The 1,023,525-nt window shown below is 48.3% G+C and overlaps 20 protein-coding genes, 1 long non-coding RNA gene, 4 other non-coding genes and 2 pseudogenes across 46 annotated transcripts in view; 14 read left to right on the top strand and 13 right to left on the bottom strand.

Annotated features, from left to right (window-relative positions):
* The window catches only part of TLCD2 (TLC domain containing 2), a 2,602-nt gene extending 172 nt beyond the window's left edge, over window positions 1-2,430 (bottom strand). Inside the window, 5 exon segments of the mRNA XM_012448344.2 lie at window positions 1-524; window positions 1,716-1,798; window positions 2,018-2,100; window positions 2,254-2,378; window positions 2,380-2,430. The exon segment at window positions 1-524 is cut by the window's left edge and continues 172 nt beyond it. Of these exon segments, the coding sequence (XP_012303767.2) occupies window positions 72-524; window positions 1,716-1,798; window positions 2,018-2,100; window positions 2,254-2,378; window positions 2,380-2,430 (795 nt within the window). The 3' untranslated portion in view covers window positions 1-71.
* A 7,319-nt stretch (window positions 2,431-9,749) lies between these two features.
* LOC105714384 (uncharacterized) lies at window positions 9,750-12,422 on the top strand. 2 transcript variants are annotated; one of them, XR_010343281.1, is made up of 4 exons: window positions 9,750-10,545; window positions 10,820-10,940; window positions 11,342-11,478; window positions 11,817-12,422. It is a non-coding gene; the product is annotated as an uncharacterized LOC105714384 (long non-coding RNA). The 2 variants fall into 2 exon arrangements; XR_001106804.3 differs by having other exon boundaries at window positions 9,754-10,545; window positions 11,342-12,421.
* A 5,931-nt stretch (window positions 12,423-18,353) lies between these two features.
* Window positions 18,354-30,529, top strand: WDR81 (WD repeat domain 81). Its single transcript, XM_012448343.3, has 10 exons — window positions 18,354-22,008; window positions 23,232-23,339; window positions 23,555-23,745; window positions 23,867-24,057; window positions 24,717-24,882; window positions 24,971-25,136; window positions 26,144-26,833; window positions 27,680-27,825; window positions 28,144-28,323; window positions 29,359-30,529. The coding sequence occupies exons 1-10, from the start codon at window positions 18,354-18,356 to the stop codon at window positions 29,677-29,679; spliced, it is 5,814 nt and encodes a 1,937-aa protein (XP_012303766.2). The 3' UTR covers window positions 29,680-30,529.
* Window positions 30,530-31,862: 1,333 nt separating this feature from the next.
* Window positions 31,863-44,362, top strand: SERPINF2 (serpin family F member 2). 4 transcript variants are annotated; one of them, XM_064378097.1, is made up of 10 exons: window positions 31,863-31,946; window positions 33,418-33,466; window positions 33,582-33,620; window positions 33,737-33,799; window positions 34,106-34,307; window positions 35,113-35,256; window positions 35,403-35,606; window positions 36,617-36,759; window positions 41,418-41,622; window positions 43,279-44,362. In XM_064378097.1, the coding sequence occupies exons 2-10, from the start codon at window positions 33,422-33,424 to the stop codon at window positions 43,671-43,673; spliced, it is 1,440 nt and encodes a 479-aa protein (XP_064234167.1). In that variant the 5' UTR covers window positions 31,863-31,946; window positions 33,418-33,421; the 3' UTR covers window positions 43,674-44,362. The 4 variants fall into 4 exon arrangements, with proteins under 4 accessions (XP_064234167.1, XP_064234169.1, XP_064234168.1 ...); XM_064378099.1 differs by lacking the exon at window positions 31,863-31,946 and adding an exon at window positions 32,026-32,086; XM_064378098.1 differs by lacking the exon at window positions 31,863-31,946 and adding an exon at window positions 32,120-32,163.
* A 7,236-nt stretch (window positions 44,363-51,598) lies between these two features.
* SERPINF1 (serpin family F member 1) lies at window positions 51,599-65,886 on the top strand. Of its 4 annotated transcripts, none has more exons than XM_064378108.1 (8): window positions 51,599-51,707; window positions 56,461-56,552; window positions 58,356-58,554; window positions 60,128-60,283; window positions 60,630-60,833; window positions 63,170-63,312; window positions 64,851-65,061; window positions 65,509-65,886. In XM_064378108.1, the coding sequence occupies exons 2-8, from the start codon at window positions 56,469-56,471 to the stop codon at window positions 65,766-65,768; spliced, it is 1,257 nt and encodes a 418-aa protein (XP_064234178.1). In that variant the 5' UTR covers window positions 51,599-51,707; window positions 56,461-56,468; the 3' UTR covers window positions 65,769-65,886. The 4 variants fall into 4 exon arrangements, with proteins under 4 accessions (XP_064234178.1, XP_012303765.1, XP_064234177.1 ...); XM_064378107.1 differs by lacking the exon at window positions 51,599-51,707 and adding an exon at window positions 52,171-52,303; XM_064378109.1 differs by lacking the exon at window positions 51,599-51,707 and adding an exon at window positions 55,133-55,154.
* On the bottom strand, window positions 65,537-111,387 carry SMYD4 (SET and MYND domain containing 4). 3 transcript variants are annotated; one of them, XM_064378103.1, is made up of 10 exons: window positions 111,136-111,386; window positions 97,707-97,851; window positions 90,892-90,981; window positions 86,593-87,751; window positions 73,302-73,484; window positions 72,713-72,876; window positions 70,836-71,232; window positions 70,142-70,258; window positions 69,818-69,941; window positions 65,537-68,339 (listed from the first exon to the last, which is right to left on the bottom strand). In XM_064378103.1, exons 1-10 carry the CDS (start codon window positions 111,267-111,269, stop codon window positions 68,186-68,188), a joined length of 2,667 nt encoding a protein of 888 aa, XP_064234173.1. In that variant the 5' UTR covers window positions 111,270-111,386; the 3' UTR covers window positions 65,537-68,185. The 3 variants fall into 3 exon arrangements, with proteins under 3 accessions (XP_064234173.1, XP_064234175.1, XP_064234174.1); XM_064378105.1 differs by having other exon boundaries at window positions 71,100-71,232; window positions 111,136-111,383; XM_064378104.1 differs by lacking the exon at window positions 90,892-90,981 and having other exon boundaries at window positions 111,136-111,387.
* Window positions 111,388-113,513: 2,126 nt separating this feature from the next.
* RPA1 (replication protein A1) lies at window positions 113,514-174,215 on the top strand. Of its 2 annotated transcripts, XM_064378101.1 has the most exons (17): window positions 113,514-113,638; window positions 121,509-121,559; window positions 122,911-122,989; window positions 123,558-123,666; window positions 131,662-131,750; window positions 147,461-147,553; window positions 150,596-150,728; window positions 152,444-152,546; window positions 154,206-154,274; window positions 154,415-154,607; window positions 155,982-156,121; window positions 156,504-156,652; window positions 159,396-159,528; window positions 164,948-165,124; window positions 168,186-168,293; window positions 171,036-171,122; window positions 173,223-174,215. In XM_064378101.1, the coding sequence occupies exons 1-17, from the start codon at window positions 113,606-113,608 to the stop codon at window positions 173,325-173,327; spliced, it is 1,851 nt and encodes a 616-aa protein (XP_064234171.1). In that variant the 5' UTR covers window positions 113,514-113,605; the 3' UTR covers window positions 173,328-174,215. The 2 variants fall into 2 exon arrangements, with proteins under 2 accessions (XP_064234171.1, XP_064234172.1); XM_064378102.1 differs by lacking the exon at window positions 147,461-147,553 and having other exon boundaries at window positions 113,545-113,638.
* A 35,299-nt stretch (window positions 174,216-209,514) lies between these two features.
* On the bottom strand, window positions 209,515-299,359 carry RTN4RL1 (reticulon 4 receptor like 1). The gene is made up of 2 exons (XM_064378021.1): window positions 299,301-299,359; window positions 209,515-212,673 (listed from the first exon to the last, which is right to left on the bottom strand). The coding sequence occupies exons 1-2, from the start codon at window positions 299,311-299,313 to the stop codon at window positions 211,361-211,363; spliced, it is 1,326 nt and encodes a 441-aa protein (XP_064234091.1). The 5' UTR covers window positions 299,314-299,359; the 3' UTR covers window positions 209,515-211,360.
* A 5,284-nt stretch (window positions 299,360-304,643) lies between these two features.
* DPH1 (diphthamide biosynthesis 1) lies at window positions 304,644-324,072 on the top strand. Its single transcript, XM_012448337.2, has 13 exons — window positions 304,644-304,714; window positions 316,114-316,266; window positions 316,388-316,451; window positions 317,934-318,055; window positions 318,451-318,608; window positions 318,759-318,880; window positions 321,217-321,285; window positions 321,670-321,826; window positions 321,938-322,038; window positions 322,554-322,632; window positions 322,928-323,068; window positions 323,214-323,321; window positions 324,002-324,072. The coding sequence occupies exons 1-12, from the start codon at window positions 304,654-304,656 to the stop codon at window positions 323,301-323,303; spliced, it is 1,317 nt and encodes a 438-aa protein (XP_012303760.2). The 5' UTR covers window positions 304,644-304,653; the 3' UTR covers window positions 323,304-323,321; window positions 324,002-324,072.
* Window positions 323,398-331,278, top strand: OVCA2 (OVCA2 serine hydrolase domain containing). Its single transcript, XM_012448338.3, has 2 exons — window positions 323,398-323,677; window positions 324,002-331,278. Exons 1-2 carry the CDS (start codon window positions 323,494-323,496, stop codon window positions 324,499-324,501), a joined length of 684 nt encoding a protein of 227 aa, XP_012303761.1. The 5' UTR covers window positions 323,398-323,493; the 3' UTR covers window positions 324,502-331,278.
* A 7,410-nt stretch (window positions 331,279-338,688) lies between these two features.
* On the top strand, window positions 338,689-343,253 carry HIC1 (HIC ZBTB transcriptional repressor 1). 2 transcript variants are annotated; one of them, XM_012448383.3, is made up of 2 exons: window positions 338,689-338,775; window positions 340,222-342,383. In XM_012448383.3, exon 2 carries the CDS (start codon window positions 340,242-340,244, stop codon window positions 342,381-342,383), a length of 2,142 nt encoding a protein of 713 aa, XP_012303806.3. In that variant the 5' UTR covers window positions 338,689-338,775; window positions 340,222-340,241. The 2 variants fall into 2 exon arrangements, with proteins under 2 accessions (XP_012303806.3, XP_064234176.1); XM_064378106.1 differs by lacking the exon at window positions 338,689-338,775 and adding an exon at window positions 339,766-339,882 and having other exon boundaries at window positions 340,222-343,253.
* A 141-nt stretch (window positions 343,254-343,394) lies between these two features.
* SMG6 (SMG6 nonsense mediated mRNA decay factor) lies at window positions 343,395-578,982 on the bottom strand. 4 transcript variants are annotated; one of them, XM_012448335.2, is made up of 19 exons: window positions 578,829-578,982; window positions 574,373-576,131; window positions 573,644-573,836; window positions 572,684-572,794; window positions 568,593-568,699; window positions 567,954-568,032; window positions 557,442-557,552; window positions 556,459-556,671; window positions 518,226-518,287; window positions 510,235-510,380; window positions 461,388-461,504; window positions 459,680-459,848; window positions 447,348-447,549; window positions 367,594-367,770; window positions 363,781-363,927; window positions 351,894-352,047; window positions 348,734-348,945; window positions 348,330-348,411; window positions 343,395-345,099 (listed from the first exon to the last, which is right to left on the bottom strand). In XM_012448335.2, exons 1-19 carry the CDS (start codon window positions 578,914-578,916, stop codon window positions 344,969-344,971), a joined length of 4,260 nt encoding a protein of 1,419 aa, XP_012303758.2. In that variant the 5' UTR covers window positions 578,917-578,982; the 3' UTR covers window positions 343,395-344,968. The 4 variants fall into 4 exon arrangements, with proteins under 4 accessions (XP_012303758.2, XP_012303754.2, XP_012303756.2 ...); XM_012448331.2 differs by lacking the exon at window positions 578,829-578,982 and adding an exon at window positions 578,572-578,640; XM_012448333.2 differs by lacking the exon at window positions 578,829-578,982 and adding an exon at window positions 578,207-578,379.
* LOC105714378 (elongin-C-like) lies at window positions 374,591-374,964 on the top strand. Its single transcript, XM_064378110.1, has one exon. It carries the CDS (start codon window positions 374,606-374,608, stop codon window positions 374,942-374,944), a length of 339 nt encoding a protein of 112 aa, XP_064234180.1. The 5' UTR covers window positions 374,591-374,605; the 3' UTR covers window positions 374,945-374,964.
* On the bottom strand, window positions 397,766-405,826 carry LOC105714377 (mitochondrial calcium uniporter regulator 1-like; annotated as a pseudogene).
* A 186-nt stretch (window positions 578,983-579,168) lies between the features above and the next one.
* SRR (serine racemase) lies at window positions 579,169-601,122 on the top strand. 2 transcript variants are annotated; one of them, XM_012448329.3, is made up of 8 exons: window positions 579,169-579,219; window positions 590,183-590,354; window positions 593,584-593,710; window positions 594,224-594,327; window positions 596,300-596,419; window positions 596,555-596,629; window positions 597,556-597,765; window positions 598,077-601,122. In XM_012448329.3, exons 2-8 carry the CDS (start codon window positions 590,187-590,189, stop codon window positions 598,290-598,292), a joined length of 1,020 nt encoding a protein of 339 aa, XP_012303752.1. In that variant the 5' UTR covers window positions 579,169-579,219; window positions 590,183-590,186; the 3' UTR covers window positions 598,293-601,122. The 2 variants fall into 2 exon arrangements, with proteins under 2 accessions (XP_012303752.1, XP_012303751.1); XM_012448328.3 differs by lacking the exon at window positions 579,169-579,219 and adding an exon at window positions 581,896-584,818.
* On the bottom strand, window positions 597,086-611,483 carry TSR1 (TSR1 ribosome maturation factor). Its single transcript, XM_012448327.3, has 15 exons — window positions 611,374-611,483; window positions 611,079-611,182; window positions 610,578-610,797; window positions 610,342-610,476; window positions 609,268-609,692; window positions 607,755-607,914; window positions 607,161-607,318; window positions 606,694-606,887; window positions 605,453-605,615; window positions 604,718-604,828; window positions 603,869-604,001; window positions 600,203-600,319; window positions 599,121-599,261; window positions 598,936-599,010; window positions 597,086-598,806 (listed from the first exon to the last, which is right to left on the bottom strand). The coding sequence occupies exons 1-15, from the start codon at window positions 611,468-611,470 to the stop codon at window positions 598,628-598,630; spliced, it is 2,412 nt and encodes an 803-aa protein (XP_012303750.2). The 5' UTR covers window positions 611,471-611,483; the 3' UTR covers window positions 597,086-598,627.
* Window positions 603,648-603,740, bottom strand: LOC135275785 (small nucleolar RNA SNORD91 family). The gene has a single exon (XR_010343368.1). It is a non-coding gene; the product is annotated as a small nucleolar RNA SNORD91 family (small nucleolar RNA).
* On the bottom strand, window positions 604,481-604,575 carry LOC135275783 (small nucleolar RNA SNORD91 family). Its single transcript, XR_010343367.1, has one exon. It is a non-coding gene; the product is annotated as a small nucleolar RNA SNORD91 family (small nucleolar RNA).
* A 1,033-nt stretch (window positions 611,484-612,516) lies between the features above and the next one.
* Window positions 612,517-660,406, top strand: SGSM2 (small G protein signaling modulator 2). 3 transcript variants are annotated; one of them, XM_021671321.2, is made up of 24 exons: window positions 612,517-612,755; window positions 617,803-617,878; window positions 636,816-636,981; window positions 637,285-637,446; window positions 637,709-637,776; window positions 637,878-638,023; window positions 638,351-638,485; window positions 639,255-639,379; window positions 639,805-639,872; window positions 640,105-640,265; window positions 640,422-640,548; window positions 642,098-642,232; window positions 645,991-646,144; window positions 646,886-646,950; window positions 647,081-647,226; window positions 647,688-647,816; window positions 648,095-648,277; window positions 650,757-651,146; window positions 651,411-651,535; window positions 651,996-652,078; window positions 652,242-652,351; window positions 652,819-652,915; window positions 654,652-654,819; window positions 655,044-656,684. In XM_021671321.2, the coding sequence occupies exons 1-24, from the start codon at window positions 612,699-612,701 to the stop codon at window positions 655,130-655,132; spliced, it is 3,165 nt and encodes a 1,054-aa protein (XP_021526996.2). In that variant the 5' UTR covers window positions 612,517-612,698; the 3' UTR covers window positions 655,133-656,684. The 3 variants fall into 3 exon arrangements, with proteins under 3 accessions (XP_021526996.2, XP_021526998.2, XP_021526997.2); XM_021671322.2 differs by lacking the exon at window positions 655,044-656,684 and adding an exon at window positions 660,269-660,406 and having other exon boundaries at window positions 612,671-612,755; XM_021671323.2 differs by lacking the exon at window positions 642,098-642,232.
* On the bottom strand, window positions 659,887-676,820 carry MNT (MAX network transcriptional repressor). 2 transcript variants are annotated; one of them, XM_012448326.2, is made up of 6 exons: window positions 676,748-676,820; window positions 670,481-671,060; window positions 669,904-669,945; window positions 669,681-669,792; window positions 663,632-663,824; window positions 659,887-663,439 (listed from the first exon to the last, which is right to left on the bottom strand). In XM_012448326.2, exons 1-6 carry the CDS (start codon window positions 676,818-676,820, stop codon window positions 662,673-662,675), a joined length of 1,767 nt encoding a protein of 588 aa, XP_012303749.1. In that variant the 3' UTR covers window positions 659,887-662,672. The 2 variants fall into 2 exon arrangements, with proteins under 2 accessions (XP_012303749.1, XP_012303748.1); XM_012448325.2 differs by lacking the exon at window positions 676,748-676,820 and adding an exon at window positions 674,111-674,354.
* A 19,441-nt stretch (window positions 676,821-696,261) lies between these two features.
* On the bottom strand, window positions 696,262-769,707 carry METTL16 (methyltransferase 16, RNA N6-adenosine). 3 transcript variants are annotated; one of them, XM_064378111.1, is made up of 10 exons: window positions 769,582-769,707; window positions 761,461-761,588; window positions 739,735-739,934; window positions 734,628-734,768; window positions 728,683-728,798; window positions 725,914-726,056; window positions 715,595-715,664; window positions 712,565-712,654; window positions 697,374-697,547; window positions 696,262-697,242 (listed from the first exon to the last, which is right to left on the bottom strand). In XM_064378111.1, exons 2-10 carry the CDS (start codon window positions 761,586-761,588, stop codon window positions 696,640-696,642), a joined length of 1,665 nt encoding a protein of 554 aa, XP_064234181.1. In that variant the 5' UTR covers window positions 769,582-769,707; the 3' UTR covers window positions 696,262-696,639. The 3 variants fall into 3 exon arrangements, with proteins under 3 accessions (XP_064234181.1, XP_064234182.1, XP_064234184.1); XM_064378112.1 differs by lacking the exon at window positions 769,582-769,707 and adding an exon at window positions 759,176-759,291 and having other exon boundaries at window positions 761,461-761,516; XM_064378114.1 differs by lacking the exons at window positions 761,461-761,588; window positions 769,582-769,707 and adding an exon at window positions 737,047-737,167 and having other exon boundaries at window positions 739,735-739,786.
* LOC135275769 (U7 small nuclear RNA) lies at window positions 757,811-757,874 on the top strand. The gene has a single exon (XR_010343354.1). It is a non-coding gene; the product is annotated as a U7 small nuclear RNA (small nuclear RNA).
* A 67,779-nt stretch (window positions 769,708-837,486) lies between the features above and the next one.
* Window positions 837,487-845,721, bottom strand: LOC105714420 (eukaryotic initiation factor 4A-I-like; annotated as a pseudogene).
* On the top strand, window positions 844,503-949,080 carry PAFAH1B1 (platelet activating factor acetylhydrolase 1b regulatory subunit 1). Its single transcript, XM_064378115.1, has 11 exons — window positions 844,503-844,849; window positions 900,406-900,627; window positions 925,861-925,945; window positions 926,494-926,568; window positions 927,461-927,667; window positions 935,376-935,544; window positions 937,947-938,049; window positions 938,982-939,210; window positions 941,258-941,359; window positions 943,657-943,813; window positions 945,197-949,080. The coding sequence occupies exons 2-11, from the start codon at window positions 900,596-900,598 to the stop codon at window positions 945,268-945,270; spliced, it is 1,233 nt and encodes a 410-aa protein (XP_064234185.1). The 5' UTR covers window positions 844,503-844,849; window positions 900,406-900,595; the 3' UTR covers window positions 945,271-949,080.
* Window positions 916,883-916,981, top strand: LOC135275793 (small nucleolar RNA U13). The gene has a single exon (XR_010343375.1). It is a non-coding gene; the product is annotated as a small nucleolar RNA U13 (small nucleolar RNA).
* A 2,954-nt stretch (window positions 949,081-952,034) lies between the features above and the next one.
* Window positions 952,035-973,355, bottom strand: CLUH (clustered mitochondria homolog). Of its 2 annotated transcripts, none has more exons than XM_021671326.2 (26): window positions 973,256-973,355; window positions 966,456-966,655; window positions 965,501-965,672; window positions 964,192-964,335; window positions 963,896-964,020; window positions 963,649-963,803; window positions 963,445-963,570; window positions 963,008-963,155; window positions 962,710-962,802; window positions 960,531-961,225; window positions 959,677-959,900; window positions 959,403-959,504; window positions 959,123-959,223; window positions 958,322-958,474; window positions 958,169-958,231; window positions 957,808-958,052; window positions 957,482-957,566; window positions 957,165-957,318; window positions 956,947-957,086; window positions 955,577-955,657; window positions 955,375-955,500; window positions 955,161-955,282; window positions 954,777-954,870; window positions 954,538-954,672; window positions 954,390-954,463; window positions 952,035-953,454 (listed from the first exon to the last, which is right to left on the bottom strand). In XM_021671326.2, the coding sequence occupies exons 1-26, from the start codon at window positions 973,353-973,355 to the stop codon at window positions 953,265-953,267; spliced, it is 4,047 nt and encodes a 1,348-aa protein (XP_021527001.2). In that variant the 3' UTR covers window positions 952,035-953,264. The 2 variants fall into 2 exon arrangements, with proteins under 2 accessions (XP_021527001.2, XP_021527000.2); XM_021671325.2 differs by having other exon boundaries at window positions 959,403-959,507.
* A 6,094-nt stretch (window positions 973,356-979,449) lies between these two features.
* Window positions 979,450-1,005,623, bottom strand: LOC110568375 (coiled-coil domain-containing 92B). The gene is made up of 4 exons (XM_064378116.1): window positions 1,005,382-1,005,623; window positions 993,674-993,825; window positions 987,679-987,726; window positions 979,450-983,564 (listed from the first exon to the last, which is right to left on the bottom strand). The coding sequence occupies exons 2-4, from the start codon at window positions 993,801-993,803 to the stop codon at window positions 982,969-982,971; spliced, it is 774 nt and encodes a 257-aa protein (XP_064234186.1). The 5' UTR covers window positions 993,804-993,825; window positions 1,005,382-1,005,623; the 3' UTR covers window positions 979,450-982,968.
* Window positions 1,005,624-1,023,525: the final 17,902 nt, after the last annotated feature.

A 1,023,525-nucleotide genomic window follows, 5' to 3' on the forward strand; every position in this document is an offset into this window, starting at 1 on the left:
TGCACTCAAGACCATCATCTCCTGGCCCTGGCCCTGGCCTCATCTCCCCAGGGAGGGTCCATGGCTTCTCTCTAGTCTTTCAGGTTGAGAGTGGAACTGTCCCTGGTGACGGGTCCATCGTCACCACATGTCCTGGTCCTGCTGGTTTTCTCGTGCCCGGGGATCGATGGACGGGGTCGAAACTGCAGAACGTCACTGACGAGGATGCGGATACCAAATACAATGCTCATGACGCCCACAGTGGCCAGCCCAACTCCACCCAGGATGACCAGAGCAAGAGGAACCTGGTGGCGCTGCCGGAGCAGCCACAGACTCATCCACCCCAGCGGCACCAGGCGGAAGAGGGCCAGGGTGGCCAAGAAGGCCCAGCTGGTCACGCTGAAGGCCAGAGATGGGGCCTGGCGAGAAGGCAGCAGCAGCTACCGCAGGTGCAAGCAGGCAGAGTTCAGCTCCAGGAGCAGAGACACCATGGAGAAGCCCACATACTGGCCGGACAGAACAGCAGTGCTGAGGCAGCTCACCACCTGGGAGCCAGGGTCAGAGGTCAGAGGACCCCCAAGACCTGCCAGCTACCACGTCCCAATAGCCCAGGGCGTCAGAAAGAGGCTTCCATGCATTTTGTGGGACTCCCCAAACACCTGACCTTTATGCCTACCCTTATCCTGGGGCCCTGAGCAGCCTTAAAACAACACTTCTGGCCGGGCGTGGTGGCTCACACCTGCCATCCCAGCACTTTGTGAGGCTGAGGCAGACGGATCACCTGAAGTCAGCAGTTTGAAACCAGCCTGATCAACATGGAGAAACTCTGTCTCTACTAAAACTACAAAATGAGCCAGGCATGGTTGCACATGCCTGTAATCCCAGCTACTCAGGAGGCTGAGGCAGGAGAATCGCTTGAACCCGGGAGACAGAGGTTGTGGTGAGCCGAGATCATGCCATTGCACTCCAGCCTGGGCAACGGAGCAAGACACCGTCTCAAAAAAAAAACAACAAAAAACCCTACCCTTCCAGAGATGGAACGAGGCTTGGCCCAGGGAGGGGCTCTTTCACCCCCTCACCCCCCTTAACTTCCCATGCCTGGGGTTCCATGCCCCATACCCACACCCTATACCACTGCTCCCTCTTCTCAGAAAAGCTCCATAGTCCACACTTCTGTGATCAGCTGGACACCCTTGGGGGGCCCGAACTCCCCAGGCATGGTGGGTGTCTGGACTCCCCCGCTGTGGCCAGGAGCACCTCCTCCCTCTAACTCAGTCTAAGACTGGGGAGCAAAGCACCAGCTGAGGGCAGAGACTCTGTGGGAAGCGATAGGACAGAAAAATGAAGAGAGAGCCGGGCGCGGTGGCTTACTCCTGTCATTTCAGCACTTTGGGAGGCCGAGGCAGGCAGATTACCTGAGGTCAGAAGTTCAAGACCAGTCTGGCCAACATGACAAAACCCTGTCTCTACTAAAAATATAAAACTTAGCTGGTCATAGTGGTATGCACCGGTAATCCCAGGGACATGGGAGGCTTAGGCAGGAGAATCGCTTGAACCCGGGCGGTGACAGTTGTACAGTTGAGATCCCACCACTGTACTCCAGCCTGGGCAATGGAGTGAGACTCCATCTCAGAAAAAAAAAAAAAGAAAAAGAGAAAGAAAAATGAAGAGAGATTGGGAGCCTCAGGTTGGATAGGGCTCCCGCCCCCGTCTGGCTTCTCCCCTCAGAGTCTCACCACCAAGTGATGACAGAGGAGATCCCAGGTCTTGCCCAGGGGCTGGTTCCACAGCAGGTCAGCTGCATCGGCCAGGAAATAACCTTTGGGCGAGGGGGTGGGGGCTTAGGCTTCTCCAGAGTTGGGCAGCTTAGAGCGGATTTCCAGCACCCCCCCTTCCCAGTTCTTAAGTTTCCCTGGGTAAAGCCTTCAGGAATGTTTAACCCCCATGGGGGAGGGGAAAGGGACCTCGCAGGACGGCAGAGGCTGCCCCCCTCCCCCTAACCCCCCAGCCTTCCCTGCAGACTCACCTGCAGACTCACCTATAGACACCGCTACCAGCACCAGGGCCCAGCGCGGGTGGCTCTGGATGGGGTCGGCGGCCATCTGAGGGTGCAGGGTCAGCCTGGGGACACGGGGAAGCATGGTCAGCTCTCCGAAGCCCCGGCTCCGCCCTCCCGCCACGCACACCCCCACCCCAGTCTCCACTCCGGGTCTCCCGACCTCAGCCTTCTGCCCCCACCCCCGCCCGGTGCGCCTCGAACCCCCAAGCCCGCACCCGAGCAGCGCCGCGATCCCCAAGAGCAGGCTGTGCACCAGGGACACGCAAAGGTTCCGCCACCGCCAGCCGTCCCGAGCGGCGGGTCCCGGCGTGGGCAGCAGCCGCAGCCCCTAGTGCAACCCCCCGGAACGCCAGGAAGGAGGCGCCAGTCGCGAGGAGCACCAGGGGCGCCATGGCCGGCGGGGGGGTTCGAGTGGGTCCCCTCGGCGCCCGCGCTCTCGGCCAGGAAGCAGCAGCGGCCCCGCGGGGACTGGGAACCCACTACCCGGCAGGGCGGGGAGCCCTCTTCTGCGACCCGCCTTCGGGATCCGCAGGAACTTTTCCCCGGGTCCACGCCCCGTTCCTCGGGCCGGGCGGTGATTGGAGCAACCGCGGGGCCGCCATCCCCGAGCCTTGGTAACCGGTGGCGTCCCGCCCCAGCCCGGGAGAGCAGTTCGGGGGCTCCGGACACCAGACCGCGCGCTGCAGCTCGGGGGTCCTCCCCAGCTACGTGCATCCTGAAGCGCTTGGAGCTGCAGACCAGGGGTCTCCGGTCTCACCTCGCCTGACACTCCCGGCCCCACCCTGCGACCCTTGACCTCCTCTTCCACACTCCCGCGCCTTTCACCTGCTGAGCGTCGTCAGCAGCCACCGCCACCTAGAAGGCGGAGGTTTGCTCGAGCCTGGCTGCTGCCCCGCCCTTCCCTCCCAGCGTCGGGGGTGGGGACTGGGCGCCGCGCTTTCTTGCAGCCACCCCTTCTGTCTCCTGAGGTTTCCAGGCCTGTAACATACCCAGCAAACTTGTAACTCCAAGAGTTTGCCCCTACAACCGCCAGGAGCTCCCCTGTTGGAGAAGCGACCCACTGAACCCCACTCCGCCCCGCGGCGTTTTTTTCGGCCCCACAGAGGAGCCTTATCAGGAAGAGGAGGCAAAAGGGAACCGCTGGCTACCACAGTCCTGAAAAGCACCCCTTCCCCAGGGGCTTTGGTACCAGGTGGGTGGATAGGATACCTTTCAATCCAAGAGCAAGAAAAGGTAACACGGGTCCCTACAAGGCCGGGGCAGTCAGAAGACAGAGCTGTCCTGTTTTCAGTCGCAGGGCTGTTAGGATTCTAGAACCCTCCACCCAGCCTTAAGAGGAAGAGTCTCCCCAGCCCCTAGCCACCTGAAGAGCTACAGGTCTGTGCTTTCCTTCCACCTACCCCACTCCACCCCTCTTTACCTGGCCGACAGCCAGCAATTCAGCTGTTTTCCTGTAGCCTGAGAGGGAGGATTCCAGCTACTTCAAAGAATGAACTTCATCAACCAGGAGGCACCCCAACTAAACCTTCTCACCAGAAAGCTGAGGTCTTCCCTTCCTTCTTCTACACCCACTTCTCCAAAGCTTTAAATAATAACACTGATCTCTGCCGGACGCGGTGGCTCATGCCTATAATCCCAGCACTTTGGGAGGCCGAGGCGGGTGGATCACGAGGTCAAGAGATCGAGACCATCCTGGTCAACAAGGTGAAACCCCGTCTCTACTAAAAAATACAAAAATTAGCTGGGCATGGTGGCGCACGCCTGTAGTCCCAGCTACTTGGGAGGCCGAGGCAGGAGAATTGCTTGAACCCAGGAGGCGGAGATTGCTGGTGAGCCGAGATTGCGCCATTGTACTCCAGCCTGGGTAACAAGAGTGAAACTCCGTCTCAAAAAAAAAAAACAAAAAAGTAACACTGATCTCTTAAATTATATTTATTATATGAAAGTCATACACCATTCACGTAGAAAATTTGGAAATTACAGAAAAACCAAAGATGAAAATGACAATTTTATTACACTATCCAAAGATAACCACTAAACATTTTTTAGTATGCCTTCAGTCTTTATCTGTTCTATGTAAACAGTAAGTATAAACTCAGATTTTAAAAAACAAAATTGAGATCACATAACATGCACTATTTTTACCACCTCTTAATATTCAAGGAGCATTTTTCTGTCAGATGTTCTTTTACATGACTTTTAATGTCTGTGCAGTACTCCACCATCTGGATGGATATACAATAATTTACTTAAGCAATCCCCTATTGCAAACTTTCATTACAGCAGAAAAGGAATGAATTCCCAACCAAACCATTGCTTCCCATTTTTCTCCATTGCCGCGCTGGGATGAACATCTTATAACTAACTAAATCCTTAATTATTTTATTAGGATAAATTCCCAAAGATAGAATTAGTAGGTCAAGGGACATGGAAGCTTTTAGGCTACATGGCACATATCACCAAACTGCCGTCCAGGAAGCTGGCACCAATCTGTCCCACACGCAATGTATGGGCATGTTATTTTAGCAGTCTCTTTGCCAATACTGGGTCTTATTTTTTTCTGTAATGGTTTGCTAAGGGAAAAACGCTTTCAGCTCTATTTGCCTTTCTTTAATTACTAATGAAGCATACATTTTGTTTGGGGTTTTAGCCATTAGAATTTCCTTTATGAACTTCCTGCGTGTGTCCTTCCACAGCTGGCTCTTGGTCCTTGAGGCTGCTTATATAAACATTACAGGCTGGGAGGAGGAAGTAGGGCGTTGAAGCCACAGGACACTGCACGATGGTACCCCATCTCGGAGGCAGAAAGACTGGAGAGAAATGGTGATCAAAGTAGGAGGGGCTGGAGGCTTGCCGTCGATAGAGGCTGGCTGTGCTCCATTCTCTTGGGGTGCTCCGGCCTTTACGGGTGCCTCTGTTGGGTGCCCAGGGAGGACCCTGTGCTGTCCAGGCCTGGTCCTTCACTGGTCTCTGTGTTCCCAAGCCGCCTTTCCTCACCTCTGCTCCGTGACGGGTGAAGATGGTAGAAGAACATGCCGAGGGCTGGAGGGAGACACTGTGGCCAGTGAAGCAAGGAGAAGAAAGGACGGAGGCAATGTCCAGGGACAGAGCGGCCTCTGCTGCAGCCGACGAGTCCATCCACCCCTCGACACTGACTCCTACACAGCCTGCCCTCAGCTCGGCTGCAGAAAGGCAGGGTTCTGTGGTCTACTCTTCACATCCTTCAGTTTTTCACAGGTGGAGAAGACAGAACTCCCTGCACCTCTCCTCCCACCAAAGCGAACACACAGCTTCCTGTAGCCCCTGAGTGAGACTGGATCAGAGCTGGAGGTGGCAGGTTCACACTGCCTGATACCTAGGAGGTCACATCCCATAACCCATCTCCCCTGCTGGCTGGAGGGGAGAATTTCCCGTCTGCACAGGCCTGAGCTGGGGACTGCATACCACCCTGGAGAGCGAAGTGAGGAAAGCGGCAGAGCAGCAGCAGGTACAGTCCCCCTGGGGCTGCTGTCCTGCCCTGGATGGCAGGGGAAGCCTGGGGCCACCCTAGCGTGGGGGACATCATGAGCTTCTCCTAGCTCCTTGCATTTGTCTAACTCTGAGGGCCCAGGCAGTCTTGGAATTTCTATACTCAGAGTGTAAGAAAGATTGGGGGCACAGGGTGCGGTTCAAACTCCAAAACCCTCTTGGGAGGTGTGAACTTTGTGGTGTCTTCCTCCAGCTCCCCATTACTCCCCAGCTCCTGGGTGATGGTGTCAGGGTTGGGGGAGGGACAACAGCTTATGTGAAAAGGTGTTCTGTTCCCACCGACAGGGGGAGGCGAGCCCAGGTTCTGAGTCTACACAGGTGGGCTTGATTCCCTCATGCCCACTCATCTGTGTGACTCCCATCTCACAGGTGGAGAAACAGACAGGAGATCTAAGGGTCCTAGACACAGGTAAACACCCACAAGTCTAGAGTCTGGGCCAGCCTGAGGAAATGCAGGGAAAAGTAAGAGCAGAAGGAAGTCAGGCACAGTGGCTCACGTAATCCCAGCACTGTGGGAGGCCAAGGCAGGCGGACCACAAGGTCAAGAGATCAAGACTATCCTGGCCAACACGCTGAAACCCCATCTCTACTAAAAATACAAAAATTAGCTGGGCGTGGTGATGTGTGCCTGCAGTCCCAGCTACTCGGGAGGCTGAGGCAGGACAATCACTTGAACCCGGGAAATGGAGGTTGCAGGGAGCCGGAATCATGCCACTGCACTCCAGCCTAGCGACAAAGCTAGACTCCACGTCAAAAAAAAAAAAAGTAAGAGCAGAAGGATACCTGCTCACACCCGAGTTTTAGCGTCACTTTTCCCTGAAGAGTGAATTTACTTTTGGACCTCGTCTGGAAAGGCCAGTGGGGAACGATGGAAGATAAGGAAGGAAGAAGTTGGGTAGACAGAGTTTTCTCCTCTCCACACCTTCCCACTGTCACACAAAGACCAACTAACCTTGGGTTGTTTGAGCCTTCTCCTCCTCAATTCAGCCAGTGTCGCTAATCTAAAACTGCTCCTTGCGGGGCCCATCTGGGCAAAGGCTCTCCAGCTTTCCCAAAACGTATCACCAACCCTGCCGTGCGGACCTTCCCAGCCCCGGTTCTGTCACCTTCCAGATGCTGGGGAAAGCAGCTCCTCCTCGTCTTCCTCGAAGCCAGGGGCAGAGGGCAACAGTTCTTCAACTGGCAGCTTTAGCGGGGTCAGGACATAAAGCTTGCCACTGAAGAACTACTGCGGCTCAGCCAGGTGAGGGTGTGAGAGGCGCGGGCTCCTAGAGGGAGAGGGAGGAACAACGGGAGCCACGTGAGCAAGGCCGGTTCAGGGACACTGACCCACTGGCCAACGGGGTCCCACCCGGCAGACAGACCTTCAAGCTTCTAGCGAAGGGTTGCGGCTCTGACCTGGGCCTGCAGAAGCTGTTAACTCTGGCGAGCAGCAAAAGGCAGCTCTAACAGACCCCTTGCTCTTCTTCCCAGAACTGGAGTCTACACAAACCCAGTCCAGCTCTACCCTCCCCTGCCGCAGCAGCCCCCGGGGCCCAGCCTCCTCAGCATTCAGGCAGGACCGGGCCTGAGACCCTGGACACACCCCACCAGCACCCAGGTGCTAGAAGTGTGGTACCTCAGGTCCAGAAACGTGAGTTCAGGGATCGGCCCAACTGACTGGTTCCCAGGGAGCTGAGCTGGAAGGAGAGTGCTGGGGCCCTGGGTTGGGGAAGAGCGAGGAAGAGAGGAAGTCTAGCGTTGGAAAGGAGGTCAGCAGAGGCTCCTGGGGCTGTGAGGGGGCGGACAGGGGACCACAGGCTGGAGGGGAGAGAGGGACGGGCAGGGTGGTTGGGCAGCTTCCCCAGGCCTCTCAGATGCCAGGCATTCCGCTTGCGCATTCCGGGTACATCTGGTATGAATTCCAGGCTGTCTGCCGGCCCCTCCATGTCTGAACTTTGTTCCAAGTTGCAAGCCCCGCCCCCACAGTTCCAACGCATGAATCAGCAGGAAAAGCCGGGCCCTGCAGCATGGCCCAGGGAGGGGGCTGGGGGCGTGGCAGGCTCGGGGGATGTGCTCTGGGGAGGGCGGGTGTGTGCCGACACTCGGTCCAAGGGCATGGCCCACGCTGGGCAGAGGGGCCCGGGCGGTCTTGCCTTGGAATTTCTACACTCAGAGGGTAAGAAAGATTTGGGGATACAGGGCGCGGTTCAAATTCCGAAACCCTCTTGGGAGGCGTGAACTTTGTGGTGTCTTCCTTCCCCTAGGTGACCAGTCCAACTCTGTCCGACTTTCCTCTGTCTGAGATGGCTCCGTTCAGCCCAGAGGACTCGGCAGCTGCTGAGAGTCTGTGCCAAGCAGGTGCCCTTGGCTGCAGGGTGGGGTGGGCCCAGGGCACTGACCCTCTGACCAGCTGCTCCATCAACCCCCTGGCACTCTGACAGCTCCTAGTCCAGTCTGACAGCCAGGATGACAGGCCAAAAGAGTTAGAGGCTGGAACCAGAGCCGGAGGGAGGTGGGGGCGACAGCCTAGGCCATGGGGAGGGGCCAAGAGTTGGCCGGGAGGTGGGGAGAGAGGCAGCCCAGTGATGACTAACCCAGGCGCCCCACCCAGCCAGCCGGCTTCCCAGGCAGTCAGGGCCAGGCCTGGGCTAGGGGCCTCACGACAGGACAGGCCTGGGGGGAGGTGCAGAGGTGACCTTCTCTCGGCCCAAGACGGCCAGTTAGTCTGGGGAGCGGGGGTTAGAGTTTCCAGGCCCTCCTCTTGCCCTCTTCCCCCCGCCCGACCGCGGTGAAACCCTAACCTTTGGGTTGCATAAGGCCCCAGCACCGCCGCCCCCTACTCGCCTCCCCTCCCCCCTTACATAACATCCCCCAGAGGGAACGAGAGGAGGGGCCGGCCCGCCCAGAGACCCCTTCCCTGCCAGGGCGCTGAACTGGCCCTGACCCAGTGAACGCCGGTAGCGGCAGAGAACCTCCTCGCCGCCCGCTCGGGGGGTCCATACCCTCCCCAGGCTAGATGGCCGGTCCCTGTATCCTAAGGCCGGGGGGCGCCGGGTGAGCCGCCCCCGGCCCTCTGGCCCCTAAGCTTCCCCCACGCCCCCGGCCGCTACTCCACCAGCCCTTCCTCCACGACTCCCACCCCGGACTCTTTCTTCGGCGCTCCTGACACACTCCCCGGCCAGTCCAGGCCCCTCTCCCCGCAGCGCCCCTGCCCCCGCCGCCCCCCTCTCCTCCACGGAAGGGCAGGGTGTGGCCGCCCGGACCCCACTTTCGCCCTCCATCCCGTCGCCACGGCTTCCCGCTGCGTGACCGGGTCGTCAGCTCACACCCACCTGGTGCTGGGTGTGGGGGCTGCTGCGCGGAGGGGAGCAAATCACTGCGTCCGCTCCCCACGGCCGGCGGCGCTGTCTCTTCTCGGCGCCCAGCACACACCGGCTCCAGGCTCCGATCAGCTGGCGGCGTCGTGACGCACGAGCTGCGAAAGCGCCGTCCGGGGCCAATCACCGCCCACTGCTGGGCAACGTGGCCACGCCCACCAGGGGGCGCCGGGGCCTCGCCCTGATCCCGCCTCTCCGGGCGCCCCGCCTCTGATTGGCAAGGAGGCTACCCCTTTGCCAGGCGGCATTGCACCAAGCCACGCCCACCAACTCCGGAGCCGGCCAATAGACGGAAGGGCGTGGCCCAGCCTTCCGCGTCAGCGACCTGCTTAGAAAAGCGCTACGTCAAACGAGAGTCCTAAAGAGCAGGCGAAAGTCACGGCGTCTGCGTTTGCAGTGCATGCCGGTCCGTGTAGTTCGCAGCCCGACACTCTCATTCCCAGAACCCAGCGCGCTCTGTGAGTTGGCATTTTTAAACTGAGCTCGGAATCCAGCCCAGGGAAGTCCTTAAAGGGCGACCGCCTCTCCGTGTTGGAGCCGTGAGTGCCTTTTAGACATCCCCCAAACGGACTCGCCGGCCTCCGCAGGACGCTCTAGCTCTTTAAGGAAAGGTGGAGCTGACCCAAGAGCAGGAGTGGGCAGAGCATCAGCGCCCAGGGCGGCAGACTCTGCGGCTTTTGGAGGAGGGCGGATGCCCACCTCGCCCAGCCCAGCCCGCTCCTCCTTGGGAGCCCTTCCTAACCAGAGGAGGCTTTTTTCTTGGATGTCTCTTCCCAGTCCCAGCCTCCCAAGAGGTAGCTTTCTAACAAAAGATTCATAGCACAGTCCTCACCTTAAGGTAGAGGGAGGGCTTCTGGTCAGAAATTAGGGGATGGGCCATGCCAAAGTGCAAATGGTCAGCAATCGCATCCTCTGATTAACCCCTATTCAGTCCCGCCCTCCAAAGCTCTTCACTGACTCAGGCCTACTTAGGGAAGAGATTTCAAAGGTGGAGACCAATGAGCAGGCTGCTCCTTCCCCAGGGGCCAATCAGAGTCTAGGTGAGCGGGGGGATGGGCACAAACTGAAATGAACCCAATGACTTGGCAAAAGCTGCTGGTCCGCTTTTTTAAAGGGGCAAGCCTGAGACCTGCCCCACCTCATCACTCCCCGCGACCCCCCGAAGAGGAACGTGTGGACTGGAATCCATGACTTTTCCTTAAGCTCCAAAGAGGGCCTGAGAGTAACTGAGCAGGAGAGATGAGTCTGGAAGGTGAGATCGTTCCCTCTGATAAATACTGGCTCCATCAGGGAATTGATAAGGTTCCTCGGAGCTCCAGAATTCTCAGCCTGCGTTCAGAACATTGCGCCTTTAAGGAAACTTCCTGCCTTCCGCCCCAGTAACAGCTGATTGTTGGAAAGTGTGACCTCTGGGGACGAATCAGCTGTTACCACATCCTCCTCCTTGCTTACCCTCCTCCATCCCCTGATCCACCCCCATGGGTGGCGAAGGAAAGAAGAACATGGGGGATGTGATTGTTTGTATGATCTTTCTTTTCCCCCGTCACTCCAAGACTGTCTCCCCCAACCCCAGCCCTCATCTGCTCCTCAGTGCTTCAGAGGTTCTGGGCTTGGAAAGAGGTATTTCCTGTTGGCACTGTCAGTTCAGACCCTCTGGGCTAGACTCTCCCTGGTCGAGGGGGAGGCCAGTGTTGGGGAGGTTCAGAATGGTGGCCGGGGCTGGGGAGGGTACAGTGAACCTGAGGACCCAGCTTAGGGAGGAAGAACGCCTATGGGAAGTAAACCAGCGGCTCAGAAGGCTGCTTCCCAGGCCAGAGGCCCCCTACTTCCTACTCGAGTTGAGGAAGGAGACCGCCAATCCTCTTCTGCTTCTAAGGCCCTTTTTCCCCTTCAGCCCTCTGCATTACATTTCGAAAGAAGTTAGAAGTCAGCCAGAGGAGCAACTGGTGGGTGCCGCCGGCCAGGTTAAGGATAAGACCCCCACTGCTAACCGCAATCCCATCGACACATCTCGGGTATGGTGTGGAGGAATCTTTCTGGAAGGCACTGTTTTCACTTAAACACGATCACATCCCCACCTAAGTCACACACCCCATGCCTACTCCACAGATCAAGACCCTTTCACATGTAATTTCTAGAGTTGTAAGCCTTTAAAAGGGCAAGGATTTTCTTTGTTGGGGATCTGCGCTATTAGGGCATTCAGGCCCACCACAGCTCCCAGCCGAATAAACCACCACTTCCTTCCCAGTTCGGTGTTCCAGAGGCTTGTTTGCGGCCTTTCCTGCTTCAGACTTGCTCTATTCCTCCCTGGACAGGGGCGTGCTGATGGGATGCTCCTGGTTTTGCCCATTCACTCCACTTCTAACTGTTCTCAGCTGCCACCTGCTCCCTGAGCGGCTCTGTTTTTTGCTTTCAGCGGTGCCCTGCCCACATAGCCACCTCCCAGAACAAGGCTCCTAATTGCTAACAGGGAACTGCTGAAGGACTCCAGGTGGAACACTTTGGCCGCAGAAGCCAGTGTCATAGGCTGGGAAGTGCTGCAGGAAGACCCAGGTAAATATTTGCCCCAACCCTGAGTTGGGAGTCGGGGTCACACCAGGACAAGCTTAGTGTAAAGTCCTAGGGCTGACTTGGCAAGGTTGGGAGAAATGGAGCAGGGCCCAGGCCAAGCTTGGAAGAAAGATGCCTCACCAGGGGCCCCGATTCTCCATTACCCTGAGCATCGCAATCTCATCCCCTTCCTGCTCAAGGCTCTTGGGGTGGCCCTTTTCCATTTACTTCTGCACACTGACCCCACCCTCTAGGCCAAAAGCACAGGCTTAGAGTTCAGGGTTTCTCAACCTCAGCACCCACTGGCATTCGCAAGCTTCTTTGAACTGGCTACACCATAGGCCAGACCCTAAGTGGGGCCATGGCAACCCCTGCCCGCAAGGACACCCCAGAATGGCCTCCTGGAAGCAGAAAATCTGAAGTAACTGGAAGACCATGAAGAGGGGAAGAATGACCAACACTGCAGCACCTAATTAACTTGAGACATTCTTCTGTGGCTCCTTATTCCTGCCTCAATTGATAAGGCCACTGGACTTTGTAACCGACCTTGGTCAACCTGGTGACTGCAGACCCTACGGCCCCCTCCCAGCTTGCAAAAACTGCCATCAACTGTAACTTCTGTAACTTTCCACTGCCTACCCCAAACCTATAAAACCAACGCCTATCCCGCCGCCCTCCGCTGACTCTCTGGACTCAGCCTGCCCACACCTGGGCCAATAAGCAGCCATGTTGCTCACACAAAGCCTGTTTGGGGGTCTCTTCATTCAGAGCATGAGTTTTAACAGCATTTTCAGTAGAATTTCTTGTGGGAAAGTACCTGGTGCACAGTAGGACATCTGTGCAGTCCCTGGCCTCCGTGCTAGATGTCAGCAGCAATACCTAACCACCCCCAGCTCCCAGTTTTGACAACCCAAAGTAACTCCAGACGTTACCCAATGTCTCCTGGGGGCCAAAATCTCCTCCAGTTGAGAACTACTGAGTTAGGCAAACTTAGATTCAAATTCCAGCTCTGACTAGCTGTGAACTGATTACAGATAATTTCCCCTGAGCTACAAAATACGGTGAATAAGAGACTCAAGGTTTGTTGCAGGGCTTTCAACAATTAAACATTTTTTTAAAATTAAAAATTTGGCCAGGCACAGTGGCTCATACCTATAATCCCAGCACTTTGGGAGGCCAAAGCAGGTGGATCGCTTTGAGCCCATGAGTTCAAGACCAGCCGGGACAACATGGCAAGAGCCCGTCTTTTTTTTTTTTTTTTTTTTTTTTTTTTGAGGCAGAGTCTTACTCTGTCGCCAGGCTGGAATGCAGTGACAAAATCTTGGCTCACTGCAACCTCCACCTCCCGGGTTTAAGCAGTTCTCCTGGAGTAGCTGGGACTACAGGCATGCGCCACCACACCCAACTAATTTTTGTATTTTTTAGTAGAGATGTGGTTTCCTGACGTTAGCTAGGATGGTCTCAATCTCTTGACCTTGTGATCTGCCTGCCTTGACCTCCCAAAGAGCTGGGATTACAGGTGTGAGCCACCTCGCCTGGCCTGTGTCTCTTTAAAAAAAATTTTTTTTCGGGCCGGGTGCAGTGGCTCAAGCCTGTAATCCTAGCACTTTGGGAGGCCAAGGTGGGTGGATCATCTGAGGTTGGGAGTTCAAGACCAGCCTGGCCATCATGGTGAAACCCCATCTTAAAAAAAAAAAGAAAGAAGAAAAAAAAATTTTTTAATGGTGGGGCGAGGTGGCTCACACCTGTAATCGTAGCACTTTAGGAGGCTGAGGCAGGCAGATCGCTTGAGCTCAGGAGTTTGAGACCAGCCGGGCAACATGATGAAACCCTGTCTCTACCCAAAATACAAAAAATTAGCCAGGTGTGGTGGTGCACATCTGTGGTCCCAGCTACTCAGGAGGCTGAGGCGGAGGTTGCGGTAAGCCTAGGTGACAGAGTGAGACTCCATCTCAAAAATAAAGAAAAAAATTTTAATTTGAAAACACCTAGCACAGTACCTGCCACACTGGTCGGTAGTTGGTGCACTAACTGTTAGCTTCCTCTACTTTTCTCCCTGCCAGACTAGCAAGAGCTGACCCCACTCAACACGGGCTGACTGCTGGCCAGCTGCATCCTCCATCCCTGACTCTCCAAGATATGGTCTCCTGGAAACCCGACACTGAGTTGGCCAAGGGGAGGGACTCATTTGGTCTGAGATTCCCCAAACCCCAAGGGTGCTTGCACTGGGACTCAGGGAAAACTCTTACTGGGGGCAGTGAGAGGGAAATTCTGGAGGAGAGCTGTTACAGAACATTACTTTTCAAGATGTAGCCTGAAGATCGCTGCATCAGAATTACCTGGGGGACTTGTTACAAATGTAGATAGTTGGGTTTCACTCCAGACTACGGAATTAGAATTATTCCCTAAAGGGCCGAGTGGAGTGGCTCATACCTGTCATCCCAGTACTTTGGGAGGCCAAGGCGGGTGGATCACCTGAGGTCAGGAATTTGAGACCTACCGGCCAACATGGCAAAACCCCGTCTCTACTAAAAATACAAAAATTAGCCAGGCATGATGTCGGGCACCTGTAATCCCAGCTACTAGGGAGGCTGAGGCAGGAGTGAATCGCTTGAACCTGGGAGGCGGAGGTTGCAGTGAGCGGAGATTGGGCTGTTGCACTCTAGCCTTGGCGATAAAGCAAGATTCTGTCTCAAAAAAAAAAAAAAAAAATTATGCCCTAAAGTTTGAAAACTACTGCCGTAGGGCTCAGATCAGGCCAGGGTTGCCCCTGAGTACCCCAGGAATTCCAGTGCACCAGTTCCTAACGTTGCAAGAACTTCTCTATTCTAGAGAGGAAAGGAGAATCGCAAGAGGTAAAATTAGGTACACTCAAGGTCACTGCTGCAGTGTAACCTCAAAACCACTAGAGGGCAGGGCACACACAGACTTGCAGACAGAAAAAGTAGTGCCTGCTCAATCTAGGTAAACTGAGACCAGCGCAAAGAGCAGATGGACCCAGCCAATTCTTACTGGTACTTAGAAGCAGGCACTACCTCCTGACCATCAAAAGCATATCCTCTGGTCCGAGCACGGTGGCTCAAGCCTGTAATCCCAGCACTTTGGGAGGCCAAAGCCAGGGATCACCTGAGGTCAGGAGTTCCAGACCGGCCTGGCCAACATGGTGAAACCTCGTCTCTACTAAAAATACAAAACTTAGCTGGCGCAGTGGTGGGTGCCTGTAATCCCAGCTACTCTGGAGGCCGAGGCAGGAGAATCGCTTGAACCCAGGAGGTGGAGGTTGCAGTGAGCTGAAATCACACCACTGCACTCCAGCCTGGGCGACAAGAGAGAGACTCCATCTCAAAAGAAAAAACCAAAATCAAAGTTGTGCAATTGTGACAGGAAACTTCATTCCCCAGGTGAAAAACACACAGTGCACAACCAAGGAGCACAGAGAACACTGGTCTCATTTCATTTTGTTTATTTTTTTGAGATGAAGTTTCACAATTGTTGCCCACGCTGGAGTGCAATGGTGTGATCTCTGCTCACTGCAACCTCCACCTCCCCAGTTCAAGCGATTCTCCTGCCTCAGCCTCCCAAGTAGCTGGGACTACAGGCATCTGCCACCAGGGCCAGTTAATTTTGTATTTTTAGTAGAGATGGGGTTTCTCCACGTTGGTCAGACTGGTCTCGAACTCCTGACCTCAGGTGATCCTCCTGACTCAGCCTCCCAAAGTGCCGGGATTACAGGAGTGAGCCACTGTGTCCGGCCTATTTTTTAAATTATTATTATTTTTTCAGTTGGATCTTGCTCTGTTGCCCAGGCTGGTGTGCACTGGCGCGATGTCGGTTCACTGCAACCTCCACCTCCCAGGTTCAAGCAATTCTCCTACCTCAGCCTCCCAAGTAGCTGGGATTACAGACACCAGCCATCACGTCCAGCTAATTTTTGTATTTTTTGTAGAGATAGGGTTTCACCATGTTGGCCAGGCTGATCTCGAACTCCAGACCTCAGGTGAGCCACTTGTGCCTGGCCAAGAACACTGGTTTTAGAATCAGACAGGCCTGGGTGTGAGTCCTGGCTCTATTGCTTCTTATCTTCTTACATGACCTTGAGCAAGTTACCTAAGGTAGTCAGTCAGCTTCTTTATTCTAAAATGGGCATAAAAATCTCTTCTTAAGCTGGGTACAATGGCTCACGCCAGTAATATTAGTGCTTTGAGCCCAGGAGTTTGAGACCAGCCTGAGTAACACAGGGAGATCCTGTCTCTATAAAAAATACAAAAAATTAGCCACTGCCTGTAGTCCCAGCTACTTGGGAGGCTGAGGTGGAACATTTACAAGCCTGAAAGGTCAAGGCTGCAGTTAGCCGAGATCAGGCTACTGCACTCTAGCCTGGGCAATAGAGTGAGACTCTGTCTTTAAAAAAAAACAGTAACAAAAATTGTTCTACTTGTGAACCTAAAAAAAACCCCAGAAAACAAAACAAAACAAAATGGCCGGGTGTGGTGGCTCACGCCTGTAATCCCAGCACTTTGGGAGGCCAAGGCGGGCAGATCACGAGGTCAGGAGATAGAGACCAGCCTAGCCGACATAGTGAAATCCTGTGTCTACTAAAAATGCAAAAAATTAGCTGGTGGTGGGCGCCTGTAATCCGAGCTACGTGGGAGGCTGAGGCAGGAGAATGGCTTAAAGCCGGGAAGTGGAGGTTGCAGTGAGCCAAGATCGCGTTGCTGCACTCCAGCCTGGGCGACAGTGTGAGACTCTGTCTCAAAAACAACAACAAAAACAAAAAAGAAAAAACAAATCGTCTTAAAAGGGTGGAAAGGATTACACAAAACGGTATGGAAAATGCGTAAGAGGTGACCGGATCCTAGGAAGCGCTCCCGTACATGTTGGTTGTAAGTTATTACTGCTCAAGGTCATATGACCAAGCACATCAGAGGCTCCAGCTGCCCTCGAAGAAAGAGGAGACAGATCAAATCACATCCTGCTGGAGCCATTCCTGTTTTCTCCCTCATCAGGCCTTTTGTTTTCTTAAGTGCCTTTCTGGGACCTTCACACCCGTACACCAAACTCCTACAAGAGACAAACTCTCTCCTAAGAGGGAGACAAAGAAGGCCAGGCCGGGCTCAGTGGCTCACGTCTGTAATCCTAACACTTTGGGAGGCTGAGGAGGGTGGACCACGAGGTCAGGAGCTCGAGACCAGCCTGGCCAACATGGTGAAACCCTGTCTCTACTAAAAATACAAAGATTAGTGGTGTGTGGTGCTGCGTATCTGTAGACCCAGGTACTCGGGAGGCTGAGGCAGGGGAATTGCTTGAACCTGGGAGGCGGAGGTTGCAGTGAGCCGAGATCGCGCCACTGCATTCCAGCCTGGGTGATAGAGCAAGATTCCGTCTCAAAAAGAAAAAAGAAAAGAAAGAGGGCCAGTGGTTTCTATGTAGACAATCGTCTATCTGTCTTGCAGATGAGTCACAACTGCCACCGCTTGAAGGAGTCATGCAGTTTTGGTGCCAGCTCTCTGGTTTCTATTCCGTGTCCTGTGCCTCGCCCTCCCCCCAGCCACAGTGCCGTCTGCAAGGCTCTGACTGCAGCTGGCAGGCTCAGTGGTACCGCAGAGGCCATCTTCAGCAGGAAGTCTTGGGGAACGTTTCCTCCCCAAAACGCCAGGCCTCTGGGCCTGGGCCATGTCTCTCCCTCAGAAGTCTCAGGGTTTTGTTTTGTTTTTTCAAAGGCAGTAGGAGGGCTGTCAGGAGGGAGTGCTCCAGAGCAGAAAGAAGTCTGACACCAGCTTCTGAGTCTCCATTCTGCCACGCGGACAAGCCTCTTCAGCAGTTCTTGGTCAACACCTGTAAAATATAAACAGTAATAACTGTCCTCACTGCTTCACAGAATGTGCTGGGAGGGCCAAATGGAATGTTCCTGTTGAAGTACTTGGGAAGATTAAAAAGCTCTGTCCTATGGAAGGCGGCATGGAGACGCCATGGGGATTCCATGTCAAAGTCCCAGTTGGGGCCGGGCGCGGTGGCTCACGCCTGTCATCCCAGCACTTTGGGAGGCTGAGGCGGCAGATCACTTGAGGTCAGGAGTTCGAGACCAGCCTGGTCAACAGGGTGAAAACCGCCTCTACTAAAAAATGCAAAAATTATCCGGGCGTGATGGCGGGCGCCTGTAGTCCCAGCAACTTGGGAGGCTGAGGCAGGAGAATCGCTGGAACCCGGGAGGTGGAGGCTGCAGTGAGCCGAGATCAGGCCAGTGCACTCCAGCCTGACGACAGAGCCTAACTCAGTCTCAAACAAAAACCAACAAAACAAAACAAAACAAAAAAAACCCGCAGAAGTCCCAGTTGTGCCCCTGGTTGCGCGGCTAGCACTTTCCGTAAAGGCTGGCATCCCCAAAGGCTGGCATCCCCGGGCACAGCCTCCCCGACCCGCGCGCCGGCGCGAGCTGGAGGGGGCAGGGATGGGTGGGAAGGCGGCGCTGCTCTCCGCCGGGCTGGCTGGAGCTGCCGGAAGACCCGCACGGCCCCGGGAGGGAGCGGACGGAGCCTGGCGGAACAGCGAGAGGGGGCGCGGGCAGGAAGCGGGGTCCCGCCCGGGCCCCCGGAGCCACGTGCGCTTGTTTCCGTGCCGGGGCGGTCACGTGACCTGCGTCAGCTGACCCGTCACGGCGGAGCCCGGTGTCCGCGCCCGGCAGCTTCTGCCCCGCCGCGCCCGGAGCGAGCGCAGGACCCGCGGAGGGTAAGCGCGCCCCGCCCGGCCCTCTGCGTCGCCGGCCCCCCGCCGCCGCCCCGCGCCCGTCCCAGCCCTGCCGGCCTGGCACCCCGGAAGCCGTCGCCAGCAACGCCGTGGCCGGGCTCAGCCCCGCGCTGCCCCCGGGCGGCCTGGAGGAGATGGCCCAGGGGAGCGGGGGGCGGGAAGACACCCCGAGCACCCCAGCCGGGGCCTGGTATCCGCTCGCAGGCCCAGATATGCAGGAGCTGCTCCGGAGCGTGGAGAGAGACCTGAGCATCGATCCCCGGCAGCTGGCGCCGGCCCCGAGGGGCAGCCACGTGGTGGCCCTGGTGCCTGCGCGCTGGCTGGCCAGCCTCCGCGATCGCCGGCTGCCCCCGGGCCCCTGTCCCCGCGCCGAGGGCCTGGCAGAAGCGGAAGTCCGGACTCTCCTGCAGCGCTCGGTGCAAAGGCTGCCCCCCGGCTGGACGCGTGTGGAGGTGCATGGGCTGCGGAAGCGGAGACTATCCTACCCTCTGGGCGGGGGCTTGACCTCGGAGGACGGGCCCTGCGGCCCCGAGACCCTCACGCGCTTCATGCAGGACGTCGCTGCCCAGAATTACCGCAACCTGTGGCGCCACGCATACCACAGGTACGCTCAGCCCTACAGTCGCAGCCCTGCGCCCTCGGCAGCCCCTGCCTTGGAGTCAGTACGGCAGGCTCTGCAGAGAGTCTACGGTTGCTCCTTCCTGCCAGTGGGTGAAGCCACCCCGTGCCCATCACATGCCAGGGAAGGTCCCTGTCCCCCTCGGGGTGGCCCTGCTTGCCCCAGTCTTTTACGGGCTGAGGCCTTGCTGGAGTCCCCGGAGATGCTGTATGTGGTTCACCCTCACCTGCCATTCTCCCTCCATGACGTGGTCACCTTCAGTCCCGCCAAGTTGACCAACAGCCAGGCCAAGGTGCTGTTCATTCTCTTCCGTGTGCTGAGGGCCATGGATGCCTGTCACCGCCAGGGGCTGGCGTGTGGGGCCCTGTCTCTGCACCACATCGCGGTGGACGAGAAGCTTTGCAGTGAGCTACGGCTGGACCTGAGTGCCTATGAGAGGCCAGAGGAGGACGAGAGCCAGGAGGCCCCCGTGGCAAGGGGTGAGGTGGGCAGGAAGTCTGAGGAGGAGCGGGCAGGGCAGCCTGGGCCACCCCCTGGCCAGGAGGAACTTGGCGGCCTGGTGCTAGACTGGGTGCACGGCCGCATCAGCAACTTCCACTACCTCATGCAACTGAATCGGTTGGCGGGCCGGAGGCCGGGGGACCCCAACTACCACCCTGTGCTGCCCTGGGTGGTGGACTTCACCATGCCACACGGGCGCTTCCGAGACCTGCGCAAGTCCAAGTTCCGTCTCAACAAGGGGGATAAGCAACTGGACTTCACCTACGAGATGACGCGGCAGGCGTTCGTGGCAGGGGGTGCGGGCGGCGGGGAACCCCCCCACGTTCCCCACCACATTTCCGACGTGCTGTCAGACATCACATACTACGTGTACAAGGCTCGGCGCACTCCTCGCGCGGTGCTCTGCGGGCACGTGCGGGCGCAGTGGGAGCCGCACGAGTATCCGGCCAGCATGGAGCGGATGCAGAGCTGGACCCCCGACGAGTGCATCCCCGAGTTCTACAGCGACCCCTCCATCTTCCGCTCCATCCACCCCGACATGCCCGACCTGGACGTGCCGTCCTGGTGCGGCTCCAGCCAGGAGTTCGTGGCTGCCCACCGAGCCCTGCTGGAGAGCCGGGAGGTGTCCCAGGACCTGCACCACTGGATTGACCTCACGTTTGGCTACAAACTCCAGGGCAAGGAGGCGGTCAAGGAGAAGAACGTGTGTCTGCACTTGGTGGACGCCCACACGCACCTGGCCAGCTACGGGGTGGTGCAGCTCTTCGACCAGCCTCATCCGCAGCGCCTGGCCGGGACTCTTGCCCTCCTGCCCGAGCCTCCACTCATTCCCAGGCTGTTGATTGAGACCATCCAGGAGACCGAGGGCCGGGAGGACCCGGGACAGCTTCCAAATGGGGTGGGCCGGCCAGTTTTAGAGGCCACTCCCTGTGAGGCTACCTGGGCCAGTGACAGGCCAGTGGCAGGAGAAGAGGACTTGGAGCAGGCCACAGAGGCTCTGGATTCCATTTCCCTTGCTGGGAAAGCAGGGGACCAGCTGGCCACCTCCTCCGGCCAAGCGGCCCCTGGCCTTCTGTCTTTCTCGGTGGCCTCAGCCTCTCGTCCAGGCCGCAGGAATAAAGCTGCTGGGGCAGACCCCGGGGAGGGCGAGGAGGGGAGGATTCTTCTTCCCAAGGGCTTCCACCCTGTGCAGGCCCTGGAGGAGCTGGAGAAAACAGGCAACTTCCTGGCCAAGGGCCTCGGGGGCCTATGGAAGGTGCCTGAGCAGCCCCGGGGTCGGCCGGCCGTCCCGCTGCAGCACCTGTTCCACAGGGATATGCAGGCACTGGGCGTCCTGTTGGCGGAGATGGTGTTCGCCTCCAGGGTGCGGACGCTGCAGCCCGATGCACCTCTGTGGGTGCGCTTCCAGGCCGTGCGGGGACTCTGCACACGCCACCCCAAGGAAGTCCCTGTGTCTCTGCAGCCCGTGCTGGACACGCTCCTGCAGCTGAGTGGCCCTGAAGGCCCCCTGGGAGCAGAGAGGGGCAAGCTGGACCGACTGTTCGAGTACAGACCTGTCTCCCAGGGACTGCCCCCGCCCTGCCCTGGCCAGCTGCTCAGCCCCTTCAGCTCCGTGGTTCCCTTCCCGCCCTACTTCCCTGCGCTGCACAGATTCATCCTCCTGTACCAGGCGAGGCGTGTGGAGGATGAGGCGCAGGGGCGCGAGCTGGTGTTTGCTCTGTGGCAGCAGCTGGGCGTGGTGCTGAGTGACATCACCCCTGAGGGCCTAGAGATCCTGCTGCCCTTCGTGCTGTCACTCATGTCCGAGGAGCACACGGCTGTGTACACTGCCTGGTACCTGTTTGAACCGGTTGCCAAGGCACTGGGCCCCAGAAATGCCAACAAATACCTCCTGAAGCCTCTCATCGGTGCCTACGAGAGCCCCTGCCATCTCCACGGCCGCTTCTACCTGTACACCGACTGCTTCGTGGCTCAGCTGATGGTGCGGCTGGGGCTGCAGGCCTTCCTCACTCACCTGCTGCCCCACGTCCTGCAGGTGCTGGCAGGCACGGAGGCTTCCCAGGAGGAGACCAAGGACCTGGCGGCGGCTGCCGAGGACGAGGAAAGCGGGCTGCCCAGGGCCGGGCCGGGCTCCTGTGCTTTTGGGGAGGAGATTCCCATGGATGGGGAGCCTCCCGCCTCCTCGGGCCTGGGGCTCCCAGACTACACGTCTGGCGTCAGCTTCCACGACCAGGCTGACCTCCCTGAGACAGAGGACTTCCAAGCCGGGCTCTATGTAACTGAGTCTCCACAGCCCCAGGAGGCTGAGGCTGTGAGTCTGGGCCGACTGAGTGACAAGAGCAGCACCAGCGAGACCTCCCTGGGCGAGGAGCGGGCTCTAGACGACGGGGCCACCCCCATGGACAAGAGCAGCCTCCAATCAGGCGACAGCAGCCAGGACTTGAAGCAAAGCGAGGGCTCAGAGGAGGAAGAGGAGGAGGACGGCTGCGTGTTGTTAGAGGAGGAGGAGGGGGAGCAGGAGGAGATCACCGGGGCATCTGAGCTCACTCTGTCCGACACGGTGCTGTCCATGGAGGTGGTTGTGACCGGCAGCAGTGGGGGAGACGGGGAAGGACAGGAGGAGCCGCTGCCAGAGCAGTCAGAAGGCAAAGAGCAGAAGATCCTCCTCGGTGAGTTCCCAGGTCTGGGGTTGTCAGCCAAAACACCTCCTACTTCTCCCTGCACCCTTGCAGAGCACCTCCTCTGTGCCAAGCAGTGGATCGAGCCAGGTCTACCTGCAACACAGATGCAGGCCTGCCTTCATGCAGCTCACACCCAGTGGACGAGAGGCTGCAGTGTAGACGGTCTTAAGCACGTGCGTTATGTTAGTGCCGTGAAGAACAAGGCTTCGTTCCTGCTAGGGAGTGGAACTTGGCGCTCTTCAGCTGGGCGCAGTGGCTCACGCCTGTAATCCCAGCACTTTGGGAGGCCGAGGAGGGAGGTTCACTCGAGGTCAGGAGTTTGAGACCAGCCTGGCCAACATGGTGAAACCCCATCTCTACTAAAAATACCAAAATTAGCCGGGCGTGGTGGTGGGCACCTGTAATACCAGCTACTTGGGAGGCTGAAGCAGGAGAATCTCTTGAACCTGGGAGGCGGAGGTTGCAGTGAGCCAAGATCACGCCACTGCACTCCTGCTTGGGTGAGAGTGAGACTCTGTCTCAAAAAAAAAAAAAATTTTTTTAAATTAGCCGGGTGCGGTGGTAGGTGCCTGTAGTCTTACCTACTCAGGAGGCTGAGGCCGGAGAATCATTCGAACCTGGGAGGTGGAGTTTGCAGTGTGCCAAGATCGTGCCACTGCATTCCAGCCTGGGCAACAGAGTAAGACTGTCTCGAGAAAAAAAAAAAAAAGCTGCCTTTTCATCTGGTTTTCAGGGGTCAGAGCAGGCTTCCTTAAACACAGAGACAGTTGAGGTTCAAGCAGGAGTCGGAAGTAGGAAGGCAAAAACGGGCAAAAAAAAAAAAAATCTGAAGGCGAGGTAACAGCGCGCGTGAGGCTGTGAGGCTGTTATGTTCCCTTAAAGAGGAGAAGCAGGGAAAGGCCATTAAGGGGAGACTGAGGGAGTGGAGGGAAGAGAGGCTGGAGGGAGGGAGCGAGGGCCTGCCCGGCCTTGTTAAGGAGCTTCAGAAGACCCACTGGCAGGAAACATGCTTCACGTGGTGTCTGAGGCGGGGAGGCCAGGTCTGAGCAGCTCTGCTGCTGTTGCATGGAGGGGGTGATGTGGGGCCGCTGCCCGGGCTGGGCTCTGGGCACAGCTGTGGCCGGGGTGGTTGAGTGGGGTGCCGTGGGGCGGGGCGGCAGGAGTGATGAGCCCTGCTATCTGAGGTGCTCAGGACCTGCTCCCGCTCCCAGACACAGCCTGCAAGATGGTCCGCTGGCTGTCTGCCAAACTCGGCCCCACAGTCGCCTCCCGCCACGTGGCCCGGAACCTGCTGCGCCTGCTGACGTCTTGTTATGTTGGTGAGGAGGCCTGCGGTCGGTGCTGGAGAGGGGCTTCTCCCAGGCCCTCTGCCCATCTCCAGCAGGTCCTGGGTCCCAGTCTGTAAGTGGCCGCCTTGAGTAGGGCAGGAGCAGACCACAGGCTGGAGGGAGCTCACGTGGCCAGCACAGCCCTGCAGGGCCAGCCCCTCCCGCCTGCCACCGGCGACTCAGGGCTGCCGGGCCTTCCTCGGCAGGGCCCACGCGGCAGCAGTTCACCGCCAGCAGTGGCGACAGCCCCCCACTGAGCGCCGGCAACATCTACCAGAAGCGGCCGGTGCTGGGCGACGTGGCATCGGGGCCGGTGCTCAGCTGCCTCCTGCACCTTGCGCACCTGTACGGGGAGCCCGTCCTCACCTACCAGTACCTGCCCTACATCAGCTACCTGGTCAGTTGCTGGCTGGGCAGCCCGGGGCTGGGAAGGCCGAGGACCTGAGGGCCAGCCCGGGGCCTCTGGGGTCCCGGGGGTCCATGGGGCTGCCTGGCCCTCATCTGCTCGGTGGCCCTAGGTGGCCCCAGGGAGCGCCTCAGGCCCCAGCCGACTGAACAGCCGTAAGGAGGCAGGGCTGCTGGCCGCGGTGACGCTGACTCAGAAGATCATTGTGTACCTCTCGGACACCACGCTCATGGACATCCTGCCCCGGATCAGCCACGAGGTCCTGCTGCCCGTGCTCAGCTTCCTCACGTCCCTCGTCACGGGGTAGGCCCCGCCCCACCCGATGTAGGGGGAGCTGCCCAGTGGAGGGGCTCCCAGGAGGGGCTGGGAAGCTTAGGGGAGAGGAGCCAACACTGGGCGAGGCAGCATGAATCCTGGTTTTGAGCCCAGCTGTGTGACCCTGAGCAAGCCACACCCTTTTCCTGTGCCTCAGTTTCCTCATTTGGTTTGGACCAGTTGGTCTTTGAGCTCGTTTCATTTAAAGCTTTTGATATGGCCAGGTCAGGTGGCTCACGCCTGTAATCCCAGCATTGTGAGAGGCCGAGGCAGGAAGATTGCTTAAGTCCAGACCAGCCTGGGCAACAAAGTGAGATCTCGTCTCTAAAAATATAGGTCAAGTGGGGGTGGATCAGTTGAGGTCAGGAGTTTGAGACCGGCCAGGCCAACATGGTGAAACCCCGTCCCTACTAAAATTACGAGAAAAAATTAGCACCTGTAGTAACAGCTACTCGGGAGGCTGAGGCAGGAGAATCGCTTGAACCTGGGAGGCGGAGAGGTTGCAGTGAGCTGAGATCCCACCACTGCACTCCAACCTGGGTGACAGAGCGATACTATCTCAATCAATCACAATCAATAAAGGTTTTGATAGATTCTGGTCACGTCCTGCAGAGCTGGGGGCTGGAACTCACGAGCTCTGTCTCCAGGTTCCCAAGTGGTGCCCAGGCGCGGACCATCCTGTGTGTGAAAACCATCAGCCTCATCGCACTCATCTGCCTGCGTATCGGACAGGAGATGGTCCAGCAGCACCTGAGCGAGCCAGTGGCTGCCTTCTTCCAAGTCTTCTCTCAGCTGCATGAGCTTCGGCAGCAGGTGCGCGGACCTGTGAGGCAGGGCGGGCCGGGGCGGGTCCGTTGACCCGGCTGACCCTCCCCCCACCCGTCGTGCATCTTGCTCACAGGATCTGAAGCTGGACCCCACAGGCCGCAGCGAGGGCCAGCTGCCAGAGGTGGTCTTCTCCGACGGGCAGCAGCGGCCTGTGGACCCCGCCCTCCTGGACGAGCTGGAGAAGGTGTTCACCCTGGAGATGGCATACACAATCTACGTGCCCTTCTCCTGCCTGTTGGGTACTGCCCCGTCGCATCCCCTTGCTCAGACTTTGTGGCTGGCTCCTCCCTTGGGAGGCCCTATTCTCTGCCCTTCCCCTAGAGTCCGCAGTGGGTTCTAAGCAGTTTTTTGGGTGAGAGCAAAGGGATTTGGCCTCAGACTCCTACCCCCAAGGGGACATACAAACAGGGACTGGGCATTAGCCAGCAAGAGAGGCCCAGGAGCCAGCCTGCAGCGTCCCCGGGGAAGGCAGGAGAGGCACGGCGGTGGACTGGCGGTCTCTGGGAGAGGGCGAGACAGAAGGAGTGGCCTCCTGTTTCCGAAGCTTCCCCTCTGGGCCTGCCGAGCGCTGTGCTGATCGGTGCAGGGTATCATCTCCCCAGAGAGGACCAGCAGCCCTGTGGTTAGACGTGTGATCGCCCCGACACTGAAATCTAAGCTTTGGGAGGGCAGTGCCCCACCTGTCTTTCCGTGTTCTATTTCCTTTTTTTTTTTTTTGAGTTGGAGTTTCGCTCTTGTTACCCAGGCTGGAGTGCAATGGCGCGACCTCGGCTCACTGCAACCTCCGCCTCCTTGGTTCAAGCAATTCTCCTGCCTCAGCCTCCCGAGTACCTGGGACTACAGGCGCACGCCACCATGCCCAGCTAAATTTTTTTGTATTTTTTTTAGTAGAGACGGGGTTTCACCATGTTGACCAGGATGGTCTTGATCTCTTGACCTTGTGATCCACCCGCCTCGGCCTCCCAAAGTGCTGGGATTATAGGCGTGAGCCACCGCGCCCGGCCAACCATGTTCTATTTCTAGTGCCCAGCGCGGCACAGCACATATAGAGGACGCGCATGTGTATATCACAACAGAATAAACCCACATTTCACCGGGGAGGAAGCAGGCTCAGAGACACAGTTACTTGCTCCGAGTTGCACAGCCAGTACCTGCCCCATCTTCTGTGGTTCCCGAGTCCTCGGATGGGTGATGGCCGCCACCTGTCGTCCTCCCTAATCTCGGAACTTCTACCACTCCCATCCAGGTGACATCATCCGGAAAATCATCCCCAATCATGAGCTGGTTGGGGAGCTGGCGGGGCTGTACCTGGAGAGCATCAGCCCGAGCAGCCGCAGCCCTGCCAGCGTGGAGCCCACCGTGCCCAGCACGGGCCCCGAGTGGGACCCCCAGGGCGGACGCTGCCCCCAGGACGACGGCCACTCAGGGACCTTTGGGAGCGTCCTGGTGGGAAATCGAATCCAGATCCCCACTGACTCTCAGCCCGAGAGCCCCGGGCCTCTGGGCCCCATCTCGGGGGCGGGCGGCGGGGGCCTGGGCGGCGGGAGTGAGGACAACGCCCTGAAGCAGGAGCTGCCGCGGAGCGCCCACGGGCTGAGTGGAAACTGGCTGGCCTACTGGCAGTATGAGATTGGCGTGAGCCAGCAGGATGCCCACTTTCACTTCCACCAGATCCGCCTGCAGAGCTTCCCGGGGCACTCGGGGGCTGTCAAGTGTGTGGCCCCCCTCAGCGGCGAGGACTTCTTCCTGAGCGGCAGCAAGGACCGGACCGTGCGCCTCTGGCCGCTGTACAACTACGGGGACGGCACCTGTGAGACGGCCCCGCGCCTGGTCTACACCCAGCACCGCAAGAGTGTCTTCTTCGTGGACCAGCTTGAGGCCCCGCAGCACGTGGTGAGCTGTGATGGGGCTGTGCACGTCTGGGACCCCTTCACAGGTGAGAGGGCTCAGCTGCGGCCTGTTCTGGGGTTGTTCCTGCGGCCACCAGGCCTCCGGGAAGGGGGCCCGGGGGTGGGGGTGTCATGCCCTGGAACCTGCCTAGAAGAACAGTTAGGGCTCAGAATCTGTTCCGCTTGGGTCTGCGTCGGCTCCACTGGCTTAGCTGCCGAGTGGCCCTGAGCGAGGTCCTGTTGCTGAAGCGTCCACTGCCATCTAAACTGAGAGCTCACGGAGAGTTTTGGCTTCATGTGTGGCAGATGGTATTTATTTCACCAATGGGGGTTTATTTTTTGGCGTCACCATAGGGAGAAATAAGGTTAAAAGAGGGGAAGGGGTAGTGTCAGGGCAGACAGAGGGAGGGGGCACTGGGTCAGCAGCACTGTGCAGAGAGAGGAGGTTGCTTTGGGGATGGGAGCCTGGCCTGGCCGTGGAGGCAGGAAGGAGGGAGGGTTAGGAAACATGTTTAGGCCAGACGCGGTGGCTCACGCCTGTAATCCCAGCACTTTGGGAGGCCAGGAGTTCAAGACCTGCCTGGCCAACATGGCGAAACCCTGTCTTTACTAAAAATACAAATATTAGCTGGTCATGGTGGCAGCGCCTGTAATCCCAGCTACTTGGGAGGCTGAGGCAGGAGAATTGCTTGAACCCGGGAGGTGGAGGTTGCAGTGAGCCGAGGTTGCACCACTGCACTCCAGCCTGGGCGAAAGAGCAAGACTCCGTCTTCAGCATTTCCTAAGGCTCCCTGGGGGCTGGGAGGCAGGTATGGGGTGAGCTAGCGGGTTAGAAGCGGCCGGAGCTCTTCCAGCAGCTGCTGGCCCCAGATCCACTGGCCTCTCCTCCCCAGGGAAGACCCTTCGTGCAGTGGAGCTGCTGGACAGCCGGGTGCCCCTGACGGCGGTGGCTGTCATGCCCGCCCCCTACACCAGCATCACCATGGCCAGTTCCGACTCCACCCTGCGCTTTGTGGACTGCAGGAAGCCTGGCCTGCAGGTCAGAGGGCATCCAGCACCCTGAGCACTTGCCTGGTTCTCTCGGGACCTGGCAGGGAGGAGAGACTCCCCAAAAACGGAAAGCCAGGATGTTGTTGGGGCGCTAGTTACTTTCTCTTTGGTGCCAGCTCACCCACAGCGGCACCCCCTGGGAGGCAGGACCCCAGTCTGTGAGGGGGGTGGCGTTCTGGGCTTGTCCTGCCCCTCCATGAGGGTCCCAGCTCAGGCCTTCCTGCCGTGTGGGCTGCGGTGGTGAGTAGGGCCTCGGGGAGTGGGGGTCGGAAGGTCGGGCCTCAGCTCAGCCGTCCTCTCTCTGCAGCACGAGTTCCGCCTGGGCGGTGGGCTGAACGCCGGGCTTGTCCGCTCCCTGGCGGTCAGCCCCAGTGGCCGGAGCGTCGTGGCCGGCTTCTCCTCGGGCTTCATGGTGCTCCTGGACACCCGCACGGGCCTGGTTCTGCGAGGCTGGCCAGCCCACGAGGGGGACATTCTACAGATCAAGGTGATGGGCCGGGTCCCCTTCCCCTTACCGCCCAGCCCCCCCTCCCTGTTCCGTCATCACCCCTGCTTGGGGCCTGCCTGCCTGGGGACAGGCTCCAGCCGGTGTGTCTTATATACCTGGCGGAGGATCGATGGGCAGGGAGGGAGGAGCAGGTCTCGCCGCAGGGGACTCGGCAGGCGGCAGGCCGTGGGGGTGGGAGCCACGGGGGCTGAGCTGACCCTGTCAGATGTTCTAATGAGTAACCCTTGTCCATATTTGTCTTGTTAGGAGGATCAGGGGTCAGGCCCTGTCCGTGACCCAGTTTGGGTTAAATAAGCTCAGCTGGGAGGCTGTTTACTGCCCTCAAACCACTGAGCAGAGTCCACGGCCTGCTGGGCTGTCCTGGCAAGGGCAGGGGCACACCTGAGCATGGGGATCCTGCCCCCGCCTCCTCCCCTCCCCCACCCTGTTCTCAATCACAGGCCTCAGGGAGCTGCTCAGGGAGGCCCAGGAGGGGAGGAATGGGGAGGATTTCTGCAGGCAGCTGGGGCTTTCCTCCCGTTGTGGCCCCGCTGAGAGCAGGCTGTGGCTGGCTCCCTCCCGGGCCCTGGGAACCCTGAGCTCCAGGGGCCTCTAAATTCTAACTTTCCAAGAGTGCGTCAGAAGGCTCTGGGGTCAGCCTGGGTGTTAATCCTGGCTCTGCTGCTTCCTGGCCCTGTGACCGTGGTGTGGTTACGTCACGTCTCTGAGCCTCAGTTTTCCTCTCTGTAAAATGGGGACAATGGCCGCACCTACCACATAGGGTTGCCATGAAGGTCACATGCTCGCTCAGCACAATGCTTGTATGTGACTCTCAAGTTAGAGTGACCACTGGGTTACTGATGCTGAGTGTATTCAAATGAACCAGGCTGAATATGGCATGGGAGGGTGGCGGCCTGTCACCCACCTAGGACAGCCTGTCTTCCTGGAGAGACTGCAAGGGAAATGAAGGCCTCGGGGCTCCGGGGTGTGCAGAAGGACCCGGGCCCGGGCTGAGGCTCCCCTCTCCTGGGACAGGCGGTGGAGGGCAGTGTCCTGGTCAGCTCCTCCTCTGACCATTCCTTGACCGTGTGGAAGGAGCTGGAGCAGAAGCCCACGCATCACTACAAGTCGGCATCCGACCCCATCCACACCTTTGACCTGTACGGCAGCGAGGTAATCACTGGCACCGTGTCTAACAAGATCGGCGTCTGCTCCCTGCTGGAGCCGCCCTCCCAGGCCACCACGAAGCTCAGCTCTGAGAACTTCCGCGGCACGCTCACCAGCCTGGCCTTGCTGCCCACCAAACGCCACCTCCTGCTGGGCTCCGACAACGGGGTTATCCGACTCCTGGCATAGGCTGGGGCCAGAGCTGGCCAGGCAAGGGTGGGGAAAGCATTCTCCGGGGAGTGAACCCTTGCCCTGTTCCCCAGCAGCAGCTCCCTCCAGGGAGGCCCTGGGCCCCACACCCTGGGTGCCCACATGGCCTGCCAACCAGGGCCCCCCACTGGGGTCAGGGAGTCCTGGCCCCTGAATCGCCAGAGCCAGCAAGGCTGCCAGAGGGGTCTCATTCATGGCCTGGGGCCATACTGCTCCTAGCAAGTGGGAAGTGAGAGCAGGAGGAGGGACGGCTGCCTTCATTTCTACCCAGCTCTGCCCTCCGGTCCACATGAGGACAGGGAAGCTCAGCCCTGCCCGGCCAGTCTCTAGCCCCTCAGCCCCCACTGGGCGCTCTCTGCCCCGTCCCTCCAGGACAGGGGGGCCGCCCCAGTCCGGGTGCTGATGGTGCTTGGATTCCAGCCTGAGGAGGCTGGCCACAGTCCAGGAGCTAAGCGCCTTGGTCTGCGGTTCAAGTGTCCAGCCATCCAGGGCCTGGCCAGGGTGGGACCAGGAGGGGAAGGAGGAAAGAGAAGGTGCCCTCTGCCAGCGGCCCTCGGCCTCCAGGAATGAGCCCATGCCTCGCCTCCCACCCCTAACCACAGTGTTTGTGCCTTGAGCTGAGGAGGCAGCCCCTGGGCCCTGAACCCCTGCTGGGCTCCATGACCCTGAGCGGAGGCGTGAGAAGAACCATCTCTGCACCTCGGATCTCGGCACCTCAGCCTCACATTCGAGAACGGAGCTGAGGCCTGGGGTGGCGCTGCTGCCTCCTCACAATTTGCAATAGATGTAAATATGACCAATAAATCCTTTAGAAGGGCCGCGGGATGAACTGAGGCTTGTCTCGTGTGTTTTTCCAAGAGATGCGGCCTCACCGTGTATGTGGCCCAAGCCGGCCTCCAACTCCTGGGCTCAAGCGACCCTCCCGCCTTGGCCTCCCAGAGTGTTGGGATTACAGATGTGAGCCACCATGCCAGCCTAAGGCTTATCTCGATGGTGGGGTCAGGGTGGGGAAGGGGAGATCTGGAGGTTTCCAGGGCAGTGAAGAGCTGCCCATGGGGGTGGGAGGCAGCCTGATCGGCATGGGCCGCGAGCCTTCTGGTTCACACAGCCCACCCAGGTGCGTTTCCAGTCACTCTGGGGTAGGGGAAAGAGACACTGCTCTGGGGAGGCAGGACACAGAGAGGTGACCCCTCCCATCTCTCCTCCCTCACCCCTGCCTTCCAGGCTTGGTCTGAAGGCAGCCAACTTGGATCTGGCCTTGTAAGGTGGGGGTGGGTCTGTAAGGTGGGGGTGGGCGCCCCATCCCGGGTCTGTAAGGTGGGGGTGGGCATCCCATCCCGGGTCTGTAAGGTAGGGGGTGGGTGTCCGAGGTGGGCACCCTATCCCGGGTGGGTAAGGGTGGGGGTTGGGTGCCCCATCCTGGGTCTGTAAGGTGGGGGTGGGCGTCCCCTCCCGGGTCTGTAAGGTGGGGGTGGGCGTCCCCTCCCGGGTCTGTAAGGTGGGGGTGGGTGTCCTATTCCGGGTTGGTAAGGTGGGGGGGTGGGTGTCCCATCCCGGGTCTGTAAGGTGAGGTGGGTGTTCTATCCTGGGTTTGTAACGTGAGGTGGGCGCCCAATCCCAGGTTTGTAAGGGTAGGGGGTGGGGGTCCTATCCCGGGCTTGTAAGGTGGGTGTCCCGTTCCCGGGCTCTCTGCATAGACTCCTGTGGCTTCCCTGGTCCCTCTGTGGGAGCAGGAGGCAGCTCTTGGGAGGGGAAAGGACACTTGACATGAGGATCTGGATGTGACTCAGCGCCGCTCTGTGTCCTTGGCCAGGTCACATGACCTCTCTGAGCCTGAGTGAAGCAGGGATGATCCATGCCTCGTGGGGTCTCTAGAGGGCTCAGCACACTGCTGGGTTCCTGTGCCTTCCAGATGTGCCCTCTCGGCCACCCAGGTCCAGCCTCTTCTCCCTCCTCCTGAACCTCTTTGCAGGCTCAGGTGGGACCCAAGTCCATGGGGTCCTGCGTGGTTGCCTCAGGATCACACGCCTGGGGGGAAAGGGGCTTCTGGCTTCAAGATCAATGTTTAACCGGATGTGCCAGTCAATGTTTACCAGAAGAGAAAGCACTCTCCACGGGGTTGGCTGAGAGTAAAGGTCCCGGTGGGTGGAGGGGTGGGCTGGGCCAGCTGGAGCCCATGCAGAGGGCGGGGAGCACCCAAGTGGGCCCAGAGGAACTTCGAGTGTGGCAGCAAGGAGCCCGCAGAGGTACGGGGGAGGCGGGTGGCTCTGCCTGCTCCCCGGGCGGCAGAGGAGGCAAGGAGCTGCCCTCCCTGCTGAGGGGTCTGGGCTGGATTGATTCAGGAGGCCTGTCACTCTCCAGCCTCCTCTGGCGGTGCGGAGCCAAGGTGGGGGCTCCGGGAGGAGTACCTCTGGGACCCAAAACACTGGAGCCCATTCTTGGCAAGAAGATTCAAATACCCAGGTCCAAGACGGGGCCTGGTCAGAGCGCTTGTGTGCGAGGGGGGTGGGACCAGGGGCCACAGAAGGACCCGCAGAAGGATTGGCCCCGAGATGGGGTGGTGGGGAGGCTGCGACACCTGCTCTGGCTTATCCTCCTGAGACCCACCCCTGCCCTTCCCAGAGCCAGCCTGATCAGGGTCAGGGTCTGTGATTCTCATAAGTCCACAGGCAGCTCTGGCCGGAGTCATTCATTGGGCTCTGCTGCTGGGTCAGAAGGCAGCTCTCCAGACGCCTCGCCAGCCCTGCTGAGACCTCAGGGCCTCACAAGTATGTCCAGCCTCATGAGTGACACCTGAATGGCCTGAGAAGACTGGCTCAGAGGACACAGCAGGTTGGGTGGGAGCTCTGGGGTGGAGGCTTTAGGGCAGGCTTCCTGGAAGAGGCGGCCTTGAGCCAAGCCGAACCCAGCCATCGGCGGGTGCCAAGCATTGTACTCATGGTTTACAAAGACAGCCTTATTTTAATCTTCATTTTTGAGACAGAGTCTCACTCTGTTGCCCAGGCTGGAGTGTAGTGGCACGACCTCGGCTCACTGCAACCTCCACCACCTGGGTTCAAGCGATTCTCCTGCCTCAGCCTCCCTCCCAAGTAGCTGGGATTACAGGCTTATGCCACCATGCCCAGCTAATTTTTGTATTTTTAGTAGAGACGGGGTTTCTCCATGTTGGCCAGGCTGGTCTCGAACTCCTGACCACAGGTGATCCATCTGCCTCGGCCTCCCAAAGTGGTGGGATGACAGGCGTGAGCCACCGCGCCCGGCCACACAAACGGCCTTATTTTGGTCCTCACCGAGCATGTGAGAGGACTGAGGGACTCAGGCCACCATTTTAAAGGTAACGCCAAGCCTGGCGGGGTTACGGGGAGTGCCAAGGTCCTTTGAAAGAGGCAGTCTGGATTGAGACGCAGGTCTGCTGCACAGTGCAGAGCCTGGAAGGAGGGGAACATTTGTGTTTTGCTATTTCCCTCCTATTAACCAAAACACCTTCAGTGCACGGAATGAGAAAGACCAGAAACTAAAAAGGGGGAAGGAGCTGGGGAGGGCTGCCCGCCCCACAGGAGGGGAGCCGCTGTGTGTGTGTTGTTGTGACTCTGGAACCTGCTTCTTCCCCTTGGCGCTCGTGACTCGGGGCTTGGCGGTGTCTGTGAGCGTGTGGGTAGGAGTCCCTGGCGGGCGTGGGGACGGGAGATGGGAACAGACCTTCTGTACTTGCCACAGGAACATGGCGCTGCTCTGGGGGCTCCTGCTGCTCAGCTCCTGCTCCGTGGTGAGGCTGGGCTGACGTCCAGATGGGGCGGGCGGAGGGGGAGAAGAGGGGCGCTGGTGTGGAGGGAGGGCTTGGCTCCCAGGGGGCCCTCCTAGCCTCACCCCTTTCTCCACAGTTCTCCCCTGTGAGCGCCATGGAGCCCGTGGGCCAGCAGGTACTGGGGAGCGAGGAGCCCGTGATGGGGGAAGGCCCCGGGGTCTCGCCGGTGGCCTGGGCAGGGTGGGGCCCTGTGGAGAGGGTCGCGCTCCAGCTGCTTCCTCCGTTCTGCAGCTAACTATGGGGCCGACCCAGGAGAGAGTGCTCCCGCTTACCTTCCCCAAGCTGGACAACCAGGTACAACCAGGTGGGGCTGGGGAAGAGTGGGTGGGGTCAGAGGGAGGTGGCCGCAGCAGGGCCGGAGGGGGGCGGGGCGGGGGGGCCGGGGCGTGGCGAGGCCAAGGCTCTGGAATCTGGAGGCCAGGAGGGACAGAGGGCGGGGAGGACCAGAGAGGTAGGTGCCAGGCCCCAGAATGCCAGTGCCCTCTGTCAGACGCCCCCTCTCCCCTCGGGCTGGGACCAGGCCCTCCTGTCCTCAGGACTTGCAACACAGAACCCGGAGCTGACCCCTTGACCTCCCTGCCCCCTGATCTGCCCCCGCAGGAGCCTGGTGGCCAGACTGCCCCGAAGAGTGCCCCAAGAGACTGCAGCGGAGACCCCACCCCACAGCAGACCCGCAGGCTGGCCCAGGCCATGACGACCTTCACTGCCGACCTGTTCTCCCTGGTGGCCGAAACGTCCACCAGCCCCAACCTCATCCTGTCACCCCTCAGTGTGGCCCTGGCGCTATCTCACCTGGCACTAGGTACCCTGGCACCACTTGTCCAGACCAAGAGAGATGGGAGGCCCGTAGGAAGACGGTACTCCAGGAGTTCTCCAAGGGTGCCTCCTCCACCAGGTCATGTGGCTGCTGGGTTAAAGAGTGCAGATTCCCAGGCCCCCACACGTCGGTCTGTGTGCATCAGATCTCAGGGACTGTGCGGGGGAATCTGCTTATTTACAAGTCTTCCAGGTGATTTGTTTGTTAGTTTGTCTGAGCAGAGTCTCGCTCTGTCGCCCAGGCTGGAGTGCAGTGGTGTGATCTCAGCTCACTACAACCTCTGCCTCCCGGGTTCAAGTGATTCTCCTGCCTCAGCCTCCCGAGTAGCTGGGATTAGAGGCACCCACCATCATGCCCGGCTAATTTTTGTATTTTTAGTAGAGACGGGGTTTCACCTTGTTGGCCAGGCTGGTCTCAAACTCCTGACCTCAGGGGATCCACCTGCCTCGGCCTCCCGAAGTTCTGGGATTATAGGCATGAGCCACCGTGCCTGGTCTCTCCTGGTGATTTTTTTGTGAGAGTTTGATTGCTGCACTCTCTCCCATTGTGCTGGAGGGTCTTGCTCTGGGAAATGGAAGCCCAGAGAGGGAGGGTCACTTGCGAGACCTAAGGTCACCCAGGCTGTCAGCCACGGGGGAGAGACTCAGTCACTCAGAGCAGATTTGTGGCTGTGGGAGGGCGGTGTGTGGTCCTGTGGGCGTGCTCATCACGAGTATCCAGGAGGGACTGGAGTGGGCAGTAGGGGTGAGAAAGGGCCCCAGTGGGCCTCAGCCGGTGCACTGTCCTCCAGGTGCTCAGAACTACACGCTTCAGAGGCTGCACCAGGTGCTGTATGCCGGCCCCGAACCCTGCTTCCCCCATTGGCTGAGCCGCCTCTGCCAGGGCCTGGGACTCAGCGCCTTCCGACCAGCCGCCAGGATGTACCTGCAGAAAGGTGGGTGCTGAGGCCGGGGAGCTCCATCCGTCCTGCCCTGGGGTGGAGGAGGGCGAGAGACAGGGGCTGGGCCTCTGGCAGCGGGTAGGAGCGTGGCTGGCCGTGGAGCCTGAGTCCCAGGGACAGCCTGTGCTCCCTGTGTGCAGGATTTCCCATCAAAGAAGAGTTCCTGGAACAATCAGAACAGATATTTGGTGCAAAGCCCATGAGCCTGACAGGAAAGCAGGAGGATGACCTGGCAAACATCAACCAGTGGGTGAAGGAGGCCACGGAGGGGAAGATTCCGGAGTTCCTCTCTCAGCTGCCGGGAGACACGGTGTTGCTTCTCCTCAATGCCATCCACTTTCAGGGTGCGCTCCTCCTCCTCACACATCCCCCACCTGGCGTCACCCACCCCGTAGGCCGAGCTGGGATGTGCAGGCCTTTTTTTCTTTTTGCGACAAGTCTCACTCTTGTTCCCCAGGCCAGGAGTGCAATGGTGCAATCTCAGTTCACTGTAACCTCCGCCTCCTGGGTTCAAGTGATTCTCCTGCCTCAGCCTCCGAGTAACTGAGATTACAGGCCCTGCCACCACGCCCAGCTCATTTTTTTGTATTTTTAGTAGAGATGGGGATTCACCCTGTTGGCCAGGATAGTCTCAAACTCCTGATCTCAGGTGATCCACCTGCCTTGGCCTCCCGAAGTGCTGGGATTACAGGTGTGAGCCCCCGTGTCCAGTCCCCCCTTTTTTTTGAGACGGATTCTCTCTCTGTCACCCAAGCTGGAGTACCATGGCATGATCTTGGCTCACAGCAGCCTTCGCCTCCTGGGTTCAAGCTATTCTCCTAAGTAGCTGGGATTACAGGCATATGCCACCACACCTGGCTAATTTTGCTAATTTTTAGTAGAGACAGGGTTTCACCATGTTGGCCAGGCTGGTCTTGAACTCCTGACCTCAGGTGATCCACCCACCTCAGCCTCCCAAAGTGCTGGGATTATAGGTGTGAGCCATGGAGCCTGGCCGTGCAGGCTTTGTTCTGAGGGTCCCCTTTCTCCTCCGTCTGGGCCATGAGGCAGGGGGCATCTGGGTGTGGTGGGGGCGGGTGCCCAGGAGCCAGATGAGGTTGTCCTAGACGGAGTACCTGGGAAGAGATGGTCTTGAAAAGACCCAGGGGAGATTCCTGGGGGCATTGCTGGGGTGGCGGGAAGCATGAGCCCAGATTTCAAAACCCCACAGGAAAGAGACCTCAATCCACTGGATGCCACCTGCATTCCCTGGGGTCTTGGCCTCCACTGCTCTTCACCTCTGGAATGGGTGCTGGGTGGGATAGGCAAGGGGCTGGGCCCCGTCTCCATGACCCCTGCCTCTGCCTGGTTGCAGGTTTCTGGAGGAACAAGTTTGACCCGAACCTCACCAAGAGAGGCTTCTTCCACCTGGACGAGCAGTTCACGGTGCCCGTGGAGATGATGCATGCCCCCACGTACCCACTGCACTGGTTCTCACTGGAGCAGCCTGAGATCCAGGTCGCCCTCGGTTGTCCAGGAGGCTGGGCCTGAATGCTGGGAGGCGGGGAGGGGAGGGGACATGCTGTGGAGCCCGCACAGGGCTGGGTGGTGGGTGGCTCGCCTTCCTTGCTGCCACGTCCCAGGGGCAGGCAGTTCCAAAGAGTTCCACATCCCCCCTCCTACCCGGCAGGAGGACTTAGGCTCCAGGCTCTTCGAGGTTCTTTTATATATATATATCGGGGATTCACCATGTTGATCAGGCTGGTCTTGAACTCCTGACCTCAGGTGATCTGCCCGCCTTGGCCTCCAAAGTGCTTGGGTTACAGGCATGAGCCACCGCACCCGGCCGAGGTTCATTAATTCAATGAAAATATAGGAGGCATTTACTGTGTGCTAGACACTGTTGTAAGCACTAGGGTTTTTGTGGAGCATGAGGGAGGCCAGGCCTCTGCTCTTAGAAGGGAATATCCACAGGGCAACAGCAAACGTCCATCAACACAGGAATTCCAGACAGTGGAAGCACTATGGAGGGAAAGCTGAAAGAGAAGGTGATTTTGGCCCGTAGCAATGCCTCACGCCTGTAATCCTAGCACTTTGGGAGGCCGAGGCAGGTGGATCACAAGGTCAGGAGTTCAAGACCAGCCTGGCCAAGATGCGAAATCTCGTCTCTACTAAAAATACAAAAATTAGCCGGGCGTGGTGGCGCGTACCTGTAATCCCAGCTACTCGAGAGGCTGAGGCAGGTGAATTGCTTGAACCCGGGCAGCAGAGGTTGCAGTGAGCCAAGATCGTGCCACTGCACTCTAGCCTGGGCGATAATGAGGTCAGGAGTTTGAGACCAGCCTGACCAACATGGTGAAACCCCGTCTCTACTAAAAATACAAAAATGAGCTGGGTGTGGTGGCAGGTGCCTGTAGTCCCAGCTACTCAGGAGGCTGTGGCAGGAGAATTGTTTGAACCCGGGAGGCAGAAGCTGCAGTGAGCCGAGATTGTGCCACTGCACTCCAGCCTGGCGACAGAGCGAGATTCCGTCTAAAAAAAAAAAAAAAAAAAGCTGGCCTCGAACTCCTGACCTCTGGTGATCCGCCCACCTCAGCCTCCCTAAGTGCTGGGATTGCAGGTGAGAGCCACCACGCCTTGCCTTATTTAGGTAGTTTAGAGAGGTCAGGGAGACTTCTTTGAGCAAGGGCACTGAAATGAGACTCAGGTGACCATTGTTGATGAGGGTTTATTCAAGGCCCTTACACAGTGTCCTTAGAAGGGAGGATCTGATTGGATTGGATTTCCTACATCCTATGTGGAACATTCTAATTGGATACACTTTTTTTTTTTTTAATTTTTTTGAGACTGAGTCGCTCTCTATTTCCCAGGTTGGAGTGCAGTGGTGTGATCTCAGCTCACTGCAACCTCCACCTCCTGGGTTCAAGCGATTCTCCTGCCTCAGCCTCCAGAGTAGCTGGGACTACAGGCACCTGCCACCACGCCTGGCTAATTTCTGTATTTTTTAAAGTACAGATGGGGTTTCACCATGTTGGCCAGGCTGGTCTCGAACTCCTGACCTCAAGTGATCTTGTGCTGGCCTCCCAAAGTGCTGGGATATTACAGGCCTGAGCCACTGTGCCCAGCTCCGATTGGATAAAGTTCTGTGCCAAGCTGTCTCAGGTCCCCCCCTTGCTTCTAGCCTAACTGTGGTCCGCTTCACCTGGGCATAGAGCCTGGGCAGGACACCTGTGGCTGAGATGGCAGGGTTTGTTAGCTTCACAAGGCAAGTGTGACGCAGAGTACGGCCACTTCTGCAGGGAGGAGCCGAAGCCATCTTGGCAGCCCTCCTGGGAGAGGGTGTGGGCAAGCAGGGCCCGGGCAGAGTGTCCCGGCTTCCCTCCAGCTCACTGTGGAAGGTTTGATTCACTGCCCCACCCGCCCCTCTTTTCCTGCTTCCTTTTCCCTCCACGCTGTGTCCTGCGCAACCTTCCTACTGCTTCTTTTTCCCTCCATGCTGTGTCCTGCACACTCCTCCTCCTGCTTCCTTTTCCCTCCACGCTGTGTCCTGCACAACCTTCTTCCTGCTTCCTTTTCCCTCCACGCTGTGTCCTGCGCACTCTTCCTCCTTCTTCCTGCTTCCTTTTCCCTCCACGCTGTGTCCTATGCACCCTTCCTCCTGCTTCCTTTTCCCTCCACGCTGTGTCCTGCACACCCTTCCTCCTGCTTCCTTTTCCCTCCACGCTGTGTCCTGCACACCCTTCCTCCTGCTTCCTTTTCCCTCCACGCTGTGTCCTGCACACCCTTCCTCCTGCTTCCTTTTCCCCCCACGCTGTGTCCTGCACACCCTTCCTCCTGCTTCCTTTTCCCTCCACGCTGTGTCCTATGCACCCTTCCTCCTGCTTCCTTTTCCCTCCACGCTGTGTCCTATGCACTCCTCCTCCTTCTTCCTTTTCCCTCCACACTGTGTCCTGCACACCCTTCCTCCTGCTTCCTTTTCCCCCCACGCTGTGTCCTATGCACTCCTCCTCCTTCTTCCTTTTCCCTCCACACTGTGTCCTGCACACCCTTCCTCCTGCTTCCTTTTCCCTCCACACTGTGTCCTATACACTCTTCCTCCTGCTTCCTTTTCCCTCCACGCTGTGTCCTATGCACTCCTCCTCCTTCTTCCTTTTCCCTCCACCCTGTGTCCTGCACACCCTTCCTCCTGCTTCCTTTTCCCTCCACCCTGTGTCCTGCACACCCTTCCTCCTGCTTCCTTTTCCCTCCATGCTGTGTCCTGCACACCCTTCCTCCTGCTTCCTTTTCCCTCCAGACTGTGTCCTGCACACTCTTCCTCCTGCTTCCTTTTCCCTCCACGCTGTGTCCTGTACACTCTTCCTCCTGCTTCCTTTTCCCTCCACGCTGTGTCCTGAGCACCCTTCCTTCAGCTTCCTTTTCCCCCCACACTGTGTCCTGCACACCCTTCCTTCAGCTTCCTTTTCCCTCCACGCTGTGTCCTGCACACCCTTCCTCCTGCTTCCTTTTCCCTCCACGCTGTGTTCTGCACACCCTTCCTCCTGCTTCCTTTTCCCTCCACGCTGTGTCCTGAGCACCCTTCCTCCTGCTTCCTTTTCCCTCCACGCTGTGTCCTGCGCACCCTTCCTCCTGCTTCCTTTTCCCTCCACGCTGTGTCCTGCACACCCTTCCGCCTGCTTCCTTTTCCCTCCACACTATGTCCTGCGCACTCTTCTTCATGCTCTGTCTCCTTTCCCTGGCCCCTCCGCCTTCCTCTTCCTCAGGCCCTCTGCAAGCAGGCCCAAAGAGCCGGACCCCATGCTTATCCTCCTGTGGGCGGGGGTTCTGCACACAGGCACTCAGTCTGGAACCCAGGGCGTCACAGCTGTAGGATGCCCTCGAGCCCCGTGCTGCCCGCACAGCTTTCACTGCAGAATCCCTGCAAATGAAGTCCTAATGGCCAGGCACGGTGGCTCATGCCTGTCATCACAGCACTTTGGGAGGCCAAGGCCGGCATATCACTAGGCCAGGAGTTCAAGACCAGCCCAGCCAATATGGTGAAACCCCGTCTGTACTAAAAATACAAAAATTGGCCCGCTGAGGTGGTGGGCGCCTGTAATCCCAGATACTCAGGAGGCTGAGGCAGGAGAATGTCTTGAACCTGGGAGGCAGAGATTTCAGTGAGCTGAGGTCATGCCACTGCACTCCAGCCTGGCGACAGAGCAAGACTCTGTCTCAAAAAGAGAGAGGAAAAAAGAAATCTTAAGCCAAATCACAGTATATATACACAGCTGGCTGGCAGCAGATTAAGAGAGAAACCCATATGTATTGAGCACTCTCTATGAGGTAGACACTGCTGGAAACTTTTTTTTTTCCTGGAGATGGATTTTCATTCTTGTCACCCAGGCTGGAGTGCGGTGGTTCGATCTCAGCTCACTGCAACCTCCACCTCCCAGGTTCAAGGGATTCTCCTGCCTCAGCCTCCCGAGTAGCTGGGATTACAGGCATTTGCCACCATGCCCGGCTGATTTCTGTATTTTCAGTAGAGACGGAGTTTCACCATGTTGGTCAGTCTGGTCTCAAATTTTTTTTTTTTTTTTTTTGAGACAGAGTCTCGCTCTGTCGCCCAGGCTAGAGTGTAGTGGTGCGATCTTGATCTTGGCTCACTGCAACCTCCGCCTCCCGGGTTGAAGTGATTCTCCTGCCTCTGCCTCCTGAGTAGCTGGGACTACAAGTTCTCGCCATCACGCTGGGCTAGTTTTTTTGTATTTTTAGTAGAGACGGGGGTTCATCATGTTGGCCAGGCTGGTCTTGAAGTCCTGACCTCAGGTAATCCGTCTGCCTCAGCCTCCCAAAGTGCTAGGATTATAGGCATGAGCCACCGTGCCCAGCCTGGTCTCGAACTTCTCACCTAGGTGATCCACTCGCCTCAGCCTCCCAGAGTTCTGGGATTACAAGTGTGAGCTACCTCCTGGCCACACTGCTAGAAACTTTAAAAGCATCTCATTCGGTTCCATGTCCACCTGCAGTGGACAGGCGGTGTGACTCCACCTTGCAGAGGAAGTAGAGTACGGTCCAGGCACCGGCCAGCAGGGTGACCAGCAGCCCCAGCGTCTGCCTGGCGCGGGAGCACCTGCTGGCCCGCCTTCGCCCAGGTCCGTGCTTTGTGGTCCTCAGGCTCTTCCCTTCCTCATTTGCAGGTGGCTCATTTCCCCTTTAAGAACAACATGAGCTTTGTGGTCCTCATACCCACCCACTTTGAATGGAACGTGTCCCAGGTACTGGCCAACCTGAGTTGGGACACCCTGCACCCACCCTTGGTGTGGGAGAGGCCCACCAAGGTCTGGCTGCCTAAGCTGTATCTGAAACACCAAATGGACCTGGTGGCCACCCTCAGCCAGCTGGGTAAGGAGGAGGGTATGGGCTGGCCGCCGAGGTCAGTATGGGCAGGGCGGGTGAGGAGGAAGCCTGTGGCTGGCAGTGGGGCTGGGTCAGAGCCGGCCTGTGTCCTGCTCTTTTCCAGGGCTTCGGGAGGAGGAAAGGGTTGAATATGAACACCCAGCCCCTAGGGCACGTTGGGTGACCCAGTGAATGGGGATCTGCCTTGCTGCCCAAGACCTAGCATTGCAAGGAGAGTCTGGATAGAGCCTGGATGGCATGTGAGCCTCCCCAGCTCTCCTGGATGGGGAGGGAGGAGCAGCTGGGGTGTCACGCTGTTAAAGAAATGCTGGGTGCAGTGACTTACACCTGTAATCCCAGCACTTTGGGAAGCTGAGGCAGGTGGATTGCTTGAGTCCAGGAGTTCGAGACCAGCCTGTGCAACATGGTGAAACCCCGTCTCTACAAAAAAATACCAAAATCAGCCAGGCGTGGTGCATGCCTGTGGTCTCAGCAACTCGGGAGACTGAGGTAGGAGGACCTCTTGAGCCCAGGTGGTTGAGGCTGCAGTGAGCCGTGATTGTGCCACTGCACTCCAGCCTCAGCAACAGAACCCAGAACTTGTCTCAGAAACAAAAACAACAGCTGGGTGCCGTGGCTCATGCCTGTAATCCCAGGATTTTGGGAGGCTGAGACAGGTGGATCACCTGAAGTCAGGAGTTCGAGACCAGCCTAACGAACATAGTGAAACCCCATCTCCACTAAAAATACAAAAGTCAGCCGGGTATGGTGGCATGTGCCTGTAATTCCAGCTACTCGGGAGGCTGAGGCAGGAGAATCACTTGAACCTGGTGGTGGAGGCTGCAGTGAGCTGAGATTGCACCACTGCACTCTAGCCTGGGTGATAGAGACCTCATCTCAAAAAAAATAAAATAATAACTAAAATAAATAAATAAGCATTAGGCTGGGCGCAGTGGCTCAAGTCTGTAATCCCAGCACTTTGGGAGGCCAAGGTGGGTGGATCAGGAGTTGAAGGAGGTCAGGAGTTCAAGACCAGCCTGGCCAACACAGTGAAACCCCGTTTCTACTGAAAAAAAAAAAAAATTAGCTTGGCATGGTGGTGGGCGCCTGTAGTCTCAGCTACTTGGGAGGCTGAGGCAGGAGAATGACTTGAACCTGGGAGGTGGAGGTTGTGGTGAGCCGAGATCACGCCACTTAACTCCAGCCTGTGCGACACAGTGAGACTGTCTCAAAATAAATAAATAAACAAAGAAAGAAATAAATAAAGCATCTGTCCTTCAGCCGTTTGCTAGGCAACTGTTGTATCCCAGGCACTGTAGCAGGCACTGGGACCCCACCAGTACACACAGCTCAGTCTAATGGGGCAGGTGGACGAATAATCAGGTACTTACAGCAGCATAAGTGAGAAGACAGCGAGGGCTTCTCTCAGTTCACCCGGGAGGACACGGAAAACGTACCTAGCTTGGACTTTGGAGCTGGAGATCAGGGAAGGCTTCCTAGAGGAAGTGGTGTTGAAGCTGAGACTTGGAATTTACATAGGAATTAAGCCGGGATCTGTGAGTTCAAGGTGTTTGCTGGCCAGGATGTCAGACACCCTCCCAAGCAGCTCCAGGAGCCTGAGAGCTGGGGGCAGCTCTGACCAGCCGTTTCTGCCTCGGGCAGGCCTGCAGGAGCTGTTCCAGGCCCCGGACCTGCGTGGGATCTCCGACCAGAGCCTGGTGGTGTCTGGCGTGCAGCACCAGTCCACGCTGGAGCTCGGCGAGGTTGGCGTGGAGGCGGCTGCTGCCACCATGATCGCCATGTCCCGCATGTCTGTGTCCTCCTTCAGCGTGAACCGCCCCTTCCTCTTCTTCATCTTTGAGGATACCATGGGTCTTCCCCTCTTTGTGGGCAGCGTGAAGAACCCCAACCCCAGCGCGCCGTGGGAGCCCAGGGAGCAGCAGGATTCCCCGGCCAGCAAGGACTACCCTCCAGGCCGGGACAAGGTCTTCGGCCCCGACTTGAAACTTGCGCCCAGCTTTGAGGAGGATTACCCCCAGCTCCACAGCCCCAAGTGAGGGGCGGTGGCTGCTGCGTCCAGAGTCCCGGCCTGGACCAGCCTCTCCACTCATGTGACTTTTTCCGACCTGCTTTGTGGCACTGGGGCAGAGGCTGGGGAGCCCGGGGGCACAGTCTGAGAGAAGCCATTCTTTCCCAACACCTCTTGGGGAGCTTGGGGTGGGGGGCCGGGAGGAAGGCAGGCATTGGAGGATGGGAGGGAGCCCAGAGGGTGTCCTGTGCCGGGGTCTGGGTGGGAGGGAGGGAGGTGTGCTTCTAGTTTTCCCAGGAGACAGGTGAGCTGCCCCCCAGGTCAGCTGGGACACCCCACTTTTGTTTACCAGAGAGAAAGGGAGGGGGAGAGGGCTGCCTTTGGGCTTGTCCCGGGAGACCCAGGAGAGGGCGAGGAGCGACAGGTCCTGGGAGTGGCTCGCTCCTTGTGGAACACGGGTCCTGCACAGCCTGGCCGGGACCTAATCTGCCCAGCGACCCTCGGCCTCCACCCCACCCATGCCTTGTGGCCCCAGGCTTCCCGCTGGCCCTCGAGATGCCAGCACTGCCAGGATTCCCTTCCTTCCTCTCCTGTCTCCCTCCTCTGCCCGGGAGCTCAGGGACCAAGGCAGGGAAGGTCCCATGGGCTCCTTGAGGCTCTTTTGTAAGGTTTTTGTAGTGATTTTTATGCCACCTGAATAAAGAATGCATGGGCTTGGCTGGTTTGATGTCACCATTCTGGGCATGGGTGGGGACAGGCGGGGAAGGCGGGGAGGCAGCCGCAGGGCGGGCTGTGCTGAGGGATGCTGGGACCAGCAGGGGCAGCAGCCCGCTCCGTGCCACGTTGGGCCTCTGGCCACTTGCCAGGCATTCTCCAACTCGTGGTCCCTTCTGACTTCACCGGCCCTCCCCAGGGACCCCTCCACGCCAGCCTGCTTCTGCTCCTGGCCTCTTCTCTCTTTGCCTTGGGCAGGGGCAACAGGGGCAGCTCAGAATAGCGCCAGCCTCCCGGCTGGGGAGAAGAACTGGCAATTAGGGAGTTTGCGGAGTTTCTAATTACACAGCGGCCCCTCTGCCAGGAGCTGGTGCCCGCCAGCCGGGGGCAGGCTGCCGGGAGTACCCGGCTCCAGCTGGAGACAGTCAGTGCCTGAGGATTTGGGGGGAGCAGGTTGGGAAACCTTGGCACAGGGCTGACATCTTCCTCTGTGCCAGAGCCCAGGAGCTGGGGTAGCGTGGGTGTCCGTGTGGGTGGGCACGCTTCCCTGCTGGGGGTGTAGCCACCTGGAGCCCTAATGTGCGGTGGTTAAGAGCCAGTCGGAGAGACCTGGCATGGAATCTTGCTTCTTGCAAACGAGCAGTGTGGAGAGATGGATAATGAATAAACAAAGAGAAACACATGGTGTATTAGAGGATGAGCTGCTGGAAGAGCTATGCTGAAGAGTGAAGCAGGGAAGGGGCAGGGCCGGGAGGAAAAGCCTCGTGTGAAGGTGACCTGGGTGCAGGGACTTGAAGGGGATGATGGAGGACACTCGGGAGGTCCCGGTGAGGAGCGGCCTGGCTGAACAGCCGCCTGTGCAGAGGGCCTGAGGAGGAGCTCGGGAGAAGCAGGGATGGGGAGCTGGAGTGGAGGGACTGAGGGGGAGCAGGAGGAGGGCATCAGAGAGGAGCTGGGGACAGATCCTGGAGGTTCTAGGGGCACAATAACACTGTGGCTTTTGTCTTGTCAGGTCTGTCTTTTTTGAGACCGAGTCTCACTCTGTCCCCCAGGCTGGAGTGCAGTGGCACGATCTCAGTTCACTGCAACCTCCACTTCCCAGATTCAAGTCATTCTCCCGCCTCAGCCTCCCGGGTAGCCGAGATTACAGGCACGTGCCACCACCCTCAGCTAATTTTTGTGCAGGGTTTTGCCATGTTGGCCAGGCTGGTCTTGAACTCCTGACCTCAAGTGATCCACCTGTCTGAGCCTCCCAAAGTGCTGGGATTACAGGTGTGAGCCACTGTGCCTGGCCTGAACTTTCTCTCCCCACCATATATTTTTTTTTTTTTGAGATGGAGTCTTGCTTTGTTGCCCAATCTGGAGTGCAGTGGCACGATCTCAGCTCACTGCAACCTCTGCTGCCCAGGTTCAAGTGATTCTCCTGCCTCAGCCTCCTGGGTAGTTGGGATTATAGGCATGCACCACCACGCCTGGCTAATTTTTGTGTTTTTAGTAGAGACGGGGTTTCACCTTGTTGGCCAGGCTGGTCTTGAACTCCTGACCTCAGGTGATCCACCCGACTCGGCCTCCCAAAGTGCTGGGATTACAGGCATGAGCCACGTGCCCGGCCACAAAAGGCTTTTAATTGTGGGGTTCAGTGATCTGAGCCAAGCTCTGGGAGAACGAACTAGACAAGGTCAAAGGTGGGAGCGGGCAAGAGACTTGGGGGCACGACCGAGGGTGCTGGCTGCGGAAATGGGGGAAGCCGGTCGGAATTCAGATGCATTTTGCAGATCGACATGATAACATTTGTGGATAGATTATGTGGGAGATGAGAGACGCATTCTAGGACCATGGGGTTCACTATTTAAATTCCTGTGCTTTTGTCTTGAGAAAACCGGCTGGGCGTGGTGGCTCACACCTGTGATCCCAGCACTTTGAGAGGCCGAGGTGGGCGGATCATCTGAGGTCAGGAGTTCGAGACCAGCCTGACCAACATGGAGAAATGCCATCTCTACTAAAAATACAAAATTAGGCAGGTGTGGTGGCGGGCACCTGTAATCCCAGCTACTTGGGAGGCTGAGGCAGGAGAATCATTTGAACCCGGGAGGTGGAGGTTATGGTGAGCTGAGATCACGCCATTGCACTCCAGCCTGGGTAACAAGAGCAAGACTCCATTTAAAAAAAAAAAAGAAAGAAAATGTGTAGGTACCGGTGTCTTTTACTGAGATGGGGAGCAGAGTGGGGGCAGATTTTAGAGTGCACTGAGGATGTCATTTGGGCATGTGATGGTGGACATGCCGCACTCATACAGGGTGATCACACGTCCCAGCTTGCGCAGGACAGCTCAAATTGTGTTTGTGGTTTTAGCTTAACTAATAGAACCCCTGCTGACCGGGGGCAGTGGCTCACGCCTGTAATCCCAGCAATTTGAGAGGAGCATAACTGAGCTCAGGAATTCAAGACCAGTGTGGGCAACAAGGTGAGACCCTGTCGCTATCAAAAATACAAAAACATTAGGTGGGCATGGTGGCGCGTGCCTGTGGTCCTAGCTACTCAGGAGGTTGAGGAGGGAGGATCGTTTGAGCCTGGGAAGTTGAGGCTGCAGTGAGCCGTGATTGCACCACCACACTCCAGCCTTGGTGACAGAGCAAAATTCTGTCTCAAAAAAAAAAACCAACAACCCTCCTTTCAGCTCTTAGACGTGTCTGTGTTAGCCGGGTGTGGTGGCTCATGCCTGTAATCCCAGCACTTTGGGAGACTCAGTGGGGAGGACTGGAGACCAGCCTGGAAACAGAGCAAGACTCCATTTCTATTAAAAGAAAAAAGAAATCTTCATGTTTGCGCGATAATTTACAGGTTTATCCTGTCTGTTTGGCATCCATGTCAAATGGTAGGAGGAGAATGGCCAGAGTTACGGGTTTGGGCTTATTTTTTTTTTGAGACGGAGTCTCCCTGTCACCCAGGCTGGAGTGCAGTGGTGCGATCTCAGCTTATTGCAACCTCTGCCTCCCAGGTTCAAGCAATTCTCCTGCCTCAGCCTCCCTAGGAGCTGGGATTACAGGTGCCCACCACCACACCTGGCTAATTGTATTTTTAATAGAAACGGGGTTTCACTGTGTTAGCCAGGATGGTCTCAATTTCCTGACCTCATGATCTGCCCACCTTGGCCTCCCAAAGTGCTGGGATGACAGGCGTGAGCCACCGCGCCTGGCCACTTTTTTTTTAAGAGACAAGGTCTTGCTCTGCCGCTCAGGCTGGATGGAGGGCAGTGGTGCGATCACAGCTCACCGCGGCCTTGACATCCTGGGCTCAAGCCCTCTTCCTGCCTTGGCCTCCCGCATGCTGGGATTACAGGCACGAGCCACTGTGCTTGGCATCTATTCATCTTTAATGCCAAGTAGGCAACTGCATATTCCGACCAGGGATAGAATTGTCTACGTGGGGTACATAGACGCACTCGAAGTCATGGGACTGGTGGAATCACCGAAGGGGTGGCGTAGAAGAGAAGAGGGGTCCCAAGATCAAGCCAGCAAAGGAGGCAGGAAAGGTAAGGTGTGTGGGCTGGCAGAAAAGGGGAAGAGTGTGAAGAGCCAGGGTGTCAGGGAGGGGACACCCCACTGCCTCCTGCCAAGGACGGAGGCGTCCACTGCCAGTTCACGTGAGGTCACCCACGAACTTGGAGACAGCGATTTCAGGGGAGAAGTGGTACAGACACAAGTCTGGGCTTGGTGGAGATGGGAGCCGAGGCAGTGTAGACGTAAGAGGAAACTAACTGCTCCTTCCAGAGCAGCCCCGAGGAGCACTGGGAATGGGCAGTGGCTTTAGGGGGTGCAGCGTCAAGGAAGTGTCTTTTAAAGAAGCGGGGGGTCGGGTGCGTGGCTCAGGCCTGTCATCCCAGCACTTTGGGAGGCTGGGGCGGGCGGATCACCTGAGGTCAGGAGTTCGAGACCAGCCTGACCAACGTGGTGAAACCCTGTCTCTCCTAAAAATACAAAAATGAGCTGAGCATGGTGGTGCACGCCTGTAATGCCAGCTACCTGGCAGGTTGAGGCTGGAGAATCACTTGAATTCGGGAGGCAGAGGTTGCAGTGAGCCAAGATTGCGTCACTGCACTCCAGCCTGGGCAACAGAGTGAGACTCTGTCTCAAAAAAAAAAAAAAGCGGGCAATGGAGGAAGTTTGAGGGCTGAGGAAGGAGCCTTCAGGGCAGACACGCTGGTCATGCAGGAGAGGGGCTGCCTGCGGGGGTGAAGCCCCTGCCAGGAACAGGATACAGCTGAACAAAAGAGAAATCTTCTTTATGTTATTTTAAAATTTGTATTTATTATTATTTTTTTTTATAGAGACAAAGGTTTTCACCATGTTGCCCAGGCTGATTTCCAACTCCTGGGCTAAGAGTGCTGGGATTATAGGCATGAGCCACCACACCTGGCCCAGAACCCTTACTAAGGATTTATTTAAATTATTTACTTATTTGTGAATATTTTGTTCACCTGGTTCACAACTCAAATGCAGCAAAGCCTTCCTCTCATTCTGATGTCCAGTCACCGGATTCTACTCTTGGGATGCAGCGTTTTTAATCTCTTCCTTGTATCCTTTTCGAGATAGTGTTATACTTTAAAAAGCAAATACAGGCCGGGTGTGGTGGCTCACGCCTGTAATCCCAGCACTTTGGGAAGCTGAAGCAGGGGCTCACCTAAGGCCAGGAGTTTGAGACCAGCCTGGCCAATATGGTCAAACCCCGTCTGTACTAAAAAAAAAAAAAAAAAAAAAAAATTAGCTAGGCCTAGTGGCAGGTGCCTGGAATCCCAGCTACTGTGGAGGCTGAGGCAAGAGAATTGCTTGAACCTGGGAGGTGGAGGTTGCAGTGAGCCGAGATGGCACCACTGCACTCCAGCCTGGGCGACAGAGTGAGACTGTCTCAAAAAAAAAAAAGAAAAGAAAAAGGCTAATACAAACATATGTATACAATAGGCAACACTGTAAACATTTTATTTTTAATTTTTTTAGCAAAGACATGGTTTCACCATGTTGGCCAAGCTGGTTTCAAACTCCTGACTTCAGGTGATCAGCCCACCTCAGCCTCTCAGTGTTAGGATTACAGGCCTGAGCCACCGCACCCGGGCTAAAATTGTAAATATTTTAGAAGAAAGTATAGAATCCCTTTGTGATCTCGGGGAAGAAGAGATTTTTTCTTAAAAAAAGATACCGAAAGAGGCTAACGCCCTTTTCAGCCTTAGCCCACCTGTACCCAGGTGAATAAAAAAGAATAAAAAGTTAAAAAAAAATACCAAAAGAAGCACAAATTATAAAAGAAAAGATTGACCATGCTGGCATTAAAATTAAACATTTGTTTCCATGAAAATACACCATAAAACAAGGTTGTGTGACCCACGACCCACAGGCCCCATGCAGCCCAGGATGGCTTGGAATACAGCCCAACAGAAATTTGTAAAAAGCTTTCCTAAAACATTGGGTTGTTTTTTTTTTCTTTTTAGCTCATAAGGTATCATTAGTGTTAGTGTATTTATGTGTGGCCCAGGACAATTCTTCTTCCAGTGTGGCTCAGGGAAGCCAAGACATTGAACACCCCACCATAAAACGAAAAGACAAGCCTTGCGCTGGGAGAGAATATTTGCAACGCAGACAGCTGACAAAGATCACTAACTGCAATCCAGAAAGGACTGGAAGTCAGTGAGAAAAAGAAACACAACAGAAAACAGGCCCAGGTAATTCACGGAAGGAGAACCCTAAGTGGCCAATAAACTATGAAAATACGTTTCACCCCCACTAGTAATCAAGGAAATGCAAATTAAAACCATAAGGACAGGACATCTATTTCACGCTCATCAGGTGGGCAACATTTAAATGTCTGACAATACACCGAGTGTGGGTGAGGACAGAAGCCATGAGTCTCTTGCCCTATCAGTCTCTACTAACACAGCCACGTTTTTTGTTTTGATTTTAATTTTCTTTTTTTTTTTTGAGACGGAGTTTTGCTCTTGTTGCCCAGGCTGGAGTGCAATGGCGCGATCTCGGCTCACTGCAACCTCCACCTCCTGGGTTCAGGCAATTCTCCTGTCTCAGCCTCCCGAGTAGCTGGGATTACAGGCGTGCGCCACCGTACGCCTGATTTTGCACGTCTGGCTGATTTTGCATTTTTAGTAGAGATGCGGTTTCTCCATGTTGGTCAGGCTGCTCTCCAATGCCCAACCTCCCGCCTCGGCCTCCCAAAGTGCTGGGATTACAGGCGTGAGTCATCTGGCCCAGCCACTTATTTTTTTAATTAATTTAGTTTTAGAGACAGAGTTTCACTCTTGTCAGGCTGGAGTGCAATGGCGTGATCTCAGCTCACTGCAACCTCCACCTCCCAGTTTTAAGCAATTTTCCTGCCTCAGCCTCTGGAGTAGCTGGGGTTACAGGCATGCGCCACCATGCCCAGCTAATTTTGTATTTTCCGTAGAGATAGTAGAGACAGGGTTTCTCCATGTTGGTCAGGCTGGTCTCGAACTCCTGACCTCAGGTGGTTCACCCGCCTCAGCCTCCCGAAATGCTGGGTTAACAAGCGAGAGCCACCGCGCCCGGCTAAGTTTTGTAATACAGCCACTTTGAAGAAAAATCTGGCAAAGAGTGTCGAGGTTGTGCATAGTTGCATATGACAGCCCTGGAAGATAAAGATGGACAAGCCCCAAAATGGAACTCAGCAATTCCACGTCTAACAATGCCAGCTCAAAAGACTCCCACATATGTGCCCAGGGAAGTGGATACAAGAACGTCAGAGGGGCATCGTTGGTAGTGTCAAATAACGGAGGCTCCCTGAATATCCATCAGCAGGAGACCAGATGAGGAGTGGGAAAGAGTCAACAGCCACGAAGAATCACGAAGGAACACTTTCTGTATCAGCGCAGCCTCTGGAGTAGCTGGGATTGCAGGCTCCCACCACCACACTCGGCTAATTTTTTGGTATTTTTAGTAGAGATCGGGTTTCACCATGTTGGCCAGGCTGGTCTCGATCTGCTGACCTCAGGATCTGCCAACCTTGGCCTCCCAAAGTGCTGGGATTACAGGCGTGAGCCGCCGAGCTTGGCTCCTTAAGGAAATCTAATGGAAGAGGAAGGTGTGGAAATGTATTCGCCTTGGGGTATGACATGGCAGCGCAGCAGCGGGTTAAAGTTAACACCAGATAGTGATGCAATCACAGAATCTAAACTGAGTGCAGGTCACTTTAAGAAAGGAGTAGCTGTAATCTGAAGCCTGCTGGACGCTGGATTAGAAAGCAGCAAAAAAGCTCTCGCGCTGGCTGCAGCCCCTCCGCGTGCAGGCTCAGAGGGACAGGGCTGGGAGTGGAGTTGCAGCGTCCGCAGGTAAAGTCGCTCCCTGGCTGCTCCGATGCTGGGGTAGACGGGAGAGGCTGGGGGGACACGGGAGAGGTGGGGGCATCCCAGGGAGCAGAAAAGAGGGGTGCAAGGGAGACGGCAGCCCTTGCATTCTGGGCACGGGCGTGAGTGGATGAGCGAGGGCAGAGGGAGTTGGGGGTAAGGCAGAAGGCCGGGACCCAGTGAGCCCCAAATCCCACTGCACCTACAGAAGAGGCTGGAAGGACTTTTGAATTAAGTGAGTGGGAAACAGGGGAGGGGGTGGTCATGGGAAGAAAGGGGAGCTAAGCTGTGGGGGGTCAGGTCTGAGCCATACCCAGAGGGGCTGGAGCCACGAGGGAAGGGGGCTCTCGGGCAGCTGCTTCCAGCAAAGGCAGTCAGGAAGGCGCCCCCCACTGCTGCCCAGCCCTGGTCTCTGCTCTCTGGGCTCCCTGCTGCCTTCTCAAAATCAACGGGTGCTGACAGCAAAGGCAACTTCCCAGCACCACCCAGCAGCTGGCCTCGGCGCCCTGCCTATGGGCTGGGATGCAGGACAGCTGGGTCCTTCTGGCCGGCCCCCACCACCCTCCTTGGCCAAATGAGCTGTGAGTAAAGGCTGGGAGACGATGAGTTTGTGGCCTCTGGCAAACAGTGCCACTATGGAGGTGTGCAGGGCGGGGGATCCGGCCTCGGGTGCTGGAGGGAAGGGCAGTACTGGGGCACCCTTTCTGCTTCCTGCGGCAAGCCCCCGGGAGGGGTGGTCTAAGCCAAAAAGAAAAGCTGCGGGTTTCCCAGAAAGACCACCACTGCTCGGCTGAGGCCCTCCACCCGGCGTGAGCCCCCAGGTTCAGTGGGATTGGGGGAGGGGAGTCCTGTTCTGGGGGCTGGTTCTTCTGGGGTGCGGGAGGTGCAACTCCATGGGGCCCTGGATGGATGCGTTCAGGTTCTGAGACTGCAGGAAACATTGTTTGCAGCCGGTCACCAGGTGGTAGGCCAGAGGGGACCCCTCAGAATCCCCCCAGAGAGCCAGGGAAAGGGGGAGGTGCCCTCCCTGCACCATCTACCAGGCCCGCTGCCATGTGGCATGAGGGCTGTGTGGTTCTGGGAAGGAGGAGGTGGGGGTGGAGGAGTTTGTCTGGGATCTGGGTTTAATCTGAAACACATGTCTTGGCTTGAGTTTGTCTGCCTGTTATCCGCCTAACTTGGAGGCAAGGTCACAAAAATCCCAGTTTCTGTGTTTCTTGATTTGGGCAATTGTCAGAGAATAAGGCCTGACCTTGGCGAAGCAGCGGGGGACCTGCCTCTCCCTGAGCCCTCCCCCGCTGGCGAGGACAGGAGTCGGGCTTGGATAGTGCCCTTTGGACAGGGTGGCATCATTGCCTGTGGCCGCAGCCAGCCAAGTCGCCTGCTCAGCCGTGAACGGCCACCGTGGACAGTGTATTGCGAGTGTGCTGAGGCCCCCCATGCAGACCCGACCCTCTGCCTCTCACCATATTGTAGGGGGTGAGAGGCAGAGGGTCGCCTCTCCTTGTCCCTTATCCAGACGGCTTCAGGTAGAGGATGGGGCCTGCCATTCACACTCTGGGCCCCCGTGTCGAGCTCCGGGCCACCTTTGCACCCATGTCCCTTCCCTGCCAGGTTCCCTCACTTCACCTCAGCCTACACACATTGTGACGATGATCTGTCCCCTGATCTGGGGTTTGGGCTTAGACTGTAGGGACTAAGACTAAAGTCCCACCTTCAAGTCCACTTGTCACTTTAGTATCCTTGAATACTATGCCAGGATAATGGATGGGCACTGTGGCTCACGCCTGTCATCCCAGCACTTTGGGAGGCCAAAGCGGGCAGATCACCTGAGGTCATGAGTTTGAGACCAGCCTGGCCGACATGGTGAAACCCTGTCTCTACTAAAACACAAAAATTAGCCAGGTGTGGTGGCGTGCACCTGTAATCCCAGCTACTCAGGAGGCTGAGGCAGGAGAATCGCTTGAACCCAGGAGGCAATGGTTGCAGTGAGCCGAGATCGCGCCACTGCACTCCAGCCTGGGTGACAAGAGCGAGATTTCGTCTCAAAAACAAAACAACTGCCAACGAGCCTGTCTTCTCCCTTGATTGCTTAGTTCGGCCAGAGGAACTAGAGCGAACAGCATTTCCTCTGGTCTTGCCTCCTGTGCGCCTCACCGCAGTTTTGGTCTCCAATAAAGCCGTCTGCCGAGGCTCGGCGGGGGGCGGGGGGGCTCCTGCCAGCTGGATGGGGCCAGCTGTAGGCCTGGGTGGTGGCAGGGCCTCTACCTTGCGAGGCAGAAAGCTTTCTCCCTGCATGTCGGCACAGCTCGTGCAAGAGCAGCTGGCTGGGAACACGGGGTCTGCGGAACTCCCGCCGGAGACGCGGCTCGAGGTCGGGTTTAGAAAGCAAGCCAGGCTGAAGCTCAGCAAACTCAAAGGCAATTTTCTTCATGCCCTGCGATGTTGTCCAGTGGATTATCAGATTTAATTTTAAGGACTAGAGCCAAGAGTCACACAGTGTCTTCCCCAATTTTCTGATCCGATTTGTTCTGGGAAGTCAAAAAGTCTGTGTGCCGCGTGGGCGGATGTCGGTGTGTATAAACGGATAATGAAGGGCCATGCGTGCTGCATGGGAGGCGAGGGCAGGAGACACAAGGTCGTTCACATCGTACATTTTTTTTCGAGATGGAGTCTCACTCTGTCACCAGGCTGGAGTGCAGTGACATGATCTCAGCTCACTTCAACCTCTGCCTTCTAGGTTCAAGTGATTCTACTGCCTCAGTCTCCTGAATAGCTGGGATTACAGGCGCGCACCATCACACACAGCTAATTTTTTTATTTTCAGTAGAGATGGGCTTGCTTTCACCATGTTGGCCAGGCTGGTCTTGAACTCCTGACCTCAGGTGATCTGCCCTCCTCAGCCTCCCAAAGTGCTGGGATTACAGGCATGAGCCACTGTTCCCAGCAGTTATTTTAACGGTAGGTTATTTTATTACCATTTAATGAGAGAAAAAATGGTGATTTAGAGAGCTACTAAGACACAGAACTGAGACGGTGTGCAGTGGCACATGCCTGCAGTCCCAGCTACTCAGGAGGCTGAGGCAGGAGGATCACGTGGGGTGGGAGCTCCAGGTTGTGGTGTGCTATGGCTGTGCCTGTGAATAGCCACTGCATTCCAGCCTGGGCACCAGAGCAAGACCTTGTCTCAAAAAAAAAAAAAAAAAAAAAAAAAGGACATAGAATTGAAATGTGCACCCAGGCTCTCGGACCCTAGGCCCTGCATTCCTAACCTTGGGAGGAAGAGCTTTTTTTTTTTTTTTTTTTTGAGACGGAGTCTCACTCTGTCACCCAGGCTGGAGTGCAACGGTGTGATCTCAGCTCACTGCAACCTCTGCCTCCCAGGTTCAAGAGATTCTCCTGCCTCAGCCTCCTGAGTAGCTGGGATTACAGGTGCGTGCCACCGTGCCCAGCTAATTTTTGTATTTTTAGTACAGATGGGGTTTCAACATCTTGACCAGGCTGGTCTAGAACTCCTGACCTTGTGACACACCCGCCTCGGCCTCCCAAAGTGCTAGGACAGGGAACTGTCAGAGAAGAGAATGAGCTTCCTGTGAGGCCACGGGTTCCAGGCCAGAGAATTCCAAAGGCAGTCTGAGAGTGTGGAGGGCTAGCAGGTGCCGGACTAGATGCCTCCATCCTTGGTGTCCTGTGATTCCATGGAGGAGACTTGGGTTCTGCTCCTTTCTCCTGGGAGTGGCTGCCCCAAGTCTGATCACCGGAGTGGGTTGGCTGCCTCCAGGGCCAAGCCTTGGTACACATTTGTGCTCGGCCACACTCCACGCAGAGCAGCCCTGCTGGGGTGGGGCCCCACTGCTCTGGATCTTTTTTTTTTTTTTTTTTGAGACAGAGTCTCACTCTGTCGCCCAAGCTGGAGTGCAGTGGTACCATCTTGGCTCACTGCAATCTCTGCCTCATGGGTTCATTTGATTCTCCTGCCTCGGCCTCCCAAGTAGCTGGGATTACAGGTGCGCGCCACCACGCTTGGCTAATTTTGTATATTTAGTAGAGATGGGGTTTCACCATGTTGGTCAGGCTGGTCTTGAACTCCTGACCTTGTGATCCACTGGCCTTGGCCTCCCAAAGTGCTGGGATTACAGGCATGAGCCACTGCAACCGGCCTGCTCTGGATCTTTAAAAGCTTTTGGTTTAGAGGCTGGGTGCGGTGGCTCACAATTGTAATCCCAGCACTTTGGGAGGCTGAGGTGGGCAGATTGCCTGCAGTCAGGAGTTTGAGACCAGACTGGGCAATACGGTGAAACCCTATCACTACTAAAGTATGAAAAATTAGCCAGGCATCGTGGCACATGCCCGTAATCCCAGCTACTCGAGAGGCTGAGGCGGGAGAATTGCTTGACCCCAAGAGGCGGAGGTTGCAGTGAGCTGAGATCACTCCACTGCACTCCAGCCTGGGCAATGGAGCAAGACTCCATCTCAAAAATAAATAAAAGCTTTAGGTTCAAAGGAGGGTCCCCTGATGCAGACAGTGTGACGAAAGCCCAAATTTGTGGGGTGACTGTAGGCCCTGAGGTGGGGGGGGAGGGCGGGAGAACCTTGCTGGGGGGGTCCACTTCCAGGTGGGGGGTGTGGCAGGGGAAAGTGCCTCCTCCTGCCCATCGCCTGTGCCCTGCCTGGAGTGGCCAGGAAGGGCCAGTGCAGTGGGTTAGAGCCAGGCTGCTGCCTCGAGCTTTTCCTGCAGGCCCCAGGATGCAGGCCCTGGTGCTTCTCCTCTGGATTGGAGCCCTCCTCGGGCACAGCAGCTGCCAGAACCCCTCAGGCCGCCCGGAGGAGGTCAGTAGGTGGGTGGGAAGGGCGTGCTCAGCATTCCTGGCCCCTCCTCGGCAGGCAGCACGGTGACAGGACAGGGAACCGAGTCCCGGGTTCCAGGCCAGGGTTGGCCTTTACTTCTCCAGGGCCGGAGTTTCTCCAGCAGCAAAACAAAGAAAATGGGACGGAGTGGAGACAAGAGTAAGATCCCAAAAAAGTGAAAATCCAAAGCACTTTAACAAGCCCAGGGCTGCCCCCTTCAGTCAAGATCTTTTTTTGACCGGGCGCGGTGGCTCATGCCTGTAATCCCAGCACTTTGGGAGGCCAAGGCGGGTGGATCATGAGGTCAGGAGATCAAGACCAGCCTGGCCAACTTGGTGAAACCCCGTCTCTACTAAAAATACAAAAAATTAGCTGGGCGTGGTGGCATGTGCCTGTAATCCCAGCTACTCGGGAGGCTGAGGCAGGAGAATCGCTTAAACCAGGGTGGTGGAGGTTGTGGTGAGCCGAGATCACACCATCGCCAGACTCTGTCTTTAAAAAAAAAAGAGAGACTGCAGTGAGCCATGATTGTGCCACTGTAGTCCAGTCTGGGTGACAGAGCCAGACCCTGTCTCAAAAAGAGAAACTCAGTTCTTTTTTTAAACTGTTTTTTTTTTTTTTTTTTTTTTTTTTGAGACAGAGTTTCGCTCTTGTTACCCAGGCTGGAGTGCAATGGCGTGATCTCAGCTCACCTTAACCTCTCCCTGATTCAAGCGATTCTCCTGCCTCAGCTTCCCGAGTAGCTGGGATTACAGGCATCTACCACCACGCCCAGCTACTTTTGTATTTTTAGTAGAGACGGAGTTTCTCCATGTTTGTCAGGCTGGTCTTGAACTCCTGATCTCAGGTGATCTGCCCACCTTGGCCTCCCAAAGCGCTGAGATTACAGGCATGAGCCACCGCGCCTGGCCTATTATCTACTTTTTGAGACAGGGTCTCAGTCTGTCACCCAGGCTGGAGTACAGTGGCACGATGTCAGCTCACTGCAACCTCTGCCTCCCAGGTTCAAGCGATACTTGTGCCTCAGCCACTCAAGAGGCTGGGACCACAGGCGTGTGCCAACACTCCCAGTTATTTTTTTGAGACAGAGTCTCACTCTGTTGCCCAGGCTGGAGTGCAGTGGCGCAATCTTGGTTCACTGCAACCTCCACCTCCCAAATAGCTGGGACTACAGGCACACACTGCCATGTCTGGCTAATTATTTGTATTTTAGCAGAGATGGGGTTTCACTGTTTTGCCCAGGCTGGTCTTGAACTCCTGACCTTGTGATCTGCCTTCCTCAGCCTCCCAAAGTGTTGGGATTATAGGTGTGAGTCACTTGGCTGCCAGTTTTTAAAAAGTGTGTCATAGGTTTGTGGCTTACAGGTCACAAGTGTTTAAATCTGGCCATCAGGCCAGGCACAGTGGCTCACGCCTGTAATCCCAGTCACTTGAGGCTGAGGCAGGAGAATCGCTTGAACCTGGAGGCGGAGGTTGCAGTGAGCCGAGATCATGCCATGGCACTCCAGCCTGGGCCACAGAGTAAGACTCCATCTCAAAAAAAAAAAAAAAAAGACAAAGAACCGGGCCAGCCAATCTCTCTTCTCGGCTCCCTTGCCCCGCAGAGAGCTCATGCACAATCAGAGAGTACAGTCATTCCAGTATTAGGCCAACACAGAAAAATTAGGAAGGACAGTCCAAGGGGCCAGACCCACCACCCTACAGAAAGCCACAAGGAGGCTGTCATTCACTGTTCATCTCCACATGTCCTTGTCCTCAAACCCAAGACTTCCCGTCTTCTGCCAGGGCTCCCCAGACCCCGACAGCACAGGGGTGCCGGTGGAAGAGGAGGATCCCTTCTTCAAGGTCCCTGTGAACAAGCTGGCAGCGGCGGTCTCCAACTTTGGCTATGACTTGTACCGGGTGCAATCCAGCATGAGCCCCACGGCCAATGTGCTCCTGTCTCCACTCAGCGTGGCCACTGCACTCTCCGCCCTCTCTCTGGGTGAGTGCTCCGATGCAGGAAGCCCCAGTTATGGAGAGGCCGCCTGTGGCCTCTGCGTAAATGTGGCTGAGTTCATTGACATTTCTGCTCAGGGAGAGGTGAAGTAGCACTAGGGGGTTAGCTTGGGGGGTCCCGGCCGTGCAAGCAGGAGCTCAGGGCTGTGCACGCACAATTCCCCGGCTCCCCGGAAGGGGCTGGGTGCCACTGACATGGTGCTTGGCCTCAGGGGCCACTTTTTTTTTTTTTTTTTTTTTGAGACAGCGTTTCGTTCGTTACCCAGGCTGGAGTGCAATGGCGCAATCTCGGCTCACTGCAACCTCTGCCTCCCGGGTTCAAGCAATTCTCTTGCCTCAGCCTCCCAAGTAGCTGGGATTACAGGTGTGAGCCACCATGCCTGGCTAATCTTTGTATTTTTAGTAGAGACGGGGTTTCACCAGGCTGGTCTTGATCTCCTGACCTCGTGATCCACCCACCTCGGCCTCCCACAGTGCTGGGATTACAGGCGTGAGCCACCGCAACTGGCAGGGGCTGCTTGATGTGGTGACGTCAAGGCTCATTCTAGCATTTCTTAAAGGAGCCTGTGCCAGCCAGTAGCCTAGGTTCTGGAGACGTAACTGCCCACAAGCAGGCGTGGGCTTGCCCTCACTGAGGACACAGCTGGGTTCATAGGGGAAACTAATTCCAGGTAACTACAGAATAGTCATCCTCCCCCACCCCCCAGGATGGAGCTTTGCTCTTGTTGCCCAGGCTGGAGTGCCATGGCGTGATCTTGGTTCACTGCAACCTCTGCCGCCCGGGTTCAAGTGATTCTCCTGCCTCAGCCTCTGGAGTAGCTGGGATTATCAGCACCCGCCACTATGCCCAGCTAATTTTTGTATTTTTAGTAGAGACAGGGTTTTACCATGTTGGCCAGGCTGTTTTCAAACTCCTGACCTTGTAATCTGGCCACCTAGGCCTCTCAAAGTGCTGGGATTACAGGCGTGAGCCACCGTGCCTGGCCTAGTCATTTTTTTTTTTTTTTTTTTTTGATACGGAGTCTCACTGTCACCCAGGCTGGAGTACAATGGTGCAATCTTGGCTCACTGCAACCTCTGCCTCCCAAGTTCAAGTGATTCTCCTGCCTCAGCCTCCCGAGTAGCTGGGACTACAGGCACGCACCGTTATACCTGGCTAATTTTTTTTTTTTTTTTGTATTTTTAGTAGAGATGGGGTTTCACCATGTTAGCCAGGATGGTCTCAATCTCCTGACCTCATGATCTGCCCGTCTCGGCCTCCCAAAGTGCTGCGATGACAGGCGTGAGCCACCGCGCCTGGCCAGAATGGTCTTAAGGGCTGTGATGGGAGGAGTACAGGAACTGGTGCCCTCACTCCCACCTCTAGGCCTGATGCCTTTGACCTACTTCAGGGAAATCTCTAAGGAGGAAAATTCCTTGTCCACCTAGATTTTCTCTAAGATCAGTCTGCCTGGGCCCTCAGCAGACAAAAGGAATGAGTATAGTATCTGTGTTCTGTGAGGGGCTTGACTTGGGCCCTCATGTGCAGTTATCAAGGTCCACATCCTTGTCTCCTGCAGGAGCGGAGCAGCGAACGGAATCCATCATTCACCGGGCTCTCTACTACGACCTCATCAGCAGCCCAGACATCCATGGCACCTATAAGGAGCTGCTTGACACTATCACTGCTCCCCAGAAGAACCTCAGGAGTGCCTCCCGGATCATCTTTGAGAAGAGTGAGTTGCCTTTCCAGCCTGAGCTGCCTGACGGATGTGGGCTCTATGCTCCAGGCCGGGGGTTCGTTTCTACACACAGGCCATGAAGGCTCAGGCCAGGCCTGGCATGGGGGGAGGAAGGGCCCGCGAGCCAAAGAGGAAGTGGGCTGCAGGAGGTGGTGGGAGGCGGAGGTGTGACGCACGGTGGGGGACCTGCCGCGCCCTGCCCATTGCCTGGGGATGCCAGCAGAAGTGCCAGCAAGTCACAGAGAGACGCTGGCTGGGAAGTCAGGGCCTGTCGAGCGATAAACCTGAACCTGCAGGCTCTGAAAGATGGCTCGCTCACCTCTGCTCTGCCTCTTCTCAGAGCTGCGCATCAGATCCAGCTTTGTCGCACCCCTGGAAAAGTCGTATGGGACCAGGCCCAGAGTCCTGACGGGCAACCCTCGCTTGGACCTTCAGGAGGTCAACAACTGGGTACAGGCGCAGATGAAAGGGAAGCTCGCCAGGTCCACGAAGGAGATGCCCAGTGATGTCAGCATCCTCCTCCTCGGCGTAGCACACTTCAAGGGTGAGGGCTTCTCCACTGCTTTCTCATTTATGGTATTGTACTTTAGTTCTTTTTGAGATGGAGCTTCACTCACTCTGTTGCCCAAGCTGGAATGCAGTGGCACGATCTCAGCTCACTGCAACCTCTGCCTCCTGGGTTCAAGCAATGCTTGTGCCTGAGCCTCCCGAGTAGCTGGGATTACAGGTGCCCACCACCACTAATTTTTTGTATTTTAGTAGAGAGGGGGTTTCACCATGTTGCCCAGGCTGGTCTTGAACTCCTGAGTTCAGGTGATCCACCTGCCTTGGCCTTCCAACATGCTGAAATTACAGGTATGAGCCACCACACCCAGACCTTTTAAATTTACTTTTAAAGTAAGAGACAAGGTGTTGCTATGATGCCCAGGTTGGTCTTGAACTCCTGGGCTCAAGTGATCCTCCCACTTCAGCCTTTTAAAGTGCTGGGATTACAGGTGTGAGCCACCGCACCTGGCCCTTTTCAATTTATTTTAAATCGAGACAGGTGTTGCTATGATGCCCAGGCTGGTTTCAAACTCCTGGGCTCCCACCTTGGCCTCCCACCTTGGCCTCCCAAAATGCTGGGATTACCATGTCCAGCTTTCCACTTCTTAGACCAGGGGTGGAGGGCAGGCATCAGAGGGGGCTTGGAAACGGGAGGTGGCAAAGACCTGGCCTAACATGGACACAGGGACACAGCTGTGGGAGGATCTGGAAACTGAACTCACCTGGAGCGTATCTGCTTGTCAGAAAATCCAAGGGAAAGCATGAATGTCTACAGAGTGTCAGAGACTTGCGGAGACAGGAGAGGCAGAGGGAAAGAGAATGAACACTGGGCCTGTCTCGGTCTGGGCACTGAATGAGATTTCTGGCTTTTGAATCAGACAAGATTTATTTATTTCTTTTGAGATGGAGTCTCACTGTCGCCAAGGCTGGAGTGCAGTGGTGCAATCTTGACTCACTGCAACCTCCGCCTTCCAGGTTCAAGCGATTCTCCTGCCTCAGTCTCCTGAGTAGCTGGGATTACAGGTGCGTGCCACCACACCTGACTGATTTTTGTACTTTCAGTAGAGACAAGGTTTTGCCATGTTGGCCAGGCTGGTCTAGAACTCCTGACCTCGGGTGATCCACTTGCCTCAGCCTCCCAAAGTGCTGGACTACAGGCATGAGCCACCGCGCCCGGCCAAATCAGACAAGGTTTAAATCCCAGCTCTGCCTGTGCTAACTGTAGAACTCTGCACACATTCCGGGCCTATGTTCTCACCTTTAATGTGAGGATAATACGCCAACTTCACAGACACCTTGTGTGTTGTTCCCAAGTTTCACAGCAGCCTTAGTGCTGTACCTGAGACGTGGCAGGTGGTCAGCAACACCCTCTAGGCTGTGGTGATGTGTCTGGAGATCATTCCACAGCCCTAGTGTGGGGCCGGCTCCGTTCAGAGAAGGCCTTGTGGGTGGCATCAGGCAGGGGCTGGGGAACTCCTGTTAAAATGCTTTGTAACCGTCTATGAGGCACCAGCCAGAGTGGCCCCCTGGACTGGAGAAAAATCCCGAGTGGCTTCCTGCTTCAAGCACTGGTCTCCAGTGAGGGAAAGAGCAGTTCACAGGAAACTAAAGGATCGTGGCCCTCAGGGGGCTCCGAGAGTCAGCAAGTCACGCCACCTCTTTGGCTTCGGAACGTTTTCAGCTACAAGGGAACATTCCCGAGGACCTCAGAGGCCTCTTCCAGCTCAGACCTTCCTTGACTCTGTCTCCCAGAGTCACTGTTGTAGGAGTATACACAAGTTTAATTTTCGTTTTGAGATGGAGTTTCGCTCTTGTCGCCCAGGCTAGAGTGCAGTGGTATGATCTCAGCTTACTGCGACCTCTGCTTCAGTCTCCCAAGTAGCTGGGATTACAAGCGCCCTACTAATTTTTGTATTTTTAGTAGAGACAGGGTTTTGCCATGTTGGCCAGGCTGGTCTCGAACTCCTGACCTCAGGTTGATTCCCCCAACTTGGCCTCCCAAAGTGCTGGGATGACAAGAGGGAGCCACTGTGCCAAGCCACCAGTTTACTTTTCTTGCAGGTTATCACGGAACATGTACAATCTGGAGTCTAATCAACCAGATCAACGTGTTGCCATCTGGGTTTGCTTGTGAAGGGTACTTAAGGTCCCGGAAATAACTGTAGGGTCCAAACCACACACAGTGAGATAGGCCGATCCCTGATGTGTCAGAGCCCCTCACAGCTAAGGTTCCTTTAGTCGGGCAATTTTCAACAACTTACTATGGGGACACAGCATGGTCCCACTATCTTTCTGGTCTCCTGGGCTCAGAATATTTCATTCATTTCATTCCAGGGCAGTGGGTAACGAAGTTTGACTCCAGAAAGACTTCCCTGGAGGATTTCCATTTGGATGAAGACAGGACTGTGAGGGTCCCCATGATGTCAGACCCTAAGGCTATTTTGCGCTATGGCTTGGATTCTGATCTCAGCTGCAAGGTCTGTGGGGGCAGAGAGGGTGGTGGGTTGGGGGAGGGGACAGAAGCAGAACAGTGTAGTGGAAACAGAATGACCTTTGAGACCCGACAGCTGTGTATATTCCGCCTGCTTTGTGACTTTGAGCAGGTTAATAGGATCTCTGAGCCATTCTTCTTCTTAAGATGGGGGGCCGGGTGTGGTGGCTCAAGCCTATAATCCAAGCACTTTGGAAGCCAAGGCGGGCGGATCACCTGAGGTCGGGAGCTCAAGACCAGCCTGACCAACATGGTGAAACCCTGTCTTTATTTAAAAAAAAAAAAAAAGGTGGAGTAGGGGACGGTTATCAACACTGAGCCTCCAGGGTTTGCTGTAAGGATGAACGTCCTATGAAATGGGCTCTCAGATTGGGCGCTCAAATATTTGTTCTCCTTTTTTTGAGACTTCACTTCTAGAATTTCAAGAGAAACGAACGCTGAAAAATAATCACAAACTCCAAATTGCTGGCATTCTTTTTTTTATTTTTTTTTGAGACAGACTCTTCCATCTCCCAGGCCGGAGTGCAGAGGTGCGATGTGAGCTCACTGTAACCTTGCCTCCCGGGTTCAGGCGATTCTTCTGCATCAGCCTTCCAAGTATCTAGGATTACAGGCGTGCGCCACCATGCCCAGCTAATTTTTGTATTTTTAGTAGAGACGAGGTTTCACCATGTTGGCCAGGCTGATCTCGAACACCTGACCTGGTGATCTGCATGCCCTGGCTTCCCACAGTGCTGGGATGACAGGCGTGAGCCGCCGCGCCAGGCCATTAGTTGGCATTCTAAGGCTCTCATGTGCCCCTGACTTCTTTTAGCTCTCAGTCTGTGACTGTTAGACTTCCTTGGGCCACAGCTGTGACACGATCTCTGGGAATCTGACAGCACTGTGGGAACCCGGGAGAGTTTCAGGCAGGGCTGTCAGATCCCCAGAGTCACACAGCAGGCGGAATATACACACACAGTTGTTGGGCCTCACACCGCCAGCCGTGCACACACACGTCCATGAATGACCTCAGGGAGCTCTTGGGACCCTGACACCACCAGTTCCATGGACCTTGGGTTAAGAGCCTCTGTTCGGAGGACGCTTTTGCTCTTGGTGGCTGGGGTGGTGCCTCTGGGCCCTCCCCCTGCCACCTCTGCATTCCCACCCTGGGTTCTCCCTTAGTCCAGCACTCTTCCCCCTAACGAGTGATCAGTAAACGTTGGCAGAAGGACTTTGGGAGAAAATAAAGACCTGAAAATTCAATTCTAGCTCCTCAGAACCACAGGAGGACATTCTTTCAGCAGATACTCAGTTGGTATCAGGCCCAGGTGAGGAAAGACAACAGCACAGTGTTTGAAGAAACGTCAGGAGAGGGCTCACTGCCAGAAAGCCATAACCTAGAGGGGGGCTGCTAAACAGATGAGGGGCTGGTGGGAAGACGAGGCAGGGTCCCACCCCAGGAGAGGGAGGGCAGCTCTCGGCCGTGTCCCCCCGCACTCTGGCTCTCAAGGACTAACCCATGTGCTTTCTCACTTGTCTCAGATTGCCCAGCTGCCCTTGACCGGAAGCATGAGTATCATCTTCTTCCTGCCCCTGAAAGCGACCCAGAATTTGACCTTGATAGAAGAGAGCCTCACCTCTGAGTTCATTCATGACATAGATCGAGAACTGAAGACCGTCCAAGCGGTCCTGACCGTCCCCAAGCTGAAGCTGAGTTATGAAGGGGAAGTTACCAAGTCCCTGCAGGAGATGAGTACGTTTGCAAGCCCCTTTTGCTCTCGGTGGGTGGGGTGGGGTGGGGTTGGGTTTTCAGGCCTTTTAGTTTGCTAAGCAGAACTCAAGGGCTCTGAGGCCTTGTACACAGGCCATGGATGATTTCTTCATCCTCATAATGCCAGAAGGGTAAGGCTGACCTGCCTTCTCTCATCAGACTCCTTCCTCAGCCTGAGGAGCCGCCTCCTGTAACAGGAGCTCAGAACACTGCCTCTCAAGTCAAGTCTGTCCGGCCTGTGTTCTAATCTCTCCCTGACTTGCTAAGTGCTCCTGGGCGAGTCACTTAACCCTCAGCCAGCTCAGCACTCTTCATGCCTCACAGAAAGTCAACGGTGATGTGCCATCCCAGCTTGCTTGCAACTGGACCCCTCGGTTGGGGTGCTGGGCAGGGCAGGGTTTTAATGGAAATCTCTTTCAATCTCTACAGAGCTGCAATCCCTGTTTGATTCACCAGACTTTAGCAAGGTCACAGGCAAACCTATCAAGCTTACTCAAGTGGAACACCGGGCTGGCTTCGAGTGGAATGAGGACGGGGCAGGGGCCACCCCCGGCCCAGGGCCACAGCCTGCCTACCTCACCTTCCCCCTGGACTATCACCTCAACCAGCCTTTCATCTTCGTACTGAGGGACACAGACACCGGGGCCCTTCTCTTCATTGGCAAGATTCTGGACCCCAGGGGCACCTAATACCCCAGTTTCGTATTCCAGTGCCCTAGAAGAAAACCCCAGAGGGACAGATTCCACACCACCCGCAGGCTGCCCCTGTTACCTTTCAGTGCATACAATAAAAGAGCTCGATCCTTCACTCCTGGTACTTCCTTCCTTCTCCTACTTTGAGCTATGCTACATTTAATATGAAGAGAAATTGCTCTTTGGGAATTTGTTGGTCCTGTGCTTTTAGCCTGGTTTTATCTAAACTTTTTGCAGAAAGTCACCATTTATAAGAACTTTTAGGCCGGAGGCGGTGCCTCAGGCCTGTAATCTCAACACTTTGGGAGGCAAAGGTGGGCGGATCACCTGAGGTCAGATCAAAATCATTCTGGCTAACACGGTGAAAGCCCATCTCTACAAAAAATACAAAAAAAAAAAAAAAAAATTAGCCGGGTATGGTGGCACTCACCTGTAGTCCCAGCCACTCGGGAGGCTGAGGCAGAATTGCTTGAACCCTGGAGGCAGAGGTTGCAGTGAGCTGAGATCGTGCTACTGCACTCCAGCATGGGTGACAGAGTAAGACTCCATCTCAAAAAAAAAAAAAGAACTTTTAGTTATCTGTGTTGGATAAAGCAGGGACCACTTCTCTGCTCTGGGGTGTTTCTGTACTAGGACCAGTAATCCTCCTGGGAGGGCATTTCCTGCTCCCATAATCAGTGAAACATGCTGGAAACCACACACGGGCAGATGAGAGGCCATCTGTAACTTAAAGAGATCATTATTTTACAAATCATTTAAAGAGAGCTTCCAAGGATACAGAAAATGGACCTGAGAAGTCAAGATTCTAACCCTGTTCTTTGTAAGGAGGCATCCCTCTTTTACAAAGGACAACGGGGCTTTCCAGGAGCATGAAGCGTGCCCAGTCTTTGAAGTAGAGGGGCTACCAGACTGTCTGCGGGACGACACTTTTTTCTTGAAAAAATTAGCTCTACCAAAAAACCACTGACCACTCCCTTGTCAAAGGGTTACCAGATGGGGAGAAATGCTATTCTGCCTGCCCTGCCCCTCATTCAACATATGTTTGAGTGCTAATCGTATTTCAGACAGGTTCCCAAACCCTACTGGCAGGTGTCTGCGGGGCTAATTTCCTGATCATAGTGCAGTGGCAACTGATGGGCACTTCTTGGGCCTGGTCAGGCTGGAAGCTCTCAAAAGCAGCACGGAGCTGGCATTCTTTCCCACTAACGCACCTCAACTACTTGGTCACCAGTGGTCAGTCTGGGCTATTGCTACACATCCTGGTGGAAGAGAGCCATCATCTCTACCTTCCGTCTCGTTTTTTTTTTTTTTTTTTGAGATGGAGTCTTGCTCTTTTGCCAGGCTGCAGTGCAATGGCGTGATCTTGGCTCACTGCAACCTCTGCCTCCCGGGTTCAAGCGATTCTCCTGCCTCAGGTCCCCGAGTAGTTGGGACTGCAGGCGCCAACCACCAATTTTTGTATTTTTAGTAGAAACGGGGTCTCACCACATTGGCCAGGCTGGTCTCGACCGTCTCTTAAGTCTGAACCACAAACAGCACCATCCATGACCTCAGCATTTCTGGAAACCCCTGCAGCTCTCATTTCTCATACTGTCTGTATTCTACTCGCCAGCTTGGAGAGGTCTGGTAGGAGGAGTCTCTCTTCAGGCTTGCTAACAAATAGAACTCAGAAAGGAGGCACATGTGTTACAAAGTCTTTCCTGTAAGTTTGAGTATAGAATGAAGGGCAGAGAATAAGCACTGGAAAGCGGCAGAAAACAAATCTAGAGCTGTCATCCCTAGAGGAAACTGCTCAATAAAATGGCTCCATAGTTACTTCCCTGGTCACAATTTATACTCCACCGATTTTAAGAGGATTTGAGGAGCCAGATAGCATAAGTGGAACGCCGTGTCTCTGGAGGCAAGCAGCCTTACTGATTTCCTGTTTTCTAATTATTTTTCAATTACAACACAACCGCTAAGAGTTGAGGTTCCCGCTGGAGTGGCGCACAGCATTTCATTACCACTAAAACCATAGGAATGTTCCAGGGAAACACACCATCAGCGTTTAGTGAGGTGGAATCCAGCCAAGACCCCGGCCAGCATCCAGATCCTGCAGAGCAGCTAAAACCCTTCTAAAGGACTTGGAATCTCCAGACACTGGCTTTAAGTCTTTCCTGGGGATTGGGAGTTTTTACTGGAGGGCAGTTAACTATTTCAAGAAACAGTCACCAAAACAGCTGTCTCTCTCACTGCACTTTCTGAGTCCGCCTCACCCCTCACACCTGGCCCGCAGAACCCGCACCCGGCCAGCAGAACCCGCGCCCGGCCGGCAGAACCTGCACGCGGCCCGCAGAACCCGCACCTGGCCGGCAGAACCTCTTTAACTTGTGCTCCATGGGCTCCTTTTCTGTGGTCAAAATCTTCCTGGGACCCTACACTGAAGGCCCTACAGGGGTGGGTGTTAAGTCCAGTAAACAGGATTTCATCTTCTGGAGCTCCTGGATCTCATCGTCCCACGGGCCACAGTGCAGCGACAGAACCTCCTCAGCCTTCCGTATGGTGCTCAGTGCTTCGGGTACTGCAAACCTAAGCCCGGGGGTGAGAGCAGGTAGAGTTAGTTCACTGACTCAGCGAAGCAAACGCAAACCGAGGGCCATCACACACTGTGAAGAACAGAAGATCCCACGCCTGGCCTGCAGATCCTTCTGTCATCAAGGATCTTACCCTCTAGAACAGTTAAGACACTGTCACAAACACACTGCAAAGCAGAGTGTGAGAAAACAGTTATCAAACAGAGCATAGACTCTGGGATCCCGACACAGGCAAGCTTTTTGTTTTTCTGAGACAGAGTTTCGCAACTGCCGCCAAGGCTGAAGTGCAGTGGCGCCATCTTGGCTCACTGTAACCTCCGCTTCCCAGGTTCAAGCAATTCTCCTGCCTCAACCTCCCGAGTAGCTGGGGCTACAGGTACCGCCACCACGCCCGGCCTCAAAGCATTCAGCTGGTATTAGCACAGGTTACACAGTAGTTTATTTTAGGCTGTGACCTAACTCTGACCAAAATAGACTGTCTCTGTGTCTTGGGTATCAGGCCCACTTACCATTCATAACCTTAGGCTGAAGCTTTAAACACTTTCTCATACTAATGAACACCAAGGGCAGCTTTACCAAGGTTGGAAGAGTTCCTCCCAGAAATCCTGAAGTTGGGACTCCTAAGTGGTCTCAGTAGCAAAAGTGGATTTGGCTTCAGCTGACCAGTGTGCTGCTCTTCCCTTTTAACCCTCAAAGTAGGCTTTCTCTGCTTAGAACAGGGGATTGAAAACAATTTTCTTTCTTTTTTTTAAAAGCAGGGTTTCTCAACTCTGACACTACTGACTGGATAGCGGCTGGATCCTTCTTTGCAGGGGCTGGTACGGTGCACGGTCCTGTGTGCAGTGGGATGTCTAGCAGCACCTCTGGCCTCTTTCCACTAGATGCCAGTAGCACCCCTGTTTCAAGTCATGACAATCAAAAATGTCTCCAGAGATCCCTTGAGCCCGGGAGTTTGAGGATGCAGTGAGTTGTGATGGTGCCACTGCACTCTAGCCTAGGCAAGAGAGCAAGACCCCTTCTCAAAAAAAAAAAAAAAAAAAAAGTCTCCAGGCAGTGCCAAAGGTTGTCTGGGGGTAAAATCAGCCCTGGTTCAAACAAATGCTTTAAAAGGAACAGGATGCAGAGTAGGGAAAGGCAGAGAGCCTGCAGCTGAGCATGCTGGGAGTGAGAAAGCCAGGGGCTGTGATTAACCAGAGAAGCTGGAAGCAAGCTGCGCTGGAGGCTGGGCGGGACTGCCTGGCCAAGTTCTCTCTGGGAAACTCACTTGAGATCCAAAAGCTTCCCCCATATCTCCCAGGAGGAAATTCTAAAGCATTAAGTTTGTTAGCAAAACAGAAGGCAAAGATCTCTCCTAAACAGGAAATAAGCAAGTTTCAACATGCTTTTTAAAAACACCATAGAAAACAGGAATACTCAGAAAAGCCTAGGAAAAGAACAGTATGTGCCTGTGAAGTGGGAAAGGGGAAGACTCACCCATTGAAAAAGATCTGGGCCAGCTTGAAGAGCTCACGGCCCATTTCAACACTGGACGGCCCATGGCGAGCCTCAACCACTCGGAGGCTGTTCTGCAGATGGGTAGCTGACTTCTGCCAGTCTCCTGTGAGAAAAGAAAGATCTTGTTCCAGAAAAGAACCATAGTCAACTGTGTATGCACATTTTTGGGGGTGAGGAAGGTGAATGACATGACAACCGCCTCAGTTTACAGAGTGGGGGATAACCAAGCAGACAAGACCGGGACACGATGAGGCACCCAAGGCAGATGTGTTCCTGAGGCAGAACACGGAGGCCGCACCATACCTAAGGCAGCACAGGCCTGGGCCAGGCCATCTTCGATCTCTCCCAGCACGGCGTGCTCTGCCGACAGGAAGCTCTCGGCATCACGCTGGCACCCCGACAGCTGCTGAATGGCTGGCTCTGTCAATTCAGAGGAAAGACGCCTCACTATACACATAAGCCCACCCCTAGAAACGAGAACCCAGGTCTCCAATTCTCAATCGGTTGGGTTGAATGTGGAAATTCCCCTTGGCGTCCCTGGGTTATGACCAACCCCCGATGTCTGTTCCAATAAAGCTGCTGTTCTCTTTTCTGTCAGTAGAGAAAGGCGCCAGGGGAGGCCTCCCCACATTTGCCCTGGGTTTTCAGCATCAGCTTTCCAACATGACCACCTCTACCCTCCACATATGGCCATGGTTTCTCCTGACCCTGAGATCTAAGCTGAAGGTCAACGTTCATAAAGCAGGGTAAGTACACACCACGATGTCAAGCTCTAAGGTAGGGTTTTCAAGGGTAATGGGGACCTCCGCAACTGTCTTTCTGGAAAAAGCAAGACACTCTTATCAGTTGGGCTCATGCCCCGCTGCTCTCTAGAAGAGAAGAGCTCTGATGACGGCAGACCCACCCTTCTAGGAAGTTACGTCACTAAGCCCTGGAATTAACATAAATGACACTGAACTCCTGGAATTGCACAAAGCTCACGGATGTCAGAGCTCACCCGTTGCTTGGCAGGAGTGTTTTAACTTAGCAATCTGATGCATAAGAAAACAACAGCCTAAGTCATCTGGCCCCTTTTCAAGGGCACCACAGTAACAGAGCTGGTTAGGGTTTGGTCTCACTGGCCTACATAGCCATCTTGTGGCTGGCATGGGGATAATTACATTCAGTTCTTCAATCAGTACTGAGTATCTTTGAGTCCAAAATGGATCAGAATGAATAAAAGGGAAGGAGCTGGAGGACCAAAGCAGGGAGCCAGCCTCACCTAGTTTACCATCGCGGAGAAGCTTCCGAGCCATTCCAACCTGCTGCCGAAGGTCCTGTAAGCGCGAGGCTAGGTGGTCCCTGCGGACAGATACTGCACAGCCTCTGTGGCCACAGCTCAGCACGTCATCTCCCTGGGGAAGTCAGTTTTCTCTTTATTCCAATGCTGGAGTCGGTTATCAGCACTGCCTGTGCTTACATTAGAAGATCGCTCCATAGTTTCTCGCCTCATGGGGGAAAGAGCCTCCTCTAATAGTACCTCGTGACCAAAGCCTGACTGAATTTGGTTTGATAGCAGCAATTCTAAGGAAGGCAGTCGCTGAGCCACTTGAGATTTCATTTTTGGAACAGAACTGGTCTAGTCCACAGTTTCTTTTCATTTCTATACCCCTCTCGTGTCTTTTTGGGGCTAGGACTTGAGATGACAGACATTTCTAGTAGTTATGAAAAAGTCACAAGAAAACCAATAGAAAGGCCGGGCGCGGTGGCTCACGCCTGTAATCCCAGCACTCTGGGAGGCCGAGGTGGGTGGGTCACTGAGGCCAGGAGTTTGAGACCAGCCTGGCCAACATGGAGAAACCCTGTCTTTAATGAAAATGCAAAAAATTAGCTGGGTGTGGTAGCATGCACCTGTAATTTCAGCTACTTTTGAGAGGCTGAGGCAGGAGAATTGCTTGAATCTGGGAGGCGGAGGCTGCAGTAAGCGGAGATTGCACCATTGCACTCAAGCCTGGCAACAGAGCAAGACTCCGTATCTCAAAAAGAAAGAAAGAAAGAAAGAAAAGTAACAGAAGAAGGTGCTAGGTGTGACTGTCCTGCATTTGACCTTGGGTTTGCGCATTCAGCTTTCTAACACAGCCAGCTCTGCACTTCACTCATGATTCCCCTAAGAAGAATACTGTCCCGCCTGGCAGAGGGGAAGCCTCCAAGGTAGATGTTTGCTGTGTTTCAAATGCCAGTATCTGTTTTCTCATCTGGCAACAGCATCCCAGTTTCTCACGAGGATGCCTCTCCCTTCAGTCCCACGGCCAGTGCCCTACAGCTGAGGCGTGGCATGTGGCTCACACATGGCTCATTCCCTCATTCCTCTGGCCCAGATGGCTGGAGAAAAACTACCTCTAATTTTCCTCTAGTCATAGTTCTCAGGTCAATGAGACACAGTAACACCTTTGCCCAGGCTGCTGTTAGAGTGACATGTGTTCTTCTTTTTTTTTGAGACAGAGTTTCACTCTGTTGCCCAGGCTGGAGTGCAGTGGCGCGATCTCAGCTCACTGCAACCTTCGCCTCCCGGGTTCCGGTGATTCTCCCACCTTAGCTTCCCTAGTAGCTGGGATTACAGATGCCCACCACCACATCTGGCTAATTTTTTTTTTTTGAGACTGAGTCTCACTCTGTTGCCCAGGCTGGAGTGCGTTGGAACAGTCTCCATCACTAAATGAAAGCTTTCTCTGTGGTTTCTTTGGAGGAGTAACCAGTGTATGGGGATGACTGGCTAAAGTGGAGATGGTGTTACTGCTCTCAGCACTTAGAAGGCCCTGCTGGCTTCCTCCTCAACACTCCTCACCCTTGGGCTGGGTAACTGACCTCCAGAAAAAGAAGAGCAGACAGAATTACCTGCATGGGCGCTCTGCAGCGGTTGCAGCAGAAAGCCTCCCACCTGGGCCTTGTAGCCATCCTGTGTGCCTCGGTGTGACAAGCTGGACAGGTGCAGTCAAAGAAATACTGAGACCTCAGCTTCTGCTGCCTTTCGGCCACCCCCATCCGGTTCTTGTGAGGCCCTGGAGAGAGATCACCCTTAGCCAAGATTTAAAGCAAGAGAGTCAAACACTTCTTAAAAACCTTCAGCCTAGCACAGGGTCTGGACAATTTATCATTTGACAGATAACCTTTACTCAAACATTTGTGGAACTAGATACTAAAATAAGCTTCCAAGTTGCTAAGGCAGGAAGGAAGAGAAGTCAAGAAGTTGTTCCTAGCCCATTTTCGGAAGAGGAAGTTTACAGTGATTAAACAGAGAGACACGGTTCAGCCACAATAGGGCCCTAGTAAGAAGGCCCTTCCTTCCCTCCTTCCCTCTTCTTTGGCCTAAGTATGCACTGCCTGTTGCAGGTGAAGTCACATGCCCGACGGCTCGCTCACTGGCGTCCACCCTGTCCTCTCCTGTTGGAGAAGGGCAGGGCGGCAGTGCAGAGGCACGGCTCACCGTAGCAGTGGAGAATCTCTTGCCCCTTTCCAATCCGCTGTGATGCCCGGATGGTGGCGACGGTGCTGATGAAGGACACGCTGGTGTTGGGGCTGCAGGAGTGGTTCAGGAGGCTGACGACAGGGAAGATGCCCGTGGCCAGGCGCACCTGCCTGCTGCTGGTAACGATGCCCTCTTTAGATCCTGAAAGGGCAAGAGGAAAGGAAAGACGTGTCAGGACGGGAGCCCTGGCCTTGCCGTCTGTTCCTCACACGAGGAGCTGGGCAGTAGGCCTGCAGCTCATCTGAGTCACGGCTCCACAGCTGGGTCCAGCAGAAATCAGATGGAACATGCCTCACAGCAAGCTCCAGTCCCCAGGAAGTCAAGTGATGTGCACAGGAAGTTCACTGGAGTCCTGGGACCTAACGGCGGTGTCTCTACACCACGAAACAGCCAATGATGAGAACTTATAAAAAAGTAACAAAAAAGGAATGATCAGTAGGGGGCATTCTAGATAGTTTCCTAATGTTCATGAGGGAAGAACACAGAAACCACAGCACCTGTTGAGGCTTCTTCCCAAAGACTTTTCTAGTCAAGGGCTTTGTTTATCGGGTCTTTGGTTGGTTAATAGAACAAGTGACCTAGTTACCACCCTGAACTTGATACCTTGAAGCAGGCCAGGCACCAAGGCTCATGCCTGTCATTCTGAGGCTCAGGCAGAAGGATTGCTTGAGCTCAGGAGTTCAAGACCAGTCTGGAGAACATAGCTAGATCTGGTCTCTACAAAAAAAAAACTTTTTTTTGAGACGGAGTCTTGCTCTGTTACTCAGGCTGGAGCACAGTGGTGCAGTCTTGGCTCACTGCAACCTCCGCCTCCCGGTTTCAAGCGATTCTTCCGCCTCAGCCTCCCAAGTAGCTGGGACTACAGGTGCGTGCCAAACACTCGGCTAATTTTTGTATTTTTAGTAGAGACGGGGTTTCACCATGTTGGCCAGGATGGTCTCGATCTCTTGACCTCATGATCCACCCGCCTCGGCCTCCCAAAGTGCTGGGATTACAGGCATGAGCCACCGTGCCCGGCCCAAAAAATTTTTTTAAAGTTAGCCAGCAGTGTGGTGCACACTTGTAATCCCAGCTACTCAGGAGGCTGAGGTGGCAGGATCCACTGAGCCTGGAAGTGCGAGGCTGCAGTGAGCCACGATCACATCACTGCACTCTAGCCTGGGTGACAGAGCAGGCCATCTGAAAAAATAAGTAAATAAAATAAAAAAAAAAGTTTTACTGGCCAGGTGTGGTGGCTCACACCTGTAATCCCAGCACTTTGGGAGGCCGAGGCAGGTGGATCACCTGTGGTCAGGAGTTTGAGACCAGCCTAATATGGTGAAACCTTGTCTCTATTTAAAAAAAAAGAAAGAAAGAAAGAAAAAAAAAGTTTTACTATATTTGTAACATTTCTCTCTCTTTTTCTTTTTTGGTCTTTTCAGGCCCATAGTAGTTTACTTTAAAATTTTGTTCATTTCCAAAAAGAAAACATGGTGGCTAAGTAGCATTTTAAAAGTACACCTGTAACATTTCACTTAGCCAAAGGCGTTCCCTGTGCCGGTTTTTGTCAAAGCCACCTGTCCTAGGAGTATATACAGCAAAGATAACCCTGGGCATACAGAAACACTTAAATTATGTTCAGTAGCCTCAGTTTAAGCCTGAGGAAAACCGTGTTTCCAACAAAATAGGTTGGAAGATAAACGATACCAGTATTTAAAAGAAAACATTAAGTTCTCTGGAAAACTAGAAAACCATCAAATAATCGTGGTATCACTGAATATATACCAGGAATCTTAAAAAAAAAACCCACTCACCAGGCTGGGGGCCGTGGCTCATGCCTATAATCCGGCACTTTAGGAGGCTGAGGCAGGCAGATCACCTGAGGTCAGAAGCTTAAGACTAGCCTGGCCAAAATGGCAAAACCCTGTCTGTACTAAAAATACAAAAATTAGCTGGGCATGGTGGCATTCAGCTGTAGTCCCAGCTACTTGGGAGGCTGAGATACGAGAATTGCTTGAACCTGGGAGGCAGAGGTTGCAGTGACCCAAGATCACACCACTGCACTCCAGCCCGGGCAACAGAGCAAAACTCTGTCTCACAAAACAAAATAAACAAACAAAAAACCAAATTCACCAAAGAAATAAATAGGTCTAGGTACAAATGTAATAAAGAAAATACTATGAACCATCATGTGAAAATGTTTTATAGGCCAGGTGCGGTGGCTCACACCTGTAATCCTAGCACTTTGGGAGGTTGAGGCAGGTGGATCACTTGAGGTCAAGAGTTTGAGACCAGCCTGGCCAACATGGTGAAACCTCGTCTCTACTCAAAATATAAACTTAGCTGAGCATGGTGGTGTGCACCGGTAATCTCAGCTACTTGGGAGGCTGAGGCTGGAGAATCGCTTAAAACTGGGAAGCAAAGGTTGCAGTGGTAAGATCGCACCACTGCAGTCTAGCGTGGGTGACACAGTGAGACTCTGTCCCTCCTCCCCCAAAAAGAAAATGTTTTATGAAGAGAAACATTAAATACAGGAAAAAAGTCTCTCTGCGGGCAATTCTACTCTCTGTTGCTAAGGAGAACAAGTAAATACATTTCACAGGGAATCCAAATGACTCAATTCTAGTTAATAATTCTACAAATTGTATTAAAATCTTCCGTCAGAGCTTCTCCGAAGTGCCTTGCTGATTTTTGTTTCTTCTTCTCACCTCGTCCAATGCCCACCTTCTGGCACATGTGCTAATGAGCAGTGAAAATGCTCAAAGGCAGGCGGCAGGAAGGAGCCGTTCAGGGCATGAGGAGCTTGTAGTCTGAATAATCAGCCTCTGCATAATTAAAAGTGGACTTGCATTGCCAAGTACTGATAACTGGCAATCTATATCAGAACTGTTGCTAAAATCTTCCAGAGAAGGATGATCACAATAGAGTGAGTAATGTCAGCTCTGTGAATTATTTATAGATTAGCCTCTGACAGAAGTAGGCCCAGGAACTGTGTGGGCATTTATGTCAGAGCTGAGTATCTCTCTATTTCTAAAAAATTAAGTATTGATTTTTAAAAATTACTCAATATTTTGCATTAATCATCTATTCATAGAGATAATAGAAAGTGAGAATATGTACATACTTCATCAACCAAATTTAATCTGTGACATTTTGTATTAAAATAAAGAGGGAGTGACGCTGTACCAGAATGGAACCTTGCTAATATCCCTAGTGCATTTAAACTGGGATTCAAGTAACGAAGAAAAGACTCATTCACGATACTTCCAGAATAGACATACTCAGCTGTATATTTTGCACCATGAGAAGTCTGAGGCTGCGTCCGATCAAGGACTCAAACTGAAGGCAGATTCCTTCGTTGTGGAAGAGTGAAAGCAAAGGGCGGTGAACTGATGTGCAGGGAAGAGGACACAGAACCCCATACGGCCTTATCATGACCCGAACCCGGACACATCACGAATGTGCATTCCTACTGAGAGGACCACACGGGTCAAGGTCTAGAAAACCATCCGTGGCCAGTTCTGTCCCTTGAGATGAGCCCTAGTGAGAGGTTTCTGGGGAACTTTGATTAAATAGGATCTATGCAAAGATAATAACACACATTTTTATAGGTTTTTGTCAAAGTCTATCCTAGTTAACGCTTTAATCCTTCGTCTGTGCTACTAATGAAACAGCTGCTAATGAAATTCAATGAGAACACTAAATTGGGAGGTACTGGAACCCCAAAGAAATAATAAAAAGGGATATAACAAGATTAGAAATATGAGCAGACTGAAACAAAATTAGATGAAATTCAAAAACGAGAGTGAACACTGCTGGTGGGCACCTAACAGTAGAACTTTCCTGGAGGGCGATTTTGCAATATGAATCAAATGCCTTAAAAATGTTCATAGAAAAATACTCTTATCATTTGAATTATCTTTATTATTAAAAAAACAAATTGAGGCTGAGTGTAGTGGCTTATGCCTGTAATCCCAGCACATTGGGAGTCAGGGGCGGGAGGATCGCTTGAGCCCAGGAGTTCGAAGTTACGGTGAGCTATGATCACCCCACTGCACTCCAGCCTGAGAGACAGAGCAAGACCCTGTCTCTAAAAGCAAGCAAACAAACAACTCATTGAAATTACAAAAGGAATACGTGGTAGTCAGAAAAAAATTTAAAAACTGAACCTTACAGAGAAAATGATAGTCACTTGTAATCCATCAGGCACATATAAATTTTGTCTTTAAATCCTAACCTAAAATGCATTTTAGAATTAAAAATACAGGCAGGGTGCAGTGGGTCACCCCTGTAATCCCAGCACCTTGGGAGGCTGAGGCAGGAGGATCACTTGAGCTCAAGAGTTTGAGACCAGCCTGGGCAATTTGGCAAAACCCCATCTCTACAAAATATAGAAAAGTTAGCCCGGTGTGGTGGTACACACCTGAGCCCAGCTACTCGGGTGGCTGAGGAGGGAGGATCACTTCAACTCTGGTGGTTGAGGCTTCAGTGGGCTGAGATCACACCACTGCACTCCAGCCTGGGCAACAGAGAGACCCTGTCTCAAAAAATAAAAACAAAATCAACAAAACAACTCTGCTGCTGTGATAGGCCAACAACGGTGTCTTAATTACTAGAGAAAGGTTACAGGGTGGCCGTTTTTATTTATCACTATCTACTTTGATACAGGCTTGCTCATGTGTACTTTTTTTTTTTTTTGAGATGGAATCTCTGTCCCCCAGGCTGAAGTGCAATGGCGTCGTCTTGGCTCACTGGAACCTCTGCCTCCCAGGTTCAAGTGATTCTCCTGCCTGAGCCTCCTGAGTAGCTGGGACTACAGGCGTGTGCCACCACACCCAGCTAATTTTTGTACTTTTAGTAGAGACGGGGTTTCACTATGTTGGCCAGGCTGCTCTTGAACTCCTGACCTTGTGATCCGCCCACCATGACCTCCCAAAGTTCGGGGATTACAGGTGTGAGCCACAGCGCCTGGTCTCATGTGTAACTTTTAACAGCCGTATTAAAATATAATCCATCTACCATAAAATTCACTTGTTTTAATGTACAATTCAACGCTCTTTCGGGGGAATTTACACAACCCAGTTTTAGATTTTCATCACGATGCATGTTTTTATTTTTATCTTATTTTTCAGACAGGGTCTCACTCTGTTGCCCAGGCTGTAGTGCAATGGGGGTGATCTCGGCTCACTGCAGCCTCTACCTCCTGGTCCCAAGCCATGCTCCCATCTCAGACTCCCAAGTAGCTGGGACCACAAGTGCGCACTGCCACGCCCAACTAATTTTTGTAGCCACAGAGTTTAACTGTGTTGCACAGGCTGGTCTCTAACTCCTGGGCTCAAGTAATCCTCCAGCCTTGGCCTTCCAAAGTGCTGGGGTTACAGGTGTGAGCCACTGAGCCTGGCCGCTATGCGTATTTTTAAAAGCTGACTTTAAGAGCTGTGTTGTTGCTAGAGATGTTCCGTTATTTTGTCCACTGACATCTTAATTTTTGTTTGAGCTTTTTTTTGGCAGGGAGAGTTGTTAAAACAACAATAATTTTATTTGTTCACAATTCTGTACGCTGGCAGTTTTGGCTCAGCTCCGGGGAATGTTTTTTGCTGCTGGCTTTGCCTGGGGCTTATTCACGTGACTACATTCCTCTGGCACGTGGTCTTTTCTCCTCCAGGAAGCCAGCCCAGGCTTGTTCACATGGCCACACTATCATTCCACGAAGGTGACTGTGGAGGCAACTACGGCTTAGACTCAAAAGTTACATAACATCAATTCTGTCTACTGGCCAAAGTGAGTTCCAGAGCCAGCCCAGACTCCAAGGAGGGGGAAAAAAACTCCGCTTCTTGGCTGGGCGCAGTGGCTCACGCCTATAATCCCAGCACTTTGGGAGGCCGAGGCGGGTGGATTACGAGGTCAAGAGATCGAGACCATCGTGGTCAACAAGGTGAAACCCTGTCTCTACTAAAAATACAAAAATTAGCTGGGCATGGTGGCGTGCGCCTGTAGTCCCAGCTACCCGGGAGGCTGAGGCAGGAGAATTGCTTAAACCCAGGAGGTGGAGGTTGCGGTGAGCCAAGATCGCGCCATTGCACTCCAGTCTGGGTAACAACAGTGAAACTCCGTCTCAAAAAACTCCGCTTCTTGACAAGAGAAGCAGCAATGTCAAGCTGCAAAGAGTCAACTTACAGGGATGGGGGAAGCTGGGGTCATGTTTGCAAAGTCTTCCCCAGAGGCTCCGAGGCTTATCCAGTCTTGTCATGTCCATGACGATACTGACATACACAGAGGTTCAGGAGATTAGGTCTTCTGCCTCTCAGTCCAATGTTTTCAATTCTTGGGTCTTTTTTTTTTGTTTGTTTTGTTTTTGAGACGCAGTTTTTCACTCTTGTTGCCCGGGATGGAGTACAGTGGCATGATCTCAGCTCACTGTAACCTTTGCCTCCCACTTCAGGTGATTTTCCTGCCTCAGCCTCCCAAGTAGCTGGGATTACAGGCACATGCCACCACGCCTGACTAAGTTTTGTATTTTTAGTAGATGGAGTTTCACCATGTTGGCCGGGCTGGTCTCAAACTCCTGACTTCAGGTGATCCACCCGCCTCAGCCTCCTAAAGTGCAATGTTTTCAATTCCTGCAAGGCCCTCTTTCACCTACATCCTTTATCTTTTTTTTTCTTTTCTTTTCTGAGACGGAGTTTCGCTCTTGTTGTCTAGGGCTGGAGTGCAGTGGTGCAATCTCGGCTCACTGCAACTTCTGTCTCCCCAGCTCAAGCTATTCTCCTGCCTCAGCCTCCCGAGCAGCTGGGATTACAGGTGCCCGCCACCATGCCTGGCTAATTTTGTATTTTTAGTAGAGATGGGGTTTCTCCCTGTTGGTCAGGCTGGTCTCGAACTCCTGACCTCAGGTGATCCGACCTCCTCGGCCTTCCAAAGTGCTGGGATTACAGGTGTGAGCCACCGGGTCCAGCCTCATCTATATCCTTTATCTTCTTAACCAATTATGGTGTTCTTGATATTTGGTACGTAATTAGCTAAATCTGGCTCTCTTTTAATTACCTAAATTTGATATTATATAGTATTTTAAAAGCCTCTCCTGCCCTAAGACTATACAAACGTTCACTTAACTTTATCCAGATAACTGATGGTTTAATTCTGAAACAGTGAAGTTTTTAATGATTTGAAAAAAGACTCATCCTTTTCGGGGGCTGTCATCAGTTTCAAGTTGTTTTTAAGTTTGTAGCTTTAATGCTGGTATGAAATCTGACAGTACCAAGACCTTTCACTTCTCTTAAAAAAAAAAAAGCTATTCTCACCCATTTATTCAATATGAACTTTAGAACGTCATCAAGTTCCACAAAAACTCAATTGTGATTCCGTTTGAAATGGTATTAGATTGATTAGGTTAATGCAGGGAAACCTCAAGTTTGCAGTCTTCCTGTTAAGAATACGGCATGCCTCTCTGGTTATCTAGGCCTTTGTTCACATCCCTCCAAATTAAAATACCTATGCATTTCTGGGAGAAACTCTACTTGGTCCTTCAATAAACTGCTGGGTGTGATATGGCAGTGATTTATACGGGGTTTCTACATCTATATTCAAAAGTGAGACTGGACTCTAGTTTTTATTATTGGCTTTCTAAAGTGAGTGGGAAGGAGTTCTAGGTGTCCCCACCCCTGGAACAGTTTACACAGTGTAGAAATGAGCTGTTCTTTCGTTTGCTGTTGCTCCCCATGGTGGGGTCTTAAACTCCAGGGCTCAAAGCATTCCTCCTGCCTCAGCCTTTGATTTTTTTTTTTAAGTGTCTTGCTCTGTTGCCCAGGCTAGAGTGCAATGGTGCGATCTCAGCTCACTGCAACTTCCACCTTCCAGGTTCAAGTGATTCTGATGTCCCAGCCTCCCTAGTAGCTGAGATTACAGGCACCTGCCACCACATGCGGCTAATTTTTATATTTTTAGTAGAGATGGGTTTCACCATGTTGGCCAGGCTAGTCTCAAACTGCTGACCTCAGGTGATCCGCCTGCCTCGGCCTCCTAAAGTGCTGGGATTACAGGCGTGAGCCACTGGGCCTAGCGTTTTGAGACAGGGTCTCACTCTGCTACCCAGGATAGAGTGCACTGGTGCCATCGTAGCTCACTGCAGCCTTGCTTCTGGCTCTACCAATCTTCCCACCTCAGCTTCCTGAGCTGCTGAGACCACAGGTGTGTGCCACCATGCCTAGCTAATTTTTGTAGAGATGGGCTCTTGCTGTGTTGCCCAGACTGGTCTCCAACTCCTGGGCTCAAGCGATTCTCCCACCCCAGCCTTCCAAAGTGCTGGGATTATAGGCATGAGTCACTGTGCTTGGCTTTGATCTGTTCTTCAGAGATGGTTGTTTCTTTCTTTTTTTTTTTTGAATTATGGTTAAATATGTACCCTAAAGGTTTTAAAGAATTCAGGCCGGGTGCGGTGGCTCATGCCTGTAATCCCAGCACTTTGGGCGGCCGAGGCAGGCAGATCACGAGGTCAGGAGTTCAAGACGAGCCTGGCCAACATGGTGAAACCCCATCTCTACTAAAAATACAAAAATTAGCTGGGCATGGTAGCACGTGCCTGTAATCCCAGCTACTCGGGAGGCTGAGGCAGGAGAATTGCTTGAACTGGGACCTGGGAGGCAGAGGTTACAGTGAGCCGATATCGCTCCACTGCACTTCAGCCTGGGTTACAGAGCGAGACTCCGTCTCTCAAAAAAAGAAAAAAAAAGTTTTAAAGAATTCACATGGAAACAAATAGGTCTGCCTTATTTTTATGGAAATATTTTGGTAACTTGACTCTTCTACAATTGCTAGTTTTTTGAAGTGTTTTCCTCCTTCTGGGACAATTTACACAATTTTTTTTTTTAACAAACAGGGTCTCACTACATTGCCTAAGCTGGTCTCAAACTCCTGGACTCATGCACTTCTCTCACCTTGGCCTTCCAAAGTGGTGGGATTACAGGAGTGATCCCCCGTGCCTGGCTCTTTTTTTTTTTTTAAATTCCAAGAGGGGATCTTGCTCTGATACTCAGGCTGGGGTCCAGGGGCATGATCATAGCTCACTGCAGCCAAACTCAGGCTCAAGCCATCCTCCCTAGTCAACCTCCTGAGTAGCTGAGACTACAGATGCATAACACAGTGACTGGATTCTTTATTTTACGTTTTATAGAGATGGGGGTCTCACTCTGTTGCCCAGATTAATCTCAAACTCGTAGCTTCAAGCGATCCTCCCTTCTCAACTCCCAAGGTATTGGGATTACAGGTGTGAGCCATAGTGCCTGGCTTTTTTTTTTAAGATGGAATCCCGCTGTGTCGCCCAGGCTGGAGTGCAATGGTGTGATATAGGCTCATTGCAACTTCCGGCAATTCTCCTGTCTCAGCCTCCCAAGCAGATGGGACTATAGGTGTGCGCCATCACGCCCAGCTAATTTTTGCATTTTTAGTAATGACTGGGTTTTGCCATGTTGGTCAGGCTTGTCTTGAACTCCTGCCCTCATGATCCACCTGCCTTGGCCTCCCAAAGTGCTTGGATTATAGATGTGAGCCACTGTACCAGGCCCTATTAAGTATTTTAAACGCAAGACATGGAATTAAGAGTTGGTAACTTTCTGCCCTTTAATCTGGAAGCCCCATATATTATGTTCAGAAAAACGAAATAAGTATATTAAAAAATGCAAGTGAATGTGCCCAAAGGAAAACATAATTCTGGAAAAACACTCAACAGCTGCATTTTAGAAGGTAGCAATGGCTCAAAGAAACAGGAGGGCAGAGAACACAGACTAACTTGAAACATGATTTAGTAGTATCAGGGGACGAGGCCAGTTCTATTTTTGGATGTTCTATGTGCTTCAGGATGGGGAAGAGAATCTTGGCCAAAACATGTCTAGCAAGATACCTATATACCATATAACTTGCCTGCCGAAGTAAAATTACACATAAAAATACACACAAAAATAGGTTGACAAATTCTAGATTACCTAATGTGAGAAGATCAAATGAGCTAAACATGTATAGTTAAGTCACATTTAATATTAATCTGTCTATAAAAACTCGGTTTAGCTAGCACCTGGTTTCTTCCCTCTCAAGAGAGTCAACCGAAAAAATCAGGAAAAGTATAATGAACAGATTGAGTCAAAAAGCATTTTCTGTTAAAATGAAGCTCATACAAAGAAATACTGCAAATGCCACTTTTCTAATAATAGTTGTATCTGCTGTCAGTAGTCACACTGGAGATGTCACATTGGATCAAGATTCTGGCACACCCAACCTTCCCGTCTATCTTAAGTCACATTATCTACAGACTCCAGCTCAGGAAAGTGGGGCTAAGCCGGCGGGTCTGTTTAGAGGTGGTCCCTTGATCAAAGCACAGGCAATATGTAGGCAGGCAGCTTATGGTGCAGCGTGGGGTGGAAGGCTGTGCTGGGCTGGATTCCTCTCTTGGAAATTTAGAAGAATGAGAAATATGTGTCAGTTGGAAAGAGAAGACAGAGAGTAGCTCAGTGAGTTAAGTGTCTGATACCTGGCTGGGTGCAGCAGCTCATGCCTGCAGTCTTGGCACTTTGGGAGGCTGAGGCGGGCAGATCACGAGGTCAGGAGTTCGAGACCAGCCTGGTTGACATGGTGAAATCCCATCTTTACTAAAAGTACAAAAATTAGCTGGACGTGGTGGTGCGTGCCTGTAATCCCAGCTACTCGGGAGGCTGAGGCAGGAGAATCGCTTGAACCCAGTAGATGGAGGTTGCAGTGAGCCAAGATCACGCTACTGCACTCCAGCCTGGGTAACAGAGCAACACTCCATCTCAAAAAAAAAAAAAAAAAGGAAAAAAAAGCCAGGCACAGTGGCTCACGTCTGTAATCCCAGCACTTTGGACTTCGGGAGGCTTAGGCAGGCAGATCACCTGAGGTTGAGAATTTGAGATCAGCCTGACTAACATGGAGAAACCCTGTCTCTACTAAAAATACAAAATTATCCGGGCGTGGTGGCACATGCCTGTAATGCCAGCTACTCGGGAGGCTGAGGCAGGAGAATTGCTTGGACCTGGGAGGCGGAGGTTACAGCGAGCCGAGATTGCTCCATTGCACTCCGACCCTGGGCAACAAGAGCGAAACTCTGTCTCAAAAAGAAAAAAAGTTTGATACGTTACTGAGCTACAGGCCCTCTTCTTTCTGTTAACTCTTATTTCTGCCCTCCCTAAGGAAAAACTATACAGCTTTCTCTGGATTCTTGTGCGTGTACCTGTTTTTTCTTGAGACAGTGTTTCGCCCAGGCTGGAGTGCAGTGGTGCAATCTTGGCCACTCACTGCCACCTTTGCCTCCTGGGCTAAAGTGATTCTCCTGCCTCAGCTTCCTGGGTTTGACCGATTCTCCTGCCTTAGCCTCTCAGGTAGCTGGGACTACAGGCGCACACCACTGTACTCGGCTAATGTTTGTATTTTGTCATGTTGCCCAGGCTGGTCTTGAATTCCTGACCTCAGGTGATCTGCCCACCTCAGCCTTCTGAAGTGCTGGGATTACAGGCGTGAGCCACTGTGCCAGGCCTCTTGTATATGTATCCTTATAACAAACTTTCTATTACTATTTACTTAAGACAGTTTTCCTTCATAACCAAAAAATTTCAGGTCAGGTGTGGTGGCTCATGCCTGTACTTCCAACACTCGGGAAGGCTAAGGTGGGAGAACTGCTTGAGCCCAAGGGTTTAAGACCAGCCTGGGCCACACAGCAAGTCTCTATCTCTATTAAAAAAAAATTTAAGGGCCGGGCGTGGTGGCTCAAGCCTGTAATCCCAGCACTTTGGGAGGCCGAGGCGGGTGGATCACGAGGTCAAGAGATCGAGACCATCCTGGTCAACATGGTGAAACCCCGTCTCTACTAATACAAAAAAAATTAGCTGGGCATGGTGGCGCGTGCCTGTAATCCCAGCTACTCAGGAGGCTGAGGCAGGAGAATTGCCTGAACCCAGGAGGCGGAGGTTGCGGTGAGCCGAGATTGCGCCATTGCACTCCAGCCTGGGTAACAAGAGCGAAACTCCGTCTCAAAAAAAAAAAAAAAAATTTAAGGCCCAGTGAGGTAGCTCACACCTGTAATCCCAGCACTTTGGGAGGCCAAGGCAGGCGGATCACTCAAAGTCTGGACTTTGAGACCAGTCTGACCAATACGGTGAAACCCTGTCTCTACTGAAAATACAAAATTAGCCAGGCATGGTGGTACATGCCTGTAATCCCAGCTACTCGAGAGGCTGAGGCAGGAGAATTGCTTGAACCCATGAGGTGAAGGCTGCGGTGAGCTGAGATGGTGCCATTGCACTCCAGCCTAGGTGACAAGAGAGAAACTCCACCTCAAAAAAAAATTTTTTTTTAAAGCCTGGCAGCGGTGGCTCATGTGTGTAATCTTAGCACTTTGGGAGGCAAACGAGGGTGGACTGCCTGAAGCCAGAAGTTCGAGTTCCACTTAGCCAATATGGCAAAACCCTATCTCTACTAAAAACACAAAAAAATTAGCCAGGTGTGGTGGCGCATGACTGTAATCATAGCTACTTGGGAGGCTGAGGCACGAGAATCGTTTGAACCTGAGAGGTGGAAGTTACAGTGAGCTGAGATTGCACCACTGCATTCCAGCCTGGGAGACAAAGAAAGACTCTGTCTCAAAAAAATAAATTAAAAAATTTTTTTTTCAGTAATATGGACTTTTAAAATAATTTTTACAAACACAGCTTTAAACAACTCTGTAGTTAGCTGGGATAAAACTATACTCATTTTACAGATGAGAAAACCAAGGCAGAATGGTATCCAAATTATTATTATTTTTTGAGACGGGGTCAAAAAAACCCTCAGTTGTCGCCAAGCTGGAATGCAGTGGTGCTATCTAGGCTCACTGCAACCTCTGCCTCCCAGGTTCAAGATATCCTCCTGCCTCACCCTCCCGAGTAGCTTGGACTACAGGCACGCACCACCATGCTCAGCTAATTTTTTTTTTTTTTTTTGGTATTTTTAGTAGAGACGGGGTTTTACCATGTTGGCTAGGATGGTCTCGACCTCTGGACCTCATGATCCACCCACCTCAGCCTCTCAAAGTGCTGGGATTACAGGCATGAGCCACCGTACCCGGCTGGTCATATAGCTTCTTAACGTCATAATAAACAAGGCAGCTTAGTGACCCCCTCAGCTCATTGATTTGTTTGAATCCTACTCTTTTCCTTTGCAATTCTTTCTTCTCGAACACCGGCTCCATCAAGACTAATACTGTCAGCAGGCACGTCAGTTTGCCTCTTACCTGTGTGCTGTATGGTGGTTATTGCCTGGGCGTTACACTGTAGCTGGAGCATGTGTCGGAGCATCACCACGCCCCAAACAGTCACATCTGGACACAACTCAGGCGCCGTTGCTGCCTTCAGCTGGGAGGAGTTCGCACCTGTTGTGACAGTCTGGAAACTGGCTGCTTCTAGCTGCCTGCACAATGCAGAAACACAGAGTGCACAGAGGAATTTGTGCTCTGGGGTATGGTTTTCAGTATGGGGCAAAAGGTTGAAGACAGCCTGATAATTACTTTCATACTTCCCATTAACATCGCATCCAGGAATTGGGGTCTCAATGATTTTGCCATTTTTCTCAATCTCCCCTAGGCCAGAATTAAGTGTCTTAACCCAACTGCTGCTTTCAGGTAAACAGATGTCCTTATTACTAACCTCATCGTAAAGCTTCCTGATTTTGCTAACATCCTCAAATCCCACCAAAAGAGTCAACCTCAGGGCAGTGTGGCAAAACACACCCAGTGTGAGAAGCAGCCCACCTAGAGGACATTCTATCCTATGGTAGAGCTCCCAGGCCTGCTGCAAACACTCTTGGCTGCAATACTTGGCATAGCTGCATCCATCACAGGGAACTGTGGCCAAAGTGTGCTTCAAGCATCGGTGACAGTAGAGGTCCCCAATGGTAACTCTGGTGTCCCATTTGCTGTCTAGGCTGTGATGCAGTGGTGGCAGTTCTCCTGGGTTAAGAACACTCACGAAAGCATCCTCCTTCACCAGGAGCTCTCCTGGGAGAATCTCTCTTGTGGCGACGAGATACCGACCTTTAAAAGGATCCATGCATAAGCTGACAGATGATGAGGCATTGGAAAGTTGTTTATTCTCTTCTCTTAGGTCCACACCCTCAAGGGTTTTGGCTAGAGCTGCCGGGAAGGTTTCTGTGAGATTCTCCTTTTCTTGTACTTTCATTTTCAGATGATGGAGGTTTTTCTGCACACTCTGAGAGGGGAAATCTGCTAGGGTTGGGCTGGCAGTGAAGTTCCTTTCAAGATCACTGATGGTCTGGCGCGCCTCCTGTAGTCTCCCCAGGGCCACCAGACATTCTGCTTTACGTAACATTATCTTGGGTTGCAATCTTTCTGGATACCCATGCGTCTGTGCTCTAATAATGTCTTTAAGGCACATCTGAAAACAGAAAGAAAATCCCAAAATGTTCTTCTTTAGAAAAAAAGAAAAAGAAGAAAAAAAAAAATCCCCAAATGACCATTGGTCCCTATTCTTCAATGTTTACTAAAAATGTTTCCAAAAACCTACAGGAAAGTTAAGCATTATTAAAAATGGAACAACTACAACCATGTGCTTTTAAATATATTTATGTGATCTTTTGAGTGCTTAGCAATACTTGTTGAAGATATTGTTATGCTTAATGTTCTTATTAAATATTTCTATTTTTAAGGGAAAAAAAAGTCTTTTGGATAGAATTATAGTATAATGACTAAGAGGCAGGTTTTGAGGCCAAGCAGACCTGCACTCAAATACACTCTGCCTCTTACTAGCCACATGATCTTGTGCAATTGACTTAATTTCTCAGTGTCTTAATTTTATCTAAAGAACAGTGATAATAATATCTCACAGGGTTGTTTTAAGGACAAAATGAAATAATATATCTAACGTGGCAAAAGGAGTACCTGGAATACAGTATGTGCTCAATTGTGGGTAACCGCCCATATAGGCACCGAGGAATGAGAGCTAAGCAGAACCCTGGCACAGTTGGGGCTTGAGGAATATCTCACTTTATAGTGTTACTACTCAGCTATTTCCTTTTATATAATCCTTTATACAATCATATATTAGTTTATAGAAATAGGGCTTGAAGAATTCCTTTATATAATCCTCTATATATAATCATATATTAGTTGATAGTATGAGTGCCTAAAGAATATTTCCCTACATATATACCTATAATTATATCTTAGTTCATAATCAGAGGAATGCTTAGAGTGGACACAGTACAGAGCATGAATTAAGGAATAAGCAGCTTATAATTGGAGGAATGCCTAGAGCAAACACAGTACAGAGCATGATTTAAGGGAAAACAGTTACACCAGGACACGAATCCATGGCCCAGGCGGCAGTGTTCAGTATCGTAAAGATACCTGCTGTATGGCAGGCTTGGGGCAAGAGCCACTCCTCCTGATAAAGGAGTTGTAGGACCTTGCTCCAGTTCTTGTGGAGGGCTGCCCTCAGACCGACAATCCACCTTGGTGACTGTGAACTTTATCAGCTCTTGCTACTGTGCTGCTTGAAAAGCATCTTCCCATAGAAGCCATTGGAAGCTGCCAGAAGGTGGCGGTAACCTTGACAGCTCTGTCACTGCTATGTGACTTAAAGCATCCTCCTATAAATCTTCTTAGAAGTAGTTTGCCCATAGATAGAAGTATTGCACACTGCACCCTCTTCACTGCGCACGGCCCACCTTCAAGCCTCAGTGACCTAATGGGGGTGGACCCCTTACTGCACACGGTCCTTGCCTTTGTGGGAAAGGGCCCTTTGCTGCGCACTGTCCACCTCCTGGCCTAGGTGACCTAATGGGGGTGGACCCCATGTTTTACTGCTCACGACCCTTTCACTATCCTTAAAGATGATTTCACTTACTGCCCTGCCCCCTAACCTATACACAATAAATACTCATGCTTCTGGACATTCGGGGCCACACCTGACTCCGCTTATAGGTGGCGTGGCCCCCTGAGCCCAGCTGCATTTTTCTTATACTTCTGTGTCCTGTCTCTTTATTTCTCGGATCCTGTGCCTCAGCACAGCATAAGGCTCACCCCACGACCCTGTGGGCACTCAGCCCTACATCGGGCTCCCAACGCGCCCTACACTCAATAAATGGTAATCATTATTAGAAGAGGGAAAACATCTGGGCATGGTGGGCTCACACCTGTAATCCCAGCATTATGGGAGACCGAGCGGGGAGAGGATCACTTGAGTCCAGGAGTTCGAGACCAGCCTGGGCAACATAGGCAAGACCCTGGGCTCTACAAAAAAATTACAGAATTAGCCAGGCCTGGCGGCACTCCCCTGTAGTGCTAGCTACTCAGGAGGCTAAGGCAGGAAGATTGCTTGAGCCCAGGAGTTCGAGGTTACAGTCAGCTGTGATCAAGTCACTGCACTCCAGCCTGGGTGACAGAGACCTTGTCTTAAAAAAAAGGAAAACAGAAACAATCAATACAGAAAAGTTGTAAAGGGTTAAATGTTTCACAAGTTCTTCTTCCTAATCACTGGCCTCGGTAGTCCAGGACTTTCTTGCTTAGGATCTACAGTTAGATCCCTACTCTTCTCTTTTACTCTACAGGCAAGTGTGGACTTCTTACTATTCCAATAGTCCTCAACTCTAGGATGTAATTTGAATTTTGTAGAAATCTGAAACAGATGTATCAAAATGGCATTTTAGAGCTTGTCCTTAGACCTCTCTACTATAAATTGCAGATGCCTCAGAGGTAACTTCCTAAAACATTAATCTGATCTTGGTCACTTCCTGTTTTAAAAATTCCACAGACACAGTCCTCCACTTTTTTTCTGTTGCCACAATAGGGGATGAGAAGAATGCCATGCATAGAAAACCCACCTCACGGGCACACACAGGCATTTCAAGTTAGCTTCCACTTTCCACTCATGACACTTATTAAGGCTGAACTATATTACTACAGGGAAAATCTTAAACATACTCTAGTTAAAGAAGCAAACAGTATACTTTGCAAACACTTGGAGCCTGAAGTATTAGCAGCAGTATATATCACAGCTGATCTTGACACTGAGCACTGCTGACCTACTGGATACGGTCCATATGCCCATGGAATGTCCCATAGCTCTTTTCTTTCTTTTTTTTTTTTGAGACAGTCTTCTGTTGCCCAAGCTGGAGTGTAGTGGCATGATCTCTGCTCACCGTAACCTCCACCTCCCGGGTTCAAGCGATTCTCCTGCATCAGCCTCCTGCGTAGCTGGGACTTACAGGGGCCTGCCACCACACCAGGCTAATTTTTATCCCTGTATTTTTAGTAGAGACGGGGTTTCACCATGTTGGCCAGGCTGGTCTCCAACTCCTGCCCTCAGGTGATCCGCTCACCTCAACTCCACAATGTGCTGGGATCACAGGTGTGGGCCCCTGGCCCGAGTTTAGGTAGATATTAATGTGCTTCCAATTCAACCAGTTGCAGCAGGACCTATTTTAGTGTTCTCAGGAAGAAGCAGAGACGAAGGTCTAGTCCTCCAGTGAAGGCCCTAGAATCCTCTCCAATCACACCAGGCATCCTCACACTCACCTCGTATTGACCCAGGTGGAAGAGGGCTGCCGAGCGGTTAGCGTAACACAGTGACATGTCCTCAGTGTTAGGCCTTGAATGTGACACTCCCTGCAAAACAATGAACTGGCTGCAGGTACAAATGGAAACCAGCGTCTCTAAAGTACCTATTTCAGATACTAGGGGCTCTACTACTAAAGACTGTATGAAATTGGGGAGTTACTGACCTTCTTTGTGCACCAGCTTACCTTTCTAACCACCTGAGAGTGAAGCTGTGAAGAGCAAGTGAGGAAATAAATACTAAAAGCACATTGAAGATAGCAGTCTCAGACACAGCTTCAACCACAAACAATACCGAAGGCCAATAGAAAACTGAGGGAAGCCGGGCGCTGTGGCTCACGCCTATAATCCCAGCTCTTAGGGAGGCAGAGGCGGGAGGACAGCTTGAGCCCAGGAGTTCGAGACCTGCCTGGGCAATATAGTGAGACCCCATTCTCCACAAAAAGGAAAAAAACAAAAAGGCAAAAAAAAAAGTGTAAAAAACTGAGGGAAATATCTGCAAGCATAATATTCTACATCCTGAATATAATGAAGGGTGGGTGGCACAAATAGAAATTCACAAAAGAAGAAACACAAATAGTTATAGGAAACAAATGATTGATTCACATATGGATAGCCAAATATAAGAAAATGAACAAAAAGAAGGGAAACTAGGCTGGGCACAGTGGCTTACATCTGTAATTCCAGCACTCTGGGAGGCTGAAGCAGGCGGATCACTTGAGGCCAGAAGTTTGAGACCAGCCTGGCCAACATGACAAAACCTCGTTTCTACTTAAAATACAAAAAAATAGCAGGCTGTGGTAGTGTGCGCCTGTGATCCCAGCTACTTGGGAGGCTGAGGTATGAGAATTGCTTGAACCTAGGAGGCGGAGGTTGCATGAGCTGATATCGTGCCTAGGTGACAGAGTGAGACTCTGTCTCAAACAAACAAAAAAGAATACTTTTTTCTACCATCGAATTGGCAAAGATTAATAATAACATGGCACTCAAGTAAACGTAGGAAATACAAGGATCGTTGAATAAAAGTATTGGGGCAAGACTGGGCATGGTGGCTCACGCCTGTAATCTCAGCACTTTGGGAGGTCAAGGCAGGTGGATGACTTGGGGTCAGGAGTTTGAGACCTGCCTGGCCAATGTGACAAAACCCCATCTCTACCAAAAATACAAAAATTAGCCAGGCATGGCGGTGCACACCTGTAATGCCAGTTACACGGGTAGCTGAGGCAGAAGAATTGCTTGGACTCAGGAGGCAGAGGGTGCAGTGAGCCGAGATCACTGCACTCGGGCCTGGGCAGCAGAGTGAGACTCTGTTTCAAAAAAAAAAAAATATATATATATATATACACATATATATATGTATATGTATATAGAGAGATATAGATAAGTAGGTAGACAATGAGAAAAATAAAGTAAGTGATAAACCTTTCATTGGATAAATTGCAAATATATCAAGCTCTTAATGTAAAAAAAACGAAACTACAGGAGCACTGGAAGAAACTGTAGAAAGCATGTGAAGTCATGTTGGAAGAATCCCGAAGTATGATACAAAACCCAGAAGTCATAAAAGGTTAAGAAATTTGACCGCATGAAAACAGAAAATATCTCCACACCAAAATCCAATAAAAGCAGTATCGAGAGGCAAACACTGAACTGAAAAAAAAATATTTGCGATTCACATTACAGGCAAAGAGCTAATTTCTTTGCTTTATCAAGATTTCCCACGACAACCAATAAATCAGTAGGAAAATAAGCAATGATACAGCCAGTTCTCACAGGAAATATAAATGGCTCTTAAATATGTGAAAAAATGCTCAACCTCATATAATCAATAAAATGCAAATTAAAACTGTAGAGAGATATCATTTTTTACCTATCAGGAAAAAACAATCGATAGGACACGGAGCTGGCCAAGGAGGAGGATAATGGGCATCTCACTATGCTGTTAGTGGGAGTGTACACTCGTTTCGTAATTATGGGGAGGGCAATTGAACAATATATGCCAAAATCCTATACGTATATACATCTTATTACATATAAAATATCCACCAACCCAGCAATTTCTCTTCTAGGAATTAAACCTACAGATACAATCATTTATCCTACAGCTATATATGAAAAATGACATACATGCAAGGGTTTTTTTTTTATTTTGAGATGAAGTCTCGCTCTTATTCAACCAGGCTGGAGTGCAGTGGCATGATCTCCGCCTCCTGGATTCAAGCGATCCTACTGCCTCAGTCTCCCAAGTAGCTGGGATTACAGGCACCTACCACCACACCCAGTTTAGGTTTGTATTTTTAGTAGAGATAGGGTTTCACCGTGTTGGCCAGGCTGGTCTCGAACTCCTGACCTCAGGTGATCCACCTGCCTCAGTCTCCCAAGTGCTGGGATGACAGGCATAAGCCACTGCACCCGGCCCTGTGCAGTTTCTCATCATAGATTGTTTGAAATAGCAAACAACAGTAAACAAATGTTGATCTACAGGACATCGGTTACATAAATTATGATACATCCATTTAATAAGAATGCCATATAGCCATAATAAAGAATGAGGACACTCTTTTTTTTTTGAGACAGAGTTTCTTTCTTTCACCCAGGATAGAGTGCAGTGGCACAATCTCAGCTTACTAAAACCTCCACCCTCCAGCTGTAAGCGATTCTCCTGCCTCAGCCTCCCAGGTAGCTGGGATTACAGGGGCATGCCCCACCACGCCCAGCTAATTTTTTTATTTTCAGTAGAGACGGGGTTTCACCATGTTGGCCAGGATGGTCTCGATCTCTTCACCTCGTGATCTGCCCACCTTAGCCTCCCAAAGTGCTGTGATTACCGGAGTGAGCCACTGTGCCCGGCCCAGAGGCTCTTTATGTACTAAAACTGAATGATCTGTAAACTATTACTGGAAGTGGAAAAAGCATGGTGCTGAGCAGTACGTACAGAATGTTATCATTGATGTAAAAGCACAGTGTGTGCACAGGATGGAAGACTGCATTTCTTTACACATGCCTGGAATGTGCTCTGGAAATATATTCAACAGTGCTGGCTTATGGGAACAGAGAATAACCTGGTCAGGGGACATGAGAAGCAGACTACATTGTAAACCTTTGCACTTTTAAAATCTATATGAACAGATTCTCTACGCAAAAATAAATAGATATAATAATAAAAGTGTAATAATAACAACCAGTATTGCTTGGGAGATGGAGAAATGAATATGCCCATACTCTGCCGGAAGAGATGTTAACTAGTTCCTTCCTGGAGAACAATTCAGCATCAAGTACCAAAGGCCTTAAAAAATACATTCCTGCCCAGCAATTACCCTTCTAGGAATTTATCCTAAGCAAACAATCAGATATATACAAATATTTACATACAAAGATGCTCATTGCAGTGTTATGATCCCAAACAATCTGCCAACATCAGGAGATGTTAACTCAAGCAGTTTTTTTTCTCTGTAATGGAACACTAAGCAGCCGTAAAACATCATGTTCCAGTGGAAAATTTAATAACATGAGAAAATGGGCACAATAAATTGTCGAGGGAAAAAAGCAGGTTACCAAACAGTAAGTGCTACATTATCCCAATTTCGTAAAAGAAAAAACATTATTTTCGGAGGAAAAAGTGGCTGGATGGATGTAAGCAAAAATGTTAACAGTGCCTATCACTGGTTATGAGATTTTTTTTTACTCTTAATGCTTCTCTGTATTTTCCAAAGTAAACATATATTACTTTTACAATCAGATAAAAACAACAAATATTTTTTAAAAGCAAGAAAATAGCAGCTTTCTAGAAAATTGCAGAGTACCATAATCACCCACATACTGGCCTCATGAAATAGGAAGGCTCATCTCCCTCCACATTCAGAGCAAACCTACATTTTTTATCTGGCTTCACTTTTTATTTTCCCTGTTTTCCTTGAAGAACCTCCCATGTGATCATATTTATGATGCATATACATAAAGTTGAAGAGATTAGCTCTGAAAAAAGAACTATTAAGCCATTTATCAGTGGATCATTACACCTAATGGACTTTAATCCCTTAGCAATCACTAAAGCTTACATTATTTAGCTAGATACTTTATTATAACACTACAAAGCAGGGATTTTATCAGCTGTAGAAGCTGCTGTTGTAGGTGTGATGGTTTTTGGAAAATTAATCCCAAACTTCAAGCCCGTTCAAGTATAAATCTGTTAAAAGATTCAGAGTAGGGTGTACACCCTTCAAATAAAAAAAAAAATGTTTTTAACAGAGACAGGGCTTTGCTGTGTTGCCTAGGCTGGTCTTGAACTCCTGGGCTCAGGCAATCCTCCTGCCTCCATCTCCCAAAGTGCTGGAAGTACACATGTGAGCCAGTGCTTAGCCTACCTGTCATATTTAAACTTAGTCTTTTAATATCCAAGGTCACAGAACTGGTGCAAAAGATTGATACATTCCTGCTTTAAGCCCATAAAAATCTCTTAAAAGCTACGGAAGGAAGTTTCTCAGGGGATCCTGTTCTGGTTGACTATGAAAGCAGGACAGTAAGAGTAATATATATATTATTTTATAGATGGAGTCTTGCTATGTTGCCCAGGCTGGTCTTAAACTCCTGGGGTCAAGCAATCCTCCTGCCTCAGCCTCCCAAAGGGCTGGGATTACAAGTGTGAGCCACCGTGCCCAGCCAAGAGTAATGGATGACTGAATCTATCAAGCTAACAGTCTCATCAGACATTCAGACAAAAATGGCATAGAGTTCAACAAGAGCTGACAGACACAGGTGAGGCAGGTAAGGCAGCTCACTGCTACAAGGTATCTGAAGGAATATGGAAGCAGAAGTTTCTTGAAGAAATTCAAAATATATATATATTTTGAGGCAGGGTCTTACTCTGTCACCCAGGCCAGTGCAGTGGCATGATCACAGCACACTGAAGCCTGGAACTCCTGGGTTCAGTGATCCTCCTGAGTAGCTGGGACTGATATGGGAGGGGGGCAGGGAAGTGCTTCGTAGAGAAACGTGGGTCCCTGGCTAAGGCTTCACCCTCGGGCCCATGCCCACGAACCTAGGTGAGGACAGGTACTCCTGCCTTTGCGCCCAAATGTTGCATTTTCCAAGACCACCCTGGCCTACCACGCCCCCACCCTGGGCCTATAAAAACCCAATACCCTAGCAGGCAGACAGGCAAGCAGCTGGACGCCATTAGGAGCAGCCAACAGGCACCAGCAGGACATTGACCGGTGGGCAGAATGACACGGAGTTTGGCCAGAGCAGATGAAGAGGACTGGGCCTCAGAGTGGCTGACTCCACGGAAAAGCCATCTCCCTTCAGCTCCCCAGCCTGCTGAGAGCTACTTCTACTAAATAAAACGTTCACTCATTCTGCAAGCCCACGTGTGATCTGATTCTTCCAGTACACCAAGGCAAGAACCCAGGATACAGAAAGCCCTCTGTCCTTGCGACAAGGTAGAGGGTCTCATTGAGCTGGTTAACGCAAGCCGCCTACAGACGGCAAACTAAAAGAGCATCCCATAACACACACCCACTGGGGCTTCAGCTGGAAACACTCATCTCCGGACACTGCCATGGGGTCGGAGCCCCACAGCCTGTCCGTCTGTCTGTGCCCCTAAAGATTTGAGCAGTGGGGCACTGAAGAGGCGAACCACACCCCATTGCACACCCTGTGAGAAGGCCAAGGGAGCCTTTCCCGTTTCAGGACCGCAGATGCATGCCTCCACCAGTCAGGCTAATGCAAAACAATTTCTTTGTGGGCTGGGCATGCTGGCTCAAGCCTATAATCCCAGCACTTTGGGAGGCTGATGCAGGCGGTTCACCTGAGGTCAGGAGTTTGCAAGCAGCCTGGCTAACATGGTGAAACCTCATTTCTACTAAAAATAAAAATAATTAGCTGGGAGTAGGCCAGGCACGGTGGCTCATGCCTGTAATCCCAGCACTTTGGGAGGCTGAGGCGGGCGGATCACAAGGGTAGGAGTTCAAGACCAGCCTGACCAACATGGTGAAACCCTGTCTCTATCACCAAAAAAAAAAAAAAAAAAAAAAATTAGCCAGGAGTGGTGGCGTGCACCTCTAGTCCCAGCTACTCAGGAGGCTGAGGCAAGAGAATCATTTGAACCTGGGAGGCAGAGGTTACAGTGAGCCCAGATTGCACCATTATACTTAGCTTGGGCAAGAGAGAAAAAAAAATTTTTATGTGGAGAAGGGGTCTCCCTGTGTTGTCCAGGCTGGTCTTAAACCCCTGGCTTCAAGCGATCATCCTGACTCAGCCTCCCAAAGTGCTGGGATTACAGGTGTGAACCACTGCGCTGGGCCTATAAACTACCTTTTGTGTTAGACTATAACCATAGCAGAATTCTGCCAGGTTTCTTTTTCAAATCCATTCAATAAATTATAGACATTCAGTAAAAATATAACACTGGCTGTTAGCAATACAGCTCTATTTCCTGAAGAAATATGCATTGTTAAATCGCTGAGCTGGGCCAGGCATGGTGGCTCATGCCTGTAATCCCAGCACTTTGGGAGGCTGAGGTGGGCGAATCACCTGAAGTCAAGACCAGCCTGGCCAACATGGTGAAACCCTGTCTCTACTAAAAACACAAAAATTAGCTGGGCGTGGTGGCGCACACCTGCAATCCTAGCTACTTGGAAGACTGAGGCGGGAGGATTGCCTGAATCCAGGAGGCGGAGGTTGCAGTGAGCTAAGATCGCGCCACTGCACTCCAGCCTGGTGACAGAGCGAGACTGTGACTCAAAGAAAAATAGATTGCTGAGCTGGGAGCGTTTTACCTTAGAGTACAGCACTGCAGCTACTGTGTAATCTTTCTCCTGAAATTTTTTGTTCCCTTCTTCTCTGTAGAAAAGAGGAGCACCAAAGTCCTTTCCCACGAAGTAACCTTTAGAAAGTCTTCTTAGAAATATCTCATCCTCAGGTCTGCATGAAGAAAGAAAACAAAATAAGCAGAAATTTGTTATTTCAAGGAAAGCTTCAAACCATTGCCCTTGAAACAAGAAAGTGGGCCCGCAAAAAACTGAAATGGAACCAATTCACACACATGAGGATATACATACTGTGTAATGCAATTAGAAGAAAGAGATCTCATAATCTCAGAGACAGAGGGACCAGATTTTTTTTTATTTTTTGAGACAGGGTCTCAATCTGTCGCCCCCAAGCTGGAGTGCAGTGGTGCCATCTGAGCTCACTGCAGCCTCGACTTCCCAGGCTCAGATGATTCTCCCAGATGACTCACTAATTGGGAGGATCCATCACAGCAGGCCTAGCTAATTTTAGTACTTTTTGTAGAGGTGGGGTTTTGCCATGTTGCTCAGGCTGGTCTTGAACTCCTGTGTTCAAATGATTGGCAGAATTTCTTTTTTTTTTTGAGATGGAGTCTCGCTGTGTCACCCAGGCTGGAGTGCAGTGTTGTGATCTCGGCTCACTGTGATCTCCGGCTCCCTAGTTCAAGTGATTCTCCTGCCTCAGCCTCCTGAAAAGATGGGATTACAGGCGTTCATCACCACACCCAGCTAAATTTTTGTATTTTTAGTAGAGAAAGGGTTTCGCCATGTTGGCCAGGCTGGTCTCAAACTCCTGACCTCAAATGGTCCACCTGCCTCACCCTCTCAAAGAGCTGGGAATACAGGTGTGAGCCACTGCGCCTGTCCAGAATTTCTATTTAGAGGACTGAATGCTAATTTATTATTCTTTATCTCATAATTATTGGACAATGAACCATCCCTAGGATCATACATCATAAAAATCTTTTTTTGTTGTTGTTTTTTTGAGACAGAGTTTCTCTCTGTGACCCAGGCTGGAGTGCAGTGGCGTGATCTCAGCTCACTGCCACCTCTGCCTCCCTGGTGCAAGTGATTCTCCTGCCTCAGCCTCCCAAGTAGCTGGGATTATAGACATGCATCACCACAACCTGGCTAATTTTTGTACTTTCAGTACAGATGGGGTTTCACCATTTTGGCCAGGCTGGTCTTGAACTCCTGACCTCAAGTGATCTGCCTGCCTGGGCCTCCCCAAGTGCTGGGATTATAGGCATAAGCCATTGCACCCGGTCAGGATTTCGAGTCTGGAGAATGAGGTTAATATATGATGTCTTTTTAACCAAGGAGTATTCTCCGCTTTAATTGCTGAAAATACTTGAGTGAGTGGCTGACAGAAGAGAAGAGAGATAATGAGAATAAATCATAAGGTAAATGTAGTAAAATGTTAACACTTGCGAAATTTGGAAGAATTCAGAATTCAGCAATTCTTTGTACTTTTTTTTTATTCGGAGGGGAGACAGAGTCTCCCCAGGCTGGAGTGCAGTGGCAAGATCTCGGCTCACTGCAAAGTCTGCCTCCTGTGTTCAAGCGATTCTTGTGCCTCAGCCTCCCAAGTAGCTAGGATTACAGGTGTGAGCCAACATGTCCAGCTAATTTTTTGTATTTTAATAGAGATGGGGTCTCACTGTGTTGCCCAGACTGGTCTCAAACTCCTGAGCTCAGGCAATCTGCCCACCTCACCCTCCCAAAGTGCTAGGATCACAAGTGTGAGCCACTGTGCCCAGCCTCTTTGTACTACTTTTGCAAGTCTGAAATATTTCAAACTAAAACGTTTAAAAATATAAATGTTCTACATAATAAAATGAAGTTGACCTAATATATAGACACATATACACATACTGGCAAAAGAGAATGTACCTTTTTTCCAATATAAATAAATAATACAGAATGACCTATTCTCTGACTATAATGCATAAAGTAAAATATGAATAACAAGAGTAGAAACACAAATGACATGGAAACTAAAAATTCTCTTAAGCAACTCTTGAATCAAAGAAGAAATCACAGCAATGCAGAATGGCCAGGTGCGGTGGCTCATACCTACAATCCCAGCACTTTGGGAGGCTGACGAGGGAGGATTGCCTGAGCTCAGGAGCTTGGCACTAGCCTGGGCAACGTGATAAGATCCTGTCTCTACAAAAAATACAAAGATTAGCTGGGTGTGGTGGCATATGCCTGTAGTCCCAGCTACCTGGGAGGCTGAGGTGGGAGGACTGCCCGAGCCCAGGAGGTCAAGGCTGCAGTGAGCCATGATGGCACCACTGCATTCAAGCCTGGGCGACAGAGCGAGACCCTGTCTCAAAAAAACATGAAAAAAAAAAAAAAAAAACAAGATTGAAGAGCCCTGGAGAATGTTTATAAATATTTTTAAAATTTTTGTTTACAAAGAACCACAATAAGAAATACCTTTTACATTGTGACTCAGTATGATGGTTTGTGTTTGAATATATTAAAATTTTATAAAACATTATTTATCTTTGCTATGTATGAGGTAAAACAAAGTTAATATCAAATATGATTTTATTAATATTTAAATACAACGTAGAAAAATCACAAATAGGGCAGGGCGCTGTGGCTCATACCTATAATCCCAGCCCTTTGGGAGGCCGAGGTGGGCAGATCACCTGGCCCAGGAGATCAAGACCAGTCTGGGCAACAGTGGAACCCATCTCTACAAAAAATACAAAAATCATCTGGACGTGGTAGCAAACACTTGTAGTTTCAGCTACTTGGGAGGCTGAGGCATAAGAATTGCTTGAGCCTGGAGGCAGAGGTTGCAGTGAGCCAAGATCACGCCACCACACTCCAGCCTGGGTCAAATAATACAAGAGAAAAATTAGGAAAGATTTTATTTAATTCAAGAGGTGTGCTTGCCTGTTCTACACTTACTCCAGCCCAGAAAATTTGAAGGCAATACCCTATGCCTATCTGGTACACCACAGAGCTTGTTCTTTTTTCCGTTTTTGTTTTAAATTACATTAAATATAAAAATCCTAGTTCAAGCCAAAGGTTTGTGGTAAACAGTAATAATAGCAAAACTCTTCTTGCCTAACAATAGACGCTCTTTAACTCTCATCCAAAATGATGATGAACTGTGTTTTTTAGTTGCACTTCAGTGTAATTAGGAACTAAGCTGCAACAATTCATTCTTTTCTCCAGGTACCAGGTTAACTCAGTAACTGACTTAGACTTTTCAAAAGCAAATGAATGTCTCCTTTCCTTTTTTGTTGAGACAGGGTCTCACTGTGTCACCTAGGCTGGAATACAGTGGCTCCATCACAGTTTAGTGAATCCTTAACCTCCTGGGCTCAAGCAATCCTCCCGCCTCAGCCTCCTCAGTAGTGACGACCACAGGTATGCACCATCATGTCTGCCTTTTAAATTTTTTTTTAAGCAATGGGGTTGCCTAAAACCTAGGCTGGTCTCAAACTCCTGGGCTCAGGTGATCCTCCTAAAGGGCTGGGATTACAGGTGAGTCACTGTGCCCAGCCTACTTTCTTGATTTTTTAGTAGAGATGAAGTCTCAATATGTTGTCCAGGCTGGTCTTAAACTCCTGAGCTCAAGTGATCCTCCTGCCTTGGCTTCCCAAAGTGTTAGGATTACAGGGCTGCTTCACTGCATTCAGCTGATTCTTTTTTCTTTAATTTCTTCTGGAATATTGTGATACAAAATTGAGGCTGAGTGGGGAAGATGGCGTAAGCCCAGGAGGCCAGAGCTGCAGTGAGCTATGACAGCACAACAGCACTCCAGCACAGGCAGCACAGCAAGACCCTGCCTCAAAAATAATAATTTGGTAGTAAGATGGAACAAGCAATCTAATTTTTTTTTGAGATGGAATCCTGCTCTGCCACCAGGCTGGAGTGCAGTGGTGCAATCTTGGCTCACTGCAACCTCCAACTCCCTGGTTCAAGCGATTTTCCTGCCTCAGCCTCCCGAGTAGCTGGGACTACAAGCACGCGCCACCACACCCAGCTAATTTTTGTATTCTTTTTCTTTTGTTTTGCAGACACGTCCACCTTGTAATTTTTGTATTCTTAGTAGAGATGGGGTTTCACCATGTTGGCCAGGATGGTCTTGATCTCCCGACCTCATGACCCAGCCATCTTGGCCTCTCAAAGTGTTGGGGTCACAGGCGTGAGCCACCACGCTTGGCCCTAATTTTTTTTCCCCTCATGGTTCTGCTAAAGAACCTAATTTTTTTAATTGTAGTACAATATGCATACTATAAAATGTATTTAAACCATTTTCTCCACTCCCACTCCCAATCCATTTAAACCAATTTTTAAGTACAGGTCAGTAGCATTAAGTACATTCATATTGCACAACCGACACCACTGTTTTCACCATCCCAAGCTGAAACTCCACCCTTCAAATAATAACTCCTCATTCCTCCCTCTCCACATTCCCTGGTAACCTGTATTCTGCTTTCTGCCCCTGTGAATTTACTTATTCTAGGTACCTCATGTAAGCATAATCATACATTATTTTTCCTTTTGTGTCTAACTTATTTCACTTAGCAAAAAGTTTTCAAGGTACATTATGCTGTAGTATAAACCAGAATTTCACTCCTTTAAAAAAAAAAATTTTTTTTTTCTTTTTCACTGATAAAGCTTATAAAAAAATTTTTTTAAGAGATGGAGTCTCCCTCTGTTGCCCAGGCTAGAGGGCAGTAGCTAATCTGCACTCTAGCACGGGCAACAGGCACAATCCAGCTACAGGTACAATCACTGCACACGATGGCCTTTTTGTAGAGATAGGGTCTCACTACGATGCCCAGGCTGGTCTTGAACTCCTGGCCTCAAGAGATCCTCCTCTGCCTTGGCCTCCCAAAGTGCTAGGATTTCAGGCATAAGCCACCACACCTGGCCTCTCACTTTTTATAGATCTATGAAATTTGGCAGGGTTCAGTGGCTCACACCTGCAATCCCAGCATTTTGGGAGGCTGAGGTAGAAGGATCACTTGAGGTCAGGAGTTCAAGACCAGCCTGACCAACATGACAAAACCCCATCTCTACTAAAACTACAAAATTAGCCGGGTGTGGTGGCTCATGCCTATAATCCCAGCTACTTGGGAGTATGAGGCAGGAGAATCACTTGAACCCAGGAAGCGGAGGTTGCAGTGAGTGACAAAAGGGAAACTCCGTCTCAAAAAAAGAAAAAAATTCCACTGTAGGTATACATCACAATCTGTTACCCATTCATCTACTGATGAGCATTTGGGTTGCTTCCACTTGTGGCGATTGCGAAGAATGCTGTGAGCACTGAAGTACAAATATTTGCTCAAGTTCCACTTCTTTTTTGTAGAGACAAGGTCTTGCTACATTGCCCATGCTGGTCTTGAACTCCTGGCCTCAAGTAATCCTCCTGCCTTGGCCTCCCAAAGTGCTGGCATTCCAGGTGTGAGTCACTGCACCTGGCTCTATTTTTGATTCTTCTGAATATAAATCTAGAGGTGGGATTGTTGGCTCCTATGGTAATACTTTGTGGCATTTTTAAATTAACGGCCATGCTCACTTTCTGCAGTGGTTGCACCATTTTACATTCCTACCTGCAACGTCCAAGAGTTCCAATTTCCCTGCAGCCTTCTTAGCACTTGTTTTATTTTTAATAACAGCCACCCTAGTGGGTGTGAAGGGCTGTCTCACTGTGGTTTTGGTGTGTGTTTCTCTGATTATTCATGATGCTGAGCATCTTTTCATGTGTTTATTGGCTGTGTATCTTCTTTGGAGAAATGATGATTCAAGTCCTTTGCCTATTTTTTAATCAGGCTTTTTTGTTATTGAGTTGTAGGAGTTCTTTATATATACTGGATATTAATTTCTTATCTGATACATGATTTGCAAATAACCCTATTCTGCGGGTTCTCTCTTTACTCTTGACAGTGTCCTTTGGTGCACAAAAAAAAATTCTTTTTTTTTTTTCTCCTTTTTCTTTTTCCTAGACCGCTCAGCAGGAAAAAAATTTTTTTTTTTTTTTAGACAGAGTCTCAGTCTGTTGCCCAAGCTGGAGTGCAGTTTCTTAGCCTCTGCAACCTCCGCCTTTTGGGGTTCAAGTGATTCCCCTGCCTCAGCCTCTCGAGTAGCTGAGATTACAAGGATGCACCATCACATTCGGCTAATTTTTATATTTTTAGTAGAGATGGGGTTTCACCATGTTGTCTAGGCTGGTCTTGAACTCCTGGCCTCAACTGATCTGCCCACGTGCCCTCCCAAAGTCCTGGTATTACAGGGGTGAGCCACTGCGCCTGGCCTAAAACTTATTTATTTTGAGATGGAGTCTCGCTCTGTCGCCAGGCTGGAGTGCAGTGCGCAATCTCAGCTCACTGCCACCTCCGCCCACTGCAACTTCCACCTACTGGGTTCAAACGATTCTCCTGCCTCAGCCTCCTGAGTAGCTGGGACTATGGGTGCACGCCACCACACCCAGTTAATTTTTATATTTTTTAGTAGAGACAGGGATTCAACATGTTTCCCAGGATAGTCTCGATCTTTTGACCTTGTGATCCGCCTGCCTTGGCCTGGGCTGGGATTACAGGCATGTGCCACCTCGCCCAGCCTATTTTTTTTTTTTTTGAGACAAGGTCTTGCTCTGTTGCCCAGAATGGAGTGTAGTTGGCTTGGTCATGGCTCACTACAGCCTTGTTGGACCTCCCAGACTGAATGCAACCTCAGCCTCCTGTTCAAATGATTCTCCTGCCTTGGCCTCCTGAGTAGCTGGGACTACAGGCGCATACCTCCATGCCCGGCTAAATTTTCTATTTTTTATTTTTTATTTTAAAGACGGGGTTTTGTCATGTTGGTCAGGCTGGTCTTAAACTCCCGAACTCAGGTGATCCGTCCGCCTTGGCCTCCAAAGTGCTTGGATTACAGGCGTGAGCCACCACGCCCAGCCAATTTTGTATTTTTAGTAGAGATGGGCTTTCACCATGTTGGCCAGGATGGTCTCTATCTCTTGACCTCGTCATCTGCCCACCTCAGCCCAGGCTCAAGCAACCTCCCACCTCAGCTTCCTAAGTCGCTGGGGCTACAGATATGCGCCACCAGACCTGGCTAATATATTACTTGTAGAGACGGGGGTCTCACTTATTGCCCAGGCTGGTTTCAAACTCCTGGGCTCATGTGATCCTTCTGCCTTGGCCTCTCAAAGTGCTAGGATTACAGGTGTGAGCCACCATGCCCAGCATAAAAGTTTTTAATTTGGACAAAGTTCAGTTTAGCTTTTCTTTTGCTACCTGTGCTTTTAGTGTCATATGCAAGAAATAACTGCTAATCTAAGGTCAAGATGTTCCTCTAGGTTTTATGAAGTTTACAATCTTAGCTCTTAACTTGAGGTCTTTGATCCATTTTAAGTTAATTTTTGTATATAAAGGCCCAATTTCAGCCTTTTAAATGTGAATTGTCAATAGAATGCAGACAGAAAGAACCCCATTTTTTCTTCCTCCAGGCTGGCCTTCTCTCTCTAGAGCCCTGCAGATGTAAAGCCTTTCATGGAGCCAGTTGGGAAAGCAGAAAGTCCCAGCTCTGGCCCCAAAGTAGAGTACAGATTCCAGAGATTGGTGAGATTGGACATACTGGCTTAGTAGCTGGTACATGTCCACACACACACATTTTTTCTCTAAGCCATTTGAAAGTAAGCACAGCCATCATGGAAGTTCACCTCCAGATATCTGCAGGCCTCTGCTTCAAAAAGGACATTCTCCCTATATTACCATAATATCACTATTGCTAAAAAATTCACAGTAATTCAAATATTATTTAAATTTAAACGTTACCAATTAGTCCTAAAATGTCTGTTGTATCTTTTTACACCCTAGCCAATCCAAGATCAATGTTCTCATGTACTGAATTGAGTTATTTCTCTTTAGTCTCTTTTTAGATTTTTTATTTTTATTTTTTTAAGACGGAGTCTCACTCTGTCACCAGGCTGGAGTACAATGGTGCGATCTCAGCTCACTGCAACATCCGCCACCTGGGTTCAAGAGATTCTCCTGCCTCGGCCTCCTGAGTAGCTGGGATTATAGGCATGCACCACCATGCCCAGCTAATTTTTTTTTTTTTTACTTGAGTTGGGGGTTTCACCATGTTGGCCAGGATGATCTCGATTTCTTGACCTCATGATCCACTCGCCTCAGCCTCCCAAAGTGCTGGGATTACAGGCATGAGCCGTGGTACCCAGCCTTAATTTTTGTTTTGAGACAGGGTCTCATTTCCATTGCTCAGGCTGGAGTGCAGTGGCATGATTTCTGCTCACCACATCCTCTACCTCCTCCCTCAGCTTCCCAAGTAGCCGGGACTACAGGCATGTACTACCATGCCCAGCTAAATTACTATTTATTTTTATAAAATAGAGACGGGGTCTCTCTATGTTGCACAGGCTGGTCTTCCACTTCTGGGCTCAAGGGATCCACTTGCTTTAGCCTCCCAAAGTGCTGTGATTATAGGTGTGAGCCACTGCACCTGGCCAACTACAATTTTTTGTTTTTCTATCAGTAATTTTTTTAAAGATTCAAGTCCAGAAAAATGTTTCACATTCTGGTTTTGCCTTATTGTTTCCTCAGGGTTAGAGTCACATTAAACAATTTTTATTAAGAATATGGCTGGGTGCGGTGGCTCACACCTGTAATCCCAGCACTTTAGGAGGCCAAGGTGGGTGGATCACTTGAGGTCAGGAGTTTGAGACCAGCCTAGCCAACTTGGGGAAACCTCATGTCTAGTAAAAATACAAAAATTAGCCAGGCACAGTGGCGTATGCCTGTAATCACAGCTACTCGGGAGGCCGACGAAGGAGACTCACTTGAACCCGGGAGGTGAAGGTTGCAGTGAGCAGAGATCGTGCCACTGCACTCCAGCCTGGGAGACAGAGCTAGACCACGTGTCAAAACAAACAAAAATAATATGACCATATAGTTAAATCCATATACTTCTTGTTGCCTCAGATCAGGAGACGTATAATTTCTCCCCAGTAATGTGGAAGCTAAGTTTGGTCACTTGGAGGTGGCAACTGATTCTCTACAATGTAAAGACACCTCTCCTTTGTACTTAAATAATCTATAGGGCCATACTTTGAGATCATGTGAAAAGCGTGCTTCCCGATGATATTACTTCTAAAGGTTTCAGCATCCACTGACAATTGCCAGAATCATTCATCACACTAAGGGTTACAAAATGGTGATTCTTCTGATTCTACCATTCTTTTTAAATTTATCAGCTGGCATTCTTTTGTAAAGACAAACTTTCTCTCTTTCCTTCTTTTACTTGTTTCATGTGAGCAATATTTACACACACATAATATGTATTTATTTTTGTTTGAGACAGAGCCTCACTCTGTTACCCAGGCTGGAGTGCAGTGGTGTGACCCTGGCTCACTGCAATCTCTGCCTCCAGGGTTCAAGCAATTCTTCTGCCTCAGGCTCCCAAGTAGCTGGGATTACAGGCACCCGCCACCATGTCCAGCTAATTTTTGCATTTTTAGTAGAGATGGGGTTTTGCCATGTTGGCCAGGCTGCTCTCAAACTCCTGGGCTCTGGTGATCCACCTGCCTTGGCCTCCCAAAGTGCTGGGATTACAGGCATGAGCCACCACAACTGGCCAAAAGTCAACTGAGAAAGTAAACTCAGGTATTCATTTTGAGTACCACTTCAGACTTAAATGTTTAATTTACTGTCATAAACTATTATCATTATACTTTTTCACGGTCCAATTATGCTAATGGTGGCCAGTGAGTACCTCTTTGACTGGTTTCTATGTCCTTTTTATTGTTGTTGAGACAGGGTCTTGCTCTGTTGCCCAGGCTGGAAGACAGTGTTATCATCATAGGTCATTGCAGCCTCAACATCCTGGGGTCAAGCAATTTTCCCACCTCAACCTTCCAGGTAGCTCTGACTATAGGCATGTGACAGCATGCCCAGCTGAGTTTTTTTTTTTTTTTTTTTTTTTTTTTTTTGTGTGTGTGTGTGTGTGTGTGTGTGTGTGTGTGGAGATGCACTCTCACTACGTTGCCCAGGCTGTCCTCAAACTCCTGGGCTCCAGTGATCATCTTCCCCAAGCCTCCCAAAGTGTTGGGATTACAGGTGTGAGTGGTGTCACCATACCTGGCCTATGCTCTTTTTAATATAAATCTATTAGTCTTTGATACTTTCTTGTCTTCTGACACAAGTTATTCCAGTTGAATCAGCACAAAATAAAAACAGTAAGGATGGGAGTGTGGATAGTGATGCTATTAAGAATTTCCTATGACACTCTAGGAGATTATTAATTGCAGGAGTGGAGAGGTAGGGGTGGAAAGTAGGGGGTCTTCTGTCTCAAAAGGTTTTCAATAGATGAAAGGCATCTATTGTGGGAAAGCATCCCTCAATGAATGTATATTGGCAAGAAAGAAAAGTGTTTGCTTAGCTTGAAACTTAAAGGCTCAATTCCTATTGTTATTTAATAGGCATGCATGTGGAGATCAGAAGTTTAAAGCTTTTTGGGTTACTTTAGATTGTGATTAAACAGACTTACAAATAGTTCTTTGAGCAAACTTATTTTTAAGAAGTCTGGGTATGAATTAGTGAGAGACATACAGAGCAAACAAAAATGGAGGTAATTATTAACCCTAGGGGAAGCAAGAGCTGTATAAGAAAGGAAATGTAATTCAAAGCATACTTCTTGGTTCACGTGAGCAAAATTCACACAGACATAGGAATGTATACACTGAATGTTGATTCAATCAATTTAATGTTCTATTGGTTCTAACAGTTATCATGAGGGACTGAGGTAAGGTGCGGTGGCTCACACCTTCAATCCCAGCACTTTGGGAGGCTGAAGCAGGTGGATCACGAGGTCAGCAGTTCAACACCAGCCTGGCTAAGATGGTGAAACTACAAAAATTAGCTGGGTACGGTGGCAGGTGCCTGTAATCCCAGCTACTCAGAAGGCTGAGGCAGGAGAACTGCTTGAACCCAGGTGACAGAGGTTACAGTGAGCCAAGATCACTTCACTGCACTCCAGCCTGGGCAAGAGTGAGACTGTCTCAAGAACAAACAAACAAACAAAACCAAAGTATATACCTGTGAGTTGGGGATAACAGAGCAAAATTACATCTAAAACTATTCAAACTCAAGAAAGCAATATGTGCATCATACAGCTTAAAAATAATAAATGCCAGAAGGCTGAGCACAGTGGCTCATGTCTGTAATCCCAGCACTTTGTGAGACCAAAGTGGGTGGATCACCTGAGGTTGGGAGTTTGAGACCAGCCTGGACAACATGGTGAAACCCCGTCTCTACTAAAAATACAACAATTAGCTGGGTGTGATGGTGCATACCTGTAATCCCAGCTATTTGGGTAGCTGAGGCACGAGAATTGCTTGAACCTGGGAGGCAGAGGTTGTAATGAGCCGAGAATGCACCACTGCACTCCAGCCTAGGCAGCAAAGTGAGATCTTGTCTCAAAAAATAAATAAAGGTCTGCTGTGGTGGCTCATGCCTGTAATCCCAGCACTCTGGGAGGCTGAGGTGGGCAGATCACCTGAGCTGACCTCAGGTGTTTGAGAGTAGTCTGACGAACATGGTGAAACCCAGTCTCTACTAAAAATACAAAAATTAGCCGGGTATAGTAGTATGTGCCTGTAATCCCAGCTACTCAGGAGGCTGAGGCAGTAGAATTGCTTGAACCTGGGAGGCTGAGGTTGTAGTGAGCTGAGAGCACACCACTGTACTCCAGCCCAGGGGACAGAGTGAGACCCTGTCTCAAAAAAAAAAAAAGAAAAGAAAAAAAAATGGGCAAGGGACACAAACAGGCAATACACACGAGAAATAAAAATGTACTGGGGGCCAGGCGCAGTGGCGCACGCCTGTAATCCTAGCACTTTGGGAAGCTGAGGAGGGTGGATCACCTGAGGTCAGGAGTTTGAGATAAGCCTGGCCAACATAATGAAATGCTGTCTCTGCTAAAAATACAAAAATTAGCCGGGCGTGGTGGTGGGCACCTGTAATCTCAGCTACTCAGGAGGCTGAGGCGGGAGAATCTCTTGAACTCAGGAGATGAAAGCTGCAGTGAGCCAAGATCAGGCCATTGTACTCTAGCCTGGGCAACAAGAGTGAAACTCTGTCTCCAAAAAAAAAAATTACAAACAAGTATAATCCTAATTCTAATTGAACCAAGTACCTGAACTGGCAAGGCTCAAAACTGAACTCACTATTTCATTCAATGAATGTCTGAGCACCTACTAAGTGCCAGGCATGGTGCCAGTTCCTGGCACAAAGATAAAGATGTCAACCTTAAACTTGAAAGGTGTTTGTGGATCTGCAAATATATATTTCTGCTTTATATGTCATATTAAGCACTAATAAGAGCCAGTCACTAAACTAAGAAATTTATATACATTACCAAACTGTCATTTAATTAATGTTTACTGAGCACTTATTTTTTGATACTGCACTATTTTTGTCTATAGACAGACAAACAGGCCAGGCACAGTGGCTCCCGCCTGTAATCCCAGCACTTTGGGAGGCCAAGGTAAGTGGATCATTTGAGGGCTGGAGTTTGAGACCATTCTGGCCAACATGGTGAAACCCTGTCTCTACTAAAAATACAAAAATATGAGCCGGGTATGGTGCCATGTGCCTGTAATCCCAGCTACTCGGGAGGCTGAGACATGAGAATTGGTTGAACCCAGGAGGCGGAGGTTGCAGTGAGCTGAGATCATGCCACAGCACTCCAGCCTAGGTGACAGAGTGAGACCCAGTCTCAAAAAAAAAAAAAAAAAAAAAAAAAAATTAGCCAGGCATAGTGGTGGGCACCTGTAATCCCAACTACTTGGGAGGCTGAGGCACGAGAATCGCTTGAACCCAGAAGACCAAGGTTGCAGTGAGCTGAGATTGTGTCCCTGTACTATAGCCTGGGGACAAATCGAGAAACTGTCTCAAAAAAAAAAAAAAAAAAATACAAACACGGTCCCTTCCCTCATGAAGTTCACAATCTACTGGTGAAGACAGGCATGAGTCAAAAGAGCACAAACGCATAGAAAGGAACATCACACAGTGTTGTAAATGTACAAAAAGTGAAGACAGCCCAGCTGAGGCTCAGGGAGGGCTTTCCTGAGGAAAGACCTAGCTAATCCTGAAGGATGACAGAGGGTAATTAGTTCACAGGGCAAGCTGGGATAGAAAGGAACCAGGAAAAGCATTTCAGGCATTTTCCATCAAAAAGAGGTATTACTGTAATCCCACCACCTTGGGAGGCCAAGGTGGGAGGATTGCTTTAGGTCAGAAATTTGAGACCAGCCGGGACAACATAACGAGACTCCATCTTTAAGAAAAAGAGAGAGAGTTCTTCAGAGCAACTGACAAAACAGGACATTTTTCAGATCAGAATTCCCTTGTTAAGGCTTCTATTTACTTACTGAAGAAGTGAAGAGGAGTGAAGAAAGACATCACTCAAAGTCTCTGCTGTAGAAACTGTGACCTGAATGGACTTTGGGAGTAAAGACCACTTTTGAAGTAGGTATGATTTCCACTCAGTCACAGGCAGATCCATGCCGCTCTAGAGCTATAAAATGAAGAAGAAAATGGGAATCTTACAAATGCACAATTCAGAAAATCAAGATTTCATTCAAGGAAGCCTGAAGCAATAAAATCAGTTCTTGTGGTCTTTTACCATAATCCACTAAGGAAGGATCTCTATTCTCTCACAGCAATTCGCTCAACACCCTTCCATTCAGAAACATTTACTGAAAGACTACTTCATCACAGGCACCGTACAGGTGATGGTTATACAAAGACGGAGGACTAGATAGCTACCATCTGTTTCCTCTTAGATACCCCAGTGTCTTTGTGTGTTTGAGAGAGAGTGTCGGCCGGGCGCGGTGGCTCACGCCTGTAATTCCAGCACTTTGGGAGGCCGAGGGGGGCGGATCACGAGGTCAAGAGATCGAGACCATCCTGGTCAACATGGTGAAACCCCATCTCTACTAAAAATACAAAAAATTAGCTGGGCATGGTGGCGCATGCCTGTAATCCCAGCTACTCAGGAGGCTGAGGCAGGAGAATTGCCTGAACCCGGGAGGCAGAGGTTGTGGTGAGCCGAGATCGCGCCATTGCACTCCAGCCTGGGTAACAAGAGCGAAACTCCGTCTCCAAAAAAAAAAAAAAAAAGAGAGAGAGAGAGTGTCTCTCTCTGTCGCCCAGGCTGGAGTGCAATGGTGTGATCTCAGCTCACTTCAACCTGAGCTTCCTGGGTTCAAGCAATTCTTTAGCCTCAGCCTCCCAGTAGCTGGGATTACAGGCGCACCACCACACCCGGCTACTTTTCGTATTTTTAGTAGAGATAGGGTTTCACCATATTGGCCAGGCTGGTCTCGAACTCCCGACCTCAGGTAATCTGACGACCTGGGCCTCCCAAAGCGCTGGGATTACAGGTGTGACCCATCGCGCCCGGCCTGATCCCGCCTCGTTTCTCGAGTCTGAAACCTGAGAGAGATCCAGATTTTCCTTTCTCACCCACCCCAGCAACTATTCAATTAACAGCTATTTCTCTCTCATAGTTCAGCGTCCTCTTTGAACCCACTTCTTCGCTTGAAGTCCTCACCATCTGTTTGGTATTTTTCCCAGAGGGTCGTAATTAGTGTCCCTGCCCTTGGGACCACTCCCACTCTCAATCCAGCCTCCAATACTAAGAAGTCAATGTTCCTCCTAGCATCCGGGAGGCCCAGGTCGAACCCGTCCTCATTTATCCCTTGGCTGACCTTCTAACTCTAGGCCTCACTTCTCCCTCTGCACCCCTGCATACTCAGCCCTCACTGCTGTCCGGGCTTGCCAGACTACTCCGCCTCTCCGGTGTCTTCGCATAGGTTATCCACGCTTTGCGGACCAACCCTACCCTCGCTTATGGAGTCCACCTGGAAAACCTTCACACGTGGGAGCCTGTGTGCAAATGGCACCTCCTCCGGGAAGGCTTCCCTGATTTCCCAGCTGTGATTCCAACACCCTTGGCCTCCCAGGTTCAAGCAATTCTCGTGCCTCAACTACCCAAGTAGCTGGGATTACAGGTAAGCACCACCACACCCAGTTAATTTTCGTATTTTTAGTAGAGACGGGGTTTCACCATGTTGGCCAGGGTGGTTTCAAACTCCCGACATCAAGTGACCCACCCACTTTGGTCTCACAAAGTGCTGGGATGACAGACGTGAGCCACTGTGCCCAGCCTTCTGGCATTTATTATTTCTAAGCTGTATGATGTAATTTGCTGTCCCACGTCCACCTGGAGTTACGGCTACTCACGGCATAAAGTGCCCCCACAGACTGTCCTTCCTCGGAGGACAGGGACCAGGTCTTCGAAGACCCCCGCAAGTGCCAAGATCAGGGTCTGGCCCGGGTGGGAAGTCAGCCCCGCGCCGCTGGAGGATGGAGCCGAGTCACTGCTGCGACCACATTTGGCAGCAGACGTCTCGGGGAGCAGCTCTAACCCCTGGGCTACCAACCCGAGCGCCCGCCACACACCGAGGCAGGAACACCTCTGAACGCCGGCTTTCGGCGCCCGGAACTGGGCCCGGAGCTCCCTCCCCGCGCCCGCGCAGCTCCAGGCGCACCCCTTACGGCATCGCCTCGCCTCGCCCCGCCCCGCCGCGTCCCGCGCCCAGCGCCGCGCGCCCCGCGCCAGGCCTAGCCCGGGATGGCGGGAGGGTCACGTGGGCCGCGCCTCTGCCAATGCGGCGGCTGCGCAGAGCCCGAGCCCGCCCCTGTGCCGCGTGCCCGTCGGGGGCGGGAGCGGCGCGCGCAACTCCTCGGGCCAATAACTGCGCAGCGCGCGGGACCTGGGGTGGTGGGGAGCTCGGGCTGCCGCGGGGTCCGCGCGGGAGTCGGTGTGGCGGAGCCATGGTTGGCCAACTGAGCGAGGGGGCCATTGCGGTGAGGAGGTGCCGGGGGCCGGGCCGGGGAATCGGGGTGGCTGCGGCCCCGGAGCCTGGAGGAGTGGGGAGTGGGAGGGGAGCCCGGGGCGACGGGGGTGAACGCGGGGGAGGAATGGGGGGGCAGTGGGGGACCGCTGGGCGCCCCTCCAGTCATCATTCCTCCTCAAAGCATTCTTCCGATCGTCTTTGAAACGTGCTCACGTTTTTCCTACTTAAGAACTAACTAAATAAACACTTGCCTTCCATCTTCCACCCGCGGCCACTTTCTGTCTCTTCCTACCCACAGGCAAGCTCCTTCTTGTCTGGTTTCAGCCACTTCCTTTCCTCGCCTCTCATGAACTCTTCAGCCCACTCCAGCCATCCCCTTGAGCGCTGTCGGAAACTCTAGCTGAAGTTACCAGTGGCCTCCAATTTGCCAAATCCAGCACTTTTCCGTTTTCGGCTTACCTGAGTTCTCAAAGCAGCGTTTGCATTTGAGCACCGCTTCCTTCTGATCACACTAAAACACTGAGTTTTAGTGGCTCGGCTTGGCGAGTCTTTCCCCGTCTTATTTGCAAGCCCCTCTTTGCAAATTTTTATTGACTCCAGGCTTCCTCCAGGTCCTCTTGACTCCCAAGGCAATTTCTTTTTCTTTTCATTTTTTTTCTTCATTTTTTGAGACAGAGTCTCACTCTGTGACCCAGGCTGGAGTGCAGTGGCGCAATCTGGTTTTACTGCAACCTCTGCCTCCCGGGTTCAATTGATCCTCGTGCCTCAGCCTTCCGAATAGCTGGGACTACAGTTGTGCACCACCACACTTGACTAATTTCTGTTTTTATTAGAGATGGGGTTTCACCATGTTGGCCAGGCTGATCTCGAACTCCAAACCTCAAGTGAACTGCCCGTCTCGGCCTCCCAAAATGCTGGGATTGCAGGCGTGAGCCACCGCGGCTGACCCCAAGGCAGTTTCATTGCCATCTATTAATATATGCCATTGCTCACAAATTTATACGGAGCCACCTTTACTCTAAAAGACAAACTTCTGTAATCTGTCTGCTGATTCCATACTTCAGAGACTTTTAAGTTCAATATATACATTCCAAAGCAAATTCGTTATCTTCCTAAGTCTAGGCCTCTTGATCCCTATCCCTGTGAATGGCACCATTATCTGTTCAGTTCAGTGCTAACCAGAAATGGAGAAGTCATTCCTTCTACATTCTGCATCACCTGGCGTCCAGTCCGGGTGAAGTGTATTTTACCTCCACGTGGATCTCTGAAGACCGTCTGCTGCTCTCCATCCACACGGGCACCGTCATCTTCTGCCTGGACTGCTCACTTCCACTCTGCGTTCCTGCCACCATTCCCATCCCTAGCATATTCTCAGCCTGGTCTCTCTTCCTCTCCAGTCACCCTCATTTTTTTTCTTTTTTAATTTAGATTTCTGGTATATTGCATACTCCTACCTTCTTCCATGGGGTCTTTGAACATTCTTTTCCCTCTGCCCACTGCCTGGGTGGTTCACTCCTCCCCACACTGGCAAACACAGTCTTCATATCTCAGCTCATTTGTGACTTCCCCTACTAGGCTGAATCCCTTTGAGACACCAATTTCTGTTCATTCACATTTTTTTTTCTTTTTGCGACGGAGTCTGTCACCAGGCTGGAGTACAATCATGTGATCTCGGCTCACAGCAACCTCCACCTCCCGGGTTGAAGCGATTCCCCTGCCTCAGCCTCCTGAGTAGCTGGGACTACAGGCACGTACCACCATGCCCGGCTAATTTTTATATTTTTAGTAGAGACAGGGTTTCATCATGTTGGTCAGGCTGGTCTCAATCCTGACCTCAGATGATCTGCCCGCCTCAACCTCCCAAAGTACTGGGATTACAGGTGTGATTGCACCTATTTTAAGTATACAGCTTGATGAACTTTGACAAATGTATGCACCCCTCTAACCACAGTGCCCCAGTGGAAATACAGAATACTTCCATCAAGGCACAGTTCCTTCTCCTTCTCCACCTCTGTCCTCACCCTAGGCAACCAGTCTTTTTTTTTTTTTTTTTTTTTTAGACAGAGTTTCGCTCTTGTTACCCAGGCTGGAGTGTGCAATGGCGTGATCTCGGCTCACCGCAACCTCCGCCTCCTGGGTTCAGGCAATTCTCCTGCCTCAGCCTCCTGAGTAGCTGGGATTACAGGCACGCGCCACCACGCCCAGCTAATTTTTTTGTATTTTTAGTAGAGACGGGGTTTCACCATGTTGACCAGGATGGTCTCGATCTCTTGACCTCGTGATCCACCCGCCTCGGCCTCCCAAAGTGCTGGGATTACAGGCGTGAGCCACCACGCCCGGCCTAGTTTTGACTTTCTTAAAACTTCGTACAAATGGAATCAAATAACATCTACCCTTTTATGTCTGGCTTCTTTCAGCAATTTTTTGTTTTTCAGAGGTAGGATCTCTGTCACCCAAGGAGGAGTGCAGTGACCCAGTCATGGCTCACCTGCAACCCTGACCTCCTGAACTCAAGGCATCCTCCCACCTCAGCCTCCTGAGTAGCTGGGACTACAGATGCATGCCACCACTCTCGGATAATTAAAAAAAAAATTTCTGTAGACGTGGGGTCTTGGTGTGTTTTCCAGGATGGTCAGGAACTCCTGGGCCCAAGTGATCCTCCCACCTTGACCCAAGTGTTGGGATTACAGGCACAGTCCACCGCTCTGGACCAAAATGGTTTTTGAGATTTATCTATGTTTATTGAGTAATTTGCGCATTTTTTTTGAGACAGTCTCACTCTGTCGCCAGGTGCCAGGCTGGAATGCAGTGGCGCAATCTCGGCTCACTGCAATCTCCGCCTCCTGGGTTCAAGCAATTCTCCTGCCTCAGCCTCCCGAGTAGCTGGGACTACAGGCTCGTGCCACCATGCCCAGCTAATTTTGGTATTTTTTAGTAGAGACGGGGTTTCACCATGTTGGTCAGGATGGCCTCGATCTCTTGACCTCGTGATCCACCTGGCCTCCCAAAGCGCTGGGATTGCAGGCGTAAGCCACCGCGCCCGGCCCTAATTTGCACCTTTTTATTGCTCAGTAGTATTCCACTGTATGACTATAACACAATATTTACTTATTATTGGACATTTGGGTTATTTTCATCTTTTGTCAATTATAAATAATGCTATGACTGTTTAAGTACAGATCTTTTTGTGGAAATAAGTTTTCATTTCTCCGGGATAAATATCTATGAGTGTAATGGTTGGGTCATAGGTTACTGAATGTTTATAAGAAACTGTCGCCGGGCGCGGTGGCTCACGCCTATAATCCCAGCACTTTGGGAAGCTGAGGCGGGTAGATCACAAGGTCAAGAGATCGAGACCATCCTGGTCAACAAGGTGAAACCCCATCTCTACTAAAAATACAAAAATTAGCTGGGCATGGTGGCACATGCCTGTAATCCCAGCTACCCGGGAGGCTGAGGCAGGAGAATTGCTTGAACCCAGGAGGCGGAGGTTGCGGTGAGCCAAGATCGCGCCATTGCACTCCAGTCTGGGTAACAACAGCGAAACTCTGCCTCAAAAAAAAAAAGAAACTGCCAAAGTTTTCCATTGTGGTTATGAGAATTCTAGTTGTTCCATATCCTTGCTGGTCATCAGTCTTTGATGTTGACCATTCTAGTGAATATGTAGTGGTATCTCACTATGGTTTTAATTTCTATTTCTCTGGTGACTAATGACGTTGAGCATCTTTTCATGGGCTCATTGGCCATTTGTATATATATTTTTTGTCAAGTGTCTCTTCACATCTTTTGTTCACTTAAAAACTGGGTTTTGTGGCCGGGCGCGGTGGCTCACACCTGTAATCCCAACACTCTGGGAGGCCAAGGCAGGCGGATCACGAGGTTAGGAGTTCAAGACCAGACTGGCCAACATGATGAAACCCCGTTTCTACTAAAAAATACAAAAATTAGCTGGACATGGTGGCTTGTGCCTGTAATCCCAGCTACTCTGGAGGCTGAGGCAGAGAATTGCTTGAACCCGGGAAGGGGAGGTTGCAGTGAGCCGAGATCATGCCACTGCACTCCAGCCTGGGCTACAGAGCAAGACTCTATCTCAAAAAAAAAAAAAAAAAAAAAAACGAAAAACTGGGTTTTGTGCTTATTAATGAGTTGTAAGAATTCTTTATTTTTGATATGTCTTTTGTTAAAACATACATTTTCTCCCAATCTGTGACTTGCCTTTTCTTTTTTGAAATTTTGTTTTTTGAAGTACACTTTTAAATAATTTTGATGAAATCCAGATTATCAGGTTTTTTGTTTTGTTTTGTTTTTTGTTTTTTTTGCAGAATTGTGTTGTTGTGCCCTAAGAAATCTTTGCCTACTCCACCCAAGGTCACAAATCTTTTATAGTGTATTTTCTTACAGAAGTTTTATAGTTTTAGCTTTGCCTTCTGGTCTATGATGCATTTCAAGTTTACTATTGATGATGTATAGATCTTTTATTTTAATATAAATATTCAGTTGTTCCAGCCTGTTTATTGAAAAGACTATCCCATTCCATTGAGTTACTTAGTCACTTTTGATAAGATCAATTGACTGTATATGTGTATATCTGTTTCTGGAATGTCTGTTCTGCCATTGATTTCTATGTTGATGCTTATGTCAATACTACATTGTCATAAAAATTGCAGATTTATAGTAAATCTTGAAATTTGGCGTTGTAAATCCTCTAGCTTCTTTTTCTTTCTTTCTTTCTTTTTTTTTTGAGGTGGAGTCTCGCTCTGTCACCCACGCTGGAGTGCAGTGGTGCCATCTCCACTCACTGCAACCCCTGCCTCCCAGATTCAAGCGATTCTCCAACCTCTGCCTCCTGAGTAGCTGGGATAACAGGCATTCACCACCACACCCAGCTAATTTTTGTATTTTTAGTAGAGATAGGGTTTCACTAAGTTGTCCAGGCTGGTCTCGAACTCCCAACCTCAGGTGATCCTCCTGCCTCAGGCTCCCAAATTGCTGGGATTACAGGCGTGAGCCACTGTGCCTGGCCTCCAGCTTTCTTTATTTCTTTTTTATTTTTTGAGACAGACTCTCACTCAGTCACCCAGGCTAGAGTGCAGTGACATACGTGATCATAGCTTACTGCAGCTTTATCTCCCTGGTCAAGTGATCTTCCCACCTCACCTTCTGAGTAACTGAGTAGCTGGGACCACCACGCCCAGCTAATTTTTTTTTTTTTGACACAGGGCTTCACTCTGTCACTCAGGCTAGAGTACGGTGACTCCATCTCAGCTTACTGTAGCCTCTGCTTCCCAGGTTCAAGCAATCTTCCCACCTCAGCTTCCCGAGTAGCTGGGACTACAGGCGTGTGCCTGGCTAATTTTTGTATTTTTTGTAGAGAGTGGGTTTCGCCACATTGGCCAGGCTGGCCTCAAACTCCTGACCTCAAGGAGTCCTCCTATCTCAGCCTCCCAAACTGCTGATCCCTTTGCATCCATTGAAGTACGGAGAAGCAAAGTGTAACAAAAAAAAAAAGAAAAAGAAATGAAAACAGATATTTGTGTGTGTTTGTTTTTAGACAGGGTCTTGCTCTGTCACCCAGGCTGGAGTGCAGTGGTACAATCATGGCTCACTACAGCCTAGACCTCCTGGGCTCAAGCAGTTCTTCTTCCTCAGCTCTCTGAGTAGCTGGGACTACAGGTGGGCACCACATGTTGCCCAGACTGGTCTCAAACTCCTGGGTTAAAGTGATCCTCCTGCTTCCGTCTCCAAAAGTGCTGAGATTGTAGGTATGAGCCACTGCACGTAGTCTTGTTTGTAGTTTTCAGTGTGCGGGTCTTACATACGTACTGTTAAAATATACCTAAATACTTTATTTTTGAGGCTGGGCATGGTGGCTTATGCCTGTAGTCCCAGCATTTTGGGAGGCCAGGGCGGGTGAAGTACCAGAGGTCAGGAGTTTGAGACCAGCCTGGCCAACATGGTGAAACCCCATCCCTACTAAAAATGTAAAAATTAGCCAGGTGTGGTGGCAGGTGCCTGTAATCCTAGCTACTTGGGAGGCTGAGACAGGAGAATCACTTGAACCCGGGAGGTACAGGTTGCAGTGGGTGGAGATTGCACCACTGCTCTCTAGCTTGGGTGACAGAGTAAGACTCCATCTCAAAAAAAAAAAAAATATATACACACACACACACACACACACACGATGGTGCTGAAGTGGCATTTTTGAAAATTTCGTTCTTGTTTATTGCTAAGTGTATTGAAATACAAGTGATTTTTCCATGTCAGCCTTGTGACTTGCAAACTTGCTAAATCAACTTATAGTTTTTATAGATACTTTAGGATTTTCTATGTAAACAGTCATACTATCTGCAAATAAAGGAAGTTTTATTTGTTCCTTTTTAATCTTTTTTTTTGTTTGATAGGAAGTCTCACTCTGTCACCCAGGCTGGAGTGCAGTGGTGCAATCTCAGCTCCCTGCAATCTCTGCCTCCCAGATTCAAGTGATTCTCCTGTCTCAGCTTCCCCAGGAGCTGGGATTATAGGCATGCACCACCACACCCAGCTAATTTTTGTAGTTTTAGTACAGACAGGGTGAAACATTTTTAGTTTCACCGTGTGGGCCAGGATGTTCTCGAACCCCTGACCTCAAGCAATCTGCCTGCCTTAGCCTCCCAAAGTGCTGGAATTGCAAGCATGGGCCACCGTACCCAGCCAGTTCCTTTTTCATCTTTATGCCCTTTTTTTCCTTGCTTTATTGCGTTAGTTAGAACCTCTAATACCACATTGAATAAAGTGCTGAGAGGTGTATCCTTGCCTGATTCCTGATCTCAGTAGCACATTATTGTCTTTTACCATTAAGTATGATGGTAACTTAGATTTTTTTGTACATGTTAGCTATCAGTTTAAGCATTTTTTCTATGCCTAGTTTGCCCAGACTTTATAATAAATAAGTGTTGCCTTTTCTGTATCTATTCAGTTGATAATAATTTTTCTCTATTCTATGAATGTGAAAAATTACATTGATTTTTCAGATGTTGAGTAAACCTTACCTTCCTTGGATAAATCACACTTGGTCATGACATATTATCCATTTTATATAGTGCAGGATTTGCTTTGCTATCTTATTGAAGATTTTTTTTTTAAACAGTCTTGCTATATTAGCTAGGCTGGTCTCGAACTCTTAGGCTAAAAGCAATCCTCTCACCTCGGCCTCTCAAAGTGCTGGGATTATAGGCGTGAACCACTGCATGGGAAGTCTTTGTTTTTTTCTGTCATAGTAAACCTAGCATCATAAAATGAGTTGGAAAGAAAGTCTTTGTCTTTTCTATTTTCTGAAATAATTTATGCAAGTTTTTTGTTTTTGTTTTTGTTTTTGTCTTTCAGTGTTAGATAGAATTCACCAATAAAGCCATCTGGACCTAGAGTGTTCTCTTTTGGAATATTTAAAATTATAAATTCAGTTTCTTTCATAGATACAGAGCTATACAGATTTTCTACTTTTTTGTATCACTTTTGATAATTTGTATTTTTTGAGGGATTTCTCCACTTAATCTTGGTTGTTTATAAAGTTGTTCCTCATATTCCCTTACTGTCACTTTAATATATATAGGATTTACCTTTCTGACTCCCTGTTAATGAACACTGGAGGGAAATTCGTGTGCTGTTGCGATTCCGGTGTTAGAGAGGTAGTGAGTAGATCCTTGTTGAAAAACACGAATCTCCCTCTCATTATTTTATGATTTGTCCAATGTGATAAACTAGACGTTTTGGCTGACAGGCTCTGAGTAGGCTCTTTTAACAATCTTATCTGTAGTTTATTCCAAATACTGAACTATGGAAACACGTCATTTTCACCATGATCTGTGCGCATATCTCACACAAATCTATTTTTGCTCCTTCAGGCCATAATGCAGCAGCAGGATACATCCATCAAACCCATCCTCCAAGTCATCGTAAGTACCCACATATGTTTCATGTCAACTTTTTTACAGCCATAGAATGATAAATTCTGTACAACGAAGGACAGACAGATTTGTCCACGTTAGGAAATTCTCCCCATCGTCGCAGAAAATAGGCCAGTCTACACTGTAACCCTGAGAGAGGAGCCAGGCTCTTTGAAAAGAATGTTATGTTAGCTGCCGAGTTCCACTGTCTTGGAGGCTCGGATCTAAGGCTTGGCCTCGCTTTTCTTCTCCACCGCTGGCACACGACTGTGCTGCTACTTGCCTTTCTGCCCTTGGGTCTGTCTGGTTCACGTCGGCCTTGTCTATGACCTCCAGAAATAGATCTAATATGGACTTGTCTCCTTAAAATTCTTCAGTTAACACATCATTTATTTAAGGGGCTCTCACACTTCAGTGGGAGTTTGAAAAAATGGAGGCAGCATGCGGGCTCACGCCTGCACGTTTTCAGGCCGCCGGTCTGATGGAGCTCTCTGCTGCACTCACTCTAGCTGCCAGTCAGCTGGAGGCTGTGGGTACAGGTTTCACTTCCTGTGGAGACCTGCTTCTGCTCTCTTTCAAGTGCGGGTAAAGGTGCGGCTCTGCCACCTCATCGTCGCGTGCACATGTCACTTAGGTCTCTCTGCGTCCATCTGCACCACAGTTGTCAGCCCCTCAGGACAAGGGTTCTTTTTGTTCACTTTGTATTGTTAGCATGTTTACTACACAGCACCTTGTATATACCAGGTACCTGGTTATTTTTTTTTTTTGTAATTGATTTTTAGCCAAATTGGAGTCAGGGCTGAGAATACAGAGTATAGGCAGCTCGTTTTACTTCCCTCTGTATTGCGTTTAATAATGTTAGTGGAGAGAGGTTAGTGGGAAAATCTTCAAATCCAATTTTCTTTTTTTTTTTTTTTTTTTTTGAGACGGAGTTTCGCTCTTACTACTCAGGCTGGAGCGCAATGGCGCGATCTCGGCTCACCGCAATCTCCGCCTCCTGGGTTCAAGTGATTCTCCTGTCTCAGCCTCCTGAGTAGCTGGGATTACAGGCACGCGCCACCGTGCCCAGCTAATTTTTTGTATTAGTAGAGATGGGGTTTCACCATGTTGACCAGGATGGTCTCGATCTCTTGACCTCGTGATCCACCCGCCTCGGCTCCCAAAGTGCTGGGATTACAGGCTTGAGCCACCGCGCCCGGCCTCCAATTTTCTTTTACGTGGATTTAGGTGTCAAGAGAATGGGCAAACGGTTCAGTTACTGTTGAACTAATGGCAAAGCCACTCTCCTGCCACTGAGGTGTACTTATCCCTGGGGACAGGGCAGACATGCTGGCTAATGAAATCAAGTTTTCTGTCCTAGAACATCCGTCCCATCACCACAGGGAACAGTCCGCCACGTTATCGACTGCTCATGAGTGACGGATTGAACACTCTGTCATGTGAGTATGGGGTATCCATCTAGAAATTTGTGAGTGTTTAAGTGATAAAAGTACACCCAGCCCTTTGGTTGCCATAATTTGGGAGCATTCGTGAGGTCCATGTTTGCCTGGCTGTGTCCTTCATTCAGATGGAATTGCAGCTGGCAGAGATCATTCTAACAGGTGACGGGAGGTGGTGGGAAGCTGCCACTTGGCTTAATTAATTTTCTCTAACTGGTGTTCTATGTTTTCTCTGATTAATTTCCCTAAGGATGATATTGACATTTAGTGAGTGTGATGGGTTAGCTGTCCTATACTTTCCTTTTTTGGAGTTTTATTTCTGTGTTGGAAGCTGTAAAGGAGAGAATTTAAAAATGATTTTGGCCACTTCAACAAATTCACACATTTAAGAGTAGCAGCAAATGTTTAACAGCCAGCAAAATAGCTAGTTTTTCACTGTGCAGAGTCTGACCGGTTTTAATTTCAGGGACATTTAAGGCATTATTCTTCTTTGCCAGCACAGGTTGAGTTGCTTTCAGATTCTTTAGGCTGCAGGATTTTGGAGGCTAAAGAAATCTCTGCTTTTCAGCTTTCATGTTGGCCACACAGTTGAACATTCTTGTTGAGCAAGGACAACTGGCCAGCAACTGCGTTTGCCAGATTAACCGATTCATTGTGAACACCCTGAAAGACGGAAGGTATGTGGTGTGTTTCTTTCTGTCTTACTGTGTTGTAGAGTGGGAAGTGATTTTGAACAGAGAAGTATATCGGTTGCCAGAATTCAATTAGGAGTGAAAAAGACAGTAGTGAGTTTTCACCTAAGAATTTGCAGCTGTTCAGTTAAGAACTCAGGTTGCGGCTGGGCGCAGCGGCTCTCATCTGTCATCCCAGTACTTTGGGAGGCTGAGGCGGGCAGATCACCTGAGGTCAGGAGTTTGACACCAGCCTGACCAACATGGAGAAACCCTGTCTCTACTAAAAATACAAAATTAGCTGGGCGTGGTGGTGCATGCGCCTATAATCCCAGCTACTCGGGAAGTTGAGGCAGGAGAATTACTTGAACCCAGGAGGCGGAGGTTGCAGAGAGCCAAGATTGTGCCATTGCACTCCAGCCTGGGCAACAAGAGCGAAACTCCATCTCAAAAAAAAAAAAAGAACTCAGGTAGCTGATACATGGCACCAAAGGAAGAGAGATATGGAAAGAAGTTGGAAATTTCAGAGGAGAAGATTAAAGTAGAATGCAGAAATTTTATTATTTCTAGTTTCTTCAGAAGCAATATTTTTAGGATTTCCCCCAAAAGTATCTTATCTTTTTTTGTTTGTTTTTGGTAGAGACGGTTTCACCATGTTGCCCAGCCTGGTCGTGAACTCCTGAGCTCAGGCAGTCTGCCCACCTCGGCCTCCCAAAGTGATGGGATTACAGGTGTGAGCCACCACATCTGGGCTCAAAAGAGGTCCCTTATTTTACAGCAGAAAATGAAAATTATTTCGTAATGCTGCTTTTTTTTTTTTTTTTACAATCTTGAATTTTTTATATTAAATGCTGTGTTTAGCCAATATAGAATATGTGGAACCACATGTGGCTCATGCCTGTAATCCCAGCACTTTAGGGGGCTAAAGTGGGAGGATTGCTTGAGGCCAAGAGTTTGAGACCAGCCTCAGCGACATAGCCAGACCCTGTCTCTACAAAAAAAATTTTTTTTAAATAAATTAGCCAGGTGTGGTGGCACACGCTGCAGTCCTGGCTACTTGGGGGGCTGAAGTGGGAGGATTCCCTGACCCTGGGAGTTTGAGACTGCAGTGAGCTGTGATCGTGCCACTGCACTCCAGCCTGGCAACAGAGCAAAAAGCCATCTCTGAAAAAATAAAACAAACTTAGAAAATGAATATGTCATACACAGACAGGTTGCTACATGCTAGAGACACAATGATGAGCAGAACAGTTATTGCTAAAAAATGACTTAGTTTAGGCAAGGTGCAGTGGCTCACACCTGTAATCCCAACACTTTGAAGGCCACGTAGGGAGGATCACTTGAGCCTAGGGGTTTGCGACCAGCCTGGGCAACAAAGTGAGACCTTGTCTCTACAAGAAAAAAAAAAAGTTAGCCGGGTGCAGTGGCACGTGCCTGTGGTCCCATCTACTCGGAAGACTGAGGAGAGAATTGCCTGAGCTCTGGAAGGTCAAGGCTGCAATGAGCTTGGATTGTGCCACCGCACTCCAGACTGGGCAATAGAGTAAGACCCTGTCTCAAAAAAAAAGCAAAACATCAACAACAACAACAAAAGATAAAAAACTATCAACAGGCCAGGCACGGTGGCTCACGCCTGTAATCCCAGCACTTTGGGAGGCCGAGATGGGTGGATCACGAGGTCAGGAGTTCAAGACCAGCCTGGCCGACATGATGAAACCCCATCTCTATTAAAATAAAAATAAAAATAAAAAAGTATCAACAGTACTAACAGGTTTAAGTAATTGGTTTTTAAAAATTCTGTTACACTGATTTTAGGACTCTTAAATTTTCTCCAGCTGTTCTTTTTTCCCACCTCTTTAATTTTGATGTCTGGCTGGGTTGGATTTCACTCAAGAACTTTTTTCTGGAATGGCTCTTTAGTGCCATATTCCCCATTATCAGCTTATTGGCCTTTATGCTAGAATGACAGCTTTGCCTGGCTGTCTGTCCTTAGGTTATGTGGCTTTACCTCGGAATCTTGTCTTCTGGCATTGAATGTGGGTGTGGAGAAGTCTTAAGGCCAGCTTGATTCGATTTCCTCCCTTGTGGAAGGCTTTTCTTTTTTCTTTTCTTTGTTTTTTATTTTAGTTCTCACTCTGGTTGCCCAGGCTGGAGTGCGGTGGCACTATCGGGACTCTCTGCAGCCTGTACCTCCTGGGCTCAGGTGATTCTCCCACCCAGCCTCCCGAGTAGCTGGGACCACAGGCACACACCACTGTGGCCAGCAAATAAGCTTTGCTTTTTCTACCTATATTCCTGAAGATTTGTTTCTTTATGCCTCAGGTTCAGTACTTAACCAGGCTATGTCTCAATCACAATTGTCCATATTCTTTTTTTTTTTTAATTTTCCTGGCATGTTGTATGCTCTTTCAGTCTGCAGATTCAGTTCTTTTATAGAAATTTTTCTCTGTGTTATGCCTTAATGCTGTTTTCTATTTCATTTATTGAGTTCCAGTTTTTACATACGTTGTAGATAACTTTGGCCTCCATGTAGGTCTTTAGTTCACTTTAACCTTTTTTTAAATGCATGCATTGGCTTGCCTTAGGGTTTTCCAACATAAGAGTACAGTTTTTAGCTTTCTCTCTTCTGTTCCTCAATCTTTATAAATTATTAGATGTATAATAGTATTGATTTTGTTCTGATTTTTTCTTTATATATATATAGAGAGAGAGAGAGAGAGAGATGGAGTTGCTCCATGTTGGTCAGGCTGGTCTCGAACTCCCAACCTCAGGTGATCCGCCCGCCTCGGCCTCCCAGAGTGCTGTGATTCAAGGTGTAAGCCACCGTCCTGGCCTGTTCTGATTTTTTCTTAGCTGCTTAAGCTCCCTTTTCTTCTTCATCTCTTGTTTGAGCTCATCTTTTGGCTGTTACTTTGTTGCATTTATGCTGTTCTTACTTTGCGAATCGGCTCCTTTTCTTGGCTTCTGCTTTCTTCTGGAGTGGGTCCTTGAATGGCTTCTGCCTCCCCATCCTTTCACTTTCATGCATTGTTGTGTGTTGTATTGTTGCTTTTTCTTTTGCTCCTGCTTAACGTGGACGGTCCTGTCCAGACTGTATTTGTTCCGACAGTCGTCTTGGCTCCATACATCTTGCCAGCCTTCTCACTTGGGACCTTTTGTCTTCCACTCCAGGCTACCTTTGAGTGCTTAAGTGGTGCTTTCCATGGTGTTTGTGTCCTCCAGGGCATGGTTGTGAGAGAGCAGGCAGAGCCTTGCTGGGATTCAGTGCAGTCCTTGCTGCGAAGCTCTTCAAGCCGTTCCCCCAGTCAAGGATGCAGTTCCCCTCCTGTGGGCTCTGCCTGACTTCCCACCTCAGCTTGGTGGCGTGTCTAGTATTCTTCTTTGCCTTTGCTGAGAGCCCGTGTGTATGGCTGGGCTTATTTACTCTGCTTAAAAGGTGATCATGTAGGTTTATTCTAAACAGGACTTCAGCAGTCATCCTTGTACGTTTATCTTGACGTGTTTATGCTCTTATTTCTGAAGAATAGATTATTAGAATTTGTGTTGTGGGGTCAAAGGACAGCTGTGGAAAGTATACCAATTATACTCAAATTTTATATAAAAGTGTCTGTTTCTGAATGAACAAATCCACAGAAACAAATGCAATTATTGGTTCCCAGGGGCGGGAGAGTGTGGAGCGGCTGCCACCGTGTGCAGGGTTTCTTTTGGGGATGACAAAAATGTTGTAGAGTTAGGCAGTGGTGATGCTTGTGTAACTATGGATATGTAGAACCCATGGGATTGTACACTTTGAAAGGGTGAATTCATTACGGTGCATGAATGATACCTCAATATAAACATGTTATTTAAAAAGAAGTGTTTTCCATTAAGCTTGTCAACATACTGTGTATTAGCAATTTTTTAAAAAATAATTATTGGCCGGGCACAGTGACTCACGCCTGTAATCCCAGCACTTTGGGAGGCCGAGGCGAGCAGATCACCTGAGGTCAGGAGTTTGAGACTAGCCTGATCAGTGTGGTGAAACCCCGTCTCTACTAAAAATACAAAAATTAGCTGGGCGTGCTGGCACTGGGGAGGCTGCGGTAGAAGAATTGCTTGAACCCGGGAGGCAGAGGTTGCAGTGAGCCGAGATCATGCCATTGCACTCCAGCCTGGGTGACAAGAGTGAAACTGTCTAAAAAAATAAAACATAATAATAATTATTATTTCTACCAAATAATTGACCTCAAGGAGATCAATTATTTTAATTTAAATTTCCGTTAGGTCAGGTGTCTTTTCATATGTTTATTGACTGATACGATTCTTCTCTGTATAGCGTATTATATACTTGTCCTTATTATATACTTTGGTGGTGCATGCCTGTGATCCCAGCTACTCAGGAGGCTGAGGTGGGAGGATTGCTTGAGTCCCGTAAGTCAAGGCTGCAGTGAGCTATGATAGTGCCACTGCATTCTAGCTCGGGTGACAAGGCCTTGTCGCAAAAGTAAATAAGCAAGCAAAATTCTTGTTGGAATGCAAACGACTGTCTTAATTTTAGATAATATTTGATATTAAGTCTTTTCATCCAAGAAAAAAGTATGTGTCCATTTGGTTTCAGATTTTCTAGATACACAACTGCATTATCTCCTTATTCTAATGTTTGTCATTTTGTTTTTTATATTTTTAAAATCTAACTGTATTGGCCAGGCTCAATGGCTCACGCCTGTAATCCCAGCACTTTGGGAGGCCAAGGTGGGCAGATCACAAGGTCAGGAGTTCAAGACTAGCCTTACCAACATGGTGAAACCCCATCTCCACTAAAAATACAAAAATTAGCCGGGCATGGTGGTGCACACCTGTAATCCCAGCTACTCAGGAGGCTGAGGCAGGAGAATCACTTGCACCCGGGAGGCAGAGGTTGCAGTGAGCTGAGATTGTGCCACTGGACTCCAGCCTGGGCGACAGAGCAAGACTCTGTCTCCAAAAAAAAAAAATCCTACTGTGTTGACTAGCACTGTCAAAACTTTGTTGGACGATGGCAGTATCAGCAGTTGCCTTGTTAGTACCCTGATTTAAATAGAAATGCTTTTGGTTTCACTGTTCAGCGTGGTGTTTATTGTTTAAAAACACACACTTTACCATTTTCAGGTTTTTTTTTTAAGTCCTCAGGATTTTATCAGAAATGGCTCATAAATTCTTTCAAAGCTTTTACTACATCTAGATATGATCATATTTGTTTTTGATCCTTTAACACAGTGAACTATTTTAATAGATTATCTAGGCCGGGCATGGTGGCTCATGCCTGTAATTCCAGCACTTTGGGAGGCTGAGGCGGGCGGATCACTTGAGGCCAGGAATTCCAAGACCACCCTGGCCAACGTGGAGAAATCCCATCTGTACTAAAAATACAAAAATTAGCCGGGCATGGTGGTGCATGCCTGTAATCCCAGCTACTTGGGAGGCTGAGGCAGGATAATCACTTGAACCTGAGAGGTAGAGGTTGCAGTGAGCTGAGATCACCCCACTGCATTCCAGCCTGGGCGACAGAGTAAGACTCCATCTCAAAATAAAAAAGATTGCCTAATATTCAACTCTTGTTTTATTCTTATAATAAATCCTGCCTTTAAAAAAGCCTACGCTGGGCTGTTGGCTCACACCTGTAATCCCAGCACTTTGGGAGGCCGAGGCAGGTGGATCACCTGAGGTTGGGAGTTGGAGACCAGCCTGGCCCAGGTGGTAAAACACTGTCTCCACTAAAAATACAAAAAATTAGCAGTCTGTGGTGGCAGGCAGCTGTAATCCCAGCTACTTGGGCGGCTGAGGCAGGAGAATGGCTTGAATGTGGGAGGCAGAGGTTGCTGTGAGCCAAGATTGTGCCACTACACTCCAACCTGGGTGACAGAGAGACTCTCTGTCTCAAAAAAAAAAAAAAAAAAAAGATAATCATCTTAGCTTGTTCGTTTTCTTTCTCTTTTTATTTTTTAAAATCTTTATTCTGGAAAATTTTAAACATCTACAAAAATAGAATACACAGTAGTCTGATGAGTCCCCATGTAGCCCGTCATTCAGATTTGTCCCTGTTGCCCAGTTTTGCTTTATCGCCATCCTTTCCGCATCCGCTCTCTGTAATTTTGAAGGAACTCTCAGACGCATTATTTCATCCCTAAATATTTTAGTATATATTTTGGAAGTTAAGAACTCTTAAAAAGACACAATACCACTTCACACCTAAAATAACAAATACCCTGTCAGTGTTGTATTTCCAGCTTTTCGTGTGTGTGTGTGTGTGTGTGTGTGTGTGACAGCAGATTGATGGCCGGTTAAGTCTCTGAATCGTAGGCTCTGCGTCTACCTTGTTTCCTTCCTTATTGTTTATCTGCTGAAGAAACCAGGTCATTTATCCTTCTGCTTGTGTAGTTTCCCACAGTCTGGATCTGGCTGATTGTGTCCCTGTAAAGTCATTTAATGTGTCCTTGTCATCTGTATTCTCTGTAAGTTGATATTGGTATATTCTTTTAGCATGCTGCTAGATTCGTCTTGCTGATATTTTATTTAGGATTTATGGGATATTACAGGATGAAATTAGTTTTAGTGTTTTGTGTGTGTTTTGTCTTAGGTTTTCGTATTAGAGTAATACTAAATGATTCATAAGCCTTCTATTTTTATATGTTCTGGAGTGATTTGTATAATTTTGGAAAGTAGTTAAATATCTACCACTAAGTATCTATCAGATAGTTATTACAGGGGAGCCATCATTTTCAGGAACAGATAATTCCCAGCTTATTTTAGCATAACTCTGATGTGAAACCTGATAAGGGTAGCACAAACCGATTGATGGTGCGTAAAAATCCAAAATACAGCAGTCAGACGTTGAAAGTATAAAGCATGATGAAATTGGGTATATTATTGCTTAAATACTGCTCTCGGTCGGTTTCTTTGTCTCCACTGCCACCAACCTCATTCAGGCCATTCTCATTTCGTCTCTTTGGGTCTCCCTGCCTCCAGTTGTGTTCCCATTAAATTCCTTCTTCATGTTTTAGTTCCCTTTAAAGTGCAGACGTGATTGTGATATTCTCATCAAGTATGTATTGAGCAACAACGTGGGCCATTTGCTTCATTAAGCACTGGAGGATACCTGCCTTATTGACAGTACAGTCTAGTAGGAGACAGACAATAATAAAATCATCACTAATGAACGTATGATTAAGACGGAGCAGAGCGTCGTGAAGGAAGGAAATCATGGCTGTAGGAAAGACTGGAGCAAAGCAACCAGATCTAAACTAGAGATTAAGGAAGTGTCTCTGGAAGTGACGTTTGAGATGAGAGCTAAAAGATGAGTGTGAGGTGAAACAAAATGTGCATGAACACAACTCTGCACCCTCAGAGCAGCATGGACAAAGGCCTTCTGGCAGGAGGGACCGTCACATGTGCGGACCTGAAAGGAGATGGGGAGTGCAGAGGGCAGAGGGCAGGGCAGCAGCGGGGATGCACTGGAGAGGCGTTAGCAAGGCCAGGCCAGCCATGGCAGAGGTCTATATTTTTGGCCGAAGGTCCTTGGGAAGTTATCAAAAGGTTTCAATCAGAGTTAAAATCAGAGAACTGTAAGTTCTTAAAAATAGGTCATAGTTATATATTTTAAAACGTCTATTGTCATAATTGGTTTTCACTGAGAAAAAGTCATTCACTTAGAGAAGTATGTGTTTCTGAAAACAGGCCGTCTCTTTTTATGCCGCATGTTCTCGTGTTTAGTAATCTAAATTCTTACCATGTCAGTTGCTTCTTGAAGATATGGTACGTAGCAAGAACACCACATTTTAATTAAGGAACTAGATAGAAAATGAAAACCCTGCAATCGTTAAAAGCCTTGATAATGATGTGGTGAAAGATTAAGAGAAATATATATGAAAACAGATGACAAAGAGGAAGTAGTTTTATCAAAATGATCATTGGGGAAAGCATTTTGAGTAGCTTATCATTTGAACTGAATTTTTCTAACTTGTTTCTATTTGTCTGCCTTTGCAGGAGAGTAGTTATTTTGATGGAATTAGAAGTTCTGAAATCAGCTGATGCAGTTGGAGTAAAGATTGGCAATCCAGTGCCCTATAATGAAGGTAAAATAAAATGCTTTTACATAGGTTGTGGCACTCAGTTGAATACTGCTTTATATATTCGGAATTCTACCTTTTGGATTCAGTTCGACTTGTTCATGTTAATAAAATGATAGTGATTTCAGGGCTCTAGGAGTCAGGTTTTTTCAATACTAAAGAAATGATGTATGAAGAAAGGGCACAATGAGAGAATAGTGGGCAAACGGAGTGGGCAGGATGGCTCACGCCTGGAATCCCAGCATTTTGGGAGGCCGAGGCGGGTAGATCACTTGAGGTCAGGAATTCGAGACCCGTCAGGCCAACATGGCAAAACCCTGTCTCCATTAAAAATACAAAGATTAGTCAGGCAGAGTGGCCCGCGCCTGTAACCTCAGCTACTCGGGAGGCTGAGGCAGGGCAATCGCTTGAACCCAGGAGGGGGAAGTTTCAGTGAGCCGAGATCGCACCACTGCGCTCCAGCCTGGGCGACGGAGCAAGACTCTTGTCTCAAAAAATAAGAAAGTAATGGCAAAAGACTCAGTTATAGTAGACTAAAAAAATAAACACCTAGGATATTATCGGATAGCTGTAATATTAATGAGAAATGTGTTTTCCTAAGATGTATCTGATGCACACTTTTGTTTTTAGAAAGTGTGAAGCATGTGTTCTGTATGACTGGCAGCTTTTAGAATTATCTCTGTTTATTGCTAAGCCGTAAGTAAACTCTGAAGGTAGAGATCATGTTTGTTCTAGTGCCTAACTTGTAGCCAGCCTTTAATCAGTTTTTGCTGAAACAAGTTGAATATATAAGATTATGTTACTGTGATTATCTCTTATGTTGAAATTACTAATGATTTAATTTTCTTATGAAAATGTATAGAAAAGCACAATGAAATCAGAAAAAAGTCCATTATTTTTTCTTTGCATCCTAGAAAGCTGAAAGACTTTCATTATTTTAGACCAGAGAGACAATTCCAAAGAAAGGCAAAAAGAATCTTCAAATCACTGGCGCCACTGAAGGGAAAGATTTGAAGGGTTTGCCCTTATGCAAAGTGAAAAAGTAAAATAAAAGCCTCACTTTACACCAAAATAAATCTGAGATGTACTTTTTAAAGTTAGAAAATGAAACCATCAAAAATCAAGAGAAAGGCTGCACAGATAGATTGGAATAATTCACAATGAATATTTGATTAAATTGAAATTTTAAAATTACGTGTTTAAAATAGGAAACCAGGCACGGTGCCTCACACCTGTAATCCTACACTTTAGGAGCCTGAGGTAGGAGAATTGCTTGAGTCCAGGAGGATGGAGCCAGCCTGGGCAACACGGGGAGACCCCATCTTTACAATAAGTTTTTAAAAACAGCCAAGTGTGGTGGCTTGTACCTGTAGTCTCAGCTGCTTGGGAGGCTGAGGTGGGGGGATTACTTGAGCCTGGGAGGTTGAGGCTGCAGTGAGCCCAATCTGATCATGCCGCTGCCCTTCAGCCTGGGGGACACAGCAAGTGTCTGCTGTTCCCCACTGCAAAATGAAAAGTATGTAAACTTAAACTAGGATAAAATATTTGCAACCGATAGGATTGACAGAAAAATACTATCTTTACTGTTTATGGAATTTTTTACATATTAAGGAAAAAAGTACTTCAGTAGCAAAGCAGGCATTGGAGAAAAATAGATTGTCCTCTGTAGAAGGAAAACAAATGGCTAATATGTTAGAAAAACTCTTCACACTGGCTGGTTATCTTTGCCTTGTTCCTAATCTCAGGGAGAAAGCATTCAGACTTTCACCTTTAAACATCATGTTAACTGTAGGTTCTTTTTAGAGTCTTTTCATCAGAAATAAAGAAGTTTATTTGTATTCCTAGTTGCTGAGGGCTTTCATCAGAAATGGATGGTGAGTTTTGTCAAATGCTTTTTCTGTGCTTGCTAATGATCTGATGATGATCATGTGGTCTTCTTTGTTAGTTGGTTAATATGGTGAGTTACATTGATAGTTATTTTCCGTTTTTTTTTTTTCTTTTTGAGACAGTCTCACTGTCACCCAGGATGGGATGTGATGCCTTCTCGGCTCACTGCAACTTCTGCCTCCCAGGTGATTCTTGTGCTTCAGCCTCAGAGAAGCTGGGAGTACAGGTATATACCACCATGCCCAACTAAAAAAAAAATTTTTTTTCTTGTATTTTTAGTAGAGACCGGGTTTTGCCATCTTGGCCAGGCAGGTCTGAAACTTCTGACCTCAAGTGATCCACTCATCTCGGCCTCCCAAAGTGCTGGGATGACATTGCGCTCGCCCACAGTGATTGATTTTTGAGTGTTAAACCAATCTGGGACCTCTGGAATGAGTCTATGTCGTGATAGATGATGTCTAACTCTTTTTACATATTGTTGGATTTGATTTACTGAGTCCATTTGATTTGGTTTACTTTGTTTTAGAATTTTTGTATCTATATTCATAAGAGATATTTTTCTCCTGTTTTCTTTTCTTGTTATGACTCTGATTTTGGTGTCTGAGTAACCCTGACCTTATTGAGTCAGTTGCAAAGTGTTCCGTTTTAAATTATCTGCTGCACGTTGTGCAGACTTGGTATTACTTCTCCCTTAGATGCTCATTGAATTCACCAGTGAAGCCATCTGGGCCTGATGTTTTTTCTTCACGAAAAAGTCTTAAACTATAAGTTCAGTTTCTTAATAGAGAGATAGAGGGTTATTTAGGCAATCTTTCTTCTTGAGTAGACTTTAGTAGATTATGTGCTTCAAGGAATTTAATCATTTCATTTAAGTTCTTGAATGTATTAGTTTATAGAAATATAAATATTCTAAACACCCCAATTATGAGAAATTATCCTATGGATTAAAAAAATATGTTTCCAGCCAGGTGCGATGGCTCACGCTTGTAATCCCAACACCTTGGGAGACCAAGGTAAGCCGATTGCTTGAGCTTAGGAATTCAAGACCAGCCTGCACAACAGGATGAAACCTAGTCTCTACCAAAAGTACAGAACATTAGCTGGACCTGGTGGTGCTCCTGCACCTGCGGTCCCGGCTACTTGAGCCCAACAGGTGGAAGTTGGAGTAAGCCGAGATGGCGCCACTGCACTCCAGCCTAGGCAACAGACAGAGACACTATTAAAAAAAGTGTGTGTGTGTGTGTGTGTGTGTGTTGTCCTTTGAGTATCTGTAGAATTTGAGAGTTTTATCAATTTTATTGACCTCAAAGGAACAACTTTTGGTTTTATTGATTTTTCTCATGTTTTATATTCTATTGATTTATGCTTTTGATCTTTAATATTTTTTTCTACTTTGGGTTTTGTGTGTTCTTTTTCTCGTTTCTTAAGGTGGAAACTGAGTTCATTGATTTGAAATCTTTTTTTCTAACATAGGCTTGTAGCATTATAAATCTACCCTTAGCTACTGCTTTAAATAGTATCCAGCAAATTTGGATATGTTATATTCTGATTCATATTCACTTCATAAGACTTCCTTATTTCCCTTTCAATTTCATCTTTGACATTCTGTTATTTAGAAGTATGTTTAGTTTTTAAATGTGGGGATTTTCTCTTTTTTTCTTTTGTTTTTTTTTTCTTTTTCTGTTTTTTTTTTTTTTTTTTTTTTTTTTGAGACAGAGTCTTGCTCTGTCATCTAGGCTGGAGTGCAGTGGCACAATCTCAGCTCACTGCAATCTCCACCTCCCAGGTTCAAGCAATTCTCCTGCCTCAGCTTCCCAAGTAGCTGGGTCTACAGGTGTGTGCCATCACGCCTGGCTAATGTTTTGTATTTTTAGTAGAGATGGGGTTTCAACATGTTGGCTAGATTTGAACTCCTATCCTCAAGTGGTCTGCCTGCCTCAGCCTCCCAAAGTACTGGAATTACAGGCATGAGCCACCATGCCCAGCCAAATGTGGGTATTTTCCAGAGACTCTCTTGTTATTGATATCTAATTAATTCCAGTTTGATCAAACAGCATACTTTTTATGACCTGAATTCTATTAAATGTATTGTCTTATTTTATTTTGTTTATTTTTAAGATAGAGACTCACTCTTTCACCAAGGCTGGAGTGCAATGTCGTGATCTCGGCTCACTGCAATCTCCACCTCCTGGGTTCAAGCAATTCTCCTGCCTCAGCCTCCCAAGTAGTCCCAAAAATTAGCTGGGACTATGGGTGCCTGCCACCACGCCCAGCTAATTTTTGTATTTTTAGTAGAAATGGGGTTTTACCATGTTGGCCAGGGTGGTCTCGAACACCTGACCTCAAGTGAATCACCCACCTCCGCCTCTCAAAGTGCTGGGATTATCGGTGTGACCCACCAGCCCGGCCTCGAGTCTTATTTTATGACCGGATTGTGGTATCTTTTGGTAAATTCTGTGTGTGCTTGAATATGTATTCTGTTATTGGACAGAGTGTTTTATAAATGTCGATTAGGTCAACTTCATGAATTGTGTTATTTAGTTTTTCTATATCCTTACTGTTTTTCTGTTTACTGTTCTGTCAGTTGCTGAGAGGGATATTGAAATCTCTAACTATAATAATTGTAAGTTTCTCTGTCTCTCCTTGAAGTTCTGTTAGTTTTTGCTTCATGTGTTTTGAAACTCTATTATTAAATATCTATATAATTTAGGATTCTTATGTCCACTTGAATTGACTGTTATTATGAAATGACTTTGTTTATCCCTGGTGATGTTCTGTGCTTTGAAATCTGCTTTGATATTAGCATAGCCACTTTGGCATTCTTCCCCCCTCTCCCTCTAGAGACGAGATCTTGCTCTGTTGCCCAAGCTGAAGTAGTACAGTGGTGTATTCATGGCTCAGTGCAGCCTCAACACCCTGGGCTCAAGCCATCCTCCCACCTCAGCCTCCTGAGTAGCTGGAGCTACAGGCATGTGCCACCACGCCCAGCTCATTTTATTTTTTATAGACATGGAGTCCTTCCCTGTTGCCACATTGGTCTTGAATTCCTGGCCTCAAGCAATCCTCCTGCCTCAGCCTCCCAAGTAGCTGGGACTTCAGGCTACACCTGTAGTCCAGGAGGTGGAGCACTGGGGCTGCCCGTGGACTACCTGGACTGGGGCTACTGTGCCACCATGCCCGGCTCATTACTTTTATTTTATTTGTAGGGATGAGGTTTCACTTTGTTGCCCAGGCTGGTCTCAAACTCCTGGCCTCAAGCAATCCTCCCGCCTTAGCCTCTCAAAGGGCTGAATCACAGGCATAAGCCACCGAGCCTGGCCATTGTGTATACTTCCTACCGCTGCGCTTTCAAGTTCAGTGTCTTTTCTCAGGTGATGACTGATCTGTTGTTAATCCCATGGAGTGTACTTCTCAGTTACAATTTTCATCCCTTGAAGCTTGCGTTAGGACTTTAAAAATATATCTTCTACCTCTCTGCTTAATTTTGGGGACATCGAGAGTACAATCACAATGTTTGTTTTAAGGTCCCTGCTGCTGGCCCTGTGTCTGTGTGAGTCCGGTGTGTTTCCGCCAGCACCCTGTCTGTCCAGTCGCAGGCCCCGTTTCCCTGCTGCCTTCTGTGCCTGGCCCTCGGCTGAACACCAGACATTGGGATGCATACCTTGTTGGGCGCTGGAAACTTTCGTGATCCTCTCATTATTCTTGAGCTTTTTTCAGGGATAGAGTTAAGTTAACTTGGAGACAGTTTGATCTTTTGGTGTGTTGCTTTTAAGATTTATTAGATGGGATCAGAGAGCTGCATTTAGTCTAGGTGTAGTTATTCCCAATGCTAAACCAGGACCTGACAGACTGTTCCGCCTCGGGCCCCATGAATATGAATTTTTCCAGTCTGACTGGTAGAAACAGGTGCTATTTCAGGCTAGCTACAAACACAGGCACGGTTCCCTCTGGCCTTCTCAGATTATTCTCACCCTGGCCTGAGATGGTGTCCACACATACTCGAGCCAACCAGTGAATGCTCTGCTGACCACCCAGGAACCCGCCACGGGTCTCTGGAGTTCTGTGTAGCCCTCTCTCCTCTGCTGCTCTGTGCTGCTGACTAGACGGTGATCCCCCTGGGCTCTGGGTTCCGTCTCCCAGGCCCGCTAAACCCTGGGGGCAGGGAGCTGCTGCAGACCCGCTCACTTTCCTCTGTCACGGCAGCACTGTCCTTCATTGCTTAGTGTCTAGGGTCTTGAAAACCATGTGTTTCAAATATTTCTCTTTTTTTGGAGGGGGGCGGTTATTTAGATGATAGGGTAAACCTGGTGTCTGTTGCTCCATCTCGTCCTGTACATAGTTTTAAAAGTTGAATATTTTTATGAGGTGTGTCCTTAAAACAAAACAGCGTTCTCCTGCCTCACTTTTCTTTGGCCTCTGACTCCTGTCCAGAGACAGTCTGTTTCAGATCTCACAGCTGTTTCTTCTCTGTCTCCATATTTCTTTTCTTTTTTTTTCTTTCTTTCTTTTTTTTTTTTTTGAAACAGAGTCTTGCTCTGTCCCCAGGCACCAGGCTGGAGTGTGGTGGCACGATCTTGGCTCACTGCAACCTCCACCTCCTGGGTTCAAGCTATTCTCCTGCCTCGGCCTCCCGCAGTGCTGGGATTACAGGCACGAGCCACCGCGCCTGGCGGTCTCCATGTTTCTAAACAAGACACTTGTCCTGCTCTTTGTTAATTTTTTCAGTTGAGGCATTTGTTTATTGACATCACACTGTGGAAGATGAGAATGTGGCACTCTTTTTTTTCTTTTTTAAAAGAGAGTCTCTCTCTGTTGCCCAGGCTGGAGTGCACTGGCATGATCTCAGCTCACTGCAACCTCCGCCTCCTGGACTCAAGCAATCTTCCTGCCTCAGCCTCCTGAGTAGCTGGGATTACAGGCATGCACCACCACACTCTGCTAATTTTTTTTTTATTGTAGTGATGGGAGTCTTGCTGTGTTGCCCAGGCTGGTCTTGAACTCCTGTGCTCAAGCATCCACCCACCTTAGCCTCCCAAAGTGCTGGGATTACAGGTGTGAGCCACCACACCTGGCTTAGAATGTAGTTCCCTTTTTTTTTTTTTTTTTTGACAATCAGTAAAAGTATTATAACTCTTAAAGAATGTGGTCCTCTTACACCTCTCCTGTCGCTGCTGTCCATGTGGAAGTAGATGTCAATATCAGATTAGATCAAAGTTTATTTTTATTTATTTATTTATTTGAGATGAAATCTCACTCTGTTGCCCAGGCTGGAGTGCAGTGGCGTGATCTTGGCTCACTGCAACCTCTGCCTCCCAGGTTCAAGTGATTCTCGTGCCTCAGCCTCCCAGTAGCTAGAATTACAGGCACACACCATCACACCCAGCTAACTTTTGTATTTTTAGTAGGGACGAGGTTTTACCATGTTAGCCAGGTTGGTCTTGAACCCCTGATCTCAAGTGATCTGCCCACCATGGCTTCCCAAAGTGCTGGGATTATTGGTATGAGTCACCGTACCTGGATTTTTTTTTTTTTTTTTTAAATTTTTTTGCGACAAAGTTTTTGCTCTGTTGCCCAGGCTCCCAAAGTGCTAGGGTTTCAGGTATGAGCCACCCACCACACCGAGCTAAAATTTATTTACTTATTTGGAGACAAGATCTTACTTTGTCATCCAGGCATGGTGGCAGGCACTTGTAATCCCAGCTACTTGGGAGACTGAGGCAGGAGAATCACTTAAACCTGGGAGTTGGAGGTTGCAGTGAACTGAGATCGCACCATTGCACTCCAGCCTGGGCAAAAACAGCAAAACTCTGTCTCAAATAAATAAATAAAAATAAACTTATCAACATAGTTCTTCAATTTGTCCACAACTAACTTTTACTATTAGTAGGGTTTTTGCTTAAGGGTAAGTGGAATTGACCCCAGTAATTCTTACACTGGAGATGAATTGCATCCTGGCCTTGTTCTACCTGGAACTGAGTCCCGGCCTTTGCCTAAATGAGATCATGGAAAGCAAAGTAGGAGATCTCAGGCCTGGACCTTCGCAGAGAATTCAGCACAATCACAGATTGCTAAGAGATAGAGGAAACTATTTTAGAGATCAGTTAATCAGTTTTTAATCATTAAGTAAAAACGTGAATGAGGCAATGCAGTAATTTACCCAAGGTCACACTGTGAGTTGCTACAAGAAATGCGAATGAGCATTTATCATTCCTGGCGAGAACACTTTCCTCTGTGCCCAAGCCTTCGAAGATTAACCATCATACCAATGTTTTTGCCTACTTGAAAATTATTTAAGTACATAGATCGTGTGAGTGAATCTATTGCAGCAATGTTATATATATATATAATTAAAAGTTATCTCTATTTCACATTTATATATTTGTCCATTAAAACTTGCATAATTAAAGAAATGTGAAATATAATTGAGATAATCAGACATCTGTTTTTTTAATAAACATTAATCTTTTATAGATAATATGGTTAAATGATTTCAAAAAGATAATACAGTTACATGATTTCAAGTCACAGCTACTAAATTGTGTGTTCAGAGAACTCTTCCTCCTACCCTTGCCTCTTCCCCCACTGCTGCCCTCTAGAGGTAACACATTTTAGTGGTTTTTTTTGTTTTGTTTTTTTTTTTTAAATCCTTCTGGCGTTTATGGAAATGTAACCAAATACAAATAGATGTACTCATTCTGTACTCCACTTTGCCTACATAAAAGGCAGCATACTGTGTACACTATCGTGTCTTCTTATCTGCTTTTATTTATTTATTATTTTAATAGAGATGAGATCTCACTGTGTTGCTCAGGCTGGTCTCAAACTCCTGGGTTCAAGCTATTCTCCCACCAGCCTCCCAAAGTGCTAGGATTATAGGCCTGAGCACTGTGCCCAGCCATATCCTGTTTTTAAAACATTTTTTGGCCAGGTGTGGTGGCTCCCACCTGTAATCCTAACACTTTGGTAGGCCAAGGTGGGCAGATCACTTGAGCTCAGGAGTTTGAGACCAGCCTGGGCAACAAGGTAAAACCCTGTCTCTACCAAAAATACAAAAAATTAGCCAGGCTTGGTGGTGCACACCTGCAGTCCCAGCCACTGGGAGGCTGAGGTGAGAGGATCACTTGAGCCTGGGAGGCAGAGGTTGCAGTGAGCTAGGGTCGTGCCACTGTGCTCCAGCCTGGGTCACAGAGTGAGGCTCCATCTAAAAAAAAAAAAAAAAAAGAAAAGAAAAATTTTTTTTTGGCCTAGAGCTATTTCTGTATACTCGTATATGCTTAAAGATCTTTCTTTCTTTCTTGGGCAGAGTCTCTGTCACCCAGGCTGGAGTGCAGTGGCACAATCTTGGCTCACTGCAACCTCTGCCTCTCGGGTTCAAGCAGTTCTCCTGCCTCAGCCTCCCTAGAAGCTGGGGTCACAGGTGCCCGCCACCATGCCTGGCTAGTTTTTTAATATTTTTAGTAGAGATGGGGTTTCACCACATTGGCCAGGCTGGTCTTGAACTCCTGACCTCAGTGATCTGCCCGCCTCTGCCTCCCAAAGTGCTAGGATTACAGGCGTACGCCACCGTGCCCCACCAGGATCTTTCTTTTTTTCTTTTTTTTTTTTTTTTTTTGAGACGGAGTTTCGCTCGTTACCCAGGCTGGAGTGCAATGGCGCGATCTCGGCTCACCGCAACCTCCGCCTCCTGGGTTCAGGCAATTCTCCTACCTCAGCCTCCTGAGTAGCTGCGATTACAGGCACGCGCCACCATGCCCAGCTAATTTTTTGTATTAGTAGAGACGGGGTTTCACCATGTTTACCAGGATGGTCTCGATCTCTTGACCTCGTGATCCACCCGCCTCGGCCTCCCAAAGTGCTGGGATTATAGGCTTGAGCCACCGCGCCGGGCAGGATCTTTTTTTAAATGTTGACTCTGTGTTTCTTTTTCTGAAATCGAGTATCCCGTTGTGTGGCTGTTACGTAGTTTATGTAACCGGCCTTTTATTGGTGGACACTGGGTTGTTTTCATACTCTGGCTATGACAACAGCACTTCAGCAAATAACTATGATAACAGCACTTCAGTGAATAACTCCATAGCTGTTCAGGCGTAGGGGCAGAGGGGCTTGGTTGCTGGAAACGAGATTGGTGGGTCACTGGGTAAATGTATCTGTGCCTGGCAGCGTTAGATGGATTCTCCTCCATCAAATACTACCATTTTGTATTTCCACCAGAAATGCATGAATATACACTAATTTCTTCACAGCTATGCCAGTAGCTTGTCCTTTGAATTTGTATTGATTTGATAGATGAAAAGTGTTATCTGCTATAGTTTTACATTTGTATTCTGAGCAAGGCAAGCATCCTTTTAAATGTTTGAGGGCCTTTTGATTTTGGTTTTAGTCTCTGAACAAGTCCTATATAGTAATATTGCCCATTTTTCTTTTGGGTTGTTTATCTTTTTCTTCTTAATTTCTAGGAGTTCTTTAAAAAGTACAGTGATTAGTCCTTTGTCCCTGATGTAAGTTATAGAATCTTTTTGACTTTGCTTATGGTGGTTTCTTTGGTTTGTATCGGTTTTTATTTTTGTTTTGTTTTTGCTGTATGGCAGCTATTTAAATTTTTCATGTAGTGGGGGGATTGCTTGAGCCCAGGATTGCCTAAGCTCATTATTGCAAGGCTTATAGTGAGCTATGATCATGCCACTGCACTCCAACCTGGGCAACAGGGCAATACCCTGTCTCAAGGGAAAGAAGAAAAAGCAAAGAAACATAGGGCTGTGGAAGAAAAATTCCTTTCTTTCAATACCCAGTTCCACTGGCCCTTTCCTTTCTTCAGTGTCTGTTAAAGCTCAGAGGGGGCCGGGCGCGGTGGCTCACGCCTGTAATCCCAGCACTTTGGGAGGCCGAGGTGGGTGGATCACGAGGTCAAGAGATCGAGACCATCCTGGTCAACATGGTGAAATCCCGTCTCTACTAAAAATACAAAAAATTAGCTGGGCATGGTGGCGCGTGCCTGTAGTCCCAGCTACTCAGAAGGCTGAGGCAGGAGAATTGCCTGAACCCAGGAGGCAGAGGTTGCGGTGAGCCCCCAGCCTGGGTAACAAGAGCCAAACTCCGTCTCAAACAAACAAAAAAAGAAAAAGCTCAGAGGGTTGAGAAAATTGCTGTTCAGGATGACTTACTATCGAATTTCATCGTAACCAGATCAGTGAGCCAATGTGGAAGTAGTTTTCTTACAGTGACTGCTACCTTACTGGGTATTTCACAACACTGGTTTCTCTATTGGGAAAGGAAGCACACTCTGTACTAGTGGGTAGAGAACTAAAGTTAAATTTGTATTTTCCCAGCACCTAATCCAGAATGGGTGCAATGCGAGGTGGCCAGTACAGTTACTTGACTAAGTCCAACCCACAGATAGGAGGAATTGCAAAATGTGCATTGAAATTGTCTTGGTTGGGTGCAGTGGCTCACACCTGTAATCCTGGCACTTTGGGAAGCCAAGGCGGGTGGATCACCTGAGGTTAGGAGTTTGAGACCAGCCTGGCCAACATGTTGAAACCCTGCCCTTTTAAAAAATACAAAAATTAGCTAGGTGTGGTGGCGAGCGCCTGTAATCCCAGCTACCTGGGAGGCTAAGGTTGCAGTGAGCCGAGATCGCGCCACTGCCCTCCAGCCTGGGCAAGAGAGTGAGACTCCATCAAAGAAAGGGAGGGAGGAAGGGAGGAAGGAAATTGTCTTATGGTATTCCTACCATGTTAAGTAAAGATATTTATAGAATTTTCAATGTGTGAGAAATAAAAACTTCAGACGTAATGCATGCTTCATACTGTATTGAATTGGATGATTTTTAAATCTCCCATATTTGCCAGTATATTTTTGTCCGTGTGTATAAGTTCAGTGTACCTATACTGTGGCTAACAATATTTTACTTTGACTAAAATTTGTTACACAATACTTAGTCATTAATGTTACCCATTATTGGAATTTCTTTCAGCCTGATTTCTTCCGTTTTCTGCCAAGAGGCAATAGTAATTATTGGACTGCCTCTTCTATATACTGTTGGTAGTTGTTAAGAAAGTACTTACTAGGCTGGGTTTGGCGGCTCACACCTCTAATCCCAGCACTTGGGGAGGCTGAGGCAGGCCGATCACCTGAGGTTGAGAGTTCGAGACCAGCCTGACCAACATGGAGAAACCCCGTCTGTACTAAAAATACAAAATTAGCCGGGCACGGTGGCCCATGCCTGTAATCCCAGCTACTCGGGAGGCCGAGGCAGGAGAAACGATTGAACACAGGAGGAGGAGGTTGTGGTGAGTCAAGATTGCACCATTGCACTTCAGCCTGGCAACGAGAGCAAAACTCCATCTCAAAAAAAAAAAAGTACTGGTAAAAGTTGAAGTTTTTGTTGCCCTTATCCTCCATTGTGTATTTAGCAAATTTTTCTCTGTGATGGCTCACTTAACCATTATGATGATGAAAATGATAGGTGTGAGGGTAAGTAATTTGAGGAGCTGAGAGTCTGCTCTGAGATGTCTTATTTCCCCGCTAGGTCAAAGCCAGCGGTACAAAGCTAGCGTAGAGCAAAAAGGTCTTTAAGAACCTTGAAGTTGAGCTGTCTTATTGGAATGGTTTGATGTGGAGGTGACACAAAGCAGAAGATTTTTCAGGAGTTAAGTCTGCATCACTGCTTTGGGGTGTGATTTAATTTTTAGAAGGGTTTTAGCTGTGGACCAAGTTTTTCAGGTCTCGTGGCCAGCGGCTGTGTTGCAGTGCATTAACAGAAAGGTGGCTCTGCTATTTGGAATGCACCACATTCTTGCAGTCCATTTGGCCGACGGCTGCCTCTTGTCTCCTGAGCCAGATTTGCACAGCTGGTCCAAAGCAGGAGTTAAGGATTGCTCTAAGTGGATTAGTGGCTTTTCCTAATTGCCAGATTTCATAACTGGAGTTATGGCCGCCGGGACTGCTTGTTCCCAGTTAACAGCAACGTGGGCAATGGTGAAGTTCATTTTCCAGGTGAGGTCCTGTGTCTCAGCTCTGCGACTGCAGCAAGCTATGTGGCCTCTAACCCAGCGTCCTCATCTGTTCAAGGGTATGATAATCGTGTCTCTCATAGGGCTGGCAGGCACTGGAGTAGTGCAGGTAACCTAGTACCTGAAGCAGGCTGAGCACTCAAAGAAGGGTAGCTGTTACTCATGCGTGTCATAGGGCTTGGCTGGAGACTCGCTAAATACGCTGTGCCTTGTTGAATCTAAGAATCCAGTGATGATGAGACTGTACCATTATATTATGTACTACTAAAAAGAAATTGTGGTAAGACATTGATTTTAATTTACATGTTAAAATGTGAAAAAAATATACATCTTAGAATAGGTAAACCAAGGTAAGTCACATTTTTAAGAATTGTGTTAAAATATACCTAACATGAAATTGACATTTGACTATTTTGAAGCCTACAGTTCAGTGACATGAAGTCTATCAACATTGCTGTTGTACAGCCATCACCCTCTAGCTCCAGAACCTTCCATCATCCCAAACTGAAACTCCTGTGCCTATTAAACTCCTCCAGCTCCAGAACCTTCCATCATCCCAAACTGAAATTCCCATTAAACTTCTCCAGCTCCAGAACCTTCTCATCCCAAACTGAAACTCCTGTGCCCATTAAACTTCTCCAACTCCAGAACCTTCTCATCATCTCAAACTGAAACTCCTGTGCCCATTAAACACCAACTCTCCATTCCCACTCCTGCCAGTCTCTGTTAGCCCCTCTTCTACTTTCTGCCCCTGTGAATCTGTCTACGGTAGATACCTCGTAAGAGTCAGTTACATTTTTGGCTGGGCGCGGTGGCTCAAGCCTGTAATCCCAGCACTTTGGGAGGCCGAGGCGGGTGGATCACGAGGTCAAGAGATCGAGACCATCCTGGTCAACATGGTGAAACCCCATCTCTACTAAAAATACAAAAAATTAGCTGGGCATGGTGGCTTGTGCCTGTAATCCCAGCTACTCAGAAGGCTGAGGCAGAATTGCCTGAACCCAGGAGGCGGAGGTTGCGGTGAGCCGAGATCGTGCCATTGCACTCCAGCCTGGGTAACAAGAGCGAAACTCCGTCTCAAAAAAAAAAAAAAAGTTAGTTACATTTCTATAGAAATTGAATCTATGTGCTGAGCAAGATCGGACGACCATGTCCTTTTCAACGAGGTACTTGAACAAGCAGACACAATCTGAGGAGGGGATTTTCCAGTTGAGAGATTTTGGAGGCCGTAGAAGAGAGGGAGGAGACGGGAAGGAGAATACGGGGTTTCTGTAGCTCTGTGGTGCTCGCCTGTGTTTGAATGTTTATATCTCTGTTCTTTCGAATATAATTCAGGAAGCAGGTAAAGATACAGCTTTTGTTCTATTTCTTTCCAACCACTTAGCCCCAATACCATTTACTGAGCAGCTCTTCTTTTTCTCCTGATTTTAAAAAAAGGTTCACTGCAGCATTTTAGACTGTTCCTTCACAAGATGCGTTGTCAGGGAAGAGCAGTTTCCCTTGCAATTCTGTGTGACACTTTGTAAATTCAGAGATAATGGAAAAGCCAAAATGTAAACACAAAAATTTCACTCTAATCTGGCTCTTTTTCTATGTAAATAAGGTCTCTCAATTTTTCTCTCCATAGGAAGAACTAAACAGTTCTATTTAACCTTTTTAATTTATGCTAAATTTACTCTAATGGCACAGCCACCTCTCATTTAGTTGTGCCAGTTAAGAGTAGTATTGGCAGAAGTCAGTTGAATCAGTGTGTAACGTGCCCATTTGAGTTAGGACCTTAGAAGACGCAGCAGGAACGTGAACTCAGCAGTTGGAAAAGGCAGAGGTAGGGTGGCAGGCGGGACGCTCTCCCAGCTGTGCGTGCCATTTTTGTTCTCGGGGCATGCTAGGAGATTTTTTTGAGTTGCCTTTTTGTGCTGCAAGTACTCTTGGGGAGCTGCCCAGATGAGGTTCACTTCTGCCTTTTAGAGCCGATCACGAAGGCAAAGTCGGTCCATGAATCTGTTATTTCACAAAAAAATGAGGCATATTTTACGGTTTTCACATTCTTCAGCTTCATAAACGTTTGTGCAGAGAGTGGTGGGCAAGTAAGACTTTGACGGTATGCATTTCTTATTTTCTGCTTGAGAGACATGCTCATTTCCCCTCCTTTCCTTTTAATCTTCCTGTTTCCTTGACACACCTGCTTCTGAACCCCATTCTCGTCTCTCCCCGCTGTGACAGTTCACCAGCACTTCACGGTACCCGAGACTCTTTCAACTTGTATTTTCCACCAACTGTCAGTTGCAAAATAAGGTTGCTTTGTTTGGGAGGGAGAGGGTAGAATCCTTTCTGAACGTCTCCTTTTCCTTTGAAGCAGGAGCACTTCAGAAACAATTGAACTGCTTTTAGGTTTTTCTTACCACCCAGCTTTTTCTTCTGATTGATCCTGCCGTGAACACACGGTTCCGTTGATGACATCGATTTGTTGCTATGGAAATAGTGGTAATGTCACAGATTCAACCCAGTGACTTTACTGCAGGTTGTTGCAGGAGAAATGGGCAAGGCTTCAGGGGAGAACCTCATTAAAACTGAAGGCTATCAATTATAAGCAGGTGAAAGGTAAATGGAGCCAACCTTTTGTGTAATGAAAACAAAAAGTGAACCCGTAGCAAATTCACTGCCTGCAGTTGAATGCCTCAGCAGGAGTTCTAACCCATGGGAGTCTTTGACGAAATAAAAAAATGCACTCTTTCCCAGAGCATGTCTTCTACCCAAGTTTAAATCTCTTAACCCAAATCTTGTGCACTGACATGGGCTTTCCCTTCTGATCTTCAGGACATGGGCAGCAGCAGGTGGCTCCTCCTTCAGTTCCAGCTGCCAGCCCAGTGAGCAGCAAGCCCCAGCCACAGAATGCAAGCTCGGGAGTGGGTAAGACGCCACACAAGGACACGTGTTGACCATGTGTGTCAGACTGTTGAATAATGTTTTGAAATTGAATCTGGGACTAACGGGAGTTTTCAAAATGCCGTTCATTACAAGCTGTGTTTTGCAAAGAATTAATTCTGATTCATATTGTACAGTATGTGACTGAAAAAAGGACTAAAGATTATCTTTTTGTTTGTTTTTCTGAGGCAGGGTCTCGCTCTGTCACCCAGGCTGGATGGAATGCAGTGGTACCATCACAGCGCACTGGAGCCTTAACCTCCCAAGTAGCTGGTACTATAGGCACATGCCACCATGCCTGGCTAATTTTTTGTGGAAATGGCGTCTTACTATGTTGCCCTGGCTGGTCTGAAACTCCTGGCCTCAAGCAGTCCTCCGTCCTCAGCCTCCCAAAGTGATGGGATTACAGGCGTGAGCCACGGTGTCCAGCCAAAGATTGTCTTTTAAAGATACGTCAGCCTTTTAAAAAAATTAAAATGCTCTCTTCTTTGTTAGTAGTTTATCAGGTAGTTTCTTCGTTTTTCTCATCTCCGGGTTTGATGTCCCCCGACTTCGTGTGCACTTGCATTCCCTTTAGGTTCTCGCCTTGTTACAGTTGGCTCACCGCTCCAGCTGTCCCGCTGGGGGCCCTCATGGGCGTTTCTCGTTTGCTTGAAGACAGTATCGTTTCTGTTGGTCACAGGTTCTGCTCCTCAGTCTCATGGATGAGAAATCTTTTTTACTTTTCTCTGCAGCAGGTCCCGAGCGGCCCTAATGGAATCCTTTTGTTTACTTTCTGGCCTAAAGTAAAGGAACCTCTTGATCCGGGAAGTCACCGTTGAAAATGTTGATTTGTAGAATGCGGTTGGATTTACTTTTAGAGGTCCTTTTTTCTGTCGCAGATTCACATCCACCTCCTCTCCTCCCCTCAACTATTAGTTTCTATTTTTCAGTGTTAAGATTCTAAGAAAAGCAAGGTTAAGACGTCACTAATGTTTCTGTGAAATTTTCAGGACTTTTCCGCCGTTGTCTTTGTTGTTTTAAATCTACCTTGCAGTATCTATCTACCTCTCTCTCCTTTTATAAGTGGATCTATTTATACACAACTCTCAAATTATATACTGTGGGCCGGGCACGGTGGCTCACGCCTGTAATCCCAGCACTGTGGGAGGCTGAGGTGGGTGGATCACTTGAGGTCAGGAGTTTGAGACCAGCCTGGCCAACATGGTGAAACCCTGTCTCTACTAAAAATACAAAAATGAACCAGGCATGATGGCGTGTGCCTGTAATTCCAGCTACTCGGGAGGCTGAGGTATGAGAATCATTTGAACCCGGGAGGCAGAGGTTGCAGTGAGCTGAGTTTGTGCCCATGCCCTCTAGCCTGGGCAACAGAGCAAGACTTTGTCTCAAAAAGAAAAAGATAGATACTGTTGAAGGGAGTGGTGAAATAGACGCTCTAAAATGGTAAATAATCACTTCCTTAGGCTGATATACAAACAGTATATTATTCATCTCCGTCCCTCCACAGAATTATGTTTCTGGTTGTCTAGCTTTGCCTTTTATTAAAATTTATTTTTAAAAGTTGGGGCTGGGCGCAGTGGCTCACACCTGTAATCCTAGCACTTTGGGAGGCCAGGGCAGGAGGATTGCTTGAGCCCAGGAGTTTGACACCAGCGTGGACAACAGAGACCCCATCTCTATAAGAAAAAATTGTTTAAGAATTAGCTGGGGATGGTGATGCCTGCCTATAGTCCCAGCTACTCAAGAAGCAGAGGTGGGAGAATCGTTTGAACTCAGGAGTTTGAGGCTGCAGTGAGCTATGATCGTGCCACTGCACGTCAGCCTTGGGGGCAGAGCAAGACCTTGTCTCAAACAAATGAAAGTCAGTGAATGTTCCTGAACTACGTAGTGAAAGAAAATGAACTGGATTTGTACCGAGGGGAAGCTACCCAGCATGAAAAAATTGGATGAACGGATGGATGCTTGTGTGTGTTTTATAAAATTAATATGTATGAGTATACACACATACTCTACAAATACATGTGTTTCCTTACACAGTCTTGAGATAATTACTGTTGTGTGTGTAATGACCTCTCTCGAATCCCCAGTTAGAAGAGAATTTGAGGATCTGGAACACTCCTATATGTTTTTTACTAATTACTATGAATGACTCGAAGGATGTGGCACAGGCTGTGGAAACTCAGTAAATAAATACTGGATAGATGGTGTATTGAGACTTTCAGCCAAATTCTATTCTGAAGAGATGGTTTCATATAGAGGGTATGAAGTCACTCAACTGAATTGTATTTTCAGAATTTGGAGGTTGAAGTTTTGCAGATGCAGTGTGGGTATAGAAGAACTCATCTGCTCAAACGCTCCAATTCCCAGTTCTTTCCCAGTGCGGAGCAGCTGCTTAGGTTTGGATAAGGAGGCAGAAGGGTCTTCGTGGTCACTCACTTACGTGTCTTCACCAAAAACTGACTCTTGCCCTTTGCACCCAACTAGACTCGGCCTCACGGGCTCTGTGCTAGCCTCTGGTCCTCTGGCCGCGTTGAGGCCTGGGAGCTGCCTGGGGATTTGGAGGCGATCTCTTTGTGATAGACCCCTCACGTCCTGTCCTGTCCCCCTGCTTTTCTTCGCACGTGACGAGTGCCTTGCCATCAGTTTTACCAGTTAAGAAAGTTGATTTTCTTCTTCTGACCTGTTACCTTGCCTGTTGAGGCAAGAGAAGTGTTTAGGAGGGCAGCCTTCAGAAAGAGCAGTGTCTAGATTCATTACCGCTATTACCTTGACCTCGGAGCTGACGTGAGCAAATGTAACAGTGAACTCCTGTGTGCACAGCCTTCATTCTAGATTGCTTTTCTAGCCTCCAGCCTCAGTCTCTATTTGATCTTCATATCTCTTGCATACTAAAAAGGAAAAGCTTTGCCTGTCATGTTGTATAATTTCACTGGTGGCACCTCAGTAATTTAGAGTTATTGTAAAGCTTACTATAAAAAAGTTAAGTAGAATAATGATATTCCTTTTCGTTTGTGTTCGTTTTTAAAGGTTCCACTGTTCCTATGGCTTATGGTGCGTCAAAGACATTTGGAAAAGCTGGAGGTCCCAGCCTGTCCAGCACTTCCGGGGGAACACAGGCCAAAGTGGTGCCCATTGCCAGCCTCACCCCTTACCAGTCCAAGTGAGTTGCTGCATAGGATAAGTTCCAGGTGTACATATAAAATAGAGAAGTCACTATGGACTCTTGGGTTTATTCATGCGTGAACCTCAGGGTCACCTCCAAATAGAATGAGTTACTCTTTTTCTTTCTTTTTTCTTTTTTTTTTTGAGACAGAGTCTCTCTTCTTCCCCCATCCTGGAGTGAGTGCAGTGGTGCAGTCTCAGCTCACCACAACCTCCACCTCCCAGGATCAAGTGATTCTCCTGCCTCAGCCTCCCGAGTAGCTGGATTACAGGCGCCCACCACCATGCCCAGCTAATTTTTTTGTATTTTAGTAGAGACGGGGTTTCACCATCTTGGCCAGGCTGGTCTTGAACTCCTGACCTCATGATCCACCCTCCTCAGCCTCCCAAAGTGCTGGAATGACAGGTGTGAGCCACCACACCTGGCCTTTACTCTCTTTGTTTCGTGAGGAGGAGAGGGGTACAGATTGTGGTAACCCTTTAACACTCTTACTGGCAAGTAGAGCAAAAATAGCAATCTGCCATGGCCTGTGGAGTTTTACTCATTTTGAAAGAATTTGAAATTGAAAATATTTAATGCTTAATCAGTTGATAGTCTTATGAGTAAAAATAAATATATCTGATATTTCAAAAGGCCTTTCATCTTCTCCTAAACAGGTGACTTCGCCTTTGGTTTAGTTGGCTAAAATAATCTGCACTATTTGTCTTAACCACATTAACATACCCCGAACGTATATTTCTTTTATATGACTTTTTTACACTAAAAATTAATTTGAAGCTGGGCACTTTGGGAGGCCGAGGCAGGCGGATCAACCGAGTTTGGGAGTTTGAGACCAGCCTGGCCAACATGGTGAAACCCTGTCTCTACTAAAAATACAAAAATTAGCCAGGTGTGGTGGTGCACACCTTGTAATCCCAGCTACTCGGGAGGCTGAGGCAGAAGAATCGCTTGAACCCGGGAGATGTAGGTTGTGGTGAGCTGAGATTGCGCCACTGCACTCCAGCCTGGGTGACAGTGAGATTCCTTCTCAAAAAATAAACAAATAAAATAATTTGCATAGTTAAAAATTCGAGTTCTTTTTTTCAGAATTCTTTCAGATATGTTTCTATTCCTCAATACTTTGTAATGTAGGAAAGAGATTTCTCCCTGTGAAATGAGGTGCCTATGTGCCTGGTTCAGGTGTTCAGGAGGGCACCAGAAGCGGGACTCAGATCTTCAGCCTCCTCTCCTCACGGCCTCTCTGTAAGGTCCTGCTGCCGCAGTGTGTTTCCCGGATGGCCCACCGACATGATGTATTTATATTCCGTGTGCACGAGAAATGAGACAGAAGTTTGACACCAGTTATATCAGTTCCCATAATTGAAAACTGTGGTAAAATATAATTGCTGGTGTTACTGTATTTTCTAGCTTAGAACCTTTCATTAAGGGGATATTGTTGCCCTGGAGATGCTTTTTGGAGAAGGGAGAGAGTTCATAAATTTACTTGTTTGACAGGAGAATGAGTTAGTGTTAAATCACCTTGCATGTTTTACTATTTGCTTATTCTGTAAACTGTCAAACGTGTGTCATCTCCGGGTTTTAATTAGCTGGATTAAAATACAGGTTGGAAAATGGAATATGTGTAAGATGAGAAAGGCTATAGGGAGATGATTTCTCACTTGATCTTTTCCAAGTAAGACTCCAAACACTAATATAATGGATTTGGTTTTTAGGTGGACGATTTGTGCTCGTGTCACCAACAAAAGTCAGATCCGTACCTGGAGCAACTCCCGAGGGGAAGGGAAGCTGTTCTCTCTAGAACTAGTTGATGAAAGTGTGAGTATTTGCCAAGTGGGGAAGTGAGAGTTGTGGACTCTGAGAAACAAAAGCCTCAGCTCTGTGGGCCGAAGGGGCGAAGAAGAACAGTAGGCCAGAGAGAAGCGCGACTGTTTTGTGCTTCTCCCTCTGACCAGGTCCTTTGATGCTGTCTGGAGTGGAGGGTTAAAGGTCATAAATAAATCTTTGATCTTAAATGACAGTGTTTGTAGCAGTAGAAAGTAGTTTTCTAAATGTGTAAGTAGCTTCTTGGGCAGGAGAAACTGGAGGCCGTCTGATTTGCTGGCAGGCTCCGTCGAGGCCCTGGGAGGTGATACCTGCGATGCCAGAGTGGAGCTTCCGTCCACGGCAGAAGGCACACAATTGTGACCTTGATATGGGAGTGGTTTTGTGGGAAATGGGTTCTGACTGTGCAGATTCTCTTATTTGCTTTATTTAAACTAAACAAAACCATGACAATGAGATAGAATTCGTATGCCATAGAATCATGACAGTCTGGATAGCTGTTAATCTGTCCATTTCAGGAGTTTTAGACCAGCCTGTCCAACATAGTGAAACTCCATCTGTACTAAAAATGCAAAAACTGTCTGGGCGCGCTGGCTCATGCCTGTAATCCCAGCACTTTGGTAGGCCAAGACGGGCAGATTACTTGAGGTCAGGAGGTCGAGACCAGCCTGGTCAACATAGTGAAACCCCGTCTGTACTAAAAATACAAAAATTAGCTGGGCTTTGTGGCACATGCCTGTAGTCCCAGCTACTTGGGAGGCTGAGGTAGAAAAATCACGTGAATCCAGGAGGCAGAGGTTGCAGCAAGCTGAGATTGCAGCAAGCTGAGATTGCAGCACTGCACTCCAGCCTGGGCAACAGAGCAAGACTCCATCTCAAAAAAAATAGAAATAATAATATAATGATTTCTAAAATGTACTTTAGCGTTCCTTTCAAACTGCCGCATATTTCCTCTTTGTTCAAACTCCCAAAGGCAGAGGAAAAAAACAGATTTTTTTTGGGTGGCGGGGAGGATGGTATAACACCTAAAATGTTTGACTGTGTGGTGGCAGAATCAATATTAGAACCTCTTTTTTTTTTTTTTAACAAATTATTGCTCTAATGTGTGATGGTTGGCTACAGTTTCAGTGTTTTAAGTTTCTTGTCCACCTGTAGCATTTTGGTTGACAGAAAAGCAAAAGTGAAAATCAGATCACAAGCAACTTGCAAACATGACTTACTGTGACATTTGTGGCAGTGGCTCCCGAGCATGGAGTGATTGTCACTGAGAAGGCACCGGGGGAAGCGGGAGTCATCCCGGCAGCACCGTGCTGTGGGCTCCGGTTGTGTTGCTCAGTGGTCAGCGTGGTTTGTTTTTATCATCAGAATACTCCACTCGACATTGCCCTTTCGTTCAGTTCTCAGTGTCTCACTTGAGGTTAATGCAGCATGATTATGGGACCAGCAATTGAAATTCTGTTTTTTTCAGCAGGCTAATGACTTGAATGTGTGACTATAAAATGCGGGTTTCTGGGATGTCTGGAGCCCTCTCTGGGTCCCCTTTGTGCCTCACTACTCTAAAGATGTCATTTTGATGCTGAGGTGGCCTGTGTTTCACTGGTCAGGCTTGAAGTTGAATCCCACAGTCCTAACTGCTCTCACGTGCTTCCACAGGGTGAAATCAGAGCTACAGCTTTCAATGAGCAAGTGGACAAGTTCTTTCCCCTCATTGAAGTGAACAAGGTATGGTAGTGTTAGCTTTGGGGCCGACACTCACTGTGGATGAGAACTCTGGTCCAGTGGAGGGTTGTGTGGTGGCAAACCAGGGTTTCTTGTCCAATTTCATGACAGTCTCAAGTTCTGTGGCTTGGCCTCCTTTGCAGGTGTATTATTTCTCAAAAGGCACCCTGAAGATTGCTAACAAACAATTCACAGCTGTTAAAAATGACTATGAGATGACCTTCAATAATGAGACTTCCGTCATGCCCTGTGAAGATGATCGTCACTTGCCTACTGTTCAGTTTGATTTCACAGGGATTGATAACCTAGAGAGCAAGTCTAAAGACTCACTTGTCGGTAAGTTGGTGTATGGGAAGGAACAGCAGTGATGAGTGGTTTTCTGTGCAGCGTAGGGGGCAGTGTTTCTGTGCAGTGTCCTGGGCGGTGTTCCTGTGCAGCTTAGGGAGCGGTGTTTCTGTGCTGTGTCCAGGGCGGTGTTCCTGTGCAGGGTGGGGAGTGGTGTTTCTGTGCAGCGTCAGGGGCAGTGTTCCTGTGCAGCGTGGGGAGCAGTGTTTCGGTGCAGCATGGGGGGCGGTGTTTCTGTGCGGTGTCTGGGGCGGTGTTCCTGTGCAGCGTGGGGAGCGGTGTTTCTGTGCAGCGTGGGGGGTGGTGTTTCTGTGCAGTGTCCTGGGCAGTGTTCCTGTGCAGCTTGGGGAGCGGTGTTTCTGTGCGGTGTCCAGGGCGGTGTTCCTGTGCAGGGTGGGGAACGGTGTTTCTGTGCAGCGTGGGGAGCAGTGTTTCGGTGCAGCATGGGGGGTGGTGTTTCTATGCGGTGTCTGGGGCGGTGTTCCTGTGCAGCGTGGGGAGCAGTGTTTCTGTGCAGCGTGAGGGGTGGTGTTCCTTTGCAGTGTCTGGGGCAGTGTTTCTGTGCAGCATGGGGGGAAGTGTTTCTGTGCAGCATGGGGGTGGTGTTCCTGTGCAGTGTCTGGGGCAGTGTTTCTGTGCAGCATGGGGAGCGGTGTTCCTGTGCAGTGTCTGGAGCAGTGTTTCTGTGCAGCATGGGGGGAAGTGTTTCTGTGCAGCATGGGGGTGGTGTTCCTGTGCAGTGTCTGGGGCAGTGTTTCTGTGCAGCATGGGGGTGGTGTTCCTGTGCAGTGTCCTAGACGGTGTTCCTGTGCAGTGTTGGGGCAGTGTTTCTGTGCAGCATGGGGGGCAGTGTTCCTGTGCAGTGTCGGGGTGGTGTTCCTGTGCAGTGTCCTGGGTGGTGTTCCTGTGCAGTGTGGGGGGCGGTGTTCCTGTGCAGCGTGGGGGGCAGTGTTCCTGTGCAGTGTGGGGGGCAGTGTTCCTGTGCAGCGTGGGGGGCAGTGTTCCTGTGCAGTGTGGGGGGCGGTGTTCCTGTGCAGTGTCCTGGGTGATGTTCCTGTTCAGTGTGGGGGGCGGTGTTCCTGTGCAGTGTCCAGGGTGATGTTCCTGTTCAGTGTGGGGGGCAGTGTTTCTGTGCAGTGTCCTGGGCGGTGTTCCTGTGCAGTGTCGGGGGCGGTGTTCCTGTGCAGTGTCCTGGGCGGTGTTCCTGTGCAATGTCGGGGGCGGTGTTCCTGTGCAGTGTCCGGGGTGGTGTTCCTGTGCAGAGTGAGGGGCGGTGTCAGACCCCAGTGCCTGCCATTCACCCTCCGATCCCATTCAGTGGGAGCCCTGACGGTCTCCTGCTAACACGTTGTGCGTGTGTTTCAGACATAATTGGGATCTGCAAGAGCTATGAAGATGCCACTAAAATCACAGTGAGGTCTAACAACAGAGAGGTTGCTAAGAGGAATATCTACTTGATGGACACGTCAGGGAAGGTGGTGACTACTACGCTGTGGGGGGAAGATGTAAGTGTGAGGGCGGGGCCGTCAGCGCGCACAGGAGGAGTTCCCGGGGGAGCGGGCGGTCTTGTCCTATGAGTTGGGGGCTTTGGCCGTATAGATGGGAAGGGCTGTGCTGTCTGGCAAATATTTGAAATCCTTTGTCTTCTGTGAGATTTGCTGTGATTCAAGCTTTACGGAGGCAAATGCTCCTCCCCCTAACTCTGGGAAAGTCGTGCTAGTTTGATGTGTCTCTGAGAAGATCCTTATGTGTGACGTCTGTCTTGTATAGATTCCATGTACATTGATTACATTCACTCACTATTGACTGTTTGCCTTGTTTTCTATAAAAACCTTCTGCGTTCTTCCTGCTAGTGACACTTGTGTATGTCTGGTGTTTCTTTTACAGGCTGATAAATTTGATGGTTCCAGACAGCCTGTGCTGGCTATCAAAGGAGCCAGAGTCTCTGATTTCGGTGGACGGAGCCTCTCCGTGCTGTCTTCCAGCACAATCATCGTGAATCCTGACATCCCAGAGGCCTATAGGCTTCGTGGATGGTAGGTTTCGTGGGGCAAAACAAAGGGCTGTTTGAGGCTGGGTTTGAGGAGAGCTGGTTACCGTGTGTGAGCCTCCGCCAAGCAGAAGCCTTCGTTAGGGAAGTGAGTGGTGCATTTGTTTATTGGAGGCATTTTGCCTTCTGAGAGGATGGCTTTAAAACCCTTGAGCTGACAAACCTGGAATCCCATGACGAACCAGAGAGTCCCAGGAGGCAATTAGAATATGGTGCTGCCTGCTGACCTCGGTCCTGCTGAGGAGCGTCCGGCAGGCTTCAGCGGCAGGTGCTGAGGCATCTTTCTTTCCAGGGTTCACGCTCCGGGCCTCTGTGGCATGGGGGGAGCACGTGCTTTCTTTTTCTGTCGAGTCTTTGGTGCTGATCTCATCTTCCAGTATGTATTCACTGGACTCTGATAAAGTGTGGTGAGAACAATGGGCTTTTTGTTAGGATTAGATTGTTATTCCCATAGCACTCGGGATGAGGAGAGGCTGTTAAAATCTCCTCACTGTCTCTAGCCTTTTAGGACATTGAAACTCGGTCTTAAAAGAGTACTTGAAACTGAAACACAGTATGCAAGGATTGATGTGGTCAGGAAGGCGCTTTCACTAGCGCAGCTGGAATAACTCCCGTAGCTCTAGTCACGGGGCAGTGTGTCGGTTTCCAGCTGTGTCTTAGGATTTAAGCAGCTACAGAATGAGCTCATTTTACATACTCCTCCTCTACTTTGAGTCATGTGAACCAGTGGCACTGGTGTTTGACCAGTTTCATGAAGCATGTTCTGGAATGTTCATGTCACGTGAGCCACCCTCGTGAGCACAGTCCACACATCTCTACTGAACTGTTGTGATAGCTGGCATTGCAGAAGGCGGGGGCCCGGTCTCACCAGAAATAGCCGCAGATTGCTTTGTTCTTACTGCTTGATTTCCTTTCAGGCTCTGGAGCTCGGCCCCAGGTTAATTGCATTCCCACATGAAGGTCTTCATATTTTAGTTGTCAGTAATCATGATCCCAGTCAACATAAGGAGCACGGCTGTCCCCAAAATCAAATAATCTGGCACTGATCAAAGGGCTGCTCAGTATGCACACTCTACCTGGACAGGGATTAGAGGTGTTTAGATCTTGGCTGTGACCATGCAGGATTTTTATCGGGGTCGCCTGTCTCCATGCCCTGTTGACTCCTGATGAGTGCAATGTTCCTTGGAGTCTTTGAAACCGTAAACTGGTGTAACTGGTGGTGGTAAAACAGACGTACGGCCCTTGCCGTGCCCTGTGGGGGATTTAGGCACTTACCTGACAGGAGAAGGTGGCTGTCTGCAGTGTAGGGTGACATCCGTTCTTGAGATGGTCTCTTCATGAGGAACTGGTTCTTCGCGTGGTGAGCTCCTAGTTACCCACCTTTGGCGGGTGCTTGGCCTGCCTCTAGTCTCAGGCTGGCTCCTCTCCGCGCCGCTGTGTTCCTGAGCCGCTTTCTCCTTGGCCTTATTTCCTTCATATCAGTTGTTATGTGATCAAGAAGCACCATAAATTTTAATAATAATTTAATATAAATTAATTTAACCTCCATATTGGCAAAAGTAAATCTACAAGAAAAAGGGTAATGCCTTCTGATAAATTGCTCTGGGTTATAAAATCTTTTGGGCCAGGCACGATGGCTCATGCCTGTAATCTCAACACTTTGGGAGACCAAGGTGGGCAATTGCTTGAGGCCAGGAGTTCAAGACCAGCCTGGCCAACATGGTGAAATCTCGTCTCTACAAAAAATACAAAAATCAGCCGGGCATGGTGGTGCGTGCCTGTAGTCCCAGCTACTTGGGAGGCTGAGGCACGAGAATGGCTTGCCAGGAGGTGGAGGTTGCAGTGGGCCAAGTCGGTGCCAGTGCACTCCAGCCTGAGTGACGCAGCAAGACTGTCTCAAAAACAACAAAAACACCACTTTTGGCCTCTGTATCGGGCATAGGAGGTCTTTTATGGAAACCCTTTTTGCTAGGCTATTGACTGTCCCTTTCCGTACTGATACATTTGGTGATGATCAAAACACAGCTGCCTGCTGCGAATAAGCATTAGTAGCCCAAAGGACTACACCAGACAGCTACTTTATAGCTTACTGGTTGTTGACTTTCCCAGATTCTGCTTTTAGGCCTGGAGTGGGCCAGCTAATGGAAGAAGATTCTTTGGTACTTTGGCACTGATTCTCTTCACCACTGGGGGGCATCAAAGCAACTGAGATTAGAAGAAAGGTCATTCAGTTTCTTCAGCTGACTTTGGCCCAGGAGCACTGCCTCACCCCCTGTAATCCCAGCACCTTGGGAGGCCGAGGGAGGATTGCCTGAGTCCAGGAGTTTGAGACCTGCCTGGTCAACATAGCAAGACCCCATCTCTAAAAAAAAAAAAAAAATTTTTTTAATAGGCCTGGGCATGGTGGCATGTACCTGTAGTCCCAGCTACTTAGCAGGGCTGAGGTGGGAGGAACACCTGAGCCCAGGAGGTCACAGCTGCCGTGAGCCATGATTGTATCATTGCACTCTAGCTTGGGTGACAGAGTGAAACTCTGTCACAGATTGTTTTTTTAAATTTAAAAATGTAAAAAAGCATGTAATTCCGAAGATACTAAGTTCAGCCAATATGACCGTGCACTATGCGAAAGTTGGGCGGGTGGTGGGAAACCTGTGCCTGGCGTGCAGAAACAGGTCATGCACCGAGAAGCATATCAAGTGCTCATCATCGTTCTTTGTTCATGTTTTCAGGTTTGACTCAGAAGGACAAGCCTTAGATGGTGTTTCCATCTCTGATCTAAAGAGCGGTGGACTTGGAGGGAGCAACACCAACTGGAAAACCTTGTATGAGGTCAAATCAGAGAACCTGGGCCAAGGCGACAAGGTAGCCAGCACCCCTGACCTTCTCCACAGAGCCTGGGAAGGGTACAGAAGGGTGCATTGAGAAACTCGGGTGCTCACACCAGCTGTCGGAGCTGTGATTCTTACCTGGGGCTGTGACCCGAGCATGCCGTGGGGACTGAGAATCATGGCCAACGTGAAGTAGCCAGGTGTGCTCATGGGAGTGTCTTTTAACCCTCAGGGGATGTGAGGCAGGAAAGTGTGAAGAACTCTTAGACTAAGAGTTAATTCTCAGAAGGAGCTTGACGCGGGAGTGACAGTCAGCTTTATAGTGTAATAGTAACTGCCTTCGGGTCCATGTTTCTTTTCTGTGATCGTTCCTGCAAAGTGCCCACATATCAGAAAGATGTTTTTCAAGATGAGCATTCGTCTGGCTCAGTGTCTGACATTAGGCAGTTTCGCGGGTGCTGTCCCTGACTAGAATACAGCGTATTGACCTCTCCTAGGCTGAGGGTTGCCAGCACTCCCTGAAAGGATGGGCCCTGATATTTGACTTTTAGTTGCAGCTTTCCTTTCCATGTTTGTATTTAATGACCCTCCTCCTATCTTGATCTAAACCTGTATTCTGCCAGCAGTTCAATATTTAAATCATTTATTTCTCCTTTATGCTCCCTAACATAGCAAACCCTGCTCTTGCAGTTTCACAACACACAGTGTAGGTTTCATACCTGCTGTCTTGTTTTCACTGTATACCCAGATCCATCACTGTCATCAGCAGCAGCTCTTACAGTGCTTTATAGACCATCTCGAGAATTGAACACTGGATGGTCCACGTTGTTCCATCACAAGAATACCCACTCTCGGTTCTCTGTAATCCCAGCTACTCCAGAGGCCGGGGCAAGTGGATTGCCTGAGCCCAGGCAGTCAACTGAGCAACATGGGAGACTCCTTCTCTTAAAAAAAAAGCAAAAACTTTATTGCTAAAAAATGCTAACAATCATCTGAACCTTCAGTAAGTCGTAACCTTCTTGCTGATGGAGGGTTTTGTTTCAGCGTTGATCACAGTGATGGTTGCTGAACACTGGGGCGTCTTTGGCAATTTCTTAAGACAGCAGTGAAATTTGCCACCCTGGGTGCTCTTCCTTTCACAGACGATTTCTCCATAGCATGTGATGCTCTTGGATAGCATTCTGCCCACAGTAGAACTTCTTTTAAAATCGGAGTCTATCCCTCTCAAGTCCTGTCACTGCTGTATCAACTAAGCTTGTGTGATATTCTAAATCCTTTGTTGTCATTTCAACAATTCTCACAGCATCCTCACCAGGAAGAGATTTCCTTTCAAGAAACTACTTTCTTTGCCCATCATAAGAAGCAGCTCCTCATCTGTTCAAGTTTGATCCTGAGATTACAGCAATTCAGGCCCATCTTCAGGCTCTACTTGTCATTCTAGTTCTCTTGCTATTTTCATCACATCTGCAGGTCCCTCCTCCACTGACGTCTTGAAACCCTTATATCATCCGTGAGGGTTGGAATCAACCTGTTTCAAACTCCTGTTGATATTGGTATTTTGACCTCTTCCCATGAATCACAAATGTTCCCTTTTTTTTAATTTAAATTTGAGACAGGGTCTCATTCTGTCACCCAGGCTGGAGTGCAGTGGCTTTACACAGCTCACTGCAGTCTTGACCTCCCGGGGCTCCCAAGCTGGGACTACAGGTGCTACCACACCTGGCTAATTATTGCATTTTTTGTAGAGATGGTGTTTTGCCATGTTGCCCAGGCTGGTCTCAAACTTCTGGGCTCAAGGAATCTCCCTGCCTCAGCCTCACAAAGTTCAGGGGTTACAGGTGTGAGCCACTGCCCAGCCGAATGTTCATAATGGCATCTGGAATGGTGAATCCTTTTTAGGTTTTCTAAATCCATCAGAGGAATCACTATGGCAGCTATCGCCTTATGAAATGTGTCTCTTAGACTTAAAAGTCAAAATTGCTCCTTGATCTACATGGGCTGCAGAATAGATGTTGTTATCAAGCATGAAGACAGTATTCATCTCCTTGTACTTTGCATCTCCATTAGAGCCCTTGGATGAACAGGTGCATTTATGGAGACAGTATTCATCTCCTTGTACGGTACATCTCCATTAGCGCTCTCGGGTGAATATGGTATTCATCTCCTTGTACTGTACATCTCTATTATAGCCCTCGGGTGAACAGGTGCATTCATGAAGACAGTATTCATCTCCTTGTACTGTACATCTCCATTAGCGCTCTGAGGTGAACAGGTGCATTTATGGAAACAGTATTCATCTCCTTGTACTGTACATCTCCATTAGAGCTCTCGGGTGAACAGGTGCATTCATGAAGACAGTATTCATCTCCTTGTACTGCACAACTCCATTAGAGCTCTCAGGTGAACAGGTGCATTCATGAAGACAGTATTCATCTCCTTGTACCACACAACTCCATTAGAGCTCTCAGGTGAACAGGTGCATTCATGAAGACAGTATTCATCTCCTTGTACTTTGCATCTCCATTAGTGCTCTCGGGTGAGCAGGTACATTCATGGAGACAGTATTCATCTCCTTGTACTGTACATCTCCATTAGAGCTCTCGGGTGAACAGGTGCATTCATGAAGACAGTATTCATCTCCTTGTACTGTACATCTCCATTAGCACTCTGAGGTGAACAGGTGCATTCATGGAGATAGTATTCATCTCCTTGTACTTTGCATCTCCATTAGAGCTCTCGGGTGAACAGGTGCATTCATGAAGACAGTATTCATCTCCTTGTACTGTACATCTCCATTAGCACTCTGAGGTGAACAGGTGCATTCATGGAGATAGTATTCATCTCCTTGTACTGTACATCTCCATTAGAGCTCTCGGTTGAACAGGTGCATTGCCAATGAGCAGTATTATTTTGAAAGGATTTTTTTTTTCTGAGCAGTAGGTCTCAACAATGGGCTTAAAATATTCAATAAACTACACTATATATTTTTTTAAAAAACACTATAAATAGATGTACTGTCATTCAAGCCTTGATGTTCTATTTATAAAGCAGAGGCAAAGTAGATTTAGCATAATTCTTAAGCGCCCCAGGATTTTTGATATGGTCAATGAGCATTGCCTTCACCATCTAGTCACCAGCTGCATTAGCTCCTAAGAAGAGAGTCAGCCTGTCCTCTGAAGCTTTGAAGCCAGGCATTGACCTCTCCTCTCTAGGACGAATGTCCTTGATGGCATCTTCCTCCAGAAGAAGGCTGTTTGTCTACATTGGAAATCTGTTGTTGAGTGCAGCCAACATCAGTATCTTAGCTAGATCTTCTGGAGATGCTGCAGCTTCTCCATCAGCACTTGCTGCTTCACCTTGCACTTTTGTTACGGAGATGGTTTCTTTCCTTCAGCCTCATGAACCAACCTCTGCCAGCTTCCAGCTTTTCTTCTGCGGCTTTTTTTTTTTTTTTTTTTTTGACAGGGTCTCACTCTTGTCACCCAGGCTGGAGTGCAGTGGTGCAGTCACGGCTCACCTCAGCCTCTGGAGTAGCTGGGACTACAGGTGCACACCACCATGTCCTGATATATTTTTGTAGAGACTGGGTCTCACTATGTTGCCTAGACTGGTATCGAACTCCTAGGCTTCTGCAATCCTCTGGCTTCTGCCTCCCAAAGTGCTGGGATTACAGACATAAGCCACCACACCTGGCCTCTTCTGTAGCTTTCTCACCTCTCTCAGCCTTCATAGAATTGAAGAAAGTTAAGGCTTTGCTCTGGATTAGGCTTTGGCTTAATAAAATGTTGTGGCTGGCTTGATCTATCCAAATCACTAGAACTTTTTTCCATATAAGCTCCCCATCTTAGATGGATGCAGTTAGTGGCATCCCAAAACAACTACAATAGTAATGTTAAAGATCACCATCGGCCAGGCGTGGCTCATGCCTGTAATCCAAGCACTTTGGAGGCCAAGGCAGGCGGATCACCTGAGGTTGGGAGTTCAAGACCAGCCTGACCAACATGGTGAAACCCCATCTTATTTTTTAAAAAAATAAAAATAATAAAAATAAATTTAAAAAGATCACCATCACATATACAATAATAATGAAAAAGGGCTTCGCATGATGGCTCATGCCTGTAATCTGAGCACTTTGGGAGGTTGAAATGGGTGGATCACTTGAGGACAGGAGTTCAAGACCAGGCTTGCCAACATGGCAAAACCCCACCTCTACTAAAAAATACAAAAATTAGGCAGGGCGTGGTGGCTCATGCCTATAATCCCAGCACTTTGGGAGGCTGAAGCAGGTGGATCACCTGAGGTCAGGAGTTCAAGACCAGCCTGGCCAACATGGTGAAATCTTGTCTCTACTAAAAATGCAAAAATAAGTGGGGCATGGTGGCAGGTGCCTGTAATCCCAGCTACTTGCAGGAGAATCACTTGAACCCAGGAGGTAGCGGTTGCAGTGAGCTGAGATTGTGCCATTGCACTCCAGCCTGGGTCACAGAGCAAGACTCTTGTCTTAAAAAAAAAAAAAAATTAGCCGGGCGTGGTAGTGCACGCCTATAGTCCCAGCTACTCGGGTGGCGGAGGCCGAAGAATCACTTGAACCTGGGAGGCGGATGCAGAGGCTGCCGTGAGTCAAGGTCGCACCACTCACTGCACTTCAGCCTGGCAACGGAGTGAAACTCCATCTCAAAGGAAAAAAATAATAATGAAAAAATTTGAAATCTTGCAAGAATTACCCAAATGTGACACAGAGACATAAAGTGAGCACACGCTACTGGGAAAACGGTGCATTTACTTGACCCAGAGGTGCCACACGCCTTCCGTTTGTAAAAAATGCACTATCTGTGAAGTGCAGTAAAGCAAAGCACCGCAGATGAGGTGTGCCTGTAGATGCTGCAGATGCCGCAGAGACCGTGACCAAATGGCTTCTAAGGCCTGAAATGTTGACTGCTCGGCTTTTTACAGAAGCAGCTTGCCGATCCCTGGCCTAAACAAGGAAAAAGTGAATCTCGGCCTAGACATTCCTGCCATTGTTTTTAATGTGGGAGGAGTGGTTGATTGTTGCTGTGCTGGGTTTTGTGGCCGGCATTCTGTATTTCCTAGATCTGTTGCCTGTGGAGGATCAGAGGATCAGGAGGAACAAGTCTTTGTCTTTCAGAGAGTCTTCAAGGGAAGAGGAAAACAATTTCACTTTTAATTAACTCAGTCTAATTTAGAATTAACTCTTGTATTGTTAAGGAATTACATGCTTTAGGACTTAGCTTAGTGCATTCATGGGTTTTGTACTTGGCACATGTGATTTCTAAAACTGCAGAATGAATTATTCCCTGTGATCACTTTGTGATCTTGAGACTTGAAATGTATAAATGCTTAGCACTTGGACGTAAGGGCAGGCTTTGAACTGCCTCTAAGCCAGTCCCGAGCAAGCTGGGTGCTCTGTCTCATGCGGTTCTTTTCTCCCAAAGCCGGACTACTTTAGCTCCGTGGCCACAGTGGTGTATCTTCGCAAAGAGAACTGCATGTACCAGGCCTGCCCAACTCAGGACTGCAATAAGAAAGTGATTGATCAGCAGAATGGCTTATACCGCTGTGAGAAGTGCGACACTGAATTCCCCAATTTCAAGTACCGCATGATCCTGTCGGTAAGTAGACTCGCTGGACGAGGAGCACGGTTGTTTCATGGAGTCCCTCCCATGTGCCAGGCACTGTGGTCACCACAGTAGAAATGGTCATTCACAGTAGGAAGCCTGCAGAGCAGATGAGTCAGTGTGGAAGAGCTCGTTCATCCTCTCTTAATAAGAAAGTGAAGGGCCTGTCACTCAACTGACAGAGCAGTCTTTTTGCATCCTAAGATAAGCGACTTTTTTTTTTTCATGCGAGAAAGTGGTGTTGAGATACCCCAGCTGATTTCAGTCTTTCATGCCTGTCATACATAGCGTCGGTGACACTTGCCTGCTCATAACGGCTATGAGATAAATTAATTTGAAATGGCATTTCTAGAGAGCAGTAATTGTACTTTCAGAGCCAATGCCTGTATTTAGTTATTTTCGTGGGAATATTCTCTAGCTTTAGTATAGCTGACCTCAGAGGAATGTAACAGTGTGAGATTGTTGCTTTTATGCATTGTAAGAATTGTTTCTTTCTGTTTTAAAAACTTTTTTTAAAAAGTTGTAAAGTCGGCTGGGCGCGGTGGCTCAAGCCTGTAATCCCAGCACTTTGGGAGGCCGAGACGGGTGGATCACAAGGTCAAGAGATCGAGACCATCCTGGTCAACATGGTGAAACCCCGTCTCTACTAATACAAAAAATTAGCTGGGCATGGTGGCGCGTGCCTGTAATCCCAGCTACTCACGAGGCTGAGGCAGGAGAATTGCCTGAACCCAGGAGGCGGAGGTTGCGGTGAGCCGAGATCGCGCCATTGCACTCCAGCCTGGGTAACAAGAGTGAAACTCCGTCTCAAAAAAAAAAAAAAGTTGTAAAGTTGGGTGTTTAAAGATAATTTTTTTTTAAGAAATGGGTCTCACTCTGTTGCCCAGACTAGAGTGCCTCCACCTCCTGGGCTTCAGCAGCCTCCCACCTTAGCCTCCCAAGTAGCTGGGACCACAGTGTGCACCACCACACCCAGCTAATCTTAAAATTATTTTTTTGTAGAGACAGGGTCTTGCTCTGCTGTTCAGGCTAGTCTCAAATTCCTGGCCTCGAGTCATCCTCCCACCTCAGCCTCCCAGAGTGCTGGGATTCCAAGCCTGAGCCACTGCACCTAGCCTTAAGATTTTTGTTTTGTTTTCAGTGATAGAACTAGGCGATAATAACAGTTCAGGAATACAGTTTAAGGCCTGGCGCAGTGGTTCACGCCTGTAACCTCAGCACTTTGGGAGGCCAAGGCGGGTGGATCACCTGAGGTCAAAAGTTCGAGACCAGCCTGACCAACATGGTGAAACCCCATGTCTTCTAAAAATACAAAAATTAGCCAGGCGTGGTGGCGGATGCCTGTAATCCCAGCTACTTGGAAGGCTGAGGCAGGAGAATCACTTGAACCTGGGAGGCAGAGGTTACAAACAGTTTAACATTTTTCCAAAAGATAATTTGGCAGTAATATATCAGAAGCCTTAAATATGTTTATATTGGCCAGGCACAGTGGTTCATGCCATAATCCCAGCCCTTTGGAAGGCTGAGGCAGGACGATTGCTTGAGGCCAGGAGTTTGATATCAGCCTGGGCAACATGGCAAGACCCTGTCTCTACAAAAAGTAAAATGAGCTGGGCGTGGTGGTAAGCACTTGTAGTCCCAACTACTCATGAGATTGAGGTAGCAGGATCACGTGAGCCCAAGAGGTCAAGGCTGCAGTGAGCTGTGATGGTGGCACTGCACTCCAGCCTGGATGACAGCATGAGACCTTGTCTCTAAAAAATAAGTAAAATAAAATGAATTGTTAGTTTAGCAGGAAAGTTCTGCATCTGGGCTCATTTTTTGTAAACTCTAAACTTTTCACTGAACACGAGGAAGAAAATTCAGTTTATTCAAGCATCAGCCTTTCTGTTAAAGTACACACTGCAGTCTCCCGCACCCTTGCTCGATTTGATATTGATCACACGTCTGCGTCACTGTAGTTCTTGCCCTGTACACAAGATGCTCTTTGCTCCTTAGAAGGACAGCGCAGGGTACGAGAGTGCTTTTAGCTTTTAATTCTGTCACCTTATTTTTCATCATAACATTCCCTATATTATAAGCCTTGTACTCATGCAAAATGAAGATGTAAAATCGTCAAAGTGATGCCTTAAAGAAAAATGACTCTTACTTATACAAAGCCTTTTCCTTTAGCAAGTGGATTCTTTGCGATCTGCTTCCTTCCTGGACTCTCCTCTGTGTAATTTTACACCACAGTCCAGTTGGAGACACTCGATTGCTCATTTCTTTTGCGAGTTCAGTTTGGTGACTGACAGAGGCCCACGTGCAGGCTCTTCAGTTGTCTGGTTGCCCTTCAGTGACAGAGCCGTCTCATAGGACTCCTCCTAGTGACTACAGAATGTACAATTTAAAATGCAGATAAATTAGCCAGGCATGGTGGCACACCTGTTGTCCCGGAATAACTTGAGCCCAGGAGGTGGAGGTTGCAGTGAGCCAAGATCACACCACTGTACTCCAGCCTGGGCAACAGAGTGAGACTCTGTCTAAAAAAAAAATAATGAATAAAATAAAATGCAGAGAACTCCCCTGATTTACTCAAAACCTTTCATGCAAAGCCCGTTGCACCTGGACAGGAACTAATCTGATGTACCTAGATTCTGCCTTTTTTTTTTTTTTTTTTGAGACAGAGTCTGTCTCTGTTGCCCAGGCTGGAGTTCAATGGTACAATCTCGGCTCACCGCAACCTCTGCCTCCTGGGTTCAAGCAATTCTCCTGCCTCAGCCTCCTGAGTAGCAGGGATTACAGCCATGCACCACCACGCCTGGCTAATTTTTGGATTTTTAGTAGAGACAGCGTTTCACTTTCTTGGCCAGGCTGGTCTCGAACTCGTGACCTCAAGTGATCCATCCGTCTCAGCCTCCCAAAGTGCTGGGATTACAGACCTGAGCCACTGCGCCCAGCCCTCTCTGGAAATTATTTTAATGAATGGAAAAAGAACGTTAACCTCTACCGTCTCCTTAGTGTGTCTTCTTTTTATTATTTCTTTGCTGAAATAATGTAGACTTGTGGTTTTTAGGTAAATATTGCAGATTTTCAAGAGAATCAGTGGGTGACTTGTTTCCAGGAGTCTGCTGAAGCTATCCTTGGACAAAATGCTGCCTATCTTGGAGAATTAAAAGACAAGGTCAGCCACATATTTTATTATAACTGTTAATGGTTCTCGTGCTATAACACTGACCCCCTTTTTGCTGTTTTATGTTTTTTAGTTTGTTTCTTTTTGGTACTGTACACAGTTTCTAAGTCTGATCATTATTTATGAGCTCATCTGATTTCATCTAATTTTGTCCATTTTGGATGTGCTTAACAATGAAATAACATATACAAAAGTACTTTAAAACCAAAGCATTTTCTAAGTCTAAGCCCCCGATTTCTCCTGTTTCAATTAGCGCATCAGAGCTAGTGTGCCTGCGATTGCTTAGATTGGGAGGCGTCATCTGAAGTAACCTAAATTACAGGCATGCTTTTTAACACAGTAAATACCTTCCAGAAAAGTTGAGTCAGATCCTGATTTAAATGCACATATATCAAGTTCCTGAGTCCATCCTACAAAGTAATACTAATAAATGCACATCTAAGGAGCCTGCCATTTCAGGCCATCACATGCAGTTCTGATGAAGTGACTTTCTTCCGTAACATCACTTTGTCCCTTTCATTTTTATAAATTTGCATTTTCACACATTAGGTTTATTTAATGCACAGAATAGATTGCCATTGATGCTGAATTTAGGAAAAGCAGCTGCTCAGATAAAACATAAGGAAGACCAATCAAAGCTATATTTTCTGGGCCACATAAATGGGCACTTGTCTATAGCTGGCACTTCCCCCCGATTTCCTCCAAATTGGCTGGAATACTTGTAAAGGCCACAAAGATGAAAGGCTTTGCCATTTGTTCTGGTGTGTTTTTCTTGTTCTTTCCTGTCCTCGGTTCTGTCTGTTTGGGCTCTGCCCCGACTTTTTAAATTGTCCATGAGATCTCTCAAAATAGTTTCAACAAATCCTGTTACAGAAATAACTGGAATTGACTAAAGTATGATAGTATCTTTTGTCTGTTTTTGCCTGGACCTCAATTTTCCTATCAGATTTTAAGGCTGGAGTCCGCCTTTCAGGTTTTTTATGGACTTATTATATTTGACTGTTCTTACGGCTGGTGAAGGAGGACGTACAGAAACTTCCCTGAGGAACCATGAGATCTTGCAGTGTGCACGCCACGCCCCTCATCTTGGAAGTATATGGCAGCCGGCATAATTTTCTCAAGGTTTAACCCACTGTTTTGTTTTTATATCCGAAAGTCCACGGGATGCATTCGGTTTTGGTTTGGACCAACTAACCTTTACAGAAAAGAGTTCTGTTCAGCAAAGCTGCTTTCGTGCTGTGTGTGACTTCCAGAAATACCAGGCTGCTGTCAACAATTAATTTCTTTTTTTTTTTTGTCAAGGGTCTCAAGTACAAAGAACTGTGTTAATATAGTTGTTACACATTTATGTATGCATCTTTATACAAAGTATATTCTCTGATTTCTGTCTGTTTACTAGATCTCTCTTTAATAAAGAAACTTAAATTGCATATGAAGAGTGAGAGAGCAAAGGATTGTTTCTAGGCGTTCCCTAGCCTTTGTCCACTTCAGCAGTCTTCTCTGCGTGCACACCGAATCAGTAGCTAGAAATACAGGGGCTGAAATCGTGAATTACATGATAGCTGGAACTTCTTCTGAGTCTTTTTCCCCTCTCTCTTTCTTTTTTTGTGAGACAAGGTCTTGCCTTACCACCTAGGTTGGATCATGGCTCACTGCTGCTTCAAACTCCTAGATTCAGACAGCCCTCCCACCTCAGTCCCGGAGCAGCTAGGACTACCGGCACACACCACCATACCAGGCTTAATTTTTTTTTTTTTTTTTTTTTTTTTGGTAGAGATGGGGTCTTGCTGTGTTGCCCAGGCTGGTCTTGAACTCCTGGCCTCAAGCAATCCTCCCACCTTGGTCTCCCAAAACACTGGGATTATAGGCATGCACCACCACACCTGACTTAATTTTTTTTTTTTTTTTTTTTTTGAGACGGATTCTCACTCTGTAGCCCATGCTGGAGTGCAGTGACGCAATCTTGGCTCACTGTAGCCCCTGCCTCCCAGGTTGAAGCAATTCTTCTGCCCTCAGCCTCCCTAGTAGCTGGGATTACAGGCACCTGCCACTATGCCTGGCTAATTTTTGTATTTTTAGTAGAGCTGGGGTTTCACCATGTTGGCCAGGCTGGTCTTGAACTCCCAACCTCAAGTGATCTGCCTGCCTCAGCCTCCCAAAGTGCTGGGATTACAGGTGTGAGCCACTGTGCCCAGCCTTAAAGTCTTAGAAACTTCCTAAGAGTGTTTTTAATTTTTCGTGTCTGGTAAAACATACATAACGAAACTCGCCATCGTAACCGTTTTTACGTATTTGATTCAGTGGCGTTAGGTACCTTCACATTACTGTGCACCCGTCACTGCCATCAGTCTCCAGCACTTTTTTTAAGAGGCAAATTCATAGACACACACGACAGATTTGTATTTCCAAGGATGGAGGGCAGGGGAGAATGCAGACTGACTGTTGATGGCTTGGGGTTTGAAACGCTGTACCCGTTAACCAGTAACTCCCCTTGCCCCCTCTCCTCCCCAGCCCTGGCAACTACCATTCCTCTTTCTGTGAATTTGATTAGTGTTTTAATTTTAAATAAAATTCTACTGAAAACAGTTTTATGTAATGTTACCGTAGATTAGTCATTCCTAATTTCAAGCAACTGGGGACAGTAATTTTCAGAAAGTCTTTTTAAAAGTCTTACCGGTATTTGCAAGTTGTCTGGTGGTTTCCGTGTGTCAAGTTTTATATTTGATTTTGCAGAATGAACAGGCGTTTGAAGAAGTTTTCCAGAATGCCAACTTCCGATCCTTCATATTCCGAGTCAGGGTCAAAGTAGAGACCTACAATGTAAGTAAAGGCCCCAGGGCAGCAGGGTTAGTGGTGGGGAGTGCTGTTTGTCCCCCACGGCAGCGTCACGACACTGTGTGCCAGACCCCAGCGTCAAACTTGCCAGCAGTGAGTTACAGTGTGCCAGACCCCCTCCCCGGCAGTGAGTTCCCGTGCGCCCCACCCTCTCCCCGGCAGTGAGTTCCCCTGCGCCCCACCCTCTCCCCGGCAGTGAGTTCCCCTGCGCCCCACCCTCTCCCCGGCAGTGAGTTCCCGTGCGCCCCACCCTCTCCCCGGCAGTGAGTTCCCCTGCGCCCCACCCGCTCCCAGGCAGTGAGTTCCCGTGTGCCGGACCCCCTCCCCGGCAGTGAGTTCCCGTGTGCCAGACCCCCTCCCCCACAGTGAGTTACCGTGTGCCAGACCCCCTCTCCGGCAGTGAGTTCCCGTGCGCCCCACCCTCTCCCCAGCAGTGAGTTACCATGCTCACTGTGTGCATGGCCCCCGGCGCTGAGCACCATGTTCATTCTTTGTTGACTTCCTGACACAGGTACTGTTACTGTCTATTCCAACAAAAAAAAATTCTAACACATGTAGCGGAGTCGCCTCTTTGACTGATTTTAGGTTGTGAAATAAGTATATTAAGTTTATGAGCTGGGTGTGATGATGTGTGCCTGTGGCCCCAGCTACTTGGGAAACTGAGGCAGGAGTTCAAGGCCAGCCTGGGTAACACAGTGACACCCCATCTCTAAATCAGTCAGTCAGTATGTGAAACAAAGACCACATGTAGTTAAAACTTCCTTGAAAGTTCCTTAAATTGCCCGTAATACAATAGAGTATTACCTTTATTTATTTGAGACAGAGTTTCACTCCGTCGCCCAGGCTGGACTGCAATGGAGCCATCTCAGCAACCTCCACTTCCCGGGTTCAAACAGTTCTCCTGCCTCAGCCTACCGAGTAGCTGGAATTATGGGTGCTTGCCACCAGGCCCGGCTAATTTTTATATTTTTAGTAGAGACGGGGTTTCACCGTGTTGGCCAGGCTGGTTTCGAACTCTTGACCTGCCTCGGCCTCCCAAAGTGCTGGGATTGCAGATGTGAGCCACGGCGCCATGCCTAGTTATATAGTTATAATCAAACAGCATTTATTGAGCACTGTTGTCAGATACTGTTCTCCATCCTTTACATGGAATATCTCACTTGAACCTAGTAACCCTGTATGTAGGAACTGTCGTTACCCCATTTTACCACTGAATGCACACAGAGAGACCCAGAGGCATCGGAAAGCAGGTCGCTTGCCTGAGTCCTGTGGAGCAAGTGGCAGAGCTAAGGCCCAACCCAGGCAGTCTGACTCCAGAGCTGTGCTCTCAGTCATGCTTGCGAGTATCACTGGATTCCGTAACAGCCAAGCACACAGTGTGAGCACCCCGAGCTCGCCCGTGCAGCCTTCCTGGGCGCCGCTCCAGCTGCCTGTGAAGGCACCATTCGGTGCTTGGGTGTGAACCTGCGAGAGGGAAGGGGGAGTTGCAGAAACTCCCTGCTGCTGGCAGGGTTTGCGCGCTGTTTATTACCAGACCTTAGCCTCAATACCTGTGCTTAGACGTGCTACTATAAACATTAAGTGAGGTAGGGATCAGATGCCACTGGGAAACAATGTTGGGAATGGGTGGGGCCAGGGGGGAGTTTTGGGTTCACTGAGCCCCATCGTGTCTGGACAGGGAAGGTGAAGGGCAGAGGTTGCCTCCCCCTCTGCCGCAGTGCTATTCCTTTTACAACTCAGCTATTCTTGAAATGAAAGTTTAGCTTTCAGAACTAGCTGTGTGGCTTTGGGCAAGTCACGTATCCTCTCTGGGCTGTATCCCCCTCGGTAAACCAGAGAAGCCCTCTAAAGTCTGTCTCATTGGGCTTCTAGGCTTCTAACTGAAGGGCCTGTGTTAGAGGAAGGCCTGTTTGCAGTCCCAGTCCCCGACATCCAGACCTGTGCTGTCACTCACTGCAGTGACTGAACTCTGAACCCAATGTGTTATGTTCCCTCCTGCTGGGCTCATTGAGGCCATGAAGCAAAAGGGGCTTCGTCGCTCCACGCCACGCTTTCATCGCTCACAGACCGCTTCTCTTTTTAAAGGACGAGTCTCGAATTAAGGCCACTGTGATGGATGTGAAGCCTGTGGACTACAGAGAGTATGGCAGAAGGCTGGTCCAGAGCATCCGGAGAAACGCATCAATGTGAGGAGAGAGTGCTGATTGGGCAGAAGCTTGCAGGCGAAGAGCCAAATGGAATCCATTTCCTCCCGCCCCGTGTGACAATCCCACATTCGCTACACAGCACAGAGGCTCTTTATGGTGGACTAAGCAATTTCCTCTCGTGTGCATCTCACAGCCCAGCGGTAGGCAACGGAGAATATGCTCAGGTGGCTGCGGTGTAGACTCTCAGGCCCAGGGTGTCCGCCAGCCGCTTAGTATAGGACCAGTCACCCCCTGTCTCCAGGCTTCTGTCAGTGGTGTGAAGATTCCATTACCATCAAGCAGGAATGATGCTGTCAGTAACTGACCCTCACTGCGGACGTGAAGTAAATGATGTGACTGGGTTTCTGCTTCTCCAGCGGTGACCCCCTCACACCTTGGGTTGCATCTCAGCGGGGAGAGATGAGAAGAGGTGGTGGGACACCTGGGTGTTATAGTAAGTGTGTCTTCCTAGATTCAAAGGCGCTCTCTTTGTAGAGGTGCTACCTAGTAGTTAATGCTTAGAATGGCAATAGGGTAGAATTATTAATCAAAGGCATATCTTTTATATCTGCAGAATATCCTTCCTTCAGGGTTTAATAGCCTGAGTCAGATGGGTCTGATACTAATCAGAATTGTCTCTTCTGAGGACTGCTGATAAGCACTGACTTGCTGTCCCCTAGGGAAATCCAGGCAACTACAAAGCATTTCTTTAGTTTCCACTTCAATTCACGTTGCATTTCGGCTGGTGAACGTAGACTCTTCCTACCTGTTCATAGTCCTTGCATTCATGTATTTTGTTTTCTCGACTAAAGCTATGTTCAATGGAAAGGATTTTGAGACCTTTTGTTTCCCTTGCTTTGTTTTAATAAACAGTATATTCTTTGCTTGTGAATCCTACTTTCTTTGAATGCAAAGAGTTCCTGTAACTGGAAAGCAATTAATTAGCCTTCATAATAAATGTTCACTTGGGGGAGATGTTAACTCATTATAAACCCGAAGATTAGTCCAAGGCATGGAGACCATTCTTCCTGGTGTTTGCAGCCCTGAAATGCATCTTTAAAAGCACAAAAACACTAGAAACAAAAAGCCATTTCTCCCAAGGATGCTGATGATCTGGCAGTTTGGGATTTTATTGATGTTTACACAGCAGTCTCACACCAACCAGGCTTTGAAATGTGCACAGACAGTGAGCTAGTAAGAAAACAGTAATTATGCTACTGGGCCCTTCAGTCAGCGAGAGCATGCTTGCTCTGTGTGTTCCTAATCATATTAATTATCTATCCGGTGGCTGCAACACACCGCCTGGCACTGGCTGCCCCGCTCTCCCTCGTCCCCCGGCCGCGCTGCGGCCAGTCTGCAGCCAGAGGCCCTGGCTTTTCACTGGTGCAGATGCAGCCTGGGGTGGCTGTTGGAGGTGGGGAGCTATGGCGGCCTGTCTGCTTCCTCTTCGCCGTCCTCTCTTGGCACAGGAGCCGGGTGGCCCTGAACAGCCTGACTTCCATTCCTGAGAGCAGACGCGGGGGACTCTGGCTCAGCCTCACTAATTGTTTGGACGCATTCCTTCCTGCCCTTCTCTAGTCTCAGGAGATGGTAACTGGGTTGCGTTTCATTCTCTGACTGAGGCCTCAACAGTGTTTACAGAAATTCTTTTCTGTCTGACCTTGCTTATAAATCAGCAACTAGAAAATTACAGTCTTCAGCCCTGCTCTGGATTGACAAATTGCAGGTGGGAAGTGGTGATCCAGCTTCCAGCCGGTAACCAGTCTTTTACTCCCAGCATCCCCTCCGTTCCCCACGTGTCTGGCCACCAGCCATGGACCAGGACGCGTCCAGGGAACGTTACACCCGTCCTCGACCTTTCTCAGTGGCCAGTGGGACGAAACCAGCACGTCTACGCGGATGGGATTAGAAACCCAGGGGCAGTGCTGGGTGAGGGCTCCCTCCAGGAGGGTGTCTTTAACAGATTTCCCAACTAAACTTTCAGATCACCAGGAGAGGAGCAGCAGAAATTGGCTCCACCGAAGCTTTTAAGAGATTTGGGTCCCTGAGGGTTGCCTAAATAGATTCTGGCCCACAGTTTGTAGAATTCTCTTGGATACAGTTTACCTAGAAATGCTGTTTGTGTTGTATTTCTCATCTTTCACTTAGAGATCAATGTTGATTTTGCGTACACTATAACATCAGCATGAAGCAATTAGAAAAAAAATCTAATCATTTTGCCTTTATTTTAAGTGGTTCTTGAATTCCCTCCAGTTTCATTGTGAAAGGGGCAGGGAAAAAAATAAAAGGGTAATAATCTGATTTCTGTCCGTATTTCCAGTGTTTTATGCTTTCCATTAAAGCCTTGCTAATCTCTGGTGTGCTGTTCTTTTTTTGAACTACAGGGTCAAAAATGTTCCCGTCCCCCACTTTTGTTTCCTGAGTGGCCCGTCTTCGAAAAGTATAAATAATATTGATCATGGTATTTTAATACACTAATGAAACCCATGGTTATTCACTACTTAATTAATATACTGTCTAAAAGTGAAGTTTGGCAGTTCAGTATGTAAAGGTTTCTGTTGACTCGTGTTTCTTTGGCAATACGCTGTCCAGGGTTTTATTTATAGACAATGAAACAGGTTGTTTCAGCTTCTTTTCTTCTTCTCACTTGTGAGAAGGCCACTATTGCCCTAGTAAATTGATTTCGATTCCTCCTCTCAAAGAGAATTTTTCCCCCCCACCACCTTTTGTGTGGTTTGTTAGCTCCTGGTCCCATATCCACTCTGCTGGTAGAGTTCTGGCTTTTATAAACACCTTTGGAAATAATCGGTTTCCCAAAAAGATAGAGCTTAGATGTTTAATTTTCACTTATTCAGAAAAAAAACTGGTGAGTTACTGAGTAGGCCAGGCACAGTGGCTCCTGCCTGTAATCCCAGCACTTTGGGAGGGCCAAGGCGGGTGGATCACGAGGTCAAGAGATCGAGACCTTCCTGGCCAACATGGTGGAACCTCGTCTCTACTAAAAATACAAAAATTAGCTGGGCACGGTGGCACATGACTAGTCCCAGCTACTCAGGAGGCTGAGGCAGGAGAATTGCTTGAACCCGGGAGGCAGAGGTTGCAGTGAGCTGAGATCCCACCATTGCACTCTAGCCTGGTGACAGAGCAAGACTCCATCTCAAAAAAGAAAAAATGATGTTAAGTAAATGTTTAAGAAAAAAATGGAAAGGGGATTATTTGGACTATTGACTATTTGTTATACAAGTAATCCATGTTTATTTTAGGAAAATAATCTGCAGTTAAAACAAAGGCTGGGGCACGGTGGCTCACGCCTATAATCCCAGCACTTTGGGAGGCCAAGGCAGGTGGATCACAAGGTCGGGAGTTCGAGACCAGCCTGTCCAGCATGGTGAAACCTCGTCTCTACTAAGAATACAAAAAATTAGCTGGGCGTGGTGGCACACACCTGTAATCCCAGCTACTCAGGAGGCTGAGGCAGGATAATTGCCTGAACCTGGGAGGCGGAGGTTGCAGTGAGCCAAGATTGTGCCACTGCACTCCAGCCTAGGTGACAGAGTGAGACTTCATCTCAAAAAAAAAAAAAAAAAAAAAGGCCAAGCATAGTGGCTCATGCCTATAATCCAAGCACTTTGGAGGCCAAGGCAGGCGGATCACCTGAGGTCGGGAGTTCAAGACCAGCCTGACCAATATGGTGAAATCACGTCTATTAAAAAGAAAAAATTGGCCAGGCACAGTGGCTCACGCCTGTAATCCCAGCACTTTGGGAGACTTGAACCAAGGAGTTTGAGACAAGCCTGGGCAACATAAGGAGACCCCCATCTCTACCAAAAAAATATATAAATTAGCTGGGCATAGTGGCAAGCGCCTATAGTCCCAGCTACCTGGGAGGCTAAGGTGGGAGGATCACCTGAGCCCTGGGAGGTCGAGGCTGCAGTGAGCCATGATGGCACCACTGCACTCCAGCCTGGGTGACAGCGAGACCCTATCTCAAAAAGGAGGGAATAAAGGCTGGCTATGGTGGCTCTCGCCTGTAATCTCAGCACTTTGGGAGGCCAAGGCAGGTGGATCACCTGAGGTTAGGAGTTTGAGACCAGCCTGGCCAACATGGCAAAACATGTCTCTACTAAAAGTACAAAAATTAGCCAGGTGTGCTTGTGGGTGCCTGTAATCCCAGCTACTCAGGAGGCTGAGGCAGGAAAATCGCTTGAACCTGGAAGGCAGAGGCTGCAGTGAGCTGAGATCATGCCACTGCACTCTAGCCTGGGTGACTAAATGAGACTCCGTCTCAAAAAAAGTAGGAGGGCAGAAAAAAAAATTACTTAGGATTTCACCAACCAGTAATAAACACTTGTATAGCTAGCTACTTTTTTCTATGTATCTATGTGTATAGTTTAAATTAAAAATGGGATCATAGTACACATATTCTGTAATGCTTTTCTCCTAGCACTATAGGATGAATATCTTTATTTTGATAAAAATCTCATCAAAACCACCATCAGGCTGGGCGCGGTGGCTTACGCCTATAATCCCACTCTTTGGGAGGCTTAGGCAGGTGATCACTTGTGGTCAGGAGTTCAAGACCAGCCTGGCCAACATGGTGAAACCCTGTCTCTACTAAAAATACAAAAATTAGCCGGGTGTAGTGGCACGCACCTGTAGTACCAACTACTTGGGAGGCTGAGGCAGGAGACTCGCTCCCCAGGATGGAGAGGTTTCAGTGAGCCGAGATTGCACCATTGCACTCCAGCCCAGGTGACCGAGGGAGACTTCGTCTCAAAAAAAAAAAAAAAAAAAAAAAAGCCACCATCACAAACATAATTTAAAAATGTAATAATCTAGATAAATAATTGTAAGTGGTGTTTGGCTCTTTGGATGTGTGCATCTGTTGAGCCAATTCACTCTGGCAGGATGCTTATACGTTTCTAATTGTTGTAAACTCAGGCTTTCACAGGCAGAAGCATTTAGACTTTTTGTGGCACTGAAAATCTATGCTTTCTCTTGTTCTGTTGGGTTCTCTGATTGATTTTTCTTTGCCTAAGTCCAGTGATAACTCCACTAACCCTGTGTACCATCAAAGGCTGGCAGGTAATTTGAGCCGGCCCTTGCAAGCAGGTAGATTAATGTAGGAAGGGGAGGGAAAGGAAGGCTTTGGAGCCTGAGTTCCATCCTGCCTACTACAGAGGTGGGGGTTGTGCCTATGAAGATGCTAAACGCTTTGTTTTCCACCAGCCTGGCAGACATGGCCTCTTGAGAATACAGTTGACTTGCCTATAAATCAAGCTGATTATCCAAAGTTATTAATGATCATGAAATCTTTTCATTGTATTTGTAATGCTGGTTTTGAAAAGTCATTGGGAAAAGTATGTAGTCACTTGTCTTCACGGCTTCAACCTCTTAGTATGTGACTTTATTTTTTGAGATGGTGTCTCTGTCGCCCAGGCTAGAGTGCAGTGGCGCAAACTCGGCTCACTGCAACCTCCGCCTCCTGGGTTCAAGTAATTCTCCTCCCTCACCCTCCCGAGTAGCTGGGACTACAGGCGTGCACCACCACAGCCAGCTGATTTTTTGTATTTATAATAGAGACGGGGTTTCACCATGTTCACCAGGCTGGGCTCGAACTCCTGACCTCAGGTGATCTGCCCGCCTCAGCCTCCCAAAGTGCTGGGATTACAGGTGTGAGCCACCGTGCCTGGCTTTAGGGTGTGACTTTTTTTTTTGAGACGGAGTTTTGCTCTGGTTGCCCAGGGTGTAGTGCAATGGCGCGATCTGCGCTCACCACAACCTCTGCCTCAGCCTCCTGAGTAGCTGGGATTACAGGCATGCGCCACAACGCCCAACTAATTTTGTACTTTTAGTAGAGACAGGGTTTCTCCATGTTGGTCAGGCTGGTCTTGAACTCCCGACCTCAGGTGATCCACCCGCCTTGGCCTCCTAAAGTGCTAGGATAACAGGTGTGAGCCACCTCGCCTGGCCAGTATGTGACTTTAAATCAAGATACCTGTCCCCAAGAACTGTGGACTATTTGGAGCCAGGCGTGGGGGCCACATTGTCATATCACAGTGAAATTAAAATTCGATTGATGGAGAGATTGCTGAAAGACTAGAGTCAATCAGGAAAGACTCCACAAAGAATTGGGTGGTTTGAGACTCACAGATTAGAGCCTGCATTGAGGTCAGGGGCTGTCTGGTCTGTTATGTGGAGAACGAGAGCAACATCTGGGAACGGCGATGCATGCTGTGTTCATCACTCACATGAAGCCACACGGTGCCACGGAAGCTGGGTAGAGGCGCCGAAGGGAATTGGGTTCCTGCTGCGAACAGAATCGTGTTTGACCATGGGCGGAGTAAGAGATTTAGTTTGTTTTGTTTTGTTTGAGATAGAGTCTCTTTGTTGCCCAGGCTGGAGTGCAATGGCGCAATCTTGGCTCACTGCAACCACTACCTCCCAGGTTCAAGCGATTCTCCTGCCTCAGCCTCCCGAGTAGCTGGGATTACAGGCACCCATCACCATGTCTGGCTAATTTCTGTGTTTTTATAGGAATGAGGTTTTACCATGTTGGCCAGGCTGGTCTTGAACTCCTGACCTCAGGTGATTCACCCGCCTCGGCCTTTCAAAGTGCTGGGATTACCGGCATAAGACACTGTGCCGGGCCAGTAAGAGGTTCTTGTGTTATTCATTGCCATACCCCTGACCTGCACTGGGCCTGTTGTGTGTCTGACTTGCCAGTGAGCTTGTGGGTGTCTGTGAGGCTTTGAACCAGCCACCTGGCCGCCTTTGCAGCCTCTCAGGCTCTTAGTGGCTGTCACTTTACACCCCCTCCTTAGTTGTTGATAAGTCTCAAAATGTAGACTTTTCAAGAAAACAAATCATTTTTTTCAGCCTCGATTAGACCCTGTGAAAAACTGAATCCCACCTGCCTCGTGAGAAATATTTATATAGCCAATTCAAAAGTGATCATGTAAACTTTTAATAATTGTGAGCTGTTCTTAGAAAATTATGCCTGTTCCCTAGTGCATTACCCAGTGGGTAATTGGAAGTTTGTGCTGTCATTAAAAATGACAGCTTCCTCAGATAACATCCTGGGTGCTTGTAAAATGCAGATAACCAAACCTATATTTAACTTGTGTGTGGCGGCTTCCTTTCACCAGCCAGGTAACCTAGGAGCTGGTGCTGTGAAGAGGACGCCTCGCTGCAGGAAGCCGCAGCTTTGTGCCCTGCATGCCCTGCCCTGAAATGGAGTCAGAACAGCCAGGACTTTTTAAAAATAAGCCCCGATTGGACTCTCATCTCCTCTCACCGTTGACACTGCTGTTCATGTTGGAGTTTATTTATATCTTCAGTCAGCCATGGTACAGAGGTCATTTCTGTTGGCCTAAAATTTTAGAGGCTGATGTTTGCCTGGGAAAGGTGATCTCCTCAGCACTTAGGCTTGGAATGCAAAGCTTGTCTCCTGTAGAAGCTTTTCTGCTCCCATCACAGCACCATGCCCACCACCACCACCACCAGCAACATCCTTTGCACGATTTATTGAAAATCTGAGTAGCTGTATAAGGTGCATCACTGCAAATGAGCTCTCCTCCTCTAATGGGCTCTTTACAGGCAGCACACCTACCATAAAAGAGCCACTAATTAAGCAGAAAACAGTTTGTCTTGCTTAGCCACGTTTCAGGAATCCAGCAGGCAGTTTAGAAGATGGCAACATCCTTTACAGGCTAGATGTTAATTACATTCTTTTGTCTCACACCAGGGTCTTTGACCAGCAGTTCAGGTGTGTGTGGGTGTGTGTGTGTGTCCCTTTAACCAGCAGTTCAGGTGTGTGTGTGGGTGTAGGTGTGTCCCTTTAACCAGCAGTTCGGGTGTTTGCTGGGGGAGCGTATGTCCCTTTAACCAGCAGTTTGAGTGTTTGGGGGGGTGTGTCCCTTTAACCAGCAGTTCGCATGTTTGGGGTGGGGGTGTCCCTGTTTCCCTCTTGCTCTCCATCTTGAAGAGGAAGATTTGTTTCCCTGGACTTTGATTTTCATGGAGATCCTTGTTAAAGTTACTCTTTAAGGGTCAAACCCACGCCAAGTCTTCGAGTGTCGATTTGCAGTGGGGACACGCACAGGCTATCCGGGAAGACGCCTGTCAGTCAAACCAGCTCTGGTCGAGAGAGGGTCTGACGGCTCCGCTCCCTTCCATCTCCATCTGGGGGAGAATTGAAGGCGTTAGCAGGCTCACCCGGCAGCAGCGCTCAGACCGATGTGCACGCCGCCGCTGCGTGTGCTGCACGTGCCTCCTGATAGAACCTTGAGCTCCTGCCGCCAAGCCTCATTTTGTGTGTGTTATTAAAGTGCCGGTGACGAGGAAACACAGAGCCCTCTTAATTAGAGAGCAACATTCTTGCATAGTGGCAGTGTTCCATGTGTGGCATAATTGTCACAGCAAATTACCAGTTAGGTTAAATATTGAGCTGGTAGTTCTCCAAGCTTCCATTCTGTGCTCCACCCCGCCCTCCCCGCCCCCTCCTACCCTCACCCTCACCTGCTAGCCTGCACTTCTAAGTTGATCTTCTGCCAAGTGGTAGCTTTTAAGTGAGGCTTAGAGCAGATACACTTTACAGCAGGAGCAATAAATCTAGCTTTGGGCAAGTTATAGGATGCCAGGAACATCTGAATGAGGGGCATGATTTTTGCTCTGTATATGGAGGTGTGCTGGGTCATCCTGTGGGTCTTCTGACTCCAGCTATAAAACTGGGTCCTCCTGGCCAGGTGTGGGGTTCACCCCTGTAATCCCAGCACTCTGGGAGGCCGAGGCAGGCAGATCACCTGAGGTCAGGAGATTGAGACCATCTGGCAAACATGGCGAAACCTCACTCTACTAAAAATACAAATATTAGCTGAGCATGGTGGCACGTGCCTGTAAGCCCAGCTACTCGGAGGCTGAGGCAGGAGAATCACTTGAACCCAGGAGGTGGAGGCTGCTGTGAGCCAAGGCCATGCCACTGCACTCCAGCCTGGGCGACACAGCCAGACTGTCTCAAAAAAAAAAAAAAAAGGATCCTCCGGGTACCTGACACGGTGTCTGGACTGTGAGAAGATACTTGAGATGACACAAGAAATGCAAAGGAAATATAAGACCAGCTCCCTTTTCAGTTTCCATCCACAAGGGGGAGGCTCACAAAATGGAAGAACACTTTTTATAAGCAAAAGCAGAGTGGCACAGAGGAGACTGAGTATGTGGTATGGGAAGGGAGGCCAGTGAAGGGGAGGGGACAGTCCGGTGAAGGTAGACACAAAACCTATGAGCCGTCACCGTGAAGCTGCGTAAATGGATTGGCTGGAAGAAAAGCCCATTTGAAACCAAAGGACTGGCACGCTGCGCAGGAGCAAGTAAAGCAGGTGCAGGTGATACCAAGAAAATGTGCTTGGTTTGCGTGGTGCGTCTTTGTAGAAAAAAAAATGAGATTGCTGCACGTCAGGAGCGTGGCCTGGATCTCGATTTCCTTGGAGCTTAAGACTTAAGCCCTGACTGGGTGCGGTGGCTCACCCTGTAATCCCAGCACTTTGGGAAGCCGAGGTGGGTGGATCATGAGGTCAGGAGTTCGAGACCAGCCTGGCCAACGTGGTGAACCCCCCCCCCCCGTCTCTACTAAAAATACAAAAATTAGCCGGGCGTGGCATGCACCTGTAATCCCAGCTCCTCAGGAGGCTGAGGCAGGAGAATTGCTTGAACCCAGGAGGCAGGGGTTGCAGTGTGCCGAGATCACGCCACTGCACTCCAGCCCGGGCAACAAGAGCGAAACTCCGTCTCAAAAAAAAATAACATTCCTGCCCTGTGGAATGTAGATTCTGGGAGTGTCCTTTGTCGGTAATCAACCTTTCAGTTGCTCATGGAGCTGGCGTTCTCACAGGCCAGGTACGCGGGAAGATCACTCCTGAGCAGCCTGCCTCCGCTTAGCCAACTCCATAGCCGAGGAATTCCTGCAGGGCATGTTATTGGAGGGCTGTGCACTCGATTCCTCACAAGCCTCATGCTGGCTGCTCATTTTCTTTGGACAAAGATAGACTGGCTCCCTCTCTTGTTGATGGAATGGAAATTCTCTCTCGCATTATGGCTCATGTGATAACTTTGGTGGCGGTGGTGTGGGGATCATGAAGAGTCTCTTAATGGCGCTAGTTAAACCTGGTAATATCGCTCTATCAGACTGGAGCTGGCTGTGGGAATCTAACCCACTTTTGTCCTCCTCAACGTCTAAAGCCTGCCCCTGGCATCTTTGCAGCATTAATAAGGAGCCAGTCATCGCTCACCTGTGTCCTGGAACATACACATAAGCCTGTGCTAATTTCTGGACTCCAGAATTGCTCCTCTTCCAATCCCAGCCCTCGGTCAGTCTCCCTGGATAGACTTGGGGAGTCGAGTCATTTTGGCCACACATCACCATTGTCGGTCCCTGAGCTGCTGGCATGCTGGTTTAGTGCCCCCAAAGGAAGAGAACTCATTTTATTCTGGAAATTGGGGAAGTGAATTTGCTTCGGGACCTGACTAGGTCTAATTAGTTTAGTCTGTAAGCAGGCCTCGCTCCGTGTCAGCGGCATGCGTGCACTCGACTGGTGTGTGTGCACACGTGTGTGTGGCATGTGCACGGGTGTGCCCTGGCACCACCATCACGTGCTCCGCAGTGGCTGCCGTTCACCCATTGGCCCGGTTCAGTCTTGCTTTTCAGTGGCTGGTGGATGTGGCCACCTTACAACCCCCAAAAGCCTTCCGTGCACACCCCCAAGTGAAGAAGGAGCCAGGTGGGGTGTGATTGGAATGGGGGCCACGTGCCAACACAGAGGAAAGGGGAATGGGGAGAAAACAACAAGAAAAGGAATAGGCGGGACGGAGGTCATTTTAACCCAAATTAAATCATGGAAATGACCATCATGAACACGACGAGAGCAAAGATTCCGCAGCCAGAGCTGCGAGACCGTGACAAACGGCTCTCCAGGGAAACGGGGCGCAGCCTCCTCTCCTGGAAGTCGGGGAAAGGGTCTCTCCACCAACCAGGGGCGGGAGGCAGAGCCTGCGCTGCCGGATTTAGCCTGGAAGTTAAAATCGCTGAAGCAGTTTATAGAAACACCAGAGTGAGCCGCCGCGCTGTCGGCAGGCAGGATCCAGAGACGGTGGCAACAATGTTTCAAATGTGCTCAGGGTAATTAGTTTTGAATTACCATGTGCATATTTTAAACATTTAAATGATCATCCCAGGTTTTCCAAAACAGTTTCACGCGGCTTGATGTCGCCTCCCCGCCCCGGGTGTCCTCTCCCCGGGAAGCAGCCACCGGCTGCGCCCGGACCCGCCAGGTGGAGCGTTAGGGTCCCGCGGCCTCCACCGGGAGGGGCGCGCACTAAGCCCCGGTCTCAGGGCGGAGGAGGCCGCAGCCCCGAGTCCTGGCACAGCCTCTCGCCCAGGACTTTCCCTCCCTAAAGCCTGTGCCAGGTTTTCAACACGCTGTGCTCAGATTTTAAGTTTCCCATTGTGTATGAAAATGCAATTCCCAGGCGGGGCGCGGTGGCTCACGCCTGTAATCTTAGCACTTTGGGAGGCTGAGGCAGGTGGATCACTTGAGGTCGGAAGTTCGAGACCAGCCTGACGAACATGGCGAAATCCCGTCTGTACTAAAAATAGAAAAATTAGCCGGGCGTAGTCGTGTGCGCCTGTAGCTCGGGAGGCTGAGGTAGGAGAATCGGTTGAACCCAGGAGGTGGCGGTTGCAGTGAGCCGAGATCCCGCCACTGCACTCCAGCCTGGGTGACAGAGCGAGACTCTCTCAAAAAAAAAAAAAAGAAAGAAAGAAAAAGAAAATGCGATTCCACGCGGGCGGGCAGCTTTGTCTCCTCCGTGTGATTTCCTGGAGACCCGGAGGTCCTGGGAAGATTGAAAGGACGGCCGGATGGGAGCCGCGTTTGGTGTTTGAAGCCAGCGACCTTGTCCCCGGTCTCTCGGGGCAAACGGCCTTCCAGCAGTTCCAGCACCACCATTCTCACCGGGGTTTGGCTCAGAATGCAAACGACAGATTCCAAATACCCTAATTCCGGAAGCGCTGGGAGGGACAAAGGTTTCAGGCCTCGACCCCCGCGCCTTCCCAGGCGGCTGCAGGCGCTGATGATCCAGGCTCGGGTTTCCCACCCGGGCCCTGGCAGCGGCCCCAGCAGCCGGGGTGTGTCAAGTCAGGTCTGTAACTTCAGGGACCCGAATTTAGCAGCATGGTGGCTGGGAAACCCGCCCTGCGTCTCCTTCCTCCCGGTTACAAGCTGTTTCTCCAGCAGGTGGAGCTGGGAGAATAAAAACTCTGAGCCGGTGCCTGGGACCTTGGAGAGGAAGCTATCTGTGCTGAAATCCTGATTGAATGAAAATTGTTCATTATGCAAACCGTCGGGTTCAGTACACAGAGGCAGCCCCCAGGCACGAACCCCAAGTAGCTGCTTTTTCTCTCCCCAGATTAAAACATAGGAACTGCTTTGATGTAATCTTATAACAAAGCCTAATAGAAATTTTATTTCTTTGAAGTTGCCTGTCATTTCTTCTTGCCCCCCCCCCCATCCTATTAATACCCGTACAGTCTGGGATATGTAGCCAAGTTTAGATCGCATTTGAGGATGAGAACAGTGTGTTTTCTGCGGCAGTGGCCTGACTTATTAAATACAGTTACACTGCTTGCAATATGTTTAATCTCTTGAGGGTTCCCCCCCTACACTGCTATTTATCATGTTAATAGTATGCTACAGAATATCACATTATGCAATGTGTTTAAATTGATAAATTATATTAGAAAAATACTGGCTAGGAGTTTTAATGGTAAGTGGGTTTTTGTAGAAATCGTTTCTCATTAGTAGATCAGCTGCTCACAGGGTGGAAATTGTAAGGATTTGGGAATACGCTATATTTATGACCTATTTGGCTAATTAAAATTAAAGCATAATTTTAGCATGAAGTTACTGCAAGACTTTGCAGAGAGGGTGGAGAAAGAAACTTGCCCAAATCCAGTTACTTTTAAATGTCAGTTGCCATAACAACTTCACATGAGCCATATTTTCACTTGAAAATTCCTTTTAGGATTCGGTTGCTATAATAATTTGCCTCAGCTCTTTTTAGGAGACACATTTTCCAATTTTCCTTCTGTGATCATTTCAAGACTTCCATCACTGTAACAAAAATGACCATGTAAACTTCAACTCTTCCTTTCTCCATGTCCAAGAGCAGAGTGGCCCCCAACATAGAAATACAGGTTACCAGGAGTTATTCTGGAGGAAGCATCCCCCAGGCCTTGGGGAGGGGGCGAAACTTGGGGATCCATTGTTGCAGGAGACATTTCCCTTCTTGGGGAATTGTTTGAAGTGTTCCTCGTAAGCTTTTCTGTGTCCTGGGAGTTTTGCACGAGGCAAAGTCCAGTCTGACCATCTCAAGGAAGAATGAGTCTACTCATGTATTATGAAGGCCCACTGGGGCCGCCAGCTTGTCATTCAGAGGAACTACCGGCATTTGACGAGCGAGTGAGGCAATCCCCAAAGCATTTACTTAGAAGCAAAGTGGTAGCAGAGTAAAGTTCAGCCGTCTTTCTTTAGCTGTTTAGCTGCTAACCTTAATTCATTAGCCAATATGACCTCCGAGAAGTGCGTGCGTCTCCACTGTGTTCTGGCCACAGGCACACCGGGGGACTGGTTTCTGCCGGCCGTTGCTGAGGGCAAGCTCGGAGTCCCAAGGAAAAGGTCTGGCGAGTGGGAAGAACGTTTCGTTTCAAAACGCTTCTGGTTCCTCCTTCCGGAAGGAGCCTGGCTGCGCTTGCTGATGGCTGTCCCTGGCAGAAGCTGTTAATTGAGTCTCTGGCCTTCGGGATACCATAGCTCCTCTCTTGGGAATTGCCATGGTCCTGCCTCTCCCTTTTCCATCTTCTCTCTTCCTACGTCAGCTCTTCAGTGGGATCTCCAACGACCACATCTTTTTGGGGACTCTAAAGCTCGAATGTGGACAGTGGGCCCGGGTGCAGTGGCTCCTGCCTATAATCCCAGCACTTTGGTAGGATGAGTCGGGTGGATCACGAGGTCAGGAGTTCGAGACCAGCCTGGCCAACATGGTCTCGAAACGTCATCTTTACTTTAAATACAAAAATTAGCTGGGCATGGTGGCGCATGCCTGTAGTCCTAGCTACTTGGGAGGCTGAGGCAGGAGAATCGCTTGAACCCAGGAGGTGGAGATTGTGGTGAGCCAAGATCATGCCACAGCACTCCAGCCTCAGTGACAGAGCAAGACCCTGTCTCAAAAAAAAAAAAAAAAAAAAAAAAAAAAAGAGAAAGAGAAAGAAAAAGAGAAAAAAAAGAAAAGAAAAGGAAAGGGAACAGTAGGACTTCTGCGAGGAGGATGGCAGAGGAAAGAGGACACCTGATTACCGTCCTGGCCTCCTCCAGGGACTCCTGCACCTCCTGATGTCCACACATGTAGAGCAAGGAGGGCATCAGTCTCTCCCACCTCACAGGGCGGAAGTGAGGATCAAACGCAGTAATCTGTGGGAAAGAAAAAGCATAAAACAGTCCGTACATGTGCAAGGAATCCTAATGATGACATGTTCTCCTCTGGGTGAACCAGACTTTGGAGGCACGAAGCTCACACGCTAGGAAAATCAGCCGGGCCAGATCCACGAGCTGCTCTTTTCAAACCTCAGTGATGAGACTTTGGAAGAGACTTTGGTGAAGGTTAGCATCTGTTTGGGGATGTCCAACATTTTGATTGTTCTGTACACGTCCGCTGAAATGTAATACTTGACATTTCTCGAGAACCCGTTGTATTTTTTTTAAACCGTGTAACTGAACTGTATGTTCAGGGAAATGGAAATCAAGCATTATTGCTTAGTTTAGAGATGAAAGTGGAGTTTCTGCTTTATCCTCACCCTCCTTTGAGGACACTCCTTCTTTCCCCACTTTCCGGCCCCCAGGCGTAGAAAATAGACTGTTCCTTTGCACATGAGGGAGGCAGCGTGGGGAGAAGACAGCGTGAGGACTGGTCAGGCAGGTCTGGGTTCAAATCCCACAGCCTCCATTTTCCTGGCCTCAGTCAGAATGTATTCCCTCGTGTAGAAAGCAAGGATGATATTAACGCATATCTTCCAGACCAGTTGCAAGAATTAGAAATAACATACGTAAAGCACCTAGCGTATCGTGGGCTAACATTTTTTTTTTTCTTTTATACATCTAATTCTGGGAGACGTGGGCTAAGTTTTTAAAAATGCAGTGATGGTTGCTATCCACGCTCAAGGAAAAATCGAAATTCCTTTGGTCAATCTGGCCCCGCTGCTGGTATCCTGGGACCCCTGGGGGGATATATTCACGCCCTCAGGTGACTGGCATGAGGCAGCTTCTGAGCCTGGTGGTGACCTTCATTTCTTAGAGCTCCTGAAGGCAAATCTGGGACAGTGGGTGAGCAGCATTGCAGGCAGGTTGGTTTTGACTCAACCAAAATAAGTGCTTTCTAATGATCAGAACCAACCATGACATAATAGGTTGCTTTGGGGGATAATAAGCTTCCATCCCTTCCCCATCAAGCAAAGGCTGGTAAACGTCTGCCAAGCCCCGTAGCAGCCGAGCCCCGTGCTGGCCCTGGCGGCCGGAGCTTCCGGTGAGGACACACGCCAGGAGGAGCAGCCCTGGTCCCTGTGCGTGGCTCACACTTCCCTGTTGGCTCCCTTCCTCCCTGAGGGTGCCTGTGGGCAAGATGCTCTGCTGAAGTCTCCCACTTTAGAAACCGCCTCGGAGAGAAGAGACTCGGGCCGAGTGACCCTCGAGACAGGGACATGGTTCAGACAGGTTCGGCCTGTCTTTGGGAAAGGTCCAATGTCCCTGTGGCTTTGTCATGGATCCAAAATTACAGTTACCCGGCTGGGCACAGTGACTCATGCCTGTAATCTCAGCACTTTGGGAGGCCAAGGCAGGTGGATCCTTGAGGTCAGGAGTTTGAGACCAGCCTGGCCAACATGACGAAACCCCGTCTCTACTAAAAATATAAAAACTAGTCGGGCGTGGTGGCAGGTGCCTGAACCCGGGAGGTGGAGGTTGCAGTGAGCAGAGGTGGTGCCACCGCACTCCAGCCTGGGCGATAGAGTAAGATTCTGTCTCATGAAAACAAAAAACCAAACAAAAAACCAAAATTATGGTAACCCAAGGGGTGGCTGGGAAATTCCCTTGACAGCAGAGGATGGAGTGTGGGCCGGGAGAGAAGGCTTTGTCCCGGAAGCAGCTCTCGGTCGCTGTGGCTATCATAGTAGGTTGAACAGTGGCTGCCCGCAAGACACGTCCACCTGAAGCAGTGAGTGAAACCTCGTTGGGAAGAAGGGTCCTTGCAGATGTTTTATGATGAGAATCTCAAGAGGAGGTCATCCTAGGTTAGGGGGGGCCCTAAATCCAATGACAAGCGTCCTTCTAGGAGAACAGAAGGAGAAGGAGACAGAACGCTCAGAAAAGGGGACGTGAAGACAGAGGCAGAGGGTCTAAGGATGCTCCTACAAACCCAGGAGCACCAAAGATCACGTGTAGCCACCGGAGGCTGGGAGAAAGGCACAGAACACAGCCTGGAGGACATGGCAAGACCGCAGCTCTACACAAAAAGAAGTAGGCATCATAGCACACACCTGTCGTCCCAGCTACTCAGGAGGGAGGCTGAGGAGGGAGGGTGGCTTGAGCCCCAGGGGGTAGAGGTTTCAGTGGGCCATGATTATGCCACTGCACTCCAGCCTGGGTGACAGAGGGAGGCTCTATCTCAAAAAAGAAAAGAAAAGCATGGAACAGGTCCTCCCTGAGAGCCTCCAGAAGGAACGAACCTGGCCAACACCTTGGTTCCAGACCTGTGGCCTCCAGAGCTGGAGGAAAGAGTTTCTCTTGTTTGCGGCCGTGTGTTTCTGCAGCCCTGGGAACGCAGGCATCCCACGGTTTCTGCCATCTTGAACTGTCTTGTGTTCGTTCCTCTGGGTCAGTGAGGAAGCCGTGAGTTGACTCAGGTTTCCATTGTGTTCATTCGTAGCCGGGGTTCCTCACTCCCGGGGCTGCTGTGTTAGAACTCTCACGGCCCAGCTGGCCTTTCTTCATCCCCAAACTTCCCGGCATCTGCTTTCTTCTGATCCGGTATGGCTGCATCCTTAGTGACCGGGGTTCTTATCACTTACTGGCATCTGAGCCAGCTCCAAGAAGCACGGGCCCCTGGGCACAGGCTCCCATTCCATGCAAAAAAAAAAAAAAAAAAAAAAAAAGGTCACATCAGCAACCAGAACCACCTTTTCCAAAAATCACCTTTTAAAACTAGTGGCACCAAGCATGCAGCAAATAGCTTTCAGCCACACTATGCAGCCATAGATTTCATCTGTGTTGACCTGGACACAGCTGTTTTCCTCTCCTTCCTTCAGCCTGTGACTCTGAGCTGGCATTGGCCAAGTGCTCGTTGTCATCGGCGGTGAGTTTTCGGGATGAAAGTCACTTTAATGAGAGAGTTGGCACCACGTCCTGCACCTCGGCGTGTATTGTTCCCTCAGCAAAGTTTTTAGTTAACGAGTTTGGGGATTTTGATCTCGAGAGCACTGTGGAGATGAGCTGGAAGGCCCAGCAGTGACGTTCCTTTGGAGCCACCGCTGTCTTCCAGGAGCTGCAGAGGAGCCTGCAGGGGGTCTAGAGGTGGCCGTGCAGGTGGCCTGTGGGACCATGCCTTCCCATCCACTGCCGCCCCCACCCCAGCCCCTGCTTTCGCCCAGGAGAACTGCAGAACCCCTGGGTGTGGTCCTCTGAGCTCTGACGGGCCTGCCCTGCTTTTCAGACAGAAGCGTATCCTCTGCGCAACCCAGGATTAGTATGGAAATAGAGGTGTCATTCTTCTTTTTTTTTTTTTTTTTTGAGACAGAATCTCACTCTGTCACCAGGCACCAGGCTGGAATGCAGTGGCACGATTTCGGCTCACTGCAAACTCTGCCTCCCAGGCTCAAGCAATTCTCCTGCCTCAGCCTCCCAAGCAGCTGGGATTACAGGCGCCCGCCACCACTCCCGGCTGATTTTTGTATTTTTAGTAGAGACGGGGTTTCACCATCTTGGACAGGCTGCCCTCAAACTCCTGACCTCGTGATCCACCCACGTCGGCCTCCCAACATGCTGAGATGACAGGCGTGAGCCACGGCGCCCGGCCTAGAAGAACCTTTTAAACCTTTTCATCTCATTCTTTCTTCTCCTTTTTTCCTTTTAGCATTATTTACTGAGTGAGAGCTCCAAGGATGGAACGCTGCTGAAAATAAGGGGGCTGTCACAAAACCAGAGTGAAGGGAAGTCAAATGCTGCCCCCAGGAGCAATCACTGGCAGGTGCGCCTCGAGCCCCCACTCCTCAGCGGGGTGGTCCTACCTGTGCCAGCCTGATTGCCACCAGTCTGAGGCCCTGCGCGGTAATGAGGGACACTCAGCGCCAGGGCACTCTTTAAATGGCGCAACATTTAAACGACATCCATTTACCTTTCACGCAGCTCTGCTTCGCTTCTTAATTATTGGCAGCACCTGACTTCCTCTTTTACTATGGAATCCATTTCCTCATCCTCCTGGGGAGAGGCTGTGGCCTCCCGTGGACCGTGGGGCGGCAACTGTGTGGCAACAGATTGTGATTCGGGGAATAAGGGCTGTGATCTCCAGGACGAGAGAGGCGCTGGGAGAGGGAGTCTGTCGTGTGGAAAAGCAGCATCTTTAATGGAGTCCTTAGCAGTGGCAGGCGGGGGGGTGCTGTGGGAAGTGCGGGGAGCTGCGGTGTGAAGTGTAAATATGATGATTGTTGTCTCTTTCATGGGAGGTAAATAAATCAGCTCGATGTAGATTCGAGAGGTGGCTGGCGATGCTGTGTACTTACACGGCGCCCCGAACCCGGCCTCTTCAGAGTGCTTCAGATGTTGATTCATTACGTCTTCCACCAGCTCAGGGAGGAGGGGGTGGGGAGAATTATTATCCCGGCTCTAAACCGAGGGACTGAGTGAGGTTAAGAGGCAGTAACTTGGGAGGAAAAGGCGGCAGTGCTGGCAGTCCAGCCAACGCTTCCGCCACTAGAAACGCCTGCTCCACTTAGAAACAAGTCATTGTCAGGTAACCTATTTTTCGGGGTCTAATTTCAGCATATGAGGGCTTTGTCTCCTCTGTATATTTCTTTGCTTGAAAAATGTATGAGCTTATGGAGCCAGAGAGAGTGACTTTAATCCTGTGCCAAGCTTGTTTGGGGGCTGAAGCATCGAGAGGGAAGCAGGAGTGGCTCACACACTCCAGGTCCCAGCCCCACTGCAATGGAGTCTCTTTGGCACATGGATAAACATGCTGGGCTGGGGGGGGGGGGCTGTGTGATATAGGTGGGATCAGGAGGCTTATAGCCTTGAGTTTCCTGAGAGTGTGGCTCTGAAACTGATCATCAAGAAGCTGTTGGCCAAGTGTCAGGAGGCAGGGTTTAGCCTGAGGTTTGGGCCGCGGTTCTGCACAGCAGCCTGCGCCACAGGACAGTGGAGTGGCTGCTGGGGTCTGCGACGGGTGAGAAGGGCAGAGTCTTGGTCATCCCAGGGCCGGAGTTCAACACCAACTATAGAACCCGAAGGCCAGGCAGCAAGGAAGGGGCAACATTCAGACCCCACAGGGGCGGGCAGCAGGTTGAACAATTCTCTGCGGTTGTGCTGCGTGCGTTTTGGGCAGTCTTGGGTTCATGTTGCCCCGAACCCTGCAGCTCTCCTGGGGCACCTGAGAACAGGAGGTGCTGGCAGGCAAGTTGCCGGTGGAGCTCTGTCATGTGGGTTACCAAGGAGCACGCGAAGAGAGGAAGCTGCCTTCAGAATCCCCAAAGACCAATTTCTTCCAGCCCCAGCAACTGTGGGGAGCCTCCACCGAGGCCCAGGCGTCAGGGTGGCTGCGGCTCGGCATCTTCCGCTGGCGTGGCAGATGGAGGCACACCCGACACCTCCAGGCACCTGGGGAGATGCAGGGAGGGGCCCGACGCACCTGGCTCCTGCTCAGAGGGAAGGCACTTCTGGGCATGCCTGCCTGGGTGGCACCTCCTGCCCCTTGTGCGTGGAAGTGGGGAAGAAGCCTCTTCCCTGCTACTCAGCCCAAAGCCACAGGCCCCAGGCTGCTCCTACCCAGTGGGCAGGCCCTGTAGGGACAGTGGCAGCAGGCAGTTGGCACCGTTGCAGGGGCTTGCCACCCCCTCCCGATCTGGCGCTCTCCCTCCCCTTCTTTCTCTCCCTGCTTCTCTCTCTACCCGTTCTCCTTTTTTCTCACTCAGCCTCTCCGCTGAATTCTGCATTGACATCAGCACTTCCAAAAACAACAACAAAGGAAAGTAGGTCACACTGGCAGTGCCAGATCGGAGCTGGCCCCGGTGCCAGCGGAGTCCGGGGCTGCGGCCCCATTTCGTGGAGAGCCGGGGGCGCCCCGCACTCCGCGCCACGGCCTCGCACACGCAGCCCGATTCCTGCCCTGGGAGCATAGCAGGAAGGGCTGTGGCCGCAGGTGCATGGCCTGTGTGTCGGCATGCTGGCTCACGGACGGGGCCAGTGGGGGTTTCTGCACTGAGGGCAACACCAGGTACACTCCCTACGTTCCTTCTGGTCCGGGTATGATAGTGCTGGGGGCCAAGACGCCCGCCGTGCACACAGCTGGTCTCGGGGGTGGGATCCAGCCTGCAAATGCAGCTTGATTGACATCCATGTGTGCTCAGGGCCGAGGCCCGCCTCCTCCAGGCCTTCACACATAGCATTCCCCCGCTCTCTGTGGCCATGGAACTCCCAGTTCTCCTTGAAAGATCCCCCAACATGCTAATTGGGACTCCTGCTATGATTAAAAAGAAATTTCAGATTAGAGCCACCATGCCACAGAGCTCAGGAGGAAAACAGCTCTTTATAAACGCAGCAGGAGCAGATTTCTGTTTGTTTATTTATTTTCTAATTTTGAAAGAAACTGCAGCCTGATGTTGTCAGGCACAGTGAACGACTCAAGTGCAGACTGTCACCAGGAAAGGCCCAAACCATAAAGGGGGCACTTGGGAAGAGAGAAAATTGCAGCCTCTTCCCCCGCCCCTGGCTTTTGAAAACATAACTGACTTATTTCTGTAAGCCTAGATCCTGCTTGGCAGCACCTTTGGCCCCTGACTTGGGAGACGCCGCTGCTCCATCTGGGTCGGCCTCTTCGCCCGGGATAAAGCTTTCACGAGCAGCCGAGGGTGAGGAGCACATTGCAATCAAGCTCCCTGAAGCGATTAGCTCTGGAGGTCCCCAGAGGTGGCTTCAGGGAGGGAGGATTTCAGCTGTGGTCAGTAAGAGTCAGGCACAGCTATGAGAGCAGCACTTCTGAATGATTTCACTCGCAGGGCTGAGCTCATCACATTGATACTTTTAGAACTCATTAGCTTGGGGAGGGAGGCTGGCACACCGTGCCGGGTCCCCTGGGTCTCTTACCTCTTAAAGCAGCTCCTCCTGGATCAACAGGGAAGAAGTCCTCCACCATAAGCCCCAAACCCCATCCCTAGTTAAGGTTTTAAAACACTGAACATTAACAATGAACCCAAACCCTCTTAAAAGGCAGCCATTTGACTCTATGGAAATAAAACGTCTCCCTAATATCAGCTTCACTAAAAGATCTAAGAAAAGAACATCAATGTTTGCTAATAGAAGAGTATGATTGTCGGCCTCATGGTGGCTCACACCTGTAATCTCAGCACTTTGGGAGGCCAAGGCAGGCGGATCGCCTGAGGTCGGGAGTTGGAGACTAGCCTGGCCAACATGGTGAAACCCTCATTTCTACTAAAAATACAAAAATTAGCTGGGTGTGGTGGCAGATGCCTGTAATCCCAGCTACTCAGGAAGCTGAGGCGAAGAATCCCTTGAATCCAGGAGGCAGAGGTTGCGGTGAGCTGAGATGATGCCATTGCACTCCAGCCTAGACAACAGGGCGAGACTCTTTCTCAAAAAACAAAAATAAAAAGAAGAGTATAATTGTCTTTAAGGGTAACTGGCTGGTTATTGCAGATAATTACCTGCCAGCAATGGAAGGCAGGTGATAAAGAGGAAGGAGTCCGTGCACACGGAGCTGGCACAGGAGAGCAGAGCCATTGGCCCGAGTGGGGTTGGGTCGGGGCCGGAGACAGCATAAGGCAAGGACCGCGCCGCCAGACTCCTACAAAACCACCCCTCCCACTTTCTGCATTCCACAGAGCAGTAGGATTCCAGAAAGAATTTGAAGGGCTTGCTTTGGGTTGCCAGCATTTTGTTTGGCCAGTTAAAGACCTCAAGACGCAGCAGCTGCTATGTACCAGACCCGTTAGCTCATAAAAGAAAGATTATTTTTTTTAAGACAGTCTTGCCCTGTCGCCCAGGCTGGAGTGCAATGGCGTGATCTTGGCTCACTGCAACCTCCACCTCCCATGTTCAATCAATTCTCCTGCCTCAGCCTCCCGAGTGGCTGAGATTACAAGCGCCTACCACCATGCCCAGCTAATGTGTTGTATTTTTAGTAGAGATGGGGTTTCACCATGTTGGTCAGGCTTGTCTCGAACTCCTGACCTCAGGTGATCCACCCACCTCGGCCTCCCAAAGTGCTGGGATTACAGGCGTGAGCCACCACGCCTGGCCAAAGAAGTATCTTTTTAGAACACCCTTCTCCCTCCCCAAACCAAAAAAAAAATAAAAAAATAAGGACATGATTTCAGAATAAAGGATTATCTTTAGATGGAATAAATTTGGCTTAGCAAAAACCTCACTACATTAATGTTTCGTTGCAAATCGGTGAAATCGCAATCACAGACTCCCCTTGTCTCCAAACTAGCATTTGGAAGCCACCGTTCCCGGGGAGCTTGGAGTCTGCCAATTGCCACAGCTTTCAGGATGACAAGGAAGCAGATTGCCTGGGTTTAAAATTCTGTTGCTGTCGTCTTCTGGTACCAGCCTCTCATCCTTCCCCCACCCCCCGTTTTCCTTGTGTGACAGAGTGGAGGAGTAGACAACTGGGTCGAAACCAAATTGGTCAAAAGGACAAACTGGTCAGGAGCGACGATTTCCTCCGCAGCCTGAGCAGGTCCACCAGCCGGTTTGGCCGTGACAGCCAAGTCCTAGTCATCCCCAGGCAGAGCGCCACCTACGTGCCAGGGGGTAGGCGGCAGCACAGAGGAGCCGCTGAGGGGGAGCCAGGGAGTCTAGACTAGTTCTCAGCCTTTTTCAGGATCTCAGGAGGCTGAGGCAGGAGGTTCGCTTGAGCCCAGGAGTTTGAGACCAGCCTGGGCAACAGAACAAGACCCTGTCACAAAAAAACTAAAATTAATTAATTTTTTTAAAAAAAAGCTGGGCGCAGTGGCTCACTCCTGTAATCTCAGCACTTTGGGAGGCTGAGGCGGGTGGATCATGAGGTCAGGAGTTCGAGACCAGCCTGGCCAACATGGTGAAACCCCGCCTCTACTAAAAATACAAAAAATTAGCCAGGCGTGGTGGCAGGCGCCTGTAATCCCAGCTACTAGAGAGGCTGAGACAGGAGAATCGCTTGAACCCGGGAGGCGCAGCTTTCAGTGAGCCGAGACCATGACCCTGCACTCCAGCCTGGGCAACAGAGCAAGACTCCGTCTCAAAAAAACCCACAAATACAAAACAAAAAAAGGGTGGGCACGGTGGCTCACCCCTTTAATCCCAGCACTTTGGGAGGCAGAGATGGGTGGATCGCTTGAGCTCAAGAGTTTGAGACCAGCCTGGGCAACACAGTGAAACCCCATCTCTACCCCTCAAAAAAATACAAAAATTAGCTGGTGTGGTCCCAATTACTTGGGAGGCTGAGGTGAGAGGGTTATTTGAACCCAGGAGGCAGATGCTGCAGTGAGCCAAGACGGTGCCCCTGCACTCCCGCCTGGGCAATCGAGCAAGACTCCATCTCAAAACAGGAAAAGAAGAGCTTTCTCTGGAAACCTGCACATTCCCAGGCCCTGCACTGAATTCCGGGAGGTTTATGGAAACCTCCTTCTTCATCTCCCCAGCCTTCTTAGGGGGACTCTGGCCAAGAACCCTGCATCCGGGCAAACACTTTTCATTCTCCATTTCTCAGTCCAGTGATATAATTACATTTAAAATTCTCAAGTTTCATTCAGAAATAGCCAAGGAAAAAAATGGACTATTCCTTTCTTTGTCCCTGTTGAAAGCTTTATTTTTTTCCTTATCGAAGTTGTTCGAATATGTGAAAACTTTACCTAAATAGGTAAAGTTAAAATTATTAACTGAAAGCATATATATAGATATATATTTGGAGCAGAAGTTTAATAGGCAAAGGAAAGAGAAAGGAGAAAGGAAAACAGTTTTCCCTCTAGTGAGAGAGAGGGCACTTCTGAGAGGAAAAGGCCTCTATTTTATTTATTTATTTTTTGAGACAGCTTGTCGCTCAGGCTGGCGTCCAGTGCGCGATCTCGGCTCACTGCAAGCTCCGCCTTCCGGGTCCAAGCGATTCTCTTGCTCAGCCTTTCAAGTAGCTGGGACTACAGGTGGCCACACCCAGCTAATTTTTGTATTTTTAGTAGAGACAGGGTTTCACCATGTTGGCCAGGCTGGTCTGGATCTCGACCTCGTGATCAGCCACCTTGGCCTCCCAGAGTGCTGGGATTACAGGCGGGAGCCACCGCACCTGGCCCAAAATATTTTTTTAGTGGCAAATTAACAGGGAGTTATGCAGGATATCACCACTGAGGGAAGCGGGTGAAAGGGCTCCAGGGCCTCCCTGCACTTTATTTTTTCAGCTTCCTGTGAACCTGTAATATTTCCAAAGAAAAAAGAAAAAACTTTACTAAGATACATTGTAGAATGTAGTATCACCTAAGATAAATTGATACATCAATTAGTGGTTGCCTGTTCGGTCTTTAAGCCAATTTGCTATTAGACCATTTAAAATTGGAAACAGAATGTTAAAATCCATGAAAATATTCCACACAAGAAAAGTAGACATATTTGATTGAAATTAACATGAAAATCTTAGGAAAATTTTTCAAATGAGCAAAAACAATGAAAAGAAAATACAAATTTCAAGGACAGTTCCAGGATTCACAAAAGCTCTTGAGAAGAGGCCAAAATTGCCACCAGGCCCGGCTTCTTTTTTTTTTTTTTTTTTTTTTTTTGGCAGGGCCTAACTCAGTCACTCAGGCTGGAGTGTAGTGGCACATCATAGCTCACTGTACCTGTGAACCCTCGGGCTCAAGCGATCCTCCCACCTCAGCTTCCTGAGTATCTGGGACCACAGGTGCATCCCACCAGGCCTGGCTAGTTTTCAAAATTTATTTTATTTTATTTATTATTATTATATTTGAGATGGAGTCTCTCTCTGTCACCAGGCTGGAGTGCAGTGGCATGATCTCAGCTCACTGCAACATTTGCCTCCCGGGTTCAAGCGATTCTCCTGCCTCAGCCTCCGAGTAGCTGGGACCACAAGCATGCGCCACCATGGCCAGCTAATTTTTCTATTTTTAGTAGAGACAGAGTTTCACCATGTTGGCCAGGATGGTCTTGATCTCTTGACCTCGTGATCCGTCTGCCTTGGCCTCCCAAAGCATTTTAAATTTTTTGTAGCGGGGGAGTCTGTTGCCCAGGCTGGTTAAAAACTTCTGGGCTCAAGTGATTTTCCTGCTTCAGCCTCCTAAAGTGCTGGGATTACAGGAGTGAGCAACCACACCCAGCCTGCCCAGCTAATTAAAACAAGTTTTTTTGTGTGTGTAGAGCCAGGTGCAGTGGCTCTCCAGCCACCCAGGCTGCCCAGGCTGGTCTTGAACTCCTGGGCTCAAAACCATGCCCGACATGGGAGGCTAAGTCAGAAGAATTGCTTGAACCAGAGAGGCAGGGGCTGCAGTGAGCCAAGATCATGCCCTGCATGCCAGCCTGTGTGACAGAGCAAGACTCCGTCTCAAAAAAAAAAAAAAAAAATTGGCTGGGTGAAGTGGCTCATACTTGTAATACTAGCACTTTGGGAGGCCAAGGTGGGCAGATCTCCTGAGGTCAGAAGTTCGAGACTAGCCTGGCCAACATGATGAAACCCCATCTCTACTAAACATACAAAAATTAGCCAGGGATTGTAGTGGGTGCCTGTAATCCCAGGTACTTGAGAGACTGAAGCAGGAGAATCGCTTGAGCCCAGGAGATGGACATTGCAGTGAGCTGAGATCACATCACTGTACTCCAGTCTGGGTGACAGAGTGCCCTACAATTTTTTTTTTTAATTTAAATATGGGTCTCACTATATTACCCAGGCTGGTCTTGAACTCCTGGCCTAAAGTGTCCTCCCGCCTTGCCCTCCCAAAGCATTGGGATTACAGGTGTCAGCCACCCCAGCCCAGAATGTACCTATTTTATGTTTGTGCATAGAGCCCCTATGTGATTCTTGCAAGCCTGATTGTCAAGTTTTTTTTTTAGAATAAAGATTCTCCTCAATGATTGTCAGCTTTGAGTCACCTTGCACCCATCATCTTCCAGTGTCCCCAGGCTGGAGTGTAGTGGCTCGATCATGGCTTACTGCAGCCGGGACCTCCCAGGCTCAAGCAATCCTCCCATCTCAGCCTGCTGAGTAGCTGGTACTACAAGTGTGCGCCACCACACCAGCTAATTTTTAATATTTTTATTTATTTAGTTTTTTTCAAATTTCTTATATATATATACATATTTTTATTGCATTTTAGGTTCTGGGTACATGTAAAGAACATGCAGGATTGTTGCATTGGAACATACATGGCAATGTGGTTTGCTGCCTCCATCCCCATCACCTATATCTGGCATTTCTTCCCATGTTATACCTCCCCAACTCCCCACCCCGCACTGTCCCTCCCGTAGTCCCCCACCACAGACCTCAGTGTGTAATGCTCCCCTGTTTTTTTATTTTTAAATTGAGATGGAGTCTCTCTATGCTGCCCAGGCTGGCCTTGGACTCCTGGGCTCAAACCATTCTCTCATCTCAGCCTCCTAAAGTGATGGGATTACAGGCGTGAACCCCCACACCCAGCCATTTTTTGTATATTTTGTAGAGACGGAGTCTTGCTATGTTGCCCAGGCTGATCTCCAGCTCCTGGTCCCAAGAGATCCTCCTGCCTTGGCCTTTCAAAGTGCTGGGATCCCAGGTGTCCACCATCCTTCTTTACATGATGGAAGAAATTCCCGTGGCAGCCTCATGGTGCCCTGTAGGAGGAAGGATGATTCCCATTGCAGCTTCGTGGTACCCTGTAGGAGGAAGGATGATTCCCATGGCAGCCTCGTGGTACTCTGTAGGAGGAAGGATGATTCCCGTGGCAGCCTCGTGGTACCCTGAAGAAGGAAGGATGATTCCCGTGGCAGCCTCGTGGTGCCCTGTAGGAGGAAGGTTGATTCCCGTGGCAGCCTCGTGGTACCCTGAAGAAGGAAGGATGATTCCCGTAGAAGGAAGGTTGATTCCCGTGGCAGCCTCGTGGTGCCCTGTAGGAGGAAGGATGATTCCCGTGGCAGCCTCATGGTACCCTGTAGGAGGAAGGATGATGGGGCCAGGTCCCCTTTCTCTGCCCAGACTACAGGAGTCTGTTGCACTTAACATGGGGTCTTTTCAGAAATGAGGGTTCAGCTACAGCTGTCAAGAAACTGGGCCACAAGAACCTGGAACAACCTTGGCTAGTTTGGGGGTTTCCTGCCACTGCACCCTTTTCTTGGTGGGAAGGAAGGCAGACAGGAGGGAGCTCTTGGCAACTCCTTCAGTGAATGGGTGAGCAATCCCGGTGACCTAGTTTGGGGAAGTTGCAGGGATCAGGACAGCTGGAAGAACTAGGAAAAGCTGGAAGAGGGATCTTCTGACTTTCTCTCTGAGGCTTTTGCAAATCAGCTCTTCTGAGCTTGAAGTTCCTGGGAATGAAAAAGAAGATTCCTCCAGAGTGGTCCCGTCCTTGCCTCAGGCTATGTGGGACAGGCTCTCCATTGTGAAAGCCTGGGCTTGGGGTGGCTCAAAATGCTTGGATTTCTTCCTCCTGGGCAAGGAAGAATAGGGCTGAATTGAGGAAGAGCTCCAGTCTTGGACTCAGAAGCATCATTTCTTTATCTGTAGAATGAGGATTATAATCATATCTCCACAGAGGGGGCACTTCTCATTTGTGTCTGTGAGGGGACTTTACAAATCTGAAATACAGGCATGGTGGCTCATTCCTGTGATCCCATCACCTTGGGAGGCCGAGGTGGGCAGATCACCTGAGGTCAGGAGACCAGACTGGCAGACATAGTGAAACTCCGTCTCTACTAAAAATACAAAAATTAGCTGGGCGTGGTGGTGCCCACCTGTAACCCCAGCTAGTCGGGAGGCTGAGGCAGGAGAATTGTTTGAACCCGGGAGGCAGAGACTGCACTGCACTTCAGCCTGGGGGCCAAAGTGAGACTCTGTCTCAAAACAGAAATCTGAACTACTATTCAACTCTGAGTTGCTTTTTCATTTTCCCTTGCCCTGCTCTTTGGAGAGAAAATGGAGCAGTAGGAAGTGAGATCTGTAAGAAGACAGGGTCGTGGCCTGACCAGAGCCTTCTCAGGGACTGAAGAGGGTCAATAGCTTTGAGAAATGAAGCCAGTTCCAGGCCGGGTGCGGGGCTCATGCCTGTCATCCCAGCACTTTGGGAGGCTGAGGTGGGCAGATCACCTGCAGTCTGGAGTTGGAGACCAGCCTGGCCAATATGGTGAAATCTCATCTCTACTAAAAATACAAAAATAGCTGGGTGTGGTGGCAGTTGCCTGTAATCCCAGCTACTTGGGAGGCTGAGGCAGGAGAATGCTTTAAACTGGGAGGCGGAGGCTGCAATGAGCTGAGATCACGCCATCACACTTCAGCCTGGCTGACAGAGTGAGACTCCATTTAAAAAAAAAAAAAAAAAAGAAATGAAGCTGCTATGGGTGAGAAGCGGGAGTGGGCCAAAGGAGGCAGCTTCCTGCGGTGGCCTCTGGGGAGCCTGAGACTGAGTGTTGGGCCAGCATGAGGCTGGTGTGGGAGGAGAGGGGAGCTCGTGCTGTGGCAGGAGTGGTCACAGGAGGGAGATCCCTCCCCCATGCGTCCCCTGTGAGGCTGGAAGGGTGTTGATTTCTGTGGTGGTGTGGAGTGAGAGGGCGGAGGGAGGCAGGTCAAGTTTGAGGTTGGGGGGGCAGGGGCGGGCTTGGGGGTCCCAACAGCTGTACCCTGCAGTTTGCAGCCAGGGCACCTCTGTGGCACCTTCTGGCTGGAATGCCCGACCTCCACCTGGTCCCCCTCAGCGGCCACAGTGCTAAGTGGGACCTGCCCAACGTGGCTTTGAGCCTCTTTTCTTTCTTTTTTACTTTTTTAGTATTTTTAATGTGCTTGCTAAGGAACTTCTTTTTTTTGAGACAGGGTTTTGCTGTGTCTCCTAGGCTGGGGTGTGGTGGCGTGATCATGGCTGTCTGCAGCCTCAAACTCCTGGGCTCGAGCCATCCTCCTGCTTCAGCCTCCTGAGTAGCTGGGACTACAGGCACGTGCCACCACACCCAGCTAATTTTTATATTTTTCATAGAGATGGTATCTCACTATGTGGCCCAGGCTGATCTTGAACTTCTGGCCTCAAGCAATCCTCCCACGTCGGCCTCCCAAAGTGTTGGGATGGCAGGCTTGAGCCTCCTTGCCAGTCCCCGGCCTCCTGTCCGAGTGCTCTGGTCACAGGTGAGGAGGCCGGCCTGGGAGTAGTTCCTGGAAAGGAGCTGGTGTGGAAATTCAGAGGAGCCTGTACCTTAGACTTGCAAAGTGCCAGACACCCGGTGGCACTTTAAATGCCGCAGATAAAACACTGAGAGGCTCTGCTGGCAGCATGAGAGACAAGGGGTCAGGGACCTCAGGGCTTCTGTGGCTCAGATTGGAGATAGAGAATAAAAACACCTCGGAGACCCCGAGATCCCGGGTACAGAGAGAGAACGTCAGTGCAGCCCGGCCGGCCCAGGAAGTACAGACCCTCCCGGCACACGCCTCGATGGCCAGGCTTTGTGGACTAAGGGCTCCCTGCCCTCGGCACCTCCACTCCCGTGAGTCACATAAACTCCTTTAGGGCGAGGCTCTGTGGGAAATGCCACAGCCCAGGGCTCAGCCCAGAACCTGCCCACGTACCACACAAGCGCCTGTGTCCCTGACAGATGGCCACCAGGGTGCAGGGAGGCAGGGCTCAGCCCCACCCTTCACTCTTCCTGAGTGGCAGCTGCATGACCCACCCTGCTGCCTGGCTTCTGACAACCATCCTGGCAACCAGAGGAAGGGGGATTTGGTTTTCCACCGCTGCCTCCTTGGCTGGCACGTCCGCTGCACGCGGGGAGGCCCTGTGCTCACCCCGCAGTCCCAGGGCCTGGCCGGGGTCTTGCATGTGGCCAGGGCTCAAATCTTTTTTTTTTTTTTTTTTTGAGACAGAGTTTCCCTCTATTGCCCAGGCTGGAGTGCAGTGATGAGATCTCAGCTCACTGCAACCTCCGCCTCCTGGGTTCAAGCGATTCTCCTGCCTCAACCTCCTGAGTAGCTTGGATTACAGGCACGCATCACCATGCCAGGCTAATTTTTTTGTATTTTTACTAGAGATGGGGTTTCACCATATTGGCCAGGCTGGCCTCGAACTTCTGGTCTCAAGCAATCCCCCCACCTCAGCCTCCCAAAGTGCTGGGATTACATGTGTGAGCCACGGCGCCTGGCCTCAAATCTATTGATGTCGTGAGTGTCCCACACGAGGCTGTAGGAGGGAGGAAGGCAGGCAGGACACCGTGCTGGAGAGGCTTGTGGGTGGGCATGTGTGCAAAAGCCCCTCTCCCTAACGCGCCTCCTGCCTTCATCTTTTCCTCCTTCTGCCACTTTTATTTATTTATTTATTTTGAGGCGGAGTCTCGCTCTGTTGCCCAGGCTGGAGTGCAGTGATGCAATCTCAGCTCACTGCAGCCTCCACCTCCTGGGTTCAAGCAATTCTCCTGCCTCAGCCTCCTGAGTAGCTGGGACTACAGGTACCAGCCACTAGGATTTTTTTTTTTTTTTTTTTTTTAATTTTTAGAAGAGACAGGGTTTTGCCATGTTAGTCAGGCTGGTCTCGAACTCCTGACCTCAGGTGATCTGCCCACTTCAGCCTCCCAAAGTGCTGGGATTACAGGTGTGAGCCATAGCACCAGGCCTCCTTCTGCTTCTTTGGCTACACGGCTGCCCCATGGAGGTGTGCCCTCTCTCTCGAAGTGAGACTGTACGTGTGGACCCTTTGGGTTCTTGCTTAGAGCCCACCTTCCCCCGCCCATCCAGCCCATGCTGCTGTTTCCTCTGTGGGTTTGACCCCCGGCCCCTCATCATGGAGCAAGTCTTCTGTGGCGATTATCCGTCCAATCTCTCTGGCTGGAGTGGTGCGTGGCTGCCTGGATGCTGCCACTCAGAGGGCACTCTTGTCTTGGCAGTGACTGTCCCCAAAGCAGTGGCAGGGTGGGGAGAGGAGTGTGCAGCCGGGTGCCTCCTCCAAGCCTCCTACCTGCTTAGGTCTCCTGTGCTTGCATTACCTTCCTTAGAGCGGGCCTCCCGGGACATGGCACTTACAGAGATGGAATAGTTTAATACATGTCTTGCTTCCTCTCTCGCTCGAGGCCCTCAGAGGCAGCTCCAGAAGCAGTGGCTGGCGGGGCTCTGAGCGCCTGGGGGAGGCAGGAGGGGTTGGCGTGGAGCCTCAGCCAATTTGGAAAGCCCTGTGACCCAAGCACATCTCGCGGCAGCAGTGTCAAATCCTGCCGTTCGGGCATGCCATTAGTGTGTGTGCTGCCGCGCAGGAATCGGTGACACAAAGGCACATCCTTCCCCACCCTCCTGGAGCTTAGAAACTAACCGTTCTAATGAGAAATGAGGGCAGAGAGGAGAGAGATGGGGGCGGGCTCCTCCGTGGCTGCTGCTGGTGTCAGAGCAGGCTGATCCACTTCTTTTGCCATCGAGGGGCCTTGGCGGCCAGCCCACCAAAATGCCGCTGAAATCAGCTGCTGCTCCCTGCACGAGGGTCTCCTCTGTCAAGCCTGTCACTCGGTGCTATTGGAGAGAGCCCCATCACCCTGGCAGCACGGCTACTCTCTCTCCCTCGCTTCCCTTCCTCCTCAGGCCCTCCAGGGTCCCTTCACCCCACAGGCTCTTTAGGGCCTGGACCCCCTGTATTTGGCAGCCGTCTGCGGAGAGACCTTCCAGGGAGGGGGCTCGGGTGGCAGTGCGGCGTGCCACGCCTCTCTTTTTTCCCCAGCTTTTTGATTGTGCCGTGAGTTATTTAGCCAACAATAGATGTTTATGTATTTTTTTAGAGCTCATATTTAATATAACAGCCTGAGAAGGAGACCCGGAGATTTATACTGAAAGCACGGTGAGTTAAATGGGACAATTAGAGGAGCAGAGAGATACTGAGCATAGAATTGTAAAGGATATTTTAACGCACAATCAAAGGTTCTTGAGATATTTTCCAAGTAGACAGAAGATAAAAGAAAATTGGCCCATTACGAGCTGATAGCGGGGGACTGGTGACATGGGATGGAGTCTCGGCTGACGGCTGAACTCCTGCTTAGAGGCAAGTGAATCTAGAGAGCAAGGTGGGGAGATGAACCGGGTCAGGAGGCTTCAGAACGGGGGCTGGAAGGGACGTCATCAAAACGTATTCTCCCCTCCTGAAAGAATGAACACCAGCTGGGGGTGATGGCGCACGCCTGTAACCCCAGCTCTTTGGGAGGCCGAGGTGGGCGGATCACATGAGGCTAGGAGTTGGAGACCAGCCTGGCCAACATAGTGAAACCCTGTCTCTACTAAAAATACAAAAAGTTAGCTGGGTGTGGTTGTTCGCGCCTGCAATCTCAGCACTTTGAGAGGCCAAGGCATGTGGATCACCTGAGGTCAAGAGTTCGAGACCAGGCCGGCCAATGTGGTGAAACTCCATCTCTACTAAAAATACAAAAATTAGCTGTGCATGGTGGCTGGCTCCTGTAATCCCAGCCACTCGGGAGGCTGAGGCAGGAAAATCGCTTGAACCCAGAAGGCAGAGGTTGCAGTGAGCTGAGATTGTGCCACTGCACTCCAGCCTGGACAACAGAGCAAGACTTTGTCTCAAAAAATAAATAAATACAAAATAAAACAATTAGCCTGGTATGGCGCTGTGTCCCTGTAGTCTCAGCTACTCAGGAGGATTGTTTGAAGCAGGAGGATTGTTTAAGCCTCAGGAGGCTGAGGCTGTAGTGAGCCGTGATCATCCCACTGCATTCCAGTCCCAGTGACAGCGTAAGACCCTGTCTCAAAAACAAACAGCAAAGGAACCCAGAGAAAGGCTGGCTCCCTAGGTCAGCGTAGAGTAGGGCCCGGAAGAGCTGAGTCCCTGGCATCCCAGAGGTGGGTCTGCCCAGGGACTGGTGGGCCTGCCTGTGGAGCATGGAAAGGGGAATTTGCTGAGTGCTCGGTGGCTCCCGGGAGCCTCCCCAGCAAACTCCTTCTCTCTGACCCCGATCCCTGCAGCTTGCCCTCCAAGAGGACTCCCTGGCTCTCCTGCCTCCCCGAACTTGCTCACAGGCTTTCTGGAGCCCATTCATCGCGGTGGTAGAGCACTGGTGATTAGCTGGGTGATGAGTAAACATTTGCTAAATGGGATTCTTGGCTCTTGGGATGAACAGCCCCAGCAGGAGAAGAGGGGGTGCGGCCGATGGGAGGGGCTCAGGGCTGGCTGATGGTCAGGGCTGGCACACGCAGAAGCACGGGGGATCTAAGCAGGCTGCTCCGAAGCCAGGAGGGGCTGAGGGCGGCCGGCGCCTGGGAAGCAGAGAGCACCAGGCCGTGGAACGCTTCCCGAGCTTGGAAGCAGCAGGTGTCTGGGAATGGGACTGTGGCCCAGGCAGACTTCCAGCGAGCGCTCCAGCTTGCTGGCACGAGGGGAGGATCTGGCTGAGCACAAGGAGGCAAGTTTCCATCATGAAACCCGCTGTTGAAGAACTGCGGCAAGGGTGCCACGGTCGGAAACCACGTGCCCAAGACAGGCTGGGGGGCGGGTGGGAGGACGATCCCAGGTGGGGAGCCACACAGCCCCCGGAGCAGGATCCCCGGGCCCCCTCCGGGCCGGGCATGGGAGAGGGGCGGGGGGGGAGGACAACCGCAGGTGGGGAGCCACACAGTGCCCTGAGCAGGATCCCCTGAGCCCCCCGGGCCGGGTGCATCTCCCACGACCTCAGTTCGAAGTGGTTTATGGATGCCCCAGACACGTGCTGTTACCACCTCTAGCCCTACTCCCCACACTCTTCTTTGGACGGCTCCTCATCCTCCAAGACACATTGGAGTGTCACCTCCGCCTGGAAGCCATCTCTGACTGCCCCCACCCAGCTGAGCTCCTCATTTTGGGGGCTGCGGGGCACTAACAGGAGTGCCAACTCCATACCAATTACGAATATTTGTTTCTACATCTCAGCTCTGAGCTCCTTGCCCTGAGCCACGTCTTTTCATGTTTACGTCCCCAGAGCCTGGCCAGTGGCTGGACACAGAGGTCCTGGATCAGCCTTGTTGAATGAAGCATGCAGAGCCAGCCAAGCTCTGGGGTCAGGGGAGGAGCTTGTGTGGAGAGTCTTAGAGACAACCAGGGCCACCCAGCCCCTCCGACAGGGCCGGCTCTGACCCCGTCAGTCCACAGTGGAGACGTGCGTGGCAGGAGGAGGGGGAGGGAGAAGAGGTGGGTCCCTCCTGGGGTCCAGGAAAAGTGCTGGCAGAAGATGGCAGGGGAGGGGGGCCTCCACCTCTGGGAGGACCACGGGAATCTGCATGTCCCTGCCCTGAATGAGACCGGGGCTAGCTGGGGCTGGCAAATAGAGAAGCCTTTGCTGCGCCCCTGATGTGTCCACTTGCTTTGATGTTTGGGGAGATGGTGTCATCATAACTGCGTAGCATGAGCTGCTGGGTGACAAGTAATGTCACCTGCAACAGAGCTGCCTCGATTCCCCTTACCTCTTAGAGGAGAAAGCTGCTAAAAATACCTGGCGTCCTGGGCTCCCACCGCCTTGCCTCTAATAAGTCAGCAACCAGAGACTGTGCTGTGCTTGACAGACGCGGATCATTTATAAAACATTAGCATTTCTCGTACTGACATTCCATTCCATATTATAGGACTTCCTAAGTCTTTTTTTAAAAAAAATTTAATAAAGTGCTTAGACTCGTGATTTTCCCACTGAGGGCCTTGCTGTCTGAGGTTGAGAATGAAATCAACAACATAACATCCTTGGGTTCTAAGGGACAGCCGGGCCCTGGCACCGGCCTGGGTCAGAGCCCGCGGGCCGCAGCGGAGCAACTGCAGACTGAGGATTCTTCGCTCTGCAGTCGCTGGGCTCCCTTTAGTGAACGCCCCAAGCCTCTACTGAGGAGGATTTGTCCAGCCAGGACTGAAAACACAGCCTCCTCCCTCTATCCGGGGGACCTTCTCCTTTCACCGAAGCCAGAGAGGCAGGTGCAGTCTCCAAACCCACCCACAGCTGTCCGGGTGGGTCCTTGGTCTCCTAGAAAACCCCTTGGGCGCCAGGAACTGATTGTTCCCCTGCAGCCGCCCGTCTCCACCAGCTGCCTGCCCGGCCCCCCGAGAATCAGTCACTCAGCAGTTGCTCCTGAGGCTCCCGGGAATAGGCCGGGAAGGGTCCAGGACCAGCCTGCCCGGGAGAGCCACAGAGGTGCTGCTGACCCAGGGCAACCAGAATGTGGGAAGTGAATCATGATCTGTGCGGCGAAGGAAGCGCCACAAAACAGGAGCGCTAGAGTGCGCATGCGTGCGTGGAAACAGGAGGGCTAGGGTGCGCGTGCGTGCGTGGAAACAGGAGCGCTAGGGTGCGCGCGCGTGCGTGGAAACAGGAGGGCTAGGGTGCGCGCGCGTGCGTGGAAACAGGAGCGCTAGGGTGCGCGTGCGTGCGTGGAAACAGGAGCGCTAGGGTGCGCGTGCGTGGAAACAGGAGGGCTAGGGTGCGCGTGCGTGCGTGGAAACAGGAGCGCTAGGGTGCGCGTGCGTGGAAACAGGAGGGCTAGGGTGCGCGCGCGTGCGTGGAAACAGGAGCGCCAGGGTGCGCGCGCGTGCGTGGAAACAGGAGCGCTAGGGTGCGCGCGCGTGCGTGGAAACAGGAGCGCTAGGGTGCGCGTGCGTGTGTGTCCCTGTGAGTCAGTGTGCCCCTGCCCCCTACGGCTCCTCCCGCCAACAAATGTGCTGTGTTCCCAGAGCCCAGCCAGGCTCGCCCACCCACAGAAGCCCAGGATCTGCCACCTGTCAGGAATGCGGGGCTAGGAAATGAAAAACAGGGTTCTTGTCCAAGATCATTTATTGTTATTATTATTTTTCTCTTAATTGGATTCGGCATTTCTCGCTCCTCACACACATCCTCTCTGGTGGGGGATTCAAGTTTGTGCAAAGCACAAAGGAGCTTGTGCCCACCTGGGCCCCTGGCCAGCAGCATGGCTGGCTTTGATTAGAGCGCCTCTTCCCTGTCTGGGCTCGCCTGCCCCAGTCCCTGTGTGGTGCGTTTCCCTGCTCCTGACCCCTGAGTCTGGCCTCCCCAGCCTCTGCCTGCACCCTGAGCATCCCCAGGAGGGCTGGGAGGGCTGGGTGCCTGAGATGGTTCATGAAATGCCCTCATCGTTTCCCTTCTGCTAAGGACCCCTGATGCCTCCCGCTGCTGCCCTGCACAGGGCCCTTGCTAGGCCGTCCACTGAAGAACCCCAAGGAAACGTTCAGCAGCTGAGCCGTGCGGGAGGCCTGGGCTCAAGCCCGAGTCTCTTGGCGTGTACAGACCATCCCTGGCCAAACGCTAGGCTGCCGACACCGTCCAACCCGCTGGACTAACACTGTGGATGCTGCCTGGCCTGCCGGCTTCCAGATCACAAAGCCCTTCCCTCCCCTCCTGTCTTGCTGGCCCTCAGGGCCTGGCTCCCTGACATCCAACAAGCTGCCTCTCACTTCTCACCCTGAAGCCCACAGCTAGTAGAGCAGAGGTGACAGGGCGTTCCAGGGTGGCAGACAGGCTTGTGTTGCATATGAAAACAAGGTGATGCTGTAAATATCTAAGAATCTTGGTCCCCCAAAGTGACTCTTGCTGCCACCCCTTCCTCACCCTCCCCACTGACACCTTCCCAATCCCTGGCAAGCCAGGCTGGGATTCTAGACAAAAATTCTAACACTTTGTTCTTGCTAGAAATCACCGATACAATCCTTAGCTCAGCAAATTCAGTTTTCTGTATAGTTTATAAACATGGAAAGACATACGTTAGGTGACGGAGTGGGAGGGAGGACCTGTGCATTTGTATATATATATGCAGAGTGTGAGTATATATAAGTGGACGTAGTTATAAAACTGCACCTTCTGTGAGAACCTCATTGCCTGGGATGGAGTTTGAATTTCAGCCTCTGATGATCTTTCCTTTGGTAATTGGTTCTTGGACCCCAGCAGTTGGGCCTGGGTCTGCCAGGGTTGCCTGAGACATCAGGAAGGAGAGGCGCTGCCCCCAGGGAGGGGCTGAAGGTGGAGTTGGGTAGGATTCAGGGCAGGGTGACTAAGTGGCCTCAGGAAACAGCCAGGATGCCACCTGCTCGTGTGTGCCCGGACTGCGGCTGCCCAGCCTCGTGGGTGCGCCGCATTTGTTCCTCTCTGCGTCCTGCTTTCTCCAGGAACCATGGGGCCCTCCAGACCTCTCCAGACGATCGGGATTCTGCAGAGCCCCGCCGCCGCCACCGCCATCGGGGGCGATTGTCTCATTGTCGCTAGTGAAGGATGCACTCGGCATGCCTTTCACCGCCTTGCTGGAGTGGACGCGTCCGTGGGTGCTCTGCGGGGCTGGCGGGGACGGCTGGGTGAGACGTGCCAATCCCCTCCCGCCTAGGGCTGTACACTTTGGGTTTACAATCCACATGGCAGGGTCCAGACAGCAGCCGCGTGAAGACGCCTCTACCAGCCTTTTCCTGAAACCCAGCAGATCTTCCACTAGGAAAAAAAGAAGAAAATAAATTCTGTTCCTTGGTGGACACGTGGCAGTGCTGGGTGCTGACGCCCTGGGCCCTCAGCGAAGAGTGACCGCCAGCCCCAGAATCCAGGCCAGGAGGGAGGCCCCCAGGGAATGGCCCGAGGAGGCCTGCTGCACCCCACTGGGGGCACGGATGGGGGTCCTGCGGGCACACTTGCCCTTCCTCTTGGGCCGGGCGGTGGGCATGATGTCGAAGTCGAGCTTGTGCTGGTAGTCAGGGGCATAGTCTGGCAGCTCGGGGGCCTGCTTCCCGCCGCCCGCCTTAGAGATCTGGTTGCGGTTCCTGTGGCTGGTGCAGTTCTTGCCCGACTTCCTGTGGCCGGGCCGGGAGCCGGGCGGGTGGCCCTTGCCCCTGGTAGGGGCGTGGGGCAAGTGGTGACCCTTGCGGGCGGCCCTGTCCGTGGTGGTGAGCGTGTGCGACTTGATCTGGTGCGGGGACGCTGGTCCCGTGCAGTTCCGGAAGTCCTCGGCCCTCAGCAGCTTCAGGTCCTGGCCGTGCCGCCGCGCGGGGGACAGGCAGGGGACAGCGGAGCTGGAGCCCCGGAACCGCTGCAGCCACTCCCAGAGGGAGCGTGCTCGGCAGCCACAGTCCCAGGGGTTGCCGTTGAGACGGAGGAACTCCAGGGCCCCCAGCGGGGCCAGGCACGCGCCCTGCAGCTCCACCAGGCTGTTGTTGAAGAGGAAGAGCGTGGTCAGCCGGCGCAGGTCGTGGAACGCCTTGTGATGCACCCACTGCAGCCGGTTCTCGTGCAGCAGCAGCCGGTCCAGGTTCACCAGGCCCCGGAAGGTGCCCGGGCCCAGGCTCCACAGCTTGTTGCCGTGGAGAAACAGGTGGCTGAGGTTGACCAGGTCCACGAAGATGTCGTCCTGGAGGTACTCGATGTGGTTGTCCTGCAGGTACAGGTACTGCAGGCTGTGCAGGCCGCCGAAGACGCCGGCCGGCAGGGCGCTCAGCCCGCACTTGTAGAGGTAGAGGGCGTGGAGCTTGACCAGGCCCTGGAAGGTCTCGGGCGCCAGCGTCCGCAGCTGCCGGTTGTCGCCGAGGTCCAGCTCCTCCAGGTGCACGAGGCCCTCGAAGGTGCCGGGGTGGATGTGGGTGATGTTGTTGGAATAGACCCAGAGCGTGACCATGGCGGGGCTGAGGTGGCCCGGCTGCAGCAGGCTGATGCGGTTGTTCTGCAGGAAGACGCGCTCGCTGTCCACTGGGATGCCCTCCGGGATGGCCGCAAAATTGTGCGCCTGGCAGCTGACCGTCATGGGCGCCGGGTAGCACACGCAGTCCCGCGGGCAGCCGCCACCCAGGGGCAGTTCCGCAGCCACCAGCAGCAGCAGCACTTCCACACAGCACCCTGGCAGGGAGAGAGAGCACAGCCAGGTCAGGTGCTGAACAGGGGCGGGAGGCGGGTGCAGTGCAGGGGAGGACTAACACGGCGCCCTCCTGGGCCCACTGGGGCCACATCTTCACCTTGGCTGAGCTCAGTGAGAGCCTCACCCCTGCCTGGAGCAAGGTCAGGGTCAAGGGTCCAGGTCCAAGCCTGGAACCCATCTGGGACGAGAGGCCTCCCCTCCTTGGTGACCCACTTCTTGGGTCTGGGAGGTGTGTCTGAGGTGAAGGCCCTGATCACCCCCACACTTCCTCAGTTCCACCCCACAGATGCTGAGCCCCAGGCTCACCCGCTCCGGCTCTGTCACGCTGCGGGGGTGGAGGCCACGACCCAGGGACACCACCATCGGCTTCCCATTCTTCTAGCTGTGTCCCTAGCTGTTGTTATCTGTGCTCACGGAGAGTGGAGGGGCTCTTGCTGTCCTGAGGAATCTATTTATTTATTTTTATTTTTTACTTTACTTATTTATTTATTTATTTTTTGAGACAGAGTCTCGCTGTGTCCACCAGGCACCAGGCCGGAGTGCAGTGGTGCAATCTCAGCTCACTGCAATCTCCAGCTCCCGGGTTTGAGCAATTCTGCCTCAGCCTCCTGTGTAGCTGGGACTACAAGCACGTGCCACCACACCCAGCTAATTTTTGTATTTTTAGTAGAGAGGGGGTTTCACCATGTTGGCCAGGGTGGTCTCAATCTCTTGACCTTGTGACCCACCTGCCTTGCCCTCCCAAAGTGCTAGGATTACAGGTGTGAGCCACCACGCCCGGCCTTATTTAATTTTTTTTTTTTTTTTTTTTGAGACGGAGTCTTGCTCTGTCACCCAGGCTGGAGTGCAGTGGCATAATCTTGGCTCACTTCAACCTCTGCCTCCTGGGTTCAAGTGATTCTCCTGCCTCAGCCTCCCGAGTAGCTAGGATCACAGGCGTGCACCACCACGCCTGGCTAATTTTTGTGTTTTTAGTAGAGACGGGGTTTCACCATGTTGGCCAGGATGGTCTTGATCTCCTGACCTCAGGTGATCTGCCCCACTCAGCTTCCCAAAGTGCTGGGATGACAGGCCTGAGTCTCTGTGCCTGGCCAGAATCTCTTTATTTAAATCATTCCCAATTACAAGCAGAGCATGCATGCATGGCACCAAAGTTCACCTGAAATAATGTCTCCTTTACAGCGTCTTCCATGTCCTCAAAACAGAGGCAACACTCCCTCTAAGCCTCAGTTTCCTCATTTCTGAAATATAGACATGGCCAGGCATGGTGGCTCACGCCTGTAATCCCAGAACTTTAGGAGGCCGAGGGGGCAGATCACCTGAGGTCGGGAGTTCAAAACCAGCCTGGCCAACATGGCGAAATCCTGTCTCTACTAAAAATACAAAAATTAGCCGGGCATGGTGGCATGTGCCTATAATCCCAGCTACTTGGGAAGCTGAGGCACAAGAATCACTTGAACCCTGGAGGTTGCAGTGAGCCGAGATCACACCACTGCACTCCAGCCTGGGTGACAGAGTGAGACTTTGTCTCAAAATAAATAAATAAATGAAATAAAATAAAATACAGACAATAGCAGTTCTCCCTGGCAAAGCTGTGTGGATGCCTTGAGAGGCGCCTGTCTGTGAGGGCCTGGGGGTGACAGCAGCTGTCAGACCAAGGTTGCCCCATCCAGGCCCACCCTCGGTTCCTCCCCCCTTGCGACTCCCTCCAGCCCCCAGGCTGTGGCTGCAAAACCAGGCCTAGCCTCTCCACTGTCCAGAGCGTTTCCTCTGTAGCTTCCCTCTAATTGGGCATTAATTAGGCATTCGTTAATGGATCCTTAAAGTAATTTATTTTCGGATGTGTCCAGCCTGTGGTCGGATAATAGCCCCCGCGCTCATTATCGGAGCAGCCTTATTACCGACGACCGTCATTACCTGCCTTTTTCCAGGGTCGCAGCTGCCCCAGGCGGCCGGGCAGGCGCGCCGAGGTAGGGGGCGGGCTCCAGGCTCCAGGCGCCCACCCCGGATGGCCAGCCAGCCTTCTCCTCCCTGCCCGGCAGGCCTCCTGCCCCTTTGCTTCTGGCTCCGGCAAGGCCTCCTGTGAGAGTCAGGGCGCCCGGGGCAGCCGAGTCACTACTGCAGCTGTGCCCAAAGCTTGTGGGATGAGAAGCAGCCCCTCCAGCTGCTCTGGGGCCAGGCCTGCTCCTGCCTCGTGCCACTGCCGGCCCAGGCTCCCAGCCCAGCAGGCCTCGCCGCCACTGTCACCCCTCGTTCCTGGCAGAAACATCGTCGTAAATAAGTGACAGCTCCCAGCTGTTGGGAGTTACGGGCTCCCAGAGAGTGGCAGCTGCTTCCCGTCCCCCTGTAATCACCCGGCTTCGACTGACCATTTCCGACACATAAAAATCATCGCACATAATTTGTTTTTTTTGCATAATTGGGCTAGGTTGCGATTTCAGAGCAATTATGACTTCAGTGGTGGCGGCACAGCTTCAAGGACCCTTTCTGGGCCAAGCCAGGCTCTATGTGGCCTACACTACACTCCCCAGCCAATGTACAGCCCGCAGGCCGGGCCGAGGCTGCCGCCACCACTTCAGCCTCAGTTTCCCCTTCCATGTGTGGGAGATGATGGCAGTGCCCACTGTCGCCACTTGGAGGCTCAGGTCCTGCCTCCAGCCCCTGCGCCTGCCTCCAGCTGCCCAAGGAGCCCCACCCTGCAGGGGGAGGCTGGGAAGCCTGCCTCCTTCCTGAAGCCGCCACCCAGGGCTGGGAGGGGGCCCAACTCACACTGGCTGCCCCTTCCACGGAGCCGACACTCCCCTCTGGCTCAGCACGCACTCCTCACCCCTGCTCAGCCACTACCCTCCAGGACGGCCGCCCTGCAGGGAGCTTCTTTCCCGGGAGCGATCCCACTCTGCTGAGGGAGCCAGGGTGCCCCTCCCAGCTCAAGGGTGTCCCACATGTCAGGGGACAGGACCACAGCCAGGCCATTCTGTAAAGACAAAGCCATCTCCGTTCCTGAGTCTACAGCGAGAGAGAGGCCTCGAGGCAGGGGGACGGGTGATGTGTGTCCGGCTCAGCGCTAATCCCACTCGACATTTGTGCAGCTTATTGGAGTTTACAAAGTGCTTCCACTCACGCTCCCTGAGGCTTGGAACTGCCCCGGGTGAGGGCGTGGGGAGCCCTCCTCCACCCGACATGTGGCTGCTTCTGTGAGGCCCAGGATGGAGTTCTCTGAAATGACGCCCGGAGAAGCCTGGGCCCATGGAGAGATGTTTCCTGTCACACACAAAGCAGGGGCCTCCTAGGGATGTCGGGGAATGGGGAAACCAGGCAAGGACCCCAGTTTAGGTCAAAAGGCCAAATCCCGTCCCCCTGTCATCACCCGGGGTGACCCAGGGGTGGACTTGGTATCTGTGAGTGCGCCATGGGTGGGAGGGGTCAGAGGGCAGGGTGAGGTGAGGCAAGGCCCAGGGCAGGAACCCCCCTGCCCCGCCTCTGAGAGGGCTCCTGGCTCGTCGCTGGGCCTGGCTCACGTTCCCTGTCTCAAGGAAGAACAAGCCATTGTCTTGGGGGCCCCGGGCCAGGCGACAAGCCACAGGCCCCAGTGTGGGCAGCCCCTCCCTCCTGTCCCAATGCCTGAGGATGGTGGAGGGGCAGTCAGGGCTCTGAGTCCCAGGGCGCGCTCACCACCTTCAGTAAGGCTCAGATGCCGGGATCCAGGCCAGGGAAGCCGCCCTCCCAGGCAACCTGCCCCTCCTCCTGGAGAGTGGGGCATCTTGGCTGAGTGCTTCTGCAGCCTGGAAGCTGGCCCCATTTCCAAGATCTTGGACCAGCTGCCCCAGCTGGCCCTGCCACCTCTGGTACCCTGCGCCACAGCCAGCAGGTGCCCCAGTCTTGGACTGTCCCTTGCTGGGTTTCTCCCAGAGAGGCTGGCATAGCATTGCCACGGCTCCTCCCGTGCCCCTGCGTGCAGCCCTGGGGAGCCCCGACCCGCTGATTGCCTGATTAATGAACTAACAATGAGGCCCTCGCCTTTGCCGTGCATTTTAAGATTGCAAATTAGCAGGGATCAGGGTCTCTGTGGAGGAGCCCGGCACCCCCTCCCACCAGCCTCTTCATCCCCTCCGGGTGAGGCAGGGGTGGCTCTGCCCGAGGGGGCTGAGGAGGGCGAGGCTGGACCTCCCCCAAGGCTCCCCCGAGCTTTCCCTGGGGTGTCCCCTGTTCCTCCTCTCCTCCAGGGGCGCGCACTCGGCTGACTGCTCGGCTACCCCCAAACCTCCCGGCCTCCCACACATCTGAGCTCACCCGCATCTCCACAGCCTCATTCATTCACTTGCGGCCTGAGCCCCGGGGTGTCGGGGGTGCCAGTGGGGAGGGCCCAGAATGAGTGGGTGGGGGGGCAAGGGGGATCCTCATGCTCACTGGCAGACGGGAGTCTCTCTCACAAGAGCAGGCAGGCAGTCCGGCCAGGTGTACGGCCTACAGTAGACCCCTGGGGGGGTGTGGGAAGGGAGGGTGCTCAGGAAAGGCCCCTGCCACCCTTGTGCCACCTGCCAACATTGTTCTGTCACTGTCTGGAGTATGAATCTGGGAACTGGGAGGAGAAGTGTCCCTGCCTCACAAGGTTGCCTTAGGATTCCAGCCAGCACAGAGGCGTCAAGGACAGCTGGGATGGTGGTCAGGTCCTCCTTCCTGCAAACCCCCAAGTTCCTGCTTGCTGGGCAGGGAGCATGGGGGCAGAGGTGACCTGAGCATGGGGTAGGCACCCTACCCAGTCCTCTCAGCAGCCCAGATATGCTGCTGAGGGGCCTTGTGGGGCCTTGTGGGGCCAGATCTGCCAGGATGGGGAAGGGAAAGGCAGTGGCCACCACACGACAAAGGCCCCGCGGTGGGAGGGGGCGCCATGCCCATGCCTCTTCCTGCCCAGCTCTGCCGCTCAGCCTTTAAGTACGCAGAGCTTCCAAGGAGGCTGCAACCTCTGCTCAGCTGAGCTGGGGGAACCCAGAGCCATGGGGGCCAGAGGTCCCCTTTGTGACCAGCCCCGGCGGGGCCCTTGCTCCAAGCCCAGGCCAGCCAGTCATTGCTGTGGGGACTCCGCAGCTTTCCAGACCTAACTGTGCAGCAGAGGCCTCAGGTCGGCCCCCGGGACTGGCGCCCTGTCACAGAGGAGGAGACCAGGCCCTCGGGGGAAGCCACCGGCCACGGCATGAGGCTGGTGACAGGGCAGTGAGCAGTCCTCACCCGGCTGACGGCAAGGTCAGGGCTCTGCCCCAGTGTCACGCTGCTCGGGTGGCAGGGTGGCCTCCATGGAGGGCTGCTTGACCCTCGTAGCCCCAGAGCCTCGAGCTGCTCACCCCAACCTGCCAGCACTGAAGGGACTGCCACTCCCTGGGCCCGAGCGGGGATGGCCCAATGGGCTGGCATCCCCGCACCCCCCTGGACAGGGCCATGGGACTCTCTGAGTCTCGGAGACTGGTGAGATCCCTCTGGCTCTGCAACCCTCCCTCCCTCTCCCTGCTTTCCCCAGCCCTGCCAGATGCTTCTCTCCACCCAATCGATGCTAACCCAATGCTGGTCAGATAATAGCCTCAGGCCAGGCCGGCTGCACTTGGGGGCTGCTGGCGCCTTGGGCTACTTGGCCCTGTCCCTCCACGCTGCACCCAAGCACAGGCCACTTCCTGGGCAGCCCATCCTCCCCCTCCCCAGCACTGTCTGGAGCCTGGCCCAGCCCTAGTGACATGGAAGACAGCCAGGGCACAGCTGGATGTCTGTCACCAGCCCCTACTGCTGGACATGGGGTGTGGGGTGTGCAGGCTGGGCACAGGCTCCTCGTCCGTGGCATAGGGCATTGGAAAGAGTACAAGCTTTGAAGCCAGACAGATCTGAGTTTGAATCATAGCTCCTCCATTTTTTTTTTGTTTTTGAGACACGGCTCTGTCGCCCATGCAGGAGTACAGTGGCACAGTCATAGCTCACTGCAGCCTCAACCTCCTGGGCTCAGGAGATCCTCCCACCCTAGCCTCCCGAGTGGCTTGAAGTATAGGCCCACACCACCATGTCCAGCAAATTTTTTAATATTTTGTAGAGATGGGATCTCACTATGTTTTCCAGGCTGGTCTTGAACGCCTGGGCTCAACCTCCTGAAGTGCTGGGATCACAGGCGTGAGCTACCTCACCCGGCCCCAGGTCCCCGACTTAACCAGCATGTCCCCATGCTTGTGTGAGCCTCATCTTCCTCACCTGCAAAATGGGGCAGTCATTTAAAGCTCCAGCGTGGCCCCCCTGCCTCCCCCACGTCTCCATCTGTCACACGAAAGCCTCCCAGGCTGAGCGATGCTCGTCCCCCACAAGCCTCCTCCACTCACATATTCTGTGCCTCAGTCACAGGCGGCACCTTCGTTCCGGCTTCTCCAGCCAAACGCCTCAGAGTCAGGGTGCGTCCCCACTTTCTCTCACCCCACAGCCAGCCCCTCAGAAATCCTGTCTGTTCAACTTCAAAATTGCGTTCAGCTTCAAATTATATTTATTTATTTATTTATATAAAATATATATAATAATTTTTTTTTCTTGATGTCCAGGCTGGAGTGCAATGGGGTGATCTCAGCTCACTGCAACCTCTACCTCCCGGGTTCAAGCAATTCTCCTGCCTCAGCCTCCCTAGCAGCTGGGATTACAGTCGTGTGCCACCACGCCCTGCTAATTTTTTACATTTTCAGTAGAAATGGGGTATCGCCATGTTAGCCAGGCTGGTCTCGAACTCTTGACCTCAGGTGATCTGCCTGCCTTGGCCTCCCAAAGTGCTGGGATTACAGGCATGAGCCACTGCGCCCGACCTTATTTTACATTTTTTGAGACAGATTCTTGCTCTGTCACCCAGGCTGGAGTGGAGTGACGCGATCTCAGCTCACTGCAAATCTGCCTCCTGGGTTCAAGTGATTCTCCTGACTCAGCCTCCTGAGTAGCTGGGATTACAGGCACGTACCACCACACCTGGGTAATTTTTGTATTTTTATGGTTTCACCATATTGGCCAGGCTGGTCTCAAACTCCTGACCTCAGGTGATCTGCCTGCCTCGGCCTCCCAAAGTGCTGGGATTGCAGGGGTGAGCCACCAGCCTGGCCAATTTCAAAACGTATTTAGCATTTATCCACTTCTCATGGCCACCACCCCAGTCTGAGCAACCATCGCCTCTGGCCCGGACTGTGGCAATAGCCTCTAAGTGGTCCTTCTGCCCCACCGTTGCCCCTGTCTCATCTGATGCAGTCACCAGGGAGAGCCAGCAAAGTCTAAGTTAGAAGACGATGCGCCTCTGCTCACACCCTCCACGGCGCCCATCTCACTCAGTAAGGTCCCTCCAACTCTGTCCTGTAGCCCAGAGGCCCCGCTGGACCTGCGCTGCCATCCCCTCCTTCCTCCCCAGCAGCAGTGGCCTCCCTGGTGCCCGTCCTTCATGCCAGGCACCTCCACCTCATTCCCAGGGTGTCTGAGGGGCTCCCACCCTCACCTCACCATTCACGGCTCTGTTCCTCCCTCTTCCTCAGGTGCCCCACATCCCCTGAGGCCCTGACTGAGCAGCAGCCTGTTTTTGTGTGTTTTTTCTTTTTTTGAAATGGAATCTCACTCTGTCGCCCAGGCTGGAGTGCAGTGGCGCGATCTTGGCTCACTGCAACCTCTACCACCTGGGTTCAAGCAATTCTCCTGCCTCAGCCTCCCGAGTAGCTGGGACTACAGGCATGCGCCACCATGCCTGGCTAATTTATATTTTTAGTAGAGATGGGGTTTCACCATGTTGGCCAGGTTGGTCTTGAATCCCTGACCTCGTGATCTAATCACCTCAGCCTCCCAAAATGTTGGGATTACAGGTGTGTAATCTACCACACGCCCAAGCAGGCTGTTTTAAACATATCCTTCCCTGATTTCCACCCCCCCTTTTTTTTTTTTGAGATGCAGTCTCGCTCTGTGACCCATGCTGGAGTACAGTGGTGTGATCTTGGCTCACTGCAACCTCCACCTTCTGGGTTCAAGTGATTCTCCCGCCTTAGCTTCCCAAGTAGCTGAGACTACAGGCATGTACCACCACGCCTGGCTGATTTTTGTATTTTTAGTAGAAATGAGGTTTCACCATGTTGGCCAGGCTGGTCTGGAACTCCTGACCTCGGGTGATCCACCTGCCTCAGCGTCCCAAAGTGCTGGGATTATAGGCATGAGCTGCTGCGCCTGTCCAATTTTTAAATTTTTTAAATAGAGGTGGAGTTTCACTATGTTAACTAGACTTGTTTCCAATTCCTGGACTCAAGCAATCCTCCCACCTGGGCCTCCTCAAGTGCTGGGATCACAGGTGTGAGCCGCTGCGCCCGGACACCCTGTTCCACTTTACTCCGCAGCTTTCTCCCTCTTCTAATACGCCACATGATTTGCTGATTTTTCTTACTGATGTTCGACCTCTCTGCACTGAATGTTGACTCCGGGAGGGCGGTGGCTTCGTCTGGTGTGTTCTCCGCTGTACCCTCAGGGCCCAGGACACTGGCACCCGGCAGGTGCTCAGTCACATGGCTGATGAGGCAAGAACCTTTCTGTGTCAGCAGGGGACTGAGAGATGCTGCTCAAACAGCCCTAGGCCCTGGCTCCTAATAGGTGCTCAATAAACAGAGGGGTCCTTACCACAACCAAGGAGCCTTAGGTGACCGCACAGTGAGGAGAGCTCTGCAAAGGAACCCAGCACCAGGCCTGCCAGACGCCCACGGCAGGGTGACCAGGGCAGGCTTGCCCGGGACAGAGGGGTTCCCAGGATGCGGGACTTTCAGAGCTAAAACCACGACAGTCCCAAACCAACCAACCAACCAGCCGGGGTAGGTCAGTCGTCCCGGCCATGCAGGTCAGCCACATCCCTGCGCCTCCCTCAACAAAATCCCCTGAATGCAGGAAGCGGAGAGAACACAGGCAGGCCCTAGGCGCGCGTGTTCTCAGTCACCATGTGTCAGCTCAGTGCCTGCAGCCAGGAGGGCGGCCTGGCCTGGACGGAGCCTGTGCGTGGCGTGTGTACGTGTGTGCCGTGTGCGTGTGTGTGTGTGAATGTGTGTCTGTGCATGTGTGCTTGTGTGTTCATGCACATGTGCGGGCCTGTGTTTGTGTGTTTGCATGGCTGTGTACATGTGTGTGAATACACAGGCGTTCACATACAAACACATGCCTGTGTTTATAACATGAGACAGTCAGTGGGGTGGCAGCCTGGTCCCCTTCCTCCTGCTGTGTGCCTCACTCGCCCTCCTGAAAGGGGGCAGGGCCCTCTTCGGAGCAGAGACACCCATCCCGGGCTGTGAGCTGTCCCATCTCATCTTGGCACTTGCTCTGGCTTCGCCTTCAGCTGCCGCCCTCCTCCCGCCACGCTGAATTATGTACCCACTCCAGGTCCCTCCTGCACACCAGGCTCTCTCAGCTGGGAAGTGGACGGCCCCTTATTGGAATAACCTTTCAGCTTGCATCTGCCTCGCTAGCCCCTGGAGCAGGCCTGGCTGGGAATGCCACGCTAATTAGGCCGCCACGTTCTCGGGGGGCCTTGTCGGAGCAAGCCCCCACTCCCCGACCCTCTGCCCACCGGGTCTCCTGTCTCCTTGCTCTGAAGGTCTTGCACGGAGTGGGGGCTGGCGGCTGGCACCCTGGCTGCTCGGGACCCAAGTACTGGCCAGGCTGGAGAGGGGCCCTGTGGCGGCACATTTCAGTGGGCTGACCGAGGCTGGGCACTCAGGCCTGAAGTCTGGGAACTGGGGGTCACAGCGGCTGGCTTCTTGGGTGCACTCAGTGGGACTCCTGCGCCTGAATTGCTCAGCCAGCGCTGGTTGTATGGGTGGCCCTCCCTAAGCAGTGATGATTGCATGACTGCTAATGTTACCAGAGGGAGCTGCCCTCCACACCTGCTCAGGGCTCTCCCAGCCCCCAGCAGACCCTGGACCCTGGAACCCTGGCTTTCCCTTCACCCACCCTGATGCACCCAACCCACTGCAGAGGGACCCGACGTGTCAGATGCTGAGAAAGGGCTTTAGCCCAGGGCTGAGGGTCCCTGCCAGGCTGCAGCTGCAAGTGGGGACAGCGCCCTGACCTCTCTACTCGGCCACCCCATCCACCCAGCCCAACGTTGCCCGGGCAACGCTCCACAGGAAGCCCAGGGCCCGTGGCCTCTACCTACCCCTCCTGTGGCCTTTGCTTTCCAGGGCTCACAAAATGTGTCCTGTTATGCAAATTTGCTCCCTGGTCCCAGAACCTGAGTTGTGGCAGTGCAGACTCCAGGGCTGAAGGTTGAGGGCTTCTGAGAACTCGCCCTTCCGGGAACATTTGGTGAAGGCTCTGGGGCCAGGACTTGGCACCCTGTGGAGCCAACTGCCCCTCCCCCTCCCCCAAAGCTACAGCAAACTGTAGACCACCCACCGCCAGACAGGCCCACCCAATCCCAATCAGGTGTGTTTAGTGGGGCGGGGCTACCTCTGTGGGGGCGGGCCTGGCTGGAAATGCCTTGCTAATTAGGCTGCCACATTCTCAGGGGCCTTGTCAGAGCACCCCCCAGCTCCCCTACCCTCAAGCTGGTTCAAGACCAGCCTGGCCAACATGCTTGAGCCCCGTCTCTACTGAAAATACAAAACTTAGCCAGGCTAGTGGCGGGCATCTGTAATCCCAGCTACTCGGGAAGCTCAGGTGGGAGAATTATCTGAACCTGGGAGGTGGAGGCTGCACCCTCAGTGGCAAATGTCTGTTTGTGATGACTGCCCGGGGGTTCAGGAGGGGCGTGAGCGGGAGGGAGTGGGTGGGGACCTACTCTTTTTGAAGGCCCTGGTGCTGGGCAGGCCAAGGTGCCCACAGCACAAAGCAGAAGCAGGGAGCCCGGCTTCGAAAGGCAGGTGCAGAATCCCCTGCCAGCGGCCCTTGCTCCCGTCCCTGAAAGCCGCCCCTTCTCTGCTGTGAGTGAAAGGTGCTCAGAACCGGCATCTAGAGCTCTGGGTACAGCCCAGATCCTATCACCCGGTTCTGAATCTGTCCCCACGCCTTACTCATCCAGAGTGACTGAGCTCCCGGCTTCCTTCCACAACAGCCGGAGGCTCGGCGCCTTCCCTCCTGGGGCCGACATTCTCCTGGGGGTGCAGTCGAACCCAAGGAACTAGATAAGCCCCAAATCACGGATCGTGGTAAGCGGTGGGGACAAAAAAACAGGGTTTAGAGAGAGACAAAAGAAGGGACCTAGCTTAGCTGTGTGCACTCGGAGGCCTTCCCTCCCTGGTGACATCTGCATTGAAACCTCAAAGAGAAGAAGGAGCTGAGGAGCAGCGTTCCAGCTCCAAAGGCCGTGGGGCAGGACTGAGCTTGGCCTGGACAAGGGCAGAGGGGCAGGACATGAGGTCGGAATGGGGAAACCTGGGCCTTGCGTGGCCTTAAACAACACGGGAGGGCCGGGCGTGGTGGCTCACGCCTATAATCCCAGCACTTTGGGAGGCCGAGGCGGGTGGATCACAAGGTCAAGAGATCGAGACCATCCTGGTCAACATGGTGAAACCCCTGTCTCTACTAAAAATACAAAAAAAAAAAAATTAGCTGGGCATGGTGGCGCGTGCCTGTAATCCCAGCTACTCAGGAGGCTGAGGCAGGAGAATTGCCTCAACCCAGGGGGCGGAGGTTGCAGTGAGCCGAGATCGCGCCATTGCACTCCAGCCTGGGTAACAAGAGCGAAACTCCGTCTCAAACAAAACAAAACACGGGAAAGGGTTTGGAGCTAATTCTGGGTGTGATGAGAAGCCACTGATGAGCCTGGGATGGGAGTGACAGGACTGGGTTTGGATTTGGGAGGTTGTATTTGGAGGGTGAGTTGACGGGGAGTGAGGAGCTGGGCCTGTGGCCGTGAGAGACCTTCAGGGACCTGAAGAGGGCAGGGGCCGTGGAGACAGACAGTGGCAGAGGGACTGACAAGTGCTGGGATGGGGACCGACAGGACACACAGACGGATTGGGGTGAGGGAGGTGACGGGGCCACGGGCGGCTTCCCAATCCTATTCCAGATGGCAGAGAGGATGCGGGCATCACTATGAGACTAGAGGAGTGAAACAGGAAAGCAGGCCCGGGGCATCCAGGGGCGCGGCTGAGGACGCGGAACATCCAAGAAGCCGTAGAGAGATGTTTAGCTGGCGGCAGCTGGATGCACGAAACTGGCGCCCAGAGGTCGGCCATGCACTTGGCAGCCGTCGGCACAGAGAGGGCGTGTAAATCTGTGGGAATGAGGCCGACACAGTGGCTGACGCCTGTCATCCCAGCACTTTGGGAAGCCAAGGCGGGTGGATCGCTTGAGGTCAGGAGTTTAAGACCAGCCTGGCCAACATGGTAAAACTCCATCTCTACTAAAAATACAAAAATTAGCCGGGTGTGGTGGAGGGTGCCTGTAGTCCTAGCTACTTGGGAGGCTCAGGCAGGAGAATCGCTTGAACCAGGGAGGCAGACATTGCAGTGAGCTGAGATCACGCCACTGCACTCCAGCCTGGGTGATCCCATCTGGAAAAACAAAAAGGTTTCCAGCCAGGTGCGGTGGCTCACGCCTGTAATCCCAGCACTTTGGGAGGCCGAGGCAGGTGGGTCACAAGGTCAAGAGATCGAAACCATCCTGGCCAACATGGTGAAACCCATCTCTACTAAAAATACAAAAATTAGCTGGGTGTGGTGGAGGGTGCTTGTAACCTCAGCTACTCGGGAGGCTGAGGCACAAGAATTGCTTGAACCTGGGAGGCAGAGGTTGCAGTGAGCCAAAATCCTGCCACTGCACTCCAGCCTGGGTGACAGAGTGAGACACAGTCTCACTACTTGGCCATACGGTGAGTTTCTCTCTGTAAGGCCAGCTGCCTCGCCAGCAGCTTGGACACCGCCACCCCCCGCCCCGCTTTTTTCCGAAAGCTCGGACATGCTCGGGTTGTTCCCTTCTCCCCTTCTTGCACAGCCTGGCTTTCCCTTAAAGAACCCAGTATGCAAGCAGGGTCTTGTGATTCCAGCCAACAGCAGCCGAGTCTTTCTAGCCAATAGCAGCTGAGTAATTCTAACCAATAGCAGCCAAGTCCTGTATGCAAACAAAGGCTTGCAACCTTACCCAATAGTAGTCCTGCTCTCCCACAACCAATCGGGCTCTTCCACTCCCTATAAAACCCCACATCTGAGAGGCGTCTGTGCGACTTCTGCGGCCCTTCCTGTCGGACCGCAGAACCTCGCCCGGGAGCCTGAATAAACCCTTCATATTGGATCTTCTTGTGTTGGCCTCAGTTTCTTCCTTTTAAACTCGGCAAGAACAAACCTTACACACCCTCTCTCTCTCTTTCTGTGTGTGTGAAAGTAAGTATGTTAAGAAAGTAAAAGAATTAAAGAATGATTACTCCATAGGCAGAGCAGCCTCTATTAAAAAACTTAAAATTAAACTATATAATAAAAAATAGTAAACACGCAGGATTGAGGCTTTTGGCAACACAACACTTTTGGGGAGAGGAAAGGGGGAGTCAGCCAATGAGAAGGAACAGCCAGGAAGGTGAGAGGAAACCCAGAAAGTGCAGCATCACCGAAGCCACAAGTGTTTCAGGAAGGCGGATGATTTCGGAGGCCGAGGTGGGTGGATCAGGAGGTCAAGAGATCGAGACCATCCTGGCAAACATGGTGAAACCCTGTCTCTACCAAAAATCCCAGCTGGGCATGGTGGTGCGTGCCTATAATCCCAGCTACCCAGGAGGTGGAGGTTGCAGTGAGCCAAGATCACACCACTGCATTCCAGCCTGGGGGTTAGAGTGAGAGTCCATCTAAAAAAAAAGGAAGGGAGGTAACACCTGTGATGACGACTGCCATCATCATAGATATTGATGAGGGCAGAGAAGCGACCCACTGATTTGGCGACTTGGAGGCAACTGGAAGAGTCTTTCCGGGCGGAAACGCAGGGGCAGAAGGCATATGGAGTGGAACGAAGATTGAATAGGAGTGAGGTTGCAGGAGCAGGACCGGCTGCGATGTGCAGAGATGGCAAGGCAGCCACCATCCTAACGGCTCAGGGACAGCAGGACGGCTGAGGCTCTGCTCCAGGACCCGGGCCTAGAGGACACCCTCTACCCAGAAGGCAGCTGGTCTCCGCACAGAAGGAAAGGAAGTGGACGAGGCCCCTGCACTTTTGTTTCAAGCGACACATGTCTCTCCTGTTCACATTTCACTGGTCAAAGTGAGTTACGGGCCCCAGCTGCCATCATGGATGAAACCCCCAGGGGAATCTGGGGACTCGTGAACATCTGTGAGCACCCAGAGACCACACTGCAGGATGCTTTGCCGTGGGGGGTGGTGGAGAAACGGGGCAGGACCTGGAGGGCCATGGGTCAAGCAAGGTTGGTTTTTTCTTTTTTGAGAGAGTTTCACTCTGTCGCCCAGGCTGGAGTGCAGTGGTGAAATCTCAGCTCACTACAACCGCCGCCTCCTAGGTATTCTCCTGCCTCAGCCTCCCGAGTAGCTGGTACCACAGGCGCCTGCCACCATGCCTGGCTAATTTTTGTATTTTTAGTAGAGACAGGGTTTCACCATGTTGGCCAGGCTGGTCTCGAACCCCCGACCTCAGGTGATCTGGCCTCAGTTTCTCTCTCCTCCTGAGTCATGCTGTCGGCACACAAACAGGCTCTAGTTTCTTCTATCTTGGTGGCTCAGGCCTGTAATCCCAGCACTTTGGGAGGCCGAGTCTGAGGAGAAAGAGGACAGGATGGCACAGGCCTTCCCTGTCATGGGTAATACCCTAGTCACATGGGAGACGGGCGGAGGGCGCCTCTTGGTGGCGGGGATGGGATGGGGGAGGTGGAACATTTCAAGTGAAACCAGTCAGCCCGCCGCTGTGGCTTGCTCTGGTGATATTAGCGGCTTGGTACAGCGGGAGGCGGAGAAGCGTTCACCCAAGGCTGGGTTTTCCAGTGAGTACTGCAGTCAAGGAAGGGTGAGGAAGTTGAAGGTGTTTGCCAACAGGAGTTTCTAATGCCCACCGACCCAGCCTCTGCCCAGGTTCTCACCTCTGCTGGGCTGTCGGGGCTGTATGACGCCCTCCAGTGAAGCCTGACCACAAACACCCAGTTCCTGATCTCTACAAGCAGACCAGCTTTTCCCATGCCCACCGGACAGGATGCTGTGGCCACTGGTGGCTCTTTGTGGCCACTTAGCCACCAAACTCTCTTCCTCTGTTTGAGAGTTCTCCATGTATGTAAATGAGCTATTTTCTACCAATCGGAGCTGCCAGGAACACGAACTTGCTTCCCCAGCCTCAAAGGACCCCGGCTGGGCTCTGTCCCTCAGCACACCTACCCCAGACTCAACTAGCAAATAACCGGAAACAGGCAGGATTCATGGCGGTGGCAGAGCCAGCGGGGGCTGGCGACTGGGCGGGAACACTGGAGGTGCAGGTGGAGGTTTCTTTGCCCTCACTGGGGGCACTGCTCCTGCCTGTGGAGCCCGCAACCCTCTGGGAGGTGGTGAGTTACCTGACAGCCTTGAAATAAGTCTGGGTTTTCACTTATATGGGGCAGGACTGGTGTCTGCTGCTGGCAAATAAGAATCTTCCCTGATGCTGGGTCCCTGTAGCTCAGCTCGGGTTCCGGGCTGAGACAGATGTGCCCATCTGTGCACCCCAGTCTCTGCTCTGAGGCTTCCCGCTCCCCTCTCCCTGCCTTCCTGGAGCAGCAGCTGCCTGGGAAGGTGAGTCAGAAGGCAGCACCAAACGCAGTGGCCAGGGTCAGACAGTGAGACTCTGCCCCAGGAGCTTGACTCCGAAGCAAGCGACGGGTCCAGAGCCCTTTCATCCTGGTGGTGCCATCCTGGGGACACTGTCCACTAGACCTTTATACCAAGACCCCGGCGCCACCCTGGAGTCCTGCCGTCCCAGAGCTGCGTTGCTCACCTTCTCCTCTGGGTCTGCGGGCCACCCTCCCCATCTTCATTCTGCACAGGTCCGCCCAACCTGCCTCTTCTTGGCTATTAAGATCCAAACTTCCTTCAGAGGCAACCACGTGCTCCTCTAGAGGAGCCAGCTCTCCTCCTGCCGAGGTGAGTCTCTGTCTACTGTTTACTCCACTGTCTGGGGTGGATTTAAACAGGAGCATGGGACTCAATTCTGACCTATGAGACACAAAGGAACGTTTGCTGAAGGACTTCTGGAAACATTTGTCTTCCTCCTTAAAAGGGACACAGGGGCCGGGTGCAATGTGTCACAACCATAATCTTAGACTTTTGGGAGGCTGAGGTGTCAGGATCACTTGAGGCCAGGAGTTTCCGGCTGCAGTGAGCTATGATTGTGCCACTGCACCCAGCCCGTGTGACAGAGTGAGACCTCTTCTCTAAAAATAAAGATTAAGGCCTCAACCTCGGGGGCTCAAGTGATCTTCCTACCTCGGCCTCCTGAGTAGCTGGGACTACATACCTGTACACAGCTAATTTTGCATTTTTTGGAGAGATGGGGTCTAACTATGTTGTCTAGGTTGGTGTCAAACCCTGGGCTAGGCCGGGCGCGGTGGCTCACGCCTATAATCCCAGCACTTTGGGAGGCTGAGGCGGGTGGATCACGGGGTCAAGAGATCGAGACCATCCTGGTCAACATGGTGAAACCCCGTCTCTACTAAAAATACAAAAAATTAGCTGGGCAAGGTGGGGTGCACCTGTAGTCCCAGCTACTCGGGAGGCTGAGGCAGGAGAATTGCTTGAACCCAGAAGGTGGAGGTTGCGGTGAGCTGGGATCGTGCCATTGCACTCCAGCCTGGGTAACAAGAGCAAAACTCTGTCTCAAAAAAAAAAAAAAAAAGAAGTTTTAAAAGGATTGGGGGACACAAGGAAGAGATGTTCTACTTCCTGCTTCTGGGTGTGGTTGGACAAGCATGAAATTCATGGCCCTGAACCCCCATCTTTCAACCATGAGGGGGCCAGCCCAAAGGCTAATAGCAGCTTGCCAGGACTACAGAGTAAAATGGGGAGAACCTGCATACACGGTGATCTCGCTAAGCCAATGAGTAAACCAATCCTGGAATCTCCAAACTTCCTCTTATAGAACATAAATTCGCTGTTTAAATTAAATCATTTTGGGTCGGATTTTCTTTTTTTTTTTTTGAGACAGAGTCTCACTCTGTCACCAGGCTGGAGTGCAGTGGCGTGTTCTCGGCTCACTGCAACCTCCAATTCCCTAGTTCAAGTGATTCCCCTTCCTCAGCCTCCCGAGGAGCTGGGATTACAGGCACATGCCACCACGCCCAGCTAATTTTTGTATTTTTAGTAGAGATGGGGTTTCACCATGTTGGCCAGGATGGTCTCGATCTCCTGACCTCGTGATCCACCCACCTCGGCCTCCCAAAGTCCTGGGATTACAGGCGTGAGCCACCACGCCCAGCCTGGATTTTCTTTTTTTTATTTTTATTTTTATTTATTATTATTATTTTTTAAAGATGGGGTTTCTCCATGATGGCCAGGCTGGTCTTGAACTCCTGACTTCGGGTGATCCACCCACCTCGGCCTCCCAAAGTGTTAGGATTACAGGCGTGAGCCACCACGCCCGGACTCATGGATTTTCAATTACTGTGTCCAAAAGCTTCCCAACACACCTTCTAGTGAATTCGTTTTTTGCTTAGTCAGACAACAGCTCTCTTGCTAAAAAAAAAAAAATCTAACTTATGTACTGAGTAACTCTGTGGCTCGGCTCAGATGGGACCTGCTCCAGGAAGCCTCTCCTGACCCTTCTTTCTTTCTTTTCTTTCTTTCTTTCTTTTTTTTTTTTTTGAGACAGAGTTTTGCTCTTGTCACCCAGTCTAGAGTGCAGTGGTGTGATCTCAGCTCACTGCAACCTCTGCCTCCTGGGTTCAAGTAATTCTCCTGCCTCAGCCTCCCAAGTAGCTGAAATTACAGGCTCTTGCCATCATGCCCAGTTAATTTTTGTATTTTTAGTAGAGACGGGGTTTCATCATGTTGACCAGGCTGGTCTCGAACTCCTGACCTCAGGTGATCCATCCACCTTGGTCTCCCAAAGTCTGGTATTACAGGCATGAGCCACCGCGCCCGGCCCACTCCCACTCTCTTCTCTCTTTACCCCCAGAGGCGCAGCACTGCTGGGTGTCCAGCTGGTTCCTGGTACATAGAGGTCATCCTGCTGTCTGTCAAGTAAATGAATCAATGAATGATTTCACTGATGTCATTCATTCCAGCCAAAAGCAAACCTCCCAGGTGCTTTGGTTAGCCCAAGTGGCCTTATTGTGGGAAAATGGGGATATATAATAAGATGCAGGGCCAGGCGCAGTGGCTCACCCCTGTAATCCCAGCACTTTGGGAGGCCGAGCCCAGACAGATCACGAGGTCAAGAGATCGAGACCATCCTGGCCAACATGGTGAAACCCCATCTCTACTAAAAATACAAAAAAATTAGCTGGGCATGGTGGCACACGCCTGTAGTCGCAGCCACTCGGGAGGCTGAGGCAGGAGAATCACTTGAACCCAGGAGGTGGAGGCTGCAGTGAGCTGAGATCACGCCACTGCACTCCAGCCTGGGTGACAGTGTGAGACTGTCTCAAAAACAAACAAACAAAAAAAACAACAACAAAAACCATAAGATGCAGCAGCCAGAGGATCCCAGGGCAGGCTCCTTGTGCTTCCAGGATAAGTGACTGCCAGGTATTCAGGCCTCACCTCATAGATCATTCCCCTTGGACCCTTCACAGAACCTGTTCTCACTGCCCTGCAGAGTCTGAGAATTTCCCATCCCAGGCCTTGAATCACCTTCTCTTCTCTGTCAGCCTGAGCACCGCCCTTTTACTAGGGACCCACCTCCGGCCGGCCACCAGCCCCTCCCAGCTTCTGACCTCAGCCCAGGAGGGTGGGCCCAGGTAGCATTCAGCATGGGCTGGGTGTGTGGGCCCCAAACCCTATTTTTTCCCTATAAAGTTTTTCTTTAATATCACTCATCATTATTTACTTCCAAAATAATGCTTGCCAGGGCTGGGCGAGGTGGCTCACACCTGTAATGCCAATACTTTGGGAGGTCAAGGCAGGAGGATGGCTTGAGCCCAGGGGTTTGAGACGACAGCCTGGGCAACATAGTGAGACTCCATCTCTATGAAACATTTTAACAGGCCAGGTGCTGTGTCTCACACCTGTAATCCCAGCATTTTGGAAGGCTGAGGCAGGCAGATCACGAGGTCAGGAGTTCAAGACAAGCCTGGCCAATATGGTGAAACCCTGTCTCTGCTAAAAATACAAAAATTAGCTGGGCGTGGTGGTGCACACTTGTAGTCCCAGCTACTCGGGAGGCTGAGCACTGCACTCCAGCTTAGGTGACAGAGCGAGACTCCATCTCAACAAAAAAAAAAATTTTTTTAACAATTAGCCGGGTGTGGTGGCACATGCCTGTAGTCCGAGATACTCAGGAGGCTGAGGCGGGAGGATCACTTGAGCCCAGGAGGTCAAAGCTGCTGTAAGCCATGATCCTGCCACTGTACTACTTCAGACTGGCTAAAAGAGTAAAACCCTATCTCAAAATAATAATAATAATTTATTATTTTTGAGATGGAGTCTCACTCTGTAGCCCAGACTGGAGTGCAATGGCGTGATCTGGGCTCACTGCAAACTCTGCCTCCTGGGTTCAAGCGATTCTCCTGCCTCAGCCTCCCGAGTAGGTGGGATTATAGGCGCCCACCACCATGCCTGGCTAATTTTTGTATTTTTAGTAGAGACAAGGTTTCGCCATGTTGGCCAGGGTGGTCTCGAACTCCTGACCTCAAGTGATCCGTCTGCCTTAGCCTCCCAAAGTGCTGAGATTACAGGTGTGAAATAAGTATTGTTAAATTAAATTAAATAATACTTGCCAGTTGTGGAAAACATGAAAAGTACATAAGTAAAAAGGAAGAAGAATCACTAAAATCCCATTACCCTTGACAGCCGTTGACAGAGCCTTGCTGTATCTTCTTTCAATACTTCCTTTTTTTATATGGAGCTATATAAAATTTAAATAAAAATTTTATTTAAAGAAATAAAATTGGGATCACGCTATATATGGAATTTCTGTATCCTGCATTTTCTACTTAAGACCATTCCATTCACGCAGCAGCTCTCAGGGGGTCTTTATCTTCGAGGCTGTGTACTAGGGGAAGGGCAGGGAGCCCAGCAGGAAGGGGGGCCCCACCGCCCAGGGAAGGGCAGTTGGCGAATCAGGCACGTGTCCAGCACCACGCCCAAATACACCTGCAGCTTGGAAAGCGGAGTAAAGATCCAGGTAGCTAAGAGAACTGTGGGGTTCCCTCATCCGTGGGGCTGTGAAGTTTTGGAGGGTCTGAAGGCTGAGGACTCAAGTCGAGTTGTCAGGGGAGGGGGAATTCCAGGCAGAGGTAGCAGCCTACGCGGAGAGCTTGAGGCCAGAGGAATCGCACAGCTAAATAACACAAGAGTGATGTGGTAACAGGCAAGGTGTTTAGAGACTGCAGAGGATCCCGCTGCCGGAACAGATGGTAATTTATTTATCTGTGGAACAGTTAGATTGTTTCTCATTGTTCACTGTTACAAATGATCATGGCAGAAATCGGTAACAGTTGCCTCCTGGGAGGGCTCTAGGGGAGCTCTCGGACTGGGGCGAGGGAGACATCACTGTATCCCTATTGGGAACTCTTTTTTTTCAGACAGTCTCACTCTTGTTACCCAGGCTGGAATGCAATAGTGCAGTCTCGGCCCACTGCAACCTCTACCTGCCCGGTTCAAGCGATTCTCCTGCCTCGGCTTCCCGAGTAGCTGGGATTACAGGCGCGAGCCACCACGCCTGGCTAATTTTTGTATTTTTAGTAGAGACGGGGTTTCACTATGTTGGCCAGGATGGTCTCAATCTCTCGATCTTGTGATCCACTTGCCTCGGCCTCCCAAAGTGCTGGGATGACAGGTATGAGCCACTGCGCCTGGCTGGGAACTTTTTTTTTTTTTTTTTTGAGACGGAGTCTCACTTTTGTTGCCTAGCCTGGAGCGCAAAGGCGCAATCTCGGCTCACTGAAACCTCTGCCTCACCAGATCAAGTCATTCTCCTGCCTCAGCCTCCCAAGTCACTGGGATAATAGTTACTTTTACGACGTTGACCAGCGTGGTCTCGAACCCCTGACCGCAGGTGATCCACCCGCCTCGGCCTCCCAAAGTGTTGGGATTACAGGCTTGAGCCTCCTCACCCAGCCAGGAACTTTAGATGTATTTACCATATGACCGATCTATTGATTATTTTCAAGAGTCAGTTAAATTAAAATTAAATAATGAAAAAAAAAACAATTAAATAATGTTGGAATGAGCATCTTTGTACTCGTGGCTTGGTTCAATACCTGACCCTTCCTTAGATCAGACTGACTGGGTCCAAGTCCTCTTGACATCTGCTGATGAGGCACCTGTCCCAACATTCAGCCCCTAAAACCAGAAGTTCTACACTGAGAAAATCACCAGCTGTGGGAGCTTCCAGAGATTCAGCGCTTTCCTCTATTTGTCTTCCCAGCTGGACTGTGAGTGCCCAGAAGAGACAAGGCTGGTGTGAAGAGGAGACCGTGGATGACGGAAGGGGTTAACAGGTGCTGCATCCCCTCTGTGTGCCAGGCCTACCCATGCTGGGGGTGTCCACATACACTCACTGAACAGTCTCCTTGAATTATTTTAAAGGTTAATATTGGCCGGGCGCGGTGGCTCACGCCTGTAATCCCAGCACTTTGGGAGGCCGAGGCGGGTGGATCACGAGGTCAAGAGATTGAGACCATCCTGGTCAACATGGTGAAACCCCGTCTCTACTAAAAATACAAAAAAAATTAGCTGGGCATGGTGGCGTGTGCCTGTAATCCCAGCTACTTGGGAGGCTGAGGCAGGAGAATTGCCTGAACCCAAGAGGCGGAGGTTGCGGTGAGCCGAGATGGCGCCATTGCACTCCAGCCTGGGTAACAAGAGCGAAACTCCGACTCAAAAAAAAAAAAAAAGGTTAATATCCTCATCTTACACCTGAGAAAAATGAGCCACAACAAAGTGAGGTGGCAGGGCCGGGCGTGGCGGCTCACACCTGTCACCCTAGCACTGTGGGAGGCCGAAGCAGGTGGATCACCTTAGGTCAGGAGTTCAAGACCAGCCTGGCCAACATGTCAAAACTCCGTCTCTACTAAATATACAAAAATTAGTTGGGCATGGTGGCGTGTACCTGTGATCCCCGCTACTTGGGAGGCTGAGGCAAGAGAATTGCTCGAACCCAAAGCGGAGGCTGCAATGAGCCAAGATCTCACCACTGCACTCCAGCCTGGGCAACAGAGCAAGACTCCGTCTCAAACAACAACAAAAACAAGGTGAGATGGGGGTTATGGCACTCACACCTGTAATCCCAACACCTTGGGAGGCTGAGGCAGGAGGATCACTTGAACCCAGGAGTTCAGGATCAGCCTGGGTAACATAGTGAGACCCACCTCTACCAAAAAAAAAAAAACAAAAATTAGCCTGGCATGTGAGTGCACACCTGTAGTCCCAGCTACTTGAGAGGCTGAGAAGGGAGGATGGCTAGAGCCCAGGAGTTGAAAGGTTGCAATGAGTTGTGACTGCACCACTGCACTCCAGCCTGGGAGACAAGGTGAGACCATGTCTCAAAAACAAAAACAAGGGCCAGCTGCAGTGGCTTACGCCTGTAATCCCAGCACTTTGAGTGGCCAAGGCGGGCGGATCACAAGATCAGGAGTTCGAGACCAGCCTGGCCAAAATGGTAAAACTCTGTCTCTACTAAAAATACAAAAATTAGTGGGGCGTGGTGGCACATGGCTATAATCCCAGCCACTCGGGAGGCTGAGGCAGAATTGCTTGAACCCAGAGGCAGACGCTCCAGTGAGCCGAGATTGTGCCACTGCACTCCAGCCTGGGCAACAGTGCGAGACTTGCTCTCAGAAACAAAAAACAAAAATAAAACCAAAAAAAAAAAAAAAAAACAAAGTGAGGTGATTTGTCCAAAATGGTGGAGCCAGGATTCAAACAAGATTGCTCTGGCATCCAACCGTGGGAGGACATAGCTCTCTCCTTAGAGACTGCTGCTGCACAGAGACCCCTCTCCAGCACCAGCACCCCCAGTGCCCCACCAGGCACCCTCACACCTCCCAGGAGCCATGTCTTGCTCCCCGGCCAGTAACTTCATTCCTCCCTGTCTTCATTATTAATTCCCTCTCCTTGTGCTTCACACTCATGAGGCTGGGGAGATGGACAAGGCGGATGGGGAAGGAAGTGGAAATTCTGTGTAATACCATCATCAGTATCACAAAACTTGTCTTAAGTGCCAGCCCCAGGGATTTGCTGGAGTTGGCGCGACAGAGGTGGGGCTGAAGGTCAGATTAAATTGGACTAGTAACCCCAGGGGGATACTTGAAAGAGGTTGCTAGCGAAAGCGCTCCCCGGCAGGATGGCGGCGGCAGAGGCAGAGGCAGAGGCAGGCGGCTGGTAGCAGCGTGCGGGTCGCTGGCCAGATCAAGCCTGCTTCTCGGGGCTTGCTGGTGACGGGCCTGGGTTCAGACGTCCTCCTCCGGAAGCCAGAAATCTTGCCTTTTCCCCCAGTAATGAGTTGGTATAAAAATGGATCTTGAATAAAACTGTCTGCAGTTTTCAAATTTCAAACTGCATTAGTCAAAATACATCAAATTTCCATGTACTGACTTACCTACCACCTGCTCAAAATCTGATCCTTTTTCAGCTGGAATATATTGTAATATGAATCACCTCCTAAGAGGCAAAAGGGAAAAAAAGCGGAGGGTGAGGGCCTCTGCAGACGTGCCAGTGGGCGAGCTGGAATCCTGGGCTCCGCTGGGCTCCCCGAACTCTGACAGTGGCTACTTTTATTTCCTGGGTGCCCAAGCCCCTCGGCCACTTCCCTTGATCCTAGGTTTCTGGCTCAAACGCTTATTCTCTGGACAGTCTATGGCACACAGCGCAGAAAATAACCATGTCACGTCCTCTGGCCTTTAATAAGCACCTACTATGTGCTGGGTGCTCAGGTTCACCAGAGAGGCAGACCTATAGTCGTACCGCCGAATCCATTAGTGACTTCTTCATCCTCATCTGCTCACCTTGGCAGCACTGGACACGGCCGGCCCTCCCCTCTGGAAACGCTCTCTCCTCTGTCGTCCTGCCGTCAGGGCTCAGCCTTCGAACCGTCTGTCTTCTGTAGCCACACCTGTCTCCAGGTGAGCTCACCTAGGCCCAGCTTTTTGTTTTGTTTTGAGACAGAGTCTTGCTCCGTCCCCCAGGCTGCAGTGGCCGTGGCAGGATCTCATCTCACTGCAACCTCCACCTCCAGGGTTCAAGCGATTCTCCTGCCTCAGCCTCCTGAGTAGCTGGGATTACAGGCACCCAACACCATGCGCAGCTAATTTTTATATTTTTAGTAGAGATGGGTTTTTATCATGTTGGCCCAGCTGGTTTCAAACTCCTGACCTCAGGTGATCTGCCTGCCTTGGCCTCCCAAAGTGCTGGGATTACAGGTGTGAGCCACTGCGCCTGGCTGGGTCCAGGTTTTAAATATTATCTCCGTGGGGGTGGGGATCAGACATGTTTTGGCTCTAAACTCCAGACCAGTCCACCTGCCTGCCCACCTGGCATTGTCACGTTAGTGTCTAATACGCAGCGGAAACTCCACCTGTCCTAACTGAACTCCCGGTACAGGATTCCCTGTCTGCGCAGATGACATCCGAGTCATTCTGGTTGCTCAAGCTGGAAACGCAGGTGCTATTCCTTCATCATCTCTTCCCTTAATGCACCAAGTCCCACTGGCCCCACCTTCAAAATATCTCTCAAATTCCATCACCCCGTCCCCAGCACCCCCGCCCTACCGTAGGCCACTATCAACTGTCCCTGGGCCCCCCGCAGTGGCCTCCCTCACTGAGCTCCCTCTTTTTATTACAGCCCCATCTCCGCCCCCAGCCTAAGCACAGCCAAAAGGATCTTCACAAATAGTGAATGCTATCATGTTACTTTCCTGCTTGAAACCTTCAGTGGCTTTCCACTGCACCAGAATAAAACACAGGCTCCTCACAGCCCACAGCGCCCTCGCCAACGGCCCCACCCCCTCTCCAGCCCCATCCTGCGCAGCTCTTCACATGCTAGCCGCACTTAGCCTCGGTTCCTAGACCACAGTGAGCTCATTCTTGCCTTGCAGGCTTTGTTTTATTTTATTGAAAAATATACAAATTTTTATGACAGATAAATAACACAAAAGTTACCGTCTTAAAGCGTACGACGTGCTGGCACACAGCATATTCGCGCCATTGTGCCACCATCATCGCTATCGAGCTCAGAACACTTTCATCACTCCAAAGGGAAACCCCGTCCCCATTAGCAGTCTCTCCCCATCTTCCTCCCTAGCCCCTGGCCAGCACGAATCTGCTTTCTGTCTCTGTGGATTTGCCTCTTCTGGATATTTCATACAAATGGAATCACACCGTGTTGGCCTGGGAGTTTTCGCACTGACTGTTCCCACCGAGTCCTCTCTGCTCCAGGCCTTTGCGGGACCACCTCCTTCTCCCCATTTGTCTAGGCTCAAAAGTCACCTCCCTGTCTGGAGCCGAGGCCCCCGTCCCTCTGCTCCCAGTACCCTGCCCTATTTGTTTCGCTTTTAGCACGTAACACTCTCTGAGAGCACCTTGCTGAATTATTTGTTTGCGCTGAATGTCTTCCCCCGGTCGCTCCCTGTGATACCCCCAGCCCCAGGATAGGGCCAGGCACCCAGGTGGTGCTCAGCAACTATCTGTGGCTTGAACAAGCCAATTCACTATCAAGCTCTCCGCACTTGGATGGAACCATCTACAAAGCTAAAGAAACAGCCAAGGAGGAAAGAAAGCCATGCTGCTGGGGAGGACAGAGGTGACCAGGAAAAGTCGCAAAGGGAAGGGGGGCCTGGAGGGAGGGCTAGAAGCTCTGCTGGCACTCGGGGAGGAAGGGGCAGGGCATTCCAGGCAGAAGGAACCGCATGGGCAGAGGCCTGGAGGCGTGAGAATGAGACAGCGTCAAGGTCGGAGTCACATGATGTCGTCTCTAGTTTGCAATTTGTCCCCTAATTGATTCACATTCACTGGCCTCCCACAGAGAGGGTTTCAGCACCTAAGGCTCGGAGAGGGAAGAAGGGGCGGAGTCTCTTTTGTCTGTTTCTTCCTCCCTCCTCCCACCCTGGTCCTAGTGTGTTCCGGACGCCCCACAGACACAAAAAGAAGCAGGCTGGCACGCGTCTGTAGTCCCAGCTACTCAGGAGGCTGAAGCGGGAGAATCGCTTGAACCCAGGAGGCAGAGGTTGTGGTGAGCCAAGATCGCGCCATTGCACTCCAGCCTGGGTGACAGAGTGAAACTCTTGTCTCAAAAAAAAAAAAAAAAAAGGAAAAGCAGCCTGGGGCTGGGCGTGGTGGCTCACGCCTGTAATCCCAGCACTTTGGGAGGCCATCTCGGGCAGATCACTTGAGGTCAGGAGTTCAAGACCTGCCTGGACAACATGGTCCAACCCCATCTCTACTAAAAATACAAAAAAAAATTAGCTGGGTGTGGTGGTGGGCACCTGTAGTCCCAGCTACTTGGGAAGCTGTGGCAGGAGAACCGCTTGAGCCCAGGATGCGGAGGTTGCAGTGAGCCAAGATTGCACCACTGCACTCCAGCCTGGGTGACAGAGCAAGACTCTGTCTAAAAAAGAAAAAGAAAAAGAAAAGAAAAGCAGGCGGGGTGTGGAGGCTCATGCTTGTAATCCCAGCCCATTGGGAGGCCGAGGCAAAAGGATCACTTGAGTCCAAGGATTTGACAACAGCCTGGGCAACAGAGCAAGACCCCATCTCTACAAAACAAAAAAATCAGCTGGGTGTTGTGGCACGTGCATCTAGTTCTAGCTACTCAGGAGGCAGAGGTGGGAGGACTGCCTGAGCCTGGGATACCAAGGCTGCTGTAAGCCATGTCACATTACTGCACTTTATCCTGGATGACAAATCAAGACCCTCTCTTAAAAAAAAAAAAAGAAAAGAAAAAGAAAAAAATAGGCCAGTTTCCAATTTTCTTTGTATGTATTTATTTTGTGAGATTGGGTCTCACTCTGTTGCCCAGGCCAGAGTGCAGTGGTGCACTCTCGGCTCACTGCAGCCTCCGCCTCCCAGGTTCAAGTGATTCTCCTGCCACAGGCTCTGGAGTAGCTGAGACTACAGGTGCTCACTACCACCCCGGCCGTAGTTTCCAGTTTTCTAATTAAAATCATCTTGCAACCACTTTTTAAGAGAAGTGGGAAGGCCAGGTGTGGTGGCTCACGCCTATAATCCCAACACTTTGGGAAGCCGAAGCGGGTGGATCACTTGAGGTCAGGAGTTCAACATCAGCCTGACCAACATGGCGAAACCCGCCTTTACTAAAAATACAAAAAATAGCCAGGCAGGGTGGTGCGCCAGCTACTTGGGAGGCTGAGGCAAGAGAATATCTTGAACCAGGAGGCGGAGGTTGCAGTGAGCCAAGATTGTGCCACTGCACTCCAGCCTGCACGGCAAAGGGAGATTCCATTTTGGGGAAAAAAAGAGGGACGTGGCAAGGTAGGGAGGGCAATGATGTTTATTATAGATCATTGACAGCTCTATTTTATTTCATTGTTTTAGAGATGGGGTCTCACTTTGTTGCCCAGGCTAGAGTGCAGAGGTGCAGCCATAGCTCACTGCAGCCTCGAACTCCTGCCTCTGCCTCCTGGGTAGTTGGGATTACAGGCAGGAGCCACAGCACCTGGCGTGTCAGCTGTGTTTAATAGTCAGAGGAGGGTTCCAGCTCTTTAGGTTCCTGGGAGGAAGGCAAAGCTGGGATGGACCTATGATTGCTTCCCACTGGCCCTCCCCAGGTCATCTTTCTGAGCTGAGCCGCCGGCCCCTCTGGGCGCAGAGCTGTCTGTGAGCCCCAAGTCCTTCATTTCTCTTGATTGAATCAGGCCTGGCTGACCCAGGCACTGTGGCTCTGGGAGTCCAGCTGAGCTCCCAGGAGGAGAGGCCCTTGCCCAAAGCCAGGAGGCTCACAAGGGCAAATTCAATTGTGGGCGAGGCAGGAGCCATTAACCTGTCTGTGGACTGCGGCACCCCCACCCTCTCTCCCTTCTGCCAGCCAGGCCCGTGCAGGCTGCCTCTGCTCGGTCCCTGCTGCCCACCACCTCCGGCGCTCCCTGCTGCCTCTGGGCTGTGTCCACCCGCCTCTGCCACTCCACACTCCATAGCTCTTATCACCTGGGCCTCTAGGATCAGAGTGGATTTTGAGGTAAGGAGAACAAATGTATGGGGAGTTTGCATTCCTGCCTTGGAGGCAAACCTGGCCCTTGGCCCTTCCCAACCTGAGTCTGCCCTTGGGAGCTCTAATGGGGAGGAGGTCCTGGACACAGGTGGCAGTCACTTGAGAAAAGAGTTTTGGGGTCTTGAGCACCAGGAACAGTCTGGGGCTGTGCTGTCCCCCACAGTAGCTGCTTCCCACACGTGGCCACCTAACGCTTGAAATGTGCTCATTTCAAAGACTTAGTATGAAAAAGAATAAGAATACCTCATGAATAGTTTTACATTGATTGCATGTTGATATTGCACCATCATAGTTTGAATATATTGGGTTAAATATAAAAATATTTTAGGCCGGGCGCGGTGGCTCAAGCCTGTAATCCCAGCACTTTGGGAGGCAGAGGCGGGTGGATCACGAGGTCAAGAGATCGAGACCATCCTGGTCAACATGGTGAAACCCCGTCTCTACTAAAAATACAAAAAATTAGCTGGGCACGGTGGTGCGTGCCTGTAATCCCAGCTACTCAGGAGGCTGAGGCAGGAGAATTGCCTGAACCCAGGAGGCGGAGGTTGCGGTGAGCCGAGATGGCGCCATTGCACTCCAGCCTGGGTAACAAGAGTGAAACTCCGTCTCCAAAAAAAAAAAAAAATCTTTTAGGCCCAGTCTGGTGCCTCACGCCTGTAATTCCAGCACTTTGAGAAGCTGAAGTGAGAGGATTGCTTGAGTCCAGGAGTTTGAGGCCAGGCTGGGCAACACGGCAAGAACCATCTCTACAAAAAATTTAATAATTAGCAGCATGTTGGCATGTGCTTGTAGTCCCAGCTACTCAGGAGGCTGAAGTGGGAGGACGGCTTCAGCCCAGGAGGTCAAGGCCCATAGGGAGTTATGGTCACACCTCTGTTCTCCAGCCTGGGTGACAGAGCAAAAACCTATCTCTAAAAAAAATTTATGGCTGGGCATGGTCGTAATCCCAGCACTTTGGGAGGCTGAGATGGGCAGACCACGAGGTCAGGAGTTCGAGGCCACCCTGATCAACATGGTGAAACCCCGTCTCTACTAAAAATACAAAAATTAGCTGGGCTTGGTGGCAGGCACCTGTAATCCTAGCTACTCAGGAGGCTGAGGCAGGAGAATCACTTGAACCCAGGAGGCAGAGGTTGCAGTCAGCTGAGATTACACCACTGCACTCCAGCCTGGGTGACAGAGCAAGACTCCATCTCAAAAAACAAAAGAAAAATCAAAGTAAAAAGTAAAAAAAAAAATCTTTTGAAATTAATTTCACCTGTTACAGTTTGCTTTTCTAATATGGCTACTAGAAAATCGAATGTGCCTGTGTCTGGCCCGAGCTGGTCTTGAGCGGGGAACACCGGCTCTGGGCGGGTCCATCTCCCTGGCCCCGTGGAGGAGGAGCAGGGCAGGCTTGGGGCCTGAGTGGGTCTGGGTGACCTCAGTGGGCGCAGAGGAGAGTTGGCTCAAGGTAGAGGTGGTCTGGGGCCTCTCCCAGTTTGCTTTCCAGGTGAAGACCCCTGGTCCCGCCAGGCCCCTGCTGCCCTCAGTGCTGACCCACACTGTCCAGCCCACTCCTGCGGGAAGTCTGGGTCCTCAGCCCTAGGACTCTCTGCCCTCGCATGGGCTGCGTCTAGCACAAGGCCACATGCCTGTGGGGAGGAGGGATGGCTTGCTCTCTTCCCTGCTTCAGAGCCCAGAACACCCTTTCAGGCTCCTCACTATAGCTCCCGCTTGCTGCTGGAGAACAGGGCAGGCCCGTCGGAGCGCATCAGAGCGGCCCCGCCGAGCTAACGAAGGGGCCGAGCCTCCCGCTCAGGTCAGCAGCCCCCGCCCACCCCCTGCTCCTCTGTGATGGCTCATTATTTCGGTATTCCCGGGAGACAGATGGAATTTTCCCCACCATCGCCTAATTACATTCCAGCTCGACGTGATACAGTGACGTGTGTCCAAGCCACGCACGACGCCCAGAGCCACTGAGAGCAGAACGTGCCAAAAAAGCGTGCAGTGGGGATGTTTCCATCTTGAGGTGTGTGCTGAGCTGTGACCGGGGAGGCCCTGGAGCGAGACCCCCTCTCCGTCAACACCCAGCCCCACCTGGGGAACTAACAGAACTGGGCCTAAGGCCACAGCTGCGCAGACAGAAGATGCTTCAAGTGGAAACTATGGAGGGAGGTGGTGCAGGAAAAGCGTTTCCTGAGTGCGTGTCCCAGGGAGCGAGAGGATCCCGGCCCAGAATCCCAGGAGCAGCCTCACTTCCCTGGACAGGAGTTCCTCCCAGCATCAGTGGGGCACCTCAGCGTGCTCCTAGCCTAGGACAGCTGCCCTCCCCAGCGAGTGTGTCGCCCTCGGCATCCAGGGAGAAACCCTGGGGTGGGTAAGGGCAGTCTGTCTTCTGCCGCCCTGTCTGTGTGGCCCCAGGGCCCAGCACTGCCCCACCTGCTAACGTAGCCACGGGTGTGATGTTGGTGTGGATGCTCCTGGAGGACACAGAGTCCTCTGCCCTCTGCTTCTCCCCAGGCCCGGTTCTGTCATCCTGGGATGGGAACGGAGCCACTGCTGGTCCCTGGTTCAACATGTGAGCTGGTCCCAGCATTTCCACCAGCACAGCGCTTCTCCACGGGGCCTTCCCAGTTTCGCCCCCGCCCCCACTGCCCTCAGTGGCCCCTGCAAACCTCGCCCCTGTCTCCCTACCTCACCTCCAGGCGCAGCCCCCCACCTTCCCAGCTTCCTCACATGCCCCCCGACGGTGGGCCTCAGGCCCTCCTCCTCCCGTCCCATTCTCTCACCTCTACGTCTCAATTCAAAGGCTTTCGGGGTCCACACAGGAAACGGAAGAGGCTGGGTGGGCAGGGAGGCGGCACAGGTGGCACCCCAGAAGCCAGGCCCGCCTGCAGGCCCCAGGCTCCTGCCTGCTCTCCTGAAGGAAGAGGGGGCCCTGGGTTATCAACTCTATGAATTTTGCCAGAGGCTGGGAATCAGGATTTTTGCATGTAATTGGTTGGCAGCAAATTCAACAAGAAAAAAACAAAACAAACAAAACACTGTGTGGGCCAGCACAGCTCCACCTGCAGCCTGGATCCCGACAGCTGCCTTCCCGGCTAGCGCAGCCCCCTCGGCATCCTCAGCTCCCGGCCCCGCTGCCCAGCGCCTGCGCCTGCAGACTCTGCTCACTCTCCCCTTGAACAACAAAACCCTGCCCAACGCAAACCTCCCTGCAGCCACCGCCTCACTTTCCTCCCTTCACAGGCAAGCTTCTCCAAAGGCACACTTCCTCCCTGGCCACTCTCCGCCTGCAAGCCCTACACCGGGAATCCCACCCCTTCTCCCGGGCGGCCACGCAGACCCTGCTGCTGCTCAAACCCAACACGTCCCAGGCTCTGTCTTTTTTGTTGTTTGTTTTTTGGAAACCGAGTCTCTCTGTCACCCAGGCTGGAGTGCAGTGGTGCAAACTCAGCTCACTGCAACCTCCACCTCCCAGGTGCAGGTGATTCTCCTGCCTCCTTCCCAGCCTGTAGCCGGGACTACAGGCACCCACCACCACGCCCAGCCTTTTATTTTCTAGTAGAGATGGGGGTTTCACCATGTTGGCCAGGCTGGTCTTGAACTCCTGACCTCAGGTGATCTGCCCACCTCAGCCTCCCAAAGTGCTGGGATTACAGGCGTGAGCCACCTCGCCTGGCCTCCAGTCTCTGTCTTGCCTCAACTGCTGCTGAGGTTGAAGCCCCCTTGAAATCTCCCCCTCCCAGGTTCCCTGACACGACGCTCACCCGGGACCACTCCAACTTTCCTGGATGTTCCTTCTCAGCCCTGGCATGGGCCCCTCTTCTTATTTTGCCCACAGCCCGTGGGGGCCACCGTGACCTGTGCATCTTCTGTTGGCTCCTGATTCCCCTCATCGCAGCACTCTGCTGATTCTGAGTCCGAACTGCTTTCTGCACATGTCCTGTGTGATCTCCTGGACTCTTTCCCCCTCAGCATTCCCCAGATGAAAAGCACCCCCTCCAAACCCTTTCCTTCTCCCTGGGCCATCTTCTCAGTGACTGCCACCGCTTCTGTCTGCCAGAAACCTGGGACGCTGCCTTCTCCTCTTGAGTTGGGTTCTCCAAGCACCATAGCCTGGGCCAGCCGTCCTCTCTCCTGACGGATCAGCTGCCTCCTCACTCACCTCCTGCCTTCGCCTGGCCCCACTCCCCCTTCTCCATCTGAGAGGTTTTTTTTTTTTGGAGACGGAGTTTCGCTCTTGTTACCCAGGCTGGAGTGCAATGGCGGGGCGATCTCGGCTCACCGCAACCTCCACCTCCTGGGTTCAGGCAATTCTCCTGCCTCAGCCTCCTGAGTAGCTGGGATTACAGGCACGCGCCACCATGCCCAGCTAATTTTTTGTATTTGTAGTTGAGACGGGGTTTCACCATGTTGACCAGGATGGTCTCGATCTCTTGACCTCGTGATCCACCCGCCTCGGCCTCCCAAAGTGCTGGGATTACAGGCTTGAGCCACCGCGCCTGGCCCTGAGAGGTTTTTTTAAAACTCAGCTCCGATGGTGTCGCTTCCAATTTCTGTGGCCCTTCTCGCAGGAGGATTTCTGTCTCTGCCCCGGGCTGGGAGCCAACACTCCTCTACAGTCAGGAGCCTGGCGTCCTCCGCCGCCGATGTTCCTGGCATCCCCTCTCCCTGGGACGCCCCTCCTTCCCTCACCTACCTTCCTCATTGCACGTGCTCTTCAAACTTGGCACAGGCTAAAGGGGACTGTCCCCCTTTGGGGCTTACCCAGAACACTGTCCATTCGACCTGGCCTCATAATTGTCAGTTTGCATGTAGGTATCTATTGCTGAGTGACAGACTAGAGGCACAAATGGACAGCACCAAGCCACACATAAAAATAGAATTCTGACCCATGGTCTGCAGCAACCTGCCCGGGAAACCGACCCATGATCCACAGCAACCAGCCCAGGAAGCTAAGCCACTGAGTAGAGTCAGAGTCGTGGGGAGCGGGACCAAGGGACCACGATCTCTAGCAAACAAGCCAAGAAGCCGAACATGACCCCTGCCACAGTACGCCCAAAACAGCTAGGACTGGATAGTCCCCCTCATCTGTATCCCCACCTCCAACTTTGGACCAAGCAGAGAGAAAGCCAAATATGCTCCCCTAGCCAGTCACACTGGGTGACCTGCTGCCCCTTGCCAGCCTCTAGCTTCCCTGTGAGACAGCCTCCAATCAGGGCGTGCTTGAAGCATTCCCACTTTCCTCTATAAAATCTGCCCACTCCTCTGCCTGCCTCAACTCTGTGCCAGGATTTGAGTGAGGTGGCTGGCTCCCGTGCTAGGACACCTCTGAATAAATAGCCTTTACCCGTCCTCATTCGGTTGGTCTTCATTTATTTCCACATGTGTAACAAACCGCTCTGAACACCAGGGCTTAAAACAAAGCCCTTTCTTACTACAATAGTCCTGCTCAGGCCCTCATGACTCTGTGGGTCAAACAGGCTCAGCAGGACGGTTCTTCTGTTGTTCTCACTCTGGCTGTCTCACATGGTTGCAGGCAGATGGTGGCAGGGGCTGGAGTCATTTGGGGACTGAGTTGTTATGATGTGAAGACACCTGAACCTCTCCCTCTCTCTCTATGTGGCCTCAGGATTTCTCCTCTTTTTTTTTTTTTTTTTTGAGAAGGAGTTTTTGTTCTGTCATCTAGGCTGGAGTGCAATGGGGCATTCTCAATTCACTGCAACCTCTGCCTCCCAGGTGAAGCAATTCTCACGCCTCAGCCTCCCAAGTAGCTGGGATTACAGGCACACACCACCATGCCCAGCTAATTTTCTGTATTTGGTAGAGACGGGGTTTCACCATGTTGGTCATGCTGGTCTCTCCTGACCTCAGGTGATCTGCCTGCCTCGGCCTCCCAAAGTGCTGGGATTATAGGCATGAGCCACGGTGCCCAGCCAGGATTTCTCCTCTTAATGTGGGCTCTGTGGGCAATCTCTCCGGCAAGGTAGCTGGACTTTTTACTTATTAGGAGCAGAGCTCCTAAAACCACAGAGTGAAGCTCCCAGCCTTCATAAGGCTTAGGACCAGAACTGGCACAGCCTTACTTCCACCGCATTCTACCAGTTAGCTCCAGCCGCAGAGCCAGCCCAGATTCCATGTGGGAAGGGGCCCTCGTGAGATAGGCGTGGCAGGAGGGATGGGGGCCATCTGTGGGGACTGGCCATGACTCAGGCTCCTTCCCCGCGGACGGTGTTTTCCGTCTCTGTGCCCTCAGCATCTAGCAGGGGCCTGTCAGAGCCAGTGCTCAGCAACCCCTGACAACCGAGGGAATGGAGGGAAGGCCGGTGGATCCAACAGATGGACAGAAGGGCTCTAAACCGGCTCCCCTGCCCCCAGGCCCTTACCACTGCGTTCAGTTCACATCAACACTGCTCTCTGCTGCCTAACACTCCTCTATTTTTAAACCTCTCAAGCAGTGAGTGGTGCTTAACATTTTTTGAATCAGGGACCCCTTAAGGAATCTCATGAAAGCTGTAGGAGACCCTCTCCCTAGAGAAGTGAGCCTACCCGTAATCACTCACACTTTCGCAGCGTACTAATGACAGCTGCCCTTGACTGGGCTCAACACGTGCCAGCGACTGTGGAGGCACATCACGCCCATTACCCGACCTCTTACCCCAAACACACTGCAAGGCAGACGCTACTTAGTACAGTTTGGCTTTGAGGCCCCACCAGATCTTAACCCTTACTGTCATCCTTATGTGTCGGGGTGGGGAGGTGATGGGATCACAGGGGCTGTTCCCCCATGCTGATCTCATGACAGTGAGTTCTCTTGAGATCTGATGGTTTATACATGTTTGACAGTTCCTCCTTCTCCAGTCACCTTGTGAAGTAGGATGTCTTTGCTTCCCCTTCTGCCATGACTGTAAGTTTTCTGAGACCTCCCCAGTCATGCAGAACTGTGGGTCAACTAAACCTGTTTGCTTTATAAATCACCCAGTCTCGAGTATTTCCTGATAGCAGTGTGGAAATGGGCTAGTACACTACTGCTTAGTTCACTTTCATAGATGAGGAAGTGGAGGCTCAAAGAGGTGAAGGACAACTAGAAAGAGGCAGAGCCCAGACTCCGAGCAGGAAGGTCTGACCACAAAGCCACGCACCTGGCCGGGTACCGTAGCTCACCCCCGTCATCCCAGCACTTCGGGAGGCCGAGGTGGGAGGACTGCTTGAGCCCAGGAGTTGGAGACCAGCCTGGGCGACATACAGAGACCCCGTCTCTACAAAAAAATTTAAACATTAACTGGGCGTGGTGGCACACACCTGTAGTCCCAGCTACTTGGGAGGCTGAGGTGGGAAGATCACTTGGGCCCAGCAGGTCAAGGCTGCAGTGAAGTGATCACACCACTCCACTCCAGCTGGGCAACAGAGCAAGACCCTGTCTCAAAAAATCAAGTAAAATAGGCCAGGTGCGGTGGCCCGAGCCTGTAATCCCAGCACTGTGGGAGGCTGAGATGGGTGGATCACAAGGTCCGGAGTTTGAAACCATCCTGGCCAACGTGGTGAAACCCCATCTCTACTAAAAATACAAAAATTATCCAGGCATAGGGGCACGGGCTTGTGGTCCTAGCTACTTGGGAAGCTGAGGCAGGAGAATCACTTGAACCCGGGAGATGGAGGTTGCAGGGAGCCAAAATTGCATCACTGCACTTCAGCCTGGGTAACAGAGCAAGACTCCATGTCAAAAATAATAAATACATAAGTCAATAAATAAATAGTAAAATAAAAGCCCTCTCTAAGTGCTCCCACAGTCCTACTCCCTGCCGGGCTTCAAGGCCCTGAAGAAGCCAAAGTCATAACTATGCCCCACATGAGATTTCTGGCTGCTGTCAGACCACACCTCCTGCTCCCTTCAGCCTGGCCACCCTTGACTCTTCCCGCTTTGTGGCCCCTCCCCTGAAACGGCCTCTCTCCCCTCTGTCTCCACCCGAAGGTCAAGTCTCCCTTCTCCCTGGAGACTTCCCCACCCTAGCCTGCCCCGGACTCATGGCTGTGTTCCCGCCTGGCCTGCCTGGAGCTCTCATAATTTCCTGAGTAAATGTTAACTTCCCGACTCAACAGGAAGCCCTTAAGAGCAGAGATCCATCGTCCATGTCTTTCTCACCTTCCAGACAGGCACTGGCACCCACACTAACTGTTCTCAGACTTCTCCACAGGCCCAACATCTCTGCGATTCTTTTGTTTCCTGAATCCTCAGCCCCAAAGACTAAATGACAGAGAGAGGGCCTGGCTGGAACGAGACCTGCCCTGCTCTGTAGATGGAGCAGCTGCCGAAATGAAACGCAGCATCAGAACCCAGCGGAGTCCAACCCCCACCTGCTGCTCCAGCGGGGATATCAGGTGTCATCTGTTTCTTTCTTTTGCATTCTCAGGGGATACCATGTTGCAGGAAATCCGAGGCTACTTTGTTTCCCAATAGCTATAAATACTAGGCCAGCCGCGGCGGCTCACACTCGTCATCCCAGCACTTCGGGAGGCTGAGGCAGGCGCATCACTTGAGGTCAGGAGTTCGAGACCAGCTTGGCCAACATGGCAAAACCCCATCTCTACCAAAAATACAAAAAAATTAGCTGGGTGTGGTGGCAAACACTTGTAATGCCAGCTACTTGGGAGGCTGAGGCAGGAGAATCACTTGAGCCTGGAGGGCTGAGGTTGCTGTCAGCCCAGATCTCGCCATTGCACTCCAGCCTGGGTGACAAGAGCAAAATTCTGTCAAAAAAAAAAAAAAAAAAATCCAAAAGCACGGACATGTATGAGTAGGATCTCTGTAGCTTCTACAGAGATCACGGGACAAAAGAAATCCAAGCTTCTCAAAGTTCCCGAGGATACTGCTGCCCTGCTGTTCTCCACCCAAGCCAGGCCCCTGGTCAGCAGTGCCCAGCTCATGAGCAGAAAGCAGAAAGTAGGGTAGGAGACTGCCGTTGGTCCAAGGACAGAGGTAACTGACCAGTCCCGTCCCCATCATTTCTGTCTCTGAGGGCTGGCCCAAGCCCCTCCTGTTACCTTGAGGGTCAAGGTTACACTTTGCATACAATGATACATTTAGGGGCCGGGCGCGGTGGCTCACGCCTGTAATCCCAGCACTTTGGGAGGCCGAGGCAGGTGGATCACGAGGTCAAGAGATCGAGACCATCCTGGTCAACAAGGTGAAACCCCGTCTCTACTAAAAATGCAAAAATTAGCTGGGCATGGTGGCACGTGCCTGTAATCCCAGCTACTCAGGAGGCTGAGGCAGGAGAATTGCCTGAACCCAGGAGGCGGAGGTTGCGGTGAGCCGAGATCGCGCCATTGCGCTCCAGCCTGGGTAACAAGAGCGAAACTCCGTCTCAAAAAAAAAAAAAAAGACACATTTAGTTAAAAAGAGCAATACTTTGTGGGGCGAGGGAAGGTTACATTTAGTTCTCACTCCCATCACACATGGCAACTGTTTAATATTAAAGCTTTCCAGCCTGGCCAACAGGGAGGGGGGCGGGAGAACTCCATCTTTACAAAAAATTAGCCAGACATGGGGCTGGGCATGGTGGCTCACACCTGTAATCCCAGCACTTTGGGGGGCCGAGGTGGGCAGATCACAAGGTCAGGAGTTCGAGACCAGCCTGGCCAATATGGTGAAACCCCATCTCTACTAAAAATATACAAAAATTTTAATCCCAGCTACTCGGAGGCCAAAGCAGGAGAATTGCTTGAACCCGGGAGGTGGAGGCTACAGTGAGCTGAGATCGTGCCACTGCACTCCAGCCTACACAACATAGCAAGACTCCGTCTCAAAAAAAAAAAAAAAAATAGCCAGACGCGGTGGTCTGTGTCTGTAGCCCCAGCAACTTGTCTATAGTCCCAGATGAGATCTGGGTGGGGACACAGAGCTGCTGTAATCCCAGCTGCAGAGGTGGGAGGATCACTTGAGCCAAGGAGGCGGAGGTTGCGGTGAGCTGAGATCACACCACTGCGCTCCGGCCTGGGCGACAGAGTGAGACTCCATTTCAAAAACAAAACAAACCCTCCATTTCACAGATGAGAGGGAACCAAAGCTTAGAGCAGTCAGTGACTTGTCCAGGACCACGGTGTCAGTTGAGTGTCCCTAGGCAATTTGAGGAGAGTTTAATAAGGGGACAACTGACCAAGGTGTGGGTGGGGCCTGGGGCATCCGCCGGGATGGTAAGTAACAGGCAAGGAACCACTGGGGTCAGGGACAGAGAAAGGGACTGGAAATGACAGAAATGAGAACCCAAACAGAGGCACCAGGTGGAGATGGGCTCTGACCAGAGTCAGACCTCTGCTCAGCGGCAGTGCCAGCCTGTAAGGCACAGAGTAAATGCCCAGCGGTCACTCTCCTCCTCACTCTCCCCTCTCCCTCTCTCACCTGCCTCAGTCTCCCACTGGCTGGATCTGAAGGCAGAGGGCAGGGGCCCACTGGTGTCATCAGCACAGGTCAGCTTCCCAGGCCTGGTGGTGGACGGAGGGGCACGTGGGATCCCGCACCTTCACTAGCTGGGAAGGAGCCAGCCTGCATTCACACTGAGGCTCACTCCGCTGCCAAAGGCCACGCATGCAGCCCCTCCACTACCGTCTTTCCAGGGGTAGAAGCCAGAGGCCCCCACTGCCCCGAGTGTCGGCACCTGCAGCAACCCACCCATGGTGATCCAGCTCCTACCTTGCTCTCCTCACAGCTCTGACCCCAATATGGACTTTCTAGTTTTGAGAGAAGACATGTCACAGGAGGCTGAGGACGTCCCCAGCAGAGAGAAGCTGTTCTACGACTCACCTAAAAGCCTCTTACGGCCAGGTGTGGTGGCTCATGCCTGTAATCCAAGCACTTTGGAGGCCAAGGCGGACTGATCACCTGAGGTTGGGAGTTCAAGATCAGCCTGACCAACACGGTGAAACCCTGTCTTTAAAAAACAAAAAAAGAATATAAAGCCTCTTACTAATGTCTTTACCTACAAGGCCCCAAAGACCCACATAGAAATTGGTCTCTCCAACCCTGACTGGCTCCTTGCTTGGGGTAAGTGAAAGAGTTTCATCAAAGATGTGGGCTGAGACTCTGCAGATCAGAGCAGAAAGTTTTGGGGGGCCAGTCGTGGTGGCTCACACTTGTCATCCCAGCACTTTGGGAGGCTGAGGTGGGTGGATCACTTGAGGTCAGGAGTTTGAGACCATCCTGGGCAACATGGTGAAACCCCGTCTCTACTAAAAATACAAAAATTAGCCAGGTGTGGTGGCGGGCACCGGTAATCCCAGCTATTCGGGAGGCTGAGGCAGGACAATCACTTGAACTCAGGAGGCAGAGGTTGCAGTGAGCCGAGATCGTAGCACTGTACCACTCCAGCCTGGGCGACAGTGCAAGACTTTGTGTCAAAAAAAAAAAAAAAAGCAAGCAAGCTTTGGTGGAAGGAGGACTGGGCTGCACCCTGGTGACAGGAAGCTCAAGGTGAGCTAAGGCCACATCATCTCACTGAACCCTGCACCGTTTGCAGATTTACTGAATCGAGAGCCAATTCTGACACAGTTTCCTTCAAGCCGATCTACCTCACAGGTGTGCGAAATTTATTTGAGATAAAGCCATTACAGAGAGAGCACAATCTCCAAAGCCCACCTCTGAGACCAGAATAAATAAAAACAGTAACCCGTACAAATGTGCAATTAAGTTTCCAGATACTTGGGAGCCATGAGAAACACCATCCCTGCAGAGAAAAAGGTCTTTAAGGCAATTTTCTTGAACTCTATTCGGCACTCACTCAAAATGCCTTTTAAAAATAACCTAAGATTTTCCTCCCTCTCCAAATGCACCCTTGTTCTCTTTCAGGTGAGAATGAGCCAGCTCTGGAGTGAGAAGTGCAGTCACTCATTTTGATAGGGGATGATGGACTATATTCCCAGAAGGGAAAATTGCAAGGCCAAACAGACGCCCCTGCCCAGGCCTACAGGAGTCTTGCTGAGGCGCAGGGAGGCCCAGGGAGGCCCAGGGGCAAGGGGCTGGCCCCAGAGGTCTTCAGTCACCCCTAGAAGATCATGGTTCCAGGCTGGGCGCAGTGGCTCACACCTGTAATCCCAGCACTTTGGGAGGCCGAGACAGGTGGATCACCTGAGGTTGGGAGTTTGAGACCAGCCTGACCAACATGGAGAAACCCTGTCTCTACTAAAAATGCAAAATTAGCCAGGTGTGGTAGCACATGCCTGTAATCCCAGCTACTCGGGAAGCTGAGGCAGGAGAATCGCTTGAACCTGGGTTGCGGTGAGCCAAGATTGTGCCATTGCACTCCAGCCTGGGCAACAAGAGCAAAACTCCATCTCAAAAAAAAAAAAAAAGAAGAAGAAGAAGGTCATGGTTCTCTCTGAAGAGGTGTCCACCCACAGCCTCACCTGGGTTCAAATAATGGACACTTTCCCCTAATGGAGATTTGATTCTCTGTAAGAAGAAGTCTCAGTTTCTTTCTTTTCTTTCTTTCTTTTTTTTTTTTTTGAAATGGAATCTCACTCTGTAGCTCAGGCTGGAGTGCAGTGGCGAAATCTCGGCTCACTACAACCTCCACCTCCCCGGTCCTGGTTCAAGCAATTCTCTTGCCTCAGCCTCTCAAGTAGCTGGGATTACAGGCAGGTGCCACCATGCCCAGGTAATTTTTTTTTTTTTTTTTTGAGACAAAGTCTCACTCTGTCATCCAGGCTGGAGTGCAGTGGTGTGATCTTAGCTCACTGCAACCTCCACCTCCTGGGTTCAAGAGATTGTTTTGCCTCAGCCTCCTAAGTAGCTGGGATTACAGGCGCATGCCACCATACCTGGCTAATTTTTGTATTTTTAGTAGAGATGGGGTTTCACCATACTGGCCAGGCTGGTCTTGAACTCCTGACCTTGTGATCCACCCTCCTTGCCCTCCCAAAGTGCTGGGATTACAGGCGTGAGCCACCGCACCTGGCAGAAGTCTCAGTTTCACTGTAAGGTTTGCTAAGGATGAAAGGATCTTCTCTCTGCATGAGGCTGAGGGAGTTACAAAGAGGTTTAAGATAGTGCTGGTGCTGCAGATGGAAACAGAACCCACACCTGGCCCTGCCACTCAGCAGCAGTGTGACTTTGGGCAGGTGGCTTGGCCTCCTTGAGCCTCAGTTTCTGAGCCAAAGTAGGGTACTTCCCAGGGCTGTTGGGAGGCTGTGCAGTTTATCTGAGTACCTAGTTACAGTCCCTGAATCTGAGGGCAAAAACCACTGCAGTTGGGGCTCAAACCATTGCCCCAATGCTGGGAAAAAAAACCCCACCCAGCCCCCAGGGCAGGGAGCCAGGGGCGACACTGTCCAGAGACAGGACAGGCCACGGTTCAAGCCCAGCCTTCTGGTGGAACTCAGCTCAGACTCAACTTGTCATTCAGCGTCAATGTGCTCCTGGCCAGAGCCCTTAGCTTCACTGACCCTCAGCATCTGTATCTGTGAAATGGGAGCGCAAATGAGCCAGTCCATGTACAGTGCTTAGCTAGTGCCTGGTGCTGAGTAAGTGCTTAATACGCAGTTACTTTGTTATCATTATGGCTCGCTCAGATCAGACTCTGTGTGCTACAATTTAATCACATTTTGTTTCTTTGTATTTATTTTTACAGTTACTTTCTATTTATGGCAAATGATAGATACTGCCTCTCCACTTAAAGATGCTGTATCAAGTTTCCTTTTAAGATACATTTATCTAAGTGAAAATGGGTCACTCCACGGAAGAAAACAGAAGTGCAGGAACAGTGCAGGTGTGCACAGATGGGTGAGACGCTGGGAAGGTGCGAGGCAGAGACTGGAGTGTGGGGAACACCCAGGAAATAGGCAGAGTCAGGCCCAAGGGCGCCCCACACCCACCCCAAGGTCGTTCTGAGGCCAGCAACAGTGCTGGTGACCCCGTTGACCTTGGAGCCTGCCCTTCCCCACCTTCGGGGTTCTCCCTGGACCCACCACCTTGTCTCAGGCGGAAGTCCCCACCCCCATTGATGATTGTCCCTAAACAAAAGCGGGATGGAGAGCCGTCCACTGCCCCCTGCCCGCCGGCCTGGGGTGTCTGGGACCCAGGAGCGACCTGCGGCTGGGAGTCCTGGGGCGGCCAAAGCCCGCGGGGCCTGGGGCTGGGGGAGGGGAGCGGTAAGGGGGGGCGGAAGGAGGTCCCTCTGCGGAGGGAAACCAGTGCCCTCAGTCCCCAACTTCTGAGGAGAGACCCGGAGCAGCAGATAAAACCCCCTCCTGGCCCTCACCGAGGTGTTACAGCGCTGTCCAGTTGCCTGGCAACCGCGCAGGTGTGTGATAGGGCGAGCGGCGTTCCCGGGAGCCAACCAGCACCCCGCACCCCCACCCGCATTCTGCACCCCACACCCCGCATCCTGCACCCCGCACCGGCGCGCACCGCACCCCTCCAGCGGCCTCGCCTCCTGCACCCTCCGGGAGGGAGGAAGCGCCATTGCCTGTGGGGTCAAGGTTGGGGCGGCTGCCAGGCCCTGCTGGCTGCATGTAACCCCACTGCTCCTGTCACCTCTGCAGTCTCCAGGCGTCTCTTCACCGGCCTCGAAATCAGTGGCCAAGAGCCCCGACACGTGCAGGCCGGCCCCAGGGTCCCCACCCCACCAGGACCCAAAGCCAGCACTTCAGGGGATCCAAGAATGGAGACCGGAGGCGCCTCCCTCTCCAGGACCTGGGCTCTCCTTTGGCCCACACAGACACCTTCTCCTGTCCCCAGAGCAGGGGCTCATGGAGCAGACGCCTTCCGAGGAGAGGCGTGGGGGATTTCTGCAGCAGCCACCCAGGCGGAAGCTCCAGGTGGGCTCTGCACGGCCGCCTGGCAACAGCGGAGAACAGCGGCTAACGCTCTTGCTTGGAATTAGGCCTGCATCTGGATTCCCGCCGGTGACTGTGTAACCTTGCGCTAGGCTTGCAGCCTCTCAGTTTGCTCATCCAGCAAATGGGGGACAGGGAGGGGATGGACCCACCTTATAGGGCTGCTGTGCGGATTCAGTGAAGTAATGCACGTAGAACATGAGCACTGTGCTCATCAGCAAATACTCAGCCCTCCATGAAACTCAGAGAAAGAAATGGTTCCATTGGGAGCTGGAAGCTGTTGCCCTCAGGCGCAGTCAGGGCGTTGCTGGGGAGACTCCACCACAGTGGCCAAGCTCCCCACCACACCCCACTTCCAGTAACCTGTGTAGGTGACCTCTCAGAGGTGGGGGCTGGAGAAGGGCGGTGGGCTCCCTGGCTTCCCCACGTGGTGATCATGCCTGGCCAGCAAAAGGTATGGCCCCAGCACTGCTGCCTCCTAGCACCATTTCCAACAATCCTAAAGAAACTCTGAGGCCCGGCACAGTGGCTCACACCTGTAATGCCAACACATTGGGAGGCCGAGGCGAGCGAATCACTTGAGGTCAGGAGTTCGAGACCAGCCTGGCCAACATGGTGAAACACCATCTCTACTAAAAATACAAAAATTAGCTAGGCATGGTGGTGCACACCTGTAGTCCCAGCTACTTGAGAGGCTGAGGCGGGAGAATGGCTTGAACCCGGAAGGCGAAGATTGCAGTGAGCCAAGATAGCGCCACTGCACCCCAGCCTGGGCAGCAGAGCCAGACTCTGTCTCAAACAAAGACCCCATCTCTACAAAACAAATATAAAAAATTATCCAGGCATGGTGGCACATGCCTGTGGTCCCAGCTACTCAGGAGGCTGAGGTGGGAGGATTGCTTGAGCTCAGGTCAAGGTTGCAGTGAGCTATGAGCGTGCCACTGCACTCCAGCCTGGGTGACAGAGCAAAACCCTGTCTCAAAAAGAAGAAGAAGGAGAAGGAGGAGATAAAAAGAAATGCTGATGGGGGGGTGTGGGTTGGGCGTATCACTCAAGGCTTTGCCTAGCTGCCCAAGTCACTCACCCTTCTTTCCTAGCTTTCCGCTCTCCCTCTAAGTAGCATTCCCCATGGGAATCTTCGTCAGCCTATACTAAGATCTCTGCCTTCCTGGAGCAATCATTGCTCACCTGCAATTCAGCAGGGCCAGGCACAGACCAGGACAGTAAAGGAGAGACAGACCAGCCAAGTGCAGCCCTTTGCCCAGTGGGGCGGCCCTTCTCTTTGGAGAGCACCTCCCCACCCCTTCCCTCCTCCTCCACCCTTGACTGTCGCTTACCGCTAGGCAGGCCAAGCGTGAAAGTGCTCAGACCCAGAATGGCGTGGAGAAGGAAATCTCTGTTCTTCAGGCAAACCCTGTCCAATCTTTTGGGATGCTCCTGAGAAGCCAGGCTGAGCCCCAGGAGCTGAAGGTCCAGACTCCTTCCCACACACCCTGGACTGGGGCTGTCTTAAAATTCCAATACTCCAAATCCACTTGGCTCAGATATATTTTCTTTTTTTTCCTTTTTTATTTTTCATTTGAGACAGGGCCTCACTCTGTTGCCCAGCCTCCCTAGTAGCTGGGACTACAAGCTCGTGCCACCACGCTCAGCTAATTTTTGTATTTTTTTGTAGAGACAGGACCTCACTATGTTGCCCAGCCTGGTCTGGAACTCCTGGGCTCAAGTGATCTGCCTGCCTTGGCCTCCCAAAGCACTGAGATTACAGGCAGGAGCCCCCATGCCTGGCCTGATACGTTTTCTTAAAAAGACAAATTCCAATTCCACAGGATCCCAGGCAGCTTTTGACACTAATGTTTACATGGGCTTTGTAAAAGCTTTGAGAGCAAACATAACATGCGGTTATCTGCCTCCCTCCCACTTCATTATCGTGTTCTATACTTTTTTTTTAAGAGACAGAGTCTCGCTGTTGCCCAGGCTGGAGTGCAGTGGCTATTCACAGGCGCGATCCCACTACTGATCAGCATGGGAGTTTTGACCTGCTCTGTTTCCGACCTGGGCCAGTTTACCCCTCCTTGGGCAACCTGGTGGTCCCCAGCTCCCGAGAGGTCACCATATTGATGCTGAACTTAGGGCGGACACCCAGTCGGCATAGCACACTACAGCCCAGAACTCCTGGGCTCAAGCGATCCTCCAGCCTCAGCCTCCTTCAGGCTCCACCTAATCTGGATCTGGCCCAGAATGCCAAAGCCCACAGACCCCCACCGATACCAAGGCCCGCTCCCTGCTCCTGGCTGGGACGCCTAAGCTGGTTTCCCCTGGCAGAACCGGGCTAGAATAAGGGCTGGCCGGAGCCCTGAGGCCAAGGAAACGCCCAGATCTTGTCTCCAGGCTGGCTGTATACACCAAATGCAGGTGGGTGGGGTGGGCAGCACTTCCCCTTCCCCCATTTTGTCGCAATATCACAGAGTCCAAAAAAGTTCTTTTTTTTTTTTTTTTTTTAGACGGAGTCTTGCTCCGTTGCCCAAAGTGGAGTGCAGTGGTGCGATCTCGGCTCACTGCAACCTCTGCCTCTCAGATTCAAGCAATTCTCCTGCCTCAGCCACCCAAGTAGCTGGCACTACAAGCACACGCCACCACGCCCAGCTAATTTTTGTATTTTTACAAAAATGTTGGCCAGGATGGTCTTGATCTCTTGACCTCGTGATCAGCCCATCTCAGCCTCCCGAAGTGCTGGGATTACAGGTGTAAGCCACCACGCCCGGCCCCCAAAAAAGTTCTTGATCATTTTGAATGGGGCTCCTTTAGAGAAACCGAGAAAGGCCGTGTATCATCTCTCCCTTAAATGCACCTGCCTATCATGCTAGGGGCCTGCGGAGGCCTGAGGCCCACCAGGTGCCCTGGAGAAGCCTGAGAAGCCAATCAAGGCCACTGCTATGCCATGGAAGCAGCCTGACGTGAAGCTGCATCATGGGTCACAGGGAGAGGCTGAGCTGAATCCTGGCTGCTGCTGCTTTTCTTTTGAGAAAGAGTCTGGCTCTGTTGAACAGGCTGGAGTGCAGTGGCTCAGTCATAGCTCATGGAAGCCTCAAACTCCTGGACTCAGGTGACCCTCCCTCCTTAGCCTCCCAAAGTGCTGGGACTGTAGGCAGGAGCCATGGTGTCTGGCCCCATCCCAGCTTCTAAGTCACTTCCCCAAACCTCTACTGAGCTTTGCATGAGGTATTCTCAAAATTCCTTCCAACTTTAGCATTCTGATTCTCTCTGAGACTTTCATCTTCTGCAGGTCTGAGCACTGCCCCCAGGCCTTCAAGAAAAACAGGAGAGCTGTGCACGGGAGCCCACGACTGCAATCCCACCGCTATGGGAGGCCAAGGCAGGTGGATCACCTGAGGTTAGGAGTTCGAGACCAGCCTGGCCAACATGATGAAACCCTGTCTCTACTAAAAATGCAAAAATTAGCCGGGGGTGGTGTTCCACACATGTAATCCCAGCTACTTGGGAGGCTGAGGCAGGTGAATCGCTTGAACCCCGGAGGCGGAGGTTGCAGTGAGCCGAGATCCTGCCACTGCACTCAATAGCCTGGGCGACAAGAACGAAACTCCGTCTCAAAAAAAAAAGAAAAATGAAAAGCAGGAGAAGGGCAGCGCACTCAGGAGGAACACCCATATTATATGCGACAAGCATTCTTCATACACTGCTCATTTAATTCTCTCGATGACCCTTTGGGGCAAATGCACTTTGTTCCTTTTTAACTGATCATGAAACTCTTCTGTCAGGGGAAGGAACTTCCTGGAAGGTTCGTGGCAAGTGGTGGGGCCTAGATTTGAACCTGGGCCTGGTGGACTCCACAAGTCTGTGCTCCTGGCCCAGCGTGCTCATTCTCTGCATGCCTGCACCAACGCCCTAGGTTCCCTCCTTCTTCTCACACCCTCTGTCAACTCTGCCTGGAAATGTGGGCCTTCCCTCTACCTTTTGAACCTCTTGGCCTCAAGCCACCTGCCTCCCACTCTCTGTCCCCAGGGCCTGCACGCTGCCTGGCAGATGGGAAATGAAGATCCCATTCCCATCCATCTGGATCACATCCTACTGAGTCCCCCGCTCCCGGGGCCACTGTTTCATTAGGGGACAATTAACGGCTATGGCTGATTATTAGACACTTATGCACGGAGCAACACAAACCGGGCTTACATTCCCGGCTTAAATGCCCAGATTAATCGCCGTGGGCTGGTTCTGTCACACGTAGGGATATATTTTCTTCTTGGAATTTACAAGTAGTTCCACCTGAGAAATAAACAACCAGAGATAAAAATTACATTGTCACAGTACAGGTGTGATAGATGTAGGGAGCCAGCTGTCTGGTGGCTGAGGAGGAGGTCGGCTGATGCAACCCACCAAATGAGGCCTGGAGGAGCCCCAGGTAAGGGGAATGAGATGCCGATGGGATCTCAGCCGCAGGGGAAGTGTGGAATCTCTGCAATTTGCATTTCATCACTGTAAATCATAGGGTTCCCATGCAGGCCTCCCGAGCCAGGGTGAGAGGTTGATTGGCAGGAGACCTCCTCTAGCTGCCCTGCCTCTCAGCTGCAGGCCCCCGGAACCCCAGCCTTCAGGGACAGGAGGATGGTCCCAGCTGAGCAACAAGCAGGAAGACACTTGGCTGTAACCTTGACAGCTCTGTCTCCACCAAGACACGAACCACCTCTCTCGTCTCTACTGCCACCAGCAGAGAGGAACTGAGTCTGCTGGTGGAAGAAAGCCATCTCCAGGAGGTCACAGGAAAACCGGGCGAGATCTGGGGCCAGCAGAGTAATAACAGTAACTAATGTCTCTTGAGTGCTTCCTAAGCGCTCAGCACCCTGTGAAGGACTCAGTGAGGAGGACTGCGTATTAATCCTTATGACCACCTGATGAGGGAGGTGTTACTATTAACCTCACTTTACAGATGACAAAACTGAGGTGCACAGAGGTTGAGTGGCTTGCCCAAGGTCCCTGGAGTGAATTGAATGGTGGCCTCCAAAAGGACATATCCACATCCCTGGGCTCTGCGGCCTTCTTTGGAAAACCGGCCTTTGCCGATGTGATTAAGTTACAGATGTTGAGATAAGACCATCCTGGATTACCCCGATGGGCCATAAATTCATGATGAATTTCCTTACAAGAGACAGAGGAGGAGGAGATGGGGAAGCCACATGAAGACAGAGGCAGAGACTGCAGTGACGCAGGCACAAAGAACCCCCATGGCCCCCAGAAGCCAGAGGAGCCTTCGCAGGGGACGCAGTCCTGCCAACACTTTGATTTTAGATTTCTGGCCTCCAGAACTGTGAGAGAATACATGTCTCTGATTTTAAACTACCAAGTTTGTCGTGACAGCCATTATAAAAACAGTTTCATGGCCAACAACCACAGAGCGACGAGTCAGGTATGGAAGGCTGACCCCAGACTCAGGCTCTGCCCACCGCATGACGCGATGCTGACAGGCCTCGAGGCCTGGGTGTCCGGCTCGGCTCCGCTGCAACTGAGCCGTGTGACCTTGGGGACATCTCCAAGCCTTAGCTTCCCTATCTACAAAATGAGGGGGCTGGACAAGATAAGTGGGTGCCTCAGGCGCAGCCGCCGCGACAAGGGGACCAAGTGGGGTTCTGAGTAACACGGGCAGGTGAGAAGGACAAAGAAAAAAGGCTCCACTGGGCGTGGTGACTCACACCTGTAATCTCAGCACTTCGGGAGGCCAAGGTGGGTGGAAGTCAGGAGATCGAGACCAGCCTGGCCAACACGGTGAAACCCCGTCTCTACTAAAAAGGCAAAAATAAGCTGTGCACGGTAAGGCGTGCCCGTAATCCCAGCTACTGGGGAGGCTGAGGCAGGAGAATCACTTCAACCCGGGAGTCGGAGGTTGCAGTGAGCTGAAATTGTGCCACTGCACTCCAGCCTGGGTGACAAAGTGCGACTCCGCCTCAAAAAAAATAAATAAAAAGGACTCAGCAAACCACCTGTAGACAACCATTTACATGGAGTTTTGGCCACCCATGATATGCTCCCCTCCTTTTGGCCACAGAACCCTGCTTTTCCTTCAGGAGAGCTGGTCCTCTGTCCCCCCGCCGCTCTCCACCCATGCATTGTGATGGCGCCGGCTCAGCCCCCACCTTCCGGAGTGGGCTTGTACCCAACCAACACCTGCTCGCAGGCCTCCATGCCTGGCTCAGGGCTGAGTTTCAGCCAATGTTATCAGGCCCACAACTTTTATTCAAACCTGTGGGGGAAGAGAAGTTCTCCCTTTCCGGGAGGAGGGACAGATGGGAACCTGGAGCTGCTGGAGCCTTCTGAGAATGATGCCAGCTCCGTGAAGCCATGCCAAGAAGCCAAGAAGGAGAAACCCCATCCGGCGACACCGTGGGACCAAGGTGCACCTGAGGGTGAAGCTTTCCGATTCATGAGCCTGTCAGATTCCTGCTCTGTCCCAATCATTTTGGTTTCTGTCTTTTGTAACCAGAGTCTCAACCTTCGGGTCCCCAGGCCTCGCCATTTCCAGGGGTCCTTTAACTCTAAAGCAGTGTGATTTCAGGGCCAACAAAATCATAGCGCCTGTTTGCCTGCACTACAGATGTGTGTGAGTTCAGACACACACACTACACACACACATACTACACACACACATTACACACACACCACACACACCGACTACACACACACACACACACACACACACACACACACACGTGGACTTTCCAGGCATGATCCCACAGAACCTGTGACCAGAAGTAATGAAGCCCTCAGGCCGGGTGCAGTAGCTGACTCCTGTAATCCCAGCACTTTGGAAGGCCAAGGCGGAACACCTGAGGTCAGGAGTTCGAGACCAGCCTGGCCAACATGGTGAAATCTCGTCTCTACTCAAAATACAAAAATTAGCCAGGCATGGTGGCACCTGCCTGTAATCTCAGCTACTTGGGAGGCTGAGGCAGGAGAATCACTTGAACCTGGGAGACAGAGGCTGCAGCGAGCCGAGATGGCACCACTGCACTCCAGCCTGAACGATAGAGCAAGACTCCATCTCAAAAAAAAAAAAAAAAGAAAAGGAATAATTAAGCCCTCAATGCTCAAACACCCTGCTCTAGAGGTGTCTCTCTCCACTGTGTCCCTTAGCACCAGGAGTGCACCTGAACCCCCTGATGCTTGCTGAATGAATGGATGCATGAATGAATGCTGGGTGCTGTAGACACATGTAACTGGGGGACCTGGGCTCGTCTAGAAGCTCAGGACCACTTCGCAAGGAAGCATCCTTTGAGCTGGGCGCTAGAAGAAGGGTAGGAATGGTCCAGGTAAGTCGGCTGAGGCAGGGGCAACGTTCCAGGCAGCAGAGCCGCGTGTGCGAGGCCCTGAGTGCACAGGGAGGTAGGCGCGTGTGAGAAACAGAAAGAAAACAGTCGGCAGGAGCGGAAGTTGGTGTGAGATGAGGCTGGAGGACAGGCAGGGGCCAGATCGCATGAGGTCGGTTAAAAAGCCCTGTTCAAAACAGGGGCCTCTATTTCAAGAGCCGTGGGAAGCCGCTAAAGGACTGCAAGCAATCAAAGTGATATGATCACATCGTGTTCCCTCACATCCCCTCATTGCGGGGAGGAGGCTGGAGACGGGAGAGTAATCCAGACCAGCAATTAGGAGGCTACTGCAATGGTCCGAGCAAGAGATGGGGGACCCTGGCTTCAGACGGTTAGTGGCAGCAGGGGAAACGGAGAGAAGGGGATGGATGCAAGGACGTGCCGGAGATGGACTCGGCTGATGGAACATGGTGAGGGCGAGGATGACTCAGTGGGTGCTCAGCACAGAGCGAGCCGCATCCTGCACCGTCCTAGATTTGGACACTTCTATTAATGTGGCCAAAAATTATAGATGCTTTTTTTTTTTTTGGAAGGCACATCAAACTTTCTGACTCACTGTGCTAGCAGACAAATGCTTCCTCATCATAATAACCCTTACTGGGACGAGAAGTCTCTTCTGTGAGCACGCTGGAGGGGTCTTGGGGCCAGGGCAAGCTGCTGGACCACAGGCCTGAGAAGGGTGCCAGGGCATCACACTGGCTGAGGCCAGAAAGCCGGGGCCCGGGGGCGTCATTTCTTTTTTTTTTCTTTCCTTTCTTTCTTTTCTTTTCTTTTCTTTTTTTTTTTTTTGAGACAGAGTCTTGCTCTGTCACCCAGACTGGAGTGCAATGGCGTGATCTCTACTCACTGTAACCTCCACCTCCCAGTTTCAAGCAATTGTCCTGCCTCAGCCTCTCAAGTAGCTGGGATTACAGGTGCATGCCACCACACCCAGCTAAAAATACACCTTTTGTATTTTTAGTAGAGATGGGGTTTCACCTTGTTGGCCAGACTGGTCTTGAACCCCTGACCTCGTGATCTGCCAGCCTCAGCTTCCCAAAGTGCTAGGATTACAGGCGTGAGCCACCGTGGCCAGCCTGAGTGTCATTTCAAGGAGAAAGTATGCTTAAGCCCAGGAGTTCGAGACCACACTGGTCAAGACAACAAGACCCTGTCTCTACAAAACAAAGGAAAAAAAAAAGGTTGTGATAGTTTGTACAACAATGTGAATGTGCTTAATGCCACAGAATCCTACACTTAAAATGATTACAATGTTAAATTTTGTTGTGTACATTAAATTTTTTTTTTTTTTAATTATCAAGGATACATACAGTGTTTGGGAGACTGAGGCTGGAGGATTGCCTGAGGCCAGGAGTTTGACAGCAGCCTGGGCAATATAGTGAGATTCTGTTTCTACAGGCAAATTAAAAAATGTGCCGGGCCTGGTGGTGTGCACCTGAAGTCCCAGTGACTCAGGAAGCTGAGGCAGGAGGATTGCTTGAGGCTGGGAGTTTTACATTACAGTGAGTAACAGAGATCCTGTCTCTAACAAAAAAAAAAAAAAGATACATCAAGACCAGTCTGGCCAACATGGTGAAACCCCATCTCTACTAAAAATACAAAACATGCCAGGCGCGGTGGCTCACGCCTGTAATCCCAGCACTTTGGGAGGCCAAGGTGGGTGGATCACGAGGTCAGGGGTTTGAGACCAGCGTGACCAACATGGTGAAACCCCATCTCTACTAAAAATACAAAAATTAGCTGGGCATGGTGGCACGCACCTGTAATCCCAGCTACACAGCAGGCCAAGACATGAGAATCGCTTGAACCCAAGGGGTGCAGGTGGCAGTGAGCCAAGATCGCGACACCACACTCTAGCCTGGGCAACTGCGCAACAGAATGAGACCTTGTCTCCAAAAACAAATAAACAAAAAAAGATACATAGAATAATAGAATCTTCTGAAAACTCTGAGTTTAAAAACATACTTTAACCAATAACCTCATGCTTTAATTTCTCCGACAAAATGTGTACAAAGTGGTTGTTTTCCAGCCTGTGGTGAACACAGACAACAAGCAACTCACTACCACATTTAACAGATTAACAGGTAACTCCATTGTTTACGTCTCTTTTTAAAAAGTTCTTGTAGGTCAGGTACGGTGGCTCATGCCTGTAATCTCAGCATTTTGGGAGGCCGAGGTGGGTGCATCAACTGAGGTGAGGAGTTCGAGACCAGCCTGACCAACATGGTGAAATCCCATCTCTGTAAAAAATAAAAAATTCGGTGGGCATGGTGGCAGGAGCCTGTAATCCCAGCTACTCGGGAAACTGAGGCAGGACAATCGCTTGAACCCGTGAGGTGAGGGTTGCAGTGAGCCGAGATCATGCCACTGCACTCCAGCCTCACAAATAAACAAAGCGAAACTCCATCTCAAAAATAAACAAAATAATAAAAAATGAAAAGTTATTGTAGGCCGGGATGGTGGCTCACATCTGTAGTACCGGAACTTTGGGTGGCTACGGCAAGGCAGGAGGATGGCTTGAGTCCAGGAGTTCAAGACCAGCCTGGGCAACAGAGGGAGACCTCATCTCTATAAAAAATAAAACATATTAGCCAGAGGTGTGGTGGCATGCACTTGTGGTCCCAGCTATTTGGGAGGCTGAGGTGGGCTGATCACTTGAGCCCAGGAGGTTGAGGCTGCAGTGAGCCATGACGGCGCCACTGCACTGCAGCCTGGGCAATAGAGCAAGACCCTATTGCTGTAATAAAATCAAGCCAGCTAATGTAATAAAGGAAGGAAGGAAGGGATTATCATGGAGCTTTCTGAGTCCACTACAGATGCTCGGAGTCAGGATCTTTACAAAGCTGGGGTTTCTGTCTATCACACGGTGGTTCTGTTCTCTGTCTTAAAGTCTCTGAGCTGTGTCTCCATGAGATGAGATGGTGCGTACCAAGCCCTGCGCCCACCCTTTCCCGCACATACAGTGCTCCCACTGCGTGACATGCAGCCACGTTGGAGAAAGGGAGTGCGTCCAGGGAAAGAGTCCCTCTCTAGATTCAGAGAGCACCAACTCACGTGGGATTTGGACACCTGACCTTGGCCAATTAGTACCTTGCTCAGTGTAACCAACCGAGTCGCAGATTCAATTCGATTCAGCAAACATTTATCGAGCATCTCAGTGCCAGCTGATTTCTGTCTGTTCTCTAAGTGCAGTGAAGCTCAGCCTTCTCTCCAGATTAGACTTATTTGTATTTCAAGGCAAAAAGATAGGTTTTAAGTACCTGTGAGAGGCAGTAATGGATGCCCTGGGGAGGGGTAGGCATATGCTTGGGGGAGGGAGAGGAGCTGAGAAAAGGCCTGCGAATCAGGGCGGTAGGACCTGCCTGGAAATGGAAGAAAAAGTGTACTGAGAGGCCAGATAAAGCCTGGGAGTTTGTTTTTTTGAACCTCCCCCAGCTTTCGTTTTAATCGAAAAGATAATGCATGTGCATAGTAAAAAAAAAAAAAAAAAAAAGTAAAAAAAATTTCAAAGCACACAAAAGGGTATACAATAAAAAGTAAGTCTCCTTTCCTCTCCCAGACCTCCAGTCCTCAGTATCTTTCTTCAGAGGTATCCTACTGTTAACAGTTTCTTTTGTGTATTTCCAGAAAATTTCTATCACCTACAAGTATATCTTTTTCAAATCCAAATGGTAGTGCGGTATATTACCACTGCTTTTTCACTTAGCAAGGCATCTTGGCACCCACCCCACCTTGGTGCCTACAGAGTTACGGTCCTCAGAGCGTAGAATCCCCTCACGTGGGGGGTGCCATCATCTACCCAGTGCATCCCCTACTGACGGACATACAGGTTGTTTCCAGGTTCTGAACATGCGTGCTCCCACATGCGAATTTCTGCCCACAGATACAAGGGTATCAGTAAGATATATTCCTGGAAGGGGAACTGCTAGATTTCTGTAGCTGTAACTGTCATTGTGACTGAGAAGTCCAGTTAGAGCTGTGTCTCCAGAAGAGGAGAGATGTGTACTGAGCCCCACGCCCACCCCCCTTCCTTGTACACACAGGTCCCCAGATCCCTCATGACATGTGGCCACATGGAAGCAAGGGTTGGACTGCATGCAGAAAAAGGGTCCTTCTCTGGGTTCACAGAGCCAACTTGTGTGGCTGGGGACCCAGCTGGGGGCGAAGACCCCCGCCCCTCCCCAAGATGGGGCTAGAGCATGCAGAGGGATTCAAGCTTCAGGATACAATGCCTGGTGCACAGTGAGTGCCCCATCAGCGTGACCTATTGTTGCTATTATTATTATTGCTCTTGTGATCCAGAGGGAGCCCTGTCTTGCCAGCGGCTGGGAGAGCTCCCTGTGCCGTTCTGTCCAAGAGTCCAGTTGATTCCACGGCACCGAAGTGCGAGCCTGCTCAGCTCCTGGAGCTGGATGAGAGCTGAGACAGGCAGTTCCTACTTATCACTGCTTGGCATCTGCAACTCCCGGGCCTCTGCCAGTACCTAATAAACACCATATTTCATGCCTTGCCATCGTCACCCATGTGTCCCCTGACGCCTGCTGCTGATGGCTGCCACAGCACACAGTCAGCACTTCACCCCGACACCCTCTATGACCTGCTTTCTCTTTGAATGGATGAAGCCTGAATGGTGTCGCTATGACATAATGAAACTACAAGTGCGTATTACTGGGTGGGGAATGTCAGCACTGACGCATCCAAAAATGAATGAGAAGAATTAGCCTTGACTCTGGGGCCAGTCAGACCTGGGTTCAAATCCTGGCCCTGACACTTCTAAGTATGTGTCCTTGGGAAGTCATTTAACTTCCCTGAGCCTTAATTTCATCACCTGTGAAATGGGCTTAAGCAAGAAAATGGATTATTTATTAGGTCTTTTTTTTTTTTTTTTTTTTGAGATGGAGTTTCGCTCTTGTTACCCAGGCTGGAGTGCAATGGCGCAATCTTGGCTCACTGCAACCTCCGCCTCCTGGGTTCAGGCAATTCTCCTGCCTCAGCTTCCTGAGTAGCTGGGACTACAGGCACGCGCCACCATGCCCAGCTAATTTTTGTATTTTTAGTAGAGACGGGGGTTTCACCGTGTTGACCAGGATGGTCTCGATCTCTTGACCTCGTGATCCACCCGCCTCGGCCTCCCAAAGTGCTGGGATTACAGGTTTGAGCCACCGCACCCGGCCAGGTCTTTTTTTTTTTTTTTTTACAGACCTGCTTTATTCTAAAACTTATTTCAGGCAGTTGAGATAATATATTCAAAGTGTCTGGCACATAGAAACGGCTCACTAAAGCATCCATTCCCCTCCCGTCCCTTCTTTCAGAGCAGACTTCTTTGAACCCAAGCCCCCCACTGCAAAGCGCTGCTATTCCTTGAAACAATTCTGGAATTTCCTTGTGAGAAAACTGGCTCAATTCTTTAGGGTGCCATCGTGTTTTAAATCTTAAAAAAAAAAATTCTGCCAACAAAAACAAATCACATTCTGCAAATTGCTGGACCCCTGTCTTCATAACACGCAGCTTCAAATTACTTTTGGCCTTTTCCAAAAAATCAAACCCACCCTCAAAGGTCAAGGATTCACCACTGCCAAGGCTATTAAGAGGAAAACGCTGTGCGATCTGAAGCAATTTCCCAAGAAGAACTCATCAAGTTTGGAGCAAGCGCAGCAGAACTGGAAGAAAGACATTCGCCACCCCCCACCCCATCCCCACCCCCAGCTATGCTGTCCCTCGGGACACCTGCATTCCAACCTTGCGGCTCAGGGTCCCACTCTGTGGATTCCTTTCCCCAGTCTCTGGAGTGAGATCTGATTTTGCTGCCTCTGAGAAGTATGTGCCCAGGTGGAATTCACAGGCACTGGGGGCTTGAGGGGAAGTGATGGGTAAGAGCTGGAGAGGACGATGTGGCCTTTACTCCATCCTTTTTTTTTTTTTTTTGAGACGGAGTTTCGCTCTCGTTACCCAGGCTGGAGTGCAATGGCGCGATCTCGGCTCACCGCAACCTCTGCCTCCTGGGTTCAGTCAATTCTCCTGCCTCAGCCTCCTGGATAGCTGGGATTACAGGCACGCGCCACCATGCCCAGCTAATTTTTGTATTAGTAGAGACGGGGTTTCACCATGTTGACCCGGATGGTCTCGATCTCTTGACCTTGTGATCCACCCGCCTTGGCCTCCCAAAGTGCTGGGATTACAGACTTGAGCCACCGCGCCCGGCCTACTCCATCCTTTATGGGGATAGTGAGGGGAGTTCAGGGACAGTGGGGGAGCACAGCCGCGTCCGCCCCGTGCTGAGCCCACCCTGTTACAGCGGATCCTCCAACTTCACAGCCAGCAACCACTTGGCCCTTCCTAGGGCGAAAGCAGGACGAATACGGCCCAAGGCCTGAATATCCCTGGCCTCATCCCCGATAGTCTCAATTCTCAGGTCAGAAAATGCCAAGGGGCCTGCTCCATCCCCTCCCTGCCAACTTGTGAGCTCATCAAACCCACAGTTTGGGAGCAGGATCTGCCCCTACCTAATATCACAGAAGGCAGAAGACAATGAGTTCAGGTGAAGCTGCTGGGGTCAGCCACTGACGCACCCCGTGACCTTGGCCCACACAACAGCCCCCGCCGCCTCCCACCTGCAAATCTGTTTCCTTCTCTAGGAAAGGGGACAGCACATACTTGGGTTGGGGGAAAGGTGGTTGAAAAGGAGGCTTAAATGATGGCCGGATGCGGTGCCTCATACCTGCATATAATCCCAGTACTTTGGGAAGCCAAGGTGGATCACTTGAGGCCAGGAGTTCAAGACCAATCTGGCCAACATCTCTTAAAGATCTCATCTCTTTAAAAAAAAAAAAAAAAACAGATGGGCCGGGTTTGGTGGCTCACGCCTGTAATCCCAGCACTTTGGGAGGCCAAGGTGGGCGGATCACCTGAGGTCAGGAGTTTGAGACCAGCCTGACCAACATGGAGAAACCCTGTCTTTACTAAAGAAAATACAAAATTAGCCGGGCATGGTGGCCTGCATCTGTAATCTCAGCTACTTGGGAGGCCAAGGCAGGAGAATCACTTGAACCTGGAGGCAGAGGTTGCAGTGGTGAGCTGAGATCTCGCCATTGCACTCCAGCCTGGGTGACAAAAGCAAAACTCCATCTCAAAAAAAAAAAGATGAAATGATATGACAGAGGCCCTCAACAGATGGCCACAAATATTCCCAAGGCCCTGTGTCTGGAGTGTGTGGTTCCCCTACACTTACAGGGGGCCCGGGACCCGGGACCGTGCCCAGAGCTCACAGTGATAAAATGAGGCCCCAGCAACCCATTGAGCTCTCACTGTAAAAGGTAGGCATGGGGCTGGGTGGGGGCTCACGCCTGTAATCCCAGCACTTTGGGAGGCCGAGGCAGGTGGATCACCTGAGGTCAGGAGTTCCAGACCAGCCTGACCAACATGGTGAAACCCCGTCTCTACTAAAAATACAAAAACTAGCCAGGTGTGGTGGTGGGCATGTGTCATCCCAGTCACTTGGGAGGCTGAGGCAGGAGAATCACTTGAACCTGGGAGGCAGAGGTTGCAATGAGCTGAGATCGTGCCATTGCATTCCAGCCTGGGTGACAAGAGCGACACTCCATCTCAAAAAAAAAAAAAAAAGGTAGGCACGGGCAGGGGAGCCTCAACAGCCAGGAGGGCCTAAGCGTCACTCTGCAAAGACCTTTGTCCTCTGCTCACTCTCCTTGTCCTCATAGGCTCGTGCCCCAGATGAGGAGCTGAGTCTCACTGTCGCTGGAAGTCCCACCTGCCAGAAGGCGGTCCAGTACCATGGTTCTTCCCGGCACTGAGCGCTGAGGGGATGCCCGTGTCATTATCATCCCGTAGATGCTCACTGCAAGATCTACCGCCAAAGATAAACAAGTCCTTATCTTCTTGTTAATTGGTTCAAATCGATTGACCCTATAAGTGGGTCTAATGTACAGCTGGTGAAAGATGGCCTGTATGCCAAGCAACCCATGCACTTAACTAGCTGTCGCTCAAGTGCAGAATAAGGCATATTAACCCAAATTTCTCAGACTGCCTTCTCCTGAGAGGTGGCAGAGCCAGTGTCTCCCCTGTTGGGCTAACATTTGCTGGGTCAACAGGCCTGCTTAGAGGCACCTGTGTGCTATTAGGCGGGTGATGATAACATAGTGTAGGTTCCTTGGAGAGGCGAGGGGCGCTGAGCCTGTGACAAGCACCCCTGGGCCCTGCCCTGCCCTGGCTCAGGCTGCCTGGCAGAAGGGGCTGAGTCCCAAGTGTTGGCATGGGAGGCGCAGGAAGGCAGTTTTCCTGGTGCTCTCATGATCTGCCTTCCACTTGCCTTTTGATCTGTTTCCTTCCTCGGCCTTCTCCCAGGAAAGCCTGAATCCGTCTCATTGAACCCACCTCTGAGGCCAGGTCACTGCTGCTTTTCAGGTGGGAGACGATGTTGAGTCTTTTGTCACTGCCAGTGTCTGAAATAGTCCAGAAACTGGTAAAGACAACAGACACCAGGAGATGGCCTAAAAATCTTGGCCAGAGTACAGATGAACAGCAGCTCTCCCCGCTCCCCTCCCTGCCCCCAAGATCCCCCTGCAGAGGGCTGGCTGCTGCCCCTCCCCGCCAGAAGCGGCCACCTACCCCCAACTTTTTTCTACTCTATTAATAAACCTCGGCTGAGATCCTCCCAAGCCCCCTCCTCTGGATTTGATCCTCACTGCCTCTCCTTATCAGCCTTGCTTTTCACAAGCACTTAAATTCATGGGAAAAGGGAGAAAGTGAGATCAGATAGAAATGCAGGTCTGTTTGCTGTTTTCTCCAATGAAATGGTTCTGAGTAAACAGCAGACGCCTTTGATGAAATCCCAGCAGGCTTAAACAATAAAGCTGGTTACAAACTCAATCTGGCGGAGATATCAGATCTGAAATTGTTTCAAAAAACATGTCAACATTTTCTAATGCTCCTAAAAAAAAAAACCTTCCTGGGCTGCCCACTGTGGAGTCTGGGTCAGGGAGACAGGACCGGGGCCACCCCAGCCTCTGTCCCCAGCCCGCTGGGACTCTGTGCACCAAGAGCCCAGGAGCAGGCTATCTCTAGCTGCTGAGGCCCTGCCCGCTGCAAATGTGTAAATGGCCACTTCAGAGTCATCACCCAAGCCAGGCAGGGGACCAGCGTCCCTTGTGTACACCACTGCACCATCCCCCCAAACCAACTTGGCCTCTCTGCCCCCCCCCCCCGCCCCCGTTAACTATCTTTCATTCTCCAGGCTGCAGCCAGCAGAGGCTTTTAAACATGTAAATCAGATCATGTCATTCCTTTGCTTAAAACCTCTAATGCATTCACACTGCACTTAGGAGAAAATCCAAACTCCTCCCACCGCCTGCAAGACCTTCAGGGGCCTGCCGCTCACGACCTACTTCCTCACTCACTACACTCAACCTGCCTGGCCTTCTTCCCACATTGTCTCCTACCCCTGGGCCTTTGCACTTCCTGTAAACGTTACCCGGGATGCTGTTAACCCCACCCCACCGTCACCAGTCAGCTCCAGGACCACCCCAGCTGATGTGGCTCCTCTCTCACGTTACAGTTTTATTCTCTACACTAAGTCTAACCACGAATGGAAATCATCGCATGTGATTATTTATTCATTTATTTTGAGACGGAGTCTTGCTCTGTCACCCAGGCTGGAGTGCAGTGGCACGATTCAGCTCACTGCAACTTCTGCCTCCCGGCTTCAAGCGATTCTCCTGCCTCAGCCTCCCAGGGAGCTGGCACTACAGGTGCGTGCCACTACACCAGGCGAATTTTTTGTATTTTTAGTAGAGATGGGGTTTCACCGTGTTAGCCAGGATGGTCTCAATCTCCTGACCTCATGATCCACCCGCCTCGGCCTCCCAAAGTACTGGGATTACAGGCATGAGCCACTGCGCCGGGCCTGTTTACTTAGTAACTACTGCTCTTTGGAACGCAATCCCTCTGCAGGTCTGAACGTCTGTCTGGTAGCAGACCGTGTGCTGGCACAGGGTAGGTGCTCAGTCATTACCCACTGCATGCATGAATGAGCAGTGAGGATATCATCGCCCCTCTAGGGATCCCCCAGGCAATGCCCAGGAAGTCTGGAGCACCGCCAGAACACGACCCGATCCCACTCCGAGATACAGGAACACCTTGCCAGCCTCTCTCTAGGGCGCCCTGGCTGCCCCTGCCCCACCCAGGCCTCATGCAAGCCTCTGCTGGCTTCAGGTCACTAGGCGTTGGAGGTCGGGCCTGAGCGGGGGCTGGGAGGTCCCCGCCCACTTCACTGCCCTCCCCCTGGGCCGGCATCCCAGCAGGTCTCCCCACACCCCCCCACTCAGCTCACACGCCTCTGAGAAGGGAAGTGGGCACCGCCAGGTCGGTGGGGGCCGGCACGCTCCTCGCAGGCCTTCTTGGGAAAGCGTGGGCGCAGGTGCCTTCGGTTGGGCTCCTGGGTCTGGGGCCTGGGGGCGGACAGCGATGTCCCCCCCAGGGTGCAGGTCGCCCCACCCCCACCCCGCCCCGGGCCGCGATCGATTCCTGCCTCTCCCGGCCTCATTACCGAGGAGAGCTGCCGGGGCTGGCAGGGGAGCCAGACGGCGGCGGAGGGGGCGGGGAGGCCTCCTTGGCTCCCTGGCCCGGATTAAATATTTACTATGTTTTGTTTGGCCTTTGGGGGAGGGGCGGGGAGGGCTGTCGCATTGATCCGGAGCTGCGGGGCGAGGCCGGGCCTGGCCTGGGGCGAGGGCGGTGCCCAGACCGGCGCCAGGAGCCTCCCGCTGGCCGACCCGAGCCCAGAGCGCCCCGGGGGCACCGGCCCCGCCCTGGAGGGGACGTCTCGCTCCGGAGCCGGGGGCCACGCCGACAGGTCGGGGTGACTGCGCTGGGAGCCGCGGCCCACGCTGGGGTCCGGATTCCCTCTCCCCGGAGCCAACAGATCGGGGTGACTGCCCCGGAGTCCGTTCCCTCCCGCGGAAGCCGCCGGCCGGGGGTCTGCGGACCCCACGCGCCCCGCCCGGGCCGGCCACGACTGCCCAGCGCACAGTCACTGCCAGATGCCAGACGGCTTCCTGTCCCCACTGTACAGACCTGAACTCCGAGGCCGAGAGAGGGGGATACGGGGCCAGTTCGCCCCCGCCCCGGGCTCGCCGGGATTTGGCCTCCGAGGAGGTCGCCGTGGCGCGTTCCTGCCAAGCTGGAGCTGCGGGAGCGTCCGGGCCCCGCTAGCCTCGAAGCAGAGACAGGGGAGAGGGGCAGCCTCGCGCGCGGGGGACCCCGGGGTGGGGTGGGGCTCTGCGAGTGCCCTAAAAACGCCTGCTTCCGGGACGGGTTTGACGCGCTCAAGACCCCCCCGGAGCCCCTTTATTCTCTGCGCGCTCATGCCACCCGCAGAAGAGCGCCGTGCGGGGCAGAGCGCGCCGCAGACACGGGCCCTGCCCTCACCGAGGGTTCCAGTCCGCTGTGCACAAATGAAGAGCTGCTCTCCCCTCCCTGCACTAGGACACATCCTCTCACACAGGGCGAGGACCACGCCACAGGCCCCCTACAGGGGTGTTCACTCGCCCCAGAGAGCCGCTCACATCACGGTGTACACGCGACACAGGCGCGCTCACACACACACACACACACACACACTACACTGTATGTGTGCTCATCATAGAAACACACACACAGGCTGGGTGCGGTGGCTCACGCCTGTAATCTCAGCACTTTGGGAGGCTGGGGCGGGCAAATCACATGGTCAAGGGTTCGACACCAGCCTGGCCAACATGGTGAACTCCGTCTCTACTAAGAATACAAAAATTAGCTAGACATGGTGGCGCGTGCCTGTAATCCCAGCTACTCGGGAGGCTGAGGCAGGAGAATTGCTTGAACCCAGGAGGTGGAGGCTGCAGAGATCCAAGGTCGCGCCACTGCACTCCAGCCTGGGCGACAGAGCAAGACTCCATCTCAGAAACACACACACACACACACACACACAAGAACCGCCCCATCCCTATCCACGTGTGTGCACATGCAGCGCCCAACAATCATACACAAAGAGCTGTTCACCGACTGCCACCCCCGTACACGTCGGTGTACGCGCACGCACACAGAACTACCCAGCCTCCTCTTCCTGTCCCTGCACACATGCACACACGCACAAATATACACCGCAGTGCCCACTCCCTACACATGTTCCCCCCAACACACACACAGGCACACACTCCCGCGTGCTGACTGCGGGCGGCTGGGAAGAGCTGCAGCCTCCAGCCCTGCTCCTATTTAAAGAGAAGCATTGCTGGAAAAGGAACAAAAGCAAAGCTGGCTATAAATAGCCACCTCCCTCTCGGCTTTTCCTGCCCTCCGGCCTCACGGCCTTGCCTCGCCTCGCCTCTCCTCTCCTCTCCTCTCCTCTCCTCTCCTGCCTAGGGCCCAGGGCAGCCGGGGCAGGCCCGTCCCCCGGGCCAGGCAGTGGGGCCTGGAGGGCCAGGTGTCCAAGTGCCGACCACTGGTCAGGCCAGGGGCCCTGGGTCTGGATGGCTGCGGGGGCACAGGCCAGCCACCTGCAGCCAGCCCTATGTGCCTGTACCCAGCACTGAGGGAGGGAAGCCCACTTGGCCAGAGCTGCTGCCTCAGCAGAACTGCAAAGGCCGGCAGCTGCGTCCGGGAGAAGGCGGGTCTGCCAAGCATTGGCCACCGCTGCCCCAGGTGTCCCTACCCAGCCCGGCCAGGCCTTTCCTGGTTTGGTTCCTGGGGCCCAGAGCCAAGGATACTGGGTGCTTGTCAGGAAGCAGGATGGGGCAGAGGAAAGAATCTCAGGACAGGAGGGGACACAAAGTCCTACTTTGGGTTCCAGTTCTGTTTTTTTTGTTTGTTTGTTTGTTTTTGTTTTTTTATGAGACAGTCTCACTCTGTTGCCCAGGCTGGAGTGCAGTGGCATGATCTCGGCTCACTGCTACCTCCATCTCCTGGGTTCAAGCCATTCTCGTGTCTCAGCCTCCTGAGCAGCTGGGATCACAGGTGCGTGCCACCACGTCTGGCTATGTTTTATTTATTTATTTTTGTGATTGAATCTCGCGCTTGTCCCCCAGGCTGGAGTGCAGTGGCATAATCTCGGCTCACTGCAACCTCTGCCTCCCATGTTCAAGCGATTCTCTTGCCTCAGCCTCCTGAGAAGCTGGGACTATAGGCGGCCACCATCAAGCCTAGCTAACTTCTGTATTTTTAGCAGAGATGGGGTTTCACCATGTTGGCCAGGTTGGTCTCGAACTTCTGACCTCAAGTGATCCGTCTGCTTCAGCCTTCCAAAGGGCTGGGATTATAGGCGTGAGCCACCGCGCCCGGCCAGTATTTTTATTTATTTATTTATTTATTTATTTAGAGACTGAGTTTCGCTTTTGTTGCCCAGGCTGGTGTGCAATAGTGCAATCTCAGCTCACTGCAACCTCCGCCTCATGGGTTCAAGCGATTCTTCTGTCTCAACCTCCTAAGTAACTGGGATTAGAGGTGCATGCCACCATCTCGGGCTAATTTTTAGTAGAGACGGGGTTTCACCATGTTGGCCAGGCTAGTCTTGAACTCCCGACCTCAGGTGATCTGCCCACCTGAGCCTCCCAAAGTGCTGGGATTACAGGTGCACGCCACTGTACCTGGCGGGGTTCCGGTTCTATTACCTACAGGTCCAGCAGCCTTGGGCAAGGCTCTGAGTCATACCACCCAGCCTCACCTTCAACCCCTCTTGGAGGGATGGTGGGAACACTGTGTAAAAGCAGCTAAGTCTGGCAGGCCTTTGTGAGCTGTGGAGATGGAATAGGAGAGGTGACAGCTGCCCTCTGTGTCTCGGAATGATTTGATCAAGATAACAATAATAATGTTTTTCATTTACTTTGTTTTTATTTTTTTGTAGAGACGGCGTCTCACTATGTTGCCCAGGCTGGCACTGAGCTCCTGGGTTCAAGTGATCCTCCCCTCTCAGCCTCCCGAAGTGCTGAGATTGCAGGTGTGAGCTCCCACGCCTGGCCTTCCATTTGCTTTGTATTTTCCACGTGCCAGACACTGGACTATCTTTAGCTTACTTCTTCCTCTGTGAGGCAGGCACTATTTATATTCCCATTTTCCAGTTGGAGAAACTGAGACTCAACTGCTTGTTCCAAGGTCACAGGGTCCCCTGAAGCACAGAGCCATGTGGCAAGGTAGACCTGGGCCTGTCTGAGACAAAGGCCTCCTCCCTCTGTCCTGTACTTTGGGACTAGGGGAGCTTGGTTCTGGAGTAGCCCCTCCTCAACAGCCAGTAGAGACCTGGGCTGGGCTATGCTGCCTCCCCCGGGACTAGATGGGCTGCAGGAAGGGGTGACTGCATGATCCCCCCCTCCCAAGGTTCCCACCCGAGGCTTACAGGTTTGTGGCATCAGCCCGCCCCTGTCCCTGGCTTCCCCCAAGGGGCCTCTTCACTTCAGCCCTGGGGAAGGGGAGGGGAGGGAGTCGGGGATAGTCAGGCAGACCTACTTTCAAGGCTTTAATCCTTTTTGCTTAAAGGATTTTTTTTTTTTTGCTTGGGGAAGACTTGGTCTGATCAGAGGAGAGACTCAGGGAGCTGACAAGCTTTGGAGGATGGGGGCTGGTGAGGAAAAAGAAATACATATTTATTACTCTCAATTATTAAAAAAACAGATAGTACGAGATTCTTAGGTCCTGGCATGCACTGCAGTGGCAAGGGTACAAGGACGGTCTTCCTTCTTTCTCTTCCCTCCCTCCCTACTTCCTTCCTTCCTTCCCTCCCTCCCTCCTTCCTTCCTTCTCTCCTTCCTTCCTTCCTTGTCTCCCTCCCTCCTTCCTTCCTCTTCCTTCCCTCCTCTCTCTCCCCCCCTCTGCCCCCAGTTGAGATTGTGACATAGCTAGCTTGTTAGTAAAAACACTCTAGCCAGTTCCCAGTTGGGGGTGGAGGAAAGTCAGGTCCCCTGGAGGAGGCAGGGCCAGCAGCCAGGGTGCTCCATACCCCAGCTACTAGGAGAGGCCCAGACCCAAATTCAGTGGTGATGTTGGGACAGGCAGGATCTGTGCCCCCATTTTGGGCTGAACGGGATAGGCCCGAGGCGGGTGTGTCACCCCAGCTATTTTTTTATGTACCTGGGGCTCTCTGAGGACGAACCCTCCACCAGTAACAGGCCTTCCCCTGTGTTGCTGTTCTTTTCAAGGGAGTGGCGAGAGAGAAATTGATTCCAGCTTTCTCTGTGGGGGAGGTGACAGCTCTAGCCCCAGGCTTCTGAGGGTTTCACCCAGGGGCACTGCCAGCTTCCAGAGCACACCCGTATCCTCCCAGAGACTGGATCTGCCTGCTCAAAGGGGACCAGGTATAAGCGTGGTGCAAAGATGCCAAGGCACCCTATGAGGGTCCCAAAGCCCTTCGATACCTGAGCCTGCAGGCTGCAAACAGGCGGGTCACATCCACAGCCGCGTCTGTTGTGGCTCCTAAACCAGGGCAAGGCAAGAGGGATCTACAGTGACGAGAAAGCCAGGGAGGCAAGCCCACCCAGAAGATGACTGTGGCATTCATTTCGGTCCCCAGAGTCCCCTCACAGCCTGGCGCCAAGAGTCACAGAGGACAGTGACGCAGATGGAACAGCAGTGGTGGCTCGCGGAGGCCTTGCTCCACGACAGTCACTTTGTCATACATTCTCAAAGCCCCAGAAGGCAGGTGGCATTAACCCCACTTTTCAGATGACAAAACTGAGGCCAGAAGGATTTAAAGCATCTGCCCAGGGTCAGGCAGGTAGTAAACCGCAAAGCTGGGGCCTGAGTCCCACCTGCCTGGCTCCATAGCCCCTGCCCGTCTGCTTGGTGCAATCTACGGAAGCAGCAGGAAAACCTGAGCAGACCAGCGTTAGCTTCAAGAGGAACCAAGCAAGAAAAAAATGTCTTGGCCAGGCAGGGCGGCTTACGCCTATAATCCCAGCACTTTGGGAGGCTGAGGTGGGTGGATCACTTGAGGTCAGGAGTTCGAGACCAGCCTGGGCAATATGGCGAAACTCTACTACTCAAAATACAAAACTTAGCCAGGCGTGGTGGCAGGCACCTGTAGTCCCAGCTACTCGGGAGGCTGAGGCAGGAGAATCGCTTGAACCCGGGAGGGGAAGGTTGCGGTGAGCTGAGATCGCACCACCGCACTCCAGCCTGGGCCACAGAGCGAGACCCTGCCTCAAAGAAATAAAACAAAACAAAGAAGCAGTGACTATTTTGCAGGCCAGAAGACGGAGCCACTGGGCTGGGGCTGGGTCTTCTCTTCCAATCAGGGAGACCCTGTTTCAGAGATGAGGAAGAAGTGGCTGATGGAGCTCCAGGCTGTGGACTCGCGTTGCTGAATGCCGTGCCGGTTTTCTGGGAGGCCTTCACCCTCCTCTCACTTTTCCAAGCCAATGGAAACCACTTTAAAATGCTTTCCACAGCTCTGCCTGCACTGCCTTAGGGGACTTCTCCCTGGCCCTGGGCAGAGAGGGCAGAGGGTTCAGGATAGAGCGAGAGTCCTTGGCAAACAGGATGGCTCCTTCACTCTAGGCATGTGTCAGTCCTGATCACTCACACAGCTCTGGAGGTAGAGGCAGAACTTGGAAGGGCGGTGGGATGAGGGCAGGAGTAAGAGGCTGGTGCAGGGAGCTTGCTGGGCGTGCTGGGAAAGAGGTCACCGCCACTACCAGCGGTAGGAATGGCCGTGTTCACGGAGCTCCTGTTCTGGGTCAGGCCACAAGAAAGTGCCAAGAGCTTTTTACATCTTTATTTATTTGTTTGCTTGTTTATTTTTGGGACAGGGTCTGGCTCTGTTGCCGTGGCTGGAGTGCAGTGGCATGATCTTAGCTCACAATAGCCTTGACCTCCTGGGCTCACATGATGCTGCTACCTCAGCCTCTCCAGTAGCTGGGACCACAGGTGCACGCTACTACACTCTGCTAATGTTCTTCACGTTTTGTGGAGACGGGGTCTCACTGTGTTGTCCAGGCTGTTCTCAAACTCCTGGGCTCAAGTGATCATCCTCTGGCCTCCCAAAGTGCTGAGATTACAGGTATGAGCCACCCCATCCAGCCACCGAGAGATTTATAAGCATTCTTATTTAATCTTCACAACTCTACAAGATAGGTAGTATCATCAGGCCCATTTTACAGATGAACTCAAGTCTAAAGAAAAAAGTATTCCTAGGATTTCAACCCAGCTCTGGCTTAACCACTCCACTCAGAGGTGAAGGGCTTGGCCACTGACCCTTGGAATTAGGCCCTCCCTACCAAGCCCTTTCCTCCAATGAGAAGGAAGCCTCCACTGAGCAAGGACAGCCACTGGTATGTCCAGAGAGGCCACAGGGCTCATGGCTGCAGTGGTGGCACACACTTGTGGTTCCAACTACTCGGGAGGCTGAGGCAGGAAGATCGCCTGAGCCCGGGAGGTTGAGGCTGCAGTGAGCCAGGATCGCAGCACCGCACTTCAGCCTGGGCAACAGAGCAAGACCACATCGCCTTCTCTTTCTCCTGTGTTCCTTTCCTTTTTTTCTTTTAATAAGCAGGGGAAGGGGAATTAGGAATGTCGTATTTGGGGGATGTTTGCAATTTTTATTATTTATTTTTTTTTGCAACAGAGTCTTGCTCTGTGGCTCAGGCTGGAGTGCAATGACGCAATCTCGGCTCACTGTAATCTCCGTCTTCCAGGTTCAAGCAATTCTCATGCTTCAGCCTCCTGAGTAGCTGGGATTATAGGAACACACCACAACGCCAAGCTAACTTTTTTTGTATTTTTAGTAGAGACAAGGTTTCTCCATGTTGGCCAAACTGGTCTCCAACTTCTGACCTCACACAATCCACCCACCTCAGCCTCCCAAAGTGCTGGGATTACAGGCGTACACCACCTCATGCAGCTTTTTTTCTTTGAGACAGGGTTTTGTTCAATCACCCAGGCAGGAGTGCAGTGGTGCAATCATGGCTCACTGCAGCCTTGACCTCCCAGGCTCAAGGGATCCTCCTACCTCAGCCTCCTGAGCAGCTGGGACTAAAGGTGCATGCGACTATACCAGGCCAATGTTTTTTATTTTTAGTAGAGAGGAGGTCTTGCTATGTTGTCCAGGCTGGTCTCCTAGCTTCAAGCAATCCTCTTGCCTCAGCCTCCCAAAATGCTGGGATTATAGGCATGAGCCACCACATCCGGCCAAGTTTTTTGTTTTGTTTTGTTTTGAGACAATCTCTTGCTCTGTTGCCCAGGCTGGAGTGCAGTGGTGTGATTTCTGCCCACTGCAACTTCCACCTCCTGGGTTCAAGTGATTCCTGTGCCTCAGCCTCCCGAGTAGCTGGGATTACAGGCCCACGCCACAACACCGGGCTAATTTTTGCATTTTTTCAGTAGAGACAATGTTTCGCCATGTTGCCTGGTCTCGAACTCCTGGCATCAAAAGATTCACCTGCCTCGACCTCCCAAAGTGTCGGATTACAGGCATGAGTCACTGTGCCCGGCCTTTTTTAAAATTTGTTTAATGTGGGCTCAGCTGGGTAGAGGTGCAGGAAGAGGTTGGCGATGGGTCCCTGGAAAGATGAAGGGTGTTTCCCACTGTGCTCTGTGGGACTCGCTGACTGAACACGTCCAGTGCCGTGCGACGGGCAAGCCACTGCGCCTCCCTGAGCTCCAATTTTCTCAGCTATAAGGTCCCTTCTAATGCCACAGTTGAAAGAGTCAAAATCACACAAATCCCCTGACCCAATTCAGAAGTGAGGGGCAGGCTCCTCCTCACACTCCAGCCTCAGTTTCCTGATGCCACAAGCCACCCGATCCCAAAGAAAACGAATGGCTCTGTACACTTTCCTCCTTTGGCTCACCCACAGTCAGCTTCACTGGAGACCTAGGCCATGTTCACAGCCCCAACACACACACTCACACTCACACACACTCACACACTCACCACATACACCTCACACACTCACACTCACACACACACTCACACACACATACTCTCTCTCTCTCCCTCTCCAAATAATTGAATGATAATAATTCAAGTCCCGTCTGGCTGCTTGGGGTGGTGCCAATGGATGTCAGTGACCTCTTGCTCTGGCCTCCACCCACTCAGCTCCCTGTGAAGGCCTTGGCCTCTCATTCTGCTCCCCTGCCTCTGCTCAGAAACTCACAAAGTGGGTAAACAGGCTGCCAGATGTTGGCTGTGGCATGGTCTCGAACAGTGGTCTTGCCACCTGAGGGTGATGGCAAATCCTACAATGGAGCATTTTGCAGCCATTAAAACTGAGGCTTGGCTGGGCGCGGTGGCTCACGCCCATAATCCCAGCACTTCGGGAGGCTGAGGCGGTCGGATCACAAGGTCAGAAGTTCAAGACCAGCCTTGCCAACATGGTGAAATCTCGTCTCTACTAAAAATACAAAAAAATTAGCCTGGCATGGTGGCGCAAGCCTATACTTCCAGCTACTTGGGGAGCAAATCAGGAGAATCGCTTGACCCCACGAGGTGGAGGTTGCAGTAAGCCAAGATCAAGCCATTGCACTCCAGCCTGGGTGACAGAGTGAGACTCGCCTCGAACAAATAAACAAACAGGCTTAGGTCGGGCCTGGTGGCTCATGCCTGTAATCCCACAGCACTTCGGGAGGCCGAGGCAGGAGGATCGCCTGAGGTCAGGAGTTCGAGACCAGCCTGGGCAAGGTAGTAAAACTCCATTAAAACAAACAAAAAAATTATCTGGGCATGGTGGCACACACCTGTAGTCTCAGCTACTTGGGAGGCTGAGGTGGGAGGATTGCTTGAGCCCATGACTTAGAGGCTGAAGTGAAACACAATCATGCCACTGCACTCTAGCCCAGAGGACAGATTAAGACCTTGTCTCAAAAAAAAAAAAAAAAAAAGACCAAAACTAAGGCTTAGAATTACCAACATAATAAAAAATAAAATAGCTGCGCAGTGGCTTATGCCTTATAATCCCAGCACTTTGGGAGCCAAGATGGGAGGATCACCTGAGGTCAGGAGTTTGAGACCAGCCTGACCAACATGGAGAAACCCCGTCCCTACTAAAAATACAAACTTAGCAGGGCGTGGTGGTGCACGCCTGTAATCCCAGCTATTCAGGAGGCTGAAGCAGGAGAATCACCTGAACCCAGAAGGCGGAGGTTGCAGTGAGCTGAGATTGCGCCATTGCACTCCAGCCTGGGCAGTAAGAGTGAAACTCTGTCTCAAAATAAATTAATAAATAAATAAATAATAAAATAAAATTTTGACAATAAAATAAAAGAAAGGAATTACCAACATAGAAAGGCGTTTGAGAAATACTGTTAATTAAACAAGACTGGTGCATTTGTGTGAAAGTGGGCAGGAAGCGTAGCAGGATTATGAAATGCACAAACGCCCTGGGAGGAATGAGCTTTCCCACACTTTGCTCTCTGGGCTGTGGGATTGTAGTGATTTTCTTCTTTTTGCCAATCTGTAGTTTTCCAGTGTTTGCTCGATGGGCATGCATTATTGGGAAGTTAAAAAAAAATTTGTGGCTGTTGAGTCAACCCACCCTCCTCCTCCCTGGTTCTTTTTTTGTTTTTTTGAGCTGGAGTCTCACTCTGCTGCCCAGGCTGCAGTGCAGTGGTGTGATCTCTGCCCGCTGCAACCTCTGCCTCCCGGGTTCAAGTGATTCTCCTGCCTCAACCTCCTGAGTAGCTGGGATTACAGGCATGTGCCAGCACGCCCAGCTAATTTTTGTACTTTTAGTAGAGACGGGGTTTTACCACGTTGGTCAGGCTAGTCTCGAACTCCTGACCTCTGGATCTGCCCACCTCAGCCTCCCAAAGTGCTGGGATTACTGGCGTGAGCCATTGTATCTGGCCTCCCTGGTTCTTGAGACTTTGCAACTGTCGAGTTCCCACCAATCTGCCCTACCACTAACTGATCTGCCACCGCTCCGTGCCACAAACAGTGACCGTGGTCTAAGCACTCGCTGTCGCATTGCTCGCCAGCCTTCCCAACCTTCCTTTCAAGGCCCTCTTCCTCTTACAAAGCCTCCCAGGTGCACCTGGTGAGCAGGTACCTCTCCTCCAGCTGCCTACCCCCAGCTTGAAAGCACCTTTCTTATCACTACAGCATCCTTTCACCTTCTCCCGGGTGTGGCTTCTCTCTCCTAGCAGGTTGTAAATTTCCTGGGCATGCGGATTGAGCCTCAGCCCAGGGCTTACTCCCGCCCACCCAGCCTGGAGCACAGTCAGAGTTCATTCAGGAAATGACTACAGGGAACAGGGCTCAGGTGTGGCTGGAACTGATGGTGTAAATGGGGAGAAGAGGCTGACATATAAATGCGATGGTGACTGAAAAAGACAAGACTGTACACAGAACTACGTTCTACGTTGTATGCTCTGGAGTAAAAGGGCAGGGTTCGCTGGGTGCCGTGGCTCACACCTGGCACTTCGAGAGGCCTAGGCAAGTGGATCACCTGAGGTCAGGAGTTTGAGACCAGCCTGGTCAACATGAGGAAACCCCGTCTCTACTAAAACTACAAAAATTGGTGGGGCATGCTGGTGTGTGCCTGTAATCTCAGCTACTCGAGAGGCTGAGGCAAGAGAATCACTTGACCCCAGGAGGTTGCAGTGAGCTGAGATCACGCCATTGTACTCCAGCCTGGTGACAGAGCAAGACTCAGTCTCAAAAAAAAGAAAAGAAAAGAAAAGCAGGGTTCATGGGAATCAATCTCCGCCCTTATACTCAAACTGCAGCCTGGGCCACATAAACAGCCGAGGAGAGGCACGTGACCCTGATATAAAGGGGGTCCCCAGATTAGTCACTCCTCCTTCCCACCGCTGCAGCTGCAACAGCTACTAGGGAGGCTGAGGCATGAGAATCGCTTGAACCCGGGAGGTGGAGGTTGCAGTGAGCCAAGATCTTGCCACTGCACTCCAGCCTGGGAAACAGAGCAAGACTGTCTCTTTCTCTACATATATAGTTGTTTATTTTCTATTTCTCCATCCCCAACTAGAATGTAAGCTTCATAAAAACAGGAGACTTGGAATTGATTGATTGATTGATTGATTTAGAGATGGGGTTTTGCTCTGCCTCCCAGGCTGGAGTGCAGTGATGCGATCACAGCTCACTGCAGCCTCCATCTCCTGGGCTCAAGCAATCCTCCCGCTTCAGCCTCCCAAATAGCTGGGACTACAGGCACATACCATCATGCCTGGCTAATTTTTAAAAAGGAAAGCTTTGTAGAGATGGGGTGTCATTACGGTCACCAGGCTGGTCTTGAAATCCTGAGCTCGAGTGATGCCCCCAACTTGGCCTCCCTGTGTTGGGATTACAGGTGTGAGCTACTGCGCTCAGCCCCTTGGATTTTATTCATTGCTTTGTCCTCAGTGCCAAGCCAGCTGTAGGCAGGCAGTTAATCGTTGTTAAATAAATGTTGGTCAAATGGAGAGAGCCCTCCATACCCTCTTGGCTGACAAGATAAAAGGTGGCCACTCATCCATGGATAGAGAATTGGTAGGTGATCATGGTCTGTAACGTGGTCTGTAATGTGGCTCCTGGGTCCACTGGGCTCTTCCTTCTGGGAAATGAAGCTGGGAATGCTGGGGACGCGAGGCACTCAGCTACGGGAGGGGAAGTGAAGGGCCGTGTTGGAGAGCAAGGGGTGGGTGGGTCCATAGCTACGGATGTGGGGCAAGAGGAGGAGCTGGCAGGGTGGAGGGAGAGGCAGGGCCGAGGCTGGAAGAGGGACCACAGAGGGCTGGACATCCTGGAGCTACTCCCTTGCCTGGGGCTTTGGGAATCCAGGTCACTCATCTTGTTGCAATAATCCCCGATTGCCAATGAGCTCCCATGAACCCTTGCAATCAAAATTGGCTATGAAAGCAGAAAGTCCAGTCCACCAGGGGCCGGGGGCCAAGTCTACAATCTCAGGGCAGCCCCAGGGCTAACTGCTGTCCCACCCCCGCCCAGTCCCGTGTGAGCAGTAAAATGCCCCCTTTGGCTGGTGCGTTCTCTGGAGAATGGCCCAAGAAGTTTCCCGGCCTCTCTCCCCGGCTCGGGAGGTTCTTTTTAAACCGCAGGGCTGAGCAACACCCTGGGAACCCTCCCTGGGAGGAGAGGAAGCAGTTCAAAGTAACAAGTCAATTTCGCAGATGGGAGAGAAGACAGAGAGGCAGAGTCTTCTCACCCCAGGCACCACCTGAACCCAGCTTCCTCTGGCAATTTTATCTCGTCATGTTTGGTCCAGCCTCATTTAAACATTTCAGATCTCTGAAGCCCAGACGGTGTCTACGAGAGGTTTCCATTTGCCACGGAATCAATAGTGCAAATTTTGTTCCAAACAAATCTGCCAAGTACAGCCCTAAACTTTTCCAAGTGAGAGGTTGTTTCTTTTCCTAACACAGCACCGGCTCTGCTGCCGTCCTCCGTGGTCCAGAAGGCCGGTCTTTCCGTGCCTGCTGGCTTCCTGGGGCCACGAGGAACAGAGCTGGGCTGGGGGGAGGCGGCAGCGGCCCTGGGGCCCTGCCTAAGCGTCTCAGCCCCGCTGAGCTTTGGTATCCTGAGCTTCGGTATCCTCATCTGTAACTTGGGGCTAATGAGACCTGCGTTTTCTGCTTTTAATGAGGCATTGCACAGGGAAAATTGCGTGGTAGGACTCTTTTCTACATCCTCCTCACTAAAAATTCCCCATTTCCTCCTGGTTCCTGGTTCTGTTTCTATTTTTTTCTTTCTCTTTTTCTCCCTCTCTCTCTTTTTTTTAAGCCCTAGATTATGATTTAATTTTTCTTATGGGTACAGAACAATTTAAATATTAGGCTTTGGTACTAAGTTTCTTGTGGTCCAACCTATGTGTACAATCATTCAATCAACACATTATCCAAGCAACTCATGTTTACTGATGCAACACACTTTACCTAATTTCACTAGGTGCTCTGTTCTTTTTTTTTTTTTTTGAGCTGGAGCTTCGCTCTCATTGCCCAGGCTGAAGTGCAATGGTGCCAACTCAGCTCACAGCAACCTCCATCTCGCGGGTTCAAGCGATTCTCCTGCCTCAGCCTCCCGAGTAGCTGGGATTACAGGCATGCACCACCACATCCAGCTAATTTTGTATTTTCAGTAGAGATGGGTTTTCTCCATGTTGGTCAGGCTGGTCTTGAACTCCCAACCTCAGGTGATCTGCCTGCCGCAGCCTCCTAAAGTGGTAGGATTACAGGTGTGAGCCACAGTGCCTGGCCTTTCTTTTTTTTTTCTTTTTTTTTTTGTTGAGATGAAGCCTCGCTCTGTCACCCAGGCTGGAGTGCAGTGGAGCAATCATAGCTCACTGCAACCTCTTGGGCTCAAGCAATTCTCCTGCCTCAGCCTCCCAAGTAGCTGGAATTACAGGGGCCCGCCACCATGCCCAGCTAATCAGTATTTTCAGTACATACGGGGTTTCACCATGTTGGCCTGGCTGGTCTCAAACTCCTGACCTCAGGTGATCTGCCCTCCTTGACCTCCCAAAGTGCTGGGATTACAGGTGTGAGCCACTGCACCTGGCCTGCTATGTTCTGTTTTGCACAGGATACCGTTTTAGTGGGGTCCTGATAGGAAACAGCATCTTGAGATTGAGTAATTTGATGAATAAAGAAGAGAGAAGTGAGGGGGACAGGGAAACCCTAAGCGATAATGTCATAACCACCCCCAACACACACGCCCTCCCAGGGCTGAGTGATGGGGGAGTCTTACTGAACTCAGAGGTAGCAAGAGCGGCGGGAGGGCTGGTGGCCAGGCTGGGTGGCAGATGCTACGGGGGCCTGCCCACAGCACTTGCTTTGACCATTCCGGCACACCAGACTGACTTCAGCCGCCAGGACCTGCATTTCTTTGCCTCGGGGCTTTATCTAGCAGCAGAGCTGGCTTTGCTCACCTACAGAGCAGGCCAAATGTGCCGGGAATGAATACCGCCACAGGAACCGGACTCAGCGTGACTGGTGGGCGCTGGGACATCAATACCCCAGCTCCCTCACCCCGGGGGGCTGACTTTGGGGTGCGGGTTCTAGGCTGCATCCCATAGCTGTGCCGCAGGGTTAAGCTCTGGCGCCCACAGTGGTAACTGCTTGAGCCAGTGAGTCGGTGACTGCTTCTCCGCTTCTGTTTCACTCTCCCACTCGCTTCCTGGCATTTCCTTGGATCATTTCCCAAATAAACTACTTGCCTGAATTTTTGAATCTCAGGCTGTGCCTCTGGGAAAACCTTTGGGTGACCTTTTGTGGAGGGACACTGAGTGCTCACTCTCGGGGATTCACCCTTGGCCGACCCAGCTGGAAGTGGGAGGGTGTGGAAGCCCACTGTTGAACTTGGACAGGCCAATGCTGGAGGCAGAGAGCAGGGCGAGGGATCTGGAGGCGCACCAGGTAGAGGAGTGCCAGGCTCCTCATGGAACTTACCATCCAGCGGGGAAGACAGATAATGTATTACCATCTCGACAAGGTGGGCTGAGTGCCATGGCAGGGGCGTGCAGGGCCTACACAGCTCTCAGGACCCCCACCCTCCCCATTCAGGGTGTGGAGGGACCTTCCCCAGAAGATGTAAGTGGAGACCTGAGGGTAGATGTGTGCCACAGAGTGTTCTAGGCAGAATGAGCTGCTTGTGCAAATCCTTCGAGACAAAAGAACATGATTCAGGCCGGGCACGGTGGCTCACACCTGTAATCCCAGCACATTGGGAGGCTGAGTCAGGTGGATCACCTGAGGCCAGGAGTTCGAGACCAGCCTGGCCAACATGCCAAAACCTCATCTCTAGTATAAATACAAAAAGTAGCTGGGTGTGGTGGTGTGCACCTGTTATCCCAGCTACTCAGGAGGCCGAGACAGGAGAATTGCTTGAACCTCGGAGACAGAAGTTGCAGTGAGGTGAGATCGTGCCACTGCGCTCCAGCCTGGGCAACAGAGCGAGACTCCCTCAAAGAAAAAAAAAAAAAGAACATGATTCAGTTGAATCCAAAGAAGTTTGGTAGACCTGGAGCTCACAGTTCCAAGAGGGGAGTGGGGAGAAAGAAGGCCAGAGCTGTGGTGGGGCCAGGGGGAAGGACACGTCTCCCAGGTTCAAGCAATTCTCCTGTTTTGGCCTCCTAAGTAGCTGGGATAACAGGTGCACAGACCATCCCCTGATGAAAACGGGAATTGCTGAGGATTTCTAAGAGAGTGACAGGAGCACAGGGCCCTGTGGAATCCGGCCCCTGTGTAAGGCCCGGTTTCAGTGAACGCAAGAGAGGAGGCTGCTGGGAAGGTCAGGAGGCGATGGTGGCCTGGGTGCGGGTGGAGACAGAGCAGGCATTGGCAGAGGAGGTTCGAAGGGTGCTGTGGGAGAAGGGCAAGGCTTCTAAGGGCGGAGGGTGTGAGGAGGGGAGGGGTCAGCCCTTGGGCTGGGGGTGGGTGGAAACAATGGTGCCAGACACCATGATGGGGAAAATGAGAAAGAGGTGCAATTTCAGGTGGGTTTGAGAGGCCTGTGAGACCACCAGTGAGGACACTGGGGTTGGTGGGCAGATGGCTCCGGACAGCAGAAACTGGAGATGGGGAGAGTCAGCCAATGGCCATGACAGCCACAGCTATGCTGAAAGCCCCAGAGCCAAGCATGGCACTGTGCAGGGAGGTGCCACATTTGAGGGGTGGCAAGAGGAGGGAAGCTGGCCAAGAGGGCCGAGAGGGACAGCCACCAGGGAAGCCGGGAAGCAGGACGGCCAACAGAGCCGATGCCCCAGAAGGTCAAGGAGATAAGGAGGCTGTGGGGTTTAGCGTCAAGCCAGAGCAGCAACCGCGGATGCCAGGGGAAAGGCAGAAGTCTGCTTGAGGAGAGGTGAAACAGGGAGCCTGCAACTGTGGGAAACCCCTTCCTCAGTCCGGGCGGAGACAGCCCAGCGGCCACAAGGGGTCCGAAAGGAGGGGACGAAACATCCCGCCCTGCCGCGAGTGACAGACTCAAACCCTCAGCCCGTGGACAGCGGACAGTCCTCCTTGTCAACACGCAACGCTCAGCACACCCAGCGGCTTCCTGTGTTCTGCTAGGAGGGACCACAGGGGACTCCAGAGCCTCCAAGCTGGAGGGGCAGCCAGGGTGGCACTGTGGGCAAAGGGGGAAGCCCCTCCCCCAGCTCTGACCATGGCCCCCCTACCCTGGGCTCTCACATTAGGCACCATCTGAAGAAACTCCTGCTGTGGCCGGGCGCGGTGGCTCACGCCTATAATCCCAGCACTTTGGGAGGCCGAGGCAGGTGGATCACGAGGTCAAGAGATCAAGACGGTCCTGGTCAACATGGTGAAACCCCGTCTCTACTAAAAATACAAAAAATGAGCTGGGCATGGTGGCACGTGCCTGTAATCCCAGCTATTCAGGAGGCTGAGGCAGGAGAATCGCCTGAACCCAGGAGGTGGAGGCTGCGGTGAGCCGAGATCGCGCCGAGCCGAGATCGCGCCATTGCACTCCAGCCTGGGTAACAAGAACGAAACTCTGTCTCAAAAAAAAAAAAACATTCCTGATGTAGAAAAACCTTCAAAGCCTGGGCACAGTGGCTCACACCTATAATCCCGGCACTTCGGGAGGCCGAGGCAGGAGGATCACCTGAAGTCAGGAGTTAGAGACCAGCCTGGCCAAAATGGTGAAACTGCGTCTCTACTAAAAATACAAAAATTAGCTGGGAGTGATGGCCGGCACCTGTAATCCCAGCTACTCGGGAGTCTGAGGCAGGAGAATTGCTTGAACCCAGGGGGCGGAGGTTGCAGTGAGCTGAGATTGCGCCATTGCACTCCAGCCTGGGCAACAGAGAGAGATTCCATCTCAAAAAACAAAAAAAGGAAAAGAAAGAAAGAAAAAGAAAAATTTTCAACTATTGATATAGTCATATTACAGATGGGTAAACCGAGGCCCACAGACGAGGAGACATGTCCAGGGTTCTGCTAAGTTCACCCACAGATGACCAAACACAGCCCCAGGATGCCAGCTTCCATGGTCTTTCTACAGTCCCACAGTTCCCGGAAAGGAAAGGGCCGTGGTAAGGCCAAAGCCAGGTTTGCCACAGGGCTCCAGTGGGAGGCGGAGTCTGGCAGCCCGTGATGAGAGACTGACAGGAAGGTGAACACCCGGCGTGTGGCATGTGGCGCAGGCCAGCAAGAGGCGGCGGCGGGCAGGCAGGCGGGCAGGTGGCAGCGCCAGAGCAGAGCCGCTGTCCCCAGCGCCCGGCCTGCCCAGGTGCCCCACACCAGCCACCGAGTGACCTCCCCGGGCCCTGCCTCCCCTGAGGCTGGCTGACTGCAGACCCCAGGCCCACCTCCACAGGCGCTCCTCCTTCTCCCGGTCTGCTCTGACAAGCCCATGAATAGAACATTAAAGACAAAACCTTCTAAAAGAAAAAGCAGCTCCCTGGTAGGAGCCGCCCCACTAAATGTCAAATGCAGAGCAAGGCTTTTTGCCTGTGTGCCTCTCACTAATGGAGGCACCTTAGCCTCCATATCCCCATCATCCCATCGCCCTATAAATAAATCATGGCCAGAAGAATGCCAATCTGCCCCCTAGGGCCTCACAAATCTCTCTACGTAAGCATACGGAAAGGCCCCTTCACTACGTGCTGGCTCTGGTGCCCGGAGAGCTGACAAACCCTGCTGGACAATTTTGGAGGCAGAAGCAAACTTTCCTATCGCCCCAGTGGGCTGAAAGTTGGGAGCCCAGCTTTTCTCCTGACTTGGGAAAGACTCTTGCTCAATCTCCTACAGACCCACCCTGGCTGACACAGCTGTCACCACGATACCACTACCCTCTGGAGTCTACTCAGTAAGCTGCCGAGAGGCCCATGGGTGGGGGCTGCAGTGGTCTGTCCCCTGGCAGACATGCCATGAGTCGTGGCCACCCACCCCCTGTGAGGGCGAGCCACACACCCACTCAGCAAGTGTTGTTCCTGACATGCAGCACACGCGGCACTGGCCTGCCCACTCCTGGGAGCCCCGCCCCCACGAAGTGGCTCACCAGCGTGCCGTGGCACCAAGCCAGGCCAGTGGACTGATGCTGGGGGTGCCAAGAGAGGCTCTGGTGGACCTGGGGGGTTCTGCGTGGCAACAGTGACCTCTGGCACACACACACTCCAGGGAGCCTGTTGCGTGCTTGCCAGGTGTGTTTCTGTGTGCGCGCGTGCGCACATACACACACGCACACACAGTGTGGTGCCAGCTCTTGCTGTGCCAGCACAGAGGCCTCCAGAGTGACTCTCCTGATGCAGTTTCGTGTCCACGCTTCGCTGACTGGTTAGACAGTGATCACAGGTTCGGAAGCGCGCGCCTCACCACGGTGCAGGAGGCCACCACTCGGAAGTGGGATTCCATATCCTGCACCCTGTGGTCGGCTGCACTCCCTGCCTGTTTCATCTTCTTTTCCTAAAGAAGCACAGGGAGAACTGACCTCTCTGGGAGTCAGTCGTGGCTGGAAGGGGACAGGAGAAGCCCTTTCTGGAGGGCAGCGGGGCCCTGCAGCTCCTCTCCTACCTGGCAGGCTGGGGCTGGGCAGTGGGAAGACCCCACAGGAGCTAGGGAGCACTGCAAGGCAGGGGGGCAGGTGGATTGGAGGAGCCAACATGTTCTGAGGCTGTGCCTGCAGGTCCATCAGGTCACCCTGGAAGGGGAGCCAGGGAGAGCAAAGCACGGGGAGGGCTGAGAGCCCAGGCCGGGCCCAGCCCCCAAATAAACCATGGCCCCGAGCCTTTCTCAGAGGCACGAAAGCAGGCAGGAGGGTGCCTGGCCTACTGCCCATCTCTGTCCCCAAGGAAGAAACCAGAGCAGGAGACAGAGGTGAGGACTGTGTTTTCTGGACACCGGGGGAGAGGGATGGAAGAGGCCATGGGAGACAGCTCAGGCCCTGGGAGCCCCAGTTCCCAGTCAGAGAGCCTCCAAGGGGCAGAGAGGGGAGCACATGGGAAGCTCCGGCTCTGTGAGAAGCCAGAAATGATTCAGCAGTGCCTAGCGCCCCACAAAACAAATGTCAGAGAAATCAAGACAGATGGGCACGTGAGACAGTGGAGCACAGAGGTCCAGAGAGCCCGGGAGAGGGGAGGCTTGACAGACGGGACGGGGCTGCATCCTGACTCAGCAATGTGCCGCCCGGTTGGCCTGGGGCTAGGGACTCCAGCTAGCTATGCCTCAGTTTCCTCATCTGAAACGGGGGAATGCGTACAGATGGATGCCGCAGGGTGGCCGTGGAGGTGGCGTGAGATAAGGCGTGGGGCATGCTTAGTGCGGCTGTAACGGGTGCTCAGTAAACACGAGCGGCTATGGGCAGCATGTGGACAGGGACCGGCAGGTGGGAAGGGCAGCTGATTCCCTATTGCCTGTGTCCGGCCAGCATGCATATCTCCTCCCAGCAGGCTTGGCTGGGCATGCTCTGTGAAGCCTGAGGTGGCTGTGACTCGTTCTAGTGATGGACACCAAGTCAGTGGCCTCCTCTCTCCAGTTCACTGGCGTCCCTGGAGGCCCCTGCTCCTGCCGCCCTTGCCTTGGAGCTGATGGCTCCCTAGATCTTCTCCAGGCCTTGGGGGAGCCCTCACGCTGGGGTCCCTTCCCAACTCCTCTCTCTGACTCACTTCTGCCCAGAGCGGTCCGGCCATTGCACCCCGAGGAAAGGGCTGCTTCTGGCACTCTGCGTGGAGGTCCTGCCTTCTGCTGTCCCCGGAGGCTCCGTTCCCGTTTCGCCAGCTATTTTGCTTCCTCGGCCATCTGTTCCCTCCCTGTCATCTCCTCTCTGCTTTAACCTTAACCACCACTTCACTGCAGATGGCACAAGGCAGCTCCGTTCTTGACATCCTCCGTGATGCCTCCCCTCCTTCTCATCTCCAGCGAGTCAACCGCTCTGTCCTTTTCAGGCCTGATCCCAAAGACACGGCCAGAGCCTGGAGTTGGAGTCACCCCACAAAACTCCCCCTCCTTGATGCCATCTGCTTTCCGCTCCCCACTGGCCAGGGGCAAACACCTACCCCTTCCCCTGCCTTTTCCTCCTGAGGTGTCTTCTTCTCAAACTTGGCTAAGAACCTCTCCTGACCTGGAGCGGGTGTCTGCTCCAGGTCTCTACCCAGTCTCCATCCGCAGAGCCCTTGAACCGCCCAGAGGGCTGTGGGTTGGCAGGCTGAGGCCAGGGCCAGAAACGCTGAGGTTCGTACCCACTGTGGAGGAACCAGGGCTCATGCTGGGAGTTTGGGTCATGAACCGTTTCCCTGTAGAAAATGGACCTGAACACTGCAGTAAGGAATTGTTGCCGTGTTGGCACGGCGGGAATGGAACCAGAACACATGTTCGATGTTGTCTGAGCTCGCGGGGAAATGCTGCTTTGCTGCCTTTGCTGTTATTCTCACTGCTGGTGAGAAGATGCATGCATGGGCTTTGCTTAGCAACTCACTCTGCCTCTCCTCGCTGTCAGGGTGCTCCCTAAAGTTTCTCCTCTTGGCTTCTTTTTTCTGGCATAAGGACCCGGAGCTCTGAGGAGAGCAGCAGTCCAGAAGCTCCTAAGGAAAGAAGCTGTTTTGGTGAGATTGGTTCACCAGGCTAGGTGCCCTTACAGGGACGGACATTCGCTGCACCCTGGATTTGGGCTAAAAAGTCTCAACAGCTCAGCCTCCTAGACAAGGGCTCCTGCACCCCCTCTACGCTTCCTCTGCAGCAGAAAGGAGAATCTTTTTTCTCTTGGCCATCCATGGAGCACTCCTCTCTCCCCCTCGCCACTGGGGCTAAGGGCAGAGGGAGCCTGCTCACATCTGGCCACATGGAGACCCTCCGAACACCCAGGAGACCTCTGGATTCAAGTCAAGCAACCATCGGACACCACCACCTTCCTTTGCCTTCCCTTCTTCTCACAAAACAGAAGCCCAAATCTGCCACCAGACCAGCCCACGTGCCCACGGAAACCAAGAGAACAGAATGCATCTTACTAGGTTGCAGGCCTTCATCTAGCTCTTGCTGAATTATTCAGGGATGGCATTAACTTATAAATGAGTGTGTTTGACTGATTTTGTGGTTGATGTACAGATACATTCTAATGAAAGACAGTTACACGATTTTAAATTATTAATTAGACTGCCACTTACCAAAGCCTATTTGGCACTCTATTTTCTTGCTTAACAAGACAAAAACTTTAAGGAAAGGTTCTGTATCAGCCCAGAGGCTCTTGATTTGCATTCTGTTCTTATAGCTCTAAACATGAAAACCACAGGTCCTGACCTTAAGTAGGCCACTTCTGGCACAGCAACGCCCGCAGCAGGCCGGCCTTTCTTCCTGGATGTTGCTGGGTGGCTTGGGGCCTCACTTGCCCTGCCGGCCTCTCGCCTCTTAACCAAAGGCTTGCCTTTAATATCCCTGGTTGTGCCGGATAGGTCACGAGATGGAGAGGCAGGGAGGCAGCTGCTGCCTCCTTCAGCCACCAGCACTGTCAGCAGCTTGGTCCCACGGGGGTTGTTCTAGTTCACAGAGGTGGGGATGTGGCCAGTGGAGTCCTTTCATTAAGAGATGCAAGTCCCCACCTGATCCTCCCAAAATGCTATGCCAGGGGATGGCTTTACTAGGACAACCAGAAATCAGAGAGCATCCTCAAGGCCAAGGTCCAGCCCTGCCTTCCTCCTCCTCTGGGGCTTCAGACCACTGGACCCCTCACCGCACAGGGCACCCGATTATCAGGACCATTAGCCCTGCCCTTTGCAGAAAGATAAGGGTTTGTTTTTTTTTTTTCTCTTTTCTCCTCCCCAGGATCTAGGGAAGGCTACTCTTTCTTTCAAACCCTTTTCAGAATCATAATTAAATTATTACACTCCCTCAGGTCCAGGACCCCACACAGGACTCTGCATCTCATACGCAAGAAAACAGTAAGAACTATCTAAACATGTCCTATACCTTTTTTTTTTTTTGAGATGGAGTCTCACTTCTTTGCCCAGGCTGGAGTGCACTGTTGCGATCTCAGCTCACTGCAACCTCCGCCTCCCGGGTTCAAGTGATTCTCCTGTCTCAGCCTCCCAGGTAGCTGTAGCTGGGATTACAGGCACATGCCAGCATGCCCGGCTAATTTTTGTATTTTTAGTAGAGACGGGGTTTCACCATGTTGGCAGGCTGGCCTCGAACTCCTGACCTCAAGTAAGTGATCCATCTGCCTCAGCCCCCCAAAGTCCTGGGATTATAGATGTGAGCCACCGCACTCGGTCTTTTTTTTTTTCTTTTTTTAAAGGTAGGATCTCACTTTGTCACCCAGGCTGGAGTGCAGTGGCACAATCTTGGCTTACTGCAGCCCTGACCTCTCAGGCTCAAGTAATCCTCCCACCTCAGCCTCTCAGGTGGCTGGGACTACTGGTGTACGCCACCGCACCAGGATAACTTAAAAATTTTGACTGGGTGCGGTGGCTCACACCTGTTATCCCAGCACTTCCAGGAGGCCAAGGTGGGAAGATCAGTTGAGGCCAGGAGTTTGAGACCAGCCTGGCCAACATGGCAAAACCCCGTCTCTACTAAAAATACAAAAAATTAGCCAGGCATGCTGATGTGGACCTGCAGTCCTAGCTACTCAGGACGCTGAGGCAGGAGAATCACTTGAATCTGTGAGGCGGAGGTTGCAGTGAGCTGAGATCACGCCACTGCACTCCAGCCCGGGCAACAGAGCAAGACTGTTCTCAAAAAAAAACAACAACAACAAAACCTTTTTTGTAGAAATGGGGTCCCACTATGTTGCTCAGGCTGGCCTCGAACTCCTGGTCTCAAGTGATCCTCCTACCTCGGCCTCCCAAAATGCTGGGATTACAGCCATGAGCCACCGCACCTGGCCTCCTGTATCATTTTTGCTCGGAGACTTTGAGAACAATTGTAGAAGCAGGCACTTCAACAGCCACCGCCCTGGGCATTAGCCTCAGGCATGCCTCTGGCTTTGGGTGCCTACCTGGAATCCATACAGAGACTCTGAGTGTCCTATACATGTGTGCAGAAGAAACAAATAAATCCAAAGGATCAGGATCTGGAGCCAAGAGAGAAAACCGCCTGCCCAGGAAAGAGCCAACACAAGTTATCTGTCCACAAAATGTCCCAGGGGCAGACTCCAGGTCACCCAGGCTGAGCCCAGCCCAGCCCAGCGAAGGGCTCCTCTGCTCTGCCTGCCTTGGGCCGGTCGAGGTGGAAAGCTCTCGTTGGTGGAACCTCTGCAGCCAACTAGGTTGTGTAGGAAGGAACAGCCCGAGTGGTGAACACACCTGCCTGCTCGGCCTCCAGGGGCCACCTCTTGAGCAGGATGAGGAGCCTCCCCCCAGGGAGCGGCCCCCACAGTGCACTGGGCTGTCCAGAGCTGGGTCTCTGGCTAGCCAGGGTGGGAGAGGGAGGCTCTTGGAGGCTGCTGGAGCCTCCCTGGGTACCTAAACCATATAAATAAAGTGCGTGGGCTGCTTGGCGGCTCATTTTTAACTATAAACTGCCAAAAGACAAAAGACCAAAAGGGAAAGGAGATGCCAGTCCCTCTCCGTTCTCCCTGTCACAGCCTCAAAGCCCAGACATGGCGGCCTCTTAGAACCGCCTGGGAAGCCTTCCCTGCTGGGGCAAGTTTGCATGCTCAGGGCCCAGGATGCTCAGACCTGGGCTTGTGCTCAGCTCTGTAAAAGCACCTTCTCTGTACAAAGACACTTTGACCAGCACTGTTTGGTTCCTGAAAGGACTTTTTGTCCTTTTCTGCAGGGAAAAGGAGGACCTGGGGTGTATCTGCGAAGTGCTTTCTCCAACTAGCCCCAGAGACTTCCACACCACAGTGAAGGCCGCCAGCATTTCCCCCTGCACCGCACCGACCCACGTGGAGGGCACAAGTCACACACAAGTTTGTGGCTATTCCAAGACCATGGGGCAACTCGGCTTCCTGGGCTGGCCCAAGCTGGGACCACCACAGCAAAGGCGTGGTTCCTCGCCCACCTGTCTGACCTGCTTTAGGACCTGGGTGTTTGCCATCACCCACACATCTGCTTCTCTCCGCCCATCTTAGGGATTCGCTCCCCCGCACCCCCCGCCACCCCCCCTGCGCGTCTTCTCCTTCCCCATCCTGCTGTGAGGTCAGAATCCTATGCTTACGACACCTCGGTCTGTTGCCATGGAAACAGGGGCGGATTAAGGCTGGAGCGCGGAGCGCAGGGATCAGGCCCCTCCGCTACCTGAGCTCCCGCATCGGCCGGCTCCCGCAGGGCCAGGGCAGCCAGCCGCAGGCGCCGCGGCTTCTCAACCTCCCGACCGGGCCGGGCGCAGGTGGGGATCCCGGCGGGGCGCCACTGCCCGCTCCGACCTGGGAGAGGAGAGAGGCAGACGCAGAGGCCTGAACGACAGTCGGCGGGGCCCGTGGGCTCCCGGCGTAGTCACCTGCCCTCCCGGGGCCGAGGGGACTGCACCCCGCGTGGCAACCACGTGGGGGCGCGGCAGGACTTCCCCGGTACCCGCACCAACTTTGCCGCGCTCGGCACCGGGCAGGGTTGCCGGGGCTTCTAGCCAAAGTGGTCGCGAAGCCAGCTGTCCTCAAGTTGAGCTGGGCACCGGTCGCGCACACTGCCGGCACGGCCTTCGCGACCCTCCGCTCCCAGCGGAAGGAAAGTTTGAGGAACTGGACATCAGGCGCTTGCCGCTCCCCACCCTCAGCCGCTGGATGCCCAGAGCCCATCCCTGGGGATCAGAGCAGGGCTGCAAAGGCGATGCCCACGTCCGGGCACCGTCGGGGAAGCTAGGGCGCGCGGGGAGCGCCCGGGCCGCGCGGTTGCTGATTGCTGGCTGCACTGGAGCGCCGTGCGGACTCGGCCTCCACAAAGCGGTGAAAGCAAGGGCGTGTGCCCGCGCAGGGGATGGAGCCTGCAAGTGCAAAACTTTATCACAGCAGAGCAAAGGTCCCAGGAGGCCGGTTCCCCTTCCACCTCCGGCCTCTCACTCTGGTCTTCGACTGACCCCTCCGAGCCGGATCGCTAGGCCTGGCCACTGCATCCATGGAGCAAACCTCGGGTCTCACAACTGGCCAACGACGGGAGCTGAGCCCCAGCAGCAGCCCCTCGGCGTGTGCGCCCGGCAAAACCCACCAGCCCGCGGAGGGTTACTTCCCGGACCGGGAGCCCCGGCGCCGGGCGACTCCCGGGCTCGCGGCTCCCTCCCGAGCGCATTCAACTTCAAGTTGCCCCTGCGGCTCCAACTCACCTTTGCGAAGCATGTTGGCCGGGGGGCCGCCGCTCGGAGGTCGGCCTAGGCGCACTCCCTCCCTGGGTCCAGATTCAAATCCCTGGGCGCCAGCTGCAGCTAATCCGAGCGCGTCGAGGCGGGGGCAAGCCGGGGATCCGCTGGTGTCCGGTGGCCCGGCCCCGCAGGGGCATGGTGAGCTTCAGCTCCGCGCCCAGAGCACCGGCGCCCGCAAGCAACCGTGGCGCTGCCCGGCAGCCCCGCGCGCTCGCTCAGCCCCGGGGCGAGCTGCTGGCTCCGCGGAGCCGGCGGCCTGCTTCTGCCGCCCGGAGCACTTTGCAGAAGGTTTTGAGGGGGCCGCCGCCCCCTGACCGGCCGGCCGCAGCCCCCTCCTCTCCGCCCCCTCGGACCACCGCCGCCGCGGCTGCTGCAAAAGGGCGCTCGCACGCACCGCCGAGCTCCGGGGAAAGCGCCCTGCGCGCGTTTGCAGGACCGAGCGATCGGCGGAGCGGGGCGCCTCCCTTCCTCCCCCCGGCTTCCCCCTCCTCTCCTCCTCCCTCCCTCCCTGGCTTGCTAGCTCCCTCCCTCTCGCTCCGCTCCCCGCCCCCGCTCACGGAGCGCCTCCCATACAAAATTTATGAAAGTGCTCTCAGCTCGCAGTGCCGAGCGCCGTCCTATTCCCAGGGCAGCGGCGCTCAGTCGCGCGGCGCCGCCTCCCAAGGTGTTTTCACTGCGCCCGCCCCCGGGGAAGGTCCTCGGCCCCCGTCTGTCCAGGCACCTGCCCCAGTCCCCGAACCTTTCGCCGGCCCCGCGGGCCTCCCGGAGCCCAAACCCGCAGCCCAGCCCCCGCCCGCTCGCCCTTCGCGGCTGGAGGTCATCGGGAGAGGCGGCTGGGACGCGAGGACCGCCGCCCGGAGTCCAGATCGCGAGTCCCCTCCTGGCCGCACCTTCTCCCAGTCTCGACGGCTCCTCCCTGCACAGAACCGCCCCAGCAAACCGGGCCGCCCCGCACCCCGAGACCCAGGACACTGTTCTTTTGTAGGGAGAGGAGGGGAGCAAGCATTCCGGAGGGGCCCGCTGCAAATTCCAGGGAGAAGGAAGGACCCGCGCGGGTTCGGGTGGTCTGTCTCTGCGTGGGTGGGTGGGTGGGGTCGCTGATCTCCCTTGGTCCACACAGACCCCGCCAGGGGGTTCGCGGAGAATGGAGGAGGGGCCGCTTGGAAAGCGGGTCCCGCAGGGGCCTGTTGGGCTGAGGAAAGAGAAGGTTGGGGCCAGGCGAGCTCCTGGGTGGAGGCGGCACCCCCTACCGGCCTGGGATCAGAGGGATTCGGAGGGAAAAAATAGAGTGGCTGGACCAAGTCACTCACTCCACACACATTCACCGAAGACTCAGCATGTATGTGTGGGACACAGACAGAAAAGACTTGGCTTTGCCCTGTCCTCAAGGAGTTTACATTTTAATAGGGGACAAATGGGGAAAGTCCAGAGAAGATGGGAAGATAGTGTTTAGAAGAAAAACAAGCCCAGTGCGGTTCTGGAGCTGACACAGGGGTGGGGGTGTCGGTCAAGGAAAGCTGCTCAGAACAGGTGACATCCAAGCAGAAATCCAGCTGAAGCCCTCCTTGGAGGAAAGGTGACATGATAGGAAGGTCAAAAAGAAGATCAGGGCGGGGCGTGGTGACTCACGCCTGTAATCGTAGCACTTTGGGAGGCGGAGCAAGGTGGATCACAAGGTCAGGAGTTTGAGACCAGCTTGGCCAGCATGGTGAAACCCGGTCTCTACTAAAAATGCAAAAATTAGCTGGGCATGGTGGCGCGACCCTGGAGTCCCAGCTACTTGGGAGGCTGAGGCAGGAGAATCGCTTGAACCTGGGAAGTGGAGGTTGCAGTGAGCCAAGATTGTGCCACTGCACTCCAGGCTGGGTGACAAAGTGAGACTCTGTCTCAAAAAAAAAAAAAAAAAAAGGTAAGGCTGGGCACAGTGGCTCACGCCTGTAATCCCGGCACTTTGGGAGGCTGAGCTGAGCGCTGAGCAGATCACTTGAGGTCAAGAGTTTGAGACCTGCCTGGCCAACGTGGTGAAACCCTGTCTTCATTAAAAAAATGCAAAAATTAACCAGGTGTGGTGGCACATGCCTGTAATCCCAGCTACTTGAGAGGCTGCAGGAGAATCTCTGGAACCCGGGAGATGGAGGTTGTAGTGAGCCGAGATCGTGCCACTGCACTCCAGCCTGGGTGACAGAGCAAGACTCTGTCTCAAAACAAAACAAAACAGGCTGGGCGTGGTGGCTCATGCCTGTAATCCAAGCACTTTGGAGGCCAAGGCGGGCGGATTACCTAAATTCGGGAGTTCAAGACCAGCCTGACCAACATGGTGAAACCCTGTCTTAAAAAACAAACAAACAAACAAACAAAAAAGGCCAGTCTGACATACATGCATCTGGTGGCACTGAAGCTTCAGATTTGAACCAAGGCTCTGGGCTTGGACTTCCAGAAGCTTCAGGTGTCATGGGAGAAGAAAAAACCCACAAACCATCTTAGAGTGTGACAGAAGTCACGAAGACTGAGAAAGGGCTCTGCTAGCTCTGCCAGGGGCTAAGATATAATCAGGAAACAGTCACAGAAGAGGGCTGAGTTCGGCGCACTGAGAAGGGGGAAGGGCATTCCAGCAGATGCTTGAAGGTGAGAAATAAACCTGTTCTGAAGATGAATAAGATTGGTCCTTCCTGAGGACCATCGGCTCACACCTATAATCTCAGCACTTTGGGAGGCTGAGGTGGGAGGACTGATTGAGGACAGGAGTTCAAGACCAGCCTAGGCTACATAGTGAGACTCCATGTCTATTTAAAACAAAAATGTTTAAAGATAAAAAAAAGACTGATGGCTGCTACTCTGGGCACACTGCCCATGGCCACAAGGAGCAGTTAAAAAAAAAAAAAAAAAGATTGGTCCCTCTTGGGGTAGGAACAGAAGGTGAAGCATTCCTTCTCTTAGCCACCAGCTGCAAGGCAGTGCTGCCCCCACCCCCTGCCTGAGCCCTGACACGGGGACCTGAGGTCCTCTGTCAGTACACTGAGGCCCAGAGACTTGCTCAATGTCACATAACAGATCTGTGATAAAGTGTGGGCCTGACTCAGGGCCCGAATGTGGGATAATCCTCCTTCCACCTCCCCAAGCCGCCTCCCCATGACCCCCTAGCCCACAGACTCTAGCATCTTAGGAAAAGTTGGCTGGAACTGGGCGGAGTGTGAGAAGCAGAGTTATTTCAGGCCTTAGGAGGGCTGGGTACTGCCTTGGAGTCCAGCCAGGGGGTGGGGGCGACTAAAGGCGGGTGCTGTGGTGTAATGTGGGGGTGCACTGTGCCCGCCTTCTTGTCAGGCAGTAATTACTCAGACTGCTGAGTAACTCAGGCAGGGAGACCCCCACAGACAGATGGAGGTGTCCTCGGCCCAAGCGGAATGGCAGCCCCCGGTGTCCTGCTCTGCGGGGTCCTGAGGCACATTCTCACATCTGTTCTTCATGTCAGTTCTCCTAGTCATCATCTGGTTTCCTAACGGGAGCCAGGGCAGCTCACGAGGCACAGTGGATCCAGGGCAATTTACAAGAGGATGCGAACTTTGCCATCAACAGGCCCCACCTCCGATGAGGAAAGGTCCTGAGGGATGTGGTGCCTGCTAGGGAGAAGCCGTTGCTCAGCTGGAGCCAGTCTTTTCCCCTGGAAACTCAGTCTTGCAGCCAGAGCTAAGGCTGTCCACAGGCTGGGCATTGGTGTCCTGAGAGAGGAGGGGCTGAGCTCCCGGAATTCAGTTCTTGCATGCTAGGAATCCAGAGAAGCTGGGGAGAGATGGGAAGGTCCCATCTGGACACATCAAGTTGAGGGGAGTGTTCCTGGGACCCACACTGGCTACATTTCTGTCTAAAGTGAACTGTCCTTAAAGCGGGTGGCCTGAAGGGCAGGACACTGACCCCTCATGATCCTGCCCTCGGCTGCTCACTCCCAGCCTGCCCAGCCATTCCTGCTCCCTGGGCAGCCTCCCAGGCAGGGCCTGTCTCTGGCTGCTTGTTTTCACTTCTCCCTGCACCTTAATTAGGAGTTTCTAAGCAGGGAGGGCCTCTGGGGGAGCCTGAGGCCACAGAGCTGACTTAAAGGGCCAGCTGTGCTCACAGCACTAGGGCAGAGAGAGGAGGAGGATGCCAGGGGGCTGGGTGGACATTCAGCCCTGGGGGACCATTGTTCCAGTGGCCGGACTTCGCTCAGGGCCAGTCCTGCAGGTACTTGCTCTTGCAAAGGTCAAAGCTGTCTCACTGGCTGTCTTCTCTTTGGGGTCTCTGGGGCTCTGGCCAGTGATCAGGAGAAAGACTAGCCCTGAGGGGACAGGGCAAAGGTTGGCCAGGGTCCAGAAGGGTTAGACATCACAGTCCTCGACTGCCCACCCTCCCAGGAGAGCACCCTCAGGCTGTGGGCCTTCCCCAGAGAGGCAGTTTCTCCCATGGCAACATTCTACAGCATCTACACTGTGGGTTCTAAAGGTGATAAGGGCTGGGTGCTGTGGCTCATGCCTGTAATCCCAGCACTTTGGGAGGCCTAAGTGGGAGGATTGCTTGAGTCCAGAGGTTCAAAACCAGCCTGGGCAACATACTGGGACCTTATCTCTACAAAAAAAAAAAAAAAAAAAAAAAAATAGCTGCACGTGGTGGCACATGCCTGTGGTCCCAGGTACTCTGGAGGCTGAGGCAGGAAGATCGCTTGAGCCAGGTGGTTGAGACTGCTGTGAACCATGATCACACCACTGCACTCCAGCCTGGGCAAGAGACCGAGACCCTGTCTCAAAAAAAATAAAAAAAAAATAAAGGTGATAAGAGCGATCTGGAAACCTACAAGACTGTAGACTCGAAGCTGGGCCAGTGGTCCCTGAGCTCTGTCCTGCCGGACAGTGGGGACCCCTAGGTAGCGAACGTGCCCCACACGGCGGCGGGCTGACCGACCAGTGCTTATGGGGAGACTGGCAGGGGGACTGAAGAAAGACCTGGTTTGTGTCCCCATTCACAAGACTCGGTCTGCAGAACTCGTGCTCGGAGTTCGCACATAGGAGAGCTGCTCCGGGAGCGCCAGGCTTGTGCCCGGCCGGGGAGTGGAGTTGGGGACTGGGTCGCAGGGAGAGGGTAACTGCCCTGGTCCGGGACTACGAGGAAAGCCGGAGTCTGGACATTCTGGGCTGAGGCGGGGCCCACTGTAGCCCCACCCCTATATCCTCCTTTACGGCCCCGCCCAGCGAGTATCCCCGCCCCCGCCCGATCGGCGATCGATCGCACGGTCTGCGCTCTCCGCGTTCTTCCAGCGCTGTCTTTTTAGTATCACGTGGGCAGGAAGGTGATGGCGGCGCTGGTTGTGTCCGGGGCAGCGGAGCAGGGCGGCCGAAAAGGCCCTGGCAGAGGTGGGTGCTGCAGCGCTGCGGCCTCGTACTTCAGGGTGGGGCTCCCAAGCTAGGTACAGGACCAATCCCCTTTAACGGCGGCGGCGCCTTTCTCCGCTGTTTTTCGCCTTGGGCCGCTGTCGCCCTCTCTGGGTCGCGTCAGCCGGAGCCCAGGGGTACCAGTCTTTTTGCAGCTTTAGGGCGCGACCGAGAGCAGCCCTTCCTGGGAGCTTGTAATCCTCAAATCGAAAACTACAGCCCTGCCTTGGTCGGCAGACGGACGCAGGAAGATTGACGGATAAAACGGACTCGACGGGGAGGGAAGGGCCAGGCCAGTTGCAGCGGGCTTTTTCCGAGCGCGCCCTCAGGAAATGCTCTCAGGGGAGAGGCACAAGGTTTCATTCGCCAGGCATGAGCTGGGTGCCCACCGAATGCCTGGCCTGCGCTGGGTGCAGGTACTAGAATCAGAGAGCTCGGTCTACTGGGGGAATGTTAATTGTAAACAGATCATAGCACGTGATAAAGGAGGAGGCTCCTACTGGCCCTTGGGTCCCATTGAAGGGCTAATGTTAGCATCTCCCACACCCCAACGACCAGTAGGGACCTGTCAGAGGAGGATCTGTGATGGGCCTAGGAACCCTAGGCTGGTTGTTCAAGGCTTTTAAAACAACAGACCAAAAACTGTAGCTGTGGTAACATTCAAATCTGGTCTCAGGGCCCCAGCCTGTGAGGCTGGTTCTCCACTGGACCCTCCCCACTGCCGCCCACACAGAGGGTGAAGCCTCCTGTCTGGGCAGATCCCGCCTACCATTGTGTGGGGTCCTAGCAGAAGTTATGGCACACAGTACAGTCTCAATATGTATTCGTTGAGTAAGTTAATGTCTTGCCTTTTCGTGTCCTCAGACTGCTTGGCTCCTAAAGAGAGAACGGGGTTGATCTAAAAGTTTAATTGTGGGATTAGGGCACAGTGGCTCACACACTTTGGGAGGCTGAGGAGGCTTGTGTGAGCCCAGGAATTCACACCAGTCTGGGCAAGATGGGGGACCCTATCTGCACACACATAAAAATAAAATTAGCTGTGCGTGTTGGCCCGTGCCCGTGGTCCTAACTACTGGGGAGGCTGGCGTGGGAGAATTATCGTTTGAGCACAGGAGATCGAGGCCACAGTGGACCATGATTGCGCCCCTGCACTCCACCCTGGGTGATGGAGTGAGACCCTGCCTTAAAAAATAGTAAGCTGAAAGCCGGGTGCAGTGGCTCACGCCTGTAATCCCAACGCTTTGGGAGGCCAAGGTGGGAGGATCACGAGGTCAGAAGTTCGAGACCAGCCTGGCCTACATGGTGAAACCCCGTTTCTACTAAAAATACAAAAATTAGCGGGGCGTGGTGGTGCATGCCTGTAATCCCAGCTGCTCAGGAGGCTGAGGCAGGAGAATTGCATGAACCTGGGAGGTGGAAGTTGCAGTGAGCCAAGATCACGCCACTGCACTCCAGCCTGGGCTGCAGAGTGAGACTCCAACCCAGGAAAAAAAAAAAAAAAGCTGAATTGTGGGGAGTGTTAAAACGCAAGCTCTGAATGAAGAGACCCTCCCCCACCCCCCCCAAAACAGGCTTTGTGTGAGCAACATGGCTGTTTATTCACCCGGGTGCGGGTGGGTTGAGTCCAAAAAGTCAGAAGAGGCGGGAGGGATAGGAGTTGGTTTTATAGGTTTGGGGTAGTTTTTTTGCAAGCTGGGAGGGGGTTGCAGGGTCTGGAGTCACAAGGTTGATCAAGGTAGGTTTCAAAGTCCAGTGGTCTTGTCAATTGAGACCAGAATAAGAAACAATAGAAGAATGTCTCAGGTTAGTTAAGTGCAGCAGGGGTTGATTGTTCTTCCTTTTTTCATGATCTTCTAGCTACTTCAGGTTTCCTCGTTTCCGGAAGGCCCTCCAGAGGTGTAAGTGCCAGCCATGGGTGTGGCGCTGTCAGTCAGCCTAAAAGACCTTACAGTGTTAGAAGTAAAATATTGATGGGCAAAAGAAATGGCACTCGAAGATAAATCCTCTCAGCAAGGCAATTTACTTCTGTAGAAGGGTGTGGCTCACGGATGGAGCAATGGTGGCCGCTCGCTTGGACAAGGAGGGAAGGGGTACTTGTGCTTGATGGGGTCGTCCCTACTGCTGTGTAGTTCCCCTATTGGCTAGGGTTAGACTGCACAAGCTAGACTCATCCCAACTGGCTATTTTAAAGAGAGCAGGGGTCCGAGCTGGAGTGGCAGGGTGGGTGTTTTGGCGGGCAGGATGGTTACGGGTGGATTAGAGCAGGTAGCCAGGGGTGACCTAGGTCAAAGAAGGTGACCAGAGCAGGTGACAGGGATGAGTCAGAATGGAGCCGGGACTGGGGGAACAGATATGGACTACTGATGAGAATGTGTGGAGAAAGTTATAATTAAAGAATAGGAGAGCCGGGCGCGGTGGCTCAAGCCTGTAATCCCAGCACTTTGGGAGGCCAAGGCGGGTGGATCACAAGGTCAAGAGATCGAGACCATCCTGGTCAACATGGTGAAACCCCGTCTCTACTAAAAATACAAAAAATTAGCTGGGCATAGTGGCACATGCCTGTAATCCCAGCTACTCAGGAGGCTGAGGCAGGAGAATTGCCTGAACCCAGGAGGCGGAGGTTGTGGTGAGCTGAGATCGTGCCATTGCACTCCAGCCTGGGTAACAAGAGCGAAACTCCGTCTCAAAAAAAAAAAAAAAAAAAAAAGAATAGGAGAGCTGAACATACTGACATACCGATTCTTTGAAGAGAAACTTGAGGTTTACTATATAACAATACCCCATCTTGAATTTTTACAGTTTTCTTTTATTTTTTTCACTTGAAACTTCCTTAATATGTCTTGGCTTAGTTCTGTTCTTCTAAAAGAAGTAATCTGTCTGAATAAGGGGGAGGAGAGGTTGTGGATATTTTAGTAAGAGTTGTGTCTCCTAGCCTCTGCACGAGTCCTTGATGCATGGTATGACACAGCATCTAAGGAGGAGTATAATTATCTAGTGTCATATCTAGGGCTGTTCTATTAGGTCATTTGGCTAGTGGATCCTAATTGTTCAGCTGTTCCTTTGAAAGCATCTTTAGTATAGTTAACAAACTGCTGTTGGTTGTAATACACGTAGTTTAATCTACAGTTTTTTTATTAATTGTTACCTACCAGAACAACATTGACTTAAATCTTGCAGCTGATAGCTCCAGCTTTAAATTTATCTGATACTCCTCAAAGAACTCCAATTGCATCTAAATAGACATTCTCTGAATCAAAAGACCTATAAGGAGCTTCTCTTACTTGCCGATGTTGTAATTTCTCGTTTTCTGGTTGATGAAATGCCAGGGTGAAAGGGATAGCCAACTGGACTAGAGCGCACGTGCCGCTCCAGTTATTTGGCAGAGTGTCCAGTAAAGGTCCCCACAGTCCCACCATGCATCCGCTCGGGATGAGTAAGGGCGGACTGATGAGCCAGCTCTCAGAAGTGCCTGACTTCAGTCCATCCTGTTAAGTTTCCGAGGAACACTAAGTTTTCTCCTAGTCATGGCGAAGTTTGCCTTGGGAGATGGAGGTGACATGGCCCTCGGGGGCTGCCCCGCAGGGTGCTGAACCTCAGGAAATAGCAGCAAAAGAACTTGGTACAATTTATTATTCCAAGCTGTGGAATCTTAAAGCTATCATGCACTCCATGTCCGCTTGATTAGATCATCTAAGTGAAAAGAGGACAACCTGGGCCTCTGGTCTATCGCGCACACAAGCGTGACAGTCGCATTTAGTTAAGGCGCAAACGGAATATTTAATCCATTCTACCCAGGCGTTTGCATCCTTATATCCTGTTTCAAGGCTGTGGTTTGCCTTAGGTCCTCTATGTCTACCATTGAGAGTTTGGTTTTGTCATTGCGTCTAGGAGGAGTGATTCATAAAGAGGTAGAAGGAGAAATAAGGTGCATTTCAAAAATTCCTTTAGGATCCTTTCCTGAAATGTTGGCTCCTGTACCATAAATACGGCTTAATGAAGGGGAACAGTTTTCAGGTGTTGCAATAAAAACAGTAAGCACTGATTATATTGACAGCTAGAAGGAGTGATTCCTTTGATGGAGTGGATATATAGTTTTGAGGACTGACGAAGACCTGTGGAAGCAGGCTATCCTAAACCTTTAGTGTTCCATGTGACACTAGACTAAGCAGAACATAGAGATTCTGTTTTAGAGGGACAAGAGTCTGATTCCTACCAATTACAAATGCAGCTACTATTATTCCTTGGATTACTAGTATCCTTAGAGGAACTCATGTCTTCCTAATCTGAGAAGTCTAAGGGGGACAGAGACATTCTTCTGAAGCAGCAAGCTGTCCTTGGTTATGCAAATCTCCACAAGGCATAACTAAACACACATCAAAGCAACAACCTGAGCTGAGCCAGATCTAATCACATTAGTAACAAGATGGGGGGTAGTTAAAGGGAAGAAAAGGAAAAAAAGGAAAAGACAGATAGAGTAAGCTTTCCTTAGCTTTAACTGGGTGGGGTCTGAATAGCCCTGGAACGATAGCGCAGGATTCCGGTGGTGATGGCACTTTCTTGACTCCATTGTGATGTATTCATCTCTTTTCTGCTGTCCGAACGGCAGTCTCGGTGGCTAGCAGCACGAGGTAGGGTGGTCTCCAGGCTGGTGCTGGTACTGGAAACTTCAGGGTGGCACCTGTGCTAAAAGACCTTTAGTTCTGAGGGAAGGGAAAGTGGAAGATACACCAGGTATATACACTGATTTTTTTTGTTTCAAATGTAGGAGATCAGTAGTAGAATGTCTTTTCAGGGAGCAGTTCAGACTCTTAACAGGGTCATAGGCCTTCCTACTTTCTCGAATAAAGGTGGGTGCCGGGGGTACGATATTTCCATGTTGTATCCAGTATCTGGGCTAATTTCCCAGTGACGTGCGGTAAAACGAGTTCTATTTTCTGAATCAATAAATACTTGAGATGACTGATTGGAGGCATCTGTTTGTAATTAATCTGAATACTTTGGAATGGCCTTAAGCCTGGATTCCTTCCCGCCCCCGCCCCCACCACCCCCGAGTAATTTTTTTTTTTTAATTGTTTGTTAGTTTTCTTACATACTAAGCAACTGTCTGTAACTGGTTTGGCCTGGGTATAAATAAATTCCTATGCACCCAGGCCGGGCGCGGTGGCTCAAGCCTGTAATCCCAGCACTTTGGGAGGCCGAGGCGGGTGGATCACGAGTTCAAGAGATCGAGACCATCCTGGTCAACATGGTGAAACCCCGTCTCTACTAATACAAAAAATTAGCTGGGCATGGTGGTGCGTGCCTGTAATCCCAGCTACTCAGGAGGCTGAGGCAAAATTGCCTGAACCCAGGAGGCGGAGGTTGCGGTGAGCTGAGATCGCGCCATTGCACTCCAGCCTGGGTAACAAGAGCGAAACTCCGTCTCAAAAAAAAAAAAAAAAAAAAAAAAAATTCCTATGCACCCATAAACTCTGAGGACTGTGTCACACATGGCTTGGGGCCCCCCAAGAGTCCCTAGATACAGCTGGAATCTGACTCCCCTCATAAGGGGTTTGGATAACATTTCTCTCTGGTCTGGCAATATCCATTTTCCTTCTGAATTCTCTTTAGCACCTATTTTTGTTAGTTTTTAGACCAAACAAAGCCAGACACCATTTTATATTTGACAGCGCTTCCTGTGTGATTTTATGCCAGATAAATTTCATCTTTATATTAGTGTGCTATTAATGTTAAACTCAATTGTTTTCCTTTTTTTTAATTCCCAGAAGATTTAGAATTGAAAAGCTCAATTTTAATGAAACCTTGTAGACATATTTATCCAAATTTAATGTCTGACCATAAGGTAAGATTGTTATAGACTCTTTTTAAAAAAAAATTTTTTTTTTTTTTGTAAAGACAGGGTTTCACCATGTTGGTCAGGCTGGTCTTGAACTCCCGACCTCAGGTGATCCGCCTGCCTTGGCCTCCAAAGTGCTTGGATTACAGGAGTGAGCCACCACGCTCGGCCTATAGACTCTTTTTAACCCTGTATAATTTCTGTTAACGAGCAGGGTAGTGCCTTTTTTTTCTTTTTTCTTTTAAAAAACAAAAACAAAAAAGACTTGTGCTTTTAATGTCCAGTTCACAGAAAAGCTGGATGATACCCCTTTAACATTAGCTAATATGTTTACACACAGAATTGCCTTTATAATTAACATTTTAAAACTTGCTTAAACCTTCAAAACAAAATATACTTTTTTACTTTTTTTTTTTTTTTTTTTTTGACACAGAGTCTCGCTCTGTCGCCAGGTGCCAGGCTGGAGTGCAGTGGGGCGAGCTTGGCTCACCGCAACCTCCACCTCCCAGGTTCAAGCAATGCTCCTGCCTCAGCCTCCTGAGTAGCTGGGACTACAGGCAGGTGTCACCATGCCCAGCTAATTTTTATATTTTTTTAGTAGAGACGGGGTTTCACCATGTTGGCCAGGATGGTCTCGGTTTCTTGGCCTCATGATCCACGAGCCTCGGCCTCCCAAAGTGCTGGGATTACAGGGTGAGCCACTTCACCTGGCCTTTTTTCTTTTTTTTAATGTAGATAGAAATCTACATTCTTATGCCTCCTTATAATCCTTTTACCTAAAGTATATTTTATTTTCCTTACACACCTTGCACATAAACTGTTTCTTCAATAGTTTCACATTCAGGGCCAGGTGTAGTGGCTCACACCTGTAATCCAGGCACTTTGGTGGCCAAGGCGGGCGGATCACCTGAGGTCGGGAGTTCAAGACCAGCCTGACCAACATGGTGAAACCCCGTCTTTAAAAAAAATTCAGGAGGCCGAATTACTTTTAAATTATACAACATTTCTTGCATAAATTCCCTTTTATAACATTTTTTCATGACTTTCACAGACAATCTTCAACTTTTTGACTTGTAAACATCCCTTTCCTTAAAGTTATTTTATTTTAGCACAAGAATTTACCATATAAGATTCTTTTTATATAAATTCTCCTTTTTTTTTTTTTTTTTTGTCAAAGATGATAACCGTTCTTTTCCAAAGCAAACTTCTTTCATGTCTGTGGTCTAGACTGTTTAAGGTCACAAGATTAGTAAGGTAATACATGTTACACTGTTAACTTTTAGCAAACTTTATAAGTGTCGTCCCTTAATGCATTTGGGCCATCCACGGGTTACTGGGTTAAGGATTTTTGATAGAAAGGCTACTGGCTGTCAGTGGCCTCTGTGCCTTTGGGCCAGTATTTCTAAGGTTATGCCCTTGTTTCGACTGACAAAAGGATGGAATGGCTGCTTAAGGAGGTAACCTTTCCACCTGTTGGATTTCTGGTAATTGTCAAATGAGTGGGTTTAGCCTGTCTTGCCTGAGCTTTTTATATAAGGGCTTTATTTTTAGGACGTAAGAGTCTATCCATAGACACGGACACTCCGCAAAACCTTGGGGTAAGACTGTCCATTGGTGTTGCTATTTTCTACCGGAGTGAGGGTCTTCTCACTCAAAGGCAAGTAGGTCCTGGCTGTCCTCTGCCCATGGACAAGCCCACAAGGCATCTTTTAACCCTATTGCTGTAAACTACTGGCAGTTGTAATAGTTTAAGGATTGGGAACAACAGGGTCTAAGAAGCCCCACATGGAGAAGATCTTCAATTATCAATTATAGGTTAGACATTTACTCTGAGCTTTAAAAGAATAGGGCACATTGCTTTCTCTACCACTACTGTCTCTCACTCCCTCTCTCCCCTCTCCCCTCTCCTCTCCCCTCTTCCCCTCTTCCTCTCCCCTCTCCCCCTTCTCTCTCCTTCTCTCCCTCCTCTCCCTCCTCTCTCCCCTTTCCCCTTCCTTTGTTCCATGTCAGTCTTTCTCCTTTTTTTTCCTCTCTCTCTTAGAAGCTCTTTTGGAGGTTTATCTTTCTAATTTTCTATTAATCAATTTATTTTTTGTAATTTCTTGTTAATATTTGGCCAGTTGTTAGTGACAAAATGAAGTTTTAACGTTCCCTGCCCAGGAAGATCCTAGCACCTAGCCCAGCATATTTTCCTGCATGTTTTCTCGGTAGGCTGCGTTACTATTGTCCCGCTGGGGGTCTTGGGTGGGAAATTTTTGATCTGCTGTAGAACGTTTTGGCCAGGGTGGGTGTTCACGTTCCTAGGCTCCCACAGCAGCTCTATGTACCTCTTTATCCGCCCCCGCCAGAAGCGGGGAAAGGGAAGTTCTGATACCCTTTTTTTTTTTTTTTTTTTTTAAACATTGCTGTGTCTTACGTTGAAGTCCTTTTAAGGAAGGGTACTCAGGCCGGTAGGCAGTGAGCTCTTGGGACAATTCCCGAGAGGTGGGGTTATAAGGAGGGGACCTGCTTGCTTTGTGTTTGGTCCCTTCATTAGTCTCTTTTTTTTTTTTTTTTTTTTTTTTTTGAGACGGAGTTTCGCTCTTGTTATCCAGGCTGGAGTGCAATGGCGCGATCTCGGCTCACCGCAACCTCCGCCTTCTGGGTTCAGGCAATTCTCCTGCCTCAGCCTCCTGAGTAGCTGGGATTACAGGCACGCGCCACCATGCCCAGCTAATTTTTTATATTAGTAGAGACGGGGTTTCACCATTAGTCTCATATTTTAACGTCAGGCACAGGGGATTGTTAGGGGAATATCGTGAGCTTTGTCCTGTTTATCCCTTACTCTACTTGGGGTATTTCCCATTTTTGGGATACGGTTTGGTTTCCCGTACTGGAAATGTCTCACCTCCCCTACTGTTGGAGGTTTGTGTGAGGTTCACTCCGCCCCTAATGGAGAGCTCTTACCTCTTTTTAACCGCCAAGCCGCCCTCCCCCCGCACCCCGAGGCTTTTCTCGCCATGGTATATTCCGACCAAGGCATAGTTTACTGTCCCCCTCCCCACGGCTTTACTTCCCTTGGTCCTGACCACCTAGGAACTGCTACAGGCTCCCGACGGGCTTTTTCTTGGTCTGTGCACAGAGTTGCTTGGTTGCCGCGGTATTTGTAGGCCTCACTACCCCCCACCCGGTGTTGCTGAGAGGCTGCCTTGTTCATCACATCAGGTAGGTCTCGATCCCTTACCCCTGAGGCTGCCGCAGTGAAGCAGCAGGTCGCGTCTCCTCACGAGAGAGGGCCGGAAACCCCCGGAGGAGACTGGTGAATCCTGGACAAGCCCCCAGAATTGTTCTAAGTAGTATTTCGATGCCACAAAAGAAATAGCACTCGGAGATAAATCCTCTCAGCAAGGCAATTTACTTCTTTGTTTGTTTGTAGAAAGTGATTTATTTAGAGAGAGAATCAGGAGAAGGAGAAAGAAACAGCTAACTCTCAGGCTGAGTGACAGAATCCAGAAAGATGGGATCCAGGAGAGGAAAGCAGCTTCCACACTGAGTGGAAGGGAATAGTGAGAGATGGAGTCTAGGAGGGGAAGACAGGCTTCCACGAGAGAGTGTGGAAGGGGACCCCAGAGGGGAAATCCAGGAAAGAGAAAGACGGCTTCCACTAAGGGAGTGTTCGTGGAAGGGGACCCAAGCATGGAGTCCCGGCAATTTACTTCTGTAGAAGATGCAGCTCCCGCATGGAGCAGTGGTGACCACACACCTGGACAAGGGGGAAGGGGCACTTGACGGGGTCGTCCCTACTGCTGTGTAGTTCCCCTGTTGGCTAGGGTTAGACCGCACAAGCTAGACTAATCCTGATTGACTATTTTAAAGAGAGCAGGGGTCTGAGCTGGAGTGGCAGGGTGGGTGTTGTGGCGGGAAGGATGGTTACAGGTGGGTCAGAGCAGGTAGCCAGGGGTGACCTAGGTCAAAGAAGGTGACTGGAGCAGGTGACTGGGATGAGTCTGGATGGAGCCCGGACGGGGGAACAGATGTGATCTAACGATAGGAACCTGTGGAGAAGGTTGTTACTGGAATTACAAGGAAGTTCAACTTTAAAATAGAGAATTAAAGAGTAAGAGGCTGAACATACTGACATACTGATTCTTTGAAGAGAAACTTGGGGTTCACTATAACAGGGAGTAGGATGAGGCCAGAGTGAGGTCTGCAGCCTTGCTAAAGGGCTGTGGTTTGGCCTTTACTCCAGGAGTTGTAATTATGTGTCTGCCTGTCTTTGCCCCTCTAGTCTGCTAGTCCCTAAAAGACAAGGTCACTTTTCTGTCCTTACTGGTGTATCCGCCACCCTGCCTCGAGTGTTTTTTTCCATCCTTCCTGGTTTAAGAGTAAGGAGGAGCAATGGGACAATTAAGTCAGTTGAATGTATGATGTTTATTTCCCTTTTAAAGGAGGGGAGGTAAGAGTGAAAGAATCAGCCAGTGTGGGCATAGTCAGTGGGATTCTGAGTGAGGACGGCAGTCTTTTAAGTTCATATTCGTGTTTGACGGTTTGCTTACAGACCTCATATCTAGAACTCAACTTCAAGGTGTCCTTAGGAGGTGGGAGAGGGGGACATGCTCCCGGACCAGCCGGGCTGGCTAGCCGGACTTGGGTTTCCCGCAGGGCTGTTCTCTATCAAGGAGCAGTTGGGGACTCAGCTCGTTCTTCTTTGCTCTGTGGTTCCCTGTTGTCTGTCTGCTCTCCTGAGGAAGCGGGTGAGCCAGATTCTATTCATGGGCTCAAGCCTTTGATTCCCAGTAATTTCACAACGTGGAAAATATACCGGTTACCTTCCAGCTTCATGAATCGTCTCTACCTTCAGGATGAATTCAGTGAGAACGAAAGCTTGGGCCAGCCCCCTTGGTGTCTGGATCTGGGCCTCAAACCTGGTGGAGTTAACAGCTCAGCTGGGTCTTGTTTGGGTCTGCCCTCCTGGCAAGGCAAAGCAAAGCCAAACACCGACATTGAGTTTTGCGGGAAGAGAACAGGCATTGATTGTAAGGCGCCAAGCAAGGAGACTGGGCAGCTAAGGCTTAAGACCTGAACTCCCTGATGGCTTACAAGCAAGGGGTTTAAAGGCTGGTCTGCAGGGGGATCTTTAAAGTGAGGTAAGGGCTGGGGAATTTCTGGAACTTTCTTTATTTTCTGGCTTCACACTGAGGTCTTATATGACAGCAGTTAGTTGGCATTTTTTTCATCTGGTGGGGGTCCTGGTTTCTGAAAAACAACTTGGGAGTATATGTGAAGGTGTTACCTTCAGTTTCTGCAGGGAGCCAGACGTCCTGTGCCTCTCCCTCGGGTGACTGTTGTTTATTATCTTCTTGTTTAGCAAGTTACTTACTTTCCTAATTGCTGGTTGGAGGGCTAGCTAAGATTCCCAGGATTTTTCTTGAGATGACTCAAAATTTTTATTTCTCTGCTTGAGTTGGGGGAGCCGGGCAGGCCCTGAAAAGGGATCCATCTCATTCCGTCTCAGTCTGGCTATGGTCAAAAACAGACACCAACTCAGCCCTTACACCCATCCTAGGTCGGGTCCCTCGGGGCCGTGTAGCCAATCAGATCCCCCCTGAGATCCTGAACAACCCCCAGCTGCAGGCAGCAGTCCAGGTGCTGCCTTCCAACTACAACTTTGAGATCCCCAAGACCATCTGGAGGATCCAACAAGCCCAGGCCAAGAAGGGTGAGCCTGTCATCACTGAGCTGGGGTGGGGGTGGAGAGGTTGCCTGGCCCAGAGGGACAGCGTCCCCACTGCAGCCCCTTCCTGGCCCTCCACGTCTCACGTCTCTGCTCTGTCTTGCAGTGGCTTTGCAAATGCCAGAAGGCCTCCTCCTCTTTGCCTGCACCATTGTGGATATCTTGGAAAGGTGAGGCTTGGGGCACTGAAGAGAGGCTGAGCAGGCTCCCCCACCCCCATGCTCATTACCCTGGTGGGGAATACCCTGGTGGTGAATGCCCTGGTGGCGAATGCCCTGGTGGTGGGCATTTTTTCCAAAGCTAGGCCCAGAGCAAGTGGTAGGACTCAGGGAGGCACCTAAGAATTCTCCCAGCTGCCCCTGAAAGGCGCTGAGTGATCAGTGAGAAGTTTGGGGAGGGGACACCTTTTCCTCAGACACATTTAGGGAAGTAGGGCAAGGCCGGGTTTGGAAGGGGGAGGTGCCTGGGAGAAGGTATTCAGTTCCTCTACATCCTACCCCTGTCATTCTAAGTTTCTGCAATACAATGAGCCATCCTTGGTGGGGAGGGTGAGAGCTCAGCCATCTGGAACTAGCACAGGAACAGGGGAGGAGAACGAAGAAAGGGGAGGTCATCTCGTGCTGGGAACCTCCCCCTCCCCTGCGGCCGCCTCCCTCCCCTGCTCCCCCAGCCGGTTGCCACAGACTCACTTCCCTGCTCCCACCCTCTTGCCCCTTGGGGACGCTCTCTGGGGCTCAGGCCAATTTGCATACATTTTAATCTATAAAAAATTAAGTGCTCTGGCTGACTCAGATGCCTGGGCTGCATTCTAAGGAGCTGAATAATCTGCTTCTGGGCACAGCCTGATTTGGGGAAGGGGGTGGAGGAGGGGGTGACTAGCAGCTCAACTCTTCCACCACCACACCCCCAGGGGAAGGATGGGGAGAACCGGCACTGAGCCAGGCCCCATGGCCCAGGTGTGAGTCTTTCAAGGAAGGGGGGCTTCTCCATTCCCAGGGTGAGTTCAGGGGTGCAGGGTCTTCCCCCACCCCTCCCCCAGTGATTCAGGCCTGGCAGCAGATCCATGGCAGTGTTCTGGCCAGAGCCTCTTCCTGACGCAGGAGGTGTGTAGGTGGTGCCATGTGCTGTGGGGGAGCTGTGCCTGGGCCCCCATCCTGGGCACTGAGGGCCCTGCCTGTGGGTGGGGAGGTAGCAGGGGTCCAGGTGAGAGAGAGGCTGTGTGTGTATCCATACAGCCACACCCACCGCAACACCCAGCGTGGGGGTGCATGCCTTTGCGTGTGTGTGTGTGTGTGTGTGTGTGTGCGCGCACACACGAGTGCTCACTGCTCTGGGTGGGTGAGGCAGGGCATGGGGTATCTGTGTTTTGACCCCATGTGTGCTGGGCTGAGGGTTGGGGTCCCTCCTGCAGCCTGAGTCTGGGCAGAGGAATGAGGGTCCTCATGCTACAACCGTTCCAGGAGCTGCTGCCAGGCCGGGGGAAGCAGCAGCTGTGCCCCTCCTAATCTTTGTTGGCGGGAGTGGCAGCTGCCCACTCAAGGAACTGGGAGAGGTAGGGAGAGAGGAGCTGAGCCCTGAGACCCCTCCCAGGGCTGGATCTCCCCCACCCCACTCCTGTGTCACTGTCCCACTGTTACCACCCCTCCCCACAGGTTCACCAAGGCTGAAGTTATGGTGATGGGTGATGTGACCTACGGGGCTTGCTGTGTAGATGACTTCACCGCCAGGGCCCTAGGAGCTGACTTCCTGGTGCACTACGGCCACAGCTGCCTGGGTATGTTGGGGCCGGGACACTCCTCTTCCCCCTCGAAGTGCCTTCTTGTCCTGCTCGCTGCACGAGGTCCCTCCTGGCTTCTGGGATGGCCTCCGCCTCCCGCTCTGCAGGTGGATCTTGCCTTTGGATTTGGTTGCCTTGGAAACTGTGCTCCGTCCCAGATGCAGGTGTTTGAAAGGCTGTTGGTTGTAGTGCAGACCGGCCCCTGGCCAGGTGACAGAGAAGCCTGACTGAGAAAGAGCTTCTAGGGGACCTGTGACCCCATCTTCTCCTACCCTGTCCTTCTACCTCCAGGCTGAAGCCACTGGGCCTGGCTGCTCAGAGACCTCAGCCCGGGCCAGGCCCTCTGCGGCTCCTGCCTTCCCAAACGGCCCCTGAACTCTTCCCTCTCCCAGTTCCCATGGACACCTCGGCCCAAGACTTGCGGGTGCTGTACGTCTTCGTCGACATCCGGATAGATGCTGCCCACCTGCTGGACTCTCTCCGCCTCACCTTTCCCCCGGCCACTGCCCTCGCCCTGGTCAGCACCATTCAGTTTGTGTCTACCTTGCAGGTAGGTGGAATGTGGATCCTCAGCCTCCCACAGGGCGGACGGCGGCCACTCTCCGGCTGTTGCTGGGTCCCCACGCCAGGTGCTCCAGGTTGTTCAGCCCCGGCTCTCCTGCCCCAGCCTCTGGCTTCCCTTCCCCACTCCTTCCTACAGGTAGCTGCCCAGGAGCTGAAAGCTGAGTATCGTGTGAGTGTCCCACAGTGCAAGCCCCTGTCCCCTGGAGAGATTCTGGGCTGCACATCCCCCCGACTGCCTGAAGAGGTAGAGGCCGTTGTGTAAGTTAAAAATGGGGGCCAAGTCCTAGAGACATAAGAATGTGCCCTGGGAGGGAGCCCGAGGGTCATCATACAGGAAAGAAACTGAATCTAACGCTCCTTACCTGCAGCCCAAGGTCACAGTGCAAGGTGGGCACCAAAAAGGGACTCGACTTGGGCTGTCTCTTTCTCCACTGCCCAGTCCTCCATCCAGAGGGCCTGACGGGGGGATGAGGGTGGGCTGGCAGTGGTAGGAATATTAATTGGAGAAGATGGATGGGCACGCCCAGGCTGCAGCCCCATTAATTTACCATCCGGACAGCTAACAAGCAGAAGCAGCGTGTCTCCTGCCACCTAATTATTTTAGGTAATGGAAATGCTTAATGTTGTGTGAATGCAGCCAGCCTGAGAGCCGATAGCTCCCCCGGCTGGGACTAGGGAAGGGAGCCCCGTTCCTTACTAATGGCAGGGAGGGAGGGCACTCCTGACTCAGCCCACCTCTGGGGCTTGCCCCCTAGACAGGCCCTCATCAGGGCCTTCCCCAGCCCAGGCCTGGCAGTCCTGCTCCCCCAGGAGCGCTCCCCGTGCCTGCATCACTCCGTATCCACCCTTGAGGGCTTCCAAGTGTATGTTGGAGGGAGGGACACCCGGAGTGTCGGCCATTCATCAAAATGAAGTGTGGTCTCCAAGAGGGAGAGGAGCTGTCACAGGCAGGTGAGCTTCCACACTCTGGAGTCTTCATGGCCTGGGAAGCCACTGTTAGGGTTAGCATGGCTGAGGGCCTGGGGTTAAGCCTCAGGTGCGCTGCTTCATAGCTGTATAATTGGAGGCAAGTTTCTTTTTTTCTTTTTCTTTTTCTTTTATTTTTTAAGACAGGGTTTCACCATATTGGTCAGGCTGGTCTCGAACTCCTGACCTCAGGTGATCCGCCCGCCTCAGCCTCCCAAAGTGCTGAGATTACAGGCGTGAGCCACCGCGCCCGGCTGGAGGCAAGTTTCTTAACATCCCTGAGCCTCAGTTGTATCTTCTGTAAAACTGGTATACTGTTGGTATCTTGGAGGATTAGTAGACGGGACTGAGTGAACTAATTCACATTAGGTACTTAGTCTGTGCCTGGTACATAGAAGGCAAAAACCCAATAAACAGTAGCTGGTGGCCGGGCATGGTGGCTCACGCCTGTAACCCCAGCACTTTATGGGAGGCCGAGGCAGGAGAATCAGTAGCTGGTGGCCAGGCGTGGTGGCTCGTGCCTGTAACCCCAGCACTTTATGGGAGGCTGAGGCAGGAGAATTGCTTATGTGTAGGAGTTTGAGACCAGCCTGGGAAACATAGCGAGACCCCCCCGCCTACAAAAAAAAAAAAGAAAAATTAGCTGGGTATGGTGTCCATGCCTGTAGTCCCAACTACTCAGGAGGCTTAGGTGAGAGGATTGCTTGAGCCTGGGAGGCTGAGGCTGCAGTGAGCCATGATCGTGCCATGGCACTCAGTCTGATTGACAGAGTAAGACCCTGCCTCAAAAAAAAAACAAAACATGAAAATCCAGTAGCTGTTGTTAAAACTCAGTAACTGGACCCAAGAGCTAGTTTGGGCAGAAAGTAGTGATTGTGTATGCCCTGCAGCCTCATGTGCAGCATAACTCGGAGGTCCCCAACCCCTGGCACTGTGGCCTATTAGGAACGGAGCTGTACAGAAGGTGAGGGGCCATGGCTGCCTGAGCTCCGCCTCCTGTCCCGTCAGCAGCGGTATTAGATGCTCCCAGGAGGACACGCCCTGTTGTGACTTGTACTTGCGAAGGATCTAGGTGGCGTGCTCCTTATGAGAATCTAACACTCTAACACTTATGAGAATCTAACATTGACTGGGACAGTTTCATCCTGAAACCATCTCCCCACTCCCACCCGTGTCTGTGAAAAACTGTCTTCCATGAAACCTGTCCCTGGTGCCAAGAAGGTTGGTTACTGCTGCCGTAGGTCATTCCCTGAACACTGCTGTCCACGTCTGTGTTGAGCCTGTAAGGGAGAATCTGTTCCCCAGCTTCCAGATGAGGAGCTCTGGAACTGCAGGCAGCCTGGCCTGGCCTGGCCTGGGCTGCCCCTTCACTCTTCCCCAGAAGCTTGGGTGGGACAGTTCTTAGATTCTGCGTTATGTGATGAGAGAGACCATACAGTCATCCAATTCAAACTCCTTTCTTTTACACGTGAGAAAACCAAGGCTCTGCGAGGTGAAATGCTGGCTGTCCCAGTTTACACACAGTCACAGCGCAGCCAGCCGTGAACTCCGCCCTCTGAACGTGTAAGCCAGCGAGTGCCTCTTCTGCTGCTCAGATCACACTTACAGCCTCCCTTCCACCCCTGCAGGTATCTTGGAGATGGCCGCTTCCATCTGGAGTCTGTCATGATTGCCAACCCCAGCGTCCCCGCTTACCGGTACGTGCTGGGCTGGGCTGGGTTGGCAGCTGGTGAGGGGTCAGATTCGCGGCCACTCAGGCCCTCGGTTGCATCCTCGTTTCCTGGCTGCTAAGCCACCAGCCCTAAGGGTCTGAGGCACATGGGCGCTAGATGTGGGCATTCACCCCAGGGCTGCTGTTGCCTGCAGCCCTGGGGATTTACACTGAGATCCTGAAACTGCCAGCTCCTATCTGCTCCACCTGTGGGACAGGTCTTCCTAATGACAGTTCCCACTCTTGCCTCTGTTCCTAATGACCTGCGTGGGGCCTAAAGGCTCAGGAGCCCACAGGGCTGAGTCAGGGGCTTTGTGCACAAGAGTCCCCACAGTGGCTGTCTCAGTGACCCTGGCTGCTGCTTTTCCAGGTATGACCCATATAGCAAAGTGCTATCCAGAGAGCACTATGACCACCAGCGCATGCAGGCTGCTCGCCAGGAAGCCATAGCTGCTGCCCGCTCAGCTAAGTCCTGGGGCCTCATTCTGGGCACTTTGGGCCGCCAGGGCAGTCCTAAGATCCTGGAGGTCAGTGGGCTCCAGAGGGCCTCTGGAGGAGGGGAGGAGCTGGGAAAACCACAGGTTCAGCTTTGGCTGCTTGATCATGGCGACCTCCATCCTGCCTCCCTCTCCCAACAGCACCTGGAGTCCCAGCTCCGAGCCCTGGGCCTTTCTTTCGTGAGGCTGCTGCTCTCTGAGATCTTCCCCAGCAAGCTTCGCCTACTTCCCGAGGTGGACGTGTGAGTTTCCTCACCTTACCTGCCTGGCTATGACTCTGGATAAAGCAGCTTAGAAGTTGGGTCCTGTCCCGCCTGTCTCGAAGGCTGGAGCCAATAGAAATTGCTTCCATGGTCATGGAATTTTAGTGTTGACAGAGACTTCCCAGGCAGGGCTAACTGGGTCACACCTGCTTTAGGGCTCAGAGGCAATGGCAGCATCACATTTGTCATTGTGAGATGAGTTGCAGGGGTGCCCGACCCCTGCCCGGTAGCAGATACTAAATTTGGTTCTGGGGATACTCTCACCAGTGAGCTGCCCTGGAAAGCTCATTGTCAGCAGAGGAAGCAGGAGAAAACACACAACAATGCAGTATTCCAAACAGCAGCAGGAGACTGTGTTTACTTTAGGGTTCATAACGCCTGGTTATTAATGGGTTTGTAGGGGTTTTATGTTCTTGTGGGGTGTCATGTTCTTCAGCATGCTGCCTGGGGGAGGGGAGGCACCTCCTAGGGTCTGACCTGGCTTCCCTTCCCAGGTGGGTGCAGGTGGCTTGTCCACGGCTCTCCATTGACTGGGGCACAGCCTTCTCCAAGCCGCTGCTGACACCCTATGAGGTAACACCAAGTTCCGAACCCCTGGGAGAGAGTGGGCTTTGCACGTGCTTCTCAAAGACCGGGTCTGGAGTGGGGTGGGGTGGGTGGGCAGGATTTTGTTATGTTAATAGGTTCTGGAGTGTCTCGAATTCTCCAATTCCTAGCTGTGTGGCTTAAGGCCCTGACCTCTCTGAACCACACACTTCCCTTCCGTGGTAGGGGACCGTGTGCCCTTCACAGGCTGTTGTGAGGGCTGAGTTCGGTAATCCAGGAGCAGGAAAACACGGGCAAATGTTCTGTCTGGTCTCCCCCGCAGGCGGCCGTGGCCCTAAGGGCCATTTCCTGGCAGCATCCCTACCCCATGGACTTCTATGCCGGCAACTCCTTGGGGCCCTGGACGGTGAACCACAGCCAAGACCGGCGTCCCCAGGCCCTGGGCCGGCCCGTGCGGGGGAAGGTAGGCGGGGTTTCCAGGAGGGAGGAGAGACCGCGTCTGGGCCTTGGCTGTCTCTCTGGCGACACAAGCCGAGGCCGCCGCCCTGCGACTGCGATGGGAAATACAGGGTGGCAGAAGCGAGACCCTGACCAGTCTGCGACCTCAGGTGCAGGAGGGGTCCACGCAGCCCCCTTCAGCCGTGGCTTGCGAGGACTGCAGCTGCAGAGACGAGAAGGTGGCGCCGCTGGCTCCTTGACACGCTCCCGGGCCCCAGGTATCCGCCCCTGCTCTGGCTGCGCCCCGCCCCTCTCCGTTGTCATGGGAACGTCTTGGCGCTGCGCGGCCCGCCTTCGGGGTGGTGCCGGCGTTTGGTTCCGCCCCTTGTATTCTCCTTCCGCTCGGGGAAAGACCGCTTCCGGTGCTTCCATTGCGTTCTGCCGAGCATAATGGCCGCGCAGCGAACCCTACGGGTCCTGTGCCTCGCGGGCTTCCGGCAGAGCGAGCGGGGCTTCCGCGAGAAGACCGGAGCGCTGAGGAAGGCCCTGCGGGGCCGCGCTGAGCTAGTGTGCCTCAGCGGCCCGCACCCGGTCCCGGACGCCCCGGGCCCCGAGGGCGCCAGATCAGACTTCGGTGAGACGAGCCCTGCTCCGGAAATGCACTCGGCTTTCTCCACCTTGTTTCGTCCCCTCAGTGTCCCCCACCCTCACTCTTCCCACCCAGCCCATCCCCTCTTGCTCAAACTACTGCCTGTGCTCCCGCTTCCGCCTTCATTCGTCTTCCTCCGCCGCCTCCTATTCAGGCCAATCCCTTCATTCCCCCTCTACTCTCCCCCAGACTTCGCCTCTCTTCCTTCTTTTTTCTCTGCCCTCTCGAATCCTCCCACCCTTCCTTATTTCTTCCCTTCCTGGAGCCTCCCATGCCCTAAGCCCGCCCTCTTTCCCCGTATCGCTGTAGGGTCCTGTCCTCCGGAGGAGCAGCCTCGAGGCTGGTGGTTTTCAGAGCAGGAGGCGGACGTTTTCTCCGCACTGGAAGAGCCCGCTGTGTGCAGGGGCCTGGAGGAAGCCCTGGGGACGGTGGCGCAGGCACTGAAGAGGCTGGGGCCTTTTGACGGGCTTCTTGGTTTCAGTCAAGGGGCTGCGCTGGCAGCCCTCGTGTGCGCCCTGGGCCAGGCAGGCGATTCCCGCTTCTCCTTGCCGCGGTTTGTCATCTTGGTATCTGGATTCTGTCCCCGGGGCCTTGGGTTCAAGGAATCTATCCTGCAAAGACCCTTGTCTTTGCCTTCCCTCCATGTTTTCGGGGACACTGACAAAGTCATCCCCTCTCTGGAGAGTATGCAGCTGGCCAGCCAATTCCCTGGAGCCATCACCCTCACCCACTCAGGTGGCCACTTCATTCCAGCGGCTGCACCCCAGCGTCAGGCCTACCTCAAGTTCTTGGACCAGTTTGCAGAGTGAGATCTAGAAATGTCTCTGCTCCTACATCCATCCCCCTTGGGGTAGTCTCGTCATCCATGCCCCTCCCAGGTCTCTCCACTGCTGTTGGTGGGCCTCACAAGGACCAGTTAAGAGACAACTATTGGCCAGGTGCGGTGGCTCACGCCTGTAACCCAGCACTTTGGAAGGCCGAGGCAGGCGGATCACGACGTCAGGAGTTCGAGACCAGCCTGGCCAACATGATGGAACCCCGTTTCTACCAAAAGTATTTTTTATTAAAACATTACCTGAGTGTTGGGGCCTGTACCTGTAATCCCAGCTTCTCGTTAGGCTGAGGCAGGAGAATCGCTTGAACCTGGGAGGCAGAGGTTGCAGTGAGCCAAAATCACACCACTGCACTCCAGCCTGGGCAACAGAGTGAGGACTCGGTCTCAAAAAAAAAGACAACTATCAATACTCGGGACTTAGTTATATGAGCCCCGCCATGTATTGAAGAAAAGGGGAGCACAGGCCGTAATGGACATTGACCTTGATTTGTGAGACTCAAGAAAATGCCTGGAGAGCCCTGGATTAAGAGGGTGATGATGTGGGAAGAGCAGAGGCTGGCACCACGGTGACTGCCACCTAATAAAGCGATTTGGATTTGGAGCATCTTTTTCCGGTACACACAGAAAAACACTGTCTAATGGAAGTCGCTTTCTTGGCCACCTACACGGTCTTGTGGGCAGCACCAAGCAGGGAGCTGTTTCCAGTTGTGAGTGCCGACAAGCTCCTGCACAGGCACACATACTCACATGTTACTGCTGGAAGTTTTCGGTCCCAAGCTGAAGGGAAGGAGGCAGTGTTAGGGAGGAATGTACATCTGAGAAGTTTTGGGAAGATGATGTCCCCTGGCGAGCCCACAGTAATTTTAGCCTTCCTCTATCCAGATCACTGAGAGGTATGTCTCTCAAACCCTGGCTGTGTGCTCTGCTTCTCCGTAAGTGCTCTTACCCCTCTGAACTATGAGCTTGTGAGCTTGAAGGATGAGTTGATGCCAGACCTTGGGTGGACGCCGAAGACAGTACAGAATCAACAGCCTCTTTTTTTTTTTTTTTTGAGAGACAGACTCTTGCTCTGTCGCCAGGCTGGAGTACAGTGGCGCAATCTCCGCCTCCCGGGTTTAAGCAATTCTCCTGCCTCAGCCTCCCTAGTAGCTGGGACTACAGGTGCACAGCACCACACCCAGCTAATTTTTGTATTTTTTAAGTAGAGACGGGGTTTCACCATGTTGGCCAGGATGGTCTTGATCTCCTGACCTCGTGATCCGCCTGCCTCGGCCTCCCAAAGTGCTGGGGATTACAGGTGTGAGCCACCGCGCCCGGCCAACAGCCTAGTCTTAAATTGATCCCATCTTCAGGGTTTCTGAGATTGCCGCCATTCTTTAGTGATTACAGCCAAGGCCCAGGCAACCCAGCTGATTTCCTTTTGGGGAGTGTAGTTTTTCTTGGATACTTTTTTAAAAAAAATCTATTAATTACTCCCCCCTACAAGAGCTTAACCTCTCCACTGCAGGGACCTATCTGTCTCGTCTTCCTGCCACATTCCTTCTTGTCTTTAGTGACTGGAAGAAATATCTGTTCCTTTAGCAACTTAGTCTGTTCCCAGCTGAAGCCCCTTAGAGAAGCAGAAGCAGCAGTCTGACTTGGTTTGAAAACTAAGCTGGAAAATGGACTCCTCAAATTTCCACAATTCAGCACCTGCCCTGAAGAGGGAGACTCTGACCAGACCCAAACCTGGTCAGTGTTATCTGTCCTCTCTCTCTCTGCCAGCCACAGGAGTAGTCCAGACACCCAACAGTCGTTCAGGGAAACCATGAACTTTAGGACTCGGGGGCTGGGGGCGGCTGGGAAGAGGAAACTGAACACAAGCCCCAACTGCCTCTACCTTGAGGATCTCGCCGCCACCCACTAACAGCGCCACATGTCGGCTTTGCAGGCCGCACTGGATATCCTGGGCGCACGTGCCTGGTGGCACCTGAACTTCAATGAACACCTCCTCTAGGGTCGGGTACTGCTGGCCCCACGGGATCCCGCACAGAACCACCCCACTCCACTCCTCAAATGGGGCCGACATACTCCAGTCGCCTTCCAGCCGCAGTTGCACCAGGCGGAGCTGAGCCGGATTTTTTTTTTCTTTTTTTGAGATGGAGTTTAGCTCTGTTGTCCAGGCTGAAGTGCAGTGGCATGATCTTGGCTGACCACAGCCTCTGCCTCTCGGGTTGAAGCGATTCTCCCACCTGTCTCCTGAATAGCTGGGATTACAGGCACATACCATCATGTCCAGCTAGTTTTTGTATTTTTAGTAGATACAGGATTTCACCATATTGGCCAGGCTGGTCTCGAACTCTCTACCTCAAATGATCCGCCCGCGTCGGCCTCCCAAAGTGCTGGGATTACAGGCATGAGCCACCACACCCAGCCCTCTTAAAGACAAGGTCTGGCTCTTGTCACCCAGGCTGGAGTTCAGCAGCACAATCGGCAGCCCTAAGCCATCCTCCCGTCTCAGTCTCCCGAGTAGCTGGGGCTATAGGCGTGCATTGCCAAGCCCAGCTAATATATTTTTTATAGAGATGGGGTTTCACCCTGTGTATGATGGTCTTGAACTTATGAGCTCAAGCAATCCACCTGCCCAGCCTCTCAAAGTGCTGGAATTACAGGTGTGAGCCACCTCGCCTGGCCAATTGCCACCCTGAATGATTTCCCTCCCACTGCCAGTGCCACCTGAGACCCCCCTCCCCCTCAGCACACGCGCGCATGCACACACATACACACAGACACACACACACTGCTTTCTGACTTCTTTCCTGCCTCTGCAAGACAAGACGCCTGTTCTTTTTCTGGAAGATCACGCCAACTCCTATCTAGCCATCAGACATAGCTGCCAAGGAGCTAAGCGACAGAGCAGGAACTGTGGTTGGGGGATACAGCACAAATCCTGTGGCACCTTTTTACTGACAACCAGACTGATATCCCTTAGGTTACCCAAAGTTCTAGGTTACTCGCTACAGAGAGAACCTGTTCAAGATTAAAAAAAAAAAAAAAAAAACAGGAATTATCCACCCAGACAGAGACTTAACTTACTGGGTGTGGAAAGTGTGTGTTGGGAGGGGTGAGAGATGGTTCTCCCTTGCTTCAGTTGGCCTCTGCCTTGTTCTTGGTGGTTTAAAGAATCTCCTTTAGCAAAATGAGATTTTGGAATGGATTGATTACACAGCCCTGTGGTATCGGATCCACTGGATTTCAGAAAAAAAAAAATCTGATTTAAAGTTTCAGAAATTGCACAGAAAAATTCAGAGTTCTGGCTTTTCTGGAAATGATTGATCTGCAGTTCAGGGCTCCCTTACCCTCATGGCAATCATAGACTGCCCCTTTAGCGGGGTCCCAAGAGAGGAAAATGACTCCTCTACCCCAGCTGCGTGGGATTCTTGTGAGGATGAAAATAGAGAGGAGGGCAGAAATAGTGGGGAGTGATTTTTAAGGCTTAAAATGAGAAGTGGGGTGGGTAGAGCCCAGCAGTATTTGGTGGAGCAGAAGGGCTCCTGGTAGGGGTGGGGATTCCTCCTGAGAACCAGTGTCCAAGCTAGAAGGAAACCTGGGGTTACTAGTTCTCAGCAAGTGGAACACTTTGCTTCCTATCAGACCGTCCAGGAGCAAGAGAGACTCGGGGGATGTGCCCTTCCCCCACCCCCAATGCACAGATTCTGTGGGCCATTTACATCCGGATCATTTGTTAAAAGCTGAATTCTGGGCTGGGCAAGGTGGCTCGCACCTGTAATCCCAGCACTTTGGGAGGCCAAGGCGGGTGGATCATGAGGTCGAGAGATCAAGACCATCCTGGCCAACATGGTGAAAACTGTTTCTACTAAAAACAAAAATTAGTCAGGCTTGGTAGTGGGTGCCTGTAGTCCCAGCTACTCGGGAGGCTGAGGCAGGAGAATCACTTGAACCCGGGAGGCGGAGGTTGCAGTGAGCCCATATCTCACCACTGCACTCTAGCCTGGCGACAAAGCAAGACTTGTCTCAAAAATACAAAACAAAAACCTGACTTCTGGCCGGGCATGGTGGCTCACACCTGTAATCCCAACACTTTGGGAGGCCAAGGCGTTTGGATTGTGGGTGGATCACCAGAGGTCAGGAGTTCAGGACGAGCCTGGCCAACGTGGCAAAACCCCATCCCTATTAAAAATACAAACATTAGCCAGGCATGGTGGCACACACCTGTAATCCTAGCTACCAGGGAGGCTGAGGCAGGAGAATCGCTTGAACCCAGGAGGCGGAGGTTGTGGTGTGCCAAAATTGCAACACTGCAGTCCAGCCTGGGTGATAGAGCGAGACTCCGGTCTCAAAGAAAAACCAAAACCAGCTGGGCATGGTGGCTCATGCCTGTAATCCAACTTTGGAGGCCAAGGCGGGCGGGTCACCTGAGGTCAGGAGTTCAAGACCAGCCTGACCAACATGGTGAAACCCCATCTTTAAAAAAAAAATTTTAAAAAAATGAAAAAAATGTTTAAACAAAAAAACAAAAACAAAACCAAACAAAAACGAATTCTGGAACCAACTCCAGATGTACTGAGTCAGAATCACTGGGACCCAGGAATCTCCATTTTGGCAAATTGCCCCCATCATTCTCAAGCAAGGTATTTGAAAAATCACTGCCTTAGGGGTTGAATAAAAGTCTCTGGTGAGGGTGTGTTATTTGAAAATAAGCCCCTAGTGTGACTCATGCAACCCACCAGGGAGGGGAGTAAGCTCCCCAGAAGAATCACTGGTTAAACATTTTCAATTTATAGCTAAGGAAAATGAGGTCTGAAGGATAGGAATAGCATTTTCATTCAATTATTTATTTATTTGAGACAGAGTCTCGCTTGGTTGCCCAGGCTGGACTGCAATAGCACAATCTCCGCTCACTGCAACCTCTGCCTCCTGGGTTCAAGCGATTCTCCTGCCTCAGCCTCCCAAGTAGCTGGGATTACAGGCGCATACCACCATGCCTGGCTAATTTTTGTATTTTTAGTAGAGATGGGGTTTCACCATTTTGGTCAGGCTGGTCTTGAACTCCTGACGTCGTGATCTGCCTACCTTGGCCTCCCAAATTGCCGGGATTGCAGGCGTGAGCCACAGTGCCCAGCCAGTAATTCTGTATTATATGTGTATTTTTTTTTTCTTTTTGAGACAAGGTCTAACTTGGTCTCCCAATCTGGAATACAGTGGCACAGTCACAGCTTACTGCAGTCTCAAACTCCTGGGCTGAAGTGATCCTCTCACCTGAGCCTCTGCAGTAGCTGGGACCATAGGTGCATGACACCACACCCAGCTAATTTTTAAATTATTTGTAGAGAGGGGTCTTACTATGTTGGCCACGCTGGTCTTGAACTCCTGGGCTCAATTGATGGTCATGCCTCAGCCTCTCAAAGTGCTGGGATTATACGCATGAGCAATCCCATCCGGCCCTAAATCAGGCAACATTAAAGCTCTTGCTTATCACAATGTCTGGTATACAGTTAGTACTCAATAAATACTATTTTGGTAGGGCTCTGGCTCACGCCTGTAATCCCAACACTGTGGGAGGCCGAGGTGGGCGGATCACTTGAGGTCAGGAGTTCGAGATCAGCCTGGCCAACATGATGAACCTGTCTCTATTAAAAATGCAAAAATTAGCTGGGAGTGGTGATGCACACCTGTAGTCTCAAGTACTCAGGAGGCTGAGGCAGGAGAATCGCTTGAACCTGGGAGGCAGAGGTTGCAGTGAGCCAAGATTGTGCCACTGCACTCCAGCCTGGGCCACGAAGCAAGAGTCCATCTCAGAAGAAAAAGATAAATAAAATTATATATATATGTATAGCACGTATATATCATATATATATTAGGCAATAAATATATGTAGCCTAAATCTCACAACTTCATGTTTAATTTCACAATTTCATGAGGTAAGTACCATTATTATTAGAGAGAGTCTCAGTCACCCAGGCTGGAGTTCAGTGGCATAATCTCTGCTCACTGCAACCTCTGCCTCCTGGGTTCAAGTGATACTAGTGCCTCAACCTCCCGAGTAGCTGGAATTACAGGTGAGCACCACCATGCCTAGCTAATTTTTTTTTTTTTTTTTTTTTTTTTGAGGCAGTCTTGCTCTGTCACCGAGGCTGGAGTATAGTGGCACAATCTCGGCTCACTGCAACCTCTGCCTCCTGGGTTCAAGTGATTCTCTTGCCTCAGCCTCCCCAGTAGCTGGGATTACAAGTGCCCACCACTGCACCCGGCTAATTTTTGTATTTTTAGTAGAGATGGGGTTTCATCATCTTGGCCAGGATGGTCTCAAACTCCTGACCTCATGATCCATCTGCCTCGGCCTCCCAAAGTGCTGGGGTTACAGATATGAGCCACCATGCCTGGCAATTTTTTGTGTTTTTAGTAGAGGTGGAGTTTCACCATGTTGGCCAGGCTGGGTTATTATTTTATCATTTTAAGACAGGGTATACCTCTGTCACCCAGGGTGCAGGATCAGTTTCCATGGCTCACTGCAGCCTTGACCTCTTGGGCTGAAGGACCCTCCCACCTCAGCCTCCTCAGTAGCTTAGCTGAGACTACAGATGCAAACTACCACACCGGCTTTTTTTTTTTTTTTTTTTAATAGATGGGGTCTATGTTGCCCAGGCTGGTCTTGAACTCCTGGGCTCAAGCAGTCCTCCAGACTCCACCTCCCCGACCCCCAAAATGCTAGGATTACAGGCATGAGTCACATCTCCCAGCCCTAAATGATTTTTTTTTTTTTTTGAGACAGAGTCTTTACTCTGTCATCCAAGCAGGAGTAGTGGTGCAATCACGGCTCCATGCAGCCTCGAGCTCCCAGCCTCAAGCAATCCTCCCACCTCAACTTCCCAAGTAGTTGGCACTACAGGTGTGCACAGCTACCTATTTTTCTTTATTTAAGACAGAGTCTCCCTCTGTCACCCAGGCTGAAATGCAGTGGGGCAATCTTGGTTCACCGCAACCTCCGCCTCCCGGGTTCAAATGATTCTCCTGCCTCAGCCTCCTCAGTAGCTGGGATTACAGGCAGGTAACACCACACCCGGCTAATTTTTGTATTTTTAGTACAGATGGGGTTTCACCATGTTGGTCAGGCTGGTCTTGAACTTCTGACCTCGTGATTCACCTACCTCGGCCTCCCAAAGTGCTGAGATTACAGGTGTGAGCCACTGTGCCCGGCCTAATTTTTTTTCCCCTTCCTTCCTTTCTCTTGTTGAGACAGGAGTTTCACTCTTGTTGCCTAGGCTGGAGTGCAAAGGCACAATCTTGGCTCACCGCAACCTCCGCCTCCAGAGTTCAAACGATTCTCCTACCTCAGCCTCCCAAGTAGCTGGGATTACAGGCATGCGCCACTGTGCCCAGCTACTTTTGTATTTTTAGTAGAAATGGGCTTTCACCATGTTGGCCAGGCTGGTCTCAAACTACCGACCTCAGGTAATCCACCTGCCTTGACCTCCCAAAGTGCTGGGATTACAAGCGTGAGCCACCGCGCCCGGCCCCTAAATGATTTCTAAGACGCTAAACAACTCTGCTGGCGTTGTCTGGTCAATCCTCTGGTTCTTTCTCCTCTGACCACATTCTGACCTCTTCTCAGAATATCCCAACCATTTCATTTGTCTTTTCTACCTCTGATTCCACCTTGAACTCCTAAAGCTCTTAGAGAGCCCCTTAGCAAGGAACCTCTCAACAGCCCCAGGCCTTTTCACTCTGGAGTGAACGCAGGAGGCCGAGGTTGCACTGAGCTGGGATTGTGCCCCTGCACTCCAGGGCGATAGAGCAAGACTCAGAATTAAAAAAAAAAAAAAAAAAAAAAAAGTATGGGGCCGGGCGCGGTAGCTCACGCCTGTAATCCCAGCACTTTGGGAGGCCGAGGCGGGCAGATCATGAGGTCCGGAGATAAGAGACCAGCCTGGCTAACACGGTGAAACCCCCGTCTCTACTAAAAATACAAAAAAAAAAAAAAAAAAAAAAGCCGGGTGTGGTGGGTGCCTGTAATCCCAGCCACTCAGGAGGCTGAGGCAGGAGAATCGTTTAAACTCGGGTTGCGGAGGTTGCAGTGAGCCGAGACGGCGCCACTGCACTCCAACCTGGGGAACAGAGCAAGACTCCGTCTCAAAAAAAAAAAAAAGTATATGTATAATATATAATATATATAAGGCAATAAATATATATAGCCTAAAGCTCCAAGTGTACCCCCTGCATCCCGTTTATTCTGCCTAAGTGCCCAGAGCTGGGGTCCCCTCCCCACATTACCCCCTTACAAACACGTCGTAGCCTAATAGAATACTTAAGATCAAAATAACACTCTGCTGTTTTCGGATTTTTACTTACATGATCCTATTTAATCCTCACAATGCATCTGCCGAGGAGAAGCGATTATCATCCCATTTGACAGAAAGCTCAGAAACAACGTGGGCCTTAACCACCAGTTGATGACGAAGCCAGGTGGGACGTCCGGCTTCCTAGAGAACTACTCCAGCAGCACACACTGCAGCCCGCCCCCACGTCCACGGGAACCCAGAAGTCAGAGCGCTTTGATCAGCAAGACCTGGGGCCCTGGGGCAGTGGGAGGATAGAGAACACGTGGGTGCTGATTAGCTAACAGGCGCCTGCTGTCTTAGAATAGTTCAAACAGGAGAGGGGTGAGGCCTGAGACGCTAAGAAAATGTGGATTAAGTGTGGTGGGCTGGGTTGCGTTAACCATTCCCAGCATTCTCTGGGGAAGTCCCACACCTGATACTCAATAGACATCCCCTGCGGTGGGTGATGACGGCAGTGGCAAGAAACACACACAGTTTTTAAAGAGGTCCTTGTTCACACTCCACTCGCACCAGAGGACTTCAGCCCCTGTGGTATTCACTCCCCTTTAAGGCTAATTTGAGAAACTGTCTCAAATTAAAATCCAGCACCTAGAGATAGGTTGAGGTGAGAATGCTGAGCTATTCAGACACTGACCAGGTTAACTTTACAAGCCACTGGCTTCCAGAGGGTTGGGGACCCTTCTTAGCCTCCTAGCTCAGAGGGAAAAGTGGGGCTGGACGGACGGGAGGCTGCGGGTTTAATCTTCGCCCAATGCCCACTTGAGCCAGCGGTTCCTGGAAGAACGGGCTGTGGCGTGTTTCATAACTTTCCTCCCTCTGCTCTCTTCAGGGCCCAGGAGGCAAACCTTCCAAGCCTCGCGGTCCCCGTGGCTTCCCTCTCACCGAGACCAAAAGAACCCGAGTCCCAGCCCTACCCCTTCTCCCGCCAAGCCCTGGCTGGGATACCTTGGCCGGGAGGACAGGACGGCCTCAGGTTGGCCGCCAGACGCACTCCTCAGGCCCCGCGCGCTCGAGCCTCGGGGGACTCAGCCGCCAGCCCCCGGGGCCGCCTCCCCGCGCAGCACCTTCTGCCTCCCGCGCGGGCACGTGGGATCTTGAGTCACCGCCCCCGCCTCCTCCTGCTCGGCGTCCTAGCCCGCGGCTCGGGGCGCGGCGCGTGGGCGTGCTGCGGGGCGACCATGGCTGTAGACTGTTACCTCCAGTTCCCACAGTAACAATCGAAAGCCACGGTTGCCCTGGAGACGCGGGGGCGGGGCGCGTGGACGGCGCCGGCGCGGGGCGGGCTGACGTCAGGGCCGCGGGGGGGGGGCTGGGCGGGGGCCGAGGAGCGCGCGTGGGCCGCCGCCCCTCGTCGGCCCCTGGGGGCCGGCACGGGGCGGCCAGATGGTGGCGCCTGCGTTGGTCAGCACCGCGGACAGCGGCGGCCCGGGGGCGGGGCCCTGAGGGACGGGGACGGGGGTCCCGGAACGCGGCGGCGGCGGCCGGGGCCTCAGTCCTGGGGCGGGGCCAGGCGTCGGTGGCCGTGACTGGAGACTGTTACTGAGGGCGGCCCGGGCAGTAAGCAGTCTAGAGCCAAGGTGCCGGCGCGCTGTCCGGGCGGGATGCCCCGGTCGCCCCGGCTGGGGGCGCTGCTGCTCCACCTCCCCCGCATCTCCCGCCCTGTTCCGCCCGGCGCTCGCGGATAGGCACGCGGCCGCTGACGTCAGAGGACCGTGACGTCAAAGATGTCCCAGCGGGGGCACTTCCGGCGCCGGGTTGGGGGGGCGTGGGGGGCGGGGCGGGCCCTGGCGAGGCCCCGCCCCCCGGTCCTGAGAGGACAGCTCCTCTCGCAGAGGCGGGAAGTCGTGGGCGCGGCGGGACCCGCTGGACGGGACCGGCCACGGAGGGGCGCCCCGAGCCCTGTGGGGCGGGGGTGTCCCAGGAGGGCTCGGGAGGCGGGGGTGGGCGTCCGTCTCTCGCCTGCGCCCCCGCTCAGCCGGCCCGGGCAGCGAGGCTGAGTCACCACGCCGCAGGGAGGGAGAAGAGGGGGCGAGTCTCCTGGGGCGCCAGCACCTTCGCCCCACTTTCCTGGGAGGATGGCGCGGGAGCCCCAGGAAAGCCGGGGGGCTGTCTCTGAGGTCGGTCCTTCGCTCGATGCTCCTCCAAGTAGCTGCGTCTCCATCGGGCGCCGGCAGGTGCCGCGCGGTCTGGTGTGGGTCTCCGGCCCGGCTCTGCCGCCGTGAGGGGACCCCGGTGCCCCCTGCCCGCGCCGTCCCCACTCTGAGGGCCGCCCCTCGCCGCCTGCCCGTCCCGCCCTCCACCTCCCGCCCGTGTCCGCACCTCTGCCCATCGTGGCCGGCCAGTCCCGCTTACCTGCGGGCCGCGTCGCCACTGCCCGGTCGCCTCCCGCAGCCTGGCCGGCGCGGCGGCTTTTATAGGCGCGCGTAGTACTCGTGCGGCGGCTCATTCATGCGGCCGCGGCTCCTACACACTGACGCGCTGCCGACGTCAGCGGGGAATTTAGGAAATGGGAAGAGGGACTATTTATAGTGGCGCGGCGGGGGGTGGGGACCGAGGCGACCGGGAGCCGGGACGGGAGGAGGGGCGCGGAGGCAGCGACGAGGTGGGGGGAGCCGCGGCCCTGCCCAGCCGACAAGGGGTTCACTTTCCGGAACCGCGGGCTGGGGCCGGCAGGCGGCGCGGGGGGAGGCGCGGCGGGCCTTTCGTGCTTTTCCACGCTCTCCTTCCGGAGCCCCGCGGCTCCTGGGGGTCTTCGCCGGGCCGCCCCTGCCCCCTTCTCAGTTCCCGGACCTGACGGCTCTGCCGTCACACCCCGCACGGCCACTGCGGTGTCGTCACCCTGTCATCCTGCGGGGCGGACAGGAGAGGAAGCTGGGCTCCCGTGGGGGCCTGGGGCGCAGCTAGGGCTGTGGCGTCGGGGCCAGGAGAAGAAGAGTTGGGGATCCCAAGGTGGCCCAGGAGTCTTTAGCGGAGGAGCCTGGACCCTGGGAGGGAAGGCCCAGCGGGGGTTCAGGTCCCCCCAGGAGCTGGAGACTGAGGGAAGAGGTTGGGGAGGGTGGGCAAGCCTCCCCAGAAATGATGAAAAGGACCCTCTGAGGGAGCTGGGAGGACGCGCCAGAGGTAGGGGTGAGAGGAATGGGCAGCCTCAGCGAGGGGTAGCTCAAAGGCTGTCAGTGCCACGCTCCAGAGAGCCTGGCAGCCAGGGCCCACCCTCGGACCATTTGTGGCACGATGGACGCTCCGAGAGCTCATGTTAGGGTGGTAAAGCGTGAAGGAGACCAGGGACACGGCAGCTCGGCCGGGAGGGAATGAGGAGGACCTTTCCTGGAGGAGTTAATGTTCTGGAGGCCAGAATTGGCAGGGAGAGCCCCTGACTTGTGGGGCAGTCCCGTTGCTTGGGAGCAGACAAATGCATGGTCCTGGCCCTGCCTGGCTCCATCGAGATCGAGGAAGGCTCTAAGTGGGGGCGGGGAGGGGAGGAAGGGTGTTCAGACGAGGAGCTGGACCAGCATGGGGAGGGGCTGCGCAGGGCATGGACGGAAGAGCGGGGCAGGGAGAGAAGGGCGAAGAGTGAAGTCCACAGGAGGGCAAGGAGGCCCTCACACTGCCTGGGCTGGGGCAGGGCTGTGAGATCCTGCCTCACCGATGCGATGAGGGCTTGAGGACGGGGGTAGGGCAGTAAGTTAACTTGGGGAGCGGATCGAGGGAAACGCTGAAAAATAAAGACTGTGGGCCCAGCAGACCCCTGGGGGAGGTCAGCAATGCACAGACTCCACTGCACAAGACACATGGGGCGGAGGGGCTCTTTGGAAGGGGGACATCTGACTCTATCAAAAGGAGAAAAGATAAAAGGAGATGGGGTCGGAGGCCCTGCATGCTCTGGGATTTGGCCTCCTCGAGCTCCCCTTTTCTTGCCGCTAGCCTTTGTCCTAGGGGTTCTATTATTCACAAATGCCTTCCTGCTCAGTGGGAGAACTCCTATTCATCCGTCAAAGCCCAGCTCTAGGAGCACTTCTGAGGAGCCTCTCCACCTCCCCTCAACACTCTGTAACTTCTATCTCAGGCCGCAGCACGTCCCTCGGCCGAGATGTCGGGGTTCGTCTCCCCTAGAGACCATCAGCTCCGGAGGCCTCCATTTTCCTCTTTGGGACCTCACTGCTTCTCCAGTGAGGATGCTATGGGGAGACACTGGAGAGGGCGTGGGTAAGATGGGTCCAGAACCCCGGGCGGAAGCAGAGAGAGGGGCGGACTCGGGCAGCGGCGGGAATCAGGCGGACTTGTTAGGACCGAAGCCTCTGCTGGGCACCGAGGCCGTGAGGTCGCCTGCGCAGCAACTGGAGCCTCCGGGGGGCGCCCGAGACCTGGGCTGGAGGAGCACAGATGCTGAGCCGGCGGGGAGAGGCTGCCGGCTGTGAGTGTCGCTCGGGGGGCGCTGATAAGTCGCGCCGGCTGCCCCTCGCCCGGTGACTCAGCCGGTACCTCTGGCGGGGCTGTGGGGGCCAGAGGACAGCGCGGAGGGCGGCGAGCGCGGTTGCTAAGCTCTCCAAGGCCTCGGAGGGACAGGAGCCGGGCGCACCTCATCGGTTGCCATGGAAACGCTGCGCCCCAGCCCCTAGCACTCCTTGGCAGAGGGAGGCTCAGCCAATCGGAAGCGGCGGCGTTCTCGGGGAGCCCCCCCCCCCACCGCTCCACGCCGCGTGTGGGCGGGGGTCAGGAGGTGCGGGGCGGAGGCGGAGCGTGGGCCGCGGAGATCCGGCTGAGTGCGCGGAGAGGCTGGGTGCGCGGCGGGGCCTCACGGGGCCACTTCCGGATAGTAGTGCCGGCAGCCGCGCGCCAGTGCGGGGTCCCCTTCTTCCTAGAAGACGCGTCACCTACACACCTGACCTTCACGTGGGGCGCGGGACCTTGCGGGATCCTAGCCGCATGCAGCCCTGTCGTTTCCTTCGGGCGGGTGGGTTAGAGGAAAAGTCCACGCGGGATTCTACACAACGGCGTAGGTGGGGATTCTAGGGCCCCGGGGTTACTTCTGCGGCCCCCCTTCCCCAGGCGCTGTCCAGCCATTTTCCAGTCGCCGTGATGGCTCGTTGTGGGCTCCTTTAGGAGACCCTCAAGTTCAGGGCGGGCTGTTTGGGTAACACCTCTGCCCAGGTTCCTAGCGGGCCCTACGTGGCTGCCCCAGGAGTATCTAGAGCGCCAGGGCTGCGGGGAGCGGCAGGTGTGGGTCTGGAAACATGCCTGGAGTGACAGTGCTTGGAGAGGGCTGGGACAAACCGATTCATGCCGTGCACACCGAATACATGCGCCCGAGTAAGGGTGGGTGTGTTGGGTCGTGCGTCCAAGTGGACAGTATCGTAAAGTAACGTCCTCGGAGAGTTCCCGGAGAGCTTGGCTACTCCTGCTTAGAATAACCTCTCCCCTCCCACCAGAGTCCCGTCCTTGCGGGCAGGGCTTTTCCGAACTGGGGCTGTGTATATAGAAATACGTACATGGGAGCACTCAGCTCAAAGCCCAGGGTTTCCGGGTCTCACGTGTCCGGGGTCGGGATACCAGGTGGGCACGTGTGGGAGGGCGTGCCTGCGGATGGGGCGCGGTGGGCGGGGTGGGCCCCTCCCCATCGCTCAGCATCTGTGCGCCTCCAGCCCAGGTGCGCGGGAGGAAGGCAGCGGCCTGGCCCGCAGAGCCCCGAGCGCCCGCGAGGTGGCGCCATAGCCGCAGCGGCGCCCGCCGGCCCGGGCCGCTCCAGATAAGAGTGTGCGGAAAGCGCGGCGGGGCTGAGACGCGACCAGGACGCGGGGAGGACGGACCAGCAGGACAGACCGACCGGGGGCCCGGCGGGCGGAGGGCAGCGCAGCCACGTCCCCCCTGGATCCGCCGGCAGCCGGGCCCGGGGCTTTCGACATGCTCCCCAGGTGGGTCCTCGAGCCGGGGACCGGGAGGGACTGGGGGCCCGGGACAGCCCGGTCCTCGCGCGTCGGCCGCCTCGGGCGCATCCTCTGGCGCGGGCGCCCCATCGCGGGCTGGCGGCTAGCACTCAGGGCTCCGGGTGTCGTCCCTGTCGGACTCGGGACCGCCTGGCCGCCGCTCCGCTTCGGGTTCACGGCGGGGTCAGCGGCCCGGGGCCGGTTCTGCCCGCACATGGGCTGCAGAGGCGAGGGGAAGGGAAGGGGAGCTGGCGGGCGGGGCTGGCAGGGGCGCTGCCCTGGCACAGCTCGGGGACTGGCAGCGGCGGGTGGGGCACCGACTGGGAGCTGCCACCGCCGCGGGGAGGGGATCCCGGCCCGCCGGGGCCTCAGGTAACGGGCCGCGGAGCCCCGCGGGCCAGGAGGGGAACGGGGTCGGGCAGGCGAGCGAGCCGCGGGCAGGGGACTTGGGGCTCGGCCCCGGGATCTGCCGCCGGAATTGGGGGCCGCGAGGAAGAGCTGCGAGCCAGGGGCCTGGGGCCGGCGCGCTCCTCTCGCCTTGTCTGCAGTTGGAAAACTTTTCCCCAAGTTTGGGGGTGGCGGAGTTCCGGGGCAGAAGGGGCCGGGGGAGCCGCGGAGGGAGGCGCCGGGCCCGCGCGTGTAGGGCCCAGGCCGAGGCCGGGACGCGGGTGGGGCGCAGGCCCGGGTCAGGGCCGCAGCCGGCTGTGCGCAGTGCCCGCCCGGGGCGCTGCCCCCTCCCTCCCCTGGGAGCTGCGTGGCTCCCCCCTCCCCCCCACCTGCTTCCTGCCTCAGCCTCCTGCCCCGATATAACGCCCTCCCCGCGCCGGGCCGGGCCTTCGCGCTCTGCCCGCCGCGGCAGCCGCTGCCTCCGCTCCCCGCGCGGCCTCTGCCCGGCCCCGACCGAGGGTTGACAACCCCTGGCCAGGGCGGCGCTAGGGCGGGCATCGCACTCCCCTCCTCCGTATCACTTCCCCCAGCTGGGGCAACTTCTCCCGAGGCGGGAGGCGCTCGCTGCCCGGCTCCCTTTCTCCCTACTTGGGCAAACTTCTCCGCCCTGAATGACTTTTCCCGAAGCGGACATTTTACTTAAATCGGGTAACTGTCTCCCAGAGGGTCACTTCGCTCGAACAATTATCTCCTCGGAAGCCCCAGCGCCCAGCCGGGTGCCCCGCGGCGTCCGGGCCTGGGGCGTGCAGGCCGGCCTGGCCTGCCCTCCGTCCTCCACCGGCGGTCGCTCTGGTCCCGCTCTTTCTCCTGGTCCGGGCGGGCAGGCCTGGGCTCCCACTGCAGAGGGCGGCGGGTCCTCGCCGGTGCCCAGGCCGCAGTGCTGATGCCCCCGCTCAGCTGAGGAAGGGGAAGTGGAGAGAGACGTGCCGGGCTGGGGCTAGGCGGCCAGCGCCGCAGGCTCTCACCGGCCGGTGTGTGTCCCCGCAGGAGAGTGTGCTGGGCAGACGATGCTGGACACGATGGAGGCGCCTGGACACTCCCGGCAGCTGCTGCTGCAGCTCAACAGCCAGCGCACCAAGGGCTTTTTGTGCGACGTGATCATCGTGGTGCAGAACGCCCTCTTCCGCGCGCACAAGAACGTGCTGGCCGCCAGCAGCGCCTACCTCAAGTCCCTGGTGGTGCACGACAACCTGCTCAACCTGGACCATGACATGGTGAGCCCGGCCGTATTCCGCCTGGTGCTGGACTTCATCTACACTGGCCGCCTGGCTGACGGCGCGGAGGCGGCGGCGGCGGCGGCCGTGGCCCCGGGGGCCGAGCCGAGCCTGGGCGCCGTGCTGGCCGCCGCCAGCTACCTGCAGATCCCCGACCTCGTGGCTCTGTGCAAGAAGCGCCTCAAGCGCCACGGCAAGTACTGCCACCTGCGGGGCGGCGGCGGCGGCGGCGGCGGCTACGCGCCCTACGGCCGGCCGGGCCGGGGCCTGCGTGCCGCCACGCCGGTCATCCAGACCTGCTACCCGTCCCCGGCCGGGCCTCCGCCGCCTCCCGCCGCGGAGCCGCCCCCGGGCCCCGAGGCCGCCGTCAACACGCACTGCGCCGAGTTGTATGCCTCGGGGCCCGGCCCGGCCGCCGCCCTCTGCGCCTCGGAGCGCCGCTGCTCCCCTCTCTGCGGCCTGGACCTGTCCAAAAAGAGCCCCCCGGGCTCCGCGGCGCCAGAGCGGCCGCTGGCTGAGCGCGAGCTGCCCCCGCGCCCAGACAGCCCTCCCAGCGCCGGCCCCGCCGTCTACAAGGAGCCGCCGCTCGTCCTGCCGCCGCTGCCACTGCCCTTCCAGAAGCTGGAGGAGGCCGCACCGCCCCCGGACCCGTTTCGCGGCGGCAGCGGCAGCCCGGGACCCGAGCCCCCCGGCCGCCCCGACGGGACGAGTCTCCTCTACCGCTGGATGAAGCACGAGCCCGGCCTGGGTAGCTATGGCGACGAGCTGGGCCGGGAGCGCGGCTCCCCTAGCGAGCGCTGCGAAGAGCGCGGTGGGGACGCGGCTGTCTCGCCCGGGGGACCCCCGCTCGGCCTGGCGCCGCCGCCGCGCTACCCAGGCAGCCTGGACGGGCCCGGCGCGGGAGGCGACGGCGACGACTACAAGAGCAGCAGCGAGGAGACCGGCAGCAGCGAGGACCCCAGCCCGCCCGGCGGCCACCTCGAGGGCTACCCTTGCCCGCACCTGGCCTACGGCGAGCCTGAGAGCTTCGGCGACAACCTGTACGTGTGCATCCCGTGCGGCAAGGGCTTCCCCAGCTCCGAGCAGCTGAACGCGCACGTGGAGGCGCACGTGGAGGAGGAGGAGGCGCTGTACGGCAGGGCCGAGGCGGCCGAAGTAGCCGCTGGGGCCGCCGGCCTCGGCCCCCCTTTCGGAGGCGGCGGGGACAAGGTCGCCGGGGCTCCGGGGGGCCTGGGAGAGCTGCTGCGGCCCTACCGCTGCGCGTCGTGCGACAAGAGCTACAAGGACCCGGCCACGCTGCGGCAGCACGAGAAGACGCACTGGCTGACCCGGCCCTACCCGTGCACCATCTGCGGGAAGAAGTTCACGCAGCGCGGGACGATGACGCGCCACATGCGCAGCCACCTAGGCCTCAAGCCCTTCGCGTGCGACGCGTGCGGCATGCGGTTCACGCGCCAGTACCGCCTCACCGAGCACATGCGCATCCACTCCGGCGAGAAGCCCTACGAGTGCCAAGTGTGCGGCGGCAAGTTTGCGCAGCAACGCAACCTCATCAGCCACATGAAGATGCACGCCGTGGGGGGCGCGGCCGGCGCTGCCGGGGCGCTGGCGGGCTTGGGGGGGCTCCCCGGCGTCCCCGGCCCGGACGGCAAGGGCAAGCTCGACTTCCCCGAGGGCGTCTTCGCCGTGGCCCGCCTCACGGCCGAGCAGCTGAGCCTGAAGCAGCAGGACAAGGCAGCTGCGGCCGAGCTGCTGGCGCAGACCTCGCACTTCCTGCACGACCCCAAGGTGGCGCTGGAGAGCCTCTACCCACTGGCCAAGTTCACGGCCGAGCTGGGCCTCAGCCCCGACAAGGCTGCCGAGGTGCTGAGCCAGGGCGCCCACCTGGCGGCCGGACCCGACGGCCGGACCATCGACCGTTTCTCTCCCACCTAGTGCGCCCCTCGCCCGCCCGTCCACCCAGTCGCTGCTGCGCGGCCCGGGCCTACACCTCGGGGGCGGCGCGCAGGCCAACCGCGCCCGGGACAACCCCAGCCGCCGCGGCTGCGTCTCCGCAGTGGCGGCCCCACCTCTCGGCGGCCTCACCTGGCCTCACTGCTTTGTGCCTTAGCTCGGGGGTCGGGGGGTGGGGAAACCCCGGGACGGGGGTGGGATGGGGTAAGGGAAATCTATATTTTTGATATCAGCTTTGACCAAAGGAGACCCCAGGCCCCTCCCTGCCTCTTCCTGTGGTTCGTTGGCCCCCTCCCCTGGCTCCGCGCTGCTCTTAGGGGGAGGGGTGTCACTTTTGGGGCACTCCTGGCCCTACCTCCGGCCCTTGCGACCACACCCATTCTCACTGTGAATCTCCCCGCTGGGGTCGGAGCGTCGGGCAGAGCTGGGGAGTGGGGAGGGGACTGAGCCGGCCGGAGGGCCCCCCCGCACCCCGCTCCCCGCCCCCACCCCGGGACTGATAATGTGAAGTTCCTCATTTTGCACAAGTGGCACTAGCCCCAGGGCCAACCCTTCCTTCCTCGACCACCGAGGGTGGGGAGTTCTGGAGTCAGAGGTTTAAGAGCCCTGGCCTACCAGCTCACCCACTCTCATGGTGCCCTCTCCCTTCCCTGGGGCCCCGGACCATATTTATTGCATGCGCCCCGGCGGCCCCCCATCCCGAGCCCAGGCTGGGCTGGGCTGGAACGCGGTCTCTTTAGCTCCCTCCTCTTAGTTTGTATATTTCCTACCTTGTACACAGGCTCTTTCAGAGCCGCTTCCATTTTCTATACTCGAACCAAACAGCAATAAAGCAGTAACCAAGGACCCAGACCCCCGCTCTCTCTTCTGCCCTTGCACAAGGACCTGGGTGGCAGCACCCGCTGGGTGGAGGGGCCAGAAAGGGCCATGCTCACACAGGTGCAGAGGCATGGGCCTGCCTCCCCTCCCCAGTCCCAGAAACAGATCAGCAAGTATTCATAACTAAAAATTTATTAAGGAAACAAAACCAGTGCTGCAAACGGGACAGCAAGGAGAGATGGGTCTCCCTCCCAACCCCCCAGTCATCCGCCTATGGGCTGGGGAGAGGATCTTAAAGAAGCCAGGGACCCTGTACTCCAGAGCCCTGCCTTCTGAGATTCTAGGGGACTCACACCCCCAAACTATTGGCCTTGGGTTCCCAGCACAGTGCCTCTGCTCCGGCATAGTCCTGGGCCTCAGCGAGGGCAGAGCTGTGCAGTCAGGCCCTGGGCTCTGAGGCATCCCCCACTGGTCCCATTAAGATTTGCCCCTGGCTCCACCTAAAGCCCTGTCTTCCCTAAGTCGTCCTTATCTTTGGCCCTGGGGTGGAGGGACTCATTCCTGGTAAGGAAGCCTCCCCACTGAGGGACCAGCTAAAGGGGCAAGGAAAGGGTCCCTGCATCTGTTCTGGGAAGTGAGGGCAAAGCTAGAAACCAGGTGGCAACTCCAGGTGGTGATGTTACTGCAGGCACTGGAAGGTCTCAGGCTGGGCTGCCCACACCTGGGAAGGTTCTAGTACAGGAGCCGAGGGTGGAAGGCCCTGGGTGGGAAAGCTGTACTAGGTTCCTGCCACGGGGAGTAGAGAAGGAAGGTTCAGAGTGAGAACCCCTATGGGAGGAACTGAGGAGAAGAAATAAAAGGGATCAGGGAGGCTAGAAGGGGAGGAGTGTGAGGGGCAATTCTGGAGGGAGGGGTGAGGGGAGCCAAGAAGCGTGAGGACGTTTCCTAAAGAGGAAGCTAGAGTGAAGGAAGGCCAGCAAGGAGAGAGGGTGCAGGTGGAGGCCACCCAGGGAGCACGGGCCTGGGACCAGATGTCCCTTTCCTCGAGACCCATGACTGTCCAAGGGGAAAGCAGTGGCAAAGTTTGAGGGACTCAGATGGATAAGGGCAGGAAGAAGAGCAGCAGGATGGGTGTGTGTTATGCCTGGGGTGGATGGTAGAAGAGGTGGGGACCCAGGGCTGCTGTTAGGGAGACGGTGTCCAGAAGCCACTGGGGTCCATGGGCGAGTCCAGGCCCAGGGAGGTGGAGAGACACACCCTGGGCACTTGCTTCCTGACATAACCAAAGCCTCTTGAACATTCAGGACAGAGGTTCTGAAGAGGAAAGGGACCTGTGATTCCACTGCATCTGATGGAAACTCGAAAACCCTTGCCCTGTCTCCACTGGAGAAAGGGGCTGCGTTCCAGGCCAGATGGCCCCCCCAGCCTTGGGATGAGACAGGGGAGAGAGAAAGGGCTGAGGGCATGGGCGGCCTATCTGGCTTCCCCAGCTGCTGTTGCTGCACCCAGCCACCTCCCTGCTAAATCTTGGCAGCCCAGGAGGGTCCCAGCAGCTTCTGCCCAATCCTTTGGAGGGGCTCTGTGAGGAGCAGCTCCCCCACAGCATGGCCACGGCGTGGGTTGGAAGAGGATGGTTTATTGTCTGGGTGGATTGGTGGCTCAGGCACGTGGGCATCTTCTGTGCTACACTGGGCGCCTGGTGGCCTTTCAGGAATGGTTCCATGGGGGTGGGCCCCAGTGTGGCTCCCTCAGCCCACCTGGGCCCATGTGAGGAAGGCTGGGATGTCCCGTACAGGTACATTCCTTGTGAGCGCCTTCACACGCAGGTTCCGGTCATCCGTCAACAGCACCACCTCCCGCAGCAGCCGGATGGGCTCCTCTGTGGGCGCAAGAGAGTGGAAGGCTGTCACTGAGGACAGGAGGCAGGGGCACGGGCTGCTCTCCTCACCCTGGAGAATGTGGTCCGGGGGTGGGGGTGCCACACCAGCCATTTCCTGGCCCTTCTACAAGTCCTTTCTTCCACCCGGGCTCTCAGCCTCGGGGGCCCCTCCCCCACTGGTGTAGAGAGGGCTGCACCGCGCTTCTGCTTTAACTCCCGCCTCCCACGCAGTCAACTCTTCTGACTAGTTCCTGAGGGCGGCCCAAACCCGCCAGCCTCGAGACCTGTCTCCCAGCACCTTGAACTGAGAGAGCAGAAGCAGCCCTTTGCTTTCTACTCCTTCTTACCACACGGCTGGCCCTGGATCACAGCACCGCTCTTCCCAACCCCCACTTTTTATTTTTTTTGGAAAGTCCAAAGCAAACCCCCACTTTTTTTTTTAACAAGTCCTTTCCCTCTGAAAGCCGGCAGGCTGATGCTTTAGGCATCCAGAGGTAGAAAACAAAAGATAGAACAGAAAATGTATCCAGGGTTTTCCAGATGTGGGGAGAGGGGTTAGCTCAAGGGAGCCCTGAAGAGAGGAGAGGGTAAGGGTCTTGCAAGAATTGTGCCAAGGGCATACCAAGGCTTTGGCCAACTGACTGCCCCTGCTAAGTAAAAGTAATCCGTATGTGCAGGCAAAAGTCTCTAACAGTACAGGAGAGGAAGAGGGAAGAGCAGAGTTAGCATGACTACCCCAGCTCTGTTTCGTACCCCAGAGGAAGATCTGTGTATCCTTCCAGGTTTCTTTATGCACATTTACAAGTACATACACTTGTGCCTTTCTTCCTACATCATCGTGATCATATTAGCCACACTTACTCAGAGTTTATATACTTAAAATATCTTTCTATAGTGGCACAGATAGCTTTCATTCTTTTTAGATGACTTTTTTTTTTTTTTTAGCACAATCTCCCCACTACCTCTCTTTCCCTAACTCCCTAATCTTTAACACATTGGAGGGAATTGAAGCCAGGGACAAGCACTCACACAAGTGACATTCCTACCCCTGGCATGCCTGCCTGGGTGGCAGGTCCGCTCCTCAGTCCCAGGCTGGGCCCCTCCTGACGGAGGTCCAGCAGACAGCAGGGCACAGGAAGTGCCCTGTGGTGCTCACTGACTGCGTGGGCTGGTGGGGATGGGGACTGCAAACATCCATGTCTGACCTGAGCAGTTTCAGGCTTGCCAGCTCTAGGCAGGGAGGCTGAGAACTGGCTTTCAGCCTGGGGAGGCGTTTGGAGGATTCAGGAGGGAGAGGTTTGTGGGGCTGGTGGTAAGAGAAGGGGACAGGAGGAAGGGAATGTGAAGGGAGGCGAGGGGCTGTGGTGGGCAGAGGGGAGAGGAAGGTGGCCCTAGGGAAGGGGTTGCTCAGAACCTATTCAGCTGGCTGGGCAGGGCCCTCTGCCGGTGAGTGTGGACTGGGGTGGTGCCATGCAGGCCTCAGGGGCTCCCAGCTGGCTGGCTGCATCTGTCGCAGCCCCACCATTCCTGCCCTGGGCCTCAGACCAGGAGCGTCCCAGGCCTTAGGTCAGCCAAGGCCCGACGTTGCTGGCAGGGGTCTGCAGGGGTTTCTGTGGATACTTTGAGACATTTTTAACAATAAACATCCTCTGTTTTGACACTGGTAACTTCACTTTGTTAGAAACCAGAGGCTGTCATCTTGTCAGGCCCCATCCGCCATAATCCACATGATTTTAAAATTCAACATCGTTTACACATAAACATTTAGTGACGGTTTCTCTGTGAATCTGACAAGTTAATCTGCTAAGAATTCACACTGACAAATGAGGTTTGATTACACCAACCACTGCTGATGTAATTCTGATAGGGGCGGTCCCCAGGATGGCAATGGGTCCCTGTCGGCTGTTTGGGGTGAAGTCGGGGGTAGAAGGACTAGCAGGGCCAAAGCCAAAATGTGTCTGTGCTAAGAAAGCCAGTTCCGAGGCCAGGGTGGGGCCCCGCAGCGCGGAACCACACTTCCCAACAAGGCCTCTGCGGTCCTGCCTACCCTCACTCAGGAGGTACCCTTCCAGGAAGCTCCCGGGGGCAGAACGTAAGCTCCTCTGCTTGGCTCAGCCACGGCTCCTTTTTATCACCTTCATGCTCCTATCTGGTCCTAAGGTATATGACACACAAACCCTAGGGCAGGACCCCTCCTGAGGAACAGCAGTTACAGGCTTATAACCAGCCCCTAGTAAAGAGACTCATGCAGGGGTGAGGGGCTGCATTAGTGTAGGGAGAAGAGGCAGGAGAGAGTCAACTCCCAGAGCAGCCCGAAAGCACGGGCTAGAAACAGGAGCAGAGAGGAGAGAGCAGCAGAGACAGGGAGCAAACAACAGGAGACCACTCAGAGGTAGACAGAAACTAAACGCTGAGAACCGTCAGCTCTGCAGATGACACTGAGCTGGCAGGTCCTAGGAATTCCTTCCAAAAGAAAAAATGTCAGAATCCTGGGAGCCAGGAGCAGAAAAGCACCAAGTGTCACTGACCTGTGGGGGATGTGTGAAGGACAGCTTGGGGTTGAGGGTGAGGTGGTCGAGCACTTGGGAGGTAACCCCAGAGTAGGCCTTTGGCCCAAAGATGGGATTCTGTTTCCCCACAAAGGTCTTGAAAACCGGGCTCAGGGCTCAGTCCTCAAGCTCTCACCTACCTCCACCTTTAGCCAGCCTTCAAAGTGCTATAGCTTGTGACCAAAGAGACCAGGAAACAAAGCCCACTATTGACTGGGAAGCACCTCTGTGCAGGCCTGAAATCTGGCACACATTCAGGGCTGAACTGAGAAGCGGGAAGGTGAGCAGACCCCTGGGGGCTGTCCTGAGAGCGGCAGAGGGCTGAGCTCAGGAGACCACGGCCAGAACCAGCTACACTGAATCATAAAGACATTCTTGCTGTCAGAGGGAACTCACTGAGGACACCCAAGAAAGGAAAGAGATGCATGCTGAGTGAAAAGTCTCACTGCCTAGAGCTGGGCTTTCTGGGCTAGGTTCATCCCTAGTTGGCCCAGGGTGCACCTGGCATTCTCTGGGGCTATGACAGGGAGGTCTGGCCTCAGGCATGCACCAGCCCTGAGCACTGATTCCTTAGACTTTCCAAGCCAGAGTCAGCAGAGGAACCCTTCTCAGGGGGTGAGGATGGGTAGGCCGAGGGAGGACAGAGGGGATGGATGATCCCAAGGCAGTGCAAAGCTGTACCTTTTCTGGTGGGCATGAAGTCCTTAGCCTTGTCTTTGCAGTAGTGGAGGCAGCAGGAGAGGATGAGATCATCGTTGTTACCCTGGAGGAAGACAGGTGTGAGAAGCACCACTGGGCAGAAGGGGGCGCCATGAGGAGGAGGAGGAGGGATGCTCTGCCTCTGGGGCCCTGGGAAGGGCCACCTCCCAGACGCCCCTGCTCTCCCCACCCCACCGTGCCTGCTCTGGCCCTGCCTGGCCTGGTCTGGCTGTGCGGAGTGGTCTGGGGATAAGGAAGTCCCTGCGGCTGGGCTCCATGCTGGCTGGCCCTCAGCTGCCGAGGCTGATGGGCCTCCTTCAGCCCTTCCTGGAGACCTTGCTGTGAAAGCTGGCTGTGGGCTTTCCCTTCCTGTAGAGGGGTCTCACCAGCTGGCCAGTGATGTCCTCGCTGCGGAAGGCGATGGATTCAAGTTCATTGCCACGGCTGGTCAGGGCTCGTAGGCAGGAGTCCCGATTCTCGAATCGCTGCTCGAGGAACTCAATGGACTTGCGGGCCTTTTCTTGTACCACACGGGCGTAGCCCCCAGCCCGGTGGTCTGTCTCCTGCCCCTTGGCCAGGCCGTCCAGCTCATTGATCACTGATGAGACAGAGCCCCACAAGGTATCGGCCTCAGCCATCAGCCTTTGTCCATTCACTTTCGCAGCCAGTACCTTCCCAGACCCCAGAATCCATCCTTCCCCCACAGGAGTCTTCCAATGAAACCAGGGCAGGAGGGGAGCTTGTGGGGGCAAGAAGGGTCTTGAACTTTCACAGTGCTATCTCCTTTCTGTCTCCTCCTGGGCCCTGCCCTCCTCTTGGGAGGAACTTAAAGGAATTTCCTGGACCTGCTGTATTTAGAGGGAGAAAACTGGTCCCTCTATTACATTCCTTGGTTACAGGACCGATGTGAAAGGGCCCTCAGGGGAGGCCAGGGGATGCAGTAGCTAAAGGGAAAGGGAGGCATTCTTCCTCAACGACTTGGGCCCCCAAGCACAGCAGTCGAGGGCGGTACAGTTCTACCCTCACCCCACCAGAAGAGTGCAGGGAGGCCACCATGGAGGAAGGGACAGTCACAGCCTCATCTGCAAGGCCCTGGTAGTATTCCTCCAAACTGCAACCCTGGCACATCCACCTTCCCTGATACTGCACGTGTGTGTGTGTGTGTGTTTGTGTGTGTGTGTGTGTGTGTGTGTGTGTCTGCCTGCCTGCCTATGTGTCTGGGACACGGCTTCATTTTCTGGTGAAGATTCTTTCCAAAATTCCAGCCAAAAGCCTGAGGTCAAGTGGGAAATATGCACTCCTTGGGGGCTCTGGGAGAGTTTGGGGTCTGAGGCCTCTCCTTAGCACAGTGATTCATGGCTCAGGGAGCCGGCGTGAGCACGCTGTTCCATGGTGAGCCTGGCACTCACTGTCTGGGTATTCAGAGACACTTTCTGGAAAGGGCCCATGTGGGAATACACACACACACACGCACATACACAATGCCCATACTTTGGGTACCCTGAGGCTGCAGTGCTCACAAAACGTATGGCTGAGGTTGGGAAGCAGTGGTAGATGGGTGTATGGCACAGCAAACAGAACATCAAACAGGAAAAACTGGTATTCTATCCCAAAATCTGCTTTCCTGCTTCCAAACTAAACAGGCTTCAAAGAGGAAGCTTGTTTGTGCTTCTGCACGGGGCGGGGCTTCTCAATGCTGGGGTCAGGCCTGAGGAGCACAGAGCAGGTTAAAGAGCACAAGAAACAAGAAGGGAAAGCGGTCAGCTTAACCCTTTGCTGCTCTGGGCATCAGGCATGAGTGCAGCAAGGAAAGTCTCAAGTCAACAGGAGTCCTCCTCTTACAGCCCCTGAGAGCGTCCAGGGACCTGCCCGGCTGAGGCCAGTGAGAGGCCAGCCTGTGTGGCCACAGCACAGCTGTCAGTTCTCAGCACCCTTGGGCGTCGTCTCTTTGTTCTGCATGTATCTGCTGGGTTTGCTCCCTCCCCACCAAATCCGGATTTCCTTATTAAACCCTAGGCTCCTCAGGGCCAAGGGCCACACCTCTGCCTTCCAATGGATCTCTCAAGAACAAGGAGACTGAGCACGCAGTAGGGGTACAATCAGTCCTGGTGACTCAAAACCCTGCTAGCCTGGGATGGCATCTGAGGCCCCTTCCAGCTCTCAGGGGGCTCCTGAGATGTCTACAGCCTCTTTCAGTTGTACCATTTCCTGACCATTCAGCAAAACTCTTTCCCCTGAAAACCTCCTGGGTGGGAAAGCAGAGAGACGTGACCCGCCCCAGGACCCAGTGAGGGAAAAGGGAAAGCCTGGGACACGGGATAGTTTTGCTGCTCTGCTTTGGTGACAAACTGCTCTACCGCTGAAGAACAGAGAGCCTTTCCTCAGGTCTCAGGGCCTGGATTTAAGAGGTTCTGGTCAGGCCACATGGGGAGGGGAAGGAAGACGGGGAGGGTGGAGGCAGGGAGGAGGGCTGCTTCAGTGCCAACATTCTCAGGTGGTGCTAACGTGTTTCCCACAACCCCCCAGGGTTCTGCAGCCTCTGCAGGGGCGGATGTTTCCTGCCCTTTGTTTCCACCCCCATCTGGCACTAAGACACTTGGGACTGGGAGGGAAGGCCCAATGGAACATCTTGGCATGGATGTCAAAGGTGGCTTGGCAGGCAGACTGCCAGTCTGGTGGCTTTTCCAGAAGACAAGGCTCTCAAACTTGCTTCAAGTAGTAGCTGAGAAGGCGACGTGCAAGAGCCTGGGCCTCCCCATCATCTCCTGGACCCTCTCCCTCCACAGAGGCCACCAGCTAGTCAAGCTACATCAGACACGAGCCCAGAGCCCACCCTGAGGCTGACCCACCACAGAGCTCCAAGAACTAAGGGTACCAAGACAGTCCCGTGGAGACAGCCCAGCTGGGCCTCTTTGGCTGGAGGGTGGACAGGCAAGCTAGCTGGGTCCTGAGATGCTGACCCTGCACCAGCACCCAGGCCCAGACAGTGGTAAGGGCCCAAGTGGTAGGAATCCACAGGCAGGAGCCAGGGCTTGCTCCGGAGGGCTCCTGTTGGCTTAGCCTCAGGGTGACACTGGCCAGAAGAATGCTACCTCGAACCAACAGAATGATCATGAAAAGCTACAAGACAATCGGACCAAAGGCATCTAACCACTTCAAAATCCTCCCAGCCTCCCTGCCAGACCACCCAGCAGCACTGCCGTTATCTGCCAGGGCTGAGTGTTTACCAATAACGGGAACCAGCTTTGCTGTTTTACTGCAAGCTTTATAAGGATAAAAACAAGGGCTGGGCGCATGCAGCCTCTGGTTGCTGGGACACAGGAGTCCATTTGCTAGAGCAGTTTAAGCCATGGATCAGCCATGATCATTTGAACTGCTTTGATTATTAAACAATTTGCTCTGCCCCACGCATTCCCTACTTCCCTGCAAATCCTATCTTGCACATGCACAGCAGCGCTCTGGCTGCCTGGCCCCCGGGCCATGGGGCGTGTGTGCCGGGGCTGCTGTGCACGTGCAAGGCTGCTCTGCCCTTCCCGCCTGACTCACCGATGAGGGGCACCACCAGGATGTACTTCCTGCTCTCCAGCAGCCGTGCCAGACTGGCCAGGTGGTCAATGAAGCCATTGGTGTCTGGTACCAGGAACAAAGGTCTGATTTCGAGCTCCATCTGCCTCATCTGACTGTGGTCCTCCAGGACAGCCTGCAGGGACACAGAGTGGGGGATGAGCCAGAGCGCAGGCCGGCGAGCAGGTGGGTGACCAGGGCCCTGGCGCTCGGTGTGTCAGCACCCTGCCCTAGGAACCTCTTCCCTCTAGAGTCACAACCAGCCCCTGCCAGGCCTGAGGGAGAGGCCCAAGGGCTGAGCACAGCACTGCCATCAAAACCAACAGAGATCAAGCGGCTCAGGGAAGGGCATGGGTAAAACCCTGCCTCGGGCTGAGAAAGGAGGTCTCTCAAAGTAAATTCAACAAGGGAGAATTAGGTTCCTTAGATATGAAAGTGGTTTCACATACATTATCTAGGAAGCATATAAAGGGGGTACTTTTCAATCTAGACGTGAACATGCAAACAGAATGTGTTATTTTGATTTACCTCACTGCAGAGCTAAAACAAAACAAAACAAAACAAAACAAAATATAGCCGGGGCAACATGCTGAAACCCCACCTCTACAAAAAAAATTAGCTGGGTGTGGTGGCACACGCCTGCGGTCCCAGCTACTTGGGAGACTGACATGGGAGGACTGCCTGAGCTCTGGAGGCGGAGGTTGCAGTGAGTTGAGATCGCATCACTGCACTCCAGCCTGGGTGACAGAGCGAGACTTTGCCTCAAAAAACAAAAACAGCAACAACAAAAAATGAAGTTAAACTCAAAGGCTATACAAAAAAGCAATACTAACAAGTAATACAAAATTCTCCTGCAGCAGCAGCGGAAGTCCACATGATGTGATGAGTTCAGACCAACTCATGTCTGCAGCGAGCAGCACCAAGGCTGATCACAACCACCACCTTGCCTTGACCAGCGCAGGTTCCTCAACACTAGTCTTTTCTGTTCTCCTTCTGCTCCTCTGCCACGAATCTGTACAAGCTACACTATTATTTACTTGATATTTTTCTTTAGACTGACTGTCGATTCTTTTTGCTTAGCCTCTTCTTCAGCAACGGCCTCAGGGTACTAAGCACTTCACAGCCCAGTCATCTGCTCACCAGCGCAAGCTATGATGCCAAAACGAAAAGCAGACGGAAGAACACAAGTAGAAGAGCCTCCTCTACACCTCTCACCAAGCACGGGCCCAGCACCTGCCTCCCTGTGGCCTTTCACAGTTCTCAGGGAAGCTCTGGAGATGCACATTTGCGAAAGCCTGATTTTCTTCTCTGACAGCCTCACGTGTGGCAGCAGTCCTTCGAAACAGGCTCTGGGTGTGTCTGTCACTACCGAACATGGCCACCATTGCACTGCTTCCTCTTCTGGGGACCTTGGCCAAGAAGCAAACTGGTCTGTTGGCATCTGCCCAGACAGCATGCTCCCCGAGCGGGAGGTAGAGGGCACCCACACAAACCTGTCAGGGCCAGGAGAGCAGTCCCAGCCCCGTCACACCCTCTCAGGGCCTTCTGCCACAGAGCAACTGGTGGAGACATAGATGCAAACACAGGGCAGGGGAAGTGGACGTGCGTGCCAACTGAGATGGGGCCCACAGTGCTGGGCCCTGGCCACCAACAGTCAGAGAGGAGGCTGCTCAGGTTTCACTGACAGTGACAGTAAAACTGAAAGGGCATGCCTTCAAATGATGGGGGTGGCTTCTCTGTGACCTGCCAGGGACCTCTCCCTATGAGTAAGTTGTTGCTGCCACTGCCACCACAGCTGGTGAAGGTACAGGCTACGGGACGCTGGCAGGCATGAGAAATGCAGCTAAGGGGCTCGGGCTGCTGAAGTCTTCCTGCTGATCTCACTTCATAAGGGGAAGGTGCCACCACCGCTGGCTACCTTCCCATGGGACTTGGGGTCACTGACCCTGCGCACAGGGCTGCCACCTAGAGGGTGACACGCATTCCAACAGACTTGGCTTGGGCATTTTATAAGAACAGGAAACGGTCCCTCTCAGGTTCCTAAACCACTGTCCGCCTTTCTCCTCTTGCGGAGGGAGCATCAGCATTCTTGTTCCCTCGCTCTCCCAGGCCATGTGTTCTCCGTCTAGCTCTTCTGTGCCAGGCACACTTTTCCTGGTACCGTGGCTCTCAAATCTCTGTCTTTCTGGGTGAGCAGGGACAGAACACGTATGGCTCAGGGAGAATCGGGAGCACTGGCACCTGGAGTGACGGGCTCAGGGTCCAGCTCTGCACCGCACCTCTGCCCCTGCCCCACTGCAGTCCACTCCCATCAGTTCTCCTGCCTTGAGAAATGGCCGTCCAGCCCTGGTCTGACTACCAAGGAAGTAGAACTGGCTGCCATTTTTTTACCCTATGTGAACAATCAGCTCCTGAGCCCTCATACCATCCTACCTCTACTGCTGGCAGTTAGGCAGGGCCTTTGAGCCAGGTGGCTGAGGGAGGCTGGGGGTAAACAGCCCACCTGTGTGTTCTGACAGCGGGACAGAAGAAAAACCGAGGAGCAAGGCCCAGAGACCCTCTAACTTCCCCAGGTTGTTAGCTCTGCCTTCTGGCTAGAAAGGTGAATAGGACACAGCCTTACTGAGAGGGGGCGGCCCTGCTGGTTCCCTGGGGGTGGGGTGGGGCCGAGCCACGTGAGGGTGGTCGGAGCTGTGCTGCCATTATCCGGTCCCAGGGACGCCCGAAGACAACTTCCCTTAACCTGGCTCTGCCCAGTGAGTCACCAAACAACAGCTTCCTGTTCCCCGCGTACCCTCACGGAGTCTCAGGAGATGAGATAAAGCTGCTCGCTCTTCTCCTGGGGTACCAGTGGGTCTCTGGGGGGGCGGTGTCACACCTGGGTCACAAGACTGGCTCAGTCCCCTTAAAAAGAACCCAGGCAGAGGAGGCGTGCGGAGTCCACAGGCACTCTTCTGCGGGTGTCTGCGCTTCCGGCCCTTTCTGAGTGGCGCTGTGTGTGTGTGCTTAGCATTTGCCCTTCCAACTTTTCCAGATTTCACCCGTCAGATTCCTGGCAGCTGTGCACGGCGCCTGTGCCGGCCGTCACGTCCCATTCCGATCTCTGGGTCGCACGGTAAGAGGAGGACACAGGATGCGCAGGGAGTGAAAAAGTGATGTCGGTGGGGAGAGTGCCAAGTCCCCACTCGCAGCCATGGGACACTTGGGGAGCAGGGGAAGCATGCCGCTGTGGAGTTCAGAGGCCGGTAGTGAGGTTTATTTTTGTTTGTATGAGTAAAAAGCTGCAGAAGCCTCTGGTGGGGGTGAGGGGGTGCAGTCGGAATGCTGCGGTTCAGACAGACTGGCCCTGGCATGGAGTCAAGCGTGCTGACCCGGAAGGAGAGTTCCACAGGAACCTTCTAACTGCAGCTAACGTTGGGCCACAGTGATCCCTGGATAGTGTACTTGGAACCCAAGCAATGTACGGACACTCTGAATCAGACTGGTGGCAATGAAGACTTAGTTGGCATAAAATGTGGAAGAGAAAAATAATTCTGTTTCTGGAAGGTGATAAACAATCAGCTTTCTCTGAATGGGAGTTTGCTGGAGCAAGCTGGCAGAGAGCTGGGAAAGAGCTCACACACAGTGATACCTAAGGAGGAAGCCAGCAGGCTTGGGTCGCTAGGAAAAACTCTTTTGCAGGTTAAGTTTCTTCTCTATGGTGGACATGGTTTTATGGTGCTTACCACTGCAAGCTGAGACCCTGAGCATTACAAATAAACGCAATTCAGTTAGCTGACAGAGGAGCTGCGGCGCGTGGAGAACCCAGATCATGAAGCAGAACAGGACCAGGAGAAGGCCTCCTTAGGTCTTCCTTCTGCTTAGGGGCTCCCACATCAAGTGTGGCTGCTTCCTTCCCTCTACAGGGAATCATTCATCCCTGAGCCAGAGTCTTCAACAGAAATTAGAAGCTTTGTAGCACAGGAAATGTCCACATTCGCGTTATATGTGGAGTCCCTGACACACATTAGTTAAGTCAAGCAGTGTCAGTCTCCTTTCCTCCTTCTCAACTCTATTTTTTAAATAATTTTCTACATACCCAGAGCATAAATATCTGGGGAAACCACCAGGAAACAGAACTGGGAATGGGGAGTGGTGGAGCAGAGGACTACTGATGTTTTGTTTTTGAGATGGAGTCTTACTCTGATGCCAGGCTGGAGTGCAGTGGTGTGATCTCATCTTACTGCAATCTCTGCCTCCTGGGTCAAGCGATTCTCCTGCCTCGGCCTCCTGAGTAGTTGGGATTACAGGCACGCAACACCATGCCCGGCTAACTTTTGTACTTTTAGTAGAGATGGGGGTTTCACCACATTGTCCACACTGGTCTTGAACTCCTGACCTCAAGAGATTCACCTGCCTCGGGCCCTCAAAGTGCCAGGATTACAGCTGTGAATCACTGTGTCCAGGCTGATTTTTTTTTTTTGTTTTAAAGAGACAGAGTCTCAGGCTGCGCATGGTGGCTCACACCTGTAATCCCAACACTTTCAGAAGCTGCGGTGGGTGAATACCTGAGGTCAGGAGTTCAAGACCAGTCTGACCAACATGGTGAAACCCCATCTCCACTAAAAATACAAAAACTAGCTGGATGTGGTGGCTTATGCCTGTAATCCCAGCTACTTGGGAGGCTGAGGCAGGAGAATTGCTTGAATCGGGTGGCGGAGGTTGCTGTGAGCTGAGACGGTGCCATTGCACTCTAGTCTGGGCAACAGAGTGAGACTCCATCTCAAAATATATATATATTATATATAAATAGATAGATAGATAGATAGATAGATAGATAGGTTTCTGAAATCCTTGCTCATGGAAAAAAAAAAAAAAAGAGTCTCATCCAATATGGTGAAACCCCATCTCTACTAAAAATACAAAAATCAGCTGGGCATGGTGGCAGATGCTTGTAATAATCCCAGCTACTGGGGAGGCTGAGACAGGAGAATCACTTGAATCCAGGAGGCAGAGATTGCAGTGAGCTGAGATCATGCCAGTGCATTCCAGCCTGGGTGACAAGAGTGAAACTCGATCTCCAAAAAAAAAAAGACAGAGTCTAACTGTCACCAGGCTGGAGTGCAGTGGTGTGATCATAGGTCACTGCAGCCTCAAACTACCAGGCTCAAGTGATCCTCTTCCGCCTCAGCTTCCCAAGTAGCTGGGACTACAGGTGCATGCCACCATGCCTGCTGATTTCTATTAGAAGACTTACTGTATATATGTATCTTAACTATGTGGATGTAAGTGAAAAATGAAAAATTGGAAATAAAGTAGGAACAGCTGGTGAGTTAAGCACTGGCTGGCAGTGCCCACCTCTTCTCGGGCCAGCAGAAACCAAAGGGAGCAGGTACTGAATGTGCTGGAGAAGGCGGGCAGAGGTGCCAGCCACATCCCCTGGGGCGGAAGGTCAGCATCTTCATTTGGGGGACGCTGCTCATGAAAAAACTGCTGCTCAGAACCCCTTTTCTGGATGCCCAAATGTACCACAGGGCTTAATATATTCTTGCTTTCTTTGAAAAAAGGGTAACTATGGCCATTTGTTTGCTATTTCCTGTTTTCTGAGGACTGATTTTATTTTCAAACTAGACTGTGAAGTGCTCAAGAAGAATGGCCTACTTTTCTTTCCATTGTCGTGCTTCGCAGACAGCCTGTCACATCAAGGGGCTTCAGGGACAGTAGACCTAGTCACTGGGTCTCAGAGCTGAAGGGTACCTAAAGATAATTTGACTGAATTTTAACTGATAACCTGTTCTCAAAGAGCCAGAGAAGTAGCCAGGCCCTTTCCCGATGGAGAGGGAGTGGAGGGGCTAAGCATGACGCGTCTGAGCTTGCTCTGAGCAGCAGCTTGAGGGCGTTTTAGACAGAGGCCTGACCATTCTGTGGGAGGACAAGCCCCCAGTGGATGCTGCTAGAGGCACAGCACTTAGGTTTTGGGGAGGCTGGAGTGGGCCTGGGTGGGAAGGGCGGATGCCCGCTCTGTGGGCTGATGTGCTTTCCTGCCTTGACGTGAACGTGCCCCCGGCCTGGTAGTGTGCTGGCTCCCACCCTGTCTCCGACAGCTAGGAGCCAGGGCTGAGTGTCTGCCTTCCGCCAGCTTCCATACAGGTGTGGGGGGCTCTGTGCATACCCCATTGTTCCACAACAGCCCCCCCTAGCTGGATGGCAGCATGAATGGACGGCAGCTAAATTTAGAGTGGAACTCCTGGGGCCACCACAAAGGAGTGACTGCATCTTCAGGAGGGCGGGTGGGCGGGAAAGGGACAGGGGAGAGAAGCTATTTTCAGAACACATGTCATTGCTGGCCACAGAGCAAGACTGTGGCCATAATGCGGAGGGAAACAATAGATGTGGCCAGAGGAAGAGCCTGTTATGTTTCAGGTGGGATGTTTGCAACTGCTCAGGAAACCTGACCCCGCCCGACAGCAGCACAAATCACAGCAAAGCCTCAGAGAGGCAGTGAGGAAGCGGGGGATTCACAGGGCCAGGGCCAGTACGAGGTGCCAAGAGGCCACGCCTCATGCCTGGAGGAGGATTTTCAGTGACTGCTTTGCTCTGGTGGTTTGGTTAGGAAAGAAACACTTCTGCTGGTCCCAAACCATGTACCTGGCTCTGGTCTCTGAATAACTCCAAAGAATGGCAATGGGAATAAGGAGAAGTCAGGAGAAAAGCAGCCAGGTGGGCAGAACCAACAGGAGGAGCCGTCTAAGGCAACAAGGCAAAGCGTGGGCTGAGCCGGAGAGTGTGGCCTCACAGTCCTGGGTGGGCGGACTTGGCGCCCCCCAGCATCCAGGGGCCTGCCTGGGCGCTGCAGCTCCAGCTGCACAGGCTCGGAGAGCTCCCCACACCCCTTTTCTGACCTCCAGTCGGCCTCACTCACCAGCCTCTGTGCAACGCCGGAAGCAGGGAGGGACACGCTGCAGAGGGAGGCCAGGCCTCACCTCCCCCATCCTTGCAGAAGAGCTTAGGCCCAGGGGTCTAGGTAAGAGCAGGGAAGTGGGGGTGTGGCTACAGCCCCAGATCTCGCTTGGACTTTATAGCTATCCTGGGGGCCAGGAGGATTTTTTTCAACCCCATCTTCATATCCCCTTCCCCAAACATGTGTGGTTCCTGTTTTGCTACATCTGTGAAAGGCGCTGGGAACCGGGGACTTGCCTTACACCTCTCGGTTAACACCCTGGAGACTGATGGAGTTCAGAGCAGTGTAATTTACAGCCCATCTCTCCGATCTTAATTCACTCGATGCTCCTTTCTTCCTTATTGTATTAGTGTGACCCAGGTACCTGCCAACAATAATGGCCTCTCCAGCTAGGAGACTCTCCCCTACTCCCAGGACAATTTATACCTTTTCCTTGGATTTTCCCCCCTTAAATTAAACAAAAAGAGGAAAAATAAGAAAAGGTTAACATGGGTTGGGAGCACTGAAGCCCCCGTGGTTCTGGGCAGGAAGCCAATGGCCTGAGGGCACACATGTGTGTGCTCTCCCAGAAGGGCCTTCACCGGCCCTGTTTTACAGCCACCTCGGCACAGACTCCAGGGTTCACGCATATGGCCAGACAGATGTGTCTGGCTTACGTTCAAGGCTGGAAAATGAAGAATTATGGAAGTGAAGGGCCCCGGGCATTAAAGAGCGGGGGAAGGGAAGGGGGAATTTTTTCCTCTGCTGAGAAATCCTCTTGTGGCTGTGAGGCTGGAGGAAGGAGGCTGACAGGAGGCAGGGCCGCCAGCCTGATGCATGTGGGGCCTGTTCTTAAAGGGGCCATAGCAGCCGCAGCTCCAGCTGGCCCTTCAGTGCTGGGGCCTGAGCAGCCTCCTCAGAAGGAGCTGATCAGGAGAACAGGCAGCCTGGACAGGGTCACTGGAATTCAAGTGTTCTAGGAGACCTCTGATGCTTTTTTTTTTTTTATAAGATGGGTTTCACCATGACGGCCAGGCTGGTCTGGAACTCCTGACCTCAGGTGATCCACCCACCTCGGCCTCCCAAAGTGCTAGGATTACAGGCGTGAGCCACAGTGCCCGGCGCCAAGACCTCCGATTCTTAAGGAGCTGCCTGTTGCTGGAGAGGCAAAGCTGACATGGAGCTCCAGAAGGGATGGCTCCTGGCAGCACGTGCTCCCTCGGCACCCTGGTCTCCGCTTTGTATGGACACTCACTCATACTTCAAATCACTTGTCAGGCACTCCGCCACACTGTATCATTGTGACTCCTCTGTTTAGTTCTGTGTCCCCCAGCCACTAGCACAGGAAATGCTCAATGCCACTTACTAAACTGAGCTGCAGACGTGGCTCCCAATTCCAAGGAGTTCACAAAACAATGTGGAAACAAGTCCAGAAATGACTGTAACATGAGACATGACAGCGGTTCCACAAACCAAGTCTATCAGTGTTACAGGAACACTAAGCAGAGGGAGATGAAGCCCTCCTGGGGGAAATCAGGGGAGGCTTCCCTGGGGAAGTGGCATTTCATCTGGGGATTGAAGGAGGAATAGAATTTCAATAAGTAACAAGAAATATGGAGCAGAAAAAGGGCACTCTGCCTTGAGGGACAGCATGAATAAAAACCCAAGAGTGGAAAAGGGCAGAGCACGTCTAGGGAGCAGAAAGGAGGGTCGGTGTCCTGCCCAGGCAGGAGGGCCTCAGTGTCTGGAAGGCACTGGACATGCGTGGTGACTCATTCTGAGGCCTCACAGCAGCTTCAATGTCGGTGCTTGTGCCACATTCACTAAAGAGCTGCTTTAGGGATGGCTTTGCTATATTGCGATGGCTATTCACAGGCGTGATCGCCATACACCGTGGCCTTGTACTCCTGGGCTCAAGCTGTCACCCAGCCTCAGCTTCCTGAGTAGCTGGAACCCTAAACATATGCCACCGTGTCTGCCATTACTTTCATTTTATAAATGAAGGAACCGGCTCAGAAAAGGTAAATAATTTGCCCAATGTCATATAACTAGTAAGGGATCACGAGGGGTGGGGCAGCGGGAGAAGAGGCTGGAAAATGGAAACACCAATCACAGGGAACTGGACTTCATCTTACCGGCCAAGTAAAGGCACTGAGGATTTCTGAGCAGGGAAGTAGCTCTTTCAGGAAGATAATGATGGAGGCAGTGCAGTGAGACAGGAGCCTGGTGGGCAGATGGTGGACTACACAACTCCAGAAAGGGCCACACAGAGAAACAAGGTAAATGGCACCTTCTGGGGCTGTGCAACACAGGGTCCATGACTGCTACAGTCTAAGCAACTACTTGACCTGGAATAGTAGTAGTGGCAATGGAAACAGAGAGGAGAGGAGGGAATAAATGTGCAAATAAACAAGATTTAATATTAAATTAGATACTAGGGGTTAAAAGCCAGGGTGGAATTTAAGATGATGCTCTAGTTGCTACCATTATTGTCACTGAATAAATTTGTTTTTTTGTTGTTGAGACAGAGTCTCACTCAGGCTGGAGTGCAGTGGCATGATCTCGGCTCACTGCAACCTCTGTCTCCAGTGTTCAAGTGATTCTCCTGCCTCAGCCTCCCGAGTAGCTGGGACTAAAGGCACCCATCACCATGCCTGGCTAATTTTTATATTTTTAGTAGAGGCAGGGTTTCACCATGCTGGCCAGGCTGGTCTCAAACTCTTGACCTCAAGTGATCCACCTGCCTCGGCCTCCCAAAGTGCTGGGATGACAGGTGTGAGCCACCACGCCCGGTCACTGAATACACACTTGTTGAGCACTAACTCAGTGTGCTGAGACTAGAAGAAAAAGAAAGGAAGGAGAAGACCAAAAACAGAAGGGTGGTAAGGAAGCCCAGGAGTGTGGGCTGGTGAACAGAGAGAAGACCAGGGGTCATTCACTGATGCTAAAGTGAAGCTGAAGGAATGTGGCTTCAGGGCGCAAAGACACAGAGAAGTCAACTGTGACACACACCGAGGTTTAATAAAGATAGGTCGTTGATTTTTTTTTTTTTTTTTAAAGACGGAGTCTTGCTCTGTTGTCCAGGCTGGAGAGCAGTGGCATGATTTCGGCTCACTGCAACCTCTGCCTCCTGGGTTCAAGGGATTCTCCTGCCTCAGCCTCCCGAGTAGCTGGGATTATAGGCGCGCACTACCACATCCGCTAACTTTTGTATTTTTAGTAGAGGTGGGGTTTCACCATGTTGGCCAGGCTGGTCTCAAACTCCTGACCTCAAATGACCTACCCGCCTTGGCCTCCCAGTGTTGGGATTATAGGTGTGAGCCACCGCGACTGGCCACATTGGTGATTCTTGACAAACAGTTTCTATAACTCTTGGGTTGAGAGTCAAGAAGTGAAGGTAGAAATAGGACTTCTGGGAAAACTGATGGTGAGGAAGAGAAGAGCCACAGAGCAAGAAAAGCAGCATGAGGATGAAGCTGTTCTGAGGGCCACACACGTTTACATGTAGACCCAGAGCAGGGCCGGGGAGGCAGCCACACAGCAGTGGATGATGCTGGTAGCGGTATTACACATTGATTCCAATGGCGGCAGGGACATGGATCTGTCTACAGAATGATGGATCTCGGCCAGTGTGGCGGCTCACGCCTGTAATCCCAGCACTTTGGGAGGCCGAGGTGGGAGGATTACCTGAGGTCAGGAGTTTGAGACCAGCCTGACCAACATGGCAAAACCCTGTCTCTACTAAAAATACAAAATTAGCCAGGCGTCATGGCGCATGCCTTTAGTCCCAGCTACTCCGGAGGTTGAGGCAAGAGAATCACTTGAACCCGGGAGGCAGAGGCTGCAGTGAGCTAAGATCATGCGACTATACTCCGGCCTGGGCGACAAAGCGAGACTATGTCTCAAAAAAAAAAAAAAAAAGATCTAGATTGGTATTCATTCCTCCTCCCTGGCCAGCATGATTAGACAAATACCAGACAAAGGAGGCTGTTTATGGAGCACATACTAAGTGCCATGCACTATGCTAAGTGCTTTGCATGCAGTCTCATGCGGGCCCCACAGTGACTCTAAGAGGCAGGTGCTCTTAGCACCTTTATTTTACAGATGAGGAAATAGGTTCTGAGAAGCTGAATAATTTGCCCCATATTACAAAGCTAGTTAGGCGGCAGGGCCTAGACTGTCATCAGGTCTGCCTGATCACATGCATTAAACCCTATGCCAAAGGCATGGGGCAGCTGAGGAGAGGGCTGGAAACAGGCATCCCTACAGAGGCTGAGCAGGGGGCTTGACGCTTCCCTATGCACACGGTCAGCTTTAAAGGGGGAGCATGACCGCACCTTTCCTGTCTGCTCTGAGCCCTAGAGGGGGAGTGGGCTCATAGCACAAGGAACAGACCAGGATCCCATGAAGAAACACTTCTGGGAGTGAAGGCATGGGCCCATGAGGGCTGATGGTAGTGAAAGTTCCTGTGTGGAGATTAAGTAGTTTCTCTCTGTGAGGGTGTAGAGGGTCTCCTGTCCAGAGGGGTATCCAGATAAGCAGACTGTGGCCATGACATCCTCTCCCTGAGAACAGGTGTTCTGAACTGAGAATCCACGGCCTCTCCAGGAATATCTGGATAAGGCTCAGGGAAACTCTGAAACCCCTCAAATTGTATGAAGGATCGTGTATTTGTGGCATGCATGTATAGATTCTCACTGGGGAAGCAGCTTTGATCAGATTATCTGAGAAGACCCTACCCCTTCCTTGGAGGCCAGGATGAGGGAGACTCTAGGCATCAAACATGCTGCCAGTATTTAGGGGTGCAGGGAAACACAGGAGCAGAGCTGGAGAGGACACTGCAGGACCTTCTTCCTTGGTGTCCTGCTCACCTCTGTTCGCTGCCCACATCCTCTCCTGCCCCATAAGCAACCCCCATCCCGGGAACCACGCTCCCCAGGCTGACCTCACCTGGATCTTTTCTTGGCGACGCTGCTGCTCAGCTATCTTTCTGGCCAGAGCCAGCTTCTTGGCCCGAAGTTCCCTGATGTCATCCTCACCCCCGCTGCCTTCAGCCTCTGAATCTTCCTCAAAGTCTTCAATCACCACATCCTCCTCCTTTGGGTGGTGGAGCCGACCAGGAGAAAGAGGAGAGAGCGAGCTGAGCCCGTGGTACTCACTGAACCCGACATCGCCCCTGTGGCCCCTCACCCATGCAGACTGGGACCACCCCTTGCAAAGGGGCCCCTGGTGTGTGCTTCCCTCTACTCAGGCCTAGGGAGGCTGACAGAAGCTGCCACTCTTCCCTGGAGCCGCTCTTGGGGCTCTTCCCTTATCGAGTCACACCGTAAGTCACTTGAAATCACACATATATACCTGCATGCTTGTACTCACACTCTGTTCTCCCCTGTGCACACTCACAAAGTCAAACATAATACCAATGATTCAAGAGGGAAACAACAGAGAAAGTAAAACCACCCAATTTAAATCTAATTCATGCTAATGATCTGATAGGAGTCAACTCTGGCCAACAGCTGGGAATTAGGCGTGGAAGTTCCCTTGCCCCAGACAGCATCAGGGACAGATGTTGCAGCTCAGCAGACCTTGCCCTGGTTTCTTTTTAAGACACAGGCTGCTGGTGTGGGGCTGCTGGGCCCCATTACAGGAATTCACATGACATGACCTTGCTCAGCTGCCCTCCAGGGCCTGGGCAGGGTAGGAGGGGGCTGGCTAGCTTAGGGAGCCTCCTGCCGGGCTGGTGGAGCACTCCCCAGGGATGGCACCTCCCTACGTGCGGCCTCAGCTCTCAGCAGCCATCACTCCCTGGGTGGTCCCAGGCTCCATTCCTTGCTTTCTTACTTTCGGCCTTGGTCAACAGAGAACATGCAGCTGCCCAAGATAGCTTCCTCTGAGGGACAGGGTTAGCATGGGTACACGGGGAATCATTTAGTAGAAGATTCCTGTTTCTAACTGAATTACAATAATGACAATGAAGACAATAGCTATCACTTACTGAGTGCTTATTCTCAGCCAGGTACTAGGCTAAGCATTTTTCACGTACTAACTCAGCTAATCCTCACAACAGCCTGTGAGATAAGATGGGTGCTATTATCATCCCTATCTTATACATGAACAAACTGAGGTTTAGAATTAAACCCCTTGCTCAAGATCACATAGCCAGTAAATGGCAGAGCAGGGCTTCAAGCCCAAGTGAATCTGACTCCAAAGTCCATGCTCTTCGCAGTAATAACGAGCCAACCCATCCCGAGTCTAGCTCAGATCCAGCCTAAGTGGCTCAGCATCGTTAGGCTTGCTGGAGGTGCAGACCTGCGCAGTCCAGACTGCTCTCTCCTCTAACTGTCCATCTCAAGAGCATACTCAGATGGGGTCTCTTCATGGAAAGGGATCAGTAAAGTGGGCGGCTGGGTAGATGACAGGGTCTACTGTGTCTTGGGAACAGAATCTAGCTAGGGTGTTTTGGTAGGATCCCCAAGCAACAAAACTGTGTTCTATTCATGAAGAACGATGGCTAAAGAAACATCTTTCCCTACCTTTCCCAATCACCTTAAGTGATTCAGTTCTGCAGCTGGGGGAGAGATGAGATCTGAGGATGGGGCCAGAACTGTCACTATCCTAAGAGATTTCTGGGGTCTGGGGTGCTGTCCACAGTCACCATTCACCTGACACAGGCATGCTATAGTTTCACAGGGCTTACCTCCAGAGAGGCCCGGGCCCCGGAAAGGAGGAAAACTCTGCATATTTACTTCCTTGTTCATGGGGTTAACCTGGACTGTGGTGAGTGGGACAGGATGCCTGCCTGGCCCATGGGGGAACACTGCCTCTGCCTGCTGTGACCAGGAATATACAAGGTTATCATGGGGCTTGAAGTGAGCTTGACTGAGGTCAGAAGAGGGTCAGAGAAGCTTGTCTGGGGTTCATTCAGCTCTCACAGTAAACGAGGAAGTGCAGGGTTATGAAATTACACAGACCAGGGTAAGCAGAGTTTCCCAGAGGCCACTAGCATGAAGGAACCCAGGAGCGTCGTGGGAAAAGGAAGAAGTGGGCAGCTTGGAGTGGGTCACAACCTTTGTCTGGTGAGTAAGGCTTAGAATGAGAAAAAAAAAAAGTGTGGCACTACAAAGACCTGGGAGCAGAGAACCGATCTGTTCCTTGTGGGAGCAGAGGAGGCCCTCCCTGGCTTTGACGCTGTGCCCCACTCTGGGCCTCACTGTATTTGGGACTGCAGTCTCCACTGGCCAGAGGACAGCTTTCGGCAAGCCTGGGAACTAAGCTGGCTTGCCCTCCACTGTGCTTCCCCAGACAGCGCCCAGGGCCTGGGTGGCACTGCTCTGCCCTGCCTGAGGCCTGGACGCTCTGACAGCTTTAGCAAGCCTGCTGTCTCCTCCCATGCTAACAGCTCATTCTTTCCCATTATTCCCTGCCCAGGTTTCATCTGGAGAGTCTGGAATCATGGGCTCAGCTTCATCCCTTGGAACCACCTCTGTCCTGGAAGCTGAGCCCTATGTCATCAGGGGTGGGGTGGGGTTCTCCAGTTATTCTAATGAAGCCAGTCCAAGGTTCTGCTGCTCTCAAGACTCTGATCCAAAGGTGGCCACTCTATCACTGTTTCAGATCACAAGCGACAGCTTCCAGCTGACATCTGGCTTCCTTGGCCTGTTGCTGATTTCATCCCTGTACCCCGCCCTGCTCTACCGGGCGCTTGAGACTGCTGTGGGCCAAATGACTGTGTTGGCCTATGGGTGACCTGGCCTCTGGCTAGAATCCCTTCCGTCCCTTCCCTTAAGTCCCATGCTCCTTCCCACCTCAGTCTCCTGTCTTTAACACTGTGGGGTAAAAAGAAGAATCAACCTTCAGGCAAAAGAGAGGTGTGTGTGAACACACACCCAGACAGAATTACCCACACCCAGACACACAGCAGGGCAGCTGGCAGTGACACTAGCTGCATACATGCTCCAACATCACCACACACTCACATCCACTTAGAACCCACACACAGCAGGGAAGCTGGCAGCAGTGTTTAGTTCAGCTGATACCCAGACCCAGCACACACAGTCCCATGCCAACAATGCCCCCCAGGAAGACACATACATGCAATGGCAGGGCAATATATACTGCAGGGCAATTGCAGGGGAGTTTTGCAGGGGTGGGTACACAGGCTCACGCATGTACACGTGTGTGCATGCACACACAAGTCTGGAGTGAAGCAAGGGCTACAGGAACAACCAAGGGCAAACAGACAAGAGGAGAATTCCTTAATCACATCAGGATGTGCAGGAGGGAGGAAGGGAGCGCGGGAGGCGGAGGGAGGGCAGGACGGGGAGGGGTGATTTCCACACAGGGCCAGCGATGTCAGCTCTTCCTGTGCGTGTGCTGGAGGCTGGAGCTTAGGACTGTGCTGCGCTGAGCTCCACACATCCATAAACTTCATCCTCAGCCTGAACCCTAACACCCCCTTTTCTACTCCCTTTCCTAAGCCTCAAGAGCTGCACATTATTAAACTCTTTCTTTCTTTCTTTCCCTCCCTTCTCCTCAATGCAACATTAAAAGAAGCATCTGGAACTCGTAGCGGAGTGGGATGGAGGCACCGGGGTGGACTGGCAGGAAGGGCACCAGCACAGCGCACTCTAGAGAAGCTGCTGCTCGCATTCATGCAGACACGGCTCTGTGTGCTCATAAATAACCAGGAGCAGAGGCTGAAGCATGGGCAAACAGGGCGGGGAGGGAGCCTTTCCTCTGCCACAGCGGGCTCTTCCCGCATAGTACCTCATCTTCCAGTTGTTTTCCCTCTTGGCTTCCCATTTCCTTTCCCATGGTGTCTGGGACGGGTGCCACTGACACATATTTTCCACCCTTGAATGCCAGCAGAGGCTCTTCTTGTCCACAAAGGGCTTCCAGAAAATACTTCAGCACTGTGACCCTTTTGCAGTCAGCTGCAATAACCTACAGGGCGAGAGGGAGAGAAGAAAAACAGTATTTTCTCAAAGGGAAGACGAAGACAAGATACTGCTTGCTGGCTGAGGGGCACATGGGAAGTGTGTCAAAGCCACCAGGCAAGGGGGTCAGAATGTATGACGGAGTGCGGCGTGCATGCGGACACATCAGGTGTGAGGGCCCAGGGCAGGTCTCCTGAAGGAAGGTCCCACAGTCTCTCCTTAGGTGATCTCTGGGGCAGCAAACAACCCCAGGACCCATGACAGGTGCCTGACATTTATTTGACTGAAGTCCTGATACAAAACAGAACACATTACATTCTTCTAAGTTTGGTCTGTAATCAGCAGAGGGAAAGTGGAGTGGAAAACACCGGCTTTCGCAGCACACAGCTTTCTGGGGCCCTCGCTGCATCTCCACTCCTCTCCCAGCTCCCCTGCTCAACTCCCAAAAGGAGAGCTTTCAGCCCGAGTGCAGCATGAACGCTAAGGGCTTTCTTGGCTGTTTCATTTCATCCAGATCATTGTGGGCTTCCCGACAGGTTCCTGCCCTACCTAAGAGCTCCTCACCCTCAAGAGAGTCAGGCAGGAAATTGTCAGGAGAGAGACAGGCAGAGCAGGTGGGGGTGTTTCACCAAAGCCCTACTCTTTCTGACGTTTACGCCAACCTGCTCCCATGTGACCACATCAGCACACAAGTCAGTGCTGTCAGAGAAGCTTGGGCTGATGTAGCTGAGATGACATTCAGTATCCTGAGCAATAGGCAATGTGTGAGTGTCACAGATGAAGCGTCCACTGTCAGCCAGTCTGCCCCCTTCTGGAGGCACCACGCATGCATGCCCTCTCCTCCACACCCTTCTGCTTTGCCTGCACTCTCCTCCATGCCTGCCCCTTGTGCCCCTCTCTTCATCTCTAGCCTCCAGCATCCTCTTCTCCCTACTGGCAGTGTTCTCCAAGGGAGAGGGCCCCAGCTGGACCTGGAGCTCGGAAGCTGAAGGCCACTCCACACGGGAAACATGCCACAGCGGACGGCCCCTTCATCCTCACCGACTTGCCCCTGCCTCTCTTTTAATGCATCCCCATTTCTTAACGTGAAAGAACATCACACGAAGTCCCTTCTAACTGCAGCACGCAGGGAAGTACTAATCTGGAGACTATCTGATCATCATTTTATAGGTGCATGTGTTCTCTCTCGTCTGGACAGCAACCCCTCTGGCGACAAAGCCTAAACCTCATAGTTTCCATACTTCACTGGCAAGACTGGTAAGGACAAGCTGTGCACACAGCAGGCTCACAGTAAAGACGGACAGCACAGCTAAGCTCTGCTGGGTACCTGACATAGCAGATGAAGCAGCATGAGCCATGTTCTCTAAGATAACAGAAATAAATGAGCGCCACTCTGCAGGCTGGCTGGCCAGGAAAGGGCGGCTCACACCAGTCAACTGTGTGCTCCATGACTCCATCCTCTGCCACCGTGACCAGCCAGCCCCCCTTTGCTACCCTAGGGGTATTCTCTGCTTTCTCTCACCAGTGGACCTGTTACCATTATAGTCTGGAATCTCAAGCTAAGTACCCTGACCACCTTCGCCTGAGAGGTTGACATAAAAGGTTCTTGGCTACCTAGAAAGGCCTAGAAAAAGTACAGCCCCTTGAGCTTGGGGGGCCTGGAGGCACCCCAAGGAGAAAGCAAGCTTGTCTTGGACCAGGGCAGGTAACTATGGTTCCATTGCGTGTATTCAAACATGTGATGAGGAAGGCTAGAATACAGAAGCAGGGGCTAAAAGGCATTAAAGACCAGAGCCGAAATGAGTAATAGCCTGGCAGGCAGCACGCACAGTGGCCTCCTGCATCTCTAGCCTCTTGCTTGCATAGGAAACTTCTGCATTTCCACAAGACTGCCAGTTTCCTCTCTGTGGTCTAATTTTAACCACCTTGTCGTTGCAGTGTGTGTCAGCCACCTGACCCCACTATGACCTCTGACTTATGCCCCAGCTACTGCCTGCACTATGGAGAATTATGTAATGGGTCCAGGACTTTCCTTCTAGGTGTGAGGCCGCTGCCGCTGAATGGAGAGGAGGGGGAGTTAAGGGGTGAGAAGAGGACAGAGAAGAATCCTGGAATGGTCCCTGGCCTCACCTGGACGATGAGAGGCACACTGGCACCCCTGCTAGGTGTGCGGCAGAAACGTGCCCAGGACAGGAGTGTGCCATGGGTGCGTGCGCACGGACAGGTGGGCAGGAGCATGGCTGCTGCTAGAGCACGGGCTAGATGGTATGCTGAGCGGCTGAGGAAGAAAGCATGGTTCCCGGACGAGAGGGAGAAAAGCCACATGTGTGGATGTGGGGCTCCTGGAGACGGGGATTTCCAGGGCACAGCGGGACCCAGGGATGTGAACATCCTGAGGCTGCCTGCAGCACATCCTTGCAGGGTCAGTGGGAGCTGTCTATTACATGGACACAGGAGCAATGAGGACCACCCCCTCCCAGTTTTCATTCCCACCCCAAATAGAAGGAAATGGGTTTCCTTGGGGATTGTGTCTGCTATAGCCATTAGTTCCTCTAGGATAAGTACACTCCCGGCTGATGTGCAAAAGGCTGTGATCCACTGGGGCCTCTGACCTGGTGTTAACAGGCCTCTGTTCTGAGAGAGAAAGGTTGCCTGTCCTTTGCAATCCAGCCAGCAGGGACAATGGCGACAGCTGTGTCAAGTGTACTGTGTGGGTGAGAAGCGCATATTTGGAGCTCTTTAGTAGATGGACACACTGAGAGGCAGAATGTCCAGGGCTTGCCTAGGGGCGCAAAGAAACCTCTGTCTATAGCTCACTGGCCTGTCTGTGAAGCATTCTGCCTTAACGTAGGGGAATGAGCCCACTGGTGAGAGGATCACACCTCTCTTGACACTGGAGTTTCTCAGGAGACTACAGGAACATTCTTCCAGACAAAGCCTCCAGCACATGAGTCAGGGAAAAACAACACAGCCCCAAAGGAACAAAACCAGTTTAAATATGGTTAATAAGAGACATCATAATGGAAAAAGCCTTTCAAACCACCAAGAAGCCAATTCTGGCCAGGCATGGTGGCTCACGCCTGTAATCCAAACACTTTGGAGGCCAAGGCAGGCGGATCACCTGAGGTCGGGAGTTCAAGACCAGCCTGACCAACATGGTGAAACCCCGTCTTTATTATAAAAAAAAAAAAAAAAAAAGAAAAGAAGCCAATTCTAAGATGATCTTTGCTTACAAGGAGGACTTCCTGGTAGGACAGGGGTTAAAGCTGGACTCCCTGCTTAGAGAGGAAGGACTCCAGATGAAGTCGATGACATAATCCCCACAGTAACTCTGCTCATGAGCACATTTTTCCACTCTATATCAATGAAAAACACAGAATGTAAGCAGCATGTATATCGCAGCTCTTGGGGGCAAACTCTGGATCCTCCAGGGGAGAAAGAGCTGTACAGGAGAAACTCCCTTCCTGGGCTACATTAGCAGGTGGGGCTGGACTGGGGGTAGAGGCGACTGAAAGGGCTGCCGACCAGGGAACACCTGGGGAGCCCAAGGACCTTTGCAGCACACCTTCTCGGTGGAGGGAGGTTCACCGTGTAGGAGACTGTCAACAATTCCGAAGTTAATTATTCTGAAGTTAATTGACAAAATATCACACACAAATCATTTCAATCAGCTTGGGAAAGAAAACTGGGGCTTTAGGTCAGGGAAGAGCTGAACGAAACGCACCCAAAGAAAGCCCCTTTCCCTTCCCCTGAAGACTGTCGGAGGCAGCTTACCACGGCAGCAGGAACTGAAACCTTTAGCTTCAGGGCTCCAGTTATCACTCTAATCAAGTCCACACGCAAAGAACCAAGCAGAAAGGAAAACTGAAAGTGAGATGTGGAGAGGCGATACAGGAGCCTGTCCTGTCCTAGGCTCAGTTCCTTAGAGAGAGATAAAGTAAGCATGGGGTAAACAGGGGCTGGAGCTGAGGGGAGTGAGGAACAATGAAAACGTCTAGGTCAAGAGATAAGACTTGGGTCTGGGGTATTTAAGGTGGAGAAATAGAGAAAAATGGTGATTCTCAGCTGGGCGCAGTAGCTCAGGAGCGCTTTGGGAGGCCAAGGCAGGCAGATCACTGGAGGTTAGGAGTTCAACACTAGCCTGGCCAACGTGGTGAAACCCTGTCTCTACTAAAGATACAAAAATTAGCCAGGTGTGGTAGTGCGCCTGTAGTCCCAGCTACTGGGGAGGCTGAGGCACAAGAATCGCTTGAAACTGGGAGGTGGAGGTTGCAGTGAGCTGAGATCACGCCGCTGCACTCCAGCCTGGGTAACAAAGCGAGACTGTGTTTAAAAAAAAAAAAAAAGAAAAAGAAAAAGAAAAATGATGTTATCTGAAAACTGGTGACTCTTCACAACCACTCAATAGGGAACAAGCACAGTGAGGGTAGAGACGCCCCAGGGGAAAGAAAATGCTAGATGCTGCCTTATGGAAGGTGGAGGATGAGAGAGAACAGGGACTAAGCACCAGGCACTGACCTGAGCCACAAGACTTAACACCTCAGGGCAGCCGAGGGGAAGGGAAGAACCTCCAACTCTAGCGAGGAATCTGAGGAAGGGCTGGAGAGCCAGTCCCCTGGACGCAAGCACTAGGGAGCCAGGGGCTAGCGCCATCGGTATGTGGTGCCTGTTTTCTGCAAACAAGAGAAATTTTCTAAATTTTTGATTCAAAGAAATCAGAGTTTAAACTTGTTTTATCAGCCAGTTCTTTTTTCTAGTCTTAAAAGTCCAGCTTGCTACTGCTCCTCTGGTTAAAGAGAACAATCACATGGGTTTCCCCCCACAAACTCAAGTTTACAGGTTATTTTTCTTGTTTCTCTAAATGGAGCCAATTATTCTCACATTTGTTGAAACCTTCAATCAAACTTTATAGCTTGTTAATTTTACAGAATGTCCTTAGAGCAAATAGGATGCAGACAGGAAAGTGAAGTCTTGCTGAGATTATTAAGAAACCTTAAAATAGCTACAAATCCAACACCAAGGCTGGTAATACAGGCTGCTTGGCTGGCTTCTGAGGTCAATTAGCAATGGGTTAATTATCATCTTTAATGAGCCAAACCTCCAGGATTGGCCACAAGAAATGTAACTCAGACTAATGTGTTTTCACAAACTGAGAACCTCTAGTTATGCACTACTCACCCTCAGAGGAAACTGAAGGGTGGGAAGCACAATTCTGCAGCAGCCAAGGGTGGGCCAGGCTGAGAAGGGGTCTGCCAATAGAAGTTCAGACACAAGAAATAAAAAATACCACACAGGGAATCCTCTGGAGCTGGGAGGACAGAGGAAATGGTTCATTCACATTCCTAGGGGGAGGGGCCTCCTGGCAGGAAGCAGACTCCAGAAGGCAGGAGTGAAACTGGCCACAAGGATGCAGTCACTCTGAAGACATAGGCAGTAGCTCAGGACTAGGAGACAGACATTCACAGGCTATTTGAGTCAGAACAAGCTGGTATGAAATTGAGAAAGAGGGTCATGAGTCAGAGGGGAGAGAAGGGAAGAACCTGTGCAGGGGCTCAAAGGTAAGGGGGACAGAGTGAGAAAAAGCACACATCCTTGTACCAGAGGCACCTCCTGACAAACTCTGAGCATACTGTCCAAGGGATCAGTCAAACACTATTTCACTCTTTCCCTATCCCTGCTATAGCTGGGCCTCTTTCTATGTAAAGCGTTAAGTACCAGCTACTTTCTCAGCCATTTCTTTTTCTTTTTTCTGAGACAGTCTTGCTCGGTTGCCCAGGCTGGAGTGCACCAGCATGATCTCGGCTCACTGCAACCTCCACCTCCCGGGTTCAAGGGATTCTTGTGCCTAGCCTCCCGAGTAGCTGAGATTACAGGTGTGCGCCACCATGCCCAGCTAATTTATGTATTTTCAGTAGAGATGGGATTTCACCATGTTGGCCAGGCTGGTCTCAAACTCCTGGCCTCAAGTGATCTGCTGTGCCCGGCCTTTCTCAGTCATTTCCAATGGAGTGTCCAGACCCAGCCCTCCCTAGTCCTTTGGTTGGTCTGTGCCAGCTGAAGGGCCACTGGGTCACAAGATGAAAGGCTAACATCATCGATCCACCCACAGCAGCCACACCATTCCATGTGTCTGGTCCCAACAGCTGTGTTTTCTTCTTAGAGGAGGCAATGTGGGCCATGATCTGCCAGCGTTGCATAGATGCCTGCTGTCCCCACCTGTAACCACCATGTGTGTGCTCCAGTCTCTTAGAGAGGGGTAGGTGGGAAGTGGCAAATGGTTAGATGGGAAGACCTGGTGGTGGTGGGGAGACTATCCCAAGAGGGTTTTGAAAATCCTGAAAGGTACAGGTACTTGGCTACCGGGAAAAAGATATGTTCACACTGAAGGGAGAGCCAGGGGGAACAGAGGGGCTGTGAAGCAGACACAGGAAGTAAGGAGGTAAGTACAGTAGGAAACAACGGGTCCTTTCTGGCAAGAGGCAAGACAAGGCAATATGGGAGGCTGGACAAGAGCCTGCGCTTCACAGTTACACAGACCTGAGTTCTTCAAGTTGTAATTGCCACTTCCTGGCTGTTTATCCTTAGACAAGTCACCTAACCTCTCTGAGCCTCTGTTTGCTCAAGTTGTTTGTGAGGTTTAAAAGAGATAATACAGCTGACCCAGCGGAAGTAATTCTTCCTGCTGCCCCGGAACTCACGGCAGCTGGCTGCTGGGGGTGGTGGGGGGGCCCTGGAATAGGGTCTGTGGCGGTACGCGGGGACCCAGCTGCGGTGGCTGCCGGGCTGATGAGAAACCGCTAAAGTTCCTGGGGAAGCAAAGTAGAATTTTTCATAAGAACAAAATGGATGGAGAGGAGAAAACCTGTGGTGGCTGTGAAGGCCCTGATGCCATGTATGTCAAATTGATATCATCTGATGGCCATGAATTTATTGTAAAAAGAGAACATGCATTAACATCAGGCACAATAAAAGCCATGTTGAGTGGCCCAGGTCAATTTGCTGAGAATGAAACCAATGAGGTCAATTTTAGAGAGATACCTTCACATGTGCTATCAAAAGTATGCATGTATTTTACGTACAAGGTTCGCTACACTAACAGCTCCACTGAGATTCCTGAATTCCCAATTGCACCTGAAATTGCACTAGAACTGCTGATGGCTGCGAACTTCCTAGATTGTTGAATAAAATAAATTACAATAAACTGTTAACGCTTTTCGGTATTTAATACTTGTAGTTCAGTTAGTAATTTTTTCTTATATAGCATGTTGCCTGTATGCAGTTGAACTGTATAAAGTTCAGTGCAAAGCAGATTATCTTCTGTTTTTTGCATAGCAATCAAAGTTGAAATTTGTTTACTATGTCAACAAATTAAGGACATTTTCACAAACTGAGAAATAAACAAATATGCCAGTTAAAAAAAAAGAAAGAAAGAAAGAAAAGAGATAATACAGGCCAGGCGTGGTGGCTCATGCCTGTAATCCCAGCACTTGGGGAGGCCGAGGCAGGTGATCACCTGCAGTCAGGAGTCCCAGACCAGCCTGGCTAACATGGTGAAACCCCATCTCTACTAAAAAAAACAAAAATTAGCTGGGTGTGGTGGCGGGCTCCTGTAATTCCAGCTACTCAGGAGGCAGAGGCAGGAGAATTGCTTGAACCTAGGAGGTGGAGGTTACAGTGAGTTGCATCGTGCTACTGCACTCCAGCCTGGGTGACAGAGTAATATCGTGACTCAACAAAAGAGAGAGAGAGAATACATATCAAATACTATCGAGACGCCTGGGCCCAGCAGGTGCTGGATAATTGAGCAGCTGCCACTTTCTTCTTCCTCTTTTCTCCACTCTCTTCAGAGGTGGGCGGGGCACTGCCTAACATGCTGAGGTGTTTGGAAGCCAGTCTGAGAGGGAGAGTGGGAAGCATGGGGCTGGCACACAGTCTAGGGCAAGGGGAGAGGCCCTGGAATACGCACCTGGCTATTGAAGCTGCAAAAAAATTTTTAAAAAATTTGTTCATTTTTAAATGCTGGAGTGCAGTGGTGTGATCATAGCTCACAGCAGGCTCAATCACCTGAGCTCAAGCAGAACCTGGCTAATTTTTAGAAACTGTTTTGTAAAGATGAGGTCTTGCTATATTGCTGGTCTCAAACTCCTGGCCTCAAGTGATCTGCCCACCTGGGTCTCCCAAAGCACTGGGATTATAGGCATAAGCCACCACTTGGGGCCTGAAATATTTTATTCAGAACAGAGGTGCCACATGTAGGCTACTGGGCAGGCCAAGCAGGGGAGGGAAGACCTTGCCTCTCTTCAGCAATCCCTCTTCCTGTTCTTCAAAAGGACTCCTGAACCTAACCATAGGTATGCATGCATTCTCCAGGAATCCAGACAGGCTCCAAGGTCCCAGGCTTTGGAACAAGTGTGCCCCTGATAAACAGATTAGAAACACCATCAATTGCCTTGTCAATCTGGTCCCTTCACAGTGGGGTAGGGGCGGTGGTTCTGCCTTTGCTCATAGTTTGAGGAGGATTTGAGGATGCCCTGCAAACCCTGCAGCAGTATCTTTCTTTTTTTTCCCCTTTTTTTCCGAGTCTTGCTCTGTCGCCTCAGGCTGGAGTGCAGTGGTGAGATCTCAGCTCACTGCAACCTCCACCTCTTAGGTTTAAGCAATTCTTCCTAAGCAGTTAGGACTACAGGCATGCACCACCACACCCGGCTAACTTTTGTGTTTTTAGTAGAGACGGTGTTTCACCATGTTGGCCAGGCTGGTCTCAAACTCCTGACCTCAATTGATCCACCTGTCTTAGCCTTCCAAAGTGCTGGGATTACAGGCGTGAGCCACCTTGCTGGGCCAACAGCATCTTTATTTTATTTTTATTGTAAGATAGGGTCTCACTTTGTTGCCCAGGCTGCTCTGAACTCCCAGCATTAAGCAATGCTCCTGCCTCAACCTCCCAGAGTGCTGGGATTATAGGCATAACCCACCGTGTCCAGCCTCGTATCTTTCTTAAATAAGAACCAGTTGGCTCCTTGCCTCATGTCTCCCAATATGAAAGTAGTGATGAGAAGATCCCCAATATGGTATTATCTACCCACCTGAATTTCCTGAGCCCTAGACATTCCAAACAAAGCCAGATAGGAGTCTGGTCTTCCGTGGGCAGAGTAAGCTTGCTCTTCTTGAACTGTTCCTTCATGGACAGAAACTATTCTCTTCTAGAGCTCTAGGTTCCAGCTGTACCAGAAAGGTACATTCTCAGTGAGTGGTGAGAGCGTCACAGAGAGCAAGCTATAGGCAGCAGTAGCTTGGGCTTCAGTCCAATTCTGTTCCCCTGCAGAGTGCTCTGAGAGCAGCCACCCACATTGGCAGGGGTTAAAGGCGGATATTGGCACTGCCAACACAAGCCTTTCAGGTCTGGCTGGCTTCAGCTGGTCTGAAACCTGGAACACAGGCACTGGGGCCCTCACTTACTGAACCAGCAGGGGAGGCTACAGGCTCAGCCCCTGGGGATGAAAGGCCTCCCGTCTGTCTCAGTCTGCAGATATCCACACACAGTCTGTTTCTACACTGCCAGTTCGTTCTGGGCCAGAAGCACTGAATCTTGGGCTCTAGTCACTCTGAACCACACCGTCTGCCTTCTAGACAGCCATGTCCAGGAGGCCTTCCCTTAGGTTTGTGTTTAGGCTCCTTTACCAAATTTGCTTCTAACATACTGTATTGATTTTATGTGTGGCACAGAAGTGCACTTTCTGAGACATCTGTAGTCTACAACACATTTAGGCAACATGCAGTTCGGCAACTGTAAGTGCCTACTGTGTGTGAGGCACTGTTCTCTAGACCCTGGGGATTCAGCAGAGAACATAGCAAAATCCCTGTTTCAGTTGGGGGGTTGGGTTGGGTTGGGTCACATTCATACCAGATACCTCAAGAGACCCCCGTATCAAGAGGGCACCCACCCCTCCCTGCCTGCCATGACCTATGGCACTCAGGAAGGCAGAATTCTCAGCCTAAGGGAGAAGAAAAGCTCCTTGCAGAGACCTAGTACACTGCTCCTTCATTCCTTTCAGGCTGATGGGTCCTGAGCAAGTCAGGATAGAGAATACTTTTGGACTTAGCCTTGCTATAAAATGAAATCCCAATCTCTCTTAATGCTTCCCAAACTCCTTGCAAACCTTCACCCACCCACCCCTCCCCACAAAGATCACCAGTGGCACTTCTAGCTATTATTCCCTAATCCTGAACCTCAGGCCCCAGGAAACCCCGTTTGCCATATCCTGTAGGCAGTCTGCTTCCCCTGGCACCTCCGAAAGTTCCCATATGAATCCCCCAATCTGCAGTGATTTTATCTTTAAGCAATCAATTCATCCCCTCATCTTCTTTAAGCTTGATAAGGTCTTTCTTTTCTCACTCTTTTTTTTTTTTGTCCAGAGTCTCAGTCTATTAGCAATCAAGGCTAACTGCAGCCTCAAACAACTGGGCTCAAGCAATCCTCCCACCTCAGTCTTCAGAGTAGCTGGGACCACAGGGGCACACCATATGTCTGGCAAATATTTATTTTTATTTATTTATTTATTTAGATGGAGTCTCACTGTGTCACCGAGGCTGGTGTGCAGTGGTGTGATCTCAGCTCACTGCAACCTTCGTCTCCCGGGTTCAAGCGATTCTCCTGTCTCACCCTCCCAAGTAGCTGGGATTAAAGGTACATGCCACCACGCCCTACTAAGATTTGTATTTTTAGTAGCGATGTAGTTTCACCATGTTGGCCAAGCTGGCCTTGAACTCCTGACCTAAGGTGATCCACCTGCCTCTGCCTCCCCAAGTGCTGAAATTATAGATGTGGGCCACTGTGCCTGGACAATGGCTAATTTTTAAATGTTTTTTGTAGAGACAAGGTCTTACTATGTCCCCTAGGCTGATCTCAAACTCATAGTTTTATGTGACCCTCCTTCATTGGCCTCCCGAAGTGCTGGAGTTATAGGTGTCAGCCACCAAGCCCAGCCTAAAAGTCCTTCAAGACACCAGTTAGCTTTTGTCCAGTCTGCCAGCCGACCTTCCACAAATCTTCCATAATGCTCTCCTATCCGACAGGGACTGCTACACATCCTGGGCACACAAGAGAAGAGAAGGCAGATGCAGTCCCTGACTCCACAGGAGCTTCACACTGACGTCTTGCAAGTACACCATGATCCCTTCAGCACCTATGGACGAGGCCCACGTTTCATTAATCATCTCTGACTCCATTAGCAGCCCTCAACAGCTGCACTGCTTACATGTCACAAAGCGAATTATCTTGCCCTTTGGTTGGAAGAAACCTTAATAATCACGCAGATCCAAATACCCCTCGGTGATCCAATTCTTTCTTGACTACTTCAGGTGGAGAAGGTTCAAGGCCCTGGAGTAGTTATTTATTTATTTATTTATTTATTTTTATTCTTTTTTAAGACAGGGTTTCACCATGTTGGCCAGGCTGGTCTTGAACTCCTAACTTCAGGTGATCCACCTGCCTCGGCCTCCCAAAGTGCTGAGATTACAGGCGTGATCCACCACGCCCAGCCGTTTTTAAAATCAATCATTACTTAACATTGAAGAAACACACATTTCTTTTTTTTTTTTTTTTCAGACAGGGTCTCTCTCTGTCACCCAGGCTGACGTGCAGTGGCACCATCATGGCTCACTGCAGCCTCAAATTCCTGGGCTTACATGATCCTCCCACCTCAGCCTCCCAGGTAGCTGGGACTATAGGCGCAAGCCACCACACCTGCTAGTTTTTTGCAGACCCAGGGTTTCACCATGTTGGCAGGGCTGGTCTTGAACTCTTGGCCTCAAGCAATCTGCCTGCCTCTGACTCCCAAAGTGCTGGGATTACAGGCATGAGTCACCACATCTGGCCAGTAATTTTTCTTATCTACATTAGCAGACTTTTTTTCTGACCATTCTGCATAAGGTGTGTTACTGTGTTGAATCTGTAAGGGGGCACATTTCCTACTAGAAAGCCATTCTATTTTTGGACTTTTCTTTATTTTTTAATTTTTTTTATTTTTATTAGACTTTTCTAATTGGTATAAATGTTTTTAAGCCCAGATCTGCCTCCCAATGCTTCTAACTCTGTTCTCTGGGGCCACGGGGAAAAAAAACAAAAACAAAAACAAACTCTAATCCTGCTTTTATCTGACTGGCCTGAAATTATTGAGGTCTGCTGTGCTATACACCTTCTCTAGGCTAAACAGTCCCACTTCCTTCAACTGTGCCTCACTCCAACTGTCTCCTCAACATCCTGCTTATTCTTTCACTAAGACTTTCACTAAGACTAATGTGTCTCCTACAGCGAGCACCCATGTGACCCGGCAGCAGAGCAGAGAGTAAGACCGTCTCCTCCCGTTTCTATCTGGGATATTCAATTTTAATAACAGATTTAACAGCATACTTTTGTCATTCACCACCTTGCATTACTGATAAACTGTGAGCTGCTTTTATCCTTTTTAGTCAGGGGAAACAGGGTCTTGCTCTGTTGCTCGGGTGAGATCATGGCTCACTGCAGCCTCGACTTCTCAGGCTCAGGTGATGCTCCCATCTCAACCTCCCGAGGAGCTGGGACTACAAGCGTGTGCCACCACATCTGGCTAAATATTTGGTAGAGATGGAGGTTTCACCATGTTGCCCAGGCTGGTCTTGAACCCCTAAGCTAAGCAATCCTCCTGCCTCAGCCTCCCAAAGTGTTGGGATTATAGGTATGAGCTACTATGCCTAGCCAATTGTGAGTTTCTAATTAACAAATCCCCAAATTGTTTTCACATATGTTGCTAAATCCTATCTCCTTTTATGGAGTACAAGCCATCCACCAACTCTTCCCTTTTACATCTTTTCCTTCACCCAGGTCTTTTCCCTGTACCTGAAGAAGTCCTCGTTATTTACCATTGTGCTGCATGCTACATGCTACGTGTGGCTGACTTTTTGGTAGGGCCTTACTTTATTCTTATTTGATTTCATCATGTCATTTACTTCTTCCATTGCAACCTATTAAGTACTCTTTGGATCCTACATTTTTCATCTGAGAATGCATTCCCTTCTCAAGTTTATGTTACATAATTTTTTTTTTTTTTTTTTTTTCTGAGACAGATTCTCACTCTTGTTCCCCAGGCTAGGAGTGCAATGGTGCGATCTCGGCTCACTGCAACCTCCACCTCCTGGGTTCAAACGATTCTCCTGTCTCAGCCTCCTAAGAAGCTGGGATTACAGGCACCCACCACCACACCCAGCTGCTAATTTTTGTATTTTTAGTAGAGACAGGGTTTCACCATGTTGGCCAGGCTGGTCTCAAATTCCTGACCTCAGGTGATCCATCTGCCTCGGCCTCCCAGAGTGCTGGAATTACAGGTGTAAGCCACCACACCTGGCCATGTTACATAAATTTTATCAGTTGGTTTTGTTTACAATTCTCAATATCTTTCTCCTATTAATCTGTCCCATTTTTTTCTCCTAAGTAAGATTCTTGAGGGCAGGCACCTGTGTGTGTGTGTGTGCGTGTGCGCATGCGTGCGTGTGCGTGTTGTGTGCACTTAAAATCTATCTTCAGTATTTAACATGCACTATGGATACCTGAATAATGTGGGTGACTGATCGTGGGGGTCAGATGGCAGCCTCAGGACAATTCCAGAGGACATTACGGAGGGGTTGCAGCCATACCGTATATACTGTGTGAATCATGCTCCCTGAAGCTGTGCGACACAGACACCTGAGACGGAGATGCTACTTTCTGTTTGGGTGGTGGTCCTCATGGAGATCTGGACTCAATAAGGAATAGGTACTCCTTTTTGACAGGCTGCCTACAGTTTCTTATGTGAAATAAGATACCACAAGAAGCCAAGCTCTGGGCATGTCTTGCTTCATCTTAACTCCATGGAGGCTGCTGTACCAGGGCAAAGTAAAACATACCTCCTAAGAAGTGAGATTTAATGCTCTTCAAAGCACTGATGTCATGCTTTGGAAAAAAAAAACATTATATCCGTATCTGAAAAACCTCCATATCATATTTTTTCTCTCCACCCCCCCGCCCATAGCATATTAAGAAATATAGTATACAGACATTCTCTTGAGATTTGGGCTGAGGTAGAAAACCATTTTAAGTTGCACGTTCAGGTTCTGTGTTTCTGGAGTCCTGAATCACAAATATGGCCCATGCCTCCTAGTTAGAGACAAACAAGCTTTGTTAACTAAAGTGAACTAACGAGAGTCTATTCATAGTTCGGGATAAGGTGTAAGTAAGGCGAATGGCTGGCATACAGAACGCTCAATCAATGCTATTCCCCTTTCTTCACATCTGAACATTAAAAAACATTTTTAAAAACCAACTGTATTGAAATCACATACCGAGCTTATTAAAAATGCAGATTCCGGAACTCAACTTTTTTTCTTTTATTTTGAGACTGGGTCTCACTCTGTTGTCCAGGCTTGAGTGCAGTGGTGAGAGCTCCACTCACTGCAGCCTCTACCTCCTGGGCTCAAGTGATCCTCCCATCTCAGCCTCCCGAGTAACTGGGACTACAGGCACCTGCTACCATGCCCAGATAATTTTTACCTTTTTTTTTTTTTTTTTGAGACAGAGTCTCGCTCTGTTGCCCAGGCTGAAGTGCAGTGGCATGATCTTGGCTCATTGCAACCTCCACCTCCCAGGTTCAAGCAATTCTTCTGCCTCAGCCTCCCGAGCAGCTGGGACTACAGGCATGTGTCACCACACCCAGCTAATTTTTGTATTTTTTGTAGAGACGAGGTTTTCCCATGTTGGCCAGGCTGGTCTCAAGCTCCTGGCCTCAAATGACCCACCTGCCTTGGCCTCCCAAACTGCTGGAAGTACAGGTGTGAGCCACTGTGCCTGGCCTAATCTTTGCATTTTTTTTAGAGATGGGTTTCACCATGTTGGCCAGGCTGGGCTTGAACTCCTGGCCTCAAGTGATCTGCCACCCTCGGCCTTCCCAAGTGCTGGGATTACAGGCATGAGCCACTGTGCCTGACTGTTTTTTTATCTTTTTACCCAACACTACTCCTTGGCTATGGATTCTACTTTCAAAATTCAATATATTAGTATTTCTTGAGGTAGGACCTTAGAATGTGTACTTTTAAACATTTTATTTTATGAGACAGGATTTTGCTCTGTTACCTAGGCTGGAGTGCCGTGGTGTGAACACGGCTCATAGAAGCCTCAACCTACTGAGTAGTAGCTGGGACTACAGTCGCACACCATCACATCCAGCTAATTTTTAAAAAATGTTTCGTAGAGATGGGGTCTTGCAGTATTGCCCAGGTTGGTCTTGAACTCCTAGGCTCAAGAGATCACCCTGGAGCCGGGCGCGGTGGCTCACGCCTGTAATCCCAGCACTTTGGGAGGCCGAGGCAGGTGGATCACAAGGTCAAGAGATCGAGACCATCCTGGTCAACATGGTGAAACCCCGTCTCTACTAAAAATACAAAAAATTAGCTGGGCACGGTGGCACGTGCCTGTAATCCCAGCTACTCAGGAGGCTGAGGCAGGAGAATTGCCTGAACCCAGGAGGCGGAGGTTGCGGTGAGCCGAGATCACGCCATTGCACTCCAGCCTGGGTAACAAGAGCGAAACTCCGTCTCAAAAAAAAAAAAAAAAAAAAGAGAGATTACCCTGCTTTGGCCTCCCTAAGTGCTAGGATTACAGGTGTGAGCCACAATGCCCGGCCAGAATGTATACTTTAAGTAAGTGTTCCAGGTACTTATGAACACAAAGTTTGAAAATTACTGCTTTAAAAGATGGAAGGTTAGGTCAAGGTGGTCACAATTTTAGTAGACTCTTCAAAATGCAATTCTGTTTTTCGAAGGTGCAAACACTACTACTAGACATGTTTCTTAGTCAGGGTCTTGCTCTGTTGCCCAGGCTGGAGTACAGTGGCAAGATCAAGGCTCACTGCAACCTTCAACTCCTGGGCTCAAGTAATCCTCCTGCCTCAGCCTCCCAAGTAGTTGGGACTACAGTCATGTGCCACCACGCCCAGCTAATTTTTGAATTTTTGTTTTTGTAGAGACGGGGCTTCACTATGTTGCCAGGACTGGTCTTGAACTCCTGGCCTCAAGTGGTCCTTCTGCTTTGGCCTCCCAAAATGTTGGGGTTACAGCTGTGAGCCACTGCACCCAGCCTACGTTATATTTTTCATGATACTTTTAGGATCTAGAAATCCTCAGCACTCTATCATGCAGTTACTACATCCAAATAATATAGATGAGGAGACTAAAATTCAAATAAATTAAATGACATTCTCAGGACAGCTAAGATCTGAAGCCAGATAAAATGACTCCCTCATTTGAGGCTCCTACCAGCTCACCAGAGCCACCTTCCCTGAAGAGTGCCATCAGCCCTCCAGGACATAGCAAAACCTGCTGCATGCTTCACTCACCCTTCACAGCTACAGCTAACACCCAGCGAATGGCTACTACATGCCAGGCACCATGCCAAATGCTGTACATGAACCAACTCCTTTGATCCCCACAACCACCTCAGGAAGGAGATGCCGTCACTACCTCAATCGTGGAGACGAGGAAATTAAGGCACAGGGCAGTAACCTGCTCAGGTCATGCAGCTAGTAAACGCAGGATCTGCCCACAGCTTTCCATGATCCAGAACATTCACATGTGCTTCCCACAGAGGCCCTTACAATCTCCACAGGGGAAAGATCTGCTCTAGCCTGGAAATTCAAAGGAGAAGAGAAAAGGGCAGACTCTCACAGCTGATCTCTTGAAGACTGGACTCTTTCTGGGCTTGGTGCACTTTTGTGTCTAGGAAATGCCATAGGTCTAGGAAAAGCAGGGTCTAGTGGAATGACTGTGTCATGGTCTCCTAACCTGTGTGCTCTTGGGCAAATTACTGAACCTTGTCTGTTAAATTTTGATAATCCTGAAGATCTACTCCTAGTTCTTTAAATTATTTTTATTATAAACTGACAATTTATGTATATTTACAAGGGTACAAAGTGATATTATATTTTATGAATACAATGTGTAATAATTTATCCAGCTAATTAGCATATCCATCACCTCAAATACTTATCATTTTATTGTAGTGAGGAAATTTGAAATTTACTCACTTAAAGGAATTTTTTTTGTTGGTTTGTTTGTTTTTTGAGACAGGGTCTTGTTCTGTCACGCAGGCTGGAGTGCAGCGGTGTGATCAAGGCTCATGGCAGGCTTGACTTCCCAGGATCAAGCGATTTTTCTGCTTCAGCTTCCCAAGTAGCTGGGACTACAGACGTGCACCACCACACCCCACTAATTATATATATATATATATATATATATATATATATATATATATTTTTTTAGAGATGGGGTCTCACTATGTTGCCCAGGCTGGTTTGAACTCCTAGTCTCAAGCGATAATCCTGCCTCACCCTCCCTAAGTGTTGTGATTACAGTTGTGAGCTACCACGCCTGGCCTCTTAAAGCAATTTTAAATGTACAGGACTGTATTTTTATATTCACCATGCTGTTCAATAGATCTCAGAAAAACACACACCCATCTTTCTCTCTCCTGTGGAACTGGGGCTTTGCACCCTTTGACCATCATCTCCCCATTCCCCAGCCTCTGTAGTCACCATTCTACTCTCCGCTTTTATGAGCTGGACTCTTTCAGATTCCACATGTAAGTGAAATCATATTGTGTGTGCCTTTCTGTGCCTGGCTTATTTCACTTAGATAATGCTCTTCAATTCCATCTATGCTGTTGAAGAGACAGAATTGCTGTCTTTTTGAAGAGTGACTAGTACTCCACTGTGTGTATGTACCACCTTTTCTTTATGCGTTCATCTGCTGATGACACAGACTCATTCCATCACTTGGTTATGGCGACTAGCGCTGCAGTGAACCTGGGAGCCCACACGTCTCTTCGACCAGCTGATTTCAAATCTTTTGGGTGAATGCCCAGAAGTGGGATTACTCTCTTTCCATTTTTACAGGTTTCTGTGATTCTGGGCAGTCATCTTGGAAAGGAAAAAAGGATTGTTCTGCCACTGAGCTTGATGCAGACACTCAGCTCTGTCACAGTGGACAGTGCCAAGAGCTGGGCTTGGCCTTTGTGGAAGGGTTGAAGATTCAGAATGTGAACTAACAGTGAGAGGCTAGAGATGATTCTGATGGAAAAGTGTGGTACAGGTTACTCTCTATGATCAGCCACTCAGGAAGACCTGGAGGGTTTTATGGAATCATTAGCACAGAGCTCCCCTCTGGCCACAGAGCAGAGGAAGAAACAGCGAACCAGTTTATAAAGCTCCAGAGCGGAAAATTTCTGTTGGTGTCCAAACTAAATTTTTGGCTTTCTGTGAAGCTTGGAAAGACTTATACTGATGTTTTAATCACCTGTTTAGTGTTCTGAGGACTCTTGTCAGCGGCCTCACTGAGCTTGCTCCAGCAGGCAGCAGGGAACAGCTGGCTCTCACCCATGCTCTTCTTGTGAGCTGTTTTGTTCCCATGGCCATCTCCAACACCCTGTAGCTCCCTTCCGGCCACTTGGAGGATATAAGCCAAAACTGTGAGCCCTACAGGAGACTGAGGGCAGTCTTTTGGGCTAACTTATCATCAGATCTAAAGTCAGGAAAGACTCTTTAATAAGAGCCACAGTGCAAAGAGGTAAGTAGTAGTCTCAAGATGAGTTTGCCAGCAACACCTCTGTGGTGGCACAGAGAAAGGAGGCTTGCCTTCTAGGAGAATCACCATCAAGACGTTCTTTTTTTTTCCCAGTCAGGATCGTGCTCTGTTGCCCAGGCTGGAGAACAGTGGCAGATCTTGGCTCACTGCAACCTCTGCTTCCCAGGTTCAAGTGATTCTCCTGCCTCAGCCTCCAGAGGAGCTGGCATTACAGGTGTGTGCCACCATGCCTGGCTAGTTTTTGTATTTTTAGTAGAGACGGGGTTTTACCATGTTGGCCAGGCTGGTCTTGAACTCCTGATCTTGTGATCCATCTGCCTCGGCCTCCCCAAAGTGCTGGGATTACAGGTGTGAGCCACCGCGCCTGGCAGTTTTGAACTTTTATACTGAATGTAAAGAGTAAAGTCCATCATGAGGACAAGAAAATGGAAATCAAAGCTCCCTCCTGAAACTTTGGCACCCAAAAGCTCCATAAATCTGTCAATCCAAGTAACTTTTACTTTGCAAGTAACAGGGTGTGTTATTTATCTGGCAATGCTTGATCTTGAAGAAGATATGAAGGAAGAGAAGAAAGAGAGTAACAGTTTACTTCTCGCTGGAAAAACCAGGCTTAAGGAGGAGATACTGATTTCTGATTGAGTTCTCAGAGAGTACTTCTCTGCCATAGAATTTTCCCTTTCCATCCCACCACTTTTCTTCTTGCCTCTTTTCTTACCAAGGGAAGTTTCTTCAAACTGCTGTCTCTGGCTGAAAGTTAACTTCCCTTTGGCCAAAGCACTCTGCGCATGCCATTGTTCCATGCCCTGTTATGCCAGAGTTCAAGCAGATAAGCCACCAACATGGCTTTTAATAAAGGAAGGGAGAGGGTCTCTCAAGGGAACTCTGCTTACTGAAGGAAAAGAGAGTCCTACAGCAGCAAAGGCACATACTACCCTTCCTCAGTGACCTGAGAGGAATCTATTTACAAAGGCCATAGTTAGAGAGGAAAGAGTGAGAAGGAAGGGAAAGAGGGAGACCATGACCAGAGAGGTCTTATGTTCCACAGGAATAACCGTGAGGACAAGGAAAGGCTGTCCTGTCACCAGGGCAAAATTAACCAGACCCAGCTGATTAGGAGAGAGGGAAGGAGGATGCTGGGATGAATGGGGTGAAGCTTCCAGCCACTACATACATGGGGGAATGCAGGAGGAAAATGTTCCAAAGCTGATGACAAGGCAGACAGGAAACCTCCATGTCCTTGCTGACAGGAAAGAAAGCGAAATTCTGGGTCTTCTGTTTACGCAGGATTTCTTTTTCTTTTTTTTATTTTTGAGATAGAGTCTCATTCTGTCCCCCAGGCTGGAGTGCAATGGTGTAATCTTGGCTCACTGCAACCTCCGCCTTCTGGGTTCAAGCGATTCTCCTGTTTCAGCCTCCTGAGTAGATGGGATTACAGGCGCGTGCCACCATGCCTGACTATTTGTGTATTTTTAGTAGAGATGGGGTTTCAACATATTGGCCTGGCTGCTCTGGAACTCCTGACCTCAGGTGATCTGCCCACCTCAGCCTCCCAAAGTGCTGAGATTACAGGCATGAGCCACCATGCCTGGACTCTATGCAGAATTCCTAATCGGCATCCAAAGTTCTCTGTCCTCCCATGGGTGTGCTGACAGCTGGGAATACTGCCCTTTGGGTCAGGCAAGGCAGGGATCTAGGCCTCTCAGGATTCATGAAGAGGTTCAGTAAGGACTGAAACCACGAACCCAAACACAAATGGGGACTGTCATTTCCTGTTGGGTTTCCATGCTGTAAAAAGGTGGGGAGAGATGCCAGCTACGAAGTACTATGTCTTCTGTGGAAAATGGAGTATGCAGTGGATCTGGCTCCAGCTACCGACTTGTAAATCTAAGTGAGAACTAGTTGTTAGCTGCTAGAGGATTATAGTGTTAAAGAGACATTCTACCACCCAACCTGCTGCCTTTCTGCTCACTGTCTGTGAACTTCTAGGGAGCTGCTGACAAAGTTGTCTTGAGCCTCCATAGGAAGGGCAGTCTTGGGCTGGGGCAGCTCCTTCAGATCCTAGTTCACTGTCCTGTGTTCTTAAACCGCTGTGAGGGAACAAGCCATCTGTGAGGGTTATTTAACTTGGAGCTGGAAGAGGGTGAGGATGTGGAAAAAACTGAGCAGCCAGTGGATGGGGCCAGAGAGAGAGAGAAGGCAGGTGGCATGTTCATGGGACTACATGCCAGGGCCAAGTGGGGTGGGGCTGCAGAAAGGAATGGTGCTGAAAGGAGGCCAGCATGGGAGGGGCTGGAACACCCAGGACAGCATCATTTTATTTCCAAAATGGTATTTTGTTGTTCTCCTTCAAGGGCACTCAAGCCCTCACTTCAGGGTTTCCATTTATGGGAGCATCCTGGAATGGTGTAACTAAACACACCTGCCTTGTCTTCTGAAAAGCTACCTGAACCTTGCCTAAGTTTTGAATCTTAGCCTACAAGGTAAATCTAACAGGTTTTTTTTTTTTTTTTACATCCAATGCCTCAAGATAATGGCAACAGCTAAGAGGGTGGAAAACGGAAATAACAAAGGATTAGAGAGAATTCACATGAATTACAGAAAATAGCTACAGAAACTACAGGATGATCCAGAAAGAAACATGGGAATCTGGTGTATGACTGAATTGTAATGGGACCTCTTTGGAGTCTTCTTAACCACTCCCCAACCCCCAGCCTCCACTATGAAAACAAATATTGAAACTTTCATTTTAAAAAATCTTGCCAGGCGCAGTGGCTCATGTCTGTAATTCCAGGATTTTGAAAGGCCGAAGCAGGCAGGTAACTTGAGGTTAAGTGTTCGAGATCAGCCTGGCCAACACAGTAAAACTCCGTCTCTACTAAAAATACAAAATTAGCCGGGCATGGTGGCACACACCTGTAGTCCCACCTACTCAGGAGGCTCAGGCAGGAGAACTGCTTGAACCCGGGAGGCAGAGATTGCAGTCAGTCGAGATTGTGCCATTGCACTCCAGCCAGGGCCACGAAGTGAGACTGTCTCACAAAAAAAAAAAAAAAAAATTCTGGGCCAGGAGTGGCTTAACATTTTTGTGAGACTGAGAGTAATAAGCAGATAGTAGTGAGAAGTACCGTGAAAAAAGAGTAGGGTAAGAGAAACAGAGAGTGACAGGGTGAGGAAGAGTATTGCTATTTTATATAAGATCTTATATAATATTTTATATAAGATGGTGAACAGAAGATCCTAAGAAAGGCAACATTTAATCAGACTTTAAGGAGTAAGCCACAAAAAAGAGAGGTCCTTTTTTATTTGTGACAGGGTCTCGCTCTGTTGCCCAGGTTGCAGTACAGTGGTGTGATCACAGCTCACTGCAGCCTCGATGTCCTGCGCTCAAGGGATCCTCCTACCTCAGCCTCCTGAGTAGCTGGGACCACAGGCGCCTGACACCAGGGTCTCCTTATATTGCCCAGGTCTTGAACTCCCTTGGTTCAAGGGATCCTCTTGCCTTGGCCTCTGGGATTACAGGTGTAAGCCACCATGCCTGGCCTGAAAGGTTCCTAGAGTGGGCTTCCTGGGTGGGTGACTGGAGCATCACGGAGTTCCTTCTCTTATCGAAGGGCCTGTTAGCTACACAGTGTGGAGGAAGGAGAACAGGCTTTTCTAGCTCAGCCCGGTGAGAGGAGAGGCCTTTGAGAGTTTATGTAGCTTGCACACCCCCTCCATGCAGTTTCTAGAAAGTTTCCATCACAGATGAGAGTTTTATGTTGAATTTTAAGTTTTACCACAAATATTTAAACTTCCCTGGACCACAAATACAGTATCTTCTCTGTGGTTTATCTGGCAACAAGTACATATTTACGAATCTCTATATGTCTGCCTGTTATTTAAATTTCTTAGAGAAGTGCCAAGGTCTTCAGTTGTGATTTGCCCCTCCTCGTCCATATTGGTAGGTATAGACTTGATTAGGCCTAATTCTTGGGAAAAGGAGGTATCTTTACAATTGAAGCTTAGGGTCTTCCTAGTTAAATGTCCTATTACTGCTTTCCTCTTCAAAAAAAATGTCAATGGTCTATTCCAAGTTCTTGTATCTGAATTGAAATGTAAAAACTGAGTTTTTTTGGTGCTTTTTTATCCACTAGAGAATTGAAAATAAAACTTAAAGCTAAACAAATCTGCATACTTGAGCTGTATTTTTTTTTTTTTTTTTTTTTTTTGTTTTGAGACGGAGTTTCGCTCTTGATACCCAGGCTGGAGTGCAATGGCGCGATCTCGGCTCACCGCAACCTCCGCCTCCCGGGTTCAGGCAATTCTCCTGCCTCAGCCTCCTGAGTAGCTGGGATTACAGGCACGCGCCACCGTGCCCAGCTAATTTTTTGTATTAGTAGAGACGGGGTTTCACCATGTTGACCAGGATGGTCTCGATCTCTTGACCTCGTGATCCACCCGCCTCGGCCTCCCAAAGTGCTGGGATTACAGGCTTGAGCCACCGCGCCCGGCCTTGAGCTGTATTAAAAAGCAAAACAACAAACAAAAAAAGCCAGGTATAATGAGCTCTAAACTTTTTTTCTGAGATGGACTCTCACTCTGGCGCAATTTTCTGAGACGGACTCTCACTCTGGCGCAATCTCAGCTCACTGCAACCTCCGCCTCCCCGGCTCAAGCGATTGATCCCCCTGCCTCAGCCTCCTGAGTAGCTGGGACCACAGATATGCATCACCATGCCCGGCTAATTTTTGTATTTTTGGGAGAGATGGGGTTTCACCATGTTAACCAGGCTGGTCTTGATCTCCTGAGCTCAAGTGATCTGCTGGCCTCAGTTTCCCAAGGTGCTGGGATTATAGGTGTGAGCTAATGTGCCCAGTTTTTTTTTAAGAGACAGAATTCTGTTCTGTCACCCAGGCTGGAGTGCAGTGGCGTGATCAAGGCTTACTGCAGCCTCCACCTCTCAGCCTCACAGGCTCAAGTGATTCTCCCTGCCATTTCAGCCTCCTGAATAGTTAGCACTACAGGCACGTGCCACCATGCCCGGCCAAAAGTTTTTTATGTTTTGTAGAGACAGGGTCTCACCATGTTGCCCAGGTTGGACTCGATCTCCTGGGCTCAAGCGATGCGCCTGCCTCGGCCTCCCAAAGTGCTTGGATAACAGGCATGAACCACTATGCTGGGCCCAAGGCCCAATTTCTAAATGAATACTCTTATTTACTTACCAATTTCTGAAAATTATAACATGCACTAGAGTTACAAAAAATATGGCAAACATCCCTACTCTCCAGCTGGGTCTTCAACAAAGCTGGCTTGGGAAAGGGTTCTAGTTCCACAAGAGCATAAAATTCTTCAATGGTTCTTTGGGTTATCTCTAATCCCAGGACCAGATTCTCTTACACAGTTGCCAAGAGAGCTATGCAGCATTCTTATCAAATGAAAGCAAACAGGTAGATCATATAAAACCCACAGCCTCAAAACAATCACTCCTACTCCATTCTGGATTCTTTCATTGTTTTCATCTTTCCTTTACTGGACCTTTGGGCTACAGTCCTTACTAATATCCAGGCTACAGAGCTGAGACCCAACACAGAAAGACTTAAGGAGCATCTTCATGAAATCACTGAATTATCTCCTCCTGAGTGTTACAGGAGAGTAGTGGAACTACTTACTATGAAGTAACAAACCCATGCATATAAACCCATGCAAGCACATTCTAACTACAATGCCTACCTTAATCAAATGAACAATGACCTTCTAGCCTGGAAGGCTAGAAACTCATTTCTTAAAAACTAGCATTGAGGTCAGGCATGGTGGTTCACACCTGTAATCCCAGCAGCTTGGGAGGCCAAGGTGGGTGGATCACTTGAGGTCAGGATTTTGAGACCAGCCTGGCCAACATGGCAAAATCCCGTCTCTACTAAAAAAATACAAAAATTAGCCAGGTGTGGTGTCTCGCGCTTGTAATCCCAGCTACTTGGGAGGCTGAGGCGGGAGAACTGCTTGAACCCGGGAGGCAGAGGTTGCAGTGAGCCAGCATCGCACCACTGCACTCCAGCCTGGGTGACAGAGCGAGACTCCATCTCAAAGAAAAACAAACAAACAAACAACAATGACAAAAAACTAGCACTGATTTGTTTAATCAGAATGGCATTAAGCATATGCTTCTATTCTGTCTATCCTTCCAGTTTCCCATTGAAATGACTATAAGTTAATAAATAAAAATGAAGAAAGCACACATCAGTACTAGGCAACCCCATACCAGAAACTCTGAGAAACTGTCTGTAAGATAAACTGTAGATGGGACTGGAGTGCGAAAAAGGGCAACTGATGTCTAACCCTTTTCAGGCTGAGTAAGAATGCAGATGAGACCTCGGCAGCAGTACCACATTAACATCCTTAACTTGGGGCAACTAAGACAAGAACCAAGGTGGATTGTCATGCAGTTAGACAGGCACAGGGGCTGGGCATGGTGGCTCACGCCTGTAATCCCACCACGTTGGGATGCCAAGGTGGGCAGATCACCTGAGGTCAGGAGTTCGAGACCAGTGTGGCCAACATGGTGAAACCATGTCTCTACTAAAAATACAAAAATTAGTCAGGCATGGTGGAGGGTGCCTGTAGTCCCAGCTACTCAGGAGGCTGAGGTGCAAGAATCTCTTTAACCTGGGAGGCAGAGGTTGTGGTGAGCTGAGATTGTGCCACTGCACTCCAGCCCAGGCAAAAATAAAATAAAATAAAATAAAACAATGAAATGAAAGAAAAGAAAAGAAAAAAGGAAAGAGGCCGGGCGCGGTGGCTCACACCTGTAATCCCAGCACTTTGGGAGGCCGAGGCAGGCAGATCACAAGGTCAGTAGTTTGAGACCAGCCTGGCCAACATAGTGTAACCCCGTTTCTACTAAAAATACAAAAAATTAGCCGGATGTGGTGGTGGGTGCCTGTAACCCCAGCTACTTGGGAGGCAAGGCAGGAGAATCGCTTGAATCCGGGAGGTGGAGGTTGCAGTGAGCTGAGATCACGCCATTGCACTCCAGCCTGGGCGACACAGATTCAGTCTCAAAAAAAAGAGAGAAGGGCACAACTGGATCGCACCAGGGCTGATGGGAAACAGCAGGTATCGGAAGAAACTTTGTAGCTGCTGACTGATAACGCGTGGGTGGCCAAATGAGGCACAAGGAAGATACAGCTGAGGAGAATGGCTTCTAATAAAGGCAAAGAACCCAGAATAAGAACATTGAGAAACCTAGTCTACCCCAGCAAATGGAGTATTTGGAGTGTTAACCACTGGCAGTATAACTCCAATGTTCCTCTTTCCCTTCATCTGCACCTGAAAATCTTAAGAGGCCCATCTAAACTCTCAATATGAACAAGTACAGACTGGCCCTAATAAAGACAGAAAAAAAATCACCTAACATTAAGTGTGGCAGTTCAAAAGGATACCAATCTAAGGAATCAGTAAACATCTTTCTAGAACAGTCAATGTGAAAACAGGCACAAACTTTGGAAACTTTCAAACTAATATTTAAAAATGTAATAGTAATGGCACAAGGAGAGATAAATAGACCTTTGTGGCAGAAGATACAGTCTAGAAATAGACCTAAACATATATAATCACCTGACTTACGACATGGCATCACTGTAGTTCAGTAGGGAAAACTGTTCTTTCAATGAAACCATCCACAGACCAAAATGTGAAAATAATATAGTTATTATTAAAAGTAAAATAATATAGTTCCTAAACCAAAGTATACAAGAATGTCTTCCTTCCAATATGTTGCCTTGGAACAGGCAAACATTTCTCTGCTTTTTGTTTTTTGTTTTTGCGAGGGGGAGTGGGGAAGACGGGTTCTTGCTCTGTCCCCCACGCTGGAGTGCAGTGGCACGATCATAGCTCACAGCAACCTCAAACTCCTGGGTCCAAGTAATCCTCCTGCCTCAGTACCTAGTGTGCACCAACATGCCAGGCCAATTATTTATTTATTCAATTTTAGAGACTGGGTCTTGGTATATTGCCCAGGCTGGTCTTGAACTCCTGGGCAGAAACAATCCTCCTACCCTGGTCTCCCAAAGTGCTAGAATTACAGGCGTGAGTCACTGTGCCAGGCTGTATTTCTCAAATAAGACACAAAAAGCACTAACTTTTAATAAAAATGTATCTATTTATTATTTATTTATTTTTGAGATAGGATCTCACTGTGTTGCCCAGGCTGGAGTGCAGTAGCATGATCCTGGCTCACTGCAGCCTCGACTGCCTCAGCTCAAGCAGTCTTCTCACTTTAGCCTGTTGAGTAGCTGGTACTTGTAGGCATGCATCACCATGTCCAGCTATTTAAAATTTTTTTTTTTTGTAGAGGCAGGGTCTTGTTTTGTTGCCCAGCCTGGTACTAAACTCCTGGCCTCAAGGGCTCCTCCCACCTCGGACTTCCAGTGTTAAGATTACAGGCATGAGCCACTGCACCTGGCCAAGAAAAAAATTATAAATATAACTTAACTAAAACTAAGATTTGTGTTCATCAAAAGACACCATTAATACTGAAAAGATGGCTGGGCATGGTGGATCATGCCTGTAATCCCAGCACTTTGGGAGGATGAGATGGGTGGGTCACTTGAGGTCAGGAGATTGAGACCAGCCTGGCCAACAAGGTAAAACCCCGTCTCTACTAAAAATACAAAATTCAGCTGGGTGTGGTGGCGGGTGCCTGTAATACCAGCTACTTGGGCGGCTGTGGCAGGAGAATCACTTGAACCAGGGAGGTGGAGGTTGCAGTGAGCCGAGACTGCACTACTGCACTCCAGCCTGGCGACAAAGTGAGACTCTGCATTAACAAAAAAAAAAAAAAAAAAAAAAAAAAAAACTTGAAAAGATGAACCACAGGATGAGAGAAGATATTTTCAATACATCTATCCAACACAGGACTTATATTCAGAACACTGGGGGGAAAAAAACCCTAAAATCAATAAGAAAAAAGACAAACAATCCAAAGAAAAACATGGGCAAAAGTCAGGAAAAGACACTCCCCAGAAGGGGGTATTCAAATGGCCAATAGAAGAAAAGGCACTCGATATCATTACTCATCAGGGAAATGCAAATTAAAACCACAATGAGAACAACAAAGAAGAGAAAGAAAACAAAACAAAAAATCACAAGAAAATACTTCTAGATACCACCAGAATGTCTTTCCCCCCGCCCCAAGTCAAGGTCTCTCTTTGTCACCCAGTTTGTCGCTCAAAATTGGTAAGTGCAATAGCGTGAACATGGCTGACTGCAGCTTTGACCTCCTGGGCTCAAGTGATCCCTTTGCTTCAGCCTCCCAAGTAGCTGTGACCACAGATACACGTGGTCTCAGCAAGGACATCCACTCTCACCATTTCCATTCAATACACTAGTGGAGATCTTAGACATTGTATTAAGGCAAGAAAAAAGAAAGTTGAAAGCATAAAAATGGAAAAGAACTGCATTTGTTTGCAGATGACATGACTGTTTAACACAGAAAATCCTAAAGAACGTGTAAATAATTACTAGAGTAAGTTTTAATAAAATGTCTTTAGGGCTGAAGGATACATTAATGTGCAAAAGTCCATTGTATTTTCATATTCTAGCAGCAAAAGATTGGTAAGTACAATTGAGAAACAATACCATTTATAATGGCATAAAAAATAAAACATATTTAGGAATAAGTTTAACAGACAATGTATAAGATCTGTACAATGAAAAGTATAAAAGACCTAGGTAAAAGGCTAGCTATCCTTTGATGATCATAAACTAGAAAAATACTGTTAAGATGTCAATTCTCCCAAAATTGATACATAAATTAAACTTATTCACATAAGGATTCTAGTGTTTGTCATAAGAATTTTTAAATAAATCAAACAAAAAGAACAGAAAGCGTATGACACCCCTACTTATATGCTCATCTGATATTTGAAAAAAGTACCAAAGCAATCCAGTGGAGGCAAGAAATGCCTTTTCAATAAATAGTGCTGACATAACTTGATATCCATATGGGGGGAAAAAAGAGTTTTAGTTCTTATACCATACGCAAAATTAATTTGAAGACTAGGCACACTGGCTCATGTCTGTAATTCCAGCACTTTGGGAGGCCAAGGCAGGAGGATCACTTGAGCCCAGGAGTTCAAGACCAGCCTGGGAAACATAGTGAGATCCCATTTCTATAAAAAGTTAGCCAGGTGTGGTGGTACTGGCTTACAGTTCCAGCTTCTTGGGAGGTTCAGGTGGGACGATCACTTGAGCCAAGGATGTTGAGGCTGCAGTGAGTCATTTCATGCCACTGCATTCTAGCCTTGGTGACAGAGCAAGACTCTGTCTCAAAAAACAAAACAGGAGGCTGAGGCAGGAGAATTTCCTGAACCCAGGAGGTGGAGGTTGCGGTGAGCAGAGATCACGCCATTGCACTCCAGCCTGGGTAACAAGAGCGAAACTCCGTCACAAAACAAAACAAAACAAAACAAAACAAAACAAGGTGCAGTGGCTCCCGCCTGTAATCCCAGCACTTTAGGAGGCTGAGGCAGGTGGATCACTTGAGGACAGGAGTTTGAGACCAGCCAGGCCAACGTGATGAAACCCTGTCTCTTCTAAAAATACAAAAATTAGCTGAACATGGTGGTGCACACTTGTAGGCCCAGCTACTCAGGAGACTGAGGCACGAGAATCACTGGAACCCAGAAGGCAGAGGTTGCAGTGAGCTGAGATCGTGCCACTGCACTCCAGCCTGGGTGGCAGAGAGAAACTGTCTCAAAATAATAATAATAATTTGAAATGGATCACAGACCTAAATATAAAAGCTAAATCTATAAAGCTTTTTTTTTTCTTTTAAAAATTTGAGCTAGGGTCTTATTCTGCTGCCCAGGCTGAAGTGCAGTGGTGTGATCACGGCTCACTGCAGTCTTCACCTCCTGGGATCAGCTGATCCTCCCATCTCAGCCTCCCAAGTAGCTGGGACCACAGGTGTATGCCACGATGTCTCGCGAATTTTTTAATTTTTTGTAGTCATGGCGGTGGGGGGGGTCTCACTATGTTGCCCAAGCTGGTCTCAAATTCCTGGACTTAAGGGAGCCTCCTGCCTTGGCCTGCTAAAGTGTTAGGATTACAAGCATGGGCACTGTGTCCAGCTCAATGTAGTTTTTTTTTTTCTTTTTGAAATTGGAGTCTCGCTCTGTTGCCCAGGCTGGAGTACATTGGTGTGACCTCGACTCACTGTAACCTCTGCCTCCCGGGTTCAAGCGATTCTCCTGCCTCAGCCTGCTGAGTTGCTGGGATTACAGGTGCCACCTGGTTAATTTTTATATTTTTAGTAGAGACAGGGTTTCACCATGTTGGCCAGGCTGGTCTCGAACTCCTGATTTCAAGTGATCCGCCTGTCTTGGCCTCCCAAAATGCTGGGATTATAGGCATTAGTCACTACACCCATCCCAGAATTATTAATATTTTTTGAGACGGAGTCTTGCTCTGTCACCCAAGCTAGAGTGCAGTGGCACAATCTTGGGTTACTACAACCTCTGCCTCCTGAATTCAAGCGTTTCTTGTGTCTCAGCCTCTTGAGTAGTTGGGATTACAGGCATTTATTACCATGCCCAGTTGATTTTTTGCATGTTGGTCAGGCTGGTCTTAAACTCCTGGTCTCAAGTGATCCATCCACCCGGCCTCCCAAAGTGCTGGGATTATAGGTGTGAGCTACCAGGCCCAGCCTCAATATAGCTTTTAGAGGAAAAACAAGGAGAAGATCCTTATCACTTGGGACTTTTAGCTCTCATAAAGTAATAACCATGAAAGAAAAGCTTGATAAATTGATTTCATGAAAATTAAAATCTTTTGCTTACCAAAAGATATTAAGAAAATGAACAGGCAAAACACGGACTTTGTGAAAATATTCACAAAACATGTGTCTGACAAATTACTTACATCCAGAATACATAAAGAAATCAGTAAGAAAATAACCCAACTAAATAAAATGGGCAGAAGATGTGAAAATACCCTTCATAAGGAAGATATACAAAATGGCCAGTAAGCATATGAAAAAGTATACAACTTTGCCAGATGTGGTGGCTCATGCCTATAATCCCAGCACTTTGGGAGGGTGAGGAAGGAGGACTGCTTGAGCCCAGAAGCTGGAGACCAGCGTGGGCAACAAAGCGAGACCTTGTCTCACAAAGATTTTTTAAAAAAATTAGCCCAATGTGATGGCACACATCTGTAGTCCCAGCTACTTGAGAGGCTGAGGCAGGAGGATTGCCCAAACCCAGGAGGTCAAGTCTGCAGTGAGCTGTGATTGTGCCACTGCTCTTCAGCTTGGGTGACAGAGCAAGATCCTGTCTGGAAAAACAAAAAGTATACAAGTTCATTTGTCATCAGGGAGATGCAAACAAAAACAAAAATGATATATCATCCTGATATAAACAGATTTGTTGGAAGGGCAAAAAATAAAAAAATAAAAAAATAAATAAAATAAAAATGGTATCTCAGCAGTCACCATACACCTACCAGAATGAGGATGCAAAGCAACAAGACGTGTCATAATTGTTGGAGTATAATACAACCATCTTTGGGAAAAGCTGTAGGGCACGGGTATCCAATCTTTTGGCTTCCCTGGGTCACACTGGAAGAAGAATTGTCTTGGGCCACACATAAAATATACTAGCACTAACTATAGCCGATGAACTTAAAAAAAAAAACTGCAAAAAAAATCTCATCATGTTTTAAGAAAGTTTATGAATTTGTGTTGGGCTGTATTCAAAGCCATCCTGGGCTGCGTGCAGCCTGCGGGCCAAGGGTTGGACAAGCTTGGTCCAGGGGATCGCTAATAAAAAATGCACATCTAATCTCTGACTCGGCAATTCTTATCCTAGGCATTTACTCAAGTGAAAACACATGTCCAAAAACAGGTTTGTGTACAACTATTCATAGCAACCTTATTCATAACAGCTAAAAACTGGAAATAAATTGGATGTCTGCCGACCAGATAAACTGACATAGTCATAAAATGGAATAGTACTCAGCAATAAAAATGAATGAACTACTCATGCATGTAACAACTTGGAGGAATTGCAAAAAGATCAAGCGAAATGAAAAAAGGCTTACTCAAGAGTATGTACTTACTGTGTGATTCCATTTATATGGAGTTCTAAAACAGGCAAATCTAATCTTGGTGGAAAAAAATCAGAACAGAGCTTGCCTCTGGGGACAGAGGTAGAGATAAGGGATTATGGTAATATAATTATATGATTATATATACATATATATATATACACATATATATACACACACACACACACATACACATACATACACAGAGAGAGAGAGACAGACAGGGTCTTGCTCTATCGTCCAGGCTAGAGTGCAGTGGAATGGTTTGGGGCTCACTACAGCCTTGACATCCTGGGCTACTAAAGCGGTTCACTCGAGTAGCTGGGTCAACAGGTGATCACTACCATATTTGGCTAATTTTTGTATTTTTTGTAGAGATGAAGTTTCTCCATGTTGCCCAGGCTGGTCTTTTTTTTTTTTTTTTGAGACAGAGTCTCACTACTCTGTTGTCCAAGTTGGAGTGCAGTGGCACAATTTCAGCTCACTGCAAGCTCTGCCTTCCTGGGTTCAAGCAATTCTCACGCCTCAGCCTCCCGAATAGCTGGGATTATAGGCGCCCGGCACTACGCCCAGCTAATTTTTACATTTTTAGTAGAGACGGGGTTTCACCATGTTGGCCAGGCTGGTCTTGAACTCCTGGCTTCAAGCAACCCACCCACCTCGGCCTCCCAAAGTGCTAGGATTACAAGCATTAAAAAAAATAATAATTTTAAAAAAGAAAAAAATGGATGGATGGATGGAAAAGAGGGAGAGAAAGACATAAACAGATAACATGGTAAGAAAAATACAGTAAAATGAGAATGACAGCATCCAGGTATTGGGTATAAGTGAGCTCACTGCAGAATTTTTAACTTTGCTGTATAATAAAATGTTGGAAAAATCAATCACATCACTAAAAAACAAAAAGACAATATTTGGAAGCACTGGACATAGTTGGATTACAAAAAGAAAATCTGCCTCTAGCCCTGTTGCCATCACTGAACAGTTGTCTCATTAGCTATTAAGGAAAACATGGTCAAGGGAAACACAGTGTCAGAAGGCTGGCTTTGCCATGTAAAAGAAGTCTTCAGCTGACTGTGTCCAACAGTGGATCTCATGTAAATCCCCCAATTCTAAAGGCTGGACATGTTTAAAATGTAGATGCAGTTTCCATATCCAGCAGGCAGGACTAAGAACAGGAGATGTGAATCTAGCTCCGGCAGTGGGTGGGGAGGGGCAATGGTGAAGCTAAGTTTGAAGCCGCCAGTCACTTACAGCCTCTCAAGCTCCAGTAGTTCTGTGTCTGGACGTCAGCCCCATATACTGGCTTAAAACCTCAAGAAACTAGAAGATCTCACCAGTGGGAGCAGCCAGAGCAGCTGAAACATGTCCCTGTAAACAATAAATGTTTATCTGGGCAGATAACCTGGCAGACAGCCTCATTCTGATCTTAGGCAACTTGAAACTCCACAACAGGAGGCTGAGCACAGAGGGGCCCCTTCCTCTTTGCCACACAGGTAGGAAGCAGAGATGGAAGGTGGTCCTGGCTCCTACCACGAGAGAGGTGGCAGAAAGCCACTCTCTGTAAATGCCAACTTCTTCCCTACTGGACAATGGCCAGATTTCCTTAAACACAGAGGGTGGGGACAGAGAAGTCAAGTCAACCAACACTAAACAATGCTACCGCATAAAGCTGGCTGTTACACCACAGCCCTGAAGGTATGAGGAGCTCTGGCGCGTCTGGCTGCTGCCACAGGAACCACACTGGCAAAGGGCTTCCCCAGGCCTGGGTGGGATGCCTGTCACTGACTCTGGCCACACACATAGGCTCAGTCGCCACCTCAGTCAGTGGCAAACAGCTGCTGAGAGGGGAGGAGTAGACCCAGGGGTGCTGTGTGCTGCACAGCCAAATCTTCCACTTTTGGAGACTCCAAACAATATTCATAAGAGCCATATGGGCTTAAACTCCACGGAGGCACCAGGCAAAAGGCCGTATGAGGAAAAGAGGCAGCTGGAAGGAAGGAATGGAAGTGTGTTGATGGCACAGAAACTCCTTTCACTGACAACTAACTCTGCAAACAATTGTACTACCAGTTCTGAAACCTCAATCCCTAACTGACGGATTCAGTCTTGGCACTGGTTACTCCTCCCACGTACATGCCTCTGCCCATACTCTTCCCGGAAGGAGAGGGGATAGGGAAGTGAGACCCATAGTGTGCCTAAAGGGAGGTTCAGCCCTCATTCAGAAGACTCCTAAGTCCTCTCCCAGGAAAGAGAATGGAGATGGAATGCCCAAGGCTCTCTGCTCTGAAACAGCACGGAAGTGTAGCCCAGCCGAGCAGGGTGTGGGTCTTGGATGGAGTCCAGAGAAGGAGTATGTGTGTGTATATGTTTGTGCTCATCTGGTTTTTGTTGGGGGGAGGTGACAATTCATTCTTTTGATTTTATTCAACTTATAGCTGCGTTTCTAATCACTTCCTGAAAACACAGTAGGAAGAGAGTGGTATTTGCTCGCCCCACCCTCCTTTTAACACTGCCCCAACAATCCAACTATGTGCTTAGAGGCGAGGCCAGCTTTTTGCCTTTGGCAGCACTGAAGGCCAGACATTACCAGCACTCCCGTGTACAGCTCAAGGCTCCACCCAAATCAGACTGCACACACTGAATCCAAGAGGAATATCATTCTAGAACAACAACCCAGGAGAGAGAGAGGAGAGCTGTGGAGGCTGGGTGGGACAGTTGGGACACTTCTAAGTTCTGACACCAGGACACCCAAGTGGTTGGCACACGCATTTTGGTAGTGTGGTGACAGATCAACTGTAGTGTTGGAAATCCCAAATGTTATAATAAAGAAGCTATCTCTGTACAAAGAGAGAGGTGAGAATAAGGGTGGGGGTACAGGCCGCAGGGCAGTAAGGTAGAGAATCAGTTTTAGAGAACTGGCTAACTACTGGGCTACTCCAATTCTGAATACACAAGTGATATTTTAGCCTCTTTTCAGGAGAGACTGATGTAGAGTAGCTATGGGCAGGCCAGGAAACCAAGTTCCATTTCTGGTCTAAAGTGGACTAGAGGGTTCCTCTGTAGGACAGTCATAACAGTGTTTATATAAGATACCACAAACCCACTGCTCCTGGCTGTCCAAGGCCAAAGGCATCTTCTTCCTGGAGAGCTGTGTCTCTTACCCTCTAGGCTCTAAGACTCCCTATTTGACTTCGGAAGGTTTCCTGTTTACTCTGAGATCTGCAGATCTCCCCAGGGGCCTTTAGAGAGCAGCTAGGGAAGGGGACAGCAGGGAGATGGCTGTGAACAGCACTAAGGACACAGGTATTCCGCATGCTACCGTTACTTTTTACATGGCAGGAAAACGAATGGACACTGAAAGGGGGTTTCCTGGTCTAATTATTTACAGCTTTTATTCTTTATTTTCTGTTTCTAATGTGCAGGCATCTCTTAGATTCTTGACCCTCAAGGAAAATGGAAGGGGCAGTGCAAACATAATTGGCACCTAAAGGCATTTTTTTGTTGCTGTTCCCATGAGAACAGCATCAGAATGATGAACAAGGTATACTGCTATAAAATAATCAGCATCTCCATTTGGAGAAGGAATTTCTTTTAAAAACACCCCATTTGGGGCACTATGGTATCTGCTTCTATGGAAATAGAAAGCAGCAGAAGGAGTTCCGTTTCTGCCAGAGGAGTCTACTTTTTGCGAATTTCTTGGAAAACAAGAGGTTCTCTTTGGCTCTGGAGAAGACCAGACATTTCCTTTTTTCCTTTTTTTTTTTTAAATAGAGATGGGGTTTCACCATGTTGGCCAGAATGGTCTCGATCTCCCAACCTCGTGATCCACCCACCTAGGCCTCCCAAAGTGCTGGGATTACAGGTGTGAGCCACCATGCCTGGCCGAAAACCAGACATTTCCAAAGGGAAAACAGAGAAGGACACAGAGTCTGATGTGGCAAGACTTACAGCATTCTCATATCTCTGAGACAGAGATGACCTGGAGGCACCCAAACCCCCTATTTATTCACCCTTCTAACCATGCATTCATTTAATCCAGACATCCTGAGACAAGCGATGACTCAGATACTATAAGGCCTGTGAAGATGTCACTACAATCCTATGATTTAGGAAGAAAAGAAAATCTGAGGGTAATTCTCTGGAGCTGTGCTGGCCGACAGGAGGACCATTAGCTATAACATGGCCAAATTTAAATTTCCTAAAACAGAATATAATTAAAAATAAAGTTTCAATAAATGGAAAGACATCCTGTGTTCATGAACTGGAAGACAATATTGTTAAGCTAACAATAGTAACCAAAGCAATCTACAGATTCAGTGCAATGAATTACCAGCATGAGCCATTGTACCCGGCTGCAATGGCTCATGCTGGTAATTCTAGCACTCTGGGGGGCCAAAGTGGGTAGATCACTTGAGGTCAGGAGTTGGAGACCAGCCTCGTCAACATGGCAAAAACCCATCTCTACTAAAAATAAAAATACAAAAATTAGCTGGGGGTGGTGGTGTGCACCTGCAGTCCCAGCTACCTGGGAGGCTGAGGCATGAGACTTGTTTGAATCTGGGAGGCGGAGGTTGCAGTGAGCTCACATTGTGCCACTGCACTCCAGCCTGGGCGACAGAGTGAGACTCTGTCTCAAAAAACAAAAAAAAATTTCATATGGAATCTTAAGGGACTCCCAAATAGCCAAAATAATCTTGAAAAAGAACAAAAGTTAGACGGTTCATGCTTCTGGATTTCAAACTTACTGCAAAACTATACTAATCAAAACAGTGTGGTACTGGCATAGAATAGAACAGAAAACCTAGAAGTAAACTCTCATAAATACACAGCCAACTGACTTTTGACAAGGGTGCCAAGACCAATTCCAGTCTTTTCAACAAAAAGAGCTTTAAAAAAACCTAGATATTCCCATGCAAAAGAATGAAGCTGGATCCTTACCTAACACCATATACAAAAACCAATTCAAAACTAAAAAGAGCTAAAACTAGAAAACTCTTAGAAGAAAGCATAAGGGAAAATCTTCATGACACTGGATTTAGCAATGATTTATTGGATGTGACATCAAAAGCATAGGCAACAAAAGAAAAAAAATAAGCAGGCTGGGGCAGCACCTCACGTTTGTAATCCCAGCACTTTGGGAGGCCAAGGCAGGCAGATCACTTGAGGTTAGGAGTTTGAGACCCTGGCTAACATGGTGAAACCCTGTCTCTACTAAAAATACAAAAATTAGCCAGCAGGCCCCTGTAATCCCAGCTATTTGAAAGGTTGAAGCACAAGAATCACCTGATCCTGGGAGGCGGACGTTGTGGTGAGCTAGGATCGTGCCATTGCACTCCAGCCTGGGCAACAAGAGAGAGACTCTGTGTCAAAAAAAAAATAATTGTTGAAATGGTAAGTCTTTTTTTTTTCTCTTTAAATACACACTTTATTAGATCCACAGGGGATAAAATCCCAGAGCTACTGTTAGGCACGTAAATATAGGCCCTGCTAAATATTTAATATTATCAAGCTTGTGTGCCTCAAGCATGGTTTTGAGGCCAGCAACCTCAGTTTCTATCTTCCTGTCTGGGTAAGGGTCCAATCTTGCTGGGCATGCAATACCACTATTTCTGTTCTCAATTCCAGCAGCTTCCTTTCATTCAGTGAATGCAATTCTTTTACTCTGCTCTCTTCTACGTTGAAGTCTAATTTGCTATCTGTCCGGGCTCTGATCACTTCATCCATTACTTGTTGTTTTAGCTGATGTAGTTCAAGTTTTATTTTCTCATTTTCTGTTCTGAGGGATGAAAATTCACTCTTCTCCAAAATAATCATATCCTTTTTCACATTCGCAATCTGAGACATTATCTGCTGAAGAGTCATCTCCTGCTGCATCTTGGTGACCATATCTTTGTAGACGATGTCCATGTTGGCCTCCAGGATCTTGACCAATGCAGACACAATGATTCCCGCTTGTCTAGTAGCAAATCCACTGTCTTCCAGCAAGCACACTAAAATATGAGTGTCAAAATAGAGCCTCCTACTCCCAGAAAAGGTATGAAATCTCTCCTTTTGTGTTCCAACTGCAGGTATCCAGTAGACAGGCTTAGCTCTCTCCTCCAGGAAGTGAGTGTGGGTGCCAGGCACATCCACGCGCCACTGCGCCCAGAGAAGTACCCAAGGCGTGAACACTCCCAGTCCCCCGACAGCTGGCAATGGGCGGCGGCAACCAAGCGCGAGGAGGGCACGAAATGGCAAATCTCATGTTGTATATATTTTACCACAATTAAAAAAAAAAATTTCTTCAGGTACACCAGCCACAATTCATGTGCCCAACAGCTGCATGAGGCCAGTAGTTACCATACTAGACAGTGTAAAGTGGAACATTTTCACCACTGCAGACAGTTCTACTGGACAGCACTGCTCCAGTTAGATTAAAAACCACTGGATTCTGATTTCAACAATACTAACCTAGACACCACTCTAATTGCCTTATGCTTTATACTGTATGCCACTAACCTGCCTATTTGTTATTCTAGCAGCCTCTCCAACCATTGTATACCCACTATTGTAAACTTGAGGCCTGGCACTTTGGGAGGCTGAGGCAGGTAGGTAGATCACCTGAGGTCAGGAGATTGAGACCAGCCTGACCAACATGGTGAAACCGTCTCTACTAAAAATACAAAAATTAGCCAGGTGTGGTGGCGGGCGCCTGTAATCCCAGCTACTCAGGAGGCTAAGGCAGGAGAATCACTTGAACCCAGGAGGCGGAGGTTGCAGTGAGCAGAGAATGCGCCACTGCATTTCAGCCTGGCTCACAAAGCGAGACTCCATCTCCAAAAAAAGAAAAAGAGAGAGATTCTCTCTCTTCAAGAGTTGTGATTTTCACTAGCACTGACATCACCAAAAAACGTTCACTGAGCTACATATGATAGTATCCTGAATGCTGTACAGAGGTAGTCACCATCTCCTCAAACATGTTATGTCCCCAAAGGCTTCCTTTCTCATCTTTCTCATTTTAATCAACACTAGCTCAACCTTCCTAGTTGTTTAGCCCCTAGAAAAACATTCAACCCTTCCCTTCTTCACCTTCTTTATACTTACACAAATACTGAGCCATATTGCAATGCTACTCTGACTTTCCATTACTGCTGCTGTTAGTCTAAATCAGATTCTCATCGCTGCAAACTCATAGATTACAGATACTCTATAACTCACCTCTTCTGTTACTGATTCTCTTCTCCTAACCTCTGCTGCCAGATTAGTCCTCTACACCCCTAATTTTGTCATGTGATTCCCTAAGACCGCGAATTGTTCTGCCTGATAATATAAGGTCCAAGGAGACTGATCTATTCTAATGTGACTCCACCTACTTCTAAAATCAATCCCACAACTTTCCCAAAAGGTAAGGTTGTCCTTTTAATACAGTATACTGAGGTTTGACTGCAAGTTTCTCCTTCTGTATTCCCCTAGCATAATGAATAGTATAACACACACACTTGTTCAAATAGTAATCCCATGTCACGCCTGTAATCTCAGCACTTTGGGAGGCTGAGGCAGGTGGATCAGCTGAGGTTAGGAGGTGGAGACCAGCCTGGTCAACATGGCGAAACTCTGTCTCTAATAAAAATATAAAAATTAGTTGGGTGTGGTGGCATGCACCTGTAGTCCCAGGTACTCGAGAGGCTGAGGCAGGAGAATCCCTTGAACTTGGGAGGCAGATATTGCAGTGAGTCGAGATTGCAAAACTGCACTCCAGCCTGGGCGACAGAGCAAGACGCATTCTCAAAAAAAAAAAAAAAAAAAAAAAAAAAAGAAAGAAAGAAAGAGAAAGAAAGAAAGAAAAAGAAAAGAAAGAATAAATGGTATGTAAGCAGTAAGCAGCAGAGTAAAAATCTTTAAGAAAATGAAAGAAATATATTATCTCCCGTGAAACAACTACTAGTCAAAAATATCTTCATTTTGAAGGTTGGGAGAGTACACTGGACTATTTCATGAAGAAAGTGATAGTTTTAAATTAGAAATTTATTACTAGGGTGGGCAGGGTGGCTTACACCTGTAATCCCAGCACTTTGGGAAGCCAAGGCAGGTGGATCGCTTGAGCCCAGGATGGCGAAACGCCATCTTTACTAAAAATACAAAAAAAATTAGCCAGGTGTGGTGGCACACGCCTATAGTCTCAGTTATTCAGGAGGCTGAGATGGGAGAGACCAGCCCAGGGAGGTCCAGGCCGTAACTGCACCACTGTACTCCAGACTAAGCAATGGGAATAAGAACTTATTATTATTATTATTATTATTATTGCATTTTAGGTTTTGGGGTACATGTGAAGAACATGCAAGATTGTTGCATAGGTACACACATGGCAGTGCGATTTGCTAAGAACTTAATATTTTAAAAAATTATTAATGTATAACCCCATATAAACAGGTTAAAAATAAAAATGACATGATCATCAACAGATTAAGAAAAAAATACTTAACAACATCCAACTCTCATTTGTGATTTTAAAAAAAATACATAGCAAGGAATAGAAGTGAATGTTCTTAACCTGACAAGACATACTTATCAGAAATTTATAGGCCAGGCACAGTGGGTCACACCTGTAATCCCAGCACTTTGCAAGGCTGAGGTGAGCGGATCACCTGAGGTCAGGAATTCGAGACCAGCCCAGCCAACATGGTGAAACCCTGTTTCTACTAAAAATACAAAAATCAACCGGGCGTGGTGGTGGGCATCTGTAACCTCTGCTTCTTAGGAGGCTGAGGCAGGAGAACTGCTTGAACCTGTGAGCGGAGGTTGCAGTGAGCCGAGATCACACTGCTGCACTCCAGCATGGGTGACAGAGTGAGACTCTGTCTCAAAAAAAAATTATGACAAGTAGATTTAATGATGTAACTTTAGAAGCACTGCTATTAAAGTGAGAACCAAAGTAAGAATTTCTGTTATTATGGTCACTGTTATAGAACTAATAAGACAGTTCAGTAAGGTTGATATAAGTTGAAGAGAAAGAAACAGCATTTATATTGATACCGTTAATAGTTAACTAGAACATATGATACTTAAATTAGTAACAAAAACTATGTAAGGGTTTTATGGGAAATATTACAAAACACCCTTGAAGGGCATAAAAGAAGACCTGAATAAATTAACGGTATATCATGTTCACGGATGGGAAGACTAAATATTGTAAATATGGCAATTGCTCACTGGCTCACTGGAACAGAACACAGAACTAGGAAACAGGGAAACCTGCTTTACAAAAATAAATTCCAAATGGAACAAAGATGTAAATGTAAAACTAAAACAAAAACCAAACTTTTAGAAAAACCTAAAGTAAAACTAAAATTTTTAGAAGATGATGATGCTGGTATATATTCTTTATGACCTCAGGGTATGTAAAGTTTCCTTTTTTTCCATGTAAAATTGCAATTATTCTTGATAATATTGTAACCTAACAACAAAGTGGTTTTCAGAAAAAAAGATCAAATGAATCAGGGGTGGTGGCTCCTGCCTGTCATCCCAGCACTTTTGGTGGCCAAGGTGGCTAGATCACCTGAAGTCAGGAATTTGAGACCAGCATGGTCAACAAGGTAAAACTCCACCTTTACTAAAAATACAAAAATCAGCTGGGCGTAGTGTTGGGCACCTGTAATCCCAGCTACTTGGGAAGCTGAGGCAGAACTGCTTGAACCCAGGAGACAGAGGTTGCAGTGAGCCGAAATCGCGCCACTGCACTTCAGCCTGAGCAAGAGCAAGACTCCGTCTTCAAAAACAAGACCAAATGACAAAGTCTTGTACAGAGATAAAAGTAAACCCTTTTACCCCACCAAATTATAAGCTCTGGCTTATTATTAGGACAATTGATTTTCATCTACAATAAAACTTTAAGCATATTTGCTATTAAATGCATGCCAGTGGTCTTGTTTTAATTAAAATTTTTTTATTATGAAAAATCTCAAACATATATAAAAGGAGAGACTAGCATCATAAATAAACCTGATAACATCGTCTAGCTTCAACAATTAGCAATATATGGCCAATACTGCACACTTACTTTTCTTTTCTTTTTTTTTAAGAGAGTTCTGCTCTGTCGCCCAGGCTAGAGTGCAGTGGTGCCACCTCAGCTCACTGCAACCTCCGCTTCCCAGGTTCAAGCAATCCTCCTGCTTCAGCCTCTGGAGCAGCTGGGACTACAGGTGCGCACCACCATGCCCGGCTAGTTGTTTCTGCATTTTTAGTAGAGACAGAGTTTCACCATATTGGCCACGCTGGTCTTGAACTCCTGACCTTGTGATCCGACTCCCTCAGCCTCCCAAAGTGCTGGGATAACAGGAGTGAGCCACTATGCCCGGCCAGAAAGGACTTCTTAAATAAAACATAAACCATAAAGGAAATGCATAAAAATAAGTTTTTTAATGCAAATAAAATGCTGTAAATAAGTCTAAAATTAAACTATAAACTAGATGATCTGCAATGCACATAGCTGACAAAGATTCATATTGAGACTTGCAAATCAATAAAAACCAATCAGCTGGGCACAGTGGCTGATGCCTGTAATCCTAGCACTTTGGGAGGCCGAGGTGGGGGGGATCATTTGAGGCCAGGAGTTCGATACCAGCCTGGCCAACATGGTGAAACCCCGTCTCTAATAAAAATACAAATATTAGCTGGGTGTAGTGGCAGGCACCTGTAATTCCAGCTACTCTGGAGATTGAGGCAGGAGAATCACTTGAACCCAGGAAGTAGAGGTTGAAGTGAGCCAAGATGGCACCACTGCACTCCAGCATGGAGGACAGAGTAAGGCTCTGTCTCCAAAAAAAAAAAAAAAGAAAGAAAAGAAAAAGGAACTTTTGAGCACAAGCAATCCTCCTGCCTTGGCCTCTCAAAGTGCTGGGATTACAGGCATGACCCAACATGCCCAGCCAATTTATTTTGCTTATTTATTTCTTTGTTTGCTCTGTCTCTCCTCTTAACTAGAATATAAAATCTGTGAAATAAGACACTATGCCTGCCTCATTCACCACAAAATCTCCAGCACTGTGAATGTTTGGTAAACAGTAAATGTTCAATAAATATCCAATGTTAAATGAATGCCAGAAGTCAAGCCTCAGAGCACCTTAAGGGGAGATGTTTCACCCTTGCAGAGAAGCCAGGCTACATATGGACCGTAAAGTCAAGCCCGGGTCTCACTGAGTTGTCTATGGGGAAGAGGCGTGGAATGATCAATGGATGGTACTCTTACCTGTCACAACTCATAACGCTGTACCAGGGGAGTGGAGTGAAGAGAAATAAAAAACTGTACTTGGAAATCAAATTTCTATTAACAGATGTAGAAACTTTGAGCCTCTAGATTCTCTGCAGACATCTAATTAATTACCTAGCACAAACTTCTCATGCAAGTTCCTACATGAGGTACAGGAACTAAACTTTCTAAAAACAAAAAGTATGTCAATGTCTTTTTCCAGCCTCAGGTCTTCGAGAGTGACAGAAGGGGACAGTGAAGAGAAAACCAAGAAGGCACACTAAATATATTGGTTTTCGTTGTTGTTGAGACAGGGTCTCACTTTGCCACTCAGGGTGATGTGAGCACAGTTCACTGCAGCCTCAACCTCCCAGGCTCAAGCAATATTCCTGCCTCAGCTCCCCAAGTAGCTGAGACTACAGGTGCATGCTACCATGTCAGGCTAATTTTTGTATTTTTTTTGTAGAGATGGGGATTCACCATGTTGCCCAAGGTGGTCTAGAACTTCTGGGCTGAAGCGATCTGCCGATCTCAGCCTCTCAAAGTGCTGGCATTACAGGCATGAGCCACTGCGCCCAGCCAATATACTGTTTTGAATACAGCTTTTGAACAGTCCTGAGAAGGGATGCCTGTAGGGAGATGGCTTGATCAGCCAGGCTTCCAGTGGTGGTAAAGGCAAAAAAAAAAAAATTTGCCAACCTCTGGGCAATTCCAGCACTCCCCCAAGAGGCCCTGTAGAGAAGGCGTGCTTCAGCGGATGGGCTCTGGAGCTAGACTTCCTGGCCTTAAATTCTGACTCTGCCATTTACTATTTGTGTAACTTTGGGCAAATCACTGATAGGTTTGTACCTCAGTTTTCTCGAATATAAAATAGAGGCTAATAATGATGTGTACTCCACAGGGTAGTTGTGAGGATTAAATGTTTTTCAAAGACTGCACGGTGGCTGATGCCTGTAATCCCAGCACTTTGGGAGGCCAAGGTGAGTGGACTGCTTGAGACCAGGAGAGCAGGAGTTCGAGACCAACCTGGTCAATATGGTGAAACCCTGTCTCTATTAAAAATAGAAACTAGCCGAGCGTAGTGGCACACGCCTGTAGCCCCAGCTACTTGGGAGGCTCAGGCAGGAGAATCACTTGAACCTAGGGGGCAGAGGTTGCAGTGAGTGTGATGGTGCTACTGTACTCTAGCCTGGGTGACAGAGTGAGACTCTGTCTCAAAAAAAAAAAAAAGTTTTAAAACATGCAAAATATTTAGAATAACCCCTAAAACAAAGCAAGTCCTCATTAAACTGTAGCTTTTACTGTAATTATTCATCTGGGAGAGAGGGAACTTTTGGAAAAAATGGCAGCCCTGGAGGCTTAGATGATTAAATCATTAGCTAACAAATCAGAGACAATATGAAACAGAGGGAAAGCACTAGACCAAATATTAAAATGCCTGTTGGAGCAGAGATTGCTAGTTACATCCCAATCCAGTCTTCCCTTCTTTTGCAAAATAACTGATTTTTAGCTAAGAGTGCGTGCATGCGTGCATGTGTGTGTGTGCGTGTGCATGTGTGTGTGTGTTAGACACAGGGTCTCAATCTGTCACCCAGGGAAGGTATACAGTGGCATGATCCTAGCTCACTGCAGCCTCAAACTCCTTGGCTCCAGTGATCCTCCTGCCTTAGCCTTTAGAGTAGCTAGGATTATAGGTACATGCCACCATGTCTGGCTAATAGCTGGGTACATTTCTGCCAGCCAGGTGACTATACTTTCAGCCTTCTCTGCAGCTAGGATAGCCATGTTACTCTTGAGATATTTATAAATAGAACTTTTATATAAAACCTTGAAGTCTCTTTAAATGTATGGGGCATACCCTTTCTTTTTTCTTCCTCCATTAAGCTGCCTGCTGATGCTCCAGTAGCCATCTTGGGATGGAACCACATCCTAGGATGTTGTATAATGAGCTGAAGGCTCCAGTGTCTGCCAACCTGGGGAAGCAACGCAGGAGAGCCTAAACACTAGCTGTGGACTGCCTATGTCTGGACTCTTGATATGAGAGGATAAAACTGTATGTTTAGGCCTCTTATTCACCTAAAACGAATACTAAATCATAGTCTGGATTCTGACCTAGTGTTGCCATATAATTTCAGATAAATCAGTCTCTCTTAAGTCTTAATCTTCTCAGTTGTAAAATGTGATAATGCTCACTTTGAGAGGCCGCGGTGTGTGAATCACGAGGTCAGGAGTTTGAGACCAGCCTGGCCAATATGGCGAAACCCCGTCTCTACTAAAAATACAAAAAGTAGCTGGGCATGGTGGCGCATACCTGTAATCTCAGCTACTTGGGAGGCAGACGCAGGAGAATCACTTGAATCCAGTAGGTGAAGGTTGCAGAGAGCCGAGATTGTGCCACTGCACTCCAGCTTGGGAGCCCAGGTGATACAGCAAGACTCCAGTTCAAAAAAATAAAAAAAAGTGATAATCCCTCATAGAACTGTAGTGGGAATCAAATGAAATAATACATCTTGACAGTACTATAGAAAATTCTGATTTAAGTTTTATTAACAAAAATGAGACACTGAGAACGGAAAAGCAAGTGTTAATGATGAAGGCAAAGAAATACAAAGACAAAGAAAATAACCTTTTAAAAAGTCTATGAAAAGAGACTGTGTTTATAATAGAGTAGAAAATTTCTTATAGAAGGTCATGAAAATCTATTATGTTGGAGATAATATTCTGAATCCCGCTAAATACACTACTAAATTATCTCAATAGGAATCTTGTAATTTTCCACTCTGAAGTCCACTGCTTCTGATGCTGATTCATTCCTAATTAGATGGCTTTAGCTATTCAAATCCCAGTATCTCCCTCTTAGTATCCTCCCTGTCATTATCCCAGACCTGTTTTAAAAATAGTTTCATTTTACTTTATTTATTTATTTTTTTTGAGACAATCTCACTCTGTCACCCAGGTTGGAGTTCCGTGGCACAATCTCCGCTCACTGCAACCTCTGCCTCCCAGGTTCAAGGGATTCTCCTGCCTCAACCTCCCAAGTAGCTAGCATTACGCGCACGTGTCACCACGTCCAGCTTATTTTTGTATTTTTAGTAGAGAAAATACAATCTTTAGTAGAGAAAATATATGGGGTTTTGCCATGTTGGCCAGGCTGGTCTCAAACTCCTGAACTCAGGTGATCCACCCACCTTGGCCTCCCAGAATGCTGGGAATACAGGCATGAACCACTGTACCTGGCCTAATAGTTTTAAATTGACAAACAGTAATTGCATATATTTATGAAGCACAATGTGATGTTTTGATAAATGTATACATGTAAAACAATCAAATTGAGCTATGTAACACATTCATCATCTCATATACTTACTTATTTGTGGTGAGAACATTTAAAATCTTTTTTTTTTTTTTTTTTTTTGAGACAGTCTCGGTCTGTTGCCAGGCTGGAGTGCAGTGGTGCGATCTCGGCTCACTGCAACCTCCACCTCCCTGGTTCAAGTGATTCTCCTGCCTCAGACTCCTGAGTAGCTGAGACTACAGGCACATGCCACCACACCCTGCTAATTTTTGTATTTTTAGTAGAGACAGGGTTTCAACATGTTGGCCAGGATGGTCTTGATCTCTTGACCTCGTGATCCTCCCAACTTGGCCTCCCAAAGTGCTGAGATTACAGGCGTGAACCACTGCGCCTGGCCTAAAATCTATTCCTTAAGCTATTTTTAAATATAAAATACATTATTCTACCTCCAGTCACCATGCTGTATAACAGATCACAAGAACCTACTTCTCTTGTTTAACAAAAACTCTGTATCCTCTGCCCAACATCTCCTCTTTCCCCTTCCATCCCCACCAACCCCAACCTTATAACTGAGTTATGCTTAGTGACTTTATCACAAAGCAAAGCCGTCTAAGAGAACTTTACGGCAATAACGGAAATAGTCTATATTATGCTTGACAGTACAACAGCCATCAGTCTCACGTGGTTATTGACCACTTGGAAATGTGACTACTATGACTGAAGAAATGAATTTTCAATTTTATTTAATTTTCATTAACTTTTTGATTGCTTGAGACAGAGTTCTTGCTGTGTCACCGAGGCTGGAGTGCAGTGGTGCAATCACAGCTCACTGTAGCCTTAACCTCTCAGGCTCAAGCAATCTTCCCACCTCAGCCCCTTGAATAGCTGGGACTACAGGCCCGTATCACCATGCTCAGCTAACTTAAATTTTTTGTAAAGATGGGACCTCACTATGTTAGCCCATGCTGGTCTTGAATTCTTGGGCTCAATCCTCCCGCACTGGCCTCTCGAAGTCCTGGAAAGTCCTGGGATTACAGGCATGAGATAACACACCTGGCATACACACACACACACACACGTATGTACATTTGTATACACACACATATATGTATATATGTATATATACACACATATACGTATGTACATACATACATATATACATACACACAGTTTCACTCTGTTGCACAGGCTAGACTGCAGTGGTGCGAACTTGGTTCACTGCAACCTCTGTCCCGGAGTTCAGGCAATTATCATGTGTCTGTTTCCTGAGTAGCTGGAATTACAGGCATGCATACCATGCCTGGCTAATTTTTGTATTTTTAGCAGAGACAGGGTTTCACCATGTTGGCCAGGCTGATCTCGAACTCCTGGTCTCAAGCAATCTACCCACCTCAGCCTCCCAAAGTGCTGGGGTTACAGGGATGAGTCACTGCACCTGGCCAATTAATTTAATTTGAAGTAGACAGATGTGGCTAGTGACTGTTATCAGTCAGCCACACAGTGAAGAAATAGAAGTAAATCATGGCACTTCTTCATTCCTATCGATCTATCTCACTTATTCTAAATATCATGGCAAAATGTTTTCTTTTCACCTGCTCCTGACATTCCTTGGAAAGTCTCCATTTCCCTATTTGGATTTAATGATCTTTCCAGAGGAACAGATCATATGTTCAATACACACACCACACACACACACTCTCTCTCTCTCACTCACTCCTAAGTCAAACTCAGGGCAAACTTTACTGAAAACACACACACACACACACTCTCTCTCTCTCTCTCTCTCTCACTCACACTCTCTCTCTCTCACTCACACTCACTCTCTCTCTCTCTCTCTCACTCACACACATACACACACACTCTCTCTCTCTCACTCACACTCTCTCTCTCTCTCACTCACACTCACTCTCTCTCTCTCTCTCACTCTCTCTCTCTCTCTCTCTCTCTCTCTCTCTCTCTCTCTCAATCCTAAATCAAACTCGGGGCAAACTTTACTGAACACACCAAAACTGGATTCATGGAATCTACCAAAAAAGGCACCAAAAATGATTCAATCCCTGAAAAGGCCTCACCATTTTTTTTCTTTTTTTAGCTTTTTTGTGTAAAGACATCAGAAGTTCAATTATCGTTCTTGGTAAGGACTTACATAAGTTTAGTATGTTCTTTTTATCAAATAAAACACAAGAAAAAACAGGCATGTTCTGCTCCTAGAAGATCCAATTAAGGTCAGGCATGGTGGCTGACACCTGTAATTTCAACACTTTGGGAGGCCAAGGCAGGAGGATTGCTTAAGCCGAGTTCAAGACCAGGCTTCTCTTAAAAAAAAAAAAAAAAATCAAAACATTAGCTGGGCATGGTGGCACACACCTGTAGTCCCAGCTACTTGGGAGTCTGAGGTGGGAGGACTGCTACTTGAACCCAGGAAGTGGAGACTGCAGGGAGCAGAGATCTTGCCACTGCACTCCAGCCTGGGTTACAATGAGACCCTGTGTCAAAAAGGATCCAACTGAAAGAAACGGGTTGAATCAAGGTTACTAACCATGGAAAGCTTCTTGGTACAGTTTACTAGTACCAGACTAACAGGCAGGAAGGAGAAAAGCAACTCTCCAGAAGGGAGTACCAAAGGTGGTGATACACAGAGAAATGTTTTTCTAGCTCAAAAGAAACAGACTAGAACAAACACTCTGACCCTGATGACCCCTCCAGGCTGCTATTCAGGTGCTCATGTTTGAGATGTGAGCTAAAGCATAATTCCTTAAAAAAAAACTCCTTGATGTGACGCCAAGACGTGATGTGACAGTGCTTGCTGCAGATTTCCCTTAGAGGGACGCCAGCAAGACCTTTTCAAATGCAAATTGGCTTACTCAAGATGGCTGTCAGGTTTCCTGGGGAGGAGTTTAAAAGAAAAGGCAACACTCCCTCTGACTGACTGAGGAGTGTGGCTGACCCTGATGAAGTGAGAAAGAGAAAGAAGGGATAAGAGACACCTGGAGAGTGACCCCCGCAAGCAGACAGCGAGTGAGACTCACTCAGCCTGGAAAGAACCTGAAGGCCCTATAGATTCTCTGCTTGAGTCAGACCGCCTTGATCGATTGTGGCACACGCCCCACCCCCAAGTTGGCTGAGATGTTCACTGATCTCAGTATAGAATCCAAAAATGCTCTGTATCTCAAGTCAGATCCTCCTTGTCTTTACAGCAGGAGTGCCTGTAAACCATGTCATGCAGATTTAACTCACAGAGCCCTCCTAAGACATGAGCACCATACTAGACACTTGGGGATGTTGCTCAGGGCTGGTCTCATGAAGCTCACAATCTAACTGTCCAGTGTGTCATCTTAAAGGTAGATGCAGACAAAAAGAGCTGAGAGATGACCCAGAACTGTGTCCACACCTGGAAAATGCCTTTGGTCTTTCACGGGGTTGGTACATGACAACCTGGAAATACGGTTATTTAGTAGAAGGCAGGAAAAAAAAAAAAAAAACCCTGCAATTTCAGAAAGAAGAAAAAAAATGCAGGGTAAAGGTAGCCAGGGGCTGGGATTAGTGAAAATGACAGTGAAAGCTTTAGATTTTTTTCAAATATAAAGGTTAGGGAAATGAGAACTGGATATTTAAACATGCCAAGATAAAGAAGCCTGTCCCCCATTTACAGGAAGTTTATCCCTAACATCTAAATAGTCATGTTTTAAAATCAACAAGTTTGCTGGTTTTCAGCTGCCACTAACCAGAACTCCCAGTGGCTGTGGCCTACAGTGTAGACAAACTGTGCCCAGTTGGACTAAATGAAGACATATCACCGGAAGTCTGCTACTGGCCTGACCCCTCCCAGTTTCAGGAGGAGTCTGAGCAAAACACTATCCAGCTACGTGAGTAGTAGACAAGATGCTTTAAGATACTAGCAGCCAGGGGTGCCAAGGACCCCCACATCTGAATCAGCAGATTCAGAGAGTAAGTGGTCTATGACCCAAGGGGACTCTAAGAATAAGAACGGAAACTCACTAGCAAGTTCAGCAGGACTTCTGCTTTTCCCACCTCTCCCTGTCCCTGTCCACTGCAGTTACATATTCATGTCCACAGTCACAGATTTTTAAAATTTGATACAATTATCTCCTAGAAATGACTGTATGTAGCCTCTTGGGATCTAAAGCAATTAAGTGAAGATAAATTTATTTCATAGAGCAAGCTGTCAAAGGATAAAGCAATTTCATTCCCCATTTGAAGTGGAAGCTTGGGTCATGCATGGTTTATTTGAAACAATGCCATCACCTAAAGCTGCTGATCTTATCTCTAGCTCTGTTCTCCATTCCAAACTGCTGGAGATATGTAGCGTGGCACTGCCTGAAGTTATGACATCTGGCTCAAGGCCAGCAGAACAAGCCAGCTCCTCTTCTAGGTTTCAAGCATAAGAGGACAAAAGTCATATTAAAAGAAGGTAACTATATAGGTGAAGTCTGTTAAACCCTAAAAAAGGGAGACGTTTCCAGGGCACTGGGAGTGACGAAAGAGGCAGCTAACAATGGGAAAGTTGTGCAAAAAAGGCCAAAACAGCCCCCAAATGGGGTAGGCAAAATACTTGCCAAGGAACAAGATTCTTCTCTTCTGAGAGACACCAAACCAAACAGTGAGGACTGTTTCATCAAACAGCCTAATCGATGGAAAGCATGCCAGACTGAAAATCAAGAGCTCAGGGATCTAGTACTGTAAGACCATGTGAAACTTATGGAAAAGTGCCTGCTTTGTTTTTTTTTTTCCTTCATTTTTTGAGATGAAGTCTCGCTCTGTCACCCAGGCTGGAGTGCAGTGGCACAATCTTGGCTCACTGCTACCTCCGCCTCCTGGGATCAAGCAATTCTCCTGCCTCAGCCTCCCAAGAAGCTGGGATTACAGGTTGTGCCACCATGCCTGGCAATTTTGTAGTTTTAGTAGAGACAGGGTTTCTCCATGTTGGCCAGGGTGGTCTTGAACTCCTGACCGCAAGTGATCCCTGCCTTGGCTCCCAAAGTGCTGGGATTACAGGTGTAAGCCACCGTTCCAAGCCTTTTTTAAAAAAGATTTGTTTTTTGTTTTTTTTTTTTGAGACAGAGTCTTACTATGTCACCCAGGCTGGAGTGCAGTGGTGCAATCTTGGCTCACTGTAACCTTTACCTCCAGGGTTCAAGTGATTCTTCTGCCTCAGCCTCCCAAGTAGTTGGGATTACAGGCGCATACCAGCACACCTGGCTAATTTTTGTATTTTAAATAGAGACAGGGTTTCACCATGATGACCAGGCTGGTGTTGAAATCCTGCACTCAAGTGATCCACCCACCTCAGCCTCCCAATGTACTGGGATTACAGGCATGGGCCACTGCGCCCAGCTGGGAAAGTGCTGGTTAACTAATTATCATTATTAAACTGTAATGGGTACTTTATTTTATTTTTGAGACAGGGTTTCACTCTGTCACCCATGCTGGAGTGAGGGAGTGAGACCTCGGCTCACAGCAACCTCCACTTCTTAGGCTCCAGTGATCCTCCCACCTCAGCCTCCCAAGTAGTTGGGACTACAGGCCTGTGACACCATGCCCAGCTATTTTTTGTATTTTTAATAGAGATGGGGTTTCGCCATGTTGCCTAAGCTGGTATCCTGACCTCAAATGATCTACCTACCTCAGACTCCCAAAGTGCTGGAATTACAGGGGTGAGCCATTGCACCTGGCCTGGCACTTTATTTTTAAAAATTCTTCATATCCACATTGTATTCATTTTTATAACATGCAGTCAAAGCACTACTTAGAGAAACAGTATTAAATTTTTTTTAAAAAGCCACTGAAGCTGTCTTTAGGTGAAATCGATGCATGTCAGACCTTGTCTGAGCACTGCTTTTAACAGAAGTCTTGACAAACTGGAATTGGCTTTCGAGTATTGAGTGCATCGGAATCACCTGGAGAGTTTGTTAAATGAGATTGCTGGGCTCCAACCTCAACTGTTTATGAGTCACAAGGCTGAGGGAGGGCCTAAAACATTACAACTTGCCAGGTGAATCTGATACTGCTGGTATTGGCACAGAGAAATCTGGCCAGGAGAATGATCTAGAATTGCAGTGTTTAGTACAGTAGCCACTAGCTACATGTGGATATTTCAATTTAATTACATTAAAATTTGTTTTAATTACATTAAAATTTGTTGCACTAGCCATATTTCAAGTATTCAACAGTCCCATATGGCCAGTGGCTACCATATAGGATGGTGCAGAAACAGTAACTTTCCATCATTACAGTATTAAATACTGCATCATTACAGAAAGTTCTTTAATATTTCACAGCACTGGCCAAGAATCTATTTGACTGCACTGGTTTGTTTAGCTTAGAGAAAAGAAAAAGAGAATTTCAAGTATAACTAAGGTGTATCAGGTACAGAAAAAACAGACTCTGTGATTTTATTGATTGATTCATTGATTGAGACAGAGTTTCCCTCTTGTTTCTTGTTGCCCAGGCTGGAGGGCAATGATGTAATCTCGCCTCACCGCAACCTCTGCCTCCCAGGTTCAAGCGATTCTCCTGCCTCAGCCTCCCGAGTAGCTGGGATTACAGACGTGCACCACCACGCCTGGCTAATTTTTTCTTTTTTTTAGTACAGATGGGGTGTCTCCATGTTGGTCAGGCTGGTCTTGAACTCCTGACCTCAGGCAATCTGCCCACCTCGGCCTCCTAAAGTGCTGGGATTACAGGTGTGAGCCACTGTGCCCGGCCCCAGACTTTGTGATTTTAAGAAAACCTTTTAAAAATCATTAAGTGGGGCCAGGCGCGGTGGCTCACGCCTGTAATCCCAGCACTTTGGGAGGCCGAAGCGGGTGGATCACGAGGTCAAGAGATCGAGACCATCCTGGTCAACAAGGTGAAACCCCGTCTCTACTAAAAATACAAAAAATTAGCTGGGCATGGTGGCGCGTGCCTGTAATCCCAGCTACTCAGGAGGCTGAGGCAGGAGAATTGCCTGAACCCAGGAGGCGGAGGTTGCGGTGAGCCGAGATCGCACCATTGCACTCCAGCCTGGGTAACAAGAGCGAAACTCCGTCTCAAAAAAAAAAAAAAATCATTAAGTGGGCATTATAGGAAGGCAGACTGTGTTTTGAGAAGAAACTTTTCTTTCTTTTAGAAATACAGTCTTGCTCTGTTGCCCAGGCTGGAGTGCAGTGGCACAATTACAGCTCACTGTAACCTTGAAATTCTGGGCTCACGTGATCCTTCTGCCTCAGCCACTTGAATGGCTAGGACCATGTGTGCACACCATACCTGATAATTTTTTAAAAGAATTTTTTGTAGAGGCAGGATCTTGCTATATTGCATGGCTGGTCTTGAACTCCTGGGCTCAAGTGATCCTCCTACCTTGCCCTCTGAAGGTGCTGAAATGACAAGCACAAGCCACCTCACTCAGCCTGAGGAGAAACTTGTTATAGTGACTATCTCATGGTAGAGTAAATTCTGCGGAAGTATCTGAAGCAGAGGCCATTGAGGACACTGGAGGACGATTTTTTTCATTAGGTAAGAGACTAAGCCTGATGTCTTCTAAGGAACCTTTTAACTCCATGGTTCTTTTGTAATCGATCTGATCCAATTTTATAGTCACAATCATTGTTCACCATTTCTTTGGAATCTAGGATAGTTTTCTAATGTATGTACTTCAGGTAGAAGAAACTTCCTCTAGTAAGGATATTTGGTGATAAACTCTCTCCGTTTTTTTTTTTTTTTTTTTTTTTTGAGGGGCAGGGGGAGAAAGGGTCTCACTATGTTTTCTAGGCTGGACTCCAATGCCTGGGCTCCAGTGATCCTCCTGCCTCAGCCTCCTAAGCCTTGGGAATACAGGTGCGCACCAGCTTCTCCCAGTTCTTATTGTTTAAAAATGTCTTTATCACACTAAAGCACAAGTAACAACAACAACAAAAAAAAACCAGATTAATTGGACTTTATAAAAATTAAAATGTTCAAGAAAGTTCAAGGACAACCAACTCAAAGAAGGGAGAAAATATTTGTAAATCATGTATCTGATAAAGGACTGTATCCAGAATCTATAAAGAACTCCTACAACTCAAGGCTGGGTGTGGTGGCTCACGCCTGTAATCCCAGCAAATTTGGGAGGCCAAGGCAGGAGGATTGCCTGAGCCCAGAGTTCAAAACCAGCCTGGGCAACACACTGACTGTCTGCCTGTCTGTCTGTCTGTCTGTCTGTCTGTCTGTCTATCTATCTACTCCTACAATTCAATAAAAGACAACCCAATTTTATAAGTGGGCAAATATTTGAATAGTTAGTATTCCAAAGAAATACAAATAGCCAGTAAACACATGAAAAGCTGTTTTACATCATTAGTTACTGAGAAATGCAAGTGAAAATCACAACTGAGATACCATTTCACATACACTAGGATGGCTATAATAAAAAAGACAATAGTAACAGGTCTTGGTGAAGATGTGGATAAATTGAACCCTTATACATTTGCTGCTAGTGAGAATGAAAAATGTTGCAGCTGCTTTGGAAAACCGTTTAGTCTGGAAGTTCCTCCAACAGTTAAACACAGTTTACCACATGACCAAACAATACTATTTCTAGGTATATATATCTAAGAGAAATGAAAGCGTATGTCCACATAAAAACTCATACACAAATGTTCATATCAACATTATCAACAATAGCCAAAAAATGCAAACAACCTAAATGTTTATGAAACTGATAAATGAATAAACAAAATGTAGAATATTCATATAATAGAAAATTATTCAGGCATAAAAAGGAATGAAGTACTGATACGAGCTGTGACATGGATGAACCTTAAAACATTAAGCAAACCAGAAGAAGCCCGATACAAAAGGCCATGTAATTATATTATTCCATTAGTATGAAACAACCAGAACAGGCAAATCTAGAGACTGAAAGTAGACTAGTGGTTGACAGGGGTTAGGAAGAGGGGAGAATGGAGATGACACGATAGGTATACGGTTTCTTTTCGAGGTGATGAAAATATTCTGAAATTAATGGTGATTGTTATATTGCTCTATGAATATAATTAAACAACAGAATTGGGTACTTTAAAAGGCTGAACTTTATGGAATGTGAATTTTATCTCAATAAATTAACATTTAAAAAGGCTATTAAAATGTCTTCACTCTTATAGTTAGTAAATAATAAATTGTGTCTTTTAAAGCTAAAGGGGTTAAAAATATTATTTTAGGTTTTTTTCTTCACAGCGTCATTAGGGTATAACTGAAGTGTATTAAAACTGCACATACTTAAAGGGCACAATGTGATCAGTTTGGCCAGACTGCAATGGCTAGGTCATGGCTGACTGAAGCCTCAAACACCTGGATTTAAGGCACCCACCCCACTTAGCCTCCCAAGTACCTGGGACTACAAGTGCATGCCACCATGCCTGGCTAATTTTTAAATCTTTTTGTAGAGATGGGGTCTTACCATATTTCCCAGGCAGGTCTTGAACTCCAGAGCTCAAGTGATCCTCCTGCCTTGGCCTCCCTAAGTGGTGGGCTTATAGGCATGAGCCACCATGCCTGGTCACCTTTGTTTATCCTTTATAAGATAGCTTTTTGGGAATGACGATTATTTACTTTAAGTATATTAAAGGCTGTGGGCTGATTTCCATGAAACTGTATCCATGGGAATTCTTTGCAGCCTGAGTTGAAGCTGCTCTTTTCCAGAAAGGATTTGTCTTTGCTTCTGCCAGTCACCCTGGGACACTATCAGATACAGATCACTTTAAATTAAACCATCTGCTGCTCAAGGTTTTCCAGAGTACATAGGTAGTATGAATTCCAACTAAAAACTCAGGTGAGGGTTAACTCATGGTCATAAAATGCTCACAGTGAGGTTTCCTTCTCATTGCCGTTACACTGAAGCTCTTTTGAAATCTCAGCTTTAGGGAGGGCCTCCAGTATGATTCCTTACCTAGGGTGCACCCCACACTTTTAGGCCTGTTTGCTACATTCCAAGCAGCTTTGAAAGCATAAGCCCAAAGTTTCCGTAGTTTGACAGAAACCATCAGGGCAAGCACCAGCCAGCTTTGGCACTGGCTTACTTCTCAGAAATATTTTGTTCATTTAGTTCTTAAGATCTACAGATTTCTCGTTTTCATGCCAGCTCAGGACGCATTACATTATAGTTAGCATTTTATGTTATTATTTTTATTTTTTTGGAGACAGTCTCTGTCGCTCTGTTGCCCAGGCAGATCAGTGGAGTGATACTGGCTCACTGCAACCTACGCCTACCAGGTTCAAGAGATTCTCATGCCTCGGCCTCCTGAGCAGCTGGGAATACAGGCATGCGCCACCTTGCCCAGGCTGGTCTTCCACTCCTGAGCTCAGGCAGTTTGCTTGCCTCAGCCTCCTAAAGTGCTGTGATTATAGGCGTGAGCCACCGTGCCTGGCCTATAGGGAGCACTTAACTGTGTTAATCAAGAAGGCTGTTCAGTGTATTTAATCCTACCATCCAACAAAAAATGAAAGACCCTATTACACTCTTTTGAGCTTTAAAAACCTCATGTAGGCTGGGCACAGTGGCTCACACCTGTAATCCCAGCACTCTCGGAGGCCAAAGTGGCTGAGATTGTGCCACTGTACTCTGGCCTGGGTGACAGAGCGAGACTGTCTCACAACAACAACAACAACAACAACAACAACAAGATGCATATAGCATACCTTTGGATCAGAAGCCATAGAGAGGATGCTGATGTATCTTCAGAAATAAAAACAAAAAGAAACAACAACAACAACAACAAAGAAGCCACAGGGAGGAAAATCCATCCTTGCTCATCCATTCTGAGCTAAAGTAGCTGACTGCTGGTAACTGACATCCTTTCTGGAAAGCACGATCTGCCCTGAAGTTTGGCTCAATACAGATTCTACCTTTCTGCAATTCTTCCTGAATAGATGAATGATGCTCTATCTAAATCTCAACAGCAGCATCTGAATAACTAAAACTATTATTTAGAATAACTAAAATCTTTAAGGACTCCTTCTCTAAATATTTTTCTTTGTTGAAACAAAGAAACAACAAGAGAAAACGGGTCTAGAAGATATGATTAAATGAACTAAAATAATGTATGTGGGAGCTTACAATTCTCAAAGGACAACTAATGCAAAAATATGATTAAGTAAAACCTAGTGAAGCATGTGAAAGCATGAATGTCAGTGCTTGGCACATACTAAGTAGTAAATATCTGTTCGATTACATAACATACTTTAGATGGGCAGGTGATGGGGCCAAGGCATCCACATCCCTAAACGATGCTCAGCAGACTTTGTGACCACTTTCAGGGGAAAACCGAGTCAGAGACTTGACCCTTGCCCTAGTTCAGAGGAAGCAACCCCATACTGGGAGATGAAGAGATATGAATAAGTAGGTCACCTGTGCTCTGTTCCTCTTACCTATCAAAGAAATATACAGCCTTTGGTCTAAGACAAAAAGGTTATAAATATGACTTACCTTCAGGTTTGGCAAAGAATCTCAGCAGTGAATCTGATGGCTCAAGATGATAATGTCTAAGTTTGTTTGTTTGTTTTTTGAGACCAAGACTCTGTTACCCAGGCTACAGTGCAGTGGCATGATTTTGGCTCACTGCAACCTCTGCCTCAGGTTCAAGTGATTCTTGAGCTCTTAAGCCCAAGTGATCTGCCCACTTCAGCCTCCCAGGTAGCTGGGACTACAGGCATGTGCCACCACGCCCAGCTAAGTTTTGTATTTTTAGTAGAAATCAGGTTTTGCCACGTTAGCCACGCTAGTCTTGAACTGGCCTCAAGCGAGCCACCCACCTTAGCCTCCCAAAATGCTAGGATTACAGGTGTGAGCCATCACACCAGGCCTAAATTATAATTTTATAGAAGCTTTACAAAGTGCTTTCATAGAGCTGATCTTTAATTCTCACAACAGCTCTTTTCCTTATTTTACTGAAGAAGATACAGAAGCCCAGAGAGGTTACAGAGATATTTCATTTTTGCTTAAAAAAGAAAGAAAATCCAAAAGCAGGTATATATGAGAGTTTTTGATTGCTTGGTTTAGAGAGCTACAGGTTATAGGGGCTGGAACAGTGGCTCACACCTGCAATCCCAGCACTTTGGGAGGCTGAGGTGGGTGAATCATTTTGAAGTCAGGAATTTGGTAACAGCCTGGCCAATATGGTGAAACTCCATCTCAGCTAAAAATACAAAAATTAGCCGGGTATGGTGGCAAATGCCTGTAATCCTAGCTACTCAGGAGGCTGAGGCAGGAAAATTGCTTGAACCCGGGAGGTGGAGGTTGCAGTGAGCCAAGACTGCACCACTGCACTCCAGCCTGGGTTGACAGAGCGAGAGTATGTCTCAAAAAAAAAAAAAAGCTATAGTTTATAGGCCACACAAGTAGCCTATACCAATTTAGGATCAAAGCCTAGGTGGGTGTAGCAGTGCACACCAGTAGTCTCAGCAACTAGGAAGGCTGAGGCAGGAGAATCACTTGAGCTCAGGAGTTCAAGTCCAGCCTGGGCAACATAATGAGACCCTATCTCTTAAAAAACAAAAATGCTCAGGCATTCCAAGGAAAATCAACTGAGAAATGAGAAATTATAAATGTAAAATGTACACAAGAGATAAGCACACATAAAGATGTTCAACATCACTAGTTGTTAGGAAAATGAAAAATGAAAACCCCAGTGCAATAGCACTTTGCACCAATACACTCATTAAGATGGCTATTATTAAAAAAACAAAAATGTTGTGAGAATGTGAAGAAACTGAAACTTCTGTGCACTGTTTGTGAGGATGTAAAATGGTACATCCGCTGTAGAAAATGTATGACGCTTCTTCAAAAAATTAAACATAGATGGCTAGGTGCAGTGGCTGGCACCTTTAATCCCAGCACTTTGGGGGGCTGAGGTGGGTGGATGAATCACTTGGGCTGAGAAGTTTGAGAACAGCCTGGGCAACATGGCAAAAACCCATCTGTACCAAAAATACAAAAACTTAGCTAGGTGTGGTGGTGCATGCCTTTGGTCCCAGCTACTTGGGAGGCTGAGGTGGGAGGATCACTTGAGTCCAGGAGATGGAGGATGCAGTGAGCTGAGAGTGTGCCACTACACTCCAGCCTCGGTGACAAAGTGAGATCCCATCTCAAAAAATAAAATAATTAAATAGAGCTACCATAGGATTCAGCAATTCTACTTTCTACTTCTGGATATATGCCCAAAAGAATTGAAAGCAGGCTCTCAGAAATATTTGTACATTTATGTTCACAGCAGTATTATTCACAAGAGCCAAAAAGTGGAAGCGAACCAAGTGTCCATTAACAAATGGAGAGGCACACAAAATGTGGTAGATATATGCATACAACAGAGTATTATTCAGCCTTAAAGGGAAATGAAATTGTGCCATGTGCTACGGCATGGATAACCTTTGAAATCATTATGTTAAGTGAAATAAGCCAATCACAAAAGGACAAATATTTTATGATTCCACTTATATGAGGTTCACAAAGTAGTCAAATTTATAGAGAAAGGTCGGGCACCATGGCTCACATCTGTAATTCCAACACTTCAGGAAGCCAAGGCGAGTAGATCACTTGAGGTCCAAGACCAACCTGGATAACATGGCAAAACTCTGTCTCTACTAAAAATACACAAAGTAGCCAGGTGTGGCAGCAAGCACCTGTAATCCCAGCTACTTAGGAGGCTGAGGCAGGAGAATCAGTTGAACCTGGGAGGTAGGAGTTGCAGTGAGCCGAGATGGCGCCACTGCACTCCCTCCTGGGTGACAGAGCCAGACTCCGTCTAAAAAAAAAAAAAATGTCAAAATGGTAAATTTTATCTTATGTATATTTTACCATAATAAAAAATAGAATAAGCATGATTTAAAGAACAAGAATCACGTCTCTTCCTTAACTCCTCACCCTCTTGCCTTCTGGCATTAGGCAGGTTCTGGTATTGACAACACAAGGAAGAACAGATAAAAGCTACCCATGAACCAAGGGCTGTCCTGTGACCCTGATACACCTGGAGCAAAAAGCAGCCTAGGCAGGCTTGTAGGCACTCCCTGACATTGTGGTCTGACTGCCAACGCCAAACACTATCCTCAGCTCTGTCTGTGTGAGATACAGAGTTAAAGAAAGAAACAACAAAGGATTCTTTCAGTTGTCTTTTCATGCGTTGGGCCCTTCCCATAAAAGAAGAAACAGAGCTGGCTCTTAGTCCTAGAGGGTGAAAACTTGCCTTATATCAAAATGTAAGTCAGCAGCAAAGCACCAATTCCAGCATTTCAGTCCTAAGTCCACAGGACTTTAATGCTCCCACAGGGAGGATCCTACTCATGTCTCGTAATCCTGAAAGGCAGAAATGCCTGCTGGTTAATGTTCGGTTTGGCAGGAGGGGCAGAAAAGAGACACATTAGATTCTGGAAAAACGTCTTCTTCTGCCAACTGCAACCATAGTCTAGGGCAGGGGTCCTCAACCCCGGGGCTGTGGTCAAGCGAGCATGACCTCCTGAGCTCCGCACCTCCTGTCAGGTCAGCAGCGGCATTAGATTTTCATAGGAGCGGAGCGCGAACCCTACAGCGAAGCACGCATGCAAGGCATCTAGCCTGAGTGCTCCTTCTGAGACCCTAACTAATGCCTGATGACGTGAGGTGGAACAGTTTCATCCCCAAACCACCCACTACTAACCCTGTCTGTGGAAAACTGTCTTCCATGAAACCAGTGCTAAAAAGGTTGGGGACGGCCGGTCTAGAGCATCAAGGGCCTAACACCAACGTGCTGAACAGATGTTGTGAGAGCTTTCTACTGTGTTCATCAACATCCCCAAAGAACACAGTCAGGCCCCATCTAATCAAGGGTAGCAAACCTATAGGTGGTTATGTTCCCTTGGCCCTCAGATGCTATGGAAGTCATCAGATTCAACTCTGATGGCCATCTTGAGATGTTCTTCCTATCACACTTTATACTGCTGCTCCCAGAAGTCAGGCAAACGCAAATCACAAAAGATCTCTGCCTATACAAAGTGTGACTCTAAGGTAATAAGACATGTTTTTAAAATCACAAATGAGTATCGGTCTAATTAGGATACCTGATAGTCACATCTTACACCAAGGCTGTGAAATACCCTTTGCCCCAATTCTCAAACCCAGATCTCACTTGAGTGTGAAGGATTTAGAAAAAAAAAATCCATAACCCAGCTGTGATACTTCCTTCCACCTCTACCTGTACATCTGTTTCCTATGGCGTGCTGCTGCCTCAAGTAAGATGCGTGAGCTTCTGTAGATGCTGGCGAACAAGATGGAACAAAAATGCTTCACACCTGGCTCCCAAATTACAGGAACGCTGGACTGAGGCCAACATAAGCTGGCACAGCACCAGGTGAAATGGACATCAATTAAGGAGCCTGTCATCTTTCAAGACTACAGGGTCTTTTTTTACTCCACAATCTGCACTGTTCCACAACCCAGCCACAGCACCACTAGTAGGGTTTTCCAGATGGGACCATTTCCCTTATATTTCGCATTTGCAGATTTATTGCAGAACTTTTTAACCCATCCCTCCATTTTTAAAGCCTGAAATATTATTCCACATTACAGTTTTATATTCAATTGAATTTATTTGTCCTTAGTAAAGAGAAAGCTGTACCTTCATGAGCAGAAAAAGAAAGTTGTAAGCCTGCCTAAAAGTTGCTGCTTTGCTCACAAAAAGACATGCAAATAGCTGAGATACGTGAAGGCTCAGAAATTCTTCTCTGAATACATCGCTCCAACTACGGTCAGAAGGCAGAGAGCCATGACCAGGCTCCACTGTCCTGGAGAAATGGACAGACCTCCAGCACTAAGGCAGGTCTCCTCTGACTATCACATGCAGTGTTAGTGATCCATGTCACGTGCAGAAAGAAAAAGAAACTTGACTAATGTCTAGTCAGTGGCAAATGCTGCTTAAGAAAAACACCTTAACAGGGATCAGCAATTAAAAAGCGACAAGATTCCACATAGTATCTTCTCTTGACTTTTACCCAGTGGGGCAGGACATCTTCCCTATACCTATGTGGCTGCCCAGTGGAAAGAATTCCATGAAACATGAAAGAACCCCATGAGAGAAAGTTCTGAGAACTGAATTCCACTGCCTCAGGGCCTGTATGTTGCTGCCAATTTGCTTCTCATGGCAGAACCTGGTGTGGCAGAGCCCTGACTAGACTCTGCCGACGGTTGTTTGAAAGAGTCCAGCTGGAGATGAAAGGAGTTCTTCAAAGCAATGACTCCTTGGAGGCTATCATTTTAGATTCTGGGAATGACTACCTATCAAAAAACTACTGCACTCTGGAATATAGTATGGGCAAGAAGCTGGCCTGACATCTCGGGTATTCTGCTGGGAGTCCGCCTGAGCTGGAGAGGCCTTGATGGTTTTGGAGTGATGGCAGGAAGTGAAGAACCCAGTTGAAGGTAAGAGCCCAGAATCTACATCATAGTGGAGGACAGGAGAAAGAATTGAAAAAAGCTTCAGAAATCTGTCTGGACAACTCAGTTTGGCCGGTTCCTTATCCCCCTTCTTTTATTTCAAATAAACAGTTTCAAAAGGGGTGGTCCGCACATCTTTCTGCTGACTAAGGTCTCAATTTCCTTATGTTCCTCTACCCAGAGAGCCTGAAACCTTCAGCTCTCAGCATTTAATCAGTCGAAACTTAGTCTCTGAAGTGAAAAGACAAGCCACAGACTGAGAGAAAATATCTGCAACACATTTGTATCTGACAAAGGACTTGCATCCAAAATATAAAAAGACCTCTCAAGACTCAGTAAGAAAATAATCCAATTTAACAATAGGCAAAATATGTGACTAGACGCTTCACCAAAGAAGATACATGGGTAACAAATAAACATAAAAAGATACTCAACATCATTAGCTACTAGAGAAATGCAAATTAAAATAACGAGGTACCTATTATAATTATTTAAAAAAAACAAACTGACAGTATCAAGTGCTGTCTAGGACGCAGAACAACAGGAACTGCTCATGCAATATGGTACATGCACTTTGGAAACGAGTTTGGCAGTTTCTAGCAAAGTTAAAGATACACTTATCACATAAACCATCCATTCCATTCCTAAGTATTTACCCAAGAGAAATGAAAACTTAAGTTCATTTAAGTTTAAGATATGTTAAAAACTGATGCACAAATGTTTATAGCAGTTCTACCAATGACCACCAAAAACTGCAGATAGCCCGAATATTCAACTGGTTAATGGATAAAGAAATCATAGTGTATCTATACAATGAAATACTATTCTGCAACAAAAAAGAACCTGTGACTGATGCAGGCAGCAGCCAGCATGCATGAATCTCAAATGCATTATGCTATGTGAAAGAAGCCAGACTCAAAAGCTCTATATCAAGCTTGTCCGACCCATGCTCCATGCAGCCCAACACAAATTTATAAACTTTCTTAAAACATTATGAGATTTTTTTTTCTTTTAGCTTATCAGCTATCGTTAGTGTAGTGTACTTTATGTGTGGCCCAAGATAATTGTTCTTCCAAGATGGCCCAGGGAAGCCAGAAGATTAGACACCCCTGGTCTATGTACTAAATGATTTTATTTATTTTATTTATTTTTATTTTTTTAAGATGGAGTCTTGCTCCATTGCCCAGTCTGGAGTGCACTGGCACCATCTTGGCTCACTGCAACCTCTGCCTCCCGGGTTCAAGCGATTCTCCTGCCTTGGCCTCCCAAGTATCTGGGATTACAGATGTCTGCCACAATGCCTGGCTAATTTTTTGTATTTTTAGTAGAGACGGGTTTCACTATATTGGCGAAGCTGGTCTTGACCTCCTGACCTTGTGATCCGCCCTCCTTGGCCTCCCAAAGTGCTGGGATTACAGGTGTGAGCCACCACATCCAGCCTGTATGGTTTTATTTATACGTCACTCTGGAAAAAGCTAAGTTAAAGAGACAAAATATCAGAGGTTGTCAGGGACTGGGGGTGGGAAGGGGGCTGGTTGCATGAGGGAATTTTTTCGGGTGATGAAAATGCTCTGTATCTTAATTGTAGTGATGGTTACATGAAAGTATGTGTTTCTCAAAACTGTACAATAAAGAGTAAATTTTAATTTATGTAAACCCACCAATCTTGGTCACTGAGCGTCTCTGAGGGAAAAGGGTAAACCCGGGGAGCATCACTCCATGTTATGATTGGGGAGACCTGGAGATGCATACATCTAGAGTGTGACAGGGTGAGACAGAGCCCACTTTCACCTTGAAATGAGACAACCCTGTAAAACACACACACACATTTATTGATGTTGGAATAAAAGGAATTTTATGCCTTCTGTCCTTCAAACTTTTTCTTGTTGTAGAGACAATACAACCTTCTTTAGAGATGAAAAAGGTATGAAATCTCGGCTTGGTTTTCCTCCTCCCTTTTCATGTCCTGTTTATTTAGGCAGGAGTCTCTGTTTCTCCAAAGAGCAAAGTATATATTCAAGCTGAAATCAGAGGCCTAGACTAACCAGAGGCCTGCTGGCCAGAAGGGGTTAATGTGGACAGAACTTAATAAAAATGAATACTGAAACTATTTATTAATAAACAAACACCTGCTAACCTTTACTTAAAAAGCACAGGAACAGCATAGTGGCTGTAATCACAGCACTTTGAGAGGCCAAGGTAGGTGAACTACTTGAGCTCAGGACTTCAAGACCAGCTTTGGCAACATGGTGAAACCCCATCTCTACAAAAAATACAAAAATTAGCTGGGTGTGGTGGTGTGTACCTGTGGTCCCAGCTACTCAGATGCTGAGGTAGGAGGATTCCTTGAGCCCTGGAGGGTGAGGCTACAGTGAGCATGGTCAAACCACTGCACTCCAGCATTGGCAACAAAACAAGATGTTGCCTCAAAAAAAACAAGGTATACTCGGAGAAATCTTTTTTTTTTTTTTTTTGAGATAGAGTCTTGCTCTATTACCCAGGCTGGAGTGCAGTGGTGTGATCTCCACTCACAGCAACCTCCACCTTCCCAGTTCAAGTAATTCTTCTGCTTCAGCACCCGTAGCAGATGGGATTACTGGGATTACCAGCATGCACCAACCATGCCGAGCACTTTTTGTATTTTTAGTATAGACTGGGTCTCACCATGTCGGCCAGGCTGGTCTCAAACTCTCCTGACTCAGGTGATCCGCCCACCTCAGCCTTCCAAAGTGCTGGGATTACAGGCATGAGCTACCACTCCTGGACCAAGCAATCTCTGTCATGTTTTCAGTGGGAAAGGGAAAAAACATAAAGTATCCCTGTAATAATAAAGTTTCTCTTACTAATAAAATGATGAGGGTAGCCACTTCCAAAGATACAGTAGGTTAAATGAAAAAGTATTCCTTTCATCATGAGGTTACATGACCATAAGAAGCAAGGAGGTTCCATGGAAAAAGATGTGTGTTACAGCAGTACCCAAAAAGCTATGAAAGCAATTAGCTTGAAAAAGAGAACATGTTCCCACTCCTACCATAGTGTCTCATCTTCACACCTCTACTTCACAAATTAGGCCTTCGAGCGCTTCTTGGGTGCTTCGAGAGGAAGGAAATGGTACAGAAACTCAGCTCTCACCTTCAAAGAGCACAAGCATGTAAGCATATGCACACATATAAATGCAGAGAAAAGGCTTTTTCATTTAAATGGAGGAAGCTGCCATGTCTACCTCTATAAGCAAAAGTATTAATCATCCACCGTCTGGTTTTAATCCACACGCTCCTGATCCTGCATTTGAATGTATTGTTATCAGGGGAAGGAGCATTTCTGCTTAATCTTATTCACCAGCCAAAAACCTGAAAATGGGAAAACCACATTGGTGGAGTACCTTCTTAGGGACCCAGAAAACTGAGCTGAGCTGCTCTTTTATTGTTTTTTCTTTCTTTCCCTTTTTAAAAAATGATGAACAAATGTCCATTTCAGGGACACTGGGATTAGAAAGCGCTCAGGCCAGGTGTGGTGGTTCATGCCTGTAATCCCAGCACTTTGGGAAGCTGAGGCGGGCAGATCATTTGAGGCAGGAGTTCAAGACCATCCCGGGCAACATAGTGAAACCCTGTCTCTACTGATAATTGAAAAAAAAAAAGTTATCTGGGTGTGGTGGGTGGGCACCTGTAAACCCAGCTACTCCAGAGGCTGAGGCAGGAGAATCACCTGAACCCGGGAGGTGGAGGTTGCAGTGAGCTGAGACTGTGCCATTGCACTCCAGACCTGGGCGAGAGAGACTACTTCTCAAAAAAAAAAAAAAAAAAGAAATAAAAAGAAAGAAAGAAAAAGGTAAAAGCTCAAATTACAGGTCCTTCTATCTTGGAGTGACACTACCCTCAGGGAAATTAGCACTTTTTCTTCTGTATTTCCCAAAACATCCAGCCACACACAACCTGACTGACATCAGCCTGTCAGATGCAAGATTGGGCACCCAGGTGCATTCCTTTTGAGCATTTACAAATGAAATGGCAAGCCCAAACATCAAGTCTCTCCCTCCTTTTTTTTTTTTTTAATTTGAGACAGGGTCTCGATGTGTCACCCAGGCTGGAATGCAGTGGCACGATCACTGCTCACTCACTGTAGCCTCGACCGTCCAGGCTAAAGCAATCCTCCCACCACAACCTCCAAGCAGCTGGGACTACAAGCATGCACTACCATGTCTGGCTAATTTTTTGTTTTTTTTTTTTGGAGACAAAGTCTCACTATGTTGGCCAGGGTGGTCTTGAACTTCTGGGCTCAAGCAATCCTCCCGCTTTAGCTTACCAAAGTGCTAGGATTACAGGCATGGTGCCACCAGGCATGCCTCCATTGTTCTAGTTCATGCCTTGCTAACAGTAAAAGAAGGGTTTAAAAAAGTGTTTGTATATATCTAAGCACGTTTCTTCCACTGTTTTTGTGCTAGAAACCCTTCTCCCTCCTAAGGCTTAACCTAAAAAGGGTCCCAAAACCCCTATGTGGGCTGAAGTACCTTCTTCAAAGCCATTAGTCACCAACTTTGCAGTCTTAACTCCAGACTGCACGAGGGGCCACCCATGACACAAAAACTCTGGCAAGATTAGGGGCTAGCAAGAGCAGAAGAAACCGCAATATGCCTGAGACTCCCAGGAGAACAATGACTAGTGCTGGTAGGGAGCAGACTGACAGACAAAGCAGACAGACTCTAACCAGGCCTCACTCTGTTTTCGATGCAACACAAATGTTTTCCATTAAAAGTTCCCTGCCCCACAAACACTCAATACATGCAGCTATGAAATCCACATACTTAACTTCTGCTTTCCTGGCACACTGACCCAACTACCTCTCCTGTTCCTCTGGAAGAGAGCAAAGATGAGGGTAAACAGAATTTGGTACCCCTAGCACAAAGGAAAGTGGAAGAGAATTACAATTAGCAGCACACTTACTAAGTACCATCCAACATGAGTGTGCCTGAGCAGGCCAAAGGGAAGAAGGTAGAAAACAAGGACTTTCCTTTTGCCAAAACAAATCCTGTCTAGCTCTGGATCTTACTGTTTGGCTCTTATGCTCTCAGCTTAAAGTTAGGTTTTACTTTGTAGTAAAGCCTGCAGATGATCTTCATCAGGAGGTGTTGGTTACCATTAAAATCAAAACAGGCAAAAACCTCAGAACACTCATTAAAAGTCTGCAAAATTCTAGTATTAAGAAATCTCAGGGAATGCTGGCTGATTTTTAACCTGTATTTCAAATGCTTAGAACCAGCTGAGTATTGCACTTGTGACAAGAAGCTGAACTAGAAATCCCTAAACCGTCAGCAACCTCTCCCCCACCACCAGCAGAACCTGACCCAGGTGCATTTCTAATCAAAGTCACAGAGGTGGGACACATACATGTTTGAGTAATTCCTTGACAGAAAGAAATCACACATAAGAATGCAAGGGAGTAATAAAAAGGGAGTGAACACTGAAAAGAAGGGAAGAAGTTAATTTTTTAAATGGCATGTAAGAAATAAAAAGGAAATCCCCTATCCAGGCAGCTCTGGAGTTCCCTAATTGCACAAGAGCAAAGGACACCCCCCACCAAACATGTATGCCTTCTTAAGCAATTGCTCAACCTACACTCATTGTGCAATTCTAACCTTCCAAAGTTTTTTGCTGCACATATGCAAACCACGTTTTCCTCGCATTCTAGAATTAAGAACAGTTTATCATTCTTCTCTTCACTTTAGAGAGGGGTGTATGTATGAGCCAAAAAAAAAAGAAGTATTGCTAGATAAGCATTCACTACAAATGAGGTTTTATATTATTTCATCTGGTTGTTTCTGAGTTTACTGGTAGTTAAGAAACACTTGAATTCACTCTTAGGCAGCCAAAGATTCATTTTTCCTATTACTGACAATAATGATATCACAAAAAATTGCCCACAAAAACATCAAACCTTCAAAAGCCTTTGTCCTAAACGACGGCAATTCGGGAATATCTGAGACACTTAAAAGTGGAAGTCCCTACTGTATAGTCAAAATTCCAGTGGAAGCGCAAGCGCCGTGGCTCATCCCTGTAATTCCAGCACTTTGGGAGGCTAAGGCGGGTAGATTGCTGAAGATCAGTTGAGACCAGCCCAGGCAACATGGTAAAACCGTGGCTCTACAAAAACTACAAAAATTAGCCAGGCTTGGTGGCATGCACCTGCAGTCCCAGCTACTTGGGAGGCTAAGGTGGGAGGATCCCTTGGGAAACAGAGCAAGACCCTGTCTCAAAAATAAGTTTGCTGTTCAATACTATGTTAAAAAAAAAAAAAAAAAAAAGGCAAACCAGTCACAGACCACAAGAAATATTCACAGGATGTATATATGACAAGTATTTGTGTCCAGAATCTATGAAGAATTATTGTAACTCAATAAGAAAACACCTCCGATGTTTAAAAATGACCAACAGATTAGAGTATTTCCCAAAATGAGGATATAAGAATTGTCAGTAAACTCATAAAAAGATGCTCATCATTAATCAGGAAAATGACTATTAAAACTATGGCCAGGCACAGTGGCTCACACCTGTAATCCCAGAACTTTGGGAGCCAAGGCCGGTGGATCACTTGAGGTCAGAAGTTCGAGACCAGCAGAGACTCGTGAAACCCTGTCTCTACTAAAAATACAAAATAATTAGCTGGGTGTGGTGGTGCATGTCTGTAATCCCAGCTACTTGAGAAGCTGAGGTAGGAGAATCGCTTGAACCCAGGAGACAGAGGCTGCAGTGAGCTGAGATCATGCCACTGCACTCCAGCCTGGGTGACAGAGTGAGACTCTGTCTCGAAAGAGAAAAACAAAAACAAAATCCCAAAACATAAAACTAAGATGAGATACTACTTCACACTTATCAGCATGGCTAAAACAATAAAGATTCGAAATACCAAGTGTTGACAAGAATGTGAAGCAACTAGAATGCTCATACGTTGCTAGTGGGAGTATAAAATGGTGCAATCACTTCAGAAAAGTGTGGCAGCTTCTTTTAAAGTTAGATAAATACTTATGACTAAGCAATTCTACTCCTGGATATTTATCCAAGAGAAATGAAAATATATGACCACAAAAAGACCTGTATGTTAATGTTCACAGTATCTTTATTCATAACTCCCCAAACGAAAACAGCCCAAATATCCATTGTCAAGTGAATGGATAAACTGTGATATGTCCATACAATGCAATACTACTAATCTATAAACGACTGAAAAGATACAGTGTACAATACGGATGAATCTCATAGATGTTATGCTGAGTGACAAAAGAAAGACCTACAAGTATAAACTATATGATTCCATTTATATGAAACTTAATAACAGGCAAATCTAATCTATAGTGAGAATAATCAGATCAGTAGTTGCTAGGGGCAGGGAGTAGAATAGGGGATAGAGGCACTCAGAAACATTTTGGGGAAAAGGAAATACTCTATATCTTGATTGAGGTGGTCCTTACACAGAATATAAAAATATTCTGTATCTTGATATAGGTATATATACACCCACACATTCAAATGTATACATTTCTTTAAAATTTTTCATTTTTTAACTTTTAGTAGAGATGGGGTTTCACCATGTTGGCCAGGCTGGTCTCGAACTCCTGACCTCAGGTGATCCACCCACCTCAGCCTCCCAGAGTGCTGGGATTACAGTGAGCCATCGTGTCTGGCCATATTTCATTATATGTAAATACATATTAGTAAGTTGATTAATAAAAGTAAAGGAATTAACCATAAATCTTTTTTAAAATATTTATTTATTTTTTGAGACAAAGTCTCACTCTGTCGCCTAGGCTGGAGTGCAGTGGCGCAATCTTGGCTCACTGTAGCCTTTGCCTCCTGAGTTCAAGTGATTCTTCTGCCTCAGCCTCCCAAGTAGCTAGGATAACAGACGCCCACCATCACACCTGTCTAATTTTTGTATTTTTAGTAGAGACAGAATTTCACCATGTTGCTCAGGCTGGTCTCGAACCCCTGACCTCTAGTGATCGCAAGGGCTGAGACTACAGGCATGAGCTACCGCGCCTGGTCTTAAATTGTTTTAAATATCTAAAAATATGGGCTGGGTGCAGTGGTTCATGCCTGTAATCCCAGCACTTCAAGAAGCCGAGGCAGGAAGATTACCTGTGCCCAGGAGTTCAAGGCCAGCCTAGGCAACATAGTGAGACTTTGTCTTCACGAAAAATTTTTAAAATTAGCCAGGTGTGATGACATGTGCCTGTAATCCCCAGCTACTCAAGGGGCTGAGGTGGAAGGATTGCTTGAGCCCAGGAAGTTAAGACTGCAGTGAGCCATGATAGTATCACTGCCCTCCACCCTGGACAACAGAGCGAGACCCTGTCTCAAAAAAATAGATGAAAGTAAATACAATTATGAAGTAAAAATATATATTCTTTTACATATATGAGATAATATTAGTAAAGAAAACTAAAAAGGGTGAAACCAAGTACCAGAGCAGAAATTTAAATCAATGTTTTTTTCCTCTATCATATATTCTCTTCTTAACCAATTTCAATTTTGTATTTATTAAGTCTTGAGACAAAGATTGTATGTAGGCAAGTAGGTAGGATAGGCAGGCAGGTATGCTCACATAACTGATCTTCAGGGTTTTTTTTTTTTTTTTTTGAGACAGAGTTTGGTGCTGTCGTCCAGGCTGGAGTGCAGCGGCATGATCTCAGCTTGTCCACCTTCAGGTTTTATATACCAGTCATCATCATTAGTCACTGTTCATCTATAAGCAATCTTGCCTCCATTGTTTGAAGTCCAGGACACTGTCCTGACCCTCTGGTCCTTAGACGTTGCACTACCGCTACTCTCACACTTCTGCCCTTGAACATACCTTCTAAATGATGTGGATAAGACTGTACATATACTTAGTACCACTCAGAGCACTCTCAAGTCTCAAGGATTTGCCTTAAAAAAAAAAAAAAATCAAGTTCTCTCTTGAAAGACTCAAATTCTAGACTTTGGGGTGCCCTTGAATCCAGGGCATTCCTCATTCTGGATTGAGGAACATTCAATCCAGAGAGAAAGATGCAGATAAATTCAGTCTGAGCATTCTATTCCACTCATATGAACTTTTCCTTCTTTGTTCATCCTTGGGAATTCTAAGTCCATTCAGATATCCAAGAAATGACAGAGAGGGAGGTCTAAAGAGGAGAAACTATCTCAAAGGGTGAAAACAAAAGACTTATGTGTAAGGCTGCCTGAGATGGCATCGTTTATAAAACAGATAAGTCAGTAACTTCCTATAAAACATCTAATGATTGAAGATTAAATAAATACCATAATATATTCACACAACACTGTGCAGCTCGTAAATTCATGTTATAGGTAAACATGGAAATATGTATCTATTGTTAAGTGAACAAAGTACATTACAAAACAATACATACAGTTTGACTCTATGTACACTTCTGTGGACGAGAAGTCTTTCAGATTTTGGAATATTTGCATTTTATACTTACTGGCTGAGCATCCCTAATGGGAAAATCTGAAATCAAGCTTTGAATTTTAGTCTTTTGTATTTCAGATTTTTGGACTACGGATATTTAATATGTACAAACTCTATACCTGAGCAGGGGATTTCAAGTATTATTACTTAGTCTTTGAATATATATTTTTTGAATACTTTGAATATATTCAAACTATTATCTGTGAGCACACTCTGGGAGGCCAAGGCAGGAGGAACACTGGAGCTCAGGAGTTTGAGACCAGCCTGGGAAACACAGTGAGACCTTGTCTCTAATAAAAAAGAATAATTAGCCAGGTGAGGTGACCCTTGCCTGTAGTCCCAGCTACTCAGGAGGCTGACGCAGGAGAATCGCTTTAACCTAGGAGGTCAAGACTGCAGTGAGGTATGATCACACCACTGCATTCCAGCCTGGGTGACAGAGTGAGATCCTGTCTCAAAAACACAAACAAACAAAATGGCCGGGTGTGGTAGCTCATGCCTATAATCCCAGCACTTTGGGAGGCCGAGGTGAGTGGATCACTTGATGTCAGGAGTTTGAGACCAAACTGACCAACACAACAAACCCCGTCTCTACTAAAAGTAAAAAAATTAGCTGGCATGGTGGCAGGTGCCTATAATCCCAGCTACTTGGGAGGCTGAGGCAGGAGAATCACTTGAACCTGGCAAGTGGAGGCTGCAGTGAGCCAGGATCATGCCACCGCACTCCAGCCTGGGCGATAGAGCCAGACTCTATCTCAAAAAAAAAAAAAAAAAAAAAAAAAGCTGGGCACTGTGGCTCACGCCTGTAATCCCAGCACTTTGGGAGGCTGAGGTGAGCGGATCACCTGAGGTCAGGAGTTCGAGACCAACCTGACCAACATGGAGAAGCCCTGGCTCTACTAAAAATACAAAATTAGCCGGGTGTGGTAGCACATGCCTATATTCCCAGCTACTCCGGAGGCTGAGGCAGGAGAATCACTTGAACCCAGGAGGCAGAGGTTGTGGTGAGCCAAGATTGTGCCATTGCACTCTAGCCTGGGAAACAAGAGCGAAACTCCATTTCTAAATAAATAAATAAACAAAATATCGTAGACAAAGAAGGTATGCAGCGAGAATCTATCTAATCTGTTTGAAGCAAGTATTTTTCTTTGTTGAAAGAAATGTTAAGTGACTAGCACCAAATTTTAGAAACTTAAGTTGGGGTCCAAGAAAACAATCTGCAATATATTAATAAAAAGGAGAATGTAGAACACAAATAGAGAAATAAAACATATTTTGGGAAAAATATACCAGATAAAAAAGAAGGTACTATCTGCTATATTCTTTCAATTGAGTTTTTGTTTCGTTTTGTTTTTAAAGACAGGGTCTTGCCCTGTCTCTCAGTCTGGAGTATGGTGGCACAATCACAGCTCACTTCAGCCTAGGCTGCCAGGGCTGAAGCAATTCTTCCACCTCAGCCTCCTGATTAGCTGGAACTACAGGTGCAATACTACCATGCCTTGCTAATTTTTATATTTTTTGTAGGGACAGGTTTTTGCCATGTTGCTAAGGCTGGTCTCAAATTCCTGGACTCAAGTGATCTGTCTGCCTTGGCTTCCCAAAGTGTTGGGATGACCAGCCTGGCCAACAAGATGAAACCCTGTCTCTAATAAAAATACAAAAAAATTAGCCAGGTATGGTGGGCGCATGCCTGTAATCCCAGCTACTCGGGAGGCTGAGGCAAGATAATTGCTTGAACCTGGGAGGTGGAGGGTGCAGTGAGTTGAGATCGCGCCACTGCCCTCCAGCCTGGGTGACAGATCCTGGGACTCTGCCTCAAAAAAAAAAAAAAAAAAAAAATGCAGGCAAAAAATAAAGGTTATAAGATATAATGTAAGAGAACAAATAATGCAATAGCAGACGTAAAACCTGAACTAGAAGAAGAGCAGAATCAACACTATAAAAATTTAAATCAATTACACAGAGAACAAACTTGAGAAACCTTCCTAGAATGCAGAAGAAAAACAGATTAAAATAATGACAGAAAAAGTGACCTATATAGGACGAAGAATGGAGACCTAATACATTAGGGAGAAAAATTCTGAAGAAAAAAATAGAACAGAATATTCGCACTCAAAGGCATATAAGTTGAAGACTTTTGTGTTCAAAGATACAATGATAACATTGAGGCCAAATCAGTGCTCTTGAAGCAATACCTTCACTGGGATACTACCAGCTCAACAAAACTTAAAGAACTCCTCATTGCCTTTAGACTCAAATTAACTTCTGTTGCCACTCACATCTTTATCCAAACTAGGAAAACATTTGCCTCATGTGTCTGGATCTTCCAGGTTGTGTTGGCAACATGTGTTTAGTAAATATCTGCAAAATAAGCATCAAGTCTGGACCAAACATGAGACTAATCTCAACCAGTAATAAAACTGCTTGCACTGCTGCCACTGACGAGCACTTCAGATATGTTTTACATTTCTTAGTAACGAACACTAGAAGCTGGAGGAAATGTTTATATGTTTCAAATTTCTTTCTTTTTTATTTTTTCTTCAAATAGGGTCTTGCTCTGAGACTCAGGCTGGAGTGCAGTGGCACAATTATAACGAGCCTCAAATCCCTGCACTTAAAAAATTCTCCCATCTCAGGCTTCTGAGTAGCTGTGACTACAGGCGCTTGCTACCACACCTGGCTAATTTTAAAACTTTTTTTGTAGAGACAAGGTCTCACTATGTTGCCTAGGCTGGTTTAGAGATCCTGGCCTCAAGTGATCCACCCGCCTTGGCCTCCCAGATGCTGGGGTTACAGGCGTGAACCACCGCGCTTGGCCCCCTTTTGCAGATTTCTAAAAGGTCAAGAGTTCCTAAAGATTCCCTGACACATCTATATTAATCTCCTAGGCTGGCCATGGAGATGACCCATATGAGCTTAACATTCTTTTCTCTTAAGGCTCAGTATCCTTTTTTACAAAATTTGAAGGGGGTGGCTCATGCCTATAATCCCAGCACTTTAGGAGGCCACGGCAGGAGGATTACTTGAGCCTAGGAGTTCGAGATCAGCCTGGGCAAGATGGTGAGATCCCGTCTCTACAAAAAAAAAAAAAAATTTAATTAGGCATGGTGCCACATGCCTATAGTCCCAGCTAGTCAAATATACAAAAAAATTAGCTGGGTGTGGTGGTGTACCTGTAATCCCAGCTACTCAGGAGGCTAAGGCAAGAGAATCACTTGGACCCAGGAGACGGAGGTCCCGCTGAGGCAAGAGGATTCCTTGTGCCCAGGAATTTGAGGTGGCAGTGAGTTATGATAGTGCCACTGACTCCAGCCTGGATGCTAAAGTGAGACCCATCTCTTAAAAAAGGAAGGTAATAATCCTTACATGGCAGGCTTATTTAGAGAACTTAACACAATACTGTACAGAAGTACCTAGCCTAGGGACTGACACAATTCTCAGCAGATGTTATTTTCCCCTGCCATGGATGGAGAATAAAGCAGAGTAACACTTTATGTGATTGTACGACGTGGCCAGTGAAGCTCTCCCTACGAAGATGACAGTTAGAAGGGAGTGAGAGAGGCACACAGCTGAGTACAGAATGCTCCTGGTGAAGAGAAGAGCAACTGCTAAGATCCTTAGGCATGAGCACTTGGTTTGAGGAACAGCAAGGATGTCAATGTGACATACTGGGTTCAACGACGGCAGCAGGACCTGAGGTTAGAGAGCTTGGGAGTGGTATGAAGGTGGGGTCAGATAACGGAGGGCATTGTAGGCTACTGTTAAAACTTTGGCCTCTAAATGAGAAGAGCAACCATCAGAAGGTTTTGAACTAAGAACTGACATATCTTACTGACATTTTTTAAATATACTGAAGAGGCTGGGCGTAGTGGCTCACACCTGTAATCCCAGCACTTTGAGAGGCTGAGGGGGGTGGATCACGAGGTCAAGAGATTAAGACCATCCTGGCCAACATGGTGAAACCCTGTCTCTACTAAAAAATACAAAAATTAGCTGGGCGTGGTGGCGCACGCCTGTAGTCCCAGCTACTCGGGAAGCTGAGGCAGGAGAATTGCTTGAACCCAGGAGGCAGAAGTTGCAGTGAGTCGAGATTGCGCCATGGCAGTCCAGCCTGGCGCCTGGAGACAGAGCAAGACTCTGTCTCAAAAAAAAGAAGACTCAAGAGTAGAAGGGGGAAAGAACTAGAGCAAGCAGTTAAAAGGCATTGCAACCAACTGAACCGGGGTGCAGTGGTGAGACAGAATTGTATCTGTATGTATTCTGAAGGTAAAGAAGACATTAACTGCTGATGGATTTGATATGGAGGTGTGAGAAAGACGTGCCAAGAATAACCCTGATGAGGGTTATTCTGACACAAGCAACCCAAAAATCAAAGCTGCCATTTACCAAGATGGGGAAAGGTAAAGGAAGACCAGGTTGGCGGGTAGGGGTGGGGCCGGATTCAGGAGTTTGGATTTGGACATGTTAAGTGTGACATACCTATTTCACAGTCCTTGACGTGGAGACCTACCTGAGTCTCACTGAGCTGCAAATGCCCCCTAGGTAGCCTGTGGATCACTATACAGGCTGAGGGCTGCTCTGCTGGCTCTGTGTTCTCCTCGAGCCAGCACACATGCGTGGTACCCGACACTAAAGCTGGAGAGCAGATGAAGATGGGGTGTGGGAAGTCCGAAGCTGGTTAGTCTCCTGGCTCTGTGTTCTCCTCGAGCCAGAATGCATGCGTAGTACCTGACACTAAAGCTGGAAGATGGGGCGTGAGAATTCTGAAGCTGGTTAGTCTCCTGGCTCTGTGTTCTCCTTGAGCCAGCATGCACGCATGGTACCCGACACTAAAGCTGGAAGATGGGGCATGGGAAGTCTGAAGCTGATCAGAACCCTTCTAGTCAGCACCTGTCCCAAGCTAAAGACAGCTTCCATAGCGAACTCCCAAAAGCATCGTCTGGAATCAAGACCACCCCATGATCACAAAAGAAGAGAATGAGGATACTTCTGGCCCAAGCCAGGCCATCCAGTTTCTCTTCTAACTCAACATCTTCCACAAGTATAAAACAACCTGCTAGGTGTACTCAGCCTCACAGACTACAAATCCCCATGATTTTCCCATTCTGAGACTAGAATAGCAGAATTTCACTCTAAGTTTTGGTTTGAAAGGCATAAAATAAGTATTCCTCTTGGGAAAGAGAGGTTCTCTGATTCCCAAGCTCCAGTAGCCATTAAATACATTCAAAGAGTATGAGTTTTTGACGTATCAATGTCTAGAACCTTAATCTACTTAAGCAATTTAACCAAAGGGAATATATGCTCAAACTGTGCTACAAGAAATTGATTCACTGTTTGTAACTGTAAAAAAGTTGGGAACATTCTCTTGGTTCAATAAAGCAAAGACTGGTTAAAGAAATCTTGGAATATAAAAGAATTCTAGGTAACTATAAAAATGATTCCATATAAGAATATATTTAAAATATTAGGGAAAAAGCAGATTACAAATAATATATACACCTGGGCATGGTGGCTCACACCTATAATCCCAGCACTTTGGGAGGCTGAGGCAGGTACATCACTTGAGCTCAGGAGTTTGAGACCAGCCTGGCAACATGTTGAAACCTCATTTCTAGAAAAAATACAAAAATTATCTAGGCATTGAAGTGGGTGCCTACAGTCCTAACTATGCGGGAGGCTGGGGTAGAAGGATCGCTTGAGCCCGGGAGGCAGAGGTTGCAGTGAGCTGGGATTGCGCCACCATACTCCAGCCTGGGCAACAGAGTGAGACCTATTTCCAAATAAATAAATATATACTACATATAAATATATAATATGACCTCCAGTTTTAATGAAAATGAAAGTGTGTGTGTGTGTACTACAAATTAAATATGATTTGCAAAATAATAGTGCTTTTACTTCGGGGTAGAAGGATGATGGGTAATTTTTCTTCTTTTTATTTTTCTGTTTTCCAAATTTTCAACAGTGAAGAAATACTCTTTTATACTAAAAACAAGGGGTTTTTTTTGTTTTTTTTTTTGAGAGGGAGTTTTGCTGTTGTTACCCAGGCTGGAGTGCAATGGCGCGATCTTGGCTCACCGCAACCTCCGCCTCCTGGGTTCAGGCAATTCTCCTGCCTCAGCCTCCTGAGTAGCTGGGATTACAGGCATGTGCCACCAAGCCCAGCTAATTTTTTGTATTTTTAGTAGAGACGGGGTTTCACCATGTTTACCAGGATGGTCTCGATCTCTTGACCTCGTGATCCACCTGCCTCGGCCTCCCAAAGTGCTGGGATTACAGGCGTGAGCCACCGTGCCCAGCTTTTTTTTTTTTTTTTTTTTTTAAAAGAGACAGGTTTCTCATGTTGCCTGGGATGGTCTCAAATTCCTGGGCTTAAGCGATCCACCCGCCTTGGCCTCCCAAAGTGCTGGGATTAAAGGTGTGAGCCACTGCAACAGGCCAAGAACAAGTTTTTAAAATTTTATATTCTGTATAAAGTCTCTCATATCTGTGGTTCACGTTCGGAATTTTTACTTTTTTTTAAACATCCACCTGTGTCCCTAGTTTGGACTTCATCTAGGTCAAAAGACCTCCTCCTGAGAAGACATTTGTGGAACCCTCCCCAAAGGCCTCTTCGCAGGGGATGGGATGCTAACTCCTCTGCAGAAGTTAGTCACAGGGTATTCCCTGTCTTCTCCACACAGCACTTTGCTCCCAAGCTCTGTGGGTGCTACTTCCCCAGCCTAGTAACTGCTGTTGTATGTGGGAAATGTGAAGCTGACTGGACTACTCTACTCTTTACCTGGCTGAAAACCCAACTGTTAAGCACAGACTAAGAGCTCTACAGTCCCCATCAGTGCAACAGGGAATGGGCTTTGTTTTCTATAAACAGACAGGCAAGAAAAACATTCAGGTTAAAACATAGTCCTCAGAGGAAGGAAAATAGAAACCAGGCAGCGGGGAATGCTTCATATTCCTCAAAGTTTTTTTTTTCTAAGTTAACACATGGTGTCTGCTTCTCTCTAGTCACCTATTTATCACTCTCCTCCTTAGAGAAGGGAAAAAGCCCTGGCTGTTTTCCTAGTACAGAGTTTTGGGTGGGGGGGGCGGGGAGAAGGAAGGGGGGAGAAAGGAGGGTGCTTTAAGCATGATGCAAACCATTTGGAGCTGAGTGAGAGCACTGCCAACACAAGCTGCACTATTTAAACAAGTGAGGAAATGATCGTATATACAACATGCCAGCGAGCACACACACACACACCAAAGGAAGTCGAGAGGGTTTTTTTTTTTCAGGACACAGAGTTGGATGTCAGCGGCTAAAAGGTCGATATTTTCCCTTAACACCCTTCTCAATGACTTAATCATGTTCCATTTGCACAGAAAACTTCCCAAGAATAAAAAAGTCTGGAGAATTAAGAGGAGGGGTGAATGGGGAGGGATGTTTGGCCTGGCGCTGACCTTGTCCGAGGTTTTCTCCACGTAGCAGGGGTCCTGAGGGGCAGCCAGCAAGGGGACAAAGCCCGAGAGAAGCCGATCCTCTTCCAGGATAAGAAGGGTGAGGTCATCATCCGAGTCCTTGTACAGTGGCACCTCAGACTGATTCACTGCAGTCAGTATGTTACAGAAATCAGCCAGCGTCGACCACACATCCACAGCAACACTGTGAGAAATAAGGTAAGAAAAGAGCAGCTCTAAAGAGGGACCAGTCAAAATAAGTATTCTCAGTACTTGTGAGCAGGGAGGTACTTGCAGCAAATGTTGTCTAGGCTGGCATCTGCCAGGAAATCAGACCCCAAATGCTGGGAAACAAAACTGTGCTCAAGGCACCAATCTGAGGTATGTGTATGTGGATCTATGCAAAGTTGAAATTGATTAGGGGGAGTTTTTAATCCTCACTAGAGAGGAAAAAGAATTTAGAGAATCAGTTGACTAATACAGGGTCCTGTCATCTTTCCGGACAGTGTGCCTGAGACGCTTACTCAAACACTCTAGATACCCAGTGCCCGAGGCTGCTCCCAGAATTCCCCACTGCTGTCCAGTCCAGTAAATGCCATACAGACAGCAACTGAGCACCAGCCTCTCCTCCTCCAGCCACAGCCATGGAGGGTCTCGTCACGATACAGAAAGAGTCACGCAGATTTTCCTCCTGCAATGCTTTAGAACTCTCTTCCCTATATATAAGCAGGCAATCAATCAATCAGTCAACCTCATTTCTGGGCCATCAACATCCTCACAGGAAGGTAACGCCTCTTACAAATTTCATCAGCGCTGTCTCAGCCATTCCATGCCTCTCCTTTCTCTCGTTTGTGGAAGGTTAGATACAGGGACACAGGGTGACCAACCATTCTGGTTTGTGTGAGACTGTCCTAGTTTTAGCAGGGAAAGTCCCACATCCTCAGAAACCTCCTCCAGTCCTGGGCAAACTGGTATGGCTGGCTGTCCTAATTGCTATCACCAGGTCCTGATCGAACCTGAGAAGAAACCTTGAAACTGCAAAGTTTGGCTCTCCCTAACTGAAATTTCAGGGTAGAATTATTTTAAAAAAGGAAAAAAAAAAGGTTAATTTCTCTGTCACCATCACTTGTCAAAAATCGACTGTGGGTCAGATTCCTACTTTGGTGGGTGCTGAAGATCCATAAGCTTTTTTCTTTTCTTTTTTTTTTTCTTGCCTGCCCAGGGATATTACAAATTGTGGTAAAGATATAGGACCTGCCAAGTCTACAGACTTGGCTTTCTTCTCCAGAGCGGCACTTAACCAGGGAGTCTGGAACAGATAGTATCCTATGGATGCTAAGTTTTACTCTGAAAGAAGAGATGTACAGGAGAATGACAAAGAAAAGCTTCACAATTAGATTCAAGAGGTAGAGTGGCAAGAGGCAGTACGTAAAGAGAGCTATAAGAATCATCCTGGGCTGGGTGTGGTGGCTTATGCCTATAATCCCAGTACTTTGGGAACATGAGAAGGATCACTTGAGGCCAGGAGTTCAGGACCAGCCTGGGCAACACAATGAGACCCTCTCGATAAAAACAACAAAGAAGAATCATCTGGAATCTCCCCAGTGGAGTTACTGCCTATGAGTCCTACTAGGGAGGGGCCTCAGATCTAAGCAATTTGTTTCTCCTGGAGACTAAGAATCTTTGGGAGATGGCAGAAAAGAAAGCATCCAAGGGATATGCCACTGAAGGTGACAGTGCGGGAGAAAGTGGAGCAGAGGTATGGGAACTCCCTGACTGGCTCCAGGTGGAAGGAGGCTGCGCTGGTTTATTTACTGTAATCACTGCACTAGGAAAAGGCAATGAAATGAAACATCTTGTTTTCAAGAGTGTCCTGGGAACCAGGCGGAACACAGCCCCATTAATCACACAACAGCACATAATCAACACACGTGTACTGCAGAAGTAACTCGCTTCACAGGCTTTACCCAGGAAAAAGAACATGTTTGGGAAGAATCACCGGAGGGACGAGTTTTCTAAAGCCTCTCTTAGCGCAGACACCGACAACCAGACTCATTCACAAAGCTCCATCTTTTGGCTCAGCCGGGTTTGGCTGTCAGAAATGTTTAAATATGGAAAAAAATAAACAGTTGCAACACGTTTCTGTGCAGAGATCTGCCTGAGCTCCTTTGTGATGTAATGGGAAACGCGGCATTCAGGCTACCAGCTGTAGAATAAACAGAACTTCGAGGGTTAAAAGGAACTGAACTTTCCACGACCCCATCTGCAGAGGAGAAAATAATAAGAGGAATGATGCACTGCCCCACAGCCCTGATAGTTTATCCTCCGGTCCGGCTGCAGAGACAAGCACCGGATGTGATAGGGCTGCTCAGGGCCGCCTCCGAGGTTAGTACTGCCCATGGGAGACGCACAGGGAGGCTCTTCCAGTTCCCCGCTTCCTCCCCCAGTGCCCTGCTGGCCACTTGAGCCCACTGCCTGTGTCTGATCCCACAGCACTGGTGAGCTTTGGCCAACAGGCACTGCTCGGCTGCAGAGCAGCAATTTGGAAAATAAACAGGAAAGACGACAGTGAGAAGGAAGAAGGTGAAAAGTCTCCCAGCTGAATTCTTGGCTTGGGGGCCCTGGCTGGTGCTGTGCAGGTCAAGGCTGCTGCAGGACATAGTTGGGGGCTGGGGGGTGGTGTGGGCAGCAGCATCCCCAGCCAGAGAGAGGCAGCCAAGAATTACCCACGGCTGCCACAGTGGGAGGCCCCACATCCCTCTCTCATCCTCCCACCCCTACCATCTTGGATCCAAGATGAAGAAATATGTGGTACCATGTGGTTCTCATTACCATGCTCTCCTGTCCCCTAAGGCTCAGATAAACCAAAACTGACTCCTCCCAGAGACTGCTGGCCACCACTAGGGACCCCTGCCCACATATGCCTTTTTGCCCATTACCACCCACCTTGTACCAAAACCTTAAGACTCACTGCAAAAATAAGGTGGATGAGAATCCCTACCTCAATGTTGATTTGTAAGACAGCAGCTGATGCCAAAAGACATAGGGAGTGCCCTGAGTTCCCAACTCAGAAATATAAATAAAAGTGGTCCAACAGCCAAGCTAGGCTGTGTAGAACCAAGGAAACATACAATATGCTTCAATGAGAGGTAATTTCTGCTCTGGTGAATTCAGACTGGTCTTGTACTCTGACACTGAGTAGCTGCCTTCTTCTGGTATCTCAGAGGGACTACCCAAACTCAGTTCACATTTCCCATCCTCAGTTATCTCCTTTCACTGAACATCACGGACAGGAACACAACTACTCAGAGACCCGCAGGTTACACAGTGACTCTCTACAGGAGTGAGGAAGTGTCAGGAAACTAAAAGGAAAAGCTGCTTTGAAAAACTAGGTGAGATGTCTAAACTCAAAAGTTAAGATATTTGCAAAAGGATGAGGTAATTCCTGAAACCCGGGCAACATCACCTCAGCCCACCCAGTCAGGCCTCTGGGCTGGAGGTCAGTTCTGTGGGTGAACATACAATTTCCTGTCTGTAGAAGGGGAAAAGCTTAGCTTCTTCCTGCTTTAGTTCCTCATCCCATCCAGGAGCACCTTCTAACCTTCACCCAACAGCAGCCCTTAGACCCAATGGATTCAAGGTTGGCCTGGGCCAAGGAGCCAAAGGTCAAATTTGGGTGGCGATGAGGATCTATAAACAGGTGCCAATCTTTTGGAAATGCTTGGGAAATAACTTCCCCAAAGGTATTCCAAATAATCTGAAATGACTTTTGATTCCAAATGGACCCTCCAGAGTGTTCTGGGCTCAGGCAGGTCCTTCTGGTTTGTTCTGGTTCAATGCAGATTTTAGGGAAACTCCCAGAGCCCACGATATACCACTAAAGTTAGAGTGGACTCTTCAGGCAGACACAAAGCAGCCACAGACTATGAAACTGTGTCCAATGAGCCTGTTTATGGCTCCCAGAATGATGGCAAGTGAGTCTCTCAGCAGCTGTGGTGTGATTAGTGAGCAGGGATCAGCAGTTGCAAGGTGACCCACTGGTTCCAACCCCACAGAACACACCACACACCAGGAAAGCAGACCCCTGGCCAGAGTTTGAAAGCCAGATCCTAGTTTGGGACAAACCAACAGTGACTAGTTAGAAGTATGCACTCAGAACCAAGGCTCACTTGCTTCCCTACAGACATGCATTCACTTACTCCACTAGGAAAGGAAAAAAATAAGAGTTAATTTACTTTTTATTGCCTCAGAATTCCAAAGTTTAATGTATCTGTCAGTTTGAGTGCAGTGCAGCTGCTGGCCGATACAATGCAGCCCAGGCCAGCCCAGGTGACTGGGGAAACGCATTTCACAGAAACAAACCAACACACACTCCTGGCTGGTTGTTTTGGGGATATTGACTGGGGAGTCAGATTAACCCTTCAGGCTGGGGTTAGTTCTGCAAATAGCTGTGGAAAAGCAGCTGAAGCCCAGGGAACTGAGAAGCCCTGCTCTCAGAGGGGCCGTGGGTTTCTGTGTTCCTAAAATGTTGCTTTTCTCGCAGATGTTACCCAACTACAGCATCCTCTGGCAGATTGAGGTATGACAGGTAAGACATGCTATACTACAATAATCTACCTTCTTGCCCAGAACTCAGAAAGGCAGTCTGCCAGCTTCATGGGGAAGGGGTCAGGTAGGACTTTTTCTGAAAGTTCCACTGGGGCAGGACTGAGAGGAGGAGAGAGTCTGAAAACACTGGAGCACTAACGCCTGACCAAGACTCAGTCCATCTTTCTGGCAAGTCTAAGGAGGACTAAGCACTCACACACTCCTTCATATTTTAGTGGGGGAACAAGCTGACTGGTGATTAATATCAAGTACAATGACCCCATGTTACAAGCCTGCTGGGGCCTGTGGAGGTGGCCATTTCCTGTGTAATACCAGCTTGTTTAAACACTAACATTCAAACTCCACAGCTGCAGAACAAACCCGGAAAGAGCTGAGTGAGAAGAAGCCGTGCATTGTGTTTCCGAGCTATGGAAGATCAGAGAAGCAGTACAGATGGGAAACAAGTTGGATCTTCTGGTTCCTGGAGTGAGGGGATCTGGAAACACAGCCAAGATGGCACAGAAGCCAGGCACAAGGAAGCTGAAAAAGGGGATGACCATGTGGTACAGACACAAAGACAGACAAACGGCTGTAACAAGAGAACCACGCTGAAGACATGCAGTATCCGCTTTTTCAAACTGTTTCCCTGTGGGCCATTACAGCCTAGCCTACAACTCTCCACGTAAGGGTCAGAAGCTAACATAAGACCACTGTTACCCTGAAGAACTTCTCACTCCACTGGAGAAAACGGCAAGAAGTGAGCAACTAATAGCAGGAATGGACTTGAATCCAACAAGTATGGTAGAGTTAAAATAATAATACCTGGGCTTGAAATGGCTCAGCACGCCTCTTGGAAAGCCAAGATGTCATGCCAACTGTTTGCAGTGAGCTAAGGACTGGACTGTGGTACCCCAGTGCTGCCTAGCTCGGCAGGCCCTGGGTTGGGATAGAGAGGGGAGAATTCTAGGCAACTCCCTGAGATTTCTAGCAGCAATGTGTCATCTAGATGCCACGTGATACAAAGAAGAGACAAAGATATCAAACATCACCATTCCAGGAGTTAAGACATGAGCAGGAAGATGCCGTCCTCTAAGAATGAGGTTTATCGGATGACCACTAAAGCATGTAAGACTTAGATGTGAGGATAGTCCCTTCCATCTTTCTAGTTTATACAAACAAGTCAACTTGGGCCTCTGGGAGAGTACTCACCCTAAATCAATTCTGCCCAAAAGGGCAAATCAAATTCTGAAGCTTAGTCATCCTGCCCTCCTGCAAGAACAGAAACCTCTCCATGTTCTAAGCAGTGCAGCTGGAACCCTATGGCCAGCAATAGGGCACAGCAACCTTGTTCCAGGATTTCTCAAGGCTCAGAGCACCTCTACTATACACTGCCCCAACCTCTGCGGGGTCAGTGCCTTATTTGATTTCGGTTCTCCAAAGCTACACTCATATGTATAGCCTCTGTCATATCACTATGGTGTGTTAAACCCATCAGCACTGCATGTTTGGGAAAGAGCAGCCCCTAGGGGATTTTAACATCTCCACGGCATGAGTGGAGCCCTCGGTGGCCTCCCTGGTGCGGATTCTCACGGTTCCTGCCTCTCCAAACTTTTAGCTGTAACCACTCCAACACGTCTTCTTAGTTTAGCACACACTGGACCCAAATAACCTCAGCTCAGGGCTGGAAAGTACTCTCCCTGGGGTCAGCTGCTGTACCCTGCTGGGGTCAGACTGGAGCCTTAGGCCAACACCCCTTCCTCTCACAAGGAGTCCTATGGGAGGTGTGGGGAGGGGACAGGGGCTCCTGCTGTGGGAGAGATCACGTGTGCCCCACACTCAGCACTTGGAGGAAGAGGAACCCCCTGGTGCCAGGCTGTAGTGCTAACGCCCCAACCCGGAGCCAGGGAGACTGGGTGGGGAGCCAGGGTAGCAAAGGGGCTTCCCACAGTCACCATCACTTCCTTCAGGGAAGTGCTGATGGACTATTACTCAGTGACCTCCTAAAATGCCCTTTTGCGAAGACGTATTAAGCGTCCTTGAAGGGGTGCCGATAAGACTTGGGATTAGTTCTTATTTCAGAGCTGCCCTGTGAAGGTGAGTGAACTATTTGTTTTTTAACTCGAGAATTCATATCTCATCTACAGAGTCAACACATGTAAGCTCCCTGAGGAAATCAGCTTACTGCATATGCCCTATGTATCCCTCTTTCTCCCTATGTGACAATACCTCAGAGGGCTCCCTACAAACCTTTCCAGGGTGCTCTATAGACTATGTAAGACAAACCATGGAAAAGCAGCAAGTACAAGAATTTCTAGAGTTTTTTTTTTTTTTTTTTTAAATAGTACTCCAATCCAACAGTGTGATAAATGCATCCGAGCTACAATTAGGAAGATATATAGCATCAGAATGCGAAGGTCTGGGCAGCCTGGTGAAACGCGGGCTCTCCAGAGCCCCAGCTATGTTTCCCATTATGTAACCCTGGTCATGGGCAGACAGCCAGACTCCAAATGAAAAAGAGACTCTGGCTTGGCACTGGTTCTATTTTCCTATCCTCATTCGGGGTCAGCGCAGTGTCATACAGCTGCAGAGAAAGCTCTGGGGATTAGACCTGGGAAAGACTCCAAGACCAGGACCTGGGTTCAAGTACCAGCTGAAAGCAATAAACCAACTGCCACAGCTGGGCTAGGTTTGGATGTTCTCAAAGTCCCCTGACTCTTTCACTTACTGAGAACTAGAGATCAGGGTAAGTGAAGATTTGGCCTCAGCAGAGACTGAAATGAGGTAGGCTGTCCCACTGCCCTAGCCTTGCCAAAGGTCCTGGGATGCAAGGGGTCACTCTGCTCAGGTTCATGAGGCCTGTCGCTCTACTCCTCTCCAGCACAACTTTCCTTGTAATCAACTTGCTGAAGTGAGGTGCAGCTGCCTCTCCCTTCTCACCAGAGGCTTGGTATGGAAGGAAACACAAATTATGCTAGCAGATAGGGCAACGAGATGGCCTCTCCAAACACAGCAGTCGGTTCTAAATAGACCAAAGCACTCTACACTGTCTTTCACAGTGGCCCCAGGCCACTGTACACACCTTGCTGTAATCCTCGATACCAACCATCTCCTGGGATTATGAAGCCATTTTGTTACAATCCCTAACAGGTACAAATGGGAAATCACTTCCATGGATGCTGACTCTAGCACACAGATCTAATTGGTGCCACAGTGAAGGAAGGCACGAATGCCCAGCAATCCTGCCCTTTTCACTCTGCAGTGCCAAAGATATTCTGTCATCCTCATCCTAGGTGTTCCACATGTGTCTGCTACTGTGGATTTGACTGGAAAGAAGAGGAACACGGGCGAAGAGGAGAGAACCAGGGAAACCATTGATGAACTCTGGAATTCCCCTAGGAGAGGGGAAGACGCTGTGCAATGACTCTCTAACTGCATAAGGAAAGACAGGGAGGGAATGAAGGAAGAGAGATGAAACAAGGGTCCAACATGTCAGAGGGACCATTTGGAAATGGGGTTTCTGGAGGAAAAGCAAAGGGGACTTCCTCTTTGTCGGAAATATAGGCTCTGTGGTCACCTTATCTTAGGATCAGAGAAATTTATCTTTGTAAAGAACAAACGCAGGCAAATAGCAATGAAAGCATGCCAAGAAGGGGCACTGAACAGCCACCATTTCCTTCCTACTCCCTTGGGAGCATTTCTAAACCTTTCAAATGAAGAGCAACAGCAAGGACCTTACAAGTGTCAGGGGATTACAGTTTTGACATCTACAGAACCATTGGGGTATGTTATTTTCTATGAACTTAAAAGAAAAGCCTCTTCAAAATGTAAGATTGGTGGGCCTAAGATAAAGTTTGAAACCCACAGAACCCCCATACCTTGCCAATCTCTCAACCAGAGTATTTACTTAGTAAGTATTAGGAAGCTATACGAGAATATGGCAAACAAAAGAAGGGAGGTGAAGTCTTATTCCGCTTTTCCAGTCCTCTGATCTGAGTGGTATGTGGTAGGACTACCCTCAGTGGCAGTCAGGCCAGGTTTGCTCTGTTGAAGGGACACCAGTCCTTAAACAGCCATGCTTTGGGGTCAGGCCCCAGGATAGCAAAGCCTCTCTTTCAAGCTTAAACTTGCATTCCAGAGATAACCAGCTGCTGATCCTAACTGCAGAGAGAGAGAGAGAGAGAGAGAGAGAGAGAGAGAGAGAGAGAGAGAGAGAGCGAGCGCGAGCGAGCACAGAAGGAGACTTTTTTCTCTATTACACTGATTTCTCTAGTCCAGACTGGCTTCACGAGAAAGTAAATGGTATCCACAGCTATAGTAACGTATTTACTGGGCAATTAAATTCAATATACTATTTGGTCAGATTTGCTCTTCTTGTGAAGAAGTCTGAAAAGACTAAGCAAGTATGACTCAAGTGTCCCAACCCCCTCTGCCTTTCTGTAGCCCAGAATGTGAAGCCCAGCCGGGGATGGCTGTAGCCTGGACCACGTGCCTGGCTGTAGATTGAGCCCTTGCCCAAAGATGGGCAGCAGCTCACAGCGCCGGCAACGGGCCATTTGTTGCAGCATCCAAAGAGAAAACAGACTCAGCATCTCAAGCAAATGAGGCCCAGCACTTCCTGTGTGAGCTTTCCATTTCCTCAGCCAAACAAAAGCCAAAAGGGAGTGAGAGAGGGAGGAGGCATGAAGTAAGATATGCTGCATGAAAGAGCCCAGGATATGGGTAAACAGGGGCTGTGTGAATCCTGTCTGAGGGACCTGTGCTTGTAAGGAGGTGACCCAGGGAAGGCCCAGGTTCCAGGGACAGATGGCCAGCCTCCCGACCCAAGAGGAAGGACGGGACACTCAGTGACCCCTGCGCATGTTCAGAAGCAGTAGCTTAGATACTTGGAGAACTGAGTCCTTTCTTGGCATTTTCTTTTCAAAACTGCAAATTGCCTAGTCCTCACTACAGATGAGTAGCCTGAAGAGTTTGAGGCTGTACATGTTACCTCTTTGGGGATCACTGCTGAGAAACAGCTGTCCCTTAGCCGGCAGATCCAGAGTTCCTTTGTGTGGCCCCAGCTGCACAGCTTGGGGCTCCAAGGCCTCAGCCTGAAGTGCATTTTGGAAACCTAGGAGGCCCACAGATATGATGCAGAGAACAGTCCGATGCTGTGAGTGCCATCCACACAGTTACAGAGCTAGAGGTGGGGAGGGCATGGGGAGACTGAGGTTAATAACAGTCCAGGGGTGCATCTTGAGGTGAGGACAGCGCAAACATTTAGAAAGAAAGGTGGAAGAGTCAGACTACACAATCCACACAGAAACTGCTGCCCAGAAATATATGCTTTGGCCTTCCCTCTGTAGGTCACCCATGAGTCTGGGAGACTCACATGGCTGGTCTCCAAGCCAGACAAGCTCCCTTTTCTACTCCCCAAAAGTTCCCTCCACAGTAGCCAGGGTCTCCACAATCTATCCTCCAGTATTATTTCTCTCCAGAAAAGAAGACTGGAGATAAATCATGAGGTACTGGGTCAGGATGCTTGTTCTAAAACACACATAAATGCTTAACACAGAGCATGAAGGGGCTTTGGGTACATAGCAGCAGCTGAAGACCACAACTCAGAGGATGCAGGGCAGGGAAAGAAAAGGAAGAGGGAAAGAAATGCGGGGGGGGGGGGGTGGGCACGGGTGAAATAGAGAAAGACAAAGACACTAAGAAAGAGTAGAGATAAGAAGAAAGAGAAACCCAGCACTGTGGGAGTCTGAGAAAGGCAAACTGCTTGAGCCCAGGAGATCAAGACCAATCTGGGCAACATGGCAAAGCCTTGTCTCTATTAAAAAAAAAAATACAGGCCGGGCGCCGTGGCTCAAGCCTGTAATCCCAGCACTTTGGGAGGCCGAGGAGGGTGGATCACGAGGTCAAGAGATCGAGATCATCCTGGTCAACATGGTGAAACCCCGTGTCTACTAATACAAAAAATTAGCCAGGCATGGTGGTGCATGCCTGTAGTCCCAGCTACTTGGGAGACTGAGGTGAGAGAATTACCTGAGCCCAGAAAGTTGAGGCTGCAGTGAGCTGTGATTGTGCCACTGCACTCCAACATGGGTGACAGAGTGAGACCTTGTGAAAAGAAGGCAGGAAGGGAGGGAGAAAGGAAAAAGAAAGAGGAAGAAAAGAGAAGGAAGGAAGGAAAGAAGAAAGGAAGGGAGGGAGGGAGGGAAGAAAAGGAGGGAGGGAGGAAGGGAAAGAAGGAAGGAAAGGAAGAGAAGGGAGGGAGAGAGGGAAGGGAAAGGAGGGAGGTAAAATTAAAGGGAACAGGAGGGAGAGATGAACAGTCAACAGGGCTGAACAGATGGAGCCTACACATACATACATGAAGATACTATTGTACAAACATGAACACACACAGTGACGCTAACATAAAGAAGAATGTGACACATCAAACATGGACAGAGATCGGAATCAGAAGCTTTTTCTGTAATGAGCTAGATTGCAAATATTATAGGTGGTGTGAACCATACAGCCTGTGGCAACTATTCTACTCTGCTCTGTAGTGTGAAATTAGCCACAGATACAGTGTAAACAAATAAGCATGGTTATATTCCAGTCAACTTTATGGACACTAAAATCTAACTTTTATACAATTTTCATGAGTCATGAAATAGTACTCGTTTGATTTTTTTTTAAACCATTTAAAAATGTAAACCATTATTAGCTTGTGGGGCATGGTATGCTGACCCGACAAGGCGCGCGCGCGCGCACATGCACACATACATACACACATACACACACACAGCAGAGACAGACGACAGCAGGGGCAAAAAGAAAGGCAGAAGCAGGCAGGCAGAGACAGGCCAGGACAGACAGGCAGGTCAGTAAAAGGCAAGGCAGGCACATACAGGCAGACCCACATACACAGAAATCCCCCCCCGCAACAAAGAGACCCAGACTGGCATAGAGAGACATAGTTATACACAAACATGGACACGAACACAGACATCCAGGAACGTATAATCGCAGACGCAGACATGGATGGGACCAAAGCAGACACAGACTGACACGGATCCAGAATCAGCACAGATACAGACTGATATATTGGTCGGACATGGTGGTCACACTTATAATCCCAGCACTTTTGGAGGCAGAGGAGGGCGGATCACTGGAGGTCAGGAGTTTGAGACCAGCTTGACCAACATGGTGAAACCCCATCTCTACTAAAAACATAAAAATTAGCCAGGCATGGTGGTGCATGCCTACAATCCCAGCTACTTGGGAGGCTGAAGGGGGAGGATTGCTTGAACCCGGGAGGCAGAGGTTGCAGTGAGCCAAGATCATGCCACTGCACTCCAAGCTGGGCGACAGAGTGAGACTCTGTCTCAAAAAAAATAAAAAAGATGCATAGAAAAACTAATAGAGAAAGAAACAGACACGAAGTCTCACACACACACACACCCACACAAATCTGGCCTCCAGAGGCAGCTGCAGAGATGGTGAGTGAGAATGAGGGAGCGAGAGCAGGAACAAATAACTACATGGAGAGTGAGAGGAAAAACAGAGTGTGAGGGGAGGGGGAAGTCTAGAGAATAGGAAAAAACCACCTAAAACATCAGAGGACAGGGAAAGTATTCAAAAAAAGTTCAAATAAAGAAGGAATAGAGAAGCAAACAGGCTGTGGGCAGGAACAGAGAGCAGAGTGAAGAGGAGAGCTGCGGGAACACGGGCGGGTCTAGGCCAGTGGTGCTGAAGCAATGGGTAGGTCAACTCACTGCGAGGGCAGATCCAGGGATGTGGGAGGAGGATTCCAGGTGTCCGGGTAGCCGAGCATCCAGTCTGACCAGACTTTCACACTGGGGAGCAGCTCCTTCAGGTCCGGTACGAAGGAAGACACCTTGATGTCGTCTTGGTCATCCTGGTCCTCAGGAGAGGACAGCTGAGCTGCAGAGGCAAAGGGTGAGAACTGGGCCTGTGTCTGCTGTAGCCCCCGAGTGAGGCCTGGGGCGCTGGGACGGCAGCAAGCTCTTAGGGAAGGGAGACCAAGTCCACAGGAAACCTGGGCCCAGAAGCGAGGACCAGCTCCAGCACCTAAGAGGATTCTGAAAAGCAGGACAAAGAGAGAACCAGTGTACTGGGTCTGCCCCTGGACACAACTGCTTCGACCTCACCTGTGGCTTGGCTGAAGCCTCTACTCTGGCCTCTAACCCACCCTTCCAGCTTTCCTTCAGCACGGTACCAAGATGTCACCAGAGTTCTTGCCAAAACTGCATAACCTGAATGTAATCATAAGGAAACATCAGAGAAACCCAAATTGTGGAATACTGTGCAAATGATTTATATTCTTCAAAAATGACAAGGACATGTAGGACAAAGAAAGATTGAAAAACCATCCCAAATTAAAGGACACTAAAGAGACACGGTGACATCTAAATGCAACGTGTGCTCCTGCACTGGATCCTAGAGCAGAAAAAAGCTTTTTCCCCCTTGCTATAAAGGAATTAGGGCAATTGGCACAAACTAAATAAGGTCTGTAGATTCAATGATAGTCCTGTATCAATGTTGACTTCCAATTTTGAGAATGGTTATTAAGAGAATATATTTATTATTAGGAATATGAAGTCAAGTATTTGGGGGTAAAGGGCCACCAACTCTGTAAGTTAAAATCAAATGGTTCAGAAAAAAAAGTATAATAACTTTAAGTATGTGTGCATGGAAAGAAGAACTAAGACCACATAGTAAAATGGGAACTGGGGAATCCGGATGAAGGGTATATAAGATTCTCTGCACTATTCTTGCTCCTGTTCTGTAAATCTGAAGTAATTTCAAAATAAAAAGTTGCCCTTCTGTCCTTAAAAAAAAGGCAGCCTCCGAAGCTGGGGACATTCACAGAGCTTGTGTGGAATGGGGAGATAGTGGTGTCTCATTAAGTCACTAATACTGATCTAGGAGCTAAAAAGGCAGTTGTTAACCTTCAGCCCTTCCTTATACTGCCACAGCAATCAGGCTTAGACGTCTAAGGGCAGCCTTAAAGGATATGGGATCCTGTCTCAACCTAAGGGCTATAAACAGCACCTGCTCTATCTGGTCCACAGTGGTGATAGAATTCACCAAGTGCTACACAAAGAGAAACACAGAGATAAACGGGAAAAACACAACATCAGTTATGGAAACTAACTTTTCTGGTTTCCTAAAGATGCAGAAACAGGCAGCAGCTCATAGGTACACTGAAAATCCTAACTACTAAAAGGAGAAAAGAGAGAGGAAAAGAGTTCTCCAAAAAGGAGGAGAGGTCCTTAGAGACAATAAGGCTGTACAAGGCGATGGGACTGGCTAGGCAGGCAAAAGGAAGAGGGCATGTTGTAAGAGGAAGAATGGGCTGCAGGGAGAACACACCGAGAAAGCAGCAGGGCCTGGTGAAGTCTGTCTGGACAAGGCCAGGCAGCTGGAAAGCCCAGCAGGCAGGGAGCTCCTCCTGCTTACCTTTGGCGGACTCCTTAAGTAAGTGGGTACAGCGCCGGACCAGTAGAGAAAACATGGCCAAGCCCAGAGCTGCAGCTTGTTCCTGGATCACAGAGCGGCACTCCTCCGAGAAGCAGTCTGAGGAGAGGCAAATGAAACTCTCAGCACCCCGGGGGACAAGGGCTACTTTTCCCTTCCTTACAAGACACACATCACTGGCCAAGTTACCGAGTTCCTTTTCCTTACTGAAGACTGGGGCTGTTCCCCCTCTCAGAGTGGTCACACGGCTAAGTACAAACGCACGTGAAGCACTGACCATGAGGTCTGGCATAGGGTATGTGTTTGATAAGATTATAAGGGTCACCTGTGTCAATTCCACATTCCTTCTATAGGAACACTTGCCTCAGGAGGGGCAGTTTCAGCTGGAGCTGCACGGTCTCTGCCTTTAGCTGCCTACTGATAATGTAAAGCTATGGTAACAAGAACTCAGATTTAATTAACTCAGTCTGTCGACCAGATAACAGGAGCACAGTCTTCAATTAAGATTGGAAAAATACACATTTAAAAACGATCCTCTTGAATCACCAACCTTTGTTCCATCCTTACTTCCTCTATGTCCCTCCTCCTAAGAAAACACACAACACAAATAACCTATTTTCATGGAATGAGTTAATTTTATGCAGAATAGTCTTGGCACATAATAAGCACTTAATCAGTGTTGGTTTTTGTTTTCACAAATTCCTTCCCCTACCGCAAAAAAATAAATCTGGCTCCCAATACCAGTACCCTCCTTCCGTTACTTTTTCAGCCTGGTTAACTTCCTTCTGGCTGCAGGTCACCGAAAGGAGCCATCTTTTTGGTGGGCAGAATTACTCTTTGGTGGGAGCTATGTGACATATTCCCAAAAACCTACCTGTCCCTACTGTTCATCAGTGGCCTTCCCTGAAAGCCACGCCATCTGACCTTGAGAGGAGCTGGTGACACACAAAAGGCAGCAGTCCAACACACAGCCTCCGAGGAGGAGACACCACATACCCACAGGAGACAGAATCAGGGGCCAGGCTCACTAGTTCTGGCAGCAGCTAATCTGTTAATTCCCTCTCTAATACAGGAGAACTCTCAAAATCTCTAAGTGTTAAAAGGATAATTAGCTACATGTCTGATCTCTATCCCTGCCTGTATTTTAACCTCAATAGCCAAGGGGAGCCCTCTCATCAGTTCACTAGTCTTGTAAATGGGGCCCAACTGAAGTTGTTACTCCGGAAGATGTAACCCAACCCCTGTGATTCCTTACCATCTTTACCCAGGAGCAAGCATGATAGGGGTACACAAAGCCAGCCCCAAACCACTTTTGAAAGTACTGGCGTAAGAAGGAGCAGGCTGCTGCTCAGAATGGCCCAACATATGAATAGCATCCGTGTAGCAATTGTGGCTTTCCCACCATCCTTCCTGATGCCGACTGGTCCCGAATGTCACCCTCTAACTTTCCAACTCAACTGTGGCAGGCAGTTAAGGAAGTGGTAACAATCCATGTGATTAGAATAGGTCACCACTCTCTCATTCCTGTCCTGTTAAGACCCTAAACCTCTGTTACAAAGAAAACAAGATCCAAGAGCCAAGAAGAGGGAGGATGGCAAGCAGGAAAGGGGAAGACATGTAAGTTGTCGAGAAAAGTTACCAACTTCTCCCCTTCACCCTCCCAACAGGCACCAGCACTGTCAGTGCCGCCTGGCTCAGTCCAGGCCACTGCCACGCCCAGACGACATTCCGCCTCTAACTAGCAACAGAGCTGGGAAGGAGGAGTGAGTCCAGAACAGAGGGAGCTGGAAGAGGACAAATGAAGCCCACAGCCTGGCAGCTGACACTCTGAGTAAACATTAGTGCCCCTCATCAACTAGGCAGAAGTTACCTGTACTCAGAAGGCTAGCAGGGATGGAGGGGGATGTCCTGGCTTCAAGAGACTGGGATTTCATGAAGCACAAGGCTACAATAAGATACCCTCATTAGCCTGGACAAGGAGAAGACGGGAGATTTCTTTCACCAAGCCTATTTCTATTTTTATGACAAATGGCAATCTCAAGCTAGACTGTGTCTCGGAGCTCAAGGTGGGGGACTAGGGCTCAAAGGGGAGAATGAACTGCTTTAGAACAATGGGATCTGTGGTCCTTGTAGACTCCAGGTGGGGTCCTTTTTTAAAAGCTCCTGCAGTAAGGTCTGGAGACCAGGCAAAGTAGCAACAAATGGAGTCTCTTTGGTACAGATCTGAAAGCACTGAGCCACCTCCAGGGCAGCAGCTAGAAGGCAGCTTCATGACTGCTCTGTCCTTGGTGACAGTTATGTCACCTCGACCCCCCCACCCCCCAGGCCCTCCTGAAGAAAGGTTTGATAACACTGCCTGCTTATGTGTCTGGTCCATCTGATGCAGAGTATTAACCAGTAAGGTGCTCTGCCGTAAGCAGGTGGAGATTTTACAAACAATCGAGGGGTCAACATCTCTAAGTGCTGGTCAGACCTCTGACTGGCCATGCTATCTGGAGTACCTCCTGGAAGGCCTGTCCCTCTCCACGGATCAGTGGTACCTCAAGCACATACTGAGCATGTAGAATGTGCTAGACTCTGTACAAGGTATCACGGAGCAAACAGCTACAAATAAAACATGGTCTCTGCAACCTTAGGACCTTTCAATAGGGTAAAGAAAATTGTTATTTATCCAAGTAACCATGGCAACTTGGGCCCAGTGCCCCAAGGGCAAAATGCACTAAGTGCATAGTATCTCCATGGGATGGGCTTCTGCAGGCTGGAAACCATCAGACACGACTCCTTGAAAGCATTCGCCATTACACAAGCGGGTAGGAAAACAGCATCCAGGTTCCCAGAGTCCACCCACTTTGGGGCTAGACCTAGGAAACTGGCCCTAGTCTGACGAATGCCCATATATATCCCTAGGGTTGGGCTGGGCCAAGCCAACAAGTGATGTGGGTGGGGGAGGAAAAGGCATTGTTTGCCTTGGTATTTGCCTGGGTTCCTCTGGCTTTGTGTCAGGTAGCAGGAGCATGACATGAGCTGAGGAACTCATTAACATTGTGAAACAGCCTTTTCCCTTCTTTCCAAAAGCCGCCTTGCTCAAGGGTTTAGGGTAATAGTTTTGGCTAAGGAAGTCAGACAGAAATATTTCTTACTAAGAAAGTTACCTGAGTCTGAACTTGGTTCTGCCCCTTCCCACATGTGGGCAGGTGACCACAGCTCCTATTATTTCTATGGCCAAATACCTGCTTGGACAGAAATATTCTTCTTCCACCTATATAACAGGGAGTCTTTCTCATTTTTCTGAGAACATATTCATGGAAAACATAAACCAACTGTCGTCAAAGTTGCATGAAATCAGGAAATGGAGCGGCCGGGAGAAGGCTGCCATGTGGCCGGATGTTATGTATTTCTAATTAGTGCTATACATCTTTCAACAGCAAGTGTCCTTCTGCTGGGAAACACAACACACTGCCCTTGTTATTGTAACTGTCAGAGAAGTGCTTAAACAGATAATCTCCAGGAAAAGTGATAAACACGTCCCGTCTCCCACCAGTATGTGTGCGATGGTGCTGCCAAAGCAAAGCTGTGCCTGACAGCTCCAGGATGGCAAAGCATCCTCCTGCAGGAAATGGGAGTGAGGCAGGAGGGGTGGAGAGGGAAGAGCAGGGGATGGGAGGCAGGCCCACCTGCCTGGGCCCTCTAAGCTGAGCCAAGGGATGGTGGTTCAGAACCACTGCTTCTAATCAACACCAGGACAGGGTACCATGTTTTTGTCAGGGAGAGATTTGAGGGAAACCAGTGTCAGTGGGATAGAGTTTGGCTGGTCACAGAAAAATCTGGCAGCAATGGAACTATCATAGTTCCCTTTGTGCACACGGCCCGTTTCCTGGCAAGAGCCTAAGAAGAGCAATGAAGAGAAGACACAGGATGGATGAGACCTAAGTCTAGTACTCTGACAGCAGCAGGGATTCAGAGGGCACTGAGCTCCACTAACTATTCTAGCCCAGAGAACCAACTATCTGCTCAGCTACTTCACTCATAGCTGGAGAAAAATGCAGGCAAGACCACTTACTCACCAATTTCCTCCCCACTGTCTCCTCCCAAAGAAGAGAAACGAATGGTCAGTCACCTCCAAACTAACACCACCTGGAGGCGATTTGTTGGCCCTTATCTTTCCAACATAAAGCTGCTTTTCTCATGAGTCAGTTACAAGTCAGACACAAGGCTGGCACAGTTCCTGAGCAGCCCACCAAAACCTCCTTGTCTACAGGAAGTGGGCAGTGAGAGCATCTTTCAGCTGCTGCTGCTTGAGCCACAGAGTTCCCTGTGGCAGCTGCTAGCTGAAGAGGAGGTAGAGGAAGCAGTCGCTGTATAAGACCAGACAAGAACAAAATCTCAGAGCAAAAGCAGAGATGCCTTTTCATCATTTCATTCCCTGAGGAGCAGAACGAATGAGTCAGCAGAATCAGGCACTAATACACCCAAGCATTATTCATGCACGATGGCAAAACAGAGGCTGACTGAGTATAAAGTCATAACATTTCCCTAAACTGATATAGCCAAGTGACATGGCATGAATATTTGTCCCCACCCAAATCTCATGTTGAATATAATCCACAGTGCTGGAGATGGGGCTGGGTGGGAGGTGTCTGGATCATGGGGGGAGGATCCCTCATGGCTTGGTGCTGCCTTTGTGGTAGTGAGTGAATTCCTGCGAGATCTGGCCTTTTAAAAGTACGTAGCACCGCCCCACTCTTTGTTCCTGCTTTCGCCATGTGAAGTGCCTGCTCCCCTTTCACCTGCTGTGATTGTAGCCTTCCTTAGGCCTCCCTAGAAGCCAACATGTTTCATGTACAGCCTGCAGAACTGTAAGCCAATGAAACCTCTCTTCTTTCTAAATTATACGGTCTTAGGTATTTGTTTGTAGCAATGCAAGAACGGCCTAATGCACCAAGACAAGACAGAAGAAGGTGGAGAGCAGTGTTTCCTCCCTAGGAGCCCTCATTGTCAGTGTTCCATTCGGATTTTCCAAGATTGTAAAACTGGTTTCTTCTAAAGCTCTTCTGAAAGTAGGGAGATATGGAGGCAAAGGAAATCTCAATCTCCTAACAAAATGACTTCTCCCATTAATTCTGAAAACACTTGAGTGCCCAACTGTGGAGGATATAAAGGAAAGTAGGATCCTGTCTACAAGAAGATGATAATCTAGTAAGGAAGACAGGAAGAATACATACATATTCAAGTAACTCTAAGTCAAGACAATGTAAGGAAGATGGAAGTGAGGTGTGTTTCTGTCACCGGAAAGAAAGAAAATCATTTCAGCTAGCATGTATCGAAGAAGGTTTCATGGAAGAGACCTTGATTTTTACATTTATTTTTGAGACAGATTCTCACTCTGTCATCCAGATTGGTGCAATCTTGGCTCACAGTAACCTCTGCCTCCTGGGTTCAAGCAATTCCCCCACTCAGCCTCCCAAGTAGCTGGAATTACAGGCACGCACAGTTTCACCATGTTGGCCGGGCTGGTCTCAAACTCCTAGCCTCAAGTGATCCACCTGCCTCGGTCTCCCAAAGTGCTGGGATTAGAGGCATGAGTCACCATGCTCGGCCGGAAGAGACCATTTCTAAGCTGGGCTGGAAGAGACGAATAGTGATGGAGTTGGTAGATGCAGGAGGGACCACATATACTGCTTGAGGCATGCAAGTACTGCGTGTGAACTTGACTCAACAGTGAGGGAGCACCCACTCAAGTTCTTGAATGAAGCAAAGAGGGAATATTTTATAAAGATTTATCTGGCTAAAGCATTTAGGGCTAATCAGGGTAGCTGGAGAAAGGTAACAATGAGAGAGACCAGTTGGGAAGCTAAGAGAGCATGAACTTGTTTGAAGCAAGAGAAATTATAGGTAAAGCACTTCATAAAAAATTACTGCAGCAAGAAAATCAAAAGAGGCCAGGTGTGGTGGCTCATGTGTGTAATCCCAACACTTTGGGATGGTGAAGTGGGAGGACTGCTTGAGAGCCCAGTAGTTCGAGACCAGCCTGAGCAACATGGTGAGACCCTGTCTCTACCAAAATAAAAAAAAGAAAGAAAAGAAAAATCAAAAGAAGGTGGAAATAATGCTGTTGAGGGGGGAAGTAGGGGTGAAGACTGCTGGAACAGGTCAGAGACTCTCACAGATATTCTCGGCAGGTTCCGGAGGATCCTAAAAACTCAAGACTAACGACTCACCAAACGAGATCCAAGAAAGGGGCAGAAACTCAGGACTGCCAAACACCTGGAAGGAGAGAGGTGCATGTGTGTAGAAGAGTCCCCAGGCCCCCTCCCTCTTGGCTCTGGGCCAAGTCCAGTCTTTCCAGAACAAAGACACTTCAGGGCGTCAGAAATACTTGAGGAAGACCTAGCAAGAGGAGGCCTGGGAAGTCTGAACTGGCGCTCCCTGTGGAAGCCATTAGATATTCAGCACTTCATTTGTTTCCAGTTCTTGTATGAGTACAGCTCCAGGCTGTGGGGTGAGAGGCTCCTCTCTGACGTAATCAGGAAGCAGCTGCAAAATTAAGGAATCCCTCATGACATCATAAAAAGGGTCGATGGTTTACTGGGGAAAGTATAAAAATTAATTACATATTCCCACATGACACCCTTCCCCTAAATCTGTACACACCCTCTCCCACCTCCACACATTCTCATCAACAACATCCAGAAGCCACCTCAATGGACAGGGTACAAAAGGGTAAGCAAAACCCAGAGAAGGTTCTCTGATGCATGCACACTGTCTGCCCATCTATTTGGAACTTAACAGCAATACCTTGTCCTGGAATTTTTACATATACAGTATGTTTCCGCAACAGAATTATAAGCCCCTTGAGGGCAAGAGCTATGTCAAGACTTCACATCCTTGAAAATTAGCACCATAAAGAGGTTCAAGAAACATTTGCTGCTCATAATAGTAGGCACACTTGCCTCTCTCACTTGTGGATCTAACCAGGAATGACATGATTCCACTGTGGCCAGACATTATAACTAAGGTACTCTGAGACCTATGTTAGGCAAAGAATATTTACATGCATTATCTCAAAGCTTGACAACAGGTTTGTGTATTATTCTCCTTTTTCACATCTGAGGAAACAGGCTCAGAGAGGCTGACTGATCTGCCCAATAACACAGGCTAGTAAGTGCCAGAGCTGGGATCTGAATCCAGTTTTGTCTGATCTCATGGACACATTGTTTGCATATCTGATTTTCAAATCCCTGTGACTCCAGTCTCACACTCCAATTGCTCCTCTCTCTTCTGCTCTGAATATGAAAAACTTGGACTACTCCAACCACAGTCCTGTAAGCTCTGAGACGACGACCACATGGAAACCAAAACGAAAAACATGACTCATTTACAACAGTACCAAAGAAAATGAAATATGCAGGTATAAGTCTAACAGAACGTTCATACAGAAACTCTATGCTAAAAATCTGAAAATGCTGATGAAAATTAAAGACAAAGCCAGGTGTGGTGGCTCATGCCTCTAATCCCAGCACTTTGGGAGTGGATCACCTGTGGTCAGGAGTTCAAGATCAGCCTGGTCAACATGGTGAAACCCTGTCTCTACTAAAAATACAAAAATTAGCCAGGTGTGGTGGTGTGAGACTGTAATCCCAGCTACTCAGGAGGCTGAGGCAGGAACAGGAGAATCATTTGAACCCGGGGGCGGAGGTTGCAGTAAGCCGATATCACATTACTGCACTTCAGCCTGGGCGACAGAAGAAGATTCCATCTCAAAAAAAAGCCCAGGAAAATCAGACAACCTAAAAACTGGGGAGATTTACCATGTTCATTAACTGAAAGACTCAGCATTATAGAGATGTCAGTTAATGGTTTAATGCAATTGCTATCAAAATCTTAGGAGAGTTTTATGTAGATAATAGATCTATAGGCTTAATGCAATTGCTATCAAAAACTTAGGAATGTTTTATGTAGATAAAGACAAGCTTATTCTAAAGCTTATCTGGAAAAGCAAAGGATCTAGAATAGTTACAACAATTTTGAGAAAGAATAACGTGGGATAAATTCTTCCTGATGTTAAGTTAATGAAGAAAGGGGCCGGGCATGGTTCATGTCTATAATCTCAGCAATCTGGGAGACCAAGGCAGGACTGCTTGAGACCAGGAGTTTGAGACTAATGTAAACAACACAGCCAGACCTCATCTCTACTAAAATTAAAAGAAGAGATGGCTTTTCAACAAATGGTACTGAAGCAATTAGACATCCGTATGCAAAAAAATAAAGAAACAAAACCTTGACCTAACTTTCACACTTACACAAAAATTATCTCATAATAGATCAAAGACTATATAAAACATAGGACCATAAAACTCTTAGAAAAAAGTGGAAGAAAATCTTCAGGACCTAGGATTAACAGTTCTAAGACTTAATGTCAAAAGCACAGTCCATAAAAGGAAAAACTGATATACTGGATTTCATAAAAATTAAAAATTTATACTGCAAAAGACCTTGTAAGAAGATGGAAAGGCCAATGACAGGCTAGGAAAATGTATTTGCAAACCACATATCTGCCAAAGAACTAGTATCTAGATTATATATAAAAAACTCTTAAAGCCTGGCCAGGCACAGTGGCTCACGCCTGTAATTACAGCATGCTGGGAGGCCAAGGTGGGAGAATTGCTTGAGCCCAGGAGTTTGAGACCAGCCCTGGCAACAAAGCAAGATTAAGTCTCTCTAAAAAAAATTTTTTTAATTAACTGGATGTGGTAACATTCGCCTGTAGTCCCAGCTACTTGGGAGGCAGAAGTGGGAGGATCGCTTGAGCCTGGAAGATCAAGGCTGCAGTGACCCATGACAGTGTCACTGCACTCCAGCCTGGGTGACAGAGACCCTGTCTCAAAAAAACAACACATAAAGAAAAACAAACACAAACCAAAAAATAAAAAAAGACCTCTCAAAACTTTACAGTAAGAAAACAACAATACATTTAGAAATGGGCAAAAGACATAAACAGATATTTCATCAAAGAGGATATACAAATAGAAAATAAGCACAAGCAAAGATGTTCAATATAATTAGCCATTAGGGAATGGAAATTAAAACTACAGTGAGATCTCATTACAGATCTATCAGAATGGCTAAAATAAAAAACAGTACCACCACCAATCAAATATTGGTAGGATGCTGGGAAATCAGATCACATGCACACTGCTGCTGGAATGTAAAGTGGTATAGCTGTTCTGGAAAACAGTTTGGCAGTTTCTTCTAAAACTAAAAATGTACTTATGATATGATCCAGCAATTGAACTCTGGGGCTTTATCCTGGAGAAATGAAAACTTACGTTTGGAAAAAAAAACCTGTATGTAAATGTTCATAGCAACTTTATTCATAATGGCCCCAAACTAGAAACAACCCAAATGTCTTTTCATTGGTGAATGGTTAAACAACTGTGAAATATCCATACCAGGGAATACTACTCAGCAATAAAAAGGAATGAACAGCTGATATGCACATAAGGTGAATAGACTCCAGGAAATTATGCTTAGTGAAAAGCCAACTTCAAAAGGTTATATATTATCCCATTTATATAATATTCTTGAAATAATATATTTATAGAGATGGAAAACAGATTAGTGGTTGCCAGGGTTTCATAATGGGGGCTGGAAGGAGGCAGGGATGGTTCTAAAGCGTAGAGCACGAAGGGGCTTTGAGTGTTGGAAAAGCTCTGCATCTTGATTATGGTAATAGTTACATGAAGTTACATGTGTGATAAAATGACACAGAATCACACACACACAAGTGCAAGACAACTTGTGAAATCTGATTAAAGTCAGTGGATAGCAATGTCAATTTCACGATATTGAGATATACTAAAGTTATGCAGATACTAAAAATGGGGAAGGAGATGTGAAAGGTGCGTAAGACCTTACTGTACATTTTTAAAACAAATTCCTGTGAATCTATCATTATTTCAAAATAAAAAGCTTAAAACAAGTAAACACAACAAAAAAAGTAAACCCAAATAAAACCCAAAAAGATCGGACACAGCATTCCAGAAACCTTTACATAGAAAAGGGTTAGTCAGTCATTTGGGTGATACTTTCTCAATTAACAGTAGCCGATTACCCTGTCCAGATGCTGGAACCCCTTATTATGGTCTGCTGCCTGGCCTGAGCTGGTGGAGATGCCCAATTGTGGCTCCTCACTTGACTTGAACAAGAAACTGTCAGGGGTAACCAAAAGGGAAAAGAAAAGAAAAGAAAAGAAAAGGAGGAGGAGGAGGAGGAGGAGAAGAGGAAGAAGAAGAAGAAGAAGAAGAAGAAGAAGAAGAAGAAGAGGAGGAGGAAGAGGAAGAGGAAGAGGAAGAGGAAGAGGAAGAAGGAGGAGAAGGAGAAGGAGAAAGAGAAGGAGAAGGAGAAGAAGAAGAGGAAGAAGAAGGAAAAGTTCACTGAAGACAGATCTTCTGTCTAAAGAATAAGGAGTAAAGCAAGAGAATTTCACCATAAAGGCTATGAATCACCGGCAGTAAATTCCACATCAAGCAGCACAAAGTGAGGCTGATGAGAAAGTGAAGAAAGATGATTAATGACTTGCAGAAACTGAGTGAGCAGTTTAAAAATGTTCTTGCTTCTCAAAAATAAGGTACATCAAACATGAGTCTGAGTACTGTTTTCTTCATAAATGAAACTACTCAGGCATTTTCACTGTTGGTTTGGATCATCAACCAGATGGATATTAAGGTATTTACTTTTGGCCAGGTGCAGTGGCTCATACCTATAATCCCAGCACTTTGGGAGGCTGAGGCAGGAGGATCACTTGAGCCCTGGAGTTTGAGACCAGCCTGGGTAACACAGTGAGATCCTGCCTTATATTTTAAAAAGCCAAATAAACAAAAAGTCCAGGTACGGTGGCTGATGCTTATAATCCCAACACTGTGGGAGGCTGAGGTGGGAGCAACACTTGAGCCCAGGAATTTAAGACCAGCCTAGAGAACACAGTGACCAGCCTGGGCAACATAGTGAGACCCTGTCTGAGATCAGGAGGTTGAGGCTGCAGTATTATGGAGTGATCATGTCACTGCACTCCAGCCTGGGTGACAGAGCAAGACTCCGTCTCAAAAATAAATAAATAAATAGTAAAATTAAAAAAAAAATTATTTTTATTTGACTTAAAAAAATTTTTTTTTTTTTTGGCAGGCCAGGCGCAGTGGCTCATGCCTATAATCCCAGCACTTTGGGAGGCTGAGGCAGGTGGATCACTTGAGGCCAGAAATTCGAGACCAGTCTGGGCAACATGGTGAAACCCCATCTCTACGAAAAATACAAAAATTAGCCAGGTCTGGTGGCACATGCCTGTAGTCCCACCTACTCAGGAGGCTGAGGCAGGAGAATCTCTTGAATCCGGGAGGTGGGGCTGCAATGAACTGAGACTGTGCCGCTGCACTCCAGCCTGGGAGAGAGAGACTCAAAAACAGAGTCTCAAAACAGAGTCTCACTCTCTCGCCCAGGCTGGAGTGCAGCAGCGTAATCTCTGCTCACTGCAACCTCCGCCTCCCAGGTTCCAGCGATTCTCTTGCCTCAGCCTCCCGAGTAGCTGGGATTTGCCCACCACAACGCCCGGCTAATTTTTGTATTTTGTATTTTTAGTAGAGACAGGGTTTCACTATGTTGGCCAGGCAGGTCTCAAACTCCTGACCTCAAGTGATCCACCCACCTTGGCCTCCCAAAGTACTGGGATTACAGGTGAGAGCCATCATGCCTGGTCAAAAAAAAAAGTTTTTGTAGAGACAGGGTCTTGTTTTGTTGCCCAAGCTGGTCTCAAATTCCTGGCCTCAAGTGATCTTCCTGTTTCAGCCTCCCAAAGTGCTAGAATTAGAGGCAAGAGCCATTGCAACTAGCCCGAGATATATACATGCAGACACACACACACAACTTTAATTAATTAATTAATTTATTAATCAGTGAGACAAGCTCTTGCTCTATTTCCCAGGCTGGAGTGCAGTGGCACAATCAGAGCTCACTGCAGCCTCAACTTTCCAGGTTCAAGCAATCCTCCCACCTCCTGGTCTCAAACTCCTGAGCTCAAGTGATCCTTCGGCCTTGGACTCCCAATGTGCTGGGATTACAGTTGTGAACCACCATATCCAGCCCAATATTTATTTTTTAATTGGTAGCATCAACAGCAACACTCTGATAAATAGTCCCTTTTCTAATATATCCATAAATAAAAAACGTTTTAGTAGGTGATCTCATCAGAATCAAACATGTTTGCTTTTCAAAAGACAAAATGAAAAGGATAGCTAAAAAAAATTTTCTCACTGGGAGAAAATAATTGTAAAAGATACATCTGACAAAGGACTCAGAACTGAGGTCTATAAAGAACTCTTTCAACTTAGTAAAATAAACAAAAAATTGGACAAAGATCATCTATGGATAGCAGGTAGGTACATGAAAATATGCTCAACATTCTAATCAATAGGGAAATGCAGATCAAAATCACACATACAACTGCACACCCAATAGGATGGCTATAATACAAAAGATGGACAAACAACAACAAATGTTGAAGAGGATGTCAAGTAACTGAAATTCTCACACATTGCTTTAAGAATGTTCAATAAGGCCGGGCGTGGTGGCTCACACCTGTAATCCCAGCACTTTGGGAGGCTGAGGTGGGTGGATGGCTTGAGGTTAGAAGTTCGAGACCAGCCTGACCAACATGGTAAAACCCCGTCTCTACTAAAAGTACAAAAAATATCAGGTGTGGTGGCAGGTACTGTAATCCCAGCTATGTGGGAGGCTGAAGCAGGAGAATAGCTTGAACCTGGGAGGCGGAGGTTGTAGTGAGCTGAGATCATACCACTGCACTCCAGCCTGGACGACAAAGCCAGACTTCATCTAAAAAAAAAATAAGAATGTTAAATAATACAACTACTTTGGAAAACAGCTGGGCAGTATCTTAAAAAGTTAAACACCAGGCCAGGCACAGTGGCTCATGCCTGTAATCTCAGCACTTTGGGAGGCCGGGATAGGTAGATCACTTGAGGCCAGGAGTTCGAGACCAGCCTGGTCAACATGGTGAAACCCTGTGTCTTCTAAAAATACAAAAATTAGCCAGGTGTAGCAGCATGCACCTGTAATCTTAGCTACTTGAGAGGCTGAGGCAGCAGAATCACTTGAACCCAGGAGGAGGAGGTTGTCGTGAGCCAAGATCATGCAACTGCACTCTGGCCTGGGCAGCAGAGTGAGACATTTCAAAGAAAAAAAAAAAAGTTAAGCACCAAATGACCCAGCTCTATAACTCCCAAGTATTTATTCCCAAAAATGAAAGCATACATGCACGCAAAGAATGTTCACAGGAGTTTTACTCATGAAGGTTAAAAACTGGAGAAAAAAACACCAAATATCCATCAACAAGTGAATGGATAAACAGATTGTGGTATATCCACACAGTGAAGACTATTCAACATTAAAAAGGAACAAACTACTTAATCATTTGAATGTCAAAAACAGGCTCACACCTGTAATCCTAGCACTTTGGGAGGCCAAGAGAGGAGTATCACATGAGTCCAGGAGTTTTGAGACCAGCCTAGGCAACATAGTGAGATCCTATCTCTAGCAGAAAAAAAATTAAAAATTAGCTGACAGTGGTGGCAGGTGTCTATAGTCTCAGCTACTTAGGAGGCTAAGGTGGGAAGATGCCTTGAGCCCGGAAGTTCAAGGCTACAGTTAGCTATCATATCACTGCCTTCCAGCCTGACACAGTGACAGAGCAAGACCATGTCGAAAAAGGAAAAAAAGAAATAGAGTAATGACATTCAGAAACACATTAGTCTGACCCCTCACTTGAAGTGTGAAGAGTTCATAACTACAGGCTAATTTGATAAAGAAAACTAGACATCCACTGAGTGCTTAGTATGTAACAAAGCCTTGGGCAAGGGGTTTTGTGTATGTTATCTAATTTAACACTCAGAAAAACCTTGAGAATTGGCACTACTAACCCTGTTTTATGTACAAAGAAGCTAAACCTCAGAGAGGGTAAGTAAACTTTCTTCAACAAGGTCACACAGCTGGCAAGTGGCTGAGTAGGGAATTCTAACCCTCAATCAGTTTGATTCCAAAGCTCTTTACAGCATTAGAACACAATTGCTACCTTCCGAAGGTGAGAAAATGATCTCCAGAAGTGCTAGGCCCCCTCCAGAGGACAGCTTGGCTTTTCCTTCTTTATATAGAGCTCTAGGGCTAAGAAATGTCCTGGGGCTCTATCAATACATCCTGGCAAGACAGACAGCAAACCATCTACTCTCTATAAGAAAAAATGAAAACAGTTCTAAATGAGCGCTTAACTTTTTCCAGGAAATAACCCTGCCATGTTAGAAATGGTACTCCAATAGATTTCCTGGAAAATAAATAAATAAATAAATAAGTTTCCAGTCAAAACACACTTTGGCCATTTCCACCTCAGCTGTGTCTCTAGATTGACATTTTTGTCACTCACAGGCTACTGCCTGATCCCAGAGTTATTCAATACACGTCCCCTCTTGGGCAAGCAGAGCTGCTGTCAGCGGAAGAGCATGCTGGCACTGGACGAGGCCCATAGTAATGGGGCCCAGGAGAACAAGGGCCTGCCATTCCAGCGTCTCATTTGGAAGCGTTACAAGCAGATCTTGTAGGACAGGATTTCTGCTTCTACACTGCTTGCCAGAGGTTTTGGGAAGCTTGCCTCTTTCCCAACATGTGAGGAAAAGCAAAGGAAGAGGAGAAAAGGATGGTAGCTTTTTAATTACACAAGACAGGTAGTCCGTATGGAATCCCATACAGCAGATATGAGGTGTCTTGTGTCAAAAGTTATCTAAGGTTCTGGAGGAGAAGTGATATGAAAGAGGCTTCCTAAGAGGCATATCCATTAGCTAGTCTAGAAGGAAGTTTCCCTGTAACAGTGAGAAGGAATAAATACAGCTATATCACTTTTGATAAATCAAGGAGAGATTTAGCAGCTGATTCAGACATACACCTTGAAAACTACCTCTGCTGGGATGAAACTTCAGGAGTACTTTTGTAGACACACCAATTCAGGGAAAGCTCCTTTGACATGGCAGGCAGAGGGGCAGAGAAGTGTGCAGCTTTCATTTTAACAAATTAACTTAATTTCTTTTCATTTTATGGCTTCCTAAAGGATTTTTTTTTTTTTTAAAGAGATGGAGTCTTGCTCTGTTGCCCAGGCTGGAGTTCAGTGGCATGGTCACAGCTCATTGCAGCTTCGACCTCCCAGGCTCAAGTGACCCTCCCACCTCAGCCTCTGAAGTAACTGGGACCACAGGCATGTGCTACCATGCCCAGCTAAGGATTTTTAAAAGTCTGACAGAGCTTGTATACAATGTCAAAAATAAAACAATTCTGAGATACGTGAGACAGAAAGGTACTTAGAATAGAAAGGACCTCTTGGAGGCCTTCTGAGAAGTTGCTCTTTCAGGAAGCTTCCAGAATGTAAAGATTAGAATCATCAAACAAACTTTGAGAGTTCAGTCAGTACTGAAAAATAAGACCAATGAGAAGGCACAATTCTTTGGTGGATTCCTTGTCAATATCCAGATCTGCACATTCATCTGACTCTGCTCCAAAAACTCATCCCAAAATGGATCCTCAAGGCCTTGCAACCCATGATCAATGTCCAAACCAAACTGCTCTTCATCCAACCCCATCCACTGTGGTGCATCTAGTTTTAACGTAGAAGTCAGGAGAATAATAGTTAGATAAAGCAATTATGCCAAGGAAGAAAGTGAGAAAGCAGCACGAAATGAAGGTGACTAGAAACCTGGTAAGGTACTAGCTAGCCTCCTGATCTAGACGCTCTGTAAGGGACATATCTTTTAATAATAACACTTCCAGCTGGGCATGGTGGCTCAAGCCTATAATTCCAACACTGGGAGGACGAAGCAAGTGGATCGCTTGAGCCCCCGAGTTTGTGGCCAAAATAGGCAACATGGGAAAAGCACACCTCTATTAAAAATAAAAAAATTAGCCAGACATGGTGGCACATGCCTATACTCCCAGCTACCCAGAAAGCTGAAGTAGGAAGACTGCTTCAGCCTGGGAGGCAAAAGTTGCAGTGAGCTGAGATCATGCCACTGCACTCCAGCCTGGGCAACAGAATAAGACTCTGTCTTAATAATAGTAATAGACTGGGCATGGTGGCTCTTGCCTGTAATCCCAGCACTTTGAGAGGTCAAGTTGGGTGGATCACCTGAGGCCAGGAGTTCGAGACCAGACTGGCCAACATGGCAAAACCCCATCTCTACCAAAAAAAAATAAATAGATAGGCTGGGCGCGGTGGCTCAAGCCTGTAATCCCAGCACTTTGGGAGGCCGAGGCAGGTGGATCAAGAGATCAAGAGATCGAGACCATCCTGGTAAACATGGTGAAACCCCGTCTCTACTAAAAATACAAAAAAATTAGCTGGGCATAGTGGTGCGTGCCTGTAATCCCAGCTACTTAGGAGGCTGAGGCAGGAGAACTGCCTGAACCCGGGAGGCGGAGGTTGCGGTGAGCCGAGATCGCGCCATTGCACTCCAGCCTGGGTAACAAGAGCGAAACTCCATCTCAAAAAAAAAATAAATAAATAAATAAAATAAAGAAATACAAAAACTGGCCTGGTGTAGTGGCTTGCACCTGTAATCTCAGCACTTTGAGACGCTGAGGTGGGCGGATCACAAGATCAGGAGTTTGAGACCAGCCTGGCCAATATGGTGAAACTCCGTATCTACTAAAAAATACAAAAAAACTATGTGGGCATGGTGGTGTGCGCCTGTAGTCCCAGCTACTCGGGAGGCTGAGGCAGGAGAATCACTTGAACCCAGGAGGCAGTGGTTGCAGTGAGCTGAGATCATGCCACTGCACTCCAGCCTGGAAGATGAGAGAAACTCCGTCTCAAATAAATAAATAAATAATATAATAGCCCTTCCAAATTTGTACTCAGTTGCTGAACTGGTCACTTCGTCAATATACTTACTGAAACCAATATATATCGTTTGAAACCTATGCATGTTGTTTGAAACCTATACGTATCTAGTTGTTTGTTTGTTTTTTGAGACTGAGTCTCGCTTTGTCATCCAGGCTGGAGTGCAATGGCATGATCTCAGCTCACTACAACCTCCGTCTCCCAGGATCAAGTGATTCTCCTGCCTCAGTCTCCGGAGTAGTTGGGATTACAGGCGCCCACCACCATGCCCAGCTAATTTTTGTATTTTTAGCAGAAATGGGGTTTCACCATGTTGGCCAGGCTGGTCTGGAACTCCTAAGCTCAGGTGATCCACCCACCTCAGCCTCTCAGAGTGCTGGGATTATGGGTGTAAGCCACCATGCCTGGCCTGTATCTAGTTTTAAACTAGATTACAATTTTTTATATTTATTCTTTTATACCACAATTCACAAAAGATTTGTGACAACTTACAGCAAAATCACATAAAATGAGGTAACATTAAAGTAGATTCAAGATTGTGTAATGAGAAGAAAACAAACAAACAAAAAAGTAGATTCAAGAATCAAGACCAAGAGAAAGGAAAGAATGTCAACCACGTGGGTTAGCAACTGCCATTAACAGGCTCACAATCTGCCTGACTTTCCCGTCAGCCAAAGCAAAAAGGGAAACACCAGTAATTGTACAGTTCTCATTATTAGAAAGGAGTAAGTATATAAATTCCTCAGGAAAAACTCCCTTTTCTCAGCACTGAGTTCTAAAATAATTTTTTTTAAAACATGAACTCTATGCAAGAGATACATGGAAAAAGTGAACAATAACCTTAAACACACACACACACACACACACAGACACACACACACACTTTTTCTTTTCCAGACAGATGCTAGCTCTGTCACTTAGGCTGGAGTATAGTGGCGCAATCTCGGCTCACGGCAACCTCTGCCTCCTGAGCTGAAGTAATTCTCGTGCCTCAGCCTCTTGAGTAGCTGGGACTACAGGTATGTGCCACCATATCTGGCTGATTTTTGTATTTTCAGTAGAGGTGGTGTTTCACCACGTTGGCCAGTCTAGTCTCAAACTCCTGACCTGAAATGATCCACCCACCTTGGCCTCCTAAAGTGCTGGGATCACAGGTGTGAGCCATTGCACTTGGCCTGAAAATAGTTTTTATAATACATGGCCTCTTACTACATGCTTTTAAAAGATATCCCAGAAATAGTATCCTAAGTTATCTGTGTGGTGAGACAAAATACAGATATATAAAATTCTAAAAATATTTTTCCAAAACCCACATATAGGAATAAGTTATATGTTAATAGATAAATTGTGCTTTAAGAAGCTCTATAGGCCAGGTGTGGTGGCTCACGCCTATAACCCCAGCACTTTGAGAGGCTGAAGCTGTAGAATCACTTGAGTCCAGCCTGGGCAACATAGCAAGACCCCATCTCCACAAAAAAAATTTTTTTTAATTACCTGGGCATGGTGGCATGCTCCTGTAGCTCCAGCTACATCATCACTTGAACCCAGGAATTCAAGGCTGCAGTGAGCTATAATCAAACCACTGCACTCTGGCCTGGGAAACAAAGCAAGACCTTGTCTCTGAAAAAAATAAATAAAATTGTCTGGGAGCAGTGGCTCATGCCTGTAATCATAGCACTTTAGGAGGCCAAGGCAGGCAAACTGTCTGAGATCAGGAGTTTGAGACCAGAGACCAGCCTGGTCAACATGGTGAAACACTGTCTCTACTACAAATACAAAAATTAGCTGGGTGTGGTGGTGCACACCTGTAATCCCAGCTACTTGGGAGGCTGAGGCAGGAGAATCGCTTGAACCCGGGAGGCAGAGCTTGCAGTTAGCCAAAACTGCGCCACTGCACTCCAGCCTGGGCAATGGAGTGAGAAGCCTTCTCAAATAATAATAATAATACAAATTAAGATAAAGTAAAATATTTTTTAGAAAGGTCTATAAAACTAAATTGAAATAATACTAGGCCAGGCATGGTGGCTCACACCCATAATCCTAGCACTTTGGGAGGCCAGGACAGGGAGACAACTTGAGCCATGAGTTCAAGACCATCCTAGCCAGCAAAGCAAAACCCCATCTCTACTAAAAATACAAAAAAAAAAAATTAGCAGGCATGGTGGCACACACCTGTAATCCCCAGCTACTCAGGAGACTGAAGCATGAGAATCACTGGAACCCAGGAAGCAGAGGCTGCAATGAGCTGAGATGGTGCCACTGTGCTCCAGCCTGGGCAACAGGGCAAGATTGTAACTAAAAGAAACAAACCAAACCAAACAAGAAACCCCACTAAATTAGAAAATGATCAGTTTATTTCAAAATTATCCATGATGGGTTTCTTTAAACAGAAGCCTCCCTGGTATCTAATGCATTTGTTTAGTCAACATTCTGTATATGATATCTCTGACTAAGGGTCAGAGAAACCCAAATGCAAATGCTTTACAGTTGATGGTAAGGATCAGTCCAGAATGAGGACTGCAGAATTCTAAATTAGTACTAAAGAAAAGCTCGGCTGGGCACAGTGGCTCACACCTGTAAATCCGAGCACTTTGGCAGCCTGAGGTAGGTGGATCACAAGGTCAAGGGATCGAAACCATCCTGGCCAATGTGGTGAAATACCGTCTCACTAAAAATGCAAAAAAATTAGCAGGGCATGGTGGCATGCGCCTGTAGTCCCAGCTACTAGGGAGGCTGAGGCAGGAGAATCGCTTAAACCCAGGAAGCAGAGGTTGCAGTGAGCCAAGATCATGCCACTAGACTCCAGCCTGGCAACAAAGCAAGACTCCATCTCAAAAAAAAAAAAAAAAGAAAAACTCTAGATAAATAAGAAAGTGACATACACTAGAAGAGACTGTTTAAAAAGACCAATGATATATTAAAACATATATGCAATTAAATATATACATATATAAACACAGATGTATGGATATAAAGGGGGAATTGTCTAAATAAAATTTAATTAATGCACATTTTTGGGATATTTCTAAAACAAAAAGTATAACAGTATGCTATAAAGCAAGGGGATTTAAAAGCTACATTTATATTTTAACACTGGTACAGAGAACAAAGCTTTATAAATGTGGGATTAGCAACCTCCTGCCAAAGAGTTTTTAAAGCACCAGTTCAACTTTATTTTTTTGGTGAGATTTCCTCCATTTAGAGATAGAACTGACCTGCCTCTGCCTGGCTCAAAAGACCTAATGTGTTAATTTATAGACCATTGCCTTGCTTCTTTAAAAAGGCCCCACACTTGCCGGGTGTGGTGGCTCATGCCTGCAATCCAAGCACTTTGGGAGGTCGAGGTGGGAGGATGGCTTAAGCCCGGGAGTTTGAGGCTACAGTGAGCAATGTTTGTGACACTGCACTCCAGCCTGGGCAACAAGAGTGAGACCCTGTCTCTCCAAAATAAATAAATAAAGGGACCTACATCAAAAGACGGTGAATGACCACAGTCAAGAAACAAAACAGCAAACTTGCCCCCATGCCCTGAATGGCCATTCTCCCACCCTACTCCTCACAGTCTACATCTTTCCTCTCCCTTATCTAAGTCCTTTCTTCAGTATCCAGCATGCAGCAAACCTGTACTACAGACCTCCTCCTCTGGATTCTTGCAGTATTTCTACCTGTAACGCTCACCAGGCACGTGAGCTCAAAGCTGTCCTAGCACAGGAGTTACAATTCACCAAGCTGCCCCACAAGCCTAGAAATTCCAACAGGGCAGGGTCCTCGGTGCAGACCCCAGCAAATCCCAAGCACTTACTGCAGTGCCTGAGTGTTGGAGCAGATCTGAACGGTACTTCACATGGTGCTGAACCAGTTTGTTTCTTTATATTCACACAGTCAGCATTCACCAAGTAGCTACGACATGTAAGGACCTGTGCCAGGCATTTAGCTTTCAAAGATGAATCAGACATAAACTGGACCCTCAAGGAGCTGAAGTCTAATAGGACTAGCATATGCTATAAACTATAAACTACAAATCAAAGACAAATATGAAAAATCTCTTAAGAAGTCTGAAGAGTTATGAAATGGTGTGAATGATGAAACTCACTGTTGATATAGTTTGGACATAAAAAGGCTGCAAACATGAATATAAAACTACTTAAAATGATGGGACATACATATTGTGAAACAGTCATTAAAAAAGAGCAAGATGGCCAGGTGCCGTGGCTCATGACTGTAATCCCAGCACTTCTGGAGGCCAAGGTGGGTAGACTGCTTGAGCTCAGGAGTTCCAGACCAGCCTGGACAATAAAGTGAGATTCCATCTCTACAAAAATTTGCTGGGCATGGTAGCATGTGTCTGTGGCCCGAAATACTGGGGAAGCAAGGTGGGAGGACAGTTTAAGCCCAGGAGGCAGAGGTCGCAGTGAGCCAAGATCACGCCACTGCATTCCAACTTGGATGATAGAGCAAGACCTTGCCTCAAAAAACAAAACAAAACAGTAAGATATAAGGCAGCTCTATTTGTTTTTTGGTTTTGTGTTGAGATAGTCTCCCTCTGTTGCCTAGGCTGGAGTGGAATGGCGCCATCTAGGCTGCAGTGGAATGGCACCATCTAGGCTGGAGTGGAATGGCGCCACCTCAGCTCACTGCAACATCCATCTCCCAAGGTTCAAGCGATCAGTCTCCTGAGTAGCTGGGATTACAGGCGTGCATCACCACGCCCAGCTAATTTTTTTTTTTCTTTGAGACAAGGTGTAAATTTCTTTTTTTTCTTGCTCTGTCGCCTAGGCTGGAGTGCAGCAGCAGGATCTCGGCTCTGCAACCTCCACCTCCTGGGTTTGAGCGATTCTCCTGCCTCAGCCTCCTGAGCAGCTGGGACTATAGGCATGTGCCACCATGCCCAGCTGATTTTTGTATTTTTAGTAGAGACAGGGTTTCACCATGTTGGCCAGGCTGGTCTTTAACTCCTGGCCTCAGGTGATCTGTCCACCTTGGCCTCACAAAGTATTGAGATTACAGGCATGAGCCACTGTGCCCAGCCTAAATTTTTGCATTTTAAGTAGAGATGGAGTTTCACCATGTTGGCCAGGCTGGTCTTGAACTCCTGACCTTAAATGATTTGCCCACCTTGGCTTCCCAAAGTGCTGGAATCACAGGCATGCGCCAGCACGTCCGGCCAAGATAGCTCTATTTGTAAAAATATATGTATAAAAAAGTGACATAACAATTAAAGCTACCATTTACTGAACGCTTACTATATGCCAGGCAGGGAAGAGAGGCAGAGGGGCAAGCAATATGCAGAGCAAAGAGGTACAGAAAAGAGAGGTGCAGAAAGAGGCTTTCCTGGTTCCATTCCCCTCTGCAGGCCTGGCTTTATCCTTGGCCTCAAGTTGCTTATACTAGAATTCCTTTCTTGTTTAAGGTATTTCAAGATGACTCTTGTTATTTTCTTTTTTCTTTTTTTTTTGGAGACAGAGTGTCACTTTGTTGCCCAGGCTGGAGTGCAGTGGGGTGATCACGGCTCACTGTAGCCTCAACCTCCCAGTCTCAAGCGATCCTCTCGCCTCAGCCTACCACGCACCTGGGACTACAGGTGTGTGCTATCATGTCTGCCTAATTTTTTCCACTTTTTTTGTAGCGACAAAGTTTCACCATTTTGCCCCAGCTGGTCTCGAACTCCTGGACTCAAAAGTGATCCGTCTGCCTGGGCCTCCTAAAGTGCTAGGATTATAGGTACAAGCCATCACACCTGGCCCAGCTCTCGTTATTTTCAAATACTCCTAACATACAGGGTAAAAAGAAAAAAGAATTAAAAAGAATGGAGTAAGCATCTGTCAAAATTCATCAAACTGATCACTTAATATCTGTGTATTATTGTTTCATGTAAATTATACCTCAACTTAAAAACAGAACCAGTCAGGCCAAGACAGCCTGAGTTCATGGAGGACACTGGTACCAATAACCGAGTATTGTGCATAGGAGGAACCACTTTGGTGGGGCAGTAGATGACTTGGTGCACTGCCCAGATCCCCTCCAAGACTAAAGCACTCACTCCTTCCCCCAGTGCTGACAACAGCAGCTCTTATCTGAGACCTTCACTCAGACTTGTTCTCAGCTAAAGAAAGGCACTTCCCCAAAATCACCCCACCTTCCCAGGTAACCCAAATCCAACTGCTTAGTGGGGAGAGAGAGGGGATACAAAGATTCCCCTCTCTGACCCACTTTGGGAGTACTCTGAAGGGTTAGCCCAGGTTCAGAGCTCCTTGTAGGACTGGCTAAGCCCTTTGTTATAGCTGCAGTACAGTTCAGTTTCTCCCTCTGCTGCAATTCAGCTTCCTGCATGCAAATATTCATCTTAAGAGTTTGCTTCCTGCGGGTAACCTGACAAGTGAGGGAGAGGTTGAGCCTTTTTTTTTCTTTTAAGAGATGACGTATCGTTATGTTGCCCAGTTTGTCCTCAAACTTCTGGGCTCAAGCGATCCTCTTTCCTCAGCCTTCTGAGTAGCTGGGACTATAGTGTGCACTACTGTAAACCAGTGATGGATGAGTCAATTTTGAATAAGCTTGAGATTCCAGGTGAAAGTATACAACAAAAAGTTAGAAATGTGGGCTAAAGCTCATGAAAAAGATCAGGGCAGTAAAGAAATTTGTCGGCGGGGGTGGTGGTGATCGGTACACAGCGACACAGTTGAAACCACGAGATTTTACAATATACCAATGGGGAAAGAGAAAGAGGAGGGCCAAGGTAGGATCTTAAGTAATGCTGATAGCTTGGATGCTGCAGGAGAAAGAGGAGACCCAAGAAACAGGCAGAGAGGATGAGCGAACCAAGAGAAAACAGATACAGCATTTCTGGAAATGCCGAGAAATGCTGTCTGCAGCCAACAAACAAAGGCAAACGCTTTTAAAAAAAAAAAAAAAAAAAAGCTAAGCGCCAAGAAGAAAGACACACAATGAGTGCTTAACAAACCCTTGTTAACTGAACCGAGTGGGATACATGGCCTGCAGGATGCTCAGTTTTTAAACCTAGGTGAGCCAAGACACGGTTTAGCTGCTGCTTGAGCAACCTGGAGAAATCCCCTTCTGAAAGGCGTCTTTCAAGAGCATTCCCAGGGATCTCCTGAACAAACTGCAGGGATACTTGAGAAGGATCATCACGCTTGCCTACCAAATTCCAACCTCCGTCAAATCCATGGACTTTCAAATACACAGAACTTCCTGCAGGAGCTGGATTTTATTTTAAAAGTAGAAAAAAAAATACATACAACGTGCTATAACAGGATGTCTTAGACTGGACAGCAGTTCAAAGGTGAAAGAAAAGAAGTAGTTAACAATCATAAAAAAATAAGAAAAAAATACATAGGATGAATTCTAATACTTTTTTTTCTTGCTTCAGAACATAGATATAAAAGAGAAAAGTGAGGTAACCATTTTAACAATGGCAACATCATCACTGCCTTGAATGCAAATAAATGAACTCTTCTTAGCCCTGGCACCCTAAAGAAAATAACAAAAAGGTGTTATTAGACCTTCAGTCTTGGCTGGAGTAAACAGAAAATAATTTACCTTGTATGCATGGAAGGAATTTACATTCCGCTCCTGTGCCCAACACAGCTATGCCATATTCTTCACTGACTCACTGACTGTCCCTGTTTCCCTCTGAGTATGACTGGGGATCCCCACATCCGCAACTCTCACTCCAACTCTTCATGCCCAACCTGCTAATCAAAAGCCAAGGCTCCAAGCATCACAGACTCCCTGAGAGCCAGTTTGGTTATATTTCTTGCAGAGATCTGAAAACCTGCTGAAGCTCCAAAAGACAGTACCAATTTCAAATCTGATCAGCATCTCTGAAAGTCACAGTTACCATACAGCTGAATAAAATATTTTTTCATAAATTTAACGCCAGCGTGTCTGTGTTTGGAAACTCTGAAAATACATGTTGTATGGTTTACTGCACTGGAAAAGGTGCCAACAGAGTTTCAAAGGAAGAGAAGTGTATAACTGTTTCCTTTCAAATGCATTTTCCAATGGGATCCATTCAGGGAAAAGGCTGGAACTAACTAAAACATTATTAAAAGTGTTATGGAAAGAGACAGGGAGATGGAAAAAGATAGACCCAAAAAAGTGAAATACATAACCAAGAGTGAGAAAGACATACAAGGAAAAAGAAAGGGCATCTGGGCAGAGAGACAGGTTGGATAGGGAAATGGGGTGAGATGGAGTTTTGTCTGGCAGTTGCTGTTCGTGGTTTTATATTGTTGCAGATCAATCGATCAGGACTGCAGCGCTGCTGGCCCAGTGGCACAAGACAAACCACAGAGTTGGCTTTACGTTCAGCACTTGCGAACTGCTGACCTTCAGTTTTCAAACCAAAAATATTCTTTGGGAAACAGTAATACTAGGTTCAGTCCAAGCAGTCAAGAGAAAACAAGGACTACTAACCCGAAGTAACACCCTATTCAGTTACATCAGGCACGGACCCTTCATAGGCATCAACCAGGAAGTCTGCAAACCTGAAACCACACCCTACCAAACTAACTCCAGGTTCTGACTCAATCAACTAGGCAATGATAACCAGGAATGGTCGAGTAAGTGACATGGTGTTTCAAAACTGGCCTCACCAGGACCTACTCAAGCAGGAAGGCCAGTCCACACTCACAGAGCCAGAAACACAGCAATGCTTTCTGAGCTCACATGTGCATGACTCCAGTGGAATCTGCATGCAATGCTTAGGGCAAGGTTTGGCACTGCCTTACAAAGCCATTACATTTCTAGACAAAGAATTAACAGTTTGTACTGAGTGGGTTATCTGTTATTTCTTGCTAAATTCATCTAAGCTAGTATGATGCTAAAATTTATTGCCTAAACTGGGATACTTCTGAGAGTGAAGGGGTGTGCTATGAGTAATTCATAAATAGGATCCATCCCTGGGCAAACCAGGACTTACAGTCACCCTAGCCTAAACCATAGGATCTTTTTTCTTCCCTGGGTCAGTATTATAAAATTCTACCTCAGAAGAATCTTTTCAAAAGGCAGAACTGCTCTGATTAGTGCCAAAGCACTTTCTTTTTGAGCTCCTCCAATGGAGAGGTAAACAAATCAAGTAAGTTAACTACAAAAACTAACAAGAAAGGTTGAGCTGACAATCAGGATCCTGGAGGAGCTCAAACTTCCAAGCAGCAGCTTCAGGGGGAAGGGAAATGTGCCACAGATGGAGCTGTCGAGGCTGATCCACCGGCCTCTCAGCGCGAGGCCCTGATGCTGCAGCCAGCTTCAAACAACAGAGAGCAGGGCGGGCAGACGCTGGTGCGAGTGTGCTGAGTTCCAGGCCATCATTCTTGAGGGTGTAATAACCATGGGCTGTAGCACACATGTTGAGGGATGAGGGAAAAAAATAAACAGAGAGACAAAAGAATGAGGATGCACTGCCAATTTCAATTGTGCAGCTTTTATTTTTAAATGCTTATCAAGCTGAGAGAGAGCAGAGTTCTTGGAAACAAGGTTTCCTTTTTTCCAATGCCAGGGTAAAACACCCTTAAGGATGGGCACTGCACAGCCTGTAACAACATGGAGCATGGCTTTGCACCCTCCCAGCAACAAGTCCACCGTGGGTCCCACGCCACTCTCATTTCGGCTCAGCCGAGAACTCGAAATAACAGGCCCACTGCCTCTGGTAAAAACTGCTCTTTTAAAATTTTTTATTAATCTCCAAACTGGCTGTGTTAGAATTACAGCCCATTACCTACCAACTCTCTTCACTAATAAAATAAATTTGTAAAAGGCCTAATTACTACTTTTACTGAACTATACTCTTTGGGGATCAAGTACAGGAAGCTGAGAGCTCAACCATTTGTCAGCTAGGGGATGATGGGGAGGGGGCTGGGGGACCCGGAGTCACTAGCAGGAACATAAGGCCCAGAGATACGTCTCAGAACCCATGCCCAAAAAGAAATAAAAGGTCACTAACCCTGTTTTTGTTCTCAATAGCATCATGAGGATCCAAGCCATCATGGCACTTTGGGAGGCCTGTCACGAGTTACACAGGCCTATGCTGCCCACGCCCCAGCTCAGCAGAAAAAGAGAATTGCAATCCAAGTCAGATGGATCCTGCCCGGACTCTCAGCAGAGAGCCTGGAGAGTCTGACCAGCAAAGAAACACCAATCTTCTCACCCTACCCCACTCTATTCCATCCCCGCCCCCACCCAATCCAGGTTCCCAAAGAAAAACAAAGCAGGCAATTGCACAAGAGCTGTATCATGAAGGCGAGGTGGACTGCAATGGCTTCTCGGCTGTGCCCTGTACCTCATCCCAGAACACTGATGACAAAGCTGGAAACGTTACTCACATGCTGAGCCAGTCAGCCCCTCACCAGGCCTGGTGCTGAGAAGTCTGACTAGAACCGGCAGTCAACGCTGACACAATCATTTATAATAAAAGGTGTATATTAAACAAACTCGTCAAATCCTTAAACAAAAAGTAAGGGCAAAATGTGACTGTCATTCTTAATTGTCCATGCAAAATCCTCCCAGTTAAATTCCATGTGTCTCCTGGACTTTGATAAATGTGACTTCTCCTCTCATGAACATGAACAGAGACACCACTGTCGAAGCAACTGTCTTGTAAAGAAACCTGATAAGAAAACCTACTGTGGCAGGTGAGTGAAACCTGTGGAGGACACCATTTTGGGGGATGACCAGACTGGAACATAATATTTGACTGAAGCAGAGAGGTCTGTGGTTACTTTCTGCATGCCACATGTCTAGCTCTAAAGAAGTGAGGAATGCTCCCGACAGGAGAAACACAGCAGTCAATGCTGTGATACCAAAGCCACAGCTCCATGGGCCCCTGGAGCCTCTCAAACTAAGCTGCCAGCTAAGGAGCTAACACTAGCTTTGGATAAAACACAGCTCTGGTACAGTAATTAATTTTTTTCTTAACTAGGATTACATTAATTTTCAAGGACTAATGGAGTCCAGCTGTAATGTGAAGAGTGGCTGCTGATGCACAAAGGCACTTGTGCGTACATTATAAACACACACACACACACACACACACACACACACACAGACCTATAAAAAGGATCTACTATAACAGGATATTTTTAGTTTCTACAATGCTGCACTAAAAATACAGTCCCGGCTGATACATCATGGCAGAACTATTCTCTCTCTGTCCCTTCAGGAACAGTTTAAAACATTTATTTTTGTTTCCTTTTGCGATGGTCAGAGTAGAGAGAGAAAATAGCAACTCATTGATAAGAGGAAACGAGACAGACATGAAAAATTGAAAACTACCTAAAAACTCATGGAGAGGTTTATTTTATTAGTTCTTAATAAATATCTTGCAGATTTCCTCAGGAAATACACCAGATCACATGTAAAATAGTTTGATACTGATGTCAACTGCATCAACATATGAAGTCTATTAGGGTGAAGCCGCAGCAGGGTGATCAGCATGCTGAAAAACTCCACAGTACTTGTTGGGGGGGGGATCTCATGGCCTTCCAAATTCTTCGAGAGGTAAAAAAGTCAGCCAAGACGCAGAGAGAGAAAGAGAGAGAAAAAAAGATCCCACATCCTGCTTTCAGCTGCCAGCAATGTGAAGTGCCCAGAGATTAATTCTACGTCTGGCCTGGAAATGCGACTTTAAAGCATGAGGGGGGGAGTTCGGGTGGGTGGGGGTGGTGAGGAGGAAAGAGGAAAGAGAAGGGCAGGCTAACCGAGGCTGGCAACAGGCCACCAGCCCCCTCCCAAGCCATGTTTCAATGCAGACAGAAGTAAACCCCTATAGACAGCAGCGCCTCAGCCTGCCAGGGCCTTACACCAGCTGCAGCGCATCTCGCTTTCTCCCTCAGCCCTGAGTGCAGATGTTCCCCACAGCATCACTTCCGCTAGACTTTCTTTTAAAGAAACAGCACACACACAGAGGTATTTCTGCCTCTTCCCAATAGGGCTCTTTGCCTTCAGGGATCTCAGACAAGGTGGAAACTTGGATGGCAGGTACCACTGTCTCCTTTGGAAGGGACCATCCAGGGTATCCAAGGAAGGGGTCAAGAGCACTAGTTAGGTAATAGGAATTTCTTTATAGATTTGGCTATTGTCTTCAGAGAGAGAGAGAGAGAGAGAGAGAGAGACGTCCCCACAGTTTGGGGCTAAGAAAAGAAGTGAAAAAAGTAGGCTGAAGATTTAAACCCTGATTTCTCAAAGCAGTCCACAGTAACATTACCATCTCAATGGGATCCTGATGACTTCATCATCATGGAAGTCTTAAATAATTAAAAAATAATAATTCCAACATATTAACATTTTGCAAGGCACAATTACTTACCTATAAGACGTAAGTTTTTAAAATCAACAATCTGTTAATTTCTTATTTACCTAAACTCTTTTTATACATTCCCAGACCTTAGAAAATCAATCAATCAATTACTGATTAGGCACGTAGGTTTTCAAAATTTCTGGCCCTTTTTTGTGAAAATAAGCATCTAATTTGGAGGTTAGCCTTGAAAAGTCAGGAATTTGATAAAATATCACATAGCCTCCTGTCCCCATGAAGACATACTCCAGTTGAGGGATCTGTGCACTACATGAAGCTAAAATAATTGCATTTTCAAGACTACCTAAATATTCCCTAATTCCCTATCAGGTTGTTAGTTCCTCTGGAATGAAGGAAGGCTTAGAAGACTCAGTAATGTAGAAAGAAAACAAGACAATTGGTATATCCTCAAAACCTAAGTTGCTTCTTTTGAAATTCAAGTTCAAAAGAGGAAACAGAATCTTCCTTTATGGTAAGGAGAGAAACACTGGCAATCAGTGCCTACATACTATGGTAGGAAAGTTTAATGCAACAATTTATTAAATGTCTTCCATCCGTAAGGTACTGGATGTAGACAAAGGTCTGGAAATGGTTAAGTAATTTGCATGACACAGCAAGTAAACCATCAGAACCCAGTTTTACCTAACTTCAAATATTTCTCTTTATCATTTTAATTTTTAAAAATACATGTATTACTAAAGTATTGTGATAATTACAGAAAACTACAAAAATACAGAGAAAACAAAATAAAATTTAAAATACATATAATTCTACCATCTTAGAGAATCATGGATAAGTTTTGATGGTTATCCATCAGTATACTAAAATTAATATATGTATAATATGTATTGGTTTACCAAAATGGGATCAATAGCATAGTTCATAACCACGAAGCCACATGGTCTTCAGAGAAAGGAGAGATGACACGTTTGGGCAGCTGACCACTCCGTACTTCTAGCCACCAGAAAACAGAAAGGTCACGGTCCAACTCTAAACTGGGCAGGATTTTTCTATTCCATCTTACACCTCTTTCTGAACTCTTTAGAGCAAAGGAACTTCAAAAACCTCTCATTACACCCTACCCTCCTCCTGCACATCACACCTAGAGCCCAAGCTAGCCAAGTGCATGACTCCCCTCAGCCACCTTCCACAGTGCTTCCAAAGCCAAAGAAGAAACAATGAAAAGGACCATCAGAGATTATGGGTAACAACTGTATTTAAATGTCTGGCTGAGTATGGTACCATGAGCCCCCACTGACAGCCTATTCTCTTGCTGTTCAGCTCAATAGATGGTTTAATCCAAGAGCTTTTACTCCAGTATAGAGATGTACTTCTCCCATAACATTCTGCTACAGTGCCGACAATTCATTCATTATTAAAAAAATGAGATAACCAAATAAGGAAACCACATTCTTTCCTCCCCGTAATGGCAAACCAACAAGACTACTCACCTACATACCCATGCCAACCTTCCAAGCTGGAGCTATTCATCACCTGAGGCAATAGCATGTCATTACCTGAGGTGAGGTGAAAGGTTTAACCCTGACAATGTAGTCCACGATGACCTCAAACTTACCTCACTCAGAGTGATGTATAAAAATCAGCTAGTTGCATGTGTTAAAACTCACAGAATGTACAACACCAAGAGTGAACCCTAATGTAAACTACGAACTTTGGGTGATGATGTGTCAATATAGGTTCAATGACTGTAACAAATGTACCACTCTCATGTGGGATATTGATAGTGGAAGAGTTTTTTGTTGTGGGGGACATGAGGTACATGGGAATTTTATGTATATTCTGTTCAATTTTGCTGTGAACACAAAACTGCTTTAAAATGTAAAATCAGGTTTTCTTCTATCATTTATTCAACAAATACATGAAAGCCTACATTGTGTCAAGGACTGTAAAAAATTTAAAATGCTTAATGCAGCCGAGTGCGGTGGCTCACGTCTGTAATCCCAGCACTTTGGGAGGCTGAGGCAGGCGGATCACCTGACGTCAGGAGTTTGAGATCAGCCTGACCAACACTACAAAGCCCCATCTCTACTAAAAATACAAAAAGTAGCCAGGTGTGGTGGCAGACACCTGTAATCCCAGCTACTTGGGAGGCTGAGGGAAGAGAATAGCTTGAACCCAGGAGGTGGAGGTTGCAGTGAGCCAAGATCGCACCACTGCACTCCAGCCTGGGAGACAGAGTGAGACTCTACCTCAAAGTAGATAGATAGATAGATAGATAGATAGATAGATAGATAGATAGATAGATAGACAGACAGACAGACAGACAGACACAGACAGACAGAGATAGATAGATAGAGATAGATAGGTTAATGTCTGCAGGAAGGTGGTTGCTGGACATTCTCAAACACTGCTAACAGTGTAAGCTGGCATAACTTCTTCAGAAAGTAACCTAGGTTGGGTGCAGTGGCTCATGCCTGTAATCCCAGCACTTTGAAAGGCCAAGGTGAGAGGACTACTTGAGCCCAGGAGTTTGAGACCAGCCTGGGCAATATGGTGAGACCTCACCTCTACAAAAAATTTGAAAATTAGGTGGGCATGGGTGGCATGTGCCTGTAGTTCCATCTACTTGAGAGGCTGAGGTGGGAGGACTGCTTGAGCCCAAGGAAGTGGTCAAGGCTGCAGTGAACTATGACCGCACCACTGCACTCCAGCCTAGATGACACAGAGTAAAGACCCTTTAACAAAAAAAAAAAAAAAAAGGAAGAAAGAAAAGACAAAGAAAAAATAATCTAGCATCATATATCGAAAGTACTAAGATGTTAAAACCCTTTCACCCAACAACTGAACTTCTAAAAATAAATTCTGTTTTTATTTATTTTTTTGGGGGGACAGGGTCTGGCTGTGCTGCCTAGGCTGGAATGCAATGGTGTGATATTGTCTCACTGCAACCTCCACCCCCTGGACTCAAGCCATTCTCTGGCATCATTTTCCCAAGTAGCAGGGACTACAGACATGCACCACCACACCCAGCTAATTTTTGTATTTTTTGTAGAGATAGGGTTTTGCCATGTTACCCAGGCTGGTCTCAAACTCCTGGGCTCAACTGATCTGTCTGCATGATTACCGGCATGAGCCACCATGCTCGGCCTATTCTAGTAAAATAACATGAAATGCAGACAAAAATTGTATGTACAAAGATGTTAATTACAGCATTATTTATAATACTAGAAACATGAGGAGAAAATGTTCAAAATGAGGGTTTTAAATTAATGTTAACTTATTCATGTGAAGCCAAGCTCAGTGGCTCATGCCTGTAATCCCAACATTTTGGCAGGCCGAGGCAGGAGAATCACTTGGGCTCAGGAGTTTGAGATTAGCTTGGGTAACAGAGTAAGATCCTGTATCCACAAAAAATAAAAAATTAGCTGGGCATGGTGGCATGTATACATCTGCAGTCCCACCTACTTGGGAGGCTGAGACAGGAGGATTGCTTGAGCCCAAGAGTTCGAGGCTGCAGTGAGCTATGATCATGCCACTGCACTCCAGCCTGGGTCACACACTGAGACCCTGTGTATACGTAAAAATAAGAACATTCATATGAGAATGTAATTCAGTTTATACTAGGTTGGTGCAAAAGTAATTGCAGTTTTTGCCATTACTAATATTATTTGTATATAAATTGTAAATGTTTACTAAGAATTTTATAGTTTTGTATACTTGTAAGTTAAAATAGTAGAATCAAACAAAAAAAGAAAAAAAAATAGTAGAACCAAACATTTTATATTCAGTATCTTTTCAATTGTGTAAAAAAATCCTTTAATTATTTATATGTCATAGAGGAAAGAATATCATTGCTGGAAGTTGGTTTCTACTTTGTCTTTTTCAGTACTTTCAATGAAACCCAAGATGTTAAATCCTCTTAAAAAATTAGTTTACATAAATAGGACAGAATTACTCCAGTAAGGTAAATGTAAAAATATGATATATGAGTAGAGAAAGATAAATAAAACAGTATTTGGAGGCAGGAAGAAAGGACAAAGAGCAAAAGATGAAAGATTCAAGAGATCAGAAAGGACTGAACTTATGGTGTCCTATAAAAATTTACTTTCCAGAGCGCCAATGACATTAACTCCATGGTTAAGAGTTGATATGGTTTGGAATGTGTCTCTGCCTGAATCTCATGCTGAAATGTAATTTCCAGTGTCAGAGGTGGGGCCTGGTGGGAGGTGACTGGATCATGGGGTGGATTCTTATGGTTTAGCACCATCTCCCTGGTGCTGTCTCTGATGGAGCTCTTGGGAGATCTGGCTGTTTGAAAGTGTGTGGCACCTCCCGCTTCACTCTCATCCTCCTGCTCCAGCCATGGAAGATGTGCCTCCTTCCTCTGTGCCTTCCACCATGACTGGAATTCTCCTGAAGCCTCCCCAGCCATGTTTCCTGTGCAGCCTGTGGAACTAAGAGTCAACTAAACCTCTTTCCTTTATAAATTGCCCAGTCTCAGGTATGTCTTTATAGCAGTGGGAGAATGGAGTAATACAACAGTAGAAACCAAAGCATATTTAATGAATTTTACTTTAATGTCAGGATGTAAAATATGCATTTGGAAATTATACTTTTTTAAATTATAACAAAAAACAAGGAAAGACAGTAAGATTATGAGCAATAACCTAGTTAACAGATGGCCCTACCCTTGCCATTCAATCCTCATTGCATTGCCCAAGCTGACTTGATGACAGATTATTCTTTCTTTCTTTCTTTTTTTTTTTTCTTTTGAGATGAAGTCTCACTCTGTCGCTCAGGCTGAAGTGCAGTGGTGCAATCTCAGCTCACTGCAATCTCTGCCTCTCAGTAGGAATTCAAGCAATTCTCCTGCCTCAGCCTCCAAAGTAGCTGGGATAACAGGCACCTGCCACCACACTTAGCTAATTTTTGTATTTTTAGTAGAGACGGGGTTTCACCATGTTGGCCAGGCTGGTCTTGAACTCCTGAGCTCAAGTGATCTACCCACATTGGCCTCCCAAAGTGCTGGCATTACAGGCATGAGCCACTGTGCCTGGCCTCAAATTATTCTTTGACTTGAACTTGATATAACATGTTTATTGAGAAGTTACAAGAGGCCACGTACTGTTTTAGATGTTCACAATATATCAGTGGATCAAACAGGCCAAAGATCCGTATTAGCAGGAAGCTTACATTCTTGCAGAACAGTAGAGGAAAAGGAATAATAAACACACGCACATTAAGTAAATTATCTAGTATTTAGAAAGTAAATCAAAGAATAGGAAGATAAAGAGTACAGGTTTGGAGTAGAGTACAGTAGCGTCAAACAGGGTGGTTGGGGCAGGTCTCACGGAGGTAACATTAAGCAAAGCCTTACAGGAGATGAAGTGAATTCACCAGGCGGATGGCTGGACGCAGAACATTCCAAACAGAGAAAAGGCTAATGCAAAAGGCCAAAGGAAGAAGAGTCCCCAGCTTAGCAGAGCACTTGCAAGAAGGGTAGTGTGGCTGAAGCAGAGTAACCAAGCCAGGGGGAGAACAGTAGTGAACGAGGTTAGAGAGAACCAATGCAGGCGCAGGAGAAGAGGTCCATACATGAAGGCCTTGTCAATAACGTGACTTTTACACTGAGTGAAATGGGAAGTCAGTGAAGGATTGTGAATACAGCAGACTGTGTGTGGAGAGGGAACGGGGTAGGTAAGGGGTGCAAAAGAGACCACTTAGGAGTTTCAGCTGGGTGCGGTGGCTCACGCCTGTAATCCCAGCACTTTGGGAGGCCGAGGCGGGCAGATCACAAGGTCAAAAGATGGAGACCATTCTGGTCAACATGGTGAAACCCCATCTCTACTAAAAAATACAAAAAAAAATTAGATGGGCATGGTGGCACATGCCTGTAGTCCCAGCTACTCAGGAGGCTGAGGCAGGAGAATTGCTTGAACCCGGGAAGTGGAGATTGCAGCGAGCCGAGATCACGCCACTGTACTCCAGCCTGGCGCCTGGCAACAAAGCAAGACTATCTCAAAAAAAAAAAAAAGAGAGAGAGAGAGACCACTTTGGAGTTTCAAGACTTTCTTTCCAAGATTTAAAAAAATGTTTTATCCACAAGGGGTATTCAGGCCATGTTTGCAAAGAGGGGTTTTCTTTTCTAATGAGGAATACTGAAGAATGTGTCAATGGCCTGCAATTGTATCCTTAGCAGGCATCTCAAAAATAATAATTACAAAACATTTTCCTCTGCTCATTGCCCTGACATGAGTTCTGGGCATCACCCTCTCTCAGGGGAGAGGTGAAAAGAGGTTATGTGGAACAGACAGTGATAACGGGATGACGTCACAGGTGTGCCTAAAGAAGTCCCCAGTGAGTTGGGCTCATAACCACTCTGCAGTGATTTACTAGACCCTGCCAACTCCAGCTGGAGAAGAGATGCAGAAAGCTGACACAGCCTAAAGCCCTGGGCAGGGATTGTAAGATCTTTCTCCCTCCAGTCCTCTGCCAGCTCCTCCCCTCTTTCAACCACTGATCCTTGCCTCAGAAGCCAAAGTGTGAACAGCACGTGTCCGGATTTCAGAAACCTGCCCAGCAGCTGGAAATTCCCTGCAGCGTGTCAACTGCTGCATCTGCTGTTGGCACTTGGGGCAAGGGATCACACACGCATTTTCTGAACATAAGCTTCAAGATGTGCGTCTTATATTTGAAGAGGGGACTAAACAAGCCAGAACACTCCAATTACAGTAAATGCATTCCTAAATAAACGACAATCTGCCTTCTGAAAAGGAAACTGAGACACAAGCAAACCGAATAGCTCTAAGAATAGCAGTAGTCAAGAACAAAAGCACAGAGAACCCTGACAAGTGGAAAGGATTTCATGGGCCAGCAAGGTTCACTAGATGCATAATGCGATGTCGCTGAAACTACAGAATACTCTTTTCCAAATCTCTAACTCACATCTTTTTTTCAACAAGTGGCTCCTATCACTCAGGTGCAGCCTTTCCTCTCCACTCCTTTGATCTTTCTTCCCCACCCAATTACCTCTCTAAGTGGTATTCTATACAGTGACACCTCTTGGAAAAATGAAAAAATGTGAGCCCAATGACACCATTTGCCACAAGACTGAGCTGTAAATGGGCAGAAGGTGGAAAAGGAGCTAATCTTTGGAAAAGTAAACTACATGCCCTTGCCACCCTGGATGTAGACACCCAGTCACACTGTTCACAGGCATCATAGGCAGAGAAAAAAAAAAACAAAGTTTGAGTGAGTCTGATGGAACAAGGGAATCCAGCATTTCCTCTAGTAATATGGCAGACTGGATATCTAAATCCATTCTCCCAATGAAACAGCTAATTATTCTGAAAAAAAAAAAAAAATCTTTCTGGAAAGCACTCGTGAGCTGTTAAAATAAAAGAAAATCCTTTGGTGAGAGACTGAGTAAAGATGGGAAACTAGATAGTAAGTGTGGCATTACAAACAGCCTTTACCCTAAGAACACTTGCTACCTGATGAACATGAGGTTTGGTTTCCAAGGTTTCATGGACACAGCTAAGATCTTTATCATAAAGCTAGGACCCCCACAAGGCTACACCCCAAATATACCATTTCAGATTATAGAGTCTCTAAAATGCCATGTTTAATATATTTTAAAGAAATAAAAGACAAGCTCACAAGTATGTTTGGGAAATAAGAAATCGTAAAGAAAGTCAAAGCAGATTTCATATAAACATATATATACGGAAATTAAAAATTTATTAACATCATCAATGGGGCATATTTAATGGAAGATTAGATAAGCTATGGAAAGGTTCAATGAACTGAAAGACAGTTAAGGAAATTATTTGGAATGTAGCACAAAAATAAGGGAGTCAGAAATGTCAAAGAAAGGTTTAAGCGACATCAAAAACTATGTCTGGCATATATCTCATCAGGGTCACAAAAGGAGAAGAGAAAGCACAGGGGGATGCAGTATTTTAAAAAAAGAACACTTAGAATTTTCCAAAACTTACAGAAAAACAAACAAAAAAACTTCATAGGTTACATGAAGCCCAACAAATACCTAGGAGGAAACATTTTAAAAAATCCAAACCTAGACAAATCACCAAAACTGTTGAACACTAAAGATTTTAAAAAGATCTAGAAAGCACCTAGAGAGAAAAGATAGGGCCAGGCACAGTGGCTCATGCCTGTAATCCCAGCACTTTGGGAGGCCAAGGTGGGCGGATCACGAGGTCAGGAGTTCGAGACCAGCCTGGTCAATATGGTGAAACCCCGTCTCTACTAAAAACTACCAAAAAATTAGCCAGGCATAGTGGCAGGTGCCTGTAATCCCAGCTACTCAGGAGGCTGAGGCAGGAGAATCGCTTGAACCTGGGCGGCAGAGGTTACAGTGAGCCAAGATCAATCATGCCACTACACTTCAGCCTGGGCAACAGAATGAGACTCTGTCTCAAAAAAAAAAAAAAAGAGAGAGAGAGAGAGAGAAAAGATAGACTGCTTTCAAAAGAGAAGCAAAACTGATAGCTGACTATCAGCAACAGTGAAAGCCCAACTGAACAAAAGTAACTATTAGGCTAGAATTTATTACTGGAATAAGGGTAAAATAAAACAGTTTCAGACAAATTTTAAAAAAACAAAGAAAATTTGCTATTAAAAGAACCTCACTAAATACATTCTAAATAATATAGTTCAGGCAGAAAGAAAATGATCCCAGATAGAGGATCTGAAATGCAAAAATGAATATGACAGTAAATATACCAGTGAGTTTAGGCTGGGTGTGGTGGCTCACACCTATAATCCCAGCACTTTGGGAGGCCCAGGTGGGTGGATCACTTGAGGTCAGGAGTTCAACCAACCTGGTCAACATGGTGAACCCTGTTTCTACTAAAAATACCAAAAAAAAAAAAAAAAAAATTAGCTGGGTATGGTGGTGTGCCCTTGTAATCCTAGCTACTCGGGAGGCTGAGGCACAAGAATTGTCTGAACCTGGGAGGCGGAGATTGCAGTAAGCCAAGATTGCACCACTGCACTCCAGCCTGGGTGACAGAGTAAGACTCTGTCTCATAAAATATAGCTTAGTTTAAACAAATATTTGCTGTCAAAATAATAATTAAAAAAACAAACAGTCGGGGGCAGTGGCTCATGCCTATAATCCCAGCACTTTGGGAGGCCAAGGCGGATGGATCACGAGGTTAAGAGCTCAAGACCATCCTGCCCAACATGGTAAAACCCTGTCTCTACTAAAAATACAAAAATTAGCCGGGTGTGGTGGTGGGCGCCTGTAACCCAGCTACTCGGGAGGCTGAGGCAGGAGAATCACTTGAACCCAGGAGGCAGAGGTTGCGGTGAGCCAAGATCATGCCATTGCACTCCAGCCTGGGCAACAAGAGTGAAATCCCATCTAAAAAAAAAAAAAGGGAAAAAGCAAGTGGGACTGGGCTCACATCAGTAATTCTAGCACTTTGGGAGGCCAAGTGGTAGATCCCTGAGGTCAGGAGTTCAAGACCAGCCTGGCCAACATGGTGAGACCCTATCTCTACTAAAAAATGAAAAAATTATCTGGGTGTGCTGGCATGCACCTGTAGTCCCAGTTACTCGGGAGGCTGAGGCAAGAGAATCGCTTGAACCCAGAAGGTGGAGGTTGCAGTGAGGTGAGCGGGGATCACGCCACTATACTCCAGCCTGTGTGGCAGCCTGTGCTCTGCTAAGCTGGGGACTCTTCTTCCTTTGGCCTTTTGCATTAGCCTTTTCTCTGTTTGGAATGTTCTGCGTCCAGCCATCCGCCTGGTGAATTCACTTCATCTCCTGTAAGGCTTTGCTTAATGTTACCTCCGTGAGACCTGCCCCAACCACCCTGTTTGACGCTACTGTACTCTACTCCAAACCTGTACTCTTTATCTTCCTATTCTTTGATTTACTTTCTAAATACTAGATAATTTACTTAATGTGCGTGTGTTTATTATTTCTTTTCCTCTACTGTTCTGCATATTTAATTTCCATTAAATATGCCCCATTGATGATGTTAACACTATGGGCACAAAGAGACTATCAACAGACTCAATGCTTGCAATGGTGCCAAAGAGAAAACAACTGAAATGCCCATCAGCAGAAGAATGGATAAAACTAAAGTGAATGAAATGTAGTACTACAGCAATGAAAATGAATGAACAACAACCACACACATCGACATGGACAGAACTTGCAAAAAAAAGGAAGTGGGCAAAAGAAATACAAATGGCAAAGAAACACATGAAAAGTCACTCATCCTTAGTTATTAGAGAAACACAAATCAAAATGAAATAGCACTGCACATTCACTAGAGTAACTAAAAAGCTTTTTAAATGACAATGCCAAATGCTGACAAGGATGTAAAGAAAGTGGAACTCTCATTGCTAGAGGGAATATAAAATGGTCCAACCACTCTAGAAAACGGTTTAGCAGCTTAACAGAGTTAAAGACACACTTGCCATATGATCCAGCAAGTCTATTCCTAGGTACTTACACAGGAGAAATGAAAACATGTCCACAAAATACCTGCATATAAATGTTCATGGCAGCTTTATTCATAACAGCCAAAAACTAGGAACAACCCAAATGTTCATCAACAAGTAACTGGATAAACAAAACTACAGAATATCCATACTCCTCAGTAATAAAAGGGAGTGAAATGCTGACACATGGAACAATAGGAATAAATCTAAAAATGATTATGCCGAGCTAAAGAGGTCAGACATTAGTCAGATACAAAGAGTATACACTCTTAGGATTCCATTTATATGAAACTCTAGAAAAGACAAATCTAACATATAGTGACAGAAAGCAGATAAGCCATTGCCTAGGGCAACGGGTGGCATGGGAACCAACTGGTATGGGCACAAAGAGAACTTCTGGGGCTGATGGAAATGTTCTCTGTCGTGATTATGATGAAGAGTTACTGGGCATGTAAATTCATCAAACTGCCCGAAGTGCATGCTTAAAATGAGTGTGTTTTATTGTATGTAAACTTTACTTCAATAAAATTCATGTTAAAAAATAGGATGATGTATATAAATCCCAATGTACCAATAACTGCAGTAACTATCAACAGACTCAATGCTTGCAATGGTGCCAAAGAGAAAACAACTGAAATGCCCATCAGCAGAAGAATGGATAAAACTAAAGTGAATGAAATGTAGTACTACAGCAATGAAAATGAATGAACAACAACCACACACATCGACATGGACAGAACTTGCAAACATGGAACAAAATAAACCAGAGAGAAAAGAATGTAAGTAGTACGATGAGCACGATTCCATCTATATGCAAGCAAAACAAAATTACATGCTTTGTTTCATTTTGATTTTTTGTCACTCAGGCTAGAGTACAGTAGCGTGATCTCAGCTAACCGTAACCTCCACCTCCTGGGTTCAGTCAATTCTTGTGCCTCAGGCTCTTGAGTAGCTGGGATTTCAGGCGTGTGCCACCACACCCGGCTAATGTTTGTTTGTTTGTTTTTGAGATGGAGTCTCACTCTGTCACCCAGACTGGAGTGCAGTGGCTCAATGGTGGCTCACTGCAACCTCCACACTGCCTCCCCAACCCGCCCCCGGGGTTCAAGCAATTCTCCTGCCTCAGCTTCCCAAGTAGATGGGATTACAGGCACCTGCCACTGCATCTGGCTAATTTTTGCATTGTTAGTAGAGACGGGGTTTCATCATCTTGGCCAGGCTGGTTGTGAACTCCTGACCTCATGATCCACCCGCCTCGGTCTCCCAAAGTGCTGGGATAACAGGTGTGAGCCACCACGCCTGGCCTAGTTTTTGTATTTTTAGTGGAGATGAGGTTTCCCCACCTTGACCATGCTGGTCTTGAACATGTGGCCTTAAGTGATCTGCCCGTGTGGCCTCCCAAAGTGCTGGGATTAAAGGCTCAAGTCACCATGCCTGGCCCCATATATATATATATATATATATATATATATATATATATACACACACACACACACACACACACACATACACAGTGTGTATATAGAGGTGTGTGTGTGTGTGTGTGTGTGTGTGTACACACACACACTCAATGATAACACTACAAAGAAAAGCAAGGAAATGAATTCGCAGGTCAAGATGATAGGAACAACCCAAATGTTCATCAACAAGTAACTGGATGTTACTTGGTAACTACAGCTATACAGAGATCAAGTACTGTTGGGAAGGTAACTACAGCTATACAGAGATCAAGTACACAGGGAACATCTGAGGTACTGACAACATTCTACCTCTTAACCTGAGCTGTAGTTACATGTGCATTTACTTTATCCTTCTTTCAAATGTTTTATACTCTCTTACTCTTTTCTGTATCAATGACATATCTACCACCCCGGCAGGTCACATAGAAAGCACCGTCTCTTCTAAGAATAGCATGTGAAAAGCCTCTTTTCTGAAACAATAGGGATACTAGAGTTGATGGTGAAAATAAGAAACAATGTTCCTTAAAAAGCCCCCCCACCCCCTTTCTAAGAGACACTTAAAGACACTCGGATACACTATGTATTCTAAACCAAGAGAAAGACTCAACACTTCTACCAACTAGTCATGAACTATGCTTTCCGTTTGGAGAGGGAGGTTTCCCTCTACCCATGACAATAGTATAACATGGACCCCAGACAGCCCTGAGTTGCCCAAACCACAACCTTCTGCTAGCTTATTTATTATAGCCCCACCCGACTCTCATGCCACTCAGGAGAATTCTGACTCATCCCAACTCTTTTACCTTCACTCCGGTTCCTCTTCCTGTCTCAGATCAGATTCACAAATCACTTTCTTCATCAGAGAACACACTGCTCGGATTGGGGGAAAAATTCCTTGCACTGTCTAGCTGCCCAGAGAAGCTTCCATGTTTCCTGATATTAAAGGGTGGACACTTGACACCTGTGTATAAATGACTAGCTGCGCAGCCCTATTTAACCCTTCTGACACGTTTTTCCTCATCTATGAAATAGGACACAAAATACTGTCCCACCTGTCTCACAGGGCTGACAAGAGAATCATAGGAAAACACGCATGTAGTGACTAGAAAGTGTCATCGTGTATTAGCACAGAGTCATTGCTGTGGTTGTGATTACTGGTCATGCCCTCTGAAAACTACAATTCTTCCTCAGATTGTCATTTACTTGGTCAGGGTCCAAAGTACAACACTTCCAACCCCCAATCATCCCCCCAGAACATACCTACTTTCTCTGTGAATTCAGCACACAGTACGTATCTGGCCTGAGCCCCACCCCCACACCCAAGCTATACATTTAGAAAACTTCAAAAGAGCTCTGAAAAGGTAGCTGAAAATCCTGATGCCAGGCTGGGCACGGCGGCTCATGCCTATAATCCCAGCACTTTGAGAGGCTGAGGCAGGCGGATCGCGTGAGGTCGGGAATTCGAGACCAGCCTGGCCAAAGTGGCAAAACCCTGTCTCTATTAAAAATACAAAAATTAGCCAGGTGTGGTGGCCCATGCCTGTAATCCCAGCTACTCGGGAGGCTGAAGCACTAGAATCCTTGAATCTGGGAGGCAGAGGTTGCAGTGAGTCGAGACTGCGCCACTGCACTCCAGCGTGGGCCACAGAGTGAGACTCCGTCTCAGAAAAAAGAAAAAAAAAGTGTCCTGCTGCCAAATAATGTTTCTCCTTCAGAATAAGTCCATGCTGGGGATGAAAAAAGAAAAAAGAAAAAGAAAACCACAAGCAATAAAATTGAGAAGCTCTAAAATGGCAACAGAAACGAAACATATAGCTCACATTAACCACTGGGCAACATGGGATATTGCATTTCTGCACTCCACACCAAAGCAGCCAAGGACACCAAACCACTTGTTATCTTGGGGCAAAAAACAGAACATTTCTTCAACTGATAATGGTAAGAGGCTTAATTTTATTGATTTGACAATTTTCTCATTTCTTTGGCTTTTCCCATTTCTCCTTCTCCAGCCTTAAGGAAAATGAGGACCCTGGAACCCAGAAGTGGAAAGACAGGTGGGTCCCTTGACACTCTCACTTCTTTAACTTCTTTTTCAGGGAACTACAGGCAGATCCACAGGCAGAGATTGCCTAGAGCAGTCTGCACCAAGCGGCCTGTTGAGAGTTCTATCTCCCCCACAGGGAGAGAGGGCAGAGCTGAAGGACACCTCCTCCTCTAGCCTGCCTTCCAAAGCGTAACCTATTCTGACCTTTGAATCCACTTCTACTTTGAATCTACTTCTCACAAAACTCCTTGCTCAGGCTGGCTCTGTTCATTTACTCTAAACTGAGCCTCCTGAAGGTCGGGTGGCACTGATTTACCTAGAGAAATCTACCCATGGCTCCTTGTAGAGAAAAAGCTCAAAGGTTTCTACCACCGGAGATACAGGAGAAGGAATGAGAGGGACAGTTTACACAGCTAACTCAAGCCTAACCCCTTGTGAAAGGTGGATTTCCTGTACAACTGTTCTGACAAGCAGAGGATTAGGCACGTCATACATTCTGCTTGGGGAAGAGACTCACGACAGAAGTGAATCACCACAGGGGAGAAAGCTGCTCTTCTGAAGGTCTCTAAGACTGTTGCATGCTGGAAGACAAGGACATGTTGGTTGTGAAGGACATTCAACTAGAGTCACCTTGCATCACAACAATGGCATGAAACATCCCCCACCTACATATTTAAGCTGTCAGTCCCATATAGACAGCTGCAGCTTGCTCTTTAGCCCTCTGGAGACCCACCTGTGACACTCCCTCTACCTGTAACTCAGGATTACTAACATCATTAAAAGAAAGCATAAGGCTGGGTACGGTGGCTCATGCCTGTAATCCCAGCACTTTGGGAGGCCGAGGCAGGCAGACCATGAAGTCAGGAGTTCGAGACCAGCCTGGCCAACGTGGTGAAACCCTGTCTCTACTAAAAATACAAAAATTAGTCAGGCGTGGTGGTGGGCGCCTGTGATCCCAGCTACTCAGGAGGCTAGGGCAAGAGAATTGCTTGAATCCGGGAGGCAGAGGTTGCAGTGAGCCAAGATTGCGCCAACGCACTATAGCCTGGGCGACAGAACAAGACTTCGTCCCCACCCCCCAAAAAAGCAAGCATAAATCATAATGAAAGCAATGCCAGTCAGATTCTATCTCAATCCCAGCTCCCGAATATTCTGTAAGAGCAGGTGATACCAATGGCACATGCAAGAAGTGTCTCTTGGGTGCCCTCTTGCTGCCACCAGGGCCTCTCTGCACAGCTGAAATGGATGTATGTGCTATGAAACTGGTAAAGAAGAGCACAAAAAAGAGGGGGCCAGGGCACAGAAAAGGGAAGTTATTCCAGCGGTGGCCAATGAGTAACATCCAGTGATTTATACGCAGTATAATCCAATAATACAGTAAAATAAAACAGTGTGTGCCTGAGATGGTTTTGATTCCAGAAATTATAAAACATTTTTGAAAAAGAGAGAATAAGAGGGGGAGAGAAAATGAAGGAAGAAAAAAAAAGGCCATATTGGAGCAAATTGGGCACAGATGGGGGATGCAATGGGGTTTCAGTGCTCCCCTACCACAATGCTGCTTCAATTTTTCCTCTTCGAGGAACTAGAGTTTTATTTCCTTAAATGACAGAATATTTAAAAAATTAAAATTCTTGGAGTACTTGTGGTTCAGATGAATAGGTCACCCTCCGGCATCACTTCAACCAATTAGGTGACTACTGAAGTGTGAAATACTCAAGCATGTGGAGAAAGCCCTTCCTCCCTTCAGGCTCAGGAATGCCTTAGAGAGATTACCAGTGACGACATCACTCTGGGAACCACCTATCTCACCACCAGTTCTGGACCTGGGCCAGGTAAGGAACACACTGCTCAGTGACAGCTGGCCTTCCAGAACTGTGGCCTTCCTCACCCATGCACACAGCAAATACTTACTGAGGGCCTAGTAAAATACCAAGCCCCATGCTAAGGCCCTCAAACATCCCTTGTCCCATCCCTCAAATTTCTCTACCCTGACTACCTCAGTGTACAGTATTAGGATTCTAGACTCTGTAGTCCCACTGACACAGGATTCTGCATAGGGCCCATCTGAGAGGAGATAAAAGTCTCTCCACCAACACCCATGAATCCATGAGTTTTAAGATCACTGCTGAAACTGGAAAGTTTAGTTGGCTAAATAATGTGGCATTACTCAACTTATTTCCCCCTATAGGAAGGGGGACAAATCTGGCCTCACATTCTCTGCCTCCATGAGTGGAGTTGGCTCCTGGGAAAACCATAATCTAGGAAAAGGGAAAGATGTCATTCTCTCACCACCATCTAAACTTTTCCTTTCATTTTGCCTTCTGCAGTGTCCAAAGCTTTTATACGCATTTGAAAAGTAATCATGCTGAAATGTTAGTAACAAAATGATTTCCATCCTGGATTACTGATATTGTGAAAAGAAGATAGTTATACAAGGGTAGCACTGAACACACAAAAAATGAATGATTCATGATAGCATTAGAGGCATCAGCAAAGGACACACTTTTAAAGAAAGGATTCTGCTCCCCTGTGGATCTCCAAATCATACTGCGCATCTACAGGGAAGACTCAGGTAGGGACTGCGAGGATCTAAACTGCCTGGTGGGCCATAAGATCACTTCCTCTTCAGGCTGGAATGCTCCTCCTCCACAGAGTCCAGAAACTGACATTGCAAACACCCACCCAGAAGGACATGTCCAGGAAGGAATAGAAAGAAAAATGATGGCCCAGATGTTCTGCAACTTGCAGTGCCTGCCAATTCGCCACAGACCCCAGCACCTGGGAGGGCAATGCAGCATCGGGCCCTTGCTTTCTGGTTTCAGGCAGCCAGGGCCCTTGAGGGTGGGTGGCAACTCCGACAGCATGCAGACTGGCCAGGGGAGGAACCTTTAGAAGGGCACTGGCTGACGGGACTTGGGGGTTGAACACACGGAGTTGATTTATCACTTCCTTACTCATAAAAATGTGATTCAAACTGCTGCTGATTAGTGAAGGATTTAAATCTTTACCCTCTCCCCAGCCCCCTTTCTTCCCCACCCCCGGCACAGATGCTGCTACTCAGCCACAACACCCCCTTCTTGCCACTGTCCAGGCAAGCGCAGCACAGCACAGGGGACCAAAGACGATGACTCATGTGCTGGGAAATGGAAAAGTGCATCTTCCCACCAGCCAGCCCTGCTGAGCGCTCTGCTCGCCCCTCTCCCAATGGCAGCCCACACAGTGGGGTCTGGATGGCCGCCTCAGCTGCACACTGGGTACTTGGCAGCACATCCACAGAGCCTTCTATCCTCGCTGGGTGTTATATCCTGTGGCCTGGACCGTTTTTCCTTGAAACACCCTTGGAGCTCTGACCATCTCAACTCACACTCTTCTTGGCCCCAATTGCCTCATCAAGGTGACATCGAGGGTCAGGAAAAGGCTGCCAGTAACGAAAAGTGGGGCCTCAAGTATACGCTTTATTTTTATATGTCTCTCCTGGCTAGAGGGTCTTCATTATGACCCACCATGGAAGGGTCCTAGAAAAAGTACCTTGGTCTCAAATGGAGGAACGACCTATTTCTTTCTCTGTACTTGCCATCGTACCTTCCTTTTACCTATATTTCCTTTTTTTATTTTTAATTCTTAATTTTTTTTTCCGAGATGGAGTCTCACTCTGCTGCCCAGCCTGGAGTGTAGTTTGCAGTCTCGACTCACTGCAACCTCCACCTCCCAGGTTCAAGCAATTTTCCTGCCTCAGCCTCTCCGAGAAGCTGGGATTACAGGTGTCCACCACCATGCCCAGCTCATTTTTGTATTTTTAGTAGAGACGGGGTTTCCCTATGTTAGCCAGGCTGGTCTTGACCTCCTGACCTCGTGACCCACCTGCCTCGGCCTCCCAAAGTGCTGGCATTACAGGCGTGAGCCACCGTGCCCAGCCTACCCTTATTTTCTTAACCTTTACTTAACAACAGCTACAAGAAAATGACTCACTGGTGGCCTCCTAAAAGGCCAAGGTGTTCCTTTCCATGGAACAGAAGCTGCTGAAAACAGATGCTTCCCAGGCAAGGACTGCAGGTCCTCTACATTCACACCTGAAGAAGCCACAGGTCATTTGATGCTGGAACAATGTCTTGGCTGGGGCTGCAGCTCTGTGACAGGCAGCTCACTGAACTCTGCGGGTTGTTTTTAGTGGGAGATAGGAAAATGAATAGGAGGGCACCTCGGGAGGGCCCATTTCCAGAGTCAAGTGGGCTCCTACATGGTAGCAGAATGTCCCTCCCCTTTAGACCTCACAACCTCACCAGCATAGCACTTTACGAACTTTGTTTTCTTCTCCCTGGAAACCAGTGCTGCCACCTAGGACTTGATGCTTCCTCAGAGCCATTTACCCAAATAGCCATCTCAGGAATAATTAGCCAAGTTCAAAAAGGCATCTGAGCCCCTGCATCTTGCTTTCTGCTGGGAATTCTAAATGCTGTAGCAGGCAGCACAAGAGGAGGAAATTCTCTAGGAGTCAGATGTGACTGAGAAGACGGACAGACTAGGATAGGACCTTGCCTAGTCCAGAAAAACCCACATTTCAAGGTCAAATGTGGCATCCTCACTCATCAGGAAAGAAACTCCCCCACCAAAAGCAAGTGAAGCATAACCCTTGAGTAAAAACGGGGAGGGAAAGAAATCAACTTCACATTGAGAGAAAGTGCTAAGAAAAGGGGCAACAAGAGACCCAGCGGTGCTCTGTCAAGAAACACCAGATCTGTTTTACAGCAAAGTCTCTATGGGGCAATTGCCACTTCCTGGCATTTCTTGCCCTGAGAGCAAACACTCTCTGTCAGCGTTCTGAAATGATTCCCTGGCAGCATGGAACAAATCACCCTTGCAAACAAACACAGAAAATCATGTCATCCCTGTGCTACATAATTCCATCAATCACACCATATCATCCCTACCTATGTGAAAAGAAGGGAAGGGATCCTGGTAACCTCCTTTGACCCTGACCTGGTCTCAGAGCATTTAAAACCCTGCCAATCTGCCCTTCTCCCCTCTACTTCCACACCCACCCGACCCCTATCAAAAAATCTCAAAATGTTCAGAAAAACATTTGAGAATGCACACTGGTATACGAGCCAAATTCTGGGCCTGGTGGTTTTTGTGCTTCCAGATTTGAGTCACCAAAGCTCACGAATTCTCTGTTCTTACTCCCTGGCAGGCTCCCACTAGGGATATCCCATAGGGAACTAGACTTTTCCATATTGAACAAACAGGGTACATGAGTCCAGAAACAGCTATTCCCAATCCCTGCCAAGCGTATGGTCTCTGCAATGAAACATCTCAGCAATGCCTCTCCCTTGGGAGAGGCTCTGGGTCTGCAGCCTTCAAGAGGCCTTGCTGCTGCCTTTAGCATGGCCAGATGTGCAACAGCATCTCTGCATTTGCAAATTAAGCTCTATACCCATGATTCCCACCTTCCATCCCACCCAAGCACTAGAGAGTCATATAGATTTCAAAGTAAACTAAGTCTCTGAGGCAATGCTAGGAAGGGTAGGGTGTGTGTGTTCTAGGGTAGCAGGGGTAGGGATAGTCGTATGTAACACAAGAAACAAGCTACATTAATCACTATCTGTCTGTATTTCAATGAAGAAACTAAACATTCCTTACCTTTCAGCTGGGAGTTGTGTACAGCAAACATATTGATGGTCATAAGCTGTAGCATGCGGGTACTTCCAATGGGAGAGGGACTGTGCTGCAGCAGCACCTGGAACTCCCTGAGGACCTTCTCAGCCACTGCAGGGAACGTCTCCATCCTGCAGATATAGCAAACAGCATCAGTGAGGCACCTCTCTCCTCCTCTCTCCTCTCTCTGTCTCTCTCTCTCTCTCTCTCTCTCTCACACACACACACACACACACACGCGCGCACGTGCACGCACACACACACACAGACAACTACAGCCTACGACTTTGCTACTTTCACAAACCTTCCCGATATCCTGTAATTTTGAACAAATTCGAGATAAAGGAGTTTTCAGGGTTCAGAGATGAAAACAAGTCAAGCTAGGGATAAATCACTATGAGTTATTATGTTTTGGTATGCTATTTCCTCACCCCTGGCAATAACTGCATTCAAGCTGATATCAAAGTTTCTCTCTGAAACCATCGGCTTTTCTAAATACTCAACAAATTTCCTAAAACCTATGTAGTCCCCAAACTCTCTGGTATGAAATTGAATTCAATTAAAAAAGTAACATGATTCTAAAAAAAAAAAATTTTTTTTTTGAGACAAAGTTTCACTCTTTACACCCAGGCTGGAATGTGACAGCGTGATCTCGGCTCACTGCAACCTCTGCCTCCCAGGTTTAAGTGATTCTCCTGCCTCAGCCTCATGAGTAGCTGGATCTACAGACACGTGCCACCACACCTGGCTAATTTTTGTATTTTTAGTAGAGATGGGGTTTCACACATTGGCCAGGCTGGTCTTGAACTCCTGAACTCAAGTGATCTGCCCGCCTCAGCCTCCCAAAGTGATGGGATTACAGGTGTGAGCCACTTTTTACTCTGGGTTTACTTTAGGTAACCAGACCAAGTTCTGCTGTTGTCTTCTGAGGTACTGTCACACTGACTATTCCACCTAAGGATCCCAAATTTCCCCTTGAAGAACACCTAGACCTAGGGTCCAAAATGATCTGTCTCAGTTCTTCCTGCACTGTCATCCTCCTCCCTCTTGCAAGCCTGTGCTCATAGGGGTCTGTATGTTTTCAGGCCAGTGGAAATATAATGCCCTGGCCAACTGCCACTCCCAATACAGGAAGAGGCTGTAATGCAGGGAGGCAGAAATCTAGCCAGTGACCTAGGGCTCCTAAGGAGAGGTCATTCAAACCATTGCTTGCCAAATGTGGCCACTGGATCCCAAACAGTGGTGCATGCCTGGAGCTTCTTTGGCAAAAGAAACAAACCATAGCTGAAGTCTTCAGAAATAAAAAGCAAGTTCAAGCTTGGTGCTAGAGAGAGTAACCAGGCACATAGGCCTTAGGGCTATGCCGAACAATTCGTGGTCAGCATAGTATTTTGCACCATGCCCCCCAGTCCCCAAAGAAACAAACTGCTTGTGGCATACTTCGGGGATTGGGGCAACAGCTCCAGGTTGGATTAATAAGTAGCTTCTGAAAAGCCAAAAGGAAGGTAATCCTTCTCGAAAGATACAAAACAGTTTAAAGTTCTAGAGGAAGGTGCTTCTAGCTTCACCCACCCCGGCCCTTCCCCATTGAGTAGCACCCTCCCCAGATTAGAAAACTCCAGGTTTTCTGGAATTTTGGCTATCTTCATTCCTTGCTCTTGGATGGCAACTCCTATTACTGACCCCCTGGTGCCCAGAAGTCGTGCCACAGTTATGGGTCAATTACAGTTTACATTCCAGTTCCTTCTCTGCTGAGCTGTCCTCATTTTCGTTGGCACAAAAGATGCCATGCATTTGCTTTTTTTCTCCACATGCCATTTCAAGTACCCACCCCTCCAAAACAAAACAAAACTCTTTTTTTCTTTAAAAAGTTTCAGAGTCGTTAAAACTCTTGGTAGATGTGGAATGGCAGAGAGTGATATGTTTGGGCCTGGACTGCATCCATTTTTCCCCATGGGCTGTAACAAAGGTTTCATTTGAAATCCTGACACTGTGCAGTACTCTTTCTGGTCAGAGGTGGGGAGGGGGGGCTAGCACTTCTCATTACGAGAATAGCAGCGTTCACTCTGCTTGAAAAGCAGTCATGCTGGGCAAGTTTCAGAGCCATGTGTCTCCGTGTTGAAAGGCAGTAGAGAGCCAGCACAGAACGACAGGACAGCAGTATCACGTGGGACAGTTTTGTTTCGAAGCTGTGTCTGAGGAAGCCTCTTCCCTGGGGTAGGAACTGAAACAGATCCATTAACACTCTCCGGGTCAGACTGAAGTCTTGAACGAGCACAGGTCAAATGTCCACATTTCCTTTCTCTAATAAGTTTTTTTTTTTTAATTATCCCTTTACTTTTTAACTAATTCAACATGATTAAAACAAAAGAAAAAACTGAATCCAGAGGATACGTTACAGTAACTTCAAATGTGAGATGCGAGGGAAGGTGGAACTATTCATGCAAACCCAGCCTTGTTCAGCAGCAACCATGGGAGGTGTAGACAGAGGAGTCCTCCTCAGGGCTCAGTAGGTTTCGGGTTCCCAGTTTTGTAACCAAAATGCTGTCTAAATCTGGCCTCAAACTACCTGTAAGTAGTTTTATGTCTTTCTCCTTGAAAAACAATCTTTGCTTCATCCCGCATTACAGACAGAAAATTATACTTAGCAATGGTCACATATGTAAGTATGTAGGTAGATGCAGTGAAAAGGTCTAGAAGAATACACACCCTGATGTCTAGTACTATCTCTTTGGAGGGCACAGGGGTTGGGGAGAGTTAAAAAAAATTTTAGTCTTAGTTTTAATGTTATACTTTTATGAGGATTTCTGGATAATACTTATGTAATAATTATAAAATTTCAGCCAAGAAAAAACAGCAGTCGCAGCAGCAATAAAGTAGGAAGAGAAGCAACAGAGAAAACTTACAAAAAGTAGTCATTTATAATCACCAAAAATTGGAAGCAACCTAAAATGCCCAATAGCAGATGATTAAGATGGAGCAAGCATACAATTGAATACTACTTTTTTAAGTTGTATTACATTTCTTAATCACATGAAAGAAACTTCAAAATATATTAAATGAAAATAGTTTTCAAGCAATTTTAAAAAGTGTATGTGATATGTAGAAAAAATTGAAAAATATACTCTACCAAATTTTAACGGTGAAGTTATCCCTACGTAGTAGGAATATGGGTAATTTTTTATTTGTTCTTCTTTGCTGAGTTTTCTAAATATTTTACAAATAGCACTGTAAAGTAAAAAAAATACTTCTTCCATAATGAATACATCTTACTTTTGTATTTAAGAACATTTGTTAATTTAAAAAATGAATCAGACACAAACATTATATTTTTTAAAATTCAAAGTACAAAATAAATATATCAGTCTTTGAATTCCAAGAACTTTGAAGCTATGTAAATAGCGTGACTAAGCAAGCAAGTAAAAACTAAAGTGGTAACTGTGATCAAGGAAATAATACGAAGTAAAAGCATTCTACTTGTCGCAAATTCAGAGCCTACAGACTGCCAGCTTCCTAACCTCTCTCAGCGGAGTCTGAGTGCAGGTCTGATCTGCCTCTCACCAGGAAAAGTGTCTGTCAGAAGCCATATGGCACCCGACTGATTCCTTTCCCTGAGTCTGAGATGACTCTGTCCCTATCCTTTAAAACCTCAGAAGATATCATCGTTTTCAGGATATGTGTTTCACTGACTAAAGTGGCTGCCTTGTGAAGTGAAGAGACACCTTGTCTCATTTGAATGGCAGTTTCAAGAAACTAATCTTTCAGACAACACCAGGACCCAGATCCGGGACTGACTCAGACAGTGACTAACTGACCAGGACTCAACCCTTCAGATGCTGAGGGGCACAGCTGGGCTAGACAATCTTCTCTGCAGAAAACAATCCAGGTTAATTTTCCCCAACCTCTTAATTTTTAAAAACCGAGCAAGATAGGGACAACCCAGGAGCAAAAGAACAAAACCAAAGAACGAAGCCATGTGACAGGGTGGAAATGAGAAAAAAAAACAAATCATAGTGCTACAGAACGTAAGGACTGGAATGGACCTCGGGATCATCTCTGTTAACCACTGATAAGGTTAGCTGAAGCCCACAGCAGCTCTGACTTATTTACTCTCGAGATCTTGTAACTAGTAAGTGGCGAAAAACTCTTTCTGGCGGTGAAGATTTCCTCTAAAGCTCTGAGCCTCTTGCCAGCTAGTGCTGGGAATGAAGAAGACTGATCCTGCACACAGTAGGCATTCGAGTCTCTGCTGATGCAACGTGGAGCACCAGGCACAGAGCAGACCGTGCCTGGAAGCAGTGGAGGGGCTTTTCTGAAAGGCAGGCTGGAGAGTGATGTGCCTTCAGCTGCTCCCATTACAATCTCCTCACTCTTAATTCGTTTTCAACACCGCCCACATTTCACATCTTCTTGGTCATTAGGCAACAGTCCACGATGTTGTGTGTGGCTTGGGCTCATTGCTTTCCTAGTCTTACAGACTTCTATACTCTTTTCCCCCACAATAGAAATGTTATTTCTGTTTCTGCCTTCCAGAATAAATATCAGGCTCAATTTTCTTTCACCTTCAGGACAGATTAAGAGGAATGAAGCGCATAGAACTGACATACATTTTCCTTAACCCTGAGTCATTTTTTATGAAGGTGAAATTGGGCTGGCTCTGCCTTTTTGACAACAGAATATGTTATGTGCAGGAATAAAAGAGATCCTGAAAAATAACGTGGAACACAGTAAACCACCTCAGACAAGTGACATACATAATCTATTCATTTTTAAAGGCCTCCAAAAGAAAATTCTCAAACATCTTCCCTTCTGTGAAATTTTCTTACACCTAACCCAGATCTCTCCAGCTACAACATAAGTCTATTTTCTCTTACTGTCATCCCATAAAAGTCAAGACTCAGGAGGCTGAGGCAGGAGAATTGCCCAAACCCAGGAGCCGGAGGTTGCGGTGAGCCAAGATCGCGCCATTGCACTCCAGTCTGGGTAACAAGAGTGAAACTCCGTCTCAAAAAAAAAAAAAAAAAAGTCAAGACTATCCTGTTAGGACTCTTTCTATTTCAACATGTTTAGGCACCCTGCAGCTGTCTGGAAAGAAATATTTTTTACCTTAATGTTTCTTAAAATTAATTTTTCCTTTCAGATCTCATTTTCTGGCTTTTAAATAATTTCTCTATTATATCCAAAAAAATCAAAATGGGGTCTTCTTCCTATGTTGCCCAGGCTGGTCTTGAACTCCTGGGCTCAAGCAATTCTCCCACCTTGGCCCCCCAAAATGCTAGGATTATAGATGTGAGCCACTGCATCCAGTTGTTATCTGGCTTTTTAATCATTACTGTGGTTCTTTCCCAAACTTCTTCCAAAATATGTGTTGAAATATAAGAATTTTAGAGGTGGAGGGGAAATCAGGGTATAACGACTGCTTAACCTGATTAAAAACAAAACAAAACAAAACCCTGATATCCTAAATGTTCCTACATCTGCACCAGGATTTACAACTGCTTTAGTCCCAAAAGTCTCTAACAGAGCAAGAGATATCTTGAGTAGTGGCTCTCAATGAGGAGCATTTTGTCTTCCAGGGAATACGTGGCAATGTGTGGAGACGTTTTTAAACATCAAATTTGGTGGGGCGGTGGCGGGGGGCTACCGGTGCATAGTGGAAAGCAGCCAGGATGCTCTTCAGTATCCTACAAGGCACAGCACAGCCCCTCACAACACAGTCATCCAGTTCAAAATGTCAACAGCACCAAGGGTTGAGAAATCCTGACTTAGGGTACCATGGTAAAGGAAAATTTAAAGAACAAACATAGGCAAAGAGAAAACAGAGAGAAAACGCTGAGTGAAGAATAGCAAAGGAAAGAAAGATTAAAAAGTAAGAACTAAAAAAGATAAACAAGCCAGGTGTGGTGGTGTGAGCATGTATTCCCAGTGACATGGGAGGCTGAGCCAGGAGTTCAAGGCTATAGTGTGGTATGATCATGCCTGTGAACAGCCACTGCACTACAGCCTGGGTCACACAGATAGGCTCCATCTCTTTAAAAAAAAAAAAAAAGAAGAAGAAGAAGAAGAAATAAGAAGCAGGAGTACCATTAACTGTTACTTTAAGTGTAACACAATGGTATTTCCTACTCCGAGGTGTTATTTTTAAGATGATACTAATGTCATCTTATCCACCTTCAACCTTGTAACTACACCCTTTTATTACTCACTAGTGATTGTCTTGGGTCTATGGTAACCTACCAGAATATTAGATCTTTCTCTGCAGTGCTTCACAATCCATCTGTTCTTAATAATTCATTCATTTATGTAACAAATACTAATTGAGCACCTATTATGTGCCAGACTCTAGCAATATAACAGTGTTAGGCAAAAGCAGCCAGAGTGGAACTTATACTGGTGAGAGGGGCAGGATGGGGGAGGTGGGAGGCAGAAGATGGACCTTGTGATGCATCTAGTTTACTTTGCCTAAGTGAATGTCTCCACAAGTATTTCCACAGATAGAGATTAATCTACTGGTACCTTCTCCAATTCTCCCAAGTCATTCTGAAATCCAAACTATGCTTACATTGACAATCACTGTCATTCTTGCCCAGGTGGATACCAAGTGAATATGTAATAAGCACACTTTCTAGCCCACTGCCCATGGGCCAGAGTTTTTTCAAGCAGAACCAAGCCTTTCAGCTTCTCAAAAAAGTACAATAGTATGTGGAAACTGACATAGCCCCTACTGCCACTAAGAGAGCCTTCTAGGCCAGGCGTGGTGGCTCACACCTGTAATCCCAGCAATTTGGGAGGCTGAGGTGGGTGGATCACATGAGGTCAGCAGTTCAAGACCAGCCTGGCCAATATGGTGAAACCACATCTCTACTAAAAATGCAAAACTTAGCTGGGTGTCGTGGCACATGCCTGTAATCCCAGCTACTTGGGAGGCTAAGCAGGAGAATCACTTGAACCCAGGGGGCAGAAGTTGCAATGAGCCAAGATCATGCCACTACACTCCAGCCTGGGCAACAGAGTGAGACTGTCTAGAAAAAAAAAGAAAGAAAGAAAGAAAGAAAGCCTTCTAGAGAATTACAGATAAACTTAGGAGGTTATGATGGGAAGTGAAAGGGAAACATTGACATTAACTGGGGTATTTATAATTCAAAACAAATCACTCCAAAGGGTAGCTCACAATAAACTTCCAACTCAGAAAATATTAAGATCCAGTAGAAGACTGGTCTGGGAGCACTGCCACCTACTCCTCTCTTCACTCTCCTATACTTAGGGAGGTCCTGTACTAAAGAGGCACCAGGCCTCCATCTGCTCTGACGTGCAGGTGTTGTGTTGGGCTTAGGATCACTAATTTTATGCAGTGAGGAAGAACTCTGATTCACCCAGAGAATATTCAAAACTCAATCTCCTTCCAGGAATTTAAGCATTGAAGTGTTAGTTTTGCACACACTACCTTCCCTGAGATGTATATATGGTGGATGATGAAACCATAGAGTCTTGGTCTTTAATGAGATCAGTAATAAGGCATAGGAAACTGAGCACAGAAGGAAAAGGTATGGGTCAGAAGGACACATAAAGAAAATGGTACTCTTACTTTTGATGGAAAATTAGTGAATAGAGTTCTTCCCAAGGAGGACCCCTGACAGCTGTACCCAGGGATTTAGCATGACTGCCTTGAGGCGCTCACTAGAGACTGAGCAGGAAGGCAGAGGAAAGAGAAATCCAGAGGGACTGGGGTAGGGGCTGGGACAAGAAAGGGGGGTTTTAGGAAAGGTAGAGAAAGAAGAGGCAAGAGAGAGAGTAATATTTCCCAAATTTCATGAGCACAGTAGGAGAGAAGATGAAGGGAAAAGAAGAGAAGGTGGAGGCCTCTAAGAATTCACACCCTGTGCCCTCAGTTACAAACACAGTCTAGTTGCTAACAATATGAAATTCCAAAATGACTTGTAATGTAGGAAAATAAAATAAACATCCTGCACACTTACCCAATCCGGGTAAACAGCTTCCCATGGGCATGGAGAAAACTGAGGATGAACCTTTTGTTCAGCTGCATGGGAAAAAGGGAGAGGAGAAAACAATTAAACTTTCCCCAGTTTCCTGTTACTGAACAGAGTCCCCAGTGACACAATAACCTGGCCAGGGTCTAAGGGGTGGGCACTAGGGATGGGAACCAAATGGACATGCCCAAACTCTCACAGATCCAGGGCACATGCCCAACAGCTGCTGCTCAGCTGAGCCAAGATGACAGCAGGCTCAGTGAGCAGACAGCACCCTCTGCCGGCAGTGGCACCTGTGTGCAGGTGATGAGGCGGAGAATCTGAACAAGCAGGATGTCAAGAAAGATGCTCACAGCTCTCTGAGAATGCAGGAGCCACTCTGGCCCCACAAAGATGGAAATGAAACTCTTACAGGAATGAGGATAACAGTGAAGTCCTTGGTTTGATTTGAGTTATTTTTCTACCTACCTAGCTAGGAAAGTAGGACTCTTCTTTGGTAACCAAGAGCAAGGTAACCCATGCTAACTGGCTCATCAAATTGTACTTCACCAGCTTTAAACACTAGAATTCATGTTCTAGGTCTGGAGCTGAAAACTCAAGTGTCTACAAGGGCTGGGCATGAAGTATGCTGACTGAGACAGTAGTAACCTATGACTATTCCACTCCAGTTTTAGCCAAATACCCTATGTGGGCCCAAGCTGGAAACTGCAATCTGTTTTGGTTTTTTGTCTTTTTGAGACAGAATCTCACTGTCGCCCAGGCTGGAGTGCAGGGCCACGATTTCAGCTCACTACAACCTCCACCTCCAAGTTCAAGCAATTCTCAAGCCTCAGCCATCCAAGTAGCTGGGATTACACGGATGTGCCCCCACAACCCTAATTTTTGTATTTTTAGAAGAGATAGGGTTTTGCCATGTTGGCCAGGCTGGTCTCCAACTCCTGGCCTCAAGTGATCTGCCTGCTTGGCCTCCCAAAGTGCTGGGATCATAGATGTGAGCCACTGCACCTGGCCTGTTTTGTCTTTCTGAGACAGGGTCTCACTCTGTCACCCAGGCTGGAGTGCAGTGGTGTGATCACAGCTCACTGCAACCTTGACCTCCTGGGCTCAAGCAATCCCCCTGCCTCAGCCTCCTGAGTAGCTGGGACTACAGGTATGTGTCACCACACCCAGCTATTAACTTTTTGTAGAGTTCTCACTATGTTGCCCAGACTGGTCTCAAATTCTGGGTTCAAGCAATCCTCCTGCCTCAGCCTCCCAAAGTGCTGGGATCACATGTGTGAGTCATCGCACTTGGCCAAATCTGGGTTTTTATGTGACATCCTCTGGCTTTTACATGTTGGCTACTAATGAAAATAATTTAAGCATTAAAGAAGTCAAAAACACACATTTGCCAGCCACATCTGGCTTATGAGTCACCGATTTACAATCGTGGTTCAAGGTTCTACTTCCATTGAAACCAAAAGATTTCTCAGCAAAACAAGGGAGGGAAAAAATTTTCAAATCAAAGCCAAAGAAAGCAGAGACAATCTACAAAATATACTTCCTTGTCATCTTCCCTGGTCTCCTAGAAGCAATATATTCAGGGCTCTGTAGCCAGCCAGGAAGAGAAGTCAATAATACTGACCCCAGGATGCCAGTAGTTTGGGCAAGGTACAGTCCAGCATCCCTGGGCAGTTTGGCCCAAAAGGACAAATTCCCTGTTTAATCTCCTTGAAAAAAAGAACACCAATCAAGCTATGGCAGTTCCATCAATTTCATATGGAAGCCAGGTGTGGGAAAATGGGTACATCCTCACTTTACCAATGATCAACATCAAACTCTGCACAGAATGTTCACTCTGTTTTTGCTTAAAGGAGTTGCACTTAATCGGTAATACTAGATTAACACTAATTTATAGATAAAAAGCTCAGAATATTTCATTGAAGATAACCTGTCTATACAGCAAGGGCCAGGGACACTGGGTTTCATCAAAAGAATGGAAGACGCTGAGCACAGTGGCTCAAGCCTGTAATCCCAGCACTTTGGGAGGCTGAGGCAGGTGGATCCCTTGAGGTCAGGAGTTCTCGACCAGCCTGACTAACATGGTGAAACCCCATCTCTACAAAAAATACCCCAAAATTAGCTGGGTGTGGTGGTGGTCACCTGTAATCCCTGCTTCTTGGGAGGTTGAGGCTGGAGAATTGCTGAAACCCAGCAGAGGTTGCAGTGAGCCAAGATCGCACCACTGCACTCCAGCCTGGGCAACAAAGAGTGAAACTCTGTCTCAAAAACAAAACAAAACAAAACAAAAAACGCAGAATGGAAGAGTGAGGAACAGCTGCAAAATAAATTGCCACTAGCTATACCAACGTTAGTGGCAAAACATGGCTAGAATGCAGATCTCTAGATCTACTGGTAGAGGAAGATAGTGAGAAGCAGGGACCTTCCCAAGAAAGACCTGTTTCACTTCCATCTCTGCCATTTACCTGTGGTCGGATCTTAGGCAATGGATCTAAATGCCTGACCTGCAAACACTCGATTGTTAAAACTGTCTCCTAATGAATGATGAAACAAGTGAAATGGTAACAACTGGAGAATTTGGGAGAAGAATATGTCAGAGTTTTTTGTGTTATTCTTGTAACTTTTCTACAGAAAGGATGTTATATCAAATAAAATGTTAGGAATATACATTTTCTCTCTATTCCTATTTTAACTCGGTTATCCCTCTGCCTATAGTTGTCAATCATAAACTGGTTAACTCATTCATAATTAGAAGGAGTTCTTTATTTAACTGGTTATATTTAAAGAGTACTTGTACGGCCAGGTACAGTGGCTCACACCTGCGAGGTGGGTGGATCACCTGCAGTCAGGAGTTCGAGACCAGCCTGGCCAACATGGTAAAACCCCAACTCTACTAAAAATACAAAAATTAGCCAGACATGGTGGCGGGTGCCTGTAATTCCAGCTACTAGGGAGACTGAGGCAGGAGAATTGCTTGAACCTGTGAGGCAGAGGTTGCAGTGAGCCACAATCGCTCCACTGCACTCCAGCCTGGGCAACAGAGTGAAACTCTGTCTCTCAAAAAAAAAAAAGATACTAACCCACTTCATTAGAGCCTAAATACCATCCCCCAAGCCGACTCAGAAATTTAAGCAACTTTACACTAGTAAATGACAGAATTAGAACACGAACCCCAGTCTTCAGATTCCAAACACAGTGTTCTTTCTCTATCCTATACCTGTCTCGGGAAAAGAACTGGTGAGCTGATTCAATGAAGGGCTAATGAGGGAACTGAAGAGCAACTAAAAACCCATTCAAGTTTTCCTTCCTGATGAGGTAGGAAGCTCACACTGTTTGAACCACAATGCCTCCTGGACAAAATGAGACCCCCAAGAGATCTGGAACATCTGTGCATCTACCTGTACTTCACAAAGATCCTTCCTTAGGGTAGGAGGTGAAGCCCACCGAATTACCTGAATCCATACTTGCCACTACCATATTTTAACGGCAAAAAGCAAATTTCAATGCATTACTTTTCAACTAGTGGAAGTGAAGAAAATCTTAGATAACTTTTTCAAACTATACACACACGCTCCCTAACCTTAGTTAATGAGAACCACTGCTTTATTTTTAGCCTGAATGTCACTGCTAAACATACTTTCTCTTTGTTGTCATCAATTAACACTTCAATTAGGAAAGGAGCTAAAAATGCAGATACATCAGAAGATATGCAACATGAGGGAGCAGATTTGTTGCATATTGATCAAACTGGACCTAAACAACATTTACGAGACACAATGTGAAGTCAACTAGCACTGAGGCAGAACCTTTGGAGAACTCTTAACTGACACCAAATCCACAGTCAGAAAAGCCTCAGTCTGAGCTTCCTTCCTCCTTTCTCTCTAACACATCACCATGGACTGGCTTCCATTTCTACAACTTTTAAATTTTTATTATTTATTTATTTTAGAGACAGTGTCTCACTGTCACCCAGACTGGAATGCAGCAGCAACATGATGGCTCACTGCAGCCTCTTGACTCCTGGGCTCAAGCAATCCTCTTGCCTTAGCCTCCCCTAAGTACTAGAATTACAGGCGCATACCAATGCTCAGGGTTAATTTATTATTTTTTGTAGAGATGGGCTTCTCACTTTGTTGCCCAGGCTGGTCTCAAACTCCTACCCTCCAGCCCTGGCCTCCCCAAGTGCTCAGATTACAGGTGTAAGCCACCTTGCCTGGCAGATTTTTTTATTTTTAATAATACATCTAGACGGTTCTCGCTTAGGTGGAAAATAAATGTTACTTCTCTAATTGTGAGACTACCTGCATCTAGATCTTCCTTACATATGTACCTACTGCTCACTGAAACAAAAATGCTTCTTGGGTGTATCCCTGAGAGGCAGTGCTGGAATTATTAAAGGTCTTCTGGCTCCTTACTTCAAATCCAAAACCAGTTCACTGAGGGCTCCTGAGCTTAACCCAGAGACACTAATGGTAGGAGATGGATGGGTAGCTCTTTGGACACAATAAAGTCTGTCCTGTCATTAACTGTGGGATTATAAGTAAAATGTTTTAGATTATTCCTGGACTGTAAAATGGAATTTCTACCACTGATGTTACCTAACTCTGAACTAAAAGGATGAAATGAAATCATACAAATTAGTTTGAGGAGAGGATGTTTTATACAAGCCTTGAAAATTATCACTCACAATTGTGTCTAAGGGCTTGGTGACTGTGGACCAAGGAAGGAGACAAAAGCTGCTCAGAGGCATCAACAGAGCACAAGAGGAGGGGATTCTGAAACAGGCCCAATTTCAGTTCTGAAAAAGTGGCTCCTGCTTCTAAGAGTCATGTGAAAAACTGAATTTCTGAAAAGTCAATCATTTTAAGGATAGTAAGAGTAGTCAGTATTAAAGGAATTCCAAAGAGCATTTTTAAAGTGATTTTGAGGAGCATAAATTATCATTCTCTTATCTGTATGGAACGTCTCTATTTTTAAACACACATTTTCTTTTTGAGACAGGGTCTCGCTCTGTCACCCAGACTGGAATACGGTGACATGATCAAGGCTCACTGTAGTCTAGATGTCCTGCACTCAAGCAATCCTCCCATGTCAGCCTTCTGAGTAGCTGGGACCACAGGCACACACAATCATACCTGGATAGTGTTTTTATCTTTTGTAGAGACGAGGTCTCACTATATTGTCCAGGCTGGTCTCAAACTCCTGGGCTCAAGTGATCCCCTGCCTCAGTCTCCTAAAGTGGTAGAATTACAGACATGAGCCACTGCTCTTGGCCCCATAAATTTTTTAAAAAGCAAAACTGTTACATTTTCAAAAAGGGATCTGTCCTCTTAGATATGAGACAACATAGGTGGAGACCAAATTTCATGAGTACCTGTTAGTAAAATGGCCAGGACTTTCACAGCATTCAATCGAAGCCCACTTATCAGTCTCCCTCAAGCACTGAGATCACAAGGCAGGGGAGGATGTGGGCCCACTGGTAATGCTGTTCATACGTCATCCTCAGCCCTGTGCTCCTATGCTAGGCACAAGAGCAAACCGCCAAGATAGGGTCTCTAATGCCAAGGAGCTTATAGTCCAAGAACAAAGATAAATAACATACCAACTTGCCAATTTCCCATTTATGCTCCCATACCTAAGCAAGGCCTATGAAGGTGCCAGGAGGCACTGTTTTTCTTACTGCCATTTTCCCTGTCACAGAGACAGGAAAAGTCTCTGGGGAAGTGGGGACCTAAGGAAATGAGAATTAAAAAAAAAAATGAGTGGGACCTGGTACACAAAATGTGGAAACCTAACAGTAATGCAACAATCATTCAGTAGAGACAGAAGTAAGAAAAAGCAAGAAGAAGAAGGAAGAAGAAAAGGAAGAAAGAAGAAGGAAGAAGAAGGAGAAGGAGGAGGAGGAGGAGAAGGAGAAGAAGGGAGAAGCAGCAGGAGCAGAAGTAGAAGTAGTAGCAGTAGCAGTAGTAGTAGTAGTAGTAGTAGTAATAGTAGTATGGGCAAACCTAATAGCATGACTCGAATGCCTTGCAGGAAGATAGAGCAAATCAAAATCAATCCTTAAGTCCCTTACTTGGACCAAAGAGCCACACAGAGGCTGTGGAAGAACCGGGATGGCAGCCACTCTTCACCCTTGACTTCCTCCACTCCATAATTGTTTAGGGCTGGATGAAAGCTCAGTTAGCTACAATTAAACACACGTTCCTGTAGAGATGTCCCACTGAAGACAGTTAGTTCTGAGACACGTGAATTTAAGTGTAATATGTGCCTTTTAAAATGACTTCTTCCAATGAATGCACCACTTGCAACGATGGCTCTCAACTTTGCACTGCAGTTTAGTGCTGCCGCCTATATTAAAGCAATTCGCTACTTCATTATCTCTCCCAGTGAAAGCCAGTAGACTGAGAGAAACTGGGCAAAACCAGCAGTCAGCTCCAGAAAACAGAGCCAGCCAGCAGAGGGACAGCTGAGCTCAGAGTACCTGACTGGCTCTCAGAAAGGAAACTAGCACCAGGTATAAAGAAAAGGAGGAGCCACGAATATGTGAATATTTTGTATTTACTGCTCATGTGTTTACTGGGGGGAAAGGAATATGACAGAATGGCAAGAACAAAGACAACTATCTTAAGAGTTGAAGACCTGGGTTCGAATTTTGGTTATGCCATTTATTTGTTGTTAATTATCAGCAAGTCACATAAACTTTCTAGGGCTGTTTCTTCAACAATTAAATGAGTGAGATCAGTACTGGTAATTCCATAACCATGAGTATGTATATGTCACCTGATCAGATTTTGTAAAAAATACAGATTTCCCATTCCTACAGAATCAGAATCCTCAGGGACAAGGGAGGGGGACTTTGAATCAACATTTTTAAAGGTCTCCAGGTCATTGTGAAAAATAGTCAGATTTGGGAACCACTGGGCTATATCAGACGCTAGCAAATTATGGCCATGGGTCAAATGTAGCCTGCCACCTGTTTTTGTACGGCCCATGAGCTAAGAATGTTTTTTAAATTTTTTTAGTGGCTGAAAAAAATCAAAGAATATTTCATGACATGAAAATTATATGAAACATAAATTTCAGTTTCCATAAATAAAGTTCTGTTGAAACACGGTCACAATCATTTGTTTATATGTTGTCAATGGCTGCTTTCCCCTACAAAGGCAGAGCTGAGTAGCTGCAGCAGAAGGCACATGTCCCACAAAGCCTAAAATATTTACTATCTGAATCGTTACAGAAAAAAAAAAATGTCTGCTGATCCCTGGGCTAATCTACAACACTAGTGTCTCAAAAGACGCTTCTCCACGCACAGCACTTAAGAGCTACCACACACACGTATTGGAAACAGTTATGATTCTCATGGGCTAAGAGGTGAAGATGGGTAGTGATGAAGAGTATAGTTTAAAAGAACCCCTACGCCCCACAGAATATTCCGATATCCACCCATCTTTCACCATCACAGGAGAGGCACCAATTTTCAGTATTTCTTCCAATGCTAAGAGCACACAAATGCATGATTCTAAGTAAATACAACTTTTCTTGCCAGCTTCTGTGTAAGCACCATCCCATTCTATCACAGCACAAGTGATAACAAATGCCAAAGACTGCTGCTCTTGCAGCTGCTGAACTCACACACTCCAAAGGCTACAGAGAAATGTAACTGGGGCTCTCCAGGTTTCCACCTTAGAAGTCACTATGGGGCTAAGTGACAGGGTAGAAACAGAATACACCCAAGCCCAAGAGAGACTTCACTTAGACCAGAGGGCTCCTGGACATTTCCCAAAACATCACTATCAAAGGAAAGTGCCAGATTAAGATTTATGAATCCCGATGCTGTGGTGTGACAATCTGTAACAACCAACTCAAACTTGCTGCCAGCTTAGCATCTCAGGTACACAGAAAAAGAGAGAGAAAGTTCAGCCAAAGGGCAACACTGTTGCTCTGACTGGGTTAGTTTCTGAATGACTCTCCTTTCTGACTCATCCTTCTCATACCTGGGAACTCTCATGCCCATCCACCCAAATAGTAGGGGAGCTAGGACACGCTGTGTCTGCACTCCACAAGTGGGAGAGAAGAGGAAATGGCCGAAGCTCCCACTGTGTCATCAGGTGGACGACCAGATAACAATTTTCCAAGGGCACACACACAAGCTCAAACCTGTCTTTTGTTGTTGTTGAGACAGAGTCTTGCTCTGTGGTCCAGGCTGGAGTATACTGGCGCAATCCAACCTCCACCTCCTGGGTTCAAGCAAGCCTCGTGCCTCAGTCCCCCAAGTTGCTGGACTACAGGCCCATGCCACCACACCCGGCTAATTGTTGTATATTTAGTAGAGATGGGATTTTGCAATGTTGGCCAGGTTGGTCTTGAACTTCTGGCCTCAAGAGATCCACCCACCTCCAGCTCCCAAAGTGCTGGGATTACAGATGTGAGCCACAGCGCCCAACTGTCAAACCCATCTTATAAATGAACAGGTTGATAAAGCGTAAGAGGGATGGTGAAGACTTTCTCACACATGGACCCACACATTTATTCATTCAATAAAAACCTACTGGACAAGTTTTATGTACGAAGCACGGTGAACAAGCTGTGAGCAAGACAGAGATAATCCTTGCTCTGAGAGTAACACAGACAATTATGAAGTGCCATGACTGGGAAAGGCGAGGATGCTGTGGAAATACACAGAAGCGGCTTCTGAGCTATATTCTCAGAGGAAAAGACCTTTGAGTTGAAAAGTGAGGGTTGAGGAAACATAGGGAGTCATGTCCTGATGTGTCTTAAGCAAAGGGAACAACATGTATGATATTCTCAAAAGTGGTATATTGTAGACTGGCATGGCTAGATGATTGATTCTGTAAGAGAAAGGCTGGAGAAGTAGGCAGGGCATGTTGGACAAGTCCTTGTTAAAGAATGTGATCTTTGGGCCAGGTGCGGTGGCTCACACTTGTAATCCCAGCACTTTGGGAGGCTGAGGCTGGCGGATCACAAGTCAAGAGATGAGACCACCCTGGCCAACATGGTGAAACCCTTTCTCTACTAAAAATACAAAAATTAGCCAGGCGTGCTGGCAGGTGCCTGTAGTCCCAGCTACTCGGAAGGCTGAGGCAGGAGAATCGCTTGAACCCGGGAGGCGGAGGCTGCAGTGAGCCGAGATAGCGCCACTGCGCTCCAGTCTGGGCGACTCGGTCTCAAAAAAAAAAAAAAATGTCATCTTCATTAAAGCTATTGAAGGGTTTTAAGCAGGGAAGTGACATGAGCAAACCTGTATTTTTAAAGGTTGTTCTGTCTGTTTAGAAAACTTGTGGTCGAGGGGTGAGGGGCTGTGTGGAGTCAAGTGTGTGGAGGTGAGGAGACCAGGTAAAAGGTTGTTGTTGCAATCATCCGATGGCAATGGAAACAAAGAGCGGGAAGACTTGAAGGAGATGGTCATTTCACACTTGGACAAGTCGCAGTGGTTCTGGTTCCAAGTAACTTATAGACTAGCAGTGGTGCAGAACCAAGCATGAGTATTTTAAAAAGACTAAAGGCCAAACACGGTGGCTCACATGTGTAATCCCAGCACTTTGGGAGGCCCAGGTGGGTGGATCGCTTGCGCTCAAGAGTTTGAGACCAGCCTGGGCCAACGTGGTGAAACTCCGTCTCTACAAAAGAGAAAAAAAAATTAGCCAGGCATGGTGGCTCACACCTGTAGTTCTAGCTACTTGGGATGCTTAGTGGGAGCCCAGGAAGCAGAGGCTGCAGTGAGCTGCGATCATGCCACTGCACACCAGCCTGGGCAACAGTGAGACTTTATTTAAAAAAAAAAATAGATAGGGCCAGCACTCTAGGGGGCCGAGGCAAGCGGATCACGAGATCAGGAATTCAAGACCAGCCTGGCCAACATGGTGAAACCCTCATCTCTATCAAAAATACAAAAATTAGCTGGGCGTGGTGGGATGTACCTGTAATCCCAGCTACTCAGGAGGCTGAGGCAGGAGAATTGCTTGAACCTGGGAGGCGGAGGTTGCAGTGAGCCAAGATTGTGCTACTGCACTCCAGTCTGGGACAGAATGACACTCTGTCTCAAAAAAAAAAAAAAAAGATAGATCGATTGATAGATAGATTTTATAGTGATTAAATAGGTTATCCAGGTAATATACACAAAAAAAACTCATAAGAAAAATAGATTAATGCTGTAGGGAAATAGCATACACATTACTATCTGTGAGAAATTAAATCCATTTCTTTTTGGAGAGTCGTGGCAAAACCCACACAAAGATATGTATGTATGTATGTATACATGTATGTATGTATTTATTTTGAGATGAAGTCTCGCTCTGTCGCCCAGGCTGGAGTGCAGTCATGTGATCTCAGCTCACTGCAACCTCCACCTTCTGGGTTCAAGGGATTCCTGTGCCTCAGCCTCCCAAGTAGCTGGAATTATGTGCTAGCACGCCCAGCCAATTCTTGTTTCTTTTTTTTTTTTTTTTTTTTTTTTTTTTTTTAGTACAGACAGGGTTTCACCATTTTGGCTGGGCTGCTTTCGAACTCCTCACCTCAGGTGATTCCCCCTGCCTTGGCCTTCCAAAGTGCTGGGATTACAAGGGTGAGCCACTGCACCCAGCTCCCGGACAAAGGTATTTAATGGAAAAGAGATTTCTGCCAGGATTTAAGGTTCTGATCCTGAGTAGTAGCAATTCTATTTGCTACACTGCAGCCCAAGTGAGTGGGCAAAAAGAGACAACATTTAATATCCAAATGAAAGCCAGAAAGTCCTTACGATGGCCTACAAAAGCCCTACATTATCTTACTCCACTACCTCCTCCTGTTCCTTGAATGTAATGAGCATGCTCCCAAACTGGGCCTTTGTATGACTTCTTTTCTAGCCCAGTGGTTCCCAAACTTCACAGTACATTGAAATTTCCTGGCTGGGCACAGTGGCTCATGCCTAAATCCCAGCACTTTGGGAGGCTGAGGTAGGTGGATCATGAGGTCAAGAGATTGAGACCAGCCTGGCCAACATGGCAAAACTCCGTCTCTACTAAAAATACAAAAATTAGCTGGGCATGGTGGTGCACCCTTGTAGTCCCAGCTACTCAGGAGGCTAAGGCTGGAGAATTGCTTGAACCCAGGAGGCGGAGGGTGCAGTTAGCCGAGATGGCACCACTGCACTCCAGCCTGGCGACAGAGAGAGACTCCATCTCAAAGAGAAAAAAAAAATTTCCCTAGAAATCTTTAAAAAACACTGATGCCTAGCTTTCATACCAAAACATTACTTAATTGGATTGGGGGTGAGTCTGAGCATCATGAATTTTTAAAACTCCCAAAGTGGCTATACTGTGCGGTAAAGTATGAGAACTACTGCTCTGGTTTACCCCGCTTTCACAAACAGCATTATCACCACTTATCCCCAAATTATATACACACACCTGGTCATCCCTTGGTATCTATGAGGGATTAGGTGTAGCAACCTGCAGATACCAAAATCCACAGATGCTCAAGTCTCTTACATAAAAAGAGTTTGCATACAACATACACACATTCTCCTGTATACTTTAAGTCATGACTAGATTACTTACAATACCTAATGCAATATAAATGCCATCTATGTAGGTGTCATGCTGTGTTTTTTTATTGTCATATTGTTATTTTTTACTGTTTTTTCTTCAGTCCATGGTTGGTTGATTCCAGACACAAAACCTATGAACAGGAAAGGCTGACTGTTCATCAGAACAAGGACTTTGTGTATCTTGTTCACCACAGTATATCCACAGTGGGTCAAGTAGGTGACTGATACATTCTTAGTGAGTAAATAACCTTTCCGGTCTGATCTCTGGAGGCTCCTCCTTCTGCCTTCACCCTAGCTGATCAATCTACACTTCAGTAACAAAGACTTACTCGAGGAGCCCTAAATTCCCCACGTTCTTTACGTTGCTGTGCTCTCTCCCTGCCTAGAATCCCTTCTTATGCACTCCTTTCTTTATCTAATAAAGTCCCCTTTTCTTTACTTAAACCTCCCCATCCAACCCTTGACCTCCAGGCTGAGCCTGACACCTTACCCGTCACGCTCAGAGAATATTTCATATACCACTGTCATACTGGGTATCACAGTACATCTTCATTATATACATCCATGCCTGTCTTTAGATCTTCTGTTCAACAGAACTTTCCAAGATGATGGAAATGTTCCTTGTTGGCAGTGACCATAACAGTAGCCACTAGTTTCATATAACTAACAAACACCTGATGGAAGGCTAGTGTGCCTAAGGAGCCTAATTTTTATTTTATTTCATATCCATTAATTTAACTAGCCACATATAGTTAGTGGCTACCATACTGGTCAGCACAGCTCTAGACTATGATCTTTTTTAGTGAATAATTCATTTTTACACCCCAGGACACAAGAGTGGCCCATAGGTGATAAATGAGAGGATGGAGAGATGAACAAAGATCAGAAGATTAGAACACACATACAATTTCTGGCTGGCCACAGGTCAGGAGCAAACAAGACACATTGAAGCTCAAACAGGGCTCAGCCAATGGCAGCAAAGAACTGAAAGAACTCTGCACTATATCACTCAGCCCAGCTATATAACCTACACAGAACCCAGTACTATACCATTCTGCACAACCCACACAGAACCCAGCACTGTACCATTCTACCTAGATACACAAGCCACACAGAACCCAGCACTGTACCATTCTACCTAGATATACAACCCACACAGAACCCAGTACTATACCATTGTGCCCAACCCACACAGAACCCAGCACTGTACCATTCTACCTAGATATACAACCCACACAGAACCCAGCACTGTACCATTCTACCTAGATATATGACCCACATAGAACCGAGCACTGTACCATTCTACCTATACAACCCACACAGAACCCAGCACTGTACCATTCTACCTAGATATACAACCCACACAGAACCCAGCACTGTACCATTCTACCTAGATATACAACCCACACAGAACCCAGTACTGTACCATTCTGCCCAGCTATCTAACCCACAGAGAATGCAGTATAACCTAACACTTGATTTTAACTACTGGACTGAACCTTTTAGAAACCTGAGGGCAATGCCCGCAACTAAGGACAGATTTCATTTACAGAATCGGCTCTGCATTTTAAGAGTTGAAAGTACCTCAAGCTACTCTGACACAATTCAGACTTTAAGGGCTTATTTTCCCAGCTGAACAAGAAAGTGTCATACTCAACCATGGTAATAATAATAATGCTGTGTGTGGTGGCTCATGCCTGTAATCCCAGCACTTCAGGAGGCCAAGGCAGGCAGATAACAAGGTCAAGAGATCAAGACCACTCTGGCCAATATAGTGAAAACTCGTCTCTACTAACATTACAAAAAAAAAAAAAAATTAGCTGGGTGGCACAGCTACCCAGTTGCACACCTGTAATCCCAGCTACTCCAGAGGCTGAGGCAGGAGAATTACTTGAACCTGGGAGGCGGAGGTTGCAATGAGCTGAGATCACACCTGGGTGATAGAGCTAGACTCTACCTCAAAAAAAAAAAAAAAAAAAAAAAGAACCTAACTTGAGTCTAGGAATTCAAGACCAGCCTAGGCAACATAGGGAGACCTTGTTTCTATAGAAAAATAATTAGCTGGGCATGGTAGTGAACACCTGTGGTCCCAGCTACTCCAAGGGCTGAGGTGGGAGGACTGCTTGAGCCCAGGAGGTGAAGGGTGCAGTGAGCTGTGATCATACCACTGCATTCCAGCCTCAGTGACAGAGCAAGACCCTGACTCAAAAAAAAAAAAAAAAAAGAAGAAGCCATGCGTGGAGGCTCACACCTATAATTCCAGCACTCTGGGAGGCTGAGGTGGGTGGATCACCTGAGGTCAGGAGATCGAGACCAGTCTGGCCAACACAGTGAACTCCATTTCTACTAAAAATACAAAAATTAGCCACACGTGGTGGCATGCACCTGTAATCCCAGCTACTCAGGAGGCTGAAGTGTAAGAATTGCATGAACCCAGGAGGCGGAAGTTGCAGTGAGCTGAGATCACGCTATTGCACTCCAGCCTGGGTGACAGAGTTAGATTCTATCTCAAAAAAAAAAAAAAAAAAAGGGCCGGGCACGGTGGCTCATGCCTGTAATCCCAGCACTTTGGGAGGCCAAGGCGGGTGGATCGAGATCATTCTGGTCAACATGGTGAAGTCCCATCTCTACTAAAAATACAAAAAATTAACTGGGCATGGTGGCGCATGCCTGTAATCCCAGCTACTCAGGAGGCTGAGGCAGGAGAATTGCCTGAACCCAGGAGGCGGAGGTTGTGGTGAGCCGAGATCGCGCCATTGCACTCCAGCCTGGGTAACAAAAGTGAAACTCCGTCTCAAAATACAAACAAACAAACAAACAAACAAAAAAAAAAGGGCAACTTTTCAGCAGAACCAAGACAGATACTGAGGATGTTTATATAAAGACCAGAAGCAAAAGCAACCCCAAACAAAAACCCACCAATGGTTTCAGCTGTCTTTCACCACAAGACCACCAGGCCAAACCAACTGAGAAGCCTTGGAGATTAAGGGAAGTAAATACTTACAGTCCAGATAATACCATGCAAGTTGGTAGAAGCATGTAACAATATGTACCCTCAAATAATGTCAGCAAGAAGACATAAAAGATAAAATTGTAAAACTGAATAAGTTTATGTTTCATGGCAATAAAACAACAGCAGCCTGATTAATAAGGAAAGACCCCTTCAATGACAGGCACAGTAGTTCATGCCTGTAAGAGGAACACTTGCCCCAGGAGTCTGACCAGCCTAGGCAACATAGTGAGACCTCATCTCTACAAAAAACAAAATTAGCCAGGGGTATGGTGGCACACGCCTGTAGTACCAGTCACTCAGGAGGCTGAGGTGGGACAACCACCTGAGCCTAGGAGGTGGACGCTGCAGTGAGCCAAGATCATGCCACTGCACTCCTGCCTGGGTGACAGAGCAAGACCCTGTCTCATTTAAAAAAAATAAAAAAGTTCAAGGAATATATGTGCATTCACACACCAATCAAGGGACCGTGCACAATCCAGAAAAAATATCTGAAAACATAACTTATCTCTACCTACCTAACACAATACAGGAAAACCCCTGAATCGCTCAGGAAAGGGAGGAGCACGAACCAATCTAAGAACCCAAAGGAGAACGAAGCTATAGTTTAAGATAGATGTGGTCACAAAGATGGTTTCACAAACCACTCTGCCACGGGCACCATAAAGCAAATACCCAGCACACAGGGAGCTTTGGCCACCTTGCGCGAACTTCAGATTTAAGCAAGGCACCAAATAAGGGAAGGATTCTGGTGCATCAACTCCCAGGAAAAGTGTTTCAAGTTAAAAATGGTAATTCAGGTTTGGATGTGACTTCTGTATCTGCTCTTTATCAACAGAGGCAACTCTACCTCCCTGGCAGCTAGCAGCAGAAAATGAAGAAACCTGTCAGAATACAAATGGATTACACAAAGACAACATGGCCTGCTACTGCCTGGCATTTGCCTTGACACTGAAAACAAGGCTATAAACGTGGCAATGCAGAGTTTCTGGGATCCTACATTTGAGCTGAACCCAGCATGTCCAGGAGTAGACAGGTCATGATGGCACTTTCCCCTCAACAGCCAGATAGTTCAAGATGAAGGCTGTAAACCACAGCACCATTGGTGAGAGACTCAGTTTCACTGTGACTGGAGGCAAGGCCTGCTTCCAGCTAGTTTTTTTGTCAATCATATCTTTTCTGTGCTAGTTCCCAGACTCAAACTATCTAGTTCAAAAGACAAAGCAAACACCTTCAAATCTCTTATCTTTGATCCAATTCTTTATCTTCCAAATTCTCTCTTCATTCTGTCTCTCAACAATGAAAATCAATCTTAACAAGAATCCAGAAAGCAAGGAAAACACAAGCATTAACGTCTTCCTAATTTATTTAAAATGCTCTGTCACTGCTATCATTAAATGTATAGAAAAAAATTTGAGTTTAGAGCTAAAAGCGAAGAGGCCAGGCGTGGTAGCTCATGCCTGTAATCCCAGCACTTTGGGGGGCCAAGGCGGGTGGATCACCTGAGGTCAGGAGTTCAAGACCATCTTGGCCAAAAATGGCAAAACCCCATCTCTACTAAAAATACAAAAATGAGCCAAGCGTAGTGGCGGGTGCCTGTAATCCCAGCTACTTGGGAGGCTGAGCCAGGAGAATCACTTAAACCCAGGAGCAGAGACTACAGTGAGCCAAGATTGCACCATTACACTCCAGCCTGGGCGACAGAACGAGACTCCATCTCAAAAATAAATTTAAAAAATAAATAAATAAAAGAGAAGAATCAGAGTGATACAAGTAAAAAACTGCTGGTTATATAGTATGTTTACATTGTGACAATTTATCACCAGTATGGCTTTGATATATGTACTTTTCTGTGTACATATATTTTTGTAAGAATTTATTTTTATTCTATAATAATTTTTTAAATTGTCACAACTTTTTCTACTATTCCACAAAAAGCCTTTGTTTCATAGCCAATAAATACCCTTTGCCCCATCTGTCCTAATCCCCACCATTATTCTAACTCTGAGGCAGTAGGAATGCAGATGCAACTGGTACTATAATAAACAACTTTCTGCTTCCTCTCGGTGCAGAAAGCTGTGCAGATGTGTTGATGAAGTAGGCTGTATCCCTATTTTACATATGTAGAGACGAGGAAAGAGATTTAAAAATCTGTTCATGTAAACAAAAAGAAATTTAGGAATGCAATCCATGAGATCTCACTTCTAGTCTGCAGTGACAACAAGTGACAGCTTCCTAGGAGCACCAAGGGCATCCATTAGGGCCTTATTCAGCCTTTCGACATATGTCACTTGCAACCATTTCAAAAGCCATACGGTTGTATAGATCAGTCCAGAAGTCTAAAGGAAAACCTGCCAAAGAAATTCCTTAGAAGAGAATGCCAAATGCGTTAACATAGTTTGCTTGACAAATTAGGACCTAGCATCTCAGAGATTTGTGGCACTAGCAAGTTCAAAATCTTGTTAGAGAGAATAAGATTCTAGCATCTTTACCAAGAAGAAAACACCCCAGAAAAATGTACATCCATAGTGGGTATTATCAGAATTCCTTTTTCCCATATGCATCAGGAGCTGCAGTCCTACTGTGTGTGTGAAGATCAAGAATAGGACTTAGTGCCAATGATTACAACACAAAGCATAACTTATTCCTAAGCCAAGCCAGGCTTGGCTCTGAAAGCTTCCCAGAATGATGGAAGGCATGACTTTAGAGTGAGTCAAGCTTTGCTAATACATAAAATAAAGCAGAGAAAGAACAATTTGAAGGATTCACTTCTAAGCTCGGGCCAAATCAAAAGCTCAAATCAATCTACTTTGTGATGCACCTTCATTTCCAACTGAGTGATTAGACAGCATCAATGTGGACATCTGTACCATGGCCCAGGACATTCTAGTGATAGAACTGTGGCTGGGAATCTCAGAAGCAACCATTCCTTAGTTTCTAACCACGCCATGTTTTTATCCATGTTGTTCCTTCTGCCAGAAAAGTCTGCTGTCCACATCTACCTAAAATACTTCAACTTTCAAAATTCAGGACACAGATTACCTTTCTAGGTAGCTTGGGTTGCTTACCCTGAGCTAATCTCTTTACCTCTGTACAGTGTGCACATTTGTATTATTACATTTGTAACACTTTATTACAAGTATTTATTTACATATCCATTTTTCTTACTAGACTGTGTTTTTGAGGGAAGGACCAACATCATTTACCTTTCTATGTGCAGTACCTAGGATAACAATATATAAGGGTACTCCATGAATATTTATGAAAATGACCTGAATTGGGGCAGGGAAATCTTGATTTCCTCAGAGACTACTAGCTGGCCTCAGAAGAGGTTTTACAGAAAAATAGGCAAGTGAAAAGAGAAAAAATATCTACATAAAACTCTGAAGCCAATTATTTTAGGCAACATACAAACGTATATACTATACTTCAAGATAAAATCGACTAAAAACAAGAAGGAGGAGCCAAAGAGAAAACAATAAAGAGGTCACCAATAGTAAGGTTGTGACACAAAATGCATGCCCTTTACACTTATTAAAGGAAGTTTGGCTACAAGCTCTGGAACAATTAAAATAGAGAATTATTCTGGGTTAAAAATTCACAAATTTGTTACTGTGAATAACAATCTTACAAATGCGCATGAGGTTAAAGAAACCCATTTTGTACTCAGAGCAGGAATCTCTTCCTCAGGCTTCCACAAAGACACCATGCAACGCAAACGGCAACGCTTCTCTAGGTTCTTTCTTATTTGTCTTCACACAGGCTGATGACACAAAGTGAAGTACAAATGAGTACAAGCAGTACTACTAGTAACCAATGTGACCTAGCTACATAGCTCTCTGATGGTTCTAGGCATGAATTACATGGAGAAAAACAGTGGTAGGAGAGGTGTCTAGTGATTTCTATAATAGATGCTCAATAAATTGTGGATCAGAGGATAGAAGACAACTCGAAAAACTACTTAAGCTCTTAAAAATAAAAATATGTGGTTAGTACATTTTATAGGAACTCAAGCATCAGAAAGACAGAGTGCAGATAGTTATCTTAAATTCTTTCTGGTCTAGAGAGTCTATACACTCATACTAGGGAGAATAAAAGAACACAGTTAACTTCAATACTAAATATTTATGAGTAAAGTGAAAGGCTTCCAAGAGGGGAAAAACCTGGAGTTTCCCCCTGGAGTCAAACAAATAGTCCACAGACTGGGGAAAAATCACGAGCCAAGAAAACAACTATTTCATATTTTCTATCTTAGCTGAAATACATCACATCTAAGAGGGTAGAGAGATGAAATTCTGGAACCTTTAAGAGCAAAGGGGGATTACAGAATGATTGAACTATGGATATATCTCCCCAAGAGAACAGTCAGAAACAGAAATCAATAAAGGAAGTTAGTAAGAAAGGCAACACCGGGAAAACAAAAAGGGTAGTACCATTCTCCCACCCCACAGAACAGGCAATGTGTCACTACAGAAAACGAGTGCTCCCAGACAGTCCTCCCACCCCACAGAACAGGCAGTGTGTTATTGCAGAAAGTACGTGCTCCCACAGACGGTCCTCCCACCCCACAGAACAGCTAGTGTGTTACTACAGCAACTAGGTGCTCCCACAGACAGTCTTCCCACCCCACAGAACAGGCAGTGTTACTACAGAAAATGAGTGCTCCCACAGACAGTCCTTTCACCCCACAGAACAGGCTGTATTACTACAGAAAGTGAGTGCTCCCACAGACAGTCCTCCCACCCAACAAAACAGGCTGTATTACTACAGAAAGTACGTGCTCCCACAGACGGTCCTCCCACCCCACAGAACAGGCAGTGTGTTACTACAGAAACTAGGTGCTCCCACAGACAGTCTTCCCACCCCACAGAACAGGCAGTGTTACTACAGAAAATGAGTGCTCCCACAGACAGTCCTTTCACCCCACAGAACAAGCTGTATTACTACAGAAAGTGAGTGCTCCCACAGACACTCCTCCTACCCCACAGAACAGGCTGTATTACTACAGAAAGTGAGTGCTCCCACAGACAGTCCTTTCACCCCACAGAACAGACTGTATTACTACAGAAAGTGAGTGCTCCCACAGACAGTCCTTTCACCCCACAGAACAGACTGTATTACTACAGAAAGTGAGTCCTCCCACAGACAGTCTCCTACCCCACAGAACAAACAGTGTGTTACTACAGAAAGTGAGTGCTCCCACAGTAATATCACTTCACCGCTCCTTCCTATAGCAGCTGAGACTGAATAAGCATCCAATGCGCAGGTCTCATTCTTATTTGGAAGGCTCTTCACAGACTACGAGCTGGATCCTAAGGGACGATTTATAGTACACCCTCATGTACATTCCAGTTGGCTGGAACTCAGCAGCTGATTGCTCCTTTGTCTAACTTGGTAAGGAGCCAAAGGAGGACTTTTCTAAGTCAACTCTCCCAAGCTGGAAAATTCTCTAATGCCAGAGTTCTGGCTTAAATCTGGATATCAGGTTATTCATGAGATGCCAAAACTACATCTTTACATTGGCTTTGAACAAGTCCCTCAAGTACACCATACAAGATTCCCACAGACCTCAAAATCATCTGGATATCAAGGCCAAAGATGGCTACTCTGTCTCTCATAGAGAGAGGAATGTGCTTTTCACAACACCAGCAACAGCAAAACAAACTTTTCATAAGTCACGAATCAATCTCAATTCTTAAAATGGGTGTCAAGCAACAAATGCAACATTAAATGATTTCTAGTCTGGGCATGGTGACTCATGCCTATAATCCCAGCACTTTGGGAGGCCGAGGTGGGCAGATCGCTTGAGCCCAGGAGTCCGAGACCAGCCTGACCAACATGGTGAAACCTCGTCTCTACTAAAAATATAAAAATTAGCTGGGAGTTGTGGCGTGTGACTACAGTCCTAGCTACTCAGGAGGCTGGGATGGGAGGATTGCTTGAGCCCGGGAGGAGGAGGTTGCAGTGAGGTGAGATCACGCCACTGCACTCCAACCTGTGTGGTAGAGCAAAGCCCCGCCTCAGGAAAAAAAAAAAATTTCCTTAAAATCTTTCATTCTATCTCACTGAAAACTCTCCCTATTCCACTAGCTACTCAAATTCTCTCTCACTATTGTTAATCCCTGGGCCATCAAGATCCAAATCCCACATCAGGTTCTCTAAGAGGAAATAAACGGAGTAAACCTTAACAAGGTGTTTTTGATCTCATCAAGATTCAAAATCAATGTCTGTCAACCAGAATATTACCACCCACCCCAGGAAATGTTTGGAAATGTGTGGGGGCCATTACTGGCATCTATGAGCAGAGCCAGGAGTGTTAAACATCCTGCAAAGTCAGACCTGCATAATGAACTGTCAGTTGGGCACCATGGCTCATGCCTGTAATCCCAGCACTTCGGGAAGCCAATCACCTGTGGTCAGGAATTCAAGACCAGCCTGAGGTCAGGAGTTCGAGGCCAGCCTGGCCAACATGGTGAAACCCCATCTCTTCTAAAAATACAAAAATTAGCCAGGCATGGTGACAGGAGCTTGTTAGTCTCAGCCACTAAGGAGGCTGAGGCAGAAGAATTGCTTGAACCCGGGAGGCGGAGGTTGCCGTGAGCTGAGACTGCACCACAGAACTCCAGCCTGGGCGACAGAGAGCAAAACTCCCTCTCAAAAAAAAAAAAAAAGAAGAAGAAGAAGAAGAACTGTCTGCCCAAAAGACAATATCACTCTCATTAACAATCAGTGTCCTCACACAAGAACCTTATCATGCCGGGCATGGTGGCTCATGCCTGCAATCCCAGCACTTCGGGAGGCCAAGGCGGGTGGATCACGAGGTCAAGAGATCGAGATCATGGTGAAACCCCGTCTCTACTAAAAATACAAAAATTAGCGGGCTGTGGTGGCACACGCCTGTAGTCCCAGCTACTCGGGAGGGTAAGGCAGGAGAATTGCTTGAACTCGGGGGACGGAGTCTGCGGCGAGCTGAGATAGTGCCACTGCACTCCACCCTGGTGACAGAGCAAGACTCCATCTCAAAAATAAAAAAAAAGAACCTTATTGTTAACTGCATCCACCTCTCCCAGCTTTTAGAGCAGTGGTAAATTTTTTCTGTAAAAGGTCACAGAAAATAGCTTAGGCTTTGCAGGCCACATACGTCTCTGTCATGTGTTGCTCTTTTTAAACAAGTCATGATGTAAGAATGTAAAAACCATGCTTAGCTCACAGGCCACTGGGAGTATTTTGCCCATCCCTGTTCTATAGTATTACCTGAATCAGTCTGTTTACATTAATTTAGAGATGCTGGTTAAAATAGTGTGATGGAGTGTGCTATAAACAACAGCAATAATGCATATTACAGTTTTAAAGAATGAAGTATGAGCTTCAGAATTTAGCCTTACCACCTAAGAACTGGTGCATGTGTTGGCCTTCTAATCACCTCTCATTCTCTTCCCCTGTGCATTTCAGGTGCTTTAAGTTTTCTTCTGAATGTTCATTTTCAAACACATTACTGGGAAGAGCACAGAAAATGCCTTTCCCGCCTCTTCAGGATCTAGGACTTTCTGTTCACCATGACTGCCACTCAAAGTCTTTTTACAATTATTGCTGTTAACATGTTCTAAAATGTCTAAACCAAACCAAGGCCTGGAAATTCTGACGGGTATCTGGGTCCCGACTTTCCGGATGGTAACTAAAGGTCACATGGGGTGGAAAGTGGCCTGTGGGTAACACAGAATATACACATGCACGCGAACAGGATATGTTGGTAATACGGCTTCCTGAGACCTGGTGAGTTTTGAGAGTTCTCATCAACACTCTTGGGGAAGATGAAAACCCTTAAGCTGGGAAATGGAGATTTGAAGCCAGTGCCCATTCTTAGAATTCGATTTCTGTCTACAGCAGAATGAGAAGGTACACTATTTATTCCTCTATATTTTACTTGCCTAAAGACATAACACACAAAAAGTAAACAAAGTGACTACCGAGAGAGGTTTCTTCACAGTGTGGAAGCTGGTGTTTGTAGCATGGCTTATGTCACGTCTCAACACTGAAAGATGAAGAGTGTGGTTTTGGTGTTTAACCAGCCTCAACAGCCCCCTGGCACTCTGTTTCTTCCCCCAGAGAACCCTGCTCTGTTAGAGGAAAGAAACCAACCTCACAAATTGAAACAAAACAGACAGGATAAAAATAAAGCCCTGAAGTGGTTTGGTGACCGAGGTCATTTGGGGCGCTAAGGGTTTATAGGTAGGGCCGATGTACTTTGAGAAACTTCCACTCACTACCAACCGCAAAGACATTAGCCATACAGTCCAGCAGTGATCTGGGCAGGCAGCCCCCGTCCTTGCCTACTCAGGGCTGCTCCTTGGAACACCCTTCACATTATCAATATCTGAAAAACCAAGTCCTGGTTCTGACCTTCTCTGAGGGTAATCTCACTAAGCTGTTTCTTTTTCTTATGGTCTAAGAAAAAGAAAGTCAATCTGCTTCTTCCCATAGAAAGAGGCTTTAATGAATTCCTGTCATCACGTGTTGCCAAACTGCAGTTCATATACTTTTCAAATAGCTTCCAGAGTGAAAGCGTACAGCATGAGGTACATACTGGAAACTACTTAACAAAAACATAGGACTAATTAAAGACATGAAGTCAACTCATGGCAACCCTAAAAAACTGCATGATGTTGGCCGGGCGTGGTGGCTCACGCCTGTAATTCCAGCCCTTTGGGAGGCCAAGGGTGGCAGATCATCAGGTCAGGAGATCGAGACCATCTGGCCAACATCGTGAAACCCTGTCTCTACTAAAATACAGAAAATTAGCCAGGTGTGGTGGCGCACGCCTATAGTCCCAGCTACTTGGGAGGCTGAGGCAGGGGAATTGCTTGAACCCAGGAGGCGGAGGTTGCAGTGAGTAGAGATAGCACCACTGCACTCCGACCTGGTGACAGACCAAGACTGTGTCTCAAAAAAAAAAACAAAAAAAAAACTGTATGATGTCCACCTTATAGATATGGAATCCTTTTCTTCTGAGGCAGGCAGGATCTCACTCTGTAGCCCATGCTGGAGTGAAGTACAAGGCTCATTGCGACCTCGGCCTTCCAGCCAGAGTAATCTCCCACCTCAGGCTCCCAAGTAGCTAGGACCACCCACCATGCCTGACTAATTTATTTTTTTTAGTAGAGACGGGGTAGCCCTATGCTGCCGAGGCTAGTCTTATCCTGGATTCAAGCAATCCTCCTGCCTCAGCCTCCCGAAGTGCTGAGATTATACAGGCATGGGTCACTGTTCCTAGCAAGATACAGAGTCTTTATATCCATGAGGCCAAAAAATTAAGCTGGCTTTCTCTGCCATGATGCTATAATTATGAGACAATGAAATAACTGGGTTATCACAGATAAAACATTTATCTACTAGCACAGAGATTCAATTCTTCCTTATAGATTAAATCAATGCTTGCGCTAGCCAGAGAAAACCAGGCCAAAAGCTTTTTCCTTTTTAATGTATTTACTTACGTATTTTTTTAATGAAATGTTTTTATTATTATTAGAGATGGTGTCTCACTATATTGCCCAGTCTGGTCTCCAACTCCTGGGCTCATGCAATCCTCCTGCCTCAGCCTCCCAAAGTGCTGGAATTATAGGCATGAGCCTATATTTCCATGTGCCCAGATTAAAAGCTTTTCCTAAGCTTCGTAATGGGCAATGGCGCTCAAACTATAAACCCAAAGCCTCATGATACATCTCCAGAATTAGAACTCATTCCAACAGAAAGCAAGTCACCTTGCCTAAGGAAGCCTTCTAAAACCATGCTCTGATCTATATTGTTTTGGGGGAGGGGGAGGAATTCCACGTGTACCACTACACACAGTAGGTTTCACAGCAGCAGCAGCTCAGGTGCACAAACTGTGCCAGGGGCACTGAAAAGACAAATGATGACTCTGAAGAAAATACTGGACGAGGAACAGTGGCTCACGTCTGTAATCCCAACACTATGCGAGGCCAAAGTGGGCAGATCAGTTGGGGTCAGGAGTTTGAGACCAGCCTGGTCAACATGGTGAAACCGTCTCTACTTAAAAAAATACAAAAATTAGCCGCGCATACTGGCAGGTAACTGTAATCCCAGCTATTTGGGAGGGGAGGGGAGATCACCTACAAAACACACTTAAAAAAAAAAAAAAAGAAACCCTACACTTAAAAACCAGCCCTCAAGCAAATACAACAAGTTGCGCATGTGAAAGTTCTGTGCTACAGGCTACCTGGCCTGGGTTTTCCACAGTGAAGCTATATGCTCCTTTGCTAACCAACTTTTACTGCTGGTCTATTGATTAAATGCAAGCAGAAAATCTACTATCCAGCTTTGTACAGCCACACAGTCAAAGTCAGAAAACCCGTTCTCAACGTATAATACAGCCTTTAAGAAAAACATACAAGATTTGGGTAGAGGCACCATGCAACATTTCAAGCAGAAACTATGAGCTCCAGCCCTGGGAAAACAAGGTTATTATCAACATCATTTTACAGAGGAGAAGTCTGAAGCTCAGCCAGGTTACAGAACACGCTGAAAGTCTCACAGCTAACATCTGATAAAACTAGGACTTCAGGCCAGGCATGGTGGCACATGCTTGTAATCCCAGCGCTTTGGGAGGTCGAGGCAGGAGGCTGGCTTGAGCCCAGGAGTTTGAGACTGCAGTGAGCTATGATGGTGCCACTATACTCCAGCATGGGCGACAGTCAGACTCTGTCTCAAAACAAAAAAACTAGCACTTGACGCCAGGTCTGCACCTGGGCTCACGCCTGTAATCCCAGCACTTTGGGAGTTTGAGACCAGCCTGAGCAACATGAAGAAAGCCTGTCTTTACTAAAAATACAAAATTAGCTGGGCGTGGTGGCATATACCTGTAATCCCAGCTACTCGGGAGGCTGATGCAGGAGAATCACTTGAACCCAGGAGGCAGAGGCTGCAGTGAGCCAAGATCCTGCCATTGCCCTCCAGCCTGAGTAACAAGAGCAAAGCTCCGTCTCAAAAAAAAAAAAAAAAAAAAAAAAATTCAGGACATTCCAAAGCTCTGCTCTGCACTATCCTGGCTCTGATATTCAAATACCAGACAAAATTATGAAAGCTATCAGCCAGTCTCTAGAGAGAGGCAATGGATTTGAAGGCAATCACTCACAGAAGGATCTCCCAAGTCCAATGGTAACAGGAAAAAAAGGTGAATAAAACAGTGTGTATCATATGCCACTAATAAAGCAGGAGAAGAAAGACAATCATATATACACCTACATAATATAGTACCTACTGAAAACAGTTCTTTAGAGGCCAGGTGTGGTGGCTGGCTCATGCCTGTAATCCTAGCACTTTGGGAGGCTGAGGTGGGAGGATCACTTGAGCTCAGGAGTTTGAGATCAGTCTGAGCAACGTAGCAAGACCCTTTCTCTACTAAAAATAAAAAAGTTGGCTAGGCATGGTGGCACACGCCTGTAGTCCCTGCTACTTGGGAGGCTGAAGCAGGAGGATCACTTGAGCCTGGGAGATGGAGGCTGTAGTGAGCTATGATTGTGCTGCTGCACACCAGCATGCACAACACAGAGAAACCACGTCTCAAGGAAAAAAATTACTCCATTAAAATACTTTAAAAGGCAGTCACTCCTCTGTGTGATCTCGTTCAACCTCTATTCCCACTAACTTAGAAAGCAACTCCAGTATTACAGCCGAGGCACTTTTCCAACTATAACCCAGCCTTTGAAACAAGGTCATAAACCTTCTATGCCAAGGGGGCCTCAAATTAGTGCCCCATGCCCCAAGGTGTCACTAGTTCAAGATGCTTCCTCGTGAAATGAACATTTTCAGACTCAATCTTTCAAAACAATTGGCCTACAAGATGCCTAACATTTCCTGAACTCGCTCCTCTCTATTCATGTGGCTTGAGAAGTTTCTCTCTACACACAGGAGGGAAGGCCTTCAGGTATAACTTCAGTTGTGTTACTTTGATAAAACAGAAAAATAAGGTCAGACATGGTGGCTCACACCTGTATCCCAGCGCTTTGGGAGGCTGAAGGAAGAGGACTGCTTGAGTCCAGAAATTTTTTTTTTTTTTGAGACGGTCTCTCTCCGTAACCCAGGCTGGAGTGCAGTGGTAAGCATCTTGGCTCACTACAACCTCCACCTCCAAGGTTCAAACAATTCTCGTGCCTTAGCCTCCCAAGTAGCTGGGATTACAGACATGCGCCACCATGTCCAGCTAACGTTTCTATTTTTAGTAGAGACGGGGTTTCGCCATGTCAGCCAGGCTGGTCTTGGGTCCTGACCTCAAATAATCTGCCTGCCTCAACCTCCCAAAATGTTGGGATTACAGGCGTGAGCCACCACACCCAGCCAAGTCCAGGAGTTTGAGACCAGCCTGAACCCTGTCTCTTAAAAATAAAAATTTTAGGCCAGGCATGGTAGTTCACACCTGTAATCCCAATACTTTGGGAGGCTGAGATGGGTGGATCACAAGGTCAGGAGATTGAGATCATCCTGGGTAACATGGTGAAACTCCATCTCCACTAAAAACACAAAAAATTAGCCAGGTGTGGTGGTGGGTGCCTGTAGTCCCAGCTACTCAGGAGGCTGAGGTGGGAGAATTGCTTAAACCCGGGAGGCAATTTGCAGTGAGGTTGCAGTGAGGCAAGATCATGCCACTGCACTCCAGCCTAGGCGACAGACTGAGACTCCATCTTAAAAAAAAAATAAAAATAAATGTTTAAAAACACAGAAAAATATAGAACTGTGTTGACCTAAGAAATTAGCATACCACTTTGCCAATAAGATTCTGGGTTGTTTAATAACTAGGCATGGATTTTTCTCTTCTGATTTCCCAGGTTAATGGGGATTAGATATTTCCAAGTGAAATTTCCAATGCACTACATAAACATACAAGAAGAATATATCCAAAGATGTTAATAGTTCTCTCTAGGTGCTAAAAATATATTCCTTATCTGCATTTTCAAATTTTTTACAATAATCATGTGTTGGCTTTGTAAATTTTTATTTTTTTTTTGGGACAGTCTCACTCTGTTGCCCAGGCTGGAGTGCAATGGCACAATCTCAGCTCACTGCAATCTCTGCCTCCCAGGTACAAGTAATTCTCCTGCCTCAGTCTCCAAAGCAGCTGGGAATACAGGTGCTCGCCATCATGCTCAGCCAATTTTTGTATTTTTGTAGAGAAGAGTTTCACCATGTTGGTCAGGCTGGTCTTGAACTCTTGACCTCAGGTGATCCACCTGCCTTGGCCTCCCAAAGCACTGGGATTACAGGGGTGAGCCACCACCGCTTTGTAAATTTTAAAAAGCAGTAAAATTTTATAAATTGGAAAAAAAAAAAACTTTGCCCTACTTAACCCAAACCATTAGCAATTTCCTCCAACAAGCAAGATAGAGAGAGAGACACTAGTATGTTTGAGTTCAAAATGCCTAAGCACATTGTCTAAAAGAATAGACTTTCAACTTTTTTTTTTTTTTTTTTTGAGACGGAGTTTCGATCTTGATACCCAGGCTGGAGTGCAATGGCGCGATCTCGGCTCACCGCAACCTCCGCCTCCTGGGTTCAGGCAATTCTCCTGCCTCAGCCTCCTGAGTAGCTGGGATTACAGACACGCGCCACCGTGCCCAGCTAATTTTTTGTATTAGTAGAGACGGGGTTTCACCATGTTGACCAGATGGTCTCGATCTCTTGACCTCGTGATCCACCCGCCTCGGGACTTTCAACTTTTTAAGTCAGCAGACTGTGGAGTAAAAGATTCAGTCAACCTCCACCATACCAAATTTAATGGATGGAATATTTGCTCAATTAACAATGCAGACTTGACAAGTAAACAATGAGAAATTCCAGAAACAAACTATTATTTCCAGATTTCTAAGGTACATTATGGGAGACCAGCCAGCTGACCACCTCCTAGGTGCATGCCACGGCACCAAACTAGAACGTGGCTCTGACAGAAGGCTCAGCCTCCTCTCTACCCTCACTTTCTCACATTAGCCTCCAAATTACCACAGGTTTAGGTGCCCTGCGAGCCCCTGCTGTTTCACACCTTCTCTGTCTTTGCTTATGCCGTTACTTCTATTTGGAACACTCTCTTCCCACTCTGTCCAGTTAACTTTTCCAGGAAGCCTTCTGAATTCACTTTCCGCTCTCCTCACCCCAACCCATGCCTCTGCCAGGACTGGACCAAGAGCCTCTCTCTGCGCTTCCACAGTATCCAATACACACCTCCCTCATGGTGCCCACCACAATACAGTCAATCCTCATTAGTCATGGATTTTGCATTTGTGAATTCACTTACTCGCTAAAACTTACTTGTAACCCTAAAATCACTACTCATGATGTTTTCACAGTCATTCTTAGACATGCACAGAGCAGCAAAAAATTTGAGTCACCCGATGTGCGTGTTCCTAGCTGAGGTCAACAAAAGCAACTCTCTGCCTTCTTGTTTCAGGTCATATAAACAAGTGTCCTTTTCGTGGCCTATTTGGTATCACACTGTTGACATTTTTGTTGGTGATTTTGTGGTCTAAAATGGCCCTTACACCACTGTGCTTGGGGAGTGTGCTAAAGTGCTGTCTAGTATTCCTAAGTGCAAGAAAGCTGTGATGTGGCCAGGCGCGGTGGCTCACGACTGTAATCCTAGCACTTTGGGAGGCCGAGGTGCATGGATCACCTGAGGTCAGGAGTTCAAGACCAGCCTGGCCATCAGGGTGAAACCCCATCTTAAAAAAAAAAAGAAAGAAAGCTGTGATGTGTTTTATGAGGAAAAACCTCATTAGATAAACCTCATTCAGGTATGAGTTACACTGCTGCTAGGCAGTGAGCACAATGTTAATGAATCAACAATATATATTAAATAAGGTGTCTTTAAACAGAAACACACATAAAACAAGGTTATTTAACTGGCCAGGCATGGTGCCTCACACCTGTAATCCCAGCAATTTGGGAGGTTGAGGTGGGCAGATCACTTGAGGTCCGGAGTTCGAGACCTGCCTGGGCAACACAGAGATACCCTGGCTCTACTAAAAATAAAAAAATTAGCAGTGAGTGGTGGCTTGCGCCTGTAGTTCCAGCTATTCGGGAGGCTAAGGCACAGGAATCGCTTGAGTGTGGGAGGCAGAGCTTGCAGTGGGCAGAGATCATACCACTGCACTCCACCCTGGGCGATGGAGGGAGACTCTGTCTCAAAAAAAAAAAAAAAACCCAAAAAACTACAACAAACAAGGTTATATACTGATGAGTTGATTAAAATGCTGTATCCAGAGGTCTGAAGGAACATAACTCTGTATTTCCCTTAGGAGCAACGATCCAGTACTCACTAATGCAGTGTTTGCGGTGAATTTTACAGAATTCATAGAACATAACCACCACAAATAACAAGAATCAACTGTATACTGTATTCTATTTATGTAACCATTTCTTCCACTAGAACAGAAGTTGGCCAACTATGCCCACAGGCCAAATTCAATCCGCCATCTGTCTTTGTAAATAAAGTTTTAATGGAACACAGTCACACTCATTCATTTACATATTGTCTATAGCTACTTTGGTGCTACAACAGTAAAGGTGAGTGGTGGCAACAGAGAACACATGGCCTATAAAGAAATTTACTATCTGGCCTTTCATAGAAAAAGTTTGGTGACCTACACACTAGACTCTACACAATCAGAGAAAATAACAATAGCGTATTTATCTTTACAATCCTAGCACAAAACTAGCACAACAGAACAGGTAAACTTCAGTCTGCTTAAGCAATGAACCCAGAACACAGTCTTCTAATCCAAAAACTCAGGGGCGACTGCATTAAATTCTCCAGACCTAAGTAAGTCCTGAAAAAAGAAACTATACAAAGAAAGAAAATAGATAATGATATGTAACAGAAGGAAGAAGAGCAAAAGGAGAGAGATCAAGGTAAACAAAATCATTTATTGGGTGAAATAAGATAGCAGAAAAAGGAAAACAGACAAACATGTATTACCTTCTATTTGGATAACAGAGATTAGGAGCTACCATGGTACAGTCCAGACTGAACCACAAAACGTTCAGAGAGGCCAAGGAGAAGGAAGGGTTGACAAGAGCTTGGCCAAATAGACAATGGCATTTCTCTTGTCTAAAGACATATTTTCTACAAACAGCACCAAGCATGTTGTAGGTATAGTCACAGTGTGTTGGAGAAAATGCTGGGAATGGTAAAGCAAATCATTCCAGGAGAGGAGAACTCTCTAAAGTTTCAGCGACAAACACCTATTGGCCACATGCAGTGGCAAAGCCTGAGGTGGGACACTGCTTGAGCCTAGGAGTTTGAGACCATCCTGGGCAACCTAACAAGACCTTGTCTCTACATATTTGGCTGAGAATAATGGATGGAATAGGCATAAAAAAGCATGGGCAAAAAAACAGGCACAGGCAAAAAAATAGGCATGGGCATAAAAAAGGTAGGAACCTAATTATGTAGGTTCCTATCACTATGTGACTGAGGAAATTTTGCTCCTAACTCCATATGTAAAGAATATGAGCTGGCCATGGTGGCTCATGCCTGTAATCCCAACACTCTGGGAGGCCAAGGTGGGTTGATCACTTGAGGTCAGGAGTTTAAGACCAGCCTGGCCAAAATGCTGAAATCTCGTCTCTACTAAAAATACAAAAATTACCCGGGCGTGGTGGTGTGTGCCTGTAGTCCCAGTCACTTGGGAGGCTGAGGCAGGAGAACTGCTTGAACCCACAAGGTAAAGGTTTCAGTGAACCAAGATCACACCTCTGCATTCCAGCCTGGGTGACAGAGCGAGACTCCATCACAGAACAAGACAAGACAAAACAAAACAAAAGTCTATCAGTCTCTCATCTATCCACCACTCCCAATCTCATCTGCTCACTCTTCCCCAGCAGACAGACATGTATTACATTCTATTCAAGATGCTAATAGAGCAATCAGATCTAAAAAATCCTCAGCAGTTCTATCAGAGACCCTTGCTTTTCCGTGTGAAAATGATTTCTGATGCAATTTAATATCCTTAATTAACTCCCTAACTGTCAGCAACAACCCATTTGACAAGCAGTACCCTGTTTCAAAAGGGAGATGAAGAAGAGCAGAAGATGTAGCCACTAAAGAAAGAATGCCCAGAACCCTGGCAACACTGATTTGGAGTGGCCTGGCTGGCAGGTGGGAGAGTTCAAATGTGAATGTTAATAGGATGCTACTTGCAGTTGAGGTTGGCAGTCCCTCCCCAGGCTGGATGTTCAACCCAAACCACATCTCAAGACTAAAAACCAACAACCCGCAAGCTAACCTCCTGCAACCAATGAGAGAGAGACAAAGAGAGAGAGAGAGAGGAGAGAGAGAAAGGAGAGAAGGGTGGGAGGGGAAGGGGAGAGAGAGATCCAAAGCATATTCTTAGCAGAAGACAAACTAGTTGGGATGTTACCCTTGTTACTAACAACCACCTGAAGCCAAACGTTCTGTTTACTCATGGATCTAAATTTAAGTAGTCTGTGCTTGATATTCTCTAGGAGTTGTCAAAGGAACAATTCCAATTAAGGCTAATCACCCAGTTCTGCTATAATGTTCATTTTGAAAATGAGAATTTGTTTCATTGCCATAAATATATAAAGGAACGACTGCAGCATAACACAAACTTTGTCTTTGCTTATGTGTGATTTTGTTTACAAGAAACACCAGGTGAACACACAGAACTGCATCCAGCTGAATCAAGCTGCACAGGAATATACAAAACATACACATGCACACACACCAAACATCTCCCAGCTACCTCAGTTCACCACATGATCATGTGTTATGAGCCACACCTATTCACAGCTGCTGTTACAACCGCCCAGCAAATGTTTTTGAAATGGAGTTTCATTCTTGTTGTCCAGGCTAAAGTACAATGGTGTGATCTTAGCTCACTGCAACTTCAGTCTCCTGGGTGCATACAATTCTCCTGTCTCAGCCTCCTGAGTAGCTGGGATTACAGGCATGTGCCACCACACTTGACTAATTTTTGGTGTTTTTAGTAGAGACAGGGTTTCACTATATTGGTCAGGCTGGTCTCAAACTCTGTACCTCAGGTGATCCACCCACCTCAGCTTCCCGAAGTGCTGGGATGACAGTTGTGAGCCACTGCAGCTGGCCTCTGTCCATCAAATTTTAAGTAACCCTCTTTCTACCACTTGACAATAACTCACAAGCTGTAACCCTTTCAAAGTCTACTCCCACAAGTCAACTTCACGTCTTCTTCAAAGTGAAGTGCTATATTTAATGTAGTATTTACATACTTCTTAACCATTTCATATGTATAAAATTGTACAACAGTTTTAAATTAGGTTCCTATCTTTTTTACTATGTCACTGAGGAAGTTTTTTGAGGGTGGTACTACTAACTCCATGTTCTCCACAAGCCCTGTGGTTTTTACTGGCATGATTTGGCATAGCACAGTAATTTTTAGAAATGTATATACTGCATTATAGCAGGACTAATTTATGTTCAACTGATAATTTTAAAAAGTAAGTTGCAGATTGTTATATATAGTACTATCCCATTTTTTTGTTAAAAATGTATTTTAGCCAAGCTTGGTGGCTAACGCCTATAATACCAACATTTTGGGAGGCAAAGGCCAAAGGATCGCTTGAGCCTAAAATTTGAGACCAGCCTGAGCAGCATAAGGATATCTCATCTCTACAAAACATTTTTTAAAAACTGGCCAGGTATGGTGGCGCATACTTCCAGTTCTAGCTACTCGAGAGACTGAGGCAGGAGGATCACTTGAGCCCAGGAAATCAAGGCTGAAGTGAGCCGTGACCATGCCGCTGCACTCCTGCCTGGACAACAGAGAGAAATCCTGTCTCTCAAAACTATTTTTTTAATGCGTTTCAGGTTTTTATAGGTATGTGCATACATGTATACACTCATAAATGTTTGGAAAAAGGTCTGGAAGGACATCAATCAGTTAACAGTGATTTCTCTGAAGGAAAGAATACAAGTGACTGCCACTGTAAACTACATATACTTTTATTTATTTTTTTGGAGACGAAGTCTCACTCTGTTGCCCGGCTGGCAGGATCTTGGCTCACGACAACCTCCGCCTCCCGGGTTCAAGTGATTTTCTTGCCTCAGCCTCCTGAGGACCTGGGATTACAGGCAGACACCACCATGCCCAGCTGATTTTTGTATTTTCAGTAGAGACAAGGTTTCACCATGTTGGCCAGGCTGGTCTCAAACTCCTGACCTCAGGTGATCCGCCCGCCTCAGCCTCCCAAAGTGCTGAGATTATAGGCGTGAGCCACAGCACCCAACCTAAGCTAAATATACATTTCTGTTTAATTTAGAGACAATGAATTGGTATTAGTTATGCAACTTAAAAAGTTCCCTTTAAAATGAAATGAATTTGTTGCAGTACTAGAAGTATTCAAAAGAGTGATCATGCAACAAATCCAATTATATCATCCCTCTGCTTAAAATCCTTAGTACCTATATGATTAATGTTTGATGTAATGGATATTCTGAATACCCTGATTTGATCATTACACATTCTATGCATGTACCAAAATATGTAGCCCACAAATATGTACAATTATTACATATCATATCAATTTTAAACATGACCAACACAACTCTGAAAAAATAAAAAGCCCTCAATACCTGACAGCCAAACTTCAAAATATTTATGAAGGACCTGGCCCCTGCTACCTTCTGTAGCCTCATCCCTCACTGCTCTTCCCTTCATTTGTGTATCAGCTAGGATTTATTTAGAATCTTCCATATGCAAACACTGGAGACAAAGAAGTGAACACACTAGATGTGACTCTACTCTCATAGAGCCTTCAATCTAGCAAGGGAAAGAGCTTCACAAAACTACACTTAGAAGCACTTAACTAGAAATATGGTATTACAAAGGAGAAAGAGCCAGTCTCTGGGATCAGGAAACCTTCCTTGAAAACATGACATTTAGGCTGAGACCTGAAGGGTAAGAAAGTAAGTGACTGATAAAGGCAGAAATACTAGTGAAAGGTAAGTGCCTTGTGGGCAGAGAAATGTACAACAGCCAGGAGCCAGAAAAGAGCTTGGACCCCTTCAAGGAAGAAGCCAGTGTGGCTGGAACACAGTAACAAAGGAAGGAAGAAAAGTCTGAAAAGTATAAAATTGGAAGTAGCAGGAGCGAGATCATGAGGGGCCCAGTGGACTATGTCAAAGATTTTAGAACTGATTATAAGAGCGAACAGAAATAACTGACCACTTTCAAGGGAGTAGCATGATCAGAAATGGGTATTTAGAAGTTCATTCATTTGGGTTACTGTCTAAAAACAAAGGCCAGAAGAGGACTAGGAATAAATCTGAAAAGACCATTAGGGACTTCTTTCTTTTTTTTTTTTTTTTAATGGGGTTTCACTATGTTGGTCAGGCTGGTCTTGAACTCCCGATCTCAGATGATCCGCCTCCCTTGGCCTCCCAGAGTGCTAGGATTACAGGCGTGAGCCACCATGCCCAGCCGGGACTTCTTTCAATAGTATATGGATAACTGAAAGGGTGATAGCTTCAACTATGATGGCAGCTATGAGAAAGGAGAGAAGTGGATGGCTTCAACAGTATCCACCTCCTAATACCAAGTGGTACTGACTGGATGTGGGAACAGAGGAAGGAAATGTGTCAGGCATGACTCAAGGTGCTCACAGGAGAACTTCTCACACTTGAGTCTCCAGCCATATTGAACTACTCGCAGTTCCCGATGCCACCATGCCTCATCCAAGTTTTCATGCCTCTGTGTAGAAATGCCTTTACATCATCTTTAAGCTGCAAAATGCGGCCTAGCCCCAGCCTTCCCTAACCATGACTGGACTGGGTGTTCCAACTGCATGCTCCCTCAGCCTCTTATGCTCTCATGCTCGCCTTTATCACAGTACTTAGCACACTGAACTATAACGACATCTGTCTTTCTCACATGACCAAATGCTCTTTGAGGTTAAAAATCATTTTTGGTTATTATAACTTCATTGAATCCTCAACGCTTACTTCTTATCACTGTGTGTGTTCCAAGGAACAGAGAAAGCAAGCTGAGTTCTTAGGACCTACTGTGAGAAAAAAAAAGAATATAGAAAGCTAACTTGGGCCTGAGAAAGCAGGTAAAAATGGCAGTGTGGTTTCCTGGCTAGATAAATGAAGAGTTATGAAACTGCAGATTTCTTTTCTTTTTTTTTTTTTTAAACGGAGTCTTGCTTCTTCGCCCAGGCTGGAGTGCAGTGGGATGATCTTGGCTCACTGCAAACTCTGCCTCCCGGTTCAAGCAATTCTCCTGCCTCAGCTTCCTGAGTAGCTGGGATTACAGGCACAAGGCACAATGCCTAGCTAATTTTTTTGTATTTTTAGTAGAGATGGGGTTTCACCATGTTGTCCAGGCTGGACTTGAACTCCTGACCTCAAGGATCTGCCCACCTCAGCTTTCCAAAGTGCTGGGATTACAGGTGTGAGCCACCGTGCCCAGCCAGAAACTGTAGATTTCTTCCACAAGTGCTCGTAGCCTAAAATGAACAGACCAAACTCAAAGATATTAATTTAAAAAAATTAAGGGAAATAGTTACCCAAGGATGTTGTACAAGCTAAAAATATACAAGTAGCTTCATTAATAGTTTAGAAAACAAATTACCACATTGTATTCTACACAAGTATTTAAAATTTTTACTAAAAATATATTCATATATTATTTGAATAATTAGAAATAAGATGGTGAGAAGCGGTGGCTCACACCTGTAATCCCAGCACTTTGTGAGGCCAAGAGGGGCAGATCACCAGGTCAGGAGTTCAGGACCAATCTGGCCAACATCTTGAAACCCTGTCTCTACTAAAAATAAAAAAAATAAGCCGGTATGGTGGTGTGTGCCTGTAATCCCAGCTACTCAGGAAGCTGAGGCGGGAGAATCACGTGAACCCAGGAGGCAGAGGTTGCAGTGAGCCCAGATTGTGCCACCGCACTCCAGCTTTGGCGACAGTGCGAGACTCCATCTCAAAAAAAAATAAATAAGTAAATAAAATGGGACAGACATGCTACCTGATGCCTGTAATCCCAGATCTTTGGGAGGCCCAGGTGAGAAGACTGCCTGAGGCCAGGAGTTTGAGATCAACCTGGGCAACAGGGCAAATCTCCATCTCTACAAAAAATTAGGTGGGTGTGGTGGTGTGTAGCTGTAGTCATAGCAACTCAGGTGGCTGAGGCAGGAAGTTCACTAGAAATCAGGAGTTTGATGACATCACCGCACTCCAGCCTGAGCAAGAGTGAACTCTGTTTTTTTTTTTTGTATTTATATACATATATATATATATATATTTTTTTTTTTTAAGACAGGGTCTCACTCATCACTCAGGTTGGAGTGCAATGGTGTAGTCTTGACCTGTTGGGCTCATTCTTGACTTTTTTTTTTTTTTTCTGAGACAGGGTCTTGCTCTGACACCTAGGCTAGATCATGGCTCACTACAGCCTTTAACTCCTGGACTCAAGCAATCCTCCCACCTCAGACTCTTGAGTAGCTAGGACTACAGGCCTGCACCACCATGCCCTGCTAATTTTTGAAAAATTTTTTTTGTAGAGCCAGAAGCCTTGCTTTGTTGCCTAGGCTGGTACTGAATTCCTGGGTTCAAGCGATCCTCCTGCCTCAGCCTCCCAAAGTGCTAGGATTACAGATGGAGCCACCACACTGGACCTCGACTCTTTCTTCTCCCTGAGCTCCCCATGTTCAACTAAGTCTTTTGGAAGCAAGTTCCAAGTATGACCGACCCTTCAACATCTAGCCCTAGCTTACAACACCCACTGGGTGAATTTTACCCTTAAGGCACAATGAACCAGCCACTGCAGTTTTCCAACTACTGTGCTCTCTGTCTCCCCCTAGCCTTAAGCCTTTGCATATGTTATTTCCTTTGCCTGGGAATCGCTTTACCACTTTCCTTTCCCTTCTCTAGCTAACTCCTGCTTGTTATTTACACTTCAATTGACCAATGACTGCTTTGATCCCACGGTTATGTGCTCTCATATATTTGGTGGGTACCCCAAAACAAAATTAATTACACTATATTCTAATTGCCTGTTCAGTCTCTTGCGTCCTCCACTAGAATGCACTGAGACAGCAAGAGATCTTGTTCACTATAACTTTAGTGACTGGCACACTGTCAATTATTACTCACTGAGTAAATGCAGAGGAGAAATCTTCTAAACAAGCCTGTGATTTTCTACTGGCATTTCTCCTGGCTTAAAGGAAAAAGTCCCAGCCCAAGAGTTATAAGAGGATATTCCACAGAAAGCTGATTGCAAATCAGACTAACCAACCTGTCCATGCTACTTAAGTTCATTCTTGGAATATAAGGTCAACCAAGAGGAAGAAATAAGTACAAAATCTCACATAGAGTCCTAAAGCATCATGTTGATGACGTCGAACAAAAAGCAGCAAAAAAAAAAAAAAAAAATTCAAATCCTTTTACTAAATTCTGCAGTGACACACAGTGGTAAGAGAGGGAAGCGCGTAAGAAAGATGAAGTGGAGGTGAGAAGGGAAAGGAGCATCAGGAGCCTCAAGTGCTTTGTCTTCCTTGCAGTCAGTGGGAAGGCTCCGTGCCTCACAGCTGGATGAACCAGGGCACCCAGGCTTACTGAGCTAGTTTGGCTCACTGCATCACTCTCAGAAACTTACATCATTGGGACTCAGGCTCCCCAGCCCATTCTCTTGCTCAGAATCCTTCCCAGACTCAGTGCCCTGGGAAGACCGTGGATGCGATGGATGAATCCAGATCTCCAGGCGAGTGGTGTCATCTCCAACATGCCGGAAAGTAGACTTCTTTCCTTTCCGCCATTGGTCAGAGTTCAGCTCAAACTCCTCGTGTTGCTTCTTTTCCATCTGTTCTGCCTATGTAACATACAAACATATAAGCTCACGGCCAGGCACAGTGGCTCACGACTGTCATCCCAGCACTTTGAGAGGCCAAGGCAAGTGGATCACTTGAGGTCAGGAGTTCGAGACCAGCCTGACCCACATAGTAACCTTGTCTCCACTAAAAATACAAAATTAGCTGGGTGTGGTGGCGCACACCTGTAATCCCCACTACCCTGGAGGCTGAGGCATGAGAATCGCTTAAACCCAGGAGGCAGAGGTTGCAGTGAGCTGAGATCGCACCACTACATTCCAGCCTGGGCAACAAGAGTGAAACTCTGTCTCAAACAAACAACAACAAAAAAAACACATAAGCTCAGACTCTCCTAAGATTCAGCTTATAAAGAAAAAAGCCTCACCTCATCTGTGTTTGTTGCCTAAGCACAATAAAAAGACTGTACCACAGTCCCACAATAGCACAGTGTCAACTGCTTTGTCTCATTAAAGTTAATAATTCTGCAGACTGAATGCGGCAGAACATGTACATCCAAGGGCCCCCTGAAAGCTCTCCGGAAGATCATAGTTTTGTTCTGCATAGGGGCTGACTGATTACCCATCAGCACAGCCTGACAGGACCATTTAAGGACACTATCAGTCATTCCCTGAGGACACACACTCAGCAATAATTGCACCTTGGAAAAACCTCCTTGGCTATGATACTGCCATTGCACAAAGCTAGGACACAAAGACACTAAGGGAAATGCACTACTCTAGGAAGGAATGGTTCTGCCGGCATCCCCACTTACCTTTCGCTTGGTCTCTTCAAACAAGCTCATGAGACTCTCCTTGGCAGTCAGGATAGGGTTGCTGGCAGCTAAACTGCGCATATAGTAATATACAGCATCAAGCTTCCTCCTCTGTGGAAAGAGGCCAGAGACATTCAGTCAACCAATTCTTTTCCTAACTCCAGCATGAGGCAGCTGACTCAGGAAACCCTACTATCTCTCCCAGCCTGTCTCCCAAGCTGAGAGGAATTCCAACAACAAAATCAGAAATACCATCCATGGGAGAAGCCCTTGCAATTACATCACCGATCTCTTCTTACACAGTGTATCGTATATGCAGAGGTGCTCCAAGAACCAAGTACTCATAAGGAGAGAAAGGAATAAACAGTCTCTTAAAATATAAACAGAAATTACATCTTGTTCTTAGAGAAAGCATGATATTCAACTCACTTATATTTCCTTCTTATCAGAGTCAGTATGGTATAAGGAAATCATGAAATTACAAGCCAGATAGACCTGGGTCCAAATACTGGCTTATCCAGGAGTTGACTTGATTATATTATTATTACATTATTACGTAATAATCTTCCTCAGCTCCCATATCCTCAACATTACAATGGGAGAAATAGTTCCCAGTGGAGGAGTATCCTCAGGTTTACAAAGTGTTGTCCACTATCTCACACTTAATTGTATTGAATCAATGATGTTGCCATTGTTATTGATAATTTTTAATAATAATCAGTAGCTGAACATTTTATGGATATTATTCAATAAATTCAGCAAATATATTTATAAGCAATTAATAGGGAAAAGAAGAAGTAAAGAAAAAGGAAGTAGGTCAGAAAGAAGGAAATAGGAAACCATTGAAACAAAGGTGGAAAGAATATCCAAAAGGCTTTTCCACTTTTTCTCCAACTTCATGTTCATTTTCACTGTTTTCCATAACTGTCTCAAAATACATTTAAAATACTAGCTTCTCTCTCTGGCCAGTACCTATTCATTCTTCAAAACTCCTATCTTATATTCATCTAGCATGACTAAAGGCACAGGTTCTAATGTCAAATGCCTGAGTCTGAATTTGGTCTTGCATTTATTAGGTAAGACACTAGGCACATCAACCTAGAGAGGTTTCATTATTTGCAAAATGCAGATGTTTACAACATACAGCTCCCAAACAGATTAAATTTTCATAATGCATACAGTTTAACAGAATATCTGGCACACCATTACAATTAAAGGGTAGCTATTTTTATTATTATTCCAATCCATACTAATTTTTGCCTATACTACTCACTTGATTGGAGACTATATTTTAATCAATTCTATAAAATATTCCTTCATCCCAAAAAATTTCTGAGACATACAACTTAAAATCAATATCATTGTTGTGTTTTATTTTAATTGGCAGTCTTTTTCTTTCTTAGTGGAACAGAAGATAATAGCGCATCTAACAATCCATTACATATTTATCAAGTCTAATTTATACCATTGTCTATATATCTGACTTATTTTCTCAACACAATTTTTTTCAGGAAAGAAAGCAAATCAGTATTTTATCACTTCTGGCATCTAGCAAAGCACTGTACACATGCTGTGTTCTCGGTAAATATCTGAGATTCACTGATTGGAAGGGACAGAATGACTGACTGACTGGAAGTGGCAGAAAAGTTGGGAAAATGATGTTAACAGACAACTAAGATGAATCAGAGACCAAAAAAGAGAGAGAGAGGAAAAGAACTTGAAGGAAATGCTAATCTACGTCAGAGGTCTGTGAAAAAAAATTTAATTCAAATGGCAAAAAGTCATTGAGGGAATTCAGCACAGTTGCAACATACAAGATCAACACACAAAATTCAGTCACATTTCTATATACTAGCAATGAGCAATTTGAAAAAAGAAATTAAGAAAACAATTCCTGACAAGACGCAATGGCTTGGGGGCAGAGGGAGGAGGATCACTTGAAGCCAGGAGTTAAAGACCAGCCTGGGCAACATAGTAAGATCCTGTCTCTTTTTTTTTTTTTTTTTGAGACAGAGTCTTGCTCTGTCACCCAGGCTGTCATGGAGTGGCACAATCTCAGCTCACTGCAACAACAACCTCCAAGGTTCGAGAAATTCTTCTGCCTCAGCCTCCCAAGTAACTGAGACTAGAGGCATGCGCCACCACGTCCAGCTAATTTTTGTATTTTTAGTAGAGACAGGGTTTCACCATGTTGGCCAGGCTAGTCTTGAACGCCTGACCTCAGGTGATCCGCCTACCTTGGCCTCCCAAAGTGCTGGAATTACAGGTGTGAGCCACTGTACCCAGCCAAGATGCTGTCTCAAAAAAAAAGCAAAGAAAAAGAAAGAAGAGAGAAAAAAAGAAAATTCCTTTTACAAAAGCATCAAAAAGAATGAAATACTTGGCCGGGCGCAGTGGCTCATACCTCTATTTCCAGCACTTTGGGAGGCCAAGGCAGGCCGATCATGAGGTCAGGAATTTGAGACTACCCTGACCAACATGGTGAAACTGTCTTCACCAAAAATACAAAAATTAGCCACATGTGGTGGTACACACCTGAATCCCAGCTACTCAGGAGGCTGAGGCAAGAGAATCACTTGAACCTGGGAGATACAGGTTGCAGTGAGCCGAGATCGCACCACTGCACTCCAGCCTGGGGGATAGAGCAAGACCCCATCTCAAAAAAAAAAAAAAAAAAAAAAAAGAATGACATATGTAGGAATACATTTAACTAAGGAAGTGCAACATTTATTATACAAAGGGTTAACAGAAATTAAAGAACTAAGTAAAAGACACCCTGTGTTCATGAATTAGAAGGCTTAATATTTTGAAGATGGCAAATACTTCCCAAAGTAATCTACAGATTTAATGCAATCCTTATCAAAATTCCAATGATTTTCCAAAAATGAAAAAGCTGATCCTAAAATCCATGTGTCATTACAAGGTACCTCAAATGGCCAAAAGTCTTGAAAAAGAAAAACAAAATTAGAGGACTCACATTTCCCAATTTTTCATACCACAAACCTACAGTAACTAAAACAGCTGTGGTACTGGCATGAGGGACTGACATATAAATTGATGGAAGAAAACTGAGAGTTCAGAAATAAACTCACATATAAAGTGATTTTTGACAAGGGAACCAAGACCACTCAATGAAGAAAGAATAGTCTCTTCAACAAATGGTGCCAAGAGAATGTGATAACCACATGTAAAAGAATGAAGCTTGGACCTTTACCTCATACCGTGTATTAAAATTACCCTAAAACTGATCAAAGACCTAAATATAAAAGGTAAAAGTAGCCCGGAGCAGTGGCTTCACGCATGTAACCCCAGCACTTTGGGAGGCTGAGGCGGGCAGATCACCTGAAGTCGGGAGTTTGAGACCAGGGCTAACATGGAGAAACCCTGTCTCTGCTAAAAATACAAAATTAGCCAGGTGTGGTGGCACATGCCTGTAATCCCAGCTACTCGGGAGGCTGAGGCAGGAGAGTCACTTGAACCTGGGAGGCAGAGGTTGTGACGAACCAAGCTGAGATCGCATCATTGGACTCCAGCCTGGGCAACAAGAGTGAAACTCCGTCTCAAAAAAAAAAAAAAAGGTGAAAGTATAAATCTCTTAGAAAACATAGAGGTAAATTTTCTTAACCTTGGATTTGGTAATGGTTTCACAGCTGTGGCATCGAAAGTGCAAGAAACAAAAGAAAAAAAAATAAACTGGACTTCGTCAAAATTAAAAAAAAAAGCTTTTGTGCATCAAAGGATACTCTCAATAGAATAAAAAGACAATCCACAAAGTGGAAGAAAATGTTGGTAAATCATGTATCTAGTAAGGATCTAGCATCCAGAATATATAAAGAACTCATACATCTTGACAACACAAAAAATAACAATTTTTAAATGGACAAAGGACTTGAATAGACATTTCTCCAAAGATGACATGCAAATGACCAATGTGCTTATGAAAAAATGCTAATCATTAGAGAAACATAAATTAAAACCATAATGTGATATCACCTCACAGGCATTACAATGGCTACTATCAGAAAAGCACAAAATAACAAGTGTTGGCAAGAAAATGGAGAAATCAGAAGCCTTATGTGCTGTTGGTGGGAATGTGAAATGGTGTAGCTGCTATGGAAAACAATATGGTTGTTAAAAAACTAAAAACAGAACTATCATATGATCTACTAATTCATTTTCTGGGTACATAGCCAAAAGAACTGTAAGCAAGGTCCTGAAGAGTTTTTATTTGTACACTCACGTCCACTGCAGCATTATTCACAACAGCCAACAGATGGAAGCAATTCAAGTATCCATCAATGAGTGAAGGTACATATAAAATGTGGTATATATACACCAAGAAATATAATTCACCCTCAAAAAGGAGGAAATTCTGACACATGCTACAACATGGATGTACCTTGAGGACCTAAGCTAAGCGAAATAAGCCAGTCACAAAAGGACAAATACTGTAAATTCCACTTATACGAGATACCTAGAGTAACCAAATTCATACTGACAGAAAAGCAGCAGCTGGGCGTGGTGGCTCACACCTGGAATCCCCGCACTTTGGGAGGTCAAGGCGGGAGGATCACGAGGTTAGGAGATTGAGACCATCCTGGCCAACATGGTGAAACCCTGTCTCAACTAAAAATACAAAAATTAGCTGGGCGTGGTAGCAGGTGCCTGTAGTCCCAGCTACTCGGGAGGCTGAGGCAGAAGAATCGCTTGAATTCGGGAGGCAGAGGTTGCAGTGAGCCGAGATCGCCCCATGTACTCCAGCCTGGGTGACAGAGGGAAACTCTAACTCAAAAAAAAAAAAAAGAAGAAGAAAAAGGGTGGTTGCAGAGGCTGAGGGAAGAGGGAATGAGGAGCTGTTATTTAAAAGATAGGGAGTTTCAGTTTTGTAAAATGAAGCAAATTCTGGAGACTGCTTACACTACAGTATGAATGTATTTAATGCTACTGAAGCTACGCTTACAAACGAGTAAGACAGGCTGGGCGCGGTGCTCACGCCTGTCAACCAGCACTGTGGGAGGCTGAGCACAGTGGCTCACGCCTGTAATCCCAGCACTTTGGGAGGCTGAGCACAGTGGTTCACGCCTGTAATCCAAGCACTGTGGGAGGCTGAGCACGGTGGCTCACACCTGTAATCCAGCACTGTGGGAGGCTGAGCATGGTGGCTCATGCCTGTAATCCCAGCACTTTGGGAGGCTGAGCACGGTGGCTCACGCCTGTAATCCAAGCACTGTGGGAGGCCGAGGTGGGCAGATCACGAGGTGAAGAGATGGAGACCATCCTGGCCAACATGGCGAAAGACCGTCTCTACTAAACATATAAAAAATTAGCCAAGCATGGTGGTGCGTGCCTGTAGTCCCAGCTACTCGGGAGGCTGAGGCAGGAGAATTGCTTGAACCCAGGAGGCGGAGGTTGCGGTGAGCCGAGATGGCGCCATTGCACTCCAGCCTGGGTAACAAGAGCGAAACTCTGTCTCAAAAATAAATAAATAAAATAAAATACAAAAATTAGGCCGGTGTGGTGGCTCATGACTGTAATTCCAGCACTTTGGGAGGCCAAGGCGGACGGATCACCTGAGGTCAGAAGTTTGAGACCAGCCTGGTCAACATGGCAAAACCCTGTCTCTACTAAAAATAAAAAAATTAGCTGGGTGTGGTGGCATGCGCCTGTAGTCTGAGGCAGAAGAATCGCTTAACCTGGGAGGTGGAGGTTGCAGTGAGCTGAGATCATGCCACTGCACTCCAGCCTGGGTGACAAGTGAGACTCCACCTCAAAAAAAAAAAACAAAAATTAGTCAGCCGTGGTGGTGTGCATCTGTAATCCCAGCTACTCAGGAGGCTGAGGCAGAAGAATCGCCTGAACCTGGGAGGTGGAGGTTGCAGTGAGCTGAGATCACACCACTGCACTCCAGCCTGAGCCACAGAGAGAGACTCCATCTCAAAAAAAAGGAAAAACCAAACAAACAGTAAGACAGCCCTAGTGCAGTAGCTCAGGCCTGCAATCCCATCACTTTAGGAGGCTGAGGCAGGTGGCTAGCTTGAAGTCAGGAGTTCAAGACCAGCTGAGCAACATAGTAAAACCCCATCTCTACCAACAACACAAAAAAAATTAGCCAGGTATGGTGGCATGCGCCTATGGTCCTGGCTACTTGGGAGGCTGAGGTGGGAGGATAACTTGAGCCTGGGAGGCGGAGGTTGCAGTGAGCCGAGATCACGCAACTGCACTCCAGCCTGGGTGACAGAGACTCTCTCAAAAAAAAAAAAAAAGGGTAAGATAGGCAGGGCTGGTGGCTCACACCTGTATCCCAGCACTTTGAGAGGCTGAGGCGGGAAGATCACTTGAGCTCAGGAGTTCAAGACCAGCTTGGACAACATGACGAAAACCCGCCTCTACAAAAAATACAAAAATTAGCTGGGCGTGGTGGCAGGCACCTGTAGCTGCAGCTACCTGGGGGGCTGAGGCAGGAGAATTGCTTGAACCTGGGAGGTAGAGGCTGCAGTGAGCCGAGATTGTGCCACTGTATTCCAGCCTGGGTGACAAAGTGAGACCCTGTCTCAAAAAAAAACAAGAGTAAGTGGTTGGGAGCAGTGGCTCATGCCTGTAATCCCAGCAGTTAGGGAGGCCAAGACAAGAGGATCACTTGAGGCGAGGAGTTCCAAGACCAGCCTGGGTGACAGAGTAAGACCCTGTCTATACACAAAATCAAAATATTAGCTAGGTATGGTGGTGTGTGCCTGTAGTCCCAGCTAATCAGGAGGCTAAGGGAGGAGGATCACTTGAGCCCAGGAGGTCAAGACTGCAGTGAGCTATGATTCTGTCACTGCACTCCAGCCTAGGTGACAGTGAGAGCCTATCTCTTAAATATAAATATATATACACACACACACATATATATAGGGGAAGAGGATAAATTTTATCAGTATTTTACAAGTAAAATTTAAAAATTGCTGGGTGCAGTGGCTCACGCATATAATCCCAGTGTGAGCCTGAGGTAGGCAGATCACTTGAGGTCGGGAGTTCAAGACCAGCCTGGCCTACGTGGTGAAAGCCCGTCTCTACTAAAAATACAGAAAAATTAGCTGGGAGTGGTGGCGTGCACCTGTAATCCCAGCTACCCTGGAGGCTGAGGTGGGAGAATTGCTTGAACCCAGTAGACAGGTTGCAGTGAGCCGAGGCTGCAGCACTAAACTCCAGCCTGGGCAACAGAGCAAGACTCCATCTCAAAAAATACACACACACACACACACACACATACACACACACACACACACACATATGTGTATGTGTGTAAAACAAAAAATATATATATAATTAAAATTTTTCTCAATGAGCAACAGAAGTGAATAGATATTTCTCCCAATAGTAAATGAGCACATGAAAAGATGCACATCATTAGTTGCTAGGGGAATGCAATAAAAAACTGCAATGAGTTATCACCTAATACTCACTAGGTTTCTGGATATCACCAAACTGATTGTAAAGTTTACATGGGAAGGCAAAAGATCCAGAATAGCCAACACAATACTGAGGGACAAAGGTGGAAGACTGACACCGGACTTCAAGACATACTATTAAAGCTACAGGAACCAAGACGGTATGTCACTGACCAAAGAACAGACACATAGATCAGTGGGAACAGACAGAGGCTGAGAAATAAGCTCATGCAAATATAGTCAGCTGGTCTTTGACAAGGAGCAAAGGCAATTCAATGGTGAAATGACAGTCATTTCAATAAATGGTGCTAGAACAACTGTATATCCACCTGTATCAATAAATCTATACACGAGCCTGACACCTTTCACAAAAACTAACTCAAAATGGATTACAGACCTAAATGTAAAATATAAAACTATACAACTCCTAGAAAATAACATAAAATTAAGTTAATCGTGGGTTTCAAGATGACTTCTTAAATAAACACCAGCAGCATAACCCATGAAAGAAATAACTGGTAAGCTGGACTTGATTAAGACTTAAAACTTCTGCTCTGCAAAAGACACTGATGAAGAATGAGAAGACAAGCCATAGTATGGAAGAAAATATGCAAAACACATACCTGATAAAGGACTTGTATCCAAACTATACAAAGAACTCTTTTCTTTATTTATTTATTTATTTTTTGAGACAAAGTCTTGCTCTGTCACCAGGCTGGAGTGCAGTGGTGCGATCTCGGCTCACTGCAACCTCCACCTCGCGGGTTCAAGCGATTCTCCTGCCTCAGCCTACCGATTAGCTGGGACTACAGGCGTGCAACACCACGCTCAGCTAATTTTTGTATTTTTAGTAGAGATGGGGTTTCACCATGTTGGCCAGGATAGTCTCAATCTCTTGACCTCGTGATCTGCCCACCTTGGCCTCCCAAAGTGCTGGAATTACAGGCGTAAGCCACCACACAGCTCAAAGAACTCTTAAGAACTCAACTAGGGAAAAAACTCATTTTTTAAAATAGGCAAAAAAGGGGAGGGGCAAAAGATCTGAACACCTCGCTGAATAAGATATGTAGATGGCAAGCATATGCAAAGATGCTCAACATCATGTATCATTAGAGAACTGCAAAAAGTCACATATTATACGATTCCATTTATACGAAACATCCAGAATAGGTAAGATATAGAGACAGAAATCAGACTAGCGGTTGCCAGGGGCTGAGGGGAGGGAGGGAAGATAAGCAGTAAGTATGAGGTCTCCTTTTGGGGTGATGAAAATGTTCTGATACTAGCTAAAGGTGATGGTTAATTTTCTAATTAACATTTCATTCAATTATTACAAAGAAGGAATAAGGAAAAGATGGATATGGAGAAAGGGGAAGGAAAAAATAAAGCTGAAAAGAGGGGTGGGGAAAAAAAATCACATAAACCCATCACAGAGAATAAGACAGAAGTAAAAACAGGAGAGAGATTCAACAAATTCTGAAGGAAGGGTTTCAGCAAACCACATTACTTAATCAACTATTTCAATCCATAATTATTAAGAATTTTCTTGGGAGGCTGAGGTAGGAGGACTGCTTGGGCCGAGGAATTCGAGACCAGCCTGGGCAACAAAGCAATACCTCGTCCCTACAAAAAAATGTTTTTCATTATCTGGGTGTGGTAGTGTGTGCCTGTAGTCTCAGTTACTTGGGAGGCTGAAGCAGGAGAATCACCTGAGCCAGGAGTTTGTGTCACTGCACTCCAGCCTAGGTGACAGAGCAAGACCCTGCCTCTCTTAAAAAAAAAAAAAAAAAAGAAAGAAAGAAAGAAAATAAAATTTCCTCCTTGCTAATGAACGTCGTAGCTGCTTTTTTTTTTTTTTTTGAGACAGAGTCTCTCATTGTCTCCCAGGCTGGAGTGCAGTAAGGCAATTTTGGCTCACCGCAACCTCCGCCTCCCAGATTCAAGTGATTCTCCTGCCTCAGCCTCCCAAGTAGCTGGGATTACAGGTGCCCGCCACCATGCTCAGCTAATTTTTTATATTTTTAGTAGAGACAGGGTTTCACTATGTTGGCCAGGCTGGTCTGAAATGCTTGACCTCATGATCCACCCACCTTGGCCTCCCAAAGTGCTGGGATTACAGGCATGAGCCACCATGCTCAGCCAGCTGCTTCTTATGATTGAACCTTTGGTACCTACCACTGGTCCCCACTTTCCCTTTTGAATTCAGCTTTCTGCCTAGGAGCCTTCTCAGCTCCTATGGCCCACTTCTCCGACATATTTAGAGCACAATGATAAGACCTAGAGAGGGACAATCTGGTGCTGACTGTGCTTCTGCTAAGGAGGCACCTTAGATGAAAAGTTGAAAGAAGTAACAGGATCTAGGGAAAGGATGCAAAGATGTGACTACTTAGAGCTAGGTGAAAACTTTAAGGGAGAGAAGTAAGCCTTATTTTCCTTCCAGAATGAGTTGCCTAGTTCAACAGGAAGGAAAGAGAATCAAGACGAAATTCAGAGCAGAAGCTCTGGTCAGAAACAGAATGGAGTTTAGCTGGAGCGTGAGCATTCCCTTAGGAATTTAAGTGCAGTGGTAAGTGGATGGATGAAGTGAAGTGAAGTAAGGAAACCCAGACAACTTACTTCTGAGAGCAACCATGACGAAAGGAGTTTGAGGAGCTACTCTTCTTCTTCTTTTTTTTTTTTTTTCTTTTTGAGACATAGTCTCACTCTGTCTCCCAGGCTGGAGTGCAGTAGCTCGATCTCAGCTTACTGCAACCTCCGCTTCCCAGGTTCTAGCGATTCTCCTGCCTCAGCCTCCCAAGTAGCTGGGACTACAGACGTGCACCACCAGGCCCAGCTAATTTTTGTACTTTTTAGTAGGAACGAGGTTTCACCATTTTTGACAGGCTGGTCTCGAACTCCTGACCTCCTGATCCTTGGCCTCCTAAAGTGCTGGGATTACAGGCGTGAGCCATCATGCCCGGCCTGAGAGGCTATTCTTTGGGTTACAGTGATGAGATGAAATAAAGCTCTAAGAACTAATATCACACTCTATATTGTAAGATACTTCCTGCAAAGCACTTCCCCTGTCCACAGGATTTCTTACCGTATACACTGCCAGCAAAGCCAACTGGTTATAGGGGCGCCCATTCTTGGGAGCAATGTGCTGGGCCTTCAGGTACCAACTAAAACAGAAAAACAGTAAGAAAATGCCAGTTTCAGGTTAGCTTTTTCCCAATTCACCCTGATAGCCCTGATACTTAAGACATAGGTAGAGCCGGGCGCAGTGGCTCACGCCTGTAATCCCAGCACTTTGGGAGGCCGAGGTGAGTGGATCACGAGGTCAAGAGATCGAGACCATCCTGGTCAACACGGTGAAACCCATCTCTACTAAAAATACAAAAAATTAGCTGGGCATGATGGTGTGTGCCTGTAATCCCAGCTACTCAGGAGGCTGAGGCAGGAGAATTGCCTGAACCCAGGAGGCGGAGGTTGCGGTGAGCCGAGATCGCGCCATTGCACTCCAGCCTGGGTAACAAGAGCAAAACTTCATCTCCAAAAAAAAAAAAAACACATAAGGTAGAATGTTAGATGTAATAGTGGAACGGTAAGGCATGACTACAGGGACCAACAGGGACACCTGCAGAATATCCACATGAGAGGCAGCTTGAGGGGCCTATTGCTCTTACTAAGGCTTTGCTTACAGCACATGGGGAAGAGAAATAATGAAGTGGAGGTATAGTACCTGCGTGCTTTCCCATAGTTGGCTGTATCATTGGCTTGCTCCCGGTACCTGGCAATATCTCCTTGGCATATCATACACCGCTGGGCACTGATCAAGGCATATTTTACCTTCAGAAAAAAACAATCAGTTAGTAGACAAGGCAAGAAACACTAACTTCAACCCTCAAAGAACAGGGATGGGGTGAAAATGACAACAGAGCACTGATAAGGCACTAGCAGTCCTCAACAAAGTATAAAGTTTTCAGCCTAATCAAATAATGACCAAAAAACAGTCAGCAGCGTGATACAAAATTTACCGAGAAAACACAGTGGGAGAAGGGAGACAGTGTGATTCTAGAGTCCCAGGCAAATGAAAGAAAACATTTTGATGTGAGTAGTCAGGAGACCTGACTCTATGGAATAGTGTTTTATCTCAAGAAAGTCTTTGGGTGCTCTGGGACTCAGTTTCTTCATCTGAATATAAAAATACTCTATAGGGTAACTGGAGGAAATATATAAATATTTTATAACCTACAAAGACATATACAAATATTACGACAATTGTTTACACTGCTTTTTTCCCCCCCAATAATTTTTTTTTTAGAGAGTCTTACTCTGCACCCAGGCTGGAGTACAGTGGTGTGATCTTGGCTCACTGCAATCTCTGCCTCCTGAGCTCAAGCAATTCTCATGTCTCAGCCTCCCGAGTAGCTGGGACAACAGGCATGAACCACCATGCCTGGCTAATTTTTGTATTTTTAGTAAAGACAGGGTTTCGCCATGTTGCCCAGGCTGGCCTCAAACTCATGGCCTCAAGTGATCCGCCTGCCTCAGCCTCCCCAAGTGCTGGGATTACAGGCGTGACACATTACACCCAGTCTCTCTGTTCTTTTTCTACCATCATTATAGTCTTTCTTTAAACTGTTAATATCACTGCATTGTATCACTGCATTACATTACCTTTGCCTAAAACAAGGAATTATCCTTTATCAAACATTAACAATATGCCACACACTGTGCAGTACTATATGTTTTCTCACTGATAGGCTTGGTATCTGTCACTCAGAAAACAGATTAAACCAATCCCAAGACATGTGCCCACCAAAGTATCTCCCTAAGGAACACCACTTCACAGCATACAATATAATTCCACTCTACTCCACACAAAGAAATTAACATATCACTGAATAAAGAACAAAGCTTCATCGAGAAGGAGATACTAACCCTTCAGGAAAGCAGACTCACTAGTGAAATAGCTACTGCACATCAACCTCCCACCTAGCACATAACTCAAATTTGTATTTCAGCAAATTTATATATCACTACACATCACATACCCTTTAAGTCCTAACTATTCCACAAATTCTTTCATGAATGAACACCCCCAAAGGTGTTAAGAATCCTCAGTATTTAACTGATAAAACAGAAAGAGAACTGATTATGCCTTCATACTACATCTACTTTGTCATCTTGGTAAGAGAAAACAAAAACAAAACCAGTTCTTTCAAAGGCTCTCCATCATCTTCTGCATAAAGTCCTGGATGATTGCGCCTCTGCTTACCTCATCAGCACCACGCTCTCCGTCACTCTCTGTACTTCAGTCAGATCAGACTCCTCAGTTCCCCTAACACACCATGCTGTTTTCCACTTCAGGGCCTTTAAGTATATTGTCCTCGGCCACGTGTGGTGGCTCACACCTGTAATCTCAGCACTTTGGGAGTCCAAGGCTGGCGGATCACCTGAGGTCAGGAGTTCAAGACCAGCCTGACCTACATGGAGAAACCCCATCTCTACTAAAACTACAAAAATGAGCCAGGCATAGTGGCACATGCCTGTAATCCCAGCCACTCGGGAGGCTGAGACAGGAGAATCACTTGAACCCAGGAGGCGGAGGTTGCAGTGAGCCAAGATCACGCCATTGCACTTTAGCCTAGGCAACAAGAGCGAAACTCTGTCTCAAAAAAAAAAAAAGGATATTGTCCTTGTCCTCTTCCCCTAAAATGCTCCTCTTCCTACATCTTCACATACACCTTCACCTGGCTGATGTTTTAGGTCTTCAGCCATAGTTTAACTACAAATTTCTCAGTCTCTCATGATTCTCTAAAATTAGGTTAACCCTTTATAGTATACACCTCCAATGTCCTTTGCAAAAGTCATTGCATCAGCAATAACTCATCCAACAGCTGCACTTACCCCTAATCAAACGCTGAACTCCAAGAAACAGGAGCACTCTTTTTTTATTGATCTGCACTGAACTGCCTCTGCCTAAAATGCCACCCAGAATATATGAGGAACTCAATAAACACCTTTTTTTTCTGAGATAGAGTTTCACTCTGTTGCCCAGGCTAGAGTGCAATAACGTAGTCTTGGTTCACTGCAACCATCGCTGGGTTTAAGCGATTCTCCTGCCTCAGCCTCATGTGTAGCTGGGACTACAGGCGTGTACCACCACCACTCCCTGCTAAGTTTTGTATTTTTAGTAGAGACGGAGTTTCACCATGTTGGACGGTCAAAAACACTTGTCGATTAGTAAGAAAACTTGTAAGTAGTAATTTATCAGAAGGAGCAAAAAGGCAAGAGGAAGGCTCTGCTTCATACATCACACTGCTTTCTCTAATGAATCTCTAACCTCTTCCTAATTATGCTCAACTTTCCCATCTTAAAACAAAAACTGGCCGGGCACGGTGGCTCATGCCTGTAATTCCAGCACTTTGAGAGGCCGAGGTGGGTGGATCACCTAACGTCAGGACTTTGAGACCAACCTGGCCAACATGGTGAAACCCCATCTCTACTAAAAATATAAAAATTAGCTGGGCATGGTGGTGGGTGTTTGTTATTCCCAGCTACTCGGGAGGCTGAAGCACTAGAATCACTTGAACCTGGGAGGTAGAGGTTACAGTGAGCTGAGATTATGCCACTGCACTCCAGCCTGGGTGACAAAGTGAGACTCAGTCTCAAAAAAAAAAAAAAAGAAAGCAAAACTTGGCTGGGCGTGGTGGCTCACGCCTGCAATCCCAGCACTTTGAGAGGCCGAGGCAGCAGGTCACTTGAGGCCAGGAGTTCAAAGCCAGCCTGGCCAATGTAGTAAAACCCCATCTCTACTAAAAATAAAAAAAATTAGCTGGGTGTGGTGGTGTGCACCTGCAATCTCCAGGTACTTGGGAGACTGAGGCAGAACCACTCAAACCCAAGAGGCAGAGGTTGCAGTGAGCCAAGATTGCACCACTTTACTCCAGCCTGGGTGACAGAGCAAGACCCTGTCTCAAAAACAAATAAACAAACTGGCTGGGCACGGTGGCTCACGCCTGTAATCACAGCACTCTGGGGAGGCTGAGGTGGGTCGATTACCTGAGGTCAGAAGTTTGAGACCAGCCTGGCCAACATGATAAAACCCCATCTCTACAAAAAATACAAAAATTAGCTGGGCATGGTGGTGGGCATCTGTAATCCCAGCTACTCAGAAGGCTGACACAGGAGAATTGCTTGAACCCGGAGGGCAGAGGTTGAAGGCAGCAGTGAGCCAAGATCATGCTATTGCACTCCAGCCTGGGTGACAAGAATGAAACTCCATCTCAAAAAAGAGAAGAAGGAAAAAAAAAAAAAAGAAAGAAAGAAAAAAGGCTGGGACCACTGCTATATACCATTACCATAGTACACATGACATTACAATTGTTGGTTTAATCTATCTGTCCCCGCACTGAACTGTACCTTTCATTCTTTTTTTTTTTTTTTTTTTTTTGAGACGGAGTTTCGCTCTTGTTACCCAGGCTGGAGTGCAATGGCGCGATCTCGGCTCACCGCAACCTCCGCCTCCTGGGTTCAGGCAATTCTCCTGCCTCAGCCTCCTGAGTAGCTGGGATTACAGGCACGCGCCACTGTGCCCAGCTGATTTTTTGTATTTTTAGTAGAGACGGGGTTTCACCATGTTGACCAGGATGATCTCAATCTCTTGGCCTCGGCCTCCCTAAGTGCTGGGATTACAGGCTTGAGCCATCGCGCCCGGCCTCATTCTTTTATCCTCAACACCCAGTACAATGTCTAGCACAGAACTAACACTAGATAAATGCTTGCTAAAAGAATGAAAATGTAAGATAAATAAAGAAGGGAGCTTACTGTCTTGCGTAATGGCTTGCTACGAATGGCAAGACCATCCATGTAGTCTTCCAGTTTGAACTTGTAAGTAACCTGCAGCTTCTGAAGCAAACTATCGAAGAAGTCACTACCCTATAAAAAGAAAAAAAGAAATGGCTGAATCAACCTATTCTGATCCAACCTATCCACCAAAAACCGGGGCAGACAACTCTTTCACAGTTCTGCTAATGTTCAGACATCCTATGAAAAGGAAGGCACGGGCCGGGCGCAGTGGCTCACACCTGTAATCCCAGCACTTTGGGAGGCCAAGGCAGGCAGATCATGAGGTCAGGAGATCGAGACCATCCTGGCCAACATGGTGAAAGCCATGTTTTTTATTGTAAAAATACAAAAATACAAAAGCCATAATTTTTTTGTAAAAATACAAAAAAATTAGCTGGGTGTGGTGGCGCATGCCTGTAATCCCAACTCTCCTGAGGCAGGAGAGTTGCTTGAACACAGGAAGTGGAGATTGCAGTGAGCTGAGATCGCGCCACTCAACTACAGCCTGGGCGACAGTGCAAGACTCTGTCGAAAAGAAAAGAAAAGAGAAAAGAAAAGAAAAAAAGAGAGGCATGCACAATACTTAGTGGCCACCAACTTGCACACAAGACAAATTCACAGTATAAGCCTCCATGGTTTTCAAGATATGAGCACATGAAGACACACACATACTCTCTCTCCACACAAACACCTACATACACATTCTCATTCTCTCTTTTAGGCCAAGGCATTCAGAAAGCTTTCAACCTCAAAACTCCAACTGTCAGTAATTTATGATCCCAAGGAGACAACTGGAGTAGGACAGGCTCAGAACGCAGGAAAAGAGCACGGTTTTTGTCGATGTTCTGTTCTAAAACATAGTATTTTACGTAGTACAAATCCATCATAACTACAGAACGCTGAAGCCTTTATCCTGAGGACAAAAAGATGACAGTTTACCTCATCCAAGAGCTCCAAAAGTCTGTTCCGAATCTGTTCTGGGTTCTCAACATTCGGATCCTTGACAAGCTGCCTGAACTTCTCAATCACCTGATAGAAAGCATTCTTCCACAGGATCTGATCCACATTCTGAGTATCAGAGAACTCGATATCCAGTAGAATACAGCGTTCATACAGCTGCAGCAGTTCAGCTCTGGAATAAAATACATGCAACTTCTAATTCCAAATACACCACAGGAAAAGCTAAACCCAAGTTTTGAGATTCCTGCAAATTAACCACCTCTCTTGGCAGGAAATCAAAAATGTAACCAGGTATACTACTCACTCTGGTTTCTACTCTGCAGAGCAGAATGTCATTCTAAAGATAGTTGTGTCGAGGAAAATAGTTTTTCCCCATATGTCTTCACCTAAATTTAACAACTGAAGTAAGATCTTCACTGCAAGTTATATGTTGTTCATTTCTTGGCATCCTAGAAAGTCTTTTTCCATTTCAAGGTTCTATGATCCCTTACAGATAATTTGTTCTTAAAGAAAAAGCAGGATGCATAATCATTTCTAAGACTAAAAACAAAACCTCTGTTCTGTTTCCAAATGCCCTTCCCTTACAAAGTGAAAGTGAGACCATACCCAGTGGCTCAGCTAAAAAGTTTCTACCTTCCTCAGCCATAGGAGTCTATACACCTCCAGCTTATCTCCATTTCCCTCTAGCCAGAATAGGACACATCGTACCTGAGTTGTGCCATCTTCTCCAGGCCCTCTGGACTAATGCGGTCCCTGGAAAGCAGGTTACTGAGCTGCAGCTCCTGGCTGTCGGCCACCCGGAGGAGCCTGTGCAGCTCCTGCTGTTGCATGTTCCTCATGTGCTGCTCTACCTCCTCAGGACTCATGGTGCCGGCAGGAAGAGGGCTACACACATACTGTCCTGACGGAGTCGGGTAGCCTGGGTAATAAGGCCCTGGGTACACACCATTTGTAGGACCCACTGGGTACTGTAGAGGGTTATAGCCCGCATAGGGATACTGGGAGGCAGGGCCCGGTGTCCGCGGGTAATAATAGGGGTTGTCAGAGTTTTGAAATTTATAGTAAGATGCTTGAGCCTGGCGTGAGTCACCCCAAGATGTAGGGCTGACTTCATCATCAGTGTCCAAGAAATGCAGCTGGGGTGTCTGAGTCTTTAGAGCAGGTTTCTGATCAGGATTATTTGGGTCCCATAAACGGCGTGTGGTGCCTCCACGGCCCCAACTCCGAGGACCCTTACTACCAGATCCGAACAAAAGCCGAGGTCCCAAAGGTGTGGCCTCTGGAGAACTTGCTGAATTGACAGATAGGGTGGTATGGGCAGGCAGAATCAGAATGCCACGACCACGACCCCGAAGTTCCTGTTTCAGGTTTTTGGACTCCTGCTTCTCAGAGCCTTTGCCCCCACTGCTCAAGACTTTGTCAGGGTTTCCTCTATCCGTATCATCCCTGGCTGGCCTCACCACGGGAGACTCTTTGTTCATGGTTTCTGCATCAAAAGTGACACGAAGGGTGCCTCGATTTTCTTTACCATTGCTTTTCTGCTCACCCTCCCCGTGGCCAGACCAGTTTCTTTCTAAATGTTTCTTCCTTTCTGAACTTCTCCCGGGTCCTAATCCATCAGGCTCATCAACTCTGTCCTCATCTAAGGAATCGGTTGAGGACACAGATACTTGCTTCTTCAGTCGTGGCCTCTCCTTGGTCCTATCCTGCCGGCGGTGGCGACATCTACTATCAGTGAGGCCAGCTCCCTCAGCGCTGTTGTTGCTACCAGCTGAGCTGGTACTGCAAGTGCGGTAACGATTCCTTCTTTTGTCTGAGCGGGAGTAGCGCTTTGCAGAACCTGGCTTCCCCTGGGCCGGGTCATCACTCGTTTTCTTCATCCCCTCCCCTTTCTCAATCCTCTTTCCTTTTTCTCCCTTTGCAGCCCTTACTCTGTCACCACCTGGGCTCTTTTCTGTTTCGGCCCTGTCTGATTTATTCACACCTTCCTCTTTCACAACATTTCCCCTACACTCATCTTCCTCCACTCTCAGGTGTTCTACCTGGTTGAGGATTTCTTCCTCCTCCACCCGACTGGCTGATTCTTTGCTAACAGTCTGCAAACGCCGTCCAGGCTGATAGATCTGCAGGTCCGGTTTCTTTGTTCTTTTGATAATTTTTAGACTACGATCCTCTTGTCCAGCAGTCCTAGGAAAGGATTCCTGTCCCCGATTATTTTCTGGGTCTACAGGACCATTCTGCGGTTGGTTGTTGGGTTCCTTGCAGACATCTTTAATGGGTTGTGTACCATTTCTAACACCAGAGGAATCTCGGTCATTAATAATTTCATCCCTGAATTCTTCACTCCCAGAGGCTTCCTTGATTTTGGGCTTATTCCTTAGCCGAGAAAGACCAGGTTTATATATTTCCAGATCTGGACGCCTATTATCTTTGCGCTGCCTGGGCTCCTTTAATTCCTTCATGTTTTCTGTTATGTTGGGGAGAGAGTTAGGGAGGGAAAGGTAGAAGATAAGAATAAAGAAGGAAGGTGAGGGAAAGATTGTCATTCTGGTTAAGTAACAAAAAAAGTCAAGAATTACACATCCACATGCTAATATTGGTAGGCAAGGAAGGACACTTCTGTAGAAGCAGAAATTCTGGGTTTACAATACTTGTTCTACAGTTGACAAGGCTAAGAACCTAATTGTGTTGGGGCTACCTACACTTAGGTGAAGAAAAGGGGGGAACCCATCTCCTTATGTGTTACCTAAGTCATGTTCAGAAATCCAAAACCCCAAACTACCTACCTCATCATTGTCAGAACTAAAGATCTCTAACCTTTTCAGCATTAGATTGTTCTCTGTCTAGAGCACCTGTGAATACACCGCAGCCTTTTTTTTCTGCCTTTAACTTTTTCCTTGGTGGCTAAGTTCTTTTAACATAACAGTAGGGGGAAAAAAGTAAAGAGAAAAAGGGCGGGTATTATAACAGTCATTAATCCTGGACATCTCTCGAGAACAAAATCACAACTCTATTCTTCAAACTTTACCAGGACGATTCTCTTCTTCACGATACCAATTACCAAATAACACACCTGCTGGTGAAGCAAACAATCAGCAGTTCCTTTCACTCTCTTCAACTTCACTCATATCAACAGCAGCTCGCAGAATCACCACAAGGAAATACTGCTCAGACTATCATATTAGAATACCGAGACTAACTGCTACTGTGATGATGGAATTATGAGAAGAAAAAAATTCCATAAGGGAATTTTCCCTGGATGCTGATGAGAAGATTGTGACATATCCTCAAAATCCCAAGAACTGAGCACTCAAGAATAATATTAATACAGGACTTTAGAAACCACTCTCTGAGCTCCATAAACTTACTAAACAACAAACAGATAAACAAGTATTTGGTTTTTAAAAATACCTGTTACCACTATCAAAAGTAACCACTAAAGATTTCAGTGGAAAACTGACAGAATTAGTGAGAATATTATCAAGTACACAAATAGAATGCTATATAAATTACTAGTATAAGGCTGGGCATGATGGCTCACGCCTGTAATCCCAGCACTTAGGAAGGCCAAGGTGGGCAGATCACGAGGTCAGGAGTTCGAGACCAGCCTGGCCAACACAGTAAAACCTCATCTCTACTAAAAATACAAAAATTAGCCGGGCATGGTGGCGTGCACCTGTAGTCCCAGCTACTCGGGAGGCTGAGGCAAGAGAATTGCTTGAAACTGGAAGGTGGAGGTTGCAGCGAGACAAGATCGAGCACTCCAGACTGAGCAACAGAGCCAGACTCTGTCGAGTCTGTCTCAAAATAAATAAAATAAAATGAAATCCTAGTATAGGCCAGGTTTAGCGGCTCACACCCATAATCCCAGCCCTTTAGGCTGAGACGGGAGGATTGCTTGAGGCCAGGAATTCTAGATCAGCCTGGGCAACATGGCGAAACCCCGCCTCTGTAAAATACACAAAAAAGAGCCAGGTAGGTGTGGTGGCGCAGGCCTGTAATTCCAACCACTCAGAAGGCTGAGGTGCGAGGAGCGCTTGAGCCCGGGAGGTGGAGGAGGCTACTAGTGAGCTATCCCTCCACTGCACTCCAGCCTGGAAGACAGAGTGAGATCCTGTCTCAAAAAAATGATAATAAAAAGTTTTTAATACTACTACTGTTCTCTAAATATGAATGCAAACAAGCCCATATAGTAACAAAACGGAGAAAAAAGAGACTGAGGTTTAAGACGGTGTTTCAGTATTTTCAGAAGTTTAAAAGACAGCTTCATCAAGTATCAACAAAGATAAACCAGTTTAACACAAGAATAGCTCACCCTCGGCAGTCTTTAACTTGTAAGGGGGCAGGTGAGATGGAGAGAGCTATTACTACTACTATCTAGAGCAGCGGGAGAAAACAGCCTTAACAATCCAATTCTGTTAACCAACGAAAACCAATTCCACAGACTGGCAGCAAACCTAGAGAAGGCACAGATCACAGCTACCATTCTACACAACTCTACTGCCTAACGCAGGGGTGGTGAGACACTAGAATCTTTCTTACTTTCCTGATGTGGCTGGGGACTTGAAATTAGCTTGCCAATTGAGCATTCTCTCTAACAAAAACTGCTCGCACGCATGCCAGGGCCAAAGCCGAGGAGTCTAGAGGTCCCGGATCCCTCCAGTGGCGCAGCTTTCGGAAGCCTGTCTTGGGGGGAAAAGTTCAGCAAGGAAGTCGCAAGCTGCTAAACGTTTCTCCCCAATTCCTCCTCTCCGACGCGAAGGCGGTGGCCGGGGACGGCCCGAGGAAGGCGGCCTGGAGGACCCTACGCCCGGGGCCTCCACCCGACCCCTCTCCTTTCCGCGTCTCCCGACGCCTGAGAACCGGCAGGCGGGTCTGAGAACGCTGGGGCAAAGGGGAACAGTCACCTTCGCGGCGAAAAAGAGGGTGGAGGCCGGAATTCGGGCCAGGATCTCCCGGAGTGCGCCAGGACTGGCGGAACTCGACCCAGCACTGACCCGCGGGCGAGACAGGGCAGCGACGGTCCGCCGCGGCCCCGTCGCCCAGGGCTGGGGGAAGGGGCGGGGGCTCCGGAGCCGCGGGCCGAGTGGGGAGGAGGCAAGAGGAGGAGGAGAGGGAGGCGGGGCGGGCAGGCCCGGCCCAGGAGCTGGGCGGCGCGACTCACCTCTGCTCCCGGCCTGCGGGGCCAGAGTAGCCAGGATTCCGCGCAGCTCCGACGCGGAGATCCGCACACGCTCCAGCCCTTCCGCCATCTTCGCGGCCGCTGCTACAGCTGCAGCTACTCCGCCACTGCGGCGCGCAGCCAGGAAACCACCACAGCCGGGCGACGCGCGCGCGCGCGGTCGCCAACCTCCCAGCCTGCCCCCGCCCCCTGCCCCCCTCCCTTTCCGAACGACGGTGGCCGCGCTGGGAGGAAAAACGTCCGACGCCAGTTCCAGAGGGGCGGGGCCGGAGCTCGAGCCTGGGCGGGGCAGGCGGGCGCTGCGCGTGCGCAGAGGTGCAGCCGGGGAGGCGCGCGGAGGCTGGAGCTGGAGGCGCGGCGCCAGTGAGCCGAGGTGAGACGAGGTGTGGTCGTACCAGGCCAGGCGGGCGTTCGCGGCGGTAGCTGCCATTGCTGTTGTCTTGGCCACCGAGGACACTGGTGCTAGTTGGGGACCCGAGTTGACAGAGACACCCCACAGCCTGGGCTCCTCTGATCGCCTTAGGCCAGGCTCTCCCGCCACAGGCCCGGGACTAGCGCCGCGGGCCATTACTTGGGACCTTGAAGATGTGCTAAGAGTAGTTATTACTATTCCCATTTCTTTTTATTATTTTATTTTTGAGGCGGAGTCTGGCTCTGTCGCATAGGCTGGAGTGCAGTGGCGCGATCTCGTCTCACTGCAGCCTCCGCCTCCCGGGTTCAAGCGATTAACCCGCCTCAGCCTCTCTACTATCCCCATTTTTAAGATTAGGACACTGAATCCCAGAGAACGGAAGTAAATTGCCCAGGGTGACGCCGTGGATAAGAACCTACCAGAGCCTTTTTCAGTACAGCAAGCCACCTCCCCAAACCTCCGGGCTTTTTTTTTTTTTTTTTCCCCCAGAGACAGAGCCTCACTCTGTCGCCTGGGCTGGAGTGCAGTGGTGTGATCTCGGGGTCACTGCAGCCTCGGCCTCCCGGTTTCAAGCGATTCTCCTGCCTCAGCCTCCCAAGTAGCTGGGACTACAGGTGCGCACCACCGCACGCCCAGCTAACTTGTTTGTATTTTTAGTAGAGACAGTATTTCACCCAGGCCGGTCTCTATCTCTTGACCTTGTGATCTGCCTGCCTGCCTCCCAAAGTGCTGGGATTCCAGATGTGAGCCACCGCCCCCGGCCCCGCCCCCTGGCCGTTAAAAAATAGATACGATATAGTTGGAATCGTGTGGAAGGAAGTACATCAGGAGGTATAGAAGTCGATTTGTTGGAACCTGTAATTCCGGCGACTGAGGAGGCTGAGAAGGGCGGATCACTTGAACCCGGGAAGCGGATGGAGGCTGCAGTAAGCCGACATCATACCACTGCACTCTAGCCTGGGCAACACAGGGAGACTCCGCCAAAAAAAAAAGTCGGCCGAGCGCGGTGGCTCACGCCTGTAATCCCAGCACTTTGGGAGGCCGAAGCGGGGGGATCACTAGGTCAAGATATCGAGACCATCCTGGCCAACATGGTGAAACCCCGTCTCTACTAAAAATACAAAAAATAGCCGGGCATGGTGGCACGTGCCTGTGGTCCCAGCTACTCGGGAGGCTGAGGCGGAAGAATCACTTGAATCCAGGAGGCGGAGGTTGCAGTGAGCCGAGATTGTGCCATTGCACTCCAGCCTGGCGATAGAGCAAGACTCCGTCTCAAAAAAAAAACACGTCGATTTGGGAGTTTCTGTGTCACTATAGATTCTTGAAAAAAATCACTTCTCTGTATCTCAGGTTGACTTTTTAATTTCCCATCTTTAAAATGTAACTAGACCTGAAGATTGGTACTTGAACATGTGTTGGGAGAGCTGTGCAGAGATGAAACTCCCTTCCCCAGGGCTGCCTGACTCTACCTGTTGCTCCTCCACAGCCCCACAGGGCTTTAGACCGCACCCATCACGGGATAGTTACCAATTATTCCTTAGTCTAAGCTGAAACGATTGCAGCAAACTCTGACAGAACTCATTCAGTTCCTTTTTCGTGACACCAGGTTAAGCATAAGGAGAAAGTCATTATGTGGGTGAAAAGATTCAACAGTTCAGAAGAGGAACAATTTGAGTGGTCAAAGCAAATGAAAACCTTTGCCATCAGATTTGAGAGAAATAGGAAAAAGTGTTAAAAAATAATCTGTTTCACATTGAAATTTGAGAGGTCATTGCATGTTTTTTTTTAAGATGGAAAAATAATGGAAAACAAGAAAACTTTCTTAGGACAAATGGCACTGCCAATTTAATGCAGCAGTGTCAGTGAACTGCAGATTAGATATGCCAAAAGTTAAATCAGTTCAAGAAAATTTACCAGAACTCAGAGGGAAAAGGTAATAGATAAAAACTGAGACACAAAGATGGGAGACATGGAGAATAGATTCAAAAAATTAATAATTAGGGGCCGGGCGCAGTGGCTCACGCCTGTAATCCCAGCACTTTGGGAGGCCAAGGCGGGCAGATCACGAGGTCAGGAGATTGAGATCATCCTGGCTAACACCGTGAAACCCCACCTCTACTAAAAATAAATTAAAAAATTAGCCGGGCGTGGTGTCACGTGCCTGTGGTCCCAGCTACTTGGGAGGCCTAGGCAGGAGAATTGCTTGGACCCAGGAGGTGGAGGTCGCAGTGAGCTGAGATTGCACCACTGCACTCCAGCCTGGTTGACAGAGTGAGACTTCATCTCAAAAAAAAAAAAATTAATAATTAAATATGAGTTCCAGAAGGGGATAATAGAGCTGACTGCAGAGAAGCAATAATTAAATAGTAGAAGAAAATTTACTAAGTTGGTGGAAATTTTTTGAATTCTCAAATTTAAAGGATTCATTAAATACTAGGTAAAAAGAAATGAAAAGAAAGACAACCGTATTTAGGCCTGTATCACAAATGAAAGCTGCTGAGTTGTTTGGTTTTGGGGTTGTTTTTTTTTAGATGAGTTTCGCTCTTCTTGCCCGGGCTGGAGTGCAGTGGCAGGATCTTGGCTCACTGCAACCTCCGCCTCCCAGGTTCAAGCAATTCTCTGCCTCAGCCTCCCGAGTAGCTGGGATTACAGGCACTCACCACCATGCCCAGCTAGTTTTTTGTATTTTTAGTAGAGACAGAGTTTCACCATATTGACCAGACTGATCTCGAACTCCTGACCTCAAGTGATCCAACCACCTCAACCTCCTAAAGTGCTAGGATTACAGGCAAGAGCCACTGTGCTCAGCCCTGAATTCAATTTCTAAAATAATTGTACAGGTCACATTTAGTGAGCACAAATTAATAAAACTAGAAATGAATAGCCACAAATTAAGCAAAAAAATTCTATGCCGGGCGCGGTGGCTCACGCCTGTAATCCCAGCACTTTGGGAGGCCGAGGCGGGTGGATCACAAGGTCAAGAGATCGAGACCATCCTGGTCAACATGGTGCAACTCCGTCTCTACTAAAAATACAAAAAATTAGCTGGGTACGGTGGCGCGTGCCTGTAATCCCAGCTACTCAGGAGGCTGAGGCAGGAGAATTGCCTGAACCCAGGAGGCGGAGGTTGCGGTGAGCCGAGATCGCACCATTGCACTCCAGCCTGGGTAACAAGAGCGAAACTCTGTCTCAAAAAAAAAAAAAAAATTCTAATAATTTGGGATTTTTAAAAAAACACCAATTTTTCCCGTGTGCATGTTCAAAGAGTAAGCAGGAAAATAAAGAAAAAATAAAATAAATAAATAAAACCACCAATTTTAGGCCAGGCCCGATGGCTCACTCCTGTAATCCCAGCACTTTGGGAGACTGAGGCAGGTGGATCACTTGAGGTCAGGAGTTCAAGACCAGCCTGGCCAACATGGGGGAAACCCGTCTCTACTAAAGATACAAAAACTAAAGCCGGGCGAGGTGGCTCACACCTGTAATCCCAGCACTTTGGGAGGCTAAGACGGGCAGATGACGAGGTCAGGAGATAGAGACTATCCTGGCTAACACGGTGAAACCCTGTCTCTACTAAATACAAAAAATTCACCGGGCATGGTGGCATGCACCCTTAGTCCCAGCTACTCAGGAGGCTGAGGCAAGAGAATCTCTTGAACCCAGGAGGCAGAGGTTGCAGTGAGCCGAGATCGTGCCACTGCACTCCAGCCTGGGCAACAGAGTGAGACTCCATCTCAAAAAAAAAAAAAAAAATAGAAAAACTAGCTGGGCATGGTAACAGGTGCCTGTAATCCCAGCTATTGCAGAGGCTGAGGCAGAAGAATTGCTTGAACCCAGGAGGTGGAGGCTGCAGTGAGCCAAGATTGTGCCACACTGCACTCCAGCCTAGGTAACAGAGACTCTGTCTCAAAAACAAAACAAAAACACCGATTTTAAATAATTAATGGGTCAAAAAAGAAAAAGACTAACATCTTGGATTATTTAGAAATTAAGATAATGAACATATTGTGTAATGGAATCCATGTTTTTAAAGCAGTACTCAGAGGAAAAGTATATAAGTAGCCTTATATGCTTTTATTATTTTTTTAAAGTAAAAATTAGTAAACTAAGCATTCAACAAAGATAGAAGACAAAGGAAAATGGCAGAATAAACAAAATCAGAAATAATTAAGGGAAAAAGAAGTACTTTAAATAAATTGAAGAGTTCATTCAGAAATAAAACAGACACTAATATATACACATTTCTGGCAAAAAAATAATTTTTATAAAAGGGACATCCTCTTGGATGTCTCATAAACAATTCAGACTTAACTAATCACATCTGATTTTCCTGTCAAATACTTACTTCTTCGCCTGTTTTAAATCTCAACAAATCATACCCCCATTTAAGTCAAAACCCAGGAGTTATTCTTTTTAAAAAAATTTTTTGGCCAGGCATGGTGGCTCACACCTGTAATCCCAGCACTTTGGGAGGCTGCGGCAGGTGGATCACCTGAGGTCAGGAGTTCGAGACCAGCCTGACCAACATGGTGAAATCCCATCTCTACTAAATATAAAAAATTAGCCAGGTGTGGTGGCGCACGCCTGTAATCCCAGCTACTTGGGAGGCTAAGGCAGGAGAATCACTTGAACCCGGGAGGCAGAGGTTGCAGTGAGCCAAGATTACACCATTGCACTCCAGCCTGGGCAACAAGAGCGAAACTCCATCTCAAAAAAAAAAAAAATGTTGCAGAGGCAGGATCTCCCTGTGTTCCCCAGGCTGATCTCAAGTTCCTTGCCTTTGCCAATCTTCCCACCTTGGACTTTCAAAGTGTTGGGATTACAGGTGTGGGCCACCATGCCTGGCCCAGGAGTTATTCTTCACACCTCTATCCTCCATTCAATCCACTATCACGTTATGTCTCTTCTGTTCCCATAATGAATAGGTATGGAATCATCTCCCCAGCATTCTCCCCTTTATTTTCACTTGGAAAATGCCCCTTATTCCCACTCAGAAGTACTTTTTCTTTGTTTTGTTTCCTCCATCACTCCTTTATTTTGCTATTTTCCCCTCAGGTGCAGCTAATTGAGCCAGTCATGCTCGTTTATTCACACTGTCATTAACAAGGCATTTCTCATTTTATCTTTTTTCTCTTCATTCCAGTTCCCACTCATGTTCCTTCCCTCCCTCCTTAGGTAGTCAGTCTCATGTGTTAGCTATATGTCTTTGAATATACATGTATCTTTGAATAATATATAGTGTTGTTTTATGTATGTATGTCTTTTAAATGTACCTAATTGATATTGTGTTGATCTCATTCTGTTTCTTTTTCATATTTATGTAAATACTTCTGACTGCTGCATACTGTTGTCTTAAATGACCTCATACCCTGGCCACTGGTCCTGGGCCAACATGGGCCAGAGTCCTTACCCAGAATTTTTTGAACTGAAACTGAGAAAGAAAATTACCCTCCAGTGTGGAAACCATAAAATGTAAAACATACAAGCTGTCAGCAGCCATGTGCCACTGTTCCACATAGAACCAACCAGTCTGCAGTGAAACAGAAGCCGACATGCTGAGGTGAGAGACTAAGAGCCTGGGAAGCTCTGAAATCCCTGTTCCAGTTGTTTCTGATGCTCCATATTCCTGCCCTTACCATGGTTTGTCAACTCTTCATGGATTCCATGAGCTACTAAATCTCAACACCTTCATCTTCTGCCTTCTAAGGTAGTTCAGATTGAAGTTCTCTCTCTTGCAACTAAGGACTATTTACAACCTCCAAAATATATCTTGTTTTTGATAGTGGGTTTTTTGTTTTCTGCAGTTTTTTGTTATTGTTGAGAGACAGGGTCTACCTCTAGGAATGAAATTGCTAGCTCATAGGATGATCCTGTGTTCAATTTTTGAGGAAGCACCATACCGTTTACCATAGAACTATCACTACAGGTGCCTGCCACCACACACGGCTAATTTTTTTATGTTTGGTAGAGACAGGGTTTCACCATGTTGCCCAGGCTGGTCTTGAACTCATGAGTTGAAGCAATCTGCCTGTCTCAGCCACCTAAAGTGCTGGTATTATAAGTGTGAGTCACTGCACCCTGCCAAGGGGGCTTAATTGACATTTATTCGTAAAAATATTGAGTCTTCAGGCCTGGCATGGTTTTTTGGGGGCTTTAAAAATTTTTTTTTGAGACAGAGTCTCACTCTGTCACCCAGGCTGGAGTGCAGTGGCACAATCATGGCTCATTGCAACCTTCGCCTCCCAGGTTCAAGTGATTTTTCTGCCTCAGTCTCCCAAGTAGCTGGGACTACAGGTGCATGCCACCATTTCCAGCTTTTTGTTTTTTTTTTGAGATGGAGTCTTGATCTGTCACCCAGGCTGCAGTGCAGTGGCACAATCTCGGCTCACTGCAACCTCTGCCTCCCAGGTTCAAGTGATCCTCCTGCCTCAGCTTCTCAAGTAGCTGGAACTACAAATATGTGCCACCACACCCGGCTAATTTTTGTATTTTTAGTAGAGACAGGGTTTTACCATATTGGCCAGGCTGGTCTTGAACTCCTGAGCTCAAGCAATCCACCCACCTCAGCCACCTAAAGTGCTGGGATTACAGGCGTGAGCCACGGCGCCCAGCAATTTTTGCTTTTTTTTAATGGAGATGGGATTTCACCATGTTAGTCAGTCTGGTCTGAAACTCCTGACCTCAAGTGATCCACTTGCTTTGGCCTCCAAAAGTGCTGGGATTACAGGCATGAGCCACCACACCCAGGCAACAGTTTTTGAGAGACAGAGTCTTGCTCTCTCAGTGGTATGATCATAACTCACTGCAGCCTTGAACTCCTGAGTTTTAGTAATCCTCCTGCCACCGTGCCCAGCCAAGGGGGCATATTTGACATTAAAAAAAATATTGAGTCTTCAGGCCTGGCATGGCGGCTCATGCCTATAATCCCAGCACTTCGGGAGGCTGAGGCAGGTGGATCACTTGAGCTCAGGAGGTCCAGACCAGCCTGGACAACATGGCAAAACCTTCTCTCTACAAAAAATACAGAAATTAGCCAGGCATGGTGGCACGATGCACCTGTGGTCCCAGCTACTTGGGAGGCTGAGGTGAGAGGATTGCTTGAGCCTGGGAGGCAGAGGTTGCAGTAAGCTGAGATCATGCCAATGCACTCCAGCCTGGATGACAGAGTGAGACCCTGTCTTGATAAATAAATAATGCCCCAATTCATTTATACATCTTTACAGTGGAATTTCTGGCAACTTTGATAAAGGAATTCTAAAGTTCACTTGGAAGAACTGATGTGTGAAAAAAGCCAATGAATTTTAGAAAGAGTAATCAAGGGAGAATTTATTAATATAGTGTGCAATAGGAAAAGGAGGCCAGGCGCAGTGGCTCACACCTGTAATCCCGGCACTTTGGGAAGCTGAGGTGGATGGATCACAAGGTCAGGAGGTCAAGACCAGCCTGGCGAAGATGGTGAAACCCTGTCTCTACTAAAAGAAAAATACAAAAGTTAGCGGGGTATGGTGGCACGTGACTGTAATCCCAGCTACTCAGGAGGCTGAGGCAGGAGAATCGCTTGAACCCAGGTGGCGGAGGTTGCAGTGAGCCAAGATTGTACCATTGCACTCCAGTCTGGGTGACAGAATGAGACTCCATCTCAAAAAAAAAAAAAAAAAAGAAAAGAAAAGGAAAAAGAATTGGCAGTCTGGCCAATGAAACAAAATACAATAGCCCAAGCATTCATAGAAATTTAATTTTTGATAAATATAGCATTTCAGAGGAAAATGATTCCATCAGCAAATGGTGTGTAAAGATTAAGAAGGCCGGGTGTGGTGGCTCACACTTGTAATCTCAGCAGTTTGGGGGGCCGAGACAGGAGGATCATTTGAGTTTAGGGGTTTGAGACCACCCTGGACAACACAGCAAGATGTCCTCTCTACTAAAATAAAATTTTTAAAAAGTAGCCAGGTATGGTGGTGCACACTCATAGTCCCAGCTACTTGGGAGGCTGAGGTGGGAAAATCACTTGAGCCCAAGAGTTTGAGGCTGCAGTGAGCCGCAATTGAGCCACTGTATGCCAGCCTGAACAACAGAGTGAGACCTTATCTCAGAAAAAAATGTTCAATCACTAGTAATTAATGTCAATTAAAACGACCAGACATAATTAAATTGACATAAAAATGATACAGCAAGGATGAAGAACATAGGCATTCCATTGAAACTGCCATAGGGAATGCAAATTGATGTCAGATAGGACCCTGCTGGAGATCCGTTTGGCGGTGGTTATCAAATGTCTTAGCAGTGTGCACGCCTTTTGATACAATATACCATTTGGTGGAATCTACCCTAAGGACTCACAAAAGTACACAAAAACCTTGCAACAAGGCTATCCATTACATCATTATTATAGCCAACAACAACAGGAAATCCAAATGTTCATTTGAGTTATGTAAAATTAAAATTAAGATTATTTTCTTTTTTAAGAGACAGCGTCTTGCTTACGTTTCCCAGGCCACAGTATAGTGGCTATTCATAGGCATGATCATAATGCACTCCTGGGCTCAAGCAAGCCTCCTGCCTTAGCCTCCCAAGTAGCTGGGACTACTAGCATGTGTCACTGCACCCAGCTAAATTATCATATTTATGTAAAAGAAGTACTACTAAGTCATTTTAAAAGTTGGATAAGTGGGTTGGGAGTAGTGGCTCACACCTGTAATACCAGCACTTTGGGAGGCCAAGGCAGGTGGATCACCTAAGGTCGGGAGTTCAAGACCTGCCTGGTTAACATGGTGAAACCCCACCTCTACTAAAAATATAAAAATTAGGTGGGTGTGGTGGCAGGCATCTGTAATCCTAGCAACTCGGGAGGCTGAGTCAGGAGAATTGTGTGAACCCCAGGAGGCAGAGGTTGCAGTGAGCCTCGATCGTGCCACTGGACTCCAGCCTGGGTGACAGAGCAAAACTCTCAAACAAAGTTGTATAAATGTACTTATTGGCTGGGCGCGGTGGCTCATGACTGTAATCCCAGCACTTTAAGAGGCTGAAGCCAGTGGATCATGAGGTCAGGAGTTCAAGATCAGCCTGGCCAAGATAGTAAAACCCCGTCTCTATTAAAAAAAATGCAAAAATTAGCCAGGCGTGGTGGTATGCGCCTATAATCCCAGCAACTTGGAAGGCTGAGGCAGAGAATTGCTTGAACCTGGGAGGCAGAGGTTGTAATGAGCCACTATCATGCCACTGCACTCCAGCCTGAGTAACAGAGCGGGACTCCGTCTTAAAAAAAAGTACTTATTGATAAGATTAATTGATACTCATATTATTGTTCTGACAAAAACAAGTTACCAAGCCTATCAAAAAGTTTTGTCTGCATATGTATTTGGGCCTGGAAAGGTAAACCACTAGATAATAATTGTCTTTAGGTAGAAAGGTTTAGTGGCTATTTTTGTGTTCGTTTTGTGTCTCTGTATTTTCAGATTAACTTCTTTGTTTTTGAGATAGAGTCTCGCTCTGTCACCAGGCTGGAGTGTAGTTGCAAGATCTCGGCTCACTGCAACCTCTGCCTCCTGGGTTCAAGCAATTCGCCTGCCTCAGCCTCCCAAGTAGCTGGGACTACAGGTGCGCATCACCACGCCCAGCTAATTTTTGTATTTTTAGTAGAGACAGGGTTTCACTGTGTTGGCCAGGATGGTCTCATCTCTTGTCCTCATGACCTGCCCACCATGGCCTCCTAAAGTGCTGGGATTACAGGCTTGGGTCACTGCACCTGGCTATTGACTTGGTTTTCTAACGAACGTAGATTCTTTTGTAATAAGGAAAAATAGAGAAACTTCATATTTAACTGCTACAATAAACACAGTGGAAAGTGGAAGGTTAATGTAGTTATTGAAAATTATAATTGTGCTGGGCACGGTGGCTCACGCCTGCAATCCCAGCACTTTGGGAGGCTGAAGTGGGCAGATCACCTGAGGTCAGGAGTTCGAGACCAGCCTGACCAATATGGTGAAATCCCACCTTTAAAAAGAAAAAAAAAAAAAAATTAAAAAATAAATAAATAAAATAAAAATAAAATAAAAAATAGAAAAAGATAATTATAATTGTGAAAATTGTCAAGAAACTGAGCCAAATGTAGGAATAAATAAAATGTTTGCTTTAACTGTTATTTAATGTATACAATGTATACTGAAAATGCAGAAGGAGCTGGTCGTGGTGGCTCATGCCTGTAACCCCAGCACTTTGGGAGGCTAAGGTGGGCGGATCACCTGAGGTGGGAGTTGGGAGACCAGCCTGACCAACATGGAGAAACCCTGTCTCTACTAAAAATACAAAATTGATCAGGCGTGCTGGTGCATGCCTATAATCCCAGCTACTCAGGAGGCTGAGGCAGGAGAATCACTTGAACCTGGGAGGCGGAGGTTGCAGTGAGCTGAGATCTCGCCATTGGCACTCCAGCCTGAGCAACAGGAGCAAAAATCCATCTAAAAAAAAAAAAAGAAAGAAAGAAATGCAAAAGGAATATGGAAAAGGAATATAGTTGTTTAAATGGAAAAGTCTAGCTAATTTTTTATCAAATAATTTATTAAAAATTAAATATTAAAATTTATAAATTAAAAATGTATATAAAAATGGAATCCAATTCATTCAAGTAGCTTCACAACAATGATTAAAAGAAAGGTGGAGACCAGATGGGTGGTATGGGTGGGGCATGGGCTTTAGCCTTCCATAATCACCATCAGTTGCTTCCCTCAAAGCTTCACCAGAAAAACTTCATTCAGCTTCAAGTCAAATCTCTTCTATAAAGAAATTCTGGCACTCTAGTAATGGAGAGTTTCCACTTAACACCACAGACCCCAGGTCTATTCTGTGTTATGCATTTTCAAAATCTCTCCAATAAACATATTGTCTTAGACTTTGCTTTGACCCCTTTCTTATTTCTGGGTTTCAGAACCATGTGTGCTCAGTACTGCATCTCCTTTGCTGATGTTGAAAAGGCTCATATCAACATTCGAAATTCTATCCACCTCACACCAGTGCTAACAAGCTCCCTTTTGAATCAAGTAACAGGGCGCAATCTTTTCTTCAAATGTGAACTCTTCCAGAAAACAGGATCTTTTAAGGTAACAATCCTTTTTCTCAGTGTATCATGTTTTCAAACCCCTTTACATATCAGTTTGATTCTCCTGACCACCCAGTGAGACAGGCAGAAGAAAATTAACGCCTTTATACAGTTCAAAAAAAGGTTATAGAAATTTTCCTTTCAAGTCCTTGTTTTCCCTAGCATCATAATAGTGTTGATAGCCACTTTCACACAATCATAAAATCCTTGTAATTAGGATCATATATATAACTTAGTATCCAAGTAATCTTTATATGTAACATGTATATGTGTGTCTATATATAATATATACATAAAATACAGTCATGTGTCACATAACAGTTCAGTCGATGACAGACCACCTATATGATGGTGGTCTCTGGTCCCATAAGGCTACAATACCACACTTGTACTGTGTATTTCTGAGTTCAGATATACAAATACTTCTTATTGTGTTATAACTGCCTACAGTTATTCAGTATGGTAACATGCTATACAGGGTTTGTAGCCTAGGAGCAATAGGCTGTAACAGCTGGGTTTGTATAAGTACACCCTATGATGCATGTACAATGATGAAATTCCAAATCATGCATTTCTCAGAACATATCCCCATCCTTAAGCAAAGCATGACTGTATTATATATGCTATAACTTACTGTCCAAACTAAGACATCATTTATTATCCAAACTAGGACATGTTTGAGACTGAAAGAAGCAACTTGAAATGTCTAAACTGAACTGTTGCAGGCAAACTGGAAAGTGTATATAACCCAAGTTTAAGCATTCACTGCATCAGCTTGCTACACATGGATACATTATGACTATAAAAGATCTAAGCCTGGCTGGGCGCAGTGGCGCACACCTGTAATCCCAGCACTTTGGAGGCCGAGGCAGGCGGGTCACGAGGTCAGGAGGTCAAGACCAGCCTGGCTAACATAGTGAAACCCCGTCTCTACTAAAAATACAAAAATTAGCCAGGTGTGGTGGTGGGCACCTATAGTTCCAGCTACTTGGGAGGCTGAAGCAGGAGAATTGTATGAACCCTAGAGGCGGAGTTTGCAGTAAGCTGAGATCACTCCACTGCACTCCAGCCTGGGTGACACAGGGAGACTCTGTCTCAAAAAAAAACTAAGCCTGAGCAACATGACAAGACCCTCTCTACAAAAAGTACAAATATATATATAAATTAGCCTGGTGTGGTGGTATGCACCTGTAGTCCCAGCTGCTCTGGAGGCTGAGGTGGGAGGATTGCACTGAGCCTGGGAGGTTGAGGCCACAGTGAGCTCACACCTCTGGCGGGGCAACAGCAAGACCTTGTCTCAAAAATTAAAAAATGAAAAAAAGGCCTGGCGCAGTAGTTTATGCCTATAGTCCTAGCACTTTGGGACGCTGGGCTGTGCAGATTGTCTGAAGCTCAGGAGTTTGAGACCAGCCTGGACAACATGGTACAACCTCATCTCTCCTAAAATACAAAAAAAAATTAGCTCAGTGTGTTGGTGCGCACCTGTAGTCCCAGCTATTTGGGAGGCAGAGGTTGCAGTGAGCTGAGATCATGCCACCGCACTCCAGCCTGGGCAACAAAGCAAGACAAGACTGTCTCAAAAAAAAAAAAAAAAAAAAAAGTTTTTGCATAACCAATCAGGGCACAGTGTCTCATGCCTATAATCCCAGCACTTTGCAAGGCCAAAGAGGAGGTTCACTTGAGTCCAGGAGTTCGTGACCAGCCTGGACAACATGGCAAAACCATGTCTCTACTAAAAATACAAAAATTAGCTGGGCATGGTGGTGCATGTCTGTAATCCCAGCTACTCAAGAGGCTGAGGCAGGAGAATCACTTAAACCCAGGAAGTGGAGGTTGCAGTGGGCCAAGATGACTCCCCTGCACTCCAGCCTGAGTGACAGAGTGAAATCTGTCTCAAAAAAATAAAAAATAAAAGATCTAAACGTAGCTAAATCCTCATATAAGATCTTTTTCTACAAAATGTCAGTACCTTTATAGTGCATCAAGATAGACTTCTATGTGTTAACTTGTTATCAGAATTTTCTCACCATTAGTTGAGCTTTAAGATCCTTTCAGGTAGAAGTCTGAAAAGTTGCATTTAGCACTGTGCCTCGCAGGTATTCTGGTAGCTTTAGGATTTCAAGAATCTACCTTTTACCCCACCCGGTAACTGAGAACTTTTATTTAAAAAAAAAAAAAAAGGCCCTGTAATCCCAGCACTTTGGGAGGCCGAGGCAGGTGGATGACCTGAGATCAGGAGTTTGAGACCAGCCTAGCCAGCATGGTGAAACCCCATCTCTACTAAAAATACAAAAATGATCACGCCTGTAATCCCAGCACTTTGGGAGCCTAAGGCAGGTGGATCACCTGAGGTCAGGAGTTCAAGACCAGACTGATCAACATGGTGAAACCAACTCTACTAAAAATATAAAATGAGCTGAGCATGGTGGTGGGCACCTGTGATTCCAGCTACTTGGGAGGCTGAGGCAGGAGAATTGCTTGAATCTGGAAGATGTAGGTTGCAGTGAGCCATGATTGCACCATTGTACTCCAGCGTGGGCAATACAGCAAGACTCCATCTCAATAATAAATAAATAAATAAGCCAGGCATGGTGGCAGATGCCTATAATCCCAGCTGTTCTGCAGGCTGAGGCAAGAGAATCACTTGAATCCAGACTGGGGTGGGTAGGTGGAGGTCGCAGTGAGCAGGTGGAGGTTGCAGTGAGCAGAAATCGCACCACTGCACTCCAGCCTGGGTGACAGAGACTCCGTCTCAATAAAAATAAAGGTGGGCTGGGCGTGGTGGCTCACGCCTGTGATCCCAGCACTTTGGGAGGCCGAGGCGGGTGGATCATGAGGTCAAGAGATCGAAACCATCCTGGTCAACATGGTGAAACCCTGTCTCTACTAAAAATACAAAAAATGAGCTGGGCATGGTGGCGCGTGCCTGTAATCCCAGCTACTCAGGAGGCTGAGGCAGGAGAATTGCTTGAACCCAGTTGGCGGAGGTTGCGGTGAGCCGAGATCGCGCCATTGCACTCCAGCCTGGGTAACAAGAGCGAAACTCCATCTCAAAAAATAAATAAATAAATAAATAAATAAATAAAGGTGCACATGAGATATTTAGGAGGTAAATTGATAAGATTTAGTGACATTGGATGTGCATGTTAAAGACAGAAAATCTAGAAAAGCTCCTTGCTTTTCAAAAAAATGTTTTAATCAAACGTGAATTCACCATCCCTCTTTTTCAGATTCGTGGTGCTCTTAATGCCATCAGAAGCTTGGTTCCTGATGCTTTAGAAGGGAAGCCCAAAGCTGTTGTTACTCACAGCAGTGGAAACCATGGCCAGGCTCTCACCTACGCTGCCAAATTGGAAGGTACTTGATCTCTCAAGGTACTGGGTAGATCATCAGAAAGAAGTGGAAAAGTACCCTTAATTTCAGGGAGAGTGATGATAGCTCTGGGAAGTAACTTTCCAAAGAAATCTCTATCTGACTGCAAGCTGTTATGAATGTAAGTTTCTTTTTTTTTTTTTTTTTTAAGATAGAGTCTTGCTCTGTTGCCCAGGCTGGAGTGCGGTGGCGTGATCTCAGCTCACTGCAACCTCCACCTTCTGGGTTCAAGCAATTCTCCTGCCTCAGCCTCCTGAGTAGCTGGGACTACAGGTGCACACCACCACACCTGTCTAATTTTTCTATTTTACAAATACAAAATAATAAATTCACCGTGTTGCCCAGGCTGGTCTGGAACTCCTGGGTTCATGCAGTCCACCTACCTCGACCTCCCAAAGTCCCAGGATTATAGACATGAGCCACCACACCTGGCCAAACTGAAGTTTCTCTTCTAAATTCTCCTGACTTGTAGTAACCAAACATGTTTTCCCCTCCCAGGGATTCCTGCTTATATTGTGGTGCCCCAGACAGCTCCAGATTGTAAAAAGCTGGCAATACAAGCCTATGGAGCGTCAATTGTATACTGTGAACCTAGTGATGAGGTAAGGAGAGCGGTGTTTGGTACCACCTCAATAGGTTTCATTTGACCAGCTGCTCTTTCTGCCTTACCGGCTGCTCCTCAGTCTCCTGTGTTGTTTCCTCTTCACTTCTGTTAGCATGCTCAACCTTTTCTCCACCTACACTCAGATGATCTCATCAGTCTCACTGCTTAAGTGATTACCTATGGTCTATCAACTCCGAACACCAGACTTTTATATCCAACAGCTAACTAACTTTCCCACCTGATGTCTTTTTTTTTGAGATGGAGTCTCGCTGTCACCAGGCTGGAGTGCAGTGGCAGCCATCTCAGCTCACTGCAACCTTCGCCTCCCAGGTTCAAGGGATTCTCCTGCCTCAGCCTCCTGAGTAGCTGGGACTACAGGTGCCTGCCATGCACGGCTAATTTTTGTGTTTTTAGTAGAGACAGGGTTTCACCATGTTGGCCAGGATGGTCTCAATCTGTTGACCTCGTGATCCGCCTGCCTCGGTCTCCCAAAGTGCTGGGATTACAGGCGTGAGTGACTGTCCCTGACCCCACTTCATCTAAAATTACATCTAAAATCAAACTCCTGATCTTACTTCCCTATATTCCTTCTTTTCCAGTCTTCCTCATCGTAGCAACTTTTATTGTTTTTTTTCTGAATTTTTTCTTTTTCTTTTTTTGTTAGAGATAAGGTCTTCCTATGTTGTGGGATCTTCCTGTCTCAGCCTCTTGAGTAGCTAGGACTATAGGTGCATGCCACCACACCTAACTAATTCCTTTATTTTTTGTAGATAGTGTCTCATTGTTGCCCAGGCTGGTCTCAAACTCCTGGGCTCAAGCGATCCTCCCACCTTGGCCTCTCAAAATGCTGGGATCACAGGCATGACCCACTGCACACAGCCAGGAGTCATCTTTGATAACCCTCTCACACCCCACATTCAAATCTCAATCCTGCTTTCAACATATTTCCATAACCCAACTACTTCTGTGTCTACCATTGCCACCCCGATTCAAACCAGCATCAATTCTCATCTAGATTCGGTAGCCTAACTGGTCTCTCTGCATCCACCCTTGCCCCACTACAGGCTTTTCTGAGCAACCAGAGCTCTCCATTAAATAAAGTCAGAACTTGTCTCTTTTCAAGTCAAAATTCTGTAATCGTTTCCCATCTCATACCCAGTGGAAACCAGAGTTCTTGCAATCATCTAAGCCCTGGATGAACTCAAACATTCCTAACTTTTTTACCTCATCTTTTATTTATTTGAGACAAGGTCTTGCTCTGTCCGGCCCAGGCTGGAGTACAGTAGTTGGATCTGAGTTCACTGCAGCCTCTATCTCTTGAGTTCAAGAGATTCTCATGCCTCAGCCACCAGTGTAGCTGGGATTACAGGCACATGCCACCACGCCTGGCTAATTTCTTTATTTTTAGTAGAGACTGGGTTTCGCTGTGTTGGCCAGGCTGGTCTTGAACTCCTGACCCAAAGTGAGCCACCCACCCTGGCCTCCCAGAGTGCTGGGATTATAAGCATGAGCCACCACGCCCAGCCTTGACCTCAACTTCTATTATTTCTCTTGTCCACTCTCTGCCAGCCATACTAGCCTTTTAGCTTTTCCTCAGAAAGGCCAAGCACTCCTACTTTGTAATCTTTGTACTGTTAACCCCTCCCTGAAATATTCTAGATATCCACAGCACTTGTTCAGATCTCTTAAAATGTCACTTTACTAGAGGCTTTTCCTGGCTACCCTATATGAAATAAATTCCTTTATTTTATTCCATAGCACTTAGATATACCATATATTTACTTCACTCATCTCCACCATATTAAGAATACAACCCCCTTGAGGGCAGGAATATTTTAACGTATCTCTAGTGCCTGAACAAAATCTGAAAAAAGTAGGATGGTCAATAAAATTTTGAATGACCAAATGGAACTTGTTGGGGACTCTATTAAATGCAAATCAAGTAAGCTAAATTAATGATGTACTTTCAGTCCAGAGAAAATGTTGCACAAAGAGTTACAGAGCAAACAGAAGGCATCATGGTACATCCAAACCAGGAGCCTGCAGTGATAGCTGGACAAGGGACAATTGCCCTGGAAGTGCTGAACCAGGTAAAATAGCCGAGTTCTTCCTGCTTAGCTACTGGTAAAGCTATTGGGCTATATTCAGTTATTTTATGTGTACACATTAAATATAAAACTGCTTCCTAATAGGCCTATTGACAGTTTATATTCTTTTCACTAAAGGTTCCTTTGGTGGATGCACTGGTGGTACCTGTAGGTGGAGGAGGAATGGTTGCTGGAATAGCAATTACAATTAAGGTGAGCAGCTTCTGGAGGAGTCCCTGCTTCAAGCAGAGGATTTATTTTACATCATAAATGTTTTGTATACATGTGGTCAACATTCCACACACATTACCATTCCTTCTTGTTATTCCTTTAGCACTTAAGATGAAGGCCCTTCTCTGCCTCCCTACTCTATTATTTTTAATATTTTTATTTTTTAAGAGATGGGGTCTTGCTATGTTGACAAGGTTGGTCTTCAACTCCTGGGCTCAAGTAATCCTCCCAAAGTGCTAGGATTATGGGTGTGAACCACTGCACCCAGCCAACTCTCTTCTTAATCCACGACAGTTTTACAGCACAAAAGCAGTTACCATGAGTGACACTATCATAGTCTTTTCCCTGAATTCTACATCACCAAACTACTATCCATATCAGAGGGGTACCCTTTTCTCAAGTTACCAGGAGAATCAGATGTGATCCAGGCAACAGAAGGCTAGTATCAGACAGATAGTTTATTTATAAAGTGCTTGAAGATATTTTCATTACATCCGTCAAAGGAAAGGCTCTTACGTGGGCAGAAGTGTATTACTTATTCTGCCTATTTTTTTTTTTGAGATAGTCTTGCTCTGTTGCCCAAGTTGGAGTGCAGTGGCATGATCTCAGCTCACTGCAACCTCTGCCTCCCAAGTTCAAGCGATTCTCCTATCTCAGCTTTCCAAGTAGCTGGGATTATAGGCGCCCGCCACCACACCCAGATAATTCTTTTATTTTTAGTTGAGACTGCGTTTCACCATGTTGGCCAGGCTGGTCTCAAACTCCTGACCTCAAGTGATCCACCTGCCTCAGGCTCCCAAAGTGCTGAGATTACAGGTATGAGCCACTGCACCCGGCCCCTATTTTCTTTTAGACATGCAGACAATGTTGTGGTTTGTTGTAAGATGTCTTAATATTCTTATTCCCAGGCTCTGAAACCTAGTGTGAAGGTTTATGCTGCTGAACCCTTGAATGCAGATGACTGCTACCAGTCCAAACTGAAAGGGGAACTGATGCCCAATCTTTATCCTCCAGAAACCATAGCAGATGGTGTCAAATCCAGCATCGGCTGGAACACCTGGCCTATTATCAGGGACCTTGTGGATGATGTCTTCACTGTCACAGAGGATGAAATTAAGGTAAGGCTCCAACAGGAAAAGAAATAACAAAGCATGGTGTAACTTCTTAGGCAGAGCCACCTTTTGTTATGAGTAGCAGCTGACCCGGAGCAACTTGACTAGGCAACTTCATGACAGGGGAAAGGACCCTAGACGTATGAATGACAACCCTCTTGACAGAAGCAGAGTTGGAATGAAAGCAAAGTCTTGGCAAGCATGTATATATAGTGATAAGAAAATTCAAACTGGACATATATATATATTCTCATCTGACTTTTTTAAGTAAACCAACTAGACTCCCTTTTGACTAATTCCTACTCCCGTATCAACAGCGCGCAACTCAGCTGGTGTGGGAGAGGATGAAACTACTCATTGAACCTACAGCTGGTGTTGGAGTGGCTGCTGTGCTGTCTCAACATTTTCAAACTGTTTCCCCAGAAGTAAAGAACATTTGTATTGTGCTCAGTGGTGGAAATGTAGACTTAACCTCTGTAACTTGGGTGAAGCAGGCTGAAAGGCCAGCTTCTTATCAATCTGTTTCTGTTTAATTTACAAAAAAGGAAATGGTGAGAGTCAGTGTCTTTAGAAACTGAGGACATTTTGTTCCATAGTCATTGTCAACTTTTCATCTTACCCTCTTAGTTATCAGATTATTAATGGAGAATGGGTATTTCAGTAAGATTTAATATAGTTTTTTGGACTAAGTAGTAGAAAAACTTCCATACTTAACTGAGACATTTTGTCAAGGCCAAAAAAAGTCTTGCAAAATGGGGCAGTGGACTGACAGGCTGACACAGAAAATAAACTTTGCCCCATCACTACTTGTGCCTCCCATCCCTGGAGTGCTGATGGGCACCAGTAAGACAAAATCTCTTTGAATCTGTTACTCCATTCCTCCTTGAGGCACTGTTGAAGAAATCTCACTTTTCACCCAGGGTACTGGTTCTGGTACATATGGATCATAAGTCCATTTGGGGAAAACTCGTTTATAGAGGTTCATCAGTACTGTGTCTTGAGATTTTAGCTTCCCATCAAAGCTGCATTTCATGTGGCCATGGGTACCTAGAAAGAAAACAGAACAAGTTGGTCAAATTAAAAGTAGAAAATTTTAAAGCAATGACTTCCAACCCAATAGTCAATTAGTAACACTGCAGAAATCTAGACATGGTCCCGAATCCCATGTTTCCTTACCTAAAGGCTCCTTGATATGTCCTCTACGGCCCCACTTCGTTCTCAGTTCCACCGGTTTAAACCACAGCACATCCTCTTAGAATCAAACACACAGAAGACCAAGATGAAACATTGCCCCACAAAATGTAAACCCAACTTTCATACCACAAAGGCAATCAGATCCCATCCTCCTCCTTCATACTTACCGCTATTGAAGAACATGTAACGTACTACTGCCATCTTAGTAAAAATTTTGAAAGGATGACCACTCAGAACAACTCTCTTGATGACCATTCTGTCTGGATCCACTGACATAAGATGGCCCGTAGCAATGAGGCTGTGCATTCCTAAGGGACAAAAGCAAAGAAGCTAGTTAGGAAATTACAGGCCAAAGTCTTCATATTGTCCCAATCCACTTAAAGACCCATGCAGTATTTTCTTGAGAGAAACCGTAAAGTAGTGTTGATGAGGCTGCCCTTTGTGGAATCACAGCAAAAACCACTCCATTTCATTCCTGCTAAGCCTGTCCCTGGAACCTATCCTAAATACATTCTGAGCAGCCTCTACCAATCAGCTAAGGTTTGTAAGCAAGATAAAACCTGGTTTGTCATCCCTGCCCTAGCCCACTGTGACACTAAGATTGGTAAACTGTTAAGTCGACAATTAATCTTGTCAATAGGTTCTTGAAAACTTGCATGTTAAGAGAAATGATGTGTAACAAAACCATTTTTTTCCTCATCAATTGTTACAATGAAAAGATGTTGACCAAATGGCAGTTATTTGAGGACTGGCTATACATTGTTTCACTTAAAAGTTGCAGTTTTGGTCTGGCTGCAGTGGCACACACCTGTAATCCCAGCACTTTGGGAGGCAGAGGCAGGTGGATCACCTGAGGTCAGGAGTTCAAGACCAGCCTGGCCAACGTGGTAAAACCCCCGTCTCTACTAAAAATATAAAAAATTAGCCAGGTGTGGTGGCATGTGCCTGTAATCTCAGCTACTCAGGAGGCTGAGGCAGAAGAATCAATTGAACCCAGGAGGTAAAGGATGCAGTGAGTGGAGATCATGCCATTGCACTCCAGCCTGAGCGACAAGAGTGAAACTCCATCTCAAAAAAAAGTTGCAGTTTTCATTGTTCTACTAACAGTGTTAAGTGAAGACTTACTGTATTTTGAAAACCATCATTACCTTCTCCATACCATTTGGTTCCCAAATCTCAATACAGAAGAGAAAAGAGTGTTAATCCTATTAAGGACCTGCAGGTCTGTTCACCTTGTGGCTCAACTTACCATTGCTTTTCTGCTTGAAAAGCAGCACAGATGCGGGAGGAAAAGTGATTGGTGCATATACTGTCACCACCAGGGCCATGTCAGCAGTCAGGAATCTCTGAAATTTATGTTTGTCCGCTGCCATAAGGGTTAAAAAACAAAAACCAAAATCATTTTGAGAAACCAGTGGTAATATAGAGGCCTGTGAAAAGCTGTGTTCGTGCAACTCTTAAACCTATGGCAGCTTCTACTTCTCTAATCTACCAGTTCTCAAACATTTTCCCTGCCTCAATACACCTAAAAAACGAAAATCTAGTCCTATCAGATAACTTTTTTTTTTTTGAGTTGGAGTCTTGCTCTGTCACCCAGGCTGGATGGCTTGATCTCAGCTCACTGCAACCTCCACCTTCTGGGTTAAGCAATTCTCCTTCCTCAGCCTCCCGAGTAGCTAGGATTACAGGCGCCCATCACCACACCCCACCCAGCTAATTTTTGTATTTGTAGTGGAGATGGGGTTTCACCATATTGGCCAGGCTGGTCTCAAACTCCTGACCTCGTGATCTGCCTGCCTCGGCCTCTCAAAGTGCTAAGATTGCAGGCATGAGCCACCGTGACCGGCTGAAATCAGTAACTTTTTTTTTTTTTTTTTTTGAGACAGTGTCTCACTCTTGTTGCCCAGGCTGGAGTGCCTCCTGGGTTCAAGCAATTCTCCTGCCTCAGCCTTCCGAGTAGCTGGAATTACAGGTGCCCAATCAGTAACTTTTTTATCTGAAGGCAGAATCTTGGAGCTTAGACTGTATTTGGTGTTCCACCTTCAATGTAACCCTCACCCCCTTTTTAAAATACTAAAATTAGAGGAAAATACAGTATTTGAAGGGAAAGAAAAATTAATCTCATTTAGACTGCATAATTGGTGAGAATAAAAATTATCCAAAACAACATTAATACTGCCTTCATATTCCTCCTTCAATGGCTGAGAGTAAGTGAACTGGATAATGTTCAGAAGCCCCCAAGTTAGTGGGCAACACATCTTCCTGCTCCTAATGTATAGGAGTACAGTCATTTTTGCCACAACACTTGTCCGGTAGTCTTTCAATTTCTCAGAAGCCCTACCTCTGCTTTACCCAACTATGAGCCACACCCAGCTCCATTCCTTCACCCACACTGCCCTTAGCACACAAGACACAGAAGTTTCCACACTTTATCACACCCTTTTAAATTTTTTTGAGAGACAGTCTCACTCTGTTATCTAGGCTGTTGTGCAGTGATGTGAACATAGCTCACTGCAGCCTCAAACTCCTGGGCTCATTGGCTCAGGCAGTCCTCTTGCCCCAGCCTCCCAAGTAGCTGGGACTACAAAGCACATGCCACCACACCTGGCTAATTTTTTAAAATAAATTTTGATTGGCATGGTGGCTCACACCGGTAATCCCAGCACTTTGGGAGGCTGAGGTGGGTGGATCACCTGAGGTCGGGAGTTCAAGACCAGCCTGGCCAACATGGTGAAATCCCATCTCTACTAATAATACAAAATTAGCTGGCCATGGTGGCACATGCCTATAATCCCAGCTTGCCAGCTACTTGGGAGGCTGAGGCAGGAGAATTGCTTGAACCTGGGAGGTGGAGATTGCAGTGAGCCGAGATTACACCACTGCACTTGGCCTGGGCAACGAGCAAAACTCTGTATCAAAAAAAAAAAAAAAAAAAAAAAATTTTTTTGTAGAGGCCAGACATGGTGGCTCATGCCTGTAAATACCAACACTTTGGAAGCCCAAGGCATGTGGATCACCTGAGGTCAAGAGTTTGAGACCACCCTGGCCAACATGGAGAAACCCCATCTCTACTAAAAATACAAAAATTAGTTGGGCATGGTGGCACATGCTGGTGGTCCAAGCTACTCCGGAGGCTGAAGCACCAGAATCACTTGAACCCGAGAGGTGGAGGCTGCAGTGAGCTGAGATCATGCTACCACACTCCAGCCAGGGTGACAGAGCAGGACTCTGTCTCAAAAAAAAAAAAAAAAAAAAAATGTCGAGACAAGAGTCTCGCACCTGACCTCAAGCGATCCTCCTGCCTCAGTCTCTGGAATTGAGACTTTGATTTAGTTCCAGTTCTAAGGATCTGCCTTTACAAAATAAGCAAAGAAGTAAACAACGTTTTATGCATACAGATATAATTCAGGGCAAAATATTAGAAACAGCCTAAGTGAGGCCAGGCGCAGTGGCTCACGCCTGTAATCCCAGCGATTCAGGAGGCCAATGCAGGCAGATCACGAGGTCAGGAGTTCGAGACCAGTCTGGCCAATATGGGGAAACCCCATCTCTACTAAAAACACAAAAATTAGCCAGGTGCAGGGTGGCTTGCGCCTACAGTCCCAGCTACTCAGGAGGCTGAGGCAGAAGAATCACTTTAACCTGGGAGGTGGAGGTTGCAGTGAGCCAAGATCATGCCACTGTACTCCAGCTTGGGCAACAGAAGACTCAGTCTCAAAAAAAAGAAGAAATAGCCTAAGTGCTCACACGTATACAGTCAAATAAATATCAGTACATCACATACACCAGAATATATCCAAATGACAATAAAGCATTAAAAGTCTCATTTAGCCGGGTGTGGTGGTGTGCACCTGTAATCCCAGCTACTTGGGAGGCTGAGGCAGGAGAATCGCTTGAACCCAGGAGGCGGAGGTTAAAGTGAGCTGAGATCGCACCAGTGTACTCTAGCCTGGGTGACAGGGCATCTCAAAAAAAAAAGTCTCATTAATTATCTTATGGAAAATTGATCAAAATCAATTAAGTGATAAATGCAATGTTTAACATCATATTTAGTTACAATCCCAATTGTGTTAAAAAAAAAAAAAAGAGAGATCTAGGTGAAAATGTATGAAATAATAATGAATTTTCTGATATAAGGTAATTTTATTTTTACATTATTATTTTCCCAGTTGTCTAAAATATGAAAATAGTTATTTCATCCTTAAAAAAAAAATCAGAACTATTTTGAAACAATAAGAGGATGATTAAATCTTGGCTTTTTTTTTTTGTCTTTAATTCACCCATTCTAATGCCAGTTTTGGCATTATAGGTGTGAGTCACTGCACCCAGCCTAATGCCCTTTTTATAAAGCTGCCAACTTCTTTTTTTTGAGACGGAGTTTCGCTCGTTACCCAGGCTGGAGTGCAATGGCGCGATCTCGGCTCACCGCAACCTCCGCCTCCTGGGTTCAGGCAATTCTCCTGCCTCAGCCTCCTGAGTAGCTGGGATTACAGGCACACGCCACCACGCCCAGCTAATTTTTTGTATTTTTAGTAGAGATGGGGTTTCACCATGTTGACCAGGATGGTCTCAATCTCTTGACCTCGTGATCCACCCGCCTCGGCCTCCTAAAGTGCTGGGATTACAGGCGTGAGCCACCACGCCCGGCAAAGCTGCCAACTTCTACTCAAAACCTACTCTGGAACAAATATTCATGGCAAAAAAGCCTCAGTACGACACAGGTTGCATCACTAGGATGCTTCAGACAGGTTCAGACATTTTGAGTAAAAACATCATTGGCTCTTAAGCCAGAGTATTGAGAATACCTCTAACCCAGAGATACAAGATTTTGAAACTGACTCTTCTGCACCCCTCCACCCCAAGTCAGTTTCCCAAAAGACAAGATGGACAAGAACCCAGGTTCCCCACCACTAACCTGCAGTGTGCTGAGAAAATAAAGGCGAGGCTCGGAAGCGCCTGAATCCGCAATGGAATATGAGTTCTTCCTTGGCTTTCACAGGTTCAGTGTTGCCAGGGTCACGCCTCACCACCATATTCAATACTGACATCTGAGAACCAAGTAAGAAAAACAAAAATCTTCATAGTCTAAGAATACAATTGCCTAACCTGAAAGAAGGCAAACCAAACTAGCAGATTCAGATTCATTCTAAGAACTGACAATGCTAATTAATGGGTGGAGTATAGATTCTGGAACACAGATTCATCGTTTACCTCCACCAATGACTGGCATTTAAGCCAAACATAGGCTCATCAGAGCTTTCATGCACCCTTCAATGCTAGCTTACCTTTCTGCATCTAGCAGAAAAAGAGCTCAACATCTGCCACAAAAATCAGTGGCCTTCAAGACACTCACCACAATCTCAAAACCACACTCACTCAAGCCCCTTCTTCCTGAACCCTTACCAAGAGCAATCAAAGAACTATAATATATACAACTGTTGGCCACCAAGAGAAAAGATCTCTGCACCTTGGCATAAACCTTTGTTTAAGGCTGCCACCCTTGTTCTAAATCTGGTCTGAAAAACATACTTGGAGAAGTCTCAGAACCACACAGAGATTGCATCACTGAGATGCTTCAGACAGGTTCAGACAGTATGAATAAAACCATCAGTGACTTCTCTATTATTCTCCAATTCCTAATCAGAAAGGCAGACTTTTTGCATCTCTATGAGCAGAATGTTAGTCACAAAAACAGAATTTTAGACTACCAGAAGCAGCTGGAAAGTTTCATAATTCCCCATTTTCCCACAAGACACTCATTTACCTTCTGTTCATGAGGCAGTAAAGAAAACGCAATCAAGGGTGCTCCTTGCCTGAAGTGCTCCATCACTGAGACAGGAACTTCAGAGACATGAATTGTGACATACCAGCCAACCTGCCATAAGAAAGCAGAAAACAGTCATGGAGTTACCCCTCAAAATCCTAATAATGGGAAGCTTTCTCCAAATCTGGTGAGTCTTTCAGATGACCTTTTTAAAGCCAACCCCACCCTTAAGATGGCTTCACTACCCAGATTACACTTTGTCATTTAACGTGGCAGAGACCTCTTTGTTCCCAGTATGTTTTTTTTTTTTGGAGATGGAGTCTCACTGTCGCCCAGGCAGGAGTGCAATGGCATGATCTCTGTTCACTGCAACCTCCGCCTCCTGGGTTCAAGCAATTCTCCTGCCTCAGCCTCCCAAGTGGCTGGGATTACAGGCATGCGCCACCGACACCCGGCTAATTTTGTATTTTTAGTAGAGATGAGGTTTCTCCATGTTGGCCAGGCTGCTCTTGAACTCCTGACCTCAGGTGGCCCACCCACCTTGGCCTCCCAAAGTGTTGGGATTACAGGTGTGAGCCACCGCACCTGGCCTGTTTCCAGTATCATTCTTGTCGATGACTCAGGGGCTCCCCTAATCCCCCAATGCAGCATATTTCCATGCCAAGAGAAGGAGTAAAGTAGGGAACATGCTGACAAATGAAAGCAACATACAAGATGGACAAGGAGGGCAGATACCTCAGCTCCTTCAACCTCTTTTTCTTCAATCTCCTTAAAGATGCTTTTCCTGCTATTAGTAAAGTTCTGAAACTGAAATATCCGAGCATAATCTTGAGGAAGGTTTTCCTTAGGATCCCATGGAGATGTCCGGAAGCTCTTGAGGCCTCTGTATTTCTGAAATCTAGAATATTGAAGATTTTAGAGAAATTAAGTCAGATTTATATGGTGCTATATAGACTAAGGTCACTGCTAAAATGGCTAAGGATCTAGCTGAAAAGAACTCCAACACTATCTCTCAAAATAAACTAACAGCTTAAACCAAGACCACACTCCGAAACAACTTGTAACAAGTTATATCAGAACCAAACCCAAGCTTCCCACTGACAAAAGACAAAGTATTTATAGTGGCTCCTGACAAAAAAGGTGTTTGGTAATGACCTGGTATAGTTCAGATGTGTGTCCCTGCCCAAATCTCATATTGAAATATAACCTCCAATGTTGGAGGTGGAGCCTGGTGGGAGGTGACTGGATTATGGGAGAGGTTTTTCTCCTGAATGGCTTAGCACCATCCCCGTTGGTGAGTTCTCATGAGATCTGGTTGTTTAGAAGTGTTAGCACCTCCTGCCTCGCTCTCTTGTTCATGCTCCGGCCATGTGACATGACTTGCTCCCCCTCTGCCTTCTGCCATGATTGTAAGTTTCTTCAGCCTGCCCCAGAAGCTGAACGGATGCCAGCACCATGCTTCCTGTACAGCCTGCAGAACCATAAGCCAATTAAATCTCTTTTCTTTATAAATTACGCAGTCTCTGGTACTTCTTTATAGCAATGCGAGAATGGCTTAATACATACCTTATCTCCTTAATATCCAAAATTAATTCACTGGCTTTAGTCACTCACCTCCAGAACAGATATAATCATCTACATCTTCACTCTTCTACTTCTGCTATTCTACCCAAACCCCCTAAAATCTCCAAACGTTATATACTTCAATTGAGTATTGGCTCCTTAGGGAAGATGTATTTGCTAATTAACGTTAGTATTTCTCCTTCATTAAAGTCCTGTAATAGCAGTCTGTACCACAGTCTAGAACTTGATTATATATTACCATTTCCTGTATGTATGTATGTCTTGCCTTCCCATATTAAATGTTAGCTCTTCAGGAGCAGGAAAAATGTGTTTTTCTTCTTTTGCATCACAGTGACATAGCTCTGAGCCAAGTTTTTAAAAACTATTGACTTAATTTAGACTTGTTGACTAACCGAATTCTAGCAGCCACGTCACGGGGGGTGTCCACCTCATCTGGAAACATCTCTTCCAGTCTTTCTTGTTTATATTTCTCCAACATTTTTGCCTCAGCTTCTTCATCTACTTTCTTGTCATACAGATCATCATGCACAGACTCCCCTATAGTCATAGTTTCATATTCTTCCTCTTCTTCTTCACTACTCTCATCCTGTAGAATAAAGGATTACTTATTTCAGAAAAAAGCCACACCTGTCTCTACCCTAAAGACCAATAAGCTAAGAGTAAAATAATTGTATTAGATACCTATTCCCAACCAACATAAATTCTAATACAGCCTAAAGTAGAAAACAAAAGCCTCATTCCTGGCAACTACAGAGTCATTCCTAAGAAACTAACCATACACACCCCTCAAGATCACAATTGCACTTTGCCTTATGTTTGAAGCTAGACACAGAAATGGCCTAAGGCCTCATTTCCTTACCTGAGATTCTTCTTCCATAAAATCCTCATGTTCCATGTCATCATATTCATCTCCTTCCCCATCACTTTGGCTGCCACTATCCAAAATCCATTCAGCTTGGTAATTGGATGTTCCTTTGGGGACCTTCTTTACCACCTTAGAACTTTCCTTCAAGAAATCTGTAAAAGTCCAAACAAATTAAGTAAATTATAGACGTCCTTTCCCTATCCCTCTGGTTATTCTCACGCAGGCAAGGCACTGGACGCTGCTGCCAACATGGGAAATTCCAGCGGACACTGTAAGCAGAACTAACTACTTCCAAATGTAATTCAGTTGCCTCACAACTAGCAATACTTACACAGCTAAATAAGCCCTACAATGAATCCAAAGTTGTTTATCTGTTCATGATAAAACATTAACACAAGTAATTTTGGGAAATGGAACAAAGCTGTGTCTAATGTTTGTTCAGTGAAAACATACAGCATTTGAGGGTGAGGAGAGACTGTCAACTATACCCCCATCCCGCTCTATCCCATATGGTCCTCACTCTGAAGAGCTAGAGGAAATCCACAATTCCAGGTCAGATGAATTACAAACAAGTTTACCAATACTAACCCTTTGCCTCACTCAGCTCCTCCTCAGTGGGCCAGGTTTGCTCCCCCTCCATTGGATCTGGGATAACCTCTGTTTGCAAGGATTCCTGTCTATCAGGGTCTGCCTTCATTAGGACCTTAAGGTCTTCTTCCATATCATCTACAGTATCCGTAGCACAAATCTGAAAACCAAAAGCAGGTGACAGTCAACCATTAACCAAAAATCTCCTAAATCAAACAGAGAAAGACCCAGAAATACCAGTCCTCATGTAGACTATGAATGCAACAGAATGCCAAAACTTGTCAAAATTTTTCAAATGACCATTTTCTAATTTCCAGGTTTTTTTGTTTTTTTTTGAGACAGAGTTTAGCTCTCGTTCAAGCTGGAGTGCAATGGGTCACTGCAACCTCCACCTCCAGGGTTCAAGCGATTCTCCTGCCTCAGCTGGATTACAGGCATGTGCTACCACACCCAGCTAATTTTGTATTTTTAGTAGAGACAGTGCTTCTCCATGTTGACCAGGCTGGTCTCAAACTCCCGACCTCAGGTGATCCACCTGCCTCAGCTTCCCAAAGTGCTGGGATTACAGATGTGAGTCACACACCTGGCCATTTCCAGGGTATTTTAAGTCTGCTTGGCTCTTGAGGTCTTTCTTATTCTGTCCCTACTCCTACCCCTTTATTACATACCTCACTCCCATCAAGTTAATTTCTTCAAAGTTCAAATAAACCCTTTGATCCACCACTGTGCCTAGGTTCATATTGTCTATCTTCTAGGATATTCTTTTATCCCTCTTCAACTCATAAATCACATTCATCCTTCTCAACACCTAGCTCAAGTCTGATCTCTTCTGTAAAGCTTGCTAGTCTACTTTCTAAACTTCCATAGTACCTCAACCATATGCTATCTCTATCTTTATTTTACAGATGCCATTTTGTTCCAGCCCAATTAAGTCCCTTAAAGAAAACAACCACATCTTGAGTGTCTTCTATAAATTCAGAACCAATTGCAGTGCAGAGTATATAAAGTGCTGGATAAATATGTAATTTATCAACATATTTATAACTGACTATTGCCTTACTTCAGACTGGCAGTCTCCTCAATCACCTAAATGTACAGACTGTCTTCTCTGAATTTAAGTTTCCTTCCTGTGCCAACTTTTTTTTTTTTTTTTTTTTTTTTGAGACGGAGTCTTGCTCTGTCGCCAGGCTGGAGTGCGCTGGCGCAGTCTCGGCTCACTGCAACCTCCACCTCCTGGGTTCAAGCGATTCTTCTGCCTCAGCCTCCCAAGTAGCTGGGACCACAGGCGTGTGCCACCACGCCCGGCTAATTTTTGTAGTTTTAATAGAGACGGGGTTTCACCACGGCCAGGATGGTCTCAATCTCTTGACCTCGTGATCCGCCCACCTTGGCCTCCCAAAGTGCTGGATTACAGGCGTGAGCCACCGCGCGCGGCCCTGCCAACTTTCATATGAATATGAATTAAGAATGTCTTCCCCCCTCAAAAAACAGAAACAAAAAAAATCAGTCTTACCTCCATTGCTATGTCTGGGTCCTTCTGGGATTTAATTACTCTAGGATTTAAAGGGAAAGGGTCCACAGGGGCATCTATCTGTTTCATCTGGAAATCGCCATGTCCAACGATATGCAGCAACCTGTTTACATTCAGAGTCTGCCCTCGAACATAGCCTGAAATTTTCAAGTTGCCCACCAAGTTAGTCTCTTCACTAGGAACAAAATCAACAGTATGAGCAAACAGGTAGGCTCGCCGGTCCCGAAAAGCAAGATGCTGTTGCTTCTGGTTAGCCAACTGCCTAAGCAGCATCCCTGCCTCCTGCTGAGTGTCTAACAAGAAGAGTTTGTTATCTGGAAAGCGCTTCTCCACTGCTTTACTTAGCTTCTTCCTGGCGTCTATTTGTTTCTTCAGTGGAAGGCCAGAAATCCCCTGGACAGCTAGTGCTGTAAGCAAAAGAGAAAATGCTTTGTGACCTATTGCATTACATAAAAATCTCCCTGAAGGTCAGACACTGTGGTTCACACCTGTAATCCCAGCACTTTGGGAGACTGAGGCGGGTGGATCACCTGAGGTCAGGAGTTCAAGACCAGCCTGACCAACATGGAGAAACTCTGTCTCTACTCAAAATATAAAATTAGCCGGGCATAGTGGTGCATGCTTGTATCCCAGCTTCTCAGGAGGCTGAGGCAGAATTGCTTGAACCCAGGAGGCGGAGGCTGTGGTGACCCAACACCATTGCACTCCAGCCTGGGCAACAAGAGCAAAACTCTTGTCTCAAAACAAAACAAAACAAACAAACAAACAAACGAAAACCCTGCAGTTCACAACCTAACAGCTCAGTTGCAAGCCCAGAGATCACTGGGAAACCTAACACTTAACTACCCTAAAGGAATTTCACAGTGAAATCAAACTTCATACCCTTCTTTCTCTAGGCAAAGGACAGCCAAAACCAAAAAGGCACCCTGAGTGAGAATCTGTAAACAATGGACCAACTTTAATCCATATGTGTACACCCCACCATCAGCTGAATATGACCCATCAGTTGTATTCCTATATCAAATACAGATGCACAATAAATGCTAACTCACTTACTATAGGTGGGAAGCCCCTGGGCAAAGAGGCAGGAAAGACAGTAATCGCCGGTGCTGTCCCAGCCTTCAAGTGGATCAAGTAAGAACAGGACGGTATCAGCTACTTTAGCCATGTCTAACACAGTGTGTAGATCTCCTGGAGACAGAAGTAAGAAGAGGAGGTTGGCACCAGCACATTATGCTAAAAAAAATTACCACTAATCAAACATAATAGAAAACATTGTTGTATACTCTAACCTGGCCTTGCTGATGTGAAAAACCACCGATGTTTCAGGCGGGGGCATAGCAGCATAAAGCTGTGGGTGTTTCCCAATTCATTCAAGTGTACTCTTCCAGTGTCCCTATCCTGAAGCAGCTGAATGGCCTCTGGCAGGGAAATTCTGCTGTGCAGGGGCACCACCAGTACCTGATGAGGAGGGCCATCCTTGCTACCCAGCTGTCTCTTCTCTGCCAGAACCTGAAAACAGATAGCCGAGAAGATCTCAACGTCTCAGTACTTCACTCCAGCATTGCATTTCCCCCCACCCACAACGAGCGTCTCTCTGGTAAAAGGCCCCATGTATGCCGGCGGGGTGGCAGGAATTCTGACGAAAGGAATGCCAGACCTACACGCTCGATATGTGCTCTAGGGCTATTCTCTGTCCCTGGACCCTCCACCCGTTCTCATTTTCCAGTTCGAGGCATTAGCCACTTAGAAGAGCAGAGGAGCCACAATCTCCCAAACCCCGCTCCTCTCACCGCCTCCTTCTTCTGCTTTCGGAGCTGGCTGGCGCGATGCCTCTGGTCGACTCTGCTGAGTTCTTTTCTCACCTTCTTGCTTAGGGTTTTCAGTCCTAGACGGCCTGGAGGGCAGATTAGAAGGGGCTGTTGTGATCGGTCCCAGAATAACGTCAGGAAAAGGGACCCCTCTCCGCCCACCTTAGAAAGGGCCTTTCGCGTGGGGCCCAGACGGGAGACAGCAGCTCAGTCTGGGCATGGGGAAAAAGACAATAACGGCCAAATAGCCCTTCCTCCTTCTACGCTACCTCCTTACCCTTGCTGTCCCGCTGTGCAGATCCCCGACCCCGATGCCGCCCGCCTTTGTGAGCTTTATTCTGCTGCTTGAGCGGGCCGGGCCGGTGGGCCGCCATGCCGCAGCGCGCGCGTTCGGAGTCTGCACCGCTTCCGGGCCAGGCCGAGCGCTTCCGGTCCCGTCCACCGGGCGGGCCCTCCGCGGGGGCGGGGTCCCTGCGCCCCCTGCGCCCCCTGCGCCCCCTGCGCCCCCTGGCGACCGTCTTTTCCAGCCGCTCCAGAGCGCCGCGTTCGCCCAGCCGCCGTGGGAACTTTTCCCACGCAGCAGTGTGCAGTTGGGGGCTGGAAGACGCCGGATGTGGACTCTCGAGTCTCGGGCTGTTGGCCCAGCAGGGCTGTTTGTGCCCCTTGCATTTTCACTTTTCGCTATAAAGCTGCATCACATAGAACATGCAGACTGGAAGGCTCCGTTCGTGCGGAAGAGGCCCAAGCCGCTCCTGTCACCTGGGTTCGGGCGCGTTGCTCTTCCGTTTGCAACAGCATGTGTTCATCACTTTGAGCAGCCTTTCCTCTCCCTCGATTCCCCAGCGAGGCTTGGGAATCGTGTGGAAGACACTTCTCTCACCTTGCCCGCCCGTCCCTGTGATGGCAACCCGCGCCCCGCCTCCCACGGAGCGGCCGAAAGGACCCTGTGGGACGTGGCGACCAGGCGAGGGGGAGTGGCCGCGACCCTCCGGCCCTCAGGCTCGGGCGGCTGCACTCCCACTCATCTTCCCACAAACTTGACAACGGCTCGGCGACGGCCGCCCGGGATTCCGAGGAGTCACGGGGCCAGGCTGCACTGGCTTCGCCGTGGGCAGGCTCGGACCCCGTGCCCGGGCCCCGGCCCTTTTCGTCCCGTCCGGAGAGCGAGTAGGGAGGAGTCAGGGGACCTTCGGCGGGACCCAGGCTCGCTTTCAGCCGCGGGCTCCAGGGCCGGCGCTCACAATGTGGCTTCGCGCCCTCGAGGCGGGAGCGGGCGCGTTGCCATGACAGCGACCCCCGCGGCGCACGCCCGGGTTTGCCGCCCTCAGGCGCGCGCGGTCTCTCCCCGCCCCGATCCCCAGTCGCTGTGCGCAACCCCCCTCCGGCTGTGGGAAGGGGCCGGGCCTGCCGCCTGACGTCTGTGCGGGGCTCGGAAGATGGCTGCGGAGCCGAGCACCGGGCAGTGGCTGCGGCGGCGGCGGCGGGCCGGGAGCGCGGCGGGCGGAGGCTCCGCCTTGCGCGTGGGGCGCTGAGCCGAGAGGCGCTGAGGCGGCTAGGGCGCGGGGGCTCGGAGGGCCGCTCGGCGCCGCCTCCTGCCACACCATGGGCAGCGCGGAGGACGCAGTCAAAGAGAAACTGCTGTGGAACGTGAAGAAGGAGGTAAGTCGAGGCAAGGACCCCAGGGGGGCTCGCGCCCTCGCCCGCGCGGCCCAGGGGGCCAGAAACGTCCGCCGGCACCTGGGCCGAAGCTGGGCCGGGCTGGGCGGGTCCTGAACGCGCTGCGCCTCCCTCCCCTTTCTCGCTTGGGGGAGGGCAGCCCCCCTCGGCCCGAGGGGCCCGGCCGGCGCTCTGGGCTTGTTTGCTTCGCAGCCCCGCGGCTCCCCGCCCTGTGACGGCAGCGGCGCTGGGAGCTCGAGGCCGGGGGATGGGTGGCGGGGATGGCTGGAACCGGAGCTGCCCATTCAGTGCCCGCGCCACCGGGGGAGGGGGCGGGGCCCCGGCGAGCTCCGGCGCAGGTGGGTGTCGCGCGGGCCGAGCTTCACCTCGTCCCAAGTGGGTGTCGCGCGGGCCGAGCTTCCCCTCGTCCCAAGTGGGTGTCGCGCGGGCCGAGCTTCCCCTCCTCTGGTCCGACGCTTCCCCCTCCGCTGTGCCTTCAGCTACGGAGTGCTCGCGGCCGGAGGGGTTCGCCGCACACCTCACCGTTCCCTCCACGCCCACCTCCTTACCCAGGGACCAGGGGTTTGTTTGAGAACGATTTGTAACACTCGGATGTTTTTCCCTTTCGAGGGAAGCCGCCTACTTCAGAAAGAGAAGCAGTCCTTCCTTCTACTGACTTCGTTTACCTTGATCTGCCCAGAAGCCCATTTCCATTTCGGGTGGCGGGCAGTGCCCATATGAATGACTCACTCCCATATGAGAGCTGGAGAGCTCAAGCCCGCAGCGCAGATTAGAATGCGTTGGGCCTCCTTCCCCTGCCTGCCTCTGAGACTATTGTCTGCCCAGTGAGTAAACTCCACGAGGGCAGGAGACCATCTCTTTCGTCCACTGCCTGGTATCGGGTTCCTGGCCCACTGTAGGCACACCATGGCTGTTTGCTAAATAAATGTGCTGATTTTGGAGCCTTCGGGGCCTGGTGTTTGGAAAGCATACATTTTGGAATAGTTTGGACCTAGTTCTGTGTGACCTTGAGTGAGTTACTTAACTTCTCCGAGTCGAGATTTCTTCCTCTCTATGCTGTCTACCTTGTATATAAAAGTTTACCTCACGCCTGTAATCCCAGCACTTTGGAAGGCCGAAGTGGGTGGATCACTGGAGCTCAGGAGTTCGAGACCAGCCTGCCCAAAACCCCATCTCTACTAAAAATACAGAAATTAGCCGGGTGTGGTGGCGCGTGCCTGTAATCCCAGCTACTTGGGAGACTGAAGCAGGAAAATCGCTGGAACCTGGGAGGAGGAGGCTGCAGTGAGCCGAGCTGGAGCCACTGCACTCTAGCCTGGGCCACAGAGTGAGACTTAGCCTCAAAAAAAAGTTTCCCTTAGCGGAGCCTTTCTTAGAGTTTCAGGGTTGGGGAAGAGTCTGGGCTCTCAGAAAATCCTGGAAAGCTCTAGATGGTTCTCATGCGTTAACCATGGCCTGGCTACTATGCCCTAATGTTTGTTCCCATCTCTCCCCTTGGCAAAGATGTTGTCGACGCCATCACCTTTCCAGCTTGTGGGAGAAACTTCATTAGATAGATCTTTGCTGTGAAGGGGCCAGGAGTATAGCAAATCAGCATTTAAGCCCCAATTCTCTTCTCCCCAATGAAAAGAGAAATCTTGATTCTCCTCCAAAAGGAAGCAATCTGGTGACAGAGACTTGAACAGTATAAACAAAATAGAAAAGTACCTAAACCCACACTAGAGATGGATATGCTGGGATTATAGCTGTGATCCAAATTTGGAGGTTAGTCAGAGATAATGGGAAATATTTTTTAAGAGGATGATGACTCTTTCTACCAGTACTTAGAAACTGGACTATACTGCTTTAAAAGTGATTTCTGAGAAAATGTGAGAAATGTCAGAATATGCCACAGCTATGTATCATACCCGAGGAAGGTTGACCTGCTCTGAACTCAGTGGGTCTCCTTTCCTCCTTCAGTGTTTGATTTCTACAGAAACATAGCCTGTCCCTTCTGAGAGGAGAAACAGCAGGGATACTGGTAGACAAGGCTGGCCTTTTGCAAAGAACCACTGGTATAATTCTAGGGGTATCTGCAGATCCTCCTAACCCCAAAATCTGCCACATCAGTCTGCTCCAGATGCCTCCAGGTCTTTAGCTATGACATTATCCTCTGTTGAATGCAAACACCCCTTAGGAGGTAATCTAGGAAGCTTTTTTTTTTTTTTTTTTGAGACGGAGTTTCGCTCTTGTTACCCAGGCTGGAGTGCAATGGCGCGATCTCGGCTCACTGCAACCTCCGCCTCCTGGGTTCAAGCAATTCTCCTGCCTCAGCCTCCTGAGTAGCTGGGATTACAGGCACGCACCACTATGCCCAGCTAATTTTTTGTATATTTAGTAGAGACGGGGTTTCACCATGTTGACCAGGATGGTCTCGAGCTCTTGACCTCGTGATCCACCCGCCTCGGCCTCCCAAAGTGCTGGGATTACAGGCTTGAGCCACCGCGCCCGGCCGGAAGCTTTTTTTTTTTTTTTTGAGACAGAGTTTTGCTCTTGTTGCCCAGGCTGGAGTGCAGTGGCACAATCTTGGCTCACGGCAACCTCCGCCTCCTGGGTTCAAGCAATTCTCCTTCCTCGGCCTCTCAAGTAGCTGGGATTACATGCATGTGCCACCACGCCTGGCTAATTTTGTATTTTTAGTAGAGACAGGATTTTGCCATGTTAGTCAGGCTGGTCTCAAACTCCCCACCTCAGGTGATCCACTCAGCTCAGCCCCCCATAGTGCTGGGATTACAGGTGTAAGCACTTTGGGAGGCCAAGGCGGCTGGATCACCTGAAGTCAGGAGTTCCAGACCAGCCTGGCCAACATGGAGAAACGCTGTCTCTACTAAAAATACAAAAGCTAGCCAGACGTGGTGGTGCATGTCTGTAATCCCAGCTACTCCGGAGGCTGAGGCAGGAGAATCGATTGAACCCGGGGGCCAGAGGTTGCAGTGAGCCGAGATCACACCACTTCACTAGAACTTGGGCAAAAGAGCGAAACTTCATCTCATAAAAAAAAAAAAAAGTGTAAAAATCCGCAAAATGATCATGTTGGAAATCAGGAGAGTGGGTACCCTTAGATGGGAACAGTGACTAGAAGGGAACATGATGCGGTGAGGGTGCTGTCACATGTTCTGTTTCTTGCTCTAGTTGCTGATTTCACAGTAGTATTCAATTTGTGAAAATTCACCAACCTGTATAATTGTGATATAAGTGCTTTTATATGTTTACTGCACATCAATTAAAAAGGTTTCTTTTGGCCGGGCACAGTGGCTCACGCCTGTAATCCAGCACTTTGTAAGGCTGAAGCAGGCGGATCATCTGAGGTCAGGAGTTCGAGACCAGCCTGGCCAACATGGAGAAACCCCGTCTCTAGTAAAAAATACAAAATTAGTCGGATGTGGTGGTGCATGCATGTAATCCCAGCTACTTAGGAGGCTGAGACAGGAGAATCACTTGAACCCAGGAGGCGGAGGTTGCGGTGAGCCGAGATTGCACCATTGCACTCCAGCCTGGGCAACAAGAGTGAAACTCCGTCTCAAAAAAAAAAAAAAGGTTTCTTTTTAAGTGCTTTCTCTTTGTTTTTTTTTTTTTGAAACAGAGTTTCGCTCTTGTCACCCAGGCTGGAGTGCAATGGGGTGATCTTGGCTTACTGCAACCTCTGCCTCCCAGGTTCAAGAGATGCTCCTGCTTCAGCCTCCCGAGTAGCTAGGATTATAGGCATGTGCCACCACGCCTGGCTAATTTTATATTTTTAGTAGAGATGAGGTTTCTCCATGTTGGTCAGGATGGTCTCAAACTCCTGACCTCAGGTGATCTGCCCACTCGGCCTCCCAAAGTGCTGGGATTTTTTTTTTTTTTTTTTTAAAGCTGAAGTCTTGCTCTGTCGCCAGGCTGGTGTGCAGTAGTGCAGTCTTAACTTGCTGCAACCTCCGCCTTTCTGGTTCAAGCAATTCCCCTGCCTCAGCCTCTCTAGTAGCTGGGACTACAGGTGCACGCTGCCACACTTGGCTAATTTTTTTGTATTTCAGTAGAGACTGGGTTTCACTATATTGACCAGGATGGTCTCAATCTCCTGACCTCGTGATCCACCCACCTCAGCCTCCCAAAGTGCTGGGATTATAGGCGTGAGCCACCATGCCTGGCACTAAATACTTTCTTGAAGAAAGAAATGACCAGCTGGGTGCAATGGCTCACGCCTGTAATCCCAGCACTTTGGGAGGCCAAGGCAGGTGGATCACCTGAGGTCAGGAGTTCGAGACCAGCCTGACCAATATGATAAAACCCTGTCTGTACTAAAAATACAAAAGTTGTTGGGCCATGGTGGTGCTCACCTGTAGTCCAAGCTACTCTGGAGTCTGAGACAGGAGAATTACTTGGATCTGGGAAGCAGAGGTTGCGAGTGAGCCAAGATCACGCCACTGCACTCCAGCCTGGGTGACAGAACGAGACTCCATCTCACAAAAAAAAAAAAATGACTGTTTACCTTACAAGGTATTTGGAAAGTTTTACATCCAGGTCGGAACCCCAAACAGAAATTTAGACCCTGGATGGAAAGAAGGCTGGGGTTTTGGGCACATAGAGGGTGTCCCTGAGGCATGAGACCTACCCCTAACCTCGGAGAATAGGGAGAAAAGGAGGGACTGGTGGTTTATCTACAGGCCATATCTAGATGATTTGTCTCTAAAGGACAGTATGTCTGCCCAGAAGCCTTTCTCCAGCTGAGTATAGATGAGCAAACAGCATCCTGTCCCTGTTCTCCAAGGCAGGGCACTTCCACCTGGGCTGGAACATCTGCACTGATCGGTCGGTGGGTTTGTGGCATCTCTACCTGCTTTCCTCTCCAAAAGGCTTTGCTGAATAAACTCTGCTTCTCCACACCTCCCTTCCCTGTCATCTCTGAAAGTGACCTTCAGACCAGAGGGCAGAACCAAACTATTTATTTGCCCAGAGGTCTTTGATAAGGAAAAATAATAATAAAATCATTGATGCTGTCCTGTGTCCACAGGTGAAGCAAATCATGGAGGAGGCTGTCACCAGGAAATTTGTGCATGAAGACAGCAGCCACATCATCGCTTTATGTGGTGAGTGAGCAACTGAAGGATGGTGGGAGGCGGGTCTAGAGTGGAGGACACTGGCCTGGGACCAGGAAAAGATGAATCCTTGGGTGCAGTAGTTCTCAAATATGGCTGCCGGTCCGAGTCAGCGTGGAAGCTTTTGAAATCCTGTTTGGCCCCATTTGCGGACCTGCTAAGTCAGGATCGTCAGGGGTCAAGAATCTGTATATTTTCAGTTCCACAGGGTAGTAATTCTCAAATTTTAGTATGCATCACAGTCACCTGAAGGGCTTGTTAAAACACAGATTTCTGGGTCCCAACACTGGAGTTTCTGATTCTAGCAGGTCTGGGGACACCACTTTGAGAGCCACTGCCCAGGCCATTTGAGTTCAAGAACCACTGCTCTGATTTATCTTTATTCTAACTTAAGGGAGGGGTTTGTGCTTTTTGGATGCTGTCTGTGCCACTTTCACATTCTGATTAATCCCACCCACATTGCTCCATCATCCTAATTCCAAGCACATGTCTGGGTGCAAGAGCCTGAGCACGGACTAGGAGGGGCAGCTAAGCCTTCCAGCCTCAGAAAGGAGAGAGGCCCTCATAACCACTGGCTTTTCTGTGGGAAGACTTTTGCCTTTGCAGGAGCAAGCCTATCTCTACACAGAATTTTCTTGGATTTCTGGGAATTGAACTTCTTCTAAACTCCCCATCTGAAGGGACAAGGAATCATTTGCCTTCTCTCTGTGGTATTCCTTGGCCTCTGAGATTGGTGCTGGGGTTTGTGGAAGGGAAAGAAATGAAAGAACAGATGAGGGCTGCTTTTTGATGGCAGTGTGGTGCAGCAGATAGAACTGCCCTTCCCCTCATCCAGCGGCAGACACCCAGCGAAGGCTCCCCAGGTGCCAGACACTGTTCACCGTGTAAGGAAGTGGCAGTGACAGGATGGACAGTTTCTGCCGCAGGAGCTCACATTCTGTTGGGGAGACAGACAGAAACCAAATGCGCAAGTAAATACGTCATGTAATAACTCATCACGTGATAAGAGTTAGGAAGGAAAACAGATGTGGAAGGGCAGTCAGGGAGAGGCGGCCTGTGAGCAGAGGCTGAGTGACAGACTGGGGCTTGAATCCTGGTGTCCTGCCTTTTAAGTCGTCTTGGACAAGTTTCTTCACTTCTCTCACCCTCAGCTTGCTCCTCTAGAAGCAGGGTGTTGATTCCCACCTGGAGGAATTGTTGGGGGCATGAGATGATGCAGGTAAATGTTGATTTGTTCTTGGCATTGCAAGTGCTCACAGAATGTTTGTCTCTCCTTCTTTGGGTGTTGAGGCTGAAGGTAGGTTTGTAGGACTTGACTTCCCACCATGTCCCTTTGGGAAGGTTTTCCCAGTTCTTCCAGATGATGTAATAATGATTCCCAGGTTTACAAGACACAGCCTGACCTCAGTTTTTCTCAGCAGAACCTATGCTCTGGAAAAAAAAGTATGCCAGTCTTATGATAAGCAACTTTGAAGAGTATTAAAATTCTCGGCTGGGTGCAGTGGCTCACACCTATAATCCCAGCACTTTGGGAGGCCGAGGTGGGCGGATCACCTGAGGTCAGGAGATCAAGACCCACCTGGCCAACTTGGCAAAACCCTGTCTTTACAAAAAATACAAAAATTTGCTGGATGTGGCGGCGCATGCCTGTAATCCCAGCTACTGACCGGCTGAGGTGGGAGAATTGCTTGAACCTGGGAGGCAGAAGTTGCAGTGAGCCAAGATCGTGCCACTGCACTCCAGCCTGGGTGACAGAGCAAGACTCCATCTCAGAAAAAAAAAAAAGAATTCTCTTCCTTTCCACCTGTGCTGTGTTCCCTTGACACTCGCCAGTGTCTGTTGTCACCAGAAGGGCTATGCTGGCAGCGCAGTTATGCGTAGCTTGGTGCTAGGCTTCATCAGAGCACACACACTAGAGAAAACAGAACAAATGGTGCAAACAGCTTGTGCATGGGCGCCATGTGTGGGTAGCCCTGGGAGAAAGAGGGAAAGGGGGCTTGAGGCAGGAGAAATGCTGTCTCACATTCAGGCCATTAGCGTGAGAAGAAACTGTCAGCTCTCCAGTCTGTCCACAAGCCCCCTGGAAAGTAGTAGGCCTTTTACTTTTGTCTCCTGCCTGGAAGCCCAGGGCTCTTTCCAGGAGGCAGGGATATCAAACTCCAAAGGAATCGTTTTCCTGCTTTCAGCCAGTTTCAGTAACTGAAATAGAACCAGGCCCTCGAGTTTCCAAGCTTCTAAACTGCCCAGGAGTAAGAGGAGCCCTGTTCTTTCGGTACACAGGAGGTGCCTTAGCACCACCAATACTAAATTGAATGCTTACGGGGCCAGACAAAAAATGACTACAGAGGCTGAGTGCGGTGGCTAACCCCTGTAATCCCAGCACTTTGGGAGGCCAAGGTGGGTGGATCATTTGAAGTCAGGAGTTTGAGACCAGCCTGACCAAAATGGTGAAACCCTATCATCTCTACTAAAAATACAAAAATTAGCCAGGCGTGGTGGCGTGCACCTGTAATCCCAGCTACTCAGGAGACTGGGGCAGGAGAATTGTGTGAATCCAAGAGACAGAGGTTGCGGTGAGCCGAGATCCCCAGCCTGGACAACAAGTGGCAAAACTCCATCTCAAAAAAAAAAAAAAAGAAAAAGAAAAAGAAACTTCCTACTTTTTAAATGCTGACAGCTAATTCACATTAAAAAAAAAATGTGTGGGCCAAATGAAAGGCCTCTGCCAGCCTCTGCCAGCGTGCTGCCTCTGCTTTGGGCTCAGTACAGTCACTGAGAACAGGAGCAGGAGAGGTTCCAGCAGCATCGGGCTAAGTCAGGCCACGGCATCTCTGGCCCACGGATAGAGGAATCCTTACGCTTTGTCAAAATTGGTGCTCAGTGGTGAGATAAATCCCAGTTTGGGCTCAAACTAAGGTTCTTTGAAAGCATTGATTATCAACCTTTTTTCCTCTGCTTGCAAGCCATTTCCATTGCCTGGCGTGGTGGAATCCTGAGAGATTCTTGTGGAATCCTGAGAGATTCTTGTGGGGGAGAGGAGGGAAGGCTGGGGAAGTATTGATCAAAACCACCCCTCTGCCTTTTTGGAGATGCTGATGTGCCAGGCTCCTTCACTCCATGGAAAAATGCTCTGAAATGCAGTGTTAGTCTGAAGTTGATCCAGACTTAAACTATGCCTTGCTACTGCCTTAGCCACGTCCAGAATTCAGCTTTGTTGTCAGAGAAATGGGAGTATAGAAAACATGCTGAGAGGTCAGGAGTCCACTGAAGTCTGTGGAGACTGTATTACCAGCCGGCGACACCACACTTCCTAGTTTCCAGGGACCTTGTGTACTGGGCCCCTCGACTCCACACTGGCCCACTATTCTTGGCAGAGGAGGGTTAGGGGATGACGGAGGAGAGCCAGGCCTATGCAATAGCTTCTCTGAGCTTCTTAGAATACAGACATTTAAATGGAAAAAGCAGAGCATTCCTGGAAAGCCTTAGAAATGGAACTGAAGAATCACTGGGTCAAGACCTCACCACGGGCAAACCCGGGAAAATTTCCAGCCAAATCCCCATTCCTGTTACCCAAGGGGAGGGGCGAGACTCCCAGGACTGTCAAGAAGGATGCTTCATTGAGCGTTTGCTGTGGTTGTTCCTAACCCTGTCTGCCCGGAAGCTGGGTGTGCAGTAGGCCTCTGCAAGTAGAAACTTCCCTGTGTGGAAGTTTCGCTGGCAAACCGGGCTGGCGCTGGGGTGGGCGGGTCTCTGTGTGCTGTTCCCAGGCCTGAGGATCGGAACCTATGTAACTGCCCCTCCTTGCCAGTGGAGGGTGGCACTTGGAGAATGGACTCAAAACTATCACTATGGGGCCAAGCATGGTGACTCACACCTGCAATCCCAGTGCTTTGGGAGGCTGAGGCAGGAGACCAGAAGTTTGAGACCAGCCTGGGAAATATTACAAAACTCAGTCTCTACAAAAAAATAAATAACTATCTGGGCGTGGTGGTGCACGCCTGTAGTCCGAGCTACTCTGCAGGCGGAGGAGGAGGATCACTTGAGCCCTGGAGGTCAAGGCCGCAGTGAGCTATGATTGCACCACTGCACTCCAGCTTGGGCAACACAGAGAGAGAGAGAGAGAGAGAGAGACGCTGTCTCGTTTTCTTGTTGTTGTTGTTGTTGTTGTTTTGTTGTGTTTTTTTTTGAGAGACTAAGTTTGGCTCTGCTGCCCAGGCTGGAGTGCTGCCCAGGCTGAAGTGCAGTGGCGCCATCTCAGCTCACTGCAACCTCCGCCTCCCAGGTTCAAACGATTCTCCTGCCTCAGCCACCCGAGTAGCTGGGATTACAGGTGTGCACCATCATGCACAGCTAATTTTTGTATTTTTAGTAGAGACGGGGTTTCACCACGTGGGCCAGGCTGGTCTCAAACTCCCGACCTCAGGTGATCTGCCTACCTCGGCCTCCCAAAGTGCTGTGACTACAGGTGTGAGCCATCATGCTCGGCCTCATTTTTCTTTCTTTTTTTTTTTTTTTTTTGAGACGGAGTTTCGCTCTTGTTACCCAGGCTGGAGTGCAATGGTGCGATCTCCGCTTACCGCAACCTCTGCCTCCTGGGTTCAGGCAATTCTCCTGCCTCAGCCTCCTGAGTAGCTGGGATTACAGGCATACGCCACCATGCCCAGCTAATTTTTTATATTTTTAGTAGAGACAGGGTTTCACCATGTTGACCAGGATGGTCTCAATCTCTTGACCTCGTGATCCACCCGCCTCAGCCTCCCAAAGTGCTGGGATTACAGGCATGAGCCACCACGCCTGGCCCCCTAATTTTTCTTTTAAACAAAACCCCAAAACTACCACTGTGGTGGAGGGATCTTTGATACATCCTTTTTATCTGAAAACATCATGTCAAGTTTACATTTTGCTCCATAATGTGGTCTTTGGATTTTTTAATTTTAATGTAAAGAAATAAAGTATAGGCTAGTATCTCCTGTTGCCCTCTCCCCTGGAGGGGAAGGTGCCTTTAACCTGCGCTTGTGGGTAGAGCACTCAGTGTCAGTGTTAAACAGCAAATTGTCCTAAGTTTCACTTTTCAGCTCTGCATCTGAAATAGCAATGCATGTAGTTAGAGAGGGCACAGTTATTCTCCTGCCATCAGGGATCGGGGGTAATTTAGGCGTCAACCCAGGAGCCTTGGCAAAGCCATCATTCCTCTGGGCCTGCTCTCCCCTCCGGCTCTGATCTAGGAGTGTCTGCCTCCACAATATTTCTTATTTTTCTTTTCTTTTCTTTCTTTTCTTCTTTTTTTTTTTTTTTGAGATGGAGTTTGCTCTTGTTGCCTAGGCTGGAGTACAATGGCTCGATCTCGGCTCATTGCAACCTCCACCTCCCCAGGGAGAATCAAGTGATTCTCCTGCCTCAGCCTCCCAAGTAGCTGGGATTACAGGTGCCTGCCACCAAGCCCAGCTAATTTTTGTATTTTCAGTAGAGATGGGGTTTTACCATACTGGCCAGGCTGGTCTCAAACTCCTGACCTCGTGTTCTGCCCGCCTCAGCCTCCCAAAGTGAAGGGATTACAGGCGTGAGCCACCGCGCCTGGCCTCTTTTCTTTCTTTATTACCTTTTTAAAATGTATTTTTATTTGTTTTTATTTTTTAAGATGAGGTCTTGCTCTGTCGTCCAGAATGGTGACAAAGTCCTGGGCTCCTGTATCCTCCTGCCTTGGCCTCCCTATAGCTGGGGATTCCACTAACCCGGCTCCATAGTGTTTCTCTTTACTCTATTCTGATTGGGCACTGAGTTTGCATTTTAACCTTTGGCTTGTAGAGCCGGTTTCAGAGGCTCACAGAGAGGCTTCTGGCCAGGCAGAGCAGGTTCTCAGGCCTGCTAGGACCTAAGCCTCCCCACCCTCCAGGGGATTGAGGCAGGGCCCAGGCCATGCAGCATCCTGCCTCCTCGGTCACCAGATCCCTGCCCTCCTGTGTGCAAATGAGTCAAAGTGAGGGTTGCTTCAGACTGAGGATGAGCTGTCATTCGAGAAGGGTGGAGTCTGTGGAGCTGGGAATAACATCAGGCTTTATGAACCAGCTCCCTGTTGCTAGGCAGCTTTCATTAGCCAGAAAGGTCTGCCCTGCAGTGAGCTCCTTCGGGGAAAGGCAGGGAGACACTAAGGGAGAGAGAAGGCTTGCCTACCCTGGAATATTACAGCCAGAGAGATTTCAGCACACTCTGAGATTCAGACTCCAGGCAGGCTTCATCCTATCTCTTTTCAGTAAAAGGGATTCCTGGAGGCTGAGGCGGGGGGATCCCTTGCAAGAGTTCAAGACCAGCCTGGGCAACAAAGACCCTATCTCCACCCAAAGGGGGAGCAGATTGACTTCTGCCTTCCATCCAGAAATGATCTCAGACGAAGGAAGGACCTCTGAAGGAGCTGACTTCCCTCACCCCATCTTGGGGCATCATGGAGGGCAAATGGGGGTATTCGTAGCTGGGACTTGGGGGTCACACAGATCTGGGTTCACGTCCTGGCTGTGCCACAAAGTGTGTAGCCATGGGTACTCATCTCTGAGCCTACCCTAGAAGGTCACTGTAAGTAGAAGAGCAGTGCGGGCAAAGCACACAGCGTGGATCTGGCTGTGCAGCACCTGCTCAGTCACATTCTACTTTGCTTTTTGTTTGTTTTGTTTCGTTTTGTTTGAGATGGAGTCTCACTCTGTCTCCCAGGCTGGAGTGCAGTGGTGTGATCATAGCTCACTGCAGCTTCGACCTTCTGGGTTCAGGCTATTCTCTCTCATCAGCCTCCCAAGTAGCTGAGTCTACAGGTCTACACCCCACCACACCTGGCTAATTTTTTGTACTTTTGTGGAGACAGGGTTTCGCCATGTTGCCCAGGCTGGTCTCAAACTCCTGACCTCAAGTGATCGACCCGTTTCAGCCTCTGAGGTGCTGGATTACAAGTGTGAGCCACCACCCCACCCCACATCTGCTTTGTTTTTGAAAGTGACCTTAGGCCGGCAAGGTGGCTCATGCTTGTAATCCCAGCACTTGCGAAGGCTGAGCCGGGTGGATCGCCTGAGGTCAAGAGTTCGAGACCAGCCTGGCCAAAATGTCGAAATCTTATCTCTACTAAAAATACAAAACTTAGCTGGGCGTGGTGGTGCACGCCTGTAATTCCAGCTACTCAAGAGGCTGAGGCAGGAGAATCATTTGAACCCAGGAGATGGAGGTTTCAGTAAGCCGAGATCGCACCACTGCACTCCAGCCTGGGCAATAAAGTGACACTCCTTCTAAAAAAAAAAAAAGTGAATCCTTACAACCTTTCCCATAAAGCCTCCTCAAGCCTTCACCAGGATTCCATCTGGGAATCTATGTTTCTGGAAGTTTGGAGCATCTGGAGAATCAGGGAAATTTGAACATCAGGAACTCAATAAGGAAATTGGATAATATAAAGGAATTTTTACTAATTTTGTAGATGCAATAAAGGTATAAGTACATGGTTTTTTTTTTTTTGAAGACAGGGTTTCACCATGTTGGTCAGGCTGGTCTTGAACTCCTGACCTCAGGTGATCCGCCTGCCTTGGCCTCCAAAGTGCTTGGATTACAGGCGTGAGCCACCACACCCGGCCGATAAGTACACGTTTTTAAGACTTCTGTTTTAGAGATAAATATGTGAAATATGTGATGTCTGAAGTTTGCTTCAGAATATCCAGTGTTAGGAAACAGCAATTGGAGGTGGCATAGCTGAAGCAAGATGGGTCGCAACTTGATCATTTAAGCTGGGTAATGAGTATGTGGGAATTGGTTACGCTGTCCCCTTTACTTTTGTGTATGGTTGGAATTTTCCCTAACGAAATGATTTTTTACAGAAGGAGGAGGAGAGGATGGGAGGAGCAGGAGATAGGGATAGTTAAGTGTAGATAACTTTCTTGAGAAATTTTACATAAAGGGGAGCAACTAAACGAGGCAGTACCTGAATGAGGATAGGCCAAGGAAGGTGATGGTGATTTTTTTTTCTGTTTTTTTTTTTTTTTTTAACTTTTTCTCTATTAACCTTGATAGAATCACTCAGTTTGGTGATTGTTTTTAAGTTGGAGAAATTATAGAATGTTTATATTTACATGGGAAGTATCTAATAGGGGAAATTACAGGCATAGAAAAGAGAAGTTTGCTAGAGCAATGTCTTTGAAAAGGTGCAAGGGAGGCAGGATGCAGTGGCTCACGCCTGTAATCCCAGAACTTTGGGAGGCCGAGGCAGCTGGATCACTTGAGGCCAGGAGTTCAAGACCAGCCTGGCCAATATGGTGAAACTCCATCTCTACTAAAAATACAAAAAATTAGTCGGGTGTAGTGGTGCGCGCCTGTAGTCACAGCTATTCAGGAGGCTGAGGCAGAAGAATCACTTGAACCCAGGAGATAGAGGTTGCAGTGAGCCAAGACTGCACCACTGCACTCCAGCCTGGGCAACAGAGCAAGACTCCGTCTCAACAAAAAAAAAAAAAAAAAACCGCCGGTTGTGGTGGTTCATGCCTGTAATCCCAGCACTTTGAGGCCAAGGCAGGTGAATCATGAGGTCAGGAGATAGAGACCATCCTGGCTAATATGGTGAAATCCTATCTCTACTAAAAATACAAAAAATTAGCCAGGTATGATGGTGATTGCCTGTAGTCACAGCTACTCAGGAGGCTGAGGCAGGAGAATCACTTGAACCTGGGAGGCAGAGGTTTCAGTGAGCCAAGATCGTGCCACTGTCCCCCAGCCTGGGCGACAAGAGCGAGCCTCCATCTCAAAATAAAAAAATAAAATAAAAAAGAGGCCGGGCACAGTAGCTCATACCTGTAATCCCAGCACTTTGGGAGGCCAAGGCGGCGGATCACGAGGTCAAGAGATTGAGACCATCCTGGCCAACATGGTGAAACTCCGTCTCTACTAAAAATACAAAAATTAGCTGGGTGTGGTGGCACATGCCTGTAATCCCAGCTACTTGGGAAGCTGAGGCAGGAGAATTGCTTGAACCTGGGAGGCGGAGGTTGCAGTGAGCCAAGATCACACCATTGCACTCCAGCCTGGCGCCTGGCAACAGAGTGAGACTGTCTAAAAAATAAAAAGAAAGAAAAGGTGTAGGGGCAGGACTCCAGTCTGCAGGTAGAAGGGGACTTGAGAGAGAAGTCCACCTATACCATCCCTAGGAACAAGAGGACGGCAGGGACTGGGCATGAAGTGCAGGGAGGGAAGGCACTAGCTCTCATCTGTTGCCTGCAGCTTGCTAGGCAGTGGCCAAGAAGCCTTTCGCAGCTTGCCAGATGCTGTTACTTTCTGTCACCCAGCGTCCATTGAGGTGGGGCCTGATTTTCTCCCTAATTACAGCAGAAGCTCAGAGAGGTTTAGTGATTTGCCCAAAGTCAAACAGCCAGTAAGGAGAGGAGCCAGTGTTTGAACTCATCCCTGTCCTGCTCCAAAGTCTGTGCTGCCCAGGGATTAGTCTACCCAGCAGTAGAGATGACAGGGGCAGTGGCATTGAGGAGTTGGCCCTCATGCAGACGAAGCTGTGGTCATCAGACAGCGGGCTCCTGGTGTCCAGAGAAACTCTGTGACGGTGGCTTCCTTGCCCAGCCAGCTGAGTGTGCCCACATCTGTGTCCAGCGCATGAGAGGCTGGCCTGGGCCTGGTTCCCCGGGTAGCCACCATGAGCATGCTGTGTGCAGACCGTCTTACATCTCCAGCAGGGCAAGGACAATGGCATGTGTAGCATGGATTTTATTTCCCCCACCTGGGTTCGAGGTTCCAGAAACTCAGGACGGTTCTTTATCTTCCTAGTCAGAGTCTGGATGGGAATGTTGCTTTCTTGTTCTGGGGGTTGAGCAGGGTTGAATGCCTTCCAAAATTGAAGCAAACAACCAATATCACCAGTGCAGGCTGAGAGAAAATGTACCTTAGTTACTGCAGAAATGCTTATTCTGAGTGAAGGCAGCCATTACAAATCCCTGGGTGGAAATAGCCACTCAGAAATGGGAAAGAGAGGAGCAGGTAATGCCTGGGGATGGCTCTTTGCTACTCTCACCTCATCTGCAGGAGATGAGACACTGACTCCTTCCGTGGGCAGTTGAGTAAAATGTCCTTGATTCTTCTTCTCCTTCGGTTGTTACTTGAAAGAGGCCACTCATCCGTTCCTTTATCTCCAGGAAGGCTGCTCCTCTCCTGGCAATCTTGGTTCCACTCTCCTGAACCAGTGGCCCCGGGCAGGCATTCGGCTTTTGAATTCTAGTCTAACTAGTGTCTCTCAGAGCCCAGGTCCAGAATGGACCACCTGAGGCTGGCTGCTCTGCTTGCACTTCCTCACTTGGGTTCTGTGTGGCAGCAGCGGCTGAACTCGCCTGTCATGAAACTGAGCCAGAGATGGGGAGCAGGCCACACCTGCCAGCTTGCTGTCCTCCCATCCCCAAGGCCTGGCCAAGCATCTCGGGCCCAGTTTCATGTCGGGCTGTGCTATGGATGCTCTGTCCCTGTACCTCAAGCAAAGAGTTAGTCCTCTGAAGACCGTTGAGTGGGTCCCACTGTTACCAGGCTGGCTTGTCCAGGCTGCTGAGTGCAGCTTTAGACGTAGATATGATGCACATGAGAGCCAAGGCAGAATGAGGTTACAGACCCAGCCCTGCTTCTGAGGGCTGATGGATGACCCCTTACCAGTCACTGCTGCATTTCCCGGCAGCCATAGCTTTAGTTCATTTCTGTGAGCTCCTGAATCGCTTCTCTAATCCCTGCCCAGCTCAGGTCACCTGCTGCTGCCCTAAGTAGAGCCCAAATGCTCCCCTCGTGGTAGGAAACCAAACCATCCCAAGGATCCTATTTGTTGAAGGAGCTGGTGAAAGATGGGATGCCCGTGGGCAGACCTAGCCTTCCTGGGTTTTGTGAATTCTGATTCACACCGAGGTTGGAGAGAATATCTGGCATCATCTCATGATGGGACCCTAGTGCTGGTCACCTACTCAATTATTATAATTAATTTTGAGTTGGCAATATATTTAACTGGTTCAAAAATCAAAACCATACAAAAAACTTACAATGGGGCTGGGTGCAGTGGCTCACACCTGTAATTCCAGCACCTTGGGAGACTGAGATGGGCAGATTACTTGAGCTCAGGAGTTTGAGACCAGCCTGGGCAACATGATGAAACCTGTCTCTACTAAAAATAAAAATAAAAAAATAGCCAGGCGTCATAGTATATGCCTGTAGTTCCAGCTACTTGACAGGCTGAGGTAGGAGGATCACTGGAGCCTGGGAGGCAGAGGTTGCAATGAGCAGAGATCGTGCCCACTGCACTCCAGCCTGGGTGACAGAGCAAGACTCTGTCTTTTTCTTTTTCTTTTTCTTTTTTTTTGAGACAGAGTTTCACTCTTGTTGCGCAGTCTGGAGTGCAATGGTGCAATCTCAGCTCACTGCAACCTCCAACTACTGGGTTCAAGTGATTCTGTGCTTCAGCCTCCCGAGTAGCTAGGATTACAGGCATGTGCCACAATGCCTGGCTGATTTTGTATTTTTAGTAAAGACCGGGTTTCTCCATGTTGGTCAGGCTGGTCTTGAACACCGGACCTCAGGTGATCCTCCTGCCTCAGCCTCCCAAAGTGCTGGGATTACAGGCATCAGCCACTGTGCCCAGCCGAGACTCTGTCTTTAAAAAAAAAAAAAAGTGTACAGTGAAAAGTGTCACTCCTTTCTCTGTCCTTGTTCACCCACTTCTGTCTATGCACAAGCCCCACACAGGCAGTCACTTTTGTTTCTCACGCCTCCTTCTAGAGGTTTGCCTTTGTTGGGCTTTTGTTTCGGTTTTTGGTTTTTGGTTTTTTGAGACAGGGTTTCACTATGTCACCCAGGCTGGAGTACAGTGGTGCAATCTCAACTCCCTGCAGCCTCTGTGTGCTGGGCCCCAGCAGTCCTCCCACCTCCGCCTCCATGGTCCAGGCTCATGTTATCACACCCAGATAATGCTTACATTTTTTATAGAGACGGGGTCTCCCTATGTTGCCCAGGCTGGTCTCAGACTTCTGGGCTCAAGTGATCTCCCCACCTTGGCCTCCTAATGTGTTGGGATTATAGATGTGAGCCACTGCACCTGGCCTAAAGTTTTTTATACTAATAAAAAAGATGGTATTCTTTGTTCACACCTCCCTTTTTGTAATTATAAGGTGTCATGCAATTATACGGTTCTGTATCTTGCTGTTGGAGAGCTTTTCATTATTCATTCCTAGAGAGCATCCTCATTCTTCTTCAGAGTTGCCTGATACTCTGCTGTAGAGAGGTACCGTTTTACTTAGCCTGTCCCCTATTGATGGGCATGTGGATGGTTTCCAGTCTTTTGCTGTTACAACTAAATACTCATGCAGTTATAGCTGTAGGATGGATTCTTGGAAGAGGGGTTACTGGGTCAGAGGTTATCTGCAGCATTAATAGAGAGTGCCATATTGCATCTCTGCGGGTTGCGGCATCTGGCCCTCCCACTAGCCATATATGAGTGGATTCAGCAGCTCCCCATGTCCCTTCCGTCTCCATCTTCCTGGTGTCTCCTCCACTCTAAATCAGGCCTCTTAGAATGGTTAAATTGGGGTATAAGGGGTTGCGGGCAGGGGCCCTATAGATTCCATTAGCATTTGTAGTAGCATTTGTGGTCTCCAGCCCTGCCCCATGTTGCATTTGTTAAGCTGCATAACTTGGTACACTTTGGGGTCACATGAGAGGTTGGTGAAGGCAAGCCCCAGGGCTATCCTGGGTCTGCAGTTCCTGGCCTTTCCCTGGGAAGATGGCACCAGACCTTCGGAGGGGCTGTCCACAGCAGTGTGTTGGAGTTAATGTAGTGACACCCCTGACCACTCAGAGCTGCAGCTCCTGGGGACTTCCTGTCAGCAGGATGGGATGGGCCAACAGGGTAGAGAATGTACCTGGGCTCAGCTGGCTCAGACTCCAAAGGCTACCAGAAAACCAGGGTGGCAAATGCCCATCATTCAACGAGTAGATAAAGAAACTGTGGTGTGTATCTGTGTGTGTGTTGTGTGTATATATATATATATATGTGTGTGTGTATATATATATTCTACTATATATATGTGTAGTATATACACATATATACACATATATACATACATATATATACTACACATATATATATAGTAGAATACTACTCAGCCGTAAAAAGGAATCCATTAATGGCATTTGCAGCAAACTGGGTGGGATTGGAGACTATTATTCTTTATTTTATTTTATTCTTTTTTTGAGATGGAGTTCTGCTTTTGTCTCCCAGGATGGAGTGCAGTGGTGCAATCTTGGCTCACTGCAACCTCTGTCTCCTGGGTTCAAGCGATTCTCCTGCCTCAGCCTCCAGAGTAGCTGAGATTACAGGTGCCTGCCACCATTCCTGGCTAATTTTTGTACTTTTAGTAGAGACGAGCCAGGCGCAGTGGTTCATGCCTGTAATCCCAGCACTTTGAGAGGCCGAGGCAGGTGGATCACGAGGTCAGGGGTTCGAGATCAGCCTGGCCAACATGGTGAAACCCCTTCTCTACTAAAAATACAAAAATTAGCTGGGCATGTTGGCACGTGCCTGTAGTCCCAGCTACTCTGGAGGCTGAGGCAGGAAAATTGTTTGAACCCAGGAGGCCAAGGTTGCAGTGAGCTAAGATCACGCCACTACACTCCAGCCTGGCGACAGAGCAAGACTCTTTCTCAAAAAATAACATAAAATAGTAGAGATGGGTTTTCACCATGTTGGCCTGGCTGCTCTCGAAATCCTGACCTCAGATGATCTGCCTGCCTCAGCCTCTCAGAGTGCTGGGATTACAGGCGTGAGCCACTGTGCCTGGCCACTAAAGTCAAGTTTCTCTCTTCTCCATTTTGATTATTTGCCCAAACCTTTTCATGCCAACCAGTGTTGGTTTTTATTAATTAGTCCACGTTTTTTTCTTGTATGAAATGAGCCCAGTGATGCCAGGGCTGTCACCTTGTTGTGGTGCGCCCAGGGTGGCCATAGGCGGTGCTGGGACCCACTGGATCAGGGGTCCTGAAGCCTTCACAGGTGGGAGACTGGGGCCGGACAGCTCAGTCAGCAGGCAGGTGCTTTCAGCTTACCTGGTGCTTTAGCCTACCAGTGCTTCCTGCCGCCGCCCTCCACCGTGGGAGCTGGGGTAGTGGCGGGAGCTGGAGTGGTAGCGGGAGCTGCAGTGGTAGTGGGAGCTGGGGAGAGAGGAATAAGGGGAGTGAGGCCCTGGAGTTGTGCCTGGTGCTCCAGGCCAGTGAGAAGGGGAGAATGGGCACAGGCCTTCATGTGGACCCTCCCTGGGGAAGGGTCTGTAACAGTCCTGCCTCAGTCTATCTGTGGACACCCCCCAGGGAAGGAGGACACTTGCTGCTGGCTTTGCAGGCAGCTCTGAGTGTGGTGTTCACTCACTGTACATGGGTCAGCGTGTCCTTCTGCCTGCACCTGTTTCCATCATTGAGAATGCCCGGGTCTCTGCTGACTCAGAAGTCTTAGAGCCAGGCTCCGGGGCTCATGCCTGTGATGTTAGCACTTCAGAAGGCTGAGGTGGGAGGATCACTTGAGCCCAGGTGTTGCAAGCCAACCTAGGCAACATAGCCAGACCCCAGTCTCTACAAAAAAAAAAAAAAAAATGAAAAATTAGCCAAGCTTGGTGACACAAGCCTGTAGTCCCAGCTGCTTGAGAGGCTGAGGTGGGAAGATGGCTTGACCCTAGGAGGCTGAGACTTCAGTGAGCTGCGGTTGCACCACTGCACTCCAGCCCAGGCAACAGAGTGAGTCCAGCCTGAAAAAAAAGAGTTCTTAATCTTTTTGGGTCAGAAGCTGAGAAGCACAGACCCACTATCCAGGACAAAAAGCACTCACCTAATCATTCTAGAGCACATCAACAATTTGCATTCAAATTGCTCTCAATTTCAGGGGGTCTTTGGAGCCCCAGAAGCCCATCCACAAAGCCCTCTAGGATAATGACTCTCAGGTAGTGGTGTGGTGATGATTTTGCCTACACACTGCACATGATAACATGTTGGCTGCACTGGGAATGGGCAGGACAAGTGCAGGTTGAACAGCTGCTGGCCAGTCTTGCCTGGGCCACTGGCCTAACTGGTCTTTGTTGCAAAGTGGATACAGGAGAGGGATTTCTCCTTCTCCAGATGCTGCCTGGCACCTTGGCTGGGTTTCACAGAAGGAGATTAGGGACCACGAGGCAAAAGGAGACTGAGCGTGATGTCTGGTTCTCTCAGTATTCACTACTTGAGGTGACTGCTTAGGAATGCCTCCTCTCCCCCAGAGAGGACCCCATGCATGTGGTCAGAGGCTGGCTGGGAAGGTAGGCGAGGCCAGGCCTGGGAGTGCTGGGGCCGCCACTCCCCAGTCCCCTGGCCTGGCTGCCTTTTTGATTGGTCGAGTGGTCGATTGGTCATGGAGGGAAGGTGGGAAATCGAATGACTCACTATCCCTGCCGTTAGTCACAGCCGTGAGGCACGTGACCCGCTGCAGGACTTGTGCCACCTGCTGCTTCTCTCCCCACTCTGAATGGGAAGAGCAACCCCAGGAAATGATCACAACTTTCCCACAGGCACAGAAGAGACTGAGACCCTGTGTATCCCAGGGCCATATGAGAGCTCCAGGGACCAGGGGGAATGATCATGGAGAGGAGCATGTGGACACTTAGGCCAAAGATTTCCCCCTGTGAGCCGGGCGCGGTGGCTCAGGCTGTAATCCCAGCACTTTGGGAGGCTGAGGTGGGGAGATCACCTGAGGACAGGAGTTCAAGACCAGCCTGGCCAACATGGTGAAACCCCATGTCTACTAAAAATATAAAATTAAGGCCAGGTGCAGTGGCTCACGCCTGTAATCCCAGCACTTTGGGAGGCCGAGGCAGGTGGATCACGAGGTCAAGAGATCAAGACCATCCTGGCCAACATGGTAAAATCCCGTCTCTACTAAAAAAACAGAAAAATTAGCTGGACATGGTGGCACGTGCCTGTAGTCCCAGCTACTCAGGAGGCTGAGGCAAGAGAATTGCTTGAACCCAGGAGGTAGAGATTGCAGTGAGCCGAGATTGTGCCACTGCACTCCAGCCTGGTGCCTGACGACAGAATGAGACTGTGTCTCAAAAAAAAAAAAAATTAGCCAGGTGTGGTGACAGGCACCTGTAATCCCAGCTACTCGGGAGGCTGAGGCAGGAGAATCACTTGAACCTGGGAGGTGGAGGTTGCAGTGAACTGAGATCATGCCACTGTACTCCAGACTGGGTGACAGAGCGAGACTCCATCTGATAGCAAAATAAGATTTTCCCCTGTACCCCATACACACACGACAGGTGCGCGTACACCCATACACACACGATAAGTGCGCATACATTTGTCTGCATGCACATGTGCACATAAATGCACGGATATACTGTGAAGGAAAGGTTGTGTCTCGTAAGATAAAACCCTCCAACATCTGAGCAATGAAGAGCTCTGGCAAGAGGCCCTCAGGAGGAGAAGGGGTCCTGCCTGTTTCCCCAGCCCTGGGATGCTCTCGCTGAGCCAGCTGCCCTCCACATTGGCTCGGGCAGCTCTCTTCCTTCTTGACTTCAGTCTAAGAGAGGACCAAACAAAACTCCTTCATACATCGGCAGTGATTGCTAGTCAGTTACTGAATTATTTCCTAACTCCAGGTTTCATATTCTTAACAGTACTAGTCAAAATAAACTTGACAGGAGCCAGGCCTGGTGGCTTAGGTATGTAATTCCAGCACCTTGAGAGGCTGAGGCACGCAGATTGCTTGAGCCCAGGAGTTCAGGACCAGGCTGGGCAACAGGGCAAAACCCTGTCTCTAGAAAAAAATATATTAAAAAAATTAGCTGGGCATGGTGGTGCACACCTGTAGTCCCAGCTACTTGGGAGGCTGAGGTGGGAGAATCGCTTGTTACACAGAGGCTGGGACTGTTATGAGCCAAGATTGCACCACTGCACTGCAGCCTGGGTGTCAGAGTGGGTCCCTGTCTCAAAAAAAAACTTGACGGACCTCAATTTCCCTGTTTCTTTTCTTTCTTTCTTTCTTTTTTTTTTTTGAGATAGAATCTTGCTCTGCCAGGCTGGAGTGTAGTGGTGCAATCTCAGCTCATTGCAACCTCCCCCTCCCAGGTTCAAGTGATTCTCCTGCTTCAGTCTCTGGGTAGCTTCAGTAGCTGGGACTGCAGGTGCCTGCCATCACACCCGGCTAATTTTTGTATTTTTAGTAGAGACAGGGTTTCACCATGTTGGCCAAGATGGTCTTGATCTCTTGACCTCATGATCCACATGCCTTGGCCTCCCAAAGTGCTGGGATTACAGGAGTGAGCCACCGCATGCAGCCACTTTCCCTGTTTCTAAGAGAGGAGTGTCTCCACCCACTTCTGGGGCAGCCTTGGATCCTCTCTCCACGGCATCCTCTTCCTCTCCCTATCAGGGATCCTGCAAAAACTCAGCTCTTGGAGGTTCGCTGTAGAACTGTATCTGGACAGACAGAGTAAGGAGGCAGGAACTGACCCAGACGAAGTGCCTCCTGAGAGCCAGACCCCATGTGAGGGAGTTCACATCCTCTGTCTCATGTAACTTCTCACACTAGCCCTAAGAAGTCTTCCCATTTCGGCCAGGCTAGGTGGCTTACGCCTGTAATCCCAGCACTTTGGGAGGCCGAAGCGGGTGAATCATGTGCAGTCAGGAGTTCAAGACCAACCTGGCCAACATGGTAAAACCCTGTCTCTACGAAAAATGAAAAAATGAGCTGGACGTGGTGGTGAGCAGCTGTAATCCCAGCTACTCAGGAGGCTGAGGCAGGAGGATCACTTGAACCCAAGAGGCGGAGGTTGCAGTGAGCTGAGATAGTGGCACTCTAGCCTGGGTAGTGGAGTGAGACTCAGTCTTCATCCAAAAAGAAAAAAAAAAAAGAAGTCTTCCCATTTCACAGACAATAAAACAGTCTTAGAGCAAGTGACCCTGCCAAGCCCAGACCCCGTTCTGTCTGACTCCCTGTCTCTAGCACAGCTCATTGTTTTCAGTCTGTGTGAAAAAAGCACTCTTTCTCCCACGGTGCCCCTGCCCGCAACCAGACACACCTGGAGGTGGCAAAAGGGGCTCGGGTCAAGGTTCAGAGCCCTGGGTTCTCGTCCTAGTGGCTCTGCCACTCTGTGCCTATGACGGATTTCTTCCCCTTTTTGGGCCTTTCCCTTCTCACCTGTAAAACTGTTAGCTTGGCCTCAATAACGTAGCAGCCCCTCCTTCTCACACACACGCACTCATATTTTTAGAGTCTGTATGGACCAAGGCAACTCCCCACCATCTCCCTCCAAGACCTTCTTCCCTGCAGGGTCTGTGGAACGCTAGGTCCAGGCAGAGACTCTAACCCTAAAACGTGACTCAACAGAGGGAAGCTTTCCTAGCATGGAAGAGAGAAATCTCTCGCTCTCAGCTGCTGGGCTCATCAGTCCAGCGGCCCGGGTCCAGTCTCTAAAGTGACGTGATCAATATTTTAGCTCCTTCAGAGTCTGCTCCTTAGCAGCCGCATCACCGGTACCCTCCAGAAGGGATCCCGAGTCCACAGCCCCCCACATCCCCATCGTGTGGGTGCTGTGCTTGCTGCCAGGGCTGGAGCCACTCATGCCACCCTGAGCGGGGAGCTTTGGGCCTCATGGCCCCAGGGGTGATGCCGCATACGGAACGCCTGTGCACACCAGGCGAGGGAGAAGGACAGCTCGGCTTGTCCAAGCTTTTTGCCCTGGGCAGGAGCAGAGGAAGGGGAGGGGAATTTCAGAGGAAGCCAAGGTATCTCCCTGGCCTGCCCTTAGTTCTAACATGGGTCAGGGCTTGCCCTTACCCCTTGCCTCACCACAGGTATGGGGCGGAGGAGCTTTTCTCCCCGTCCTTGCCAGGCTCAGATGCTGTTTTCCTTTGTGGCCAGGTGCGGTGGAGGCTTGCCTCTTGCATCAGCTGAGACGCCGTGCTGCTGGCTTCCTGCGCAGTGACAAGATGGCAGCCCTGTTCACCAAGGTGGGGAAGACATGCCCAGTGGCCGGGGAGATTTGCCACAAAGTGCAGGAGCTGCTGCAGCAGCAGGTAGACGGCAGGTGAGCCCCAGCCGCCCCTTCCCTCCTTCCGGCTCTTCCCACGTGGCAAGTGCTGCTTCCTAGGACAGCCCGTCTGGAAGCTGGCTTCCTGGGCCTGTTCCTTGCAGGACCTCTGGATGGGGGATCAGCCTGAGGGTGGGGGTTGCCTCCATGCGGGCACAAGGCTCTATACCCTCCTTCAGCTCCCAACGCCAGTCAGTTCTCTGTGCTCCCGTCTTGGGGCACCAAGCTCCACTCCCGATACCACCATTCTGGGGTTTACCCCTAGACCACTGCAGTCCTGAAGCCCTCCCACCTTTGCAGGAAACCCTCAGGGGTCAGCCAGGAGGCCCTGCAGAGACAGGGCTCAGCCAGTGGGAAGACCCTGGCCCTCAGCCCTCAGGCCCTGAAACACATATGGGTACGCACGGCGCTCATCGAGAAAGTTCTGGACAAGGTTGTGCAATACCTGGCGGAAAACTGCAGGTGACTGCCCCGCTCCCCTAACAGCTCCTTCCTTGACCATCTCTGACCGTCCCTCAGCCCCGCCCTCAGGATGCTTGCCCATCTCTGACAGCCTGCAGGCACGTCCCCATCTCCCCGCCCCTTCCATGCCCCGAAATGGACTCACCGTTTCACCCAGACTGAGATGAACCTGGTCTTTGTGGGGATGTCCCTACCTGGTGAGCCTGACTGCCCTGGGATGAGTCCCAGAGCCCTGGCAGTCACCCTATCTATCTCCCAGCAGCAAGTACTACGAGAAGGAGGCGTTGCTGGCAGACCCTGTGTTCGGCCCTATCCTGGCCTCTCTTCTAGGTGAGCCCGAGAGCACATGGGCCTGTGCCAGGCCCATGGTAGGGGGGTCAGGGCAAAAACTGAGGGAGCACCGTCGGAGCTGGCTGTCCCTGCCCCTACAGTGGGACCCTGTGCCTTGGAATACACGAAGCTCAAGACAGCCGATCACTACTGGACTGACCCCTCTGCTGACGAGCTGGTCCAGAGGCACCGCATCCGGGGTCTGCCCACTCACCAGGACTCCCCTGCAAAGCGCCCAGCCCTAGGGGTAGGTGCCCCTCCCCACGCCTTGCATTCATCTGGGCTACGCCCATGGACCTGTAGGGACAGGAAACCGGCCTCTCTACAGGACGAGCCTTGGAGATGCCGCAAGGTAGTGGCCTCCTCAGAAGAGCCTTCACCCCACAATAAAACAACAGCAATGCCAGGAGCCCCTGCTGGTCCGTAGCTGGAGAGCAGAGGGGGTCAGGGAGCTAACTGGGAGCAGAAAGGACCCTGGGGTCAGCTGGAGAGGGTCGGCATGGAAGCCTGAGGGTTCTCAAGCCCTGAGGCCCATTTCCCAAGGCTGGAGGCTGAGCCCGGGCCGTCCACACAGATTCGGAAGCGGCACTCAAGTGGCAGTGCGTCAGAGGACAGGCTGGCTGCCTGCGCCCGTGAGTGTGTGGAGTCCCTGCACCAGAACTCCAGGACGCGCCTGCTCTACGGCAAGAACCACGTGCTGGTGCAGCCGGTAGGAAGCTCAGTCCCAGCACCTCCCTCAGGCTCCCTCTTCCGAAGGCCCTGGAACTAGAGCTCAGTCCCAGCACCTCTGTCAGGCTCCCTTTTCCGAAGGACCCAGAACTAGAGCTCAGTCCCAGCATCCCTGCCCTAGGCTCCCTCTTCTGAAGGACCCAGAACTAGAGCTCAGTCCCAGCATCCCTGCCACAGGCTCCCTCTTCCGAAGGACCCAGAACTAGAGCTCAGTCCCAGCACCCCTGCCCCAGCCTCCCTCTTCTGAAGGCCCCAGAACTAAAGCTTCATCCCAGCACCCCTGCCCCAGCCTCCCTCTTCCAAAGGTTCCAGAACTAGACAACTGGAGCCTCTAGGCTATGGCTGCTCCTTTCCTGAGGAGCTGGACAAGACAGAAAGAGAATGGCCCCAGCCTCCCCACTCCCTGCCTCACATGACTTATGCCTGGCCCTGAGTGGGCACGGGCCAGGGAATGGCAGCCAGCAGATGAGGCAAATCCCCAGCTTGGGCATGTCTGGCCTGGAATGGACCTGGCATCCAGGAGACTGGCAGGAGAGAGCCAGTGGCCCCAGGTTGAGCAGGGGAAGGACGTGCCCAGATCTGCTGCATGGGTCCTGTTTCCCCATGCTCCTGACCAGCCCCTAGTCTAGGACCCCATGACTAGCCTAGCTGGGCCTCCCCTTCTCCCAGCAGGAGCTCATTTTTCACAGGCCATCCCTCAGAGCCTCTCGGCCCTTCATCGTCTCTGTCCTCCGCTGTCTCCGCTGTAGAAAGAGGACATGGAGGCAGTCCCTGGCTACCTCTCCCTGCACCAGTCTGCAGACAGCCTGACTCTGAAGTGGACCCCCAACCAGCTCATGAACGGGACCCTGGGGGACTCCGAGCTGGAAAAGAGGTGGGGGCTTTGAGACCTGCTCCCAGGAGTGAGGGCAGGGAGTGGGCTTGACCTCAGGCAGAGAGATAGAGAAAGCCCCTTGCTCCAGGAGGCCAACCTCACTCTCTATCTGGATGCCAAGATAGCAGGGAGCGGCTATCTGGTGTGATTGCCAAGCTCTCTAGGACACAGCCAAGCTTGGGCATGAAGAGGTTTGTCTGAGCCAAGCTCTCAGCGGCTGAGACCAACAGCTGTCCCTGTGCCGAGCGGGCTGCACGAATCTCGGGGACATGGCTGGCTGGGCACACTTCTTCCTATCCTCAGGGTAGTTTGATGCGGTGGTAGCACCAGGAGATAAGAAAGGAAGGAATGAAGGGAGGGAGGGAGGGAGGGAGGGAGGATGGCAGGTCTTTGGACATGGTGACACCAGTCTGGTTCCTTCCTAGCGTTTACTGGGACTATGCCCTGGTGGTGCCCTTCAGCCAGGTCGTCTGCATCCACTGCCACCAGCAAAGTAAGCCTTCCTTGTCCCCAGCTTGGGCAGGAAGGGAGAGGCTGCCTTCTCCCAGCCATGCACTGTGCATGGGGCCATTAAAACTTCTCATCCTCCCATCCCTGTTCATGGGGCTCCCAGGCCATGCTGTAGCCCAGCCATCTGCCTCCTACCCAGTTTGGGGGCGCTGGCCAGCAGGCTATGATGACCACCAAAGAGGGCCTCAGCCTCCCTTTCCTGCCTTCACCCCCAGAGAGCGGTGGCACGCTTGTGCTGGTGAGCCAGGATGGCATCCAGAGGCCGCCGCTGCACTTCCCACAGGGAGGACACCTGCTGTCCTTTCTGTCCTGTCTAGAGAATGGGCTGCTGCCTCGGGGACAGCTAGAGCCCCCACTGTGGACCCAGCAGGGGAAGGTAACTCGGTGGGAAGCTTTGGGGGAAAGGCTGTGTGTGGGGTGCTCTGCCCGCCTCCCCTCCTTCCCCACATGGAGTTCTGAGGAACAGCCTGGCATGGAACCCTGGCTGAGACTCTGCCCTACACAGGCTGACCCCCTCCCCCTCCCTCCACAGGGGAAGGTGTTTCCCAAGCTTCGGAAGCGAAGCAGCCTGCGCTCGGTGGATGTGGAGGAGATGGGCACGGGGCGGGCCACCGACTACGTGTTCCGGATCGTCTACCCTGGCCACAGGCACGAGCACAGTGAGTGTCCCGACTTCATCCCGGGGAGAGAGGAAGATGCTTAGGGAGGTGGGGGAGCACAGCGTCACCCGGGAGGGCAGCAGGCAGGGTCCACTGACCAGGCCCGGCTAACCCAAGAGGCTCCCCGCTTACCTCTCCACTGGACCTTTGACCCACAGACACTGCCTTTGCAAAGGTGCGTCTCTTCTACCCAGCTGTCCTCCCCACTTCTTCACCCCAGGACTCTTGGCTCAGCAGGCCTAGGCACCACTACTTAGGTATCCTTTCAGCCCCTGCCCAGGGCAAAACTCGGGGAGAAACTAGAAGTAGAAGGTGGGGAACCTCCAGTGCTCCTCGCCTGCTCCCCGACCCCCACGAGACAGCCCAGGGATGGGATCGGCGCTTCCTTTTGGATGGTGGAAATTGTCCACTGATCCCCTGAAGCCAGAGCCCTCCTGAAACCAGCTACTGATGAGCGTAGGCTGAAGCAGCAGGTCGTGTCACAGACAGACTCGAGGCTGCCTGGGGACTTTGGGGGCTGGCAGGTATAAAGGTGGCTTGGCCCTGGTGGGTCCTGCCCTGCCCTGGACACACACCCCTGGGCCCCCAGGGGGTCTGTCTATTTGCGTATCTACCAACACTGAAATTCGCTTTCTGGTCAGAGTGCTGCTGCTACCCGTAGGTTTCTCTGGGCCAGGCTTGCTTTTCTTACAGATAAAGGTCAGGGAATTTGCCAGTCCAGTGTTTATTGTCAGCCAGACCACCCGCTCCCTGAATTTCCTAACTTGTGCCAAAAAGTTGTCAACCAGTTGTCTCTGTATTAGGGACCAGACTGCACACTCAGCCACCACGCAGCTAGCTCCGCCAGGCTCCGAGGCTCACGGCAGGGATTCCCTCCCGCCAGACACACCTGGCAGGGATGCATCTTTGGTGCTTAATCTCAGGCTGGTGCTCGGTTTAGCCTCTCCCATCTCTGCCCCCGCTCTTCAGTCTTTGGTATTTTCCGATTCTGGTCACTTCAAGGACCACTTCCCCAAGGGCAAGCCAGGGCACCAAGAAGCAGAGGCCACCAAGCGACTCAGGCTGCTTGAGGACAGCCCTGAGAAAACCCTTTCCTTTTCCTGGGACAGGAAAAGGTGGAATTTAGAGTCTGAAGAAAGGGATTTGGAGCAATCTTCAGATTGGTCCAGCCTGACAGGAGCTAAAGAATGTCAGGACCCATTTGCTCACTGTCATGTCCAGCCTCTGCTAGGGCCAACGACCTCCCGAGCTGCCAGCCTGTCCCAGGCAGACCCCATCTTTCACATCCCCCTCCGTTCTCTCTCTTCCATTCTTCTAGAGAGGTGCCTCCGAAGAGTGGGGCTCTGCAGCTGCCCCAGCCCCTCCCCTCCTTCCACATTCTCCCAAGAAAATCACCCAAAAAGCTGTCTGGTCCCCTCCCTTCCCCTCTTCTGCGCCCTGCAGATTCAAGACGACCTGGCCTCCACTCCACTTACCTTCAGGAGGGAGTCCCTCCTGCCTAGGGATGAGGGTCCTCATGCCTCTGCCTCTCGCTATTCTCTTTGAGCAGTCACTATTAACTACCACCACCTAGCGGCCAGCCGCGCGGCCTCGGTGGACGATGATGAGGAAGAGGAGGATAAACTGCACGCGATGCTCTCAATGATCTGCTCGCGGAACCTCACAGCTCCCAATCCGATGAAAGGTTTTTATCCTTCCCCCTCCCTGACCCACCTCGTCCCCCCCTCCCCGTCCCTCCCGGGCCCACCTGCCACCCACCGCAGGGGCTCGAACGGCAGTGTTGGCATTAGGGGACTTGCACCCAGGGCACTTCCTTTCCAGCAGGAGGCAGATCAGGGAGGGCCAGAGGAGGTCAGACAGGTGCTGGCAAGAAGAACGGCTGGCCCAGGGCAGGTGGCTCCAGGCTGAGAGGAGGATGTGCTCATAGGAAGATCTCGTTAGCTCATTACCCCTTGGGAATCCTGAATGGCTCTTGGAGCCTATTCCTGCTCTGGGGGTCAGACTGGCAAATGCAACAGAGGCCCCTTCCTTTCTCTCTGCTGATTGGGAAGACCAGCCTCTGGGCCTGGCGCTTCTGACTCCTGACTTAACAGAAACAGGATGGAGGCATCAGGTCCTTCCTGGGGCAGGGGCAGTTCATGTGGACAGTGAGGGCTGCTGTGGGACGAGCCCCAGGGCTCAGTTTCCCCAGGAGGCCTGTGGCCCCCAGCAGGCATGAAATCTAGAAGTAGCTGCAGCATGATGTCCGTGAAGGAGCCGGGCTCAGGGCCTGGTGATATGAATTCCCACCCAGCTCTGCCCTGGTTCCCTGTACGGTTTCCAACAAGTTTCTCGCTCTGTCAGAGCTCTGCCTCCTCGCCTGGGCCAGGGATATGAGACAGATGTGTTCCCGCCCCCATGAACCTCAGGGTCCACGAATGGAGAGTCCCCTTTGTTGGAGGTGACAGTGCAGTGCCCTCAGCCCCTCAGGGTTCCTCTGCCCACCACCCATCTTTCCTAGCACAGAGCTGGCTTGGTAGGGAGGGAGCCCCACTCTTCAGCAAGCAGTCAGCTGGGCGACCTGTGAGGGCTGGGCTGGGTGCTCAAGGAAGGGTTGGCTAGGAAGAGGCTGAGGCCAGTTCTCCCAGAGATGGGGGAGCTTTCCCATTCTCACCCACTCCCATGCCACAAAATCAGTTGCTTCTCCCTCTCCCCCACCTGCAGAGGATGTCCTCAGAATATGCCACACTCCCAGATGCTTCCACAGAGTTCTACCAGGAAGCCCAGTTCCTTAGCCCAGCCATTAAGCCAGCACTAATGAGGAGTCTCCAGGCAGGCAGGGTGACCCGGTCTGTGCTTAGGACACACCCAGCACACCCTCCGCACAAGCCTGCTGGCTGCCTGCCCTCATGCCCCCTCCCTCCCCGTCCTTCCAGTATGAGTCTGTAGGCCAGGCCTGGGGGGGGCATCCCACTTCTATGTTTATCGCCCCGCCAGTCGGTTCCTTGCAACCCTGGACCTGGGGGTGTTGCTTATTTCCAGTTAACTGACTGAGCAGAGTGGGGAGGCTGAGGTCTAAGGGGATCCAAGGAGCCACTTCTTACCCCACAAACGGCAGTCAGGCTGAAGGCTGGAGGGGCCTACCAGAGCCCTTGGCAGACTTGGTGATAATAAAGCCTGTCCGTGACTAGTCTTAGGCCTGAGGCCTCTGGGATCAGAGAAACTTCCAGGCTCACTTCCAAGGGTCCAGAAGCCTCCGGGCTTATCTGTGCATCCTCTCAAGGAACTTGGGCTAGGCCAACCAGTGTGCAGCTTCTGGGCCCCTAATACTCAGGAAAGGAGAGGACGCAAAGAGCAGAGTCAGCAGGTGTGGGGAGCGGGCCGGGGAGCGGGCCCACCTCCGCTCAGTCCATAATGACAACACTGTTGAGTCCGTTCTGCCAGCTGGGGCTTTCCAGGCCTGCAACATGCTTGACTTGTGCATGTGAATCAGTGGCCGGGTGTCCAGACTTCCTCTCCCTCTTCCTCTCCCCTTCCTCTTCCTGCTGCCTCCCCACAGAGCAGAGATGCTATTCACTCTAATTCTGCTCCAGGCCAGGCACCTTTCACTCGGAATCTTAGGGACTGTGGGGTTCGCCCACCCTGATTTCTTGCTTTACACTTTCCTCATGCTCAGAGGAGAGAGTCAGAGTCAACGCTGACCCAGCAGACCCCCCGTCCAGCCTGCACCCTCTCCCAGTCGCTCAGTAGCTCCAGCTGCTGCACTGGGCTTTCACACAGTGTTCAAACGCTGGCAGCTTCAGCTCCTTCCTGGAGAATTAAGGTGAAGAGCATTGACCCAGGACTTGCCTTGGCTGGGCCCTGCCTTCTGGGCATGAGCTGCTTTCCTTTTTACCCACCCCGCCCTCACCCCTGTTGCCCTCCCTGCCTGCCCGCCTGTTGCCTGCTGCCTGCCTGGCTGGGCCTCTTCCCACCCTGGCTCCTCCCAGGACTGCCCTCCTGTCTCCTGCCTGCTGAGGGCTGAGCTGGGCTCCCGCCTCACCCCACCTGCACTCACCCCTCCCCTCCTTCCAGAGTCTCAGGCATGGCTTGCAACTCCCTCACTCCCAGAGCCGCAGCCCCTCCTCACCAAGTATGTTCCCTTAATTTGCCTCCTGGCGGAGCTGAAGGGCAGATACCTGCAAAGATCCCAGCCATAGGTCTGGGAAGAGAGCTGCGGCCCAGCCAGGGAAACCGCTGAGGGGACTGGAGGGGGCTCAGCCAGCCCTCAGGCACACCCAGAGCTGGAGTCTGGCTGCCACCAAAGCCAGGCCCACGCCTGCTCCAGGCCACGGGGGGAGCCAGCCAAGAAAACCCACTGCTGGCAGGACTCTGCTCAGCACACACGGCTCTCCCTCCCCGTCCATCCGACTCTTCTCCACTCTCTCCCTCCCTCCTGGCATCACCTCCGAGTCCTTCCACTTCCTCTCTCACTTTGCCCATCTCTATGGCTCACTGGGCCTGCCAGCATCCCCCTTCAGCAGTGCCCTGCCCCGCCTGGGCCCTGGAAGCTCTCAAGGGTCTTGGGTTCTGATTCAGGCCGCCGGGACTGGCTGAGCAGGCATCTGCTGGCAGTGTAGCCGTGTCCAAGGAGTCATCTTCTGAGGCTATACCAGGGCCCCTTCTCTGACTGGGACATTGGATGGTGGCCTCTGTGCCCAGCCCCACCCCATCCCACAGTGGCCTGGCAGCCCCAAAATTGTGCGTGTCCTCCCAGCTCTCACTGTGTTTTCGGGAGGCCACCATGTTAAGCGCTCTCAGGCTAGGCAGGGACGGAGCAGAACTCAGAGACGGCTGTGTGAGCTGGCAGCCATCTGCCAGGGGTGCCTGGCCTGGACACGGGGCACTGTTCATCCGTAGCCACTGGCCACCAGATGTAGACTCCCTCAGAAGAGCCAGGCCTACAGGGTAGGCTGCTCTGAGATTCCTCGGGGGCTTTGGACAGTGGAGACTCCCCTAGAGGGGAGGGTTCAGAGTTTGAAGCATTCCAAACACCTTCTTGGGCATCTCAGAGTTTGCCAAGAGGACCAGGCTGAATCCTTGAAGGCTGAACTAGCTGGTGGCATTTTAGGGAGCTCAGGTCTTTGTCATTCCTTCTCTTTCTTTCCCTTCCCTCTAGAAAAGCGTTTGCTGGTCGCAAGATATAGGTAGCCACGGTCGTCCAAGACTCAGTCCAAGTGTCTCAGCACACACACAAAGATGCCTTGCCACCCTCCCCAGGCTTGCTGGAGGATAGGCAGCGTCAGGCACCCTCTCCCTGCCATTTCCATCTCTGGGCTCTGGACCAGGCAGGCCCCACCTCTGTGATTTTCCACCAGTGGGTGACTTCATGCTGCAGCTCTGGGCACAGAGGTGGGCATGCTGCAGGGGGCTTGGGAGAGAAGGCCTCTTGGGCCCTGACCATGGCACCCTTCCTGCCCTCAGATGCCAGCGACATGATCGAGATGCAGGGCTTTGGGCCCAGCCCGCCAGCCTGGCACCTGGCGGCCCTGTGCAGTCAGGGCTCCCCCTGCCTCTCCTGCTTCTCCAGCAGCTCCCTGTACGCCACCCCCAGCCGCTGCAGCTGCATCCCTGACCGGTGAGTGGTGGGGCTTGGCCCCAGCTTCCTGTCAGCATGTCCAGCCACCTGTGTTCATCCGTCCTAGGGCTGTGTCACTTACATGACAGGGTGGCCTCTAGAGTTGGGCAGAGCTGGGTTCAGATTTCACTTTTGCTGCCCATGTGACTTTTGCAAGTGACTGAATTACTGTGAGCCTCTACGGTTCTAAGCCTCGGTTTCCTCATCTGAAAAATGGGGATGACACCTCTTGCTGCCTAAGGTGGCACAGAAGGAGGTAGAGCCCATGCGCACGCCCAGCATTGTGACTGGCACAGCATCACTGCTCAGTACTCGTGAGCTTCCCTTCCCACTGTGCACATAGACGTGAGAACACTCAGCAGCCGTCTGCCGTGTGCCAGGGCAGTGAGGGAGTGGCTTTCATGGGAGGTGTTCTCTTTTACCTGTTATTTCGTCTTTTACTTATTAATCCTGAGGACCCTCTGGTGCTTCTCATCATTTTTCACATGAGGAAACGAAGATTCACACAGGTGAAGTTCGTTGACCAAAGATCCCTGGGTGGGGGGCGCCAGGTGGGGGCCCCACCTCTGCTCTCCCCTGGGTGGCAGGCAGGGACCCCGCTGAGGCTGCTGTCCTGCGGCTCCTCCTCCCGGCACCTTCTCCCGTGGCTTACCTACCCCCCAGGCCAGACGTTCCCCCTTCTCTCTCTCCTCCCACCAGAGGGCCGTGGCCTCTCCCCACTGAGCCCAGTTGTTCCCACAGGTTACCCCTCAGGCTGCTGTGTGAAAGCATGAAGCGGCAGATCGTATCCCGGGCCTTCTACGGCTGTGAGTGTGGGGAGAGCCGGGCTGTGAGTAGGGGGAGAGCCGGGATGTGAGTGTGGGAGAGCCGGGCTGTGGCAGGCAGGGGTGGGCGGCCCGGGTCCTAGCCTGCCGCTGCCCACTGCTGCCCCTGCAGGGCTGGCGCACTGCCGCCACCTGAACACGGTGCGGACCCACCTGTCAGCACTGGTGCACCACAGCATTATCCCACCTGACCGGCCCCCAGGGGCTTCCGGAGGCCTCACCAAGGACGTGTGGAGCAAGTACCAGAAGGACAAAAAGGTGCCCACCCTGGGGTTCCGGGGCCACAGGCCGAGGGCTGGGGCGGGCAGGAGTGAGGGCGGCGTGGCCCGCCGTGGACCAGACGGGAGTCAGGGTACAATGTGGCAGTGGGTACGGCCGACAGGCCAGGGCCGACGCCATGGAGTGACCGGGTTCCTGGCAGAGTCTCATGCAGCTGGGCATGGGGCTAACCCAGGAGGGGACCAGCTGCCTCCACATTGCCCTGTGACTTTGGGCAAAGCTTTGCATCTCTCCCGGCTCCACTTCCTGCCCCGTAAGGAAGGCGAGCAGAACAAGACCTCATCCAGCTGTGAGCCAAAGCATGGGAGGAGGCGGCCACCCCAAAGCAGGCTTTGCTTGGGCTTCAGCAGCCACTGAGGCCCATTCTCCATGGGATGGGGCTCACCCAGCTGTGTCTCCATGCCTGGAGGCTGCACAGTCAAGCTCCCCGGTCTCCTCAGAACTACAAGGAGCTGGAGCTGCTGCGGCAGGTGTACTACGGGGGCGTGGAGCACGAGATCCGCAGGGACGTCTGGCCCTTTCTGCTCGGCCACTACAAGTTCGGCATGAGCAAGAAGGAGATGGAACAGGTAAGGGAGCCTGTCCTGAGGGGCTCGTGAGATGGGGAGCTGGGCCAAGGGATGCCAGGGAGGGGCCCTTGGAAGCCTCAGCCCCTTCCCAGCTGGAAAGAGGTGTGGCAGGGGAAAGTGTTAGCAGGGCAGTGCCACCGTCTTCACCCTGAGGCCCATCTTGAGTCTCCAGCTGCCCCAGTTTCTGAGACTCAGGACCCAAGCTCAGGTGCAGGCTTAGCTCCTGAAGAGGAGGCCTGATGCACCTCCCCCATAGTCCTGGTGTGGTCTGAGTACAGGTGGACGCAGCAGTGGCAGCAAGGTACCAGCAGGTGTTGGCAGAGTGGAAGGCCTGCGAGGTGGTGGTGAGGCAGCGGGAGTGGGAGGCCCACCCAGCCACGCTCACCAAGTTCTCCTCCGGGAGCAGCATCGACAGCCACGTGCAGCGCCTCATCCATCGAGACTCCACCATCAGCAACGACGTGAGCCAGACGGGCCCGGGGGGGCTGGGGGTCCCAGGGCCCACCCGCGTTTCGTGCACAGTAGTCCTGAGCACCAGCCTGGCCTCTGGGAACGGGTGGGGCCCTGAGAGAGAGGCCTAGTGTGTCTGTGTCTCATTTTCTCCGACTGAAAACAGCTGACTGTGCCTCGGCTGCCTGCTTCTCTGGGTGTGGTAGGAATAAAGTGAGATAGTGCATGCTGCTCAGTTTCAGCCAACTACAGGGAAAGATGGACTTACTGAGATTGAGGGAGGCTCCTTCTCAAGGCTAGCAATGGTCAGCCCTGGGTTCTAATCCCAGATCACTGCAGACTGGATGAATGTCTCCAGGCAAGGACTTCCCATCTCTGTGTCTCAGTTTCCCCTCTTCACCCATATTCTCTGTAGGGGCTTCCTGAGAGCTGGGGGCCTGAGAACACGGGAGCCCGTAGAGTGGCCCCATGGGTGTCAACTGGCAAGATCCCTCCTCCCCTAGGATGTTGCCTGTCACTTTACAGAACTGACTATGCCAAACTCATTCAGAGCAGGGAGGGGAGCCCTTTCAGAGCAGGGAGGGGAGCCGGTTTAGAGCAGGGGAGGGAAGGGAGCCATTCAGAGCAGGGAGGGGAGCTGGTTTAGAGCAGGGAGGGGAGCTGGTTCAGAGCAGGGGAGGGAGGGGAGCCGGTTCAGAGCAGGGGAGGGAGGGGAGCTGGTTCAGAGCAGGGGAGGGAGGGGAGCTGGTTCAGAGCAGGGGAGGGAGGGCAGCCTGTTCAGAGCAGAGGAGGGAGGGCAGCCGTTCAGAGCAGGGAGTAGAGCTGGTTCAGAGCAGGGGAGGGAGGGCAGCCTGTTCAGAGCAGAGGAGGGAGGGCAGCCGTTCAGAGCAGGGAGTAGAGCTGGTTCAGAGCAGGGGAGGGAGGGGAGCCTGTTCAGAGCAGGGGAGGGAGGGGAGCCTGTTCAGAGCAGGGGAGGGAGGGCAGCCGTTCAGAGCAGGGAGTGGAGCTGGTTCAGATCAGGGAGAGGAGCCGGTTCAGAGCAGGGGAGGCTGTAGCCCTTTCTGGCATCACTCCTGCCTTTCAGACAGCAAGTACTAAACTATGACTGCTTGGCCCATCCAACACTGATTCAGTTTCATTTTTAAGGACACTTTTGCTAAGTTTTTCCTTTAAAATTGCCTCTTTAGATAATGTGTATTCTTGTTGCTTTACTAGATCCTTACTAACATTGACAGAAAACGTTAAGTTGAGCAAGACTTACTTAAATAAATATAACTGACTGGGTGCGGTGGCTTATGCCTGTCATTCCAGCACTTTGGAAGGCAAAGGTGGGAGGATTGCTTGAGTTCAAGAATTCGAGACCAGCCTGGGGAACATGGCGAAACCCCGTCTCCTCAAAAAATGCAAAAATGAGCCTGTGTGGTGGTGTGTGCCTGTGGTCCCAGCTACTCAGGAGGCAGAGGTGGGGGGGATCACTTGAGCCATGGAGGTTGAGGCTGCAGTGAGCTGTGATCACAACACTGCAGTCCAGCCTGGGCCATAGAGTGAGACCCTGCCTCAGAAATAAATGAATTTAAAAAAACAGAAAAAAGAAATAGAACAAGGCACATTCTCCTTTCTTATGTGCTCTGTTCTTAATCCCCTATTCAGGATCACATTCTCCCTCTCTGTGGCTTTGGGTTTTGTACGACTCTCAGTCTGTGCCGGTGCCCAGCTGCTGAGCTCACCGACAGCAGCAGCCTTCCTCGCTGGTAGTGTTCAGTGGCCACCAAACTGGCCCTACCCAGCACTTGATGCTTCCTGCCCACAGTAGAAACTACTTTCAGCATCGCTTTCTCTACATGGTCAAAACAGAAAGAAAAATCCAAAACGTCTCTTTCTGCCTGTGTCTCTTCCTTTCCCGTGTCCTGTCCGTGGCGCTAGACGGTTTCTAGCAGGTCGAATGTTTGCTTTTCCTTCTTACATCTCCTCAAAGTGCCCGAAGGCTAATGAAACTGACTAGGTATTGCTACGGAACTTTCCTGTCTGGTCCTGCTGAACATTCAATACTGAAAATAAGGAAAAGCTTGTTCTTCCTAAAACCTCTAGCCTTCTCCCCACCAGTGTGTCCTGGCAGCCACTCCAAAACACTGAGGACGTTCTCCTGGTCTCAGGACTTTAGGCGTTTGTAGCAGGAGACTTAGTTCAAGCTGGCCACTGAGTGCTCCGTCCTCCAGTCCCCCTTCTTCCCATAGTAGCCACAGGAAGACCTGGGGCTGTTCATGCAGGCAGGGCTGAGACAGGTTCTTCATGTTTGACCAGAGCCTTATTTCTCTCCGCCTGGTGGCTGGGTCAGAAGCTGGCTTGGTGCTCTTTGGCGACAGCGTTGGAGGCGGTGGTGGGGGAGGGGTGTGGAGTTCTGAGCTCCAGCTCTGTTCTGACCTGAGGAGGAGACGGGCTGTGGGAAGGTGCTGGAGTGCAGGTGGGCGCCGCCATGTGTTCACCCACCAGGTGTTTGTCTCTGTGGATGAACTGGAGCCCCCGGGGCCCCAGGACCCTGAAGATTCCAGACCAAAGCCTGAGCAGGAAGCAGAAGCCAGGACTCCAGGCACCGCCGCGGTGGAGCAGCAGCATTCAGTGGAGTTTGACTCTCCAGACTCAGGACTGCCCTCCTCTCGCAACTACTCCGTGGCCTCGGGCATCCAGTCAAGCCTGGATGAGGGGCAGAGCATGGGCTTCGAAGAGGAGGACGGCGGTGGGGAAGAAGGCTCCAGTGGGCCCGGCCCTACAGCTCACACTTTCTCGGGGCCCCGCCGGGATCCCAGCCAGGAGAAGCCTTCTCAGGCCGGAGAGCTACAGGCAGGGGAGGAGCTCACGGCTGTGTGTGCGGCTGCCTACACTGTGCGTATAAATTCCCCAGGCGCTGTTCCCACTCGCCCCAAGACCCTCCTGCCATCCCAGAGCTGGGGAAGGGCTGGCTGGGTGGAGGGTGGGATGCCCTGCCTGCCCTGGGAGGGAGTTCTGAGCCCATTTCTCGGCATCCCCAGAGGACTGGCCCTGGTCTCTGGGGTCCCCGTTCGGCTGCACTTCTTGGGACATCACCTCCTGCCCCCAGCCTGGGAGGGGCTGCCCAGTCTCATGCCTGAGGGCCTGCCTCTCTTCCAGATAGAATTACTGGACACTGTGGCCTTAAACCTGCACCGCATAGACAAGGATGTGCAGAGGTGTGACCGAAACTACTGGTACTTCACGCCCCCCAACCTCGAGAGGCTCAGAGACATCATGTGCAGGTGCATTGTGGGGCGGGGCTCAGGGTGGGGCAAACCCTGCCCCGCCTCCATTACTCTGAAACGTTAGGTCTGGAAGGTGCCCTGCTTCTCTCTCCTGCTCCTGAATTACACTTGGCTCCCTCTGCCTGAAGGCTCTTTCCCTGCAGTCCTCCTCCCCCACCCCTCTTCATTCTTAGAGGTCTACGAGACCTCCGCTTCAGCAGCACTTCATCAGGAAGCTTTTCCTCACCCAGCCCCGCATACCCAGCATGACAGCCCTGTCTCTCTAAGGCCTGAGGGCCTTGGGGGCCCGTGGGTTTTTCCCTGTTGTCTCTCTGTGTGTGGGGTGCACAGTCCATGCCTTAGGGTTGTGGAGAGGCTGACTTCTGGGCAGCGGGTGGCTCTGGAGGCCATTTCCCCAGGGATCCCAAGGGAGGGGAGGGTGGGGCACAGCCCCAGTGACTCTGTCCCTGCCTTCTAGCTACGTGTGGGAGCACCTGGACGTGGGTTATGTGCAGGGCATGTGTGACCTGCTGGCACCTCTCCTGGTCACCCTCGATGACGGTGAGGGATCGGGGGATGTGGAGGGTTCCAAAATGATGCTGGGACTGAGCTGTGTAGGCTGGAGAAGGGAAGAGAGGGTGGCCAGGTCTGGAAGTGTGGGAATGGGAGCCAGCCTGTCCCCCGCGTCCCCTGCCCTGCCAGCTTCACGCCTGTCTTCCCTCAGATCAGCTGGCCTACAGCTGCTTCAGCCACCTCATGAAGAGGATGAGCCAGAACTTCCCCAACGGGGGCGCCATGGACACCCACTTTGCCAACATGCGCTCCCTCATCCAGGTGAGGCTGGTGGCATCCATGGGCACAGGAGCAAGCAGAGCTGGGCTCACCCCTCATCCACAGGAAGGCCAGGGAGCATTCCAGAAACACTTGACATGTCAACTTCTTTCGTTTGAAAACGCATAATTTCAGTGTCACAAATTGAGGAGGAGTGTGTGAGTGTGTGAATGCTCATGCCCATGAAAGTTCTGGCAAATAGTAGGGGTTGCTGATGACATCAAATACCCAGAAAATCATGTAACTCTAAACACAATACAGCCCAGAGAGGCAGGTGACAGGAGGGGCAGCAGGGAGCAACCCACCCTCCACAGGGAGACGCGGGGAGAGCGCGCCTCGGGGCACAGTGCAAGACAGGCCCGCTGCCAGCTCTGGGGATCCTGTGTCCCTGGGCATGGAGGGTGAGTGGTGGCCAGAGAGGCAGCATCGGCTCAGGGCTCAGTCTCTCTCTCTTTCCCCACACACATAAGATCCTGGACTCAGAGCTGTTTGAGCTGATGCATCAGAATGGAGACTACACCCACTTCTACTTCTGCTACCGCTGGTTCCTGCTGGATTTTAAGAGAGGTAAGAGTTGGGTTGGATCATGGGGCTGAGGCCAGGGGCAGTGAGAGATCCCTCTTGTACCTTGGAACCACCTGGGGAGCTTTAAAAACACGACCAGTTTGGATGAGAGAATATTAAAAACTAAAGAAAGATTTTTAAAAAACACCACCAGTACCCTGGGCCCCACCCAGCCCCAGAATAATAACTGTGGCCACCTGGGCTTACGTGTTCTGAAATGCTCGCTGACCAGACACAGTGCCTCATGCCTGCAATCCCAACACTTTTGGAAGCCCAGGTGAAAAGATAGCTTGAGCCCAGGAGCTTGAGACCAGCCTGGGAAACAGCGTGAGACACTGTCTGTTTTGTTTTTGTTGTTCTTGTTTTTGTTTTTTTGAGACAGAGTCTTGCTGTGTCACCAAGCTGGAATGCAGTGGCATGATCTTGGCTCACTGCAACCTCCACCTCCAGGGTTCAAGCGATTCTCCTGCCTCAGCCTCCCAAGTAGCTGGGACTACAGGCAGGTGCCACCATACCCAGCTAATTTTTTTTTTTTTTGTATTTGTAGTGGAGACAGGGTTTCACCATGTTGGCCAAGATGGTCTTGATCTCTTGACCTTGTGATCCGCCTGCCTCAGCCTCCCAGAGTGTTGGGATTATAGGCGTGAGTCACCACGCCTTGCTGAGACCCTGTCTTTAATTTGTGTGTGTGTGTGTGTGTGTGTGTGTGTGTGTGTGTGTGTCCTGTGTTTAATTTTTAAAAAAGAAAGAAAAAATTAGGCTAGGCACAGTGGATCACGCCTGTAATCCCAGCACTTTAGGAGGCCATGGTGGGCAGATCACAAGGTCAGGAGTTTGAGACCAGCCTGAACAACATGGTAAAACCCCGTCGCTACTAAAAATACAAAAATTAGCCTGGCATGGTGGCATGTGCCTACAATCCCAGCTACTCAGGAGGCTGAGGCAGGAGAATTGCCTGAACCCAGGAGGCGGAGGTTGCAGTGAGCCGAGATCGCGCCATTGCACTCCAGCCTGGGTAACAAGAGCGAAACTCCATCTCAAAAAAAAAAAAAAAGAAAAAGAAAAAATTAGGCTGGGTGCAGTGGCTCAGGCCCGTAATCCCAGCACTTTGGGAGGCCAAGGCAAACAGATCACGTGAAATCAGGAGTTTAAGGCCAGCTTGGCCAACATGGTGAAACCCTGTCTCTACTAAAAATACAAGTCAGCCGGGCATGGTGGAGGGCACCTGCAGTGGAGGTGGAAGTTGCAGTGGGCTGAGATCGCGCCACTGCACTCCAGCCTGGGCAACAGAGTCAGACTCAGTCTCAAAAATAAAATAAAAGTAATTAAAGATAAAACAAAATCTCCCTAGGTGATTCCCAAGTGCCACCAGGGTTGACAGTTGCCACTCTCATAGGTAATGGTTTGGGGAACTTTTTTGAAGCCCAAGCATTCCTGAGCACCGAGCAGGGAGGCCTGGGGCGGTCGAGATGCTTGGCCAACGTGCAGGTTTAGAGTCTGCAGGTCCAGTGTGCAGACATGACCCAAGAAAAGCATGGGCCTTGGTGTGGGGTACAGCACCCCCATTCTTGAGCCAGGCTCTGTGTCGTGGCGAGAATCCCACGACATTGGCCCCTCAAGCTCTGATTCCTCACCCGGCTCCATATGGAGGCCCGTGAGCAGCCACCCAAGCCAGCCAGTCCCAGCCTTTACCCGCGTGCAGCTGGGCATGGCGAGCAGGGGCCCCTCACTCTCCCCAGAACTGCTGTACGAGGATGTGTTTGCGGTGTGGGAGGTGATCTGGGCAGCCAGGCACATCTCGTCGGAGCACTTCGTCCTGTTCATCGCCCTGGCCCTGGTGGAGGCCTACCGAGAGATCATCCGCGACAACAACATGGACTTCACCGACATCATCAAGTTTTTCAACGGTACGAGCTGGTCCAGCCATCCTGGCTGCCCTTAGCAGGGGTGTGGAGGCCTCACTTCTGCCCGGCACAGAGTTGGAGGGGTCTCAGGAATTCTGAGGGCCCTTCCCCAAAGGCAGGGATATCAGGAATCTAACGGAGCAGATGGAGACAGTGGGGCAGTTGGTCACCTCCGAGCCTGCTGCCCTTTCTCTGGGCCTCCTTATAGCTCTCCCCATTTCCCCCAGAACGTGCTGAGCACCATGATGCCCAGGAGATCCTGCGGATTGCCCGGGACCTCGTCCACAAGGTGCAGATGCTCATAGAGAACAAGTGAGCTGGGCCAGGAGGCACAGCCATGCAGAGTCTGGACACAGGGCCCTGGGCTCCGGCAGGGAGAGGGGCAGGGCGACCACAGCCCAGAAAGCCCCACCGCCACTGACCCCACCTGCTCAGCTCTGTTCCTAACAAAGCGATTGCGAGCCTGGGGTCCGACTCTCGGCAGTGCTGACCCCGCAGGGCAAGTCAGGGGCCAGGATGCCCTTGGCAGGGCCGCGACGGGAGGGGTCAGCCTCAGGGAGCAGCTGCCTTGGGGGACACACCTACTCTGCTCCCCTCTCAGACATCTGGGAATAGCCCCACTGCCACCTGCAGCCTCAGCCTGGACTATTGCCCATGAGTGAACCTGGGCCCATAGGATTAACAGGGGCAATAGTGCCTGGGCCCTGCTTAGCTGAGGTGGCAGAGGGTGAGAGGCTCTGTGCTGTGTCCCTTCTGAGGGTCCCTTTGCAGTCCCAGTATACTGTGTGTGCACCAGCCCCAGCTGGAGCAGCCAGAACTGCTGCCTGTGTGGGCACGTGTCTGGGTGCAGGAGGCCTGGGTCTCCTTTGGGCCCCTCCCCTGAGAGTCTGGGGCAGTCAGAAGATGTGGGCCCTGGGTGGGAGCAGCCCACCTCAGCAGCACTGCCACTGCCTTTGGCCACCTGAGGTGCCCCCCGGGCCTCCCGGCCCTGTCCAGTGTACCTCTGCGTCTCTGTATGGCCTCACTCCTGCCACCCCATCTTGCGTTCTGCATTAGATACTTTTCTGAAAACTGCGTGAGTGGCGCTCTTGCCAGTGGATGATCTGAAATGCAGCCAGAGCACTCACTCTGAGGATCCCAGGGTGACTGTGGGGAATAGTTCGGTCACAGCCTCCTCTCAGGGACAGGCCACAGCTCTAGGGCCCCCCATCATCTGTCACAGGCGTCTGCCACGTCCCTGGGGCTGAGGGAGGCAGGGGATGCATCGGTGTCCCTGTCTGTCCCTGGTGAGAAGCAAGGCTAGCTCTGCCTTCCACATGCTTCTCAGGATGCGAAGAGGCCTAGGAACCTAGAAACCCCCTTGCAGGAGCTGGCACATGGGGGTGCCAGGAAGGGCATAGCTCCTGCCCCCAGGCCTAGGCATGCTGCTTGCTCTCCATCCCCACTTCTTCCTCCACCCCAGTGTGTGCTGGCTGGGCCTTGCCCTGGGACCTGGAGGCTCTGCCCTGGGCTGGGGCCTGCCAGCAGCCACCAAAGCCCGGCAGCCTTTCTGCATCTGAGAAACATGACACAGTGCCCTCGGCCCCTCTACATCCAGCACAGCCCGCCCCACCCTGCCCTGGGCACTGCATAGCCCGTCTGGGGTCCAGACCGCCCCACTGCCCATCCTTGTCCATGAGTCCTTGGCCTCCACCAAGCACGTGTGGCCGTTGTGTGCCTGCCCTAGTGACTCAGTGGTTTTGTGAGGAGCAGAGTGTGTATGTTTTTTGCCTCAGAAACTATACTCTTCTGTGTAACAGACCAATAAACAGCATTTGTCAACACTTGAGCCTCTGCAACTGACATAAGACTGCCTCCTTAAGCTCCAGAGTTGGCAGCCCCCAAAGGCAAGGATGGCAGAAAGAATGAAAGTTTCCAAGAGAGTGGCACTCCAGCCTCCAGCCTGGGGGGTAGGGGTGGTCAGGAACTCGGGGTGATAGCCAGACGTCAGGTACTCAGTGCCCTTGAGGGGACCTCAAGAGTCATGTTGGCCCCTCTAGCCTGTGGATGAGAGAGGGTCCCTGTCCCATCCCTGTCTCCTGCCTGTCTTGCTGACCAGGCTGCAATGAGAAGCTGGAGCTTGACAAGGCCTCTGCAGCCAGTGGTGAAGGAGCCGCCCCTATGGCTGGGGGGTCTCGCCCCCGAGCACTGTTGGAGAGGCCTGGATCAGGCTGAGGCTGAGCGGAGCATCAGGTGTCAGACCCTGCTGAGCTATGGACAGGCCCGGCTGTGGCAGGTCTCCACCCCTCTTCCTGCTCTTCCCGCTCTTCCTCAGCCCGAGCACTACTGGTTCCATCATTGACGGCTCCAGGGAGAGGACACCAATCACCCAACATGTTCTCTCACTCTAGAGGACACTGGCTTCCTGGACATTAGTGCCTGTTGTCAACTCACTCAAAGCTGAAGACCCTAGCCTGTGGTCCTAGCAGGTTGAACCCAGCTTTATTTTAAATATAGAGAGAGAGAGAAAAAGAGAGAGACAGTCTTGCTGTCTCTCCCAGGATGGAGTACAATGCCATGATCACAGCTAACTACAGCCTCAAACTCCTAGGCTCATGCGATGCTCCCAACTCAGCCTCCCAAGTAGCTAGGGCTACAGGTGCACCACCATGGCTAATTTTCTTTCTTTTTTAGTGGGGGGAGTGGGGTAGAGGCAGAGGCTCACTATGTTGCTCAGGCTGCTCTTGAACTCTGGCCTCAAGCAATCCTCTCACCTTGGCCTCCTGAAGTGCTGGGATTATAGGCTTGAGCCACTGAACCTAGCCCTGAACCCAGCTTTCAGGACAGAATGCAGACTAGTGGCCAGAGCTGCCCAAACAAAGAAAGCAGTTGAGGCAAAGAGCTCTGGGGCCTGGGAACTTGAGAAGCCCTTCAGGGGAACACCCCCTACACCTGCAGGAATCAGAATTCCCTTCGCTGCGACCACCTAAAGGAAATTCACCTAGCCTGGAGTAACCCAGTTCCTTCACACACTTCCATCCTGCCCACCTCCCCCAGACTGCTGGACTGGGATTCTAGGACCAGAGGCGATCCCACAGCCAAAACGATGGGTCAGCCGGGGGCAGGAAGAGCAAGCAGCACAGTGAAGCACAGCGGGCTCCTGAAACACCATCTCAAGGAACCTTCGCACTCTGCAAAGTCAGGTCTCTCACAGAGCAGGAGCTGGTAATGGAAGCACCTGGTTTTATACTTAGATGTATAGATATAGATATAGATATAGATAGATATATATGTATACTTTTCCAATTATCCTCACCCCAGATCCCTTTCTTACAAGCTCCAGCCGAGGTGGGGGCAGGTGCCTTTTTTTTTTTTTGAGATGGAGTTTCGCTCTTGTTGCCCAGGCTGGAGTGCAATGGTGCAATCTCTGCTCACCGCAAACTCTGCCTCCTGGGTTCAAGCAATTCTGCTTCAGCCTCCTGAGTAGCTGGGATTACAGGCATGCGCCACCTCACCTGGCTAATTTTTTATTTTTAGTGGAGACGGGGTTTCTCCATGTTGGTCAGGCTGGTCTCGAACTCCCGACCTCAGGTGATCCACCCACCTCGGCCTCCCAAAGTGCTGGGATTACAGGTGTGAGCCACTGCGCCCAGCATGGGGGGGTGTCCTTTGAGTACAGCTTTTTCCTAAAGATTCCTGGGTGTGCACCTAGGAAGGGTCAACCCTAACCCTACCCCTTCCCTAAAGCGGCACTAGTGGGCCAATGAAAGTGACCCAGCTCTTCCGGGAGCTACCAGCAGAGGGAGCCCGCGTCTCACAAGTGAAAAGGGCAGGCGCAGTGGGGAGGGCTGGATTCAGAACTTTCATTTTAATTTTTAAAACATTTTTTGAGACGGAATCTCGCTCTGTTTCCCAGGCTGGAGTGCAGTGGCACGATCTTGGCTCACTGCAGCCTCCGCCTTCCGGGTTCCAGCAATTGTCCTGCCTCAACCTCCTGAGTAGCTGGGACTATACCCACCACGTCCAGCTAATTTTTGTATTTTTAGTAGAGACAGGGTTTCATCATGTTGGCCAGGCTGGTCTCAAGCTCCTGATCTCAGGTGATATGCTTGCCTCGACCTCCCAAAGTGCTGGGATTACAGGTGTGAGCCACCATGTCTGGCCTGAACATTCTTGAAGTCAACTCTTCTTCAGAGAACACAAGACATTGTGGCAACCACCTCCTCTTCCTCAAGGATAACCCCATCCAACCACCTCAGGAAGAGACGTGGAGTCAGCTCCCCCTGCAGGGCCGGGAGTCAGACAGGTGCTATCAGGGTGGAAATGAGAGACTGGGGAACCCTCAGCCAGCCTGGTCTCCAGCAAGGCCCAGAGCAAGCAGCTTCCAGAACTCACTTCCCACACCACCTCCTCCCAAGACAGCCTGCTAAGGGCTGGTTTCCCCTGGCCATGGGGAGAGAAGATACAGCCACAGGGACAAGGGGCTTCCAGGCTGAGAACATGGCTCTTTGGCCCCTGACCTCCAGCCTCTTCTCCTTGTTCCTTTCCCTCAGAGGCAGCTTTATGGACTCCCCGCTGGCCTGCCATGACCATACCCCCAGAAGCGGCTTCTCAGGAAGCGCTCACTCTCTGCGCCCAGATCCTGGGGCACTGCTCCTGTACCTTTTTTACTGGGTCTGAGTCTAGGACTGGCCCCGGGTGCCACAAAGGGTGGCAGATGCTAGGGGAACTGTGGGCCCTGGAGTCTGACTGCAGCTCCAGCGACGTCTCCTGCTAGCCGGTGGCCTTAATGAGCCGCTTGGCCACCTCAATCCTGTCTCATCTGCCAAAATGGGGCTAATTCTTGCTTATTTACTTCACTGGGCTGTTGAAAGATGAAACAAGATCACACCTGTAAAATGGTCTGAGGAAATAGAATGCTTTGCAGAAGTTTAAGACCGACCAGAACTGCCATTTTCAGAGCTGCCTGAGGACTTGCTGAGCACACAGGATTGAGGCAGGTGATCTCACCACTGCTGCTGGGTTTCCCTACAGGCCTGTGCCTCCTTTTACAAGAAAATGACCCAGATGCTGCAGGCTGGCAGCTCCAGCTGAGGTTTCAGTGCAGGTTTATTTCAATTTTATATTTTATTCCAGGCAAGTGCTTATTACATGGATAGTATTCATGTCTCAGTAACTGAAGTCTCGGAGCATGAACAGCCACTAGAATACAGTTCAATAGTAAAAATACAATATGTACAAAATTAGGGTTTTTGTAGTTTTTTTTTCCCACACAGCAGATGTATCCAAACACATAAAAATCTCTACAGTCTGGGGTCGCTACAGTTTATATTTCAGGAAACAGAGACACAGTGACCAAGTCCTCACTGTAAACAAGGGCCACCTCTTTGGGGGTTGGGGGCGGGACCCTGGGATGGGGGGAGAAGCAGTTTCTGAAGGAGCGGGGGTTACAGTGACCCCCCATTACCTCCAGGCATTCCCTGCCTTCTTTGGCCCCCCCAAGGAACCAACCTCCCCCTCTCCCCGAGGTAAGGACTCCCAGCCAGTGAGCCACTCTGAACATCAAAAGGTAAAACACGCATGAGAGGTAAGATGTATGTGTGTGTGTGTGCGTGTGTGTGTGTGTGTGGCCCAGGCTGGAAGGGCTAGGGAGGGAGGGGCAGGCGGTCCCACAGGGTGAGGACAGATGCGGTCCTGACAGCTCTTGGGGGAGGCGCCCAAGGAAGGGCCAGGTGGTGGCTGCCCACTTGGGCACACAGCATTACAGCGTTCACAAACAACAACAAAAACAACAGCAACACCCATCGTCACCAATCTGGACATAGTCATTCGGCACTAGATTTGCAGGCCCCCACTGCTGGGGGACAGGGACGGGGAGGGGCAGCGGGTGGATGATGAGGTATCTGTGCAGGCCCGGGGGCCACTGGCCTCAGGATGCAGGGAGAGGTGGGCAGGCTGAGGGAGGGGCAAGCTCCACAACGCTGCTCTGACTGCCCTGTGGGTCTGGCCTGCCACCGCTGTCACAATGGGAACAGCAGAGCTGGCTCTCCCAGAGCCAAGGGTCTGGTGGAGGTGGCTGTGCTGGGGTGGGTACAGGGCTCAGCCTCTGAGGGTGGTGACCTGGTTTGTAGCTGTCCCTTTACCCAAATCAGGAAGGAACGGGAAGGGAGTTCTTAGCTGTCTAAGGATTCTTCATTTCAAGAGAAAATCCACTCAGGACCTTTGCTGACCTCCTCCATACCTCCTCTGTTCCTGCACTCCAAGAAATCCTCAACTCTGTCCCTGCCTGGCCCCCTCGCCTGCCCAGGCCCCTACCCCAGCCCATCAGTGCGAACTTCACACCCAGGGACACTGGCTTCCTCCCGCTACACTGAAAGGCCACTGGTGAGTGTGTGTCCAGGTGGGGAGCTGAGCATGTCTGACACAAGGCCACTTGTAATAAACATCCACATACAACAAGAGGCCAAAGCAGGCTGCCCAGGCAGAGGCAGGGAAAGCCACACCCTAAGAAAGAGCCCCTGACTCCTCACTCCACACTCAGCCTTGTCCTTGACCCAACCAAGGACCTTTTCTCAGAGAAAGGTGGTGTGGCTCAGCAGCCCCCAGGGAGAGCCTGCTCAAAAGTGCCCCTGGAAAAGTGGGGTGTTGAAGGAATGGGAGGACAGGGGCAGAAGCAGCCCTGGCTCCGCCCTCTCTCTTCTGGATAGGTCCCAGGTCTTGTCTGGGCCAGGCTTAGGGCTTGGCTGGGCCCCTGGGTTTTTACCTTCTGATGCCTCAATGATGTGGCTTCTAGGCACCTGGAAACAAGACCAGATGCTGGTCCATGTCTCCTGAGCTGTAGGAGGTGCCCAAACTCACAGACCGCCAGGCCCCCTTGTCCCTTGGAGGAGTGTCCAGCACTCAGCAAAGGTCAGAGGAGCAGGGGCCAAACGCAGGACAGTGCCCCTCTCTGCTGCCTTCTGGAAGTCAAGAGCCAAGCCCAGGGCTGGGGACTGGGAATGGAGGTGGAGTGGCTCTCCTCCCATCCAGACTCAGGCTGCAGGGGAAGGGGACAGGACAGCCGAGTCCCTCCTCCACTGCAGCCTGCCCTGCTGGGGTCCAGAGCCCAGTGGCAGGCGTTGGGTTGGGGGCACAGGAAGCTTGGCAGTGGCTGAGTTGGTTTATTGTTGATAGAGAATCATTTTAAGTCGTTTCTACGGTAACGAATCACAGTGACTGCAACTGGGTCAGAGCCCTAGGCTGGGGCGCCTGCCTGTCTGGTGGGACTCCAGGCCAGCCACTTCCTATGATCTGTCACCTGTGCTCAGAGTAGGGCCCCTTACCACCCCAGTCCACAGCTTTCTGGGCCAAGTGGCTTCAGTTCTGCTTCCTCCATTTCCCCTCCAAAGGCCTGGGAAGAGAACGCTGAGGATCCGGAGGACAGCCGGGGCCTGGGCCACCTCACCAGACAGCAATAGCAGCAGCAGCACAGGAAGGCGGGGCAGGGCAGGGCAGGGCAGGGCAGGGAGAAGTCAGGGAGCGTGACGTCCACATCAAACTGGTTTACGAGGACAGGGAGGGGAAGCAGGAGGGCGAGGGAGCTGGCACCGGGCTGGGCAGGCGACACGTTCCACCAGAGTGTCTCAAGTTTTCTCTCTCAGAGTCATTTTACCAAGTCCTAGTGCAGCGGGGTAGCCCCCTGCCCTGTGCCCAACTCCCTGGTGGCCCTTCCCTCCTTTGGCTCAGAGTCTTTGCACCCCCTTCCCCTAGGAGGCCTGGGGGTGGGTGTGGGGGGGGAGGGCCTGGGCCTGGCTGGAATGTGTGGAGCTGGTGGGTGGGAGAGTAGGGGACGGGTCCCCCTCCCTGTCCCCACTGGGGGCCTCTGAGTGGCCTCATCCTCAAGCCAGCTTGAGCGTGCTGACTGGGAAGGAGGGCATGGTGACCATGGTCACGGGGTTGAGCACGGTCTGGCCCACCAGCTGGGGGTGGTGCACCACCTGTGCCCCCACGGCTGGCTTTGCCATGACAGTAGCTGGGGGCCCCAGGCCGGCTGTGCCGTTCACTTGCTGGTGCGAGAGGGTGTGGGCAATGTGGCTCACGGCCACAGGCTGGCTCACTGCCACGGGCTGTGGGTACAAGGGCAGCTGGGAGCCCAGGTGGGCCACATGGTTGAGGGTGGCAGGGTGCACCGTGATGTGGCCAATGGGGGGTGTGGCAGGCGCCAGCTGCACAGCAGGGCTGGAGGCTGAGGGGGCGATGTGGGCGATGTGCTTGCCGCCCGGCCCCTGCAGAACGTGGTTCACAGTCTGGATGACTGAAGCGTGGGTGGTGGCTGTGTGGGCGATGACCGTGGAGCCGCCCCCAGCCGTCGCCACCAGATGGGCCGGAGCTGGTACCAGTGTCTGGGCAGGGGCAGCCGGTTGGGGAGGAGGGGCTGGCAGAGGGGTCTTCTGCTGTGTCTGCGGCTGCTGCACGGGGAGGTGGGCGGGAGACAGGGCCACAGAGTGGGGGTGAGGGTGTGGGTGTGGAGGCAGAGGCGCAGGGGCGGTGCTGGGCGGTGGCACGGTGGCCTTCAGCAGCTCCGGCTGGGGACGATGGCTCAGCTTAGGTGGGCCCAGGCCCGCCCGGTCCTCCTCCATATCCTCGTCTATGTTGTCCTCACCCTCTGTGGGGGAACATGGGGCAGGAGCAGGTCAGAAGGGCTGGGGAAGCAAGCGGCTGGAGGCATAGATGCTGGTGGGGGCGTGGGGATGTGACAGGGCTGGGGCAAGGGCCGTCTTTTCTAGTAGGCAAGAGCCTGGCCAGGGAGGCTGGAATTTGAGGTGTGACACCTGAGGGCTGTGGGGCCAGGGCTCACCAGAGGCAGTGGAGGTGGAGGCCTGGTCATCCTCAGGCTGGCCTGTCTGCCGCAGCACACGGTCGATCTCCAGCACATCCATCCACTGGCTCAGCTCGTGCTTAAGCTCGGCCAGCCGCTGCTGTGTGGCAATCTTCTCCCGCGCCAACCGCTCCATCTCATGCTCGTATTCCTTCTCCTTCCTCTTCAGGGACTGGGGCACAGAGTAAGGGACAGCAGGACACCCTGAGCAGCAGCCTTGGGGCCTGCAGCCCCCTAAAACCTCTCCCTATCAGCTGGCCCACAGAGACAAGTTTGTGGCAACCAGGGGGCCCAGCTTGACGGAGTTGCTGGAGACCACGCCTGTCTTGGTCCATGCCCCTGCCAGCGAGGCCCAGCGTCCCAAGGAGTGTGGGTTCTTGAGACAGGCCCCTCCTGAAGCAAGCACAGCCAAGCATGCGGAGCCTTCCCCATCCTCCACACCAACTTGTCCTCAGGTGCTTCTCCACCTCTTGCCCATCCCTCCTCCAGCAGCCTGTCCTCCACAGAACCCAGGACCCTGCGCTTCTATCTCCATGTTCACTTGTCTCCCTGGTAACTTCGATACCCTTGGAAAATGACCCACGAGGTGGTGACACGACCCCGCGCCGTCGCATCTCCAGGACTTGCCTCCTTCCTGGCTGCCGTCTGCACCTGCTCGGGACCTCCTGGGCTACTCTCCACCTGCTTGTGCTGCCTGTCGACAAGTCTCCACTTACACGCTGCTCCCCGCCACCCTGCCACTGCCCTCCAGACTCCCTGGGTGGAACAACCCCCAGGCCTAGGAATGAGCCCCCCTCTACACCTGTACTTGGGCTAAACTGATCCATGAGAAATGGCTCTTGTGTCCCATGACCCAGCTCCCCTCCACACCCAAAGTCTTTCCGGTGCTTCTGACCTGACGCTTCATCAACCTCATTCTTTTAAGTCTCATACACCTCCCTGCTGCAGCTTTTCACCCAGGCACGTCATGACCACTTGTCCACCAGCCAACCCTGACACATGTGTCCCTGCTGCCTCCTGAGTCCCTTTCTTACGTGCTCTTGAGTGCCTAGCTTCCCAGGTTTACAGGTGCAGGGCCTCGGGCTCTTCACACACACTCCTCGCCAGCCAGCCTTGGTTTTCCTCTCTGAACCCCATGTGCCCTCATCACACACAGATCCTCCTCCCCTCACCCACTAGATCTTATCTGCCAGTGCCCCAAGACCACATCTGAGCCCTCCTACCTCACTGTCCTTCCCTATCCCACATCCTCCTGCCTCCCAGCCCTTCCTGGCACCTGCACCATTTTATCCAGGCTGGTTCAGATTTGGGGTGGATTTTAGTTTTATTCCCCTCCCTACTATTCCCCAATTTTTTTACTGATTTTTTTTTTTTTTTTGAGATGGGGTCTCACTGTCACTAGGTTGGAGTGCAGTGGCGCAATCTCGGCTCACTGCAACCTCTGCCTCCCAGGTTCAAGTGATTCTCCCGCCTCAGCCTGCCAAGTAGCTGGGATTACAGGCACCCACCATCACGCCCAACTAATTTTTGTATTTTTAGTAGAGACGATGTTGGTCAGGCTTGGTCTCAAACTTCTGACCTCAGGTGATCTGCCTGCCTCGGCCTCCCCAAGTGCTGGATGACAGGCATGAGGCACCTCGCCTGGCCTACTGGTGTTTTATCTTTGATTCTCCTTCAGCCCCCACCCCTGGTTCTCGTCTTTCTTGGTCAACACCTTTTCTTGCTTCTGTCCCCTTCTCTCCCCGTATCTCTCACTTCCCTCCAACATGGCGGGGGGCAGTGGTGTGGAGGAGCCTCGGGCCTGAGATTCCATCTGCTCTCCTTCCTGGAGCCCAAAGGCAGGCAAGAGAAGGGGGTGGCATCTCCAACCTCCCAGCACTGAGGAAGAATGGGGCTCTTCTCACTCCACCCCTCCCTTTCTCCTCTGCCCCTAGAACTGGGCCACTTCTGGGTGGGGCAGTGGGTCCCACCCAGATCAGCTCACACTGAGAATGTAAGAACTGCAAATAAACTTTCTATGAAGTTTTGTCTCAAAAAAAAAAAAAAAAAGATGGGGTGAGATAAGAAGAGCCCCATCTGACTGTAAAGGAAATGGGAAGCTGTCAGGTAAGACTTCATCAGGACTGGCTCACACAAAGTATCTCATGTATATATGTTTTGTCTTTTTCCACCTCAACACACTGTCCCTGTCCGAGCTGTGAATGAAGGTGAGGTGGCTGCATAGTCAGTTTACATCCCAGGGTCCATGGTGGCCAGGAAGAGCTATGCACAGTGTGCTGGCTCGGCCTCAGGTGAAGGATCTGGAAGGGTTCCTTCCCACCTCTGTCTGTCTCTTCCTGCATCACAGGGAGAATCACAGGAGACCCATTTTCTCCTGCTTTCATCCCCTAGGGCAGGATCCACAACCCCCAGGTACTGGTCTGTGGCTAGTCAGGATCAGGCCCGCACAGCAGGAGGTGAGCGGCGGTGGAGCAGGACAACCTGAGCACAGCCTCTTGTCAGATCAGCGGGATATTCGATTCTCACACGAGCACAAACCCGAGTCTGAACTGTGCATACCCAGAATCTAGGTTTCGTGTGCTCCTTAGGAGAATTTGACTAATGCCTGATGATGTGAGGTAAAATAGTTTCATCCCAAAACTTCCCCCACCTCCCCCCATGGAAATATGATCTTCCTCCCTGTTGCCAAAAAGGTTGGGGATCACTGCACTAGGAGAGGAGCCGTTTTGCTGTTTTGTAGCCGCTTTTCCTGATTGGGCCTGGCAATGTCTCCAACCCCACACACCAGTGAGGCCAGCTTCCCACACCCCCTCCTGCATGCATGTCTGCCCTCACCAGGAAGAGAGGTCTCTAATCACCAGTGCCTGCAACACATAACCCAGACAGACCATGTCTATCCTGGCCTGAAACCTGGCAGCCTGACACTTTCGATGCCAGTCCCAGGCCACACGGCTCGCTCTGTCATTCTGGCTTTCACTGTTTCTCCCCATTTTCTGCTAAGAGGACAGCAGGAAACTCCCTTGCCCCTACACACACACACGTGTGTGGCTTTTCTTTTTTTGGAGACAGAGTTCCGCTCTGTTGCCCAGGCTGGAGTGCAGTGGCACAATCCCCGCCCACTGCCACCTTCACCTCCCAGGTTCAAGTGATTCTCCTGCCTCAGCCTCCTGAGTAGTTGGGATTACAGACGCGCACCACCATGCCCAACTAATTTTTGTATTTTTAGTAGAGGCAGGGTTTTGCAATGTTGGCCAGGCTGGTCTTGAACTCCTGACCTCAGGAGGTGATCCACCTGCCTCAGCCTCCCAAAGTGCTGAGATTACAGGCATGAGTCACCACACCCAGACTGTGTGGCTTTTCAGCGGTTCTACTCGAGTGGCAAGGGCTGGATGTGACACCCGATAAGGCCATGTCAACAAAGGCCATAGGTGAGTCAGGCCTCATTTGAACCCTGCTGCTGGGGGCTGGAAGCAGTGGTCCTGAACTCTACTCAGCTGTGGGTAGAATACCTATCTGGACCAGGGAGTGACATCGGTCAAAAGCTTCCTCTTCTCACCTAGCCCCTGCAGTTTCCCCAGGGTCTAACGTGAAACCACATTGCTTCGTTCTAAACCCATTTCCTTTCTGTGACTACCTGGATGCCCGGTTTGGTCCCTGTCTATTCTTCTATCTGTCCCCTTTACCGTGGCTGTCTTCAAATCCCTGACCGCCTTCAAGCCGCTTACTGGAGACCACCGCCCTCCTCCCGCAGCTTCCTGCTCTCAGCATGCAACCAAATCCCGGTCTCTGCAGCCCCACCGGTCTCTCCAGGACCAACTCTCGACTCCAGTGCGCGCTGCTGCCCGTCTCTGCGAGGCAACCTTCCTGACCATGTTTTTGTTTGTTCTTAGAGACGGAGGTCTCAACTCAGCGGCCCAGGCCGTCCTCACACTCCCTGGGCTCAAATGCCCTCACTGCCTTGGCCTCCCGAGCTGGGACTCAGGTGCGAGCCACAGCGCCAGACTTTTATTTCCGAAAACGCATCCTGTTCCCTCCTGCTGGAGAAACTGGGGTGGCCCCTGGGCTCCCGGCCTGCACGTGGCCTCGTCCCACCCGCATTTATCCTGCAGGTCTCAGCTCAAAGGTCCTTTCCTCAGGAACGACTTTCCTACCTCCCCAGAACAGATCCCGCCGCCCGGTCCCTATTAGGCCCAGACGGCAGTTTTCCGTAGTGACTTGTTCACCATCTACCGCAAGACAGAGCCTGGGAGGGCGGAGACCCCGGCTTTTTTACTTGCTCGCCACCATTTGCCCAGAAGCAGAGACTCTGCTAAAAGCTCCTCGATGAATACATGAACAAATGGTTTGTGGATAGGCCTCTGAGTTTTCCGCTTCCGTGACCAGCACAAGAAAGTGTCCCTTCTGGACAGCCTGGGGCCCACCCCGGCTCCTACTTCACGGGGCCTGGCCCCTCAAGAGCTTCCTTCTGCGGCTGCCGCTGAGTCTCCTTCCGATTCATGTTCAAACCCACACGTTACGCAAGGCGCCCTCTGCAAGCGGTATCTTTAAAGAGGAACTCACTCCGCCATCCTTCCTATTTCTCAAAAAAATAAATGAATGTCGGGAGTGCCGCGAAGCGTCTGCACGGACACCCTCAGCCCCGAAACTAAACTACAACCTAGCCCTCGTTCTGCAAAACCCTCCAAGAAATAAGCCATCGGCCAGTCGCGGCCTACGGGCCCCTCTCCCGCTCGGTGCCGCGATGCCCCGCCCCGAAGCACGCGCGAACCCACGCGGCCGCGGCTTCCCTACGTCACCCACGCCGGCCGCCCCGCCCCCGCGCCTTGGAAGCACCGCCCCCCGCCCGCTGCAGCCAATCCGAGAGCCCCTCCCCGCCCCTCCCGGCTGTCCGGAAGCGTTCTGGAGGCGCGCCAGCCCCGCCCCCTGGCCGGGAAGGCGGGCGGAAGCGCGCGTTCGAGGGAGACCGCCTCCGCCCTTCCCTCAGCAAGTCAGGCTCCGGTTACCTCAGGGCTGTGACCCTGCGGTCGAGGCCGAGGGAGGGGCGGTGCCCCGCGGCTGGCTCCTTAGGCGCTGGACCCTCCTCACACCCCTCCATGGGGTCCGTGATGCTGCGTCTACCCCGGAGCTTCCTCAACGGATGCACAGGGAGAGTCCCGGCTCGCCGCCCCCGCCCTACGCGGGCTGGGAGCCCCGCGTCGCTCCGTCCCCAACTGCTCCGCGGCCGCCCGCCCATCCCCCACAGCCTCCGGCCCGGCGCACGGAAGCCCCACCGGTTTCCAGGGAAACCGAAGCTCAGGCGGCCATGGCAACTGCCTGACGTGGCGGCGCCCCCGGCCCCAGCGCTGCAGAGGGAGCGACGCCCAAAGGGAGGCGACGCACGCCGGGAGGGCCCCGAAAAAGGGACCCCCCCCCCCGCCTTCTTAGCGCAGTAGGAAGGAAAGCGTGACGTGTTTCAGCTCGGCGGCCCCAGGGCTGTTTGCCGCCCAGTCAGACCGCAGTTTTCCCCGCCCCAGGCGTAACCCCACACTCGGGCCGTGGCGCCTCCACGCGTGCCCCGAAAGGACCTTCCTCCTCCGGGGTAAACGGGGCTTGCCCCGCGCCGCAGCGTGGACGGGTACCACACCCAACCCTCCCCGCAAATAGCGACAGACAGGCGGAATCCGGGCTCCACACGCCCTTCCCACCCGCGGCTGCACCAACACGCGCGAGGCGGGAGCCGCCACCGGGACTCGCCCCAGCTGTCACGGCGCGCGCTTCCAGGCCTCGGGGACGCCGAGGCTGTGGGGACCGCGCAGGCAACGGGTAGCGGGAGCGGCGGGGGAGGGGAGCCACACCCTCCTCTGCGCACGCGCGCCCTTCTGGGCAGGGAGCCCCGCTGACGTCAGCCGGGCCATGTGCTTGGCGCCCGCGTGGAGGCGGGAGGGAGGCGGGGGGCGGAGGGCGGGGCGGGGCGCGGGGCGGGGCGCGGCCGGGGAGGGGCGGCGGAGGGCGGGGAAGCTGGCGCCGCGTCGGCCTTCGGGCCCCATACCTGGATGTACCGCAGCGCCGTCCGCAGCACACTCAGATTCGACGTCTTCTTGTCATCCACGTTGGGGATGTTACGCTTCAAGGTCTCAAAACACTCCTTGAGATGGGCCCTCCTGGGGAGAGGGGCGAGCAAAGCCGGTCGGCGGAGGCGGGGGGAGACAGGGCTGGGGAGCTGGGGCCATGGGCGGGCGGGGCCTGGGCCACACACGCACGCGCACACACACCTGTTCTTCTCCAATTTGTTGTGGACTTCTCTGGTTCCGATCCTGAAACCCAGACAGATAGGAGGCTCAGGGAGGAGGACTCGACTAGACGGGCTTCCTCACCCGCACTGCCACCCCCCCCCCCAAATTTCCACGGGCTGTCCCCAACATTGTCTTAAAGCAGAATGGGAGATGTTCGCCATGTGCCATGCTGTGCCCACAATCACAACCCCTGTCACCCTCTGTCCCACCAGGAGGGAGACATGAGGGCTCCTGGGACTCAGAAGCAGCCAGTGGACCCCAGCCCTAACCCAAGAGGCTCATACTCTGTCCAGAGGCCTGGGAATGCCTAAGACTTAGCCCTCGAGGGCGTTAGAAAACACAGAAGCCTGGGAACGGGGCAAGGAGGCATTCCTTCCAGGGACAGAGATGGGCACAGTGAGAACATGTTCAAATACGCGGGGCACCTCTAGGCTGGGGAGGCAGGACACACCTCTGAAGCCCCAGTCGGAGGGCCACCTTCTCTGCACACACAGCCCAGTGGGTGGCCAGCTCTCCTCTCCATCCCACCAGCCGGACTCTGCTACACCCCACTCACCCCCCGGGCCTCTTCTTCTGTTCGCTGGATTTGACTTCTTCAGCTGGTGCCAATTTCAGGGTCCCAAGCGTGGGTGGGGGTGGCTGCTGGGGGGCCAGCTGGGGCTGGACTCCAGGGTGTGGCGCTATGGTCAGGATAGGCGCGGGGAGGGGCTGCAAAGGCTTGGGGCTGCCAGTGGGTGGAATGGTGGTCTTCGAGTCCGGCAGTAGGGGAGCAGGAGTGGGCACCTGCGGCCTGCTGGGCAGGGGGGCAGGCTCCTTAATGGTGAGTCCAGGGGTGCTGACCAGGGCCGGCTGACGAGGCACCAAGGGCAGAGGCTGGGCTGTGGGGGGCAGGGGTGGCGGTGGGGGCAGCGGCTGAGGGGAGTTGGTCACCACAGGAATAGGAATGACAGTCAGTGGGGCAGGGGTGGCAAGTGCCGGCGGGGGTGCCGGTGGGGGTGCCGGTGGGGACAGAGGCAGGGGTGGCGCCTCGATGCGGGGTTCCTCCACAGGAAGGGCATGTGCCAGCCGGGCCAGGCTGTTGGCCTTCTTCTGCTCCTGCTCCCGCTCCCGCTCCAAGCGACGCCGCTCCTGCTCCTCTACGCACAGAGAACACAAGGGGAGTCTCAGCGGGGCCACAGCCTGCCCTGTCCTCCAGCCCTAACTTGACCTCTGACCCCAGCCCAGCCAGAACTCAGTGACACCCCTGCTCCACCAGAGACACCACAAATAGCCAACCAGTTCAGCCAAGCACGGGGAAAGCGCCAGGGACACAGCAGCAAACAAACCAAGCAGACCTGGTCCCTGCCGCCAGGGAGCAGGAAGACAGGAATGGGGGCGGACAGTCCAGGCTGCGGCAGGACAGACGGCTGTGGAAGGGTGGAGCAGAGCTGTCAGAGGGTGCTGGGCCTGCCAGCCTGCATGGTGGGAGCAGCGAGGGTCAGGAGCTACATGGCCGAGGTGGGCGAGGCAGGCAGTGGCCTAGCCACCCAAGACTTCACAGCAGAGAAGGGAGTGTGCTGAGAGTCCAGCTCCCGTGGAAGGCCTTAAACAATGTTTACCAGGGGTCTTCTAGAGGCAAGCAGTGCCTGCATGGCACAGATGAAGTAAATGAAGCTGACAGGGCAAAGTGATTTGCTGCGGGTCCCAGCAAGCCTCCTGACACCTGGGGGCCACTTGCCATGCTCACTAGGAAGCGTCTCGCACTCACAGTCCCTGGATCCTCACAAGAGCCCCATGTCACATCATAGGCAGGAGAGAGACGTCACCCTCATTTCACAGAAGCAGAAATAGCCCAGGACTCCTGAGTCCCAGGCTAGATCCTAATGGCTCTGTTTTCCTCAGGGGTCATTCAACAAATACACTTTGTCCCTCTCTGACCCTTCTCATGGTATAACTCATTTCTCCCAAATTGCCGCCATCCCACCACCACCAGCAGCACCAGCATGCCCTGTCCTCCAGGCCTAACACATCCTCTGACATCCTCAGTGATACCCCACTCAGCCTGAGACACCACAAATACCTGACCAGTCCAGCTGGGCAGTGGGGAAAGTGTACCTGCCTGGTTCTGGGTGAGAGAGGGCAGGTGAGAAGGAGGTACAGCAGCAAATTTTTCTCCCAAACAAGAAGGGGCAGAGGCAGGTAGAAAGGAATGCTGGGGTCCGGTGCTGTGGCTAATGCCTGTAATCCCAGCACTTTGGGAGGCTGAGACAGGTGGATCAGGAGTTCAAGAGTTCGAGACCACTCTGGCGAACATAGTGACACCCTGTCTCTACTAAAAATTAGCTGGGCATGGTGATACACACCTGTAATCCCAGCTACTTGGGAGGCTGAGGAAGGAGAATCACTTGAACCCAGGAGGCAGAGGTTGCAGTGAGCTGAGATCTTGCCATTGCACTCCAGCCTGGGCAACAAGAGCAAGACTCTATCTCAAAAAAAGAGAAAAGAATGCTGGGCTCTTCAGTGGGGGCGGAGCAGGGCAATGGACCCCACTATCCATTACTCCTCCCACCTTACTGCTCAGTATCTCTGCTGAAAGCCCAGCAGGAAGGCGAGGCCCACTCAGGAGCTGGCTTCCAAACGGGGAAGGGGAGGCCCCTCCATCTCCAGCCTGCCCCATCATCCCACAGGCCCCACCATTCTGGTTCCCTGGCTACCAGGCTGGTCCAGACCCTTGGAGTCTGCAACTCCCAGGCTAGGGAGCCTCAGGACAAGTAGCCCACTCCTCTGGCCCCAGATGCCCCACTCTGCTGACAGCCTGGGGTGGCAGACACGCCCAAACACCAGGGCAAGGGGTGGCTGCGGGAGGGGAAGGGCAATGGGAGTCAGCTAAGGCCCCCTGGGGAGGAGGGCACCCACCTCCCACACTCTTACTGGCTCAGAGGCCCCAGAAAACCCAAGGTTTGGGCCCTGTTGACCAATCAACAACTGGAGTGTGAGCCAGGCCTGCTCCCAGCCCCACCCTCCCGCAGAGGGAAGACTCGAGGAGGAAGTAGAGGGGGAAGTGTTCTGGGAGGGGAAGCCTCACTGGTTTCCCAGGGCTGGGCCAGCCATCGGGCCTCCACCAGCTTTCCCCAGCCCTTCGGGAAGGGGTGATGCCAGGCTGGTGCAGGCCTGCTCCAGTGCGGGGAGGCCTGCTCTCCAGGCTTAGGTTACAGCCCGGGAGAAAACCAGCCCCGCGCTCCCGCTTCCCACAGGTTTCCCACAGGCGCGCTGGCCAAGCAGCCTGCTGAGTTCCAGTGACAGGGCCCTTCTCAAGAGCAGCCTTAGTTGTCCCCAGTTTCCGCCAACCCCAAGACAAGGCTCTGGATCCCAGGGCCCAACAGCCCGCACCTCCATGCCTTTGGCTGAGACAGACCTAAATTATTATTGGCCTTGGGACAAGTGCTCCATTCTCCCTAGGCAGAGGGACAGTCAGAGCGGGGTGCTCCCTGAGTCACAAGGACAGGTGGGACCCTAAGTGCAGGCCAACCCCAATCCCCATATTTTAAATCAACCCCAGAGCTCACCTGGGAGATAGCAACCTCCTTCTCACCTGCCCTCTCTCACCCAGAGTCAGGCAGGCACACCTCACAGGTGCCAGGAAGGACCCAGTGACACCCAGAGTAGCATGAAAAAGCTCCCTGGGTGGTGAGGAAGAGGAGCTGCCCGTCCAGATCCAGCCCACCAGAGCTTCCTGCCCCTTCACCCCCAGCAGCGACCCTCCCTTTGCATTGGAGAACTGCCAAACTGGTGGTGTCGGGTCCTCTCTGAGGAGCGGGCTGTGCTTCGGCTCTTTAAAAGAATGTTCTGCGCATCTGCCAGACCAAGTGCGCTCCCTCTCACATGCTTCCCTGGGCTCCACCCAGAGGCTGCCCCCTAGAATGTAGCATTGTTCCTCTGTAGTGACCCAGGGGCGGTGGCTTCAGCCCACAGTCAAGAGCATGGGCAGTGTTCTCCCTTCAACCTTCCCAAGCGACTGTGGCCCCGGCGCTCCGAAGTCCACACTGGTGGGCCCCAGCAAGCACCAGAATTCTCCTATCTCCATGCTACACAGGGGACCTGGTGCATAAGGCAGGCCCAGGGTAAGCCTTGGAGACTTGGTCAAGAGCCTCTGGACACTCCAGCCAGTTCCCTCCAATCAAGGCAGAAGAGAGTTGCATTGAGTCACCTCCATGAATGCTGGAAATGACCAGGCCAGGCCCTCCGGCTGAGCACCAGGATAGCTCTGCCCTTTCTTCTCTTCTCTCACAGGTACACATGCCGGCAGGTTCATCAGGTTCATCACCTGGCTGGTCTAGGTCAGAAAGCCATGCTTGAAGTTGAAAGGGAGAACAGACAAGAGGGTCCCTCTCCAGAGCTGGCGCTAGGTCCCGGGAAAGCAGTTCTGGTCCGCAGGTTCACCTGCCATCCCCTTCCCTCCCCTCCCTCCCCTCCCTCCCATTCCTCTCATTCCTCCCACCCCAGCTCAGAGGACAGAACCTCCAGAGGGAGAAGAAAATGGATTCTGGAGGTGAAACTGCTGGGATGGGTTCCGGCCACCTGTACATGCGTTTCTGAGTAGATCTGGCTTTCTAGCACCCACTCATCTCCTGAGACCCCTGACCCAGCACCAAGAAGCTGTGACTGGGCGGCTGAACTCAGCCTGACCCGATGCCCATCACCTGGGGGAGACGCAGGGCTCTGTCACTTCTTAGGAGAGAAGCTTTCCAGGTTCCTCTGTGTCTCCTCCCACCTTACTGTTCAGCTCTGGGCTTGCTTAGTTGGGAAAGGATGGGAAGGGGAGGGCGAAGAGAGTTTCTCTGGAGGCCACAGCAGGGTCAATCCTATTGGCCCCAGAACAGTGCCTGGCACACAGTGGGTACTCTTCAACTGCAGCTGTTGATGGCAGCAGCAGGTGACTTAGTCTCTCCAAACCCTGTGCACGGTCTTCCCCTGACCCCTGTGCCCATGCTAGGACATTCCTGGTCACCACCGGCACGCTCCAATGTCAAGACTCTGCTCTGGACCACCAAGGCAACAGGCGGGGAGTGCAGGCGACATCCATGCCCATCAGTTCTGCAAAACCCAGGCATCTGGGTCTCACGTATCTGGAGTGACTCTTGACCTTGAGAGGCCGGTCGCCCACTAGGCTGGCGGCCCCGCAGCTCCCCCGCCCCTTGCCCGCTGCCGCTCCCCCCCCCCCCCGCCCCTCCGCCCGCCACAGCGGCGGCACACAGCGGCGCGCGCGCACACAACACACTACTACCTCTTGCATGACTCATCATTGAAGCAACAATAGGCAGAAAGAAAGGAAAGGAGGGCGAAGCACTCTCTCCACCACAGCCGCCGCTGCTGGGGGCTTCTGGGGGGCAGAGGGCAAAGGAGTCCCCGGGTCCTGCACACACACCGTTTCGGGGCCAAGGCCCCGGCAGAAGCCTGGAAAAGGGAGGTCTTTTCCCACAGCCCGTCTTTCTGCAGCACCCTGAAGCCAGGGACCACCAACGGGGCGCGTGAAGACAGAAGGCATTAGTCTCTTCCCTTTCGAGGGAGCGCCGAAGTTTGCCCCTTCTCAACCTGGCTCATTCCAGTGTGGCCTCGGGTGATTCAAGGGGGGCTTGGTTGGAACGTTTTGGGGGTCAGTGAAAAATGAAAGCTCTAAACGTCTCGTCATCCTGCGATTCTGAGGCTTTCCCTTGCTTCGGGATCAAACACAGGTTAGGGGTGAGAGCCGACAGGTGAGCTCGGCTCCTCTCTCGCAGGGCAAAGGCTCTCCCTGGGAGGTGCCCAGAGGCGGGGGCCCGGGCCCAACCCGGCGCAAGGCCCCTCGCAGCCCCGCCCAGGCCCCGCCCCCGGCCGAGCGCAAGGCAGTGAGGAGGGGCCGGGCCGCTCAGTCCCCAGCAGGAGTGTCCCCGGTGCACGTGGTCGGGGGCGGAGCCCGTCCACGTCACCACCCGGTGTAACCAACGGGCTTGGAACGCAGGCACACGCAACATTCCAGGCGAGAGCGGGTTTGGAACGCGCAGACACGCCACATTCCACACTGGCTAAAGCGGGGTGCAGCGAGGGGGGGGCCGGGGGCTGCCCCCCCAGCGACCCGCGGGACATTTCGCAAACGCCCAATTAGCCCGGCTTTCACGCAAACCCCAGACGCGCGGCCCAGCCCAGCTCTGGGAGGCGGGGTCAGGCGGGGCTGGCCAGGATCATAAGACACGCGATGTCATTTCATTCTGCAAAGGCCGCCTCCGCCCCAAGCGGCGCGTAGATCTGCCGGGAGCGCCCCCCGCACCCTCCCCATGGGCCAGGGAAGCCGAAGAGCTACTCGGCGTAGAGTAGTCCCCACCCCCACTCCGTTACACACACGCCCACTCGTGTGCTATACACACGCCCGTGTACAGGTCCGTTCATCTGCTCTTCCCGAGGTTCACATCACACATCCCCCGTGCACACACGCACGCACACGCGAGCCTGCCACCCCCCCGCAACACCATTCCTCACCCCACCCCCCGGCTCACACATCCTCAGCGCCTCCGAGGGCTCTGCTGGCCCACGCAAAAGCAGACCCTGCGGAAGGGGCACGGGGGTGCCAGGTAGCCGGGGTGGCGCCCGCAGGAGCCGGGTCCCTTGCAGCATGTTAATGAATTCATTAATTAATTTCAGTGCCCACATCACCCCTCCCCGGGCAGCGGCTCTCGCGGGGAGCCGAGCGCTGCCAGGCTCCGCAGGCCGCCCGGGAGGGGGCCCTTTCCGCGGTTCCGCCTGGGTTCGGGGACCGGGGTCACTCGCTTCCCCTTCCCCGGTGCCCCAGGGGCCCAGCCCGGCCGCTCACCACGTGCTCTCTGTTGTTGCTGCGCTTGCCATTCCAGGAAGCGGGCCGCCTCCAGTAGCGTCTCTATGCTCATCGCGCCGAGAGCCGCCGGGGGCGCGCCGGGGCCGAGGCTGCGGCCCGCGAGCCGGGCACAGGTCAGGCTGGCGGGCAGGCAGGAGGGAGGGATCACCTCCGGGGGGCGACAGGGCTGGGCGGCGCAGCGCACTCCGCAGGGAAGAACGGGGGAGCACGGGGAGAAAAATCAATGTCTCTCAAAAGATTTGCAAAATATAAATTTGCAAAATTTTAAAAATGGAATGCAAAAAAAAAAAAGAGGCGGCACTGCCTCCCTTCTTCCCCTCCCTCTCTACCTCCCTTCCGATGCCTCCCGCCCCGCGGCCCCCGGGAGTCCCGCCGACAAGAAAGGGCTTTGCAACAAGATGGCGAGGAGGCACCGACACACACAACAAGGGAAGGAGCCGCGCTGCCCCCGGCCGCCGCCCCCGCTACTACACCGGGGCCGCAGCCAAAGCCCGGACCGGAGCCCCCGCCCGCAGGGCCGCGGCGCCTCGCGAAGGGAGGGGCGGGTACTGCCCAGCTGGCCCCGCCCACCGGAGCCGGCGCGCGCACACGTGGCCCGGGCGGGGAGGGAGAGGTCCGAGCGGGGAGTGCGCGCCGCCGTTCCGCTTTCCCGCTGGCCCCGCCCCGGCTGCGAGCCACAAGTTGGGCCGGGGCAGCGTGTTTGGGTCATTCACGACGAAATCTGTCCTGCTGGAGGGAGGAAAGGGTGGACAATTCAAGACTTAACAGAGCTCCAATCAGGATATTCCGAGTCAGGAAAGTCTTGGGAATGGTAGAGACGGGCCTGACCCTGGGTCTCCACGCTCCACCCACTCGCGACCTAAATCCCGCAATCGCCAGGCTGTCGCAATTCCCCCGGGATCCGCCCCTGGGCGGAGCTGCCGGCGGCTGGATACCGTCAGAGAAACAGCGGAGGGAGCGGAGCGGTGGTCCGGTTCCGCGTTTTGTCTCCGTTCCTCCCCCCGCAGTGCGTTCGCATCCTATTAGGCGACGTCACCGGGCCCCAGGCCAATGGGCGGGCAGGACAACACGGCATGGAGCAGCTCCACATGGACACCCCGCGCCGCCAGCCTTCGGTTTAAAGGGCCAGTGTCTGCTGGTCACATTCGCGGGTGATGATGGGGCCACTGAGCGAACCCAGGGTGGGACGCCGTAAGGGGAATCCCGCAGTCGTGCCCTGGCCTCCCCATTCCTTCTCGCCACCCTCCATTTTAAAGATAAAACCAAGCCTTTATCTTTCCTTCCCCTAAACTCCAGGCTTTGTCCACGCGTATTCGATGTGGGTGGAGACACGGACTGTGCCACCCCAGGGGCCACCCTTTGCTCTGGGGCCGGGGAAAGCGCCCGGAGCCTAGGCTGGGGGGCGGGGCCCGAATCGGGAACAACAACGTGGAGGGCGGAAGCCCGGCCCTCCCCGCGCCTGGAGACCGGCGGTGGGCGGGGCGCGGGGGCGGGGTCCGCTGCGTCCGGCTGGAACCTCACCGCCCGTCGCCCGCCGCCCGCCGCCCGCTTCCTCCTGGCGCGAGTGTTTAGGGGCGCCCGGGTGCAATCAGAACGTCAGCTGTTTGAGGCAGGCTGGCCCTAAATCCTCTCACTTCACAGATAAGGAAACTGAGGCCGAGACGGTCAGGGACTCGTCTAAGTCGTTCCGATTGCCACCTGCTCCTCTCCCCCGTGGGGGAAGCACTTCTCCCTGACCCCTGGGACGACTCTGAAGCCAATTCTGGGAGGCGGGCCCCCAACTAGAAAAATGCCAGGGAGGAATGGCAACCCAGACCACTTAACGCACTGTGACTGGGGCAACAAAAATCTTTACCTGAGACCCAGCCCTGCTGTTCTGCTTCCTCGGTGGAAGCCACACGAACCCACTGGTACAGCGGCAGCAATAGACACAGGGCGGCTGAAAGCTGATTTGGAGCGTCCCGGAGCACGTCGATTGCGCTGTGCCAGTGCGGGCGGAGTACCCCCCTGTTCTGGCCCCAGGCTCCTTTCTTTGCTAACCCATCCAAGAAGAGGGGGACAGTCAGTGGCAGTGGGTTCAGGACTCCACAGCCGCGGCTTCCCCGTCACATAGAGCCAGAAAGCAAAGCTTCATGAGGCTGAGAGGCAGGCCAATCCATTCCATCACATGGCACCCTCGGAGCGTTCCCATTTTGAGGACTGGTTGGAAGAGGGCTAGAAACATAGAAAGCGGGCCTTTGAGGGCATCGTAATGCATCCTAGGGGGAAAAAATCTGCAGATACTGGCAATCAAGGGCTTCGTGAACCAGAGGAAGGGGGCCGTTTGCAAACACTAGTCTACAGGGGCCTCTGATCTTTTCACATTTACTGCCCCCGCATCTAGAGCTGAGCATGGGGAGGCCGCCACACACACATGTCCAGGTAGGTACCATTGACTTTGCTTATGATGAAGCTGGAGCAAGGCGGATTGGAACAGAACAGCCCAGTTCTTCTCCATGGAGATGCGTGCCCCTTTCCTGGAAGGGCTGGGTCTGTGCTGGCTAAGGTGTCTGCCACTTGCTACCGATAGGGCTGGGCCTGGCCCGTTCTGCACAACTAGAGAAAATGGGAAATTCAAAGGCAATGTAGCCTATAGGCGGCAGTGGTACGGGGACTCTAAACGGTATCGAGGTCGTCCCTGACTTGTGATGGCTCGACTTTTCAGGTTTACAATGGTTGCAAAAGCGATAATCTAGCAGGCACTCAATTTGGGGTGGGGTTATGGTGGTAGGTGGAGGAGTGTCTGTACATAATAGTGACCCGAGATAATGCTGTTGGCCCAGTTCTTATTTTGTGTGGGGTTAGCAAGGTGGCAGGTCGTGCTCCAGCCAGCCCTCCCTACCGTTCTTAGGTGGCCATGCACTCACAGAGCCCTGGAGTTTCTGCTGAAGGCTGAGGTCCAATTTTTTTTATTCTTCTTTGTCACCGGCCAGCTCTAAACCAGTAAGGAGGCACCGCTCTGAAATGCAGTATTCGGAAGATACTGTTTGCTTCAGGGGTGAGGAAGGAGATGAGAGTAGAGTGAGCAGAGATTTGAATGCCAGCGTCTCCATTGCCCCAATACCCCATCTGCTCCAGAGCTTAGTGATGTTTGCTATTTAAAACAAACAGCCTTACTGGCTTCACATGATCATCTGTTTATTTGGGTCATGTGGGGACAGCAGCCAGGGGATGTTAGGCAAAAACAAGGGTTTAGAAGGGAGGCTGTGGCCGGACGCGGTGGCTCACGCCTGTAATCCCAGCACTTTGGGAGGCCAAGACGGGTGGATCACTTGAGGTCAGGAGTTCAAGACAAGCCTGGCCAACGTGATGAAAACCCATCTCTACTAAAAAAAAAATAAATAAATAAATACAAAAAATTAGTTGGGCGTGGTGGCAGGCGCCTGTAATCCCAGCTTCTGTGGGGGTTAAGGCAGGAGAATCGCTTGAACCCAGGATGCAGAGGTTGCAGTGAGCCAAGATTGCACCACTGCACTCCAGCCTGTGCAACAGAGAGACCCTGTCTCAAAAAAAAAAAAAAAAAAAAAAAAAAAAAAAAAAAAACGGAGGCTGTTTCTGGGCCTATTGTTGCCTACCGGAGCCTGAAAATGGCCAAAAAGAATACCTCATCAAGCAAGCTTTCTCCACGTGGGGAATGGACAGTGGGTGTGGGAGATACCTACTATGAAAGGGGATGGGAGGGGAATGAATAGGAGGGCTGTTGAACATTTTAGCCCCAGCTTCCTGGGGGTGGAGCCAGGATAGAGGCTGGCAACTGTACTCACTCCAGAGAAAGAGAAACAAATCTTTTTGGTTTCAACAGAAAGGTTAGCAGGTTTGGGGAATTATCCAAAGGCCAGCAATCTCCAAAAGGTGTTCCTTAAGTTTTTTTTTTTTTTTTTTTTTTGGAGACAGAGTCTCACTTTGTGTCACAGGCTGGAGTGCACTGATGTGATCCAGCTCACTGTAACCTCTGCCTCCTGGGTTCGAGCAGTTCTCCTGCCTCAACCTCTGGAGTAGCTGGGATTACAGGCACATGCCACACACCCAGCTAATTTTTGTATTTTTAGTAGAGATGGGTTTCACCATGTTGGCCAGGCTGGTCTCAAACTCCTGACCTCAGGTGATCCACCAGCCTCGGCCTCCCAAAGTGCTGGGATTACAGGCTAAGCCTCCACGCCCAGCTCTTCCTGAAGTTTCTTCATGGCTTCTAGGTGCTTCACCTTTGAGCAGGAGAAAACCTGGGCTACCCAGCATTGTGACTTTTTCATGAGAAGATTTCTGTTTTCAGTCTTCCTCCTCAAGTCTCATGCACCCCACTGCCCAGTTCAAATTCCATTATGTCCTCCAGTTTTTTCATCTTTTATTCTTTTTCACCAGTCACAATAAGAAGCACCAATTCAGCCTGGGTGCAGTGGCTCATGCATGTAATCCCTTCACTTTGGGAGGCCGAGGCAGGCAGATCACCTTAGGTCAGGAGTTCAAGAGCAGCCTGACCAATATGGAGAAACCCCATCTCTACTAAAAATACAAAATTAACTGGGCGTGGTGTCGTGCACCTGTAATCCCAGCTACTAGGGAGGCTGAGGCAGGAGAATTGCTTGAACCTGGGAGGCGGAGGTTGCAGTGAGCTGAGATCGTGCCACTGCCCTCCAGCCTGGGCAATAAGAGTGAGTCTCCATCTTAAAAAAAAAAAAAGCACCAGTTCTCCAATTTTTTAATATGCTGAGCCAGAGACATCTACTCGGTGAAACTGTCTTCCTTCCCAACCCCTAACACTCACCCAACAAGCCATGAACTCCAACAGCTATGAAAACCAGTTCCCTGACCCTATAAAGCCGTCATGAGACGGGAGAAGGTGTGAAGCCAAAAGCACAGATGTTCACACTAGATCCCAGAAGGTGTCCCAGCCCTTCAAGCCCTGGCAGCTCATCTTTGCAAGCAGCTGAGGAGCTTTTCACATACCATCATTAAAACAAGGCCCAAGGGAAAGAGCCGGCTGCGGGATGAAGAGGAAGAAACAGAAGACCAGAATACTCAAGACACATCAGGGAAGACCCGTTTCATAGATTCATTGTGTGCCTGACATAGTATGTGGTGTGACCGCCGGTAAGCCCGAGTGGGACGATCGCAGAGCGGAACTCCACTCCACAGTGAGACCTGCAAAAGGTTAGCTCCGCTGTCCCTGCCGTGCTGGACGCAGCAGCAGAGACAGGACTACACGAAGACCTAGAAGGCACCGCCATGCTCATTTTAGAAGATGTAGCCGGCCTTCTGTGTCCGTGGGTTCCGCCGCCATGGAGGCAACTAACTGTGGTTCAAAAATACTCAGGAAAAAAAAATAATTACAAAAATACAGTAAGAAATAATACAAATGAAAAAACAAAACCAACACAGCAGAACTATTTACACACCATTTACATGGTATGAGGCATTCAAGTAGCGTAGAGGGATTTAAAGAATACAGGAGGATGTGCATAAGTTCCACATAAGGAATTGGAGCATCATCCGTGGATGGTATTCGGGGGCTCCTGGAACCAGCCCCCATGGGACAGTGAGAAGTGACTGTAATCATCTTTTTCTTTTCTTTTGAGACGCAGTTTCGCTCTTGTTACCCAGGCTGGAGTGCAGTGGCACAATCTCGCCTCACCGCAACCTCCTCCTCCTGGGTTCAAGCGATTCTCCTGCCTCAGCCTCTTGAGTAGCTGGGATTACAGGCATGCGCCACCACGCCCAACAAATTTTGTATTTTTAGTTGAGATGGGGTTTCTCCATGTTGGATAGGCTGGTCTCAAACTCCTGACCTCAGGTGATCTGCCCGCTTGGGCCTCCCAAAGTCCTGGGATTACAGGCATCAGCCACCACCTCTGGCTGTAATCATCTTTTTCTGTGTAGAGATAAAAAGAAATTCAGTGAATTTAAGGCTGGGCCAGTCAGCTGAGCCTGAGTCCCGAAAGGCCCAGTTTGAACAATGAGAAGGACTTGGAATTACTCTGACAGAGGTGGACCCATTCAATCATCAGTGAAATGGGGTCCCCACAGCCGGAAGTTTCCACAGGACTCTTTACCTCCTTTCCCCACCCTGAGTGAGCTGTCAGAGGACCTCTCCTGAACTCACGGAACAGGTCCAATCAAGTTCCACCTTCCATTCATGTGCTTTCCAGAAGCTGGGCGCGGTGGCTCATGCCTTAAGCCCCAGCCATTTGGGAGGCTGAGACAGGAGAATTGCTTGAGCTCAGGATTTCAAGGCCAGTCTGGGCAACATAGCAAGATAGTCTCTGGGAAGAAAAAAAAAAAAAAAAAACGAGGCCTCATATGATGTCATAGCTGGAGGAGTTGGGATCACCTGGTCTGACCTCCCAAGAGGTGTATCCAAGGTCGCAAAGCTGCCAAGTGTCAGCTGTGCTGAGCGGTGGTGGTCCTCTGGCTGGCTGGGCCACATTGGCCCAGGAAGTGTTATCAGTGTGGGGTCTTGAGTTCCTGCAAGCCTCACAGAAGTGAGTGAAGGTAGAGAGAGAGCTCCTCCCCTCCTAGTTAAAGACAGGAATAATCATTAACCTTGCTCAGTGGCACCCACAAAACAAGCTCAGCAGATGAGCAGGAAGACAGGGAAACAGAGTCAGACCTGGGACCCAGAAGCTCACAGGACCCCGTTCAGCCTCAGCCCTCTGAGGCATGGAGGTTGCTAGCCAGAACCGGGAAGGTCGCCACTACTTACTGGGGCTTTTGTCTGGCACGAAAGGTGAAGGGGAAAGGGGCAGATTTTTATCTAGGCAGCCAACGCGGGTGTGGACACTGAATAATAAGGAAAGAAACGCAGTCAGAAGCAAAGAGGGAGGAGCTATGTCCTCTGAGCTCTTCTGAGAAACCAGAGTCCAGCCCAGCTCAGCAGCTAGAGCGGGAGCTGTGGGTGACAGGGTCAGAAACTTGGGGAGGAGGCGGCTGAGCCAGCAGAAAGGCACGGGAGACAGATCAGGGCTCCAGGGATTCCTTAAAGGAAAAAGGAGGTGGCTTTATGACAGTGAACGAATTCAGGTCGAGGGAGTGGGGCAAGGCAGAAGGGATGAGTAAAGAGGGGTGGAGTCTTGCCCTGTGAGTCAAGAGTCCGCTGGATCATGCAGGGGTGGGGACATCCATGATAGGGAAGGCGCCTCCCAGGACAGAGGGGCTGCAGTGCAATCAGTGCCCCATGGAAAGGACTAAGGTCTATGTCTCAGCAGCCCCAGTTCACACCCAAACGCAAGGCTGTAGAATCAAGACTTGAAAGCTCAAGAGATCGGCCGCCTGTGCTGGGAATGAGGTGCTCTCAGGAATCGAGGACGAGAGCAGGGACCCATCGCTGGCTGGACAGCTCAGAGCAGGATGTGGCAGATCCAGGGCACAGCTCTAGGTGCATGAGATCTCTGACCGAGGCCCAGGGCCCACTGGGAGAGCACACAGCCCTGCTGCCCCACCTGCTCTAGCCCCTGTCCCATCAGGGACACCTCAGTGGGGAGTGCTAGAGCTTCCCACCATCTATCTGATGAGTGACTGAAATAATGCCGAACCATTTGCTAAAGACAGGTCCTGAAACTTCACACCGTACACCAATGCAAATTCAAATGCTACTTGTAAACAATAAAACCAAAATAGCCATAATAAAATAGAGGAAAAGTTTTCAGCTCTAGGGTGGTGAAAGGAGTTTCTACCCATAAAGGCAAACAAAGAAAATAGAAAGGTGCAGTGTGATAGATTTGATTACCTCTAAAAGCTCCTAACTAAACAAAATCATCATTAAAGAAAAGAAAAAGGGGCTGGGTGTGGCAGCTCACGCCTGTAATCCTAGCACTTTGGGGAGCCAAGGTGGGTGAATCACCTGAGGTCAGGAGTTGGAGACTAGCCTGGGCAACATGGCGAATTCTCTACGAAAAATACAAAACACTAGCTGGGTGTGGTGGTGCACGACTGTAGTCCTAGCTACTCGGGAGGCAAAGGCAGAAGAACTGCTTAAACCCAGGAAGCAGAGGTTGCTCTGAGCCGAGATCGTGCCACTGCACTCCAGTCTGGGATGGGGCAGGGGGTGGGGGGCAGTGAGGGGTGTGAGGGGAAAGAGCAAGACTCCACCTCAAAAAAAAAAAAAAAAAAAAGGCAAATGACAACATGAAAGAACAAACTGAGTAGCTCACGCCTGTAATCCCAGAACTTTGGGAGGCCGAGGTGGTGGATCACCTGAGGTCAGGAGTTCAAGACTGGCCTGGCCAACATGACAAAACCCCGTCTCTACTAAAAATACAAAAAATTAGCTAAGCAAGGTGATGGGCAACTGTAATCCCAGCTACTGAGGAGGCTGAGGCAGGAGAATTGCTTGTACCTGGGAGGCAGAAGTTGCAGTGAGCCAAGATCACGCCATTGCACTCCAGCCTGGGCAACAGAGCAAGACTCCGTCTCAAAAAGTAAAATTAGCTGAGGCGGGTGGATCATGAGGTCAAGAGATCAAGACCATCCTGGTCAACATGGTGAAACCCCATCTCTACTAAAAATACAAAAAAAAAAAAATTAGCTGGGCGTGGTGGCGCGTGCCTGTAATCCCAGCTACTCAGGAGGTGAGGCAGGAGAATTGCCTGAACCCAGGAGGCGGAGGTTGCGGTGAGCCGAGATCGCACCATTGCACTCCAGCCTGGATAACAAGAGTGAAACTCCATCTCAAAAAAAAAAAATTAAATTAAATTAAAAAAAAATTAAAAACCCAACAAAATGAAGGGATATCTTAGCAAGATGTGCCCTTGCAATTCAATAAGAAAAAAGCACTTGGGGCTGGGCCTGGTAGCTCACCCCTGTAATCCAAGCACTTTGGAGCCCAAGGCGGGCAGATCACCTGAGGTCGGGAGTTCAAGACCAGCCTGACTAACATGGTGAGACGCCATCTTAAAAAAAAAAAAGAAAAAAGCACTTGGATAGAAAAATGAATGGAACACAAAATTAATGAAACAATAAATGTATGAACTCTTAACATATAAATATGTGAAAGCTGAACCTTGCCAATACCTTAATAAAATTCAAACGATGAAATAATTTCTTGCCTATCAATTAGTAAAGAATATATATATATATATATATATATATATTTTTTTTTTTTTTTTTTTTTTTTGAGAAGAAGTCTCACTCTTGTCCCTCCCAAGGCTGGAGTCCAGTGGCACAATCTTGGCTCACTGCAACCTCTGCCTCCCGGGTTCAAGCAATTCTCCTGCCTCAGCCTCCCAACTAGCTGGGATTACAGGTACGTGACACCAGACCCGGATAATTTTTTATTTTCAGTAGGGAAGGGATTTCACCAGGTTGACCAGGCTGGTCTCGATCTCCTGACCTCAGGTGATCTGCCCGTCTCGACCTCCCAAGGTGCTAGGATTACAGATGTGAGCCACTGTGCCCTTCAGGGATTTTTCAAAATTAGCCTGCTACTGTTATTAAAAAGTATGGTAAAAACAGGAACTCATGGGCTCACATGATCCTCCCACCTTAGGCTCACAAGCAGCTGGGCTATGAGTGCATGCCACCATGCCTGGCTAAGTTTTTGTATTTTTGTAGAGATGGAGTGTCACTACATTGCCCAGGCTGGTCTTGAACTCCTGGGCTCAAGCAATTTGCCTGCCTCAGCCTCCCAAAGTGCTGGGATTACAGGGGTGAACTACTATGTCCAGCCATAAAGATTTTCATCCAAAGATATTCACCAAAGCACTATTTACAATAATGAAAATGAAACCAATCATGAAAGTTGAAAGCCAGAAAATCCAAATTTCCAACTGGGAACGACTGGCTTCTGGAGCAATGCTCACGATACTGACAGCACGTGAAAACAACAGGGTTGCTGCTATAGTAGCAGGGTTGGCTCTGGGCAGCGTGGTTGCTGCTCGTTTTTATTTTTACAAGTTTTCTGAAGCATGTCAACTTTATAATAAAAAAATTATGATGTATTACTAAATGAAAGATTATAAAACAGTAAGATACAGTATGATCTATAGTTTCTGTGTAAAAAGTATATACATATAAAAATACAAAGACAGCAAAGTGTAAAATAATTTCATTTGAATAGAATTCTAGTTTTATTCCTTGTTTTCTAAAATCTTTTTTGAGACAGGGTCTCACTCTGTTGCCCAGGCTGGAGTGCAGTGGTGTTCTCATGGTTCACTGCAGTCTTGACCTCCCTGGCTCAAGTGATCCTCCTACCTCAGCCTTGTGAGTATCTGGAACTATAGGTGCATACCACCATGCCTAATTTTTGTGTTTTTTTGTAGAGATGGTGTTTCGCCATGTTACCCAGGCTGGTCTCGAAGTCCTGAGCTCAAGCGATCCATCCACCTCGGCCTCCCAAAGTGCTAAGATTAGAGTTGTGAGCCACAGTACCCAGTCTTCTAAACTTTTTATAACAAAAATGTCTTGCTTTTAAAAATAAAATTGTCAGGCCAGGAGTGGTGGCTCAAGCCTGTAATCCCAGCCCTTTGGGAGGCCGAGGCAGGTGGATCGCCTGAGGTCAGAAGTTCAAGACCAGCCTGGCCAACATGGTGAAACCCCGTCTCTATAAAAATAAATAAATAAATAAAATAAAATTGTTGGACTAAGAATTAAAAAAAATTGAAGTTGTCACAGGGTGAAAATGTTGGCCTGTCCTGTATTAGAAAGGGCTCCCATCTTTAGGATCTCAGGTCTCTTGATCTCAACTAACTCCCGTGCCTGTGGGTCTAGTTCCCATCCTGCTCTTTCTTTGGACAGCTCCCAGTTCACTCCCCAAAGCAGGTTTCATCTTGTTCTCCGCCCAAAATACCAAAATCTGCTCTTTCTGCTGCTTTACTCTGAAGCTTCCCAGAAATCGTCATTCTTACAGTCCAGGTGAGCCATGAGGAAGCGGTGAAGGTGGTGGCACTAAGAACGGAGCGCTCAGGCTGGGTGCGGTGGCTCACGCCTGTCATCCCAGCACTTTGGGAGGCTGAGGCGGGCAGATCATGAGGTCAGGATACTGAGACCAGCCTGGCTAACACAGTGAAACCCCATCTCTACTAAAAATACAAAAAATTACCTGGGCGTGGTAGCATGCGCCTGTAGTCCCAGCTACTCGGGTGGCTGAGGCAGGAGAATCGCTTGAACCTGGGAGGCGGAGGTTACAGTGAGGCGACATTGTGCCACTGCACTCCAGCCTGAGTGACAGAGCAAGATTTTGTCTCAAAAAAAAGAAAAAAAAAATCAAACAAAAAGAACGGAGAGCTCTATTGGGCTGGACTGGGGAGAGGTTTCTGAGGTGGAATTGGTGGGATTTAGTGGAAGACTCTAGACCTGGTGGGAAAGGAGATGGAAGAACAGAGATTTGTACTCTGGACAGCTGGGTGGATGGTGAGCAGGGCAACAGGAGAAGCAGGTGCAGACAGAGGAGTTTGCATGGCCGTGGGCCTCAGGGTGAGGAACGAGGGTGTTGGAAGTTCAGGGCGGGTCTGGATGTGGACGTAATGAATGTTTGAGGAGAGGCTGAAGTAACTGGAGTGGAGGAGCCCAGCCAGCAGTGGGAGAAAAGAGCAAGCAGGCCCACAGATAGACTCCTGAGGACTCCTCCCTTAACAGGAGGGAAGGGCCCTAAAAAAGGAAAACAGGCAGGGGCAGACCAGTAGGTCAGGTGAGGGAGGAAGCAGAGGCAGTGAACACACAGCGGTTCCACCCCTGGTGGCAGAAGTGGCCACTAACAAGTGGTTTACTGCAAAAAAAAAAAAAATTTTTTTTTGACACAAGGTCTCACTTTGTCACTGAGGTTGGAATCTACCAGTGCGATGCTGGCTCACTGTAGCCTTGACTTCTCTGGCTCAAGCAATCCTCTCGGCTCACTGCAACCTCTGCTTCCCAGGTTCAAGTGATTCTCCTGCCTCAGCCTCCCAAGTAGGTGAGATTACAGGCACATGCCACCACGTCTGGCTAATTTTTGTATTTTAGTAGAGATGGGGTTTCGCCATGTTGGCCAGGCTGGTCTCAAACTCCTGACCTCAGGTGATCTGCCCTTCTCGGCCTCCCCAAGTGCTGGGATTAGAGGCATGAGCCACTGGGCCTGGCTGAGATGTTTTCCTTTAAGAATGGAAAAGTCAGCCGGGCACGGTGGCTCACGCCTGTAATCTTGGCACTTTGGGAGGCCGAGGTGGGCAGATCACGAGGTCAAGAGATCGAGACCATCCTGGTCAACATGGTGAAACCCTGTCTCTACTAAAAATACAAAAAATGAGCTGGGCATGGTGGTGTGTGCCTGTAATCCCAGCTACTCAGGAGGCTGAGGCAGGAGAATTGCCTGAACCCAGGAGGCAGAGGTTGCGGTGAGCCGAGATCGTGCCATTGCACTCCAGCCTGGGTAACAAGAGCAAAACTCCGTCTCAAAAAAAAAACACACAAAAAAAAGAGATCGAGACCATCCTGGCCAACACAGTGAAACCCTGTCTCTACTAAAAATACAAAAAAATTAGCCAGGTGTGGTGGCATGCGCCTGTAATCCCAGCTACTCAGGAGGCTGAGGTGGAAGAATTGCTTGAACCCAGGAGGTGGAGGTTGCAGTGAGCCGAGATTGCGCCACTGCACTCCAGCCTGGTGACAGAGCAAGACTCCATCTCAAAAAAAACAAAAACAAAAACAAAAAAAAAGAATGAAACAGTCCTTATCTGTGTTGGTCCAGAGCTCACTGAAATACTGGCCAGAGTTTGGTCCATAAAGCCCCCAAAGTAACCCACATTTGGGCGGCTGGGCGTGGTGGCTCACACCTGTAACCTCAGCACTTTGGGAGGCCAAGGCCAGTGGATCACTGAGGTCAGGAGTTCCAGACCAGCCTGGCCAACACGGTGAACCCCTGTCTCTACTAAAAATATAAAAACAGCTAGGCATTGTGGCAGGTGCCTGTAATCTCAGCTACTTGGGAGGCTGAGACAGAAGAATGGCGTGAACCCAGGAGGTGGAGATTGCAGTGAGCTGAGATTGTACCACTGCACTCCCGCCTGGGCAACAAGAGTGAAACTCTGTCTCAAAAAACAACAACAAAAACAAAAACAGCCACATTTGGCCACTGAAGGCAGGAATCCTGGGAGTAACATGTGTGAAGTAAGGATCCTGTGTCAGACCAGACAGGGACTCCCCTTTCCCAGCAGGAGACACAGAGTTTCCAAATGGCAAGTCTCTGGGCACAGGCCCCGGCCACTGGTGTCCCAGGAGGGGGCCTGCTCAGCAGTGCTCTCTGGGCTCCCTTCTCATTCTCTCTGGATGACAGCAGCACAAGCAATGCCATTTCCCTGGGGCCTGACAGGCTGCTCAAGGCAGCCAAGTGCCCCAGCTGGGAACTTGCTGGCTCTGGTTTTTAAATTCTGGGGCCACATTCCCTGAATGGGTCCACCAGATGGCAGGCAGCCTTTGCTCTTCCCAGACTGACACTAGTTCCCACACCTACCTGGGGAGGAGGCCTGGCTATTTTTCTGACAATTGCTACCTTCTCCAGAAAGCTCAAAAAGCACATCAGTTTTGTGTTTTTCTGTAAGTGAAATATTTGGAGCTGCCTTATTAAAAAAACACAGAATTAACCTTCTCTTCCATTATACAATTATGTATTGCCAAAGAAAAATTTACCCAATAACCAGTTATTTCCTATTGATTCTGGTCCAACATGTACTTTCACTAGACATTTTATTTTGTACTTTCACTAACTGCTGCCAAATACAAAGTTCTGTGAACATCTGGTACATAAATTAAGAATTCTAAGTAATTCCACTGACTACATGTCACTCATTGATCATAGGCTGGAAAATAGTATGACCAGATGCTTCTTCCTTCCCTGTGTCATATGACTGAACTCTCCTTCCCTGGAGGTGGGTCAGATGAGCCTGGAGGCCCATTTCCATCTCAAGTGCAGCATTTGTCATAGACTTCTGAGAGTCTGGCACAAGATCCCAATCTTGGCCTCTTGGACCTGAGTTCAAATCCCATTTCTATGACTTAGCTCTGTGGATAAACTTCGAGCAAGTCACTGACACTCTCCGAGCTTCCATTTCCTTCAGCCTCCACGCAGGAACGTCACACGGACTGATGGGTTACTAACTGAGACAGTCTGTGTGGAAGGGGACACTCAATATTGGTCCCTGTGCCTCCCTCCATAACACGAAGTATGGGTTTTGCTCTTTGTCAAAGGTGGTACTTTACACCTGCAGGTATACACATGAGGTCTCAGCCTTTCCATCCGAGTCTACTGATAGAAGGTTTTCTGAACAGAAACTGAAAATTCAAAGAAGCAGTAGAGAGGCAAGTGTTTCTAACCTCTCCTGAGGTCTCTAACTCTGTGAAGCGAGGATTCCTCATCTCTGGCAGGCGGAAGGCAAGGCTTAGTAAACTGACTTACCCCATGCAAGGAATGGAACTGGACAGGAACCCCGGTCCGAACATCGAAGTCTGTGCTCCTTCCTGCCTCTCGCTCCGCTAGGGTGGGTGGAAAAGCGTGTTGGGTCTCCACCTGCCCGGCCCTGTCAGAGCACCGCGTGCCATCCAGTTCTGCCAAGTTCGACTGCACTTTTCCTCAACTCCTTCTCCTCTTGGTTCCCTTGTGAGGGAAGCACCCCCCATCTTCCACTTCCCTAAGGAAACCCAGGCTTCTGCTTGGATGGAGACCGGCAGACAGGCTACACCTCAAAGGCCATCTGGAGGGGGCCAAGGATGTTCCTTGTTACAAGAGTCCCTGGAGTACAAAGCACAGCCTCCAACCGGCAGCACTGGCAATTGCAAACATCAACCGCTGTTTTAGTCATTTGGCTGAGTCACTGCAGAGGATGTGAATGTCTTCCCGGACAGAGCAGGAACGCACCCGTCGTCAGTGGGCCTCTGATGCTGCATGGCACTCACACCTAGGGCTGCGTACTCTGGATTACAGGAAGGTTCAGCACCATCAATGCTGCCCGCAGGAGGCAGAAGCCAACTCATTCTCTTCAGCCTCTTCTGGGTTTACCGAGGTCAGTGCCCATTCAAACCAAGTCTCCTGCGCACCAACTTCCCTAAAAAGCATGTGGCCGTGACCCTTGCCTGAGGCCAGCCCTCGACGGCTGCAAAGCTGCTGCACCTCTGAAATGCTCCTTCTTCCGGGGGCTCCTGACTTACTTTCCCACCTGGACCTTCCTCCTCCTCCTAATGGGCACAGCTGCTGGGCGGCTACAACATCTGATCCTGTACCAGAAATGTAAGGGGAGCTGGGATTCTCCCTGAGTGCACACAGACCCCAGGGTTAGTAAGATACAAGTTCTACCTAGAAACGCCCTGGTGAGAAGCAAGGCCTGGCTAACCTGCATCACAGACACCACACAGAACCCTCCACTTCTGATACAAGCAACACAACAGCCAACCAGAGACACCCCACACAAGAGTCAACAAAAGAACACTGTTTCTTGGAGATCTTGACATTACTCTTCTGGAACGTAAGGCTTTAGGAAAGTTTCTGTTTTAAGATCTGTAAACATGTCCCCTCTGGTATCTTCATTAACTAGATATGTCAAGAAAAAGTTGATCCACAGGACTGGCTCGACCTGGATATGTTCTAGAGTAGAGCAGTAGGGAAGAACAGAAAAATAGTCAGCTGGGACCGTTAAAGAAACATTAAAAGGTGGAAAGGGATTACACCAGGTAAAGAGACCATGGCTAGTGTTTTTTTCCTCTTTCTGCTTTTATTTTTCAAATTTTATTTATGTGAAAATGTATTTCTTTACATAAAAATACAAATCTGGGTAGCAACTGGGATTTCAAGAAAACACCGTGGATACAATTGTCTCCATTCCCACAGGGAAGTGAAGGCGTTTGATAAAAGGGCTGAGGCTGCCCCCGTGTGGCCACGGAGGGAAACGCCGCGGCTTCGGCAGGAAGGAGGGGCTCCAGCTGGCCGTGAAGTCATCAGCTCCCTCCTTTCAATAGGCCTTGGATTTTCCACAGGCTTTTGCAGCTCTTCCCACTCCTGGCAGTTTTGTTATTCCTGTCAGAACTTAGAAGTTCGAGTGCTCACGTGGTAAGCTTTGATTTCCACTGAGAGGAAAGGCTTTATGTTTTATAAAAAATATGTACTAATCTACACGAACCTTAAGATGAGTTAGTGGAAAGGCCACTGCAGAGCCTCAGCCCTGCCAGGACACACATGAAAGGTCTGGGGTGGGAACAGTGGGGCCAGGGTGTGCGGGGAAGGAACCAAGCTGACAGAGGCAAAGCAGATGCCGAAGAACAAAAGAAGCTTTAGTTTGCCTCAAAAACAGGCTCAGCTTCTGTCAGCTTCTGTCTCCACTTATCAAGAGACCAGAGCTGATTCTAGGGACCAGAAGAGAATTTAGGATCATACCACAAAGACTTCATTTCAAACCAATCCATCAACATGAACTTGGCCTCTGGACACTTAAGGAGAGTAACACTCAAGATCATGACATATGAGTCAATAGCCTATTTCTTCAAAGAAGAAAACAACGTTCCAACCTAGAGAGAGGTATATGCCATGACACAGCACACAATCATAAAGCGCAGGCATGGCCATGACAACGTGTAGATGTCCTTTAAAAGCATTTTCAATGTTCTCACTAGGTAGTCTAAGAAGTTAATCTTCTCAGAGAAGGACATGGAGGCATCCAAATGCAAAGAAGCCGCTCAGCTGCAGACTGTGAAAGCTGGCCTTGTCACGTGGTGGTTTTTTTTTTTTTTTTTTTTTGAGACAGAGTCTCCCTCTGTCACTCAGGCTGGAGTGCAGTCGGCGGCACAATCTCGGCTCACTGCACCTCCACCTCTCAGGTTCAAACGATTCTCCTGCCTCAGCCTCCCGAGTAGCTGGGATTACAGGCGCGCACCATCACACCCAGATAATTTTTGTATTTTTAGTAGAAATAGGGTTTCACCATGGTGGCCAAGCTGGTCTCAAACTCCTGACCTCAAGTGATGCGCCCACCTCGGCTTCCCAAAGGGCTGGGATTACAGATGTGAGCCACCACACCCGTCCACTGTCACGGATTTTTAAAACCCTCAAGTCATTAGCTTCACACGTATAAAATCTCCTCCAGGACACCAAGCCCTAAACCTATGGACAGAAACACACATAGACACAGAAAAACCTTCTGTGCCTCAGTTATACGGAGTATTTTCTGGAAACCCCTAAGAAACAGGCTTAAGCAAAGGCCAGTCCTGTGCCTGAAAAGACATAGGAACAGGCAAGGAGGTTAAGTAAACACAATACTGTTACAGCATGGAAACATACTTCTAAGATGTTCCATGAAAACAAGACCAGAATACAAACCTGAATATGCAGCATGAGTACAACCGAAGCGAACCCACACACTCACACCCCGTCTACATAAAGAGACTGGAAAGAAACACGCCAATCCCAAGAGCGGTTATGTTACAGAAGGCAGACTCGGGGTACTTTGCTGTTTTGACTTTCATTTTCCCAGCCTTTCATGAGCATGTACCACTCTTTTGTAATGAAAAAGGAAATAACTACTTACTGACTACTTACTGAACGCATGGTTGCCACTCAACCAATTATCCTAAAATTATACCAAGAAAACTAGGTTTGCGTCCAGCAAATGACTCAAATGTGATATTCATCTGAGGTAAGTACAGTGGGCTGGTGTGGGCTAGGGCACAATTACTAGACCAGGGGAGTCTGAGGTCCTGAATGGAGGCTTGCCTCTGTAAGACCCTAGGTACTGGTTTTCACAGCCTGGCACATGAGTGGTTAGACTAGAATAATGCTTCTTAATCCTTAGTGGATTACTGACCCCACTGTCTACGTCTGAGGGTTCTGGGGACCCTCTCTCCAGAAAACAAACAAACAAACAAAAAACAATACGCTCACAGAGCTTTTAGAAGTAACTCTAGGAAGTGTATGGACTCTCTGGAGGTTCACGGACCAAATTAAGAACACTGGTCAGTGGCCGGGCGCAGTGGCTCACACCTGTCATCCCAGTACTTTGGGAGGCCAAGGTGGGTGGATCACCTGAGGTCAGGAGTTAGAGACTAGCCTGGGCAACATGGTGAAATCTCATCCCTACTAAAAACACAAAATTAGCCGGCCATGGTGGCACATGCCTGCAATCCCAGCTACTTAGGAGGTTGAGGCAGGAGAATCACTTGACCCTGGGAGGCGGAGGCTGCATCGAGTCGAGATTGCGCCATGCACTCCAGCCTGGGCAACAAGAGTGAAATGCCGTCTCCAGACAAACCAACCAACCAACAAAAACACCACTGGTCACTGTGCTGTCTTCTCTAGCCCCAGCTCCACAGCCAGACTAAAGCACAGTCCTTCCATTTCCTGTGTCTCTGCTGAGGGCCCGATCTAGCTGCTGCCAAGATATGCCAAGGTCATCAGCTTTCCGTCCTAACCAACGGCCACCTCTCAGAAGGGTGGCTTAGCTACTCAGCCCCAGTCTTCTTAGCAGATAGCAAGGAGCTCCGGCAAAGATTTTAGTCTAAATAGAACCCTAGGCTGCTGACGCATCATCAAGCTGTTAAAGTCAAGCACAGCAAAAGGTTGCCCCTTTTCCAGGGCTATTTCTACAGGACCCTGGCATTCCTATTATAAACATGTTTGAAGCACACGGTTACCCTGGGCTCAGAACTCCCCAATGTGAGCAGGCAAGCACAGAGGGGATAAGTGAAGCCACAAAAAACAGTATCTGATCAGCAGCCAAATAGCTGAGCCTTTCTGCAGCTACCTACGGCACATACTATTTTGTTCCATTTCTCGTTTCTGTCATCAGTAGCTCACTCAACCAACCCCAGGATTCAAACAGACCACTGGTTTTTAATTTGTGAATATTCTTTTTTTTTTTTTGAGACGGAGTTTCGCTCGTTACCCAGGCTGGAGTGCAATGGTGCGATCTCGGCTCACCATAACCTCCGCCTCCTGGGTTCAGGCAATTCTCCTGCCTCAGCCTCCTGAGTAGCTGGGATTACAGGCACGCGCCACCGTGCCCAGCTAATTTTTTGTATTTTTAGTAGAGCCAGGGTTTCACCATGTTGACCAGGATGGTCTCGATCTCTTGACCTCGTGATCCACCCGCCTCGGCCTCCCAAAGTGCTGGTATTACAGGCGTGAGCCACCGCACCCGGCCAGAATATTCTTATATTAAAAACAAAACAAGCTTTACTTCAAATGTCCAAACAAAACTCATGCAGTTGTAAAACTGCTAAGAAAGGGTACTTTGAACAGGCTGGAGGGGGAGGTATGGGTGCATTCTGTGTGCCTCAGTCACACTTGGGAGTCTGGCTTACCTAATTCTGCTTCCAAAGTAAGCAAAACAAAACAGCCACATGTCAGGAAAGTGCCATCTACCAGGTGCTCCCCAGACTGGTCCTTCTTCGTGCCATTATAAGGTTTCTTTCCTCGGTTCCCCACCACCCGCCATGGGGCTGGTTCCCTTCATGGACTGATGCAAGGTAGGTTCCATCTTGAAGAGTGACCTAGAAGAAGGTACCAGGGCCTCTGACTGGAGGCAGAGAGAGCTGCCCAGCCCACACTCCACAAACAGCACTTCTGGCCGTGCAAAAGCAGTCCACAGCTGAGGGGCCCAGCTCTAGCCAGCTATCAAAGCCTTGGGAGTGTACTGAGGGCCTTCTGTTGTTACAACCACAATTCCTCCTTGTAAACGACCATACTACAACTCCTGTAACTTAAAAAGAACAGCAGGAGGGTGGTGGGGGGAGGTGGGGATAGATTCACAGGTTCTTGTTTCTGTAGATAATTCGTGTCAGTGGCCCGTGATGCTACAAATGGACCACTGACAGGATTCCTCCTGCCACCCCACAGCCACTCCAAAGCCAGCTCCTATAAACATGCCTCCAGCTGTGCAAGATGTTTCCAGTTAACTAGCAACAAGCCGGAAAATTTGGTTACGTATGTAGGTACAAAGCTGGTTCATCAAATCCCTGTTCTGGCCCTCAACCCAGTGCATTTCAACTAAGGCGTCGTCCACCTCCTTCTTAACGTTGATCAAACACTTAAACAGGTACTGCCCAGCCATGCCTGGGAGATGCTTCCCCTTGGCAGCCACGGGGTTGCTGAACTGCTCAGAAGCCTCTTGGTCCTGGGCTCCATTGCTAGAGCCTTTACAGCTTTCCAAAACCTCCATCTCTCCCTTCTCCTCACTCCTTTCATCCTCCATGGGTTCTGGGTTTTCCTCTGGGGACAGCGACTCCTGGCTCAGGCCCTGGCCCTCCGCGTCGGCAGGCTCGCCTTCCGCCAGAGCAGGCCCGCACAGCGCCCTCTCCTGGCTGTTGCCAGGCTCTCTGGGCGTGGATTTCTTCTCCTCCAAGGCCTGAATGACGTCCTCAGGAGCGCGAGGGACTTCTCTCAGTTGTCTCACTCGCTCTCTTTTCTTTCTCCTTAAATGAATCCAGGAGTTTTCTATGGCTGTTAGGAAAAGGCTAACTTCCTCTTTTCCACAGGGAACTCGTTTATGCTGGACCTATTTGGAGGAAAAAGAGGATTTTATAGGAAATAGCTTTTCCCTTCTTTCCAAACTCTCAATTAATAAAAGAAGAAAGAAAAAAGGGAATGTTCCTTATGAGGACTTCATCAATATGGTTAACCAGGTACCTTCAAATCGGTGAGAATCTTTTCAATCCACGTGGTGACGACCACGATGCCTTCCCCCGTCTCGGAGCCCAGAGATGATGCTTTCAGCGACAACTCTTTCATCACAGATGCCAACACCACAAACGTAATGGGTTTCCTTGGTTTCTCTAATTTTCTTCGCTTACTTGGTGGTGACTGAAAGAAAAATAAAGAATGGGAAAGAGAAGAAAGTTATCTGAATAATTAAACCTCATGCATTGTAATGAACTAGGTGGAGAAAATTTCCACTTCTGCCACCAATCGTAGAGCACTGAAAACACAAAGGCTTTTGGATGCGTTATTTCCAGCACTTAACACAACCCTGCAAGGGGTGGTGGGTCATACTATCATTCTAGCACTTTGGGAGGCCGTGCCCGGAGATCACTTGAGCCTAGGAGTTTGAGATCAGCCTGGGCAACGTAGTAAGACCTCCATCTCTAAAAAAATGTTTATAACTAGCCAGCCACAGTGGTGTACACCTGTAGTCTCAGCTACTCTGCAAGCAGAGGAGGGAGGATCACTTGAGCCCAAGACTTCCAGGCTGCAGTGAGCTATGACTGTGCTACTGCACTCCAGCCCAGGAAACAGGATGAGACCTTGTCTCTCTAAAAAACCAACCAAACAAAAATAGGCCAGGAGCAGTGGCTCATGCCTGTAATCCTACCCAGCAGTTTGGGAGGCCAAGGCGGGCAGATCACAAAGTCAGGAGTTCAAGACCAGCCTGGCCAATATGGTGAAACCTCGTCTCTACTAAAAATATAAAAATTAGCCAGGCGTTGTGGCGTGTGATTATAGTCCCAGCTACTTGGGAGGCTAAGACAGAAGAATCACTTGATCTCAGGAGAGGGAGGTTGCAGTGAGCTGAGATTGTGCCACTGCACTCCAGCTGGGACACAGCGAGACTCCGTCTCAGAAAACAAAACAAAACACACACAATTTTTTTCATTAAAAAAGAAAGAACCCCACAAGATAGTTTTGGCATCTCCCTATTTTACAAAAGGGAAAACTAAGCTACAGAAAGGCTATGTCATCACAGCTGAAGGTCACACAGTAGCTGGTTAGGACTGAATGCCAGACCCAAGTTCCTTCCAGCCGTATACACTGCCTTTGTTCTGACTATCAGCATATAACTCCTCCAACTGCTGAACGTCCTTCAGTTACCTGTGGTCCCACAGCAGACCTGCACAACGACTCATTTCATGGCAACTCAAGGGCCCTGGGGCATTGCGTTTTTTGCTGGAAAGAACTGCGTGGCATAAAAACCATCAAGTTGTAGTGTGAGTTTATATTTGCTGAGGCTTGAAATAAAGTAGCTGGTGAACCATGGCTGTGAGATTCCATGCAAGGAAAGATCAGGGCCGCGAAGATCACATGGGCAGAGGAGGAGGACTACTGAATGCTGACGCTGGGGCCAAGCCAGTGATGAGCTAAGCACTGCCTTTTAGCTGGGGAGGGTGACACCAGCGCTGATGAGACACTGGATCTGAAAGCTGGTTCCAAGAAAATCATGACTGGCATCTCCCACCTATCTCAAGCTTGGAAGGTGAATTACACCCTACCCACTAGAGGGACTCAGGTTCCACTTGAAAAACCAATGGCACCATTGTATTGAAAATTTTTTTTCTTTAAAGTAAAAACTTTAGTCTGGGTGCTGTGGCTCACGCCTGAAATCCCAGCACTTTGGGAGACAGAGGCAAGTAGATGGATTCAGCTTAGGAGTTTGAGACCAGCCTGGGCAACCTGGGGAAACCCTGTTTCTACAAAAAATACAAAAATTGGCTGGGTGTGGTGGCTCACGCCTGTAATCCAAGCACTTTGGAGGCCAAGGCGGGCGGATTACCTGAGGTCGGGAGTCCAAGACTAGCCTGACCAACATGGTGAAACCCAGTCTTTCAAAAAAAAAAAAAAATTAGCAGGACATGGGGGTCGCAGCTACTCAGTAGGCCGAGGTGGGAGGACTGCTTAAGCCTGGGAGGTTGAGGCTGCAGTGAGCCCAGAGTGTGCCACTACACTCTAGCCTGGGTAACAGAGGAGACCCTGTCTCAAATAAATAAGTAAATAAATAAATAAACGTAAAAACTTTTGGCCAGGCATGGTGGCTCATGCCTGTAATCCCGGCACTCTGGGAGGCTGAGGCGGGCAGATCACGAGGTCAGGAGTTCAAGACCAGCCTGGCCAACATGGTGAAACCCCATCTCTACTAAAAATACAAAAATCAGCCGGGTGTGGTGGCGTGCGCCTGTAATCCCAGCTACTCAGGAGGCTGAGGCAGAAGAACTGCTTGAATCCGAGAGGAGGAGGTTGCAGTGAGCTGAGATCGCACCACTCTGCACTCCAGCCTGGGTGACAGAGCAAGACTCTGGCTAAAAAAATGATAATAATAAAAATGTAAAAATTTTCTAACTGGCATTTTAAAAAATGACTCTTGGTTGCTGGGAGCAGAAGCTTGCACATGTAATCCCAACCGCTTGGGAGTCTGAGGTGGGAGGCTCACCTGAGTCTAGGAGTTCAAAGCTTCTGTGAGCTATGATCACACAACTTGCACTCAAACCTGGGTGACAGAGTGAGATGAAAAGACTCCTGGCCAGGCATGGTGGCTCATGCCTGTAATCCCAGCACTTTGGGAGGCGAGGCAGGTGGATCACTTAAGGTCAGGAGTTTGAGACCAGCCTGGCCAGCATGGTGAAACCCTATCTCTACCAAAAATACAAAAATTAGTCAGGCGTGATGGTGGATGCCTGTAATGCCAGCTACTTGGGAGGCTGAGGCAGGAGGACAGCTTGAACCTAGGAGGTGGAGGTCACAGAGCTGAGATTGTGCCACTTCACTCCAGCCTGGGTGACAGAAGGAGACTATGTTTCAAAAACAACAAGAAAAAGGATAAAAAAGAGAAAATACCAAGTCAGGTTTGAAGATCTTTTTCTGCTGAAAGGAATGTGATGACTGTGCTACGGATAAATCCAGTTCTACCTGGCAACACTGACAGAGCGCACACAGATCTGCACGCACGCACGCACGCACGCACGGTAGGTTCCGATTACTGGGTGAGATCCTCTAATAAGAACTAACCGGCAGCCTCACACTGCGTACGTACACAGCAACCTAGCCAATTTATTTTATACTAGGAAACTTTTAAGAAAGAATAAAAAACAAAGGGTGTGTGTGTGTGTGTGTGTGTGTGTGTGTGTTTAAGAACCTGCTCTTGAGAAATGAACAGTGGACTCTAAGACCTGTCTGAACCTGAACTTGTTCAATTATGTTTCAGACAAGATGAGACAAATCCATATTGACATTAAGACAGTCATATTGTTACTACTCAATCATCCTGCATGAGAAACATAACTTCTAGTCTACTGAGAGCCTAATGCTTTGCAGTAAGGAGCTTACAATAAGAGTATTAAGTTGGGGAAGAAGAGTACTAAGCTGGTGTGTGGGAGGATGATGGGGGCCGAAAATCAGATTCCCCATTCCCCGTCCCAACATCCAAGGCTATGTCCATGGACAGCTTACTGCAACCTGGCCCTCCCCAACAGCCCACCTGCATTGCAAAGGCCATCTTCAAGTATGGCTACAAGGGGGGCCCTTCCTATCTCTTCTCACAGAGGTAGGAATCATTTTGCTCACAAATTCTGACCAGTCAAGTGAGGCTATTGCTGTTTCTCATTTGTCATGCTAAAGCTGACCGTTCTCCAAAAATAAGGGTGGTCTTTCTCCAAAAGTGAGGATGGTCTTTATCATTTCTAGAAATTAAAAGGAAGAAAATACTTCTTTACCAACCTGACAACAACCCCATCAGGAACACTTTCAGAGTTCCGAGGGAGTCAGAAATCACAAAATAGACAACTTACTACCTGGTTATCTTAGGACTAAATGAAAACTTCCCCATCTCAAATATGGCTCCTTCACTTGCATCCTTACCAAGGCTTCCCATATACAATGGTCCATCAACAAACCAGGTATTTCTGGAGATTTCTTTTTAAAAAGAAATTTTTCAAAAAATTTATTTTTACTTTTTAAATAAAGAGAAGGTCTTGCTATATTACCCGGGCTGGTCTTGAACTCGTAGGCTCAAGCCCTCCATTTGCCTCAGCCTCCCAAAGTGTTAGGATTCCAGGTGTGAGCCACTGCACTGTCTGCATTAGGAAAATTTCTAATGAACTGCTTTAATATGTACACGCACACACACAGTCTCAGGATTGTCTTGAATACAGTTTTGCTCTACTGTAGAAACTAGACATTGAAAAGACAGACACTTTATACTCCAGGGGTTCTCAAGCAAGGTGTCCAGTGATGAAAGATTAACTTGTATGGCTTACTGCAGTTGATCAGTCCCCTTCTTGTTTATAATGAAAATTCCTAGTGGGCAAGGTCACAGTAAAATACAGGATCAAGTTCTAAGAAATTAATAGTTAAATTCAACACCACAGGTCACAAACACTAGTACACAGAAGCTGTCAGTTTTCCCCTAACTGAAATAATCTTATTTTGCTAATATGCTTATAATTGCAAACCACAAATATTTTAAATGAAGAGTGCTATACTCAACTTGTCATAATCTAGATTAGTAGGCAAGGCAAACATAAATAATTCAGCATTTTAAAGTCTACCCTCAAAATCAATCATTTACAATGGCTAATCCAGTTTAATGCAAAGAACCAGAAGGTGAATTTACGACTGATTTTGGATTTGAAGATGCACTAGTGAAATTACAACGTGAAAGAAGTCTGGTGAGGAGTCGTAGGTCCCAGAGGATACAGGTTTGATATCTTTTGAATTCCAAGTAGTCAAGAAATGAAAATCAACAGGGAGGAGCTGCAAGTGTTAAAAACACGTTATATCACAGAAGCCATAATCAGGCAAACACACACACACACACACACACACACACACACACACACACCAGTTCTTAAATTTTAAGATATCCTATCTCAGGGTTGTCTACAAGTTTCTTGTCTTTGTTTTTGAGACACCGTTGTACTCTGTCACCCAGGCTGGAGTGCAGTGGCATGATTATGGCTCAGTGCTCCCTCAACCTCCTAGACTCAAGTGATCCTCCCACCTCAGTCTCCTGAGTAGCTGGAACTACATGTGCATGCCACCATGCCTAGGTAATTTTTGAATTTTTTTTTTGAGACGGAGTCTTGCTCTGTCGCCAGGCTGGAGTGCAGTGGCACAATCTCAGCCCACTGCAACCTCCGCCTCCCGGGTTCAAGCGATTCCCCTGCCTCAGCCTCCTGAGGAGCTGGGACTACAGGTGGGCACCACCATCCCTGGCTAGTTTTTTGTATTTTAGTAGAGACGGAGTTTCACCATGTTAGCCAGGATGGTCTCGATCTCCTGACCTTGGGATCCACCACCTCAGCCTCCCACAGTGCTGGGATTACAGGCGTGAGCCACCACGCCTGGCAATTTTTGTATTTTTTGTAGAGATGGTATTTTGCCATGTTGCCCAGACTGATAAAAATTTAAATTTCACTTTAATTTCTGGATCTCAATGGTGCAATCGACCAAGAAACGTTCATATGTGGTGTAGCGTGACACAGATCAGTGCAGCATATTATATTTCCAAAGCTCTGTTAACCAAGGCTAAAGCAAAAAAAAAAAAAAAAAAGCAGTCACAGGCTGAATGAAATGATTAAATTCTCTCTAGTATCTGCAGGCAGAGAAGCAGAGCCATTCTACAGAGAGATCTGATGAGCACGAAGCCACAACCTCTTTGTTTTGGCAAAGCAGCTTCTAGAAAAACTCTTTTCAAGGGGAAAAGAGACAGAGCAGAGAGGAGAACCCAGTGCAGAGGCTGTTTTTGAAAACGGATAGGGTCTTACAGTGTTGCCAGGTCGGCCTTGCACTCCTGTGTGCAAGTGATTCTCTCACTTCAGCCTCCCAGGCAGCTGCAATTGCAGGTGCACATCACCACACCCAACCCATTTCTTTCATCTTAATCTGACGGTCATTGTTTAAAATGTCCTGAAATCATCCCCAGGATTATGTAAGAACAGTAAAAAGTAAAAATAGCAAGTGGAAGAAAACTTATTGCACAATGCTACCTATTTAAGAAGGAATGGTTATAAATACATATGTGTATTTCCTTGATTTGAAAAAATGGGCTGGGTACGGTGGCTCTTGCCTGTAATCCCCACACTTTGGGAGGCCAAGGCAGGTGGATCACTTGAGGTCAGGAGTTTGAGACCAGCCTGGCCAACATGGTGAAACCCTGTCTCTACTAAAAATACAAAAATTAGCTGGGTGTGGGGACATGCAACTGTAATCCCACCTACTCGGGAGGCTGAGGCAAAGAATCGCTTGACCTGGGAGGCAGAGGTTTCAGTGAGCCGGAATCACACCATTGCACTCCAGCTTAGGCAACAAGAGTGCAACTCCATCTCAAAAAAAAAAAAAGGTAATTCCTAGCTCTGCTGAAGAAGCCTAAAAACAATGACTAACCCAGTACCATCCCTAGTGCCCAGATAAATACCTTTAAATACTATTTCCAGTAAAATAAACCAGGTCTCCTGGGAGAAATCTGAGATCTGAGAGAGGAAAAAATGTGAGCCTAGAGCAACTTGTGATACCAGAAAGCAGGGAAGCTATCAAAGACTACAGTGGATCTGATAAAAAAGACTCAGGCCGGGCACGGTGGCTCATGCCTGTAATCCCAGCACTTTGGGAGGACAAGGTGGAAGGATCACTTGAGGTCGAGAGTTCAAAACCAGCCTGGCCAACACAGTGAAACCCCATCTCTACTAAAAATACAAAAAATTGGCCACTTGAACCCAGGAAGCAGAGGTTGCAGTGAGCCAAGATTGCGCCATTGCACTCCAGCCTGGATGACAGAGCAAGACTCCATCTCAAAAAAAAAACACCACTCATGAGCCAATCTGATAAATTCCCCATGACTGTACCTCAGTAAAGATAGTAAGTGTAATGATTTGAAAAATATCAAAATAACATAATCCAGCAGGGCACAGAGGCTCACGCCTATAATCTCAGCACCTTGGGAGATCGAGGCAGGAAGATCACTTGAGCCCAGGAGTTCGAGACCAGCCTGGGCAACATAGTAAGACTTCATCTCTATTTAATAAAAAGAAAAAAGGTAATCCATGAGTTCATAAGATGCTACAAAAGAAAACCAAATCACCCTCTTTGGTCAATTTTGGAAGATGCTAGGGAACCACCAACTCATTATTGTTAAAACTGATAAAGCGAAAGAATCATTTATTTTATTTTATGGTTTTTTTTTTTTTTTTTGCAGACGGAGTCTCGCTCTGTCTCATCCAGGCTGGAATGCAGGGGTGCAATCTCGGCTCACTGCAACCTCAAACTACTTCTCACCTCAGCCTCCCAAGTAGCTGGGACTTCAGGCGTATACCACCACTCTGGGCTAATTTTTTTTCATACAGACAGCGCTGCTCTACCTAAAAATATGCTTCTATCTGTATTTAAAGTTGAATTTTCAACTTTAGACAGTTTCAGTTGCCTTAATTTTGTTCTATTCATATATACCTTTAGAATTTTTTTAAACAATTGAAATATACCTATAGAAAAGCATATCTGTTATAAACTAAGCCTTAAGAACTTATTTACCAGGAACCCCAATTCCCTCCTGATCAGGACCCTGATTTCTATCACAATGGGTTGTGCCCGTCTGCAGTCTTCAGTATCGGACTTCTCTCATATAAATTATTTAATTATTATTATTTTTTGAGATAGAGTCTCACTTTGTCATCCAGGTTGGAGTGTAATGGTGCGATTTCGGCTCACTGCAACCTCCACCTCTCAGGTTCAAGCGATTCTCCTGCCTCAGCCTGCTGAGTAGCTGGAACTAACTACAGGCATGTGCCACCACGCCCAGCTAATTTCTGTATTTTTAGTAGAGATGGGGTTTCACTACGTTGGCCAGGTTGGTCTCGAACTGGTTGGTCTCACCTGCCTCGGCCTCCCAAAGTTCTAGGATTACAGGTGTGAGCCACTGTGGCCAGCCCTTTCATGTAAATTATGGGTATGGGATTCATTTATATTGTTGTCAAGGTGGGTTCAATCACTGGAACAGAGTCACTGTGTAGTTTCCATCTTCTGAATATACTACAACTTATTTCCCTTTCTACTGTTTAGAAACATCTGAGTTGTTTCTAGTTTAGGACTATTATGAATAATGTTGCTGTGAACATTCTTGTACATTTTGGGACACACATGAATACACATTTCTGTTGGATATAAACTTAAGAGTGGAACTGCTGGGTCATAGAGTATGAGCAAGTTTCGCTCTCGCAAGACTTCCTAAAGATATGCTCTCCTGAATGTTACCAGTTTACACCGAGCAGCGTGAGAGGGGATCAGCAGTTGCTCTGCATCCTTGCCAACACTAGATGGTCTAACTAGGGTGCCATTATGTTTTAAATTTGCATTCCTCTAATAACTAATGAGATTTAACATCTTTTAAGGTATCTGTTGACTCAAAAAAAATAAGTAAAATGCCTGTGAATCGTGCAGTATGTTTAATTCTGCATTTTTGGGAACAGACAGTTTAAAATTACATTTAAAATATATTGAATTAACCTGTTTTTATGATGTATAAAAACAACATTATTTGTCATACTTTGTAGAAATAAAAATGGAGCATGTAATAAATACAGGGTATCTTCTCAGAAGGTCAATGTGACTCAATATTAAATTAGTTTGCATTTTAGGCGCTGGGCGTAGTGGCTCATGTCTATAATCCCAACACTGTGGGAGGCCAAGGCAGGTGGATCACTTGAGCCCAGGAGTTCAAGACCAACCTGGGCAACCCAGGGAGACCCCGTCTCCATAAAAGTAATCCAAAAATTAGCTAGGCATGGTGGCACATGCCTGTAGACCCAGATACAAGGGAGGCTGAACAGAGAGGATCACATGAGTCTGGGAAGTTGAGGCTGCAGTGAGCCTTGAGCATGCCACTATACTCCAGCCTTGGCAACAGAGTGACACCCAGTCTCAAAATAAAAAAAAAAAATTAAGCTTGGTGGAGTTATTTATAGCCTATTGCTCAAGGTCATCGCCAAGGTCTGATTTTTCACAAAAAAACTTGCAACTTCTGGCATACATGGGTTAATGGTCAGAGGAGGAATCTCCAGGCAGAGGGATTAGAGAGCCATAGCTCAACATTACTGGAGCAGCAAATACAGGGGCAAGTGGAAAGAAATGGTGGGAAATGACAATACGATATATTTTACTGAGCACTTACTACATACCAGGCGCTATGTTAAGTACATTTAATCCTCAAAACAACCCGATGTGGTAGGTGCTATTATTATTCCCCACGTTACAGATAAGGAAACTGAAGTGTAGTGAAGTCAGGTCCCCTGTTCTATGTAAAGCCAGACAGGGACCAGCTCACGAAAGGCCTTTCCCACATTCATGCAAGAGGGTTTTGGTGTTATCCACAGTACCTCAGTTAAACAAAATACCAATGCAAAGTATGCCACAAGGAAGTTTACGCAGAGTACAGATAACTGAAAGACAAATGCGGTGGAGTCCAGAGGAAGGGAGAGATTTCTATGTTCTATGGGCTGAATGGCTGAGGGAGCTTTATAGAAGTAAGTTGGAACTGGGCTGGGCTGCAGTGAAGGAAGTCAGAGGGAAGGATCAGAATGGGGTGTGAGCAAAGGTTGTAAGAAGTCAGCTCTGACTTTGGCACCATGGGAAAGCTGTGGAGGCAAATGGGGTAGAGACGGTACAGTCAGGAAAACTGGGAGTGACTAGGATGGAAGGGAAAGTCAAGATAGATCTGGCAGTCCCAAGGAGCCAGACGAAGATGTGTACTTCATCCTGTTAGCAGGAGCCACTCAGGAGTGGGCGAGCAGGGTGCTGACCACAGGATGAATCCAAGTAACTCTGAGATGAGAGGCTGCTGGCATGGTCCATAGCAAGATGTGAGGGCCAACAAGGGCAGGTTCCGGCCAGGCCAGGAAAAACGCAGGACCACAGCAGGCCAAGTGTCAGAGTGACATTAGGTGCCCAGGCTGTGAAATCAGACTGATCTGGGTTCCAACCTGACTTTCTGGAGCCTCCAGTTTCCTCATCTATCAAGTGGAGACAATAATACCATCTACTTCACTCGACTGCTGTCAGGTTGAAATAAAATGAGAATATAATGTATGTGAAGTATTCAAATAACAACACATATTATATCCAGTGTTTCAAATCTACTAAATCTACTAGTTCCTACACACAATGTTGCCTTCAATACAAGTCCTATACCATTCCTTTAAACATTCAACACGTATTTAGAGCACCACCCACCTACCTACGACTCAGACACTGGCGATGCCTCCTTCATAAGGTCACCCTTGACTAGCCCCAGCCTGAGCCACGTCCTTTGCTGAACTCCTGACCACTCTCGCCCCTACTATTCATGTCGGCACTTACTCACATGCAATTTTGCATCAGCAGTTCCATGTGTTTTTCTTTCCTATAAAACGGATCATTTTAAGGAACAAAAAACAATGTTTTATTTGTTTATCATCACAATGAAGATCACACTTAATAAGAAAGTAACTAAGAAGAGGGTCCTAAGCTTTGGTTTTGCTCAACAACTCAGGCCCCTGACCATCACATTGATTTTTTTTTTTTTTTTTTTTTTTTTTTAAGATAGAGTCTTAGGCCGGGCGCGGTGGCTCAAGCCTGTAATCCCAGCACTTTGGGAGGCTGAGGCGGGTGGATCACGAGGTCAAGAGATCAAGACCATCCTGGTCAACATGGTGAAACCCCATCTCTACTAAAAATACAAAAGTTAGCTGGGCACGGTGGCGCATGCCTGTAATCCCAGCTACTCAGGAGGCTGAGGCAGGAGAATTGCCTGAACCCAGGAGGCGGAGGCTGCGGTGAGCCGAGATCGTGCCATTGCACTCCAGCCTGGGTAACAAGAGCGAAACTCCGCCTCAAAAAAAAAGATAGAGTCTTGCTCTGTCACCCAGACTGGAGTGCAGTGATACAATCTCAGCTCACTGCAACCTCCGCCTCCCGGGTTCAAGCGATTTCCCTGCCTCAGCCTTCCAAGTAGCTGGAACCAAGGGCGTGTGCCACCAGGCCTGGCTAATTTTTTGTACTTCAGTAGAGACAAGGTTTTACCATGTTGGCCAGGATGGTCTCAAACTCCCAACCTTGTGATCCACCCGCCTCAGCCTCCCAAAGTGCTGGGATTACAGGCGTGAGCCACCGCGCCCGGCCTCCATCACATCAATTTTGTAGCATAACGCACAGCCTGGTGCAGTACTGGTTTTCAAACTATTTCTTTCTTTTTTTTATTTTGAGACCGAGTCTCACCCTGTCACCCAGGCTGGAGGGCAGTGGCATGATCTCGGCTCACTATAACCTCCACCTGTGGGTTCAAGTGATTCTCCTGCCTCAGTCTCCCGAGTAGCTGGGACTACGGGCGCGTGCCACCATGCCCAGCTATTTTTTGTACTTTAGTAGAGACAGGGTTTTACCATGTTGGCCAGGATGGTCTCAAACTCCCAACCTCATGATCCGCCCGCCTGGGATTACAGGCACACACCACCACATCCAGCTAACTTTTGTATTTTTAGTAAAGATGGGATTTCACCATGCTGGTCAATCTAATCTAGAACTCCTGATCTGGTGATCCACCTGCCTCAGCTTCCCAAAGTGCTGGGATTACAGGCATCAGCCACCACAGCCAGCCCAAACCATTTCTTAACAGCAGGACACTTTCAACAAATCAATACATAAAATTGATAAAAGCAGATGAGCTCTTTAAAATGAGAGGGAGGCCTCCAGTAGTACCAGCCTGATGCTTGCCCCACACCGGGGTATCTGCACAGCATCATCACACAGTTCTGTGCACAAGACTAAAACATAGGGTGAAGGAGGCAGAGCACTGCCAGGACACCCAGCTCCAACACACACAAGGCCGCCTAACTGGACCCCTCTCCTCCATCTGCTCTCCATAAAGCCCTCTAGTTACTACTCCCTAGACAGCAATGCCTCAGGCTTAAAGATTATGTCTTGAATTACAGGGGGTCCTTTTTTAAACCCAGAGTTCCTGAGCCATGCACACCAAGAGTCACTAGAGCTACACTTTTGCCCTTTTTCTCTTAACAAATGTCAAACTTCCTTAAAGAAAACCAAAACAAAGCTAAAATAATGCCTTGGGCAATTAGAGAACTGGAACAGAGAGGCTAAGTGGCTTGTTAGAATTCTGCAAAGAACAATTTGTACAATACGCTTCCTCATATTCATCATTAGTTGAAATTATGGAACAAAATTCTATCAACATTAGGACTTGTCTTTTTGTTGCTAAAATAAATCCAGACAACAGGAATGGGCTGCGTGTGGGCATGCGAATCACCAGTGAATTAGAATTTTTCAGCATTCAGCACCAACAGAAACGAGTCAGTAGGCCTGAGATAAGTGAAAACAGAAGTTGCCATAGTAACTTGCACATTTACCCTAAAATGGCGGGAGTGGGGGTGGGGAAATAGGTCAATGTTTCTACTTAACCAACTCTATTCCTTGTCTAAAGCAGCATCCTCCTCCTTCCTCACCCCCAACAGGAGCAAGAGGGGGAAAGTCAGATGGGCTTTTCAAAAAACGAGAGTAGTGAAAGAGGTCTAGGAAGAGGGAAGAACCACGAAGACAGACAAATAAAAACCCTGCGAGTACCCTGGGACGACCCCCAGGGAAAGCAGTTGCTGATCAAGGGCAGCAGTGCTAAGAAACTGTTGCTGGGTTACTACAAATCAGGAATTGCCATTTTTTCCTGTAGCGGTTTAAGTGCATCTAATGGAACACTTGGGAGTGCATTATTAACAGCCTGGGACTGGGGACAGTGGAGTTCGGGAAGGCAGACTCTGGCAGGGGAGAAATCTGAGGTCCTCAGCATTCTTTGATGGTTGAGAACTATGAATGGGGCTGAAGGATGTCCCAAAACAGAGGCGAGGAGGAGAGGGAAGCTTAGGGGGTTCCTTTTCAAAATAAGCTGATTTTGTTAACACAGAAGCAGTGCCCTTTACTGCATGGATCTGAAATGGCGACTCATCCAGGAGGGCCGGGGGGACTCGGTCGGAGCTGGTATAGAGTGCCAGGGTGCACTACCAGCCCTTCCACCTGCAGTGTCAACAAATGTGGGAAGCTGGTGAAGCAGAAAGCACTTGAAAACAGGTGCAGTTCCTCCTTCCTGCACCGGCTAGCGTCCGCACAGAGATACCTCAGAGCATTACTAACGGCTTAACCATTTGCTGTGAGGGCCCTGGCATTCCAGAAAATGACAGAAAGGATAATCCTTTTGGGTGGTGGTGGGATGTCGAAAAAGCAGAAGCATCTTTTTAACCACAGACTACAAACACGGATCTCTAGATACCATACTGCCCTGTGCAGGAGTCTAGGCTTCCACGGAAAGGGCCATTCAGGTGCCACTGGGGAGTGGACTTCAGCCCAGTGGCACTTCCAGTTGCAGAGTAGAAGGACAGGCTCAATCTTGAACCTGAGCCCCTGTTTTCAGAAACATGGCAGTCCCTGCAAACTGTTGCCTTGTGCACGTCTCTACTCTACCCTACAAGGGCAGGGAAAGAGCCTCAGACACACAGCAACATGTAAGATGACTTTAGATATCAAGAGCAGCCAAGGGCTTGGGAGAACAGCACCCAGCACAAGCCCGCGGCAGGGGTTGAGGAGAGAGACGCAAAGCAGCAGGCGCCAGGTCCCCGCACATCCTAAGAAGGGAGGAGCACGTGCTGAGCAGGGTGTGCAGACACTTCAGGGGGGAATCTCCAGGCAACAAGAAGCCAACACACCTGGGAAGGAACTGCGAGACCCAGCAGATGCTATTGACACTGCCTCTCAGCACTGCCCGGAAAATCATTCCGTGTGGCCAGCTCAGAGGCATTCTTCCTTTACTACGGCAGTACTGAGGACAAAGAGACATCTGTGAGCAAATCACTTCTTTCTTTTTTTTTTTTTTTGAGAAAGGGTCTTACTCTGTTGCCCCAGGCCAAAGTGCTGAAAGTGCAGTGACACGGTCATGGCTCACTGCAGCCTCCACCTCCCAGGCTCAAGTGATCCTCTCACGTCAGCCTCCTGAGCAGCTGGGACTACAGGCATGCACTACCAAAATACAAAATTTTTGTATTTTTTATAGAGATGGGGTTTCACCATGTTGCCCAGGCTGGTCTCAAACTCATGAGTTCAAGCGATCAGCCTGCCTCGGCCTCCCAAAGTTCTGAGATTACAGGTGTAAGCCACCAGGCCTGACCACAAATCATTTCTTTAAACTTTTCATTCCAGAAAATGTTCTAGCATACACAAAATAGAAAGGGATAATGATCTATCACCCAGCTTCAAATGGTTAATATTCTAGTGCTAATCCGAAAGCCGAGATAGAACCCTTCATTAGAATGATCCCCAAGTGTTACACATCAAAAGCCTGCAATCCAAAAAGTCAACCTCCCAATTCTCCAGAGCCCAGAAGGCAGCTATTCTAGGAACGCAGCAGTGGTAAAACAAAAGAAACTGACTTCACTTTCAATTCTTGAAGCATGTCCACCAGCGTAATTCTACCTGCAAAGTGTTTCTACAGCTTATGTCGCCTGAATTCTTGTTGTTGTTTTAATTTTTATTTATTTAATTTTTTTGAGACAGAGCCTTGCTCTGTGGCCCAGGCTGGAGTGCAGTGAGTGGCACAGTCTCAGCTCACTGCAACCTGTCTCCTGGGTTCAGGCAATTCCAGTGCCTCAGTCTCCCTAGTAGCTGGGATCACAGGCATGCATCACCACGCCCAGCTAATTTTTGTAGTTTTAATAGAGATGTGGTTTTACCATGTTGGCCAGGCTGGTCTCGAACTCCTGGCCTCAGGTTATCCGCCCAGCTCAGCCTCCCAAAGTGCTGGGATTACAGGCATCAGCCACTGCGCCTGGCCAAAATTTTGATTTCTAAAAGATACATTTCTGTTTGCTGAGCCAAAATCACTATACACTGTACAAAGCCACCGAGGAAGGCTCCATGGTCTCCACAGTCAGCTTTCCAGGACGGGGTCTTGGTTACAACCCCTTTCCATTTTGACATAAGCATTTGGGGCAAATTCCAGTTACACAGGACAATACAGATTTAGTTCACTTATGACTGACCAAAACCCACCATGTGCTGGCAGGTGGTGAAGCCGAAGCAAAGTCTGTACTTACTGGTACTGTTACATCATCATAAAAACTCCAAGCTAAGGCCCATCTCATCGTCCGACCTTGACAGAATTCAGTGTAGGTGACTTTTGGGACCTGAAACCAAAAAAGACAGCATTTCATCAAACTGAAATCATTCTACCACTATGTTTCTGGCTGCTGCCTCATGCTATATTACGTTGACCCTTCTTTTTTAATCAGTCAACAAACACTATTACTAAACAACAGTTATAGATAGCTGCCTAATAATGAATGAATAAATCATCTCTCAACGAAGTTGTGTTTTTTCTCCCATAAAACATAAGAAAATTTATAGATCTGACTTGAAGGTTCAAATATATGAAACACAGAAAAGACAGCTAATTAGAGAATTATTTATAATATGAGAATTATTTGTAATATGACTCAAGTGGTTTTTGTTTTTTTTTTGAGACCTAATCTTGCTCCATCACCCAGACTGGAGTGCCGTGGAGTGATCTTGGCTCACGGCACCCTCTTCCTCCCAGGTTCAAACACTTCTCCTGCCTCAGCCTCCTGAGTAGCTGGGATTACAGGCACGTGCCACCACGCCCGGCTAATTTTTTTTTTTTTTTTTGAGACGGAGTTTCGCTTTTGTTACCCAGGCCAGAGTGCAATGGATCCTCCCACCTCAGTCTCCTGGCTAGCGGGGCCTACAGGCATGCACCATCACACTTGGTTAGTTTTTTGTGTTTTTTTGTAGAGATGGGATTTTGCTGTGTTGCCCAGACTGGTCTTGAATTCCTGGGCTCAAGCAATCTGCCTACCCCAGCTGCCCAAAGTTCTGTGATTAGAGGCATGAGCCATTATGCCAGGCCTGGGAGTACTTACTTGTGACCTGCCTTCTGAAGCAGGAGCAGGGGCTATACTCTTTGGAATGTCATCCTAGTGGGAAGCACACTGGACCAAGACTGTGTTCTGGTGCTGTTCCCCATAGCTAACAGCATGGCCCACAACAAGCCTCTAAACCTATCTAGTTTGAGTTTCTGGCTCCATACAGGAGTGAGTTGAACTTGTCTTGGAGGCATGGTAAAAAATAAAAATTTAAAAAATTAAAAATAAAAAGGAGTTAGATGTAAGGTCACTGGTAGATATCAGTTTTTCTGGTTTCTGGTTTCTCTTTGACATTCTACTCATCTTATTTTTCTCCACCTTTCTCTGTTATATTTGTCAAAAAAGGCCTTGTTTCAATAATCTACATATAAAATATATTTTAGCCATAAAAATATAGAACTTGGAAAACAAAACAAAAAAAATTTAGAGTTTTAGAGTTATACTCTAAATTCTATACTCAAAACTACCATCAGAGTAGATACAGGTCAGGTGCAGTGGCTCACGCCTGTAATCCCAGCACTTTGGGAGGCCAAAGTGGGAGGTGGCTTGAGGCCAGTAGTTTGAGACCAGCTTGGGCAACATTGTGAGATCCTATCTTTATAAAAATAAGGATTACTTGAGTGCAGGAGTTTAAGACTAGTATGGGCAACACAGAGAGATCTTTTTCGACTAAAAATTAAATTAGGTGGGCATGGTGGTATGTGCCAACAGTCGCAGCTACTTGGGAGGCTGAAGTGGGAGGATCGCTTAAGCCTAGGAGTTTGAGGTTGCAGCAAACTGTGATTGTTCAACCACACTACAGTCTGGTTGACAGAAATCAAGGCTCCATTTCTTTCTTTCTTTCCTTTTTTTTTTGGGGGGAGACAGAGTCTCACTCTGTTGCCAGGCTGGAGTGCAATGGCATGATCTCAGCTCACTGCAATCTCCGCCTCCCTGCTTCAAGCAATTCTTCTGCCTTAGCCTCCTGAGTAGCTGGGACTACAGGCACGTGCCAGAACACCCAACTAATTTTTGTATTTTTAGTAGAGACAGGGTTTCACTATGTTGGCCAGGATGGTCTCAATCTCTTGACCTCATGATCCACCTGCCTCGGCCTGACCCCACTTCTTAAAAAAAAAAAAAAAAGTAGATATATGAAAAATAACCTCAAGATGGACTAAAGACTCAAATGTAAGACTTGAAAGTGTAAAAAACACTAGAATTGGTCCCAAAGAAAAATAAATCATTAGCTGGGGTGCAGTGGTGCACACTTGTAATCCCAGCACTTCGGAAGCTGAGGTGAGAGGATGGCTTGAGCCCAGGGGTTTGAGACCAGCCTGGGCAACATGGTAAGATCCCATCACTACTAAAGAAAAAAGAAAAATTACCTAGGCATGGTGGCATGTGCCTACAGTCCTACCTACTTAGGAGGCTGAGGTGGGAGGACAGGTTGAACCCAGGAGTTCAAGGTTATAGTGAGTCATGATCCCACCACTGCACTCCAGCCTGGGCAACAGAGCTAGACTTTGTAAAGAGGAAAGAAAAGAGAAAAGAAGAAATATCTATACTTGAATCAACTTAAGTATCCATCAACAAAGGACTGGATAAGGAAAATGTGGTATGTATACACAATGGAATACTATTCAGCTATAAAAAATAATGAAATGCCGGGCGCGGTGGCTCACGCCTGTAATCCCAACACTTTGGGAGGCTGAGGCGGACGGATCACCTGAGGTTAGCAGTTTGAGACCAGCCTGACCAATATGGTGAAACCCTGTCTTAAAAAAAAAAAAAGAATGAAATTATGTCTTCAGCAACAGGAATAGAAATGGAGGCCATTATCTTAAATGAAACAACTGAGACACAGAAAGAGAGATACCCCATGGTGTTACTTCTAAGTAGGAGCTGTATGGACTGATGGATAAAGTGAGACCTGTGGTAGGGGGAGTGGGAGACCCGGTGATGGGAGGGCGCTTGGGGGAGTGGGAGACTGGGTCATGAGAGGTTACTTGGGGGAATGGGAGACCGGGTGATGGGAGGTTGCTAGGTGGGTACAACAAACACAACAGACATCGTTCCAGGGATAGTTACACTGAAGGCCCTGACTTCACCACAGTGCAATATATCAATGTAGCAACACTGTACCTGTGCCCCATGGATACAAAAAAGAGTAGCTACATGAGAACAGTAATGACAAAGCCTCACCCCTTGGATGCGAAGCTCTTCTTTCAGAGGCGCCAGGCTGCATTTCTTTCCCAGCATACAGCTATACCATCTAGGAAAGAAAAAATCAGACAAGAAAATACTGTTTATGTGGTTACATTTTTAAACTAAGCATAATTCAAGTGAACAAGATGAGAACAGTAACAAACATTGAGTGAAGTTATATGGAAAAATAACAAGAATTACATATAATGTATTTAGACAAAGACTAAATCTAGTGATGGAAAACAAGCCCAAGGCAACTTAAAAACCATACATGCACTTAGCCTCTCCAATGCTTCAGGGCTATATATTAAATATTTGGAAAGAAAGCAAAGAAGTCTCATCTGTCATGCTTAGAATCAAGGCCGTTTAGCTCTAGGACAAAAGTTAGAAAATAAAGAACAAAGACATCATACTAAGATAACTTGTAAGATCCAACATGGACCTGTATTTTAAGATGTCCTCATCTGCAAGTAATTTAAAGATAGATAATGCATTTGAGTTTCAACAGATCATGAAATCAATTTGTTCTAGAGTGAAAACAAATCCAGAGGAAGGAATGTGGAGAAGTTGGACTCAACGGATTAAAAGGTAGAGGGATATAATTTATTTCTTCTGATTATTCTAAAAGGTTTGCAAAGGACCTCTGCTGCAGCCCAAGAAAGATTAGTTACTATGGGAATTGCCTTTCCACCACAACCAACCAGGAAACTGGACAAAAGAGATAAAATAGCTGTTTTTCAGACAGTGGACAACCGGCAGTGCAGACTAGTCTCAGAAACACACAAGGTAAGCCTGCATTTGCCAGTGCTTCCTGCTTGAAGGAAATTCCCAGACTGCAGTACAGGGAAAGGAATTCAAACACAGTCCAACAGTCTTGCTGAGGTGATGAGACAGAGATCAAAGTTCAGAGATGCTGAGGGAGTTATGATGTGTAAAGCAAATTAGCACAGGCAAATGAAACCCAAGCAAGAAGAAAGGGAAAAAAAAAGATGAGTAGAAACTGAGCAAAGAGAAAACAGGAAAACAGTGGAGAAGAATGATGAAACCGAGCTGGTTCTTTGAAAACAAATTTTCTTGAAGTCAAGAAAAAAAGACTTGAGGCCAGGCATGGTGGCTCACACCTGTAATCCCAGCTCTTTGGGAGGCCAAGGCAGGTGGATCACCTGAGGTCAGGGGTTTGAGACCAGCCTGACCAACACAGAGAACTCCGTCTCTACTAAAAATACAAAATTAGCTCAGTGTCATGGAGCGCGCCTGTAATCCCAGCTATGCGGGAGGCTGAGGCAGGAGAATCACTTGAGCCCAGGAGGCGGAGGTCACAGTGAGCCAAGATCGCACCATTGCACTCAAGCCTCAGAAATGAGCTTCTGTCTTAAAAAAAAAAAAAAAAGGGCTGGGCACAGTGGCTCACACCTATAATCCTAGCACTCTGGGAGGCCCAGGCGGGTAGATTGCCTGAGCTCAGGAGTTTGAGACCACCCTGAAACCCCATCTCTACTAAAATACAAAAAATTAGCCGGGCGTACTGGCTTGCGCCTGTAGCCTCAGCTACTCGAGAGGCTGAGGCAGGGAATTGCTAGAACCTGGGATGCAGAGGTTGCGGTGAGCAGAGACTGCGCCACTGCACTCCAGCCTGGGCAACTGAGATTCTGTCTTAAACAAACAAACAAACATGCTTTTCAAATGGACATGCCAAAATATTATGGTTAATGAGACATGATGATGTCTGTAGCTAATTCTTCAACAGCATAGGAAAAAACACATAAATGCAGAATGAGTAAAGAAGGAAGATGTAATTGGTGAATCTGGATGAAGTGTATACCAGAGTCATTTGCACAAATCTTGCAACTCTTCTGAAAGTTTGAAATTTTTCAAAACAATTTTTCTTGAAACCTACTATCTCAGAGGAATTCCTAAATGTTGTAATAAGTAGAGTGCTACCTTCAGCATTAAAATAGTATAATGGATTCAAAGTCTCTTGGGTGACTAGATCTTCCTTTTCTTCATTTTTTTTCTACTTGCATTTTGATTAGTTGTCAGAAGATGCCTGTTGAGAGTAGCTAGGATCTAGTGGGTAGGCATTTTTAAAATGTGCAGCTAAAATAGGATTTTTAACACATCCAGTGACTTCTGCTTTTTCTATAAGAAATACAATTGCTGCTGAAAACAGTATATATATATGACATTCATTCTTATGAAATATCAATGGCATGTTTATTACTAATCTTACTTGTTTTCTAAATATTTCTTTTCCTTCATCTCCTGAAGAACCTTATAGTATCTTTTTGTTTGTTGGTTTTTTGACAAGGTCTTGCTCTGTCCCCAAGGCTGGGGTACAGTGGTGTAATCACGGCTCACTGCAGCCCTGACTCCCCAGGCTCAAGGACCCTACCAGCTCAGCTCTGCTAGTAGCTTGGACCACAGGCATGCATCACCATGACCAGCTATTGTTTGTAGAAATGGGGTCTCGTCATGTTGCACAGGATGGTCTCGAATTCCTGGGGTCAAGTGTTTCACCAGCCTAGGCCTCCAAAAGTGCTGGGATTACAGATGTGAGCCATCGTGCCCAGCCAGTATATTTTTTTGTTGTCCTAGGCCATTTTGTGGCTTCTGATAGCCCCGATCCATCTCATCTGTTCAGGAATGCTAGTTTTAAAGGAAAGTGTTAATTAACCTGTTTTATACTGTTACCGTGTGAGCACTAATTGCTCCTGATTTCTCTTCTTTCATCTTGTTCCTAACACATCCAAGGCCTGGTTAATGATTTCTCCATTTATACACTTTCTTTTTTTTTTTGAAACAGAATCTCCCTCTGTCACCCAGGCTGGAGTGCAATGATGCAATCTCAGCTCACTGCAACCTCTGCCTCCTGGGTTCAAGCAATTCTCCTGCTTCAGCCTCCCGAGTAGCTGGAACTACAGGTGCACACCACCATGCCAGCTAATTTTTTTGTATTTTTTAGTAGAGGGACGGTTTCCCCATGTTGGCCAGGCTGTTCCCAAACTCCTGACCCTAAGTGATCCTCCAGCCTTGGCCTCCCCAAGTGCTGGGATTACAGGCTTGAGACACCATGCCCGATGACACTTTCTTAAAGGGAACATATTATTTTTCTTCTAAACATTTTTAAACTACCAAATGAAATTATTATCCTTTAAATAACTTTACCCGGGTTTGTTAAAAGTAGTTTAGCTATAACAATTATTTCTTTATTTTCAAAAGGAAAAAGGATTGCCTAAACAAAAATAGGTGCAGTCACATGTTGAACTCACAAACAATGAAGACAAAATACTTGTTGATGCCCACTATTTCTAAAGTAATATAATAGTATTTTTCATACTTTTCAATTACACAGATTTTTCATTTAGGTCATTTAGTGTATGAGGTCGAAATACCAGATTTCCAGTCTTCAATAGTCTTTGTCCTATAAAAGTTTTTGACCTATAAAAATGTCAATTTCATACAGTTTTAAACTAATTTGTGATTTTAGAGACTCTTAAATTCTCTTAGAATTTTAGTCACTTTAAAATTCATCTTCGTAGTAGGTATTTTGTATATAAACAATCATGAATGATGAGTTTTGTCATGAAAAAGTGTTGACTTTTTCCAAATGCTTTTTCTATGTCTATTGAGGTGATAATGTGGTTTCTCCTTTTTAGTCCATTAATACAGTGACTTATATACATTGATTTTTGAATACTGAACCAGCCTTGGATTCTTGGGGCAAACGTCCCTTGGTTATAATGTATTATTCTTTTTATATATTGCTGGATTACATTTACTAGTATTTTATTAAGGATTTTAAAACTTTTTAAATATACATTTTATTTCATTTTTAAAAATGAATTATTATTTTTTTTTTGAGATAGAGTCTTACTCTGTTGCCTAGGCTGGAGTACAGTGGCACAATCTCAGCTCACTGTAACCTCTTGAGTTCAAGCAATTCTCCTGTCTCAGCCTCCTGAGTAGATAGATTTACAGGCGTCTGCCAACACACCTAATTTTTGTATTTTAGTAGAGGCGGGGTTTTGCCACGTTGGCCAGGCTGGTCTTGAACTCGTGACCTCAAGTGATCTGCCCGCCTTGGCCTCCCAAAGTGCTGGAATTATAGGCATGAGCCACCGTGCCCAGCCTCAACTCCATTTTAATCTTATGGGACCACTGTTGTAAGTACGGTCAACTATTGACTCAAATGTCCTTATGTGACTCATGGCTGTATGTGTTTATTGTTAAATGATTCAATCAAACTAACTAACATATTCCTCACCCACTAATTTTTTGTTTGGTGAGAACATTTTAAGTCTAATCTTTTAGCCATTTTGAAATATGTAACACATTATTAACTATAGTCACCATGCTACACAGTAGATCATTAAAAACTTATTCCTCCTGTCTGACTGAAACATCATACCCTTTCACCAACATCTTCCCTTTTCCCAGCCACCCACTTTGTTAAGGATTTTTATACCTTATGTTCATGAAGGCTACCTGGTCTGTAGTTTTCTTATCATTATGAGAAATGATACGATTTGTCGATATAATACTGGCCTTGTAAGATGAATTGGGAAGTGTTCCCTCACTTAACACTTTTTGGAAGAGTTTGCATAGAATTAATATTTCTTCTTTAAATGTTTAGTAGAATCCACTAGTGAAGTGACTTGGGCCTGGAAAGTTTTTAAAACAAATTCAGTTTCTTTAATTGATATAGAACTATTCAAGTTATCTATTTCCCAGATGGGCTTGGTGGTTCACGCTTATAATCCCAGCACTTTGGGAGGCCAAGGCAGGTGGGTCACCTGAGGTCAGGAGTTTGAGACCAGCCTGGCCAACATGGTGAAACTCTGTCTCTACTAAAAAAAAATAAAAGAAAATTAGCTGAGTGTGGTGCCACATGCCTGTAATCCCAGCTACTCAGGAGGCTGAGGCAGGAAAATCACTCGAGCCCTGGAGCCGGAGCTTGCAGTGAGCAGAGATCGTGCCACTGCACTCCAGTCTGGGTGACAGAGTGAGACTCCGTCTCAAAAACAACAAAATTAGCTGGGCATGGTGACACACACATGTAATCTCAGCTACTTGGGAGGCTGAGGCAGGAGAAGAGCTTCAACCTGAGAGGCAGAGGTGGCAGTGAGCTGAGATTGTGCCACTGCACTCCAGCCTTGGGCAACAGAGCAACACTCTTATCTCAAAAAAAGAGCTATTCAAGTTATCTATTTCTTGCAGAGTAAGCCTGGGTAGTTGGTGTTTTTGAAGGAATTTGTTTCATCTATGTTGCAAAATTTATTGGCAAAAAGTTGTTCTATACTCTCTTCTCACCCTTTAGTGTCTGTAGGATCTGTAGCATGTCCCCTCTTTCGGTTCTGATACTAAGAGTTCATGTCTTCTTCTTTTCTTTGAGATGGAGTTTCACTCTTGTTGCGATGGGGTCTTGCTATGTTGCCTAGGCTGGTCTCAACCTCCTGGGCTCAAGTGATCCTCCTGCCTAAGCCTCCCAAAGTGCTGGGATTACAGGTATGGGCCACTGTGCCCAGCCCAGTTCCAGATTATGAAAATTTATTACCTATCCCCAAATATGTGGATGATATTCAAATCCAAGCAGTATCTATCATCGGGCAGGGGACACATTGGTGCTTTGCAGAATATACATCTCTAGTTCCTAAAAAAATCCTAAAATCATTGCCATAAAGGGCATCAGTTATAGAACTAGTAACCAATGACAAGAGAGAATCTAAAACAGAATTATGGTGTGGTGAAGAAATTAAAAAAAAAAAAAATTCAGGGCCAGGTGCAGTGACTCACACCTGTAATCCCAGCACTTTGTGAGGTTGAGGCAGGTAGATCATTTGAGCTCAGGAGCTCGAGACCAGCCTGGGCAACATGGTGAAACTCTGTCTCTACTAAAAATACAAAAATTAGCTGCACATGGGGGTGCACACTTGAAATCCCAGCAACTTCGGAGGCTGATGTGGGAGAATCACTTGAACTTGGGAGGCAGAGGTTGCAGTGAGACAACATCACTCCACCTCACTGCAGGCTAGGTGACAGAATGAGACTCTGTCTCTCACACACACACACACACACACACACACACACATACACACACACACACACACACACAATTCAGGCCATGAGTTTGATAAAGTCTGGTAATTTATCTAGAAGTTTCGATGGGTGAGTCCCTTTTTCTCTTCTGAGATAGGGTCTCACTCTGTCATTCAAGCTGTAGTGCAATGGTGCAATCTCAACTCACTGCAGCCTCGACCTCCTGGGCTCAAGCGATCTCTCACCTCAGCCTCCCGAATAGCTGGGACTACAGACACATGCCACTAAACCTAGTTAACTTTGATATTATTTGTAGAGAAGGGGTCTCACCATGTTGCCCCGGCTGGTCTTGAACTCTTGGGCTCAAGTGATCCACCTGCCTAGGCCTCCCAAAGTGTTGGGATGACAGGCATGAGCCACTGTGCCCAACCTGGATGAGTCACTTGAGAGAAAGAAGAGCTATTAAGTAAGCTCAAGTCACAGGCACAAAAAGTCAAAGTAAGGGTGACAAGCACTTGTAAATCTTCACCAATGACAGAAAGGCTGTTCACAGTCCAACTGTAGCTCAGAGCTGCAGACGCTGCAAGGGGTGGTGGAAAGGCCACTGGACTAGAATGAGGATATCTGAGTTCTAAGTTTCTAATCCGTAAACTAAGAGGTTGGATAACTTTATCTCTCAAGGTCTTTCCAGCTGCAAAATTCCTTAAGATACAAAACAAAACTGTAACTGCTGCTGAGCATGACAGAGGTGAGACATGAACCTCACAGGGAGGTGAGGCATCACGAGCGCCATCCTGAGGTCAGCCCAACACATTTAACTCGTTTCACCCTATCATGCTGCAAATCCTGCTTAGCTCCTGTACTTCTTCAGGGACAAGGAAAACAGTCTAGAGGGATAAGAAACAGATGGTAGGGTTAAGGTACTTGTTTATAGCCTCTTACTTTATAGAGCTTCAAAATATACAATTTTCACAGCATTGTGAAATATGAGTCACATAGTGGTATAAACATTATGATGTCAACTATAAAAATATGCACGAGAGTCTGGGCGCGGTGACTCACGCCTGTAATCCCAGCACTTTGGGAGGCCAAGCTGGGCAGATCACAAGGTCAGGAGTTCGAGACCAGCCTGAACAAGATGGTGAAACCCTGTCTCTACTTAAAAAACAAAAATTAGCTGAGTGTGGTGACACGTGCCCATACTCCCAGCTACTCAGGAGGCTGAGGTGGGAGAATCGCATGAACCCGGAGGCAGAGGTTGCAGTGAGCTGAGATCACGCCACCGCACTCCAGCCTAGGCAACAGAGCAAGACTCTGTCTCAAGAAAAAAAGATGCATGGGGCCACGAACTGGTAATTGTACAAATGTAAATAATCACGGTAAGACGTGATTGAAAACAGTATTTCTGGGGCTGGGCGCGGTGGCTCACGCCTGTAATCCCAGCACTTTGGGAGGTCGAGGTGGGTGGATCACGAGGTCAAGAGATCGATACCATTGTGGTCAACATGGTGAAACCCTGTCTCTACTAAAAATACAAAAAATTAGCTGGGCATGGTGGCACATGCCTGTAATCCCAGCTACTCAGGAGGCTGAGGCAGGAGAATTGCCTGAACCCAGGAGGCGGAAGTTGCGGTGAGCCGAGATCGTGCCATTGCACTCCAGCCTGGGTAACAAGAGTGAAACTCCGTCTCAAAAAAAAAAAACAGTATTTCTAAGCAATATCCTTTCACAAAACACTATTTTCTTTTCAATAAAAATCCCTTCATTTCTTCCTTTCTTTTATCTAAACTCTCAAACTGCCTGAGTCCTAACAGAGAAGACAGTTGAACCTTGTTTTTAAATAAATCGTAACAGGGTAATGTTTCCCCTATATGATACCAAGCGCAAAATGGCCAACTCTCCAGCGATACAATGGGCTATAGCCTTGCACTGTAGCCTTCCTGGCAAACTGACACCCTTTCATTCAATTTGCAGGCCGCCACAGAGCCAAATACAGGCAGACTAGGAACAAACTGATTGCTGTGGCATGATGTCGGCTCCCTGCAACCCCTGCCACCTGGCTTCAAGCTATTCTCCTGCCTCAGTCTCCTGAGTAGTTGGGATTACAGATGCATGCCTCCCTGCCCAGCTCTTTTTTTTTTTTTTTGTATGTTTTACTAGAGACGAGGTTTCACCATGTTGGCCAGGCTGGTCTTCAACTCCTGACCTCAGATGATCCACCCACCTCAGCCTCTTAGAGTGCTGAGGTTACAGGCATGAGCCACCGTGCCTGGCCTTCTCATGTCTTTAAGTGATTTTGTTTCCTACAATCATCTATACTACATAGACAGAAAAGAGGACAATACCATATAGGAAAAAAAATCTTCCTTATCCAGGAATTCCACTTCTGGGGCTACATCCAAAGAACTGAAAGCAGGGTCTCTAGGAGGTATTTATACACCCACATTCATATAGTGTTATGCACAATAGCCAAAGAATAGAAGCAACCTAAGTTTCCATCAACAGATGGATGGATAAACAAAATGTGGTAGATATGAACAACGGAATTTTAATATTCTCAGCCTTAAAAAGGAAGAAAATTCTGAAACGTGCTGCATCATGGATGAACCTTGAAAACACTATGAAAAGTGAAAAAAGCCAGTCATAAAAGGACAAATAGTGTATGATTGCATTTGTATGAGGTACCCACAGTAGTCAAATTCACAGAGACAGACAGCAGAATGACGGGTGCCAGGGGCTCAGTGAAGGAGAGAATGAGGAGTTAGTTAATGAGTACAGAGTAACAGTTATGCAAAATGAAGAGCTCTGGAGATCGGCTGCACAACAATGTGAATGTATCAACATTACTAAACTATACTGTAAAAATTTAGATGGCAATATGGTTTGGATGTGTGTCCCCACCCAAATCTCATGTCAAATTGTAATCTCCACTGTTGGAGAAGGGCCCTGGTAGGAGAGGACTGGATCGCGAGGGCAGATTTCCCCTTGCTGTTCTCATGATAGTCAGTGAGTTCTCACTAGACCTCCCACTTCTCTCTCTTCCTCCTCCTCTGGCCATGAAATGATGTGCCTGCTTCCCCCTCACCTTCTGCCATGTTTGTAAGTTTCCCAAGGCTTGCCCAGCCATGCTTCCTGTACAGCCTGTGGAACCCTGAGCCAATTAAAACTCTTTTCTTTACAAATTACTCAGTCTCAGGTATTTCTTTATAGCAGTCTGAAAATGGACTAATACAGATGGTAAATTTTATGTTATGTGTATTTACCATAATAATAACAAAATCTTCCCTATGTCCCAAAGCTAAATCGTAGGATTGAAAGCTCTTTTAGTTTTGAACTACCACATTATCCATCATTTCAACAACATGTGGCAGGGTGAGAAGTCAAGCGAGACAAATAGCTCTTTTTGAGTACCTTATGTTGCTTAATGACAGGTGTGTTGTCCAAATTCATTAGCTTTAAAAAGGAATGGCCTTAACCCTCCTCTGCAACTGGTTAGTGATCTCAGTTTCCCTTCATTAAGTTCTTGACAGCTCAATGTCCTCACATATGTCACTGTTTGGGAGACTGATTCCAACAACATAAATTGCTTCAAGGACTAGGCAACAAATTTATTCTGGTTCATAGGAGAGAACTGAACCCATCTGTTTTCTAATCAAAAGCCATATTTGAATCAGTTTTGTTCCATCACAGGACCGTACTAATGGGAGCAATACAATCATATGGTATTTTCCTCTTTCCATCTATGTAGTATACATGATTACAGTAAACAGAATTCAATAAAAGGCATGAGAACATCCTCAGAAACAGGGTCTTTGCAGATTGTAGGAGCCATTACCTTGGTTATCTGCTTGTTCTTCTGACCACTAGGATTACTCTTCCTCTGAGTTACATGGTTTGTTTTAGAACTACATAGGGGAGGCCGGGCACAGCAGCTCATGCCTATAATCCCAGCACTTTGGGAGGTCCAAGACAGGTGGATCACCTAAGGTTGGGAGGTCCAGACTAGTCTGGCCAACATGGTGAAACCCCCTCAACTCTACTAGAAATACAAAAATTACAGGTGGAGGGTGCCTGTAATCCCAGCTACTCGGGAGGCTGAAGCACAAGCAAAGCTTGAACCCGGGAGGCAGAGGTTGCAGTGAGCTGAGATCACACCACTGTACTCCAGCCTGGGTGACAGAGAGACAAATACTGCATCTCAAAAAAAAAAAAAGAACGACATAGGAGGTAAATATTCCTATGGTGTAAAAATGGTCTGTATGTTATAAAAACGGACTTACCTTAATCTTTTTTTCAGTTGTAGACTGTCATGGATGATCCTTTTAACAAACTCTAGTTCACCTCCTTCTGCCATGATCTCTGTGATGCCTCCTGTGTTAACAGAACTAGGTGGAGGTCTTCGGGGATTCCTTGAGTTTACTCCCTGAACAACAATAACAAAAAACCCTGGTGAAAAATGTGTACACCCAAAGAACCAAGTCTGAATGTAATCCATCCTAAGTTAGAATGGTGAGATGCAATTTGACTTTCCAAGTAGTATGCTAGATTTAGGATTTTAAAATCACATAGCCATTACAGTATTTTATTTTAAACAACGACTTCATGCAGCTACTTTTTCCCAGGTCTTTTACCTTCCATTTTTGTGATTAAACATAAAAATTTTTTGCCTTTTCGGATAGCCCAATCTGTCACTTTTTCTTTATGCTTTCTGTCTTGGTTTCATGTACAGAAAATCCACCCAAAGATTAAATAAATATTTACTTATGTTTTTTTCCTAGCATGTTCACGGTTTTGCATTTTACATTTAAATATTTAATCCACCCTTATCTCATAACATATGAAAAATTAACTCAAAATGCATCAAATACCTAAAAGTAAAAGCTAAAACTATGAAACTCTTAGAAGAAAACATAAATTTTCATGACCTTGGATTAAGCAACAGTTTCTGAGACATGACCACAAAAGCACAAGCAACAAAAGAAAACAGAGAAATTGACTTCATCCGAACTAAAAACTCCTGAGCTGCAAAGGGCACCATCAGGAAAGAGAGAAGACAATCCGCAGGAGGGAAGAAAGAAAATGTCTGCAAATCACTATCTAACAAGGAACCTGTAAGCGGGATATATAAAGAAGACTTACAACTTAATAATAAAAAGAAAAATCAACCAACTTAAAAATGAGCAAAGGATATGAAAAAGCATTTTGCCAAAGAAGATATACAAATAAGAACTGTTGACCAGGCATGGTTGCCTGCACCTGTAATCCCAGGACTTTGAGAGGCCAAAGCAGGTGGATCACTTGAGGTCAGAAGTTTGAGAGAGACCAGCCTGGCCAACATGGCAAAACTCCATCTCTATTAAGAACACAAAAATTAGCTGGGTGTGGCTGTACATGCCTGTGATCCCAGCTACTTGGGAGGCTGAGGCAGGAGAATCGCTTGAACTCGGGAGGCGGAAGTTGCGGTGAGTTGAGACCGTGCCACTGCACTCCAGCCTGGGTGACAGAGTGAGACTCTGGCTCAAAAAAAACCATAAAACAAAAAAAGACATGCAGCAGTAAAAACACTGATTTCCTTCCTAAGCCAAGAAGCTGAGACCAGGAGTAGACTATGACCCGAGTTGGTCCAATGAGAAGAAAATCAAATGTCCAGTGGTTTAGGGAAGAAAAGAGCTCTCTCCTCACCCTTCCACCCAGTGAATATTGCTGTAACACAAGTAAACCAGCTTACAAACAAAAACAACCATGGAACAAGTCACAGCCAAGAGAAAAACAGAGCTCTTAATGCTGTGAACACCTTAATCAAATCATTATGAAATCCCAACTACTGCTGGGTTTCTCAAATAATCAACTTTCTTTGTTGTTAAGTCAACCTAAATTGGGTTTTTGGGTACAGTCCTCCCTCGGTACTCAGGAAGACCTGCCTCAGATACCAAAATCCAAGGAAGCTCGAGTCCCTTTTATAACACAGGTAGTACCTGCATTTAACCTGTCCACATCATCTCATATACTTTATAATTCCTAGATTAGTTATAATAGCTAATACAATGTGAATGCTATGTAAAATAGTAATACTGTATTTTTTTTTTTTTTACTGTTACATTGTTATTTTTATTGTTTTCTTTTTTCCCCCCCAAATATTTTTTTTTGAGACAGGGTCTTGCCCTGTTCCCCAGACTGGAGTGCAGTGGCATGATCTTGGCTCAATGTAAGCTGCACCTCCTGGGCTCAAGTCATCCTCCCACCTCAGCCTCCCAAGTAGCTGGGTCCATAGGCATATGCCACAACGCCCACCTAATTCTTTTTGTATTTTTTGTAGAGACGGTTTTGCCATGTTGCCCAGGCTGGTTTTGAACTCCTGAGCTCAAGCTATCTGCCTGCCTTGGCCTCCCAAAGTGCTGGGATTACAAGTGTGAGCCACCATACCAGCCTCCAAATACTTTCAATGAGTGGCTGGCTGAATCCACAGAGGTGGAGCCCACAGATAGACAGCCAAATATACTTCAACCGAAAGCACCCTGACACAGCTTTCCAAAGCCAGGCACGGTAGCACACGCCTATGATCTCAGCTACTAGGGAAGCTGAGGGGAGGGGGATTGTTTGAGTCCAGATGCTTAAGATCAACTTGAGCAACATAGTAAGACCTCATCTCAAAAACATTAATTAAAAAATTAATAAATTAGTTTTTTTAAAGTTTTCTTTGCTCTTATCTCTGCAAATAAGGCAAATTTAGATATATACTCAATTTTTTTTTTTTTTTCGAGATGGAGTCCAATGGCACAATCTCAGCTCACTGCAACCTCCACCTCCCAGGTTCAAGCGATTCTCCTGCCTCAGCCTCCTGAGTAGCTGGAATTACAGGCACACGCCACCACGCCTGGCTAATTTTTTGTATCTTTAGTAGAGACAGGGTTTCACCATGTTGGCCAGGCTGGTTTCGAACTCCTGACCTCGTGATCCGCCTGCCTCGGCCTCTCAAAGTGTGGAGATTACAAGTGTGAGCCACTGTGCCTGGCCTATACTAAATTATTTTAAAGTAGAAGAAATTTTACCTTGGCTTCCAGCTGATTGGCAAAAAAGGGAGGGTTGCACATGCAAAAGTCATAGATGATCTCAGATTCTTCTTTCAGAGCATCCATCAGGAGCGTCTTCTGTGGCACTTTCACCACTAGGAGAAAAAATAGGAAGTGTGAATTAATATTAATGTTGTGGTGGCTTTAAAGTATAATTGTACACTGTACAATGCTGCTTTGGTCAACAAAGGACTGAATATATGATGGTGGTCCCACAGGATTATAAGACCACATTTTTATTGTACCTTTTCTAAGTGTGATGTGCTCAGATACACAAATACTTACCATTGTGCTAAAATTGCCTTCGGTGTTCAATACAGTAACACACTGTTCAGCTTGGAACCTGGGAGCCACAGGCTATTACATATAGGCCTGGGTGTGTAGTAGGCTATGCCATTCAGGTGTGTGTAAGTGCACACTGATGAAATCACCTCATGATGCATTTCTCAGAATATATCCCTGCTGTTAAGTAATGCATGACTGTACGTCCTCAAACTCTTAGACATTACTCCCTTCAGGAGATGGAGTTTCATTTCCCTCCCCTTGAGAACAGGCTATGCTTTAAGGACACTCAGGTAGCTTCATGGAGAGATATCCAGATAGCAACGAACTAGGGTTTCCTTCCAAGAGTCATGTGAGTGAGCCATAAGTAAGCCATCTTGGAAGCAAATCTCTATCACCCAGAAAGTCTTTGGCTCCAGCCAACAACTTGACTGCAAATTCATGAGAGTCTAAACTAGAACCACGAGACTAAGCCATGCCGAAATTTATGACCCATAGAAATGATGAGATAAATGTTTATTGTTTAAAGTTGCTAGGGTCAGCTGCAATGGTTCATGCCTATAATCCCAGTGCTGTGGGAGGCCAAGATGGGAGAATTGCTTGAGACCAGCAGTTCCAGATTTACCTGCGAAACATAGCAAGAACCTATCTCTACAAAAAGTTTAAAAATAAAAAATTATCTGAGTGTGGTGGAATGAGCCTGCAGTCCCAGCCCCTTGGGAGGCTAAAGTGAGAGACTGCTTGAGCCCAGGAGGCTGAGGTTGCAGTGAGCCATGATGATACCACTGCATTCTAGCCTGGGTGACAGAGTAAGACTCTGTCTCTAATAAAAAATATTAAATAGGCCGGGCACGGTGGCTCAAGCCTGTAATCCCAGCACTTTGGGAGGCCGAGGCGGGTGGATCACAAGGTCAAGAGATTGAGACCATCCTGGTCAACATGGTGAAACCCCGTCTCTACTAATACAAAAAATTAGCTGGGCATGGTGGCGCGTGCCTGTAATCCCAGCTACTCAGGAGGCTGAGGCAGGAGAATTGCCTGAACCCAGGAGGCGGAGGTTGCGGTGAGCCGAGATCGCGCCATTGCACTCCAGCCTGGGTAACAAGAGCGAAACTCCGCCTCAAAAAAAAAAAAAAAAAAAAAAAAAAATTGAATAATAATAATAATAATAAGGCTCCTACGGCTGGGCATGGTGGCTTACGCCTGTAATCCTAACACTTCAGGAACCCAAGGCAGGTAGATCACCCAAGGTCAGGAGTTCGAGACCAGCCTGGCCAACATGGTGAAAACCTGTCTCTACTAAAAAATTACAAAAATTAGCCAGGTGTGGTGGTAGGCACCTGTAATCCCAGCTACTCAGGAGGCTGAGACAGGAGAATCGCTTGAACCTGGGAGACAGAGGTTGCAGTGAGCCGAGATTGCGCCACTGCACTCCAGCCTGGGTGACAGAGTGAGACCCCGTCTCAAAAAATAAAAAATATAAATAAATAGGCTCCTAGATTTTGGAGTAATTTGTTACACAACAATGGAGAAATAAAACAAATGCACTAATAATATTAATGTCTTTCCTTATAAAGATGTTCAATACTATTAAGAAAAGTCTTATTTCTTTCATAAAGAGACATAAAATCTCTTTAATGAAAAAAAATTAACATTGCTTTATACACAGAATGGTCACAGAAATAAAAAGTAACTAATCACAAGGGGATTTGACTGTTTCTAGCACAGTTCTATGTACTGAAATCATTATTTGTTTCGGAGGTGGAGTATCGCTGTGTAGACCAGGATAGAATGCAGTTGCGCGATCTCGGCTCACTGCAACCTCCACCTCCTGGGTTCAAGCAATTCTCCTGCCTCAGTCTCCCGAGTACCTGGGATTACAGGCGCCAGCCACCATGCTAACAAAGTTTTGTATTTTCAGTAGAGACGGGGTTTCACCATGGTCATGCTGGTCTCAAACTCCTGATCTCAGACAGTCTGCTTCAGCCTCTCAAAGTGCTGGGATTGCAGGCGTGAGCCACCGTGCCTGGCCTATGTACAGAAATTAAAAAGACGGTATAGTTTGATCAACAGTAGGATTTCCTTCCTTTTAAAATCTTGGTGACTAAGTTACTTCATGTATAGTCAGTTCTCATTATCTGCACTAGTTATGTTCGACAAAGCAGCCACAAAGAGTCAGTGAGTGAATACTGAACCACTGGCTCCAGCAGAAATACAGGGTTAGGTTCCTACAAGTCTCTGATCACATTTTCATCAACTGATAGATACACAACCTTGTTTTGTGGTGTTCCTGTTTAAAGACACTTTATCTAATATCCATGGCTGATGCACTCACACAGAACTCACGGCCAACAGCAGTACAACTCATGTCTGAAGGAGGCTTATCTAACACCTGTTTTCTCTGTAAGGCACATCACAGCCTCTTTGCACTGAGGAACACAAGATAGCCCATCAGCACTATGTTTAGGGACTATTTAAACAGCAAAATCACCAAGAAAAAGCAGAAAAATGAGAGAAAAAAAAGTCCAAAACATGTGGCATTAAATAGACCAAGAAAAGGATGTTCGGTTGACAGTATGGAAGCTGGAGTAAGAAGGCAGAGCGTCGCCTTGCTCAGCCTCAGCTGGGAACATGCACGCTGGGCAACTCCAATTATTTGCCACTATGCACATGTCTGTGAATGACCACAAAAGTACCATGAATACCAGTTTTGGAGTTAAAAATAAGTTTTAGGTTGGGGCGGTGGCTCAAGCCTGTAATCCCAGCACTTTGGGAGGCTGAGGCCAGAGAACTGCTCGAGCCCAGGAGTTAAGACCAGCCTGGGCAACATGGCAAGACCTCACCTCTACAAAAAATACAAAAATTAGCCAAGCATGGAGGTGCTCACTAGCAGCCTCAGCTACTCAGAAGGCTGAGGCTGGATGATTACCTGAATACAGGAGGTTGAGGCTGCCATGAGCCACTGCACTCCAGCCTGGGTGACAGTGAGACCCTGTCTCTAAAAATAAATAAGTAAATGCATTCATACATACAAACATACATACATATATTTTAGCTATTGATAAACTAATTCTAAAGTTTATTTGGAGAGACAAAAGACTCAGGATAGCCAACACAATATTGAAAGAGAAGAGGCAAGTTGAAAGACTGACATTACCCAATTCTAAGACTTACTATAAAGCTACTGTAATGAAAACAGTATGTTTTTAGTGAATGAATAGATCAATGGAACAGAACAGTCTTTTCAAGAACTGATACTATGACATCACTTGGACATCCACATGCAAAAAATGAATATAGACACAGACCTTATATCCTTCACAAAATCTAACTCAAAACAGATCACAGACCTAAATGCAAATGCAAGACTATAAAACTCCTAGAAAGTAACATAGAGTCTTGCTCTGTTTCCCAGGCTGGAGTGCAGTGGCACAATCTCAGCTCACTGCAACCTCTGCCTCCCAGGGTCAAGTGATTCTTGTGCCTCAGCTTCCTGAATCACTGGGATTACATGCATGCGCCACCAAGCTGGCTAATTTTTGTATTTTTAGTAGAGATGGGGTTTTGTCATGTTGGCCAGGCTGGTCTCAAACTCCTGACCTCAAGGATCTGCCTGCCTCAGCCTCCCAGCATGCTGGGATTACAGCACTTTTTGGATACAATACCAAAGGTATTGTATATAATTCTTTAAAAGGACTCAATAAGTTGGACTTGGTGGGCACAGTGGCTTATGCCTAACATTCCAACACTTTAGGAGGTCCAGACAAGAGAATCACTTGAGGACAGGAGTTTGAGACCAGTCTGGGCAACAAAGCAAGACTCTATCTATTTTTTAAAAATTAGCTGGGCATAGTGTCGTATGCCTGTAGAACCAGCTACTCAGGAGGCTGAGGTGGAAGGATCACTTGAACCCTCATACATATACACACAGACACACAAACACACACACACACACACACACACATATATATTTAATGTTAATAAGACCAGCTATTTTTTCCATATATATATATTCTTATTAAAATTAATTTTTTTACTTTTTAGGCTTTTTTAAAAAAGGAAAAAATTTAATTTTTGCTCTACTAAAGATACTGTCAAGAGAATGAATAGACAAGTTGCAGACTGCAAGAAAATATTTGCAATACATAGCTGATAAAGGACAGTTACTCAAAAAAGACAAGAACTCTTAAAACTCAACAAGAAAATGAACATGATTAAAAAATGGGCAAAAGGCCTGAACAGACACCTCAACAAAAAAGATATACAGATGGTAAACAAGCACATGAAAAGATGCTCCACATCAATGTCAGGAAAATACAAATTAATGAAATACCACTACATGCCTATGAGAATGGCCAAAATCCAGAACACCGACAACACCCTGTGCTGCCAAGGATGTGGGCAACGGGAACTCTCAGCCATTGCTGGCGGGAGCATAAAACAGTTCTTTGGAAGACAGTTTGGTGGTTTCTTACAAAAGTAAAGATACAATTACTATACCATCCAGCAAGCACACTCCCTGGTATTTACCTAAAGGAAACGAAAACTTACATGCACAGAAAAAGCTGCACACAGAAGTTTCTCACAACTTTATTTGTAGTTGTCAAAACTTGGACGCAATCAAGATATCTTTCAATAAGTGAATGGGGAAATTCTGGTATACCCAGATAATGGAATATTAAAATGAAATGTGCTAAAAATAAATGAGCTTTCTGCAATTATAGAGGCAGTCGAAAAAAATTAAAATAATTTTTTAAAAAAGCTATCAAACTATAAAAAGACATTAGGAAACTTAAAAATAAATGTCACTAAGTAGAAGAAGCCAATTTGAAAAGTCTACATACTGTATGATTCCAATTATATGACACTCTGAACAATGTAAAACTATGGAGAGAGTCCAAAGGTCAGTAGTTTTCTGGGGTTGGGGGCAGTGAGAGACGAACAGTTACAGCCCAGAAGGTGGGAGGGCAGTGAAACGATCCTGTGTCTGTGCAACGACCCTATGTATACTGTACTGGGAGATACATGCCAGTTTCATTTGTCCAAAACTACAGAATGTACAACACCAAGAGGAAACCATAATGTAAACTCTGAACTGTGGGTGAGAACGATGTGTCAGCATAAGTGCATCACCTGTGACAAATATCCCACTCTGGGGGGATGTTGATAATGGAGAAGGCTCTGCATGTGTGGAGGCGGGCACATACGGGAAATCTCCGAACCTCCACTCCATTTTGCTATGAACCTAAAAATGCCCTAAAAAATAAACTCTATAAAAGTATACAAACACACAAACAAACAAAAAACCACCACTTAAAGTCTCTGGAAATGATTCTAAGGCAAATAAAGCAACATTTATTCAAGAAAATCTACTAAAATAAATGAATGCATAACTAAATAAATTTTAGCAAGTAGGCAAATTCACAAATACAGAATCCACAAATAATAAGAATCAACTGTAGTTATTATTTTCTTTCTGAGTTAATTTTCATATCAAAACAGCAAATCCAATGACAAAGTACCAGATTTTAAAAAATTACCAAAGTCTGCATATTAAAGAAAAAGATAATGAAATGTGTTAAATTAAAAAGGCAGGTGAAAGAAAACACAAAGTTTGGAGGTATTCATTCTGTGGCGCTAACCTTTTATGAGATCAGATAAGTTATTCTGTTCCACATTTTTCTTTGCATAGTTGAAACACATATCATCCACTTCTGTTGCAAGGAAATACCAGCCATTCAAGGTTGCTCCAAGTAACGGGTAGATGCAGGAGGCCCCTGTACCTAGTAAAATGAAAATTCAAAACACGTTCTACACACCAGAGGGAAAGGTTAGAATAATCATGAAAACACAATTCTTCTCAGAATTCTGTTTTGAGACAGGGTCTCACTCTGTCACCCAGGCTGCAGTGCAGTGGTGTGATCACAGCTCACTGCAGCCTCAACTTCCTGAGCTCAGGCGATTCTCCCACCTCAGCCTCCCGTGTACCAGGGACCACACGTGCATGCCACTATGCCTGGCTAATTTTTGTATTTTTTGGTAGTGAAATCACAAGCTGGTATCTGATTTCATATATATTACAGCTACTGGTTCCCCAGTCATTTCATGTATGTTAGTCTTACCTCCTAATTAGATTCAAACTTCCTAAAGGATAGAAAACTTGCTGACCTCCTTTGTGTGTTGTATAAAAAATAAAGTACACGTAAGCAGAGGTCAAGGAATACATGACTAATTACCCTAAAATGCCCAAAACTCAGTTGATTTACTTTATAAAAAGTCTTCATTTAAAATCTCATACAAAACTCAATTTTCTTAAAAGAAATCAGTGCTATTTGCTAAAATGCCTTAGTAATAACTTAAAACAGATCAGTATACATTCCATTCTCCAAAAGCAGGAAAAAATATGTAGGGTATAAAATTTTTAGTATAGTAAACTGCTGAATTCCCCAAATGTCTGTAAGTTGTCAGTTGAAAGAAACAAGAAGTAGGAAAAAAAAAAAAACAACCCCTAAAGAACTCATTTCTTACATGTTGAGACACGGGAAAATATTTGATTTGGAGCCAAGACATCAGAGTCATTGGCTAGCCCCACCACAGTTTCAAGGGAGGCATTCAAGAGGCAAACATTTCAAGCAAAAGAAAAAAAAAACAACACTCTTTGACCACTACGGTTTGGTACTAAGCTATATAGAACCCCTAGCCCTAGACTAGACTATATACTAACCATGAATATTACTTTTACAGACTGGGCATGGTGGCTCACACCTATAATCCCAGCACTTTGGGAAACCAAGGCAGGTGGACCACCTGAAGTCAGGAGTCTGAGACCTACCTGGCCAACATGGTGAAACCCCGTCTCTACTAAAAACACAAAAATTAGCTGGGCATAGTGGTGGGTTACACCTGTGATCCCAGCTACTCAGGAAGCTGAGGCAGGAGAATCGCTTGAACCCAGGAGGCAGGGGCTGCAGTGAGCCGAGATCATACCACTGCACTCCAGCCTGGGTGACAGAGCAAGTCTGTCTGTCTGTCTCTCTTCTCTCTCTCTCTGTCTTTTACAATATTGACTATCTTGGCCAATTAGATCCTAAAATATATATTCAACAGAAGAAAAGCCAGTGTTTCTCCCAAAGGCCTAAAGTAGTCAGCCTCTACCAGCTACTCTAGGCCTGCTCTCATCTGCCATATCCCAGTTCTGGTCTAACCTCATAAGGATATGGCAGGAAGCAGCAGAGGCTAGATATTCCTAACCCAGAGGAAATCCAGGCTGATCATCCAGCTTCCTCCTTAGGCATCCTGAACAGGCTAGAAAAGACGACGGTTCAACACTGAAGCTCTTCGATGGTCAGTGAATGCTGCGCTGCCTACCACGTCTGCCTGAGAGTATCCTGGCCCCAATGCTACTTGACAAGCACGTCCTTGGACCATTGTGGGGTAGTGAGGGAAGGGGTGGAAAAGGGTACTCAAGGTCCTCTCAGAAACCACAATTATTCAGCTCCTGACAGCCATTCTAGTAAGCCAGATACACACGTAAGAAAATTTCAGTTGTACTTTCAACTCTGTAGGAAAAAAATCCAGATGAGATCTTTGACTTTACACAACTCTGCCTCTGTCTTCCAATGTCAATTTCATTTAAAAGATAAAAAAGTTAAAAAATAAAAAAAAGATAAAAAAGTACACTTACCTCCAGGGTAACAGATAAAAGATCTGTCACAGACAAAAAAAGTTTCTTAATTCTCAAGACCCAAAGACTTGCACTCTAATAGAATGCAAAAGACTCTTTACTAGTCCTTTATAGGACAGAAATCCCCTCAGAAAGCTAAATGACATTTTTAAATGGGTAATAATCTTTGTAACGATAAATAAAAATGGAAAGTACGTAATCTTAGAATTAGAGCAAATTGATGGAGTCTGGGGGAAGAATTTATATAAAACTCTAATTAGAATGGATGTGATTGCAGTTAGGTAGTGCCCCTCGTGAAGAATTAAAATCCATTAACCTCCTCTATCCCCAAGTGCTATTTTAGAGGGTTTGGGGCATAATTAAAATCAAATTAGTACCAAACAGGCTGTGAAGCTTTTTAAGCAGACTTGCTGAGAAGTTCTTCTGCAGACAAGGTGAGAGATGATGACGGGCTAGGGCAGCAGTGGAGATGGAGAGACGCAGATGACTTCAGAAGCACTTCAGAGAGACAGTCAACAGGAAATAGTGACAGACATTTTTTAGTGAGTGTGGAGAAGCAAGTATCAAGGATCACAAGGTGGGCAATGGTAGACTCACTGAAATAAGTAACAGAGAACCAGGATTAGGGAAATAGAGTGTGAGTTTGGTCTTGGACACAGCAAGTTTCAGCAAGTCTGAGATGTTTTTCAGACATCCAGGTTTCTCATATACGTGAGATCAGAGGTCAAGAAAAGTAATCTGAGTCGGAGAAACATATAAATATGTGGCTTATTTGCAGTGAGGTAGGAAATCGCCATAGAAGTGAATGTAGTTGCCCAGGGTAGGTTGCTGAGTGAGAAAGTGGCTAAAGGCTGAGCCTTATGTAAAAAATACCAATATCCAGTGGAAAAGTAGAGAACAGTGCATATTAATGCAAGGGGAAACCAGCGGAGGAGTCTGGTGTCATGGAAGCAAATGAAGGAGAGTGAACAAAAGAGAAAGGAGGGATCAGTAAATGCAGCTGAAAAGATCATGTGGGATGAGGACTGAAAATGCATGCAAATAGCAAAGTTAAACATTTACTACTATCTAGAAATTGGAACTGTTATTAATTCTACTAAGTTAGAAATAGAGGCTGGGCACGGTGGCTCACACCTGTAATCCCAGCACTTTGGGAAGTCAGGAGTTTGAGATCAGCCTGATCAATGTGGTAAAATCCCATCTCTACTGAAAATATAAAAATTAGCTGGGTGTGGTGGTGTGCGCCAGTAATCCCAGCTATTGGGGGGCTGAGGCAGGAGAATTGCTTGAACCCAGGAGGCGGAGGTTGCAGTGAGCCGAGATGGCGCCACTGCACTCCAGCCTGAGTGACAAGAGCCAGACTACACTTCAAAAACAAAACAAAACAAGACAAAAAAACAAACAAACCAAAGAAGAGAAAAGAAATACTGACAGAGCTGCTAATTCAAATTTTCCTAAAATGGACTATTAAATGAAAACTTCGGCTATAACAAATGCACATATATAGTTACAAAACATGCCCTGGCTTCATTTCTGCCTGTCTCCACTTATTCTCCCAAATGAATGAAACTGGACAGTCTTTACTGAAAAAGTTATATTAAAAGAACATCTTACTTTATTTATTTATTTTGAGACAGGGTCTCTCTATCACCCAGGCTGGAGTTTTCAAATTTTTGGTTTATGATTTATTCTTCCAGAAAACCTTTAGAATTATATTGCAAAGTCCTCAAGAAATTCCACTGAGGTTTTTGGCCAGGCGCGGTGGCTCACGCCTGTGATCCCAGAGCTTTGGGAGGCCAAAAGGCGGGTGGATCACCTAAGGTCGGTAGTTTAAGACCAGCCTCGCTAACATGATGAAACCCTGTTTCTACTAAAAATACAAAAAAATCAGCCAGGCGCAGTGGTGGGCGCCTGTAATACCAGTTACTTGGGAGGCTGAGGCAGGAGAATCGCCTGAACCTGGGAGGCAGGGGTTGTAGTGAGCTGAGACCGTACCATTGCACTCTAGCCTGGGCAACAAGAGCAAAATCCAGAGTAAAAGTAATGCCCAACAGACACAGACATCAATGTGGTAATCTGAAAAGCTAAGTAGGGCCAGGTGTAGTTGCTCATACCTGTGATCCCAGAGCTTTGGGAGGCCAAAAGGCGGGTGGATCACCTAAGGTCGGTAGTTTAAGACCAGCCTCGCTAACATGATGAAACCCTGTTTCTACTAAAAATACAAAAAAATTAGCCAGGCGCAGTGGTGGGCGCCTGTAATACCAGTTACTTGGGAGGCTGAGGCAGGAGAATCGCCTGAACCTGGGAGGCAGGGGTTGTAGTGAGCTGAGACCGTACCATTGCACTCTAGCCTGGGCAACAAGAGCAAAATCCAGAGTAAAAAAAATGCCCAACAGACACAGACATCAATGTAGTAATCTGAAAAGCTAAGTAGGGCCAGGTGTAGTTGCTCATGCCTGTAATCCCAGCACTTTGGGAAGGTGAGGCAGGTGGACTGCTTGAGCCCAGGAGTTAAAGACCAGCCTGGACAACATGGTAAGACCCCATTTCAAAAAAAAAAAAAAAAAGAAAGAAAGAAAATGAAAAGCTAAGCAAGCGAGAGTCTCACTTTGGTTTTGTACTTCCCTTAACCTCCTGCTCCCTGTTTGGACTGACAATCCCTTCTCAAGAGAAATCAATGGGAGAAAAGGCCAGGTGGAGTAAATAAGAACAGTAATACAGGTGGAGGATCCCTAATCCAAACTGCTTGGGATAACAAGTGTTTTGGATTTCAGTTTCTTTTTTTCAGATTTTGAAATATTTGCATTATATTTACTGGTTGAACATCCCTAACCCCAAAATCTGCAAAGCTCCAATACGCATTGCCTCTAAGCAGCATATCCTCATTCAGAAGGTTTCAGATTCTGAAGCATTTAGGATTTTCAGATTAAGGATGCTCAACCTGTATCTGCAGCCAGCTTCTCTTACACAACAACAAATACCCAGTAGAAAAGTTTACAAAGAATTGGAACATGCAAAACTTATGAAATTTATGTTTAGCCAAAAACGAATTTAAAACAATATACCTATGTCAATTCCTCTTCGGAGAGAGCTTTTGTCAGAGTCCTGGTGACCAATCAGATCTTCTACCCAGTGAATATAGTTGAGTCTCAACGGAACTGTGGGAATTAGTCTCTCCAACGGAATATCAATAGAAAGTCCAAAATCTTCCCTTAGGAGAGTACAAGTCAGAGCTCGGACTGCTTCAGGGTCTTTAAAATTAAGGCTGAGGAGTAGAGAAAAAGAAGTAAAACTGATAGTAAGATTCACTATGTTGTACCAGCTCTATGGCAAACAGTCAATACCAAATGCCCGCTGAATTTCCTAGAGAGACCACACATAAATAGTTATGTAGAGCATGCATCCCAGTGGCATATATACGTGAGTGTTTAACACAATCACAGCATATGAAAAGCAGTACAATCCTCCACCAAAAACACTGCATATCCACATATGGAGCACAGAGATTACAAATGACTCGGTTCCAATTCCTGTCTCCTTGTCTCCTTACTATGTGACTTTGGACAAGTTATTTACCTCTAGGAGTCTGTTTCCTTGGCTGTAAAATGAGGATAACAGTACCAATATCACAATGCTATTGAGAGATAATCTGAAAAGTACCTAGCATAATGTCTGGTGCACAGTAACCGTTTTACAAATGCTAGCTATTTTTACTGTTACCATTGACATCATTTGACATTAGCATTCCTTGAAAATCATACTTCAAAGTGGAAAGCAAGCTGTATAAAAATGTTTAATAATGAACACAGGATAAGATAAATGTGACAAATATTACAGACATCAAATTTTAAATGTAACTATTTCTTAAAGCCTTATGAAATAGAATGTACATACCATAAAATTCGCCTGTAAGCATACAACTGAATAATTGTTAGTATATTAACAGAGTTGTGCAACCATCACAACAACCCACTTTTAGAACACTCCTATCACCCCAAAAAGGAGAACTCATGACCATTTGCAAGTTTTCCTTCATTTCCAACTTTAGCCTGAGGCAACCATTGATGTACTTTGTCTTTGTAGATTCGCCTTTCCTGGACATTTCAACTAACTGAAATCATAACAAGGTCTTTTGGTCACTTAAGATTAGTTTGTGAGGTTCATCCATTTTATAACTTGTCAGTATTTCACTTCTTCTTATGGGTGAATACGATTCCACAGTAAGAATAACTACATTTTGCTTATCCAGTCACCAGTTCCTGAACCTCCGGGTTGTTGCCACTTTTTGACTATGACAAACAATGCTGCTATGAACATTTGCATACAAGTCTCTGTGTGGACATACATTTTCACTGCTCTTGGGCAGACAGTCAGGAATGGATCATATGATATATCTGTATTTAATTTTTTAAGAAACTTATACCAATATAACTATGTTGATGTCAAAATATTGCTAAACTGAAAATATTAAAAAAGAAAACCAACAGACCCTGTTTGTCAACAGAGCAGGATCTTTTTTGGTTTCTGTGATTTTTTTTTTTTTGGAAACAGGTCCTCACTGTCTCCCAGACTGGAATGCATGGTATGATCATGGCTCACTGCATCCTCAACCTTCCAGGCTCAAGTGACCCTCCTGCCTCAGCCCCTCAAGTAGCTGGGACTACAGCTGTATGCCACTAAACTCAGTTTTTATTTTTTGTAGAGACAGGGGCCCAACTCATTATGTTGCCTTGGCTGGTCTTGAACTCCTGGCCTCATGTAATCCTCCTGCCTCAGCCTAAGTGTTGGGATTACAGGCGTGAACCACTTGCACCTGGCCATCAGAGCATTTTGAAGAAAGCAGAAAGTTAGCAGATGGGACTATGAAAGATAGGAGGAGGGTTTTTTTTTGTTGTTCTTTTGTTTATTTTTTAGACGGAGTCTCACTCTGTTGCCCATGCTGGAGTGCAGTGGTGCACTCCGACCGGTAGGAAGAGTTTTGAAACTACTTAGAATTCTAGTCTTTTGGTGTCTAGTCAGACAACGACACATCCTCAAATAGCTGCTGGTCTGCACCATCTTGTTTTCTGCTACCTTCCTGGTCATGAAATGACAATCTCTGCCTCCTGGGTTCAAGCAATTCTCCTCCTTCAACCTCCCAAGTCGCTGGGACTACAGGTGCAGGCCACCATGCCTGGCTAATTTTTTGTATTTTTTTTTAGTAGAGATGGGGTTTCAGCATGCTGGCCAGGCTGGTCTCAAACTTCTGACTTTGTGATCTGCCCACCTCGGCCTCCCAAAGTGCTGGGATTACAGGTGTCAGCCACTGAGCCCAACCAGTAGGAAGAGTTTTGAAACTACTTAGAATTCTAGCCTTTTGGTGTCTAGTCAGACAACGACACATCCTCAAATAGCTGCTGGTCTGCACCATCTTGTTTTCTGCTACCTTCCTGGTCATCAAATGACAAATTATTGGAAAAATTCAATGCCCATCTGGATGCCTGAGTGCCAAAACAGAAGGAAGAGTGCTGTATCCACCTAGCAACCATGAAAACTTCTAGCAGGTACCGTCAACCCAAGCTCTCTCCACTACCCGCAGCAAGCGTTCTAGTATGGAAGTTAGACCTGGACTCTATTTTGGCTCTGCAATTAATCATGAACTTAAGTAATTTCAGTTCTTAGGTCTCAGTTTCTCCATCTGCAAAGGTAAGGGATTGGCCAGGCACAGTGGCTCATGCCTGTAATCCCTGCACTTTGGGAGGCCAAGGCAGGCAGATCACCTCAGGTCAGGAGTTCGAGGCCAGCCTGGCAAACACAGCGAAACCCCATCTCTACTAAAAACACAAGAAATTAGCTGGGCGTGGTGGTGGGCACCTGTAATCCCAGCTACTCTAGAGGCTGAGGCAGGAGAATTGCTTGAACCCGGGAGCCAAAGGTTGTAGTGAGCAGAGATTGTGCCACTGCACTCCAGCCTGGGCGATAGTGCGAGACTCTGTCTCAAAAAACAATAACAAAACCAAAAACACACTTTTCATAGAAAAAGACCTTGCAAAAAGATAGATGATGGGCAGAATCAGATTTCACAAACATAGATTTGTTATCCATACAAAAATTGCATTCTATAACTGAATATAATGTTTTCTTGTGACCTCTAGGAATGCTTTAAGGTGCTAATTTATAGGGAGGAAAACGGAAGGGATGAAGAATGAAACTTTAATACAGTCTACAGAAACAGAAATAGGATGATTGTAGTGGACTCTGAATAGACACAGCAGGAGCCTGGAAGCAGTGACACTCCCATGCTATGAGCATAGCTGGTGCTCCAGTCCTAGGTTTCTAAATAGTACTCCCCATTAAAAGGAATCAGAGTTCCCTGGGTATATAGCTATTCTAGAATTGGAAAGGGAAGGTGCAAGATAAACCTGAAACATTTTATTGCATTAGAAGTCAGGACATGCTAAAAGGAATATAGGAACAAATAAAAAGTACAATGGAACCAGCTGGATGGGGCTCCCATTGGCCACATCTAAGTCAATGTGAATGAAGACCGCTAACAAGGGATGATAGCTGTTAGAATAAAATACATGAGGCCATACTGAAATGTAGAAGGAATGAAGGAGTCAGAAAATTACATTTAGCAATCACCATGCTAATAACTGATTCAATTAAGAATTATCAATGGATGCTAAAAATAATGAGTAAGTTTGTTGAAAACCAGGATATTGGGCAGGGCACAGCGGTTCATACCTGTAATCCCAACACTTTGGGAGGCCAAGGCAGACGGATCACTTGAGGTCAGGAGTTCAAGACCAGCCCGGCCAACATGGTGAAACCCTGTACTAAAAATACAGCGATTTAGAAAATCTCTACTAAAAAATACAAAAAATTGCCAAGCATGGTGGTACACATGCCTTTAGTACCAGCTACTTAGGGATGCTGAGCTGGGAGAATTGCTTGAACCTGGGAGGCAGAGTTGCAGTGAGCCGAGATCAAGCCACTGCACTCCTGTCTGGACAACACAGTGAGACCTTGTTTCAGGGAAAAAAAAAAAAAAAAAAACACGCTGGGCACAGTGGCTCAGGCCTGTAATCCCAACACTTTGTGAGGCCAAGGCAGATGGATCACTTGAGGTCAAGAGATCAAGACCATCCTGGCCAACATGGTGAAACCCCGTCTATACTAAAAATACAAAAATTTGCTAGGTGTGGTGGCACACACCTGTAGTCCCAGCTACTTGGGAAGCTGAGGCAAGAGAATGGCTTGAACCCGGAAGGCAGAGGTTGCAGTGAGCCAAAATCGTGCCACTGCACTCCAGGCTGGCAACAGAGCGAGACTTCGTTAAAAAAAAAAAAAAGAAAGAAACAACAAACCCCCAGGATATTTACATAGTCACAAAGTGCTTCCCCACAAATTATAAATTGCCTTTGATAATGCTATCAAATATCAGATTATGAACGAACAAAACAGTAACAGTACAATGAAGAAATCTGACAGATACCCCCTTAAGGAAGTGACCAAAGTTAATACTAGTAATTATGAAACAAACTGATATTATATGCTTCAATGATACAGAGAAGGAGAGAAAGGGATAAAGAAAGCACGACTGAAAAAAGCAGGCAAAATTAAACTAAATTCAGGAATGAGATAGTGGTCATGGTTGTACAAATGTCAATATACTAAAAACCACTGATTTGTAAGAGTGAATTTTATAGTATGTGAACTATATCTCAATAAACAAATCAAATGGAAAGGAGCAAGAAGTTTTAAAAAGTAAAGAAAAAGTAGTAAACATAAGAGAGGTCAATAATGAAGACCCCCTTACATATAACTGGAGATTCTGAATAAGAGAACCAAAGGATTAGAATAAAGAAATACTCAAAGATATGATTCAAGATAACTTTCCAGAAATAGAAGGCTCACTATGTTCCTAGGAAAAGATACAGAGTTAGCAATACCAACACATATCCTAGAAAAACTACCAGACTTTAAGGCTCACGAGAAAAAAAAAAAATCCATTAGATACCTAAGCAAATAAGTTAAACAATCTATTTTGGGGTTAAAGACCCAGCAGGATAAATGAGGCTGACTTTAGATTTCCAAACAGTACCATTCAATAGTAGAAGACAAAAGAACACAGACTACAACGCCCTTAGAGGAAAAAAAAAGTGTGATATAATTTTATACTCAGCCAAACTCACTTTGATTATAATGACAACAGATAAACATTTTTGAGTATACAAGAACTCAAAGGGTAGAGTTTCCATGAGTCCTTTGTGAAGAAATTCCTAATGGAAAATATTTAATCAATCGAGATAAATTGAGGAATGTAAGTCTTCACTTAACATTGACAATAGGTTCTTGGAAACTTTGAATTTGAGCGAAACTATACATAATAAAATCAATTTGGCCGGGGGCAGCGGCTCACGCCTGTAATCCCAGCACTTTGGGAGGCTGAGGCGGGTGGATCACGAGGTCAAGAGATCAAGACCATCCTGGCCAACATGGTGAAACCCTGTCTCTACTAAAAATACAAAAAATTAGCTGGGTGTGGTGGCACATGCCTGTAATCCCAGCTACTTGGGAGGCTGAGACAGGAGAATCACTTGAACCTGGGAGGCAGAGATTGCGGTGAGTCAAGAACGCGCCATTGTACTCCAGCCTGGGCAACAAGAGCGAAACTCCGTCTCAAAAAAATAAATAAATAAATAATAAATAAAAAATAAAAATAAAATCAATTTTTCTCTCATCACTTATAAGGAAGTGACATTATTAGAGGACCTGCTATACATCATTTTGTTAATGTTGCAGTTTCCAAGAACCTACTGGCAACACTAAGTGAGGACTTACTGTATGGCAAAACAGCTGGCACTGAGCATTTAAATTATTTTCACCAGAGAGCTAAGATGAAAATACCTGTGAACCGTAGTGACACAATAAAATGTAAGCGTTTACAAACCATAACAACATACACATAATTAAAATTCAGGACAGGAAACAGGAAGGGAGAGGGAGTTCCTCAGCTTTTATACACAGGGCCAAAGGACTTCATTTAAAGCTGATAAACTAAGTAAGCAAGAGATATAAGCACACACTTAAGAAGACAAACAGGCTGGGCCCAGTGACTCACGCCTGGAATCCCAGCACTTTGGGAGGCCGAGGTGGGTAGACTGCTTGACCTCAGGAGTTTGAGACCAACCTGGGCAACATGGCGAAAACCTGTCTCTACAAAAAGTACAAAAAATTAGCTGGGTGTGGGAGTGTGGCGGTTGTGTGTACCTGCAGTCCCAGCTACTCAGGAGGCAGGATCAACTGAGCCCAGGAGGTCAGTGAGCCAAGATTCCATCACTGCACTCCAGCCTGAGTGACAGAGTGGGACCCTGCCTAAAACACACACACATACACACACTCTCTCTCTCTCTCTCTCTCTCTCTCTCTCTCTCTCTCTCTCTCTCTCTCTCTCAGAATTAAGATAAATGATATAATCAAACAAAATCCGGGATAGTAAAGGAAAGGTAGGTGAAAATCAGATTATATGGTGTAAAAAAAAGGCAACAAGAACAAAGCATGACATAAAATGAATGTGAAATAAATGAATGTCAACTGTCAACTCAATACTCTCAGATTAGATCACAAAAGCCAAATCCAACTAATTACAATAAACTGTTTTAAACAAAAACTACAGCTAAAACAAAACAAGCCAAAGATTGAAAATAAAAGCTTAAGCAACAGTATCCCAAACAACTACAAATAAAAAGGAAACTAGGAGTTATTTTACAACAGATAACCTTAATCTTTGAATCAAAAGGACTAAATGAGCAACTATGTAGATGGGTTAAAAATATAAAATGCTAAAATAAAACAAACAAAAAACAAAAAAAAAAAAGAAAAAAATATATAAAATGCTAATGGAGGTCAAGAGAATAATAACTTTAAAAAGTGACCGACTTTCCATTTCTGTGGGGATTGCTTTTAAAGAACAGCTTCTATACGACAGTGGAAGTAGAAGTTCATTGCATAAATATATGCTAGCAATTAAAAGTCTCATTAAAATATATTGTCTATTTAAAGGGGTATTAAACCTATTCTTAGACATCAGAATTGGTTATGTATTAATTTTGTCATTTGTGGAGGCTGATCAAAGAGGGTTAATCAAGGAGCAACAACCATGAACACATTTCTGCTGTTCTCAACAGCACAACAATGGCCTCAATTTTCACATTAAAAAAAAAAAAGATCTGCACTACCTTTGTATTTCTTACTCGATTAAAAGCAGTATAAACTCAGGATCAACAAGATAAATGATGAGCAATGAAAAGGTATAAAATCTATAAAGACTTCAGTTTTATTTTTAACAATAATATTTTATTCCTGTGAAATCAATCAAGTGTGTGAGAAAGATAAGTCAGCTCCATGTTCTTCAATGACACAGGAATGAAAGTCGTTTTACATATGAGGAAGAAGTTCACATCTAAGTACCATTCAAACACATTCGTGTCTTTAACTCTAGAATAGCAGTCTGACCTAGTAACTAAATTTCACTGCTAAACATACAAAAGAAAAAATAGCCTGTGTCTATGTTCAAAGGCTTAAAATCTCAAAAGTAAAATTTCATGGTAAAAGGAATTTGAGGACAAAAAAATTTTTCAGAAAATTTCTATTAAAGAAACTTAGTAACTTAGATATTTTATAAAATAAACTTGATAAATAGTATTATCTAAGGGCAGTAAATATTAACAAAATTATCGCTATTTTTTACTGGCATTTCAAAGTAATTGTGAAAATCAGGGCTTTCAAAATATTTATAAGGAATAGCTATTGGCAGTACTCAAAATGCCAGTCCCTGACAAGATAAGGAGCTTGTGCCAGAATGTAAACAACACTTTAAAAAGTCAATTAAACCAAAGAAAGGTGAGGCAAACTAAACATATGGTGCAAGGTCCTTATCTCTGAGGACAGTAAGCAGCCAGTTCAATGACCGCTTTGAGTAGCACTATGCCAGACGCCACAAATGACCATGTCAAAGGGTATGACCACCACGCTGTTCTTTTTTTTCAGATGAAGTTTTGTTCTTGTCACCTAGGTTGGAGTGCAATGGCGCAATCTCAGCTCACTGCAACTTTGGCCTCCTAGATTCAGGTGATTCTTCTGCCTCAGCCTCTTGAGTAGCTAGGAATACAGGCACGTATCACCATGCCAGGCTAATTTTGTATTTTTAATAGAGACAGGTTTCACCATGTTGGCCAGGCTAGTCTCAAACTCCTGACCTCAGGTGATCTGCCCAACTCAGCCTCCCAAAGTGCTGGGATTAAGGCATGAGCCACTGCACCCAGTGACCACCACTCCGTTCTAAGTAGTTAATGTCATGCGGGTTTGCCAGCTCAGTTTTGCCAGATCTCTAATACTTTCAAACAAAACCAGCAATCCATGTTTTCATATGAAATGGATCTGATTCTTAAAATTAATATGGGCAATAAATAACAACTGCAAGCCTTGCACAATTCACAGGCTAATGGGCTGCACCCTCTATTACAGGGGTCCCCAACGCAAGGCCATGGACTGATACTGGTCCGTGGCCTGATAGGAACTGGGCCACACAGCAGGAGGTAAGTAGAGGTGAGCGACAAGTGAAGCTTCATCTGAATCGACAGCCATGCCCCATTACTTGCATTACCGCCTGAGCTTTGCCTCCTGGTGATGAGCAGCAGCATTAGATCAGCAACAGCATTAGATTCTCATAGGAGCAGGAACCCTACTGTGAACTGTGCATGCGAGGGATCTAGGTTGACAACTTCTTGTGAGAATCTAATGCCTGATGATCTGTCACCGTCTCTCATCACCCCCAGATGGGACTGTCTAGCTGTGGGAAAACAAGCTCAGCGCTCCCACTGATTCCATACTATGGTGAGTTGTATAATTATTTCATTATATATTACAATGTAATAATAACAGAAATAAATGCACAATAAATGTAATGCATTTGAATCATCCTGAAACCACCATTCCACCACCAGAGGTCCCTGGAAAAACTGTCATCCATGAAACTGGTCCCTGGTGTTGAAAAGGTTGGAGAGCACTGCTCTATTGTAAATAGTAGAACTGTAAAGAAAGTTGGGGTACCCGACTACTCTACCTTTTTTTTTTTTTTGAGAAGGAGTCTTGCTCTGTTGCCAGGCTAGAGTGCAGTGCCACAATCGTGGCTCACTGCAACCTCCACCTCCCGGTAGATTCTCCTGCCTCAGCCTCCTGAGTAGCTGGGACTACAGGCTTCCACCACTGTGCCCAGCTAATTTTTATATTTTTAGTAGAGATGGGAGGGTTTCTTACCATGTTGGCTAGGATGGTCTCGATGTCTTGACCTCATGATCTGCCCGCCTTAGCCCCCCAAAGTGCTGGGATTACAGGTGCTTGCCACCGCACCTGGCCGGCTACTCTACTTTTAAAAGTGAAATATAAAAATGTTTCACTCTTTTATGGGCCAGGCACGGTGGCTCACGCCTTTAATCCCAGTACTTTGGGAGGCCGAGTTGAGTAGGGGGGAGTTTGAGACCAGCCTAGCCAACACAGTGAAACCCCATCTCTACAAAACATAAATAAATAAATAAAAAAGAAGCCAGGCACGGTGGCTCAGGCCTGTAATCCTAGCACTTTGGGAGGCTGAGGTGGGTGGATCACCTGAGGTCAGGAGTTCAAGATCAGCTTGGCCAACACGGTGAAACCCCATCTTTACAAAAAAAAAAAAAAAAAAAGTTTCACTCTTTTGAGCACTGCTTTGTTCACCTGAGGTATACAGAATAGGTCAGAATTTTTTTTAAGAAACTGTGATAGCTGGCATGCATTCCTTAACAAGTGTCAACTATGTGCCAGGTTATTATGTAAAATGCTAGGGATACTACAGTAAGCAAACACAGGCACAATCCCTCACTTTCTGAAGCAGACAGTCTGGCAGAGGATAGGTATTATCCAGGAATCACTTAAATACCTGTAAAACAATAACTGTGATACACGCTATAAGAGACAGGTAAGAGGTACTATCGAACCTCCCTAATGAATGGCTCTGCCTTAGGAAGGTCAGAGAAGGCTTCCCTGCAGAGGCAGCAGAGCCAAGAACTGACAATGCAAGAAAAATTAACAAAGGAAAGAAAGAACTGGAGAAAAGGAACTTAGCATTCTGCAGCCTAGGTAAAGCAAACAGCAAGAACAAAGACCCTAAGGCCTTCCAATTACTTGAGGCATTCCAAGTACTAAGAGACAGTCAGTCACTGTGTCTAAAATGCGGAGGGCAAAGTAAGAATATATAGTTCAAGGTGAGGCTGGGGAGGAAGATGGGTTCTAGATTATGTAGGGCATTATCATTAGACTGACCATATAATTTTATCATATCCACTCAGAAACTTTTCTGAAAGTGAAAGTAAAAACTAATTATTAATAATCACACCAGGATAAAATTATATTCTATGTTAAGGAGTTAGGTCTGGTATAGAACAAAGCTGGACCAAAGTGGAAGCAAAGGCTCTACTCAGCAAGCTACTGCTATACCTGAATTAAGGGGCTAGATAAAGGCCGGGTATGGTGGCTCACGTCTGTAATCCCAGCACTTTGGGAGGCTGAGGTGGGTGGATGGCTTGAGTCCAGGAGTTTGAGACCAACCTGGGTAACATGGTGAAACCGTTTCTATAAAACATACAAAAATTAGTGAGTGTGGTGGTGTGGTGGCATGCACCTGTGGTCCCAGCTACTCTGAGCAGGGGAGTGGAGGGTGGGATGTGGTGCTGAGGTAATAGGATCACTTGAGCCTGGGAGGTGGAGGCTGCAGTGAGCTGAAATTGTACCACTGCACTCCAGTGTGGGCAACAGAGTGAGATCCTGTTTCAAAGTGAAAGGAATTAAAGAGATATTTTGGAGAGAAAATTTGTGAGAGCTAGCAATAAGCTGATATGTGAGGTAAGGGATGATGTGTTTCACATTCATCTTCCAAGGTTCTGGCTTGCTCAGCAGGATAGGCAGTGCCATCCTAACTGAAGTTAGAACTCGGGCAGAGAACCACTTTTGAGGAGAAATGTATATATGAGCTGTATCTGAGACATTTAAGTGGAGACACAGCCCAAAGAAGAGGTATATAGAAATAAACATGTAAATTATTTGCAAACAAACAAGTGAAGCCCCGGCACGGATGAGAGTGCTTAGGGAGAAAACATACAGTGAGAAGGAAACAGAGCGGGAGAGTAAGCTTTGAAAATTGCTTTAATAGCTGCACACACAATCATTACAGAGGAAGTTCCACAGGGAGACAGGGACACCAGTGTGGAAGAAGGAAAACCAGTCTTCCAGTGTGGTGCCAAGGAGGCCAAGGCAAGAGGGTTTCCATGAAGGATCAACCAGCAGAGGGACCTGCTGCTCAGAAGGCAACAGAGGGCTGAAAAGCAGAGTCAGTGACATGAGGCCACTAGAGACCTTTTAAAGAGCTGTTTTGGCAGTGGTGCAATTAGAAACCACCCTGGAATCAGCTAAAGATTAAATGAGGCAGGGTGTGGAAGCTCACACCTGTCATTTCACCACTGTAGGAAGCTGAGGCAGGAGGACTGCTTGAGCCCAGGAGTTCAAGACCAGTCTGGGCAACATAGAGAGACCCTGTCTCTACAGAAAAAAAAAAAAAAAATTAAATTAGCCAGGTGTGGTGAAGAACACCTATAATCTTAGCTACTCAGGAGGCTAAGGCAGGAGGATCACTTCACCCCAGGAGGTCAAGGCTACAGTGAGCCATAATCACATAACTGCACTCCAGCCTGGACAACAGAGCAAGACCCAGTCTCAAATAAAATAAAATAAAAATCATGCTGTACACTTTATTTATTTATTTATTTATTTATTTATTTGAGATGGAGTTTTGCTCTTGTTACCCAGGCTGGAGTGCAATGGCGCGATCTCGGCTCACCGCAACCTCTGCCTCCTGGGTTCAGGCAATTCTCCTGCCTCAGCCTCCTGAGTAGCTGGGATTACAGGCACACGCCACCGTGCCCAGCTAATTTTTTGTATTTTTAGTACAGTCGGGGTTTCACCATGTTGACCAGGATGGTCTCGATCTCATGACCTCATGATCTACCCACCTCGGCCTCCCAAAGTGCTGGGATTACAGGCGTGAGCCACCGCGCCCGGCCTGTACACTTTAAATATATATAGACAATTTCAATTCTAAAAAAATGAAATAAAAAAAACCCGAATTGAAAACAGGATCTCAAAAAGACGTCTGCGTACCCATATCTACTGCAGCATTAACCCTAACAGCCAAAAGGTGAAAGCAACCTAATGTCCACCGACAGATTAATGGATAAAGAAAATGTGGTATAAACACAAAATGGAATACTATTCTGCCTTTAAAAAGAAGGAAATCCCAGCCAGGCGCGGTGGCTCATGCGTGTAATCCCAGCACTTTGGGAGACTGAGGTGGGAAGACCACCTAAGGTCAGGAGTTCGAGACCAGCCTGGCCAACATGGTGAAATCTCATCTGTACTAAAATTACAATAATTAGCTAGGCTTGGTAGTAGGTGCCTGTAATCCCAGATACGTGAGAGGCTGAAGCAGGAGAATCTCTTGAACCCAGGAGACAAAGGTTATAGTGAGCCAAATTCGCGTCACTGCACTCCAGCCTAGGCGACAGAGACTCCATATCAAAAAAAAAAAAAAAAAAGAAGGAAATCCTGTCATGTGCTAGAACATGGATGAGTCTTTGAGGATATCATGCTAAGTGAAATAAGTGAGTCAAGAAAAACAAGTACTGCCTGATTCTACTTTAAAGTAAAGGTATCTAAACTAGTCTAACTCATGAAAAGGTTCTAGAAATCTTTTGCACAACAAGGAGCGTAGAGTTAACACACTGTACACTTAAACTTGACTAAGATGGTACATTTTATGTTGTGTTTCTTACAACAATAAAAAAATTAAGTGGCCTTAAATTATTATTCAAGTACTGTGCTGACATCCTTCCCATTTGTTCAACTCTCTGATACAGAAGACTTATTGAAGAAAATGTCCACTTTTAAACACTCTTATGGGTCAAATAAGCAATTAGTAACATACAAAAACACAGATCCTGAGACAATGGAAACGATCGTTACTGATAACCCTAACTTAACCAAAGAATCCAAAATCCTACTGGCAAATAAGAAATTGTACCTCAATCAATCAAGCTGATCTTTTCTTTTCTTTTTTTTTTAAATTTTATTTTTCATAGAGAAGGGATCTCACTATAATGACCAGGCTGGTCTTGAACTTCTGGCCTCAAATGATAGCTTCCAAAAATGCTGTGATTACAACCATAAAGCAACTTGAAGCCTGGCCTTCAAGCTAATCTTTAAAACAACCATCCCTATGCTAACTAAAGAGCAAGTAACAGGAAAGAAAAATCTAGTCATCCAAATACCTCTTTGCCCTTTCCAGGCACAGTTAAGAATATTGCGATTTCCTAGCAATGCCCAGTGACTTACCCTAAATTCGGTGAAAACTTAAAAAAAAAAAAAAAAGTCCAGTGATAAAGGAGGAACTGTTAAATTTAAGTTTTTTGTACTACGGAAAATTTAGGAACTACCTGAAAGTAATCAATATTTTTTTTAAGCTGTAACATATCCACGCAAGAAAATCCCACACAGTTAATAAAGAGTTAAGACTGGGCTCTACTCAATACACGACGTTTGAAAAAGAAGTTGAGGAAAAGTATATATGTACATTATGATTACATTCTTGTAAAAACAAAACAAAAGACCCTGTATAAATACATGCAGAGGAAGAAGTCTGGAAGGGTAAGAAATAACTCTGGATATGTATGCAGGTGGGTAGATGAGTGGGGTGGAGACTTCCCTTCACCTCACATTTCTGTATTACCTAAATACATTTTATTACATAATTCCTCTTTTTGTTTTTTTAAACAAATATATAAACTCCCTTCATACAAGTATATGTGGATCAGCCCGGTCTCATTCTTTTTAATGACTGCACTGTATTCTCTTGGGTACATTATAGCTTCTGTAACTTTATGCAAAATGCTTACAGTATAATGTCAAAAGGGGGAGAAGACGAATGACTGTATGTACACCACAATTACAACCACAAAAATTACTTTATACACGAATAAAGACAAGGGCTTAGAAAGATGAGATTACAGACTCATTTTATCTTTTAGGGTGAAAGAATTCTGACTTTTTGTATATATGTGACGTTACCATTATAAATGTAGTTAGGAAAAACATATTTCTGTAATTTTCCCATTAAGGGGTCTATAATGTCTGTATAGTAAAAACAATTCCTTTTTTGAAAAAAGGAAAATGGGTCTTTGGTTCTAGAATACTTGCTTTCCATAATACAGTGACAGCAAGCACCAAAAGACAGTGCTGTAGCTGTAGCATTCATCATACAGCTTCAAGAGACATTTTGGGCAAGAGAACAATACAATCAATGTTTTCCAAGGGCCTTCAAAGAGAGTTGTTGCTTACATAAACAATTCTTGTTATTCAAAAATATTTACACATATTCGGCTTATAAAATGATGAACTAGAGCGCACAATTTATTCACAAGGAATGATATCCTAATCATCAAAAAGTACAAGACATTAAGCAGAGGCTAGTTTAACTGAAGGAAATCAAATGAACATCAATGAAGAGCTGATTCTTAGACTCTGTTGTTTATTTTCTACTTCTAAAAAGATGCAGATAGTCTGAGTGTTGAAAATCCTTTTGTAGGACAAAGTCAAGTCACTCAACTTCACTAGTTAAGTATCTAGGTCATGTTAGCACCCTGGGACATTCAAAAATCCTGAACACAGGCAAGATCTTTTTTCATTCTCATTTCCAAGATCACAGGGAGGCCCAGGAACTAAAATTAGCTGTCACGTGAAAATCAACAATTTATTCATTTTCAGTCTTTGTTGTTTGTTCAACACAACCAGCTTCCCAAAATAGCCTATTGTCAACAGGCTCATGGCCGATTTCCCCAGAATGACTCCTGCTCTGCCACTGATGAATATAGTATTACCATTATAGATAGATTCTGAACAGAATATTTCTGTAATCCATGGTTGAAATAACAATCATTCTAATCCTGTAGAAGCTGAACCCGATAAAACAAAACAAAGGCCAAAAACCTCCCAGTGTTACTCCAAGGTTAGTTTCTAGTCTTTAGATTGTCACTGAAGTGCTAAAAATGGTACAGTCTACCCAGGATGACAAAGCCCTTCAATGCTATGTCTTTGGCTTAAAAACAAATCAGTTAAGTGTCACATTCTATTCAAGCTCAACTGACAGAGCTGAACTAAACCGGAGGCTGTCCCTATGGAACTGATTACTGTGAAAAAACACAAACTAAAATCTAATTGCAATGGTCAGATATGATTATAACAAAGCAGTGACACGTGCAGGGAAGACAGACAGAGATATCACACTAGCAATCCTTGTCACCTTAATTATGCCAGGCATGAGCACCTTCCATGAACGAAGTGTCTATAGAATGCTAGTCATTGTACATGCATCACTGCTAACCTTTGTGACAACCATCCAAGGAGGTCCTCTTATCCCTTCTTTTCAGGTGAGAAGACTCAGTCTCAGCAAAGCTAAGAAAATCACATAAAATCTCAGAGCTGGAAGGGGCAACTTCAAGACTGATACTTAAGACGACTAACTTAGAAATGTTCCCTCTTTCCACAACACCCCTGATTCCCTTAAGAGAACACTTACGAGTTAAGCAAATAAGTGACACTCTAACCCACCGAAGGCCTAATGTTTTGTCTGACATTTCTTTTCCATGATTTGCTGAGTTTACATTTTGGTGATTCTTTAATACAACTCACAGAGTTAAATAAAGTCACTGTAGGCCAGGCACAGTGGCTCACACCTGTAATTCCAGCTCTTTGGGAGGCCGAGGCGGGTGGATCACTTGAAGTCAGGAGTTCGAGACCAGCCTGGACAACATGGCGAAACCTCGAAATACAAAAATTAGCCGGGTGTGGAGGCATGTACCTGTAATCCCAGCTACTCAGGAGGCTGAGGCACAAGAATCGCTTGAACCTGGAGACAGGTTGCAGTGGCTGAGATCGCACCACTGCAACTCTAGTCAGGGTGACAAAGTGAGACTGTCAAAAAAAAAAAAGGCACTGGAAAAACAAAGAATATTCTACCAGTGTAGACAATCATGAGTAACTCCTACCCAAGCAAGCAGGAAGGGGAAGATTTCTGGGAGCCGGCAGGTCACTTACACCAAGAGTGCAACTCCTCTCTGTTCTGTCTATCATAGGTCCCTTCTAACCACGCTAGGTTGCTAACAATAAATATGCTCACATTGCTCCCAACTAAAAGAAAAAAAGAAAGTTCTCCTCAAAACTGCCATATCCTCTTCCCATACCTTCACAGACACATTTCTTTTTCCCTGCAACAAAGTCTTTTTTAAAAACTTTTTAAAGATTACTTTTCTTTTATTTACTTTTTGTTTTTGAGACAGAGTCTCGCTCTGTCACCCAGGCTGGAGTACAACAGTGCAATCTTGGCTCACTGTAACCTCCGTCTCCTGGGTTCAAGCGATTCTTGTGCCTCAGCCTCCTGAGTAGCCAGGAGGCTAATTTTTGTATTTTTAGTAGAGATGGGGTTTCACCAAGTTGGCCAGGCTGGTCTCGAACTCCTGGCCTCAAGTGATCCGCCCACCTAGGCCTCCCAAAGTCTTGGGATTATAGGTATGAGCCACTGTGCCCGGTCAATATTTACTAATTTTTGTGGGAACATGGTAGGTACGTGTATTTAGGGGGTATATGGGATATACATTGCATTTTTAACAAATCAAATGTTTGTGGCAATCTTACATCTAGTAAGTCTATTGGTGTCATTTTTCCAATAGCACATGCTCGCTTTATGTCTCTATGTCACATTTTGGTAATTCTCACAATACTTCAAACTTTGTTGTGGTGATCTATGATCAGTGGTTTTTGAGTGTTTTTGTGTGTGTGTGTTTGTTCTTGTTTTAGTTACTCAGGAGACTGAGGTGGGAGGATTGCTTGATCCCAGGAGTTTGAGGCTACAATGAGCTATGATCCTACTGCCGCACTCCAGCCTGGGGTGACAGACCCTCTCTCTAAAAAAGAAAAAAAAATGTACTACTCCCGTGAACATACAAATGATAAGAAAGCAAAACAGACATCTTGCTGATACAAAGAAAGTTTTAGTGATCTGGATAGATACCAGACACAGCATTCCCTTAAGACAAAGCCTAATCCAAAACCAAGCCCTAACTCTTTACAGTTCTATGAAGGCTAAGAGAGGTGAGGAAGCTGAAGAAAAGCTGGAAGGTGGCAGAGGTTGGTTCGCGAGGTTTAAAGAAAGAAGCTGGCCGAGTGCGGTGCCTCACACCTGTAATCCCAGCACTTTGGGGGGCCGAAGTGAGTGGATCACGAGGTCAGGAGATCGAGACTATCCTGGCTAACACAGTGAAACCTGGTCTCTACTAAAAATACAAAAGTTAGCCGGGCATGGTGGCATGCGCTTGTAGTCCCAGCTACTTGGGTGGCTGAGGCAGGAGAATCAGTTGAACTCGGGAGGCAGAGGTTGCAGTGATCTGAGATCGCGCCACTGCACTCCAGCCTGGGCAATAGAGGGAGACTCCACCCCAAATAAAAAATAAAAAATAAAAAAAGATATGCTTACATATTTTTTATTTTTTAAAAAAGCAAAAAATAAGACAGAAAGAAGCCATCTTTATAACATAAAAGTACAAGGTGAAGCAGTGGGTGCTGATGTAGAAGCTGCAAGTTTTCCAGAAGATCTAGCTGAGACAACTGATGAAGGCAACTACACTAACCAACAGATTTTCAGTGTAGACAAACAGCATTATATTGGAAGACATTACCATCTAGGACTTACGTAGGTAGAGAGAAGTCAATGACTGGCTTCAAAGGACATGTCGACTCTCCTGCTAGGGGTTAATGGAGCTGGTGACTTTAAGTTGAAGTCAGTGTTCATTTATCATTGTGAAAATCCTAGAGCCCTTGAGAGTTACGCTAAATCTACTCTGCCTCTGCTTTATAAATGCAACAACAAAGCCTGGATGACAGCACATCTGTTTTCAGCACAGTTTACTGAGTATTTTAAGCCCACTGTTGAGAACTACTGCTTAGGAGGAAAAGAAAAGACGCAAGTGTTACAACCCTTTTAGAATTTGTCTAGTAGGCTTTCTGGTTTTTGCTGGAAAGTGCCCCCCGACCAAAAGAAACAAAAAACAACAAAAACCCTTTCAAAATATTATTGCTCATTGACAATGTACCTGGTCACCCAAGAGCTCTGATGGAGACATACAAGATTAATGTTCTTTTCACACTTGCTAATACAACATTCATTCTAAAATCACTCCAGGAGTAATTTTGACTTCCAGGTCTTTTCTTTTTTCTTAGGTTTTTTAAATTTGATTTTTATAATAGGCATGAACTGGCATAAGCTACCACACCCAGCCCCATGTCTTATTATTTAAGAAACATTTTAAGGCCATAGATAGTGATTCCTCAGCCAGATCTGGGCAAAGTGAACTGACAACTTTCTGGAAAAGATTCAGCATTCTAGATGCCATTAAAAACATTTGGAGGCCGGGCGCGGTGGCTCATGCCTGTAATCCCAGCACTTTGGGAGGCCGAGGTGTGTGGATCATGAGGTCAAGAGATCGAGACCATCCTGGTCAACATGGTGAAACCCCATCTCTACTAAAAATAAAAAAAAATTAGCTGGGCATGGTGGCACATGCCTGTAATCCCAGCTACTCAGGAGGCTGAGGCGGGAGAATTGCCTGAACCCAGGAGGCGGAGGTTGCGGTGAGCCAAGATCGCGCCATTACACTCCAGCCTGGGTAACAAGAGCGAAACTCCGTCTCAAAAAAAAAAGAAAAAAACATTTGGGATTTGCCAGGCATGGTGGCTCATGCCTGTAATCGCAACACTTTGGGAGGTCGAGACAGGCAATCACTTGAGCCCAGGAGCTGAAGACCAGATCGGGTGAAACAACAGCAACAAAAGATTAGCTGTGTGTGGTGGCACACACCTGCAGTCCCAGCTTCTCAGGAGGCTGAGGCAGGAGGATCACTTGAGCCAGGGGAGGTCGAAGCTGCAGTGAGCCAAGATTACACTTACACCACTGCATTCTACCCTGGGTGACAGAGTGAGACCCTGTCTCAAAAAAAAATAAATAAAAGAACATTTGGGATCGATGAGAGAAAGTCATTATCAATATTAATGGAATATGAAAAAGATGATTTCAACCCTCATGGATAAGTTTGACGGACTCAAAACTTCAGCATAGGAAGTAACTGCAGATGTGCTGAAAATAGCAAGAGAACTAAAATTAAAAGTGGAGCCTGGCCGTGCGCAGTGGCTCACGCCTGTAATCCTGGCATTTTGGGAGGCTGAGGCAGGTGGGTCACTTGAGGTCAGCAGTTTGAGATCAGCCTGGCCACCATGACAAAACCCTATCTCTATTATAAAATACAAAAGTTAGTTGGGCGTGGTGGTACGCACCTGTAATCCCAGCTACTTGGGAGGCTGAGACAGGAGAACTGCTTGTACATGGAAGGCAGAGGTTGCAGTGAGCCGATCATGCCACTACACTCCAGCCAGAGTGACAGAGCAAGACTCTGTCTCAAGAAAAAAAAAAAAAAAGAAAAAAGAAAAAAGAAAAAAAAAATCAGACACAAATAGTATATATATAAAATTTTTTGAGATGGAGTCTCACTCTGCCACCAGGCTGGAGTGCAGTGGCACAATCTTGGCTCACTGCAACCTCCACCGTCTGGGTTCAAGCGATTCTTCTGCCTCAGCCTCCCAAGTAGCTGGGATTATAGGCGTGCACCACCACACCCGGCTAATTTTTGTATTTTTAGTAAAGACAGGGTTTCACCACGTTGGTCTGGCTGGTCTCGAACTCCTGACCTCATGATCCACCCGCCTTTGCTTCCCAAAGTGCTGGGATTACAGGCTTAAGCCACCGACCTGGCCCACAAATAGTATTTTTATCAAATTGTGTTCAAGGCATTCATGGATCCTCTGAAATTCTCTAAGTTCAATGTTCTCTGTATATTTCAGTCTACTTAGTTAGAAATATTATTTAAAAGTTCCAAATTTTGTAAAATATTATTTCTTAGAGATGGGTCTCATCCTGTTGCCTAGGCTGAAGTGCAGTGGTGCAATCATAGTTCACTGCAGCCCTGAACTCCTGGGGCTGGGGCTGCAGTGAACTATGATCACTGTAGGGGATCAAATGATCCTCCCACCTCAGCCTCCCAAGTTGCTGGGATTAAAGATGTGCACTACTATACCCTGTCAAACATTTTTTTAAAAAATTTCTATATTTTTCAAAATGTTAAGCCTAGCATTTAGCCGGGTGTGTTGGTGAACACCTATAGTCCCAGCTACTCAGGAGTCTGACACAGGAAAATCACTTGAACCTGGAAGGCGGAGTTTGCAGTGAGCTGAGGCTGCACCATTGCACTCTACCCTGGGTGAGAGTGAGACTCCATCTCAAAAAAATAAAATAAAATAACAAAAAATTAAAAATCAACTTTCTGGCTTGGTGTAGTGGCTGTAATCCCAGAACTTTGGAAGGCCAAGGAGGGAGGACCACTTTAATCCAGGAGTTTGAGACCAGCCTGGGCAATATGGCAAGACCTTGTCTCTACAAAAATAAAAATAAAAATTGCTAAGCATGTTAGGGCACACTTGGCTATTTTTATTTTGGGAGGCTGGGGCAGGAAGACAGCTTGGGCCCAGGAGGTCAAGGCTGTCATAAGCTATGACTATGCCACTGCACTCCAGCTTGGGTGACAGAGCAAGACCCTACCTCTAAAAACAAAATAAATAAATAAAAATAAATCAGCTTCTTAAATTTAGTAACATCTGAAGTAATATCTGTGAAATCGTTCTGATGTCCTGGTTATTATTTTCCTGCCTCACATTAAAATAAACACACACTTATTAAAATATCTTTAGATACCACTGGTGACTAAGTTTTAGATCACAAAGAGCACAGTCCTGTCTCTGCAGTGACTCTGGGATTTCTGTAGAACAAGCAATAACATAGACATTGAGAAGCTGTTTTTTTTTTAAACCCAGAAGGAAACTTAAAAGTATTTAGTCCATTCCTCTAATGGTATACATTAAAAAGCTGAGACCTGGCCAGGCACAGTGGCTCACATCTGTAATCCCAGAACTTTGGGAGGCTGAGGAGGGTGGATCACGACATCAGGAGTTCAAGACCAGACTGGTCAACATGGTGAAACCCCATCTCTACTAAAAGTACAAAAAATTAGCTAGGCATGGTGGCGCATGCCTGTAATCCCAGCTACTCAGGAGGCTGAGGCAGGAGAATTGCCTGAACCCAGGAGGCGGAGGTTGTGGTGAGCCGAGATCGCGCCATTGCACTCCAGCCTGGGTAACAAAAGCGAAACTCCATCTCAAAAAAAAAAAAAAAAAAAATACAAAAATTAGCTGGGCATTGTGGCTCATGTCTGTAATCCCAGCTACTTGGGAGGCTGAGGTAGAAGAATTTGCTTGAACCAGGACTCTGAAGGTGGAGGTTGCAGTGAGCCGAGATCGTGCTACTGCACTCCAGCTTGGGCTACAGAGCAAGACTCCATCTCAAAAAAAAAAAAAAACAGCTGAGACCCAGAGAGGTTAAGTGATTTGTCAAAGGTTGCATGGGAAGTTTAATCAAATGTCTAAGATTAACATTCAGGAGGGCTTTCTATTCTACTGTGTCCCTTTGAATCACACAAGAATAATATAGTAATTTTTCATCCGTTACCTACCTCACTCTTCCATTCAGATTTATCTGAACATGCTGCTTAAAATCTGGATATTTGGATGCCAGATATGCAAAGTCAGGAGGTTTGTCCTTGTATCTATTTCTTGCATGCATTGATTTGCTCAGAGCCATCTTAAGGAGAGAAAGAAAGAGAGAAAAATCAGCGTATTTATTAAAAATCATTAATGAGGGCCAAGCACAGTGGCTCACACCTCTAATCCCAGAACCTTGAGAGGCCAAGGCAAGTGGACTCTACCTGAGGTCCGGAGTTCAAGACCAACCTGGCTAATATGGTGAAACCCTGTCTCTACTAAAAATGCAAAAATTAGCCAAGCGTGGTGGTGGGAGCCTGTAATCCCAGCTACTCAGGAGGCTGAGGCAGGAGAACTGCTTAAACCCGAAAAGCGGACGTTGCAGTGAGCCAAGATCTTGCCACTGTACTCCAGCCCGGGCAACAAGAGTGAAACTCCGTCTCAAAAAAAAAAAAAATTTTAATGGGGAAAGCTGTGGATGCCAAGTTTAACAGTTACAGCCAACATGTATTTGCTGCTCAAGTGAGAAAGTAGAAATTACATTTTAAAAACGTATACAACAAACAAGCACATGAAGAGAGATACTCAGCATCATTAGTCACCAGGGAAATACAAATCAAACCACCTGATATACCACTGCATACCCACTAGGATGGCTATTATCAACAAAAAACAAAAATAAAAGATAACAGAAACAACAAGCATTCTGCAAGGATGTGAAGAAGCTGGAGTTCTAGTGCATTGCTGGTGGAAATGTGAAATGGCACAGCTGCTGTAGAAAAAAGCTTGGCAGTTCTTTAAAAAGCTAAACATAGAATTACAATCTGATTCACCAATTCCACTCCTAGGTATATTCCCAAAAGAACTGAAAGGAGGAACCATAAGAGATATTTGTACACCAATGTTCAAAGTAGTGTCATTCACAAGTGTGAAAAGGTGGGAACAACCCAAGTGTTCATCAGCAGATGAAGATGGATAAATGACATATGGTATATACATACAATAAATAATATGCAGCCATGAAAAGGAATGAAACTCTGATACATGCTATAACATGGAAGAACCTTGAAAACATGATGCTAAGGGAAATAAACCACATACAAAAGGACAAATATTATACGCTCCCACTTACATGAGGCACCTCAAAGAGGTAAATTTATTACACAGACAGAGAGAGGTAATGAGGGGTTGGGGGAGGGAAAATGAGGAGTTAATGTTTAATAGGTACAGAGTTTCACTTTGGGATGATGACAAGGTTCTGGAGATAGAGGTGATGGTTGCACAAGAGAATGAATATATATATGTTTGTTCTTTTTTTTTTTTTTTTTTGAGATGGAGTCTCGCTCTGTAGCACAGGCTGGAGTGCAGTGGTGAAATCTCAGCTCGCTGCAACCTCTGCCTCCTGGGTCCCGGTTCAAGCAATTCTCCTACCTCAGCCTCCCAAGTAGCTGGGATTATAGGCACGAGCCACCATTCCCAGCTAATTTTTGTTATTTTTTTAGTAGAGATGGGGTTTCACCATGTTGGCCAGTCTAGTCTTGAACTCCTGACCTCATGATCCACCCACCTCGGCCTCCCAAAGTGCTGGGATTGCAGGCGTGAGCAATTGAGCCCAGCAGAGAAAGAATATATTTAACATCACTGAATGGTACACTTAAAATAGCTAAAATGGACCAGCGTGGTGGCTCATGCCTATAATCCCGGCACTCTGGGAGGCCGAGAGCTCCAGATCAGCCTGATCAACATGGAAAAACCCCATCTCTACTAAAAATACAAAATCAGCCAGGCATGGTAGCACATGCCTGTAATCCCAGCTACTCGGGAGGCTGAGGCAGGAATATTACTTGAACTTGGGAGGTAGATGTTATGGAGAGCCAAGATCACGCCATTGTACTGCAGCCTGAGAACAAGAACGAAACTCTGCCTCAAAACAAAACCAAAAAAAATGACTAAAATGGTAAATTTTATGTTATGTATATTTTACCATAATTTTAAAAATGTAGACAACATAAGGGTGAATCTTTTTTTTTAAATCAAGAGAAGAAAGCTGAAAATTATTCCTTTAAGAGAATCAAAGTGACAGAAGACAGTATGATCTACAGCCAAGAATATTAGTTAGAAGTTAGTTTTGTTTTGTCTGTCTTGAGACAGGGTCTCACTCTGTCATCCAGGGTGTAGGGCAATGGCACAATCATAACTCACTGCAGCCTCCATCTCCCGCGCTCAAGCAATCCTTCCACCTCAGCCTCCCGAGTAGCTGGGACTATAAGTACATGCCACCATGCCACCACACCTGGCTAATTTAATTTTAATTTTTTTTTTTGTAGAGACAGGGTCTCCCTTTGTTGCCCAGATTGGTCTCCAACTCCTGAGCTCAAGTGATCCTCCTGCCTCAGCCTCCCAAAGGGCAACGACTACAGACATGAGCCACCACACCCAGCCTGGAGGTTAGTTTTTATAGTGGCCTTACAAAGACTGAATATTCGGGAGTGCACCATAACATCACTAAAGTTTGAAAAAATATCTTTGATTCCAACTTAAAGTTTCAATCTTGTCATTCCTAGGTAGCTAAAACCAAATAAAAACCAACATAATTTTGTCTTCTTCCAAATTACAACAAGAAATAAAAGTGAATGTATTTATATCAAGAAATAAAAACTGAAAGAGAAACTATTATAGTGGTTTAGTAAATCTCCAGGTAGTTGGTAATTTTAAAAAATATTTCACTATGCCAGGGGCGGTGGCTCACGCCTGTAATCCCAGCACTTTGAGAGGCTAAGGCAGGTGGATCACAAGGTCAGGAGTTCGAGACCAGCCTGGCCAATATGGTGAAACCCCGTCTCTACTAAAAATACAAAAATTAGCTGGGCATGGTGGCGGGTGCCTGTAGTCCCAGCTACTCAGGATGCTGAGGCAGAAGAATTGCTTGATCCTGGGAGGCAGAGGTTGCAATGAGCCGAGATCAAGCCATTGCACTCCAGCCTGGGCAACAAGAGCAAAACTCTGCCTCAAAAAAAAAAATTTTTTTTTACTATTATATATATCTCTGGGTAGTAAGTGACTTTTACTTTCTTAATATCTTTCTGTATTTTCTACTTTTTAAATAATGATAATTCTTCTAAACAGTATTATGTAAGCCAAAAACTTAGGAGTCACCTGATAGTTTCTCATATCCAAGAAATCACCACTCCTGTAGGTTTTACCTGCTAAATACCTCTTAAATCCATCTATCCCCAACAATGTCAAGCCCAGAGGCCTCGTTTTTTTTTTGTTTTTTTTTTTTCTTTTTTAAGATGCATGGTTTCACTATGTTATGTATATTTTGAGGTTGGTCTTGAACTCCTGGCCTCAAGCAACTCTGCCACTTCGGCCTTCCAAAGTGCTAGGATAATAGCCATAAGCCACCACGCCCGGCCAGAACAGCCTTCTTATTTATTTATTTTTATTTTATTTTAGAGACTACATTGCCCAGGCTGGACTTGAACTCCTGGGCTCAAGTAATCCTCCTACGTTGGCCTCCCAAATAGCTGAGACTACAGGTGTGCACCACTGCACCTGGCTTACAGTAGCCTTTTAACTGATCTTCCTGTATCCACTCTTGTTCTTGCCATCCGTCCTTCCACTTCGCAGTGATCATTGCTAAACTCAAATCTCAGTATGTCCTCCTACTATGTCCACCTGCTCAAAATCTTACTCTTAGTATAAAATAAAGAAGATCACTTCAGCATACATATTAGGCCCCACATGACCTGGCTTTACCTATCTTTACACTATCAGTTTAAGTCACACGCTCTTGCTCTTTCCGTTCTTGCACCCTGACCGCAAGGCCTTCATGCAGGCTATTCTTTTTATCTGTAATGTTCTCTCCTCCCTCTCTTCCGTTGAAATTCTTAGTTATCCTGAGGCTCACAGTTTAAGCACCTCATCTTCAAGAAGATCTTTCCTTCCCTAATCTACCCAGTTAAGACAATCCTCTATTACAACATCTCCTAGCAATAAACATCTTTCCTTTGCAAGCTTTGTTAAGATAGAATTTTACATAGTAATAAATCTGTCAACGCTATTTCAGATGGTTTTTTGACAGCTTCCTACACTGGAAATTAAACCAATTTCAAAAAAGAAGCGTTGTCTTCAATCCAGACTTTTCCAAATCACATATCCAACTGCCTACCATATTTTTCACTTGAAAGGCTCAAAAATACATGCACAACATGTGCAAAATCAAATCACTTCTACCCACCCCAAACTGGTCCTCCTCATCTTCCCTATCTCACCAAATGCACCACTATCTCTCTTGTGATACACACATCAAAAATCTCCAACACCTTCTCCATGCTGCCTCCCCTATTCACAACACACCATGTCCTGAATACTCTCTATCTCCCAATTATTTCTTGACCCATTCCACTTTTCACCCTTCACAGCACCACCTCTCTGGCCCAGATTATTACCATCTCTTTCTTGGGTTGCTCTAAGAGTTTCAAACTGATCTCTTTATAATCACTCTTGCCTTCTACAAGCCATTTTTCACTCAGCAGACAAGCCACTCCCCTCTTGCAAATGTAAACATTTCCTTACTAAATCCTTCCAGTGGCAGCCCAATTAGGCCAATAAAGTCTAAAATCACTAACAAGGCGTGCATAATCCAGGCCTTATCTGTCCCTCCAACTTCATTTGTGGCCACTTTCCCTTCCAGACATACTGGTCTTTTCTTGTTCTCTGCTGCATGGTAGTCTGTTTCACCACCCGCTATTCTCATTGGCTGCCAGACTCTCCTCACCCTCTCACCATCTTGTTTCATCTGAAGGCCCACTAGCTGCTCAAATCACGCATCAGGCATCACTTTCTCAGCCAGGCTTTCTCTGACCCCACCATCCACTCAGATGCCCATTTACATGCTTTCGAAGCACCCTGTGCTGCTTCTCCCTCAGAGAGCTTCAGTTTACGACTGCATATGTAATTGATTTGCATATGTCACACACAAACCTGCAATCACAGCCATCCTAATCTTCACTATACCCCCAGCAACTTGTATACAATAAATATTTGTTGAGTAAACAATTCAGAATTTGAGGGAATTAGTAGTCACCTGCAAGTTTTTCAGCATACTGTTACTACATTTTGCCCCTCACATTATGACTAAAACTGAGTATATACCTGATTTTTAATTTCCTAGCATTGATGTACCCTTTACTGACGATCAGGAAAGTGGGGAGCATAAAACTAGGATGGACCTCAGTCCTCAAGAAAACATAAACTGGGCAAGGTGGTATGTGCCTCTGATCCTAGCTACTAGGGAGGCTGTGGATGGCTTGAGCCTCCAGGAGTTCCAGTCCACTCCAGCCTGGGCAACACAGTGAGACCCTGTCTCAAAATAAACAAATACAAATAATATACTTTATTAAAAAGAAAACATCAAAAATGAAAGTGTCAGCCGGGTGTGGTGGCTCACGCCTGTAATACCAGCAGTTTGGGAGGCAGAGGCAGGAGGATCATCTGAGATCAGGAGTTCGTGAGACCAGCCTGGCCAACATGGTGAAACCCCATCTCTACTAAAATACAAAACACAAAAATTAGCCAGACGCGGTGGTGGGCACCTATAATCCCAGCTACTCGAGAGGCTGAGGCAGGAGAATCACTTGAACCCAGGAGGCGGAGGCTGCAGTGAGCCAAGATCATGCCACTGCACTCCAGCCTGGGTGACAGAATGAGATCCATCTCAAAAAAGAAGAAAAAGAGGCCGGGCGCGGTGGCTCACACCTATAATCTCAGCACTTTGGGAGGCCGAGGCATGCGGATCACGAGGTCAAGAGATCGAGACCATCCTGGTAAACAAAGTGAAACCCTGTCTCTACTAAAAATACAAAAATTAGCTGGTCATGGTGGCGCGTGCCTGTAGTCCCAGCTACTCGGGAGGTCGAGGCAGGAGAATTGCCTGAACCCAGGAGGCGGAGGTTGCGGTGAGCCGAGATCGCGCCATTGCACTCCAGCCTGGGTAACAAGAGCGATACTCCTTCTCAAAAAAAAAAAAAAAAAAAAAAAAAGAAGAAAAAGAAAATGCCCTTTCTTGTGATTCTGGCAAGGAACAAAAAAGAAAACTACACTAAGAGTAATTTCTTTAAGCTGATAGAAAATATTTTACACATTTATGGGGGACATGTGACATTTGTGGGGTATTTGTTATACACATAGAATGCGTGATGATTGGCTGGGTGAGGTGGCTCATGCCTGTAATCCCAGCACTTTGGGAGGCTGAGGCGGGCAGATCACCTGAGGTCAGGAGTTCAAGACCAGCCTGAACAACATAGTAAAACCCCATCTCTACTAAAAATACAAAAAAATTAGCTGAGTGTGGTGGCGGGCGCCTGTATTCTCAGCTACTCAGGAGGCTGAGGCAGGAGAATCACTTGAACCCAGGAGAAGGTTGCAGTGAGGCGAGATCATGCCATTGCACTCCAGCCTGGGTGACAGAGCGAGACTCTGCCTCAAAAAAAAAAAAAAAAAAAAAAAGAATGTGTGATGATCGAGTGATCAGGTCACAGTATGTGGGGTATTCATCACTTTGAGTACTTTTTTTTTCTGGTTCAAGTTCTCTCATGAGGTTGCACACTTTGAGGATTTTTTTATATCTATGTGTTGGTAACATTTCAAGCCCTCTCTTCTAGCTATCTTGAAATATACATTGTTGCCGACTATAGTCACCATAGAGACAGTGATATGTTAGGGGTCTGCAACACATTAAGGAAAATTCTAGGCTACATAGCTGACATCAGTGCACATACAACATGATACTCTGAACATATGTGAAAAAAATTAAATTACAGAGATGGCAGATACGATTCATTTCCTATGTTATTCAACTTTTCTCGTCAGAACAGATACAGAATGAGTCAATACAACTACTTCTTTTCTACCTAATCTCCCAGTATAGGCAATGGGTTATTAGCTAAATTTATCCTATTCTTCAGAGTTTAACTGGGCATCAACTCTTCTTTTTTTTTTTTTTTCCTTGTTGAGACAGGGTCTCACTCTGTTGCCCAGAGTGCAGTGGTGCAATCATAGCTCCCTGTAGCCTCCAACTCTTGGGATCAAGCAATCCTCCAGCCTGAGCCTCTCAAGTAGCTGGTACTACAGGCACAGGCCACTGCACTTGGTTAATTTACTTCATTGTTTGTAAAAAGGGAGTCTCGCTTTGCAGCCTAGGCTCTAGCTTCAATTTTCGACACAGAACTCACTCATCTGACATTCCATATATTTCGCTTACTTTAAAAAAAACTCCCGTCAGTAAGCTTCAAGAGGTATATTTTGTCTGTCTTGTTCACCGCATATCCCAACGCCTAAAATAAGGCCTGAGAGAGTAGGCACTCGGTTTTTGTTCATTGAAAGCATGATGGAACTCTTCCCTGTCCAGACCACTGACATAAAGCACCCTCATTGAGTTTAGAAAAAACCTCTGCCCAAGGACTGGAACTTTTCTTCCTGGTTACCTGAGTTAGTACAGAAAGCTAAAGTTAATAGTAGAACCCTGAGAATGAGGCTTCCACTTTTTTTTTTCCCTTTTCATCTCCATGTTCCTGTTTTCTTGGTTCTTCTTGACCATTAACCCTCTTCAACTACCATTCTCTTAATACATAGCCTGTAAAATAGTCTAACTGCCTGTTTCAGAACTTCGAATTCTCTCTGCACAGATCCCTCCCACCTCAACACCAATCTACACCTCCTCTCTTCGCCTTCTCTCATAAATCCGACTTTTCCCACTAGTCCTGTCACTGTCATTTCTCCGTCTCTTCCACTCCTTCCTCGCCCTCATCCGCTCATTTTGCCTTCCCGCCTCAGTTTTGGATCTCTCTAAACCTCCCAAGCCCCGAGGAGTCTCTCCTACTTCAATCCTAGTCTCTATTCCATTCGCCAACTCCTCCCACTCACCCACCCTCAACACCACAGCGCGCTCACACACAGCCACATCAGGTCTCCCCTCCTAGACCCCGAAGTCAGCACTTCACTAGCCCAAAACTCAAGAATGAGGAACCGGGTGATCCACGGGTTAAGTGACCCATTACCGGAAATCTGCGTGAGAGATATAAGGGACCCACCTCTGACGCCGAGGTTCTTGCCAGACGTGTCTGGCGTGGGCCTGTACACCCCTAGAATCTTAAACCAGCAGCAGCGCGAAGCTCCTAGAAACGCAGATGTTACGCTCCCAGCGCGCCGCCATCTTGTGAAGCCATCTAGCCTCATGATTGGACAAACCCTTCTCGCGCGACCTGTGGCTGAGCCTGAAGAAAGAAGAAACCGCGAGACCTGGAGTTTGCGGCTCCTGACAGAAGGCGGGGGCGTGGTGGCAAGCGAAGCGTTTTGCGATGTGGCAGGAGGAGGACCTGCCTTCGAATTCGCGGGAAAACGTATTTAAAAGAAAAAGAAACAAGTTTTCCGGACCCTGCTACAGACTTACCTATCACCCTCACTGGGATTGGGTAGGTTATGAAGATGAGGGAAGGAGACCTGGGTATGATGGCGGATAGTGAGCGCTGCTAACAGGTGTGTCCTCAGGCGGTGTCTCACTGAATAGTCAGCGAAGTAAGCCTGTGAGGCGGGGAGGAGTACTCTTATTTACAGAGAAAGAACTGAGCATCAGAGAGGTGTTTTGTTTTTGTTTTTTTTTGTTGTTTGTTTTTTTTTGAGACGGAGTTTCACTCTTGTTGCCCAGGCTGGAGTGCAATGGCACGATCTCAGCTCACCGCAACCTCTGCCTCTCGAGTTCAAGTAATTCTCCTGCCTCAGCCTCCTGAGTAGCTGGAATTACAGGCTTGCACCACCACGTCCGGCTAATTTTGTATTTTTAGTAGAGACAGGGTTTCTCCTTGTTCGTCAGGCTGGTCTTGAACTCCTGACCTCAGATAATCCGCCCTCCTCGGCCTCCCAAAGTGCTGGGATTATAGGTGTGAGACACCGCTCCCGGCCTTTTTTTTTTTTTTAAGAGGGACTTTTGCTCTTGTTGCCTAGGCTGGAGTGAGTGCAATGGCACGATCGACTCACTGCAGCCCCCGCCTCCTGGGTTCCAGCGATTCCCCTGCCTCAGCCTCCAGAGTAGCTGGGATTACAGGCACCCCCGCCACCTTGCCCAGCTAATTTTTGTATTTTTTATAGAGGCGGGGTTTCATTATGTTGGCCAGGCTGGTCTCGAACTCCTGACCTCAGGTGATCTGCTCGCCTTGTCCTCCCAAAGTGCTGGAATTACGGGCATGAGCTACCGCGCCCGGCCGAATCAGAGATACTAAGTGATTTGTTCAAGATTTTACATTCAGAGGCTGGACGCCTTGGCTCCGTTTTGGATCCTAGTCTCTATTCTGTTCGCCTATAATCCCAGCACTTCAGAAGGCCAAGGTAGGGGGATATCTTGAGCCCAGGAGTTCGAGACCAGCCTGGACGACATGGTGAAACCCCGTGTCTAAAAAAAAATACAAAAATTAGCCAGGCGTGGTGGTGGTGCGCCAGAAGTCCAGCTACATGGGGAGCCGAGGTGGGACGCTGAAGTGGGAGGATTGCTTGAGCCTAGGAGGTTGAGGCTGCAGTAAGACAGAGCAGCCTGGGATACAGAGCAAGATGCAATCTCCAAAAAAAAAAAGAAAGAAAGAAAAAATGACCTCAAAAAAAGTCCACACCTGCCTCAAGCTGGAAACTCTGTTAATACATTTCAATTTATTTTCAACTTGTTTATACTCATTTTACCCTCTAGTAAGTGGAGTGAATATAAATCTCCCCCGGTTTGCGACTGAGACAGAAAAGTTAATGACTTTCAAAAGGCATACAAGTAGTAACAAAGTGAAGGCTAAAGGCAGCATCTGGACCTAGTACCTCTTTCCATTAAAAAAAAAAAAAAAAAAGACCTGCCCACGTCCTTGGAATTAAAGTGAACACTTCTGGCAAACTATTGCCATAAAATTGGGAGATGGTAGGGATTAAAGAATGGAGAGTTCAGCTTTATGCAGAAGCGAGAGTCCCAGTAGTCACCCAGGGAGAGCTGAGGAGGTGTTTTTATAATTTGTTCTGTAACAGACCACCCCAACACGTAAGACTTAAAACAACAACCGGGCCAGGCGCAGTGGCTCACGCCTGTAATCCAAGCACTTTGGAGGCCAAGGCAGGTGGATCACCTGAGGTCGGGAGTTCAAGACCAGGCTGACCAACATGGTGAAACGTCATCTTTAAAAAATATATATATTAAAAAAGAAAAAAAAAACCCCACCATTTTATTTGCTCAACGTTCTGCAATCTGGGCTGTGATTAGCCCAGCTGTTCTGCTGGTCTTCCCAGTGGTCACAGGATCAAGTTGGGGCTGGTTCCGCTGAAAGAACTGGGCCTCTCGGCCGGACACAGTGGCTCAGGTCTGTAATCCCAGCACTTTAGGAGGCCGAAGCAGGTGAATCACAAGGTCATGAGTTCAAGACCAATCTGACCAACATGGTGAAACCCTGTCTCTACTAAAGATACAATAAATTAGCCAGGCATGGTGGTGTGTGCCTGTAATCCCAGCTAGTTGGGAGGCTGAGGCAGAATAGCTTCAATCCAGGAGACGGAGAATGCAGTGAGCCAAGATTGCCCCATTGCATTCCAGCCTGGGTAACAGTGCAAGACTCCATCTCAAAAAAAAAAAAGAACTGGGTCTCTCTCCCTGTAGTCCATATTCTCTTCCTCTCCACATGGCCTTTCCATGTAATTTGTCTAGCAGAGTAGGAAGACTTCTTACATGTTGGCTTAGGATTCCCAAAAAGGCAAAAGTGGAAGCTGCCACACCTTCTTAAAGCTTAGGTGCAGAACTAGCGCCTTCACCATACTCTAGATTAAAGCAAGTAAAAGAGCCAGCCCAGATTCAAGGAGAAGGGTACCTTCCAATATTGGAAGGCATGGTTCATTTTGGCAACCATAGTAACATATGACCACAGAAAATTTTCCATCTTTAGTTGGTAGTGGCTTTGATACTAGATATAGTATTGTATTTAGTGCATGCTGCGGAAAAGGTGAAAGATAAGATGGCCTTGGAGATATGACTGGTGGGGTTGAAGTGATTGTGTTTAAAATATTAGTAACTTTCTGTTAGCTCCAAAGAACAATCCAGTTTACCTGTAGGTCAGGCCAGAGAGACCCAAGCACTGTGCTGGGAAACCTGGCCTTTAGTCCTGCCCCACCATTTACTAACCCTGTGATTATAGGCAGTTTACTTAAACACTTGAAGCCTCAGTGTGCTCAATATTACAAAACAGGATAATAATCTCATAGGGTTGTGAGAATTAAAATCAAATAATGCATATAAAATAGCAGAATGTCTAGCATATAGTAAGTTCCCAATAATAATTAGGAATAATTATTGTTCCTTATAACTTCTTTGGTCAGTTTTTTTTAAGTATTCCATAAAGATAAAACATTTTAATAATTGAAAATTTGTAAACAATTTAAATAATACATAAAGGTATCAGAAAGATAAAAATTATCTAAAATCTCACCACTCACAGCCAAGCACCATCAAATTTGGGTAACCTTACTTCTAAACCTCTATAGCTCAAAAGGATATATAACCAAACAATTGTTACGTAAATAATAATATATATTAGTATATATATGTAACATATACTCAAATACAACTATTGGAGATTCTTCCACTTCCATCAATATAGTTCTATATTATTCTTTGTGATAGGTGCATAAGATTCCATTGAATGTATATACTAGTTTTGTTGTTGTTGTGTTTGTTTGTTTGTTTGTTTTGAGACAGAGTCTCCCTCTGTAGCCCAGGCTGGAGTGCAGTGGTGCAATCTCAGTTCACTGCAACCTCTGCCTCCTGGGTTCAAGTGATTCTCTGCTTCAACTTCTCAAGTAGCTGGGATTACAGGTGCCCGACACCACACAGGGCTAATTTTTTTGTGTGTTTTTAGTAGAGATGGGGTTTCACCATCTTGGCCAGGCTGGTCTCAAACTCCTGACCTTGTGATCCACCTGCCTCAGCCTCCCAGAGTGTTGGGATTACAGGCGTGAGCCACTGCCCCTGGCTGGATGTACCACTATTTGAAAACTAATTCCCATCCAGGTGCAGAGGCCCATGCCTGTAATCCCAGCACTCTGGGAGGCTGAGGTGGTAGATCACTTAAGGTCAGGAGTTTGAGACCAGCCTGACCAACATGGTGAAACCCTGTCTCCACTAAAAATACAAAATTTAGCCAGGCTCAGTGGCTCATGCCTGTAGTCCTAGCTACTCCAGAGGCTGAAGTGAGAGGATCGCTTGAGCCCAGGAGTTGTGGGCTGTAGTGCCCTATGACAATTGGGTGTCCGCACTAAGTTTGGCATCAATGTTGTGACCTCCCGGGAGTGGGGTCCACAGGTTGCCTAAGGAGGGGTGAACAGGCCCAGGTTGGAAACGAAGCAGGTCAAAACTCCTGTGCTGATCAGTAATGGGATTGTGCCTGTGAATAGCCACTGCACTCCAGCCTGGGCAACATAGCAAGACCCCATCTCTAAAAAAAAAATAAAAATAAGCCGGGCGCGGTGGCTCACGCCTATAATCCCAGCACTTTGGGAGGCCAAGGCAGGTGGATCACGAGGTCAAGAGATTGAGACCATCCTGGTCAACAAGGTGAAACCCCATCTCTACTAAAAACACAAAAATTAGCTGGGCATGGTGGCGCGCGCCTGTAGTCCCAGCTACTCGGGAGGCTGAGGCAGGAGAATCACTTGAACCCAGGAGGCAGAAGTTGCGGTGAGCCGAGATCGCGCCATTGCACTCCAGCCTGGGTAACAAGAGCGAAACTCTGTCTCAAAATAAATAAATAAATAAATAAATAAATAAATAAATAAATAATAAAAATACAAATAAATTTAAAAATACAAAAATTAGCCAGTGTAGTTGCAGGTGCCTGTAATCCCAGCTATTCGAGAGGCTGAGGCAGGAGAATCACTTGAACTTGAGAGGCAGAGGTTGCATAGAGCCGAGATCGCTCCACTGCACTCCAACCTGAGGGACAGAGCGAGACTCCATCTCAAAAACAAACAACAACAAAACGAATTCCCCTGTGGATGGACGTAGGTTCTTTCCAATGTATCTGGTATGACCTATTCCCAAATCTTATGGTACAATGATAAATACGTATCCTTAAAAACTTTTTTATGTAAAATGAAAATCATCTGGAGACTCCACGAAATAGATTAACAAGATATTCAACATTTGCCTTTTTTCTAATTTCTAACCCTCAAATCTCCAAGGATTTAACTGGTCAGAGAAGTCTCTCAAACTTCCATACCCCAGCAAGAACAGTGAAGATGTCCAATTAGCCAATTAAATCCTTTGCTACCTCTTTGTAGCAAGAAGCTGATTCTGCACATCCAATGAATAGTGCTGCTAATTATAAAATGTTGCATAGCAAGTTATCAGAGCTGCTTTCAACAGCAGCTGCCTGCTGGACTGGAATCAACCCTTGAGGGCATCAGACTAGACTCCCTCATTACTGAAATTAATTATTTCAAGGACCTTGTTGCCCTTCCCTGCCACTGTCCTTTGGCCACAGCCAGCCAGTCAACAGCCACAGGTCCCTCTAACTTTGTGTTTCAGAAAGTGATCATTGAGTATCAAGTTCTTCTAGCTTAGAAGACCCTAGCTTTCTTATGTAAATATATCCACTTCCTTCTTAGGGACCAAGTTTACGTATCAGGGATTTAATAGCCATTATAGTTGTCACAAAAGCTATATCCAGCTGGGCGCGGTAGCTCAAGCCTGTAATCCCAGCACTTTGGGAGGTCCAGGAGGGAGGATCACCTGAGGTCAGGAGTTCTAGACTAGCCCAGCCAATGTGGCGAAACCCCATCTCTACTAAAAATACAAAAAATTAGTTGGGCGAGGTGGCGGATGCCTGTAATCCCAGGTACATGGGAAGCTGAGGCAGGAGAATTACTTGAACCCAGAAGGCGGAGGTTGCAGTGAACTGAGATCGTGCCACTGCACTCCAGCCTGGGTGACAAAGCAAGACTCCATGTCAAAAAAAAAAAAAAAAAGGCTATACCCTATTTGCAGAACAATGAATTTTTCTCAGTTTAGATTTACATAACTGAGAGAGCTACTCAAGTGATCCTCTACACTAAGAATACCATATTTTCTTTTTTCTTTCTCATTTTTGTTTTTTGAGACAGGATCTCATTCTGTCACCCAGGCTGGAGTGTAGCAGCATGATCACAGCTCACTGTAGTCTCGACTTCCAGGGCTTGTGAGCCGACATCACGCCATTGCACTCCCCGCTGGGCGACAGAGGAAGACTCCTTTTCAAAAAATTAAAAAATAAAAAATAAAACAATAATAGCTGATGAAAGAATTGAATATAAATGTACCTCTTACTACTGCCCTGCTTCCTGTTCCAAGTCCCATAAAACAGAACATACTCCTTTTAAAAATTAAATAGTAAATTTCAAATTGAGCTGAAAATTCAGAGTTAGTTAGTGTTATTGACACACCATAAAATTTGAGGATACTCTGAAAAAAATAAAGAGTGAGTAGGAATACCATCTAAACTGCCAAGAAGTTTTTATAGGAGGCTTAAACTGATTATAATATTTAGCCAGAAAAGAAAATGTGCAAGAATAGCCAATAGTGATGTTTCTCCACTTGGAGAAAAATTAATATTACACCATACATAAAGTAATTCTGTATGCATTAAGAAACAAAGTAAGCATAAAAACAAATAAAATTGGCCAGTTACAATAGCTCATGCCTATAATCCCAGCACCTTGGGAGGCTGAGACAGATGGGTCGCTTGAGCCCAGGAGTTTGAGACCAAACTGGGAGGCCAACATGGCAAAACCCCATCTCTACAAAAAATACAAAAATTAGCTAAGTGTGGTGGTGTGTGCCTGTAGTCCCAGCTACTCGAGGGGCTGAGGCAAAAGGATTGCTTGAGCTGGAGAGGTTGAAACTGCAGTGAGCCATGTTCACGCCACTGCATTCCAATCTGCTGACAAAGTAAAACCCAGTCTCAAAGAAAAAAAAAGAAAGATAAAATAAAATCTATATCTACTCACGTGGAAAATTTCTAAGATATAGAATAAGGTAAGGCCAGGCTTGGTGGCTCACACTGTAATCCCAGCACTTTGGGAGGCCAAGGCAGGTGGATGATGAAGTCAGGAGATTGAGACCATCCTGGCTAACACAGAAACCCTGTCTCTACTAAAAATATAAAAAACTGGCCAGATGTGGTGGCTCACACCTGTAATCCCAGTACTTTGGGAGGCTAAAGCTGGTGGATCATGAGGTCAGGAGATCAAGACCATCCTGGCCAATATGGTGAAACCCTTTCTACTAAAAATACAAAAAATTAGCTGCGTGTGGTGGTGCGTGCGTGTAATCCCGCTACTCGGGAGGCTGAGGCGGGAGAATCGCTTGAACCAGGAAGTTGGAGGTTGCAGTGAGCCAAGATGCACCGTTGCACTCCAGCCTGGCAACAGAGCAACTTTGTCTCAAAAAAAAAAAAAAAAAAAAATTAGCGGAGCGTGGTGGCACATGCCTGTAGTCACAGCTACTTGGGAGGCTGAGGCAGGAGAATCACTTGAACCCAGGAGGCAGAGGTTGCAGTGAGCCCGAGATTGCGCCACTACACTCCAGCCTGGGCGACAGAGTGAGACTCTGTCTTAGAAAAAAATAATAATAATAAGGTAAAAGGAAATTGTGAAGCAGTAGGTTCAGTTTGATATTATTTATATAAAGTAAAACCAAAACACATTTCATTGTGAAAACATAAAGCATAAAAGTAGCCGTAGAAAAAGATCTGAAGGGAAAAACTGAACTGAGAACAGTGGTTACCATAGGGAAACCTCAGGGAAACTGGGTTGGAAAACTAGAAGGGGTACAGGAGAGTCTTTAATTGTGTCTGTATCATTTGAATGTTTTACAATGATAATGGATTCATACATCATTTGTATGATTTAAAAATAGATTTAAAATAAGAAAAAGAAGGGAAAATCAAATCTGTCAAAAAATCACAGCCTGAAACTTATGCAGGGAAAGACAGTTTGGAGGGGCAGCAAAGCCTCCTGTGGCCTCAGCAGCTGCTCAGGACAACTGTCCTGATGTGATGATTCAGTGATCCACACAGCCACAGTCTGTGGCACCACCATGTCATCACTGGCTTTCAGGACCCCTGCAGCAAAGAAAGAGAATGGCTTTTCAGTGTTTCCACTCAGAAGTGACACACATCATATCACCAACCCAATCAAGTCAGATGTTCCCACCTAACTTGGGATGGGGAAGAGGACAGGCATGCAGCCCCTCCACGTGCTCATAATATTGTCGGAGAGTGATAATGTTCACTGCACATGCCTCATCCATGAACATCAGACACAGACAAAACAGAAGCAAAATGGAGACAAATAGGGATTATACTCTAAATCGACCAATTCCATCGGGTGTGGTGGCTCATGCCTGTAAACCCAGCACTTTGGGAGGCCAAGGCAGGTGGATTACCTAAGGTTAGCAGTTCAAAACCAGCCTGACCAACATGGTAAAACCCCCATCGCTACTGAAAATATAAACATTAGCCAGGCATGGTGGTACATACCTGCAATCCCAGCTGCTTGGGGGGCTGAGGCAGGAGAATCACTTAAGCCCGGGAGGCAGAGGTTGCAGTGAGCTGAGATTGCGCCATTACTTGCAGCTGGGGCAACAGAGGGAGACTCTATCTTCAAAATAAAATAAAATACCAATTCCTCAAAAAGAAATAGGATTACCCTGTGATCCAGCAATTCCACTTCTAGATATATACCCCCAAAACTCAAGGCAAGATCTCAATGATATTTGTACACCATTGTTCTTGGCTGCATTATTAGCAACAGCCAAAGTTGGAAGCGACCCAAGTGTTCAATGATGAACAAATGGATAAACAAATTGTGGCACATCCATACAATGGAATATTGACATGATTCACCTTAAAAAGAAAGTACTTCTGACATGCTACAACATGAATGAACTTTGAGGACATGATGTTAAGCAAAATAAGTCAGTCACAAAAAGACAAATAGTGTATGATTCCATTCATATGAGCTACCTAGAGTACTCAAATTCATAGAGACAGAAAGTAGAAAGGTGGCTGCCAGGGAATGAGTGAAGGAGGGAACAAGATTTTGTTATTTATTTTATTATTATTATTTTTAAAGTGAGGTGAAGGCCAGGCGTGGTGGCTCACACCTGTAATCCCAGCACTTTGGGAGGCTAAGGTGGGCGGATCATGAGGTCAGGAGTTTGAGACCATCCTGGCCAACATGGTGAAAACCTATTTCTACTAAAATACAAAAAAAGTTAGCCAGGCATGGTGACCCACACCTGTAGTCCCAGTTACTTGGGAGGCTGAGGCAGAAGAATCACTTGAACCTGGAAGGCAGAGGTTGCAGTGAGCCGAGATTGTGCCATTGCACTCCAGCCTGGGCAACAAGAGCGAAACTCCATCTCAGAAAAATAAAACAAAACAAAATAAAATAAAATAAAATAGGGCTGGGCTGGGTGGCTCATGCCTGTAATCCCAGCACTTTGGGAAGATCAGGTGGGCAGATTACGGGGTCAGGAGTTCGAGACCAGCCTGACTAACACAGTGAAACCCCGTTCCTACTAAAAATGCAAAAATTAGCTGGGTGTGGTGGCAGGTGCCTGTAATCCCAGCTACTCAGGGGGCTGAGGCAGGAGAATTGCTTGAACCTGGGAGGCAGAGGTTGCAGTCAGTTGAGGTCACGCCACTTCACTCCAGCCTGGGCAACAGAGTGAGACTCCATCTCAAAACAAAACAAAACAACAACAACAACAAAAAAGAAGAGATGGATGTGAAAAAGAACCAATTAGAGATCTTAAATATTAAAAACAGGGCCGAGTGCAGTGATTCACACATGTAATCCCAGCACTTTGGGAGGACAAGGTGGGTGGATCACCTGAGGTCAGGAGTTCAAAACCAGCCTGGCAACATGGTGAAAGCCCCATCTGCACTAAAAATACAAAAATTAGCCTGCAATCTCAACTACTCAGAGGCTGAGGCAGGAGAATTGCTTGAACCTGGGAGGCAGAGGTTACAGTGAGCCAAGATGGCACCACTGCACTCCAGCCTGGGTGAGAGAGCAAGACTCTGTCTCAAAAAAAATAAATAAATGAAAAGTAAATAAATAAATTTAAAACAGGATACTTGAAACTGAAACTCAAGGAATGGAGAAAGGCAGGGGTCCAACTTTATTCTTTTGTGGTTGTCCAGTTGTCTCTGGACTGTTTATTGAAGAGAATATACTCTCCCCCATTGAATGGTCTTGGTATTTTTATAGAAAATGAATTGACCATCGAATGAATGAAGAAGATGGCCTATTACTAGCAGCTCAGGATTGTAGCTCCCAGTGAAAGTGCAGAGAACGAGAGGACATCACACTTTCAGACGAATATTTGTTGCTCATGGACCAGGAGATTCCCAGCGGAGGAGCCCCATGGGTCGCCAGTGTGACTCTTGTGGCCGACACAGCATTTCTTGGTACAGAGTAAATGAGACTGGGTCCTCTTTTGGTCGATGTTTGGAGCTCCAGGAAGGCAGAGTCGCCTATTCAGCTGTTTGAAAAAGGGACTCAAGAAGGAAGCCAGACTGGAAATTCCTGGGCAGAAAAGCACCATCAATCTTAACGCCACTGTTTTAGCCGGCACAGTGGGTTGCTCAGATTCTGGTGCTGGGAATCAACAAGTTGGACGTCCACTCAGAGACCTAATTTGAAAGTCGGTAATTACAAAGACAACAGCTGGATAAATTCACAATGATGGGAAGAAACCAGCGTAGAAAGGCTGAGAATACCCAAATTCAAAATGCCTCTCCCTCTACAGGGGATCACAGTTCCTCATCAACAAGGGATCAAGGCCTGATGGAGAATGAGTGCATTCCAATAACAGAATTAGGCTTCAGAAAGTGGATAATAAGAAACTTCTGTGAATTAAAAGAACATGTCCTAGCCCAATGTAAAGAAACTAAGAACCTTGAAAAAAGGTTTGATGAAATCCTAATGAGAATAGACAACTTAGAGAGGAATATAAGTGAATTAATGGAACTAGCATTAAACGACAATATTAAACTCACAAATATCAAGATTAATCCTAAATTTAAATGGATTAAATGCCCCAATCAAAGACACAGACAGGCAAAATGAATAAAAAGTCAAAACCCATCAGTACGCTGTATCCAGATCCATCTCATAAGCAAGGACACACAAAGACTCAAAACAAAATGTTGGTAGAAGACTTACCAATCAAATGGAGAGAAAAAAAAACAAAAAACAGGAGTTGTAACTTTCGTCTCTGACAAAATAGACTTTAACAGTAACAAAGACTAAAAGAAACAAAGAAGGACATTACATAATGGCAAATGGATTAATGCAACAACAGGAGTCAATGATCACAAATATATATGCACCCAATATAGAACACCCAGATACATAAGACAAGTTCTTAATGACTTATAAAGAGACTTGGACTCCTGCACAATAATAGTGGGACACTTTGACACCATATTGTTAATACTCAACAGATCAACGAGATAGAAAATTAACAGGGACATCTATGATTTGAACTCAGACCTGGAACAAGTAAACTCAGTGAATATTTATAGAATTCTTTACCCCAGGTCCACAGAACATACATTTTTCTCAGTATCACATTACACCTACTTTGAAAGTGACCACATAATTGGAAGTAAATCACTCTTCAGCATCTGCATAGCATTTCGCAGACTTAATGAAATATTGGTTGACTGTTTGTTTGTTATTTTCTTCTCTTATTCCTTCCTGTCTCCACTGTTAAGCACAATTATCGGCAAAAAAGAGGTTTTTAACACCTATTTTTGGATTGCATTCCAGCCTGGGCAATAGAGCAAGACTCCTGTTCTCTGTCCCTCTTTCTCTTTCTTTCTTAAAAAAAAAAAAAAAAAATATATATATATATATATATATATATATATGAAAATGAATTGACCATCATTGTTTGGGATTATTTCTGGGTTCTTATTCTATTCCATTGGTCAATATATTTATACTTATGCGAGTACTCCAATCTCTTGATTACTATAACTTTATGGTAAGTTTTTTTCTGTCTGGTTGGTTTTTTTGGAGACAGGGTCTTGCTCTGTCACCCAGGCTGGAGTGCAGTGGTGTGATTACACCTCAGTCAGCCTTGACCTCTTGGGCTCAGGTGATCCTCCCACCTGAAAAATTTTAAAAAATTTTTTGTAGAGACAGGATTTCACCATGTTGTACAGGCTTGTCTTGAACTCTTTGGCTTAAGTGATCTGCTCACTCAAAGTGGCCTCCCAAAGTGCTGGGATTACAGATGTGACCGACCATCCCCAGTCCTTTTTTGGTAAATTTTGAGATTGGGAAGAGTGAGTTTTTCCACTTTGTTCTTCTTTTTCAAGATTGTTTTGGCTGTTTGGGGCCCCTTGCAATTCCATATAATTTAAAAATCAGTTTTTTCACTTCTGCAGAATGGCTATTGGAATTTGATAGGGATTGCATTGAATCTGTAGATTGTTTTGGGGAGTACTGCCATCTGAACAATATTAAATCTTCCAATCTATATACATAGAGTGCCTTTCCATTTATTTGTGTACTTTAATTTCTTTCAAGCAATTTTTTTTTTTTTTTGAGACAATGTCTCTCTCTGTCTTCAGACTGGAGTGCAGTGGCACGATCTTTGCTCACTGCAACCTCCAACTCCAACTCCCTGGTTCAAGGAATTCTCCTACCTCAGCCTCCCAAGTAGCTGGGACTACAGGTGGGTGCCACCACATCCAGCTAATTTTTGTATTTTTAGTAGAGACAGGGTTTCACCACGTTGGCCCGGGTGGTCTTGATCTCCCAACCTCGTGATCTACGCGCCTCAGCCTACCAAAGTGATGAGATTACAGGCATGAGCCACTGCGCCCAGCCTCAGCAATGTTTTATACCTTTCAGTATGCAAGTCTTTTGCCCCCATTATGGATGGAATTGTGTTCCCCTAAAACTCATACGTTGAAGCCCTAAGGTCAGAATGTGACTGTATTTGGAGACAGGGCCTTTGAAGAGGTAATTAAATTAAAATGGAATTGTTAGGGTGGGCCCTAGTACGGTACAACTGGTGTCCTTACAAGGAGAGAAGAACAGAACACAAACACCCAGCTATGTGAGGATGCACTGAGAAGACGGCCATCTGCAAGCCAAGGAAAGAGCCCTCAGAGACCGGAAGCTGTGGCTCACGCCTATAATCTCAGCACTTTGGGAGGCCAAGGCAGATGGATCACTTGAGGTCAGAAGTTTGAAATCTTGCCAACATAGCAAAACCTCATCTCTACTAAAAATACAAAAATTAGCTGAGCATGGTGGTGCACACCTGTAATCCCAGTTCCTCAGGTGGCTGAGGGAGGAGAATCACTTGAATTCTGGAGACAGAAGTTGCAGTGAGTCAAGATCATGCCACTGCACTCCAGCCTAGGCGACAGAGACTGCATCTCAAAAAAAAAAACAAAAAAAGGCCTCAGAGGAAACCAAATCTGCTAACATTTGATCCTCAACTTGTAACCTTCAAAATTGTGAGAAATTAATTCCTGTTGTTTAAGCCACCTGGTCTGTGGTATTTTGTTATGGTAGCCCTAGTGATACGGTTTGGCTCTGTGTCTCCACCTAAATCTCATCTTCAATTATACTCCTCGAGTGTCAAGGGAGGTCCCTGGTGGGAGGCTATTGGATCATGGGGGCGGTTTCCCCCATGCTGTTCTGGTGATAGTGAGGGAGTTGTCACAACATTCTGATGGTTTAAAAGTGGCCGTTTCAGCCGGGCACGGTGGCTCATGCCTGTAATCCCAGCACTTTGTGAGGCTGAGGCAGGCAGATCATCCGAGGTCAGGAGACCAGCCTGACCAACATGGAAAAACCCCGTTTCTACTAAAAATACAAAATCAGCTGAGCATGGTGGTACATGCCTGTAATCACAGCTTCTTGGGAGGCTGACGGAGGAGAATCACTTGAACCTGGGAGGCAGAAGTTGCAGAGAGCTGAGATGGCACCATTGCACTCCAGCCTGGTTAACAAGCAAAACTCCGTTTCAAAAAAAAAAAAAAAAAAGTGGCAGTTTCCCCTGCTCTCTCTCTCTCCTGCCGCCATGTGAAGAAGGTGCTTGCTTCCCTTGCCTTCTGCCATGATTGTAAGTTTCCTGAGGCCCCCACAGCCATGGGGAACTGTGAGTCAATTAAACCTCGTTTCGTTTATAGGTTATCCAGTCTGAGGTAGTATCTTTATAGCAGTGTGAAAACACCTGAGGACTAATGCATGTAGCAAACCAACATACCCTTCTTGGCTAAGTTTATTTGTAAGTATTTGATTCTTTTTGATACTGTAGTCAATGGAATTGTTTTCTTAATTTCCTTTTCTTTTTTTCTCTTTCTTTTTTTTTTTTTGAGACAGAGTTTCACTCTTGTTACCCAGACTGGAGTGCAATGGCGTGATCTCGGCTCACTGCAACCTCCACCTCCTGGGTTAAGGCAATTCTCCTGCCTCAGCCTCCTGAGTAGCTGGGATTACAGGCATGCGCCACCATGCCCAGCTAATTTTTTGTATTTTTAGTAGAGATGGGGTTTCACCATGTTGACCAGGATGGTCTCGATCTCTTGACCTCATGATCCACCCGCCTCAGCCTCCCAAAGTGCTGGGATTACAGGCATGAGCCACCGCGCCCAGCAATTTCCTTTTCATATGCTCATTGTTAGTAAGTAGAAATGCAACTGATTTTTGTGTGTTAATGTTGCATCCTGCAACTTTGCTGAATTCATTAGTTCGAACAGTTTTTTGGTGGAATCTTTAGGTTTTCTGCAAATAAGATCATGTATAGCTAGAGATACTTTTACATCTTCCTTTCCAATTTAGATATATTTTATTTCTTTTTCTTTCCTAATTATTGTGGTGAGGTACCATGTTCATAAGAAGTGGCAAAAACAGGCATCCTTGTCTTCTTCCTGATCTTAGATGAAAAGTTTTTGGGCCAGGCACCATGGCTCATACCTGTAGTTCCAGCCATTCAGGTGGTTGAAGTGGGAGGATTGCTTGAGCCCAGGAGTTTGAGGCTGTAATGAGCCCTGATTGTGCCACTGCACTCCAGCCTAGGTGACAGAGCAAAACCCTGTCTCTTAAAAAAAGAAAAATAAAAGAAATGCTTTTGGTCTCTCACCACCGAGTATAATGTTAGCTTGGGATTTTCATATATGGCCTTTATTATGTTGAGATAGTTTCCTTCTATTACTAGTTTTTTTAGCGTTTTTACTAAGAAAGGGTGTTGAATTTTGTCAAATACTTTTCTGCATCAGTTGAGATAATCATGTGGGTTTTTTTTTCCTTCACTATGTTAACATGGTATATTAATTGATAGATTTTCATAGGTTGAATCAGGCTGGAGTGCAGTGGCATGACCATGGCTTACTGCACCCATGAACACCTGGGCTCAAATTATCCTCCCACCTCAGCCTCCTAAGTAGCTAGGACTACAGGTGCACACCATCACATCCTGCTAATTAAAAAAAAATTTTTTTGTAGAAATAGTTTCTTGCTACGTTCAGATCACAGGAAAATAAAAACAAAACAAAACAAAACAAAAGTGAGATAGGTTCTTGCTATATTGCCCAGGCTAGTCTTGAACTCGGCCTAGAGTTATCCTTCTACTTTGGCCTCCCAAAGCACCGGGAATACAGGCATGAGCCTGTAAAAAATGGCATGAATACAATTTTTTTTTTTTGAGACAGAGTCTCACTCTGTTTCACAGGCTGGAGTGCAGTGGTTCGATCTCAGCTCACTACAACCTCTACCTCCTGTGTTCAAGTGATTCTCCTGTCTCAGCCCTGCTGAGTAGCCAGGACTACTGGCACATGCCACCACACCTGGCTAATTTTTGAATTTTTAGTAGAGACAGGGTTTTACCATGTTGGCCAGACTGGTCTTGAACTCCTGACCCTAAGTAATCCACCTGCTTCAGCTTCCCAAAGTGCTGGGATTACAGGCTTGAGCCACTGTACTCAGCCTGCATGAATACCATTTTTAACACATTGATTTGAATTGTCCTCTTGGTAATTTATGTGCTTCCCACATATGCTTGAATTTATTTCTAGACTTGTTTCATTGATCTGTCAGCTTATTCCTATACATGTACACATTTGTTTTAATTAGTGTCGCTTCCTATTACTATACAGTATAATATCACATAAGGCCGATATGTTAATCTTGTTTTTCAGAATTTGCCTGACTCACATGTTGATGCTTCTAAATAAACTCTAGAACCATTTTATAAAGTTTTCTACAAAACCCTTTTGAGTTTTTTTATTGTTATCACATTTTATATATATAGATCAATTTTGAGAGGTTTGGCATTTCTTCAGTATTCACTCTTCACATTTAATAAGACTTTACCCTGGAACGTAAGATCGTTACAGCAGTCCCAATCTTCCTTTTCCTCCAAAGTTTAACTACCTTCCAGCCAGATCCACTATGATCTGGCCCCTGAACATACTCTGTGTCCTTTCTGCCTCTCTCTCTTCACCCAAACTAGTGTCTTTCTGAAATATCCTTCTTTTCTTCTTCCCACAGTTCTTTTTTTTTTTTTTTTTTTTTTTTTTTTTTATGAGAAAGTCCCCTCTGTGGCCCTGGCTGGAATGCAGTGGTGCAACCTCAGCTCACTATAACCTCTGCCTCCCAGGCTCAAGTGATTCTCATGCCTCAGCCTCCCGAGTAGCTAGGATTATAGGCACTGGCCTCCATGCCTAGCTAATTTTTTTTGTATTTTTAGTAGAGACCAGGTGAACTCCTGGTGTCAAATGATCCACCCACCTCGGCCTTCCAAAGTGCTGGGATTACAGCATAAGCCACCACACCCAGACTACATGTTATCTCTTCTAATCTCTCTTTCTCTCTCTCTCTCTCTCTCTCTCTCTCTCTGTCTCTCGACAGGGTCTGATTGTGTTGCCCTGGCAGGTCTTGAACTCCTGAACTCAAGCAATGCTTCTGCCTCAGCCTCACAAAGTGTTGGGATTACAGGCAGGAGCCACCACACCCAGCCGAGATTAAGAATCTTATTGCAGTCAGTAAGTGGCTGAATCAGAGCCCAAATGACCGTCTGGCTCTCAGGCACCTCCTTCTCACTCTGCTGTGTACTGTCCTTCCCAGCACCTCTGTAGAATGGACTCTCAGATTACTTCCAGGGTCCTGTGTGCAGGGGTGTGAGAGCTCAATAGTCTATTAGGCCCTGGAGGAGTAGAGGGAAAGATGCACATGCGGTGTTGTGTTTTTAAACACTCTCAACTCAAAACACATATTTTATTGTTTAAGCTTGAGTTCCGTGTTCTCCTACAACTAAATCTATCTTTTTTTTTTTTTTTCAGACAGAGTTTCGCTCTTGTTGCCCAGGCTGGAGTGCAGTGGCACAATCTTGGCTCACTGCAACCCGGGTTCAAGCGATTCTCCTGCCTCAGCCTCCCAAGTAGCTGGGATTACAAGCATGTGCCACCATGCCTGACTAATTTTTGTATTTTTAGTAGAGATGGGGTTTCACCATGTTGGCCAGGCTGGTCTCAAACTCCTGACCTCAGGTGACCCACCCACCTTGACATCCCAAAGTGCTGGGATTACAGGTATGAGCCACCTTGCCTGGACATCAAGTCACTTTTAATAGTTGCACAGCCATTGGAAAGATGTGCCAACACATATTATACCAGGCTTCTACTAGTAAGCAGCTGTTTTTAGTTTCTTTCTTTCTTCTTTTTTTTTTTTTTTTTTTTTTTGAGACAGAGTCTCACTCTATCACATAGGCTGGAGTGCAGTGGTGCAGTCTCAGCTCACTGCAACCTCTGCCGCCTGGATTCAAGCAATTCTCCTGCCTCAACCTCCCGAGTAGCTAGGATTACAGGTGCCTGCCACAATGCCTGGCTAATTTTTGTATTTTTAGTAGAGATGAGGTTTCACTATCTTGGCCAGGCTGGTCTTGAACTTCTGCCCTCATGATCCACCCACCTCGGCCTCCCAAAGTGCTGGGATTACAGGCTTTAGTTTCTTTCTACTGTAAACAATTCCTATCCTAACGCCTCCAAAGCATTCCCACCATTCCTCTTTTGCATCTGGCCCACATCTGGCTGGGCCTTTAGGTTTCCTTTGCATCCCTCTTGATGCGCCTTCTTTGGCTCTTTCTCACTGCTGTTTGTAAGCTCAGCAGCTGGCCTAGAGCTCTCCTGAGTCTTCTTATTTATAATTATTATTATTTTGTTGAGACAAAATCTTGCTCTGTCACCCAGGCTAGAGTGCAGTGGCGCCATCTTGGCTTACTGCGGCACCCACCTGCCGGGTTCAAGTGGTTCTCCTGCCTCAGCCTCTTCAGTAGCTGGGATTACAGGCCCACACCACCACACCCAGCTAATTGTTTTACTTTTTAGTAGAGACAGGGTTTCACCATGTTGGCTAGGCTGGTCTCAAACTCCTGACCTTAGGTGATCTGCCTGCCTCGGCCTCCCAAAGTGCTGGGATTACAGGCGTGAGCCACCATGCTTGGCCTCTCCTGAGCCTGGAATGTTCTCCCTCTGCCATGTTTTCTAATTCAAAGACCACTCAGCCTTTGGAAGAGGGGTAGAGCTCCCGAGGTGAAGTCTGCCTTGAACAACATAGTTGAGTGAACTGAGATTCAAAACAGAGGCCAGGCAACATAAGGAGACACTGTCTCTACAAAAAATCTTTAAGCAATTTAGCTGGCACTGTGGCTCACGCCTGTAGTCCCAGCGCTTTGGGAGGCCAAGGCGGGTGAATCACTTGAGGTCTGGAGTTCAAGACCAGCCTTGCCAACATGGCAAAACCCCGTCTCTACTAAAAAATACAAAAATTAGCCAGGCATGGTGGCACGTGTCTATAATCCCAGCTATTTGGGAGGCTGAGGCAGAAGAATTGCTTGAACTCAGGAGGTGGAGGTTGCTGTGAGTTGAGATCGCATCACTGCACTCCAGCCTGAAACAAACAACAACAACAAAAATTTAGGTTAGTTCCAATACCTTTCCCCTGACTGCATGGCTTGGGACAGGCCCTTCATCCTCTCAGAACCTGCTGACTTGCATGTGAGATAGAGAATATTGTTTTTTGGGACTTCAGTATTGTGTGTGGGCCATCAAGAGGTGAAGAGGCTTTAAAGGTCATCTAGTTTTTGTTGTGTTTTGTTTATTGAGAGGGTCTTCCTCTGTCGCCCAGGCTGGAGTGCAGTGGCATGATCACAGCTCACTGCAGTCTCAACCTCCAGTGCTCTGATCCTCCCACCTTAGCCTCCCAAGTAAACTGGAACTACAGGTATGTGCCACCATGTCTGGCTTATTTTTTATATATTTTGTAGAGACAGGGTTTTGTCAAGTTCCCAGGCTGGTCTCAAACTCCTGGGCTCAGGCGATCCACCTACCTTGGCCTCCCAAAGTGCTGGGGTTTTATTTTTTATTTTTTATTATTTTTTGACATGGAGTCTCACTCTGTCGCCCAGGCTGGAGTGCAGTTGTTCAATCTCAGTTCACTGCGACCTCTGCCTCCCGGGTTCAAGCAATTCTCCAGCCTCAGCCTCCTGAGTAGCTGGGTCTACAGAGGTGTGCCACCACAGCCATCTAATTTTTTTTGTATTTTTACTAGATACAGGGTTTAGGCATGCTGGCCAGGCTGGTCTTGAACTCCTGATCTCAGGTAATTTGCCTGCTTCGACCTCCCAAGGTGATGGGATTACAGGCGTGAGCCACTGCACCCAGCCCCAAAGTGCTGGGATTTTAGATGTGAGCCACTGCATCTAGCTCCATCTAGTTTTAATCACTTGTCTTAAAAATAGAAAAACTTTGAGAGGCTGAGGCGGGCGGGTCATGAGATCAAGAGATCAAGACCATCCTGACCAACATGATATAAACGCCATGGTATAAACCTCTACTAAAAATACAAAAATTAGCTGGGCGTGGTGGCAGATACCTGTAGTCCCAGCTACTCGGGAGGCTAAGGGAGGAGAATGACTTGAACCCGGGAGGCAGAGGTTGCAGTGAGCCAAGATCATGCCACTGCACTCCAGCCTGGTGATAGAGCAAGACTCCATCTACAAAAAAAAAGAAAAGAAAAACTAAGGCTAGGGTGGGAAGGAGACTTGGATGGACCAGAGATGCTTAGCTCTTCTGTGGCAGACGCTGGACCAGAACCTGGTTTTCCTGTCTCTCCATCCTGTTGCCTCCCTGTTGCTTGCTGAGGCATAGAGGTGAGGGAGGAGGACCCACAGTCGCTAGCTCAGCCCTGCCCCAGCTCCTCCCAAAGCCTCAACACTCAGTCCTTTGAAGATGCTGGCTACTAAACAGCTAATGAAGCTGCTGCTCTCTGGGGGCGGGAAGAGCCTGCCTCACCTGTCAGCCTGTCCATTGCACAACTTGACAAGTTGAGGTCAGGGACTCTTCTTCCCACACTAGCCCCAGCTGTAGAGTGGAACGATCAGGGTGTGGGGAATAACCAGGAAGTTGGACACTAGGCCCTGCCTTCCCCAGAGGTCCTACCCCTCTCCCTGCAGGGGTTGGGGTGGGTTGAAGTTAAGAGAAGGCTATCCGGGAAGCAGGGGTGGGGGAAGTTCTCTGCAAGAGTTGAAGGCGGCAGAACTAGTACTCTTTCTCACCTCTGAAGGGTCTTTTATTTCAGGGAGGGAACTTGTGGACAAGATAGAAAGGCAGCTGTGTGCTGTGGCTCATGCCTGTAATAACACTTTGGGAGGCTGAGGCAGGAGAATGGCTTGAGCCAAGGAATTTGAGACCAAACTAGGCAACATAGCAAGAGCCTGTCTATAACAATTTTAAACCAAGCATGGTGGCATATGCTTATAGTTCCAGCTATTTGGGAGGTTGAGGCAGGAGGATGGCTTTAGGAGTTCAAGGCTGCAGTGAGCTGTGATGGTACCACCGCACTGAAGTCTGAGTGCCAAAGCAAGACCTTGCCTCAGAAAAACAAAACAAAGCAAAACATATAGGCCAGGCACAGCGGTTCACCCCTGTAATCCCAGCTACTCAGGAAGCTAAGGCAGGGAGAATATCTGGAACCCAGGAGGCAGAGGCTGCAGTGAGCTGAGATTGTACCACTGCACTCCAGCCTGGGCGACAGAGTGAGACCCGGTCTCAAAAAATAATAATAAAAATAAAAATAAAACAAAAGGAGGAGGAAACGCCAGGCGTCATGGATCATGCATGTAATTCCAGCAGTTTGGGAGGCCGAGGCAGGCAGATCACTTGAAGTCTGGAGTTCAAGACCAGCCTGGCCAACATGGCAAAACCCCGACTCTAGTAAACATGCAAAAATTAGCCGGGTGTGGTGGTGGTGTGTAATCTCAGCTACTCGGGAGAGTGAGACAGGAGAATTGCTTGAACCCAGGAGGCAGAGGTTGCAGTGAGCTGAGATGGTACCACTGCACTCCAGCCTGGGCAACAGAGCAAGGCTCCATCTCGCCTCCTCTTTTTTTTTTTTTCAATGAATGAGAGTTTCTCACGTTGCCCAGGTTGGCCTTGAACGCATAGCCTCGCCTCCTCAAGCACCAGTACAACTAGCCTGAGCCACCGCGGCTCCCAAAACTCTATCTCAAAAGAAAAAAAAAAAAAGGAGAAGGAGGAAGAAGCTTTTGGCTGGTCCTGCTTTCAGGCTGTGAGTTGTGAGTTTACATATAAAATGGAGAAATGCGAGAGAAGACGGAGAGCTAAGTTTGTCGGTGAGGCTGCCAATGTAGACTCTAATGGAAGTAATGGAGAGTGGACTCAGTGCAAAGATGTCTGGGCACCCAGTTTGGTTTCCTGAGCTGTGAGGCAACAAATGCAGAGACCAGATCTGCCCTTCCCAGAGTCATGGCCTTTCTCAGCTGTGCCATGAAGATGGCCATCCTTAGCCATTGTTCAGCAATTCCATCACAGCCCCTGAGCAATCCAATGAGAGGTTTGGTTTTGTTTTTTGTGGGTTTTTTTTTTTTTTTTGAGGCTGAGTACTGCTCTATCGCCCAGGCTGGAGTGCAGTGGCACAATCTCGGCTCACTGTAACCTCCCCTTCCTGGGTTCAAGCTCAGCCTCCTGAGCAGCTGGGATTACAGGCACATGCCACCACACCCAGCTAACTTTTGTATTTTTAGTAGAGACAGGGTTTCACCATGTTGGCCAGGCTGTTCTCAAACTCCTGACATCAACTGATCTGTCTGCGTCAGGTGTGAGCCACTGGGCCTGGCCTGGTTTTTTTGTTTTGTTTTGTTTTGTTTTGAGACGAAATCTCGCTCTGTCGCTCAGGCTGGAGTGCAGTAGCACGACCTTGGCTCACTGCAACCTCCACCCCCGGGTTCAAGCGATTCTCCTGCCTCAGCCTCCCAAGTAGATGGGATTACAGGCGACTACCACTGTGCCCAGCTAATTTTTATATTTGTGCTAGAGACAGGGGTTTCACCATGTTGGCCAGGCTAGTCTTGAACTCCTGGCCTCTTGATCCACCCGCCTTGGCCTCCCAAAGTGCTAGGATTACAGGCATGAGCCACTGTGCCTGGTCTGTTTTTTAAAAATTATCCAACTGTTTGTCATATATAAGACTGCATGACTATAATACAAAGAGGATTTTTTTTTTTATCTAATGTTACAGCGTACATGGCAAGTGCAAACTGGATCTCATGATTCAAACACAGGTATTTGACCTTTCCGTGCTGTTGATGTGTACAATGCACAGAAGTCTGTAACTAAAGCCAGGCCTTCAGTCACCAGAGAGGCCTTTGTAGCTGGCACAAACTTCAACCCCCAAACTCAGTTTCAAAGGAGGTACTTTGGGTTTTGACGGTCTCCTATTTCCATGGGTTATGTATGGTTTTGAGAGTGCTTTTGTGGGAGGGCCCATCAGGCCCCTGGGCACTGGTCCCCAGGTCACACTGGCTCTGTTGGCTGTTTCTATGCCTAGCTTGGTGACATGGGACTCTTATCCCTAGACGTGGTAAGCAGCCGCTCCCTCTCAGAGGACCCAGGACTCCTACTCTCAGTCTCAGAACCATCTCTGTTCTTTTCCTTATTTTCTTCTGCCAGGTTGGGGAGAAATATTGGTGTATGACGATCAAAATGTTTTAAAAACAGACATGATATAATTATATATACGTGTGTGTGTGTGTGTGTGTGTGTGTGTGTGTGTATTTTTTTAAGATGGAGTCTTGCTCTGTTGCCCCGGCTGGAATGCAGTGGCTTGATCTCAGCTCACTGCAACCTCCACCTCCCAGGTTCAAGCGATTCTCATGTCTCACCCTCCCGAGTAGCTGGGATTACAGGTGTGCGCCACCACACCCAGCTAATTTTTGTATTATTAGTAAAGACAGAGTTTCTCCATGTTGGTCAGGCTGCTCTCGAAATCCCGTCCTCAGGTAATCCACCTGTGTCGGCCTCCCAAAGTGCTGGAATATGAGCCAACACGCCTGGCCACCAAGCCCGGCCTAGATTTTTTTTTTTAAGCACATCAAAGATCAAGATCTAGTGATGAACCAAACAACTTCATACTTTTGAAGTAGCGATAAGTGTAAACAACATTTCAATATAGTACAACCACCATAATATGATATGAAAATATCTGATTTCTGCTGAGGACAAAGGCACAGGTACTGTTAATTCTTCAGTAGTTTGTTGCCTGCACTCATAATGGAAAGAAATGCTATATTTTATTTATTTATTTATTTATTTTAATTTTTCATTATGTTGGCCAGACTGGTCTCGAACTCCTGACCTCAGCTGATCCACCTGCCTTGGCCTGGCAAAATGCTAGGATTACATATGTGAGCCACCGCGCCCAGCCAGAAATCTTTATTTTAGATACAAATTATTGAATATAAAGATGTAATTCTTTTTCCATCTAAATGCAAGGACCCCAGGTCATAAGAAACCCTGGCCACAGGAAATTCATCCCTTCTCAATCCCAAATTCTTCCATAGGAGTCGCAAGTCCTCCAGAGACAAGTAGCCCAAGATCTATTATCTGCTTGAATGAAGAGGGTAGAGGGTGGGTGCACAGTTCTCACCCAGTGTCAGGCCTTGATGTCTCTCTTGGTTCCCTCTGGCAGGCCCCAGTCCAAGGGCAAAGTGGAGGACATTTGGCTTTGGTTGGAAAAGATTTCAGAATTCTGTGGTTTGGTGCTCTCTGACCATGAGTGGATAAGTGGAAGCCACTGATGGTTAATATCTCAATAACATTTTTCCACATTACCTTTATGGGGTTTACACACAATCTTAATGTACCTAGTAATCTCTGCTTTTATTTTCTGTGTTTTTGAGATGGAGTTTCGCTCTGTCACCCAGGCTGGAGGAGTCCAGTGGCATCTCACTGCAGCTCTCAGCTCACCCCTCTCAGCTCACTGCAGCCTCTGCCTCCAGGGTTCAAGCAATTCTCTTGCCTCAGCCTCCCGAGTAGCTGGGATTACTGGTGCGTGCCACCATGCCCAGCTAACTTTTGTATTTTCTTTTTAGTAGAGACGGGGTTTCACCATGTTGGCCAAGCTGGTCTCAAACTCCTGATCTCAAGCGATCTGCCCACCTCGGCCTCCCAAAGTGCTGGGATTACAGGTGTGAGCCACCATGCCCAGCCAAGAAAAAGACAAAAGGTTTAAATAACCATTATCATGAATGAAAAGAGGTACTAAATAAATATTGGCTGCACTTAAAACATTTTTACAGGCAGTCATGCTCATGCCTGTAATTCCAGCACTCCGAGAGGCCGAGGTGGACAGATCACTTCAGCTCAGGAGTTCAAGACCAGCCTGGGCAACACAGTGAAACCCCATCTCTATTTTTTTTTAATTAAAGAAAACATTCCTATACATTTACTACTAACAGTAACAGAGTTTTTAATGTTTTGACCAAAATATTCAAGGGTCACAGAGCAATCATACATTTTCTCATTGATTATGAAGATTGCTTTGCATTATTTCAGCTTGCACAGTCATATCTGTGGTCCTGCAAGGCCAAGCACAGTGAAGGCTGCTGGGTAAGCAGTTTCTAGATGGTTGTTGTCTTCGCATCTGATGCTGGAGTTTGAGGTCCCCAGGGCAGGCAGTTGGTAAAGTGGAGAATGAGCTGGAACTCACTAGTGTAAACTGGAACCCATGAGGGCCGGCTGGAGACCGTGTCAGTTCTTGTCGCTTCTAGTGTGGGTGGTGTGGGTGTCCCGGAGAAACCAGGGCTCTTCACACAGAGATAAACACCGACACCTGGCCCAGGAGTCAGAGAAGCTGAAGGAAGATTCAGGAGGTGAAGCAATCACAGGTGTAGCTGCTGCCTCCTGCCAATAAGTCGAGACATCAGATGGCTAGCACCAAGTGTCAACTACAGAGCGGCTGCTATGTCACTTCAGCCCTCCAAGTCTCTCACAAGACTCTCTTGTGTAGTCTTCTCTTGGGTTCAAGGAAAAAAAAATCATTTGTGGCCCATGCTAACTGGAAACACACAGGAAAGGGGATTTTGGGAAAAGGAATTCAGCTGCCATAGTTATAATATAGTTTAATAGTTACACATGGAGGGCCGGAAGTCAGAATTCTCAGATTTGATTTGTTTCCTTTATTTCAAGTCATATGTCCAAGCGTAAGTTTCTTAGTCTTTCTGTGCTTCAGTTTGCTTGTCTATAAAATACAGATATAATAGTAGTACTTAATTATTTAAGATTAGTTTGAGTTTAAAAAAATTTTTTTAAATTATTATTATTATTATTATTATTGAGACAGAGTCTCACTTCGCTGCAAGGCTGGAGTGCAGTGGCGCGATCTCAGCTCACCACAACCTCCATCTCCTGGGTTCAAGAGATTCTCCTCAGCCAGCCAGATAGCTGGGACTACAAGTGCATGCCACCATGCCTGGCAAATTTTCATATTTTTAGTAAAGTCAGGGTTTCACTATGTTGGCTAGGCTTAAAATTATTTTTTAGGTCGGGTGCGGTGGCTCATGCCTGTAATCCCAGCACTTTGGGAGGCCGAGGAGGGTGGATCTCCTGAGGTCAGGAGTTTGAGACCAGCCTGAACAACATGGAGAAACCACATCTCTACTAAAATACAAAATTAGCCGGGTGTGGTGGCACATGCCTGTAATCCCAGTTACTTGGGAGGCTGAGGCAGGAGAATCACTTGAACCCGGGAGGCAGAGGTTTTGGTGAGCCAAGATCATGCCATTGCACTCCAGCCTGGGCAACAAGAGCGAAACTCTGTCTTGAAAAAAAATTTTTACTTTCTTTTCATTTTTATTTATGTAGAGCTTCTATGCTAATTTTAGGTTTAAATGAGATAATACAGATAAATTGTTAACATATTATTGATAGATTATCAATAAGACTTGCCTTATTGGAAAAATTTAATAAACAGCCATGTTGGCCAGGCCAGTGGCTCATATTTGTAGTGCCAGTATTTTGGGAGGCTGAGGCAGGAGGATTGCTTGAGTCCAGGAGTTTGGGACCAGCCTGGGAAACATAGGGAGACCCTGTTTCTACAAAAAAAAATATATATTAAAATTAGCAGGACCTGGTGGTGCACACCCGTAGTCCCAGCTACTCATGAGGCTGAGGTAAGAGGATCACTTGAATCCAGGAGGTCGAGGCTGCAGGGATCCAAGATTGTGCCACTATACTCTAGTCTGGGTGACTGAATGAGACCCTGTCTCAAAACAAAATAAAAACAAGACAAACAAATAGACAAAAATATATCAGCCATCATTAGTAGTTGTGTGATCTTTCTGGTCCTCAGGTTTTTTCATCTGTAAGGTGGGGATAACTTCCTTGGACTACTTCACAGGCATATATTGAGAATCAAAAGAAATAGAAATGATTATATCAGTAACATAATATATCACCGCTTCATGGTGGAGGTGGTGGTAAAAATGATGATAAACATAGTTCTTAGTTCCTTCCAACCTCCACACTGGTACCTACTCCAGTGAGTAAAGCCAGTTCTTCCATGATTATTAATCAGAAAAGCAGTTATCCAGATGTACCATATTATTGTAAGATGTTAATAGGGAAACTGAGTGCAGAGGATGTGGAATTTCCTGTACTTAAAAAAAAAAAAAGTAAGTTTACCGAAAAAAACTTAATGTTTAAAAAAAAAGAATGTGGTCATCAAACTTTAGCAGAATTCTCTGGAAGGCTTATTAAATACACATTGCTGGGTCCCACCCCCAGTTGCTGATTCAGTGGGTCTGGGGTGGAGCCAGATAAGTTGCATTTTTTTATTTTTTTAATTTTCCAGACAGAGTCTCTGTTGCCCAGGCTGGAGTGCAGTGGTGCCATCTCAGCTCACTGCAACGTCAGACTCCCAGATTCAAGCGATTCTTCTGTCTCAGACTCCCGAATAGCTGGGACTGCAGGTACATGCCACCACTCCCAGCTAATTTTTGTATTTTTAGTAGAGATGGGGTTTCACCATGTTGGCCAGGCTGGTCTCGAACTCCTGACCTTGTGATCCACCTGCCTTGGCCTCCCAAAGTGCTGGGATTACAGGCGTGAGCCACTGCGCCCAGCCAAGAAGTTGCATTTCTTTCTTTCTTTTTTTTTATAAGACGGGGTTTCACCATGTTGGTCAGGCTGTCTTGAACTCCCGACCTCAGGTGATCTGCCCGCCTTGGCCTCCAAAGTGCTTGGATTACAGGCATGAGCCACCACACCCAGCCGAGAAGTTGCATTTCTAACAAGCAGTGCTGAGGCTGCCAATATGAGGATGACACTTTGAGAACCGCTGACTTAATACGTGAAGTAAGTACATGGGTTTCCTGTCTTTCCTATGAACAAAGGCTCCTATTCATCATGCTCTATCATTTCTTGGTTCGTTCTGTCCATGATATCACCCAACATTTACCTACTAGGCAAGAAGAAAGAGACAACTGATGACTGACTCAGCAGGACAATACTAAGCAGGGCCTGGAAAATCCCCTTTACTCTCTTCGTTTCCTCCAGTCTCCTCAAAACGCTAGGCCATGGATCCAAACTGTGCTTAAAAATAACAGCAAATACATATTTTAACATGCATAAGTTAAATATATAATACATAGCTCTTTTATGCATACATTTCATTACAGGTTGAGCATCCCAAATCCCAAAATCTAAAACCCGAAATATTTCAAAATCCAAAACTTTTTGAGCACCAACATGACACTCAAAGGAAATGCTCATTGGAGCATTTCTGATTTTGAATATTTGGATTTAGGATGTTCAACACATACGTATAATGCAAATATTCCAAAATCTGAAAAAAAATCTGAAATCTGGAACACTCCTGGTTGCAAACATTGCAGATAAAGGATATTCAACCTATATAAAGAAATACTTGAGGACCAGGCATGGTGGCTCACACCTATAATCCCAGCACTTTGGGATGCTGAGGCAGGAGGATCACTTGGGGCCAGAAGTTCGAGGTCAGCCTGCACAACACGGCAAAACCCTGTCTCTACATAAAAAAATTTAAAAATAAGCTGACTGTGGTGGTGTGTGCCTATAGTCCCAGCTACTCCGGAGGCTGAGGTGGGAGGATTGATTGAGCCCAGGTTGTCAAGGCTGCAGTAAGCCGTGATTGTGCCACTGCACTCCAGTCTGGAGGACAGTTCTCAGGCTGTCTCAAAAATAAGTAAATAAACAAATAAATACGTACACGCTTCAGGAAAAAAAATTACATACATGCATACATACATGTTCATGGAAGAAAATTAGGAAAAAGATCACCCACAACTTCCCAAAGACAACCACTTAACATTTGGTCTATATTTACTTCCCAAATTTTATTTCAACTATATGTTCTGAGGGTTTTCTTTTAAACATTGCTTTTGCTTCTTTTGTTTGTTTGTTTGTTTGTTTGTTTTGAGATGGAGTTTTGCTCTGTTGCCAGGCTGGAGTGCAGTGGTGCAATCTTGGCTCCCTGCAACCTCCGTCTCCTGGGTTCAAGTGATTCTCCTGCCTCAGCCTCCCGAGTAGCTGAGACTACAGGAGCACGCTACCACGCCCAGCTAATTTTTGTATTTTTAGTAGAGATGGGGTTTCACCATGTTGGCCAGGCTGATCTCCATCTCTTAACCTCGCGATTCCCCCATCTTGGCCTCCCAAAGTGCTAGGATTACAGGCATGAGCCACAATGCCCGGCCTGTTTTATTTTAATAGAAACAAGGTCTCACTCTCTCACTGAGGCTGAAATATAGTGGTGTCATCATAGCTCACTGCAGCCTTGAACTCCTGGGCTCAAATGATCCTCCCACCTTGGTCTCCTAAAGTGTTGGAATTACAGGCACAAGCCACTGTGCCCAGCCTTTTTTAAACATTGTTGTAATTTAGCCCGGGTGTGGTGGCTCATGCCTGTAATCCCAGCACTTTGGGAGGCTGAGGCAGGTGGATCACTTGAGGTCAGGATTTCAAGACCAGCTTGGCCAACATGGGGAAACCTGGTCTCTACTAAAAATGCAGAAATTACCCTGGTGTGGTGGTGCATGTCTGTAACCTTAGATACTCGGGAGGCAGAGGCAGGAGAATTGCTTGAACCCGGGAGGTGGAGGTTGCAGTGAGCCAAAATTGCGCCACTGCACTGCACTCCTGTCTGGAAGACAGAGACTCCATCTCAAAAAACAAAGCATAACAAAAACAAACAAAGAAAAATGTTGTCATAAATTAAAAGGGCACACACATCCTACTTTTTCACATAACACTGTGTCATAAACATTTCCATGGTAGTGTGTAGTATTTGGAAATATTAAATACTTGCATAGGCCAGGCATGGTGGCTCATGCCTGTAATCCCAGCATTTTGGGAGGCTGAGGCAGGCAGATCACTTGAGCCCAGGAGTTTGAGACCAACCTGGGCAGCACAGCCAAACCCGTCTCTGCAAAACATACACAACTTAGCTGGGCATGGTGGCATATGCCTGTAGTCTCAGCTACCTGGGAGGCTGAGGCAGGAGAATTGCTTCAGCCTGGGAAGTTGAGGCTATAGTCATTGGAGATGGTGCCACTGCAGTCCAGCCTGAGTGACAAAGTGAGACCCCATCTCAAAGAAAACGACAATAGCAACAAAAACCTTGTGTAATAACGCAGGGTTATGGCTGGATACCCCAGTTTCCCCATTTTTCACTGTCATCAAAGGAGATTCAGATTTCACAGTTGCATGAACTTTATTTTTCTATAACTGAACTAAATTTATTTCTTAAGCCCTGGAAGCAAAGAACATAATCAAGTCACTTCCAAGTAAACTCAGTGTTTATATATATGTATTTTTAAGGCAGAGTCTCACTGTATCACCCAGGCTAGAGTGCAGTGGCATGATCTTGACTCACTGCAACGTCTGCCTCCCAGGTTCAAGCAATTCTCCTGCCTCAGCCTCCCAAGTAGTTGAGATTACAGGTGCCCGCCACCACATCCAGCTAATTTTGTATTTTTAGTAGAGATGGGGTTTCACCATGTTGGCCAGGCTGGTCTTGAACTCCTAACCTCAGGTGATCTGCCTGCCTCAGCCTCCCAAAGTGCTAGAATTATAGGCATGAGCCACTGTACTCAGCCCAGGTAAACTGTCTTAATCAGACTCTGCTGTTCTCAACTCTTCACCTCTCTGTTGCTGAGGGAGTTATGTAAATATCACCAAAGAGCAACTGGAGAGGGACATGCTTCTTGATCTTGGCCTGCTTCGTTCCATGGTTGTCTCCTGTTCCGGTTCCTGTTCATCTCCTGTTCGTCTCCTCTTCCAGGTGTACCAGGTGAGCCATCCCTGTCTGTCTCAACCTGGGGTGGAAGAGGGCAGGAAGGCAGCATTGAGGCAATGTGTGAGTGGGAGGCAGGAGAGGTCTGCCCTGCATGTGGATAACCTACTGTATAGTCACATCCTCATCCGTCCATGTGGCATCCTCTTATCACAGCCATGAGACTCCCCGCTCACCACAGGAGTAGAGTGTAGAGGCTGGGAGAATCTGTTTCTTTTTGTTTCTGTTTTTGTTTTGTTTTGAGACAGAGTCTCCCTCTGTTGCCCAGGCTGGAGTGCCGTGACATGATCTTGGCTCACTGCAACTTCCGCCTCCTGGGTTCAGGAGATTCTCCTGCCTCAGCCTCCCGAGTAGTTGGGATTACAGGTGCCTGCCACCACACCCAGCCAATTTTTGTATTTTTAGTAGGGACAGGGTTTCGTCATGTTGGCCAGGCTGGTCTTGAACTCCTGACCTTGTGATCCACCCATCTTGGGCTCCCAAGGTGCTGGGATTACAGGCATGAGCCACCATGCCCAGCCAATAATCTGTTTCTGATCTCAAGCCTAGACATGCCAAGCTACTATTTCTACTCCACAGTGTCCATGCCATAGTGGCAGGAGATTTGCCTTTGGGACTTGCTGCCCTCCTGGGCCTTGCCCAGGAATCAAGATCTTTTCGATATCTAATTAAAAGGGGTTTATTGAACTTCAGATGAGCCTGGGTGCACAGTTCCTGCTCTTTTGCTTCCTCTTCCAATGCCCCACCTGTCTTCCCTCTTAAATAAAATTTTATCTGGAGTAGAGGTGGGGAGAATTGTTTCTGGCTATCATGCCTCTTCCTGAATCTTCTGGTCTCACCCTTGAATGCACAGCTTGTGAGTTTAAAAGCCAAGATGTTGTTGACTTTTTCCTCTGGTTCTATCCTAGGAGGGATGGTGGACTTGAATTAAAAGGGGTTTTGAGAAAAGGAAAGAATAAAATGGTTATCATCTTAAATTATTATCCTGCCTCATAAATAATGCTGTAAAAATATCTGGGCGCCTGTCACCAGTGACCTTGGACAGACAGGGTGGAGCAGACAGCTGTGTATGAGCCAAGGCCTGATGTCACGGAGGAAGGTAAGGTGAGGTTGGGGAGTCTGATGGTAAAGAGAGCAGCATAGGCAGGTGATTCACCCTGTGAAAAAGAAGGGTGCAGACTGTGGGTGCCTGAACAACAGTGCTGTCCAAGGAGCTGCAGGTGATCACCTGCCCCTCCTCCCTCAGTAAGAAAGTGGGCACAGATGCAGACAAGTAAGTGTGCCCTTTCCAGTCCACAGGGATAGAGTGATGACTGTCCAAAGCAATTGGCTTGCTCACACAGCCAGAAAAAATCCACCAGTTCTATCAGCATAAACTGTTTTGTTTTATTTTTTTTTTTCTGAGACGGAGTTTCTCCTTTGTTGCCAGGCTGGAGTGCGGTGATGTGATCTCCACTCACTGCAACCTCCACCTCCTGGGTCAAGTGATCCTCCTGCCTCAGCCTCCCCAAGTAGCTGGGATTACAGTCATAAGCCAACATGTCCAGCTAATTTTGTATTATTTTTAGTAGAGACGTGGTTTCACCGTGTTGGTTAAGGTTGATCTCGAACTACTAACCTCAAGTGATCTACCTGCCTCAACTTTAATCCCCAAAATGCTGGGATTACAGGCGTAAGCCACCACTCCAGTATAAACTCTTTATATGTGTGTAATCACATAAAGAATGATTACAATTTGCAGTGAGCATCACCATAAACTCTTCATGTGTATGTAATCTGGATTCTTTAAAATTTTTCCCATAAGTAGAATTGCTGTGCCAAAGGATAAAACTTACGCAATTATGATGTTAAAAAAAAGGTACAGCATAGTTTGTTCATTTGTTTGTTTCTGGCTATCATACTTCTTCCATGTTTTAGAGACAGGATCTCTCTAGCTCTGTCCCCTAGGGGCTGGAGTCCAGTGGTGCTATCATAGCTTACTGCAGTCTGGAACTCCTGGGCACAAGCAATTCTCCCACCTCAGCCTCCTGAGTAACTGGGGCTACAGACACATGCCACCACGCCAAGCTCATTTTTAAGTTTTTTGTAAATACAAGATCTCAAGATGTCAGCCAGACTTGTCTCCAACTGCTGGCTTCAAGCAATTCTCCCGCTTCAGCCTCCCAAAATGCTGGGATTACAGGCATGAGCCACTTCGCCCTGCCAGCCATGATCTTAATACAAAAAGTACCAAAGCTGTTAACTTAAAGGTGATCAGGCATGAGGCATAGTGGTAAAGAATAAATTGGTACAATCTTTCTGTAGGAAAATTGGTCAATATGTCAATATGCATAAAAACATTTGATCTAGCACCTCTACTTCTGGGAATTTATCTGAAGGCAATAATTGGACAGATGTGCAAAGATATATATGCCAGGAGGTTCAAAGAAGCATGTTTCTAATAGTTGAAAATAGACATGATTTAAATATCTAGCAACAGAAGATTGCTAAAAATAGTACACCCACATGATCAAATATCATACAGTCATTAAAAATTATGACAAGGCCAGGCACAGTGGAACATGCCTGTCATCCCAGTACTTTCGGAGGTCGAGGCAGGCAGATCAGGAGTTCGAGACCAGCCTGGGAAACATGGTGAAACCCCGTCTCTATTTAAAATACAAAAAATTAGCCGGGTGTGGTAGTGCATGACTATAATCCCAGCTACTTGGGAGGCTGAAGTAGGAGAATCAATTGAACTCAGGAGACTGCAGTGAGCCGAGATCACCCCACTGCACTCTAGCCTGGGTGAGAGAATGACACTCTGTTTCAAAAAAAAATAAAAATAAAAAAATTTTGACAAGAATGAGTATTGATTGAGAAGCAATAATATTCCTGATATAGTCCTCGGTAGAAAGAACAAGTTTGAAAAAAGCATATATGGGCCGGATGCAGTAGCTCACGCCTATAATCCTAGCACTTTGGGAGGCCGAGGTGGGCAGATCACAAGGTCAGGAGTTTGAGACCAGCCTGGCCAATATGGTGAAACCCTGTCTCTACAAAATACAAAAATTAGCCTGTGTAGTCCCAGCTACTTGGGAGGCTGAGGCAGGAGAATCGCTTGAACCCAGGAGGTGAAGGTTGCAGTGATCCGAGATCACGCCACTGCACTCCAGCCTGGGCAACAGAGCAAGACTCCATCTCAAAAAAAAAAAAAAAAAAAAGTGAGGCTTGCCCTCATGACACCTCTCTCAAGTGGCTCACCCTGGAAAATCCTCTAGGAGAGTTGCCCTTGACTGGCCTTCACTACAGAAAGACTAAGAGGTCACAGGCCCTGGGGGGTGTGGAGCCTAGTGTGGATGAGAGTGTCAGCCATAGTGGCACTGCTGGGGCACCTAACAATAGATCACACAAAGTCCACTGCCAAGTAGTCACTTGGGCTGGGCTGGTAAAAGGCCCTCATCAGTGGCTGGGAAAGGCTGGTCTTCAACCCTTGGACTCTAGCCGTGGCAGGACTCAGCAGAACTCAAAGTCCTGCTCATGAGGCTGGCTTCAGGTCTCACATGCGCCAGTTCGTGCTCTGAAGCCTTAAGTTTAAGAGTAAGATGGGAACAAACGGCCAGGAAGGCTCCTATGAATACAAGAAGCGCCCAGAGATCTCAGGAACAGCCCCTTCATGAACTGAGAGCATTCACCTTCCCTTCTGATTTATTCCCCCATAAAAACATTAGAGCTGACACCTTCTTGGTGACTTTGGATCATGGGCTCACACAGGGTCTCAGAGCTGGAAAGGCCATTACAGATCATCTGTCCTGCATGGCGCAGTGGCTCACGCCTATAATCAGCACTTTGGGAGGCCGAGGCAGGTGGATTATTTGAGGCCAGGAGTTCGAGACCAGCCTGGCCAACATGGTGAAACCTACTCTCTACTAAAATTACAAAAATTAACCAGGCATAATGGCGCATGCCCGTAATCGCAGCTACTCCTGAGACAGGCACAAAAATCACTTGAACCTAGGAGGTAGAGGTTGCAGGTGAGTCGAGATCATGCCACTGCATTCCAGCCTGAGTGACAGAGGTGGACTCTGTCTCAAAAAAAAAAAAAAAAAAAAAAAATCATCTGTCCCTGCTCTATGCGGCTGGAGTTTAAATAAAAACCATCTATCCCAACTCCCATGGTTGATAATGCAGAGGCCAAATGACTCGCTCACTGATACTCAGGTTATGATGCAGCAATTATCGGAGCCCAGGTTTCCTGACTCCCAGCTTGGGCTTTTGCTTTAATAAAATGCTATTTATCTTCTTTACAAATCGAGTGTTTCTAAAGCCAACTATCATCTTACCTCCAAATCACTAGTGACGAAATATATGACTGTAGCCATCAAAACTAGAAAATAGCCGGGCACAGTGGCTCACACCTGTAATCCCAGCACTTTGGGAGGCTGAGGCAGGTGGATCACCTGAGGTCGTGATTTTGAGACCAGCCTGACCAACACAATGAAACCCTGTCTCTACTAAAAATACAAAGTTAGTGGGGCATGGTAGCACATGCCTGTAATCCCAGCTACTACTTGGGAGGCTGAGGCAGGAGAATCACTTGAACCTAGGAGGCGGAGGTTTCGGTGAGAAGAGATCACACCATTGCACTCCAGCCTGGACAACAGAGCAAACTCCGCCTCAAAAAACAAACAAACAAAAACTAGAAAATAAATGAGTCCCATGCATTTAGTTTACAAAGGAGAAACAGGGGCCCCAGAGAGATTACCCAGGGTCACTTGGCTCTTCAGGATTGGGACCAGACGTCTGTTTTTTTTCACAGCTGTTTCTACTATAGAACAGCTAGGCCTCAGCCAGATAGGACTGAACCGTGGAAGGCAGGCTTGCGTCTCCACGTACACAGTCATCAGGAACTTTCGAAGCAGGTAGCTCTTCTCTGCCTCTCTTCTTTCTGTTCATTGAGTGTACATGTGTTCAATTCCTGGAAAAGTGAGTGGCCCAGCTCCTGGGGATGATGGGGCTGAGGAATAAAGAGCTCAGCTAGGAAGAATGAAAGTGAAAGACAGCTAGAATAAGTGTGTGTGTGTTGCGGGGGAAGTTAGGCTGCGTTTGAGGCTGATGGTGTCATGTGGACCATGTTTTCGAAATAAAATATTGAGACTGTGGTCTAGGCTGGGCGTGGTGGCTCACACCTGTAATCCCAGCACTTTGGGAGGCTGAGGCGGTTGGATAACAAAGTCAGGAGTTCGAGACCAACCTGGCCAATATGGTGAAACCTTGTCTCTGAGGCAGGAGAATTGCTTGAACCTGGGAGGCAGAGGTTGCAGTAAACCAGGATCATGACGCTGCACTCTAGCCTGGGCCACAGAGCGAGACTCCATCTCAAAAACAAACAAACAAAAAAACACAGACAAATTAGCCAGGCATGGTGGCACCCACCTGTAATCCCAGCTACTCAGAAGGCTAAGACATGATAATCACTTGAACCTGGGAGGCGGAGGTTGCAGTGAACTGAGATTGTGCCACCGCACTCCAGCTTGAGCGACAGAGTGAGACTGTCTCAAAACTAAGTAAAGAAATCAGTATACTCCCTCTCCTGCTTTTGCTTGGTGTGTAATTCCCTAGAGAATATGTGAAGGGACACGTATTCTCATATCCCTGGGGACAGCCAAGAAGAGCAGGGACAGCCATTGATCTTGGACTGCTGGGATATTTACCAACCTAGAAGCCAGGGGCAGAATACTATGATTCATTGTCATTTTCTTCTCTAAAATTTGGCAATTGTCCGGGCTCAGTGATCCAGATGAGCCAATCATTCAACAGCTATCTTTCAGAATTTCAAACTGTCTACAAAGAAGACACTCCTGATTTTATTTTATTTTTATTTTTTAGAGACAGTGTCTCATTCTGTCACCCATGCTGGAGTACAGTGCTGCAACCATAGCTCATGGTAACTTAAACTCCTGGGCTCAAGCCATCCTCCTGCCTCAGCCTCCTGAGTACCTGCTACCACGTGTGTACACCCTGCCTCCGCCTCCTGGGTTCAAGCGATTCTCCTGCGTCAGCCTCCTGAGTAGCTGGGATTACAGGCACCTGCCACCATGCCCAGCTAATTTTTGTATTTTAGTAGAGACAGGGTTTCATCATATTGGGCAGGCTGGTCTTGAACTCCTGACCTCAAGTATTCCACCCACCTCAGCCTCCCAAAGTGCTGGGATGACAGGCAGGAGATGGAGTATACTCGTTACCCAGGGTAGGTACCTATGCCTTCCCCGGGACTAGGGCCTGGGGTAGGCCACACCCAGCCATATGCATTGCAAGCAGGATAGATGGTTCCTCACAGGAAGATCTTCTATTATTAGAAGAAAGGGCCATGGAGAACAGGAAGGGCAAAAATAGTTGTGCGCATAACAGAGACCATGAGATTTCCTAGAGGTGACCAGCCTCTGCTGGATAGCATAGGGTGAGCCTCAGCAGCTATTCTAGCTGGCCTTCCTGTGCTATGGAGGCTGGAAGGAGAAAGCTGCACTTCCCAAATTGCATGCAGCTCGGATTCTGGGTGCAACTTGGGTTCTAGGTTGCTACTTACTAATAGATGCATTTCTTCAAGATTTGAAAAGTAGAAGTGGGTCAGGTGTGGTGGCTCACGCCTGTAATCCCAGCATGGGAGGCTGAGGTGGGTGGATCACCTGAGGTCAGGAGTTCAAGGCCATCTGACCAATGGTGAAACCCCATCTCTACTAAAAACACAAAAATTAGCTGGGCATGGCGGCGGACACCTGTAATCCCAGCTACTCTGGAGGCTGAGGCAGGAGAATCACTTGAACCCAGGAGGCGGGGGTTGCTGTGAGCCAAGATCATACCACGGCACTCCAACCTGGGTGACAGTGAGAGACTCCATCTGAAAAAAAAAGAAAAGAAAAGAGGAAGTGGAGGTCATGCTGTGTTCTTGTTGCTCTTAGCCGTTTGCTTTTGGCAAGAAGGCCATGCGATGCCCACATCAAGTCTCGAGGTTGAGGGATATTGAGAGAAAACTGTGGAGGTAGCAGTGGCAGAATCCCACATTCTAGTGTCTAGGTGGGGCTGGTGGCAGCAGCCTCTTGGTCCCAGATTCCTGGTACCTGGATTGTTACTAGAACAATATGTCTTACAACTCAGCATTCCTGAGGGTGACAGAGATGATGACTCCATTGGGAGTGTTCTGGGAGTCATTTCTGAAAGCAAACCTGAGTCTGCTCCTCCTGCCCTTCCAGGGACTTGGTCATCTTTGAGTGGCATAGATTATGTGTGCCTAGACCAGGCACAGTGGCTGATGCCTGTAATCTCAACACTTAGGGAGGCTGAGGTGGGAGGATCACTTTAGCCTAGGAGTTGGAGACCAGCCTGGGCAGCACAATGAGACCCCATCTCTAAAAAAAAATTTTTTTTTAATTAGCTGGGAGTGGTGGCACACACCTGTAGTCTTAGCTACTTAGGAGGCTGAGGTGAGAGGATCACTTGAGCTAGGGAGGTCAAGGCTCCAGTGAGCTGTGATGGCACCACTGCACTCCAGCCTGAGTGACAGAGCAAGACCTTGTCTCTACAAAGGAAAAAAAAAAGCTCTTAAGATCTTTCAAGGAGCTAAATCATTGTTGAATGCTGGGAGGTTCTATTCCACTTTCCCCACCATACTGTTCCACGATGTACCAACTCATTCCTCCATTTCCCCCAAATACTATACCCTTCTCTCAAACCGTGTGTGCAGCAGACTTTACTGCAGTTTTTTGGGTTTTGTTTTGTTTTGTTTTTTGAGACAGAGTCTCACTCTGTTGCCCAGGCTGGAGTGCAGTGGCACAATCTTGGCTCACTGCAACCTCCACCTTCCAGGTTCAAGTGATTCTCCTGCCTCAGCCTCCAGAGTAGCTGGGATTATAGTGCGCACCACCACACCCTGCAAATTTTTTTACTTTTAGTACAGATGGGGTTTCACCATGTTGACCAGGTTGATCTCGAACTCCTGACTTCAAGTAATTCGCCCACCTTGACCTCCCAGTGTGCTGGGATTACAGGCATGCGTGAGCCACGGCACCTGGCTTTTTCTGAAGATTTTAGGTACAGAACCACAACATACTACAGTGTGCAATACAGCTCAGAATTGAACATTGGATATCACTGTCCAAAATAATCACCTTCCATTCTCTTGCCTGAAGATACTTCTTATTTAGTTATTTGCAACAGTGTCTTGCTCTGCCACTCAGATTTCAGGGCCCAGGTGTTGCTCACTCACTGCAGCCTCGTCTTGGGCTCAAGCAATCCTCTCACCTCAGCCTCCCAGGTAGCTGGGACTACAGGCACACAACACCACACCTGGCTAAATGTTTTATTTTTAAATTTTTTTGAATAAAAATGGGGTTTCACCATGTTGCCCAAGCTGGTCTCGAACTCTTGGCCTCAACCGATCCTCCTACTTCACCTCCCAACGTACTAGGATTACAGGCTGAGCCACTATGCCAGGCCTATTTATTTTTTCACGTGCCTGCTATGTCAAATGAAGATATTTCCACCTCAAGGTGGATCACTTGAGGTCAGGAGTTTGAGACCAGCCTGGCCAACACGGTGAAACCCTGTTTCTACTAAAAATTAAAAAATTAGCTGGGTGTGGTGGTGCGTGCCTGTAATCCCAGCTACTCTGGAGGCTGAGACAGGAGAATTGCTTGAACCCAGGAGGCAGAGGCTATAGTGAGCCAAGATCACGCCACTGCACTTCAGCTTGGTTGACAGAGTGAGACTCTGTCTTAAAAAAATAGGCCTGGCATGATGGCTCACACCTGTAATCCCTGTACTTTGGGAGGCCAAGGTGGACAGATCACAAGCTCAGGAGTTTGAGACCAGCCTGGCCAATGTGGTGAAACCCATCTCTACTAAAAATACAAAAATTCACCGGGTGCGGTGGCAGGCATCTGTAATCCCAGCAACTTGGGAGGCTGAGGGAGGAGAATCACTTGAACCTGGTAGGCAAAGGTTGCAGTGAGCCGAAATCATGCCACTGCACTGCAGCCTGGGCAACAGAGTGAGACTCCATCTCAAAAATAAATAAATAAAAACAAATAAATAAATAGCTTCATGAGGCTAATGACTACCGTAGTGGACTGCGTGACTCTATGCACTTCTTCCCTCGCATGCCGTGGGTCTTCAACATCTTAATTCCTACCACTTCCTCCTGGCAAAGCATTTGATTGCTCTGTTTTTTCAAAAACATTTTTTTCTCCTTGTCTTCTCTAACCATGTTCTGGGGCAGGCGGCACTTTTGCTATTCATCAACGGATGGCACCTAACAGGCTATTTTCCTTCACAGCAGAATCTTCCTGCTGCTCTACCAGGGGCAGGAATGCAGTACCCCTGAGCTTCATTTTCAAAATAGCATCCCCCGCCTCCCGCACTCTCTACCTTCTTTGATGTATACTGATGTGTAGAAAAAGACCAGAACAATATCTACCAAAATGTCAATGGTTATGTTTGGGTAGAAAAATTATATATCACCTTTATTTTTCTTTCTTGTGCCTTTTTAGTTTTTCTACAATGAGCAGGTAGGCCTTTTGAAAGTTAAAGATAGTTATGAAAAAATTCTGTTTGGCATTCCCAGGAGGACAGCAAAGGAAAGTCTCAGAGGGGGCTCCTTGCAGTGGCCAGGAGGGCAGCCTGTCCAGGTGGGTGAGGGGCTGCAGGGGGGGTCCATGAGGACAGCACAGAACCGAGGGATTAGCCAGCAAGTTTGACTGTGCGGAAAATTGGATTAAGATGGGTTTACAGAGTCTTTGGAGAGTGTGGGAAGACTCACAGATTGCAACAAAGCTGAGCACATGTGAAAAAGAAGATGCTCACTCCAGGGAAAACAAAAGGGAAATAGATGTACTTGTCACTGATATCTACATAGTTATCCATGGTCATTATAAAGAAGACGCTAAACATGGCTGTAGCCAAAATTGTGTTAAAAGACATTTAAGAGAAGGTAGGGGAAGAGGTGAAGACAGTTAAATCCTCCAAGTTCATAATAGGAAGCCCACGGGTAATATCTGCAACTGAAATTTTAAGAAATGCTGATATAGCCTGGCACAGTGGCTCACGCCTGTAATTCCAGCACTTAGGGAGGCTGACGCGGGTGGATCATGAGGTCAGGAGATCGAGAACAGCCTGACCAACATGGTGAAACCCCATCTCTACTAAATATACAAAAAATTAGCCGGGCATGGTGGCACACACCTGTGATTCCAGCTACTCAGGAGGCTGAGGCAGGAGAGTCACTTGAACCTGGGAGGCAGAGGTTGTAGTGAGCTGAGACTGCACCATTGCACTCCAGCCTGGGCAACAGGGAGAGACACCATCTCACAAAAAAAAAAAAAAAAAAGAAAAGAAAAAAAGAAATACTGATATAAGCTTGTCATTGGCTATATGGAGATAGATACCAGAAAAAAAGTAGCTAAAAAGGAGTTCAAAGTGGTTGGATCTGAGAAGCAGGACTTGGTAGGGAGTTGGGAAGCAGAAGATGGCTGTCTTTCCATTAAGCCTTTTTCTTCTATTGGACTTTTTAAAAAAACTCTGTTCTTACATGATTTTATTAAAGAAAAAAATTTTGGCCAGGCACAGTGGCTTATGCCTATAATTCCAGCAGTTTCGGAGGCTGAGGCAGACAGATCACTTGAGGTCAGGACTTCAAGACCAGCCTGACCAACAGAGACCCCCCTTCTCTACTAAAAATTTAAAAAATAGTGGAGCATAGAGGTGTGTACCTGCAATCCTAGCTAGTTGGAAGGCTGAGGTGGAAGGATCCCTTGAGCTGCTGCAGCTCTGTTTGTCCAGGCTGGAGTGCAGTGAGCTATGATTGCACCACTGCACTCCAGTCTGGGCAGCAGAGCAAGACCCTGTCTCAAAAGAGAAGGAAGAAGAAGAGGAGGAAGAGGAGGAGGAGGAAGGGGAGAAGCAGAAGAGGAGGAGGAGGAGGAAGAAAAAGAAGGAGGAGGAGGAAAAGAGAAAGAAGAAAGAAAAAAGAAAGAGAAAGGAAGGAAGAAAGAAAAGAAAGGAGGAGAAAGCAGCAGCAGCCTGAATCTCAAGCACTATGAAGCCCAGGACTTTTTTTTTTTTTTTTTTTTTTTTTAAGATGAGGTCTCACTGTTCCCCAGGCTGGCGTGCATTAACAGGTGTGATCCCACTATTGATCAGCACAGGAGTTTTGACCTGCTCCATTTCTGACCTGGGCTTGTTCATCCCTCCTTAGGCAAGGTGGTGGTCCCCCACTCCTTGGAGGTCACATATTGATACGGAACTTAATGTGGACGCCTGATTGGCACAATGCACTACAGCCCAGAACTGGACGCAACTGATGCTCCCACCTCAGCCTCCCGAGTAGCCGGGAGTGTAGGCAGTCACCACCATGGCCAGCACCCGGGACTTCTAAATGCAAAAGAAATGAGGTTTCATTCTGAGTAGCCCTGTTACTTGGAGGTTTCCGTGATTTGCCACTCTAACAGGAAGATGTAGTTCTATAGCAAATATAACATGGAACTTGACCCATATGAGAAGGGCTGCTGTGAGGAAATGATACTGGGTTGAGCTGGCAACAGAGTGAGGTGGAAGAGGTTTTCAAGCAAAGGGAAATCCGGTGTGGAAGTCCTGAAGTGGAAAGGAGCTTGATGTGTTCCAAGGAAGGGAAGGAAGACCAGGGTGGCTGGGACAGAAAAAACAAGTAGAGAGTTGGCACAAAATAAGGTTGGAATGGTGACTACACAGGGCATTATAAGCCTGTCAAGGCTTCTGGCAAAGATCCCAAGAGTAACGGGAAGCCACTGAAGGGGTTTTAGATAGGAGATGAGAGGGCTAGATTTCCTCTCCCGACTCGTAGCTCCATCTACCTGGAAGGCAGCTGCCATCTCTCATCTCCAGAATATCTTAGAAGCTGGGACCAAATGTTGTTTATCTGTGAATGAACTTTTTATAAAACTGTTTTTTAAAGTGTGGTGAAATAGGGCTGGGCACAGTGGCTCACACCTGTAATCCCAACACTTTGGGAGGCCAAGGCAGGTGGATCACCTGAGGTCCGGGATTCAAGACCAGCCCGGCCATCATGGCAAAACCCCATCTACTAAAAATACAAAAATTAGGTCAGGTGCGGTGGCTCACGCCTGTAATCCTAGCACTTTGGGAGGCCGGGGGAGGGGGGCGCAGATCACGATGTCAGGAGTTCGAGACCAGCCTAGCCAACATAGTGAAACCTCATCTCTCATCTCTACTAAAAATACAAAAAATTAGCTGGGCGTAGTGGCAGCACCTATAATCCCAGCTACTCAAAAAGCTAAGGCAGGAGAATCGCTTGAACCCGGGAGGCGGAGGTTACAGTGAGCTGAGATTGTCCCATTGCACTCCAGCCTGGTCTACAGAGCAAGACTGTCTCAAAATAAAAAAATACAAAAATTAGCTGGGTGTGGTGGCAGGTGCCTGTAGTCTCAGCTACTCAGGAGGCTGAGGCAGGAAAATTGCTTGAACCTGGAAGGCAGAGGTTTCAGTGACCCAAGATAACGTCATTGCACTCCAGCCTGGGCGACAAGAAGAAAACTCTGTCTCAAAAATAAATAAGTAAACAAATAAAATGTGGTAAAAATATGTATAACATTTGCCATTTTAATTATTTTAAAGTGTACAATTCAGTGACCTTTTTTTTTTTTTTGAGATGGAGTCTCGCTCAGTCACCCAGGCTGGAGTGCAGTGGCAGGATCTCAGATCGCTGCACCCTCCACCTCCTGGGTTCAAGCAATTCTCCTGCTGCAGCCTCCTGAGTAGCTGGGATTACAGGCTCAAACCACCATGCCTGGCTAGTTTTTGTATTTTTAGTAGAGACAGGGTTTCACCATGTTGGTCAGGCTAGTCTCAAACTCTTGACCTCATGATGTGCCCGCCTCGACCTCCCAAAGTGCTGGGAAAATTCAACAACTTAAAGTACATTCAAAATGTTGTGCAACCATCACCACCATTTCCAAACTTTGTGTGAGGCTGAGTGCCATGGCTCATCCTTGTAATCCCAGCACTTTGGGAGGCCAAGACAGGCAGATCACTTGAACCCAGGAGTTGGAGTGGGCAACATGGCAAAACCTTATCTCTACAAAAAAACACAAATTAGCTGGATGACTATAGTCCTAGCTGCTTGGGAGGCCATGGTGGGAGGATCACGGAAGGATCACCTGAGCCTGGGAGGTGGAGGCTGCAGTGAGCCGTGACCATGCCACTGCACTCTAGCCTGGACAACAGGGCCAGAAACTATCTCAAAAAAGCAAAAACAGGCCAGGTGTGGTGGCTCATGCCTGTAATCCCAGCACTTTGGGAGGCCGAGGCAGGCAGACCACCTGAGGTCAGGAGTTCAAGACCAGCCTGACCAACATGGAGAAACCCTTTCTCTGCTAAAAAAAAAAATTACAAAATTAGCCTCTACTAAAAAAAAAAAAAAAAAGCAAAATTAGCCAGGCATGGTGGGGCATGCCTGTAATCCCAGCTACCTGGGAAGCTGAGGCAGGAGAATTGCTTGAACCTGGGAGGTGGAGGTTGTGGTGAGCCGAGATCGCGCCATTGCACTCCAGCTGGGCAACAAGAATGAAACTTGGTCTCAAAAACAAAAACAAAACAGCCTCACAAACTTTTTTATGGATAAACTTTTGCACTTACTAATTATTTAACTACTGAATGTTGGACTGAACTATCTAATTGCAGCAGTCATTGTTTGTGAATTCCTTGAAAGTGGCTGTGGGCTATGATGAAGAGCTGACCAAGTCAGTTCAGAGACAGCTGGGACCAGCCTGAGGAATGTCACACCCAGGTCAGCAGGTCTGTGGACCTCCCAGCTGTCACTGGATAGGTCATTTGGTGTGCTTTACTTAAGAGGAAGAATCAACCTCAGAACTGGAACCGGAGTAGAGTTAACTGAGGTCTGACCAAGGATCTTAGGAAAACAGTCTGACTTCACTGATCTACCATTGCCAAAAACAATGGAGAACTGGTCGAGTCTGTGTTTCTCAACCTGAGGCAGTTTCCTGGATGTACACAGAGGTATGTCTGGGACATGTGTAGCCTCAGGATAAACATGGGGCATTCATTTGACTTGATGGGAAATAATTTATGTTATTTTATTTTAAAACCAATGTGCATGTATTATGGGACAATAAACAACCTATGCTGAAGTCTAAGAGTAAACGATGAGGCTTTGAAGAAATTCTTCCTGCAGCTTTGGGCCTCACTCTCAGACGTGCTGGTAATGTTTGCCTTTTTCCCTTCCCAATAGTGGTATTTTGTTAAAAGATTATGAAGAGACTCTCAAGCCTGGGCGCAGTGGTTCACTCCTGTAATCCCAGCACTGTGGGAGGCCGAGGCATGTGGATCACGAGGTCAAGAGAGACCATCCTGGCCAACATGGTGAAATCCCATCTCTACTAAAAATACAAAAATTAGCTGGGTATAGTGGCACACACCTGTAGTCCCAGCTACTTGGGAGGCTGAGGCAGGAGAATTGCTTGAACCCAGGAGGTGGAGGTTACGATGAGCTGTGATCACGCCACTGCACTCCAGGCTGGGCGACAGAGAGAGACTCTGTCTCTAAAAAACAAAAAATAAAATAAAATAAAATAATAAAATGATTAGCACGTACCAAGTATTCACTGAGTTGTAGTCACAGTAATCATAGTAGTATTTGTAGTAGTCATAGTAGTATTATCTGATGGAAATGTTTAGACCTTTTGCTCTATTTTCAAAGTTGTTAGCTTATAACAATAATATCTGCTGATTAAAAAATACTAAAACAGCATAGAAGTAAATAAAGGAAATCACGAAGGTTCTCATTGTCCTTAAACTTCAGTGACCAGACCAGAGGTGAACATAGATAGCGGTTAGATACATATTCTTCCTTCCAAACTTTTTTTTTGAGATGAAGTCTCACTCTTTCCCCCCTAGGCTGAAGTGCAATGGTGGAAACCCTGTCTTTACCAAAAATATAAAAATTAGCCAGGCATGCTGGCAGGCGCCTATAATCCCAGCTACTTGGGAGGCTGAGGCAGAAGAATTGCTTGAACCTGGGAGGCAGAGGTTGTAGTGAGCTGAGATTGCACCAGTGCACTCCAGCCTGGGCTACAAAGCAAGACTCCATCTCAAAAAAAGAAAAAAATTCCATAGGAGCATGGACCCAATTGTGAACTGCTCATGCAAGGGATCTAGGTTGCACACTCCTTATGAAAATCTAAGGCCTGATGATCTGAGGTGGAACAGTTGCATCCCAAAACCAGCGCCTCCACCCTCAATCCATGGAAAAATTGTCTTCTATGAAACCAGTCGCTGGTGCTGAAAAGATTGGGGACCACTGTTTCAGGGCATTTTGGCTGTGCTGGTGATGTTCATCTTTTTCTAGAAACATAACAGCTTGTGTCTCTGAGAATGAATGGAGAAGAGTGCTCCAGACCCAAAGCCATGCTGTGTACAACCTCCCTCTAGGAAATGCACTTTTACAAAGGATCTTTTCTTTTTTTGAGTCAGGGTTTTATTCTGCCACCTAGTCTGGAGTACAGTGGTGCCATCAGAGCTCACTTCAGTCTCAAACGCCTAGGCTCAAGTTTTTCCCTGGCTTCAGCCTCTCAAGCAGCTAAAACTATACATATGCGCAACTACATCTGGCTAATATTTGTATTTTCTGTAGAGATGGGTCTCACTATGTGGGCTAGGCTGGTCTCAAACTTCTAGCCTCAAGCAATACTCTTCCCTCAGCCTCCCAAGTGGCTGGCACTACAAACATGAGCAAATGCCTCGGCTCTACTTAGGATCTTTTATGGAGAATGTAATTTTTTTTTTTTTAGACAGAGTTTCGCACTGTTGCCAGGCTGGAGTGCAGTGGTATGATCTCGGCTCACTGCAGCCTCTGACTCCCACGTTCAAGCAATTCTCCTGCCTCAGCTTCCTGAGGATTACAGGCGTGCACCATCATGCCCAACTAATTTTTGTATTTTTAGTAGAGATGTGGTTTCACCACGTTGGCCAGGATGGTCTCGATCTCCTGACCTCATGATCCGCATGTCTCGGCCTCCCAAAGTGCTGGGATTACAGGCGTGAGCCACCGCACCAGCCTTTTTTTTTTTTTTGAGACAGAGTCTCGCTCTGTCACCCAGGATAACTCGAGTGCATTGGTGCAATCTCGTCTCACTGCAACCACCGCCTCCTGAGTTCAAGCGATTCTCCTGCTTCAGTCTCTGAGTAGCTGGGACTACAGGTGTGTGCCATCATGCCTGGCTAATTTTTGTATTTTTAGTAGAGATGGGTCTTGCCATCTTGGTCAGGCTGATCTCAAACTCCTGACCTCAAGTGATCTGCCAGCCTCGCCCTCCCAAGGCACTGGGATTACAGGCATAAGTCACCATGCCTGACCAGAAGAATAAAATCTAATGAGACTCTGAGAGCCTGGAAGCTTGGTGAAAACTGGTCTTGGGGTATTTCCTTCATTCCGCTTGACTTCAGAACACTACCTTGATTTTCTGATTCTATACTTACAGTGTGAAAGGAGGATGGTTGAAGGGGTAAAGGCTGATTGAAGCTGCTAATTCTATGTCTTAGTGTTCCCTGCTGCTTCTCCTCCCTCTCTATTTTGTCCCTTTGGTCTCAGGACCTTCTTCAGCCATCCCTTCTTCTTGGCAGCCTTTGCTCAGTCCCTCACCCAGTGTGAATCACATGCCTTCTACCTACCTGCATAATGTTCCCTAAACTTCCCTGGAGTACAGATTGAGTGGCACTGCGATGCTATTTAGTTGTCTTTGTTCTTCACTAGATCAGACATTCTTGAGGACAGACAAGGTGCCTGTTTTCCCTTCATACCTTGGGTCTAGCACATGGCACATGATATTTACTAATTAAAATATATGTTGAGTAGGTGGTAGGAATAATCAGTTGTTTACGAAGGTGGCTACAATCGTTTTTCCCATCCCTTTATGCAAATCCCCTTTGCTATGTGACTTTGCTACATCAAAGGGTGGGGATTATTCCTCCACCCCTTGAATCTGGGCTTGGCCACTGGGACATTGCAAATGTGATGCAAGCAGAGGCTTGAAAACAGCTTGCACTAAAGGAATTACTCCTTTTTGACCGTGGCTGTAACCCTGAGACTGCAGTGTGAGCAAGCTTGAGCTGGCCTAATAGAGAGGCCTTTTGCAGCAGGGCTGAGCCCAGGCAGCAACCTGACTATGTCCAACCGGCCAATTACCAGACATGTGAGTGAGGTGATCTTAGGCCATCCAGCCCCACTCAAGACCCTAGATGACTACAGACACATGAATGACTCCAGGAAAGACCACTCAGGTGACTCCAGTCTAAATTGCTGAATCCAGATTCCAGATTCATGAGCAAGCCATTAAGTCTAGCCATAATTTGTAAGGCAGTGATCAATAATTGATATGGAAGGTACTTTATAAGTGATCATTCCTTCATTTGTTGTCTCTTCCTACCTTACCTTTAGTGGCTAGCTCTTGATTTTGCCTGTCCAGACTTTATTTCACTTTCTTTTTTTAATTTTTATTTTTTGAGATGGAGTCTCACTCTGTCGCCCAGGCTGGAATGCAGTATTGCAATCTCAGCTCACTGCAACCTCTGCCTCCTGGGTTCAAGTGTTTCTCCTGCCTCAGCCTCTCGAGTATTGGGATTACAGGCGCCCACCACCACACCTGGCTAATTTTTATATTTTAAGTAGAGACGGGGTTTCACCATGTTGGTCAGGCTGGTCTCGAACTCCTGACCTTGAGACCCACCTTGGTCTCCCAAAGTGTTGTGATTACAGGCGTCAGCCTCTGCGCCCAGCCTCTTTCACTTTCTTCTTGTAGCAGCAAGTAGGTATTTTCTGTAGAAAAAATTCTTAGAAATGAAACATTTGGATCAAAGAGTAGTTGACATTATAATTATCTTTCCAGCTTACATTCTACCCTCTCTGGGGTTAGTCATATAGTTTGGGTAGGGCTGGGCACGGTGGCTTACACCTGTAATCCCAGCACTTTGGGAAGCCTAGGCAGGATTACTGGAGCCAAGGAATTTGAGACCAGCCTAGGCAAAATAGTGAGACCACACTGCTATTTATTATTATTATTATTTTATTTATTTATTTATTTTTGAGACGGAATCTCACTCCATTGCCCGGGCTGGAGTGCAGTGGCATGATCTTAGCTCACTCACTGCAATCTCTATCCTCCCGGGTTCAAGCAATTATCCTGTCTCAACCTCCCAAGTAGCTGGGATTACAGGCACTGCCACTATGCCCAGCTAATTGTTTGTATTTTTAGTAGAGACGGGGTTCCACCATATTAGTCAGGCTGGTCTCGAACTCCCAACCTCAGATGATCTGCCTGCCTTGGCCTCCCAAAGTGCTGGGATTACAGGTGTGAGCCACTGTACTGGGCCTGGCTTTATTGAACTACTCCTGAAGCTGCATTACCTATGGACTTTTGGTTATGGAAGTTACTATGTTATGTTTAGTATGCAAGCCACCTTGTTTGGGTTTTCTCTTACTTTCAATAAGAGCATTCTCACTGACAAGAACAAAAGGTTATAAACGTTGATCAAATGTTTTTCCATTGCATCATGATGGCCAGGGCTGGGTGCAGTGGTTCACGCCTGTAATCTCAGCACTTTGGGAGGCTGAGGCGAGTGTATCACCTGAGGTTGGGAGTCCGAGACCAGCATGACCAACACGGAGAACAGTTGCAGAGAAAACATATGAATGATGTTGACCCCATTTTGGAAGATGGGAAGGATTAGTGATCATTGATTCAGGTTTCGGCTTTCTCTTTTCTGCTAGGTCCTGTGGAGAGATAAGACTGCAAGAAGCAAAAAAGCAGCAGGATGAATGTGGAAAAATTCAGGAATTGGAAGCAGTGAATGACTCAAAGTGCAGTGGAGGTTAGTGCTGAACATGAGCATTAACTGACAGTTTGTAAAAGAAGCAGTTCCTGGCTGGGTGCGGTGACTCATGCCTGTAATCCCAGCACTTTGAGAGGCTGAGGCAGGTGGATCACCTGAGGTCAGGAGTTTGAGACCAGCCTGGCCAACATGGTGAAACCCCAACTCTACTAAAAATACAAAACAAGGCTGGGCACAGTGGCTTACGCCTGTAATCCCAGCACTTTGGGAGACTGAGGCGGGTGGATCACCTGAGGTCAAGAGTTTGAGACCAGCCTGACCAACATGGAGAAACCCCATCTCTACTAAAAATACAAAATTAGCTGGGTGTGGTGGCGCATGCCTGTAATCCCAGCTACTAGGGAGGCTGAGGCAGGAAAATCACTTGAACCAGGGAGGCAGAAGTTGCGGTGAGGCGAGATTGTGCCATTGCACTCCAGCTTGGGCAACAAGCCCAGTAATCTGTCTCAAACAAAAGAAAAGAAAACAAAACAAAAAACAAAATTAGCTGGGCATGGTGGCATGTGGCTATAATCCCAGCTACTTGGGAGGCTGAGGCAGGAGAATCGCTTGAACCCAGGAGGCAGAGGTTGCAGTGAGCTGAGATCAACCCACTGCACTCCAGGTTGGGTGAGAGGGTGAGACTTCGAAAAAGGAAAGAAAGAAAGAAAAAGAGAAAGAAAGAGAAAGAAGGAAGGAAGGAAGGAAGGAAGGAAGGGAAGAAAAAGAGGAAAGAAAGAAAGAAAGAAAGAAAGAAAGAAAGAAAGAAAGAAAGAAAGAAAGAAAGAAAGAAAGAAAAGAAAAGAAAGAAAAGAAAGGAAGGAGGGAGGGAGGGAAGGAAGGAAAGGAAGGAGGGAGGGAGTGAAAGAAGAAAGAAAGAGAGAGAAAGAAAGAAAAGAAAGAAATTGACCACATGAGAGTAGAGTTCTAAGATGCTGCTATTTGTGTGTCATGCAACCGAATGGCTGGGTCTCTCACCCGGCCTGGGAGAGGCTTGGTTTTGTCATCACCAGGAGACAAGCCTCACACATGCAAAATTTTCATTTACCTTCTCTATGCCTCACTCTTAGAAATAAATAAGTAGGCAGGGCACAGTGGCTTACGCGTGTAATCTCAGCGCTTTGGGAGGCCGAGGTGAACAGATCACTTGAGGCCATCCATGATCACAACACTGCACTCCAGGAATCAGAATGACGCTGGATTTCTCATCATAAATATTAGCAGCTAGAAGACAATGGAAAGATGCCTTCAAAATTCTGAGGAAAAATTTATTTTCAACTTCAAAGCCTCGTAAAACCACAATCCAAGTGTATTTGGACATGCATGATCTCAAAAAATTGATCTCCCGTGCAAGTAAATTTCTCAGTAAGCCCTAGCAGGATGATGTGTATCACAATGAGATCAGCATGGGCCCATAACATAAGGACTCTAACATTGATAGAGACCAAGGAGGGTCTTCAGCACTTTTTGAAAATAGTTCATCTATATTGGACCAGGAGGATGGAAAGCTTCAGGGGCAACATCAGCAAAATAGCTTTCCCGCTGTGTGTCTGTCTATTTTGAGACCAGATTTAGTTATGGTGCAGACTTTGAACAGGTCATAGGCATGTAGAAAACCAACCAACAAGCCGGGTGCACTGGCTCATGCCTGTAGACCCAGCACTTTGGGAGGCCAACACGGTGGATCACCTGAGGTCAGTAGTTCAAGACCAGCCTGGCCAACATGATGAAACCCCCTCTCTACTAAATATACAAAAATTAGCTGGGCATGGTGGCATACACCTGTAACCCCAGCTACTCAGGAGACTGAGGTAGGAGAATCACTTGAACCCGGGAGGCGGAGGTTGCAGTGAGCAGAGATTGCACCTTTGCACTCCAGCCTGGACAACAGAGTGAGACTCCATCTCAAAAAAGAAACCAGGCTGGGTGTGGTGGCTCATGCTTGTAGTCCCGGCACTTTGGGAGGCTGAGGTGGGCAGATCACAAGGTCAGGAGTTCAAGACCAGCCTGGCTAATATAGTGAAGGCCCATCTCTACTAAAAATACAAAACAAACAAACAAACATACAAATATTAGCAGACTGTGGTGGTGGGCACCTGTAGTCCCAGCTACTCAGGAGGCTGAGGCGGGAGAATTGTTTGAACTGGGAGGCGGAGGTTGCAGTGAGCCAAGATCACGCTATTGCACTCTAGCCTGGGTGATAAACAGACTCTGTCTCAAAAAAAAAAAGAAAAGAAAAGAAAAAGAAAGCAAGCCAACCAACAAGCAAAGCAAAGTTGTTTTGTTTTTGTTATTTGTTTGAGACAGGGTCTCGCTCTGTCACCCAGGCGGAAGTACAGTGGTGCAATCACAGCTCACTGCAGCCTTGACCTCCCCAGCTCGAGTGATCCTACCACCTCAGCCTCTTGAGTAGCTTGGATCATAGGCACGCACCACCACACCCAGTTAACTTTTAAACATTTTTTGTAGAGACAGTCTCAGTACATTGCCTAACCTGGTGTTGAACTCCTGGCCCAAGCATTCCTCCCATTTCAAACTCCCAAAGTGCTGGGATGACAGCTGTGAGCTACCACACCCAGTTAAAGCAAGGTTGTTTTTACTGTCGGAGAAAATCGAAAGTTGTACAAGAAAGGACGTGTAATCATGGTGCCCTGCATGGCTTAGCTGTGAACGATATTGCATGGTTACAACAAGGAAAGCAGTGAGTATTGACCTTTTTTTTTTTTTTGAGATGGAGTCTTCCTCTGTTGTCCAGGCTGGAGTGCAGTGGCGTGATCTGGGCTCGCTGCAACCTCCACCTCCCAGGTTCAAGTGATTCCCCTGCCTCAGCCTCGAGACTAACTGAGATTATAGGTGCGCACCACCATACCCAGCTAATTTTTGTATTTTAGTAAGAGACAGGGTTTCACCATGTTGGCAGGATGTCTCGATCTCTTCACCTCGTGATCCGCCAGCCTCGGCCTCCCAAAGTGCTGGGATTACAGGCGTGAGCCACCGCGCCCAGCCAATTTTTTAAAATTGTAATACAATGATACTGGGAGGAATGAAGAAGGATGTGTATATGAGTGTGTGTCTATGTCCATTGTAAATTAGAGCAAAATTCTATTTCTAGAGTAAGTAATAGATTGTATCCATATAGGAACATTTTTAAATGATGGTAAATGTCTTATTTAGAAATAAGAAGATATACCACAAGAGGCTGAGCGCAGTGGCTCACACCTGTAATCCCAGCACTATGGGAGGCTGAGGCAGGTGGATCACTTGAAGTCAGGGGTTCAAGACCAGCCTGACCAATACGGTGAAACGTCATCTCTACTAAACATACAAAAGTTGGCCGGGCCTGGTGGCACACGTCTATAGTCCCAGCTACATGGGAGGCTGGGGCAGGAGAATTACTTGAATCCAGGAGGCAAAGGTTGCAGTGAGCCAAGATAGTACCACTGCACTCCAGCCTGGGCGAGAAGAGGAAAACTCCATCTCAAAAAAACAAAAAACAAAAAACACCACGAGAAAGAGCTAAGAGGGTGCAAGGGGTGGCTTTTGGGGAACAGGGCTTGGGGTCAGAGAGAGATGAAACAGAGAACTGCTGAGCTTTATTATAAACCACATAGTTCTATTTTATTCTTTTTTTTTTTTTTTTTTTTTGGAGACAGAGTCCTGCTCCTGTCACCCAGGCTGGAGTGCAATGGTGCAATCTTGGCTCACTGCAACCTCCGCCTCCCAGGTTCTTCTGCCTCAGCCTCCTGAGTAGCTGGGATTATAGGCGCCTGCCACCATGCCCAGCTAATTTTTGTAGTTTTAGTAGAGATGGGGATTTCACCATGTTGGCCAGGTTGGTCTTGAACTCCTGACCTAGTGATCTACCACCTCGGCCTCCCAAAGTGCTGGGATTACAGGCCTAAGCCACCATGCCTGGCCCTATTTTATTCTTAAATGTGTGTACTGATATTACTTTTAAAAGTCAATTATCAAAAATTAATCTATAAATTAAATACAGTTCCATCCAAAATGTCATCATGATTTGTTGAGAAATGTCACACTTTTCTTATTAGGGTAAGTTAATCTTTTTTTTTTTAGACAAGGTCTTGTTGTGTCACCCAGAATGGAGTGCAGTGGCACGATCTCTGCTCACTGCAACCTCTGCCTCTAGGCTCAAATAATCCTCAAACCTCTGCCTCCTGAGTAGCAGCGATTAAAGGCATGAGTCACCATGCTGGCTAATTTTTGTATTTTTTGTAGAGACGGGATTTCATCATGTTGGCCATGCTAGTCTCAAACTCCTGAGTTCAAGTGATCTGACTGCCTTGGCCTCCCAAAGTGCTGGGATTGTAGGTGTGAGCCACGGCACCTAACCAACTAAATTAATTTTGAAAACCAAGAGCTGCAGAAGGGGACTAGCTCAATCAGATCAATCAGATTTTATAATATGCTATGAAGCCATTGTCCTAAAACCAGAATGTTGTTACCACAGGAACAGATACATACACCAGAGAACCAGAATAGAAAGTTCAGAAACAGACATGTGCATCTATAGGAATTTTATTTTTATTTTTATTTTTCATGGATACACAGTGGGTGTGTATATTTATGGGGTACATGAGATACTTTGATACAGGCATGGAATGCATAATAATCACATCATGGTAAATGGTGAATGGGGTCTCCATCTCCTTAAGCATTTATCTTTTGTGTTACAAATAATCCAATTATACTCTTTTAGTTATTTTTAACTGTACATTTAAATTATTATTGACTATGCTCACCCTGTTGTGCTATCACATCTCATTTTTCTAACTACGTTTTGTACCCATTAATCATCTATAGAAATTTGATACGAGAATGACACTATAAGTCAATATAGAAAGGACAAATTATTCAGTAGAAGGTAAAACTGTCTCACTACTTGAAGAAAAATAAATTATGATTCCTATAGCCTACTATACATGAATCTGGACTCCAAGGGAATTAGATACCCAAATGTGCAAGATAAAAGAACACAAAAAAGATAGGAAACCTACTGGAAAAATGGGCAAAGGCTGTAAATAGGTAATGCCCAGGCTGGGAAATGCAAATGACCGGCAGGCATACGAAGAGATGTTTAGGCCGGGTATGGTGGCTCACACCTGTAATCCCAGCACAGTGGGAGGCTGAGGCCAGTGGATCACCTAAAGTCAGGAGTTTGAGGCCAGCCTGGCCAACATGGTGAAAGTTTGTCTCTACTGAAAATACGAAAATTTCCCGGGCATGGTGGCACATGCCTGTAATCCCAGCTACTCGAGAGGCTGAGACAGGAGAATCGCTTGAACTCGGGAGGCAGAAGTTGTAGTAATCTGAGATCACGCCACTGCATTCCCGCCTAGACAACAGGGCCAGACTCTGCCTCATAAAAAAATAAAATAAAATAAAAAAGAGATGTTCAAACTCACTAGTAATCAATGAAATGCAAGTTAAAACAATGAGATACCATTTTATACCTTACAGAGGGGCAAAAATTAGAGTTAGAAAATAGCTGGGTAAAAATGACAGAAATGATCATCCTTTTGTCTCATCATGGGAATGTAAACTGGTGCAGATGTTCTAGAAATAAATGTGGCTGAATTGGGGAAGTCAAGGATATAAAGACCCAGCAACCAAAGGCCAGGCTCAGTGGCTCACGCCTGTAATCCCAGCACTTAGGGAGGCTGTGGCGGGGGGATCACGAAGTCAAGAATTGAGACCAGCCTGACCAACATAGTGAAACCCCATCTCTACTAAAAATACAAAAAAATCAGCCAGACGTGGTGGTGGGCACCTGTAATCTCAGCTACTTGGGAGGCTGAGGCAGGAGAATCGCTTGAACCTGGGAGGTGGAGGTTGCAGTGAGCCGAGATCGCACCACTGCACTCCAGCCCGGGCAACAGTTCAAGACTTCGTCTCAATAAAATGAAATAAAATAAAAACTGAGAAACCAGCAATCTCAGCCTGGATTGGGGGTGAGTCTGTACATCCAAGGGTCCTCTAGTCCACAAGGGGTCATGTACAAGGATGTTTGCTGCAGCTTTGTTGTAAAAATGAGGAGCTGGGGCATGCTAGGTGCCCATCACTAGTAGAATATTGGGGTGCATCCCATGTGCTGCTACTCAGCAGTAGGACCTAGGAGCTAGGTGTACATGCAGCAGCAGGAGGAGGTCATAAAAACAGTGTTGGGGCTGGGTGCGGTGGCTCACACCTATAATCCCAGCACTTTGGGAGGCTGAGGCAGGCAGATCACTTGAGGTCAGGAGTTCAAGAACAGCCTGGCCAACATGGTGAAACCCCGTCTCTACTAAAAATACAAAAATTAGCTGGGTGCGTGGTGGCGCATACCTGTAATCTCAGCTACTTAGGAACTGAAACAGGATAATTGCTTAAACCTGGGAGGTGGAGGTTGCAGTAAACCAAGATTGTGTCACTGCACTTCCAGCCTGGGCAACGAAGCAAGACTCTGTCAGAAAAAGAGAGAGAGAGAGAGAGAGAGAGAGAGAGAAAGAGAGAGAAACAGTGTTGTAAAGGAATAAAAAAAGATTCTTAGACCAATACTGTTAATTTAAATTTAAAACATACATCGAATGTGGCTTTTGTTGCAGAAATAATAAGAACAAAAATAGAAAGGAAATAAAAAAGAAAAAAAACATCCACCCAAAACAGGAGTATGTTTTCTACTACACCTACGTTTCCAAGGGTACATTTCAAACACATAACAGTGGGTATTTATGTGGGAGGGGAAGGGAATGTAGACCAAGAGTAAGGGTGGGGTTCAAATGAATGAAAGACCTTGTAAGACCATGTGGCCATGAACTGAGGAATCCCGTGAGCTCCACTCAGCACACAAGACATCCCCAGCCCCCATTAGCCTTTTTAATGCGATTTCAGCAAAAAATCTCAGTGGGGTTTCTTTCTTTTTTTTGGCAAAGTTTCAGTCTTGTTGCCCAGGCTGGAGTGCAGTGACGTGATCTCGGCTCACTGCAACCTCCGCCTCCCAGGTTCAAGTGATTCTCCTGCCTCAGCCTCCATAGTAGCTGGGACTACAGGCGTTAGCCACCAGACTGGCTAATTTTTTGTGTTTTTAGTAGAAACGGGGTTTCACCATGTTAGCCAGGATGGTCTCGAACTTCTGACCTCAGGTGATCCGCCTGCCTTGGCCTCCCAAAGTGCTGGGATTACATGCTCAGCCAAAATTCTCAGTGGAATTTCTTGAGGGCTTTGCAACATAGTTCTAAAGGTTTTCTGGAATAATATATCATGAAGGAAAAATGTGAAAACTTTGAAAAAGAAGAACATCTATTAGTGATTTGTCCTACCGGATAATAGAATGTATAAATAATGCAACAGTCACTAGAACAGTATGCTATAGGCACTGGAATGGGCACAATAATCAATAGAAGAGGGAAAAAAACAGGCAGAAATAGACCTCAAGAATTATCAAAAGCTATTAGATAATAAGAGTGGCATCAATTGGCCAGGCACAGTGGCTCCTGCCTGTAATCCCAGCACTTTGGGATGCCAAGGTGGGTGGATCACTTGAGGTCAGGAGACCAGCCTGGCCAATTTGGCAAAACCCCGTCTCTACTAAAAATACAAAAATTAGCCAGGCGTGTGGTGTGGTGGCACGCCTGTAATCCCAGCTACTCAGGAGGCTGAGGCAGGAGAATTGCTTGAACCTGAGAGGCAGAGGTTGCAGTGAGCTGAGACCAAGCCACTGCACTCCAGCCTGGGTGACAGAGTGAGACTCTGTCTCAATAAATAAATAAATAAATAAAAATAAAAAAAATTAGCTGAGCGTGGTGGCACACACCTGTAATCCCAACTCCTCGGGAGGCTGAGGCGGGAGAATCGCTTAAATCCAGGAGACGAAGGTTGCAGTGAGCCGAGATTGCGCCACTGCATTCCAGCCTGAGCAACAAGAGTGAAACTCATCTCAAAAAAAAAAAAAAAATGTTCAGGCTCTTCAATCAATAAAAAAAAAAATGGTGGCATCAATCAGTGGGGAAAGGTTGAATTTGTCAAATGATATTGGAAAAAATTACTAACAATTTGAGGGTAAAGGTAGAAAAATACAAAGCAAGGATTAAGACCTTTGAAACTAAGGTGGGACAACATAGGGAGACCACATCTCTACGAATAATTTTTTAAAAATTAGCTAGGATTGGTGCCGCACACCTGTGGTCTCAGCTACTCAGGAGGCTGAGGTAGAAGGATCACTTGAGCCTGGGAGGTTGAGGCTTCAGTGAGCAATGATCATGCCACTGCACTTCAGTCTAGGTGGCAGAGGAGACCTTGTCACACATACACACACAAAGACCTTTGAAAGTAAACAGACTTGGGGCTTGCATGCCAGTTTTGCCACTAATTAGCTGTGTAAATTGCAGGCAAGATACTTAACTTCCCAAAGCCTAATTTCGCCCGTATTTAAAAGCAAGGTAATAAAAATGACTACCTCACATGATTATGAAGATTAAAAGGGATGAATAAAAAAAAGTAAAAACATGATGCCTATTACACAGAATGTACCTCATACAAGTTAGCTATTATTATGTCCACTCTGTACCACATGCAAAGTAATGTGCAAAATGAAACCATAAATGTTCTAGAAAGAAAATGAGTACTATTAGCATTGTGGATACTAGAGCACTTCCTAAATATCACACTAAGGGTAGAAAACATGAAGGAAGAGATAATAGTTCTGACTAACAAAACGAAACAAAAAAAATCCACCCCTTTTTTTTTTTTCTGAGACAGGGTCTCACTCTGTTGCCCAGGCAGTACAGTGGCACAATCTCGGCTCACCCACGATCTCTGCCTCCTGGGTTCGAGCAATTTTCCTGCATCAGCCTCTGGAGTAGCTGGGATTACTTATAGGCACACGTTAATTTTTGAAGAGATGAGGTTTCACCATGTTGGCCAGGCTGGTCTCAAACTCCTGGCCTCAAGTGATCCACCTGACTTGGTCTCTCAAAGTGCTGGGATTACAGGCGTGAACCACCGCACCTGGCTCACCATATTTCTTGATGCCAAAATCCCTTCACAAAGTCATAACACAAATGGCAAACTGGGGGAAATATTTGCAATATATGTGATAGACCATTCACCAATTAGTGAATGGTCTCTTACTAATCCATGAGGAAAAGGTGGATACGGCAATAGAAAAATGCACCAAGAACATTAATAAATAAACAGGCCAGGCACGGTGGCTCATGCCTGTAATCTCAGCATCTTGGGAGCCCGAAGCCAGTGGATTGTTTGAGTCCAGGAGTTTAAGACCAGCCTGGGCAACATGGTGAAAACCCATCACTACCAAAAACAAAACAGCCGGGCGCAGTGGCTCACACCTGTAATCCCAGCACTTTTGGAGGCTGAGGCGGGTAGATCACGAGGTCAAAAGATTGAGGCCATCGTGGCCAACGTGGTGAAACCCTGTCTCTGCTAAAACTACAAAAATTAGCTGGGTGTGGTGGCACGTGCCTGTAATCCCAGCTATTCAGGAGGCTGAGGCAGGAGAATTGCTTGAACCCAGGAGGTGGAGGTTGCAGTGAGCTGCAGTGATCACGACACTGCACTCCAGTCTGGCAACAGACTGAGACTCTGTCTCAAAAAAACAAAACAAAACAAACAAACAAACCAAAAGAGATTACAAATATATAAATGGGGGGGGATGTTCAATCTCACTAATAATATAAATGAAAAAGAAATCCCATTTATCACACATTAAATTAGTACAATACGTTTTTATGATAATATTCCATTTCACTAAGCATACCTTTTTGTTTTGTGTTGTTTTTTGAGACGGAGTCTCACTCTGCTGCCAGGCTGGAGTGCAGTGGCACTATCTTGGCTCACTGCAGCCTCTGCCTCCTGGGTTCAAGCAGTTCTCCTGCCTCAGCCTCCTGAGTAGCTGGGATTACAGGTGTGCACCACCATGCCCAGCTAATTTTTTGTATTTTCAGTAGAGACAGGGTTTTACCATGTTGGCCAGGCTGGTCTCGAACTCCTGACCTCAGGTGATCTGCCCACCTCAGCCTCCCCAAGTGCTGGGATTACAGGTGTGAGCCACTGTGCCTCACCTTGTTTTTTTGGCGGGGCAGTTTTGTTGTTTTTTTTGAGATGGAGTCTCGCTCTGTTACCCAGGCTGGAGTACAGCAGTTCAATCTTGGCTCACTGCAGCCTCTGCCTCCTGAGTTCAAGTGATTCTTCTGCCTCAGTCTCCCAAATATCTGGGACAATAGGTGGGCATACCTGTAGTCCCAGCTACTTGGGAGTCTGAGATGCAAGAATTGCTTGAGTGCAGGAGGTCAAGGCTACAGTGAACTATGATCGTGCCACTGCACTCCAGCCTGGGCAAAAGAGCAAGACTCCATCTCAGGAAAAAAATATAGGCATAAAATCCAGTGGAAGACAATTGGGAGGAGCTGGAAAAAGCTGAGCAGATGCACCCATTGCACAGAGAAAGCATCACAGAGACACGCAGAGTGGCTTGCTCCCAGCAGATGACTGTCTCCTGCTTTCCCCGAGGCTCTGTGCTTCATTTTTGCTTGTCTCAAATTCCATTATCTTTTACACTGAGCCTTCATTTACTTGACCTATTTCCAGCTGGTTTCTTTTTCTTGCAACCAAAAAGCATTCTGGCTGGAACATGACATTGGTGAGACAGAGGCAATATGGTTCCTTTCGTATACCTGGAGGCCAGTATCAGACCCTTTGAAAAGCAAATCCTGGCCAGGCGCGATGGCTCATGCCTGTAATCCCAGCACTTTGGGAGGCTGAGGCAGGCGGATCACCTCAGGTTAGAAGTTCGAGACCAGACTGGCCAAACAAGGAGAAACCCCATCCCTACTAAAAGTACAAAAATTAGCCAAACATGGTGGCATGTGCCTTCCCAGCTACTCAGGAGGCTGAGGCAGGAGAAGCGCTTGAACCCAGGAGGCAGAGGTTGTAGTGAGCCAAGATCGTGCCACTGCACTCCAGCCTGGGTGATGAGACTCTGTCTCAAAAAATGAAAAAAAAAAAAAAAAGAAAATAGGCAGAAGACCTGGATCTGAATGTAGGTGGTCTCACTGAATGCTTTGTCATCTTGGGCAAAGCACCCAGCTTCTCTCCATCTCTTCATCTGTAAAATGGAAGTAATAATATTTTATTCCTACCTCAAAGGGCTGAGATTCAAATTAGAATATGTAATTAAATATATGGTACTTTGTAAATTGTAAAGAATCGCAGAGTGTGTCACTTGTATATCCACAAACCTCACCAGACTTTGGTACAAAGAAGGAAAACAATTGTTGGCTGGGCGTGGTGGTGCACACTTGTAATCCCAGAACTGCACTTTGGGAGGCCAGGGTGGGCAGATCACCTGAGGTCAGGAGCTCCAGAGCAGCCTGGGCAGCATGGTGAAACCTGTCTCTACTAAAAATACAAAAATTAGCTGGGCATGGTGGCACAGGTCTGTAATCCCAGCTACTTGGAAGGCTGAGGCAGGAGGATCTTGAACCCAGGAGGCAGAGATTGCAGTGAGCCAAGATCGCGCCACTGCACTCCAGCCTGGGTGACAGAGAAAGACTTTATCTCAAAATACAGAGGACTGGGCATGCTCACGGCTGTAATCCCAGCACTTTTGGAGGCTGAGGCGGGGAAAACGAGTTCAAGAGATCGAGATCATCCTGGCCAACATGGTGTATCCTCGTCTTTACTAAGAATAGAACAATTAGCTGGGTGTGATGGCACGTGCCTGTAGTCCCAGCTACTTGGGACGCTGAGGCAGGAGAGTCGCTTGAACCTGGGAGGTGGAGGTTGCAGTGAGCTGAGATTTCGCCACTGTCTCCAGCCTGGGCAACAGAGCGAGACTCCATCTCACCAAAAAGAGAAAAAAGAAAAGTGTTGTATATAACATAATATGGTAGTTAAGAATAAGCTGGTTTCTCGAAACGGTGCTGGAACAATTGGATATTATGCAAGAAAGGGAACCTTGATCATATATGAATCATATACCTAAATTTAAACCGAAACTAGAAACTTTCTCTTTTTTTTTCTTTTGAAACAGAGCCTTGCTCCGTCACCAGGCTGGATTACAAGGCGAAATCTTGGCTCACTGCAACCTCCGCCTCCTGGGTTCAAGGGATTCTTCTGCCTCAGCCTCCCGAGTAGCTGGGACTACAGGTGTGTGCTACCAAGCTCAGCTAATTTTTCTATTCTTAAAAGAGACGGGGTTTCACCATATTGGCCAGGATGGTTTCAATCTTGTGATCCACCTGCCTCGGCCTCCCAAACTGCTGGGGTTACAGGCATGAGCCACCACACACACCCGCCCTAAAACTATAAACTTTCTAGAAGAAAGTATTTGTGACTTAGGCAAAATTTTATAGATAAGACACACAAGAAAACATGAACCAGAAAAAATGCTTAAATTAGATTCAATAAATGAGAACTTGTGCTCTCCAAAAACACTTAAGAAAATGAAGGGCTGGGCGCGGTAGCTCATGCCTGTAATCCTAGCACTTTGGGAGGCTGAGGTGGGTGGATCACCTGAGGTCAGGAGTTCAAGACCAGCCTGGCCATCATGGTGAAACCTCATCTTTAAAAAAAAAAAAAAGAAAGAAAATGAAAAGACGGCCAGGCATGGTGGCTTACACCTGTAATCCCAGCACTTTGGAAGGCTGAGAGGTGGGTGAATCACCTGAGGTCAGGAGTTTGAGACCAGCCTGGCCAACAAGATGAAACCCCATCTCTATTAAAAAAAGAAAGAAAGAAAAAAAAGAGAAAATGAAAAGACAAGACACAAATTGCAAGAAAATATTTTGAAAACACACATCTGATAAAAAGTTTTGTATCTGGGTCTGGGCGTGGTGGCTCATACCTGTAATCCCAGTGCTTTGGGAGGTTTAGGTAGGCAGATCACTTGAGGCTAGGAGTTCGAGACCAGCTTGGCCAATACAGTGAGAACCCCCCCCCACCTCTAGTAAACATTTTAAAAAAGGGCCGGGCGAGGTGGCTCACGCATGTAATCCCAACACTTTGGGAGGCTGAGGAGGGTGGATCACGAGGTCAGGAGTTCAAGGTCAGCCTGGCCAACGTGGTGAAACCCCACCTCTACTAAAAATACAAAAATTCACCAGGCATGGTGGCACACACCTGTAATCTCAGCTACTTGGGAGGCTGAGGCAGGGAATTGCTTAAACCCAGGAGGCAGAGGTTGCAGTGAGCCGAGATCCTGCCACTGCACTCCAGCCTGGCAACAGAGCAAGATTCCATCTCAAAATAAAAATTAAAAAGAAAAAAGTGGGCAAAATATATAAAATAGACCTCTACTAGGTAAGAGAAAACGATGGCAAATAAGCACATGAAAAAAAGTTTAATATCATTGGTCATTGGGTGCAAATTAAAACCATAATATACCACCACACACCTATTAGAGTGGTTAAAATACAAATAAATTCATCGGCTGGGCACAGTGGCCCACACCTATAATCCCAGCCCTTTTGGAGGCCGAGGCTGGTAAATCATGAGGTCAGGAGTTCAAGACCAGCCTGGCCAACATGTTGAAACCCCGTCTCTATGTAAATAAATAAATAAATAAGTAAATTCATAACACCAAATGTTACAGAGGATACAGAATGACTGGAACTTTCATACATATATGTTGCAAGTAGGAATGTGAAAAGGGAAGAGCCACTTTGGAAAACAGGCATTTATTGTTTTTTAATGTATTACTATTATTATTATTATTTTGAGATAGGCTCTTGCTCTATCTCTCAGGCTAGGGTGCAATGGCAGGATCACAGCTTACTGCAGCCCTGACCTTCTGGGCTCAATCAATCCTCCCACCTCAGCCTTCCGAGGAGCTGGGACTACAAGTGCAACTACCGTGCCCAGCTAATTTTTGTCTTTGTTTCAAATAGCTGGGGTTTTGCCTGCGCTGGTCTCCAAAGCCTAGGCTCGAGTGTTCAGCCCTCCTTGGCCTCCCAAAGCGTTGAGAAAGCAGATGTGAGCCATTAACCTGGCATGGTGGCACATGCCTATAATGCCAACTACATGGGAGGCTGAGGCAGGAGAATCACTTGAACCCAGGAGGCGGAGGTTGCAGTGAGCCGAGATTGTATCACTTCTTTCCAGCCTGGGCAACAGAGTAAGACTCCATCTAAAAAAAAAGAAAAGAAAAAGATTGCTTTGCTGCTCCTGGGTTCTAGATGTTTTTGGGACCCTGTTGCATACCTGCCTGTCAGTGCTATGAAAGCACCTTTCTATCCTTTCAAAACTGCCCTTTTTTTTTCCCGTAGGCTCACTCAAATGGGTTTCTGTTCTTTAGAACAAAGAGTCCTACCTACTACAATAGAGGTAAAATGAGTTATCATGCAGTAGAAAGACACGGCTTGGACCCAGCCCATGGGGACGGAGAAGCAGAACTGACTTTTTGGGCAATGGGTGCTGTGAGCCAGAGACAGAATCCTCCCCTCTTCTGTTCTTTATAAAATAAATTGCATGAAAGGCTTAGGCCAGTTGAGTGAACATTAGCTATGCAAAGTGAACAAGGGAGGGTATTATCCAGGTTAAACTATTATTTGTTTCCAGCTGGGAAGGAGCAGGGAGGATAAGGAGGAGGAGGAAGAAAATCTGGGAGTAAGAAAAGCCAGTGGAGGAGGGGAGGAAAAAAACTGACGTGATGTGGTAGCAGAAAATGTTTATATATTCACATTTGGAGACTTCTTACCTTCGGATGAAAAATGCTGGCCAATTGCCAGGTATTCGTATGAAAGTTAGGAATTTGTAATACATTTAAGTTTACTGTCAGTAAATTAACCTTCCACAAAATCAGCTTTCTGACACATTTCCAGACATTTCTCCAAAGCAGCCCAGGAGAAATCCTGACTCCCGTTACAAGCACAATTAAGTAGGAGTTTGAGTTTCTCTGCCATGTTCCTGCCTTTGCCGTTAGCTGGGATGAACAGAATGAATGATGCACAGAGGCGGGTGAGACAATGGGGCTGATTCATGGTTTGGAAAAACAGGGAATTGTCACAGAGCTAACACTGGCCCTCCTTTTTGCCGAGGACACTGCAATGTTCAGCTGAAAGCATCTTGTCTGGATTCTTCCAATCACTGGGTAAGCATCTAAATGAGGAAAGCAATATGGGGGTCCCAGGATCCCTGGGGGCACTTAAAACAATCCTGAGATACCCTGGCAAAGCTTGTGATCTTTGTAAACAAGCAGAGAGATGTTTTTCAAACAACTGTGAATTTTATTAAGAAGCCTAATTTTAAGGTCCCAGAACAGGCATTTCTTTTTATGCCAGGATCATCTCTGAGTTTTATATCTATATCCATTCCTAGTAGCTTAGTGTGGATGTCAGTGTTGGTTAAGCTTACATTTGGTTGGGCATTTTCACCTGAGCTTCAGAAAGAACTTACCCTTAGAATAGACTACATTTAACCAAACTAAAGTTAATGGGCAATTTAGAACTACTTACATTTTTATGGTTATCATATTATACAAACTGTTATGTGACTTTTTCATTGAACACTATAGTTTGAAAATATTAACTTGTCAACAAATTTTAATCTATAAAACAACTTTGGGCCCGGTGCAGTGGATAACACCTGTAACCCCAGCACTTTGGGAGGCCGAGGTGGGTGGATCACCTGAGGTCAAGAGTTCGAGACCAGCCTGGCCAATATGGCAAAACCCCATCTCTACTAAAAATACAAAATTATCTGGGCGTGGTGGTGTATACCTGTAATCCCAGCTACTTGGGAGGCTGAGACAAGAGAATGGCTTGAACCTGGGAGGCAGGGATTGCAGTGAGCTGAGATCGCGCCATTGCACTCCAGCCTGGGCAACAAGAGCAAAACTCCATCTCAAAAAAAAAAAAAAGATAGCTTCAAATAGATGTGTAGTGTTTGACTCTACGGATGAACTAATGAACCATCATTTGTTTACCTACTGCCTTGCTGAAGGACAATTAGGTTGTTTTTTATTTTTTATAGCAATAAATCATGCTTCAGTAAAAATTATTGTAGATAAATTTTTGCATACTTTCTTATTTTCCTATAAAAAAATTCTATATTTTGTGTACCTGGGTCAGAACGGATGCATTTTTAAATATTTTTGCCTCATTTCACACTGAGAAATTGCCCTCTGGAGTATAATTTATACCTTTGCCAAGCATAAAAGTGCTTTCCTTCACACACACTTGGCTCTCCAGTTTAACTTTATTTAGTTAATTTTCTTTTTTTTTTGAGACGGAGTTTCACTCTTGTTACCCAGGCTGGAGTGCAGTGGCACGATCTCGGCTCACTGCAACCTCCGCCTCCTGGGTTCAAGCAATTCTCCTGCCTCAGCCTCCTGAGTAGCTGGGATTACAGGCGCGCGCCACCATGTCCAGCTAATTTTTGTATTTTTAGTAAAGATGGGGTTTCACCATGTTGACCAGGATGGTCTCGATCTCTTGACCTCGTGATCCACCCACCTCGGCCTCCCAAAGTGCTGGGATTACAGGCGTGAGCCACCGCGCCTGGCCAGTTTTTTTTAAAGTGAATTTTCTTGAGCTTTCCAGGGAAGTGAGCATACAATCTACAAATAATAATGATCTTTGGAGTGTTTTTGTGTCTTTCACCTACTAGATAAGCAAAGTCACAAGAATGTATGTTTCAGCATTGGTAAGAATGGGGGTAAATGGATGGTCTCAAACCCTATAAGTATAAATCGGTAAGTATTTTTGGAGGATAATTTGAGACTGCGAAAAATTTAAAATTGCATAGCCTTTGACCTAGCAACTTCACTTCTAGAAGATTATTCTTCAAAAGTGAGCAAAGATAGATGGATAAAGGTATTCATTGAAACACTTTTCCTTAATAGCAAAAATAAAAATGAAAAATTCACCAGTAAGAAATGGTTAAATAGGCCAGGTGAGATGGCTCACGCCTGTAATCCCAGCACTTTGGGAGGCCGAGGTGGGGCGATCACCTGAGATCGGGCGTTCAGGACCAGCCTGGCCAACATGGAGAGAAACCCTGTCTCTACTAAAAATACAAAATTAGCCAGGCCTGGTCACGCATGCCTATAATCCCAGCTACTCGGGAGGCTGAGGCAGGAGAATCTCTTGAACCTGGGAGGCGGAGGTTTTAGTGAGCCAAGATTGTGCCATTGTACTCAAGCCTGGTCAACAAGAGCAACACTCTGTCTCAAAAGTAAAATAATATTAAATTAAATTGGCTGGGCTTGGTGGCTCATGCCTGTAATCCCATCACTTTGGGAGGCCGAAGCAGGCGAATCATGAGGTCAAAAGATCGAGACCATCCTGGCCAACGTAGTGAAACCCCGTCTCTAAAAAATAAAAGAAAAACAAAATTAAATAAAAAATTTTAAAAAATTAAAAATTAAATTAAATTAAAAAAAAAAAAAAGAAAATTTGGCCGGACATGGTGGCTCACACCTGTAATCCCCAGCACTTTGGGAGGCTGAGGCAGGCAGATCACGAGATCAAGAGATCAAGATCATCCTGGCCAACATGGCGAAACCCCGTCTCTACTAGAAATACAAAAATTAGCTGGGCATGGTGGCATGTGCCTGTAGTCCCAGCTACTTGGGAGGCTGAGGCAGGAGAATCACTTGAACCCAGGAGGTGGAGGTTGCAGTGAGTTGAGATTGCACCACTGCATTCCAGGCTGGTGACAGAGCAAGACTCCGTCTCAAAAAAAAAAAAAACCCAGAAAATTTGTTCTACCCTTTGCCTGGTTTAGGTGGTGACATACCAAATAAATTTGATACATTGTTTTGTATTATGTTTCTTCATATTAGAACTTCAAAAATTAGGCCTGGTGCAGTGGCTCATGCCTATAATCCCAGCACTTTGGGAGGCTGAGGCAGGTGGATCATGAGGTCAAGAGGTCTAGACCATCCTGACCAACGTGGTGAAACCCCATCTCTACTAAAAATACGAAAATTAGCTGGGCATAGTGGTGTGTACTTGCAGTCCCAGCTAGTCAGGAGGCTGAGGTGGAAGAATCACTTGAACCTGGGAGGCAGAGGTTGCAGTGAGCGGAGATTGCGCCACTGCACCCCCGCCTGGTGACAGAGCGAGACTCCGTCTCAAAAAAAAAAAAAAACTTCAAAAATTACATATATGTTATGTATATATAATGTGTATCTATATATGTGTATAAAGTGTGTATATATATAATATATACATAAAGTGACATTTATTCAAAGAAAAAAATGACAAGATGTCCATCCCTTGGCTCCCTTCCCTCCCCCTTCCCACTGCTCCTCAGCCCCGCAAGATTGAACCCTGGCTACCACTAGGTAGCAGGGCAGCCCCTCAGATGAGGTCAGCAACACTGAGGGGCACGTCCTGAATAGAGGTGTTGTAGAAGGTCTCTGTCTCGATGAGTCCTCTTGACTTCCTCTGTCACCATGTTAATAGCCACACACTTATGGCCAAACTGTCCATCTGACTGAGTCTGTGGATATAGTTTTCCCTGTTGGTGGGAAGGTCATAGTTTATGACTAAAGAAACATGCTGCACATCAATGGCTCCGGCCAGCAGGTCAGTGGTACTGAAACTCTGCTAGAGCCAGAACCAAACTCCCTTCTGATCGCATCTCATTCCTTTTGGTCCGTATCTCCATGCATGGCAGAGAAAGTGAGAGAGTGAAATCTCAAGCATGCACCTTCTTGGTGAGCCAGTCCACCCTCCTTCAGGTGCGGATGAAGGTGACTGCCTGGCTGATGGTCAGGGTTTCATGCAACTCACACCAGTGGGTCCGGCATCCTTCAATTCCTCTTGTTCCACATTGATGTAGAATTGGCAGATATCCTCCAAGGTCAACTCTTCCATCTTTTCTTTTTTTTGAGACAGAGTGTTGCTCTGTCACCAGGCTGGATTGTAGTGGCACGGTCTCAGCTCACCACAACCTCCGCCTCCTGGGTTCAAGCAATTCTCCTGCCTCAGCCTCCCAAGTAGCTGGGACTACAGGTGCATGCCACCACGCCCAGTTAATTTCTGTATTTTTAGTAGAGATGGGGTTTCACCATGTTGGCCAGGATGGTCAATCTTTTGACCTCATGATCTGCCTGCCTCTGCCTCCCAAAGTGCTGAGATTACAGGCGTGAGCCACCGCACCCGGCCAACTCTTCCTTCTTGACAAGAATCCAAATGGGGTCCCTCATGAACTTCTTGGTCACCTAAAGCACATCAGAAGGCATTGTGGCTGACAGCAAAACTACCTGGGTGTTGCCGCTGAGCTTTTGGAACATGTCATAGATCTGGTTCTTGAATCCACTGCTTAACATTTGGTCAGCTTCGTCCAATGCAAACATCGTGATGTATTTGAGAGATAGGTATCTCCAGTTAAGCATATCAAACTCACGGCCAGGGATACCCACGATGTTATGGGGAGCTTCCATCAGCAGTTTCTGCACCTCAGCATGCATGTTGACATCCCCAATACAGTCGTGACAGGAGGCACCCATGTAGTCTCCTAGTGCCATGACCACCTTCTGTATCTGCTGAGCCAATTCTCGAGTGGGTGCTAGGACCAAGGCATGGATGGCCTTTAGAGCTAATTCAATCTGCCGCAGAATCAATATGGCAAATGTGACTTTTCCCAGTCCCAGATTATGCTTGAGCGTAATCATAACCCTTGATACAAGGTAGAATGGCTCGCTGCTGCTGAATGGCAGAGGGATTCTCAAAACCATAAGCACAGATGCCAGGGAGAAGGGACTCTGAGAGATTCAGGTCATCAAAGCTGTCTACAATCTCATTCCAGTTACTCCTGATGACATCTTTGGGCTCCATCCCGTGAGGACCATTGTCTCTAGATCGGGAATCCTGACTCACAGACACGATCCTTAGAAGCTCTTTTTTTTTTTTCTTTTGAGACCAAGCTTTGCTCTATTGCCCAGGCTGGAGTGCAGTGGTGCAATCTCGGCTCACCGCAACCTCTGCCTCCCGGATTCAAGTGATTCTCCTGCCTCAGCCTGTAGATGGAACTACAGGCTCTGGCCACCACACCTGGGTAATTTGTTTTTGTATTTTTAGTATAGACAAAGTTTTGCCATGTTGGCCAGGCTGGTCTTGAACTTCTGGTCTCAGGTGATCCACCCGCTTAAGCCTCCCAAAGTGCTGAGACTACAGGAGTGAGCCACCGCGCCTGGCAAGTGCTGCTTTTAAATATTCCTTCTATGTCTAGGCTGAGTTTCACTCTGTGAATAGCCTTGAATTTGTTTTTATGGACGCCCAGTGTTCATGACACAGGTGGATGTTATGATGCTGAGATGAGGGAGGATGGGTCTAGTTGGAGTTGCCCTCACTGACATATCCATGCCTTGGGGAAATACACGTACACACATTAATTAGCTAAAATCTTCTGGAGTGAGTCCTATGACAGTTGGGTCATAATTCTCCTTTAAATGGAACTTTGATTCACATAACCTGTATGCCCCAAAGCTTCCTTCTCACAACTTGATAATTGCTTTCTATCAAATTTGCACACATAACAAAGTACATATGCCTATAAATTATAGAAGACGGTTTAATTCTTAAAACAACATTTTAACATTTGTGCTTGTCGTAAATTTTTGTTCTGGAGATACCTTTAGAAGACTTTTGGTCCTCTTCCCAATAGAAGAATTTTTGGAGTGCTTCTTCCAGTCAGCTTATTTGCAGAATTGTTTAAACTAATACTAATTTTACTGCAGTAATTGAAATAAATGTTTCCAGGTCAAGCACAGTGTTTCATGCCTGTAATCCTAGCATTTTGGGAGGCCAAAGTGGGCAGATCACCTGAGGTCAGGAGTTTGAGACCAGCCTGGCCAACATGGTGAAACCCCGTCTCTACTAAAAATACAAAAATTAGCCCGGTGTGGTGGCACGAGCCTGTAAGCCCAGCTTCTCAGGAGGCTGAGGCAGAAGAATTACTTCAACCCCGGAGGCAGATGTTTCAGTGAGCTAAGATAACATCATTGCACTCCAGGCTGGGCGACACAGTGAGACTCCATCTCAATCAATCAATCCATCATAAGTGTTTCCATTTTGAAAATGTCTGCTGGAAAAATAAAGATTTGCAATTCAAATGAATGGGGAGATTCTTAGATTGTGGTAAGTAAAATGGATGTTTATACTTATTTTTTTTTTCAAGAAACATCATCTAAAATGTCCATTATTAAATGTTTCCTGGATGGATATAGTAAGTTCTGTATAAGTCCTTATGAATTATGATTGATAGCATAGATGTCCTAATTCTACTTTTTCAATAGACAAGTGTTTATTAGGATAGATCTATCATCCTAGCAACAAACTGAAGGGAAAGTGCATAGAACCGTAACACATCACTTTACATCAAGGTAAGCACGTAACAGTTTTCTGTTCAGAAAAATTGTAATCCAAGGAGAAAGTTTTACACCTTCCCCCAAAGAGAGTTTATTGTTTTTTGAAGAATCACTATAGAAATAAGATTTGATATCAATTTAGTGCACAATTAAATAATATAGACTTTAAAATTTTCTAAATATGAGTCTGTGAGCTCAAGGTTTATCAAGGCTAGTGCTACCTAATTGTATGAAATCAGCATTTATAAACGTGTTTCTGATTTCTTTCTGGGCAATTTTGTTTACTTTTAGAGCATTCGTTTAAAAAAATAAAGAACTGATTTACTCAGCTAATTAAATATTAAGTAGCATGATATCAGACAATAATAAATATTTTAAAAGGTAAAAATGAAAGATTCTTAGAACGAAGGGATGCTAATTTATTGTATGTTTATTGACTGTTATTGAACCCAAGCAACAGCACAGACCAAAGCTCTGTGCCTCATTTTATCGTCCTTTTCTGAAAATCCCAGAAACGTTAACACTGGAAAAGACTTTCTGGAGACAATCTGATTTGTCTCTGGCAAATCTTCATGAGGCAAAAACCCAAACCCTTCATGCAGTTGGCTCATGTTCCCTTTGAGCACTTATAGGGATGGAGACAATCTTTCTTTTTCACCCATTTTACATTTAACTTTATTTTGGGACAGGGTCTTGCTCTGTCACCCAGGCTGGAGAGCAGTGGTGCGATCTCGGTTCACTGCAGCCTCCACCTCCCAGTCTCAAATGATCCTCCCATCTCAGCCTCCTAATCGGTGGAACCACAGGTGCAAACCACCACAACGGGCTAATTTTTCTATTTTTTGTAGAGACAGGGTTTCCCTATGTTGCCCAAGCTGGTCTCAAACTCCTGGTCTCAAGCAATTCTTCCACCTTAGCATCCCAAAGTGTTGGGATTACCGGCTTGAATGACTGATCTCGACCTATTTTTAGAAATGGGGTCCAATCTGCCTAGGCTACGGTGTAGGGTGCAGTAGCATGATCATGATTCACTGAAGCCTGGACCTCCTGGGCTCAAGTGATTCTCCTGCCTTCGCCTCCTGAGTCGCTAGGATTCCAGGCATGTGCCACTGTACCCAGCTATTTAAAAGTTTATTTGTTTGTTTTCCAGAGGGAGTCTCGCTTTGTTACCTATGCTGGAGTGCAGTGGCGCTCTTGGCTCACTGTGACCTCTGCCTCTGGGCTTCAAGCAATTCTCATGCCTCAGTCCCGCAAGTAGCTGAGATTACAGGCGCACACCACCATGCCCGGCTAATATTTGTATTTTTAGTAGAGATGGAGTTTCACCATATTGGCCAAGCTGGTCTCAAACTCCTGACCTTAGGTGATCTGCCTATCTGAGCATCTCAAAGTGCTGGGATTACAAGGTGTGAGCCATGGCGCCCAGCTGTTTGTCTTTCCTTCCTTTTTTCTCTTTGTTTCTTTCTCTCTTTCTCTTCCTTCCTTTCTTTCATTCATTCATTCTTTCTTTTTCTTTCTCTCTTTCTCTTTCATTTATTTATTTTTTAGAGATGGGATCTTGCTTTGTTGTCCCGGCCTTTCTAGATCTCCAGGGTTTAAGCAATCCTCCCATCTCAGCTCCCCAGTAGCTGGGGCATGTGCCACCACACTCAGCTAATTTTAAAATTTTTTTTGTAGAGATGAGGTTTCACTACGTTGCACCTGCTGATCTTCAACTCCTTGGCTCAGGTGATCCTTGGCCCCTCTCCCAACCTCCCATTCCTGCCTGGGCCTCCCAAATTGCTGGGATTACAGGGATTAGCAATCTGTGCCTGGCCGAGATAACCTTTCTTGATCAAAGGAAACTTGTTTTGGTATGAAGCAACAGAATGGTTATGAGATATCCATGAGTCCCCAGGAAAGGCGGCAACTCCACTCTAATGCTCACAAAAGTCGGGTTATTAGGTCTCTTTGTTTTTGTTTTGTTTGGAGTCTTGCTGGGTGGCATGGCCGACACTAGAGTGCAGTGGCGTGAACTCGGCTCCACTATGACCTCTGCCTCCCGGGCTCACAGGATCCCGGGCTCGAGCGATTCTCTTGCCTCAGCCTCTAGCTGGGACTACAGGTGCTACAGGCCCGTGCCACAGCGCCCAGTGATTTTTGTATTTTCAGTAGAGACGGGGTTTCACCATCTTGGCCAGGCTGGTCTCAAACTCCTGACCTCGTGATCCACCTGCCTCGGCCTCTGAAAGTGCTGGGATTACAGGCGTGAGCGCCGGCGCCCGGCCTTATTAGGTCTCTTTTATTGAGAAACTGAGGCCAAAGACAGGCATGGTAATTTACCCTAGGTAGCGTTTCTGGCAATTGCGAGGTCCAGGATTTACACCTAAGTTGTCTCTTTCATTAACTCTGCTGCTTCTCAAATGCAGTATATATCTATTTACCTACATAAAGTGGAGCAATAAAATCAGTACACATAAGCTTAAGCCCGTTTCAAGAAAAGAGCTTCCTTGGACAATACAAATTAATGACGAGATAATCTCATTTGAAACCTCTTATTAAAATAATAGCATATATTGACTTATTCAGAACCCCAAATCTCACTGTTTAAAAATCAAGGGTAGGCCGGGCGCGGTGGCTCACGCCTGTAACCCCAGCACTTTGGGAGGTCGAGGCGGGTGGATCACGAGGTCAAGAGATCGAGACCATCCTGGTCAACATGGTGAAACCCCGTCTCTACTAATACAAAAAATTAGCTGGGCGTGGTGGTGCGTGCCTGTAATCCCAGCTACTCAGGAGGCTGAGGCAGGAGAATTGCCTGAACCCAGGAGGCGGAGGTTGCGGTGAGCCGAGATCGCGCCATTGCACTCCAGCCTGGGTAACAAGAGCGAAGAGCGAAACTCCGTCTCAAAAAAAAAAAAAAAAAAAAAAAAAAAAAAAAATCAAGGGTCACCTGGCGCTGTGGCTCATGCCTGTAATCCCAGACCTCACCTGAGGTCAGGGGTTTGAGACTAGCCTGGCCGACATGGTGAAACACCCTCTCTAATAAAAATACAAAAATTAGCCGAGCCTGGTGGCGCGTGCCTGTTATCCCAACTACTCGGGAGGTTGAGGCAGGCGAATCGCTTGAACTCAGGAGGCGGAGGGTTCAGTGAGCCGAGATCGCGCCGCCGCACTCCAGCCTGGGCGACAGAAAAGACTCCGTCTCAAAAAAAAAAAAAAAAAAAAAAAAATCAAGGGTCTCTATGTGGAATAAATTACGAATCCCCAAGACGACTCTGTCATCAATAGTTCAATCCATAATTTAGCAACCTCACACAGACATCCCTCACAGGGATAAAGTTCCAGGCCTTTCTTTGGGCATCCGTTTCAAGACCTGGAGAGACTCTGGTGTGTGTGTGACTAAGGAGAATAGCTGAATCACATCTAAAAGCGAGTCCTCCCAATTAAGAATCTATAATAAAAATGAAGACAATGATAGCATTCCATCTGCCTTTTAACCTCGACAGCTCCTCCTCCCAAGCCAACCAGCCTACTCCCCTCCCTCATTCCCCCCAAACTGGGAAATCATCTCGGAGGCCGGAGGCAGAGAGGCGGTAGGTGGCCGGGTCCCGCTGCCTCTCGCACCTCCCGAGGCTCGCTCCGCACGGTGCTAACGGGTCCCCGCGGTCGGCCGCAGGGTCGCAAAAGCAGGGCGGGGAGGTGAGGAGGGCCAGAGTTCAGAAGGGGCCACAGGTCAGAGGAGGGGCTGGGAAAAAGGAGCCTTCTCAAGGTTACCGAAGCGTGCGGAGCGTGAGAAGCAGCGCCTCGCGCGCAGACTCGCCCGCCGGCCCGTGGGCACAGAGAAACCGCCCGCTCGCTAGAAGGCAGCGCGGCCCCGGCCCGGCCCAGCCCCGCGCCTGCGCCGCAGCCCCTCCTCCGCTCCCGGCGCCCGCCCCTCCCGCTTCCTGGCGGGTCTGGGGCGGCGGCGGCGGCGGCGGCAGCGGCGCGGTGACGTCAGGGCGTTGGGGCAGCTCCTGTGACAGACGGAGCTGGAGCGGCGGGGCGGCGGCGGAGTCCGGCGGCCGGGAGAACGAGTGAGGGAGCGGAGGAGCGGCGACCCGGACGTCTAGGGAGCGAGAAGGAGAGGAGCGCTCGGGCGCGAGCGAGAGAAACCGCGAGCGCCGAGCTTGGGCTTGAGCCCCGGAACGGCTGAGGAGCCCGCCCGCTCCCCTCCCCTCCCCCTCCCCGGGCCCGGGCCCAGCGCGCCATCCTCCCCCCCTCCTTCCCTCCCTCCCTCCTTCCTCCCTCCCCCTCCCTCCCCCTCCCCCGCCGGTGGATGGGAGTGAAGGACGGAAGAGGCCCTGCGGAGGCGGCGGTGCAGCGCTCCGGTAAGGCGGCGCGGGTCTGCGCCCTCCTCTCTGTCTCCTCCACCGCGCCCGGGCCGCTGCGGGCCGGGCCCAGCGGCCTGACGATGTGGCTGCGCCGGTCCCCTCCCTCCCATTCTCCCCTCCCCCTGCCGCCGTCGCCGCCGCCTCCTTCTTCTTCTCTCCTCGCTCTCAAAATGGCGGCCGCGACGGCCGTTGAGTGAGAGACCCGGAGGAGGGGGATTGGCCGGGGAGGGCGCTGCCCTGGCTCTTCTCCGCCGGGGCCGGGCCCTGGGGGCTGCCCGCGCCGCTGCGACCCCCCCGCGGCCCTCCCCATGAAGGGATTGTCCTCCTCCCTCGGTGACTTAGCAAGAAAAGTATTCTTGGGTAGGAAGGGCGTGGGGAGCAGGTCGCTCTCTGATCTCGGGGAAAGGGATCGGCCCCGCTCTCCCCGGTCGCGGAGGCGAGCTCCGCAGTCCCCACCCCGCCCTCCGTGGTCGGCTCGGGGACCGGCTCTGCGCCGCGCTGCCGGGGCACCCACCGGGCCTTCCAGGCGTTCCGTCCCCCACCCGTCCTTAGGATGGGGTTGAGCAGCGGAGGGTGGCCCACAGTCTCCCTGGCCCCCAGAGCGGCGTTCCGGCCTCAGCACCCGCCGAGGAGCGGCAACCCTGCCCGCTGAGCAATCCGCAGCATCCACCCACCAAATCTGGCAGGATTTTTTCTGCTACCGGCTCCTCGAACGGGAGTTGCCTTTTGATGCTGTTAACATTGAGCTTCGAGTCCCTTTGCCATTCCCCTTCATCTCATCCCTTCCCCTATGGGAAACGCCGTGCCTGGGCATATTTACCGTCTTTAGCCTCGCGGGTGAGAAAATGCCTTTGAGGTGGTCGGCACATTTTGACTCTGCCCCTCTGAACGTAACAGTAGAGTGCAAAAGGTTTTCAGTATTTAGTAGGAGAGAGCAAGGTACCTTAGCTTTATTTGTTATGCTGCCTTTTTTCAGTGACTTAGCAAGAAACTCCTTGGGAAGAGGGCAGGAAATTTTGTTTTGGGGTTTGGGCCCAATTTATATCAATCTTTCGGTTAAGAAAATACGCCTTTGAAGAGGAGGACCAGATTTGTGGTTTCGTTCTCAATGGACGATGTCATGCCAAGGTCCCCCCTCCCTCTTTCCTTAAGTGGCAGTCCGGACAAATGGAGATATTACTGTGATTCCCACCTCTCGTTTAAGCGCCCAGTCTTTGAGATTCATAACGTTTTAAAGGCCAAACAATTTGTGCCAATCTTGGCAATTCTATTTTTGTTGGGGGCGGGGGGGTGGGTTATTTTGTGTGATTTTCTTTTTGAGGCCAGGGCGGAGGAGACTGCTTGGGCCTTCCATACCGGTAATAATGTCATCCCTCCCTTTTTGCCACAGTAGTGTTTCTTTTCTTTTCTTCTCTTTTCTTTTCTGCTGCAGCAGGGCTTGATTGCTGCGGGGTCCAGTCTCATAATGAGGAAAATTTCCTGTTGAGTATGTCATCATAGTGTTGTTGAATGTATAGTAAAAGCTTTTACTTAAAAAAATTCTGATACGGTTTTAAGGCATTAGCTAGCTTTTAATCTCTAATGGGTGTCTTTTAGGACACAGTTTCACAAAATAATTGGCAGTTGCAAATTGCAGTTTTTAATAAAGCACAAGAGTGATCTGTATTTAGGGTGATTTCTTTCGTGTTCATTAATGATCATTGTTCGGATTGTTCAGAAGGGGGGAATCTCCTAAAAGAAATTTAAGGCTGGTATATATTTTTTAAAAATCGGAAAGAAACCCAGTTTTTCACATGAAGTACTTCTGTATGTGTTGATTTTGATGGAGCAAGCCCTATGTTGGTACCTCCCCCTACTTCCTTTTTAAAAAAATGGGCTAATATTTGTGGATGCTGTGAACAGCCATTGAGCCGAGAAGACTGGGTGGAGTAAGGGAGCAGAAGCTGTGAAATGCTAGATTGCCCTTTCACAGCGTCTTTTTCTTGCTTAGGTTTTATAAGGTTATTTGATATGAATGGTTGCTACAACTAAGTCATTTTTCTGTAGTAAATTTTAAAATCTAATGTTTTCTACCTTTTTTGCATGATGGGCATTGAATGATTGGGATAAAAAGCAGTGTCCCTGCTTTAAAACAGACACTTATTGTCTCTGTATTTGTCCGTGTGTCTGTGTCTATATATATTAATATATATATAGACACAGACACACATATATCTACACTCTTGTTAATGTTTTTTATTGTTCTAGTCATATCAGTAAATTAATTAATGTCAGAAATATTTGCCAAGAATTAGTAGGAGGTACAGGAATACTGCAAAATTCTAAAAAAAAAAAAAAAAAAAAAAAACAAAAAACTACAGTTTTCTTCTACCTAAAACAGTTAATCTGTTTAAGGTTTTAAAATAATGAACATAAAATGAGAAAAAAAGGATAAGATAATTTGCCTTAAAGGCCCTTTAAACCTTTTTTCTTGTGTTGCCCTTTGAAGGAGACCTTTTTGTGAGATACTGCCATAAGATAGGTCATTTTAATGCCTTGTATCAAGCATTCACATGAGTAGACATCTTCAAAATAATTTTACCTATGTGTAGTAAATGTGATTTTGATTAGCCTTATGAATGTTTGTCAGTGTATATTTTTACATTTTTGTTCTTTTTAATATGATTAGAAAGTAGAAGGGTTATAAGGTGAGGAACTGAGTAAGGTTGGGAATGATAATTCACTGTATTATGTGTCTGACATATTCCTGCTGTTTGTAGGTATAAAAGCACACTAAGGGCCGGGCGTGGTGGCTCACGCCTGTAATCCCAGCACTTTGGGAGGTCGAGGCAGGCAGATCACCTGAGGTCAGGAGTTGGAGACCAGCCTGACCAATACGGTGAAACCCTGTCTCTACTAAAAACACAAAAAAATTAGCCAGGGGTCGTGGTGTGCACCTGTAGTCTCAGCTACTCAGGAGGCTGAGACAGGAGAATTGCTTGAACCCAGGAGGTGGAAGTTGCAGTGAGCCACTGCACTCCAGCCTGGGCGACAGAGTGAGACTCCAATACACACACACACTAGTGATTTTTCAGTAGATTATTAATCAGGAGCTTAAGATAATTTTAAGAGAGCTTCAGATTTCCAAATGTATGTAGTGTTTCTTGATATATGTTGCAAAATATTATGTTTAATTTGGAGATTAATTTTTGGAATTCTTTGTAGTTCTATATACAGCTTTTAATGAGATCGGAAGGAATTTTTGAGTACAATTATTTGTTACCTATTTTTCCAGATAAAATATCTCTAAAGAGATTTTGAGATGTTTCTGGGAAGGAAAATTCAGTATCATAATTTTTGGTTTTCTAGCTGTTCATCCATGTCTCATTGTCTTTTTTTTTTTTTTTTTTGAGACAGAGTCTTGCTCTGTCGCCCAGGCTGGAATGCAGTTGCGTGATCTTGGCTCACTGCAATCTCTGCCTCTTGGGTTAGAGTGGTTCTTCTGCCTCAGCCTCCTGGGTAGTTGGGATTACGAGTGCCTGCTGCCACACCCAGATAATTTTTGTATTTTTAGTAGAGGCAGGGTTTCATCATCTTGGCCAGGCTGGTCTTGAACCACTGACCTCGTGATCTGCCCACCTTGGCCTCCCAAAGTGTGAGCCACTGCACCTGGCTCTATTTTCTATTTTTAAAAAAGAATATAAATGTTTCTCTCTCAGTTGTATACTAAGTAACAGAAAGAGAGAGAGAGAGAGAGAGAGAGAGAGAGAGACAGACTGTGTGTGTGCATGTGTGTGTTTTATGACTTATATTTTAAGTATCCAGCAAAAAATAAGACCCTCTTGTTTACATGTGGTTCATGTTACCACAATCTGTCATCTTCGTAAATAAGCCATGGATGCTATGGAAATTGTCAACTTTAAGATGAAGATGTCTGGCTAGGCACAGTGGCTCTGGCTACATCCCAGCACTTTGGGAGGCCGAGGTGGGTGGATCACCTGAGGTCAGGAATTTGAGACCAGCCTGGCCAACATGATGAAACCCTGTCTCTACTAAAAATACAAAAAATTAGCTGGGCATGGTGGCATGCGCCTGTAGTTCCAGCTACTCAGGAGGCTGAGGCAGGAGAATTGCTTGAACCCGGGAGGTGGAGGTTGCAATGAGCCAAAATCGTGCCATTGTACTCCAGCCTGGGCAACAAGAACCAAACTCCGTCTCAAAAAAAAAAAAAAAAAAAAGAAAAAAAGATGAAGATGTCTTTAAAAAAAAACCCAAAGCAAAATCTTTGGGCAGAGTAAATTTTTGGTATCTTCCTATTGAGTTCTAAAGCAGTGAGTCAGGCTCTCTTTTTGCCAAAGGGACTTGAGGCTCGGTTGGTTTTAAACCAAGCTGGCTGTTTCTGCTTGTGGTCCTAAAATATTTTTTACTTGCCTCTGAGTCTGTGTTATGAAAATATTTCATTATGACAGGTAACTTACTTTTATGTGCTTTGGAAAGAGAAATAGTTAAGTTTTGAAGTGGAAATTCATTGCCACTGTTATTATGTCATCTATCATACAACTGTTAGAACTGTTTTTTTAGTTAGAAAGTTGCTCTATTTAACATAAAACGAATGGTATACAATATGAGTTCTGAAAAAAGGCAGACTTAACCATTCTCCAGAAGATGCTTAGCTGTAAATTCTTGCCATTGAAGGACAAACATTTTGAGAAATCTGTATTTCATGAAGAAAGATGCTGTATTATGTTAGCGTAATAGTTAACTGCAGTGAAGGCTTTTTGGATTGCGCTGACTTTGTTGCTGGTTTGGTATGGCACTTTTTGGCTAGTCATTGAATTGGAACTTTAACGTCTGTTATATATGGGATTTTTAACCTTGGCATGGCAGTTATACAATTTCATTGATATTTGTGCAATGCTTTATACTCACTGGTGGCAGGCCTCATAAGCACTTATTATTTTGATTTATTTTCTTTTTAAAAGTTGGTGGCTTTTTGTTGAAACTTACCTAGTTAGAACTAATCTGCAATTGTCAAGGTTACTTCTGAAATGGTACTCTATAAAGTATTATCATTTAACATTGTCATAAACATTTCTCTAGAACTTTGTAAATATTGAGGTTGGTACTAATTTTCTTGTTCTCGTGTCAGCTACTTTTTGAGGTAGATTGGTATTTTTATGGATGAGATAATTAAAATCCAGAGAATTTCTTTTCCTGTCGAATGTTAGGTTAGTGACTAGAATAAGGTCAATATTATAGTCACAGAACCATTTGAGTACTGCTTTGCAAGATCACACATTCCTTCTTTTATAACTATTGGACTCCTTATCTTGGTTAATCTAAAATGGTGAAAGTTGGTGACATTTATTGCCTGCATAATTTAGGTTGGCATTTATTAACATGTGGTCTGTATTGTTGACTGCTTTGCATGCATAAGGCTTTTGGCATTTGAGTAGCTTCTTCCAAAAAATGCCTAATACTGCTTTACAGATAGTATTAATAAGTAAATAAATACCAGTTGCATTTGACTGAATGAAGGGTTATGGGAAAGGAAATATGCTATCCTAAAGATCTTTGTAATAATTAAGTCTAATCATCTTGAGAGAATTAAGTGATGGAGGGAAGAGTGGCCACATTTCCTGTACAGAGATTTTATGTTGTCTGAGGGAACAGGGTTACATTGTGACAGAATTCTCAAGTATAAAAAGTGAATTAACTCAACTGGACAAATTACCTATGTATTTTGATTATCTGCTTTTGGAGCTCTTTATGTTGACAAGAATTGACAGTTAACTGAGGCTATTAAGAAATTTTCTGAGACTGTCTTCTTATAAAAGTAAAATTAAGAATCTTTGAAATTTTTAAGAAATTTAATTTTCGAAAGCATTGTAGAAAGTTTTATGGTTACCAGAATTTTGCAATGTGGATTAATCCATTTTTAACCTTTTTTTTTTTTTTTTTGAGACGAGTCTCACTCCACCACCCAGGCTGGAGTACGCTGGCACTGTCACCCAGGCTGGAGTACACTGGCGCTATCTCAGCTCATTGCAACCTTGCCACCTCCTAGTTTCAAGTGATTCTCATGCCTCACTCTCCCGAGTAGCTGGGACCAGAGACACGTGCCACCATGGCCAGATAATTTTTGTATTTTTACTAGAGAACTCCTGGCCTCAAGCGACCCGCCTGAGTTGGCCTCCCAAAGTGCTGGGATTAGAGGTGTGAGCCACCATGTCCAGCTCAATCCATTTATAACCTAAGGCAAAGAGAAGAATATGTTTTATGGGCTGGGCACAGTGGCTGTTGCCTGTAATCCCAGCACTTTGGGAGGCCAATGTGGGCGGATTGCATGAGGTCAGGAGTTTTAGACCAACCTGGCCAAGATGGTGAAACCTCATCTCTACTAAAAATACAGAAATTAGCTGGGCGTGGTGACGTGTGCCTGTAATCCCTGCTACTTGGGAGGCTGAGACAGGAGAATCGCTTGAAGCCAGGAGGTGGAGGTTGCAGTGAGCCGAGATTGCGCCATTGCACTCCAGCCTGGGCAACAAGAGTGAATATGTTTTATTATATACTAGTGTTTTATCTATTCCTCTTTTCATAGTTTTATTTTATAAAAAATATGCTGGCCGGGTGCAGTGGCTCACGCCTGTAATCTCAGCACTTTGGGAGGCTGAGGTGGGTGGATCATGAGGTCAAGAGATGGAGACCATCCTGGCCAACATGGTGAAACCCCATCTTTACTAAAAATACAAAGCTTAGCTGGGTGTGGTGGTGCTCGCCTGTAGTCCCAGCTACTCTGGAGGCTGAGGCAGGAGAATTGCTTGAACCCAGAAGGTGGAGGTTGCAGTGAGCTGAGATCACACCATTGTACTCCAGCCTGGCAACAGAGTGAGACTCTGTCTCCAAAAAAAAAAGAAAAAGAAAAAGAAAAAGAAAGCTAACTACAAAAGAAAGAAGGTGGAGATAGATGAGTTAGGTATTTTGATTATTTAGTATTTTGGTTAACTTTTTTTTCTTTTTGAGATGGAGTCTCGCTCTGTTGCCCAGGCTCATTCTTGGCTCACTGAATCCTCCGCCTCCCAGGTTCAAGTGATTCTCCTGCCTCAGCATCCCGAGTAGTAGCTGGGACAGCTGGCTAATTTTTTATTTTTAGTAGAAACAGGGTTTTCCCATGTTGTCCACGCTGGTCTTGAACTCCTGACCTTGGGTGATCCACCTGCTTTGGCCTCCCAAAGTGCTAGGATTACAGGCGTAAGACACCACGCCTGGCCATGGTTAACTTTTTTTTTTTTTTTTTAAAGCCTCAGCTAACTGTCAAGTCTTGTCAACATGAAGAGCACCAAAAGCAGACAATCAAAATGTATAGGTAAGACGGAGTTTCACTCTTGTTGCTCAGGCTGGAGTGCAGTGGCATGATCTCGGCTCACCGCAACCTCCGCCTCCTGGGTTCAAGAGATTCTTCTGCCTCAGCCTCCCGAGTAGCTGGGGTTACTGGCATCCGCCACCACACCCGGCTAATTTTGTATTATTATTATTACTTTTTTTTTTTTTTTTTTTGAGAAGGAGTTTCGCTCTTGTACCCAGGCTGGAGTGCAATGGCGCGATCTCAGCTCACCGCAACCTCCGCCTCCTGGTTTCAGGCAATTCTCCTGCCTCAGCCTCCTGAGTAGCTGGGATTACAGGCACGCACCACCATGCCCAGCTAATTTTTTGTATTTTTAGTAGAGACGGGGTTTCACCATGTTGACCAGGATGGTCTTGATCTCTTGACCTTGTGATCCACCCACCTCGACCTCCCAAAGTGCTGGGATTACAGGTGTGAGCCACCGTGCCCGGCTTTTTTTTTTTTTTTTTTTTTTTTTTTAGCAGAGATGGAGTTTCTTCATGTTGGTCAGGCTGGTCTCGAAAGTGCTGGGATTAGAGGTGTGAACCACCATGTCCAGCCCAATCCATTTATATTCTAAGGCAAAGATAGAAGAATATGATAGACCTCAGGTGATCTGACTGCCTGGGCCTCCCGAAGAGCATGAGCCACTGCGCCTGGCCTGGTTAACTTTTTATGGGTGAGGAAAGGCTATACATTTAGCATTGTTAGAGAAAATGAAATAAGCTGTTGACTAAACCCATGTATGAGTATTTCTTACTTATTTTTCAAGATGGAGTCTTGCTTTTGTCACCCAGGCTGGAGTGCAATGATGTGATCTTGGCTCACTGCAGCCTCCGTCTCCTGGGTTCGAGTGATTTTCCTGCCTTAGCCTTCTGAGTAGCTGGGCTTACAAGTGTCCGCCACCATGCCTGGCAAATTTTTTTGTATGTTTAATAGAGATGGGGTTTCACCATGTTGGCCAGGCTGGTCTCTAAACTCCTGACCTCAGGTGATCTGCCTGCCTCAGCTTCTCAAAGTGCTGGGATTACAGGTGTAAGCCACAGTGCCCAGCCTACTTAAAAAAAATTTTTTTTTTTTTGAAGATGAGATCTCACCCTGCCACCTACACTGGAATGCACTGACATGATCATGGCTCACTACAGCCTCAACCTGCTGGGCCCAAGCAATCTTCCCACCTCAGCCTTCCTCAGGGGTGGGACTACAGGTACACACCACTACACTTGGCTAATTTTTTTTTTTTTTTTTTTTTTTTTTTGAGACGGAGTCTCACCCTGTTACCCAGGCTGGAGTGCAGTGGCGCAATCTCAGCTCACTGCAGCCTCCATCTCCCGGGTTCAGACGATTCTCCTGCCTCAGCCTCCTAAGTAGCTGGGATTACAGGTGCCTGCCACCATGCCCAGATAATTTTTGTATTTTTAGTGGAGATGAGGTTTCACCACTTTGGCCAGGCTGGACTCGAACTCCTCACCTTGTGATCTGCGTGCCTTGGCCTCCCAAAGTGCTGAGATTACAGGCGTGATCCATGGTTCCTGGCCACACCTGGCTAATTTTTGTTTTTTGAGATGGAGTCACTCTTCTTGCCCAGGCTGGAGTGCAGTAGTGCGATCTCGGCTCACTGTAACCTCCATCTCCCAGGTTCAAGCAATTCTCCTGCCTCAGCCTCCCAAGTAGCTGAGATTACAGGTGCCTGCCACCATTCCCGGCTAATATTTGTATTTTTAATAGAGACAGGTTTTCACCATGTTGGCCAGCCACGCCTTGAACTCCTGACCTCAGGTAATCCTCCTGCCACGACCTCCCAAAGTGCTGGGATTACAGGCATGAGCCACTGCTCTCAGCCTAAGAAAAAATATTTTTAAAGTTAATAAATGGACTGGGTGTGGTGGCTCACGCTTGTAATCCCAGCACTTTGGGAGGCCGAGGTGGGTAGATGATTAGGTTAGGAGTTCTAGACTAGCCTAGCCGACATGGTGAAACCCCTGTCTCTAGTAAAAATACAAAAATTAGCTGGGCCTGTTGGTAGGCGCCTGTAGTTCCAGCTACTTGGGAGGCTGAGGCAGGAGAATCGCTTGAACCTGGGAGGTGGAGGTTGCAGTGAGCCAAGATCACACCACTGCACTCCAGCCTGGACTACAGAGCGAGACTCCACCTCAAAAAAAAAAAAAAGTTGACAAATCTAGAAATAAGGAGCTAAGGTTTATCAAAGGGTTGAATAAGTAATGAAATATTCTGGTTATCAAAGTTTATCATATATGAACAAACAGTGAAAGAATGGGAAATAACATAATTAACAAATTTTAATTTGTCTTTAATGATAGTCACTTAAAAATTTTTGCAGTATTACCATGGTGCTATAATCTTTATCAGTACAAACCTGAACATAAAGGTAAAAAAGAAACATAATAAAATTATTGTTCAAGCTTTCTGTCTCTTTGGACTTGGGCTAAATAAGTGTTCTGTATAATGGTATGTCCTTAAATTATCTGTACCTACTGAAAAGAAGAAAACAAGGGTCTGTAAATTTGAGAGTTTAAAAACTCTCTCAGGCCTGTAGTTCACATTTTTATGGAAGCATTAATACGTTCCCAGAACATCAAATGTCACTAGCACAGAAGACATCTAAGAGCTAAAGTTCCTAGACGAGTATTGCTTTTGAAAACATCAGAAATGATACTTTATGAGGGACTCAACCTTAACTCTTTTCTTTCTTCTTCTATTTCCAATTACCTTGTCTTGCCATTTTCACCTCTTCAGTATTTGTTGAATTAGTCTCCTATTCATACTTAACCATAACTACTGCTACTATCATAGTTCACATATTTCCTACCCAACTAATTTCACATAGTCTCTCTAAATCCAGTCTTGTCCTGTTAACATCTTTCTGCTACATAGTCCCCAGTCACCTATCTAAAATACAATCTGACCATATCATACTTCTCTACTTAAAAAGAACCCTTCCTTGGCTCTCTTTATATTTACTTAACAGATATTTACATAGCTCTTACTATATGCCAGGCACTGTTTTAAGTGCTTTACAAATATTCATTTACTCCTGACAACATTCTAGGAGAATTTAGCGAGCCCAGCATAACAGCCTTGTCAGTAGCAGAGATGAAAAAAGTTGAACCTCAGGTACCTAGGCTCCACAGTCTGGTCTTTCAGCCACCCTACTATGCTGACTCCCTATTTCTACAGTCCACATACATTTTTTTTTTTTTTGAGTTGATTGATTGACATTGGGTAATTTGAACTTTCTTGAATTAAAATTTTCTCCATATTCTTTTTACTTTCTTTTTTGAGACGGAGTTTTGCTCTTGTTGCCCAGGCTGGAGTGTAATGGCATGACTGCTACCTCCACCTCCCAGGTTCAAGCAATTCTCCTGCCTCAGCCTCCTGAGCAGCTGGGATTACAGGCATGAGCCACCGTGTCCAGCCCAGATTCTGAATAAAATAATTAAATGGATAGGAAAATCAGTGTACTTGGTATTTTCAAACTGTCCTGAGTTGTTGTGGTATACCTTGTATATGATTTATGTCACTTAGGCTATTGCAGGGCCCATCTTCTCACTAAAGATAGCCAAGAGATGTTACTTGAACTGAATCTTGAAGAATGAATAATTGGGCCAGGCGGCTCATACCTGTAATCCCAACACTTTCGGAGGCTGAGGTGGGTGGATCACTTAAGGTCAGGAGTTCGAGACCAGCCTGGCTAATGTGGTGAAGCGTCATCTCTACTAAAAATACAAAAATTAGCCAAGTGTGGTGGCACATGCCTGTAATCCCAGCTGCTTGGGAGGCTGACACAGGAGAATTGATTGCCCTTGGGAGGCGGAGTATTGCAGTGAGCCAGGATGGCGCCACTGCACTCTAGACTGCTGGACAACAGCAAGACTCTGTCTCACAAAAAAAAAAAAAAAAAAAAAAAAAGAATGAATGAATAATTGGAGTGAACATGGGAGGTCATTTTAGGTAGAGGGAACAGCAACATAAATAGACACGAAAGCATGAGAAACTATTTTGTGTATGCTGGTAGTAGTGTGGCAGAGGGGATTGTAGAATTTGAGGCTGGAGAGGCATGTCTGAGCCAGAGTGATGGAATTTGTATATTCTGTATAGCTTGTAGGCAAGTTGGAAGTCAAACAATTTCAAGCAAAGGCAAGATAATGTGTATTTTAGATAGATTATGTGGGTGGCAAGGAGGAATGTAGACTTTGGAGGTCATGTAGACTTTTACCTTTTATCTTTTTTTTTTTTTTGCGACGGAGTCTCGCACTGTTGCCCAGGTTGTAGTGCAGCGGTGCGATCTTGGCTCACTGCAATCTCTGCCTCCTGGCTTCAAGCAATTGTCCTGCTTCAGCTTCCTGAGTAGCTGGGACTATAGGTGTGTGCCACCACGCCCAGCTAATTTTTTTGTATTTTTAGTAGAGATGGGGTTTCACCATGTCGGCCAGGATGGTCTTGATCTCCTGACCTCACAATCCACCTGCCTCGGCCTCCCAAAGTGCTGGGATTAAAGGTGTGAGCCACCGCACCCGGCCTATCTTTTTTTTTTTTTTTTTTTTTTTTAAAGAGATGGGGTCTCTCTGTGTTGCTCAGGCTGGAGTGCAGTGGCTATTCACAGGTGTGATCCCACTACCGATCAGCACAGAGGTTTCTGACCCGGGCCGTTCACCCCTCCTTAGGCAACTTGGTGGTGTTTAGCTCCCGGGAGGTCACCACATTGATGCTGAACTTAGTGCAGACACCCGCTTGACATTGCGCACTACAGCCCAGAACTCCTGGGCTCAAGCGATCCTCCCACCTCAGCCTCCCGAGTAGCTGGGACTACAGGCACGCACCACCGTACCTGGCATGATCATGTAGACTTTTTCAGGAAATAACGGTTAGTGCTTGAAGCAAGACAGTTACAATGAAGGTTGTTGACTGGAGAAAGGTTTAGGAGGTCCAGTTGTGAATGAGTAATATGATGGGGAGAGGGAAGTTTAGACAATTCAGATTTGTAGTTTGGGTGACTGAATGGAACTGAGAAACTAGGTGTTATTAGCCATAGCAGAGAATAAGAGGAGGAGTTGTATAGAATATTATGTAAAGCAGCCAGCTGAGTGTTCCTGAACCACAGTTTTTAAGTCACTTTGTTGCCAAAAACACATCATCAGCTTTTTGCTGTCTTTAATGAAAATGCAGAGAACACTGTGGCAAAATATGGTACTGAATAGGTGTTTATTTAATCCTAAATGGGCAGTCAAAGACTTTTTCTTTTGAGACCAAGTTTCGCTCTTGTTGCCTAGGCTGGACTTCAATGGCACGATCTTGGCTCACTGCTACCTCTGTCTCCCAGGTTCAAGCGATTCTCCTGCCTCAGCCTCCCAAGTAGCTGTGATTACAGGCATGCCCCACCACGCCCGGCTAATTTTTTATTTTTAGTAGAGATGGGGTTTCACCATATTGATCAGGCTGCTCTTGAACTCCCGACCTCAGGCGATTTGCCTGCTCGGCCTCCCAAAGTGCTGGGATTACAGGCATGAGCCACTGTGCCTGGCTCAAAGACTTTTCTTCTATGTCCTGGCTCACCTTTTCATCCTTTTTCTTACTGCCTTCCATGTCTCCTGTGCATCAGCTTTGGGAAGATATTTTCTGTTCCTTTTGCTGCTTTTACTCTCTGCCCCGCCTCCCTTACTTATGCTTCAAAGCTATATGCCAGGTTTTCCATTTCCAGGCAATCTTTTCTAATTTTTTCCACCTGGTAAAAACTTCTTTTTCTCTGAGTTCGTAATCTTATGGTACTTTTTTCTCTCATTATAGCACCTATTTTTCTCTCATTATAGCTTATATATTTGATTTGTCAAGTGAGTTAATGCATTTAAAGAACCTAGAACATAGTAAGTACTCAATAAATATTGGTGGTTGTTATGGTGATGATGAAGAGGATTAAGATGAGATGACCTTTCTGCTTTCTTTTGATGGCAAAAATGATTTGTTGTCTGTTCTTGGTCACTAGGAAAGCAATCTTTTACTTTTCTATGTATATAAAAGTGCAAAAGTGAAATTATTGTCTTTGTATTACTTCACTATTCTTCAGTTATAGATGAGGGCTATACAAAGGCAGACAAATCCTTAAATATTGACTGTTTCGTTGAGCTTCACTGCAGCTGTTTGAGGAAGGTGGTATTAGTCCCCTTTTAAAAATGAGTAAATAGGTTTAGGAAGTTTGCAGATTTGCCCAAGTTCACATGGTTTGTAAGTAGCCAGATTATGATCCTTAAATACTCAACTCCAAAATTATTCATAGGAGGGCTTCATATCCTTCAGTGCTTTTTACATATCCAACTTGTTACCTGTCAGAAAGCCTGTCATGAGACCTATGCTCAATGAAAAAAGTACTTTTTGAGTTTTCTTTAATTTAATTTAATTTAATTTATTTATTTATTTTGAGATGGTGTTTCATTCTTGTCGCCTAGGCTGGGATGCAGTGGTGCAGTCTTGGCTCACTGCAGCCTCGCCTTCCCCAGTTCAAGCGATTCTTCTGCCTCAGCCTCCTGAGTAGCTGGAATTACAGGCACCCGCCACCGCGCCTGGCTAATTTTTGTATTTTTAGTAGAGATGGTGTTTCACCATGTTGGCCACGCTGGTCTTGAACTCCTGACTTCAGGTCATCCGCCTGCCTCGGCCTCCTGAAGTGCTCGGATTACAAGTGTGAGCCATCGTGCCCAGCTAAAATTTTATTTTGTTTATTTACAGTTTAATTTGTTTTTTTATTTTTATTATGAATTTGTCAAATGTTCAGGAAAAGTACTGCAGTAATATTACAAAATAGTCATATACCTATTACCAGAATTGACAGATGTTAACATTTTAACATTTTGTCATGTTTGCTTCAGAGCTTTTTTTTTTTTCTTTTTGAGATGGAGTCTCACTCTGTTGCCCAGGCTGGAGTGCAGTGGCATGATCTTGGCTCACACAACCTCTGCTTCCTGGGTTCAAGCGATTCTCCTGCCTCAGCCTCCTGAGTATCTGGGATTACAGGCACATGCCACCACACCCAGCTAATTTTTTGTATTTTTAGTACAGATGGGGTTTCACCATGTTGTCCAGGATGGTCTCAATCTCCCGACCTTGTGATCTACACGGCTCGGCCTCCCAAAGTGCTGGGATTACAGTTTTTTTCCCTTTATTTAAGAAGGCATTATTACAGTGATGTCCTTTTATTTACGTATTTATTTTTTGAGATGGAGTCTTGCTCTGTTGCCAGGCTGGAGTGCAGTGGAGGCTCACAGGAAGCTCCACCTCCCGGGTTAAAGCAATTTCCCTGCATCATCCTCCTGAGTAGCTGGGACTACAGGCATGCGCCACCACACCTGGCTTATTTGTTTTTTGTATTTTAGTAGAGATGGGGTTTCACCAGGTTGGCCAGGATAGTCTCCATCTCCTGACCTCGTGATCCGCCTACCTTGGCCTTCAAAGTGCTGGGATTACAGGTGTGAGCCAGTGTGCCCAGCCCTGTACCATATTTTCTTCATGTCTAGACTACAGAAATGGACATTTAGATTGTTCACAACGTTTTACTATTACAGACAATGCTGTGATGAACATAAGTAAGGTGTTTGCTAATGAGATGACACCATGTGTTTATTTGGGCTGGGCTTGGTGCCTCACATCTGTAATCTCAATGCTTTGGGAGGCCAAAGCAGGAGGATTGCTTGAGGCCAGGAATTTGACACCAGCCTGGGCAACACAATGAGACCTTGTCTCTACAAAAAATACATTAGCCGATGTGGTGGCCTGTGCCTGTGGTCTCCAGGAGCTTAAGGTTGCAGCAGTGAGGTATATTTGTGCCACTGTGCTTTGACCTGGACAACAGGGTGAGACTTGATCTCTAAAAATAAAAAATAATTTGTTTTGCACTGCAGAATTCACCCTCAGGTTAATTAAATAAAATATTTGTTCTTTGGTTTATGTTTTGAGTTGAATAAAGAATGGATAATATTATTGCATCAATTTTAGACCATACATTCCTAAACTTTGTTTCATTTTCTTCCGTCTCTTCAACCATTCAAACAACCCATATTTATTCAGTATCTGGCCAAGGGTTGAATACTGGCAGCCTGCAGGCCAAACTCAGTTTGTAGACATATTTCTCTTTGCATTGATGGTTAAAATTTTTTCGAGCCAACATTTAAAAACTAGCTGTTTTACATAAAGTCTCTATATTTTGGTTATCCTGAAAAATTAGAAGCTCTGTCAACAGGCAGCCCATATTTTCCCATGACAACAGTTAACCCAAACTGAATTACAGCTGCTCTCTTTTTTAATTCCCCGCTCTTTCCCTGCTAGAGATGGGGTCTCACTGTGTTGCTGGGGCTAGTCTCAAACTCCTGGTGATCCTCCTGCCTTGGCCTGCTGGAGTTCAGGGATTGTAGGAGCGAGCCACTGCACCTGGCTCCAGTTACCTTCCTTTAGGTGAGCATAAGCTCTCCAGTGGAACAAGTTTCTGGTACACCCTGTTGGTGTTTATTATTACCCTTGTATTTTATGATGGAGAAATACTTCTCTATTGATGATATTTCTTTCAAAAATGAAAAAAAGTATGACTTTACAGCGGTAGTACTCAAGAAAAGTGGAAAAGAGCATATTTTTCCAGAAATGAAGAATATTTTAATACGATTAATATATGAACAAGGCTGGATGTTGGTGCTCATGCCTCTGATCCCAGCACTTTGGGAGGCTGAGGCAGGGGGATTGCTTGAGTTCAGGAGTTCGAGATCAGTGTGGGCGACACAGCAAGACATGAGTTTGTGATCCCTGCATTTTTGTGCATGTAACTCTGAGGGTAGCACCATAGTGCATTTGAAGATTAAGAAGTTATGAAAACAGGCTGGGCATGGTGGGTCATGCCTGTAATCCCAGCACTTTCGGAGCCCAAGGTCAACATGGCGAAACCACCTCACTACTAAAAATACAAAAATACCGGGTGTGGTGGTGTGTGCCTGTAGTCCCAGCTACTCGGGAGGCTGAGGCATGAGAATCACTTGAAACCCAGGAGGCAGAGGTTGTAGTGAGCCTATACTGTGCCACTGTACTCCAGCCTGGGCCACAGAGTAAGACTCCAACTCAAAAAGAAAAAAAGAAATCCAAGATTTCTAAGATTTTTTTTTTGGCTGGGTGCAGTGGCTCATCGCCTCTCCTAAAAATAAAAGTAGCCGGGCATGGCATTGAGACTTCATCTCAAAAAAAAAAAAGATATGGAAGCAATTTGTAAATCGTGAAGTTCTGTGCAAATGTAAGATACTTATTCCTTTATCTGTTGTATACACCTTTTTTTCAGGAAGTTCTTTTTTTTCTCTTTTTGAGGCGGAGTCTTCACTCTGTCTCCCAGGCTGGAGTGCAGTGGCTCAATTTCAGCTCACTGCAATCCAATCTCTGTCTCCCGGGGTCAAGCAGTTCTCCTGCCTCAGCCTCCGAGTACCTTGGACTACAAGTGCACAACACCATGCCTGGCTAATTTTTTTTTTTTTTTTTTGAGACGGAGTTTTGCTCTTGATACCCAGGCTGGAGCGCAATGGCGCGATCTCGGCTCACCGCAATCTCCGCCTCCTGGGTTCAGGCAATTCTCCTGCCTCAGCCTCCTGAGTAGCTGGGATTACAGGCACGCGCCACCGTGCCCAGCTAATTTTTTGTATTAGTAGAGACGGGGTTTCACCATGTTGACCAGGATGGTCTCGATCTCTTGACCTCGTGATCCACCCGCCTGGCTAATTTTTATGTTTTTAGTGGAGACAGGGTTTTACCATGTTGGCCAAGCTGGTCTTGAACTTCTGACCTCAGGTGATCTGCCTGCCTTGGTCTCCCAAAGTGCTGGGATTACAGGCATGAGCCAGCACGCCCAGTTCTTTTTGTTTGTTTGTTTGCTTTTTTGAGACATTTCACTCTTGTTGCCCAGGCTGGAGTGCAGTGGTGTGGTCTTGGCTCACTGCAACCTCTGCCTCAGAGATTCAAGCAGTTCTGCCTCAGCCTTCCAGGTAACTGGGATTACAGGCACCCACCACCATGCCTGGCTAATTATTTTTTTCGTTAGTAGAAACGGGGTTTCACCATGTTGGCTACGCTGGTCTTGAACTCCTGACTTCAGGTGATCTGTCCACTTCAGCCTCCCAAAGTGCTGGGATTACAGGCGTGATCAACTGCGCCCAGGCATGTACCAGGAAGGTTTTAAACAGAGGGGTTGAAAACTAGTGTAATCTCAACCTTGCAGCACCATATTCATTAAGTGCCTTTTTCAGAGACTGCGAATGGATGGCCCAGGCTTTGGATTACAAACACATTTTTGTCTGTCTGCTCAGTAAATTTTTTTTTTTTTTTTTTTAAAGACAAAGTCTTCCTTTGTCGCCCATGCTGGAGTGCAGTGGCACGATCTCGGCTCACTTTAGCTTCTGCCTCCTGGGTTCAAGCAATTCTCATGCCTCAGCCTCCTGAGTAGCTGGGATCACAGGCGTGTGCTACAATGCCCAGCTAATTTTTGTATTTTTAGTAGAGGCAGGGTTTTGCCATGTTGGCCAGCTGGTCTTGAACTCCTGGCCTCAAATTATTTGCCCGCCTTGGCCTCCCAAAGTGGTTGGTGGCATGAACCACCGTGGCTGGCCAGTAATTTTGTTTTTAATTGAACTTTGAAAACGCAGCTCTACCATTGGTGTTTATTTTTAGCTGACTCAAACTTTCATCTGCCAAGTTATTTAAAAACAAGTGAGATCTTTGACTCTACTAGAACTGTATTTTTTTTTCCTCTTATCTTCACTGCCGAATGTCTTGAATTCAGGGTAAAATCCACTCTTGTTTTCTTACTCATGATTGCCCTTTATATCTATCAGTTTACCATCTTTAGCCTCAACTTTTTAGGAATGCTGTATTTCCCAGCTGCTTAAGATAGTTTTGCATTTGGATATTTTGTTATGTTTTATTCAGCATCTTTTTTCCTCCTCCAAAACCTGCCTCAGAAAATTGCCAGTCATTTTCATCATCTTTTTTAGTCTTTCAGTTTATAATGCTGACTTGATTAGTCCTTAGCTCATGCCATATTCTCTTCCCATCTCTGCCCTACAAACTCACCTTAACTAGATTATGTGTTCCTTTACTGGATTGCACTTAATGTTTACCTTATAACCTTATATCACAGAGCCTAGCAGAATATTCAGTGAGTGAATATATATATAGCTCACATCTTCAACTATATTGTAAGTTTCGTATGGACTGGGACTATCATTTAACATTGCTTTTATGTTTCATGTAGCTTTCCATAGATAGGGCATATAGGTTAAACTATGTGCTGAGCTATATGGGACATAGATATATGTTGTTTAATTTAAATGCTGGATACCTGATTCTCAGTAAATAGATCAAATAATTGACACTGAGAATGTGGTTATTTCTGTTACTTGCCTTAGTGGATACAAGCATTGGTGTGGATAATGATAAACTAGAAATCAGTTCCATTGAGGGAAATTGTGCCTGTTTTCCAGTTGGGTTGTCGTAACACTTGGACAGTTGCACTTTGCACTTGAATGTTGGATTACAGACTGGTGCATGGCTCACGTTGTCATTCTGGCACTTTTGGAGGCTGAGGCGGGTAGATCACCTGAAGTCAGGAGTTCGAGACCAGCCTGGCCAACATGGTGAAAACCTTGTCTATACTAAAAATAGAAAAATTAGCTGGGCATATTGGTGCACGGCTGTAATCCCAGCTACTTGGGAGGCTGAGGCATGAGAATTGCTTGAACCTGGGAGGCGGAGTGGCCTAGATCGCGCCACTGCACTCCAGCCTGGGTGACAGTGCAAGACTCTGTCTCAAGTGAAAAAGAAGAATGTTGGATTACAGGTGTGAGGCACCTAGCCTTCCTTTTCTTTCTTTTCTTTAAAGCTGTACAGGTTCTTGCTCTGTCATCCAGGCTGGAGTACAGTAATTGGCACTATCACAACTTACTGCAGCCTTGACCTCCTGGGCTCAAGTGATTTTTCCATCTCAGCCTCCCTGGGACTATAGCCGTGGACCACCATGCCCAGCTAATTAAAAAAAAAAAAAATTACATGGAAACCAGCCCCAAGCAGCTGGTGTTTGATGTATCTTATTGCCCAGGTTTTAGCATGTTTCTTTTTAATTTTTTTAAATTAATTAATTAATTATTTATTTATTTTAAGATGGGGTTTCACCATGTTGGTCAGGCTGGTCTTGAACTCCCGACCTCAGGTGATCCGCCCGCCTTGGCCTCCAAAGTGCTTGGATTACAGGTGTGAGCCACCACCCCTGGCCTCTTTTGAATTTTGAAAGAGAAGAGTGAGAATAAAGTGATACAGTACATCTTTTTTTTTTTTTTTTTTTTTTTTTTTTGAGACGGAGTTTCGCTCTTGTTTCCCAGGCTGGAGCGCAATGGCGCGATCTCGGCTCACCGCAATCTCTGCCTCCTGGATTCAGGCAATTCTCCTGCCTCAGCCTCCTGAGTAGCTGGGATTACAGGCACGCGCCACCGTGCCCAGCTAATTTTTTGTATTAGTAGAGACGGGGTTTCACCATGTTGACCAGGATGGTCTCGATCTCTTGACCTCGTGATCCACCCGCCTCGGCCTCCCAAAGTGCTGGGATTACAGGCTTGAGCCACCGCGCCCGGCCTACAGTACATCTTTACTTTCTGAGAACGCAGTAAATTTTTATCTTAGTTTTTACTAGGATGTCTACAGTAGTTGTTTAGAAACAATAGATGCCTACTGTGCATTAATTAATTACCATGAATTTGATTGAGTTAGAATAAATATTGTGTCAGTGGTTGTTGAGACAACATAAGGGCAGATAATAACAGTGTAGTGTGAGAAGTACTAAATATGTGTATGTATGAAGTAGTATGAAGTCACAGAGGGGGTGGTTACTCTGTTTGCTTAATTGTTTTGGGTCGAAACTAGTTAGAATGGTAACTAAAACCTTTAAGTTCTGCTGTTTATGCTAGCTGCTGAGAGGCTTGCTAATGCTGTTTAAATATCATTGATAAGTATTAGGTTGAACCATTATTGGCAGTTTTTAATGGTTTAACACGAATAGTGTTTTGGTATGACAATTTAAACAGTGTTTTATCTTTTGCCAATACTATTTGACAGTTGTTGAAAAATTGATATTTTGTTAAAATAAAGCTTTGAATATTGAATAAATGTGTCATTCTAGGACAACTTTTTTTTTTTTTTTTTTTTTTTTGAGACAGAGTCTTACTCTGTCACCCAGGCTGGAGGCTGGAGTGCAGTGGCTTACTGCAGTTTCCGTCTCCTGGGTTCAAGTGATTCTGCTGAGTAGCTGGGACTACAGGTGTGTGCCACCACGCCCAGCTAATTTTTTTTTTTTTTTTTGAGCTGGAGTCTTGCTCTTGTCGTCCAGGCTGGAGTGCAGTGGTGCAATCCTGGCTCACTGCAACCTCCACCTCTCAGGTTCAAGTGATTCCCTTGCCTCTGCCTCTTGAGTAGCTAGGATTATAGGCACCTGCCACCACTCCTGGCTACTTTTTTGTATTTTTAGTAGAGACAGGGTTTCACTATGTTGGCCAGGCTGGTCTTGAACTCCTGATCTCAGGCGATCCACCCACCTTGGCCTCTCAAAGTGCTGGGATTACAGGAGTGAACCACTGTGCCCGGCCCTAAGTTAAGTCTTACTTTCAAAGCTTGATTCTTATGTACAGATGTTTGTTGAATGCCAGATACTGCCTGATACTAAAGATGCAAAGATGAAATTCAGTTTAGTGTTTGCTACTGAGTAGGTCAGTCTGGTACTAGTGACAGCTTAATACACAATTACAAATAATGTGAAGGGAGCACAGTTTAGAATGAGTGATTTTTCAAATTCATCTTAGTGGAAACGTTTCCCCAAAAAACTGTATGCAGAAGCCAAATGTGTAAACAGATAAAAACAGAATCTTGGCTACTTGGCCTTCTCTATGTCCTCATGCCTTGGATACATGGCCTAATTTAGTTTCGTTGCCCAGTGTTGTAAGAATTAATGTAGGAAGGGGCCTGGCATGTAATGACAAGCAGCAAATGATAGCTATGAGGATTATACTTCTGAAGAAGACAGTATCTACTGCTGCCAAGGGAAATGGGCTTATCAGGGAGGGCTTCACAGAGGTAGTGATGGGCTGCCTTCAGGCTGAATCTTGACAGTAAACAGAGCTGGGCACAGTGGCTTATGCCTGTAATCCTAGTACTCTGGGAGGCTGCGGTGGGAGGATCACTTGAGCCCAGGAGTTCAAGACCAGCCTAGGAACAAAACATGAAAAATTCAGCTCAGCATGTGGGCATGTGCCTATGTTGCCAACTACTCAGGAGGCTGATATGGGGAGGATCACTTGAGCCCAGGAGGTCCAGCCTGGTGAAAGAGTGAAACTCTGTCTCTAAAAAATAAAAAAAATCGTTAAAAGTGAATAGAAATGGCTAGATATAAGACTTAGGGACATGTACCCAAAATAAACAATTTTAATAATGAAGACTCTCCACCTCAGGCTCAAGCGATTCTTATGTGAAATGCAACCTCATTATGCCTTTCTGAGGATAAGAGGCTTCACTTGAATTCTAGGGAGCGCACGCGCGCGTGTATGTGTGTGTGTGTGTATTTTGAAACAAGGTCTCACTGTGTCTCACAGACTGGAGTGTAGTGGCATGATCATAGCTCACTGCAGCCTGGAACTCCTGGGCTCAAGTGATGCTCCCACTTCAGCCTCCTAAAGTACTGGGGTTATAGGCATGAGCCAGTATGCCTGGCCTTTCTATTTTTTGACTGAAATTTTACTGTTATGGTGGGTCAGGCCAAAGTGAGAGACTTTCTTCGGTAAAGTACAGGTTGAGTATTCTTTATCTAAAATGTTTGGGACCAGAAGTGTTTTAGATTTGGTTTTTAGATTTTGGAGTATTTGCATATACCTAATGAGATGTTTTGTGAATGGGACCCAAGACTAAACACAAAATTCATTTATATTTCATATATTCTTGATATACATAAACTGAAGGTAATTGTATACAATATCTTAAATCATTTTGTGCGTGAAACAAAGTTTTAACTTTGACCTGTCACATGAGGTCAGGTATGGAATTTTTCCACTTAAAGCGTCATGTTAGTGCTCAAAAATTTCAGATTTTGGAGCATTTTTTTTTTTTTTAAGGCAGAGCCTCACTCTGCCACCCAGGCTGATGCAGTGACACCTTCTTGGCTTACTTCAACCAACCTCTACCTCTCAGGCTCAAGCAGTTCTTATGCCTTAGCTTCCCGAGTAGCTGTGATTACAAGCGTATGCCACCACAGTCCACTAATTTTTGTACTTTTTGTAGATAGAGGGTTTCGCCATGTTGGCCAGGGTGGTCTCAAACTTCTGGCCTCAAGTGATACGCCTGCCTTGGCCTCCCAAAGTGCTGCAGTTACAGGTGTCAGCCACCATGCCTGGCCCATTTTGGATTTTTGTATTAGGGATGCTCAACTTGTGCTCTAAACCTGAACTCATAAGCTGTGAGTTTGATCATAATGTAGTGATGCATTTATAGACAAGTTCTTCCTAAGTGCAACTGCATCGGTGAGCTGAAAATAAGAAATCTTTTTTGTTTTTGAGATGGAGTCTTGTTCTGTCGCCTAGCTAGAGTGCCGTGGTGCAATTTTGGCTCACTGCAACCTTGGCCTCCCAGGTTCAAGTGATTCCCCTGCCTCAGTCTCCTGAGTTGCTGGGACTACAGGTGCGCACCACCATGCCCAGCTAATTTTTTTTTTCTATTTTAGTGGAGACAGAGTTTCACTATGTTGGCTACGCTGCTTTCGAACTCCTGACCACGTGATCCAACTGCCTTGGCCTCCCAAAATGCTGGGACTATAGGCGTGAGCTACCATGCCCAGCCAAAAATTAGAAATCTTCATGTTCTCCTCTGAGGTTTTAAGTAGGAGATTTAAGTTAAATGGAGTACTGCTATGGTTAAATTGCAGATGGATACTTACATTTGTGTGTGTGGGAACATGAAAATTTTATTTTTAATTTTTCTGGGTACATTAAAATTTTTTATTTTTAATTTTTACAGGTGGATACATTTACTTTGGATTTTTGAGAAGTAGAAAATTAGTTTCCAGGAAAAACTTATGAATCATAATTGGATACTTTTTCTATCTCAACAGTGAAGGATATTTTCTTGTTTATAATAATCCGAATTAGGCAAAACATTTTGGTGTTAGAGGCTAATACAATGAAGAGTTATTAAACAGAGTGGAGGAGAAAAAGAAACTAAGAGTGACATACATGTGGATAAAATCATTTAGAATTTATGTACGAGGCACTGTTCTAAGTATTTTACATGAATCAACTCATTTAATCTGCCCGACAATCTTGTGAAATAGATAATACTGTTAGAAATAGCTGTATCAGATAATTTGTAGATGTAAGAGGGTTTGAAAATTATAGCTAGGAAGCCAGATCCTGCTGTAGGTGTCTATCACTTGTTTTTGTTTTGAGATGGGGTCTCTGCCCCCAAGCTGGAGTGCAGTGGCCTGAACACGACTTCTCTGTAGCCTTGACTTCCTGGGCTCAAGCAGTCCCTCTGCCTTAGCCTCCTACGTAGCTGTGATCACAAGACGCGTACCACACCTGGCTAAGTTTTTGATTTTTTGTAGAGGTGGGGATCTCACTTTGTTGCACAGACTGGTCTCAGACTCCTGGGCTCAAGTGATCCTCCTGCCTCGGCCTCCACAAATGCTGAGATTACTGGCGTGAGCCAGCATGCCCGGCCTGCTACCTGTTTTTGTACTGTAAGCCTAAAAATGTTTTTTGCTTTCTTGTTTTTTTTTTTCAATTTTTAGTGGTTGAGAAACCAAAAGAAAATATTTTGTAAAATAATTTTATAAAATCCATTTGATAAATTAATAATTTGTAAAAAAAAGAAAAAGTGAAGTTCAAATTTCAGTGTCCATAAAGTTTTATTGGAACAAAGCCATATCTTTTTCTTTATACATGTACGTGTGTGTGTGTGTGTGTGTGTGTGTGTGTGTGTGTGTTTGAGATTGAGTCTCGCTCTGTCACCCAGGTTGGAGTGCAGTGGCGCGATCTCAGCTCACTGCAACCTCTGCCTCCCAGGTTCAAGCAGTTCTTCTGCCTCAGCCTCCCGAGTAGCTGGGATTACAGTTTGCGTGCCACCACACCCGGCTAACTTTTGTAATTTTTAGTAGAGATGGAGTTTCACCATGTTGGCCACGCTGGTCTTGAACTGCTGACCTCAGGGTGATCCACCCACCTCAGCCTCCCAAAGTGCTGGGATTACAGGCATGAGCCACTGTGCCAAGCCCTATATGTTGTGTGTGTGTGTGTGTGTGTGTGTGTGTGTGTGTGTGTGTATGTGTTTAGACATGATCTTTCTCTGTTGCCCAGGCTAGAGTGCAGTGATGTGGTCACAGCTCACTGCTGCAGCCTCAACCTCCCAGGCTCAATCTACTCTCCTACCTTAGCCTCCTGAGTAGCTTGGACTGCAGGTGTGTGCCACCATGCCTGGCTAATTTTTAAATTTTTGGTAGAAACGAGGTCTTGCTCTTTTGCCCAGGCTGATCTCAAACTCCTGAGCTCAAGGGATCTTCCTGCCTCAGCCTCCCAAAGTGCTGGATTAGTGAGCCATGGCACCTAGCCAATGTATTTATTGTTGCTTTCTTACTACAGTGGCAGAACAGTTGCTACAGAATCTGAATGGCCCACAAAACCTAAAATACTTACTGTCTTTGCGGTTTGCTGACCCCTGGTCTAGATAGAAAGGGGAGAGAACATAAGATAGAAAGCAACAATGTTAATATAGATGGAAAGAATGTGTCTTTATTATAACATCCCAGGAAGACTGCATAGTTATATAATGAATAAGGCAACTGTGTTTTCTTCTTGAAGGATTTTTAAAGAAGTCTTTTATAAAATCTCTGTTGCAGGGATTCCATATTTGGCTCCCCTTCCACCATCTTTGTGGAGGCTTTGTCTCTCTCTGGGATTTCCCCCTCCGTGGTCTCCTTCCATTCAGTGTGGAAGCTGCTTTCCTCTCTGGGATTCCATACTTGGGTCCCCGTCCACAATCCTCCTGGAAGCTTTCTCTCTCATCTTTTTCTCTCTTTCTGTCTGCCTAAATCATTTTCTGCCTGCCTAAATCACTTTCTGCAAACAAACAAACAACAACAACAACAACAAAAAGCTCTGTTGCATAGGCTGGAGTGCAGTGGTGCCTTCGTAGCTCACTGAAGCCTTGAACTCCTGGGCTCTACTCCCATCTTAGCCCCCTGAGTAGCTAGGACTACAGGCCTGTGGCACCATGCATGGCTAAATTTTATAATTTTTTTTTTTTTTTTTAAGAGATTGGTCTTGCTGTGTTGCCCAGGCTGGTGTCAAACTTCTGGACTCAAGCAGTCCTCCCACTTCAGCCTCCCACTGGGCGGAGATTATAGTGCACCACCACTGCAGGCCAACATTAAAGTAAATTAAAAAAAAAAATTGACCCACAATCTTGAAAATCATACTAAACAATAAATGTTTTTCTTTTTTACATTCCCTTCCTCTATTTATAGGCATATGCAGTTGACCCTCCATATCCATGGGTTTTGTATTGTGGATTCAACCAACTCCAGATTGAAACTATTCAGACAAAGTGATAGTTGTGTCAGTACTAAACGTGCAGTTTTCTTGTCATTATTTCCTAAACAATGCAGTATAACAACTATTTACATAGCTTTTATTATTATTTTAGGTATTCTAAGTAATCTAGAGATTATTTAAAGTATATGAGAGTATGTGTGTAGGTTATATGCAAATACTATACCATTTTATATACGGGATTCAAGCATCCTTTTATTGGTATCCAAGGGGGTCCTGGAAGGACTGTACATGTGTATAATACAGAACAACTGATACCAGATAAAAAGCACAGGAAAAGCTATATATGACAAAATCTAAATTAGAATTCAGTTTCTTTAGAACCTTCAGGTGTTCAAAATGGCTTTATTTTGAAGACAAAAGTGGGAAAGTTTCTCTTTTTTGAGGGGCGGTGAAGTAGTAGTCTTTGAGCATCCATCAACAAATGAACACATCTGGGATGAACATTATATCTAACGTGTTTGATGGGCCTGGTGTGGCAATAAGGATGCATCCTAATTAATGTCCTTAAAGAGAAATCCAGGAAGTGATAAGGTAGACAGACTGAGAAAGAAGACACAAGGAGAGAAAAGTAAAGAGAGTAAAGATCAGCAGTAATGAGAGGGTGCTTACAACCTGCGGCAGTGAATATAAAAAACTTAGTGGAAAGAAAATGATGAAGAAATGAGAATAGGATGAGTTCTCAGTTACCTACTTTATTCAGGTAGCCCTTATTCACAACATCTATCTTGTATGTTATAGAATGGTGAGCAGTTTATTACATTTGATAATCCTTTAAGGTATTGATTTGCTTGGAGGGTAGTACCCAAGGAGTAGAGTTTAAGCAGTATGAAGAGTGAAGAATATTAATTCATTCCAGTAGAGTTTAGTGACAGACTAAACTTATATTAATAAAGAGTTCTATATTATAGCAGAAGAATACTGCTGCAGGAGTATGGGAGTTTATTAAGGTTCTCTAGAGAAATGAGACCAATAGTGTGTATGCGTGTAGAGATTGATTGGTTGATAGATTTTAGGGAATAGGCTCATGCCGTTGTGAAGGCTTGCAAGTTCAAAATCTGTAGGGTAGGCTGACAGGCTGGGGACTTAGGGAATAGGTGATGTTGCATCTCAAGTCCAAAGGCAGTCTGTTGGCAGAATTCTATCTTCCTTGGGAAGTCAGTATTTTTTTCTGTTAAGGCCTTCAACTGATAGAATAAGGCTTACCCACATTATAAAGATAATTGACTTTACCCTGAATCTACTGACTTAAATGTTAGGTCCTATCTTAAAGAAATATCTTCACAACAACATCTAAATGAATGCTTGATCAAATACACTGGCCAAGTTGTAATGTAAAATTAACAAACACAAGAGTATAGTAGAAACCATCTCATAATGTACATTTGGGACTTCTAGCGAAAGGCAAAGGGCAAAGCCAAAAATGATTGCTGTTACTAAGAAAAAAAAATGGACATCCAGATGTGCCTTATATTGTGTTACTTAAATCTAAGTCTGATTGATATCAAAGCCCTAAAACTGTATACTTTATTTCTTAAGATTGAAAGCTGTGGGCCATCTATTTGCAGCACTTGCTTTTAATGCTGGAGTTAGTAGATTTCAGATTGGTAGGAATGCTTCTAGTGAAAAAAGTGGTAGCTTAATCTTTAGCTCAAGACTAATTGTAAAATAGAAAATATTTTCATATGTAAATTTTGGATAGGTAACTTAAATCGTGCAAAATGAATGAAATATAGTGGTTAGCTGTAACTAATAGAAAAATGAGGAGATGGTGAAACTGTTAAGAGAAGTTTACAACTGTTGCAATGAAGTGTGCCTGAGCCCAGTCCATCCCACAGTGATTTCACCATACTGATAAACCAACTTGATCACTTTTTTGTTTTTGTTACCTGCTGACAGCAGATCCTAGTGAATCATAGATGGGTCTTCAAAGTGAAACAGAATAAGAAGTATTCTGTCCACCCCCTACCAAAAAAAAAAGAGATAAAAGAAAAATTTATACCAATTATGGGTTCAGAAATTTTTTAATGCTTCTAATTTTTAAATGATGATTGTATCAAGAAACTAAAGCTTATTATTTGCATTCCATAGGCCCTCTTTTCCTGCTGCCTAATGTCTTAGGATTACTTATTTCTTCATCAGTTTCTTCCATTTCTTTTTTTTTTTTTTTATCTTATTTCACCTCTGAGACTTAATATGTAGATACAAACCACAGATTAGAAAAAAAATTCAAAAGTCCTGATTATTAGTTGGGAAATGAGGTTACTGAAGTCCTTAGTGTTGGAGGAGCCCCGGTTCCTTACAGAGCCATGAAAAATTAATGATTGCAAAATGGTAGGTCCCAATGTCTACTGGGAAAGCCATGAGTCTTTGGAGTCAGATAAAATCTAAATTCTGACTTTACTACTGGGTAGTTTTGTGATATTAGGCATGTGATATGCATGCTTTCAATCTGTTATTTGGAACATCTGTTGTGGGCCTTTTGGCCAGTGACAGAGACTGCCCACGCGTGGTAATTCCAGCACTTTGGGAGGCTGACGCCAGCAGATCACTTGAGATGAGGAATTTGAGACCAGCCCAGACAACATGGTGAAATCCTCTGTCTCTACTAAAAATGCAACAATTAGCTGGGTGTGATGGTGGGCACCAGTAATCCCAGCTACTCAGGAGGCTGAGGCAGGAGAATCGCTTGAACCTTTGAGGTGGAGGTTGCATTGAGTGGAGACTGTGCCACGGTATTCCAGCCTGGGCAACAGAGCAAGACTCAGTTCCCCTGGAAAAAAAGTCTCAGTATTGGATTAAAAACTTCATTTATCATTTGTAATAGTATGAATGGGAAAAATCTGACTTCTCTCATATCTTCAGTTATTCACACAGAGCACAAGATACTTCAAGAACATGAAGTTAATATTTTGATAAGTTTTTTCACCTTTTTATCAGAAAACAATTTCAAAACTCTAAAACTTACCTCTGGTTAAGAAAGTGAGGAAATACAAAGATTGATCTAAGGAAATGAAGTTAACTCTCAGGAGTACTTTATCCTTCTATGTAATCTGATGGATTTAGCTATAGACTGGAGTCTTTTTCAGATACGTGATGCAATGATTTTATAGGAAAATTTATTTTTTTAAAGAAATTATTTGACTGCAGTACAGTATAGCGTTAATGATGGAGATTTATTTATTAAAAAAAAAATTTTTTTTTTTGAGATGGAGTTTTGTTCTTGTTGCCCAGGCTGGAGTGTAATGGCGCGATCTTGGCTCACTGCAACCTCCACCTCCCGGGTTCAAGCAATTCTCCTGCCTTAGCTCCCTGAGTATCTGAAATTACAGTCATGTGCCACCATGCCCAGCTAATTTTTTATTTTTAGTAGAAATGGAGTTTCTCCAAGTTGGTCAGGCTGATCTCAAACTCCTGACCTAAGGTGATCTGCCTGCCTTGGCTCCCCAAGTGCTGGAATTACAGGTGTGAACCACTGCGCCTGGCCGATTTTTAAATTTTTTTTTGAGACAGAGTCTCTCAATCTGTTACCCAGGCTGGAGTGAAATGGCGAGATCTTGGTTCACTGCAACCTCCATCTCCTAGGTTCAAGTGATTCTCTTGTCTCAGCCTCCCAAATAGCTGGGATTACAGGTGCACACCTCCACGCCCAGCTAATTTTTTCTTTTTCTTTTTTTTTTTCTCATCTGTGTGAACACCTAGAGCTTTTGTTTGTTTGTTTGTTTGTTTGTTTGTTTTGTATTTTAGTAGAGATGAGGTTTTACCATGTTGCCCAGGCTGGTCTTGAACTCCTGAGTTCAGGCAGTCCACTCATCTTGGCCTCCCAAAGTGCTAGGATTATAGCCAGCCAATGATGGAGTTTTAAAAATTGTTCTTAGGCTGGGTGCAGTGGCTCACACCTGTAATCCCAGCACTTTGGGAGGCCAAGGTGGGTGGATCGCTTGTACTCAGAAGTTCATGACAATCCTGGGCAACATAGCAAGACCCTGTTTCTAAAAAAATACAAAAATCAGCCAGATATGGTGGTGTGCACTTGTAGCCCAGCTACTTGGGAGGCAGAGATGGGAGGATCCCTAGAGCCTAGGAGATCAGGGCTTCAGTGAGCTATGATCACACCACTGCACTCCAGTCTGGGCAACAGAGCCAGACCCTGTCTCAAAAAAAAATTATTTTTACCTAGAATTATAGTCAAAGTCAAAAATTGAAAATTTAGAGAAATTTTAAACTAGTATCACCGCTGATGCCATAACAAGGAGCATCATCTAATGAGATGATGAAGAATTTGCAGGCACACTCAAAATACCCAGGACTAATTGTTGAAATGATGAGAGTTGTTCCTCCTTCTGCCCATGCTTTAAGAGCTGTGTAAATAAAAACGTGTATGTACTGTTAGATCAGTTATACAGAAATCAGAATGATTTGGGTGGTGCAAACAAATTGAGGAAGGAATGGGGAGAAGACAGTATAAGTGAAAAGGTATTTCTTTTTCAGAGGGCCAGACCGTGTTTTGAGAGATGATTGTTTCAGTTTTTGTTTCTCAAAATATGCAAAACAGATTGCGTGGTGGCTCACGCCTGTAATCCCAGCACTTTGGGAGTCCTAAGTGAGTGGATCATTTGAGATCAGTAGTTCAAGACCAGCCTGGCCAACATGGTGAAACCCTGTCTCTACTAAAAATATAAAAATTAGCTGGGCGTGGTGGCGGGTGCCTGTAATCTCAGCTACTCGGGAGGCTGAGGCAGGAGAATTGCTTGAACCCAGGTGGCAGAGGTTGCAGTGAGCCGAGATGTACCACTGCACTCTAGCCTGGGCAAGGGAGTGAGACTCTGTCTCATTTAAAAAAAAAAAAAAAAAAAAGTTTGCAGAGCAGCAGTCATGTGACACTCCCACAGGAGATATTCTTCATGATGTTAAACGAAAACAGTGTCAAAAAGTAAGCCAGTTTCAGAGACTTTTATAAGAAATCATGTCCCAAGTTCATTGTATTTTTTTTTTTAGCTGGGGTTTTTTGTTTGCTTGTTTTGTTTTTTGTTATTTTGTTATTTTTCTTTATTTACTTTTGATACAGGGTCTCACTCTGTCTCCCAGGCTTGAGTGCATTGGCATAATCACCGTGGCTCATTGTAGCCTCCAACTCATGGGCTCAGGTGATCCTCCCACCTCAGCCTCTGGGTAGCTGGAACTACAAGCATTTGCCACCATGCCTGGCTAGTTAAAACAATTTTTTTTTTTTTTTTTTTTTTTTTTTGGTAGAGACTGGGTTTCACTGTGTTGCCCAGGCTAGAGTGAGTGGTACATCTTGGCTCACTGCAACCTCTGCCTCTTAGGCTCAAGCAGTCTGCCCACCTCATCCTCCCAAAATGCTGGGATTACTGGTGTGAGACACTGTGTCCGGCCCTTACCTGTTTTTTTGTTTTTTGTTTTTTCCTCGGAATATGCTCCTGAATTACCTGGGGTGTTGAATTAAAGTTTAAAACTTATGGTAATAGGTAACATATGGTACTCCTTAGTTTATAGAATTTGTTTGCATTAATATCCTGCCTATTCCTCACTGAATCCTATAAAGTGAATTTCACATTTAAGTCTATTTTACAATTGAGGAGACTCAGTCTTAATGAGGAAACTGGGGTTTAGGGAGATTTTGTGAACACAGCTTTTTTTTTCTTTAATGGCAGAGTCTTTCTCTGTCACCCTTGCTGGAGTAGTGTAATCATTGTGGCTCATTGTAGCCTCCAACTCATGGGCTCAGGTGATCCTCCCACCTCAGCCTCTGGGTAGCTGGGACTAAAAGTATGTGTCACCACACCTGGCGTTTAACTAGCTAGGACTACAAGCACTGGGACTACAGTAATCATAGCCCACTGTAACCTCAAATTCCTGGGCCCAGGTATTCTCGTACCTCAGCCTTCTGTGTAGCTAGGACTACAGGCATAAACCATCATGCTTGGCTAATTATTTTTATTTTTATTTATTTATTTTTGGGACAGAGTCTTGCTCTGTTCCCGATGTGCCCAGGCTGAAGTGCAGTGGCGTGATCTCGGCTCGCTGCAACCTCCGTCTCCCAGGTTCAAGTGATTCCCCTGCCTCAGTCTCCAGAGTAGCTGGGATTACAGACACGTGCCACCACGCCCAGCTAATTTTTTGTATTTTTATTGGAAACGGGGTTTCACTGTGTTAGCCAGGATGATCTTGATCTCCTGACCTCGTGATCCACTGGCCTCGGCCTCCCAAAGTGCTACAATTACAGGTGTGAGCCACTGTGCCCGGCCAATTATTTTTTTGAGAGACGTGGTCTTGTTAGGTTGCCCAGGCTGGTTTTGAACTCCTGGACTTAAGCAATTCTCTGGTCCTAGCCTCTTTGTAATATGCCCCCACAAATATGCCCCCACAAATATGCCCCAGCCCCATATTTTCAACTACTTGATAAATTCCACTTGATTTTTAGTATAGTCAGAAGCAACTGAGTAATCTCCTATTTTTATTAAATTTTGTTCCTTGTAGCTTAGAACTTGAGGTGAGATTCCCCAAGCATTTGCTGAGTTGATTGTCTAAGCCTGAAGTAAGGTAATGTTGTACCTTGCTTTATGCTATATTCAGAACATTCTTGGAACTATAACATTCACCTTAGAATGGAAATATACAGATTGTTTATAAACATCAGATTCCTGTCTAATTCTCTTTACTTTTTATGACTTTGTTGTAACTGTAACTTACTTCAGTATCCTCTTATAATATTTTGGTTTGATTCTGTTTAGATTATCTAAAAAATAGATTATTATGTAGGAACGTGAAGACTTAAAAAGTAAATAAACAAGTTTTATGTCTTTTCTGTTGGATGCTGGTTGTCTGTACTCTTTAGTTTTTGTCTGGTTTGAAAAAAACACATAGGGCTGGGCGCAGTGGCTCACACCTGTAATCCCAGCACTTTGGGAGGCCGAGGCAGGCATATCATGAGGTCAGGAGTTTGAGACCAGTTTAGCCAACACAGTGAAACCCTGTCTCTGCTAAAAATACAAAAAATTAGCCAGGTGTAATCCCAACTACTCAGGAGGCTGAGGCAGGAGAATCGCATGAACCCTGGAGGCGGAGGTTGCAGTGAGTTGAGATCTCACCATTGCATTTCAGCCTGGGTGACAGTGGGAGACTGTCTCAAAAAAAAAAAAAAAGAAAGAAAGAAATGTAGAACCAGCATAACTAAGAAAGTGGCTTTTACTTTTCTAACTGAAATTCAGATTTTAATTCATTAAATTATAGACAAAACTTTTTTTTTTTTTTGATCGAGTCTTGTTCCATCACCAGGCTGGAATGCAGTGGCGTGATCTCGGCTCGCTGCAACCTCCGCCTCCCGGGTTCAAGCGATTCTTCAGCCTCAGCCTCCCAAGTAGCTGGGACTACCGGCACGCACCACCATGCCCAGCTAATTGTTTTATTTTTAGTAGATAGGGTTTCACTGTGTTAGCCAGGATGGTCTCGATCTCCTGACCTCGTGATCTGCCCACCTCAGCCTCCCAAAGTGCTGGGATTACAGGAGTGAGCCACCGCGCCCTGCCTGCAAAACATTTTTCATTCTTACCAGCTTTTTTTCTTTAATAGATTGTGTACAGAACTATAGAGATAAAGGAAATGGCAGAAATGAAAACAAAAAGAGTATGTTTGTGATATGAATAGTCATACGGATTAATAAAATATCCCCTGTCTCATAAGTGAATTTGAAAAAAATGCCATTATTTTGGAACTACTGTTTTTTTGTTTTTTTTTTTTCAAGGGTTCATGTGCAGGTTTGTTATATAGGTAAATTTATGTCATGGGGGTTTGTTGTACAGATTATTTCATCACCCAGGTGTTAAGCCTAGTACCCCTTAGTTGGTTTTCCTGGTTCTCTCCTTCTTCCCACCCTTCACCCTCTGAGACACTCCATTGTGTGGTGTTCCCGTCTCTGTGTCCACATGGTCTCATCTTTTTTTTTTTTTTTTTTTTTTTGAGATGGAGTCTTTCTCTATTGCCCATGCCGGAGTACAGTGGCATGATCTTGGCTCACTGCAGCGATCTCAGCTCACTGCAGCGTCTGCCTCCTGGGTTCTAGTGATTCTTCTGCCTCAGCCTCCTGAGCAGCTGGGGTTACAGGCGCACACGATTATGCCTGGCGAATTTTTGTATTTTTAGTAAAGACGGGGTTTTGCCATGTTGGCCAGGCTGGTCTCCAACTCCTGACATCAGTTGATCCACCTGCTTCAGCCTCCCAAAGTGCTGGGATTACAAGTGTGAGCCACCTTACCCAGCCTGTTCTTATCATTTAGCTCCCACTTATAAGTGAGAACATGCAATATTTGGCTTTTGGATTCTGTGTTAGTTTGCTGAGGATAATGGCCTCCGGTTCCATCCATGTGGAACTACTATTCTAAAAATCTGGTAACTTGCAGGGTGTCATGAAACATAGTTTATCCGGAAACATTGTTTAACAGATTCTTGAAAGCAGCTGGTCTGAGAAGATACTCAGTTCTTGATTGAGAATAGCTTCTGCCTTGTTTGATTGCTGCAACTGGAAAACATTTAGATTAGGAGCTATAATATGTGCTATTCAAGCATGATAGATAATCTACTGACTTTTTTTTTTTTTTTGGAGACAGGGTCTCCCTCTGTTGTCCAGGCTGGAGTCCAGTGGTGTGATACCAGCTCACTACAGTCTCTGCATCCTGGGCTGCGATCCTCCCACCTCAGCCTTCTGAGTAGCTGGGACTACAGGCATGCACCACTGTGTCCAGCTAACTATTGTACTTTTTAGTAGAGATAGGGTGTATTAGTTTGTTTTCATGTTGCTGATAAAGACATACAGAAAACTGGGAACAAAAAGAGGTTTAATTGGACTTAAGAGTTCCACATGGCTGGGGAGGCCTCAGAATCATGGCAGGAGGCAAAAGGCACCTATTACATGGTGGCGGCAAGAGAAAAATGAGGAAGAAGCAAAACTGGAAACTCGATAAACCCATCAGGATCTCGTGAGACTTATTCACTATCACAAGGAGAATAGCATGGGAAAGACCAGCTCCATGATTCAGTTACCTCCCCCTGGGTCTCTTCCACAACATGTGAGAATTCTGGGAGACACAATTCAAGTTGAGATTTCTGTGGGCCACAGCCAAACCATATCATTCTGCCCCTGGCCCCTCCACATCTCAAGTCCTCACATTTCAGAACCAATCGTGCCTTCCCAACAGTCCCCCAAAACATTAACTCATTTCAACATTAACCCAGAAGTCTACAGTCCAAATTCTCATTTGAGACAAGGCAAGTCCCTTCTGCCTATGAGCCTGTAAAATCAAAAGCAAGCTAGTTACTTCCTAGATACAATGGGTGTACAGATACTGGGTAAATACAGCCGTTCCAAATGGGAGAAATTGGCCAAAACAGAGGTTACAGGGTCCATGCAAGTCCAAAATTCAGTGAGGCAGTCAAATTTTAAAGCTCCAAAATGATCTCCTGTGACTCCAGGTCTCACATCCAGGTTACACTGATGCAAGAGGTGGGTTCCCATGGTCTTGTGCAAGTTCTGCCCCTGTGACTTTGCAGGATACAGCCTTCCTCCTGGCTGCTTTCATGAGCTGGCTTTGAGTGTCTGCAGCTTTTCCAGGTGCACAGTGCAGGCTTTTGGTGGATCTACCATTCAGGGTGGGTCTGGGACAGTGGCCCTCTTCTCACAGCTCCACTGGGACTCACAATAGGGACTCTGTGTTGGGGCTCTGACCCACATTTCCCTCCTGCACTGCCCTAGCAGAAGTTCTCCATGAGGGCTCTAACCCTGCAGCAAACTTTTGCTTGGGCATCCAGGTGTTTCCATACATATTCTGAAATCTAGGCGGAGGTTTCCAAACCTCAATTCTTGACTTATGTGCACCTGCGTGCTCAACACCACATGGAAGCTGCCAAGGCCTGGGCTTTTTTCTCCTGGGCCTCTAGGCCTGTGATGCTTGGAGGGGCTGCTGGGAAGGTCTCTGACATGGCCCAGAGACATTGTCCCCATGGTCTTGAGGATTAACATTAGGCTCCTTGGCTACTTATACAAATTTCTGCAGCCAGCTTCAATTTCTTCCCAGAAAAAGGGTTTTTCTTTTCTGTTGTGTAGTCAGGCTACAAATTTTCCAAACTTTCATGCTCTGCTTCCCCTTTTTTTTTTTTGAGACAGAGTCTTGCTTTGTTGCCCAGACTGGAGTGCAGTGGCGCAGTCTTGGCTCACTGCAACCTCTGCCTCCCGGGTTGAAGTGATTCTCCTGCCTCAGCCTCTGAGTAGCTTGGATGAGATCTCAGCCACAGTAGCTGGGATTAGCCACCACGCCTCGCTAATTTTTGTGTTTTTAGTAGAGATGGGGTTTCACCATGTTGGCCAGGCTGGTCTCAAAACTGCTGACTTCAAGCTGTCTGCCCACCTTGGCCTCCCAAAGTGCTGTGATTACAGGCGTGAGCCACCAGGCCTGACCACTCTGCTTCACTTTTAAAACATGCTTTTAAAACACCCAAGTCACCTTTAAATGCTTTACTGCTTAGAAATTTCTTTCACCAGATACCCTAAATCATCTTTCTCAGGTTCAAAGTTCCACAAATATCTAGGGCAGGGGCAAAATGCTGCCAGTCTCTTTGCTAAAACCTAACAAGTGTCACCATTGCTACAGTTCCCAACAAGTTCCTCATTTCCATCTGAGACTACCTCAGCCGGGACCTCATTGTTCATATCACTATCAGCATTTTTGCAAAAGCCATTCAACAAGTCTCTAGGAGGTTCCGGAGGTTCTAAACTTTCTCACATTTTCTTGTCTTCTGAGCCCTCCAAACTGTTCCAAACTCTGCTTGTTACCGAGTTCCAAAGTCACTTCCACATTGCCAGGTATCTTTTCAACAATGCCCCACTCTGCTGGTACCAATTTACTGTATTAGTTTGTTTTCACACTGCTGATAAAGACATACCCGAAACTGGGAACAAAAAAAGGTTTAATTGGACTTACAGTTCTGCGTGGCTGGGGAGGCCTCAGAATCATGGCAGGAGGCAAAAGGCACTTCTTACATGGTGGGGACAAGAGAAAAATGAGAAAAGTATAAACAGAAACCTCTGATAAACCTGTCAGATCTTGTGAGACTTACTATCATGAGAATAGCACAGGAAAGACCAGCCCCCATGATTTGATTACCTCCCCCTGAGTCCCTCCTGCAACAAGTGGGAATTCAGGGAGATAAAATTCAAATTAATATCTTGGTGTAGACACTGCCAAACCATATCACAGGGTTTCTCTATGTTGCCCAGCTAGTCTTGAACTCCTGGACTTAAGTGATCTGCCTGCCTCAGCCCCTCAAAATGTTGGGATTACAGGCTTGAGCCACTGCACCTGGCCTCTGCTGACCTTTTAAATAAAGCTTTTGCAAGTGACAATTTGATGTTAGGAACCGTTGGTAATTGATGAATTACTGGATAAGTCTTTATTTCTTCCTTCTACATCTAATAATAAATCTGCTGATTTCCATTTTCATGTTAATGACTCTATTGTTAACATATAGTTAGTTATGTCTTCCCTCACACACATCCTTTATTTTCTGTATTTTCCCTATTTCATAAAATTCTAGTTGTCAGGGACCAAGGTAAAAAATAGATTTTTTTGTTGTTGTTTGTTTTTTGAGACAGAGTCTCTCTCTGTTGCCCAGGCTGGAGTGCAGTGGCACTATGTCAGCTTACTGCAACCTCTGCCTCCCAGGTTCAAGAGATTCTCCTGCTTCAGCCTCTTGAGTAGCTGGGATTACAGGTATGTGCCACCATGCCCAGCTAATTTTTTTTGTATTTTTAGTAGAGACAGGGTTTCACCATGTTGGCCAGGCTCATCTCAAACACCAGACCTCAGATGATCTGCCTGCCTTGGCCTCCCAAAGTGCTGGGATTACAGACGTGAGCCACTGTGCCCACCCAAAAAATAGATTATTAATGATTATTTTGTAAGGGTTGTTTTGGAGGGAGAGAGATCCAAGATGACTGATCACTAGCAGCTCGGGATTGTAGCTCCCAGTGAAAGCGCAGAGAAGGAGAGGACGCCACACTTTCAGACGAATTTTTGTTGCTCACGGACCAAGAGATTCCCAGCGGAGGAACCCCACGGGTTGCCAGGGCGACTCTTGTGGCCGGTGCGGCGGTTTTGCTGGCGCCTCAGCGCGGCAGTTCTTGGTGCAGAGTCTGGAGATTCCCGGGCAGAAAAGCACCATCAATCTTAACACCGCTGTTTTGGCCGGCACAGTGGATTGCTCAGATTTCGGCACTGGGAATCAACAAGTTGGATGTCTGCTCAGAGACCTAGTTAGAAAGTCGGTAATTACAAAGACAACAGAGGGATAAATATATAATGAAGGGAAGAAACCAGCCTAAAAAAGCAGAGAATACTCAAAATCAGAATGCCTCTCCCTCTACAGGGGATCGCAGTTCCTCATCAGCAACGGAACAAGGCTTAATGGAGAACGAGTGTGTTCCATTATCAGAAGCAGGTTTCAAAAGGTGGGTGATAAGAAACTTCTGTGAATTAGAAGAACTTGTTCTAACCCAATGCAAAGAAACTAAGAACCTTGAAAAAAGGTTTGACAAAATGCTAATGAGAATCGACAATTTAGAGAGGAATATAAGTGAATTGATGGAGCTGAAAAACACAACACAAGAACTTCACGAAGTATGCACAAGTTTAAACAGTCGAATTGATCAAGCAGAAGAAAGGATATCAGAAGTTGAGGACCAGCTCAGTGAAATGAAACGAGAAGACAAGATTGCAGAAAAAAGGATAAAAAGGAATGAGCAAAGTCTCCAGGATATATGGGACTATGTGAAAAGACGTAATTTACGTTTGATAGGTGTACCTGAATGTGACGAAGAGAATGAATCCAAGTTGGAAAATAGTCTTCAGGATCTCTTTCAGGAAAACTTTCCCAACCTAGCAAGGCAGGGTAATATTCAACTCCAGGTAATACAGAGAACACCACAAAGATATTCTTCAAGAAGACCAACCCCAAGGCACATAATCACCAGATTTATTAGGGTTGAAATGAAGGAGAAAATACTAAGGGCAGCCAGAGAGAAAGGTCAGGTTACCCACAAAGGGAAACCTATCAGACTTACAGTAGATCTCTCAGCAGAAACCCTACAAGCCAGAAAAGAGTGGGGACCAATATTTAACATCCTTAAAGAAAAGAACTTTCAACCCAGAATTTCATATCCAGCCAAACTAAGCTTTACAAGTGAAGGAAAAATTAAATCTTTTGCGAACAAGCAAGTACTTAGAGATTTCACCACCACAAGGCCTGCTTTACAAGAGCTTCTGAAAGAAGCACTATACATATAAAGGAACAACCAATATCAGCCTTTCCAAAAATATATCAAAAAGCAAAGAGCATTAACACAATGAAAAATTTACACCAATTAATGGGCAAAACAGCCAAATAGCGTCAAATGGCAGTATTAAACTCATATATATTCAAATTGGACAAAAAGCCAAAACCCATCGGTATGCTGCATCTAGATCCATCTCACATGCAACGATACACAAAGACTTAAAACAAAGGGATGGAGGAAGATTTACCAACCAAACAGAGAGTAAAAATAAACAAATAAATAAAAAGTAGGTGATGCAATTTTCGCCTCTGATAAAATAGACTTTAAAGCAACAAAGATCAAAAGAGGCAAAGAAGGACATTACATAATGGCAAAAGGATCAATATAACAAGAAGAGCTAACGATTCTATAGATCAACGAGACAGAAAATTAACAAGGACATCCAGGACTTGAACTCAGATCCGGATCAAGTAAACTTAATAAACATTTATAGAACTCTCCACTTTAAATACACAGAACACACATTACCACCTCACACCTATTCCAAAAGAGACTACATAATTGGAAGTAAATCACTCCTCAGTTATCGCATAGCATTTTCATAGGTTTAAATGAAATATTGGTTGGCTGCTTGTTTGTTATTTTCTTCCCTTATTCCTTCCTGTCTACATCATTAAGTATAATTATTGGTATAAAAGAGGTTTTCAATACCCATTTCTAAAATGCCTTCTAGGCTGGGCAAGAAAGCAATACTCCCATTCTCTCTCTTTCTTTTTCTTCCTTTTTCTTCCTCCTCTTTATTCTTTTTTCTTTCTTTCTTTCTTTCTTTCTTCAAAAAAAAAAAAAAAAAGAAATACCCAGTAGTTCCGTCCTCTATACCATCTATACCTACTCTCACCTACTGGTTCACCACTTCAGTCATAAAGGGAGCCATTTGGTTTTCTAATCATTTTCCCCAAGAAGCTCTCTTCCTGATACATGGACTCAGTTTCCCATGCAAAGTGAGCTAGTCACCTTAAAAATACAAGATCCTTCTGAAGCTCCTGAAGAAAAGTATTATTGTTTATTATACAATAACCTGAGCCAATTTAGGGATTGGATTACTGAGCCTGTTTAATGAATAACTAGATTTACAACAGTCCTATAAAATGGCTTCCAGTAGAATGTCATGAAAGGCAATTGTAATCATTATAAAAGCAGGAAATAGCACCCATTAAGATTAAAATGGCTCATTCCATTGAATGTTTTCATTTAGTCAAACTTATTGTTGGGGGAAGGGGTTATAATTACAGATCCAGCTCCTTAATTTAGAATACTCAAAGATGAAAATTAAAGTAGAATAACAAGAATATGGGGAAAAAAAAAAAACCTAAATGTAGAAACACAAGCCTTCATAGGAGCCTCCAAATGAGGTGTATGCACCCAAAGGCACACAAGATAATCCCTTAGAGCCAGGAAAAAAACAGATTTTATATTTGGATTTGTCATCTAAAAAGAAACTAAGCTTTACGAACATTTAATATACAGACTGACAGTAGAATATGTTTATAGCTTATAAATAAATATATATATGAGGAAAAAAGGTTTTGATAAGTGTGAAACTTGTTTTGTTTAACACATCTGGAAACATAAAATGGGAATATGGGAATAATTTAATAAATGATCACCATCTTGTTTTATAAATTATTTTTTAATGCTCTGTTTTTTTTTTGTTGTTGTTTTTGTTTTTTTCTTTTTTACTCTTTCTCATTTTCTGGTGGGGTACTTAGCAATAAACACATGTCTTAGGTGCTGCATTAGATAACGGGATAAATGGATATAATGTTAGAGTAGAGAATGCTTAAGAATGCTGCATTCCAAAAAGCATACTAAAGCCTCTGTTTCTAGTGGTTAAGCAGCAGTGATCTGATCTCTAAGAAAGTCTGGATATTGACATGCAAATGAATAAATCAGGATTTAGAGACCTCTACTTTCTTGACCCCTCTATACTCTAATTCAACTCTCTTCATCATGCATCCATTGCACATAACCTTGCAAACCCTCAACCCAACTCTAGAACCTTTTAAATGTGTGCCATTTCAGTGTCTGCATTCAGACTGTCCATACTTAGTAAAGAAAAATCATGTCTTTGGAGATTGACACCACTAAAAATGCATGGTCTCCAATCTAAAAAATGTTTTTTCTCTACTTACTGTTCAGTTTCTTTTCTCTCATTCTTCATTGTAACTATATCAAGCCTCTTAATGACTCTTTCTTATTCCTACTCTTCAATAAATGACCTTGCTGTCTGTTTTCCAGAAACGTAAAAACATATTGACATCTTTTTCTCCTTTCTTTCCAGCGCTGTGTAAGAAGTGACTCATCTTTATGTGTGAGACTTCCGCATCTGGATCCTATTCTTTGTCCTTCCTCTTCCCTTAGGTCTTCCTTCTGTTGAGTCCTTCTGATTTTTTTTGTTTCTTTGGTTTCTTTTTTCTTTTTTGAGATGGAGTCTCGCTCTTTTGCCCAGGCTAGAGTGTTGTGGTGTGATCTCAGCTCACTGCAACTTCCACCTCCCAGGTTCAGGTGATTCTCCTGCATCAGCCTCCCGAGTAGCTGGGACTATAGGCGGGTGCCACCATGCCCAACTAATTTTTGTATTTTTAGTAGAGATGGGATTTTACCATATTGGCCAGGCTGGTCTCAAACTCCTGACCTCATGATCTGCCCGCCTTGGCCTCCCAAAGTGCTGGGATTATAGGTGTGAGCCACTGCGCCCAGCCTGTATTATTTTTTCATAAGTTATTGGGGAACAGGTGATATTTGGTTGCATGAGTAAGTTCTTTAGTAGTGATTTGTGATATTTTGGTGCATCCGTCATCTGAGCAGTATACTCTGTATTATATTTGTAGTCTTCTATCCTTTGCCCCCCTTGCACTCTTCCCCTCAAGTCCCCAAAGTCCACTGTATCATTTTCACACCTTTGCATCCTCATAGCTTAGCTCCTACATATCTGTAAGAACATATGATATTTGGTTTTCCATTCTTGAGTTACTTCACTTAGAATAATAATCTCCATTCTCATCCAGGTTACTGCAAATGCTGTTAATTCATTCGTTTTTATGGCTGCGTAGTATTCCACTATAGACAGACAGACAGATAGGGTTTGGTGTGTACACACGCCCACGCCCACACAGTTTCTTTATCCACTCATTGATTGATGGGCATTTGGGTTGGTTCCACGATTTTGCAGTTGTGAATTGTGCTGCTTTAACATGTGTGTGCAAGTATCTTTTTCGAATAATGACTTCTTTTCCCCTGGGTAGATATCCAGTAGTGGAATTGCTGAATGGTAGTTCTACTTTTAGTTCTTTAATGAATCTCCACACTATTTTCCATAGCGGCTGTACTCGTTTACATTCCCACTAACAGTGTAGACATGTTCTGTGTTCACCACATCCACACCAACATCTACTGTTTTTTGATTTTTTATTATGGCCATTCTTGCAGAAGTAAGTTGGTATCACATTGTGATTTTGATTTGCATTTCCCTGATCATTAGTGATGTTGAACAGTTTTTCTTTTTTCTTTTCTTTTTTTTTTTTTTTGAGGCGGAGTCTCACACTGTTGCCTGGACTGGACTGCAATGGCGTGATCTTGGCTCACTGCAACCTCCACCTTCTGGGTTAGAGCGATTGTCCTGCCTCAACCTCCTGAGTAGCTGGAATTACAAGTGCCCGCCACCACACCCAGCTAATTTTTTGTATTTTTAGTAGAGATGGGATTTCACTATGTTGGTTAGGCTGGTCTCAAACTCCTGACCTCATGATCCACCCACCTCTGCCTCCCCAAGTGCTGGGATTACAGGGTGAGCCACCTCACCCGGCAACATTTTTTCGTATGTTTGTTGACCATTTGTATATCTTCTTTTGAGAATTGTCCTTAGCCAACGTTTTGATGCGATTGTTTTTTTCTTACCGATTTGAGTTCATTGTAGATTCTGGATATTAGTCCTTTGTCAGATGTGTAGATTGTGAAGATTTTCTCCCACTCTGTGAGTTGTCTGTTTACTCTGCTGCCTGTTCCTTTTGCCATGCAAAAGCTCTTTAATTAGGTCCCAGTGATTTACCTTTATTTTTATTGCATCTGCTTTTGGGTTCTTGGTCTTGAAATCCTTGCGTAAGCCAACATCTAGAAAGGTTTTTCCAATGTTATCTTCCAGAATTTTTATAGTTTGAGATCTTACATTTAAGTCCTTAATCCATCTTGAGTTGATTTTTGTATAAGGTGATAGCTGAGGATCCCGTTTCATTCTCCTATATGTGGCTAGCCAATTAGCCCAGCACCGTTTGTTGAAAAGGGTGTCCTTTCCCTACTGTATGTTTTTTTTTTGCTTTGTTAAAGATTAGTTGCCTGTAAGTATTTGGGTTTATGTCTGAGTTCTCTATTCTGATCCATTGGTCTATGTGCCTATTTTTTTTTTTTTTTTTTTTTTTTTTTGAGACAGAGTTTCGCTCTTGTTACCCAGGCTGGAGTGCAATGGCGCGATCTCGGCTCACCGCAACCTCCGCCTCCTGGGTTCAGGCAGTTCTCCTGCCTCAGCCTCCTGAGTAGCTGGGATTACAGGCACGCGCCACCATGCCCAGCTAATTTTTTGTATTTTTAGTAGAGACGGGGTTTCACCTTGTTAACCAAGATGGTCTCGATCTCTTGACCTCGTGATCCACCCGCCTCGGCCTCCCAAAGTGCTGGGATTACAGGCGTGAGCCACCGCGCCCGGCCTATGTGCCTATTTTTAATGCCAGTACCATGCTGTTTTGGTGACTATGGCCTTATAGTATTGTTTGAAATCAGGTAGTGTGATGTCTCCAGATTTGTTCTTTTTACTTAGTCTTGCTTTGGCTATGCAGGCTTTTTTTTGGTTCCATATGGATTTTAGAATTGTTTTTTCTAATTCTGTGAAGAATGGTGGTGGTATTTGTTGGGGATTGCATTGGACTTGTAGATTGCTTTTGGCAGTATATTCATTTTCACAACATTGATTCTATCCATCCATGAGCATGGGATAAGTTTCCATTTGCTTGTGTCATCTATTACTTCTTTCAGCAGTGTTTTGTAGTTTTCCTTGTAGAGATCTTTCAACTCTTTGGTTAGGTACATTCCTAAGTTTGTGGGGTTTTGTTGTTTTTTGTTTTTTTGGGTTTTTTTGGTAGCTGTTGTAAAAGGGGTTGAGTTATTGATTTGATTCTTAGTTGCTCTTGGTGTATAGAAGAGCTACTGATTTATGTAAATTAATCTTGTATTGAGAAACTTTGCTGAATTCTTTCATCAGTTCTAGGAGCTTTCTGAAAGAGTCTTTTTTTTATTTTATTTTTGAAATTGAATGCTGTCCAATCTGAAGGAGTCTTTAGGGTTTTCAAGGTAAACAGTCATATCAGCAAACAGTGACACTCTGACTTCCTCTTTACTGACGATTTGGATGCCCTTTTTTTCTTTGTTTTGTCTGATTGCTCTGGCTAGGACTTCCAGTACTATGTTGAAGAGGAGTGGTGAGAGTGGGCATTCTTGTCTTGTTCCAGTTCTCAGAGGAAATACTTTCAACTTTTCCCCATTCAGTATTATGCTGCCTGTGGGTTTGTCATAGATGGCTTTTATTGCGTTAAGGTATTTCCCTTGTATGCCAATTTTGCAGAGAGTTTTAATCATAAAGGGATGCTGGATTTTGTTGAATGCTTTTTCTGCATCTATTGAGATGATCATGTGATTTTTGTTTTTAATTCTGTTTATGTGGTGTATCACATTTATCGACTTGCATGTGTTAAACCATCCCTGCATCCCTAGTATGAAACCCACTTGATCATGGTGGATTATCTTTTTGATATATTGTTGGATTTGGTTAGCTAGTATTTTGTTAAGGATTTTAGTCTATGTTCATCAAGGATATTGGTCTGTAGTTTTCTTTTTTGGTTGTGTACTTTCCTGGTCTTGGTATTAGGGTGATGCTAGCTTCATAAAATGAATTAGGGAGAGTTCCTTCTTTCTCTATCTCGTGGAATAGTGCAGAAGGATTGGTACCAACTCTTCTGACTCTGAATGTCTAATAGAATTCTGCTGTGAATCCATCTGTCCCTGGACTTTTTATTGTTGGTAATTTCTTCTTTTCTTTTCTTTTCTTTTTTTTTTTTTGAGATGGAGTCTGGCTCTGTTGCCTAGGCTGGAGTGCAATGGTGCGATCTTGGCTCACTGCAACCTCCGCCTCCTGGGTTCAAGCAGTTCTCCTGCTTCAGCCTCCCAAGTAGCTGGGACTACAGGCATGTGCCACCACACCCAGCTAATTTTTTGTATTTTTAGGAGAGATGGGGTTTCACCATGTTAACCAGGATGGTCTCGATCTCCTGAACTCATGATCCACCCGCCTTAGTCTCCCAAAGTGCTGGGATTACAGGTGTGAGCCTGTTTGTTGGTAATTTCTTAATTACCACTTCAATCTCGCCTCCTGTTATTGGTCTGTTTAGGGTATCTAATTCTTCCTGATTTTTTTCTTCTTTAGTCATGAAATCCATGACCAAGGATTGCGAGGAGGTTTGTATTTTTCCAAGAATTTCCAAGAATTTATTCATCTCCTCTAGGTTTTCTAGTTTATGTGTGTAAAGATGTTCATAGTAGCCTTGAATGATCTTTTTGTATTTTAGTTGTGTCAGTTGTAATATCTATCTCCTATTTCATTTCTTAGTGAGGTTATTTAGATTTTCTCTCTTCTTGGTTAATCTTGCTAATGGTCTATCAATTTTGTTTATGTTTTCAAAGCACAGCTTTTTGTTGTGTTTATCTTTTGTATTGTGTTTTTTGTTTGTTTCATTTTCATTTAGTTCTGCTGCTATCTTGGTTGTTTTCTTTATTCTGCTGGGTTTGAGTTTAGTTTGTTCTTGTTTCTCTAGTTCCTCGAGGTATGACCTTAGATTGTTTGTCTGTGCTCTTTTCGATGTAGGCGTTTAGGGCTATGAACTTTTACCACTGCCTTGGCTGTATCCCAGAGGTTGTATCATTATTGTCATTCAGTTCAAAGAATTTTTAAATTTCCATCTTGATTTCGTTTTTGACCCAATGCTCATTCAGGAACAGGTTATTTAATTTTCATCTATTTGCATGGTTTTGAAGGTTCCTTTTGGAGTTGATTTTCAGTTTTACTCTATTGTGGTCTGAGAGAGTGCTTGATATAATTTCAGTTTTCTTAAATGTATTGAGGCCCATTTTGTGGCCTATCTTGGAGAAAGTTCCATGCTCTGTTAAATAGAATGTGTATTCTGCAGTTGTTGGATTAAATGTTCTGTATATATCTGTTAAGTCCATTTGTTCCAAGGTGTAGTTTAAATCCATTGTTTTTTTGTTGACTTTCTGTCTTGATGACCTGTCTAGTGCTGTCAGTGCAGTATTGAAGTCCCCTAGTATTATTGTGTTGCTATCTAATTTCTTAGGTCCGTTAGTGATCGTTTTATAAATTTGGGAGCTCCAGTGTTAGGTGCATAATGTTTAGGATTGTGTTATTTTCCTGTTGGACAAGACCTTTTACCATTATATAACGTCCCCTGTCTCTTAACCACTGTTGCTTTAAAATTTATTTTTTCTAATATAAGAATAACTACCCCTGCTTGCTTTTGGTGTCCGTTTGCATGAAATGCCCTTTTCCACCCCCTTTACTTTTAAGTTTATGTTAGTCCTTATGTGTTAGGTGAGTCTCCTGAAGGCCACAGATGGTTGGTGAGTTCTTATCCAGTCTGAGGTTCTGTATCTTTTAAGTGGAGCATTAAGCCGTTTACATTCAATGTTCGTATTGAAATGTGAGGTACCCTTGCATTCATCATGCTTTTTGTTGTCTGTGTACGTTGGTATTTTTGTTTTGTTTTGTTTTATGCTTTGTCTTTTTAACTTGTATTTTTCTTTTATAGGTCCTATGTGATTTATTCTTTAAAGGGGTTCTGTTTTGATGTGTTTCAAGGGTTTGTTTCAAGATTTAGAGCTCCTTTTAACAGTTCTTTTAATGGTGGCTTGGTAATTGTGAATTCTCTCAGCATTTGTCTGAAAACGACTGTAGCTTTTCTTCATACATGATGCTTCGTTTCAGTGATAATTGTTTTGTTTGAGGAGGCTGAAGATAGGCCCCCAATCCCTTCTAGCTTGTATGGTTTCTGCTGAGAAATCTGCTGTTAATCTGATAGGGTTTCTTTTATAGGTTACCTGGTGCTTCTGTCTCACAGCTCTTAAGATTCTTTCCTTCTTAATTTTGGATGACTTGATGACAGTGTGCCTAGGTGAAGATCTTTATGCGGTGACTTTCTGAGGTGTTCTTTGCGCTTCTTGTATTCGAATGTCTAGGTCTCCAGCAAGGCCAGGGATGTTTTCCTCAGTTATTCCTCAGTTATTTGTTTGTCTGAAAACGACTGTAGTTTTTCTTCAGTGTTCTCAGGAACACTAATTATTCTTAGGTTTGTCATTTAACATAATCCCAGACTTCTTGGGGACTTTGTTAATATTTTCTTATTCTTTTTTCTTTGTCTTTATTAGGTTGGGTTAATTCAAAGACCTTGTCTTCGAGCTGGTAGTTGAAAATTCACGATTTAAATATCTAGCAATAAAAGATTGTTAAAAATAGTATATCCACATGATCAAATCTCATGCAGTCATTAAAAAATTATGACAAGGCTGGGTGCGGTGGCTCATGCCTGCAATCCCAGCATTTTGGGATGCTGAGGCGGGTGGATCACCTGAGGTCAGAAGTTCAAGACCAGCCTAACCAACATGGCGAAACCTCATCTCTACTAAAAATACAAAAATTAGCCGGGTGTGGTGGCACGTGCTGGTGGTGCGTGCTTGTAATCCCAGCTACTTGGGAGACTGAGGCAGGAGAATCACTAGAACCCGGGAGGCGGAGGCTGCAGTGAGTCAAGGTTGTGCCAAAGTTCAGCTAGAGAATTCCTTCTCCCTGTGGAGTTTTACCCCCCTGCTCCTCTGGCCACCCTCCCAGTGGATCCCTATTGTGCCAGGCAAGAATGGGCTGCTTGGGACCCAGTGAGCTCCCAGGGCGTTTTTGCTGCTTCCTCTACCCCTGCATTTCGCTTGGCTTTGTCAGTTGAAGTCTGAAACTTCTCCCACAAACAGACCTTCAGCTTCTCCAGTAGGGGTGTGTGCTCAGAGAGGAGGGTCTCCCTTTCTCACTTCCGCAGTTGGGGCACTCACAGTATGTGGGATGTCTCCTGGGTCCTGCAGGAGCAGTTCACTTCCTTCAGAGGGGCTGTGGATCCTCTTGGGATTGCTGGTTTGTTCTTGCAGTGGATCTGGAGCTAAAATTCACAGTGTGTAAGTCTCCACATGCTGCTCTGTCCAGAGCTGCAATCTAGTCCTCCCTCCTGTCTGCCATGATCCTCTAGTTCCTCTCCTGATTAAAAAAAAAAAAAAAAATTATTATGGAAAATGTCAGGCCCTTACACAAAGTTAGAGAATAGTGTAATGAACCCTTATGTACCCATTACCCAGCCTCAACAGTTAGCAATTCAAAGCCTGTCTTGTTTCATAAATGTCTCTCATTCAGTCATTACTCAGTTTTTTTTTGAAGCAAGTCACAGACATTATTTTACTTTGATTTGATGTTGCTTTTCCTTTTTTTTCTTTTTTTTTTGAAATGGAGATTTGCTCTTGTTGCCCAGGCTGGAGTGCAGTGGCACGATCTTGGCTCACTGCAACCTCCATCTCCCTGGTTCAAACAATTCTTCTGCCTCAGCCTCCCGAGTAGCTGGGATTACAGGCGCATGCCACCACGCCCAGCTAATATTTCTGTATTTTTAGTAGAGATGGGATTTCACTATGTTGGTTAGGCTGGTCTCAAACTCCTGACCTTGTGATCCACCCACCTCAGCCTCCCCAAGTGCTGGGATTACAGGTGTGAGCCACCGTGCCTGGCTGATGTAGCTTTTTCATTGTGTATTTTCTTTTTGTAGAGATGTGGTCTTGCTGTGTTCCTCAGGCTGGTCTTGAACTCCTGACCACAAGCAGTCCTCCTGCCTCAGCCTCCCAAAGTCTTGGGATTTCAGGCTGAGCCTCCACACCCAGCCTCATTGTGTATTTCTGAAAGACTTTAAAAAATAACCATAATACTGTTATCACTTTTAAAAATAATCAGTTATTTAATATTATCAGCTGTCCAGCCAGTGTTCAGATTTCCCCACTTTGTTCATTGGTTTCTTTTATAATTTGTTTGAATCTAGATCTAAATTAAGTCTATAAATTGCAGTTGGTTGATACGTCACTTCTCTCACTTAATCCATAGGTTTCCCTTTCTATCTCTTTTTCTTCCTTTGGTATTTATTGAAGAAATTGCATCATTTGTTTTGTAGGACTTTTGACAGTCTAGATTTTGCTGATGGTATCCTTATGGTGTCTTTAACATACAGTTGGTCCTCTGTATCTCTGGGTTCTGCATCTGTGAATTCAATTTCGGATTGAAAATACTAGAAAAAAAAAATGTCTGTACTGAATATGTACAGACTTTTTTCTTGTCATTCACTAAATAATACATTATAACAACTATTTACATAATATTTACATCATATTATATGTAATCTAGAGATTATATTATAGGAGAAGAAATGCATAGGTTATATGTAAATACTACACCATTTTTTTTTCTTTTTTTTTGTTTGATTTTGAGACATCTGATTTCCAATACACCATTTTTTATCAGGGACTTGAGCAACCTCGGATACCAAAATCCTAGAGGTCCTAGAACCATTGCCCCATGGATACTGAGGAGCAATGATATACTGTATTCTTCTGCCCTCTATACTTCTTGCAAATTGATAGTTGGAGCCAGAGGCTTGATTCATCTTTGATTTTTGTGCCAAGAATACTATATAGGTGGTAGTTGTTATTCCATCACTATACCAGTTATAGGTATATAAATTATAGGTATATAACTATAATCATACCCATGGTCTCGTTGCCTTTTTGTTGTTTTACTAGGCTTTGGTTATTTCTTCATTTCTCCTATAGTCTTTTCTCCAACATTAGGATTTCTTTTCTTTTTCTTTTTTTTTTTTTTGAGCTGGAGTTTCACTCTGTCACCAGGGCTGGAATACAGTGGCATAATCTCAGCTCACTGTAACCTCAGCCTCCTGGGTTCCAGAATTTCTTCTGCCTCAGCCTCCTGAGTAGCTGGGATTACGGGTGCCTGCCACCACACCTGGCTAATTTTTGTATTTTTAGTAGAGACGCGGTTTTCCCACTGTTGGTCAGGCTGGTCTTGAGCTCCTGACCTCAGGTGATCCACCCACCACAGCCTCCCAAAGTGCTGAGATTACAGGTGTAAGCCACCAAGCCCAGCCAGGATTTCTTTTTTTTTTTTAATTTGTAAGGCATCATACCTAGACCATCAGGATTTAAGTATCAATTAGGCTGAAAAAAAAAAAAAAAGAAAAAGAAAAACTACTTTTCAATATTTTCATCTACTTTTAAAATACTTGTTTATGATACCATCCCTACTTCATCTCTTTGCTCATTTGCATATTATTTCTGCCATGTGAAATCATTTTACTGAAACCATTCTCATTCAAGGTTATTAATGAGCTCCTTGCTGAATACAACAGACTGATCCAGCCTTACTTTCCTCGAGAGTTGTACAACTTTGGATACTGTTGATTGCTTCCTGGAAATACTCTCTTGGCTTTTGAGACATACTCTCTCCTCTTTCTTTTACCTCTCTTGAACTATAACTTTCAGCCTCTGTTGTAGACTGTTTTAAATATTGGTGTTGCTCTGCACAGTCTCCATGGGTAATCTTATCCACTGCTGTGGCTTCAGTAAACATTTCTACATAAAAAGTAGCAAACCATTTTTTTTGGATAGTTTGGTTCTCTTCAAAACTAACTTGTTTGTTACAGCTTCCTACTGGAAATTTCACAGGCATCTTAGAATCAACATATCTATAATGGAGTTAATCATATTTTCTTCATCCCTCACACATTCTAGTTTGCTGTTCAACTGTTCAACTTCATTGTTTTTCGTTTTGTTTTTTGAGATGGAGTTTGGCTCTGTCGCCCAGGCTGGAGTGCAATGGTGCAATCTCAGCTCAACTGCAACTTCCTTCTGCCAGGTTCAAGCAGTTCTCCTACCTCAGCCTCTCAAGTAGCTGGGATTACAGGTAGCCACCACTACGCCCAGCTAATGTTTTGTATTTTTAGTAGAGATGGGGTTTCACCATGTTGGCCAGGCTGGTCTCGAACTCCTGACCTCAGGTGATCCACCTGTCTTGGCCTCTCAGAGTCCTTGGATTATAGGCATGAGCCACTGTACCCGGCCTCAACTTAGTTGTAAGCCGGAAATGACTTGACTCCTTGACCGACTTTCTTCCTTTCTGGCTGTCCACATTGAGTCACTAGTCTTGTAAGATTTACCCAGTAAACAACTTAAATGCATCTAATTATCTTTTTTACTCCTGTAATCCTAGTGTAGACCTCTATTATCTGTCACCTTCGTTACTGCAAGCCTCTTGTCTGGTCTATTCTTCACTATGTAAGTGAGAATGATTTTTTTCTAAAAAATTTATCTAATGGCTCCCCATTGACCCTGGGATAAATTATAAAGACCTGAGCATATTTTGTGGCCTGCTTGCCTGCTCAGTTTCATCCTGAGTCATCACCCACAGGTGGCAGTACTTGTCACATTAGTCACGCTGCTTTAATTGCTGCCTTGGCTGACTCTTCCAGTAGACTTTAACTTCTTGAATATAAGGACCAAGTCTGGTGGTGGGGTGTGGTGGCTGATGCCTGTAATCCCAGCACTTTAGGAGGCCGAGGTGGGTGGATCACTTGAAGTGAGTTCGAAACCACCCTGGCCAACATGGCGAAACCTTGTCTCTACTAAAAATACAAAAAGTAGTCTGGCATAGTGGTGGACAACTGTAATTCCAGCTACTTGGGAGGCTGAGGCAGGAGAATTGCTTGAAGCCGGGAGGTGGAGGTTGCAGTGAGCTGAGATTGTGCCACTGCACTCCAGCCTGGGCAACAAGAGCAAAACTCCATCTCAAAAAAAAAAAAAAGACCAAGTCTTTTTCCCCATTAAACATGGTATTTAAGATAATACCTAGCACATAATATAAATTAACTGTTCTTTATATGTTTGTTGAATTAATAATTTATTCAGTACACCAGCGTATTTAATGATTTGTGTTTTATCATTATTACATAATCCTACAGTTCCATTACTGTCATTATTCTTTTATTTTTATTTCTTAACAGACCGGGTTTCTCTCTGTCACCCAGCCCGGAGTGCAGTGCCACAGTCATGGTTCACTGCAGCCTTGACCTCCTGGGCTCAAGCGATCCTCCTGCCTCTGCCTCCTGAGTAGCTGGGACTACCGGTGTGTGCCACGATTCCTGGCTAATTTTTTTTTACTTCTTGTAGAGACGGAGTCTTGCTGTGTTTCCCAGGGTGGTCTCAAACTCCTGGGCTCAAGCAAGCCTCCCACCTCAGCCTCCCAAAGTGCTGGGATTACAGATGTGAGCCACCATGCACGGCACTGTCATTATTCTTGTATATTGATTTGCTTTTCTGGCTAGCAGAGGTCTGCTTATAATTAAATTGGACTCTGTAATATATATAATACAGTGGTTTTTCTGATTACAGCAGGGATCTTTGCTATACCTCTTTTTCACTCTAATTTATATGATTTATTCTTTGTTAGTGGATTGTTGTACCAGAGAGTAAAAACCTGTAGACAGTTCAGGTACCATCAGGAATCTTCACCATATGAAGTGTCTCATGGTGCCATGACCTTTTTCAGAATATATGAGTGCCTAGATACTTTGGCTTGGGGACAGTTAAGACTTAGAAAAGTGAGCCTTGGGCCAGGCATGGTGGCTCACGCTTGTAATCCTAGGACTTTGAGAGGCCGAGGCAGGAGGATTGCTTGAGTTCAGAAATTTGAGACCAACCTGGGAAACATGGTAAAACCCTGTCTCTACAAAAAATACAAAAAAAAGAAACAAATTTAGCTGGGGTTGGTGGCACATGCCTGTAGTTCCAGCTAGCTACTCAGGAGGCTGAGGTGGGGGGATTACCTGAGCCCAGCAGGTTGAGGCTGCAGTGAACCATGATTGTGCTGCCACTGTACACCTGCCTGGATGACAGAATAAGACCCTGTCTCAAAGAAGAAAAAAATAGGAAGAAAAGTGAGGCTTGGATAATTGGCAGTTGTTGAGTACCAAAGAAGTATGGTTTACTGGGTTGTCTGTTGTGTTTGGTTCTAATTCCACTGTTTCTTACTGACACCAATCATCTTTCTCAGAATTTAGATGGAGTGGTAGTGATGGCTTTCAGCTATCATTTATAGTTAGCTGGGCTCCAGGTCAGAAGAATCATTAAGGATAATAAGATAAATTCCTGCTTATATTTACTAGAATTGCTCTTCAGATAAGGATCTCTAATCAAATGGCAGTTGCCAGAGTGAGCACCTGAACTGTCACTTTTTCATTCAGGGCTCAGGTTTGTTTTTTGTTTGTTTGTTTTTGAGATGGAGTCTCCGTCTGTTGCCCAGGCTGGACTGCAGTGGCACAATCTCGGCTTACTGCAACTTCTGCCTCCCAGGTGCAAGCGATTTCCAGCTAATTTTTGTATTTTTAGTAGAGGCGGGGTTTCACCATGTTGGCCAAGCTAGTCTTGAACTCCTGACCTCAAGTGATCTGCCCGCCTCAGCCTCCCAAAGTGTTAGGATTACAGGCATGAGCCACTGGGCCTGGCCTCAGGGCTCATATTTGAAACCCCAAGGTATGCATTTTTTTTTTCCTTTAAAAGAAATTGGATCTTGCTTTGTCACCTAGGCTGGAGTGCAGTGGCATGATTGTACCTTACTGTAACCTTGAACTCCTGGGTGGCAAGCATTCCTCCTGCCTCAGCTTCTCAAGTAAGCATGCACCACCACACCTACCTAAGTTTTAAAATTTTCTTTAGAGACGGGATCTTCTATGTTTCCCGGGCTGCTCTTGAACTCCTGGGCTCAAGTGATCCTCCTGCCTTAGCCCCCTGAAGTGCTGGGAATACGTGTGTGAACCACCACATCCAGCCTCATTTTTCTTCCTTCACTGGCTTATTCACCACCGTATTCCCAGTGCCTGGAACAGTGACTGGCATGGCATTTAAAAGGTACTCAGGAAATGGTCCTTCTTAACTCTTCTGTCCATGATAGGTTTCTAGATTGGTTGTCCCACAGGCTCTTGATTATATGTTAATTTCATTTCATTTGGAGGATGATTTTTTATTGCTTTGAATTGCCTCTTCCAGTCGAATTTTATATAAACACCAGTAGCCTCTGTTTTAAATAAGACGATTTCAAATACATGTCCACTTAAGTGCATTGGTTAAGACAGCATAAGATTCCAGCACTTTGGGAGGCCAAGGCAGGATGATTTCATGAGCACAGGAGTTTGAGACCAGGAACGTAGGGACACCTGTCTCTACAAAAAAATTTTAGAAATTAGCTAGGCATGGTGGTGTGTGCCTGTAGTCCCAGTTGCTTGGGAGGCTGAGACTGAGGCGGGAAGATCGCTTAAGCCCAGAGACGGAAGGCTGCAGTGAGCCGTGATCACCCCACTGCACTCCAACCTGTGTGAGAAGAGTGAGAGTATATCTCAGAAAAAAAAAAAGCATAAGATTGCTGAACAGTATATTTTTAAAATATCGGCCATTCTGAGGTTATTGGTGATTAACATTCAACCTTGAAGGTTACTTCAGTGATAGTTGGCATTGTTTGGCTTGTGCAGTTCATGAAACTCTTGTCTGTTTTACCTTTTATACCTTTTTTATAAATTTGAAATTTTACTTTTTGTCTCTAAGAGATAAATACAGTCTTTTAGACTTATATGTTAATATCTGAAATCAGATGTATCTGGCAGGTTAATATAGTTGGGAGTGAGTAAATTTATGTTAAAAGTAATGCTGTTTTGGCTCATTTAATTATTAATTTAAAAAGTAGTTTAAAATACATAAAACAATATGATTTTTGACATTAGTCGACTTTCATAGTAAGTTGAAAATCATCATTTGATATTTATACTAACATCACAGGAAACTTTATCTTTGAAAGTGGGTACTACAACTAATAATTTAGAAGTAATTTAAATTTTAAATGAAATCTTTTTTCTCTCTTTCTCCTTAGGTGGAATGAATCTTACTTGTTGAATATCTTCTGGTTACTAGTTGGATTCATTTGTAAAAGAATCTTTTTCCCCTGTGTGGAAGACACTGAGTGGCATATTTAAATTATAAGTCCACGGATTGAAAAGCTTTTTGATTTCCCAAAGGAGGGACATACCACTACATCAGATAAGCTTGACAGTACAGCCAAGATGGTGCTGTCCCAGAGACAACGAGATGAACTGTAAGTTTCCTTGTTTTGTGCTTTAAAAAAATCTCCTTTATGACAAAGTGGTAAATTGAAATACAGCTTTGGGAGGTCTCTTCTAAGCTTAAAACTATTTTTACGGTGCTCCAATATTGGTTTAGGCAGTTTGGTCTGATTTTAAAATGGAATTTTATTATGATACAGCATTATTAGTATTTCTTCTGAAAAGGAGTTTTGCTCTTATCGCCCAGGCTGGAGTGCAGTGGCGCCGTCTCAGTTCACTGCAGCCTCCACCTCCTGGGTTCTCAAGCAGTTCTCCTGCCTCAGCCTCCCAAGTGGCGGGATTACAGGTGCCTGCCACCATACCCAGCTAATTTTTGTAATTTTAGTAGAGATGGGGTTTTACCAGGTTTGCCAGGTTGGTCTCCAACTCCTGACCTCAGGTGATCTGCCCACCTCTGTTGAGATTAACTTGGGGTGGTTGGCAAAATATTACAGAAAATATTTAGGGAAAGTTGTAGATTATAGTGGAAGGCCAAAAGGTCTGAAACTATAATCAATAACTTACCCTAATTATTTTCTGTAATATTTTGCCAACTACCCCGAGTAAATCTCAACAGGCCTCGGCCTCCCAAAGTGCTGGGATTACAGGTGTGAGCCACCGTGCCTGGCCATGATAAAGCATTATTTACCCTTGTGACTTGATCGTGTGTGTTTAACACAAAACAGACAAGTCAGTTAGGATAAGTTTTACCCTAAGCTTATCTTTTAAATATGTTATGTCCAACAGGAAGTTAGGTGCTTCAAGGCTCTCCTAAACCTTTTTTTTGGTCTGGAACTTATGCCTTAGAAAAATGAAAGCTGGCTGGGCATGGTGGCTCATGCCTGTAATCCCAGCACTTTGGGAGGCCAGATGGGCAGATCATGAGTTGGAGTTGGCAGTGAGCCAAGTTCACACCACTGGTCTACATAGCGAGGTCTACATAGTGAGACTCTGTCTCAAAAGAAAAAGAAGAATGAAAGTCGTTTTGTTCTTGTTAGTCCTGATGCCTTTTCTTTGCCTTGTTGTGTTTCTTTTATCATCCAATGGCCATTACAGGATTTGAACTTTATGAGGTGGCTAATATAATAATTGCAGATACTTTAATGAGAGAGGTGTGAAATGGTTTGACCACTTCTGTTTTATAGTGTTTTATAGTATTCCATTTTTGTAGGTGAAGAACATAGGGGGAATTTTCCACTCCCACTGTTTCACTTGACTAGCCTTAAAAAACAAAAAGAAAAAAAATGAGGGGAAAAATGTAGCTTTATGTTATAATTATTTTTTATAATTATTTTTTTTTCCTAAAGACAAAGTCTTGCTCTGTCGCCCAGGCTAGAGTACAATGGTGCAATCTCTGCTCACTGCAGCCTCTGCCTCCTGGGTTCAAGCAATTATCCTGCCTCAGCCTCCCCAGTAGCTGGTAATACAAGCACCCACCACCACACCTGGCTAATTTTTGTATTTTTAGTAGAGATGGGGTTTCACCATCTTGGCCACGCTGGTCTCAAACTCCTGGCCTCGTGATCCATCCGACTTGGCCTCCCAAAGTGCTGGGATTACGGGAGTGAGTATGTTCTACATTAAAAAGAAAATTCTGTGGCTTTTCAACCATTTGTATTTGGAATTAATTTCAAATTTATAAAGTTGCAAGATTAACACACAGAATAGTAATATTTTATTAAATACACCTATTGTTAACATTTTATACCATTTGCTTTATCATCTGCACTTTGTGTGTTGGGGGTGTGTGTGTGCAGTACACAATAGGCTTTTCTTAAACCATTTGAGAGTAAGTTGCACATATCAAAGAAATACCTTTTCCCACAAATAAATAGTCAGTTCCCAGTAATAAGGATATTCTATTTATATAGCTAGCAATTTCGTTAAATTTAATCTTCCATGTTCCAGTTTTGTCCGTTGATTCCATAGTGTCCTTGGTGGCACTTCGTTACTTTTCATACATCATCCAGTCCAGGATCAGGTATTACATTTAGCCCTCGTGTCTTTAGTCACATTTCATCTGGAACAATTGGTCAGTTTTTGTCTTTTTCTGACATTGATGTTTTCGAGGAATAATCTTTTTTTTAAAATAGAGTATTTCTCATACTGTACTTGTCTAATGTTTCCTCATGATTAGATTTCAGGTTATGCATTCTTGGCCAGCGTACTGCATAAGTAGTTTGTATTCCTTCTTTCTTTCCTTCCTTCCTTCCTCCCTTCCTTCCTCCCTTCCTCCCTCCCATCCCTCCCTCCCTTCCCTCCCTCCTTCCTTCCTTCCCTCCTTTCCTCCTTCCTTCCTTCCTTCTTTCCTTCCTCTTTCTTTCTTTCTTTCTTTCTTTATCTTTTTGATTTTATTTCTTCTTTGTTTCTTCCTTCTTTTCTTTTCTTTCTTTCTTTTCTTTTCTTCTTAAGAGAGTTTCATTTAGAGAGACATAATGGTCCTCTGCTCCTCAATTTTCATCCTTAGCCAAGATGATTGATTTTTCCACGTATAGTTACTATTATTTTCCTTACCACGAATAAGTGGGAAATACTTAAGACCCTGCAAACATTCATGTTTTCAAGACTAACCTGGCAACCTGGTGAAACCCCACCTCTATGAAAAATACAAAAATTAGCCAGGCATGGTGGCACATGCCTGTAGTCCCAGCTACCAGGTGGCTGAGACAAGAGGATTGCTTGACCTTGGGAGATTGGGGGTGCAGTGAGCCATGATCATGCCACTGCACTTCAGCCCGGCAACAGAACAAAACCCTGCCAAAAAAACAAGTGTTCATCAAGCAAAGAAAATTTATCTTATGATAAGATTTAAATGTAAATCTGGGGCCAGGTGCAGTGGCTCATGCCTGAATCCCAGCACTTTGGGAGGCCGAAGCAGCGGATCACTTGAGGTCGGGACCTGGAGACCAACCTGGCCAACATGACGAAACCCCATCTCTACTAAAAATACAAAAATTAGCCGGGCGTGCTGGCAGGCGCCTGTAATCCCAGCTACTTGGGAGGCTGAGGTACAAGAATCACTTGAACCCGGGAGGTAGAGGTTGCAGTGTACCAAGGTTGCGCCACTCCACTCTAGCCTGGGTGACAGAGGTAGACTCTCTCAAAAAAAAGTTATATATATATATATAAAAACAGCTAAGCCGTTAAGATTAAAATAAAACTTAGGGACTGAAGATATCAGTAATAATGAGGGTCCTGATAAGAAAAGCCTGTCAGATCCAGCCAATGTAGCCTACAGAAGATAGACAGTCTTCAGTGAATCTTTATAAAAACAAAGACAGAAAATGAACTATGTGTTCAGTGTAAGAATAAGAATGGCAAAATAAGTCTACAGAAAGGAGGAGGGAAGACTTAATAATAAATAAAAGCAGACCTTAATAAAATAGAAAATAGTTCAATAAGCTTAATTGGTAAAACCAAAAACTAGCTTTTAAAAAAGACCTGTAAAATAGACAAAACCAATTTAGTCAAGAGAAAAGATATAAATGAAGTATATAGGAATGAGAAAGTCAACGTAAAATGAACTCAGATGATCTTCAAACTTATGAGAGTACTCTGTCCTGTTAAATTTGAAAATTTGTTGAGTGCAGTGGATTACTTGAGGTCAGGAGTTTGAGACCATCCTGGCCAACATGGTGAAACCCCATCTCTACTAAAAATACAAACATTAGCCAGGTGTGGTGCCATGCCCCTGTAATCCCAGCTACTAAGGAGGCTGAGGCATGAGAATCACTTCAACCTTCAGGCAGAGGTTGCAGTGAGCCAAGATCGTGCCACTATACTCCAGCCTGGGCAACAGAATGAGACTATGTCTCAGTAATAATAATAATAAAATTGGAAAACTAAATGACCTGTGTGATTTTTCTAGGAAAATGTATGATAATATTGGCTCAAGAAATAGTAGGAAAATTGAATAGATTGTTAAATATAGAGGACATTGTAATGTTAGTTGAAAGACTTCAATCCCAGGCAGTTTTTAAGCCTAGATGATAATTTTTTCCAATAAGGACCTTTTACTTCCCAGATTACATGGTCATTTCCAGAACGCAGTTAAAGGTAGTAAATTTAGAAGCTTATTTTATAAGGCTGGCACTCCCTTCTCAGAAACACTGGGCAAGGCCAGGCATGGTGGCTCATACCTGTAACCCCAGCACTCAGGGAGGCTGAGGTGGGTGGATCTCTTGAGGCCAACATGGCCAAACTCTGCCTCTAGTAAAAATACAAAAATTTGGCTGAGTGCATTGGCTCACTCCTGTAATCACAGCACTTTGGGAGGCTGAGGCGGGTGGATCACCTGAGGTCAGGAGTTTGAGGCCAGCCTGGCCAACGTGGTGAAAGCCCATCTCTACTAAAAATATAAAAATTAGCCAGGGCTTGGTGGTGCATACCTGTAGTTCCAGCTACTTGGGAGGCTGAGGCATGAGAATCACTTGAGCCTGGGAGGTGGAGGTTGCAGTGAGCTGAGATCATGCCACTGCACTCTAGCCTGGGTGACAAGAGTGAGACTCTATCTCAAAAAAATAAAAATACAAAAATTAGCTGGGCATGGTAGCATATGCCAAAGTGAGACTGTCTCAAAAAGGAAAACAAGAAGATTATAGTCTAATTTTTATAAGAAATCAGATATAAAGATACTGAATAATATAACTGGAATACAGTAGGATATGAAAAAAAATAATCATGGCCAAGTGTATTATTCGTCTACTCTTATGCTGCTAATAAAAACATACCCAAGACTGGGTAATTTATAAAGGAAAGAGGTTTAATTGACTCACAGTTCAACATGGCTGGGAGGCCTCAGGAAACTTACAATAATGGCAGAAGGGGAAGCAAATATGTCCTCCTTCACATAGCAGCAGAAAGGAGAAGAATGAGAGACAAGTGAAGGGGGATGCCCCTTATTAAACCATCAGATCTGGTGAGAACTTCCTATCATGAGAATAGCATGGGTGAAAGCACCCCCATGATTCAGTTACCTCCCACCAGGTCCCTTCCACCATGTGGGGATTATGGGACCTACAATTCAAGATGAGATTTGGGTAGAGACACAGCCAAACCATATCACCAAGTACAATTTTTCCAATGAACACAAGATTGGTTCAACATTAAGTAATTTATGGCCAGGCATGGTGGCTCATGCCTGTAATCTCAGCACTTTGAGAAGTTGAGGTGGGTGGATCACTTGAGGTCAGGAGTTCAAGACCAACCTGGCCAACATGGTGAAACCTCGTTCCTACTGAAAATACAAAAAATTAGCCGGGCATGTTGGCACACACCTGTAGTCCCAGCTACTCGGAAGGCAGAGGTGGGAGAATCTCTTGAACCTGGGAGGTGGAGGTTGCAGTGAGCTGAGATCGTGCCATTGCACCCCAGGCTGGGTGACAGAGTAAACCTCCATCTCAATAAAAAACAACTCAGTATGATTAATCTTAAAAAAGTAGTAAATAGTATATTTTTGATACCCATTCCTGATTTTTTTTTTTAAAAAACCCTCTTAGAAATTAATAGGATATTTTCTTAACTTGATTAAGGCTGTCTACCAGAAATTTACAACAAACATTAAAATAGAAATACTAGGTACACGCCAGGTGCAGTGGCTCATGCCTGTAATCCCAGCACTTTGGGAGGCTGAGGCAGGTGGATCACGAGGTCAGGAGTTCGAGACCAGCCTGACCAACATGGTGAAACCCTATCTCTACTAAAAATACCAAAAATATATATATATTTATATTAACCGGACATGGTGGCAGGTGCCTGTAATCCCAGCTACTTGGGAGGCTGAGGCAGGAGAATCGCTTGAAACTGGAAGGCAGAGGTTGTAGTGAGCCAAGATCGAGGCACTGTACTCCAGCCTGGGCAAGAGTGAAACTCCATCTCATTCTAGGCGCGTTCCTATTAAAGTCAGCAACAAACTAAGAGTTCCTGTATCTCTGCATTTGTTTAAGTATATATTTGAGATTTCAGCTCATGTAGTAAGGCAACAAAAAGAATAAAAAATAATGGAAATGAAGCAACCAAACATTTATAGGTGCTAGCATCTACATAAACCTAAGAGAATCAACAGTTGGAATTAATGGGTTTAGGGCTAGGCAGTTTGGCTCACATCTGTGATTCCAGCACTTTGGGATGCTGAGGCTGAGGAAGGAGAATCGCTTGCACTTGGGAGGTGGAGGTTGCAGTGAGGCGAGATCATGCCACTGCACTCCACCCTGGGCAACAAATTGAGACTCTGTCGTCCTCAAAAAAAAAAAAAAAGAATTAATCGGTTTACTACAATGACCCAAAATAAGATGGCATACAAAAATAAACCATTCCTGGCCAGGCAAGTAAATCACCAGAGGTCAGGAATTCGAGACCAGCCTGGCCAATATGACGAAACCCCGTCTCTACTGAAAGTACTAAAATTAACCAAGCATGGTGGTACACGCCTACCTACTTTGGAGGCCGAGGCAGAAGGATTGCTTGAACCTGAGAGGCGGAGGTTGCAGTGAGCCAATATCCTGCCAGCCTCAGCAACAGTAAGGCTCTGTCTCAAAGCAAGCAAACAAACTGTTCTTGTTAAGGGATAATGTAGTAGAAAATATATATATATATATTTTTTTTGCCTTGTTTCTAAATGGAAAAGTCAGTATTGGACAGCTGTCACAACTCTCAAATAATTAAATGCAATCAGAATCAAAATTCAAACTGAATTTCTCATTAACCTGACCATCTTGATCTTAAAAGTCATTTGAAAGAGAAAATAGGTGAGAAAATATGTAAGAAAATATTTTAAATGATAATGGGAAAGAACCTGAATCTATATCTATCAGATTTCAAATATTATTATAAAATGTGCAATAAGCAAATAGGTTAGGGGAACAAAGTTCAAAGACATTCCTCTTTATGAAATTTAGCATGGGATAAAGGTGGTATTATTAAAAGCCTGAATGTTGAGCATATACAGAATAACAGTATAAAGTGGTAGAGAAAATATAGCCTTTGGGTAGAGATAGACTTCTTCAAGGTATAAAATATAGAAACCAAAGGAAGATTGTAAGTTTGATTATATCAATATATAAAACTTCTGTGTGAAGAAAGCCCTCAAAACAGGTCAGGTACTGTGTCTCAGGTCTGGAATCCCAGCACTTTGGGAGGCTAGAGTGGGAGGATTGCTTGAGGCAGGAGTTTGAGATTGGCCTGAGCAACGTAGGTGCAAGATTTTATCTTTACAAAAAAAATTGTTTAAAAAGTAGTCTGGCAGCTGAGCACAGTGGCCTAGGCCTGTAATCCCAGCACTTTGGGAGACTGATATGGGTGGATCACCTGAGGTCAGGAGTTTGAGACCCGTCTGACCAACATGGTAAAACCCCACCTCTACTAAAATACAAAAAATTAGCTGGGCTTTGTGGCACATGTCTGTAGTCCCAGCTACTCAGGAGGCTAAGACAGGAGAATTGCTTGAACCTAGGAGGTGGAGGTTGTAGTGAGCTGAGATTGTGCCATTGCACTCCAGCCTGGGCAACAAAAGTGAAACTGTCTCAAAAAAAAAAAAAAATCTGACATTCTGGCATAGTGGCACACACGCATAGTCGTGACTACTCAGTAGGCTAAGGTGGGAGGATCACTTGAGCCTAGGAGTTCAAGGCTGCAGTAAGCCATGATGGCGCTACTGCACTCTAGCCTGGGTGACAGAATGAGACCCTGTCTGAGAAAAAAAAAAAAAAAAGTTATTCTAGAAATAACTAGTAGAAAAAATGAGAAAAAGTAATACAAATGCCATTCACAAACAAAGCAAATTTAAAAATTGGGTGGTAAACATATGAAAATGTTTGCCTCTAAACAAAACAAGATTTAGTTGTCTCCTAAGAGATTGTCCAAAATGAAAAAAATACCAGTGATAGCCTTTGATAGCTAGAGTGTAGGAAATGGGTTGTTTCAGTTACTGGTAGTAGGAGTATATATTGTTACAATTTCTTTAAGGAGCAGTTTGGGAGTCCTCCCAGCCCTTGAGTATCAGGGATTATTGACACATGCCACTATGCCTAGCTAATTTGACAGTATCTCTTAACATGTACTATGTTCTTTGATCTGACAGTATGAAGAACTTTTTCAGCACAAATGCGTTCATTTCTCTAGGGATAGCTATATAAAAGGATGTTTATTGCATTGCTTATATAGTAAGAAACTGATTAATAGTCCAAAGAATTAATCTGTCAGCAGAGATGTGTTAAATATGCTACATTCATTTTATGAGTTACTGTACAGCATTTAAAAGAATATGGAATATATATATGTGTGTATATGTATGTGTGTGTATATATATATATACAAGAAAACAGCTCTGAGATCTATTGTTAAATGAAATAATCAAATTGCTAAATGAGATGGTATGATACATTTATGTTAAACATTCCTCCCCTACAACTCTTTGTTTCTTTTATTCCTATGTCTGTAGAAGCACAGATAAAGGCCTGAAAGGAAACACACTAAAATGTTAACAGTGGTTGCCTCTGAAGAGAAGAATGAGATTGTATAAAGGTGAAACAAAGGAGATTCTTGATGGTGTAGCTTCAGTTTTTTGGCCAGTGTATTGTGTAAATAAAAGCAAAATTTTAATTGGGTGTGATGGCTCACACCTGTAATCCCAGCACTTTGGGAGACCAAGGTGGGAAGATTGCTTGAGCCTAGGAGTTTGAGGTTTCAGTGAGCTGTCATCACACCATTGCATGCCAGCCTAGACAACAGAGCCAGACCCTGTCTCAAAAAAACAGAACAAAAGTAAAATTTTAATGGCTTTTCTTTTAAACAAAGAAACTATAGATAATTACTATTACTTGGCATCATAGGTTGTAGTGGAGAAGTGTTAGGTCAGCCTGATGTTTCTCTATTCTTGTCTGTTTAGGTATCCACGGTATTCTTTTTCTTACATTTATCCTTCCTCAAGCCAGATTTTGGATGTAACCCATTCTGAATCAGTTTTGGGGTTATAGTATGTGTACCTTTCCTGCTGCAGAATTGGTTCTTTATTTTAGAAAAAGTTTTCTGTATTATTTACTTATTTCTATATTTTTGAGACAGCCTCTCACTGTTACCTAGGCTGGAGTGCAGTGACACGATCTCAGCTCGCTGCACCCTCAACTTCCCAGGCTCAAGCATTACCCCCACCTCATTCTGGGACTACAGGTGCGCACCACCATTCCCAGCTAATTTTTTTGTTGTATTTTCTTTGTAGAGATGGGGTTTTGCTGTGTTGCCCAGGCTGGTCTCAAACTACTGGGCTCAAGCGATCCGCCCACCTCAACCTCCCAAAGTGCTGGGATTACAGGTATAAGCCACTGCACCTGGCCTCATTTATTAAATTTGTGTATAATACCATGTTTTGGGGGATTCCTTTTATTTTTATCTATTTTTAGTTCGATGTCGCTTTTGATTTCCAAAGAGTATAGCTCATTCATCTGTAATTTTCTGCTGCTTCCTGGGGTTATTCTTCTCTAAAGCAGGCTTTCCTCTCTCTTTTACTTGCTTTGTTACCTTTTCACCTCCCCTCTTAATAAAGTCCTCATGGGCTCCTTGTGGCATCCGTCCTTCTTACTAATCATCTTTGGATATAATTCTGTTTGTAGAAAAGAACGACTGTGGTAAAGTGGCTTGAAATTGGGTGTGCTCTCTTGGAACATCTTTCTGCTATGTAGTACTGTCGTTTGCCCTAGGGCATGTTGCCTTTTAGCTTTTCCCAGGTTCTCAGGTAAAGAGGCCTTCCAAAGTGATATTCCAGCATTGTTTTGTATAATTTCTTGTTTATCTCTGTTAGCTAGTCCTGGCCAGTAGGCTAATTTTCTTAGCCTTTCTCTTAATCCTCCTTGACCTATAGACACTTTTCTGTTTGACCCCCAATCTTTCATCTGTTTTTTATTTTATTTTTTTCATTCTGAGGTGCTATTGATTATATAACATATGTTACTACTACTGAGCTCAAGCAGTCCACCCAGCCTTGAGCCACTGCACCCACCTCAGGGACTAAAATTTAATGAAAAAGACTCCCTGATACGTATATGCTGATCCCAAACTTTGAAAAGAGATATTCTTAAGAAACTAACAGGTTAATATTGGCCCCTAACTCATGGCATGGTCCTAAAACAGAAGATCTGGAATAATTTGTGGTGTACTTAATAAAAATTTCCTGAGTTTCTTGTATCAACACATGCTTGGCTAAGCTAGGACATGCTGAAGATATAGTCAACTGAATCCTTGATACTACAGATACGGTTTCCCCTGGATAGCTCTGTGTCGGAACAGACACACCGATTCTGACCTTAAAACCTAGTTTCTTGATCCCTAAGTGTTAAATGTCACCTGTTAAATACATAGCTTTATGTATTTGACAAACAGCTTTAAATACATAGCTAGAACATTTAGAACTGTTTAAAATGTATTTTTTCACCAACCTGATGCTTTTGAACAAAAAATAAAAACAAAGTGATAATTAAGACAAATTGTGGACTAGGCGCCATGGCTTATGCCTGTAGTCTCAGCACTTTGGAAGGCTGAGGTAGGTGGATTGCTTGACCCCTGGAGTTTGAGACCAGCCTGAGCAACATAGCTAAACCCTGTCTTTGCAAACAGTACAAAACTTAGCTGGGCCTGGTGGCGCCCACCTGTGGTCTCAGCTACTTGAGAGGTTTCAGTGGGAGGATCCTGGGAGGTTAAGGCTGCAGTGAACCATGATGGCGCCACCACAATCCAGCCTGGGTTACAGAGGAAGACCCTGTTTCAAGAAAAAACAAAAACGAAAAAACCTGTAATCCTTTCAATGTAAGAAAAATTGGAAAATACAGGGAAAGAAAAAACATAGTTCCAGATCCCACCTGCAGGCAACCCAGTGTTACTGTTATGATGAGAAAATGCTCCTTCCAGATTTTCCCATCTCACTTAAAATTTTTTTTAGATAAAAAAGGGGGATACCTTTGCAGAATTATGAGGGTTAAATATAATACATGTAAAATGTTTGGCATAATACCTGGTATGAAGTAAATGCTTAATACATTTTAGCTGCTTTTGCTATACATAATGTTCAATTAACTGTTTTTTGTTTTTTTTTTGTCTTTTCCTCCTTGAGAAGGAGTGTCGCTCTGTCGCCCAAGCTGGAGTGCGGTGGCATGAGCTCAGCTTACTGCAACCTTAGTCTCTCGGGTTCAAGCAATTCTCCTGCCTCAGTCTCCCGAGTAGCTGGGATTACAAGTGTGCACCACCACACACAGATAATTTTGTATTTTTAGTAGAGACAGCGTTTCACTATGTTGACCAGGCTGATCTCAAGCTCCTGACTTCAAGTGGTCTGCCTGCCTCAGCCTTCCAAAGCGCTGGGATTACAGGCATGAGCCACCACGTCTGGCACGATTAACTGTTTCCTTAAGATTTTATTTTTTTTCTCATTAAAAATTTCAGGAATTGGAAAATCCTGACTCACATCTGACTCATGCCTGTAATCCCAACACTTTGGGAGTCCCAGGTGGGTGGATCACCTGAGGTCAGGAGTTCAAGACCAGCTTGGTCAACATGGCAAAACCCCATCTCTACTAAAAATACAAACATTGAGCCAGGTGTGGTGGCATGTGCCTGCAAGTCCCAGCTACTCAGGAGGCTGAGACAGGAAAATCGCTTGAACCCGGAAGGCGGAGGTTGCGGTGAGCCGAGATCGCGCCATTGCACTCCAGCCTAGGTAACAAGAGTGAAACTCCGTCTCAAAAAAAAAAAAAAAAAAAAGTAATCTCACAATTTATAGAAAAATTTATAGAAATTTTTTCTTTAAAATTATTGAGTTCAAAAAATCTTTTTATGTATGATTCCCTTCTCTTACTCTGTGAATTACCTGTTTGGGTGTTGCTACATTTTGTTTTGTTTTGTTTTGTTTTCTGTTGTAGTGTTTATGTTTTTCTTGTTGATCCCTAAGATGACTTAAGTGTACTAAGTCACCCATTGTCATATGTTGCAAATAGGTGTCATATAGTGAAAGCTGTGTCTTTTCCTTGATACTAACATAGATTGATGCTTGGGAAGACCTTCACTAATCCTGACTACATAAGTATTCATTTTTATTTTCTTAAGACATTTTTGGTTTTGTTTCTTTTTATAGTAATGTCTAAGCCATCTGGAATTTATGTTTGTTGATTATACGACGAAGGGATCCAAGTGCTTTTTCTCTGAGTCATTATCCACATGTCCAGACATTTATTGAATAGTCCTTTCCTTATTGATCTGAAAACACCTTCTTATAAAACCTTACATTGGCTTTTGGACTTGCTGTGCTTTCAGGAACCAGAAGAACACTCTTTTGATCATTGTAACTTTATATTAATAATACATTTCAGCCAGGTGTGGTGGCTCATGCACGTAATCCTAGCACTTTGGTAGGCTGAGACAGGTGGATCACCTGAGGTTAGGTGCTGGAGAGCAGCCTGGCCAACATGGTGAAACCCCATCTCTGCTTTAAAAAAAAAAAAAAAAAAATTAGCTGGGCGTGGTGGTGCCTGCCTGTAATCCCAGCTACTTTGGGAGGCTGAGGCGGGAGAATTGCTTGAGGCCGGGAGGTGGAGGCTGCAGTGACTGAGATCACACCACTGCACTTTAACCTGGGTGACAGAGTGTGATTCCATCTCAAAAAAAAAAAAAACATGTCAATATGAAGTAATAAATTCTAAATTTTTTATTTTGTAAACCTTGCTTCTCTCTAATTATTTTCCCAAAAAGCCTTAAATGATTTCCATAGCAGTTTTGATTTGGGAATGGAATAAGTGACTTGATGGACAGTGCCATATGCCTTTTCTCATACCCTACCTCGTAATTTGGCCTTTTCCCCAGTTTCCCCTAGTGTTATCATCTTATATTGATGTGTAGTATATTTATTATAATTGATGAGTCAACATTGATACATTATTACTAACTAAAGTCCATAGTTGACACTAGGGTTCATTCTTTTTTTGGTATATTCTCTTGGTTTTGACAAATGCTTAATGTTATATATCTATCATTACAGTATCATACAAAATAATTTCACTGCCCTAAAAATCTCAGCCTCCACCTATTCATCCCTCCCTGCCTCCCTAAACCCCTCATATTTTTACTGTTTCCATAGTTTTGTCTTTTCCAGAAAATTACAATTATATAGCATGTACCCTTTTCACACTGGCTGCTTTGACTTAGCAATCTGTATTTAACATTTCTCCATGTCTTTTCATGACTGTAATATATATTTTTATTTTATTTTATTTGAGACAGAATCTTGCTGTCACTCAGGCTGGAGTGCGATAGCATGATCTCAGCTCACTGCAACCTCCGCCTCCCGGGTTCAAGCGATTCTCCTGCCTCAGCCTCCTGAGTAGCTGGGACTATAGGCACGTGCCACCACACACAGTTAATTTTTGTATTTTTAGTAGAGACGGGTTTGACTGTGTTAGCCAAACTCCTGACCTTGTGATCCGCCCACCTGGGCCTCCCAAAGTGGTAGGATTACAGGCATGAGCCACTGTGCCCTGCCGACCGTAATAAATTTTTAAGCTGGTTTTTTGTTTGCTTCAAAAAACTGACCTCTGCAGTTAGTTGAGGTATTCAGGTTTCTCCTGTGAACATATGTGAACATTGTATGTATTTAGCATTGATTGGAAAGTGGTTTTTCCCTGGCCTTTGCAAAACTAAGTGAAGATCTGCACCCGCCTGCACATTTCACGTTGTAACGGAAATATACTATAGCTGCACATGTTCATGCAGTCGCAGTAGATGCCAGACAAGTTTTAGGGCTTAGTTTAAGATTTGGGTACTTTTCGCCTGACTTGGGGATCTATAGTACAGCATGAAAGTAATTTTTAGATCTTGTTAGTGACTCAGCTTTCAAATAGGTATTTTCCACTCCTTTTAAAATCTTCTGGCTCAGTTTAATTGAAGAATACTCTGAGACTGCGTTGAGCTGTTTAAATCCAGGTACTGTTTGCACTGCTTACCTATTGGAATTTGAATTTTATTACGGGGCAACAAAAGCAAAGTACACGAATGAATTGGATCGTAAGGTTGAAATAAGACTGTAACCTCAATTTCAAATGTTTGTATTTGTAAAAACAGCTATATATTTTCATTGTCAAAGTAATTATATACATTTAAACATAAACTGTTTAATATACTGCTTCTGTCTAGCCTACATGTTGAGGTCCTTGTTGTCTTTTTTTTTTTTTTTTTTTTGAGACAGAGTTTTGCTCTTGTTGCCCAGGCTAAAGTGCAGTGGCGCTATCTTGGCTCACTGCAACCTCTGCCTCCCGGATTCAAGCGGTTCTCCTGCCTCAGCATTCCGAATACCTGAGATTACAGGCATACACCACCATACCCAGCTAATTGTTGTATTTTTAGTAGAGTCGGGGTTTCACCATGTTGCCCAGTTTGGTCTCAGACTCTGGACCTCAGGTGATCTGCCCACGTTGGCCACCCAAAGAGTTGGGATTACAGGTGTGAGCCACTCCACCCAGCCTGTCTTTTAAACTTTAAAGGTTTGATAATGATGGAACCTGTAATCATATTGCCTATATTGTCACTTTCTATGCAGTGACTATTGTTTCTATTGCCCAAAAAAATTAAAAAGACCCTCTGTGTCTTCAAAGGAGGATTAAATTCTTCTCAGTTTGTGTTAGTTTTTTTTTTTTTTTTTTTTTAGATGTAGTTTCACTCTTGTTACCCAGGCTGGAGTGCAATGGCACAATCTTGGCTCACCGCAACCTCTGCCTCCTGGGTTCAAGCAATTCTCCTGCCTCAGCCTCCCAAGTAGCTGAGACTACAGGCATGCGCCACCATGCCCAGCTAATTTTTGTATATTCAGTAGAGACGGGGTTTCACCATGTTGACCAGGATGGTCTCGATCTCTTGACCTTGTGATCTACCCGCCCCTCCCAAAGTGCTGGGATTATAGGCGTGAGCCACCATGCCCGGCCAGTTTGTGTTAGTTTTTGTTTGTTTTTTGAGACAGTGTCTGGCTCTGTCCACCAGGCTGGAGTGCAGTGGCTCAGTCTCAGCTCACTGGAGCCTCCACCTCCCAGGCTCAAACCGTCCTCGCACCTCAGCCTCCCAAGTTGTTGGGACTATAGGTGTGTGTCACATGTCTAGCTAATTTTTCTATTTTTTGTAGAGACAGGGTTTTGCCATGTTGCCCAGGCTGGTCTCAAACCCTGGGCTCTAGCAGTCTGCCTGCCTCAGTGTCTCAAAAGTGCTGGAATTATAGATGTGAGCCACCCTACCTGGCTTTTTAAATTTTTTTTTAAAGAGACAGGATTCAGGCTGGAAAGGGATCATAGCTCATAACTCTTGGGTTCAAACAATCCTCCTGGATTGGCCTTTCAAAGTGCTGGCATTACAAGTGTGAGCCAGCATGCCTAGCCTGTGTTAGATCTTTTTATTCTTTGGAAGTTTTTGATTTCCAGAATGAAATTACTGATCATTTAAAAAATATATATGTTAACTTTTTTTTTGGAGTGAAATGTAGGCATCTGTAAAGATGATAAAGGTATGATCAAGATCAAAATTGTTGACTTTCTGTAGAATTCATACAAAGCCTTTGTACATGCCACATCACATTGCATTTCAGTGAAAGATGGAGGGTATTCCAGAGAGTTCTATTAGAAAGAGAAAACACATCGTAGGCCAAGCACGGTGGCTCTTTCCTGTAATCTCAGCACTTTGGGAGGCTGACTTCAGGTGGATCACCTGAAGTCAGGAGTTCAAGATCAGCCTGGCCAATGTGATGAAAACCCGTCTCTGCTAAAAATGTAAAAATTAACTGGGCATAGTGGCACATGCCTGGTAATCCCAGCTACTCAGGAGGCAGAGGTTGTAGTAAGCTGAGATTGCACCACAACCCTCCAGCCTGGGTGACAGAGTGAGACCCTGTCTCAAAAAAAGATAAAAGAAAACACATTGTAGAAGAGGAAGGCAGAGGCTGGGCGTGGTTGCTCATGCCTGTAATCCCAGCACTTTGGGAGTCCGAGGTGGGTGGATCAGGAGTTTGAGACCAGCCTGACCAACATGGAGAAACCCTATCTCTACTAAAAAAATACAAAATTAGCTGGGTGTGGCGGCACATGCCTATAATCCCAGCTACTCGGGAGGCCGAGGCAGGAGAATTGCTTGAACCCAGGAGGCAGAGGTTTTGGTGAGCTGAGATTGTGCCATTGCACTCCAGCTTGGGCAACAGAGTGAAACTTCGTCTCAAAAAAAAAAAAGAGAGGAAAGCAGATTCTTTTGTAGTTCATAAGTGTGATTGGGTGTTCACACACGTGTAAGTTGTGCCACCCTTGAACCTTGTTATGATGTTGGCACACTACCCGACTGATGTGAAAAAAAATAGAAGAGGAAAGCAGTGCCACAAATACAAGTAACTACATTAAGAATGGTATGTGCTGGGTAGCTCCTTATTTTCTGTGTAGAGTTGGAGGTCAGCTGAAGGATGGGATGCAACTAGGTATTTAAGAGTGAAGAAAGGGCCAGTCTTGGCAACATATTTAGACCCTATCTCTACTTAAAAAAAAAAACAAAAAACAAAATTAACCATTCTTGGTGGCATGTGCCTATAGTTCCAGCTACTCAGGAGGCTGAAGCAGGAGCCTCCATTGAGCCCAGGAGCCATGATTGTGCCACTGCACTCCAGCTTGGGCAACAGAGCAAGCCCTCATCTCTCTTTTTTTTTTTTAAAGAGTGAGGAAAGGGGCCCAGGATAAGTAAATGATTCATCAGGTGGCAGTGGAATGACAACCATCTACTATGACTTGACCTATCCTAATTCTAAAAATATAAATCCATTATTAGCAGTATTGTAGATAATTGAATATCCTGCTGTTGAGTGCAGAGTAAAAACTGCACCATCAACAATTGGAAGCTACCAGATAATTCTGGGGATGCTTATTACAAATATGACCTGATTTTAAGGGATCTTCATTATTTTTTTAGGGCTTGACTTACTATACAGTGGTCCTCCTCTGTTTAGTTTGCTGTTTCATGTAATCTGCCTGTATACTTCTGAATTTTCTGCTAAATAGGTTTCTTAAAATTACTGCTTTCATTAAATTTTGCTTTCTTGCCTTGAATGTCCTACATAGTCTCTTTGTCCATTTAGCCATTTCTCTCGTTATTTTAATACCACCTGATTTCTGATATTTTTTATCTGATATTTAGATCAATTGCTTTTAGACAGTTTTAAGTAATAGTAACGGTTATAGCATCTTCGTCCTGTTCTTTAGCACAAGTGTTTCTAGTGCTCTGCCATTAACTATTAGATTTGTTAGTTGAAGATTTGAGAGGTTTTTTTTTGATGCTAATAAATATTCTTAATGAAAACCTTTCCGTTAATAAGGAATGTTTTAAAAGCAAGAATCTTGAATTTGTTTTTGTTTTTGAGATAGAGTCTCACTGTGCCTCCTAGGCTGGAGTGCAGTGGCACCATCTTGGCTCACTGCAATACTGCACCTCCCAGGTTCAAGTGATTCTTCTGCCTCAGTCTCTCGAGTAGCTGGGATTACAGGTGTGCACCCCTGAGCCTGGCTAATTTTTGTATTTGTAGTAGAGATAGGGTTTCACCATGTTGGCCAGGCTGGTCTCAAACACCTGAACTCAATGATCCGCCCACCTCAGCCTCCCAAAGTGCTAGGATTACAGGCATGAGCTACTGGGCCTGGCCAAGAAATGTTGATCTTGATCAGATGCTTTTAGATAAACATTGAGATCTCCATAATGTACCATTCTCGTTCACTGGTCCACTTCAGCTTCCTGCCTAGGTAATATCTACTGTTTCTTTTAAGGCCTCACATCTTGCCTTTATAAAAAGATTTTTCCATTCAATCTCATTTCTCTGATTTTTAAATTAAATTTCATATACTTCAGTAGCTTTCATTTTGCTCCTTAGGTAGGTTTATAAGATTCTTGAAGGCAAGGGACCATATGTAACTTAACCTTCTTTTATATTCCCTATATAAAACTGGGAATATAACAGGCCCTCATCCCTTCTTCCTTTTTCCTTTTTTCTTTCCATGTTTTATAGTGAAATTTTACTTTACATTTAAAAAATATAAATGTTTCAAACTTTGCAATACATGACAATTGTATTGGCTATCTCTATTATTGTACATCCTGACTTTTCCTTATGAGTTTTTGAAATAATGCAAAATATTTTTACAAGAATATATTCTGAGTGGATCTCACAGTTGTAAGTTGTACTGAGCAACTAAGGCAAACTGTCTTTGTCTCTGGAAATATAGCTGACCTCTGGCCTGTAGCAGGCCATGCAATTTTTTTCTAAGTGTCAGTCAATAATATATGCGTGCATTAGTAACTTTAAAACAACATAATTGGCCAAGCGTGGTGGCTCACGCCTGTAGTCCCAGCACTTTGGGAGGCCGAGGCAGGTGGATCACTTGAGCCCAGGAGTTCCAGACCAGCCTAGCCAACATGGTGAAACCTCATCTCCGCTAAAAATACAAAAAATATTAGCCGGGCATGGTGATGCTCGCTTGTAATCCCAGCTACTTGGGAGGCTGAGGCATGAGAATCTCTTGAACCCAGGAGGCAGAGGTTGCAGTGAGCCAAGATCATGCCACTGCACTCCAGCCTGGGTGACAGAGCGAGACTCCATCTAAAAAAAGAAAAATTAGGAAGGCTTGTTACTTGTTTGAGACTTAGTTGATATCCTGTGGCTGCAGCTTAGGGAATGATTCCCTGTATGTCTTTGCCCTGGATAAACTTTATTCACATACTCTCCCAAGTCTGTATAGTTTCATCTTGTTATCTAAAACAATGTAGCCTGGGGTGGTGTGAGGGATGTCTTTTGGAGGAGAGCACTAAAGATGACTCCAGGTATGCTCCTGGTGGTGTCATTCTTGATACTGCCTGGTCTTCTGTGTTACCTTCACAGAGCTTTCACAGCGCTGCAGACACCTCAGATTCATTGGGTCCCTGGACCTTTTTGAGGAATGCACGTTATCTCCATTGCTACCCTGAATATGCAAGCTCAGCCTTTTCAGTTTATCTCTCTGTTTTTTTTTTTTTTTTTAAATTTTATTTTACTTTAAGTTCCGGGATACATGTGCAGAATGTGTAGGTTTGTTACATAGATAAATGTGTGCCATGGTGGGTTGCTGTACCTATCAAACCATCACCTAGGTTTTAAGCCCCACATGCATTAGCTGTTTGTCCTGATGCTCTCCCTCCCCTTGCCTACCCCCCACCAACAGGCCTGGGTGTGTGTTGTTCCCTTCCCTCTGGTTCATATGTTCTTACTGTTCACCTCCCAGTTATGCATGAGAGAGCATGTGGTATTTGGTTTTCTGTTCCTGTGTTAGTTTACTGAGGATGATGGCTTCCAGCTTCATCCATGTCACCGCAAAGGACATAATCTCATTCCTTTTTATGCCTGCCTAGTATTCCATGGTGTATATGCACCACATTTTCGTTATCTAGTCTGTCATTGATGGGCATTTGGGTTGGTACCATGTCTTTGCTATTGTCAGCAGTGCTGCAGTAAACATAAGTATGCATGCGTCTTTGTAGCGGAATGATTTGTATTCCTTTGGGTATATACCGGGTAATGGGATTGCTGGGTCAAACCATATTTCTGGTTCTAGATCCTTGAGGAATCACCACACTGTCTTCCACGATGGTTGAACTAATTTACATTCCTACCAACAGTATAAAAGCATTCCTATTTCTCCAGCCTCGCCAGCGTCTGTTGTTTCTTGACTTTTTAATAATCACCATTCTGACTGGTATGAGATGGTATCTCATTGTGGTTTTGATTTACATTTCTCTAATGATGAATGATGTTGAGCTTTTTTTCATATGTTGGCCACATAAATGTCTTCTTTTGAGAAGTGTCTGTCCATATCCTTTGCCCACTTTTTGATGGGGTTGTTTTTTTCTTATAAATTTGTTTAAGTTCCTTGTAGATTCTGGATATTGGACCTTTGTCAGTGGGTAGATTGCAAAAAATTTTTCCCATTCCATAGGTTGTCTGTTCACTGTGATAATAGTTTCTTTTGCTGTGCAGAAACTCTTCAGTTTAATTAGATCCCGTTTGTCATTTTAGCTTTTGTTGCAGTTGCTTTTGGCATTTTTGTCATGAAATCTTTGCCCATGCCTTTGTCCTGAATGGTATTGCCTAGGTTTTCTTCTAGGATTTTTATGGTTTTGGGTTCTATGTTTAAATCTTTCATCCATCTTGACTTAATTTTTGTATAAGGAAAGAGTCCAGCTATCCAGTTTTCTGAGCACCATTTATTAAACAAAGAATCCTTTTCCCATTGCTCGTTTTTGTCAGATTTGTTGAAGATCAGAGATGGTTGTAGATGTGTGGTGTTATTTCTGAGGTCTCTGTTCTGTTCCCTTGGTCTGTATGTCTCTTTTGGTACCAGTATCATGCTGTTTTGGTTACTGTAGCCTTGTAGTATAGTTTGAAGTCAGGTAGTGCAATGCCTCCAGCTTCGTTCTTTTTGCTTAGGATTGTCTTGGCTATTAGTGTATCTCTTTAAATGGATCTAGTAAGAAAATATCTCAGTTCATCAGCCTTTGACTTAACCTTGTTTTTTCTTCATATAAGCAATGAAATTAAAATGGCCAATCACTCACAGCTAACTGCAGCTTCAGCCTGCTGGGCTCAAGTAGTTCTCCCACCTCAGCCTCCCAAAGTGCTGGGATTACAGGCGTGAGCCACTGCCGTCTGCTGAGGTTCTTTAGTCTTTACTTATTTCTTACTTTTAGTAATGGTGGTACACCTTGCTAAAGTTAGAGGTTCTGCAGTAACTGAATCAGATTGTTGGCTTAAATATTGAGAGGCAAGGCAACAGAGATGGCAGTGCTAAAATTCTCTGGACTTTTTTTTTTTTTTGAGACAGAGTCTCGCTGTGTCGCCCACTGCAGTGCAGTGGCGAGTCCACCTCCCGAGTTCAAACAATTCTTCTGCCTCAGCCTTCTAAGTAGCTGTGACTTACAGGTGCACACCACCACACCTAGCTAATTTTTGTATTTTTAGTAGAGACGGAGTTTCACCATGTTGACCAGGCTGGTGTCTAATTTCTGATCTCAGGTAACCTGCCCGCCTTGGCCTCCCAAAGTATTGGGAATACAGGCATGAGCCACTGCACCCAGCTGGAGTTCTTTTCCTAACCCTCACTATCACTTACCTGATAATGTGGCTAGAAGTATGGGGCTGTGACTAAATTGCTGATAGGAGAATAGAATTGAGTAGAGCTAAAACAATGTTACTATTTTGATGAAAAAAAAAAAACAAAACTACTTTTATGGTTATTTTAGAATGTGCTCCTTCTACTTTAAAAAAAAAAAGTTAACTGTAAAACAGCCTCAGGTCTTGAAGCGGTATTCCAGAAGAAGGCATTGTTAGTCTAAGAATGATAGTTTCCTGCGTGCTGTTGCACTTGAAGACCTTCCAGTAGGACCTGATGTGGAGGTGGAAGACAGTGGTACTGAAAATTCTGTACTACTGACCTTATTTTAAGAAGGAAAAGGGAGTAGTCATTTTTGCATATTTCTCCTTTAGTACTATCTTTCCTTTACCTGGAAATCACCATTTAACTTTCCTTTACAAAAAAATATTCCTTAAGACCATAATTGTTGGCAGGGCATGGTGGCTAATTCCCATAATCGCAACACTCTGGAAGGCCAAGGTAGGATCACTTGAGCCTGGGAGTTTGAGACAAGCCTGGGTGACGTGGCGAAACCCTATCTGTACAAAAAAAATTGCTCAGCATGGTGGCATGCACTTGTGGTCCCAGCTACTCAGGAGGCTGACGTGGGTGGATCACTTGAGCCCAGGAGGTCAAGGCTGCAGTGAGCCATGATTGTGCCATTGCACTCCAGCCTGGGAGACTGAATGAGACCATGGGTCAAAAAAAAGATTACCGTTGTTATAATTTGCATATATGGTACACATATATATTATCTGTTATATGAGCCTTATTGTTGGAAGCTATATAGTGTGTGTTCAGGCAAAGTTTCAGGCATTTGGACTTGACCCAGAGATAGCAGGGAGCTAATGGAGCTAGATAGGAACATTAAATATTTACAAATAATACGTATGATTTATTGACATTTTTCTCTTTATTTGCTTGATGTTTATTAGATTAAAAGAAAACGAAGCTAAGAAATAGATGCGTTTTAGCTTGTTTCTCTTACTACTTTGGTATATGTGCTGCTTTGGGATGCTTTTATTTTATTTTATTTTATTTGAAACGGAGTCTCGCTTTGTCTCCACGCTGGAGTGCAGTGGCTCGATCTCAGCTCACTGCAACCTCCACCTCCCGGGTTCAAGCGATTCTAACTGCCTCAGCCTTCCAAGTAGGTGAGGCATGGTGCCACCACGCCCAGATAATTTTTGTATTTTTGGTAAAGACAGGGTTTCACCATATTGGCCAGGATGGTCTCGATCTTTTGACCTTGTGATCCACCCGCCTTGGCCTCCCAAAGTGCTGGGACTACAGGCGTGAGCCACCTTGCCCGGCCTTTTTCTTAAAAAAAAAAAAGAGACTCGCTCTGTCACCCAAGCTGGAGTGCAGGTGGTGCAATCACAGTTCACTGCAGACTTGACTTCCCAGGCTCAGGTGATCCTCCCACCTGAGCCTCCCAGGTGGCTGGAACTACAAGTTCACGCCACCACACCCGGCTAATTTTTTGTAGAGAAGGGTTTTGGCCATGTTGCCTAGGCAGGTCTCACACTCCTGGCCTCTATGAATCCGCCCACTTTGGCCTCCCAAAGTGCTGGGATTACAGGTGTGAGCCACCATGCCCAGCCAGGATGCAATCCTCTAACAAAAGGGAAATTTATTTTTCTTGAAGGTTTGTAGTACAGGCTTTAACAATACAACATATTTGATTGCACATCGTGAGAGAACCATTGCCTTCTTACTTAACGTTGACTTGGGGTCGACTTGGTGGCTTAGACCTATAATCCCAGCACTTTGGAAGGCTGAGGTGGGCAGATCACTTGAGGTCAGAAGTACGAAACCAGCCTGGCCAACATGGCAAAACCACGTCCGTCATCTCTACTAAAAATACAAAAATTAGCCAGGCAGGGTGGTTTGTGCCTATAATCCCAGCTACTCAGAAGGCTGAGGCAGGAGTATTGTTTGAACCCAGGAGGCAGAGGTTGCAGTGGCCTGAGATAGCCCCACTGTTCTCCAGCCTGGGTGACAGAGCAAGACCTCGTCTCCAAAAAAATACACAGGTATATTGACTTGGAAGGCCCAAGTATAATTACTTGGTAGAATCAAAAAATAGATTCAGCTCTGTGTAAAGAAGATATTTCAGAATGAATTGAGTTAGCCATTAGTAGAAACAGGCCAGAAGATAAGGGCTGTAGTATGAGTAACACATAGACGTAGACTTGTAATAACATTAAGATTTACCTCTCTTCAATCCCCATGTCTTTGAATGTGATAGTCTAACTCTGTAATTATTTTTAATTTTTTTTTTTTCTGAGATGGAGTCTTGCTGTGTCGCCTAGGCTGGAGTGTCATGGTTCAGTCTCGGCTCACTGCAACCTCCGCCTCCCGGGTTCAAGCAATTCTCCTGCCTCAGCTTCCCAAGTAGCTGGAATTACAGGCGCCTGCCACCATGCCTGGCTAATTCTTGTATTTTTAGCAGAGACGGGGTTTCACCATATTGGCCAGGCTGGTCTCGAACTCTTGACCTTGTGATCCACCTGCCTCAGCCTCCCAAAGTGCTGGGATTACAGGCGTGAGCCACTGCGCCCAGCCCCTACTGGAGTGTTGTTATTGTCCTAAAGCTTTAAGTGGACAGTGGCATTGATATTTATACAAGGACCTTCATAGGAGCATTGTTTGTTATAATAAAAAAATATGTCTCTGGCTGGGCACAGTGGCTCATGCCTAATAATTCCAGCACTTTGGGAAGCTGAGGCAGGTGGATCGTTGGAGCCCTGTTCAAGACCACCCTGGGCAACATGATGAAACCGTCTATACAAAAAGTTTTAAAATAGCTGGTTTGGTGGCATGTGCCTTCCCAGCTACTTGGGAGGCTGATGTGGGAGGATCACCTGAACCTGGGAGGTCAAGGCTGCAGTGAGGTATGATTATGCCACTGCACTCCATTCTGGGCAGCAGAGTAATACCCTGTCTCAAAAAAAAAATAACACCAGCATAGGTCTCACAACATAGTAGAACACAACATAATTTTAGTAAAAAGAGGCAAATTAAGAAGATGAAAGTGTTTGTGTACATAATATGAGAACATTGTATGTAGTCCACACGGGTTAATTTAAAGGAAAGCCCAAGCAAACAACTATTTATATCACAGTGAGACTTAAGGTGCAAAAAAATTGAGACATTGAAATAGGTTGTCTTAGTAGGAGGGAGTTTCGCTGATTTTCAGTTTCTTAAAGAATACGGGTTGAACATCCCTAATCTGAAAATCCAAAATGCTCCAAAATCTGATACCTTTTGAGAGCTGACTTGATGCTCAAGAAAATATTCATTGGAGCATTTTGGATTACTGAACTAGGCATTATAATGCAAATATTCCAGAATTTAAAAATAAGCCTAAAACATTTTTGGGCCCAAGCATTTTGTGAAAAGGGTACTCAGACTGTATAAGGCAAACCTGAAAAGGCATCGACTAAGTCAGCTTCTCTAACCTTCAAGTTCTAATTCTAAATGATTGTCTCATTCTCTGACAGTATACTAAATTTATAGCGTATGATTTCTTTTTTTCACCCACTCTAATGGTTCAAAGTTATTTCTAATATAAAAATACTTCAATTTTCTCAAAACTTTTCTCTGCAAAACTAAATTCCAGCTGTCAGCCCTTGAGTATATAACAAGTAGTAAAGAAAAACTAAATGTGAACATTAACAAAATTGATGATTGCCATCACAAAGCCATATATTGATCTATAGAGTGCCTACAGCTTGTGAGATACAACACATTTGAAACTCATAAATATGTAGTTTCTCTTCTGATGGTTAAAAAAAAGAAAAACTTATAACTAAGAATATAATATTGTGGATGTACTGTGACAGAGGCTAAAAGTTCTGGAGGCTTTGTGGGGGTGTCCTTTTTAACTTAATATTTGTATGATTTGAAAGGGAATATCTTAGAGTATCTTCAGGCTTAAAGAGATTTTAAATAAATTATGTTTCTTCAAAATAGAAATGAGGTTTTTTTTTTTAGGAGTCATTTGAATTTGTTTTCTTTCAGAAATCGAGCTATAGCAGATTATCTTCGTTCAAATGGCTATGAAGAGGCATATTCAGTTTTTAAAAAGGAAGCTGAATTAGATATGGTATGTTTCACTTTTTACAATTCTTCATAGTATGGTTAATGAATGGATTTTTACTCAAGTATCTGTAGTTAACAGTTATTCACAATTTTGTCATTGTTATTGTGGTCTGCTTGATATTGAACTTGATTTTCACTCCCCTTTTTTATTTTTGAGATGGAGTCTCACTTTGTCTCCCAGGCCAGAGTGCAGTGGCGTGATCTCAGTTCACTGCAATCTCCACCTACGGGGTTCAAGGGATTCTCCTACCTCAGCCTCCCGAGTAGCTGGGATTACAGCTGTGTGCCACCACGCCTGGCTAATTTTTGTATTTTTAGTAGAGACCAGGTCTTGTCACGTTGGCTAGGCTGGTCTCAAACTCCTAAACTCAGGTGATGTACCCACCTCAGCCTCCCAAAGTGCTGGGATTACAGGTGTGAGCCACCGCACCCGGCCACTCACTTTTTTTATAATCAGATTTTTAGTAATGTTTGGACTTAAAGGTGAATGATCTTTGACTTGAGGATCATAGTTAAGTCATTTTTAAAAGAGTCTAAATTTATTTTCTCTAGAATGAAGAATTAGATAAAAAGTATGCTGGTCTTTTGGAAAAAAAATGGACATCTGTTATTAGATTACAAAAGAAGGTAACTAAGTCTTTTTTTCTTTAAAATTAGTTGTATTCACTTATATAAACTTTCTGAAAATAAATTATTCTGCATTAATTAATAATTGCATCTAATCTCTAAAAAGCAAATAAAAATGCATTTTTTTGTGCTTTATGAAAAGTTTGACCTAGGCACATCATTGTGGATACATGGTAACTCACATATCTAGAGTTGCTGACTGGTTTGAATCTGCATAGTCCTGACTTTGAGGAATTGATACTGAAAGAACTCATTTGTGCACTTGGAAAGGACACATGGAACCATTGTGATTGACGCTGGGAAAAGAGCACTAAAGTTTGCTCTTAGACAAGTCATTTTTATCTTTGAGCTTTTCTTTCTATCTGTAAAGTAAATACCACAAATAATATTCCAGTCCTAAAATGTGTACTTCATGGGCAGAGTTAGAATAAATAACATTGTTGTGAGTTCATCCATATAAAGCTCTTAGAAAAGTGCTAGCACATAGTAGATGCTCAATAAATATTAGCTTTTATTATTAATATTATTATTACCATATGTAATCTGGTTTGGAAAGAACTTACTAAGAGTAGCAACCTTGGAGGGACCAAGACAAGTTCACTGCCCTTCTCTGATTAGTAGTAGAAGACTCTGTCGCCAGGTAGAAATTGAAGTTTTTCTTTGTGTTAAATAGTTAAGGCAATTGTAGTGAATTTTTCTGAATTTTTAGTTTTGTCACACAACTTAGATTTTGATGTTATAAAAAAAATTTTCATTTAAATCCGACAAATGATTTGATTACTGAAATTTTTTCAAGTATCCTGCATATATAGTTGTAAAATAAAGGCAGTTTTGAAAAATGTCAGTGCTATTTTTATTGAAATCTATATGTAACTACATGTTATTTTTAAAGGTTATGGAATTAGAATCAAAGTTAAATGAAGCAAAAGAAGAATTTACGTCAGGTGGACCTCTTGGTCAGAAACGAGACCCAAAAGAGTGGATTCCCCGTCCGCCAGAAAAATATGCATTGAGTGGTCACAGGAGTCCAGTCACTCGAGTCATTTTCCATCCTGTGTTCAGTGTTATGGTCTCTGCTTCAGAGGATGCTACAATTAAGGTAGGTTTTTGTTAAAAGTAGACTTAAAGTTGATAAGATGAAAAAAATTAAAAGATCCTGAAAATGAGGGCCTATGCAGAGGGGCAGGATGTACTCTTTGAAACTTAAGTAATTTGGTTCTAAATCTTTTATTTTTTATTTTTTTTTTGCCCTGTGGTCTGGCATGTGAATTTGATGCTAAATCTTAAAGACAGAATTGGAATAAAATTTCATTGTTGTTCCTAGAGGCATGCTGCCAGATAAGTTTGCTGATGAATTTGAGAAAGTAGGATGTTACTAATTTAGTTTATGTCAGTAGGTCACCTTGTGCTGGAATAATTTTTGTTCTTAGAGAATGAAAAGTGTGTGCCTTTCCTTTAAACAGAGCGCTATATGTGAAACACTGGTTTAGAAAACTAGTAATTGATGATAGGGTGAATCTGTACTGCAAAAGAATTAAATAGAGGATTCATTTAAATTGGACTCTCCTTAATGTATTTTAAAATTGGCTTTCCAAGAGTATGGGAATATAAGAGCTTTTTATTTATAAATTATGTATTTCTCTCATTAAAAATTTTTTTCATAGTAAACATATATTACATTTTAATGTTGTGCTTTTTTAATTAGGAAAAGAGTTGTTTTTAAGTAGCCTTTGTTCCAGACACAATAAAATGACAGTTGTATAAATCACCTATAGAAAGATAAGATAATTGCAGTATAGGTAGGTTTAGGTAGGTGTCTCTATCCTAAGGCTTATTTCAAAGTAAGTTACAGATTTTAAGTTTAATTTATAAAAATATAACTGAGAAAATGTGAGTAGATTGTATATATCATATTAGCAGTCCCACATAAAATGCAGGCATAATTTAAATGTGACTGTACTTAACCAGTTCTTCAAATTAAACATTGTTTTACACTGTCTTTTTATGATTTCTTTAGTTTCTAAATCAATAACTTGCATCATGTGGGCTGGTGATTTAAGAGGGTGGGCTGTAGAGCGATTGTAAGGGAGTCTTACATTCATATGAGCATCATGGATTTCTATAGGCTAAAATAATTATATGCCTATTACATTAATATACTACATTTATTTTAATGTAGGTACACATGTATTTAAATTATTTTTTTCATGTAGTCTTTCATTATGTACTAAAAAACTATACAGCTGCTCTTGTGAGGGTTGGGATAGAGTTAGACATTCTTTAATAGGTAGAAAATCCAGACTTAACTATTGATTTTACAACAGTATTATAAAAGCATAAACAACTACTATAAATGTACCATCTTAAGATGTATCTATTAAGTCAGATTTAAAATACTACAAATCAGAAGTTTTATAACTTTTTATTTGTAATCATACCACTTATCACAACAACCACTTAAAAGTCCACCTTTCAACTTAGTCTTTTTATTTTTATTTTTTCTAGTCATAGGAAACTTCCTCATACCATTTAGTCTTTAAACGTGCATACATGTGGTTGTTTCATTAATGAAAAGTAGTTATGTCTGGTTTTGTTAACTTTTGACTAGATTTATTTTACAAATACTTTTCTTTGTTTCTAATGAATCATTTTTTAGTAACTTTAAGCTGATCATCTTATTTATATAGAGAGGCTTTGTGGGGTAGTTAGTGGTCAGGGACACTGGCTCTGGGTTCAAGTCCTGGCTCTACCACTTACTAGTTAATGTGATTATGGGCAAGTTAACTTTTTGTGGTTATCTTTCTTTGTCTGTTAAATGAAGACAATTAATAAATACCTACCTCATAGGGTCTGGGGGAGGATTAAATTATTATTTAGTACATGGAAGCTGCTTAAAACAGTTTTTGCTGGCCAGATTCCAGAGGAGCACTTAGTGTCAGCAGTGTATCAGCACCAATAACAAGCTGTCCTCTTTTGGCCCTGTGTTTTTTTGTTTGTTTGTTTTATTTTTTGTTCTTTGTTTTTTCTGAGATAGAGTCTCACTCGTCGCCCAGGCTGGAATGCAGTGACACAATCTCAGCTCATTGCAACCTCTGCCACCGAGGTTCAGGTGATTCTCTTGCCTCAGCCTCCTGAGCAGCTGGGATTACAGGTGCCTGCCACCATGCCCAGCTAAGTTTTTTGTAGTTTTAGTAGAGATGGGGTTTCACCATGTTGGCCAGGCAGGTCTTGAACTCCTGACCTTGTGAGCCACTGTGCCCGCCCTGAACTTTTTAAGTTACTTCCAGTCATCTATTATAAATAATGCTCTTCTCTTCATCTTTAAACATAAAGCTTTTCATCATAAATTACTTCCTTGAATATTTTATGGAATGAAAAAACTGTTTCTACTTATGCTTTTTCTTCAATTGTGGTAAAGCTAAGTTTTGCTTTGTTTTGTTTTGAGACAGTCTCGCTCTTCTTGCCCGGGCTGGAGTGCAATGGTGTGATCTCGGCTTACCTTAACCTCCGCCTCCCATGTTAAAGTTTCTTCTGCCTCAGCCTCCCGAGTAGCTGGGATTACAGGCACCCACCACCATGCCCGCCAATTTTTTTGTATTTTTAGTAGAGACCGGTTGTTGGTCAGGCTAGTCTCAAACTCCTGACCTCAGGCAATCCACCTGCCTCAGCCTCCCAAAGTGCTGGGATTACACAGGCATGAGCCACCATGCCTGGCCCTCTAAGTTTATTTTTAAATGACAACTGCAATAGAATGACTTTCCAAAATACTCAATGGAGAACATATGGAAAGTGTTTTGTAATTTTATGACTATCTTGGGCAAAGGGCTTGATACAATTAAGGCTCAATTTTCTTATTTGTTGGAGAGGTAGATTAAAAATATCTGTTTGGCCAGGTGCTGTGGCTCACACCTGTAATCCTAGCACTTTGGAAGGTTGAGGCAGGAAGATCACTTGAGTCCAGGAGTTTGAGACCAGCCTGGGCAACAAAGTGAGACCCCATCTCAAATCGGTCAATCAGTTAGCACTTTGGGAGATTGAGGCAGGAGGATCACTTGAGTCCAGGAGTTGGAGACCAGCCTTGGCAACAAAGTAAGACCCCATCTCACATAAATAAATAAATAAATAAATAAATAAATAAGCTATAATATTCTGAAGTGTAAAAGTAATGCATATCTAATCAATATAACAGAACAATGCCTGGCAGATAGATGGTAAGGGCTTAATAAACTGTTGCTAATATTACAGTTGTTAATAGTAAACTAAAATTGTCATATTAAATAATGTCATATATGCAGTAGATGAATAAAACTAGTTTGTTCCTTTTAAAAACATTCAGTTGTCATCAACATTTGAAGAATAATTAGTGAAAAAATTATAGAGGGATGTATATTTAGACCAGTTCATGTTAGTATTTTTAATTACATCATTTAAATTTTTAGAGTGATTTTTCTGATTGTCATTTAGAATCAGTTTTTTTTTGAGATGCTCTGTTGCCCAGGCTGGAGTGCAGTGGCACGATCTCAGCTCACTACAACCTCCACCTTCTGGGCTCCAGCAATTCTCTTGCCTCAGCCCTCCGAGTAGCTGAGACTACAGGTGTGTGCCACCACACCCGGCTAATTTTTTGTATTTTTAGTAGAAATGGGATTTCGCCTTGTTGGCCAGGCTGATTTTGAACTCCTAACCTCAGAGTGATCCACCCATCTCGGCCTCCCAAAGTGTTGGGATTACAGACGTGAGCTACCATGTCTGTAATCAGCTAGAAGTAATTTTAACATGAAGAAATAAGATGTGTGGTGGTAGGATTGCCTGAGCCCTGGAGCTCAAGGCTGCAGTGAGCTATGATCATGCCGCTACACTCAAGCCTGGGCAGTAAAGTGAGACCCTGTCTCTAAAAGATAAATAAATAAACCACAAACAAAACTGGAAAATATGTTCAACTAATAAGCAATTGAAAGATTGCCAACTTTTTTTTTTTTTTTTTTTTTGAGACCTTGTATGAAACAAGTTCTCATTCTGTTGCCTTGACTGGAGTACAGTGGCACAGTCATGGCTCACTGCAGGCTTGACCTCCCCAGACTCAAGCTATCCTCCCATCTCAGCCTCCTCAGTAGCTGAGACTACAGGCATGTGCCACTATGCCCAGCTAATTTTTTATTTTTTGTAGAGATGGAATCTTGCCATATTACCCAGGTCTCAAACTCCTGAGCTCAAGCAGTCCTCCTGACTTTGTCTCCCAAAATGCTAGGATTATAGGTGTGAGCCACTAAGCCTGGCCGGATTACCAACTTTAATATATAACATAAAGAATTCAAACAAATGTGAAAAGCATTAACATCTCAGAAAAATGAACATAGTCCAGGAGCAAACAATTCACAAAAAAAGGTAGTGACAGGCTAGGCACGGTGGCTCAAGCCTGCAATCCCAGCTCTTTGGGAAGCTGAGGCAGGTGGATTGCCTGAGCTCAGGAGTTCAAGACCAGCCTGGGTAACACAATGAAAGCCCGTCTTTAGTAAAATACAGAATAGTCGGGTTTGGCAGCATGCACCTGTAGTCCTAGCTACTCAGGAGGCTGAGGCAGGAGATTCACTTGAACCTGGGAGGTGGGGGTTGCAGTGAGCCGAGATCACACCACTGCACTCCAGCCCGGGCAACACAGCAAGACTACATCTCAAAAAAAAAAAAAAAAAGGTAGTAAGAGTAGTAAGACTAACCAATAGTAACAATAATTTGGCCTTACTACTAATAGCAGCATAAGAAATGAACACTGAAATTATGGGCAGGGCAAGGTAGCTCATGACTGTAATCCTAGGACTTGGGGAGGCCAAGGTGAGAGGACTACTTGAGCTCAGGAGTTCGAGACCAGCCAGGGCAACATACCAAGACCTTGTCTCTACTTAAAAAATTAACTAGGCTTGGTGGTGCACACCTGTAGTCCTAGCTACTCAGGAGGCTGAGGTGGGAGGATTGCTTGAGCCTGTGAGTTGGAGGCTGCAGTGAGCTATGATTGAGCCACTGTATTGCAGCCTGGGTGACAGAGTGAGACCCTGTCTCAACAACAAAAAAATTGCTATGTATGTATGTCAAGTTGTCAAGTTATTTTACCTATTAAACAAGAGTTCCCAGTGATGATAAGAGTTTGATAAAGTAGGCATTCTCATTACATTTGATACAGTCTTATGGGAGATCAATTTAACAGAGTATTTGAAGGCTTTAGAAGTTACACTTTTTGACCCATTAATTCTTTTTCCCCATTGCTGTCTGACCTAAGTATTGTAAAATGAGGACAGAATTTTTTTTTATTCAAAGATGTTCCCTCTAATGTTTTCTATAATAATGATTTAGCCAGCAATAAGAATTGTTTTAAAATTAATATTTCCTAAGTTTTTAATGGCACAGAAAAATATTTGTGATAAGAAGCAGACAGGGATGGGTACAGTGGCTCACACCTGTAATCCCAGTGACTCAGAAGGCCAAGACAGGAGGATCGTTTTGAGGCCAGGAGTTCTAGACCAGCCTGGGCAACATATTGAGGCCCCGTCTCTGGAAAAAAGAAAAAATTAGCTGTTTGCGGTGGTGTGCACCTGTACCCCTAGTTCCTCTGGAGGCTGAAGTGGGAGCATCACTAAAGCCCAGAATTCGAGGTTGCTGTGAGCTGTGATTACATCACTTCACTCCACCATGGGGCCGGGCATTTTGGCTCACGCCTGTAATCCCAGCACTTTGAGAGGCTGAGGCAAATGGATCACAAGGTCAGGAGATTAAGATTATCTTAGCCAACATGGTGAAACCCGTCTGTACTAAAAATACAAAAATTAGCCAGGAGTGGCGGTGCGCACCTATACTCCCAGCTACTCGGGAGGCTAATGCAGGATAATTACTTGAAACTGGGAGGTGGAGGTTGCAGTGAGCCAAGATTGTGCTATTGCACTGCACTCCAGCCTGGGTGACAGAGCAAGACCCTGTCTCAAAAAAAAAAAAAAGGAAAGGAAAGAGAATAGAAGAATTCTAAATAAGCCTGGGCAACATACTGAGACCCCATCTCTACAAAACATCAAAAAGTTAGCCAGGTATGGTGGTGCACACTTGTGTAGTCCCAGCTACTCGACAGACTGAGACAGTAAGATCTTTTTTTTTTTTTTTTTTTTTTGAGACGGAGTTTCGCTCCTGATACCCAGGCTGGAGTGCAATGGCGCGATCTCGGCTCACCGCAACCTCCGCCTCCTGGGTTCAGGCAATTCTCCCGCCTCAGCCTCCTGAGTAGCTGGGATTACAGGCAGGCACCACCGTGCCCAGCTAATTTTTTGTATTAGTAGAGACGGGGTTTCACCATGTTGACCAGGATGGTCTCGATCTCTTGACCTCGTGATCCACCCGCCTCGGCCTCCCAAAGTGCTGGGATTACAGGCTTGAGCCACCGCGCCCGGCCCCAGTAAGATCTTTTGAGCCCAGGAATCTGAGGCTACAGTGATCTCTGATCACACCACTGCGTTCCAAAATTACCTTTTAGAGATGTGACTGTTCTTTTTATTTTTCTTTCTTTTTTTTTGAGACAGAATCTCGCTCTGTCACCCAGGCTGTAGTGCTGTGGTGCAATCTCAGCTCATTGCATCCTCTACCACCTGGGCTCAAGGGATTCTCCCACCTCAGCCTCCCGTCCCGATTAGCAGGGACCATAGGCACGCACCACCACACCCAGCTAAGTTTTGTATTTTTAGTAGAGTCAGGGTTTTATCGAGTTGGCCAGGCTTGTCTCCAACTCCTGACCTCAGGTGAGCCTTGGCCTCCCAAAGTCAGAATTACAGGCATGAGCTACCTCACTTGGCCAAAACCTTATTTTGACATATGCTTTTGTTCATTTACTATTCGCGAACAGTTTACATCTTCTGAAATCTGCCTTTGGCCCCTTAGATAGTTCTGCTGGTCTCGTAGGATTGAGCGTTCATCCATTTGTTCCTCAGATACTCTACATGCAAATACTGGCTGCAGCTCCCTGAGCCCCTTCCCTTCCCCTTCCCTTCCTTTGCCCGTCCACTTCTCCGTCTCCTCCCCCCTCCCCCCTTTCCCTTCCTCCCTCCTCCCCATCTCTTTCTTTCCTTTTCTTTCTTTCTTTCTCTTTCTTTCTTTCTTTCTTTCTTTTCTTTCTTTCTTTCTTTTCTTTCTTTCTTTCTTTCTTTCTGTCATCTCGCTCTTGTCTCTCAAGCTGGAGTGCAATGGCAAGATCTTGGCTCATTGCAACCTTCGCCTCCGGAGTTCAAGCCATTCTCCTGCCTCAGCCTCCCAAGGAGCTGGGATTACAGGCACCTGCCACCATGCCCGACTAATTTTTGCATTTTTAGTAGACATGGGGTTTCACCATATTGGCCAGGCTGGTCTCAAACTCCTGACTTCAGGTAATCCACCCGCCTGGGCCTCCCAAAGTGCTGAGATTACAGGCGTGAACCACTGCACTTGGCCTCCTTTTCTTTCCTCCCCTTAAATTTCCTTATTTACATGTCTTTCATGCTCTCAGACAGGGAAGGGACTGTCTCTTGTGGCTTTATATACCTAATCACTATTACAGTTGGTTATGTGATAGAAACCTTATAAATGTGGTACTAGAGATAGATTTTAATAATTGTGACATTAGTTTTCTCCGTAGAAAAACCAATTTATACATGAGATATACTATTTCTAAGATAGTTATCCTTTGTTGCTTGTTTGGTTAATTACTCAATAAGGTGTCTAGACTGGCCTGCTGAGTACAAATGTGAAACAAGAAAGGAGTGATGGAGTTGGTGTTAACCAATTTTCTTTTCACTTGCCAGGTGTGGGATTATGAGACTGGAGATTTTGAACGAACTCTTAAAGGACATACAGACTCTGTACAGGACATTTCATTTGACCACAGCGGCAAGCTTCTGGCTTCCTGTTCTGCAGATATGACCATTAAACTATGGGATTTTCAGGGCTTTGAATGCATCAGAACCATGCACGGTAAGGGGTAGAGGATAGTACTTTCATAGTAATTTCTGTCATGGTACTTCAGAAAGAATTACTGTTGCTAACAATGTACAGGCTTCCTTTATTCACTTCTTAATTGTCTGTATTGGTGGAGGATTATATAATATAGATAGTCCAGGGATAAGCCACATTAGTTGAGAGTTGTTTCTGTTATGAGCTTTTAAGTATGTCTTAGTACTTTACATAAAATATTTGTGTAAGTATTTTTTGGTAAGAAAAACTGCCAGGTCATTTATCTGTATTTGATTTAAAAATGGTTTTGTGGCCGGGTGCGGTGGCTCATGCTTGTAATCCCAGCACTTTGGGAGGCTGAAGCAGCTGGATTACCTGATGCCAGGAGTTCCAAGACCAGCCTGGCCAACATGGTGAAATCCTGTGTCTACTAAAAATACAAAAATAACCCCATCTCTACTAAAAATACAAAAATTAGCCAGGTGTGGTGGCGCACACCTGTAATCCCAGCTACTTGGGAGGCTGAGGCAGGAGAATCACTTGAACCTGGGAGGCACAGGTTGCAGTGAACCGAGATCACGTCATCGCACTCCATCCTGGGCAACAGAGTGAGATTTTGACTCAAAAATAGTTTTGTTTGTTTTTAAATTTTTCTTAATTGGGAAACAAGTCCAGAGAGAGTAGGTATAGTGAAAACTGGAACCCAGATTCTCTGGCTCACTTAAATGAATGAGGGTACATATCCTATGCCCTCATTCATTGTTGTTTCCCGGGTCTTGTTGTGGGAACTGTTTGCTGAGGCAGTGTGGTTTGTGGAAAGAGTATATTTGCTTTGGAGTTAGATACCTGGGTTCAGATTTCTACCTGTCTACTTTCTGGTATTAGAAAATTTAAACCTCTTTCATCTGCAAAACAGAGGTAATAATCCCAAAGTTACAGAATTGTCATGAGGATAAAATGAAGTCATATAGATAAGTCCTCTTGGTGTAGTACCTACCACACAGGAGACACTCATTACATGGGGATTTTTGTTGGTTCTTTAAACATGATGACATTTGAATGTTGGGATTTTGTACAAGGAGCACGTACAGATTTTTCATGATGTTAACACATGAGTAAACTATGTTTTACCTGGGGGGCATAATTTGAAGCTTGTGTTTCCCCCTTGCCCCCAAATTAAATGCGTTGGTGTAGTTTATAATTACAGGAATTAATTACAGGAATTCCATGCATGAACTCTTTTTTTTTTTTTTCTTTTGAGACGGAGTCTTGCTCTTCACCAGGCTGGAGTGTAGTGATGCAATCTCAGCTCACTGCAGCCTCCACCTCCCACATTCAAGCAAGTCCTCTGCCTCAGCCTTCCAAGTAGCTGGGATTACAGGTGTGTGCCACCATGCCTGGCTAATTTTTTTTTTTTTTAATAGAGATGAGTAGAGATGACGTCCATGTTGGCCAGGACAATCTCGAACTCCTGACCTTGTGATCCACCCACCTCAGCCTCCCAAAGTACTGGGATTACAGGCGTGAACCACCTCACTCAGCCCACCACCATTTTAAACAGAGAACCAATTCCCCATTTTTCTTATCCCTTCTCTTTAGCTTTGTTGGTCTTACTATATATATAAATATATATACTTATATATATATTAGATATACTATATCTGATGAATATAGATATACATTATATATGTATTAGAATATATATATATACATATATATATATACACACATATATATATATATGTGTGTGTGTGTATATATATATATATATTAGAATATCAACCTAGAGGCTAGGCACAGTGACTCATGCCTATAATCTCAGCACTTTGAGAGGCCAAGGCAGGAGGGATTGCTTGAGGGCAGGAGTTCGAGTCCAGCATGGGCAAAATGTGGAGACCTTGTCTCTATAAAAAATTAAAAAGTTAGCCCGATGTGGTGGTGTACACCGAGGTAGTTCCAGCTCCTCAACAGGCTGAGGCAAGAAGAGCTTTTGAGCCCAGGAATTCAAGGCTACAGTGAGCTATGATTGTGCCACTGTACTCCAGCCTGGGTGACAGAGCAAGTCTTTGCCACACACACACACACACACACACACACACAAAAAAAAAATGAAATTTTTTGTTTTCCTAATGTTCATATGTAAACATTCAGACTCACTTAGGTAAGTATATGAATATATTCAAATGTTGATAGGGAAAGTTAATTCTAAATGGAGTTGACTGTTTCCTTATGGATTGTTTTTACTGATTTTTTAACTTTATCGTGTAAATCCTGGTTTCTTATCAAACTTGTATAAAACCCAGTGTATTTAGAAGTTGCTTTGACATAGAGAAAGCCCATGGTAAAATCTCATGGTAAATTGATGTTTAATTGCTCTTGGTGGTGTACTACTTAATAATATATTGTTGTGTTGTGTGTTTTAGGCCATGACCACAATGTTTCTTCAGTAGCCATCATGCCCAATGGAGATCATATAGTGTCTGCCTCAAGGGATAAAACTATAAAAATGTGGGAAGTGCAAACTGGGTAAGTAAGTTCAATTGAAAAGGCATCAGCGGCTGAGGCGGGTGGATCACCAGAGGTCAGGAGTTCAAGACCAGCCTGGCCAACGTGGTGAAACCCAGTCTCTGCTAAAAATACAAAAATTAGCCGGGCATGGTGGCAGGCACCTATAATCCCAGCTACTTGGGAGGCTGAGGCAGAAGAATTGCTTGAATGGGAGGTGGAGGTTGCACTGAGCTGAGATCCTGCCACTGCACTCCAGCCTGGGTGAGACTCCGTCTCAAAGAAAAACAAAAGACGCCAGTTTAAAGACATATTTATTTAAAAAAGAATTATGTTTTGGGTGTTTCAGTCATTTCGACTTTAACCCAGGGTGATCATTATGACAGTTATATTAAATATACCTTAAAACTAAATTTGATCTCTACATGTTGCCCAGAAAGGAACACAGAGACTTTGTAAGGAGATACTCTGTGTCCTTGAGGGACTTTTCTATGTAATGGCTATTTCCTCTGTGATCTTTTAGTTGATCTCTCTGTGAGTTTAAATTAAAATGTAAATAACCATTGTGCTGGTATACCTCTGTTAGGCCGAATTTCATTGTGTGTAGAATTACATTTGATTTTTGTAATATAGACTTACTGCTTTTACTCAGATTAGTAGAGCATAGCTTTTTTTCCAGTATGGCTAGAAGTATTTTTAAGTATGTGTTTAGTTTTGAAAGATATTATGCATATTTTACCTTCTAGATGTTGATTTTGTTAGCTCCTTAGTGATACGCCTATTAGCTTATTGTTCCTGTTTGAATTAACCAGGATTGTACATTTATTCTGTTGATCTGCATCTCTAACTTGGTACCCTTCTCTTCATCCCAGTACATAGCCATTTTTGTATCACTTCTGGGAAGTATCCTGATGATTGTCATTCACAATGTAAATTATTATTTATATTGACAGCTACTGTGTGAAGACATTCACAGGACACAGAGAATGGGTACGTATGGTACGACCAAATCAAGATGGCACTCTGATAGCCAGTTGTTCCAATGACCAGACTGTCCGTGTATGGGTCGTAGCAACAAAGGAATGCAAGGCTGAGCTCCGAGAACATGAGCATGTGGTAGAATGCATTTCCTGGGCTCCAGAAAGCTCATACTCTTCGATCTCTGAAGCAACAGGATCTGAGGTATGCTATATTTAAACATGTCTTTGTGATTTTATTGCTGATATGGTAAAACCTTAGAAAACTTTCCTGATTCCCAGTTTCAGGGCTGTTGATGCATTTAAAAATCTGCATTCCAGAATTCTGATTCTTTAAATTGTCTATTCAAAGCTTGCAAATGTGTTTACATTATTTAACCAGTGATTTTTATTGCTGTTAGCCTGTCCTTGATTTCATATGTGATGGACATTCTCCTAAAGAATAAAAATTTATCAGAAAAACCATTGTTATGAGAGCATCTCAATGTAAAACCAAACTTGAGGGAGAGATTAAAGTTATCTGTTGGAAGAATAGCCTTCGTTAATGAACATAATCATTTTATTTATAAATTTATGGTAAAATGTAGTTCGGTATTTATTTATTTTTTAAAATTAATCCCAGATGTGATCGTATAAATGTTTATGTAAATGAAGACTGTTTCATATGGAGGCCTCTGTTCTTGATCATTTAAAAGTACTAGCTAAGCCTGGAGTTTTAACACATTTCTTTGTGATTGTTAGTTTGTGCTCTTTATGATTTTGGTCTTCATGATTAATACCTTAAACATAAGTTACCTGCAAGGTGCAATGGCACATGCCCATAGTCCCAGCTACTTAGGAGGCTCAGGCAAGAGGATCACTTGTGCCCAGAAGTTCAAGTTCAGCCTGGGCAAACATAGCAAAACCCCTGTCTCTAATAAATGAATGAAAATGGTCTAAAAGGTGTTTGTCTGTCTGTTTTTGAGATAGCGTCTCACTCTGTTGACCAGACTGGAGATATAATGGTGTGATCTTGGCTCACTGCAACCTCCACTTCCTGGGCTCAAGCGATTTTCCTGCCTCAGCTGCCTGAGTAGCTGGGACCACATGCATGTGCCACCATGTCAGCTAATTTTTATATTTTGAGTAGAAACAAGGTTTTGCCACGTTGGCCAGGCTGGTCTCTTGTGAGTTCTCTTTATTTTGGTTGGCCCATTGCATTTTCAGATTCTGCTTACTGCCCTTTGGTGATGGTTACATGCTGTGTGTCACAGATTTGATTCTGGCGAGGTGCGATGGCTCACACCTGTAATCCCAGCACTTTGCGAAGTCAAGGCAGGAGGATCACTTGAGCCCAGGAGTTTGAGCAACATAGCGAGACCCCTGTCTCTGCAGAAAATGTTTTTTTAAAAAAACTCACCACTATACTAATGAGGAAAAGAATTTTCAAAAACTTAGCCAGGTGTGGTGGTACACTCCTGTAGTCCCAGCCACTTGGGAGACTGAGGCAGGAAAATGGCTTGATCCCAGGAGATCAAAGTTGCAGTGAGCTATGATTATGCCACTGCACTCCAGCCTGAGTGACAGAATGAGACCCTGTCTTGAAATAAATGAATATTCCCTAATTCAGATCAATAAATAAGTAAATTTGATTCTAGTTGCATTTATAAAAGCTAAATTAAATAGTGACTACAGAAATCTTGAAAAGTAAATTATGAAATACCAATTTACTTGCTTCTGTTGGTATTATGAAAACTGAGTCCTAGCCTAAATATAGATTTTCTGTTCTTATATTATCTGAGTCCTTCCTATATAGCCTAAATATGGTGTGAAAGGCTTGTGTATTTCAGCAGATAAAAACAAATTGGGCCGGGGGTGGTGGCTCACACCTCTAATCCCAGCACTTTGGGAGGCCCAATCGAGTAGATTACCTGAGGTCAGAGTTCGAGACCAGCCTGGCCAACATGGGGAAATCACATGTCTACTAAAAATACAAAATGTAGCCGGATATGGTGGCGTGTGCCTGTAATCACAGGTACTCGGGAGGCTGAGGCAGGAGATTCACTTGAACACGGGAAGGGGAGGTTGCAGTAAGCCAAGATCACACCACTACATTCCAGCCTGGGCGACAGAGTGAGACTCCATCTCAAACAAAACAACCAACCAACCATCTTGCAACAAAATTTGAAATATAGATCGTTATCTTAGAAGCCATTAAAGTCCTTACCTAACTTCTTGTATGGGAAACTTAATTTTTATTATGTTTTCTGTAGACTAAAAAAAGCGGTAAACCTGGGCCATTCTTGCTGTCTGGATCCAGAGACAAGACTATTAAGATGTGGGATGTCAGTACTGGCATGTGCCTTATGACCCTTGTAAGTTTGCGTCAGCTTACCATTTCTTTTGCATCTTCACTGTTTCTACCTTTTTGGATTAATGCTTTGTGATATCTTATTAAATAATTTCAATTATTCTGGGCTTTAAAATAACTTCTCTGTAAAGATAGTTTTCTTTTAATTTTGTGGTTGTTAGAGTGATGTAAAGTTACTTCTCTAGAATGCATGTTCTAGAAAGAATCTGTAGAGCCAGTCGGTGTTTGAGGGGGAGATGCTGCTAGCTCACTGTATCTGTAAAAATTGTTTGATACCTAGTATGGAGAAGAAGCAGCATTCTTAGAGTCCTGTTTGCTGTTGAAGATGTTGTTTCTCTGTTTCACTTAATTTGTATGACTCTTAACTGTTACACCTCCTTGCTCACGTGATCTAGTTTATTTGGCTTATAACTTGGCATCCACATTTGTTTAGAGATTGTTTTAGGTGCTGACCATACCTTGAAATGATTGTCTCTGTAGGATATGACAGACACATGTGGAAGTATCTTCAAGAATTGATTAGAAAGTGAAACTCCTCTAGTAGTATTCTGAGCTGAGTTCAGCTTTACTATGTTGCTATTAAGAAAAGATGAGATATATAATTAAAGCAGGCCGGGCGCAGTGGCTGACGCCTGTAATCCCAGCACTTTGGGAGGCTGAGGCAGGTGGATCAACTGAGGTCAGGAGTTTAGGACCAGCTTGGCCAACATAGTGAAACCCTGTCTCTACTAAAATTATAAAAATTAGCTGGGCATGGTGGTGCACATCTATAATCCCAACTACTCAGGAGGCTGAAGCTCAAGAATCGCTTGCATCTGAGAGAGAGAGGTTGCAGTGAGCCGAGATCGCAGCATGGCACTCCAGCCTGGGCAATAAAGACTCAATCTAAAAAAAAAAAAAAAGCATACTCTTGGCCAGGCACCCTGGCTCATACCTGTAATCCCAGGACTTTGGGAGGCCAAGGCAAGAGGACCCCAGGAGTTTGAGACCAGCCTGGGCAACATAACGAGGCCCTGTCTCTACCAAAATAAAAATTTAAAAATTAGTCGTGTGTTAATGGTGCATGCCTGTAGTCCTAGCTATTTGGGAGGCTAAGGCAAAAGGATTGCTTGAACCCAGAAATTTGAGGCTTCAGTGAGCTGTGATCATGTTATTCACTCCAACCTGGGCAACAGAGGGAGATGCTCTCTCTTTAAAACCAAAACTTTCTGCAGTGCTCTGCTGTGTCTGCACTATCCAGCATGGTAGCACTAGCCACATGCAGCTGTTACAATCTCGAAATGTGGCTAGTGAGACTGAAGAGCTGAATTGCTGGTTGTATGTAATCTTAACTATTATATATTTAAGTTGGCATGCATAGATAGTAGCTACCATGTTCAACTGTGCAGTTCTAAGCTTTTTTCTTAAATTAGTATATAGATGAATGTGATATTTTTTATTAAAATATCATACCCCTTAAGGTAGCTTTGTAGCAAACCTTTAATTTAGAAAGTATGTGATCCTCTCTCATGTTGTTAGATGCTCTTCTACATTGATCTGCAGACAGTGCTTTGTGAACATCTTTGTTAAATAAATCTCTGGCCACGTCTTTAAGGATAAATTGCGGCCGGGCGTGGTGGCTCACGCCTGTAATCCTAGCACTTTGGGAGGCTGAGGTGGGTGGATCACCTGAGGTCAGGAGTTCAAAACCAGCCTGGCCATCATGGTGAAACCCCATCTTTAATCTTTAAAAAAAAGGATAAATTACAAGAACAGAACTGCTTCGATGAGAAATATGAATGGATGGATGGATGGATGGGTGGGTGGATGGATGGATATGTAGTGAGTGGCTATATATCCTACACCTAGTTACCATTTGTGAGTTTTCCTTCATGTATGTGTGTTATATTTTGCTGAATCATTTGAGAGTTCCTTGGGGACATCATAACACTTTACCCCCAAGTATTTTAGCATGAACCACCTAAGAACAAGGGTATATAAATAAATAACCACAATAAAATTAATCACACTCAAGAAATTTACCATTGATACACTACATATTCTGATTTGTTCTGTTGTTCCCATAATATAATGCCCTGTGTAACTTCTTTTTAACCCTCGTCCAGAACCAGGATCATACATGATATTCGCTGGTCATGTCTTCTGAGGTTCCAGTTTCCTTTAATCTAGAATTCCCTAGACTTTTATGTTCTTTTTGTCTTTTGATGTTTTTGGTATGTGTAGTTTTATTGTACAATTAAATAGATGCTGTTTAAACATTTTTATCCTTTTACTAAGTCAAGTAACTTTTTTGTTTTTAAGGTGGGTCATGATAACTGGGTACGTGGAGTTCTGTTCCATTCTGGGGGGAAGTTTATTTTGAGTTGTGCTGATGACAAGACCCTACGCGTATGGGATTACAAGAACAAGCGATGCATGAAGACCCTCAATGCGCATGAACACTTTGTTACCTCCTTGGGTACGTACGCCTCGTGAGGTCTCTGAACGTTAGATTTTGGAGTGCCAGACATAACAAAGTTTTACATAATCATGTGGACTTTGCCAGGTAAGAAATGACCATGTGCTTTCAGGGCAGAATAGAGATGGCAAATTAAAACTCTGCGGATTCCTCGAATTTGTTTTAAATTCACTCTTCCTTAACTCTTTCCATTGTTAGCCTTATAATAAAAACATTACTTTCTCCACTGCACAACATTGTTTTGGAAACTAGAATTTGTGAAGAGGATACCTACCACTCTTATGGATAATTTTTCTCCCCTATTAGTTTGTTTCTCAAACAAAATCTTCCTCAACCTTTCCCTCTGGCAGGTGTATATTACCATGTACTAGAAACTCAGACAATTGTATTTAATTTTAGTAAGCATCCTCACTATCATCTGGACTTGATGTAGAATTTAAGATAGTGAATGCAGTCAAGTATAATAAACACACTAAAGTATCATGGACCAAAGCCTTGGTAAGATGCAGCTGACTCCTACCGCACAGGATTGTTTCAAGGATTAGGCATGAATATAGAGCATTTGTGCTGTGCCTGGAACGTAGTAAATGGATATGGTGAGACTCTATTGTTAGATTTGAGGCCTGCTGTGCCTTTCATCTCAGCTACTCAGGAGGCTGAGGCTGGAGGATTGCTCGAGTCCAGGAATTCTGGGTTACAGTGTGCTGTGCTGAGTAGATGTCTGCACTAAGTTCAGCATCAGTATGGTGACCTCCTGGGAACAGGAGGCTAAGGAGGGGTGAACTGGCCCAGGTCAGAAACAGAGCAGGTCAAAACTCCTCTGCTCATCAGTAATGGGATTGCATCTGTGAACAGCCACAGCACTCCAGCCTGGGCCACATAGTGAGACCCTGCCTCTAAAAAAAAAAAATTGAGCCCCATTTTGGATGGGCCAAACAGGAACAGGCATTTTTGTTGAGATGTTAATACAGGATTTGATCGTTGAGTGTCAAATTCCCTAACCAAGTTGGCAAACTACATACCTTCTTGGGGTGTAGGTATGTTAGAGAAACATGAAAAGTCCTGGCATTTGGACTTTCTTATTTTATGGGTTATTAAATATTTTATCTGGTTCAGTGTGATGGAGGGTTGGGGGCTGGGCAGGGTCTTGCTCTGTCAGCCAGGCTGGAGTCCAGTGGTGCATCGTGGCTCACTGCTGCTTCGACTTCCAGCTCAAACCATTCTCCTGCCTCAGTCTCCCAAGTATCTGGGACTACAGGCACACACTACCATGCCCAGCTAATTTTTTTTTTTTAATTTTGTATTTTGTAGAGAGGGGGTCTCACTATTTTGTTGCCCAGGCTTACGTGTGATTTTTAAATAAGCCGTCTCTTTTTCTTTCAGATTTCCACAAGACGGCACCCTATGTGGTCACTGGCAGCGTAGATCAAACAGTAAAAGTGTGGGAGTGCCGTTGATTGCGTCTCCTTTGGCCCCTCCTCCCTCTTTTCCTCTGGATGCACTCTGATGATACCATGGTTACCCCATTGAGCTCTGTTTAAATAAATATTGTCCTTTCATGTAAATTATTCTGGATGTAGATTGAGCTTATTAAATGTTACACACAAAGTATTCATGCATGGTGAATCCAAACTGTATACTGTAAATTTACATACGTTGTCTAGAAGTACCATAGGGGTTTAAAAACCTGGGCTGGCATTGCTCACACCAGGCCTAAGAAGGCAGAAGCTGAATAAATTGAACTAGGGCACTAAACTGAATAGTTGACAGTGTCATTTTATGTTGGATTATTAATTCCTGTTTTTCTTTCTGCTATCTGTTGGTGCCTGACTTGATGGCCTCATTTGGGGAAAAGTGGTGGTTTTTAGGGCTTTTTCTGAAATGTGTATCTATGTAACATCACTTAAGTGTGCTTAATAAATCTTCTTTAAGGATGTTAGATAATAAGGCTACAATTGAAAATCTTCTGAACCATTCATGTAATTAATGGAGATTACACATTGGAATTTTTGTCATGACACATTTGCCAAATCAATAGGCTAATTTGTTTTGGCAGCCTATCAAGCAAAGGCTAGTGGTATATTTATGTAAGAAAATGACTGTAAATCTCAAGAAAAATCTCAGCAGCTAATAACAACTCATTTATTTCATTTTGGTCTTAATGCTTTGTAAACCGGGTAAAAAATACTATCATACTCTAAGCTTCTATTTTCCACACTAGACATACTTCTAGCTGTATTCTCCATACTATTAGACTGTGTAGTGATGTGACTTCCAAATAGAATTTAATCTTCCCATTGAGTGTGTCATGGTACAAATCACTATTTGTTTTTGGTGTTTTTTAGGGATGTGCAATGTGCATTACATAATGACAGAAATATTGAGAAGGTTCTGTGTGCCCATCTGAAAGGAGTGAGGAGGAATACAGCAGTTTGTTTTTTCAACATGAATCTGATATTGATTTAAACTGTGTTTCACTTAAAAGTTTTAAAAAAATGACAGGGTTTAATGGAGCGTGCATAAAAATGTACTGTTTTCACCTTTTGTTTATATGTAAATGTTTATGGTCTATGGGCCTATCTGTAAGTGGATAAGTAATCTATATGTGTATATCATACACATCAACCTCCACGTCCTTAGTCCTGGGTTTTTGAAGAAGTGCTAAAACGGACAAGTAGAATAAATCTTGCTGTGAAATGCCATGCTTTAGAACAAACCCTTTTTGATCCTAATGCTTCTGAAAACTAGATCTGACTCTGGGGATTTTTTTCCAGCTGAAGGAAAATCACTTCCGTTATTTCCCCTTCTAACTTAGCCACTCGACGTTTCACACATCCCAGATGTATTGTGTATTTTAATCCAAAGTTACAAGTAGGTTTAAGAGAATTTTTACCCATGACTTGAGGGGCACTATTCCACTGTCAGTTATTAATAAGGAATTCCATTGCTTAGCTAACCAACAGGTTTTCTTCTTTTTCCCCAAGAAAGTTATTTGAAAAGCTAACAGAACGATGAGATAACAGTGACAGTTTAACAGAGATAAAATTCTGAATTGCATTTTATTCATTTGTGTACTATGTGATTTTTAAAATGTCCCCTTTAGTATTTAATGGAAGTTTTATTCCTGCGAAAGAGAAAGGGTGAGAGTTAATGTCCTGTAGATACGCACAGAGACTAGGCCGCATATTAACTAGAAGCAGCTTTATGTCTAGCTTGTGTCTTTTTGTTTGTTTGCTTGTTTGTTTTTAGATTCCTGAGAGATGTCTCTGGAAGGAAAAGTTTTGAGAACTAATGGCTATTTTTGAGGACAAAAATTACATCTTCAGCTAATTCCTTAAATACATACAGTAGGTTAATTTTCAGGACAATATTGCCTCACAACCCTGCTTACATTGAGAAGTCTTTTTCCCCTTAGCTCTTCTGACTGGATTTTTCTACAAAAACTATGGAAAATGTCTTTGTTCTTGTTTGCTGCTATTTTCTGTCCTATTTCGAGAAATATAAATACATAGAAATGGTGCATCTTAACATTTGTTTGTACATGTATAAATGTCTTGTATTTTAATTCATTTTTAGCATGAATTGTTTAAGGGTAAGCCACATCTAGAAATCACTCATAGATACTGAACAATAAAGGAAAAATGGTACCGATGTAGGAGGAAGCAAGCGCTTCTTCCCCTGCAGCACACAGTGACTTGCGTTGGCAGAGGAGGAGGAAACGATTACTCTAAACAAAGTTATCCTTACTTGGGAGATTGCCACAGCCTGCTGCTGAGTTGAGTTACCAGACATCCTCCACGTGAGAAGCAGCGAACATTGAATCTCAGGGATGGCCCGCAACTGGGTCCACATGTCACGAGCCCTGTTTAATACCGAAGGGGTGGGGGAGAGCAATCCGTCTACAACCTGGCATCAGATTTGCAAAGGTTTCCTGCACTGCTGTCTGGCACTGTCCTGTTGATGCCCTTTCTGACTGTGTTCTGTTTTCTCTGTCTGCTGTCTAACCCTGTGCCTTGCCTGGGATAAGGACAATGATGAGGTTACTGGCTTGGATTGTAAGTAGAGGACTTTTATTATTTGGTTTAGAGGTTTACTGCTGCTTTGTCACTTTCTCAATCAAATTGGCCACTTATTTAAGAAATAAAAAGCTGGTAGAATTGCATCCTCAGATGATTGACTGTGTGTGTGTGTGAAAACAGACATTCCAGTGCCACCCAAATACAACGTGCCCAAGAAATCTTAGCTGTGCTCTTAAGAGTGCCAGCCAGGGAAACTGGTTTAGACATCGCGCGGGGACAAGTTGCCTGTTGACGCGGCATCTTGCACTTTAGTAGACTAAGACGGTCCTGGTTCGTCTATGTGTGGTGTGACCAATGGTGTGCCCAGAGCACTCCTCTCAGAATCACTCGTGTTAGCCGGTCGTCCCAGGCTGGGGAGCACTCGCTGTAGTCTTTGGAAGCTTTGGCTTTAGATTTACCAAGCCCCATCTCCCCACCGCCAGTGCCCTGCTCTCCCGTTTGCCTCTTCCTGTTTCTGTGTGAACTTCCCAGTGATACCACTCGTTAGATTTTCTTTAAACTTATTTAAAGAAAAACTATTTAAAAGTAAAGGATATTTTGTTGACATTGGTGGCTTGATAATCCTTAAGCAACTGAAGTTAAAATTGTTGAAGGAAAAGGCACTTAAAATGGTTACTCTTTCTTGTCCAGCTGTATATAAGTCCAGTGTGTTCATTAATCTAGATGACTCGAAGAATCTCCTGGTAGAGAAGCGACATGTACAGAACTGATGGAGAAAGGTTTTGAATTTTTTTTCCAGTGGGGTGTGGGGAGGGCAAGCTGGATTTACAGGTCATGGCTGGACTGAATGGGCCTTTTTATTTTCCCGCTGTATCATGGAAGTAGCTGCTTTCATGTCCAGCCCGTCCTTCAGGCATCCCTAAAGCTCATTCCGAAGACGCTAGAGACAAACACAAACTCTTGGAGTTCAAGCTGATCCCAACACTGACATGAAGGCAAGCCTTGATTTCGTATGAACGTTGCAGAGGTGGTAATTGAGAAAACAGTTCCCCAGATTGTAAGAGTTCACTGAAGATATTGACACAATTTTAAAAAATCAGTAAAGGAATGTATATAATATTGCTCTTGTGTTTTACAGTAAGATTTGTTGCTCTCAGACTGTGTAAAACAAAATTTATTCATGTTTTCTGCATATTAAAAAATCTTATTGTACCAATTGGTAAACTATTAAATGCCTATAAAACTAGATGTGATTTTTTTTTTTTTTTGGATGTTCCTTTGCACAGGTGAAATCCTGATAGAAAATGGGGCTGTGTGTAGCGCCCGTCAGAGTGTGGCATGAACTGGTGTCAGGGTGGCAGGGCCTGATGGGCTGCACCCGAACTGACTTTGCTGTCCTCTTCCCCTAGGTGGAGGAGGGAGTGCCTCAGTGTGGGCCCTTGCCATGGTGGGCGTCTGCGGCGCAGGCCAGCTCTCCTCCGCCTACCAGCAGCCCCAATTCTGACAATAGCTGTCGCTGTGGCCAGAGAGCCAAAGCCAGGATGGCCGCTTCCAGGCCAAAGACGACTCTCTGGGTTAGAGTCTACAGATAAGGGGCCCTCCCCGTTTGCTCTGTGAGTGAGTGAGCCTCTTACCCTGCTTAGTGGTCTTGCATTCATAGATTCCTTAATACTGTTACCAGTTTTGGTTGAAACGTACCAAAATAAGCACCAGAACAAAAGTGTTCATTTTTGTCCTAGAAACACCAGCTCTCTGCCCTTCCCACGTGGCCATGTCGTTCTGTAGTGTATTCAGGGCCTCCCCGAGATTCCCAGCCTGCCATGGTGTACAAAGGACAGTTCAGTGATGTGCTGGCTTTTTTCTTACAGCCCAGCTGCTTTCTGGCCTCCTATTGGGAGTAGTAGCAAAAAAGAAATTGGGGCTGTGTGCGGTGGCTCATGCCTATAATCCCAGCACTTTGGGAGGCCGAGGCGGGCGGATCGCCTGAACTCTCAGGAGTTCAAGGCCAGCCTGGGCAACGTGGTGAAACCCCGTCTCTACTGAAAATACAAAAAGTTAGCCGGGCGTGGTGGCGGGCACCTGGGAGTGCCTGGGAGTGCCTCTTTACTCGGGAGGCTGCGGCAGGAGAATAGCTTGAACCTGAGAGGCGGACGTTGCAGTGAGCTGGGATTGCACCACTGTGCTCTAGCCTGGACAACAGAGTGAGACTCTGTCACAAAAAAAAGAAATTGGTCTGAAGTTAGTCAGTCTCCTGCACTTTTGCAGCGTTTCCGTTTCCTTGCAAGACTTCTCTTCCAGGCTGAGATCCAGATGACAGGGCCCCAGGGGCAGAGTTCCAGCATTAGGATCACTGTCCTGAAGTGCCGTTAGCTACTCAAAACCTGGCAAGTAACTCAGTGGCAGGTAACAGCATCCAACTTCCTTCCAGGAGTCATGACTGTGTTTAGCCTTTGACGTGTGTGTGGGGGGAGGTACCTGGCTGTGGCAGCTCTGTCTTTCCCTGCCTAGTCTGGTGAAACCTGACTTATGTGCAGACAGTTCTTAACTGCTGACATACCAGAAGCTCTAGGACAGCGATCCTCAAAGTGTGTTCCCTGAGTCAGCAGCAGCAGCATCACCGGGGAGCTTGTTAGAGATACAGGTCATAGGCCCTGCCTCTGACCCCCAAATCGAAAGGGTGCAGCTTGCTTGCTTGCTTGCTTGATTTAAAATCTATTTAACAATCACTCTGAGGTAGGTAGGCTCAGGTTTGAGAACCACTGGCAAAATGATTCAACTTCTCACCAAAGAAACATGGGCACATCACTGGTCCTGTGGCCCCACAGCTGAGGTTTGGATCCAGAACTTTCCTTTCATCCTCACTTTTATTTTTTGAGATTGAGTCTTACTGTCACCCAGGCTGGAGTGCAATGGCGCGGTCCTGGTTTACTGCAACCTCTGCCTCCCCGGTTCAAGTGATTCTCCTGCCTCAGCCTCCCAAGTAGCTGGGACTACAGGTGCCCACCACTACGCCTGGCTAATTTTTGTAATTTTAGTAGAGATGGGGTTTCACCAAGTTGGCCAGGCTGTTTTCGAACTGCTGAGCCTCAGCCTCCCAAAGTGCTGGGATTACAGGCGTGAGCCACTGCACCCAGCCCAGGATCCTACTGTTGAAACCTGTCACCCAAAAGAAGTGAAGGAGAAAGAGTGGATTTCACACCTAGAGCCTCCATTTGCTTTATGAAAACAGCCCCTAGTCATTTGGGTCAAAAGCTGTCTGAGGGCACTAATATACTGAAAGGATCAGCCAGGAAATGCAGGCCTCTCAGGTGACAGGCACAATGGTAATTAAACATGATCCATTCTCAGCTTCTCTGGAGGCTGTATTTTGAGAGGTGCATGAACTGTGTGGCCCCAGTTCATGGCACTAAGGAGAGAGGAAAGCGTTTAGCACACACCAGTTAGACTGCAGAGGACGCTGTGGTGGGGGTGGGACTGGAGCTGGTGGGATGCACAAGAGGTCTCTGTAGCAGGGCACTTATGCGTGACTGTCCCTGGGTGTCACCTAAAACCTCCAGTCAGAAGCACGTTTTATCCAGTTGGCTCAGGAAAACTAACAGACAGGATTGGAATTTTTTTCTTTTTAGAATTTCCATGATCTCTGAGCATCCCAAAAGGCATTTGTTCCTGGTGAGGCTGAGGGATGGCAAGTGGTGGCCAGCAGCTGCACTGAGCGTGGAACGTCCTTCTAGAGAGGCCACCTCCACATGCCCCTCACATCGCAGGCTCTGCCCCTCCAGTCCACCTGGCTCTCAGCTCTCTAAACTCTGCTTGAGGCCCTCTTCCTGCCTCAGTGTCTCACCTCTGAAGAGTGCTGCCCACCTTCCTACCTTGAGTGAAGGGATGTGGGTAGGTGCCTAACCAAGGGGGTGTCCAGTGACCTCACAGGTCCAGCATGCACAGGGCCTGGCCTCACAGCCTAGCGCCCCTCCCCACCTGGCCTTCACTTCATATTTTTCTGTGCCCAATGACAAGTGACATTTGCCTGCGGGACACTGTAGACTGGCAGCTGGGTGAATTCCAGCTGAGTGCCTGTGACGCCACCCCCTCAACTGCAAGCATGACCTTGAACTTGATCTCATATCTATTCCTCTCCCGGTAATTCCTGGCAGCCCTCACAATCCACCCAGACCGGGTTACAGAACACACAGGTGAGGCTGGGCTGCAGGTTTCAAAAACTCACTTTATTCCAATGTGAAATGAAGACGTGATGGTTTAAAAACAAGAAAAAGTTCTTGCTCAGCAGTGGGGATGGTTTGCTTGCTCACACCACCCCCTTTGAAACAAGGTGTCTGGACAGGCCACACCCACAAGCAGCTCTCCGCAAAGCCCTAGGCAGCCGCCTGACCCTCCAGCTCTTGGGGTGGCCACCTCTTCCCCCATCAGGGCTCTGATAGCAGGCACAAAGCAGCAGCACAGGTCGGGGGGTGGGAGCAGCTGGGCCTGTGGGGGCCCCCACATCCCCAGAGCTAGTCTTGGACCAGGAAGGGAGCTGGGCTCCAAAGAGGTGACATCACAGCTGCACCTGTTACTTTCCCCGGGATCCGTAATTCGGCACTGCTCCCCCGGCCCTGTCCCTCATCCCACTGTGGTTAGGCAGCTCAGGTTGAAACGGGGAAAGGGATACATTCAGACTGGAGTCCCCAAGGCTATGCCCAGCTGGGTGCAGGTAGGAGGGAGGCAACTCAGGGCCCGCGGCAGCGCCTCCCGCTGGGCGTGAGGGCAGACAGGCCAGGGCCGGGCAGGCGGGCTCTGAGAACCCCAACCCCTTCACCCAGGAGCTACAGCCAGACCAGGCCAATCACAACTACCACAGCCCTTCGGCTCCCATCCTGCCCCACATTAAAGTGCACCCCAACCCTCCAGGCCTGCCACAGAGCTCTGGCTCCCCATCCCAGGATACAGGAAAGCCCCCTCCTGCCATTTTTTGGCTTAAAACCTGGACTTTCAGTTTGGGCCGGGGATAGTGGCAGCAAAAGCAGCAGCCATAATGTTGACCACACAAATGACCTGAGAAATCCCACCTTCGCACCACCTGCTCCAGACAGCTCGGGCTCTGTACAGGGGAGAGGGACGGACCAACACTCACAGCCACAGTCTGCTGGAGGGTGGGGCCTGAGGAACACCTGCCCCAGCTGCGAACGGAGGGCCGCGCACGCCATTCATGTCTTCGATTGGGCCTCTTAATCATGTATTAATTGAACCAGTGCAAAAACACCGTTTTCGGGGGCAGGCAGGCCAGGCCAAGGTCCCAGGAGGACACAGGGGTGGGGTGGGGTGAAACGTGGAAGAAGAGAGCCTTGCTTCCTCTTCCAATCACAGGCACGCCCCCTGCTCCTGGAGTCTGGCTCGCTGGCGCTGGGGCCGCTGGCTGACTGTCCGTCTCTCTCCCTCTATCCCTGCATGCTCGGAGAAGGGTCCTTGGCTGCCCGGGGCTCGGAGCCCAGGTCTTCTGGGCCACCCGAGGGCTCAGGCTCAGGCTCGATGGCCATGGGCTCCTCGGCCTTATCCCTGTTTCTGCTGGCCTCCTGGAGCTGGTGCCGCCGTGCCACCTCGGCTTTCAGATTCTCCAAGTCTTTTTGGCTGAGGAGAAGGGCGGGGGTGGAGGTGGGTCTCAGAGGGCACCTGGGCGCACCACCACCCTCCAGCTTGCCCTTGGGACAAGCTCAGGCTCTGTGCTCTATTCAGTGGGAAATGTGTGGAATAAGCACTTCCCTGCTGAAGGCAGGAAGATCCCTGGACACGGAGAAGGTAAGGACTCTGCACCTGACCTAGCCCTGGGCCTCCCTCACCCAATTCCAGCCACTGCCCTCTGTGGCCTCCCGCCAGAGTAGGTGGAAGAAATTGGAGTCGGGGGGGCTGCTCCCACACCTTGCTGGCCAAATCTGCTCCCCACACGAGGCTGGGGAGCCCTGGGCCTGCTCCTCAGGCCCACCCAGCTGTGGAATGGGAGGCGGCGGGGAAGGAACGAAGCTGCTTCTCAGGTACTGAGAGGAAAGATGCCAAGATACATTGTTGTGAGATGCAGAAACAAAAAGTCTTCACACGTGTGTGCGAGGATGCTGAGTAAAATTAGCAGGGGCAGCGTGTGCAGATCACGTGGGTATTTCTGTACGGATTCTCTGGTAACTGCTCCTCAGAGGCTACCCCTTTCAATTCTCAGCCACATCAACATATGAGGTCTTTTAGAAACAACCAGGGTAGCCGGGCGCGGTGGCTCACGCCTGTCATCCCAGCACTATGGGAAGCAGAGGCGGGCGGATCACCTGAGGTCAGGAGTTCGAGACTAGCCTGCAAACATAGTGAAATCCCGTCTCTACTAAAAATTAGCCAGGCATAGTGGCAGGTGCCTGTAATCCCAGCTACTCAGGAGGCTGAGGCAAGAGAATCGTTTGAACCCAGGAGATGGAGGTTGCAGTGAACTGAGATAGCGCCACTGCACTCCAGCCTGTGCGACAGAGTGAGACGTTGTCTCAAAAAATAAAATAAGCAGGGGGCGAGTCTGAGGGGGGCCTCACCTGAGAGGAATGAAGAGGATGCCGTTGATAACATTCAGCTGCTCCAAGACGCTGGCCATGCTGGGGGCTGTGAACTGTGGGGGCGGGGACGAGCTGTGAGCGGGGCTCCGCCCCCCGGGCTGCAGGGGCCGCTCCACCCCAGACTCACCTTGAGGGGCGGGATGTTGGCGCTGGAGCCGTTGCGGTAGATCTCGTTCATGGTGCGCTGCAGAGCCACGGCCTGCTGGGTCAGGCACTTGAGGTACTCGGAGCTCTCCTTGGTCTTCTCATGGTCCTCGCCCAGCTGCCGACGGACAGAGGCGGGATGGCATCAGGTGCCTGTGGCCCTGGCGGCCCGCCAGCCCCCCGGCCCGCCCCCGCCGCAGCCCCGCCCCCGCCACAGCGCACCTGCGTCTTGTAGATGGTGTAGCCCTCCTTCTCGTGCTGCAGAGCCGACCGGAATTCAGCTTTGCTCTCGTAGACTCGGGCGACAAGGTGGTGGCTATCGGGAGGCATGGGGCGGGGCGGGGGAAGGGCATAGTGCGCTGGGTGTGGGGGCCTGACTCGGGGCTAGGGGTCTCTCCTCTAGATCCCTCCCTGGAAGCCACTGAAGGGAACGTTAAGTCCAGAGAAGTCTCAGAGAAGAGGGCGGGGTAGGGCGGTGGAGGTTGAGAGAAATTGTCTCAGGTGTCAGCCTCAGAGGAAGACAGAGCCCTGGGCCTCTTCCCCGCCCCCACCGGGTGCCCCACCAGCCTGTGTGGCCCTGAGTGTTTGCTCCGAGCAGCCCCTCACCTGAGGGCCACCTTGAGGGCCTTGGGCCCGTGGTACTTGGTGCTGACAGCCAGCGCGTTCTCCAGGAAGCGCAGGGACAGGTCGTACTCCATGACCCCGTGCAGCACCAGCCCGATGTTGTTCTGGGGGCAGGCGGGGGGGGGGGCCCTAGTCAGCTCCCCATCCCCAGTGACACAGGTGGGTCCCTGCCATGCCACCCCCCCACCGCACTCACGTCCAGCAGCGCCATCTCGGGGTGGTCTTCGCCGAACACCAGCAGCATGAGGTAGCGGGCACGGTACAGCAGGCTCAGGGCGGTGGACAGCTGGCTGCTGGCGAAGCAGTACAGGGCCAGGTGCATCTGCGGGCGGGGCCGGGGCAGGTCAGGGTGGCTGCCAACCCCAGCCCCTTGCAGACCCGGCCCAGGTGGCACTCACGTATTCCTGGATGGTGTTGGGGTGCTCGATGCCCATTACCCGCTCGCTCATCAGCACTGCCTTCTGCTGGTTACTCAGGGCCTAGGGAGAGACAGTGGTGGTCGCTGTGGGGTGGGAACCCCACTGCACCCAGAGCCCACCTGGCAGCAGCGCATGCGGCGCTGCTCTAGGTGCACCTGTCCCCTCCGGCAGCACTCTGGCTCTGACTTACACAAGGCCGTCACACCAAGGTCACGCCCCACGGAGAGCTCCACATACACACCTGCGCTCTTATGCCCAACAAAATCTACACAAATACACACCTAAAACTACTAAAACCGTTAGCAAAGAAAAGCCCGAGGCTGAGCAGGCTGGGTGACTTGAGGTGAGGAGTTCAAGACCAGCCTGGCCAACATGGGGAAACCCTGTCTCTACTAAAAATACAGCCGGGCGCGGTGGCTCACGCCTGTAATCCCAGCACTTTGGGAGGCCGAGGCGGGTGGATCACGAGGTCAAGAGATCACGACCATCCTGGTCAACATGGTGAAACCCCGTCTCTACTAAAAAAAAATACAAAAAATTAGCTGGGCACGGTGGCGCGTGCCTATAATCCCAGCTACTCAGGAAGCTGAGGCAGGAGAATTGCCTGAACCCAGGAGGTGGAGGTTGCGGTGAGCCGAGATCGTGCCATTGCACTCCAGCCTGGGTGACAAGAGTGAAACTCCGTCTCAATGAAAAAAAAAAAAAAATACATTTGGCACAGTGGCATGTGCCTGTAGTCCCAGCTACTTGGGAGGCTGAGGTGGGAGAATCGCTTGAACCCAGGAGGTGGAGGCTGCAGGCAGCGGATATCACACCACTGCACTCCAGCCTGGGTGACAAAGGGAGACCTGTCACCAAAAAAAAAAAATTATAAACAAAAGAAAAAACTGCCTCTGACTGCACGGAGAGTGGGGACCCTGAAACAGCCTCTGCAAGCCCCAGACAGGCAGGGCACCCAGAACCACACCCCTGCACGGGGCACAGAGGCCGAGGCAGCTCAGGCAGGGCACCGACAGCCTTGCACGGGGCAGAGGACTTGGGAGCTTGGTGGCTCTCCTCCTTTCCACTCATGGGGTCTCAGGAGGTGTCCTGGCTGACACCCCATGGAGGGTACTGCCATCACGTCACAGAAGCGACCTCGCCACAGCACCGGGGCTCCCACACTATCCCCAGGACAGTTACAGAGGGGTGGAGCCAGAGTGGCCTGGGCAGAACGAGTGACGGCCTGGTCTCCCCTAACTCCTCCACCCAGAGCCCCAAGGTGAGCAGCCTCCAAGCCCTGTCACTCCCCATCCCCCAACACGGGGCCAGGCCTTTGCTGCCACAGCCAGACGGTGCCAGAGGCCCACCTCTGCGTAGTCACCCATGATGTAGTGCAGGCGGGCGAGGAGGCGCAAGCAGGCGCAGGTCTCCACGTGCATGGCTCCATAGACGTTGTTGAACAGGTTCAGGGCCTCATTGATGAGCTCACAGCCCTCCTTCAGGAAGCCTGCAGGGCACCCCGTGGTGGAGGGTCAGGACGGGCCGTGGGGAGTCCCCCTCCGCCCAGCCCCGCCCGGCCACACACCCTGCTGCACTTTGGCCTGCCCGCTCTGGAAGAAATGGAAGGCGTCCGAGGCCTTGGGGTTGACATGCTTGACCACGGGGAAGATGTTGAGCACGTCCTCCTCGGTGAACGCGGGCTTGTGGCGACTGTCGAAGCTGTATTCCTTCAGCAGGACCTGGGGACAGACCCACACCCACAGGAAGCCTCAGCCCCAGGCAGAGGGCCGGCCCTCCCAACCCAGCAACACTTGAGTACAGATGACTACTACGAAAAAGTCACCTCCCTGTGGCCCCGGAGGGGCGTGGGAGCCCGCAGCAGGGACACTGAGCCGTGCCCACCTGGATCCCTGTTTTCAGCGAGATCTCCCGCAGGAGCGTGATCTTCTGCAGGCCGTACGTCTCCACAGCCTGGTCCACGGTCTCACTGCGGAGAAAGCAGTGGGCCTGAGCAGCCCAGCACTGCCACGCCCGCAGCACTATCCTGCCTAGCCCCCGTCACCCTCCAGCACCCAGTCATCTCCACAGCTGCTCCCTCTTCTCTCCTCCCACTTCCTGGCCTATGACCACAGGCCCTAGCTGCCATCGGGGAGCCGGTGGTGGCAGCCTCATCTGCCCCGTCCCAGCCACCCACCACCCCTGCCCTGCACAGCCGCGCACACACGCACCACTCGAGGCTGAAGTCAAAGTAGTTCTTGGCCTCCTGGCAGATGTTCCTCCAGAGCTCCTGGGGGGTCATGACGGCCCAGGCTGTGTTATCTGCAGCCCCCGGGGGCCGGTTTTTCCTCCGCTTACTCCTTTTCTTGGAGACTAGCTCGTCGGGCGGCAGGTGGGCCACGGGGTTGGGGTAGGAGCTCAGGAAGCAGTTCAGGAAGTGGCTGATGGCAGCTGAGAGGCCGGAGAGCTCAACTCCCTGCAAGGCAGGGTTTCAGCCACGTCAGGAGGGCCCTCAGCCCAGCTCAGGCTCCTTCCCGATGCCCCACACCCCCCTGGGAGGCCACGGCCAGCTGCGGAGCAGACAGGTGGCACCTGTAAGTACGTCTTGAAGATGTGCTTGGCAGAGCGGGTGATGAGCTCTCCAATGCCGATTTTCTGGAGGGATCAGAAGGGAGGTCTTGGTCAGGTCCCAGCCTCCATCCCTGCCCCACAGCTCCGGTTCCGCCCACCCGCACACGCACTCACATAGACGTGGTCCAGCTGCTGGCGGGCCGGGCAGCGCAGCACCAGCTCCAGCACCTTGCCCAGGTAGCGCATGTTGATGCCACGCTGGCGCATCACCTCGGCCAGGGTCGCCCCGTCCATGGGCAGCACTGAGTGCTCCGTGCAGTCCTTCACCTGCGGGCTGCAACCGGTCAGGCCCCACCTGGCTCCTCTGCCTCCACCCAACTGTGTCTTTCTGGGGGAAAACTGCTACCCTGGGAGGCCCTGGAGAAGGACCCCTAAGGCCCCAGCTCCCAGTCAGGAGAGGGGCAGCCAGGACGTGGGAACATGTGAAGGAGGCAGGGTCAGAAGAACACAAGCCAAGAACAAGGAGCCCGGTGGTGGCACAGGCCCCCCCAGATGGCAAGGGAGGAGCAGAGGTGCCCTCTTGGGAATACTACTTGACTCCTAGCCCCATGTCCTGAGGCTTGGAGGCGCCACAGCCTCAGCTATGGCCATAGTGTTGGGGGCAGCACCCAGCATCCCCGGGCCAGGCACAGAGCCTGTGGGGGGAGGAAGATGGGCAGCCTCACTGGGCTGCCTGCCACCACCCAGGGCTCAGAGGACTAGATCTCCAGCTGCCAGACCACCTGGTGGGCTCAGCAGGGCCTGTGCCCTTGACCTCTGGGGGTCAGGTTCCCCATCAGTAAAACGGAGATGCCCACTCAGAGAAAGCTGAAAAAGTCCCTGCTGTGAAGAGTCCACCAGCCTCCAAGTCAGAGCTGGATGAGGGACCAGCACCCTCGGCACAAGCCCCGCCCAGCCCCGCGCCCCGTCCCTCACCAAGCCAGGGATCTGGCAGGAGAGCAGGAAGGCAGCCGCATCCTTCAGCAGCTGCTTCTGGTCCCGAACTTCATCCTGGCAGGACTCAGGGAAGCGAACCCCTGGAGGAGGGAGAGCAGAGAGGCTGAGCCAGGCGGTGGCAGGACAAACAGCGCCTGGGGCTATCGGGGAAGTACTCAGATGGGGGACAAGCCCAGAGAAGCCCAGAGGCGCCCAGGGCCCAGACCCCCCAGTGAAGCTCCAGCACGGAGGGCTCCTGCGCGGCCGGCCCGCCACCTGCCTGGCGAGAAGATGTCAGGGTTGAAGCGAATGTCGAAGGCTGTGCTGCTGATGGAGCCGACCGCCTTGCATGCGTTGCGGATCACCTCCCGGCTCCGAGGGTCTGCTGTGGAGACTCGGCTCAATGAGAGGCGGCCCCACTCTGCCGCAGTGCAGCGCCCCCAGCTCCTCGCAAAGATGGCAGCCAGCCTCTCCCAGGTGGGGCCGTGAGCCACCTGGCAGGGACCAGCTGGCAGGGCCAGCCCCGGCTCTCCCCACAGCCACAGCAGCCCCACCTGTGCCGTCGTCTGCAGCGATGGTCTCTGCCAGCTCCTTCACCTTGGCCAGGCCGCTGGCGCTGCTGCCCTCCTCCTCACTTCCCACCTCCGGTCCGGGGGGGTCCTCAGGCTTGGACTCCATGGAGGAAGGACCACCATTTTCGAGGGAGGAGGGGGTCTCCAGCTGGCTGGCTTTCTGCTGCATCAGCTGCAGGGCGGCCAGCTTCATAAAAAGGAGGTACCTGGAGCAGAGCAGACAGGAGGTGGGACATGGGGAGGGAAGATCTGCTGGCTGCAGGCTCCTAGCCAGCTGGGGCTCCACACCTGCAGGCCCAGGGCACACCCTGCCTGGCCTGTACGTGTCAATGCAGAAGACTCAAGATCTCCCGAGACAGGAAGAGGGCTGGGTGATGCGAGGGACGGGAAGAGAGGGGCTCCCCATCCCGGTCAGGGCCCACAACAGTGACAGGAAGCCACCGGCATTAGAGTGTGACTTGTGCTGTGGGACATTTGACACAGCCATTTCCCAAGCATTAAACACCAGCGGCAGGGACACCCGGCCCCACCTGTCCCCCCCAGGCACTGGGACATTTGCAGTCACCCAGACTTCCCAATGCTTCTTAACAGAACAGCGCCACTTCAGCCGGGCCACCGGCCTGGCTGCTCCAGAGTGTGTGGCCAACATAAAGCCCGATTTCTGCACTCGGGAGCCCGACAGCAGGGCAGGTGGGGACAGGTCTCCAATGACTGTGGCCAGGCTGAGCTCTTCACCCTCCAGAGTGTCTCTCTCCAAGGACCCAGCCCCAGCACCACCCAGGGCACCCGTGGTCCCCGCAGCAGGCCCAGCCCCGTCCGGCAGGGCTGCCCCTCACCTGTGCTCCACGAAGGCGTCCACCAGCTCCTGGCGCAGGCAGCAGAGCTTGTGGCAGTGGGCGCGGGGGAAGCCAGCGCGGGTGCACTCCTCCGGCAGCTCCTCGCCGGGCACGGGCAGGAAGTTGAGGTCGGGCGGGAAGGTGCGCAGCAGGTCGAGGATGTAGTGGCGCCCGTCGTTGCCAATGATGCCCTTGCACTCCACCGAGGAGCAGAGCTCCACCTCCTCGTCCCGGTCGTTGAGCACTCGGTGCCGCAGGATCTTGAGGGGCCGACTCGTGCGCTCCAGCAGCTCCAGGTACCGTGGGTGCGACACCACTGTCTTGCCGAAGTCGATGGAGCCGTAGATGACGCTCTGCTCCTGATCCCGCTCCAGAATGCCGGGGATGATAGACTGGGCCGTGACCCTGTAGCCACGGTAATCCACCACCACCGTGCCCAGCGTGTAGAGCCCCTCCACGTCCACCACGTTGTACGTGCGGACGCCGTTCAGGTCGTTGGTGGGTGCCACATAGGCGGCGACGTCCCCGCCGAAGTCCTTGTAGTGGTCGCGCACGTCGAAGCCCAGGCTGAAGAAGATGTTGTTCCAGATGAACATCTGCATCTTGGTCTCCTCGCTGGGGTTGATGGCCATCACGTTGCCGTCAATGACCGCCATGGCGCCCCTTGTGGCTGCCGCAGTGAAGTCGCTGTGCACCTGGGAGGGGCCAGGGAGGGAGGGAGGGTAAGAGGCCCCACCCACAAGAGCCTAGGGTTGCGGCCCCCTGGCCAAGCTCACCTAGACATAGGTGGCAACCAGGCCTGCCTTGGGAACCCAGGGACCCGAAGCCTCCATTTCCTCATATGTAGAAAAGGGCAAGAAAACCATGTTTTGTCTGGGCACGGTGGCTCACGCCTGTAATCTCAGCATTTTGGGAGGCACAGGTGGGCAGATCACCTGAGGTCAGGAGTTTGAGGCCAGCCTGGCCAACATGGTTAAACCCTGTCTCTAAAATTGGCTGGGCATGGTGGTGGGTGCCTCTAGTCCCACCTACTCAGGAGGCTGAGGCAGGAGAATCGCTTGAACGAGGGAGGCGGGGGTTGCAGTGAGCCGAGATCCCACCACTGCACTCCAGCCTGGGTGACAGAGTAAGACTCCATCTTGAAAAAAAAAAAAGAACACCATGTTTTGAAGACACACTTGTTCTTGGGAGACAGCAGTGTAGGGATCAACAGGAGTGTGAGCAGTTATGTGCCAGGTGAGCTTGAACAGATAAAGCTCTCAGGCCCGTTTTCTCACCTAGAACAGTGGCGATAACGGTACAAGCTGTCCAAACGTTTACAGGAAATGATGCCTATAAAGCACTTGACACTGTCTCTGGTGAAGTCAGTACCCGGGAAATTCATTTTCGTTTGTACGGTTATCATCTCTAGGCAGTAAAATGATGGAAGGTGGTGGTGGTGGTTTTTTGAGACAGGGCCTCACTCTGCTGCTCAGGCTGGAGTGCAGTGGCGCAATCTGAGCTCACCAAAGCCTCGACCTCCCCTGGCTCAGGCAATCCTCTCACTCCAGTCTCCTGAATAGCTGGGACTACAGGTACATGCCACCATGCCCAGCTAATCTTTGGTATTTTTTGCAGAGACAGAGTTTCACCATGTTGCCCAGGCTGGTTTCCAACACCTGGGCTCAAGTGATCTGCCTGCCTCGGCCTCCCAAAGTGCTGGGATTACAGGCGGGAGCCACTGTGCCTGGCTGAGATTTTTATTTTAAAGCAGCTACTTTTCTTCATTTCTCTTAGTGACAGCACTAATAACTTGTAAATGCCACCAAGTTAAAACTGTTATGCAAACGAGCTCCCGCCCCAGAAGGGCCTCGGTTGGCCAGTGCTCGCCCAGGCAAAAGCCTCAGGGGAGCCAGTGGAGGAGGGTGGGAAGCTGGGTAGCCCTGGACACTCAGTCTGTACTGGAAGTAGGGCCCGCTCCTCCCGGGGACTCAAAGCCTCAAAGAGACTAGCAAAAGGCACTGGGATGTTCTGCTGGGAGGCAGAAGGCCAGCAGACCCTGCGGGAGAGCTCCCGGCCTGGGGGGAGCTGACGGGGTTGGGGCTGCCCCAGGCTCCTCGCTTTACTCCTGTCCACGAGGAAACCCATCAGCAGGCGGCCAGTGGGCCTGAGACTGGTGGAGAGCAGAGGCTGCAGGCACCTTAAAGATGGCTCTTTCTCGAAGCAGCCGCTCAGGCAGGTTCTTGCGAGGCAGCTCCCTCGTCGTCTGAAGCTCCTCGTTCCAGTCTCGGGTCTGCAGAGAGACCAGGGAGGGAGATGCGAGCTCAGCCTGTGCCCTGTGACCTGCTCTGGGAAGTCTCTTCCTCCACCTCCCTGAGAAGAGCCCCAGATTCCCAAATGAACAGTCAAGCATGGAGCCTCCTGGGAAGCGCAGAGAACCCAGCCCAGCACCCAGGAGGGCGGGGCTGCCCAGGAGGGCGGGGCCAGGCCGCAGGCACCTGTCCAGGAATGTGCTCCTCGTAGCCCAGCCTCGAGGTGTAGGCGTCCTCTGCGCGCACGCAATCCATGGCATGCTCCGCCTGGGGCGCCGTCCAGCTGTACACCTGGAAGGGGGTGGCGATCCTCTCGAACGGGTGGCGCTGGACCCTGTGGCAGGCAGGGGAGGGGGAGATGGGGCAGCCCACCAAGCTCAGGGCCCTTCCACGGGCCCCTTTTCTGAGGCCCCCACCTGCTCTGCCATCTCCCCACCCCCAAGTCAGCCAGAAGCACACAGCGCCTCTCCCACGGCTGCTGACCCGGTGCTGGCACACAGCTCCCTAGAGCGGGGCTGGAACACTGAGGGCCCAGCCTGTCTCTTCAGAAGCAATGGCGTGCGGGGACGGCTCATCAGTGCCCTGGGGACCACGAGACGAGGCGGGGCGGGTGAAGACACTACCTTTTCTTCTGCAGCACCGCAAAGTTCTTCTTGAAGGTGGGGCTGATCTGGTTGAGCAGCTCCACGAGGGAATGGCTCAGGAAGCGGGGGCTGGCAGGCTTGGGGTTGAAGTGATAAGCTGTGGACCTGTGGGGAGGGTGGGCACTGAGCGGGGGCCCATAACAGCCGGCACAGAGGGGCACACGGCAGCTGGCAAGGACTCACTGATTCAGGTAGAAGCCCCGCGTGGATGCAGTGATGCTGACTTGCCGGTCCTCGGCCGTGATCACGAACAGGTACATGAGGTCCCCGTGCATCTTGCGGTTCCCTGGCGGCGGGTTCCAGCCACTCATGGTGAGCACCTTCAGGCACTGCAGGGGCTGTGGGAGTGGTCGAGCGTGAGGGGCCAGGCCTCTGGTGTGCGGCCTCCACCCAGCCAGGGACCCTCTTCCTCACTCCCCGGGAAGCCCACCTTCCAGTCCCGGTTTTGGGGCTGCAGAGGACACAGTGGCCGCTCCCGGCTCCCTGGTAGGATGTACTCGGGCGGCGTGCAGTCAATGGGGTCCATCTCCAGGCCCTTCTTCCGCTTCCCGCTGTCTGAGGGACCCGAGGCTGGCGGTCAGCACAGGGCCATCCAGAGCCGGCCGTCTGCCTGCCTGCACGTGGGCCTGGTCTGGGTGGCTCAGGCCCAGGCCCCTCAGCCCGTCCCCAGCCCCCACCCCTGTGCCCCTGCCCCGGCCCACTCCCCAGCCCCAATGCCTCCCGCACCTCCCAGGTCGCCATCAGTGAAGACGCTGAGGAAGGACAAGGAGTTGCAGTCCACCCCGTTGAAGGCGTCGGATGGGTCCAGGCTCTTAAGAAGGTCGCGGACGTGGCGCACGTGGATACGGGCCTCTCGCACTGTGTACGGCTCTGTCAGGAAGGCGGGGGAGGGGCTGGCGTTACCAGGGCCTCACCCTCCAGAACCTGCTCAGCACAAAACACTGTTCAGGGGCTAACACTTCCATTTTCAAATTCCTATGTGAACACATAAGTTGGGAGTTCTGGTTTTAACTCTCTCTCTCTCTCTCTCTCTCTCTCTCTCTCCCCCCCCTAGTGAGCAGGGATCTTTGTTCATCAAGAACTTTCCACCAAATGCCCTCAAAGCACACAGAGGCCTTGGGAGTCCACCTGCTTCTGGTGTCAGGTGAGCAGGGCTTCCGGAGCTCCGGGGCCTCCGCATCCTTGCCCTGCTCTCCTGAGGCAGCCCTCATGCAGCACTGGCCTGGGACTTCCCAAGGCCACCAACTGTAACCCTGCCCCCGTGTGGCTTTCACAGCATTCTAAGCACAGTTCTTTTGGAGGAGGGGAGAGGTTCTGTGGTCAGCTGTCAGACTGTTCCCACCACTGCTCTCAGCAAGTGGACAGGCCCTGAGCAGCTTCTCCCCAGAGAACTTGAGTCCGCAGACCAAGCAGATGGCCCCTCACCGCGCCTGAGCTCCCACTCTAGAACTTCTTATTTATCTCTACGGAACCGGACCGGGCTGACCTCAAGCCCTAACATGGTACTGCCTATTTTTTTTTAGAATCACAACTCTGTCTTTTTTTTTTTTTCTTTTGAGATGGAGTTTTGCTCTTGTTGCCCAGGCTGAAGTAAGTGTAGCGACACAATCTGGGCTCACTGCAACGGCTGCCTCCCAGGTTCAAGCAATTCTCCTGCCTCAGCCTCCTGAGTAGATGGGATTACAGGCATCTGCCACTATGCCCGGCTAATTTTTTCAATTTTTAGTAAAGACGGGGTTTCACCATGTTGGCCAGGCTGGTCTGGAACTCCCGATCTCAGGTGATCCACCTGACTCAGCCTCCCAAACTGCTGGGAGGCGTGAGCCCCCGTGCCCAGCCCACAGCCCTCTTCTTTAACCCATGGGCCGGGAAGTTGGAGGGTACAGGTGTGATGGCCTGAGAGGAGACCCGTGCTCCCATCCTGCCTCCCTGAGCTCATCAGTGACACAGGGACCCTGGCGGGGGGGGGGGGGTGCTGCCTGCCTCTGCCTCCGGGGGCCCTCCCCTAGGCAGGCTGCCCAACTTGCAGACCGACCTTCCACCACGCGCAGCACAGAGCCCTCCTGCAGCCCCTCGACGCTGCGCAGCTCGGAGAAGTGGTCCAGCATGTTGCCATCCAGGTGCAGCGAGAAGCAGGTGCGGTGACACGTGTCTTCCCGATCCATGAGCACCTGGTGGATCTCCTGCACCATCTCCTGGGGGGACACCTGCAGGGAGAAGCCCAACCACCCAGGTGAGAGGTCACATAGTGGAGAGCACGGACAATACCCTCGTCCCCAGCTCAAGGTACCCTGGCCCCCAAATACTCGGTATCCCCACTGTCTGGCTTTTAAATCCCAGGCCATGTCCACACATGCCACGCCCTGTGTGTGTGCAGCCTGGAACTTGGCCCCACCGGCTAGGCCTGCAGACCAAGAGCAATCCCCGAGCAGGGAAAGGGAGATGGAAGAACGGCAGCCTTGCCTCCGACCTTGCTCAGTGCTCGGGGGCCTGGGGCAGATGGCCTTCACCTTCCAGAACGGGTGCTCCTCAGCCCAAGCCCGTGGGTTCGGAGGACATACGACGGCCCTGCCTCATTCCCCACTGAGTCACCAGCTTGCAAGACCTCCATGCTGGCTCTGCCCTTGGAGACTACCCTCCTCTCTGGCAGATGGTAAAATCACAGCCCAGAGAGAGGTGACTTGCCCGAGGGCACAGAGCAAGAGGCTGGGGAGTCCTGGGATGCCAGCACACCCCGGCCACATCACTCCCCTCCCCCCACAGGCCTAGCAGGCCCGGCTGGTCACTGTCCTCTAGCAGTGGGGCAATGACCTGACCCTGGACTCAATTCCCACATCCACAATGCTAGCTGAGTGGCTCTGGGCAGGAGAAGGATCCTCAGTCTCCTGCCACAAAGTAGGGCCGGGAGGCGCAAGGGCAAGGCTGAGCTTTTCAGCTTGTCCTCCCAGCGGGCTCGGGCCTGGTCCGCAGCACTCCTTCCTCCGTCTTACCTGCAGGGAGAAGGGCTCGATCCCGGGGGCCAGGATCTTCACGGAAAAACCCGTGTCCTGAATGACAATGACTTCCTGGCCGGTGGTCTCGTCTCCCGGCTCGGCCTCATCCAGCCCGTTTTCCCTGGGTGGCTCGGCCGCCCCCTCCTTCTCCAGGCTCTCCGGGCAGTCCCCGTTCAGCAGCATGACTGACGGCAGCTCTGTGGGTGACAAGCGCAGGTCAGAATCAGGCGGCCTGGCTGGTGGGGGGCGTCCCCCTGACCCCACTCGGGGGCACGTGCCTCACGGAAGGGCATCTGCATCCCACCCAAGCCTCAGCCGAATGGTCCTGCCTTGCCCTCTGCACACCTGCAGGCCACTCACGGCCTTCCCACTTCCACGTCCCACCACCCTCCCCAGCCACTGCCCTGGCCCACTGTGGTATGGCTTGCACCTAAGCATGCTGCCCAAACCACTCTCCCCAGGGGCACCAAAGCCGCCCTTCAGGAGGCCCCAGCACACCTGGCTGCCCAGCAGCATCCCGCTAGCTCCCTTCCTCTTCTCCGACGGCACCCTGGCCCTCCCCCTCCAGCTCCATCTCCTCCATCCCTCCAGAGCTGTGGGCCCGGCGTCTCCCCCTTCCCTTACCCTCTCCCATGCCTTCAAATACACTCCTGCCTCTTGGCTCACACAGCCAAGCCTGTCCTCTCTCAGGCCGTCTGGACCAGCGAGACGGCCGCCTCCCAGCAGCCACACCCTTAGGCCTCACTCAAGACGTTTCTTGCAGGGACGGAACCCGCCTTCCTGCTCAAACCAGCGCCTGCTCTGAGGCCCCCACCCTCTATCTAGTCACCCACCCTGAATCTCCCAACCCCCGGGACCCAGTCCCTGCAGCCCCGGCCGGCCAGGCCCTCCCTCGGTTTCAGCAGGGCCACCTGGAGTCCTCCTGGGAAGCTCACCGCTCATAAGCTTCTGGGGCCGCCGCTCAGGCCCCTCCTGAACCAAGCTCAGCTTCTACGTGCTCCCCGCTGAGGTCTCAGGACACCGCACCACAGCAGCCTGGTCCCCCACCGCCCTCCCTCCGCTGTGCCTTTGTGTCCAGGCTGTCCCTGATGGCCCATTCTGTGCGGCAAACACTGACTCACCCTTCAAGGCCTAGGAGAAATCAACCTTCTTTTCAAAAGCCTGCCCAAACAACGCTTAATGGTGGAATCACGCCCCCTGCCCCTTTCATTCCCAGAGCAGGTGCTCATCTGCACCCAGGGTGGTGTCCTCACCAGCAGCTCTACCCACCGTGACCTTCTGTCTTGCCCAGGCTCAATGAAAAAGGCACCCAATTCACGAAGTACTTACTGCAAACCTCTAGCCAGGACTGCACCCAGTCCACATGCTGTAAGCAGGGCGGGGAGCAGGTGACAGAACCCTGCCTTCCTACCAGCCTCCAGCGGAACCAAGGAGAGCTCCTCGTCACACGGGCCTGCCTGGGCACCCACCTGGGAGATAAGAACCGTGGCCCCAGGATCTGCCATCAGCCTGGCTTGAAGTTCAACGGTCCCAGCTCTGAGGAGGGTCTGGGTTCCCTTCCAGAAAGAACAGCTCACCCAGCTCTGCCCATCCTGTCTAGGCCCCAGCTCTCAGGAGTGGGGACAGGTACATCTCCCAGAACTGTGTGGTCTCAATCCAGATCCACCAGAAACACGGAGCAGGAGCCTCGGGGAAGGGATGAGGCCAGCAGAGAGAGACAGAGACCAGGGGGCCTGGAGAGTCACCCCTTCCCTGGAAACCCACAAGTTAACGAGAAACAGGACCTCCAAGAGCTCAGACACTCCCTTTCCCCCTGCTCCAAAGACAGGTATTTGAAGCCCAGAAAGGTTCAGAGCCTGGGCTAAGGCCACCAAGTGAGAACGGGCCCCAGGCTCCCTGCTGCAGCCCACACCCCACACCCCACACCGCGGCACTGCCCTCAACTCTGGCCACCGCGGACCCTCACTAACTGTCTGTCATGCCCCTCCATCCCCACCACGCCCTCTCCAAACCTGCAGTGAACTCCCAAGAACCTCAAGCATACAGAGACCTCTCCCTTCGGAACCCTGCAGCCCCATCGACCCCAAGTGAAAACTCGCCTGAGTCTAGTGACAGAGCAGAGGCAGCTGGGGTGCTGGTCGGTCAGCTTTCAAAAAGCAGCAAGAGGCAGGGCAGCCAGGAGAAGGAACGTCCCCCTACAGGGTCCCTGAGAAAGGCTGTGCTGGCTGCCACGTCCCAGGAATGAGGGGAGAAGCAGGGAGGGCCCCCCAATCTACAACAGCAGTTTTCCGCTATGGGATCCCAGAAGTGGGCATCTAGACAGACAACCTGTGTTCTTTCACACACCTGGAATGGGGAGGCCAGGGCAAGGTGGCCACAGCGCCCACTGTCCTTCCCCTGTTCAGGGAGACCACCCTCGGGGCACCTGTTCCCTCATCAGGTTTCGAAGGAATGCACCAGGCTCCCGAGTGCCTCCTCTCCCCAGGAGAGCAGGTCCTGCCAGTAATCGCTCCTCCAGGGAACCCAGAAGGCCTCTACTCCCAGAGGAAGGCCAAGCGGTCTCCCCGCAAGGAGGTGGCTGCTGGCTCACGAGGTCCCGGTGCTCACCTGGTGCAGTTGGCAGTTGCCCTCCCCTTGGCTCTGGAGTCTCAGGATAGCCGTGGCCGCAAGGCAGGTGGCTCCCCAGCTCAGGCCCAGCACTGCCCGGGTCCCCGGTTCCAGCCTCTGCCGCTACCCTTGCCCTGATGCAGCCGCTCAGCCTGGGACTGGAGCTCCGGCTGGCTTCGGGTTTCAGTGAGGCCAGGCCTGCTGCGGCAGCCCCAGGAAGGGCACACTCCCCCTGCCTGGCATCCTGCTCAAGGTCGGCCAGAAGGACGGCTGAGGGCCAGGAGAACCCGGTGGCCCCAGAACCCCAGGAGGAGCTGCTATCAGCACTCAGGCCCACCGCCCTCTGCCCCCTAGAGAGGGGGTCACTGCCGGCAAAGCTGCTAGGGGGACCAGAGGACCCAGCATTTGGGGTACCTGGACCCCTCAAGATTGAGGGCCTAGGAGATAGGCTGGCAGGGGCAGGGCCCAGCAAGGGTGTCCTCTCGTTGGCTCCCACCCCAGTGGGGGTGAGCAGGACCGCTTCAGCCAGCTGTTGGCAACAGCTGGCACAGACCCGGGCCCAGGCCATGAGGCAGCTGCCTCTGCCCACCAGCCCAGACACTGAGCACCCTGCTGCCCCTGGCCCAAGGGCCTGGCTGGGACCTCTGGCTCCTGCTGCCCCCTGCAGGTGACCTGGCTGCCAGCCCCTTCCTGGGAGTCACTGGTTCTGGCGGGAGGGAGGGGGATGGGCCCCCAGCCTCCCACAGGACAACTGCACCCGTGCCCCAGGCCTCCCAGTGCCATCAAGAAGCTGGCAAGCTCTATCTTCCCTTTCCAGCAGCCCCGGCCCTGCCAGGAGGGAACCAAGTCTCTCCCAGGGGAGAAGAGAGCTGGAACAAGAGGCCGGCACCACAGCAGGGGAGGAGCCGCCACCCAGCTGGCCAGGGCGCCTCTGCCGCGCTGCCAGGCCCAGTGAGGGCTGCCCCAGCATCCACCCTACCCAGGGTGGGCGGGGCCAGGCTCTCACTCCAGCCCCTCCCCTCCAGGCCCAGGGATCAGGCAGACGCTGCTTCCCAGCCCCCACAGAGGGTTCTGGGACTCGCACAATGACTAGAGGAAAGGACCAGGCCAAGGCAGAGACCCTCTGCTCCCACCGCCTCCCGAAACATCTCACCCTCCGGAGACAGAGTGGGCGGGGCCGCCTGGCAGTGACCCCAGAAGTGTTGACAACCACCTGCATTCTGGTTACCACAGAGCCAGGACAGGCCCAGCCCACGGCAGCTCCCACAATCGGCTTGGCCGCCCATCTCACCCGAGGAAACTGAGGCTCCAGAAGGCTAGGAAGCAGCTGCCCAGGGTCACAGGGCAAGGGGCAGCCAAGTCAGAGCAACAAAAAGCCAGGTGTTACATTGGGGATGACGTTTTCAAAAGAAGAAAAGCAAAAACAGGTGTGTCAGATGCCCAAGCCCACGGCTTTTGAGTGCCACCCTGACTTACTAGGGCCAGGCTGCAGCACCCACAGGCAGGCTGCACCCCATGGGGTAGAGCTACCACTGTCACAGGATTCCCTGAGGCCTCTACACCCTGGGACAACACTCCCTGCCCTCATGTCCCCGGGGCACCTCTGAGGAGTGAGCTTTAGAAGAGGGGAAGAGGAAGTCTCCAGCAGAAGGAAGCACGGTGCCCCGACAGCACTCAGCATACTCGCAAACTCAGATGCCAGTGAAGAGATAAAGCACACCCTCGCCGGGGCCTGGAGGCGCAGGGAGCCCAAAGGCAGCAGATGGGAGGAGCCAGAAAAGAAACTTAGGCCTCCCCAGGGGGCCTGTGTGCCGCCCAAGCCAGCCACAAACTCACTTAGAAGACTGTGCCAGGGCCAGGCCACACCCTAGCCAAGGCCTCAGCAGGTGAGGCTCCAGCAGGAAGTAAGGTCCTAAAAGGTGCATCACTCGTCCTAGGAGGCCAGGGCTTCAAGGAAAGGGCATGAGAAGGCAGGTGACCTATTGAAGACCCTACAGAGGCAGGCCCCTGTGTGCGTCCTTCCTGTCCTACCCAGGACAGAGGCAGGTGTCTTCAGGGCCTGAGGACAGTGAGAGTTCCTCAAGCTGCTCCCCACATCCCATCTGAGAGAACAGCAACGATCCTGTTGGGGAGCTCCCAGAAGCCCTTAGACTCCTTCCCCACCTGCCAGCCTCCTTCTCCTTCAGCCCTGGGCCTCATCTCCAGGGAGCCCTCCCCTAGGCAGAAGGAACTTGACACACCACTGTGAACTTGAAAAACCTGCCTGTTCTCTTAACCCCTAAAAGCTGCTTTATTCCCAAGAAGGTAGCCAAACCTTGCCCCCCACCCTCAATGGCCTTGATCACCTTCTTCCTTAAGGGGACTGAACAGCCTTCCAGAGCTGGACCTCAGGGCCCAGGAGCCTCGGTTCTGATGCTCAGGTGGGCCCCAGCTGGGGGTTCTTCATTAAGGCCCTGTCCTCCTCTTAATAGATCCAGGCTGGCTGTAACGTGAATCCTAGCTATCTGCGCCAGCTTCCAGGGGCGTAGGGGCCAATGTCCTGCCCACGGGTATGCTTCCAGTTTCCCCCAAACAAATAGGTATGCTCTTCCCTTGACCCAGCTTACCCCAGACAGAGCCCCCTCAGCAGAGTTAAGAAGGAGCTTGATTCCCTGACAGAAATTCTCCAGCAGACTCTCGTCAGCCCCTGGTTCTCGGCATGTGATCCAAACCAACACGCCTTCCCAGCTTCCTCTGGGCCAGGCCACGGCAGCCTTGGCTTTGCTGGCCATGAGCTGGAATCCAAATACTTCCCTTAACAACGAAATGGCTGTGTGACCTTGTGCAAGTCACTTCGATTCTTCAGGTCTCTGCTAGAGGGTAAGTCTGCCAACCTCTGCTTATCTAGCCTGCCCCACTGATTCAGAACCACATCAGCACGAAGCCTGGCAGGCTGGGGCCATCAGCATTTGCCCTGGCCTTGTCGAGGCAAACCAGCAGCACTGCTCCAGCAGCTGTCCCTCACTCCAAGGTAACTCCGCTATGATGGGAACAGGGTCAGAGAACCTAACACTGTCCCCATCTGAATCCCAAGTCCGCCCTGGCACTCTCATGAAGCTGGGAAGGGAGATGATGGGGCGTTAAGACCACAAATCCCAACTGAGGACAGTCGATGGCGGGGGTGGGGGTGGGGGGGGAGAGACAGGAGTAGCTCCGCACACCCCGCTGCCACCCGAAGCAAAGAGAACAGCAGCCCAGGCCTGAGGAAGATGTGGGGAGCTGGGAAGGGGATTCCAGCCCCAAGGCGGGAGCCCGAGACACGGTGGCGGGAACAGAGAGAAAGGAAAGGGCTCAGGAGAAAGGGAGAGAAGCCGCCCCACCCGAGGCGAGGTGCAGCCACTCCCACAGCCTCCACCACACAGCCCCCATGGGGGATCGCGGAGCCTGACTCCACACTAACGACCTTTGCCTTAAAAACTGCAACTCTGGTCTGACCCACTTTTCGCAATGAGGCAGGTTAATGATCAAGTTCTGGCACAAACACTTCCCCCTGCCAAGGGGTTTGGCTTTGCCCCATGCCCAGGCAGACGCCCCCTACTCCAGGTCGGCCGAGCAGGCCAGCACCTGACAGAGCGGCCGCCACAGCCTGAAGACCTGCGGCGAAAGCCTGGCTTAGGGCACGAGTCAGAGAAGCCCCTCGCTACAAACACCCCGCACGCACATCGTGCTCCTCCCAGACTGAGCCTGGGAAGCCTCGAATGGAACTTCACTCCAGGGCTGCAGCCCTGAGCACGGGGAACGCCTGGGAGGCCGGCGCCGAGCAGGTGCCGAAGGGGGCTGTCCCGCAAGCGTCAGAGCGACCCCAGCCCAGAGAGCTCCCATGCCCAGGCGCAAAGGGGGTGGGGCCGCCGATTCCCTCTGTGCGGCGGCGACGCACCCCGAAACCGCGTGTGCGCGCACGTGTCCCTGCGACGAGGCGCGCGTGTGCCCGCCGAGGCTGCCCTCCCTGGGACCCCACGTGCGAAGCCCGGGCCGCAGACAGGGGCGACAGTGAAGGTGACCTTCAGCGCGGGGGCGACGCGGTAGAGGGCCCAGCGAGATACAACCAGGCCCGGCGCGGAGAGAAGGCGGCAGCCCCCGCGGAGTCCCGAACCCGCCGCCCCGGATCGGCGCCCCCCGCCCGGCGGCCCGCCGGCCCCGGCCCAGCTCACCGGCCGCGCCCGGCCGCCCCTTGCCCCCGGCCTGCGAGCCGTGGTCCCGGGCGCTGTCCGCCGGGGCGGCCGCCGGCAACTCGTCCGTCTTGATGACCATGGTGGCGGGAGCGGGCGTCCGCCTCGACTGTCCGCGCCGCCCGCCGCGCCACTAACCCAAGTGCCCTGCGCGCCGCGGCCGCTGCGGGAAGGACGGAGTCACCGGCCCACGTGGTGCGCGCCGTGGCCTTTGACCCCGCCGCCGCTCCCCTGTCCCGCCCTCGCGCCCAGCCCGGCCCACGGCGGCCCGCGAGGGACAAACCGCACCGTGCCGCGCCTCTTTCCCCGCCCACGGACGCGGTGACTTTTCCGAACGTCTTAAAGGCAACGCATCCTGACTCTAGGCCCGGGGAAGCTGGGCGCCCTCGAGGGGCGGGGCCTCGGGGAGACTCCCTGCAGCTCGCTGCCCGTCGGGCGGGCACGGTGACCTTGGGTGGAGACTGGTCTGGGACTGCTACGGCTAGCCCTCCCCCACCCAATGATCCTCTGTTTTCTCTTGCAAATCTGCCAGATGACCACGCCGGCTGCCGTCTGTGGAGTTCGCGTTACCCTCCCCACCGGGCAGGCGCTTTCCCGCCGAATGGGTGGGGGTGGATTATTGAGGAAGTGGAGGGCCGCTTAGGGCACGGGTGCGAGAGGTGAGGGGGGGTCACGGCTAATGGGGATCAAGTGTCAGAATGGACCCGCCAAACTTTGTCCCGAGCCAGAACGGGCTCCCTACGCGCGTCCTCGATCGATGGGTCCTCGTCTCCAGGCTGGTATCCTCATTTTACAGTGGAGGAGGCCTAGACCAAGGTCACACAGAGATCAAGGGGTAGAGCCGGGGAGGACGCTTTACAGTAGTTGCTGGTTTTCACTTGGTGGGGACTGAAGAGTGAGGTCAGAATGCTGCAGAGGTGACATTCGAACCAGGCCTTGCAGGGAGTTGAAATGCTCCAGGCAGAGAGCCCCTGGTGGATCTTTCCTGCACAGGCCCCAGGAGGCCTTTGTGCAGCCCCTGAGGCAGACTCCCTTAGGAGCATTTGTGTGGCTCTGATGGAAACTAGGAGGCTTCAGCTTCTTAAGGTGGGCTGGGAGGGCCCTACCTTGGGCCTTGCACAAATGGCAAAGGAAAGCAGGCCTTGTTCTGGAGTGCACGTGATGAGGAAAGCCAGCGATGCATGTGAGCGTTTAAACCACAGGAAGAGAAGATGAGAAGTGATAAGATTCATTGTGGCGGGGCTCGATGGCTGACTCAGGGAATTTGAGAACACCCTGGGCAACATTTGAAACCCCCGTCTCTACAAAAAGTATTTAAAAAAAAAAAGCCAGGTTTGGGCCGGGCTCGATGGCTCACACCTGTAATCCTAGCACTTTGGGAGGCCAAGGCGGGCAAATCAGCTGAAATCGAGTTCAAGACCAGCCTGGCCAACGTGGTGAAACCACATTTCTACTAAAAATACAAAAAATTAGCCAGGTGTGGTGGCTCGTGCCTGTAAACCCAGCTACTCAGGAGCTGAGGCAGGAGAATCACTTGAACTTGGGAGGCGGAGATTGAAGTGAGCCGAGATCAGGCCGCTGCACTTCAGCCTGGGTGACGGGGCAAGACTCTGTCTCAGAAAACAAAAACAAACAAACAAAAATAATCTGCGGTTTATTTTCAGTGGATCCCTTCCCCTTTTCCTCACAGGTCCTACTGCACAGCAGGCATCCTCAGGGCTGCCTCATGGCACTCCTGAGCACTGCAGTTTTCCCGCCTTTTGGGTCCCTACATAGAGATAAGGAGGAAGAGTTATCTAGTCTGAGTCCCAGCCTGCATCTTTAGCCTGCTGGAAGCTTCCCACCTGCCTAATTATTGTTATCATGGACACACCCACTCAGCTGGGCTTTCCTACATTCCTGCTTCCCCCTCCTTTTCAGAGTTTCCTAAGGGGTTGGAGACAAGACACAGGAACCCAAATCCCTTGGACGGCAGCAGAGAGTCCCCTACTTCCCTGGCCAATCTCTGGGAACCCCTAGAAAGAAAATGCCCAACTCCCTCAACCCCAAAACTGCATGGGCAGAAATGCCAGGAGGGAAGGAAGGGATAACAGTAAGATGACCTGGGCTTCAGCCTCCCCAGGTATAAAATGAAGGGGTTGCATAGATGATCTTTCATTATTATTATTATTACTTTTAGAGATGGGATCTTGCTCTGTTGCCCAGGCTGGAGAGAAGTGGCTATTCACAGGCAGGATCCCATTACTCATCAGCATGGGAGTTTTGACCTGCTCTGTTTCTGACCTGGGCTGGTTCACCCCTCCTTAGGCAACCTGGTGGTCCCCAGCTCCCAGGAGGTCACCGTATTGATGCTGAACTTAGGGCAGACACCCGGTTGGCATAGCGCACTACAGTCCAGAACTCCTGGGTTCAAGCGATCCTCCAGCTTCAGCCTCCCGAGTAACTGGAACTACAGGCACGTGCCACTGCGCCTGGCGCATAGATGACCTTTGAGTTATCTGAGGCCAGGCGCAGTGGCTCAGGCCTGTAATCCCAGCACTTTGAGAGGCCCAGGCGGGTGGATCACTTGAGGTCAGGAGTTCGAGACCAGGCCAACATGGTGAAACCCCGTCTCTACTAAAAAAAAAAATTAAACCCCACAAAAATCAGCTGGGCATGAGTGGTGCATGCCTGTAATCTCAGCTACTCGGGAGGCTGAGGTGGGAGGATGGCTTGAACTGGGAGGAGGAGGAGGTTGCAGTGAGCGAAGATCCTGCTACTGTACTCCAGCCTGGGTGACAGTGAGACTCCCTCTCAAAACAAACAAACAGTTATCTGGTTCTGACATTCCGTATCTCCACCCTTAACTGTGACTGGGATGGGCTTAGCCAAGCATCCCCAGCGGTCTGTCTGGGGAGCCCTAATGCCCCTGCCCTGCCCTGCCCTACTCTTTCCTTTTCTTTTTTGAGATGGAGTCTCACTCTGTTGCCCAGGCTGGAGTGCAATGGCATGACCTTGGCTCACTGCAGCCTCTGCCTCCCAGGTTCAAGCAATTCTCAAGCGACCAGGCTGTCTTTTCTTTTTTCTTTTCTTTTCTGACGGAGTCTGGCTCTGTCGCCCCAGCTGGAGTGCAGTGGTGCGATCTCAGCTCACTGCAACCTCTGCCTCCTGGGTTCAAGCAATTCTCCTGCCTCAGCCTCTGGAGCAGCTGGGATTATAGGCACCTGCCACCACACCCAGCTAATTTTTGTATTTTTAGTAGAGATGGGGTTTTGCCATGTTGGTAAGACTGGTCCCAAACTCCTGGCCTCAAGTGATCTGCCTGCCTTGACCTCCTCGAGTGTTGGGATTATAGGTGTGAGCCACCATGCCCAGCTGCCTTTCTTTTCTTCTTTTTCTGAAATCATGCATGAGACTCAATTGTCTTGGGCAGATGTTTATCCAAGGCTGGGCCTTCGGCTCTCTCACTGCCCCCAGAGATAAAAGGCTCGCAACAAGACCAGGCCTGGGCCAGGCTTCCTGGGCTTGCTGCAGCTCCTGGTCCCCGCCCATCCTGTGCCCAAACCTGAGCCTAGAGGCTTAAACTGAATTAAAAATTAAAAAAAAACTGGCTGGGCACGGGTTTTTCCACGTGGCTGCTGCACCCCAGCCTGGGCAGTAGAGCAAGACTCTGTGTCAAAAAAAAAAAGCTGGTACAGTGACTCACACTTGTAATCCCAGCACTTTGGGAGGCTGCAGTGGACGGATCACCTGAGGTCAGGAGATTGAGACCAGCCTGGCCAACATGGTAAAACCCTGTCTCTACTAAAAATACAAAAATTAGCCAAGTGTGGTGGCACATGCCTGTAATCTCAGCTACTCAGGAGGCTGAGGCAGGAGAATCGCTTGAACCTGGGAGGCGGAGGTTGCTGTGAGGGGAGATCTCACTACTGCACTCCAGTCTGGCCACAGAGTGAGACTCCATCTCAAAAAAAAAAAAAAGTGTGTGTGTGTGTGTGTTGTTATCTAGGCCTGTACTCTCAGCTGCTCAGAAGGCTGAGGTGGAAGGATCCCCTTGAGCACCAGAATTCAAGTCCTGTGAGACCTTGTCTCTAAAAAAATAGAAACAAAAAAAAATTCCACACCTAAGTGTGGGAGGGGAGGGGATGTATTGATCCATGTAACAGAAAAGGGTAGGAGTCTGTGAGCTTGGGACATGGCTGAATCCAGGTTCCTTGATTATCTGGAATTGTCTCCTTATCTCCTTGTTCTGTTCCCCCCGCTTTTTTTTTTTTGCGGTGCTAGTTGCTGGATGAAGCGAGGGCCTCACCCCAATGCGGCTTTATCTTCCTTGGGAAGACCGAGCACCTCGGCCTGTTCTGTTTCTCTTATGGTAGCTTTGTACTTAGGCGGCCTTATCCCTTGTGGTGGCAAATGACCTGCCAGATTTCCCGGGTGCCATTTTAGCCACCCAGGAGTTGTCCTTCTCCATAGTCCTGCTCTGTTCACTGCTGAACAGAATGGGCACGTAACATAGGTGCTGAATGAATGAAGTTGCATGTCCATCTTCAGCCCTGCCTTGCCTCGGCCACACGGGTGGGTGGAGTCAGCCATCCCAACACGTGGACTGAGATGGGTACAGAGCAGTTCCCCAGAAGGAAGAGAAGGGTCCTGTTATCAGGAGGGTTGCAAGGAGAAGCATTTTTTTTTCTGTTTGGTTTAGGTCCCCTGCGTCCTTAGCACACAGAGCTGCTCCCTTTTTCTCTGACTCATCCCCAACATAGACCTGCATTGAATATGCACGGGCTTGAGTTCTCATGGGTGCTGGCTGCGCTAAACTCCTAAAGCCGCATCCCAGGATAACCCTCAATAGTGGAGGATAAGAATAGGGCTCCTGCGGGGATGCTGGGCTTCTTGCAGCTGGATCAGGTGGGGGCAGGGCACCAGCATGGCCAAAGATGCCAGAACCCAGGATTCCTTCTGGAACAGGACAGTGGGCAATTCCAGGCACTGGGCCCTTCTAGTCTTCTCTCCACTCTAGTCAGGAGCCTGTGATCTAAGATCTGTTTGTTCGTTTGGATTGGGTGGCATGGAGAAAGGGGCAGGGCTCTGCTGAGGGCCAGGACACCTCAGATGGGCATCTTAGGCCTGATCTAAGTTTTTTTTTTTTTTTTTTTTGAGACGGAGTTTCGCTGTTGTTATCCAGGCTGGAGTGCAATGGTGCGATCTCGGCTCACCGCAACGCCTCCTGGGTTCAGGCAATTCTCCTGCCTCAGCCTCCTGAGTAGCTGGGATTACAGGCAAGCGCCACCACGCCCAGCTAATTTTTTGTATTTTTAGTAGAGACATGGTTTCACCATGTTGACCAGGATGGTCTCCATCTCTTGACCTTGTGATCCACCCACCTCGGCCTCCCAAAGTGCTGGGATTACAGGCGTGAGCCACCGCGCCTGGCCCAGAATAGTGGTTTTTTTTTCTTTTTTTGAGACAGAGTCTCACTCTGTCGCCAGGCTGGAGTGCAGTGGCACGATCTTGGCTCACTGCAACCTCCACCCCTCCTGGATTCAAGCAATTCTTCTGCCTCAGCTTCCCCAGCAGCTGGGACTATAGGCACCCGCCACCACGCCCAACTGATTTTTGTATTTTGTATAGAGACAGCGTTTCACCATGTTGGCCAGGATGGTCTTGATCTCCTAACGTGTGATCCGCCTGCCTCAGTCTCTCAAAGTGCTGGGATTACAGGCGTGAGCCACTTCGACCTGCTTTTTTTTTTTTTTTTTCCGAGATAGAGTCTCACTGTGTCACCCAGGCTGGAATATACTGGTGCAATCTCGGCTCACTGCATACTCTGCCTCCTGGGTTTAAGGGATTCTGGTGCCTCAGCCTCCCGAGTAGCTAGGATTACAGGCACGCACCACCACACCTGGCTGATTTTTGTTTTAGTAGAGATGTTATTTCACTGTGTTGGCTAGGCTGGTCTTGAACTCCTGACCACAGGTGATCTGCGAGCCTTGGCCTCCCAAAGTGCTGGGATGACAGGCGTGAGTCACTATGCCCGGCTGGTCTGAGGCATATCTACTGAGAGGACCCGAGTCTCAGCTCCTAGTCGCACTGTACCCACTGGCTGACCCCGAACCACTCAGCTCCTCCACATCTTCTTCCCACACCTGGAAGAACCAAGATGTGGTGGGGCAGAGTGCCCAAAGTAAGAGATTGAATTCACGTTTTTCAGAGATTTTATTAAGAATAAGGCATATGACAGTCACCCTAAAGCACAGGACTCTACTTCTGTGGGTGAGTGAGTACACTCTGAAAAGCACTGGATTCAAAAGCGCAGCCAACAGAGAATTTGGAGCAGGGCCCCTCTACCCTGTCCACAGGGCGCCTGCCAGGCGGTTTTGAAGCCCTGCGCGTCTCCCATTCAAGGCTGGCGTGTCCTGGAGAAGGTAATTGGAGACCCCCCTCCCTGCACTGAGAAGCTGCCCCTCACCCTCTAGGCCTCCTCCCTCTCCACCAGGGAGGACTCCATCCTTGCTGCTTATATGGGGAAGGGCTACCCCACTTTGGCCCTGGACTAGTCCCCCAAGCTGCAGGGTGCGGTGGCTGGGCTGAGGTACAGAGCCTCTGATGGCACAGCCCATTGCGCCCTGGCCAAGTTCCAGAGCAAGGGGAGGTCCCCACCAGCAGCTCTGCGTCCTGGATCTGTCCACACTTGGGATGTGGCAGGAGCTCCACCTAGGGACCCTGAGTGTCCTCTTCAACACTCCCTCTCTCCCAGTGGGGATTCGTGCAGCAGAGGAGAGATATAGTCCTTTCCCTTCTTAGTCACCCAGACATTCCAGTGGCTGGGGGGCGTGGGGGTGGGAGGCTTCCCTAGGGCTGGGTGGGCTGTCAAGCCAAACCCAGGGAGGGTGGGGCCTCTCCCGGGCCCGAGGCTGAGGAGTTTTGGGCAGGGGTCAAGAGCAGGCCAATGACTCCAGCTCCTAGTCTCATTCTGCTGCACGGAGGGTTCTGTGCAGGCGGGTGGAGGGAAGTTTCCATTATTTTCAGGAGGGCGACAGGGGAATTTCTGTGAAAACTAGAACCCTGCATCTGCCATGGGTTCTCCCCCAGCTTGCCCCAGGCACCTCCAGCACCTCAGCTGAGAGTCAGTGAGTCAGCTGCTCCAGACTCAGAACTTTTCATCTAGGGGATCTCCAAGCCCCCACAAACAACCGTCATTATCTGTGGTTGCTAGAAGAGGGATGAGAGTTGGGTGGCACTGATGGGGTCACTTCAGGAGAGGCAGGCAGGCCACTGGAAGATCCCTGGGGCCAGCGTGTGGTGGGGCCCCAGCTGGACACCCTGGAGGCCCAGGAGGGAAGGGGGAAGGGAGCTATTGCTATAGAGATGGGGGGGGGCCAGGCAGAGGGGGCTATGGCTTTTAGTGGGTGGGTGGGCAGATAAAGTACCATCTCTGCAGAAGAATTGACCTAAGAAAGTCACCCTGTTCACCCCAAAAGTGTGGTTGTGGGAGATGAGGGTCTGTGTGGGCTCCTCTGGAAAGAGGCTCTTGCCCTCCTTCCCATGGTCCTCTGGGCACCTCTGAGAGAGGAGTGAGGCCCTCACACACAGACAGGTTCAGAAAGGAAGGGGGACAGAATAGGGGTGCAGTGAGTTACACATACTTGAGGGGGGACAGAGATGGCACAGGCACAACCACAGGACTGGTGGAGGGTAGAGGTGGGGGCAGGCAGAGCAAGGACCCCAAGCCACCTTCTTGGCCCAAGTGAGACTGGAGAGCACTGTCCCAAGGGTGCCCCAACCTCAGCCATCTGGATCCCAGGAGCTGGACACTGTACACCAGGCCTGGTTATTGCTCAGTGGTCTGGGCGGTCCCGGGTGGGGTCAGCTGGGAGGGCTGCACACTGATTGGCTGAGTGTGCTCTCTCACTGGTCGCTGCTACTTGCCAATTTCCCCTCCCTCTAACAAATGGAAGGAAAGGGGGTGTGATCGGGGATTCCCCCATCTTCATGGGGCAGTGTTGGGAGAAGAGCTTGTAACCCTAGAGCTTGACTCTGCTCACCTCCCAGACCCCTGGGTAACACGGAATGTGTGGCGTCAGCCAAGGTCAGGACCTGTCAGGAAAGGGGTGTCTGTGAGGGAGGTAAAGGCCTCTCCCTGCCCCATGTCCTCCCCTCGAAGCCCCTGGAAGACCTCACAGGCACTTAGGACTTGATGCAGGACCCACACAGGAGGAATGGCATGGGGCTCCAGGGGTGTGCTTCCTTCTAGGCTGGGCTGGGGGTGGGGGCAACAAGCTGCGCTGAACTGCCCCTCCTGCCTTTGGTGGTGGCTGGGGAGCTTAGGAGAAAGGGCTAGGAGGTGGGGCGTTCCCCTTTCCACCATTCGACATGGGGAACTGTGCATCCCACCACTGCCAGATTCCGACAGGTTCAGGGGCATCTCCGGAGGGGGTCCCGGCTGGGGACTCACCTGTGCTCCCACCATGCCCCCCAGCAAACCCAAACCCAAACTTCTATCAGTAGCTGCCACTTCCAAGAAGCCAGGCCCTTCTTTTTCCCTTTTTTTGAGACCGAGTTTTGCTCTTGTCGCCCAGGCTGGAGTGCAATGGAGCGATCTCGGCTCACTGCAACCTCCACCTCCCAGGTTCCAGCGATTCTCCTGCCTCCACTTCCCAAATAGCTGGGATTACAGGCACGCACCACCACTCCCGGCTTTTTGTATTTTTAGTAGAGACGCGGTTTCACCAAGTTGGCCAGGTCGGTCTCGAACTCGTGACCTCAAGTGATCCGCCCGTCTCAGCCTCCCAAAGTGCTGGGATTACAGGCGTGAGCCACCGTGCCCGGCCAAGGCCCTCCTTCTTCTTGCCTCTGGGTGCAGCCAGCTGATTAGGAAGCCGAGCAAAATTAGCACCAATAAACAGGACTAGGAAAACCTGGGGCTACCCCCTGAGGGGAAGACATTTCCTGCCTTCCGGAATCCTGGCACGCAGCTTGCCTCTCTGTCACCTCCCTTCCCCAGCGCAGCTCCCAGTCCCCGCGGACCCAGCGTGGCAGACTCGGGAAGAGCTGCGCTCTAGACCAAGTCCGGCCACTCGGCCGCTTCTGTAATCCTCTCCCAGGGCCCATGGATGCGACCTTCCAGAAGTTCAACTTCCAGCAGGCGCACCTTCCCCACGAGGGGCTCTGGGAAGACGCATCTTCTAAAGTGTTCCGTGCTCCCCTGCAACGACCTGTCGGCAGGTTCGGGGTGGGGGTAAAAGGACAGCCCCGAGCCCGAGCCTCTCCTGGGAGGAAGGCGGCTGGGCGGGAAGGGCGTCGGCGCGGGGGTGGGGAGGCCGGGGGTACCGCTGCCACTCCGCGTGCCTTTCGCAGGCCAGCCCGGCCCTCCCACCCCACCACAGACTGTCGGCTTTCCCGGGTCCGGGTGTGGCCCCCGCCCCTCCCGTCTCGCCGGCGGGCGGGACCGTGTCAGGATCCGGACGGCGGGGCCTCCCTGGAAAGAAAGTGCCGCCGCTCGGCCCCGCGGAGGAATCTCGCGGGAGGAGAGCGCTGGAAGCTTTGGAAACGTCGGGAAGTACAAAAGGCTGGCGGTTCGAGGGGTGGGGGAGCCGGGGCCGCAGCGACTCGCTTCCTGGAGCAGGGGCGGCCGACCTCGGCCCCCGGGACCTGTCTGCGCGGCCCGAGCCGCGTCCCTGGCCGACCCTCCCCGTGCGCCCAGCGTCACCCCGAGCCTACTCCAGATCCCCGGGCGCGCTGGGCGCGGGATGGTGCGGGCCGGCTCGGTCTGGGGGCTCCTGGGGAGGCGGCTGGCGCGGGCTGCGACCGCTGGGCCGCAGCGGCCTTCGGGCGTAGAGGAAGAGCGCGGGGTCGGGCATGGGGTCGGTGTCGTCCAGGGCGCAGGCCCCGCGGTCCCAGACGGCCCAGTCCCGGCCAGAGCCCTTGGCGGCGGCCTCGTGGGCGGCGGGCGGGCGGCGGGCCCGCGGTGCGCGGCGGCGGGGCCGGGGTTCGGCTGCGGCGGCGACGGCAGCGCCGGGGCCCGGGCGCGGGGCCTGCAGTCTCTGGCGCGCCGCGTGCAGCTGGCAGGAGAGGTAGGCGGCCGCCTCGGTGTGCTTCTGCAGCTCGGTGCCCAGCACGGTGGCGCGGTGGCTGCGGCGGCGCAGCTCCTCCAGGAAGCGGCGCTCCTCGGTGCGGAGGCTGCAGCGCAGCGCGGACACCAGCGCCTCGCGCTGCGCCACCTCCCGCCGCAGCTCTGCGTTGGCCGCAGCCCGCGCCTCCAGCTGCGACTCCAGGGCGCGGCACTTGCTCTCCAGCTCCCGGGACGCCGCCTCTGGAACGGAGCAGAGGCCGGAGGTTACAGTCACCGCCGGGACTGGAACAGAACCTGCACGGCTCAACGCTCCGTGCAACAAAGCGCCCAGGCCCGGCGCGGGAGCTCACGCCTGGAATCCCAGCATTTGGGAGGCCGAGGTGGGCGGATCACTTGAGGTCAGGAGTTCGAGACCAGCTTGGCCAGCGTGGTGCAACCGCGTCTCTACTAAAAATACAACAATGAGGCCGGGCACGGAGGCTCACACCTGAAATCCCAGCATTTGGGAAGCTAAATTGGTCAGATCACTTGAGATCAGGAGTTCGAGACCAGCCTGGCCAACATGGTGAAACCCCATTTCTACTATAAATATAAACGTTAGCCGGGCATTGTGGTGGATGCCTGTAATCCCAGCTACTCGGAGGCTGAGGCAGGAGGATCGCTTGAATCTAGGAGGCCGAGGTTGCAGTGAGCTGATATCATGCCACTGCACTCCAGCCTGGGTGACAAAGCGAGACTCCCTCTCAAAAAACAAAAACAACCAAAACAAGCCCCATTCCTCCCCACGCCCCCCACCTACTCGTACCGAGCTCCCTCTCCTTGCCCACTGGGGCTGCAGTGGCCTTCCTCGTTCCGCCCTTGCGCCTATCCTACCCTCTGCTTGGCCTCTCCTCTCATTCTTCATGTTTCAGCTTAAGTGCAAACCCCTTCCTGGCCCTTTATTCATTCCACAGATAGTTCATGGACTCCTGACCGCGTGCACTGTGTTAGGTATTGGAGGTAGGGCACATAATAAAACGGTCTCTGTGAAGCTTACAGCATAGTGGGAGAAGCATAGTAAATAATCACAAAGAAATGTGAGCTTGCAACTGTGACATGTGGAAAGTCAGTGCTGTGACTGTAACTGGAGAATGTGACCTCGAGAGGGAAGTCTTCCCAGCAGAAGAGACTGGAGCTAAGATCTAAGGATAAACAGGAGTTAAGTAGTGAAGACAGGAGAGACGGGTGCTCCAGACAGAGGGAACAGCTTGTGTAAAACCCAGTGGCAGGAAGACCTGGTGAGAGGAAGGGACTGAAGGAGCTGTGAGTGTGCGTGTGGAGTCCATGCCCTTGTTTCCTCCATAGGGCATTTATCACTTTTTTTTTTTTTTGAGACAAAGTCTCCCTCTGTTGCCAGGCTGGAGTGCAGTGGCATAGCTCACTGCAGCCTCTGCTTGAGCCTCCTGGGCTCAAGTAATCCTCCCACCTCAGCCTTCCCAGGAGCTTGGACCACAGGCATGCACATTTTTTTTTTTTTTTTTTTTTTGAGACGGAGTCTCGCTCTTGTTACCCAGGCTGGAGTGCAATGGCGCGATCTCGGCTCACCGCAACCTCCGCCTCCTGGGTTCAGGCAATTCTCCTGCCTCAGCCTCCTGAGTAGCTGGGATTACAGGCACGCGCCACCGTGCCCAGCTAATTTTTTTGTATTAATAGAGACGGGGTGTCACAATGTTGACCAGGATGGTCTCGATCTCTCGACCTCGTGATCCACCCGCCTCGGCCTCCCAAAGTGCTGGGATTACAGGCTTGAGCCACCGCGCCCGGCCAAGCATGCACATTTTTTTGTAGAGACGAGGCTTTGCCATGTTGCCTGGGCTGGTCTCGAACTCTTGGGTTCAGGCAGTCCTCCTGCCTCAGCCTCCCAAAATGTCGGGATTACAGGTCTGAGTCACCTTGGTCGGGCGCGGTGGCTCACGCCTGTAATCCCAACGCTTTGGGAGGCCAAGGCAGGTCAATCACGAGGTCAGGAGTTCAAGACCAGCCTGACCAACATGGTGAAACCTCGCCTCTACTAAAAATACAAAAATTAGCCAGGCATGGTGGCGCCTGTAACCCCAGGTACTCAAGAGGCTGAGGCAGGAGAATCACTTGAACCCAAGGCTGCAGTGAGCCAAGATCACACCACTGCACTCCAGCCTGGGCAACAGAATGAGGCTCTGTTTCAAAATAAAAAAAAAAACAGGTGTGAGTCACCACGCCCGCCCACATGTTTGTGGTTTTTTTCTTTATTGTTTGCCTTTGCCACTGCAGCAGCTTTCAACCCTGGATAGACATTGGAACTACCCAGAGAGCTTTAAAAAATGCTGTTTCCTGGGCAATACTAAAAACCAATTGAATCAGCATCCCTGGAGTTGGACCTGGGAACTGGTGTTGCTTAGATCTTCCCAGGTGATTCTTGTGTGCAGCCGAGTTGAGGACCCCTGCCTCCTGACCACAAGCTCTGTCTCGGCAGGACCATATCCTAGTACTCAGGACGTGTGAGTGTAGAGATGTAGGCAGCCGAAAGTGGAAAAAATACCCTGGAAGTGTGAAAATCACCAAGTGATAAAAGGACAAAGAAAGTTCTTAAGCCCAGTGGGTTGGCACACTCATCCCAGTGACTTGGGGGGAGGGCTGAGTGAGGAGGATCTCTTGAGCCTAGAAGTGCAAAGCTACAGTGAGCTGTGACTGTGCCACTGGACACTACAGCCTGGGCAACAGAGCAAGACCCTATCTCTAAAATAAAAAAATAGTTCTCCAAGCCCATTGAAAGACAAGATAGGCCAGGCACAGTGGCTCATGTCTATAATCCTGGCACTTTGGGAGGCTGAGGCGGGCAAATTGCTTAAGCTCAGGAGTTGAAGACCAACGTGGGTGATGTGGTGAAACCCCATCTACAAAAAAGCCGGGCATGGTGGCACGTGTCTGTAGAAACAGCTAATCTCGAGATTGAGGTGAAAGGATCTCTTGAGCCCACCCAGGAGGTGGAGGTTGCAGTGAGCAGAGATGGTGCCACTACATGCCAGCCTAGGCAACAGAGTGTGAGACTCTGTCTCAGAAAGATAAAAACCAAGACGTTGCGGCAGTGGCTTGAGCCCAGGTGACCACAAAGACCCTTTCAGACAAAGGACAGTGAGTGGGGTGAAAGAGGCTTTGTCACAGAACTGTCCTAGTGTCTGGGATGTGTGCCTCCTTCCATCAACCACCTGGGCAGAAGAGGTTGTCCTCTAAACTGGGCGGAATTAGTCCAGGTCCATAAGTGTTTAGATGATCCCTAGCTGATCTTTAAGCATGAATACACAAAGCAATCTGTAGGGCTTCTAACATCATAGCTTAAACTTCCAGCCTGTAGCACTTCTCTATAAGCAACACAGCAATACAGAAGACAGTCTGTTCTTTTTTTTGAGACCGAGTTTTGCTCTTGTTGCCCAGGCTGGAGTGCAATGGGGTGATTTCAGCTCACCCCAACCTCTGCCTCCCGGGTTGAATCAATTCTTTTGCCTCAGCCTCCCGAGCAGCTGGGATTACAGGCATGCACCACTGTGCCCGGCTAATTTTTTTTTTTTTTTTTTTTTTGAGACAGAATCTCGCTGTATCGCCAGCCTGGAGTGCAGTGTTGCAATCCTGGGTCACTGCAACTTCCATTTTCTGGTTTCAAGCAGTTCTGCCTCAGCCTCCCGAGTAGCTGGGACAACTGGCACGCACTACCACGCCCAGCTAATTTTTTGTACAGTAGAGATGGGCTTTCACCATGTTGGCCAGGATAGTCTTGAACTCTTGACCTCAGGTGACCCACCCACCTCGACCTCCCAAAGTGCTGGGATAACAGGCGTGAGTCACCGCGCCTGACTCTAGTGGAATTTCTATGACAGCAAGAAGTCTTGTAAAGTGCAGGATTTACTAGTGTGTGTGTGTTTCATTTCCTGTAAGTTCCTTGAAGTCAAGGAGCCCATCCTGACATGCATCTTGGCCTCAGCCTGCAATCACTCAGATGAGTGCACCTTGACACTGACCGTGTGGTCCCTTGGGCAAGGATGGGAAGGACTGGGGAAGTGAGTCACGTTACCATCTCCTTCGTGCTTCGCTTTCCTCACTTTGGACAGAGACATGGATACAGGGTACTGTGTGTGGTGGTGTACGTTGTTCACTGCACAAGGGCATCCCCAAGGTCATCCACTGGGCAAGTGTGGCTGACACCCTGCACTCTGCTCACCAGCCAAGGAGTGACTGTTCCCAAGTCTAGGCTGGCGACAGAGAAGGCTTGGGTCTTACTAAGGGCTGGGAAACTCCAGCTGTGGGCCCCATGACCCTTCCCCACCAGTGGTCCCTCTCTTACCTTGCTGGTGAGATTGGACCTCTCTCATTTCCAGGTCGTGCGTCAGTTCTAGGGGGAAAGAAAAGAAAAGGCAGTTTGTGTGTGTGTGTGTGTGAGAGAGAGAGAGATCATGGAAGCACAGCGCAGTAAGAGTGGCATTAGAAACCACCCCCATACTATTTTACTGCAGCCTTGCAAGGGGAAGAGATGAAGAGGTGTGTCCAGGACGCAGCCGGAACCTGGCCAGCTGGATTCTAAGCTCAGAAATCTTCCCAGCTCAAGCTCTGAGCCCGGGTTTGGAGTTTAGTTCACCCCTCCTGGGACTGAGGAACCTGGCTTGTTTTGGGGCTGGGGGAGTATCTACTCTTCCTGAGGTATTCTGCCAACTAACGAAAGCAGTCCTGGAAGACCCTTGCTGTGCAGGGCTTTGACCCTTTCGTGTTTAGCTGATGGCTGCTGGAGTGTCCTCAACTACTTGGCGGCACTGAGGCAGGCTCAGGGCAGTGGCTACTTACCAGTCTGGACACTTGCTTCTCACTGTTTTTTTTTTTTTTTTTTTGAAACGGGGTCTCGCTCTGTTGCCCAGGCTGGAGTGCAGTGATGTGATCTCAGCCCACTGCAACCTCTGCCTCCCAAATTCAAGCAATTCTCCTGCCTCAGCCTCTCGAGTAGCTGGGACTACAGGCTTCCACCACGCCTGGCTAATTTTTTGTATTTTTAGTAGAGATGTACGGGGTTTCACCATGTTGGCCAGGATAGTCTCAATCTCTTGACCTAGTGGTCTGCCCGCCACGGCCTCCCAAAGTGCTGGGATGACAGGTGTGAGCCACTGAGCCCAGCTTAATTTTATTTTTTTTGTAGCAATGGGGTCTTTCTATATCGTCCAGCCTGGTCTCAAACTCCTGGGCTCAAGCAATCCTGTCATAGCCTCCCAAAGTACTGGGATGACAGGCATGAGCCACCGCACATGGCTGCTTTTCACTGTTTTGACAGCTGGTATGGTTGAGCCTGTTATTATCTGAACATCAGCACTGCCCCCTCCCAAGCCCCAGTTCTACTGTACTCCCCCCGGCAGGGAGAGGGGCTTCGAGGAGGACCGTGCTGCTTTAGTGATGGAGGCTTGGCATTGACGGGGTGGGGCGGGCAGCCTAGGAGCCACTTGAGGGCAGTGGCGCAGGGGCAGTTTCCTCCTGGGTGCTGCAGCCTAGCCACCACCCCTCTGCCTGCCTGTTCCCCCAGTCTCCATTCCTTAGTGCCCTCCAAGCCCCATCTCTCAGCCCAGGTGAGTGTGATAACTTTTCCAGCCCCACCCCTGCTCCCCCAACTCCAGCAGGGCTCAAGAGCCTGGTACAAGGGCAGAAGGCAGCCAGAGCCACAGCTGGCGGTGATGCAGGCCTACTCAGGGGCACCTATGTGCACCTGCAGGCACACAGTCTGGTGCCCAAGGGGAGAACGTGTGAAGCTGGGGGTCGGGTAAGGAAGGCAGCACATCTCTGGGACCAGCACCCAGCAGCACCGTCAGGGACTGGCCTGTGACCCCTCTGCCCGCCCCTCTTCGCTGCCCTCACTGGGCTGTTCCAGAGCTTTACCAGAGGTGCCTTCTCTGGGGAGGCCGGTTGTTGCTGGGAGACAGACGGCTGGGATGTCTGAGCCTTCTGCTGTGACCAGAGTCTGAACCTGCTCCCTGGAGCCCCTGTGAGGGCTCCAGTGCCTCCCTCCGGGGCTTCCTGGGGCCAACTCGGCCCCTCCAAGGCCTTGTGATGTAGGCCAAGGAGGCCTGGACTGGGTTCAGGGATTTGGGGATGGGGATGCCGTGGCTATGCCATGAACTCCCTGTGGGTGGTTTCTCTTCAGCCCTTAAACCCAGGATTTGGGGGTAGGGAGATAAAAGTCCCATCTGGGCTGTAGATGAGAATGCTGTGAGGTCCCATATGCTGTGTGACCTTGGCTAGTAACAGCACCTCTCTGAGTCTCAGTTTTCTCATCTGGAAAATGGGAGCATAATAGCATCTCCTCTCTAAGGAGCTGTCACCAGGATTAAATGAGAAAAAAAAGTGAGCTTGGCCCAGGGCTAAGCTGGTGCTGAACAAGGGTGGGGAGTTCTTGTCATCAGCCACACTGCTTCGCGCCCCCAGAACACACCCACCTCTCCAGCTCTTCGTTCTGAGGCCTCGCCCACCCTCAGCCAGCCCCGGGAGCCTGTCCCCTGGGCTCCTACACCAGCCTCTCCCCCTCCCAACGCCCTCCCAGCTCTGGGTCCCTCTGTAATCTCCTTTCCCTTATTGTCTCTTTTATCATCAGCTCCTCCTTGGGGGAAAGGCCTTATTCAGTCATTTCAGCCCTGAGAATGGCTGCTGTAGCCCAGCCCAAGTTATTTTTATCTCCTTAATCAATAACTGAGAGGTGGTGGGGTATGGAAGCTCACGCCTGTAATCCCAGCACTTTGGGAGACCAAGGCAGGCGGATCATCTGAGGTCAGGAGTTCAAGACCATCCTGGCCAACATGGTGAAAGCTTGTCTCTGCTAAAAGTACAAAAATTAGCGGGGCGTGGTGGTGAGCACCTGTAGTCCCAGCTACTTGGGAGGCTGAGGCAGTAGAATGGCTTGAACCTGGAAGGTGGAGGCTGCAGTGAGCTGAGATCGTGTCACTGCACTCCAGCCTGGGTGACAGAGCGAGACTCCATCTCAAAAATAAAAAATAGTAATAAAAAAACCGAGGTTTCGGCCCATAGCCATGTGAGAAGGGCAGCGGATGTGAGGGTGCTCTGTTCCTGCTGGCTCCACACTTGGGGATCTGGCCTGGGTCCTAAAAGGAGGAGCCACCAGTTCTCAGAATTAGCAAAACTGAAACGAGAGGAACTGCCATAGGGTCTTAGGATTTTCTCTTTTCTTTTTCTTTCTTTTCGAGATGGAGTCTCACTCTTGTTGCCCAGGCTGGAGTGCCGTGGCGCAATCTCAGCTCAACGCAACCACTGCCTTCCAGGTTCAGGCGATTCTCCTACATCAGCCTCCTGAGAGGCTGAGATTACAGGCGCATGCCACCATGCCCGGCTAATTTTTGTATTTTTAGTAGAGACAGGGTTTCACCATATTGGCCAGACTGGTCTCAAACTCCTGACCTTGTGATCTGCCTGCCTCTGCCTCCTAAAGTGCTGGGATTACAGGCGTAAGCCACCGTGCCTGGTGGTTTCCTCTTTTCTTATAATTTTGTTATTTCAGTGAAAAGGTGGCATCAGGCATGAGTGAGATACTTGGGTCACTGTTGTCCCCCAGGCTGGCCTCTGCTCCCGTCCAGTCTTCAGGGGAGATGAGAATGTGTTTGCCAACTGTGTCTGTGGAGCCTAAGGAGGCGGTAATACCTGAGTCAGGACTACCGGCTTCTCATGTCACAGTGTGGGGAGTCAGCTGGGTCACTCAGATCCTTTGGGACTCAGTTTCCCTGGGCAGCGGGGAGCTCCCAGGAGCAGGTGCTGGAAGGGAGTTAGAAGTCTGAGCATCTTGGGGAGATGTCCAGAAAGCTGCAGAGGCATGTAGGGCCGTGCATCTGGAGCTCTGGGATCTAATTATCCCTCCACCACTGACATACTGGGCGGCTGTCTCTCTGGGCCTTGGTTTACCTAAGTAGGTACAATGAAGAGGCTGGGCCCTCCCAGCTAAGACAGTCTATGAGGCATTGGCTCCAAAGCCTGAATGTGGAGACTCAGCCTCAGGGAGCACTTGGGGCAGAGCCAAGCCTCTGAGAGCCGCAGGCAGCTGAGGCCCCAGGCCCAAGAGCAGAGGCCAGGCCTGGGTTGCCACTCCGGCCTTGGTGCCTCCCTCTGCTCTGCCCACAAATCCAGTCCGCAGGCAAGTCCTTTCTTTCAGCCCACCTCCCACGGGTCCTCCCCTTTCCATCCCTCGTCATCTCTCCCCTGGACCATTCACCACCTCTGCTGGGCTCCCTACCTCCCTCTCCCACCAATTCAGCTTCCATACAACTGCCAGACTGAGCTGCTTTTTCTTTCTTTCTTTTTTCTTTTTTTTGAGACAGTCTCGCTCTGTCGCCCAGGCTGGAGTGCAGTGGTGTGATAGCTCACTCCAACCTACACCTCCCAGGTTCAAGTGATTCTCCTGCCTCAGCCTTCTGAGTAGCTGGGATTACAGGTGTGCACCACCGCGCCTGGCTAATTTTTTGTATTTTTAGTAGAGATGGGGTTTCACCATGTTGGCCAGGCTGGTCTTGAACTCTTGACCTCAGGTGATCCACCCACCTCAGCCTCCCAAAGTGCTGGGATTACAGGTATCAGCCACCACACCTGGCCCAGACTGAGTTTATTATTTTTTTTCTTTGAGACAGTCTTGCGCTTGCTCTGTCATCCAGGCTGGAGTGCAGTGGCCCGATCTCGGCTCACCACAACCTCCGCTTCCTGGGTTCAAGCGATTCTCCTGCCTCAGCCTCCTGAGTAGCTGGGATTATAGGCGCACGCCACCACACCCAGCTAATTTTTGTGTTTTTAGTAGAGACGAGGTTTCACCATGTTGGCCAGGCTGGTCTCGAACTCCTGACCTCATATCTGCTCACCTCGGCCTCCCAAAGTGTTGGGATTACGGGCATGAGCCACCGCGCCTGGCCCAGACTGAGTTTCTTAATGCAGCATAATGCTATCAAGCAGCACTCAGCTGCTCAAGCACACAGCACTCAGTCTGTGCCTCCCACTACCCAGGAGGACAAACATTTTGGTGATCATGGTATTGGTCAAGGTCTTCCACACTCTGGCTCTAGTTGGATTTTTTTTTTTTTTTTTGACAGAGTCTCACTCTGTTGCCCAGGCTAGAGTGCAGTGGCACAATCTTGGCTCACTGCAACCTCTGCCTCCTGGGTTCAAGCAATTCTCCCATCTCAGCCTCCTGAGTATCTGGGACTACAGGCACCTGCCACTGCGCCCAGGTAATTTTTTGTATTTTTAGTAGAGATGGGGTTTCACCATATTGGTCAGGCTGGTCTCGAACTCCTGACCTCAGGTGATCTACCCACCTCGGCCTCTCAAAAGTGCTGGGATGACAGGTGTGAGCTGCTGCGTCCAGCCTCCAGCTGGATTTCTTATCAGTCTCCTTTAAGTGCTGCTTTACCCATCAACTAGAACTTTCCATGAGCTTCTGGCTTCCCAGCTTCTGGCCTTTGCCGTGCTCTTCCCTTCATCTGGAATGCTCTCTCCACTCCCCTTCTCCTGTGGTATTTCGGCATGTCCACATGTTACGCAGCCTCCAGGAGCTGAAGCACCCCTCCCTTGGGGAGCCTTGGAGGCTGGGTCTCCTCCCGCGCCTGCTCCTCAGGCTGGATATGCTCCTGCCCATGAGCTCCTGCTTGATTTCTCCTCTCCCTCCGTATCACCAGTTGGCCTGTGTGTCTCCCCAGCTAGACCCAGAGCTGGGAGTTGCCTGGTGAACAGTGACTCTCGGAAAGGATGGGAACCTCCGGGAATGGGTTCCCAGGAGCCCTCCACTCCCTAACCAGAGCGCTTTGCCCTGAAACTGTCAGGTGTTCCTAGAACTTCTCTGTCTGTCTTACCTCCCCAAGTCTCAGCTTCCTTATTCAAAAAAAGAGGCAGCAGAATTGGTGCAGTGTGAGGCTCACAGGGGCCGCTGGTGGGCACACCCCAGAAACTGTGGCTGTGTTGACCGGGCACGGTGGCTTACGCCTGTAATCCCCACTTTGGGAGGCCGAGGCAGGTGGATCATGAGGCCAGGAGTTCGAGACCAGCCTGGCTAATATGGTGAAACCCAACCCTATTAAAAATACAAAAATTAGCAGGCATGGTGGTGCATGCCTGTAATTGCAGCTACTTAGGAGGTAGAGACAGGAGAATTGCTTGAACCTGGGAGGGTGGAGTTTGCAGTGAGATGAGATCCAGCCACTGCACTCCAGCCTGGGCAACAGAGCGAGACTCTGTCTCAAAAAAAAAAAAAAAGGAAAAAACCAGTGGCTGTGATGATGACAATGACCAGTGATCCTTTCCCACCCGTCTGGCCGCCTCACCTGAGCAGCGTTTCTGCAGCCTCAGGATCTCCAGGTGCAGGTCTCGCAGCAGGGCCATCTGCTCCTTTTTCAGGAAGCTGATGTGGCGTTGCACGCTCTGGATCTGATGCTGCAGGGACACGGTATCCATGGCAGCCCAGGCCCGGCCCCACCTAGGGAGGACGACAAGGTAAACCCACCTCTTCCGAGCCCTTGTGCGCTGCCCCACCCTCAGCTCTTTCACCGTCTCCTCCACTCTGGGTCCTGTTGCCACCAGGAAGATGACTCCACCACTGCTGTTACTGCCCCGCTGTTTCCTTATTCAGCCTTCATGAAGAAGCAGGGTGTAGACAGGAGAGCACCGTTATTCCCATTTCACAGATGGAGAACCAGAGGCCCAGGAGGCAATGGTTTCATTCTCCTGCTCCCATGTAACTTTTTTTTTTTTTTTAAGATGGAGCCTTGCTCTGTTGCCCAGGCTGGAGTACAGTGGCGCGATCTTGGCTCACTGCAACCTCTGCCTCCCAGATTCAAGCGATTCTCCTGCCTCAGCCTCCCAGGTAGCTAGGATTACAGGCGCCTGCCACCACGCCTGGTTAATTTTTGTATTTTAGGGTTTCATCTTGTTGGCCAGGCTGGTCTTGAACTCCTGACCTCAGGTGATCCACCTGCCTCGGCCTCCCAAAGTGCTGAGATTAAGAGGTGAGCCAGTGTGCCCAGCCCTGTGTAACTTTAGCCTCTTCTGCTTCTCTCTCTCTTTTTTAAATAGAGATGGGTTTCACCATCTTGGCCAGGCTGGTCTCGAACTCCTGACCTTGTGATCCACCTGCCTCAGCCTCCCAAAGTCCTGGGATTACAGGTGTGAGCCACCGCATCCAGCCAGCCTCATCTACTTCTCAAACAGGAAAACAAATGGAGTTGCAAAGTGAATAAAAAGAGAGAGAGAAAACATGGGTTCTAGCCTGCTTCTCCTGCCCTCGCAGTGTGACCTGGGTGAGTCCTCTCCCTCTGTGGGCTCTGGGTTTTCTCATGGATAAAATGAGGGAGTTGTGGAGTGAGTGACCCCAAGTCTCTTCCAGCTCTGACATCCCACAAGTATCTCCCAAGGGCTACACGGCTGTTCTGAGGATAGTTCAACTCCAACTCAACCACAGTCCACGGCTCCGGGTGCCTCCAAGTCACAGTGGAGGAAGACGTGGTGAATGTTTCACTAACACTGACTCTGGGCTGAAGGCAGGTGGTGGAGTCCCTTTTAAAAAGAGAAAGGCTGAGCATGGTGGCTCATGCCTGTCATTCCAGCACTTTAAGAGGCTGAGTCGGGGTTGGGGGGGGGATCCTCTGAGGTCAGGAGTTCCAGACCAGCCTGGCCAACTTGGTGAAGCCCCATCTCTCCCAACAATACAAAAAATTAGCCTGGCATGGTGGTAGGCTCCTGTAATCCCAGCTACTTGGGAGTTTGAGGCAGGAGAAGTGCTTCAACCTGGGAGGCGCAGGTTGCAGTGAGCTGAGACCATGCCATTGCACTCCAGCCTAGAAGGCAGAGTGAGACTCCATCTCTAAACAAATAAACAGATAAAATAAAAGAGAAACAGGCCAGACACTGTGGCTCACACCTGTAATCCCAGCACTTTTGGAGCCCAGGGCAGGCAGATCACTTGAGTTCAGGAGTTCGAGACCAGCCTGGCCAGCATGGCAAAACCCCATCTCTACTAAAAATACAAAAAATTAGCTGGGCGCATGGTGGGGCATACGCCTGTAATCCCAGCTACTTGGGAGGCTGAGGCACAAGGATTGCTTGAACCTGGGAGGTGGAGGTTGCAATGAGCCAAGATCACGCCCCTGCACTGCAGCCTGGGCAACAAAGCAAGACTCCGTCTCAAAAATAAATAAATAAAATAAAAATAAATAACATTTTAAAAAGGAATAGGAGATGGGGAGAGACCCATGCAGTGACTCCCATTGTGGAAACTTGAGTTGCTGTGATGGATGGGGAGGCGTGCGTCCCTGAATCCTAATGATGGCTTGGCTCTCCAGCTTCGCCTCTTCTGGCCCCGCCCCTTCCCGATGACTCTCTTCTGTGATAATCAGCATCTTGGACAAGCAGAGGCAGACAGCAAACACTGGGGCCCAGGACTATGAGCTCCTGCTTTCTCAGCCAAGGACTCCCTAAGCTTTGCCTTCACCTTTGAGGAACCTGCCTTCACCTGCCCCTGGAATGTCCTGGGCGGTGGGAGAGACAGGCCAGTAAGATGAATAATTCTCTTCACTAAATGGCCCCCTCCAGACTAGCTTCCGTGTAAGACTTGGAAAATCCAGATTTTCATTTGTGGGGTCACATAAAGCAGGTCCCCCTGAGACCTCCCATCCTTGGGACACTCCTCTCTGGGCCCCTTTCTCTGGTACTCCCCTGACCCCCCAATCCAACCAAATAGGCCTTTCATTTCAACAAGGGGTGGCCCTTTGGCCTGTGGGGATCACTGGCTACAATTGCTGACCCTCTGCTATGTTCAGGGATCATTATACACATGATCTTCCTTCTGTCAACCAAGCTTCAGTAGGTATTATCACCCCACTTCACAAAAAAAGACTCTTTTTTGGGGGGACAGAATCTCGATCCGTTGCCCAGGCTGGAGTGCAGTGGTGCGATCTCGGCTCACTGCAACCTCCGCCTCCTGGGTTTAAGCAATTCTCCTGCCTCAGGCTCTGGAGTAGCTGGAACCACAGGTGTGTGCCACCACACCCAGCTAATTTATTGTATTTTTAGTAGAGACAGGGTTTCACTGTGTTAGGATGGTCTTGATCTCCTGACCTCGTGATCCGTCTGCCTCAGCCTCCCAAAGTGCTGGGATTACAGGCATGAGCCACCGCACCCGGCCAAAAAAAGACTCTTGTGCCACTCACACGCTCAGTAAGTGGTGGCAGAGTCAATTCTCCAACCAAGTCCAGAGAAGGTTCCCAATATTTACACTGATATTTACATTGGGAAGAGTCCTAGGTTTGACTCTGTCACCCAGGCTGGAGTACAATGAGGCGATCTGCAACCTCAAACTCCTGGGCTCTAGCAATCCTTCCACCCCAGCCTCCCAAGTAGCTAAGGACTACAGGTGCACACCACCACTCCTGGCTAATTTTTAATTTTTTTGTAGAGACAGGGTCTCACTTTACTGCCCAGGCTGGTGTTCACCTCCTAGCCTCAAGCAATCCTCCCACCTTGGTCTCCCAAAGTGCTGGCATTACAGGCATGACCCACTGCACCCAGCTGATTTGTGGCTGTTTCAGTTACCTGCTGTGTGACTTTTGGCATAGAAATTGACCTCTCTGAGCTATTTTCCTCCTATAAGAAAGATGGGGCTGCAAATCCTACAGTCCTAGGATAGTTGTAAGGATTAAATGAGATAACAAATGTAAGGCTGGGCGAGGTGGCTCATGTTTGTAATCCCAACACTTTGGGAGGCTGAGGTGGGTAGATCACCTGAGGTCAGGGGTTTGAGACCTGGCTGACCAATATGGTGAAACCCTGTCTCTACTAAAAATACAAAATTAGCCGGGCGCAATGGTGCATGCCTGTAGTTCAGCTACTTGGGAGGCTGAGATGGGAGGATCGCTTGAGCCCAGGAGTTCTGGGCTGTAGTGCGCTATGCCGATTGGCTGTCCGCACTAAGTTCGGCATCAATATGGTGACCTCCTGGGAAAAGGGGACCACCAGGTTGCCTAAGGAGGGGTGAACCGGCCCAGGTCGGAAATGGAGCAGGTTAAAACTCCTGTGCTGATCAGTACTGGGATCGCGCCTGTGAATAGCCACTGCACTCCAGCCTGGGAAACATAGCGAGACCCCATCTCTTAAAATAAATAAATAAATAAATACAAAAATTAGCCGGGTGTGGTGGCACACGCCTGTAGTCCCAGCTGCTCAGGAGGGAGGCTGAGGCAGGAGAATCGCGTGAACCTGGGAGGCGGAGACTGCAGTGAGCCAAGATCATGCCACTGCGCTCCAGCCTGGAGACAGAGCGGGAGTCCGTCTCACATAAATAAATAAATAAATAGAAAATAAAAATAAATAAAATAAATAGAATAAAGAAATGTAAAGTGCTTAGCACAGGACCTGGCTCAATCAATGCTGCATCCCTTCTTCCTCTACTTCTCTGTCCATTTACTGTGTGAGGAGGTTAACTCCTGTCTTGATCTGCTCATGTTTCCGTTCAGTCATTTAGTGATCTCCTATTGCCACGCCCTGTGCTGGGCTAGGGCAGCGCAGTACTGAACGCAGTAAAGTCTCTGCTCTCATGGACCTCACAGGGTGGAGAGAATCAAACAAATGTGTTGAACAAACAGATAATGCAAATAAGGATGTAATTACAATATGTGATGAGTGCCATGAAAGAGACCTACAAGGTAACGTCAAAAATTAAGAGGGGAACCTACTTTAGATTTGAGGTGAGGAAAGTTCTCTTTGAGGAAGCAACTTTTAGGCTGACACCTGTGATAGGCAGAATTCCAAGACGGTCCCCAAAATTCCCAGCCTCTGGCCTGCAGGTGCTCTGCTAGACTGTGGATGGGGCCTGTGCGTATGATGGATTTCACCCCATGATTAGGCTAGACACAAAGGTGAAGGGATTCTGCAGATGTAATTAAGGCATCCAATCAGTCAACTCTGATTTAATCAAAATGGAGATTATTCTGGGTATGCCTGACGTAATTAGGAAAGCCATTCAAAAGAAGCCTGAGGCCGGGTGGGGGGCTCACGCCTGTAATCTCAGCACTTCAGGCAACCTGTGGAAATGTTGTCTCTACCAAAATACAAAAATTAGTTGGGCTTGGTAGCATGAGCCTGTAGTCCAGCTACTCAGGAGGCTGAGGTGGGAGGATGGCTTGCACCCAGGAGCTTAAGTCTGTGGTGAGCCATGATCCTGCCATTGCACTGCAGTCCTGGCGACAGAGAAAGACCCTGTCTCAGCCGGGTGTGGTGGCTCATACCTGTAATCCCAGCACTTTGGGAGGCTGAGGCGGGTGGATCGCCTGAGGTCGGGAGTTCAAGACTAGCCTGACCAACATGGAAAAACCCCACCTCTACTAAAAAGTACAAAATTAGCCAGGCGTGGTGGTGCATGCCTGTAATCCCAGCTACTCGGGAGGCTGAGGCAGAGGAATTGCTTGAATCTGGGAGGCAGAGGTTGCAGTGAGCTGAGGTTGTGGTGAGCCGAGATTGCGCTATTGCACTCTAGCCAGGGCAACAAGAGTAAAACTGTCTCAAAAAAAAAAAAAAAAAGCCAGACTCCTGGTGCTTAGACATTGTAAGATGATAAATTTATGTTATTTTAAGTCATTATGTTTATGATAATTTGTTACACAGCAATAAAAATCTAATACAGACTTGAAGGAGGGGTAGGAATTAAAGAATGAAAGGAAGAGCATTTCCAACAGGGAACAGCATCTGTGAAGGCACAGAGGTAGGAAAGAACTAAGTGATCATAATGATAGCCGAGTTTACGGAGGGCTTACTATGTGTCAAACTTTCTGCTAAGTGCTTCTGGTCTGTCTGAGAAACAGACATTGCCATGGTAGTTAGGGCTGAAGTGAAAGGTACACAGGAAGGAAAGTTATCAAGGGTAGGATCACATGGCATCTTGTATATCATGTTAAGAATTTTTAGGCTGGGCGCAGTGGCTCATGCCTGTAATCCCAGCACTTTGGGAGGCCAAGACAGGTGGAGCACTTGAGGTCAGGAGTTCAAGACCACCCTGGCCAACATGGTGAAACCCCATCTCTACTAAAAATACAAAAATTAGCCAGGCTTGAAGGCGTGTGCCTATAGTCCCAGCTACTCCGGAGGCTGAGGCAGGAGAATCCAGGTAGGTGGAGCTTGCAGTGAGCCAAGATCATGCCATTGCACTCCAGCTTGGGCAACAGAGCAAGACTCCAACTCCAAAAAAATATATGTAATATTAAGTGAATTTAGAAGTTCTTAGAAGGGCCAAGTGCAGTGGCTCACACCTGTAATCCTAGCACTTTGGGAGGCTGAGGTGGGTGGATCACCTGAGGTCAGGAGTTCAAGACCAGCCTGGCCACATGGTGAAACCCCATCTTTAAAAAAAAAAAAAAGAATTTTTTTTTTTTGAGATGGAGTTTCGCTCTTGTTACCCAGGCTGGAGTGCACTGGCGCGATCTCGGCTCCGCAACCTCCGCCTCCTGGGTTCAGACAATTCTCCTGCCTCAGCCTCCTGAGTAGCTGGGATTACAGGCATGCACCATGCCCAGCTAATTTTTTGTATTTTTAGTAGAGACGGGGTTTCACCATGTTGACCGGGATGGTCTCGATCTCTTGACCTCGTGATCCACCTGCCTCGGCCTCCCAAAGTGCTGGGATTACAGGCGTGAGCCACCGTGCCAGGCAAAAAGAAGTTCTTAAAAGAATTCTAAGCAGTGAAAGAACATGCTATGATTTGCATTTTTTTTTTGAGACAGGGTCTCACTCTGTCCCCCAGGCTGGAATGTAGTGTCCCCCAGGCTCAGGCTGAGACTCCACCTCAGTCCCCCAAGGAGCTGGGACCATAGGCTCATGCTACCATGTCCGGCTAAAAAAGACATCTGGGTGCAGTGGCTCACACCTGTATTTCCAGCACTTTGGGAGGCCAAGGTGGGTGAATCACGAGGTCAGGAGATCTAGACCATTCTGGCCAACATGGTGAAACCTCATCTCTACTAAATTATAAAAAATTAGCCAGGTGTGGTGGTGTGCACCTGTGGTCCCAGCTACTTGGGAGGCTGAGGCAGGGGAATCGCTTGAACCTGGGAGGCGGAGGTTGCAGTGAGCTGAGGTTGTACCACTGCACTCCAGCTTGGGCAACAGAGCCAGACTGTGTCTCAAAAACAAAAAGATAAAAGATAAAGTAAAAACATAATATTATGCTGGTGCACAACTTAGGAGAAACAGGTGAGCTGCGTGTGCGTGCGACTGTGTGTCTGTGTCGGGATTTGTGTGCTTGCATATCTGTATGTGTGCCTGAGTGTGCCTGTGTGCCTCAAGGAGCACGTGTGAGTGTTTCTCGATCCTCTCGCTGCTGTGTCTGCTGTGTGCACACCTGGAGGATGAAGGTGTGTGGGCCCGTGCTTGGGATAAAGAGAGAAAACGTCTGCTCCTAGCCACTGATACGCAAACGTTTCTGAAGAGAAAAGGCCTTCCCTCACAGCTCTGGAGACTGGACTCAGGCCACCGTGAGAGGCTCGGCCAAACAGCTGCTTCTGTGCTTTCCCAGAATGACTCGAGTATTTGCTTCCAACTAGGCAGGCTGCTTTTCTCAGGGCAGAAATTTGGGTCACAAACAATCTTGGCAAATATTCTTCCTTAGGCGTTACTGTTCTTTTGGGGGAGGGTGGGAGATAGCGTGGGGAAGGGAACTAGTGACAACCAAAATCTCTCTGTGTGGCTGGGGAGTTGCCGGCACTACTTCAGAAGGCCCAAGCCAGGAAAACATCGGATGTTCCCATCAGAAACGCAGTCCTGGAACATCTGGGCTTCAGACGCTCATGCCTGAGGAAGTGGCCTAAGCTAGTAACAGCAGCTGAAGGGCTGGTGCTATCAGCGCCGTCTTTCCCCCATATCCAGCACTAGGCGTCCAGCCTGAGTTAACATGCTCAGGGAAGAGGGTCACTGTCCTCTGTCCACTGTCCTGACCACATCAGGGACTGCATTGTTTCTGCTTCCCTCCTTCTTCTGGTTCTCTTGAGATTTTTTTTCTGTTAATTTTCCCTTCTCCTTCTTTTTTTTTTTAAGAGACGGGGATTCACTGTGTTGGCCAGGCTGGTCTTGAACTCTTGACCTCAAGTGATCTGTCCGCCTCGGCCTCCCAAAGTGCTGGGATTACAGGCGTGAGCCACTGCGCCTGGCCATTTTTTTTTTTTTTTTGAGATGATGGAGTCTTGCTATGTTGCCCAGGCTGGAGTGCAGTGGCGCAATCTTGGCTCACTGCAACCTCTGACTCCTGGGTTCAAGCAATTCTCCTGCCTCAGCCTCCCAATAGCTGGGATTACAGGCGCCCACCAAAATGCCTGGCTAATTTTTGTATTTTTGGTAGAGTCAGGGTCTCACCATGTTGGCCAGGCTGGTCTCGAACTCCTGACCTCAGGTGATACGCCCACCTTGGCCTCCCAAAGTGCTGGGATTACAGGTGTGAGCCACCATGCCTGGACCAGTTCTTACAGCTCTTTGGGTTGAAAGAACCATGCAAAGTACAGAATCATAGCTGGGCATGGTGGCGTGTGCCTGTAGTCCCAGCTACTCGGGAGGCTGAGGCTGGAGGATCTCTTGAGTCCAGGAGTTCTGGGCTGTAGTGCGCTATGCCGATCGGGTGTCCACACTAAGTTCGGCATCAATATGGTGACCTCCCCTGAGCAGGGGACCACCAGGTTGCCTAAGGAGGGGTGAACCGGCCCAGGTCGGAAACAGAGCAGGTCAAAACTCCCGTGCTGATCAGTAGTGGGATAGCGCCTGTGAATAGCCACTGCATTCCAGCCTGGGCAACATAGCGAGACCCTGTCTCTTTTTAATAATAATAATAATAAAAAGTACAGAATCATAGTGCTTAGGACCCAGAGGACCTTCAAAATCATCTCAGTTAGTGGTTTTCAAGTTTTGCTCCATAGACCTCGAGGACTCCACTAAGGGGTCTGAAAAGGACTGGGGGCAAAGGGCAAGGCCGGAAGCTTTGCCTTTTTATCCCTCCTTTATATTATGAGCTTATGCATACATACAAATTCATTGGAGGAAAGGCTTTTTCTCACCCACAGGTTTTTTCTTAATTATTATTTTTTTAATTATTTTTTTTGAGACGGAGACTCACTCTGTCACCTAGGCTGGAGTGCAGTGGCATCGTCTCAGCTCAGTGCAACCTCTGCCTACTGGGCTCAAGCAATTCTGCTGCTTCAGCCTGCCGAGTAACTGGGACTTCAGGAGCCTGCCACCATGCCTAGCTAATTTTTGTATTTTTAGTAGACAAGGGGTTTTGCCATGTTGGCCAGGCTGGTCTTGAACTCCTGACCTCAAGTGATCCACCTGCCTCAGTCTCCCAAAGTGCTGGGATTAGAGGTGTGAGCCACCACGCCTCCAAAACCTCTTTTTAGCCCAGTCATTCCTTGGGTATCTAAATATTACCTTCCCCACACCCTTTTCATCTGCTCAAGGTCCCCTGGCCTCTGCTGCCTCTTTCCCTCAGGCAGAGGAGGTTGCTGGGAGAGAAACCAGACCCTGCACTTCTTGTGACCTGCTTGCTCGGGGCTTGCACTGTCTGCCACCCCTCACTCACTGACCGATTCTCTTGTCCCAGGTTCAGCTTTTCCTAGTGTTTCTTTTCTGTTTTGGACTGAAAATATTTATCAAGTCAACAAATATCTCTGTGCTGTTCTTAACAGTTAATACCCACGTTTTGTTAAAATTCTTTTTTTTTTTTTTTTTTTTTTTTGAGACGGAGTTTCGCTCTTGTTACCCGGGCTGGAGTGCAATGGCGCGATCTCGGCTCACCGCAACCTCCGCCTCCTGGGTTCAGGCAATTCTCCTGCCTAAGCCTCCTGAGTGGCTGGGATTACAGGCATGTGCCACCATGCCCAGCTAATTTTTTGTATTTTTAGTAGAGACAGGGTTTCACCATGTTGACCAGGATGGTCTCGATCTCTTGACCTCGTGATCCACATGCCTCAGCCTCCCAAAGTGCTGGAATTACAGGTGTGAGCCACCGCGCCCGGCTAAAATTCTTTAAGTATGTATGTTTTCTTGTTTTAAGGAGAATGTTAGACTTATATTTATTATTCTTATAGTCAGGGAAGATATATTAGATAGGACAGGCATGGCAATAAGTGAACAAATAAATGAATCAGACCAGGCGCGGTGGCTCACGCCTGAAATCCTAACACTTTGGGAGGCCAAGGCAGGCTGATCACCCGAGGTCAAGAGTTCAAGACCAGCCTGGCCAACATGCGAAACTAGGTCTCTGAAAATTAGCAGGGTGTGGTGGCACACGCCTGTAGTCCCAGCTACTCGGGAGGCTGAGGCAGGAGAATCACTTCAACCCAGGAGCTGGAGGTTGCAGTGAGCTGAGATCATGCCAGGCACTCCAGCCTGGGTGACAAAAACAAAACTCTGTCTCAAAAAAAAAAAAGGATCAATATAAGCTTTCTTTTTCTTAGTCATTATTCCTGTTCCTGGCCTGACTCAGAGGCCTGGGGCAGTAGGAGAGCAGGAAGGCAAGCAGCCTTTCTTGGACATGGCATGAATGCATAGGTAATAATACTTATAATAATAAGTAATTGGTACTGTTCTTAGCATTTTACATATATTAACTCACTTATCTTGGCAACAACCCCACGCTGAAGATTCTATTAATGTATCCACTTTATGGATGACGAGACAAGCTGAGGGGTAAAGGAGTTTGCTCAATATACATAACTACAGTGCCTGGCAACTAGAAGCACCCCACTGGGCGATCATCCTGGCATTGATGGCCTCTCACAAGAGAATCCAAAGAGGAGAACATCAGCCTGCATTTAGCAGTCGTCTTTGCAGGCTGATCTTCTCTGTGGGATTCTACCTCTTGCTGCTCTCATGACAACCTTTTCCAGAAGCCCAGTAGCCAGGCATCCCCTCACTTACCATGTCCACCCTGTCTGCCTCTTGAAACCTGACCCATCCTTCAGGGCCTTGCTCTGGCGTTACCTTTACCATGAAGCCATCCCTGATCCCCCACCAAGCTGGAAAGACTCTCTCCCGCCTCTTTGTTTCCCAGGCAATTTGTTGGAATCTGGGTGGTGGCTAGCACCACAGTCTGTCATATTATCACTTTGTGTTCTGTGTGTGTGTGTGTGTGCACATGTGCCTGCACGCACCTGGCTTCTGTGCTAAGCCATATGCTTCCTGAGGGCAAGGCTTTGTCTCTGGGAATCTCTTGCAAGGAACAGGCCCACAATGAATGTTGCTGAAACCAGGAGAATGGATTGAGTCTTGCTGGGAATCACCAGGGCAAGTAAATACACTGTTAAAAAATAAGTACGCTGCTCCCCAACCCCAAGTCCTTGGCTTTTCTGGGAATTTGAGTCTAGAGCAAGGATTCAGCCTTTGACAAATGACTAGGACTCTGTCTGCAAGGTGGGGCCGCTTGGCCAGTGGTGGTGCCACATCCCCCAAGACCTTGTGGTCCTCTCCACTCCAGAGCCCCTCCCCCCTTATCCCTCAACTCTGGCTGCCCCCTCCACTGAAGATCTCAGGAGCCCCCCCACCTTAGCAAAGCTGAGGATCCAGTCACCACACGGGAATGTGGTATATGGGGAAGCTGGAGCCCCCCACCCCCTTCAGGCTTCATGTTCTGCCCTGATTATGCCTCCAATATGACTCCCAGGGAAGGCAGGGCTGCGGGGGGGGGGGCATGTGGAGACTAAGGAGCACGGGGAAGAGAGGGAGCAGAGAGGAGGGCAAAGGCAGCAGAAAGAAAGGTGTGCGTGGTGGGAGGCGGCGAGGCTCGACCTCCTGCCTCTCTGGACGCCCGGCAGCGCCAGGCAGGGCCCGGGGTCTGGGCGGTGGAGGACAACTTCTGCCAGCAGCCCGCCGCGAGTCAGCCCGCCTCCCGCGCGCTGCGGTGCCCAGCCCCGCGCCAGCCCTCCCGGGGGAGCTGGAGCCCGGCCGCGCTGCTCCCCCCGGGGCTGCCCCGGCGCCCACACCCCCCACACCCACCGACCGGCCTCCTCACCTTCGGGACCTGGGAGCCACCGGCCGGCGGGGCCCGGGGTCCGGGCCGGGCTGGGTGGGGGCGGCGCTCTTTACCCCCGCGCTAGCTGCGCCCGGGGTTCCGCAGCGCCCGCCCCGGCTGCGGCGCCATCAGCTGCTGGGAGGCTGCGGGGCAGTCGGGCAGGGGCTCCGGGGGGTTCGGGGGCGCCGAAGGGGGGTCGGGGCGGGCTCGAGGCGTAAACACCCAGCAACGTGACCGGAACTGGCGAACGAGCTGGAGGGGTGCGGGGGGCGGGAGAGATGAAGGGGGAGGGGAGGGACAAGGGGCGGGCGGGGCGGGGCCGTGGGCGGGGCGGGGGGAGGGGAGGCCGGCGGCGCGAGGCCGGGGGAGGGGGAACCCCGGGAGCCCCGAGAGCCCCGGGAGCCGGGCCAGAGGCCCCCGGCGGGCCTCTGGGCTCCCGGAGCTGGCTTTGGCTGCGCGCTGGAAGGGCGGCGACCTGGGAAGCCCGCCGGTGCCAGGGCGAACGGGGGCGCGGCGGGGGATCAGCACCGCGGACAGCTCCCGGGCCGTCAGGCCGCGATCCGCTCCGCCCCTCCCGCCCTGGCGTAGGAAGGAGAGGCCGTGCCCGCGCCCGCGCCCGCGCAGCGAAGACTTGCGGCGAAGCGCGATCTGACCCGTGGGCTGGGAATCCGTCCCGTGTCCAGGCGGCGGCAAAGCCGCCCCAGACCTCTCACTAGCTGCGGAGCCTTGGGTGAGTCACATCACCTCTCTGGGCCCCAGTTGAGGGTCCCAGGATCAAAGGGAAGATCCTTTATAAACTCCAAAGTTCAGGCCAGGCGCAGTGGCTCGCGCCTGTAATCCCAGCACTTTGGGAGGCTGAGGCGGGTGGATCACCTGAAGTCAGGAGTTCAAGACCAGCCTGGGCAACATGGTGAATCCCAATCTTTACTAAAACTACAAAAATTAGCCGGGCATGATGGTATGTGCCTGAAATCCCAGCTACTCAGGAGGCTGAGGCAGGAGAATCACTTCAATCGGGGAGGCGGAGGTTGCAGTGAGCCCAGATCCACTGTACTCCAGCCTGGTTAACAAGAACAAGACTGTGTCACAAACAAAAAAAACTCCAAAGTTCAGAACGTGTGCAAGGCATTGCTGTTGATCCGTTTTCACCACACACGAGAGGCTTCAGGAGTCCCACTGTGTCTGGCTACCCTAACATCTTCCTCTTCCCTGGGTCTTGGTCTCCTCTGTAAATGAGGATAATGACGGCATGTAGCTCATAAGATCTTTGGGTTGAGTGAGGATTAAATGAATTCCTACATGTAAAGTGCTCAGAACAGCACTGCTGAGTGCTCGTTAGACCTTTGTGCTCATGACAAGGGATGAGGTGGGATTGTGAGAGTGGCAGCTGGTTTAGAGACTCCTCTGGGTAACTCATTCCTGTCCCTGCCTGGAGGACTGGGGCGGATTCAGGGTAACAGGCTGGCGCCTGGCTTTTCCTACTCTATTGCTAACCCAATAATCCCTGCCCTTCCTTCCAGGCCAGATTTCCAGAGAAGCCCTCTACCTTCAGAACAGGGAGACCTGGCACCTGCCACAAAGGCCCTGGGGAGACTTCAAGGGCACCCTGCCTCTCTATGGGTCCTTTTCTTCCCCAATTTCCAAAGCTTAACTGGACTCAGGTGTCAACAAATAAAAAGCTGTAGCTTGCTGGGCACGGTGGCTCACGCCTGTAATCCCAGCACTTTGGGAGGCCGAGGCAGGTGAATCACGAGGTCAGGGGTTCAAGACCAGCCTGGCCAAGATGGTGAAACGCTGTTTCTACTAAAAATACAAAAATTAGCCAGGCGCGGTGGCAGGCGCCTGTAATCCCAGCTACTTGGGAGGCTGAGGCAGGAGAATCACTTGGACCCGGGCGGCAGAGGTTGCAGTGAGCCAAGATCACGGCACCACACTCCAGCCTGGGGGAATAGAGTGGGACTCCATCTCAAAAGAAAAGAAAAGAAAAGAAAAAGAGTTTCAGGAATGACTTGACAGACCATGGTCTTTGAATTTTGTTCAAAGGCCTCTCAAATCTCACCCAGCAGGAACTCTAGCTTCTAGCTGCACTGTGAGTGGCCCCTCTTCACCCTGTGAGGAAATTCCCGGGGAGAGGAGCAGAAAGGCCAGCCTCATCCCACTTCCTGTCCCTTGTTGCCCTTCCTAGAGGGGAGCATTCCTGGACTGTGCTCCCTGGACTTGCTTATCAGTATCTCCAGCAGCGGTGTGAGTTCTGATGAACCATCCATATTCCCTCAATTTCGTGAGCTGTCGGTAAGAATGATGAAAGGCATGTTTGTCGATGTTGTTGTTTTTAGACAGAGTCTCATTCTGTTGCCCAGGCTGGAGTGTAGTGGTGCGATCTCGGCTCACTGCAACCTCCGCTTCCCAGGTTCAATCAATTCTGCCTCAGCCTCCCAAATAGCTGGGATTACAGGCACGCACCACCACACCCGGCTAGTTTTTTTATTTTTAGTAGAGACGGGGTTTCACCATGTTGGTCAGGCTTGTCTCAAACTCCTGACCTCGTGATGCACCCGCCTTGGCCTCCCAAAGTGCTGGGATTACAGGTGTGAGCCACCATGCCTAGCCTGTTTTGTATCTCCAAATACATGTATTATGAAGGAGCCTGAAAACCTGGCCTCTGGCCCCAGCTCTGTTACTTACTACTTGGGTAATCCTGGGCAAATCTCAGCCCCTCAGAGATCCAGTTTTCTCTCAGTAAAATGGGAAGAGTAACAGGTACTCTGCCAACAGGATCCGTGTGAGGTTGTCTTAAGGTACAAGTGAAGGGGCTGGTAAAGTGCACATGGATAGAATTGTTATGACCAAGTCTCAAATGTTTTTCTCTTTGATCTGTGTCAGAATGAATCTTGGAATTCTGGCTTTTCTTTTTTTTCTTCCTATTTTTTTTTTGAGATGGAGTCTTGCTCTGTTGCCAGGCTGGAGTGCAGTGGTGCAATCTCAGCTCACTGCAACCTCCATCTCCCCGGTTCAAGTGATTCTTCTGCCTCAGCCTCCTGAGCAGCTGGGACTATAGGCTTATGCCACCATGCCTGGCTAATTTTTGTATGTTTAGTAGAGACGGGGTGTCACCATATTGGCCAGGTTGGTCTCGAACCTTGTGATCCACCCACCTCGGCCTCCCAAAGTGCTGGGATTACAGACATGAGCCACCGTGCCCGACCTATTTTTTTTTTTTTTTTTTTGAGATGGAGTCTCGTTCTGTCGCCCAGGCTGGAGTACAGTGGCATGATCTTGGCTCACTGCAACCTCCACCTCCTGGGTTCAAACAATTCTCCTGCCTCAGCCTCCCAAGTAGCTGGGATTACAGTCAGGCACCACCGTGCCAGGCTAATTTTTGTATTTTTAGTAGAGATAGGGTTTCACCATGTTGGCCAGGCTGGTCTCAATCTCCTGACCTCAGGATATCCACCTGCGTCGGCCTCCCAAAGTGCTGTGATTACAGGCGTGAGCCACTGCACCCGGCCTCACATTTCTAATTATATACTTAGTATGAATTCCACAGAGGTAAATATTACTGAGTCAAAAGACGTGCACACTCCCCAGCTTTTGAGCATATTGTCAGATTTCCATGCACACTGGTTGGACCAATTTGTACACCCAGCAGCAATAATCGGGAGCACAAACTTCCCTTCTCTCTTTTTATTCTGTGTGAAATAAAAACAACAATAACTGGCTGGGTGCAGTGGCTCACGTCTGTAATCCCAGCACTGTGGGAGGCTGAGGTGGGCAGATCACCTGAGGTCGGGAATTTGAGACTAGCCTGACCAACATGAAGAAACCCTGTCTCTACTAAAAAAAAAAAAAAAAAAAAAAAAAAATTAATTGAGCGTGGTGGCTGTAATTCCAGCTACTCGGGAGGCTGAGGTAGGCGAATCGCTTAAACCCGGGAGGTGGAGGTTTCAGTTCGCCGAGACTGCGCCACTGCACTCCAGCCTGGGCAACGAGAGTGAAACTCTGTCTCAAAAAACAACAACAACAACAATAACAATAACAATAAACTTTTCCAAATTTGACAAGTTGAAAAAATGGTGTCACGTTAAAATTTTCAATGTACTTGATGTTTAGTAGGATTAATTTTTTTTTCCTTTTGGGGAGAGAGAGTTCTTTCTATGTTGCCCAGGCTTGAACTCCTGGGCTCGAGCTATCTTCCTGCTGTGGCCTCCCAAAGTGCTGGGATTACAGGTGTGAGCCACTGCGCCCAGCAAAGTTAAAATTTTTAAATTTCTGTGTATTAGCTATTCATATTTCTATCGTGAATTGTTTGTACATGTCCTTTACCCATTTCTCTATTGTAGGCTTCATCATTTCTTAGTCTTTTTTTTTTTTTTTTTTTGAGACAGAGTCTCCCTCTTTGGCCCATGCTGGAGTGAAATGGCACGATCTCTCAGCTCGAGCGAGATTGTCCCCCACCACCCCAGGTTCAAGTGATTCTTGTGCCTCAGCCTCCCAAGTAGCTGGGATTACAGGTGTCCACCACCACACCAGGCTCATTTTTGTATTTTTAGTAGAGATGGGGTTTCACTGTGTTGGCCAGGCTGGTCTCCAACTCCTGACCTCAAGTGATCCATCTTCCTTAGCTTCCCAAAGTGCTATGATTACAGGCGTGAGCCACCATGCCTGACCCATTTCTTACTCTTTATTATAACACTTTTGGCCAGGTGCGGTCATTCACACCTGTAACCCCAGCACTTTGGGAGGCTGAGACAGGAGGATGGCTTGAACCCAGGAGTTGAAGCCTGCAGTGAGTTATGGTCACACCACTGCTCTCCATCCTGGGACAGACACCCTGTCTCAAAAAATATCTATACACAAAAACTTTAAGAAAACTTTCAACACTTTTATTTCTTAGTTGTAGTAAAATACACATAAAATTTATCTTAACTTTTTTTAGTGTACAGTTCAGTGACAGTAAATAAATTCATATTGTTGTGCAGCCATCACCATTATCCTCCATCTCCAGAACGTTTCATCTTGCAAAACTGAAACTCTGTACACATTAAGCAATTACTCTTCATTCTCTCTCCCTCTTCCCAGCCCCTAGCAACCACTCTCTTACTTTCTGTCTCTATGAATTTGACTATGTGACTATTGCATGTGCTTTTTTTTTTTTTTTTTTGGTGAGACGGAGTCTTGCTCTGTCACCCAGGCTGGAGTGCAGTGACATGATCTCAACTCACTGCAACCTCCATCTCCCAGGTTCAAGCAATTCTCCTGCCTCAGCCTCCTGAGTAGCTGGGACTACAGGCACATGCCACCATGCCCAGCTAATTTTTGTATTTTTAGTAAAGACAGGGTTTCACCATGTTGGTGAGGCTGGTTTCAATCTCCTGACCTCGTGATCCGCCTGCCTCAGCCTCCCAAAGTGCTGGGATTACAGGCGTGAGCCACCGCACATGGGGACATTTGCCTTTTAATTTTGTGCATTGTGTTTCTGTGATGTGCACATATTAAACATTTTTATTTTAGTCAAATCCATTAATCTCTTCCTTTATGGCTTCTGCCACTGATGTCATGCTAAAAAAAATCTATCCTTCTTTAATATAATGACAATACTTATCTACGTATTTTTCTAGCCCTTTATGTTTATATACTTAACGTTTATAAGTCTTTTTTTCCTTTTTCCCTGTTTGCAAGCTAACAAGTTATACATTTACATTTATGATGCATCTGAATTCTGTTTTGTAATGTGAAATAGAGACCTTGCTTCCTGCCCTGCCCCTAGCAAATGGTTAACTATTTGTGCCATCACCCTTTCCCCACAAATTTGAAATACATGTATTTTACAATGCACACACACGAATATACACGCACACATGTACACACCCACACCCACATGCACACCCACACGTGCACACCCCCCCCCACCCCCTTGAGGATGTTTCCAGAAATTGTCTTCTGTTTCCTTGGTCTCCATGTTAATTCTGCTTGGGAAGCTTAAAGAAAGGATGCTCGGGCTGGGCGTGGTGGCTCACACCTGTAATCCCAGCTCTTTGGGAGACGAGCAGATCACCTGAGGTCAGGAGTTCGAGACCAGCCTGACCAATATGGTGAAACCCTGTCTGTATTAAAAATACACAAATCAATGTGGTGGGCGCCTGTAGTCCCAGATACTTGGAAAGCTGAAGCAGGAGAATTGCTTGAACCTGAGAGGCGGAGGTTGCAGTGAGCTGAGATTGCGCCACTGCACTCCTGCCTGGGCAACAGAGCGAGACTGTGTCTCAAAAAAAAAAAAAGGAAAAAAAAAAGGATGCCTGTAATCCCAGCACTTTGGGAATCCAAGGCGGGTGAATCACCTGAGGTCAGGAGTTTGAGACTAGCCTGGCCAACATGGTGAAACCCCATCTCTATTAAAAATACAAACAATTAGCCGAATGTGGTGGCACACACCTGTAATCCCAGCTACTTGGGAGGCTGAGGCAGGAGAATTGCTTGAACCCGGGAGGTGGAGGTTGCAGTGAGCTGAGATAATCGTGCCAGTGAACTCCAGCCTGGGCCACAGAGGAAGATTTTGTCTTAAAAAAAAAAAAAGAAAAAGAAAAAGAAAGAAGAAGAAGACAAGAGAGAGGATGCTCATAGTGGATGGCTAGCCTCATGCTAGACACTTACTTAGGGGCCAAGGGCGAGCTGCCCGCCTGTACCTGGTCTGTGTCTCTTTCCCTCTTCCCCTGCAGGAGGCCTCGGTTCTGTTACATTCTTTGTCCCACTGGCTCACTGTTACTTTGACTGAGACATAGTGGAAAGCCCAGGTGGGGATTCTTGGGATTTATGTCATCTTCACTTTTGTTGAACATCTGTGGATGGAATGACAAATGTCAGTAGGAGTTTGGAGGTGTCGGGGGAAGTTTTTCCAATGATCCTGGGCATGGGCCCACTGTCCTCACGAGGAAGGTAAGCTCCCAGGAGTTCCATCACTGGGAGCTGGGTTTCCTCCTCTTTCTGCATAAGTTTTCTTTCCGCAAAGGATGTGGGTTGTCCAGATATGGGGGGCGGGGAGGCGGGTAAACTGGGAGACCATGGTGCAAGGTGTGGACAGTTTCTATATAAGTGAGTTTTAAAACTAAATATGAGTTTTAGAAGTAAAACTCAGCTCGGCTGGGCAGCTTGCTAGGCCAATGTCATATTGTTTTAATTACTGTCACTTTAAATATTCTACAGACTTAAAAAGTTTTTGTTTTTGTTTTTGTTTTCTAGAGACGGGATCTGTCTGTGCTGCCCAGGCTGGTCTCAAACTCCTGGGCTCAAGTACCTGGACCTCCCAAAATGCTGGCATTACAGATGCGAGCCACTGTGCACAGCCAAATTAGTCGCTTTAAAATACTTTAATCGGCCGAGCATGGTGATTCGTGCCTGTAATCCCAGCACTTTGGGAGGCCGAGGCAGGTGCATCACCTGAGGTCAGGAGTTCGAGATCAGCCTGGCCAACGTGGCAAAACTCCGTCTCTACTAAAAAATACAAAAATTAGCCAGGCGTGGTGGTGAGCACTGTAAACCCAGCTACTCTGGAGGCTGAAGCACGAAAATTGCTTGAACCTGGGAGGTGTAGGTTGCAGTGAGCCGGGATTGCACCACTGCACTCCAGCCTGGGTGACGGAGTGAGTCTCTCTCTCTCTTTTCATGCGTATCTATATCTATATCTATCTATCTGTATATCTATATATAAATGACTTGTAGGGCGCATCAAACCACCAAATTTGAGGCATCTAGAGTAGTTTAATGTTCTAGGCATCACTTTGTGGGTAGGTAGATGGGTTTTATAAGGGAGTAAGGCACAGAACGAGGAAATGGGCCGCCTGTTCTCTTAGCGCCTCTGTAGGACTTGGGGAGCCCGACTCCTCGCGCAGTGGTCCCCAGAAGCCTAGCTCCTCGGCGCTGCGGGGAGAGGCCCGGACTGGAAGAGGCCGCCGTTTCTCTTGCGCTGCGGGGCCGGAGCTGACTCGGCTCCAGCAGCCTCCAGGGGCGGGGTCTGAGCGCCGTGCCCGCCCCACGCCCTCCCCTCGTCCGCCCCGCGCCTCCCAGCACCGTCCAAAGCCCTCCTCGGCCCGCGCCGCCCCGCGCCCGCCCCAGCCCGCGCCTCCCTGCGCCCGCGAGCGCGCCCCGGGCACCGGCCTGCAGCATCCGAGCCACCTCCGCCCTGCGGCCCGCGGAGGGCAGGGAGCGTCCGGGCGAGGCATGGCGGGCCGCCGGGGTCCGGGGGAGAAGCGCTGGCAGCTGGTGCGCTGGTGAGTGGGCGCCGGGCGGCCGCGGGGCCTGATGCGGGCGCGGACCCCAAGGCGCGGCGGGCTCGGGAAGCTGCGGGGCGTGGGCCCAAAGTTTCTTCCTGAGCGGAGGCTGCGGGGCGCGGGCCGCCTGGTCCCCACCACCCGCGTCCCCGTGCAGGGTCTCCGCGGCTCTCCAGCGAGGTCGGCGACGGGGGACCCTGTGCCAGGCGCGGGGCTTCGGAGGGACCCCGTCCCCCTCTCGCAGGCGCGCCCTTCCCCCTCGCCCCACTTTGGCTTTCCCGTTTGCGCGGTGGCGCCCCCGGCCTCCCCGTTGCTTCTGCAGGACTCTGGACTTAGGCCCCGAAAGGACACAACCCACAGCCCCAGCCCCCGCGTGGAAAGGGACGCGTTAGCCCCGAAACACATGAGCCCCGGGGGGTGAGCACTTTGGGAAGGGGGCATGGGGACGGGGGCCTAGGAGACCAGGGCAGGGAGGGGTCCCTGTGTGGCTGGGCAGCCGCCCTTTCCCCCTCCGCAGTCCGGGCCGGCTGGGAAGTCAGAGCCTGTGGTGTCAGGTTACCGGACTGCAGGCTCAGAGGGTTTCAGACGCAGCGCAGTCGAGTCACCTGAGCTGGGTCCCCGAACCCACGTCGCAGGGGTCCAGGTGTCCGAATGTTCAGGACGGCCTCAGCGAGGGGCCTGACCTCTGCGTGGCGGCACTTGGAGCGCAGAGCAGCCTGCTCAGCCCATCCCGGACCTCAGAGGACTCCAAGATTCAAAGGAGAGAATGTCCGCCTGAGACTCGTCTCCATCCCAAATCATCCCACCCAAAGCAAGGTCAGAGAGCAGCTTTGAAGTAGAATTCCTGGGCACATCCCGCCAGGTACATTCTGTAGCTGAATACAACGAACAATAATGTCATCAATAATAGCAACGTGGGCTTCCAGTACCTCCTGCGGCTCTGGAGTAGTCGGCATCAGGCACACACTGAGAGGAAGTAGCACCTCCAGTTTCCAGACGAGGAAGCCGAGGGTCAGAGAGGGAAAAGGATTCATCAAGGTCACCCAACAAGCGCATAGCAGAGGCGGGGTTTGAACCAGGTCTTGCTCAGGGGCTTCACTGCTCCTCTGTTTTGCCTATTTCCTGGAAGGTTCCACACGGCCACACATCCAAGTTCACATTGTCAGAATATCCCAGAGTGTCAGAGCAGGAGGGGCCGAGGGGTTTCCAATTATATTAGTTAGCAGTGGAATCACTCTCCAGGTGAAGCTCCAATATATAAACCAGATAAAAGTAGAATTAATCTTTTTTTTTTTTGAGATAGGGTCTCACTCTGTCACCCAGGCTGGAGTGTAGTGGTGTAGTCTTGGGAGATAGGGTCTCACTCTGTCACCCAGGCTGGAGTGCAGTGGTGTAGTCTTGGCTCACTGCAATCTCCACCTCCCAGGCTCAAATGATCCTCCTACCTCAGCCTCTCACCTGTAGCTGGCACTACAGACATGGGCCATCATGCCCAGCTGAGTTTTGTATTTTTTTGTAGAGATGGGATTTCACCATATTGCCCTAGCTAGTTTTGAACTCCTGAGCTCAAGCAATCTACCCACTTCAGCCTCCCAAGGTGCTGGGATTACAGGCATGAGCCACCATGCCCCTGGCAGAGCTAATCTACTTTTGAATAACTTGAGGGAGGTGGGCAGTTAGTGTCCCTTTCCTGAAAATGACATAGCATTCCATCCCTCTCACCACAGCGACTGGCTCAAGGATGGGCGTGTGACCTAGGTCAGGCCAATGACACAACTTCATGGGAACTGGGCTGGAGCCACTGAGAAAGGGAAGCTGTGTTTCCATAGAGTGCTGATCTGGGTCACTGAAGACCACCTTGCCTTCACAAGGAACAGAGGGAGACAGAGGTATAAAGAGAGGATGACCACCCAGGACCCCAGGCCTTCCAGATCAGTTCCCGCATTCACAGAAGTAGAAATAGGAAGAGATTAAAGGAGCAGAGCCTGGATACCTGTTTTGACTCATCCTCCCAACTCTTGGGCTGGACCTGATGATGCATGAATCATTTTTACTGCCCTATTTGGGTTTGGGGTCATACCTCACCCCCAGATAAAAGCCCATCTTCCTTTTTTTTTGTTGTTGAGATGGAGTCTTGCTGTCACCCAGGCTGGAGTGCAGTGACGTGACCTCAGCTCACTGCAACCTCCGCCTCCCAGGTTCAAGCGATTCTCCTGCCTCAGCCTCCTGAGCAGCTGGGACTACAGGCTTGTGCCACCACACCTAGCTAACTTTTGTATTTTTAGCAGAGACGGGGTTTCACCATGTTGTCCAGGCTGGTCTTGAACTCATGAGCTCGTGATCCACCTGCCTTGGACTTCCAAAGTGCTGGGATTACAGGAGTGAGCCGCCTCACCTGGCCAACTTTCACTTTTTTTTTTTTTTTTTTTTTTTTTGCTTATGGTAAACTTTAGTTTTTCCTAATGCTTTTTGCCTGGCAGGGTCCCATTCAAGTTAGCGCATTACATTTAGTTATTATGCTTCCTTGAGCTCCTCCTAGCTGTGAAAGTTTCTCAGACTTTCCTTGTTTTTGATGACCTTGATAGTTTTTGAGGAGTTCTGCTCATACTTTGTAGATTGCCACTCACTCAGCTGGGATTTGTCTGGTGTTTTTCTCCTGATTAAACTGGGGTTATGAGTTTTGGGGAGGAGGGTAACAGGGATGGGTGCCATTTTCTTTTTTCTTTCTTTCTTTTTTTTTCCTTTGAGACAGAGTCTCGCTCTGTCATCCAGGCTGGAGTTCAGTGGCACGATCTTGGCTCACTGCAACCTCCACCTCCCAGGTTTAAGTAATTCTCCTGCCTCAGCCTCCCAGGTAGCTGGGACTACAGGCATGTGCCACCATGCACAGCTAATTTTTTTGTATTTTCAGTAGAGACAGGGTTTCACCGTGTTAGCCAGTATGATCTCGATCTCCTGACTTTGTGATCTGCCCACCTTGGCCTCCCAAAGTGCTGGGATTACAGGCGTGAGCCACTGCACCCACCCCTTTCTTTCTTTTTTTAAGACAGCATTTGCTCTGTTGCCCAGGCTGGATGGAGTGCAGTGGCATCATCTCTGCTCATTATAACCTCTGCCTCCCAGGTTCAAGTGATTCTCCTGCCTCAGACTCCCGAGTAGTAACTGGGAATACAGGCATGTGTCACCACGCCTGGCTAATTTTTGTATTTTTAGTAGGGATGGAGTTTAGCCATGTTGGCCAGGCTTGTCTTGAACTCCTGACCTCAAATGATCCACCCATCTGGGCCTCCCGAAGAGCTGGGATTACAGGAGTGAGCCACTGAGCCTGGCCGGTGTGCCATTTTCTTTTTTTTTTTTTCTTTCTTTATTTTTTTTGAGGCAGAGTTTCGCTCTTGTTGCCCAGGCTGGAGTGCAATGGAGTGATCTTGGCTCACTGCAATGTCTGCCTCCTGGGTTCAAGTGATTCTCCTGCCCCAGCCTCCGGAGTAGCTGGGATTACAGGCATGTGCCACCATGCCCGGCTAATTTTGTATTTTTAGTAGAGATGGGTTTTCTCCATGTTGGCCAGGTTGGTCTCAAACTCCTGACCTCAGCTGATCCACCCACCTCGGCCTCTCAAAGTGCTGAGATTAAAGGCATGAGCCACTGCGCCTGGCTGGGGAGGGGTGCCGTTTTCATCACATCATCAAGGGTATATACAATCGTCCCTCTGTATCATGGGGGATTGGTTTCATCACTTGGAGATACCAGAATTCGAGAATGTTCAAGTCCCTTGTGTAAAATGGTGAAAAACAGGTTGCAGAATGTATTTGAGAATAGAACTACAATAAAAGAAATGAAATGGTGCCGGGCATGGTCGTGGGCACCAGCAGGGTATGAAGGTTCCAGGTTCTCCACGTCTCCGTCAACACTTGTTGTGACCTCTGTCTTTGCTTACAGCCATCCTCGTGGGTGTGAAATGGTGTCTCATCCTGCTTTTCATTTGCAGTTCCCTGACGGCTGATGACGCTGAGCGTCTTTTCATGTAGTTACTGTCCATTTATATATCTCTTTTGGAGAAAGGTCTGTTCAGATCCTTTGCCCATATTTATTTATTTACTTATTTTTATTTATTTATTTATTTTATATAAAGACGGGGTTTCACCATGTTGGTCAGGCTGGTCTTGAACTCCTGACCTCAGGTGATCAGCCCTCCTTGGCCTCCAAAGTGCTTGGATTACAGGCGTGAGCCACCATGCCCGGCCTTATTTATTTTTTTTGAGACAGAGTCGCACTCTGTCGCCAGGCGCCAGGCTGGAGTGCAACCACTGCCTCCTGGGTTCAAGCAAGTCTCCTGCCTCAGCCTCCTGAGTAGCTGGGACTACAGGTGCATGCCACCATGCCCAGCTAATTTATGTATTTTTTAGTAGAGACGAGGTTTCACCATGTTGGCCAGGATGGTGCCCATATTTAAATTGCGTTAGTTGTCTTTGTATCATTGAGTTGTAAAAGTTTCTTTTCTTTCATTTGTTCTTTTTTTTTTTTTTTTTTTTGAGACAGAGTCTCACTCTGTTGCGCAGGCTGGAGTGAAGTGGCACAATCTTGGCTCACTGCAACCTCCACCTCCCAGGTTCAAGAGATTCTCCTGCCTCAGCCTCTGGAGTAGCTCATATTATAGGCATGCATCACCACACCTGGCTGATTTTTGTATTTTTAGTAGATATAGGGTTTCACCATGTTGGTCAGGCTGGTCTAGAACTCTTGACCTCAGGTGATCTGCCCACCTTGGCCTCCCAAAATGCTGGGATTACAGACGTGAACCTCCATACCCAGCCTCGGTTAGGATTTCAACATAGGAATGTTGTGGGGTCACAAAAATTCAGGCCATAGCACTAGGTCTGTTCACTTGAAATGGTCCTCCTGCCTCAGCCTCCCTGGTAGCTGGGACTATCAGTGCACGCCTCTATACCTGACCAATTATTTATTTTTTGTATAGATAGGATTTTGCCATGTTGCTCACGCTGGTCTTGAACTCCTGATTTCAAGCAGTTCTCTCACCTCAGCCTCTCAAAGTACTGTGACTACAGGTGTGAGCACCACACCCAGTCTTCTTTGGAGGTTTGAACGGCCGATAGCGACGGAAAAGGTTGGCCCTCTGTAGCAGTTCATGTCCTTCAGTGCGCTGTTCAGCAGGATTTCAGATACGCGGCAAGTCGATAGGGAAGACAGTTGGGGTTGGGCAGTTTGTTTTTCCTTATATTCAGTGCGATCTAGTTCAGCAAGCATATTTTCTACTTTGACACTTTGGACTCGTTAGTGGAGATCGTCTGTATCAGAGCAGCTCCAGGATGTAATAAATTGATCACTGTTGCTGTTGTGATTTTTACAGCAGGCTGGCTTTGAAGACCAGAGGGCTGTGTGAGCGTGTCGCAGGGATTTCAGACATGGATCAGACACAGTCTTTGCACTTCAGCGGGGAGACAGACAGGCACATAAATAACTCATGCACAGGCAAGCAGAGAGGAATGTTGTGATCAAGGTTAAGCAAGGCCGGGCACAGTGGCTCAGGCCTATAATCCCAGCACTTTGGGAGGCCGAGGCGGGTCAATCACCTGAGGTCAGGAGTTCAAGACCAACCTGGGCAACATAGTGAAACCCCATCTCTACTAAAAATACAAAAAAATTAGAGAGCGTGGTGGCAAGTGCCTGTAGTACCAGCTACTCTGGAAGCTGAGGCAGGAAAATTGCTTGAACCCAGGAGGCGGAGGTTGCAGTGAGCTGAGATTGCACCATGGCACTGCAGCCTGGGTGACAGAGCGAGACTGTTTCAAAAAAAAAAAAGACCACCACCACCACCACTACCAAAAAACATTAATCAAAGCGTCGCACAAACCCTGCGCGGACTTGTGAGGCCTGGGACAGATTGTAAGGGCAGTGTGGGCTGGGCATGGGCAGGTTTGGGGTAGAGATGGAGGCAGGGGCAGTCCAGCTAGGGGCGCAGCTGTGAGAAGGCTCTGAGGTGAGGAAAGAAAGGGCGTGTTTGGAGAAGGACACATGGTCAGGAACACAGGGGTCTGTATGAGTGAGTGCGCAGAGCGGCGTATAACGCTGGAAAAGGCTGGATGGGATCGCAGTGGGGAAGGCGTGCACGGCTCGGGTGAGCAGTTTGAAGGATACTTGATATGCCATGAGAAGCCACTGGTCTCCTGGGCAGGGGAAGGGCTGTGTTGGGAAGGGAGCAGGGGTGGTGTGGAGGAGGGAGAGGCTGTGGGGGGCAGGGGATTGCTTAGGAGGACAGTGGATGCCAGGATCTGAAGGCATGAGGAAGGCCTGGTCTCTGCCGCTTCCTGCATGCGCCACCTCGGACACGTTCACTTTCTTACCCTGAGCCTCTTCTTCCTCGTCTCTAAAGTGGGATTGGCCAGTTCCACAGGGTTTGCTGTGAGGCTTAGAGGAGAGAGTGCAGGGCTTTGATAGGCATGTGCTTGGAGGAGGCCGGGGAGGACGGTGGGAGGGGAGGAGATGCTGAACACGGGCGAGGGCTTCCCGAACATGGGCGAGGGCTTCCCGGACACGAGCTCATATCATTTTTGCAACAACACTTCAACATGGGTATGATGACTACTCCTATCTTACAGATGAGGAATCAGGACTCACTGGAAAATCCCTGGCCGGGCGCAGTGGCTCACGCCTGTAATCCCAGCACTTTGGGAGGCCAAGGCAGGTGGATCACCTGAGGTTAAGAATTTGAGACCAGGCTGGCCAACATGGTGAAACCCCGTCTCTACTAAAAATACACAAATTAGCCAGGCATAGTGGCGCACGCCTGTAATCCCAGCTCCTCGGTAGGCTGAGGCAGGAGAATTGTTGGAACTTGGGAGGCGGAGGTTGCAATGAGCTGAGATTGCACCATTGCACTTCAGCCTGGGTGACAGAGTGAGACGTCCTCTCAAAAAAAAAAAAAGAAAATCCCTCATCTACAGGCTCTGAGAGATGGGGATGGAGAGCGAGAGGAGGGGAGGGGAGGCTGGGTTTTGGATGGGGCCAGGAGGCGACGCTATGCATGTGGCTGAGGCTGTATCCACACAGTGGCTGAGGGGTGGGGCTGGAGTGGCAGATGGCTCCTGAGTGGGCCTGCTCTTCCATCAGCCTGGGGGCCTATGTGCGCCCGGTGGGGTCAAGGACAGCCTGATGTGATGTGTGGTCTGTCAGCACGGGAGAGGCCCTGTGCCTGGCTGGGCCTTACGTCCTCATTTATGAAATAAAGCTGCTGGACCTGATGAGTGACTTCTTGGGATTTTTCTGCCCTAGCAATCTACGATGATGTCATAATCGGACGAGATCTTAACTTATTATTTCTTTTTGCCAGGTTAACTTTTTTTTAAAAAAAAAGTATTTACCTTTTAAAAATATAGGCTGTGCTCATACCTGTAATCCCAGCAATTTGGGAGGCCGAGGCTGGTGGATTGTTTGAGGTCAGGCATTCGAGACCAGCCTGGCCAACACGGTCAAACCCCGTCTCTACTAAAAATAAAAAAATTCGCCAGGTGTGGTGGTGGGTGCCTATAATTGAAGCTGCTTGGGAGGCTGAGGCAGGAGAATCACTTCAACCTGGAAGGCAGAGGTTGCAGTGAGCCCAGATTGCATCATTGCACTCCAGCCTGGGTGACACAGCGAGACTCTGTCTCAAAAAATAAAATAAAAATATAATAGAGTCACGCGGTTCTCATTCAAAAGGGTCTAAAGCAGTGACTGCTCTTCAGGCTCTAAGGTCCCTCCTTGGAGTCGACCAGGTTTATCCGCGTATCCGTGTTACCAGTTTCTACCACAGAGATGGCAAGAGCCTGTCACCCAGGGCTGAATCCCGAGGAACCCAAAGATGGAGAAAGACCAGAAAACTCATGATCAGAATAGGATGGGATTAATCAGGGTGGGATTCCTGGATGAGCCCACTTTTGAGCCAGGTTTTATAGGAGGGGAGTCACTTTGGGCCAGAAGCAGGTCACAGAGGAGGGACATGTCCCAAATGGAAGTCATAATCTTACCTCTCCAAGCTGTCCTCATCCAGCACGGATGGCTCTGCAACCAGTCACCTGCATAAACCAGGAATGGGGCAGTGATGTTGCTGCCTGTCTTCTTCTCACCTGTGTCTGGCCCAGCACCAGGTCCTGCCAACACAACTTCCTTAGCACACTCTCAAGTCTCCCTGAGCCGGGAGTGGTAGCTCATGCCTGTAATTGCAGCTACTCAGAAAGCTGAGCCAGGAGGATCCCTCGAGCCAAGAGACTCGCCTGGGCAATGTATGGAGGCCCTGTTTCTAAAAAACAGACGGACTGGTGGCTCACGCCTGTAATCCCAGCACTTAGGGAGGCCGAGGTGGGCAGATCACAAGGTAAGAAGTTCAAGACCAACCTGGTCAACATGGTGAAATCCCATCTCTACTAAAAACACAAAAATTAGCCAGGTGTGGTGGGGGTGCCTATAATTGCAGCTGCTTGGGAGGCTGAGGCAGGAGAATCGCTTGAACTTGGGAGGCGGAGGTTGCAATGAACTGAGATTGCGCCACTGCACTCCAGCCTGGGAGACAGAGGGAGACTCTGTATCAAAAAAAAAAAAAAAAAAAGATTTGGAATCTCTCTCCTGATGAGAAGGCACATTGTGAAAAGGTCACTTTCCCATGCCTCATCCACCCTCTTTCCTCTCCCCCTGCCACCAGGAGATGACTTTTATTAGCTTTTGTGTCTCCAGAGTTTCTATAGGTAAAGATAAGCGAGTGTGAATTCCCGCTCTATTCCCGGCCCCCTTTTTCACATCAGTCACCCATGCTGCCCTGCACTTGATTTTTCCCTCTGAACAGTGTGCCTTGGAGATCTTGGCATGACGGAACACAGGAACACCCTCAAACACAGCATGTTTTACAGCCACACCTGGTTTCACTGTATGGATGAACCATAATTTATTTCATTCCCTACTGAAGGGTGTGTAGGTCACTCCCAGTCTTTTGCTATTAGAGACAGTCGCACAGATAACACTGTCCACTTGCTGGAATCTCTAGATACATTCTCCAAAGAGGGGATTGTTGGGCTACAAGGGAAATGCATTTGGAATTCAGACAGATGTTGTCAGCTTGTCCTCCGGAGGGGTTGTACCAAGTGACGTTCCCACTGGTAATGTATCAGAGTGCCTGTTTGTAATTATACATTTATTTATGTGATTATTGGATGGTTTCTCTCCCCACAGGAGGGCAGGGACTCTGTCAGTTTTGCGTATCATCATAGGCACTCAATAAATGTTGAATTAGGCTGAGTGTGATGGCACATGCCTGTAATCCGAGCATTTTGGGAGGCCAAGGTGGCTGGATCACCTGAGGTCAAGAGTTCGAGACCAGACTGGCCAACATGGTGAAAACCCGTCTTTACTAAATATACAAAAATTAGCCGGGCATGGTAGTGGGTGCCTGTAATCCCAGCTACTCAGGAGTCTGAGGCAGGAGAATCTCTTGAACCCGGGTGGTGGAGGTTGCAGTCAGCTGAGATCACACCACTGGACTCCAGCCTGGACTACATGATTGAAACTCTGCCTCAAAAAAAAAAAAAAAAAAAAAAAAGTTGAATTAGTGAATAGATTCATGGTTCTTCCAGGAGAGGTTGGCCCAGGGTAGTGGGGAGACCACCTTCCTTTTGTGTTCACGGTGCCCAGCCCAGCTTCCCAGACCCTTCCATAGGACATCTGGGACCCTGGGAGAGACTCTGGAGGTTCTGGAAGACCTAACCCTGATTGCTGACTCCTGTTCCCCACTCCAGAGCAGCCCTTCTCCTGCTGTGAAATCAAGAAGTCCATGGCTGGGCGAGGTGGCTCACTCCTGTAAGCCCAGAACTTTGGGAGGCCCAGGCAGGAGTAT

Source organism: Aotus nancymaae, unplaced genomic scaffold (assembly GCF_030222135.1).
Source record: "Aotus nancymaae isolate 86718 unplaced genomic scaffold, 86718_ANA_hifiasm-v0.15.2.pri h1tg000018l, whole genome shotgun sequence".
NCBI lineage: Eukaryota > Metazoa > Chordata > Mammalia > Primates > Aotidae > Aotus > Aotus nancymaae.

Bases quoted from the DNA above. Each gene is read 5' to 3' on its own strand.
- WDR81 (XM_012448343.3), top strand. From the start codon at position 18,354: ATGGCCCAGGGGAGCGGGGGGCGGGAAGACACCCCGAGCACCCCAGCC. The intron at 22,009-23,231 runs GTGAGTTCCCAG...TCCCGCTCCCAG, and splicing joins AGAGCAGAAGATCCTCCTCG to ACACAGCCTGCAAGATGGTC. The intron at 23,340-23,554 runs GTGAGGAGGCCT...CTTCCTCGGCAG, and splicing joins GCTGACGTCTTGTTATGTTG to GGCCCACGCGGCAGCAGTTC.
- SERPINF2 (XM_064378097.1), top strand. From the start codon at position 33,422: ATGGCGCTGCTCTGGGGGCTCCTGCTGCTCAGCTCCTGCTCCGTG. The intron at 33,467-33,581 runs GTGAGGCTGGGC...CTTTCTCCACAG, and splicing joins TGCTCAGCTCCTGCTCCGTG to TTCTCCCCTGTGAGCGCCAT. The intron at 41,623-43,278 runs GTAAGGAGGAGG...TGCCTCGGGCAG, and splicing joins GGCCACCCTCAGCCAGCTGG to GCCTGCAGGAGCTGTTCCAG.
- SERPINF1 (XM_064378107.1), top strand. The intron at 58,555-60,127 runs GTGAGTGCTCCG...TGTCTCCTGCAG, and splicing joins ACTCTCCGCCCTCTCTCTGG to GAGCGGAGCAGCGAACGGAA. The intron at 60,284-60,629 runs GTGAGTTGCCTT...GCCTCTTCTCAG, and splicing joins CCGGATCATCTTTGAGAAGA to AGCTGCGCATCAGATCCAGC.
- SMYD4 (XM_064378103.1), bottom strand. From the start codon at position 111,269: ATGGATCTGCCTGTGACTGAGTGGAAATCATACCTACTTCAAAAGTGG. The intron at 97,852-111,135 runs GTAAGTAAATAG...TTCTTCATGCAG, and splicing joins CACTCCTCTTCACTTCTTCA to ACCTGAGGATGAGATATTTC. The intron at 70,259-70,835 runs GTGAGCTCTGAC...CTGAATTGACAG, and splicing joins ACACTCCTGCCAAGCAACGG to AGCCAGCCATTCAGCAGCTG.
- RPA1 (XM_064378101.1), top strand. From the start codon at position 113,606: ATGGTTGGCCAACTGAGCGAGGGGGCCATTGCG. The intron at 131,751-147,460 runs GTAAAATAAAAT...TCTGATCTTCAG, and splicing joins TCCAGTGCCCTATAATGAAG to GACATGGGCAGCAGCAGGTG. The intron at 168,294-171,035 runs GTCAGCCACATA...TTGATTTTGCAG, and splicing joins TTGGAGAATTAAAAGACAAG to AATGAACAGGCGTTTGAAGA.
- DPH1 (XM_012448337.2), top strand. From the start codon at position 304,654: ATGGCGGCGCTGGTTGTGTCCGGGGCAGCGGAGCAGGGCGGCCGAAAA. The intron at 318,881-321,216 runs GTAAGTTAAAAA...CCACCCCTGCAG, and splicing joins GAAGAGGTAGAGGCCGTTGT to GTATCTTGGAGATGGCCGCT. The intron at 321,286-321,669 runs GTACGTGCTGGG...CTGCTTTTCCAG, and splicing joins CCCAGCGTCCCCGCTTACCG to GTATGACCCATATAGCAAAG.
- OVCA2 (XM_012448338.3), top strand. From the start codon at position 323,494: ATGGCCGCGCAGCGAACCCTACGGGTCCTGTGCCTCGCGGGCTTCCGG. The intron at 323,678-324,001 runs GTGAGACGAGCC...GTATCGCTGTAG, and splicing joins GGGCGCCAGATCAGACTTCG to GGTCCTGTCCTCCGGAGGAG.
- HIC1 (XM_064378106.1), top strand. From the start codon at position 339,846: ATGACTTTTCCCGAAGCGGACATTTTACTTAAATCGG. The intron at 339,883-340,221 runs GTAACTGTCTCC...GTGTCCCCGCAG, and splicing joins GGACATTTTACTTAAATCGG to GAGAGTGTGCTGGGCAGACG.
- LOC105714378 (XM_064378110.1), top strand. From the start codon at position 374,606: ATGGATGGAGAGGAGAAAACCTGTGGTGGCTGTGAAGGCCCTGATGCC.
- SMG6 (XM_012448335.2), bottom strand. From the start codon at position 578,916: ATGGCGGAAGGGCTGGAGCGTGTGCGGATCTCCGCGTCGGAGCTGCGC. The intron at 367,771-447,347 runs GTCAGCGCCAGG...CTCGCCCTGTAG, and splicing joins TGGAGAAAACCTCGGACAAG to GTTATTGCAGCTGACTGCAA. The intron at 348,412-348,733 runs GTGAGACCCCTC...GTCTTCCTCCAG, and splicing joins AGGACATCACTGGCCAGCTG to GGTAACAACGATGATCTCAT.
- SRR (XM_012448328.3), top strand. The intron at 593,711-594,223 runs GTACTTGATCTC...TTCCCCTCCCAG, and splicing joins CTACGCTGCCAAATTGGAAG to GGATTCCTGCTTATATTGTG. The intron at 596,630-597,555 runs GTGAGCAGCTTC...TCTTATTCCCAG, and splicing joins GAATAGCAATTACAATTAAG to GCTCTGAAACCTAGTGTGAA.
- TSR1 (XM_012448327.3), bottom strand. From the start codon at position 611,470: ATGGCGGCCCACCGGCCCGGCCCGCTCAAGCAGCAGAATAAAGCTCAC. The intron at 605,616-606,693 runs GTTAGTCAACAA...TCAATATTCTAG, and splicing joins GACGTGGCTGCTAGAATTCG to ATTTCAGAAATACAGAGGCC. The intron at 604,829-605,452 runs GTATCTGCCCTC...TTCTTATGGCAG, and splicing joins AAGAGGTTGAAGGAGCTGAG to GTTGGCTGGTATGTCACAAT.
- SGSM2 (XM_021671321.2), top strand. From the start codon at position 612,699: ATGGGCAGCGCGGAGGACGCAGTCAAAGAGAAACTGCTGTGGAACGTG. The intron at 640,549-642,097 runs GTGAGTGTCCCG...CTCTTTGAGCAG, and splicing joins TGGCCACAGGCACGAGCACA to TCACTATTAACTACCACCAC. The intron at 652,352-652,818 runs GTGAGGCTGGTG...CACACACATAAG, and splicing joins ACATGCGCTCCCTCATCCAG to ATCCTGGACTCAGAGCTGTT.
- MNT (XM_012448325.2), bottom strand. From the start codon at position 674,201: ATGTGTACCTGTGAGAGAAGAGAAGAAAGGGCAGAGCTATCCTGGTGC. The intron at 669,946-670,480 runs GTGAGTGGGGTG...TCTGGGTTTCAG, and splicing joins CAGAAGAAGAGGCCCGGGGG to GATCGGAACCAGAGAAGTCC. The intron at 669,793-669,903 runs GTGTGTGTGCGC...CCCTCTCCCCAG, and splicing joins AACAAATTGGAGAAGAACAG to GAGGGCCCATCTCAAGGAGT.
- METTL16 (XM_064378111.1), bottom strand. From the start codon at position 761,588: ATGGCTCTGAGCAAATCAATGCATGCAAGAAATAGATACAAGGACAAA. The intron at 728,799-734,627 runs GTTAGCGCCACA...TTTTTCTCCTAG, and splicing joins CTTATCTGATCTCATAAAAG to TGGTGAAAGTGCCACAGAAG. The intron at 697,548-712,564 runs GTAAGTACAGAC...TTTTTCTTTCAG, and splicing joins ATGATGATGTAACAGTACCA to TCACCACCAAGTAAGCGAAG.
- PAFAH1B1 (XM_064378115.1), top strand. From the start codon at position 900,596: ATGGTGCTGTCCCAGAGACAACGAGATGAACT. The intron at 900,628-925,860 runs GTAAGTTTCCTT...GTTTTCTTTCAG, and splicing joins CAGAGACAACGAGATGAACT to AAATCGAGCTATAGCAGATT. The intron at 925,946-926,493 runs GTATGTTTCACT...TATTTTCTCTAG, and splicing joins AGGAAGCTGAATTAGATATG to AATGAAGAATTAGATAAAAA.
- CLUH (XM_021671325.2), bottom strand. From the start codon at position 973,355: ATGGTCATCAAGACGGACGAGTTGCCGGCGGCCGCCCCGGCGGACAGC. The intron at 965,673-966,455 runs GTAAGACGGAGG...TTCTCCCTGCAG, and splicing joins TCGAGCCCTTCTCCCTGCAG to GTGTCCCCCCAGGAGATGGT. The intron at 954,871-955,160 runs GTGAGGGGCTGC...GCCTCCCGATAG, and splicing joins GCCCTCAAGGTGGCCCTCAG to CCACCACCTTGTCGCCCGAG.
- LOC110568375 (XM_064378116.1), bottom strand. From the start codon at position 993,803: ATGGATACCGTGTCCCTGCAGCATCAGATCCAGAGCGTGCAACGCCAC. The intron at 987,727-993,673 runs GTGAGGCGGCCA...CTTTCCCCCTAG, and splicing joins GCTGCAGAAACGCTGCTCAG to AACTGACGCACGACCTGGAA. The intron at 983,565-987,678 runs GTAAGAGAGGGA...GCTCCGTTCCAG, and splicing joins GGTCCAATCTCACCAGCAAG to AGGCGGCGTCCCGGGAGCTG.